At 36.1% G+C, this 1153433-nt stretch overlaps 1 protein-coding gene, 1 long non-coding RNA gene and 3 pseudogenes across 2 annotated transcripts; 1 reads left to right on the forward strand and 4 right to left on the reverse strand.

The window, feature by feature from the left end:
- The first annotated feature begins 67830 nt into the window (after positions 1–67830).
- Positions 67831–842580, forward strand: Sntg1 (syntrophin gamma 1). The gene is made up of 19 exons (XM_090338807.1): positions 67831–68581; positions 313759–313834; positions 522197–522248; positions 533456–533590; positions 571783–571839; positions 583725–583782; positions 585157–585200; positions 585297–585338; positions 617418–617520; positions 622891–622973; positions 635683–635813; positions 651031–651160; positions 686758–686796; positions 757851–757967; positions 766234–766305; positions 783581–783733; positions 786315–786407; positions 820021–820131; positions 839973–842580. The coding sequence occupies exons 3-19, from the start codon at positions 522222–522224 to the stop codon at positions 840129–840131; spliced, it is 1554 nt and encodes a 517-aa protein (XP_090194933.1). The 5' UTR covers positions 67831–68581; positions 313759–313834; positions 522197–522221; the 3' UTR covers positions 840132–842580.
- LOC150058695 (zinc finger protein 512 pseudogene) lies at positions 208664–210250 on the reverse strand (annotated as a pseudogene).
- LOC150058696 (transcription initiation factor IIA subunit 2 pseudogene) lies at positions 505350–505867 on the reverse strand (annotated as a pseudogene).
- LOC150058697 (uncharacterized) lies at positions 773759–840246 on the reverse strand. The gene is made up of 5 exons (XR_016536647.1): positions 840159–840246; positions 829007–829052; positions 818338–818453; positions 813011–813087; positions 773759–773833 (listed from the first exon to the last, which is right to left on the reverse strand). It is a non-coding gene; the product is annotated as an uncharacterized LOC150058697 (long non-coding RNA).
- A 166957-nt stretch (positions 842581–1009537) lies between the features above and the next one.
- LOC150058698 (proteasome subunit beta type-5 pseudogene) lies at positions 1009538–1078087 on the reverse strand (annotated as a pseudogene).
- Positions 1078088–1153433: the final 75346 nt, after the last annotated feature.

Below are 1153433 nucleotides of genomic sequence, written 5' to 3' on the forward strand. Positions count from 1 at the left end.
CCAGTCTGGGCTTGAATTCAGGGCCTGGGCTCTGTGCCTGAGCTTTTCTTCTTCAATGCTAGCACTCTACCACTTGAATCACAGCTCCACGTTTCTCTGTTTATGTCATACAGAGGAATCGAACCCAGGGCTTCATGCATGCTAAGCAAGCACTCTATCACTAGTCTGAATTCCTGGCCAGATAGGATACATTTTTAAGATGTTATTTTCTGAATAATTGATTTCAACATAAATGTAACTATTTTAAGCTCTGGACTTCTGTTTTAAAAGTTATTATTATTTACGTTAGCCATGGGGCTTGAACTATGAGGCTGGGCACTGTTCCTAAGCTTTTCATTTAAGGTTAGTGTTCTACCACTTTGAGCCACAGTGACATTTCTGTTTTTTTTTCTTTTTGGTGGTTAATTAGAGATAAATCTCCTGAATTTTCCTGTAGGGAATGGTTTTGAACCATAATTCTCAGATTTCAGCCTCCTGAATAATTAAGATTAAAGGCATGAGCCAGCACCTGCCTAAGGTATGTGCTTCTGAGTGAACACATGAGCTTGTATATGTCTGTGTGCATTTATGTGTGTGATCATATGCATACCCTTGTCTGTGCATGTATTTGCATGTGCATGCATGCACATATGTGTTACTGTGTGTGCATGTGTATCTTCATGTACGTATATGTGCAACTGCATGTGCATGTACTCGTGTGTGTTTTTTCTGGTGTACATGTTGGTAACTGTATGTTCATGTGCTCATGTGTGTGTTTGTGTATGTGCATGTCCATACAGAGTCTCTGAAGAACTTCTGACTTTCAGACTTTGGTAGCAATAAAAATTCATTGTAAACATGGAAGATCACAACTGGGGTCAATTACTTCTTCTAACTTGCTCATGACCACATTCCTGCAATGATAATTGCAGCAGAAAAAAATATGAATCAGAGTAAAATATGTATATTCAATGTGTTTCAAACAGTGAAAAAGACAATCACTAAAAGCTCTTATAAATAATTGCTTGGCTGAAAAGTGTTTGAAAGCTAATAGATTTGATCCACATTTATTATCACACATTATTTCCAAACTCCTAAATGATTTCCCAAGTCCTTTAATCATTCAAATTGAAGAAATTAATTTCTTTTTCATGAAGTTCTGGCTGAAGTGTCTTCATGAATATACCTTGAAGACTTCTGCTGTAATTGCAGCATGACAAATTTCAGATGGTAAAACTGGTGTTGTTGAACCCTAAATATTTCTATTGACAGAGGCATAGACATCATAACCATCCAAGCTATAAGAGTTCTCGCCACACACTCAGCTTCTTTCTTCCTCTAGTGGGGTCACCATTGCTATACTTTTTAGTTCTGCTTTTCCTGTTATCATCCCTTTTTTGATATGATGTGCATCCCTTATGTACTGAAAGTCTTACTGGAAAAATTGCTGGTAGTCTCTCACTAGCAATTTACTTTCCCTGTTATCAGAATCCTCTCTTCTTAGTCAAACAGAAACTGATCAATCTCATGGATCCTAAGCTGCCTTGAAAACTAGTGTCTTTTCTGAGGCCTTGAATATCTGCGTCTCAAGGACTTTAATCTTTCCTTATATCAGTGGATACATAACAGCTATAACATATGAATATAATATAAAGTTTGAATATACCATATATCAGAGAAATAGTTGTATCAAATAAGTGATCAAACTGGGGATTTAGCTACCCACTACTTCAAAGCACTTATCATTTTTTTTTGTGGTGAGAAAATTCAACAGCTTTATTCCTGATTATTTGAAACACATAATATCTTCTTGTGCAATAGAACAATACAATCCATTCTTCCTCATTCACCCAAGTTTTGCAACTGTTAACCATCTTTATTTGTTGGTACCCTTTGGAATTTCATAAATCTTCCACTTCTTATCAAACATTTCTTAATACTTTGGAAATTTACCTTCTTATGCAAACTCTTCTGTGCTCACTGCTGCCTGTGTTGTTCAGGATGGCATGAACCCTGTGCAAGCATGTCTCCCCAGGCTAAGGAAGCATTGATGTCAATAAACCTGTATTGCTTAGCAACAAGATGTGACTTGCAAGAGAAATTACAAGCACTGTGCAAATGGCTTCCTTTATTTCTATGATCACCTGCTTATTTTTCCTTGTGTTTATCAATTGCATTTGTATAGCACTTAGAAGGCTCTCCTCTAGATTTGCCACTGACTGCTCCATTGCCTGTTTATGTTGGGTGGGAGATGCTATTCCTTGACATATTTCTTGAGTTTCTTGTTTTGCCCATTTGAGGATGGGAGCAAGATTAATACTAAACAAGATTATAATTTTTCAGATGTAAACAACCTAGACCTTTTTAGTTGGCTGACAATAGATATTAGCTCTTTTAGATTGGTAATAACACCCTCTTTCTTTTTGTACACTTACATACAAATCTAATACAACCAATTTATGACCAAAACAATAAGCCCCTCAATCCAATCTCTATTGTATTTAAGTCCCTCTGGACCTAGAGTATAATTGAACACCTAGATATACAGCATTGCTCAACAACCATCAAATGTAGATCCATGCATTATAAGAATTGAAGGATGAACAGAGGACCAGAGATAGAAAAGAATAATACAGGAGTGTAAGAATATTATAGTAATGAAGAAAGGGTATCGTGTAAGGATAACTGACCTAAGGTGATAGACAGGTAGAGTATTTGTGTAGAAAGTTTAGATGAACTTAGATAAAACTTACCAAAATAAGAAGAGTAATAAGAAGAATATATAGAGAAAAGAGAGAGGTTGATATAGGAGATTTCAATGATACCAATTTAAGAGAGAAAAGAAAAAAAGAAACAAAACAGCAACAAAATAAAACAGAACACACACACACACACACACACACACACACACACACAAAATGAAAACAAAAACAAAAACAAAAAAAAGAAAAAAAAGGAAAAAGGTAGGGGGGAGATTCCTCACTGTTTTGAGTTCTTACCTAAGAGGTATTAGGGTTGAGAACCCGGAGTTTAAAAAGCAGGTGACTGTATCAATATGGATATCGTTTTTGTTCAAACTGTACCCAGAGCTCTCACTGTGTTTCTAGGAATGACCACAGTGACAGCAGGATTGTGGGAAAAGAGAGGAGAAAAAAAGAAAAAAAAGAAAAAAAAGGAATGAATCATAACATTAGAAAAAAAGGAGTAGGTTAAATGGCAAAGAGAAAAATAAGAACATTTAAAAATGCAAATGAAATGGGATAAAAAAGATTTTAAAAAAAGGGTATTCTTCAGGTTTTTTTTTTGTTTTTTTTTTTGGTGGGGGGAGAGGTTAGGAAACTTGTGTCTCCACTAAATTCGGGATCTAAACATTTCACAAAGTCTTTTTCTCTTGTGATTTGGCTTTGCGGTTTTTTTGGATAAGATTGCTTGTTTGGTAAAACAAAGCTGAAAGATCCGCCGGCGGCTTTGTTTACCAGGTCTGCGGGCCCGCGCAGGGGGATGGACTTCAGCAGCTCTGGGACTGGATTTCTGGCTAAGGGATCTCTGGGAAATCCTTTGCCAGTTAGGTGGCGCTGTCAGCAACACCTCTCAGGCTCCAATTGCTTTGGCCTGGGTCGTTGCCAGCAGTCAAGATGGCGCTGCTCTCAGCTGGTGGGGGAGGGGCACAGTTTTAGAAAATCCCTGAATAATGCCTGCCTGCCAAGCCTGCTGTGTCCAATGCCAGCTTCTGGGCACATAAGAGTAAGAAATTCGGTAACAAAATTTAGCTCACCCATAGTCCAATGGAAGGAGGGATTTTTTTTTCTGAATACAGAAAGGTGGGCACTTCTTTGACAAGAGGACTGACTGATTACAATGTTTTGTGGTTTGCCCTCAAGTGATGAGATTATGGGCTGCTCTTGTCCTTGTACTACTTCATGGAAGACATTTGAAATGTGAAGTAAGAGTCCCTGTTCTGGCTTTCCATCTGGAGCCTTGTGAAGAGCCCATGATTTCCTTCACAAAAGAGAGCACTGGACCTTTGCTTACCCCTAGGGATTTATACACTCTATTCTTAAGTTGTTTACAAATTGAATTAAAAACTACATACCAAATAAAGTAATAAATAAGTAAGCACCATTTGTTGTGAATCAATTATTTTTAATTTCATGAGCAAATAAAATATTTATGTTTATTCTCAAAGCATGTAAAATGCATATCTCATAAACTCTTCATGAAGTTGAATAAATAATGGCTAAGTCAATTATCAGATGGGACTTATATATTCAGTTCTAGAACTCTGCAATTTTAGCTGTACCTGCTCTTTCTCCTGACTTTTCTGATGTTTTCTGATGTTTAACTGGAGATTGGAGTCTCTTGGATTTTTTTCCTTGGGCTAGCTTCAAAGCCACATTTTCACATTTCAACCTCCTGAGTAGCAAGGATAATATCCATGGGCCTCCAGTGTCTGACTTCTGGCATGTTTTATTGACAGAGTATACATTGACTTTCAATCAGTACAACCAAGCACACTCAGAGTATTTAGAAAACTTATTTGTACTGTTAGTGACAAGATGGGTTCCCCATGCTAAGCTAGAACATGTTAATTTTGCATAAATAAAAGAAGCTTACATTTTCATAATTTGCTTGCTTATACCTTTTTGGAATTAAAAGAATAGATAGATAGATAGATAGATAGATAGATAGATAGATAGAGATGTGTGTAGGCACATATAGCAACATGACAAAGTAGCACTGGTACCATGGAATACATATGAACTAAACGTTTAATTTAAAAAAACACACCAAGGAGTCCTATTATTATAAAATTTAATATACAAATCAATGTACTTTGAAAATGGCACTTCTAGTTGAGAATTTTTCTACATACTCCAATATGTAATAGGTAGTTGTCAAAGTGAAAAGAAATTTTTAAAATTTTTACCCACTGTTCAATTTAGAATGTGTTTACATAGCAATTTTTTTCATGCTGATTCATTCAGTTTCACCACCCACAGAGTATTTTATGCAAAAATTCACTCCCTTTGGTTCTTAAAACTCCAAAATTAGACCAGATTCAAACTATAAAATAATGCATACCAGTAATACAATATGTTAGTACAACCAAGAAACAGGAAAATATAGTTAGAAAAATGAAAGATAAAATATTGAATCTACTTTGTACTGGAAATTTTAACTCAAACAAATGTACTATGTATAATTAAATTCAGGACATATTCTACTTTGGTTGCTTTCTTCTGACCATGTGTTCTGTAGCATTTCTAATGACTTTAAATAAGTAGGCCAGCAGATGCAAAGCCCAGAAGTGACTGATGGAGAACCTGCTGCAGTGACCTCCTCTGGTTCTCAGGCACATGATAACTCAGGTAATGCTTATCTTACCAGTTGGTATCCAAGCAGACAATGTAACCACCAGAACTCATTTAGCTCCCTGGGATCTAGTCAAGATCAAAGTGCATTTGAGCCTCTTTTGTTAGCCTTTGTATGTCCCTATGCTCAATTCTATACAGTGGGCCATAATAGAGATATGGATTCCACTTTTGACACTCCTGCATATATGCTTTTTTTTCTTTTCTTTCTTTCTTTTAGTATTTGGGGGGTATGAGAAGGAGACTCGAACTTGCATCCTACACTTTTGCTTGTTTGGTAGTACTCTCTACTAATTGAACCGTTCCTCCAACTTACACTTTTGTATATTTGTATTGAAGTGTATTCTCATCGTCAAATTAGAAGACATGATGGTCTTGTTGGACAGGTGGTAGATATAGAGCATTTTTGTTTATTAAAAAAGAAACAAGAGGGGGCTGGGAGTTTGGCCTAGTGGTAGAGTGCTTGCCTAGCATGCACAAACACCTGGGTTCGATTCCTCAGTACCACATACATAGAAAAAAGTTGGAAGTGGTGGTGTTGCTCAAGGTAGAGCTCTAGCCTTGAGAAAGTTCAAGGACAGTGCTCAGGCCCTGAGCTCAAGCCTAGGACTGGCAAAAAAAAAAACAACAACAACAAAAAAAAGAAAAACAAAAACAAACAACAACAACAAAAAAACAAGAGGTTGTGCTATGATGTTCATGGAGCTATTTCCAAAGATTGAAGTTCTGCTCTACTACACCAAACATTGTATCTTCAAGAATTCTTTAGCTTTCTTCTCCTCCTGTTCTTGTAGCTCTTCCTCTTCCTCCTCCAGTCTAAGGAGGAAGTTCCTGAGTTTCTCTATGAGTTACCCTATTTATTGCAATATTAATATGATTAGCATTTAGTACATTTAGTAGTTCTTTTTTCTTAATGAAGAGTTTTAATATTTGATTTGTGTTTCTTACTTTGCTGGAAAGATGTTCCTTTACTATATAAAAAGAAAATGCAGGATATTGTAATATAGACAGCTTTCTTCATCTGATGTTATACAACAACATTTTTCTATACTCCCAGTGGTTTCCAGTGGCAAGGTCATTAAACTGACCCAAATTCAGGGATAGATATAAGAAATTACAATGTGATATATAACTTATGATAGCAGGGTTATCCTTAACTAGTTATTACCCTGAATAATACATTTTGAATATCAGAGTCTACAGACTAGTCTAAAATTCATTAATGTACTGTTTTCTTTTTAAGGTTGCATATTTTGTTTGTCTGCAATCATTGGGAAATAAAAAATATTTCTCCCCTAGTGTGTTGTCTTTATTTTGCCATGAGTGTTGCTAAGTGTAAGGTCTGCCGAAAGGAAACTCCACGCAGTTCAGGAGAAGACAGTTTATTGCCTGAGGAAAGAGCAGACTCCTGCCACCCAAGATGGAGTTGGGGGAGCAAGAGAGCCTAGGGCGGAAGGGGAGGGGTATAGACACAGCGGAAACGGATGTGATCTCAGAGGATGGGGAAATGCCTCAGTGGGGACCTCCCACTACCCCCAGGCATGCCAGTTGCCAGGGTTACAGGTGCTGGGTGGAGATTTCCAGGGTGCAGTGGGAGAAAGCCAAGGGAAGAAGTCATTTCTTCCAGTAGGACCTAATGTTCCCGCCTTCTAATAGTTGTAAAGGGGCGCAGACTCTTTCTGGCTACTTCCTGCTGACAAGGGACGTCGACATTGAGGGTAGAAGGCAGGGATGCTGTCCATCCAGAAGGAGCAGTAAGAGTTCCATGGTAGTAAAGCATGCATATGTGTCCTTTGGATGAAATTCAAAAGAAGGCTTAAGAGGCAGGGGTGCCATATTCTTCAGGGATGAGAGATACCTTGGCATCATAGAAGGGGCAAGAGCAGGAGCCTTTTTCACTCTTGACAGAAGAAACCACTGTGGCTGTCCGTTGAGCTAAACTGTGTGGGAGCGGTCAGCAGGACCTGATGAGGGCCTGTCCACTTAGGATGTAAACCAGACAGATTAAGGGTCTCGATCCTCAGGCAAAATTGGGGGAGAGGAAAAGGGCTTTAAGGTGTTGAGGGAGCCTTGGATATGGGACAGCGGGGTAAAATTAGAAAGGAATGTTAAAAAAAAGGAAAGTTATCTATTCTACAGAGCAAGTAAGAAGGCCATCTATACCCACCATGGAGATCTGGGAGGGAAAAGACAGGCTGGAACACTCAGGTAACAAAGAGTAACTGGCTCCCATATCCAAAAGAAAGGATACAAGTACCGTGCCTGCATCCTGGAGAGGTACCCTGGGCTCCTCCATTGTGAGGCTTGTGGGATCCAGCGGCCCTGGGCCCCATCACACTTCCGTTGCCAAGCTAAGTATCTTGGATAAGTTGGGCTCCTCCCCATGTGTGAGGAGTATGGGAGGGACTGGCCCACCTTGTAGAGACGAGGAGGGATAGTCGACTCCCCAGCATCCCGGCTGTCCACACTTTGGCGGGATCCAGCTGGTGATTGTAGAGTAGGGCAAGCCCTTGCCCAGTGGCCTTCCTTGCCACACTTAAAGCATGATCTGGGTGGTGTGTGTTGGGCGCTTCTTCTTTGAGGAGCCCGAAGGGCAGCAGCCAGGAGCTGGCAATTTTTCCTATTACAGGCAGCCTTATCAGCTTTTCTCTGTTCTTCCCGGTTGTTAAAAACCTTAAAGGCCATGCTCACCAGCTCTCCTTGAGGGGTTTGAGAGCCATCCTCAGCCTTTTTCAACTTTTCTTTAATATCGGGAGCTGATTGGGAAATGAAATGGCTATTAAGGACCACTACACCTTCTTTTGACTCTGGGTTCAGCTTAGTATAACGCTGGAGTGCCACTGTAAGGCGATCAAGAAATTCGGCTGGGTTTTCAGTGGGTCTCTGGGTAACCTCCTTTAGTTTATCATAGCTGACTGCATGGTGGGCTGCCTTCTGGAGGCCAGCTACCAGGCAAGTTACCATCCTGTTTCTGCTAACCCTTCCAGGAGCATTATTTTCATAATTCCATTTGGGCTCTTCCCTGGGCACGGCTGTTGCCCCTACGGCACCAAATGTAAGGTCTGCCGAAAGGAAACTCCACGCAGTTCAGGAGAAGACGGTTTATTGCCTGAGAAAAGAGCAGACTCCTGCCACCCAAGATGGAGTCGGGGGAGCAAGAGAGCCTAGGGCGGGAAGGGGAGGGGTATAGACACAGCAGAAACGGACGTGATCTCAGAGGATGGGGAAATGCCTCAGTGGGGACCTCCCACTACCCCCAGGCATGCCAGTTGCCAGGGTTACAGGTGCTGGGCGATTTCCAGGGTGCAGTGGGAGAAAGCCAAGGGAAGAAGTCATTTCTTCCAGTCGGACCTAACACTAAGTGTTAGTTTAAGTTTTTCCTCCAGTACTAATATGACAACTACATTGTCGTAAGTTATTTCACTCTAGTTTATTCAAAGTGCCATTTCTTCTCTTCAATAGATTTTGTTGGTTTTTTTAACTGTATTTTTTTATCTTTTCTTTTTTGGTACTAGGGATCGAACTCAGGATGTTGTACTTGCTAGGCAGCCGCTTTGTCTCTGAGCTACTATCGCTGCCCGCTGCAACGACACATCACTTAGGAGGCAGACTGGGAATCATCACAGACTCAAATCGCTGCAAGCAGAGGTCTTTTATTTCTCTCTCCTCTCTTCTCTGCCTCTCTCCTTTCTCCTTCTCTCTTCCCCCTTCTCCATCTTTTCTCCTTTCTCCTCCCTTCCCTGGAAACCCCACACTATTTATATCCTTAAGCAGCCAATCACAGTAAAGGTCATCTGCAAAGCAGAAAACAAATCTGGAAGAAATCTAGTGATCCACTCTATCCACAAGCATGGAAGAAACAAATCAACCAATGCAAAAAAACTTCCTGGTCAGCAAGTACTGACTCATTAGCGAGCTGCCAGGTGCCATCTTATAATCTTACTTCCTCAGGAGGCTGAAAGCAATGGTCTCCAACAAGCTACATCCCAGCCCAATCTTCAATAGATTTTACAGAGTTCTTTTCTTTTCTTTTCTTTTCTTTTCTTTTCTTTTCTTTTCTTTTCTTTTCTTTTGGGAGAGGGTAGAGTCATGAGGCTTGAACTCTGGGCCTGGACACTGTCCCTGATCTCCGCAGCTTGAGACTACCACTCTATTCCTGGGTCTGGGTGTTGTCCCTGAACTCTTCAGTGCAAGGCTACTGCTTTACCCCTTGTGCAGCAGTATCACTTCAGTTTTCTAGAGGTTAATTGGAGATATGAGTCTCACTGACTTTACTGCCAGGGCTGGCTTTGAACCATGATCCTCAGATCTCAGCCTCCTGAATAGCTAAGATTACAAGCGTGAGCTACCATGCCCTCCTCAGATTCTTTTTTTGTTTTTTTTTTTGCCAGTCCTGGGCTTGAGCTCAGGGCCTGAGCACTGTCCTGGGACTTTCTCAAGGATAGAGCTCTACCACTTGAGCCTCAGCACCACTTCTGGCTTTTTTTTCTATATGTGGTACCGAGGAATCGAACCCGGGTCTTCATGCATGCTAGGCAAGCACTTTAACCACTAGGCCACTCTCCCGGCCCCCCTCCTCAGATTCCTATACTCTTCTTTACTCATTAATTCATCCAGTTGTGAAGAGTTGCTAAGTGTCATCTTTATCTGCCAGCCATCTTCATAGCAAGATTTGCTGGTAAGTTCTAGATTTTCTGCAACTACTTCTTCATTAATTATAGCTACTCCTCCTGATAGTAGAGAATAGAGTTCATTGGCAGATCTCACAATTTCCAAAACACCAATATCATCTTGCCTTTTCACTTTTGTTACAATTTCAGTCAGATGACAGCAAACAACATCTCCCAAAGCTTCTGTGAAAAATTGTGATTTCCGATGATTCCAATACTATTTTCTATCATTAATCAATTCTTTTTTTTCTATGAATTTATACACTGAGAACAGTATGGGATGTGCCATGTGCAGTGTCTGATGGCATCTCTCCTTAGCCTCCAGGGCTTCAACAAACAGCATGTAGCAGGCACCAAACCCCTGAAGCAGGACATGGACCCATATCACTTGACTACTAATAGCACCATGATATATCTGAAGGGCTGCAAGGGTCACACAACTATTCTTAACTACAGTAAAAGATGTTACTTTTTACAAGTTGGAATGCAATAAAATAATAGTTTCTGAAATACCCGACATAGCAAGTAGAAATATTAATTTGTATAGTATTTACATATGCAATTATTAATATCCCAACACATTATTTTATTTTTTTTGCCACAATGACAGTGCTTATTATGTTAAGTGGGCCTTCTTAGACCTTGATTTCTATAAATCTTCCTTATAAAAACTGTTGAATGAAGTTTGTAGAGAAATACATCTTAAACTATGAGCCAAATATGTTTAGTTCCATGTGCGAAAGAATTTAAATGTCCAACCTCAGAAACCTACATTTATACGTCTTTAGGCTTCATGCATATAAAATTACTGGCATGTAATCACAGAAGTTGAAGTTAAAATCTGCCTTAGGACTATTAGTCTTGCTCCTCTACTATAATTTGTTGGTTAATTTTCTAAAGTGGTTAAATAGCACTTACACTTATATATTCTAGTTAAGTGAGAAAAGTTACTAAATATGTTTATTTCATAATAGAGTTGAAGAAACTGAAATTCTCATTAAATATGTCAAAATATACTTTTCTGTATGACTCTGTCCTGTATAGTTTTGTTCATATAGACATGTCTCATCATTGTAAATTAGAATAATGAAGTATAATGAAATATTATGACTCTTAAAATTGATACTTTTTCTGAGATGCTATAACACTTGTAAATTCTGTTGAAAGTAGCACTTGTATTTTGAACACAATTAGGAACACTTACTCTTTAAGAGATTGGCAGAGAATTAAGAAAAAATGGGTTCAATTAAAGAGACCTTGTTCTACAGTTAATGCACTGTATTATAAGTTGAGGACACAAATTCCAGCTGCAGAGCCAGATGTTGTTAAATAGTAATTGTTTCTAAACTGAAAATATAGACTCGAAAGTTATATTAAATGATTATATGTCGTAGAATGTATGTGCATGTGAATTATAATATTTTAAAATTATATTCCCATTGATATTTTATTGTTTACATAAGGTCCTTGTGGTACAAGGACACACACAGACTCTCTCTCTCTCTCTCTCTCTCTCTCTCTCTCTCTCTCTCTCTCTCACACACACACACACACACACACACATATACTTGGAGTAGTTATTGGTGAAGTATGCTTGAATTTGAACCGGACAGTCTCACAATATTTGCATGGCTCTAGGTATACAAACTATTTCTGCTTTAACTAAAGAGAGCCACAAATCTGATTGATCAATAAATTGTCACAGGGCTTTATTAATAATTTTAGCTTTGCAAATCTCAATCCCCTCATGAAATCCCCTTTTAAAATCAGAAAATTTAGAATTTATTATTTATTTAATTAAATTCTGACTTCATTCAGTGATGTTAATACGAATTTAAAATACCTAATTTAGATCTTGACATTCGTTTAATTCATGCTATGTGACTGTGTAAAATTGTTCATTTCATTACTTGCTTGAAAATGTGCATGCATTTAACACTAACTTGCAATTAATATCACCAACAATAGAATAAAACTCACAAGAGGAAAAATGAAAAAATCATGGGCACACTGTGGTACCTCTTGTTTCTTTTTCAACAGTTATGAGAGCTAGGAGACAGAGATAAATTTAGCAAATTTATTGGAAGTTAAGTTTCTCAGAAAGAATTTTTCAATAAAGAAATCTAGAAAATTTTGCTTCATGGATTTTAGAATAATGTTGGTGAAATGTCAAGAACTAGATATTTACATACCATCTGGGATTTGCCTTAAATTAAAAGACACCAGGAAATGATTAGAAATGTGATATATGCAAACCCATCTTGTCTTATAGCATCAAAAAACAATACATCAAGTAGAAGAGTAAAGCACTAGGGCCATATATCTTAATAGAGTCAGACTTCACAAAATACAATCATTTCTTCCAAAATATATTTGCAAAATATGGTTGCAACTAGATTTCTATAATGTAATTTATGGAATCCTAATGAAGTACATAGTTTATAACATGGTTATAAAACTAGCTGGGGGATTACTCTATTTTATGAATATTAAAGTAATTTAGATGAACTTCATTTTTCATTTCAAATATCACAAATCTTCCTCTGATTTTTTTAAAATGTCATCTTCCTGTCTCTAGTAAATCTCCATAGCTATATTTCATTGTGAAGTGTCATCATTAAAAATAAAAACTCTAAGCCCAGGTGTTGTTGGCTTCTATCTATAATCCTAGCTACTCAGGATGCTAAGATCTGAGGATCATGGTTTGAAGCCAGCTAGATAGAAAAGTTTATTTGACTTCATTTACACTGCATCAGAAAAAAAGCCAGAAGTGGAGCTGTTGTTAAGGGGCAGAGCATCAGCCTTAAGTGTAAAAGCTAAGAGATAGTATCCAGGTTCTGGTTCAAGCCTAGTACCCTCCCTCCCTCTCCCTCTCACTCTCCCTCTCCCTCTCCCTCTTTCCCTCCCTCTCTCTCCCTCTCTCTCCCTCTCTCTCCCTCTCCCTCTCCCTCTCTCTCTCTCTCTCTCTCTCTCTCTCTCTCTCTCTCTCTCTCTCTCTCTCTCTCTCATATGCACACACACACATACACAAATCTCTTAGGATGAGTTTGCACTACAAAATATTGTGATAGTGATTGTATGATATTTCTATACTATACCTGAACTTAATTTAAAAATCAATGTATTTCACATGAAATTTACAAACAACAAATTCAAGTATAGCTTTTCAAATGCTTTTAAAACCTTAAACACTGTGGACCATCATCAATACCAACCACTAACACTATCATCATCATCATCATCATCATCATCATCATCATCATCATCATCACTGTTACCATCCCTGTTCAATAATTATAATAACGTACTTAGAAAATACCATGGTTGTTCCCATTTATAAATTTTACATATTTATACGCTGGTGAGCATGCCCCCTTTACCTTGACTTCTAAAGTTATTCAGATCACTGTCAACTGGGATATATTCTTAGAACACCAGAAAAGAGAACATCAGATGCACTATGTTACTATTATATAGAAATAAATGAATCTGAAAAATGAGTCATAATACATGACTCCTTGTTAGTGTAAAGTTAGCTTGGGAATTGTTTTTGATGTTTTGATCAGGTAAGAAACTTCATACACTGCCAGGTGTCAGTGAATCATTCCTGTAATCCTAGCTCCTCATGAGGGTGAAAACTGAGGACTGAGGACTATAATTAACTGCAAGCCGGAACAGAAAATTTGCTACACTTGGATTTACAAATAAGCAGCAAAATCCCATACATGGAGGTGTGGCCTCAAGTGGCAGAGTGCCAATTTTGAGTTAATAAAGACAAGGAAAAGGTTGAAGTCTTGATTTCAAGACTTGGTATTGACACAGAAGAAAAATAAGAAGAAGAGAAAGAGGGAGGAAATAGAGAAAGAGAGAGAGAGAAAAGAGAGAGAAGAAAGGGAGAAATCAAGCAAGCAAGAAAGAAAGAAATAGAGAAAGGATAAGGAGCTTGATACAGAGAACAGGAACAGCTGATAAGCACACTATGCAGAGCTGGAGCAGTTAGCAATCACCCCAACATTTCTTAGGGCTTCTGAACTAGTAGCCAAACACTGCTCAGTCTTACACTACAAGCCAGCTCTCCAAATTCTTCCCAACAAATTTAATTAGTTCTTGTGAAAGAGCACATTGATATGAGAAGAAATATAACCAAAGGCTATTTCTTAGAGTGAAACTCTGAGCTTTGGTTTTCTACAAAATATTTGTCAATTGCTTGTTGGTTGATGGAAACGACTGGACAACTTCTACAGTGCAGTCCTCAGGCCCCTCACTTCTAAATTAGATTCTCTGGTCCTTGTGAAGATTGTCTAATGTGACTTACAATGCCTCATATTTCAGCTTTTTTGTTTAAATGTTATTTTATTACTGCTAGTAAAGTACATGTGACTGGTTAAGATACCTGTGACTATGATCAGGATGAAAGTTTTCAAGAAAATTGGAACCAGGTCGCCAAATATTTTTGCTGGAGATAAACAGGAAGAGCTAATGGAGCCCTTAAAATTCTCTTGCACTGTCCCACTTCTCAAATAAGACTTGCATAAATGTGTTCATGTGCCAGTACCAAGCTGTTTTGAGAATTATAGCTCTGTAATAGAGTCTAAAGTTTGGAATTGAAATTCCTCCAGCGCTCTTCTTTCTGCTAAGAAGTGTTTTTGCTATATGGGGTCTTTTATTATTCCATATGAAATTTTGAATTGCCTCTTCTTCTATGCTGCTGTCAGAAAGAATGACATCACCCCATTTGTTAGGAAATGGAAAGACTTAGAAAAAATCATATTAAGTGAAGTAAGCCAGACTCAAAGGAACTTAGGCTCAATGGTTTCCCTCATTTGTCATAATCAGTAGAAACCTTGGGCTCTACTAGCAGAGATCTGCAAAAGAGCAAAATCTTGATACATAAGGCCATATAGTATGAAGCTAATTGAAAGGTCCTCCAGGATATTAAAACAAAGCCCATATAATGAATGATTGTTGTCCTTAATGTACTATGTTGTCTCTCATCTCCTTTGCTGTCCCTTGGGTATCTCATATTGTTATAGTATCTCACTTTGTTATTTGATATATTGAATTTATTTGTATTTGGTTATTTGAAATCTGATAGCGAAGGGGGAAAACCAAGATGGGTGTGGGGTGTGGGGGGGAGGATAATGGGTACCAAGACATGTGAAAGGGTATCAATGTATGTGAATTAATGCACCTTCTATCTGGCAAATATCACGTAACCCTTTTACTAATTACAATAAAAAAAAAGAAAAAAATGTGTTCATGTGTCTTTTGTGGCTAACACAGAGAGTAACATTGAGGAACAGGGATATTGGCAAGAAAGAGCACAATTCTTTATCCAGGAAGTTACTCTGGCCTCTTCTCTGTTACAACTCAACCCTCAACTATCTCGGAGGAATTTGACAAGGAAAGGCACAATACTGGCTTGGAACTTAGAGTTCCAAATCTCATGTGTTGGAGGATTGCCGGAACTGGTGAAATGTTTGGAAAGTAGATCCTATTGGAATGATGTTAGATCACTGAGTACATCATCTTCAAGAGGATACTGAGACTACCTTATGCTCCTTTCTCTTTGCTTCCCATGGGTTAACAAATTCTTTAACATGCAATCCTGCCATAATGTTCTGCTTTACCTTAGATCTAGAGCAATGAAGTTGAATAACAATTGAACTCGTACATCATGGGCCAAAACTCATAAGTATATCAAGTGCTTCCCTGGGATTTATAACAGGTGCTTTGATACAGTGACAGAAAGTTATATAACATGTGTTCCGTTTATGCTGTGTGTTCTACGAGCTGTGGCTAGATGGTGACAAGAGTGCTAATACTGTCCTGACCACCACAAGCACTGGCTGCACCAACATACCACAGTAGAGACTTCAGTGATTCTCTAAGGTTATGGGAAATAGTAGGAAGCTTAACAGGTAAACTAGCCTGCATTTGGCAAGCACATTCTCCCTCCTAGAATGAAGTGATGGTTTAAACTGAAATGAGATAAATATCACAGAGTTCTACATTACCCACAGTTTATAAGGGGTCACCAATCCTTGAAATAAGGGTTGAAAGTGTGTGCTTGGGATAATTGGTTAGAGTCTTCACACAGTGTAGTCAGGGTCCCCTGTATTCATATACTTATGAGTGAAAATTTGGGACATATATTTATTTTGGGGACTACATTTAGACTCAGGCTTGCCTTTCATCATGACTGAAATTCAGAGTACCATGGATTTGATTTTGGGGAGGGGGGTCTTACTGGGGCTTGAACTTAGGGCCTCTAGCTGTCCCTTATATTTTTTGCTTAAGACTAGTCTTTTATCGTGCGGGTCACAATGCCACCACTGGCGTTTTCTTGGTTAATTGGATATTTTACCATGGCAAGTATTTTTTTTAGCTAATATATTTTTTTTATTGTAATTAGTAAAAGGGTTACATGATATTTGCCATGGCAAGTATTAATCACAATTTTAAGCTCCCAGTCTCTTAAGAAGTTAGGATTGTAGACGTGAATTAATCACAATTTTAAGCTCCCAATCTCTTAAGTTAGGACTGTAGACGTGAACCATGAGCACACAGTTTTGTGGGTTTGATTTGAATGATAAATTTATATGGATAAGTTTACCAGATTGGAATGAAAAGGGGAAAAAGGAAATTCTCTCTGACTTTGAGAATGTCTGAGGATATCTGTTTAGGGCTTAACCCTTTCAGTAAACAGTAATGAAAATTGTGGAAAAATCTTTCTGAGATTTTGTATGTGCTGAAACTATTCAAGATATTCCTCATGCAGTAGTTATTTAATGTTCAAAGAAATCTTGTAATTCAGGGTCTATATCTGTATGTCAGTCTTGGTGTTTCTATGACACGCATCAGACAAAAATTACATTTTTTTGGTTTGGGGGGGAGATGGAAGAAGGAGAACAGAGAGCAACCTAAGCTTTCTCCAATGAAGCAGTTTTAGAGGGCGATCCACATCTGAAGAATCACACAAAGTAAGCTATAGAGAGCTATGTATGAAAAATATTATAAACTGATTGCATTGGAAGACAGAAACCAGTGCACCAATCAGTGGTAGTGGTGGTGGCAGTGGAAGTAACAGCCGCATCCAGGGATTTACACATAAGTTCACTGCAGAATTTGAAGTTTCCACATGTGAAATAGCAGTAATGGGAGCCCACAGCCAAGTCAGCCACAGTCAAACATAAACACAATTCACCACATCGAGAACGCCCTAGAGCATTATCAGAAAGTATGAAAGACATTCTCCTCCTGCCCCTCAGGACACCATTGGAACTAAGACTCCTTCCCCTATCCAAGGAGGAAAGTTATCTTTGAAAATGGCTAAAAGGATGCCATATAACCTGGCTGGAAATACTTAACAGAGAAGTTATTTCATTTTTGAAAAGAGCAAAGGAATTTGATACCCTACACCACACTTCTCTGATGGCAAATGAAAAACCAACTCAGCATGAGGAATCTCTGCCACATAGCAGTGAGCAAGGACAAAATTGTTGGTATTTCAGCCAGGCCTACAGCCAGCTGACCAACTTGGGATTACAAAAACGAAAGGCTCTAAAATCACATGAAAAATAAAGGCAGGTCTTAAAGTTTGAGCACATTTCCAGGATGTACTGAAAGAACAAACCAAAGTGTTAGCTACCTCATATTGAGGAATGCTACAGATTCCATGCTGCAGTTAAAAGCCATATCCTACCAGTGAATTAAAGAGGCACACCCACCAATGCTGTTTGAAATTAGAGCTCAACACAAAAAGCCATAACAGAAAATTCTCTAATTCATGGAGACTGAAGAACATATTGTTGCTTGACCAGTGGGTCATTGAATAGATCAGAATGGAAATTCAACAAAATGAACACACAAAATATCAGATCCTCTGGGACAGAGCAAAAGCAGTATGCAGAGGAAAATTTATATCTCTGAGCCTCTTAAGCTCCTTAAAAAGTGAAACAAGCCAATCTCTTAACCAGTATATGAAAACAAATGAGCAAAATTAAATCAGAAATAGAGGAATTGGCAACTAAAATATCATAGATAGTGGTAAGGTGCAGTGGCTCATGCCTGTAATTCTATCCACTCAGAAGGCTGAGATCTGAGGATCACGGTTCAAAGTCAGCCAGGGCTTTGATTTTGATTTATGGGTTTTTATTTTGGGGGGGGGGTAGTTGTTGAATTTTCTTGACCAGAATTTTACTGAGAAGTTTTGTACCGATGCTCATTAAAGAGAAAGGTCTATGGATATCTTTCTTTGATGAATTGCTATCTACTTTTGGGATGAAGGTTTTGCTTCCTTTCTAGAATGAGTCTAAGATACTCTTATCTACAATTAATCACTAGAAAAACTGAAGTGACACTGTGGCTCAAGGGTAGGATGGTAACCTTGACTGAAGAGCTCAGGAACAACACATAGGCCCAGAGATCAGGACCCACATCCAACACAGAGACACACAGACATATATATGTCCTGGAAATATTCAACAAAACAAAAAGTTGGAAAATAACAAAATTGACAGACCCTTAGCAATCCCAAACACCCCCCCCCAAAAAAAAGTAGATAACACTCAATGGGATTAGAGAAGAGAATTGGAGCATCATGACAAAAAGAAGAAATATTCAGAACATTATAAAAATTATAAAAAATAGTCCTTTATAAACTTATATGGTAAAAAAATGGGAGAATTTGGCATAAATGGATGGATGAGCAGCAAATATTAACATACCCAAACTAAATCAGGAAAGTTTAAGCCAACTAAATATATTTAACCAGTAATAGGGATAGACATGGCAATACAAAACCTCCCATCAAAAAAACCCCTAGAAACAGAAACAGATGGATCATAGCTGGATTCTATAATGCCTTTAAAGGAGAAGGTCAATATTCCAATACTCTTCAAACTCTTCAGTGAATTTCAAAGGCAAAGTTCACTACCAAATTTATTCTAGAAAGCAAGCATACCCTTCATCCCAAAACTAGTTAGTGACTCATCAAAGAAAGATAACCATAGACCTATCTCTTTAATGAGCATAGATGCAAAACTCAGTAAAATTCTGGCCAAGAAAATTGTACAACTATCAAAAAACCCCAATAATGCAAAATTAAATCATATTCATTTTAGGGTTGCAAAACTGTTTTGTTATATGCAAGTCAACTAAATTAACAGAAGCAAGAACAAGAACCACAGGATCATTTTAATATATACAGAAAATATATTTCAACACCTTTTATGATTAAAGCTCTGGAGAAGCTAGGAATTCATGGAACATTCCTCACTGTAACAAAGTCTGTATATGAAAAACCTACAGCCAGGATTATACTTAATGGTTTAAAGTTAAAAACTATTCCCTTCAAAATCAGAAATGAAACAATGATGTGCACTCTCTCCTTGTTAATATAGTACTGGAATTCCTAGCAAGAGCAATACATAAGAGAAAAATGCAATGTTGTTCGAAAAAGAAAGGAAGACGTAACATTCTCCCTCTTTGCAGATTGCATAATCTTATATAAAAAGAACCCAGATTTCCTCTCCCAAGTAATTTGAGCTAATTTGAAACTTGACTAAATAGCAGAGTATAAAATTATCCCACAAAAATCAGTATTTTTCTTATGCCAACAGCAAGAAGAGCAAAATTAAAATCAGGAAAGCAACTCCATTTGTAATAGCCTCAAAAGAAGGAAGGAAGGAAAGAAAGAAGAAAGGAAGAAAAGAAAGAAGGAAGGAAGGCTAGATTCATACTATACTAACTTAACCAAAGATGTGAAGAACTTTTTTTTCCTTTTTAGTCTTTTTTATTAAAGAATTTTTTAAACTTTTTTTTCATATATTTTTTTATTGTAATTAATAGAAGGGTTACATGTTATTTGCCAGATAGATGGTGCATTAATTCCCATACATTGATACCCTTTCATATGTCTTGGTCCCCTTTTTCTTCCTCCCCACCCCCACCCCTCATCTTGTTTTCCCCCGTTCCCTATCCAATTTCAAATAACCAAATACAAATATATCCGATATATCAGATTACAAAGTGAGATACTGTAACAATATGAGATAACCAAGGGACAGCAAAAGAGATGAGAGATAACATAGTACCTTAAGAACAACAATCATTCATTATATGGCTTATGTTTCTATATCCTAGAGATCCTTTCATTTAGCATCCTACTATATGGCCTTTTGTATCAAGGTTTTGCTTTATTGCAAATCTCTGCTAGGAGAGCCCAAGGTTTCTACTGATTATGACAAATGAGGGAAACCATTGAGCCTAAGTTCCTTTGAGTCTGGCTTACTTCACTTAATATGATCTTTTCTAAGTCTTTCCATTTCCTAACAAGAATTTTTTAACATTGATTTTTACATCATATTTTAAATGACATGTTTAACAAACAAGTATTCAAGAAGAGAATCTCTGTATACAATCACTAGCACTTAGTGTTTAGAACATAATCAAAATTAGGCTAAGGGTTTGTATATCATAGATACAAATTAATCTATATAATGAAACATTATGTCTATAGAGTCATAAGTTTTTATGTCTATGTATTTGTGTTTATATTTCCTGTACCATGTCCATAGCACTTGGTATGCAAATATTGAGTCCTTGCTCTTATACTGTTTGGATCTAAAACTTTTTTGATGAAAAATTTAAAAATCTGAGAAAAGAAATTAAAGTGGATTTAAAGAAATGGAAGTATTTTCCATGCTTCTGGATTAGAAGGTTAACATTGCAAAAAATGGAAATAGTACCAAAGCTATCTACAAAATAAATAGAATACCCAGAAAAATCCCAACAAGTTTTTTAAGTGATATAGAGGAAATAATCCCAAAATTCATGTGAAATAATAGACCTCAAATATCAAAAATCAATCCTTAGAGGAAAAACAGTATTGGAAGAATTTCAATACAAAACTTCTATTACAAACTCTGTTTCTAGAGTATAAAAGCACCCACTCAGAAATGTCTTCCTACTTCCCCATCTGTTTATTTAAGCCTCCACCCTATCCAATGGTATCTCAAACACCAGAAACAATCCTTAGAGGCAAAACAGATTTGGAGGAATTTCAATACAAAACTTCTATTACAAACTCTACTACAAACCTAGTTTTGCAAAACAAATTATATTACTAAGTAACAAAAAGAATAAAAAGAGCTTTGTGGGGCCAGGAGTTTGGCCTAATGGTAGAGTGCTTGCCTACCATGCACAAAGACTCAGATTTGATTCCCTGGAACCACATACATAGAAAAAAGCCAGGAACGGTGCTGTGGCTCAAGCGGTAGAGCTCTAGGCTTGAGAAAGTCCAAGGGCAGTGCTCAGGCCTTGATTCCAAGCCCAGGACTGGCAAAAAAATAAAAGAGCTTCATAGTGTCACATGAATAGGCCTGATGACTAATGGAATCTAAAACCCTAAAATGATATTTGATAAGGGAGCCAAACACCAGGAATGAAAGAAAAACAGCCTCTTCAACAAATGGTGCTGGCAGGATTGGCTATACTCATATAGAAAAATGGAAGTTAGCTCCTTCTATATAACCCTGCATTAGATTCAATTCCAAATGGATCTAAGACATCAATGGATAAATAGGATTGCATTCAACTGCAGAGCTTTTACACTGCAAAGGCTATAGTGAGCAAGGTAAATAGAAAGCCCACAGAATGGGACAAGAGCCTTACTAACTATGCATCTAAAATATACTTAGTGATAAAAAAATTAACCTCCCAACAAGCCGGGCACGGTGGCTCACATCTGTAATCTTAGCTACTCAGGAGGCTGAGATCTGAGTATCAAAGCCAGCCTGGGCACAAAAGGAACTGAGGCTCTTATCTCCAATTAACCTGTAGAAAATGGGAAGTGGGACTTGGTTCAAGGGTAGGGCAGTAGCCTTGAGCTGAAGAGCTCAGGGCCAGCACCCAGGCCAAGTTCAAGCCCCATGACCCACCAAAAAAAATTAGCCCCCCCCCAAAAAAAAACAAATCCCCTAAGAAACAGCAACTCAATTAGTAAATGGGCTAAATATTTCAAGAGGGACTTCTCTAAGAAGAAATAAGAATATCTAATAGATACATGAAGAGATATTCAACATATCTGGCCATTAAAAAAAAACAAAAACAAAACACTGAAATGCCACCTCATCCCAGTTAGCATGGTCATTATCAAGAAAACTAAGAATAACAGATACTGGTGGGAATGTGGCCCCAAAGGCACTTTACTACACATTTGGAAGGAATGTAAACTTGTTCAACCACTCTGGAAAGCAGTATAAAGATCCTCATAAGACTCAAACACAGAGCTCCCCTATGACCCAGCAATTCTACCCCTGGGCATTTACCCAAATGACCATGAAGTAGGCTATACCAAAGACAGCAGCACAACTATATCATTATAGCATTGTTTATCACTGTCAAGAAATGGAATTAGCCTAGATGCCCCTCAGTGGATGAATGGATCAAAAAAATATGATATATATTTATATATTAATTGTGTGTACACACACACACACACACATGCATACATGCTCAATGGAATTCTTCCTACAGAAAGAATGATATTGCCCCATTTGTAAGGAAATGAAAAGGCTTGGAAAAATTATATTAAATGAAACAAGCCAGACTACAAGGAACATAGGCTGCATGATTGCCCTCATTTGTAGTAATTAAAATTTGCATAAAATGTATATGTAAATCCAATGGATAGTAAAAAAAAAAACCTTACACTTGTACATAAGTTAAACATAATTCTAAATATTCACACAATAAGACCCAAGAAGGATATCCTTAAAGAGAGTGTCACGAAGGCTCAGTAGCTATGCACACATGATAATATAAAAATAATGCTTATTCAAATGAAGAAGTGGAAACAAAAGTGTTTGTTTTTCCACTTTACTTTTTGTGTGTATTTTTCCTTTTTTTTCTGTTTTCCTCCTTTTGTTACTGTATTTTTAAAATGTATGTGCCTTTTGGGTGGTATTGAAGCTTATTTGTTTTGAGGAGGATAAAGGAAAACACAGAAATGTTGAGACAAGGGGTGAACTAATTCAGCAGTGATGCTCACTAGAACCAAAGTTGAAAATTAACACACAACCTGTACTGGAGGAGGTTGGGAGGGAAAATAAAACTGGGAGAAAATTAGAGAAGAGGTGACCCTGTTAAAAAGGAAATGTCCTCATGTAACTGCACCCCCGCTGTACACATCTTAACAAGGAACATTAAAGTTAAAAAATAAAAGAAAAACAAAGATATCGGCCTCTTATTTCAAAGTTTTCAGTCCACCATGGAGGAAAGCATGTATTAGAGCAGCATTGTTCTTATTACGGCAACTCGGAAACAAAGAGTAAAATAATATCTTTGGTGAATAATTTTAAGATTATCAACATACAAAGTCTCATATTGTAAGAAATAGTAAGGCCTGAGGTTAAACAGACCATAGCATGGCAGAAGGAAGAGAGAGGAGGAAAGAAAATAGGAGGTGGGGGGATTACAGGCTTGTAACTACCAGGCTATATTATCCCTAAACTTGAGATTCCGTCTCATTAGAGCACTATCAGATATTAAAGGTTACAAATTATTTCAAATTATTGTTTTCACTATATAATATAATTATATAAAAAGACTTGTTTAACAATCCAAGGAGGAGCTTAAGTTTTAGGTAACTTGAGAAAGATGTATTAAAACCCTTTCCTAAATAAATGCTTAATTTGAAGGACATGTAATTTTGAACTAGGAGGATATTCTCAAACTGAGAAAATAGTTCTGCCTTTCATCATAGTAGCTCTTTTTAATCTTTTAAAATATTAAAAGATGATTAAGATATTAATATAATTTTTGGATTCATTACTTTCTTATTTTTGCCAGTCCTGAGGCTTGAACTCAGAGAATGAACACTGTCCTTGAGCTCTCTCATGGCCTTGTGCTCTACTGCTTAAGTTATAACACTACTTCCAGCTTTTTCTGTCTGGTACCAAGGACTCAAACCCAGGATTTCGTGCATGCTAAGCAAGAACTCTACCATAAGGCCTTGTCCATGGTCCAAGATATTCATATTTTTAAAAACATTAAGAGTAGAGGACACCAAGGAAGGCCAGTCATTCTCCATTAGAAAAACAATCATGGCCGGGAGTTTGGCCTAGTGGTTAAAGTGCTTGCCTAGCATGCATGAAGACCCGGGTTCGATTCCTCGGTACCACATACATAGAAAAAAGTTGGAAGTGGTGCTGAGGCTCAAGTGGTAGAGCTCTAGCCTTGAGAAAGTCCAAGGACAGTGCTCAGGCCCTGAGCTCAAGCCCAGGACTGGCAAAAAAAAAAAAAGAAAAACAATCATGACATGACATTCACCTCATCCCTGTCCTGTGTCTGCATATATACACAAGGCAGGATCCTTAGAACACTGGCTGTGATATTCAAGCAAGGTGAGATAAGGTGCGGCCAAGAAGATACTCCTTGTCAAAGTAGGGGATTGGCTAGGCAGGACACTTCCACAGAGAATACGCTGAGCACAACTGTTCTTTCACTGTAAAGTCTAGCACCAGTTTAGAGTGGTAGCATTACTTAATCAAGACAAGGACAGGATGTGGAAACCCTTGGCATTCACAGTGAGTAGTTTTTATTGCTTTCATAAAATAGGAGGCACTAGTGCAGAAGTGAGCTAGCAAGAATAGAATTAAGTAGATGTTTTGAGTACATTTCAGTTTAGAACTGAACCCTATTTCTAACTAACTCAGGAGCTGAGACAGCAGCTATATTTATGTCACACAGTACCCCACACAAGTATCAGGTAGACCACAGAGAAATAGATAGTTGCTTGAGGGGGCATCACCTCAGACAACTGGCAGGAAATCAACTGGCATGGCTGTGTGGGACAGAAGCAAGGATAACTTCTAAGAGGGAAGGAATCTGTAACTGACTGGAAGTCTAAACTTAATAGTACAACTTTCATTTTGTCTTTTTTTGGCCAGTCCTGGGGCTTTAACTCAGGGCCTGAGTACTGTCCTTGGGCTTTCTCAAAGCTAGCACTCTACCACTTGAGCCACAGCACCACTTCTAGCTTTTTCTATGTATGTGGTACTGAGTGATCAAATCTGAGTCTTCGTGCATGCTAGGCAAGCACTCTACCACTAGGGCACCCTCCAGGCCCCTAATAGTATATCTTTCTATATTATATTTACTTTTAATACTTTTAATTTTTTATTGTATCTTTACAATATTCCTGCATACCTATACAACATGTACATATAATTCGTTATCAAGATGGTAAATGAGAAAACAAAATATGTGAGCAAAATAAAATCCTGGCCATTCCACTTTAATGCTGATGAGAAATAAAACTTGAGTGATCTCTACAATGGACAAGCTGTGTGGAACAATTTCTTTGTATGAATGAAATTTTCCTTGCATAGCCATGCTGGCAGTGAGTCTTTGCCACTCTGTTGGGAATATCATAGGAATGAGCATTTGGGGCCTACATTTCAAGATATTCCAATGATTTTCAGACAATTTAAGGCACAGCATTAGAATCTTTACAAAATCACAAACTTGGGCTGCTAGCATGGCCTAGAGGTAGAGTGCTTGCCTAGCATGCACAAAGCCCTAGGTTTGATTCCTTGGTACCATAAACACAGAAAGGCTAGAAGTTGTGCTGTAGCTAAAATTGTAGAGCTCTAGTGTATAAGTATACACACACATATACATATCTGTGTATGTGTATATATATATATATACCTATATATGCATATATGTAAATATATACACATATACAGACATGTATATGTGTGTAATTCAGAACATAACCACTGTTGTCTACATAAGACTTTCACAGTAAAATAAGAAGAAAGATCTGGTATGTGGGAAATTCCATGTTAAATAAAAATAAAACATGACAAAGTTGATGACACCACAAAGAGACAGAGCTGCCGAAGAGGCAGGAATCCTAGATCTGTACAATTGACCACAACTTCAGGGGAATTTCAGTTATGTTTCTTTATGCCCAAGGGGACAAATGAAAAGAAGGCTTTAAGAAAAGTATTTGAGCAAAAGATAGATGAAAATGGTCACAACAGCTCAAACCCAGGAAATCATCTCGAACCTTTGAACCTCTGGATTTGTTCCTTCTATGACAAAAGGCTAAAGTGAAATGCCCATCTCCTAAACTGTCAGGAGCATCAAAAGAATTTTTGCTGTTTTCTCCATTGTAAAATATTGATCAGAAAATATGTAATAAAAGATAGTAGTGATTTCCTAGTTTTGAAGAAAAGAACTAAAAGAGAGAAAAAGAATCATCAAGATTTTTCAGTCCAAATAGCTCAATATACTTCTGCTTAAAAAATGAAACCAAACAAAAAGCATGGTTTGCAAACAAACTACATTCAGCAAAATTTAAATTTAACAGATACTCAGTGTGGATGAAGCGGCAAGATATGGGGCAAGAGGGGCTAGATGATGTGGGTGGGAAGGAAACCTAGGCAAGCAAAGGAATTCAGCACACACACACACACACACACACACACACACACACACACACACGTTAGATGGAACCCATCTGTGTATATGCAAGCCAGTTATTGGTGAAACTGAATAGTTTCTGAGCTGAGGACACAACATTGGCACTGTGGGTTGTATAGCTTTATGGTTAAGACTCCGACATGGGGCTAAGCCAGGAGAAGTGATTGGGTTACTCTTTCCCTAAACCTTGAAATCAAACTAAAGTTCTGAAGAAGGTAAGTTCATAGCATAGACTGTGTTCAAATATTGACTATAATATTGATCTCCTGGAGACCTAAGCATAATATAAATTTTACATTTCAAATATATAAAATAGGAACTACCCAGGTCCCAGTGGCTCATGCCTGTAATTCTAGCTAGTTAGGAGGCTGAGATCTGAGGATCACGGTGGTTCAAACCCAGTCCAGGTACAAAAGTCCAAGAGGCTCTTATTTTCAATTAGCCAACAGAAAGCCGGAAGTGGTGCTGTGGCTCAAGTGGTAGAAGGATGCCCTTGAGCTGAAGAGCTCAGGGACAGAGTTCAAGCCACAAGATTGACCAAAATAATAATAAAAAAGGAACTAAATGAGCCCCTCCTTTATATCAGACTTTCACATAAATCATTTAAAAATGGCTTGGACTTTCATTAATCTGTGGAAAATATTAGTGATTGTCAAGGTGAGACAAGAGGCCCAAGAACTGAGTCTTAGACTAGCACTCTACCACTTCAGTCGTACTTCCAGCCTTTGGATAGTTAGTTGAAGATGAGAGTCTCAGAAAGTATTCCATCACATCTGGCTTCAAAACGTGATCCTCAGATCTCAGTCTCATGAGTAGTTAAGGTTATAATAATGAGCCACCAGTACCCCACTAAGAATTGATTCTAAGAATTAATTCTAGAGGAGGAAGAACTAAGTAACCACTAGATCTATACATAATCTCAAATATGCAAAAGAAAAAAGTCACTCTCCATATAAATCTAAAAATACAAATTTCAAAACAGAAACATAAAAACTACAACTATAAAAGTCATTTGAGAAATTCAGTCTGGTGAATGAAAGCATTCCAGCAAAGCTGTGATACAGTTTATGAAGGACGTGAAATAACTATATCTAGGATGTCACTGAACCTATTTTCTGTTAGCACGTGCTAAAAAATGAGAAATTTTGACCCTAAGAATGAGTATGAATGAAACAACAAAAATAACTTGTATAAAAATATGAACTTTTTCTGTGCCTTGATTATCTCATATTGTTACAGTATTTTACCTTGTTATCTGATATATTGGATATATGCTTATTTGGTTATTTGAAATAGGATAGGGAAGGGGGGAAAACAAGATGAGAGTCAGGGATGGGGGGAGAGAAATCGGGACCAAGACATGAGAAAGGGTTTCAAAGTTTGTGAAGTAATGCACCTTCTATCTGGTGAATATAATGTAACCCTTCTATTAATTACAATAAAAATATATGAAAAAGGAACCTGTCAGGCCATTCCATGAACTCTTTTTTTCTATAGTTCTTTTTTAAAAAATATTTGATTGTCAGGGTGATTTAAAGAGGGGTTACGATTACATATTTAAGGTAGTGAGTACATCTCTTCTTGAACATTGTTACCCCTTCCCTGTTTATCTCCCACTTTCCCTGTAGATACATGTTAAATACAGTTTTTCAAGGCAATTGTTTAGTTCACAAGTTTCTCTGATGAGCATTTGCTGGATTCATCTATCAGAGGTCAGCTTGTCACCAACAATCAATGTTTCGATCTATGTATTTTTAAACAGTGGTTTTTGATGATGTTGGGTGCTCTGGCATTTAGTGTACATATTTATACATTTGTTATATTCTCATGTAGAAGAGATCTTTTTATTAGTGTATGATGTCCTTCTTTGTCTATGCTCACTAATTTTAATTTGAAGTATAACCTATTGGAAATTATGATTGCAACTCTGGCTTGATTACTTGTTTATTCCAGCCTTTTACTTTCAGAATATGTTTGTTTTGGTGGACAACATGTTTCTTGAAGATAGCAAATATGTGGATCTTACTCTTTGATCCAAATAGACAATCTCTGTAATTTAACTGCAGTGTTAAGTCTATTAGCATTTAGAGTTAGGAGTCATAGGTGTTTGGCAGTTCCTATCATGTTATCCTCTTTCTTAGAGGCTATGCCTCATCAATTCTTACTCTAATTTTCTGGTTCTCTGTTTCTCTGCCAATAGCATGTCCTTGTTGGGTTTCAATCTGTAGAACATCTTTTGTAATGCTGGTTTGTCGGAGATGTTGTTGCAATTTTTCTTTGCTGTGGAAGGTTTTTTATTTGTCCCTCATTAATGAATGAGAGCTTGTCTGGGTACACTATTCTACAGCTTTGTTGAACCCTTGTTGACCCTTCACCATTCTCTTGCAGTCTCTTATAAAAGATTTCTGATTTTCACTAGAGATAAACATAGAATTGTAAGGCTTGGACATGGTAGAGAAAAGGTAGCAGATTTTACTGTCTATTCTATACATTTAGGGTACAGAGCCTTGACTTTAGCTACTGGCCAGCTATATATGTGTCAGCCCAAAGAGGAATATTATCTTGCAAGAGTGCTGAGAAAACCCAATAAACATGTAATTTATGCCAAACAATCATCATGCAAGGAGAGCGAAAGAAAATACTTTTTACACAGATAATGGCAAAATACAACACCTAAGGGCTGGTAGTTTGGCCTAGTGGTAGAGTGCTTGCCTAGCATGCACGAAGACCCGGGTTTGATTCCTTGGTACCACACACTTAGAAAAAGCTGGAAGTGGTGCTGAGGCTCAAGTGGTAGAGCTCTAGCCTTGAGAAAAATCCAAGGACAGTGCTCAGGCTCTGAGCTTAAGCCCAGGACTGGCAAAAAAAAAAAAAAATACAACACCTAAGTCCCTAAACATGTAGTTAAATAACTAAATAAAAAGATAAGAGAGAAAATAAGCCATGACAAACACTGATAACTATAAAACAACACACAGTTATTGAATACTCCCCAAAACAGTACCATACTTAATGTTAAAAGAGCAAATCTAAAAGAACAAAAATATAGCGTTTAAAACAGAGGGTCTTAGGACTCGTTGAATCTATTTAAGAAGTGATTAAGTTCACTTTCCACTGTATTTTCTGAATACTACATTCTTGCAAGTTGTTCAGGAAGAAAATATAAACTTTAAGTAAAATTCAAGTTTCAACAATAAATAATGCGATAATCATATATCCTGTAACTTAGGCAGCATTTGTATCTAAGATTTTAGCCCCAAACCAAAATAAAACTAAATAATAGCTCGTATCTATTTGGTGAGGGAGAGTAAGCTGATTTCTGGAAATGTCTTTGCCTTTGTTGCTTTGTATATAAAATAAGGATTATAAGTAATATTCACCTCCGAGGGGTCCTGGAACAATAAAGAGATGTAGTGTTAAGGAAGCTTTCTTCAACCTATTACATTTTAGAGGTGAATTTCCTTACATGTGTCTTCTAGTTTTGTATTCACTTTGCATATATTTCTACCCTTCCAAAGCCTACCTGTTGGTGTTTATATGTTAGGGATTACGGTTTTCATTGAAGGGACTTAGTTTGGCCTTTTCAAAATATCTGCTTTTACACTGAGTCTTTTTCTTTAGTAATTGCTTGGAATTAATATCAACCATTTCAAATTTCTGTTTTACACTTACACTCTTATTGTTGCTTAAATATTTTTAAACCCTGAATATTGATTCCATACTTGTTCTGATTGCTGATATAGATCATTTCTATTTTTATTTATAATATTCAAATGGAAACTTAAGAATGAGTAGACACTTTTTCTTTGAGTGTTGTTGGTTTTTTAATACCCCAATAAGGCTTTTATTCTATGAGGATGCCAACAATTATAAGTGACCCATGGCTAGGTTTCACTATTTCCTACTTTTTATTTCATTATATTAAGTAGTTATACAAAGAGATTTAACTTGCACATATCAGATTTATAATACAATCAATATTGATTAATGTCACTTTTTAAATTTTTTTTGCTGAAGTAATATATAGAGGGGTTAGTTATATTTGCCAGATAGTAGGTGCATTACTTCTCACACATTGATACTTCTTCTCATGTTTTTGTCCCCATTACCCTTCCACCACCCCCTCCAATCATCTTATTTCCCTTCACTTAATATGATTTTTTTCTAAGTCTTTCTATTTCCTAACAAATGGGGTGATGTCATTCTTTCTGACAGCAGCATAGAATTCCATTGTGTACAAATCCTACATCTTGTTGATCCACTCATCAACTGAGGGACATCTGAGTTGGTTTCATATCTTTGCTATGGTAAACAGTGCTGCAATGAACATCATTGTGCTAGTGGATTTAGTATGTTCTTGTTTCTGGACAATTGGGTAAATGCCTAGTAGTGGAATTGCTGGGTCATAGGGGAGCTCTATGTTTAGTATTTTGAGGAACTGCCATACTGCTTTCCATAGTGGTTGAATGAGTTTGCACTCCCACCAACAGTGTAGTAGTGATCCATAGGGTAGATCTATATGTAGATTGTTAAGGAATCTCCAAACAATTTTCCACAGTGATTACACCAGTTTATATTCCCATTAGCAGTGTTACAGGGTTTCTTTTCACTCATATTTATGCTAGCATTTATTGTTTGTATTTCTGTGGGTGTTCATTCTATCTCACCCCAGACAGAATCCCAGTGTTGTTTTGATTTGCATTTCTTTATGGCTCGATATATTGAGTATTTTTTCATGGATTTATGGTCATTTTTACTTCTTGTTCTGAGAAGTCTCTATTTGTTTGCTTCTTAAACAGACATTTCTTACACATTATAGTCATTGGAAAGAGGCATTCCCAAGATCATCAAGCGAGAAATCAAGATGTTGATCTGAGAATTTCCCCCCATATATTCAACAATGAAAACAATCTATCTTGTTGATCTACTGAAGTTATTTAATTATTTTTGAGATTGCAGCTTAATGCAAAAATGTTAAGTTCTCATTTTCCTATTGCTTCTAAATTGATATAAGTCAACACTATTGTGTAAATACATGCACACATACACACACATATGCCTAATTTTTATTTTGGCAATCAGATTTAAGTACTGTAACAACAGTGAAATAGTTAACTTTTGTGAGAACATTTTATAATTCAATTAATGTGGGACATGAGACTGAAGCTAATAAGGCTCTGAAATTAGGCAGACTAGATCACATCTAATTCCAAAGCCACCATAAATCTTAAAATAATTGACTAGGAATTTATTCTAGTTATGGTAAATTAAATAATTCAGTCTCCCTTTTTTTAATAAAGACAATGAAAAATGATGCACAAAACTCGCAGACAAAAACCCATTAAGTGCTTCATAAGGCTTCCCATAAACTAATTAGGCATGGAGGGAAAAAAATCTAGAAATTGAGACAGAAAGAGAAGTGGATGAATGAACAGCAGGGAGCTAGGACTTTCACAACCTACTACTATGTGAAGCAGAGCTATGTGTTCTTTCACATGTGCCACCTGCTGGCATTCACAGAGAATAACCATGATATAAGGGACCGTGATCATGAGAGATTGAACAATGATCAAAATAAACAATCTAAAGCCTTGTAATAAAACAAACTTTAGAAGTTCAAAATTATAGATAGGTATTACCTTATCTAACTCTCATTTTCTTCTTTTGGGCAGAGATGTTCTTGTTCAGGAAAGGAGATTATATAGTTGCAGCCGGTGAGCAAATCTGCTGTGAGTGATAAACCTGAACTGAAAAGATAATAGGATGAGCCACTTAGAATCAGTCAAAATAGAACCAAATACAGGCTAACTCACAAACAAACAAGCAGGACTAAAGACAACAGACTAAAGAAAACAAAGAAGGAGCAAAAGACCAGAAATAAAGCAAAACAGGTTGAGGTAAAATTAAAAGAAATATTAAGAGAGATAATGAAAAATAGAGGGAAGAGCAAATAAGAATAGAGGAATAAAGAAAGGGAAAGGAACAGAAGGCCTAAAACTTACAAAGAAATTAAAAACTTATATGTACCATATAAAATGATGCTTAATAAAATGAACTCCAAGAAATGGAAACAAGAATATTTTTATTTTATTGTTTGCAGTTATTGCTTTTTTTCTTTCATTTTGTCCTTTGATTTATTTCCTGTTTTCACTGTTTTTGATTTCTTTACCCTTTGTCTTGTATATAACTTTATCTGATGTGGGGAGGGGAAGGGGAGACAGAAAATGGGACAAAGAATGAACCAATTCAGCAGTGATAATCACTAAGTGTGATGTTGGAAGTAAACTTTACAAGGGGGATGGTGAATTGAGGGGAAAAGTGGGAGAAAATGAGAGAGTGCAACATTGTTTCAGAACTGATGTACTCATTACCTAACATGTGTAACTGTAACCCATCTATACATCACCTTTTTAATAGAATTTAAATTTAAATTTAAAAAAAATGAAAACCAAACAAAAATAATGAAAAGGAGATTGAGTAATGTACCTTACTTAGCACAAATATAAATATATCCTCAAATAAAAGAAAAAAGCACAAATGCTTATAAGTAATAGACAAGATATTCTACAGCATTTTTGTAACTTGGAGTATTATACAGCCACAAAGCTAAATTATCTCTAGCCATACCATATGGATAATTCTTGAAAATATCATGCAAAGTGGAAGGAAGAGGATATAAAAGAACAATTAAAATCCAATTAAAACATATAGGCTGCTAAGCAGGCAAATTTAACTGAATTTTAAAGGCATGTGTATCAGAAGAAAATTTTTGATTAAGTCGGAAAAGTTAAGTAAACATTTCCTTACTGTCTGTTGCCTACCCAAACAAATTAGTGGGACCTAAGGAGATGCTTATCGGAAGTCTGGTTTATAACTGTTCATCCAGAATGCAGGTAATAGAAGCTGATGCTTCTAACAAGTTTCTGCAGTGAGCAAAGGATTCCTGGGGATGAATCTCCAAACTGTGGGATCTGATGCTGTCTCTAGGTGAAGCGGATCCATATTGAATTGATTGGAATACAATGGTACTCATAGACAGGAGAAAACTCTCATATCTGGTGTTGTAAGCCTTCTTTATTGGTGTAGATTGCTGTGCAAGAAAGATAGAAGATGGCATGTTTTGCTTTACTAACTGACACAGTTATATCGCATATGTTTTGTATGATCACTCATTATATTTGATATCTTTTCATGTTGAATCATTTAAAATTTATATAGTACAGACTACTTCATAAGTGAATTCTTTTCCACATGTGCTCTCTTATACTTAGATTGGATTTAGTGATTATGCAAAAACAAGTTTCTGAAATGTTAGAACACAAAGGCCAAGATTCCTAAATAAACAAATTTATTTGAGTGGCAGAGCTGATGAGAACTGTCCCTAATTATTTTCTGTTGCTCCTCTCGTTACTGCTTAAGTGTTACCCAAAGGTCTCAAAGTTGCCATACTTGATGCTGAAGTCCAGACACTACTAAGATAGTCAGGAGGAGAGAATGAAGACTGAAAACAGAAGGAACTGACAAAATGTCACTAAAAAAGGAATTAAGCTGGTTGCCAATGGTTTGTGTCTGTAATCCTAGTTATTCAGTGAGTTGAAATCCAGAGGATCACGGTCAAAAGCCAGTATAAGCAGGAAAAGATCATGAGACTCAATCTCAAAACAAAACAATCAAATACAAAGTAGAGCTCCACTGGCTAGGGAATACAATCCTAGGCCCTCAGCAGGCAGAGATCTGAGGATTATGGTTCAAGGCCAGCCAAGACAGGAAAGACCATGAGGCCTTACCTCAATTAAACGCAAAAGCCAGAAGTGGCTCAGGTTAGAATGATACCCTTGAGCAGAACACCTCAAGGCCACTCCCCAGCTCCTAAGTTCAGGCCCCAGCAGGCACAATAAAGAATAAAAATAGGCTGGAGTGCTAATTCTGTGGAACAAACATCATGACGGCAGAAAAAGAATTATTCTAGATATATATTTGTTGCCAGAGAGATTAGGAGAGTTTAAAGACACACTTAAAACAAAAACACCATGGGGCTGGGAGTTTGGCCTAGTGGTAGAGTGCTTGCCTAGCATGCACGAAGACCTGGGTTCGATTCCTCGGTACCATACACATAGCAAAAAGCCAGAAGTGGTGCTGTGGCTCAAGTGGTAGAGCTGTAGCCTTGAGAAAATCCAGGGACAGTACTCAGGCCCTGAGCCCAAGCCTAGGACTGGCAAAAAACAAAAAACAAAACAACAACAACAACAAAAAAGACAAAACTCCAGAGTTTTCTCCATCATCTGCTGTTACTGGGTAAGTCAGTACATGTTTAGTTTAGGTGATTTCCATTTAAAGAGCACAGGGACCATTCCAGGAGGCAGATAGCAGAATACCAGTTTTTAGTAAAGATTGAACACAGTGAAGAATGAGGACTCATCCTTTGGACAATCACTGTGTGCTTGTCTAGAATTCAGAATCAGCAAATACACAAGCCAACAATTTTCCTTTGGCCTCATACTTCCTTCACATATGCCATCCAGTCATACTTCCTGCACTGAATCACAGCTCCCATAGGGCTTGAGGGTCCCCACACTGGAGGTAGATCTCGAGTACTAGAGCATCAGCTTTAAAACCAAGCAAAAAAGACTGGAGGCTCTGAGTTCAAATCCTGTTTGGAGAAATTTTTTTAAAGGACAACATTAGAACAGCAGTCTTTAGGTGGAAATGGAGTCATCTTGTATGTTCAGATATGTACCTCAGTTTCTCTCAAAATATATGCCTTCGCTTTATTGTACAGGTTGTACTAACTGGAAAAAAATGAATTATTAGCTAAAACATAAGCTGTCAAGGTCTCTTCTATCTATTCAGGAAAGATACTAGAATACATTGGAAAGAGTTTAGCAATTATAAATTTCCTTCTGAACTTCAGTTATTATTCTGGTCTAGTCTTTAGATATGCATTTCCAATGCACAAATTTCTGGTCATTTGTAAACATATTTAGGTTTCTCCAAAACCTAAAATTATCATCTAAATATTTGCATACTAATGGCACTATAGGTAAGGTTACTCTAGGGACCCAGTCAAGAGTGGAAATCAAAAATAGTATCAGCTAAAGCTATCCTCCAGGAGTGCAGGTTAGGGGTTCACCAGAGCTACCCTGCTGAACCGGGCTACTTATAGTCCTTAGCCCTGAGCATCATTGATCAACTCAGAACCTGAACATTAACCCCAGGCAGCTAGCATATCCTTCTAGAAGCACTCAGAATCTCAGCAATCTTGGGGTAACTCTGTTTAAATAGCATTTGAATGCGGCTCATGCCTGTTCTCCTGGGTGCTTAAAAAGCTGCTGAAGTCCAAGGATCAAGATTTGAAGTGAGATCAGGCAAGACAGTGTGTGAGACTCTTATCTCCAACTAACCACCAAAAATCTGAAAGGAGAGCTCTAGTTCAATTGATAGAGTACCAGGCTGGATCTAAGGAACAGCACCCAGACCCTGAGTTCAAGTCTCATACAAGCATAGACAAATGCACACACACGCACACACACACACACACACACACACACACACACACACGCACGCACAAATACATTGCTATACACATTGCATTAATATGTAAGTCACAATTCTAAGAACAAGGGTTGCTGTCTTGGCCCTTTGTGTGGCTGGCTGTTCTGTATGCTTGCCTTGGTGTTGTCAGTTTATATGCTGGCATTCTTTCTCTCTGTAGCTTTTGACTTCAGGATTTGCATCATTATTTTTTGGCCTTCAATTATAAATTTAGCATAAATGAGAAACATGCCTAGTGTAAATACTGTAGAAAACATACTGCTCGTTACAAACTTCAGATTTCAGAAAGATACTATTTTTTTCTGACAAAAACCAATGTAGGTTTATTTCCTCATCCTCTGTTTCTGAGCTTATGCAAGCATACCTCTACAGCCCAAGTATGCCGCATCAACATGTGGAATGAGAAAATATAAAGTTACATATGTGTGTATGTGTGTGTGTTTTATACCATGATAAATTTGCTAGCATTTAGCAGTCTTTTCTTGTGGTACTCCCTTTTTAAAAAGATTTCATCTAAGGCAGAGCATGTTGGCTATTATCCAGACTCACATAGATTGATGGGAGAATATCAGGAGAATTCTGGGCATTACGTTCTTCCTCAGAATAAGAATGAGTGTTAGAGGGGTGACGCCCACAGTGTAACAAAAACTCACTTAAAAAAAAAACCCTACACCTGGCAACAGAATCATACTCCCTATGAAAATTTTAATTCTTATGAAAATGATCCAAGTATTAAAATACAGAAGTGGGGCCTGGAGTTTAGCCTAATGGTAGAGTGCTTGCTTAGCATGCACGAGGACCTGGGTTCAATTCCATGGTACCACATACATAGAAAAAAGCCAGAAGTGGTGCTGAGGCTTAAGTGGTAGAGCTCTAGCCTTGAGAAAGTCCAAGGACAGTGCTCACGCCCTGAGTTCATGGCCCAGGACTGGCAAAAAAAACAAAAAAAACAAAAACAAACAAACAAAAAAAAAAACAAAAAAAAATACAGAAGTGGTACCATTGTTCTTCTTAGTAGATTTCACTATAGCAACAAGGGACCTCTACCTATTCTAGAAATTATGACCCTCAGGAGCACTTCACATAATTATTACACTGGTTTTGTCAACTCAAAGTTAACTTTGACATATTTTAGAAATTAAAATGAGATATTGATTTAGCTAGTGAAGTCCTGAGATACTGTTAGGATCTGATTTCTATTGGCTATGCATATTTGCCTTCCAGAAAACAGCAGGCTACTCCAAGACTGAGTTTTCTTCTCTGTCCTCTCTTCTGTTCCCTGAGAATTTTGAAGGGATAATGGCACCTAAATGGGGTCATATGTATTTACATATGAATATGTATGTAATATATCTAACATAGGTGATGATGTAGATATGATATGTATATAATAGCACACAGTCACACATGAATCATATAAAATGTTGGCAGGCAGTAGAGCTCAACAGAGCAGGAACCACACTCATAGGTTTCTTTGAGGATGATTCTCGCACAGGGTGTATATATCACAGCATATCACATTATACTTCATCATACGTATAATTATGATTTCATAGTTAAAACAGAAGATTTGAAGTAAACATATCCTGATTTTCTGCTCCTCCCCAAATAACATAATAATTGACTTCATAATATTTACATTGTACCAGGCATTGTAAGTAATGTAGACATGATCTAAAATATAAAGGAGGATTTATGTAGGTTCCATGAAAATGGTATTTTATTTTGGAGAAACGATTTCAGCATCTTGAACTTTGGTATTGAAGGAGTGGAGTGGGGCATCCTAGAATCACTCTCCTGAATATCCTGAGGGAGATGGGGTGTCACTAGAAAAGAGTGAAGTGTGATAAAAGCAAAGATCACAACTCAGGTTTTGCCAGCCCTGAAAACCAGTCTTGCACTCAGAGCTAACAAACATCCCAGGAAGAGATGGGGTGATTAGTTTCCTAACCTGCACAGGAAACAGACTTTTTCTTTTGCAGGGGGTGGGGGGAAAGGAAAGATGTCATGGGGCTTGAACTCTGCTTGTGCACTGTCCCTGAGCTCTTCAACTCAAGACTACCACCCTACCCTTGAGCCAACCCCCACTTCCCGTTTTCTAGAAGTTAATTGGAGTTAAGAGTCTCAGGTCCTTTTGTGCCTGGGCTGGCTCTGAACCTTGATCCTCAGATCTAAGCTTCCCCAGTAGCTAGGATTGCAGGTGTGATCCACTGCTCATGCACGGCTTACAGGCTGTGGTATGGAAGCTATTGAAGTGGAACCAATGCCTTGGAGAGGACTGATTCCTTGCAAATGTGCAGTGGCTGAGACCTATAGGATCAAAGCAGCTCTTCTACCAAGAGATGCTAGCCAGGACACCTGCTGCTGACTGAGCATGGTGGAGTAAGAGAGAGAGGGAGAGGGAGGGGGAAGGAAAGGGGAGGGGAGGGGAGGAGGGGGGAGGGGAGGGGAGGAGCAGCTGAAGGTCTCTGAGCAGGAGCAAATTGTGTTCCCTGAACCTGTAGAGGTTATTTTTTTAGAGCATTTGGGATATTGTTGCATTAACATTTCCAAAATTTATAAAGCCAGAATGAAACAAAAGGAAATAAATTCAGCTCTATTTTCTATCTTGCCATATTCCGTGTGTTATTATTGCTACTATCATTGTTATTGTTTTGGTTGTATTAAGACAATATGAAATGCAACCATTGTAATACCATATTTATAAGCCCTTTCAGATTGTAGAACCATCCTCATTCGAATCCAGAACTTTTTTTAACTTTCAAAATGAAACTCTGACTTTATGAACACTTATTGCCATTTGCTATCCCCAGTCCATGGCACAAATTGAGTGACTTTGTCTATTCACAGCATGATTTTCTAAGTACTTTGCTTTAATGAAACTATTCTGATCTGTATTCCTGTTACTGCTTTATTTCAATCAGCTCTCCTATGCCTTTGAGATCATGTATGTTTTAGCTTCAGGTAAGATATCCCAGCTTTTGAGCCTGAGCAATATTGCATTCATCAACAAGTGCTAAAAATGCATTGCAAATTCTTTGCATGTATATATTATATTAAACAAAACAATTTATCCATCTGTTGATATTTGTATTTCTGTGAGATGCCTGATCATGCATACTGGATTAATTCTGTTCAACTACCAGAGGGTGCATCCCCTTGCAGCCATACGGGAGTCCATGATGATAGTTTTAGTCTATCCAACCACAGTAACTAGCTAGGAAAAGCTGACTTTCTACCTCCTGAAGCTGACTTAAAATCCAGTGATCCTTATAAATTCAAAATCAAAATAGCAATGCAAAACTACAATGTCCAGTCAGAATAACCAATGACAAAATCACTTGAAGAAAGGGAAAGCATGAAATCTACAACAGTGCTTAATGTAAATGATCAGATATGGCAGTTAAAGAATTCTTTCTAAACAAAAAAAAATTGTCTAGGCCATTATGAACTATGCAGTGAGACTGTGCAGACAAAACAAAACAAAAATAATCTAGTAAAAACACTAAAGACTGGCGATGTAACTCAGTGGCAGACCATTTGTTTAGCATTTGCAAGGCCTATGCATTTCCTCCCCCAGCAGTTCAAGAAAAACAGAAAGGCAAACAAGCAAGGAAGGTTTAAGAACTTACTTTGAAAAGTCCTTTTCCATTCCATTGATCTAGTAACTACTTTATTCAAAGCTCATTCCGGCTTGATGTGCTTTCAAACTTGTTTTCCTTTACTTGTTATACTGATTTCAAGAGAAAAAACAGCTCAATGAAAGCATAAATATTCAATAAATGTTTTATATTGAAAAAAAAACGGTTTCCTTCTCCAATTTTTTTCCAAAAATTGTTTTGGCTGTTCATTATTTTTAAATGTCATTTTCTTTTTACTTGTTTTATTATTTTTATTATAATGTATAAAGGGTTCATAGTTATATTCCCCAGAGAGTAAAAAATGTCATTTTCATTTATATGTACATTGTAGAATTAGTCCAGTGATTTCTTTTTTCATATATTTTTATTGTAATTAATAGAAGGGTTACATTATATTTGCCAGATAGAAGGTGCATTAATTCACACACATTGGTATCCTTTCTCATGTCTTGGTCCCCATTTCCTTCCCCCCACCACCTCTCCTCATCTTGTTTTCCCCCTTCCCTATCCAATTTCAAATAACCATATACAAATATATCCAATATATCAGATAACAAAGTGAGATACTGTAACAATATGAGATAACCAAGGGACAGCAAAAGAGATGAGAGATAACATAGTACATTAAGGACAACAATCATTCGTTATATGGCTTTTGTTTCTATATCTTAGAGGTCCTTTCATTTAGCATCATACTATATGGCTTTATGTATCTAGGTTTTGTTCTATTGCAAATCTCTGCTAGGAGAGCCCAAGGTTTCTACTGATTATGACAAATGTGGGAAACCATTGAGCCTATGTTCCTTTGAGTCTGGCTTACTTCACTTAATATGATTTTTTCTAAGTCTTTCCATTTCCTAACAAATGGGGTGATGTCATTCTTTCTGACAGCAGCATAGAATTCCACTGTGTACAAATACCACAACTTGTTGATCCACTCATCAACTGAGGGACATCTAGGTTGGTTCCATATCTTTGCTATGGTAAATAGTGCTGCAATAGTCCAGTGATTTCTATAAAAATTCTGAAGAATATTTATACAGACTGTTGAATCTGTAAGTCAGATTAGTTCTATCTATCTATCTATCTATCTATCTATCTATCTATCTATCTATCTATCTATCTTTCTATCTATCTACCTGGCAGAGTTAGTTTACTAGTGAATTTCTAGGAAAATTTGCACCCATGGTCATAAAAAATGTTTGTAGTTTTCTTAAGATGGGTACAAGTAACTATAGAATTAGGATAATATTGACTTTGGGGAATGAAGCACAATATGTGCTTTCTTTTCTTCCAAAGATTTGATAATAGTATATTACTTTATTTATAGAGTTCACATTGAAGACATTCTGACCTGTACTTCCTTTCTCTAGAAATAGATTGAATTTGGAATTACCAATGCAATTTCTTTACTTCTGGATTCTCTATTTTGGAGTGAATTTGAGTAATTTATGACTTTCTAGAAATAGCTCCATTTCTTAAATTGAATTTGGCTGATTATTTTCGAGGAGGCTGTCCATCTTTCTCCTTGCCTCTCTCTGGTCTGTAGCTGTGTTCCTTCTTTTAATTTCCATGTTTGGCTTGCTTTTATCTTCTCTGCTACTTTCATACTCACTGTTTTACCAGTTATACTTTTGTAGAGTAAAATATTACCTTTTAATCTCTTTTTTCGTTCTTACTTTTTTCTTCTTTTTATCCTATAGACTGATGTGTTTCATATACTTGCCTATGTTTGCTTTCAGTTCAATTTGATTTCCTTATTATTTAGTTTCATAACAAAATTTATGTGTTTGACTTTAGGAGTTGTACTTTCATAATTTAAGTGGTTAAAAACATAAAATATCTTTAATTCTCAGCTTTCACTTAATTCACTAAGTTTATATACTGCATATAGTGTGTGGGCTTAAATATATGTTTCAATTTGGCAACATTTAAATGTTTTCTTAATGCATGTATTTGGTTGTTATTTTTGAATTCTACTGACAATAGGTTAAGGTAAATTTTATATATATTTTGCTGTCTTAGGATGGAAGATTCATAAATGTCTGTTATCCAAGCCTTCCACAGGCCCAATGATTTTAATAGCTGTTCAATAGTTATTGAAAGTGCCATATTGAAAAGCTTCAACTACAATTTATGAATTGGTTTTAAATTATGTCTCTGTATTTTAATAGTCCATGTGCATAGTGAAACAATATTATTAGGCTATTACATATGTGTAATTGTTATGTTTTACTGTTTCTGTCCTAATGAGTCATTCTACCATCATCATCTTCATCATTATCAACATTATAAAATATTCTTTGTTTCAGTAATATTTCTTAGCTTAGAGACTATTTGATTTGATAATAAGCCTTTCAGCATCTCTTATATAATGTTTGTGCTAGATATTTTGCAATAATATTAAATTTAATTTACTGATATCTCTGAATTTATAGATAAGGTGAAATCTTGGTTTACATTTATGTATTTTGTTTTTTTCATATTTTTTATTATAATTAATAGGGGTTATAGTTATATTTGCCAGATCGAGGGAGCATTACACACTGATACCCCTTCTCATGTTTTTGTCCCCATTTCCTTTCTCCCACACACTCCCCACATCTTGTTTTCCCTCCCCTTTCTTATTTCAAATACACAGATAAACCTGCATACAATATACCAGATTACAAGGTAAGATACTGTAACAATATGAGAATAACCAAGGGACAACAAAAGAGATGAGAAAAAAAAAAACAGAACATTAGGAACAACAATCACACATTATATAGCTCTTGTTCCCTACATTTGTATATTTCTATTTTAGTTCATTCTGACAACACCTTCACTTTTTTTATTTTCTGTTTTTTGGGTTTTTTTTTTTGTCCAATCCCAGGCTTGGGCTCAGGGCCTGAAAACTATCCTTGTAGTTTCTCAAGGGTAGAGCTCTACCACTTGAGCCAAAGCACCACTTCCAGCTTTTTCTATCCATGTGATATGGAGGAATTGAACCTTGTCTTCATGCTCGCTAGACAAGCCATCTACCACTAGGCCAAACTTCTGGCCCCTATTCACATTTGATGTACTCATTGTTATAGTTATTCTGAGATTTGTTTTCCTTTTTTATTGTTTTGTATTTTTTAATAAAGTTTGTAATCCAATGGACACACAAAACCTGAGATTTGTTTTCTAAAACATTTTAATTTTTTTCCCTTCACTAGCTCGTTGTGTTTAAAAATTATTTGTTTTGCTGGATAAGCTAAATTCAGCTGCTGATTTTTAAATGTATTTGTGGTATTTAATATGCAAGTGGTATTTACATCATTTAAGCCACATGTCCAGTCCAGCTTTTTGCTGGTAATTCTGAAGGTGGAGTGTGAAGAATGTTCTGTCCCAGTTGGGTTTAAACCATAATCCTACACCCATCAGTCTTCTAAGCAGCTAGAATTATAAGCGTGAGCCAGCAGTGCCTTGCCAGTATAATTTACATTGTTTTGTTATTTGTTAGTTTAAGAATTTCCATGTGCCACTTCATTTATATGAATATTTCTGGCAAAATTGATATAATTTTAATATAGAAAATGTGATTTTAGTAAATCTTCTCTGTTATGGTAGTACACGCATAAAAGTTATAAACCTAACCACTGTTGAGTATTTATATAATTTTTACACTAAAATATTAAGCAAGAAAAAATGTATGTGGTCAGAGTTTTATATTTAGTCATATCTTATCCTTTCTACTGCTCATTATTTTTTCTGTGAATTTGAGTCATTAGGAATATTTCTTTTCTTCTCACTTGTTCTTATAAGGGAAACATGCTTGTAATATATTATTTGCTCATTATATTGGGCTTTAATATTGCAACACATTATTTGTGATTTCAATTGGTCAGTCATGGGGCTTGAACTCTAGGCCTGGGCATTGTCCCTGGGCTCTTCAGCTCAAGGCTAGTGATTGACCACTTGAGCCACAGCAATACCACTTTCAATTTTCTAGTTGTTAATTGGAGATAAGGTGTCTGGTCTTTTGGGCCCCAGCTGGCTTTGAATTGTGATCTTCAGATCTCAGCCTCCTGAGTAGTAGGACTGCAGGTGTGAGTCACTGGATTCCCGCTTCTTTGGGTTAAATTTTAAAGTTTTTTTTTGTTTGTTTTTTCCAGTCTTGGGGCTTGAACTCTGGGCCTGGGTATTTTCCCTGAGCTTTTTTAAGTCTAGTGCTCTACCACTTGAGCCACAGCACCACTTCTGAGTTTTTCTATTTATGTGGTATAGAGAAATCGAACCCAGGACTTCTTGCATGCTAGGCAAGCACTCTACCACTAGACCACTAGTCCAATTTTTAAGTATTTCCTACTAGATAATCATTCTTAATTGTTTAAACATTTTCTTTTCATGTACTGAAAGTCATTCCATGGTGTTCTCTTATTTGCTTTAATCTTTTAACATTTAATTTAGTTTTATTGTAAAGGTGATGTACAGAGGGGTAATATTTACATAAGATAATGTATAGCCAATTCTGCCGCCAATTCTGGCTTTCTTCCATCTGCTAATTTGGCTCCCTTATCAAAGATTAAGTGGCCATCAGTCTGTGGAATCATTTTCTGGGTCTTCAATTCTACTCCACTGGTCTTTAGGCCTGTTCAAGGGCCCTTATCAAGCTACTTTTTATAACTATGGCTTTATGTTTGAGTTTGAAGTTTAGTATTGATATTCTTTCAGTATTTTTCTTTTTTTCTTTTCTTTTTTTTGCCAGTCCTTGGCCTTGAACTCAGGGCCTGAGCACTGTCTTTGGGCTTTCCCAAGGCTAGAGCTCTACCACTTAAGCCAAGCACCATTTCCAGCTTTTTTCTATATACATGATACCAAATCGAACCCAAGTCTTCTGCATGCTAGGCAAGCACTCTACTACTAGGCTAAACTCCCGGTCCCTCAGCATTTTTTCTTGGTAAGGATTTTTTTTGTTATTTGGAGTCTTCTATTATTCCATATGAATTTTTGGATTGCTTTTTATATTTCATTAAAGAATGTTGTTGGGATGTTGATGGGTATTGCTTTGAATTTGTAGATTGCTTTTGGTAGTTTGCCATTTTCACAATGCTAATCTTCCCAATCCAGTAACAGAGGAGGGTTTTCTGCCTTTGTTGTCTCTTTCAGGTTTTTAAAGTTTTCATCATAGAGGTCCTTCACCGTTCACTGTAAGTTAATTCCTAGTTTTTTTAGGCTAATACAAAATAATTAGCTTTTCTGATTTTATCCTCACACTTCTCATTCTTGGCATATAGAAAATCTATTTTTTTTTATTAATTTCATACCCTGCTCCTTTGCCAGAGTTTTGGATCAGTAAGGTAACTTAGGAGAGGAGTCTATGTGGTTCCTTTAAATACAGGATCATGTCAATTGCAAAGAGAGTGAGTTTTATTTCTTGTTTCCCTAGTTGGATCCATTTTGTGTTTGTCTTTTGCCTTATTGATCTGACTAGGAATTCCATATTATATTGAGGAGTGAAGAATCCAGTAATTCTTGTCTCATTCCTGATTTTAGAGGAAATGGTTTTAACTTTTCACCATTAAATATAATGCTAGTTGTAGGTTTATCATGTACAGCTTTTACTATATTGGGGGATGTTCCATGAATTCCTAGTTTCTCAGAGCTTTCATCATAAATGAGTATTCGTCATGTCTCTTTGATGAATAGTACTATAGCCATGATAAATTGATTTGTTTTAACTCATTATATTATAAAATATATATTTCTAACATTAGTTTAGCCTTGTAAATCTTTTGGTGTAGAAGTATTGATACTATGTCTCATGCCTTATTTTATTTACAATCCGCATGTGTGTTTGAATATAAAGTATAGCTGTTTTAGCCATTCTATTGTAGGATGAGACTTGGTCTTTCTTTTGCTAACTTCTGCCTTTTATCTAGATTATACAATCCAAGTATATATGACGTGATAATGATGAAATAAAATTTCACCATCATTTTGTTGCTTCCTTTCTATATGTTTTATGTCACTTTGCTTATTATTCTGTTAATCCATTACCATCTCTTTAATATGTTAGACAAATATTTTCTTGATTAATATCAATGAAATAGTATAGTAGACATCTCTCAGCTCCTCTTTCTCCATAAAAGCTGTGAAAATCATACAAATGTCTTAGAGGCAAATTTTTCATGACCTGAAACATTGCAAATATTAATATAAAACAAATAATTGGTAAGCCAAGATAAGCACATGTTTTAAATATAAATAAAACCTTTTGATATTTTTCTATGCTTGTACCATCTATCCTGCCAAGCTTATTGGAATGTTAGATAATAACTTCTGATTTTACATGGCACAGTCTCAACTTTACTCACAAGTTACTGTGCATGTCTGCTCTAATCTGTATGTGATATGGCAGAAAAGGAACCACGAAATACACATTACTATTTTGCCAAAATTAAAATTCACCCAAACTAGTAGGAATTGCTTAAAAATATTGTAAGATGCTCAAGCCTTTTCACCATGTCTGATGCAAATGGTGAGAATATGTAGAATTTTAAATACTGACAGAAACATGAAACTAGAGAGAATTTCTTCAGCAAAAAGCATACTTATATATACCCTTCTATATTAAAAGACAGGTATAATTATATTCATACCCAGTCAGGATTAGATGAGATGTACAAAGATCTTTTAGTTCAATTCTTGTTATTCCCTATATCAGAAAACCATGGGCTCAGTCAGACTGCATAGGGTTTAAGACAGGTTTTATCTTGCTGGGTTTTTTTTTGGGGGGGGGTTTATCTCTTTTAGCATGTAAGGAAACCCACAGAGGCTGATCTCTTGTATTACAATGACCACTGTAGGCAAATCTACAGAGAAAAGGTACATTGGTGGTTTAAAGGGACTGAAGGATAAGGAAAAGAAGTGAAAAGAGCTGCATGTCTTGAAATATTTCAGGGTGAAAATGTTCTAAAACTAGACAGCAGCAAGAATTAAGTAATTTTGTGAATAAACTACAAAAAGGGTTATGTGATTTAAATAATATTTTATGGCATATGACCCATGTTTCCAAAGAAAAGGAGTGTAGCAAGCTGTACACCTATTATCCTAGATTCCTAGGAATCTTGGATCTGAGGATCATGGTTCAAAGCAAGCCAGGGGAAGAAATTATTTGAGACTCTTACTATAAGTAGATGATAAAATATTAGTTGTAAAAGTAGTATTATGCCTGTGTTGAGCAATTTCTACATTTTTGAAGCCACTTTATTTCATTTTTCATTTATTATCTTCATGTTCTTTTATAAAGGAGCTTTAAAGCAACATGTCATGCTACCAGATAATTTCATTTTGATCAGCGTCACCTTTTCATCATTCTCCCCCATCTCTCCAAACATCAGTCATCTACTCAAGTTATAGTCTGGCCCCTTGATCTCCTTCTATTCCCAGCAACACAGGTTTCAATGTCCTAAAATTTACTTTATTAAACTAAGCTATCTGTTCAAAGGAATTATACAATTGGAATACTTTGTCTATACCACAGTCAATCTGTTTATGTGTGTGTGTGTGTATGGTTATATAAATAAAAAATGTTTACAATATACATAAATTTATTTGTAATATATAAATTTATATATTAGAGATTTATATATTAATGCATAATATAAGTATACCTATAAATATATCATATACATATGTTATATAATACATTATAAATAAAATTATAATATTATACATACATATGTATATGTTCTCTTCCTCTCTCTCTGCCAGTTCTGGGGCTTGAACTTAGGGCCTGAGAATTGTCCTTGAGCTTTCTCAAGGCTAGCGCTCTACCATTTGAGCCATAGCACCACTTTCAGCTTTTAACATTGATTTTTCTGTTTGTCTTTGGTTTTTTTTTTTGTTTGTTTTGTTTTGCTAGTCCTGGGCTTGAGCTCAGGGGTTGAGCACTGTCCTTGGACTTTCTCAAGGCCAGAACTCTACCACTTGAGCCTCAGCACCACTTCCAGCTTTTTTTCTATGTATGTGGTACCAAGGAGTTGAACCCAGGTCTTTGTGCATGCTAGACAAGCACTCTACCACTAGGCCAAACTCCCGGCCCACGTATATGTATATATGTATATGACCCTGAACATGTTTTCACATATGTTTCTCCAAAATGGATAAATGAATCAAATGCACAACATCTACAGACACACACACACACACACAATAGAATTTTACACTTTTGTAGGAAGAATAATATTATGTCCTTTGCAGAGAAATAGCTGGACCTGGAAAATATTACATACATTTTTTATCACTCATGTTAAAATGAATTCTAAATTTTTTTATTAATTTTATGAAATGGATAGCTTCTGGACTCTCTGCCATTTTCAACAATGTTTTGTCATCCTACCTTTCTTAAATAGATATGCTTTTAAATTCTTTGTATATTTCTTTATTTCTTTATTTTGGCAGCAGTAGAGTTTGAGCTCAGTATTAATCTTGCTTGTGTAGTACTCTTCCCTTTGAAGCACACTTTTAGCCAGTACTTTGCTACCTGAGTTTTATTTATTTATTTATTTATTTATTTATTTATTTATTTATTTTGCCAGTCCTGGGGTTAAACTCAGGTCCTGGGCACTGTCCTTGGACACTTTTTGCTAAAGGCTAAGGCTCTGCCATTTAAGCCACAGAGCCACTTCCGGCTTTTTCGGTGTATGTAGTACTAAGGAATTGAACCCAGGGCTTCCTGCATGCCAGGCAAACACTCTACCACTACTCTACATTCCTGCCCCTGCTACTGTTGTTAAGGCATGATATCACTTCTCTTCCAATTGGACCTTTCTTGGGCTGCTAATCACCACATCTTGTGGATTTTTCTTCATGCGCCAGACTGGAAACAAGGCTCTCCCATTCTCAGCCTTCTAAATAACTTTGGTTAAAAGTGTGCACCACAGTCTCTCAACTTGAATAAACTTACCGAGATCTGAAAGTCATTTGTAAATCCAATACCTCCTTTCATGCAGGGAATCTGTTACGACTGTTTGCCTGTATTATTGCTGCCAGTGGGTCTACTTTTCTCTACCTTTGTATGTTTCCTAATATTCTGCTACAAACAGATATTTTGGGCACTGAATGATAACAAGCCCTTAAGTTTGTTTTGTTTTTCTTTCCCCTTTTAGTGGTAATTTTTCTGAATATTGAGATTTGTTGCTTATTTCTTTGTTTCCAGGATGTTTTATTCGTTTGCTGCTTAAATCTTGTTCCACAGCTGAGCTAAGTCAGTAATTGAGTTCCAATGATTCCATTTGTTCCTGCTACAAGGTTAGGGAGCATTTGTATTGTTCTGGAAGGTTCTGACACTGCCTCGGATGAGTTTCTGCTAGTCCTTTATCTCTAAAATTTCATCTTTAAAATGCTACCCTGACATTATCCAGCCCAGGATAGATGCCTTCCAGACTGTTTGCATACTTCCCTGTGTGTCTTCTTGTTTATACACTTAAGAGTTCTTGGTGATATATTTGTCTCTGTCACCGGTTCTAAACCCCTAGCAGTCAGTGATTCAGTCTTCTTTCTTGTTTTGACTTCAGGAGGGAACGTAAAGCACTGCCATTCAGTAAGGAGACTAAAAAGGTTTTCAAAATTACAATTAGCAAGCCGGACCCGTGGTTTATGCCTTTACTCCTAGCTACTCAGAAGGCGGAGATCTGAGGATCAAGGTTCAAAACCAGCCTGGGTACTACAAAGCCGAGAAACTCCTATCTCCAATTATTCTCTAGAAAACCAGAAGTGGGGCTGTGGTTCAAGGGTAGGATTGTAGCCTTGAGCTGAAGAGCTCAGGGACAATGCCCATGCCAAGAGTCCAAGCCCCACTACGCCCTCCAAAAAAAAATTGCAATTAGCAGTAGCATGACGAAAATTCAGTTTTTAAGTGTGCATCCTTTCTGCAGGTACACTAAAAAGTGCTATTAGTAAAAGCCGACTTTCACCCAGTTTCCTTCTTTTCACAGAAATTTGTGAGGTGCTACTCACTGTTAAAATACCAGTATTTAAAATAGTACTTGAAGCTTTATGTTTGTTTAACTATTTCCTCCTAAAAAAAAAAAAAGGCCCTCAGGTCCCTGAATTTGCATATTAATTAATCAATCACAAATCTGTATCTTGATTAAATTATGCCTACTGTCTTTGAGGGGTCAATTTCTCTTCCTTGAAGACTCAAAGAATAAGTGATACAGGAATTATTCTCTAATACATTCCCATTCAGTTATTCAGCTGGCTAACGATTATGGTTGCTATGTGTCTACCTATGGAAGTACTTCTCACATTCTCTCACAATTTCTATTTACTTTATGCTACAGAAATAACTTTTGGTTTTTAATCTTTAGCACTACTGTAGGTAAAGTAAGCACTTATGGAGAGCTCTGGAATGAACTAAAATATATTCAACTAAAAGAATTTAGTATATTCAACTAAAATCCACTTTTGAATGGATTAAAAAATATTTAGCAAAAAGCTCATAATCTAACTACTAATAAATACATCTCAGAGACCCCTCTCTCTTTCTTCTCTCTTTCTCAGAAAAAGTTTTCTTTTTTACCAGTACAAGTGTGTTGCTTCACATTCTCATTTGGTGATTTTTCCTTAAACTGGTATTCTCCCACTTGAACTATACATTTCTATTTTCTGTCTTTGTTGGTTAATTAGAAATACGAATCTCATGGACTTTTCTGCATGGGCTGGCTTCACAGCACAATTCTCAGATTGTGTCTCCGAGTAGCTGGAATTACAGGTGTGAGCCATTACTGCAGGGATAGAACAGCATATGTTATGCAAACAAACCCACAGGCCTGGACTCTTCAGTCCTTCTTCTTCTACCTACAGCTATGTGCCTCAATGCCAATGTCTTAAACTTTAATCCATTAAGACAGAGACTTATTCCTTAAGTTTATATCTCTTTCAGGAATTTGGAACCTTTCTTTTGCCAATGGCAATTGTAAGGAATTATTCTCAGTACATAGACGAGAAGCTTGCATATGTCTTCCATCATGTACCAAGTAATTCCACTGGCCTGATAACAGCACATGTTCTTGACAACTCAATCTGTTAGATTTCTCTGTCTCTGCTAGATACTGGATAGCTTGGATTAGTACAACTCAATATTTGTTAATAAACCCCTGTAACTATTTACTGATTGTCCACTGTTAGTTGTTTAGGTCTCGGAATGTTATCAACAAGTTTCTCTTCCCTAACACTCTCATTCAATTGTGATAATCTTTTTATATGCAGAAAGAACAAGACTTATTTGAAATAGCACAAGATTTTAGCCTGTTGCCGTTACATATTTATCATCTTCCTTTAAATCATCAATTTTATTTTCTTGTGATGGAGAAAATTTACAGAATTCCAGTATGTGATGTGGTATTTTGTAGCCTCAAAACATAATAGTAACCTTCTGAGAAAAGTAATTCACATTCTTTAGCTTGAGATTGCTCCTAATACAGTGTAGGTACTTAAGAAAATTATTTTATGGGGTATTCAATGGTTAGAAAGATAACAAGATAAGCAAGAAGTCTTCCCTTTTTCCCTGATGGAAGTCTGCACTCTGAAGTTCAACTGCTAGGTTTGGGTACTGAGTACTTAACATTCCAAGGCAAGGCATGTAGTTTAACTTTATCCCTGAATGTGAATTTTGGTATTAGTCAAAAGGGCTAATAAAACTTAGAGAAGAATGTTGTTTACTTAGAATACTCTAACATGTTAGCTATTAGCACTATTACAATTATTAATATCATTATTATTCTTTTGTCCATGCAGCAAGAAAATGGAAATTGTTTATATCAGGAAAATACAGAGCAATTTTGCTTCTTTTAGGTAACTGCCACAGAAACAATTCTCACACATCAGGAAATCAGCCTATGTCTCTCAAAACTAAGTAAATTCTGGGATTCCAAGCCAAGAGGTGCTAAGCATAATGCTAACAAAATAAACACATATCTAAAAAGCAATAAGCATTTTCAATTCACTGAATTTCAATGACAATTAAATTACTATTCAGTGTACCTTTTACAAAGACGTGCTGTCTAAAAGATAATTAAAAGTGTTTAAATATGAATGGAGTACTTTCTTTTTCCTTAAGTAATTTATGTTATACTAATGCGCATTATTAGCTCACAGCAGAAACATGGCATGGAACGTTCCTAAGACACTTGAAAGTCTGAGAATCCTGCAGCAACTTGCCTTAAGCCTCTACCTTCTTTTTTCTCTCTCACTTTGTCCCCTTTTTCTTTCTCTTCTTGCTTTAAATGGTATGTGTTTTACAACCTGTAGGGATCTCCCAGTAAACAGACAGATAACATTTGCTTTTTCTTTAGGAAAGCTCTCCCTCACAGCATCAAGAAGTGTGTGTGTCCTCTTCTGTAGCCTCATAGGCCTTGGTTCTGATCAGCCTCGACCTGATCTCTTGGAAGAAGTATGTTTAAACAACCACAGAGCCATTTCAGTGATTTCCCACTTCTCTGGAAAGTCTTCCTTAAGGTAGGTGCTTCACAGAAATGGAAGCATTATAAAAGCTAACTGCCCATCAAAAGTTGTTTGGAAAAGAGGCAGTGTGTGTGTGTGTGTGTGTGTGTGTGTGTGTGTGTGTGTGTGTGTGTATGTTTGAAAGGAATGGTAGGAAGAGGGATAGCAAGAGGCAGAGAGAGAGAGGGAGGGAGGGAGAGAGAGGAGGTGGGAGGGAGAAAGAGTGTGAGAATCAAAATGGCTCTTGAATTTATTTTTTTCCAAGAATTCATGGATCTATAAATGACAGTAACGAAGAAGAAATGATTGTCCTTCCTTTTATACTTGGGAAAATTACCTACTTTGTGTATGATAAATAAATTACTGAATGTTTTCAATGGGTAATCTTGGAATACAGGCTCTCTGAATAGCCTATTTCATGCTGAATAATATCTCATTCTCTACTTCCATGAGTACTTCAGAGACTCATAAAAATTGTGGGCATTTTTACCTGGAAAAGAAAATTTGCACATTTAATTTAGCAATGTAGGCTTTCAATCTGAAGGATTCACAGGACCTCCAAAATTCAAACAATTCCCAAACCCACCTGGTATAATTGTTGCATGAATCACAAATTGTAGCCATGCTTAATTGTAACAAAAACCAGGCAAAACTAGGATAAGGTTTTCATTTGAAAGGCAATTACTCAGTAGATCAGAAGAGTTAACACTTGGTTTTAAGGCCTTGTGCAGGCATTTTTCTTGACTTTTCTGATCAAAAGTCCTAGAGGATTTTGACTGTTCTGGCCAAAAGTCCGCAAGCCTACCATTCAGGAGGCTGAAGCAGAAGGATCATGAATTTAAGGCCAACATGGGCTAAATAAATAGCATGACATTATATATAATACAACAAAATGTGAAGAGAAAAACAAGACAGAAGATTCAGTTTCAGAGTTCATTTTGGTAGCTACATTGCTTGCTTAAAAATCTCAGGAGAGATGGGAGTTTGTCCTACTGGTAGAGTGCTTGCCTAGAATGTACCAAGACCGGGGTTTTATTCCTCAGTACTACATACATAGAAATGCTGGAAGTGGTGCTGTGGCTCAAGTGACAGAGTGCTAGCCTTAAGGAAAAGCCCAAGGACAGTGCTTTGGTCCTGAGTTCAAGCCCCAGGACTAGCAAGAAAGAAAAAAATCAGAAATTGCAATATTTACCTTTCCATATTATCTGCATTTCCTATTTCCTAATTCTCTTTCCTTGTTTCTTTTCCTCAAAAGTTGATGCTGTGCCAAAGTTGTTGCTGTGAGTGATTAATGAAGCAAAGATGGTACGTACATATTTGCTTAAATTTGCTGGGTATATGTTTGAATTTCATATTGTATATATGAAAAGTAAAATAGTGTCGATGTACATACTGTAGAGGGGATAACTTCAATCAGAAATTATATTAAAACCATTTTACTTTCTCTTGTAATGACACACATGTCCTTTAGCCCTGGAAAAGGCCTTGGTGAGACCTCTGAAGCCAGCCAGAGTACACAGAACTGGATCCCTAAATGCCAACATGCGCATTCCCACATATGATGCTGCCAGTGTTTTTTGTTTTAATAGGATCTCCAAGTTTTGTTTGGTCTGACATGAACTTTAATGCTTTACTATGTTTTTACACAGTTGTAAGAACAGTTCTGGGCCATCCCATCCACCTTATGTCTTTACTAGGGTTAGCTTAAACTACAGTCTTTATGATCACCATCTCCTGAATGAATAGCTGTTCATGCAGTCATACTCCATTTTCCCCATTTCTTAAAAGGAAATTTTCTGTTTCCTTTCCAACAAACTGTGAGGGAGGGCATTTCTCAATGCCCTCAATACAGAGCAGGGAGTGTCTTGGAGAAAAAAAATAAAGGGAATATATGGCATTTGCAGGAAATATTAATGAGTTATGAGTTACAAGGCTATGAGAATGTTGTGAATCTACTGTTTTGCACAGAGATGAAAACAACTGGGACATCTGTAGAGACAATACAAATGATGGATATTGACAACAAGCTGATTTCCCTTTTCTTCCTCATAGCCTTCCTCTACTTCTCATATAATGATGGATTATCTTCATAAATTACTCTTTCCTTAAGTTTTGGAAAATAAGATGTTGGCTTAAGCACACACTTAGAATTTTTGTTAGACTACAATGTGGATGAATCTAAAAAGAAGATAGATGAAATTACCACTCACTTTACCAATTCTCATGTTATCTAAAAACTTAGTGAGTTGTATAGAGCATTTTTCAAAGAAAAAATATGTTGGCAGGTCCATATGACTCAATATTTTGACAGATAAAATTCAGGCTTATAATGTAAAATTTCCAACTATTTTTTCAAATAATCAGGGGATAAAGTTAAGAGGCTAATGAATGAATTATCAAAATTGTTTTCACTCTGAGATCTAAAAAGTGAACAGCTCTATCAGTAGATAGAATGCTGAACTGGCTATGTATTTTTTTCCTTTACACAATACAGAATAAATGTGTCTTAGCTAGAAATACCAATCCTATAGTCCTATATCTACCAATCTAGTCAACTCATAGACCCCAATTTTTTTTTATTTAAGAATCAGACAAATTCTTTTTTAAAAATTTTATTGTTGGGGTAACATATAGAGGGATTACAGTTACATTTGTCAGGTAGTGCATGCATTACTTCTCAAACACTGATACTCCTTCTTGTATTTTAGTCCCCTTTTCCTCCCCCAACCCTCCCACTAAATTGTTTTAATCCTCATTCATGACCTTATTTGTCATAACAAAGGGTTATTTGGTACTAAACAAATCCACTAAACCTTCTGTAATTGCATGGGTTAAAAGCTTACTAAGATCAAGTATTAAATTGTCATTAGTTAATATTAATAACAGCAATTAACTTGCATCTGAATTTGTCTTAAAAATGAATAAGACAAAGTTTTAATCTCAGATTCATTCTGTGTTATTGTTTTTAACCACTATCTCCTGTTGTCATTGTTTCTGATTTTGCTACCTGGTGGCTTAACTTCCTCACCTCATTTGGGTTGAATTTAATTGACAGGAAGACTGGAATAATATCTGCCTGTTTCATTAAGCACATTATTGGGCACAATCACCCTGTCCAATTATAGTCTCTCTCACATCAGACACTATGAAAGGGATGACTATTTTGCCCCCCTTAGTGTTCTAGAAGTGATCCTCCTGTATGTAAATACTTTCTGGAAAAAGATACAAGATTGATGGCTCAAAGATAAAGGGATTTATGACTCACAACACAACAGTATGAAAAACCTCATGTCTACACCATTTTCTAATTTCTGTATCTTCCCTAGGTATATTGATATCCTTAGTATACACATAGTGAGTCTGTGTCACTTGGTGGGGATGATAAGTTTTGGAAATCCACCTTTATATGAGGATGCTTCAAGAAAATGGAATCAATGTTTTCCCATATGGAAAGATCGCCTTTATTATCTTAGTCAATCATTTCCCCTCTGCTCTGTTAGCTTCCAAGTGATTTGCTATACAAACGTTGAAATGTGCTACCTTTCCATGAGTTCTGTTCATGCTTAATCCTTACTTTCTGGTAACATATCAAATATGTATAATAGAAATTTAGGACAGTAAAGATGGTTTTAGTTTTTGTATCAGGCAAAAGAATTGAGGCAAGAGGAGAACATAATAATGGTGATTTAAAGAAATTTATTGGAAAAAAATATGGCAGAGAAAGAGCACCTGTGGTAAACATATGCTACAGGAAGACAGCAGGTTGGTCCAGGTGTCATCTTCTACCACCTTCCTCATTACAAAGCTAGGTAGGCCTTAGGTTTAATAGGGAAATTTGGAGTCCTTGAAGATACCATTCTGATTGCTGAGTCTCCTTTCTGTTTCAAGGAAAGATATGATGCCAAAAATTTACTGTCACATCCTATTTTCTTATTCTTTTGTCCTTCTTACTTCATTATTCTTTTGTTGTCCTGTGTCCTCATTTTGGGGAAGTGGGAGGGGGACAGTCAGATTTTTGCTTATCAGAACATCCTGCTACCATACTAGCTGCTTTTTGACTTGTACATAACACTTGTAAAACAATACAAGGCAAAAACTGTTAGGAGACAAGCAGAATTCAGGAAGAATTCTCTGCTTCAGCATCAGGTTCCCTCATTCTTAACAAGAATGTATGACATTTTCTCTTCCTTATCATCTTAAAACCAAAGAAGGGGGGTAAAGAATGATCAAAATAATAATTACAAAAATATAAATAAATTTCTACCTTACAGTTTTCACACACACACAAAAATCATATATATAAATATTTCACTATCACTTCTTAGCCAGAATGATTAACATTCTGAAGAGATGTTGGATTTAATAAGAAGCCCTTCAGGAAATTAAATGTTCATGCTATATCTTTTGGCTTTCATACTACTACTTACTCACCACATAAAAATTCAGAGGCGAGGCATATATATATATATCTATCTATATATATATTTGTCTCCAAAATTGAGGTAATGCTGAAAACACTTTAAATGTAAAATGACATTAATAGGTGTAGATGTCAAATGTGCTAGTATATAACTCTGTGAATAAATTGTAAGAATTTCCAGTGAATTCTTCAAATATATTTGCTGAAATGTTTAAGATAATTTAAGAGATTTCATTATGAAAATGTTTCTCAACATTGAATTTATTCAAGCAGTAAAGTAGATATTTAACATTCTAAAATACTTAAGTAAAGCACTAAATATCTTTAAATATAAAATCCATATATTACAATTTTTGGTACTTCTACAACATGCTTTTAGAAGACATTTGATATTAAGAGTTCATTCTTAGCTATTAAGATAACATGAGAGAATTTATATTATAACTCATGGAAGGGGGACTTTTTAATCGGAAGTGATATCCCATTTAACTGAAACTCGAATTTTAGACCTTAGGACTAAACTCCAGGATTTCTACGTATCAGATTTTGCAACTTGTTCTTACACTCCAAATTAAGAGATAGAAAGAGTCACTCTGTGACAATCATAGGAAGACAGAACCTAGTACATCTTCAGCTGTCTTCTAAGATACATAGATTTGCCTTAGGGAAAACTGGAAATGAGGGGTAAGAAGGTATATATCATTACAACAGCCTTATTTTAAAGGGTTGATCAGATGTGGTAAGAATCCCCTTACCAACATGATGCTGCATTGTCTCAGGAATGTTTAGATGAGGCCTTGTTCTATAAAGCTCACTGATGGCGGCATTCCAATATGAATACAAAATGGTTTCAGAATAGAATGGCTCAGACAAACTACATATATGCAAAATGGAGTAATCTTGGATTCCAAGCCTTTATCCTTATCCTAATTTATGGACCCAAGAAGGAATCAATGCTTCTCAGCCAAAACCAGATTTTAAATAACTCTTACAATGTTACTTCTAAGTAATCCCAAAATATTCCCTCTAAACTTGGTATTTATGTAAATAGATATAAAAATCTATGTGAGACATAATAATTTCATAAATTTCAAAAGATAAGCTTTATATTTTACATTTTTTCATACATTAAGATTATCGCTTCTTAAATTCTTATTTTGTGCAAAAATGCTTGCAAATTATTCATGGAGAAAGTTACTTGGAAACTCTAAGATCTTCACTATCTAGTCTGTTTTCTTTTTTCAATAGAATCTGAAGCCAAACATATCACAGCCTGTCTTCTTACCTCAAGCCCAAGCTCAGTCAGTTATGCTGGGTCCTAGTGTCCATGTGTTATTTTTAGGAGCCAGGATGTAGATATTGCTTTTAGAAGACATTTGAAGAGCCAGAAGCTATCTAAATCTTACCTTTCTGGGTTACACATGGATTATGGTCTGTGGCACTATCATACCAATGGCATGAACTTTTTCAGGGCTCATTACCTCAGCTTATTGCATCCTGCCCAGCCTGTCCTCCATAACTTGTGAATTATAGGCTAGGACTAAGGTGGGTAAGGCGCTCTGAGGTTTAGTTGGAAATTTTGTCCCTAGATAGTAGCATTGGCTTTACAAACTTTCCGTTGGAAATTTTGTCCCTAGATAGTAGCATTGGCTTTTCAAACTTTCAGTTGAAATAAGTTCTTTAGTAGCTCTTGAGCTAGAAAAGAAAGCAATCAAGAGGCTATACAGTGTTCTAGTCTGTGGAACTGGTAATTTGTTAGTTTACAATTCCAATCTGTAGTCAGATGCAATGAAGACTTTCTGTGTCCTCTTTCTGCCTACTGGAGTATATATAGATGCCTGTAGTATATATGCTTGTATATAGTATAGATACCTATTTCTCTCTATATACTACATATACTATATAATAATACCTAAAGTATATATAACTATATATGTATATAGTTTATTTATTATATGTAGTATATATAGCTATATATAAATAAATCTCTGTCCCTATATATAATAGAACTCTCTATATGGAGATATATATATAGGCATATATAACAAGGATTAGAGTAGTTGCTTAAAGGGTTAGAATAGTTGCCTAAAAACAATGACCTTGATTTCAGACCCTAGTTCTGTTGTGTGTGTGTGTATGTGTGTGTAATTATATCACTTGCTCATCAAGGGTGCTGACTGGTGCTCTCAGAATTTGAGCTTGATGTAGGAAAGGGATTCATTTGTCCATAAAGACTTGGGAAGAAGGAATCCCTCCTGTAGATAGTCAGCAAAAGTGAACTCTTCAGTGTGTTGGGGAAGGAGAAATGTTTGTAGCCCAGTTTTAAAGGTCATCTGCTGAGTAACAATGGCCTTCCCACAGCAGTGTAAGGTTTTGAAGCAATGTTACTCCAATTTCCTATAGTTTTGATGAGTATACTAGAACATTAACTAAACACATATATTGGATGCAGGTATGAAAGAATAAATCAGTGACCTTCACAAGAAGCTGCTCCCGTGAGAACTCAGAGAAGTATTGAGCCTACTTCTACATGGCTAAGTTTTATTATTAAGATCTTTGATGTGTTGATATCTGAAATTTCTAGTTGCTACCACACTATCAGAGAATATGAAAAGTCATGGGGCAATTTTGCTCATACACACTTCCACAGCAATGAGGACCTTCGGGTACATACAAAAGCAAGAATTATAATTCTTTTTATTTTTCAGTCCTCCTAGGTTCTCAGTCTAGGCAAATTCCCATTAACAAAAGGCAGATTAACAGAAAAAAAACAAGCACTTCTAATAACACATGCATATCTGTCACCAGAGAAAGAAGTAATTCTCTCTGGAAAGCAACTGTCTCTCAAAGCAGCAGATTGGAACACTGTCTCAGAGATATTTTAACAAAGAGTAATAAATCTTAGCATGACAAGACAAAGCAGCAAGAAACTTCAGGCTTCCTAAGGAACAGAAGCTACTGAAGCCAATGCTGTGAGTCTTCTGCTCCTATTGGGGCTGAGATAAGTCATAGTTTTAACTGAGAAAAATTTGTTTCTTTAGGTAGAAAGGGTGTGTGTGTGTGTGTGTGTGTGTGTGTGTGTGTGTGTGTGTATGTGTGTGTGTGGACAATGGATTCTGAGGCCTAATGAATGCCAGACAAGTCCATTACCTCTACCACTTACCTATATTTGCAGTTGAACATTACTTCATATTAGGATTCATATTAATCATTTATATTAAGGAGAAATATTTGGGCTTCATCCACATGGTTCTACACTTTTCCTATAGAAGATGAACTGAAAAGAAAGTAAGGAGGGACAAAGAGGAGAAAGAAGGGAAGAAAACAGAGATGGAAAAAGCATTAGCGAAAACAAAATGGGAGAGAGAGGAGAAGCAGAAGGAACTGTCAACAGAGGGTCAGAGCAGCTACCTTCACACTTGGTTCTTGCATCTGGCAAGAGAAGAATTCAAATGCTAAATGTTATGTAAGCTCAGTTTTCTGGGATAGAAAAGGCACTTTCAGAGGTAAAAGTGGGTCATCTCAGAAAGAGAGAAGATTGACAATCACTTTTACCACAGAACAGAATTTTATTGAAGTTTAAGGGACTTCAAGCATGTTGTTCAGGCTCAAGGCCAGTCCATAAGGAGTAATTGGCATGGATTTTAGAAAAGAATTGTTTCAAGAATTATCTAACTTACAGTTTAACAAAATGTATATCAGGAAGCTAAAAAGTGTTACTGGGACAGGGCAAGGGAAGTCAAGTGAGGAGAGATAGACCAATAAAGGAAGGAAGGGTGGGGAAATTCAGTCATAATATTCAATGATGTATGTAAAAATGGAATGGGGATGGGTGGGGTTGGGAGAGATGGGGAGAATAGTGAAACAATAGGCATTGAACTCATAATCTGACTTAATGAATTAAAATGCCTTTGTACAACCACTTAATGGTAATAAAAAATTAAAAGTAATAATAAAGGAAGTCATTTTGCGTACTTAATTACACATAGCCATGAAGAATTGTCAGTGGGGATGTGAGGGAGCATTTAGAAGAATAATGAACCCTGGGGCCAGTGGCTCACACTGTAATACTAGCTACTCAGGAGGATGAGATCTGAGAATCACAGTTCAAAGCCAGACTGGAAAGGAAAATCTATAAGATTCTTATCTCCAGTTCATCACCAGAAACCTGGAAGTGGTTCTGTGGCTCGAAGTTGTAGAGTGAAACAGTTCAGGCACAGCACCTTGGCCCTTTGTGCACAACCCTAAGACTAGCACGAAAAAGAAAGAAAAAGAATTCAGCATGTGAGGGAATGAGTGATTGAAAGATAAGGAAAGAATGAGGGAGAGAAACTAGAATGAGAATTTCCACCAGCACTGTTATAGAATGGCAATATGGTCAGTGTTTTCTCTCCTTCCTTCCTTCCTTCCTTCCTTCCTTCCTTCCTTCCTTCCTTCCTTCCTTCCTTCCTTCCATGCCACATCTGGAGCTTGAACTCAGGCCCTGTGCACTCTTCTATTGCTTTCTCAAGGCCTACTGCCCTACCACTTGAGCTACAGCATCACTTACAGCTTTTTATGTATATGTGGTAGCAAGGAATCGAATCCAGGGCTTCGTATATTCTAGGTAATCACTCTACCACTAGGTCACACTTCCAGCCTTCAAAGTGGATTTCAATCACATATTTTAATTTTAATTAAATTGTATTGTCAGACGAGAAGATAATGGACATAGGTTGAATAAAAGTATTAAAAAGTATTAAGTTGGAGATCATGATAGTGTTAGACTGAATTATTTTAGTAATATTATTCTTGAGTATCTGTCTAACTATATTGAGGGATAATTTTGGAACAGATGAAGTGAATCTGTTTAAAAATAGACTGTTGCAAAATTAAAATACACTTTGATCTATGTAAAATGGATGAATAGCTTTATTTTAAAGTCATGATTATAGGATGCAACCACAGTATTAAGGGTCTTATGCTTGGAAATGACAAATATTTTCCAGATTTGGAGACCGTGGCTATGTTTGGCTATCAGCAGTATCTAGAGCATTCCTCTTCATTCCTCACATATCAACCTCTTTGCAAGCATATGCTTGGTCATTAATCTAGAGATGCCCACACTCGTAACACAAAGGTTGATGTTGAAGAGTAAGACAAGCAATGAATATACTTAATAAAAATTAATGATAAGGGAACACACACCAATGCCTTGAGTAAAGAATTGCTTTACATTCTTTACCAACTGGTGGACCAAGAGATAATGAGGGCCAATTAGAGAAAGTCTCTGAACATTTGACAATTGAGCAAAGATCACAGAAAAGAGGAGCCAGTTATGTATAGGGGTGTGTGTGTGTGTGTGTGTGTGTGTGTGTGTGTGTGATAATTTAGGTTTGAGGGAATAGAAATGGCAAATCCAATGTGAGAATCTGGAATTTGCACAATCAAGGAGAGGGAAAAATATCAGTCTAAAACAGAAGTTTTCCCATGCAAATTGGGAAACATTGGAATGAATCAATCATGTGTGAAATGCTCTTGTTCAGGTTGTTCTTGTAAAACATGTTTCTGTAGTGCTCTGCAAAAGAAGGATTCTAAGATAGAAATGAACCATAATAAACTGAATTAGTTGATTTCTACAGTAGTATAGATAAGAAACTTCAGCACCTTACACTTTAGTAAAAATTATATACTGTAGATTGTGGATGGATCTGAATTTTTTTAATAATAGAGCAGTTATGATTGCACCCATGGAGATAGTGGATGAAGAAAAATAAACACTGGGAAGACTCCTTGGTTGTGAGCTTACACCAGGTGAATAATGTTGTATTCATGTGATAGAGATAAAGATCCAAAGAACAAGTTCGGGTTTCAGATGTGTTCGGTATGTAAGTTAGGTAACATTCATACCAATGTAGTCAAATATGTAGCCTGTGTTTCTATATACTCACAGTTCAATAGATACATTGGGGCTGCTCTATAGATTTCACTGTCAATGTCATATACAAGTAGAACATCAAAAGAATATGAGCAGATGAGATCACTTCAGCAGATAATACAGATAAAGAAGTAGAGAAGGTCAGGGCTCAGCAAGGAAGACAAGAAAAGTGGTTGTTTGTATGAATGGGGCAAAATAGACAAGGAAGTCTTTCAGGACAGAGAGAGCTTTGAGATCATTGAAGGTGGTTAAAATGTCAGGTAAGATATAGACTGTAATAAGAAGAGAATAACTACTAATGATTTTGAAATGGTTTCCTTGTCATTGACAGAGACTTTTCATTAAATGGTAGAGAGAAAAAACTATAAAGGTTTAGAAAAATAGAATAATACCTGATATATTTTCAGAAAAAATATTTCCTACAAATCATTGGGCACAAGCTAGATGTGTCTGTGTACTATTTATCCTGTTTATACTTATATCAATACACATATTTATACACACACACACAATGTGTTCACACATATATGTAGACAAAGGTATACATTTTAGGGAAGGACGATACCAAAGTACATATGATTGCTTATTAGAACAGGGTAGTTTCTGCCAAAGAGATTCTTGGATTATCTAGGATAATCTATGAACAAAGCCTGGATCTTTGTTCTCTATATTATCTCTACTAATGAGGTGGCATTACTTACAATAAAGAACTCGACTCAGAAAAATTAAGTAATTAATTTACCTGACAGCATTCTTCATTGAGTCAGTACTTAATTTCAGTGCTTAATAGAAAAAAAAGGGCACAGAAGGCACTGAAATAACATTTCATAGTAGGTAGCCAATTTCTTGTTTTTGACTGGGACTTTTATCCTCCCACACACAGGTACGAGAAAGAGAAAATGGGAGAAGGAGAAAGAGAGGGAGAGAAGGAGGAAGGAGGGAAATGGAAGGAAAAAGGAAGGAAGAATGGAAAGAAATAAGAAGTGAAAGGAAAAATGGAAGAAATGGGAAGAAGGGAAAGGAACCTAACTCCTATATATAGGCATGTATTCCAGTAAATCTTTTGGCCATAAACTTCCAAATGCCCATTCATCTTTGCCTGTAACTGAGGTTACCTGTGCTCTATTTACACACACACACACTTAGTCCTCAAGGCTTATATGATAATGTTGATGATGGCCAGTGAGCGTAGTGCTTGTGTTAACAAGGGTTCTCATGGACTGAAGATGGATGGTCAAAGGTTCTTACCGCCAAAGAAGAGATAACTCAATAGCAATTCACTAGAAAATTTACAGAAGAATATTTTAAAATGAAATCTGTTTCATTTCAGAAAGAGTTAGCATTAGGTTAAATGATGTTTACTTGTACTCGGTCACAAGACAAAAATCTCAGCCTACACATATACTGAAAACATTCTATACATTGAATGGGACTTGGAGGCAGCTATTATTTTCTGAAATCCCTTGTAATAGAAACAAAATGAAACACAGAAGTAATTAGAAGACAGATTAATCAAAATGAAAATGCAAAATTACAGTCCAGTTCTGTAATACAGATGTAGAAATAGTGAACAAAGGCTATTCCACAGGTAGCAATATGCTAATATCTATGGGTGCTAGTGGCTTATCCTTGTAATCCAATATACTAAGAAAACTGAGATCTGGAGGATCAAGTTTCAAGGCCAGCTCAGGCAGAAATGTCTTTGAAATTGTATTTCCAAAATAATCACTACAAAACTAGACTGGAGGTGTGGCTCAAGTTTTAGAGCACCAGTTATGAGCAAACAAGGAAGCCCAGCAACTGTAAGTCCTCTGTATTGACAAAATACAGCTCCTCTATACTGACAAAAGAATAAGACACACACACACACACACACACACACACACACACACACAGACACACACATGCACAGAGTACCCAAAATTCTTATATACACTTTTTCTGTATATGACAATTCAACGAGATTAGTAGAATTATATTACCATGATTTAATATGTGGTTAAAAATGACTAAAACATAAGCAGATTTATGGTTATGCAGAGAGTGTGTCTCAGGGCTTCATATAAAAATTATTCAAGCTGCTTATCATATTTTATGAATATTTTACTTTATACTGGAAACATGCATCCCCACAGGACTTCAAAGGGTCACACTTGTAGTGTGGTGTTGTTTTGGTCAATTTGTTTGTTTTGTTCCAGTACTGGCGCTTGAATTGTGTGCCTCTCATCCTCACTTGGCTTTGTCCACACAAAACCTGGAACTCAATGACTTAAGCCACACCTCCATTTTCAGCTTATTGTTGGTTAATTGGAAGTTAGAGTTGGATTTGTCTGCTTGAGCTGGTTTCTAACTTTGCCCTCAGATCTCAGTCTCCTAAGTAGCTAGGATCCAAAGTTTGAGTCTCAGAAGCCCAGCTTGTATCTTACTTTTATAATCTGAGAGGTACCAAAGGAGCTGATTAAGGATTCACAGGCTAATACACTTTCTTGTGAACCTAGTGCTTTATATACTGCCCTGATAAATCACATTCATATTTTACAAGAATAAAAAACACATTTGAAATGAATTTTGGCAATCTTCTACAAGGGAAAAGTGTCTTACAAGAATTCCCCAATTCATTTAGCTTATCTGGCCCCATTTTGTTATTCTTCATTTATATTCATCTGTGCTATCAGATGTTAGGCTGCATTTGATTAGCATCATCTTAACTTGTACAGAGGTTGTGCGTTTTATTAAGAAGAAGCATGAAGAGGGGTTTTGCTTTTCCTAGAAAAGACATCAAACTAACAGAATCTGTTAGTGCTGACAGCTCAAATTAATCAACTGTTTCTTTTTATACTGGCAAGAGAGAGGGCGGGGGAGAAAAGGACAGAAAGAGAGAGACTGCATTAGTGTCGATCAGTGCTCAGAAAGAAGGGGAAATTCGTTGCTCTAGTTCTCGATCATCAAGTGCACATTCTTTTAATTAGCAACATCTTCGTACCCGGCTTCATTTAATGTTCTGCTTTTATCTGGTGTGTTAATTTTCTATGACTACTCAAGTGCAGACATGTCCAAAGAATACAGTTTAAACAATCAATTAAATCAACTGAACCAACGTCGAGTTAAATACAGCAGAGTAGGGGGGAAAATTGGCTTATTGGCAGGGAAAGTCTATCCCCAGGAAAATGTAGCCCTTCAGAGTTTGTTTTTGGTACCTTCTGGAACTTATTTTTACAGCTAATATATACTTGCTAGCTCAAGAAGCACGAAACTTCACTTATCATCAATCTGGATAAATAGACCCCCCCCCCAAAAAAAAATCTCAGAAAACTGAAGAGCCCCTTCAAAATATTCCTTGTCAGGTGAAGGTTGTCTTTGGGATGTGTGGCCCAGGGAGGTCAGATGGGACTTCTGAGTTGCCCTTGCATGCTGTAGTGCTCCTTTCAATCGGTTTCGGGGCCTCTTTGGAGACCACCGCCAAGGCTGCAGCTCCACACAGCGTCCACCGCCTGAACTGAGTCCAGCGCGGGCCCGGGCCTCTCCCCAGCCCAGCAGGGACGCAGGCACCATACACACACCTAAGCCTTGCTCACTGCGAGGAAAACGACTCCACGTCCCACGTCAAGTGTGGACGTTTCCTACCCACTTGGATTTTCCTTCTTGAGTTTTGCGGGCTCCCCAAGGGCGCGGTGGGGAACTCCCATGGAGGGCGGCTCTCCCATGGAGGGGTTTTGCTCCCCAAGATCACCCTCATGTGCGTGTGTGTGTGTGTGTGTGTGTGTGTGTGTGTGTGTGTGTGTGTGTGTGCGCGCGCGCGCGCGCGCACGACCACAAGGCCTCGGGGAGCAGAGGCCCAGTCATGCCCACCATGGCATGCCACCGCGCCCGGATCCTCCCGTGGGAGGAAGGCTCACCCCCTCCCCTGGCGTCAGGCTCGGAGGAGGAAGAACCCCAGCGGTTGTTTGAAAGCTGACGCCGGCCCCAGCCGAGCGCCCTGGGGAAGGGAGCTGGTAGAGTCGCCCCGCCTCCTCCTCCGGCCCCGGGCCAGGGGACCCCAGGCGGTCTTGCCAGGCGGGGTCGAGCCTCTGCCATCCGCGCCGCGCGGATTCCGTGTGTGGGGAAGTGGGGCTGCACCCCTGCCTGCTTCACCTCCTCCACGCCCTGTGGCTCCGAGATCCCCGCGGACACGCGTGGGAATAGTTTCCCAAGGTTTCCCCGCTCCAGACCTCCGCTTCCGTTGCGCTCCTCCCGGGCCAGCACGGCCGCCCAGTGTAGGTGGTGGGCGGGAATCGGGGGCCCCCTTGCTCGGCCGTCAGGACCACCCACCCACCCCAGCCAGTCCAGGGGCTTGGGGTGCCGCTGGAAGGAAGAGCCTGTGCGCAGGGGAAGAGCTCCAACCCGGAGAATGGCTGGGGCGAGGGGGCGGCCCGGGGGAGAGGGGACCCGAGGGAGGGGGGACACAGGTTCAAAACCCCGGGGCAGGAGGTTGGGTGGCTTGGGGCGATTTCAAAGGCAGAGGTGGACTAGCCCCCCACCCCCCGCCACTTTCTGGCTCCTCTAGGTCCCCCCTCTGGGTGCCAGTGGCCGCTTCCTCCCACCCCCCACCCTGCAGGACCCAGGCTGGGGGCGGGCTCAAGCCTGGCTTCGCGGGCGAGCGAGCTCCCTGGGGACGCTCCCTGGGGCCCCATCCAGAGCAGGACGCTCCACAAAGCCTCGGCCAGCCGCCCCGGCCTGTTCCGCAGCGCTTTCCAAGGTAGCAGAACCCCGGAAGCCTGTCCTGTCCTCTCCACCTTCCATCCACGACTTGTCCTTTCCGTGTGTCAGGATGTAAGAGTCTGGGGACTTTCCAGTCTAGGCTTTTGAAAAGGGGCTTCTCCAAATGTAAATGCGGACCCCCCCTAAACACACACACACACACACACACACACACACACACACACACACACACACACGGAGTCTTCTGAAATTATCGTCTTATGTAATTAAATACCCAAGAGCTTTCCAAAGAAGCTCTGGATTTCCCCCAGAGCAGCCACATTCTCCTCTCTCTCTCTCTCTCTCTCTCTCTCTCCTCCCTCCCTCCCTCCCTCCCTCCTCTCTCTCTCTCTCTCTCTTCCTCTCTCTCTCTCTCTCTCTCTCTCTCTCTCTCTCTCTCTCTCTCTCTCTCTCTCTCCCTCTCTCCCTCCTCCCTCCCTCCCTCCCTCTCCAGCTCTCTCGCTTGCTCGCTCTCTCCCTCTCCCTTGCTCCCTGGCTCGCGCGCGTGTGTGCGCGCTCGTGTTCCTGCGTTCTCTTTCATTTTTTACCATTAGCAAACTCGTTCAGGGCCACGGAAAAGTCAGCAGAGGCTCAGGTCGTATTTGTCACCGATTCCAGTCTTGCCAACGTCGCTGCCATCCAGTCGATGTGAGGGGTCTTCCGTGGGGGACGGGCATTACCCCCTTACCAAAGAAAGAAAGCGTCCAGGGAAGAGCAGGGAGGCTGGAGAACGAGGGGGAATCGGTTAGCATCCTCTGAGTGGGAGCCATTAGGGGTCGGGCTGGGGATTCCAGACCCCTGACTTCAGCACCTGAGGGAATGGGCAGCGTCGGACTGGACTGCAGCCTTGAGGACAAAACTGCGCTGGAGCCACTGCTGTCATCGCCACCTCTGCCGTCACCACGGGCAGTTGAGCATCCAGCCCCACGCAGCTGAAAGCCTGTGCCTGCCATTCCCCCCTGCCTTCCGACCCTCTCCACTGATGGACGAAATATCACCCTTCAGCACCCAGCTCTAAAGGAGTACTGGAGTCCTTTTGCTCCTGGTTGAACTCGGAAGCAACTTCAAGAATAATTTTTCTATGGGGAGGCTGCGAGGAATGCAGTCAGAAGAGTGAAGTGGAAGTTTCTTAGAAGCACGGAGAAACCATGGGCTCTGCAGCAGGGACTGAACTCTTCCAAGGCCCCCAGTTCTTGAAATAAAGTGGCATGTACCTTGGTGGGTGACAACTGTTGTGGAAATAGCTTTAGGGGAGCCTGGAGATCTATTCAACCCCTTCCTTTGGAGGAGCTGAGAAGAATTTTATTTTCTCTACTTAGTAGGTAAGTGATGATGCCATTATTTCTCTTCTAAGAAGACTCTGGGACTTTCCCTAAGGGTTGGCAGAATGAACATTAAAAAAAAAATCGGTATGTGCTTTGAGTGTTAAGGAGACGCTAAGTAATTTTGTTTCATTCTTAAATGATTATTCTTAGATCCAACAGAGGCAATATCTTGCTTGAGAAAATAGTCGGATATTTCTCTTCTCTCAAGTCTCCCAGGTGACCACAGAACAAATAAAATACAGTTGGCATACAATATCATTGCAGGCCTTTAGGCAAACACTTTCTTATTGCTTACCCAATAGCCTTGTGGGTCTGTTCATTGTTTCCTTGAAAAGTAACATGAACTTGTATTTTGCATGGAAGTGCTTCTTCATCTTTGGCATGCAGCTCAAAGTGGTTATGCTTATATTACACACTTCGTGAGACTCAAAAAGTTGAAGAAGAGATGGTTTCATCACTCCTCAAATATTGTAAACATTTCTAACTTGTCAAATGATTTAAGGCACACACACACACACACAATGTAGATATGACTGTTTGATCCATTTCTTCATCCAACCCCCCCCCAAGTATAGCTACACCTGTAGAATTTTACCTAAAGAAACATACGCATTTTACTTAGTTTCCTCGCTCCAGTCTGTAAATATCAAGTCTGTTTGGTCAGAGCAGACCCTTCCGAAGGCAGAAGCTGAGGAGTTTATTGTGCTTCTTTAGGAGAGCTGAGTTGCATTTTGATGGCATTCTGATGTATTAGTGCTATTAAATACATTTGTCACTGAATTCCAGGAAGTGGTAGAAGTCAATAGGTTTGTACCAAACCAGCAACTTTAAAATTCTAATTAAACCTGTTTTCTCTTGAGTCTTCTTTCTGGAGTCTTCTTTTGATGCTTTCACAATTACAACCTTTCCAAGTGACCTTGATAAGCATCCTGCTCTAATAATAATTTAAAAAAAGCTTCAGTGAGTAAAAGGGTTCTACAAATTTATAGTCAATGGCTGACATTTTAGAAAGAACTCAGCTTAATTCCAGTGAGCACTGGTGAGAGGGTGGAAGTACAAGGATGGACCTTTTCACTCATGTAAATCCATGTGAAAATATATGCATAACCAACTGCAGGAGTTTAAAGGTTTGTCTATGAATTTATGGGCTACATATAACTGCTAATAAAATGCATTTTAATTGTGTATCCATATTTTCTTTCAAAATTTGAAAGTAAAATCCTATCGCAATTAGGGTGATTATTTGTTGGTGGACTAATGTCTTGTTTTGCTCTGCCTTTAGTGAAGCAATTACAGATTAAGAAAAAAATCATTCTTAAGTGTCACTTAACACACAAACCTGCTTGCTTGGCAGAAAGGGAGCAGAGAAATTTATGTCACTGAGATCCTTAGGGGCTCTTTTGCCCTGGATAGGTCAGAAATGATCATCTGAGGAGCAGAAAGAACTCTCATTGATTTGGAGTCTTACAATATGTTCCTGACACAGTTCCCCAAACAATGATGCAGGAGTGGAATTACTACATGGAAGAATTAATTATGTTTTAGGGGAGTTATAGCATGTTTGCTAGACTATTAGTTTGGTTGTCAGTTAATTAATGTAGATGGACCCCCGTCAATGAAGCATAAAATGAAACCAAGGAATGCATTTTAGAATAATGCCACTGGCTATCCAACCGCAGTTCCTTCTTTGGTGGCTGAGGGGGCAGCCTTTCTCTATGTGTTGATGAAATAACACAAAGTAAAAGTTACCATTGCCTAATCCCTTGAGAGATTGACTCACTGAAATAACTGACTCTAATTCATCATAGCAAACTCAAGGATGTGCATGAAAGCACCTGTCAGTCTCCTGTATCTGGGGAAATGTTAAAGAGAAGTAGTATGCCAAACCACTCAAATACCCACCTCAACATTAGTCTGTAATTGCTTAAGTAAATAAATTATAAACAGAGAAAGGAAGGAAAGGGGCTTAGTAGAATCAGCTTCCATTTGGATTTCAGTTAAATGTGAAAGAAAAATATCAGCTCTTTAGTTGGATGCGTCTGCACCACATTTATTTAAAAAGTCTGCTATTTTGTTAATGAAAAGGGATGTATGTGATCACAGGAGTAGTAGATGCAATAATTAATAATTTACTTTCTCATTACCTTAAAAAAGTTTTGTTGGCTAGCCTAAGTACTGTTACTGGCTATGAATATATTTGGGACTCAATGGGTAAAGGAACATAGAAGTTCATGATCAAGCAAGTATATATAGGACCAGCGAATAATTAAGAGACATCTCTAGAATAGGAACAAATGATATATGGAAGAATAGATTGGGGGGAAGATAGTTGTGACTTGTAATTTTTCATTATTAAAACAATATTGGCTAGCCTTCTTGAAAAACCAACTAAATGGCAATTGAATATCACAGTGTAATTATTGAAAACCATAGATCTATCTGTACTTAGTTACTTAATGTTCTACCAAATTCTATAATTTATCACATGTAAATATAAGCGATTGTTACTGAAATTTACAAAGGCCCATTGGTCATTGTTGCCACTACCTAAAAACTGTAAAATCCATGCAGCTAATCTGTTCACTCATTCTACTTTATCACATAAGGGAAAAGGCCATCAATAAAGAAATAATATCATACATAAAGCAAAGTTGTTTCTTTACTCGTCTCACCTTTTCCCTCAGACTTTTACAGAGTTAGAGAATAGTATTCAAATAGAGAAAGGTCATGTATTTGGTATTTCCTTTTTGGTTTGTCTTAACATAATGAATGATACATGATGTTGAGAGAGAGAAAGAGGGAGAAAAAAAGGGAGAGAAAGAGAGAGAGAACTTGCTGCAATGTAAGACATGTTATACATCGTGACACAGAAAAGGAGACATTTTTTGACTGTGAATACATAAGGATTCTTGAATTTCTAGGTCATTAGATAACATGCCAGATCACTCAATCCATCAAAGCTTAATTTTCTTCCATGAAATGAGGAAACTTTACTGGTGGATACATGTTTACCAGTGGGTCAGATGTTTACATAGATACAACTAAATATGTATGAAATAAATTGTATCTGCTTTGTGAATCCTTGAGAAGTCTAAACATTACTCTTCTGAGAATGCTTTAGAAATTTAAGTGCTGTATTTGTGAGTTAATATAAGTAATTTCCAAAACTTTTTATTCATTCACAGAAAAATTCCATGCTAACTACTACATGGTGTATACACTGTTATACTTAAGGTCTCTTAGTTTAAGGGAATATAATATGTTCTTAATAACTTTGTAATAAGTTTTTATATTTGTTAATGGAATAGATATTTCAGCAGAGGCAGAAACTCATTTAAAAAGACTTACTACTCAAATTGATGACATGTTCTCTCCCTGTTGGTCAAATCTGGGTCAACAGGACCCAAGGTCATATTAATAACTTTTATTTTCACCTTTGAAGATCCATCACTGTACTTGTGTCATAATTCTCTAGTCTGGAAGGAGATTAATATTTAACAATGATTTCACCAAGGAAATTTGGGATTAGGCAGATTTTACAGATCTGAAAACATCCAAAAATTGGTTTTTTCCTGGCTGATAAAGATGGAGTGAAATGTGGACACCATGCTTCTGATCAATGCAATTATCATAGAAATGACACAAAAGCATCAAAAGCATAGTTTTAACTTACTCTAAAACTTAGATTCAGATCAGAGAGCTCCTCTGGAAGTTTTCAGTTAAATGATAATTGTTTGTTTTTATTTGTTTATTTTAAAAGTAGATGCTTTTTTCAATGTACTAACATTTGTTCTACATAGATTTCTGAACTCTCACTGAAATTACTAACTCTCTCTAAAATATATTTTTCTTCCTTGCTATACTTATTTCCAGAATTGTTTTTTGGTTAAATATAGAAGGGATGGCAAAAAATTTAGTTGACTAGTCCGACTCAGTTTTGAGTAATGGTGGATTTGGTTTATTATTTCTTATGGATAAAGGAACAAAAAATAAAGGATGATTCAGGGCGAGGTGGCTCATGCCTGTAATCCTAGCTACTCAGGAGTCTGGATCTGAGAATCAAAGTTCAAAGCCAGCTTGGGCACAAAATGACCTGAATCTCTATCTCCAGTTAGCATCTAGAAATGGAGAAATAAGGCTTGGCTCAAGGGTAGGGTGGTAGCCTTGAGCTGAAGAGCTCAGGGACAGTGCCCAGGCCTAGTTCAGGCCCCATGACCCACAAAAATAAATAAATAAATACTAAATTAATTAATTAATTAAAATAAAGGATATTAGAAAGGAGTAGAAAGTGAGAAAACGTGAACATGGTTTCTTGAATATGAAAAATGTGTCTTTAAATTATCATTGTGACTCACGTTCTTTATATTGTGCATAGAAGATCATCTATGTTTTTACTAATTTGAATTTCAATGTTAGCAAAGCTAAAGTATTGGTGTTCAATTTAAATAACAATGGACATCAGTGGCTTTTGCCTGTATTCTTAGTTCCTCAGGAATCAGATCTGAGGATTTTGATTTGAAGCCAGGTCAAAGTCTGTGAGACTCTTATCTCTAAATAACCACGAGAAGATTAGAATATGAGAAGGTTGGAATTGAGCAAAACAAACAAATAAAGCTCAGGAAGAGGGCCCAAACCCTGATTTCAAGCTTCAGAATTGGCACAAAAATAAGTAAAGCAATATTTTGGTTGACTGATTTTAATGCTTGCTAATAATTACCCCCATCATATCTAACATACATGCTCACACACACATAAGAGTTGTGAAGTAATTACAACTGCTCTTATATTTAGCAACTATATTACTATTTACTCAATGTAGCTGGAGCATTTATTTATTTACTTATTTATTTATACTGGGGATTGAACTGGGGGACATTTGTTTGCTAGACAGATGCTCTGTCACTTGCCATACCCACTGCTTCCTTTTTCTGTGCCACACACCATTCTCCCCAGCTATTGTGCTTCCTTTGTTACTGGGATGATAGGTAGGGAGCACCTCACCCAGCCTTGATGCCCAGGCTGTCATCAAATGTCAATCCTCTTAATTCTCAAATAGACTTGTTTATAGGCTTGAGCCATTGCATGCACCATAGTTTAAACTTTATTTATTTTTTTGCCAGTTGTGGAGCTTGAACTCAAGGCCTGTGCACTGTCCTTGGACTTTTCTCAAGATTAGTGCTCTACCACTGGAGCAACAGCATCACTTCCAGCTTTTTTCTATATATGTAGTATGGGGGAATTGAACCTGAGTCTTTGTGTATGCTAGGCAAGCACTCTACCACTAGGCCAAACTCCCAGCCCAAAGTTTAATTTTTTATAGAAACCAATACTTGGTTCTTTCTTCTTCATCTCTCTCCTCATCGTCATTTCCATCTCTAAATCTTCCCTTTTCTTCCTTCTTCTTCACCCTCATTGTTCCATTTTCTTATCTCCTCTCCGTCTGCATTCCTCCCCCTCTCTCTTTTCAATAGTTGTTTTTCTCTCTTTCAAGTTTCCTTATTCCTTGTAGGCCAGCATCATAGTTTTGTTTTCATTTATTTCTTGTTTGCAATAATTTTAGCAAACAAACGAGGATTTGCCAAGGGAATAGTTCATTATACAGTTGGAGCCTTAAGCAAGGTGATCTCAATTGGGCATAGTGGCAAAACGAAGCAAGAGATATAGACAAGTAGATCACATTCTAGAACAGCAGGGGCATACATGTAACATTCTATTTGAAAACTAAAACTGTTACAAGAGTTACAGACATGATTCAAGTGAAAGAGCTGCTTCTTTGTAAATGCAAGGTTCTGAATTCAATCCCCAATACTGAGTCGGGGGGAAAAGTAAGGGAAGAGTGAGGAAATCCACATTGCTTGAGGGGGTTAGGAGTAACTTGAAGACTCTCATAAAGCAGTTTTTAGTAGAGATAGATAACATTATAGAATGGGAGAAGATTAGCTACTACAATTTATTAACTATTGATCTAATACTCAAAAAAGCAGTATCATTGCTTCTTGAAAATTTTCTTTTCTAAGGAAAAGTATCTTAAAATGAAACATTTATAGTGTGGCCTTTGATGTACCTAATATATCGAAATAACAGAATACCGACATGTAGTAAAAGACCAGACAAGGACAAAAGTACCTCCTCTTGAATGGGTTTTTATTCTATATTGAGTGTGTATTTTCAACTTTTTCAAATAATACTTACAAATGCTGCAATTTAGTCACACTATTTACCCTTTGATTTTCTGGTCTGATTTTAATCTTCAAAGAAATGAATGGAAGCAAATTATTTTAATTGCCAATATGTTACACCACTGCTTATAGATTTCTGTATCACCATGGACCAACATAGGAATTCATATTTAGAATTAAATCAGATGATATTTTAATTATGCTCCAAAGACTTAGCCAGGTGTCCTGGTGCATACTTTCAGCCCCAATACCAGGGATATGGAGGCATTAAGACCTGGAAGCTGAGGCAAGAGGACTGTGGGTTTGAAGCCAGCTTGGTTTATACAATGAGAAATTTTTCAAAAGCCTCTAAAAGCAAAGAAAACAAACTAGACACCAATTTAGCTGCTATTCATTCCTCTAGAAGAGCAAAATTTTCAGGGTTTTTTTTTGTCTATTTCAAATTCCTTTTCACTGATGAAAGAATAAAAATTAACTATTTCCATGTGATCAGTTTAATTTTATCTCCCAAATAAATTTTATTTGTGTTTTCTTTCCCAGATGCTAAGTTTCTGGGAATGCCCTTGAAGCTGCAGTGGAATTTCTCATAGAATGATAATAAATATATCTTGGAAAGTGTATCCCTCTCTCTGGGTTTCCATCCATAGAATGAACCATTCTCTGAGCAATATCATGCCAAAGCATGTGGCACAATGTTTATTTTTTTGTGGTATCTGCGTCAGGGATTCGGGCAGCAGACTAGGATGCCAAGAGTTTCCTTTGGATTTTGAAATAGTGATTTTCTGAAAATTAAGTCAAAATTTTGAGTTAGGGTTATCATATTATTTTGCCCAGTATTTATAAATTATTTGTGGAGGGGAAAAAAAGATGTCTCTGTTCTTAGCTTACCTTATGCATGCTTTATTCTTGGAGTTTGGTACAAAGGGTAGCAAATAAATACAAAAAATGAAAAATCACATACATAAGTCTATATATTAGTGACTTTTACCTTTGGTAACTAAGTAACTAGTAGCTCAGAATTCTCAAGCAACTGAAAGGGCTATTATCTTGACTTTAATCATATACAAAGGGGAGGTTTTTACACCACATGGTCTAGGCTTAAAAGTTATTTTTTAGAAGAAACAATGAATCATGATGGGCCAGGATTAATTCATTTCCAGAATCCAGATGTGAGATGATGAGTACTTGACACAGTGAGGTGAAGGTTAGAAATCAGTCAATTGAAAATGGGATGACTAAGTGCTAGTGATGCCATTAAAGCACAGGATGTGACCGAATATGACAGTATATGTCATGCCTATGCCAGACAAACACAAAAGTGTACTTCAGGAAAGAAAGCTGTGTCCTCAGATGTAGGATATGCCAAAAGGGTAAGGAGAAGGTGTGGCAACTCGCCAATGGAATGTGATAGAAAGGTATACAACCATAGGATCAAATGTCATTTCCAACACAGGGATTCTGTGGCAGCTGTGAAAATGTATTGACTGTGTTAGATAATGAAGGAAAAAGAATTACTTGTGAACATCCATATCCATATTTTATGAGGAAGAAGGGATGGGGAAAAGTCAGAAATAAGTAGTTCAGAAAATGAAAGGAAAAAAGTAACAGGGATACTAGTATCTAACATTTTAACAACAAAATAGGAGTTTGACATTCTTGATCAAAGTGGAAGGAACATGACTTAAGGTAACAATATAATTGCTCCAAAGTAAACCATTGGGTGCCACAGAAAAATGAACTTAATTTCTGAAGACATTAAGATGATCTTTAAATGGCCAGACCATGAAAAAATCAGTTGTTCTCAGAAAGTGCAGAAGGAACAGGAAGTTTTGGTGAAAATGCCACAGGCCTTGTATCTCTTCATTTCCACTTTAGAATGTCTTTTAGAATGTGGTTGTATTTCCTTTCTGAGAACTCGACTCCTTGGTTATATTACATCTGTTCTGTCTGTGTTTCTGGGTACATGGTGTCTGAAATTAGTTCGTTTTATATCATCAACTAACTTAAATAATACTTGGGAGGAGATTAGATTTGTTAAAATTTTGTTTTGGTCTAGTTATTTATATATCCAGGTTATATTATATTATGTTATTTATGTGTTCCAGTTATTTAAATGACTATATATGATGCATATCATATTTATGTGTGTGTGCATCAACATTCAATAATATTCACTTTGATTACTGGAAAATTGACTTTACTAGTAATATGTAATGTAGCATTGGCTCAAAAAGATGCAAGTAATCTCACATAATGGTTTTTCTTACTGTTTCTTCTTCTTATATTCTTGACATTATTAGTCTGCTCTGCCTTTGATGTGTAAAAGTCCCATAATTTTCTGAAAGAAATGTGTGAACCTGAGAAAGGAGCACAAGGGATCTGCACGGCCACCTAAATCTTCTTCGGGCCTTTTATGCTGTATTGAGACTGAGTGACCTAGAAGATCAATAGAGATACTGCCAGTTCCACGGGGACAGCTGGCACTCCCCAGAGAGTTCAATGAAACATAAATTTGCTTTTGTTGGATACTTGAATTCCTTTCTCAAACCACTCAGATTCTCCAAATAATTGCATGGCTTTCTCTTGAAACTGCAGATGTAAATTATCTACTTTCTGGAGGCCAATTAAGTTTTCCAAACCATCAGTATGCCATTTAGCAAATTACCTTTTCAGTGCACTAAAAGGCTCCCCAGTAACCCAAAAAGGAGTTAATGGACCACCGAACAGTGGGGGATTTGTTCCCTCATTGTTGATGGAATCAGACAGTTTAAAACATTAATAAGAGCTTTTGCAAAGAGTGGGTGTGAGACAATAGTTTACAGGTCTAATGGTGAAGGTCAGATTATTTTTCAATCAATATGGAGGAATGCTATAGAGGAGTTAGTAATGAGGTTGCCACCATTCAAAACTGCAGATAAAGCTTCCAGCTATTATCTAAATGGAATTGCTGTGTCTTCTGCCCTCATCATCTGCCTGCTTGTCAACAGGCTACAAGTTAGCAGTCTTGGTCAAAGAATTATCTGGCCTTAGGTTTGCATACAAGAGTTTTTGTGAGCTGGGCACTGTGGCTCACGCTTGTAATCCTAGCTATTCAGGAGGCTGAGATCTTAGGGTCACAGAGCAAAGCCAGTCTCTGTGAGACTCTTATTAACCACTAGAAAGCCAGAAGTGGCACTGTGGCTCAAGGGGTATGGTGGTAGCCTTGAGCTGAAGAGCTCAGGGACAGCACCAAAGCCCAGAGTTCAAGTCCTACCACTGACCAAAAAAAAGGACAGAGTTCTTGTGAGTCAACAACTCTTTTCTGTGTAGTGACCACTAGCAAATTTTGCCCTATCCCTGTCTGTGAAATGGAAGAATTTATTAATCAGCTGAAAAAAATCAATTATTTAAATGTGAATGAATATACCAAGTAACTGATTTTATCCTCTTTCAGTTTTTTTTTAAAGTTTTCTACCATTGTAGACCTTTGATCTGGGATATGTGTAATTTCAACTGGGAATGAGTTTTAAGGTTTTTTAAACTCTGGGTTAATATTTCAATAACCATGAGCACAATATAATTTCTTGGGAAATACTATTCAACTGTGGTAATCACATATATCTTACTTTTTAGAAGGTACAGTGGCATTGCTACATGTAACAGTGACAAAGATGAATGAATGAATTAATGAATGAAACAGAAGAATTATAGATTTTTTAACTTCACATAATTCAAAAGATTTTTTTAAAAAATTAACTGTTTTTTAATATTTTCCTTCTTATATTTATTTGAATCTCTTTTCTTGAGAGGAGAATATAGATCATGTAGGGGTAATCAGAATAATCAATTAAAGGCTCAAAACTATTTACATTAATTTTTACAAGCATAATAAAGCCTTCAATAGGCTATTTTCTCCTACACAGAATGAGCAGAACTGCAAGGGAAATACAGTCTCTTTCCTTCAATGTGAGGTTCCAGAATATTTGCATAAGAGCTACACTGAGGGACTTCAACAGTCAGATTACACATTCTCTGTGAGTTTATCAAGGTTATATTTTAAGAGATTGACTCTTAGGAGCATCATGGTATTTCAGAGAAAATATTTTGACTATTCATTTGAGGCTATAAGCTTTCCTCATCAAAATGGACTTTAGGAATTTCAACATGGGATTTGGAACAAGGACAATATGTGGCAAAAAAAAAAAAGCTTTGGCATCTAATGAATTACTTAGCATTTCTTTTTGTAAAGAATAAAAGCTTGCTGGCTTCCACCAAAGAGTTTGTGAGCTGTATGGCAGTATTTTGAACAAGGAGATCATTTATAAATGCTGTCTTTATCTTTAGGAAATGATAACGAGATGCAGCTGTAGGTTTTAATGGCTTTTAATAAAGTATGTTATAAAGTGAATTAGCAATAAATGTCTAACAGATGATAATCAAGACATTTTAGGACATCATTAAGTCTATATACTCAATTGGTAAAGCACTCTACGCCTTCCTATAAGTAGCTTTGAAATTTTCTACAGTATTTTCAAAAATATTTAAGGCAAATGATTTTTAGTGAATAAGATTATTTCAGGATCCAGATCTGCTTTAAAAACAGTAAGGTTTTAGATAAATATTTTATAAAGAGACTTGAATTTTTTATTATTTTTATTTTTTATTTTTTAAAGTATTTTTTATTGTAATTAATAAAACGGTTACATGATATTTGCCAGATAGAAGGTGCATTAATTCACATACATTGATACCCTTTCACATGTCTTGGTCCCCATTACCCTCCTCCCCACCCCCATCTTGGTTTTCCCCCCTTCCCTATCTAATTTCAAGTAACCAAATACAAATACATCCACTATATCAGATAACAAAGTGAGATACTGTAACAATATGAGACAGCAAAAGAGATGAGAGATAACATAGTACATTAAGGACAACAATTGAATTTTTTAAATTTAAGTATTAGACTTAAAATAAGATTTGTATGCAACAACCAAACATGATATTTCAGCCATTTAAAGTTATTTAGTAGTTATTTATAAAGAAATATGAAGGGACTTTAGAGGAAAATAAACTTTGTTATAAAAATCTTGATTCTTTCTCGTACAATGAGTCATGTTCATAATGCCAGCACTAGAAAAGGAGCAGCAGGAGCATCCAGAGTTCTAAGTTAGCCTGGGCTGTAAAAAGATATCCTGTGAGGGCTGAGAGTTTAGCCTAGTGGTAGAGTGCTTGCCTAGCAGGCATGAAGACCTGGGTTAGATTCCCCAGTATCATATACATAGGAAAAGCTAGAAGTGATGATGTGGTTGAAGTGGAAGACCACTAGCCTGGAGAAAGTTCAAGGACAGTATTCAGGCCCTGAGTTCCAGCCTGAAACTGGCAAGAAAAAAAAATGACCCTAGGTAAGAAAAAATATACACAGGAGAGAGGCAAGACTAGCTATAATATATTTCTCCTCCTCCTCCTCCTCCTCCTCCTCCTCCTCCTCCTCCTCCTCCTCCTCCTCCTCCTCCTCCTCCTCCTCTTCCTCCTTCTTCTTCTTTTCTTAACTTTTTTATATCAGTCCCAGGGCTTGAACTCCTTGGGCTTTCTCAAGGCTAGATAGAGGTCTATCACTTTAGCCATAGCACCAGATCCATTTTTTTTTCCTACGTGAATGCTACCAAGGAATCGAACCCAAGACTTCGTGATGATAGGCTGGCATCCTTACCACTAGGTCAAACTCCTGACCTTCTTTTTTGTTTAAGCACAATTATGTTGTATAGACTCTACAGCTAAGATTGGTCACCACTAATTTTATTCTTCAAGAAATGTATTCACTACCTACACATGTAATTGTAACCACTCTGTACTTGACTCTGACCATTGAATTAAATTAAAAAAATAAAAAGAAATGTAAGAGAAGGTCTGGGTCAAATAAGACAAGATGTTGAAGGAGGTGACCTAGATCAAGATGCATTGTATTAATATATTGCTTTGTTAATGATACCACCTTTGAACAGCTACTTTTAAGTATTATAATATTATAAATTTTAAATTATAATAAAAAATAAAAAGATCAGAATTTCTATTTTTAATGTGATTAATAGAAGGGTTACATTATATTTGACAGATAGAAGGTACATTACTTAACAATCATTCTACCCCTTCTCATGTTTTTGTCCCCATTTCCCTCCTCTTCCCCCTCCCCTCATCTCATTTCCCCCTTCTCTATCCTATGTCAAATAAACAAATAAACATATATACAAATCATCAGATAACATGGTAAGATACAGCAACAATATGAGTTAACCAAAGGACAACAAAAGAGATGAGAAATAATATAGTACAAAGAATTTCTATTTTTAATAATCTTCTATTTCCCTAGATTGTTTAGATTTTATTCTAGATCAACTAGACAATATATGATTTTTGTACATGAGAAGAAACCCAAGTGTCTTTTATAATAGATTATTAACTACTTATACCAGCACCTTCTAAGTAGCAAAACCATTTTTAATGACATATTAAAAAAGTCATATATCATATCATTTCCATATATAACTTGCAATTTACATGTATTCTTATGTGATACTATATTACGGGATTATGTCATATTATAAATTGTGATACTTTCTAAAACAGAAAAAAAGTAGTTTAAACCTAATAAAACAATCTATCATAGTTGAGGTGTCATCATAGGCACGGCTTGACAACTAGTGGTTTTTATCGTGGTTAGTAGATGGCCCTCCAAAAATATGTGCTATTCAGTTTAAGTTTATCATTTCAGTTCATGCCTAAATTTAAATTTTATTAATCATAATATTCTAAAAATAGTAAAAATGAAACAAACAGTAGTTGATATCTCCTGTGTCAGCAAAGCACAGCTTGTGTTCAGTGTGCAATTGAAGCAGCTTAACTAGATTGCTGGCAAACTAGAGCAGACGTAAGGTGAAAGTTTTCCAGTCTAGAGTAGCACATTGCTTATTTCCATCATATTATATATATATATATAATATTTGGACCATCACTGTAAATTTATTTATTAGTTATTTTTGATATTGGGATTTCAGCTCAGGGCCTTCCCCTCTCACTTAAATTTTTTTTTTGTCAGCCATGGATCTTGATCTCTGGGTCTAGGTGCTCTCCCCTCAAGGCTACCGCCTTACCCCTGGGCCTGGGCATTGTCCCTGAGCTCTTCAGTTCATGGCTACCGCCCTACGTCCCTGAGCCACAGCCCCACTTCCCATTTTTTAATCTCTTGACTTTTTCACTCAGTCCACACTTCCACTGGTGGCTTTTACTGCTTAACTGAATGTAAGAATCTTAAGGATTTCACTTCCTAGGTTGACTTTGAATACTAAACCTCATATCTCAGCCTCCTTAGTATCAGGGTTACCAGCACAGGCCCCCAGGGTTTGGTTTCAATATTTTATCTTGAAACAATTTTAGATGTGAAGGAAGTGGAGGAACTTCTTGAAGTTTCTTTCGTTCCCTATACCATGTTATATAATATAATTGCTAGCCTTGGAAACAATCAAGATGTCCTTCAGCAAAGTGAACACAGTAACACCTAAACAAAGTGACCTATTCAATACTAAAATGAAATGGAAACACAAAGCAAACTTATCTATGTTTTACTGAGTGTAAGAAGTCAATCCAACACCTTCAATTAAATTTGAAACTATGGGGATGGTAGAAGGTTAAGTTGTCTAAGGATTCGAGGAGGGATGAAGGAATGTACAAAGCAGATATAACTCTTGAGGCACAAGAACGAAATAATCGGGGCCGAAGTGTGGCCTAGTGCTAGAATGTCTGCCTAGAATGGCCAAAGCTGGGGGTTTGATTCTTTGGTACTACATATACAGAAAAAGCTAGAAGTGGTGCTGTTGCTCAAGTGGTAGAGCACTAGCTAGGTAACAGATAAATAAAAAGTAAACAAAAGGGGCCGGGAGTTTGGCCTAGTGGTAGAGTGCTTGCTAGCATGCACGAAGACCAGGGTTCAATTCCTTGGTACCACATACATAGAAAAAAGCCGGAAGTGGTGCTGAGGCTCAAGTGGTAGAGCTCCAGCCTTGAGAAAGTCCAAGGACAGGGTTCATGCCCTGAGTTGATGCCCAGGACTGGCAAAAAAAATATAAAAAGGTAAACAAAAGACATTAATATTTAAAATTTCTCAACAAATCATGATGTAAAGGATATGGGAAGATGAGACAGAGTGGGGGAGGATACTATTTTGTATGTTGTGCTGTAATGCTGTATTTATGTGTATACAGATTTGTCCAATCCCATAGGCTAGGAGACACTATCATAAGCTGGTTCCACTCTGCAGAAGTCATTAACAGTGATAGGCTGTGATGTCTGGGGAGGTAGGGGGGCACAGCGGGAGAGGGGTATTTGTGAATTCTGTAACTTCTGTTCTATTTTTATATGAATGCAAAACCACACTAATAAATAAAGTTCACTTAACTTTAAAAACATAGCAAATCTTTATATGTGTAAATACTTCTCCACAATTCAACAGCCAAACCATAAATTTTAATGGTTATAATTTTAATGGAAGCAATAATAAAAACTACACATAAGAACTCGTATGCTACAGTATAGCATAATTTTCTAGTCTTAAATATATTTGATTTTATTTTTCAATGCTACCTTTTTTCAGTTTTCAAGGTGTTAATTTAGATGTTATTTCTAATCCATAAATATGGGACAGTGAATATCAGACACAATAAAATTTCACTGCAACACTTAATGCTAGTCTTATTTTAAAAAATTCATACAAACAAACAAGCAAATTCTCATGAGAGGGACTACAAAAGGAATTATAAACATCAGAATGACAGGCTTGATTTAATTAGATTTAAAATATTAATGATTTTAATGTTATGAAAACTATAACTAAGTAGAAATATGTACACATGAAATACATAACTAGCTCACAGATAAATAAAATAATATTCTTAGCTAATCAGTAAAATGACAAAGCTCAAGAAATGATACGTCACAGAGAAAGCTAACAGTCCTTACCCCAGTTAGAATGGCCATTATCAAGAAATCGAATAACAACAGATGCTGGCAGGGATGTGGCCAGGAGGGATCACTACTACACTGTTGATGTGAGTGTAAACTTGATCAACCACTCTGGAAAGCAGTATGGCAGTTCCTCAAAAGACTAAACATAGAGCTCCCCTATGACCCAGCAACTCCACTCTTGAGCATTTACCCAAATGCCCAGGAACAAGCTCATTCTAAACCTACCAGCATAACCATGTTCATTGTAATATTATTTACCATAGCTAAGATATGGAACCAACCTGATGCCCCTCGATAAATGAATGGATCAAGAAGATATGGTATATATACACAATGGAATTCTATGCTGCCATCAGAAAGAAAATGACATGGCCACATTTGTAAAAAATGAGAAGACTTGGAAACAAATCATATGAAATGAAGTAAGCCAATCCCAAAGGAACATATGCTTTATGATTTCCCTGATTTGTAATAACTGGTATGCGTCTAAGATTTCCTAGCTGAGAATCACAATAACTCAAAAGCTCAAACATATTTTAGAGAGGAAAAACATCATAAGAGATATGAAATGTTAATATCAAATATTTAAAATATGTATGTATAAGTAATCACAACGGTAATGTAGAAGAAAAAATACAACTATAATGTAAGAATACAGTTAATAAAAACAAAAGCACATAGTTTAGAAAAATAAAGGAAAGTAGGTTGCGAGGAGGTGGGAGGAGGGAAATGGGGACAAAAACATGAGAAAGGGTATCAATGGGTGAGAAGTAATGTACCTATTACCAGGAGAATGTAACTGTAACCTCTCTATACATTACCCTGACAATAAAAAAGATTGTTACAAAAATTCTGAATTAAAAATATATGCCACCAGCACAATTCCCTTTAAAATTGTACAATTTGTGGGCTGGGAATGTGGCTTAGTGGTTGCCTAGCATGCATAAAATTTTGGGTTCAATTCTTCAGTACCACATAAACAGAAAAAGCCAGAAATGGTGCTGTGACTCAATTGGTAAACTACTAACCTTGAGCAAAAGAAGCTCAGAGACAGTCCCCAGGTTCTGAGTACAAGCCTCAGGACTAGCAAAAAAATTGCATAGTTTTTCCATGACCTCTAATAGAAACTAAATGCCTAATAGCAGTTATTTCTCATCCACTTCTCTCCCCAGCCTTTGGTATAAAAGATAACTTAATATTTTCATTTGTAAATGACGAACTGTGACATCTTGCATGTAGAGTCATAAATCCTTTACTCCCTCATTAATATAAGCTGCCACATTCATTCAAACTGTAGCATAAATGAATATTTCATTCATTTTCACACCTGTGTCTCTATCTACATTGTATGTGTATAGCTAATGTTTTTTACTTTTCTTGTGGTGCTGAGGATGAAATCCAGTGCCTTGAATATTGGTATGTAGCAAGAACATTAGCACTATGCAACATCTCTAGTCAGAAGTATATATGGGCCATGTGAACAAAGAGATTCATATTTTGAGGAACTGGAAATTTATTTTCAAAAGTAATAGCATTATTTTATATTCCAAACCATACATTTTTCACATCCTTATTGATTGTGCAATTGTCTACATATTTTTGCACAGATAACCTGGCAGGAACCAACTGTCATCTGAATGTGATTTTGATTTGTATCTACCTATTGACTAATAATATTAAGAACTTTTCTGTGTTTATTGGTAAAAGATTTTCCATGGAAAGTTGCTTATTCAGACCTTTGCTCATTTTTAAGTGGGTGGTTAGTCTTTTTGGTATGATTTCTTCTTAGACTCTATGTATGACACCTCTACTAGCTACATAATTTGCAAGCATTTTCTCCAATCATATACAATTTTATTTCAATTTTAATTTTCTGGAGCACAAAAGAGTTTAATTTTGAAATGAGACTATTTTATATCTTTTTACTGTCATGTGCAATTTTGATGTCACACCTAGCACTACTGCCTAGCACCAGATCTCATGTTCTACCTGAAATTTCTTTTCTTTAAAAAAATTATTTTCTTCTTAGGGTGATAATACAAAGCAATTATCATTATATACATAAGACAGTGAGTACATTTCTTATCAAACATTGTTACCCCTTTGTACATTTTTCTCCCACTTTCTTTCCCCCAGAACCCCATGATGTAAATTTTATTTCCAAGCTATTGCATATATATTTTGAGTAAGTCTTTGTGTAGGCTATGTTAAAGGGGCTAAGCTCATATATCTGAATTTCTAGATTTCCTTCTTCCTTCCTTCTTTTCTTCCCCCTGCTTTCTTTGGAACGTGCATTTGCTTCAGCCCAGCATCATTCTATATACTTCATGTGACTCAGTAAGTTCATAATAGAAATCAATTATGCTGGCACATACAGAAATGGAAGCTGCTATGTCTGCGATCACTGTGCTGAAGTATCTTACCTAGTGAAGGGTTCAAGTTGCTGTCAAGCATATTAACCTGTATTTGACTTTTTCTTCTGTCTTCCAGGTACACTTTATTCAAACCCAAATGGTTTTCCTGGTTGTGTATACTTTTCTTTAAACAAACATCCTTCCTGGTCATATATTACATACTATAGCATACCATGCCATACCTTTCTCTCTGCACCTCTCTCTCCTTCTCTCTCTCTCTCTCTCTCTCTCTCTCTCTCTCTCTCTCTCTCTCTCTCTCTCTCTCTCTCTCTCTCTCTCTCTCTCTCCCCTCTTTGCCTCTATCATCCCCCTTCCTTCCTTCTTTCCTTCCATTCTTTTTTTATATTTTCCTTCTTTATCTCTTTCTTTTTCATCTATCATGTCTCTTATACTTGTTCTTTCTACCATCTATCTCTCTATTTTACATTCCTTGTTGTGCTGTCATATAAACCTTTGAGGAAAAAAATCAGTGAGTGATATTTGTACATTGATATATTCTTTAAGGTTTCAGCCATGTAGTGTTTGAATATTAATCATATAGACAAAATTGCTGAAGTGGAGAGGTAAAGATTAAGCAAAGACTGGAGAGACTATAGGGAAAATTTATTCAGTGGAAAACATACACCTAAGGATAATGCTTGCTCTGTAAAATGAAATCAGTAAAAATTAAATACCATATCTGTCACTACTGTAATCATATCAAAAGCACTTCATATCATAGCATATCATACCATAATCATATCAAAAACACTTCATCAAAGGCACAGGTGCAGGTAGAAGAGCAACAGCGTCATGTGCGTATGAGAAGAGAGCATGCATCTTGAACAGTAAATGAAAGTTATTTGATGTCTAATGTTCATAACTACCGCTTTACATGTTGAATAGCAATCCCTTTTTACAACTAAAGATAACAGAAATGTATTTAAAAATATAACTTTACTATGAAGCCTTTCAGTCAAATTTCTTAAGCAGGCTTTATACATACATCCAGGAAGGATGCATGTATACGTACATACATGGATCTGAATGTCCTATAAGGCAAGGGTACAAATAAGTAAATATTTTTCTCTTTAAATTTTGAGAGAGAAAACTCTTGAATAAATTGAAAAAGAAATTTTTCTCTGTAAGAAAGTATAAGAGATGATGCCAGTACTTATTTAGTGATCATGATTTTAAGCTGCCTGGGATCATAAAGACTGAAGAAGATATGAATATATGTTTAGATCATTGACTAAAAAAAAGCGACCAGTTGTTTGATCGAAGCTTTTAAGAGGATAGATTCCAGATTCATCAGACTTTCTAATTCTTAGTCATATTGAAAGAACGGGTAAACAGCTAAGCATTTCATGTGTCAGTGTGTTAGAGCCTCAGTCAATGTTCTGGTGCAATGACTTGAGAAAGAAATGCTTGGAGGGCATCTTATTCTGGCAGGTACTTGGAAGCATGGTGGGATCCTCTGAAGCCATATTCCCTTTTGGTATTAAGCACAGACCCACAACAATGACGAAGATGGGTTAAGAGCGATTTTACATATGGGAAACACTGGTTTACGGAAAAACAGAGGTTTTATGAGGAGGAACATTGAAACAAAAGACGGTGCAGTAGAGTAGCTCCAACCAAATGCATGTTGGCTTTCCTCTTTCAGCTTTGCTAACACAGCAAATGGAACTAAACCCAGGTTTTCAGGACATTGATTGATGCATTGCTTAGCCTTGGCTTCCCTTCTGGGCTCTTGGCACAATTCTTGGTCCTTTGCCTGCAGCTTTGGCCCAGGATTGTTAGGCAGAGTTCCCTAAACCTTGGAAACTATGGCCCCAACACTGCAGTGCACCAGAAAGCCTGGCTACTGTGCGAATCTAGCCTTTCAAATTCTTACTGTCATTTCATCTCTTTCCACTTATCCCATCAAACCATGAGGTGTCTATTCTACTTTTATATGCCTTGCTACAATATGCATGATCTTTCAACTGAATGCAGATATTAGTGGAGTTGACATTTGCAATATGGAACTGGATGACTAAGGAAAAGGGGTCCAATGAAAACAATTGATGTTTAAACTACACAATATGTATTAATGAGAAAAAAATAATACTAATTAGAATGTATTACATAGACTTATTAACCATGGTTGAGTCTCTAAAATGCAAGGGGTTTGTAATCATTGCAAATTAATATAGATAATCTAAAAGTCTGAACAAGAATAAGGCTCATTGTGTCAGTTAAAAGAATGTCTTTTTAAATTATTTATCTTTTTATTGTAATTAATAGGAGGGTTACATTTATATTTACCAGATAGAAGGTGCATTATTTCACTTATGCCCCTTCTCATGTTTTGTCCCCATGTCCCTCCCCCAGAAAGAATATTGTTAAAAATAAAACTAAAAGTTGATTTTGATCAAGTTGTATTTCCTTTATTTTGTACATGTGGCTTTTCCATTAATCTACCTTGATAACTCAGAGAGGTGAAATATCAAAGCTCCTTTTGTTACAGTTTTCTTATTTATTTCTATGACTTGATTTTACAGTAAATTTAATAGTTTTATAGAATTATGGCTAAGTGTAATGGCCCATGACTGCAATACTAGCACCTAGGAGCCTGAAGCAAGAGGATCATGAGTTTAAAGCCAGCCTATGCTAGAGAGAGGTGCTTTCTCAGTGATAACAAGGTGATCTTCACCAAAAGCAATCAATAGGAGTTTGCAAAAGTGTCTCAATGAACAGAAAATGTCAATAAGAAGGTCCTTGATACATGTCAATACTCTTGACTTTGAACTTCTAGCTTGTAAAAATGTGAGGAAGTCACATTCTTTTTCTTATAAAATATTTAATCTGAGAAATTCTGTAAATGCACCACAAAAATGCAAGAAGACAATTCCATGGTCGCCAATCTTCTCCAACACTTGGCTTCCTATCAAGTCTGCTCAAAGTTAGACAATGTGTTTCATAGAAGATGTCGATATGCATGCTAAATATTTTTGTAATCATAAATATTGATTGAGGACTTAGCATGCTAATTATGGACTAACAATAGAGATGTAAGACAATCATAAACAGCCTCATGATACTTAGTCTAATGGTAGAGAGATATTAAATATGTAACTGTACAAATGAAACTTTAACATCTGTTGCACCGATATGAAAAAAAAAGTGGGGGATGCTTCCCTGTGTATATCTTAATTGAGGGATCAACTGACTGCCCCGAGGAAATGATATGTGAGTATAGTACATTAGTGTGGATAAAATGAAAAGTTATTAAGCATTCTTTTTTTTCCTTTCTTTTCTTTTTGCTTCCTGCACTGGGCTTGATCTGATGGCCTGGGAGCTGACCCTGAAATGAGCTGATAGGCTGTGACTCTACCAGTGAGTGGTAGGCTAACTCTTAACACTTGAACAACCATTCCACTTCTAGAGTATTAGTGGATAAGTGTCACACAAACTTTCCTTCCTGGTCTGGCTTTGAACCACAACTCTCATCTCTCAGCCTCCTGAGTGGTAGGATTATAGGTGTGAGCCACAGGCATCTGGTGTGATCAGTTCATTAATGCCTTGTAGGAACTTCCCTGGCCACATAGTCAAGAACATGGAATAGATTAGACCGATATGTAGAATGACTTCCATTAGGTGTGCAGGTTTTACAACCATGATTTCAAGACAAACTCTTCAACTTCAAATTGCTTTGCATTCACTCTCTGACAAACCCAAATGAAAATGCAACTTTCTTTTTTCCTAAAGTTCTTCCTCTGACCTTCTATCATTTTCCACCCAAGAGAATGAACACGCTCATTTCAGAATACGCATCCATGTTTCTCATTGTGATATGCCTTTATCACCCCTGGAGGCCCAGTGATTTTCTCCTCTGATAATCACCCCTCTTCCTAGAGCAACCTCCTTTATTGCTTGTTATTGGAACTATAAAGTTGTGAAGTGGTTACTTCATTTGTATTTGACATCTTTAAGAGGCTGAGGCCAGTTCTTGCCGTAATTCTTTTTATACTGAAATGTATTCCATGTATTTAAATAAAATACGAATGAACAAGTGAATGATCAGGCAGACATATATATAGCTATGGAAGCTTTTGCCCCTTTTAAAAAATCTGTAAGTACTCCACTGAGATTCTGAACTAGCTCTTTGGACTCTAGATTCTGCCTCACCTCCTGGTATGGCAAGTGTGGTGAGCTTTCTTAGATGGAAGCCTGTGTCCAACTTCACGAGCAGTGTCCAAAGACTTGGAAAGTCTCTGAGGGGAAGGTGGAAAACTTTGTGAAAAAGTTTAATTGGTCATTCCAATCGCTCTTGATGTGCCTAATATTATGTAATCTTTTTTCCATAGATAAATCATCATTTGTTTCACCTTTTTGTATGTATTTGTTTGGATTTGGGGAAAGAATTTTACTCATCTACTTACAAGTACAATGCTAAGATAAAAGAGAAATATTTAAACATGCAAGTCATATGCTTATGATTAATCATCGAGGGAACTTAAATCTAGTGATGTATCTGAGAATGTGTACAAATAATTATAGATATATACAGACAAAAAAGGCACAAAGGGGATATACATTCTAAATAGGCTATGCCATATACATTTTGTAAACTGGAACACTTTTCGCACAGAAGAAAGCAGGCCCAGCCAGAGGAAACAGGCCAACAAAATCGTTTGGTTCGTGCTCATGATAGAATATAGAATATAATGCTTCTTATTGGCCCATCTGCCTTTACTGATAATTTTGTATGGCTTTCAAATGATATGTTATATATATCCAAATGGCATTTGGCATGCATGCCACACACACACACACACACACACACACATACACACACACACACACACACACACACCTATTCTGCTTCCCTAACATGCATATCACCTAGTGAGCAGGTCTCTAAAGAGATGCCTGTTTGCTGTGTATCCTGAGTCTGTCCTGTTTGGAGGAAAGAAAAACAAGGGAAATAACTACAGCTTTCACTACCTTGTCATTTTCCAGTTTCCAAAGCTGTTTTTTTTCCTTTTCACTCACAATCTATTTCTTTTCTTTACAGAATAACTTTACTTTTTTTTAAAAAAGAGACTTATATGGAAATAAGAATTTCAAAAAGTAGCACCAAGAATTTCCATACCTGGATGCCAAGTTTTCACCGTAACGCCTCATACTATTAAGATAGATTTGTTACAGGGAGTATTTGGACACCAAATGCATTGTTTTTCCTTTAAGTTGTAATTTACTCTGGTTTCCTTAGTTTTTAGCTGCTATTTTTCTGTTCCTGGATCTCATCTAGGCTATCACATTGCATTATTTGCTATGTCTTTTTAAAGTCCTCTTAACTGTGTCACTTTTTTGAGCTTACTTGTTTGTGTTGAGTTTTGACAGTTTTGAGGCTCACTGGTCAGATAATCTGTAAGCTCTAGCTCAGCTGGCTGATGAGTGTCTCTTGATTAGACTGGAATCTGAGGTTTGTGAAGGAAAGTCAGAGAAGCAAAGTACCATTTCTTTTTTTTGTCATGTTTTTTTTCATATATTTTTTATTGTAATTAATAGAAGGGTTACATGATATTTGCCAGATAGATGGTGCATTAGTTCCCATACATTGATACCCTTTCACATGTCTTGGTCCCCATTTCCCTCCCCCCACCCCCACCCCTCATCTTGTTTTCCCCTCTTCCCTATCCAATTTCAAATAACCAAATATGCATATATCCAATATATCAGGTAACAAAGTGAGATACTGTAACAATATGAGATTGCTCTATTGCAAATCTCTGCTAGGAGAGCCCAAGGTTTCTACTGATTATGACAAATGAGGGAAACCAATGAGCCTAAGTTCCTTTGAGTCTGGCTTACTTCACTTAATATGATCTTTTCTAAGTCTTTCCATTTCCTAACAAATAGGCACTGTCATTCTTTCTGACAGCAGCATAGAATTCCATTGTGTACAAATACCACATCTTGTTGATCCACTCATCAACTGAGGGACATCTAGGTTGGTTCCATATCTTTGCTATGGTAAATAGTGATGCAATGTACATTGTTGTGCTGGTGGCTTTAGTATGTCCTTGTTTCTGGATGACTGGGTAAATGCCAAGTAGTGGAATTGCTGGGTCATAGGGGAGCTGTATGTTTAGTCTTTTGAGGAACTGCCATACTGCTTTCCATAGTGGTTGAACGAGTTTACTATCAGTGTGACTTTGTGTAGCTATTAGCCTTGGCCATTTGGGGTGCTAGTGTGTGGCTCAAGTGAGATCATCCACACTAAGTAAAAAAGGTAAGGACCATTGCTCAAGCTCTCAGTTCAAGCCCTAGTACAAAAAGAAACTTTAGATTTTTGGCTTAGGGACTTGGCCAATAAAAATTTCTTGTGGAATATATTTTATTTTTATATATTATAATGTTATATTAAATAACATTGAGAGTAGAACATCTTTTCTGCAATATTTAAGATATAGAAAATATTTATGGAGGCTAGGAGTTACAGAAAAATAACTTAGGATGAAAACAATGAGAATGTTAATCTGTCTGTTCCCCTCCCTTCCTCTCCTTTCTCACTTGAGCCATACCCCTACTTGTAGATAAGAGTACCTTAGACCTTTCTTCCCCTGGGCTGGTTTCAACCTCTATACTCTAATTAGTATCTACAGAATCGAGATAATTACTCCTTTGCCACTAGCTTAAACACTTCTTATCAAAAAGTTTGAGAAACTTTCCTTTATTTCCCATTGGCTACTCTTGTCTGATTTGCAGAACTGTAACCCTTGCCCCTCGGACCCAATAATCCATGTTTTCAAAATTTCATTCTGAGACCTGCATAAATATAATACTCATTTGGATGGAAATAATCCATGTCCTTCCAAATTAATTTTCAGTTCCTATTCAATCAAAATAGATCGTTGGTTTGATAAAACCAGCTCTTACGTCTCTTAATTTATTTCATTTGAATACTATTTTCATTATCATTTTAGGTTAATAAATATATTTGAGTGACCACTTAAATTTTAAGTGCTTCTCTTATATTATCAGATTAATTTGGCTCATGCACTTATTACTTCTAGAAATATTTACAAATTATAGTAGGAAAAGTGAATTTTATGATGATTCTAAATCAAATAAAGTGGTTATAATATCACTGTAGAATTATGGAATTTTATATGCTTATGTTACCATTTGTGAATGCCCATAGTAATTTAGGAATGATCTTTCTGAACGCTCTCTTCCACCTGATTTCACAGTTACCCAGTTCATGCTTTTTTTTTTTTCCAGTCCTGGGGACTGAACTCAGGGCCTGAGCATTGTCTTTGGGCTTTCTCAAGTCTGGAACTTCACCACTTGAGCCACAGCACCACTTCTGGCTGTATGTGTTACAAAGGAACTGAACCTAGGTCTTTGTGCATGCCAGGCAAGCACTCTACTACTAGCCAGACTTCTGGACCAAGATTTACCCAGTTCTTATTTTGTGTACTTCCTGATTTAGTCTGATGTTATCCAGGTACCAATTCTTTGAAGGGCCTTAACTTTGACTTAGTTCACAACTATTTCATTAAAATCAAGAATATCTTTGAGGATGGCTTGACAGTATAGCAGATTCATTTTTCATAAAGTTCTCTGTAGGTAGTAAAACAAAAATCTATATGAAGTATGAATGGAATGTATTATAACTTTAGAGATCAACAGATGCTGATTGAATTACGAAGAAATATTTAAAGGAAAGATATTTGTGTTAAAATTATAATATGTATACTTAATTTATAAATCTGAATATTGGGTTCTGTTTGCTAATATCTTTGTTATAAAATTTATCCATTACAGTCTTAATCTCTGTTATTTGTTTATGTAATATGCCAAGCATTTTAAATAAATATTTAATAATGTAATAATTTTAGATTAAGTATCCTAGTGATAATTTATCCTTTTCTTCAATCATTAGATAGGATATTAAAGTGTTAAAAGTTTGCTAAATTAAGGTTGGTAGTCAAAGACACACATGTACACATACACACACACACTCAGATGAATACATAATTTGCCATTACAAGCTTTTCCTTACTGTGTGGAAGACTTTGGGGTGATATCTCTGGGAGATTGAAATAGTGTATCTGACCTTGTCTGGTACATCTGTACAAAGAGATATATTTTAAATGTAAAGGTAATCTTTTCTAATAGTAAGTTTCTGCAAATGGTAAGGAATCCCATGCATGCTTTAATTTAATGCTTAGTTTTTGTGATGGTCAATTCTTGTTCCTCTAGTAATGGATTATGAAGGCAGCAGCTTGTCACAAGCTTACACAAATCATATCTGAATAATCCATACCACACAGGGTTATGACACAGAAAGTTTCAGAAATTTCACACATGTGCCTTCCAGGGAAGGAAGACTGAATGGACAGAGTAGTTATGGGCTTTTGTTTGCATAGTAGATGACCACAGTATGACAGGCAAACCAAAGTACACAGGTGACTCCAAGGTCTTGGTTTATTCATTAGCTAATGACCCACTTGTCAAAGCATGTCACATAGCCATCTCAGCTGGAAGGGCAGAAGGATGGGCATCCTGCCTACAGAAAGTCTCTTATTTTTCTCTAAAATTTCATCTCTGCATAAAAACTATTGCAAGCACTCTCTTCTTTCCTGCACATAAACTGGCACTCAGAAGAATTAAACAACTTGCTCTCGGTCACACTAATTACAAAAACCAAGAGGCAGACTTAGATCCAATTGAGTACAAAGATCTTACTCATTAGTCTCTGCCTAGCCACTTCTCATCTTTCAAATTTATTTGCTCATGCTATTTATCATACAGTCTATTTCTTTATTGTTAATCTTTATTATCAATTACCTGTCTTTTAATTTATTTATCTTTTGGCTTGCAATATTGTTTGAACTCAGGCGCCACATATTGACTCAGTAAAATAGCTCACCACTCTACCCCTTGAGCCACTTTTCCAGCTTGACTATTTGATGGTTAATTTGGAGGTGAAATCTTGCAGACTTTTCTGCTCAAGCTGGCTTCAAACACTGGTTCTCTAAATCTTAACCACCTGAGTATTTAGTTTTTCATGTTGCGCCTCCCCACTTGGCCTATCTACACGTTTGGCTATCTCTCTATCTCCAGCTAATGATGGTTTATCTACAAATGTTGGAAACACCTTCAACATTTGTTTATTTCATCTAGATATCACAGTTAATATGTCCAGAATTTGTATCCACATTCCAAATATTTTAAGCAGATGATCTCTATTACTTTAATTGAGCAAAATATTTAAAATAAAGTAGACATTATAATTTTTTAATGTTCTGTCCAACTTAAGATGAAATGAAATCCTGGGGACAAAATTTTGAAACCTTTGGGAAGTAGTAAAATACACACACTTACCCAGGACTTATATCTTACCTAAATTGCACATAGGTGTTTGAAATTTAATATATTCTACAGGCACTCACTTTGAAGTAGGTAGAGGAATATTTTATTTTAAAATTCAAAAAAGAGGGGCCGTGAGTTTGGCCTTGTGGTAGAGTGCTTGCCTAGCATGCACGAAGATCCAGGTTCGATTGCTTGATACCACATACATAGAAAAAGCTAGAAGTGGTGCTGTTGCTCTAGCCTTGAGAAAACCCAAGGACAGTGCTTTGGCCCTGAGCCCAAGCCCAGGACTAGCGAAAACTAAAAATAAAATAAGAAAGTCAAATTTTTTTTATGCTGGCAGAGAATTTCTCTGAGAGAATAGAAAATTTTTATTTAACTCAGGCAAAGAATCAATGTCATCAGATAGATGTTAATAGCAATTCTCCATTTCCATACAACGAGAAGATAATTTGAATCTTAAGTTATAAAAATACTCACGCTGTGTAAATTGGGCAAAATATATTCAAAAACTTGTGGTTAACCTATAATTAACTGATCTTGTGAGAGAAAATTTTCTCCTTTTTTCTTTCTCATGGTCCTGAAGCTCATTTCTTGTATTTTAATTGTTAGTTTCATTTAGTTTTGCTTTTGTACTGATCCTGGAGCTTGAAGTTAATGCCTGAGCACTGTTTCTGGGCTTTTTTCTATGTTGAAGGCTAGGGCTCTACCACTTGAGCTAAAGCTCCTCTTCCAGGTTTTTTTTGGTTTGTTGGAGATAACTGTCTCACAGACTTTCCTACCTGATCTGGCTTTGAACCTCAGTCTTCAAGTCTTAGCCTCCTGAGTAGCTAGGGTTGCAGATGTGAGCCACTGCGTTTAGCCTATTTAAATTTTTTAACTACAGAAATTAATATAAAAAGACCAAGAGTAAAATTTATTAACAGAACTGATAGTTTTGCCTAGTGGTGGAGTGTTTGCCTAGCATGCATGAAGACCGGGGTTTGATTCCTCAGTATCACCTATATAGAAAAGGCCAAAAGTGATTCTGTGGCTGAACTGGTAGAGCACTAGCCTTGAGAAATTCCAAGGACAGTGCTCAACCCTGAATTCAATGTAGCTCTTCGTTAAAGAGAAAAAGGATGTTACATGGGTTGCTAGATGACTAATTTGCTTACTTCTTTTATTTTTTTTTCTTTTGGCAGTCGTGGGGATTGAACTCTGGGCCTGGGGACTGTCCCTGAGCTCTTCATCTCAAGGCTATTGCTCTATCTCTTGAGCCACAGTGCCACTTCTGGTTTTATGGTGGTTAATTGGAGAGAAGAATCTCATGGACTTTTGTGCCTAGGCTGACTTTGAACCTCAATCTCAGCCTCCTGAGTAAAGTTAGGATTACAGGCGTGAGCCATTAGTGCTTGGTTTACATCTTTGATTTGTAAAGTTTTCGGTGCTAATTGGTAGTTTTTAATTTCTGAGACCATCATATGCTCAAAATCATAAAGGAAAACTTGCCAACCTAGGAGCTTGGAATTACTGAGATATGTAATTTTATTTATTTTTTAGCAATATGATTATTAATGGTTGGAATTCCCAGGCATATATCTGTTTTCTGTTCATGTGGTACTGAAGAATTGAAGTCTTTCATGCTAGGCAAGTACTCCATCACCTAGCCACATTCCCAGCCCACTGTTAGAACAAGTTTTATTTTATTTTATTTTTTGCAAACAGAAACAGAAATTCACACTAAGTACTTTTTACATTCTTAATTCTCCCCCCCCCAAGCACAACAAATAAATATAAAACGGTCTTGGCACTTTTTCATGAAGAAAGTTTATTGCTTTCTCAAAATGATAGTTTTACTACATTTTAAATCTGGCTAGTTGATCTTGAGTTAACATGAAGAAAAATTGTCAGTTCTCACATTTGCCCTCTGCAGATGCAGTTCATACTACATGCTCCAGGGCTCCATTCTATTTCTCAAAGTTCTAAGTTGTATAAAATCTTCCCAGAATTTCAGAAATCACTATCACTGTTTTGATATTGTGCATTTCTTTGAGCTCACATCATTTTATGCTGCATTTTTGAATGTTAGAACCCAGACTACTACAAAGCTATTCTTTTCACTGCTAATAATCTTCAAATTAGAAGGGAATATTAGCTTCATCTTTTCTTACACTTGCAGTTTGCGGACAGTAATTTGAAACCAAGAAATACAGAATCTTTACTTCAAACTCATAGGGATAATTAGTGGCCAAAAGAAGCTTACAATTTAGGTTTACTAAACTCTGATTCATCATAATGTTACTTCAACTGTGAAGGTGTGATATTTTACCATGAAAGAGAAAACAGTTAATAAGCCAAGTAAGAAATAAAAGCAATAATAACCAGAGAATGTCTGGTATATCCAGGCTCGGAATGTTATGTCTAAATGTGATTTTACAAACTTCCCTGGTGGAACCACTGAGGCACAAAGCCAATCCTCCAGCTAACTAAATATCCTCCTAACTCTGCTTCCTCAAATCTCCAACAGCTCAGTGGCCATTTCATTGAATCTTCATAGTTACTAGAAAGCATTCCTCTTCACCAGAATTCATTAGATTCTTGGAGAGAATTTGTGAACAGAGAGTGAAGAATACTTGTTAGTTCTAAGTAAATACATCTCCTAGAAGTTCTTTGTGTTTTAAGAATAATTGTAACTGGATTAATCTCAAGAATCCTTTAAAGTTTAGACAAGATTTACTGCAAGAAATATTATTTTAGACTCAAGTATCTTATAAGACATGATTTTTCTTACATTAAATTACTTTTTTTGTTTGTCTTTACTCAACTGCCACGTCCAATACAACTATATTGCACCCCATGAAGAGCCAAACACCAGCTGGCAGACATTGCCCCTGACCTCAAAGGACTGCTGAGGAAAAGGCAGTGACCAGAGAGTGACAGGTACTATGCAGAACATTTTTGGGTATTTTCTTATAAAATATAAGAAAGGCCTGAAGGTCTGGCAGAGAGAAAAGGCATCCCCCTGAGTCCTCCTGAGAGTGAGACTGGAAGAGAAGGAGCCGTGTGCATGAGCAGTGTACATAGGAGCGCAGAAGTGTGAACATGACCTACGATTGACATAGTTGTAGTGCAAGCATAATGATACTGACTAATATTTGGGTTTGTTTTTTCATTATAGAATATGTGGGGAAGTTTTTAATGCCACAAGAGCAGATTTATTTTAAAAGAAAAAGTAATAGCAAAGAAAAGAGGAAAAACTGGACTACTTGTGAGATGAGGGGTCCCAGAGCAGGGTCACTCTACCTAGATCTCTACCTTATCTCTACCCTCTCTATATATCTTTCTCTACCTCTATGAATAGAGCTAGATCTAAAGCTCAGAGTGTGGTCTAGTGGTAGATTGCTTGCCTAGAATTTACAAATCTTGGGTTCCATTCTTCATTAGCACATACACAGAAAAAGAATCCAGAAGTGGTGGCGAGAGAGAGAGAGAGAGAGAGAGAGAGAGAGAGAGAGAGAGAGAGAGAGAGAGAGAGAGAGAGAGAGAGAGAGAGAGAGAGAGAGAGAGAGAGAGAGAGAGAGTGTAAAGATCTAGACCTAGGGTTTCTTGCCTGCTTTAGGGTGCTTTATTATGTTTGTTTTTTTATCTGTCAGTGATTGCCAAGAAATGCCTGTCCTGGATGTGACTGATTCACAGATTGGTCTGATAGACCCAGACCTATGGTGTCTTAAGTTGGGATATAGCACATAGGCAAACTTGGACTATGTTATTGGATTTCTGTGGATTTGCTTAAAGTGTTAAAGGAGAGCCTAGGGAAACTTTGAGGCTTTCAATTTGGCTAATCAACTGGGTGAGTCCAAGTTACAAGTTACAAAAAGGAAGTGAAATAGAATGAGAACAATATTTTGTTGGGTGAGCTGACTAGAAGTCAAGGTGCAGACCTGATGTTCATGTTGATGCCTGGGGAGGAAATTGTGTCTGTCAATAGGTACATAACATTTCAGGATTCAAATGACCGTGCATTGCATATCCTCACCAAGAAATTATGAATGTAAGAGGGCTGATGAGACTGTTAAAGGTACTGAGATTACAATGTTTGAAAGAGTTTGGAGAGGGAAGATGAGCAAAGAAAATAGCAAAAGATGCTATCAGTTGGAGAGCCCATAGGGGTTTACACTCAAAAGGACAAGCAAAAGGGTAAACACTTGTAGAGTTATTTAAGCAGTTGGCTGCTGGAATTGTAGTCTTCTCTTAAGACCAGCCAGTCTCAGAGGACCCTCTTGAATCAACACCTTGCTGAGAACTAGAGGATAACTGCCCTACCCTTTCTTCCTCACTCCTTGGTTGATGCCAAGGAGTGTCCCACTATTAGGAGGTAGAATATGAGCACCTGTGACTGTCATCGTTGTTCTAGGTTAGGGTATAGGGAATGTGAGAATTATCTTAGAGGCCCAAAGACATATTTGATACAGAGAGAGGAGAGTGTTAAAACTAGACAGTGAAAACTAAACTCTCTCTTACTTCTAGTGCTATATAAATGCTAAGTAAACATAGAAGATATCTATTTTGTTATCTCACCAGGGCATAATGAGAATTAAATTACTTTCGACTCTGGAAATTGCCTTGAAAAGTTTACAGCCCTACATAGAATTAGGACTGTTATTGCTGGAGTTAGTCACCCACAGCATGAAGGAAAATCTTGTCTATCTATAAAACAAGGCAAGTTTTGTGGGGATTCAATTCATTCACTGGAAATCATATCTCTAAAAGTTAGAAGATGTCAACATTGAACACAATTTACAAAATTATCTCATGTTGTCGCTACAACTCACTGCTTTTATCTCTGTTCTCATGTTTATAGGTACTTGCATTATATTAATAACAAAATTGCTTTACTATTCAAAAAATACAAAACTTTGGAATATTTTTTTGATGTAGCTTTAGTAAAAATAGCTGAAGACTAGTGTTTTCTGTTTCAATCAAAATAAAGGGACTTTACAAGAGTAACCTTTATGGGGAGAATGGTGATAATTTAGCATGTTTCAATCTGATTTTTATTTCTCTAATAATTGGTAACAAGATAATTTTTAAAGAAAATTCAACCTGAGGGCTAATACCACATGTTTAAGTGAACAAAATTTAAATAAATGCCATTGTCTTAAATTAGTAAGCCACATTCAGTGACATGTCCAATAGTTAAGTGGCTCATGCTCTTGGTTTATTACTGCGAATCAAACATAAAATCTTCTAATAAATGATATTTTAGGCTGTAACTTTTAATAAGTACCATAAGTTAGAGCCAGTTTGTTTGTGCTGCTGCTGAAAAAGGAAAAAAAGAGTGATCAGTTTATATTTCCTAAATTCAGTTACTTATCACAGAAAAATAAAGAACCAGAGCAAAATAAGACAATTAGAATGCATCTTTTTCCTTACCTCTCTTTCTGCCTTTTAGTAATGATTCAAACAGCTATTTTCTTAATTGCATAGAACAGACATCATAAATGATTCAGAAAATCTCCTCCCTTTCTATCAGTAGTAATGTGGTGTCAAAATTCACTTATTAGGCTGGGAGTGTGGCCTAGTGGTAGAGTGATTACCTAGCATGAATGAAGCCCCAGATTCAATTCCTTGGTACCATATACACAGAAAAAGCCAGAAGGGATGTCATGGCTCAAGTGGTAAAGCATTAGCCCTGAGAAAGCTTAAGGAAAGTACAAGTCCTAGGATGGCAAGAATCACACACACACACACACACACACACACACACACACACACACACACACACACACACGCATGCACACTTACATTATTCTAAGTCCAAAGAGATTATTAGAAAGAAGTTTAGTACATTTCCACTGGTTTCTACTTTTTTAAAATAAGGCGTTCCCCCCCACCCCCTTCAATGGTTCTAGGGTTTGAGCTGTGTCCTATACTCTCTCTCTGCTTGTTTGTTTATGGCTGCTGCTATACCACTTAAACAGGCTTCCAGATGATCTTTAGGCTGTTTATAAGAAGATGGAGTCTCATGGACTTTTATGACCAGGCAGGCTTTGAGTTCTGATTTTCCAGGCAGGTCTAGAATTCAGGCTATAAATACTGGCTAACAAAACCTTTTTGACTCATTCATAGACAATATGACTTGAAGTTTTATATGTCTTATCTCTTACTATATCACTATAATGAACCAGCAACCTAGAACAGTAATTTTTATATGTGCCTCTGTGCTGTGTGTGTGTGTGTGTGTGTGTGTGTGTGTGTGTGTGTGTGACAGTCCTGGGAATTGATGCAAGGGCCTGGGCACTGTCCTGTTTTTGAGTATATTTTACTGGAGGCTAGCATTCTGCCGCTTAAATCATAGACCCACTTGTGATGATTAATTGGGGATAAGAGTCTTATAGACTTTCCTACTGGGGCTGGCTTTGAACTGTGATCTTAGCCTCATGCGAAGCAGAATTACAGTTGTGAGCCACTGGCATTTGACTGAACTATCAGTCTACAATCTTAGAAGGCATGCAGATAAGTTAGTTTCTTTAGCATTCTGTTACGTGCAAATGCTTAGCTACAACTTTTAGGTGGTAACACTACAAAAATGTCAACATATTTGAAGTGATTCCACCAAGAATTAAACAATGATGATTCAGGGCACTATTTTAATCTCAGATGTTTTTTGAATACATATTTATACAGGATTCCTAAGGACCTTACATCAAGAGTGAGGAAACTGTTAAAAAAAAACTTGGCAGGACTTTTTGTCCTTCAAGACCAAATACTTGGTGGAAAGAATTTCATGATATATTTAATTATCTCCTAAGTAATGGGAGAGCTACCCTTCCTTCTTCTTCTGCTAGCAAGAAGAATTTTAAACATCATTAAGTGTTATCTTATAGTAAAGTGATATTCTTCAGAAGCAGAGGGCCCTCCCACATGTACAAGAATTTGTGTACAAGAATTCAGATGCACGGTCACGATACCCCTGTTTGGTGAGACTTCATGTGTATAGCAAATCCAAGTGTTTTGTGACTTTTCTGCATAGCCAGCTACATGGGAGAGAATAAATGCTCTCACAATTAACAGTCCACTGGCAAGGACACACCCAATAGCTTTTTATCACCTACTTATCTTTAATGGAGAAAGAATTAATGTGAATAACTCTTACCAGGCACTTAGTGATAGTCCTTCAATTTCAATGGACTTATAAGAAAGAGGTAAGTTCTCAATATGATATGATAGTTCCAGTGGCCAGGGTAGAATTATCATGCAGCATTTTCAGCAGTACTGCAAAACCACTAAACTCAGCTTCCCCTCACATTTTGAAAGCTTCTTAACATATCACTGCTTTATTATGGAGAACAGCCTTTCTCTGAGCTTCTTATGACTACTTACCAGTCATAAGGCTAAGTGAGCTCCAAGAAGTCCTTTGCCGTGTTTCTCAAACCTTGGGCAAATAGTTCTAGAATTCAAATATGTCTTCAAATTTTCAATGCTATTTTTTTTCTTCTGATTGATTGTGTAGTTTTCTTGGATTGATTTTCCTCAGAAAGAAGTCTCCTGCTGAATGTATATACCAATTGTTATTTTTTTTAAAGCAGGAGTCATTAGAAAGAACAGACCAATATAAAACACTTGGCTGATTTATTTTACATTATGCTAGAAGAAATTTTACTTATTCTTACATGTACATCTGAGTTTCTGTAAAGGCATAATTTAGGAGTTTGAGCAAAATGCATTGTACAACTAGTGCATTCAAGAACCCGACTGAGCCAATTTTATGCAATTCAGAAAAAAAAAAAACAACTTAACAGCTTCTTTGGAATGACCTACTCAGAGAAAAGCTGATCTTTCCAAATAACTGTACATCTTCAGTCTTTTTTTGCCACTGTGCTTAGGGTGCACAGATGGGTGTGATAGGAAATGAGAAGGTCCTTATTTAGCTAGATAGGTCAGGGACAAAGGTGACCCTAAGTACAAGATGTGTGTCTCTAGAAATCCATTTGCAATTGGGACCTCAAGAACTAATATAAAGAATATAATGAAGATTGTCATTTTCACAAGGTATGGTGAATTTAATCATGTTCTCATTGTTTTAGAATCCTTCCTGGTTAATTTAAACCACCCCCCCCCACACACAGAGGAATGGGGGAAGAAAGAGAGAGAGAGAGAGAGAGAGAGAGAGAGAGAGAGAGAGAGAGAGAGAGAGAGAGAGAGAGAGAGAGAGAGAGAGGAGCTATATCTTCATGTTCTTGCTTACATGTCGAATCTAGAGAAATGTAACAGATCAAAAGAGAGCCAGGGACTGGGAGGTAGGATACTGTAGAAATGTGTGCCTAAAATTCCAATATATTCATTCAGTCCCTTAAAGACAACCCTCTCTGAGCTGTGACAAATCTAGAGCAACCCATAAATTAGGCCAGTTAGAGAAACACAGAGTGTGCCCCGGGCTTCTAGGGTGTTCCTGATAGGAGTCAAGTGAGCTGAATGATTGTCCCATTCTAGCACTTTGCACAAGACAAAGTTGTTTTGGAAATATGAAAGCAAAATCAGCAAAACACTACTATCTTGAGCTAATTTAAGCTAAGGTTGTCTCAACTTATAAGTATATTTTTCTTATTGTAATGAAATAAGTTCACTTTAAAATGCATATTTTACTATTCTATGGTATATTTTTCTTTTTATTCTATTACAGCTGCCTTTTCAGAGTGGTTTCTGTGAGTTGTCCCAGCCACAGGCAGGAGAGAGAGTAAGTTGTGCTATGAGAGTGTGAATGGGTTAGAAGGAATGACAGACAGGTCAGTGGCAAAGAACTTACTTTCCAGAATCCCAAATCACAATCCCCTGCCTGACAGTTATGTTTTCTCACAGATATGTTAATCCATGAAGAAAGTAAGCACATAAATAGGTAAGTAAAATGAAACCTGAAGTATCCAGGTGACATGCTTAACAGATTACCTATACCTTGCACTTTGGCTACTTTCTGGAGCGTTGGATGGAAAGGGAGGTGGCTGAGGTTATGCAGGTGTTTCTGGGACTCAAGTGCTTGATACTAGGGATCTTAATGGTAAAACAACAACAATAAACAGAACAAAACAAAAACTGTACTATCCAGTGTTTCATGGCTGAACTTCTACAAATAAAAGTTTATCTAAACAGCTCCAATTAAAATTTGAGCCTTTGGTGTTCAGTAAGAAGTGAGGGATTCAGTCATATAGGTAGATCATGAATGGTCTAATGTGACATGGCAGCAGAAGGACACAGAGAAGTCAGTCACAGGTTCCAGGCAGGCCTTGTGACCCAGAAGAGGACTGAAGCATATTCTGACAGCGTATTCTAATTTATGGAAATTGCTCCCAAGACACAGGACACAGTTACCTCTAATACACAGATATCAGGACCTCTCTCTCTCTCCCTCCCTCCCTCCCTCCCTCCCTCCCTCCCTCCCTCCCCCTCTCCCTCTCTTTCTCCCTCCCTCCCTCCCTCCCTCCATCCCTCCCTCCCTCTCTCTCTCTTCTAAGTCATAAGATGCCATGTCTTATAAGGCACCAGAAGTTATCTTAAGGAATTCAAAATTCTTCTATATTGACACATGTAGAGAACATATGTTCTTGCATCACCTGTTGGGTCACAATTTGGAAAGAGCTCTAAGAAAAACTGGATCTTGTTCAGGTTAGCTCTGCCACTTAGGCTTCTTAGATGTTTCTTCTCTTTCCTTTAGTTGAAGAATAGATGCTTCCTCCCCCAGCCCTCTCACCTACTTGGAAGGCTTGAGGTAATAGTTTTCTACTTTAGGACACAGTGGCAAAAGTCTTTACGAGGTTAGGAAAATGTGGACAAATTCATGTTGTACACAAGGCTAAGACCCTCACCAAAAAAAGTCATTATCAGGAAAGGAAATAGTTACATGCATCCAATTCAAAATTGTTTAGCAGGAACGACATTTTCTAGTAATGTCCGTAAGCAGCTGGCTTGGGCAGGAAAAGAACAACTGGAGAAGTAGAAGCTGTATTAGCTGTACCTTAGTTATGGAGGGCTGCACAGGCTCTGTTTTCTGCGGAGTGTTTCCCAAACATAGCAGTCTTGTCTTCAACCCATTCAGAGCTCTTTCTCCATTAAAGGAAATGACTATTCCTAGTTGTTGACCAGGCAAAATAGTTTGCCTAACACTACCAACATTAAAATCACAATTAAGCTTTGTAAATATTATTGATGACAAAGAGAAGACTATTTTTTTCTGCTAAGATGTTTGTGTACTTCCTACTGTTCTCTATAGGATCTGAGTCCATTGTAGATGGGAAAGTTCTGCTTCAGGGAGCCACAGTAGTTGGTGCCTTTGAACCTATAGAATCGTGGACCCCTGTTGGCGTTACTTGTCACTCTTTAAATCCAATCATCTATACATCTTGATTCACTTTTCCTGAAACAAAACATCCTACCAGTAGCCTATTTTTTTGTTGTGTTGAAGGTCTGTGTGTGTGTGTGTGTGTTTGTGTGTGTGTGTGTGTGTGTGTGTTGTGGGTCATGGGGCTTGAACTAGGCCTGGGCTCTGTCCCTGAGCTCTTCAGCTCAAGGCTATGGCCCTAGAAAGTATGTTGCTAATCAACATACCTAAAAAAGCAATCAATGATTCCTCCAGACTTCGTTATAAATTATTGATAAATAATATACCTGATCTACCAGAAAGAAAAATGGCAGCTAACAATTTTGGTCAAACACATCTTTCTAGAAATCTACTCATCAAGATGCTTTCTCTGTTTCTGCTCATGTAACTCACATTCACTTCACAAACCTGGATCTCAAGTCATGTTCTTGTAGAAGATGACATTGAGATGCAGGAGGATTTAGTTATTTCTTGGAATTATCAATTAAATAATATTTTGTTTTTATGTGAAATTCAGGAGAAATGATAACTTTTTGATTGATTTCACAGTGAGAAGTTACAATTAAGTGTTAGGGCATCTGAGAGGTACATGAAAAAGCATGATGATGGGAGTAAGAACATCAGCCTGCCTTCCCAGTGCTGGCCCTTCACCTGGACTCTGGTCAGCAGATAGCAGTCCAGGTGACTTTCAGAAGCCAAAGTGAATGGCTACAGATAGCAATGGTGACTGAGCCTAACCAATAGATGGGCTTAATGGTCTGATGAAAGTGGAGTGATTTGGGTCTCTTGAAAGTTGAGAAAGTGGTACAAACAGGAGACTTCCTGGGATGTGTGTGGTAGCAAAGAGGAAGGAATATCTGAGGATCCTGGAACCCTGGTTAATACTGCTCAAGGCAAAGCTGCTGATTGCCTGCACTTTCATGACATCCCTGGCTACCCTTTTGTAGGTGAAACCTAAACAGATTAGTTTAAAAAAATTAAAAAGAATGAGTAGCTGATTGATTGAAGCACGTATGGATGAATACATGCCTCAACTTTAAGAACTTATTCTCTACCCTCAATTATTAACACCTCTTGATGATTACTTCTCCTGAAGTAAAATGGCTGAAGACATCTACCCCAAGTAGATATTGCATGAGGGTTTCATGGCAAAGACTGCTCAGGAATTACATATGTAGGAGATTTATATGGGGCAAGAGAGTCCTTGCCATTTCCTTAGGAATGGCTTCAGGTCATTCTTTCTGATGGCAGCATAGTACTTATCCATTGTGCCTAAGTACCATATCTTATTAGGCAGAGCTGATTTTGCTGAGATTTATTCATTTCACAGCCTTTTTAGTGTTTACTTTTAAATTTTAATAAAAAATTAAAGTGTAAAATTGTTCATCATGTAACAACCTTTTGTTTTGCTTTATTATTTAATTTTCCTTTTTGAGTTAGTTTGCAATGGTTCAACTTACAATTGCTTCACTGGATTTCTGTGTTCTTATTCCATCCTGAAGATTTTAGAATTGTAGCTTCTACAATCACTAAGCCAAGCCCTTAAAAAATTAATCTCAACTCTCTCTTTCTGTCTTCATCCATCTTCCAGAGGTATTCACAGGATAGGAAATTGATAAATGGATGGATAGAGGTTGACAGACAGCAGATATGCATACACATACACACTTTTGTTTATTTCTGAAATTATTCATTTTTATTTAGTTTTTGTTATTATTTTGTTTCTTTGGAGCATCTGGCTAGTTCTTAATTATAGCTATGTTGCTTCTTCATTTTTTACCATATGGAAAAAGTATGTATTATTTTTGACACTTTTAGGCAGTGTTTATTGAGACAAACAGTACTCTCCTTTATTTCTACATTTCATTATTTTCCTATTTTCCACTTTGAACCAACATTTTCACATATATGTAGTAAGTGACAATTAATTTTCATTAGTAATGCCCTTGATGCTCTGAAATTTTAAAATTAATATTAGTGATCTCCAAGATAGCTTAATTATGCTCAGCATAATTTTGAAACTTATTTTGTCCTGTCTACAAATGATAGCATAAATGGTACATAAAATATTACATTGTCACTTTAGCACCAGTATTTAATGTAAGCTAGACTTTATTTATAGTTATTATTGAAATTATTAAGGATGACTTTCACTTTCAGGTAAAACAGGGAATCCTGAATCAATGTTGATTTTGAGGAATTAATTATATTGTGACTCAATAGAATTGAAGACTCTTTTAATGCACGAATGCAGCACAGTTTGCCTATCATTAGTAATATTTTTGTAATATGCTTTTTAAACCATAAAAGTAACAATTGCCAATAAGTAAATGGCAAGGATATAGATTTGAGAATAAGGATTAATTTTATTGTAGAATATAATAAATCTACTTACAGAACACAGCACCTAAGAGATAATGATTATGGTGATCATAGTTATAATAATGATGTGATAATGAAGGTGGAATGCATCTTTTTGTGTGTATGTGTATATGGGTACTGGCAGGTGTTTTTTTATTGTCAGGATGATGTATATGGGAGGTTACAGTTATATATGTAAGATAGTTATCTTTTCCCACATTTTTCTCCCACTTCCCCTCCCACATCCCCTCCCAAGTTGTAAAGCTAATTTCCAACATATTGTCTTATGAATATCACAGTTACATTGGTTTATCCTTTGTCTTTGGTTTCATCATCTTGTTTTTCCCCTCCCCTTCCCTAATTCAAATAAACAAATAAATGTATATACAATACATCAGATACCAAAGTCAGGTACAGCAAGAACTGGGGATAAACCATAAGAGGGAAAAGTGTAAAGAAATAACTTCAAATAATACATAAAATGTAAACAACCACAAAGATAAACCTCTTATTTCCATATCCTGGAATTCATTTCACTTGGCTCCATCCTATATGGTCATATGCATATAGATTTTGAGCTATTGCAATCATCTGCTAGGAAAGTCCTATATACATACTAATTATTACAAATGAAGGAAACCATGGAAACTTTGGGCCTAACTTACTTCACTTAATTTGATTTTTTCCAAGTCTTGCTTTTTCCTTATGAATGGGGCAATGTCATTCTTTCTGATGGCAGCATAGAATTCCATTGTGTATAAATACCACATCTGCTTGATCCATTCATCTTCTGAGGGGCATCTGGGTTGGTTCCATATCTTAGCCATGGTAAATAAAGCTGCAATGCTCATGATTATCCTGATGGGTTTAGTATGTCCTTGTTTGTGGACATTTGGATAAATGCCCAGGAGTGGGATTTCTGGGTCACAGGGGAGCTCTATGTTTAGACTTTTGTGGAGCCACCAGACTGCTTTCCAGAGTGACTGAACAATTTTACAATCTCATCAACAGGGTAGTAGCATTCCCTTCTGGTCACATCCCCAAGTGCCAGGTTTTATGAACTCAGGGACTTTAACTTGCTAGACATTTTCCCCCCATTTGAGTACATCTCAACCCATTTTTCTCTATGTTACTACCACTATTGCTAGCAGCAGCGGCGGCGGAGGCATTAGTAGTGGCAGCAGCATTGGTTGGTAGCAGCATTGTGGAACTATCCTGAGCCATGAGCCTCTTTGTTGTGACTTCTCATGGAGCTAGAACCACAGGTATATACCACCATATTCAGCCTCATTTGTGACATAGATCTCATTAATCTTTTTTTAAATTTTAATCTGGGCTGGCCTTAAACTGTTATCCTCCTTATCCTTCATAGCCCACCTAGTATTATAGATGTGAGTAGCTGCTCCTCCACTTTTGTCTCTTTTTATGTTGTTTACATTCTCCTTGAGAAGGTGAATATGTCTGCAGTGATAGAGTCCTAGATATGCTTACTAATACAACAAATTCATGGTTAATCAGTTTATTCTTGTGGTAGGGACATCTAGCTCTGTTTCCCTGTTTACTCGCTTAAACAGAGCCTAAATTCAGATAATGAATAATTGGGTCTATCAGTGGGAGCCCAGAGAGGCCTTTGATAGATGAGGTAATGGTCTCTGAGGAATGTGACTACTGGATGAAGAGTCCCTCGACTCGCGTTTCATTATGGATGTATTTTGTCATGGATTTTGACTAGTATAAGATCCCATTCTCTGTATGAGAGAGATTCCAATTTCCCATAACATGGAATTTTTTATTGGAGGGGATGATTAATATTTTGCAAGTAGCTGGACCCAATATGTCTTTTGTAATTTTAAAGATATTTAAAACATAATATGATATTACAAATTTTTGCTCATGAGATTTTCTTTTATACTTTTTGTCCCAATATTATTATTATTTTTTTTTGCCAGTCCTGGGAATGAGCTCAGGGCCTGAGCACTGTCCTTGGAATTTCTCAAGGATAGAGCTCTACCACTGAGCCTCAGCATCACTTCTGGCTTTTTTCTGTTATGTGGTACCGAGGAATTGAACCTGGGTCTTTGTGCATGCTAGGCAAGCACTCTTACCACGAGGCCAAACTCCCGGCCCCCAATATTATTTTTACTAATGTATTTAAGTATCTTTCTTACTTTGTCTTGACATTTTTCATTATGTCCCATTTTACCTTTCATATTTTTTAATATGAAAATGGAAGCAAGGAAATTTATGGAGCTTTCATTGTTATTGTTTTAATTTCCTAAGTTGTGTTTTCTTATTCCTCCTCTCAGTTGAGTCCTCAGGCAATTTCTAGAATGTTTTTACTTCTCAGAAAGAAGAATGTTCATCTCAAAAGTATGCCTGGCTTATATTTCTCATTGAATTTCTATTTATTCTGTTTATTTCAGTCTGTTAGCCTCTCTGCTTTACTTTCCTCTAGTAGAGAAATAGTGGGAAAGAAAATAGAGTTTGGAATTTGACAATCGAGTTTGAACCATTGGCAAAACTATTTCTTTAGTGCCTCATTTTCTGTCTCTGTAATAATTACATACTAATAACATTTGGCTCATAACATTGTTATAAATATGTAGACTTAAGTATATTTAATATAAATATAGTAAATGCTTTACATGTGTAGTTAACATTATTATTTTTCTTGTTAGAAAGTCCAGTCCTTTTAAACAAAGCATATAGCCTCTGAAAAGGATACACATTTTTCTTGTTCTAGTGATATTTAATTTGTTATAAACAGGAATGATCTATTATATTTTTACCATTTATGTAAGTTTTGTCTAAATGTATGTATGCATGCATATATGTATATGTACATGCCTAATATGTACTGGTCAATAAATAATTATAATCTGGTTATAATATAATGCAAATAGATGTATTAAGGATTATAGTATTTAATATAAACTTGCCAACTTTTAAAAATCTTTCTATGAACACTGCTTTTTCTTTCTCGTTTTCCCCTTCTTTCTTTTTTGGCTTCTTTTTTACTGAGAATCTAAGCTCAGAATCCTAAGCTTACTAACTCTGTTTTTTAATGGTTATTGTATTTTTTTAATTGCCAGGGTGATCTATAAAAGGGTTACAGATACATTCATCAGGTAGTGGGTACATTATTTCTATTCTTTTTTTTGCCAGTCCTGGGCTTAAGCTCAGGGCCTGAGCACTGTCCTTGGACTTTCTCAAGGCTAGAGCTCTACCACTTGAGCCTCAGCACCATTTTCGGCTTTTTTTCTATGTATGTGGTATCGAGGAATTGAACCCGGGTCTTCGTGCATGCTAGGCAAGCATGCTACCACTAGGCCAAACTCCTGGCCCGGTACATTACTTCTTGAACATTGATACACCTTCTCATGTTTTTCTCCCACTTACCCTCCCCCCTCCCTCCCAGTCATCTTGTTTTTCATATTTTCCGAACTTCAAAAGATTGTACAAGGGGTTTCCAACTTAATATGTCTATCTAAACTGATCACTGCTTCTGAGTTGCCCAGTTTACTGTTTTGTATATATTTTTACCCTTTTAATTTAATTTAATCTTTGTGGTACTTGACTTGAAATGACTTGCTTGAAATGACTGGAGCTCTACCACTTGAGTCACAAATTCAGCCTTCTTTTTGCTAGTTATTTTGGAAGTGTATTTCTTGCTGACTTTTCTGGACCATTGTCCTGGAACTGCAACCCTCCTGTTGCAGGAGGGTTAGCCTGTTGATAGGTAGAATTTTACGCGTGAGACAATGTGTCCTGGTACTACTAGTTATTATTGTGATAGCATCTTGATTTTGGCTTCCTGTCATAGCTGTGATTACAGATACATGGAAATGTGTTCAGTTTTCTCACTGTGGAGATGAAATCTAATCAGACTTTTTTTTCTTTTCTTTCTTTTATTTTGCTAGTCCTGGAACTTGAACTCCAGGCGTGGGCACTGTCTTTGTGCTTTCTTAAGGCTAGCACTCTACCACATGAGCCACAGCATCACTTCTGGATTTTCTGTGCATGTAGTACTGAGGAATTGAACTTAGGGCTTCATTCATGCTAGGTAAGCACTCTATCACCAGGCCACACTCCCTGCCTAACCAAACTTTTTGTCCAAGATGACATGGGATCCTGATCCTCCTTTTCTTAGTTTCTCAAGTAGCTAGGATTACAATCATAAGCTACTGGTGCTCAGCTAACAAATAATTTTGTGTTCCATGTACAATTTTGCAAGATGCAATCCTAGAAAATGGCAGGAACAATACCAATAATTGCTAATAGTTGTTCACTCACTATGAGCTAAGCATTACTGCAAGTGCTTTCAACACAGAATAGTTCTCATAAAAGCCCTCATAGCTGGACTTTTTTCTGCTTTTCATTTCACAGAGGAATAGGCAGATGTCTAGAGAGTTAAACATTTAGTCCAAAGTTACAGGGCTAATAAAATGGCATAGAATAGGATTGAAGATTGCCGATCTACCTTTAGATTGTGTACTTTTAATAATTATTGTGCATTCCACTACAGAGAGCTTACGAATCTATGCACAGTTTGGTTTTTGTTATCAAGCCATATCACTATGGACGAGTTTCAATTGTATTGTGTTTTTTTTGTTGTTGTTATTGTCTTTTTTTGTTTTTTGGTGCAGCTTGTACTCTGGGCCTGTGCACTGTCCTTGAGCAAGTCAACTCAAGTCTAGCAATCTACCTGTTAAGCCACAGTACCATTTCCAGTTTTCTGGTGGTTAATTAGAGATAAAAGTCTCATGGACTTTCTTGCCAAGACTGGCTTTCAACCACAATCCTGAGTTCTCAGCTTCCTGAATAGCTGGGATTACAGAAATGTTCTTTTATGCTTTTATAAAGCATAAAAGTGTCTTATATATGTAGAATTTCTCTTTGGTTTATGACTTGCTGATTGTATATATGAAGTTGTAAAACTTTTCCACCTGATGAAATTGTTATTGGTCATCAATTATTTGTTCTTACTTTTTGCTAATTTGTTGTAATGGGTAGAATTTTGCTAATGAATTAACTTAGGGCAAAGATTTTGGAGAATGTAATCTTCAGCACTTTGTCAAGTTACTGTGACTGTACCAATGTCAGATGTTCTGAAGGCAACCCATTCTCTGAAATACCTTTCACTTGTCCAGAAAATTGACATGTTAATTATCACTGAGAGCAATATTAAAGCACAGAAAAATCCTGTGCAACATAATGCAGCACTGGATTGCCATTGAATGGATAGTTTATAAGTAAATAAGATGAGCATCTGATTACACTTTATTAGTGACGTTTGCAATTTAACATAGTAATTATCAAAATAACATGTTTTCAGAGCTTTTATTTTTCTCTCATGAACAAGAACTGAGCACATCTTCCTCTTCTTTGTCTATATTCTGGACACATCAAAGCATTGCCTTGCTCATCTTCATATCCAAGGATGCCTACTCTCCCTACTTCCAACATATCTCCTGGAAAATATTCTTTGTTTCTCTGCAGAGAGATACAGTGATAACTATGCCATGGATAGTTTGGGTAGCAAAGAATGGATAATGTCCTCTACTTTTCCATTTTCATTGTGCAACAGCCATGGAGCTTATACTACATTGAACCTGATGATCCAAAATGTCCTGCAAATGTCTTTGATACTTAATAAAACCTTGTATTTATGTTTCTAGGATGTCAACACTGTATACTTACATCTAGTCATGCAATGTTGTGTCTCAAGGATACAATTTTGAACTATTATTATTTATTGCCAGTCCTGGGGATTGAACTCAGAGCCTGGGCACTGTCCTTGGACTATGTCAAGGATGGTGCTCTACCACAGCACCACTTCTGGCTTTTTCTGTGATGTGGCACTGAGGAATAGAACTCACAGCTTCATGCATGCTAGGCAAGCACTCTACCACTAGGCCACTCTCTAGGCACTTGAACTTTTTTAAACTATTTTTTGAAGTATGAATAAGTTAGAGAAACAAACATTTTTTTGTCCCAATATGTTGGCATGGTAGTTGACACTATCTTAATTTTTCAGTTTTCAGGTTCAGATTACTAGATGAGGAACAGAAATGATAGAAAGTGAATTGAATGTGATACTCACTGAACGAACTTATAATGTGTCCAGTTTACTCCACATAGATGACATCTTCAGAGGAAAGCATATCAGTTTTGGAGGACTTCCTATATCTCCACATTGCAAGAAAGACTATATTTGGAAGAACAATGAAAGCTATCTCTGGTAGAAATGTTTCCCAGAAAATGAGAGCAAATTGATATTTTAAGTGACAATTATTCATGCATGCTACATTACAGTGTACCACAAAACTAAAAGTCAAGATCTTCCAGACTACAACTGGGGACACAATTGTTTTATTGAACTGGTTTTATAGCTGGGGAGAAAAGGACAATACGAAGGTAGATGATTGAAAACTAGGTTGCATGTGAAACTTGAGGTGTTGAATGCCAATGTGGGGGGGGTCTTAATTGACTCTGGATAAATGAGGAAAAGCCAGAATATTTCCAAACTTGGGGATATTAATAGAAAAGTAGAGTGCAGATGAATCAGAGGCAGAATGAAAACATATGTACTCTTGAAATTAATGAATTGGTAGCTTTTTGTGCTTCTTAATTCAATTAAAATCTTCTGTTCAATAATTTTTTCTTTTTAATAGGAGGACGAACTATTTTTTCAATTAGCTCTGTCCACTTTTAAATTTCTTCCTTTTAATTAATGACGAATCAATGAGTACTGGAAGAGATATTCTTGCAGAAAAATCTTAAATTTGTTTCACACAAGGATACCATTAAATTGAAAATGGAGACTTGTAGACAAGTTAGGAAAATTCTCAAAAGCAAATTAATCTTAAATGACTTAGTTTTTCAAATTAGAGATGATAATATGTGGTACTTAACTTGGGACATGTTAGAGAAATGGCTGTATTTTCAAGACAATGATAATACAATGATATGAATTCCAGGTTTTTGAAAATGGAAAAGTAGTTGTAAATTCCCCACAGTCATAGTCCAAGGGCTGCTGCAAAAAATCTGTTAGTATGTGCTATTTCTTTTTGATCTTAAGATTAAAAACAATTTGTAGTTTTTCTAGGTTACTGAGTCTTTATAAGACCAGATGATCTCATGCTTTCATTATTCATATAGTCAAATTTCTACTCTAGCCACGGATTCATGAGAACATTCAACCAATCAGAGGAAGATTTCAAAGCAGAAAATTACAATGTAAACGCCATCTTACTATTAAAGGTTTTCGATGAATTAACAACACCAGTATATTTTCTATATCTCATGTATAGGGAGGAAAAGCTTCTATAGGACCCCACTAGACAATCATCAGCACCCAGAAACAGCTTCAGCAGCTCTTCATACATAATCAAGCTTACTACAAGTGAGGCTTGTGCTGTGGAATGTCACATTGGTTCAGAAGTGCATACATACCCTATCACGTTGTTTTTATTTCATTAACTATCTGACACTGATTGTGTCTAAGCTGAGTGCCGCATTTCCTTTCTGGACACATACTGTTGCATGAATTCCTGTTTTTACCCTAAAACATTTAAAAATCTTCATATTAGCAAGTTACTCATTGCATTGTAAAAATAGGCAATGACCCCCTCAGAATTCGATTTACTCAGAACATTGGTGTTTTTTGTTTTTGTTTGGGTTTTTAATTCTGTGAGAGTCTTGCCCTAGTAGAGAGTCATAGAAAGTTACTTTCTGTAGTTATAACTCCTGTGTCTCTTGAGAACATTCTGCTGCCCCAGATTCTTCAGTGAGTGAGAAGGGCAAGCTGCTTACTTTTAAATGCAGAGACTCCTTTCTCCCACCTTGAACAGTTGGCAGTGGTGGTTAGGGATTAATGCCAGGTCTAAGCAAAACTGACTTAAAGGTACAGAGCATCTGGGAAAACTACTGGCACTATGAATGCATAAAGGACTCAACTCCCAGCTGGCTTCAGATGAAAGTCTGGCTGTGTTTCAGATCCAGTGAAATTCCCTGCTTTAGTTTGGTTGGTCTTGTGTGCCAGAGACTATGCACTGATATAATTCAAGTAAGATATTAAGGTACACAAAATAATCTATTAGAGACAAAAATATTCTTTCAAATTATTTAACAAAGGTTCATTGAATTGCACTTAGAACTTAATAAGACTAGAGGTACATAGGTCATAGAAGTAAAATGTGAACAAAGTAATGATTCACTCAACAATTATAATTCTGACTCATCTGGTAACCTGGATAACATTTCATTTTAATAAAACAGTATGACAGTTGTGCTAGTCTCAGCCCCTGATTTCTGTGTTTTTATTCAAAATAAGTAGGAGAAAAATCTTGGTGTTATTGACTGCCATTTTAGAGAAAATTACACCACTATTTTACTAAACTCCAAATTTTCCTGATCCACTATTAGGCTGATTCCTGGCTGAATCCATTACACTTATCTTCTGCGTCAATGTGCTCTGAACCTATGGGCATAAACTTGACTTCTAAGATTTCCAATTGTCCTGGTACCTTTTCTCTTATCTATAAGCAAAGACCACAGTTTCAATAAACTTATTCATGCGAATAAATTTACTCCTTCTATTGGTTTGTTTGGTTTAGATGATAATAAAATTAAGAATAGTGTAGACTAATAATATCAATGACCACAAACCTAAGATGGAGGTTAGAGAAGTACTCTAAGATCTCCACTTTTACAGTGTTTTCCCTGACCTAATCAACTTTTCTAGAGTTCAGAGCAATTCTGCAAGGCAGGTGGCTCCATATGAATGCAGTGCTTATTTGCCAACTGGAGACTCTGCATGCTTAGATACATATAGTTATTGAGTCCTTTAAATGATTCTTGCCCTTTCCATCATTTCTCAGGATTAAACACATGAGAAATTGTGTGTGTGTGTGTGTGTGTGTGTGTGTGTGTGTGTGTTTCCCTGTTGTCATCAGAAGAAAGCAGCCTGGTCCACTGTTAGAAATTTCTGGATGTATCAAAATGTTATGTATGAATAAGACACAAACTTCAAAGGAATGCAGCAAGGCAAAGTTTACTTCTATGGGAGGGTATGCTTTCACAATTCCAGTATGCCTGGCTATGTTTACAATTGGTCAAAATTTAGGTTCACAGTCTGGACTAACTGGCTAGTTTGATGAGGGTCAAAAATAGTTATCAGGAGGTGATTTAATCAACAGGATTCAGATGTCTTAATTACAGGAAAAAGAATGTTATTTAAATTCAATGAAATTGTAACAGAATACCTTAACTATAATGTAATAGGAATATAATCTAACTAAAATACAGTCAGACTAGAAGCCACCTGGCTAACGAGGCACCTTCAGAAAAAGAGTAGATACAAGGTAGACTGAAGGGAGACAGCCAGTTGGACAAAAAAAATATTTAAATTCTCACTATAAGCATTCAGAAGGCTTAAGGCTTCTCTGTCAGATCAGCACTTTATGAAATATATGACCTTGTCACTCCTTTCACGACGTGTAAAATGAAAGCTTTGAACCAGATCTTTTAAAATACCATCAGCTATAATAGTCAATGATTTTACTTAAAATATTCTAATATGGTTCAGAAAAGAATTACATGTATGGTATATTTGACTGCATGAAGTTCCCCAGAATAGTTTTTTGCAAATGACAACTCATGTACATGTGTGTATGTAGTGTGTGTGTGTGTGTGTGTGTGTGTGTGTGTGTGTGTAAGAGATTTTGTGGATGATGTAATTTTGAACCAACTAGATAAGACAAAATTAGACATATATATCTTTAGGGTTGGACTTCCCAGGTTCTTTTCAGGTAGTCTCCACCTGATTACAGTTGCAGAGTGAACCTGAAAAGGAGGAAAAAAAAACATACGGATTCAGAGGACAGTGGCTCACAAATGTGATTCCAGTTATTTAGAAGACTGAAAAAGTGAGGACCATGGTTTAAGATCAGCCTAGGCGGGAAAGTTTTCAAGACTACTTCTCAATGGAAGTGGATGAGGCGGTACATGCCTGATATCCTAGCTACAATTGGACATCTATCACAGGTAAATTGTATGCAGTGTGTTCCTTCCTAAAAATTAAAGCATCAATAAACAGGGATGGAGAGATCATTGCCTAACTTCATATTCTAGTATTGTCAGAAGGAAGGAGGGAAGGAAGGAAGGAAGAAGGGAGGGAAAAAAGGAAGGAAGGAGGGAGGGAGGGCAGGAGGGAAGAAAAGAAAGAGGGAAGGGAAGGAGGGAAGGAGGAAGGGTATGCAGATTGAGTTTTGTCAAGAATATTTCACTGATGCTTTTCTGAACAAGGGCCAGTGAAGACACCTTGAGAAAACCTGTGAGAGGTAGAATAATAAGTGGTGGCTTTCATGCAGCAAATTCTACACTCTATCATCAAAAACACTTGATTGTGAAGTGACTAAGGTTTGTCTATTTAAGGACATATATTGTGTAATAAGTTTCAAAACTGATTCTTTAAATGGAATTGTAGACTGAACCTTTCAATTATCTTAATTCATGGTGGGATAGTTTCAAGTAGCTATTCAAAGACACATCAATTCTTCTTTAAATATGATAACATTGAATCAAAGAATTTCTGAAAGATCTTGGAATTTCTTCTGAAAGATTCCAACTTTATATTCTTATAGATACCAGTGAATAAACTTCCCAGGATTTAAATCTCAATTAACTGTTGCAAAATATGCAGCAGATTTGAGGTAGAGCACTTGGCACGGAGCTCAATATACAGCCGTGTTTTGTTTTCAAGATCATTGTTATTGTACTGGATTGTGGAGCTGCACAGGTTGTTACAATCTCCAGTGATTTCTTTTTCTTACTATTGTTTTGATGATAAGAATACCATGAAGCTGATCTGAATGTTTCTGGCATCTAGAGGCCTTACAAAATAGCCAAGATTGCTCTCCAATAACCACAGCTGACAGGTTTTCTATGTACATAAATCAGAGAATCCACAGAAAGATGGCATTACTTTCACTGAAGAAAGCTTTGTCTGCTTGCAAACAGCATCACTGGATGCCTGCAATACTTAGGAAAGCATATTTATGCGATTGCAAGACTTGCAAATACCTCATTTGCTTGACACTTAATTTGAATAATTTTCTCTGTGCAAATTCACAATGCTGAAAATCGGTTATATTGGTTTTGTTTCAGCTTTCCTTCCTTTGCATTACAGTTTACTTGTTGGTGATCAGATAGAAAGAATTGTATTTCATTTGTTTTACAATCAACAGTTTCATTTATAATCTGTAGTTTCTCTCTGAGTGATTTATTCTCATTTGTATTTCAAAAGTTGGGATGAAGAGATTATTGGAAAGAAAATCTATTAACATACTTGACATGTTATTAATTTTCAAGATCCACATCCTAATTTACTGTACAACAGTGATCCACCCAGAAATATCTTCAATCAGTGGTAAACTTAATTAGATTTCCTGTCTTGTTGAGACAGGTAAGGTGTTCTTTGAAGACTCAGAATGTGAATGTTTAAATGGAAAATAGAACTAGGAAGAGAAGTGGTTTACTAATGTTTTTATTTGTTAGGTGACACTTATAGAAAATTAGTTAAGTAGCTTTCCTACACAGGTCAGGATGGGTGATAAATCACCCAATTACGACTATATATTTGCATTTAAAATTTTTAGTCACAAATATATACATATTGCCTAGTTTCTTCCAGGTCAGGGGTATATTAAAGCACTTTTCTAATTTCCCCCAACTTTCAGTCACATGTGTACATTTGGGTAGTTTTGAGTAACTATTGGTAAACAGAGAAATGACTTAGTAAACTGTGGATAGATTGCAGAAAATTTTCAAATGTCAGACCAAAAGAAAAGTGACATAGCTTTTTCTCCAGGGAAGCCTTTTCTGAGGAGGGAAATGGCACACTGGGATAGAGCTGGCGGAACAACGCTTACCAGGGGAGGACTGGGGAAAAATCCAGCAGAGCAGAGCCAGTGCCGTGGGTGAGAGAGAAGGCACAGCGCCCAAATCTGATGATAACAATAGTGTTAGAGCCAACAAAAGATGTATAACTCCAGTTCCACCTACAATAAGAAGCCAACAATATGTTTACTTGTTTGCTTTGTGTGGTGGTCCTGGGGCTTGAATTCAGGGACTGGGAATGCCCTGAGCTGTTTCACTCAAGGCTAATCCTGTACCACTTGAGCCACACCTCCATTTCTGACTTTTATTGGTGATTAAAGATAAGAGCCTCATAGCCTTTCCTACCCTAGCTGGCTTCAAATTTCAATCCTTAGATCTGGGTAGCTAAAATCACACACATAAGCAACCTATCCTGGATCACCAGAAAAGTGTAAACATGAGGAAATGATATTTGTTTCTTATTAAGAGCTACTTAATTCTAGTTATTCTATGCAAAGAGGAACTCTGGAGCTGGGAAGGCAAGATGAGTAGAAGGGATCTGGTATGTGGGGACTCTTTTCAGAGATCATGAGACAGAGGCAATAACCACTGCAGCAGGAAGTAGAGGCAAAGAACACTGGATATATGTGGGGGTTTGCTTACATGATTCAGTGATGTGGTGTGGGAAGTGAGGCACAGTTCTCCCAACTCAGCTAATCCAAAGGGAAGACAGATGGGTCAGGGGTAGATGGGTGGTGGGAGGAAGTAGAAGGCTGAGAGAGGATGAGCCTCAATTCGTTTTAGCAACTTAGACTCAAAAGTTACATAAAAAGAGCATATGTGTGAAACCAGGTTCAAGTATTTTAATGTATAAATAATGTAGATGATCTTTTAAAAAAGTAATTAAGGGGCCGGGAGTTTGGCCTAGTGGTAGAGTGCTTGCCTAGCATGCATGAAGATCCGGGTTCGATTCCTAGGTACCACATACATAGAAAAAAGCCAGAAGTGGTGCTGAGGCTCAAGTGGTAGAGTTCTGGCCTTGAGAAAGTCCAAGGACAGTGCCCAGACCCTGAACTCAAGCTCAGGACTGGCAAAAAAAAAGTAATTAAGAATACGTGCCACCTGCCTGTTGATGGCTCTTACTTGTAATCAGATATCAGGATTGAAGTTCAAAGCCAGTGCAGACAGAAAAGACCATGAGATACTTCTTTCTAATTAGCCAGCAAAAAGTAAGAAATGGAAGTGTGGCTTCAATGATTGCATGCTGTGGCCTTCAGCAAAAACCCTAAGAGATAGCAAACAGGCCATGAATTCAAGCTCCAAAACAAGCACAAAAATAAAAGAGGAAAAAAGAATGAAAAATGGGGAACTAATAGCAAGAGCAATTAAAGAATGACGTTAGAACACACAGAAACATGCCAGCCTTTGTGGAAAAGATGTAGAAGTGAAAGTGCTGTTTGGGCACCAGACGATCCTAAACTCCCTTTCTCTGCAAACTGGCTATCAGAGGTAAACTCTTTGAGGCTTCATTTCTGGATCTCCACATTGGGAAATAATCACAGACCACGTCATAAAGATGCTTCATACAACTGCTGCTGCCAAACCTGCTCCATAGCTCCCATCTCGTGGTTATTATGTATACTGCTAAGACTTGCTCTAATTTCTTCCTCCTTCTTGTATGGCAAAAAGATGTTGGTATAAGAAGATAGGGAAGATTTCATTCTCCAGGTTAGCAGCTGTATGTACACGTCTTGGTCTCCTCCTCAGCTCCATAGAAAGCTTGACTATCTCCTATTCCTATATTCAATGGTTCATCGAGATTCTGTCTTCAAAGGCAACATTTTTCATTGCTATCCTCTATATTTAATCTTAGCCCTTTTTGCCCTATCTCTCCTTCCATTTCTCTACACCCATACCTCCCTAAGACTCATGCATTCTCTTGCTCTTGGTTCAGTCATCAGAGGGCTAGGGCAGAAACCAATATTAACATGACAATTAATGAGGACAGTAGAGTGAAATTCAGAGGACAGATAACGTATTAATGCAGCATACTACCAGATGAGAGAGGAAACACTGGAGTCCAGTTCTGGGGTACTGACAGTGTTATAAAGGAATTGATCCTGAGATATAGAGAAGCCACCTTTTGAGAGGTTGAATTGGGAGTCTCAATTAGAAACCTGGTGACTGTGAATGGACACATGTCCCCCCAAACTTGCAGCCTTCAATGCATTATTTTTTTTACAGACCTGGCTTGAACTCAGGGCCTGAGTACAGTCCTTGGGCTTTCTTAAGGCTAGAGCTCTACCACTTGAGCCACAGCACCATTTCCAGCTTTTATTTTTATGTATATGGTACTGAGGAATTGAACCCGGGTCTTCAAGAATGCTAGGCAAGCACTCTACCACTAGACCAAACTCCTGACACTTGCAATGCATTTTATACTGTTAGGAAATTGAGCCATGAGGTTTTGTAGAGAAAGAGCAGAAAATACTCTCAACAAACCACATCACCTGTAAAGGATATTTGAAGAGGTACAGTGTGATCACCTGAGGAAGATAGGAATCGGGAAGCATGGCATCATGATGGCAAAGGTCAAGAGGCCTAAATAGGGTCCTGGTTAGGGGCCAGGGTCACTGGATGCTGCAGAGTAGGAGTTTGGCCGATCTGGGTCTGGCAGGTCCAGGAACCTATTGTCCTCACCCCATCTATTTCTAGGAGTACTTCTAGGAATGGAGGCAGCTCCTATCTCCTGAGGGTGGGGGTGGGGAAGTGGAATTGCACCTCTTTTCAGAAAGTTTCCATCATCCATCAGGATAATGCGACTTAGACCCAATATCTGTATTTGAACAATAACTGCAGATGTAAGTAGAGCTAGAATTAAGGCAGGATGTTTGCGTGATTAAGCAGGCCCAGGAAATGTTGGTGTGGTTGATTGTGCTCTAAGATATAGATTTACAAGTGGTTCTGGAGGAGTTAACACTTTTTGGAATGGATTCAGTCTCTTGCCAAATAGATGACACCTTGAACATCCAAGGCAATTGCAAGAGGAGAAGTCTCAGGAGGACCAAAACAAACACAGACAGGACAAAGTGGAGTCATTAAGTAAGCGTTATGTGTTTTCCTTCAGTGTGATTTCATTGTGACACCCTTCCCTGGCTCTTACCAGTGGCTTATACCCTCTCCCGACAGTATGCGCTCTGCTGGCAGGCACCATTCTTGTTTGCTACATGGAGGCCAGCTTATCATACTTGAGTGTTCCAGAAGGGACCTGAGCAGATTCCCAGCAGTACATGAGGCAGTTTTGTATAGCTCTGTGTGTGCGGAGAGAGAAGCCAGGCAGATGCATGTGGTTATTTATATCTTCAGATTATTTCTGTGGAGAGAGTTCTCTCCCGGTGGATGAACCTGCTGTTGGAAAAAATAATCACTGTTTCCATCTAGAAGTCATAAAATTCTCTGAATATTGCGGGGCAGGCATACTTCTTTTTGTCAGGGCAAAAGGGAGCCTCTTTGAAAAGCAGAGGTAAGAGATAGAGCCAGTGAAGGTAGAAAACACCAGTGAGGATGCCTTTGTCTTTTTCTTCTTTATTTTTAGCACAGATTAATTATGCAAGACAATGGGTTTCATTATGACATTTTCCTAAATGTATATAATGCATTTTGATCATATTCTGTCCTTTTGTCCTTTTTTCTTACATGTTTTAGACCACCATATTTTACATTTACTGATCCCCTTCATTTAGCATTTTCTTTGCTTTGGAAGTGGGGCATCCTGTCAGATGCTAAAGCACATTCCTTACTTTTGGTTTTTTAACCAGATTTAAGAGTCCAGCGTTGCCTTGTTAAGTATTGTATAACAAAGCTCCAGAACTCTCTCACCTTGAAAAATGAAAACTTGCACCAACCAAATAACAGTTCCCATCATTCCTAAACAGTTTCCTAGGCAGCACTCTTTTTCTTTCTCAGTGAATCTTACTCCTTTAAGTACGCTTTTGGGTATTTATTAGAGCTGTTTAACAGCACTTTAAGCAGAAACCATTCTCTGCACATATTCTTCTTGCTCCAGAGAACCTAGCATCGCTGACAGTGTAACAGCTCTGTGTTTCATATATAATGCTTGAGCTCACACAAAAGAACCCTTCCCCACCTCTGCCCTTTGGATCTATACCAGGACACTTTTGCTCTGCCCTATCTTGCTCTCTGTGGAAAATGAGTTTGCCTCTTGAGCTCCTGTACCTCTGTTAAGCAGCCTGGCCTTGAGACCCAGTATGTGCCCCTGAATGGTTAATAATTTAGAAACTATATTAGGTGGCTTAATCTATTCTGAGATGTTATTAATTATACCTCAGTGTGGCTGACTTTCATTCCAGGGACTTCTGAGTAATTTGACTCTTTTTGGTAAAATGAGTTAGCCATTTTTTTTAGCTATATTGCAAACAATTTGTGTTAAGGTTTCACATATAACTTTCCTACAGGAAGGGTTCCTGATAAACATGGATGGAGTCTCCTAGCAGGCCAGATATTACTGTGAGGAGAAGCCATGCAATGATTTAAGAGAGGAAAAAAAGTATCACAGACGGGAAGCAGATTTTTTTTGACCACTTTCTTAATTAAAATTTTTTTCATATATTTTTATTGTAATTATTAGAAGAGTTATATTATATTCACCAGATAGAAGGTGCATTACTTCACAAGCACTGATATGCTTTCTTATGTCTTGGTCTCCATTTCCCTCCCCCCAACCCCACCCCTCATCTTGTTTTTCCCCCTTCTCTATCCTATTTCAAATAACCAAATAAGCATATATAAAACATATCAGATAACAAGGTAAAATACTGTAACAATATGAGATAACCAAAGAACAGCAAAAGAGATGAGATAACATAGTACATTAAGGACAACAATCACTCATTATATGGCTTTTGTTTCCTTATCCTAGAGGTCCTTTCATTTAGTGTCATACTATATGGGCTTATATATCTAGGTTTTGCTCTTTTGTAGATATTTGTGACAACCTTACCAGCAACAATGTAAAGCAAAAAGAAGAAAAAGAAAGAAACAAAGTAGTATCACAGACACAATTACAGGAGCCAGATAATCTCAATCAATCCCATAACCTTCAGCCATTAGAAGTTGGTCCATTTCTTTGCCAGGTTATAGGAGTTGTTTTCCTTATCTTGGGAGTGAGCTATTGGGGTGATGAAGAATCCAATGCTTTGTTGTTTCCCATTACAGTATCACAGGATTGTTTCTAAGGGTTTTATTGACTAGGGGTAAAGAAATGAACCAATGGAATTTGTTTCAGCTGTCCGGCAGATTGTTTATTTGAACTCTGACATCAACTTTGTGAAAAGAAGCCTTTGGAAAAATGATATGGCTACCTTATCTACATGTGCTTTTATAGCGAGTGAATTAAATCCAATGTTTTTACCAAATGAGATGAAGATAAAAAATATAATCAGCAAACTTTTTATGCATGTGTATAAATCTATATGAACTATTTGCTGTTTTGATTTCAAGTAAGAATTTAAATAATGCTATAAACAAAACCTAATGCTCTGCCTCTTTGTGATTTTAGGGTATAAAGACTTTCTAAAACATGCGTGAAGTAAAATAAATGTATTGAAAATATAAAGTGGTTCCTTTAGAATATTTTCACCTTGCTTTGCCCTAAAGTTGTATGGGATATGACTATTTTCAAAGTTTTTACCATCTATCTTGATAAGCAATATAACTCGTAGATAATACAGTCAATGAATAAAATAGTAGCATTATAAAGAGAAGTCTGAGAAAAAAAAAAACCTGGTTATCAAAACAATGTGGTTCATACTCTCCTGTTCCCCCAGTTAAAGACATTGTCCTTCCATATGAAGTATCTCACAAGAAGATGCATGTGGAAAGTCTGAAATAGTTATGCAAGACCTATATCTAGCATTAGCTACTCACTGTTGTAATGCTAGCTACCCTGGAGGCTGAGATCTGATGATCATGTTTCAAAGCCAGCCAAAGCAATAAGCCTGTGAGTTCCTTATCTTCAAACAACCAGCAAAAAAAACCCCAAGTGGAGCTGTTGTTTACATGGTAAAGCACCAGTCTTGCATAATAACGCTAAGAGATAGCACACACATTCTGAGTTCAAGCACTATATGGGCACCAAAACAAAAAAATAAAATTATTTTATGGGTTCAAATGATAGTTTCCTTCAGTAAATTCCCTTGCTGCTGTTCCTCCTCTTCCTCCTCCACCTCCTCCTCCTTCTTCTTCGTTCTTCATCTCTATTTTATAGGGTCTGGGAATAGGCAAATAGACAAGAAATTCTGATTACTAAATACCTCCACTTTATAAATAAATGTATGTACATACAATACATGAGCATTCAGAAATATTGTGTGAATGTATGTGTATACTCAAAATACATTCTACATACATTCATAAACATAAATACACATGCACTTGACCTAGGACCAAGCATATTCTTTTAACATCAGGGTATTTTATGGAATTAGATGTCTATTTTTTTTTGTGAAAAACAGTCAAAGTGTTTTTTGTCTGGTAATATTTGTGTTTATATGTTTTGTATAATCAGATTATGTTGGAATACGTTAGAGGGATTACTAAATACTCTATTTTCCCTAGAAAAACACAGCGTAACTGATATAATTCTATGCAAGAGAGTTAGAAAACATTTTAAAAATTAGAATAATGAGTATGTCCCATATGTACTTTCAGTGCAGTTTTCAAAGGCTGAAATGTTTGTGTAAATTAAGAAAAATAAAGCTTCATAAATGCAGATTCCTTGCCTCCTCCCAGGGATTCTGACAGAGAGGAGGGTTTATGCCATGCTGGCTTCATGGACCATAAAATTCCCTGCATCTCCATAACTCTACAGCCACTCTGAGGCTTGGCTGCTGTCTTTGATGGATAATTTTATCTTATGGGAACTCAACTATAACTGACAAGGGAAAAATTTAACATAGGAATTTCTGATTAATCTTTGTTAAGCAGTAGTTATCTGTACATCAAGGAAATGTCAAATAATTTAGAATCAAAAAGCACTTTTATATTTCTGGAATTTTAAGCAATGTCTTCATAAGCTCGTATATCTAATATGACTCTATGTAGATTATTTTGAGTTCAATAAAAGATCACATTGAGTCATGAATAGATATTATATACATTACAGACAACAAACACATATATACCTATCACATATATGTATGCATATATGTTTATATATTTATAAATATACATGTAGTAAATATATGTACATATGAATATTTATGCTGATACTGAGGTTTTTATTGTGATCTTCACATTCTTCCTTGGCTTTTTCACACAAGGCTAGCAATCTACCACTTGAGCTTCACCTCCATTTCCATTTTCTTTTCAGGTTACCGGAGATAACTGACTTTTTGGCCTGGTCCTGGTCTGGCTTCAAATGATAATCCTCACATCTCAGTCCTTTGAGTAGCTATTCTGTGATCCAGTTTGAATTTTCATGTTATTGACTTAATTTCCTGCTTTCTTTTGAATATCTCTGTGCCTTATAAATGATTCCATTTTCCTATTATTGAGCTATATGTGAGGCAGTTGGGTATAAATAAGAAAATGAGTTAACATATACAGGAGTTCTTATGTCCATTTATTGCTTTTTTTCTGACCCTAACTTATACGTTGACCCCCTGCCATGGGGAAGAAAGGACCTCAGTCAGCAGAAATAAAAGGAGCCCGAGTGAGAGGTTATTGAGACAATGGTTACCTTGATGTTTTCTAACAATTTGCCAAAGAACAGTGCAGCAAAGAACCAAATGGCTTACTTCTCTTGCTTTGCCTTTCTTCAACATATGAAGAGAGCTTTGTCACACCTAACCTTGGGCTATTTCTATTACTTTTCTTCATATGACAAGTGACCACAGTGACATGAGGGACCAGATCATCACCTTGTGACCCTGGTATAAACTCTGACACCTGTGCCAACTTAATCTCTCTGTGGTACTATTTTGTACTGGGTTGCTTCTATACCACAGTACTTCTTACGGTATTTCTTTTCTTTCATATATTTTTTATTGTAATTAATAGAAGGATTACATGATATTTGCCAGATAGAAGGTGCATTAATTCACATACATTGATACCCTTTCACATGTTTGGTCCCCATTTCCCTCCCCACCACGCCCATCCCTCATCTTGTTTTCCCCCCTTCCCTATCCAATTTCAAATAACCAAATACAAATATATCCGATATATCAGGTAACAAAGTGAGATACTGTAACAATATGAGATAACCAAGGGACAGCAAAAGAGATGAGAGATAACATAGTACCTTAAGAACAACAATCATTCATTATATGGCTTATGTTACTATATCGTAGAGATCCTTTCATTTAGCATCATAATATATGGCCTTATGTATCAAGGTTTTGCTCTATTACAAATCTCTGCTAAGAGAGCCCAAGGTTTCCACTAATTATGACAAATGAGGGAAACCACTGAGCCTAAGTTCCTTTGAGTCTGGCTTACTTCACTTAATATGATTTTTTCTAAGTCTTTCCATTTCCTTACAAATGGGGAGATGTCATTCTTTCTGACAGCAGCATAGAATTCCATTGTGTACAAATACCACATCTTGTTGATCCACTCATCAACTGAGGGACATTTGGGTTAGTTCCATATCTTTGCTATGGTAAATAGTGCTGCAATGAACATTGTTGTGCTGGTGGATTTAGTATGCCCTTGTTTCTGGACAATTGGGTAAATGCCAAGTAGTGGAACTGCTGGGTCATAGGGGAGCTCTATGTTCAGTCTTTTGAGGAACTGCCATACTGCTTTCCATAGTGGTTGAATGAGTTTGCACTCCCACCAACAGTGTAGTAGTGATCCTTCCTGGCCACATCCCCTCCAGCATCTGTTATTATTAGTTTTCTTGATCCTGGCCATTCTAGCTGGAGTGAGGTGGAATCTTAGAGTTGTTTTGATTTGCATTTCTTTTATGACCAGAGATGTTGAGCATTTCTTCATGTGTCTATAGGCCATTTTTGTTTCTTCTTCAGAGAAGATTCTCTTTAAATCTTTGGCCCATTTTTTAATGGGATGGTTGTTACTTTGGAGATTAGTTTTGGAGTGATTCAATTTTTTGAGTTGTTGATATATTTTAGATATGAGGCCTTTGTCCGTTGTTTGGTTGGTGAAGATCTTCTCCCACTCTGTAGGCTTCCTGATTAGTTTACTAGCTATGTCCTTTGCCATACAGAAGCTCTGCAGTTTAATGTAGTCCCACTTATCCAGCTTTTCTATGATTTGTTGTGATTCTTGGTCCTTATTAAGAAAGTTTTTACCTGTGCCAAGTAGGTCTAGTGTATCTCCTATTCCTTCTTGTAAAGTTTTCAGAGTGTCGGCTTTTACCTCCAGGTCTTTGATCCATTTGGAGTTAATTCTAGTACAGGGTGACAAAGAAGGATCCAACTTTAGTTTTCTGCAGATGCCTAACCAGTTCTGCCAGCACCACTTGTTGAAGAGGCTGTCTTTCTTCCATTCTATTTTTTTGGCTCCCTTGTCAAAGATTAGGTGGCCATAGGTCTGTGTTTTAATATCTGGGTGCTCAGTTCTATTTCATTGGTCTTCAGGCCTGTTCTTGTGCCAGTACCAAGCTGTTTTGATAGTTATAGCTCTGTAATAGTGTCTAAAGTTTGGTATTGAAATTCCTCCAGAGCTGTTCTTTCTGCTAAAAAGTGTTTTTGCTATACGAGGTCTTTTATTATTCCATATGAAATTTTGGATTGCCTCTTCTATTTCTTTAAAGAATGACATTGGAAAATTGATGGGTATTGCATTGAATTTCTAGATAGCCCTTGGCAAGATTATCATTTTCATGATATTGATTCTTCCAATCCAGGAACATGGGAGGTTTTTTCCATTTCCTCAGTTCTGCTTTAATTTCCTTTTCAGGGTTTTAAAGTTTTCATCAAAAAAGGTCCTTTACATTCTTAGTTAAAGTAATTCCTAGGTACTTTATTTTCTTTGAGGCTATTGCAAAAGGCTTTGCTTTCCTGATTGTTGCCTCATTCCTCTCATTGTTGGCGTAGAGGAAGGCAGCTGATTTTTGAGGGTAAATTTTATACCCTGCTACCCTTCCGAAGTTTTGAATCAGCTCAAGGAGCTTGGGATTAGAGTCTATAGGATTCTTTAAATACAAGATCATGTCATCTGCAAAGAGGGAAAGTTTTACTTCCTCTTTCCCTATTTGGATCCCCTTTATGCTTGCTTCTTGCCTTATTGCACTGGCTAGGAATTCTAATACTATGTTAAAGAGGAGTGGAGAGAGTGGGCATCCTTTTTTCATTCCTGATTTTAGAGGGAATGGCTTTTGCTTTTCGCCATTAAGTATAATACTAGCTGTGGGTTTGTCATACACAGGCTTCTTATGGTATTTCTTATTCTCTATTCTATTAGTTTCCTTTTAAGTCATTTTATTTTCCAAATAGTAGATTAAGAATCTGAGCTGAAGTAAAATACAATTATATAAAGATACACCTCCTGCTGTGATCATTGCTTTGTTATTATTATTATTATTTCTAAGCAGTATGCATCTCTTGAATTCGAAGGAAATCAAATACAAATCATTTCCCATAACATCAAATGAAATGACTTAAGATATAAAATTTTCTTTAATATCTGAAATTTGAAACCTAGATTTATAATCTATGTGACTCAAATATTGGATTGTCTTGCTGTCTTTTATTTTTCTTTCAAAAGCTTGACTACCGGGCCCGGGAGTTTGGCCTAGTGGTTAAAGTGCTTGCCTAGCATGCATGAAGACCCGGGTTCGATTCCTTGGTACCACATACATAGAAAAAAGTTGGAAGTGGTGCTGAGGCTCAAGTGGTAGAGCTCTAGCCTTGAGAAAGTCCAAGGACAGTGCTCAGGCCCTGAGCTCAAGCCCAGGACTGGCAAAAAAAAAAAAAAAAAAAAACCTTGACTACCTTCTGTGGAAAGTAAAAATTGATACTTTTTAAAAGGGACATATTTTATTCTAAGTATAGTGCAGCTTTAAGCAATTGCTGCCTAGCTGATTTCATTAATGAAATGGCACCATTCCTACATAATGTCATTAAAAATTTTGGCTAGAGGTGTGTCATGAAAGCTTAGCTGCATCTGTAATAACCTTAAGCTTCGAAGCATCTGCAGCGGAGAGAAAGCTAGTCTTCAGTTGTACGCTGTCAAACTTGTGTTTCACCAACTTTCAGAAGGAAAATCCCTCAGAGTTATGTTTGATTGAATTCAAATGAATCTATTTTCCCCCTGGTGTCCAGGATTAGATTTTTAAGGAAGTAAAACTTCTTTGTAATGAACTGGAAACAAAAATTGCAGAGTAACACATTAATGGCTAAAATATACCGAACAGGACATAAAAGCGTAAGCCACCAACAATACGGTCATTCTATTGTTTATGTGTGATTGTTATTATCTTTGAGTAGTTGTGCAAAGGAGTTGCCATTTAAAACAGCAGTTTACTAATACAATCCATCCTGACCAATGCCATTTCTTTCCACAGTCTCCCCATTCTTCCTTTCCTCATTCTTAATTTTTATAGGCTATCCATTGCATTCTGAACTCCATTCTCTCCATCTTCTCATTCATCACATGGCCACACTTTCCTCTTTCAAGTACATTATTTCTGGTGCTTGTTGAACTTGATTTGGCCTTTTTCAGGAATTACACTATTTGTGTTCTACATTAAATCTACTGCATTCCAGTTAAAAAACTTTGATATTCTTGTATACCACCAAACATACTTACTTGTAACTTTATAAACCCATATAAGTTTGCTTATATAAGGGAAATATAAGCATATAAGAGGCAGCATGTATCCTTTAACTCTCTGGGCCTGACTTATTTCAGGTAACATAACTTTTTACAGGTATTTGCATTTCTTTACAAATGGTACAGTAGCACTATTTCTAAAGGATAAGTAAAATTCTATTGTGCATATGCACTATATTTTCTTTCTTTCTTTCATTCTTTCTTCCTTTCTTTTTCCTTTTTTTTTTGTGGGTCATGGGGCTTGAACTCTGGCTGCTCGCTGTCTCTGCGCACTTCAGCTCACGGATACCAACCTACCCTGGAGCCAAGCCCCACTTTCCATTTTCTAGAGGTTCATTGGAGATAAGAAGAGTCTCAAGTACTTTTGTGCTTAGGCTGGCTTTGAACCTTGATCCTCAGATCTCAGACTCCTGAGTAGCTAGGATTACAGGCGTGAGCCACCATGCCTGACTTGCATTACATTTTCTTGATGGGTGTCTAAGCTGGTTTCCAGGCCTTGTCTATGGTGAATGGTGCTAAAATGAATATGGTTGTGCTGGGGGTGCAGTACTGTATCCTGATTTTTAGAGACTTGATAAATGGGACTTCATCACACAAAAGTTTCTGAACAGAGGACATAGGCAACAAAATAAAATGAAAGCCTACAGAACAGAAGATTTTTTTTTTGCTAGCTCTACATCTGATAATGGCATAATATGAAGAATATACAAAGAACTTTTATAAAATATACCTTTAAAAATAATCATGATAATAAGCTAAAAGTCTTCTCATAAGAAGAAATTCTGCCCTCCCGTTTTCATTCCTGCCCTCAGAACAGCATTGGGAGGGCAGAATTTTCTTTCTTATACTTAGAACTTGAGGAGCTAAGGACTCAAAATATTTCCTACAAGTTACATAACAGTAATCCTATGCAATGAAAACTTTCAGATAAGAGTGATAGTTCACATAATCAGGGATGAGGGATACATTTCTTCTTTCCCTGTGATATCTGTGTCACCACACCATATTTAGTTACTTCACTGGGTTATTTACCCAAACTGATTTTACAGCCAACTCATTTTTGTGTGGCTTTTTTTCTGTGATGATAATTATATTTGATAAGCCTATTTTATAAATAGATATTCCTGTGGATTAAAAGATTTCATGAAATTCTACTTATTCAAATTAGATTATTGTAACCACAATGGCCAAGTAGATGATCTTTATTTTAAAAGAAAATGTACTTCTACAAAAGTATCTCAGCTAGGATAACTTTTCACCTCTTGAAGCAAAGTATATTTTGGTATTGATTATTTTACACTACTTTTTAAACATGTTTTTAAACATCCAGAGAAGCATATAATCAAAAGTGCTATTGATCGAATCTATTTTGGGAATAGTTTTCTGATATTAGTGAATAACATGCCAAAGATGGCCAGATAGATGCTTGTACAAAACTATAATATATATATATATATATACATATATATGTTGCATTTGTCTTCCTGAACAAGAATTTGATTGGCTCACTGATTTTTAGATAAGAAAAAGTAATTGTAGAATGAATATAGAGTCATCCTTAAGAGGAGAGAGAAAGATAAGAAAGTTGATCAGTAAGAAGAATCTACTGCTAGTAGGAGCAAGAAATTCTGGTTTGCTAGTGTATAATAGAATGACCATTGAGGATGATATTATAAGGAGCATTTTAAAAATATAGAAGAGAAGATTTTGTATGTTTTTGTTACAAGGGTTTCATTTTTAAGGAGAGATGTTTTAGCTAACATTTACACATCTATACATCTTTCAAAAGATCACAACATATGTAATATTTTTATTTTAAAAATCAACAAATATTTTTTAAAAATCCACCCAAATGTCCAGAATCAAGACCATATTAAACCTACTGGCATAATTATGTTCATTGCAGCATTATTTACCATAGCTAAGATATGAAACCGACCCAGATGCCCCTCAGTAGATGAATGGATGAAGAAGATGTATTTATACACAATGGAATTGTATTCTGCCCATTACAAAGAATTATATTGCCCCATTTGTATGGAAATAGAGACTTGGAGAAACATCATATTAAATGAAGTAAGCCAGACCCAAAGGAACATGGACTCCATGGTTTCCCTCATTTGTAATAATTAGTATGCATTTAGCATTTTTGTAGCAGAGGAGCACAATAGCTCAAAAGCTATGTGTATATGGCCAAATAGGATGAGTCTGAGGGAAACAAGAGATTTATCCTTGTTGTTTTTTTTAATGTGCTATGTAAAATTATTTCTTTGTTCTTTTTTTTCTTTTTCTTCTTCTCCCCTTATGATTTATTCTCTTTTATTGCTGTATCTGGCTTTGGTACCTGGTGTATTGTATATACATTTATTTGTTTATTTGAATCAGGGAAAGAAATGGGAAAAAAACAAAATGGTGAGACAAAGAGTAAAGGATGAACCAGTGTAACAGTGATATTCATAAGACAATATGTTGGAAATGAACTTTATATCTTGGGAGGGGCTGGGAGAAGGGGAATTGGGAGAAAAACATGGGAAAGGGTAACAATGTTCAAGAAGTAATGTACATTCTATCTTATGAACATAACTATAACCACTCTATACAATACTCTGATAATGAAATAAGAATAAATAAAAATAAAATAAAAGAAGAAAAGATAATGCAGGGGGTTAGAGTTACATAAGTAATGTAATGAGTGCATTTGTTTTTAAGCATCATTACCTCATGCTCATTTTCTGAAGAGTAAAATTGTGATCACTAATTAAATCAGGTTTGGTTAAGTCAGTGGTACAAATTATTGAGTTTGTTAAATTAATCAGTTGTCACAGAATTTCCTTTATTGAGATTATCACTAGAATAAGTATGAGAGCATGGTTGCCATTCACTGTAGCCCATTATAGCTCAAAGGTGCACATCTACCTGAGTACCATAAACAACAAAGACATGGTTTTACGAGAAATGTTGGCACTAAAATTCAAGAGCAGCCTAGAACTTCAAGTTGAAATAAGCAATCTTACTACTTACCTTTAGCTTATATTGAGAAATGATTGATAGGTTCTCCTTTGAAAATGACAAATTGCATTGAGGGAGTTTTGCGTTGGGATACCAGAGCACTGTCCCTGAGGAGACACAATCAAATTGAAATGCAATATTCCACCCCAAGAGAGAACATAAAGCTATCCTTTTCTAGGAAGCAAAAACAAAAGAAATAGATGAAAGGTTGAAATGGGGACAAAAACATGAGAAGGGGTAGCAATTTTGTGAAGTAATGCACCTTCTATCTGGCGAATATAATGTAACCATTCTATTAATTACAATAAAAATATATTTTAAAAAATCAAGAATGTGTGAACTTTCACGAATAAGAATGAATTAGGATAAAGAATTCAATACTGGCAGGCAATTATCTGGGTAAAATTATAACCTAAAAGGCAAAAAATTAATTTAACAATTTTTTTTAAATTTCTGGAAATTATATCAGAAGCAAGCGTCAATTAAAGAGATATTTACTCAAGATGTTTACACAGAGTTAATAAGAAAATCACCAAAAAAGCAAAAATCAAGCAATATTTTAAGGATTCTCAAAATTATATCAGTAGCAAACTTGAAAGCTATCTACAGAGCATCACAAATGTCTCCAAGCTCCATGAAGTCACAAGGTACTCCACCAACTCAGTCAAGTATAACAAAAGTTCTTCCTTCAACAGGTACAACATGAAACACAGGTCTACTTTTCCACCAAGCTCCCTGTATAGACTGTTTAGTGATTCTTTTTTAATTTTGAATTTTTAACTTTTTTTTCCAGTCCTTGGTCTTGAACTCAAGAACTGAGCACTGTCCTCAGGCTTTCTCAAGGATAGCACTCTACCACTGGAGCCACTGCACCACTTCTGGCTTTTTCAATGTATATGGTACAAAGCAAAGGAACCCAGGTCTTCTTGCATGCTAGGAAAACACTCTTCCACTAGGCCAAACTTCCAGCCCACAGTGTTTTTTGAATGAAAGGAAACTATTCACATTTCTCATTTTTACCAGCTGTGTATTATGGGAGCAGAATTTCAGGATAACAAAGCTGCACATCTGAAATTCACATCTTCTATTCTCCCACTACGTTTAGGTTAGAAATCCTAGCTCTGATGCTGTTGACATCAAATACTTGTGCTCTAATTGTGCCATCTTACCTATAGAGAGAAAATTTCATGCTGCAAAAGGCAAGCTAGGCCCAGCCCTGCTTCCACATATAAATAATTATCCAGATTGGAATGCTAACCCACCTAAATTTTGGAACAGCAACAGACTCAAAAAAGTCAATCAATGATACTGAGTATTCATCAGTTGTCTCCTAGGGAATTATTTGATTTGGTATAAAGCATGAAGTTTGTCAAAAAATGACAGTGAAAACGATGGAAAGTGGAGACTGGGAGATTAATGAGAAGGTCATGCAACTCAGGTTCATTTAACCATTTAACCAGAGAAGCAAGAAAGATAGTTAGAAAGCCTTGAAATCTATCTTTAAAATATAGTCCCACCCCTGCTACATGGGATCTTAGTACATTATATGCATGTACAAAAATACCACAACAAAACTCTGACTTTGTGCAATTAGCATACACTAACAAAAAGCTATGTCAGCAATGAGGCCCAAGTATAATTGGATCAAACTGCAGCATAACTGATACCAAGGGCTTTTTTAAAAACATAATAATCATTATGAGATTAGTGGAAATTAATAGCTAGATATAAAGTGAGCAAACTACAGGCAGTTTGACAGGCATATTAAATGAGTCAAAAGAGCACTAGAGATCAGGACAGGCTGGGTGCAAGCCCAAGGCTATGACATGTGGAGAATTACATCAGTGGCTGTACAGGACATGGCAGTAACCCTGATGACACAGAGAAGCCTAGAAACCAGACAAACAACCAAAGGCCTTAGGGTAATGCAGAAAGAAATCAGCATGTAAATTTGTTGTAATATGTTATCTAAAATACTCTTTAAGAGAAAGTTGAAATGTTAAAACACAAAGGAAAATAAGGAAAAAGATAGAAAATAAGACTGTTAAATAGGAAAGAAAGAAACAAACAGGAGAATAGGGTTTTGAAGGAGGAAGTTATTAGAAGCCAGAGCTGGGGCTGCTGCAATGTTCAAGAAGTTGCAAATGATACACAAGTTCCAGGAGTCTGTCTCTACCTGGGATTAAAGAGAGTTAAGTACATATGGTGTCTACCCAAGCATTTAAACTCAGGGCCTGGGCACTGTCCTTAGCTTTTCCTAGATCTACCTTTCAGCTAGGCATAGTTTGAGGCATAGTTCCGTTTTTGGCTTTTTTGTAGTTCACTGGAGAGAAAACTCTAACAGTCTTTCTTGCTAGGGGCTGGCTTCAAAGCTTGATCCTCAGATCTCAGCCCTCCTAAGTAGGTAGGATTGCAGATATGAACTACCCACTAGCATCTGGCTGAAATAAAATTATTTTAAAAAGAACTAAGTGGATTTTAAAAGAACTAAGTAGATTTGAAAAATGCAAACAATAATTGGAAAGAAAAATGTACCATATGAGTGTATCAGATTTTACCTGGCAGAACAAAGTAACGAATTTCCAGATGGATTATAAGCATGGTTCCATTTGGTGAGGAAATGGGTGATATGTCTTGAAACTCTTCCGAGAAACAGAAGCAGAAGGAGCAATACCAAACTCATTTTAAGAAGCTACTATTACTCTCATCCCCAAACCAGGGAAAGACCCAACAAAAAAAGAAAACTACAGACCTATTTCTCTAATGAACACAGACACAAAACTCCTCAATAAAATACTAGCCAACAGAATCCAGAAACAAATTTAAAAAAATTATACACTATGATCAAGTAGGCTTTATCCCACAGATGCAAGGCTGGTTTAACATTCGCAAATCAGTTAATGTAATACATCACATCAATAGAGGTAAGGATAAGAATCATATGATAGTTTCTCTGGACATGGATATGGCATTTGACAAAATACAACATTTTTACATGTTGAAAGCACTGTAACTCTTTTACTAATTACAATAAAAAAATTTAAAAAATAAAATAAAATAATAAAAAAATAAAAATAAAAAAGAAAGCACTAGAAAAAATAGGAATAAGAGGTACATTACTTAAAATAATTAAATCCATATATGACAAACCTACAGCCAGTATTATACTAAATGGTGAAAGACTGGAACTATTTACCTTAAAATCAGGAACTAGACAGGGATGCCCACTCTCTTCAGTCCTCTTCAATATAGTGCTGGAACCCTTAGCCAGAGCAATAAGACAAGAAAAAGACATCAAAGGGATCCACATAGGGAAAGAAAAAATGAACTACCCTATTCGCCGATGACATGATCCTCTACTTGAGTGATGCAACAAATTCCACCCCCAAACTCCTAGAATTAATAAACTATTTTAACAAAGTGGCAGGAAACAAAATTAACCTTCAGAAGTCAGTAGCCTTCTTGTACACCAACAATACACAAACGGAAGACCAAATCAAGAAAATGATCCCATTCGGAATAGTCCCCAAAAGAATAAAATACATCGGGGCCAGGAGTTTGGCCTAGTGGTTAAAATGCTTGCCTAGCATGCACAAAGACCTGGGTTCGATTCCTTGGTACCACATACATAGAAAAAAAAAAGCCAGAAGTGGTGCTGAGGCCCAAGTGGTAGAGCTCTAGCCTTGAGAAAATCCAAGGACAATGCTCAGGCCCTGAGTTCAAGCCCAGGACTGGCAAAAAAAAAAAAAAAGAATAAAATACATAGGAATCAACTTAACCAAAGATGTAAAGGAATTATTTAATGAAAACTATAAAAGCCTAACAAAGAAATTAAAGAGGACACTAGGAAGTGGAAAGACATCCCATACTCATGGTTCTGGAGAACCAACATATTGAAAATGGCTCTACTGACCAAACTGATATACAAATTAAATGCAATCCCCATCAAAATCCCAAAGACATTCTTTACTGAAATAGAAGTTGCAATCCAAAGGTTCACATGGAACAAGAAAAGACCTAGAATAGCCAAAACAATTTTAGGCAAAAAGAGCAATGCCGGTGATATTACAATGCCAGACTTCAAACTCTACTATAGAGCCAGAATATCAAAAACCACATGGTATTGGCACAAAAACAGACCAGAAAATCAATGGAACACAATAGAAGATCCAGAAATAGAACCACATACCTGTAGTCAATTTGTATCTGACAAAGGAGCCAAAGATATACAGTGGAACAAACACAGTCTATTCAATTATTGGGGCTAGCAAAACTGGGCAGCCACATGCAGAAAACTAAAACTTGACCCTAACCTTTTCCCATGCACAAGCATTAACTCAAAGTGGATCAAAGACCTCAATGTCAGACTGGAAACCGTGAAACTGCTACATGATAGAGTAGGAGAGACACTGGAACTCATAGGCACAGGCAAAAGATTCCTGAACAAAATCCCAGTGTCACAACAGATTGGAGAGAGGATCAATAAATGGGACTACCTAAAAATAAAAATTTTCTGCACAGGTAAAAGCATAGCCACAAAAGTACAGAGACAGCCAACCAACTGGGAAAAGATATTTACCAATAATACATCTGACAAATACCTAATATCCAGTATCTACAGGGAACACAAGAAACAAATCCCCCCCAAACCCAACAAACCATTCCCTAAATGGGCAAGGGAAGTAAAGAGAGACTTATCAAAAGAAGAGATTAAAATGGCAGAAAAGCATATGAGAAAATGTTCATCATCCATGGTCATAAAGGAAATGCAAATAAAATCAACCCTAAGATACCACCTTACCCCAACAAGAATGGCCAAGATTTTAAACTCAGACAATGACAGATGCTGGCGGGGTTGTGGAGAAAAAGGAACCCTACTACACTGCTGGTGGGAATGCAGACTTCAGCTGCTCTGGAAAGCAGTGTGAAGTTTTCCAAAAGAACTGAAAATTGATCTTCCTTACAATCCCACCATACCACTTCTGGGCATCTACTCTGAGCATCATAACCCAAGATATGATAAGGACACCTGCTCAGCTATGTTCATCTCTGCACTATTCACAATAGCCAGGTGATGGAAACAATCCAGATGCCTACTGACAATGAATGGATACAGAAAACGTGATACACACACACACACACACACACACACACACACACACACACACAACGGAATTCTACATAGATCCAAACATTACAAGAGTGAAGACTCAATATTTGCATACCCAATGCTATGGACATGGTATTGGAAATAAACACAACTACATTGATATAAAAACCTATGACTTTATAGACATGATGTTTTATTACATAGTTTAGTACGTGTCTATGATATACAAACCCTTATCCTAATTTTGATTATGTTCTAAAAACTAAGTGCCAGTGATTTTATATAGAGATTTCCTTCTTGAATACTTATGTGTTAAACAAGTTATTTGAAATCTGATGTAAAAATCAATGTTAATCAATTTTTTAAAAATAAAATTAAATTAAGGAAAAAAAGAACTAAGTGGATTTTAAAAGAACTAAGTAGATTTGAAAAATACAAACAATAATTGGTAAGAGAAATGTACCATATGAGTATATCAGATTTTACCTGGCAGAACAAAGTAATGAATTTCAAGATAGACTATAAGCATGATTCAATTTGGTGAGGAACTGGGTGATATTTTCCAGAAATAACTGTAAACATTATCCAACTTCTGTTGGCTTATAATTATAAGCCCTCTGTACCTCACCTTTATAATAACAATTAAAAAATATGACAGCCTTGAAACTAAAAATTTGAACATATTTATGTCCAGGTCTACCTTTAGTCCAAATTAATTTATACTAAAAATTATCTGATGTACTAATAATGTCTATGCAGAAAATAATTTCGTATTAACATAGCCCATTACCTATAGTTTTTAGGCACTTAGTCATACCAGTTACCTGCTCAGTTTTGATGTAATATTTGTTTATAGATAAAATGGATAAAACTTCTTTTTTTTTGTGTGGGTCATGGGGCTTGAACTCTGCCTGGATGCTGTCCCTGAGCTCTTCTGCTCAAGGTTACCACCCTACCCTTGAGCCAAGCTTCACTTCCCATTTTCTAGAAGTTAATTGGAGATAAGAATCTCAGGTTCTTTGAACTTTAATCCTCAGATCTCAGCCTCTTGAGTAGCTAGGATTGCAGGCGTGAGCTACCGAGCTCTGCAAAACCTCCTTTTAATATAAATGTACTTGTTAAAATTTGATGCAGAAATAACTAACAAACATTAAAACCTCTTTTGATCATATAAAGTGAAAAAAACAAAAAATTGAAAATCCTTATCAAAATAAAATCACTAATTTACTGTTAACACACACTAACCATCGGATATATTTGTATTTGGTTATTTGAAATTGGACAGGGAATGGAGAAAACAAGAGGAGGGGTGGGGGTGGGGGGGAGGGAAATGGGGACCAAGACATGAGAAAGGGTATCAATGTATGGGAATTAATGCACCATCTATCTGGCAAATATCATGTAACCCTTCTATTAATTACAATAAATAATATATGAAAAAAAACTAACCAAACTTGAATGTAGTTCAGTAAACCTATTTCAAAGAAAAAATAAATTTTTAACTAAAAAGACTAGAACAGAGAAAATTAAAATAACTAGAACCCAAATTAAAATCATTTCACCATTGATCTTACAAAATTATAAGAATATTAAAGGAATGGTGTCAACTACTGTTTATAAAATTGGAAACTTACTGGTGATAGACCAGCTCCTAAAGATGGTACAATTTGATTTAAGCAATTTAGAAAATCTAAGAATCAACCTATTTAGTAAATAAATTGAATTACTAATTGAATACTTTCTGACAAATTAAGGAATTTACACTTTAATTCAACTTGTTAGTTTACCAAACATGTATAAAAGTATTGAATTAATATTTAAATATGTAGAACATTTCCCAACTCACTTATCAAGCTATTTTGCTGTGAAAAAAATTAACAAGCATCTTTAATAAAATTATATACTACTCTTTAAAATATAGATCCAAAATTCCTCAATCACTAATGGACAAGATTCACAGTATATAAAATATCAGGGATAATTAACTTGTGGAAATTATCTCATGAATATATGACTTGCTTAATATCTGAAAATCATTTCAAGTAACATTCCCTATTGACAGAATAATAAATAAGAATTGTGTGAACATAACAATATACAAAAAACAACACAAACCAAGACACTTCCATAATAAAAAATAAATTAATAAATTAGAAGTACAAGTAAATTTCCTCAAATTGATAAAGGACATCCATGAAATATTAATAGCTATCATAAGTTAATTGTAGTCCCCTTTAGATCAAGAACAAAACAAGGGCATACTCTATTGACATTTCCAGTTAGTTAACACACACTGTAAGATCTAACAACAATAATTAGGGAAAATGAGGTGAATGAAAATATGACTATTACCAATTGTATAAAATATGATCTTCTGTAAATAAAATAATAGCCTACTAAACAATGAATACACCAAACGAGTTCAGCACAATTCATAATTAGCAGTTTAATATGAAAAAGCTAATTGGGACTTCATATAGTACAATGGGCAATCTTAAAATCAAATAAGAAAGCCCTTAAATTTACAGTTGCACTTCTGATACATCTTGGAAACTATTAGGAAATGTTTAAAACAAGCCAAACATCTAAATAATGTAATTATAACACCTGTTCATTGTCTCAATGTTAAGACGGCTTTATTTTTCAAAAGGAGAAGAGTTGTTTGCAGATCAATGAAATTTCTTGGCTATTATTCAAATTCTTTTCTAGAAACTGATCATGTTATCTTTGCTTGTCTTGGCCTTATTATTTAGCCTACACTGGACAGAAACGTACCACATAACCCAATCTACTCAAAACCTTGTTGTTTCTGCATTGGCCTTCCGAGTGTTGGGAATTATAGGCATGATCCACTATATTCTCTCTTGATAAAGCTTTAAAGGAATAAAGTGTCTGAAAGTGGAATTCTTCCACCTTTTTCCCATATGCTCTTGTACTATTGTATGACACTTCTGTGCTTACCTTTCAAACTGAATTATTGTACAGGAAAAGAACTTGAACATAAATCTGGCCTGAATTCTTGGAGCTACTTCTATATGGTAAAAAATAGTTTTGGATTATATTAATGTAACAGTTCCATGCTAAGAATGCAAAAATGTGAGAAAAGCTACAGGTGTATGGGTGACAAAACATTCAGACTACATTGATTTTGCATTCTATATCAACAAGTCTGCCACATAACACTGATTTTTAGCATTTTTACCTATTAGAGTCTAATGGTACACACTAGGATTTGAGGTTTATTTTTTGTTAATTTGGAAGGTCTACTGAAAATACAGTTTGAAATCTTTTTAGATCAGTTTTTTTTCTACATGTGTTTGAATACTATTGATATAAAGCATGCTAAATAGAGGATTTGAGGCATGTCATTTAAGTAAATTTTGCTGGATAAAAAAATTAGGTTCAGTTCAGAGACAGAGAGAGAGAGGAAAAAGAGAAAGACAGATCTATGGAGAAAGAGAGAGAGAGAGAGAGAGAGAGAGAGAGAGAGAGAGAGAGAGAGAGAGAGAGAGAGAGAGAGAGTCTTTAGAAACCTTGTTAACTGGGAAAAAATATACCTACCATGGCACTGACAAATGGGAGGTTCTGAAAGAGACTGAAATTGGTTTTTATAGTAACATCTACAATCAGCAGAAAGGTGGAATTTGAGGTAGTTCATTTCTCTTGATTAAAACATTTCACCATTGCTGGAGGGATAAAAGTAGGTTTCATATAATGAACCTCTTGAGAACAATTATGTTTTATGTATGATGTTAACCATTAATTTGCAGGCTTACTGCAATATACAATGATAAAAAATAGTATAAATAAAATACCCACAACAATTACAATCACTTTTCATGAATGAAAGCCAGTGGTATTTTGCTAATAGTTTTCCATTCACTTCCTTTGCTGGCCAGAGTTGCACACATGTAGATTTTGAAGGGATGAAAATGAAGTGTTATCTTTGTAGGAATGTACTTTCCATCTGTAATATTAAAGTGCTACAAATATCATCCTGTGTGAAGGAAATTCTAATCATTGAATAATTGTATGAAAGCCTATTGATTTCATTTGAACACCTCCTGTGTTGGAGAGCATGAAGAACAATGATGTGAGAATGTTTTCACTCTAAAGGGAGAAGCGAGACTTTTCTCTGAGAGTAGTGTTGATTATGGACTGGGTAGAATATTTAATAAGATAGTATATTCTTATTAAAAATACTTTTCAGTTTTTGCATAGGTAAACCTGTGGAGAAACATCTCCCCCCCAGGGATTTTCTATTATCTTACTACTAACACACTAATCTAGTTTTCTCTGATATGCCTTTTGTACTTTGTAGTGTTCTATTCTTATTACTGCACACATCCTGTGTACTGTTTATAGATTATGGCTCACTGTATGCCTTTTCCTGGGAGCTTGTTCACTAGCTGATCTGTAGAGTCTCGATGTCTGGTTACTGGATTTCTACTTGCCAAGTTTTTATGGGTTGATAAGCAAGATATTTCTGATACCAGAAAATGATAGCCTCTGGATCAGTTCCTTTGTCTCTATGGTAAGAAAAATATAAGCAGAGCTCTTGCTAGATGGGATGGGTCCCAAGGGAAGGAAGCACCTGGAGTGCATTGTGCAGGGGGTTCTAAAGGAGTCCTGGAGAGAGCTATGATCACATGATATGATAATCATATCAAGACCATTGGACAGCTTGTGGGCCACAGAAGTCCTCAGTTCCAATCAGATGACTTGATTGCCTAGCCAGATTCTTTATCTGCTGTCACTTCTATGCCCCCAAACTTGGAGGCATATATGTCTATATCTTCAAGCATAAAAAATTGCAATTCAAATGTTCTACATATTCATTCTGACAGACAGAGAAGACCTTGAGAGGAAACGTGTCACCTCTGAATCTGAAATACCAAAGACCTTAGAAATTCAGGAGTTATTGGAAGAAAGGAAAGAAATACAGATCCTTTCACCATCAGTAAATGGTACCTTCAGTACCATTTTTGAAGGGATTAAAAGTTTATACAATTTTAAGAAACCAAACTCCTAGCATATTTTTTATTTTCTTCACCGTTCAGTGTCCCCAGTTTTACTCATAATGTGAAATAAAATAGATGGAAACTTAATATTTGTTGACAAATATTTTAGTTTTGTAGGATTATACTGTATAAGTGAATTGGTAAATATAAGTAGTATGAAACATGTTGGGGTGCAGATTGTACAGCTCACTATTCTTGAATAAATTCATTAAGATGAAAAAAAGTTAAGTGAAAGAAATGTGATTGCCTCTTTCCTTCACAACATTCTTATGAGAAAGAACACATTGTGCTTCCTGTGTTTGCTCTTGTACTTTTCCTTTCTCTGATTTTATCAAAGAGGCTCATAGTACATGTTGGAGAGGATTATGTTGTCATCCTAAAGCTTCAAAATAGGAACAAGCTTAAAATACAGATTCAACCTTCTAGCAATACTCACTAAAAGACTAACCATTTTGAAAGGGACTTTTATCTGAAGGAATAATGGGATGATAATCAAATGGTTTATGCTTTCCATGACCATTTAAAAATAAATGGTGTGTCCTTCTCAGAATCATCAGCAAGATTCCATAGTTCTTGCAGTTTTAGTGTCTGGAATGTTGCAAGGACTTGAGAGGCTTGCTTATTTCCTGACCTAAATCTGAGGATGGGTTATGTATTTAAAGCAAATAGGATTTTTTGTAAAAATCAACTTATTTTTAAATCAATGATATGACAAATATTGCTAGAATTTTGGAGGCAAAGGTTCCAGATTCTTGGTGCCCTGGGCAAAGAATTAAGTGAAGACACCCATAAAATAAAATGGCATGGCAAGGGGTGCCACAGGGAAAGTGCACATGTACCTATAACAGTTCATAGTAATGCTAGAAGGGCTGGCTGTAGGTAAATGAAAGAGGACTACTACATAGGTTTCAGGAAAGGGTCTGCATGCGTGCAAGGCTGCCATCCTATAATATTAAGTACATGTAGGAATTGCAGCCTGCATGCATGAAGCCTTGAGTAAGATTTTTTTCCTAACAGTAAGGTCAGAATGGGACTCATATTTCTTTATTATGCATGAATTGATTAGACCCTGCCTTAAGTCTTTATACCTACCAGGAAGAAATTCTAATGATTCACCTGAGGAGTGATCTTGGGTGATTAGGAAGGAAAAACAACTCATGTGTGATTCCTTAGTGGTGAATGGAAAAAGGATTGGTTCTGGCTCACTTTCTTAGTAGCTCACCTGCTCCAGTGACATCTAGATTTTAATCAGCTTTTCAGTTGATGACTCATGAGCTTTTTACTTACCTTATTTTTGGAGAATATATAATCTAAGTTGGATCTTACCAAACTGGGTAGCTATGTGAGTATATAACATTGCCTTCTATCTATACAAACACCATGGAAGGAAATTTCTGCATGCTTTCTTACGGGGTAATTAGATACAAAGAGTTGGTTCATCAAAGTCACAGTGCTACTTTTATGTCTTTTCCATTCCCACTGACCTCAGTAAGTCTTAGGAAGTCTTACTTCACTTTATTGCTTCATCTTCAGACCCTAGTAGATTATACCTATGTACATCTAAATATATCCTTCACTCTGTCCAAAATTTGATTTTTGTAGCAACCATCCATTCTATTCCCAATGAAACCATAAATCATTTCCTTCCTGTCTTCAATTCTTTCATCTATTGTATTGTGAATCTCAAATCATGTTTGATACTCACCTCATCCCAGAAAGCTGTTGTGATTATCCAAGATTTACCAATTCTTAAGTTCTCATGCTAGTGTTAGTGAATTAATCTTTGTCCATATTACAGTTCCTTATATACTTTTCTTTACTTTATTACCTGACTTTATACAAAATCCATTGGCCTGATTCTTATCCAATTTCACTAATTTCTATCCCTTGTATTTTCTTTATGTTGTTACTGTTTCCATTTTCACATATTACCATGGAGATAGTGTGATATCTCAGTGCTTAAACCTAGGAGATCAGACAATTTTGTATAGTTTATTTCAGCTTCTGAAATAGGTACAGCTTCTCCCTCCCTCCCTCCCTCCCTCCCTCTCTCCCTCCCTCCCTCCCTCCCTCCCTGCCTCTCTCTCTCTCTCTCTCTCTCTCTCTCTCTCTCTCTCTCTCTCTCTCTCTCTCTCTCTCTCTCTCTCTCTCTCTCTCTCTCTCTCTCTCTCTCGGTATTTCATTTGTGTTAGGACGCAAACAAGTCACTACCACTGCTGTTACTACCTCCTCCAAGCCAAAACTATTTTTAGCTGGGGTTATTATTAGATCCTCCTGCCTGGAGGCTCAGTGAGTTCCTGCCTTCTCTTTACCCACCCCTTCAGTTCATTCTTGACACAAGCATCAAAGTGACCTAGTTCCACCAAGTCCATCTCAACACTATCAGTAACTTTCCACCTCTGTGTCCTAGAAGCTAAAGCTCCTCCCTTGGTGTTCCATGGAGTCAGGAAAACCCTTTCCTCTGGTTTCTGCTGATTCTTACAGAGTGGCTCAGCCAACTTTCCTGACAGCCCTGCATTCATGTTTGATGAGAACAACCCTTTTCTCCAATATTGCCAGGGCATCTTGACAATGCTTTATGAGTTTTAAACATTTTATTTCATCATGTTTATGTAGTTTTAGAAAGAAGTTAGACTACGCTTTGCTTTTCTCCATGGAACTTGTTGTCACCTAGAATGCCAACAGAACAAAATATTTGGCTAAACTTATTGCCCTTTGCCCCACTAAATGCAAGTCTCAAAAGAGTTAAAATGATTTTTGATCTCCCAGACATCAGTATCCATGTGGACGCTGCAATATTTAGTGCCATCCCTTGTGTTGACTGACATAGTCTATGCACATAAATATGCTTCATACTTTACATCATCTCTGCATTATACTGAGTGCCTAGTACAATAGAAATGCTACATTATGCCATTTAGGGAATGAGGACACAAAAGTAAAGTCTGAAGGTGTATAACGTGGATGATTTTTTTCCAAGAAAGAATACTCTGCTGGACCTGGTCAAGTCTGTGGATATGAAAACTGTGGGTGGGAAAACAATCCTATTTTGTTCCTGGCTGCATCCCCAGGTCTAGATAGGTTTCTGGATTACTAAATGTTGCAGAATTGAATATCCATAGCCGGTAATGACTTTTCATCCTCCCTGAAGCAATAAAAGCTTAGTGTGAGATGGCCCTTGAGTGTGCCCATTCATCTAGTTTCTCTTTTGTGGAGTCCTGACCATCATATAGAGAGCCTGCCAAAGACCTCCAGTTGTCATCTTTTCATATTTTAAGTCTTGTGATCTGGTTCAGTCCTTGCTATTTATATTAAGATGATTGAATGCTTGTTTTGGTTTTAATATTCGCAGGATGAGTTTTCAAGTTTTCCCCCCATACTGGAATTATTCCTCACAAATGTCATCCCATATATTTCTAAATATTTATCTGTTTTGGTTGCACTGAGTTTGTCAATCTCAGAAATGCAGGAAGCCCTGGTGTGTACTGCAAATTTCTGGTCTTCCCTGCCACTCTGCAATGCTTTTCCTGCTTGTCATATGGTACATGCATGACTTTATTTCCCAGGTTTGCCTTAGTTCCTTGCAGTTATTCTGATAGTGAAAGACCCCAAGTCAGAATCATAGGACTGCCATCCTAAGTTTTAGCTCATGCTTATAACCAGGTGTTTTGCTAACTAAGGAATTGGAGCCTGCGGGCCATAAAACTACTCCTTGACAATTGAATGAGAACTTCCCGACAGTTCCCCCAGCTTGGGAAGCTCCCTAATCCTTATCTTATCTCATTCAACCACCTGATGGGTGTAAACCTGAGATTTAGCCTATTGCCGTATTTTGATTGTTACTTAGCTTACTTTTGTATTCTTTGGCTATTACCAAGTTCCAGGTAAGATCATGCTTGGAAACTATTTCTATGTTGACCAGGAGGTCATAGAATAGTTTGTAAGCATGTCTTGCTAATGCCCGTGCCTTTCATAACTGGGCAAAAACTTGTGTAAAGCCTAAACCTACCCTTTTCCCTTAGTAGTAAAAATGGATTGCAGCAAGAGCCACTCACCCTCCAAAGCAAGAGCTCACATCTTGCTGAATACCAAGGATTGTTTCCTCATACCAAGGATTGTTTCCTCATACCAGGGGCCAGAGATGTGCAACTTAGCACGAACACTATCTAAATGGTGATTGGTCAAATTGTATGGTTTGTTCTAAAATTATTGGCTGCCTGCGTGCAGACCTTGTTGTAATGCTTTAAACTTATTGGCTAAAGAAGCGCGGGCTCTGCTGTAACGGAGTGTGTGGACCTATAAAAAACCAGCCCCAGGACAGTTCGGGGCTCTCAGCCACTGACCCGAACCTTGCGGATCTCGAGGTCACGTGTACCTGGGAGCCCGAGCATGCCCGAATAAAACCCTCTTGCTCATTGCATCCAGTGGTCCGTGTGTGCGTCCTTGGGTGCGGGTCTCCGCGGCTCTTTCAATAGCATGAGGGATACACATGTGCATACACATGCAGGCACACACACATACACACACACACACTCACTCTTTTTTTTTTTGGTAAAAGAAACAAACTTCTATGTCGAGCTGGGCCTGAGAAACATAGCCCATAATGCCAATATCATAGTCTGTGCTACTGCTCAGAAGCAATATCAAATATAGTCCATGACTCCAATAAACTGAGCTCTGATTCCTTATGCCCCTAAATGTCACGCAAACTTATGAGAGACCAGAGGTGTTGCTTTACCAACAGTGAGAAATAACTTCTTCCTGCTGGTTATTTAATGTACTCTATTCCATTCATCTTAATGCCCAATAGATTTGAACAAAGGGTTATCCTTCATGTCAGTGGCAGACAAATTAGTTTGTTTCAGGTGATTGAGCAAAACTATTTCAACTCTATCTGAAATTTGGGCCCTTCGGAAGAATCAGAGCACTTTACCAAAGGCAGAGTTGTGGAAGCTTTTGTATATACTCTTCATTTTCTTTCTAAAAGACTGTAGACAAAAAGAAGTCAAGCAGGAAAACGTGGTGCGGTGGCTCAAGTGGTAGGGTGGTAGCCTTGAGGTGAAGAGCTCAGGGACAATGCCCAGATCTAGAGTTCAAGTACCATTACCACCAAAAAAAAAAAAAAAGGAAGTCAAGCAGGAGAGGTATTAAGGTAAAAGGTTCAGTAAAGTCAGGTGTCATCTTTAGCTTCTATTGCTAAAAAGCTAAAATTTTTATATGGGATAACTTGTCGGGGTTTTTAGTCCTTGGTCCCTCCTGACCCACAGGAAGGATAAAGAGAACACAGCCCCGACCAGGACGAGCCAAGAAGGGAGAGGGCCAACTGGCCGCCCTTACACAGCCATCCCACGTCAGAGGACAATCAGACACATCAGGGAGACCCATCAAGGCAGGAACTTGTTTATTGAGGAAGTACATTCAGTTAGTCTAAGGTACAAGAGCCTATCAGCACAAACGTGGGCAGGGCAGGGGAGGTCCATGTGTTACTCTCACTATAGGTCTCAGCAGAGAGTGATAAAGCAATAACGCATTCGTACTGAATGGTTATCAAGTCTCAGGAGAAAGTGATTCACAATACCGACCATAGAGCTCAAAGTTAGGCATGGCGTTCGTACATGACAGCTCATTTCTTTGTGTGGTTATCTTACTCAGTGATGGAGATTCATGGGCCAGACTGACTCTGCACTCGGCTTCCAGCAATAACTCAGCTTAGAAGAAGAAAATTTGTCTTTGTCCATGGCTAAAACATTTCTGTGAGATATGTCCATTCTCTGGACTCCGGATGTCAGGACAAAATCATTTGGACTTAGGCTTTTTCAGGCTTTGCCCAGGAAGCAGAAGGGGTGGAAGAGGAGAGGAAGGGAGGGGAAAAGAGAGAAGTAGGAGGCAAGGGGACAAAGATGGAGAAGGGAGCATCAAGGGATGCCCCAGGGAACCAAAATCTCTCCCCCTTACATCCATCACCAGTGTCCCCCCAAATCAAGTGATACTGCCTTAGCATATGAGCGAAATCCTCCATTCAAATTATGCCATTATGGAAATAAAGTAGAAAAGAGCAGGAATAAAGGTTGGACCACAGTAGGGGCAGAGAGATTTTTGAATGTATTCTAGAACCAACTAAATTATTTAGACAGACTTAAGTTTTCTAATGGCAATACGTTAAAACTACCTCAGTTCAGAGGTGTTAGAAAATATTGCCAAAGTTCACTCTCTCCACTCCTCTTTAACATAGTATTAGAATTCCTAGCCAGAGCAATAAGGCAAGAAGCAAGCATAAAGGGGCTCCAAATATTGAACGAGGAAGTGAAGCTCTCCCTGTTTGCAAATGACATGATTCGTTATTTAAAGAACCCTATAAACTCCACTCCCAAGTTCCTTGAGGTGATTCAAAACTTTGGAAAGGTAGCAGGGTATAAAATTAACCCTCAAAAATCAACTGCCTTCCTCTATGCCAACCGTGAGAGGAATGAGGAAACATTCAGGAAAGCAACTCCTTTTGCAATAGCCCCAAAGAAAATAAAGTACCTAGGAGTTAACTAAGAATTTAAAGGACCTTTTTTGCCGGGGCCAACCGGCAGCAAACCAGGGTTCGCAGATTGGGATTCCTGAAATAGGGGGCAAGGACTAGGAAAAAATAGAAGAGAGACAAACAGATGGGGTTCAGGAGGGCTACAGCCCAAATCAGGAGCCACAGCTTAAGAAGCCTGTAGCCCAAGACCGTAGCCCAGTTTATTTCCAGTTCTGAATCTTAAATACACTTCTTTAAACTAGGGAACTGCCAGGGGCTACATTCGTACAAACAGTATCAAGTCTGAAATAGGTTGAATGAGAAGCTATCAAGTCCCAAACAGGTTAAATGAGAAGCTATTGACACAGCCCAAAATCATGATAAGAGCTTACTTCCTTGTGTACTCAATTGTGCGGGTCCAAGGTCACTGACCCCACAGTCACGGTCACTGACCCCACAGTCAGTCCCCAACACTTTTTGATGAAAACTTTAAAACCCTGAAAAAGGAAATTAAAGTAAAACTGAGGAAATGGAAAAACCTCCCATGCTCCTGGATTGGAAGAAAAAACATCGTGAAAATGACAGTCTTGCCAAGGGCTATCTACAAATTCAACACAATACCCATCAATACCCCCAATGTCATTCTTTTTTTTTCCAATGTTATTCTTTAAAGAAATAGAAGAGGCAATTCAAACTTTCATATGGAATAATAAAAGACCCCATATAGCAAAAACACTTCTTAGCAGAAAGAACAGCACAGGAGGAATTTCAATACCAAACTTCAGACTCTATTTCAGAGCTACAATAATCAAAACAGGTTGGTACTGGCACAAGAACAGACCTGAAGACCAATGGAATAGAACTGAGGACCCAGATATTAAACCACAGACCTATGGCCACCTAATCTTTGACAAGGGAGCCGAAAAAATAGAATGGAAGAAAGACAGCCTCTTCAACATGTGGTGCTGGCAGAACTGGTTAAGCACCTGCAGAAAACTAAAGTTGGATCCTTCTTTGTCCCCCTGTACTAGAATTAACTCCAAATGGATCAAAGACCTGGTGGTAAAAGCCGACACACTGAAAACTTTACAAGAAGGAATAGGAGACACACTAGGCCTCCTTGGCACAGGTTGAAACTTTCTCAATAAGGACCAAGGAACACAACAAATCAGAGAAAGGCTGGATAAATGGGACTGCATTAAACTGCAGAGCTTCTGTATGGCAAAGGACATACCTAGTAAACTAATTAGGAAGCCTACAGAATGGGAGATCTTCCCTAACCATACAATGGATATCTAAAATATATCAACAGCTCAAAAAATTGAATCACTCCAAAACTAATCTCCAAAGTAACAACCATCCCATTAAAAGATGGGCCAAAGACTTAAAGAGAGTCTTCTCTGAAGAAGAAATAAGAATGGCCTATAGACACATGAAGAAATGCTCAACATCTCTGGTCATAAAAGAAATGCAAATCAAAACAACTCTAAGATTCCACCTCACTCCAGTTAGAATGGCCAAGATCAAGAAAACTAATAATAACAGATGCTGGAGGGGATGTGGCCAGGAAGGATCACTACTACACTGATGGTGGGAGTACAAACTCGTTCAACCACTATGGAAAGCAGTATGGCAGTTCCTCAAAAGACTAAACATAGAGCTCCCCTATGACCCAGCAGTTCCACTACTTGGCATTTACCCAATTGTCCAGAAACAAGGACATACTAAATCCACTAGCACAACAATGTTCATTGCAGCACTATTTACCATAGCAAAGATATGGAACTAACCCAGATGTCCCTCAGTTGATGAGTGGATCAACAAGATGTGGTATTTGTACACCATGGAATTCTATGCTGCTGTCAGAAAGAATGACATCTCCCCATTTGTAAGGAAATGGAAAGACTTAGAAAAAATCATATTAAGTGAAGTAAGCCAGACTCAAAGGAACTTAGGATCAATGGTTTCCCTCATTTGCCATAATCAGTAAAAACCCTGGACTCTTCTAGGAGAGATTTGCAATAGAGCAAAACCTAGATACATAAGGCCATACACTATGATGCTAAATGAAAGGACCTCTAGAATATAAAAACAAAGCCATATAATGAATGATTGTTGTCCTTAATGTAGTATGTTATCTCTCATCTCTTTTGCTATCCCTTGCTTTTCTCATACTGTTACAGTATTTCACTTTATTTGATATACTGGATATATGCATATTTGGTTATTTGAAATTGGATAGGAAAGGGGAGAAAACAAGATGAAGGCGGGGGTGGGGGAGAGGGAAATGGGGACCAAGATATGAGAAAGGGTATCAATGTATGTGAAGTAATGCACCTTCCATCAGGCGAATGTAATGTAACCCTTCTATTAATTACAATAAAAAATATATGAAAAAAAACAAAAAAAAGAAAAGAAAATATTGCCAAAGTTTGTCAGAGTTTCCTAGGACATGAAGAGGACTGAGCAGGGTGGAGCTAAAATTTTGTAAGCAAGCACATCTTTATCCTTTACCATGAATCCAAATAGTAGCTCTGGGTCATCATCATTATTGTAACTGTCAAAACTTTGAGGTCTGTGTAATTTTCAACATCTGCTGTACCTATACAAGCCAGGCCTGTGATCACATGCTCCAGATTGAATATCAAAGATCAGGGAGCTCTAGGGTCAATTTCTCTCATCACTCTAAACCGCACGTCCTTTACTATTTGTGGAAGTACTGTCACCCCATGGTACTCCATGCCAGGAAGAAGTATTCCACAAAGCCCAAGAAATGCCTTGTGACTTGCAAGGCTTGCTCAAGGTGAAAGAGCTGCTAGCTGGCAGCAGAATTCACAGTTTATAAATACCTATATAGCTAGTTTATTTGATTTACACAAGTTTCCTCCAGACAGAAGCAAGGAGTTAAACAGTGTTATGTAGATGAAAAGAATAGCTCAGGGAAAGTAATTGCTTGCTCAAGGTGACATTGATAATAAGGAGTGAAAACTTATGTGGAGATGGAATTGGGGGCTCCAAGACTGATTCTCTTACTAACTTATAAAGGAACCGTGCAAAGGCTCTGGGTTCAAATACCAGTACCAACACTTACATATATACCCATATACACACATACAAAGTTCCTAAATATTATTCTGGAAATTTCAGAGAAACTTAATGGCAAGTTGAAATGAGATAAAATAGTTCTACGGAAATGATGTTATCACAAAACATTCTTTTGAGCTTTTATGCATTTTATGCACTATTATTATTATTATTATTATTATTATTATTATTATTATTGTAAAGGGGATGTACAGAGTGGTTACAGTTATATAAGTGAGATAAGGAGCACATTTCTTTTGGAACTATGTAACCCCTTCCCTTGCTCTTTCCAAGTTTCCCCTCCTATCCCCATCCACAAGTTGTAGGGTTCATTTTCAATATAGTGCCTAGTGATTACCACTGCTGAATTTGTTTATTCTTTATTACACCTTTTCTGTGACCCCTCACCCTTCCAAAGACAGATAAACAAACAAGACAGAAAGAAAAGATAAAAAATAGCAACAAAAGAGAAAAAAACCCCACTCATTTCTATTTTCTGGAGTTCATTTGAATAAATACTACTTTATACTATCAGATACACATAGATATTGTGCCCTTGTGATCCTCTCCAAAAGATGTCCTTCTTTGGTCTCACTGTGTGAGTGCCTGAAGTCTTGTATAATTTATCATGTCCCAGGTTTTTATTATTATTACTATTATTATTATTTTTAGCAGTAGTATTACCACCTAGTGTGTTTACTTACACAAGTGAGGGAAATCATGCAACCTATTTGAGTCGGGCTTACTTCACTTAATATCATTTCTCCAAGTCTTTTCATTTCCTTATGAATGGTAAGCTATCATTCTTTCTGATGGAAGAGTAGAATTACATTGCATATGCATATTAAGATCTCACTTCAGACATTTATTCCCTTCTCTAAATCAAGAGCAAAATATTAGTGCTGTTTAGCCATCTGAATTAGCTGCTTGAAACTTGTTCTTTCCTTTCTTTGCTTATTTGTGCTCATATCCAGCTGTATATGGTTTGGAAGATCACAGTGAAATCTCTGTATGTGAAGGACTGCTAGTTTCTACTTGATGTATTGGAAATTAAATATACCAATAAATTATTGTTTTGAGATAGTGTGCTCACAGACACACAGTCTGTAAATATTTGTTAATATGATTACATGTGAATATTTATCTGATAGTAGACAGAGTAAAATAGTGAGAAACTTTAATTAATATAAAAAGACAACCTCTAATTAACAAGTATTTGAGTTATTATAGGAAGAAGAAAACTACCTGAAATATAGTATTGGTCATTTTATTCCTGGGGTTTTTGAAGTGTTCTTGATAATGAACATTATATATTTTATAATATTGACAGCCATTTAAGTTCAATAGCACAAAATAATACTATACACTATATACATTTTCAGCATTTAAGCACATCCTTCCCATTTTAAGAAGATTGTACAATGCTTATGAATGCATCATCCAGGTATATTCCTGAAGCCAAGTGAGAGTATGAATTAGAATACTGCCCCCAAATTAGATGGAATTACACACTATTTATGTAATAATTCTAGAAAAGTGACCCAAATTTTATTCCTGAATAAATATTCAAGAGAAAATTGAATGTCTACTCTCTTATATAGTTGCTTACCTTAAAATAACCCAACAATGGTACCAATCCATAGTCCAACCATCAACAAAAATACAATAGGATGTTATATGGCCACAAAAGAGATGAAAGTAATCCAAATAAATAAAGCTTAATAAACTTCAACAATCTCATATTAAGGGAAAGAAGTTAGTTACAAAGAGCTGTGTATGTATTGTGTGATTCCACTTCTCTAAAAAGCTAAGAGTAAACAAGTCTATTCAAACACAATTGGTTAGAAGAGTTATTTTTTGAATAATGAATATTCTGGAACCAGATTTTAGTTATTGTACAGCTTTATGAGAACTTCTAAAAAACTTGGAATTATATACTTGTATATATAAAATATAAAGGTATTTAAATTATATTTCAACTGAGCTATTAGATTAAAAGGTAGAGGCACATTGTACACGTACTTAAATGGCAAAGGAGCTATAATGTTTCCTATTATGTAAAACAGAAGTGAAAAATAGACAACATTGCTTTGTTTTACACATTTGCAGAAGCCTTTAGGGAAAAACAGATTATTTAGGAAAATATTCTTGCAGCCTTTCAGCCATTTATTTTTAATTAACTACAAACTGAACAGATCTATTTTAAGTCTACATTCAATGTTTAATTTAATTTATAGGTTTACATTGAAGGATAAGATAATGCATCTTAATCATTGATGTAATTAAACAGAATTTTTTATTGTCTTGTTTTATTTGAAAAATTTTGGTCACTTTAATTAAAAAGCAAGAATTGTAATGTGAAATTTATACGTCCCCAAAGAATCTCTTAGGACAAAACTTGACTGCTGTAATTACTTGGAATTTTGCTTTATTATCTGAAGGAGGAGTTGTCCTTGTGCCTCTGTGAGCACAGTGCTTGTGTGACCAAGTGTGGTTTCCCTTCTGGAAATCACCAAAGTGGAAAATGCTTTCTCAAGGGGAATTGTCAGTGAGCATTGCCTCATACTTTCACAGCTCTCTTGTCCCCAGGAGTCTGGTCCTGATCCCGAAAAATCTGAGGAAAATTAATTACCCTGAGGGTTATCGGTCCTGTTAAGGATTTGTCAAAAATCCAAAATTGAATTTTTATTCAATTATGATCATGATATTTAAAAAAGGGATATGCAGAACATTCATGTTAACCAGCATATATATTCAGCAGAAAGTGTAATGCCTGTATTATCATAGGGACATTACTTACATCCTTGAGTCAAAATTTTCAAGCTTTTTAAAAATAAAATAAATTTATCATCAATAATTTCATAACTGTCAAAATTGGTAATGTACAGAAGCAACAAAATTTAGGTATTTGTGAATCAGCTGTATTCTCTCCATTTTTATGCCCAGTGAATATTTATCTAAAGTAGACAGACTTCCTTCAGTTAAATTGGTATGGCTAAGATTCAGAAGATTATTTAGGAAGTACTAGTAAATTCTGGACACAGAGTCATGGGAAACTTGTATGAAAGACTTTCCAAATCTGAACAAAGGAAAATTATAGATAGATAGATAGATAGATAGATAGATAGATAGATAGATAGATTTTATTAGTAGAATTCACAATTCACAAACTCTAAGGTACTACATGAGACTTCTCTCATTTTTGGTTAACATATCCATATTTCCTCTATTAATTTAGATATTTTTGAATACTGCTGACTCCAACTTCAGTACAGAATTGGACAAATTTCTCAGGTTTAACCTGTTATCCACAGACAATATTTTCTGTTGTAGAGAATGGGGCATGTGAACCAATAACTCGTGTAAAGAGACTTCTGGGGAGAAACAAATTCCTGTATCTACTGAAAAAGCTTCCAGAAGAAATGTCATCTTATTCGGAGTGTTACTAGTACATAAAGAATAAGTGTCCCATAGCTAATGAGGACCAAAAAAAATCAGTATTCCAATATACAAAGCAGAACCTAGAATATTGCAGTACTGATGATGTCATTGCACAGCTAAATGGAATCATGCATGAATATAACACCTCCTTTCTCAGTTACTATAAATAAATTTCTTTTTGGAGCAAGCCAGATTCAATTATACTTCATTTATTTTGTGTTTTATTTGAAACAGAAAATATATTGAAAGAGCACATCATATTTATTCTTTTACTGCTTTTGACACTACAACTTTGAAAATTCTCATGAAATACAGATCTAAAATCTATTTTTGACACACTAATGCTGATAAAATATACATGCAAAAAATTAAAAATTTATATCCTAAATTGGAGAAAAACAGAAATATAATACAATATCTGCCTATTATCAGTTTCAGAAATGAAAATCAATGATTACCATTTTATTTTTCAAAATGAAATGATTTATTACAAGATTTGTAAAAATAAACAAATGATAATTAACTTTTATATTGCCACATATGTTTATGTAAATGTACACAACCTAAGTAATCTAACTTGTTTGTCATATTTTTCATCTTGTAATAAAGCAACAGTAGAAAGTATTTTAATACATAATATATTTTAACAAATATTATTGTAAAAACAAAATATTCTTGATCACCTGATTTTATACTGATGTCGAACAAGTATCTGTGAAAGAGAATTCAAGCTGATTTTTGTTTAAGATTAACTGTGAGCCATGTAATATTCTAGACATAGAAAAACATAATTATGTTTATGGATAAGATAGAAATTAGGTTTATTTCCATGGGTAGATCCTTAGATCAGACATTATATGATGAGTACTTGAAATGTAAATATGAACTCCCAGCTGATAGCATTAAATTTGCTCCAGTGAGAATTGGATGGATGATTATTCCATGACTCCCTTGACAATGTCTCATTTTTGTTCTAGGATTAGCTTTGCTGTGAGGACTGAGCATGTTCTGTGGATTTGGCCCCAGGCTGCTCCCCCACTTCCTGTCATTTTGTGCTATATCATCTCTTGTCTAAAACTAAGACCAACTAGTATATTGTATTCATTCCTGTTAATTTAATTTGGATTTCCATAACTTAAATTTTATAACTTCTCCATTGAAAATTTTCATATTTTCTTTGTTTCAAGAGAATTTAAAGTCAGTTGTTGAAATGTTTTATGATGACTGCTTTTAAATTCCAGTCAGATAATTACAATATGTGATTCATCTAATTGCCAGAATAGATGATTGCCTTTATCTCTTAAAGTATGATCTTCCTGGTTCATAATGCAGCATAATTTTCATTGTAGCATTTTTGCTTATTATATTAGAAGACTGACCCTTATTTAATGTGTATATGTATTTACTTTGGCATGTGTGGGTATGCATTTGCATCCAGATACTTCCCCACAGTGTGCTGTCATTGACAGAATAGTCTTGGGGACTAAGTTATTTCAGGGTTGGATATTTTTGTAACAATTACCTCTGCTAGTGCCCCTACTCAGTGGATGGAACCAGTGCTGGTCAGGAACAGATCCTTATGCTAGGCAAGAACCTCCCTTACACACCCTTATTTGTCACAGTTTCCCATCAGTCTCTTTATGGCTGTTCCTAACTGTCTGGTATGTCAGGATACTATCTATCGATAGGTAGCAAGAGCCTGAATGCTGTCTTACTAGTACGCCTTGGAGTCTTTCTTCTATGGAGTGGGAATAGGAAACCCTATTTCCAAAGGTTTGCTTTTCTGGCTTATTGTCCAACCCATCCCCTCCTACTGTCATTGCTTGCTTTTCCATTCTCTCCTCAGATTTTTCTCTAGGGTTTAAATTTGATTTTGTAGAGAGGAGCAGAAAGTGACAGCTGTCACTACATTTTCAGTATTCAAAATTTCTACTGAATTTTCAACCTAATTCTTCTCCTTATCTTCAGTGATACTGCATTCTGTATAGGCAAAAGTAAGTTAGAGTATCCAACACCCTGGGATTTGATTAGGCAAAAATTTAAAGGCAAGAAAAGCAAAAGCTATATAATGTGTCATCCTTTGGTTCAGAAACAGTGAGTTCTGGACACCAGGAAGGTTTTATTAAGGGGAATCTTGATTTTTCCTTGGAAGGAATTTAGAGGAGCATGTACAAACACAAAAGACATATTTGTCTGAAATTTTATTTGCATAATTGCTTTCACTAAAAATTTTATTGTTTTATTATATATATTCAGTTCCATTCGACAGGTTCTGTATTTAATAAAACAAAATTTTAGCACACTAAAGAAGAGATTAATAAATTTAACAGAGTTGAGTAAGAGATCTTAATAAAATTTTTAAGAAGATGCCTTAAGAAATACTAAATTTGATTTGAGAATGCAATTTACAAATAAAAATTTATGACAATCACCCTTTTTATTTTCCCTATCTCATCTATTAAAAATTTAGTGTGTTTCCACCAGGTTAAACATTTGTTATCTGTTAAAAAGTAGTGAACTTCCACCAAGATTAATTTTTTAAGATTACAATATGGAAAATCACACATTATTCATTCATTCAATATGTATTTATTGAGCAATGGTATGGGTTTATATTGAACATATATTCTTTTGTTGCATTACTATTTGGGATTTTCTTACATTGCAAGGATTCCTTCTTTTCTCTAGATTCACCAGCTACCAGAAATAAGATACAATTCACCAACAAAAGAACTACTTTTCACTACAAATCAAAAGTCCAGGACCAATGGAAAACAGGAAACAAGGTGCAACCAACATCTACAGGAAAAACAAACAATATCCTCATGAGGTCTGAGCAGCAAAAGAAAAAAAACAGTAAAATTAATATGTATAGTACTGAGACAAATGGCTTATATCAGAAATTCCAGCTTTTCAGTATGTATAGTTCAAGAAGATTACTACATGAGAAGGGGCATCAGTGTCTGAGAAGTAATGCATCTACTATCTGATGAATGTAACTGTAGCCCCTCTATACATTATCCCCACAATAAAAAATAAAAGTAAAAAAATAAGCCAGACCCTAAACCAAAGAAAATACTGTTTGAGGCAAGGTTGAGCCAAAAATAAGTATTTGTCCAGACCCCATCTCAAGAAATAAAGGTGGATGTGGTGGTTTATCTATCATTTCATTCATGGCCCAGGATCATTGTATAGGCTAGCCTATACAAAACTCTATCTGAAAGTTAACTAATAGAAAAAAAAATCTTAGGCTATGGCTCCAGTAGTAGAGCAGCTGCCAATAATCATGTGGAGCTATGATGAATTCTGTTCTCTGTTGGTTACTGCCTCTAAAGTGAACATACATGGAAATAACAACTAATTGTTTGAGTCAAACTCATTTTACATCTTGTCACAAATGCATCATAATTCTGAAATGAATAATGATCTGAGTGATATTTTCTATGCTGCTGAATATGTTCAAAATGAAGAAGTGAATGTGATAACACTCATAACTTCTAACATTTCCATAAAAGTAAGGCCTCAATTTCACTGATATAACAAGATAGAAGAAGGGAGAAATGGGGAAAGGAGGAGAGAAATTTTCCCCAGGAAGGAAATCGAAGTAAAACTCTAGAAGAAACTAGATACCAGTGGCTCAGGCCTATAATCCTAGCTACTCAGGAAGCTAAGATCTGAGGATCCTGGTTCAGAGTTATTTGAGGCATAAAACTCTCTGAGACTCTTATCCCCAAAAAACTTCTCAGAAAAAGATAGAGGTGTTGCTATGGCTCCAGGCCATAGCCTTGAGTTCAAACCCCATGCCTGGCAAAGAAAAAAATAATCTCTAGAAAAAGAATTCTTTACAATATATGATTACTTATCTGCATGTGTTAATAACTGAAATCCTTTTATCCTACAGATCTAAATATTTTATGTACTTATCACTCCAAACATTAGTGAAACATACAAAATTAATTCTATCTGAAAAAATTACTTAATTGATCAATATGCCTCACTGATGTTGGAACCAGGATAAACTCCATTGACTCTTCCCACTTATAGTTTGGAAACTGTAGAAACGGTTGCATGGGAGTTTGAAAGATTAAATGTGCTACTCTAAGTCACATAATTTGAAAGGCGTTAGGCATAATAAAACACAATTCTTATGAAATATTATTTCAGGGTAATAATCATTTCAAACTAAAAGAAAAGGGACAAGTTGGTAGGAAATCATCAATATTATAAATGGTAATTATTTTCTTTTAAAATACATCATAAGAGTTCTATAAAAATGACAAATTTAGTTGAATGCTGTAGGCTCATGTCTATAATTCTAGTTATTCGTAAGATTTAGATCTGAGGAACATGGTTCAAAGCCAACCTAGGCAGGAAAGTGTATGACTCTTATCCCCAATTAACCAATGAAAAAACAGAAGTGGAGTTGTGGCTCAAGTGTTAGAAGACTCGCCTTCAGCACAATAAAGTTCAGGGACTGTGCCCAAGACCTGAGTTCAATCCTCAGGATCAGCACACACACAAAATTAAAAGTTTAAGTGAGAGAATTTAATTTTAAAAGAAGAATAAGTTAATGGTTCTAGTGGCTCATGAAGAAAGCTGAGATCTGAGATTTGGAGTTTGAAGCCAGACAGTAGAAAAGTCAATGAGTCTCATATCTCCAATTAACCAAAAGATCTAGAAGAGGAGCTGTGACTCAGGTGGCAGGGCACTAAATTTGAGCAAAAATTCTCAGGGACAGCACCCAGATTGTGATACCAAACCTCGGGATTGACACAAAAATTAATTAATAGAATATCTTACAAGTACTATACATATACTTAAAGTTTACACAACTTCTCTAAACAAATACAGAAACAGTAGCTGTGACAAGAACTAAGCAAAGCAAAATGGAAACACAATAATCTATATTAAAATACTGTCTTTTTTGTGTTTTTTATTTTTTTATTGTAATTAATAAAAGGGTTACATGATATTTGCCAGATAGAAAGTGCATTAATTCACATACATTGATACCCTTTCACATGTCTTGGTACCCATTACCCTTCCCCCACCCCCCCACCCGTCTTGGTTTTCCCCCCTGTCTTAAGAGTATATTTATGAGTCGCCTGTAACCCTGGCTACTCAGGAGGCAGAGCTCTGAGAACCGGACTTAAGCCGTAGGGCGATAGCCTTCAGCTGAAGTGCTCAGGGACAGCACCAAGGATGGCAGTCCAAGCCCTACAACCAACAAAGAAAAAAAAAGTTTATTTATGAGAGCGTTCATACTTATAGGCTCCATGTTCTATTTCCGTACCATTTTGACCTAGAGAAAAAGTAGTCCAAATCTACCAGAAGAAATCCAAGAAGGGTAAAGCAATTTTTATATTGGAATTCCCAAGCCATGAATAATTGCAACCTAAAACTGTATTTTCCAAGGATTCAAGTGAAAATTACAAAACATAGCACTGAATTAAAAACAGAACCTTGTGAGTGCTACAAGCCTTACTGGATCAGTGGCCTGTCAAATATATGTGATTTTTTTTTTTGTAGTTGAATGGATCAAGATGTGGTATATATTTTTTCTTTTTTATTGTAATTAATAGAAAGTTTACATTATAGTCGCCAGACAGAAGGTGCATTACTTAACAATCATTGCTACCCCAAGATATGTGATTCTTATAGATCCAGGTTGCAGACAAGTCCAGAAACACTCATGACAAATGGGGAAGTTCTCAAAAGCTAGCAAGTAATACTCTGATAAACAAGCACGTGAATAAGATCTGATAAAAATGCAATTTAATATTTATACTAAACAATTGAAACACAAGCTGGATATTGATTCTCTATAAGAGACAATCTATGTGATTAAAGAAAAACAATTCAAATTATTTGAAAATTATTCAAATGCTGTGAGAAATGTCATGGTGTCTCTTTAATATACTGATTTAATTTTCCCACTCTGGATAGCACCTAATTAACAGCAGGAGTGATATATAGTACACATTTAGGCAATGAATCTATGTAAATTTTAAGGTAATTATCTTAAAATCTTATGAGAAATGTAATTCATATGTTCTCACAAGTTAGCAATATGGCAAAACAGGTGGTTGACACATAATCTGATTTACTGAGGCAAGCTGTAGGCAGAATTAAATAACATTTTTCTAGTGTTATCCAGAGTAGGATTGATAGAAGGTTTCATTATTTCTCCATCCATCATAAACCAATATGCTCACCTATCACCTCAGTGCTAATTAAAAACAGAAACTCCTATCATGAACTTCATATGAAAATGAAGATTGGACTCAATTGCTAAGGCAACAATGTCTCCCACTGGATATATCTAATAAAAAATTATGACAATCATCAGATGCAGGGAGAAGAGTACATGTTAGCTCATTCAAACCTCTGAGCAGGCCCTGAGGCAAGTAAAAACCCTTGCTCATTTCCATAGGAGGAAGTACACAGTAAAAAGTGTTCTGAAGCTTGGTTACTAAAAGGCTGAGTATTCCGATTGAGAAATGTTAAATCTAGTCCTCGCATTTAAATGCTTTTCATCAAGGCTTTGAAATTCCATTTACAGGAACTATACTTCACCTTTAATGACACAATTGTATTTTATATAGAAAGATAGAAATTATATCTAATTCAGGATCTAATCAATATGGATATGTAATAGCATTTCTCATGTAGGGCAAGTAGAATTTAGGAGAAAATGTTACTAGAGATTCAGAAGCACAATTTGTAATGATAAACAGTCAATAATCAGGAGGATATATAATTTTAAATGTATAGTCTCCTAAAATCTAAGACCTCAAATTTAATGAAGCAAAAATCTGTTAAAAATGAAAGATATAAATCAACCAACAGTATATTTAGAAAATAAATATATACTTTCAACCATGCATAGAGCCACTAGGCAGAGGATCAGCGAGAAAAACAAGATGAAAAAAACAAAACAAAACAACAAAACACTGCAAAGTAATTAAGTCCAGAAGTCATCTATGGAACCCAGCACTAAGAAAATAAGTTTTTTTTTTTCTCAAGTGCACATGGAACTTTGAAAAAAGTAAAACTTTTTCAAAAAGATGTGGTGTGCTCTTGGCTCATGCCTGTCATCTTTAACTTCTCAGTAGAATGAAATCAGGATCATGGCTCAAAACAAGCCCCAGGAAGAAAAGTCCTGAGACTCTAAACTCCAGATTAATCTCAGAAAAAAACCAGAAGTGGAGGAGTGGCTCAAGTAGTGGAATATCTGCAGCCAAATGAGAAGCTGAGCAGTCCTGACACAAGAGAGAGTGCCAAAAGACTTGCGAAAGGGTTTCTAAATAAATGGAGAGAATGATCCATATTAAGCCATCATAAAATTTAACATTATTGTATTAGTCAAGGAATTTTCTTATGTTCCCTCAACAATGCCTAACATTTTACCCCAGAAATGTTTATCATACACATTAAATTCATAGAATAGCAATGGTCAGAGTAGTAAAAATAATCTCAAGAATGAACAGCCATGTAAATATTCATGGATATCTTAAGAGCTATAAGAGGGGAGGGAAATTGATAAAGGACTCTGGGGTAATAAAAGTCATATTTAAGACAGATGTGAGTAGCACCTAACTGCTAGCTACTCAGAAGGCTGAGATTTGAAGATTATGGTTCAAAGACAACCTGAACTCTGAGATTTCTATCTTCAATAAACTACTAAAAAGCTGCAAGTGAAGTTATGGCTCAAATGGTAGAACTCCACCATTGGGGTGCAAGGGGGAATGGGGGGGGGGGGATGAAGCTCAGGAACAGATCCTACGCCATGAGTTAAATCCCCAGGCCTGTACACATAAAAGAAGTCATATTTAGATAGATTTTATTCCACGTATTGTAGGCTTACCATGTACACAGCAAAAGTAACAAAGCCTTGGTGTCTATTCTAAATCTGTGATTTTGCCCCAATTGTTACTCTGAAATGTTCTAATGTTGCTTCTCTAAATGCAGTGAAAATACTACAAACACTGACATTCTGACAGCAGAACCCATGGTCTCTTGTACTGTTGAATAAATATTAGCAGCCAGTCAGGCTTTGTGTTCCCTATAGCCTATCATTCAACACAGGCTCCTCCTCTTCCTTAGAATGAAGCAGCATGTAGAGTAGTTAATGCTTACAGTTCTCTTGGAAAACTTGGAAACTAAAAGAAAATGATTGCTTTTGACCAAAAGCTATTCTCTTTGTCTTCTATTTCTCTTTTCTCTTTTTCTTTAATTAAATAAGGTGATGTTTCTTACTATATAAAATGCCTCCACTTTCTTGTGATTAAGACATAGTTACACCATCTCTTACTGGGAAGAAAGCAATAACAAAGCTTCCTTTGCAGCTGTCAGCCTGATATTCATTCCAAATCAAGGAACTGAACACAAACATAGCCAAACTGAACTTATTAATTACCTTTGTAGCTAATCAACATTTACTTTGTGCAATGTAACCATTCTGAAAACAAGACACATTCAGTTGCATTCTCTTTGAAATATATTTCTTCTGAAAATTATTTGTTATAATAATTATTGTTTCTTTGTGAACATCACTGATCTGTTTTAGTCTTATTTTGTTTCATTCATTTGTTTTATTGGAGGACCTGCATATATATCCTTGTACAAATTACAAGTTGGATGGTTCATAATATAAAGATGATACTTGATGGTTTGTGTTCTGAAAAGCTATGAGAGAGACTGAAAATGCTTTTCTTTCTCAGGTTATTAAATGGGCTATCTAATATACTTAATAATTAGATTTCATTTTATACTTCCTATAAAGGAATATATAGTTATTTGTTTGGTAGACATTTCTTTAGTTTCTAAGAATTCAATATGAAAGCTTGTGAACTCTGTTATATATGGTAGAAACTTCATCCTGGTAGAAAACTTCATCTACATACAAAAATATGATTTCTCCAACTGTGATCTGTTCACTGGCAGGGGGGATCACAGGGATTTCTTTCACCTATTGATGTCACGAGACACCACTGTGAAGCCAGTGTAAAGAATCCCTTTGGTTTGGATAGAAAAGGTTGCATTTGAAACACAGATCTAGGTATTCCTTATGTCCATAAAATTAGGAGTCATTCTGAAGTTTTTCTATCAGGTTCTTTGGAGTTGACCTCCTGATAAACTAGCTTTGGCAAATATCCATTTCCACAGTTGATTCTGGAAGGAAAAAATTGCTAATCTATGACCATCTAACACAATAATATGTTCTAATTATTATCTTTTTACCTCTGTCTGCATGGACGTCTTTTTCCTTGACTTAATTTGTGTGCTGGAATTTTACTCTGGCTTTGCTTTTGTTATTCCCTATGTCTAAATTAACATAGATGCTAGTTTAGGATTCTGTAATTTTAGATTTTAAAGTTCCAAAGCCTGAGATCTCCATTCAAAGGCAATATATTTCCAATTGGGCAAATAGGAATTAAGTATCTATTTAAAGCTATTTCACTGCTAAAACCAAAAAATACAGGGTCTAACTATTCAGCTCAAACCCAAAGGAGTCCTCTCCTAAGAATATCCTTTGTTCTCACTGTGTGAATGCTTAGAGTGCTGTTTAATCATGTTCACCTGTTAGTATTGTTCTTTTACTATCCATTGGATTAGTTTCAGACATATTCTCATTATTACAAATGAGGGAAACCATGGAGCTTATGTTTCTTTGGGTCTGGCTTGCTTCACCTAATATATTTTTGTCTATGTCTTTCCATTTCCTTACAAATGGGGCAAGGTCATTCTTTCTGAGGAAGCATAGAATTCCATTGTGAATATATGCCACATTTTCTTGATCCATTCTTAATCCATTGAGGGCATGTGGGTTGATTCCAGACCTTAGCATCAATGAACATGAATGTGCTGGTGACTTTATTGGGGTTTGGTGTGTGGTCATTTGGAAAAATGACCAGGAAGTGGATTGCGGGATCATGGGGAAGCTCTATGGCTCAATAACTATGAGAATATGACCTTATAAAAAAGAGCTTATCAAAATTAACTCCAAGAAATGGAAACAAGAGATTTTTACTGTATTGTTTGGAGTTATCTCTTTTTATTTATTTTTTTGTTTTAGTTTATTCCCTTTTGTTATTACGTTTTATTTTTGTACCCTCTCTTTATTGGGAGCTTAGAAAGAATTAGACGCCTAGTATCCACTGGAAAGCAGTCTGTTAAAATAATGGGAGAAGAGATTAGGAGAAATCAATGGATATTTATAGTTGTAATAGTACTGGTAAGATTCAGAATAGGAGTAAACCAGTGTTCTAAGACTTAATTCATTTTCTCTCGGACTCTTTCAGTTTGATGGTCTGAATTTGAGGAAAACTCAGTTATTGTTTGGAACGGGAAAAGAGAAAAGGAATAGATAATCTATAATTTTAAATCCCCCAGGGTGTCCTAAACTGGTAATCTTCTGTAGATGTTGATAATTTTCCACAAAGAACAGAAGTTCTGGTAGAGATTCAGGAGAAATTTGTTCTGAAATATTTGTTTAAATTTTATTATGAAACATTTATGCATGCATACAAATGGGGTTTCAGAAAAGTTACTTTTGTTCAGGAAGTTCTGACAGGGTTGGTAGGAAGAATCCCCCAAATCTGTGGTTATAAATCTTAAGAGTCTCCTTGTATTTCTTAATATCTTCTTTGTCTCCAAAACATTTGCCTCATCCAGTGCAGTTCCTTATGCTGAGTATATAGAATAAACCAGTCTTTCCTTCTTAAATTGAAATGTTGGGTAGTAATCATAATAAAAATAATGAATTTTTAGCTAGTTGTACAATACAATTTCTGTCGTCTTTGGTTATAGTATAAGCAATCATGGCAAATAGAAAGAGCAAGAGTGAAGGCAGGAGGGAGAGCCAAGGGGAGAGAGAGGAAAGATTATACTACATTTTCTTTGCCAGTCGTGGGGCTTGAACTCAGGGCCTGAGCATTGCCCTTGGACTTCTCTCAAGGCCAGAGTTCTATCACTTGAGCCAGAGCACCACTTCCAGCTTTTTTCTATGTGTGTGGTATTGGGCCTTTATGCATGCTAGTCAAGCACTCTAGCACTGGCCAAACTCCGGCCCTATACTACAATTTTTTACTTCATTGTTCTGCCCATAGGAGCATACATATGGAATCATATGGAACTTGCTAAGAATTCAATTCAGTTTAGTCCCACCCTAAAGACACTCAATTAGAAACTGGCTATATAGCTTTAGCAACCTTTATTTTAATGAACTCTTCAGGCCAATGTAATGCACGGTAAAGTTTCAGCAAGTCCAGATCTAGGAAAGGAATGGTTATATAATATAGAAATAAGAATGCATTAGTCACTTTCTAAAGTTAGTTTGCAAAATCATGAGTACTAGATTTCTATTGGGAAAGCTTATTTTTAGCCAAATGAAGACTGTCAGTAAGACCCATTTACTCTTCTCCATGTTTATAGGAAGGAGCCAATATTGTACCTTGTTACTTAGTCATATCAGTTATCTGTACGGGCTTGCTATGGTTGATTTTATTTTTTGGTAATAGTTTTTCCACAATAATCAGTAAAAATATGAAGACCACAAAGATACTTTTTTCTGATGAGCATTTTAAAACACATTCATTTTGGAAGCTTCTCTGGCATGAAGCAGAATTCCATTTCACATTAATTTCAAACATCCAAAATAAGACAGTTGATCATCAATCTTATTCCTAATTCAGCCAATTTTCTAATTACTAGATATGCTTTCTCTGAGGACTCTACCACGGATACAGCTGGGCCCATCAATTATTGATTAGCATAGAATGTTTAATTTCCCCCTGAACAAGTTAATGGAAGTCTGTAAATTCATGTGCTGTATACAGTGGAAGAAATATATTTTCTTTTCTAATTATACTCAGAGACATAAATCAAGTAGTAGGTCTTTTTCATTTATTTATTTATTGCTTTACTAGATTTTGAACTCATTGTTGCTTGGCTTATTCACTAAAGGCTGATGATACTCTATCACTTGAGCCAAGCCTTGCTCACTACTTATTTTCCTTCCTTCCTTCCTTCCTTCCTTCCTTCCTTCCTTCCTTCCTTCCTTCCTTCCTTCCTTCCTTCTTTCCTTCCTTCTTTCCTTCCTTCCCCTCCCTCCCTCCGTCCCTCCCTCCCTCTCTCCCCACCTCTCTCTTTCCCTCCCTCCCTCTCTTCCTTTCTTTCTACTTTTATGTCCTGGAGCTTCTTCTACCAATTGGGCCAAACCTATATTTCTTGCTTTTTTGGATCATTCATTGGAAATAATCTCAGGGACTTCCCTGCTTGGGTTAGCTTCAAAGTAGGATCTTCACGTTTGAGTTTCCTAAATAGCTAAACTTAAAATGGTAATCATAGGAGCCATTGGAACTGGGCTTCTTTCTTAACTTTTTAAACATAATAGTCGTTCCTCAGAGGGCCAAATACTAAGATTACAGGTTTGTGTCATCATTTCCAGCCACAAAAGAGCTATTAAATGAGAATATTTGGAAGAAAGTAGCTGTTGTAACTATGACTGGAAAAAAATATACTTTTAAAACAATTGAAAGCAAATCAAGTTTTTACATTTGATAAGTGCCATGTTTGTGAGTCACTTGATTTTAAGAGATTTCATGTTCATTTCAGCATGATAAAATTCTTAGAACCACTCTTAAGTTCTCTAATATTACAACTCCTTTAGGAGATAAGTTCTGAATTGACACACTGTGACTTTCCTGTCTTGGTCAAGTACATCTCATTGGCCTTAGTGAGGCAAGTTTCTCTTCCTCTCATACTGACTGAGTGATCCCAACACTTACATAAACTAATCTACAGACAGCCAGCAATCCTCCCTGGAGCTCTGTATTTAGGTCTCCGGCCCAGATTTTCTCAAACTTTAGGCTGCTGTATATATAGAGTAGAATACCAATGAGTTTCAGAAGAACATTACTTATCTAAAATTGTATCATACTGAAAAAAAAGTTCAGATGTTTATTTGTAAAGATTTTCTTTGATCCCTTGTGTGCCATTTTCTGTCAACATATATCTTGTCTGTGGAATAATACAGAAAGTATTTTGTTATCAATTCTACTTTTTATATTATTTTTTTTGGTGGGTCATGGAGCTTGAATTCAGCCTGGGCACTGTCCCTGAGCTCTTCAGCTCAAGGCTACCACCCTACCCTGGAGTCAGTCCTCACTTCCTGTTTCCTAGAGGTTAATTGGAGATAAGAGTCTCAGGTCCTTTTGTGCCCAGATTGGCTTTGAACCTTGATCCTCAGATCTCAGCCTCCTGAGTAGCTAGGATTACAGGCTTGAGTCACCTTGCCGGGCTATTTTATTTTAGTTTTGCCTCATATATATTTTTATCAAAATATACATTTTATGAACCTGTCTTAAGACACGTGGAGAGGACAATGATGCTGTTATTCTCTTTAAAATTTTCTACTTCTTGTGTCATTTTGTGTGTGTGTGTGTGTGTGTGTGTGAGTGCAAAAAACCTCAAGCATTTTCCCCTCTGTAATTAATATATGCACTGTGCAAGTTGAGGCTAGAGGTTTCAACTACATGATGATCAGCAAATTGCATCACTTTCCAGACTATAATGCCTTAGACTGTCACATCGTGAATACAAAATGTTGCTCATTAGTGATATTTGTGAAAGAAATAGTGATATTTGTGAAGAAAGATTCAGCAGACATACAAAATGAACCAGAAGCAGTAAAGTAGCACAAATTCAGAACCTCCAAATGAGAGATGATGCACATCTACATTGGAAAATTAGACCTGTAGCATACAAGTCCAAAATAAATTGTTCTGCATCTCTTTAACAGGTAAATTTTGCATGAAATATCCCATAAGGTTGAATTCATTGTTTTTGGCCAGTCCTGGGCTTGAGCTCAGGGCCTGAGTACTCACTCTCCTTGGACTTTCTCAAGGCTAGAGCTCTACCACTTGAGCCACAGCACCACTTCTGGATTTTTTTTCTATGTATATGGTAGTGAGGAATCAAACTTGGTCTAAATGCATGCTAGGCAAGCACTCTACCACTAGGCCAAACTGCCAGCCTCAATTCTGAGGAATGTGGTTGAAATTTGGTCTGGGCAGGAAAGCCTATGAAACTCTTATTTTCACTTAATCACCAAAAAAAAACCAAAAAAGCAAATGGAAAACAGTTAAATTTGTTGGTTTGCCAATGGAATCTTCCTTCCCTTTCATAGTCTAACTCCATTGTTAAAAGCCCCAGTGTTACTCATCTTCAGCTGGTCTCCAGACTGGCCTCCCCACTTTGCTGACCTTGTCCTTCTCAGTATGCTCAGAACTTCTATGACTGTATTGTGAGACTCATCATCTAGCATGTGAATGATACCATTCCTCTGCTTTGGAAATCACCATCAAAATGAGGTAAAGAGGTTGCTTTCATGGCAAAATGGAACAAGGAAAGTTCATATTGGTAGCAAAATGTACCATTACACTCAGATTTTCTCTGCTCCCCACTCTGTCCCCAGAGCTCTGCTGTGATTTTTTCCGGGAACACAGGTTCTCCATTCTGTCTTCAGTTGAATCAGTTATCAGGGAGTAGTGCTTTCCAAATTCTCTGTCTTCCCAGAACCACAGAATTTGACCTTATTTGGACAGAACACTTGCTGTTGAAATTCGTTAAGATAGTTAAAACAAAATCATGCAGTCTGATTGATATGGGACCCTAAAAAGAACGTATGAACAGACACACACATACATATATACACAGACACACCCCACACACTCTCAAACATATACACAAGCATATACATATACTTACATGCACATATACTCACATTTACACACAAACATACATACATACACACATGTACACACACACAGACAAGACCATAGTCAGAGAAAGGAGTCAGAGCCCAGTAAAAGAAGACTATATGGGCACAACACAATGAAATCTACGAAGTATGGGCAAAACCTTCAGGGATGCCACAGTTTTTTTTGTTTTTGTTTTTTTATTTTTGCCATTAAGAAAATAGTCTTCGTCAGGCACCACTGGCTTGTACGCATAATATCTGACAATTGATGTTTGAAGCCAGCTCAGGTAGGAATTCAATGAACTCATGTTCAATGAACCACAAAAAATAATAATTAATAAAATCCAAAAGAAAAATGGAGCTGAAGCTCAAGAGGTACAATTCTAGTCTAGGGCAAAAATGTCCAGGGATATCTCCCAAGCCTTGAGTTCAATTCTTGAACTGGTAACAACAACAGCAACAAAATACTCCTCATATATCAAGAGCGTATGTACCAGAAAATCCATTTGGAGAAATATGATGTATGTAATTCACATGACCATCCGATATGCGGAAAGAACAAAGGATGTTGTTCCTTTGAGAGACAATGGCCATACTGTCACTTTTACCCTCCAGCAATTGAAGAGATATGCTTTAATTCTGAATTGAAGGGGTGTTACATGTTTATCTGCTTAGATTTAATCCCAATTGTGAAAGATATAGATGGTAAACACTTTAGATGTAGACCTGTAGGACTTTTGAAATAGGCTAAAATTGCATAGGGTCTTCTGGGTAAAGATTCAGGATTGAATCCCGTTGCTTCATAATGGAAGAAAGATGAGAAACTCACTGTACATGGCCTCACCATGCTTTGTGCTACCTAGGACCCTGAGGGTAATGTCATTCAGTACCAGATCCAGTCTCTTGACTGAATCCCCAGAGCTAAAGCTAAACAAACCCTCTTGCCATTAAATTATATATTTTTTGTATTATGATGTTATGGGCAATTAATAAAACAGACTAGATCAAGAAGGTTAACTTATTCTTATTTTATATGCCCCATTTAACAGCAGCCAAACACACTTTCATTTTAGCATCTGTTTATCAATTCCCATATTTTATATTCTTAATAATCTTTTCTTTCTTTTTGCTTGAAGTAGATCTTACTGTCCTTTTATTTTTCTGATTACTGGAGATGTGAGTTACGATTATTGTTTTTAGATACTTCTATCCTTTAAAAATATAACATCACATTTGTAAAGAAATGAAAAGGTTTGGAAAAAAATTATTAAGTGCAATAAACCAGAACCAAAGAAACATAGACTCCATATTTTCCATCATTTGTAATAAGTAGTATATCTGTAACATTTTCTAGCAGAAGATCACAATATCTCAACAGCCATATGTACATATGACCATATAAGATGATGCTAAGAGAAATGAACTCCATGACATAGAAACAGGAGTTCTTTCTTTGTGGTTGTTGTTTTGACTGTACTATGTGAAGTTATTTCTTTTTTTTCTTTTTGTATTGTGATTAATAGAAGGAGTACATTATATTCACCAGATGAGGTGCATTACTTCACAAACATTGATACTTTTTCTCATGGTCCCCATTTCCCTTCCACCCTCCCCCCGCTCATCTTGATTTCCCCCTTCCCTATCCAATTTCAAATAATCAATTAAGCACATATAAAATATATCAGATAACAAGGTGAAATATTGTAAAAATATGGGATAAGTTATTTCTTTTGTTTTGATTTTCTCTCTCTGACTTACTCCTTGTTGTCATTGTATCTGATTTTTGTAGTTGGTGTGTTGTATATAGGCTTATTTGAATTAGGGAAGGGAAGAGGAACAATAAGATGATGAGACAAAGTATAAAGGGTGAGCCAATGTACCAGTGACAGTCACAAGACAATAGGTTGGAAATGAACTTTACAATTTTGGAGGGGGTTGGTTAGGGAAAGTGGGATAAAAACAGAGGAGGGGGTAACAATGCTTAACAAGAAAGGTATTCATCACCTTTTGTATGTAACTGTAACTACTCTGTATATCACCCTGATGATAGAATTTTAAAAACTAAACAGTGCTATGAATATTCCTATTGGCACTTTCTTAGTTGTGCCTCCCAAGTGTTGTGTTTTGTATTTATTTTTATTCTATGTGACCACTGAATTACTTGAATTATGTGCATAGTTCCCTCATATTAGAGATGTTTCTTTTATCTTTCTATTTTGGATTTCCAATTTGACTTCCATTGAGTTCAAAGCCTCATGCTTGCTGGAAAAATTCCCTTCCACTTACTGCCAGACTTTATTCCTTTTATTTGATTTTTTTTCATTTAGGATATCATAGTTTTGGCTTCAGATGTTTATCTTTGTCAATGAGCCTCCAATGAGACATTTACTACTCTTTCTATTTAGTTTTTCAGATGGAGTTTCATTAAGATTGTTTTTTTTTTGTTGTTTTTTGTTTTTTGTTTTTTTTTTTTTGCCAATCTTGGTGCTTGAACTCAGGGCCGGTTCCTGAGCTCCTTTTTGCTCAATGCTAGTATTCTACCACTTAGCCATAGCGCCTACTTCTGGCTTTTTGTTGTTGTTGTTGTTGTTGATGTGGTACTTGGGGATCGAAACCATGGCTTCATGTATGCTAGGCAAACACTCTATCACTAAGCCACATTCCCATCCCCTCACTAAATATTATGCCTAGGCAAGTTTCAAAACATGATTCTCCCATCTCTTCCTCGCACATAGCTGGGATTAAAGGCAGGTATGGGCCCTTCTACCCAGATTGTGTGTGTAATATTTTTTTTTTTTGAAAAAAAGTGATAAGCTGGGCAAGTGGATAATGTCTGCAATCCTTTTTATTTTTCCAGTCCTGGAGCTTGAACTCAGAGCTTGCGTACTGACCCTGAGGGTTTTCTTTTGGTTTGTTTTTTCCTTTTTTTTTTTGCATAGGCTAACACTCTATCACCTGAGACCCACAGCATCATTTCAAGAACCCAGAGCTTCATGCAAGCGAGGAAAGCATTCTACCACTAAGCCACATTCCCAGTCCTTGTGAGTTTTATTTGCAATTAAGCACTAAAAATCTGGAAGTGAAGTTTTGTTTTAGGTGACAGAGTGCTAGCCTTGAGCAAAATGCTCCAAGAAAGTGTCTAGGCCCCAAGACCCAGAATTAATACACACGCACAAAAATATAGAAAGAGAGAGAGAGAAGTGGGAAAGACGAGGGGAGGGAAGTTTCCAATATAATACCATTTATTTATTTGTTTTTCCCCTGATAGTTAGTGGTGTTTCTCTGTGTCTTTTTTATTTTTTTTATTTAAAATTCTTATTCTATATGTATAGAGAGAGGGTGAACATTACATAAGTCAGGTAAAGAGCACATTTCTTTTTGGACAATGTCATTTCTTCGTTTACAATCTGCCTCTCTGAATGATTGGAATGATTTTAAGGTTATTTCCTCCAGGTATCATTTTCAGAAGCTTGAGTATGTAATATTGTGGGTGGTAGTTATCCTATTTGGGGTTAAATGTGTCTTTATGTTTTGCTGAACAAATTTGGACCTCAATGCTCAATATTTCCTTGAATAGTCTTTTAGTTCAATTTTGTTCCCCTTTTGTGATTATGATTACAGAAGCATCAGATCTATTGCTATGGTCCTAAAGGACCATAGGCTCCATATTCAGTCCTTTTATTCTGTTAGGTATAGTGAATTCTACTACCACCTTTAAACATTTATCATTTTTCTGTCTTGTTATTGAACTCATTCTTTCATAATTTTATTCTTTTCATTGCATTTTTTCAGTCCTAAAATACCATTTGCTATTTTCCATTTCAGTTATTTTGCTAGACTTTCTACTTGTTCCTGATACTCTTTCTATTTTTGAAATTTGCTTCAAGCATGTTCTAAATTGTTTGTTGCAAATCTTTTTTTAAATGACTCGCTTAAATTTCTTTTCTGATAAATCTGGCATCTGTGTACTGGAATTTTGGTGTGTGTTGTCTTTCCTCTATAGATGTTTCAAATTTTTATGTAAAGAAGAGATTTTCATACAAAATCAATTTATTTTGAGTATTGTTATGGATTGAATTACTATATTAGAACTTAATTTCTATTGATTTAATTTTAAGATATAGTTAAGAGGGCCTTAAGCTATGGTTTTGTCTAGTCAGTGGAGAAGATTTTTAAAGAGAGTGTTCTTTTCTGTTACATGAGGATATAGTGACAGCACTAGTGCAGCCCTAGGCAGACATCAACTCAGAGGGCAGATTTCTGTCCCCCTTAAAACTGGGAAAGGACCCAGAGTTTGGCCTAGTGATAGAGAGCATGCCAAGCATGTATGAAGACCCGAGTTCAAATTCCTCGGTACCACAAACATATAAACAAGCTAGAAAGTGGTGCTGTGGCTCAAGTGGCAGAGCTCTAGCCTTGAGAAAACCCAAGGACAGTGCTCAGGCCCTGAGCCCAAGCCAAACACTGGCAAAAAAAAACAAACAAAAAACCTAGGAAATACAAATCACTACTCTTTGTAAATGACCCACTCTAGAATATGTTATTATACTCTCCTGAATGGGCTCAGATAGGTAACATAGTCTTTGGATCTTTTAAAAACATGTGTTGAAGTACTCTAGCTCAGATACCACTGTGCTAAAATAAGAAAACTTTATTTTCTTGCTGCCAGGTTGAGAGAAAGGCCAGTCTCTATGTTCAATTTTTGGTTCCACTAAGGCTATCCTGATGTCCTAGTATATTCATTTCTACCCAGTCTTGTTCGAGTGGGGAATGTTGGCTACCTCACTGTATCTGGGACTCCTACTTACATTTTTTTCTAGATGTGGTTGAGATGGGCTCTGTGTTTTTTCTTTGGTGTTCTTTTTTTTTCCTTTGGTATTTTCAGGGAGTACATCTGTCATCATCTAAGCATATTCTGTCTCCCCATATTACCTTTGTGGCCCTTTGATTAACATCCATGGAATGCTTTTTCTCTACTTCTACAGGCACTTTCAAGAGGCTAGTTCTTTAGTTAACAATCATTCTTGGGTCTTTAAGCAACTCTGTCTTCTCCCCAACAGTCAGTCTTCTTATATGCACTTTCTGTAGTGTCTAGAGGTTATATTTGTACAGTGGAAAGGAATAAAAGTTCAGGCAGCAGATACCAACAGCACTAGATACTTTTCCATAGCTTGTATAAAGTATTTGAGAAATTACTTGAATGAGGAAAGATTTATATTTTCTCTCCATTTTGAAGTTATCAGTTTATAGTCTATTAGCTCTATTGCTTTGGGCCTGAGGAGATGAAGAGAGTCACCGCATCATATACGTGGCAGATGAATTTGCTTATTGCATGAAAGCCAACAATCAAAAAAGAGGGAGAGAGACAAAGACGGAGATGGTGGGAATGGAAAAGAGGTCAGGGAAGAAGGGAGGGAGAAAGAATGAGACAGAGAGAAAGAGAATATGGAAGGCTCCAGAGATGATGTGAAAATCTTTTCAAAGCAGCACCCTGCAGAAATGACTTGCATATATCTAGGCCCATTCTGCTATGATCTTATTGATGGTTTAATGAAGTTACTTTTCTTATTACCTAACCAAATCTCCATAAAGTTACCAGCTGAGGAATCAAGCCTACAACACATGAGTCTTTTAGGGGACAACTTGTATTTAAACCATAACATTGCTATTTGAATAGTCTTTTAATATGAAAGTTTTCACTCTGCTCACTTTCTGGAAGTGGTACACACTTATAAAAGGCTGTAGTCAAGGGTTGGATAAGTGGGACTGCATTAAACTGCGGAGCTTTTGTATGGCAAAGGACATAGCTAGTAAACTAATTAGGAAGCCTACAGAGTGGGAGAAGATCTTCACCAACCATATAACAGACAAAGGCTTCATATCTAAAATATATCAACAACTCAAAAAATTGAATCACTCCAAAACTAATCTCCAAAGTAACAACCATCCCATTAAAAGATGGGCCAAAGACTTAAAGGGAGTCTTCTCTGAAGAAGAAACAAAAATGGCCTATAGACACATGAAGAAATGCTCAACATCTCTGGTCATAAAAGAAATGCAAATCAAAACAACTCTAAGATTCCACCTCACTCCAGCTAGAATGGCCAGGATCAGGAAAACGAATAATAACAGATGCTGGAGAGGATGTGGCCAGGAGGCATCACTACTACACTGTTGGTGGGAATGCAAACTCGTTCAACTACTATGGAAAGCAGTATGGCAGTTCCTCAAAAAACTAAACATAGAGCTCCCCTATGACCCAGCAGTTCCACTACTTGGCATTTACCCAATCATCCAGAAACAAGGACATACTAAATCCACTAGCACAACAAGCTTCATTGCAGCTCTATTTACCATAGCAAAGATATGGAACCAACCTAGATGTCCCTCAGTTGATGAGTGGATCAACAAGATGTGGTATTTGTACACAATGGAATTCTATGCTGCTGTCAGAAAGAATGACATCGCCCCATTTGTTAGGAAATGGAAAGACTTAGAAAAAATCATATTAAGTGAAGTAAGCCAGACTCAGAGGTACTTAGGCTCAATGGTTTCCCTCATTTGTCATAATCAATAGAAACCTTGGGCTCTCCTAGCAGAGATTTGTAATAGAGCAAAACCTTAATATATAAGGCCATATAGTAGGAAGCTAATTGAAAGGACCTCTAGGATATAGAAATATAAGCCATATAATGAATGATGTTCTTAAGGTACTATGTTATCTCTCATCTCTTTTGCTTGGTTATCTCATATTGTTACAGTATCTCACTTTGTTACCTGATATATCGGATATATTTGTATTTGGTTATTTGAAATTGGATAGGAAAGGGGGTAAAACAAGATGAGGGCTGGAGGTGTGGGGGAGGGAAATGGGGACCAAGACATGTGAAAGGGTTTCAATGTATGTGAATTAATGCACCATCTATCTGGCAAATATCATGTAACCCTTCTATTAATTACAATAAAATATATATGAAGAAAAAAAAGACTGTAGTCAACCATTACTATCTTGCTGTTTAAAGTCAGCCGTTATCTAGCCCCATCCTAAATAATCATTCATCAGGATGTATCTTAGTTTTCTGTCCCATTGGCTTAATTCATGTTTTAATGTTTTAGAAAATGAAATAAAATGCAGATCAGACCACCTTAAAGACTGATTTGCAAAGTATGAAAGAAATTATTGCTCTTTAATGATAATAAGAGTATTGAAAATACTCTTGGATACTCATGGATAGGGTAACATGAAAGAACCCTATTTTATCAAAGATCTACAGACTGCAAATGCATACCAAGGTGGGAACAAGGTTGATTTCCCATTTGCCTAGCAATAGGTATTGTTTGTTTTATGTTTCTATTATCTCTTTTCTATACATTCAACTTTTGTGTTGCTCTTTTGTCCTGAGGTCCTCTACTAGTTATACTAGTCAGACTGGATTAATATCAAACTTACGTGTCCTTAATGCCACATGTTCAGATATAGCCATGTCTTGAGTTAATGGAGGTAGGTCTTTGACACATGAATTTGGGTCATTACTGTAAGTTCTCTAATATTAGTCAGAAGATCAAAAGGGATTCTCAGTCTCTTTATATGATTTGTTTAACAGTCAAAATGGACAAAAGCTAAGCAGTTAGAAAGGGAACTGTATTTTCAATAACCAGTTTTTCAGTGGTTATGGAAATATTATTCATTAATTTCATGCTTTGAAGTCACAACCCAATGAAAAAGGGAGTGTCCATAATAGAAGATTTTCTTCTATATACTACATAATTAACCTAATAATCTGGGACAGTTAGTAACATATTCCAAATGACTCAGTTTCTAGAAGAAATTAAGTATATTTCCTTCTCAATCTAAATAAGTTCAGTAGGAGTCATCACGTGGATTGCCAGAATAGATATAAAGAATTAAAATTTAAAACATTCTGAGAAGAAATAAGGCATAAATGAAACACATATATTCTTCTTAAGTATGTTGTGCATTTTTTTAAAAAGGTGTATGAACTCATAGAAAGTCTGTTTTCAGGGGCCAGGAGTTTGGCCTAGTGGTAGAGTGCTTGACCAGTATGCACGAAAGTCCAGGTTCAAAAACCTTGGTATCATATATATAAAAAAATTGGAAATAGTGCTGTGGTTCAAGTGATAGAATGTTAGCCTTGAGGAAAGTCCAAGGACAGTTTTCAGGCCCTGAGTTCAAAGTTCCAGTACTGGAAAAAAAATAAGAAGAAAATGAAAGCCGGTTCTCCTAGCTAAGTTATCTAAGGAGAAGCCTAATGGCAACCTTTGAAAGTTAAACTGAATTCTTTTGTTTGAAATTCCTAATTTAGTAGAAGTAAAGGCTGCAAGATAGAGGTGGAAGCCTCCCAGCTCCCATCTGTCGGGAACTTGTGTCTTAAACCTGAGATTTTATGCCTTCTCTGACAGTTAAACATTTTAGAAATAACATCGGTTTTTAAAAACAATTTTGTAAGTCTCAGGTTTTGATGATGTAGATTTAGGTAGATCAGCCACCAGAATGCCAACATCCCTTCAAACCAGTTTCTCGTTATAGGATTTACATGTGGAAAACAACATTCCAATTTACTATGTAAATAGGAGATGCTGCCACATAGTTTGTTCTTGGTCTCTTTTTGCTCTTCTCTACTTGACTGGGTTGGAATTTTCTCTTGGCTGGCTTCTTTCTTAGCACTTAGCACAGTGACGGCCCTTCTGAGCCTCATGAATTTCCTCTCTCCTGATGGACAGTCCTCCCTTAGAGGAGTTTATCTGCCCCACCACTTTTCTCTCTCATGCTGGCAACGATCTTTTGCTAATATCTTTGACTGTACAAGTTTTATTCATTCTTCCCAAACTTTGACTGCCATCTCCTATCCAAACTAAGCTTCCTAATTCCCTACCAGACTCAGGGGTATTCTTTTGTGACATTTTAGAAAGTAATAGTTTTGGTCTCTATCTCTCCCACCCCCCAACCCAAGATGGCATAAAAATGTGGCATTTTAGAGGGCTCCAAGTCAAATGTTTGGAAAATATTCAATATCTTACTATTTTAGTGTAGAAATGAGCATTGTATTTCTACAAAAATTCACACTCTGTCCTCTTACAGTCAGCTCATATCAATAACCAATCTTGTTTGTTACTAGAGGTTACATATTCTGGAAAAGACTGATCTCCCAGTATCACGGTTTCTCAGAAAAATACTGTCCAATATAGTTAGTATTACCAGGAACCAAGTAACCTTTGATAAAGAGTAGAAATACGTACATACACAAATGGCATAGGTACAATCCTGTCAGCAAGACAAACTAGTCTGTGTTCCTTTGAAAACTGTCTGATTTAATTGTGATGGAAAATAACCATGTGCAGTTTGATATGCCATGATTAAGATTAGGGTGACTTAGAAAAAGTCAGTTTTTTATTTACTTCAGAGATCTTGAGAGAACAAAGGTGGAGTAAAAGGTAACTCATACACCAGGCAGCAGTGGTGTATGCCTATAATCCTAGCTACACAGGAGGTTGAGATAGGAGGACTGTAGTTTGAAGCTAGCCTGGGCTGGAAAGTCCATGGGACTCTTATCGACAATTGCCCACTAAAAAGCCAGATGTAGAGCTATGGTAGAGCACTAGCCTTGAATAAAAAATCTCAGGGTCAGTGCCCAGGCCCAGAGTTCAACCTCCCAGGCCTGGCATGCACAAGTGCCTACATGTGCACCTCCGACATACACATATGCAAATCAACACTGCAGAGTTTAGTATAACTTATCTCTAGATGATAGCTAGATGATAGGTACCTACAGGTATGAAAATACATCAGATTTATAATATTTGAGTATGTAGGGTTATGAAATAAATGTACCAAATTTTAGACAGTAGTTTTTATACACATGGCCTCTCTTGAATACTCAAACAACAAGATAGATAAAGTCCATTTTCTTATGAAAAAGAGACATTTTGGTATCTCTACATAGCTTTTGCACAAACTTTTCAATTTTATTTTGCTCTTCACAGTATGTATTTTTTTTTATTGCTATGGTGTCCAAGAATGAATGCAGAGAAACACAAGGTGGCAAATGACAATGATTGGTTGAAAAGGAAAAGGAAAAGAGAAGCAGACAGGAGGGATGTGAAGGAAAGGCACCACATGGGGTGTGTTGTGCAAAGGTTAACAAGGTGTTGTTAGCAAAAAGCCCTGTGATGCTCAAGATCACTAGGCAGCCTGTGTTTCATGACAACCCTCAGCCCTAGTCAGAGACTCACTGCAGTCTACATGAGATTTCCATGAGTTGTTTGGCCCCTGTCACTAGATGCTCATTTGATGAGAGCCTTCGGATTTGTTGTTCATGTGCCAGTCTTTCAGGATGAGATGTCTGTGGCTAATATGTATGATTGCTCAAAGCCATGACGTTGTGATATCCAGGATCTGCACTTGTCCTGATCACATAGCCAGGCTCTTCTCTTGCTGTCCCTCACTCCATCTCTCTCCTCACTTACTCTCTTTTAACTGTTGAGAAACTGAGTTCCTGCTCAATGATTTGTTATGCTTTCTTATGCATTTCCATTCTTCCCTGATGCCTACATTGTCTGGAATAAGTTATTTTCAGAGCTACCTCCTCATCACATGCTCGTTATCCTCTTTCTTGCTATCCATGAGGGCTCCCAGTGTGGGGAGCAAACTCTCTTTTAGCTAAGTACTTCTAGTTCCTACTACCTGGCCTGGTTTAGCATAGCTAGCTAATTTTGGAGGAATATATGAATGATTTAGTATGTATAAGCATGCTGATTTATTTTTATGTGAAAATAGTCTAAAGCCAAGCATTTCACATTTACTATATACTTAGAGGAACTAGAGTTTCACCTCCTTGGAAGTAGGAAAACATCTTTTATTTTGCCTAAAATTGTACTCTAACAATAGATATTGTTTGCTAGATGGCAGATTGTTTGGGAACTCTACGGTTATAATCTACATAAGAATGTATATAAGAAATAAACGAGTGACGCCTACATAACCTGAAATCTTGAGACTAAAATAGCTATGTAAATTTCAGTCATAATAGTTCATCCATACAGACTCCACATTTATTTACTCTGCCCATACACATTTGTCTTTCACTATGAGATGGTCCAGACTCTTATAAGCAAGTTCATGTGACAACTGAGTTGCACAGTCAGCACATTTATCTTCTAATGCAGGAAATTATGTAATTAATCAGTTGGCAGCTTTGTCAAATTACTTTTTCAAAAGTATTATTTTAGGCTAGGAGCCAGTGGCTGATGTCTGTAATCCTAGCTACTCAGGAGGCTGAGATCTGAGGATTGCGGTTCGAAGCCAGCCTGGGCACAGAAGTCCGAGAGATTCTTATCTTTAGTTAAGCACCAGATACCGGAACAGATGTTGTGGCTCAAGTGGTAGAGCAGTAGTCTTGAGCTGAAGAACTCAGGGACAATGCCCAGGCCCAGTGTTCAAGCCCCATGACCATAAAGAAAAGTATTTTATTCTTGAGGCTCATAGCAAGTACTTTTTACAGCACTTATAACACCTAAACCATTAGGAGATTTTTATTAAACAGATGTAGATTAAGCAGATAAAGAGGGCTCTTCTCAGATTTATTCTATCTGCATTCTACCTAGCTCTTCACATAGCTACTGATATGAGCCTGAATTCTAGGTACTCAAAACAAGGATTCTTATGTGCTCTACCATGATTTAAAATTCTCAAAATGAAATCAATAGCAAATATGAAAACACAAAATATCAATGAATAATTAGAATATCATTGCTTCTGGTTATTTCTGTAATATGAATTAAATTTATTCTGCTTCTACTTGTACTCATTTTATGTTTTAAGAGAAGAGGCTACATAGCTATTTGAAAGTCAGACTTCCTGAATTGGGCTTCTAAATTGCCTTCTTAGTGACTGATTTTCCTCAGATTAGATACCCCTGGGTATGTGAATACAAATTTTATAGTCCTTATGATTTCCTAGTTGTCATTCTGTTAATTTGTGAACTATTTTGTGAGGACTTTTCTGAGAAGAGTGATATGATCTTAATACATGGGTAATTTATTAAGTATTGGAAGACAACTTAAATTATAAGGTATTCTATAGGATAAATATTTTTATTTCTTCAACTAATAAATTGTATGAGAAAGATTTATTTTTCTGCTGTTCACAGTAGACAGAGTTTGTTCATGCCGCTGGCTGATGTCACGAGGCTTGTAGCCCTCTAGCAAATAATGCTAATTAATATTGTAGCTTGGCAGCAGGCAAGGCCTAATAGTCTTACAGCATCCTTGATGGCTTCTAAGGTCACCAAGTTCTCAGGCTCATGTCTCACAAGCTAGAAGGGATTAAGTTCAAGGACAATGAAGAGTTAGTTGTGAACATTTTTATTCAGGAAAGAAGTTTCTCTTCTGGCTTAAATCCACAGTTGTCCTAAAGCAGTTGAGACTGACTGCTCTGATAGGTGGCCTCTGTGTCAATGAGGAATAGGACAACTGACCAATCAGAGTGGATCTATAATGGTGTACTTGAAGTGTGGATTTCTCTGCTCATAACTAGGCATTTGGCAGGCAACGTTTCCTTTATTGGACCCTGAGTCCTTCTGATTGTCAATGTCCAAATAAGTTGGTTGTCGATCTGCAAATATGCCTCAACCTTTGAGGGAAAATTATAAACTCAATTTGTTATGAAATGATTATGTAGCTGTTACTCTATCATGTGTTTTCATAGCAGTTTTGTTAATAAAATTGACTTTATTGAAAAAATCCAATGCATATCCTACAACATTTTAAAAAATTGAGGAAAGAGGTAGGGTTTATCAGAATGGGGGATAATTATCAATATACATTTTATTCATAAACAAATTTGTGAAATGGCAACTCCTTTGTTCAACCTATGAAAGATAATAAAAATATATTTAAAATACCTTATCTGCAAGACATAGATAAAGGGAGTTTTCCAGTTTAAATAAAAGGGCATTGGTGATCTTTTAATGAAAATTCAATTAATGATTTAAAAAAGGAAGATTGTGTAATGATGGGATATCATTACACCATTCTAATTGCACCAGACTTTGAAGTTTTTTTAATACTAATAATATATAATTCATGAACGTTACAAATGGCTTAAAAAACACAATATGATAAGATCAATGACAGTTGTGGATCTTTAATATGTTTTCAAGTCAAAGTTATGAATTAGCAAGTTGGAAAGACAAAGGGCATTCAGTGTTCAAAGTAGAATTGTGGTTCAAAGGTGTCGATACTCAGTAGAAATTTTAATTGTCTGGCTCTACTTTTTCCTTTGAAATAATTGAATTACACGTATGCATCCTTTATAATGTATGCTTTCTTTTCTTCAGGCACGGTAGCCTGAGGAAAACTACCAAGGGGATATGAATACCTTTGTTTCTCACTGGAAGGAAAAAGGTCTACTTTGGGTTCTTTTTTATCGGCTACCATATATCTTTCTGGATTTATAATTACATTACCATTCCTATCTAGTCATACATATTGATTGATCTTTCTTTCTACTGAGCTGCCTAAGTACCAGGTCAAATGACCATACACTGTTCTTTACTGAACTGAGGGCTTTCGCTCCTAATGAAAGTGGCTGTCAAATTCGTAGTTGCACCGGGATCCCATCCAGGATAGTTCTATTGTCTATTCTTCTCATCTTTTCTTTTTTTTATTGTAATTAGTAAAAGGGTTACATGATATTTGCCAGATAGAAGGTGCATTAATTCACATACATTGATACCCTTTCACATGTCTTGGTACCCGTTTCCCTCCCCCCCCCCACACCCCCCACCCGTCTTGGTTTTCCCCCCTTCCCTATCAAATTTCAAATATCCAAATACAAATAAATTCAATATATCAGATAACAAAGTGAGATACTATACCAATATGAGATAACCAAGGGACAGCAAAGGAGATGAGAGACAACATAGTACATTAAGGACAACAATCATTCATTATATGGCTTTTGTTTCAATATCCTGGAGGTCCTTTCAATTAGCTTCACATTATATGGCCTTATGTATCAAGATTTTGCTCTATTGCAAATCTCTACTAGTAGAGCCCAAGGTTTCTACTGATTATGATGAATGAGGGAAACCATTGAGCCTAAGTTCCTTTGAGTTTGGCTTACTTCACTTAATATGATTTTTTCTAAGTCTTTCCGTTTCCTAACAAATGGGGCGATGTCATTCTTTCTGACAGCAGCATAGAATTCCATTGTGTACAAATACCACAACTTGTTGATCCACTCATCAACTGAGGGACATCTAGCTTGGTTCCATATCTTTGCTATGGTGAATAGTGCTGCAATGAACATGGTTGTGCTAGTGGGTTTAGTATGTCCTTGTTTCTGGGTGGTTGGGTAAATGCTAAGTAGTGGAATTACTGGGTCATAGGGGAGTTCTATGTTTAGCCTTTTGAGGCACTGCCACACTGCTTTCCATAGTGGTAGAATGAGTTTCCACTCCCACCAACAGTGTAGTAGTGATCCCTCCTGGCCACATCCCCTCCAGCATCTGTTGTCATTCGTTTTCCTGATCCTGGCCATTCTAACTGGAGTGAGGTGGAATCTTAGAGTTGTTTTGATTTGCATTTCTTTTATGACCAGAGATGTTGAGCATTTCTTCATGTGTCTATAGGCCATTTTTGTTTCTTCTTCAGAGAAGACTCTCTTTAAGTCTTTGGCCCATTTTTTAATGGGATGGTTGTTACTTTGGAGGTTAGTTTTGGAGTGATTCAATTTTTTGAGTTGTTGATATATTTTAGATATGAGGCCTTTGTCCGTTGTTTGGTTGGTGAAGATCTTCTCCCACTCTGTAGGCTTCCTGATTAGTTTAGTAGCTATGTCCTTTGCCATGCAAAAGCTCTGCAGTTTAATGCAGTCCCACTTATCCAGCCTTTCTCTGATTTGTTGTGATTCTTGGTCCTCATCTTTTCTTGCTTAGTTTTAGACTCTTGTTTTTTCCTTGTTTTATTATCAGTCTTATTATATGAAATAGCTTTCTCAATGTTCAGTTTTCTTTTTTAAACATTGACTTTTTATTTTCTTTAATTTGTTGTGCAAAAGAATTAACACTAAATATGTCAGTTTTCAATCTTTATGTTTCTTTGGCTCCATATGTTACTACTTACTGCTCCCTGGAATATGTTCATTCCTAGTTTCCCTAGAACTCCCTTATAAACTATTCTCCAAAGAGAAGTGAAAAGAACTTACAAACTTGTTACTCTGACAATGACTTTTCTGAAGTTAAAACCTCCAGCTGAACCTGTGTTCATTTTGTTAAAATATGAAGGCCCATGCTTGGTCTTCCATATTTTAAACAATGATATGTTTTTCCAGCATACCTTGTTACTGTCTTTATTAACTACTAGCTTTCATTTTCAATTCTGGAGGTATTTTTAAGGTGCCATTGTTCTCAGCCTTAATATATTCACACATGCCTTTCTTTTTTCTTTTTTTCTTTTGTGGGTCATGGGACTTGAATTCGGCCTGGGCACTGTCCTTGGGCTCTGCAGCTTGAGGTTACCACCCTCTACTTGAGCTAATCCCCACTTCCCGTTTTCTAGGGGTTAATTTTACTTTATTTGCCAGTCCTGGGCTTAAGCTCAGGGTCTGAGCACTGTCCTTGGACTTTTTCAAGGCTAGAGCTCTACCACTTGTGCCTCACCACCACTTCCGGCTTTTTTTCCTATATATTTGGTACTGAGGAGTCGAACTCAGTCTTCATGCATGGTAGGCAAGCACTCTACCAGTAGGCCAAACTTCCGGCCTCTCTAGAGGTTAATTGGAGACAAGAGTCTCAGGTCCTTTTGTGCCCAGGTTGGCTTTGAACCTTGATCCTCAGATCTGAGCTTCCTGAGTAGCTAGGATTACAAGTGTGAGCCACTACGCCGGCTTTCACACATGCCTTTCTAGCATAATCTTCCTAACATTGCTTTATGCATTAGTCATGCCTTTGCTTAGGCGAAGTACAGTACAGTACAGAATGTGGAGTATTAATTCCCACAGATTCTGAATCTCCTCCAATCATATCGGCCACAAGTTTGTGACCTTAGTGGATGTCTTCAAATCAGACTGAAACCTTGGTAAAATCACCCCTAGTGTGCCTTGAAAATGTTGTGGGGAATGGGATTTCGACTTGCTTTGATTTCTTGAATAAAAGCCTGCAGGTCCAAAAAAGAAAGAAAGAAAGAACGAACGAACGAACGAACGAACGAACGAACGAAAGAAAGAAAGAAAGAAAGAAAGAAAGAAAGAAAGAAAGAGAAAGAAAAAAATGCAGAGGTTGGTGTAATGTTGGAGCATTTTTTATGCAAGGTTTACATTTTCTACTAAAAACTATTTAAAATTTGTTGTATAAAAAAGTTAATTCCCTTAATGACTAAATGCCTGGATTTAAAAAGATGTTCTTAGTGCCAGCGGCTCAAGACTGTAATCCTAATTAGTGTAAAGGGGAAATTGACAAGACTGTGGTTTGAGGCCAGGTAGGGCAGAAAACTTTCTTAAAGCTATCTCGGTACAGTGACCTGTCTGGAATCCCCAATTGTATGTGGAACTTAGAACTGGAGGATCAGGTTTGTCACTAGCCTAGGCAGAAATGCCCAAAAGACTCCCTTCCAGGCTGTGAACCACTGAAGACGGGAAGCTTATGCGTAAGCAGATTGTAGTTCAGGCATGTGATGCTGCACAAAACAAGACCTTATCTAAAAAAAAATCACCTGCAAAAAAGAGGGCTGGAGAGTGGTTCTAGTGGTCTAGTACCATCCTATCCAGTAACATGGATTTCTCATTTTTCCAAACAATTACACTCTAGAATGTGATTATGCTCTTATCTGAAAGACATTATTTCTTTTTTTATTTCTTTTTTTAACTTTCTTATTTTTGTGGGTCATGGGGCTTGAACTTGGCCTGGGTGGTATCCCTAAACTCTTCAGCTCAAGGCTACCACCCTTGAGTCAACCCCCACTTCCCACTTTCCAGAGGTTAATTGGAGATAAGAGTCTCAGGTCCTTTTGTGCCCCAGCTGGCTTTGAACCTTGATCCTCAGATCTCAGCCTCTTGAGTAGCTAGGATTACAGGCATGAACCACTGTGCCCGAGAGATGTTATTTCTTAAATCGATCCCTGGTTCCATGTGATAAAATGGGATTATCTTTATATTTCACATAGCATCATTTAATATTAGATCCATATGATTTCAACTAATGCTTTGGTTTTACAGGGTAAAAACAAAAATCATTTTATTACGTATGGAACCAGTAGTTATGATCTAATTGCTCAGTATTTTGTTTTGTAAATAAGCAAAGATAACCACCTAGACTAGGATATGTCAAAATGCATCATCTCTGCTATTATGCATGGCTGTTTTCACCTCATATTTCCACAAGAAATTATCCACACAACTGCCTCAGAAAAATGTAAGAGTGTATGGTCTGGGAGTTAGGCTTAATGGTAGAGTGCTTGCCTAGCATACATTAAGATCCAGGTTTGATTCCTCAGTACCACATACATAGAAAAAATGCTGAAAGTGGTACTGTGGCTCAAGTGGTAGAGCTCTTGCCTTGAGAAAGCCCAAAGACAGTGCTCATGCCCTGAGTTCAAGGTCCAGGACTGACAAAAAACATAAAACAAAAAAAAACCCCACAAGTATATATGCCATTAAGGCTAGTTTTATTGAAAAAAATTTAAAACCTTCTTTATAATTTCTAAATTTTAAATTTACTAGACTTGATAACTTGGAAAAAATCTACATGAAATATCTCTTCTGCATTTCTGACACATTAAGATGTTTTCTTTTGTGTTGCTAATTATTTGCTTTTCAAATTTTATTGCCTAATCAATGACAAATACAAAATAGTTATCTTTGTTTTTCATTTCATTTTTACAGTACTGGAGATTGAACCCAGATTCTCACTCATGCTAGGTTAATACTCCACCATGGACTTATCATCTCCAGCTCTTTAACTTCATTTTGAGACAACTTCTTGACAACTTGTCTCAGGTATCGATGAAACTTATGTCTTCATGAATCTTTTTTTGTGGTATGGCAAAGAAGCTTGAGAGAGAAGTTGGGAATCCTGTTTAACAGAAGGCTAGAGAAGTTCTAATGCTTATTCATGCATGCCTCACTCTTGAAATTATTGCCATTAAATATAACAAGTAATTTTTTTCTAAATACATTACTTATCTGTATAAATATAAACTTTCAGAGATTTGATAGATACAGTTTAATTTATTATGCCAATAATTTTTCTATTTTAGCCATTAAATCAGTGTAAGGCTGCTGTGTTTGTTCATATGTCATGGTCATTGATTCATAAAACAGCTTAGTATTTTGATTTTTTTTAACTCATGGTATACTAAAAATTATTAGCTTTGTCTAAGTTTGTTCTTATCTCTCTCTACTTCCTATTAAAAATAGAGATATCATAACTTTATACAGAAGAATAAAGGCATAGTTTTATACATTTTTATCAAGCTTTTATAATAGAACAATTTTATATTGTATGAAATTGTTAATAGATAAAATTTGCCTTATGGGCAGAAGCTATATTAGCTACTCTGGAATGGAGCCAGGCATCTGATATTTTGTAAGCACAATAAATGATCTTGCTGGATTGTGAAAACTAACAGAGACCCAAAGGCTTCTGAAAGTATGTCTTATGTAGTAGGAAATTAAGTGTGAATTTTGGACTAAGGCACAAATGTTTACTGTTTAACACATACCAGCATGATCCACATGAAAACAATATTAAAAAGTAATGATTAAAATCTACTTAAATGATTCTTGGCATCTTATTCAAATGAAGTTTATAAAAATCAATCTAATGGATGAAGTAATTTTCAAAGAAGATGTCATTTGATAGGTATGCTGGAGAGAACATTGAATTTCTTTGCCTTAAGCTAGTGTGGTGACATGTACACAGCATTTCTGGAACTTACCATATGTCCTTGCAATAAAGGTAAAAGTAGACTGATGTTTTTCTCTCACCAGACAATCCAAAAATTAAGATATTGGATAGCTCCTGCATCAACAACAGAAATACATATGCTTTGAGGTTAACCTTTTTCGAATTTCTCAAACAATATTTCTTATGGATGGAGAATACCACACACACACACACACACACACACACACACACACACACACACACACACACAGAGCAACATAAACTGAAGGGAGAAAATAGATTTTCTAGAGCATAATAAATCCAGGAAAGGTTCCCATTGATAATCCTTAAAGCACTGCCAGAAAATCTAAAATCTTTACTTTATGGAGGAATTCCATAAGGTTTTCCATGGTGGCTGAACTCATTTCATTCTCATCAACAGTTTATACAGATTCTTTTTTTCCTCACATGCTTGCCAAGATTGTAATTGCTGTTATGTTCTTGATAATTGTCATCTGACTGGGGTGAGATGAAATGTCAACGTCATTCTGATGTGCATGTTTTATGGTCAAGGATATTGTATACCATTTGTATATTTATTAACTGATTTGATGATTCTGTAGGAGTTTTGATTTTGAGTTTCTTGTTTATTCTACCAATGAATCTTTTCTTTGATGTACAGCTAGTAAAATTTCTCCCCATGGTCTCTTCATTCTAGTCATTATTCCTTTTGTTGTACAGAAGCTTTGCATTCAAAGAACTTCCACTGATCAGTCCTTGCTCTTATATGCTGAATCATTGGAATCCCATTCGTGAAGTTACTGTCTATCTCAATGTTTTAATGTTTTTCCTATTCTTAGTTACAGTTGTTCCAGTTTCAGGATAGGTATGATCCAGCTAAACCACTCTTGGGCATATAACCAAAGGGGTGAAAAATCAAGATATGATAGAATCACTTGAATAACTGTGTTCATTGCAGCACTACTCAAAATAGCTAAGCTATGAGAACAGACAAGATGCCCTACAAGATTATGGATTAAAGAAATATGGAATATATACATATATGCACACATAATGAACTACTGAGCCATAAACAAAGAATGAAATTGTTTCATTTACAGGCAAATGCACAGAACTAAAAATACCAAGCTCAGTGATTGGAATACAAAAATATCAGATATGCTGTGTTACTAAAGTTATAAATGCCTTCTTAACTTAAAGTAACCATAGATTTCCTTTTTACCAAGAATTACTAGATAAGTCATGAGACTATCAACATTTTTATCTACAAAAAGAAATGATTTCTTCAAACACTTTTTATAGATAATTAATTTATTTCTGGTTGTATATTCCAGTAAAGAATCTTGAACTTGTAAGTGTTGTTCCTTATATACCAAGATTAAAACTTTTTGATAACATAAAAAAGGAAATTGTGCCATTAAATCCTGGAATGATGTGCTGAATTAACAAACAGGATTTAGACTGATCATTTTCTGCAGAAGGGATTGAGTATTACTGTTGCTGGTATTTGCTGACCCCACTCTGATTTACCTTTATGTTTATAGCTACTTGATCAGTGCAATGTCACCTGTTGTAAAATTGTCACCCCCCCACCTCTTCCTTTCTCTCACTTTTCTTAGTTTTTATAACATTCATTGAAATGTTTACCATTTAACACAGAAACCTATGCTTATAATGAGTCTTCCTTTGCATTATTTTCCATTATCTCTCTGACACATTCTGTCATTCTCAACTCTCCATTCCAGTCTTGTGTACCTAACTGGCATACTTTTTTGTGTGTGAATATTACTGAGAGATTCAATCTTACAACATTCGAGGGGAGCTTACAACAAAGATACATTCTCTTTTTAACTCCCTGTCCTTCAAGGAGTAAGTTAACAGTTTTCCCTCCAAAATATTCTTCAGAGATCCATAATCCTAGTAAAAGTCATCCTCAAAGGAATATAAATATTGCTAAGGCTTGGACAAAAAGTAATCATTAAATTGAATTCAATTAAATAAATTTAAGGCAACCTGCACAAGGACACATATTTGCAGTATTTCATCAGGTTTTTGTTTGTGGGTTTTTTTATATAAACAAAAGAAAAGAAATGCCTTTTCATTGCTACAAATATTGGTTATTCAGTTTTTATTTCAAGTTCTCCAATGTGTCTGATTGTATTGGTATTGTTTTTGTTTTTGCTTTTACCAGCATAAATCAATGCTTTTTTTTTTTTTGCCATTCCTGAGCGTTAGCTCAGGGCATGAGCACTGTCCTTGGACTTTCTCAAGGCAAGAGTTCTACCACTTGAGCCACAGCACCACTTCTGGCTTTTTCTATGTATGTGGCACTGAGGAATTGAACTCAGATCTTTGTGCATGCTAAGCAGGCACTCTACCACTAGGCCAAACTCCCGGCCCAGAAATCAATGTTTCATGTAGCCACATTATTAGCTTTTCATTATCACTTGGGAAATATTTATTCTTGTTAGTTTTATCTTAATGAGAGTTCACTGCTACAAAGAAATGTTGGCCTTGCTATTATGAAGAGTGCTTGTCCGAGTTTCCATAATTTTAGGTTTCTTATTGTCATAGTAGCTTGTAGGAACATTAGATTTTCTTAGAATATTTGATAAAATGACAAACATATTTTAGTTAAAATAAATTAGATCTAACAATTTACCTCAATTACTAGAGCATTACATTAACATTATGAGGCAGGTTCTCTACCACTTGAGCCACCACTCCAGACCCTTTTTTCATTTGTTATGGTTGAGAAAAGGTCTCCCATATTTTTCCAGGCTGCCTGAACTATGATTCTCCTATTTGTATCCCTCTGCTCACTGAGGATGACAGATGTACTCATGCACTAGGACCAATGGTTTTCCTACAGCTGGGATGACAGACACACCAGCATACCTAGTCACTGGTTAAGATGGATTCTTCACATCTGTTTGGACAGGGGGTTTTGAACTTTGATCCTCTGATATCCCCTTCCAAGTAGCCGGGATTATATAGTAAAACAACAAGCCAAGTGGTCTTTAATTCTTTTATTTATGTATGTATCTGTAGACATACACATACACACACACACACACACACACACACACACTCACACAAACACACAATGATTTTTATGCCAGTCCTGGGTTTGAACTGAGGGCCTAGGCACTTTCCCTAACCAGCTCTTTGCTATTTGAGCCACAGCTCCACTTTCGCCTTTCTAGTGGTTAACTGGAAATAAGTTTCAGGAACTTTCCTGCACATACTGGTTTTGAACCAGGATCCTGAGATATCAGCCTCCCAAGTAGCTAGATTATAGGCACAAATTACCAATGGCAGGCTTCCATTTTAAAAGTACTTTTATTATCTTTAAGTAGTTGTACAAAGTGGTCACCATTCAACATTCCTGTTTCTGTACAATGCATCTTGATCAATATTACTCCTTTTAACATTCTCCCCCATCCCGCCCAATCTCAAACATTCCCTCAATTTGTCTAATTTCATAGGATATGCATTGAAAATTATGACTCTCTCTCACCTTCTCTTTGTTTATGTCTCCTGTCCTCTTGATTTTTACACTTTGCAAATGCCACTGACACTTATGGACTATGAAGTTTGTTTTTCTACAGTTACACCATTTGTATTCTTCTTTGTATATACAATTCTTCTGTTTACACATTTATGTACTTTTTCACAGGATGTAGTATGTGTTTACTAGTATGTTTATAAATTAGGTATAACGTCCACATATGAGAGAAAATATGAGTCTTTCGTCTCTCTAATTCTGATTTACTTCAATTAATATTTTTTTCAGGACTGTGTGTTTCTTTAAAAAATTACCTGATACCAATCTTCCTAATGGATGAGAGTAAAATATCATTGATTATATATACCACCTTTTCTTGATCTGTTCATACATTGAAAGGCATCTGGGCTGATTATGTACCATGGTTCTGGTGAACCCCATAGAAATAAACATGGCTGCACAAGTGGATATATTGTATCCAGATTTATAATTTTTTGATACGTGTCCAAGGTTGGTATTGCTGGTTTATAGGATATTTCTATGTTATTTTTTTGATGATTTCCAATTGATTTTAAAATTGGTTGCCTGAGTTTATCTTTTCACCAACAGTGTATTAAGGCTCTGTTTCTCCTATTTCCTCACTACATCTGTTATTATTTTTTTGTATTCTTGATGATGGCGCTTCCAACTCGGGTGAAATAGAATCTCAGTGTTGTATGAATTTCCAATTCCTTAATTGCTAGATATGTCAAGCATTTATTTATTGGCTATTTTTACTTTGTCCTCAGAGAAATCTCTACTTAGCTAATTTGTCCATTTATCAGGTGTATTGTTAATTCTCTAGGAGTTTATCTTTCTGATCTCTTTGTAGATTCTGGATATTAGACCACTGTCTGACATAAAGCTGGCAAATACCTTCTCTCATTTTGTAGAATGTCTATTTAGCTTGTTAACTATGTCTTTGGCCATGCAGTAACTTCTTACTTTGATTCAATTTGATTTGTCGATTCTCTTTGATTTGCTGAGCACAGAAATTTACTCAGAAAATTCCTGCCTGTGCCAAGAAGTTCTAATGTTTCTCCTAATTCTTTTGGTAGTAGTTTCAAGGTTGCATGTCTTATATTAAGGCCTTTGTCTAACTTGGAATGATATCAGTAGAAGTCTTATATTAAGTTCTTTGTTTGACTTTGAATTGGTATTAGTAGAAGGTGACAGGAATTCAGTTTCAGTTTTCTAAAAGAAGATACTGAGTTTTGCCAACAATATTTGTTGCAGAAGCTTTCTTCCATCCTATGTTTTGACTTGCTTATCATATATTAGATTGCTACACATCTGTGGGTTTATTTCTGGGACTTCTATTCTTTTCTATTGGTCCTTGAGCCTGTTTGTGTACCAGTATCAAGGTGTTTTTGCTATTATGGCACTGTTGTAGAGGTTGAAGTCTAGAATTGTGTTATTTCCAGAATTATGTGGTCCAAGCTGTAGATGAACTTGAAGTCGTTTTCCTTTTTCTTTGGAGTAATGGGATTATAGAATAATAGGATTATATAGTAGTGAGATTATAAAAATATTTGTTTTCTTAAATCTTTGGTCAAGAATCACTTTATATATCTGTGAGAGATAAATGCTAGGCATAAGGGAGGAATCCAGATTAAGTAGCACCAGGTTATAATATTTTTGGTGCCAAAATGTAGGCAGAAATAATTTTCATTTGTTTGTGTTTGTATTTCAATGCTATTAACTTGCCCAGCGGGTATGAGGTCGTAAGTTTGATCATCATTGTTTGAATTACTACTTGGTTTATTTACACATGAAGCTGGTGCTCTACCACTTCAGAAACTCCTCCAGCATGAAATTTTGCTGATTATTTTGTGCTAGTACTGGGGCTTGAGTTCACAGTCTTGGATTATCACTTAGCATTTTCTGCTTAAGGCTGGGGTCCTACTACTTGAGCCATACCTTCAATTCCATTTCTGGTTATTTTAAGATCATTTCTTCTGACTTTTGACTTGAATGGTCTCAAAGTTTGTATCACAGCTTTATGATTAAATGGGACTATAGATGGGAATCACCAGCATTCAGCCAGAAGGGTTGATTTTAATCAAACAAGTATGGTATACCTTGTTTTAAAATAGCAAGGATTTATAGGTCAGAATCAGCTTATTCTGCTTTAAAATGAGATAAATTCAGCTTTAAAACTGAATACTAATGTCCACTTCATGAATAGTTTAGAGAGTTGGAGATTTTACTTAATGAGTTTATTTTAGAATCTAATACAAAGTAGTTAAAAATGGTCCTAAAAAGAATAATAGAATATACATAAAATTGCTTTTAATTTTGGCATTTATTGGAAAGGGCATTAAACATATATAACATATAATTTATAATTTGTTTTATACTTATCTGTATTTTCTGGTATATGTTTATCTGTATGAATCTATATGTATATTCATTCATCTATATAATTCTCTATGTGTCTGCATCTCTCCATATATGTATACAGTGTATTATTTGTTGGACAGACTAATATCCCCCTATCAAATAGGTAATAATATTTAGACAAATTTGTTAGGTTATCTAAATTATTGTTTATGAATTATAATTCATAAAATGAACAGATTACATGGATTAAATATATGGAAAGATGAATAAACAAAGAGAGTAAAATTTTATGCATAGGATTCATAGCTCAGTAGTTACCTATGTGAAATAATAATCTAGCTATCCCACCTCTCCATCTATTGTTATCAATTTTGCAAGGACTGCATAAACACAGGGCAATTTGGCATCCTTATTGTGTAATTTGGCCTGGACCTTTACTGATGCCTTACCGATGTGACATCTATGGGCCAATTATGCATTGTCTTTTAAATAAGCTACTCACTGACATACTTGATTTTGCAAGTTGGTATATGTTTTTCAACATTACATGAATTGTAAGAGAGACAGGGTACTGATTGCTAACAAACAAAGAAAATATTATGAAATGATAATGATGAAGTTTTATTTATTACATGTATTCATTGATATTCTTTCTATAGCCCTTGATTCATATCTTCCAACATTAATTAAGGAAACACTGGCAATATAGTGTTCAAATTTTGGGCTGCTTGGTTTTAATATATTATCTTTGAGTTGAAATTAATTCAGCATGGCTGTAAATGATAATAATAAATTGTGTTTCTGTAATAAGTGAATTGCATCATTTATATTTTTGAAGGCAAAACTCCCGGGCAGTTTGAACATATTCCCCCCAAATTCATGCATCAACATTAAATCCTTACATTCACATGGGAGTGAAATTTGAAATTAAGGTCTTGTGGAAGTAAGTAGGATTAGATTGGCCAAAAAAGTGCGACCTTATGATGAGACTACTGGCTTTATAAGAAGAAGAAGAGAAGCCCAAGTCCTCGTCGTCTCTGAGTCTTATCATGTGATGCCTTCTGTCATGTTACAGTGCAGGGAAGAAGCATACAGCAGATGCTTCCACTGTGTTAGTGAGATTTTTCCAGACTCCAGGCCTTGTTTTCTTTATTAATGATCCAGTCTATGGTATTATATCTTAGCTATATTAATTTAAAAGGAACCTGAACAAACAGGGCTCCATATTCTTCTTTGAAATTAAATTAAATTATTTTTCCTTTTGTGCAAGGAGTTGACAATTTAATATTGTCATCTAAATTTCCAGTCCTTTTGGTTCATTTTCACTATTTTCCTCCATCTCATCTGGTCCTCCTTCAGACTCATTTATCATTCCCCACACATGGTCCTGATTATTCTTGCTGTAAATATCCCATTCCTTTTTCCATTCATTTACCCCTTCTCACTACTCTTCCTCTTACAACTTGTTTCAGCTTCCGTATACTTCATCTTGTTAAAGTGTCTGTCAATCATTTGAAAGCTTTACCCCATAAATATTTTCTCCTGATTTGCACTGAATTAAACTCTAGTTAACTAAATTGTATATATATAAACTTTTACCTCATATGTGTAGTCACATGGAAAGTTGAAATTTGGGTCCAAAGTCTTCATATGGAAACAAACTACTTCTTTTTTTCTAGGAAAAGTAGATAAAAATTGTATAGTTGATTCTAAGAGAGAATAAAACAAATATTTACAAAATTCCCTATTTAAACCAAGAAGGCAGTGTACAGAAAAATAACATGGCAGGGCAAGAAAAATGAGATCCTTAGATCTCAGCTTCCTGAGTAGCTGGAATAAAAAAATAAGATATGGCATACATTATGCCAACTGCATTAACAATCACTTTGTTAGAAATCTGAATATATCAACTAGAAGAGAGGTGGAGAGAAATTATCAGGCCTTAAACTCAGGCTTTGTGTGTAGGTATACAAATAATAAAAAATGAAGCTTTAGGCCTACTACAGTAAAATATAAGGAAAACTCTAAAAGTTATATGCACAAGTAGTTATTTTGTGAAAAGAAGAGCAATTGCTCCAGAAATAAAAATGAGTTGATAAATGGAAAACATGCATCCCCATATTTCAATAATATTGAAATATAAGTCAATAAATGATAGAAATTTGGAAAGCTGGGGATTGAACAACTTTTATATAATAGAATAGGCCTATTAGAAAAGAATAAATATCTGAAAGCAATATTAGCATCTACATTAAGACATTTTAACAAGTATAAATTAAGTTCAAAGTAATGAAATAAGGAACTATAGCAGAAATCAATAAATCAAGCATAGGAGAATAATAGGGGAGAAATAATAAAATCACAAACTGGTTCTTTGGAAAGATCAATAATATCAATGTACATCAAGGAAAGTAACTAAGAATCAAAAGGGAAGTCACAACTTGTCTTGACATAACTTGTTCAGAGCCTTCTGTACTGTACTGACAGATATTAATTGAGAAGGAAGTATAGTACAGTCTATGCACAGAAATTTGATTACCAAGAGAGAAATTTGATTACCTAGACATTTCTTTGGAAAGGATGATCTGTCAAAATTCACAGGATAAAACATGTAAAAGTATGAATTTGTACATATCTATTAAATATTTTCTTAATAAGTAATTATTTTTCCAAATAGATAGCACTAGCCAGTTGTATTCATTTGTAATTTCCTCCCACCACCACAATGAAAACACAGATGTAAACAGTTTGACTTGTAAATAAAGAAAAGCCTGGAGCCAGGTGGTTAATTGATACATCAAAATAAGAATTATTGAAGAGATATCACAAATCTTTCATAAAATCTGCAAACAGAGAAGAGAAGGGCAATGATAAAGGACAAGGTTGTTTTTGAGAGAAAAATGCAATGTGCAAGCATTTGAACTTATAAATATGCTTGGCAAGATAACAATGGGTAAGGCTAGTATTGAAGTTTCCTGGATATTTTGGTAGAATCGAACTATACAATCCAAAAATATGTAGCAATTCCAGTGAAATGACATATAAGAATAAAATGCTTATGAATAACTTGTCAAAACAAGTTGAAAAATTGATTTTTGCTGCCCAATGGCTGCCATATCCAAGTGCTTCTAACTAAGTGGTTGAAAATAATTGAAACTTAATGCCCTTTAGTTTTCCATATCAGAGTCTGTAATGGTTTCGACAGTACTATGCTCCCTGTAAATCATAAAAAGGGATCTCTCTATTTTCCTTGTTTCTGGCTTTTGTCAATTATTTTGCTTTTACAAATCTATATGCTTTCACATTATTATCTTCTCATGAATACAGTAAATATATTGCATTAATGGCCCAACATCCTCCATGAACTATTGACAACCTCAGTGACCCTATTTCAAATATGGTCACATTCAAAAGAATTAAGAATTTAGGATTTTAATTTTATTTTCTGGTATGAGTGTGTGTGTGTGTGTGTGTGTGTGTGTGTGTGTGTGTGCTTGTGTGTGTGAATCTAAGCATAATAATTTATGCTCTTGGGACTCAAAATATTTTTAAAAAGACTGAAATTATTCTAACATGTTAACTTTGTGCAGTGTATACTTAAGATGACCATTTTTAATATGTTCTAAATAAAAATAAAATTGTCTCATTAGCATTGATTTCAGACTTAATATTGTTAGACTGTTCATGCCAAACAGACATAAAGAAACAAGTCTATCAGCTCAATTAAAATTTTTTTCCCAGAAAGTGACAGAATATATGAATTATAAAGCACAATCCTAAAAATATTAAAGCAAAGATAGACTATTCATACTTCCTGATTCCAAAACTCATTAAATATCTATGGTTAATAGACAGTGTAGTATTAATATTTGCATTATTGGAGTAGAGCTCAGAACAAAAATAATTTCAGAAAATAAGTTCATTTTCATTAATGTTGCCAACGAAGTTCAGAAACTAATACAATATTTGTCAAAAACTGGTAGAACAGGCTGACAGTTTGGCCTAGTGGCAGAGTGCTTGCCCCTAGCATGCACGAAGACCCCGGTTCAATTCCTCAGCACACATACATAGAAAAAAGCTGGAAGTTGTGCTGAGGTTCAAGTGGTAGAGCTCTACCCTAGAGAAAGTCCAAAGACAGTGCTCAGGCCCTGGGCTCAAGCCCAGAACTGGCAAAAAAAAAATCTCATATTGTTACAGTATCTCACTTTGTTACCTGATATAGCGGATATATTTGTATTTGGTTATTTGAAATTGGATAGGGAAGGGGGGAAACAAGATGAGGGATGGGGTGGGGGGGAGGGAAATGGTGACCAAGACATGTGAAAGGGTATCAATGTATGTGAATTAATGCACCTTCTATCTGGAAAATATCATGTAACCCTTCTATTAATTACAATAAAAATATATGAAAAAAAACTGTTAGAACAACTAAATATTTTAAAAAGAACTAAGGTGAGTTACTATATTATATGATATAAGATTAAATTGGATTATAGAGCTACAATTATAGAGCAAATATATGATTACATACACAGTAAAACATACTAATAAATTATGTTTCTGAGTTAAGAAGTGGCTCCTTAGCTATGATAGTCAACTCATAAACAAGAGAATTTCACAAACATAAGAGTGTATAGGTTTTACAGAACAGTGTAAAAAATGAAGATGTAACCTATAAAACTAGAAAAAATATCTCAATTACATTTCTTATATTTTCCTACTAGCTGAAATGTATAAATAACTATTAAGTAAAACTACGAAGACAGAGATTCCCTTCTTGAACACTTGTTTGTTAAACTTGTCATTTAAAATATAATGTAAAAATAAACGTTAATAAATTCTTTAATAAAAAAATTCAAAAAATATGAAGATAATCCAACTTTAAAAAATATGACTGAGTAGATACTTTTCTCAAAACTTATGCCACAAATAAACCATCAGCAAATGAAAAAACGGCTAACGTCATTAATCACCACTAAAATGAAAATCAAAACCGCAATTAAAATGCTACTAATTAGTAGCATTTTGATAAACTGTCAGTAGCCCATTTGTAAATGCTTTCCTGCTTCTCAGAACAGATACATTTAATTTAGGACTTAATAGGTTTTGTGTTTTGTTTAATTGGGACAGGTGAGTAGTGAGGATACCAAAAATGTTACCATTGGCTTGTACTGGAAAAATTTGGATTATTTACTATCATGGTTCAAGGTTAAACAATTCAAAAATGCATCTTAATAATTTGTTTAGAGAATATAGTTAATTTTTGCCCCAGTCAGTGATTATACATTATTTTAAGAGCTTCTGTTTTCTGAGCTGCATGTGAAATGATAATGATGCCTTGAAAAACTTTTGTCAGTACATTAAAATGTCCATCCCCAAGTTCCACTGTTATAATGAAAGAAAGCATTCCCTGTGTTTTCTTATGATGAATAAAAACATATTGTTGTGCCAAGATTGTTCCAAGTTCTGGGAATGACCCCCTCCCCCCTTGTTTAGGGCCCATGTACTTGAACCCCAGGTGGTAACAGCTTGGTACTCAGCGGTTAGACACCTGAGTTCTAATTCGACCAGTGGTTAATTGTGATTCTCCTTTAAAAGCGATGTGAAGTTCTTGCTTAGGGCCTTTCAGTGCTGCCGGCTGTTGGGGGCCCGAGTCCCGACTCGAAAATAAACGATCCCCTGCTTTTTAGCTTTGGCTGTGGTCTCTGGTGGTCTTTTTGGGGTTCTAGAAATTCGGGTACAACATCTACCCAGAATATCTTACAGAGTGGTTTATAGGAGCATTATGTATTGTAGCAGGTACAAAATGTACTCATTCCAAATGACAATTAGCTGATGGATAGATTTTTAAATGTGTTATATGCAGCATCAAGTGACATAAAACACAAAATGTTATTTTTACATTTTGTGCAGAATATGTTAACCTGTGAAAACATACATAACTATGGATCTCAGAATTAAGGAGAATAGTGGATGTATAATATTTGCTAATGACTTCAGATTTCTATTCTTTGTGATAAACTTGTATCAAGTTAGAGAGAAGAGATGGTTTCTCAGACCTAGGAATTTCCTGTATATTACTGGTTTATCACCATCACATCATGAACTTTATAGTTTATACAATTATATCCAAATGAAAATATTTAAAAATTACACACATGTATGAACTGTAATTAGAACTTTCTAGTAACTTGTTTATAATTCATTGACACTGCTCTCAAATGTTTCCAGAGCCACAAGTACCTAATTCAACTGAAGCTGGAAGTTCTCTGAGCTTTTGTTTCTCTAGCTAACTTTTCCTGACTCTTCATCTCATACCTACTATCTGATGGGAGTTTTCTTTTATTGTTATTGTTGTTACAGAATCTTTAGGAATTTATACTTTGTGTTTGATTTTCTCTGTCCTTCGGCAAAGCCTCATCTCCAGGAGAACAGGAATCCATCTGTTTCTGGGTAGCTATCTTAGAGTGCAACCTGATAATGAATAATCATTCTGAATAAATGATTGGATTCTTAAGTGAAAAAATGCCTTCTAGGATTTCAATGAGCTTTAAAAAAGATCATGCTCTACTTCTGTTCTTCTGTTCTTTCCTGGCAGAACCCCAGGACCAGAGGCTCAACTGTTTAGGAAAGTGTGCTAAAGGAGAAAAATAGATAATTTCCTCTGACTTGTCACTTGCTAGTCTGTAGAAGGTGTACCATCCCAGGAGGACTATATGAAGTTGAATAAGAGATTCTGCATTAGGCTCATTAACTCTTCCCTCCCCTTCCTCCACTCAGATAGTCTTGAAGAAGGGTATTTCTGGGGACCATAGCAACTTATGACTCATCCTTTTGATCTTCTCATGAGAAAACAACTCATTTGCATTAATTCTAAGCAGAAAACTCAAAAGTTAGAAAAATATGCTCATCAGTGTAGTACAGTCTTAATTTTTTTACAATTTCATGAGTCTTTTAGATTATTATTCACTCTCTTATTGAGAACAAAGGATAATGTTCCATGGTAGACAATTCTATTTGATCCGATTTTTTCTATCCTTTCTATTTTCAAGGGCTTGGAAAGCAGTTCCAAAGGGAGGGAAAGATGAATCATCATCTTCTTGTATATGTAGTTGGATTGTCAAAGTTGATTTGAAAGTAGACTTACATTGTTTCCTTTTACAATAGCTTTATACCACAGACTTCTGCCAGCCTATGACCTTTTTGGTTCATTCAGCACATGTGCTTTGAGATAAGACCTCATTGACCTTGAATCCAACAGCAGCAGAAGTAAATTCATGTGTCCTACTGTGCTTTACAGGAAAGATAACGAGCTCAGAGCTGAGCAGACCCAAAGGTCTTGAACCCAAGTCCGACCTTAGGAACTTCAAAGAAAAGCTAATACTTGAGGCTACAGTGGCTCCCTCTTTTCATTGGCAGGAGAACATCTCTCATTTATTTTCAAACATCCATGCCAGCTATATGACAGAGCAGAAAAATTTAGAACAATAATGTCAGGAATTGGGAATCTTGAAAAATAATAGCTGGCTACATAATTAATTGCCAGGCCATTAATTGCCAACACCTTGGAGCCAGGTCCTTGGGAAATTATTTATGGCAAGTTTCTTAACCATACCATGTAGGACTTGTGTCATCAGCCAGCAAGGTTGAAAATAACAGTACATTTTTGGAGGTTATTGTATAGGTGACCATATAGAAAGCTGTTTTAGAACATAGAGACAAAGTCACAACATTAAGTATTATCATCAGCTTTCCAACAATGTCAAGTAAGACAAATGAGAGAATGATCTTTATTGAGAATATTGGGGAATGTAAGGGGAAAGTGTTTGACTGCCTGTGGTAGGATCAAGGGCACAAGTATCTTATTGCAAAATGAATGAGCAAGATAGAAAATCCTCCCAGAACCTCCAAGCTTAGGTTTACAAATAGTAACCTCATCTAGAGTATGCCTTTTCAGACTTGGCCTCTAATGTATTATATTTAGCCTAAGTGTACTGTCACAGGGAAAAGAGAGTAACTCATATTTCTTCATGCCTTTCTCTACTGTTTCAGCAGGAAATAATTTAAGGAAACTTTTATAAATTCCAGTCATGATTATTACTGAGGAATAGATTAGTTGGAATTCTTTAAGAGTTTCCCTCTGTTATTTTCCTTTTCATTTGGGAAGAGAATTGATGTCTTGCTTAGAATGTGAAATCTTTTGTGCTGGGGTGTGTGGGGGGGTCCATGTGCAGTTTACTTGCATCTCCTAATATATGTGTTAGAGGACTGCACAGAATGGCAAAACACACCATCACAGATTGTGTCCAGCTAATGAAAGACAGGAAAACACACAGGCTATAGTACGTCTGTCATGTGGAAATGGATGCCATTGCTAATTGTATACACATTTTTTCTTTCTTATTTTTAATTCTTGGATGAAAATTTTATTTTCTCCTTTGGATTTTGATTCTTACTAATTTTTTCAGCTTTTTATGAAATGCCACCATGTATGAGAACACGTGTGACTTTATTTTGAAAGAGAAATCAAGTTAAATCCCTGAGTTGGTAGAACTTGCCTGAACATCAGGATGAGCATCTGTAGAATAAGACTGATGTGCCAGACACCAGTGGCTCATGCCTGTAATCCTAGCTTCTCAGAAACCTGAGAACTAGGGATCAGGGTTCAAAACCAGCCTGGGCATGAAAGTCCTTGAGAATCTCATCTCCAATTAAAGCAACTGAAAACTGCAAGTGGCATTGTGACTCAAAGTGTTAGAGTGCTAGCTTTGAGCTGAAAAGCTCAGAGACCGTGTCCAGGCCCAGAGTTCAAGCCCCATGACCCCCCCTCTGAAAAAAATAGGAGTGATTTTAAGAGTTGCTAATGGAATAATGTATATGCAAACATTTACCACACACCATCTCTCTCTACAAAACTTGTAAGTTGACACAGAGTTCCTTCTCCGTTGTGTTGTTTAATAACACTTTGTTTACCTCCCTTCCCCCTCAGGTACTACTACAGGACAAGATCATATCTTAGAACCTTATTCGAGGATCCCCTGTGATCTTACTTCGGGACCTGAGGGCACTTGATTATTTCAATTTAAGAAATAACTTACGTAAACCCTTTCAGGCTGATGCCATGTCATTAGCATAGAGATAATAGCCTCTATGTGCCTTATAACTTTTGAATAGCTTCATATGTTGTTTTGTGTATTGGACAATGATTCACATGCAAACTCTGTTGCTAGTGGCAAGCCAAAAACTATTTAAAACTTGTATTGCTATTATAAAGGTGACATGCAAAGGGATTACTGTTATATAAGTCAGGAAAACAGTGCATTTCTTTTAGGTCAGTGTCACCACTTTCATCACTCTCTTCCAGTTTTTATTTCCCATTGCCATCCACAACTAGCATTGACAGACATACTCAAATCAGTTTTACCAATTCAGTTAAGTTTAAGAAAATAAATTTTCCAGGTAATGCCACCAGAAATTAACATAGCTTCTTCATTTTGTTTTCTTCCCCAACATTTTGCCCTTATCTCTTGCAAGGGCTTTAAGGGTGCAACAGGGAATGAAAACAGCTCAGTTTGGCAATATCCAACTCATGTTTCAATGAACCCTGTTTGAAAGTGGGCTTCACAAAAGCATATTGATAAAGCTATTTAGAAGAGCCCAGAGAACAGTGTTCAAGAGTTGCAACAGACTTGCAGGAATTTTAAAAGGTACTATTTGTCCATATCAAGGTGAAGTTTAATTTTTTAACATTGTACCATATACCACACAAGAGGCAAGAATATAGAAGAACAATATTTACACAAAAGAGAGGCGAGAACTCCCAAACATGCCAACAATACTGTTCTAAGAAATGCTCCGGAAAATACTCTCAAAGGGAAAGAGGCCATTAAACATTGCCAGGTAGGCGTAAGTTACAGAAAGCGTTTTTTTGTCCCAGCTTCAGAGAAAGAACTGCAATTGGTATCAAAAATCTCACAATATAAAAATTAATAAGTCCAATTATAAAGCTGGACACTATTCTCAGTACACTAAAAGAGACAGAGGTGAGCTCATGGCATGGAGGAAAACTCAGAAGATTACGGTCTAACTACTGAGATAAGGTCCACAAGATGAGGATTGTGTCTTGGCTGCCAATCTTAGTGGCATTTTTGAGACACTAGAGTACTGTGTCAACACATAGGGCTGATGTGACATCTGTCTATTTTTAAAACCAATGGAGGAAAGTAATCTTCAGGAGGTTATTGGCCCTACCAACTGGTGAGGCTTCAAGGCCCAGGAAAGAAAGGGCAGTGTTTATTGCTCATTTAGCCTTTTTGCTCCTACCGATTAATGTCCAGGATACATTATTCCTAAAGCTGTTTTTCATGCCTGTGGGTCTAGTTCTTCATTGTCACCGTGTCCAAATTAAATATCTCCTAGTATAGTCAATGTAGTTTTTTCATCCTAAGTCCTTTTATTTCTTCCCATACTAAAACAATATTGTGGACAAAGAGCCTCCATAACTTTTACTTTCCATGCAATTATGGGCCATGCAATTTTGAAAATGTCAGCAGTTCTAGGCTTTGTGTTCATGATGCAAATATAAGATGGCAAACTTGTTATTAAAAATAGGAATTATTTTATTAGCTAGATGATAGAGTGACTACTAGATCAAAGGAGATTCCAAGACATTCCCAACCTGAATGGAATTCAGGTCTTGAGCAGGAGAACAATAACTTAGAGCCAGCTCAAAATGGAGCTCTTTGGGCAAAGAAGAGAAAATCCAGAGGACTCAAAGGAAGAATACAAGGAAAACCTATTAAGAGGAAGAGAAGGGATGCAAGTTAATGTGTAGAGAGTACATTGAAATTTACACATGAAGGAATCAAGGAAATCACAGCCTTACACCAACTGCACGTTCACTCAGCTGGTGGACTGAGTGAACATGGATTCAAGCCTCCACATAAGACCATGCTACAAGCACAGAACACCTCTCCTCAGTCAAGTGCTTCTTCACTAACCACCTGTTTTCTTTTTTGATTTTCAGTGGTCTTCCAGGCCTTTGCTTTCTGGGACTGGGCTGGCATTGGTTCTGGCTCTTGATTCCTTACAGGAAATTGACAGGACTGGTTCCTCATCACTCCTCTTCTGATCCTTCCCTCCTCTGAGACACAGCTGGGTCTTTGGAGGTCTCCATGCCTGGCTGTTGCCTTCTTAAAGATGGTCTGTTCCCATGCTGCTGCCTCCACTTTCTGTCTTCTTGCTGCTGCTTTATCTTCACCAGCGTTTCAAAGCGTCTGGTTATTGTTGGATTTACAACAAACCAATCTTCAGCATAGACAGAAGTGATTTAATATTGGATGCCATGCTCTGACATGTATTCTTTCTGACATAGACAACACTTGTAATTTACAGAAACAAAATTTCCCAATGTACAAGAGCCCAGGTAAGTTTTAAAGCTAGATGTATAACAGTAGACAGCCTCATAACCCTGGTTAGAACACTGCATCTGGTGATATTTCTTGATACCTGTCTTCCATTTGTGTAATACTTCTTGGCTGAAAGTAGGAGCCCAGTGTGAATATATTTTTAACTTCCAGTCTTTAGATACTAGATCCTAAAGCATCTTTCCCTTGGACCATTCCTTGATCAGTTCAGAGGCCAGTGCCTGCAAGTGGCATGCAGCTATCTTGCCAGAATGCCTCTGAACTCAGTCTCCACTTATTCATTCCAGGCTTACCTCCTCTAAGCACTCTGCAGTCAGAGTGCTAGCTGTGGAAAGGTGATATGTCCATGTTCAGACCTCAGGTGATATACAAGTCCAGCCTTTGATCTATATGGTTTTCCACAATGGTGACACTCCAGAGTCAACTTGTCCAGTCTGCAGACCCTTTTGTATATTTCCTAATATGGCACAGATATCCAAAAATATTGGTAAAGATACTGGAGCAAATCCACTTATGAATCTGAGCTTTCACAATCTTCTTAAAACTGTTTAGAGCCAGTCGTTTCTCATTGGGTTCACCTAGATCATCTCCAGTGTTTAAAATATGCAAATTATTAAGATGCACCAGGGCATGATACTTCATCCCAGCCAGTGAACAGGGTTGTTTCCCACAATGATGACAAGGAAGCATTTCCTATATGTTTCTTTAAACTCTCTATAGTCTTCCTCTCCACTGCCTGGAATGTAAGACAGGAACCACTGCCTTTATCCACAATTTCTAAGTACCATGATTCCTCCAAACTGTCTGCTGGCTCCTTTCCAATGGGACAAGTTTTTCCTTTGGTTGAAATTCCACTTGATCCTTCAATAGGAGAAGTGGCAGCTTGCTTGATCCTTCTCATCCTCATCCAGTAGATTGATTTTTGAAAGGATGCTGGAGAATCACTCACTGGTTCACAGGAGGAGGAAGACAATGAGCCATTTAAGGAATTATGATGAGGAATCATAGACTAGAAGCTATTATCCTTTATGGCACACTGTGTCCTTCTCTTCTTAGCTCCCATGATCCTGATGCTCCTCTGCAGCTTAGAGAAAATCAGTGTCCAGTACTGGGAATGGCCTCAAGCCTGGAAGACATCACTCGCTTTATACCTAACAATTTCACCTGAGTGCTCTGGACCCACCCACAACATTTTTGCTTTCTCTGCCTTTCCCAGAGGTTGTCCTTCCATTTACTTGTTCCCCTCTCACTCTCCCAAAGACAAATCAACAAATAAAATAAACAGAAAAGAAAATAGTGAAGCACCAAACCACTTGTTTCTGTTTCCTGAAGTTCGTTTTGATAGATATGGTTTTATATGTTCAGGTGTACATAGGCCTTGTACCTTTGTGTTCCTTTTCTAAGACTATCTTCCTTTGGTCTCACTGTGTGAGAATGCTTAGAGTACTGAATAATTTATCATGTCCCCATGCATTTTAGGTCTAACTTCCACATATGAGAGAAAACACGAACTGTTTGTCTATTTTAATTTTTACTTGCAGCAATATTTGCCTTGTCATTTCCTCCTTGGTTTTGTCATCCACAGAGTGCCACAGCCACCATTTGTCTTACCCACCAAAAGACATTCACAGTGTCTATTTTGTAGCTTTTACAAATAAAACTCTTATAGGTGTTTCCGTCAACATTTATATGAATGTAATTTTTGTTTTGCAAGGGTAATTGTTTGAGATTGTGATTGGTAGATTGTACAGTAATTGCATGTTTGCATGGGGTTTTGTTTTAGTTTGAAGAGGCTATTATGATAAAACTCAGTTCATGCATATGAAGCAGACAATTCAGTGGCCTTTAACATATCCTCAGATCTCCCATTCTAGAACATTATTTTTGTTCAAAATAAAAGTAAAATACCCTTAAATATCACCCTCCAGTTCTCAAAATTCCTCATCAACTTCTCTGTTACAGGAGTCTGATCTCTCCTCCCTAGAGATCTGCCTGTTCTGTGTGTTTCATAGTTGTATGGTCTTCTTTGACTTGCTTCCTGCACCTAGCAGAATACTTCCAAGTTCATCTGTGTTGTAATACAAGTCCTGATGTTTTTGCTAACTGATGTCATCGTGTTACTTGGCTATATCATATTTTATCAATGCATTCATTAGTGTATAAAAACTAATTGTTTAACCCAACTTAGCCTATAAACATTGGTATTGTTTGTTATCATGAATAATAATATTCTTATTCTTTGAAGACAATGTTTTTCCCACTTATTCTCTTTATTTTTAAATTATTTAATTGTGCTAAAGTATATATAGTGTGATATTCAACATATTATGTTTACATGTTGATAGTATTAAGTGTATTCAGATTGTGGTATAACAATTATCATCCAGGAACTCTTTTATCTCTAATGAATACAAATGAGGGAAACCATTGAGCCTATCTATTTGGGTCTTGCTTATTTCACTTAATATGACTTTCTCCAAGTCTTTCCATTTCCTTACCAATGGGGCAATGCCATTCTTTCTGATGGCAGCATAGTACTCTCCTATCAGAGGAAAACAATAGCACAAAACCTAGATACATAAGGTCATATAGGATGAGGCTAAATGAAACGATCTCCAGGATATGGAAATAAGAGCTTTATCTTGTGTGATTTTGTTCTTAATGTACTATATGGTTTCTCTTCTCTTTTGTTGCCCTTTGTTACGGTATCTGACTTTGTTACCTGGTATATTATACATATGTTTATTTGTTTATTTGAAATAGGAAAGGGAAGGGGGAAACAAGACGATTGGGAGGGTTTGGGGAAGGGAAATGGGGACAAAAACATGAGAAGGGTATCAATGTGTGAGAAGTAATTCATCTGGCAAATATAACTGTAACCCCTTTATACATTACAATAAAAAAGAACTCTTTTATCTCACAAAATAAACTTCAGCCTTGTTAAATTATATTTTTTATTCCTCTCTTTCCCTCTGGAAATCACCATGATACATTCTCTATAAGTATAATGCCGTATCATTATTTTTATTAGTATTTTTCCTTTTGAAACTGGCTTGTCTGACTTAGCCCTTTTGGGCTAAGTGTTCTAGCTGAATACCATTCCAATGAACAACATATTTTGTCACATTTAGTCTTAATAGCTAGCAGTTGAGTACTTGAGTACTTGGTAGCTCCCTACGTATGGATATCATGTGGCTCATGCTGTTGTAAATGTAGGTGTGTAAACCTTTTAGGAATATCACTGTTGACTTTAGACCCCAAATTAAGACCTGGATTTTGTGGATATAATATTTTCTGCTTTTTCTTTTCATTTCTTTTTATGTTGCCAGTCCTGGGTCTTGAATTAAGGGCCTGAGCACTGCCATTAGGCTTTCTCAAGGCTAGAGCTCTACCATTTGAGCCACAGCACCGCGCTTCCACTTTTTTCTATGTATGTGATAAGAAAGAATCAAACCCCGGTCTTCATGCATGTTAGGCAAGCACTCTACCACTAGGCCAAACTCCTGGACCTATTAGTTCTTGAATATATATATATATATATATATGTATATACATATATATATATGTAGTAATAGAATTGTTTGATTCAATGGTACATCTGTTTCCCTATTTGAAGAAGTATCACATGGTATTCTAAGATTGTAGTTTTTTATGTCCCTTCCAGAAATACATGCCTGTTTCAGTCTCAGTCTGCATATACATGTTTATTGTCAAATTAATATTTTATTTTTGTCCTTTTCTTTCCTTCTCACTTTCACTGCTATCATTTTCTTTCTTTTTTTTAATTTTTTTTATTGTAATTAGTAAAAGTGTTACATGATATTTGCCAGATAGAAGGTGCATTAATTCAAATACATTGATACCCTTTCACATGTCTTGGTACCCATTTCCCTCCCCCCCCACACCCCCCACTCATCTTGGTTTTCCCCCCTTCCCTATCAAATTTCAAATATCCAAATACAAATAAATTCAATATATCAGATAACAAAGTGAGATACTATACCAATATGAGATAACCAAGGGACAGCAAAGGAGATGAGAGACAACATAGTACATTAAGGACAACAATCATTCATTATATGGCTTTTGTTTCAATATCCTGGAGGTCCTTTCAATTAGCTTCACATTATATAGCCTATGTATCAAGATTTTGCTCTATTGCAAATCTCTGCTAGTAGAGCCCAAGGTTTCTACTGATTATGACGAATGAGGGAAACCATTGAGCCTAACTTCCTTTGAGTCTGGCTTACTTCACTTAATATGATTTTTTCTAAGTCTTTCCATTTCCTAACAAATGGGGCGATGTCATTCTTTCTGACAGCAGCATAGAATTCCATTGTGTACAAATACCACAACTTGTTGATCCACTCATCAACTGAGGGACATCTAGCTTGGTTCCATATCTTTGCTATGGTGAATAGTGCTGCAATGAACATTGTTGTACTAGTGGGTTTAGTATGTCCTTGTTTCTGGGTGGTTGGGTAAATGCCAAGTAGTGGAATTGCTGGGTCATAGGGGAGTTCTATGTTTAGCCTTTTGAGGCACTGACACACTGCTTTCCATAGTGGTTGAACGAGTTTGCACTCCCACCAACAGTGTAGTAGTGATCCCTCCTGGCCACATCCCCTCCAGCATCTGTTGTCATTCGTTTTCCTGATGCTGGCCATTCTAACTGGAGTGAGGTGGAATCTTAGAGTTGTTTTGATTTGCATTTCTTTTATGACCAGAGATGTTGAACATTTCTTCATGTGTCTATAAGCCATTTTTGTTTCTTCTTCAGAGAAGACTCTCTTTAAGTCTTTGGCCCATTTTTTAATGGGATGGTTGTTACTTTGGAGGTTAGTTTTGGAGTGATTCAATTTTTTGAGTTGTTGATATATTTTAGATATGAGGCCTTTGTCCATTGTTTGGTTGGTGAAGATCTTCTCCCACTCTGTAGGCTTCCTGATTAGTTTACTAGCTATGTCCTTTGCCATGCAAAAGCTCTGCAGTTTAATGCAGTCCCACTTATCCAGCCTTTCTCTGATTTGTTGTGATTCTTGGTCCTTAATAAGAAAGTTTCGACCTGTGCCAAGGAGGCTTAGTGTATCTTCTATTCCTTCCTGTAAAGTTTTCAGTGTGTCAGCTTTTACCTCCAGGTCTTTGATCCATTTGGAGTTAATTCTAGTGCAAGGTGACAAAGAAGGATCCAGCTTTAGTTTTCTGCAGGTGCTTAACCAGTTCTGCCAGCACAACTTGTTGAAGAGGCTGTCTTTCTTCCATTCTATTTTTTTGGCTCCCTTGTCAAAGATTAGGTGGCCATGGGTCTGTGGTTTAATATCTGGGTCCTCAGTTCTATTCCATTGGTCTTCAGGCCTGTTCCTGTGCCAGTACCAAGCTGTTTTGAGGATTATAGCTCTGTCATAGAGTCTAAAGTTTGAAATTGAAATTCCTCCAGCGCTGTTCTTTCTGCTAAGAAGTGTTTTTGCTATATGGGGTCTTTTATTATTCCATATGAAATTTTGGGTTGCCTCTTCTATTTCTTTAAAGAATGACATTGGTATGTTGATGGGTATTGCATTGAATTTGTAGATAGCTCTTGGCAAGATTGTCATTTTCACAATGTTGATTCTTCCAATCCAGGAGCATGGGAGGTTTTTCCATTTCCTTAGTTCTGCTTTAATTTCCTTTTTTAGGGTTTTAAAGTTTTCGTCAAAAAGGTCCTTTACATTCTTAGTTAAGCTAATTCCTAGGTACTTTATTTTCTTTGAGGCTATTGTGAAAGGAGTTTCTTTCCTGAGTATTGCCTCATTCCTCTCACTTTCTGTCCTTCCTCCAGTCTTTCCTCCCTCTCTTCTTACCCTCTCTCTCCTTTCTCCTTCCTTCCTCACCTTTCCCTCCCTTCCTCTGCCTCCCTTCCCCTCCCTCCCTCCCTCCCTCCCTTCCTTCCTTCCTTCCTTCCTTCCTTCCTTCCTTCCTTCCTTCCTTCCTCCTTCCTTCCATTCTTCCCCTTCAACTCTCTCCTTCCCCTCTCTCTCTCTCTCTCTCTCTCTCTCTCTCTCTCTCTCTCTCTCTCTCTCTCTCTTTCTCATCTCCTTTTTTTCCTTTTTTCTTTTTTTGTCAAACATGGGACTTGAACTCTGGGCATGTATGCTGTCAACACCACTGCCACTTTTCTGGTGGTTAATTGGAGATAAGAGTCTCACGGATTTTCATGCCCACCTGGGTTGGTTTTTAAAGGCAATCACCAAATCTCAGCCTCCTGAGTAGCTAGGACTGCAGGTGTGAATCACCAGTTCCTGGCTTTCATTTCCATTTTCTTTTTTTCATATATTTTTTATTGTAATTAATAGAAGGGTTACATGATATTTGCCAGATAGATTGTGCATTAATTCCCATACATTGATACCCTTTCACATATCTTGGTCCCCATTTCCCTCCCCAGCACCCCTATCCCTCATTTTGTTTTCCCCCATTCCCTAACCAATTTCAAATAACCAAATACAAATATATCCAATATATCAGGTAACAAAGTGAGATACTGTAACAATATGAGATAACCAAGGGACAGCAAAAGAGATTAGAGATAACATAGTACCTTAAGAACAACAATCATTCATTATATGGCTTTTGTTTCTATATTCTAGAGATCCTTTCAATTAGCTTCCTAGTATATGACCTTATGTATTAAGGTTTTGCTCTATTGCAAATCCCTGCTAGGAGAGCCCAAGGTTTCTACTGATTATGACAAATGAGGGAAACCATTGAGCCTAAGTTCCTTTGAGTCTGGCATACTTCACTTAATATGATCTTTTCTAAGTCTTTCCATTTCCTAAAAAAAGGGGCAATATCATTCTTTCTGACAGCAGCATAGAATTCCATTGTGTACGAATACAACATCTTGTTGATCCGCTCATCAACTGAAGGACATCTAGGTTGGTTCCATATCTTTGCTATGGTGAATAGTGCTGCAATGAACATTGTTGTGCTGGTGGATTTAGTTTGCCCGGCCGGGTGTGGGCTCTGGGCTTGCGCAGGCTCTGTGTGGCTCTGTCTGCAGCCAGCGGGTCTGCACTGCTGTGGAGCACTGTCTCTGCTCTGAGTCAAAAGAGCCTTTGTCTCCCTGGCCACTCCGCAGCAGAGCTCTATGCTCTCTTTTTGCGCTAGCATCCTTCTTTTTTTCCTTTTTTTCCTCTCTGCCTGAGTTATCTGTGGTCCTAAAGCTTGCTTAGGATCAATTTTTGTTAGAGGACTGTCTCCTGCACTGCCAGTACATGAATCTTGGCAGGAGCTCAGTATGTCTCACCCTGAACCACCACCATCTTCCCACTACCTTTCTTTTCCATTTTCAAGTGCTGGTACTCAGGGCTTTTTTTCCTCAAAACTGATACTCTGCCATTTCAGCCACACTTCCATTTCTAATTTCTTGCTGGTTAGAGATAAGTCTGATAAGAGCCAGCCTAGGCTGGCTTAGAACTGAGAAATTCAGATCTCAGCCTTCAAGTAGCATTACAGGCATAAGTTACCAACTGTGTCTAGCTAGATTTCTTTTTGTTATGGTCATACAATGACATTATGTGGCTTTTATCTTTTGGATCTTTCCCCTAAGACACCAGTGGGCCACCTTACATTGACGTAGCTAGTGTTACTTCTTTCTCCCTTCCATTACTTTTCTGGTTACATTTGAATGCAACCAATTTTAATGAAGTCTAACAAAGTAGAAAGATTCTTCTTTCCCATATGTGTTTTTCACCACCTTATTACAAAATTCAAACTAATACCATTACTTTAAAAAGTCTACTATTAATTAACACACCATTACACTTCCAATTGCATCCTGAACCTAATTTAACTTTAAATTTACCTTTAGGCCATTTAGAAAATAAGATGAGTGGAAATACAGGCCATATGGTGGTTTCTGGTTTCTTCATTTTTGATGCACAATTTTCTTCCAAATGGGCTTGTTTACTTAGTGCAGTGTGAAATTAATCTGTTTCTTGAGCTACGCTTCCAGATCTTACATCTTATTAAAAAAATACAAAATGTGTCATCTATTATTATTTGTATCATTGTAGTCTTGAAAGTTATCTATGAGAAAATTGAATAGGAATTTATCATTGTATGCTATGATCAAGAAGTTCATCTTTCAATCCAGAAAGATATGGATGTGGATTTACATCCTACGGTTGTTGTTTAGTCTTGGTATTCTACTGTGATATCTGGGTAAAATAACATTAATTTCCATAGTAGCTGTTGTTTCTTCAATGCAAATATGTATGAATCACCTAGTGTAATACCGAGATTTATTTGCAATAAACAACATCATTTTACAATAATACTAAGGAAATTTTTAACTTATATGGGAAATTTCACTTTGTTTCACAAATTACAGAATTTAAAAAAGAAACATATAGGCCGGAAGTTTGGCCTGGTAAAGGTGCTTGCCTAGCATACACAAAGACCCATGTTTGATTCCTCGGTACCACATACACAGAATAAAGGCCAGAAGTGGTGCTGTGGCTCAAGTAGTGGAGCTCTAGCCTTGAGAAAACCCAAGGATAGTGTTCAGGCCCTAAGCCCAAGCCTAGGACTGGCAAAAAAGTGAAACATATAAAACACAATTTTATAGTATTTAATATTTATCTCATGTTAAATCTTTCTAGAAGTTAGACCAAAAGTAATAATTCAGGCATAATCCCTTCTCATGAGTTAACCATCTTAATTATTTTAATAGAATTGTCTTAACAAAGTTGAATGAATTGAATGAATTTGGGTGACTAGCAATAGTGAGAAATATATATATATATATATATATATATATATATGTATGGGTTTTTTGACTGTCATGGGGCTTGAACTCTGGGCCTGGGCATTTTCCCTGAGCTCTTCAGCGAAAGGCCTTACCCTTGAGTCAAGCCCCACTTCGCGTTGTCTAGAGGTTATTTGGAGATAAAAGTCTCAGGTCCTTTTGTGCCCTGACTGGCTTTGAACCTTGATCCTCAGGATCTGAGCCTCCCAAGTAATTAGGATGACAGGCATGAGGCCCTGTGAATAATGAAAAATATTATCTCATAGTTAGAAGAAATTGCAAACCCCACATGAAGGTATCTACATTTCCATGAACCTTCTGAGATTGCCTTTTCCGGCTTATGGTGCTGGTCGCCAGTCTTGCTGTTCCTTTAGCTTTGTCATACTAGCTTCTGTCTCTGTTGTGAGGTGGTGATCCAATTTGGATCCTTGTCTTTGCAGGACATATTATTTTCATTGTAAGAATATATATTGAATTTGAAGATCTCATTTTAACTTAAATATGTCTTATAGACATATGTTCAAATAAGGTTCTATTCAGAATTCTGAGAGGTTAGGGTTTCAATATGTGTTTTAAGCAGGGAGAACATAAGCGTAGTGATCTACCCTCTATTTTCTCTCAATGCCCATTTCCTTCCATCTTAAAATATATTCACACTAAACACATACACCATGAAGTCATAAGTATTTACAGAATGAACTCCAAGTTTAAGGTATATTACCAACTTAAAAATGTAAATCTCTCGATGATCGAAAGAAGATGGTGATATGCTCACAGTCAGCTGTTCAACCTCCCTCAGATGAAACAGTAATTTAAGGTCTAAGGACACACTTTATAAGAATCCTACTCCATCAGAACTCTAAGCAGATAAAGACTTATTCCAACACAAACCTAACTCTTTGGACAGCCAAAAGAAAAGAAGAACATGAGAAACACGATATTGACAGAGAAATGGTACCTAAACAGAATACTCGGTAATTTTAGCAAGAATTGACAAGACACACTTCCTATTGAAATAGATAAAATGGCATGAACAAGCAAACACAATTCAATCCTAACCCTCTTCATAAATGAATTTAACTCACCCATTAAAGGTCATAAACTGATTAGATGGATTGAAAAACAAGATCCTTTTTTTCTGCTGACTTCAAGAGGCATATCTGCCCCCCCCCCCAAAGAAACATATCCTGAAAGTGAAAGGCTGGAATAAAATCCATCATCCAAATGGCCCCCACAAACAGGACATTGTTGCCATCTTTATATCAGATGAAATAGCCTTCAAATTAAAATGAATAAGAATAGTCAAAGAAGGGTATTACATATGAATAAAGGGAACTCTTCTTTAGGAGGATATAAACATTCTAAACATTTATACAGCAAATCTTAGAGCACTTCCTCAAACAAAGTTTACTTACACTAAAAACATTCAAAGATCCAAACACAGTGATTGTTGGTGACTTTAACATAGTACTATCAGCTCTGCATAGATCAATAAGGAAAAACTCAACAGAGAAACCTCAGAACCAAAAATTTCATAGACCAAATAGATCTAACAGACATCTGCATATTATTCCATCCAATACAGCATAATATAAATTCTTTTCAGCAGCATATAAAACATTTTCCAAATTGATCATATTTTAGGGCACAAAGCAAATCTGTGCAAATTAAAAATTGCTGAAATTATTCTCTGCATCTTCTCTGAGCACACTGGTATAAAATTGGAACACAAAAACAAATGACAACTTAGAAAAATCCTGTTATTTATAGAGATTGAATTCATGCAATAGTGCAATTGCATTCAGTGCAATTCATGTATTATTGAATCACGAGTGGGTCATTGAAGAGATCAAAACAGAAATTCAACAGTTGATGGTATTTAACAAAAAGGAGCATACAAAATATCAGCCTCTTTGGGACACAGCAAAGGCAGTACTCAAAGGAAAATTTATAGCTCTGAGTGCTAATATTAACAAATTCAAAAAATCTAAAACCAACAATTCAATGACACACCTTAAACTACTGGAATAAGAGTACCAAATCAAACCCCAGTTCAGTAGAATAAAGCAAGTTATTAAAATTAAATTAAAATTGAATTCATTAGAGTAGAAAATAACCATAGAATCAGCAAAACAAGGAATTATTTCTTCAAGAAATTAGTAAAATTGACAAATCCTTAGCAAATCTTATCAAAAAAAAGAAGAGAGCCCAATTAACTAAACAAAAGAAGGCACTAGAATAGAAATATCAAGACAGAAATGACTAAAATCCAGAACATAATAAGGGAACACTTCAATCTAAGCTCTGAATACTTTCAATTGTACCAAATTCTCAAAACCATTTTGATTTTTTTTCACCTCACAGTCATCCTCAGACAAAACAGCAATTTTTTTTCAGTCCTGGTGCTTGAACTCAGAGTTCTTGAGCACTGTCTTGGGCTTTCTCAAGGCTGGCACTCTACCACTTGAGCCACAGCACCACTTCCGACATTTTCTGTGTATGTGATACCCAGGAGTAGAATCTGTGGCTTTGTGAATGCTAGGCAAGTACTCTACCACTAGGCCATACTTCCAACCGCAAAGAACAATTCTTATAAAGTTAATCATATCTGTATTTCCAGCTTCTTACAAGAATTTTTCCATATATTTTTATTGTAATTAATAGAAGGGTTACATTATACTCACCAGACAGAAGGTGCATTACTTCAGATACATTGATACCCTTTCTCATATCATGGTCCCCATTTCCCTCCTCCCACCCCCACCCCTCTTCTTGTTTTCCCCCTTCCCTATCCAACTTCAAATAACTAAATATGCATATGTACAATATATCAGATAACCAGGTGAAATAGTGTAACAATATGAGGTAACCAAGGGACAGCAAAAGAGATGAGAGATAACATAGTACATTAAGGACAACAATCATGCATTATATGGCTTTTGTTTCTATATCCTGGAGGTCATTTCATTTAGTATCATACTATATGGCTTTATGTATCTAGATTTTATTCTATTGTAAATCTCTGCTAGGAGAGCCCAAGGTTTCTACTGATTATGACAGATGAGGGAAAACATTGAGCCTATGTTCCTTTGAGTCTGGCTTACTTTACTTAATATGATTTTTTTCTAAGTCTTTCTATTTCCTTACAAAGGGGGTGATGTTGTTCTTTCTGACAGCAGCATAGAATTCCATGTTTTATAAATAACACAAGATTTTTTTTCCTGGACCCAAAGTTTATAAATCTAATCCCTTAAACAAAGTGATCTTGGTAGACATGAAAAATATTGGTACATTCTGTGAATTTATATTTTTCAAAATCATCAATGGTGATATGTTCTTCCATCTTCAATTTCTCATTTTCCTTATGTGTGTTTTATAAGGACCAAGGATATAAAAGTCTTTTGCTCAATGGAATTCTATGCTGCTGTCAGAAAGAATGACATCGCCCTATTTGTTAGGAAATGGAAAGACTTAGAAAAAATCATATTAAGTGAAGTAAGCCAGACTCAAAGGAACTTAGGCTCAATGGTTTCCCTCATTCGTCATAATCAGTAGAAACCTTGGGCTCTACTAGCAGAGATTTGCAATAGAGCAAAATCTTGATACATAAGGACATATAATGTGAAGCTAATTGAAAGGACCTCCAGGATATTGAAACAAAAGCCATATAATGAATGATTGTTGTCCTTAATGTACTATGTTGTCTCTCATCTCCTTTGCTGTCCCTTGGTTATCTCATATTGGTATAGTATCTCACTTTGTTATCTGATATATTGAATTTATTTGTATTTGGATATTTGAAATTTGATAGGGAAGGGGGGGAAACCAAGACGGGTGAGGGGTGTGGGGGGGAGGGAAACGGGTACCAAGACATGTGAAAGGGTATCAATGTATGTGAATTAATGCACCTTCTATCTGGCAAATATCATGTAACCCTTTTACTAATTACAATAAAAAAAAGAATGCAAAAAAAAGTCTTTTGCTATTTGCTTGGTAATTTTAGCTAAATATCCAAGTTCATCAGATATAATCCTGGAGAAATTTAAGTAGATGTTCTTAATGTACTATGTTGTTTCTTTTCTGTTTTTTTTTGTGGTTAATCTCATGTTTTTATTGAATTGAAATTTTCTACCTGGTGTATGCTATATACATTTATTTGTTTATTTGAAATAGAGAAGGGAAAGGGGAAACAAGATGGTTGAGAGGGGGTTGAGGAAGGAAAATGGGTACAAAACCATGAGAAGGGGTATCAATGTGTGAGAAATAATACATCCACTAATGTAACTGTTACCCTTCTATATATTACCCTAACAATAAAATTTGAAAAAAGAAATTTAAGTAGAATTTATCATTTTTCCTTCAGTTTCCAGTAAATAGAATCTTGTTTTTATTAGAATAGTAACAAAAAGGATATTTAGTGCTCATATTTCTATTAAAATTCTATCCATAAATATTCCTGCTGGTGGATTCAAAAGGCTCATAATTCTAAAGACTTAGTCTTTAGCCTATGGGGCTTCTGAAAGGTGGCAGTCCTTTTAAGAGACTCTGGAGTTGTAGGAAGTCAGTCATTGTGGGCATATCCTTGAAAGGAATGTTGTTGGGATCTCAACACCTGGACACATTTCTCTCTCACTTCATGTATCCTGGGTGCAACATCTCCACCATGAAATTTTGATTCTGTCCAGGCCTAAAACCATTGAAGCAATCAACAATGGATGGAACATCTGAAGCCATGAGCCAAAACAAACCTTTTCTCATTTTAAATTATTTCTCTAAGGGATATTGACACAATGATAAAAAAATGTGACTGTAGAATTATGATCCAGTGCATTTTCTAAGTCAACATGAAGCTGTCCCTTCAGCTTTCCTCTTGTTTTCTATCCACTGTCTCTTCAAGTCAATCTTCCTTTTGGTTTTATTGTTGTTGATGTTTGTTTTATTTTTGTTGTTATTGTCTGTGTGCTTGTTTTGTTTGTTGTTTTATTTTTCCCTATTAAGTGCAGAAACACTTCTACTCTCTACTCACTGTATAGTCAATGTTAAAATGATTTCTACATTTGTAGATACTTACTATATTAAAACCCACTTTTTGTATTTGTAAATATGTATGTTTATTTTTTAAAGTTGCTATTGCAAACTACACAGAATTGGGTAGAGAAAAACAGCAGCATTTAGATTTCAAAATTCTGAATCCTGAAGTTTGAAATTATAGTGTTGACAGTGCCATAGTCTTTCTCTCAAAATCCTCTAAAAGGGGAGGGGTGGGTTCTTCTTTGCTTCTACCACTTTCTGGAAGCCCCCAGGTGTTTGCAACTATAGTTGTCTTATTCCACTTATTCTCTGTTCACCTATGTGCCTGTCTTCACATGGATTTTTTCTCCTGTTAAGGAAACATACATCATATTGGGTTAGAATATATGCCAATGAGCTAATCTTAACTTGACCTCATTCTTTACTTTCAAACAAGGCTAAGTTCATTAACATTGGTAGTTGGTATTTTGACATATTTTAATGGACAGTTCCCTATATAGATAATATCAAGAGGGGAAAAAGTACATGATATCAATTTCCTAAGCTGTACTCTTGGATTGGCTTTGCACTTGGAGAGAAATTTCAGAGAATAAATCTCTCTTGACCTAAAGCAAATTTCAAAATGATATTCTTTAAACACCTCGAAGAGTCTCAGCTAGCTGCCTGTATGTTCTGATAGTCAAGGGCTCCTTGGATTCCTGTAACTTGATGGATAGCAGATATACTTTCTAGGAGGTCAGGTAGCTGTCAGTAATGTGTGTTTGTGCCAGCAAGCATCACAGGTTGAGGGCAAGCCATTTTATGCAATTATATCCTGTAATAATGATATTTCCTTAAGTTATTACAAAAAGATGAATGAAAGAGAAAACTATAAATCCATAATATCTTTTGACAGTTGATTTATGTTTATTAATACATATCTTATATCATGGAATATAATTAATCTATATTATTAATGTTTACTATTATAAATGGTGAGTTCAATAAAATATTTGACTGGTGACACAATGATAAGGTCAAGAATAAATTAAGTTTCTTTCCCAGAGGAACATCTTTATGTAGATTTTTAAAAGTCAATCTAAATTAAATGGTATTGATTACCACTTAGATAAAACAAAAAATTACTATAGGCAAATACAAAGTCAGAATAAAGGTTATGGTAAGATTATCTGGTGTTTCATCAATAGCGTTAAGGCTTACTGAATTATTAATCTTTATAGTTTATTTTGTGATGCATATTATAGTTTTTCAACTTTCATTTACTTCTGTAATATGGTATTTTGGATTTCTTGAGGAAATAAAGCTGTGGTGCTTAGCACTGCTCTTACTGTATATTGTATTTTAAAGTTTTAATTTGTAAAACTTGGAAGCTCTTCTGCACTGCCACTCTGCTTTTATTAGCTCAGAATTAAATTTATATTAAAACCATTCAAAATCTATCCTAAAAAGAGAAGTATGGCTTAGTCAATTTAGTTTCTAGTGGTTAATTTTGATATTTAATACACCGAATATCCTTTTTGAGTTATTGAACACTTATAAAAATGAAATGGCTATTTTTCAGGCACCTTGTTTAATATCTATAACTTTCCACCTTGTTTGCAGATTGCTTTTGCTGATCGGCAGATTGTAAGTACACAGTACACAAAATATAGCTATATATTTTGGCTACAATGAAGTGAAGCCCAGAAAGAGTTAATCTAATACTTTACATAGAAGCTCTGTATAGAATTGTTCCTATGTTTTTTTATTCCTTACAATCAGTGATGATTGGCGCATATTTTAACCACAGGCTAAGTATAAAAACTAAAATATCCTGGCACCGAGACTAATAGATCATATTAATTCTTCAAAATTTTCTAGTGTTATACATAATGTTGATAAGAGTCCAGTCCCCTGTGTTGTTGAGAATAATAATGAATTGTCTGCTCTCCCAATTCTCTTTCCGAGGATGACAATCACTTTTAATCAGCTTAGCTTTCTCGAACATGATTACTCAGGTTATAGTTATTATGTATTATTTCATAGAACATTTTCAGAAGCACATATCTAGCAATCATTCTGCAAATTGTACAGTAGTTTTAAATTATAACTTGTATAGAACCATCCATTGTAATGATCAATTCACAAACTTTAGTAAATTTTAACAAATTAATATTGCTACAAGTTCATTATTATAGTGAAATTTTAGATTAACTCTATTATCTTAAAAAAAGGTTTCCAATACTCATTGGGAGATATTTGTTACTCCCAGCATTTCTGTTAAATGTGAAGTATTTATTTTTTTTGCTTAATCAATAATGTTCCCCTATGTATATACCTGTTTGTATGAGTTTTTAACATTGTATAGTTCAGCTATTGCCTTAAGGAGTTAATTCACTTTATTGATTTATAGACATGAAATCAAGATATAAACACATTTAAATATCTACATTAATTATAAATATTTTAACATATCACTACATAGGTATATTGTATATAAATATGTATGTATAATTTATGAAAGGTCTTTGATTTCCTCAGTGAGTTGTCATGCCTCCACTGTCAAAAATTATTTGAAGGTATTATTGATTTATATCACAAATTTGAATGAAGACATATGGCTTTGATTACTGTAGCAGCAGAACTGACTAAAAATTAGATGGGTTATATATTCCTTGCTTCCTTACCAAATTATTTTAGGTACTCTAATCTTTGCATTTTAAGTTCATTTTATCAATGTCTATAATAATAATCTGCTAGACTCGCAACAGAGACTGAACTAAATCTTTAGGCATAATAGCAGAAAAGATTTCTCCAGTCAGTATTCTGTGACTATGGAATAGTACTGTAGTTAATTTGGCCCTTCTGTAATAGGTTTTAGCAATATTTTCTTGGTTTCAATATACAGGGTTGGAGTCACTTCATTAATTTTATTGCTTGGTATTTTATAATTTTAGTTGCTACTGCAAATATAATTATTTTCTAACTTTATTTTTAATGTTCATTGTTATTATGATGAAGTAATACATACCTTTATGGAAAATTATTTTTTATTTTTATTTTTTGCCGTCCTGAGCCTTGAACTCAGAGCTTGAGCACTGTCCTTAAGCTTCTTTTGCACAAGGCTAACACTCTACTCCATTTGAGCCATAGCACCACCTCTGGCTTTTTCTCTGTGTATAGTACTAAGGAATGGAACCCAGGGCTTCATGCATGCTAGGCAAGCACCCTACCACTAAGTTACATTCCACCTATGGAGAACATTTAAACAATGAACTTATAGCCTTGCTTATTAATGTGTTTTAGTTTTTGTCATGTATTAGAAAATCTATCATCATAACACATCTTAAATTGTTCTTGTTTCACAGACTTCTGTTTTTATTGATGAATTCAGTCCTGATCTCTGATCGTTGTATCATTTGTTTTTATTTTCAACCTACTTTTGTTCTTGGATCTAAGGCACACTTTTCACCGATGACAAAATTGCATCTTTCTTTGTGATCCAGACTAACTGTATCTGCCTTCTGACCAGCCTGGTTTGGCCATTCGCATTTTAAGTCATTAGCATGTTTTACTGGTCTATTATTTAGTCATTCATTAAGAATTTTTTGGTAGCAATGGTATTTGTTGTCGTAAGTACTCTATTCTTATAATACAAACTTTTACGTATGATCACATTTATTGATTTATGTTATTAGTAGCAGACATCTTAGTAATAATGACTGTTTGAACTACTCACGTCTTATATTTGTGATGAATGTAGGAGCATGTTCACAATTGCAATGATTCCATCAAACAGTACTGATAAGGGAAATGGTGAAAGAATATCACATTATTCAGTAAATCCCCATCTCTGTCAGTGTTAGAACGTAATTATAGAGAAACTTAGGTAAAACCTCTTTTATATATTGCTACAAAATATATTTGTCATAAAATCAAAGCTATCCACAGGCATATGGAATTCTAGACTATTCCATACTTAAAGAAAACGTATGCACCAAGAAAATAATCGAGTACTCCATTATTGTTGTTGTTGTTCTGTTATTTTTATTATTTTTTATGTTTGATAAATTAGGGATTGAACCCAGAGCCTTGTGCATGTTATGCATGTGTTTCTCTATTGAGCTCAAGTGCCATCTAATCTTCCTTTATTTTTCCTTCATTTCTTTTTTCTTTTTGGAATGGGGTCTCACCCTTTTGCCTACATGGACCTCAAAATTGGGCCTCACTAATTTTCCTGTACCTCATTGAGTCTTTGTTCATAGAAAATGTACCAATTCCTGTACAACTCAGTAGATTCATTTTAACTTACTCATTGAATTCTAATTTAATTAAGAATAAAACTAATCAATATCTTTCTTCTTTCTTCTTCAATTCTTTTCTTGCTTTCCAAATATCTATAATTTCTTCAGACTTTCTGAGGCTTGGGATAAACATAGAATAAGAAAAAGTCCAATTGGCATTCACACTATCCTTCAGAATTAACAGGAACTTTCCAGGTAATAATTGGACATGATCAAAATTTTAAAGTCTATTCTGACTGAAAATGGTCATGAGGGTGAGAAAGACTTTGAGGTGTGAAGCCTTTAAAGTGCTGTTAGTCTAAACTTCATTAAAAAGGACTGTGTTCTTCACCGAATAGATGTAATGGGAAACCACCTGAATGCAAGGCCATTGGTAGAAAGGGTAAGAAGGAAAATGACCATTTTTTGCTTGAGTAGACAGATGTGTGCTTTGCAGAGATAGGAAATGTCAGTGGAAAGCAGGCTTGGCATATGATGTCATGGGTTGGGTTTGAACTATTGGGGTCACAGGCTGAAAGAGTAAGTGGACAGCAAACATGGGATTGACCTGCAGGTGCTCATGACAAGAGACAAAGTTTATGTTGTTCTTAAAAGTAGATAAAAATGAGGACCTAATGGCTACCAGTGGAAGGAGACAAACAAAAAACTCCATTGTATTAAAAGAAAGATCTAGATACGGGGGCACATGTTTATAATCCCAGCTTCTCAGGAGGCTAAGACAAGGGGATCAAGATCAGTTTGAGGCCAGTCTGAAAATTAGCTAGACTTTGAATTAAAAATACAATAAAATGGTGATATTCTTGCTATAGCTCTATTAGAATACTTTCCTAGCTTGCCCAGAGTTCAACCCCCCAGAACTCCAATTTTTTTAGATTAAATTTAATTAAAAAAAACATAGGAGTCAGGTACTGATGACTTAGGTAGAAATACAAGTATCATGATTGATGCCAGCTCAGGGAGAAAAGTCAGTGAGACCTTATATCTTAAAAAAATAACTACTCAGAAAAAAAAAAAACAGAAGTGGCAGTGTGCCTCAAGTTGTAGAGTACGAGCCTCGACTACAGATAGGCTCATGGGCAGTGCCCAGGCCCTGAGTTCAAGCCCCAGGACAGGAAAAAAAATAAGCTACATATCTATCAAACCGTATATAGTTGTATAAAGTAATGAGATGCTCAAATACAGGTTTAACAAGCTCAGAAAGTGGTGATGGCAGATACATAAGTAATTATTACAGTGGACAACAGCCTCTGAATCAAAACCGGCCTTATGATCACAGATGCGAACCTTGCTTGCCTGGGTTCTAAGGTGGGCCACAGTTCTATTTGTTCCACAGATGTCCTTTCTGATCATGCCAGGAAAAGAGCATGCTTTGATACTCTGCCCTTATGTGCTATATTGTGTGTGTGTGTGTGTGTGTGTGTATGTGTGTGTGTGTGTGTGTGTGTGTAAAAGAATGGAAATACTGTATTTTTTATTTAACTTCCCTTTATGATTGAATTTTTGTGAATAAAACATTTCAAAAAGAGTCAAAGTGCCTGAAAAATCCATGGTCTCCATTTGTAAATTCAATATTTCTCTCAGCTCTGATCTCCTGGGCCTTAGGGTTTTCCCTGAATGGGAAATTTGTCTTTTAAAGTAACAGAGTTTTATGGCAACAAGACAGAAGTTTGGGAGTTCAATCTGTAGTATCTCAAATATGGTATGCTTACAATTTTCAAATTCTCAAAGGCTAAAAAAAATATATATATATATATAGTGTGTGTGTGTTTTACTATAATGTACAAGGATGTACATTACTGATCTCCAGTATTTCTTACAGGCTATCAACAGAGTATCAAATGTTACAACTTTTCTTACAAATCTTTTCCCTCATTTCTCTTTTGCTTCTAAAATATTTTAAATGCTTTCACTGGAAAGAATAATCTGTAGATATGTTCTGTTTAGACTGGTAATTATGTCTTTATCTTTTTTTCTTAACTTCCAGCATATTAGTTGTATGAGAAAGAGTTTCACAGTGGCATTTCCATTCATGCATATAATGTACCCCAGTCAAATTAAATCTCTCCTTCCCAAATTGCTTATTCTTAAAACAATTTCAACTGGATTTTTGTATTATTTTTACACATGTATATAAATTACTTTGACCATATTATTTTTTATTCATGCTCTCTATTGGTGCTCTCTCCTTCTTGTACTTTGTCACCCAAAAGACCTTCTATTTTTCTGATATTTAATGTATACTTTATTATAAAGGTGATGTACAGAAGGATTACATTCTGATATTCATTTTTGAGTGTATGTTAATTATACAAAGGGGTTTTACCATGACAAATCAAGGAACATATATTATAACTTAGTCAGATTAAACTCTTGTTTCTTCCTGACTCTTCCTACAACCTACTGTTAGAGTGTTGATATTCCTTATGTCACTAAATTTACACACACAATTAGCTTCAGTATTTTATTCATACCTCCATCTATTACTTTACATTTTTACCTTCTCTTCAGAGCTCCAAAGCACACAGTTACAACCATTAGAAACAAGCTGGGCATGGAGGCTCACTCCTGTAATTCTAGCTATTTAGGAGAACTGAGGTTCAAAGCCAGCCTGGGCACAAAAGGACCTGAGACTCTTACTTTCAATTAACCTCTAGAAAACTGGAAGTGGCGCTTGGCTCAAGGGTAGGTGGTAGCCTTGAGCTGAAGAGCTCAGGGACAGTGTCCAGGCTGAGTAAAAGCCCCATAACCCACAAAAAAAAAGCCTGTTACACACACACACACACACACACACAAGTGTGTGTATGTGTATGAGTTGTAGTTCTACTAATATTGAATTTCTCAAGTAGTATTTGGTTTTGAAATCTTGCTCAATGTGATGTTTGATCAAAGTATAATCTTTTTAAAGAGATTTTAATTATCTTTACATCGTTGTAAAAAGGAGCTTCAGTTAAATATGTTAACTTAGAGGAAAAAGCATCTTGATCAATTACTTTTCAAAGTAGAGTTGTAGCTCAAGTGGTAAAATGCAAGCCTTGAGGGAAAAAAGATAAGAGACAATTCCCAGACCCTGAGTTCAAGCTGTATTACTGGTAGAAAAAAAAATCAGATTAAAAAAAAAAGCAACTTCAGGGGCCGGGAATTTGGCCTAGTGGTAGCGTGCTTGCCTAGCATTCACGAAGACCCGGGTTCAATTCCTCTGTACCACATACATAGAAAAAAGCCGAAAATGGTGCTGAGGCTCAAGTGGTAGAGCTCTAGCCTTGAGAAAGTGCAAGGACAGTGCTCAGGCCCTGAGCTTAAGCCCAGGACTGGCAAAAAGCAACTTCAAAAAGTTTAATTTTTTATGTGTTGGTGCTGTGGCTTAAACTCAGGGCCCTGTCCTTTAGCTTTTTCTCACAAGTGTAGCATGCTATCACTTCAACCAGATCTTCACTTCTAGCTTTCAATTGGATCATGGGAGGTACTAGTCTTAAGGTCTTTCCTATCCAGTCTGGCTTTGAACTTTAATTCTCAGATAACTCCCTTGTGAATTGCTAGGATAATATTCATGAGTTATCCCTACCTACCTCCAAAGTATAGTCTTGATAATCTTCCACTCTAAGATTCAGAAGCTTCTTATAAAACTACTTTTAAATGACTTCCCAGCACTTCAGTTTCTCAGTTTCTACCACCATATGAAAAGGAATACAGGCAAAGGATCCTTTTTTTTGCTCTAAATTTAGTATCTTGACACACTACCTGCAATATCTTTTTGTTTCCCATCCAGTCAAATTCTTACTCACACTTTAAAATCCAACACAAATGCTACTTCCCTCTGGAAGTATTAGTTTGCAAGAATGCTTTTAAGCTTGCACTCAGCTGTTGTTTTGCATATATTATCAGAGTGATTCTGAGAGTACTTTAAGACGCTAGAGTATAAAATATTTGAGCCAGGTTTTAAATTTTCATTAATGGTGTATGTTACACAGGCTGTATTGTTGCAGTGATTAAAATCTATTCCTAACTTTTTCATGCACATATAAAGAAACTATGGTTCTCACAGAAGTAGAGGGTAATACAGTGGTTACAGAGCCTATGTAACGTCCTGAGGAATGAGGATAAAAAATGCCTAGTTATTCTCCTAACAGAGGGTCATGATATCTATGTACAAAATCTATGTACATATGTCCATACTGCATGAGGCTAAGCGAAATGAACTCCAGGATATGGAAACAAGAGGCTTATCTTTGTGATTGTTTTTCTTAATCTACTATGTGAAGCTATTTCTTTTCTCTTCTTTCCTATTAAGATTTATCTCATGTTGTTACTGTATCTGACTTTGGTACCTGGTATATTATATATACATTTATTTGTTTGAGAAAGGGAAGTTAAGGGAAAAGCAAGATGAGTGGAAGGGGGTAGGAGAGGAAAAGTGGGAGAAAAATATAGGAAGGGGTAACAATTTTCAAGAAGTAATTTACCCACTACCTGATGAACGTAACTGTAACCTTTCTGTATATAACCCCCAAAATAAAATAAAATTAAAAAAAGAAAGAAAATACCTAGTTAATGAGAATGCTGGGATAAGATAAATTCTAATGTTCTATAGCACAGAGAGGACATTACAACAGCAATTAACTGGATATGTCACACCATTACTATATAGGATTCTGAATGTTTTCAAATCAAATAAATTATACATGCCTATGATGATAGAAATGCCAATAGTTTGACTGTTTTTACACAGTTTATGTGTGTGTATGAAATGCTACCTTCTACCCAATAAATATGAGCAACTGCTGTGTGTCAACTAGAAATGGTATAGAATCAAAAGAAGTAAACATAAGTTTATCAATACAAAACATATTACAATGACATGATAAACTGTCTGAAACCAAGAAGGAATGGACTGGCTTGTAACTTGTAACTGATGATGAAATGCTGGAGTGGGCTCGTTTTGTTTGGACACCTCCAAAGATATCACTGGATCCAATCCCTATCTGCCATTGTTATTCTTTTCTGGATATGCTGAAATGTGCAACAGACATGTCCTAGTAATCAGATAGCTTTGTAAGACATCTTTTTTTTAAAAAATTCAATAAGCTAAACACCTCTAACTTTGCTGCTCCTGGATTTTAGAGTTTGTTTTTTTTGAGCATGTGACCTAGAGTAGCTCTCTACCACTGAGCTCCATCTTCAGTCTCTTTAAGAAGTAGATTTATACCTCAAATGGTACTTTTAGAATAAAAATAAAGTCCTAATATTACATCAAGACTAGAGTAGAGGTGGTTAATAGAGGTTGATCTTTAAGTTACCCATATGGTCAAGTGAAGATAATGGCTTAATTTTACCTGTACACCAATTGTGGAACCTAGTAAAAACTGATAATTAGTGTGTGTTCAAAGAACACCTAGCGTTTTTTTGTCAGGTATCATAAAGTTAGGTACTGCAGTGCTATACCCCAAATACTAGGAAATGCCTTACATTGCTGTAGAAAGAACGACACTGTATAGTATGATATAATGGGTACTCATAGAATGCAATGAAGAGAATTAGTGCATAGTGTAGGAGCTTCCATAAAATGATTATCATTTTAAATGTATGTAAAGGGATTTTTTTGTATAATGTATTATTACAAAAAGAAAACAAGAGCAAACTCTACATGCTACCCTATAATACAACTTGGGATTATGGAAGTCAGGAGAGCATGGGAAGAACCCCAGGCTTGGGCAAAACCTTCCAATGGAATTGAAAAAAAATATTATTAAAAAATCTTCTGATAGCCTGGCACAGTGGCTCATGCCTGTAATGCCAGCTTCTCAGGAGGCTGAGATCTGAGGATACACAGTTCAAAACCAGCCCAGGCACCACAGTCCAGGAGACTCTGCAATTAAAAAGGAAAAAAAGAAGTGGGGCTTTGCTCAAGGGTAGGTGGTATCCTTGAGCTCTAGAGGTCAGGGACATTGCCCAGGCACAGGGGCAGGGTGGTAGCCTTGAGCTGAAGAGCCTAGGGACAGAGCCCATGAGAAAGGGTAGCAATGTTTGTGAAGTAATGTACCTTCTATTTGGCAAATATAATGTAACCCTTCTATTAATTACAATAAAAAATTATTTAAGAAAGGGTTTATTTTTTAAGTGTTGAAAGCTAGCACAGAGAGGAGAAATAGATGCAGTTGAGACACGTATTTCCAAAAGAAGTTATGGTTTTGCTATCAATATCAGTTTGAACAGTGGTACAAATAACGAACAAAGGTAAAAATAAAATGCATTGTTTCTTAATTTAGAGCCAGAGAAAAAAACAGTTTATTTTGCACTTTACTGTGTACATTTGAGGTGAATAACGTTGTAGTTTTGCTTTTACTGTGAAAGTGATATACAGAGGGATTACAGTTACATAATCAGATGTTGATTTGAATAGTTGCAGCCCCATACCATTATGCTTTGCAATATAACTATAACAGGAGAATAGTAAGTATAGTGGGAGAATATCACATCTGTACATTTGGCCTACTGGCAGAGTGCTTGCCTAGCATGCAGTAAGACCTGGGTTCAATTCATTGCTACCACATACATAGAAAAAATGCCGGAAGTGGTGGTGTGGCTCACGTGGTAGAGTTCTACCATTGAGAAAACCCAAGGACAGTGCTCAGGCCCTGAGCTCAAGACCCATTCCTGGCAAAAAAAAAATTACCCTAGCTGTCTCCAGATATGTATTTTTTCTTTATTTTTGAATATCTATTATTTTGGTGTAGGAAAAAATTGCCTGAAATCTTTTTTATTAGTATAATACATTAAGACTGCATTTACCATGATTTTCATGAACCCCTCAGTAGTCTTTTCACATTAAATCTTGGATTCTTTCAGCAACAGCTCCTTATTTTTCTTACCTCTCCACCATTGGTTAGTGCCATGATTATTCCTGTATATCGTGGATAGGAATTGAACACTTTAGATTTCATGAGACTCTGGGTTTGTAATAAAAATATAAAAACAATTAAAATACTAACTGGTTGTGGTGTTTTCCCACTTTAACAATGATATCCCAAACATTAATCTTTTGTGTTTGTATTCCAAATGTAGCTAATTAAGTTGTGAGGGATTTCTGTTTTTTGTCCTTTTTCTGTGGTCATACAAAGTCTGCCCACTGGCTTAGTCCTCTGGTCCAGGCCTGGTGATAAAGACTTCAATAACAAGAAAAGAGAAATACAAGCACTGAACCAATATTTACTGCAACAAGTGAGCATGTGATACACAATCTATTTCTTAAGACTTGTTACATTTATTAAAACCTCTGTGGCAGCCATGAAAGTACTTCTCAGATTTTCCACCTGAAGAGTATCATAAATAGTGTAGTATCCCATCTGCTGTGCTTCAAACTCCATTGCAATGTTTGTCCTCAAACCATGTTCCTATGGGTCACTCCAAAACCCTGACAGACTGATTGTTGTAATAGAAAGTCTGGTTTCTGGACAATGTGATTGACAACTTTGACTTGAAGACCCCTAGTTTTTCTGATACACTTCCTCCAGCGCTGGTGGCTTTACAGGGTCCTCTTGCCTATTTTCTTTTTTTTTTTTTGAATTTTCTGAATTTTTTCTCTTCTTTTATTTTTGTAAAATGTAATTTTTGCTGTAAAGGTGATGTACAGAGGGGTTATAGTTACATAGGTCAAGTAATGAGTACATCTCTTTTTGGACAGTGTCATCTCTTCTCTTATTTTCTCCCTCTTGAACCTCTACCTCCCAAGTTGTATAGTTTATTGTAATTAATAGAAAGGTTACATTCGCCAGATGCCTATTCTCTTCTTCACTTGGGCACAGCCTTGCTTCATTGAAGTTTGTACATACTCTGGCTTCTTCTCCATTTTCCCTCACAGATTTGTTCCTAATAAAATTCTTGCATGCTGAATCCCAAGTTGGCACTTGCCTCTTAGAGAATCAAGAACAATGCAGTTATATTACACAGACAAATGAGTTTAATAGTGTTTGACAATCTGTGTACAGTGTTACTGTAATAGGCTGTAGAAAATCAAAGATGAGAAAGACAATTATTACTCCAATTGAAATCTTGCTGAATTTGGACAAGCAGTAATAGTGTGACATTGTTTTGACTTATCATCAAAAGAATGTTCTGGTGTTGAAGGAAAATTGTGAATAGCAAAAAGTATTATTTCTTACCTAGTAAAAGATACTTGTGGAAAACATAGAAACTGGTGGAGGTGCAAATACTTGTAATCATTAAAACCAGAAATGCATGGACAATTATAAATAAGAGATTTCTAATCCTTCCATCATCTTTTATGATAATTTCCAAATTTTAATACATATATAAAGGACATAGAAGTCTTGTTAAAACCAGCAAGATTTTGATAAATCCTGAAACATGGAGACCACATATGCAAAACAGTTGCTCTAAGGTATAGTTGATATCCAATATAGATTCTGTCTTAAAGAGCACAATTACAGGGTTTCAATTTATATATTCTTATATTGCCACCATCACTTCTAAGCATAGTCATCAGAAGACCCATAGTTATTAGCAAGGCTCTGAATTTCTGGGAGACTTACTTAAAATAACTGTCCAGATGCTTGAGAGCGTCTCTGTGATCCACATGCAACAACAATCAAAGTTTTCAACAGGACTAGATCTTTGAACCCTTGGTAACAATTTCCCAATTCATCACTTAGTGCTGGGACAAGGTTCAAGAATACATTAATGACTACCATGGCCTTGGGTTTAAGATTCAGAAGAGAAAGAAGAACAGATCTCATTGGTGAGAACTGAGTAAACTCATAAAAGGTTCTATGAAAAACGTCCAATGTTTTTTGTTGATAGGAGAAAATAATGAGTTGGATTGTGAAATAGGAGATATTTTTCAGATTTGATTATAAAGCTCTGGAGATGCTGTCATGTTAAAAGATTAAGATACTTGGCCGGGAGTTTTGACCTAGTTGTGGAGTGCTTCCCTAGCATCCATGAAGACCCATGTTCGATTCCTTGGTACCACATACATTGAAAAAGCTAGAAGTTGTGCTGTGGGTCAAGGGGTAGGGTTCTAGCCTTGAGAAAAAAAAACAAGATAGTGCCCAGGCCCTGAGTTCAAGTCCTAGGACTGGCAAAAATATTAAGACGCTAATCATAATTGAGAAGAATAGAAAGGTTCAGTTTTGATGAAGCAGTAGGCTATTATTACACTCTGGGATCCATGTTTTCATGGATAAGTTTATGTTTATATCTGAGTGCAGAGGAAAGCATAAAAGCATACCACAGCTGCGCAAAACTTGACTGTGAGCCACTATAGAGAAGTATCAAGTCTAAAATATAAATTTTTAAAATTCCAGGACAATTCAGCTAAATCTGACAGATTTCCTAGCAATCAGCCCATAACTATTGACTCCAAATATTTGATTTACACATAAGTAAAAGGTGAGAAATGAGATGTAAAAATAAAGATGCAGATGTATGTTTGAATAGGAGTATATATAGAAAAAGTCTATAAAGAGATTATTTTTGGGCAGTGTCATTCAGGATGAAATTTGTTTTATTTTGGTATTTCTAAATTTTTACTGATGGATATTGCATCTGTGTCAATAAGCACAAGTATTTAAAACTGAATATAAGATTGTGAGGGGTCAAATGAATGATGTAGAGTACAGGGGACCGTCAAATTTATTTTACGATTCTTGCTTGGATGACTTGAGTGAATAAATAGTACATCACCAGAAATATGATGTAGGAAGAGGTGTTTCCTAAGTATGCATTTGATTTGAATGTATTGATGTAGGATATTGTATGTTAGTTGTAGTTGAAATGAGGTGTGGCTCCATCTAGGTGTTTGCTTCAAGCAGAGATAGTTTTGACATTAATTATAAAAGATGATAAAACAGAAGGATGCAAACACATGGAGAAAACGTTAGTATTTCGAATGGAATTTGAAAGGAAATGCTTTCAGGAAATGAAACATGAATGCTTAGATAACTAAGAAAAAAAGCCATGAAACTGAATGGTCAGAATGTTTCAGGGGAAGACAATTAAAAGGAGGGGCTGTATGATACTGAATACTGCATAGAAATTTGGCAATAGCATTGATTGAGACACATTTTATTCAAAAACCACTTTGTGCATCTCCTTTGCACAAAGACTTAAAGGTTTTCTCTTATCTCTATCATCTATCTATCTATCCATCCACCCATCTATCTATAAATTGATACCTTCCTGAGGGAACTCCTTGAGGTAATCATGAAGCTATTAGCATACTAGGGAAGAGGAAGAGGAAAATACTGCTTTCTTCTCTGTGTCAGTACCTGAATTTTATATACCCGGAATAGCCTGAAATTTCTGTGCAAGGCCAGAAATTTAGATAACCATTGTTTTATAAAACTACAATAGAAGAGTGTATTGCTAAATTTACTCATATTTGTGTGCACATGTACTCATACGTATGTATATGATAAATATTGTTTAATTCTCCTGAGTGTCTTTAATTAAGGGTAGAGAAAATGGGAAATTTTGAATAGTATTTGATGTATTGAGGTATTATTTTGAATAGTAACATTATAATCTATATGCTATATATCATAAAAATTTTGAATTGTATAAATTAGGAATACATGAGGCTCTAATAAAATGAATGTTAAAAATAGAGGTTTAACTGTGATGTATTTAATTTTTTTTCTCTACCATTAGCCACTACATCCATATGAACTTACTTTATATCAAGTTCTACCAGAGGCCAAAAATATTCATTTCTAGAAAGTAATAATGACATGGAATGGCAATATATTTTTATTAAAGAATTTATGAACATTGAGTTTTACATCATATTTCAAATGACATGTTTAACTAACAAGTATTCAAGAAGGGAATCTCTATACACAATCACTGACACTTACTTTTTAGAACATAATCAAAATTAGGCTAAGGGTTGATATATCATAGATATATTAATCTACGTAATAAAACATTATGTCTATAGAGTCATAGGTTTTTATGTCTATGTAGTTCAGTTTATATTTCCAATACCATGTCCATAGCACTGGGTATGCAAATATTGAGTCCTCGCTCTTGTACTGTTTGGATCTAATAGCCACATATTAAGGATATCATGTGCATTTTGTTCCTTTGGTCTTGACTTGTGTCACTCAACATGATTCGCTCTAAATTCATCCACTTCCCTGTGAATGCCATTATTTTATCTTGTCTGTTGGCTATGTAGAATTCCACTATATATATTATATATATATATATATATATATATATATATATATATATATATATATAGCACATTTTCTGTATCCATTCATCTGCAGTAGGGCATCTGGATTGTTTCTATCCCCTGGCTATTGTGAATAGTGCAGAGATGAACATAGTTGAGCAGGTGTCCTTATCGCTTCTTAGGTTATGATGCTCAGTGTAGATGCCCAGAAGTGGTATGGCGGGATCATAGGGAAGGTCTATTTTCAGTTCTTTAAGAAACCTCCACACTGCTTTGCAGAGTGGCTGAACTAGTTTACATTCCCCCCAGCAGTGTAGTAGGGTTCCTTTTTCTTCACAACCCTGCCAGCAACTGTCATTGTCTGAGTTCAAAATCTTGGCTATTCTTGTTGGGGTAAGGTGGTACCTACAACTTTTGGTTAAAAATAATTATAAAGGTATAAACAGTTTATTTTGCAAAAATGTATGGAATTTCTATTATTTCCTACCTCTTTAAAAGCTTATTGATTTTCATGTGGGAATGATATTTTTATTAATTACAACATAGCTTTAGTGCTAGGCAAATCTGAAATGAATGTAATCTTTTCTTTATCATCTTCTCACATTGCTTTTACTTTTTTACTTGATTTCAACCTCACATGAAGTTCAAGTGTTACTAGAGTGTTACTACAGGTTTGTTCTTGATGGGCAAGGTGAGGCCATTTGCCAAAGCAGTTTTCTATGAATCATTTAATAAACAAAATATTCTCATATTCTCTTAGGGAAAAGTGTTTATGTGTGTGTGTGTGTGTGTGTGTGTGTGTGTGTGTGTGTGTGTGAGAGAGAGAGAGAGAGAGAGAGAGAGAGAGAGAGAGAAAGAGAGAGAATAATACAATGCTTGTGATACAGTGAAAAAGTATATGAAGTATATGGGACAGAGTAGATAGGCTTGTTTTACCATATGAGTGCAAACAAATAACTTCTTTAAGTATCAGTTCTCATGTACCATTTGTAAGGAAATGGAAAGACTTGGAAAATATTATATTAAGTGAAGTAAGCCACAACCACCAAAGAAATACAAGCTGCATGGATTCCCTCATTTTGGTAACTATAATGTGCCTACAGACACAATGAATGACCAAAACAAATAAATAAAACAGGGATATGATAAATTATATAGGAACCTAGACTTTAACATACAGAGGATAAACAATGGGCAAAGGCTCACTAGCTATGTACAGATGATTATATAAAATAATATCCTACAAAAAAGAAACAGGAGACACTCTTAAGTTGCCATTGTTGCTGTTCTTCTGTTTTGCTTTCATATTGTGTGTTGCTTTGTTTGTATGTGAGAGGATATCCTTCCTTAGAAAGGCATATAAAAGCTGGAACAAGGATTAATAAATACAATAGTGATCGTGCCATCCCTATGTAGAAAATGAACTGGGTATCTTTTTATTATTGTATTTTATTTTGGGGGTAGCATACTTAGAATTAGTGCTCAAAAACTATGATGATAAGGAATGCTCGTGTATGCATTAAACAAGATGGATCTCAGACTTAAGTAACCATACCACAATTGCTTACTGAGAAGAATGTGGTGTGGTGATGTGTGGTATAGTCATTAATACCCACTATCTATTTCTCAGAGCAGCTATCTACCTTCAGTATACATGTTTTTGGTGTGTCTCACTGGTGATTCCATCCACATCCATGTGGACAGTTTGGGAGGTCTCATATTACCTGTCTTTCATTTTTATGACTTCTCAAACTTGAACTTTAATCAGCCTTCCTGCAGGCACACAGAAACTAGAAAGAAAGGGAATTAAAGCTCCTAAAACTAACCCTCATTAATACCAGAGGTAGAACCACTTATTCCTTAATTGTGTTAGTCCTGTTAGCTATACAGTCTTTGTTGATTATTTCATGTCATACAAGAACCACAGAAAATTGGTGTGCCTGGGTCCCAATAAAAATTTACTTATGCTAGTTGCTTAGGAATAACACTAATTTTCCTAGTTATCAGGCTGAGATATGAGGATCACAGGCTGAAGCCAGCCTGGGCATAAAAGTGTATGAGACTATTATCTTTGATTAACAATAATTAATAATAATAATAATAATAATAATAAACAGTAGAGATGTTTTTCAGATGGTAGAACAATAGCCTTGAGTAAGAAAGCCAAATGAAAGCAAAACTCCCTGAGTTCAACCCCATTAACAACAAAAACAAACTAAACCAAAACAAAAAAACAAAATTTCATTTACAAAAATTGTCAAGAGGCTAAGTGTTATTAGGTAATATTGCTATGAACCCATGTAAATGTGAGAAAAATATTGAAAAACAATGGAATTTTTATGTAAAAATACTCACTGAGCAATAATTTGTTCTTCATATAAAATTCAAATATAATAGCCACTTTATACTATTTCAGTTATCAAATCTATCTGCAGATTGTTGGTTGACATTCTCTGTCTCTAGATAGATTCTGAAAGATTCTGTGGCCTCTAGGAAGAACTAGCACTTTCATTACAACATCACGGCCTACAAATGCATGAGAATTTTAATATTTTCATTTTTGTCCCTTTCTCTCCTCCGTATTGCTTGCTGAGATCCCCAACTAAGGAAACTACCCTGTTAGCTTAGCTATAAACTTGGTCATCTTCCTCATCCAAACTGTGACTTAATTTGGACGCCCTAAGGAGGTAGGATTATATGAAAAAGTGTTAAAGGGCTTATTCCAATCCATATAGTGCCCTTATAAGGGACACGATTGAGCATTCTATTTGTCTCTCTGTTTCTTGTTCTCATCTATTAATATACATAAACAACAACAGCAGAAATAATTCATGCAAGGTGAGTGGCCTTCGAAATCAGAGTCCCTAAACCAAGCAGAACACTTCCACAAGAACTGGCTCCTGACAAAAAAAAAAAAAAAAAAAAAAAAAAAAGAATTGGCTCCTGCTGTAACTTGATTTAGATTTCCAGCTCCCAGAACTATAAGAAAATTAATTCATGTTCTTTAAGACACCGATCTATTATTATCAGCCTATGCAGGCTAATACATCCACCGCAATAAAACTTTTAATAAAGAAAAGATAACCCCAGGCAAAACTATGTTAGTATTTGGCAAGGCCATGAGTAGGATTTATACCACAGCTTCTAGGAAAAAAAAGTCAGGGGGATAATGTTGAAAGGGATGATAATGATCAAGGTGCATCGTGCTCATGATGTGTCATGTTTTATAGTAACCTTTTCATTTATATTTAAAATAATAGTAATATAAAATAATTTTAAAAAACCTCCCTGGAAATGAAAATTCCTCACATGCAGGATGAGCCATCATCAAGAAACAAGAGCGGAAATTTTAACAAAAAAGAGTTTTAAGAAAACAGCTTTATAAAATATGGAAACGAGTCATATTAGAATAAAAGAACGCATACAAGAAAATATAATAAAAGCAATCTTTTAGGCCAAAATATAGTCATATCATAAGTCAAACTGTGGTCATAAATTCAGAATGAAAATAGATTATTTCAAGAAAATTGTGATTTATGAAATTTTATTGCTAAGGAGTCAGAAAACTTCAGTAATGAAATAATTCTGGGGAAAGGTCAAATATAAAAGACAAGCATTATCTTTCAAAGAACACATGATTAGGTCATCAGCCTAATCATAGAAACAATAGATGAAGCATAATCAAATGCAAAAATGTTATTAAAATGAAAGTAAAACTAAGTTTGACATAAAACTGTAAATATAATTATCCTAATTATGATCAAATAAGTTAAAATTGTACCAAAAGTGTAATGTGGTAAACAATGCTGGTTTCTGGCATGAGTGGATAACTCAAATACAAAAATATTGAAATACAGAGAAAAAGAAAGTTAATATAACTCTCCATAATAGCCAGAGAAGTAGTACATTAATTGAATCTAAGAATGCTGATTTAAAACCTTAAATAAAAACTAGTTTAAAAAATCAAAAGGCTTAGAAGGCTGAGATTTGAGGATTGGGATTTCAAGTCCATGAGATCAACTTTCTCACTAGCGCCAAAAATCCAGAAGTGGAATTATGGCTCAAGCAGTAGGGTGCTAGTCTAGAGAAAAACAAAGCTAAAGGAAAATTCCAGAACTTGAGTTCACATCCCAAGACTGACACACTGGTGTATACACACACACACACACACACACACACACACACACACACACACACATTATACCAAAGTAATTGTGTATTTTGGCCATTCTCAGTAACCAGAGATGATTCTATTTTACACATATGAAGTGGGGTCATTTCTTAGGAATAGATTGAGAGTATTTAGACATTACGATTCCTGTTTTGCTAAAACCAATACTAAATACACTAAATGTTAAGTCACTTCAGAATTACTCTTATCAACCATTTAGAGCAAAGCAGCATATCGATATGGGCTGTAAGGGCTATCTCAATGAGGGTAAAAATAAAAGTAAGAGAGGGCAAATGAGAGACATCAGTGGAGGATGGTGGCAGTTCAGTGTGAGTCTTTCTGAGCTTTCACCATGATACCAGTTCTGGCATGGTAGGGGAAAGTTCATACCCAAAGATCGAGCCTAAGTAAGCTTTAGCACCACAGAGATCTCAGTCAGAGAGGAGAAAGGCAGAAAACCAGCGCAAGAAGACAGCGTGGAGCAGCGCCAGCCACTCGGTGCGGCCAGGGACCTGAGCAAACAGTGCTTCTTGGCAGTTCGGACCCACTGGCTCCAGACAGAACCAGACAGAGCCTGTGCGAGCCCAGAGCCATCACTCGGCTGTGGCGCAGACCTGCCAGCTTCACAGAACCAAAGAATCCAGCAATTTGTGAGTACCTTTGAGGAGAAGTTTCCACTTCTGCTCACAGAAGGGCATTGGGAAGGAATCCCCTCCCCCACCAGCTGAAAGCAGTGCCATATTGACTGCTGGCAAAGACCCTGCCAAACCAACTGGAACCTGAGAGGTGGTGCTGGCAGTGCCATCATTCAAAAGGGCAAAGGATTTCCCAGATGCAGCTTAGCCAGAAGTCTGCCCTGGCACTAGCTGAAGACCGTCCCCTGCGCCGGACCACAGTCCTGGTAAACAAAGCTGCTCATGACTCTTCCAGTTTCTTTTTTTCTGCCCAATCAAGCAAACTGATCAGAAAAACCGCAAAGCCAAATCACAACAGAAAAAGACTTTCTGAAGTGTTTGGATCACGAAGTTAGTGGAGACACAACTTTCCTATCCTGCCCCCCCAAAAAAATAAACTGAAGAATACCCCTTTTTTCTCCTTTTTTCCTACCTTTTTTTCATTTGCATTTTTATGTGTTCTTATTTTTCTTTTCTGTTTTATCTAAAAAGCAGTCACCTGCTTTTTAATCTGTTGGTTCTTAACCTAGTATCACAATAGTGTGGGATCTCCCCTCACCTTTTCTCTTTTCCTTTTTTTTTGTTGTTGTAGTTTTTCCTTTGTTTTGTTTATTGTTTCTTTTTAAAATTTTTATCATTGAATTCTCCTATATATACCTTCCTCTTTTCTCTATATATTCTTCTTATTACTCTTCTTTTTTTTTTTTTTTGCCAGTCCTGGGCTTGAGCTCAGGGCCTAAGCACTGTCCTTGGACTTTCTCAAGGCTAGAGCTCTACCACTTGAGCCTCAGCACCACTTCCAGCTTTTTTTTTTGTATGTATGTGGTACCAAGGAATCAAACCCAGGTCTTTGTGCATGCTAGGCAAGCACTTTAACCACTAGGCCAAACTCCCGGCCCCCTTATTACTCTTCTTATTTTCATAATTTTTATCTTATTTTTTCTAAACATTGTACCCAATTATTTTACCTATCTATCACCTTAGGTCAGTTATCCTTACGCTATCCCTTTTCATCATTACTATATTAATTTTACACTCCTACATTACTCTTTTCTTACCTTCGCTCTTATCTTTCATTCTATTTTTCTATCTCTAGACCTCTATTCATATTTCTACTCATAATGCATGGATGTACAGTTGATGGTTTTTGAGCAATACTGTATATCTAGGTGTTCAATTATACTCTAGATCCAAAGGGACTTAAATACAATAGAGATTGGATTGAGAATTTTATTGTTTTGGTCATAAAATGATGATCAGTGATGGTATTAGATTTGTCTGTAAGTGCACAAAGAGAAAGAGAGTGTGATAATACCAATATAAAATTTTGAACATCTATTGTCTGATCAGCTAAAGAAGTCCAGGTTGGTTATATCTTAAAAATTACAATCTTGTTTATTATTAGTCTTGCTCCTGTTTTCAAATGGGCGGAACAAGAAACTCAACAAAAATGTCAAATCAAGGAATAGCATTTCCCACCCAATGTAAACAGGCAATGGAGCAGTCAATGGCAAAACTAAGTGCTATACAAATGCAATTGGTAAACATAATTAATGAAAACTTTGAAAACATGCAGAAAGAGATATGGGAGGAAGCCATATCTAAATGAGAAGAAATCATAAACAAGGTGATATGTGAAAAAGAGAAAGCCATAAAGGAGGCCATAATAAAGGTTTTTCAAAGAAAAATGGACGAATTCATAGAATCCATGAACAAAAAGCTGACCGAACTCCAACAAATGTACAATGAGAATAAAGCTGCTGAGCTAACCACTCAAATGGAAATCAAGGAGTTAAAGAAATCCATACATGACCTAAAACATGCAAGGCATCAAAAATGAGCAATTAGAAGGGAGGGAGATGAAGATTAAGTAAAAAGTTTTGATAGCAGGTTAGACAATGCAGAAGAGAGAATTTCTGGGGTTAAAATAATTTAGTTGTTATAGAGAAAGAACAGAAAATGAACCAAACCAAATCTAGGTAATAAGAGAGAACACTTCAGGAGGTGCAAGATAGAATTAGGTAGCCTAATTTAAGGCTAATTGACATTGAGGAGTGTCTGGAGAAAGAGGTCAATGGTATTGGAAATATACTTCAGGGAATCATCTCAGAGAACTTCCCAAATATCCAGAAGGGCAGGCCCATCCAAATATAAGAAGCTTTTAGAACCCCAAGCAGACCTGACCACAAAAGGAAATCCCACTGCCACATTATAATCCATATAGGACCAATAGAGACCAAAGAAAGGATCCTAAAAGTAGTCAGGTAGAAGAGAACAATCACCTACAATGGCAAAACAATCAGAACAATCCCAGATTTCTCAGTAGAGACCATGCAAGCAAGAAGAGATTGGAAGGATATATGTCATGCCCTTAAGACAAATAACTACCAACCAAGATTATTGTACCCAGCTAAGCTCTCATTCATAACTGAGGGCTCAATAAAAATCTTCCATTCCAAGGAAAAGTTCCAACAGTACATAGCAACCAAACCAACATTACAAAAAATTCTCAAAGATGTCCTACACATTGAAAACCAACACAAATGTAATACTGACAAACAAATGGCACCTAAAATTCATACCATCTAAGTACCACAAGAACTGTCAAGAAAACCCTGTAACTCATGGAGATTGAACAACACATGGTTGAATCACCAATGGGTGATCGAAAAGATCAGAACAGAGATTCAAGAGTTTATGAAATTTAACAAAAAGGAGCACACAAAATACCAGCTCCTTTGAGACACAGCCAAGGAAATACTCAGAGGAAAATTTATAGCTTTGAATGCCTACAATAACAAATTGGAAAAATCGCAAACCAACAATTTAATGTGTTACCTTAAGCTCCTCAAAAATGAGCAACAAACTAACCCTAATCTCAGTAGAAGGAAATTATTAAAATCAAAGCAGAATTAAATGAATTGGAATCCAAAAAAATCTATAGAAAGAATCAACAAAACATGGAGTTGATTATTTGAAAAAATTAACAAAATTGACAGAACCTTAGCAAATCTTACCCAAAAATAAGGGAGCACACCCAAATAAACAAAATCACAGAGGAGAATGGCAATATCACGACAGAAAATACCAAGATCCAGAGCATCATGAGGGAATACTTTTCAAACCTTTCTGCCAACAAATTTGAGAATCTAGAAGAAATGGATGAACATACCCACACTGAACCAAGGAGATCTAACCCAACTAAACAGACCTATTTCAAGCACTGAAATAGAAATGGCAATAAGAGACCCTCCACCTAAGAAAAGCCCAGGGCCAGATGGATTCACAGCTAAATTCTGTAAGGTCTTCAAAGCAGAGCTCATGTCAATACTCCTTAAGCTTTCAATGAAATTGAAAACGAAGGCTGTTTGCCAAACTCATTCTACAAAGCCAGTATAACCCTCATCCCCAAACCAGAGAGAGATTCATCAAGGAAAGAGAATTATAGAACCATTTCTTTGATGAATATTGATGCAAAACTTCTCAACACAACACAGGCCAACCATCTTTAAAAACTCATCAAAAAATTGTAGTTCCAAACCATTTGGGGCAGAAAGTAAGCAAGACAAAATCTTATTTCATAAAAAGCCCAGCACAATGGTGCAAATATGTCATCAGGTTCAAACACAAGATCCTATATCCAAAAGAACCAACACATAAATATTATAAGCAGGCTGAAATGATAATGCCTTCAAGCAATCAAGTTCTGCACAGCCAAATAAATTATATACATAATATATAAAAGAATATTAGTTACTTAAGAATATGAGTATTTTATACAAGAATACATGTATGTATACATATATATGTGCATGTATAAGATATACTGAATCTATAAATGTATATATTAAAATATTTATCTATATATATAAAATTGTTACATGAATTATGATTTTTGGAATCAAGTAAAAGAATTCTGCCTAGTCTCATGTGTCAAATATTTCTTCTTTTTCACCTAAAATGTGTGGAGTTTTGTAGTTTGGATGTAATTCCATGAACCATTTAGAGATTATATTGTACAAGTTATGACAATTAGGTTAAAGCTCATTTTCTTTTATTGGTAGTGGGTGTAGTTGCTCAGTTCCTTTTACTGAAAGCCACTGTCCTCCAGTAGAGTCCTGAGGTCATATAAGACAGTCACAAAGGCAACCTGCAGAAACAGAGGCAGTATGGAAGACCTTTAATCATGCACACAAAAGTCATGTATGTGTGCTCATATGTCTTTTTATTTAAAGCCTTAATGAAACATGTGCTATTTTATCCTATTTCATACTGACAAAATAAAATATTTGCCACTTAGCGACTTTCAGTGGTAAAAATGGTCAGTAACTTCCTTACACATTCTAGATGATATTCTCTATTTAATGTCACATTTCCTGTGACTCTTTAGGAATTTTTTTTTGAATAACAATACTTACACAAAGTCACTCTTTTTTCTCACTCTTCACATAATCTGGCTTTCCCCACTTTGACTTTTTTTTTTTTTGTCAGTCATGGGTCGTGAATTCTGGACCTGGACACTGTTCCTGAGCTCTTCAGCTCTATGCTACCACCCTATCCCTTGAGCCACAGCGCCACTTCTGTTTTTCTGGAGAGAAGAGTCTCACAGACTTTAGTGCCTGGGTAGCTTTGAACTGCAATTCTTGGAACTCAGGTTTCCTGAGTAGCTAGGATTACAGGTGTGAGCCACTGCTTTTTAGTTTTGTGTTTCAGTTCTTCTTACTTGTCCTTTAGTTTTGTTTGTTTTGGGGGATTTGTATGTACGGCTCTGTGCCTCTTAGACTGGTAAATACTGCTGACCCATGCTTATAGCTGCATTTTTTGGAGATTTTTAACATAGGGTCCCACTTCCCTCTAGGGAGTAGGCCTAAACTATAATTCTCCTACTTCAGGCTTCTTGTAGATGTTGTGATCACAGGAACCTAAATATCCAGCTTCCTTCTTTAGAGACGAGTTTTGGTACTTTTCTGCATAGCCAGCCTCATAGATAGGAATGATGGACAGGCACAACTTTTCCCAGTCATGAGTTGAAAAGGGGTTTTGTGAACTTATCTGCCCAGGTTGTCCTTAAAAGCAATTCTCAGATTTCAGCTTCTCAAGTATCTAGAATACAGGAGTGACCCACCAACACCTGAGTACCTGAATTGTACGTTTGTTTTTGTTTTTTGTCGGTTGTGGGGCCTGAAGTCTGGACCTGGGCTCTGTCCCTGAGCTCTTCAGCTCAAGACTACGACCCTAATTGAGCCATGGCAGCTCTTCCCATTTTCTCATGATTAATTGGAGATAAGAGTCTCTCAGACTTTAGTGCCCAGCTGGATTTGAACTGTGATCCTCAGACCTCAGCCTCCTGAGTAAGTAGGATTACAGTCATGAGCCACAACTACTGGCTACTTCTAAACTCTTGAACGTTCATCATTTCTTCTGAATATTGAAAAAATTACATTTTATAGGCTTATCATCAAGCTTGATATTGTAAAATAATTTTTATAGTATAAGAACCAACAATACCTATCCTTTTTACTTGAATAATTCTAGACATTCAATAATTGTTTCTTCCCAGATGTATACCAAATTTTTAATACTTTTTGACATCATTTGCACATAATTTATCATAGTATACATAATACAGAATACAGAAGAAGGTGCAAGTTTTATTGCAACTTTATATTCTGGCACATTACAAAGTAAATAGACTAAACTTGTGTGTAAGATCAAAATCTATGAGTCTTTAAAATCTTTAGGACATTATGTGAGTACAAAGGACAAGAATTAATCCTCCTTCAATTCTGATTCATTACATGAGTGTTACTTAACATTTATTTTCTCATTTATCTCACAGAAGACAGGCAAGTGTTTAATTCACAAAAAGGAATGTCTTACAACAATTTATTATATTATTATGAAAGATAATGTAAGACATGACAGAATTTCATATCTCTGAGCAACAGTCTTCTTGCATAAAATTCTGTCTGATCCCTAGAATTTATTTAAAATAGATTTTCTAAACACGTGAATAGAATCCTATTTCTTTTTCTTTCTTTTTTTTTGGTCAGTCTTGGGGCTTGAACTCTGGGCCTGAGCGCTGTCCCTGAACTCTTCAGCTCAAGGCTACCACCTTACCCTTTGAGCCACAGAGTCACTTCTGGTTTTCTAGTGGTTAATTGGAGATAACAGTTTCACAGTCTTTAGTGCCTGGGCTGCTTTGAACCATAATCCTCAGATCTTAGCATCCTGGGTAGCTAGGATTTTAGGCGTGAGCCAGAGTGCCAGGCTAGAATCCTAAATTTTAATGTGTAGTAAATGTGCTGTCCTAGGACACTAAGTTCACTTCTATAGCTACTTTTTAATAAAGTTTCTGCCAGCTCATAATAGCACTGACCCATGAATATTTCTGCAAGTAGGAAGAGGGTAACATTTCCCCGCAGTATCAGACCTTAAATAAGGTTAAGTTTGGTTTTTCTTCACAATCAGATGACTACTGTTTAACTGTGTAATTTGCAAAGCTAATGTGTGCCAAATGCACTTTGAGTGTTAGTGCTTGTCTACAATAAAAAACTAAAAGAAGCCCCAAGACTAATGGCTCAAGCCTACAATACTACCTTCTCGTGAATCTGAGACCTGAGGATCTCATTTCAAGTCATCCCAAGCAGAAAGAGCTTTGAGACTGTTATCTCCAATTAACAACCAAAAGCCAGAGGTGTGACTCTTGCTCAGGTGGTAGAGCACTAGCTTTGGGCATAAAAGCTGGGGCCCTAATTTCATGCACTAATACCTACCTCTATTTTGTACAAAATACATAATAAAACAAAACAGGAGACAGAAAGAAAAAAATTTATATCTAACCAATTGAAAACAGTTCACACATAAGCCATCTTCTTGGGTCACATTCTACAGAAAAAACATATTCGCTTTCTATTAGACAATTTATGATTTTATATCTATTTGAAGGATAAAGGATGGCTCAATTTGGTACTTCAAAACAAAACAAACAAAAGACAAATTTTAATATCATTCCTGGTAATATTACAATTTGCTTGTAAACTTGAGGTTTCTTACTAGGCGGGCCTTTGAGGTACTAATCTACTACAATAAGAGTCCCTGACCAGCATGCTCAGAACTCAAGCTTGGAAATCTGGTCAGTGCATAGAGAGACAATCAAGCTAAGATAGCAAGTTTCTTTGGTTTCCTCAGATTACATCAAGTCCAATAAATCCTTGGAAAGTGATAGATGTGTGAATGAGCCGATATATATTTACTGTCCGATGTAGCTCAGAATTTGAATGAGCTCAGATATGTAAATTCCTTTGGTTTTTAAAGTGTTGCTAATAGGTAGATTCTACTGTTATCTCTGTGACTTGCATAAAGAAGTAGAAACAGAAAGTTAGGTATTGACTTAAAGCCATGTAGCTAAGGACATGCTCTGTTCTTCCTGTGTTTTGTCATTCTATATCCTAGCCACATTTGAATGAAAAAAAATGGAGCATTTGTGTTTTGAAAAAGAAATAGTTTCTTTTTCTTCTTTCATTTGTCATGTGTATAGTTTGCAAAGTCAACACTTGTCTTACATTCCATAGTTGTAAAAATGACAAAATATATCAGCGTTGTATCATTCTACAGAGTCATATACAGATTAGTAATGAATGTATACAAAAGTAATAAGTCTTGGAGACAGAGAAATGTAACCTAGAACTTTCATGTTTAGATTAGGTAGAGACTCCTATGTTCTGTTTTAGTGACAGAATTATACCTCTAGCCGGGCACAGTGGCTCATGCCTGTAATCCTAGCTACTCAGGAGGCTGAGATCTGAGGATCAAGGTTCAAAGCCAATCTGGGCACAAAAGGACCTGAGACTCTTATCTCCAATTAATCTCTAGGAAACAGGAAGTGAGGATTGACTCAAGGGTAGGGTGGTAGCCTTGAGCTAAAGATCTCAGGGTTCTGCCCAAGAAGAATTCAAGCCCCATGACCCACACACAAAAAAAATTCTTCCTCCAGCCCAGGAAAATACTGGGGGATTTAATGGCTCATGAAAATGAATGGAAGGTTAAAGTTTCAAGCTGCTGCAAGTGGAGGTACAAAGCTGGTCGTCAAAAATAACTGAGTGGCAAAAAAGTAAAAGAATAAGAAAAAAAAACACTTCTAGAAGTCATTTTTTAATTCAGTATCCTGATTTTCTCCGAGTTGGCCTATTATTTTTTCTGTCTCTCCAACCTTCTCCATATGGTGAGAAAATATAGCCAGGAATAGTATCCGATATTTTTGCCAGTCCTGGGCTTAAGTTCAGGGCCTGAGTACTGTCCTCGGATTTTGTCAAGGCTAAAATTCTACCACTTGAGTCACAGTACCACTTCTGGCTTTTTTCTATGTATGTGGTACCAAGGAATTGAACCTGGGACTTTATGCATGCTAGGCAAGCTCTCTACCATTAGGCCAAACTACCGGCCCTGGTATCCAATTTTATATGTCTTTCTCTGCTTCCAGAGAGAGAAGACTGACTGTTTTTTTTACGTATGAAATTTGAAATAAAAAATAATAAAAAAGGTTAATTTTGCTGGGAAATGGCTTCCTTAATTTTCTAAACAATTCAAAAAGGACCTGCAATGCTAGAGTTGCCGTAGCCACGCCACTGGCTTGCTCCAACCAGGAGAGGAGAGTTAAATGCAGTGGACAAAAATAAACAACATCTAGGAAAGCTACTACAGTCCAATACGTTGTGGTGAAAGAACATCTGGAACATGGAATAGAATAGAGGCATAGAAATAGTGTTCAAATCTTCACTGAACCAATTGTGGTTTGAATAACATTGTCATCTGTGGTTGATATTGTATGTCTCCTTCCATCACCATGGCTTAAGTACCACCACTGCCCCAATGACACCTCTGGAACTTTCCACTCTCTCTATTAGTCACCTCTTCATTTCCACATTCTTTTCCTCTATTTCACAAAGTTCAGAAATGGATGTCAACTTTTAGGCTATCCTAAACTGGTAAATAAATGCAGTAAAAGTGACCTAATGGTAGAATGCTTGACTAGCATTTATGAAGCCCTGGATTTGATTCCTTGGTACCACATACACAGAAAAAGCCAGAAGTGGTGCTGTGGCTCAAGTGGTAGAGCTCTAGCCTTGAGAAAGCCCAAGGACAGTGCTCAGGCCCTGAGTTCAAGCTCCAGGGCTTGCAAAAAAATGCATTGAAAGACAGATGTATTACAAGACTGTGGAAGAAGAGCATTTGGCAGCTGGTCTTCTTTGTTCAAGACAGCTGTTTTATGGCCTCGAAGAAATATTAAAATGTTCTTTTGTTTCTTTTTGTGTAATTTCTGCTCGTGTCTGATGAACATATGAGGCTAGACCAGCTATAAAGAGGAAAATACTTAATTTAAAATTTTATTGTTAGCTAAGCATATTGACTGTCTTCTGGTTTTATTGCTAGTGAATACACAATTGCAATATACATAAAAGCATCCCAGTATCATAGTATTTCATCTATATATAGTAGTGGCCTCTTAAATTAGAGGGCTCTTAAAAATTTATCATGCTAGATCTTGAACACTCATTATGTATTCTGACTTGATTTTGTCATTTATTACTTTTAATGTCTTTGGCAGATTAGAAACTTAGTTTTATTTTCTGTATTATTAGAATAAAATAGTTCCTCTATATAAAAATTAAAACTGTAACTAGGTGATTGTTAAGGTCCTCTGAATTATATTTTTTATTCTATATGCAATGCATAGAAAGTAATTTCATCTGTTTGTTTGCACATGCAGCATTTCATTTTTCTCTTTCTTCTTGTCAGTTGTAGGGCTTGAAATCAGGGCCTGGACACTGTACCTAAGCTTTTTCACTCAAGTCTAGTGCTCTACATCTTTGAGCTGCAGTTCAAAGCTGGTTCATTGGAGGTAGTCTCATGGATTTTTTTTCTGCCTGAAAAATAATTAGGCTGAGATCAAAATGTGGTTCTCAGATCTCTACCTCCTGCGTCACTGGTACGGCCGTTGTGAGCTACCAGCTTCCAGATCAGAATTTCATATGCAGGGAGGAAATGTCAAGGGCACTGCTTACTTAATTCAGGTACTGAGTGACAGGTATAATACATAGCATGACTCCATCAAATAAAGTATGATATAATGTCATTCAGCTGTACTGTGTACAGAGGTCCTATTCTGGAGATGTATTACTCTAGTGTTAAAATAGTAAGTAGTAGTAATAAATTCAATTTTAAAAAATCACTGGAAACAGATACAGAATTGGTTCAGGATTTGATCACAGTAGTGAATGCATATCAAAATAGAATTGATTTCAAATAATAAATTAATACAATATTTGAGCTAGACACTAATGAGTAAACAGAATATATATAGGAAGATAAGAATACCTACATTTCAAGTGTGTATGTTGATTTTGGCTTGAACTCTGGGCCCAGGCAATATCTGTGAATTTTATTTATTTATTTTTCTTTCTTTCTTTCTTTTTCATCAAGACTAGTGCTCTACCACTTGAGCGACAACTTCACTTTTGGCGTTTTGGTGGCAAATTGGAGTTAAAAATCCTTATATTCTTTCCTGCCTGGGCTGGCTTTAAACCATGATCCTCAAATCTCACACATCTGAGTAGCTAGGATTTCAGGCAACAGCCTTGAGTACCAGGCTTACTCTGATTTTTAAGTTTACAGTTTCTTCATGAAAATCTGATAGTAGCAGAATTATTGGCATATGACTAATGTTTCCATGATTTTGCTTAGCGTGGTATGATCCTGTGTCTTGTCTCTCACATTCATGCTTGACATGTCCAATTTTCAGTGCTTCTTGCTTTTATCTAGGTCACCTCTGTTCCACAGATATTTATAATGCTTAGAGTTAATACACGAGTGTCTCTAAAACAAAAACTCAGGGCATTTTTTAAGATGCAGATGATCTTTCTTCTTTCTTTTTCTTTCTTGCCTTTGTTCTCCTTCCTTCCTCCCTCCCTCCCTCTCTCTCCCCTCCCTCCCTCCCTCCCTCCCCTTCTTCCTTCCTTCCTTCCTTCCTTCCTTCCTTCCTTCCTTCCTTCCTTCCTTCTTTCCATTCTTTTTTCCTTCCTCTTTTCCTTCCTCCCTCTCTCTTTCTTTTTTATTACCTTTCTTCCTTTTTTATTCATTTTGTGGAGCTTTCTCCAAAACAAGGATATGTTTAATAGTCATAGAGAAGGATGAGAGAAAAGAAGAAAGACGAAATTGAGTGAAGGTGAATTGCTGATGGTGGACAAAATGATGCTGGGCTCTGTGCAGAACATGCATATAAACAGTAAACAATGCTAAGCTCTTTAAACTTCATCCCCAATCCAACATGCAGAATTAGAAAACTGTTGAACAAAGAATGATACTTTGGATTTATAGTTCAGAAAGGTCTTCTGGATATGAGGTCAAGACTTAATGGAGCCAGAGGAGTCAGCAGTATTTTGATGAAGGACATACTAAAAGGACAAAAAGATGTCCTTGAAAGAATTCTTGATTAGTTAAAGAAGACTAATTTTAGCAAGGTGAAGAAATTTCAGAAATATGCATAATAAAATGTACTATTAATTTTTAATTATAACTTATGACCTCCTATAGGGGAGAAGAGATTCTAATTACTTTGTTTATAACATGGAGAGTAAAATACACTTATTTAATCAATATTGACTGCTCATTATGTGCTAAACAAAAATGGTTGATGGAAAGAAGGGACTAGTAAATTCCAGCACTGAGCTATTGATTAATGAATGAAATAGAAGCTGTGGCAAGATAGATTAAAAATCCTGAATGTGAAAATTAGATCACTAAAGTATGAGATCTTATATAAATTTGGATTGTAACAACATACCTCTAAAAAGTATTGCGTTTTCTTGAAAACTTTTCCAATCTTTAAATATTGCAGAGATTCACACATAACTATATAGGAATCACTATATGGCTTGGTGGCCAATACACAATTTCACTACTATGGAAAGGTAGATATATTAAAGTTACTCCAATGACTAGCTCAAACTCTGGGTACTTAGAGATACAGTGTCTCAGGAAAGTAAATTAAGATAAAGTAATTAACATGAGCATGAATATAGTATGGCTATGTTTTATGAAGAGAAAGCATATTAAGTAACCAGATCCAAAGAAACATAGGTTTCATGTTTTTCCTCATTTACAATAATTAGCATATGTCTACTTTAGTCCCAGCAGAGGGTCACAATAGCTCACTAACTATGCAGATATGACCATATAAAATGATGCTAATCAAAATGAAATCCAGGATAAAAGGTACAAGAAGATTTTTTAATGTATTGCATGAAGTTATTTCTTTTTTTCTTTCACTTTTTTCTTTTGGTTTATCTCTTTATCTCCTGTTGTCACTTTTTAAATTTAAATATCCTGTGTCGTGTGTGTGTGTGTGTGTGTGTGTGTGTGTGTGTGTGTGTGCATCTGATTTGGGGATGAGAAGAGGAATCACAAAATTGTGAGACAAAGCACAAAGGATGAACCAATGCAACAATGATACTCACAAGACCCTGTGTTGGAAATGAACTTTACAACTTGGGGTAGGAGAATTTGAAGGGAAAGAGAGAGAAAATGAGGGAGGGGATAACACAGTTTGACAAGAAAAAAATGTACTCTTACTTATGTAATTGTAATCCCTCTCTACATCACCTTTTCAATAAAATTTTAAAAAGTACAAAATAATTAAATAATAGTTAAAATTGAGTACACTTCCTTTTAGACATATAAAGAAGACCATGGGAGGACAAGGAAACTGGCTATCTATAAAATAAAGGAAGAAGAAAATTAGCTTAAAAAGATACTAACACAGATATTGATACCTTGCTGAGAGTTTTAGACTACAGAACTGTGAAAGAAGAAATTTCTCTCCAGTGCCCTAATTTTGTGTTTCTTTATTATAGAAGCCTTGCTAACCTAAAATACCATCTTGCTTTTTCAATGGCATTTCTGCTTAAGCATGGATGGACTAAACAGTGGCTTGTTTAGTATGAATGGTTTTAAATGGTTCTGGTTTGGTGCTTTTAAAACAAAATAAAATTAACACTGTATTCTAACATAACTGATATTTAAATAAATATAAGATAGTTAAAACTATATAACCGTAGCTACAGCATGGGATGGACCCTGATGCCATATTTTTAATCATTTGCTTATAAATTATTGATATTGCTCCAAAATATTGGTAAATAAGACAGAAAATTGTCCTATTCATATGCCAAATTACCTCCAAAAGCCGTTCCTTTCTTCCATTTGTACTAGGCAGTAATGAAGAAAATTGTTGCCAAATGTCTAAAGAAATTGGCTCCAGTTATTGAATCTGATTGGTACAAATGGAGGGTTAGAAAAGGAAAGAAAGAGAACAGGAATAAATACTTTATAAAACTCCTAGGGTTAACTGGGTGATGGAGTTTGCAAGTAGATTACAAATTCTGTCTGCCGAGACATTGTTGCTTATATTAGATATATTAAATTTATTTCTCTGGCATCATTGATAATATAGGTCAAGTATTAATCTAGTGACAATATCATACCTGAAAGCATTGAGAATGCTCTTGGCATGGTTCAAGAATACACTTCCTTATTCTTGAAAGTGTAGTTAGCATTTGGCTGATTATTCTGAACAGGGATCATGTGGATAAGAAACAAATTACATAGATGTCATTTCAACGTGATAGTAGGTGGCATTTTTAATATCAGAAACTCAGCAATCCATTTCTTCCTTGGAATAGGAAATTAAATCCTAGTTAGGATATAAACCATCATTTAAAGCAGTTACATTTGAAATGCTAAATATAGGTAGGACCACCTCTTGTTTTTCCATCTGCTAAACAGCTTTAAGATGACTTAATGATTATTATTTAGAAAATGCATTAACTAAGTGGAACAAGAAGCTATTTGGTCAAGTGTAATTCTTTTATAGTATTAGGCATTAAGTTTACTTTATGTAAGAGGGTGTCATATAGTAATCACATATATTTAATTCATGCATAGTAAGTTTAAGTATGTAGTATTAAAGCACTCATTGTTTAGTGAAAGACACTTAAGAGCTATTTTTAGGTATCAAGACAATTATTGTAATAAGTACTCTACTATTTAATTCACTCTTTGTATTGAAATACATACAAGCTTTGTAGATAGAAAGGTAAAATGCGAGTTGCTGTCAGAGGCTAAAATATGGTCTCACTGAATTAAAAAAGATCCTAAATACCCGTCATATAATGCCTCTAAAAAAGAGGTGCTAAGTAGCTATAATATGTGCACAAAATGCTGATCAAAATTCTTAGTATGGTATTCTTGCTCTCCATCATCTGCTATGCTATGTGTCCATTGTATGGTATGCTAAATGTCCACTATGTAGTATATAGAAGCTCACTCTATAGGAGGGCAATTCCCTCCCCCAAATAGAATGTGCTAAATGCTCATAATATGTACTGAGTTTCAATCACATGATCTGGTATATGTCCTTGCATATGATGATATGTGTAGGTATCTATGCAAAGTGCTAGAGGTGGAAAATATTATAGAAGAATTGCATTTGTAGTTGTCTCTGAACCAATAAAAGACTTAAGTCAGACTCTAGTGTCTGACAGAGTTCAGCTGTCTCAATCTCAGTGTTTCTTGGTAAAGAAACAGCTGTGAAGTACTTTAAATTATTTATTCTCTTTGAGTCATCATTTCCTCATGTCTAAAACGAGTCCCGTGCTATGAACCTGTATTGCTTTGCGAATGAAATAAGGCACTAAGCACAAACATCTAAAAGTGTGACACTAATGTTGGGCCAGTGTTGAATTTTAGGTCTTTACTAACTAATAGCAGATGCAGTAAGAAGCCAGCCTGGGAAAAAAGTCGTTGAAACTCTTGTCTTCAAGACTATGAAAAGGTCAGGTTTGGGGGTATGATTCAAGTAAGTGGTGGAACACCAGCCTTGAGCAAACTAGTCAAGTGAGAGCCCCTGGCCTTGAGTTCATGACCCAATAGCAGTACAAGAAAAGGGAGGAAGGAAGGAGGGAAGGAAGGAAGGAAGGAAGGAGAGAAAGAAAGAAAAAAGAAAAAGAAAGAAAGAGAGAGCTAGAGAAAGGAGGGAGGGACAGGGAGGGAGAGAGTTAGGAAGGGAGGGAGGAAAAGAGAGACACAGGACAATATGTTGGAAATGAAGTTTACAGCTTGGTAGGGTTGGGGGAATGAAAAGTAGGAGAAAAACACGGGGAGGGGAAACAATGTTCAAGAAATAATGTACTCAATACCTAATGAATATACCTGTAACTCCTCTATACATCACCCTGACAATAAAATAAAATTTTAAAAAAGAGGAAAGAAAGAAAAGAGAAAAGAAAACAGTCTAGGAAATTCGAAGTCCTACTCCGGTGAGAATATTTAAGGGTTAAAAAGTTTTAGTAATTAATAATATAAAGAAAGTTTCAGGGCTCCATATACACAATCAAGCCAGCCTCAATATTTTGTTAGTCAAGGCCTGAACTCAGGGTGTTCAATTCTTTTTCTTTTTTGGTCAGTCATAGGGCTTGAACTCTGGGCCTGGGCACTATCCCTGAGCTCTTCAGCTCAAGGCTACTGCCCTACCCCTTGAGCTACATCCCCACTTGCCATTTTCTAGAGTCTAATTAGAGATGAGTCTCATGAACTTTAGTGCCTGGGCTGGCTTTGAACCTTGACCCTCAGATCTCAGCCTCCTGAGTAGCCAGGATTACATGTGTGAGCCACCATGCCTAGCTGAACTCACTTTTTGTTGTTGTTGTTGTTGTTGTTGTTGTTATGGGGCTCGAACTCTGGGCCTGGGCACTGTCCCTGAGTTCTTCAGCTCAAGGCTATTGCCCTACCCTTGAGCCAAGCCCCACTTCCCATTTTCTAGTGGTTAATTGGACTCTCAAGCCCTTTTGTGTCCAAGCTGCCAGGCTGGCTTTGAACCTTGATCCTCAGATCTCAGCTTCCTGAGTAGCTATGATTACAGGCGTGAGTCACCGTGCCCAGCTCTGGCTGAAGTCTTAAGTTCTATAAAGGCTAAGAAAATGAGAATAATTAAGAAAAAATTTCAAAGCCAGCAGGGGCTGGCTCCGGAGCTTTAGGGGAAAAAGTGAGAATATAACTTACAGGTGAGGGGGGAAGCAACAGGAGTTGTTTAAGAAGCTGCAGCAAGTTACCTTGAAGGTGTAGCCAAGGTAGTAGATGAAGGCAGTTACACTCAATACCAAATTTTTCAGTGTGTCTGAAACAATACTGAAAAAGATGTAATCCAGGAGTTTCAGAGCTACAGAAAAATATTAATGGTTGGCTGCAAAGTTCAACCTTACTCTCTTAGTATGAACTAGTGATTTCAAGCTGAAGCCAAGGCTCATTTTTTTATTCTTAAAATTTGACTGTCTCTAAAATCAATAATACTTGGCTACCATTACTGGACTCAAACACATTCTTTAATTTTTAAAGAGTATCAAAGATCACCATGAATTTTCAGACCTTAATAGCAATATTAAAATACCACATGAATGACTTAGACTTAGTGCTCAGTGTGGGAATATCACATCAAAATACTCTGCTCCCCAGAATAAGAGGGACAGTTTCAAGGTCTCAGAGCCTTCCTCACATATGAATCTATTTGAAGCCAATGTTGTGAGAGTTTAACAATTGTCCTAGGCTATCTATTTGGAGAGAGTCTCTGGATCTAGACTTGGGTTTGCCCAGAGAGAAATATTCAAGACATGTTGAGAGCTTTTTATCACTAGTTAATGTTATCTTGATTTAGTTTTAATAGTGCTTCATTCTAGAAAGCAAAAATCCAATATCCATTAGGACATATTATCTTCAATAAAGAAAATGTTGTCTTTATTTATTTTCTTTGAATTACTACTAAATATGTTTCTAAATCCAATTGCTTTGTTGTTCTAATCCCTCCTGCCCTGAATGGTCACATACTGCTACATCTAAACATACTCTGCAAAGTCACTTCTGTATTCAGTAGGCGCCATTTAAATTTATATACATCATTACCATTGTAAGCTGGTCATTAGACTGGGGAGAGAGCCTAAAGGAATGTTTTATACTTCAAACAAATGGGAGGAATCAAATTTAAATCATTTAAACTGGATAGCTCTGCATACTCAATTTCTAATGTGGAGCCCTAATTACTCTCTAATGAGGAATCAACGCACAAATATTTTTGTAATACATTCTTCACAGAGAAACTATGTGGTTAGCTAAGATTAGAGATAAGGTTTAAATTTTATGTCCTTCCCTCACTGCCAATGAAAGGAAATAGAGATGTAGACAGGGCACTAGCTGCCCTAGGGCGCTGGTGATTAGGGATAGACAAGCTATACCTTTTAAAATGTCTCATTGTAATAGCATTCTCACTTCAGATAGGAGCCACTATAGGAAGTTGTAAAGATTTAAACTAAATATTACTTTATACAATTAAAACACTTTTGAAAGACTTCCTGTCCAGAACAAAGTAGATAGGGTTGTAAAAGCCATAGTCTTTATATTTTTCCAAATAACAAACATCCATATACATATTTTAATATTTGTTGCTCTCAAAACTTCATCCTAGGGGCTTGGGAATAGGGATAAGACTTTGTATAACTTGATATGTTTTACTTTATTGCTGTTGTTGTTTCTCTCATCTATTAAGTGGTGGAAATAATTTTATCTGTCTCCCAGGTTGTTAAAAATTAAATGAGATCTTGTACTACAATTCTCAATTTGTAGTTAAATATGCATCATGTAAATATAACTACAGAAATATTTTGTTTAAGTCCAGGCTTGGTAGTATACTCCTGTAATACCAGTATTCAGGACACCTAGACATGAATATGGAGAGTTAACAGCCATTCTGAGATACACAGCAAAATTCATCTCAAAAACAAGACTAACATTAATAAAATTTAACAAGACTATTTTCCCCAATGACTTCTGCACTCCTCTCACGTTTAAAGACTAATTTAATCTTCATATAAAATTTATAATTAATTATAGGTTTATAAATTATATTATGCTATAAATTATATTCATATAATTTGCAAATACTTGTTGCAATCATACCTGTTCATTCATTTAACACTCAGACATTCTATCCAGTTAGACAGACAAAGCAATAACTTGTAAATTCACAAGGACTAAGGATGGATCTGAGCGACCATATACAGAAGGAGCCCTCCCTCAGCTTTGGTCTGAAAGATAAAAGAATAACAGATTCTTTTCCAAAGCTTTATGTCCTAGCAGAAGAGAGCCGGGCTTTATAGCATACAAGTAGAAAGCAAAGGTCAGAATTTGTTAGTTTTTGTTCTTGGGATAGTTTTTCTGGTTAGAGTGAGCTTGAATCTTAGTGTAGTTTGATATATACTACATTTATGCCTAAGGATGTTGAACATTTCTGGGAAAAAAATGGTTATCTTTGCAGAGACTGAAATTCAGCTCCATCTTCTCCATCCATACAAACTCAACTCCAAATGATAAAAGATCTTAATCTAAAATCTAAACTTTGACAAGTACAGGCAAAGATAGGGATATCTCTGGAATATACAAGGATAGGTAAATGTTTTCTAATAAGACATCAATTGCCCAAGACAAAAGAGAAAAAAAAAGATAAATGGGCCTGCATCAAATGAAAAATCTGCACAGCAAAAGAAATAATAACCAGCATCAAGGCACAAACCACAGAATGAGATAAAATCTTTGTCAGCTAAGCAATGAATAAACAATTGGTAAAGGACTGGTATTCAGAATATGGAAAGAGTTCAAAAATTTAAACAGCCGAAGTTCAAACACTACAATTACAAATAGGCAATCAAATTTAATAGACAGCTTTCAAAAGCTCTACAAATTACCATTAAATTTTGGATTCTTAAGAATGAATATAGCTGACTATGATTTTAGAGCTCCTAGTCAACAATTACTAATGCACTACCTAACAAACTTCTGTGATTGGAGGCCAGAATAACCCCAAACGAAAGGTGATGTCATATACAAATAATATTAGGTGTGTGAATAACCACATGCAAATACTGTATACACATAGTTAATATATTTAAACAAGTAAAAGTTGGAGGTGTATCTCCGTGGCAGAGCTCTTACTAACAGGTACAAGTCTCCAATTTGAATCCCCACCAATATAAAATAAAAATAAAATTGCAAGTCAAAATTTTGTATAAAAATACTAAACATTAGTTGGTGCTGGCGGCTTGCACCTGTAATTCTAGCTTTATGGGAGACTAAAATCTGAGGATTAGCTTGAAGCCAGCCTGAGCAGGAAAATCCAGGAAAATCTTATCTTTCATTAACCACTATGAATCTGAAAGTGGAGCTATGGCTCAAGTGACAACATTCTAGCCTTAAGTGCAAAAGTTTAGTGACAGTGTACAGTCTCTGAAGAATGGAACACACATAAACACAAACATAGACACCTAGCGACACTCATACAACACATACATACTCAGAATGAAACAAAGTATATATGTATGTACTGTAAAAGTGATACTGCTTGGGCTGGGAGTTTAGCCTAGTAGTAGTGTTTGTCTAGCATGCATGAAGACCTGGTTCAATTCCGTGGCACATCCCTAGAAAAAAAAATCTGGAAGTGGTGTTATGGCTCAAGGGTAGAGCTCTTACCTTGAGAAAAGTTCAAGGACAGTGCTCAGGCCTTGAGTTCAAGCCCCACAACTGGCAAAAAATCAAATGATGCTGCTAGTGGTGGGCCATGAAGTGTGGCAGAGCTATTAAATGAAGTAAATTTATTGGGCTTGGTAAGTGAAATTTTCTAACATGGAACTGTTTCATCGAATTTGAGGATAAGATTAAAAAAACAAGCTAATGAGAGGAAGGAGAGGTTGTATTGAGAACAAATGGCTGATGGAATACATTCATTTTTTTCTTATTTTTTGATTTTTAATTGTGATTAATAGAAGGGTTACATTATAGTCACCAGATAGAAGGTGCATAACTTCACAAACATTGATACCCTTTCTCATGACATGGTCCCCATTTCCCTCCCACCCTCCCCCTGCTTATCTTGATTTCCCCCCTTCCCTATCTAATTTCAAATAACCTATTAAACACATATAAAATATATCAGATAACAAGGTGAAATATTGTAACAATATGAGATAACTAATGGATAGCAAAAGAGATGAGAGATAACATAGTACATTAAGGACAACAATCACTCATTACATGGCTTTAAATGAAAGATACTTTATTGCCTGTATTATCTAAGAAGAACTAGTTGAGGACTTAGAGACAAAGGAGGGGCATACATGAAGGTTTGATGGAAGTGTATCCTGGAAGAACTGAGCTAGGATTAATTACAGGCGTGAACAATCATGCCTGTTTTATGAGCAACATTCAGTCTCCTTTCAGGTTATTTACTACTACAATAAAAGAGCATAGATCTGATTAAGAATTGGTGTTTCCTGTGAACTCTGTGAGTGATAGCATCTCAGGCTCAATTATGTCTTTCCAGTTGTCATCCTGTAAATGAATATTTCTGTAGGACTTGGCTTTCTTCTGAGAGCTTCCTGCTGCAGGGCAAAACTGCTAAGCTCTTTCCCAGCTCTTCTCCAGTCAACAAGAAAAAGATCAAAAGTGAGTTCTATTTATTTCTACTCATTCTTTACCTGGGAGGTTCTCAAAGCTATCTGGAGGAAGTTGAGTTTTATTTTATCCTATCTTCATTAATATTTGAATCTGATTCTAAATAAAAAAAACCTTATATTCTTATATAGCATTCTTTCATGTGTTAATAAATATCTAGATGAGTACAAAATAAGAGCTTTGATGAAGGGCTATAGTCTTATGTTTATTGTCATTTGTGTAGGAATTCATTATTATATAAGCCACTTTAGTTCTATAGTTTTCAAGTGTATTTACCAGTAGAACAATCTGTTGATAGATACTTTTAAGATGGTAAAACGATCAATAGGAAGAAAGTATTGTTTTGTTAGTGTCCATATATGCATTTAGGCTAAGAAGTTTTTGTCATTAGTTAAACTTTACATAATATTTTTCAAGCTTTTGTTTCTTGGCTTTCTATAGAATGTTGTCACTTAGCAAAACAAATATATATATATGTATATATATACTTAAATGAGCTAAGTACTAGTGGCTCGTGCCTGTAATCCAAACTATTTAGGGGGTAAACATATTGAAGATCACATTTTGAGATCACACTAGACTGATGGAGTCCATAAGACTCCATTTCCAAACAATAAGCCCAGCAAAATACTAGGCTTGAAATGTAACTTAAATGGCAGAGTGCCAGGGGTGAGAAAAATTGCTGAAGAAGAAAGAGACTTGATATAGATATCATAACAAGCAAACAAGGACTAAGAAACAAGTAAAGTAAGCCAGACCCAAAGGAACATAGCCTCAATGGTTTCCCTCATTTGTAATAATAAGCACAGACCTTGGACTCTCCTAGCAGAGGTTTACAATAGCTCAAAACCTAGATACAAAAAGCAGTATAAGATGACTCTAAATGAAAGGACTTCCAGGATATAGAAACAAGAGCTATATAATGAGTGAATATTATTCTTAATGTATTATGTTAATTCTCATCTATTTTGTTGTCCCTTGATTATTCTCATATTGTTACAGTATCTTACCTTGTAATCTGATTTATTGTATATGCATTTATGTGTTTATTTTGAAATAGGAAAGGGAACGAGGAAAACAAGATGAAGGGAGGAGGAAAGAGGAGGGAAATAGAGACAAAAACATGAGAAGGGGTATCAATGTGTATGAAGTAATTCTCATTCTATATGGTGAATAAACTGTAACTCCTCTATTAATTACAATAAAAGATATATGATCAAATATACCCTTTAAAATCCCTCAATCTTTTCATTGAGGTAGGGTTAGAATTTTTTAATTAAATCACTCCCAAACTAATCTCCAGTGAAACAACCATCCCATTACAAGATGGACCAAAGTCTTAAAGAGATTCTTCTCTGAAGAAGTAATAAGAATGGCATATAGACACATGAAGAAATGCTCAACAACTCTGGCCATAAAAGAAATGCAAATCAAAACAACTCTAAGATTCCACCTCACTCCAGCTAGAATGGCCAGGATCAAGAAAACTATTAACAACAGATGCTGGAGGGGATGTGGCCAGGAGGGACCACTACTACACTGTTGGTGGGAGTGCAAACTCGTTCAACCACTATGGAAAGCAGTATGGCAATTCCTCAAAAGACTAAACATAGAGCTCCCCTATAACCCAGCAATTCCACTACTTGGCATTTACCCAACCCTCCAGAAACAAGGGCATACTAAATCCATTAGCACAATGATGTTCATTGCAGCACTATTTACCATTGCAAAGATATGGAACCAACCCAGATGTCCCTCAGTTGATGAGTGGATCAACAAGTTGTGGTATTTGTACACAGTGGAATTCTATGCTTCTGTCAGAAAGAACAACATTGACCTATTTGTAAGAAAAATGGAAAGACTTAGAAAAAATCATATTAAGTGAAGTAAGCCAGACTCAAAGGATCATAGGCCCAATATTCTTCCTCATTTGTCATAATCACAGCAAACCTTGGGTTCTCCTAGCAGAGATTTACAATAGAACAAAATCTAGAGACATAAGGCCAAATAGTATGACACTAAATGTAAGGACTTCCGGGATAAGGAAATAAAAGCCATATAATGAGTGACTTTTGTCCTTAATGTACTATGTTATCTCATCTCTTTTGCCATCTCTTGGTTATCTCATATTCTTACAATATTTCACCTTGTTATCTGATATATTTTATATGTGCTTAATTGGTTATTTGAAATTGGATAGGGAAGGGGGGAAATCAAGATGAGCGGGGGGAGGGTGGGAAGGAAATGAGGACCATGTCATGATAAAGAGTGTCAATATTTGTGAAGTTATGCACGTCTATCTGGTGAATATAATGTAACCGTTCTATTAATCACAATAAAAATATTTTTTAAAAAAGATGAATGCTGTTAAGCCTCTTTAAAGCTTATTTGTTCTAACATAACACACAAAAACACATTGGTGAATTATCAAGCTGACAGTGCACTTAGTAATAATTAAGGATTAATGTCTTTGTAAAAATGTGGTTCATGAAAAAAACGGGTACAAAATTAAACTCTAAACAAAGTCATTTGTAATTTTTAATAAGAAGACAAAAATATATGAAAACAAGTAAACAAAATAATGTAGAAATAATATAATATATATTATACCATGTAGGCATTTGAAAAGGGATGTTTTATATTTCTCTTACAATTATCACAAAATTATTATCTTTAATTGAAAAATTCAGCAATTAATTTCCAGATAATTCTATCATCAAAAAACATTTGAATTTCAAAGTTAAAACTGTTTATGTGACCATAAATTTTGCCACTGTGGTCATACTTCATTTTCTTACTTGATCATCTGTCTTTGTATCATTGTAGACACACGTGGATATGTTGAAATGAAACCCCCTTGTATGACAAAATAATGCTAAGAAAAAATGTACAATTGTTTTGTGAAGAGTAGAAGTAATAAAAACAGAAAAAGATTGGATAGAAAAAATATCTTTTTTGTTCTGCTTTTTTATTGTGTAGGAGGGCAGTCACTGATTAAGCAAACGTGTAAATAGTATGTTAGCAGCAATAAATGTTACTGAGAACAAACAAAGCAGTGTAAGGCCCACAAAGAGAGGCAGGGTGCTATTTTACATGAGCTAACACTAAGACGCCTGTGAGTGAAGCAGAGAAAATAGCCAGGAAAGCTTGAGGAAGCATGAGGAAGAGCTTCCAGGAAACATTCATGTGCAGATCTGCTTCTTGGACAGAAGTATTTTCATTCAGAGGTTGCACTCAACACTAAACTGAAGTTGCCACAAGTAAAGAAAGAGAAAAGCCAAGCAAGAGCAATGTTCTGGCAGTAGGGGGCAAAACATGCTTCCAAAGGAGATGTAGAAAGACTGCTTTTTGAGGGAATAATCTTCCACTGATGCCAATGGAACTAACACAATTTAGTGGCTATATACAAATTGCTGATTTATCACTTTAGTGTCTAGTAAATCTCAATGTCTGTGTCTCAGAAGTCTTGCAAAGGTTAGCTGTCCTAAGGATTTGTGAAGCCAGAATCAAAAATCAGCTTAGTCAGTGTAATATAGTTACTGGTCTGAGACCCTTTTCCTCTATGTTCTGTTCTAATGGTTAGAAGAAATTTATTCTCAGGAAGGAGATAGCACAAAGGCTGTCAGGTATGAAGGAAGATGATCAAGACCTGTGGATGGGCTAGATAAGATGAAGATTCTCTAACAATGGATCAGTGAGTTTAACAATGAAGGTTGCAACCTTGACATTAATAAAGGCTATTTTGGGAATCATTTTGTGTGAAAGAATAATTTTTTGGGGGTGGGTCATGGGGTTTGAACTCAGCCTGGGTACTGTCCCTGAGCTCTTCAGCTCAAGGCTACCACCCCACCCCTGGGCCTACACATTGTCCCCTAGCTCTTCAACTCAAGGCTACTGTCTCACCCTTGAGACAAGGTCCAATTTTCATTTTCTAGAGGTTAACTGGAGATAAGAGTCTCAGGTCCTTTTGTGTCCAGGTTGGCTTTGAACCTTGATCCTCAGATCTCAGCCTCCTGAGTAGCTAGGATTACAGTTGTGAGACACCAAGCCTAGTACTCTACCACTTTTGCATCACAGAATCCCTTCCAGTTTTCTGATGGTTAACTGGAGAAAAGACTCTCACAGATTTTCCTGCCTGGGCTGGATTTAAACCGTGATCTTCCTGAGTAGCCAGGATTACAGGCATGAGCCACTGGTGACTGGCTTTGAGCTTGCTTCCTTTCTTCCTTCCTTCCTTCCTTCCTTCCTTCCTTCCTTCCTTCCTTCCTTCCTTCCTTCCTTCCTTGCTTTCTTTCTTCCTTTTTTTTTTTTCATTTGGCCAGTCCTGGGCTTGAGCTCAGGGCTTGATCACTGTCCTTGGACTTTCTCAAGGCTAGAGCTCTACCACTTGAGCCTCAGCACCACTTCCGGCTTTTTTCTATGTATGTGGTGCCGAGGAATCAAACCATGGTCGTCGTGCATGCTAGGAAAGCACTAGGCCAAACTCACGGCCAAGAATAAACTATTTTAAATTGCACAAAATCCAGACCTACTTTAGGCTCTTTAGAATATATGTGTGTGTTGGGGGAGGGCAGGGATGGGGGCTTGGCAGTAGTTTATTATAGATAAGAATCTCAGGTAATTTTCTGTCTTCAGCCTCCTGAAGAGAGCCCTCCTGGTACAGGGCTCTAATTATTTAAAAAATATATAAAGTACATTTTCTGAAGTAGAGTTTACATACAAGAAAATAATTTCAAATGCATAGTTCCATCATTTTTAGTAAATGAGAGTGTTGTATAGCATCAGCATATTCCAAATGTAGAATATTTATCTGACTTCTAGCTTCATTCTCACTGCTTTTTCAGGATTCCACTCATCTGCCCATCTTTAATCTGCTTTCTCTGCAAACTTCATATAGTTAGAATCATCTATTAGCTGATCTTTCGTGTCTATGTTCTTTCACTTAGGATAATATAGTTGAGTTTCATGTTTCAGTGGCACTAGTAGATATTTTTCCCTCTTTAAACTTTTTGTTTGTTTATAATTTTTTTTGTCTGTCACGGGCCTTGAACTAAGGGCCTGGACGCTGTCCCTGAATTTTTGTGATCAAGGCTAATGCTCTATGACTGTGAGCTGCAGAGCCACTTCTGGTTTTTGAGTGATTAATTGGAGAGAAGAGTTTTACTGGTACTTTTCTCCTAGGCTGTCTTTGAACAATTGATCCTCAATTTCAGCATCTTGATTAGCTAGGATTACAGTCATAAGCCGCCAGTACCTGGCACAGATTTCTCCTTTTTAGTATACAGAAATATTCTCCTGGATGATTCTATTAAAATTTGCCTTCCCATTTATTTACATATTGGAAGAGATATGTCAGCACTCAGTTCAGCTCTCTTATGACTAGCTACCTTATATTTCCAAGAAGCTTTTTATCATGTCCACCTTCTAAAGACCCAGTAGTCTGGCTCCTTGCAGTCTTTTCCCCCTCATTTCCTTCCCATCCTATCTTCTTGCCTTTGTATCAGACAAGAATGGAATCTTATCATACCAGTAATATATCTACCCACTTTACATCTGCCAGACTTTGCTTAGTGTGTCATTTTTCCCAATTCTATATCTTCTCTTTCTTCTTCAGAAAAATACTAATTTCTTATTGTCCAGTTCAAACATCATTTCCTCATTGAGTCCTAACAAATTTCCTCCGAGGAAAGTTGCTCTATTATTTTTCCTTACATTTGGTAACTTTTTCATTCATTCACAAATATTTGGGTGGTAAAGACAATAATTTCCATTCAGAATACAGCAAAAAGGACATATGGTATTTTATGTATAAAGTTTGTTCATTTATATCATAAAAACATGTGAACAATGGATTCTTTCATTGGTTTGTGATCTTTTAAATATATGTAGATTGAAAGCTTCATGTAATGAAAACTATTTCTAACTAATAATTATTTTTCAAAAACTAATCACAAAATGGGAAGACAATGGGTGATCGATGTAGTCATAGTACTCATCAAACACTATGTTGGAAATGAGTGATACAATTTGTGGATGTGGAAAGAAGGAAAAAAGTGGGAGAGAGTGAAAAAAAGTGATATTCTGGAGGTCAGGATATAGAAACAAAAGCCATATAATGAGTGACTGTTGTCCTTAATGTACTATGTTATCTCTCATGTCTTTTGGTGTCCCTTGATTATCTCATATTGTTACAATATTTCACCTTGTTATCTGATATATTTTATATATGCTTAATTGGTTATTTGAAATAGGATAAGGAAGGGGGGAAATCAAGATGAGTGGGAGGAGAGGGGGAGGGAATAGGGACCGTGACATGAGAAAGGGTATCAATATTTGTGAAGCAATGTACTTTCTATCTGGTGAATATAATGTAACCCTTCTATTAATTACAATAAAAATATATGAAAAAGAGTGATATTTTTCCCAAAAGAAATGTCCTCATACCTGACTTATAAAACTGTAGCCACTCTGAACACTATCTTTAAAATAACAACAAAAATATTTCTAGAAGGTCACAAATATTGCTAACAAGTCCTCAATAAATATGTAATAATTGGTATACGGGTATAGTTATATTTTTCTCATATAGCATGGAAATGACAGATTAAAGCAAAAACTCAAGAATATTCCTTGAAGTTACATTCTTTTCTTTATAACTAACATTAAAATAATACACATGCCACAATAAAATGTGGTCAAAGTTTATAGTTGAGATGTTTAGAACTGATCAAATCTTAAAACTTTCAAGATATATTTCAAAAGAATAACAAAACAAGTTTAAATGGATGCATAATATGTAAATCTGCTGTTCCCCTTAAGTTTATTTTAGAAAACCTAACCTTTATTTCTCACATAAGAGTAATTGACAAAAAGAGATATCTGAGAAGATTGTTTTGTAATGAAGTTTATCTGCTTCTGAGAAGTGTTCAGCTCTGTTATTTAGTCTCTTAAACTTTAAACACTCCTTTGTGAGGAGGGAGAGGTACAGTAGGAAAGCCTGTGGTCCTGTCTATAGCCATTCATTCTTTGGGTTCCATAAACAATAGGGATAGACTGTTGAAACAATAGACTACATTTCATAGAACAGGTATCATAATGGCTTTAAAAATTTAAAGGTCTAAGTCAGGCGCTGCTGGCTTACACCTGTAATCCTAGCTACTCGGGAGGCTGAGATTTGAGCATAGTGGTTCAAAGCCAGCGTGGGCAGGCACAAAAGTCTAAGAAAACTGGAAGTGATCTCTGGGGCTACAGTGGTAGAGCACAAGCCTTGAGCTCAAAGGCTTAGGGACTGCATCTGGATCCCAGAGTTCAAGCCTTAAGAAGGGCAAAAAAAAAAGAGAATTAACAGGAAATAATAATAAAAATATTGGCTCTAATCTTGCTATATTTAAATATGTCATTTTCAAGTATCTATAATGTAATTTTCCAGCATAACTGCATATATGAGCATCTTTTTGTGCACATTTACATTCCCATTTTGCGGTAACAGATCTACTTTTGGATAAATTATAAAACTGAAAGTTTGTAGTGGTAGCAAAATAACTTCGTATAATTCTCTTGTTAATTGACTGTCGATTTATACAAGTGTAGTCACCTTATGTGCTTAACTGTCCCATTTTACTTTAAACATCATTTAATTATCTGATGAATGACTAAGACTCTTGCTGCCAGCTATCTTATAATAGTCAATTGTCATCAAACGTATCTCCATAGGTTATTTCTCCTATCTAACTGCACCCCTCTATTCTGTAATAATGCCCACTCCAGTCCCATATCCGAAATTTCTTTCCAGGCTCTAATCACCACTCTTTCATTCTATCCTTTTTTGAGGTCAACATTTTAACTTCTACACTTGAGATGAATTTGTCTTAAAGCATCTGCCACAGTTCACATGGCATAATGTCCTCTAGTCCCATCCAGGTTAGTCCAAATGGTATAACGTTTAAGGCTAAACAGTATTCCATTATACATATGGACCACATATTCTTTATCTACTCAATTACCAATAAACAACGGAACAGATTAAGGTATGGGAAGTTCAGTGACCATAATGTCTCTTCAATAGACTGCTGATTTCTTTTCCATAGATACACAAAACTAGATGTGATATATTACACTGAAATCACATAAAACTTATTTAATACACTATTTTGCTTTTATTTTTCTATAACACTGGTTAATCTGGTCATTTATATGTATTTGGTTTATGGAACCATTACAGTATATAGCAACATTAAAGCAAACATCACAAAGTACACTGAAGAGAATTAGTTTAATGGAGAATAAACCTATGAATAAATGAAAAATTTTTGCCAGTCCTGGGACTTTAACTCAGGTCCTGGGCATTGTCCTTGAACTTTTCTCAAGGCTAGTGGTCTATCACTTGAGCCAGAGCACCACTTCTGACTTTTTCCATGTACAGGGTACTGAGGAATCGAACCCAGCACTTCATGCATGCTAAGCAAGCACTCTACCACTAGACCACTCTCCTAGCTCTATATAAACAAAATTTTCAAAATCCTATCTAGTTTTTTTAACCATGTACCATCTTTTACATTGCTGTTAATGTCATAGACGGATGTGATTGCATATGTTCATAGTTATTATTGTAACAGTCATCTTTAACTTACTGTGTTTTTAAAACATGTTATGGTGTCTTTTCTGGGTCACTCTATACATATTTGACTGTTTATCTCATTTTATATGATTTCAAATCACTATATATCTGTTTTATTATAGGAAACTCTATTCTTTATCTTGTGAGAGTAATAAGCATATGGCTTTACGTCGATTGATACGTTTTATCTTACTATAAATTTACAGTCAGTGACCCAAGCACTTGTGACTTACACTTCTAAATCCCCACCGTGTGACAGGCCAACAGGCGGAGGATCTTAGTTCAAGGCCAGCCTTGGCAGAACAATCTGCAAGATACATCTCTGTGGAGGGAAGCTGGACTACGTGGCTCTTTCCTGAGGTCACACCTAACTACTATAAACTTAAAGTAAGCAGATTGCAGCTCTTACTACTTATGTACATAAGTAGTAAGAGGGATCTTATTTTAAAAAGAAGCAGTCAAGTGTACTTCTGTAGTGTGGTTCCAGTGGTGAAGCACCAGTTGAGCAAGTGCACTGTCATGAGTTCAATCTCTAGTACTACTATCATTTTTTTCAATAAATCTCACAAAGAGAAGTAAGATTAAAAAAAACTAAATGTATAACACCTCCTATTACCAACAGTCACATTCATTGCCATTCTGCTTCCCCACATGGGAATATTTCACCTGTAGGAGGTGTGTCCTGATATTCAGTGTTCTAAGTTCATGCATTTCTGATTTCAAATACTCTTACTGTAAAATCATTTTGGGTCAGAGGCAAAATCCTGCCCTATGGTTCAGGTTTTGCCTTACTTATTTTGTGATAGAAACTTATATAAACAAAACTTGACTGTGTATTGTTCACTTTTGTCATTGAAATGCTAAATAGGAAAATGTGATGCAACTATTATTTTATTCCAAAGGAGAGGAAGTGCCATTAGAAAAGAGTTCTCAAATATGGTGATAGTCCATAGTGTAGCAGAATGTGATTCTATGCTAAAGACTTCACTTTCACTCCTACAAACTGTACCATATAGTCTGTGATTTTTACACATGTAAATGCTTGTTTACTAAAGTAAAAGTGATAATATAAATAATTTAGCACACAGTACACCAAAAATAATTTAGAGAAAACCAGTAGTACAGTATTTAGGTGCTTCTTTCCATTGGTCTAGTTTCATTTCAGGACATATTCTAGTGTGAGTAACAGAAATATATCATACCTGAGGAAAATCACCATTAAAGACAATTTTTGCTTTGTTCATAATAAGCAATATGGTTTAAGAAGGTTGTCTTGTATCAGGACTTAGTTATTCTATGGTACAGTTTTAGCAATGATATCAAATACCTTAGTCAATTCTTTAACATGAAGTTTTAGGGAGAGCAAGCCAGCCTCCCACAGAAAACCATAACTCACCTCTGATTGGATTTGAAATATTAATTCCCAAGGCATGGGGCTCAAGCTGCATCATAATTGTTCAGAAACATACCTGCTAATTTCTTCTTGCCTAGAAAAGTTTGCCAGATTGAATGAATAACTACTTGAAATATATCTGAACAACACTACTTCCAGGGATGCTATATAAGGTATATTTAAATTTTTTAAATATATATAATTATAACTGATGAAATTTATCATTTTAAGCAAATTGTTTAGGTCACATTTTCTTTTGAGCCTTATAAGGAAGAGCAAGAGAGGGGGAGAAAGAGCAGTTAGGTAGGAAATATAAAAATTAAGACAATACTTTTGGCTAATCTATCTTTTCTAGAAGTAGCATAAATCAAAAGAAGCAAGAAGGAAGGAATTAAGGTCTTCCCAATGTAGATTATCAATGTTAGCAACCTGAGCAATGGGTACTTGGAATAAGGGAAAGAACAATAAATACACTGTAGGAGATGAAGGCCTTAGACAATAGGAATCAATGTGTGAAATGATCTGAAGTGGCAATAGACTAATCAGAGAAAAACATGGCCTCTTGGTAACTGGAAAGTGGAAAAAGAATATGACTAGTGATGTAGGCAGAGCTCAGGCCCTTCAGGAAATTTAGGAAGATGAGAGTTTTACCACAAATGCAGGGAGATTTTATCAAAGATAAAAGAATGCTAAATTGAACACCGTAATACGATGCCTCCTTGAGATAAATTGGAGGTGTCAGAATGGATTCTAGAAGCCATTAAAGAAGCTTCTTCAGAAATGCAAGGAAATGACTGAGTTATTTGACCATGACAATGGAGAGAACCATATGCTTTCAGGTTACACTTCAGAGACCACAGAAACAAGAGTAGATAGATTACAGTCCAGGGCAGTGGAAGGGAAAGAATATGTGGGAACTTGAACAACAGGGTGGGTGTGGATCTGTTCCTATCTATCTATCTATCTATCTATCTATCTATCTATCTATCTATCTAAATACCTATCTATCTATCTAACTAGCTATCCATTTATCTCTATCTCTCTCATCCATCTCTCTATTCGACTATCTCATCTATCTCTTCTATCTATCTATCATCTATTTTTATATCTGTCATCTATTTATCCACCTACTTACCTAAGTAATTACTTTTGACCTTCTAGGAGCAGAAGCACGTTTATTTTGCAACTTTATAAAGTGAAATTTTCGATCATTCCAATTTTATGAGATGTAAGTTAGCTATGAAATACTGAGTACAAGTAGGCAGACTGAGTAATGTTGAGTGTAGCACAGGAGTGGGAAATTGACTTAAAAGGCACTGGAATAAATGATATGTAAAATCATGGGACTGGAGGACAATCTGGGGAGGAACTAAAGAGTTATTAAGGAGGCCTACAATGGAATCTTGTTGTGATCCAGTATTTAGAGATTCTGCTCATGTGATTCAATACTTGACATTCTTCTGAGGCAGTACTCTAAGACAAGGAACTGTGAAGAACCTAGTGAGGCATGAGCAAATTCTGTAATTTGTGATATTCCCCAATGGATTTCGGCATGCAAGCACTGAGAGCAGAGTTATGTACGCTCAGCATTCCATTAAGTTCAGATTACAGAGAGGAAGCAGTCTTAGGAGATCAGGCATTAAAAGGAATTCTGTTTGTGTTAGTTGAGGGAGAATCTTCAAGAAGAATGAACAGACATGAAACTAGAGGAAAACTTCAATGAAATGTTTGAAGTAGATAAACCCATATTCCACTAAGGTTCATTTTCAGAATAATTCATACATAGTCATTAATCAGGCAAATAAACATCAATTTATTAGATGGCTTTCAGCCCTGATTATAGGATCAGAGTCAAATAAGGAGTCTATTCGTGAACTTTTTGAGGCCATTTTATATATTCATTAGAGTTGAATATATATATATATTCAGTATACATATGTATAAGTATACAATACATGCATTATATATCATCATATATGATAAAATATATATTTGTCATTTCTATATAAATGTGCTTTTAAATATATATTGAATATATTTATATATGTAATATATATGGTATGTTTACAAATATATTTGACAAATATAAAATATTTCAATTATTTGACATAAAAAATCAGTGTCTATAGTACCTTAAAAATAGAAGAAAATGACAGGAGTTTAGCCTAGTGGTAGAATGCTTGCGTAGCATTCACAAAGACCCAGGTTTGATTCCTTGGTACTACATACATAGGAAAAGCCAGAAATTGTGCTGTGGCTCAAGTGGTAGAACTCTAGCCTTGAGAGAGCCCAAGGACAGTGCCCAGGCCCTGCGTTCAAGGCCTAGGACTGGCAAAAAAATAGAAGAAAAGTTGGGTGTGTGTAATCCTAGCTATTCAGAAGGTTGAGACCTGGAGAATCATAATTTGAATAAAGCCCAGACAGAAAAGAAGTCTAGGACCAGGAGCATGGCCTAGTGGTAGAGTGCTTGCCTAACATGCATGAAGACCCAGGCTTCGTTCCTTGGTACCACATACATGGAAAAAGCCAAAGGTGGTGCTGTGGTTCAATTGGTAGGGTACTAGCCCTGAGGAATGCCCAAGGACAGTGCTCAGGCCCTGAGTCCAAGCCCCAGGACTGGCAAAAAATAAATCTGAGATGTTTTTGACTATAATTAGTAAAGAAGAAAAAAAGTGGCTCAAATATACAATACCAGCCTTAACCAATGAAAGGCAATGAGTCAATGAGTTAAAAGATGAAGCAATGAGTTAAAGCCTTAGAACTGGTATACATATACAGACCCATACATACATATAGACATACATACATGCATACATACATACATACATACATACATACATACATATATACATACATACACTGAATTTTTCCATACCTTGTTCAGACGAAGTTATTAGAGTTTAGCTGTGATCTTCTTATCTCAGTATTGCATTTTATTAAAATGAAGCCATCATTAAAACTTTTATTCTGGTGTTCATGTAAAATTGTATTATATAAAATTCCACACTAAATATGTTATCCACACACCATTCTATTAAGAACTTACGCGTTGATATTCTTATCAAAACAGAATGAGCTTAAATATTGGAATACGTAAAGCTTCTAGGGGAAACTGAATTATGAAATTTCTCGAAGCACGTAGATATGGTATTACCATAAACTCAAAGATATTTTTGCACATTTAGAAGTTTTTATTATAAAATTACAAAGGCACAATTGAAGAATTGAATGAGGGAAAAAGATATTCTACACTCCTTTGTTTACTATAGACACTCTCTTTTCTTTTCAACTTTATTTTAATTAAGAAAATATCATTAAGTAGTTATACAAAGTGATTTCATGAAGCTGCTTTCTTTATAGCATTGGTATATTTATTTCCCTGAACATTGAAATATATGAAAGCAAGTAAATCCAAATTTACACTGCAATGAGTAGTTACCAAAGTTAGACAACAATCAACATTTGCAAAAAACTACCTCAAGAAATACTGAATTACAGACAAAAAGAAAAACAAAGTGAGTGTTCATTTTTTCTAAGGTATACATATCTTTAGGATATTCTTGGCTTATTAAAGCTATTCTCCACATAGATGAATCATTCTCCCTCACATGCAACCTGGTTTCACAGATATTCTAGGTTTGGGAGATGTGATCTATTTTGTGCAGGATAAACATATTATGGAGTATGTATTGAACATTCTCAAACTCCAGGTTAGAGTGGAATGATGAGAGAGAAATAGACAGTGAGTATACAAAGTTATCTGATTTTGTATTTTATTTCTTCTGGCTATTGAAATCTTGCATTTACATGACATGTAGTCATCTCTCAAATAAAGTCTCATGTTTTGTGACATTAAAAGGAAAAGGACACATAAAAAGAGGTCATGCAAGTATACTAACTTTTCTGCTAACTTTTCTGTTCATAACCATTTTTTTTTGCCAGTCCTGGGCTTGAGCTTAGGTCCTGAGCACTGTCCTTGGACTTTCTCAAGGCTAGAACTCTACCACTTGAGCCTCAGCTCCACTTCCGGCATTTTCTATATATGTGGTACCAAGGAATCAAACCCGGGTCTTTGTGCATGCTAGGCAAACACTTTAACCACTAGGCTGAACTCCCGGCTCCCATAACCACTTTTGAATGGACTATGTGGATCTGGAAATGGCAGCTGAAGGCTGAGCAAAATATTAACGATAATCTGTCCCAATAGGGGTGATTCTGTGATGATGGAATATTAATGCTACTATATAGTAAATTATATAATTACATATGTATGTCTGTTTGTACATTTACTTTGACAAGTAATTGTTTTGCAATATAGCCTTATTACAAAGAATATATGGCTAAATTTAACTCTGTATGAATCTCAATCTTAGAAAAACCTTCTAAATAATCCTTTAAATTATACTTAAACACATACAAAACATACCAAGGTTTTATAAGTCTTATCTTATAAAACCCAAAACATAATCAAACAATTTGATATAATTTTCTAATTGTAAAATAAAACAAAAGTTTAAGTCTCGAACTTGCAGCTTGGAGCTACAGTGCTAGCTACACTGGAAGCTGAGATACAGAGGAACACACAGCCAAACTTGGTAGAAAAATCTGAGACTGCATCTTCAAAACAACTAAGAAGATGCTAGTCTGAAGATGTATGTCAAGTAGTAATGTACCATCAAAAATTGTTTGATAATTCTTACGTAACTGAACCATCAGGGTATTTTCTAAGTTTCCAGTTTAATTCATAATCTCCTGATGTGTCTCTTGGGACAAATTCCATTGCTTAAGATTTCACAATGCATTTTTCTATTTCTTCATTCCACATGTATAAGTTGCTTATATACTCCTTTACTATTAGACAAATGGTTGTAATTTGTTAATTTATATTACTAATGGAGGTAAAAATATAATTGTACCTGTTAGTTGTGAGTTACTTGACATTTTCCAGCTTGAAACTTCTGAATGACATTAGGTAGTGAGAGGAAGTTTTCTTTGCCTTATTAAAAAGTGACTTATTTACTATTTTTTTACTGATTTTCAGAGTTTTCAGTCTATTTATTATTACTACTATTATGACTATTCTTATTATATTTATTGCCAATGCTTCTCAAACTTACCTAGAATTTATGATCCTCCAGCCTTTCCTCTCCAGTGCTTCCCTAATTACTTCTTTTCTTCAGCTATCATCCTCATGAGATTTGGTGTTGAATTTTAGCTACCCCATGAATCAGACTTTTTTTATTCACTCCAGTTTGTGGCAATAATTCTTGACACACTCGTGTCTGTATTTCCTAGCTTTGTTGGAATTCTGCAACACAAGTCAACTTATTTCTGCTCCTTGTATTGACCTAGGACAGGTTTAGGCATTCTTTGGCATTCTTTCTTCATTTGCGTTATCAAGTTCTTTTGGGTTATTTCCTGTTCTTTTTCATTTCTAATTTATTTATTGGATCCCTTTGGGTTTAAGTTGATGGATAAAAGAAGATGTATGCCATATAGCTCACTGTTAGAGAATGTTTATAAAGCCTTTTCATTTTTGACATGTGTGTCTAAGAAGAGAATATAATTGTCATTTTTAAGTTCAGGGGAAATAAAAACATCTGTGCATGCAGGAAGGTTGGACTCAGACATTTTTAACTCATTGACTGAGTTTTTGTACCTCAGACATGTTCAAAGATATTCCCTCATTACAATGTGAAACACCTATCTGATTGGGCTGCCTAGTTTCCTGACACATGAAAGAAAATCACAATTGTGTTAACCTTGGGTATTATTATTTGAGTGGACCAAGAAACAGGATTGTTTTCCTTGGAATTCACCGGCAGCACTAAAAAACAAATTCTGTCTAAGGACCTAAATAAACACTTACTTGATAGAACTTAAGTGAGAAATCACCTGGGAGAGTTTTTAATTCAGAACAAGAAAACATAAAAATTATATGTGTGACATTTATGCAGCACAACTATTGGACAATGTATTTGTCAGGTTTTGTTTTTAATAAAAGGAAGATAAGCTCTTGGGCATTACACTTAATTTTCTATTCAGTTTGCACCAAGTCTTTTGAGAAAAATTTTCAATCTTTAGGTTCAGAATTATTGTTTCTAGATAATGCTCACCTGGAGCCTTAAGGGATTGAATTCAATTTTTCATATAAACTCATTTTCAGCAAATTGACTTTCAATAATATCTGATATTTTATGTGAAAAGATTATATACATAAGACTTTTTTCTTTTTTATTTCAACATATACAGGGGTTACAGTTACATTCATCAGATAGAGGGTGCATTACTTCTCACACATTGATATCCCTCCTTAAGTTTTCATCCCAATTTCCCTCCCCAACCCCTCCCCTCATTTGGCACCCCCTATTTCAAATAAACAAGTGAACAAAATATACCAGGTAACAAAGTGGGATACTGTAACAATATGAGATTAACCAAAGGGTAACACAAGAGATGAGAGAAAAACATAATACATAAAGAATAACAGTCACTTATATTAAGTTCTTGTTTCCATGTCCTGGAGGTCCATTATTTTAGCCTCATCCTATAAGGCCTTATGTATCTAGCGTCTGAGCTATTGTAATCCTCTGCTAGGAGAGTTCTAGATGAGTACTAATTATTACAGATGAGGGAGCCACTGAGCCTATGTTTCTTTGGGTCTGGCTTACTTCACTTAATATGATTTTTTCCAAGTCTTTCCATTTCCTTACAAATGGTGCGATGACGTTCTTTCTGACAGCAGCATAGAATTCCATTGTGTATAAATACCACATCTTGTTGATCCAGTCATCAACTAAGGGGCATCCGGGTTGGTTCCATATCTTCACTATGGTAAATAGTGCTGTAGTGAACAGCGTTGTGCTAGTGAATTTAATGTGTCCTTGTTTCTGGACCAATGGGTATATACCCAGTAGTGGAAATGCTGGGCCAATGGGAGCTCTATGTTTAGTCTTTTGAGGAACCACCATACTGCTTTCCATAGTGGTTGAACAAGTTTGCACTCCCACCAACAGTGTAGTAGCAATCCCTTCTGGCTGCATCCCCTCCAGCATTTGTTGTTATTAGATTTCTTGATCATTGGCCATTCTAACTGGAGTGAGGAGGAATCTTAGAGTTGTTTTGATTTGCATTTCTTTTATGGCTAGAGATGTCAAGCATTTCTTCATGTGTCTATAGGGCATTCTTATTTCTTCTTCAGAGAAGACTCTCTTTAAGTCTTTGGCCCATCTTTCAATGAGATAGTTGTTTCTTTGAAGATTAGCTTTGGAGTAATTCAATTATTTTTAGCTGTAGATATGTTTTAGATATGAGGCCGTTGTCTGTTGTATGGTTAGTGAAGATTTTCTCCCACTCTGTGGGCTTTCTTTTTAGCTTGCTAGCTATGTGCCCTTTGCTATACAGAAGCTCTGCAGTTTAATGCAGTCCCATTTGTCCAAGCTAAATAAGGCTTTTGTTCTAATTCAAACTGGTAATCTTTTGTTGACTTCTGATATGAATTCTAAAGAGAAAATGTTATTGCTCGAAAACAATTATCTCTTTCCAAAGAGAAAATATTTTAGTTTTTCTTAAAGGGTCATTAGACAACTTAATATTATCCCTTGTTAGTCCCTTAAAGGCTCTGTTTTGATTTCCTTTCTGACACTTGATTTATACATTTCAAACTGTGGTGCTATTGACTTCTATATTCTCTACTAAATTAAATATAAATGAAATATTGTGTATTCAATTTTCCTGAAGGACAAAATGCATGGTTGATGTCTTTGTGAATAAAAATAAAAATGTGAATCTCCTGAAGTAATAGTATGCAACAAGTAGAATTGATTTATAAGATATGTTATGGATGCTGACACTATCATATATATACTCAGATATTTAATATTCATCAAACTCTTACAGAAGTATATTTAGTAGTACAGAAGTTGGAATACAGACAAATTTCTGGGTGAGTATTGGTGGACACTCTGGTACAAGTCTATCAAAGGATCAGGGGCTAAGGGGTTTGAGAATAATCTTCAAGCAGATGAAACCAAAAATGGAAAGAGCCCTTACTACCAAAAGCAGACATCTCAACACATGGCATCAAAAAATAGAGTTGTGCCTACATATAGATCGTAATAATATTGGCTGTTTCTTAAAATAATGGTATTTATAGTTCCACTTGAACCTGAACAGACACATTCATTAGTGTTTCAAAAATTTATTTGTATTAAAATATAACTGAATCTATTTCCTATAATCCTAGCCACTCAAAAGGCTGAGAATTGAAGAATGCTTTTGAAGCCATCCCAAGCAGAAAAGTCAGTGAGACTTTTATCTCCACCTTACCAGCAAAAACCTAGAGCCAGGCTTGAGTAGAATACTCAAGTCAGAACATTATGCTCTGAGTTTAAGTACTCAGTACTGGCACACGCACACACACACACACACACACACACACACACACACAACTGTAGTAGCAGACTAACTGAAATTATTAGGTTTTGATGAGTAAGAATTAGTCATTTTATGAGTTTTAATGTAATTAGCATTATCATGTTTTTAGCAAGTAATAATATCAGAATAAGACCTAGTGGTGGCAAAAGAAGATAAAGAGGTATAAAATAAAAATAAATTTGAGAAGTTATTAAGATAAATTTTAATGGCATTTGATGGTTCTTCAGTGTAGAAGGATGATGGAGAGGAAGAGTTCAAATACGATAGTTAGTATTTTGATTGGAGGATGGACAGTGCATAGTACTTGGTAGAGACCGGCTCAGAGAAAGGATGTACATTTGGACTGGGGAACATTAAAACTTCCAATGTCCACACACTGATCCTAAGGATTTTCCAAGAGGATGTTTTGAAAACTTGTGTAACTAATTTTGGAGTTGAAAGAAAACTCTGACCCAGAGATACAAACAAGTGACTCACCCTTAAATGAATGAGCAATGACAGGCTATTCAGAAAACTTCCCAAGGAAATGTATGGAAACATCAGAAAATAGAAATAGCCTTAAAAAGTTCCAGGGTAGCAATGGTATTTCTTACAGGAACACACAGAGAGTGCCACAAATCAGTGTGATAGGGAATTATCATTTCCAAAACTCAGTTCACTTCCCATTATACATTTATAAAGTGAAACATCTTATTCAGCCACACAAAAACCTATTGCATCTGTTCTGAACTGCCTTTGGATGAATGAAAAGAAAATGAATGAGATACAGGGTAGCTGGGAGAAGTAGGGCTGGAGGAGAGAATAAGAAGAATTGTGGGCCAATTGAGACATAGCAGTGACAGGGGAAGGTAGAGAGCTTGGCTTTACCACTACTTATGTGGGAAGACAAAGTAAGTTATTGAGGGGAATTTTTTGTTGTGGTGGTTGTTGTCATTAATGGGGATTGAACCCTGGGCCTGGGTGCTGTCCCTGAGTTCTTCAGCTCAAGGCTAGCACTCTACCACTCCTGCCACAGCACCACTTCTGATTTTCTAGTGGTTAATTGGAATAACAGTGTCACATAGACTTTAGTGTCTGGGACAGCTTTGAACCATGATCCTCAGATCTTAGCCTCCTGAGTAGCTAGGGTTGCAGTTATGAGCCACCAGTGCCTAGTTTGACCTGGATTTTATCAGATCAAGACATCAGTCCCTTTGCTTCTTGTCAAGGCTGCTCAGTGAATTCCCTGAAGTTGGAGGGGTCACTGTGCAATCCTACACTCATTAGGAACTTCCTTGTCCTTAGCAGAACACCATCCCTAGCCCCTCCCCCTCCCTTAGTCAGGTAAACTTCGCTGTCAAGCTTCATCTTACCTAGGAAGCTGGAACATGATGGGACATTTGCAGCAGAGATGTTAGTCATACTCTTCCGATCTAATAAAAACAAGTTAAAGACTTGGAGACTTCTGTGAAGAGGAAGTAAGAATTGCCAATAAACACATAGAGAAATAATCAACATCTCTGGCTGTAGAAGAATTGCAAGTCAAAACAACATTGAGATTACCTCTTACCCCAGTGTGGATGGCCACTATCAAGAAATCTAATAACAACAGATGCTGGTGAAGAAGTGGACAAAAGGAAACATGACTACACTGTTCGTGGCAGTGTTCAGTCACTCTGGAAAGCAGCAGGGAGGTCCCTCAAATGATTAAACATAGAACTCCCCTTTGACCCAGCAATCCCAGTTTTGCACATTTATCCAAATGACCACAAACAAGGCCATTCCAAAGCTATAAGCAGAACCATATTCTCTGCAGTATTATTTACCATAACTAAGATATCTACCAATCCAGATGCCCCTCAGTAGATGAATGGATAAAGAGAGTGCGATATATATATATATATATATATATATGTATACATTTATACACCATAGAATCCTATGCTTCCCATCAGAAAGAATGACATTTCCCCATTTTTTGTGGGTCATGGGGCTTCAACTCTGGGCTAGGCACTGTCCCTGAGCTCTTCAGCTCAAGCTACCACTATACCTCTTGAGACATTGCACCACTTCCCATTTTTTAGTGATTAATTGGAGAGAAGAGTCTCATGTTGTTTAGTGCCCGGGACGGCTTTGAACTTCCATACTCAGATCTCAGCCTTCTGAGTAGCTAGGATTACAGGCCTGAGTCATCATGCCCAGTAACATTTCCCCATTGATAAGGAAATGGAGACATGGAAAATCTCATATTAAGTGAAGGCAGGCCAAAAGAAACACAGACTGTATGGTTTCCCTCATTTCTAATAACTAGTATATGCCTGAGACAGTCCTAGCAAAGGATCACAATAGTTCAATTGTTATATACATATGACCATATAAAATGATGTTAATTGAAATGAACTCCATGATATGGAAGCAAGAGGATTTTCTTTGTGGTTGCTATTTTTAGTGTACAAGGTGAAGTATGTGCATTTTTTTCTTTCCTTGTTTACCCATGTTTTATCCCCTGTTGTCACTGTATTTGATTTTGACACACTGTGTATTATGTATATGCTTTTTCTGAATTTGTGAAGGAAAGCAGAAAAACAAAATGGTGAGACAAAAGGTGGATGATACAACATTGATACTCTCAGGAACAATATGTTGGGAACAAACTTTACAACTTGGGGAAAGGGTTGAGGAGGATAGGAAATGGGAGAAAAGTGAAGAAAGTGGCAACAACGTTCAACAAGAAATGTACTCACTGCCTTATGTATGTACCCTTCTGTATATCACCTTGAAAATAAAAGTAGTATTTAAAAAAAAGAAAGTGGTGATTATGATCTGAAAACGAGTGGCTTGTTCCTATAATTCTTGCTATTCGGGAGGCTAATATCCGAGTATCTTGGTTCAAAGTCAGCCAGGACAAGAAAGTCCGTGTGAGATTCTTTTATTTTTTTCCCCTGTTTTGTTGGTCATGGGGCTTGACCTCTGGGCTGGATGCTGTACTTGAACTCTTCAGCTCAAGGCTAGCACCCTACCACTTGAGCCACAGGACCACTTCTGTTTTTTCTGGTGGTTAATTGGAGATTAAAGAGTCTCATGGACTTCAGTGCCAAGGTTGGCTATGAATTGCGATCTTCAGATCTCTGTCTCCTGAGTTAGTATGATTACAGGTGTGAACCACTGATGCCTGGCTTTGAGAGTCTTATCTCCAATTAACCACTAGAAAACCAAGTGGAGCTCAACATACTAGTATCCTTTTAGCAAAAATCTCAGTGAGAGGGTCCAGAACCTGAATTCAAACCCCACTGCCAACAAAAAAGAAAAGAAAGAAAGAAAGAAAGAAAGAATGAAAGAAAGAAAGAAAGAAAGAGAAAAGTGAAGATTATGGTAGAATGACAGCTACTATCAGGGTGCATTTTGTCACTTCAAGTAGTTACTAACCACCTGTTTGCAATTCAGTTGGCTAGACTGTTAATTGCCTGTGCCCCAGTTCCTCTGCAATGGACCCTTCTCTTTGTGTCTAAGCCCTTGTTTTATAACTCATTGTACATTGTACCAAGGGGGAAGAAAACATCTCTCCTCACACTGAATGTGTTTATTACATTTCCTGTTGTGATTATGGATGCTAGGATACATATTTCCAAGTGCTAAATATTGAAACTATTTAATCATAAAATGTAGCATACTGATTACACAAGAATTTTTCTGTTACTTCCGAATATACCCAAATATAATTCTTTTCCAAAATCTAAATCTTCCCATTAAAATGCTTATTTCTTTTTTTCATATATTTTTATTGTAATTAATAGAAGGGTTACATGATATTTGCCAGATAGATGGTGCATTAATTCCCATACATTGATACCCTTTCACATGTCTTGGTCCCCATTACCATCCCCTCCATCCCCCCATCTTGGTTTTCCCCCCTTCCCTATCCAATTTCAAATAACCAAATACAAATATATCCAATATATCAGGTAAGGAAGTGAGATACTGTAACAATATAAGATAACCAAGGGACAGCAAAAGAGATGAGAGATAACATAGTACATTAAGGACAAAAATCATTCATTATATAGCTTATGTTTCTATATCCTAGAGATCCTTCTTTCTTTTTTTTTGCCAGTCCTGGGCTTGAGCTCAGGGCCTGAGCACTGTCCTTGGCCTTTCTCAAGGCTAGAGCTCTACCACTTGAGCCTCAGCACCACTTCCAGCTTTTTTCTATGTATGTGGTATGGAGGAATTGAACCCAGGTCTTCATGCATGCTAGGCAAGCACTTTAACCATTAGTCCAAACTCCTGGCCCAGGAGATCCTTATTTCTTATAGACAAATTAAGTACCACAATTTTTCTTAAGGTATTTTTGAAAATTGAAGATATTTGCCAGGCATGCTGGTTCATGACTGTAACCTAGTTTACACAGGAGGCTGAAATCTGAGGATTGCAGTTCAAAGTCAGTTAGGGCAAGAAAGTCTGTGAGGTTCTAATCTCCAATTAACTATGAAAGAGTGGGAATGGAAGGGTGGAACACATTTAGTAAAGCACAAGCCTTGAGTAAAAAAGGCCCCAAACTGTGCTCAGCCCCTAAATACATGCCTTCCGACACACACACACACACACACTATTTGTAATTGTAGAGTTTCAAATTCAAAGTGCAAAATGAAAAATGAGAGGTGTCAAATGTATCATTCTTGTTGAATCCTACCTTACAAGAACACATCTTCACAACTGTAGCCTTTCATTCTACAAGTTATTGAACTGTCAGATTTAACTCTGTGGGCTGGATCAGCTTGCCATCTTTGCTCTTTCCCCTTTCTTCTATTTTTATGTTTCTATTGATCGCAGGGACCTTGATAGAAAGATACAGATTATTTGGGGTGCTATCTATCACCAAGTGCTTGCTGACTTGGTTGAAAATATAATCATAAATAAAATGAACAGGAAGCTGCTTTTCTCACATAGAGCCCAATTGCCTGAGGAAGATGAAATATCACTACTCAGGTGTTCTACATAGCTGATATGAAAGAACATTTCACAGTAACATCACTGGTTTCTGCTAGCTGCTTTTCCTTCACCAGAGAGCATGTGATTACTGGCATTTGTAAATAAAGAATCATGGAAATGATAGGTCAGTTTGGTAAATCAATGGGAAAAAAAGTTTAATTTTATTCTGTTGTCGGGATAATATATAGAGGGGTTACTTTTACATTAGTCAGATAATGGCTGAATTACTTCTTGAACCTTGATACCCCTTCTCATATATTTGTTCCACTTCCCCTCCTACACTCTCTTACCAAAGGGGATATATATATATATATATATATATATATATATATATATATATATATATATTGCCAGTCGGGCCTGAGCTCAGGACCTGAGCACTGTCCTTGGACTTTCTCAAGGCTAGAGCTCTACTACTTGAGCCTCAGTACCACTTCCAGCTTTTTTCTATGTCTGTGATACCAAAGAATTGAACCTGGGTCTTCGTGCATGCTAGGCAAGCACTCTACCACTAGGCCAAATTCCCAGCCCCTTAAAATGTTTTTAAAGTAAAATACAGACACTTTTGAATTACTGGGAACTATTGGTTGCAATTTTTTGCCTGCTAAGTGCCATTACATGTTAAATGACATAAACTATCATTGGTTTATTTATTTTCTATTTTATTTCTCTGATACATTTATAGATTCTAGAGCAGTATCATTTGAACTTGGCACTTAACTGTGGTCAGTGTAGGCTCAGAAATAAGTCTTCAGAGTGTACAATATTTAGGCCTACAGCTTGGAACCTGTGAAATATATAGTTGTTAACTATCAATGAAATTGCTAACTACTTCTTATTTTGGAAAACTGTAATCAAATATGTTTAGCTTTTCTGTCTCAGGTGGTACTAGAGTTTGAACTCAGTGCCTCTCTACCACAAAGCCATAATCCCAGACATCATTTGTGCTTGCTATATTTTTGATAGGGTCTAACTTTTGGTCCTGGCGTAAGCCTGGACCCTAATCTGCTCAGTTTAGGTTTCCTCACAGCTGGAATGACAGGAGAGTGCTATCAACTTCCTGACAGGAGGTTGCTCTGTTGGAATGTAGTTTCACAGAATTTGCTTGGACTGGAGAAGGATTTTTCCAATGTAATCTTCTTACTTAGAAAAGAGGTATTTACCACTGTGTCCAGTTATGGGTTCAGCAGGGTTCTCCAATACATTCGTGGGCTGGCCTCGAACACAGTCCTTCCATCTCAGCCTTCCTAATAGCTAAGATTATAGTCCCAGTGCCTGCCTGGAACAAAGCTCTCGCTTTCCCATAAACAAAACAATATTTATCACATTTAAAAAAATGAGTCCTGAACTTTGTGTTCAGTGTTTATTATATTTAACAAAGAGCCATTTTACATCATGTTGCAATGACCTTTACAGGTATGGCTTTTCTTACTGATATGAAGGCAGTTTAACACTGTTCAGTATAATTAATAGAACTCAATTTAACTTAAAGTGGAGTCTCCACTCCAAGCCAAGAACTCACAGTTCCTTTGTATGAGCAAAGCATGTGTGTGGGAAGAGTACCTTCTGCATCACAGGGTGATAAGTGACAGGCATGAGGCATTAGGGAAGTGATGAATGGATATACTGAGAAAATGTTTGCAGGTAGTGATTTATTCCAACAGGTACCAGGGAAAGGTCACTCCTCAAAATGCACCCATCTTTTTGTGATGACCACTGCAGAGTTTCAGCTTTATATTCAACTGCAGGTATTGCTTCTCCACCTACAAAGACCACATTTGAGTTACTATTGTTTAATTTACAACGTGAAACACTGTGTGTACAGTTATTTTCATCTCCAAGCAGAAACAATATCCAATTTGATTTGCATATAATCTGTTTGGAAATCACTTCCACTGTCCATGTGCTACTTTTCTTCTTATGCATTCACTTAAAGTAGCAAATTTTCCTATTGTAGAAGGAGCTCAGAATCAGAAAATCTTACCAATATGTATGTATGACTACATGTATATTTGTTATATAACTATTAGACATTGTTAGTTGAAGCTAACACCAAATTATAATTCATATGTTTAGGAATAAAATATCTTCGAAAGTCAGAAGGAAAATAATTTTCCTAACTAATTTTAATATGACAGATACAAAACCTTTTGTATCACATTTCCTCAAATCCCATTGGAATTGCTGGATAGTAGTCACATGTAACATTCCTGATGTCTCAGTTAAGTATTATTTTAATCTGAAAGACTGAAGGAAGCTGTTAAATATTTTTGCATATCAAGTATGATTTTCCCCAGTGCTTTTAAAAATTATATGAGATAACTCTCATAAATACAAGAGTATTTTTTGTTTGTTGGTTTTATTTTTTGTTCTTTTGTTGGTCATTTGGCTTGAACTTGGCCTGGGCACTGTCCCTGAGCTCTTCAGCTCAATGCTACCACCCTGCCCCTGACCCTGGGCATTATTCCTGAGCTCTTCAGCTCCAAGCTCTGCTTCCTGTTTTCTAAAGGTTAACTGGAGATAAGAGTCTCAGGTCCTTTTGTTCCCAGGCTGGTTTTGAACTTTGATCCTCAGAACTCAGGCTCCTGAGTAGCTAGGATTACAGCTGCTCAGCTAAGGGTGTTTAATAAGTAAATTTTAAGGTATAATAATTTCCAGTAATTTAAATTCAGAACTTTTAAAAATAAAAATGTTATAAACAGGCAAGTTATTTATTTGTTTTTACTTTCTTGAATATTTAGTATTTCAAAATTCAACCTGTATTTGGAAAGGGCTAGATTTGTAGAAGAAAATACAATCCAAAATTTTAAAAATATCAGGGAGAGGGGGGACAGATAAGAAACACCCAGCAATTTCCTGCATGACTATGGAGAAATTTAAATGAAAAAAATTGGGAAGTATTGAAGTTTCATTTTATGAAAGAAACAATGGACGTTGGAGATAAAGCATCCCCCAGAAGAGTTGCAACAGAAGAAAATAGGAAGCTTAGAATTCTATCACACTTAATCTAACACCTGAGAAATATGAACATCTGGTATGTTTTGAATTATTGTTCTTATTACTGATGTCTGCTTTTTCTTTGCTGAGTACTAATGGGGATCATGAACTAAACAGAAGGTGCTAGTGAGAAAATCCCCATAAAGGTTTTCTTCAAAAGCCAAAAGAGATACTAAATTCCAACAGATAAACATGTATATTAAAATATAGAGTTATTTATATACATACATGTATATAGGTGTGTGTGTGTGTGTGTGTGTGTGTGTGTGAGTGTGTGTGTATGACTGCATGGCTATTTTACCACTCTTGTGCCCTGGTTACTAGTTTTCAATAATAGTAACAATTACCAGAGACAACCAGTTTTAGCTAAGAACAGCTTATGTTGGCTCATTGCTTTGGAGATTTCCATTTAGGCTTATTTGACCTCATTGCTTTTATGTCTATTAGAAGGCAGTGCTTTATCACCAGGGAGTGTTACAGAGAAGGCTGTTTACCATATGGCAACATGCCAGAAAAGAAAAGATAACAGGATTGGTTCTTATTGTCTACTTCAAGGGTATTCTCTGAGACAAGAAGCCTCCTTCTGAGGCTCTATGCAACAACAAGCCTTTAATATATTGGTCGTTGGGGAACTATTTTCTTTTTATTTTTTATTGTAATTAATAAAAGTGTTACATGATATTTGCCAGATAGAAGGTGCATTAATTCACATACATTGATACCCTTTCACATGTCTTGGTACCCATTACCCTCTCCCCCTGCCCACCCCCACCCCATCTTGGTTTTCCCCCCTTTGGTTATATCAAATAACCAAATACAAATAAATTCAATATATCAGATAACAAAGTGAGATACTGTAACAATATGAAATACCCAAGGGACAGCAAAGGAGATGAGAGATAACATAGTACATTAAGGACAATAATCATTCATTATATGGCTTTTGTTTCAATATCCTGGAGGTCCTTTCAATTAGCTTCATACTATATGGCCTTATATACAAGGTTTTGCTCTATTGCAGATCTCTGCTAGTAGAGCCCAAGGTTTCTACTGATTATGACAAATGAGGGAAACCATTGAGCCTAAGTTCCTTTGAGTCTGGCTTTACTTCACTTAATATGATCTTTTCTAAGTCTTTCCATTTCCTAACAAATGGGGCGATGTCTTTTTTTCTGACAGCAGCATAGAATTCCATTATGTACAAATACCACAACTTGTTGATCCACCCATCAACTGAAGGACATCTAGGTTGGTTCCATATCTTTGCTATGGTGAATAATGCTGCAATGAACATTGTTGTGCTAGTGGATTTAGTATGCCCTAGTTTCTGAATGGTTGGGTAAATGCCAAGTAGTGGAATTGCTGGGTCATAGGGAAGCTCTATGTTTAGCCTTTTGAGGCACTGCCATACTGCTTTCCATAGTGGTTTTGGTGGGTCGTAGGACATGAATTCTGGAACTGGGTGCTGTCCCTAAACTCTTCAGCTCAAGGTTGCAATACAGAGGACATGTACAGAGCCACATGTACAGAGGAATCAGGCTAGAAAAGCTTCAGGTTTTCTCCTGATTAATTGGAGATAAGAATCTAATGGGCTTTTTAGTGCCAGGGCTGGCTTTGTACTGTGATCCTCAGATCTCAGCCTCCTGCGTAGCTGGGATTACCGGTGTGAGCCACCTCACTTGGCTTGGGGAATTTTTAAGTTACTAAATATAGCATATTCCATTCTGATTTGCTGTAAAGTAAATCAGAAGTAATTGGTTTTAACTTTTGAAGAAGTTCCAGAGTTTAGACATAAGGCAATGTACAGGGAGATGCTTTATAAACTTTTCCTGGGTCCTTTCAAATTCAATATCTTAATAGCTTATTTAATCTGTGTTCAATAAAATCAGGAAATGGCATTGTTACAATCATCACAGTTTATTTTATTGGTGTATTTCATATTTTATCACACAAGTCTCTGACTACATTTTACACCACAACATATTTAACTGCAATTTCCATAAGATGTCATTTTTCTACCCATTTATAGTGACATACTCCTCTACATCATAGTTAAGTGCTCTCTTCTCCTGTAGTTGTATTACTTCCTGAATACTTAGAATTTTTATACTGAGTTCTTGTACATAAAAACATTGCATATCCCATGATACTGACATTCTTCCAAAATTTTATATAAACACCTTTCTTCCTTTTATTGTTACTCTACAAGAGTAGAGTTTAATCAATTACCAATTGAAATGCATTTTCATTGTATTCTGTTGTATTATCAAAATGAATCTATCAATGTTCATACACATTGTTCTGAAAAAAGTAGTCTTTATTCCATTGTGGGCATAATTAATATATCATATTGGCAGTAGATTTTTGCTTTAAGAAAACCTTCCAAGCTATTTGCCAGAGTGGTGGTACTACTTTACATTTTAGAAGCACAGAAGCATTCTCTTTCTTAAAATATGCAGCAAAAATTATTTTATTTTCCCTCTAGACATTTTATGAGTACACAGTAACCTTTCATTAAAATTTAACTCACATTACTGTAAAGGTAAATAATATTGAAATCATTTTATGTCCTTATTACAGAATATCTCTACAATAAAATCTGTTCATGCCTTGTTATTTTCAAAATGACTCATTGGATTTTTTGCTGAATTGAGTTTTGAGAATTCATTGTTTATATTTTATACATAAATTTATTTTAAGACATTTGACTTTCAAAAATTGTCTCATACTGGATATTTTATTTTTTATCTCTGTAATAGGCACTGTTAGAATAAACATCCTTTATTTTGACAAAATCTGTTTTATCAGATTCTAACTTTACGGTCATGTTTTTGTGCCAAGTCTAGTAACTGGGTATCTAATTGATAGCCGAATTTAGGAAAGGCAATTATTTCTCTTGAATTTTACATCAGCTTCTTTGCCAAACATTTATTTTATATATATCTACAGGATTATTTTAGGACCTTCCTTCTCCTTTTGTTATATATGTTTTTATCTTTCTATTAGTAATACGCTATCTGCATAACTGCAAATAGTAAGCCACAGAATAGAAGCAGATTCTTCACTTCCCAATCTTCTTTATTAGATAATGATTTACTGAGCTAGGTAGGTGTCAGTAGTTCATGCCAATAATCCTAGCTACTTAGGAGAATAGGCAAATTCACACTAAAAACCTAGAAATGGAGTTTTAGCTCAAATGTAGCTGTGATAGAGTGCCATCATTCAGTAAAAAAGCTAAAAGACAGCACTCAGACCTGAGTTCAAGTCCCAGTACAGACATTCACACACACACGCACACACACACACACACACACACACACACACACACAAGTCATTATAGGATCTTTTTTTCCAAAATAAACTTGAGGATAGTATAGCTAGTGTACAAGATTTTGCTAAAATTTTGATAGAAATTTCATGAGACCTGTAGATTAATTTGGAGATAATTAAGATTTTTGTATATTGTGTTAAACAGGTCCATGAAGACATTATATTCTCTACTGATTTCAATCTATGTTTTTAATTAGCATTTATATTTCCCATTTTTCAGTCCCAAACATATAAATATTTTTCCTTATAATGAAGATAAATTGAACTACCACTCTTGCATCCTAATTTTCCTCAGTTTCCCACCATTAGTTTTTCTTACAGCAATACTGTTTTTACTTGTACAACTTTCTAAAGTTTAGTTTATTCTAGAATGTATAATATATAACTATTTCTTTCTGTCAGCCATTGAAAACTCTTCATTTCTGGTTCTGTTATTTGATAAAGAATTCTTCTAGGAGCAATAAATTCATTCTCCTGCTTCTTATGAATTTGTATTAAACATTTTTACTGGTTTATCTTTTTTAGTATTGATTAGTTGCTCAATCTTGAACTTTAAATCTTTTGCTAAATATGCAACATTTTAAATCATTTCTTTAAATTATTTTTCCCAACTCATATTTTTTTATATTTTTTATTAAATAATTTATTAACATTGATTTTTACAACATATTTCAAATGATGTGTTTAACAAACAAGTATTCAAGAAGAGAATCTCTATATACAATCACTGACACTTAGTTTTTAGAACATAATCAAAATTAGGCTAAGGGCTTGTATATCATAGATACATATTAATCTACGTAATAAAACATTATGTCTATAGAGTCCTAGGTTTTTATGGTTATGTAGTTGTTTATATTTCCAGTACCATGTCCATAGCATTGGATACTTGAATAATGAGCCTGCGTTTTTGTACTGTTTGGATCTAATAGCCACATATTAAGGATACCATGAACCTTTTGTTCCTTTGGTCTTGACTTGTCTCACTCAGCATGATTTGCTCCAGATTCATCCACTTCCCTGCAAATGCCACTATTTTATCATGTCTGTTGGCTATGTAGAATTCCATTGTGTATATATATATATACATCTATATGTATATATACACACATATACATATTATATTTTCTGTATCCATTCATCTGCAGTAGGGCATCTGAATTGTTTCCATGGCCTGGATATTATGAACACTGCAGAGATAAACATAGCTGATCAGGTGCCCTTATCATATCTTGGATTATGATGTTCAGGGTAGATGCCCAGAAGTGGTATGGCAGGAATATAGGGAAGGTCAATTGTCAGGTCTTTAAGAAACCTCCACACTGCTTTCCAGAGTGACTGAAATAGTTTACAATCCCACCAGCAGTGCAGTAGGGTTCCTTTTTCTCCACAACCCTGCCAGCAACTGTTGTTGTCTGAGTTAAAAATCTTGGTCATTCTTGTTGGGGTAAGGTGGTACCTTAGGGTTTGCATTTCCTTTATGGATGATGAACATTGTCTCATATGCTTTTCTGCCATTTTAATCTCTTCTTTTGATAAGTCTGTCTTTACTTCCCTTGCCCATTTAGTGAATGGTTTGTTGGGTTTGTGGGGGATTATTTTGTTGGGTTCACTTTATGTACTGGATATTAAGCATTTGTCAGATCTATTATTGGTAAATATCTTTTCCCAGTTGGTTGGCTGTCTCTCTGCTTTTGTGGCTTTGCTTTTACCTGTGCACAAAATTTTTATTTTTATTGAGTCTGTCTCCGATCTATTGTGACCCCGAGATTCTGTTCAGGAAACTTTTGCCTGTGACTTTGAGTTCCAGTGTCTCTCCTAGTCTATCATTTAGCAGTTTCACGGTTTCTGGTCTGACATTGAGGCCTTTGATCCACTTCGAGTTAATGCTTGTGCATGCAAAAGATAGGATCAATGTTTAGTTTTCTGCATGTGGCTGCCCAGTTTTGCCAGCACCAATAATTGAATAGACTGTGTTTGTTCCACTGTATATCTCTGGCTCCTTTGTCAAATACAAGTTGCCTATAGGTATGTGGTTCTATTTCTGGGTTTTCTATTCTGTTCCATCAATCTTCTGGTCTGTCTTTGTGCCAGTACCATGCTGTTTTTGTTATTATGGCTCTGTAATAGAGTTTGAAGTCTGGTATTGTAATATCACCAGCATTGCTCTTTTTGCCTAGAATTGTTTTGGCTATTCTAGGTCTTTTCTTGTTCCATATGAAGCTTTGGATTGTATCTTTATCTTCTATTCCAGTAAAGAATGTCTTTGGGACTTTAATGGGGATTGAATTGAATAGCCATTTCCAATATGTTGATTCTCCCTATCCATTAGCATGGGATGTATTTCCACTTCCTAATGTCCTCTTTAATTACTTTTGTTAGGCTTTTATAGATTTCATTAAATAATTCCTTTACATCTTTGGTTAATTTAATTCCTAAGTATTTTATTCTTTTGGGGGCTATTGCGAATGGGATCATTTACTTGATTTGGCCTTCTGTTTGTGTATTGTTGGTGTACAAGAAGGCTACTGACTTCTGAAGGTTAATTTTGTATCCTGCCATTTTATTAAAGTAGTTTATTAATTCTAGGAGTTTGGGAGTGTAGCTTATTGGGTCATTCAAGTACAGGATCATGTCATCTGCAAATAGGGATAGTTTAATTTCTTCTTTTCCTATGTGGATCCCTTTGATGTCCTTTTCTTGTTTTATTGTTGTGGCTGTGTTCCAGCACTATATTGAAGAGAAGTAGAAAGAGTGGGTATCCCTGTTTAGTTCCTGATTTTAAGGTAAATGGTTCCAGTCTTTCTCCATTTAGTATAATACTGGCTGTAGTTTTGTCATATATGTCTTTAATTATTTTAAGGAATGAACCTCTTATTTCTATTTCTTCTAGCGCTTTCAAAATGAATGGATGTTGTATTTTGTCAAATGCCTTCTCCGCATCCAGAGAATTTATCATAGGATTCTTATCCTTAGCTCTATTGATGTGATGTATTACATTGGTTTATTTGCCAATGTTAAACCAGCCTTGCATCTGTGGGATGAAACCTACTTGATCACAGTGTATAATATTTTAAACTTGTTTCTGGATTCTGTTGGCTAGTATTTTACTGAGGAGTTTTAGGTCTGTGTTCATTAGAGAGATATGTCTGTAGTTTTCTTTTTTTGTTGGATCTTTCCCTGGTTTGGGGATGAGAGTAATATTAACTTCATAAAATGAGTTTGGTATTGCTCCTTCTGCTTCTATTTCTTGGAAGATTTTCAAGAGTATAGGTGTTACTTCATCTTTAAACGTCTTGTAGAATTCCGCAGTGAAACCATCTGGACCTGGGCTCTTCTTGGTTGGCATTTCCCTCCTTGCCTCTGCAATTTCATTGTATGAAATTGGTTTGTTCAGTTTGTTTACCTCTTCATTGTTCAATGTGGGTAGCCTATATTTACTTAAGAAACCATCCATTTCTACTAGACTTTCTTGTTACTTTGAATATAAGCCCTTGTAATACTTATTCATAATGGACTGAATTTCTTGGATATCAGTTGTGATTGTTCCCATGGGATCTCTAATCTTGTTTATTTGAGTCTCCCTTTCCCTTTTTTGATTAATCTTGCCAGGGCTCTGTCAATTTTGTTGACTTTTTCAAAGAACCAACTTTTATTTAATAAATTTGTGTATAGTAGACCTTATTTAAATCTCTGATATTTCTGATTTTATTTTTGTTATTTCTTTCCTTCTAGTTGTTTTAGAATTAACCTTTTCTTGCTCCTCTAGTTGTTTCAATTTTTTTAGGTTATTTACATACTCTTCTGTCTTTTTAATATGTGTTGTAGTGCAGTAAATTTGCCCCTTAGAACTGTCTTTGCTGTGTCCCATATGTTCCTTTGTGATATCTCTTAATTGTCATTACATTTTTGAGTTTCTTTTCTTATCTGATCTGTAACCCAGGAGTTATTCAGAAGTGTGTTGTTCAGCTTCCAAGTGTTTGAATGTTTTTTGACTTTACTGCATTGTTCAGAACTAGTCTGACTCCACTGTGATCAGATAGAATGCATGGGATTATATCAGTCCTCTTGTATCTGCTTAAGTTTTCTGTATGAACTATTATGTTATCTATTTTGGAGTGTGTTCCATTTGCTGCTGAGAAAAATGTATAAAGTTTTGCCGTTGGATGGAGGACTCTGTGTACATCTGTTAACCACAGCTGGGCTATGGTGTCGTTTAAGTCGATGGTATCTTTGCTTAACTTTTGTTGAGTTGACCTGTCATTTGGTTAGAGTGGCGTATTGAAGTCTGCCACTATGATTGTGTTTGAGTCTATCTTGTTCTGTAATTCTAAGAGAGCTTGCTTGACATATTTGGGTGCTCCCGTGTTGGGGGAGTAAATGTTTATAACTGTAATATTGTGGGTATGAATTGTACCCTTTAGTAATATGCAGTGGCCGTGTTTATCTTTATGTACTGATTTTACTGAGAAGTTAATTTTGTTGGAGATTAAGATTGCTAGTCCTTTTTTCCCCAATGGGTTGGATTGGAAAATTTTTTTCATCCTTTCACTAGAAGTTTGTTTCTGTCTTTGGCAGTGGGGTGGGTCTCTTGGAGGCAACATATGGATGGGTCTTGTTTCTTAATCCAATCTACTGCTCTGTGTCTTTTGATTGGATTGTTCAGCCCATTCACGGTTAGGGAAATTATGGAAAGTGGCCAGTGTCCTTTATCATTGTTTAATTTTGCTTCTGAGTTTCTTTCTCTCTCTTTTTTCCTCTTTTGTGTACAGTGATTAATAGGTAACTGCTTCTTGATGAGGGTTTTGGCTGATCTGCAATTTGTTCTTGGTTCTTTAACATTTTTTGTAATGCTGCCTTAGTGTGCATGAATTCATATACCTTCTCTTTGGAATGAAATATTCTTTTTTTTTTTTGCCAGTCCTGGGCTTGAGCTCAGGGTCTGAGCACTGTCCTTGGACTTTCTCAAGGCTAGCACACTACCACTTGAGCCTCAGCACCACTTCCGGCTTTTTTCTATGTATGTGGTACCAAGGAATCGAACCCGGGTCTTCATGCATGCTAGGCAAGCACTTTAACCAGTAGGCCAAACTCCCGGGCCTGGAATGAAATATTCTTGCCTCAAAAATAAATGGTAGTTTTGCTGGATAAATAAGTCTAGGTTTGCAGTTGTTGATCTTCAAGGTATGAATGATATTTTTCAAGCTTTTCTTGCATTAAGGGTTTGCGTGGAGAGGTCTGCAAATATTCTATTTTTTTGCCATTGTAGTATACTTCTTTCTTTGTTTTTTCAGCATTTAAGATCAATTCCTTGGTATTGAGGTCTAGTGTTTTTACTATGATGTGTCTAGATGAGTTCCTTGTAGGATATTGTCTGTTTGGAGTTCTGAAACCTTTAATAAGGTTGGGGAAGTTCTCTGCTATGATTTTGATGAATAAGGGTTGCATTCCTTTATCAAGGTACTCCGCCCCTTATCGATCCCTATTTACGAAGATTAGATTTCTTGGCTGCATCTGCCAGGTCCTGGAGTTCTCTCTGGTGAATTCTGACTGATTTCTCCACACTGAAGTTTCTCTGTTCCACCTTTTGTATTTTATCTTCTGTTCCTGATGTCCTATTCTCCATCTCAGTCAATCTGTTGCTTAATGCATCCATTATTGGTTGAATTGTGAGCTGATAATGTCTTCAGAGAGTATATTAATCTTTTCTTCCACTTCTCTTTTGAACTCGAGTAGCTCCTTGGTAATTTCCTGCTTTTGTTTTCTGAATTCTGCTTTAAACTCTTTTGTCATGTCCACAATAATCTCCTTGAATAGAGTCATGTTTCATGTCTATTCCGGTGTCATTTCTTGGGATGGTGTCATCTCTCTAGTCCCTTCACTCTTGTTTCCTTCTGGGTTTTGTGTGGGACTTTGATTATTTATATGTTGTAATTCGTCGTTGTGCTTTCCTAGGCATCAAGAACTTGTAGGTTCTCTCTGTGGTCGGTAGGTTATGGTCTTTACTTGGTTTGGGACTGGTCTTTCTGGAATCTGTGTTTAAGTGTGGTTCTCACCCAAATTAATTCCACTGCTGTGTAGGTCAGAGTTTGCAGCTTTTACAGGTTTTTGGCTTGTTTCCAGAGGCTGTGTGCCACTGCACAGCTAGCTCTCAGCCCCACCAGTGGCCCCACAGTGGGCCATAGGATGGAGTTGCATGCTTTGGTTTCAGCTAGCCCGGCAGATGGCTAGTTTTCCTGCTCTGTTCCCAAGGGTGGGGCCCAGCGAGGACCTGTTGCTTGGGAGTTTCCTGACACTCTCAGCAAAACCATTCCAACAGGACTCTGCCCTGTTCCCAGGGGCAGGGCCCAGCCCAAGACATGGTCTCCAAGGGCGGGACAAAGCCTTTCTGGCTCTGTCCTTCTGTTCCCTGCTGTGTTTCAGACACTTTGGCTGAGAGTCTTTCTGTCACTTGGTGGGGGCGCCCTTGATGTTTTCTTGCAGGAGGCTCCCAGAAGGAGGGCTCCTCACTTAGGGTTGGGTTAGTCAGATGCTGGCTAGCAGATTCCTGCACACCCCCACCTGCTGTTGGAAGTCAGGGTCTCAGCGCCCCTCAGTTTCCAATTTCAGTGGCCTGGAAGAAGAGGCTGTTGGGCAGGTGGGAGCAGGGACACCTTTGCCCCCTTTGGTGGGTTTGCTGGGTCTTAGCACATGCCTGTCTGTTAGTATCCAGGCAATGGCCTGGGGGAGGGGCTGTTGGGGAAAGGGACACGATTCTGAATTCCTTGCCCCCCTGCACTTGCCAGTCTTTCTTGGGCAGAGTGGAGGGGTCTGGGTTAAGTTCTGTAGCTCGCCACCAACTCTGCATTCCCAATGGGTTTGGAAAACCCGCTGGACAACTTACTCCTCAGGGTTTTGCCTGTGTGTTCCTCTGCAGTGTTGGAGGATCATTCGCTTCCTCTCTGGTCAATGCCAGTGTCTGTGCTGTCCATGCCTGGTCTGTGTCGGTTCCTGCGTCTGGATTCAGCTGCTTACATTGCTGGAGGTCGGGCTTCCCAGGCCAGGCGCACTCTGAAGAGGCTTTCCTGGCTCACCAGTGGTTAGGGGTGGAGGAGGGTTCCTGATGTTTTGGATTCTGTGAGAACAATGGATATAAGCTTTATCTGGAATTCTTTTCCTGTTTGTGTTATTCTCCGTTGCTTCTTGAATTTGTAGTTGTGGATTTCTTAAGACAGTTGGCTCGTGCGATTCCCTGATTCTACTATTGTTGTGGGAGAGAGCTAGGCTGGATCCCTATTGTCTCAGGAGCATCTTCCTTCTCCCATCTCCTAATTTTTATCCTTTCTGTGTAGAAGTTCAGTGATACTCAGCTTAGAGGTTTTCTTATTGCTCTGTAGTTCCTTTGAGTGTATAGTCACTTTTTCATCAGTCTGTTTTCTTTTGTTGAAAGATTGAGTAAATTATTCTGTCTTAAAGTTTACTGAATAGGTCTTCTTTAATTTTAAGCCCATCCAGGATTTAGTAATTGTATTTTTTAATTATATAACTTTCACTTAGATCTATTTTTAACTTATTTTTCTTTTCTAGCATTATTGATTTATGGCTGCTTAAATTTCTAAGTTCCTCTCAGTAATTCTTCACGTGATCATTTGTGATGATGTCGTATTCCTTTTTTATAACTCAAATTGTATTTCTAATGGCACTTAACATGATGCATTATTTTATAATGCAATGAAAATTTCACCTCTTATGAAAAGTGTGTTGATTATGTGAAACTCCATTTGGTACAAGTCAGCATTCTATTTCAGCTTGAATATGTGAGTCCTTGCCTACTTTTTTACAGTATTTTTTATTGTGATTAATAGGAGGGTTACATTATATTCACCAGATAGAAGGTGCATAACTTCACAAACATTGATACCCTTTCTCATGACATGGTCCCCATTTCCCTTCCACCCTCCCCACGCTTATCTTGATTTCTCTTCTTCCCTATCCAATTTCAAATAACCAATTAAGCACATATAAAAATATATCAGATAACAAGGTGAAATATTGTAACAATATGAGATAACCAAGGTATGGCAAAAGAGATGAGAGATACCATAGTACATTAAGGACAACAGTCACTCATTATATGGCTTTTGTTTCTTCTCCTGGAGGTCCTAACATTTAGTGTCATACTAGTTGGCCTAATGTCTCTAGATTTTGTTCTCTTGTAAATCTGCTAGGAGAGCCCAAGGTTTCTACTCATTATGACAAATGAGGGAGACTATTGGGCCTATGTTCCTTTGAGTCTGGCTTACTTCACTTAATATGATTTTTTTCTAAGTCTTTCCATTTCCTCACAAATGGGGCAATGTCATTTTTTCTGGCAGCAGCATAGAATTCCATTGTGTACAAATACCACATCTTGTTGATCCACTCATCAACTGAGGGACATCTGGGTTGGTTCCATATCTTTGCTATAGTAAGTAGTGCTGCAATTAACATTGTTGTGTAGTGGATTTAGTACGTCCTTGTTTCTGGACAATTGGGTAAATGCCAAGTAGTGGAATTGCTGAGTCATAGGGGAGCTCTATGTTTAGTCATTTGAGGCACTGCCATACTGCTTTCCATAGTGGTTGAACGAGGTTGCTCTCCCACCAACAGTGTAGTAGTGATCCCTCCTGGCCACATCCCCTCCAGCATCTGTTCTTATTAGTTTTCTTGATCCTGGCTATTCTAACTGGAGTGAGGTGGAAACTTAGAGTTGTTTTGATTTGCATTTCTTTTATGGCCAGAGTTGTTGAGCATTTCTTCATGTGTCTATAGGGCATTTTTATTTCTTCTTCAGAGAAGACTCTAAGTCTTTGGCCCATCTTTTAATGGGATGGTTGTTTCTTTGAAGATTACTTTTGGAGTGATTCAATTTTTTGAATTGTTGGTATATTTTATATATGAGACCTTTGTCTGTTGTATGGTTAATGAACATCTTCTCCCTCTCTGAAGGCTTCCTAATTAATTTACTAGATATGTCTTTTGCCATACAGTAGCTCTGCAGTTGAATGCAGTCTCACTTATCCAGGCTTTCTCTGACTTGTTGTGTTTCTTGGTCCTTATTGAGAAAGTTTCGACCTGTGCCAAGGAGGCCTAGTGTTTCTCCTATTCCTTCTTGTAAAGTTTTCAGTTTGTTGGCTTTTACCTCGAGGTCTTTAATCCATTTGGAGTTAATTCTAGCTCAGGGAGACAAAGAAGGATCTAACTTATTTTTCTGTATGTGTTTAACCAGTTCTGCCAGCACCACTTGTTGAAGAGGCTGTCTTTCTTCCATTCTGTTTTTTTTTGCTCCCTTATCAAAGATTAGGTGGCTATAGGTCTGAGGTTTAATATCTGGGACCTCAATTCTATTCCTTTGGTCTTCTGGCCTGTTCCAAGCTGTTTTGCTTATTATAGTTCTGTAATAGAGTCTAAAGTTTGGTATTGAAATTCCTCCTGCCCTGTTCTTTCTTCTAAGTATTGTTTTTTCCTATACGGGGTCTTCTATGATTCCATATGAAATTTTGGATTGCCTCTTATATTTCTTTAAAGAATGACATTGGGATATTGATGGGTATTGCACTGAATTTTTAGATAGCTCTTGGCAAGCTTTTCATTTGGATTCTTCCAATCCAGGAGCATGGGAGGTTTTTTCATTTCCTTAGTTCTGCTTTAATTTCCTTTTTCAGGGTTTTAAAGTTTTCATCAAAAAGGTCCTTTACATTCTTAGTTATGATAATTCCTAGGTACTTTATTTTCTTTGAGGTTATTGCAAAAGGAGTTGCTTTCCTGATTGTTGCCTTGTTCCTCTCACTGTTGGCCTAGAGGAAGGTAGTTGATTTTTGAGGGTTAATTTTATACCCTACTGCCCTTCCAAAGTTTTGAATCAATTCAAGGAGCTTGGGAGTGGAGTCTATAGGGTTCATTTAAATACAGAATCATGTCATCTCCTTGCCTACTTTTATTTTTTTTCTGATAATACATTTTTTAAATTTTTTAAATATATTTTTATTATAATTAATAGAAGGGTTACATGATATTTGCCAGATAAATGGTGCATTAATTCCCATACATTGATACCCTTTCACATGTCTTGGTCCCCAATTCCCTTCTTCCCTCCCCCGCCCCTCATCTTGTTTTCCCCCATTCCCTATCCAATTTCAGATAACCAAATACAAATATATCCAATATCTCAGGTAACAAAGTGAGATAGTGTAACAATATGAGATAACCAAGGGACAGTAGAAGTGATGAGAGATAACATAGTACCTTAAGAACAACAATCATTAATTATATGGCTTATGTTTACATCATATTTTAAATGAAAATTTTAACAAACAATTGTTCAAGGAGGGAATCTCTAATTACATTCTCAGAGACTTAGTATTTAGAACTTAATCAAAATTAGGCTAACGGTTGGTATGTCATAGAAACATATCAATTTATGAAATAAAACATTGATTATAGAGTCATAGGTTTTTTTGTCTGTATAGTTATGTTTGTATTTCCATTACCATGTCCATAGCTTTTGGTATGCAGTTATTGAGTCCTCGCTCTTGTACACTTTGGGTTTAATAACCGCATATTAAGGATACCATGCGCCTTTTGTTCCTTAGGTCTTGACTTGTCTCACTCAGCATGATTCGCTCTAGATTCATCCACTTCCCTGTGAATGCCATTATTTTATCTTGTCTGTTGGCTATGTAGAATTCCATTGTGTATGTATACCAGATTTTCTGTATCCATTCATCTGCAGTAGGGCATCTGGATTGTTTCCATCGCCTGGCTATTGTGAATAGTGCAGAAATGAACATAGCTGAGCAGGTGTCTTTATAATATCCTGGGTCATGCTGTTCAGGATAGATGCCCAGAAGTGGTATTGCGGGATCATAGGAAAGGTCTATTTTCAGTTCTTTAAGGAACCTCCACACTGCTTTCCAGAGTGGCTGAACTAGTTTACAATCCCACCAGCAGTGCAGTAGGGTTCCTTTTTCTCCACAACTCTGCAAGCAACTGTCATTGTCTGAGTTCAAAATCTTGGCCATTCTTGTTGGGGTAAGGTGGTATCTTAGGGTTGTTTTTATTTGCATTTCCTTCATGACCATAGATGATGAACATTTTCTCATATGTTTTTCTGCCGTTTTAATCTCTTCTTCTGATAGGTCTCTCTTTAGTTCCCTTGCCCATTTAGTGAATGGTTTATTGGGTTTTTGGGGGATTAGTTTCTTGAGTTCCCTGTAGATACTGGATATCAAGCTTTTGTCAGATATATTGTTGGTGAATATCTTTTCCCAGTTGGTTGGCTGTCTCTCTACTTTTGCAACTATGTTTTTATCTGTACAGAAATTTTTATTTTTAGGTAGTCCCATTTATCGAGTCTCTCCAATCTGTTGTGACCCTGGGATTCTGTACAGGAATCTGTTGCCTGTGCCTATGAGTTCCAGTGTATCTCCTACATTATCATGTAGCAATTTCATGGTTTCTGGTCTGACGTTGAGGTCTTTGATCCACTTTGAGTTAATGCTTGTCCATGGTGAAAGGCTAGGGTCAATTTTTAGTTTTCTGCATGTGGCTGCCCAGTTTTGCCAACACTAATAATTGAATAGACTGTTTGTTCCATTGTATATCTTTGGCTCCTTTGTCAAATACAAGTTGCCTATAGGTATATGGTTCTATTTCTGGGTCTTCTATTCTGTTCCACTGATCTTCTGGTCTGTTTTTGTGCCAGTACCAAGCAGTTTTTGTTATTATGGCTCTGTAGTAGAGTTTGAAGTCTGGTATTGTAATACCACCAGCATTGCTCTTTTTGCCTAGCATTGTTTTGGCTATTCTAGGTCTTTTCTTGTTCCATATGAAGCTTTGGATTATATCTTCAATTTCCATAAAGAATGTCTTTAGGATTTTGATGAGGATTGCATTGAATTTTATATCAGTTTTGGCAGTATAGCCATTTTCACTATGTTGATTCTCCCTAGCCATGAGCATGGGATGTCTTTCCATTTCCTAGTGTCCTCTTTAATTTCTTTCATTAGCCTTTATAATTTTCATTGAATAATTTCTTTACTTCTTTGGTTAATTTAATTCCTAAGTATTTTATTCTTTTGGGGGCCATTGTGAATGGGATTATTTTCTTGATTTGGCCTTCTGTTTGTGTATTGTTGGTGTACAAGAAGGCTACTGATTTCTAAAGGTTGATTTTGTATCCTGCCACTTTGCTAAAGTGGTTTATTAATTCTAGTAGTTTGGGTGTGGAGTTTGTTGGGTCACTTAAGTAGAGGATCATGTCATCTGAGAATAGGGATAGTTTAATTTCTTCTTTCCCTATGTGGATCCCTTTGATGTCCTTTTTTTGTCTTATTGCTCTGGCTACAGGTTCCAGCACTATATTGAAGAGAAGTGGAGAGAGTGGGCATCCCTGTCTAGTTCCTGATTTTAAGGTGAATGGTTCCAGCCTTTCACCATTTAGTATAATACTGGCTGTAGGTTTTTCATATATGGCTTTCACTATTTTGAGGAATGTACCTCTTATTCCTATTTTTTCTAGTGCTTTCAACATGAATGGATGTTGTATTTTGTCAAATGCCTTCTCCGCATCCAGAGAAATTATCATATGATTCTTATCTTTAGCTCTATTGATATGATGTATTACATTGATTGATTTGTGAATGTTAAACTAGCCTTGCATTTGTGGGATGAAGCCCACTTGATCATAGTGTATGATTTTTTAAATTTGTTTCTGAATTCTGTTGGCTAATATTTTATTGAGGAGTTTGCATCTGTGTTCATTAGAGGTAGGTCTGTAGTTTTCTTTTTTTTTGAGTCTTTTCCTGGTTTGGGGATGAGAGTAATATTAACTTCATAAAACGAGTTTGGTATTGCTCCTTCTGTTTCTATTTCTCGGAAGAGTTTCAAGAGTATAGGTGTTATTTCATCTTTAAATGTCTTGTAGAATTCTGCAGTGAAACCATATGGACCTGGCCTTTTTTGGGTTGGCATTTCCCTGATTGCTTCCACAATTTCATTGTAAGACATTGGTCTGTTCAATTTGTTTACCTCATCGTTGTTCAGTGTGGGTAGCCTATATTTATTTAAGAAATCATCCATTTTCTTGTTTCTTTGAATATATGCCCTGGTAGTACCTATTCATTATGGACTGGATTTCTTGGGAATCAGTTGTGATTGTTCCCTTGGGGTCTCTAATCTTGTTTATTTGAGTCTTCCCTTTCCTTTTTTTGATTAATCTTGCCAAGGGTCTCTCCATTTTGTTGACTCTTTCAAAGAACCAACTATTTGATTTATCAATTTTTTGTATAATAGATATTATTTCAATCTCTGAAATTTCTGATTTTATTTTTGTTATTTCTGTCCTTCCAGCTGTTTTAGAATTAACTTTTTCTTGCTTCTCTAGGTGTTTCAGGTTTTTTTTTAGGTTATTTACATGCTCTTCTTTTGTCTTTTTAATATGCGCTCCTAGTGCGATAAATTTGCCTCTTAGAACTGCCATTGCTGTGTCCCATAAGTTTCTTTGTGATGTTTCTTGACTGTCATTACATTCAAGGAAGTTTTTAATTTCATTTCTGATCTGATCTGTTACCCAGGGGTTATTCAAAAGTGTGTTGTTCAGTTTCCATGTGATTGAATGCTTTTTGACTTTGACTGCATTGTTCAGAATTAGTCTGACTCCACTGTGGTCTGATAGGATGCATGGGATTATATTAGACCTCTTGTATCTGCTTAAGTTTTCTGTATGAACTATTATATGATCTATTTTGGAGTGTGTTCCATGTGCTGCTGAGAAGAATGTAAAAAGTTTCGCCGCTGGGTGGAAGACTCTGTGTATATCTGTTAAGCCCAGCTGGGCTATGGTGTCATTTAAGTCGATGGTGTCTTTGCTTAACTTTTGTTGAGTTGACCTGTCATTTGTTGAGAGTGGAGTGTTGAGGTCGCCGACAATGATTGTGTTTGAGTCTATCTTGTTCTGTAGTTCTAAAAGAGTTTGTTTGACGTATTTGGGTGCTCCCATGTTGGAGGAGTAGATGTTTATAACTGTAATATTATGGGCATGGATTTTACCCTTTACTAGTATATAATGGCTGTCTCTATCTTTATGTACTGATTTTACTGAGAATTTAATTTTTTCGGAGATTAAGATTGCCACTCCTGCTTTTTTGCATGGTGCATCGAGTGCAAAATGTGTTTCCATCGTTTCACTTGGAATTTGTTCCTGTCTTTGCCAGTGAGGTGTGTCTCTTGGAGGCAACATATGGATGGGTGGTGTTTCTTAATCCAGTCTGCTGCTCTGTGTCTTTTGATTGGATTGTTCAGCCCGTTCACGTTTAGGGAGATTATGGAGAAGTGGTCAGTGTCCATTGTTGTTATTTATTTTTACTTCTAAGTTTCTTTCTCTTTTTTCCCCCTTTTGTGTTTAGTGAATTATAGATGTTTGCCTCTTGATGGGGGTTCTTGGTGTTCTACAATTTGTTCTCGATTAATTAGTATTCTTCGTAACGTTGGTTTAGTGTGCACGTACTCATAAAGCTTCTCTTTGGAGTGAAATATTCTTGTTTCTCCCTCAAATGTAAATGCTAGTTTTGCTGGATATGTCAATCTGGGTTGGCAGTTGTTGGTCTTCAGAACATCAGTGATGTTTTTCCAAGCTTTTCTTGCATTTAGGGTTTGCGTGGAGAGATCTGCTGTAATTCGAATGTTCTTCCCATTATAATATAGCTCCTTCTTTGTTTTTGCAGCATTTAAGATCAATTCCTTGGTATTCGGGTCTAATGTCTTTACTATGATATGTCTAGGTGAGTTCCTTCTAGGATCTTGCCTGCTTGGGGTCCTGAAACCTTCAATAATGTGAGTATTTTCCCTTTTGAAGTTGGGGAAGTTCTCTGCTATGATTTTTGTGAGTAAAGGTTGCATACCTTTGTCCTGGAATTTGGCCCCCTCCTCAATCCCTATGCCTACTTTTCTTAAAGTGTGGGTTGAATGACATTTCCAGGTAATTTTTAATTCTTGTGCGATGCTGTTTGCTTCCTTCTTGCTCACCTGGAACTTCCTTTACAACGCTGTACATGCCTCCTTGGCACTCATTGTTCTTGGATAAGATAAACTCAATTTTATTCATAGCATTGTGGTGAACTGAGTGGGCCACTGTCTCACATTCAAGCATGGGACTAGATCCCTACGTACTCCCACAGATGGGATCTGATTAGCCTCAGTTCACCCCTTCTCCACTTGTTTCTGCAGGAAATGGGATCTGATGCTGACTTCAGAATAGCAGAGTGGGTTGTTTCTATTTTGTGTATTTAACAAGGCAGGATTGGTAAGACTTTTTAGTGCTGATTCTTCACATCAGACAACTGCATCCCCAAGGGTCAAGCAGAGGAATCTCTGATGTAATTGTTCTGGTAGATCAATGTATCATTACTTCAGGTATGGAGTAATGGATCATTGTCCAGCTTCAATAATTCAATCATGATTTGGATAGAGAATTCTAGGGACAGGGTTAGTGTCCCGCTGATACCAATGCCATGAATCAAGACATCAGTGATCATATTGGCCATCAGGAAACTATGCATATTGATTGAACATATGACAGCCACAGGTGAACAGAAATTTGTATCTTTGTTGTATGATAATTTCAGAGTCCTCAGCTATATAAAGTATGTTTTTATTCATCTGTTTATTTTTGCTGTCAAATTTTTATGACCTGTTGATCCATAGAAATGAGTGGCATGACTTTCCGCCATCCATCTTGGAATAGAGGATAATTTGGTGCAGTGTAGCTCCAAAAGCTGTAGGTTCTTACAAATTTCACTTTTACTTTCCATCTCCTAAAGCCATGCTCTTACTATATTTTCAATTATTTACAAGATGTTTTGTTGTACTTAGACAAAAAGACCATGTATATATAAATCTGACCTGTTTAGTTCAGAAGTGTAAGCCTATTTCCTTGCTTTTGAAAAACATGTAGTTTTTTTTAAAAAAAATGTGATAATTTTAATATAGTATGTTAATTTTATAAACTTGATTTTACTTCCTCTGTAAAAGTATGTTCACATATGAAACATTTCATACCTCTAATGTCCCTTCCTCACACACTGAGAAACTATTAAGCTGATTGAAAAGAGCTGCACTAATTACTAGACATAAGATATGAGATGATATGGCTATAGTGAAGGATATTGATCATGATTTTGATTTTTGTTGTTGTTGGTGGTTGTTGTAGGGTTAACTCTGGGCGTGGGTGCTTTCTCTGAGCTCTTCAGCTCAAGGCTATGGCTCTACTTCTTGAGCTAGAGTGCCACTGGTTGTTAATTGGAGATAAGAGTCTCTGGGCTTTGAACTGTGAATCTCAAATCTGAGCTTCCTGGTATCTGAGATTACAAATGTGAGCCACAGCTATGACTTTGATTTTTTAATCTTTTTGTTTATTTGTTTATTTGTTTCTGGTTCTTAGATAAATCTCAGGGCAATGTCCCTGAGTCTGTTTGTGATCAAGGTTAATGCTCTACCTCTTGAACCACAGTGTCACTTTCAGATTTTTTTCTGACGAGTTTATTGGAGATAAGAATCTCACAGACTTTCCTGCCTGAGCTGAATTCCACCTGTGATCCTCAGACTTTAGCCTCCTGCTCAGCTAGGTTTATGGTTATGAGCCACCAGAATCCATATGATTTTAATTTTCACAGTGACTCTATACAAGTTTATTTTGTCAGGACATTAAATTATAAGACAGACAATCACATAAGCCTTTCTAGCCTGATTACTCTGTACCAGTCCTTTGAATGTCTTAGGAAATGCATATATAACCAGTGCTTACAAACCTCAGGATAAACGATTTAGATAAATGTGAGATTAAGGATTTGGCTCTTAAAATGTAATTACAATCATAATTATTCCAAAGTTGTAGTTATATCATTTACTTTTCCCTGTATAATAACTATACCAAATCTCAGTGGATTTAAGCATTAAGTAGTTCTTCTTATCATTACTCTATGCATAAGTTGGGAATAGTTCTCTTTACTCTTAATTCAGTGGGGGACTGTGGATCAGGTCCATTTCCTTGCTGATCATATTGGAACTTGCATGCTCAGGAGCCAAATAAAACAACTGGACTCTCCCCTTGCATGTTGCTTTCCTCATTCATTTCCACCCAATGTCTTATTTTGACCATAGGATCACTGGAAAGTTCCTGAGAGATGTTGAAAATACCCAAAGCTTCTTGAGTACCAGCTCCAATACAAACAAGTTATACTGTAGCTACATCTGATTGACCAATGCTAGCAGAAATTTAAGTGATGTGTATATCACTTAAACACAAGTCATAAATACAAGACGGTCTTCTTGGAAAGTGCTATGAAATCCAGTTGTGATCAGGTTTGGCTATAAGGAAGATATGTTTGATCTTTCTTTCTTTCTTTCTTTCTTTCTTTCTTTCTTTCTTTCTTTCTTTCTTTCTTTCTCTCTCTCTCTCTTTTTTGTCAGTTGTGGGGCTTGAACTGGGCCTGAGCACGGTCCCTGAACTTTTCAGCTCAAAGCTACCACTCTACCCTTGAGCCAAGCCCCACTTCCCCCTTTCTAGAGGTTTATTGGAAATAAAAGTATCAGGTCCTCTTTTGCCCCAGCTGGCTTTGAACCTCGATCCTCAGCTCTCAGCCTCTTGAGTAACTAGGATTACAGGCATGAGTCACCACACCCAGCTTATTCAATTATTCTTAGAACTTTAGGAATTTTAGAAGTCGTGATCTCCTGCTACGCTGTATACCATCCAGAGCAAACCCTGACAGAACAGCTCATTTCTGTCCACCATATTCTTATAGAACACATTCTGAATTGCAAGTCAATAAAATATCATCACGTTATTTAGAGTATGTCTTACTAACTTCAATTTTTATATTTTTGATGAAACATTGTTAAAGAAACATGAATATTTTTCCTACACTTATCCTGCAACGAGAATCCTCTTCATCTTTGTCATCGATCCTGACCTCTATGTGTGTAGGGCATTGAAGTAGTCATACTTATCACTGTAGAGGAAAGTACTATTTGAGAGTGGCAGTAAGTTCTAAGACACTTTATTATATAAAAAACATGTTCTTAAATTTTGAGGATACAATTTTTTATTACTTTTAATAGATACCAGAGTGTTTGGATAAGAAGTATACTTACTGTAGTTCCCTGAACATTTTATAAGAGCTGCTTTCTTCTTCCTTTTGTAATGTTTAAGTTGATAACATTTTTCAAATAATGAATTTCTATTAAAAAAAATCTTTGGGGTCAGGGAGCATGGCCTAGTGGTAGGGTGCCTGCCTAGCATACATGAAGCCCTGGGTTTGATTCTCCTGTACCAAGTACATAGAAAAAAATAGCCAAAAGTGGTGCTATGGCTTAAGCAGTAGCACTCTAGCCTTGAGAAAGCCCAAGAACAGTGCACAGGCCCTAAGTTCAAGCCCCAGGACTGGCAAAAAAAAAAAACCAACAACAAACACCCAAACAAACAAAAAAACCTTTGGTTTTTGAAATGCTTGTTGTGCATAAAATTTGAAATATTTTTGAAACCACACAATGTCTTATTCTTTTATTGTATTATTTATGTATGATAAAAGCCTAATTTGAAACCCAAGTTTTAGTATGATAAAAATTTGCTAAATTAATATACTAGGAAGCACAACCCTTTTTATCTATTAATTATCTACTGCTATATAGGACAAGGTTATAACGTCAGTCATTTGCACTTTTGTTAGCTTATAGTTCTCTTGAGTCAGAGATAGTTTCCTTCCTTGGGATCTTGTAAGGTTGCAGTGGTGGCATCACTGAGACTGTGCACTCATTTGAAGCTCAGAATCTTTCTCTCAGGTGGTTTAAGATCCCACCAACACACAATTCTTCCAGACTGTATGATGCTGGGTTCTATGTTCTGCTCTAGGACAGCCAGGGCTGCTCAGAGCACCTAGCAGCCACTTTTATAAGATAGGCACATGGCTTGCCCAATCAAGCTGCTTCATAACCCAAGTCTTCTTAGTCTGATTCACCTGGACATTTGTGCAAGCACTAACCAGAGAAGTAGAGCCACCTGAATGATCTCTGTTAATGTGACAAACTGACTCTGGTAAAGGGGTCTGAAAATCCATTTACCCATGTCACTCAATGGCACCCCCTCCTATCACTGAATCCCACCATACTCACAAGCTCAGGCCACAATCAAAGACTGAATCAGGAAGTAGGAATCTTGAGGACTAATTTCTATTCCGGTTTAGAGGTCTCAATATGGCTACCATTTATATTTTTCTACATTTTTTCATACAAACCTATGTATGACTCCAAATAAAACTGAGTCAGTCATATATATATATATATATATTAACTGATGCCTATTTTCTTAAAGATTCACAAATGATTCTAATGTAGCTAGTCCTAGACTTCTGAAACTTTTACTGACCATCTCTTTATTAAATATAAGTATAATTAAATATAAGTATGGCACTTAGCCATCATTTTATAATGAATTGGAGTTTTCCCACATTATAATACATTCATTAGAAGACATGTAACATAAATGGGATCATGAAAAATTAAGGAACAAAAGGCAAAACCATCATTCTAACATTGAGAGTGGGCATTTTTTCTTAGGCTTTGAATTGCACCAACTCTCAAGGAGTTAGTCCCCTTTCCCACCATAAAACTGAGGTAACAGCTAAGTCTCATGAAAGAGTCATCATTTATTGGCATCAAATCTATAGGCATTCCTCAATAATGAAAGTTTTTAAACATATTTTCACTAATTTCAACTGGGATTTTCATTCTCAAGCCCTCTGTGTTGGCAGGTTAGAACCAAATGACAACTCCTGGCAAAGGAAACTGGCAGGTTACCAAATATTGTCTAATATTTCTTTTAAAATGAATTTCCACAGAATGTGTTCAACAGAACTTAATCTTGTGACATTATCCTTTTGTTATATACTCCATTATTTCTTCTCTTGATGATTCATAAATGTCTTGTGGTAATCCTAGAAATTGAAAAGGAGCGTGGTTGTCAGTAGGTATAATTCGAATGTGGGTGGCTGCCTGCCACTTAGGTAAGGCCAATGCAATACAAACCTCACTGATTCTATTTGAATGCTCATCAGACTCTTTTACTCTTTTCCTTCTGCTTCTAGGTTGTTCTCCAGAATGTTGAGATTGCCAGAGAAGTGACCATACAACGCGAGAAAATATCCCTCTATCTAAATTCAAGTAAGACAATTACTTAGCACTAAAGAATCATGGGTTGCCCATTTGAGTAATAAAAAATAACCATTTCCCCACATTTTTTATGACAGCTATTTACTTTGATATTAATCTTTGTGACTCATCTTAGCTTTTGAAAGTATCTTTAGAGAAAATACATTTTTCCCCTCTTAATCTTTTGGCAACCCTCTGACCACATCCCAGCATTTTTGTTTTATTTGTATGATTTGGGTGATTTTTCAATAATATGAACATAGCTATAATTACATATATGCTATTCACATAACATGCATTATTTAGAGTAATGAGAAATAGCAATTAGTTTCTTAAACCTAATTCATTATGAGGTCAGATGCTTCCTAAAGACAAAGAACTCTAATCATACCCAGCTATAAACTATGGCGTCCAGGAGAGCTTTTGGCAAAGCATTCCTTAACACGCGTCAGAGCACTGGAGAAAAAAACAGGACCTTTCACATTCTCTTTTGCTTGATGAACAATGAGAGAATTGGTTAGAAAATAGTACAATGAACCAAATATGCTTTTAGTAGCTTTTAAAAGCACACGGGATGAAGCAGAAGATGGATTTTGTCTATGACCTTTGTTGCCTGTGGCCTTAGCTAGAACAATATCAGTATGGAAAGGAACCATAATCTCCTTGCTAAAAGAAATAAAGTAGAACCAAACTTGCAAATATAGATTGGAAAGCTTGGAATTCTTCTACTCCCATATTTGTGAATTGCTGTGTATTTACAGTATGGTTATAGTGATTCATGGTGTCGATTATATTTCAGATAATCTCAGTATTGGAAATTGTGTTGTGTCTGTAATGTTGTGATTTATATTCCAATGTAACATGAATATAGCAAATTACCTGGAGTATGTACCTATGCTATAAAAAAATAAACAAGTTGAGGACTGGTTGTTTTGCATACATGAAAACTGTTTATTAATGAAGACCCCAAGATTAGCTCCTAAGGGACATCACCAAGATCAGAGACAATTGAATTAATGGCAATCAGGATTCAGGACCATTATCCTTTCTAAGAACTCTGTTGGGCATGACAAAAATACTGAGTTCTAGTTCTCATAGTAGAATCTATACAGGTAAGAGTGGTTTACAATTAAAGTCTTTTCTCACCCAAATTTAGGCTTTGGTGCTTGAATTCAGTCATTTTTCTTATCCTTAAATTGAATACTATATAAGAAAAAAAAAGTCTTTCTAGTGCATGTAGTTGTCTGAAGTTTCTAGTGACTTTTTATAGCTAGACTTTTTTCTTTCACAGTAACAACCTTTTATCCAACCAAATCTCTTAGATAAGATCCCCAGATAAAATAGCAAGTAAGAACATGAGTGTTGAAGCAGCAATCTCAACAAACATGATCTTTAACTTGGCCTCTCTGCCTTTCCTTATCTCTGAACCTCAAAAGAGAACAATATTTTCCTTGATCCCTATTATTCTTTGTTTCTCAGTTCTTCACTTAAAAGCCCATATGGAAAAATTAGCTAAAAGAAAATAAGAGAAGTTGAGTTTCCAAAAGTACTCTATGCTAGCCTTGAGAGTCTGAATTTTTCAGTACCAGACAGTGCTTCATTGGCTTCCACCTCACTTTTACATAAAGTCCAATAACTATGATCTCAGAGTGTCACACATTTATGAATTCCCATTAAAGCCCAAACAGAATGAGTATGGTGGTTGAATCTTAACTGTGATTTTATGCTCTGTGTTTTCAATTTTCATGACATGAGAAACTGGAGCTAAAAATATTTAACAGACCAGTAGTGGTGGCTCACAACTGTAATCCTAGCTACTCAGGAGGCTGACATCTGAGGATCAAAGTTCAAAGCCACCCTTGAGATTCTTATCTCCAGTTAACCTTTAGAAAATGGGAAGTGGGGCTTGGCTCAAGGGTAGGGCAGTTGCCTTGAACTGAAGAGCTCAGGGACAGCACCCAGGCTGAGTTCAAGACTCATGACCCACAAATATATATATATATATATATATATATATATATATATATATATATAATGTTAATATATGTTAATTCATTGGCTTAAAGTGGCATTGTGATCTGAGTGTTATGACAGCATCTTATGCAATCCAAGAGGTTTGACCTGGAACATGGAACAATTTTCTCTCCAGAGTATCCACAATAGATACTTTCTATTGTTCAAGTAGCTTGTAAACAACAGATTCTGGAGGGGATGTGGCCAGGAAGGATCACTACTACACTGTTGGTGGGAGTGCAAACTCGTTCAACCACTATGGAAAACAGTGTGGCAGTGCCTCAAAAGGCTAAACATAGAACTCCCCTATGATCCAGCAATTCCATTACTTGGCATTTACCCAACCATCGGGAAACTAGGGCATATTAAATCCACTACCACAACAATGTTCATTGCAGCATTATTCACCATAGCAAAGATATGAAACCAACCCAGATGTCCCTCAGTTGATGAGTGGATCAACAAGATGTGGTATTTGTACACAATGGAATTCTATGCTGCTGTCAGAAAGAATGACATCGCCCCATTTGTTAGGAAATGGAAAGACTTAGAAAAAAATCATATTCAGGGAAGTAAGCCAGAATGAAAGGAACTTAGGCTCAATGGTTTCCCTCATTCGTCATAATCAGTAGAAACCTTGGGCTCTCCTAGCAGAGATTTACAGTAGAGCAAAACTTTGATACATAAGGCCATATAGTATGAAGCTAATAGAATGGACCTCCAGGATATTGAAACAAAAGCCATATAATGAATGATTGTTGTCGTTAATGTACTATGTTATCTCTCATCTCTTTTGCTGTCCCTTGGTTATATCATATTGTTACGGTATTTCACTTTGTTATCTGATATATTGGTTATATTTGTATTTGGTTATTTGAAATTGGATAGGGAAGGGGGAAAACCAAGATGGGGGGGTTGGGGGAGGGTGATGGGGACCAAGACATATGAAAGGGTATCAATGTATGTGAATTAATGCACCTTCTATCTGGCAAATATCATGTAACCCTTTTTTATTATTTATTTTATTGTAATTAATATTTGTAATTAATATTTGCCAGATAGAAGGTGCATTAATTCACATACATTGATACCCTTTCACATGTCTTGGTCCCCATCACCCTCCCTCCCACCCACCACCCACCCCCCGTCTTGGTTTTCCCCCCTTCCCTATCAAATTTCAAATAACCCTTTTATTAATTACAATAAAAAATATTTAAAAAAAGACTAGAGCACAAGAATAATGACGGGGATGCTGATGGTTTTAAAACACTTTGGGGCCTAATTGTCTAATTGTTCAGTTTTATTATTAGCTCTTGATCCTGTACCTAATTTATAAAATCATACCTTCAGGCAAGATGTTATATATTAAATTTGGCACTGTCCTGCACTTTCAGGCATCTACTAAGTGCCTTGCTCATCTTCATGGATGAGCAAGGACAGCAAGTTAATGAAGAAGGCAAGGAGCCAGTTGTAGGAGGAAGAGAAATTCTCTTGGTAGTGTCTTCTCTGTCCTCAAAGAATTTTCTTCTGCCAATTACAAAAATAAAAAAGTATTTGGTGATTCCTCCTGGCCACATCCCCTCCAGCATCTGCTGTTATTAGTTTTCTTGATCCTGGCCATTCTAACTGGAGTGAGGTGGAATCTTAGAGTTGTTTTGATTTGCATTTCTTTTATGACATTGAGCATTTCTTCATGTGTGTATATGCCGTATTTGTTTCTTCTTCAGAGAAGACTCTCTTTAAGTCTTTGGCCCATCTTTTAATGGGATAGTTGTTACTTTGGAGATTACTTTTGGAGTGATTCAATTTTTTGAGTTGTTGATATATTTTAGATATGAGGCCTTGTCCGTTATATGGTTGGTGAAGATCTTCTCCCATTTTGTAGGCTTCCTAATTAATTTACTAGCTATGTCCTTTGCCATACAAAAGCTCTGCAGTTTAATGCAGTCCCACTTATCCAGCCTTTCTTTGATTTGTTGTGATTCTTGATCCTTATTAAGAAAGTGTTTACCTGTGCCAAGCAGGCCTAGTGTATATCCTATTCCTTCTTGCAAAGTTTTCAGTTTGTTGGCTTTTACCTCAAGATCTTTGATCCATTTGGAGTTAATTCTAGTGCAGGGAGACAAAGAAGGATCCAACTTTAGTTTTCTGCAGGAGCTTAACCAATTCTGCCAGCACAACTTGTTGAAGAGGCTGTTTTTCTTCCATTCTATTTTTTTGGCCCCCTTGTCAAAGATTAGGTGGCCATAGGTCTATGGTTTAATATACGGGTCCTCAGTTCTATTCCATTGGTCTTCAGGCCTGTTCTTGTGCCAGTACCAAGCTGTTTTGATAATTATAGTTCTGGTACTATGTTATCTCTCATGTCTTTTGCTGTCCCTTGGTTATCTCATATTGTTACAGTATCTCACTTTGTTATCTGATATGTTTGATATATTTGTATTTGGTTATTTGAAATTGGATAGGGAAGGGGGGAAAACAAGATGAGGGGTGGGAGTGGGGGGAGGGAAATGGGGACCAAGACATGAGAAAGGTATCAATGTATATGAATTAATGCACCATCTATGTGGTGAATATAATATAATCTTCTATTAATTGCAATAAATATATATGAAAAAAGAGTATTTGGTTATTTTGGCAATACCTCTTTTCACTTCAAATATTTTTTTCTATCATTTTAACCACATATTTTATTACTGCTGGTATGTGTTCGCATTTTGAGCTTCATTTGTTCCACATTGGAATGCAAAGTGGTTCCTTCATAACTGGGGAGTCAGCAGCTGTGATAGCTGGGCCATTCACTCCCACCTTGTGCTCACTGCTCTCTATTTGGCTAGAAGAGACCTCAGTCTTCCATCATTTCCTTCATGCCAAGATAAGATAAATATGTGATGTATTCAGTAATGCAGAATTTTATTCCCTGTGCTTTGGAGCCATTTGAATTTATCCATGCTCTGCTTTACTTTGTATTCCCTTGCTCTGTTTCCTTTCTGTGTCATTGCATTGCCCACAGGATGTAACTCCTGTTTGCCTTGTAGCAGAAACATTGCTGGAATTCCCATCTCACTTAGACGTATGTGTGATAGAATCATTGATTTCTGTAGTAAAACATTTCTAATTTTACTAGTCAGTTAAGAAATTTCACAATAATCAAATGTAACCAGGCTTAGTTTTGACCTCAGGACTATCTTTCTATCATCTATCAGCTTACTTTGTTCTAAGTGGTATCCACAGCCTGTATATCTTCAATGCTACAAACTCTGACTCAGTAAGTCTCCTGTAGGGGAAGCGAAATAAGACTGCTTGCCGGGGTCCTCATAACTACAATCTTCCTTGGGACTCAAATAAAAAGTGCTGATTTATTTTTGATGGTTTGCTTTAGTTTTTGTTTTCACTGAATTTTATTTTTATTTTATTTTATTTTTGCCAGTTCTGGGGCTTGAACTCAGGGTCTGAGCACTGCACTTGGGCTTTCTCAAAGCTAAAGCTCTGCCACTTGAGCCAAAGCACTATTTCTGGCTTTTTCTATATAAGTGGTACTAAGGAATCAAACTTGGGTCTTGGTGCATGCTGGGCAAGCACTCTACTACTAGGCCAAAATCCTGGTCGTGTGTTCATTGAATTTTAAATGTCACAGTTTCTCTTTGTGACCCCAGGGTTTATAATTCTGGTACATAGGATCCCAATAAATATTTCAGAAAAAAATTGATCAGCTGAAACTGTAGCTACATTCTCAGTATCTTAAAGAATTCCTTTCACAGTTGAAAAAAAATTGGCTACATTGAAAATCATTTCAAGAAATATCATTCAGATATCTAAAAGAATTTAAGAGCTGGGAATGTAGCATGTTTGCAATATTTGAGTGTTTGCATGGAATCTACCAAGTACACAGCCCCGAGGTTGATCCGGAGTATGTGTCCACACACACATACACGCGCGCGCGCGCGCACACACACACACACACACACACACACACACACACACACACCACAGGATTAATACAATTTCTTCAGCTCAGCATGTTGACGCATGCTTGTAACATAAACACTGAGATCAAAAGAATAAAGAATTTAAAAGCATTACAGACTTCATAGTGAGATGTCATCTCAAAATACACCAGAAAATAATAGCAATCTTCCATAAAGCTATGTAAGAAACTGTCAGAGCAAGAGAAAAAATATCATTTTATTTTATCTCTAAACAGTCCCCCTGATTATTTTCTTTTGCTTCTCCTTGTCAGTAGAAATAAACTTTCTGGAAGTTTTTGGCATTACTTTTCTCTTTGAGAAGATTAATCTGTGCTCCTTTTGGGATTGGAAGTTCCTTCAATTCCTACAATGACAGCCTTTCTAGACTGAACTGTGTGTCCCTTTTCTGTTTGTCTGTGTCCCTCTGTGGAAAAGACTCACAAAAAAAATCTTTAAGACTCCATCAGATAACCTTTGGTAGCTAGAAAAACCAACAGTAACTTGCCAAATATATCATATATATTATGACATTCAATGTTGTGTACCCATTCTGGAGTATAGTAACTAAACTGGTAGAAAATGTAGTATATTCTTGAGAGTGTAGACTAGATTCAGGTGATTTTCTTTGTCAGTCAGACCAGCCTGATTTCCCACATTTCAGATCATTTCTTGGCTTTTGTGTTGGAATAGTAGCAAGGAAACCCATCCTTCCCCCTTGATTACAAATCCTTGACTGCAAGCAGGGCCTTATGTTCTAGCATCTCTGATTCAGATATGAAGAACAGTACCAAGGGAGCCTCCTTCACTCCAAAGAAAAGAAGTCAAAACAGTAATAGCAGTGGGGTTTGCTCATCTTGGTAATTGTCATCTGCCAGCAGAGGCCCAGGGCTCAGGAGCTGGTGGAAAATGTGGATCACTGAAGCATAGGAGAGCTGCTTTCATGGGAGTAACTGGTACAATGTAACCCCTAAAGACTGAAAAATCAAACCTTCTAAAGTCAAACTTAAGAAAAAAAGAAAAATCCCTTAAATTCTGAAAATACACTGGGGAGATGAATAATTATAAGTATTATTTAGAAGTTATTTATTTATATTCTATAAGTAGATTTAATGGGAAATCATAAAATATAAGTGAACGATTCACAGGAAAGTAGGCAGTGAGCATGTATATTGAAGCCTAAACATTCTGAATAACAATAGCCCCATGGATACAACTGTTCTGAAAAGAGACAAACCCTTTGTATGAAAAAACATATCATAAACAACATAAACCATATGAAGATCATAAACCATATAAAGGCTTGCTGTTACGAATGGTGACTGTGCATTCAGCTTTGCAACTTGATTCACTTGAAATACTCTGGCAACCAGCCAACTCTTCTGACAAAATAAAATCCTGGGGCACTACCACATACACACTCTCACAGAGGGGACCTTGAGAAACAAACATCTATAAATGCCACAGAAGTTTCAGCATGCTCAATAAGCAAATGGTAATATTTAAAAACTCAACATCGTACCTATGTACTTTCACAGAATCAAATTTGCAAGAATCAAAAACTCTAGTTGGAAGATCAAATGGGAAACTCAAGTCATTGCACAATTCATACCTTCTGTGTCTAAATGCAATGTAGATGTAATACACAGAATAGCATATCATAGGGAAATAATCATGACAAAAATGGGGGGAACTCTTCATACACTATACATATGTATATATATATTTCTTTTTAAAGAAAATTTATATATAGTTGCAGAGGGGTAATATGTAGGAATTGACTATTTCTTGATCTCTAAACTGTGCTTTGAAACTTAATGAGTAGCTGCTTAGGTTTAATTTCTCAGTGATAGAACTCTACTGAGTTCTCTCTCATGCTTTACTTCAGAAATATGCTCAGACTTATTCCCACACTTATGCTTCCCCATTTTTCTGCATATTCATTCTGACCATTGTGCCTGAAACAGCTGCACAAACCTGAAAACACACATCCTTTTAACAGGACAGCTTTCTATCCACTTTGTGAGTGGATAGAAATTCTCAATTTGAGGATTTCAGTTCTCAAAATTTTAGTGTAATTTTAGCCTCTCTGCTCTGAATTGAGTGTTCAGTTTTGTTTTGTCATTGTTGATTTTGTGTGTGTGTGTGTGTGTGTGTGTGTGTGTGTGTGTGTGTGTGTGTGTATAGACAGCAGCGACCGTGGTCTTTCAGAATTTCAATATTCAGAATTGTGGCATTTGACTGTCTTTGGGGATTGAACCAACACTCTAGGCTCTGTATATGTCATCAGCAAAATATTCTGATATTTTTAATATGTGTACATTTCTGCTTTGAGGCTCCATAGATTTTCACAAATACATAACAGTATGTAAATACTGCTAATATATCACTCTTAACACAAAATTACTGTTTTTATCTCACCTATTCAATTTTTCCTTTCTTCACATCTGAAACTGTCAAAACCACTGCTCCTTACCTTTTCTGAAATGTAAAATGGATTGAGCATTATATATTATTTTCAGACTGGCTGCCTTTCCTTCATGATGGAATATTAGATTTATCCATGACATACTGTGGTCTTGAAGGTATTTTCTTTCTAGATAATTTGAAATTTTGTAATAGAACACAGTACCTTATTCATCTTCTAAAAGTAGTTAAAAATGAATCAGTTACAAATGTTAATTACAATCATTGCAGAGCTTTTATAACTTAGCTGCTACATCAAAGGGCCTGTGAAGATTTGTCAAACTGTCTTCCAATGTGAAAGTGATATTGCACATTTCTGTGTCATGTTCTTCTCTTTCTTATTTTCATTCTTTCTCTCTTTCCCACTGTAAATACACACCCACACAGAAAATAAGGAAATTATAGGCTAGACCTAACAATTAGCTTAACTAATATGTACATTTTGTATTTAATTAAAAATGTCATTATAAATAAATGAGTGTTTAAATGAAGGTATATAGCATAACAGTCTATTCTTTGTTAATGTCTTTAATGTCATTCTCCATTTCTATACAAATTTTATCCTTTCTCAAAATTCCAGTTGCTCATAAATTCAACTTCTAATTGTGAATTTTTTTTTCTGATCATGGGGTTTGAACTCAAGGCCTGAGCACAGTCCTTGTGCTTTCTCAAGGCTACCAATCTACCACTTTGAGCCGCAACACCATTTCCAGCTTTTTCTGTGTATATGGTACCGAGGAATTGAACCCAGGACTTCGTGCATGTTAAGCAAGCACTCTACCACTAGGCCAAACTCCCATCCTCTATGTAGATAGACAGAGATACAGAAAGATAGATATACACATATGCACATATAATAATTATGATTCTCTAGGAGATGTAGGGAAGGAGTAATAAGAGAATATAGCAATGGAGAAAGAATAATAATGGAATTAATTGTGCTTATGTTTTAAAAATGATAGAGGAAATCTCACTAAATGATACTGAAAAAGTTGAAATTCAAGGAAATGGAAATACTCATCTTTTCCATCCTATAATTCATTGTTTCCTATGCATTTAGTATGTTCTTAATATTCTTAGATATCAGAAAGAAGTGATTCTTAAAATAGATCTGACAATAAATCACCTCTATTTGTTGAGCTCTGGCCCAAGGCCAGACTTTGTGATTAGTTAGGTGTCCAAATAGTTTCTTCAGAGCTGCTATTGAAGTGATAACACTGTGAAAAACACTAAAGACTGAAATTGATGTTCTATTTTGGAAAAAAGGTATAAGTTCACTGAACTGTGATTTGCCACTGTAAACTATTTTGTTTCTGAATACATTCTTTGGGCAAGGCATTGCCACTCCAGACAGAAGAGAAGTAACAACATTCAAGCTCCAGGAAACTGGAGACAGTAGATGACTGTTGAATTCATGTATGTTTTCTTTGCATGCAGGCACCACAGAACAGGATGTTTATTATATGGCAAAGGCATAAAATATATTGAGTTCAAATAATGAATATTTTAATCACAACAGAAGTGTTTTTATTCTTTATCACAAAAGCATAAATATAAAAAAGAAGTGGGATTTTTCAATTGATTCCTGTTATAGATCTAAAGGTTTTTTGAAGTTCTAAATTCTAAGCTAAGTTCAATTCTGATCTAAATTGATTCTCCCTTACAGTACTTTGTAGTATAAAGATTTTTGAATAATACAACATTTGTATTTATAGGCATTCCTTCTTGTCTGCTCTAAAATCAAATTCTTCCAGTATTTTATGTGCGTGTGTGTGCATGTGTGTGCGTGTGTGTATGTGTGTGTGTATGTGTAAGTGTGAAGATGGAACAAAGTATTGGATGGCTAAGGTTTGGAGACATTGGGACAATGTTGAAAAGGGTGACATTCATTGTACACGTTAACTTGTGGCATTGAACCCCTCCTTGTACAATTATTTTTTTAAAAAAGGTACATCATATTTTTTATTGTAATTAGTAAAAGGGTTACATGATATTTGCCAGATAGAAGGTGCATTAATTCACATACATTAATACCCTTTCACATGTCTTGGTACCCATTTCCCTCCACCCCCACACCCCCCACCCGTTTGGTTTTCCCCCCTTCCCTATCAAATTTCAAATATCCAAATACAAATAAATTCAATTTATCAGATAACAAAGTGAGATACTATACCAATATGAGATAACCAAGGGACAGCAAAGGAGATGAGAGACAACATACTACATTAAGGACAACAATCATTCATTATATGGCTTTTGTTTCACTATCCTGGAGGTCCTTTCAATTAGCTTCACATTATATGTCCTTATGTATCAAGATTTTGCTCTATTGCAAATCTCTGCTAGTAGAGCCCAAGGTTTCTTCTGATTATGACGAATGAGGGAAACCATTGAGCCTAAGTTCCTTTGAGTCTGGCTTACTTCACTTTATATGATTTTTCTAAGTCTTTCCATTTCCTAACAAATGGGGCGATGTCGTTCTTTCTGACAGCAGCATAGAATTCCATTGTGTACAAATACCACAACTTGTTTATCCACTCATCAACTGAGGGACATCTAGGTTGGTTCCATATCTTTGCTATGGTGAATAGTGCTGCAATGAACATTGTTGTGCTAGTGGGTTTAGTATGTCCTTGTTTCTGGGTGGTTGGGTAAATGCCAAGTAGTGGAATTGCTGGGTCATAGGGGAGCTCTATGTTTAGCCTTTTGAGGCACTGCCACACTGCTTTCCTTAGTGGTTGAATGAGTTTGCACTCCCACCAACAGTGTAGTAGTGATCCCTCCTGGCCACATCCCCTCCAGCATCTGTTGTCATTCGTTTTCCTGATCCTGGCCATTCTAGCTGGAGTGAGGTGGAATCTTAGAGTTGTTTTGATTTGCATTTCTTTTATGACCAGAGATGTTGAGCATTTCTTCATGTGTCTATAGGCCATTGTTGTTTCTTCTTCAGAGAAGACTCTCTTTAAGTCTTTGGCCCATTTTTTAATGGGATGGTTGTTACTTTGGAGGTTAGTTTTGGAGTGATTCAATTTTTTGAGTTGTTGATATATTTTAGATATGAGGCCTTTGTCTGTTGTTTGGTTGGTGAAGATCTTCTCCCACTCTGTAGGCTTCCTGATTAGTTTACTAGCTATGTCCTTTGCCATACAAAAGCTCTGCAGTTTAATGCAGTCCCACTTATCCAGCCTTTCTCTGATTTGTTGTGATTCTTGGTCCTTATTAAGAAAGTTTCGACCTGTGCCAAGGAGGCCTAGTGTATCTCCTATTCCTTCCTGTAGAGTTTTCAGTGTGTCAGCTTTTACCTCCAGGTCTTTGATCTATTTGGAGTTAATTCTAGTGCAAGGTGACAAAGAAGGATCCAGCTTTAGTTTTCTGCAGGTGCTTAACCAATTCTGCCAGCACAACTTGTTGAAGAGGCTGTCTTTCTTCCATTCTATTTTTTTGGCTCCCTTGTCAAAGATTAGGTGGCCATAGGTCTGTGGTTTAATATCTGGGTCCTCAGTTCTATTCCATTGGTCTTCAGGCCTGTTCTTGTGCCAGTACCAATCTGTTTTGAGAATTCTAGCTCTGTAATAGAGTCTAAAGTTTGGAATTGAAATTCCTCCAGCGCTGTTCTTTCTGCCAAGAAGTGTTTTTGCTATACGGGGTCTTTTATTATTTCATATGAAATTTTGGATTGCCTCTTCTATTTCTTTAAAGAATGATATTGGGATGTTGATGGGTATTGCATTGAATTTGTAGATAGCTCTTGGCAAGATTGTCATTTTCACAATGTTGATTCTTCCAATCCAGGAGCATGGGAGGTTTTTCCATTTCCTTAGTTCTGCTTTAATTTCCTTTTTTAGGGTTTTAAAGTTTTCGTCAAAAAGGTCCTTTACATTCTTAGTTAATTCCTAGGCACTTTATTTTCTTTGAGGCTATTGTGAAAGGAGTTTCTTTCCTGATTATTGCCTCGTTCCTCTCACTGCTGGCGTAAAAGAAGGCAGTTGATTTTTGAGGGTTGATTTTATAGCCTGCTACTCTTCCAAAGTTTTGAATCAGCTCAAGGAGCTTGGGAGTAAAGTCTATAGGATTCTTTAAATACAGAATCATGTCATCTGCAAAGAGGGATAGTTTTATTTCCTCTTTCCCTACTTGGATCCCCTTTATGCTTGCTTCTTGCCTTATTGCACTGGCTAGGAAATCTAGTACTATATTAAAGAGGGGTGGAGAGAGTGGGCATCCTTGTCTCGTTCCTGATTTTAGATGGAATGGCTTTAGATTTTCACCATTAACTGTAATGCTAGCAGTAGGTTTCTCATACACAGCCTTTATTACGTTGAGGAATGTTCCATGGATTCCTAGTTTCTCCAGAGCTTTTAACATAAAGGGGTTTTGGATCTTGTCAAATGCCTTTTCCGCGTCTATTGAGACAATCATGTGATTTTTGTCCTTGCTCCTGTTGTTGTGTTGAATTATATTAATTGATTTGCGTATGTTGAACCAGCTTTGCTTCCCCATGATGAATCCAGTTTGATCATAGTGTATAATTTTTTTGATGAGTTGTTGTAGACGGTTGGCCAGTATTTTGTTGAGAAGTTTTGCATCGATGTTCATCAAAGATATAGGTCTATAGTTCTCTTTCTTTGATGAATCTCTGTCTGGTTTGGGGATGAGGGTGATACTGGCTTCATAGAATGAGTTTGGTAAGGAACCTTCATTTTCAATTTCGTTGAAGAGCTTGAGGAGTATTGGTGTGGGCTCTGCTTTGAAGAAAGTGTACATCATATTAATAATCTGATTTGATGAATAGAAACTGCTTTGTAAAGTGGCTTAAAATCAAATTTTAAAAATTGGTTAAAATATGTTTATATTCATGAACTAACTTAAAACCTTCTTGTAAAACTACTTAAAATAGCTTGAAAATTAAATTAAATGCTTCCTAAAAGTTATTAGGTAACTTTAATTATGTATGAGTGTATGTATTAATACACTCAGCAAGTAATATTTTGTGTGGGGGGCTTGAACTGTGGGCCTGGGTGCTATCTCTGAGTTCTTCAGCTCTAGGCTATTGCTCTACTCCTGGAGCCACAGCCCTACTTCTGGTTTTCTAGTGATTAATTGGAGATAAATATCTCACAGTCTTTAGTACCTGAGCTGGCTATGAACTGAAGTCCTCAAATCTCAGCCTCCTGAGTAGCTAGGATTACAGGTGTGAGTCACCGAGCCTGGCATACCAAGTACTACTGAGTAACTGTTGTATACCCTCTTAATAACTGGGACTTAAGTAGAAGATGACATAATTTGAAGATTTTTGTTTATTTGCTTGTCCTCGTCCCCAGGTTTGAACTCAGGACTTAAGAACTGTCGATTAACTTTTTTGCTCAAGGCTAGTATTCCACCATTTGTGCCACACCTTCATTTCCAGCTTTTTGATGATTTATTGGCAGTAAGAATTTCATCAAAGTTTTCTACCTAGTCTGTGTTCAAACCATGAGCCTCAGATCTTAGCAATCGGACTAGCAAGAAATCTAGGCATGATCCACCACCATCCACCTCATAAATCACTTTTTAATAGTATCATAACTGAGTCTTCACCAAGGAAGGCCAACTTTCTATTTCCAATACTCTATGGTCTAGTTTTATTTTTCATTGCATATATCCAGTGTTAAAATGAGCTGTTAACTCTCTTAATTAATTTTCTTGATTGAGCAATTTTGTTATATGTTGATACATATATATACATATGTATGTTGATACATGCATAGGTGTTGATATGTATATTCCTTATTTTCTGCTATCAGGGCTACAATTCAGATTTATATTTTAGTTCATAGTCTGAAGTCTGCACCTGTTAATATGGGCCACATGCTTAAGATTCATTGCAAATCAATTTAAGGTAGAGCATGCTGGTTGATTTAAATGATTTTTTTTGATAATGAAAATGAATTAGCTGTAACTAAGTCTGCATGTTGTCATCAATTGAATGTTCTTTTACACTTAAAATGGAAGAAAGTTCCAGATACAGGAAGTACTACTTTTTCTTAAAAAAAAAATCACCAGTGACTTGCAGAGATAAATTGTTTCAATAAAGCTTCTCTCACACTCCTGTGGAACCCTTGCAAGCCATTCTACCATTTCTTGTGGGAAAAAGCAGCAGGAGCCTTTGCACTGCACACAAATGACCTGCTTGGGTCATTTGGGGCTAGTGGTGTAAGGGTCTCCCAGTGAGAATGCAGCCATCTGTTCATTTTTCCTGTAGATGAAATAAAGTGACTAGACTACATGGAGGATAGGGTTGGAATGCTAAGAAAATAAGAGAAAATTTGGCTGAGATAGAATGGGGCAATTACACCACAAACAGCCTCTTTTGTTGTCAAGAAGCAATGCTGGGTTAGAGTTTCTTTGATATTAGCACTTTGTCTTCCCTCTATATTTTACTATGTCAAAATTTTTCTGTTTCATCTGTCTTTCCATATTTCACACACATACCTTACTAAAAATTAAAATTCATGGGTTTGTGGCCTTTTTGCTATACTTATTAGGCTAAAGGGTTTGAGGTTGATGTTTTTGTTGCTCATATTTGGCTTTGTTTCATTAAGCTGTGAATTTTAAGCACCAGAAGCAACTCTGACTTTTAAATTGTATCTATTATACACAAGATTTTACTTTAAAGGTAATTATTTTTCTTATATAATTTTATATCAGGTATAATTTTATGGGATGAAAGGAGAACAGTTTAGCAAATGATTGAGTTAGTAACATGGGTTGATAGACCACAACAGGTAAATGGATGTTAGATGCATTCGTGAGAGTGAAGTTTATAATAGGCAAACCATCTATCTTGCTCTTTGTAAATTATATTAGAAGTTTATCCTTTGATACAGAAATTCTCAAGGGAAACTTATTATATGAAACCAGTAACATTGACTGCCATTCAGTGTTTATACTTTCACTATATTAACACATTATGACTGGACAATGAAAAGAAAGATTTATAAGTTTTTCCCAAATCATTTTTACCTTTCATCACTTACTGAATTGCCTAAGTCAGAGAATCCACAGAGAAGGCCAATTATGGCCTGAGCCAGCCATAGCCAGCCAAGCAGCCCAGAGCAGGAACAAGAAATTCCCAGTTGTCTGACACCATCCTGCATGGTATGGAAATTAGCCCTACCTCCGAAGGTGGTTCCTGTTTATCTGATTGACATTGTTTTGTTAAAAAGGGCAAAGCAAGAACAGTGCCAGGCTGTAAGTTCAAGCCCCAGGACTGGCAAAAAAAAAGAAGTAATTTCCAGGCACTAGTGGCTCACACCTATAATCCTAGATACTCAGAAGGCTTAGAGGTGGGGAATGTCTGGCCACTGAAGTCCAGGAGACTCTTATCTCCAGTCAACCACCAGGAAAACCAGAAGCGGCACTGTGGTTCAAGTGGTAGAGTGCTAACCTTGAGATGAAGAGGTCAGGGACCGTGCCCACTCCCAGAGTTCAAGTCAAGTCCCATGAACAAGAACAAGAATAACAACAACAATAAAAAGCAAAGTAATTGATGCTACCAGATCCCACAGGACCAAATATTTATCTGTTTTATGGATTAAGAAATTTATTTGTTTCTTTAGTTTTAAGTTGTTTCATCTGTAAAATAAGGAGATTATTCCCAACTCATCATTACCATTTGATTCTTAGTAGCAGCCAAGCATCATCCTGAAAGCATAGGCATAGATTTACTTCTAACAGACAGAGTCAGTCTAATCATGTACTTCCTATGGATCTGTTTTTATTTATTTATATTACTTTTCACATTAACAAATTATCCATATATTTACCATGTCTCATATATAGAGAAAGGTATTAGTGAGCCACAAATGCATTATTTATACAGGTATTCAAAATATATCTTTATTTACAATATTCTTGAAGAACACCTAGGAAACTTTCCTTATGATTCAGGTTCTTCTCTTGTTATTTGGAAATGATATAACCAGGGTGTTCTTTTTGAAGTAGCTAAATTTTCTACATTTAAATTCTATTAAATTAACTGATCAAAACAAAATTTTGTTTGTTTGTTTACAATAACATTTATTTCATTCCCACTGAAATTAAGAGGGACTAGATATTCTGTTTCTAAGTACTTCATAAAAGTCTAAGTTAATGTATTGTGATTCTGGAAGATAGGAATTTAATGTTGTAACAGAAGTCTGTAAGTATTTCAACACAGTGACTACATTTTATGAGTACACTGTTAATTGTGTTAAATACCATATGCAACCTAAGATTTGAAGAAGAATGAGAGGACGTTAATGGGAAAGTACTCTAGGAGTTTATATGCATATTTGTGTTTATACATACAAACACTCATAAATATATGTATACACACACACACACAAACACACACATGCACACACACACACACACACACACACACACACACTATCTGCCCATCAGGTCATTTGTGAATTTGTGGTATAGAAACCCAGCACTGAATTGAAGTCAACAGTTAGGGTTCTTTTCTGCCTCTCTCCTCTTTTGTAACTGATATCCATCATTTTGAAGTTCTGGGTCTAAGTTTCTATAATAACAAAATCCACAAAAATACTAAAACATGAAATTCAAACAATTTTTTCTTTGAGCTATGATTTACACCAAAGGCCAACACATGTACTTTAGCAAATGTAAATAGCTACATTTCTCTAAACGACGAGAACATACTGAATCTAAATCTCCATTTGAAATCATGTATTAATCACTTGCATTTGATCATGATATGTTAAGAGACAGAAAAGTGATTTAGTAAAATGATTCTCAGTCTTCAAGAGAAAAATTAGGTGTCAAATTGGTGTGTGAAAAAAAATCTCCTAGCTTGCCATTAACTTTCCTAGTTTCACTGAGTAAACAGTTGTTATTTGCAAGCCTCCTACTGATCTTAAATTAGCACATTATTAAATTTTAGAAAGTCATAATAGGTAAAGTATAATGAAAAGATGTAAATCAAGATAAAAACTTATAATTTTAGTCAATAGAATATGTAGAGAAGGTGTGAGTAAATTTTTCATGAGTGCTCAGGATTTACTACCAGTAACCTGTTACTAAAAGAATAATATTAAGGAAGAATGAAATCCACTTATGCCTTGAGATAGGCTTTAATATTGCTAATTTGCATATGGATATTTATCTGAATATATAAAATCTAAAGAGTTAATTTCAAGAGTTCCTTTAGCTCAATGCAAAAGTGTATATTTTCAGTAACTTCCTTGACATTCATTACTGATGGGGCTCTGTGGTATTCTCAGGAAATCACTATGTGTAAATTCTGTCCTGTACTTAAGATCACGGAGAACAATAGAAGTTTTAGGCCTGGTGCCAAGGAAAATCCCTGGGATAGGAGATCTAGATAGAATACTTTTCATAGGCAGCAGCAGGTTATCTAATTATCTGCATAACTGACTTACTGAGGACAAGAGATTTGTGAGGCCTAATGATATCATTTGTAAAAATGGAAAGCTGATGAATAAATCGTCATGACTACCCACAGTTAATTCAGAATATTTCTAGAAACTGTCTTTAAACTCTCTTTCCTTAGAGGGAAAAGATCTTTGATCTACAACTCATAATCCTTTACTGTACAATTACTGAAGAAGAATCTATCGCTTATCTGTCATTTTTTTGGATCAAAATACCTACTATTTTATTTTTAAATTTCACTGCATATTGAAAAAGCAAAGAGAAAATGTTGAGAGCACAGACTTGCAAAGTGAGACAATTCTTGGTGACTAAGTAAGTAGATGAGTATGAATAGTGGAGGAATTTCTCCTAGTCAAAAGATATTATCTAGTATCATTTTAGTATTTGGTCCATTTCCTAGAGCATTAAAAATCAATAATTTTGCCACATGCCAGTAGCTCCTGAGTAATCCCAGTTACTCAGGAGGCTGAGATCTGAGGATAGCAGTTCAAAGTCAGCCAGGGCTTGAAAGTCTCTGAGACTCTTATCTCCAATTAACCATCAGAAAACCAGAAGTAGCTCTGTAGATCAATGGTAGAGAGCTAGCTTTCAATAGAAGAGTTCAGGGACAGCACACAGGTCCTGAGTTCAAGCCTCACAACAGCAACAAGAATTGGGACTCCATTTTAGAAAAAATATTAGTTATTAATATTTGTATTTCTCCATATACCTCAGTTATAAAATGTTATATTAATCATATGTGTACATATTATGCACAGATTTTTTAATATTCCAAACTATTAGTCTGTTCAAAGTCCATTTGATTATGTGTATGTGTGTGTATACATGTGTGTGTGAATATGTAATATATATGCAAAAACATGGACAATCATATATTGTTCTGCTTCAAGGTCAGGGTTCTCCAAAGAATCATTGGAATATAGCTTGATTCCTCACCTTGTGCCTTTGGAGTGTAGCTTGATTCCTAGCCTTATGCTATTCGAGTAGAGGTCGATTCCTAGCCTTGAAAAGAAGAGGAACCTTATAGAAATAGAGCCTTGTAAGATTTCCAGGTCACTGGAAGCGTTCCACTGAAGGAATAGTGCTCTTTTGGCCTCCTCATTCTCCATCCCTGGCCTTGAGGTGAGTGGCTTTAACATATACTTGAACTAGATCACAGGTCCAAAGCATGGGAGCTAGCAATGCAATTAGAAACCTCTGAAATAATCCTTTGTCTTTGTAAGTTGATTGTAAGTTACTTTTTATGTGACAGCTGATTTTCACACCTGTATTCTCACACAAGGTGTTCTGACCGTGCTTTGTTTATATTTTTAGACTTCTATAAGTGTTTCTGCTTAAGTTATCTGATGTAGTTTACTTAGCATTAAATTCTTTAAGCTTGTATTGATGCATATATGGTGTCTTAGTTCATTTCTGTTTCAGTACTGAATACCTGAGACTAAAGAATTTATAAAACAGGAAATCCATTTCTTACAGTTCTAGAAGCTTGGAAGGTTAAAGCTCAGTGATATGAAACTGCACAATTCTTCTGCTCTACAAAGATCAGCATTTATTTTATTTGATTTTTTACTTATTTTTGTCAGTCCTGGGGCTTGAACTCAGGGACTGGGGCATTGTATCTGAGCTTCTTTTTGCTCAAGGCTAGTGCTCTACCACTTGAGCTACAGCGCCACATCTGCCTTTTTCTGTTTATGTGCAGGGCCTCCTGTGTGTGAGGCAAGCACTCTATTATTAAACTACATATCCAGCACAGTCAATTTTCTCCTTCTATGCTTTGCAGATTTTTGCATTTTTGTTGATGGAACAAGCTGCTCGCTTTGGTCTCTTCATTTGCTTATGAAATAATTTATGACATCATGGGGCTTCTTACTCTTGATCTCATTTGATTCTAATAACCTCCCACATGCTCAAGTCCAGATACCATCAATGTAAATGTACGTGTTACATTCCCAGAACATGCCACTGTGTAGGGAAAATTTTGACCACAGGATATAATTTATCTGAACTTTCAAATCTCATCACAGTAGGTTCTTGAGATTAAACCACAGAGATTAATTTCCATTGTGCATGAATGTCTTTACATTATCTATGTTCCTTCTAAGATTTACACATACTTAGATTCTCTATTGCAAGTTTACTTTCCAGAAAGGTTGATCAAACTTTCACTGTAACTTTAAAGATATTCTACACTATTGTCCTTTGTCCTGAATGTTTTACCTTATATATTTATATCTTTTATATATCTGATTTCAGATTTGGAACTTGGAGTTATGTAGATGTTTAGGCTTTTATTTTTTTCATAATAATAAAACATTTTCTCTTAGCACCTGCTAATCTATTTATTTTTGCCAACTATTTTAGTGACATATTTGTTGTATTTTTGGTTCTCATTTGAAAATTGGCATATATTAAATCGCTTATGTTCCATTAATATTTATTGCCATACTAATGTACTTAGACTCATATCTGTCTTTCTCAGTTTCTCTGCACATTTGCTTTCTTTCTGGAATGTATGTCATGCCAGAGAATAAGACATAGTACATATGATTAATTCTGTTCTGCCAGTAGGTGAGTTCTGAGCCAAGGAGGCAGTACTGGAAAGAAGCCAGGGACCGGACGTATTCTCCCAGTTTTATTGCTTCAGCTATGCTGTTGGTGGTAGGGTACAAATAAATGTATTTTGGCAGCTGATTTTGCTAGCTGTTGAACTTTTTGTCTTTGGGTTTATGCCATACCCTTGGTCTGAGCTGCTACAGAATGTTTTTCTAAAAAATTGGACAAGCAATTACTTTAGGAGACAACACAGATATAAAACTGTCTATTTCCTCTGAACTGGTCACAATCTTCACACAGTTTACAGAGGAATGACCTCTGTATCTCAAATTTATGCAGGTCTGCATATCCTAATACTATGCTGTGGTAGAAACCACACACACAAGTGAAATGTTTGCAACTGAAGTGAAAACAGAGTGACATCCTGAGTCATTAGCAAAGCACAGGGAAGCATCTCTTCCTCTATGTGCTGAATTATCTTTTAAGTAACAGCCTGAAGCATTGTAGAACATTCTAGAATGTTATTTTTTGGCTTGTGTGAGTTAGTAAATCAATGTTGCATTTCAAGGAATCAAGGTGGGCTTTTTTCATGAACATTTATTCTCTCTAGAGTATTAGTCACTATGACTTCAGATTTTTGTTTGTTGTTTGGGTTTTGCTTAGTTGGTTGATTGGTTTCATACCTTGAGGATGTTCAAACCTTTTATCAGGATATCGACAGTATCGTGATTAATAAAAAGAGACTTCAAAGATATGAAGCTTTAAGTCTTGTTTACAACACTCATTAAGTGTGACCCCAAATTAATTATTCTCATTTTTGATGAAGATAGTATATGAAAGCTTGTAGAGTTGTTGTTATTAAAGACTGTGAGGATTATCCTTCATGAGACAACTGAGTCAAAAGGAATGCCACCCTCATTAGGTCTGAAAGATGGAAGAGTAAACTTTGTTACAGTAGAGTTTTCTCTTCTTTTTTTAATATTATTAAAATATTTTTTATTTCATGAGAAAAACTGTTGGAATGAAGTGAATCAAGATAGAATAGCCAGTATGCTCAGAGATTAAACCTAAAATTGTTTGAGCAATATTGGGAGATACAAAGCCAGGAGGAGCAGACCTATTAGAATTAGTGGGTTGATTCATTAGTTTGCCAAGAGCCCAATTGCAGTGCAGGGTCTTCATCTCAGTATGATGCTTTGGCATGTGGTGGGATGTGAAAGCCATCTCATCAATATTCAGCCCAAACTGCTTCCAGTGTGCCTTGCTTCATGACCATAAGCACTTCCCACACTCCTTTCCTGTGATTTAACTTTCAGCAGTAGTTTTCATTATGGAAACCATACATTGTGAAGCAAATTTTGTGGCAAAGGAAAGAAGTCTCAGGAGAGTTTTGATGAGGAATGGAGTGAGCAATTAGTAAAGCTACTACTTTTTGATCAGCCACTATTCTACTAAATTGTTTCTTCTTTTAGTTTGGAATTTTGAATACTATAAGGACCCTCCTTCATTTAGTTAGGGGATTGCATTAAACAAAGTTACTGCACAAAGTAACAGCAACTCTTTCTATCGCCCCTGCTATGTGTCAGTCACTGCATTCATCCCATCAGTTACCCTGACTCACCAAATCTTTCACCAATATTTTGAATTAAGCTTCTCTAAGAACAATGAGAAAATTAAGCCACCAAAGTAAAAACAATCATGGTTAATCAAGTTTGAATGATTTGTATAAATGTAACTTTTTCTCTGGCAACTGGATGTGACAACCACACAGTAAACTATTTGTTGAAGCATTTGAAACTCCTAAAGATCGTCTCAGAAAAGGAATGCTAGAAAGACTTGTTCACTAGAGAAAAGGCATAATCATAACATTTCACTTTGCATCTGTTAATTAGAGCATTGAAGCATGCCAGCCTGCCTTCTAGTTTGGCTTGAAGTTGTGAATGGTCAAAAACAAACTAAAAACCTATCTCCATAATGAAGTACAGTTATGAATCACTTCTTCAAAATGTATCTGTGACCACTTGTTGAGTAATATACTGTCTAAATGAGAGAGCTCTTAAGTCTTCAAATGTAGCTTGAGAAAAATATCACTGTACTAAGAATTACTTGTCAAGATAATAAATACAACTTTAATGTGCATACCTAACAGTTGCATGTCCAGTATAAAATAGCATTCACATTTCCTCATTTCTGTATCAGCTTAGAGATTTATGTATTTCCTTTTAAAATGACAGAAAATTCCATTTTCCCATAAAAAAACAAAATCTCATGTATTGAAGTTGCCAGTTAAATTGAAAATAATTGCTAGCAATTCATGTTTATGCATTAGAGAAAATATAACTATTGGCTCAGGCTGTAATATTTCCTTTAAATGTCTTGTACTTTTTCTAGCATTAGGATGCTGTAATCTTATCATATGTGTTACTTCCTCTCCAAAAAAGTTAAGGAATAGATATTAGTTAAATTACCTGAGTGAAGTTTTATTCATGAACACAAGAAATGGATCATGATTTAGAGTGAAACTGAAAAATGTTTCTTTCATGTACTGGTGGAAACACATGATCTCCAATTACCCTATTTAATATGATTTTTAAATTTTAATATCATTCTTAAATTTTCAGAATAATTTAGAAGATAGCACAAAGAGTTCCTATGCTCTCATCCTCATACTGTTTCTGATATTATGGAGGAATCTCTGTATTCTAATCCATGGTTGTAAGGAAACTGCCACTAAGGAAAATCCATATATGCTCAGGAGGCTTAGAGTTCTTTATTGTACAGAGAATGTTGGATTCACCTTTTTCCAGTAATGCCTCCCAACTTTCTCTAAAGACATATTGTCTTTCAACATAGCCAATTCTCACTTTATCATTTGTGTTACACACATTTACTTTCCCTCTGCCTTATAAGTATGTACCATTTACAGGCAAATTTTCACAAAAATAAGGGTAAACAAATATTCAGATCACATGACTCAAAGCAGAAGAGATAGATAGCATATCAAATGATCTGTGCAATATGTATAGGAATTCAAGTGTTCAGATTTTACAAATTTCTTCCCATGTTATTAAATTTATTTAGTTTTTTATTCCATTTGGTCAAAATTGTATGTATTAAATGAGGATTAATAAAGTGGATGTATTTGAATAACAGTGAACTATTAGTCTAGTGAATATTTTAGTTCATGTTCTAAAAATTTGTACCCTGTTACTGACATTTATAATTTCTGTTTTTTTTTCTGAAGCTTATAGTTAATTCTCTTTCTGTCCCTTTATAGCCTTGAATAATCAGGTTATTCTCAGTCATTGAGGCTCTTCTGGGCTGAAGTACATTCTCAGGCTGTTCATACTTTGTGGGAATTTTTTTGTTTTTGTTTTATTTATTAATTTTTATTTTTGTTTTGTTTTGTTTTGCCAGTCCTGGCCTTAAACTCATGGCTTGAGCACTGTCTTTGAGCTAGCATGCTAGCACCTGTGCCACAGCACCAGTTCTGGATTTTTTCTGTGTATGTGGTACCGAGGAATCAAACCCAGGACTTTGTGCATGCTAGGCAAACATTCTACCACTAGGCCATGATCCTGACACCTGTTCATATTTTAAGTATGTTGACTGTCTCAAACATTTTCTGCCTCTGGTGTTCTTTCACTTCTCTTACTAATTCATTATGCTTTTTATGTCACTACATTCGTCTGTAGTGTAGATCTTTTTTTTTTTTTTTGCCAGTCCTGGGGTTTGAACTCAGGGCCTGAACATTGTCCCTGGGCTTTCTTCAAGGCTAGTGCTCTACCACTTGAGCACAGCTTTTTACTATGTATGTGGTACCAAGGAATTGAACCTGGGTCTTCGTGCATGCTAGGCAAGCACTCTACCACTTAGACCAAACTCCTGGCCCCTATACTGAAGATCTTAAACCAAGATACTGTCATTAGTACCCCCCGCTTTTTAGTGCCAGGCCCGAGTACTTTCCCTGAGTTTATTTGCTCAGTGTTAGTGCTCTACTTTAGTCACAGCTCTATGTCCATTCCTTTGGTGGTTAATAGAAGATAATAATACCATGGATTTTCCTACCTGGCTGAGTTCAAACTACCATCCTTAGATCCCAGCCTCCTACATGGTCAGGATTACAGGTGTGAGCTCTTGATGCCCAGGGCTTATTGGGGTTTGAACTCAAGGCCTGCTCTTGCAGTTCAGTCCCTCCATTACTTGAGCCATGTCTTCTTGAGTTGTCAATGCAGGATGGGTATTTACTCATTCAAATAGCTTCATTTTGTCTTTGAAGCTCTTTCTAGATGGCTCCTCTACATTGTTAATATATTCCCAAAATGCCTCGTCATTTTTTTTTGATTAACACAATTCTTTAGCATCTTCTGACATTCTAATATTATAGCATACTCCATGGTCATGCATATTTTTGGACTGAATTGTAGATTCTACCATTTCTGCTAGGTTTTTTTTATTAATAAAGAACTTTATTGGACTTGTTGGGACCATATAGCTCACAGTAAGGCCAGCCCCTCATGATGAGTTTATTCTTCTTGCATAATCTCCCATTCAACTTAGAAATACTAAGTACCAAATTCAGCTGGCTATTAGTGGACTACATGAGTAGCACTTTGGAGAATGAACATGTATAAAGATTGATGCAGTGCTGAAACACTTAAAGAAAGTTCAGAGACAGTTCCACACAATACAAGGAAGCTTGGGTCAGGTTTTTTGAAAGAGTCATCAGCCCAAATATTTATGAAAAAGAGCTAGGGTTTTATCAAATGGAAGAAAGTTGATCAACGGATCCCGGGATTGAATGTGAGGTTTCCAGGTTGTGCTCTTTTCTCTTTTAGGTTGTTTCAGGTGAAGGAGCAAAGTACATGTACCTGTACCGACCGGTCCTAAAAGGGTGTTTTTAAATGTATGTGTATTTATTTGTATCCTTGTTAAGCCATGGACTTGATACCAAGGATTTCAATTCTACTTTGTTACAACAGAAATCATTTTAGACTCTTTCCTCAATTCTGTAAATTCTCATTCTAGTAGTGAGAATGGAGGACTTCCACTCCCACGTATCCGTTTGTTTAAATTCTCCAATTCCAGAATAAGAACAGTGTGGTTGGGTTTATTAACTTTCATCCACAGGGCTCACCTGTGTAAGTGCTTCCAGCACACCTCAGAGCGCTAGTCTTTTAGTTACACGTGATCTTAACACACACACACACACACACACACACACACACACACACACACACACACGCGCGCACTTTACCTAACTGGAAAAGACAGTACTTTTCTCCACAATCCCAGAAATGATCCATATCATACATTGCCCATACAATTAGATTAAGGGTGTGATCTATTGAACTTGGTTGCATGCTTGTTTGACACTTCCTTGTGTTTTGTTTGTTTTACTCTCCTAGTTGGTCATTTGCAATATCATGCAATGAAGGTATTTGGGGTTTGTTTATTTTTGTTGGTGCTGGGGCTTGAACTGAGGGCCTGGGTCCTTCTGTCCATCAGATTTATCACTGGAATCTGGACCTCTACCACTATGAGGCACAGCTCCATTTTTAATTTGAGTTAAGAATCTCTCAGGTTTGTCTGGCTTGGCTGTCTTCAAAACGTGATCCTCAAATCTCAGCCTACTAAGTAGCTAGATTACAGGTATGCAACATCAATGTCCAGCTCAAAGCAGTTTTAAGGATATAGATAATTTGAAGTGCTCCATTCTTTCTCTTCCTCCCCCTCTCTTCCTTCTACCTTCTCTCTCCTTCTGTAATTACTGATATTTTGAGTTTCTCTGTGTCCTTGCTTTTACAGAGTATGTCATAATGAAAAGTACATGGATTTAAATGTTTTTATACTTCATTCAGCAACACATTGTGTCTTCTGGATGTCTGTACATGGTTTGCCAGTCCATTTCTTTTCATTGCTGACTACTACTTTAATATACCAATGAACAAAAGATTTTTATCCTCGGTTATTGAAGGAAATCTTGATTGCTTCCAACTTTGACAACATTGCATAAATTGATAGAAACATTTGCGTTCAGCATTATCTGGGGAAATAAGTTTTCAAATTAAATTGGAAATATGTAGGAGTACAATAAATGGATTTTAAAGAAAGACTATCTGCTATCTTTGGAAAGAAACTGACAAACTATCTTCCAAAGCAGACAGACTACATTCATATCACCAATAAAATAGATTTCCTGTTGCTTTTCAGCCTTGCCAACAATTGGCAGTCCTAGTCTTTTGGAAGTAATCCATTATAATAGGTATGTAATGATACCTCATTGTTGTTTTAATTTGCAAGTCTTTGCTGATGAATTACATTGAGCAACTTTTAATATGCTTATTAGCCATCTGTATCATTTCTTTTGTGAAATGTCTCTAATTCTTTGGCCCATTTTTCATTCAGGGTGTTTGCTTAGTCATTATATTTTAAAGATTTCAGTTTTGGAAACAGGTCCCTTCTCAAGGGTTTTCAAATATTTTCTTCCCAAGGCTATGAGTGAAAATTCTACTGTCTTAGCAATGTCTAAGCAATGTCTAACTGTAAAGCCACATAGATATTTTCCTTCATCTTCCTTTTGGAGTGGTGGAATTGGGCAGGACAGGATGTGTGGCATCAACCTTGTCTCTCAGCAGCTCCAATGGAATGTCACACCTCCTGCTGGGTGGCCTGCTTTCTGTGCTTTTCCTTTGGCAAAATGGATCTGATTTCTATCTCTATCACTTTCTTTACTCATATATAATTTCTATAATATTTTGCAGAAATATTATAGAATATTTTTGTATATTACTTTTCAATTCACTTGTTTTTGCTTCACTTTCTAGGAATGGCTGCTTTCTACTTGGAATAGGCAATTTTATTTGATATAAAATTAAATACTAAAACCCATGCTCTTCTGCTTGCATAGTTATGCATGAGAAAGCCAAAGAAATATGACCCTACTCTTCTATAGGTCAGATCTTCTATTTCTATCCATACTTCCTTCATTAATTTTCAAATTTGGACCAGGAGTTTGGCCTAGTGGTAGTTGGCCTAGTGGTAGAGTGCTTGCCTAACATGCACGAAGACTGGGGTTTGATTCCTTGGAAACACATGCATAAGAAAAAGGCTGGAAGTGGTGCTGTGGCTCAAGTGGAGCTCTAGCCTTGAGAAAGCCCAAGGACAGTGCTCGGGCCCTGATTTCAAGGTCCAGGACAAAAAAAATAGAACTTTCAAATTTCTTTGAGAAATTTGGAAGCCAGATGCTTAGATATAGTTTTTGCTTTTGTTGTTGTTATTAACCCTACTCTGTTATCTGTATATCTGAATCTGTAGTTTGTACAACATTAAATACTTCTCAATTCTCTTCCTCTTTCCTTGTGGTGTTCTTCTACACATACCTTAAATCTTTGAAACTGTCTCATAGTTCATGGATGGTTTCTTTTTCGTTCTCTTCTTGGACATCTTGTTTAACAGTCGATATTTTAGTTTGAGAAGCGTCTATTGCCATGTTTCCAAACTCATTTGTTATATGCTTTGTCATATCTAGCTTATGATGAGCCAATGTTGACATGGTTCTGGTATAGGGATTTTGATTGTTTGTTTTTTCCCATAGAATTTCCTTTGATGACTTCCTGGAGTTTCTGTTTCTAAGTTTTATCTTACAAGTAGTCCACTTTTTCTAGAAGAGTCCAGTTTCTGTTCCCATAGTCTCTTCTCCAAGAAAGCTGTCAGCTTTTGCTCTATAACTGGGCAGTTGATTTTTTTTTGTGTTAAATAGTTTTAAGCTTTTAACAGACGTAAAAGCCTAGTATGTGCTTTTCACAGCAGCATTTAAACTTTATTTTCTTCTTTAAGGACTTTACTCTGCCCTTAAAGTAAATGTGAAATGCATATGTTTATATCAGTATATTTAATGTATCTTACAACCAGAATTGGTAGCCTTGGGCTAATAAAAAAATTAAGCAATGCATTTTTCTGAAACACTTTTAGATGGATTGAAAAAAAAAACATTATTAAGAGCTGGGCTGATAATAGAGTACCAGCCATAAACATAACAAATAAAAGTGAATATGAAGCTTTGAGTTCAAGGCCCAGAACCTGATTTCCTATTAATAATGTGAGGGTTTGGGATGTAACTTAATGGCAAAGTGCTTGCCCAACAAGTGCAGTATCCTGGGTTCGATCCCTAGTATCAAAGAAAAAAAATATGAATGTGTGCTTATTGTAAACAGTAAATATTATAAATATATCATATACTTGTATAAAAATCATTGCTAGAGTTACAGTGGAAATTAATGCAACTTTTAGGTTAAAAGTGCTATACAAGATTGTAGAAAGGCTAGAAAATTCTAGACAATGTCAATGCAATTTTTTGTAGCAAAATTGCACTTTTTTCAACTTAATAATTTAGTTGTTATTGATGAGCACTGTAAAGGGCATCCCTGACTTCATGACCTTTTCAGTTTTAAAAGGTTATGAAAAATACATAATGATATTCCCTTACAGCATAGTAGATAAATTTTTATACAGAAAATTTAACATCAGTTAAACAATTGCATTAATTTAAGAAAACCTGTTGGAAGGTTTTATTTCCAAAAATCAGGGCAACTAATCTTTCATATATAGATGTGTGTGTGTGTGTGTGTGTGTGTGTGTGTGTGTGTGATTTTCTTCTGTGAGTGGAAATAGCTCTTTACTATTTCTTATTATCTCCAATCTACCAAAATCTGCACTAAATATTTAGTAGGTATGTTCTTACCCTTCTGGAAATATTGAGATTTCAAGTCAGGCTGAGTGCTCTCTGTGCCTCTTTTTGATTAAATGGACAGTGAACTCTTCTGGTTAGATTGGCTTCAAACTGCAGTACTCTAGATATCAGTTTATTAATAGCTAGACTTGCAAATGAGAGCCAGTGGCTCCCAGCAACAGTGTATATCTTTTTATTGAAGTACAGAAATACATAAGTCAACTCTGGATTTTCTTGATGTGAAGTTTGCTCAAATTAGATTATCTTGAATATATTTTCCATTTTTTCATACCATTCCATTTGTACTTTTCCAAACAAATTTGTCTGGTCTACACATGTTCTAAAAGAACTGCAAGTGTAGTTTTATAAAATATTAGAAATTTCATTAGTGTGGGAATAACCACTGAAAATTGATTTGTTTAATCATAAAATTCAAATGTAAGTATTGTAATTGGTGTCGTACTTCCTTTTTTGAATGTACCATGATTGAATGACACAAGAATGCCAATATTGAGTTTGTAACACTCTTAAGATTCCTTTAGATATCTCTAAGAAATTTTAATAAGGCCAGCATACTCCAAAATAGAGTTGGTTTTACGTTAGTTTAATTATTAGAGATGGTAGAATTAAAAGAAACTAATTAGAATCAAAGCTGAATTATATGAGCATATTAACATTGCCCACAGCTAAAATGTAACTTTTTTAGACATTATCTGTACTGTAACACACTTTTTCAGTGATTATCCTTTATGATTTTGCAGAAGTCCTAAACAGTAAAATTAATGCTTCTTAAAACATTAAGCAGAAAAGAAGAGTATTCTAAAATTAAGCCAAAATGTGCAGCATAATGAAGTCATGCTAGAATACAGAGAAGCTGTTTCCAATGGATATTTTTCATCTTATAATATGGTAAAGTTCTGATCAAACTCATAATTTTGTGGAAAGAAATATCATTACTATTTAGCACCAGCAGCAGATTATATTTTCTCATTTCATAAGGAGACATTATTTTTTTGCCAGTCCTGGGCTTGAGTTCAGGGCCTGAGCACTGTTCTTGGACTTTCTCAAGACTGGAGCTCTACCACTTGAGCCTCAGCACCACTTCCGGCTTTTTTGTATGTATGTGGTACCAAGGAATTGAACCCGGGTCTTCGTGCATGCTAGGCAAGCGCTTTAACCACTAGGCCAAACTCCCAGGCATAAAGAGACATTTTTAACTTTGTACTATATACTTATAAGTTATAAGAAACAAAACTTCGAAGATGGAATTTGAATTATTTTGATAAGATCATTGTTATCAGATAAATACTATGTTTTGTTTTCCCTTTGTTCTTATGTTCATTTAGTAATAAGTAATAAACCTATTCTGCCATACATGTATGTACTAATTCTTCAGTTTTCTGTCCCTGGTAACTCTTTTCTGAACACTTTGTCATCAAGATCCATTGGTTCATCTCTCCAAGGAAGTAGCAGAATTATTAGTGTTAAAGTTGTGATTTCAGATCAAGAAGTGTCATTTTGAACTGCTAAGTCTAGTTCTTTCTCAGTTAGGACTATTCTAAGAGAAAAGAAACAATTATTGAGAAATGAGCTGTGAAATTCCAGTCCTCATTATTTTTTTAAAAAAAGAAAGTGTCACTTATTTGTAAGGTTACATTTTCAGGAGAATTTCAAAAATTATGAACAAGTCTATTTCTCTTTTGAGTGAGTCACAATAACCTTTACATGAGACAGAGTCTGACAAGTAGTTTCAAACTTGATTTTCCCATTAGTCTTTCTGTTTTCTGAATTTCTGGCATATGCATACACATTGGTAAACATGATCAATAATCACTCTTTTCAACATTCTTGTTTCCTAAAAATGGTAAGAGAAAACAAGGAACTTTAAAAATGACAAGATGAGTACAGTGTTAGTGGTTAATTCCAGCAAACCTAGCTACCCAGAAGGCTGAGTTCTAAGAGTCAAGAGTCAAAGCCAGAAAGGGTAGAAAAGTTATGGGGACTCTTTTCTATAATAACGTACTTAGAAAATGCTGGAAGTGGAACTTTGGCTCAAGTGGTAAAGCACTAGTCTTTAAGTAAAAGAAGCTTAGGGACAGCGATCAGGCATTGAGTTCAAGACCCAGGAAACACATGCACACACACACACACACACACACACACACACAACCAACCAGCAAGCTCTTATATTGTTCCTATTGTTGTCTGTAGTAAAATCTTTAATATCTTCAGAAATTTAATAATTTTAATATATATGTAATCCATGTATCATTTGACAGCATTGAAAAGGCAAGAAATTATATCTCATTTTCTCAAAAATATTAGTTCTTTCCTTTATTCTCTTTATCCACAGTCTTAAGTTGAACTCAACACTTTCTTGAACATTTCTCTTTTATCTTCCACTGTGGTAATGAGGAAAACATTCAAAACCAAGCAGCTTTGTTGCCTGGACAACGTGCTTCTTTTCTGTATTCATCTGATCAGATAGGGGTCCATTTCAGTGTAAATGTAGACCCATGGATTCTGTTTGCTAATGAATGATAGGGAGTCTATTAAACTTGGGTAATGAAATTGCTTGTAGGAAAAATTTCTCTGTAGAATGACAGAGACGTAGCAAGCAGGGGTGGTATAGAACAGATGCAAGTGGATAGCTACTCGGTACTCAATGAGCTTTCCACAGGCAAGGTTACTCCAGAGCTTAGACAGTTTGGCCTATCTAAGGAAATACAGAAAAAAACTATACAGAGTCCTTAATTTTTAAGAACTCACTAGGAAAGTAGGAACAACAGATGTACAGAGAATCTGTGCCTCCTGGTATAAAAAATATGTTTTATAAAATCAGTGAATGTGTTAAAAATGAAGTGAGGAAGGGATGAGTTGGGGGAGATAGGGGAGAATGTTTAAAGGGGTGATATAGATAAACGTGAATTGCATTAGTCAACTGTGTTGATGAATTTCAACTCCTTTGCACAATTTTTAAAGTAATAAAATATATTAAAGTATAAAGTGATAAAGCTCTAAATTGACCCTTAATGATAAGACACTATGATTCATGAAGATGTGTCTCACTAGATATTGTCAGCCAGTGAATTTATGGACTTCCTATCTTGCAGAAAAAGGCCTCATATCTAAAATATATCAACAACTCAAAAAATTGAATCACTCAAAACTAATCTCCAAAGTAACAACCATCCCATTAAAAAATGGGCCAAAGACTTAAAGAGAGTCTTCTCTGAAGAAGAAACAAAAATGGCCTATAGACACATGAAGAAATGCTCAACATCTCTGGTCATAAAAGAAATGCAAATCAAAACAACTCTAAGATTCCACCTCACTCCAGTTAGAATGGCCAGGATCAGGAAAACGAACAATAACAGATGCTGGAGGGGATGTGGCCAGGAGGGATCACTACTACACTGTTGGTGGGAGTGCAAACTCGTTCAACCACTATGGAAAGCAGTGTGGCAGTGCCTCAAAAGGCTAAACATAGAGCTCCCCTATGACCCAGCAATTCTACTACTTGGCATTTACCCAACCACCCAGAAACAAGGACATACTAAACCCACTAGCACAACAATGTTCATTGCAGCACTATTTACCATAGCAAAGATATGGAACCAACCCAGATGTCCCTCAGTTGATGAGTGGATAAACAAGTTGTGGTATTTGTACACAATGGAATTCTATGCTGCTGTCAGAAAGAACGACATCGCCCCATTTGTTAGGAAATGGAAAGACTTAGAAAAAATCATATTAAGTGAAGTAAGCCAGACTCAAAGGAACTTAGGCTCAATGGTTTCCCTCATTCGTCATAATCAGTAGAAACCTTGGGCTCTACTAGCAGAGATTTGCAATAGAGCAAAATCTTGATACATAAGGACATATAATGTGAAGCTAATTGAAAGGACCTCCAGGATAGTGAAACAAAAGCCATATAATGAATGATTGTTGTCCTTAATATAGTATGTTGTCTCTCATCTCCTTTGCTGTCCCTTGGTTATCTCATATTGTTATAGTATCTCACTTTGTTATCTGATATATTGAATTTATTTGTATTTGGTTATTTGAAATTTGATAGGGAAGGGGGGAAAACCAAGACAGTGGGGGTGTGGAGGGGAGGGAAATGGGTACTAAGACATGTGAAAGGGTATCAATGTATGTGAATTAATGCACCTTCTATATGGCAAATATCATGTAACCCTTTTACTAATTACAATAAAAAAAGAAAAATGTAAAATAAATTTCTGCTGTTTCTAAAGCAAAAAGAAAGAAAGAATAAAAGAAAATGAAGTATTCTGTTTTTGATTGCAACAGGCCAAAGTGTTAATTATATAGTTAGTTTATATATTTGTACCATAAGCCAAGGCTTTCAGTATGTGTAGGCACCATTTTCCCACACTAGCCGTTATATGTTTGAATTATTTTCTGTTATACAGAGCATCTTGTAGAAAACTGAAAATTCCACAAGTGTGTCTTATGGAACAGGCAGGACCATAACTGGTACAAGGCAGTTCAACTGGAAGGAATTCAAAAACATCATTCATTCTCTTCAAATTGTTGTAAGATGAGTCTGACCAAACTGAAAGGAGGTTTTGGCTGGAAGATGTCAGAACTGTCTATCAGAGTGGATGTGGACACAGCCACAGAGCAATCGAACCTGCCTCTATAATGAACTCCACGTGGAAATAACTTTTCTTCTTCCTGTAAACTGCTTAGTGTTTATGTCCTGCAAAGATGATGTGCGCCACTCATACATTCCTTTCTTCAGGTGGTAGGTTGATGTATCTGCATCCTTTCAATGGGTGCACATCAACACATCACTGGTAATACCAAAAGAGCTTGCTCAAACAGGTATCATTCAACATATTCACAGCATAGAATTCACCATAATGTATTTGCATAAGTTGAGAAGTCTAAGTAGGAATTTCTTAGAGGTGGGTGTACTGTCAAGGTAATTCTTTCAGATGAGCCTATCTTACTGAGCTGTATCCTCATGAGTAATATTGAAGATTATAAGCAAATTAAATTGAACCGAGGCATGGGTGTCTCATGCCCAAAATCCTAATTCTTCAGAGGTTGAGATTTTAGGATTGCTGGTCAAAGCCAACTTGGGCAGAAAGATCCATGAGACTCATCTTCAATTGGCCACCAAAAGAGCCAGAAGTAGAGTTCTGCCTCAAGTTGTAGTGCTCCAGTCTAGAACACAAAAGCTCTTGTCAAGCCATGAACCCAAACCTCAGGACCAAAAAATTGAAAGAAAGAAAGAAAGAAAGGAAGGAAGGACGGAAGGAAGAAAGAAAGAAAGACAGAGAGAACACAGAGAGACAGAGAGGAGGGAAGGAGGAATGAAGGAACTTGATTCTGGTGTACTCCCAATATTCAGACTTTTCTCTGAAACTAAGAAGTATCAGGTCTAGTTAATATTTGTATACTTTTTCTGCCTGGAAACAACAATCGGTATAGGCTTTCACTAGCCCTTGGTGGCTTACAACTATAATTATAGCTATCCAAGATCTAAGATATAAGGATTATAACAGCCCTGGAGAAAATCTATGATTATCTTTTCTCCAATCAATCAACATAGGCCAGAAGTAGAAATGTAGCTCCTGCAGTAAACTACCAGTCTAAGTGTAAAAAGCCAAATCAGAGAGAGAAGCCTAAGTTCAAGCTCTAATACCAGCATAAACAAACCAACTAACAAACTAACCAACAAAAAATAATTAGTAAATACATGGTGGATGTGAGTAGTATATCTACTTAAGATATTATTTTGAGGGAAATTGTTTTGAACATATATACATATATGTAATGTATAAAATTTCTATGACTTTTTTGAAAGTAGTCTCAAGTATTTTCTTACCAAATTTTAGGAAGAATGAACCGTGTACTTTATTTTTAATTAGACCATTAGAAAAACCCAAATTCTATTTTCTCTTCTTCTCAGAAGTACATTAGTAAAAAGCACTTTGGGTAGGATAGTTATCTTTGTGAATAGAGGGACACATGTGTGATATATTTGGTAGGAAACCTGGGATACACATAGTGGATTCTGCATACCTTTCTACTATTGCTATTTTCTGACCATTTCCTGAAATATTACTTATGCAATAAAATTGTCCTCACTTGATTCAATGTTGATCATTATCTCTAATATTTCATTGGTGTTTGGCAGGGCCTTTTATTTTCAATGATAGACTTTGACAAAGGGAGAAGAATCTAGTAAGTAGATCATAACAAAATAAATAAATTGGAAGAGAGCTGGGCTCAGCATCAGTCTCTTGACAAAGTTGATAAAGTGCTATAACTGTTCAAAGCTTGTGAAGTTATCTGGATGGGCCATGCTTTAAGGGCTTATTTTCAAATAGAGTTATTGCAGGGGTAGTGGAACTTAAGGTGCTTAGGTCTCACTGGGTAAAATTAGGTCATTTGTGGAGTTTCCTTAAAGAGGATACTGGAACTCTTCTTGTTTATTTCTGTTTTTGCTTCCTGCCTGCCATGAGGCAAGCAATTCCATTAGCATACTCTAGTGCTCCAAGGTCCAGCTCAAAGCAAACATACTTCATTCTCACCAAGACCCTCCACAATGGAGACCATCAACCAAATGTTGAAACCCTGAAACCTCTAAAACTTGGAGCTAAATCCTTTCATCTGTCTTTGTTGCATGTTGCTTGCATATTGTTACAATACAGGAAGGGTGATTAACATTGAAAGTGGTAGAAAAGTACTAAGACAAATACATGGGAGCACACAGGTATGTGAATACTCAGCCAGCCACACTCTTGCATTGAGGAAAGTTGATTAACTTTACTCATGGCTCTTCCATTGGCTTTGATGCACAAAAGATAAAGCTCTAGGTCCTTCTCTCAGTTACAGAAACTGTAATGTAATTGTGTGGGTTGGCTCTCACACAGTCTGTAGGTAAAATGGCTTTTCTTTCCCTGGCAAAGAATTCACCATCAGATATCACCAGATATCCTGTGGTGCCTTGTCCAGGGGAATAAAGCTTCTCTTCATCGCAGCATTAAGTGATAAGAGTATATGAATGCAGGAAAAGTTGTACAACACCAAAATATGAGAGTGCTGATGGTGCTTCAAGTGGTACTTGAAACTCAGATATAGCCCTGATTTTGCTCTTAGTTTTTCTAGATATTGTCTCAGATTTTTCCACCCAGGGAGCCATGTACCCCGGCCCTCTGCTCTTTACCTCAGGAGTGGCTAGCAGTATTCCTCTGTATCAGTGTCTGTTTCTTTGGTTGAACGGTGGCTTGGAGACATGTTAATCCTCCTACATGTCTTAAACTGAAAGGCACATTCTCTACTATCGTTTCTCCCCATGTTCAACAGATTTCCTGCCTGCAAAGAAGGAACATTTATAAATTACCCATTTAGGTAGCATTGATTTCTCTTGTAATTTTTTAACCTCCAGTTGTTTTGGTGGTGTAGTGTGTGCTTTGTTTTACATATCACTTTTCCCTAATTTATTTTTAGATATGAACCTATTATCTTTCCAGTAGGCCTAAACATCAATGAAAGATAAAAAGTAAACTCAGTAAATTCAGCCTTTTTGAAGTAGTGATAGACAAGAGATTCAGGTGATTGCCACTAGTTTAATTCATTACCTTGTTTAAAGTTACTTAAATTTATATTTTATTTGAAGTAGGGGATATAAAAACTAGTGATTAAAGAGACATTTTCTTAGGCCTATGATGTGATAATTGTTCTTTTTCCTTTAATACTTAAGAAAAAGTCTGTGTATGCATGAAATATAATATTGATAGATTAGAAAATTAAAAATATTAGTTTCTGAAGATTTCTCTTTTGAATAGTGCTGGGGTTGGCTTCAGAGTTTTGTGCTTTTTAGGCTATTACTCTACTTATTGAGTCAGGTCCTCAGCCTTATGTTTTGGTGGTAATTATTTTTTTGTGTGTGGGTTATGGGGCTTCAACTCAGCCTGGGTGCTGTCCTTGAGCTCTTCAGCTCAAGGCTACTGTCCTACCCTTGAGCCAAGACCCCATTTCATGTTTTCTAGAGGTAAATTGGAGATTAAAGTCTCAGAATCTTTTGTGCCTGGGCTGGCTTTTAACATTGATCCTCAGATCTAAGCCTCCTAAGTAGCTAGGATTATAGATGTGAGTCACTGCGCTTGGCCTTTGGTGGTATTTTATTTTTCCAGTCCTGGGCCTTGAGCTCAATATCTAAGCACTGTCCTTCAGCTTTTCTAAAGGCTAGAGCTCTACTATTGAGCCACAGCACCATTTCAGGCTTTTTCTATGTATAAGTGTTACGGAGGAATCAATCCAGGGTCTTCGTACATGTTAGGCAAGCACTCCACCACTTCGTCAAACTCCCGGCCAGGTAGCTGTAATCTTATTTTAGCCTCCCCATTGTGGTTGAGGTCATGGGTGCATCATAGCACTCAGCATGTCCCTATAGAGATTGGGTTTCACAAACTTTTGTTCTTGAACTGGATTGGAACTCCTGATCTCAGCCTGCTATGTAGCTTGGGATCACAGGTCCCTATCCCTAGGTCTCACTATAGGTTAAGAAGAAATGTCACTATTTTTCCTGCCAAGAATGAAACATTTTGAAACATTTTTAATGAATTAAGGATTGTTTCTAAAATTTCATGTTAAATAGTGATTCAAAGTGAAAGTTAACAGAAGATTTTAGAGAATATTGGATGTATTTATCTCAAAATTCAAGCCAGAATAGCTTTTGGAGGAATTGCTTTAAAGCTTGGAGGATTGCACAAAGTCCCCTCAGGATTATATTTAACAAGTAGAAAACTTATTTATTGAATTTTGAGGAAGAAAAACCAAGTGAAGGAAGAACTGAGAAATTATTGAACACGAATAGAATAAATACACTGAAGTGAAAGGGTTGTTTTAGGGATGTTGTATTCTAATCCTATGCTTCAATTGAAATATTAATTTAATTAAAATTGTGTCATAATATGAATGGTCACACATTCAAATATATGCTAACTTTAGTATAGTATGTAGATTGGTATATGCTATTGCTTATTTCATATTGCTGGTATAAAATCACATGTAAGGAAACACTAATAAATCAAATTATCTTGTAATTGGATAATTAAGTGAAGAAATACTCTAGTTTTCAATTGCTTAGATTGTAGCCCAAAGAGATAAAGTATTTTATATGTATTGTATGTCAGAATCAATGTTAAAAATGTTATTTCCTGACCTGTGCAATAAGAATCAGTTGCTCATTTGTACTGCAATTCTGCACCTTCATAATAGGAAGTGGCTTGGCAGTGATGGCCTTATCTCAAAAACCTCTAGTGAATACATTCCACTAATCGATTTAATAGAAGGAATCTGAGTGGATGCACATGAAGCTAACTCCATTTCTGGCTTAATTCCAGAATCTAGGATTGATGCATGATATTCACTATCTGTAATTTTACATGTTGTTTTGAATTCAAACAGTACAATTTTCATCTAAAAATTAACTATTCATGATAGACAGACCCAGAAAAATTTGAGCTTCAGAAAATATCTTGATTTTACAATGACTTAAGGGAGTGATGTGGAATTCTGTAAGTCCTGTTGCTCCCATCAGCTCTGAGTTCTCAGCTGCATCTTTAGGCAAATGAAAGTGTCAGTGTATATAAAGAATATTTAGTATTTCTTGAGTAGTTCATAAGAGAGGGTGACCACATAGTGTTTGGATTCAGATTCTTGTATTAATGTTACTAATTACTGTTCTATAAATAACGTTACAAACAACAGGCAGACTAAATTACTCCACATCCTGAAATTGGTGTTTGATTCATGTTGAAAAATTATTGAAGTAAGAATCCTCCATAAATTTGGGTTGTAATACAATTTTCATTTTTTATAAGTTAAGTTGAAAGATACAATTATTCAATGTTATATTCTTATAGTATAGATTATATTATATTTAATTATAATTCATTGTTTTAAATTATAGTAATAAACATTAGCAACATATATACTGATTTCCTATATTATACATTACTCTATTAAATATGATTTAATATATTGTTTATACAGATCACCTATTATATTATGCCATATAATGTATACTATTATATGATTAATAATTTTATTCTAAGGAACCATATTAATAGAATATATTCAGTTATATTATCAATGTATAATTATACAGAGCTTAAAGACAGTTTAGAATAATGTATTATTAAAAATGTGAAAGAATGCATTGTGCTTTACTATTAACCATCCTTCCATACTTTTTGGTATTTAAGGGAAAATAACAGATCTTTACAAACAAAAGTTTTGATTTTCAGTCAATTTCATTGGAGTCGAGTTTATAAGAATAATCACTGTATGGTTGATGAATATCCAAATTCATTCAATGCTCAGAAATATCTGGAGGAGTATAAGAGGATGCAAAGAACGACAAATCTTTTTTATGTATATGTATGTAAGATGTCAGATGGCTATAATTACTTAGGCAAGGTAATGAGTACATTTCTTGTCTATCATTGTTACCCCCTCACTTGTCTTCTCCCACCTTCCCTCCCCACCAACTCCCCTTCCCCACTCTAGGTTGTAAAATTCATTCCCAACATAGTGATATAGTGTCTTGAGGATATAAGAATGTATGAAGTCTTTTACACTGATGATTATATTATGACTTTGTTTTCATTTCATTATAGAGGATTACAGTGAAACTAATGTCTTGGTTATAGTTATCCTTTCTCTTGATTGATTGTGGTGTTGCATATAGTCTGAGACAAAGCATAAAATTTTACACCCCCTTCTTGAACATTTGTTTGTTAAACATGTCATTTGAAATATGATGTAAAAATCAATGTCCATAAATTCTTCAAATAAAAAAACTAGGAAGCAAAAGACTGAGGTGTATTTCCAGTGGTAGAACACATGCCTAATAAGTATGAAGCCAAGAATTCTATCTCTAGAAGTCTCAAAATAAATAAAACAAATATAAGATAAAGCAAAATGACACCTTCTCATGATAACAATGTACCTATTTTGTAATTGTTTTTAACAAAAGGTCATAATACAAAGAGTATTCATAATCATACCTGACATTCTAGCAAGACTGATTGATTTTTGTACACAGCACAATCAAATATGGACACAAGCCTCCAGTTGTGTATTGAGAAGGATTGGCAAGAATGTGATAAAGTCCACAGAAGCAACAAATCAGAAGGGTAGTAAATATCGAAGCTCAGACTGCCAAAAGAGCTTTGTTGGGTTCCTGCACACTGTATCCCTCTATTTTCATGTTTTTTTTTTTTTGAGAAAAACAGGAAAGCCCTACCTCCTGTGAAATGGAAATTATTAGGAGATTTTCCCCAAAGAGACTCCACAGGTGGCCTTTTCAAAAATATCAAAATAAGAAGACAGCAAAATGTTCATATTTTAGTTCTATGTAGAAAAGAGGGAAGAAATCAACTTTTTTTTTTTTTGCCAGTCCTGGGCTTGAGCTCAGAGCCTGAGCACTCCCCTTGGACTTTCTCAAGGCTAGAACTCTACCACTTGAGCCTCAGCACCACTCCCGGCTTTTTCTATATATGTGGTACCAAGGAATCGAACCCGGGTCTTCGTGCATGCTAGGCAAGCACTTTAACCAGTAGGCCAAACTCCCAGCCCAGAAATCAACTTTTATAAAGAATTTCCTGTGACATGCTTGTTGGAATGTTATGTGGAAGCTGAAATTAGTTTATAAACATAAAAGTAGATACATTGCGTAGGGTGTAAGTGTGTATAAATGTATTAGCAGAAGTACAGTAGAATTCAAATGGTGTAATTCCTAAGGCTAAAGTTCAAAATCAACACCAGAAAATAGGTACTTCAAAGAGTGGGGGTGAAATCAAGGGGGAAGGGTGGAAGAAGAGGAAAAGGGGAAGAATACAATCAAGAATTTAATGTATACCCTGAAAAACTTAGAAAAGTGAGGAAAGGGGTAGAATTGGGAGGGGAAGGTGATAATTTTTCATGGATGGCCTTGAACAAAATGCATTGTATTCATAAGCTGCTTTGTTAAATGGCAAGCCCTTTGTACAACTTCTTAAAGGAAATAAAATAAAAAATAGAATACATCTTTACCATCAAACACATTTTACTTCCATAGTCACCCAAAGATCTGAGCCTAGGCTGGGAGAATGATATAGTGGTAGAGTGCTTGCCTACCCTGCAAGAAGCCCTGGGGTCGATTTCTCTGTACCACATACACAGAAAAAGCTGCAAATGATGCTGTGGCTCAAGAGTAGAGTGCTAGCCTTGAGAAAGCCTATGGACAGAGCCCAGGCCCTGAGTTCAAGCCCCAGATCTGGCAAAAAAAAAAATGATCTGAGCCTACAATTTACTTAAACATCCCAGCCAGTTTTCAAGTATGTGAAAGGAAGAATAAAAGAATAAAAGGCTATTGCCCTAATTCACAGCTGTAAATATATTATAGTTAAAAATTTTACAGCTGTTCATATCACAGTTATCAAAATCACACAAACTCTGAAGGATCAAGCATCCTGAGCACTTATGTGCAGAAACACTAAAGTAACGAAAATTTCAGGTAGAACCATAGAATAAGGCACAAGACAGAAGTGTTTGGTTTTGATTTATATAGGACATGATCACTTTGACACAGAACGAGATCAAACATTGAAGTTCAACTCACCAGGAGGAAAGAGAGGTTCTATTATTTATCAACGTATCGTACTGTGCTGCTAGAAATGAAACTCAGGGCTTCACACATGCTGGCAAGAGCTTTACCACTGGGCTACATCAACAGCTCCCACCACTTCTGTCTTAACTAAGCCCAGTAGCTGTAATTCACAGTCAAAACTGAAGGAGATACAAGGAAAAACTTCCATATGTAATGATCATGAGGAAGACTTTAACGTTTTCTAAATGACATTATGACTTTCCATCCTGATTCCAAGTATCTGTACATAGAAGATGTGACTCACAAAAACTATTAAGAAGAAAACAAAAACAAAACTTCAGGCAGACACTTCTGTTCTGAAGCATATACATTTTGTGTTGAAAATTATATGTCAAACTAGCAGCGAGTTGCGATGACAGTACAAAACTATGCCACTTTTTAACAAGAGTGCCAAGCAGAGAAGAGTAATTGTGGCCTGAGGATAATTTGTTGCTAGGCAGATGTGTCAGTAGGAACAGATGCAACCTCAGTGGTGTCTAAAAATGTCCTGAAACAATAGACGGGAAATGATGGCCAACTCATTTGGAAGTGTTTTTCTGGTGCGTGCTGAGCAGGCAGAGGGACGAGCGATAGTCCGATAAGCTCTTGTGCAATGGCCACAGGATGCTGGGAAAGGTAGCAAGCACCATCTGCAGAAGAGAAATGGTGAGTGCTTCTTATGAGATGCAGTTTTGGGTATGCCGTGTGCTTCTGCCAGGAGATCAGCAACACTAACCTTCACTAACCAAGACTGTAATTCCACTCTCATTCTGACTCCTCTGGCCTCAGATGTGTTGTTGACCTACCAATCCAATTTTTATTCTGTTGTAAATGAATTTCCCCTAACATCAATGAGCACAGTGTTGTCTTAAGTCTCTAGCTTAATAATATTTAGATTGAGGCCTTTTTGAGTTTTATGATGTCTCAAAGGATAAGTAATCAGGATGTTGGAAAGCCAAGTCCAGTACATATGTTTGTTGTATAAAACTACTGAGTTCTGGGGCCGGGAGTTTGGCCTAGTGGTAGCGTGCTTGCCTAGCATGCACGAAGACCCGGGTTCGATTCTGTGGTACCACATACTTAGAAAAGCCAGAAGTGGTGCTGAGGCTCAAGTGGTAGAGCTCTAGTCTTGAGAAAAATCCAAGGACAGTGCTCAGGCCCTGAGCTTAAGCCCAGGACTGGCAAAAAACAAAAAAACAACAACAAAAAAAACCTACTGAGTGCTTAACAACATAAAGGAAGGCAATTGGAGGTGACGTCATCAACAGTCTAGGCCTGGTGGTTCTTCATGGGATGCAAGATTAGTGTGCTACAGGGATGGGATTTTCCAGCATCCAGCCATTAAAAGTAACGCACTTGACATTTGTGTGAGTCCAAAGAAGAACTGATGGATTCTAACAATACCATCTGCAAGTCCTTAAGAAACCACTATCATTATGACCCAAAGACTGCATAATTACCTACACAAAGCCAGTGGGAAACTGATCATAAACATCTGAGCTGGGTCAACTTCATGATTAGTGACGTGTGGTGTGTGTGTGTGTGTGTGTGTGTGTGTGTGTGTGTGTGTGTGTGTGTGCGCACGCGCCTATCCTGCAATGTGAATTCCGAGCCTGGGCACTGTCTCTGAGCTTCTTTTGCTCAAGCCTAGTGGCCTACCACTTGAGCCACAGTGTCATTTCCAGACTTTTCTGGGTAGTTTATTGGAGATAAGAGTCTCACAGACTTTCTTACATGGGCTGGCTTCAAATCCCAATCCTCATGTCTCAGCCGGTTGAGTAGTTAGAATTTACAGTTGCAGGAATTGGCAATATTTTCACCTTGCGATGGGTTTATTATCATAGGGTAAGTGGAAATGAAAGACTGAAAAATTATAATAGGAAAAAGTAAGGAAAAATGAGAATTAAAATGGACTATAAAAGTTGAGTAATTCTAAACACTTAAAAATGGGAAGTTCATAAAGGAAAACACTAATTAAAAAGTATGCTGGGCACCAGGGGCTCATGCCTGTAATCCTAGTTATTAAGGAACTAAGACCTGAGTATGGTTCTAAGTCTCGGTAAGACAATCTATGGGACACTAATCTCCATTAACTTCAAATAAAGACAGAAACAAAACTAATGAAAAAGCCCAGACCCTTAGTTCAAGTCCCAGGACTGGCACACATGTACCTGTCCCCACACTGCCCCAGTTACACAAAAGCATGGCTTACATTTGAAACAAAAAGTTGAACTTCTGTGAAACCCCCTATAATACGCATAACTCCTGTATATACACACTCATGCACACACGTACACATACACACACACAAATACACACACACACTCATGCACATGCATGCATATGTACTCAGTACAGCAACGACTGTCAATTATATAGAGAAATCCTGTTGGCAGGGAAGAGCTAACTACACAGGAAAGGTATAGAATCTCTCTATAGCAGGCTAGGCTGTGTGCTTGGCCCATATTCCTCTGCACTTTCTAATTTAGGATAAATCTGACAGCTTTGTGGCACTTAGGGAGGGCAGTAATTTGCAGCTAGGGCTTGCCAGAAACTAGGACCCTGAAAAACCACATGCTATGAATGAGAATAAACCTGCTCTGGGTACATCTCCAGGGAGCACACACACTATTTAGCCTCAGAGGTCTCCAACATTCAGATTAGTCTAAATGGTTATAGAGTGGTAGCCCAAATGCAGAGAGGAACAAGTGAGATATTTCTGCAAGCAGTTAACAGGTCCCTCCAAATTAGGCCTGTACGAGCCTCTTTTTCAATTGCAGTGTTCCACCTATAATAAAAAATAAATCACCTGTAGACCAAGAAGTATTCAGGATAATTAGGTAAAGTAATAAATGTTCTATAAAGATAGAGCAGATACAGAAGTTGGAGTTATCAGAAAAGCTATAAAAATCTTATCACTCCTAAAATTTAAGACTACATAAAATTGAAAAAAAATTCCTAGATTTCATTGCAAGAACCTACTTAGAACAAATCACAAAATATCATAAAGATATAAAAATTAAAAAAATGGAGTGAAGGATGAGAAGTAACTGCAAAAATGATCTAGAAATAGATGTTGAGGAAAAATATACAGCATTGCAAATACATTAAAAACACATCAATGTATACTATAAAAGTATAGAAATACTAAATATCTCCACACAGGAAGTATAATTTAACATATATGTTCTATCAATTACTGTAGAAATTAATCATGTCAAGCAAATCACAAGGCAAATACCTGTATTCTTAACTATCTACTATATCAGTGAAGGTCAGGGGATCACAATCCAAGGTCAGTGTTGGAAAAGGAAAGATGAAACCTTGTGTAAAATAAATCACTAAAAGCAAGACTTGCTGGAGGCATGGCTTCAGTGGAAGAGAGCTTGCCCAATTAGCATACACATGCATAAACAGACACACACAGAGATTTTCAGTCATCAACTAACATTTATGAAAACCAGAAACTATATACATAAGGAAGGTCATAAAATGTAAATTTTACTCAAATTGATTAAATAAATTTAGTAAATAGAATCTAAAGATCTATAAAGATAATAAACATAGCATTAGACTATTCTAGGAAAAAAATCCTACAGAATGTTAGAAAACATAAATAAAATTTCCCTCCTTAAGAAACATAAAATGAAAACTGTTTCTCATTAAATTCAGGAAAAACAATTTTATGAAAATTGTTAAAACTGAATTGTGAATATCTATTATTTTTAAGAAGTTAGTAAAATAAATTCATAAAACATTTGAAAAATTATTTATGAAATAAACAATAAGGAATATTTGGAAATAAGTTACAAAATGTAATTAAGGAGCCTAGAGTTTGGCCTACTGGTAGAGTGCTTGCCCAGCGTGCACGAAGACCTTATATGATGCCCCAGTACCACATACATAGAAAAAGCTGAAAGTAGTGTTGTGGCTCAAGTGGGAGAGGCCTAACATTGAGAAAGCCCAAGGACAGTGCTCAGGTGCTGAGTTCAAGCCTCTTGACTGGCAGAAAAAAAATAATATGTAATTAAGTTATAGCCAGGAACCAGTGGCTCGTAATCAGGAGGCTGAGATCTGAGGATCTTGGCTGAAAGCCAGCCAGGGCATGAAAAGTCCTTGAGACTCTTTTCTCCAATTAACCACCAGCAAAAAGGAAATGACCTGTGACTTAAGTGGTAGAGCACCAGCCTTGAGCTGAGTCTTTGGGGACAGTGCCAGGTCCAGAGTTCAAGCACCAGAAAATAAAGAAAAATAATTTTAAAGTTCTGAAAACTCATGAACATATCAAAATGTTTAATTTCACTGTAGCTCTAATAGTCTAGCCATACAAAAATCACAATTTTTACAGTGGGATAAGAGAGAAGAAGAAATATTATCTTTTTGTGAGGTATTTGTTTGTATAGGGATTCCTAGAGAGTCAATCCTTCATTGGCAGAATTATTGAACAGACTTAAGAAATAAATGAATTCTTCCAGATAGTGCTATTTCAATATAAGCATCAGCTTATAAAATACATTAAGAAACCCCCTATTGTCATTTTTTTATACTTTGGTACGTTTTATATTGTACATAAGTTTATCTGGTTTGGGGAAAGGAAGGAGAATCACAAAAATGATGAGACAATGGACAAAGGGTGAGCCAATACAACAGTGATACTATGTTGGTAACGCACTTTATCACTTAGGGGGAGGGACTCCTGGTAGCGATGGAGGGAAGAACAAGTGAGGGGTAACACTATTTGACAAAAATTGTGCACATTTCCTTACTCATGAAACTGTAACCCTTCTGTACATCACCTCTACAATAAAAATGCAACAGGTATACTAATTTTTTTAAATTGATCATAAATAAAATGAGGTCTATAACATTTTCATGCAAAAATAATACAATGAATGACATATATGATAAAAAATCATTAAATAAGTTGAAAGATTTAAAACATAAGTGGAAATTTGACCGTGCTGAAGATATCCATTCTCTCCACTTCAGTTAATTTAAATATTTTAATAAGAATAAAGTGAGTCAGTACTGGCAGTCATCACTTTAAACAAAATAGTCTGAGATATTAAGCATTAGAACCAGATTCAGATGCAACACAGATTTTAGAATTACCAAATAAGGTGTTAAAATGGCTAAGTTCTCTCACAGAAATAGTAGAAAAAAGGAAAAGGCTGAATGAGTAATTATAACAGAGAAGCAGAGAGAATTTAATGAAAAATACTAGAACATTGTAAGAGTAATGAGGGATGTTTCTGTTGCTTTAATTAATAGAATTCACAATACCAAGAAAGAAATGCAGCAGAAGGAAAAGTAAGGAGGTATGAAAGCAAACACCTAAGAAATATATTATGATTTCCAGAGCTGTCACATATGTATGCTTGGAACAACTGAACAAAAAGAGAGAGAAGGAAGGAAGGAAGGATGAGGGAGAAAGGACAAAAGGTGCAGAAGAAAGATGCGTTGAAATGATGACAGCTGGAAAGTTCCTCAAATTAACACAAAACACCAATCACAAATTGAGGTTGAGCAGAAAATACCAACTAGAATAAATCCTAAAATCATCTAATACAAGTAGTATGAGTTAAAAATCTAGAAGAACAAAGGCAAAGAGAAGTCTGGAAATCAGCCACTGGACAAAGACATTGAGCAGAAATGTTTGAATAAGGACAATTATAGATTGGTTCTCACTGAAATTATGCAACAACTGCTGAATGGAAATATTTCAAATATCTAAAGGCTCACAACATTTAAACTTGATTTCCAATAAAATACTGTTCATAACCAAGCAAGAAATACTTTCTTTTCTTATTTCTGTGATTGTGCCTATTGGGGCTTGAACTCAGGGGCTTAGGTTCTCACTTAGGTTTTTCACTCAAGGCTAGTAGTTTACCACTTGAGCCACAACTCTATTTCCAGTTTTAGCGGCTTAATTGGAGCAAATGTCAAATTGTCTGTATAGACTGGTGTTAAACTGTAGTCCTCAAATCTCAGCTTCCTGAGTATTTGGGATTAGAGGCATGTGCCACCAGTACCTGATGAGGGAAACAGTATTTCTGTCACACAAAAACTGAAGCCATTCATCATAGCAAGAAGAGTGCTACACGAACAGTAGGTCACTCTGCTTTTACTCTGAAAAGTCACTTGAGTCAACTTGGCAACTTAAAACGGCATAAAGAAAAGACAAACACAGGAGAAGAAATAAATGAATATACAATATTTTTATGTTCTCAATTGAAAATATTTCTGTCATAATAATTCATAAAAAAAGATTCTATCATATGGATAACTTAAGTGAATGACATCAATTCAGAGCACCCAGTGAGTGAAAATGGCACTGACTGAAATATTTAAAATGCCACTTCAGGGATTTCTTTCTGGCAGACTCTCTGTACTGCTCTGATAGGATAAAAATAAAGGAGGGAAATAACTATTAGATATGCATTGTTATCAGTAAATGTGGAAACATTGATAAGATTATCAGAAATAATAGAGGGCATTAGAAAGTCAGAAGCAGTGTCAGCAGCAAAGGCGTTTAGAAATTTTAGTGATAGTTGAAAAGAATTGAGGTTTCCTTCACTGGTTATTAGTGGATAATATTATTTTGAATTCCAGGAGGATGTGTCCAGTTCAGTGGCGGGAATAAATAAAACATTTTTATTTAAAAGAAATAATGAATAGTACAGACTTATATTTTTTTCCTTGCCTTAGGCCTGATGTGCTAATAGTACACTTAACAGATTCCTTCTTTAGGATTAGAGAAATAGTTCATAAGACAACAATATGTGGGTGATTTGAAAAAGACCAAAGGCCAGTTTTTCCTCTTTATTCCCACTGCTATATTATGTAATTTTTTTCTTTCCTTAAACGTGTAGAAGACAACACAACAGTCTTTAACATATTTTTTCAGTTTTATTATTTATCTCCAAGACAAATGCATAAATAGTTTCACATAAAGACTCTGGGCCAAAATAATAATAATAATAATAAAATAGTTTCTAGTAAGATTCTAACTTATGCTGAGGATGTGTTTTTGATGATAGTATACCTGTATCAAAAATACAAGGCTCGGGGCCAGGAGTTTGGCCTAGTGGTAGAGTGCTTGCCTAGCATGCATGAAGACCTGGGTTCGATTCCTCAGTACCCCACATACATAGCAAAAAGCCGGATGTGGTGCTGAGGCTCAAGTGGTAGAGTGCTAGCCTTGAGAAAGTCCAAGGACAGTGCTCAAGTCCTGAGTTTAAGCACAGGACTGGCAAAAAAAAAATACAAGGCTCTAGGTTTAAACACCAGTACTTCCACAAGGACATCTAATTTACAGTGTCCTACCTAGAAGGAAATACTGATACTGCTAGTGGGTTACTCATCTATTTCATTTTCTTTTTCTGTTTCAATTTATTTTTCCTTACATCCAGAAAAAAAGAAACCCAGTTATCTGAAAGAAACACACACACACACACACACACACACACACACACACACACACACACCAGAGTAATGCCTCTTATCCCTTCCTCTGAGTATTTTAAACACTTTTTTTTATAATATTATCCTTAATTGTACAAATGAGTTTCAATTCACCATGATAGTTTATGAGTACTATGAACATTGATCAGTATCACACCTTTCATCATTCTTCTCCATCTCCCTCAATCCCATTTGTCCTTCAATTATCCTACTTCCATTTCCACACAAATACTTTGATTTTTTAAATTATAAATTTAAAGGTGATATACACAGGGGTTACAGTTATATATCAGATAAACAGTACCTTACTTTTTGAACACTATTACCTTTGTCCTTCCATTTCTGTGCCTTCTTATCATTCCAAAGACAGATGATGAAACAAACAAGACAAAAGGAAAAGAAACAGAAATCGCAGCAACAACTAAAAAATCCCCTCTTGTTCCCATTTCCTGGAGTTCATTTTGGTAAATATTATTTTATATTAACTATCTGGTGTATTATTTTAAATGATTTGGGGTTTTTTTGTTACCGACAATAGGCTTACTAGGAATGATAAAATTAGAAACAGTGTATGGAAACAAAGTCAGATTCCAGATACAAAAGACAAGATAAAGTCTTGATTATTTTCTCTACATATAAGATTTCAAAATAATGATTTTTTTTTCTCAAAGAATTCATAATGGAAGTATAGGGAAGCTTTCTTTTGGTATTTGTTCTAAATTCATCTTTTGAAATCTAATCAGTACAGTACTGGAAATAGTCTAGGATTGTCTCCTGAGTCCATATAATATATCCTAATGGCATGTTACAGTGCTTTGTCATTTAATATAACAATATTTTAGACCATTCTCCTATCTGCCTTAAAATGATCTCTTCCTTTATTTAAATGATAGTTTTGTGATGAAGCTTTGGGCACTGTGATTACTCATTGCTATGATTTTCTGAGCCTTTTAGCAAATAAGAACATTTATTTTTTCAAGATGAGATATATAATGAGGTCATTTTGTAGTTCAGATTAGAACTATACTGCTATTACTTAAATTCTTAGTCATCATTCACTATACAGCAAATAATATTAGAATCAAAATATACATCTCCCTACACCAATAAGTTTGATAAAATATTCATTCCATTCAATTTTGTGCCAATCTCAGGGCTTGAACTCAGGGCCTGAACACTGTCCTTGGGCTTTCTCAAGGCCAGAGCTCTACCACTTTGAACTACAGCACCACTTTCAGCTTTTTTCTATGTATGTGGTGCTGAGGAATCAAACCCAGGTCTTCATGCATGCTAGGCAACCACTTTACAAATAGGTTAAACTCCCGGTGCCCCATTCTTTGTTTTTATAAATTGCTTTAGTTTATTTGAGTTCTTTTAACAAAATTCCTGAAATCAGAGAAAAGTATGAAAAACAGAAATGTATTTCATGCACATTTAGGAGAAGTTCATGATCAAGGTGCATTCAGTTTTATGGGATGAGCTACATCTTCCAGATGGAGGAGTGTATACATCATTATGTGACAGAAAGTGGAAGGGATAACATGAGCATTCTGCAAAACCTTGTCTGTAAACATGTGTATACCATCTACAAGGGTAGAGTTATTACAGAAAGTCAGCTCTCAGAGGTTCCACCATCACAATGGCAACACTGCTTTACAGAAGCATAATTTTTAAGGGACGTATTCAAGCTCTGAGAAGTGGAGAGGTAAAAAGAGAGGGATGAAGGGAGAGAGGGAAGAAGGAAAGGAGAAGGGAAGGAGGAAGGGAGGGAGGGAGGGAAGAAAGGAAGAAACTGAGAAACTAGAAGGGATATGGAAAAGGAAGAAAGAAAATATTTTCCAGAGGATATATAAGGACTTAGAAAAGGAACAGAACATCCTCTGGATGACAAAAAAATCTAGTTTAATAGAAAGGATAAAATTGATTTCCTTCACATTGTACTAACAGATTCATGCATCTGGAGCAGTAAATAGCATCAAATACCATAAGCTTTCATAGGTTGCTTAATGGCCCCAGAGAATTCAAGCCCAGAGGAAGCAAAGCATGCATTCATTACACAGACTCACAAAGCAATTTTAAGCTAAATTCTTCTGTCCTAAAAGAATTGTTCTAGTTAAATGAAGGATCACAAAAGGACTAGTTTTTATCCTTAAGTTTAATCAAACATAGAGTGACAAAGAAATGGAGTTTTAAAATTAGAGAAAAGCTAAAGTTGCTAAGAATAGACAGAAATGAGTTCCAGGGCAGGTTTTTCTGTTTTTCCAGAGATGTAACATGGAATTCAAATAAAAGTGAGGAAAATAATTTCGCCTTTGGTGAAAATGTATTTTTAAAAATTCATATTTTTATTGTGATATTTTCTCATAGTTTCATATGAGAAAATGTATTTGCATTACCATAAAGAAAACATCTTTTCCCTAAACCTTTAGCACATATGACACTCTAAGCAGAGGTGCCTTATTCATTACGTAGTTTACTTTTGATTTTAAGTTTTATTATACAAGCGATGTACAGAGGAGTTACAGTACATTTCTTTTTAATAAATGTTATCCCCTCCTCATTTTCTCCCACTTTTCCCCTTTAAAACCCCTTACCCCTCCCAAATAACAAAGATAATTTCCAACATAGTGTCTACTAAGTATCAATTCTGAATTAGTTCACTCTTTGCCCTACCCTTTCTGTGGTTCCCGTCCCCTCTCCAAATCAGATAACTTATATACACAAGACAATGAGTTACAGAAATTTAAAAAAGTGACAATGGGGAATAAACCAAAGGGTAAAAGGAGAAAGAAAAAAGAAAGAACTGAAAACAGTAAAAGCCTACTGTTTTCATTTCTTGGAGTTCATTTTGATATGTATAATTTTATGTATAGTTTCTTCTATATGCTGTATATTGGTGTGAACCCCAACAGCATACAACCCAATTTGAGGGGCATTGCCTAGTGAAAATGTCAAAGCAGGCCTTCAAAATCTTTTGCTTTCCATCCTCCTTATTCTCATTACTGATTCATGGCATTCCTTGTTAGAGTTTGTTAGTCATAGACTTCAAAATAAGAGAGCCTGTTCTTAGATATTTGAATACACCTGCTACAAGCTCATATCATTTTTAAATCTATGAATGAGCTTGTTGACTGTGTCATTTCCTTTAGAATTATGACAAGAATTTCCAATCTCATTGTGAAGTTCGGATTGTCTGTACCTAGGGAGCTTTATTTACCCAGCAGGCTGTGTATACACAGTTCACTACATTACCCCTTGTATCCCAGCACACAGGACCAGGCAATGATTGAATCTGATACATACATGGGAAGAAATCATGCAACCTCCGACATATTGGGTGACCATGTAATAGATATTGGGCCTTTATTTTCAATTAATTTGCCTTTGAGTTTAACTCATAGAAGAAGCGATTGACAGACATTCTGGAATACAAGATTTCTTTTCCTTAGGAAAAAAGTTCTTCAGTGTAATTTCTTTCACTGTAATGATTTTCTTCAGATAGGAATCATGGATTTAGGTGCACGGCTAGCAACAGACAATCTTCCTGTATGTTTCCCTATAGCTGGGACTTCAGGTATATAAAAAGATATCTACTTTATTACTTGAGATGTAACCTTATTAAAGTTTTGTATAGGCTAGTCTTAAGGTATAATCCCATCAAATCCTCTTCCTGAGAATCTGAGCTTACAGGCATGAGCCACCTATGTGGCCCAGCTCTTGTACTTGTCATCATGCACAAGAGAACAGATACACATGGCCTTTAGAAATTAGGGCATGCAAACTATCAAATACTATATCAACATATATGCCATATATATTTAAACTGTAGGAAATATTACAAACTATATTCTCAAAAGTAAAGACCAATATAACTGAATCCTCTGGAAGGCATTATGTAATTATGTAATTAATATAAGATAAAAATCATTACCTTGCTTTATGAATATGTATTAAATTCACTCATGCATATAGATACAATATAGACTTGGCACTGGCTGCCATAAGCATGACAGAAGTAATACTAGATAAACAATTGACTAGAATCTCCCAAAAGTGAAAGGGAACTTTAACATCAGTGTTCTTCATACACTATAACTCATTGCAGACTAAATGGACAATATATCCAAAGGTAGCTTACAGAACATTTATTACTACTTCACTGTTGGGGAGCAGAGAATCATCAGATCTGCTTCCATCTGAATGTGGGAAAGACAGCTCTGCTAAGTCCTCCTTTCTGACATGCATGTGTGTATATGTGTTTTATTTTTTAATCTGTCTCACTTTCCATCTGTCTTCTGTGTGTATCTGTCTCTTTATCCAAAATTCCCTTGGTTTACAGTATTCTTAACATAAGAGCTGCTCTGTAAGGGGTAACAGAATAAAATTAAAAAAAGAAAATGAGTATAAAATGAAAATAACTAGTCATGATCTTAGTAAATCCTATATCCATTAAGAACTTTACGCTAGAAAATTTTTCGTTTTTTTATTCAGTTCCATTTTTCTGATATTCTTTTTTCCATATATTTTTATTGTAATTAATAGAAGGGTTACATTATATTCACCAGATAGAGGGTGCATTACTTCACATACTTTGATAACCTTTCTCAGGTCTTGGTCCCCATTTCCCTCCCTGCATCCCCACCCTGCATGTTGTTTTTATAAACTCTCTTCTCACTAAAAAATAAAATATCTCACAATTTGATTGATTAGATAATCTGTATCATCTTGTCCAGTTATTAATAAAAGGGGAATTTGTGGATTGAAACCATAACAATACATTCTAATCACTATGTTGACAGTGGACAGGTAAATTTTCCTAACAATACTATACATCTTTGTCTTATACGGTATTAGCCTTGCATGTAGAACTCACCTTCAACCCTTAGACTTGTTCTTGGAGCTAAAGATGTCTGAAATCTCAACCTCGAGATTTTTCTTTAGAGATTGAAACTCCTAGTTGAGTGCCTTCCTTCCTTTCTTCATACTTCCTTCTTTCTTTCCTTCCTTTCTTTTTCTCCCTTTCTTCCCCTTCCATTTTTCCTCCTTCCTTCTTCCCTCCCTCCTTCCCTCTCTCCCTTCCTTCCTTCCTTCCTTCCTTCCTTCCTTCCTTCCTTCCTTCCTTCCTTCCTTCCTTCCTTCCTTCCTTCCTTCTTTCCTTCTTTCCTCCCTCCCTCCTTTCCCCTCTCTCTCGCTTGCTTTCTTGCTTTCTTTCCTTTTCACTGCCATATTCTTCCTCCTGCCTCAACAACTCACTATGCAGGCCTGACTGGACCAGAACTTACTATCCAGGAGGCATAAGGGTTCCAGTGCTGAGAACAGGCAGGGCCCCCATCCATGCCTAGTGGTAGGTAATTTCTTACAATTATTTCTGAGTCTTGAATTTTTCCATGGTGATCACAAGAAGAAAGTTTGTGCAACAGCAGCAGCAAAGGATATGTTGATTATTTCTATTCTTGGAGACTGCCAGTGTGAAGTTCAATGATCTTGTTCATCCCCCACTTTTTTCCTTGAAATATTTTTGTCACCCTCTAGTAATTTTCATTAAACTCTCTTCAATATAATTTGTAGCCTTTCTGATATTATCATCGGAATTATTTTATTTGCTGTAGCTTTTTCAAATACTTTCTGTCCTTTTTAATTGACCTTTTCAGATCTGAGCTCATCATGAAGGAGAGAGCTGTCTCTGCATCCAAAATGAGTTTAGAAACTCCAACTTTTTCTTTCTCTTTGGGGTCATTTTAATTATAATGTCAGACTTTCATTTAGCCAGTTTCTTTACCTCTGGTTCATTTCTCTTCAATTTATTGTAGGATATGTCAAGTTTTTAATTTAAATTTGATTTAAATTCTGAAAGATACCGTTACATTTTCTGGCTTTCACAGTCACCATGTGTAGAAGTATGTGCAGCAACATGTCAGAGATAGTGGCTTAACAGAAATCTATCCAGTTGCAGAAAAGAAGGGACAGTTGTAGTCTCAGCACAGTTGTGAGGAGAATCTGTCCCAGGCTCTCTTGCAAAATCTAGTAGTTTGCCAGTCATCTTTGTTTTCCCTGGATGATAAAGAAAAGCTTCATTCTAATCTCAGCCTCCTGTTCATATGAAGCTTTTAACTGCACATCTGTGCCTCCCTCCCTACCAGAGGCAGGTAGATGATATCACTGGCCCACCTTATTCCTTATGCCCTCAACTTAAACAATGACTGCAGTGACTATCCACAGCATCGTCGTTGGAGGTCATTCTGCAGTAATCAAGCCAGGCCTGACACATGGGAAGTTTTATATTGTTAAGGCCATTAACATCTTCCCATTGCCCCACAGAATATGGTCAGCTCTACTTCTCTAAGCCTTGTGGTTAGTACTTCCCCAAACAACATGATAACCTACTGTTGCCACGTTAACTGTGTTAATTGAACTGTGGAGGTTACTGAACACTGAGCACTTTCTCTGTACTCCACCACATCTCAGTTGCTCCATTCAGCTGTCTGACTATTAAATCAAGGATTTTCTGTTTCTTAGTTATTCGATAGAGTGCTGTTGATTCACACTACTGTTTTTCTAGTTCGCTATGTACTGTGGATCTTTTGTTTGCTTGTTCTCATCTATTTTTATTACTTTTGAGTATGAAATGCAAACCTTCCAGCATTTCATGACATTTATGAAGTATCTAAAAGTGTATGCCACATATTCAAAAAATCATAGCTCTTTCCTTTTAAAGATGGAAAATAAAACAGATGTAAAAGTGAGAAGCTAATCATATTTTATTAACTTATATAGTATATAAACTATAATTAAAATTTTGAGTTTTTAAACTTAAAAGTAAAAACCAAAATTATTTTAATGTTTTATTTGAAAATAGTTAAAATATTTTAAGCCTAAGGCCTTTTTAATGCTAGCACTCACATATTCAAATTTCAATATATACTTATATAAATATTCATAAAATACAAGTAAGGGTGAGGGTCAGAATACAAGATAACATAAGACATGAAAAAGCCACCTGTGCTCATGTCCCAGAGGTCTTATATAGGGCCTTTGTGGTGTCTGGGGAGCAAATTAACACAAAGTAGATTAACAAGAAAATGCTAACCAGGTGCTCTCACATCACAACGGTAATCCTACTCAGGCAGTTGAGATCTGATCATCATTCATATTTAGCCCAGGAAGGAAAGTTGTTCTGATCGCCAATTAACTACCAACAAACTGGAAATAGAGGTGTAGGTCTAGTGGTAAAGGTCTAGTTATGAGTGAAGGTGTTACATAAGAATATGAGCCTCTGATTCCGACTTTCACCCATTACAGTGAAAAATAATGATCAAAGAAAAACGTTTCCACATTTCATGGGAAAAGTATGATACATTCATGAAGAAGTTAGAAGATAAAGAACTTTTGGAAAGGGTAGACAAGAAGCAGTAAATTCTGAAGAAGAAATGGAGAATGGACAATACTTTAGTGAGTTTATTTCCTCATGGACATTATGGAATGAACTCTCAGATGCTGCTGGCAAGGATTATGTTTTCACCCTGGCATGGGGATGGAACTTCTCCCAAAGGTACCTGTGGCCTACTTTGCGCATAAAAACTCAGTTTAAAGTGATTTCTTGTTAACAATCACTTAATGATTTGATATATTTTAATTTCTGCACATATGTTTGTTAACATTAATATTTTCAGTAAATGATTGGGAAAAATAAAATAATCAATACCTGTAAATTTAAAAGCACTGATATAGTTAATTCCAGAATACTATTTGAAGAGCTCAATGGATATATTCTATGTATACTTAACCATTTCAATGAAGAGAATGTGTGTGTCTGTGTGTGTGTGTGTGTGTGTTCTCTGTAAATTGTCTTATGTGTATACAACAAGTTGCAGTACCATTAAGAGAAATGACTTAATTATAGGCAGATTATCAAGAATCCTTGGCACTGGAACATCACTTGCTCCCATTTCTATTCTTATTCCTATATGGTGGGAGACTTTTCTAAGAGAGTTTAGAGAATAACTTACAGCTCTTTTTCAACCCAGTTAGAATTCCAGGCTCAATTGTCTTCAATCCAACTGGTTTAAAAGACACAAGTGTTTATGCAAAAGTGCACGCCAACAAGACCAGAGGCTGCCTGATAATAAACTAGCTGAATCCCTCTGGAAAAAGGATCTTATCCTTGTTCATTTTCCTGGTATTTAGTGCAGAATTTTTGCCAAGTGTTAGAGGCAGATCAAAGAACTCCCACATGTTTCTCAAAGGATTGGCATATTTTTGGAACTCAGTTTTAATCCTTCTGTGGAAAACAATGTCCACATTCCTCATGAAAAATTATCAAGGAGTGGAACAGCAGTTGGCTGCATTTTTGAAAGAGCACTCCGAATGAACGTAGCTAATCAAGGTCTTCTTGGTTTGAGAATAATTTCACATATGACAGTGAGATTATCAGAACGAAAGAAAGAATATTATTTAAAGAAATAATGGTTGAAGCGGGTACCTCCAGGTGGTAATTCTAACTACTTAAAAGGCTGAGTTCTTTTTTTTTTTTTGCCAGTCCCGGGGCTTAAGTTCAGGGGCTGGGCATTGTCCTTGAGCTATCTCAAAGCTAGCACTCTGCCACCTGAGCCACAACACCATTTCTGGCTTTTTCTGTATGTGGTACCAAGGAATCAAACTTAGGGCTTTGTGGATGCTAGGCAAAGACTACCATGAGGCAATACTCTCTGCCTCTGAAGGCTGAATTCTTTCAATATATTTTTATTGTAATTAATAGAAGGCTTACATTATGTTCACCAGATAGAAGGTGCATTACTTCACAAACTTTGCTACCCCTTCTCATGTTTTTTTGCCCATTTCCCTCCACCCACCTTGGTTTCCCCCCTTCCCTATCCTATTTCAAATAAACATGTATACAGTATATCAAATAACAAGGTAAGATGCTGTAACGATATGAGATAACCAAGGGACAACAAAAGATACGAGAAATAACATAATACATTAAGAACAACAATCACACATTATATGGCTCTTGTTTCTATATCCTAGATTTTCATTTGAAGGCTGAACTCTTAGGATCACTGTTGGAAGCTAGCACAGGCAGAAAAGTCTATGAGGCTCTTACCTTATTGTGTATCACTGCAGAAACTGAGAAAAGGCAAGCTAGGCACAGCCAGAAAGTTAACACAGAGCTCTGAATTGTGAAATCTAAGTATTGTCATTGTTACAGCAGTTTCTGTTCACCTCACTGAGAGTGTCTGGAATTGAGTTCTAAAGAAGTTTGCTTACTACTTCGTTCTCAGAATAAAACTGGAAAATATTTGCCCTAACCTTATCTAACTCATAACTTCAAGCCACAATAAATATGAAAATACATGACAATATGACCCTTTCCACAGCTAGAATCTCCCAAATAATTATTGCCTATGATGAAGACTGAAATACTAAAGAATTAAAAGGTAGATGTAAAAATGATCAATTACTTTAAATAAATTCAAACTGATGGATGAAGTAAGGAAGTCAATTCAACATGGGTGAAAAATCATTAAGGATATTGAAGTTATGAAAACATAAAAATTAAAAGGGAAACTACAGTTAAAAGGTTAAGACAAAAAAAATCAGAAAAACACCACCATTCACAGTAGCCTCAAATAAAATACCTATGAATAAACATAAAGAAAGACCTTACATATTTATAGATCAGCAGAACAAATATTTTAAAATGGCTCTACTACCAAAAGCTGTGGACAAGTTCAATACATATTCTATGAAGGTTTCAATGAAGATTTTACAAAATAGAAGAATAAATCATTAAATTCATATAGGAGGAGAAAAATAACATTGAATAGAAAAAGCAATCCTAATCAAAGAGAGTGATTTGGGATTTATAACAATATCGAACATAAAAATTATACTTCAGCGCAACAGTAACCAAGATGGTATGGTGCTGGCAGCAAAGTGAACATGTACATAAACAGAATATGAGACGCAGAAAGGAGCCCACACAACTACAAAAAATAGATACTTGGAAAAAGACGTCTATTCCAAATATGGATAAAGGCATTAAAATAAGATACTGAACTTGGAATGGTTGCAGGAAAACTTAAGAAAAACTTTGCAAGAGGAAGATGGCCGACACCGCGGCTGGAGCCACTGGCTCCGAAAGTAGATCAGGAAGTGAACAGTCCACCAACCCTGCAGATAACTACCATCTAGCACGGAGAAAAACCTTGCAAGTGGTTGTGAGCTCCTTACTGTGATAGAAATAGGGGACCGGGAGTTTGGCCTAGTGGTTAAAGTGCTTGCCCAGCATGCATGAAGACCCCGGTTCGATTCTTGGGTACCACATACATAGAAAAAAGCCGGAAGTGGTGCTGAGGCTCAAGTGGTAGAGCTCTGGCCTTGAGAAAGTCCAAGGACAGTGCTCAAGTCCTGAGTTTAAGCACAGGACTGGCAAAAAAAAAATAGAAATAGGTAAGATAGCATCAATGGGTCACTGCCATCCTAGCTAGAGATCTGAGGATCAAGGTATAGAGCCAGCTAGGGCAGACAAATACAAGATACTCCCATGAACCTCCAATAACTAACCTAGAAATAGATAAAACTGGAGGCATGTCTCAAGTGGTAGAATTCCAGCAGTGAACATAATGCTAAGTAAAAGCAAAAGGCCACTGTATAAAATCATAATCAAAATAATGGAAATAGAGAAGAAAGCAAATAGTGTATAACAACCAGAGAATTAAATACGATATCAAATAAATTTGAAGTGATTATTCATATATTTATTTGCATGAAGATTCAAAATCTTCTAAGATAATTTGTAGCCAAGTTTCAGGATCCTAGTTTAAAATAAAACATCAATGCTATTCAATGAGAATGAGAAAAATTACAAAATTCTCTTGACAAAGAAATAACTGGCTAACATGTGTAGAAATAAGTCTGTATTTTCATGATGTTATTATTTCTCACCATGATTTATAGATTCAATGCACCTTATCAAAATTCCACATTTACCCTACAAATACTGACCAAATGTTTCTAAAGTTTATATAGAAAGGAAGAGTCCCAATAAACTATATGAATTAACTCATGCATGCTTTCTGCAGATATTGTAATATTTTTTAAAAGACTATAGCATCCATGTATTTTAGTGTCTGTAGGGCTTTTGGATCAAAGCTTCAATGGAGACCAAGGGTCAATTCTGCTGACTTTTTTTTCCTGTACAAATATAGCTATGTTTAGTCTCATTTATTAATTAGGCATTATTAGAGACTAATCACTATAACTAATAAGTTAATGATAACAATAAATGCCAATTTTCTTTCCTATTTACCTCTTTTCTTGTGTTGTTCTGAGATGATATTCCAGGGAAATCTTAATTTGCTTCTCTTTGGTGTGTATAAATTACCAGTATCACTACTGCTTCTGCTTTAAGTCTATTACTGGAACACAAACACTGTGGTATCTAATAGTCAATCTAATATGCTAGACAGTCAGCTGGTGACTCTGAGAGTCAACATGTAGTATGGATTTAAGGGCCAATACATGCTTCAACATCTAGGCTTCTGAGAGTAGTGTATTATACAAAGTACAAAATAGTTTATTTCTGATACATTTCTATTCAGACTACAGTTCAGTGTGGGTAATTAAAATGGAAGAAAGAGAAACAGAGTAAGGAGTGATTACATTATTGTGTAAAGATAGAAATGTTTTACAAGAAATATAGAAATGAATCTTCCTGAAATTTAGTTAAGCAAAGAAATAGTCTTATTTCTCTTTCTTATTTGTTGCTGATACTGAACTCGAAATCAGTCCTTGCTTTCTCACTTGGATTTCTTTCTCATAGCTGACACCTTAACTCTTCAATACACCTCTACTTTTGCTAATGACTTCTTAATTATATGCAAATAAGAGTAAACATAGTTAATTAAATACATATATACACAAAATTTAATCATTTGATTCATATAGATGATGGCATAAACAAAGTTAAATAAAATATGAGAAATGAAAGAAACACTTCTAAATATTTTTCTTATAGGAACTAGCATGTAAAATACATAAAAATTATGTCTCCATATGAAAAAGACAAATTTGCAAATTTGTACATAATCTGACTACATATGTGCTAACTATTATATATATAAGCCCAATACAAGATTGCAGCAACACCAAAATTAGGGAAACTGAGATCAAAGCAGAGTGAAATGTCTTTTTTTAGTGAAATTGCAGTAAAATTTGTATGATATGAAACTTACCAATGTTAACAAAGGGTAAGTTACACTTTAGTGGTATTAAGTGTATTCATATTGTTGTGTAACCTGAAATTCCTACCAGTACTGGTAGGAATTGCTATCATTTTCTACTTGCATGGAAAATAATTGTGAGTTTTTCTAAAGCTAACCACCAAGTTCCAACATAAAGCCAGCACTGCTTAGTCTATATTTGAAAATCAATAGCTTTCCAGGATAGTATACAATGGTTATACACACACACACACACACACACACACACACACACACACAGAGTCTTATCAATAAGTGAAGAAATCATAATGATTTCCCATTCATAATGTCATCAGCAATTTAAGGAGGATTGAAACAAATTTCACCGATAAAGCACTTTTACAAAATTCATAAGAATAAATATTCAGCAGTAGACTGAATTTCTTTCTCCCCAAAGGCCATGAACAAAGCTTGGTTACTGACTCTCACCTGTTTTATCCAACATACTAACACCACATAAGTCATGTGCTCTGGAAAGGCAGAAATAAAATCACTGTCATGATTGACTGAATAGAAAATCCCAGAAAATCTACAGAAAATTACTAGAATATAGCATGCATATTGAACAAGAATTTACAACATCAGGCCAACTAAAAATTGATTTATTTTGTACATAGCAATTGTAAACACAAGGGCACAAATACTAGATACAATAATATTTACATTCCAAAAAAAGAATTTAAGTATTTTGCTAAATTTTAACAAAATGCCCTAGAATTCTATATGCTAGAAATCATAAAATATTATCTAATTAAAATTGAAGATTTCTTAAGAATAGTGGGATATGTCCATAGATTCATAGACCATGAATCATGGAAGATTTGCCATTGTAAAGTTTGAATTGTTCTCCAAATACATCCACAGTGTTAATTTAATAGCTGTAAGCAATGCTTTTAGATAAATGTTTCATATTACATAATATATAAATGCTGTGACCTCAGCATATCCAAAATAATTATGAAAATTTAGAAAACTGGTCTGCATCAATCTACTCATGATTGAAGCTTAAACTGAATATAGTAATTAATAAATTTGGTTTTATGTTGGAGGATGATGTAAATAATAATAGGAGATATATGTAATGTCATAATAGAGATTCTAGGAATATATATATATATATACACACATACATAAATATGCTCCATAAGCTTTTAAATGGAAGCTCAATAGCAACTTGTTGAAGGTGAATTTCGCTAACCAAATAATACATAAATCTGCTCCATAAACTTTTAAATAGAAGCTCAATAGCAACTTGTTGAAGATGAGTTTCTCTAACCAAATAATACTTATTGAATTATAAATCTATAGCCAGAAACTAATATTGAGATAACCCTCATATCTCATGCAAAACCAACTCAAAATGAATCAATGATTTTAACATAGAATATAAACAGTGTAAACATGAAGCAAGGAAAAATATTTTTGAGAACCTAGAATTTGACTCAGAATTCCAAGTCCACTAAAAAGAATGATCTTGCAAAGGAAAACTTGATGAATTGTACAACGACAAAATAAAAAATCTTCAGTATGCTAAATATATCTATTAAGGACAAGGTAAATAACAGAGTAGATTCAGATATTTTCAAGAAATGATATACTATCCAGCACAAATGAAGAATTCTTAAACTAAGCAGCTAAACATATCAAGTATAAAATGGAGAACAGATAAGAAGAGACACTACATCAAAGTAGATACGAAGGTGACAAATCAGCGCACGTAAAGACATTCAATGTCATTGGCCTCTGGGGAAATATAAGTCACAACTAAAATGACACTATGTACCTTTCCGAATGAACATAATAAAAATGTGATAATAACTTCAAATGCTGATGGAAATGGACTAAAGCCATATTACTTGAGTTGTTGATAGCAGTCTAAAATGAGAAAAATCATTCTACCAAACAAGAAAAGCTAAACATACAGGTAATGAAACAGAAAAATATTACTCTCTTTGAAAATTATCTTAGAGAATTACAAAGCTATGGTCACACAAGCACCTGCACACAAATTTCTCAGTGAGTATTTTATTTGTAATGTCCACAAACTGGAACTACCTTACACGTCCTTCAATGGCTGATGATTTAGAGAAAACTAAATTTCTCTACACTGTATCCTACTAGTCAGTAATAAAGAATGAATGTCTGAAACTCACAGTGAGGTGAACAAATCTCATGAAGATAAGCAAAATAATTTATCAGGCTCCACACTGTGTGTCTATAACATTGTTATATGGCATTCTTGAAATGACAAAACTATAGAAGTTGAGAACATTAATGCTTAACTAGTGAAGAGCCAGGTGACGTGGGCTGGGAATGGGTAGTGGAGGATTGGGTCAAGAGAATTACAAGACAAACTTGCTTGATGCCTCTTTGGTGTCTTATATAAACAACACATTGCTAACTGCATCACACAGATACACGTAATAGCTCAAGTACATCAAAGAGTTTTCAACAAAATTTGCAAATTGTGAAATTTCTGGTCATGATGTTGTACTACATTTCAAAGTCTTACTATTTGAAAGTTGTAAAAGTTGAATAATAAGATAACATTTGTATATGTGGTGATGGTAAATATGGTTCTTTTAGTTGTGCATATAATCAATATTATCAAGTTGTATAATCTTATTTTTTGTGGGTCATGGGGATTGAATTCAGCCTGGGTGCTGTCCCTGACCTTTTCAGCTCAAGACTACCCCCAACCCCCCCTTCTATTTTTCTAGAGGGTAATTGGACCTAAGAGTCTCAGGTCCTTTTGTGCCAGGGTTGGCTTTGAACACTGATCTTCAGATCTCAGCCTCCTGAGTAGCTAGGTTTACAGGCGTGAGCCACCATGGCCAGCTAAATTTGTATAATCTTCATGTGAAAACCTGACCATTTCTAATCATTTGCATGTGACTAAATATCATTTTAAGCTGGATAAGGAAAAATAGAAGGAAATTCTTAGTTTTGCCTCACAGAGAAAATAGAGCAAATGCAAATGACTATAGATGAAAGGAGTGTGGAGTTATATAAAAGAAATATACATAGTCACTGTGTGAACTTCAGAGACAGATCTCAATGTTCTTTTGAAAAGTTTTTGGAACACAAGATTTTTGTGGTAGTGTTTAAGGACAAAGTATAATTGTATTAAGGACAAAATTCAGGGTAACAAAGAGTATGAAAATGGACCTCAAAGCATTAAAAAAGATCAAAATACATGCAACTCATTTCTTTAAAAGGAATGTTGTATGTGATAGAGGTGTGAGAAAGAGTTCAAGCCATGTTTTACAAGATTTTGAAGGTCTGAGATTTTTTTTTTACTACATGAAGCATCTTGAGTTTAATTCTAAGAGAAAGATAGAGGGGAGGAGGAGAAATAGACAAAAAGAAGTGTGATTATGGGCTCCTATACAGATCAAACAGAATTAAAGACTGGGAGTATTGCCTAGTGGTAGAGTGCTTGCCTACCATGAACAAAGTCCTGGATTCTTCAGTACTACATACAAAGAAAAGACCAGAGTGATGCCGTGGCTCAAGTGGTAGAGCTCTAGCCTTGAGAAAGCCCAAGGACAGTGCCCAGGCCCTGAGTTCAAGTCCCTGGATGTTGGGATTTTTAGTCCTCTGTCCCTCCCAACCCACAGGAGGGACAGAGAGAACACACCCCGACCAGGATGAGTCGAGAAAGGAGAGGGCCGACTAACCACCCACACCCAGCCCTCCCTAGCCAGAAGACAATCAGATTTGTCACGGAGACCTGTTAAGGCAGGAGCTCATTTACTGAGGAAGTACATTCAGCTAATATAGGATGCAGGAGCCTATCAGCACAAAGATGGGCAGGGCGGAGGTGGTAGGTAAAGAAAGGGAATCATGGGCTGTCTGAGAGGGCGGAAGGGTTGGGGCCTATCCCAGAGGCAGCCTTACTTTACATCACAAACCACAGCCACACCTTCCATCCTGGAGACAGATGCCAGGTGTGGTCCCAAAATCAGGAAATGAGCACTGGGCCATGAATTAGGCCTCCTTTTACAGGTTTCCATTTCCCTGATGTGATGTGCCCCACACCTGGACTGGCAAAAAAAAAATTAGAATTCAATGAAAATGTGCTGTCATTAAATTTAAATCCTAGGTTCAAAGAAAGATAGACATGTAAGAAATATGAAAATAGTAGAAATAAAAAAATGAAAAACCTACCCCAAAATGGAGGAATTTCAAATAACTCCATTTTTGGTGGCTCTCCAGAAAACATTGAATTTCCTGAAGATTGTTATGATTGGGTTGCAGAAGTATCCTTTAATAAGGATGTCAGTATTTCAGACCAGAGTTACAGGAAGCTGTGTGGCCTTTGAAAGAGATGAATTAAAGTGATGGCTTTATGAGCTCTTGAATCCCATCATCTCAGGAACGATAACAGCTTCTGTGCCGCTTTCCCCTCAGTACTTGAAGGATGTTTGGATCATAACAGATGGATGACTATCTGAAAGAACGATAAATGCTTACATACATGAAACAGTCAGCTTAGCAAGTGTCAATTCTGGGTGTTGAAGAGAAAAAGAAGACCTAAACAAGGAACTGTTAAGCCCTGTTGTCTGGTAAGAATAGAGTTCCATAAAAGACTATAAGTCACAGCTATGTTGTGTGACTTATGAGCCAATCACTGCTCAGCTGTTTGCAGTGCCGTTGGGTGTCATTGCAACATGATGGAAGTTCCTCCAAATATGCTTTTACTGCCTCTGTTACTAACACTTAGAAACATTCAGACAGCATCACAGATAAAGATTTGCCTCAGATTTTCCCCCCCTGAGGAAACACATCAGATACTATGTACCAAATTCAAATCAGCAATCAATGCTTTGGGGTTCTATGACTGAATGGAATAACAACTTCTCTGGCAAACATGATTATAGCAGATTATGAAGCATGTGTGAAATGAAAAGTATCATTAAATATATGTCAGTTTTTGATATTTCATCTCTAAACCTTTCTGAAGATCCATTGCTATGCTAAAAAACCCCATAAGAATAATGATAGTGACATTTACTGAAGAATTAAAATCAGTATCCCTTTCCATCATAATATTTAATATTTCTCATGTTTATCGAAAATACAGGAAGATCTTAGTTTATATTGAAATACTCAGTGGCTTTCTTTTCATTGCATTTAAAAAATATTGTAATGGTGATAAACAGAGTAATGAGTATATTTCTTTTTGAACAATGTCACCCCTCCCTCATTTTTCTCTTTCTCCTTCCTGAGCCTTCTCCTCTATAGTCGTATAGTTCATTTCCATGTCTAGTATCACTGCTGAATTAGTTCACCCTTTGTCCTTCCATTTCTAATATCAAACAATACTTTTGTTGGTATCTGCATAAATTCTAAAGGTTTCCGAGACTTTATAAAAATGAATAGGCAGTAGCTAGAGAGTGTTTAGCTGTCTTTCTTGCTAATTTTACTTATGAGTGCTTATTTTGTACCTAAGTAGCTACATAGATTATTTTTTTTTAAAGCAAAGCACAAACTAAATTAGCTGCCTAAGGATCTAAGATTCTTTTATCATGCTGGCTTTACTGAGTGTCTTGGGCTTGTTGGCCTGTTTGGTTTCGGTCTTGCCTTTATCACATACTTCTTGCTAATTTTCTGGACATTCTCCATTGTATATTAGGAGTATGCCGCTTTACTATTGAGTGTTACAGAGGTTTGTAGCTAGGAATTTGCCTTGAGTCCCAGAGGGAATTTGGGTTTTCCTTGTAAAGCACGGTTGAGACGCTTGAGTTGACAAGGGATTGTAAGTCTCATGACAAAGTTAGCGACAGATGGTGAAGTCTTATCTTGAGTACATTTTTGTTTTTTCCAGAGAGAATTTGCTAGGTGGGCAGATCCATCCTGAATGTGGACACACAATCCCATATCCTTAGTCATGGAAGAAAGCATGAAAATGCAGGATGCTAGTTTAAGCTTTCTTTCTGCTTTTTGACCAACATCTGAGGTGCTGCCCTACTCTCCCCTCATTCCCCAACAGCAAGAATTGAAATTATGATCAAATTAAATGTTTCTTCTTTTAGGGCTTGGCCCACTCAGATATTTTATCTCAGTAATCACTGACTCAACACAAAGCTACTTTGCAATTCAATGTGTCCCATGAAACTATTTCACAAGTGCTGATAATGGATAGATATGGTAATATAAGCGATACTAGGAAATTGTAACTTATAAATTTTAAAAATTAATAGAGAACCATTATAAATTTAAAAGTATGAATTAAGGAACTCACATGGTGTAGTGTATCACAGGCATCCTTGCAATTAAAGTCAATTTTCCAATAACATATTTATTGCATATAATATATAATATATCATTCTTGATTGCTTTTGTAATGACACTTGCCACTGAGATCAATTTCTATGGCAGCTTATTAGCATTTTCCACTAAACCAACATGGATTAGCCATAGTCTGTGGATCAGAAAATGAGGAAATCAATTGGATTTAGAGCTAATGCTTCCCTAAAAAGAGAATCAGATAGCCTAAGTTAGAAGTAAATAGACTGCTATGTTTTCTATAAAGTAGAATAAGTGGGTAATAACTACAAAACATGAGTCAAATAAGATATACCGTAATATGTAGTGAAAAACAAGCACTCTTATTCTCTAAAGATAAGAAAGAATTGCTGTGATAATACAGCAGTAGGCCCTCACAGGCTACATAGATATTATCCATATGAGATTAAAGGCTTTAACTCTTTTGAAAGCCCCACAAGTGAATTTTTTCATATTTAAAAGTCTTCTAAAATAGTGCTAAAATACTTTAAAAAAATAATGCTAGAGAAAAATATAGGGCAGAAGGTTTCTTCCTGCAACTGCTCAATGTTTCCCTCTATATTATCAACTTGTATTCACAGATACATTCCTGAAAACAAGTCATAAAATCTAATTTAATGAACTAAAGCCTGGTTCTGTCCAAGATCAGATGAATTCATGACTAAAAGTCTGCCAGATACTGAAAGAATTAATACCAATTGTATTCAAAATCTTTCATGAAACACAAAATGAAAGACTACTGAACTCATTATAGAAAGAGGTTCAACAGCCATGCACAACAACAAAAACACAATTATCAACTAAAATACTGTCAATGCAATCTAACAGCATATTTAAAAGATCATACAACATGATGAAGTAGGTGGCACCTGAATGATATAAGGATTTTTTTTAACATGAGTCCAGTAATAAAAATAATACCAATAATAAAAATTTCATGATCCTCTAACTCAATGAGGACAAGACCCTTGAAAAATTCAACATCCTTTTGGTAACAATAATAAAAAAATCTAAAAGGGAAAGAGATTCAACAGAAGTAAATAAAAGCTATATACAAAAACCCTACAAATTAGGGCTAGGAGTTTGGCCTAGTGGTAAAGTGGCAAGCATGTACAAAAACATGGGTTCAACTCCTCTGTATCACAATCATAGAAAAACCAGAAGTGTGCTGTGGCACAAGTGGTAGAGCTCTAGCCTTGAGAAAGCCCAAGGATAGTTGTCAGGCTCAGGAATGGAAAAAATAATAAAAGAAAAAAATCCTACAGGCACTATCACATTAAATGGAAAATCAAAACTAAAGTCATTTCATGATTGGGAGGCGGTGGAAAGAGGAAATGGGGACAAAAACATGAGAATGGGTATCAATGTGTGAAAAGTAATGCACTTACTACCTGATAAATGTAACTGTAACCCTCTAAACATTATCCAAACAATTAAAAAAAATCATTTCATCTATGGGGCTGGGAGTTTGGCCTAGTGGCAGAGTGCTTGCCTAGAGTGCATGAAGACCCATGTTCGAGTCCTCAATACCACATACATAAAAATATAGCCAGAAAGCTCAAGGACAGCGCTCAGACCCTGAGTTCAGGCCCTAGGACTGGCAAAATAAATAAATAAATAAATAAATAAACAAACAAATAAATAAATAAATAAATAAATGAGTTCCATTTTCTCTTCTATTATTAACATTGCACTAGAATTCCTAGCAAGGGCATTAAGGCAGGAGGAAAAAAAAAGAAGTGAGATTCAATTAAGTGATATGTATGTTCTATGGGATATTATATGGACATAAAAAATTAAATCAAGTTATACACAGGAAAGTGATTGCAACTGGAGGATATCATGAGTGTATCAAGCCAAGTTCAGAAAACAAAGTATTCTATGTTTTGTCTTATGTGTGGAATCTAGACCTAAATTTTTCTTAAATAGTTATATTCAGAATATCTGATTAAATTTGTGCAGTTGGTATGGCATTGTTTTGCGTTTCTTTTGGTTTGTTTTCTTACCTGCTTGTTTGTTTATTTTTTTGTTTATTGAACTCAGGTCCTAAGCACTGTTCCTGAGCTTTTTAGCTCAAGGCTATTGCTCTGCTCCAGCTCCACTGTTTTCTGTTAAAGATAAAAATATATGAAATACTTTCCTGCTCAGGTTGCTTTGAACCAAGATCCTTACATCTCAGCCTTCTAAGTAGGTAGTTTTATGGACATGAGAAACCTACACCCTGCTTTCATTTAGATTTTTGTCTTTAGTAATCAATCCTTTACACCTAAGTAATCAAACTAGTGTTCATAAAATGGCTCATTTTTTGTCTACTATTCTAACAGCATTGGATCAGACGGATCAATAGTGATGACCCCTTTTACTTCTGATGTTAACACTTGTGTCTTCTCTATGATTTAATTCTAGTAATCTATTTTAGTTCTTTCTTATAGCCATACGTTTTGAAGTATGGTTATCTTCTAAAGTCTCAATTCTTTGCTCCATTAATTTTCTCCATAGATTACTTCCATGGATTCAGTTTGATTTTTTTGTTCCTTCATCTCTCTGTATACATTACATATTCTTTCATGTTATATGATTTTCTCTTAGATTATACAATATTATGTAATTAAATTGTTGTTCTTTATATTAGTTTATTTTAAATTTAAAAATATTTATCATACCTATCTATCTATCATCTACCTATCTCCTGTCCTTCCAAAATCTATTTGTTCATTTTTATATGACACTCAGTCTGTCTGTCTCTCTTTCTCTTTATCACACTTTTATCTTGTTTTCTTCTTATGCTAAAGTATAACTGTATAGCACAAGCAGGTCTATAATTAATGGTTCTCATATTCAATATCTGAAGGTTTGATTTTACCACCTTCCTGGACATTCATGTTTGGTATTTGTGATTGCTTTATCTCATCTAACTTTGTTTTCTCTCTGATAACTTTGGTTCTACATACTTTTAATATAACATAATATTTTTGTATAGTCAAATATTATGTATATAAAAATAGCAACTGAGATATTAGCTTGTACTCTCTGAGTTTCTGTTGTTCTAGCTATGGCTGAAATGCTGACTCTTTACTGAAACTATAGGTCTTTTCTAATTTGTATATGCACACGTGTATATGTGTATGTGTGTATACCTGGGTGTGTGCATGTGTGTGTGTACCTCACTGTGGTTCATTTATTTCTGGTTTTACATAAGGCATGCTTATATAGAACTCACATTTTTACTTCTTTTGTTTGTAATGTTCTAACATTGTATAGAAACCCTTTATGAGGTAATAAGTTGTTGGAGTGTGGAGATTTCTATAACTTTATGATTAATTCCATTCTAATTGTCAGAGACTGTGACCTTCCCAGCCACGGTTTCTTGGTCTTCTTTTCCAAGATATGAAGGCAGAAGGCACTAGGATAATTGGCATTCCTGGTAAGCTAAGGTTCTGCTAGTTAGGCTAAGGAGCATACCCTTTTCAGGGAGGACTATTTGCCTACTGCAAAAATACAGAAAGACAGTACTTGTCTACTTCCTTTTCCAAAACAGAGTTGTTTGTTTTTTCATTTGTTCCAATTATTTTTTGTATTTTTGCCAGTTCTGGGGCTTGGACTCAGGACCAGGCTGCTGCCCCTGAGCTTTATTGCTTGAGGCTAACATTCTACTGCTTGAGCTATATCTCCACATCTGGATTTTTGATGGTTAAATTGGATATTTTAGTCTCATGGACTTTCCTGCTCCAGCTGGTTTTAAACCACGGATCTCAGCATCCTGAGTAGCCAGGATTACTGGAGAGAGCCACATGTGCTAAGAGGGAGTTCTGTCTCTTCACAATTGGAACTGGATAGGGTCCTTTGGAGGTACAGTCTATAAAGGGGGGATGCACCACTGGAATCTAGAATATTTGGAGCAGTTCATCAAAGAAGTATTTCTGTAAGTCACTGACTATAGTGATAACTATTTCAGATGATCTGTACTTGGATAAATTCCTTATGTTTGGCTATCTCACTAGGCTTCTGCTTGGCAATTGGCCATGTGGCCAAAGTCCTCTTTCGGATCTAAGAAAATTATATTCGTTGCATTTCTTTTTATAATTGTCCTCTGGGTAGGGCTGACTGATTATATCAAAACTCTTTGAATTTCAGTCAGAAATTAAGGAGCACTTAACTTGTTTATTTTCTAACTAATATCTATTTTTCTTTCTCATAAATTTTCTCTCCCTCCCTCTCTCTCTATCTTTCTCTCTTCATCTCTTGCTCTCTCCCCTCTTTCTTCAAATTTTTTGGCTTCCTTTTCTTAGTGTCCTGTTTCATTACAAACCTCTAAACTGATAGTACTAACAAATTTGATCTGAAAAAAAAATACTTAAAGGATATTGTGCCTTCGCAATTTACCTGAAAGAGTCAACATATGTTCTACTGTGTGTGTGAAATTTTAATTAATTTAACAAATTAATTTAATTTCACCTAATTTACTATCAGTGAACATTTTCTTATGTAGTCTGAAACAAAAGAAAGTGTTTGAACATTCTCAAAACAGCTCCATTTCCTTTTATACTTATTTTTCATAAGAAAAAGGCAATAAAAATCATTAAATAAGACAATGACTTAATCCACAGTTCCTAATTCAGCAGTAATGTGTGTGTATGTGTGTGTGTGTGTGTGTGTGTCTGTGTATGTGTGTGTAATATTAATAGCAGTAGTAGCAGAATTTTCTGGATATTGTGCATTTCTACGTTTATCTACCTCCCCATTAAGTAGATACTAAGCATCCATACAAATATTTTACATGTAAGTTTTATGATGTACACAGTATTACACATTACAAATACTTAATATTGACAAGGGTCTTTCAGAAAATATCTAAACTAGAAATATGTAATATTCGTTGAATGAATTAATCTAATAAAACTAGAATCTACTGGCTATAGATATATTAATAATGGCTATAATGGCAATATATGGCTATGGGTATATTAAGCTATAGCAATATAGTCATATGCAGATGAATTGCATATATTTTTGAGATCTTAAGTAATTCATTAAATGAAGTAAGTCTTATCTAAACTGAAAGGGTCCATTTAATATCAAGGTTTCTCATATAAATGAAAATGAAATAATCTAGCAGGTAGATTAATAAAATCAGATTCAAAAACACCATTTAACAATGATTTGTCATCTCTTATAAATATAGACCATGCTATACATGTACAAATCAGTATTTATATTATACCCAGTGGCATGTGTAGTCTACAGATCTTTCCTAAGATGTTTCCAAATTATACCCTTCATCTACCAAGAAAATTCAAACTATTTTTGATATAATCCTGTTGTAAATCTTACTGATAGCTATGGGAGTAACCTATGCATAATTTTTTAAACTAACTTTCTATCAATTTTATTTTCTGTTAATTTGTTAATTAGCTTATTTAAAAGATCTTGATTATGAAAAGTATAGCCTCAATTATTTTTCCATTTTTTATTATTAATAGATAGGTTACAGTTATATTCACCAGACAGAAGGTGCATTACTTCTCACACATTGATACCCCTTCTATATCTTCCATTATTAACATTAGTTAAGAAAAACTAATGCTATGAAATATTGTTTTTCCAGTATTTAAAAGAAGAATGTGATATTTTTCTCATTATTGAGATAGCAGATCCTAAAGACAGTGATTTACATTGTTATACAGTGAGAAAGCAGAGAAGCTACATTTTGAGAGGTCAAATTGGGAATCTTTATTAGAAGGCCAGCTAATGCAGATAGAATCTTGATACAAAGACCTGCAGCCCAGTAAATACACTTAACACTGTCAAAAATCTGAGCCATGACAATGGTTTCCCTCATTTGTCATAATCAGTAGAAACTTTGGGCTCTCATAGCAGAGATTTGCAATAGAGCAAAACCTAGATACATAAGGCCATATAGTATGATGCTAAATGAAAGGACCTCTAGGATATAGAAACAAAAACCAAATAATGAATGATTGTGGTTTTTAAGGAACTATGTTATCTCTCATCTCTTTTGCTGTCCATTGGTTATCTCATATTGTTACAGTATCTCACTTCGTTATCTGATATAATGGATATATTTGTATTTGAAAACAAGATGAGGGGTGGGAGTGGGGGGGAGGGAAATGGGGACCAAGACATGAGAAAGGGTATCAATGTATGTGAATTAATGCACCTTCTATGTGGCGAATATAACGTAACTCTTCTATTAATTACAATAAAAAATATGAAAAAAATCTGAGCCATGAGAGCCAGGGAGGAAAAAATAAAATATAAAAATAATACCAAACCCGGACATGGTACCTCACAACTGTTATCCTAGCTACTCAGGAGGCTGAGATCTGAGGATCACAGTTCAAAGCCAGCCCAGGCACTAAAGACTAGGAAATTAATATCTACAATTCACTACCAGAAAACCGGAAGTGGTGCTGTGGCTCAAGGGGTAGGGTGGTAGCTTTGAACTGAAGAGCTCAGGGACAATATCCAGGCCCAGATTTCATGCCCCATGATCAACAAAAACAAAAAAATAAAAACAATGCCGACAAACCAGATCAGCTCCAATAGAGAGCTTCGGAGGGATGCCATGATGACAGAGAAGAGTCATGATACTTGAGACAAGACACAAATACAGAGACTTGTGGCATATCATAATGGTGTCTAAGCTGGTCTGAACCTAAAGTTAGGTCAGGGGATAGGGTCATAGGGAACTTAAAAATTCATGACCCAAGACTGATAGATAGGTCTGATAACCTATTTCCAAGTCTTCATACTGCCTCTAGGAATTCAGGCATGCCTACCACCTGAGAGGTGGGACTTTATTGCCTGTACCATGAAGACAAAACAGCAGCAGTTAAATACTAGGCCTGGGAGCTTGGCCTAGAGGTAGAGTGGTTGCCTAGCATGCACGAAGACAAGGTTTGATTCCTTGGTACTACATACATAGACAAGGTCAGCAGTGGTGCTGTGGTTCAAGTGGCAGAGCTCCAGCCTTGAATAAGTCGAAGGACAGTGTTTAGGTCCTGAGTTCAAACCCCAAGACTGGCAAAAAAAAAATCCAATAATCTATCATCTACCACGTGGCAAGATGGTACCTGTTAGATACAGCTTTCCTACTTCAACTACTATTTCTAGCTCTTGACTCCTTGGAATTACAGAGAACTTTTTTTTTTCTACTGGTTTTTCACATCACCACTTTTGGTGGACTCTGACCTTGTAGTGTACTTTATGCCTTTCTAAAAGTATGATAATGCGATCTGCCTAATTGAAATGGAAATCTCTTCAGAACACCCTGTGATTAAATTTATTGTGAATCATAAACAAGGACTTTTAGATATACAAAACTTTGCATATTGATTCATACTTAAATGCTGAAGCTGTTATGGATTGCTTATTTGTCAAATAAATTGTTCCCTTTTAGTGTTGCTTCAATTATATAAATGTTCTAGAGAAATAGCAATGGCTCCTAAATCAAAAATCTGTCCAAGGTGTAAGAAAAGACTGTGAGAAGAAATAATGAGAAAAAAATTAGCCAAGAAAATTGTAGTTTCTTTTAAATCAAAAAAGGTTACAGGAAACAAAAAGTAAGCGCCTCTCCATTAGCCACAGTATTTCTGATGAGGTAAATATGTATGTTCTTAAAATTGTTTTATGAAATTATTTAATACTGAGTGTAGTTTAAAGTTATTAACTGCCACTTTATGCTATGCAGATTTCCTGAATTTTTATAACATTATTGAAATCCTTTTAAGGATCATTCTTGCCATTGTGACAGAATTAAGAATACAGGAACCAGCAAACGTCTCATTATAATTTAATGAGAATAAGAGTTCAGGATATGAGAAAATGCTTTTAATGTTTTCTCAGATCTGATCTTTACAGAGTCAATCAACATATATCAACTTTAATGGTTGCATAGAAATGAAGGAAATTGTGGTCCAACATTTGAATAACTTAGAATTGGAAAGAGGATTTGTTTTTACTATAGATGAAAAGGGGATAAGGGTGTGACTAAAGATAAAGCTATCAGTAAAATTAATAAGATAGGTGGGAGATTAGATTAAAAAAACTGAAAATCACTTATGCTTTTGCTATTCCTACACCAATATTAAATTTAAAATAAATTAAATGAGAAAAGCAAAGTTTTATCAACAAGGTTAATTTGCCATTGTAATTCTCTCACAAAGTATGTTGATTCAATACATGTTTATATTTCTTTTAAAAATGTTAAAATAAGGGGCCAGGAGTTTGGCCTAGTGGTAGAGTGCTTGCCTAGCATGCATGAAGATCTGGGTTCGATTCCTCGGTACCCCACACAGATAGCAAAAAGCTGGAAGTGGTGCTGAGGTTCAAGTGGTAGAGTGCTAGCCTCTAGAAAGTCTAAGGACAGTGCTCAAGCCCTAAGCCCAAGCCCAGGACTGGCAAAACAAATGTTAAAATAAGATTCTTCTATTTTGTGAATGTCTGAAAAAGAAGGGTTCATTTGGCCATTGAGGATGCTCACACAAGCAAAGGACCAGGCCCTAGGATAAGTTCCTCTGACAGCCACAGACCTACAGATAAATCAGTATTTTTATTCCACCAGACCATAGTGAAGACTAATCATTTTGTGCTGAAAATTTTGACAGTGAAAATATCATTGTTTATACTGAGACCACACTGGTAGCAGTTGTGTAGGACAGACTACAAGGAACAAGGAACCCTTTGGGAAGGAAAGGTCACATATAATGAGAAATAATTGCTGTTTCTGATTGGTTGGAAGTGAAAACAGATGACACGCAGGGAGTTGTAATGATTTTCACATTAAGGTTTTCACATCCATTCAAGAATATGAGGGCCTGATTCTCAGCATATAGCTTATTATGTGATTAACTTCCACAATCTAGCTCCCATTTTATTCTCCAAATTTTTTTTAAATTACCACACTGCAGAATATTTTTTTGCCAAAAACATACTATATAGATAAATAAAAAAGTATCTTGATCTCTGGGCCTGGGCGCTGTCTTCAGCTCAAGGCTACCGCCCTACCCCTTGAGCCACAGTGCCACTCCCCGTTTTCTGGGATTAATTAGAGGGAAGAATCTCATAGACTTTTTAGTACCCAGGCTGGCTTTGAACCATCATCCTCAGATCTTGGCCTCTTGAGTAGCTAAGATTACAGGCATAAGCCACTGCACCCAGCTTCTTCCTTTTTTTCAGTTCTTATTTGTTTCATTGCATGTAGCTACAACCAGATAAATGAAAAATTAATTGTTAAAATATTAATATCCAAAATTTATTTAAATAATAAGCCCCTTTGTACTTTTAGAGTACAGAGAGGAAAAAAAAAGACATGGAGTCAGTGTTGGGGTTAGTAAAATCAAGAGGTCTGCGTCATAGTCAGCTATGGGAGATAAAGAAGGAAATGTGCTCCACTAAATGTTTCATTTCTTCCTTCATCCATACTATTAGGGACTCACTGTTGGTAGACTTCTAGCTTGACCACAGGTTCTGCTTCACTCAATAGCATAAACAGATATATTCAAATGCATTCAGAGCCTGAGGTACAGAAAATCATGTGTTTCCACTTTAACTTTTCGGCCTCAGTCTCCATTAAAGAAACATTTCCAGTCCGGCTTTGTAAACTATAAGGAATGAGAGAGATATGTGGAACAGAGTATACACCTGCTCAGAGACAACAACAGACTAGGCCAGCAACAGTCACCTAGATTGCTGAAACCTAAAACAGACTTACTTATTGGAGCCTAGTCTAAATCAGCCAAAAGTCAGCTACCTTCAAGATGCTTGAGCAATAATAAATATAAAAGAGAAAAATCCATACCTCATGTAACCATGGGAGTAAAAAGTAAGTATATTTCAGGAATAGACCGTTAAAAAGTGATAGTGATTTCACTTTTCTCTTTGTAAAAACAAGAGGGAAAAAAGGAATGAAAAAAGATGTGTGATGGGGATTTGGCCAAGAACAGCATCAAAAAGATTGTTAGGAAAATAAAATCTAGACTTTCTCCAATGATGTGTTCCTATTGATGTAGGATCACCATTCTCCATCTAGAGAGGCAGACACTGTTACAAATAGGGATTTCTTTTGTAGATGAAAATTATTCTTACAAAACCTCTGCCTAGTTTCTTCTGATTCTGCTATTTCTCCAAATTATCACTTCAAATAAACCATACACCAAAAGGATGAATTTGGAAACATATCCTGGTTTCTTTTTTTCATATATTTTTATTGTAATTAATAGAAGGGTTACATTATATTCACCAGATAGAAGGTACATTACTTCACATACATCGATATCCTTTCTCATGTCTTGGTCCCCATTTCCCTCCCCCGACCCCTGTCCCTCATCTTGTTTTCTCCGCTTCCCTATACAATTTCAAATAACCAAATGCGCATATATACAATATATCAGATAACAAGGTGAAATACTGTAATAATATGAGATAGCCAAGGGACAGCAAAAGAGATGAGGGATAACTACATTAAGGACAACTATCATTCATTATATGGCTTTTGTTTCTATATTCTGGAGGTCCTTTCATTTAGCATCATTTTATATGGCCTTATGTATAGTTATGTTTTGGGATGGCATACTGAATCTCATCTTTTTTACTAATCAGTTGTTTCATACCAATACACATTTTACAATATTTCTCTCAGTTCCAAAATATTTTAGCATTAGCTCCCTTCATATATGCAATTGTTGCTACTTTGTCTATACTTTCAATATGATTCCTCATTCTGATGCAATTCATTTCAACTCATTAATGAGCACATTAAATTGACCAGAAGTCTATTTAAGAGAGAGTATGGTATTACTGTATTTTCTGAACTTACTCTAGTTAAGGAAGTTTATGCTTTCCTTTATGCAATTACAATAATCTAGGACCACACATTTTGTTGTTTTTAAGTCTTTATATTAAAGAAAAATTTTAGACTTATTTTAAAAAATCACTTAAGAGTACATAGTTTCCTACATGCCCATATGTATTATATCTTATTATTAATAAAACATAAGCATAGTGCATTTGCTTTTTGGTTTTGTAAAAATATTTTATTTAGGTAGTTGTACAAAGTTATTTTCATTCAAAAAAGCAAAATGTGAACACATTGCATATTGATCAACATTAGCCCTTCCAACATTCTCACTCACAGCTTTCGACATACCCCTTACTTCTCTTAATTTTGTGGGCCATATATTAAATTTTTATTGCATTGCCCCTCCCCTTCTGTTCCTCATTTATCTACACTTATGTTCTTGATCCCACCCCAACCCATCTGTGTATTTACACAACTCATTGTTGTCACATATGCTTACGAAGTTAAGTAGGAGGTTTTATATTTCGTGCCTTGTTCTTATACCTACTTACAGTTTGCTTCTTTAGTTTATGTACATTCCTGCTCCAAAAGGGAGATCTGCCTTACACCATTCTCAATTCCATGTGCTGAATTATGTATTTCTAGCATACAAGTTCATATTATAAGAATCATTATGTATGCCCCATGGTAAAATTAACTTCTAGGCTGCAGTGGTCCAATGCAAGTACTTCTATAACTTGAATTTTAGTTACATGCAGTCCTCGCTTCAAAACTTAAGTCAGTACCTTCCTCTGTCCCCTTCAATGAGACTATTGTCATATTTTGTGTTCTTTCTAGATTTCATGTCTCTTAAATGATATTTAAATTTTATCATACATTTAAGGTTTTCTCTTTGTACTCATAATGAATTTATTTTCATCCCCAAAAAGGTCAAACCTTTGCTCTGGTGAGCTCTACACCCTTCGTATTTCCTAAGTGGTAATAATATCATATCTGAGAGTTTACACTAACAGATTTGTATGGCCAACTTAGAGTGTGATTAGGCCATGATAGATCATCTGTATGTTCTGGTGTGAGCTTCTGTGTAATATGACCTCAGACAGCATAAACAATAAGTTCAACAATGTGGATAAAGAACCAATCATGTGCATGGAGTGAAGCTTTTTCCCACTGGTATACAGATGATAAAGGGTTTGCGCAATGTCATGCTATTTTCCTGTCATAAAGACTGGGAGAATATCACGACCCAAAGACAAGGGAGGACTTGAGCTGGAACCTTCCCACTCGCTGTGTGTCTCTTGTTTCAGATAATTTAAACTATTTTTTCTGAATAAGATAGTGGTTTGTACAATAGACGTTTAGCATTCCATTATTACTCTATACCAAAGAATATCAACTTAAACATAGAAAAAAGTCTACTTTGGCTCACAGATTTGGAGATTTCAGGGCATTTCAGACTGGCCATGCTGTAATTGGGCCTATGTTGAAGCTGCTCATTATGGCATCAGGGTAAGCAAAAAAAGATCACTTAATGGGTGGAACATGAAAATGTTTGCAAAGGAAGAGTCTAGGGTTGCCAGCCTCTTCCCATGAAAATACAAACATCTAACACTAGCCACTAGGTCCTGTCTCTTAAAATTTCCATCACCTGATATTAATGAGTACCATGCTGGGGGCCAAGTCTTTAAAATCTTAAAACTTTAGAAATACTTACTATTCAAATTCTAGCAATAGGTCTCAACGAGTTCTGTGGTTCTTCCTAGTTTATACCAAATCTATACATAGGTGTTTTTGTTTTTTGCAGGTCCTGAGTCTTGAATTAGGCCGTGTTTTCCCTGAACTTCTTTTGTTCAAGGCTAGCACTCTAACACTTGAGCCACTTCCAGCTTTTTTGAATAGTTTAATGGAAATTGAAGTATCATGGGCTTTCCTTCCTTGGCTGGCTTAGAATAGTGATCCTCAGATTTGTCTCTTAACTAGCTAGGATTACAGGTGTGAGCCCCTGGTACCCAGATTTACCTGTAGTTTTGAGACTCCAAAACTTTTTGCAGTTGTCAGAAATTAGAATGATGATGTGTTGAAAATGTAGGCTATTTTCCAGTATGAGCCTGGCAGAATGGCTCCCATAAAAGAAGAAAGAGAGAGAGAAAGAAAATTAGATGGAGAGAATAAGAGAGAAAGAAGGAAGGAAGGAATGGAGGAAGGAAGGAAGGAAGGAAGGAAGGAAGGAAGGAAGGAAGGAAGGAAGGAAGGAAGGAAGGAAGGACAGAAATTAAGACAGACCACCAGCCACTTCAAGTCCCCAGAGTAACATGCAATTTGCCATAAAGGTTTACAGAACACAAGAAGGTGAATCAACACCAGAATCAACAAATCTACCCAAGTAAGGATTGTCCCATTCTGTATCCATGTTCAGGTGCCTGAAAATATATGAGGATAATTATTCATCAAGAAGGTTCTCTGCTCTGTTTACCATTTCCAATGATCTACAACGTAGATAAAATCTCACCATTAATTACTGAATAGAGTTATGAAACCAAAGTCCAGTGCCCAGATGCTATTTTTCTGTCATAAAGTGTTGGATGTTTGGATGCTAAGTACTTGGAATTGGAATCTAAAGTCTTAGACAAACTTGTAATCTTGAACATCTCCTCAACTAATCTACATCTTCTCTATTAATCGACATTGTATCCAGCCTTGGGTAGTGATCTAGGCATACTGTCATGTCTACATCCTGTTTTTCAGAATATATTTTGTGGCTTTAGTTGCTGGTTATTGTCCTTTTAAGCCAGTGCCAGAAATCTTCTATTAAACTTTGTTTTCAGAAGTTTTGCTTTGTGAGAAAGCTGTATAATTGGACCATATGATATTTAGCCTCTTCAAAATTGACTCAGTTAGAAATATGTAACTGTGTGTCCTTCATTTTTTTAACAGCTTGGCAGAAAATTTCATATTGCCTTATGATACTCCATTGTGCAGACCTCTCTCATTTTTTTCACCTAATCACTTAGCAAAGCATTTGTTTTGCAATTGTAAGTAAAGATACTATATATATATATACATATATATATTTCTTTGAAGTTTTCTGCCTAGACATAAGCTTGCAACATGATGAATTGTTGCACCATATGTCAAAATTACCTTAGGTTTAATAAAAATTATTTTAAATTGTTAGCTTTGTTAAAATATGTTTTGGATGATTTCAGTAGGTGTGTAGTGCTATCTAAATTGTTCCTTTAGCAACCTAAACAAATATTGTTTGGCATATTGCATATACATATTTGCCATTCATAAATCTTGGTTTACGATGATTCAGATCCTTTGCTGAACTCCTATTAGATTTCTAATTTTCTCATTGTTAAAGAAAGATCTTTGCATATGTTGGTCTATATTTATATAAGTATGGTTACATACAGAGCAACATTTTTATAATGTATACGTTTTATAAATATTTTTGATTATTTGGCTTGTGAGTTTAGTATTTTAGGAGAATATTTTACAGATCAGAATCTTCTTACTTATTGAAATTAAAATAATGTTTAAATTATTAGATTTTTTTAAGTTTGTTTTTGGTGTTTCTAAAAGCTTATTGGCAAATCCAAGAGCAACCAGATATTTTGTATTCTTTCTTTTATTCCAGTTATAAAAGTCAGGTACTGAGAACATTTCTTTTTCAATATTTTTCCTAGTTTTTCTCTTCTGACCCATCTCCTCCAAAGTTATATAGCTCAATTTTTTTTTTCCTTGTGGGGCTTGAACTCTAGGCACGGGCACTGTCCCTGAGCAATTCAGCATAAAGCTAGGGATCTACCACTTCCAGCCAGAGCACCATTTCCAGTTTTCTGGTGGTTAATGGAGAGAAGACTCTCATGGAGTTTCACTGGTGTTGGCTTTGATCCTTAGATCTTGGCCTCCTAAGTAGGCAGAATTACAGGCATGAGCCACCTGGGCCCTGGCACATTGTTCATTTTTAACATAGTATCTAGTGAGTATCACTTCTGCACTCTTCACCCTTTTTCCTACCATTTCTGCACTCTCCCATACCCTCCTGAAAACTTCCATACAAGACAAATTATACGGAAAATACAAGTATAGACAAAGGAGAGGGAAAAAGCAATATAACAAAAAATGTAATTTCCATTTCTTGGAGTTCATTTCAATAAGTATCATTTTATATGATCATATGCACATACTTAGCTATTGGTATATATTATTTGTCTTTCCAGGTTACCTTTTCTATAGTCTTTAGTGCTAATAGAAATAATAATGTGTTATTAATGTCAAAATTAAACTGGCCCTTATTCATGTGTTATAATGTCATGGTAGTTTTTACTTTAATCTTATGTTCCATAATTTGTCCATTCTCACTAACTTATTTCAAGTATTTAGGAGGGGGTGTTTTTGAACTTCAACAACATTCATTCCATTTATGAACATGCATTTTTATTTGTCCTTTTCCAATATATATTAGCATCTGTTTTCTTCCCCTGAATTTTTGTGTTATGAGGCCATATTTGACAGTGTTGAAAGGGGCATCTTTAGATTTGGTTAGGAAAAAAATAAGAGTAATTTAACTATCAAGTAATAGAAAATCACCTTAATTTTTCTAAGTAGCATGCCATTGCTTTCATAGATTTTTTTTGTTTTAAAAAATGAATTATGTTGAGGCCATGAATTTGGCCTAGTGGTAGAGTGCTTGCCTAGCATGCACAAAGGCCCGGGTTCGATTCCTCGGTAACACATACGTAGAAAAAGGCTGGAAGTGGTGCTGAAGCTCAAGTGGTAGAGCTCTAGCCTTGAGAAAAGTCCAAGAACAGCACTTAGGCCCTGAGCTCAAGCCCCACAACTGGCAAGAAAAATGAATTTTGCACATTATTTTCCTGTAACTCAAGAAAGTCACATTATTGAGAAAAGACTTATTTTATAATAAATTTCTTAGTACAGATAGTCTTTGCTTGACATTTGTATTTGCAGGCAAGGCTGGTGCTCTACTTTTTCCACACTGATCAATGGATCAAACTGTTCTATGACAATGCAGCTCTCTGTGGACTCAGAGATTCAGAAACACTGGATATTTAAAGGTAATGGTTCTGTGTACAAACTTGTGAAATATATTGTTTAGGGTCATCCGCAAAATAAAGAACAGTATAGACAGAATAATTTTTCCATAAACAGTAAATTGATATTATTAATTAATTACAATTAGTCGGTATTGAATTTTTGATAATGCAATATTGACTATAATTACAATATTAGTTGATTATAATTCCAATTGATTAGTTAATATTAATTAGTTGATATTAAATTAGTATGAAAATAACATTTTTATTTCACAGGCAGCCTACATATTTTATTCCAAAATTTTATTTTATAATCATTTCTTGAGATGGGACTTACTATGATCTCCAGGCTTTACTAAAATTTACGGACTAGTTCAATCTCCCAAGTAGCTGAAACTACAAGTATATTTATCTTTCTTGTGATTGAAATATCAGGAGTCCTAGTACTAAATCTACTTAGTGGGAAAATTATATAGTTCCAGAATGTGGCCAATTTGACCAAATGAAACTGATGTCTGGAGGGGCTTTAACTGTGTTCTGAAAAGTTCTTGATTTTAGAGGAACAAAATCATTAAGTTCAATTTTTTATTCATCACAATTAGAATACTGTATGCCTAGCTAAAAGATGTAATAAAAATGCACAATTCTTTGTTCTTTGTGACATAGAAAATAAAACAACATAATGTGATCTGTTGTGTACCTGGAAGGCTAACATAAGTTTCCACTAAAAGATACATCTTGTTTACTGAATCTTACTGCATCAACTTTTAAATTATTATGGAGTGGGATATGCTGATGATGAAATAAATCTCTTATAGAGCTGTCAGCAGGTGAATCTTATGTGTTTCCTCTTGTTTAGACCTTACTTACAGTGAGACAGTGCTATGTACCTTTAAATACATTTCCTACATCATTAGATCTTATGTGATCTTCATTCACTAGTACCACTGAAATTATCATATGTTTAATTCTTTGGGCCTAACTGTTTCTACCAAATAGGACCTAGACTGTCAACCACACAAGACAGGAACTTATATCTGTTTATTTGTTGTTTTCTCAGTACCTAGAATTCTAAAAGACTATAGTTAAATTAATACACAATTTTTTGGTATAAGCAAAATGAAAAAGAACTAGGTATGTTCACAGATGGTTGATAACCAAAGGACACCAGGGAAATTCAATGAATTTGTTTAGGCTTCTCTTCATCCTGTTGAGATCTTCATGTTTGTTCCCTTCTGTTGTAAGATAGCACCTGGCACATACAGCTTTGGGTTTCAGAGTTAGCAGGGTCCCTGACCTCCAGTTACATACTGTAACTTCCAAGAAATAACACGTATCTTCCCCACAGACTGGGCTAAGGATTCTTTTTGGCACATTCCATCAGCCCTTAGCTCTTCAACCTCTTCAATACTCAGGTTTCTCCAAAATCTACTTCACTTTGGCATTGGGGATTACTCTGATTTGGTTTACAAATAGAGGACAAAGGGTTAAAAAAACAAAAACCAAAACAAAAAAAACATTTTATTTGTGGGTCATGGGACTTGAACTCTGGGCCTGGATGCTGTCCCTGAGCTCTTCAGCTCAAGGTTATGGCCATAGCCCCACTTCCCATTTTCTAGAGGTTAATTCGAGATAAGAGTCTCATGGCTTTGTAGTGCTGGGGCTGGATTTAAACCTCAATCCTCATATCTCAGCCTCCTGAGTAACTAGGACTACAGATGTGAGCCACCACGCCTACCTTAAAAACAAATTTGTAAGGCTAAAATTAATTTTGTATTGATTTCTCCCCATTATCTCTTCTTTTGTCTTTCTCTTTACCTGTGATACCACCCTAGCTCTTTTAAGTATCTGCTCCTTGGTATTTATTTTGTTAAATATGATTTTGCCTTTATAGATAATTACACTATTTGAGGTTTCCCTTGAATCTATTGTATTTGTTTATACATTTGTATACATACATTTGCATATTAGCAAGCATATTTACTTATTAATATATAAGCGAATTCTAGCTTCCACTTATAAGGGAAAATATTCAGTCTTTGTCTCTTTGGGTTTAGTATATTGGTTCCAAGTCTTTCTATTTCTTTATAAGTGGTACAATATCAATATCAGATTATATCATTCTTGCTAATGTTTAAATTTTTAATGGATAAATGAAACTATATACTCTGTGTAACACATTTAATATATATGCCTAACACATATATGTATATATTTATATGTATATTTCTTTAGCCATTTGTCCATTCAGAGGCACCTGCTCTGATTATACACCTTGGTTATAATGAATAATGCTGAAATGAACATGGTTGAACTGATGATTTTACTCTATCCTTGTTTATAATCTCTCAGATAAATCCCCAAGAGTGATATTACTAGCTCATTAGTATCCAACATCCTTTTATTATCAAAGCTCTGGAGAATCTAGGAATACTTCAATATTTCTCAGTATAATAAAGGCTGTTTATTACAGCATACTTAATTGTGAAAATAAAACTATTTTTTTTCTAACATCAAGAATGAGACAAGGATGTTTACTCTCTCCACTTCTCTGTAACACAGTTCTGGAATATCTACCAAGAACAGTAAGGCAAGAGAAAGACATTACTACATTTCAAATAGGGAAAGAAGAAGTAAAACTATCTTGATTTGAAGGTGATATAATTCTATATGTAAAGAGATATTTCTAAAAGTGTAGTTAGGGAGGACATCTCTCAAGGTTTGTATTTGTAGAGGGCTTAAATAAAAAAGGGGAAGAAACATTTTTTTTTCTGTAGGGGGAACTTTTCCAGGCAGAGGGGAAGCTATGTTCATGTCATATCAAAGAAATTTGTGTGCCAGAAAAGTAATAGAATGCAATTGACTTTCTAGAATGTGCATATGATTTTAGATTTTTTTTTGTGGGCTTGAACTCAGGCTGGGTGCCTTGAGCTCTTCAGCTCAAGGCTATCACCATACCACTGGGCATTGTCCCTGAGTAATACAGCTTAAGGCTACTAACCTCCCTACCCTTGAGCTAAGCCCCACTTCTCATTTTCTAGAGGTTAATTGGAGATAAGAGTCTCAGGTCCTTTTAGGCCCAGGCTGGCTTTGAACCTTGATCTTCCGATCTCAGTCTACTGAGTAGTTAGGATTACAGGCAATAGCCATAATACGGAAACAGTCTGGATATCCAAAATAGAGGAGTGGAGCCAGTACTTATACACAAGGAATTTTTACACAGGTATTAGAAAGAATAAAATAATGTCCTTTGCAGGGAAATGGATGGAGCTAGAAAAATCATGTTAAGCAAGGTAAGCCAAGCCCAGAGAGACAAACCGTGCATGTTCTCTCTAATACGAGAAAATTAGATCTAAAATACACTGGTATATGATAAATTATATTAGATTTTAGATACATGCAGTGAGACTGAAAGATGATGCTCATAAGAGAAGCACAGACACTGAATGTCTACCTACATCTTCATATTAACTTAAAATATATCAAAACAAACTCTGAGATATGGAAATGGGAGACCTTTCTTCTTTTTTAATTTTAAAACTTTTTATAATTTTGTTTTTGATGATTTTGTCTTGTTTCCCCTTTGTATGGTGTATCAAAGTGTATATCCTTAAGAGAATTGGGGGAGGGTACAGAACTCGAGGGAAAAAGTTGAAAAATTGCAGAACTGGAGCTCACTGGACACTGATGAAAATGAGCTATACAAGCCAACTCATGAGTGGAGATGACGGAGTTATTGGGAGAGAGTGAGAAAACAGAAGACACTATGAAAGGATGTACTCATTACCTACTTATGTAATTGTAATGTTTCTGTACATCATCTCTATAATAACAATAAAGTTTAAAAACTACTCAAAAACCAAACCAAGCAACAACAATACAAAAACTCAAGCATCTGGATAACAACTCAAGAATCTTATTTAAAGAGGTTCAGAAGATCTGGAGTGGGATAAGAGAGTACTTATTAAGGAAGTATTGGAGTGTATATTATCTACCTCAGCAGCATAGTGTGGTTGTGATAATGATGTAGTTGCATGCGCTGTTTGAACCCAGGACAGAGTAGTTGGGGTAAAATATGTAAGGGAGGAAGTGTGACAGAGACATGAGCTCAAAAGGGAGAAAACATGTGGTAAGTTTCAGGACTTGAGAGTACAAGGGGATGATAATTTTGAATTTAAGACTTCAATAGTTTTCACCTATTTTGAATGCTTATTCCAGTGTGAGGATCAGTTCAAGAAAAGAGAGAGGACAGTAGAGGGAAGCCGGCAGAGCAGTAGAAAACTCTTAAGGAAGTTTAGTTAGATACTTGGACTCTCGTTGTGTTTCTAGAAAGAGACAAATGAAGACATTAAAAATAAAATTAGAAGATGAATTCAGGTTTCTAGCTTGCATAATTGAAGGATATCTAAACTTCTAATACAGGGGCACTCTTTCCCTAGAAGATAAAGTCTTCATGAGTTTGATGTGATAAATATGGATACTCCAGTATTCAGGAGCATAATCAAGATTTATGTTTTGCCTTCAGTAGAGAAGCAAGACGAACAGGACATGTGTCCATCCATTAGAAGAGTTAAATTATTTGGCTATGTTGTTACAGGCTGCTCAGATTCTTCACTTTAAGTTCGAAATTCTTCTAATTAGAGATCTGTGAAGAGAAATGTGGTTCACATTGACAGGCTAGATATTGGCAACATTTCTTGTTGCTTGGTGAAAAGGGAAGAGAGTCCCTGATGGAATGAGGCCAATTCACAGTATTTTACTAAAGTCTACTGGCATAAGGCTAATATGATCAAGATTATCTTTACAGAACACTTGCAATATCATACTTCGTTGAAAATCTGAGCTTCATGGTCCAGCCAAGTTAACATGTAAAATTACATATCTTCTGCTTTCTCCACCATTTTGCTATCTCTGTACTTGAGTATGAAATTCTCAAGTCAGGGAGCAGATATGCTGGTTAGTAGGGCAAAAAGACCAAGGATTTTTTGTTGTTGTTGTTATGAATTGCCCAGTAGTAGATAAGGAGGGCTAAGTCTCTCCATCTGATGACCAACCACTGCTCTTCCCTTTGGTCGGTTTCAGAAACATGTAATTATAGCAATCAAATATTAAAATTGCTAATGCAAAACAAATGCTTATTAAACAAAAAACAAAGTCTGGGAGATAAATTAAGGCATCCCTTACTGGTAAGATATTTTGTACATTGAGATAAAAAGTGTGAATAACTGGAATCAAATTTAGGTATTAAATGCACATTTTAAAGTCTGCAAGTTAAATATAAAGTAATTGGGATGAGCTATAGCTCAGTATAGAGTTCTTGATTCTTATTCAGCAGGTTCTTGGCCCATTCTCAGTGCTGCAAATAAGTGAATGAGTGAATAAGTAAATACGAAACAGTATACATACCTTCTAGCATGGGCTACATTGATATGTACTAAAGAGAGTGAATGATGTAGGTGGGAAATCTTTATTCAGATCATTCATAATGTCCTTCTATCTCTACTTACTTTAAGAAAAACCTTCATACATGTAATTGATAATTTCCGTGGTTTCTTTTTATTTGGTAACAAAATGAGTGAATATATTTTTTAAATTAAAATTTTCTTCCAGATGTGTCCCCAAATGAATTCGTGGCTGTTTTCACTGACAAGCTGTTTCCTTATTACTATCGTGGATTCATGAACCTGAGTCACCTGCATTACCAAATCACAGTTTCTTTTCTTCGGTGGTAGGTTAAAGGGAGAAAAACATTACTTTCCAAGCAGTACTGATGCTGACAAAAATGTTTCAGAAGGTTAATTACTGTCCGTGTTGTATTTTTTTAAAACAGCATTTGCTTAACTGTTCAAATGGCAACTTAAGGGAAATTTAGAAACTGCAAAAGTCCCCATGTACCCTTTGTAGAAAACAAACTCTAAAGTCAAGAATATGTGAAGACAAAAAAGTGTTCCTGTTGTTTCTAATTTCCTTCTAGGAGGCTTTGACTCATAATTTCTAATGGAGAAACTCCAGGTAGAAAACTCAGGAGTGCATTTAGTTCTTATGCTGGCAGCTGTACATGCACGTAGCTCATCAGTATGACCTAGCCTGGAAGAGAATGTAAAAGAGTTTAAGAACTATAGATTTGAAGTACTGAATATATAATTTGTTTTACATAGCTACATATTGCAAAACACTTGAGTTCTATGTCTTCATTAAAGGAGAAAACAGTAGAAATATGGTAAAAATTTAAAAAAAGAACTTCATTTCCTCTCAAATGTGATTTTATGGATTTAGTATTATGTTTCAGGAATCAAGCAATCCTACTCATTAAATAGCACAAAAATAATCTTTAAAATAGATGCCCTACAGATTTCCTAAATCCATTTAGTAGATTTACTACTCATGAACTAGAAACAGACTCCACCTCTTACCCACACCCACCTTATATAGCAGTTCTGGCCATTTTGTATCCTTTAGTTTTATAGATACAAATATTCTGTTAAATAGAGTACACAGACCTTTAGAAGGAAGAGTTATTGTCCAATGAGTTGTATTGTGTGAGTATTGCTAAATAGCAAAAGGGCTAAGGAACAAAGGGGAGATTTAGTTGATATAGATGGCCTTTAGCATACCAATTAAATAAATGACTGTTGTCTGTTATATGGAGATACTCTTCTAAGCAATAAGAAAATGAACTGGCCATACCCCCATTCCAACGACATAAGCAAGAAGTGTGAAGTCCTTTTTGCCACTGTCCTATTTTCACAGTTAAAATATGAAAGTGTCCAGGCACCAGAGGCTCACACCTATAATCCTAATTGCTTGGTAGCCTGAGATCAGAGGATAGAGTTTCAATGCCAGCCCAGGCAGTAATGTCTGTAAAACTTTTATCTCCAATTAACCACAGAATAAACAGGAAGTGGAACTGTGGCTCAAGTGACAAGTAGCTCCTAGCTACTCAGGAGGCTGAGATCTGAGATTCAAAGGCAGCCTGGGCAGAAAAGTCCTCTAGATTCTTTTTCCAATTAACCACCAAAAGTGTGGAAATAGAGTCTGGGGACAATGGCAGAGCACTATTGGTGAGTACAAAAGTCCAAGGATAATGCCTAAGCCTTGAGTTCAAGTCCTAGGACTGGCATTCAAAACCAAAACAGAACAAATCCAGAATGAAGTTCAAATCGCATCAGATATCAGCCTTTTGGGCGCCCTGTCCCCTTTTCCCTCAGTAAATGCACATAGGTCATCTCCATTTTTTTCTTTCTCAGATTTTCCTAACAAAATCACTTTATATCATTTAGTAAGACCCATCTTCTCTCTCTTTTGCAATGGAAACTTTCTTCTTTTTTTCATTTTTTATTTCATATGGATTGAGGGGGCGTTCATTCTAAGTGCTTCCTGTGTTACTCCATTAAAGGTAAGAATGGAAGGCCAGGAGTTTGGCCTGGTAGTATAGTGCTTGCCTAGCATGCACTAAGGCCTGGGTTCGATTCCTCTGTAGGTCATACATAGAAAAAAAAAAAGCTGGAAGTGGTGCTGAGGCTCAAGTGGTAGAGCTGTAACCTTGAGAAAGTCCAAGGACAGTGCTCAGGCCCAGAGCTCAAGACCAGGACTGGCAAAAAAAAAAGTAAGAATGGAATGTCATAGTATGCAGTGCCATTGCATTAGGCAGTAAGAAAAGTCTCTTGAGGGTAAGATACTCATCTTCAGCAGCCCATTTCTAGCCATTTAATTTACTTCTCGATGTTTGTAAGTATTTTAAGTTTTTCTATTAAATGGAGAGAATATAGTCTTTGTGAGCAGTGGTGGAGGATAGCTGGGCACTGGAAACACATCTTTCTATACAATGGAATTGATCACATAGTGATAAAGGGTTGACATTCAAATTCAAGGTTAGGCATGGTTTCTCCTTTCTCAGGCCTCTCTTCCAGGGTTGCAGATGGTCACATTCTCCTTGTGTAATTAAGAATTATTTTCTTGATATGGGCCGTTAAAAAATGCCTTTGCAAAGTTTATAGAACCGAAAGAAAAATTACCAAGGTGTATTATATTTATTTGAAATTATTCTAAATACGTATCAAGTAAATAAAGGGAATAAATGGTTAATAATTAATACTATATATGGTTATTACTATATATATTTTTATTTTTTGTCAGGGTTATGTATAGAGGGGTTACAGTTAGTAGAAGTAGGTGCATCACTTCTCACACATTAAAAGCCCTTCTCATGTTTTTGTTCCCATTTCCCTTCTCCCATGCTCTCCCCTCAACTTGTTTTCCGCCTTCTCTTTCCTATTTCAAATAAACAAACATGTATACAATATTCCAGGTAACAAAGTCAGATCTAGTAACAATATAATATTAACCAAAGGACAACAAAAGAGAAGAGAAATAGCATAGTACATTAAGAACAACAATCACACAAGATAAGCCTCTTCTTTCCATATCCTATAGATCCTTTCATTTAATCTCATCCTATATGATCTTACTTACCAATGTTTTGAGCTATTGTGATCCTCTGCTAGGAGAGTCCTAGATGTGTACTAATTATAACAAATGAGGGAAACCATTGAGCCTATGTTTCCTTTCGGTCTGGCTTACTTCACTTAATATAATTTGCCAGTCCTGGGGCTTGAAATTGGAAGCTGAACACTGTCCTTGGGCTTTCTCAACTTGAGCAGCAGCACCACTTATGGCTTTTTCTATATATGTGGTACTGGGGAATTGAACCCAGGGCTTTATGCATGTTACGCAGGCACTCTACCACTAGTCTATGTGCCTTGCCCTATAGCATGTTTTTTAAATCATAAAAAATTTAAGGCCAGTCTTAAAATTTATTTCTCTATTTAGATTCATAGAAAAACTTTTTGCAATACTTAAATTTATAGAGAATACCCAGTTCTCCTAGAAATGAGAAATACGTGGTCATAGTTTTGTGAAATAGTGAGATTTAATGTGTTTTGTCTTCTAAAATTCACGTTTGTGTATTTTTATCAGATATGCCCAAATTCTTTTAAATTATGATTTCAGTGTATGTGACATGTCAACTGACTCTTTCCTGCAACATATTCCTTTCTGTAGGGAACATAGTGAGTAGAATCATTTCAGAGTCAAGAGCTACAGTATCAAAACTGAATACTGCATTTTTTCTTTTTTCTTTTTTCTTTACTTTCAAAGGACAGAGCTTTTCAAATGTCCAGGCTGCCTTCTGCTACAGGAAATAGGGAATTGTGAGTCACATCGTAATTACACCAAAATTGGCTCTTTGATTTCAAAGACTCACTTGGTCCCATCTTTATCAAGACATTATAGCTTCTTTTCAAAAAGATAGTTCTTTGGGGTATTTATATTGCTGTATAATATATATATATATGCAATGAATTCAGCTTGCTAGGCAACATTAAAAGAATAAAAAAACACTCAAATAAAAATTTAGGAAAAAATTTATTCCAGCCAAATGCAAGCAAAGAGAAAGCTGGGGTCAACAACTTGATTATTGATATGATTCATCTCAGGGAAAACATATTTAATAATATTACAAGGTTAATTTACCATGCTCCTGCCTGTTTCTTTTATTGTTCATCTTTGTCTTTGTTGTCTGAGGCTTCAAATACTTAAGAGCATGCTCTGTCCCTTTTAGCTATTGTTTCCTTGTGGTTAATGTCAGGCACAATTTGTACTGACTCTCCTTCCTTCTTGCCAGTCCTGACTGCTTCTCAAGTTGGTTTACTGGAACCCATTTGCTAGCAAATTGTTCAAGAAGTCCCCACTAGAGCAATTTTTAGAGGTTCTACATGTTCATAGCCATTGGTGATGACTTTTGTTTCTTAAAGGCAATTTTTTTGCTCATATTTTCTTGGTATGAGTATCATAAATACATTAGTTCATTTTCTTTCAGTACAAAGAAGAGCAGTTAGAACAAATCTAAGATTATTATTTTTATTTTCTTATTATTGACTTGTTCAATAATGGGTTTTTATTTTTTATTTTTGTGGGTTTATATTTTGTGAAAGTACTGGAGTTTACAATCATGGCCTTTCATTTGCTAGGTAAAGGTTCTACCACTTCAGTCCTGCCTCCAAGTCATTTTTATTTTTCTTGTTTCCCTTTAGGTTTTTAAAAGTTTATTTGGGGTGTGTGTGTGTGTGTGTGTGTGTGTGTGTGTGTGTGCTAATCCTGGGGCTTGAACTTAGAAACTAGGCACTATCCCTAAGGATTTTACTAAAGACTAGCTCTACATCACTTGAACCAGGGTTCAACTTTCAGTTTCAAGATTATTTATTTTTTGGTATGTGTGATTAATTGGGGATAAGTCTCACAGACTTTACTGCTGGGTAGACTTTGACCCATAATCCTTAGATCTCAGCCTCCTGAATACCTAGGATTATAGGTATGAACCTATAATAGGTTGTTTATGATCATATTTTTACTACTCCTAAGTAGTTATACAAAAGAGATGACATATAATAAAGCATTTCAGGAATATAATGTATCATTGTTGTTCCTCACCAAAATTCTCACCCTCCTTTGACTCATATTTTCCATTTTCTTAATTTTATAGTAATTTACCATGGAATTCTTGACTACATTCTCCCCCTTGTCTTCCCTCTTTCTATATCTGCACCTCTTCCTTTGGCCTCAACACTTTTGGATGTGCCCATTTCCTGGTATTGATTTTGTTGGGCTTTGCCTAGTCTTTCTAAATTATTATACCATTTGAGCTCTCCATAAAATCTGTTATAAATCAAATCAGTTATTTGATTTGTACCCACTTGCAAACATCCTATCTCAACATGTTTACTCCTAAATTTATACATGTATTCTATCAACCACAAATGAAAAGAACCATGCAACCTTTGTTTTTCTGCTGGAGAGAATGTGTGAAAAGGCACCTCTGTTATTGTTGGTGGAAATATAAGCTTGATCAATTTGGAAAGCATTAGGGAAGTTCCTCAAAATCTAAACATAGAACTACTGAGCAATCCCACTATTGGACATTTATCCTATAGAATACAAACTAGGTTACACTAAAGCCATTAGTTCAATTATGTTCATTGCAGCACAGTAGTCAAGGTATGAAATCACCTGCATATGTGGGATTCTGTAGAATCAAGATACAATGGCTAATGATTTACTGTGCTCTACATTGAGATTTATGCTCTTTGAATTTGTCAGCTACATAAATAGCTCTACCATGGCTATGCATATTCCCACTGCTTGATTTACATAGGTACACATAGATTTCATTTTTCATCTACCTAGGATTGGAATGAAAGGATTTTAGAGTATTAATGTGTTCTTTATATGCACTGAAAATTTTCCAAGTGCATCGTATCCACTAATAAAAATAAGATAATTACCTTCTACACAAAAAATAATGATTATGTATCTCTTATTGTAATTCAATGCAAAACCCATCAATAAACCAATGTTATTCTCTAAGGAAATAGAAGAAGCAATCCAAAATTTCATATGGAATATTAAAAGACCTGGTATAGAAAAAAACAATTCTTAGCAGAAAGAACAGCACAAGAGGAATTTCAATACTAAACTTTAAACTCTATTACAGAGCTATAGTAACCAAAGCAGCTTGGTACTGGAACAAGAACAGGCCTGGGGACCAATGGGATTGAAAAGACTCAGCATTCAACCTAATTTTTGATAAGGGAGCCAAAAAATAGAATGGAAGAAAGACAGCCTCTTCAACAAGTGGTAATGGCAGAAATGGTTAAGCACTTGCAGAAAACTAAAGTTGGATCCTTCTATGTCCCCTATACTAGGAGTTATTCCAAATGGATAAAAGACCTTGAGATAAAAGCAGATACACTAAAACCTTTACAAGGAGGGATAAGAGATACACTAAGTCTCCTTGGCACAGGTCAAAACTGTCCTAATAAAGACCCACAAACAAAACAAATTAAAGAAAGTTTGGACAAATGGTACTGCATTGAACTGCAGAGGTTCTGTATGGCAAAGGACATAGCTATCAAGTAAAATAGAAATCCCACAGAGTGGGAGAAGATCTTCACTAACCATACAACCGACAAGAACCTCATATCTAAAATATATCAACAGCTAAAAAAATTGATTCATTCCAAAACTAATCTTCAAAGAAACACCATCACATTAAAAGATGGGCCAAAGACCTAAAAAGAGACTTCTCTGAAGAAAAAATAAGAATGGCCTATGAACACATGAAGAAATGCTCCACATCTCTGCCCATAAAATAAATGCAAATCAGAACAATTTGGAGATTCCACCTCACTCCACTTAGAATGGCCATGATCAAGAAATCTAATAACAACAGATGCTAGTGAGGATGTGGCCAGGAGGGATCACTATGACACTGTTGGTGGGAGTGCAAACTCATTCAACCACTATGGAAAGCAGTATGGCAGTTCCTAAAAAGACTAAACATAGAGCTCCCCTATGACCCAGCAATTCTACTACCTGGCATTTACCCAAATGTCCAGAAACAAGGACATACTAAAGCCACTAGCACAATGATGTTCATTGCAGCACTATTTACCATACCGAAGATGATGTGGAACCAACCCAGATATGCCCCAGTAGTTGAATGGATCAAAAAGATGTGGTACTTATACACAATGACATTCTATGCTGCCATTAGAAATAATGACATTGCCCCATTTGTAAGGAAATGGAAAGACTTGGAATAAATCATATTAAGTAAGCCAGACCCAAAGGAACCTAGACTCAATGGTTTCCCTCATTTGTCATAATTAGTACACATCTAGGACTCTCCTAGCAGAGTATTATAATAGCACAAAACCTGTAGGTACGTAAGGCTATATAGAATGAGGCTAAATGAAATGATCTCTAGGATATGGAAACAAGAGCTTTATCTTGTGTGATTATTGTTAATGTAATATGTTATTTATCTTCTTTTTTGTTGCCTTTTGGTTAATCTCATGTTGTTACAGTATCTGTCTTTGTTACCTGGCATAGTGTGTAAATATTTATTTGTTTATTTGAAATAGGAAAGGGAAGGGAGGAAAACAAAAGGAAACTGGGAGAGATATGGGGACAAATATATGATAAGTGGTATCAGTGTGTGAAAAATAATGCACTTACTAACTGGCAAATATACATTACAATAAAAAAAGTTTAAACTTTTTAATTATGTTTTTTATCTCAAGGAATTGTCTGTTGGGTTTATTTTCTTTTCTGATTTTTCCGCCCTGATTTGTTTCTGAAAAAATGTTATGTGAATAATCTTCACTTCTGTTTTATCATTTAATTTCGGCTTTCTGTCATTTGTGTCATTATTTTATCTCCCATCACATTCTTAATTTACTTCAGCTTTCTGAAGATTTTGATCATGGTCTTGATATATGGCATGTCATTTGCTACTACTGTAAGAAAGTGTTGTTTCCTATAATAGTGTTTTATATTATTCTATCATAAATTCTTCCTCGGATGACTGTCGGGGTTTTTAGCACTCTTTGCCTACTGACCAGCAGGAAGGGCAGGGATTTTTAGCACTCTTTGCCTCCTGACCAGCAGGAAGGGCAAAGAGAACAAGCCCCAACTAAGAGGAGACCAAGAAAGGATGGGGCCGGCTGGCTGCCTTCACCCAGCCCTCCCTTCTCTAGAGGGAAGACACAGACGTGCCAGGGAGAATGTGACAGCAGACTCGTTTAATGGGAAGATACCAGGGGCTAAAGTAGGAAGAAGGATTGTCTATTAACATAAAAGTAGGTAAGACAGGGGGAGGTAGGTGCAGTCAGAGAGGGCCAGGGCCAATCCATGGGTTCCAGGTAGCCTTATTTTACATCACAAACCATAGCCAAACCTCCCAACCAGGAGACAGGCAGGTTGGATCTCCAAAACCAGGAAGTGAGCACTGGGCCACGAGGTACGCCTTTTACAATTGATGTGACATGCCCCACAGATGACGCTTAGGGTTTTTTTTTTTTTTTGACCTTCAAAAATGGGTCCACCTCAGTTTGGATTTTCTTACTTTATGGCCCTAGATACATACCTGCTGTGTGAATTACTCACAAAGACTGTGCCCTGGTGTTTGGATACTTTCCATTCCACTTCCCAGACTCCTCACCTCTCCACTTCCCACCCCTTCTTGTTCTCAGTCTCTCCCTAAGGGTTATCTCCACAGGGATGCCCTCAGTTCAAGGCTGGATCACAGGAAGACATTGTGAAAAGTCTTCCGTAAAAAATAGTTGCAGGCTTCAGAAAGGTCCAGTATCTTCAGATTGTATCCAAGAAACCTTCAACTTCTCTATTGGACAACATTAACACCACAATATCCACTGTTACCTCAAATTAGTCACTATACTTTCTTTTATGTTTTAGGCTTTTTTATGTTTTGCTGTTTTTAAAATAATTCATCCTTCCATCATCATCAGTGATTTTCTGTTTATTTCCATTTCTTCCACATATTTGTTATGTTTTCTTCATTACAAAATATATTTTGGGGCGCCGGGAGTTTGGCCTAGTAGTAGAGCGCTTGCCTAGCATGCATGAAGACCCAGGTTCGATTCCTCGGTACCACATACATAGAAAAAAGCCAGAAGTGTTGCTGAGGTTCAAGTGGTAGAGCTCTAGCCTTGAGAAAATCCAAGGATAGTGTTCAGGCCCTGAGCTCAAGCCCAGGACTGGCAAAAAAAAAAAAAAAAAAAAAAAAAAAAAATATATATATATATATATATATATATATATATATAGCTACCTTACTAACTTTGAAGTTGTCACAGATGCAGGATGAGATCCACTTATTAAATATTTGGTATACAGTAATATTTAAGGTAATGATTAATCACATCTTATTTGAATACCTAATCATGCAATTATTAATTTAACATTATTGAAATTTAATAACTGTTTGATTAATAAAATTAAGTATATGATATATTCAAATCACTGTGTGGGAACATTTATTAAGGTCAAAATATGTACTTCTTTCTATATTATTTTATGAATTACAATATTCCAAACTGTGGGGCTTAACTTAAAGTGTACTATGGCAAATCCAAGTTATATTTTCTTTACTATGTCATTATAATTATTCATTTTATGGATTAATCAATGCTTACCCAAATAAAAGTTGATATCCTAACTATCCATACATATGGATATATTCATACACTGGCTTTTAATTTTATAAACTATATTAGGTTATTCTTGCTAATTTTCTGCCCTCTTTTTCCTGGCAAAGATTTTTCAGAGCTAGATAATTAGACAAAGAGTGGTTTACTTTCTAAAAGATGTTTGAATTCATGAACCAGACTTTTTTCCATTATAACACCTATAGTTTTGATCTACACATCAAAGCCTTAGAGCGGCTTTCACAAGAGAAGGAAAATACATCTTTATCAGTTCTTGGCATCCATAGTAATCTGGAAAGAGCTAGTACCTCTTGGTAAAATAAAAATATTTTTCTAAAAATGCCTTCTGACATTAATGGTCCTTCACTGAACTTAGTCAAACTTCAGGAGATGAAGAAAAGGACCCTTACTCTTGTTATATACTTGAAAGTTTTGTAGGCGTGAATTTCTCTGGAAACCTGTTTCATTTTCTAATTCAAAACTGTCAGCATTTAGTGATAGAGGATGCACTATCTTTGGTTTTTATCTTGGTTTACAAAACATTCTAAATATTTAACAAATTGTCACTGTATACAAGTAAAGGCTTGTGAGTTTTCTCTCGAAAAATAGTGATCACAGAATCAGAGTTTCTGGACAAGTAACTATGGAATGAAAACTTGGAAGAGCTTTATCGAGAAAGCAAGGGAAAGACAAGCAGATATAAAAAAACACACAAAAATACAAGTAGTAAGGAAGGGCCATACTCTCACTGGGTGTTATCAAAGAGAGAGAGACACACACACAGCTGTTTGGCATTAATAATATTTACATGGTAAAGGCACGAGACTTGACTTTAAAATTATACCAAGATAAATGTTTTGTCTTTCCTATAATTACTCTTGATGTTGCACTTTCTGAGTTTCTGGATGTTTGGGGAATTTCTTCCAGGTAAGAATGCATCCTTTCATGTGGAGCTTAAACTCAGGGTCTGGGCACTGTCCTCTAGTCGTTTGAGCTCATGGCTAGCTCTCCACCACTTGAGCCGGAACACCACCTCTGGCTTATGAGCAATTAATTGGTGATCTCACAGGGTCTTTTCTGCTCAGGCTGATTTCAAACTGTAATACTCAGCTCTCAGCCTCCTGACTAGCTAGGATTACAGGCATAAACAAGCTCACCCAGTTTCCTTGAGATAAGGAAAACATCTTGTTGTCTACATTGTGAATAGGAAGTTGCTTACATTTTGGAGGACCTTTTTTCTCAGGAAGGCATAATCCTGCCAAACAATTGTTATTTCTTGGGCTGATAAATGCATCTCTCAGGAAGGAATGCATCCTGTTGCTTTTCTATGAAACACAGATGAAACTTTATGTTACTAAATACTGTATCTCTGAGTTGCCTTCACCAGCCCTCTTTTTTCTCAATTTATCCTTCCTCATTTTCCCTCAATGACTTGATCCCTTAATCTTAAGGGAAGTGATAAATTAATATCTCCCATATTTGCTGTAAGTTTATCATAACTAATTTTCTGCAATCTGTCCTGCTTCAAAATCATATCACATATCTGTGTTCTTTTTTTTTGAAGAAAGAAATAAACTACAAAATGTATGAATTATTTAAAAAAGAGAAGCCAGGTGCCTGGCTCATTCCTGTAATCCTAGCTACTCAGAAGGGTGAGATTTGAGGATCATGGTTCAAAGCCAACCCAGGCACATAAGGACCTGAGACTCTTATCTCCAATTAACTTCTAGAAAAGGGGAAGCGGGGCTTGGCTCAAGGGTAGGGAGGTAACCTTGAGCTGAAGAGCTCATGGACAGCACCCAGACCAATTTCAAGCCCCATGACCCACACAAAAAGGGAAAAAAAAGTAGAAGAGGAGAAACTCGAGTTGTTTTCATTTCATTTGTACACTTACGTATATGGCATATTATTATTATTCTGTGCTCAAACTTCAAAAGGGTAGTAGGTAGCTTTGATATGAAAGGCATCATTTATTCACAACAAACTATATCATTTTAGGTAATAAGGTTTCACCTACATAGAGTCAGATGACATTTAGGTGTTTAGACTGGATTGAATATACTTCCTATTTGCTGCCCAAATGTGCACCTATTCTGAAGATTGTCATTGGCTCTTGAAAGTGTAGGCACACATATCAAGGAAATATATACCTTACTAGCTTTGAGCAATTCTTTGTTTTTTAATTGGCTGTGCCTGCTTGCTGTCCCTGAGCTTTTCAGCTCAAGGCTACAGCCTTACCCCTTGAGCCACAGTGCCATTCTGGTTTTCTGGTGATTAATTAGAGATAGAGGTCTCATGAACTTTTTAGTGCCCGGGCTGGCTCTGAACCTCAGTGTTCAAATCTCAGCCTCCTGTGTAGCTACAATTACAGGCTTGAGCTAACTCACCCAGCTTTTTGAGCAAGTCTTAACAAATAAAATGAAGTAAGACAAGAACAGTATTAAAATTAGGCCAGTGAATTGTAGTACTTTAGCCTGCACCATGCCTGTAATCCTACCAACTCAAGAGGCTAAGATATGAGAATTGTAGTTCAAAACCAGTCCAGGTAAACAAAGTCCAACAAACTCTTTTCTGCAATTAACCAACAAACCAGTCAAAGGTGGAGATATAAATCAAGTGTTAGTGTAGCAGTCTTGTGTCAAGCACATATATACTGTAATCATGTAAATATATTTTCTGTAATACACAACTAATAACAATTAAGTGAATTGAGGAAGTATTGTCTATAATACAAGAGTGCTAACAATTAAGTGAGTTGAGAAAATGGCTTACACCTGTAATCCTAGCAACTCAGGAGGCTGAGGCCTTAGGATCATGATTCAAAGCCAGCCGGTACACTAAAGTCCTTGAGATTCTTATCTTCAATTAACCACCAGAAAACCAGAAGCAGTGCTGTAGCCCAAGTGGAAGAGCCCTAGACTTGAGCTGAGAGAGCTCAGGGACAGTGCCTAGGACCAGAGCTCAAACTCTAAGACCAACAAAAAATAAAATATATAATTTTAATTCCTGTCATATTGACATAAAAATAGAAACTGAGCTCAAAATGGGTACAAATGATGAATTGCCTATTTTATCCAATGAATAGTAATATGATGAATTCTCATCATGTACACGTACATGGCCAAACGCATAAATCTACAGGATGCACTCAACTTATAGTTCACAAAATTTCTACATTTGTCACCTTGGAGAACAGTTTATTCCATCCAGTCAGGCGGCAATTGCTCAAAATGTCTGTTTTGTGTTCTGTATCTCAAAATTGCTACCCAGCATATTCGCTGGTTTATTAAATAAAGCAGTTTATGAATTCCTTGGAGTATTATGCCATTTCAATTTGAAAGAATAAAGATTTCTATGTTGTTAAGGAGCATCGCAGAAATGTATTCTGGAAACAGTTCCTAATAAAAAAAAATATCAAGAGTCTTAAATAATGTAGAAATTTTATTTAATTACTCTTCAGAAATTAGTCTGTAATGTTAAGGTATATTTGAATTTAGAAGGTCTATTATACCAAGTAGATATTAGGATTTTGAAAGAATAATAAGTTCTACATACAAATATAAAATATATTCTTTATTAAAAAGAATATCTGTAACTGTTCATTTCCATAATTAAATTGTGAGATGTCACAGATATTTATGATCTCATAGGTAATCTATTACACTTTTCAATTGTCACCTCTGCCTTTACAAAAATGAGACTAATGTCTAGAAACTGGTATTTCCAGAAGATTATATGAACTTCTTACTAAACAAAACTTCCTACAGAATAAAAAATACTGCATCTAAGTTTTGTTTTGGAAAGTACATTTCTTCAGTTTTGCAAGTGGAAAATAATGTTGGTGTTCTAAGTGTTCTCTCATACCTCATTCCTTGATGCTCAGTTTGGGGGTGGTGCTGCAGTCTGCCTCTGCAGTTTGCAGTAATTGGATACTGCTGTCTGTTCATTATGAGAACTCAAGACCCCCAAGGTGAGCCACTTTAGCAAAGGCCAAGCTCCTTAGTCCACAGCAATATGTATGCTGATTAACCTACAACTTTACTTTTTAAACAGAGTCAGAGAGCTTTCATAATCAACATTCTATGGGATGTAAGTTCACATGTGGTATTTGACTGAAGGCAAAATTAACATTTGATTAACAGGGGGCCTCAAAGTGGTAATATTGAATAGATTGTGTGCCTAGAGTTACAAATAACCTTTTGTTCTTAAATGTCATAGTTTAAAATAGTATTTTCCTGTATGTGCAATGTCTTTGGAAATACAAATGATTTGGACCCAGTTACATTGGAATTCTAAAGCACATTTCCCAGTCATGTTTCCTACATCTAGCTTGGTCAATTCTGTTTATATAGTTCTTTTTTAATGAATTCTCTGAACAAAACATTTAAACGATACACAAAAACTAGAAAATGGTTCATCATGCAATTGTTCTTTATAATATTTTATAGAAAATACAAGGAGACTTACTTTCTGTACTTTTTCACGTACCTCAAAGTAATGGGCTCATATAAGTAAATTGCTAGGGCAACCAAGTTCTAAGAGCAGAATTTAGATTTATCTTAAGCTATTCACATTGTGTATCATCTACATTTCTGGGATCACCAGAAGTCCTCAGTAATGTAAAGAATGGAAGAAAAGATTCTGCATAATAATAGTATAGAATGTAGTTTGTGAAGTCTTTCTATAATTTTCAAGTCGACAGTCATCCTAACTGTGTGGCAATAGACAATCCATTATTTTTCTCAATCTGGTTCTAGTGTTCTTAAATTTGAAAATTGGAAATTTAAAGTCAGTTTAAATTCTAAAGTTAAGGTATATTCTGCAATTAAAGAAATATTGGAGAGAAAAACAAATCTTAATTTCATTTCCAGAAAAATGGATATTTAGTGATTTCTTTAAAATAATATACGTGCATTTCCTAATATATTATTTTTCTAATAAACTTTATTAAACTCTAAATATTCTGAAAAATTCCTAATCTAAAATATGAGTTTTATACGCAATATTTGAAAATTCTAGGTAAAACACAGTGTAACTTTATGTGAGCAACAGATTTTGAAAGTACATGAGTACTAAATCAAAGTTAAAAACTGAGCTGTAGTAGAAATAGTTGTCATCATGTGAGAGAGAAGAGGTGAGAAGAGAAAGGACCTTACACTTGATGACTAAGAGTTAGGGAAACATTGACCAAGCTTCAATGAACTCTGACTCATTGAATTAAAACCCCTTTGTACCACATGTTTTGTTAGTTCTGGAACTTTAACTCAAGGCCTGAACACTGTCCTTGAGCATTCTCAAGGCTAGCACTCTAGCACTTAAGCCACAGCACCACTTCTGGCATTTTCTGTGTATCTGGTACTGAGGATTTGAACCCAGGACTTAGTGAGGGCTAGGCCACGCTCTGGGTCTCCCTGTACTGCTTTTAAAAAATTGATATGTTAATAAAATAGGTTTGGGTTAAGAAGTGCTATGGTGATTCAAACATCAAATATTACAAAATATGAAGAAAAGAAAAAGAAAATGGGGTAATGTGCCATCACATATGATCACTGAACTCCTATGTGACAATATATTGTTAATATACAGCTCTTGGATTACTTTGAAAAAAACCATCTATCGTATGACTTCATCAATAATGTTTTTATTAGGTACATGCAAAGTATCAGGTGAACCTAAAGTAGAAAACAAAACTAACATGTAATTGATCAATAGTAAATTAGTATTAGCTAAGAGATGTCAATTTTGTGCGGTTTAACATTACTCAATTTCACACACTCAGCAGCTACCCAATGTTTACCAATAGGAATAATGAATATGATAAAAATGTTTCTACTGCAAATTTAAACTAGGTACATATAACCATATAAGATGATGCTAACTAAAATGAACTCCAAGATATGGATAAAAGGTTTTTCTTTGTGGTTGTTATTTTTGTTTGCTTGTTTGTTTTTGCCAGTCCTGGGGTTTGAACTCAAGGCCTGAGCACTGACCTTGGATGTTTTTCTCAAAGCTAGCACCCTACCATTTGAGCCATAGCACCACTTCTGGCTTTTTCTATGTATATGCTACTGAGGAATTGAACCCAGGTCTTTGTACTTGCTAGGCAAGCACTCTACCACTAGGCCAAACTCTCAGCCTTGTGGTTGTTGTTTTTATTGTACTATATATGAAGTTATTTCTTTTTTTTCCTCATTTGTTGTCATTGCATGTGATTTTGGAACCTGGTGTGTTGTATCTATGTTCATATGAATTAGTGAAGGGAAGGGGAGCAACAAAATCGTGAGACAAAGGACAAAGGGGGAACCAGTGTAATAGCGATACTGACAAGACAATGAACTTTACAACTTGCTGGTAGGGGGAAGTGGTAGGAAAATGTGGAAGAGGGTAACAATGCTCTAGAAGAAATGTATTCACTTCCTTACCTATGTAACTGTAACCCCTTTTACATCACCCACCTGGACAATAAAATTAAATTAAAAAATTATAATGTCACTTTTCAAAAAACACAATAAGAGATGAGGAACAGTGAGAAAGTCTTTTCAATAACTGGTATTGGGAGAATGACTCTCTACATAGAAAAGAATAATGTTTTATTTTTTCTCATTCAATACACAGTAGTCAATTCAAGCTATGTTTTAAAAAATAGAGATTAATACTGGAGGAAAACACAAGGAGAGCCAATGACATCACCAATATAATGATTTCTTGGTCAGAGCTTCAAAAGTGTAATATAAATATCCAATATAAATAGGATTAAACCAAACTAGAACACTACTACTCAGCAAGGCAAACAATAGTGAACAACAGATATCCTACATAATAAAAGAAAAGTATTTGTGAATCGTACATATGATAAAAGCATGAAAGGTAAAATATATAAAAATCTCAAATATACAATAAGAAAACAACTTGATTAAATAACAAATTATCAGGAAAAATATAATTTCTTCCAAACAGTTTTATACTAAGCAGGTGTAATGTATCAAAGCTTTTTAAAATACATACAATAAAATATTATTATGGAAGTAAATGTTAACAATATTTAGCAGATGTCAAATTTGTATAGCTTAATTTTTGACATTCCTAAGTGCCCATTTAATTCCATATTGCTAGAAAACATTAAACTAGCTACCCTTCATATCAATAAATACTCAGTATTTGTCATTAGTCAAATACAATAAAACAACAAAATTCAAATGTGTTCCTGCTGGAATAACTATTATTTTTTTTACCATTTAAAAAAATAATTTTATTGTCAGGGTGATGTACAGAGGGATTACAGTTACATACATAAGGTAGTAAGTGTATTTCTTGTCAAACATTGTTATCCTCTTCCATGTTTTTCTTCCACTTTCTCGCCCTCCAACTCCCTTTCCAACTTGTAAAGTTCATTTCCAACATATTAGTAATGTCTTTGTCCTTGGTCTCACCATCTTGTTGTTTCCCTTCCCTAATTCAAATAAACAGGGCACCAAAATCAAATACAGTGATAACAGGGGACAAACCATAGGGGGGAATGAAAGAAAAAGAAATAACTTCACATAGTATATTAAAAACAAAAAAGAAAAATCCCCTATTTCCATGTCTTGGAGGTAATTTCACTTAGCATCATCTTAAATGAAAGCCACCATTTTTAAGAGCTTGCCTCCTTATAGGCCTTGAATTACTCTCCAGTGAAATGACATTCTTGTAAGAATGCTTTCATTTTTCTAAGTCAGATGCTTTCTTATCCACCCGTACCCCCTTAGGATATTTCAGTCCATATGAATGAGAATATGCTTTTACTTTCTGCAGATGTGTCTTCAATGGACAGTTTTTTTCCAATCTCTCTTATTTCTGTCTTCTTCTTCCTGCCTTCTCGTTACTTCCCAGCCGCACGTTCCTCTATTCAGTACCAACTGCTCAGGAAGTAGAGTAGAGATTCAATGGAATGTAGTCATGCTAGACCTAGATCACGTTGTCAAAGGGAATGTGTCCTCTCTTCGAATAACTATTATAAATATTAAAGATATGATCTATTTTGGAATATGTTCCATGTGCTGCTGAGAAAATGTATAAAGCTTTGCCATTGGGTGGAAAACTCTGTGTATATCTGTTAAGCCCAGCTGGGCTATGGTGTCATTTGAGTCGGTGGTGTCTTTGTTTATCTTTTGTTGAACTGACCTGTCCTTTGGTGAGAGTGGTGTATTGAAGTCTGTCATTATGACTGTGTTTGGGTCTATCATGTTCTGTAACTCTAAGAGAGTTTGCTTTGATGAATTAAGGTGCTCCTGTGTTGGAGGAGTAAATGTTTATAACTATAATATTCTGGTTACGAATTGTCCCCTTTATTAATATGTAGTGGCCACCTTTATCTTTATGTATTGATTTTACTGAGAAGTTAATTTTGTCAGAGATTAAGATTGCTACTCCTGCTTTTTTGCCCGATGCGTAGGAGTGGAAAATTCTTTTCTATCCTTTCACTTGGAGTTTGTTTCTGTCTTTGGCAGTGAGGTGGGTCTCTTGGAGACAACATATTGATAGAACTTGTTTCTTAATCCAATCTGCTGTTCTGTCATTTGATTGGGTTGTTCAGCCCATTCACTTTTAGGGAAATTAGGGAGAAGTGGCTAGTGTCCTTCATACAGAAAAGTTAAGCAGATACAAGAGGACTGATATAATCCCACGCACTCTATCTGATCACAGTGGAATCAGATTATTTCTAAACAAAGTAGTAAAAGGCAAAAAACATTCAAACACTTGGAAACTGAACAACACACTTCTCAATAACTACTGGGTTAAGGAACATATCAAAGAAGAAATTAAAAACTTTCTTGAATATTATGAGAACCAAGATACATCACAAAGGAACGTATGAGACACAGAAAAGGCAGTTCTAAGGGGAAAATTTATCACATTAGCAGCATATATTAGAGACAGAAAAAGAGCATGTAAATAACCTAAATAAGAAATTGAAGCACATATAGGAGCAAGAAAGAATTAATTCTAAAACAACTAGAAGAAGAGAAATATCGAAAATAAAATAGGAAATATCAGAGGTTGAAATAAGATCTACCGTATATAAAACTAATACAGCAAAAAGTTGGTTCTTTGGAAGAGTCAACGAAATTGACAGACCCTTGGCAAGATTAATCAAAAAAAGAAGAGGGGAGACTCAAATAAACAAGATCAGAGACCCCACGGGAAAAATCACGGCTGATATCCAAGAAATTCAGACAATTATGCATAAGTATAACCAGGGCATATATTCAAAGAAACATGAAAATCTAGTAGAAATGGATGACTTCTTAAATATATATAGGCTACCCACATTGAACCAAGAAGTGGTAAGCAAACTGAACAAACCAATTTCCTACAACGAAATTGCGGAAGCAATCAGGGAAATACCAACCAGAAAGAGCCCAGGTCCAGATGGTTTCACTGCGGAATTCTACATGAATTTTAAAGATGAAGTAACACCTACACTCTTGAAACTCTTCCGAGAAATAGAAGCAGAAGGAACAATACCAAACTCATTTTATGAAGCTAATATTACACTCATCACCAAACCAGGGAAAGACCCAACAAAAAAAGAAAACTACAGACCTATCTCTCTGATGAACACAGATGCAAAACTCCTCAATAAAATATTAGCCAACAGAATCCAGAAACAAATTTAAAAAAATCATACACAAATGCAAGGCTGGTTTAACATTCGCAAATCAATCAATGCAGTACAGCATATCAATAGAGTTAAGGATAAGAATCTTATGATAATTTCTCTGGACGCAGAGAAGGCATTTGACAAAATACAACATCCATTTATATTGAAAGCACTAGAAAAATAGGAATAAGAGGTACATTCCTCAAAATAGTGAAAGCCATATATGAAAAACCTACAACCAGTATTATACTACATGATGAAAGATTGGAACCATTCACCTTAAAATCAGGAACTAGACAGGGATGCCCACTCTTTCTACTTCTCTTCAATATAGTACTGGAACACTTAGCCAGGGCAATAAGACAAGAAAAGGACATCAAAGGGATCCACATAGGAAAAGAAGAAATTAAACTATCCCTATTCCCAGATGACATGATCCTCTACCTGAGTGACCCAATAAGCTCCATTCTCAAAATACTAGAATTAATAAACTACTTTAGCAAAGTGGCAGGATACAAAATAACCCGCAAAAGTCAGTAGCGTTCTTGTACACCAACAATACACAAACAGAAGGCCAAATCAAGAAAATGATCCTATTTTCAATAGCTCCCAAATGTATAAAATACTTAGGAATTAACTTAACCAAAGATGTAAAGGAAATATTTAATGAAAATTATAAAAACCGAATGGAAGAAATTAAAGAAAGACATAACATGCTCATGAGTAGGGAGAACCAACATCGTGAAAATGGCCATACTGCCAAAATTGATAAATAAATTCAGTGCAATCCCCATCAAAATCCCAAAAACATTCTTTACTGAAGTAGAAGATACAATCCAAAGATTCATATGGAACAAGAAACAACCTAGAATAGCCAAAACAATTCTAGGCAAAAAGAGCAATGCTGGTGGTATAACAATACCAGCCTTCAAACTCTACTATAGAGCCATAATAAACAAAAACTGCATGGTAATGGCACAAAAATAGACCAGAAGATCAATGGAACAGAACAGAAGATCCAGAAATAAAACCACATACTTAGAGTCAACTTGTATTTGACAAAGGAGCCAAAGATATACAGTGGAACAAATACAGCCTATTCAGTTATTGGTGCTGGCAAAACTGGGTAGCCACATTCATGATACAGTTGGAGAGACACTGGAACTCATAGGCACAGGCAACACTTCCTGAACAGAATCCCAAGGTCACAACAGTTTGGGGAGAGACTCAATAAATGGGACTACCTAAAAACAAAAAGTTTCTGCACAGATAACAGCATAGCTACTAAATAGAATGTCTGTCAACCAAATGTGAAAAGATATTTTCCAATAATACATCAGATAAATGCTTAATATCCAGTATCTACAGGGAACTCAAGAAACTAATCCCCCCCCAAACCCAACAAAGCAATCACTTAATGGGCAAGGGAACCAAAAGAAGAGATTGAAATGGCAGAAAAGCATATGAGAAAATGCTTATCATTCATGGTCATAAAGGAAATGCAAATTAAAAAAAAAACCCTTAAGATACCACCTTACCCCAATTAGAATTGCCAAGATTTTTTAACTCACACAATGACAGATGTTGGCCGGGATGTGGAGAAAGAGGAACCCTACTGCACTGCTAGTAAGATTTTAAGAAAGTTCAGCCACTGTGGAAAGCAGTGTGGAGGTTTCTTAACGACCTGAAAATAGACCTTCCCCACAATTCCACCATACCACTCCTGGGCATCTATCCTGTACATCATAACCCAGGATATGTTAAGGATACCTTCCCAGCTATGGCCATCTCTGCACTATTCACAATAGCCAGGCGATGAAAACAATCCAGATGCCCTACTGCAGAGGAGTGGATGCAGAAAATGTGGTGTGTGTATATATATACAATGGAATTCTACATAGCCAACAGACAAGATTAAAATATGGCATTCACAGGGAATTGGATGAATCTAGAGCAAATCATGTTGTGTGAGACAAGTCAAGAACAAAGGAACAAAAGAAGCATGGTATCCTTAATATGTGGCTATTAAATTCAAACTTAACAAGAGCTTGGACTCAATATTCACATACCCAATTCAATGACTTGGTATTGAAAATATAAACATAAGTACATGGACATAAAAATGTGTGACTCTATTGACATAATGTTTTAATACATAGATTAATATGTATCTATGATATACAAACCCTCAGCCTAATTTCAATTATATTCTAAAATCCAAGTGCCAGTGATTGTACATAGATATTCCCTTCTTGAATACTTGTTTGTTAAATATGTCATTTGAAATATGATGTAAAAGCCAATGTCAATAAATTCTTTCATAAAAAATTAAAGGTAAATATTACCAAGAACATTAGAAAACAGATTACATGCTCAGAGTTGGTGGAAATTCAAATTAACATACCCATTATTGACACCACTAACCATGTTCTTCAAAATCTTAAAATACAGGGTCGGGAGTTTGGCCTAGTGGTAGAGGCTTGCCTAGCATGCACGAAGACCCGAGTTCGATTCCTCGGTATCACATATATAGAAAAGAGCCAGAAATGGTGCTGAGGCTCAAGTGGAAGAGCTCTAACCTTGAGAAAATTCAAGGACAGTGCTCAGGCCCTTAGCTCAAGCCCACGACTGGCAAAAAAAAAATCTTAAAATACACTAAACAAAGGTGGCTCACAATTATAATCCTAGCTACTCATGAGTAGCAGACTCTTCTAAAAAACTATTCTTTCTTACTAATCACCAAAAAGCCAGAAGTGGGGATGTGGCTTAAACTGTGGTACAACAGGTGTGAAAATCCTGAGTGAGATCACAGCTTGAGAATTTCAAGCTCTAAGACTGACACAAAAAAGAATAAAATAATTATAAACACTCTTCTGAGTGTGTAAGCTGGACAACTGGAAAAATTCAAATATCATTAGCTGTCCTGTGTTATTTTTAGTTATTTCTTTTTTAATATATGCCATTTCTGCCTGTCATTCAGAATCTTAATTTCTAATTTATATTTACTCTGTATATTTCTGAAACATTTAGTTACATTTATCGATTTGATTACATGAAAACTAAAGGAACAAACAGATCTGTTATTCTTCCCCATAACCAACTTCTGGTGATAATATCATTTACTCACTCTTGTTATTTTTTTCCTGATATCTCATGGGGCCATCATCACATTCTTCTTTGTTTCTTCACCTCAGCTATATCACCCATCTGAAACATAATCTTCATGTATTTCAAATTTTAACTATTTTAGATGATTTTATTATACTTAGTTGTACAAATGAGTTGCTCTTTAACAAAGCAAATTATGTATGCATTTTGATCTGTATCACCCCTTTTAATACTTTCATTTATACCTCTCCTACCTACATTTTTTAATTTTGTGAGATATACCTTGAATTGTTGCCTGCATTCTCCCTATCTTTTTTCTAAAATAGCTGGAGATATAAAAATACCAAACTTAAAACTATTCTTTCTATACCTTTGTGTACATGTGACATCTCTGGGTGTATAGTAGGCTACTATCTCTTGATTTTCTGGGTAAAATGATAAGAAATATTTTCAAAAATGTGTTGACCATAGCCAATATACCTAGATAGTCATAGACTAATTGAAACAGGAATGATAATTTTTTGCCACCCAATGATGCTGTAAAATGTCCAAATTCAGCTCTGCATAGATCTGCTTCCACAATGCAGTTTATTACTTCCAAGTTTTGAACTATTAATAATAGGGAGTTACAAGTTTATTTCAGAGCACTCTAATGACTGAATTTGAAAAGTTGGTAGAAACAATTCTGTTAACTTTCAAAATGTTTTTCTGATATCACATAAAGTTTACTTGATGTTTATCAACATATTTCACATCTACAGTAGTGGGAATGCTGGAAGGAAAATGAGTCTATTCAGTTAAAAATTCTGTAAGAACCTTTTTAGAAAGTGCTATCATGTTCACCAATATATGCACATTCATCCAAAAAATCAATATTTAACCTGAACTCTAGTTTTAGATAGTTCTGATGAAATGTTTCTTAATTGATACATTCTCTACAGTATATAGTTTCAGTGTGGTTTGATTATGATCAAATGCATTTCTTTTTCAGTTCTGTGCTGTACAAACTGAATCATTTAGAACAAACACTGAAGACTAATGAAAATTCAAAGTATGACATAAAAATTAAGATGTGAAAGGGTATTAATGTATGTGAATTAATGCACCTTCTATCTGGCAAATATCATGTAACCCTTTTATTAATTACAATAAAAAATATCAAAAAAAAGAAAGGAAAAAAATTAAACTTCAGCTGCAGTTTACTAGCTTTGATCATCGCATGAACTGTTATGTTAGCTTATTAGAAAAATGGCGGAAACCATTGGGGTAATTTTAAAATGAACATATAATAAAATTGCACAAAGAATTGTGCTTATAAATCACTAGCTATTTCTTGATGTGGATGAACTATAATATATAAGACAATAAACAGAAATTGTTAAATTATATTTTTTCTTTTACAATTACAAAATTAGTGTGTATATTTAGGAAAAACTGGTAATCTTAAAAATATATTTCTAGGGTCGGGAGTTTGGCCTAGTGGTAGAGTGCTTGCCTAGCAGGCACAAAGGCCCAGGTTTGATTCTTCAGTACCACATACATAGAAAAAAAGCTAGAAGTGGTGCTGTGACTCAAGTGGTAGAGCTCTGGCCTTGAGAAAATTTTCAAAGACAGTGCTTAGGCCCTGAGTTCAAGGTCTATAACTGGCCCAAAAATATATATATTTCTAGTTATAGCTGGTTTAACATATTTTTCAGTACATATGCATATAAAATGTTTTCAAAAATATTTAAAAGTACATGGGCCATTTTAAATATTTCAATATCCACTGTTAAGATAGAAAACAAAGCTATAGTTTTGGGTATATTTTCATAACAGAACATTAAAAATTACTGATACAATTTTTTACATATTCAATTTTTTCATATGTTGTCTTTTCAATACTTTCTTTAATTTTGGAGTTTTTGAGACAGGTTCTAGCAAATTCTAGCCTTGACTATCCATTTTCTTGCTTCTTCCTCCTGACTGGTACAATTTCAAACGTGTGCCACACTGAACTGCTTCGGTGCTTTTATTTAATTATTGAGATGACAGTTTCATCATTATTCCTGATACTAAAATCCTTGGCCTTTGTGTCTTTGCATCTAATCATTTTACATTATCACTTGTCTTGACTGAACATAGTATTATATGCTTTATTTTGGTATCTATAAAGCACATAATAATATATTCAGTGAATAAGCTTTGAGATTTCTGGATGTATCTATTTTTAGATTGTACCACATTGAAGCATTTGTCAGCTAGTGTGTGTGTGCGTGTGTGCGTGTGTGTGTGTGTGTGTGTGTGTGTGTGTGTGTGTTGATGTGCTGATCCTGAAGCTTGAACTCAAGAACTGGGCACTGTCCCTCAAGCCTAGCACTAAATTTTGATTGAATATGTTAGTATGTTGATTCTAAATATTTCTTAGGGGGCTGGGAGTTTGGCCTAGTGGTTAAAGTGCTTGCCTAGCATGCATGAAGACCCAGGTTCGATTCCTTGGTACCACATACATAGAAAAAAGCCAGAAGTGGTGCTGAGGCTCAAGTGGTAGAGCTCTAGCCTTGAGAAAGTCCAAGGACAGTGCTCAGGCCCTGAGCTCAAGCCCAGGACTGGCAAAAAAAAAGGGCCCCCCCCCAAAATAAATAAATACATATTTCTTAGTTAAGAGTCAATTTTAATTGATTTCTAAAATCCCTATTGTAGGTTGTGATGTCCGGCAGGTTTTTATGCCTCTCTATTCCCTTTTATTGAAAGTTAAAAAGCATAAATTTTACCATGAAGGCTTCCTGAATAATTTTTGTATTTGGTTTTGCCAGTCCTAGGCCGGAGCTCAGGTCCTGAGCACTGTCCTTGGACTTTCTCAAGGCTAGAGCTCTACTACTTGAGCCTCAGCAACACTTCGAGCTTTTTTTTCTGTGTATGTGGTACTGAGGAATTGAACACAGGTCTTCATGCATGCTAGGCAAGCACTCTACCACTAGGCCCAACTCCCGGACCCTAATTTTTGTATTTCTGTAGACATGATTGGGCTTTGCCCTGGGATATAGCTAGTTAGCTCAGATTTAACCCTTTTAGACCAGTGTCAGCAGGAATGTGTCACTAGCTGTTCTAACCATTGAAGAATGAGCATTCTGCACAGCACATCTGTGCTTCTTGCAGTCCAAGATTTTGCTCTGGCTGAGGACAAAATGTTGTACTGGACCTCTGAGAAGTTGGGTACTCCATTCGTGGCTCTAGGTGTTTTCTTTTCAGGGAATTGGTAAAGTTCTTTCATAGCCGAACCACTTAATAATGAGCTGCAGAGCCCCTGCATTCTCTTCCTGGGTCAAGTTTACTTCTGTCTTCCACTGTCCCCCAAAATCCAGCCTCTCTAGATCCTCCAAACAAGGCTCTGATTCCCATGTCAAGGAGTCTAAGCTCCTTCTGGGGTCTCCTCCTTATCTGTTAGTCATTTTCATTCCGCACTCACTCAAGTTAAGGTGGTCTAATTGTTATGGAAAGGAGGCATAGTAAAAGAAGAGTAGGGCATTGAAGTTCATGGAAATTGACTGTCTTTGCTGTTAGACGGTTATATAAAGAGAAGAGTCAAAGCAACCTCTGTGATTGAAAGACTTGTTTCAGAAAGAAATGGAGTTGACAGTCTATACATATAAGCTCATATCAAGTGAAATCCTGCTAACTAGTTGAAGAAGATTCACTTGGAGGTAAAAGGTGAATATCTAACTCCGATGGGAGTTTCAAACAGCTAGCTAGTTTCTAAATGTGCTTCAGAATTTCTAAAGTCATGCTTTTGTTTACTCTATTTTATCAATCTGGACTGATTTATATTACCTCTTGCCTTATCTCAATTCAAAATAGAAGTGATAATTGTTGGGCAATTTCAAATGTCACATTTTATGTAAAGATTGTTGTAATCTCTGCAATTCAATATGATGTTCTGCAACTCTGTATTTGACTTCAAACTCTCTGCAGCACTTTTAATTTACCTCACATTGTAACTACTGATGAACTTTTGTGTTTTGGCATGGTCATTAGCTGGAAAGCAAGTTGGCACATTATACATATTTTTCCCTGTGAGCAGTGGTTCTAACTATAGTGTTATGATAAGTTACAGCTTTAAACTTTTTCATTGTAGAGTAAATGCTAAAATTTGGTGTTTTTATGGCAGCAGCATGTGTGTGTGTGTGTGTGTGTGTGTGTGTGTGTGTGTGTACTCGCACATGCGCGTATGTGTGTGTTGGTACTGGAGCTTGAATTTAGAGTCTTCTACTCTTAACTTTTTCTGTCAAGGCTGGTACTCTCATACTTGAACCAAAATTCTGCTTCTGACTTTGTGGTGGTTAATAAAAGAAATGGAAATCAAAACAACTTAGAGATTACACCTCACCCAAATAAGAATATACTAAAGTGACCACCATGAGGGGTGGGGGGCCGGGAGTGTGGCATAGTGGTAGAGTGCTTGCCTAGCATGCACAAAGCCCTAGGTTTGATTCCTCCATACCACATGCACAGAAAAAGCCAGAAGTGGTGCTGTGACTCAAGCAGCTGAGCACTAGCCTTGAGCAAAATTGTCCAAGGACAATGCCCAGGCCCTGAGTTCAAGCCCCAGGACTGAAATAAAAAAAAAAAAAAGAGTTCTTTAAAGATACCACCACAACCATGTTCATGGCAGAATTATTCACCGTAGCTAAGGTATGGAACCAACTCAGTTCCCTTTCAGTAGATCAAGAAAATGTCGCATATATACACAATAAATTCTACGCTTCCATCAGAAAGGATGGCATCATCACATTCGTAAGGAAATGGAAAGGCTTGGAAGAAATTAAGTGAAACAAGCCAGAACCAAAGAAACATAAATTCCCTTATTTATAATAATTAGTGTAGATCTAGGATTTTCCTAGCAGAGGATCACAATAGTTCAATAGCTAAGTACCTGTGACAATATAAAATGATGTTAAGTGAAATGAACTCCAAGGTTGGGAAACTACAGGTGTCTCTTATGATTGCTGTTTTTAATGTAAAGTTACTTCTTCTAGATTTCTTTTTCTCCCTAAGTTTTATCCCCTGTTACCACTGTATCTGATTTGAGTCCATGGTGTACTGTATAGACATTTGTTTGAATTAGGGAAAGGAAGGGGAACACAAAATGGGAAGACAAAGGACAAAATGTGAACCAATGCAAGAGTGATACTCAAAAGACAATATGTTGGACATGAACTTTAAAACTTGGGGAGAGTTTGGGGGGAGGGAAAGCAGGAGTAAAATGTGCAAGAGGGTAACAACATTCAGCAAAAAATGTACTCACTGCCTTACATATGTATATGTACACTGACAATAAAATTAAATAATAATAAAGATAAATGCAAATATCTGGGTGTGTATGTCAGTGACATCAGAATATGTATCTAGCATGTTAGAGGGCTTGGATTAGAATCCCAATAGCAGCACAATCACCACCACCAACAACAAAAGAAAAATACATAAACTAACACCCATAAAACAAAAGCAAAAACTATAAGAGAAATAAAGGTCAACCAAACAAGGAAATGCAGTTAGCAAATAGAAACTACTGTGTTCCCAGCCTGAGGCTGAAATTTACTTATGCCAAATTTCCAGGAAAAATATGGCATGTTTTTGAGAATAATGCATAGAGATGGTGTTGAAGGAACAGTTTGAAAGAGCAATATGATTGCTGCAATATAAAAAGATGAAGCTATCTAATCTCAGCAGGAATAAATGCTTATGTCTATTAATACATACTTTTCTATTTGTACAAAATGACATATCAGCTCTATTTCCTAAAAATAGCCAGATATAAGTCTAATGTTAGTCAATAGTTAAATTATTAAATAAATTGTACAGCTATAGCTGTACAGTGGAGTATCATACAGTAATCCAAATGAACTTCTAGAAATAAGCATAATAATAAATATATTTACATACAGCATTAAGCAATATTAAAATATATTTCCATGGAATTTTTATCAGGTTGAAAATAAATAAAACTAATTTCTGCTAAAACTGAGACTAGCACCTTCCTTTCTGACAGAGCATGCTACCTGTGTTCTGGAGAATCTTCATATTGCAGAAAGTTGACTTTTTCCACATCAAAGGATTTTTAGATAGATATCTGCATATGATATAATGCATAAAACTGTATAATGAAGAGTTATGTTTTAAAAGGAAAGCAAATCATGCTGGGCATGGTGTCTCATGCTACTTGAGAGACAGAGATAGAATTCTTGTTTGTGGCCAGCCAAGGGCATAAATGTTAGGAAAGTCATTTCAGAAAAAAAGCCTTATTTGTGGACACCAAGAACCCTATCTACACAAAGTGATTATTAGCCCTAAAATGGTCTCAAAGTCATAAGATGGCTAAAAGCATGAAACTCTGTCTGTAAAATAAGCAATAAAATGGTTGGTGGTTCAACTCGACTAATAGACCCTGATCTAGCAAGCAGTCCATGTGAATAAATATACCAAGGAAAAAGAGTGTTAATCTTGCTAGTTTTTTTGCCAGTCCTGACCCTTGAACTCAGGGCCTGAGCACGCTCCTCAGGCCTTCTCAAGGCTAGAGTTCTACCACTTGAGCAACAGCATCACTTTTGGCTTCTTTCTCTGTATATGATACCAAAGAATCGAACCTGGATCTTTGTGCATACTAGGAAGCACTCTATCACCAGGCCAAATTCCTGGCCCCAATATTGCTACTTTTGATAATTGTCATATATTTCCATTAGCAGAGTATGCAATCATCATGAAAAAATGGCTTGTATAATCAATGTTTACCATTAGTTCTTTTTCTACTGTATCTCTATCCATGTTGATTATCAAAAATCATTTCCAAGTAAAGAGCTCAAGGTCTGTTACTTATAGTGGGTCAGGAAATCTTGGAGTGACATAATCATCGCCGTTCAAATCAGCCCACACACTAAAATCCATGAGACCCTCATCTCCAATTAATCACCAGACAACCAGAAATGGCACTATGACTCAAGTGGCAGAGTGCTAAACTTGAACTAAAGAACTCAGGGACAGTGCCTAGGCCCAGAGTTTAAGTTCCATGACTGACAACATATCTACCTTTCTATCTATCTATCTATCTATCTATCTATCTATCTATCTATCTATCTATCTATCTATCTGTATATATATATATATCAAATCACATATTACCTATTGACTTTTAAATACAATTCAGAGAATTCTGAAAACATCCATTTAGCTTTTCAATCAAATTGAATGTTACCTGACTCATATATTTTTCCATCTGTTTTGATAATTCCCCTACTTACCTTTCCAGTATGTTGTTCTAACAAAGACAGATGTACTCACAGTCTATCACTCAGCCTACTTTTATTGTCATTTTTCTCTTTGAAGCTTTCATAAATTTTATTATTGTCAGTTCATTTTTCCAAATCCCTTCACTTTTAATATTTTTATCTACACAAGTAATATATAGGAGCAAATAAAGATTGAATTTTCTGAACTCATTAGACTTATCATTTAAGATTTCTACACTGAACTTCTGAGTTCCTTTGGCTATTTAAAGTACATCTACTTTTCCCCGTAGCTCACATTCAAAAGTTATATAATTTCTTGATTTTTTTCCTAGACATGTTTGTCCTATGCTATTTGTTGTTGTACATTAGTTATAGCTTGTCAGTTCTTTGTGATTCACCTGCTTTGGTTTCTGTTGCAGTTCATATATTTGTAGTCCTTGTTGCTTGTTACCACACAAGCCATTTCACATGAAAAATTGCACAGGGAGTAGCATCAGTATCCACTTCATACCATGCCAAAGATTGGCTCCTGGTGAGTTTCTATTTACCTTCCTGAATATTGACTCTGGTGTGTACAATTCATGGGGGCTTTTTCATACATAATTTAAAATTAGGGTGCTATTTTCAATTACAAGGACACAAATCCTGAATGAAAAGTGATTTCCTGTAGCTGCAAACAGACTGTTCCTCTAGACCTTTGTGAGTAGGGAATCTTCTTTATATCATCCAGGAGATTTAGGCAGTCATTGGGAAATGTAGACTATCAAAAATAATAAGTTTAAAACATGGTTTCTCATATGGATAAATCAGTTTCACTACAGTAGCTTAAACAATTTTATTTTACCCAATTTTATTTTTCACTCTACCTCCAAAGAACAAATTTTAGAAATACTTTTGAATAGGTAGATTTTACATCATCTGTGATACATTCAAATTTATAGTTGCCTTCATTGGAGAAATATTGATTTTCAAAAAGCACTACCTTTTTTTAGAGCTGATTTGGGCTTGGAGAACAACAGAGAGCAATGTACAATGAGTTTCAAATACTGCCTGTTACCACTTCCTCTAATCTCACAAACTCTTTCCATGTGATTCTTATGCTCATATCTATACTTGTGCCTCATATCTATACTTGTGCAAATCATTTATTAAAATTTTATATAACTATCAGCTAAACTATAATTCACACTAGAGTTGATTGACTGGTGTACAATTGTGTGGTGTGATAGTGTAATGCCACACATCTATTCTATTGCAGTAGTACTCAAAGTAGCTACAGTGACTTTGAACAAAATTCATTGTATCCACATACTGCTTTTCTTGAATGCCAAGTCCTTTGTACATCTACTTGAAGATAAAAATAAAAGTTACGTCTATTGTCTTCAATCTTTTTTTCTGAAACATTGGGTACATTTAGGTCTACGATTCATTTTTAGTCAATTTTTGTGAAGAATGAAATATCTATATTCAGATTGCTAATATTTAAGTATGCACATGGATATAAAACTTTTCAACACCAATTTTTGTTAACTAAACATTAAAGAATTAACCTCTTTATGATTCTGTTGTACCTTTCTTAATCCTTGATAATTTTATGTGCTCAAAACTCCGCTGTGAAGTTAATCTATCTACTGCAGCTTTCTTTTCATGGATTTTAGCATTGTATATTCTCCTCCATTTCCTTGGTTTTTAAAAATGTATCTCATTTAAAGTTCACCAATTACAAGCTAGTTGTCAGTGGCTCTTGCCTGTAATCCTAGCTACTCTGGAGACTGAGATCTGAGGATTGTGATTCAAAACTAACTCCAGAGGAGAAGTCCATGAAACTCTTATGTTCAATTAACCACCAGAAAAGCAGAAGTGGAGCTGTGGCCTGAAGTGGTAGAGTACTAACCCTGAACACAAGAGCTCAGGGACAGAACCCAGGCCCTGAGTTCAAGCCCCGTGACAGGCAACAAGGGAAGTTGCCTTGAATTCACCAATTGAAAAGATCTCAGTTGGCCGGTACTTTGGCCTGTTGGTGGAGTGCTTGCCTAGCATTCACAAAGAACCGGGTTTGATTCCTCTGTACCACATACATAGAAAAAACGGAAGTGGAGCTGTGGCTCAAGTGGTAGAGCTCTAGCCTTGAGGAAGCCCAAGGACAGTGCCTAAGCCCTGAGTCCAAGCCCCAGGACTGGCAAAAAACAAACAAACAGCAACAACAAAAATCTAAAAAACAAAAAAGATCTCAGTGTATCAAAATACAACAATTAATTATATACTTTTTATTGGAAATTTCTACAAATATAAGGAGATACATTTTTAAAACAAAAGGAATATTGACATTTTATTTACATTAGTATATACCATATGTATTACTTTTTTCATTTTTTTTTGCCAGCCCTGGGACTTGAACTCAGGCCTGAGCACTATTCTTGAGCACTTTTGCTCAAAGCTAGTGCTTTGCCACTTGAGCCACAGCACCACTTCTGGCTATTTCTTTATATGTGGTACTGAGGAATCGAACCCAGGGATTCATGCATGCTAGAAAAGCACTCTACTGCTAGGCTACACTCCTTGCACTGTATTATTATTATTGTTGTTGTTGTTGTTGTTATTGTTATTATTGCCAGTCCAAGGTTTAAGTTCAGAGTGTGAGCAATGTCCTTGGGCTTTCTCAAGGCTACAGCTCTACCAATTTAGTCACAGCACCTTTTCTATGTGCATGTGTTTTTTCTACACATGTGGTACCAAGGAATCAAACCAGGCCTTTCTTGAATGCTAGGCAAGCAATCTACCACTAGGCCAAAGTACTTGCATTATTTTATATATTAATTAATATACTGAGCTTCATATTTTCCTTTTAAAGATTCTTCCTTGATCACCAGTAATGATGTTATTGAGATGAAACTGACAAGAACTTTATTAAATTTTACTTATAACCTCAAGTTTTCTGAAGGAGTTTCTAAAAGAAATGGAGGGGGTGAAAATCTCCCCTTTTAGTGTACTGGGGAAATTTAAATATATTTTATATTCATAATTTTCCCTTTCTGTTAACTATAGTAAATCTAGATTTCTACTCCTCTGTAATGTCTTCTTCAGTTAATTTCTTCAATATTCCCTCTTTTTCACTGTAGAAAATTTTCACCTCAGTTACAATTTTATTACAAATCAACCAATCAGTTACAAAATACAATGCATTTTATCACTGTTACCCCTTTCATCATTCTTCCCCCTTTTTCCCCCTCAGTTTTCTTAATTTTTATAGAATATATCTAAATTTTATGGATATATTTTCTTCTTTCTCTGTTCATTCATCCACTCCCTTCTATTAACCCACATTTACCTTTTGAATACCCATTTCCTGGTATCCCACAACCAGTTTTATTGCAGCACTATTTATCTTAGCCCGCATGCTCCTCAAAAGACTCATGGATTAACATGTGGTATAAATACTCAACAGAATTTTACTCATCCATTAGGAAGAATGATACTACATAATTTGTAAAGAAATTAATGGACTTGGAAGAAATCACGCTAAGTAAAGTAAGTCAGGCCCGAACAGACAGAGGATGTTTTCTTTCATCTGTGGAAATTAGAATTGTTTTATAAATGTACTAGTAAATACTATGTATTTTATTAAAACAAAATATTGAATTGGTCCTCATTCTTTGTAGCAGTATTGTTTCCATATACTGATACATGATCTGTAATCATCAAATTCATAGTTGCTATTATTATTATTATTAATTACTAGCTTGTATTGGTTATATGAGGGCATTTCATTGTTATATTTCTACACAGAGTTATAACAAAATTCAATTAGCTTTATCTCTTCTGTCATTCTCTGGTCCTCCTGTCCTCTTCTCAACACAATTCCAATAGATTTTATTTTTTTATTTTCATAGATGCAAATAATAGCTTTCAACCACATTCATTTTCTCTCATCCTCTTTCTGTCATTCTTGTTTTCTCTTAGTACCATACACAACATAGACACTGTTATATTGAACAAATTCTTATCCATTGGATTAATTTTTAGTTAAAAGTAAAAGTTGTATTGTTTCTTCAATATTCCTTCTCTAACATTCTTTTCATGTAGATTGGAGTTGTGGCTAGTGTCAGGTCCTTCTTTCCAGAGTTACTATTAACATTTTTTTTCCAGTCCTAGGCTTGAGCTCAGTGCCTGAACACTGTTCTTGGATTTACTCAAGGCTAGAGATCTACCACTCGAGCCTCAGCATCATTTCCTGCTTTTTTCTATATATGTGGTGTCGAGGAATCAAACTCGGTTTTTCGTGCATGGTAGGCAAACCACTCTACCACTAAGCCAAACTCACGCCCCTATTAACATTTTTTTAAAGAAGGTGATTGACAGTAAATATTCTCAGGTTATGCTAGACTGAAAATAGTCCTTGTTGAACTTTTATTTTTATATGATAATTTCACCAGGTATAGAATTACAGGTGTGCGTCCTTTCCTGCCAACTTGTTTAGAATTTTGGTTCCTTTCTTCTTGCTGCATTGTTTCTGAGGAGATATAGATGTCAGCCTTATTTTTTGTTTTTCAAAATGTTAAGTGCTTCCTCCTCTAGTTCTTGTCCATTTGGTTCTTTATTTCTTATTGTCTGCAATTTGATATTGTTTCTTAAATTTAGCTTTATTGTCAAGATCATGTACACAGGTGATACGGTTAAATTCATAAGGTAATGAATCAATTTATCTAACAATGTTATTCATTTTCTCCCACTTTCCTTCCTCTCCATCCCCCTCCTCCAAGTTGCAAAGTTCATTTCCAACATATTGTCTTATAGCTATGGCATTGATTTATCCTTTGTTCTTTTTCTCACAATTTGTTCTTCCTTTTCCCTGCCCCAGTTCAGACAAACATATCTAAAAGACACAGAGTGCCAAAATCAAGTACAGTGTCAGGACGGGACAAACCAAATGAAAAAAAATGAAAGAGAAAAGGAATAAATTAATACAATAAGAACATTGAATAACCTCTTGTTTCCATATACCGAAGTTCATTTGACTTAGCATCACCATATATGTTCATATGTACATAGATAGTGAGCAATGGTGGTCCTCTTCTAGAACTATCCTAGACATATACTAATTATTACAAATACATTTGTTGTACCTAAATGGGAGGTTCACAGACTTTCACAAATATCCAGCTTTTGTTCTCTGAGTTTTCTGAATTTCAATTATGTATTCAAATATATAATGTTTCTCTCTCTTTTTTCACTTTTTTCTTTCTTTTTTTTCCAATCCTGGGGCTTGAACTCAGAACATGGGCACTGTCCTTGTGCTTTCTCAAAGCTAGTGCTCTACCATTTGAGCCACAATACCACTTTCAGTTTTTTCTGTGTATGTGGTACTAAGGAATCAAACCCAGGGCTTTGTGCATGCTAGGCAAGCACTCTACCACTAGAGCACACTCCCACCCCACTCTCTCTTTTCTTTTGGTATTTCTCTATATATCACCTCTTTTTTATTTAAAGAATTTATTAACATTGATTTTTACATCATATTTCAAGTGTTTAACAAATAATTATTCAGTAAGGGAATCTCTATATACAATCACTGGCACTTAGATTTTAGAACATAATTAAAATTTAGGCTGAGGGTTCGTATGTCATAGATACATATTAATCTATGTAATAAAGCATTATGTCTATAGAGTCATATTTTCTTTTACTAGTTGTCCACAGTTTTTGGATGTTTTGTCCACTTCAATGGTATTTCTCTCTCAGTTTCTCTCTCTGTTTCTAAGTTGTGTATGTTTTGATTTTATTTGATTTGTCTATTTATTTTATTTTTTATTACTGAGGTAATATTTAGAGGGCTTACAGTTACATTTGTCAGATAGTAGGTGCATTACTTCTCACACATTGATACCCTTTCTCCTGGTTTTTTTCCCATTTCCCTCACCCCACCCTCTCCCAATCATCTTATTCCCCCCCCCTTGGCTTTCCTATTTCAAATAAACAAATAAATGAATATACACTATACCAGGTAACAAAGTCAGATATAGTAACAATATGAGATTAAACAAAGGGCAACAAGGGAGAAGAGAAATAACATAATACATTAAGAACAACAATCACTCAAGATAAAACTCTTGTTTCCATATACTAGAGTTCCTTTCATTTAGTTTCATCCTATATGACCTTATGTATCTAGGTTTTGCGCTATTGTAATCCGCTGCTAGGAGACCCCTAGATGTGTTTCGTTCTTCTATCAGCAGTGTCCAGTCATCAACATCATTCTTCACTTCTTACTGCCTTTTTCAAATGGTGGCAAATTTTCTCCTCTGACTACAGTGTCCACATGTGTTTCTACAAGATCAAGTTCCTGAGAATATTTATGGATGTTTTCCATTCCTGATCTGATAGTTCTGCCCTTATTGAATCTCATTCTGCATCTAATTCAGTCATTTCAAATATTTACTAACTTTTCTATGGAAGGTTGGGAATGACAGGCTTGTAAACAAAAGAGCAGTAAACTGGTCCATGGTAACAGGAGGGAAAAGTGTGGGCAGCAGAAAGCTTTATGTTGTCCTGTGACTCCATCTTGGCCTTTCAGTGATACTGTGTCTCTGGACTGAGAACATTACTAGTACATCTAATATTTTCTCCTTAAGTGGCTCAGAATAGGGAGCTAAGACTGGATATTTTTCTTTGAATACCTTATTTGGGCTTTCAAGAAATCCCAGGAGGTTAGACACTGGTAAACACTTTCTCTTGAGGTCAAGGCTGGTTAAGAAAAGCAGAATACTGTGATATGTTCTTACTTAATCTTTTTTTTTTGTTTCAATTCAACCTGTCATTTTATGAGTACAGTCCAATCCTACCTATCCTCTCAAGTTGTCTGATTCGATTTATACAAATAAACATCTGATTTACTCCAGTACTTGCCAGAAATGTGAGATACTGTTTTCTATCCTGATTTCAATCTGAGAGCCTCCCAGAGATCTTTGATAAATTTGGGATACTTTCTACACCTGCCATCAATTACATTCTCTTGCTTAGACTTGACAAAACTGAGCCACCAGCAGCTCCTCCATTTGTAAGGCAACATTTCTTTCCTTGGAAATGGCTTTTGTTGGGGTTTCTGCTTGAAAGTTAGTTATGTTTTGACACATCTGGATTCCTCATATCAGCCTATCTGTCTCTAGCATAAGACCCAGTGATTGGCCCTGTATCCTTAATTCTGACTGATCAAAGAAAGAGTGCTGATTTTTTTTCACAGGTTAGCTTCTTCTCTGTTAGGACAGAATGATGTCTTCCAAGAACTTTCCATGCAGCCTTAGAAATGGCAAGCTAATTATTTTTGTTGTTGTTTTGATTTGTTTCTGTCACAAGGAAAATGATATGTTATTACCATGACATTTTAATTTTACTCATTTTATGTTCATATATTTAAAAAATATTTTATTACCTAGGATTTTTATTAAAGAATCTATTAACATTGATTTTTAAATCATATTTCAAATGACGTGTTTAACATATAAATATTCAAGAAGAGAATCCCTATATACAATCACTGGCACTTAGATTTTAGAACATAATCAAAATTAGGCCGAGGGTTTGTATGACATAGATACATATTACTCTATGTATAAAAACATTATGTCTATAAAATCATAAGTTTTTATGACTATGTAGTTGTGATTATATTTCCAGTACCATGTCCATAGCATTGGTTGTGCAAATATTGCTCTAGTACTGTTTGGATCTAATAGCCACATATTAAGGAAGGATACCATGAGCCTTTGTTCCATTGGTCTGGATTTGTCTCAACATGATTCTCTTTAGATTCATCCACTTCCCTACAAATGCCATTATTTTATTTTGTCTGTTGGCTATATAGAATTCCATTGTATATAAATATACCACATTTTTTGTATCCATTTATCTGCAGTAGGGCATCTGGATTGTTTCCATCGCCAGGCTATTGTGAATAGTGCAAAGTTAAACATAGCTGAGCAGGTGTCCTTATCATATCTTGGGTTATGGTGTTCAAGATAGATGCCCAGGAGTGGTATACCAGGACCATAGAGAAGGTCAATTTCCAGTTCTTTAAGAAACCTCCACACTGCTTTTCATAGTGGCTGGACTAGTTTACAATGTCACCGGCAGTGCAGTAGGATTCCTTTTTCTCCACAAACCCATGAGCAACTATCATTGTCTGACTTCAAAATCTTAGCCATTCTTATTGGGGTAAGGTGGTATCTTAGGGTTGTTTTTATTCGCATTGCCTTTATGACCATGGATGATGAGCATTTTCTCATATGCTTTTCTACAATGTTAATCTCTTCTTTTGATAAGTCTCTCTTTAGTTCCCTTGCCCATTAACTGATTGGTTTATTGGTTTGGGGGGATATTAGTTTCTTAAGTTCCCTGTAGATACAGGATAGTAAACATTTGTCTGATGTATTACTGGTAAATATCTTTTCCCTGTTGGTTGGCTGTCTTTCTACGTTAGTGGCTATGCTTTTATCTGTGTAGAAACTTTTTATTTTTAGGTAGTCCCATTCATCAAGTCTTTCTCAAATATGTTGTGACCCAGGGATTCTGTTCATGAATATTTTGCCTGTGGTTATGAGTTCCAGTGTCTCTCCGACTCTATCAGGTAGCAGTTTCATGGTTTCCAGTCTGACATTGAGGTCTTTGATCCACTTTGAGTTAATGCTTCTACATGTGGCTGCCCAGTTTTGCCAGCACCAATAATTGAATAGACTGTGTTTGTTCCACTGTATATCTTTGGCTCCCTTGTCAAATACAAGTTGACTATAAGTATGTGGTTTTATTTCTGGATCTTCTATTCTGTTCCATTTATCTTCTGGTCTATTTTGTGCCAATACCATGCAGTTTTTGTTATTATGGCTGTATAGTAGAGTTTGAAGGCTGGTATTGTAATACCACCCACATTGCTCTTTTTGCCTAGAATTGTTTTTTGGGTCTTCTAGGTCTTTTCTTGTTCCATATGAATCTTTGGATTGTATCTTCATTTCAGTAAAGAATGCTTTTGGGATTTTGATGGGGATTGCACTGAATTTATTTATCAATTTTGGCAGTATGGCCATTTTCACTATGTTGGTTCTCCCTACTAATGAGCATGCAATGTCTTTCCATTTCCTGGTGTCCTCTTTAATTTCTTCCATTAGGCGTTTATAGTTTTCATTGAATATTTCCTTTACATCTTTGGTTAAGTTAATTCCTAAGTATTTTATACTTTTGAGAGCTATTGCAAATGGGATCATTTTCTTGATTTGGCCTTCTGTTTGTGCATTGTTGGTGTACAAGAAGGCTACTGACTTTTGCGGGTTATTTTGAATCCTGCCACTTTGCTAAAGTAGTTTATTAATTCTAGGAGTTTGAGAATGGAGCTTATTGGGTCACTCAGGTAGAGGATCATGTCATCTGAGAATAGGGATAGTTTAATTTCTTCTTTCCCTTTGTGGATCCCTTTGATGCCCTTTTCTTGTCTTATTGTTCTGGCTAAGAGTTCCAGCATTATATTGAAGAGAAGTGGAGAGAGTGGGCATCCCTGTCTAGTTCATGATTTTAAAGTAAATGGATCCAGTCTTTCTGCATTTAGTATAATACTGGCTGTAGGTTTGTCATATATGCCTTTAATTATGTTAAGGAATATATCCCTTATTCCTATTTTTTCTAGTGTTTTCAAAATGAATGGATGTTGTAGTTTGTCAAATGCCTTCTCCACATCCAGAGAGATTATCATATGATTCTTATCCTTAGCTCTGTTGATATGATGTATTACGTTGATTGATTTGTGAATGTTAAACCAGCCTTGCATCTGTGGGATGAAGCCTACTTGATCATAGTGTATTGTTTTTTAAATTTGTTTCTGAATTCTGTTGGCAAGTATTTTATTGAGGAATTTTTCATCTGTGTTCATTAGAGAGATAGGTCTGTAGTTTTCTTTTTTTGTTGGGTCTTTCCCTGGTTTGGTGATGCGTGTAATATTAGCTTCATAAAATGAGTTTGGTATTGCTCCTCTGTTTCTATTTCTCGGAAGAGTTTCAAGAGTATAGGTGTTATTTCATCTTTAAGTGTCTCGTAGAATTCCGCAGTGAAACCATCTGGACCTGGGCTCTTCTTAGTTGGTATTTCCCTGATTGCTTCTGCAATTTCATTGTATGAAATTGGTTTGTTCAGTTTGTTTACTTCTTCATTGTTCAATGCTGGTAGCCTATATTTATTTAAGAAGTCATCCATTTCTACTAGATTTTCCTTTCTCTTTGAATATATGCCCTGGTAGTACTTATTCATAATGGACTGAATTTCTTGGATATTGGTCATGATTGTTCCCGTGGGGTCTCTAATCTTGTTTATTTGAGTCCCCCCTCTCCTTTTTTTGATTAATCTTGCCAGGGGTCTCTCAATTTTGTTTACTCTTTCAAAGAACCTTCTTTTTGATATGTTAATTTTGTGTATAGTGGATCTTTTTTCTTTTTCTTTTTTTTTTTTTTGCTAGTCCTGGGCTTGAGCTTAGGCCCTGAGCACTGTCCTTGGACTTTCCTAAGGCTAGAGCTCTACCACTTGAGCCTCAGCACCACTTCCGGCTTTTTTTTCTATATGTGGTACCGAGGAATCGAACCCAGGTCTTCATGCATGCTAGGCAAGCACTTTAACCACTAGGCCAAACTCCCAGCCCAGTGGATCTTTTTTCAATCTCTGATATTTCTGATTTTATTTTTGTTATTTCTTTCCTTCTAGTTGTTTTGGAATTAATTTTTCTTGCTCCTCTATGTGCTTTAATTTCTTTTCTAGGTTATTTACATGTTCTTCTTCTGTCTTTTTAATATGTGCTGCTAGTGCAATAAATTTGCCCCTTAGAACTGCCTTTGCTGTGTCCTGAAAATTCCTTTGTGATGTCTCTTGATTGTCATTACATTCAAGAAAATTTGAATTTCTTCGTTGATCTGATCTGTAACTCAGGATTTATTCAGAAGTGTGTTGTTCAGCATCCAAGTGTTTGAATGTTTTTTTTGACTTTTATTGCATTGTTCAGAACTAGTCTGAGTCCACTCTGATCAGACAGAATGCATGGGATTATATCAGTTCTCTTGTATCTGCATAAGTTTTCTGTATGAACTATTATATGATCGATTTTGGAGTGTGTTCCAGGTGCTGCTGAGAAAAATATATAAAGTTTCACCATTGGATGGAAGACTCTGTGTATATCTGTTAAGCCTAGCTGGGCTATGGTGTCAGTTAAGTCGATGATGTCTTTGCTTGTCTTTGGTTGAGTTGACCTGACATTTGGTGAGAGTGGCGTATTGAAGTCTCCCACTATGTTTGTGTTTGAGTCTACCTTGTTCTTTAATTCTAAGAGTGTTTGCTTCATGAATTTATATGCTCCCATGTTGGGGGAGCAAATGTTTATAACTGTAATATTATGGGTATGGATTTTTACCCTTTACTAATATGTAGTGGCCACCTTTATCTTTATGTACTGATTTACTGAGAAGTTAATTTTGTCAGGGATTAAGATTGCTACTTCTGCTTTTTTTTTTACACAGTGCATTGGAGTGGAAAATTCTTTTCCATCCTTTCACTTGGAGTTTGTTTCTTTCTTTGGCAGTGAGGTGGGTCTCTTGGAGGCAACATACGAATGGGTCTTGTTTCTTAATCCTGTCTGCTGCTCTGTCTTTTTATTAGATTGTTAAACCCATTCACATTTAGAGGAATTATGGAGAAGTGTTCAGTGTTCTTTGTCATTATTTATTTTTACTTCTGAGATTCTCTCTTTGTCTTTTTTTTCCTTTTTGTGTTTCATGGTTTATAGATGATTGCTTCTTAATGGGGGTTCTTGCTGTTTTGCAATTTGTTCTTGATTCTTTAATATTTTTTGTAATGCTGGTTTAGTGTATGTATTCATATAGCTTCTCTTTGGAATGAAATATTCTTGTTTCTCCCTCAAATGTAAATGCTAGTTTCACTGGATATATCAGTCTGGGTTGGCAGTTGTTGGTCTTCAGAGTATGAATGATATTTTTCCAACTTTTCTTCCATTTAAGTTTAGCGTGGAGAGGTCTGCAGTTATTCTAATTTTTTCCCCATTGTAGTGTAGCTCTTCCTTTGTTTTTGCAGCATTTAAGATCAGCTCCTTCATATTCCGGTCTGGTGTTTTTACTAAGATGTGTCTAGATGAGTTCCTTCTAGGATCTTGCCTGCTTGAAGTTCTGAGGCCTACAATAACGTGATTATTTTTTCTTTTGAAGTTGAGGAAGTTCTCTGCTATAATTTTGGTAAATAAAGGTTGCATTCCTTTATTGATAAACCCCGCCTCTTTATTGACCCCTGTTATACTAAGATTAGATTTCTTAGCTGCGTCTGTCAGGTCCTGCAGTTCTCTTTGGTGAATTCTGACAGATTTCTCCAGACGTTTGATTCTCTGTTCCAGCTCTTGCATTTTACCTTGCATGTTGTCTTCTGTTCATGATGTCCTAGTCTCCATCTCAGTCAATCTTTTTCCTAATGCTTCCATTTTTGCTTGAATTGTGGACACTGAGCTGATCATGTCTGCTGAGAGGGTATTAATCTTTTCTTCCATTTCTCTTTGGAATTTGAGAACTCCTTGGTTAGTTCCTGCTTATGCTCCTGGAATTGCTTTTGGGATTCTGCTTTAATCTCTTAAGTGATGTCCACAATCATCTTGTATATAGTCATGTTTCGTGTCTCTTCAGGTGTCACTTTCTGCGATTGTGACATCTTTCTCGTCCCTTCACTCTTGTTTCCTTTTGGGGTTTGTGTGGGACTTTGATTATTTATATATGTCGTAATTCATCCTGGTGCTTTCCAAGGCATCAAGAATTGTTGTTGTAGGTTCTCCCTTGGTCGGTAGGTGATGGTGTTTACTTGGTTTGGGACTGGTGGTTCTGGGAATCTGTGTATAAGTGTGGTCTCAGCCAAATTAGTTTTGCTGCTGACTAGGTCAGAGTTTGCAGCTTTTACAGGTGTTTGACCTGTTCCAGAGGCTGTGTGCCTCTGCACAGCTAGCTCTCAGCCCAACCAGTGGCCCCACAGTGGGTGGTAGGATGGAGTTGCGCTCTTCAGTCTCAGCTAGCCAGGCAGATGGCTAGTTTTCCTACCCTGTTCTCAGAGACGGGGCCCAGACAAGGGCTTGGGTTTGGAGTTTCTAGGAGACCTCAGGTAAACCAGCCTTGCTGGATTCCCCCCCATTACCAGGGGCAGAGCCCAGCTGAGGATGTAGGCTCTGAGGGTGGAGCCATACCTGTTTGGCTCTCAGAGGGCAAGCTTGGCCCTTACTGGTCTGCCCTTCAGTTCCCTGCTGTGTTTCAGCCCCTTTGGTTTAGAGTCTTTCTGTGAGTCGTTGGGGGGGCCCCTTGGTGTTGTCTTGCTGGAGGTTCCAAGCAGGGGGGTGCCTTACGTAAGATTGGGTCAGATAGATCCACTCCCACCCTCTGTTGGCAGGCAGGGTCTTAGTGCCCTTCAGTGTCTAGTTTCAGTGGCCTGGGAGAGGAGGCTGTTGGGCAGTTGGGACCAGGGACACCTTTGCCCCCTTAGATGGGGTGCTGGGTCTTAGCGCTGGCCCATCTCTCAGTCTCCAGTCAATGGCCTGGGGGATTTGGCTGTTGGGGGAAGGGACAGGATTCTGATTCCTTGCCTCCTGCACTTGCCAGTCTTTCTTGCATGGGGTGGAGGGGTCTCAGTAAGTTCTATAGTTTGCCACCAGCTCTGGTTTCCTGATGGGTTCGGGGGAACCCACTGGGATACTTACTCATGGGGGTTTGTCAGTGAGTTGCTCTGCGGTGTTGGTGGGTCATTCACTTCCCCTCTGGTCTCTGCCACCATCTGTGCTGCCCTTGCCCAGTCTATGTGCTGGAGTTCTGGGCTTCCTGCGGTTTGGAGCCCTTGGCAAAGTGTGTGGGATGGATCTGCACGTTTTGCATTCTTTGAAAACATTGGATATAAGCTTTATATGGATTTATTTTCCGGTCTGTGTACTTCTCCGGTGCTTCTTGAAATTTTAGTTGTGGGTTTCTTAAGATAGTTGGTACATGGGATTCCCTGATTCTCTCTTTTTGTGGTAGAGGACTAGGTGGTGTCCCTATTGTCTCAGCATGATCTTCCAACCTCTATGTTCATATTTTTAAACTGAGTTTCTGACAGAAAGTACATTTTCAGGGCTTGTAGCATCTTTTAAAGACTTTTATAGTTCTCTTCTAGGTCTTAATTGACATATATCATATTGATGTCTAAAGTAATTATTTATGCCATTTTAAAAATACCTACCAAATTTTAACAATTTTTCATTCATTTTTATCCATCATTATTTCCTAAGAAATTGTTTCCAATTATTTTAAATTTCGATTCAAAAGGCAAACATCTTGCATTGCATTTTGGATTGTAAGTGAGCCATGGGAGTGAACCAGATCGTCCATGCTGATGTAAATGGGTGTGGAAATCCTCCTTATTTTTAGCCCAAATAATTTATGCCATAGCTCAGAAGGCTAGAGGGCAGAAAAGACTTTTTTTCATATATTTATTTATTGTAATTAATAGAAGGGTTACGTTGTATTCACCAGATAGAAGCTAAATTACTTCACAAACTTTTATACCCTTTCTCATGTCATAGTCCCCAATTCCCTCCCCCTGCACAGGTTGATTTCTCCCCTTCCCTCTCCTATTTCAAATAACCAATTAAGAATATATAAAATATATCAGATAACAAGGTGAAATATTGTAGCAGTATGAGATAATCAAGGGAGAGTAAAAGAGATGAGAGATAACATAGTACATTAAGGAAAACAATCACTCATTATATGGCTTTTGTTTCTTTATCCTGGAGGTCATAATATTTAGCGTCATAATGTATGGCCTTATGTATCTAGATTTTGCTTGACACTGAATCTCTGTTAGGAGAGCCCAAGGTTTCTATTGATTATGACAAACGAGGAAACCATTGAGCCTGTGTTCCTTGAGTCTGGCTTACTTCACTTAATATGATTTTTTTCTAAGTCTTTCCATTTCCTTACAAATGGGGAGATGTCATTCTTTCTGACAGCAGCATAGAATTCCATTGTGTATAAATACCACATCTTGTTGATCCACTCATCAACTGAGGGACATCTAGGTTGGTTCCATATCTTTGGTATGGTAAATAGTGCTGCAATGAACATCATTGTGCTAGTGGATTTAGTATGCCCTTGTTTCTGGAGGGTTGGGTAAATGCCAAGTAGGGGCATTGCTGGGTCATAGGGGAGCTCTATGTTTAGTCTATTGAGGAACTGGCATCCTGCTTCCATCGTGGTTGAATCAGTTTGCACTCCCACCAACAATGTAGTGCTGTTCCCTCCTGTCAACATCCCCTCCAGGATCTGGTGTTATTAGATTTCTTGATCCTGGCCATTCTAACTAATGTGAGGTGGAATCTTAAAGTTGTTTTGATTCGCATTTATTTTTTGACCAGAGATGTTGAGCATTTCTTCATGTGTCTATAGGCCATTCTTGTTTCTTCTTCAGAGAAGAGTCTCTTTAAGTCTTTGGCCCATCTTTTAATGGGATGGTTGTTACTTTGGAGATTAGTTTTGGATTGATTCAATTTTTTGAGCTGTTGATATATTTTAGATATGAGGCCTTTACCTGTTGTATGGTTAGTGAAGATCTTCTCCCACTCTGTAGGCTTTCTAGTTAATTTGCTAGCTATGTCCTTTGGCATACAGAAGCTCTGCAGTTTAATGCAGTCCCACTTATCCAGCCTTTCTCTGATTTTTTGTGTTTCTTGGTCTTATTAAGAAAGTTTTGACCTGTGCCAAGGAGACCTAGAGTATCTCAAATTCCTTCTTGTAAAGTTTTCAGTGTATCGGTTTTTACTTCGAGGTCTGATCCGTTTGGAGTGAATCCTAGTGCAGGGTGACAAAGAAGGATCCAACTTCAGTTTTCTGCAGGTGCTTAGCCAGTTCTGATAGCAACATTTGTTGAAGAGGCTGTCTTTCTTCCATTTATTTTTTTTTGGCTCCCTTATCAAAGATTAGGTGGCCGTGGGTCTGTGGGTTAATATCTGTGTCCTCAGTTCTATTCCTTTGGTCTTCAGGCCTGTTGGCTTGTGCCAGTACCAAGGTGTTTTGGTCACTATAGATCTATAATAGATTCTAAAGTTTGGTATTGATATTCCATTTGCACTGTTCTTTCTGATAAGAAGTGTTTTTGCTATAAGGGGTCTTTTATTGTTCCATAAGCAATTTTCAATTTCTTCTTCTATTTCTTTAAGAATGACATTGGGATACTGATGGGATTGCGTTGAATTGTAGATAGACCTTCGCAAGATTGCCATTTTCATGATGTTGATTCTTCCAACCCAGGACCATGGGAGTTCTTTCCATTTCCTCAGTTCTGCTTTAATTTCCTTTTTCAGGGTTTTAAAGTTTTCATCAAAAAGGTCCTTTACATTCTTAGTTAAGCTAATTCCTAGGTACTTTATTTTCTTTGAGGCTATTGTGAAAGGAGTTACTTTCCTGATTATTGCCTCGTTCCTCTCACTGTTGGCATAAAGGAAGGCAGTTGATTTTTGAGGGTTGATTTTATAGCCTGCTACTCTTCCAAAGTTTTGAATCAGCTCAAGGAGCTTGGGAGTAGAGTCTATAGGATTCTTTAAATACAGAATCATGTCATCTGCAAAGAGGGATAGTTTTACTTCCTCTTTCCCTACTTGGATCCCCTTTATGCTTGCTTCTTGTCTTATTGCATTGGCTAAGAATTGTAATGCTATGTTAAAGAGGAGTGGAAAGAGTGGGCATCCTTGTCTCGTTCCTGATTTTAGAGGGAATGGCTTTAGATTTTCACCATTAAGTGTAATGCTAGCAGTGGGTTTTATTGTTCTATTACTTACAAATGTTCAATATCATGAAGTGGCTTCATAGTATGAACATAAATTAGAAGTTATTATTTCTTATAAGTACCGCATGCTAGCTGATTGCTCCACTGGAGCTCCAGAAGATATTATTTCTTATATTTGAAGTCAACTTATCATATACTACAATATCATTATGTGGTTCTGAACACTTTCCTCTGTTTGATTTAGTGTATGCATACTGAACTTACTAGAACCATATGTGAACTTGATCTAGTATATTGACTCAGGGGAAAAAAGTCAGCAAAATATTTTTATAACACCTAATATAGTACCTGAATAATTCAGTAAGACGTCTGACATAAAATTCCTTATATAAAAAACCTATAGTTTTATATATTGCAATGAAAATCTATGAATATTCATGCATATGAACATGGATAAAACAAATACTATTGACAGTATAAGGAACAAGCATAATACTGCAGTTTTACTTTTATTCCAATATCAAATTTGAAATGAATGATTTGGAATCATTTTGCCCATTGACTTTTCTTTGGCTCTATGTTAGAACTGATACAATTTTCCATCACTTGTATCAAGGTCTCATATTTCTCTTGATGAAACAGGAAATTGATTTTTATGGAGAATACATCAAATTTCATTGATTAAATAAGTGTAAGCCAGGACCTCTGTTACACTCCCATCAATTGAGAAGAAAATACAGTTTGTCTCCTTTGTCAATCAATTACATGAATATTTTATTTGTTGAATATTTATTTGTGTATCTCAAGTTAATACCAGATATTTTGAAGACATTAAAATACTCAGTTTCTGCCTCTTCATTTCACAGCAAGAGACTATGAGGGAATTACATTCTGACAGGAGGGAACTGTCTTTAGAAAATTATATATATATATATATATATATATATATATATATGTGTGTGTGTGTGTGCATGTGTGTTTATATATATATACATATATATATATAAAGGAAGTAAAATATACTCATTAACAGGTACCAGGAAGTTAGCATAGACCATATTTGTGAATATGAGTAGGAAGCTGTGCAAAAGGTCAATATTGAGCAGTGATATCTGGTTAGTTTCTTCAACTGCCACCAAAATTTGCACAAGCCATGCATGGAGAAGTAAAACTATATGAATTTTCTTCTACAGCAATAAAAATTCACCGGTACAATTATTCTACTAAATTTTTAGATAGTGGGACTCTAATACAACTTTTTGTTACTTTTGGTCGGTGGTGCAGCTTAAATTCTGGGTGTAGGCACTGTCCCTGAGCTCTTCAGCTCAAGGCTACCAACCTACCCTTTGAGCCACAGAGCCAATTCTGGTTATCTGATGGTTAATTGGACATCAGGTCTCATGTACTTTCATGTCCAGGCTGGCTTTGAACTGCAATCCTCAGATCTCAGCCTTCTGTGTAGGGTTACAGGCATGAGCCTGTATGTAGAGGAATAATGCATGATCTGAGGCTAACCAAAAACAAATGTGGAAATTATGGAAAAGCTAAATAGGGCTGGATATAGAACACCTGCTTGGCAAATAAAAGATACAAACTTAAAAGAAGAGAAGAGGCAATATAAAGAAGGAAATCTAATAGGACAGTATCAGAAATAAAGAAATGAGAAATGTTGTGGTTTTAATGGAATTCCAAATTGATCTGCCATTTAGGATGAGGCTAAATGAAAGACCTCTAGGATATTGAAACAAGACCTATAAAGTGAGTGAATGTTGCTCATAATTTACTGTATTATTTCTCATCTCTTTTGTTGTCCCTTGGTTTTTCTTGTATTGTTATAGTATTTTACCTTATAATCTGGTATATTGTAAATATGTTATTTGTTTATTTGAAATAGGAAAGGGAAGGGAGGAAAGCAAGATGAGAGGAGGGGACGGGGGTAGGGAAATGGGAACAAAAACATGAGAAGGGGCATCAATGTGTGGGAAGTAATGCTCCTTCTATCTGATGAATATAACTGTAAACCTGCTATTAATTTCAATAAAAATGTATTTGGAATATCTATACTGCAAACTACAGAAAATTAAATTGAAAATGAATAATTATTCAAAACTTTTCAACTACTAAAGAAAGAAAAACACATGTATAAGCTCTTGGCTTATTTTGTTATAGATTCTTGCTCATTTTTTTAACCTCCCTGGCCTAGAATTGTGGCTCTCTCCATCTAATTCCTAACTGAGATTAGAGGCAGTAGATAACAAACATAGCCTTGTAAAACCTTAAGAAACAAATTTGACACATACAGAATAATAAAACTATTATATTATGTAGATCCATTCATCTAAAGAATATTTTCAGCAATTATTTAAGAAATTGTACATATTTAGATGCATTTATTTTAATTATTTATATGGGCATGATTATATGATATATACCCATATATAGTTATATGGATATAAATATATATGCTTTTTGGATTATATCCAAAAAATTAATGAAAAATTAATGAAATTAATGAATGACAATTTTTCAGATTTGCCTAATAATTTTTCCAGATTCATGTAATACTTTATAATTTTTAACAACTCTTTCTTGAACTCAATATTGTTGAAAAACACTACATCACAATTATAAATGTAGTGATTTCTGCATGCTAGATTCTTTGTTGAGAGACTTACATGCATTATTGAAAACGATTTTAAGACTATTATCTGACTTTGGCACCTAGTATATTGTACATACATTTATTTCTTTATTTGAAATAGGGAAGTGGGGAAGCAAGATGATTGGAAGGGGTTGGGGGAGGGAAAGTGGGAGAAAAACTTGGGAAGGGCTCTCTATGTGCAAAAAGTAATGTACCTGCTTCCTGATGAATGCAACTCTGAATCCTCTATACTTTATCCAGAAAGTAAAAGACAATTTTAAAAAGTAGTCTCATAGATGCCGGGAATTTGGCCTAGTGGTAGAGTGCTAGCAGATTCTATTCCTTGGTACCTACATAGGAAGAAAAATAAAACAAAAACAGAAATGGTGCTGTGCCTCAAAGGGTAGAGCTCTAGCCTTGGGACAGCCCAAGGACAGTGCCCAGGACCTGACCCAAGACTGGCCAAAACTACAACAACAGCAATGTAGTCTCATTTCATTGCAGCAGTATTTACTATAGTGAAGATATGGAACCAACCTGATGACCCTCAGTTGAAGAATGGATCGACAAGATGTGGTATTTACACACAATGGAATTCTATACTGCCATCAGAAAGAATGACATAGACCCATTTGTAAGGAAATGGAAAGATTTAGAAAAGTAAGTGAAGTAAGCCAGACTCAAAGGAACATAGACTCAATGGTTTCCCTCATTTGTCATAACTAGTATAAACCTTGGACTCTCCTAGCAGAGGTTTACAATAGGGCAAAATCTAAATACATAAGGCCATAAGGATGAGGCTAAATGAAAGGACCTCCAGGATATAGAACCAAGAGCCATATAATATCTGATTGTGTTCTTAATGTACAATGTTATTTCTCATCTCTTTTGTTGTCCCTTGGTTATCTCATATTGTTACAGTATCTTACCTTGTTGTCCGTTATTTTATATATATTTTTATTTGTTTATTTGAAATAGGATAGGAAAAGGGGAAAACAATAAGAGGGGAGGTGGAAGTGGAAGGGAAATGGGGAGAAAAACATGAAGAGTATCAATGTTTGTTAAGTAATGCACCTTATCTGGTGAATATAATGTAACCCTTCTATTAATTATAAAAATATATTTTAAAAAAGTAGTCTCATAAAATAATAGGTTTAAAAAAAGAGACTATTCCATCAGACAGATGCCATCTGCCCCTTTGTATAGAAGATTAAAGACCTTGGAATTTAGTACAAATCTTATGTCTATTATTTCACTCAGTATTTTCTGAAGTAACTATTGAGTAAATGAGTGATCACATATGTAAAATATCTGGTAGGGATGTTTCTTTACACCAAATTGAACTGGGTTTGCTAGATCCCCTTTAATTAATGGAGTCAGTAGGAGAATCTCTGATAAACGAGTCTTATATTAAGGCCAGAAGACATATGATTCTTGTCTTAAACTGTAGTGAAAGATCCCAATGAGCATAGAAAATAGAAGCCTGGCATGAGTCTGGCATGAGAGAAGGAGCACAAGGTTAAAGTTGGGAATCAAGGCACTTGACATTATGGAAAGAATTTTTTTCTGTATATTCTAGAACTATGGAGAACCTGTCACAGTGATTGAGAAATACTTGGTTTATGTGTGAACAGATGATGTAGGTGCTGAGGATAGGAAAGATCCTTGCCTAGCACTTCAAGGCCTTAGATTCCCACTGCAGCAATGCATCAACAAGAAAGAGAAATAAAAACTAGAAATGATAGGCAGTACATAATATGGTTTTTCCCCTACTCTTTCCATTTTCTACTAATGTGGCAATATCATTCTTTCTAATAACAGCATAAAATTCCATTGTTTGTATATACACATCTGCTGAGGGATATCCGGGTTGGCTCTATATCTTAACTATAGTTAATAATGCTGCAGTGAACATGCTTGTGCTTGTGGCTTTAGTGTGGCCTTGCTTGTGGTCATTTGGGTAAATGCTCAAAAGTGGTGGGTCAAAGGGGAACTCTATTTTTAATCATTTGAGGAGCCTCCATATTACTTTCCAGAGTGTTTGAACAAGTTTGAACTCCAACCAACAGCATAGTGGCAATCCATTTTGTCCACTTCTCCACCAGCATTTGTTATCATTAGATTTCAGGATAATGGCCATTCTAACTGGGGTGAGGTAGAATCTCAGTTTCTTTGATTTGCATTTCTTTTATGGCCAGATATATTAAACATTTCTTTATGTGTCTCTTGGTCATTATTTCTTCTTTAGAGAAGTCTCTCGTTAAGTTTTTTTTTTTTCGTTGTGAGACTTAAACTCTGGGCCTGGGCACTGTTCCTGTGTTTGTCAGCTCAAGGCCACTACTCTACCCGTTGAGCCACAGTGCCACTTATCTGGTAGTTAATTGGAGAGAAGAGTCTCACTGACTTTTTAATGCCCAGGCAGGCTTTGAAGCTTAATCCTCAGATCTCAGCCTCCTGAGTAGCTAGGATTACAGACATGAGCCATCATGCCCACTCTCTTTAAGTCCTTAGACCACTTTTTAGTGCGGTGATTCTTTTATTGAGGTTTTTTTTTTTGATCATCTGTGGAGCATGAACTCTGGGGCTGGGCGTTGTGTTGTCCCAGAGCTGTTCAGCTCAAGGCTAGCACTTTACCACTTGAACCACAGCACCACTTCGGAGGATTTGTTTTTGAGAGACTTAATTGTTCAATTCATAATTATGTTTTAGATATGAGGCCCTTGTCTGTTGTATGGCTATTGAAGATCTCCCACTCTGTGGGCTTTCTGTGTAATTGGCTAGCTATGTCCTTTGCCATGCAGAAACTTTGCATTTAAGTCCCACTTACCCAATCTTTCTTTGATTTGTTATGTTTCTGGGGAAAAAGCCATCTTTTGCTCAGAAAAGCATGTTTAGAAATGAGGCCTTAGAAAAAATCATATTACGTAAACCACAACCAAAGAAACATAGACTTCATAGTTTCCCTCATTTGTAACAATTAGTATATGTCTAGGATTGTCCTGGCAGAGTATCACAATAGCTCAGTAGCTATGTACATATGACAATAGAATTTGATTCTAAGTGAAATAAACTCCAAGATATATAAACAAATAAACAAGAGGTGTTTCTTTGTGATTGTCATTTTAATGTAATATGTAAAGTTATTTCTTATTTCTTTTGTCCCCCAACCCTGCCCCCTGGTGTGGTTTATCCCCTGTTATCACAGTGATACGCACAAAAAAATATGTTGGAAATGAACTTTACAACTTGGGGTCATTGGAGGGAGGGAAGGAAAGTGGGAGAAAAATGTAGGAGGGTAACAATGTTTGACAAGAAATGTACTCATTACCTTCTGTATGTAACTGTAACCACTCTGTACATCACATTGACAACAAAATTAAATAAAAACAAAACCAAAAACAAATGAGAGGCAGCAGAAGTCTGAACCCGATAGTACCTACTGATAGAGGGAAGTTAACAGATTGAAGAATCATTTTGAAGGTACAATTGGTGCAAAGTTTGTAGTTCAAAACTGTGTGATAAATTGGAAGAGAAGAGATCACTCAATGTATTCAACTCAAGTCTATGATGAGATCCAAAGATGGAGAAGGCTGCAGAAGGAATAGACAATAAAAATATCCCTGTCACAATTGCATCAGCCCAAGGTAAAGAGGGAGATGAAAATGACAATAAACAAAAAATATATCATCAGAAATAGAATTTTAGAGATGGAGCCGGAATCCTAGATCCACCAGTAGCTGTAAATTCACTACTTATTCTTCTGTTTCTGACATACAATTAAGTATAGATTCTTATTCTTCAGCTGGGGTTCCTGGAAGCACCAAACTTTATGCCATCTGAGAAATTATCTTCATTGAATTCATTCTAATGACTTACCAGGTTGTAAAAATGTCAGGGAATCTATTACACACCTATTATTTCCAATATCTAATTAACGAAATTGCTACATTTTCAGAAGAGATTTGGATTTCAAAGAGTTGAGGACTCTGTGAAATACAGCCCTAGGCTTGTGGCTCATGTCTGTGATACTAGTTATTCAGGATCTCGAGATCTGGAAGATCATAGTTTAATTCACAATTAACTCAGACAGAATAACCTATAACATACTGGCTCCAAATAATCAATACAAAGCTGAACTGGAGTTGTGGCTCATATGGTAGAGCACCAGCTGTAAAACGAAAGCCAAGTGGTGCAAATGCCTACATCTCTAATATTAAGGTGAGTACATAATATACAGAAATCATTGTTTCTGTAGACTTTCCTTTACCAATTCCCCTTAAGTGTTTACTTACCTTTAATAAGTTAGAAACAATTGAGTGTTTAGAACAAAATACTGTAAGCCTGGATGAAGTTAAGTTTATGTAACTGCTCTTCTTAACTAATAATGAAAAAGATCAGCTAAGACAGGAATCAAGCTTATTTAAGTAAGCTTCAACATTTAAAAGTTTGAAATATGTGAGTGTGTATGTGGTATTGGACTGCGACCACTGTTCCCCCATGGAATCTGCTATTATGTCAATATCTACCAACATCTGTTATTAACATCTGGCCAATGGGGCTATTATCTGCCTCTAAAATTAGAATACAATCTTTGCCTGCAGTTTACTCTCACTGTTACCAGAATAGGTTCCATGCAGGCATTCAAGTGCAAGGACAGAGCTCTTTTCATGTCAGGGTATTGGAAGCACTCAGTGTGAAATGATTACAATTTCATCAGAAAGTGTTGCACTACAGAACAACACAGTGTGAATAGTCACTTTCTTCTCCAGTACAATTGCTGTGTTCTCAGGACTAGTCTTTTCATTTGACAAAGGCTGTGTAGGATCATCTAGCCCAGTACAAACACATTCAAACCTTTTCTATTTGAAGCTAACCAGCAGTGGTTTAATATAGCTTAACTTCTAATGATATTGTCTGTAGCATCAATTGAAATAAGAGTAAGAGGATAAGAGCTCACAAACCAAATGAAAACAAATAAATATTGAAGGCTAAAGCACTGGCATTTTGGTTGTAGGGATCAAACCAGGGTTTGTGCATTACTATGCAGACTCCATCATTGAACGACAAAGAAGAAAAACAACATTTTAAATAATTATCATAAATTTTGTGAAAACTTAATAATTCTTAATGCTTAAAAATCTTATTTCCTCATACATAACATTCAGAACAACTAGACTAATTTTCCCTGGGACTCAGTTCTGATTTTTTTTTTTGTAAAGATGGTACATAGAGGGGCTGCAGTTGCATAGCTAATTTAGTGAGTACATTTCTTTTTGAACAATGATGCCTATTCCCTAATTTTCTCCCAGTCTTTCCTCCAGAACCCACTTTCCCATAAGTTATATAGTTCATTTTCGACATAGTATGTAGTGAGTATCACAGCTGCATTTGTTCACTCTCTTTCCCACTATTTCTATGCTTCCCCTTATCCTCCCCAAATCAGATAAACATCCATATAAGACAAAAGGTTCAGAAATAAACAACAGCAACAAAATGGGAAAAACAGAAAATACATAAATTAAAATAAAAAGTCTCTAGTTTATATTTCTTGGAGTTCATTTTGATAAGCATCATGTTATATGATCACATGAACATAGCTATTGAACTTTTGTTATCCTCTCCTAAGAGTATCCTTCTTTGTTCTCATGGTGTCAATGTTTAGAGTTATTCAACTTTGTTTGTTATATTGTATTTAAGTGATGATTAGGCAGTGTACTCTAGAGTGTGCTTGGAAAGGGCAATCTTTGGCTTCACAGTCAATCTCTGGACTCTGAATCCAGTCCTACCACCTCAGTCTTAACCTCAGCCAATGCTTCATAAATTATAAAACAAGGTTTGTAAAAGAATCCTCCTCATAGTGTTTCTATAGAGATAAATGAATTAAGTTTTCAAGTCTACTTAGTAGTATCTTATACATACTAAATGTTTAGTATTTTCCTAATAAATTTTATATGTGGTTTACATGTTCTCCAAGCATTTGTCTATTGCTTAACTTATAAATTATTCATTATCTAATAGTCTGAAATTTTAACTGAATAACTTTTCTTCCATACAACATTCTTCTATATCTTTGCTTATTACAATCAGCTTTTGCCATTTTTATTGTGATAACCATAACATGCTGTTTCCTGGTATTTTTGAAAACCCTGATGCCTGACAATAGGCAAACTTTCTTATAAAGGGAAACAAACCTATTTTTTGTTAGTGCAGTGGCAAAATCTCTTTCTCTTGAATTCTTATCATGAGAATGACAATGTCAGATATAAACAGAAAAAATGATCTTCATAAAACTAGCATGGTTTCCAATCATTTCTTTCCCTTGATGGAAAATGATGGCTTAATCAGTGAATTATATTTTCAGAAACAAACGTAATTCACATTTAAGAATGAATGAAGAAACAAAGTAAGGATGATTCATAGAACAACTAGATATCAATTATGCTTTCAGTACTTCCATTAAATTATCACATGAACACATATAACTATGTGTAGTGCACTTAATTTACATCATTTGTCAAAAGAAATGATGTGTTTAATGAATATGGTGCTAAAAACCAGGATTTATATATTAGCAAATGTCATCAATAGTTGAAAAACTTTGTGCAATACTATGGTAATGATTCTGAACTCTCTCTTTCTGTGTCCTCAGCCTTTCCCCAAAGCCTGTTTCATGTCTCTTCCATTATTAAAATGAAAGCAATAATAAATAATAACAATAATAATGCCAATAATGGAGCTCTTGGAATTATAGCAATAAATCTAGTGACCCCCTCATCTTGCAGTCTTCCTCTTTGAGAGTTGAAGCAATTTGGTAATAGGATACTCTGACCCTTACAATAAGTTTTATAACATGGAGAAAGGAAGATTGTTCATGTGGAATTTATTGAATTACAAAAAAGGAAGTTTTCTAGATGGTGATAGAAAATTGAGAAAGAAAAAAACATGAGTGAATTAATGGGAAGGGTTTTAGTTCTTCAGTGACACCACATCGTAAGGAAATGGGAGAATGGTGAGATCCAGTCTTCTGTAACTAAATGGTTTTCCCTGTGGCCTGGCTGAGAAACCGAAACTCTTATTGACAACCTGACAAAAAAATTGAGAAGATAATTCTAGAAAAGGAGCCAATAAATATTTTTAAATCACAAAGAAAGGATTCTAGATATATTTTTGATTAGAGAATTTACATTGTTAGTTATGCTATGAGGCCTAGATCCATAATCGCATTCATGCTATTGTAGAATTATATGAAATTGATAATGAATCAAGCAGAGTTGTAAAGCCATTATATTTGGGTTGATTGCTATGGAAGCAATGGAATACTAGTACAAACCATAGCATAGTAATATTGAACTTCTTTCACCTTCCCCTCTGAGGGGAAGCATAATTAGGAAAGTCCAACTGCTCATCTTCTAAGTAGGGTTTTTTTTTTGCTTTGGTCGCTGTGTTTGCAATGTTACATTATTCACATTGTTAAGTGTTTTCCATTTTCCTATTACCTGAGGTCTATAGCAACTACAGATTAACTGGCAACCAAATGATAGAAGACTGACAAAACAGTCAAATCAGGAATTACCAGTTGCTAGATTACCTGGGCAAACTACTTAATTTTTTTTAATACAGAATCCTTAGGAAAGAATCAAGAAAAATGAGCTTTTATTGTATACTTAAGATTCAGTGGCCTAAAGGAACTGGAAAATACCTTTAGAATATGTTGAATGACACTTATTCACATGTGTTTTCTACAATCACTACATCTTCCAGAATGTGCTCCTTTGTTGCATTCATTTTCTCCACTTACAGCTATCTAGCTTGTAAACTATAGTTATTTGTGAGAACGTGTTACTGCCTGAGTTTTTGACTCCATTGTAATTTGCATAAAGGAAGCCATTTTGGTCTCTGCAATATCCTAGTGCTTAGTAGAGCATCTATAAAATAATTGAGTCACAGACATTTGTTAAAAGATGATTGTTAGGTTATGAGTGTTTGAATCATGTGAATGCCCTCTGTCTTCCATGCCATGTCATCTCATACCAATTGTAGGGGATTCCATTATTCTTACCTCTTCTCCTCCTTCTAATTATATGTGCTTACAAATTGCAAACATTTCCTAACACAATCATACATTGCCATATATATAAATTATATATATATATATTTTAAACAGCCATATGTTATCTGTCTTCTTTTTTTGACAGTCCTTGGGACTGAACTCAGTGCCTGAGCACTGTCCGTGGGCTTTCTGAAGGCTAGAGCTCTACAACTTGGGCCACAGCATCACTTCTGGTTTTTTGTATGCATGTGGTACAGAGGAATCTAACCGAGATCTTCATGCTCTACCAGTAGGCCACCCTCCCAGTCCTAATAAAACACCCATATATAATCAAATATGGTATTATAATTATGGTGGTCAGAAAATTGGGTCTGCACAATGGTTCGACATGGTTCTATTTGGTTATCAGAAAATTCAGTCACATGTCAATGATACTGCATTCAATTGGAGAATCTGAAGAAATATTTGCCTCAAAGTTGAATCTACTTATTGAAAATTTTTGTTTTCTGTGACTTACAGAACAAAGGTCCTTTATTCCTTCCTATCTGTGAGCCAGATACCTGACTTGGCTCTGTGACAATTCCTCCTGTTTGTGTGCTCATAATCCCCACTCTCAGAATCATTCATCTTACATCCAATTCTTACTCGGGGAAAAGTCTCCAACCACTGCTGCCTCACTTCTATGTACTCCAGATGGAGAAGTTACCTGGCTTTAAATGTCCCTGAAGTTGGACTGGTTCCATGAGGATGCTCTGGAGTTATCTCCATCCAGTCGTACCCTCTACATCACAAATCACTGTATTTGTAGCCTGGAATATCACCTAAATTGTAGCTACTGCCAAACCAATATGCCAGCTCTATGGTCTTATATTTTATTTTATTTTCTTCATATGCAATTACATCATTTCTTAGAAAAGATGGCTATATTAGTCTAAGTGGTGCTAAAATGACTAATCGGTTTATTCTCTTCTTTCTTTCTGACTACTGTATGTTGTGAGGACTTTTGGCATTAAGCATAGAACTAGGAACATAGCCTTTTGCTGAAACTTGGCTAACTGCGGAAGACAAGGAATTATAATCTTTTCTTCCACTCATTTTTGGCAGCAAATAATAAATGTCAAAAGAACCATAGTGAAAATTTTTGTCCTTAGAATGTGTGGAATTTTCATTACATAGAGTATATGTCTGCGAACAAGCAGCCTAATCAAAGTTTCATTACGCTGTTCTAAACCCACAGTATGTGGTGGAAAGAAAACTGTTGGTAATACTAGATAGCCTTTTGTCACTTTTTAAAATTTTTATTATTTTCAAGCAGTTCTACAAGAAGTTGCCATTCAACAAAGCAGTTTCTGAATACATCACATCTTGATCAATATCAACCCTTTCCACATTCATATTTGTGTCACTTAATAATGAGTATGTGCTATGAATGATCATTGTCCAAGAGGAAACCAAGGTATTGATCAGGACAGGATTCCATGAGGATATGACTCAAGAACCAGTAGAGCAGATGGCCTGCAGGCTTTATGATTCTCAGTGTTTGATTTTTGTTTGTTTGTTTGCTTTTTAGGGTTTTTTGTCACATACATAGCATCATTATTAAAGGAAATAACTGCTTCTGTTGGTATATACTACATGTTAGATACTACAATCACTTCTTTAGAAATAGAAGCATTTTTATCTTCTCAAGGTCTGTGTAGAAAAGGTATTGCCGGGGCCGGGAGTTTGGCCTAGTGGTAGAGTGCCAACACCTCATTTCCCTGAGATTCAACAGGCTGTAAAATTGAAGTTTTAGGATGTTGTCCTGGTTCTAATGTGGAAAGGGTTTGGCCGCTATCACTCTTGTTACAGAAAGAAGAAGTGAAAACTGTAAATTAATCACTTTTCTCAGATCTATTAGAAAATTGTGTTCACGGAGCGAATTGCCAAAGTGGAGAAAACCATATGAACACAGAGATTAGCAGTTTATCATGAGTAGAAAACACCACTGGAGCCAATAGACCACAGAGGGATTTAAGCAATAGCTGACTAGCTGCTGGAGCTTGGAATGCACTCGCTTGGGAATTATACCACCTACAGCTAAGTCCGGAAGGGCCACTGTTTTTGCATGAGTATTTTATGGGATTTTTTGGATTTTGTTTTGTTTTGTTTTTAAATTTTATTGTCAGGTTGGTGTACAGAAGAGATACACTTACGTATGTAGTATGTACTCAGAGGTAGTGAGTTCATTTCTTCTAAGATATTGTTACCTCTTCCTATGTTTCAGTTTTATCTGCACAAATTCTGCACGTTATCAAAATAAAAGCAAGGGAAATTTTTTACCTAATTTCTGTAGCGAAAGTGTAAAGAAAAATGTTTCAAAATACATTTGAAACATCCCATTTTATTGTTTAAATGTCTCCCCTCAAGAAAAATTGTTTATTAGAGACTAATTAGCATAAAAGAAGAAAGTATAGCTAATCACTGGTGGTTCACACCTGTAACCTAGCTACTCAGGAAGCTGAGATCTAAGGACCAAAGTTTAAAGAAAGCCCAGGCACAAAAGTCTGTGAAACTGTTATCTCCAATTAACCATCAGAAAACTGGAAGTGGTACTGTGGCTTAAATGGTAGAGCACTAGCCTTGAGCTGAAGAGCTCAGGGACAGTGCCCACACCGAGTCCAAGCCCCGTTACTGACCAAAAAAAGAAAAAAGAAAGTATGGGGCTGGGAGTTTGTCCTAGTGTTAGAGTGCTGGCCTAGCGTACACAAAGACCCAGGTTGGATTCCTTGCTACCAGATACATAGAAAAAGCCAGAAGTGATGCTGTGGCTCAAGTGGCAGTGAGTTATCCTTGAGAAATCCCAAGGACAGTGCTCAGGCCCTGAGTTCAAGTCCCAGTTCTGATATATATATATATATATATAGACATACAAACATATATGTCTATATATATATTTATATATCTCAACAGATCCCTCATCTGTTCCTGTTTTTCAGAAAGGGAGAGAAAAAAGCTGAGCTGATCAACTGATGGTCACAGCTCAGTGATACAAGCTGACTTACAGTCTTTGAGGGCACCAGAGAACCATGGAGTACTGTTTCTCCCAAGTCTTACCACTCTGCCACCAGTCACCATCTCCCTCTCATGATAATAGTGAAAGATCTCTGGAATCAAAATACTGCAAAGAACAGATTTTAGTTAAAAAGGCATTTGTGAGGAAACTCAAACATGATAATGGAGATACCAATATTATAGGAGAGGTAACTGAAACCTCATCGATAGCAGCTGCACCTACAACTCTGGAAAGCAGTAAACACAGCTTAGTTTTCACCCAGCGAACCTCAGAATTTATGCTAATGGCTTATGTGACTGGCTTTTGCCCAACATGTCATGCATAGTTTTCAATGAATTGCAGAAATGGTTAGTTTCTGCACAATGTGAAGACAAAGAAAATGATATAACCAGAACTGGAGTATGGCAGAGCTCTTGAGATGGTCAGCTTAGTGCTCTATACTAGGTACAGTATGGTAAGGAATGTGGAGGAAAAATGTAATAGCATGCTAGAACAAAAGGAGTAAAGAAACAAACAAAAAACAACAAAAAAATAACTTACTGTGTTGTCAGCAGACATGCCGAGCAGAGAGAATGAAAGTTTTAGAGGGAGGACCTCTAATAGCTATGTACAATAGCTATGTACAAATGATCATATAAGATGATGCTAAGCATGGGCCTGGAGTTTGGCCTAGTGGTTAAAGTGCTTGCCTAGCATGCACGAAGACCCAGGTTCGATTCCATGGTACCACATACATACAAAAAAGCCGGAAGTGGTGCTGAGGCTCAAGTGGTAGAGCTCTAGCCTTGAGAAAGTCCAAGGACAGTGCTCAAGCCCTGAGCTCAAGCAAGATGATGCTAAGCAAAATGAAATACAAGATATGGAATCATGAAATTTTTCTCTGTAGTTGGTGTTTTCAATGAACTATGTTAAGTAACTTATTTTTTATTGACATCAGTTTTTTGATAATTTTTATTGTGATGAATAGAAGTGTTACATTATTTTCACCAGATAGAAGGTGCATAACTTCACAAATATTGATACCCATTCTCATGACATGGTCCCCATTCCCTCCCACCCTTTCCCCACTTTTCTTGATTTCCCCCTTCCCTATCCAATTTCAAATAACCAATTAAGCATATATACAATATATCAGCTCACAAGGTGAAATATTATAACAACATAAGATAACCAAGGGACAGAAAAACAGATGAGAGATAACAAAGTATATTAAGGACAACAATCATTCATTATATGGCTTTTGTTTTTATATCCTGGAGGTCCTTACATTTAGCATCATACTATATGGCCTTATGTATCTAGATTTTGTTCTATTGTAAATTTCTGCTAGGAGAGCCCAAGGTTTCTACTGATTATGACAAATGAGGGAAACCATTGAGCCTATCTTCCTTTGAGTCTGGCTTACTTCACTTACTATGATTTTTTCTAAGTCTTTCCATTTCATTACAAATGGGGTGATGTCGTTCTTTCTGACAGCAGCATAGAATTCCATTGTGTATAAATACTACATCTTGTTGACCCACTCATCAACTGAGGGGCATCTGGGTTGGTTCCATATCTTTGCTATGGTAAATAGTGCTGCAATGTACATCATTGTGGTAGTGCATTTAGTATGCCCTTGTTTCTAGAGGGTTGGGTAAATGCCAAGCAGTGGCATTGCTGGGTCATAGGGGAGCTCTATGTTTAGTCTTTTGAGGAACTGCCATACTGCTTTCCATAGTGGTTGAATCAGTTTGCACTCCCACCAACAGTGTAGCAGTGTACCCTCCTGGCTGCATACCCTCCAGCATCTGTTGTTACTAGTTTTCTTGATCCTGGCCATTCTAATTGGAGTGAGGTGGAATCTTAGAGTTGTTTTGATTTGCATTTCTTTTATGACCATAGATGTTGAGCATTTCTTCATGTGTCTATAGGCCATTCTTGTTTCTTCTTCAGAGAAGACTCTCTTTAAGTCTTTGACACATCTTTCAATGGGATGGTTGTTACTTTGGAGATTAGTTTTGGAGTGATTTAATTTCTTGAGCTGTTGATATATTTTAGATATGAGGCCTTTGTCCATTGTATGGTTAGTGAAGATCTTCTCCCACTCTGTAGGCTTTCTAGTTAATTTGCTAGCTATTTCCTTTGCCAGGCAGAACCTCTGCAGTTTAATGCAGTCCCACTTATCCAGCCTTTCTCTGATTTGTTGTGTTTCTTAGTCCTTATTGAGAAAGTTTCGACCTGTGCCAAGGAGGCCTAGTGTATCTCCTATTCCTCCTTGTAAAGTTTTCAGTGTGTCAGCTTTTAAGTCGAGGTCTTTGATCCATTTGGAGTTAATTCCAGTGCAGGTTGACAACGAATTATCCAACTTTAGTTTTCTGCAGGTGCTTAACCAGTTCTGTCAGCACCACTTGTTGAATAGGCTATCTTTCTTCCATTCTATTTTTTTTGCTCCCTTATCAAGGATTAGGTGGCCATAAGTCTGTGGTTTAATATCTGGGTCCTCAGTTCTATTCCATGGGTCTTCAGGCCTGTTTTTGTGCCAGTACGAAGCTGTTTTGATTATTATAGCTCTGTAATAGAGTCTAAAGTTTGGTATTGAAATTCTTCCTGCGCTGTTCTTTCTGCTAAGAAGTGTTTTTGATCTACGGGGTCTTTTATTATTCCACATCAAATTTTGGATTGCCTCTTCTATTTCTTTAAAGAATGACATTGGGATAGTGATGTGTATTATGTTGAATTTGTAGATAGCCCTTGGAAGATTGTCATTTTCACGATGTTGATTCTTTCAATCCAGGAGCATGTACAGTGATACACATAAGATAATACATTGGAAATGAACTCTACAACTTGTGGGGCTGTAGAGGGCGGGAAAGACCAGAAAAAAGTGGGAAGGGTAATAATATCCAACAAAAACATATTCACTGCCTATGTATATAACTGTAACTCCTTTGTACATCACCCTGACAATAAAATTGAATTTTTAAAAAAGTGACATAGATGAGCAAATTGTGTCTATCTGAGGAGAGAATAGTTGTTAAATAAGGGATAAATGCTGTTGTGATACAATATCATTTATTTTGCTTATATTTACTTAAACATTCTGTGTGAAAAGTAATTACATTTATATGTCAGTCATGGATTGTGGCTAGTCAGATTATTGGCAGTACTGTTTTAGAGAACAGGAAGGCAGAATTATGTGTCAAAAGACACCTGTTCTATCAGTGAGCTGATGTGTTGTTATTGAAGGCACTCTTATGTTAGGCATACATATGTCATTTGAACAATAGGGAAACCACTATAATACTTTTAAAAATAAAATTGGTATGATTAAAGGAAGAATCATGAAAAAAAATCAGTTGCAATTTAAGAAAACAAAACATAAACAAATTGAAAATGCACAAATGGTAAATACAACAATGAAGCTATAAAGGCAGCTATCTCAACAATGTATGTAATGGAGAAAAATCTAAATATGCCAATTACACCATGGGCTCTCAGAAAAGGTAAAAGTTAGCCAGGCTCAAGCTGGTGCCTATAATCCTATCCATTAAATAGACTCAAATCTAAGAATCCCAGTTTCAAGCCCAGGCAGAAAAGTCTGTGAGATTTTTTTTCCAATAAACTACTCCCTATCCCCAAAGCCAGAAGTTAAACTGTGGCTCAAGTGGTAATACATTATCATTGAGAAAAATGTCTTAAGCCACAGGACCAGCACAAAAATATATTCATCTACATGCCGTGAACAAAGTGTATACTTTATACAGAGAGACACAGATCGATTAAAGGTAAAATACATTAGGAAAAATACATCAAAATCTTTAGATATAAGTACTGAAAACTTGGTGTAGGATGTATACTAGTAAAAGAATAAAGCTTTGAAAAAAGAAATTAAGGAAAGTACAATTAGATGGAGAGATATGTCAAGTTCATGATGAGAATACTTAGTCTAGTTAAGATGATTGTGCTTTTATTTTTTGCCAGTGCTGGGTCTTGAACTCAGGGCTTGAGCTGTATCCTTGGGTTTTCTCAAGGCTAGTACTCTACCACTTGAGCCACAGCACCACTTCTGACTTTTCCAGGTCTTCATACATGTTAGACAAGTACTTTACCACTTGGCCATACTTCTAGCCCAACTTGATGTCTCTTTTTAAACTGACCTATAGCTTCAACACAATGTCAATAAAAGTTCCACCAAAGCATTTGTGTGATTCTAAAGCAGATACAGAAAAGTAAAAGACTGAATAGTCAACAAAATAATATGAAACACAAAGCAGTACAAACCTGTATTAATCAAGGCCTTGTGGCATTGGAAAAAGAATAGGTATGGTGATGAATGTACCAGAAACTAGAAGTAAGAAACAGACTTACACAGTAGATGAGCTTTACAATAACTATGTTACAACAACTGGACATAAAAATGTAAATTCATCCTTACAAGTGTCACAAAAAGTAATTCAAATTAAATTATAAAGCCCAAATGATAACACAGAACTATCACATCCCTAAGAGAGCAAGATAATTTATACCTTGATGTTAGTTGCAATTCTATAAGTATGACCCATGAAATTAAAGCCTTGATCACCTGGACTTCATTAAAATTAAGCTCTTGAGCTCTGTGAACATCACTACCAATAAAATAGGAAAATATACCACAGATCGAGGAGCAAGTATTTACAAAAGATAAAGGTGGTTGACTTATCCAAAATGTACAATGTATGCTTACATTTTTAAAGAAAAAATGCTCCTTTTAATTTAAAAAATGGGAAAACATCTGAGCAAAATGAAGGAAAATAAGAATATTGGAGAATAGCAAAATAAAATACTGAGCTGTCACTTTATATCTATTGGAATGTCAGAATTCCAAGCTCAATTGTTTATGGCTGTATTCAACATAAACAATATTTTTAACATTGCTACTAAAAAAAATAAAAAAGACAACGAGGATAGATGACAGTAGAGCTGTTTTTGCAAAACTAAGGATCATTTCCCCTAGGATTCAACTACATGGTCCTTGATACTTAGCCCAAACAGGTTGAAAGTTTCTGTCTACACAACTACTTGTGCATGAATTATTTTAATAGCTTTAATCCCCCCAAACCATCAGCAACTAAGATGCTCATCAATAGAGTAGATTATATTCAGCAATAAAAGTCTATCAAGCCACACAGAATCAAGAAGTGACCTTGGAGGCTTATTTCTAAATTAAGACAAAAATCCATTCTTTAAGGCTCTATGGTATGATTGGAACTATACAACATTTATGGAAAGGCAAAACTATAGAGACAATATTAAGGTGCTTCCCTGGGAGGTAAGGAGAAATAAATCTTGCTTGTGTGGTTTTTAGGGCAATGAAACTCTATGTATGTATTTGAGTGGTAGAAAATGGCAAAGCACATTTGCTAAAATCTGTTAATGAACCAGGTGCTAGGAGATCATGTTTGTAATCATACTACTCAGGCTGAGATCTGAGAATAAAGATTGGAAGCCAGCTTGTTCAGAAATGTTTTTGAGATTCCTATCTTTCATTAACCAGTAAAATACCATAAGTAGAAATCCATACAATACTATATGAAAATGGTGAAAGATAGAGGAGAGGAATGGGAGCAACGAAGAGTTTGCTTAACATGAGATTTGTTTAACATGCATTGCATATACAAAAACTTCACAACAAAAACCTTAATATTACAAATATATGTTAATTTAAAATAAAAAGCAACCTCATGACTCATTCATCATTATTTAAATTTATATCCATGTATGTATCACAACATGTTACTGGATTAAGGGTATTAAGTATTATAATTTTTCCAATGCATGATATTTTATAATAAAATGTGTAAAAATTATTTAAAATATATCATATATTTAATATTAAAATCATATTTGTTACATTATACTCTATATTTAATATTTAAGACATCTCTATTCATAGATTTTACTTAAAATTTTTTCTGTCATAAAAGATTTGAGGCATGTGGTATAATCGCACTGTCCTTTCTATTAGGCTTCTACAAAGTTTTATTTTTATTTACTTTGATCTGTCATAGAAAACAGTCAAGTAGCCACATTTAAAAAAAAATACTTTAGTGTGATTGTCTATCATGTTCGATTAAATTTACTGTTGCAGTATTTGTTTTCGCTTTATCCAGACTGCTCTTGTATTCTGGACAGCAGTAAGAATGGCATAATGGTTATTGGCACAGTAGCAATTTTGTCATTACTTGCAGAACAACAATAAACATATGACTAGTTTCTTCTCCAAAGAATAAATTGGCAGCTGTAAAGAACATTTTTTTTCTGTTTTTATAATCATTTTAGGTCTGAATATAGTAGTTTAAATGCTTGTGGAATAAAGATTCCATGTACTCTTTCAACATAACAGGATGCCCCTTTCAGGAAAGTCCAATCGATGTCTAAGGGCAATTAAAACATTTTTGAGCTTATTGAATATATACAAATACATGAAAGTGCAATATAAGTTAATATGTAATATGCTCTATGTGAGCATATTATTGCTTTACTTATTTCTGTGCTCTATTTCAAAGGAAAGAAATATTCCTGGTTAAACCTGAAACTAGTTGTGTCTGTGTATTCCAGAAATATTTCTTTACATATAAATCAATGGGAAAAATTATTTTTCTACATAATGAATTAATTTTATTTTATTTTATTATCAGAATGATGTATAGCGGGGTTAGAGTTACATTTATATGATAGTGAGTACATTACTTCTAGAACAATGTTACCCCTTCACATGTTTTTCTCCTATTTTCCCTCCTCCACTCCTCCCAACTTTACAGTATATATTGTCCAAAATATTGTCTTATGAATATCACTGTTACACTGGTTCATCCCTTGTCCTTTATCTCATAATCTTGTTTTTCTCCTTCCCTTCCCTGATTCAACTAAAAAAATAAATGTATATACAATACACTGGGTACCAAAGTCAGATATAGCTTCAATGGAGAATAAACCATAAGGGAATGAAAAAAATGTAAAAAGTAAAGACATAACTTCACATAGTACATTAAAAAAAAACAACCATGAGGATAAATCTCTGGTTTCTCTGTCCTGTAGTTCATTTTGCTTTGGTTTTTTCTATATGGCCATATGCACATAGATTTTGAGCTGTTTGTACTCCTCTGCCAGAAAATCCTAGAAGTATATTAATTATTACAAGTGAGGGAAACCATGAAGCTGTGTTCCTTTGTGTCTGGTTTATTTTGCTTAATATTATTTTTTCCAAGTCTTTCCCTTTCCTTACTAATGTGGCAATGTCATTCTTTCTGATGGCAGGATAGAATTCCATTGTGTATAAGTATCACATCTTCTTGATCCACTCATCTACTGAGGGGCATCTGGGTTGGTTCCATATTCTAGCTATGGTGAATAGTGGTGCAATGAACATGGTTGTGCTGGCTGGTTTAGTATAGTCTTGTTTCTGGACGATTGGGTAAATGCCCAGGAGTGGGATTGCTGGGTCATATGGGAGCTCTATGTTTAGTCTTTTGAGGAACTCCCATACTGCTTTTCAGAGTGGTTGAACATGCTTACATTCCCACCAACAGTATATTAGTGATCCCTTCTGGCCACCAGCATCTGTTGTTATTAGATTTCTTGAAAATGGCCATTCTACCTGGAGTGAGGTGGAAACTCAGAATTGTTTTGATTTATATTTCTTGTATGGCCAGATATGTTGAGCATTTCTTCATGTGTTTCTTGGTCATTCTTATTTCCTCTTTAGAGAAGTCTCTCTTTAAGTCTTTAGCCAATCTCTTAATGGGATGGTTGTTTCTTTGAGAATTTGTTTTTGAGAGATTTAATTTTTTCAGCTGTAGGTTTATTTCAGATCTGAGGCCTTTGTCTGTTGTATGGGAAGTGAAGATCTTCTCCTACTCTGTGGACTTTCTATTTAGTTTGCTATGTCCTTTGCCATACAGAAGTTCTGCAGTTTAATGCAGCACCATTTGTCCAAATTTTCTTTAATTTATTGTGCACCTGTATCTTTTTAAAGAAATTTTTGACCGATGTGGAGGAGCCCAAATGTGTCTCCTATTTCTTCCTGAAAAATTTTCAGGGTGTCTACTTTTACCTCAAGGTCTATGATCCATTTGGAGATCTATTTGATCTGGCACAGGGTAACAAATAAGAATCCAACTTTAATTTTGTACAGGTGTTTAACCATTTCTGCCAGCATTTGTTGAAGAGGCCATCTTTCTTCCAGCTAGTACTTTTGGTTTACTTATCAAAGAATAGCTGGCCATAGATTTGTGGGTTCTTCTTGGTCTTCAGTTCTATTCTCTTGCTCCTCAGGCCTGTTCTTGTGCCAGTACTATAGCTTTGTAGTAGTGTTTGAAGTTTGGTATTGATATTCCTCCGGTGCTGTTTTATCTGCTAAGGATTATTTTTGCTAACAAGTTCTTTCATTATTCTATATGAATCCTAAGTTTGCTTTCTCTATATCGTTGCAGAATGACATTGGGATATTGGTGGGTATTGCATTGAATTTGCAGATAGCCTTTGGCAGTATTGTCATTTTCAGGATGTTAATCCTTCCCATCCAGGAGCATGGGAGGTTTTTCCAATTCCTTAGTTCCACTTTAACTTCCTTTTCCATGTTTTTAAAGTTTTCATGGTAGATGCCCTTACTTCCTTCATTAAGTTAATTCCTTTAATTCCTAAGTATTTTTTGAGGCTATTGTAAAAGGAGTTGCTTTCCTGTTTTCAGCCTAGCTCTTTTCTTTTTTGGCATACAAGAAACTCATTGATTTTTGAGGGTTAATTATATACCCTGGTATTTTGTGAAAGTTCAGTTACTTGGGAGTGGAGTCTATAGGGTTCTTTATGTACAGAATCATGTCATCTGCAAAGAGGGAAAGGCTTACTTCCTCTTTCTCTATTTGAATCCCCCTTACGTTTGCTTCTTTTCTTATTGCTCTAGCTAGGAATTCTAATACTATATTGAAGCAGAGTGGAGAGAATGGAAATCCTTGTCTCATTCCTAATTTTAGTGGAAATGGTTTAAATTTATTGCCATTAAGTATAATACTAATTGTAGGTTTGGCATACACAGCCTTTCTTATACTGAGGAAGGTTCCATGGATTCTTAGTTTCTCCAGAAGTTATACCATAAAGGGGTGTTTGATGTTATCAAAAGCCTTTTCTGCATCAATTGAGATTGTCATGAGATTCTTGTCCTGGTTTAAACCAGTTTGCATCCTTATGATGCATCCTGTTTGATCACAGTAGAACTATTTTTTTTTGTTTTTTTGTTTTTTTTGCCAGTCCTGGGCTTGAGCTCAGGGCCTGAACACTGGCCTTGGACTTTCTCAAGGCTAGAGCTCTACCACTTGAGCCTCAGCACCACTTCCAGCTTTTTTCTATGTATGTGGTACCGAGGAATCGAACCCGGGTCTTCATGTATGCTAGGCAAGCACTTTAACCACTAGGTCAAACTCCCGGCCCCCACAGTAGAACTTTTTTGATGATTTTTTGAAGATGATTGGCCAGGATTTTGTTGAGAAGTTTTGCATCAATGTTCATCAAATAAATGGGTATATAGTTCTCTTTCTTTGATGAGTCCCTGTCTGGTTTTGGATGAGAGTTACACTGGTTTCATTGAATTAGATTGGTAGAGAACTATCATCTTCAATTTCATTGAAAATATGAGGAATATTAGTGTTAGATCCAGTTTGAAGGCCTTATAGAATGCAGCTGTGAATCTGTCAGGTCTTGGAGATTCTCTTGGATCAAAGTTCTTTTATAGCCATCACTATTTCAATCCTTGACAGGGGTCTGTTGAGTTGGTCTAGTTATTCTTGATTTAATTAGGGGATATCAATATTTGCTGGAAATTCTTCCATTTCTCCCAGATTCTCAAGTTTGTTGGCATAAATTTTGAGACCTATTCCCTTATGATGTTCTATATTTCAGTAATTCCTATGTACTCTTTTAACCTGCTAAGGACTCTAGGTCAGACTTTAGGTTACATTATATGTGTCACCACATTATTTTAAAAAGTAAATGAAGCCACATTTATAAAGTGTAGCGTAGAAACTTCAGAAGTATATGTTGATAATTACAGATGAACTACACTCCATGTAATCGAAAACAACCTTGAGTGAAGAAAGAGCAATGGTAATATTTTTACAAATAAATTTCATAATTTTGTTTTTCCTCCATAAATACAAGCCCATACAAAAATACAAGCATAGATTGAGTATGCTGTAGATTTAAGAGCCTTGATATTTTTTTAAAAGAATTTATTAACATTGAATTTTACATCATATTTTAAATGACAAGTTTAGCATACAAGTGTTCAAGGAGGGAATCTCTATTTATAATCACTGGGACTTAGTATTTAGAACTTAATTAAAATTAGGCTAAGGGTTTGTATGTCATACAAACATATCAATTTATGAAATAAAACATTATGTCTATAGACTCATAGGTTTTTATGTCTATATAGTTATGTTTATATTTCCATTACCATGTCCATAGCTTTGGGTATGAAGTTATTGAGTCCTCGCGCTTGTACTCTTTGGATTTAATAGCCACATATTAAGGATACCATGTGCCTTTTGTTCCTTAGGTCTTGACTTGTCTCACTCAACATGATTTGCTCTAGATTCATCCATTTCCCTGCGAATGCCATTATTTTATCTTGTCTGTTGGCTATGTAGAATTCCATTGTGTATATATACCACATTTTCTGTATCCATTCATCTGCAGTAGGGCATCTGGATTGTTTCCATTGCCTGGCTATTGTGAATAGTGCAGAGATGAACATAGCTGAGCAGGTGTCCTTATAATATCTTGGGTCATGATGTTCAGGATAGATGCCCAGAAGTGATATGGCGGGATCATAGGCAAGGTCTATTTTCAGTTCTTTGAGAAACCTCCACACTGCTTTCCAGAGTGTCTGAACTAGTCTGCATTCCCACCAGCAGTGTAGTTCATTTTTCTCCACAACCCCGCCAGTAACGGTCATTGTCTGAGTTAAAAATCTTGACCATTCGTTTGGGATGAGGGTAAAAAGAGTGAATTCTCTAGTGGTCTAAGTTTTTTTTTGTTTTCATGGTTCAGACAAGTGAATTCAGAGAAGTGGCTCAACCTATCAGGAACTCTCTGAAAAATCTAGAAGTACTATCCATTAGGATGCCTTCTAGTCAAAAGTGTTAGAATCCTAATTTTAGAATGTGATTTTAAGCTGAATATGGTGGCTCAAGACTGTAATTCTACCTATTTCAGAGGCTGAGATCTGAGAATCAAGGTTCAAAGCCAGTCCAGGCAATGAAGTTGATAATTAACCACCAGAAAATCAGAAGAGGCATTGTGGCTCAAGGGATGAGGTGTTAGCCTTGAGCTGAAGAGCTCAGGGACAATGCCCAGGCCAGAGTTCAATATCCACAACTGACAAAAAACAAGTGGTTTTTAAAAGAAAACCCGAATGCAAACAAACAAAAACAAAAAAAATACCAAAGACAATAGAAAATATTTTATCTGACACATTTCCAGTTCCATTATGTAACTACTAGTAATTTCCAATATGCAGCCACTAGAAATGACAGAGTCAGACTTGGAAAATTCTGATGACTCAGGAAATGAGGAGCTTTTGAATCTAAAATGGGTTTATAAACCAAGGGGGATCATCAACATTGATTTAAGAAACTATAAGGCATAAATTTTTAAAAAAGTTATTAATAAGCCAAATGTATATGTGATTAAAGGTTGTTTGTATCATTGCTATTCTTATTTCTATGTCATAGACTTGTGCACCTGAATTTGTGTATCTACTTTTCTGGACTGAAAAAGTATAGCAAAATGATTTCCACAAAGCAGTCCATTAGAATGTCACAGATACTGAGTGGTAGAGAGCAATGAAAATTGGTTATATTTTAGGAACAATTTTGTAAGGGATCACAAAATTATGATCAAACAAAACAATTTAAAAAGGTAATTTCTGTTTGATATAATGTTTCAATGATGTATATGACATTTATAATGTAGAAAATATAAATCATAAGTTAATAGTAAGCTACACAGTTTTCCTAAATCATTTCTTTCTCTTTTTTTGGGGGGGTGGTCCTGGGGCTTGAACTTGTCCTGGGTGATCCCTGAGCTCTTCAGCTCAAGGCTACTGCCCTACTCTCGAGCCAAGCCCCACTTCCCATTTTCTAGGGGTTTTTTTGGAGATAAGAGTCTCAGGTCTTTGACGTAAGCCAGACTCAAAGGAACATAGGCTCAATGGTTTCCCTCGTTTGTCATAATCAGTAGAAACCCTGGGCTCTCCTAGCAGAGATTTACAATAGAACAAAACCTAGATACATAAGGCCATATAGAATGATGCTAAATGAAAGGACCTCCAGGATATAGAAACAAAATTCATCTAATGAGTGATTGTTGTCCTTAATGTACTGTGTTATCTCTCATCTCTTTTGCTGTCCCTTGGTTATCTAATCTTATTACAGTATTTCTCCTGGTTTTCTGATATATTGTATATATGCGTATTTGGTTATTTGAAGTCTGATAGGGAAGGGAGGAAAACAAGATGAGGGGCAGGGGTGAGGGGAGTGAAATGGGGACCAAGACATAAGAAAGGGTATCAATGTATGTGAAATAATGTATCTTCAATCTGGTGAATATAATGTAACCCTTCTACTAATTACAATAAAACATATATGCAAAAAAGAATCTCAGGTCTTTTTGTACCCAGGCTGGCTTTGAACCATGATCCTCAGATCTCAGCCTCCTGAGTAGCTAGGATTACAGGGATGCATAAGCCACCGAGCCTGGCTCCTTAATGATTTCTTTCATTTCCTCTGTAGTTAGAATTTTTTAAAAAGTTAATCATTAGCTAATGTGCTGTTTTGATTCTTATGTTATCGCTGTACCTGTTTAACACAGTGTGGTTATCACATGATACAAATGAAGTAATGACCCTATTTTTTAAATTAATTATGACAACCCCATATGTACAAGGCACATTTTTAACAGCTTCTTTTCTTGGCTTACTAGAATAAAAATTCTATGCCATAAAATGATCACAAAATTAATTAATATGCAATAAGTCATCAGTTAAAGCAAAAGCAAGAGTAGATGGAGTCGATAGAATGGAACGATGGTAACACAGGAATGCTGATAGTGATGCCTATAGTCGGCCTCTGATGACAATCCTCCAACAGCAGTGAGTAATGTGACATTACGGACATTTCACTTCCTGTTAGAGAAATTAGGTCTAGAGATCTTGTTTGATTACTAGTCTAATATTTGATTTCTATGTCTAATTCATTCGGATTTTCTTCTTTGACATATATTAACTTTGAAACAAGGTAAAACATAATAAATGTCCCACTAACCATGGATCTGTTTACAAATTCATCAAAAGAACCAGATTGAAAGAATTCCAAGATTTCTTTTCCTCCAAGATTTCAGTTGGGAAATGCTTATTGAGGGTGGGTCAAGTCTGGTCCACGTGTCTGTTTGCCAGCTTTACTTGCTATTGAATAGACTGACACTACTGTTCCTACTGACCAGAGCATGTTCATAGAATGGTGCCAGCATTCCAAGAGCAAATGTCCCAAAAGGTAAACTACAAAAGGAGATTTAGAGTATAGGGGGAATTGTCTATGGCCTTTTATGAGATTACTTTGAATGATATGCAGCGTATTGTTTTTATTTTAGTTTTTACTTTATTTTCACAAGGGTGTTTCGAACTCCAACCCAATTCAAGGGGTAGAAATTAATTTGTCCTTTTGGTAAGGAGTGAAAAGATGCTAGAAAAGTGTGTGGGGCTGGGGCCGGGAGTTTGGCCTAGTGGTTAAAGTGCTTGCCTAGCATGCATGAAGACCCGGGTTCGATTCCTCGGTACCACATACATAGAAAAAAGCTGGAAGTGGTGCTGAGGCTCAAGTGGTAGAGCTCTAGCCTTGAGAAAGTCCAAGGACAGTGCTCAGGCCCTGAGCTCAAGCCCAGGACTGGCAAAAAAAAAAAAAAGTATGTATTCCCATCCTGAGTAATTCAAATGCAACGTTTGCAAAGCCAAAAAAAAAATAAAAGGAAAATAAAAATACTAATTTAAAAAATAAATAAATAAAAATTAAAAAGAAAAATGTGTGGGAAAGATAAAAGTTACTTTGGTAATTTGGGGAATAAAATAATCTACCCATATGCCCTTCAGTCAGCACAGTTCACAATGTTTTCTTCACATGCAAAATATACTCATTTTCCCACAAGACTCCCGCAGTTTCTTCAACAGTTGCTTAAGAACAATAGTGAATCAGATCCCAGTATGCATGTGAATTCTTACATCCCATTCATTCCACACAGTTTGATCTGAAAGATATTATGAGTTGAAACATGTTTATTCCAAATAAACACTACTGTCCTAATCCTTGTATGCAGTATTTAGTGGTAATACCATTAAAGAGGAGATTAAGTTTAAATAAAGTCTTTAGAGAGTGCCAATATCCAAGTCTCACTAGTGTCCTGAGAAAGAGATTTGAAGCTACAGAGACATCAGAGACAAATTCAGAAGAAAGGCCAGGTGAACTCAGAGGACAGACAAAGGACCTCAAGACAGGTCTCTTTTTGACAGCTTCAAGTATCATACTACTCCCTACAGAACTGACATAAGAAATTTCAGCTCCTCAAGCCACTCCATATGTGGTGCTTTGTTATTACAGTCCTAGAAAAATAATCCAGATTAAACTGGAAGATCATCTATTCCACTTCCTTTTCTCCCATTATGTCCTCATAAGTCAGGAATTATGTAGCCATAATAGACTCTTCAGTTCAGGAGGAAGTACCTGACATTGCCAGCAATAATTTGTCATAAGAAATTCTGAGAGCCAGTAAGGCACAAGTCTACCTTGAGACTAGGGGGACGTTCCAGCAATAAGGAATGGTCCAATTATTCTCTCTTCTCTCTCAGTACTCTGGCTTTATCATCAAGGGTCTTCATTCATTTACATTCATAACCTTATCCTCCAAAACATTTTGAGTTTTACTTTTTAAGTTGTTACTGGGGCTTAAATTCAAGGTCTAGATACTGTTTCTTAGCCTTTTAACTCAAGGCTGGTTCTCTACCATGTGAGAGACAACCTTACTTTCAATTGTTTGCTGGTTAATCGGAAATTAAAGACTCCTTGGGCTTTCTAACCTGAACTGCCTCCAAAACGTAATCCTAAAATCTCAACCTCCTGTCCTGCTAGGATTTTAGCTGTGAACTACTGTCACCTGGCTCCTTCTAAGGTCTTGACTCTACACTCAGAATCATATTTTCAGTATTTCTTATGTGAATTGCATGTATTGTGCATATGTTAAATAAACTATTTTATAATTATATTCATTTTCCATCTACACTTATTTCTTATTGATTTCTCAGAATGAGACAAAAGTCAAAGTCTGCAATAAATATTAACTGATTCATTTCAGTTTATATTTTATTTAAGTTAGATAGGAAATAGTTTTGTTTATCTTTTACCAATCAATTTTCTTAGTTTAAAATAACGCTTTTGCTTCAAGTATATTTGTAGCTATTCTTCTCTTTAAATATACTTTGTGTATATTTAAATAGAGTTACATCATAACATAATAGTATACATTTTCAAAAGAAATATTTTCTTTGATAGATTTTTTTCCCTTTTCTTTTTTTCTATTTTTCCTTGAAATTAATTTGCTGAAATAAATGAGAATTCTTGGCTGGATGTAGTGGTTCCTGTCTGAAATTGTAGCTACTTAGGAGGTAGAAATAAAATGATACTAATTCACAGTGAGCCTGAGCCAAAAATTTAGTGAGATCTTATCTCAAAGAACAAGATAAGCATAGTGACCCATAAGAGAATAGTGCTTCAAATCTAATCTGAGTAAAAATCACAAACTCCTATGTAAAATATCTAAATGATGTTGAAGTGATAGAGCAATGGCTTTGCAAGCATGAGACCCTAAATTCAAATCTCACTTCGGACCAACAATGAATAAAGAAATGCAAACATATTTTGTTCAGAATTTCTGTGTAAATTTTGTATTCTGAATGTCTGTGTTATTCATTGACTGGATTGAGTGGATTGCCTACCACTGTGCATTGGTAAATTGGTGTTTATTTCTGTAAGCTCAGTAAAAATGCAGCCCAAAGGGCATTTATTCTTTTTGTCAAGATCCTTTCCTGTGGTTACATGGATTTCCTCAGATAGAACATTGTAATTGCATCTGCCTTTTTGTAGTTTTAACAAGTATTGGTGACCCACCTTGATATATTAATTATTATAGATGCAAATGTTGCTGTTTTAAAATATTCTAACATGTATTCTGCTATTTGGTCAATTATTTTTATTTGTCAATTGGGTTCAGAGTGTCTAATCTTCTTAGGATTCACACTATCAATATAAAATTGGTCATCTCCAAAACCTGCTACTAGTTGCTAAGTTAGAAGGAAGACTTCTAAATTTGAAATACCCCTTTCCTCACCGGCTACGCAGATGTGCAGTTTAAAGAGAAGTTCACCAAAAGACCTCTATGTATGTTATAATAAAATGATAGATTCTCATGAACATTTTTAGGATATTGACCTAGCTGTGTTTATCTCATTTGAGTAATTTGCTTTTTCCATTTTTTTTTGTAATTTTGTTTTGCTTTTTCTGGTAGTCTTCACTTATCTATGATGACCAGTTACTCTGTTGGAATGCACTTCAAAAATGTTAAAGTGAAGGCAATTCAAATGGAAATTCATAAACTTTAGACTTAGTACCATCACCAGTAGTGTAAAAAACAGCACCCCTGTTCTCAATTGATACTCTCAGAATTTGAAGTATCCTTTTGCCATAGTGTCCATATTGGCATTTACTACTTAGGATCCATCTTAGTTATTGGATCACTTATGATATATTGGTAAAGTGTTCAGTTAGCCCTTATTTTACTGAATAATAATCTCAAAGCACAAAGAGAGAGAGAGATTGGTGATTCAGATATGCCCACAAAGGCATATACTTTACATACAAAGGTGAAATTAAATTAGACATTTAACTCACACTTTTTAATAGTCTATTGTCATAATAGCCTTATTCTATTAGCAATAATGTTTTTAAATTTCTTACCATGGATAATTTATAAATAAACATCTTATAAATATGTAGAACAAAACATAATATATGTAGTTTGCTACTATCTATGAATTCTAGAATCTCCTGGGGATATTAGATTACATCTCCCATGAAAAATGGAAAGCTTTCATTGTCAAGTCATTCTTGAGCAGACTTAATAAAGACTTACCCTATAGAAGCCCAGTAAAACTTGTTCTCTGGCATCACTGACAGAAGGAGAAAATTATGAAAACAAATGAGAGAAATAATGTTAAAACAAAATTGAAGTGATTTAAAGAAATAGGAAGGGTTGATAACAAGGGGAACATCCCTTATTCTGTATCAGAATATCTCTGTCCTGATAAAACTGAAAAATAAGCTGTGAAAGCTGAAATTATGTCTTTTGTGAAGTTGGCAGGCAGTGTCTTATTGATCTTTGGTCATGGTGAAATGCCAGTGAATCCCTGCTGATCTGAGAAAAAGAATTTATTTATATGAGTCAAAAATATATACCGGCTCCAAGGTAAAATTCTAAGGTGCCTGCCAGAAAGGAAGTGAAGAAAGCACATGACAGAATATCTTTGGACAGAATTTAACATTTATGATTTGGATGGTTAGTATAAGAGTCTACCTTAAGCAATCAAGAATAAAAAAGTTTGTAGTTGAATGGTTGTTGACTGTAAAGTCTGGAGTACTTTATGATATTCAACTTTCTCATGACAAGGGATCCATGTATCCACCTGTGAGACACATTTTCCATGAAGAGCCAATATGGAGGCCAATACGAAACAATACATAGATAATATGGCTCTTACAGTTACAATCTTGTAATCTTTCATTCCCAAAGGTTAATGTTACACTTCACAAAATATAGGGCCTACAACCTTTTGCACATCTCAATAGATAAATTTGTGGTAACATTTTTAAATGACATGTTCAAATCCTACTGCATTCTTTGTTTTTTTTTTACTTAACAAAATGCATAATAAAGTATAAATTTGACAGAAATAGTAGCGATTTTATATTTTCTATGTAATACTAATAAGAAGGGTTTCTTTATTAGTCATTGGTCCCCTGAGCTCTTCAGCTCAAGGATAACACTCTACCTCTTGAGCCATAGCACCACTTCTAATTTTCTGATGTTTACTTGGAGATAAAAGTCTCACAGACTTTCATGACAGGCTAGCTTTCAATTATGATCCTTAGATCTCAGCCCCCTGAGTAGCTAAGATTATAGGTGTGAGCCATCTACACCCAGTCACACAGTAGTTTTGCCAAGGAAATCTACAGTGATATTTCCATGTGTGCATAACATGCACTGTAGTCAATTTTACTCCTTCTGTCACTTCCGTTCTATTACTTCCATCACTTTTTAAAAAAATTTCAAGAGATTTCATATTCCCATTCTCTTTCATGAGTATAAAGTACTTTGAAGGATCATGTTCACCACAAATTATAGCTATTCATTTTCAGGAAAAGATTTCACACATTAGAGAAAATACGCAAATGGCTTTCTTAGCCTGGCTTACATTGCTTAACATAAATGAAGGTCGTTGTTGTTGCTGTTGTTTCAACATTTTGTTTCTGTCTTTTGCTATGTTTCAGTTTTAACATTCTCATTTTTAACATATGGGTGAAATCTCAACATGCAGAACTCATGGACCTGGAAAGTGGTCTATACTGCTGAGTTCCTAACATTCCTATTTTTCACTTTATATTAAAAGCAATTAAAAGTTTTTATTCCTAAGATATGACTTATATAATTTATTGACAATTACCCCTGTTATGAATTTCATGAACCAGTATCATGTTGGTTGTTCCCTGTGTTTTTCTGTTATCAAGTTGGAGAGACAGAGAAGTTGGCAGGTTTTATAAAATTTTCCATGGGGCCTCTTCCTGTTTGATTTGTTTTCAGTAAGAAGGACAAAGAAATCCTTAGCAACTTTCACTTATTGTTAATTTTCCCCATTTGCCAATGCTGAAAGTACTTCGTTTTCTCCTTTTCTTTTCAAGTAAAATGAACTCATACTCAGACAAGTTTGAGCAGACTTTTAGGGTCTCCTTTCTGATCACATTATATAACACATTACAAAATTGAAAACAAAGAAGGTAGGCTTACTCAAATTAACTGTTTAAAGTCAGTAACATTAGATAATTAATTTAACAATAGAAAGTCACTTTAAAATAGTGTTGGACCCATGTGCCCCTATTTTAATTGTATTCATAAGAACGAAACTTCTATGCTTTCTTTGTAGTCTGAGGGCCGTCACAGAGAAGAGAGTCTCCTGTAAGAGATCAAAACATCTTCAATCTTCCTTATTGCTTTTCCTTCATTCTTTTTCAGATAAACAGATACTGCACAAATTAAAGTATCTATTACACAGATTTTGCAAACAGACTTGAAGTTTTCTTGTCTAGTCTTAAAAGTGTTTAGAATTTTCAAATATGTGCAGTACATACATTAGCCCTGTGAACATTATTCTCTTCACTGGTGGTAGCCCTGAACAAGGACAAGAAGATTTTTGTCTCTTTAGTATTCCAAGAATGCAAAATGGGCTCAGATCATGCAAACTGAGAGGATTACTTTTATTATAAAAACTCCAGTGCAAAGAGAAATGGTAAGCTAGCTTGTGCTTGTGTGTCAGGGAATATAAGTTACACATAGAATGAGTGAATAAATAAAGAGCCAGGTGTGTGTGGTGGGGGGGGGGTGTCTGCGTGTGTGTGTGTGTGTGTGTGTGTGTGTGTGTGTGTGTTTGTTTCTGTGTTTGTGTTACATTGTTACTTAATAATTCAATGAGGCTGGGAGTTTGGCCTACTGGTAGAGTGCTTACCTAGCATGCATGAATCTCCGGGTTCCATTCCTCGATACCACATACAGAGAAAAAGCCGGTTCAAGCTCTAGATTTGAGAAAGCTCTAGGATAGTACCCTGGCCCTGAATTCAAGCCCCAAGACTGGACAAAAGAGAAAGAAAAAATAATTCATTGAGTATAAAACTTACTGTAGTTCATTCATAGATGGTAAAGTTCAGCCAAAAAAGTTGTAATTAATATGTTGACACAAATGAGGAATGGCCACTTTCTGGGAAAACAGGGGGAAGACTCACAATTTATCCCAAAATCACATGACCTTGATGTTCTTGATAATTCTCAAAGGAAATCTATGGCATATCAGAATTGATTTCAGGGGCGAGGAAACATTGGTGAGCAAACACCAGCAGAGGAAACACTGGATGGCTTTGTAGGAGAATGAATCTATCTTGAAAGGGTTTCACTGAGTTTTCTTCAAAATAGGTTTTCATTTTGGAGTGCTGTGCACTTTCTTGTCAGCAAGCTCAGTCTGTATCTTTTCTTGGTATTTCTAAATGTGTTGACTTTTTTCCCTATTACTAAAGAAACCCTTGCTTCTTCTACAAGGTTAGGTTTGCAACAAACAGACATAGATACAAATACCCTTTTCTAAAAGTGCTATAGGCTCTCTGAAATCGAACATATAATCAAATGACCTTTAAATTAATTCTATCAAATATGTCTACAGTCAAGACACTGCAGAGAACAGTAGTAACTACCTTTCTAATTTTTGTACTAAATTTTAGTACTATTATGATATATAATCATAATTTATCTATGTTCTGTCAGTTCTGAACCTGGCCTTTTGTGGTTCAGAAAAGAATTAGCTATAAATGTGGCTCGACATTGTTCTGGCTTCCTGTAGAGAAATTTTATAACCTAAGACTACATTGACATTCCAGTCTGTTCTGTTCTATTACTTTTCTATTCTTGCACTAGTAGCAAAATAGCTCACAACAACTGAATTTGGCACCCATATGCAGTTGGTTGGTTTTGCACATTCTGATCTTTGAAGTTGTGGCATAATTCTCCTTGTAGAATTAAGTTCTCATTTCTTTGTTGACAAAAATTTATAAAATTTAAGGTGAAAGAGATACCGTAATTGTTGTCTGTAATTAATAACCATTTGATGCTATTAAGCTTCTTGAAAGCAAAATGACAAAAGAAAATATACCTGGCTACAAGAATCAAGTATCTTAAGAGTAACTACATTAAAATTTCAGGAAGCAATGTGAATATTATATTCATCTAAACCATGGTGCTCCTTGGGAGTACTAGGTCAAATGTATAGCAAAAGAAGAAAGAGAAAAATTTATGTCAAGCAAGTATATGTAGAAGAATAATTGTAAATTGAAGAAATTATATCTTCTCAGAGTTCTTTTTCATAGTAATTAGATTACTCTATCCAGTGTAGTGACATGCTTTTATTTCAGTCTAGTGGGATTGGAAGCCATCTATGGTAGGAAAATAATTGAATTCATTTATGTTATCTCCTCATGCTATGCTGCTATTCCTGCCAAAATATCTAATTTTTTTACCAGTTCTGGGCTTAAGCTCAGGGCCAGAAGACTGTCCTTGGATTTTTCTCAAGGCTAGAGCTCTACCACTTGAGCCTCAGCACCACTTCTGGCTTTTCCTAAGTATGTGGTACCAAGGAATCGAACCCAGGTCTTCGTGCATGCTAGGCAAGCACTCTACCACTAGGCCAAACTCCAGGCCCCAAAATATCTAAAATTTGAGGGGAGGGAGTGGGGAGAGGGAAATGGGGACAAAAAGATGAGAAGGGGTAGCAATGTTGGTTAAGTAATGCACCTTCTAGCTGGTGAATATATGAATATAACGTAACCTTTCTATTAATTACAGTAAAATATATTAATATATAGTAGTTTGGAATTAAATGGTACCTTCTAAATTACAGTTATTTATTTATTCCCTTGTTTTACTCTAGAAAAGGCACATGAGAGGTTATATTTTCCTTCTACATTCACATTGGAAGGATCAGTTAAAACACATTTGTTATAAGAACTCTGAAAAATGTATGTTCCATCATCTTTTCACATTAATTCCTGTTGATGAGAAATTTGATGCCATAAGACTTCATAAGAAAGAATTGTGGAGTACCAGGAGATTGGCCTAGTGGTACAGTGCTTGTCTAGGGTGCACAAAGTCGTGGGTTTGATTTCTCGGTCGGAACCATGTACATAGAAAAGACAGAAGTGGTAGAGCACTAGACTTGAGGAATAGCCCAAGGACAGTGCTCAGTGCCAGAGCCCCAGGACTAGCAAAACAAAAAAAAAGTTGTGGAGTTTCAATCAAATCTATGTAATGCCTACATTATAAAATGTAGGATGTCTATTGCTTCATTTTTCACATCAATTTTCACAAGAGTAAATTTAATCTGTTCATTTAAAATAGCTTCTCATGAGTGGCTTATGGTTTATCATAACTTTTAGTCTGACTTGTTCAAAGCCGTAAGTGTAGGTATAATGAATGCTTTTGAGCTGAGAGACCCTTTCAGCTAAGAAGGGATTGTATTTACACCTCTGTATGAAGTCTTAGCATAGCTTATGTTGGGCTCTTGCCAAATGTCGTTTGCTTCCTTTTGTTCTGTCTTATAGCATCTGGAAAGGACTCTTGTACTGCTACATTATCCTCAATATATTCCTTGGTTTGAGGGTTATTTCTCCAATTATTTATGTGTGTATTCCATAAAGGAACAGAAGTTAATGCTCTCCCAGTTTCAAATCTTGCTGGGAGGTGCCTTATTCATTTTAATCCAAACTGTTCGATCTAGTTATGCAGGTACTGTTTGATGGAGCAGCACACAGCAATACAGAAGTGGGCTTTGCATTTCCCTTTTGGATCTCTAAAAGTGAAGGAGAAATCTAAGTGACATCATTATGCTGTTATGGAAAGAATCAGTGATTTAAGGTCCAAAGGAAATGCTTCATTTTATAATGAAAATTGTTGGTAGTATTTTATTTAGAAAATATGCTATATTCTATATTCTGTGTCTTAGTGTCTTTACATTGGTACAGCTTGTTATACTTGTAAAGATCAGGAAGTTATTTCTCACCATTCTGGTGCCTGAAAAGTCCATGATCAAAGCACCAGCATCTGGAATTTGGTTGTGAGGGCCTTTTTCCTGCAAGGAAAGTGAAAAGCGAAATGAATGGACTTTCTTGGCTAGGTCCTTCTATTAAGGTAACTACTCTGATTCAGGAAATAGATTTTTATCACTTAATCAGTCCCATCAGCTCCAGATCTAAATAGAGCTGCATTGGCCATTAAGTAATCACTGCCATGTTTTGAAGGGCAGGTGTGAAAACAACAGCACTCATCAGTTTGCATCTAGATCTTCTCATTGTAGACATAGTTCATGTATTTTCAGTAAGACACTGCTTGTTCTAGGCTGACTCTATTCTGGTGAACTCAGCATAAAGTCCTTGTGATTTCCCTCAGTGTGGCTTTTTCTATCATAGTGAAGTGACTTCATGCTGTATCTTCCAGTTCAGTGAGCCTAGATACTTTTTCCTCTGTCTAGATAGATATCCTGTGAGGTTGGGGTGTGTGGCTTATCTCTCCTCTCGATTAGTTCTCACCAGTGAGAAACTCCCTATCACCATTCTCCTGGCAGCCAAACTGTACATTATTACAGCAACTTCTAGAGTTTAAGAAACAGAAGTCCACTCTTCTTAAGCCTCCTTTCATGAACTCTGGAAATAGCCTGGTCCCATGCACCTTTGGTATTCTGGGTAGGCATTGTGATGACTTGAAGAAGTTAATCAGTAAAGGTCAAGTTATACACAACTGGAATAATTCAATAAGTGCACATATTGCTTTTGAACCATGCTTTAGGGAATGGCCTTATTATTACAGCTAAGTAATATGAATTCTCAGAGCATCAGGCACTGTCATGTCCAAAATAAGTTGACAATTACATTCTAAAAATCAATAAGGGTCCTTGGTATTTGGCAATTAACATCACTCCTCTCATGAATAGATTTTATAATATAGTAACATCATTTTCTGGGCAATGATACTGGACTTGGAAGAGAATTGACTAAACTTGAATCAAAACAGGATTATTATTGTCACCGTCCACTCATCCACACATTCACCTTCATCAGAATTCTTGGGATGAACTACTTTCTGTCTCCTCAAATACTTGAACTGCACTAGTAACTGCTTCGTGGTCTGCTTTCAAGGAATGCAATTTTATTTTAGGTTACTTTAAGAACAACAAAATGGTCTCAGTCATTAAGGAATTCATATTTAAAAAAGGAAACCACATGATCAACGTTAAAATCAAGTGCAAATAATTGCTTAAATACCACTGCTGCTACTTCTGCTTCATAACTCCATGAATGATATTTGATTGTGTTTGTTAATTATATATTTATGACAAATTGCTTTGTATTTGTTTTGTATTTCTATGATACATGTGCAATTGTTTTCCTTTCGTCTTTCAAAGTCCTACTCACAGTTTCTCCATTAAATCCTTTCCACATCCTGATGTGACATGAGATCCCCTTCAGACATTTATTTTAAATATTCGTTATGCTATCTGACAGGTTCAAAGCTGTATATTGGCCAATCTGTCGTGGCCAGTTGGGGAAAACCCAGTGAGCCTTGAGTTATGTTCAAGCACCTTGACCTTTATTAAAAGTAGATAAAGCCAAAGAAACATCGTGTTTTGCAACACAACTTCATTATAGCTAGTTTAGGAAAATGTTCATATTTTTGTATTGGCTCTGTTTAAAACGGTAGCTTTTAAAAATAAAGGATAAAAGAAATAATCCACACCATTTAGGTGCACCTGTCAGGCCACCCTGAAAGTCTGTATGAGAACATTTCCACATTTATTTACATGAAAGAAGAGACTAAATTAATGTGTACAAATGACTTTGGTGAGTATCAGTCTGGGAACCCAGTTTATAGTTCAAGATTTCTGGTAAAATTTACAATGATTTAGAGCATTAGAAACATTAATGAAATGAAATTACATGCTTAACTTTCATCATAACTTCATTCCTTTAAGAAGATTTTGTGTAATGAGGATTTGAGTCATTTAACTAACTACAAGTGATCAAATGACTTTGATGAGAGTACAAATATATTTAACAGCACTAGGAATAATGCTGTTTATTATTATCATTATTATTATTAATTTGAAAGTACTTAATTGAACTCAAACCCTTCTACTTTGTAAAAAGTGCTTCTATAACTTTAGCTATACTTCTGAGACCCCCCTTTGCTTTGGTTATGTTCAAGAAAATCTCTCATTTTGACACAGACATGGTAGACCTTAATTTGACTAGTTATGCTTTTCGTGTAAGATGACAAGTACACACATTGTATTAAAAGTTTTATATATGAAATTATTCCTTATCACTTCACTGAGTTCACATTTTCTTTAAGCTATTCCTGATGAACGATAACAGTAATGTTTTTATATTGCACTGTGATTTTTTTTTAGGTAAGCCTAGATTATGGCACTGTCTTGCCAGTGAAAATAACTAAATGCTAAATTGTCTGAATGAAACTGAAGTGATTTATCATTCATTTCACATACATATTTTAATAAATCTTTCACATGAAATGTTAAAATTTAAAATGGAATGTTTGAAGATTAAAAGTTAGCAATGTGATTTAAATTATTTTTCAAATTCTTACTTTCCTGTGGTCTGAAGCTAACTAGGTCAGGAAAATCTGTGAGACGGTTACCTACAATTAGCTACCAAGAAATGATGGAACTGTAACTTTAGCGCAAGTGCTAGAGTGCTATTCTTGAGCAAAACAACTCAGGCAGGGACTGTGTTCAGGTCCCAAGTGTAAGTCCCCAGGACCAACACACACACACACACACACACACACACACACACACACACACACACACACACAGTTTGCAGGAAAAACTTTAAGTTTGACTTAATTGCTATTCACCATAGCTCATTTTAAACTTCAGGTATGTTCGTGTTTTTCCAATAGTAAGTAATTCTCTGAGTTATAAATACCTAATGAAATTTGATGCTATCTACTTCTAGCTAGTGTCAGAACCAAAAATTAAGGCCTCACTTCACCAAGATTATTCTCTTCCATTTCAGATACTGCTTGTAAGTCCCCAGCTGACATATGTGCTTCTATCCACCTGACTATGAATAAATCAGAAGTTCCCGCAGTACTTCTCTTGTATTTGATGATCTGCTGAAATTACTTACAGAATTCAAAAAATAATTTGCTTACTATATCATTGACTCATGAAAATACATAACTCAGAAACATCCAAGTGGATGAGCTAAAGGTATTCACAGTAAGCACAAATACGGAATGTGGGACTTCTACTCCATTACCTGGATCTCCACAACATTGCTAATCAGAGAACTCTAAGATTTCCCTTGGAAAGAGAACTTTTTGAATAAAATGAGATTAGTTAAATCATTTGTCATTGGTGATTGATTCATGCTCCCATCCTTCTCTCCTATTGTGAGGTTCGAAGGGTAAAGCTAAGAGTCACTACGCTCTAATCTGGAGGTTAGTCAGACTGACCACCAGTCCCCAAGCTCAGGGACTTCCTACAAGTCACTGCACTGTCATGTATTGTCTAAAGAGCTTGTGAGAAGTACAAAAGATCACTAGCTAATTTCTAATTCTCATCATTTAGCAAACTGCATGTGCTTTAGGTATTCAACCAGGAATCTAGAACTGAGACCAAAAGTAAACATATGAACAATTATAAATATTTATATTAATATAAATAATAATGACATTTATACAAATATTTGTATTTATTATAAAATAATATTTATATAAATATTTGTTATAAACATTTATATAATGTAATATATATAATGTATATTATAAAAGTGTGCTCTGGTTGTAGGCTTTCCACCATTTTCATGATAATGGATCTTATGTGTTTTGAGATTAACTACAAACGTAGTGGCTCATACCTGTAACCCTAGCTACTCAAGAGGGCTGAGACCTGAAGATTGTGGGCTCAAAGCCAGCATGGGTAGGAAAGTCTGTGAGACTATTATATCCACTAAACTAAAAAGAAAAATAGTGGAAAAGATGTAGTGGGGAGAGGGAAATGGGGACAAAAACATGAGAAGGGGTATCAATGTGTGATACCCGGCGAATGTAAATATAACCCCTCTATATATTACCCAGCCATTAAAAAAAACTAAATAAATAAAAGAAAAAATAAATTAAAAAAATCTAAAATAGAGAAGACTGGATGAAGGGTGGGATCAAATTGTGGAGAACCTGCTTTGCAAATGTGAGGCCTTAAGCTTAAAACCCAATCCTGCCATTTTTTAAAAATTATGCATTAGAAGCGTGAAAGCACCTGGATAGTATTATTGTAAGTTAATTCTACTCATACCTCAAATCTTTTGTATAAATAATGTGCTGTATTTTCAAATGTTTAAAATCCATTACTACTTAAAACAATAAAGATAATAATTATAAATTTCTGTAGAAGTAATTGATGATCATTAGAGTGGTGATAAAACCAACATCGATCTAAATAACCTATATCATTTGCAAAACACATCTTTGAGGCAGATATTGTTATTTTGTCTTTTATACATGTGAAAGGATTAGTACAAAGGTTATAGTCAGTTGTATATATTCCTATGACTAACAGTAGAGTCAGGATTGCTGTCCATCCATTCTATTTTTTTTTTTGCCAGTCCTGGGCTTGAGCTGAGGGCCTGAGCACTGTCCTTGGACTTTCTCAAGGCTAGAGCTCTACCACTTGAGCCTTAACCCCACTCTAGCTTTTTTCTAGATGTGGTACTGAGGAATGGAACCCGGGTCTTCATGCATGCTAGGCAAGCACTTTAACCACTAGGCCAAACTCCCAGCCCCCCATCCATTCTTATTTACACCTCTTGGAAATGAAGAAAAATGTAACAACTGTTTATCTTCCATGATTAGCTATGCATTTATTATTCCCTGTTGTCATTGTATTTGATTTCGGTATCCTGTGCATTGTATATATGGTTATGTGAATTTGGGAAGGGAAGGGGAAGGATGAATTTGTGAGACAAAGGAAAAACTGTGAACAGATGTAACAGAGATACTCACAAGACACTATGTTTGAAACTGGGGGGAGGGGATTGGTGGGAGGGAAAGTGAGTGAAAAAGGAAGGAGGGGATAACAATGTTTGACAAGAAATGTACTCACTACCTTACCTATGTAACGGTAACCCATCTGTACATCATCTTGACAACAAAGTTAACTTAAAAAAGAATAAATGAGGCAGTATTAAAAAAAACTTTTCCCATAATTGATAACATGCTGATGAATAGTTATCCTCAAAGATCCAACACCACTGTGCTCTATGTGGTGCCTTTTGTGATCTTGGATATTTGAAAGAAGCTGTGTCTGCCTTTGTTTCCTCTATTCTTTGAACTTTAAAAAAACACGTAAAAGTATAGTGCAGGTAATTATATCACTTATCATTTATTTTATCATTTGACATACCAGAATTTTAGGTCAACAAGACATTTTAAAAAATTGTGCTTTTTTGAAATAAACATTTACATTCATTTATTAAATGTTTACTAATTACAGAAAGTTATTAATGACAATTATGTTTTGGAAAAGTTAATATCAAAGAATAGATAGTGTTTTAAATAGTAAAAACATATTAAGCAGGTATTTTTCAAAGTGTGGTACTTGACTACAAGAGTCAGATACTGAGGGCTTGCAGAAAATACATAATCCAGAATTTTCTTTCATTGGAAAGGCTGGGCATGGCAGGTGGTATCCACAATATTAGCAAGTATAGCTGATATTCCCGCTACCAATATTTAAAATAAACATACAGACTTGGCATACAAAATGAAATACAGACTTAAAGAGTTGGTTATTTTGGAGTGGGAATGTAGCTTAGTGGTTGAGTGCTTGCGTAGCATGCTTGAAGCCTGGGCTTCAATTTTTCTGTATCACATTTACAGAAAAAGACAAAAATGGTTCTGTGCCTCTAGTGGCAGAGCGCTAGCCTTGGGAAAAAAGTATCCAAGAGACAGGGCCCAGGTCTTGAGTTCAAGCCCTAGGATTGGCCAAAAAAAAAAAAGTCAGTTATTTTGTCTACACCTTCCGTCGAGAGAACATAGAAAGTTTTTCAATAACATAATATAGAAAGTTTGAATCTGCACCAGAGATGGCAGTTGTTCTAGGGGTGAGCAGAGGTGGTTTGGGGAGATTAGTATCTCTCTGGACAGAATCTTTTGACTCTTGGGCTTCATTTCTTAAAGATAATCCTTCAAAGGACAAAGTTGAAACTTTGGCTTTAGTCATTTAATCATCATGAAATCTACCAAGTGAATGGTGATTTGTAGTTACCAGTGCCATAATGGACATGGGAAGGGAATTCATTATATTTTCACAATAAAATCAATCCTCAAAAGATTAATTTTATTTACTCTCTTTGTTTTGGGTCACGGGGCTTGATCTTGGCCTGGGTGCTGTCCCTGAGCTCTTCAGCTCAAGGCTATCATACTATCCTTGAGACAAGCCCCACTCCCTGTTTTCTAGAGTTTTAATTGGAGATAAGAGTCTCAAATTCTTTTGTGCTCGGTGGCTTTGAACCTTGATCCGTAGATCTCAGCCTCCTGAGAGGCTAGGATTATAGGCATAAGCCCTGCACCCAGTTTAATTTTATTTACTCCTATCTTTCTCTTTTTTGGTTGGCCTGGGGACTTAAACTCTATGCATGGGTGCTGTCCTTGAGCTTTTCCACTACATTGCCACTTTCAGTTTTCTCATGGTTAATTGGAGATAACAGTCTTACAGACATTCATGCTCAGGCTGGCTTTGAACTGTGATCTGCAGATCTCAGTTTCTTGAGTAGCTCATAGGCATGAGCCACTGGTGTTGCTCTTATATTAAAGTGCTAAATTGTAGCCAGGAGTAGGATATACAAATTGTATTTTAAACCTTTATTTTAAAATTCACTGTAATCACTTTTGCTTAAGCAAATGGGAGAAATTATGTGTACTTTATGGCTCTTTAAGCATCTTAAAATGTGAAAACTCAGTTGGAATTATAGACAAGTTTAAAATATGTTTACTTATATGTATTAAAGTACATTTATTCTACAATGGTTATTCATTACACAATTTCTAAACATATTAAAATATTTAGTGTAGAGACTATCTAATGATAATACTTATTATAACTTTTATTCTTCAATTGGGTGGGGCATGGAGTATACAAGTTCTTGATCTCACATTATGTGTGTGTGTGTGTATCTATGTGTATACAGTATCAAGCACATGTAGGCGAATCTATATCCTATTTGGTATACTTGATGAAATCTTTTGTATAAGTACATGCACACATACACAAAGACAATTATATGTAGGAGACATTTATGCCCTTCTGAACCTTAACTAACATAGTTTTGTTACTGAGAAGGAGGGTACTTCTGTAACAAATACCTAAAAATACAGAAGTGGTTTGGAACCTGGGAAATAGGTAGAGATGTTGGAGTTTTAAGAGGAACACTAGAAAAAACTTGAATTGATGAAAATGGAGATATCAAAGAAAATTCTGAGAAAAGAGAGGGAAAGAGCTAGAGAGATCCTCTTTTCTAAGCAAATGTATTGATAATCATAAAAAATTTAAAATGGGGTTCTTAAAGAGTATTAAGATTCAGTGTTGGATTGAAATGAGGAGTATATTGTAAACCTGAGAAAAATGAAATTTGCTATGAAGAAGCAAAGCACTTGGCTGAACTATGTCCTTGTATTCTGTAGAAGGAATAGCTTGAAATGGTGAAATTTCAGCTGAGACAATTTCTAAGCAAAGTGCTTCAAGTTTGGCTTGTCTTATTGCCTGCATACAGAAAAGTCAAGGGAAAGAAGGTGAACTGTAAAAGGATTTGTTAAGATTTTATAGAAAAGGGACTTGGAGGATTGGTGATTTTCAATTGACTCATGATATAAAAATGGAAAAAGTTGTTTTATGTAAATTCTTGTGGCTGCAAAGGATTACTATTTTGATAAATGAAAGATGTGATCCTTTGTCTTAAGGACTCATTTCAAAAGAATTCAGGTGTAGCAAATAATGTGTATGAGAGGAAACAAAGATACCTGGTTCTGGTGGCTTATGCCTGTAATTGTAGCAACTCAGAAGACTAAGATCTAAGAATCACTGTTTGAAGCCAGCCTGGACAAGAAAGTCTGTGAGATTCTTTGTCTATTTATGTTTTATTATCATTGTAAAGGTAGTGTACAGAGGAGTTACAGTTACAAAGGTCGGATAATGAGAGCACTTTTTTTTTTTAACGGTGTCATGTTTACTTCCAGATTTCCCTCCCCTACAAGTTCTATGGTTCATTATCGATGTAATGTCAAGTGAATCTAACATCTGTATGTGTCTACCCTTTGTCCCATCATTTTTTTGTGCCAGTCCTGGGCCTTCAGCTCAGGGTCTGAGCACTGTCCTTGGGCTTTGTCAAGGCTAGAACTCGACCACCTGAGCCACAGCACCACTTCTGGCTTTTTTCTATGTATGTGGTACCAAGGAATTGAAGCTGGGTCTTTGTGCGTGCTAGGCAAGCACTCTACCACTAGGCCAAACTCCCGGCCCCTTGTCCCATTATTTTTGTGATCCCTTAACCCTCCCTTGAAAGAGATAAATTCAAATACAAGGCAAAAGATATAAAAAACAAAAACAGTGACAAAGGAGAAAAACAAAACAAGAAGTAACAAACCCCTCTTTTCCTCTATTAGAGTTCATTTCAATAAGAATCATTGCATATGATCACAGGCACATAGCTATGTACCTCTTGTGGTCCTCTCCTAAGAATATCCTCCTTTGGTCTCACAGTGTGAATGTTTATCAATATCCAAGTATATTCTTTTGGCCTGTCCTGGGCCTTGAACAGAGGGCTTAAGTACTGTCCTTGGGTTTTCTCAATGCTAGAGCTCTGCCACTTGAACTACAGCACCAATTTTGGCTTTTTCATTACATGTGGTACAAGGAATCAAATCCAGGTCTTTGTGCATGTTAGGTAAGTACTCAACAAAACTCCTGGACTATTTATTTCTTTTAAAATAAATTATTCTATCCTACATCTATCTCATCATTGTAGTTTGTCAAGATTTGGGTTTAGAAGCATAGTCTTTTTTTTCATTTTTATTTTTTTCATATATTTTCTATTGTAATTAACAGAAGGGTTACATGATAGTTGCCAGATAGATGGTGCATTAATTCCCATACATTGATACCCTTTCCGCTTACTACGCTAGTGATCTACAGGTTTAGCCATATCACAAGTCTATCATTGTATTTTGAAAACACATAACTCGTCTGGCTTTTTGGCTCACAGTTATAGAAGGACATTTTCCTCAGGAAGACTTAAATCTTGCTGGGTGCCAAAGGATCATACCTGTAATCATATCTGTCCAGGAGGCTGAGATCTGAAGATCCTAGTTTAAAGCCAGCCCTGGCAGGAAAAAAATCTCTGTGACTCTTACCTGCAATTGACCAAACTAAACAAAAAGTGGAGGTGATCCTCAAGTGTAGAGCTCAAGGACATTGAGTTCAAAGACTCTGAGTTCAAACCCCAAGACCATCACTACATGTATATTAAATTGAGGTGTATTTCTATCAAACTTTAGACTTCAGTATTGATTCTCAAAAAGTTAAATTCCCTTGAGACTATTGGCTGGGATGAATGTGTTTTGTATATGATATCAACATGAATGTAGATAGGCAAGGTAGAATGCTGTGAAATTCATTTGTCTTACAAAACTATATGTAGAAGTTAATATCCTCAATATTAGTTCTAAGCAATAGACTCTTTAGATGATATATAGTTGAAATAAGTTCACAAGAGACATCTCCAATTGGACAATAAAAGGTGTCTTAAAAGAGGGAAGAAACTAGGGTCCTCTCCTTTCCCCACTCATGATGATGCTTTAAACTAGGAAGAGAATCACATGAGAAGCCAGAACCTGCACCCTAATATTAGGGTTCGAGGCTCCAGAAGTCTAAGCAACAAATATACATTATTTATCCCAGCCTACAGTATTTATTAACTCATCTAAAGATCATTAACACAATTGTATTATAGTGCTATGAGTCATTATTTTTGTCAGTACACAGACTTGAACTCAGGGCCTGGGCACTGCCCTTGAGCTTTCTCAAGGCTAGTGCTCTACCACTTGAGCCACAGTGCCATTTCCAGCTTGTCTGTGTACATGGAGTTGAGGAATAGAACCCAGGGTTTTGTGCATGCTAGGCAAGCAGTCTATTACTAACTAGGTCATACTCCCAGCCATGAGTCATTCTTAATGAAAGAATTCCAAGAATGAATTTTCCAAACTGCTTCTGGAGTGGGATTTCTAATCTCATTTAATTTAAATGTACTGATGAGTTTATTTCCATTGTGAATAGACTATGATATAACTAGAAATACTGACAAGTAAACTATCATCATCTGATACTGCAAATCAAGCACTCCTCAAATGTGGATTTGAGTGATGTGCATAGGTAATTTCTGTATGACTTATGAAAATATGAATATAAATTTATTGGCTGGCTGCTCGTGGTGGGCAAGTAAAAACAGAGTTCAGGGACTCAATTTCCCTACTCAAATGCTGCTTAAATTACCTGAATTTCTGGGTGTACTGTGATGGAAATATTAGATTTCTAGAAATGAAACACATAATATCATACTGCAACCACCTGAATTGCAATACACATAGAACTCCCAGCTTTCTAAGTTATCTAGAAGGGTATTTGTGAAAATAAAAATACTTACTGGTAAAGAAGAAGATTCTGAAAGTTGCATTAGTGCACATCTAAGCAGAGATATGTGTGATAAAATTTCTTTCTTCCCTATGTCTCCTTGCGAAGAAGCAAGAGAACCTTTACTTGTAACTATATTAGCAATACATACATCTTTGGTTAATTTTAGCCTTAGCCTTAGCCTTGTTTAAGCCACCTATTCTGCTACAGCAACCCAAACTAAGACATCAATGCTGCCACTCTGGTGTTTATGAGATACAACCACTTCTACAATTCTCCAAAACCTGGTTCCCCAGTTGGTTGGTTGGTGGGTTGGTTGTTATTGGTGGTGGTGGTAGTGCTAATAGTGGTGTGTGTATGTGTGTATGTGTGTGTGTGTGTGTGTGTGTGTGTGTGTGTGTGTGTGTGTGCATGTGTGTATACCATACCTGGGGTTTGAACTGTATGTGAGCTTTTTTGCTAAAGGCTAACACTCTACCACTTGAGTGATGGCTCCACTTCTGATGTGTGTATGTGTTTCTTTGCATTTTGTATTTGCATGTGTATGTATGTTTAGTTAGAAATAAAAGTCTTCTCCCGACTTGTCTCACTTTGAACCATAGCCCTTGTATCTCAGCTTCCTGAGATGCTAATGTTACAGACATGAGCCACCGACACCCTACTTATGGTTCCTGTTTCTGTACACTGTCTTCACTATCATTTCTCTCTCTGAGAAATTGACTCCATTCTGTCCACAGATCAGCTCACATTACTCAGAAAGTGTTCTCTTGCCCGATTTTACTAAATACATAAACACAGCTCAGGCAAATGGAGTCTCAACAAACTGAGGCTTATCTCCTGAATCCATGTTCTCTACCTATGTGAGCCTGGATATACTACTAAATTTCTGTGGGTTTCAGTGTTCTCAACAATGAAATGATGATAACAATGGTGACCTATTCATATGGCTAGCATTAGCACCAAAAAATGACTACATATAACTGACACGGAGTTAGCCAAGGATATGTCTAGATAGGAGTATTGATATTAGGGATGGTAAATGGGAAAGGAATAATACCCAGGCTCAAAATATTTATACCATACCTCCCTCCATGACTAAATAATCTTTTGGCTTATTGTGTCCCTTTCCAAAAGGAAAAGGCCTTTCCTTACGTGTGCTATGTAAACCATGCCATCTGCCCAGAGCTGAGGGTTCTGACATAGTGTTCTTGGGATTCTGGACTCATAGGTCAGATCCATGGGAAGAAGCCCTCTTCTATATCTCATAGGCTTTTTCCATGCATTGAGTACTACTTCTTTCTCTGGTTCCTTGTCACAAAGCAGCTGGCCTCAGTCGCAATCAAGTATTTTCTCATGAAGATGGCCTCCTGGCAATCCTATTTTTCATTCTTTCATTTCCCTCATCCCTCTTTCTCCTGTTTGTTCTCTAACACCATAATCTGATACCCACTGCCATTGTGGGACCTCATGAACTAAGCTGACCTTTCTGAGGTCAGTGCTAAGGGATGAAAGCTAAGACATCTTTATGTTCCAAGTCTGAATAGTTGGCTTTATTCCATGAATTATCTCAGATCAGTGTAATCATGAAGACATTTTTCTCCTTTATGCCATTTTGGAGTTAATCATCTCCAGAAAAATTTCGTGCTTTATTATATCCTTCCTACAACAGCTGTTAAATGTTGTCATGTGTAGAGTCTCCGTTTAGCAACTTAAGTGTGTTATCTAATAAACTATCCAATTTACCCTCAGAAGCTGGAATGAGAGGAATCCCAAGGAAACTAATGCTCAGAGAGCTTAAATAATTTTCTAGGTAAATAAGTGATCTAAAACTATGTCCTTGCTTATATACAGCTTTACTTTTTCTTTCCACCTGGTTCTGTGATGTATTTTACTATTTAATTTCACATATCACACACAGATTTATCACAACAACCCTAAAACAAACATTTCAGTGACAGGGAAAGAAAGAATTCAATAAGAGTTTAAGAATATTAAGTTGTACTGTCAATGTGGGCTTGTTACTTAGAAAAATAATTTTACTTTTAAGGATTTGTTTCTTCAGTAAGATAAAAAGCTGAATGATTTGGAGGTTCTATTTTATTATTTTATCATCTGTAATTTGATTAGTTACTTGATGAGTTTATAATTTGAGATAATGTTTAAGATATTTAAAACTAATAAACCTATTTATAATAAGTGATCTATATGAATTATCATCACTGTGAAATTATTCATCCATACCTTAAATATCATATCTTGCTGTCTTTTAATAGTGCTAGGTTTTAGAATGTATGTCTTCCACTGGTTCATGAATAGAGATTTAATAGAGATTTACTTTTGATTGCGAGGCACTTAGAAGATGGCAACTTGGTATTAGCATGTTGTTTAAATGATGGGGGGTAGGGTTAGATAATGTCATCAAGATGGATTCCCCATAATTGAATCCTGGTAGCTGTGTGTGTGTGTGTGTGTGTATGTGTGTGTGTGTGTATGTGAGAGAGAGAGAGAGAGAGAGAGAGAGAGAGAGAGAGAGAGAGAGAGAGAGAGAGAGAGAGAGAGAGAGAGAGAAGAGAGAGAGAGAGAGAGAGAGAAAGAGAGAGAGAGAGAGAGAGAGAGAGAGAGAGAGAGAGAGAGAGAGAGAGAGAGAGAGAGAGAGAAGAGAGAGAGAGAGAGAGAGAGAGAGAGAGAGAGAGAGAGAGAGAGGAGAGAGGAGAGAACACATACATACTCCCCGTTCTATGTTAGGCTCTTAACCACCTCAGGACTTGGGCCCCAATACACTAACAGTGTCTCCACACAGCATTCTTCCAAAGTGTATCCCACTGTGAACTGTGGAAAAGGGGATTTAAACCTATTCTGATCATGAAACACTCCAAGAAAAAGATGTTTACAATGCTGCCATACTACATTTTTTTAAAATTCTTGTTTATATGTTCAAGATTTTTTACTGTTTAAATGTTAAATTTGCTCTGAAAAAGTGGTAACCTATAACCTTTCTTTAAAAATGTGGTATAGAAGACACAATAGACTAACAGCTGGTGGTTGGCAGGCTGGTCTCCCTTGAGGACTACTATGTGTAAGTCAAATGCAAACAAGATCCTACCTGGATTTTCTGTATGGTAACAAACTCTAAAGTGTATTTTTCTGAAATACGATTCAGTTTCTCTAAAGTGTATTTTTCTGAAATACGATTCAGTTTCTCACCATGAAACTTTAAGAATGAAGACATTATGAAAGAGATTCCATTTTATTTAAAGTTTGTCTTTCTTTAAAAGAATAGAATACTTTTCCAATTAATACCAGCCCTTGGGTTTTCTAGAAGAGAAAATTACTTACTATGTTTCCCTAATGCATTTCCCCTTTAGAGCTCTTAATAATATTTATTTCAATAAAAGGAAAATTCAGTCAAATATTTTACAAAGCAAGTCATCACTGTAGTTAAATCTAAGCATAAATGTTGAAACTATAGTGATAAAAGGATAGAAAGGTTGGAAATAATTTTAGAATATTTTTATCCATACTTGTTTTTATAAATGTAAACACTGAATTAGTAAACACAGAAATCACTATGAGTAATCATTTTCTGTCTAACATATAGAATTAACATTTTCTTTTTAAATTATCTATCTATCATCTATCTATCTATCTATCTATCTATCTATCAATCTATCTATCTATCTGCCTATTGTTTGTATTTGAGTTTAGGGCCTCTTGCTTATTTACTTGGGAGCTATCATTTGAGCCATATTTCCTACCTTGATTTTTGGTGGTTAATTGAAATGGAGTCTCATGAACTTTTCTGTATAGACTCTGGCTTCAACCCATAATCTTCCAAAATTAAGGCTCCTGAATAGGTAAGATTATAGGTATGAGGTAGTAACATCAGGCTCATATTAGCATTTTAAATATAGTCATTATTATCAAGTAACTAGTGTTTGTTACCATTTTATTCAGATAAGTGAAGTGTCATTTATGTGGGTTCTTTTTATAGTTTTTTTTTCTCTTCTTTTATTTCATTCTTTCATTTTTGTCTTCTCTGCTTTCTTTTTCCTTCTTCCTTACTTTCTTTTTCGATCATTTTGTTTTCATATTTCATAGGATTGATCCCAGGCTTTACACCATTAGGCCTCTACCACCTGATTCATGTCTTCATCTATTTTGCTTATATTTTGTTCCTCAGGTGTGGTTTCAGTAACTTTGTCTAGGCTAGCTTGGCACTTTGGAATATTCCACTCCACCTCCTGAGTAGCTGGAATTATTATTAGGCATCCCCTACTACCCTACCATGCCAGCCCCATTTTTCAGTTTTACATAATTGTATTACTGTCAGTTTCTCAAAAATTCTTGATTTTCTGGTTCATCGGTACCATGCACCTGGGTTCCTAAGACTTAGAGAACAGGGATCATAAAGTGACTGTTTCATGGTCTTTGTTTTGCAGAGCTTCAGTCTTTAAGAAGAATAGCCTGTTTTGGAGTAGTCTGGGGGATTAAACAAAGCCTCCTATGCATATCAAAGTGAATTGCTCAGCATTTATGAAGTTTTGTTTTTTTGTTTTTTGTTTTGTGTTTTTGACAGTCCTGGGCTTGAGTACAGGGCCTGAGCACTGTCCTTGGACTTTCTATGAGTTTTTTTTTTTTAAATATGAACTTATAGCACTTGGATAACACAAAGTATTCTATAGTTAAATATAAACAAATACAATCTTCTAGTGATTTGATCTTTCACTTAGGAGATAGAAAAGTGTTTTAGATTACAAATGGTTTGCACACAAATGAAAATGTTTTCATGGATAACAACCTAGGTCACAAATTCTGAGATCTCAGGCCTGGAACTTAATATAATCAAGGGAGCTATATAATGTATCTTGCATAGGATGGAGGAACCACGGTTCAATTAATTTAAAAATGCCTACCCACAATGAAAATGTAACACAAAAACACTGTTGTTGGATGGACTTTGCCTGGGTTTTGTTACTGAGAAACCATTAGTAGAGAAGCTTAGAAATAGTTGTGGCAGCTGGGCACACTGGCTCATGCCTTTAGTGCTAGCTACTCAGGAGGCTGAGATCTGAGGACCAAGCTTCAAAGCCAGGCTGGGCACCAAAGTCTGTGAGATTCTCATCTCTAGTTACCAACCTGAAAACCGAAAGTGGCACTGTGGTTCAAGTAGTACAACACTAGCCTTGAGCTGAAGAGTTCAGTGATAGCATCCAGGCCGAGAGTTCAAGTCCTACAACAGACAAAAATAAACAAACAAACAAATAAAATAAGAAAGAAATGGTTGTGGAAAAGCAATGTGTACTGAAACATTGATTTCTGTAATCACATTGTGTGTGTGTGTGTGTGTGTGTGTGTGTTTATGTACGCATGCACGCGTATGCCCACACACGTATATACTGCTACTAAGGGCCTAAAGTTCTTGTTTGGCTTATTTGTTCAGAGCTGGCCCTCTACCATTTGAGCCACAACCACACTTTCAATTTATTTTTTGCTAGTCCTGGTACTTGAACTCAGGGCCTGAGCACTGTCCTTGGGCTTTCTCAAGGCTAGAGCTCTACCACTTGAGCCACAGCACCACTTCTGTCTTTTTCCTTGTATGTGGTACTGAAAAATTGAATGCAGGTTTTCATGCATGCTAGGCAAGCAAGCTACCACTAGGCCAAACCCTTGCCTCACACTTCCAATTATTTGATAGTTAATTGAAGATAAGTCATTTGGATTTATGTACTTGGATTTATCTACTCAGCTTCTTGAGGAGCTTTGATTCCAGGCATGAATCATAGGTGTTCAGATTTGAAATGCCTGTCCCCAATACAGTGTGACATTTCATCACCAACTTCTACAGCTTCAGAACCCTAACCTTCCACAGTCCTGTGAACAAATCCTTGCATTGGATATCTGCATCTGTTCATTCAAATTTCTCACCTGGGAATATTAGTACTTACTTGATACTCATTCTGTCTTGTTCCTTAAAATTTTTCCCCTCCTTATGGGAGGATTTTCACCACAATCCCTTCAAGCACAGTGCTTAAAAGTGGATGCAAAGGCAGTATCTTCTGTGTTCTGATAGTGGAACTGTGAAGCAGATTTGATGATGAGACTCCCTGTCACGAGTCAAGAGATAGTCCATTACAAAAACAACTTGTACAGGACTCAAGTGGAGAGACAATGAATAGAGAATTAAGGCGGACACACAGATGCAAATCAGCTTGTGTAAGAAGAGACACTGAAAATAGAAACTGAGAGCCCGGTGTAGATGGAAAGGACAATGCTTTGGCTTAATCATTTACTTACAAGTGATGATATAAACCTTACAATAGTACTTTCAGAGTGTGGTGAACAATTGGAATTTTATATGAATATACAAAAAAATAACTACCATAGGTTCTTAGTTGGAATGGAGCACTGCCAAAAAAGCCATACTCAATCAGAGAAAATTAAAGAATGTTGATATGAATGTTTTAATACATATGAAAGCTATGGAAGGAATTCATAGTTCTTGAAAAGATGGCTCCAATAAAAAATAATATATTTTTAGAGAATGTCAAGAGAAGGAAGTGATATTGATTCTCTATGGGCAAAGACTTAGGGAAATTGCAAAGAGGAGGCAGATGGAGGCTAGCTAGCAAAGCTCTTTGATGTAGATGACTTAAACATATCCATCGGGTCTACAGGAATCCAAATTTGCCTTCAGCTTCTTTCTGCCATAGTAAATCCATCCTGCTCTCAGGCAAGTAGAGAACAAATCTTCCTGCATATGCTTCTATATTGCTGTCTCTAACTCAGCCATCCTTCATCATTCAAGGAGGCCTATTCTGGTATTGTTCATCTGTTAACTATGTAGGTCATGTACATTCCCCATGTCATATTTATAGCAAAATTGGCAGCTGCTAAAAATTGTGCCTGATTCTTATTGTTGAGAATGGAGGGTTTATGTAGCTTAGAATTGGGGAAATTTTATTTGTAAATCCTCCAACTGTGCTTTCTTTGCTGTGGTAACATCTATATTTATGACAATCTATATATCCTTCCTATTGTAACTTATTAGAACTTCTCCTTCAGGAGAAAATCAGTGTTGATGCCCTTCATTGGATAGAAATATTGAGATTTAAATAATTAGAATAAAGGACTCAGCATGTAAGTCACCAGAAAAATCCATACAGTTTACCTGTACTTCTGAGAGTTCATCATACTGTATCTTTGTAGATGACCACATACAGTCTTAGATATTTAAATTAACTTTTCTAAAAATATTTACTACCTAGTATTCTTTTAGGCTTGCAAACATTATTACCTGTAACCATCTTTGCCCTTCTCTTTTCATTTAAGTTACAATAGAGATCCATTGTAACTGACCATTTTAGCTATACTGTATGTAACATTTCATTCAACTTCTTGCCTAAGAACTGCAATTTCTCTTCAGGACTTCTGTAGAATTGGTAGCTGTGGCTTACACCAATAATTCTGTCCACTGAAGAGGAAAGAATTTTAATAACGTATTTCCAGAACTGCATGATTAAGAAGAAACATTCATTAAAAATGTAAAAAAATGTTGATTGCCTGAATAAAGATATATATGTATATATATATGCACAAAAGGAAAATAATAAATTGTGATCTAAGAAAAGAAAATGAGAGTTCAAACTAATAAGAATATTTTTGAAAAAGGACAGTCTGGTTTAGCTCTATCTCCTTTTTGCTGCTGTGTGCTTTTTAGCTGGTCTGGAGGTTGCCCTTTCAAGCAATATATATTTTGGAGAATAAGATAAGAATGCTTGTAGTTAATTCTTTTTACCTTTTTCTTTTTTTTCCTTTAGTTTTTCCCCCTGTTATCACCATTTTTATTTCTGTATCCACTGTCTTGTATGTAAGTTTATCTGATTTGGGGAAGGGAAGAGGAATCACAGAAATGGTGAGTTCATTCACCAATGATACTCACTAACAGAAAATTGGAAATGCACTTTACAACTTGGGTGAGAGTAGGTCTGGAGGGGGCAAAAGGGGGAGAAAATGAGGGAAGATGTAACACTCTTCAAGAAGAAATGTACTCAAAACCTGACGTATGTAATTGTAACCTCTATGTATCTATTACCTCAAATTAAAATTTAAATATATAAAAATCAATGGACTTGGGTCACTGGACATCAATATCTCATGCCTGTAATTCTAGCTATCAAGAGGCGGAAATTTTAGGATGGAGTTTTGAAGCCAGCATGGGAAGACAGGTCTGAGAGACTCTTATCTCCCAGTAACCAGCAAAAAGGTAGAAATGAAAGTATTACTCAATAGTCAAAACACCACCCTTCAGCAAAGAAAGGTTAAGTGAGAGTGTAAGGCCTTCACTTAAAGCCTCAATATTTTCTCTTTTTTTGAGTTTTTAAAATGAGTTTATTAAAGAATTCTCAGGAAGACAACCAGTTTTCATTTGTCATAAAAAAGGTCAAGTTTCTTCATGCTGTATAGTAAAGGTAATGTATGAGAACACAGAGTTATAAGCTTCTTTTTGCTGAAATTCTCTGATAGGATAGCACAGTGTAGTCATTTTTGCAATGCTAGAATAAATAAAAAAAGTCACTTCTATGCTTCTCTTCAAAAAGCGGTAATAACAGGAGATGGCATAAAAAAAGTCTTTTTCTTCCTACTTATTCTGTAGTATTAGAACCAGTATTTTTACCATCACAGGCTACAATTTTCACTTTATCCATTTTAATAAGCTCTGTCACCTCTCTGAATTCAATATCATTCAATACAAAAGTCCACACATTATCACAGAATCTGTATGTATTTAGAGAGCCCCTGAAATTGACTCTGTTCCTGACCCTCTGAGCCAATGCTGAATTTATAGCCTTATCAAACTGAAGTAGAACTTGAAGGGCAAGTTGGGGGGTGTGTGATCTGTTGAGACTGTATGAGCTCATCTAGGTTCTCTTGAAGACTATTTCCCAGCATAGTATTTCTGTATAACTGATATGCCATGGCTTAGGAGGAAAAACTATTTTCTTTAGGCTTGCATTGCTGTTCATTCCCTGCAGGGAAAGCCTCAATATTTTCTTAAAAAATAGACGTATGTTAAGCATGGGTGTCTCACACCTGTAATACTAGCTACTCAGGAGGCTGAGGTCTGAGGATCACAATTTGAAGACAGCAGGGCAGGAATATCCTTAATACTCTTTTTTTGGGGGGGGAGGTAATCAAGTTTTATTGTAAAATAAGAAACCAATATATAAAAAGGGAATATAAAAAGGGAGAAGGGGTGTGTGGGTGTGGGGGGGCGTGACGAATGCAGATGTGCCTTTCAGAATGCAAAAAAAAAGTGGATTCTGAACATGTAGGTGGGTGAGAGGAGTAAAAAAGAAAAGGGTCTCGGTAGATCCACCAGACCCTACGTAAAGCCCAAGATGGAGCTCTCTTATCTCCAAGTAATCACACACAAAAAGCTAGAAGTGGTGTTGTGACTTGAGTAGAAGCTCAGGGACAGAGCCTAGGCCTAAAATTCAAGCCTCAAATCTGGCCAAATAAATAAATAAATAGATTTTTTAAAAATGTAGATTGCGATTTTTGGAAAAATTAAATTAAGTTGAAATATTGTGTCTAAAAAATAAAAAGAAATGGGCCAAGCTAATGGTTATATATGAATTTGTGATTTGCAGCCAGTGGTTTCGCTAGAAGTTCAGACATTGGAAGGAACATGATTGGAGAATAAATGAACAAGGATATATGAGGAAGATTTATGAGAATAAAGTTTTCTCTTTTTTTGAAAAACTCTAATATCCCTTTATTTTTTTCTTTTTTTCATGTATTTTTATTGTAATTAATAGAAGGGTTACATGATATTTGCCAGACAGATGGTGCATTAACTCCCATACATGGATACCCTTTCACATGTCTTGGTTCCCATTTCCCTCTCCCCCACCCCCACCCCTATCCAATTTCAAATAACCAAATACAAATATATCCAATATATCAGGTAACAAAGTGAGATACTGTGACAATATGAAATAACCAAGGGACAGCAAAAGAGATGAGAGATAACATAGTACCTTAAGAACAACAATCATTCATTATATGGCTTATGTTTCTATATCCTAGAGATCCTTTCATTTAGTGTCACACTATATGGCCTTTTGTATCAAGGTTTTGCTCTATTGCAAATCTCTACTAGGAGAGCCCAAGGTTTCTACTGATTATGACAAATGAGAGAAACCATTGAGCCTAAGTTCCTTTGAGTCTGGCTTACTTCACTTACTATGATCTTTTCTAAGTCTTTCCATTTCCTAACAAATGGGGCAATGTCATTCTTTCTGATAGCAGCATAGAATTCCATTGTGTAAAAATACCACATCTTGTTGAGGACCCAGATATTAAACCACAGACCTATGGCCACCTAATCTTTGACAAGGGAGCCAAAAAAATAGAATGGAAGAAAGATAACCTCTTCAACAAGTAGTGCTGGCAGAACTGGTTAAGCACATGCAGAAAACTAAAGTTGGATAATTCTTTGTGACCCTGCACTAGAATTAACTCCAAATGGATCAAAGACCTCGACTTAAAAGCTGACACACTGAAAACTTTACAAGAAGGAATAGGAGATAGACTAGGCCTCCTTGGCACAGGTCGAAACTTTCTCAATAAGGACCAAGAAACACAACAAATCAGAGAAAGGCTGGATAAGTGGGACTGCATTAAACTGCAGAGCTTTTGTATGGCAAAGGACATAGCTAGTAAATTAGGAAGCCTACAGACTGGGAGAAGATCTTCACCAACCATACAACAGACAAAGGCCTCATATCTAAAATATATCAACAGCTCAAAAAATTGAATCAATCCAAAACTAATCTCCAAATTAACAACCATCCCATTAAAAGATGGGCCAAAGACTTAAAGAGAGTCTTCTCTGAAGAAGAAACAAAAGTGGCCTATAGACAAATGAAGAAATGCTCAACATCTCTGGTCATAAAAGAAATGCAAATCAAAACAACTCTAGGATTCCACCTCACTCCAGTTAGAATGGCTGGGATCAAGAAAACTAATAACAACAGATGCTGAAAGGGATGTGGCCAGGAGGGTACACTGCTACACTGTTGGTGGGAGTGCAAACTTGTTCAACCACTATGGAAAGCAGTATGGCAGTTCCTCAAAAGACTCAACATAGAGCTCCCCTATGACCCAGCAATTCCACTACTTGCATTTACCCAATCATCCAGAAACAAAGACATACTAAATCCACCAGCACAACAATGTTCATTGCAGCACTATTTACCATAGCAAAGATATGGAAACGACCTATATGGCCCTCAGTTGATGAGAGAATAAAGTTTTCTGTGTACTATGTGGATGTTTTCCAGAGCATGATTTCTAAAGAGGAGGACTTAGTATACATACAACTAAGAATGTCTTGGTCGCCACTCAGTTTCCTTCTCTATTCCCCTTCTCATATATTTTTCTTTGGGCTCATGAACAAAATGGCCCTGATGATTGGTTTGGAGCTCAGTGTTGGGTGTCTCATCAACATGGTCTTTTGGTTAAAATGCTAGCAAGGATACATTCACTGCTAAGCACTACACTTGACATCAGAGGAACTAAACACACTAGGCCACTGTTACCTAGTATGGTTATACAACTGCCTGGTGGTAAGTTGATTACACTAAATTGCTTTCATTAAAGAAGCAACATATACTCAGAACCAGAACCTTATGTGAAGGCTTCATGAACTGTTCGTGCCCTAGTTATCTAATAGTAAGACTTCCACATTCTGTCTCTCTGATCTTATACTGTCAGGTCTAATGGTACATCTTCCAAGAGAATAAAAATATGAAAAAGTACAATTTAAGTCAAAGTTAAAATGCTACTCGGCCACTTTGAGCTCTCCAGGCGTCTAGAATGTACAAAAGTAAAAGGAGTGAATAGCAGTATGAGTCAATTCATCTTGTCTCTGTGTGGTTTATATATGAGTTTTGTGTGTGATTTTTTCCTTCTCTTATTCTTTTTTCATTCTTGTTTTTTTGTCTGAGACCAAGACTTGAACTAGCTACTTGACACTTTCACTCATTGGCTAGCCTCCAGCCCTATCTTTTTTCCCATCTAATATATGAACTTCACAGTTTGGAAGGGGGTGAGGGAAGGGGAAGTGGGAAAAACATAGGAAGGGGTAACAATGTTTAAGAAGCAATGTACTCACTACTTTACAAATGTAACTGTACCCCCTTTATACATCACTCTGACAATAAAATAAAAAGATTGAAAACAGAGATTTGTTACTAATAACCTTTGTGTCACAGAATTTGAACCATAGGTTAGCAAGAAGATCAAGCAGTATCCAAAAGGATTGCTTTGCCCTCTTTGGACAGGATCACTATGTTGTACCTTGTTGAAGCACAGTATTTATCTATAATAGTGTTTACCGGGAGATTAAGTAAGTTTAACTAATTGCATATTGTGCATATGATATCTATTGGCAAAAAAACTGATTGTGATGCTTAATTTTGTATGCTGACAAGGTTAGGTCACAGTGAGCAGTTACTTGGGCAAACATTAATCAAGATGTTGCTGTGGAATTTGTAGATCTGGCCAAGTAAAAAATTCTGTAAGAACACAGCACTCACTTCTGATAAAGAGTTTAAGACAACCTACCTGGTAGATTTCACTTTTGCCAGTCTCAGCAACTGCATTCAACAATTCCTTGAAATAATCCCTCAAAATATGTACATAATTATATGGCTACCTTACTTATTCTATTTATGTGGAGAATAATAACTATATTGCTAAAGATGCTGCAGAGATTTTTAGGGGGATTATTATAGGCATTATTGTATCCAAAATTAAAACAGAGTATTTCTATATTATATATTGTCAGATAGTATTAAGGCCTCACATTATTGATAAGCTTTTTCCACTTTTGACTAGCATTCTAACACTGAAGCCACAGCTCCACTTCTGGCTTTTTTTGCTGGTTAATTGGAAATAAGAATCTCATGAAGTTTCCTGCCAGGACTGGCTTTGAATTGCAATCCTCAGATCTCAGCCTACTAAATAGCTAAGATTACAGTCATGAGTCACTGACATGTGGCTTTTGCATAGCTTTCTAATTCTTTCTGCAGAACTAACAGGCATCCGAATTTCAATAACATGTTAAATTCCAGAAAGAACTAAGTACTTGAAATAGTCACAAACCACATAATGATATCTTGGTCAACAGTAATCTATGCAACAGTGGTCCATATGATTATATTAACCTAATGTTATTGTAGCTCTCTTGGTTTTTTTGTAAGTAATTGGACATTTCTAATGTGATGAATTACCTAATGATTCATTTCTCAATGTTTCCTTGCCTTTGTCTAGGCAAAACTGCTTTTACATTATACCAGAGAAATTACAATTGGTTCATAAATAAAATACTTCAATAACCTCATTGAAAAATTAGAATTTAAACTTAATCCCACAAAATAAACCTTATCTGAAACTATTATGACTTTATCTATGAGATTATTTTTAAGTAATGGGTATTATATCAAAACATGCAGCAATATTGCATAATTCTCAAATATTTTCTTATCAGTATCTTGGAATGGAGGAAAATATTTATTAACCTTTCATTATCTAATCTTCTCTAAAAATAAATTTTCCTAGAAAGAAAAATATAAAGCTTCTATAGAATCCTTTAAATAAGAAAACTCATTTGAAAAACTAGCTTTAGTGAAAAAACACAATAAATATTTTAATTGTTTATAGACATATAATCTTGTAGATAAATGTTATCACTTCCATCCATTTTCCATCAGAATCCTATGAGCACCACAGCGAAGAGCCATACAACATGGAAAAGCCCTCATGTTTTCAACTTGTTTCTGCATCTGTTATATAAGTGACCCAGTAAGCGGTGGACACAGCTGGTTCCCACCAGAGAAGGAAACTCAGATCTGAATAGTCCATGAATACTCAGAGGATTACATTGATAGGATATGGATCATCACATTTGACCTCTAAAAATTAAATCTAATATTCAAAAATTAACAAGAGCTACTGTCATCAATTATGCTGAGAAAAGAACCAATTGCTGTTGATTAAACTTCATGTTTGTAACTCAAATATGGAAAGCAAATTTAGACAAACTCATCGAAAATTATGCATGCTGAATATAAAACATACAACCATTCCCCCTCAAATGCTTCATTTACCAAGCAGCTGATAAAATAAAGATAACCCAGCTCCATAATTACACACATGCAAAAACATTGGGAGAACTGAATAACTAATCATGAAAAATAGAGTAGAAATTATTGGTGCAATACTAAATAGAAATGCAAATGAATATGGAAGAGAAAGAAAGTATTGGTGCAAAATATATTGGATTAAATTGATTTAGATAACTTCCAGAATACTTCTTTTGATTGTTTTCAAAGAATCCCTAAAATTCTTTACTTGACAGTTCAGTTTATTGCAAGGAAAAATACTATCTATTTATAGAGTATGCTCTAGGCAAAATTATGAAACATGCAAATTTTATTTTCTGTATCATTATGTATTCCAAAGTTAAACTCAGTGTGTACCCTGTCTGCATGCAATTACTTAAGGTTTGGTCTTGACTGCTGCAAAATTAAATGTTCTTCCTCCTAAACTAGATAATCTACTCAGATTAAATAAAAAATACAAGTTATGATTGCTTGAGTTTCATTTTTGCAGAGTTTTTCCTTTACTTAGTAATGTGTATTTTCAAGGAATTATTTTTTAAATATTTTTTATTGTAATTAATAAAAGGGTTACATCAAGGAATTATTTTATATAGCCTTAGTCTTTCTTCATTGGTTAGGTTAGAGGCAGATGTCTTTTTCTGAAAAACAAACAAAAAAAGTTAACACAAAAGTTGCTTAAATTAGATAGCATTATGTTTCCCTGTCCTGTAAGCATTAATGCTTAAAAACCAAAAGGTGATTGAAAAAGTGGAGCCCACTCTTCTGGCACCTCATATCTCTGCCCTACAAAGCACAGATGTTCTATCCAAATACCTGCCTAGACCTAAACTGAGAAGTGACCAAAAGTCTGTTGGCAGTTGCCCTTTAAGAATGTGCCAAGGTAGGTGTTATAATCCTGGCTGCTCAGGGAACTGAGATCTGAGAACCATGGTTCAATGCCAGCCTGAGAAGGATAACTTTGTGAGTCTCTTATAATCTTCAAAAATTGCGAGGAAATAAGATGGCGCCAAAACAATGGGAACCCAGCCTACCTCTCTCCCACAAAAAGATAGAATCAGGGAATCACGCGGTCAAGTAGGCTTCATCCCACAGATGCAGGGCTGGTTTTACATATGCAAATTAATCAATGTAAAACATCATATCAATAGAGACAAGGATAGGAATCATATGATAATCTCTCTGGATGCAGAGAAGACATTTGACAAAATACAACATCCATTCATGTTAAAAGCACTAGAAAAATAGGAATGAAGTAAATTCCTTAAAATAATTAAAACCATAAATGAAAAACCTGCAGCCCCTATTAAACTAAATGGAGAAAGACTGGAACCATTTACCTTAAAATCATGAACAAGACTGGGGTACCCACTCTCTCCACTTCTCTGCAATATAGTGCTGGAACCCTTAGCCAGAGCAATAAGGCAAGAGAAGGACATCAAAGGGATCCACATAAGGAAAGTAGAAATCAAACTATCTCTATTCGTAGATGACATGATCCTATACCTAAGTGACGCAATAAGCTCCACTCCTAAGCTCCTAGAATTAATAAAACACTTTAGCAAAGTGTCAGGATACAAAATTAACCTGCAAAAGTCAGTAGCTTTCTTGAATGCCAACAATACAGATGGACAAATCAAGAAAATGATCCCATTTGCAATAGCCCCCAAAAGAATAAAATACTTAGAAATTAACTTAACCAAAGATGTAAAGGAATTATTAAATGAAAACTATAAAAGCCTAACAAAAGAAATTAAAAAGGACACCAGGAAATGGAAAAATGTCCCATTCTAATGGGTAGGGAGAAACAATAAAGTGAAAATGGCCATACTGCCAAAATTGATATACAAATTCAATGCAATCCTCATCAAAATCCCAAAAACATTCTTTTCTGAAATAGAAGTTTAATGCAAAGGTTCATATGGAACAAGAAAAGACCTAGAATAGCCAAGACAATAATAAGCAAAAAGAGCAATGCCGGTGGCATAACAATACCAGACTTCAAACTCTTCTATAGAGCTATAATAACAAAAACAGCATGGCTTTGGCACAAAAAGAGACTAGAAGATCAATGGAACTGAATAGAAGATGTAGAAATAGAACCACATAACTATAGCCAACTTGTATTTGACAAAGGAGCCAAAGATATACAGTGGAACAAACATAGTCTATTCAATTATTGGTCCTGCAAAACTGGGCAGCCTGTGCAGAAATCTAAAAATTGACCCTAGCCTTTCTCCAAGCACAAGCATTCACTCAAAATGGATAAAAGATCTCAATGTCAGACAGGAAACCTTGAAAATGCTACACGATAGAGTTGGAGAGACACTGGAATTCATAAGCACAGAGTTCCAGGGTTACAAGAGATTGGAGAGAAACTCAGTAAATGGGAATTACTTAAAAATAAAAAGTTTCTCCACAGATAAAAGCATAGCCACTAAAGTAGAAAGACAGCCAACCAACTAGGAAAAGATATTTACCAATAATACATCAGACAAATGCTTAATATCCAGTATCTACAGGGAACTCAAGAAACTAATCCCCCCCCAACCCAACAAACCATTCACTAAATGGGCAAGAAAACTAAAGAGAAACTTATCAAAAGAAGAGCTTAAAATGGTAGAAAAGCATGTGAGAAAATGTTCATCATCCATTGTCCTAAATGAAATGCAAATAAAAACAACCCTAAGATACCACCTTACCCCAACAAGAATGGCCAACATTTTTAACTCAGACAATGATCGTTGCTCATGGGTTTGTGGAGAAAAAGGAACCCTACTGCATTGCTGGTGGGATTGTAAACTAGTTCAGCCACTCTGGAAAGCAGTGTGGAGGTGCCTTAATGACCTGAAAATAGACCTTCCCTACAATCCAACCATACCATTTGTGGGCATCTATCCAGAACATCATGACCCAAGATATGATAAGGACACCTGCTCAGCTATGTTCATCTCTGCACTATTCACAATAGCCAGGCGATGGAAACAATCCAGATGCCCCACTGCAGATGAATGAATACAGAAAGTGTGATATATATATATATATACACACACACACACACACACACACACACACACACACACACACACACAAAATAGAATTCTACATAGCCAACAGACATGGTAAAATAGTGGCATTTGCAGGGAAGTGGATGAATCTAGAGTGAATCATGTTGAGTGAAACAAGTCAAGACCAAAGGAACAAATGTTACATGGTATCCTTAATATGTGGCTATTAGATTCAAACAGTGCAAGAGCAAGGACTCAATACTTGCATATCCAATGCTATGGACATGGTATTGGAAATATAAACATAACTACATAGACATAAAAATCTATGAATATAGACATAATGTTTATTACATAGATTATTATGTAGCTATGACATATAAACCCTCAACCTAATTTTAATTATGTTCTAAAATCTAAGTGCTAGTGATTGTATATAGAGATTCCCTTCTTGAATACTTGTTTGTTAAATACATCATTTGAAATATGATGTAAAAATCAATGTTAATAAATTGTTTAATAAAAATATCACCAGCAAATGAGAAGCGAAACTGTACTTCAAAGTGGTAGAACACTAGGCTCGAGCAAAAAGAGCCCAAAGACAGTGCCCAACAACTGGAAACAAAAAGATAGGGAAGTGGCAAGAGCATGGCCTAGTGATAGAGTGCTTGCCTAGCATTCACGAAGCCTCAGGTTCGAACCCTCATTACCACATACACAGAAAAAAGCCAGAGGTGATGCTGTGGCTCAAGTGATATAGCACTAGCCTTGAGGAAAAAAGTTAAAAATAAAACAAAAGAAACAAAACCAAGGGCAATGTCTAGGCCCTGAGTTCAAGCCCCAGGACTGCCAAGAAAGAAAGAAAGAAAGAAAGAAAGAAAGAAGGAATGAAAGAAAGAAAGAAAGAAAGAAAGAAAGAAAGAAAGAAAGAAAGAAAGGAAGGAAGGAAGAAAGATAGAAAAAAGAAAGAAAGAAAGAAAGACAGAGAATGAAAAAAAAGAAAATGAAAGAAAGCTAGGAAGGAAGGAAGAGAAATAAAAGAAAGAACCCCCCTTCAATACACACAATCCCATAAAGGGGTTGTATATTATAGATGTACTCATCTATATGTGTTGCCTACATATTGTGCATATGTAAGTAGGGGTCAATTTTTCTCATTCAGTTGATCATAGGGAACGCTTCTTGATATCCTATGTGTGAGTTGAATTAAAGAAGCCAATGAGTTGTTGGACAGTACTGGAAGCCATAGGCACTTGCACCTCTTTCTTTGTTACATATAATAGTTTTTAAAAGATATTTTATGTTCTGGTGGGTTAGATAACACCCATTTGTTGATGGGTAGCCTTCTATATACAGTGATGTTGTAACTCATGACCAAGCACTATCTCTATTAAGTCATATCTATAGTCCTTTATCAGAAAGGGAGCAATTACTCCCTTTGTGTAAAGATCCAATAGCCCAAGATCCAAGTATGCTTTACCCTTATGTATCTCTCAATGCCTCCTCCCAGACTTCTGTCTGAACTGACTCCACAAACAGAGGTGGATCAGCTAAAATACATGGTTTGACCAGGAAAGCAGCTACAGCAGTCTGGACTCATTGCACTGGGCTTTTTTTTTCCCTGGGCCCACTCATTTACAAATAACATGGTCAGATGAGAAACATGTCACTCACAAAATCCAATGAGACACCAGAAACACAATTTTCATTACATTATAGGAAGAATCAGTTGTAAAATCTCGTCTTCATCTTAGAAATAAATAAATTTGCCTCTCCTACACCAGTAGACTCCTAGACTTTTCTTTCTTTTTTGGTCACTTGTGGGACTTGAATGCTGGACCTGGGCACTGTCCCTGAGTTCTTCAGCTCAGGGCTACTGCCCTACTCTTTGAGTCACAGCACCACTTCCTGTTTTCTGATGGTTAATTGGAGATGAGAATCTCACAGACTTTAGTACCAGGGCTAACTTTGAACTGTGATCCTCAGATCTCAGCTTCCTGAGTAGCTAGGATTATAGAGGTGAGCCAGCGCACCCAGCTAACCCCCTAGAAATTTTACTGAATTGAACACCTATTTTTTTTTGTCAATTAAGCTTCTACCTTGTGCCTTGCCAACATATCTTGAGTGTTTGGTTGTCTCAATTACTAGATAAGTCAGTAGGAGTAGAGTAAGAAAGAGCACCTCATGATAGCAACATGCCTTAGTTGTAGAGCACTTGTCTAGCATGAACAAAGACCCAGATTCTATTCCTATGTACAATGTACACAGAAAAAGCCAAATGTGGTGCTGTGGCTCAAGTGGTATAGCACTAGCCTTGATAAAGCTCAAGGACAGTGCTCAGGACCTGAGTTCAAGCCCCAGGATGGGCAAAAAGACTTATAGGTCCCTCTGAAAAAAGCAGGGAAGAAAAGAATCGAGTAAACATTGATTATCAGAGTTATTGGGGCTCTTACTTTTTTCTGTTTGTAATTCATGTAAGGCCTGTGTACACCTGACCTAAATAAAGTAGTTTACTTCTTGGACCAAGTGATCATATAGCAATATCTTTACTCAATCTGTTCTTATTTCTTTTTTTTTACTCTGTTGTCCAATATTGTAATGATGCCTCTCTTGTATAGGGAGGTTAAGTTCCACCATTGATTCCTACCATTCTATGATCCAGCACTACCTTTATAGTTCAGAATCCAGTTTAATGGTAGCTGTTCTTCCCTGCAGCTTACATTGTCAGTAAGGTGATACCCCTCTCCCAAACCCAAAATAATGTTGAAAAAATGAATTCTGTGAACCTTTTTATGAATGGACAATATGGGTATGATGAATTCCCTCTAATTCCCCATTCTTCCTATGTTTTGCACATTTTCCTCTGTAGTATTTCTGGCTTTTCTGTGTTATTTAGTGTAGGCCATTACTTTTTGATTCATTTGTAATCCAAGTAAACTGTTAGAGACCTTTCTACATCTCCAACATTAATTCCCATACTAATAAATTTGGTCTAACGAAAATTTATGTTCCTTCCACCACCATCCTTTATCATTAATATTTATTTGCACACATATTCCCTAGAATTATCTGCAAATAAATTGTAAAATTCTTCCAATCCTTTTGAAGTTCAGTCCCTCACAAGTCATATTTTGAACCTCTCTGAGAAGGAAGTGTCCAGACTTGAATCTCCTGTCAGGCATAGGAGCAAATAGGAGCTGTTGGCTGGATCCTTGGTACACTTGGCATTGCATTTCCTGGCAACTATGTCAATGAATCGTATAACTCCACTGATAGAGGAAACCAAGAAGGATTTACATCTTTACTTCTCCCATCTTTACTACAATCTTTACATATACTTTTACTCTTTTATTTAGTTCCTTGATGTTTCCCAATCAATGTCATTCACTAACAGAGGGTATTTTGTGATGGTAACAAGGCAATTTGTGGTGCAATTCAGCCACTGGTAGGGCCATATTCTGGTTGCTACAAGAGATAAAGATTCACTTAAGGAAAGCATAGAAATTCAGATCAGTTATATAGTTTGAGATGGGAATTTAAAGCCCTTAGCTCATTCTACTTTCTCCAGTTTATGTTAGAGAAAGCAAATAGCCGATCTTATATTACTTGACTAACAAAGCTGTTTTGTTATTAGAAACAGAAACCTTACCTTATCTAAGTGTCTTCACTAGGAGTAGCAACAATGAAATTTCATATATCATGAATTCAAATCATGAATTGCTAAAGGTCTCACTAATCTAGAAATACTTAAATTAACTATAAATTGAATCAGATTAAAGAGTGAATTTTTGAAATTTCAAAGACAATTCAGAAGAGGCCACTTTAGGATTCTGCTCATTAGAGGTATGGCTGGAATTAAAATACGCATCCATTTGTATTTGTCCACTGTTCCTCAGAGAAGCTGTACTTGCACACACGTGTGTGTGTGTGTGTGTGTGTGTGTGTGTGTGTGTGTGACTAAAATGATGGTTAGAGGTAGCAAGTTTAAAATATGTCATTAGCCCAGTAGGCTAGAGGGTCTCACATAGAAATCTATGTGGAAGTCTTGAAGTAAAATTTTTCTTGAGAAAAACCTCAAGGCTTTCTTTTAGAACTTGGAAACTAAATTTTAATCTTTTTTTTTTTCCAGTCCTGGGCTTGAGCTCAGAGCCTGAGTCTTTGGACTTTCTCAAGGCTAGAGCTTTACCACTTGAGCCTCTTCTGACTTCTTTTTTTTTCTATGTGTGTGGTACCAAAGAATAGAACCCGGGTTTTCGTGAATGCTAGGCAAGCACTCTACCACTAGGCCAAACTCCCGGCTAGAACTTGGAAATTAATTTTTGATGCCTACCTACATGACAGAGAATAACCTTATTTAGTTGAATTAGCAGAAGGATGATGCTGACTACCTCTAAAATGGACCTCTGTAGTATGATGGATACTGTAGGCTAGCCAAGCTGGCATCTAGAGTAAAAGTCTATCAATACGAAGCATTGATACTGACCAGGTTTACAGTTTCGTTATGGGAGCCACAGCTCCCATACCACAGTAGGGATGGATGTAAATGAACCTCTGCTTTACTCTTTTCTTGAATATTCTAGGGAAGATTCTTCCTGTGCACTAGAAGATATACCAGATAGCAAGGGGCAACGTGGGAGGAATTTAAAGTCACCTCACTCATTTATCACTGGGGTTCTCATAAATAATATTAACATGCTTTTGATGATCAAAGCCATAGACTTGACACACTGTGCGACATCCCAGCCTGACACAAATAACTTTGATGATTTGGGGCTGTTAGATTAAAGAGAAATAAATGGCACAATAATTGATAAAGTTGTTTCTCACATGGCTTTGAGTTGTCAAGGATGACATAGAAATAGACATTTCACAGATAAGAGCATAACTAGCAAGTTATTTGGAAGCTAACTTGCATTTCTACCAGAATAAGAAATTACCTTATTTATGTAAGTTTAACCCCTCTGTTAATTATCTTCAAAATAATTTTTAAAACAAGAAACCCAAAAATAAGTCAGGGGGAATAGAATGGAAAATGTGTTGGAGGTAGGATATCATTAAGAAAGCCTATTAGTTTAATATAGACACACATGGTTTCATATACAGAGAAATCCAGTTGTAATCTGAGCAGAATAATTCATGAAGTTTCAGGTAGACATACCACCTTCTTCAGTAGGACACAATCATTTCCATTGGTGTGTGCCTGATTTTTTGCCATTCCTTTTCAAAGAGGGTGGAGCAGGGTAAAAAGATAATTTTACAATGGAGAAATCTGACAAATAATACCTCTGGCAGGTGATTAGGTGAGAAAGTGTCATTAATAGTATATTGATAGTTTATATTCTCTTGGTGTGGGTTTACATTGTTACCAAGGCTTTAACTTAGGACCTTGCACTCTTGCTTGGCATTATAGTATATTGATTAATTGAATGGGATGCGAAGTGCATCTTAACACCCTCTTCTCCTCCATTTCTCATACTTACATAATACAAAATATTATATAATATCATATCATATGGATATAATATGAAAACAAAGCGGGTATAATTACAATGGAAAAAACACTTCTGACCAGTTCTCAATACTACCATCTTCAAGTTCACTAAAAACAATGGATTCTGAAACATAGTTATAGCCAAGAATGTCTGAGGAGAAAAGGCATGATGTGATCTCTGTGGATCAGGAAAGGAAACAGTGCAGAAAAGGGGCATTCGAAGAAAAGGAAGAGAATATAAGAAATTTAGATAGTAATAATATGTTGATAGTGTTTCCTTAACTAGATCAAATATGTTACACTAAAATGAAATATTGGATAGCTAGGAAATAATTCAGTCAAGTTTGCATATATATTCATAAATTTCAAACTATTCTGCCATAAAATGTTTATACAAAAAATAAGACTCGACTATTTAAAAATAAAATGATGCAACATATATTAACAGTTTTCAATTTATTTCTTGTGGATCATGGGGCTTGAACTTGGCCTGGGCGTTGTCCCTGAGTTCTTCAGCTACTACCTTACCCTTGAGCCAAGCCCCACTTCCTGTTTTCTTGAGGTTACTTGGAGATCAGAGCCTCAGGTCCCTCTGTGCCCTGGCTGGCTTTGAACCTTGACCCTCAGATCTCAGCCTCCTGAGTAGCTAGGATTACGGGTGTGAGCCACTGCACCAGGTTCTTGTTTTCAAAATTTTAATGACTAAAGAATAGTTTCATCGGAGCTATAAAATTTGTTACATAGTAGGTGAAATACTCTGAGTCTTATAAAAATCCCTTTAAAATAAACCACTATTAAGTTTTGTCTAATGATTTGATAAAAGAAGACGCAAGGCTAGAAGTATTGAAAAGATATATGTGTTAGAAAGTGAAAACAGAACTCAGATACAGTGCCCAGGCCCAGAGTTCAAGTCTGACAATCAACCAAAAAAATGTGAAAACATAAATATTGTACCTATTTGAATATGTCACATAATTAAGAAATAGTGTCTTAAATATATATACCAAATTAAACATATAAAATCAAATATGAAAAATATGTTTAGATAATGGTTTAATATCTGTATCTATTTCCGTGGTTAGTTACTAGCAGCAAGAATTTGTTGACATCTACTATTTTTATGTAAGCTATCAATACTAAAGTTTTCTTGGTTCCATAGTAAAAGAATAGCTCCTTGTTAAAGATAGAAATCAGCAGATGTTTACAATTTTTTCAAAAGTATTATTCAACAGAAATTTGTAAAAAGATGGTTAACGTAGAAATGTGTATTAAATATCAAATATTAAATATTAAATTGAGAAATTTCTTCATATTGCTCTTTACGGAACATCTCTTGTTATCTAGCTGTACTGTAATTGGCCATCATGTTGACTATTAATACAATAAAATCAGACTCTGAATCCATATGACTTTTCCAGGAAAACTACCACATATCATATGACACACTCAGTTACTACAGAGAAAAGTTGATCTCTGACTTCAAAGCTGAGAGTCACTGTGTACTCGTGCCTCATGCCTGTAATCCTAGCTACTCAGGAAGTTTACCTCTGAGTATTGTGATTTGAAGTGTGCCCAAGTAGACAAATCTGTGAGACTCTTAACTCCAGTTAAACAGAAGAAAGCTGGAAATGGCAGTCTGACTAAAGTGATAGAAAACCAGCCTTGAGCCTAAAAAGCCCATGGGAATGCAAGGTCCTGAGTTCAATCTCCAGTACTGGCACAAACAAAACACAAATTGTTGACATTAATAATCCATCACACTTACCTGATGATGTAGACATCAACATCCTACAATAAACTCCTGACACAGGATAAGATGGCTTATTATTCCGAACCCAAATTGTTTTCTGAGTAACAGTGTTCTGTTTTGACATTAACCATACCCTTTACTTTGAAGTCTCTTTTTCCTATCCATTTTGGGAGGCTCTAATTTGCTTTGTTTAATAATATAAAAATATGATTAAAGTGATAGCTTTGGTTTGTGAAGTTAAAAACAAAATTAGGAACAATTTTAATACACATGCATTTCTGTCTATACCCATCATTTAGATGTGATAGTGTCCTCTGTATGAAAATCTTCATTGGATATTTCATAAATTAATTCATCTCAATTTTATCACCTCTGATAAATAGCTTGCTTCCTTGCATCATACTGTTTGTAGATAAAGTTCCAGGGGGAATTATTCATGCATGTAGCTTTTTAATTAAAAAGAGAAAGATTAGTCAACCTTTTTCCAAGAGATAACCAGATGAAAAACAACTTTTAATTACTGCTTTTGAAGTTTTTTATGCCCTCTTCACAAGCTTGAGTTTCTAAATGGTTGATATTGAGTTAAGAATGAGAATGGGAGGATAATAATGTTTTCATTCACTTCTGAAGGCCAACAGTTAGAGAGGCTCATGAGAATACAAGTCTCCCACCAAAGAACTCTATAGCGTGGGCAGCAACACAAAAACTGAGGGTGAGGAAATCTGTCTTCCTTTCTCTCTCTGCCTGTCAGCATACTCTGGAGTTCTTTATTGATGTATAAACCTAGCAAGTACTTCCCAATTTATATTATGTTGATGTTACTATTACACTGTATGTTATGATTAATGGCTTACCATTTCTGTCTTTCAGACTACCTTTTGTGGTGCCACAGCACATGGATTTCAGAACTACCTGTGAGGAGGTAGGTAGAACGGCTTTGTGCCTTTTTTTTTTCACAAGAACAGAGTATCACCTGGAAATATTTGGCCCCACTTTTCTGCTTTTGTCTGAGAATGAATGACCGGTTCATTTCCCTTCCAGAATATATTTTTATGTTGCAGATCTAGAAAATCTGGGGAAGTCCCAGATTTAAAGTCTTTCCTTTAGAAGACTCGCTCTGTGTAACATAATTGAACTGTTCTTCTCCATCAACCATGCATTATGTGATTTCAAGGAGTGTCACTGTTGGAAGATTTTTTTTCTCATAAATGACTATGAATTAGAAGACATAGATGATTCCTTTAGGCACTCAAATCCTATGACTTCTTTTAAGTATTTCAGTGCTATTTGATATTCTCGCTGCACTGGCACCAGACTTTGGTAAAAGTTACAGTTAGACGTTGCTTTTTCAAGGTTATTGAAGACTGTTCATCTGTACAGCACAGAAGTAGTGTCTCTACTTGAAATTCCTTGGCATATAATCATTCTGCCTTTGGAAGAAAGGCATTCATTATAGTAAATATAAGTCTTTTATCCGTTTCTCATTTGTCAGGCAAAATGAAAATACACATAGGTTAAACTGTTAAATCTGGTTAAATATTATAAAATATTTTGTATACTAGAAGCACAATAAATACAACTCGAGATTACATACAGTAAAAATCAAAACAAAATGATAAATCCTTACTTCTCTACATTTGTGAAATGTTATGTTTTTATATTATTGAATGAATTTTCAATTGAATATGAAATTTCTTATTTTCACCTGTAGGAAAATATTTACTTAGAATGTGTCACAGTGAGGTAGTCACAGTTAGGCCATGCCTGTAATCTTAGCTACTCAGGAGGCTGAGATTTAGTGATTGTAGATCAAAGCCAGCCCAAACAGGAAAATCCCTGAGACTCTTATATTCAATTAATCACAAGAAAACAGGAAGAAGTACAATGGATCAAGTAGTAAAGCACTACGAAGCTTGAACAAAAGACTTCAGAGACAGTGCCCAGACCCTGAGTTCAAACCCCACAACTGACTAAAATAGTCACATTGTAAAGTTTAGAATGCAAGTACATAATATTTTTAATCTTAAGTCGCTTAATATTTTCAAATCATTGAGTAGGATACTTTGCAAATATTAATGATAGTACTTTTTAAATTAGATGATAGTTATTTTATTACAAAGTCCTTTCATGTGCAACACTGAACATTTTAAGATGTGTCACTTTTTCAAATTTTTAAACTACCATATATCAAACATTTTAATATTGAATTTAATATTGAATTATCATATCAGAAGTTTTGTATGCTACTTTAAGCTTATATTTTAATTGCGGTAAATCTATTTTAATTGTTTTATCATAATTTTGTAGGAAGTCTTTGATTTCCATCAAAATATTATCTTCTTTTTCATAATGGTGCATTCATAGAACTGAGTAGAAATTTATGTGAATAAGACACCTGGGACCCATGTGAGTTTACTAGGTAATGATAGATATTAGCCAAATAATATCATAACAACTGAGCTGGGTAAGATGCCATCATATTTGTAGGCCTTTATTTATTTATCTATCTATCTATCTATCTATCTATCTATCTATCTATCTATCTATCTATTTTGCCAGTCCTGGGCTTGGGCTCAGGGCCTGAGCACTGTCTTTGGGTTTTCTCAAGGCTAGAGCTCTACCACTTGAATCACAACACCACTTCCGGCTTTTTCTATATATGTGATACCAAGGAATCGAACGTGGGTTTTCGAGCATGCTAGGCAAGCACTCTACCACTAGGCCAAACTCTGGGCCCCTCTAGGCTTATTTTTAAACAAAACTGTTTTAAGGTTTGAGCTTTTCCACTTACAGTTTTACTTATTTTACAATGGTAATGCCACTGTGACCATATAACTCCTGCTTCTGTCATACTCAGTCTTCATTTCTTCAATGAACCCATTGAAAATCAGTCCCACTTTAGATTCTGTGCCTCATAAGAAATAGAGCTATACTAGACAAGACAATATTCTTATATCTTCCACACATGGTTGGACTGACAGAATCCTAAAGTATTTTAAATATTTCCAAACACCTCTGAAGATAGACCTGACTCAGAGTTTGCTGAAAATTTATAATCTTATGATTTTAAGGGAATGGAAATAATAAAAGGAATTTACTATAGCCATCACTTTGCTTTAGAGGGAATGGAGAAATTTTATTAATGCCAAGAGCAATTTAATTAATCAAAAATATATAGCTATAATTTGTGACTTAGGACTCCTGGCAACAACTTGAAATATCCTTCAAAGTTACTGCATTGCATATAGAATTATGTAGAGTCAAAGATGTGTTAAATAAAGCTCATTTTCCCTTAACTCTTAATAGAGAATAAAGATGAAATTTGTTATCAAGACTGGTAAGGTGCAAGGTGTTCAACTCTGTATTTAAAAAAATCAGAGGAAGAAAAACCAGATAATTTCCATTCAAAATTATATTAATTTTCTAATATAAAGTCTATAAATGTTACTTTTGTTTTTACTTAATTATTGCTCTTGCAGTCAGAAACAGAAATGTTGAACTAAAAGTCAAGAGAGAAAATGGAACAAATATAAAATTTATAACTTGGAGGAACCCCCAGATGTATTTATGATTATTTCTGTTTAAAAATTGCCATCTATCTCTCTGCTCTGGTAGCTCATCCCTACAATCCTAACTACTCAGAAGACAGATATGAGGATTGAGGTTTCTATTCAGCCTGGACAGAAAAGTTCATGAAACCCTTCTCTCCAATTAATCAACAAAACTCTGGATGTGAAGGTATACTCAAATGGTTGAGGGCTAACCTCAAATGAAAAAGCTAAGCAATAGCACCCAAGCATTCAGTTCAAGGTACATAGTACCATCACAAGAAACAGTACCATCCAAATAAATCATAAATCAGTATGTTTTCTTTAGTTAAGCTTTTCCTATTTAATTTTCAAATATATATTCCTTAACATATGATCCATATTTCTATATTGACTATAAGCATTTATATTCTGAAATATGCATTTGTTTTTTTCTTTTTTTCTTTCCTTTTTTTTGTCCAGTTCTGGGCCTTGAACTCAGGGCTTGGACACTTTTTGCTTGAGGTTAGCCCTCTGCCATTTGAACCACAGCACCACTTCTGGCCTTTTCTGTGTATGTGATATCAAAGAATCAAACCCAGGACTCGGTGCATGCTAAGCAAGCATTCTAAAACCAATTCACAGTCCAGACCCTGCATTTCTTTTCATATAAGGCTGGGCTAGGATGAGTGAGTCATACCTGTAATCCCAGCTTCATGGAGGCAGAAACTAGGTGGATCATGCTTTGATACTAGCTCAGGTGATATCCATATCAGTCAATAAGCTGAGTGTGGGGGTATACATCTATAGTTCTAGGCATACGGGAGTTACAGTCTAGTCCAGTCTAGGAGAATATCAGTCTACTCCAGACCCAACACAAAATCAAAATATACAATATGAAAAATAACTAAGGTATAAACAGGGACATGGCTTAGGTTGTGGTGTACCCTCAATTTAAACCTCAATATTGCTAAAAAATAAAAATAAAACAGTTTTGCAGGATATAAGGGCATTTCCATGAAATTATATCATTGAAGGCTAGGTAACTATGTTGCTTTGCATAAATATAATATGAAGTTCACGTAACATCAAAATCACTTAACATATTTTCAAAATTTATACACATGGTACCACAATATACAACTGTATTCCACAATTTGATAATTTAAATGTATATGTGATTTAGTTTATTCTAAATATACTGAAACATAATCTATAACAATGATCCAACTTAAAGTTCAACTTTTGCCATTGATTTCTTAAGTATTAGTCTATTAAAAATGTCAGCATACAGATTGTTAGAGGAAACATACAAAAATTGGTGATATGCAGAAGCATGAGATCCAGACACTGAATATGATCCTTAAATAAAAGGGCATAGTTGGAGTTTAAAACTCTAGCCCATGAAGATGAAAAAAATGAGATATGGGTGATTTCAAAATCCAGAACATTATTTTTAGTGTGATAGATGGTCCTCATGATGACAAATACCTGGGATAAGTCTCCTAAAAGATTTGGATACAATGTTGGAATTTTAGTCTTTTTTGGGTTAAAGAATTTTCAAAACGATGATTGAAGACGACTCTTTTTTCTCTTTTGTGGTATCTGCTCAAGTAGATGTAAGTACTTTGTTCATGTCTCTCATTGGCTGGGCAGAAGCCTAAAACAAAAACATCAGAGGGACCCTGGTCCTAGGTGTCTTCTTAGACTGTCACACCACAATAGCTGGGGCTCAAAAACCTCCGCAAGTATTGAAAGAAACCTGCAATAAATGAACTAACTAGTTGTGACTTTATAGATCAATAATCTTCAATAATTATGACAGTCCTAACCTAGTTATTGAAATCTTCTGCCAGTTAACAGTGTAGAAATGGAAGCTAAAAATGTGATGTAGAACCGATTGTTACTGAAGGGAATACAGATGATGCCGCCAATACACAAGACAGATGTATGTCAGGGATGAATATTTATTTAATGAAAGCTCTGAGTCAGAAAAGGCAGAACTTGTGTTTGGATAAAGTAGTATCAGCAGACTCTAGACACACATAAATACAAACAACGACATCTACTGAGACTTGAAAAAATTTATTCATCTAAGAAAATGACTGATTGGAAATAAAGCATGAAAGAGAGGAAAATGATAAAAATACAGTTTGAAGGGCCAGGAGGGTGGCCTAGTGGTAGTGTTTCCCTAGCATGCAGGAAGCCCTGGATTGGATTTCTCAGTGCCACATACACAGAAAAAGCTGAAAGTGGTGCTGTGGCTCAAGTGGTAGAACCTTAGCTTTGAAAAAGCCCAGAGACTATGCCCAGCCCCTGAGTTTAAGTCCCAGGACTAGCAAAAAAATACAGCTTGAAGCACGTGTCTGAAATAACATTTGGTGCACTACTACTATAGTTACAATGTTCTGTAGAATAAAATACTCAAGACCTCTATAGAATAAAATACTCAAGACCTCAGAGTCATAAAACATATATATAGGGAAATATCAAAAAATATCTGTTGTGTATGTGTTGTAGTCTCTTTGGTTTCTCATACCTGGTATGATTCACTTGAAAATATAGACTTTTAAGGTGTCATAAAATCAAATTATATATATATATATATATATCTATATTTAAAGAATAGGATACAATTTTAAAAGACTAAGTTGTTTTCTTTTTTTAACCAGAGTGTGAACTCAGGGCCTCTCACTTATTCAGATTGCTTTCTTACTGGTGCTCTATTATTTGAGGCACTTCTCCCGCTGAGCCCTTTGTTGATGAATTGGAAATTGAGTAGACTTTTCTGTCCATGCTATATTTCATCAGGTTCCTCTAGATCTCAGATTCCTGGGTAGGATCACAAGCATAAAAGCATTATCTATCAGTACCTGGAAATACTTTAACATACAAATAGTAGGTGATAGTTATACATAAGTCTTTAAAATTAGGGTTATGTATAGAGGGGGTACAGTAATAATCATAAAGTAGTGAGTACATTATCTCTTCAATATTGTTATCCTTCCCATGTTTTTCTCCCAATTTCCCTCCCCTTACCCCCTCTCAAGTTGTAAAGTTTATTTCCAACATATTGTCTTGTGAACATCACTGTTACACTCATTCATCTAAATTTTTGAAGTCTAAATCAGCTTCAAAGTTGAAGCTAGTTCTTTAAATAGCTTAAATGTGAGGTGTGTTTCTATAACAAGTAATAAAAGCTTTGCAATTTCGTAGGCATGTTTTGTTCATTTACAGAAAACAAAGTCAATGCTTACTTTAGAAAGTATTACCTTTTAATACTTAAATTCCTTTCACCAAATTGTTTCCAGTGTGGAATTTAATAAATTCAAATGTTATGTTTGGTTTATCTAGGATAGAAAGCCAACATTAGACTTAGTGCCATTATTATGAGTCAATTCTTAAAATATTTTCTTTTCTTTCTTTCTTTTTTATTTATTTTTGTCAGTATTGGGGCAAAAACTCAGTGCTTGAGCACTGTCCTTGGGCTTTCTCAAGGCTAAAGCTCTACCACTTGAGCACATTTCCAGCTTTTTCTTTGCATGTGGTATACCAAGGAATCAAACCCCAATCTTCGTGCATGTTAGGCAAGCACTCTACAACTAGGCCAAATTCTTTTCCCCTAAAATATTGTTCTATGCTTATTTTTCACAATGACAATATTGCTACTTATGTACACTATGTACGCTTATGAATACATACCTATTCATGTATATGTGTATATGCAATATATGGATGGCAACAAAATTCAGAAACAAGTAGTTGTTGGTTTATAGTATCACACAAAGGAAGGTGAAGCTGAACGATGGTGGTTCATATCTGTAGTCATAGTTTCTGTGGAGACTGAGAATTGAAGATTACATTCAAAGCCAGATCTGACAGAAAAATTCATGAGACCACATCCAGTGGAAATGTGAGTAACATGATAGAGTGCTAACCTTGAGCAAAAACACCAAACGTGGGGACAAGGTCCTGAGTTCAAGCCCCATTACACGAACACACAGACTATGTAAGATGAATATGTCTTTAATTTTATATGAAAACCAGAGGACAAAAATTAAGATGATTTTTTCATTTTGAAATAATTTTAGCCAAGTTCTGTAAAGACAACACCCTTGCTGTTTTAGGTTGCCAGAACCAAAAGCTGCTGTCACAGACTTGCCTGCCATCAGTACCCCAAAAACAATCTTGAAGGAGGGTCATCAGACTTCTCCCTGTACCTGGCGAGGCCCCTATCAATGCAGCTGCAGGGAAAAGGAAGATTGGTCCTTTGCTCATATCTGCCCTCTGGTGGTAGTAGATTTGATACAAGCTGCGTAATAATTAAAGGTGTCTTCTGCCTCAGAATTATTCCTACTGGTGAAGAAACTCATAATGGCTACAAAGACACCCGTGTGGGTGTCATTCATTGTATACCAGGCAGTTAGCGTAGGCCTCCCTAAATATCTCTTCATGAGGGAAGAACCCAGGCAAGCAGTAAAGAGACCAAAACTCAATGTTCAGAGCCTGGCTTTAGTTTTACCTGTCACTTCTCAATCTATCTCTTTGCATCCCACCTGTAAATACATTTCAGTGTACTGTTAGGAAATAACGTGAAGTAGCATTTCTTGGCACCCACTGCATTCTGTGTAGGTGGTTATTAAGGCACAAATTAGGATGTTCTTCCTCCTGATCTGTTGTTGGCTTCCTCTATTGTCCTATCTCTGAGGGGGATTTTTATGCAGATGTTTCCCTGACTTCGGCACTCCTGCTCAAAGCCCACATTTCTTTTAATAATTAGATATGGCTTTTCCCATTTCCTCCTGACCTCTAGTCTTCTAGAAGAAACACATTTATAAGACATATATATATATATATATATATATATATGCATTGCTCCATCCCGGGCACTTTGCTAGGCCATTATATGACCTGTAATCTCCTGCCAGCTCACACCAGTGCCTGAAATCCTTTTTCATAGCCTCTCCTGAACCACACAGAAGCACACTCAACAGGATGCCTTTTCCTGCTTTTTTACTTCTAATATCACAACATGAGTTACCTATTTATTTTTTCCTCTTGAATAAAATGCCATCTATCACCAGCTGCCTGTAGTTCATGTCTGTAATCCTACTCAGGAGGCTGTGATCTGAGGACCCTTGTTTGAAGCCACTCTACCAAGAAAGTCCAGGAAGATCTTATCACCAACTAACCCGCAAATGAGCCAGATGTGATGTTTAACTGTAGTTGAAGTGGTAGAATGCCAGCCTTGAGCTTAAGCCTCAGTACCTAGCACATGTACACACACACACACACACACACACACACACACACACACACACACACTCACACAGTATTAGTTGTTTTATCTGATCATTGCTTTCTCCATTTTCAAGACAAACAGCATATATTTTCTATCTGTAGAGTCTCCTGAAACACACCAAGGGATGTTAATTGCCCTCTACATGATGCTCTCTTATCGATATTATACTTCATCCTATTTATATGTCTTGCTTTAATAAGTAGAAATGCTATGAAAGTAGGGACATTTGTCAATATAGTATCTGAGATACAATAGCATAACATGATATTTGCAAAATTAATATAGGGAGATTATTAAATCTATTTTTATGCCCCCTGGCTACATTTTCATAGTAGAATATCTCTTTGTGTCAACCTGTTTCCATCTCTCTTTGACCTATTTTCTGCTCGTCTGTCTATTACTATCATCTATCTGATTAATCTCTATATATCTCTCATCTGAGAAGGAAGAACCACTGAACTCAGGTTCACAATTTACTTAGGAAAGTAATTAAAAATTTTACCGTGGCCATACCCTAGCCTTCTTGTTTTAATTTTGCTTTTGAAATAGACTCAGAATATTTTTACTTCCATCTCCCTAGTAGATTCAGGTACAGATATAATCCACCATATTTGGCAGTGAATATTTATTGCTGTATTTATGTGACTTGTGTGTGTGTGTGTGTGTGTGTGTGTGTGTGTGTGTGTGTGTGTTTGGGTGATTCTAACAAAAACTTGCCTCATTTTGAGCTTTTCTACCACACAGAAGTGAGATCAAAGTCTGTGTTTTGTTTTCTAGACACTATCAAGCAATTTAGGGTATTTGCCACACTTCTAAGTCAGAGCTCACTTTGGCCAAATTAGAAATGAGAAATGCTGCTAGCTAGTTTTGAGTTTCCCCCAAATTCCCAAGACAATATTTTATCTCTTTGATGTGTAATAGTAATGCATTTCTGAGCTCTGGGGGAAAGGCTCTGTCTCATCCTAAAATTAAAAGAACATTATTTGTGATTAGTGGCTTTCCTCACACATCTGGGGAAAAAGTTGTCCCAGTGTGTACAATAATACACTGAAAATCATTGAATGTGCTCAATTACAATCACTTGGCTTTGATGTGTTATTTTATATCATCACTCTTCCTTGTGTCCCTCAGGAATGGATGCTATCTCTTGCCCTGGGCCAAGATCATCTGGCAAGCATGAGAGACTACTCCATGTGAAAATTCAGAAAAATCATACTTTATATCAAGGAACCTATCATACGCTCATGTTTAAAAAACAGGCTGTCCTCTCAATGTAACCATTTGAATTCACCATAGCATAGATTAATCTTTGGGCTTGACTGAACACCTGCTGTGTGTCTCAGGCTGCCTGAGGCAGGAAAAGACAAACTTAGAGCAGTTTTCATTTGTTCACAAAATGACTCGGTCTTAAAAATGAACTACAACTCATACCCAGTTGTGAATAGTGGAGGACAAAATGGTATGTATCAGTCAGAAAAAGTGATCTTTGGACATAATCTCTATAATCCTATCAACATTATGGAAAAGTTTTCTAAAGAGAAAAATTCCTGCCTGCCACAGTGGCTCAGGGCTATAATCCTAGCTATTCAGAGGCAATAGATGCACCGTTATGATTTGAGATGAGTCTCAGGAAAAAGGAAATTGGGAGACTACATCCCAAAGTGTGGCTGGGCACATTGTGGATTGCCTCTTATCCCAGCTATAAAAGGAAGCTGAGTGGCTATCCCCAATGATGCACCCCTGTCACCTGTCATCCCCGGTGACAAGGCAAAACACAAGGAAGAGGATCACTGCCCAGTACAATCCAAATTTAATATAAGATCTGACTTTAAAATAACCAATGAAAAAGGTGGTTAGGGATATGGCTCAAGTGGTTGACGAAGTACTGATTCCAAATTCTGTTACCACCACCAAAATTCTAAAAGTAAAGGAAGGAAAGAAAGCAAAAGAGGGGAGAGAGTGGGGAGAGTGAGAGAAACTCTACAGTCCTCCAATAAAGTTTTATTCCAAACATAATTTGAATACTATTCATATTTTATATTTTTCTTAATATTGTGCCCCTTAAATACTAGATACATATGTATCCCCATGTATTTCTTCAGTCATTAAAGTACAGCTCTATTAAAAAAAAACAAATCATCATTTGTTGACTCCACTAGATTGGAGTAAGAGCAAGACATTATATTGGATGTCAAATTTTGTCTTGTATCTGTGATCAGTGGACATATTAAAAGTATTCTTGACTTGTTTATATGGGGCAAATGTACAATGCCAGCTATATGGAAAGCAGAGTTAGGAGGATTATATAGCTTGAGTCTAACCCCAGTAAAAATGTGAGCCTCCATGCAAAAAATAATTTAAAATGTATAATAGGCTGGAGCTAAAATTCAATTGGTAGAAAACTTGCCTTGCAATTGACAGATTCTGAGTTCAAAGCCAGTATTGCAAACCAAACAAATCACACTCCTTAGGGAGAAGATACTTAACCCATGTGAATATGTTAATACCACAGTGTTTTGCAATCTGTTTACATAGTCTCCAAAAATGTGTGAAGCCAAAGCTTTGACTTAGTAATCAAATATTTTAGATCTTTAATTAGACTCTTGAACAACTTGGCTAACAGATAATTCATTTCTGTTCTGGCCTCCTTTCCTCATAATTACATTGTGTGTGTGTGTGTGTGTGTGTGTGTGTGTGTGTGTGTGTGTGTGTGTGTGTGTGTTTTGCTGACAACCACGAATGGCACAGTTGTGGACCCAAGAATAAATTTAACCAAGGAAGGTCTTCAGTCTTAAACTTATTGTAGAAACACCAAGTGGATTGGTACTGGGTACTCAGGTGACAAGTTCTGGGGTAATGAAGCTGGTGTGGGAGGAGGTTTGCTTTTTCGTCTATTTGTAGTGATGAACATGTCCTAAAATTGAATATAGTAATATGCAATTTTAAATGCACTTTAAATTCTTAGGTTTTAAAGGGTTGAATTATATGATATAAATTATGTCCATATACTTTAAAGCTACTATTTCCTACAATGCCACACATTATTTTTGATGTATGTCAGACAGAGCAAGACAGTGTAATTTTCTTACATTGTCTCTATTATCTGAATGTGCGCTTTGCTCCAACTATATCTCTTTTATCTCCACTCCTATATAAAATGTTATTTCCAACTCTCCCTCTTTTTTGATCTCCAGCTCTAAATTTGTATTTATCATGCTTGACTGTAAGTAGGTTCTAAAATTCTAACATATGGACTAAGCATATTTTTTCTTTCTCTCTCTTGGCTTTGTGTTATTAAAGACAAAGACGGGGGTTTGTTTGCTGCAGGATGGTAATCAGGAACCGTTCAAAGTCCGGCTGCACCTAGCCAGAGACCTTCTGATTCTGCAGGAGCAGGATGTGATATGCGTGTCTGGTGAGCCTTTCTATTCTGGTGTAAGTAGCTCTTCCTTCTGTTGACACTTTACTTTGTTTCTTTTTTCTTTCCTGATGTTAATAACAATACTTATTCTAAGCCAGGCTCTGGTGGTTTTTATCTATAGTACTAGCTACTCAGGAGGCTGAGATCTGAGAATCATAGTTCAAACAATCCTAATCTGGGAAGTCCATGAGACCCTTATCTCCAATTAATCAGGAAGCAGCAGAAAGCTGAGTTGTGGCTCCAGTGGTAGAACATTATCAGCTTTGAGTAGAAAAAGCCTCCGGACAGAGCCCAGACTTAAAGCCTCAGTATCAGTGTACACATGCTTTCTCTCTCTCTCTCCCCCCCCCTCTCTCTCTCTCTCTCTCTCTCTCTCTCTCTCTCTCTCTCTCTCTCTCTCTCTCTCTCTCTCTCTCTCACACACACACACACACACACACACACACACAAATGCTTATTTCCAGAAAACTCAAAAGATATTTTCACTATTATTACATTGATAAATTAGCTGGGTCTCTTTTTGAGGATGTTACTAGTATATAGAACAAACTTTAGAGCCTATGGTACATTCATGTCTTTTGAGTTGTCTCTGTCTAGGGAAAGGAGTGTTTTATGATCATGATGCATCCTGACTTTTTACATGACACCAATAGGAACAGTCCATGGTAGGATACCTAACTCTGGTCCTATCTTGCATCTATTAGAATTTGAATTATTAAAAGAAATGATAAGACAGAATCCATGCTCCATTGTGATAAAGGTAGTTGGCTTTTGGTCCTAGATGCTAAACTCAGATGATGCTTTTGCCTGAGATTTCCTTTATGGGATGACAGATTGGTCTTTATGTGTTTAGCAATGCTTTAGCTCTGTAAGTGACATGTCTTGCTGCTGTTAATCCAGTTTAGCAGCACGAATCATCTTCCAAAAGTGACTGGTGTGTCTACCAGCACCAAAGCACAACAATGGATGAAAGTCCATAAAGAATAGACATGATTTGGTAAGAAAATGTGGCACAACTCAAGGAAAGTTCTAGAGTACCATTCATATTGTTGTACCATTAAAAAGACCACTGTAACTGAATAGACATATGTGATCTCAGGAGAGAATGGCAAGAAGTATCCAACTTTCAGCTCCCTGGCTTCCCCAGACAACTACAACTATTTAGCATGAAGATTTAATTTACACCTTCCTAACACACTTCCCTGGGAGAGTTTTGCTGGTGTTGAATAATGCTGAACTAGTGTTTTCACGTCACTTCTTACTAACACCCTATGGGAGTCACACAAGATTCTAAATAAATAGGCCTTTGCTGACAAAAGGTAATGGACATTTTGCAGACTGTTAACTATTCTGTTGTCACAGACCATTTAAATCATCTGAATCATGGCCTTAAATGTCAGGGCTGATTAAACTGTTCCCATGGGGTTTCCTTTCTTCCCCTTGCTTAATAACACATAGATGTTCCATTTCTTCTTTTTCTGTTTCTTTTTATTTTTTTCTTTTCAGGAAAGAGGTATGAGTCAGAAAATCCACTGGAATTAATACATTATTTTTAAAATTGCATTTAATTTTACTGTAAAGGGAATGTATCGAGTACATAAGTAAGATGAGTATATTTCTTGTTGAACAGTGTTACTCTCTCCCTCATTTTCTCCCATTCCTCCTCCCGACTCCCTTCTCCAAGTTCATTTCCCACACAGTATCTTGTTAGATGTTGCATTAGTTCACCCTTTGTCCTTATCTCACCATTTTTTATTCACCTTCCCTTTCTCCAACTGGATAAATGCATATAGAAGACAGCGTAACAAAATCAAAAACAGTAACAACAGGGATTAAATAAAGGAAAAATAACATAAGAAAAAAGGAATAACATCACACGATACATTACAGAAATTAAAACCTCATATGTTATTCCATTTGTTGGAGTTCATTTCAGTTAGCATTATTTTATATGGTCATATGTATTGGGCTATTGTGATCCTATGCTAGGGCTATCTTAGACAGATACTAAATTACATTGAGATGCCCTCTCACTCCAGTTAGAAGGGCCATTATCAAGAAAACAAATAATAACAGATGCTAGTGGTGCTGTGGCCCAAAGAGTACCCTACTACACTGTTGGTGGAATATAAACTGTTCAACCACCCTGGAATGCAGTACGGCAGTTCTTCAGACAACTAAACATAGAGATTCCCTATGACCCAGGAATCCCACTCCGTGGCATTTATCTAAGCAATCACAAACAAGGCCACATTGAAGCCACCAGAAAAACTATGTTCAATGCAGCATTATTTACCATAGCTACCAACCAGATATCTATCAAAAGATGAATAGATCAATAATATATGATACACACACACACACAATGGAATTCTATATTTTCATCAGAAAGAATGACAATGCCCCATTCTCAAAGAAATGGAAAGAAATTGGAAAGAAATCTTATTAAGTGGTTAGACACACTCAAGGAAATGTAGGCTCCATTCAGGATTTAATAATAACGTTTTTTTCAGTTTTTTGGTTAACATAGATAGTATAGAGAGATCCTCTCTCTCTCTCTCTCTCTCTCTCTCTCTCTCTCTCAAAAAATATTGTGATTGTGTGTGTAAATAAAGCGCTTAGAATATTCAAAGGAGTTCAATGTTATGGGTAAACTTGGCAAGGCAATGTCAAAAGAGGCAAAAGTATTTGGCAAAGAGCACCAGGTGCTTGTAATAGCACTGTCAGTAAACTAGAAATCATCTTTGAAAGATGATGTGTATGCAAGGAATTATTACCACTAACTGTAGGACTCACTGAACATTCTCTCTCTACTTGGCAACATGCTTCTGGGCATCATGTCCCTTCTTGGACACCACAGCTTACACAACATGTCAGGAATGGACACAGATGACATAATAACTGTAAAGGAAGAGGTTGTCATCCATTCCTTCAGACAGGGAAAAATGCTAAGAATCCCACAAAAAGAGGAACAAACACACTTAGAAAGGTTGCTGGAAATAAAGACAATGCTCCAAGTTAAATATATTCCCCAGAAAAACTACATACCATGAAAAAATGTCACCAAATAAGCAATTTTACCAGGTGCTGGTGGCTTATGTCTGTAATCTTAGTGCAAATTTGAGAATCTTGGTTCAGAGCCAGATGGGTTCAACAAATAACTGATATTCTTATTTCTAAGGAACCACTAAAAAGCCAGAACTGGAGGCATGGTAATGAACACTCACCCCTGTAGTCCAGTCTATTTAGTATGCATCAAGTTCCAAGCCATACAGAACCCCCCCCCCCCACACACACACACAATGCTGCCACAAACATGAGGCAATATTTTATTCTCACTGGTCAATTCATTTATATTCAAAAGTGAAATTGCTACATGATTCAATATTTTTATTAGTTAACTGAAGGACTGTTTTGTACTTCCTGGTACTTGTAGCAATGTATATTTCAACAAACAGTATGCAGTATTTTGATTTCTTCCCATTCCATGGAAAGCTTCTCTTGTTTTTTTATGGTTTGGAAACTAGCTATTCAAATGAGATTAAAGATAAATCTACCTACAATTTCCTGTGTGTGAAATTCTTGTGCAGTTCCATGTCCAGTTGATTTTTTTCTGCCAGCCCCAAGCTTGAATTAAGGGCCCTGCACTTTTATGGGCTTTCCTCAAGGCTAGCACTCTGCCACTTGAGCCACAGCACTACTTCTGGCTTTTCTAGTATGTGGTACCCAGGAATCAAACCCCGGTCTTCATACATACTAGGCAAGCACTCTTATACTAAGCCAAATTCCCGGCCCCTCCAGATCCAGTATTTTTATGACACCATTTTAATCATGGCACCTATGTCAAATATTATTTATTATTTATACTAAAGCTAGTACATTAGTCTATATATTTGATCTGAGATCAGTAATACATTATTTTTAATGTAAATTTATAGAAAACTTTGAAATCAAGAAGTATGTGGCATCTACTTTTGCTCCTTTCTCAAAAATGTCTCGGATCATTGGATCTCCTGAGATTCCATGTGAATAATACATTATATTTTTAGGTTGAGTGAATGCAGTGTATTTTTGTGAAAATATAACCATGTAGCTTGAGGGTATGGGGGTTGTGAAAAGATGGGGAAAATGATGGAAATGGTGAAAAAATCAAATTTTGATGAATTAAAAGCCCTGTGTGCAACTACTTAAAGATAACTTTAAAAAATAAGCAAAATATACACAGTAGCTCTTTTTAAAAATAGATTTTCCTACTAGTACAAAGAATGTCATTGTAGTTTTGACAAGGACTTATTCTTTCACTCTTCTGATTCATGATCACAGACTGTAATCTCATTCATTTATGGATGTTTTAATCTCAGCAGTGTTTCAATGTTTTGATGTGCATATCTTTGGTTGAATTAATTGCTTAGTACATTCTTCTTTTTGTGATATTGCTAAGAAAATGTGTTCTTAATATCCTCTGTGATTGTTCATTAATAGAAATCTAAATGAATTTTCCATGTAGACTTTGTATATGGCTATTTTGATAGCAATGATTACATTGTTATAATAGATTTGTGAAATATTTAATGTTTACAAATAATAGGGTCATCAGTAAACAGAGTGAATTCTATATTTTTATTCTCATTTTTGACTTTTCATTTTTTTATCCAATTATTCTTACTAGGAGTTCAAATAGTACATTTAAAAAATGTGATTAAAAAAAAAAACAGGCATCCTTTTCTTGTTCCTGACTTTCCTGACTTTAAAAGGGAAACCCTCTGGGGGCAGGTCGGAAGATGGTGCTGAGACAATAGGGACCCAGCCTAGCTCTCTCCCACAAAAGAGAGATTCAGGGAATCCCACGAGCCAACTACCTTAAGAAATTCACAACAGCAAATTCAAGAAGCAATGGAGAAGTACACAAACCAGAAAAGAAACCCAGATAAAGCTTATATCCAAAGTTCTTAAATGTGAGGACCCCTCCCCCACCACTCTCCGCCTGCTCCAAGCCTCAAAGTGGTGGCAGAGGGCGCTGGGCCCGGGAAGACCAGAACTCTAGCAACACCAGCAAGTGGCAGAATCCAGACACAGACCGGGCAAGGGCAGCACAGATGCGGCAGAGACCAGAGGGGAAGCAAATGACAGTCCAACACCACAAAGCAGCTCACATCTAACCCCATCAGTAAGTAATCCAGTGAGTTCCCCCAAACCCATTGGGAAAGCAGAGCTAGTAGCGAGCTACAGAGCATAACCCAGATCCCCCCACCTGGCCCAAAAATGACTGGCAAGTGCAGAGGGGCAAGATTCAGAATCCTATCCCTTCCTCCAATAGCCCCCTCCCCCAGGCCATTGACTGGAGACTGACAGGAGGGCAGATGCTAAGACTCAGCACCCCACCAGAGGGGCCAGAGGTGTCCCTGCTCCCACCAGCCCAATAGCACCCTCTCCCAGGCCACTGAAACTGGAGACTGAGGGGGGCTGAGACCCTGCCTTCCAACAGCAGGTAGGGGTGTGCGGGAGTCTGGGAGCCAGCATATGACTAACCCAAACATCTTGCTGGGAGTCCCCAAGGGAGGCCCATGGAGTCACAGACAAGCTCTCTGTCAAAGTGGCTGAAACACAGCAGGGATCTGAAGGGCAGACCAGCAGGGGCTAAGCTCCACCCCTGAGAGCCAGAAAGGCATGGCTTCTCCCTCGAAGCCCCCATCCTTGTCTGGGCCCTGCCCCTATGAACAGGGCAGGAAAACTAGCTATCCGCGGGGCTAGCTGAGGCTGAAGTGCACATCTCCATCCTACAGCCCACTGTGGAGCCACAGGTTGGGCTGAGAGCTAGCCGTGCAAGGGTACATAGCCTCTAGGAACAGGCCTAACACCTGGAAAAGCTACAAACTCTGACCTAGTCAGGGGCGGGACCAATTTGGCTGACAACCACAAGTATTCACAGATTCCCAGAACCACCAGCACCAAACCCAGTAAAGACCACCACCTACTGACCACAGAGAGAACCTACATCAACAGTCCTCAATGCCTCGAAAAGCACAACGACGTATTATGACATATATAAACAATCAAAGTCTCACACAAAGCCCAAAAGGAAACAAGAGTGAGGGGATGAAAGAGATGTCACCATCCCAAGAAATGATACCTGAAGAGACACAAAATATGACTCTATTCAAGGAGATGATTGTGGACATGACCAAAGAAATTAAAGAAGAATTCCAAAAACAATTCCAGGAACATAAGCAAGAAATTACCAAAGAGCTCCTCAAATTCAAAAGAGAAATGGAAGCAAAGATTAATACTCTCTCAGAAGTCATGAGCAGTTCAGTGTCCACAATTCAAGCAAAAATGGAGGCATTAACCAACAGATTGACTGAGACGGCAAATAGGACATGAGGAATGGAAGACAGAACGCAAGAGCTGGAACAAAGAATCATTAATCTGGAGATATGAGTCAGAATTCACCAAAGAGAATTCCAGGACCTGGCAGAGGCAGCTAAGAAATCTAATCTTCATATAATAGGGATCGATGAGGGGGCCGAGTTCCAGGACAAAGGAATGCAACCTTTATTTACCAAAATCATAGCAGAGAACTTCCCCAAACTCAAAAGGGAAAATACTCACATTATTGAAGGTTTCAGGACTCCAAACAGGCAAGATCCTAGAAGGAAATTGACAAGACACATCATAGTAAAGAAATTAGACCCGATACCAAGGAATTGATCTTAAATGCTGCAAAAAAAAAAAAAATGAAAGAGCTATACTACAATGGAAAAAAATTAGAATAAAAGCAGACCTCTCCAGGTAAACCCTAAACACAAGAAAAGCTTGGAAAAAAATCATTCATGTCCTGAAGACCGACAACTGCCATCACAGACTGATATATCCAGCAAAACTAGCATTTACATTTGAGGGAGAAACAAGAATATTTCATGCCAAAGAGAAGCTATATGAATCTGTGAATGCTAAAACAGCATAACAAAAATATTAATTAATCGAGAACAAATTGAAGAACATCAAGAACCCTATCAAGAAGCATAACTATTATTCACTAAACAAAAAAGGGAAAAAAGATAGAGAAATAAACTTAGAAGTAAAAATAAATAATGACAATGGATACTGACCACTTCTCCATAATTTCCCTAAATGTGAACTGGCTGAACAATCCAATCAAAAGACACAGAACAGCAGACTGGAGTAAAAAATATGACCCATCCATGTGTTGCCTCCAAGAGACCCACCTCACTGTCAAAGACAGAAAAAAATTCCAAGTGAAAGAATGGAAATGAATTTTCCACTCCAATGCACCATGCAAAAAAGCAGGAGTAGCAATCTTAATCTCTGACAAAATTAACTTCTCAGTAAAATCAGTAAATAAAGATATAGACAGCCACTACATATTAGTAAAGGGTACAATCCATATCTACAATATCACAGTTATAAACATTTACTCCCCCAACATGGGAGCACCCAAATACGTCAAACAAACTCTCTTAGAATTACCAAACAAGATAGACTCAAACACAATCATAGTGGGAGACCTCAATACTCCACTCTCAACAAATGCCAGGTCAACTCAACAAAAATTAAGCAAAGACACCATCGACTTAAATGACACCATAGCCCAGCTGTGTATAACAGATATACACAGAGTCTTCCACCAATGGCAATTTTTTTACATTTTTCTCAGCAGCACATAGAACACACTCCAAAATAGATCATATAATAGTTCATACAGAAAACTTAAGCAGATACAAGAGGACTGATATAATCCAATGCATTCTATCTGACCACAGTGGAGTCAGACTAATTCTGAACAGTGCGGTAAAAGTCAAAAAAACATTCAAACACTTGGAAGCTGAACAACACACTTCTGAAAAACTCCTGAGTTACAGATCAGATAAGAAAAGAAATTCAAAACTTCCTTGAATGTAATGACAATCAAGAGAAATCACAAAGGGACACAGCAAAGGCAATTCTAAGGGGCAAATTTATCGCACTAGAAGCACGTATTAAAAAGACAAAAGGAGAGCATGTTAATAACCTAAAAAAGAAACTGGAACAACTAGAGGGGCAAGGAAAACTTAATTCTAAAACAACTAGAAGGACAGAAATAACAAAAATAAAATCAGAAATATGAGAGATTGAAACAAGATATACTATACACAAAATTAATAAATCAAAAAGTTGATTCTTTGAAAAAGACAACAAAATAGACAGACAGTTGGCAAGATTAATCAAAAAAAGGAGAGGGAAGAATCAAATAAACAAGATTAGAGCCCCCACGGGAACAATCAAAACTGATATCCAAGAAATTCAGTCCATAATGATTAAGTACTACCAGGACCTATATTCAAAAAAACAAGAAAATCTAGTAAAAATGGATGATTTCTTAAATAAATATAGGCTACCCACACTGAACAATAAAGAGGTAAACAAATTGAACAAATCAATCTCTTACAATGAAATTGCGGAAGCAATCAGGGAAATGTCAACCAAAAAGAGCCCAGGTCAAGATGGTTTCACTACAAAATTCTACAAGATATTTAAAGATGAATTAACACCTATAATCTTGAGACTCTTCCGAGAAACAGAAGCAGAAGGAGCAATATCAAACTCATTTTATGAAGCCAATATTACTCTCATCCCCAAACCAGGAAGAGACCCAACAAAAAATGAGAACTTCAGACCTGTCTCTATAATGAACACAGACGCAAAACTCCTCAATAAAATATTAGCCAACAGAATAAAGAAACAAATTTAAAAAATTATACACTATGATCAAGTAGACTTCATCCCACAGATGCAAGGCTGGTTTAACATTTGCAAATCAATCAATGTAATTCATCACATCAATAGAACTAAAGATAAGAATCATATGATAATTTCTCTGGATGCAGAGAAAGCATTTGACAAAATACAACATCCATTCATGTTGAAAACACTAGAAAAACTAGGAATAAGAGGTACACTCCTTAAAAATAATTAAAGCCATATATGAAGAACCTACAGCTAGTATTAAACTAAATGGAGAAAGACTGGAACCATTTACCTTAAAATCAGGAACTTGACAGGGATACCCACTCTCTCCACTTATCTTCAATATAGTGCTGGAACCAGAGCAATAAGTCAAGAAAAGGACATAAAGGGATCCACATAGGGAAAGAAGAAATTAAACTATCCCTATTAACAGACAACATGATCCTCTATTTGAGTGACCCAACAAGCTCCAAGAATTAATAAATCACTTTAGCAAAGTGGCAGGATACAAAATCAACCTTCAGAAGTCAGTAGCCTTCTTGTACACCAACAATACACAAACAGAAGGCCAAATCAAGAAAATGATTCCATTTGCAATAGCCCCCAAAATAATAAAATACTTAGGAATATACTTAACCAAAGATGTAAAGGAATTATTTAATGAAAACTATAAAAGCCTAACATAAGAAATTAAAGAGGACATTAGGAAATGGAAAGACATCCCATGCTCATGGCTAGAGAGTACCAACGTAGTAAAAATGGCTCTACTGCCAAAATTGATATACAAATTCAATGCAATCCCCATCAAAATCCCAAAGACATTCTTTACTAAACTAGAAGGTACAATCCAAAGGTACATATGGAACAAGAAAGACCTAGAATAGCCAAACAATTCTAGGCAAAAAGAACAATGCTGGTGTTATTACTATACCAGACTTCAAGCTATACTATAGAGACATAATAACAAAAACCACATGGTATTGCCAAAAAATAGACCAGATCATCAGTAGTACAGAATAGAAGACCCAGAAATAGAACCACATACCCATAGTCAAGTTGTATTTGACAAATGAGTCAAAGATACACAATGGAACAAACACAGTCTATTCAATTATTGGTGCTGGCAAAACTGGGCAGCCACATGCAGAAAACTAAAAATTGACCCCAGCCTTTCACCATGCACAAGCATTAACTCAAAGTGGATCAAAGACTGCAATGTCAGACCAGAAACCGTGAAACTATTACATGATAGAGTAGGCACAGGCAAAAGATTACTGAACAGAATCCCAGGGTCACAACAGATTGGAGAGAGACTTGATAAATGGAACTACCTAAAAATAAAAAGTTTCTGCACAAATAAAAGCATAGTCACACCAGTAGAGAGACAACCAACCAACTGAGAAAAGATATTTACCAATAATACATCAGACAAATGCTTAATATCCAGTATCTACAGGGAACTCAAGAAACTAATCCCCCACAAACCCAACAAACCATTCACTAAATGGGCAAGGGAACTAAAGAGAGACTTATCAGAAGAAGAGATTAAAATGGCAGAAAGGCACAAGAGAGAATGTTCATCATCTATGGTCATAAAGGAAATGTAAATAAAAACAACCCTAAGATACCACCTTACCCCAACAAGAATGGCCAAGATTTTTAACTCAGACAATGATAGTTGCTCATGGGTTTGTGGAGAAAAAGGAACCCTACTGCACTGCTGGTGGGATTGTAAACTAGTTCAGGCACTCTGGAAAGCAATGTGGGGATTTCTTAAAGAACGGAAAATTGACCTTTGCTACGATCCCACCATACTATTTCTGGGTATCTACCTTGAACCTCATTACCCAAGATATGTTAAGGACACCTGCTCAGCTATGTTTATCTCTGCACTATTCAGAATAGCCAGGCAATGGAAACATCCAGATATCCTACTACAGATGAATGAATACAGAAAATGTGATATATATATATATATATATATATATATACACACACACACACACACACACACACACACACACACACACAATGGAATTCTAATAGCCAACAGACAAGATAAAATTATGGCATTCCCAGGGAAGTGGATGAATCTAGAGCGAATCATGTTGAGTGAGACAAGTCAAGACCATAGGAACAAAAGTTGCATGGTATCCTTATTATGTGAGTATTAGCTCCAAACAGTACAAGAGAAAGAACTCAATATTAGCATACTCAAATGCTATGGACGTGGTATTGGAAATATAAACATAACTACATAGACATAAAAACCTATAACTCTATAGATATAGTTTTATTTCATGAATTAATATGTATCTGTCGGGGGGTTTTCAGTCCTTGGTTCCTCCTGACCCGCGGAGGGATAGAGAGAACACGCCCTGACCAGGATGAGCCAAGAAAGGAGAGGCCGACTGACCATCCGCACCCAGCCCAAACTCGCCGGAGGACAATCAGATGTGTCAGGGAGACCCATCAGGGCAGGAACTCGTTTATTGAGGAACTCCATTCAGCTAATTTAGGATACAGGAGCCTATCAGCACAAAGGTGGGAAGGGTAGCAAAGGAAGTAGGAAGCATGTGCTTTCTGAGAGGGAGGAAGGGTTTGATCCCAGAGGTGGCCTTACAAAACACAGCCATTCCTTCCAACTGAGCAGCAGGCACCATCTCAGCCAGGTGTGGTCCCAAGCCATTTCCCTGATGTGACGTGCCCCATATCTCCCCGTGTTTTGTTTTATTAAGCAGGTGCTTGCCTTACTCGAGAGTGTGCCTGTCTTAGGTTGTCCCCCTCTGGGGACCTTACCCATTACTGACTACCACTCTAGCTGTTCAGGCAATTTATCTGTGGGGTTGGAAGCCCCAAATGGAGATTTTAAATAGCAGAGAGGGCCAACATCCCCAAAGGAAACCCTTCTGTACACCTGTACATCCTGGTAAGGGCCAGGGCCAACCTCATAGGGTTCCCAGTCCACCATCTCATAGCACAGCATATTGTTTTTGGACCACTATTAGCTGAACAGCTTTAACCTGATCTCTAAGAAATTGAAGGAGCTTATCACACAAGGTCAGAAATACAAGGATCAGTGTAACCAAGGGGCTCACAAAGGGGAGCTAACCATTTAGTCCAGTCCAGAGATGGTTTGCATTGAGTTCATATAGGCTGCTTTTGAGAACCTCCTGCAGCCTTTTTAAACAGATCAAGGCCTCGATGATTTTGGAGGACTATTGCAGCCAGGGAATTAAGTTGATATTGTAGGTCCAAACTAGTGTCTTGATGATGCCCAGGATGAGGAGAAGCTAGGCGACTATGAGTAATCTAACCACAAGTAGGCAGAATATATGGTCTCCTCATTCCTGTGAATGACAGGGAGAAAGAAAATCATACCTCAAGAGGGGGTACTCTTGGGTAATTATTTTTTAGTTTGCTGACAATATTTATCTCTAGCCGGTACCTAAATTGGGTTTGGTTCTCCCACCGGGAAGACACATCCAAATCCTCTCCCCACACTAATAAGGGGATCAGGCCCTCTCCATGATCCAGTAAGAGGATCTCTCCAACGGGACTTCAACCTTTAAATAAGGTGTCTGATTAGACTAATGTCTTTAAAAGACTGTCAGAGGTTGATCCTTGAAAAAAATTTAGTGTTTAGTGTAAGCATGGCTGTCATGGAGGTTGCCTCCCCATTTTTTTTATTAGTTGATTTTTTAAGGTCTTATTGTGTCTCTCAATTATAGCTTGTCCTCTGGGTTTATATGCTATCCCAGTGGTATATTTAATATTCCAAATCTGAAAAAAATTCACTGCAGATCCTGCCTTTCCCCTATCTGTGAATACATTTGCTGCTCCAGGGAGGGGCCTAGTGGAAAATAGTATGGGGTGTGTCCATTGTAACCTCAAAGTAATGGCAATCCACCTTTCCCATGAAACCTTCCAAGGCAGTGGCAACCCGACCATGATTTCTTCTGACCCACTTGAAGTCTGACAACCGGCAGGGGATTACCAGCACATCTGGATTTTGACCATCTCTACCCTTAATCACTAGGTCATCCAACTGGTCAAGCTGTGAATAAATTTTAGGAGCACCTCCTACTGACACATGTATCCATTGAATCCATTGAATTACTTAGCCTGGCTGAGTAATTACTCCACTTCCAGCTCCATTGAAAGAGGTAAAGATGGTAGTAAGCGCCTCTGCAAGTGAAGCCATTTGGGTTTTAGGGCCACAACCAGCATCTGTGACTGGTGGGCTTGAGTGCCTACACCCTTAGTGGCAACTATCCACCTCACCATAGATTATTTTTCATTCATTCCTTCACAGGACAGTTTGTGGTCTGCGGTCATCCCCTCCCAGACCAGCATCTTGATAAACTGATCTCGGAAGGACCCCAGGGGGAACTTTCTTTGGAGCCTCCTCTGTACTCTTTCTATAAAGGTGGCAAGATCCTTGGTAGCCCTCTGAGTAATTCCTACTATTGGAGGCTCTGAGGGGCCTTCTTCCAATTTTTTTCCATGCAGCCAATCTCAAAGCCCGCACCTGCTCTTGGTAGGGGGCAGGGATAGCAGCCTGCTGGAGGCCTGTGGAAAGTGATCACTGGATCCTGATAGCATCCCATAAGTCACAGGGACCTGGGGATTAACAGCCTGGTTCCTCTTGGCCTGGGTATGGCACTCCTCATTAAAAAAGGCACACCATTTGAGGTACAGGAGGCCAGGGAGCACAGCCTTGGTTAAATTTTTCCAGTCTTGTGTGGTACACTGCTGGTGAGACAGGCCTTGGAGAATGATTTCCACCCACGGAGAATTAGGCCCATTGGGTCCATCCTCAGAGACTGCTTTCTTAAGCTCTTTTAAATCTTAGGCCTCCAAGGGATACCATAGGGCCTATTGCCCCCAGGTTAGCATTTACTAGGAAAGTCAAGCATAGTGGAGAGGAGTCACCACTGATTTTATAGAATGGCGGCTTAACCTCCTCTTCAGGTTAAACACAAAGTGGTGAAGAGTTTTCATGGGAAGAGGGATAGTAATATGGCAGAGGTCGCTCCATACCCCAATTGTCTGCCCCAAATTCCGGGGCAGGAGCACTTGGTGTAGGGCTCAGGGTCCTGGCCCCAGGATCAAAAGGGATCAAAAATCCCTCCTCACTGCGAGGCTTTAAACCCTTCTCCTCATGATCAGCAGGAAGGCTAATTCACTCTGACCCTGAGCATCCCTCAATAAAGGTTTCCCCAGCTGGGTCGCCCTTTGAGGCTGCCTTGGGGGCATCTCCGCTGTCCCTAGATGTCTCCTTGACTGAGTCAGGATAGAATCAGGTCTTGAGGGCAGACAAAGTTGGGTAGACCCCTAGGGAGGGTCCTCTCCCAAGTTAATCTCCCTCCTTCTCACCAGGTGCTCTACGCGAGCCCGGGTGGCCCATTTGAAAAGATTAGCCACCATTAACCAGGGAGCGGCGCGTGTTAAGGCCTCCCAGACCTTCTCAGCCTGAGGATCTAAAATCTCCAAACCTCTGCTTTTAAGCATAAATATCGATGCTCTGAGCGCCGGGTCCTTATTCCTGGTGTGAGATTGCCCCATCTTTTCAAGGAGACCCTTACCTCATAACTTGCTTGGCTCGACTCACTGAAGGTTTCGCTTCTGATGAGCGCTCTTTTTCTGCCCCATGTTGGGAACCAGATGTTGGGATTTTTAGTCCTTAATCCCTCCCGACCTGCAGGAGGGATAGAGAGAACACTGCCCTACCAAGACGAGATGAGAAAGGAGAGGGCCGACTGACCACCTGCACCCAGACAATGAGACGGGTCAGGGAGACCCGTCAAGACAGGAATTCGTTTATTGAGGAAGTCCATTCAGGACTAGGGGAGGTATTCTCATTGAGGACCATTCAGCCAACATCAGCACAAAGGTGGGCGGGTCTGGGAAGGTACTCTCATGGAGGAAGAAGGATGCATGTGTTGTCTGAGAGGGCAGAAGGGTTCGATCCCAGAGGTGGCCTTACAAACCATAGCCACGCCTTCCAACCAGGCGGGAGGCACCATCTCGGCCAGCTGCAATCCCAAGCCATTTCCCTGATGTGACATGCCTCACATGTATCTATGATATACAAACCCTTAGCCTAATTTTGATTATGTTCTAAAAACTAAGTGCCAGTGCTTGTATATAGAGATTCCCTTCTTGAACACTCGTTTGTTAAACAGGTCATTTGAAATATGATATAAAAATCAATGTTAATAAATTCTTTAACAATAAAAAGGGAAACCTTCGGTCTTGTACCTTTGAGTATGATTTTTATAAATTTTCCATATAGGCTTTTAACATCAGGTAGTTCCCTCCTATCAACTCCTACTTTGCTGAGTGTTGAAATATTGTAGATTTTTTTTTTTACCAGCAGTTCTTGGGTATGAGTGTGTGTGTGTTTGCCTGGGCACTGTCATTACATTCAAGGCTATTGCTCTACTACTTGAGCTGCAATCACATTCTTGACTTTTTGGTGGTTAGTTGGCGATAAGTGTCTGATGGACTTTTCTGTCAAAATCTCAACCCTTGAGTAGCTAGGTTTACAGACAGAAGCCACACAGCCTAGGAACCAAGTGAATAACCAAGCACACTTTTCCTTTTTCTACTCTGCAACCAACTACTCACCTGAAAGTGCTTCTTGAAATTTCATCCTATGTATGAACCCTTTGGTTTTCAAAAAGTCAGCTTGTAAAAGACATTTAGCATACTGTACTGTCAAGCTTCCAAGTGTTTTATGGTCAAGACCATCTGATTTTAAACATACCAGTAAGAAAGGCCCTTGGAAATGTTTTTATTGAAATGTAGAACCTTTCTGAACCTGATTCTTCACATTGTCTTTCCTCAGTGAATTTTCAGCATGTTCTTTCCTTGCTACAAGTTTGCTTGACACCATATTTTAAGTGTTTGAGAATGTAGGGAATAAAGGCAGTGGTAATTATCCTCATTTTAAAAACACAGAGTTGTATTTGAGAATTAGAATCCTGCCATTGGTTTTTGTTTGAGGAACATAGAACAAGGTTATAAGGATGTTCTAAAAATAAGGAGGTTGTTAGGTGGTAACTCCAGGAACTATGGTAGCAAGCCATCTAAGAGTGATGGTATAAAGTTCCATCAAGAGGATGGGAAATAGAACAGAAAGGGCTAGTGGCAAGAATGTCATCAGAAGACAAATGGTTCCATCCTGTGAAATGAGTACAAGACATCACCATTTTTCTAGATACCTTACAACCCTTTCAAAGTTGCTTTCTGTTCTTAGGACCCTTCCTATTAGCTGAGGCTGCTTATAGAATTTCTGGCTTATCTAGCATAGGCTGAGGAATAGCTTTTGGCATGAAGACTCATGGATGACAGGCCTGGGAAATTTGTGAGGTCTGACCATGCTACCTTATCAGAAGCAGAATTTGGAGAAGTAAGGGTCTACAAGATGATGATAACTTATTGACCATGGGAGAACAACACTGGGACAGAAGCTTAGGTAGAAAGCTTCCTCATAGAGATGATGTACAGCAGGAAGCAGCCTGAAGAACCCAAGCCAGATTAAATTGTAGTATTTGTTGTTCAAGGAATAGCTGATCAGACACATTCTCTGAGTGGTATTTTCAAGTCATTGTACTAAAGTTCCTAGTACTGACTAAAACTGACCTCAGTTTCCAAAACAGAAAACTGAAGAACGTGATGGGTTATTTATGAAAACAAAAGACACAAACAGGGATGGTTCAGGGATGCTGGTAAGTTAGAGAACAACACAATGGGTGAAGCTAGTGCAAGAGTCAACACAGAATCACTGCAGGCTGATCACCTTTGAGGAGCAGAGGGTGTGTAGCTGAAGGAGCTTATCTTTGGCATGCCTTCCCAGAGCTCATAGAAAAACAGCACCATTAACCTCCATTAGACAAGAGCTTAACCTTGTTGAATACTCCCAATCTGGGAACACAGGGGTGTCAGTGAGTTCAGAACATATCTCAAGCACATTGAGTAGCAATAAGGAGGAGGAACTTTGCCTACTTAACACATCTGACACTTTAATCTAGTGATATACATGACATTCTTCAAACATAGGTCCTTTGGAAAATTGCATGAATATTTTTGTTTATCTAGAGTCTAAGCTGAGCTATCTTGAGTATTTACTTGGACTTAACCACCATTATTTTTAAACTTGAAATATTTTTATGCCAGTTCTTTCTATTAGCTACTTTACAGGATTATTCTGTGATTTATTCACTGAAGTTTTAAAATGAGTTAGCATCACATAGAATTTTCTCTCTGTAGTAATTTGAAGATAATAGGACTTAACACCATCATGCATGATATTTAGATGCTGATAGTAAGTGACTGCGTACCCAAACCACTCTTATTGTCTTAGAGTGTCAGTTAACAAGAAGGATATAACCTCCTTTTGTTGCTCAGAAATCAAATATCCAGTTTCTGTCCTTGTCAACAACTTGATACTGTAAGTCAGCGATGTCAGTGACTGGCCTAATGGTGTTATCTTCTTCTATGTGCCCTGAAAAAGGATTCAATTTACCCAATGCTACTTTTAAATACCAACAAGAGTATTTTTAGAAGGCCAATAAGGATAATAATATCAGTACAAAATGACTATGTATTTCACCAGGGAGACATCATTTTAAAAGAACTTCTAGTCAAAGATAAGCAAATCTTGGAGATTAAATTCCAATCATGACAGAACTACCAGATAGACAGTACACAATAATGAACCTCTCAGCAGAGTTCTCTTGAGCATTAGACTGAACAAATATACAACTCCCTCCAGTCTCTTACAGGAGAAAATGTTCAATTAGTGTTCCCACCAGTAAAGTTGTGATTTCCTGAAGGCAATGTTAACAGAAGGTGCTATCTAAATTTAAACTGGGGGTCTACATTTATGCTCTCAAGAGTGTGACAGGATAAAGTATTTTCTTTTTCCACATCACGGAGCCATTATTGAAATCCACCAGTATAGAGGTTAGAGTTTATGCACATGCATGCAAACACACACACACACACACACACACTTCAAACTATAAAAATCTCACATGCCCATGACTAATATCAAACTTGAGGAGGTTATTTAACCTTCTTATTTTAAAAAGTTTTATTCTCAAGAGGCTAAGATCTGGAGATCACAGTTTGGTATAGACCTGGGTAGACCAATCTGTGAGAGACAATTACTTCCAAAGTAAGTAGTAAGAAATCCAAATTGGAGACTGACTCAATTGGTAGAGAATTATCCCTGAGTGGAGAAAACTGAGAGTGAGAAGCCCTAAATTTAAACATACAAAAATAAAGTCTTTAATTGACCAATTATAACTGACGTATATATGCTATTTAAAGTAGAAACTTGTTCTGAGAAATATGTTTTTAGCATAATCTGTCATTGTGTATAGGTCATGGAAGTACTTAGGCAAACTAATATCCTTATACCATAGAGCCTGCTACACTTATACCAGAGATCCTTCCACATATATACGGTCTGTCATGGCAGAATATTGACACCATGTTTAGCTATTCATCCATTTATGGACCTTTATTTGAAGTGTATAAAACCTGATATCAAGTGTGAAATCTAGTTAAGGCCCAGTGGTCACTGAGTTGAATCAAGTTGGTAGGAAGGCTCCCAGTATCCCCATTTATTTATTTATGTATTTATTTATTTATTTATTTTTGCCAGTCCAAGGGCCTGAGCACTGTCCTTGGACTTTTCTCAAGGCTAGAGCTCTACCACTTGAGCCTCAGCACCACTTCTGGCTTTTTCTAAGTACGTGGTACCAAGGAATCGAACCCAGGTCTTCGTGCATGCTAGGCAAGCACTCTACCACTAGGCCAAACTCCCGGCCCCAGTATCCCCTTTTAAAAATTGATGTTTGTCCTTGGTTTTATCAACACATGCAGAAATGCATTATGTTTTTGCTTCTTATTTTTTGACATCTTTGGGTTGCACTCTTAACATATACTACAAATGCGATAATAAACAAGAGTTTATACAAATCAGACTTAAAATATATTAGGTATAAGCAGGCAACAACTATGTAGAGAACTGTGATTTAATAGTAGAAAGAAATAAAACAATTTGATATTGGAACCTGGAATGTCCTTTTCTATTGCTAAGATTCTAAGATAGTGAAAGAATCTTCCACTTCCATTCCTCACCCAAAGATTCATTTGACAATAAGCATCATCTCTGGGACAATTACTAGTTTCCTAGAATCTGAGTTCTGGCCGCTATAGAATTTTGTTTTTATTGGCTTCACTGATAGCATTGTCTGTGGACTCTGAGTCGGCTCTAGTAGACCGAGGTGGCAATGATCTGATTCCTTAATGTAGCTACTATGGCAGTGGCCAGCAGGGAAACAAAATAACAGCTACAAGGGAGAGATTCTGGGCCCACAGACAGGAAGGATGCTGTAGGAGATTTAGGGCTGGATCCTGAAACATCTTTCCAATGAAAAGAAAGCGAGTGACAATTACAAAAACAAAAAAATCATCAATGGAAGTGTATTTTAAAACAGAACCAAGGAAGTGGCGCTGTGGCTCAGGAAGTAGGGAAATATCCTTGAACTGAGGAGCTAAGGGACAGCAGCTAGGCCCAGAGGTCAAGCCCCACAACTACAATAAAAAAACAAGCAGAGCCAATAGTTAGTGAAAATCATTAAAATACATGCAGATGGCATAATCTACCTATTGTACACTACATTTTGCTTTATCTTTAAAATAAATGGAATAAAAGAATTTTTTATTTTCACTTTATTTTGAGCATTTAGCCTCACAAATCATTTCTCTTAGAGAAGTATCCAAACAATTTCAAAATATGTAATTTCACCACAAGCACAATTACTGAAATATAATTTTATATAAAAATAATACAAATGTATAGTTTTTCGGCTCCAAATGTCTGAATACACAGAATAATGAGCTAGCATAATATTACTTTAATTGATATTGTCATAATCCTGTCATGATAGTCATAATTTGGATGTACCCATTATAGATCACTATGTTTTATTGATTCAGATCATTAATTTTCTTTGTTTGAAATGTACTTGGTCTTCTGATTTAAATCAACAAAAGAGTTTGACTGTAACCCTTATGACAGTACATTTATATTTTTCAGTAATTGTTGGGGTGACAGAGGGTTTACAGTTAGCCCTTATGCCTAATGTACTGGTGGTGCATGTCATATTTCTAGCGTTCAGAAACTAAAGCAGGAAGAACTGGGGTTCAAAGCTAAACTAGTCTACATTCTCTTATTGAAAAAGATAATCAATGTGAAATTTAAAATATGATGGGTGGTTTACAGACACAGAATTCAGTTTCAAATCAAAGGCTGCCTCTCCAAGGGTGTAATTCAGATACCATGTATTTATCATTAGATAAAATTAGTAAGGTATGTATAGGTAACTCATATGCTAAACAGATGAGAATGTGAAAAAAATCACCAACCTGTGAAAACACAGGTAGTCATAAAGAATTGAGTCATGAGAGAGTTGCTTGTGAGAATCAGTAAGGGGGAATGTAAAAAGAGATGCAACTTGGTTATGAGGATGTGTTATCATTAGTGAAGGCAGGAATTAAAAAAGGAGAATCAAGCTGTCAGAAAGAAACAAACGTAAAGCCATACTGTGCCATATTCAGCTAGGCTTTCCCAAAACAACTGTATCAAGACAAATTTCAGAGATTGAAATATAAATCTGGACTTCAAAACAAAGGAGCAAACCTACTTTGGCTTCTCAGACTAAGGCCTACTCAGAGTCTCTGGTGAGCGTGTGCTTATTTTCTTTCCATGCTTATGATGATGGTATTACTTTCCCCATTGGCATGTTTCTTTCCTGAAAAATACCATAGAACCTGGAGAGCAGGGCTTTATCCCAGAAATTTTTCTTTCATACACACAAACCTCGGAATAGCATTTAGATTTAGAGATATTGAGGTTTTTCATACATGGAAATATGGTTGAGAAGAAAGAAGGTTAATTGTTTCAAAGGGTGAACTGAAGAGAAGCCAGTTTGCTCATGCTGTGGCAATCTGGTCACAGTTCTTTCCATTTAGGCCTGGTTCAGAGTAGAGAAAACCACAGCACTGGATCAGAACCATCTGAGCAGGGCCTGAAACATATAATGTGGATATGAGAGCATCCAGAGGACAATGACATAAGCGTTCATGTAGAGAAAAAGCCTTTAAAGGCTTTATTTCTCCCTTCTGTGCTTGGTTTGTTTTGTGAACATGTGAGTTGTCTAAGGCTTCACCAGTGGAGAAGTGAGTGGAGATAAAAGGGAGAAGGAAAGCAAAAACAACTTTTCTAAAAGGAATTAAGTAGATATACAAAAATGGAATGAATCTCCACAACTAACAAAAAATATAGAAACGGAATGAGAATTAGAACTCTTTCCTATTCTAATAGTAGGACATCTTTTCTGAGCTTTGAATGCCCATGATAGTTCACAGAAGTCATTTTAGGCCTAGAGATGAATTAAGAACAAAGCAAAGAGTAGGAAATTGGAAAACATCCAGTAAGTAGTAGAGCCATACCTCTGAATCCGCAGGTGAATTAGTTCAGGACCCCTGTAAATATCCAAATATTCAAGCCCTGTACATAAAGTGGCCAAGGACAAACAGGACTTATTCAGTAAGCATTTTCTTAAAATTCACACTTTAGTTTTGAGTTAGGAGAAGGCATGCTTAGAATTTCTTTTTAATTTGGGTCTTCCTCCCCACATGTTTTAGCAAGTGCTCCCTTGAATCTCAGCAGCTGGAGTGAGGCATAGCCCCAGTGAGCCAAGTCGTCACCAGAGAGAATCCCCAATTCTGAACAGTGTGTGTCAAAGTTAAGCTGTGATTTTCAAAGCTTGTGTGATAACTGGATTATTGACTTAAGGTATTTTTAGCTTAAGGATAAAGACATTAAAAAAAGATGATGTCCTTATCAGGACATAACCCCCTTGAAAGTTGAAGGGCTTTAATATTATTACCTATGTACATCCTTGAAACTATATGTTTACTTGTAATAACAAGTACATTGTAAATAATGGGTTAATGCTCATTGTAGTGTATTGTTTAAATAACTATAACAAGAGAAAGAATCTATGTGCAATTACTTATTTCTTAAAGATTTTTATTAACATTGATTTTTACAACATATTTCAAATGTTATATTCAACAAACAAGTATTAAAGAAGAGAATCTCTATCTACAATCACTGGCATATAGATTTTAGAACATAATTAAAGTTAAGCTTAGGATTTGTATGTCATAACTACACATCGATCTACATAACATAACATTGTGTCTACAGAGTATATCCTATCATAGATTTTTTGTCTATATAGTTATGTATTTTATAACTCCAAGACAATGTCCATAACCTTGGATACCCAAATATTGAGTTATCACTCTTGTACTGTTTGAATCTAATGTCCACATATCAAGGAGACCATGCACCTTTTGTCTTGGCTTAGCTCACTCAATATGATTTTTTTGTATCCATTCATCTGCAGTAGGGCAGATGGGATGCTTCCATCACTTGGCTATTGTGAATAGTGCAGAGATGAACATGGTTGAACAGATGTCCTTATCAGATCCTGGGTTGTGATGCTCACGGTAGATGCCCAGGTGTGGTATGGTGGTATGGTAGGGATGGTCTATTTTCTAAAAAAACAAACAAACAAAAAGCCCTCCAAACTGCCTTCCAGAGTGGCTGAACTAGTTTACATCCCCACCAGCAGTGCAGTAGGGTTCCTCTTTCTCCACAACCACTCCAGCATTGTCATTGTCTGAGTTAAGAATATTGGCCATTCTAATTGGGGTAAGGTGCTATCTTAGAGTTGTTTTCAATTGTATCACTTTTATGACCATGGATGATGAGCATTTTGTTATATATTTTTCTTCCATTTTAACCTCTTAACTATTTTGTATCTATAGTTGTTTGGGTCTGTGAAAGTAGAAATTATTAAGATAGTGATGTCATTAATTTATTGAGAGTAGCAGTGGTATTTGTAATAGCAATACTGGTAAAGGAGCATGTATTTGTTCATAGCATAAGTACACTGAAGTGTTTAGGGATGATGTTTAAGGATGCCTCCATCTCAGAATTGGTCCAACAGAAATAGCACCTCTATTCAGATCCAAAAGAAGAAAAAAATGTGACAGAAATTCATGCTTTATTAATCATATATTAAGATTATAAAGTGGGAACACTAGCCATTCTTGCAGAGTTATCTGGTTTTTTTTTATTTGTTTTTTTTTTCTTTCAAAATCTAGCCTGAAAAAATTGTTAGCAGTTGGCAGTAGCCCATGAGTGTAGTAACATTAAAATCAGCTTTTTTGGTTATAGTATTGCAAATTGGAACACCATCCCTCTAGAAAGAAATGGAGAAAAAGCAGACAAAAGAAAGCACAGGGAAGAGAAAAATGTATTGTGGGGAAAAAAAGCCCTTTTAAAATAACTTTGAAGAGGTGGGATTTTTCAGGAGAGAAATCCCTATTGTTCAGTCACTAACCTCTGGGTTCTTTATTAGGTCTATCTCAACTCTACTTACTAGCTTAGAACAAGAATGCATGGGCCCCTGAGAGAGAAAATTTATCATAAACCCAGCAGGCTGACTGCATGTGAAAAGTCTTAGATGTGCATGGCAAGAAAGAGGTCCAGTTTGTTCATATCTGGCTATCTACCTACTCTAATAATACTCTACCATTACTTTAAACTTCAAAGAAAATATTGGGAATTTGAAAAGTTAGAATAATAATGATAAATCTTGCAAATACCTAAAGGAAGATTAGACCACTGTCTTTGCTTTTCCTCCATCTCATACCTATAAAAATTTGTATGGGACTGGAAATTGAAGTTTATGTATTAAATCAATTGAAATTTATTAAACAAAAACTCTCAGCACATTTACATATCAGTTCTAGTACCAATATTAATAATTTTATATCTGTAACATACTTACAAATTCATATTTGTAAACCTATGAAATATTTCCCAAATTTCCATAGCATTGTTTGAACAGAAGAAAAGGGTTCCAGTCACCTGTGTCCTTCAACTTTGAAAGATCTTTACCTGAATGTCTAAGATATTCTGGGTATCAGGACTGCAGAGATATCTCTCCCATGGAAAGAAACAAGATTTGATTTAAATTTCAAATTTTTTTATCTCTATATGTAAAACATATATATCATATATATACATTCATGTCATATGTGATATATACATCTATCTCTACCCTATACACTGACACTAATATAGACATATGCATACATGAGTGCTATAGATAAATCAATATAAATGAAGCTAAATAGAATTTAAGACTTTCTTTTTCATACTGTTACATTTTAGAAAGTTTCAAGAAGAGTTTTATTTTATTATTTTTTGATACCTAGACATCCGTGTTCAATTCTAACGTTTAGGAAAGTGTGCAATGTATATTATTTTATTATTATTTCTATTATTCAGAAAATCTGTCTTGACTGGAGATTTAAGAATTCATGTTAACTCCTTGCCTCCTCTCCCTTTCCTGCCTGGTATTCTGATTTTCTGTTCTGATACATCTATCTTGATCTCTCCTTTCTGTTTTCATTGTCTAGGAGTCATAGGACTTTAATAAGAGGATTTAGATCTTCCTTCGAATTTAGCAGATTCTCAGCTATTTGTTTAAATTTTAAAATGATGCTTTCCCTTTTTAACATCTTCAAGTATTTGTGCAAAGGTGTTTCAATTCCATTTTAAAATTATAGCTGCTGGAGCCAGGAGTTTGTCCTAGTGGTAGAGTGCTTGTCTAGAATGCAGGAAGACCGGGGTTCAATTCCTTGGTACATACAAAGAACAAGAAGGAAGTGGTGATGTGATTCAAGTGGTAGAGCGTTAGACTTCACAAAGCCCAAGGACAGTGCTCAAGCCCTGAGTTCAAACCAGGAAAAAATTATAGCTGCTTATATTGCATCTATGCTGTTTTACCCTTCAGTAACATAGAAAGAGGTTCGTTGGTCTCTCTAGATTCTTCATTCTCTTGATTTTTCTTACAGTTTGCCACGGCTTGTCTCTACAAAATATTGAAGCCACATCTTTCAGATTTTCATCAGCTTATTGATTCTCTCTGTCCTTAGGAAAAGTCTGAGATATGAACCAGGCATTCATTTTCTGATTTTGATTATTTTGCTTTTCACCTTTAAACATTGTACCCATCTAATTTTATTTTTATGTCATAATATTTTATACCTCTGTGGTGCATTTATTTTTTCTATGGAGTATATCAACAAGTCCTGTTTAATGGGCTAACTGGGACCTATCAGTTTTTCTATATTTGAATTTGTTATTTGTCCCCCTGAATTTTTTTGTCCGTCATGGGACTTGAACTCTGGGACTGGGTTCTGTCCCTGAGTTCTTCAATTCAAGGCTACCCCTTGAGCCATAGTCCACTTCCGGTTTTCTGGTGGATGTTGGAGGTAAGAGTCTCACGGACTTCAGTGCCCAGGCTACTTTGAACCACAATCCTCAGATCTCAGCCTGGAGATCCTCTAACTAGGATTACAGGTGTGAGGCACCGTGCCCGGTTCCCCCTAATTTTTATTCTTTATTTCCCCCTGCGATGTCCCGTGACTCTCTCTGGGGCAAATATTTGATATTTGCCTCTCAATTGTGTTACCAAGAAAAGAAAAAAAATCTATTATTCCAGGATCCGTTTTGCCGGTGCAAGCCAGATATACTTTAAATCAAATTCTCCACCAAGGATTTGAGAACATAAAAGTAGAAGTAATCTCATTTCAAACCTACATGAGAGCAGATTTATGATTAAAAACATTTGGGGAAATTGGTTTCCAAGGTTTTCATCCGGAAGCTAAATTCAAGAGTAGAAAGTTTTCTGCTACTACTCTTTGGGAAACAGGACTGGCTTTTTATATTTACACACTAGAAAGGCATGTCTGGTTATCACTTGGTCTCAATGGTTTGCATGATGGCTTTGGTGAAGCCCCAAATAAGCCACTGATTATGTTAAGACTTCTTCCTTCATGGGAGTGTTTGTGTTTTGTAATCCTTCCTCCAAACAGGAACTTCTATTTTTTTCATTATCCTGGATACATATTTCATATCCATCTTCTTTCCTTAGTTTACCTTATTTGTGTTTGTGTGTGTATGTCTGTGTGAGCACACATGTGTTGGTATCAGGACTTTCACTTTTGAAGTGTTTATAGAATTTGGCTGTGAGGCTATCAGATCTGGGCTTTTCCTGGTACTGGAGTTCTTTTACTGCCATTTCCATTTAATGGCGTGTTGTAGGTGTATTTAATTGGTTTATATCTTCTTGGATCAAATTAGTTACTCTGCTGGTCTCTCAGATTACATCCATTTCTGCCATTCTCCAATTTATTGATGTAAATGTTCACCAAGGAGTTTGTTATAATATTCTGAATTTTCCTCATTTTAATGTCATATTCTCCATTTTCATTTGTAAGTTTATTTATTTGGGTGGTCTCTCTTCTTGTCCTAGTTAGGCTTGCTAAGAGATTGTCAATTTGTAAATTTTTTTCAAAGAAGTAACCTTTTGCTTTGTTGTTTACTTTCTCATTTATTTCTGTTCTTTTTTTAAAAAAAAATTTCTTTCCAGCTGCTGGTTTTAGGTTTGGCTTATTCCTGTTTTTGCAGAAGTCGGAGGTACGTCATTGGAGTATTGATTTGAGATTTCTCTAATTTATTGATCTATGTAGTATAGCTATAAACTTTCTTCTGAGTACTGCATGTGCTGTGTTCCAGAGGTACTAGTATTTTGTGTGTACATTTATATTGATTTCAAGAGATGTTTTAATTTTCCTTCTTGTGTTTTTAATGATCCACTGACCATTCAGTAATGTAATGTTCGTTTTTCCTGAGGTTATTTTCTGTCATGGCTGTTAATAATTGTATTCCATTGTGGTCTAACAGGATATAGAAAGTAATTCTGTTTTTCTTGGATTGGTAGAAAATTGCTTTGTGGTCTGTTTTGGAGAATGTTCCACTGGGCTGTTAAGTGGAATGTATATTGTCATGCTGCTGTTTGAATGATTCTGTAGATGTCTGTTAAGTATAACTAGTCAATGCAGTTATTTAGCACTTTGAGTTTTGCCTAGATTATCTATTGAATGGTGATAATGATGTGTTGAATTCACCAAAAATCAATGTGTTTGGATATATGTGTGCTTTTACTTCTTTAACATTATTTAAGGTCCTAAGCTTTTGCTGAAATAATGAATAAGCTGCTGATTTGGAATATTCTACTTTCTCATTAACTTTGCTTAAAGTGTTAACTGAATACTGTAGGTGAGGAGTTCCAGCTAGCCATGTATTCTTTCTGTATAAAATTCGAAAATAAAATTTGTCACATCCAAAGTATATTCCTTGAGTGAATAAATTCTTTAAAATACAAAACAATTTCATTATTGTTGCTTAGATATGGAATAGATCTGCATATCACAGTAGCATACTTTAGCCCAGGAAATTCCTAGACTCAGGCTCAGAATGGTTTATTATTCCATATGAAATTTTGGATTGCCTCTTCTATTTCTTTAAAGAATGACATTGGGATATTGATGGGTATTGCATTGAATTTGTAGACAACCCTTGGAAAGATTGTCATTTTCACAATGTTAATTCTTCCAATCCAGGAGCATGGGAGGTTTTTCCATTTCCTCAGTTCTAGTCACCAGGCCTCATAGAAAGTCATTATGCTTTTGGTGTGCTCTTTGGAGTGCCATGTTTTGGGGGTGGAGAGAATCTGAGACTCTGGAAATGTGACATCAGTGAGGGTGTGGTGAGGAAATAATCCCTGCAGGAAAACCAAATAGTTGATACCTGGAAGTTCCTCAACCTATTCAGTCATATCTATAGGGTAAGCCTATTAAAGTGTTGTCATGTGTACATAGCTTCCACTGGCATTTTAATACTGTACATAAATGAACAAAGAAATTCACTTGTAAATGAGAGAGAGGAGCCAACTAAGAAAAAAGCAGACAAAACACTCAGGAAACAGAACTTGACAAAGGTGTGGCATTTATGGAATTCAAGTAGCTAGGATTTAGAGAGAGTGATACATAGATTTAAAAAGAAAGACTATGTAATCTTATGAATGACACTACTTTAAATTGCTAATTTTTTTAAAAAAGGTTTTACAGATCTGTCAATTTAGGGAAAAGATTTTATAGTAAATATAGAGAAAGCAGGAAAATATAAATGCATTGGTCAACTGTAGGAAATGCTGTGAATTACATAATTGTGAAGTGCAATTGTGTTATCTTCAGTAACTCAGGTGAAGAAAATTTCAAAATTATAGTCATATGATTATTGAATACTGATTCACAAAATAATTATAATAAAATACCTTTTAGCTGTCATTATTTCTAAGACTTCTCTTATTTTGATGACCTCAGAAATTCATTGTTGCCGTTATTGGCAGTGGTGGTGGTGTTGTGTGTGTTTATATGTGCGTGTGTGTTTGTGTATGAGTATGTGTGTATGTGTTTCTGTATGCTGATCCTGATCTTGAAATCAGGGACTGGCCTGGGTGTTTTACATGAGCTACTGGGCAGGCTAACATATTATTACTTGAGACACAGACACAGCTCTTTTTTTTGTTGTTTTGTTTTCGTTTTTTGTTTTTTTTTTTTTGGATTGCTGTTTAAGAACAACCCTCTGATATCAATGTGTAAGAAGTAACACACACTCTATCTGGCAAATATAACTGTAACCCCACTACATATTGAAATAAAAAAGAACACCCCTCTGTTTATTTTTTCTGAAGTTTTGTGCTATCTGGAATCTGATCCCAGACATAGATGCTCAGTTTGTTCATCTAGTATCATGGATATTTATAGCTGGGATTATATATTAACAGAAATACACAAATATAAGTGTTATTTATTATGTATTTTATGTGTAGTAGCACTGATTGATAGTGCTTTTTCCAGTTTTCTTCTGTGGCTCTCTAGTGTACTCATTTTCTGTTTTTGTTGTTTTGTTTTTGCTTTTGGGTTTTTTTTAGTACTTGCCTTATTTCCTAGCAAGATGCTTCCACTTTTTAAACATCTTGTAAATTTCTTTTTACAGTCCTATTATCAACTATTTTCTCAAACGTGCTCTGGTTTACTTTATTGGACAGCAAAGAGTGAGGCGCTAGCTATGTTGATTGCTGTCTCTGGTGTGTTTTCATCATATTCTGTTGGGCAAGGTATGGTGCACCAGACACAAATCAAGAGCATAAAAGAGCTTTGAAGATTAGTTTCTCAGCATTCACTTAGGAGAAAAGTGTACACCACATTAAGGCTACTCAGAAGAAGCATCACTATGAAAGGGTACCACGTACTAGTAAAGAGGGAAATATGGCTAACATCCTTTTATTGTGGTTTCTGTGGAAAGAATAGAAAAGCAGAGACAAGCCACCTGCTTAGGTTTGGCCTGTTCAAGGTTCATTCTGGAGAATAAGAACTTTCCCAAGTTGTGTGTAGAGTCAGACACTGAATGAGTACAGCAGAAAGATAATGCTCTGCAGTGTGAGATAGTTGGGGAAATTAAATACATTAGCTGATAAGGAAAGGAAATTGATAAATCTCTGGCCAGAATTTCACAATTGAACAATATAGTATGTAAACAAACTGTTTTCTGTGTTTGAACTATGTATGTATATATGTATGTATGTATGTATGTATGTATGTATGTATGTATATATTTTGGTGCCAGGCCTGAAATTTGAAATCAGGGTCTGCGAACTATTCCTAAGCTTCTTTGCACAAGCTTCTTTGCCATTTGAAACATAGCTTCATTTGAGGCTTTTTTACAGTAGTTTGTTGGAGACAAAAGTCTCATTGACTTTCCTGTCAGAAATGGCTTTGAACTGTGATCCTCAGATCTCAGCCTCCTGAATAGCTAAGAGGTGTGAGTCACCGGTACCTATCTAGCCTGTTCCTATTCACTTACCTATATATATATTTGCAGATATAAACAACTGAACTAACATTAAGCAAAACACAGTGGTTCGTTCTTTCTATAGCTTTATTTCATTATTTGTGTACCCCTTTAGCATTTAGAAATTCCTACTCCATCAATAGAAACCTAGCTTCCCCTAGTCACTGTCCATTCCTGTCTAATTTTAGTGTGTGCACATTAATACTAGAATTGTTAACACAGGCTCTCAGTTGATCCACTTTGTGACTAGTTTAAAGTGAATTTCATTCAGGCTGAAGTATGTATTTGTAATATGGATACATCTTTTTTAAAAATATATTGTGATTAATGGAAGGGTTACATTATATTCACCAGATAGAAGGTGCATACCTTCACAAACATTGATACCCTTTCTCATGACATGGTCCCCATTTCCCTCCCACCCTGCCCCCGCTTATCTTGATTTCCCCCTTTCCTATCCAATTTTAAATAACCAATTAAGCACATATAAAATATATCAGATAACAAGGTGAAATATTGTAACAATATGAGATAACCAAGGGATGTCAAAAGAGATGAGAGATAACATAGTACATTAAGGACAACAGTCACTCATTATATGGCTTTTGTTTCCTTATCCTGGAGGTCCTTTCATTTAATGTCATACCATTTGGCCTAATGTCTCTAGATTTTGTTCTAGACAGCTTTTGTCAGACTGCATATCTTCCTTAGTGCTTCTCCTCTATTTCCTAAACCTTTTTTTGAAATTAGTATACTTTAAGTTTTACTCTTTATACTTTAAAACTTTATGGCTTTTAGCTGGTGGCTCACAAATGTAATTCTACCTATTCAGCAGACTGAGATATAAGGATCATGGTTTGAAGCCAGTCCTAGCAGGAAGGTCTGTGAGACCCTTATCTCCAGTTAACCACCAAAATGCTGCAAGTAGAGCTCTGGCTCAGGAAATAGAGTACTAGTTTGGGGTGAAAAAGAAAGGGATAGTGCCTAGGAACTGAGTTAAAGCCTCAGGAATTAATTCTCTCTCCCCCCCCCCTCTCTCTCTCTCTCTCTCTCTCTCTCTCTCTCTCTCTCTCTCTCTCTCTCTCTCTCTCTCCCTCTCTCCACACACACACACACACACACACACACTCCCAAAAGCTTTATTGGTTTTGACATCTTTGTTCTATACGGCTACTTTGATATTACAAAGAATACTTTTCTTATCCTAAAAATACCCCATGTTCAGTGTTGGCAAATTGTTCTCTACCACTGCTATAATATCACAAAGAATAATTTTCTTGCCCTAAAAATTCCTCATGTTTCACCTATTCAACTTTCCCTAAGCCCCTGATGCCCTGCAGGGGTTTGATCAGATTCTGGTCTCCCCAGATTTGTTTCCCAGTAGCACATTTGTCTTTATAGGAACACATGCCTTTTCAAACTGGCTTCTTTTCCTTGGCAATATATATTTGAGCTTTTGCTATGAGTTGTTAAAAGACTAAATTCTAGAACAGTTTTAGATTCACAGCATAACTGAAAGGAAAATACAGACATTCCTTTTTATATTTATACACAGGTACCAGGACATTAGATTTCCTGCTCTTATTAAAGCCTCTCCTGAGAGTCATCCATTTACTGCTATTTGTAGATCTACCTTGGTATACTTGGCTTCTGGATGCTTTTGCAAAGCATCCAAAGCTAATTTCTTTTCCTTGCTGAATATTTCAATGCGTAGTTGCACCACAGTACTTCACATCCTTTTGCAATTGAAGAATCTTAGTCAATCAGCTATGAATTTTAGCAATAATGAATGCCCAATTCCAATCATGTAAGTAAATAACGATTTGTGAAAGTTTTGGATCTTAGAGTAAGACTTGGTAAAAACAATAACAACAACAATAACAATTGTCCATTTCCTTTGAATGAAATATGTGCATCTCTCTTTTCATTTAACGTATGAATGCTTAACTTTGACTTAGGCCCTGTGCTGAATTCTTAGATATTTTTCCCCCTGACACTAATATCCCTTACTTTTAAAAACCTGGAGTAAAAAATATGTAAATAATCTATAGAAATATTTTTATATAAAAATATAAATGATCTGTGTAAACCATCACAAGTGCTATGAATGGTTTTTGAGCACATATGACAGGTTTCTAATAATTAGGAACCATCACCTTATTATGATTACTTTTCCAAGGTTACTCATTCTTCCTTAATTATCAATATATATATATATATATATATTACTTTTACACAAAATCAATGTACTTTTCTTTTCTTTTGTCTGCCATGGGGCTTGAACTCTGGGCCTGAGCATTGTCCCTGAGCTCTTCAGCTCAAAGCTACTGTCCTTCCTTGAGTCACAAAACCACTCCTGGTTTTCTGATGGTTACTTGGAGACAAGAGTCTCCAGGAATTTGGCCTTGTGGTAGAGTGCTTGCCTAGCATGCACAAAGACCCGGGTTCCATTCCTCGGTATTACCTACCTAGAAAACATGCCAGAAGTGGTGCTGTGGCACAAATAGTAGAGCTCTAGCCTTGAGAAAACCCAAGGACAAAGCTCAAGCCCTGAGCCCAAGCCCAAGACTGGCAAAAAAAAAAAAAAAGAGTCTCCAGGACTTTAGTTCCTGGGCTGGTTTTGAACCACGATCCTCAGATCTCTGTCTCCTGAGTAGTTAGAATTACAGGTCTGAGCCACTGCACCCTCTATTTTTTTAATGTCAATACTGGACTGGGGCTTGAGCTCAGGGCCACTTGCTTTTACTTGGCTTTTTTCTTGACTGGAATTCTACCAGTGGAACCACACATCCATTGAGGCATTTCATTGACTAAGTGGATCTGAGTCTCACAGTCTTTTCGCTTCAAACACAATCTTCAAGTATCAGCGTTATGAGTTGCTAGGATTACAGGCTTGAGTCACTAGCACTCAGCTATCAATTTTCTAAATGATAAACTTCTAGCTTCTGTATTGTCTTCCATTATTCCAAAACTTTTAAATCAATATTTTGCAGATTTATATTTTTAAAATGTGTGATGTTATTTTGGGGGCAAAATATACTAAATTAATCCCTCTATAGTTTATTTTATTTTTTTTGCCAGGTGTGGGGCTTGAATTCAGGGCCTGAACACTATCCTTGGACTTTCCTCAAGGCTGGAGCTCTACCCTTGAGCCATAGCACCACTTTCAGCTTTTTTCTTTGTATTTGGTGCCGAGGAATCAAACTCAGGTCTTTGTGCATGCTTGGCAAGCACTCTACCACTAGGCAAAACTCCTGGTCCTCCTTCTATAGTTTATGTTGCATATCAACACATACATGTGTACAGATAAGTAGGGTTCAGGAAGAATCACAAAGAGAATGCATGATAATATTTGAGGATGAATATATCAGTATACAAGTTTTTAGTGTCTTATATGATTAATCATCATGTATATATTTGACATATTTTAAGGATGCAGAAGACTTCCATAGTTATTTTATATGTGACTGGATAGAAGCATCAATATGAATTTTGTGTTTTAAAAAGTAGAATAGGGGTCTGGAGTTTGGCCTAGTAGTGGAGTGCTTGTCTGGAATGCACAAAGACTAGGCTTTGATTCCTTGTTGCCACATACTTAGAACAAAAAAGCCAGATATGGTGCTGTGGCTCAAATAGTAGAGTTCTGTTCTTGAGAAAGATCAAGGACAATACTCAGGCCCTGAGTTCAAGCCCCAGAACTGGCAAAATAAAAAAGAATAACAAGTCATGCATCAATAAGTCAGGCCTGCAATCATAGATACTCAGGGGGCTGAGATTTGAGAACTGCTGTTTGAAAACAGTCTAGGCAGGAAAGTTCATAAAACTATTCTCTCCAGTTAACTACAAAAAAATAAATAAAATGAAAACAGAAGTGGAGCTGTGACTTAAGTGGTAGAGATCTAGCCCTTGAACAGAAAAGCACAGGAACAGAACCCAGATCCAGAATTCAAGCCCTAGGAACGGAAGAAATAAAAACAAAAACATAAAACGACAGACAGTATCTTGTTTTCCCCAATGATAATGCTTGGTTGCCAGGCAACCAGATATTCAGGGAATAACATGTGAACTTTCCAGTCTAGTTCTGATACATTGCTTTATGAGCAAGCAGTTTTTACTTCTTTATTGCAGATTGTTTCTTGCTCTGAATTTTTTGGGTTGGGAATCAAGTCTTAGATGTGGAGAGGTGGAAGGAGATGATATATTAATACTAACTTGAACTGGAAGTCCAGTCAGACACCCAGCTGTGAGTTTCCCATTTATATTTCCTAGTGACCAATGAATGTTAGCGTTATAAAGCACAAGTAATTAATTTATATGGCTTCTTCTAGATCAAAAGGAGTTGATGAGTACTGATTGTGGTGTGCAGATATGTGTACATGCACCGATAGGCTTGTGTACATGTGTGTGGTCTGTGTACTGGGTGTGTGAGGGCATGGGCATATTTAAGGGATGGGTGTGAATTGTATGCTATGGATATATGTAGGGGAGCTGTGCTGTCATTGGGATGGGAGGAGAGGTATTGTCAGTAAACGGTGTGAGCAGAAGTATTCACATATGTTTTTTGGTATGTATATTTGTGTGTTGTTGGGAGGGTCTGGGGTTGTTGGCAGATATATGTGTGTTGGTGTGTATATAAGAGTGGGTTTGGATGTGGGTGTATCTGAGTGTAGGTTTTGGAATGCATGTGAGGGTGAGCATGTATGAAGAGGTTTGGGGTATGGGATTGTGCCATTGTGTGGATGTGTGCGTTCGAGTGAAGGACTTACGTGTATACGTGTGTGCATGTCATTGTGGGAGATTAGCTTTGTAATCATGGATAAGGTGTGTATGTACAGAGGGGTATGGAAGTGTAGAAATGTGTGGGCATATGTGTATCTGCATGGTAGTAGAGGTGTGTGCACACGTGTGTGTGTGTGTGTGTGCGCACGCGCGTGTGTGTTTGCTGGGTGTTAGATGAACATTCACTTCAAAGCTACTTCTGAAACTTTCTCAGTTTTCTACTGACTTCCAGAGTTCCTGTCTGTATCAGCAGTTTTCCATCTGATTGGGGATTTGTTCTAAAAATTCCACCCTGAAGCTGGGAAGGCCGCCTGCTAGGAAGAGGAAGGAATTACCCAGAGCCTTGCAGCTTGATTCTCCCTGTTGTTATCACTAGACAGTCCTGGGCTTTTGGACAGAGGTTACTGACGACATTGCTCTCCCTGCTTACCAGGGTGATGCAAGGTTTCTTGGAAATCTATGTATAGACCTTTGCCAGTTACAACACATTTTATTTGATGCATGTGTTTAGGTTAGGACAGCTGAAATGAGTTTCTGCCCCCATTAGTTTTCTAACAATTTAGGAATGAAATATTTTTTGCCAGTCCTGGGGCTTGAACTCAGGGCCTGAACACTGTCCTTGGGCCTTTTCAAGGCTAGAACTCTACCACTTGAGCCTTAGCATCACTTCCAGCTTTTTCCTATGTATGTGGTACCGAGGAATCTAACCCAGGTCTTCATGCATGCTAGGCAAGAACTCTACCACTAGGCCAAACTCCTGGCCCTAGGCATAAAATATTTTATCTTTACAGAAAATAATTAGGAAAGTAGTTCCTGACATTCAAGAACTTTGGTTAAATTAGCAGATTTGCAAAATAGTTGGTGTCAGTATTTAATTACCTGTCCCTACCGGAACTTTTCAAGCTTTATACTACTTAGTGCCATACATATATAAAGAGTGAGGTGGTAACATATCAGATATGTAAGTCATTCTTACATAGAGACCCTTGTCTAGAAGGACAGGATTTTTTTTGTCTTAATAGTCAGTGAATTTCTACTATCTTGTTGTGTTCTTTGTAAATATAAAGGCTTGAAGTAGCCTCTGAGAATGATTTTGTCATGCTCTGCAACTTTGGAAATGGGCTCACAGGGCCTATGAATTTTTAAAACATGTTAAATCGTGAAGATTTACATCACTGGTAGTTTCTCTGACTTCAATCTCTCTCTCTCTCTCTCTCTCTCTCTCTCTCTCTCTATATATATATATATATATATATACATACATACATACATACATACATACATACATATGCATTCATATACATATATATTCAGTTTTCATATTCCCTCTTGTGAATCTTTTAATGAGAGATAATCAGAGTTAGGTGTTTTTTTATTTTATGTATTTATTTATTTATTCTAGTACTTAGGTTTCCGCTCATCCTTACTTGGTTTGTGTTTTCTTGCTCAGCTGGTTCTACCACAAGAGCCAAACTTACAGCCCAACTTGTTTCCAGTAATTTTAAAGAGAAGATCTCAAAATCTTTTCTACCTAATCTGACTTCAAACTTGGGATCTTAGCCCCGAGTAGCAGAAATTGAAGAAGCAAGATACTGGTGCTAAGTTAACTAACTTTAGCAATATTTTCTTATCCTGCCCAATAAAATGACATTTAAGATAATTGTAGTTTATTTCAATCTAGAATTTGTGCTTGTATTAGATATATTCACTTTCTTTTTTTGTACTGGTTATATTTGCACTACATATATTACAATAATATATATTACAATTATACATTTGTTATAAGTGCAGTAACAATTGTGTGTGCATGCGTGTGTGTGTGTGTGTGCACGCGTGTGTGTTTCTGATTCAATACTGAACTTCATGAAAATGTTTTACAACTTGACCAATACCTTTAGCTCTTTTGTTCAACAATTTTTGGTCGCTAATGTTCTATAATAAACAATTCATTTAACTATTTATAGTTTTATTTTATTTTTATAATCTTTAACTAGTTGAACAAGGGGATTTCACCTCAACGTGTCTGAGTTTGTTTTTGCTTTTGAGCAAGGACATCTCTAACTTTACCTGTGTGGGTCTTGAGACTCTGATCTTGATACCCCTGCCTCAAGTATCCATTGTAATTCATGTATTACCTAAGTTATAACGTATGTAGAAACATATTGTAGAAATGAAATTTTAGTGTCTTAACAGGTTACAGGAATACATTAATTAAAAACTGTCATAATTATTCAGTATATTGTAAAGAGATTTTACATTACAGAATGTTATTTACATTCACAACTTTCATTGAATATACCTTAATCTACACCAAAAGATTTACTTTGTACTTCATCATAAATAATAGCTAATATTTCCTAATTCATGGCATGACAATGCCGTCTGCAAACTTTATTTTCCTTTTTGTAAGTAAGAAATTGTATTTGGCTTTCAAGAAAGAAAGATCATTGAAACATTGTCAAACTAATCATCTGTCTTAAAATATTTCACAAGAATCATGAGAAGCATATATAGATTAAATTGTCTCTTCCTTGTTTGTAAATAATGTTAAGTAGTCGGCATAGTCCTTACAGAAATGGAAATGAAAAACAGAACTTATCCATAGGAAAGAGAATGGTATTTATATTTAGAAAACGATAACCCTACTAAACAACTTATGCACATGAGGAGTAAAGGAGCAATGTGACATCCTGTAATGAAGCCAGGAAAGACAGGGGCTGCAACAATGGTTGCATTCAAGAAAACTAGCTACTCAGAAGGCTGAGATTTGAGGATCTCAGTTGAAAGGGTGCCTGGGCATTAAAGAACCTAAGACTCTTATCTCCAATTAACCACGAGAAAACAGGAAGTACGGCTGTGGCTCAAGGGGTAGGGCAGTAGCCTTGAGCTTAAAAGCTCAGGGATAGCACCCAGGCCTAGAGTTCAATTCCCAATAGCCACACACACACAAAATGACCTGTGTAAACAGAGCAGGTAATAGGATAGGCACAGTGTTCATCCCTTCTGAAACCCTCTGGAAAATGAGTTATGGCAGGATGGCTGTTTTAAAGCACATTCAAATTGAATGTTTTAAAGCACATTCAAATTGAATGTTACAGGATATGTCACACATGTTCATTTGTGACTCATTGTGTTATCTATAAGGTTTTGTTTTTAAGAATCATAAAATAATGACAGATTTATTGTTTCTATTGTGGAAGGAAAAGGACTCTGATTTTGAAACTTGATAATGTATTAATATCTATTTCTTCAGTATATAACCATTCATTTCCTGAGAAGGCTAATTAATTATTCTTGAACTGGCTCAGTCTTAGTATCATTGGAGACCTGGTATGAACCTCTCATGTGCTAGGACTTGGCAGTGTGTAGCTCAGCTTTCAAGTCGCACACATGAGATTGTTTTAATACATATTTCCCATTGATCTTGGCTTACTGCCATGTCACCAAAAGTTTGCCATTTGCCATTTCTTAGATTAGTATATATAACATGATAATGAGAGAAAATAGAAAACCTATGATTCTATAGTATGTCTCAAATACTCATGATGAGTTTATTTTTCAGAGTTTATTTAATAACTAAGTAATTTCTTTTATTTTGACACAAAAGTTACTGAAGTTTAATTTTAAAAGTATAAAATACTTCGTTAATTACAAGATTTGAATCCTCCACGCTGTCAATTTTTTTCTTTTTTCAAGAAAAAAAGCCTAGCACAGAGGAAACATTAACGACTGTAAAAAAATCCTGTTTTTCAGGAAAGAACGGTGACGATAAGAAGACAGACAGTAGGAGGCTTTGGACTGAGCATCAAGGTAGTTGCCTTTTCAGTCTCTACGAAGGTTGTGCCTTGGTAGAGTTCTGTCTATTCTATTGTTTTCTGATTCATAACTAGACAAGGATAACTATGTGGCAAGCTTCTTACTACTTAGTGTGGACTGTAAAGTAGGTACGGTTTCATGGAACAGTCTCATGGATACCTTTAGATTTTCATTTAAATATTTTAAGAAAGGTTTTGGGAACTTCACCAATATATAGTATAGTATATAGTAATATAGTATATTAGCGTTCTTTATCTGGTTTGTTTAAAGATATTAGCTATGATATTATGTTTTCCTTCAACTCAGAAGTACATAAAATACTACCCTACAGTGAATAGAATGAGAGTTAAGTTTCACATTACTAATAGCTGGTTGCAAGCATGATCATATTATACTGTTGAATTTATTTTATTATGTCTGTCTTTTTATTTGTTTAACTTTTGTTAAAGAAATCCCTATATGTCTTATTTCAACATCAAGTGTATTTATCATAACACTGTAATGGTTTTGTTTCTGGATCTAATTGACCACTGTTGATGGACTACAACAGCAGTATATCCTCACTGAAATAGAAGATAATTTTTTTTTCTCCCAGTCATGGGGTGAACTCTGGGCCTGAGCCCTGTCCCTGAGTTCTTCAGCTCAAAGTTAGTGCTTTCCCATTTGAGTCAAAGAGCCATTTCCTGTTTTCTGGTAGTTAGTTAGAGATAAGGGTCTCAGAGACTTTCTTGCCTGGACTGTCTTTGAACAGTGATCCTCAGGTCTTAGCCTACTGTGTAGTTGTGATTATAGAGGTGAGGCATTGGTGCCCAGCTAAAAAAGGATTTTTAAAAGAAGAAGACATTATGTAATTTTGATTTGAACCAAAAATCTTGGTTGAAAACAGTTATACATCTCCAGGTCACATTAAAAATTAAAAAAAAAAACTTCATTGGATTCAGTTCTGTACACTCAGAAGATGGTACTCTAAATTTTGTGAATACCATTCAACTCTTTGGAAATGAGCTAAAATAGAGGTCAATGTGCAATTATTATGTCATGATTAATATGTTGCCTATGAATTGTTTTGTCAGTGATGAGAAGGTTACTTGTAAAGCATTAGATTTGAAATCAATTTTATAATTACTTTACTTGTTACTAAGACCAAGAGGTGGCAGGACAAATGACAGGTATGGTGACGAGACCTGCTGGAGAAATCACATTATTATGTGCATAATATTTTGGGGTTGATTTGACAGTTTAATTTTTTTCCTTTAGTCTTAACCATAATGTTTATTGGGAGTACTATGAAGGTGATACTAAAGTTATTAGAAACTCTAAGACTCAAACCTATTAGTCAAGGTTTAGTTCATTTATTTGAGACTATTGTGTTTTTTTATATATTTTTATTGTAATTAATAGAAGGGTTAAATTATATTTGCCAGATAGAAGGTACATTAATTCACATACATTGATACCCTTTCTCATGTCTTGGTCCCCATTTCTCTCCCCCCACCCCCACCCCTCATCTTGTTTTCCCCCCTTCCCTATCCAATTTCAATGTATTTTTTTTAGTCTATCTCTGACTCCATTTCAAAAGAGAGTTTATTGTTATTTAGTCCTTCTGCTACTATTTAGAGTATAACACAATTTTATTGAAAGGCTACAGTTTAAATGGTATATAAAGCTTAAGTGTTTTTTAAAAGCATCACAAATTCGCTAACTCAGTCATTTCAATCTAATGAATTCACTATTTTGATTCATACACAACACTATAAGTTTGTACTTACCATTCAGAATGTTGGTCACAGATGTTGATATTCGAACTATGACAAGCGCCATATAGTATTATATAACCAGAAAATAAATAATGGCATGATTATTTAGACTTAATTTTCTTTATTAATTTGCCATTCCTAACTTGGAATTTCTCAGTACTCATTTTTCATTTTCAGTATATTGCTTTCCTTTCCCCTTTCCTGCTGTGTGTGTGTGTGTGTGTGTGTGTGTGTGTGTGTGTGTGTGTGTGTGTGCGTTAGTACTAGTGTTGGCACCAGAATCTTACATTCAGGCTCATGTTCCCACTTGACAGTTTTTGTTCATTCTACCCACTCTACCCACTCTACCCAAAATTGAACCATGGCTCTACTGCTGTTATGTGGTGGTTAGTTGTAGATATGAATCTCCAGAAGTTTCCATGCCTCAGATCTCAAACTTCTGAGTAGCTAGAATTACAGGCAGCCAGCTTAAAGTTTTCTTTTTGATATTTAAAAGTATTTTACATTATGGTTATGTAAATTTTTTAAAAAATTAAATAGAAATACTGCTTTTTAATTTCCTTTTTGGTTAAATGTGATTATACAAAATATTGTTTATTAGTACTATTTTCTTTAGATCTGAGAATTTAGACATATATGTCTAGTAAACATTTAGAAATCACTCAGGCTCAGTGCAAAAATTAACATTTTAATGTTGAATAATTTATTTATTTTAGGAGCAGTTTTGAACTAATAATGCAATTATGTACATAAATATATAGACAAAATTTAGCTTTAATTGTTCCAGTTAAGTAATTACTTCTACACATGTGGGAGTTTTTGTAGTTAGAATTATTAATTAAACTCTCAAGGTCTCATTAGAGATGAAAGGAAGATGGTGTGTTGAATAACTGAACATAAATATATTGATAGTCAAGAGCCAACAGGTCTTGGAGTAAATTTATTTAACTTGACTCAGAAAACAGAAACACCCAGTTTAACTTTCTACAATTCCTTCTCTTTTTGTTCTGTGCTTTTAGTTGGGCTTGAACGCAGGACCTGAGTTCTGTCTCTTAGCTTTTTCACTAGTGCTCTACAACTTGAACTACAGCTCTATTTATAACTTATTAGTCATTAATTGCAGATAAGAGTCTCTAAGAATTCTCCTGCTTTTAGTAGATATCATCAAATCTTAGCCTCCTTAGCAGCAAGGATTATAGGCATAAGCAACCTTGGCCTGGCTAATGTCCTCTTTTCTATAAACTTGACTGAAGGGTAATAGAATGTCTTTTCAGTTTACTAAACACTAAACTACTTAAACATGCACTGTGAGTACTAAAGGCAGCCAATTTGTTCTGTGGTCTGCAGACCAATTGCTGTAGGTCTTCCTTGGCTTGGTTGCTTCAGCACCCATATATGGGATAAACCTGCACCATCCATGTTGAAATCCAGGGTCTGGAGGCTAATAGGCAACCCTGTAAGGAAGATGCCTAGCTGAATTTATCTGAATGCTTTATTGAGGTGCTTTGATGGCTGTCGGTACAAGAATCATCAGGATAAATGGCTACCAGTGTCCATACATTCCTCATGTTCTTCCGTTTTCTGTAGCCCCAGGCCACTGGCTTGTAGTTTTAAATCTTCTCACATGAAACAATATTGAAACTTCTGGAACCCCCAAGTGCAGATGGCCAAGAGCTTGAGGCAGTTTTATGTCTCCATAGTTTAATTCTGGACTTTAGCACCTTCTGTTGAAAGGCCAATATCAGAACTCGATGTAGGACACGCTGAGGAGTATGAAGAGAACAATTAAGAGAAATAAAAGGAATATGTGATATATATATGAATTTTTTTTGGTATTGGTCCTGAGGCTGGAACTCAAGGCTTAGGAGATGCCCCTGAGAAGTTTTTTGCTGAAGGTTAGTGTTCTACCATTTGAACTACAGCTCTATTTCAGCCTTTTGGTGGTTAGAGATATGAGTATCAGGGACTTCCATGCCTAGTCTGGCAAATCATGATCCTCAGAGTTCAGCCTCCTTGACTAGCTAGAACTTTAAGTGTGATCCATTAGTTCCTGGTTGGATTTAATTTCTGATATGATTTTTTCAAATTCCCTTCCCTTTCTCGTCACATGCTACCTAGTGCTTTCTAATTTTAAAGCTTGATACACTTTGTGACTTGCATTATTGAGATTCCTTACAAAATTTGATGCTGTTATGAGTGGTGCACTATTTTAAATGTTATGCAGGTACATGACACTCAATGTGGAGCCATCAGCTAAAACTTTTAGCATAGGTTATATTGAGATTTATGTAGGAATCTCTGATTTATTTTCTTAGAGGCACTAATTTTTTTTTTGCCAGTCCTGGGCTTGAGCTCAGGGCTTGAGCACTGTCCTTGGACTTTCTCAAGGCTAGAGCCCTACCACTTGATCCTCAGCATCACTTCTGGCTTTTTTCTATGTATGTGGTACCGTGGAATCGAACCCGGGTCTTCGTGCATGCTAGGCAAGCACTTTAACCACTAGGCCAAACTCTAGGCCCGAGGCACTAATTTTTTAAATGCCTGAAATCTTATCATTTTATACAGAAATTGATTTAACAAGGAAAGGAAGAAAACCTGTGCATTCATGTGTATTCTGAACAAACTCAAAAGAGACATAAAGGTAATGATCTTTGAGCTCAGAGGATGGCTGTGATGCTGATGTCTATGGCTACAAGATGGCTGCCCCACAGCAGCTCTAACCAACCTGAAATACCTGCACAGAACCCCTTGAGTTCTCTGCTCAACAAATTTCTAAGTCTTCATGCATATGCCTTACCTCTCATACATATACTTCAGTGAGATGGTAACTGTGTACTTCACGTTCTGGCAAGGAGAGGTCAGACACAAGGATGCCATTCTTGCTTGTGTATCATCCAGCTTAGATGAACTATTTTTCTTCAGAGTCTATGGTTAAAAGACTAGAATTCTCTTCACTTCTAGGAGGAGCCTTCTTACCATGTTCCTTTCTTTGTTTAAGAAAGATGAAAAAAACTCAAAAAATTGAATCACTCCAAAACTAATCTCCAAAGTAACAACCATCCCATTAAAAGATGGGCCAAAGACTTAAAGAGAGTCTTCTCTGAAGAAGAAACAAAAATGGCCTATAGACACATGAAGAAATGCTCAACATCTCTGGTCATAAAAGAAATGCAAATCAAAACAAATCTAAGATCCCACCTCACTCCAGTTAGAATGGCCAGGATCAAGAAAACTATTAACAACAGATGCTGGAGAGGATGTGGCCAGGAGGGATCACTACTACACTGCTGGTGGGAGTGCAAACTTGTTCAACCACTATGGAAAGCAGTGTGGCAGTTCCTCAAAAGACTAAACATAGAGCTCCCCTATGAGCCAGCAATTCCACTACTAGGCATTTACCCAATTGTCCAGAAACAAGGGCATACTAAATCCACTAGCACAACGTTGTTCATTGCAGTACTATTTGCCATAGCAAAGATATGGAACCAACCCAGATGTCCCTTAGTTGATGAGTGGATCAACAAGATGTGGTATTTGTACACAATGGAATTCTATGTGGCTGTCAGAAAGAATGACATCGCCCCGTTTGTTAGGAAATGGAAAGACTTAGAAAAAATTATATTAAGTGAAGTAAGCCATACTCAAAGGAACATAGGCTCAATGGTTTCCCTCATTTGTCATAATCAGTAGAAACCTTGGGTTCTCCTAGCAGAGATTTGCAATAGAGAAAAACCTAGATACATAAGCCCATGTAGTATGACACTAAATGAAAGGACCTCTAGGATATAGAAATAAAAGCCATATAATGAATGATTGTTGTCCTTAATGTACTATGTTATCTCTCATCTCTTTTGCTGTCCCTTGGTTATCTCATATTGTTACAGTATCTCATTTTGTTATTTGATATATTAGATATATTTGTATTTGGTTATTTGAAATTGGATAGGGAAGGGGGGAAAACAAGATGAGGGGTGGGGGTGGGGTGAGGGAAATGTGGACCAAGACATGAGAAAGGGTAGCAATGTATGCAAATTAATGCACCTCCTATCTGGCAAATACAATGTAACCCTTCTATTAATTACAATAAAAATATATGAAAAAAAGAAAGATGGAGTATTAAGGGATTAGGAGGGGATTCTGAAGCTTGAACTCAGGGCTACATGCCTGTTTTTTTCACACATAGCCGATTCTCTGTTGCTCAAGCCACACCTCTACTCCTGCGTATTGCTGGCTGCTTGGAGATAAGTCTTAGGTTTGTCTGCTTGGGCTAATTTTGAACTTCCCTGCACCCTCAGATCTCAGCTTTTTGAGTAGTTAGGAGTAAAGGCATGAGCCAATTTTGTCCCCATACTACCGTTATACTTTCATCACTATGTAGAAAACCTACTGTAGACAAATGGGTAACTGAAATGGAATTAGAGATGAAGTTTGGAGATGTGACATACACATATATATGTGGCCTACTATTATCTTCAAGTGATCTTTTATTGCGAGTCCCTATTCCAGAACCTCAAGGAGAGAAGTTGTTTTCCTTTTGCTTAGAGGCCCTCTAAGTTATGTTTGCAAACTATTTTTCATAAAGCCTATGTACTAAAGCTATTTGTACTTTTGACTAATTTTTGAAGACATTTCTTATATGACTTTTGAAGACATTTCACTATAATTGTAGACCATTTTTGTGATCTCCTTATCATTATTCAGTTTTCTTTGTTATCATTATTCAGTCTTCCTCATTCAAAACAGCTCTTAGAAGTAAGAAACTCATGTTTCATTCCCACTTGCATTAGTTTTGTATTTTGTTTGCCTTTAGTAGGAAATCAAGCACTTCTATTTGCAAAAGCCATAAGTAGAAAAAAGGACCATAAATTACTAATTTAGAATTATATATTCTCTCACTGGCATGGCTTTCATTGAAGCATCAGGTCCGTGCATGCTGATTCTGCAAAATAGGTCCCCATAGCATCTGAGTTGTCACCAGCATTAGCTAGCTTTTCTCTCAGCTCTGATCACCTATTTCTACTTTCCCTGTGGCACTTCTGGGAGATGGCATCCACATGTCTATCTCCTTAGTCTGGAGCATCCTGTGTCACCATCTCACCATGGAGATCATCTAGGATTAACGTTGCAGTATGTGAGTCTTGTGTTTTGTTAGAATCACATGTGGGAGTGACTCTAAGGCAGTGGAAGTACAAATCCTGTTTGTTCAGATGAGAAAGACCAGAATCAAGGAAGTAAGTTCTTAATATTAAGAGTAAGGTATGAATAGTACCAAATTTACCAAATCAAAAATGTGCCTTAAAGAGAATATATTAATTCTAGTGTTAAAATTGATTAGGCATTTTAATGCAAACCTATAAGTATCGCCTATTGATAGAAGTAGACGTATGCATCTACATACTTAATCAGGAATAGCAGCCTTGTATATGATCCCACTCCGTAATAGAACTCCCACCATGGATGGCAGGGTCACAGATCCTCTGAGCTAGGAGGTCATGGCCTCTGTTGCACTTTTGATCTTGTTCAGAGTAGACATGCCTATGTAGTTTTTTTTTTCCTTTGCATGATAAACTGATTTTTATAGAAATGGTAAGATTTAGGCATTTAAGAGATCAGTGCCTCTAAGAAGATAATTCAGAGATTCCTATACGTGTCTCAATGTAACCTGTGCTAAAAGGTTTAGGTGACTGCTTCACACTGTCTAATGTATCTGCACCTTATTTAAAATCAATGTCTCAAATTTTGTAAGAAATCTCAATAATGCAGGCCAGAAAGTTTCTTAAGCTTAAAAACCAACACAAGCAGAGCACTAGGTAGTATTTGAGGAGAAAGGGAATGGGATCTTTAAAAAATTCATATCAAACAATTGAATCCAGTGAAGCACCAATAATTCTGAGGATCATAATATAATTCCAGAGTGGGAATGAAAGTCCCTGAGACTCATATCTCTTCTTTCCATATGTGGATTCTTTTTACTTCAGTCTGGGTCCACTTTCTAATATAAAAACAGGAAGTTCATAGACAAATATATAAGCTTAATTTCAAGATTATGGATTATTCCCAAGAATCAGTTAAAATCCCTAGAAAATTTTCACTTGAAAGAACTATTCATATTTTTTTCCAGTCCTGGGCTTTGAGCTCAGGGCCTAAGCACTGTTCTACTCATTTAATGTGTATATTTCAACACTATTTTGTATCTTCAAAGATATAAGTAATCATAGTTCATTCAGTTTAAGTTGTTTACTTCTTATTGGTACTTCAGTTTTATGCTTGCTAGAGGCATCTGCCACTGAGCAATAACTCCCATTCCTCAATGCAGTTTTAGGGTATTTTCTCACCACAAGAAGATATTCCATATCATTTATAGTCAGTTTTGATACCATCTTCTAATGCTCTATTGAGGGATTTTTTTCTAAAGATAGTGATATTATATATAAGAAAGATCAAAGTAGGTGATTCTGGTAGTTCATGGTGATTCTTAGGCAAATGATTGTTCTCTCCATTATCTTTCAAGGGATGTTTTCTAGATGACACCTGTACCTGTCAATTTAAGTTTTGACTGGAACTACTTTGCTCATATCAGCTTATTGGAATCTTCCCTACTATTCTTGATGGAAATTTAGAGGTCCATACATCGTCTTGTTTTCTGTAATGAAAATATTGAGCCAAAAAGATTTATTTGGCAACATTCTTAGGGCTCTGACAGGATACTGGAGTTGATTTGGTTGTATGTTATAGTCACATTGACAATATTATTTTCTAGATCATTCTCCAATGGTTGTAGATGAGGCTTATAGCTTTGTACCTACAAAGTTATCTACCATGTCAGTTATGCTTCAGAAAAAGGTCATTACATATTCGAATGAGACATGTTTGGACATCTTTGCTTCCTTGTGCAGAACTGAATGATTTGCCCTAATACTGAACCTAACATAGGCTGGAAAAGAAAAGTAAGGTTAATCCAGACATTTCCCAAATCTATGATCACAAACATATTCTCTGGGCCAGGTTGGTGTTGAGAAAATAGTGAATGCTCTGGCTGACCTCAGCCCAGACTGTTCACACTCTAGAGGAGAGAACATGTTGATCAAATTCTAATGTAAATCACAGCCTTAATTCAGTACTACAAAGTGGATTACTTCAAGTCAGAGACTCAGCTGTCTGCCTGACTGCTTTAGGAATATTTTAGCTAAGTCTCAAATATGGGCAGGCAAAACTCATTCCAGACAGAAACAGTAAATATTAATGTCTTTTAGTGCTCTTAGAGCTGAGAGTCCAGACTGAAACTAAGCAAGGCTGTGAAACCATGCAACAAGGGACAGATAAGGATCTTAATTTTGGCTTCAGGTAAAAAGGGAGTCTTATTGCCTGTTTTAAAACAAGCAAGATACATTATATTGACCTTACCTAGAAAACTTTAAATTTCCCTATTTGGCCCTAAATTAAATCTAATTACTTTAAATAGGCCTAGGCTACGCTCACATTTCATCCAACAAATGAAGGTAGAATCATTTAAAGTTCCAATTTTATCTTCTAATTTTTGTTCCAGACTCTGTTATCTAATCAATAAAGCTGTTTTCTGACACTAGTTTTACACTTCAGAATGTGAAATACCTACATTTAAATGAGGGAAATAAAGCCAGGTGCAGTGGCTCATGCCTGTAATCCTAGCCACTCAGGAGGCTGAGATCTGAGGATCAAGGTTCAAAGCCAGTCCAGGAACTAAAGAATGTGAGACTCTTATCTCCACTTAATCACTAGAAAGCTGGAAGTGGGGCTTTAGCCTTGAGCTGAAGAGCTCATGGACAATGCTCAGGCCCAGAATTTAAGTCCCATAACCCACAAAAAAAGGAAAAATAAAACATGCCTTATATCAAGATATTCAAATTTTCAGAGTCAGGTAACGGAATAAACTCACATGATGCCAATCTGGAGCTGGCATGATGTACACATTTGTAATCCAAGCACTCATGAAATCAAACAGTCGGGTTTCTAGTGCCTTCCAGGTAAGCCCATCCTACCTACCACTCACCACCAGTTTCCCTAATCTAAACATGTGCAGAGTCGTAGATATAACCGTAAAATAGAAAAGCAGCTGAAGGGAATTGCCATAATCCAGTCTGTCATAAACAATGTTGAGACTGCTCAGCTATGAGAATTATAGTCCTGCCACTGGAGGATAGATGAGGGCTTTCTCTGCTTCCATGCAAAATCAAGGGTCTTTGAGATGACATGTGGAAAGAATGTCAGAGGTTTTCAAATGAAGGAAAGTCCTACAAGGTATAAGTTTTGCAAGGACTTATTTTAGCATCATAGGGAGACAGTAGAGAGAAATAGAAAAAGAGAGAGAAGGAAGTGATGTCATGGCTCAAGGGGTAGAGTGAGAGTCTTGGGTTAAAGACCTCAGGGAAAATGTGGAGGCCCAGAGTTCAAGTATTGTAACCAAGTCTCTCTCTCTCTCTCTCTCTCTCTCTCTCTCTCTCTCTCTCTCTCTCTCTCTCTCTCTCTCTCTCTCTCTCTCACACACACACACACACACACACACACACACACACAGAGAGAGAGAGAGAGAGAGAGAGAGAGAGAGAGTGAGAGAGAGAGAGAGAGAGAGAGAGAGAATATTTCCTGTTCCCCATAGGATATGGAAATTAAAGCCTCAAAATGGCTGTTTCTATCTCTAGCTTTTCTACTTGAGCTGGACAAAAACACTTCAGTCCAGAATTTATAATCCTTAGATAATGGATCTAGATGAGTAAGATTGAGACAGGCAAACTACCAGGGGAAAAATGTCTCTTCTTCTAGTCACATTCTAGGAAATGGCTAGGGGCTCTATCCACTATCCACACCCTAGCATGTCCCAAAGACCCACTTCCCCTTGGGGAGGGGAATATGGTCAGTTTTAGGATTTCTCTCAAAAGATAGTAGAACTTCTAATCATATCTATCAAGTTTCTTTTCACTAGTTTAACATTAGAAGCCACTATACCAAGAAAATGCTCACTTTTCATGAAAATTACTGTTTATATTATAGTTAGCTAAACTCGTGTTGAAAAAAATCTATTCTAAAATATTTTGGGGCTTACATAGGAGTAACATAGTCGCAACATACAAACCCATTGTATAATTAATTAATTAATTGCCAGTCCTGTGGCTTGAACCCAGGGCCTGAGCACTGTCTTTGGACTTTCTCAAGGCTAGAGCTCTACCACTTGAGCCACAGCACCACTTCTGGCTTTTTTCTATATATGTGGTACCAAGGAACCAAACCCTGGTCTTCGTGCATGCTAGGCAAGCACTCTACCACTAGGCAAAACTCCCAGCCCCACTCAATGTCTTTTAGACTACCTTTTTTAACTGTCCTGTGTTTAAAAGTACTGAGTTTCTTTTCTTTATAACTCATTTCAGATTTCATATACTGCTTTCAGGCTTCTCAACTTTTTAATGCTGCGACAGGATTTTTATGCCATTCTAAGGATTTACTTGATTTTTTTCCTTTATATAAGTTTACATTGACATTTTCCCCATCATATTTGGTCCAATAGAAAAATCACTATTACATCATGAGTAGCTGAATTTTGCTGTGTAAGTTGTTCAGCATGTGATTTCACACAATGAGGAGTCTAATATTCATTGGGAAAAACAGATCATCTATTCTCATCATGCATATATGTATCTTGATTTTCTTTATCCATTCCTACAGATAAAGTTTTCTCTGGTCACTTAGCATTCAGAAAGCTTCCTGTATTAGGAGAATATTCTATTGACCATGTATAGCCATTTAACCAGAGAATCAATGTGTATAAACCATATGGTATTTAGAATCCTAATAAGAATTACTATATCTGATAATATTCCTCAATAGATAGAGAGAAAAAAACTGTATTTGAAGACCTTATCACTCTTTTCTGTTTTGAGAGCAATATCTTCATAATTGGTTTGTAACTAAGTTTTGGAGGCTCAGCAATATTCTAAATAAGTAGTTTTATGGCAGTATTACCTGTATACCTACATACTTAGCGAAGAGCTTGCACAAATCTATCTAACCTGCCTAGAAGTAGTTTCTTGACTAATAGTTGTACTTATGGGGATTAAAATGTGATATGTGAATTTTGTTTTTCCTTTCTAGGGAGGAGCAGAACATAACATTCCAGTTGTCATTTCAAAAATCTCCAAGGAACAGAGAAGTGAGTGTTTAGATAATACCCATTCCTTTGTGCAACATTTCTACTTCTGTTGCTTCACCACTCAGGTTATGATTATCTCCAGTTCATATAGTAAATATGACTACCTCTGATTATTGAGTTCATCAATTACTCCTCCATAAGAAAATGTCTATTGGCTGGGCAATGTAGCTACTCAGGAGACTGAGATCAGAGGATGGCAGTTCAAAGACAGCTTAGGCACCTAAGTCTGTGAGACTCTTATCTTCACTAGAAAACTGGAAGTTGCCCAATGGGTAGGGCAGAAGTCTTGAGCTGAAGAGCTCAGAGTCAGTGCCTAGGCCTAGAGTTCGAGCCCAACTGACAGAAAAAAAAAAAGACCTCTTAGAGACAGAAATGAGGTTGAAAGTGAGAAGACAATATGATCTTGTATGATTTAAAGACGTTAGCTGTTCAGTTGTTTTGGCAAACAGAGAAACAAAACTAAAGTTAACTAATAATATGTAGTAAACGTATTTCCAAAAATGTTTTAATTCAGTTTTTATGCACAAATTTTATCCAATTAATTCTTCTTATGAAGGTTCTTCTAGAAAATAGAATAAAAATATAAAGAAGTTGTTTAATTCATAAACTGTAAGTAAAAGCAGTAAAACCCGAAATATAGGGACAGGAGTGTGGCCTAGTGGTAGAGTGCTTGCCTAACATGCACAGTGCCCTGGGTTCAATTCCTCGGTATCACATATATAGCAAAAGCGAGGTTGCTCTGTATCAGAGCCTTGAGAAAATTCAAGGACAGTGATGAGACCCTAAGTTCAAGCCCGAGCACCGGAAAACAAACAGACAGAAACAAAACAACAAAAACAACAAATCAAGGTAATCTTTACCAGAGCTCTTACCAGAGCTGATAGGTTAGATAGTGCAGACTCATGGTAGTTACAAATACATGAGGAAATTTATTCAATCTGTTCAGAAAAGGGACCAAGTTTTTGCAATTCTAAGATAAAACTAGAACTAAAGAAATAAGAAAAAGAGGGGGGAAAACAAGATGAGGGGTGGGGGTGGGGGGAGGGAAATGGGGACCAAGACATGTGAAAGGGTAGCAATGTATGGGAATTAATGCACCATCTATCTGGCAAATATCATGTAATCCTTCTATTAATTACAATAAAAATATATGAAAAAAAGAAATAAGAAAAAGAACTAAATAAAAAATCTCTGTTTCAGTAATGTAAATGAACTGAATCATATTATTGTTTACAATTTCAGTTTCCATTGGATCTTTAAAATATTAGCCAAGTAAAACTTTTCTCATCAGTGTTACATTTAATTAAAAGAAATTCTTCAGTGTGTCTGAGGAAACAAGTCGATATGTAATCTTTTTATTATTTTTATTTATAGCGGAACTATCAGGACTACTCTTTATTGGGGATGCAATTTTACAGGTACACATCTTGTCATTATTATTCACATGCAACCAAAAAACAAAGTCAGTGTGAAATATACTATTGCATGACACTATGCTTTTCTTTTCATTGCAGATAAATGGAATTAATGTGAGAAAATGCAGACATGAAGAAGTGGTGAGCCCCCATTTTCCTAGTATTTTAATTTCTCCCATCTGCTAATAAAGATGAAATTCACTGACAAAATATTACCAAGTATGAAGATACAACGTGAGTTCAATCTGCAATCAAACTTTGAGAGGATCTGCTGATTTTTTCCTCCTAGAAATAGATGGCTCAATATTACCAGGATAAAATAATAATTTGAAGAAATATTTAAACATGATTTTGTCTGTTGTTGGTTTTTCTCAATTAATCTGTACCAGTTGATATGGATGACATTTGAGGATTTAGAGGCATTTTTTTCCCTGTGTGCTGAAGAACCGAAAGGCAGGAAAGTGAAAGGCAGACAGAGCAAGTTTACTTGAAAGTGAAAGGAAAGCTGCAAAAAGCAAGGAGACACTGACAATCTGAAGAGGAGTCCTAAAGAGGAGTCCAGTGGAGTGTTGGGAGTGCAGTTTTTACAGAATGGAGCTTCTCCCATTTGCTCTCCCTGGGGCTTTCTGCTGATTTCCTTGTACATGTGCTTTTCATCTGCACTGTGGTGTGAAGAGGAGAGAAGGCAGGAAGATAAGAGACTTAGGCAGAAAGAGACTGTTAGTTTCAGTGCTAGTCAGAGTGGCCATTGATGTTTTTATTTTTTTTAATTGTTTTTATTTTTATTTATTTATTTATTTGTTTATTTATTTATTTATTTATTTATTTATTTTTTGGTCAGTCATGGGACTTGAACTCTTGGCCTGGGCACTGTCCTTGAGCTCCTCAGCTCAAGACTGCCCCTAGAGCCATAGCACCACTTCCAGTTTTCTGGTAGTTAATTGGAGATAAGAGTCTCATGGACTTTAGTGCCTGGGCTGGCTTTGAACTGTGATCCTCAGATCTCAGTCTCCTGAGTAGTTAGGATCATAGACGTTAGCCACCATGCCTGGCTTACTCTTACATTTTCTAATGTAATGTTTCTAACTGTCTATTTGACAGATTGAAATTTAGCAAATTTGAGTGGACATAAGAATTTGCATCATAATCCACATTCTACAGGATTCCCTTTCAAATGGATAGGGAAAGATTTTGGGTGTGTGAGAAACATATTCACCCATCCAAGGTGAAAGGACAAACTTAAAGATAAGAAGTGAAGTGAAAGAACAGTCTTTTAACATGGTGTCTGTCTATGATAGGCAATGACAGCAAGCAGTTTTACATCTACCATGTGGTAATTTTTCCACCAATTGGTTAAAATAGTATGAAATTTATCTTCTCTTCTATATGTCACCCACGTCAATAAAATATGCTCTTGAGATTGGTTGAATTTTAGAAGTGGCTTTTGTGTCATCTCTACCCCACTTTTGTTTTTGGGGCAGGGCAGGAATACTCTTCTAAGCATATGTTTTTGGCATGTAAGGTTTCCATACATTTTCTCATTTAATTTCAGTCTGGTTTTCTCATCAGTTCTGTTTATCTATGGGTTTTCCAATGCATGAAATTTGTCTCATCCTCAAGTCTCTACGCAAGCAGGCTACTGGTGATTTGCCACTCAGGGTCAAATAAATGACTTGTGTTGAAAATGGACCACTACCAAGTTTATTTCTAGCACGTTGAGAGTGAAGATATGGCATCAAAAATCCAAGAGGATAGTGTTGGAACTGTGGGAATCCACATGGTAGATTAAGAAGAATCATTCTTAGAGCCTTTACTGAATTCTGGGATAGCTTTTAAGGGAAGGAGTAGAAGGGAAATCCTATTTCCATATTCATACTCAAGGATCAAACAAAATGAAATACTATATTCCTTGGTAATCATAGCTCTATTTTATTTGGTTTGGGGACATATTGCTCTTCTGTGAAAATATTCTGACATGTTTATATACTTTAGATTGCACAAATAGAGCTGTACTTCTCTGAAAACCTAATTTTACTGGTAGAGACATGGCAGAGAAGTTGAGGAGGGTCCTTGTGGAAACTGCTGAAGGTTCGTTGGGACCCATCACTTGACTTTGCTCAAAAAGCCCTTCTAGCTGCACTCTTACCCCTCTTGTTGAAAATGTATGTAAAAATTATGGGCTCCCAGTCTCAAATCTTGTTGAAAGATAGAGAGAAAGGTAATATTTTAGACGAGATTTCTGAACAAATGAACAGCACAGCACAGAGCTTCAATTTTGTAGACCCCATGTAACTTTTAAATATAGCCATGTAAGCAAAGACACTTTTAAGTTTAGTCTTTCATTTTTTTCCAAGTACAAAGTGATTTTAAAGTCATTATCCAGGGAATAAAACCGAAGTGCATTCTCTTTTAAAACCTCACGCTGTTAGATGGAATCGTACTTGTAATTCGCTCTTCAGAAGCAAAGGGCGTCCTCAGAAATCTTCGACAGAGCTTTGATTAAATAGATTAGTGTGGCATAAAAGCTTAGAGCACACTAATAGTACCACTTCAGATGGTGCTCAATCTCATCTACAGGAACAAACTTTGAGGTTGTACTACAAATTACATTTAGCCCTTCATAACAAACTATATTTTGAGAAGGTTCACTCTACCAGCTTTGAAGTACAGGTATTAATATTATTACATTTATTTATTTTTGGAGGGTCCTGGCCCTTCCTGAGGCTTGAACTCAGGGTCTGGATACTTTCTTGAGCTTTGTGCTCAAAGCTAATATTCTGTCATTTAAACCACAGCTCCACTTCCAGTTGTTTTTGTGCTTACTTAGAAATAAAAATCTTAGAGCTGTTGATGCCCAGGCTGGCTCTGAACCACGATTCAAAGATGTCAGACTCCTGAGTAGCTAAGCTTATAAAAATAAGCCACCTGTACAGCCTGCCTGATATCCTTATTTAATTAGAATTGTTTCTGACTTTCCCAAAGCAATAATATTTTAGTTATTGTTATTACTATTTAAGTGAATAGACAACATCTCTGGAGGATTGAGGAATCAATTAAATGTTAAGTATAAATTTTTACCTAGCCTATAATCCTAGCTACTTAGGAGTCTGAAATCTGAGCATTGTGGTTTAAAGCTAGCCTGGGCAGAAAAATCCATGAAACTCTTACTTCCATAGTATATTGCAAAAAGGCAAGTGGAGCTATGGGTTAAATAATATAGCACAAGCCTTGAGGAAAAGAGCTTAAGAACAATGTTCCAGCCCCAGGACCTGCACCAAAAATATGAATAAATAAAAAAAGAATTAACTTTTGTGGGCTGAATAAAGCCCAATAGTAAAAACCGATCTTATTTTGTTTCTTTATTTGTTGCAGTCCTAGGCCTGAGCACTGCCCTTGGACTTTCTCAAGGCTAGAGCTGTACCGATTGAGCCACAGCACCACTTTCGGTTTTCTGGTAGTTAATGAAATGTTCATTCCCAGGCAGGCTTTGAATTGCCATTGACTTTGTTAGGAATTGTACATTAAGTATTTGTTTAGATTCCTTATTGGGAAGACTTAGGTCATATAGCTGTTCCTCTCATGTAGATGTCCCAAGCTCTGATCTATATAGAAGAGGCTGCTATATTGTCCACTGAGAAAATGCCATACACTTGATGGAATTCTTTAGCAGTCTCTAATATTAAATCTCTGAAATGCATTTATCTATAGGTTCCTTGTGACATCTCTTTGCACTAAAATAAGTCCATTCCAGACTGTACACAAACAACCTACATTAAGAAAGATTGTTAAAGAAGAACATCATACAGTCGCCATATTAAAAAAATAAGCTAGACAGTGCTAAGGGCACATGCCTGTAATTCTAGCTATTCTTCAGTATTGAATTCCAAAGCAACAGGATTCAAACCGCTTCTGGCAGAAAAGTCTGTGAGACTACATCCTCAAAATAACCACCAAAATCTAATGCTAGAAGCCAGGCACCAGAGGCTTATACCTACAATCTTAGCTATTCAGGAGGTTGAGATCTGAGGATCAAGGATCAAAGCCAGCCCAGGCAGGTAAGTCCATGAGATTTTTCTCCAATAAATTACTCAAAAAAGCCAGAAATGGAGCTCAGGGAAAACAGTCAGGTCCTGAATTTAAGCCCCAGGATTTTAACACAGGAGGTATGGCTCAAGTAGTAAAGCACCAGCCATAACAGAAAGCCAAGCTAGTAAAAAATCCTAAGTTCAGACTCTAGAATGACCAAACTAAAAGAAGCAAATAATAGAAAAGATGAAAAATCTAGACAGTGCTACATGGTACATTATGGTGTAGCTTGCATACAGAGTTTCAGCTCACAGAAAATTGTTGTTTAAAAACACTACCTCCATTGGTTTTTGGCATTAAACTTTCAGCCAAACTAACTTAACTTTGTCTTCTCTCTGTTCTCAGTTGAAACAGCTACTAATATATGTTTATGGGAATTGAATGAGTATAATGCATTCAAACATTCTATCACACACCAGCCCATTAAGAATGGGTTTCTGTCCAGGAACTTAGCCTAGTGGTAGAGTGCTTGCCTAGCATTCACAAAGACCGGGGTTTGATTCCATGGTACCACATACGTAGAAAAAAAGCTGGAACTGGAGCTGTGGTTCAAGTGGTGGAGCCCTAGCTTTGAGAAAAGTCCAAGGACAGTGCTCAGGCCCTGAGTTCAAGCCCCACGACTAGCAAAAAAAAAAAAAAAGAAAGAAAAAGAATGGGTTTCTTCTAGCTATTGTATGGCACCAGGGGCTTTGGCTTCACATGCTGGAATAAACATTCTGTTGCCCACTAGACACTGGTGAGTGTTGAACCATGTCTCCTTGGAGCTAAGCTGGCCCTGGAAGATCACTGCAAGACTACAAGGAAGCAGAGTTGATATTCCTGCTGCCTTACATCCCAAGAGACTTCCACAAGTTCCAGGCAGGGGCTTAGGCAGGTAGCCATGGCAAGAAAAACATAGCCCTTAGAATAATAAGGGTTCCTTGTTCTTCCCATCAGGGTATCTTTTTGTTTCTACTATGAAACTATTATGATTACCCTCAAGGTACCCCAGTTACTTTTGTACCAATTATATAATTATATCTATTACCACTGTTGAAAATTGTTATTATTTTAACCTATCATGACCCCTGGACCCAAATAGGTCATTATCATTTTTGCCAGTCTCAGGGCTTGAACTCAGGGTCCAGACACTATTCTTGGGCTTTGTCAAGTCTAGTGCTCTCCTACTTGAGACACAGCACCACTTTCAGGTTTCTTTTTAAACGTGGTATCAAGGAATCAAACCCAGGGTTTGATGCATGCTAGGCAAGCACTCTACCTCCCCTGGCCCTGGTCATCACCTTTACATTCAGTCTACCGTTTTCTCTTGCTTGGAAGCAAATTTTACCACTTAAGGCACTGTATGAAAACCACTGGTAAAGAGTCCTTTGCCAGAATCTCATTTGGCATGAGATTCTAAAAATGACTTGATAGAGCTCTAAGTTTATTGGTGTGTGTGTATAAGAGAGAGAGAGAGAGAGAGAGAGAGAGAGAGAGAGAGAGAGAGAGAGAGACTCAGAGACAGACACAGACACAGACACAGAGACACAGAGAGAGACAGAGAGAGTGTAATGGGAGCTTGAACTCAGTGTGTGGGAAATGTCCTGGAGCATTTATGTTCAAAACTAATTAAGAGAGATACATACATACAATGAAATAAAGAAAATAATGACAAAACAAAAAGCAAATGCTGATTAATATCATTTTAGTTGTATTACATACTTATATACATAAGGTATTCATTTACATAGCTTAGGAGCTTTTATGCTTTAGGAAGGTCATATATAGGATGTAATCTGAACATATAAGTCATGTTAGAGGAAGTAATACAAAAAATAAAAGCTGAGTCTCAACACCCAAGTTCAAACTCCAAGAGTCCTATGTCAGGTCTAGCCACATACACCTATATGACAAAAAGACACAGTAAAGACCAGGGAGAGAAATTATTACACGGCAGTCAGGAAAATAAAGTATTACCTGTCAATAAATCCAAGGCAGAAAAAGGTATACTTAATCCCTAACTTCCTGTCTAGTGTGTCAAATAAATTAGCAGAAATATAGGGCATTTTAACTGTTTTAGTCCTTGCATCTGGCAAGGGAAAATTTCTGGCAACATCTATGCACAGTAAAGGTGATAGTGAAGGCTTATCAGAGGTTAAAATTGACAGAGAAAGTGAACAGTGGCCTAGATACACACACAATGATAGCACTTCAGTCTATCTCAGCCTTAAAGACATTACCCCTGTGTGTAACTGGGAGAATTGCATGGCTTTCTGATTGGTGAGTCTCCTCTCTGTTTCTTATAAGTTGTGGCACCACACATTAGTGGCCTGTCCTTACTACTTCATCCTTTTTTCTTCTTACTTCCTCATTTTTTCTGTGCCCGCCCCCCCACCCTGCTGCCCTACACACACACACACACACACACACACACACACACACACACACACACACACACACTGCTGTTCTTCCAATTAATTGTCAAACATGATTTGGTTTCTCAGCTTATCCTGCCTTCTGTGTGTTCTATTGTCCATGATTCCATGCCTACTTGCCAGTCTTGTCATTGTTGTCACTAACACCTATCAACAACAATTCAATACATGTTCAGTCACCTTCATCTGTCTTCATAGGGTACCTCCATTTGCCTTACATGAAATAGGCAGTATTGGGAGTAGACAAAGCTGACTACAAAAGGTCTCAGAATAAATGACAGAGGTAAAAAGTGCAGGATTGGGTTGAGCTGTCTAGCCTTATCCTCCTCCTAGTTAACTTAGTGACCAAGTAAGAAGTCAGTGTTTCTTGGGTGGCAGGAAGTAGTTTTTAAGCACTTTTACTAAAACGTTAAAATGTCTTTGAATTTCATATTATGTATTACCCAGCCCTAGCAATTGAATTGTTCACAATTTAGAAAATGATTTTGAGCTCCAGCTGATTAATACTGTCTTAAGCATTCAAATCACAGTGAATACTTTAATTCAAATTAACATCCACAAAAGAAAGCCATCTATTAAACATTTAACTTTTATTATTTCCCAGTAGGTTGAGAAATGTTAAGTGGGAAAAAAGATCAATAATTCTGTCCATGTTATATCTGATTTGGAGTAGAAATGTCTAGAACTTGCCTTACATTCTTAAAAATTCTTATCAGCATTTTTAGGAATGTCTTCTCTTTGGAACTATATATGGATATTATCTACTTAGATTACAAATCAAAAAGGCACAGATTACAATATAATGTTCCTATCCATTGTGTGTGTGCATGTGTGTGTGTTTGTGTGTGTATGTATGTGTGTGTGCTGGGGTTTGAACTCAGAGCCTGGGACTATCCTATAGCTTTTTTGCTCAAGATTAGTGCCCCCCATTCAAGCCAAAGCGCCACTTTTGGTCTTTTGATAGTTAATTGAAGGTTAAAAATCTCAAGGACTTTCCTGATTGAGCTGCCTTCAAACAGTGAACTTCAGCTCTAAGCCAGGATTACAGAGATGATCCATGAATGCCTGGCTAACAATGCATGGTTTTAAAAATAAAAGCTGTTGTTGGTATTTTTCTCTTCAGATGGAAAGTAGATAGGCTGGTGTGGACTGTTCAAACCTGGAAAAGCTGTAGGTAAAACCAGCTAGCAGTTATTCACAATCTAGGAGTTAGTAAGAATTTGAGAGAGCAGGCTTATGAGAAGGAATTGTGACAGCTAATTATTGCTTAAAAATCAACAGAGGCCTCGGAGATTCAACGAAGGGTAAAGCTCTGTCCTAAGATAAAGTGAGATATACATTCTGGAGAATAGGTTGCCCTGTTTTGCTCTTCTCTGAACTCTTAGAATGCTGTAACTGAGTTTATCCCACTAAGAGGGGAAATGAGAAAATTCTTCTTGAGTTAAATTAATCTAAGAGAAATAACCCCCAAATGATCCATTGGGCCTGTCCTAAAACCAGGTTGGGTTTTCACTAATCATACCACAGTGGACCCCAGCTGTGGAAAAACTTAGCATCCTGTATCCAAAGCTGTCAATCCACTTTCATTGTCTTGCTTTGAAGCACTGACTGATGCCAAAGGATTATCCACATTTGAAGAAAATCACCCACATCAAAGGAGGAGGCTGAAACACATACAGACATAAATTGGAGGAAACAGACAAAGCACAGTTTAGATAAAAGAACTTAATGCTATAGTTACAGATAGATGGCAAAAATACTTTCTAAATGAAATAATACCAGAATTATGTATAAAATAGCATGTGGAAAAGAAGGGCTCTAGGACATTAAAGCTTTGATGGCAGTATTAGAAACATGGTTCTTGTAGAGATGTTACCAAATATGCTGAGAATTCCCTGAAAATGGAATAAAACAGCAAATAAGCAAGTGACATGTGAAAATAATAGTAAAGAATGAGGAAAGTAAGTAAATTTATTTTCTTTTTTAATATATATTTTATTATAATTAATAGAAGGGTTATATTATATTCACCAGATACAATGTACATTATTTCACAAACATTGATACCTTTCACAGGTCTTGGTCCCCTTTCCCCTCCTCCCACCCTAGCCCCTCATCTTGATTTCCCCCCTTCCCTGTCCGATTTCAAATGACTGAATACCTTATCCAATCTCAAACAACCAAATACGCATATATACAATATATCAGATAACGAGGTGAAGTACTGTAACAATATGAGATAGCTAAGGCACAGCAAAAGAAATGAGAGATAACATAGTAACATTAAGGACAACAATCACGCATTATATGGCTTTTGTTTCTATGTTCTGGAGGTCATTTTATTTAACATCATACTATATGGCATTATGTATCTAAGTTTTGTTCTATTGCAAATCTCTGCTGGGAGATCCCAAAGTTTCTACTTATTATGACAAATGAGGGAAACCACTGAGCCTATGTTCCTTTGAGTCTGGCTTACTTCACTTAATATGATTTTTTCTAAGTCTTAACATTTCCTTACAAATAGGGAGATGTAGTTCTTTCTGACAGCAGCATAGAATTCCATTGTGTATAAATACCACAACTTGTTGATCCACTCATCAACTGAGGGGCATCTGGGTTGGTTCCATATCTTGGCTATAGTAAATAGTGCTGCAATGAACATCGTTGTGCTAGTGGATTTAGTATGTCCTTGTTTCTGGATGGGTGGAATTGCTGGGTCACAGGGGAGATCTATGTTTAGTCTTTTGAGGAACCAACAAACTGCTTTCCATAGTGGGTGGACGAGTTTGCACTCCCACCAACAGTGTAGCAGTGTACCCTCCTGGCTGTATACCCTCCAGCAGCTGTTGTTACTAGATTTCTTGATCCTGGCCATTCTAACTGGAGTGAGGTGGAATCTTAGAGTTGTTTTGATTTGCATTTCTTTTATGGCCAGAGATGTTGAGCATTTCTTCATATGCCTATATGCCATTCTTATTTTTTCTTCAGATAAGACTCTCTTTAAATCTTTGGCCCATCTTTTAATAGGATGGTTGTTTCTTTGCAGATTAGTTTTGGAGTGATTGATTTTTTTGAGCTGTTGATATATTTTAGATATGAGGTTGTTTGTTGTATGGTTAGTGAAGATATTCTCCCACTCTGTAGGCTTTCTACATAACTTGCTAGCTATGTCCTTTGCCATACAGAAGCTCTAGAGTTTAATGCAGTCCCACTTAACCAGACTTTCTCTCATTTTTTTTGTGTTTCTGGATCCTTATTAAGAAAGTTTCAACCTGTGCCAAGGACACCTAGTGTATCTCTCATTCCTTCTTATAAAATTTTCAGTGTATCTGCTTTTACCTTGAGGTCTTTGATCCATTTGGATTTAATCCTGGTTCAGGGTGACAAAGAAGGATCCAACTTTAGTTGTCTGCAGGTGCTTAACCAGTTCTGCCAGCACCACTTGTTGAAGAGGCTATCTTTCTTCCATTCTATTTTTTTTTGTCTCCCTTATCAAAGATTAGGTGGCCATAGGTCTGTGGATTAATATCTGTGTCCTCAGATCTGTGGGTTAATACCTGTGTTCTATTCCACTGGTCTTCAGGCCTGCCAGTACCAAGCTGTAGTAAATTTATTTTCTATCCACTTAAGAGCATCTCCTCAGTAATCTTTAGATCATTTCAATATAAAATAATTATTAGTATGGTTAAATTAATATCTAGTATATCTGTAATCATTTTACATTTTTCTTAAATTGTCTTCATTATCTTTAAAACTCTCCTTGTTTTAAGTTAAGCATTTTATGTAACCCTTTATATTTCTCTTCATCACATCAATTATTGTACATGAAAAGTAATGAGTGCTTATTTTGAAATACTCATTAAATATTTAAAAATTGTATTATCTTAAATAGTTGTACAAAGGAATTGTGGTTCACCAAATCATTTGACCAGTATAGTGTGTCTTCATCACTCATCCCTTTCACCATTCTCAATCATCCCACCTAACACACCCCTTCTCTTTTCTTAATTTTTGTTATGTATTTAATTTTTTCCATTTAGAAAAATAGGTTGTCTGCAATGCATCTTCATCGACTTCATCATCTCAACATCTTCCCCCACACCCCACTTCCCCCACTTTGTTCTATCCCTTCCCTTATATCTCTCAATTTTGTGGTATATACAATGGATTTTTGTTCGGCATTCTCTCCCCTTCCCCTTTCATCTTCTAGCACTCTTCCCCTAGATCTTACCCTACCCTCTTTAAAAATGAAATGTGTCTTCAGCAATCTATTGGTCCTCAAATAGTAGTATAGTGCTTCATCAGTAGCATAATAACACAAAGAAATATTCTTTTCTCTCTTCTCTATGAGATTGACAAAATTAATTTCACATATCTGTTCCCTTTAAACATGCCAAGCATAGTTATTACTACTTAAAAGAAATAATTATGTCCACAGTCAATGAATCCTGAGAAAAATAAGTCATTTTTCCTGCTTTCATTCCCATCTCTATTGGTATTCTTTCATTTTTGTGGGTCTGGTTTCCAACATATTTTCTAATTCTTACAGAAATGTGTAGAACACTTCCTGTAAGGCAGCACTTCTGGTAAAATCTTCCAATTTCTTCATGTCCGCATGTATTCACTCTTTTACTTCATTGGAATTTTTTCTTGGAATATATACCAAATTTAATATGTGACTCTCTTTTTAAAAATATGTATTATTATTATTGTCCAAAGAAGTTACAATTCCATAAATTATGTGTACAATGCTTCTTGAGCAGTTTCACGTTTTCTATCATTTTTCAGCCCTTTAAATGATTCAATGTCTTTAGTTTTCATTGCTCCTCATGAGAAGTCTGTGATTCTGATTCTTCCTCTACTAACTATGAGTTGTTTCTGTCATTTTTCCCTCAGAACTTTCTTGTTCAACTGTTAGAATTTCCACAATGCACAACATAATTGGATTATATCTACCCCAAAGTTCTTCATAACAAAGTCATTTAAAACAGCTCAATGTGGCCAGGAATTTGGCCTAATTGTAGCATGGTAGAGTACTTGCCTAGCATGCATGAAGATCCGGGTTCAATGCCTTGGTACCATATACAGTGGTGCTGTGGCTCAAGAGGTAGAACTCTAGCCTTGAGAAAGCCCAAGGGCAGTGCTCAGGTCCTGAGTTCAAAGCCCAGGACTGGTCAAAAAAATAATCCAGCTCAATGTAGAAACATCTTATCCACTGATGAGTAGAAAATCAAAATGTAATATACCTATATGGTAAAATATTCTTTTCAATAACAGGAATGAAGCATTGATATGCATTATAATATTAGAAGACCTGAAAACATTTATAAATGCTATCACTATCACAATAAAAACAATGAAAGAGGAAAGTTTTATTTTGAGCATGGTTTCAGTGCATTCTGCCCTTGGTAGTTTGCTTGTATTACTTTGAGCATGTATTTGCTCAGAGTACCATGGCAGGAGCTCCGGTAGAAGAAGGATAAGGAAAGATAGAGGGTTGATGCCCAATGCCTCTTCTCAGTACATTCTTTATTGTTCATATACTCCATGTAGGCATCACTCTCTTTACAGTCCCACCACCTGTCAATGGAACCATAGACTAATAATCAACACTTTAACATGTGAGACTTTAGGGGAGCCTTTTAAGTCGAGACCATGAAACTAAGTAGAAGTCAGTGATCACACATACAATATGATCAGATTATTCATAATTATTAAGAAGACAAATTTTATAGAGATGGAAAACTGTGATTGCCAGAAGCTAGTAATAGATTGTGACTATTAATGGAAATAGTCTTTTTGAAAGGATTGAGTAAAATGGTCTAAATTAGGTAAAAATGATGATTATATAATCCTGTGAATATATCAGAAATCCTCATCAAATTTTTGCACATTAAGTGAATTTCAGAGTTTATGAATAATTACCAATAAAGTGCTATTATATAAGTGTATCTATACCTGCATACATTTTGCATATATTTTGAAGATTATTTATACCTTAATTTTACTTCATTCAAATTTTTGTGCAAAAATAAAAAGTATGTTGGCAAAAACTTTTAAACTGAAAGTTGGGTTTAATAAAGTATTTACAGACAAATCACATTTTAAACATTTACATGCCAGGAAACTGAATTTGGTCTATTAACCTTTCCCCAATATACTCATTCTGATCCTAGCTTTCCAAAGGTAGTCATTTTTTTGGTTTGGCTATGTTGCTTTGGGTTTTTATTTACTCAGAGTGTCATAGCGGGAGCTCAGGTAAAAGAAGCTTGTTTATCTTATAGTAGACAAGAAGGACAGAGAGGGAAAGACAGTTGGTTATAGTGACCACATGAACTCAAAATAGGCACCCCTTAATTGGGGGATTTTTATTCTGTTACTACACAATAGTGTCAGTTTTGTTTAGGCTATAAGAATTTGGTACTTATTCTCTCTCTCCCCCTCCTTTTTCTCCTCTCCCTCGTCCCCTTGCTCTCTCTCTCACACACACCCACATATCCACACACAGGCACACACATACGCACAACATTGGAAGTTGATCCAAGACTCATATGTGCTAAGCACATGTTCTATTGCTGGACTTCCTACCTACAAAAATTAGTGAATGTACTGAAATTTCCCTGGAGGTATCCTCTGAAATCTAATTGATAAATCTACACTGCCCCCAAAAGTAGAATTACCCTATTAACCAATAAAACCCTTTTAGGTATACACTTAAAAGAATGGTAATATCAGAGATATGTGCTTATCAACTTCAATTAGTGTAATTATTTTTCTAATATGATAGGGAATATCTATTGGGTAAATAATCTGATTTGGGTTTTTTTTTGAAGAAGAAGTATTTTTAACTGTATCATGTCTACCATGCAGCTGCAAATAGAAAAATGTTTCTCTGGAGTGGGTTTTCCCAGTGTTGGTCTTCTTTCTCCTTGCCTCTTGAGAAAGAGGTGTTGTCTTCTTCCTTTTCCCATTCACCTTTCCTTCACATTTATGACCCTTCCCCGGTCCTCTCATCTACCCAGAATCTGGTTACAGGCTACATGAAGCTCTTAGGTATGGCTTTGTCCTTAGGGGACCTTGTGTTTCATGGGAGCTCTGTTTTGGATCTAGCACCGGAGGCGCAGATCTGGGTCCTTTCTCATCAGCTCTATCAGGTGCCTGTGTGTTTCTGATGATTCCTTGTATCCTCCTGCTGAAATTGGTTGTGACATTTAGAAAAAAAAAAAGCAGCTCCATCAGAAATGTCTGAATTGTTTCCTCTAACTATCCCCTGCCAACTCCAAATGGTTCTCTGTATTTGAAGTTTTCCTGGCATGTGTGTGTGTGTGTGTGTGTGTGTGTGTGTGTGTGTGTGTGTGTGTGTGTGTGTGTGTGTGCGCGCGCGCTCTAGTGGTGGGGCTTGAAGTCAGACCCTGGGCATTGACCCTTGCCTCTTTTAATCAAGGCTAATAATTTCTACCACTTGGGTCACAGCTTTACTTTCAGCATTTTGACTCTTGGTTCGAGGTAAGTGTATCATGGACTTTCATGCCTGGGATGGCATTGAGTCAGAATCCTTAAATCTCAGTCTCTTAAGTAGCTAGGATTACAGGTGTGAGCCACCAATGCCTGGCATTTCCTGGGCTGCCAACAAGGCAGCTGTGTTTTGTGTAGAGTTCAGTACATTTTTATTAGGATAATAACCTGTATGAGAATGACTGTACTATCAATGGAGGAAATTCCACAGTAGTAAAACCCGACACTGCTAATGACAAACGTCTAGTGGCAGCTGCATATAATATTTCTAGAAGATGGTAGTCCCTATTATTTCCTTTTTGAAACATATCTGACTCAATATTACAAACTCTTTGAATCACTTTTTTTAGTAAATCACTCTATCTCCATTTTAAGCCACCCTCCACCCTCACCCTTAACATTGGGGCTTACATTCAGAGTCTCACAGTTGCTGTTTGCTTTCTGTTCTGGCGCTCTATGACTTGAATCACAACCTCACCTTGATTTTTTTGCTGATAATTGGGGATGAAGTTTCACAAACTCTTCTACCCTCTCTGACTTCACAGTTTGATCCTCTAAATCTCAGGCATCTTAGTAACTATAGTTACAGGAGTGTGCCACTAATATTGACTTAGTCCACGTGTGCTTATAAATATAATGCAGTCATCTTTTGTTCTTTGTTATATTTTCCAAAATGAATCAATTTAATTTGGGACTTGCCCGGGATTAGATGTATACCACCCCTTTGAGATGGAAGGGACTATTTTGGCTCATTGATTAACAATATCTTAAAAATATACATGTTCAAACATTAACACGTTTGAGAAAACCCTTGACAATGGTAGTTTCTGTGTATCATTTGGCTCACTGAAGTGTGAACTTAGGCTAAATTAAAAGGTCCATTCAGATAATATCACACACAAATCAAGAAAATAATAAGAGGCTAATTATTATTTGCCTTGAAGTAATTAGAGCAGATGGGATCTCCTGACATGAAAAGATGAACACCGTAAAGCATTAACAAGCCATTAATAATTTTCAAGGTTGTTCTCTCACCTGAATCTGATGTGGGAGGTCTGTTCAAAGAAGTTTTTCATTCTAATAAATTGTATTTTGATGGTCAGATGTGACATATTTTGTGATGTAATGATTAATAAGTAAAATATTTTACCTCCATGCAGAAATCTGCCTAAGTTTAAAAATAAAAATTAAGCAAGACACCAGCAGTTTATGCCTATCATCCTAGCTATTCAGAATGCTAAGAAATCTGGAATGGAAATTGAAACCAGCCCAGGCAGGAAAATCCATGAGATTCTTATCTCCACTTAACAAGCAAAAAAATTAAATTAAATTAAATTAAAATAAAATAAAAATTTTTAAAAAAAGGAAAAAGGGAGGAAAACATGAAGTAGAGCTATAACTCATGTGGTAGAATGTCAGCCTTGAGTAAAATACTAAGGGATAGCATGTAGGCCTTTAGTTCAAGCCTCAGCAAACAAACAAAAAGTAGTTTGCTGCTGAAACTGTTTTACAGGTTGTAAAAATTGGAGATACATAGCTTTCAATAAGTTTAGTTCAAGCATTAAGAAACACAAGACTCCCCCTTCTATTAACAGATAAGTAAGTAAGTATTGCATATCCAAGGAACTCACAGCTTTCTCTTTTACATAGAATATGTTTGTCTTTATGCACAGTTAAGCTGTCTTCAGACAGGCAATAATTTAGAGGTAGAATCAGATTCTAATGACAGACAACATTTAATATTCATTTATTTTGAGATTTTCTTCAGTATTGGGAATTAGAGTCAGGACTCCACCACTTAGTCCTGTTTCCACTCTGTTTTGGATATGATAATGACACCTGTTCAACCATGTTCATCTCTGCACTATTCACAATAGTCAAGCAATGGAAACAATCTAGATGCCCTATGCAGATGAATGGATACAAAAAATGTGATATTTAGATATAGATATAGATATACAATGGAATTCTACATAGCCAGCAGATAAGATAAAATAATGGCATTCGAAGGGAAGTGGATGAATCTAAACTGAATCATGTTGAATGAGACAAGACCAAAGGAACAAAAGGCACATGGTATCCTTAATATGTGGCTATTCGATCCAAACAGTACAAGAGCGAGGACTCAATATTTGTGTATCCAATGCTATAGACATGGTATTGGAAATATAAACACAATTACATAGACATAAAAATTTATGACTATTGACATAATGATTCATTACACAAATTAATATGTATATATTACATACAAACCCTCAGCCTAATTTTAATTATGTTCTAAAATCTAAGTGCCAGTGATTGAATATAGAGATTCCCTTCTTGAATACTTGTTTGTTAAATATTTCATTTGAAATATGATATAAAAAATCAATGTCAATAAATTATTTAATAAAAGTATTTTGAAAATTTTAATGCTACATCTATGAAATGTTTTACTCTAAATTCAATAAATGTGAAATTCTATACAAAGTAGGCACTAATGATGATAACAAATAAAATTAAAATGAACTTAATTTATATATTTTTAAAAGAGATATTGAAGTTGGGTGTAGGTGGCTCACAATGTAATCCTAGCTACTCAGGAGGCTTAGATCTGAGGATTGTGGTTTGAAGCCAGTCAAGGCAGAAAAGTTCCTGAGATTCATTTTTTACCTTTTGCCAGTCCTGGCTTGAACTCAGGGCCTGAACACTGTCTGTGGGCTCTCTTATGGCTAGAGCTCTACCATTTGAGCCCCACCACCACTTCCAGCTTTTTTTGATGTATGTGATACCGAGGAATTGAACCCGGGTCTTTGTGAATGCTAGGCAACCAATCTACCACTAGGCCAAACTCCCAGCTGTGAGATTCTTATCTACAGTAAACCACTCAAAACCCAGAAGTGGACCTATGACTCAGAGTGATAGAGCAATAGCTTTGGATAAGAGTGCACAGATAGGACCTAGGCCCTGAGTTTAAACTCTGTAAACAACAACAACCAAGAACTATTGAGATTTATACCAATTATAGAGGTCTGCCCTTAGATTACTCTGACTTTCTCAAAGCAGCATCAAAGGCCATGCTTTCCATCTTCCTTTTATAAGGCTCCCTTTGTTTCTCTGAATCAGTGTTTTAATTTCTTTCCAATAATGGAAGCATGACATTCAATTCCATCAATGAACAGAGCCATGCTGTTCCTTGATTTTCAACCGGGCTATCAGTGTGCTCTGGACATACTTATTCAGTAGCCAGTTTATGAAGCCAAGAGAGCAACAGAGTAAACGGAGTTGTAGTGATTTCCCAGTCCAGTGATCTGACAAATTGCGGCTCCAATCAAGCTGTCAGGATGTCATTCTCACCCTTCCTCCCTTCTCACACTAAGTTATCTCTGTTAGAGTTGCTATCTGGGGGCTCTACTGCCCCATGTTGCCATGGAGACTGAGCAGTCATAGGGAAGTTAAAGCAGCTCCCTCTCCCCATCTATTACCTACAACCAGAACTCTTAGCTTGTTCAAGGTTTTTAGGATAAGCAAGGCAGTAGAGTGTGAGTAAATGGATTTGCAAAACGTGGGCTTTTGCATCTTTAATTCTCCATACAGGCAGGAAGCCCAGCTTTTCCCATTTCTACTTGCCTTACAAATGTGTGATTTATGAAAATCTCCATCAATAGATTTTATTTCAAAGTTTTATTTGTGAGCTGAGCTCATACATTATCAATGAACACTCATTCTTTTATGCCTAACTGAAGATAAAACATTACTTCCAGACTAGTGAAACTGGCAACCATTGATTTCAATTTACTTTTAAAAAAGTGAATTTAATTCTTCAATATTGGCACAATACAGATGCATAAATTTGTGATAGCCTTGGGTGAAATGCCATTAGGAAGTATGAAGAGACTTACATGGTGGCCATAGGTGTGTTTTGCACATTGATATGTGGGATCTTTTTGCAAATTTGTTTGGAATAAGAGGATGACATTTGGTTTGGAGAAGAATAGAGATGAGGCTGCAATGTGAGCCTAACATAAATGCAAGATTTTTCTTCTTTTTCTCTTCCTTTCTTTCTTTCTTTCTTTCTTTCTTTCTTTCTTTCTTTTTTTCTTTCTTTCTTTCTTTTTCCTTCCTTCCTTCCTTCCATGCCAATACTAAACTCAAGACATAGGTGCTGTGCCTTAGCTGTTTGCACAGGGCTGGCACGGTGCCACCTGAGCCATAGCTCCACTTTCATATGTTTAAGACTTAAAACAGAAAAAATAGACCAGAAATACTGCCTTAGAACAAATTAGAAAGTCCATCACATTGCACTGTTAATAAAGGTCATCCTTACATATTCACACTAATGTCTATCGTATGACAAACATGAATGACTTTGAAATATCCATGCATCCTGTATAAATTGATAAATATCTTAATGACTTCCTGAACTCCCAAGGTAGCTTGGTTTCACCCATGCAGATGAACTTAGTACAGGCTGTGCTGACCTAGTTATCCATAGTCCCATCTATGTGGCTGCTAGCATCGGTATTATCCCTTGTTCAGTGCCCATGATGGGGGATGGCACTTGAAATTCAAATTAGCATATTTAAATGAGTCGTGCAATAGATGGAAATGACAGTATGTGGCAAGAGCAATGTAAGCAATTCTTCAATATTTACTTCTTAGTTCTGTGTTGTGCAAACATTTCATGATAAATGTGCATAAACAAATATTTAGCGACCATATTTTGCAGCTGCAGATCTAACGTGGGTGTGACAATATTTGGCTTTGTTTTTTTTCAGATCTTGACAGTTTATTATGCTTGAGATAATCTTATTCAGAATTTCATTTAAAAAATAGAAGAAAGCATGCTTCTTTCTCTCTTTTCCTTCAAGAATTCTACTGAAATCCAGCCTACAGGATGAAGCATTTATTTAAAAATGGTTCTATTATAATGGATTTGAAGTCAATATGTGTGGAAGTGATTTCAAGTTTTATCACCTATGTAAAAATTTAAATATTTCAGGCAGACCTTCCTCAGTGTGTTGTTTCAAATATATCATAGCTATGTCTAAGAACTGTACTAAACAGAAAGATGTTATGGTGCACATAACATCCCAAAGGTTGGGAGGTTAAGGCAAGTGCATTACAAGTTCCAGACCAGCCTGGGTTACAGAGCAAAACCCTGTCTCAAAAGAAACAAGGAAACAAAAAGAACTGCAATCCATTCAGTCTGTAAGAGGTGTTTTTTCCTCCACTATTTACTTGTACTCACATATTGTGCTGCAGTTGCTTTTCCTGAATAAAGAAGAGGCACTAAACTGAAGCATCTGACTTGAATATTGCAAAAGTCGCTAAACACTTGATGACATTTGATAGAAAGCAATGTTTGAGGGCTGCAGGCATTTTCTAACATGGGAACAGTGAAAGCCTTAAAATGACTAAAACCTGCTGGGATTCTCCCATCCACAGGGCAGCTTACACAGCTTTTGCTGTGTTTGCATTCATCTTGTGATCCCTTAAACAGAATTTTACCATATATATCATTATAGTATATCATATAAATGATATTAACATAATAAAATCATATATGTTGTTTGTTATATATATGAATGACAAATCTGAATCATGCATACTAGCAAGAATCATATATACTAATGCACATGTATATAGATACATTCAATGTAGATACATACATACAATGCTAGAATTGGGTTAAACTTCTTTCATTTTGTCATGGTAAAAGTGACAGCTGCTACACTTTCTTTTACTTTTTAGATACACAGTGCACATTGTATAACCACCTACACGGGTGTAGCACCACAGCTTTTTTTTTTTCCTATCCAACTATGTTAAGTGAAGGAAGTCAGATGTAAAGAGACAAGTACAGCATCATTCCAACTCATATGAAAGTTAATCATGATTGGGCAACTGCAGGCTCATTGCATTAAATCTAGCTACTCAGGAAGCAGAAGTCTGGAAGATGCTAAGTCAAGGGCAGCAAAGCAGAAAGCTTCAACTCTATCTCCAAAAGAACCAATATAAACCCATACTAGAAGTATGACTTAAGTGGCAGAACACCAGACATGATGAGTATGAAATCTAAGCAAGAAGCTCTGAGTTTATCTCCTGTTGTTACAATATTTTACCTTCTTATCTGATATATTGTATATGTCTATTTAGTTTTTGGAAATAGGATAGGGAAGGGGAGGAAACAAGGTGATGGGGGGGGAGAGAAATGGGGACCAAAGCATGAGAAAGGGTATCAATATTTGTGAAGTAATGCACCTTCTGTCTGGTGAATATAACTGTAAGCCTCCTATTAATTACAATGAAAAAGAAAAAAGAGAAAAATTATAAAAAGAAAGTTATAAGAAAGAAAGAACTTATTTACAGTTGTACTTTGTCAGTATGCCACATATTATCTTTTCTATTTAGCAAGTCACTCTGCTACTCCAAATTTTAAAATTGTCATTTGTGAAACAGAAGATAATGACTTTTGTTTTGTAGGGTGATTTTACAAGTTTAAGGTTCTATTGTATTTGAGCACTTGCAGAGACTATTTAAGTCCTGATTATTCATGCTAATTAGCACTTTGAAGTCTTATTCATTTAAACAAATGGGAATGATCAAACATCTAGTTGAATATAAAATTTTATATAGTACAAATTAACTAATCAAAAGAACTTTCTGGTCATAGAATGTTGTCTAATTATCAGTTGTTATACTAAATTACTAAATATAAAAGCATGAAACCTTGGATATTTTAATCATGTCTCTGTGTCACTGTGTTGGAGAGAATGTTTAACACTCATCAATGTATACTTCAGTAAATTAAAAATTATAGCCATTCAAGAGAGGGCTTTATAGAATTCAGGAGTTGGAGTTTTGCTGGTACAGTAGGGTTTCCATTGTTTGAAACTGACTGTGATGCCAAGATCAAACTGAGTTTTCCCTGTTGCTTCTTTGCAACTGAGGAGAAGCAGGGGAAACAGGAACTTGTCTTTCTTATGTACAGGCTGCAGAAAAATCTGTGTTTTCATTTTTTCTTTTCCTTTTTTTTAAATGCCAGGACTGGGGATGGAACTCAGGACCTTGCCCTCTTGCTTTACTTTTATTCATGGTTTGAAGATGACCAATTAACCTGTAGCTTCAGTTATATCTTTTTGGTGATTAATTCAATATAAGAATCTAAGGGACTTTTTCTGCCTGGACTTGATTAAAGCCACAATGTTCGTGTTATAGCCACCTAAGTAGCTAGTGTTACAGGTATGAGCCACTGGAGCCTGGCTCATTGAACATTTCTTCTGAAAGTATTCACAAGCACATGCTAAGGGACAATTTAAAAGTAGCATAAGTAGAACTGCTTAGAGAAATTGAGACAAAATCCAGCCAATAATAGTAACAGATCTCTTCATACCTCTCAGAGAAGGTGATGAAGAAGCCTCACTAAGAACATTTAATCCCAGCTTTATGGATGCATCTTCACATGGGAGATTTTTTTTTACTCAAATTATTCTCGGTAGTTCCACAACAATTTCTGTTCTGTTGCTCACATGTAATGCAAAAAAGCCATTGAAATCTATTTCCAACACATGATATAAAACATTGTGCCACATTCTTCTATAAGAATAAAAAAATCATATTAAGTGAAGTAAGCCAGACTCAAAGGAACATAGGCTCAATGGTTTCCTTGATGTGTCATAATCAGTAGAAACCTTGGGCTCTCCTAGCAGAGATTTGCAATAGAGCAAAGCCAAGATACATAAGGCCATATAGTATGATGCTAAATGAAAGGACCTCCAGGATATAGAAACAAAAGCCATATAATGAGTGATTGTTGTCCTTAATGTACTATGTTATCTCTCATCTCTTTTGCTGTCCCTTGGTTATCTCATATTGTTACAGTATCTCACTTTTTATCTGATATATTGGATATATTTGTATTTGGTTATTTGAAATAGGATAGGGAAGGGGGGAAACAAAATGAGGGGTGGGGGTGGGGGAGGGAAATGGGGACCAAGACTTGAGAAAGGGTATCAATGTATATGAATTAATGTACCTTCTATCTGGCAAATATAATGTAACCCTTCTATTAATTACAATAAAAATATATAAAAAAAGAATAAACAAAGATATCTGTATTCATAAGAGTTCTGTTTTGCTCTTTGCTTTGGAGTTCAGAGGTTTGAATTCAGCCTCACCTTCACCATTTGCTTTTTGGGCTGGCGCTATAGTACTTGAGTCATATTTCCACTCTTGTTTTGTGTGGAGTTTCATAGGTTTTTCTACCCAGGCTGGCTTCAAAATGAGATCCTACCAGTCTCAATCTACCAATGCAGCTAATATTACTGTAACGGATGACCAGCCCCTGGCTCATATGCAGCTTTGTCAGTGGCAAACTGAAGAAAGTAACATGTCTTCCATGTGATTCCACTTTGATTTCATTAACTTGCATTGGAATTTTCTTTCCTTTACAGTAATTTCTGTATTCTAATATTAGTAGCATATTTGTTTGACTATATTATTTGATAATATGCTCAAATATTGGCAGTCCAAATTCACTTAGTTTCTACTACTAATTTTTGTTTCAAGTAATTTTGAAGTGCTTTAAAACTTCTTTACTGACCTTATAGAAAAATAATACCAAGCCTAAGGTACATGTTGTGCAAGTGTTGTTCTCTGTCATTTAATGAGAATTTAAAATAAACAGCATGACACTCCATGCCTATTGATTAAATCTTTAAGAATTTTCTAGTTTTACTTTTTGGCTTCTTAATGTTTCTCACGTTTATTGCTAGCATCAAAAAGATTATTTTGAATTATAATCTTTTTCTCTCTATTTTCAATAGTTGTACAACAGAGTCCCCATTAATTAAAACTATTTCAAAATATGAACTTTTAAACTCTGACTTTTGGTTGTTTTCTCTTCACCTTATTTGTAGTTTATTGGTTTTGGAGTTTAAACTCAAAGAATCCCACTTGCTAAACAGTCACTCTTAACCCTGTTTGCAGTCATGGACTTGCTGCTTAGTTTTGAGACAGCTTCTTTTCCCCTGCTCAGGCAGTGTTAAACCTGTGTTAAGCTTCTTGCTAGCTAGGTTTATAGGCCTGCCCAACTGTGTCCAGCTCTTTCTTGAGGAGTTTCCAAAACTTCTTTTTGAAGGAGCTGGCCTTGATCAGCAATGTCATAGTCTCCCAAGAAGTGAGGATTAATATGAACCATTGGCAACCAGTTCAATTTGGATTTCAATAGAAAAAAATATTTTTTCCTACTTCATAAAAAAAAACATTTTGCTTACATATTTTACTGTATTTACCAGAACTCATAAGATATCTCCTCCACACACACACATACCAGAAAATGGATATGAAAGCAATTTTATCTTTAAGACAACTTTTAAATTGACTTTATTAAGCTTATTCCATATTATTTAATGAAGAGTTTCTAGGGGCCAGATGTCATGATAAGCTCACTGAATACAAGAATTTCCTGCCTCTGCAAAGCACGTTTGACAGCCAGAAGATAGCTTACGTAGGTATGTTAGTGGATACTCTAAGCCCAGGACAGTGTTGGGTGAAAAGTGTTTGTGAGATGGAGAATAACAAGTAGAGCATGTAACTAAGGGCACGGGAATGTAGAGAAAGCTGCTTTGGGCTGCTGAACGTACAGCACTGTGATGTGATTTCTGGGAAGATAGCAAAAGGAGAGAATGCTATCCTTGTAAATAGCAGCCATAATTAAGTAGGAGCCACGATTCTTTTAGTGCTACTCCTGATAGAGGCCTCATCAGAAATTGTTGCTCCTTTTCACTTTTGAATCCTGTACAATTATTAATGGAAAATATACATATATATGTTGCTATTGTTTGTTATTGTAGATGAGGATAATGATGACATTCGTTCTTGCCAATAATTTCTCTTGAAATCAAATATTTTGGGTATTTTTAATCACTTGCTGAATTCTAAATCTTGTATTTATAGTATATTATTGGCATATATTCATATTAATAATGGTATAGCTATCACTTCTTTTGTGATAATTTTATATTGATTTCTTGATTTCTTCCTTCCTTCTTCCCTTTCTTTCTTCCTTTCTTTTTTCTTTTCTTCTTCCTTCCTTCCTTCCTTCCTTCCTTTCTTTCTTTCTTTCTTTCTTTCTTTCTTTTTTTCTTTCTTTCCTTCCTTCCTTCCTTCCTTCCTTCCTTCTTTCTTTCTTTCTTTCTTTCTTTCTTTCTTTCTTTCTTTCTTTCTTTCTTGGTGGTGGGACTTCAACTCTGGGCCTGGGTGCTGTCCCTGAGTTCTTCAGCTCTTGTTAGTGCTCTAGCACTTGAGCCACAGTGTCACTTCTGCTTTTCTGGTGGATAATTGGAAATAAGAATCGCCCAGACTTTCATGCCTGGGATGGCTTAGAACTTTGATCCTCAGAACTCAGCCTTCTGAGTAGCTAGGATTACAGGTGTGAGCCACTGGCACCTCGCTTGATTTATTTTTAGTAATTAATTTTGTGCCAGCACTGACACTTGAACTCAGAACCTAAGCATTGTCCCTTATATGTATGTCTTATAGGTATTTTTTTTGTTGCCTAACATGACTTCAAACTGGCATCCTCAACTTCCTGTGTAGCTAGGATTATAGTCCTGAGCCCTCAATATCTAGCTTATTTTTTTATACTTTTAATTGTGGCAATTTCAATAATATTCTATTACAATCATATAATTATATGCATTAGTTAAAATTAATCCTAACTCCCATTTTTTTGCTCCTGTTCATGATATTATTTTAAATGGTTCTTTAATTAATTGTAAAATTTAAGTTAATCTGCATGAAAGGCAGGTTACCTTAATGGCAAATTAATCACACAAACTGAAAAGGCAAAGTACCATACTGATTGAACCCATGAGGAAATTTCGTTGGTATTTAAACAAATTCTGTCATGGTACTTAATACAATCTTGTGAACTACCTACTATATATCCCACCATAGTTAATTTTAACTCAGTTATGCTGATATACACACATTTCACAGATATATACACTTTTACTGTGTAGAGACTTGTTTGTTGGAGGTCATTGAGATTACAATTGTTTTCTGTTGTAGTTTTAAATATTATATTAAAAGTGAACTGGGTGTTTTAAGATTTATCTCCTCCTTTTTAGAGCCTGGATTTATTATTACTGGAACCCAAAATTTGTTAGAGCTAAGAACTGATCTTCCTCTTAGCTTCTATACTTACAAAATATATATTGCAGAAGTCTTAGTTACTATTTTAATCTAAGATTTTAGGAATTTGGAAATATTAAAATTTTAGTAGCTTTTCAAAGAGAGAAAATATTTTCCTTTGACCTTTAATTTTAAAGTCACATATAATTTAGAGTAGAAATGCCTATAGAAAAGATTCTTGCACTTAAAATTATAAAATAATTTAGGTCACTTATTAATGGGATAGTTGTTTCTTTGAAGACTTGTTTTGGGGAGTTTAATTTTTTGCCCCCTAAGTGTATTTTTGATATGAGGCCCTTGTATGTTGTATAGCTAGTGAAGATTTTCTCCCAGTTTATGAGCTTTCTATTTATCTTGCTAGCTATGTCATTTGCCAAGTAAAAGCTCTGTGGTTTAATGCAATCCTATTTATTCAGACTTTCTTTGATTTTTTTTTGTGTTCCTAGATTTGTTTTTTTAATTTAGGAAGTTTCAAACTGTACCAGAGTCTGGTGTTCCCCCTATCCCTTCCTGTAATATTTTCAGGGTATCTGATTTCACATTGAGGCCTTTAATCCAGTTGGAGTTGATTCTATATCTTTTCAATTTTATATTTATAAAAGCAAATATATATTATATTCTATATTTATATTTTTATATATAATGTATGATTATATATGTATCATTGTATCATTTTATATATTATACAAAATATATTATAATATATGCTATATAATATATAATATATTCATATAGTATGTGATTATATTTACTAGATTTGTAATAAATTATAAATATGTATACTACATAATATATAAATATTACATATATATATCACATGTATAGCCAATTCTGGTAGCAGCCTTGAAGAGACTTTCTTTCTTCCATTTGATATTGTTGGCTACCGTGTCAATGTGTCAATGTTTAGGTGGCCGTGGGTGTATTGAGTCATTTGGGGTCTTCAATTCTATTCCATTGTTCCTCAGACTTACTCATGTGCCACTACCAATTTATTTTTATAACTGTGGCTTTATAATAGAGTTTGGTGCTGATATTCCTTCAGTACTATTTTTTCTGCTAGGGATTTTTTTTTTTGCAGTCCTGGGCTTGAGTTCAGGGCCTGAGCACTGTCCTTGGACTGTCCCAAGGCTAGAGCTCTACCATTTGAGCCTCAGCACCACTTCCAGCTTTTTTTCTATGTATGTGGTACCAAGAAATCAAACCCTGGTCTTCATGCATGCTAGGCGAGCACTCTACCACCAGGCCAAACTCCCAGCCCCTAATGTTTGTTTTTTGTTATTAGGTGTCTTCTATCATTCCATATGAATTTTTGGATTGCTTGTTCTATTTCATTAAAGAATGTTATTGGATATTGATGAGTATTACATTGATTTTGTAGATATCTTTTGGCAATATTGCCATTTTCACAATATTAATCTTTCCAGTCAAGGAGTGTTGGAGGTTTTCTTGCTTCCTTAAATCTGCTTTAATTTGTTTTTTCAGGTTTTTAAAGTTTTCCTTGTAGAGGTCCTTCCCATTGTAGGCTATTACAAAAGGAGTTTGTTTCCTAATTTCAGACTCACTCTTCTCATTTTTATCATACAGAAAAGCTACTGATTTTGGGGGTGAGTTAACTTTAGGAGGGCAAATATGAATTGCCAATAGACACATAAAAAAAAGTTACACACCTCTGGCCATCAAAGAAATGCAAATCAAATCATTGAGATTCTGCCTCACTGCAGTTAAAATGGCTATTATCAAGAAGTCTAACATAACAGCAGATACTGGCGGGAGGTGGCCAAAAGGAAAAGCTATTACACTGTTGGTGGGAGTGTAAACTGGTTTAACGACTCTGGAAAGAAATATGGAGGTTTCTCAGAAAGCCTAGAACTCTCCTATTATCCAGCAATGCTACTCTTGGACATTTATTCATATGATCATAAACAAGACTACACTAAAGTACCAGAATAACTATTTTCATTGCAATATGATTTACCATAGCTAAGATATGGGATCAGTTGATGTGTTGCTCTTGATCCAGATGACTGGATCAAGAAAATGTGGTATATATACACAGTGAAAATCCTATTAAGTGAAGTAACCCAGACCCAAAGAAACATAGGCACCATGGGTTTTCTCATTTATAATAATTATTATATGCCTAGCATAGTCGTAGCATAGGTTCACAATAGTTGGTTAGCTAAGTACATTTGACCACATAAAATGATGGTAATTGAAATGATCTCCACGATCTGGAAACAAGAAGGCTTTTTTTTGTGTGTTGGTGATTGTTTTCTTTTGTTTCTGTCTTTTTTAAATTTTTTTTGTTATATTATTTGCACTTATTTCTTTTGTCTGTTTAAAAGGTTATTCTCCTCTGGTTTATTCCCCATGGCCAATATTTCTATATTTTTGTACCCTTTGTCTTGTAGATAAGTTTATGTGATTTGGGGAAGGTAAGGGAAATCACAGATATGGTGAGAAAAAGTGATGAGCCAATATAAGATTAATACTCACTAGACAGTATGTTGGAAATAAAATTTATAACTTTGAGGATAGGGGAGTTCTGGGAATGTGAGAGAAAAGGCGGGAGGGGTAACGATGTTCAAAATAGAAATATGCTTATTAGCTTATTTATGTAATAGTAACTTTTCTGTAAATTACTTTTACAATAAAATAAAAATGTAAAAATATAAGATGAAGTAGAAGGTAGTTGGTAAGCTAGATACACAATGTGCATCTTCCATACTGCCATATCACTTCTCCTTCCACTTCTGCACATAATAATTTTGATTTGTGTAATCCTAATTTTGCTGACATTGTTCTGCGTGCTGACATTGAAAGTGAGAACTTTATCTTCTCAGACATCCCACATTATTTTTTCCCTTATTCCCTTCTATGTTGCAAATCATACTTGACATCACACTTTGGTCTCTCACTACTTCCAGTTATGATATAGAATCCCTAAACATATTTCTATGCTCTGCTTCCAGCTGTATGATTTCTACAGTTATGCTTTATTTACTATCCTTCCAACTGTTTCAGCTTTTGGGAATATGACAGCATCTTTCCCTGTTAAATAATTTTGTCTTAAGAATTCTCACCAGGGATGGTGACACAGGCCTATAAGCCTAGATACCCCAGACAGAAAGACAGAAGGATTATAAATTTGCCTAATAAGCTAAAGTCATGAGGTTAGTCCCCAGTAATTAAGAGAAAACAAAAACTATCACTATTCAGTCTTCCCTGAAAACTGTCAGCCATTCTGGCCCAGTGTTTAAGATGTAAATATAAATACATACTTTCACTAAGCCATAGATAGGTAGTATCTTCACATATCCTGTCACATCACGGACACTTCGCTAAATCAAATGTGTGAGTAGATAAATGATGGAATATATAAGGGAGTTCCCTAATCAAAGTAGAAAATTTACATTTTTTCCAGGAAGTAATTACTCACAACTTTAATCCTTGCATCTGCCTTTGGTTCAAAGCCATCCAGAAAAGGAGGGAAGACCTAACAAGTGTGTGAGGTTTTGAATTCAAGTACCAGTATTGGCCCCCAAAAGAGAAAAAGAAATGAAAAATATTGAGTGTTACCTTTACTCAACAACACATGATAAGTTGAGTTCTTATTTTCTCCTCTATTAAAAAGCCAGTGTGGGACCTGAGGACTACCATGCAGATGTTTTTGTTTTTGCTTTTGTTTTCTGAAAACCAGCACTCTCTCCCTTAAGTCAGACCTCCACTTCTAAATATTTTGTTGTTATTTGGATATAAAACTCTAAGACTAGTCAGCCTCAGATCTCAGCCTCCTGACTAGCTAGAATTGCAGAAATGGTCCATGGGCACCTAGTTTAGAGATGCTTTTGAAATATGTCTAGGGGATTTTAGCATTGTCCTTCTCAATTAAAAGCAATCTCAATTCTAGGCAAAGTTGGCTTCATTTATCCAGATAGCAGGCATCCACATTCATCTTTCAAATCTCTTATTAAATGAAATGGCTTACAAGGAAAGTGAAATAAAGAGTGCACACAAAAAGAAAAGAGAAGGTCTTTAGTGAAGTTTTATCCAAACAGATGAGTGAAAACTGATGGTAATAAGCAGAGTTATTAGATTTGTACTAGACTCAATATTAAAGTAATAAATATTTGTAATCCCACTTCACTTTTCTATTATGATTGTTATCATTTACCAACTTTTGAATCTTTACTGAGTACAAAACCTAAGGCAGTTTAAAAAAAATAACTATTAGGATTAAAATTTACATTTAGGCCATAAAGTGTGAACAGTAAAAAAGGTGACTATATTTGTTGGCTTGGTTTTCCAGTTTAACATGGAATGATGACTTTTCCTTATGATATCCATACTGTAGACCCTGCATTTTTCACCTTGACTATATCAGGAAGCTGAAATGTGCCCTCAAACAAAGGAGAAAACAGGAAATTGTTTAAAACACACACTGAAAATCTTAATGGCCATACATTAATTATGAAATGTGTGTGGGCCAAAATGTGAAACTCTGATGCCATACAGTAATAACTACATTTGCAAATGGTATTAAATTTATAATTAAGATATCTTTATGGAAAGCCATTAAAAATGTTTAAAGTTATTTTTTAAATTATATGTAAACAGAACAGAATGATGCATAGATATACAACTTTAAAAGAAACAGAGTTTTCCACTCCATTGTCTTTTCTTTAGACAATGATGTAAGTTCACACCTGTCCCTTGTTCCCATAACTGCACCTAATGTTCTCCTTTGAGTATTTAGCTTACTTATTCCACTGCTTCATGTTTGACTCCATCACCAATTCTCAATTCATATGATATATTGGTGCTGTTACTAAGTGTCTATAATATAATATCAATGCAAATACAAAAAATTGAATTAGTAAATTCAGACTGAGATACAAAGTGAAAAGACGCAGATATTGCATGGAATTGTCTTAAATTGACATAAAAACAGAGCAAAATAGACAGCTTGTACTTTTATATCTAGAAACTCATGACATTAAATAGCATCATGCTTATTTTAAAATATGTAATTTAATATTTATCTCTTGGCATTACTCCAAAATCTTTTGTTATTTTTATACTCCCTCAGTGGTTTGGATTTACCAGGCTTGACTTCCTTTGATGGCTTGCCCTGCCTGTTGATGTCTCATGTATTAATGCCATAAAGTCATAAGTCATAATTAATGTTCTTTGTTGGTTCAATTCTTGAAAAAAATAGCTTTTTCTTATCCTTACTATACTCAGACATGAGGAAATATTAAGAGAAATCCAAGGATACTGATTATCTTTCATCTTGGATCTCAGAGAGAAATAATGTTAATAATTCACCTTCATTGTGATGATTGGATTTTTGTTAAATTCTCTCTAGTTTGCATATTTAATTTTCAGGTGGATTAGTACACCTTTTTGCATCTATGGAAATTACCATGTTATTTTCTGCACTCATTTTCTACATGACCAATTTTTACCTTTTTTAGACATAATCTTGTTTCTTATAACTTATCATGTGGAAGTTTTTATTGCTATTCTCAAGCTACACATATTCAAAGCACACAATGCAACGGACTTGACAATGTACACATACATAGAGAGTCAACAACACAATCTTTACAGTCAGATTCTTCAATCTCTGCAATCCCCACTGAGCCTCTTTTTTCATCCCACTTATTAGACAAACACTTGATCTGTTTTTCGTTTTGTTTTGTTTTATTAGTGACACTTATCTGAATTTTCTGCAAATTTATTAAATTTGCCTAACAAGTACTATTTTTCTGGCTTCTTTCATTCAATACAACTGTTTTACATTCTTTTAATGTGCAGGGTGTCTCAGTACTTCATTCCTTATTCCTTAGCAATATTGAGCTTCACCCCATCTTAAGAGTATATATTTAAATGTTCATTATTTGATAGACATTTCTGTTATTTCCAGTATCTGAGGAATAGCTTCTATGAGTTTTCATGCAATATATCTATAAAGACAGAAGTATTCATTCCAATGAATATATTTTTAAAACTAGACATATGGGATCATAAGGTGGATGAATGTTGCAACCTTTGGAAAATGCCAAACTGGTTTCATTTTGTTGTTGTTGTTTGTTTGTTTTTTGTTTTTTTTTGTTGTTGTTGGTTTAGCCATTTTTTTATTCTGTTAGTATCAGAGAGTTTCACTTCCTTTGCAACTGTCCTGGTATTTTAGATATTTCTTATGTAGACATTCTGGAAGAAGTATAATGATATCACAGTACGATTTAAATTTCCTTTTCCCTGGTTATGGAACATAGTGCATGTATTTTGTGTATTAATTTACACATGTTTGAGGTCAAAATTCATGTTTCATTAAAACAATATTAATTTTTTGTTATTGACATAAGTACATGTCATTTATCAGATAAAGATATATCAATATTTTCCTTCAACTTTTGGCTCTCTTCATAGAGAAAATGAATTTTTAAGTTCGTGATTCTCAGTTAAACATTTTTTTCTTATGAATTGTGCATTTGGTATTATCACCAATAAATCTTTTCCTCCTCAGTGTTACAAAGGTTTTTTCTACTGTCTATACCAATGAGATTTTTTTCCAGAAAAAAATTTTCCATTCTCTCTCTAAAAAATTTATTTTGTCATATATTATTGTTATGTCATGGGAGGTTCTTCCATTAAATATATGACTATTGAAACATACTTGCACTGCTTGTTGGAAAGATTTTGCTTTCTTTACTCCATTTTTTCCTTCATCAAAATTAATCATCCGTTTTTATTTGTGTTCACTTCTGGATATTGCTTCCACTTAACAATAACACAGCACACATATATGTAAACAAGACACCACAGAACAGAAACAGGAGGACATGTATGGTCTTGTTATTATAGCATTAAATACAATTTTCCTTATATTAGATAATAATTTTCAGACCCATGGGGGAAAACAGAGCATGGGAATGGCAACTAATAATTTTCAGACTTTGTAATTATACAAAGGCAAAAATAATGATAATTACATTTTAATTCTTTTTATTTTTAGGTTCAGGTTCTCCGGAATGCTGGAGAAGAAGTGACTCTAACGGTATCATTTTTAAAAAGAGCCCCTGCTTTCCTCAAACTCCCATTGAATGAAGACTGTGCTTGTAAGCATTTGCAAAACATGGCTAAGCATTTACATTTTATTTACTCACTAAATGGCAATTTTCTGGTTAGTAGCTGACTAGTTCTTTTCAGAGTTAGCATGCCCACCTAAAAAAAAACACATTCTTAATTATAAGATGTTCTACTGATTTTGATTAGAAGGCAATGGGTTTGTTTCACAACTATTTGCTACATTACACCTCTTAACTCAATAGAGAAGTGCTTTTGTCTTTTCTTTTTCTTTTGGTAGTGGGGATTTCACACTTGTTAGACAAGTGCTTTGCCACTGAGCTGTAACTCAACCCCACAGAGAAGTATTATTTGTTTCAAAAATATGCATCAGAGGTGGGTGTGGGGTCTCACTCTTGTTACCCTGGCTATTGAGCTATCTGGAAGAGCATACATGCTGATACTGGAGGATCAAGATTTTCTGGAAATCTGGGCAGAAAAAAATGTGTGAAATTCTATCTACAGTAAACAAAAAGCTGGGCTAGAGACATGGCTCAAGTGACAGATCAGCATTCAATTTTCCAAACCAAGCAAGTGTGAAACTCCAAATTCAATCCTTGCATAATAGCATTAAATCGAAAGAGCTAGGTTCCAGTGGTTCATGCCTGTAATCCTAGGTATTCAGGAGACAGAGATCTGATGACTGAGGTTCAAAGCTAGCCAGAGCAAGAAAGATCATAAGACTCTTATCTCCAATTAATCACAAGTAAACTGAAGTGGAGTGAGGTTTGAAGTGGCAGAGCAATAGTCTATCACAGAAGAACTCAGAATTTAAGCCATACTCCCACAATAAAATAAAATAAAATGAGAATGTGCATCATGAAATGCATCATATCCATAATCTATATCTTCATTAAATTGTATTTGATGAATATAAAGGTTATCTAGCCAGAAAATGATACAGATAAACATGAAATTATACTTCACTAGTTCTGAGAGGAAAGACAGAAGAAAGCATTTCTCTCAGGATAATATAAAAGTTTATAGAAAAATTAGTAACAAGTTTTTTTACCAGATTTTTATGCTTTTTTCTTTTTCTTTCATGAATTGAAAGGCATAACTATTAAATTGTCTGCTAAAATAATTTGTACTTTAAAATGAATAAGTTGGGGCAGGGAGTTTGGCCTAGTGGTTAAAGTGCTTGCCTAGCATACATGAAGACCCGGGTTCGATTCCTTGGTACCACATATATAGAAAAAAGCCAGAAATGGTGCTGAGACTCAAGTGGTAGAAAGTCCAAGAACAGTGCTCAGGCCCTGAGCTCAAGCCCATGACTTGCAAAAAAAATAATGAATAAGTTATGTGCAAAGATATGCAATAATTTTAAATGCACAATGGCTTTAGCTATTAAAATACATACACTTGCTTCACACCCACTACTCACACTCATGGAGCGTTTTCATTTAATCTGCTTCCCAGTCAACAGCAGAAATGGACCTGAATGTCCTTTCTGTGCTGTAGTACCTCTTCAGGAATTTTATGCAGTGGGCTCATTCTTTGTGCCACTTTTCACAATCACTTCTATTATCAAGGATCTGTTTACTATTCATCCATATTATAATAAGCAATTCACTTATAGCACTGTTTAATATACCATTAGGGGAATATACTAGAGATTCGTAATGTGTTTCCTCACATTTTCCTACTCTAAATGAAGCTGAAATAAAGGTTCATGTACAAGGCTTTTACCAGTACTTTTCCCATTCTATTTTGATAAAATAAATATCAAGAAATTGGATTGCTGAATGACAGGATGGATCGCATTTTGATAAATTCAAAAAGTAAATTGTAAAAGTGGATGCATTTTTATTGCATTCAGTACACATATCATCAATTGTGCCATCTTGGGCAAACATGCGCAGTAGGAATATCTTTAAGCACATTGCTTTATGATAGTTGTATTTTTTTAATTTAGCCAAATTGAAACCCTGTATCTTGAAAACTAAAAGTGTGTTTTTCCACTCCTGATTTCTAGTTAAACTAATAGATTTTTGTTTCTAACAGTATGACTATATTTGTTTCCTCATAAAAGCCCAATAATGTAGAATTTGTGATTTTGCTTTCTTTCATTTAGCATTGTGTGATCAAGGTTCATTATTATCATAGCCTAAACTAAGTATATTTAGTTTTTTAATTTTATGTCACTCACTAAGTCTTTTCTATATCCCCTCCCTTGCCTGTGCTAACACTATTCTTTCTCTACTTCTATGAGACCAAACTTTCAGTATTTCCTATATGAGGTAGAGCATGGAGCATTTGTCTTGTTATGCCTGAATTAACTAATATAACATCCTGCAGGCCATTGCTATAAATGACAGACATGGGTAAAATAAAATGGCATATATATAATGGCATATATGAAATATATTTATATAAGGATATATACAATGGCACATATATATCAATGTGGTTTTTCCTGGCTTTATGCTTTCTATAGTACCTTATTATGGTAACTTATTAACTTGTTTCTGGATTACTCTTCTAAAAGTTTTTGGGCTTTATCCTGTTGTTAATTTGTTGCAGTAAAGCACTGAGTAAAGAGTGGATTTCTACTGTACAATCTTGCTAATATGCACAGAAACATGAATAGTTATAAGTATCATCCATTGTAGCTATGCATGTAAATTCTGAAAGTCCTACATTCTTTCCAATATTGGGTAGTCAAAGACTGTCACCATGTCACTATTGAGTGTGGAGTGAAATTTTATTGTAGGGTTTTTATTTTCCTGGCAACTAAGGAAAATAGTTCTTTATCTTGTGCTTAATTACCATTTTTATCTTATTTTCTAAGGCATCTGCTCACGTCTTTTTCCCTCATTTTCATACTGATATGACATTGTGCTATTACATTGCAAATGTTTTCTATTTTTTAGTTATATGGCATGTACATTACACATATTTTCAGTCACTCTTTAGATAATAGTTTTTATTGCATTTTGTTGTCTGGATAATGTATAGAGGCATTTACAGTTAGATTCATCAGGTAATGTGTGCATTACTTCTTGAACCTTGATACCCCTTCTTATCTTTTGGTCCCCTTGTTGGGCTGGGAGTGTGGCCTACTTACTGGTAAAGTGCTTGCCTAGTATGCAGGAAGACCAGGATTTGATTCCTCAGTACCACATACAGAGAAAAGCTGGAAGTGGTACTGTGGCTCAAGGGGTATAGCTCTAGCCTTGAGAAAGCCCTAAGAATAGTGTTTAGGCCCTGAATTCAAGGTCCAGGACTGGCCAAAGGGGAAAAAATGAATATATATATATGCATATATATCTTTTAATAAGTAGAAGTTTCTAAAATTTTGACAATATTCAGTTATTACTGTTTTGCTGCTGTCACATGGTCACTATTTATTGTAATCTCTCTAAAATTATTTGCTAACACCAAAATTGAAAAAATATTCTCTCAATTTTCTTCTCAGATTATGACTATGGGCCTTCTTCTTTAGGTTTCTACTGCAACCTACATGCAAAGGTTTTACCCATATCAAGTAGGAAGTAATTTGTGTACACACACATGCATATGTGCACACATGGTCTTAGGACTCTTTCTTATGTGTATAAAACACTTCTTGTAATGTTTAGTGAGGTTATGGAATCAGATTTACCACGTCTTCATATAATTGTGAATGATAGTTTCTTTATTTGCAGGAACAATCTGTTTAATTAGTGTATTGCTTCCTACTTAATGACTGAATAAAATGACTCTAAGGAGAGTAATAGTCTGAGTATACAGTTATATTTCGCTTGTGTTATTTAATCTTCCAGATGAATCTAGGCATCTTTTGTTAGTTCTTTTAATAATCTTGACTGTAGTGCTTTTTTAATTCTTAAACCATGCTGTCAAATAATTTGTGTGAGGTTCACCCTGTATTTTTATTATTGCTGTTTAAAATCTGCTAACTGTAATAATGACCCTCCCTTCATTTCTCCATTGGTATCTGTGCTTTGTTACTTTTCTAAGTCTTTCATTTAGTTATTTTATTCTATTACTTTTTCTTTTTATTTAATTTCTTCCCTTTTTTATTCCAATTTTTTATTTTCACTGCTTTTTATTTGTTTGGTTTAACTTACTCTACCAAATGCTGTTTTATTTAGACAAAAGTAGAAATGTATACCTACACTCCTTTTGTCTATAAATTTACATTTTCACTTGATGATGTCTTACAGTGACTTCATAGGATTGCTTATGTTGTATTAAAGTAATAACTTGAAATAACAATAATGAAATAGTGTATCTTAAGAGAGACATGAAAATAAACTTTCCAAGATGTAGTTAAAATAAAATGGAAAGTCTTTTAGTTTAAAACCAATGGCTGTCTTTTAGAAGTAGAAAAAATTAGAGAATTTCATAATAATAAAAGAGGAAAAAAATCTTTCCTTCTACTGATCAACAGGCTATGTTAGAGATGATATGTAAAAAAATACTTCGGAGCTGGGTGGTAGTGACTTAAACCTGTAATCCTAGGTAATCAAGAGGCTTGAGATCTCAGTATTGCAGCTCAAATCCAGTTGGAAAGGAAAGTCTATGAGATTGTTATCTCCAATTACCCCCAGGAAATGGCTCAATGTGGAAGAGCACTAGCCTTCCTATGAGCAAAAAAGCTCATAGAAGGAGCCCAGGCCCTAAGTTCAAGCTCCACAACTGACAAAAAAGAGTAGAATTTAGACATAATAACAGATTACAATTTCAACATTACCAACTCTAAAATAACATCCTTTGTAAAGCAAGGAATCAGAAGTCAGTAAATAGACATCATAATCCAAATTCTACTACTTACTAAATGTGACATTTTGGAAGATTACAGGTGTCTAAGACACAAATTACTCATCTTTAAAAAATAGATATTATTCAGTTTCTCATGTGAATTTAATACAACGTTTTGTTACTGCAATTTCACAAAATGAGGCAGTTTTGGAGGGGCCATTTGAATATATACCAAGAGAGTTTATAAAGCCAGAACCCTTAAAAGGATTTCTATCATGGATAGCTATGATTTCTAGAATTTTCAGAGAACCTGAAACCTCCATGCAAAGAGGAAATTTGAATAGCAACTTGCACAATTACATGTCTGAGGTAGATCATTTTGGATAATGAAACAAAATAATGTGTCTTATTTCTAAAGCTATAATATCCAAAAGTAAAACATAAATATTCACGAGTCAGAAATATTCACGAATCAGATTCAGTGTCCACATACCAATGATCATCTAGCTTACTTGCAGAACTCAACTTTTTGTGTAAGTGAAATGTGAGTTTATTGTGAATTGTGAATATTGAGAAAACTTGCAATTTTAATGTAGATGGTCGATGGAGAAGGGTGTGGAGTTATAATTGGTGGAATGTTGTGATTTTGTTTCCTGCAGGTGTTCCAAGTGACCAGAGCAGTGGCACCTCTTCTCCTCTATGTGACAGTGGCTTGCACCTCAATTATCATCCCAACAACACAGTAAGAAGCCAATGTAGTTCAGACGAATACGGATATTGCATAGGGAAAATCTAGGAAGCAATAGTCACCTCTGTAGTCTGCTAACCTTTCTGTTGAATCTGATTCCTATAAATACAAAATCCTTGCTGCTTCATCCACTAAGTCACATAGTAAACCAGGAAAGAATACTAAGAAGCCTGTTATTATTTTTTATGCTATTTTTCTGTCTCGGGTCTGTCAGAATTAAGTCGTTGGTAAGCTATGGAGATCTTTTTAATGCAGGAAGATCACAAATAATATTATGCAATCATTTCAGGACATTGCATCTTATATGTAATTTCATGCTCTACATGATTTGATGTCATTTTCATCATTTTTCTTTTGAAATTATTTGGCTAACAATCCTTATCATTTGCTATAATTTGTTACCAGTCTCTATGCTAATACCAGACAATTACTGCAGAATAAGAAAGCTACTATACACCTTACACTGAAATGTAATGAATGTCAACCTATGCATACATTTGATAAAGTGTGAAATTATGTTTGTTTTATAGATATTATTTCAATAGTTCTTTTTCATTTATGTTTTGTAGTAAGTATATTTTCTACTTTATTACTCTTGAAATTCTTCATATTTCAGCTTTCCAAATATATATTTAGAGAATAAGAGTATTCTCAGTGGTTATATGTAAATCTGATAATTATCCCCTTTGCACACAAATATAGACTATAAAACAGCTAGTCTTCCGTAGGATTTTATTTACCTGTCAGACAAACATGAAGTCTTCAGCTTCTCTTTTTGATCTACATGCTTCATCCTCTATTTGAAATTCATGACCTCATTGATGCATTTTCTTTGGAAGAATCCTCTTTATTATCTTGAGGCTCAGGGATCTTCACTGTACCCAACACACAGCATTCTGCTTAGCTAAGTACTTCAGGCACACAAGTCTCCTGCTTTTTCTTTCTTTCATGATAATGGTCAAAGGTCACTGATACAAATGGAAAGATATTACATAAATTCAATCATATTTAGATAGACTCACTGAAATCTCCTTTTCCATTTTACATGTCAGTGATATGATTGTCTCATAATAGATAATCCTTTCTGCAGGGATCTTCTGGGGAGTGGTTTAAAACACTTTTTTATGAGAATATAATGTGAACTTTGTTGTTGTTATTATTGTTTTTCTATCACTACATTTCTCAGGTATGTAGTTACCTTCTATTTCTCTCAGCAGTTTTATCTGCAGGGCTAAGTTGGAACTCAGGGCCTCAACATATTAGTCAAAGCCGAGTGACTCTCCCATTCCTGTTCGTCAACCTCTTTATTGATTAAATTGCTTTGTGGTTTTCTTCTCTTGCAATCTACATAATGCCCTTGATTCTTCTGACACCCTTCCACTCCCTTTACCATGATGGTTTATTGGCCCAGGTTAATGACAGAGTTGGCACCACCTGGTTACACTTGACCTCTTCTGTAAAGACCCCCTTCACTTTGAAGCCAGTGGTCCACCCAATTTCACTAAATTCATGATATATTGCTCCATGGTTTGATGAAAAAAGCAGGGACCTTCCAGGGCATCATCAGAGTAGACAAAGGACTGATTTCATCCAGAATGTGAACCAGATCATCCTCTTCTTCCCTAAGTCTACACTGGCTTCCTCTGAGAATTTTCTCTCTAAGTGCTGTTCAGAAGTGTGAGTCTCTCCATCTCAGCTTCATTTACACACGAAAAAGGAAAATATTAGAAAGGTACCTTGCTTCACAAAGGGAGAATACATGATGGTAAAAGTTAAGATTCTTGCCAAATGTATTTGACCTTCTCTGTGTTAATGAGACACAGACAAGGTTTAAACATATCTAAAGGAAGAAGCCATTCTTGTTTGTTTTAAATTCATTCTAATGAAGATAAATAATTAGTTAAATTAGAGCAAGAAAATCACTCAATAATTCTACAGCATGATAAATCCAGTTGTATTAAGTTCAAAATAGATATAACTCTGTTTTGTTTTCCCACACCGTCTCTCCATATTCTCCTTTTGTGTTAGCATCAAACTTTCATTGGACATTGTTGGAATATTATTATTGTATAGCAGTTAAAGATCCTTGTATTTTAAAGTCAAGACACAGATAAATTCAAATAAGGCATATTTAAATTTAAGAAAACATTATCATTTTATAACAATCCAATTAGTTTTGTTGTTAATCTAAAACTCTGAAATGTCATACTATGTTGGGGTTAGTCAATTGTGATTCCTCACCCATAATATTTAAACCCCAAATCTGTAGACAAATCCACAATATTGATTTTCACATAATCTGACAAGGCCAGTGTTGATGAACATTGATATAGTGCACAAGACTGGCAATTATGGATATTACACTTAGTGGAATTGTAGGTTTAGAAACCACCAAGTGCACTCTTGCTCATGTTGGGTGTCTTTTTCTTCTATATTAGTATATATGGAATGTAGGAAGGGATTTTAGGGAGATTTTCCACACATGCACATAATGTGCTTTTGATCACATTTACTCCTGAGGGCAGATGAAGTATTGTGAGTCTTGACCACAGTCAGATTTTGTAGGTGCAAATGGCTGTGTTACACTTGCTTCTCCCGTGTCATGGCAAGTCTTACTACAGCAAAGTGCAGGCAGAGCATTTCCTTCAGTGGGTATGGGCAGGAGGGTTCTGGGAAGCATAGTTGACCCAGGGCCTCTGAGCATGTTGAACATAAAGGAACACTGGAATCTACAAAGACTTTACACATTCACTTCTGTTCAGTCCTATACCTATGAACTTCCTTTTTTCACCCTTCAGTTGTTTTAATGAACACTTTTTGTTCAAGGCTAGCGCTCTGTCACTTGAGACACAGCCCTACTTCTGGGGTTCCAGGTAATCAAACCCAGGGCTTCATGCATGCTAGGTAGGCACTCTCCCACTAGGCTACAGTCATAGCCACTGTTTGATTTTTTTTTTGGCCAGTCCTGGGCTTGAGCTCAGGGCCTGAGCACTGTCTTTGGACTTTCTCAAGGCTAGAGCTGTACCACTTGAGCCTCAGCACCACTTCAGGCTTTTTTTGAGGTATGTGGTACTGAGGAATTGAACCTGGGTCTTTGCTCATGCTAGGCAAGCACTCTACCACTAGGCCAAACTCCTGGCTCCTTGTTTGATCTTTTTAAAAATTGTCTTTAAGTAATTGCACAAAGCAGTTATCATTTAACAAAGCAGTTTATGAATAGGAACATATCTTGATCAATGTCATCCCTCAACAATCTCATCCATCCTCCCTTTATACATTCCATCTCTCACTATTTGGTAGGATATATGTTGACTTCTTTATGGCATTTTCATCCTCTCTCTTCTCTTCATCTACCATATTTTCCTTGATCCAATCCCAGCTTTTCATGAGTTTATTTTGTTGAACCTTGATTTTGTCTTTCAAAGGAATTATACTATTTGAGCACTCCCTTGAATTCATCATATTTACATTAACACAGTAAAATACATTCATTTTTAAACTACCACATAAAATCAGAGTTGTATGAAACTCCAGTTTAATTTTACTTTTATTTTTAGTAATAGCAGGGTTTCGAACTCAAGACATTTCTTTAGTTTCTCTAGGCTTTTTTTTGTGGGGGGGGGCTTTCTTATTTTTTAGACATGATCTCTCATTTGTTCCTGGAGACTCAGTCTGCAATTCTCTTATGTTCTTGCCCACATACTTGGAAAATGCTACTGTATTCAGATTGCTAGTTTGAGATGGGATCTTGCTAATTTTTGTCCAGGTTGGACTCAAGCTTAGATTTTTCTAATATCCAACTCTTGAGTACATAAGATTATAACCATATGCACTTTTCATACCAATTCCTTAAACTTCAAGAACATTTAGGGTGACTATATACTTGCTTCTCATAAGGATGCCACATTTTATAGAAGCAGAAATTTTAATCAGGGAAAAAAATCCTATACTAGAACAGCTTCAACATTGTATGATAAAATATAAATCTACCACTTCTAGGTTTTTCACTTTGAAGACTCTTTAATTATGACACAGACTTCTGAGCCCAGCTCAGACCTGAAGAATTCCTTCTCACTAGAGATGAAGGCAGCAATTTTTCCTGTGCTCATGAAGAGACTCTGATTCAGATCATCATTCCAGGGAACTCAGAAACATTTTTTTGACTATAAGCTCTAATGACTGCTTCCTATGTCAAATCATTTATATGCCAAGTCCTTAAAAATCCTACATCAGCATTTGTCACTGTATTCACATCTGTTTTGGTCAGAGGATGATTTTAGTAGTTATTGTGAGGCATATGCTCAGTTTGAGGCAGAATCTGCTTTAAAGATAAGAGCAAGTACCTGCTCTTCTTTTCTTGTTGCTGTTCTTCCATCACAGTTCTGATATTAAAAATAATGCTTTTGGCATTGTAGTACAAACTTGCTTAAAAATTACTTGTGGTTCTCATGATTACAAAAGTACTTCTAGGTCATTTTACAAACAGTTCTATTTCTGATCATTGTAACAAGGAAAAGTTTGCAAAGTAAATTTGTAATCCCTTTAAGTAATTATAATAAATAATTTAAAATGATACTAGGAACATTCCATTGAAAACACTGCATTTGCAATTTAATATGTCAGGCCTGATTATTCTAACATTAAGTTGAACTTAATTCAAATTTGTTTTCTTTTTTTTGTAGCCATATTGGGGTTTGAACTCAGTGTAGCACTTGCTAGTAAAGTGCTATACCAGGGAAGAATTATAACATTTTATGGAAATTTGGATACGTCTTCACATCACATAACAGAAATGTGAAGCATTTTCAACTTTCTCTTATTTCATTTCCCATTAATCCTGAAGTGTGGTGATAGGTGTGTTGGCTCCAAATTTGAAGAGGCTCTGGCCTGAGAGGATTCTGCACTATGGAGTCTGCATATGCACAAATCTCTCAGCGTGGGCACCAGTGCTAGGTTTCCTTGGACTGAGCTGTAGGCCATGCAGTGAGCTGACAACCTAATACAAATCCCACAAAAACTATGCTTCTCATGAGCCTGGAAATGGACTGACATGATCCAGAGAAACCAATCTCTTTTAGCATGTTCTCCCATACGTATATTGATTCCCTTTTCCCCATGTGACCTCAAACACACAGAAATAAATCCAACTACCCTTTTCAAGCTCTCTCTCTCTCTCTCTCTCTCTCTCTCTCTCTGTCTCTCTCTCTCTCTCTCTGTCTCTCTCTCTCTCTCTTTCTCTCTCTCTCTCTCTTCATATATATATATGTATATGTATATATACATCAACTCTCTTAACATTTTATTGTAAGTGATAATGAACAAGGGATTACAGTTACAAAAGTAAGAAAATAAGTACATTTCTCTTTATAAGCTATTACCTCCTCCCTCATTTCCCCTGTTTAACATTCCCCACTTCCCTCTCTCCTAGATGAACATGGTTGTGCAAGTAGCTTTATGAAGGCCTTATTTGTGGTCATTTGGTAAATGGCAAGTAGTGAGATTACTGGGTCTTAGAGGAGCTTTATATTTAGTCTTTAAATAACCTCAGTACTGCTTTCCAGAATGGTTGAACCAGTCTACACTCTCAGCAAGTGTAGTAGCATTCCTTTTTGGTCATCTCCCTGTAAACATCTGTTGTTACTAGATTTCCTGATAATGACAATTCTACCTGGGGTGAGTGGAATCTCAATGTTGTTTTGATTTGCTTTTCTTTTATCACCAGAGATGTTGAACATTTCTTCATGTGTCTAGTGGCCACTGTTATTTCCTGTTCAGAGAATTCTCTCTTTTAAATCTTTACCCCAATTGTTAATGCACTGGTTATTTCATAGGGGATTGATTTTGGGGGGATTTAATTTTTTATTTAAAAATTCCCTCAGGGGTATCAATGTGTGAGAAATAATGCACCTACAAACTGGTGAATATAAAGTAATGCACCTTCTATCTGGTGAATATCATGTAAACCTTCTATTAATTACAATAAAAAATATATGGAAAAATATAAAAAAGTTCCCTCAAAGATTTTTAACCTATATTTAGGAACAATTTCTACATTGCTTCACCACAACTTGTCAAAAATTTTTACCCTTTTCATTTACTGAGAAGATATATTCCACCATAATCTTAAATTAAATCAGGTTTGCATGTTTCCGAAATTTTCAGCCACATTAAGAATATGATTATCATGTGGGAGGAAGTAATGTTATTTTCAACTTATGTTTCTCTTCTTGCCTACATTGTTATAGTATGAGTTCTTATTAAATAATTTACTGTAGGTACACATCCCCTCTCTAGAGAACACAAAACTAAACCATTTACAAATAAGATATAATGAATTATACTATCCAATCTGTATAAAAAGAGTAGTCTTTGGTTTTGTTTCCAGTTTTTTCTATAACATGACTATAGTGGTATCTTTGCTTTATAAATCTATTGGGTGAGGCTTAAGTAAAGCACAGAAAGAAATTTAGGTAGAGATTATTAAACAGCATTTTTGTGGCTACAGCTAGCGCTGGTGAGAATATTTCCTAGAAGCCTGGTGTTTCCAAACAGTTGTGTCAATTATTCAACTTGCTTAGTTTTCAGAAAACCCTGACATTATTCATTTACCGTTATGGAATGATGCTTCTACTCAGCTAGATATTATCTGCAAATGTCAAATTTCCATTAACCTTATCAAAAAACAAATATTATCATGAATCTCAAAGCTAGGTTATTTCCTAAACACTTGAGAATTTCTTCCTGACTGTATTTTCATCAGGTATGACTATTATTACAGTCACTTTGAGAATAGACACAGCAAGAGAGATATTGTCAGTAACATGATCCTCAGATAATGGAAAACTCAGTTGGAAAGTTGGGCTTCAAACCTGGGTAGTCTGGTTCTCACTTAGAACATAAGCCTCTACCAATTTGTAGGGATTGTTACCCAGCTGATCCAACATCACTTAATGAGCACTCATGAACTCTGACATGAGCCAGGAGATTGACATGAAAACCTGGACAGCTATGGTCTAGAAACAGAAAAAAAAAGTCTTTGTAGTCACCCAAACATTGAAAGTAATTGTCTCCCATCAAAGAGCTCAAGGCTGAGAGGACCAAGTGATCCCCTCCAACTCCCCACACGCTTTAAACTTACTCTTTTGGCATATTCTGAGTGAAGTGGTGTTCCATTTCCTAATCCATTTAAAGAACATATTACTTGAGGATAATGCCTAATAATATTTAACCAGAGTTTTAAATTTCGAATAAAACAGAGTCTTCTAACATCAATACAGAAAAATTAATGAATAAATTCATTAGTGAATAAGCCAGACACCAGTGGCTCACACAACTGTAATCCTTGCTACTGAAGAGATTTGAGTAAAGCCTGAAATGGAGGTGTGGTTCAAATGGAGAGTGCTAGCCTTGAACACGTAAGCTGTAGAATAGTGCTCGGGCCCATAGTTCAAGCCCTACAAATTCCCCTTCCACACATACACAGTTAGTGAATCCAAAAAGACCTGAACTTTCAGATAATCTGTAAAAGGCTCATTGTTGATGTCAAACAAGTTTCTCAACAGCAAATTTGGAATAAACTATCAAATGTAAAAGCTCAGTTTCTTTTTTCCCCTGAAGATGTTGACTCATCAAAGGACCATTCATAGTACATAACTATAAGATGATATTCATAGCAATAGATAAAAAGGCTTAATAGTGTCAGAGGTTCAGGTTTGTAATCCTAGCTACTCAGGAGCCTGAGATCTAAGGATCATGAGTCAAAGCCAGCATGAGCAGGAAAGTCCATGAGACACATTTCCAATTAACCACCATAAAACTGGAAGTGGTGCTCTGGCTCATCATGGAAGAGCACTAGCCTTGAGTAGAAGAACTCAGGGACATCCCCCAGGACCAGAGTCCAAGGCCCACAACAGACAAAATATATCTAAATAAATAAAATAAATGGTTTAATAGCTATGTCCAAATGATGATATAATATTATTCAAAATAAACTCCAAAAAATTGGAAATAAGATTTTCTTTGTCATTAAAAAATAAAAGTGACATCTTCTTACCAAATTTACCGTACATATAACTTTTTATTGAAAGAGTTTATTAACAGTGATTTTCACATCATGTTGCAAATGTCATATTTAACAAATAAGTATTCAAGAAAGGAACCTCTATATGCAATCACTGGCAAATAAATATTAAAACATACTTAAAATTAAGCTGAAACTTTGTATATCATAGATAAATATCAATCTATAGTACATTATATCTATAGAGTATATATCCCATCATAGACTTTTATGTCTATATAGTTATATTTATATCTCCAAGACCATGTCCATAACATTGGGTACCCAAATACTGAGTCATAGCTCTTGTACTGTTTGGAAATAATATCCACATATCAAGGAAACCATGCGTCTTTTGTTCCTTTGGTCTTGACATCTCACTCAACATGATTTGCTCTAGCTTCATCCACTTCCCATTATTTTATCTTGTCTGTTGGCTATATAGAATTCTGTTGTATATATGTAGTACATTTTTGTATGCATTCATCCATAGTAGGGCATCTGAGCTGTTTCCATCACTTGGTTATTGTGAATAGTGCAGAGATGAACATAGCTGAGCAGGTGTCCTTATCATATCCTGGATTATGATGTTCAGGATAGATGCCCAGGAGTGGAATGGCGGGATCCTAGGGAAGGTCTATTTTTAGGTTTTCTTTCTTTCTTTCTTTCTTTTTTTTTTTTAGAAACCTCCAAACTGCCTCCAAGAGTTGCTGTACCAGTTTACATTCCCACCAGTAGTGCAATAGGGTTCCTCTTTCTCCACAACCCCACGAGCATTTGTTGTTGTCTGAGTTTTTGCCTGTTCTTATGAGTTCCAGTGTCTCTCCTACTGTATTGTGTAGCAGTTTCACAGGTTCATGTCTGATATTAAGGTCTTTCATCCATTTTGAGTTAATGTTTGTGCATGGTGATAGGCTGGGATCAATTTTTAGTTTTCTGAATGTGGCTGCCCAGTTTTTACAGCACCAATAAATGAAAAAAACTGTGCTTATTCCACTGTATATCCCTGGCTCTTTTGTCAAATATAAGTTGACAATAGATATGTGGTTTTATTTCTGGATCATCTACTCTGTTACATTAATCTTCTGGTCTATTTATGTGCCAATATCACCCTGTTTTGTTATTATGGTTCTATAGTAGATTTTGAAGTCTGGTATTGTGATACCACCTGCATTGCTCTTTTTGCCTAGAATTGTTTTGGCTATTCTAGGTCTTTTCTTGTTCCATATGAACCTTTGGATTATATCTTCTATTTCAGTAAAGAATGTCTTTGGGATTTTGATGGGGATTACATTGTGGCAGTATGACAATTTTCACTATGTTGGTTCTCTCTATCCATGAGAATGGGACAATTTTCCATTTCCTGGTATCCTCTTTGATTTCTTTCTTTAGGTTTATATAGTTTTCATTAAATAATTCCTTTACATATTTGGTTAAATTAATTCCTAAATATTATTCTTTTGGGGGTTATTGCAAATGGGATCATTTTTTAAAATCTCTACTTCTGTTTGTGTATTTTTGGTGTATAGAAAAGCTACTGAATTTTGAAGTTTGATTTTGTATCTGCCATTTTGCTAAAGTGATTTATTAGTTCTAGAGTTTGGGAGTGGAATTTATTGGATTGTTCAGGTATAGGATCAAGTTATCTGTAAATAGGGATAGTTGATTTCTTCTTTCTCTATGTGGGTCCCTTTGATGTCCTTCTCTTGCCTTATTGCTCTGGTAAGGGTTCTAACACTATATCGAAGAGAAGTGGAGAGAGTGGGCATCTCTGTCTTTTTCATGATTTTAAAGTAAATAGTTCTAGTCTCCATTTAGTATGATATTGGATGTAGGTTTGTAATATGGCTTTAATTATTTTATTTATTTTTTTGCCAGTCCTGGGCCTTGAACTCAGGGCCTGAACACTGTCCTTGGACTTTCTCTATGTATGTAGGACCGAGGAATCGAACCCAGGTCTTCATGCATGCTAGGCAAGCACTCTACCACTAGGCCAAACTCTTGGCTGGCTTTAATTATTTTTAAAGAATGTACCTCCTATTACTATTTTCTCTAGTTCTTTCAACATGATTGGATGCTGTATTTTGTCAAATACTTTCTCAGCCTCCAGAGAAATTGTTGTATGATTCTTAATTTTAGCTCTATCCATATGATGTATTGTATTAATTGATTTGTGAATGTTAAGCCAGCCTTACATCCATGGAATGAAGTCTACTTGATCATGGTGTATAATTTTTAAAATTTGTTTCTGGATTCTGTTGGCTAGAATTTTATCAAGGAGCTTCGTGTTTGTGTTCATTAGAGAAATTTGTCTGTAATTCTCTTTTTTTGTTGGGTCTTTCTGTAGTTTGTGGATGAGTGTGATATTAGCTTCATAAAATGAGTTTGGTATGGCTCCTTTTGCTTCTATTTCTCAAAAGAGTTCAAGAGTATAGGTCTTACTTCATCTTTAAAAGTTTTGTAGAATTCTGTAGTGAAACTATCTTGACCTGGGCTCTTTTTGGTTGGCATGTCTCTGATTGCTTCTGCTATCTCATTGTATGAAATTGATTTGTTCAGTTGACTTGTCTCTTCTTGGTTTAATTTGAGTAGCCTATGTTTATTTAAAAAAAGAATCCATTTCTACTAAATTTTCCTGTTTCCTTGAATATAGGCCCTGGAAGTACTTATTCATAATGTATTGAATTTCTTGAATGTCAGTCGTGATTATTCCCATGGGACCTCTAATCTTGTTTATTTGAATCTCCTTTCTCCTTTTTTTTTTGATTAATCATGCCAGGGGTCTGTCAATTTTGTTGACTCCTTCAAAGAACCAACTTCTTGATTTATTATTTTTATGTGTAGTAGATCTTTTTCAATCTCTGGTATTTCCAATTTTACTTTTTTCCTGTCCTTCTAGTTGCCTTAAAATTAACTTTTCTTGCTCCTCTAGGTGCTTCAATTGCTACCTTACATTGTTTACATGAGTTTATTCTGTTTTTTTTTTAATATGAGCACCTAGTGCAATAAATTTACCCTTAGGACTGCTTTGCTATGTTTTATAAGTTCCTTTCTAATGCATCTTGATGTCATAACAGTCTAAAAAGTTTTGAATTTGCTGTCATGCCCACTGCTTCCCAGTGGAGACACATAGTTTCTGACTATGCTTATACTATGGACTTAGATTGCACTGCTGTAGTGGGGTGGAGTGTTCTCCTGATTCTGGGTCTGAGCATGCAGCCTTTGCCGATGTGTCCACAAGTTCCCAAAGGCTGTGTGCAGCTGCACAACTAGGTCTCAGCTAGTTCCACTGGTGCTAGTTGACCAGCCCTCCCTGTTCCCAGGGGTGGGGCCCGGCTGTGTGTGATTCCTGAGTCTGGATCCTGCAGCTTGTTGGAGTTTAGGGCTTTCTGGCTTTTGTGGTTCAAAGCTCCCTGATGACGGGTCGTGGAGGGGTCCTGTTGTTTCTAATTCTTTGAGAGCATGGGTTAGAAGCTTTATTTGGTTTTTTTCCCCATTTGTATATTTTTCTGTTGATTCTTAAATTTATAGTTGTTGATTTCTTGGGATAGTTGGCTCCTGGGCTTCCCTGATTCTCCCTTTTTGTGGAAGAGAGCTAGGCTGAGTCTCTATTATTTCAGTGCCAACTTCTTTCCCCAGTACATATAATTTTAAGCCAACAATAGTTACCTTGATATAACAAGAAAAACTCTAGGAAATTAAACAGTTTATAAAATGAGGCTAAAACAAAGCTTACATCTTCCTTGGAAGTGATTTTGTAGTAATGTTATTGCAAAAAATATTTGCAAATAGCTGATTAATGAGAATACTTGTAAAAGTGCTTAGCAATGAACAGGCCCCAAAAGGGCTTGGGCTAACTAAAAAATGACTGCTTCTATTTTTCATGCATCATTCTTTTCAGTCCCAGTTTTGCCTCATCTCTCCCATTCTTTAAAGAACTTAGTTTTACAACTCATATTTTCTTTTCTACCAATCTTCACCCAATGGCTTCCATGTATTTTCATGACACTTAACATCTGAATGAACTCTTCCTAACTTCTCAGAATTCTAGTAGTAATGATCTTAGAAAATGATTTCTGGTGTTTACAGTATTGACATCTTCCTAAGAAGAAGAGATAATGAAGGCTTTGAAAGGCTATAAATGAGCTGGGGCTCATGCTGATAATTCTAGCTCATCAGGTGTCTGATCTTTGAGGATTGCTATTCAAACCCAAACAGAGAATAAAGGTCTATGAGACTCTTATTTCCAATGAAGCATCCCAAACCCAGGAAATGGAAGTTTGGCTCAAGTGATAGCACACTGATCTTAAGCACAAACACTTAGAGAGAACATGGGATCCTTAATTCAAACCCAAGAACCACTATACATGTGTGCATGCATTGGTGTATGCATACGTACACACACACACACACACAGACACACACACACACACACACACACACACACACACACACAGAGGCACAAGTCTACAAACATTTTGAGTCCATATATATGATGATAATATTCCCAGAAGTAAAGGGGCTTTTTTTATCAGATATAGATATAGATATACATATGGATATAGACATAGACATAGATATAGATAGACTTAACACACCAGAAGAGAGGAAAAGACTCCTGAATGTTCTGTGTGCTCTTTGCAGGACTCATTGTCATGCTCTTCCTGGCCCACATCTCCAGGCCTGCGGTGGGAGAAGCGGTGGTGTGATCTGAGACTCATCCCCCTGCTGCACTCCAGGTTCTCTCAGTACGTGCCCGGGACTGACCTCAGTCGGTGAGTCCAGGCTTTGGAATCTGAGTCCTGTTGATTGAAAGACACACCATAGAGCTCTAGTCTAGTTTTTAGCATATTTCCAAGCAGAGATTGAATTATATGACAAAATCTAATTCCATAAAATGTTTATAAATCTGATTGAAGTCTAGATTTCTCTGTTCACTGTAGTCATAACTCAGTATGTCTCAAAATATAGCCTTATTGGACTCTTGCATTTCTCCTTGTGTTACTTAGAGTAAAGAAGTTGCATAGTTTATTAACTACTGTGTTAATTATTTTGTGATGCTGGGGAATGGAAATCTATGCCTTGTCCACAGCAGTTATACAATTACTTTGTTCCTGAGTTACATGTCTACTCTTATGTAGCTTATCTTCAAATTATTCTGATATTAATATCTTTTAAAATAAATGAATTGTCGATTGCTGTCTGCTTGTGGTTGAAATGCCTCAGTCAGTTTTTCTAAAGATTTATAAATTTTGTTATTTTTCCAAAGGATATCAGGTATTTAAAATCAGATTTATGCTTTTCTTTCTTATTTCTGTTTCCATGAATTCTTAGCTTGGGTATTTGTGCTGTATACTTTCTTGAGATAGAAGTGTCAGGGACTAGAAAGTTTGCTGCAAAGACATGAATACTGTCAGTTTCCAGCTTTGCGGGATTAGCTGGGGTGAGAGCTTAGATACAAGTGGAAAGTTAGCTCTATTCACTTTGCTGAAGCCTGGGATAGGGGTCCAGATAGGAGGACACTGACCATGTCTGGCAAGTTAGGAGACAAGTATGATGACCAAAAGGGATTCTGGCTTAACTTCTATATTTCCAAGTCCTTTAGCTAACAGAGGGCAGGCTTTCCTTGGAGTTTTTCATGTTTTGCCATTGGCATTTTAGGGTTGAAGATTCTGGAAGATCCTACCAAGGATATCTGAGAGGAAATAATGAAAGCTACAGGTCTCAGTATCCTGTTAGTTAATGCCCAGATCCCACAGCAACCCTTTTTTCCCTTGCTGATTCAGAAGTATTTTATTTGCTTTGGGGAGTACCTTGAAAGTATTGCGTTACTCTTTCCTGGCCAGGGGTGGAAATCCAAAAGGGTTGATATTTGTGTCTTTTGACTCAGTGGCATTTCCTAAATTTTAGCTCATTGACAATTTAAAGCTGTACTGCAAGATTTCATAAGATTTGTAGATTTTCTAATCATTGCTTATATTATTGTTTTCTATATAATTTCATTTTGGATGTTCTCAGTGCTTTGGTAATTGCTGAAGCTTGATTTGACCCAGCATGTGAATGATTCAAGGAATTGTTCTATTTTGCACTAAACAAGGATTACTTTTTGTCAGTTTTAATGTGATGGTCTGCAATAGTTCACCAAGATCATTTGTGATTATTAGGGGTTCTGACCCAATAGATTTTTTTCTTAATGATGTTTCTGCCAGTGTGGTATATCAGATACTGAGAAGGCTTTTAAATCTTTCATTCTGAAAATAGATTTTTATAGTTCTTTGACTGTTGATGTTTTCTCTGTGTATTTAATTATGTCTTTGAACACAAAAAAGATTTAGAAGTTTTGTAAATTTCTTATCCTGATGAAATAGCCTGTTTATTGTCTCTAATAATGTTTTATCTATATTATTTTAAATAAATATCTCCATTTCATTAAGAATTGCTTATATGTTTTGCTACTCATTTCTTTCAACTTGCTATAGTCTTCTAGGAAAATATCTTTTCTGAATTTCATGTGTTGCACACTATCCTTATTGTGGTATTTTTAATCCAAAGTAACAATGTTTTTCTTTCAATTAGTTTAGTCAGACTCCTTATAGAGTAATTATTGTTTTTCTTGGGATTGTATCTATCCTAATATTTGGCTATAAAACACACTAATTTTCAATGATTTATTTTTTGTTTAGAGATAATTGTGGATTTACTTATAGTTGTAAAATACATGGGGCACTGTGTGATTTTATTTATTTTTAAATGTTAATACCTTGCAAAATTAAAGTATATTATTTCAGCCCCAAATTTGATATTTATAAAATCTGCTATCCCAAAACATCATACATATTGGTAGGCATAAATTCCTTGTGTAGGCATGTATGTTCAGTTCTATAGAACATATTACATGTATATATTTCTGTGTTTACCAACATAGCCTAATGTTTCCAATACATCAAGAATGCCCCTGTGTCCTTGCTACAATGCTTTTTCCCTCTTGCCTTCCTATCCCTCCACGTCCTCAGCACTTAACAACTACTAATCTGTGTTTTAATATGTTGAGAACCATAAGTTAATGTAATTCTATACCTTGTAACCATATGTATTTGGTATTTTTGCTTAGCACAATTCTCTGGAGATGCTTCCAAACAGTTGCATTGATCTATTGTTTCTTCATTTTTAAGAATAGTATTTTGTAGTGTAGGTACTACATTTCCACATTGGTCATTTGAAGAAAATCAAGTCAGAAGCTTTTCTAGGTCAAAAGTCCATGAATATAGCTATAGAGGTTTTATGCTGATTTCTTTGGATTATAAATCCTGGATTATATTATAGCATATTTAACCTTTTAAAAATAGACTTACTGAGGGTGACAGAACAAACCTGACTCATGTAATAGCAATTGCTCTGTAAATCACTTCTGTAACAATAAATCATTGTTAAAAAAAGAATGTACACATGATCAAATTTCCTCAGCACTCTGCTAACACTTGGTTTTGTTGCTCTCTTCAGTTTTCAATTCTAATAAGTAAATAGTGATATGTCGTTGGGATCCTTATTTTTGTATTCTAATTGAACATCTGTCTACCTACATTTTTGTCAGTCACTAATATTTCTTTTTTGGTAAAATGTTGGCTTATGCCTTGTGCCAATTTTGTTCTTAATTTCCTTCCTTCCCTTCCTTTCTTCCCTCCTTCCCTCCTTCCTTCTTTGTTCCTTCCTTCCTTTGTTCTTTCTGCTTCTTTCTTTACTGCTGATATTTAAGAATCCTATTATAGTCACAAAAAACACATTTGTCTCAATGCAGTTTATAATATTCAACTTTCTATTGCTTTATTTTTATAATTTAGTATTTCAACATTTATCATTTCATCTATAGACGAAATGTTGTAGAAAAAAGCACATGCACAATTTACTGCTGTTTACTTTTGCATAAATATCAGTCCAAAAATACATGCTTTATTATTATAATTAGCCTTTTCACAGAAATGCTAGAAATATAGTAACAATGAATTCTTTGTGTCTTTCCTATCTTTGAGGATAATCCTGTTATATTTTTATCAGTACATATGCTTCAATGTGTCAAGATATTTAGTGTTTTCAAATAACTATTGGTTCTAACATATCCTGCCATTGATCTTTCTATTAAAACTTTTCTTAATTTTATAAGTGCTCTTCTTTGAGATGCAATTTTTTCATTTTTTATGTGAAGATATTTAGGTAAATTAATTACTACTCAAAATGAATTGTTTGGATGAATCCAGATTGACTCCTCACCTCTTTACTGTTCTGGCACTTCAACACATCAACAGCTTTTAGCAAGTGAGTTAATTACACTCAACAGCAGTATAGTCAGAAGCAATTATAGACATGGCACTATTCAGAATGGATTTCATGGCAATTCAGATTCAAGAGCTATTTTATTGTCCCCTTATTCCCTAAATAAAGATTGATTCAGTGTCTGTAAGTAGAAGGCATTTTCCATGAAGAAGCTGACTGACTAATAGGCAGTAGATTTAATAAGGGAAAAAAGCTTATCCATAGCTGAGTACTGATAGCAAATACAGAAAAGTTTAAAATTTTTTCTTGGCCCTAAGTCTATGACATGCTGTCCTCTATAGGCTCATACCTGTAATCCTAACTACTTTAGAAACTGAGATCTGGCAGATTGATGGTTGAAACCAGCATGTGCAGAAAATTCTGAAAATACTCCATTTTCAATTAATCCACAAAAAGAGGGGCATGGTTCAAGTGGTTAAGTGTCAACCCTGAATGAGAAAGCAAAACAGCCCATAAGTATGAGATTCTGAGTTCAAACCCCAGTACTGCAAGAAAGGAAGAGAGAGAGAGAGAGAGAGAGAGAGAGAGAGAGAGAGAGAGAGAGAGAGAGAGAGAGAGAGAGAGAGAGAGAGAGAGAGACAGAGAGAGAGACAGAGAGAGAGACAGAGACAGAGAGAGACAGAGACAGAGAGACAGAGAGACAGACAGAGAGACAGAGACAGAGAGACAGACAGACAGAGACAGAGACAGAGAAACAGAGAGGCAGAGAGAGAGGGGAGGGAGGGAGAGAAGGAAGGAAGGAAGGAAGGCAGGAAGGAAGGAAGGAAGGAAGGAGGGAAGAAAGGAAAGAAAGAAAACAGGCAGGCGGGCAGGCAGAAAGAAAGAAAGAAAGAAAGAAAGAAAGAAAGAAAGAAAGAAAGAAAGAAAGACAAGAAAAGACAGACAGAAAGAAAAAGAAAGAAAGAAAGAAAGAAAGAAAGAAAGAAAGAAAGAAAGAAAAGGAAGGAATAATGTATTCTATATTAGTGCTGTTCTCATGAAAACTAATAGCTTCTTGTATTTGCAAACAAGTACTCTTGTATATATATAAATTGACATGTTACAATATGTTTACCACTGGGAAAAGTTTATGATTACCATGTTATAAAAATCCTAACACAGAAATAAATACCTGTTTTGGCTTTATCATTTTGCTTTTCATTTTTAATTAGTTATGCAAAGAAATAGCTGCTTCTTAAGCCTAAACGTAGGGCATGATACTATTGCTTAGCTAGATTTTTTTGTTTACTCAAATCAGATGCTTTACCTCTTGACCCACAACTCCACTCTGTATCTTGCTCTTTTCTTGGAGATAAGAGTTTCATGGGCTTTCCCGCCCAGGTTGGTTTCAAACTATGATCCTCTGATTTCCAGCTAGTTAGGAATATAGGCATAAGCCACAGGCATCAGATAATAACTTTTAATTATGAACAAAATATGTTATAATATTAAATGATAATGCCATGTTCAGGATATCAAAATAGGAGATAGAGCCTTTCTAAAACTTTATCTTCCGCATGTGCAAGACAAGGCCATTAATATATCTGTTTCAGATGTATTTCCTATTATTATTATTATATTAATTATGTATACTCATGAATTTGGGAAAATAATGCTTCTTCCATGGAAGGCTTGTTCTGAGTCCCACGTATGTTAGGAATGTGCTCTATCACAGAGTTACAGTCTCAGCCCACATATTTACTTCTGCATCTGGGCCTTTTACATAATATTTTTCTCTTCTGACCTCACTGAATACTTATTAAATGAGCAATAAGGAGGAAGAAATAAAGTGTTGTTTATTAATTGGTTGTTCACAATATCATCTACTTTATGTTTGGTAAATACTATAGAATCAGAAGTGTTCAAGTGAAGTCTGTTAAGTAATATTCCCACTTTATTAAATTTCAAACAACATAATTTATGCTTCTTTCCAAGGGTTCACTCCCCTTTTGATCTGGGGGGATGCATTCAAAAGGATTTTGTGGGAGAGATTCATGTCTGGACATTGGTAGGGGTGGGTGTCCATGAGAGCTTTCCATAGTACAATCTTGTGAAATAACAGAATCATATATGAAGCTGGCTTATTATCAGTACTCTGCTTAAGGTTGTTTTAAGAGAAAAGTTTTAGGGATTTACATTTTTGTGGCTATGAGAAGAATGGAGAATTAGTAAACATATCACACACGAAAGAAGTGCTTAGGCAAAAATAGAAAGAACTAGGTATGATACTGTAAGATTACTGAAGATGTTGAAAATGAGGCTTTAAAATAGACAAGAGTGGTTGATCATAACTCTTAAGGTAATTACTGAACTGAAAAATAGTTTATCATAAGAAAGATATGGTAGAGATAGTGACATAAAGTATAAGTAAAATCTACTCATAAAGTATAGTGAAAAGCAAATAAAGGAATTACAAATGGATGGCATGTTGTAATAATAGTTACAGAGTAAGAAAACACAGTCAGAAAGGAAGATGTAATCATGATGAAAAAATCCATGATCCCAACATCCAAATATCCATTTTTGTAGCATAATCCTCAGGCACGCAGATGACATATACTGTGTGGTTGAGGAAGACAAAAGTGTAAGTATCTCCTTTGTCGTCACAGTTGTTTCTATCTTTGGGCCACTGGCTCCAGGAACTTCCAAGGGCATCAGAATCAATGGCTGCTCCAGTCACTTACATAATATGTCATACAGTTCATGTGGAACTTATTACTTCAGTGATGTTTCTGGATTCTCTAAATAATTCCAGATAATTTATAATGTAGAACATAATGTAAGTGCTGTGAAATCAATGTTGTTCTATATTCTTCAGGAATAATGCATGAAGAAAAATGTCTGCCTGTTCCACACAGACACCAGTATTTTCCACCCACCGAAAGGAACAGACCTTGGCATGGCAGTCATTGGAAATATTCACACCTCCTTCAATCAATTTTACATCAATTTAGCAATGATCTCCTAAGTTGGGAAACTCACTCTGCCAGTGTTCCTGTTGTTTTATTTGTCAAATTTTGATATATTTATTTAAAAATTGAATTCCATTTTCATGTGATATTTCTTGTAGCCAGAACTTGGGTATCCGGGTGCTGGTGGCTCATGCCTGCAATCCTAGCTACTCAGGAGCCTGAAATCTGACGATCTTGGTTCAAAGCCAGCCTAGATACAAAAATCCGTGGAACTCTCATCTGCAATTAACTACCAGAAAACCAGAAATGGTGCTGTGTGTGGCTCAACATAGTAGAGCCTTAGCCTTGAGCCCAGGCTGCGGATGTGGAGGGGAAGGGATGGAGAAGAACTTGAGTATTTGTGAAAGACTGGAAAAAAATGTAGGAGTAATATTGGCAAAAGTATATTTCTTTTAACTTCATGATTAGATAAAGAAATTCTGTGTTATACAGTGTTAAACAACGTACTGTTTTTCCTTTACTTAGATACTAAGACTTTCAAATTTGGGAAGCAAGGTATCTCTTCAGAGTGAGAGATAGGCAGAATTCAGAAATAGAATGACAGATGCTAGGGCAGAGTAGCTGTGGGGAACAGATTATTAAGCATAAGAAGTGTAAAATTACTTACATGTGTGCATGTAAATTCAACATATGTCATGTTGACATCTGTAAGGAAAGAAAGATGAGCAAGTATATAGGAAGATCTGTGAATCCTGGATCCCCAGACACCTGATAGTATTGGGACTTTTATTTTATAAACTTAGCATTGATAAGTTGTTCGAAGGAAGTTTAATTTTAACATGTCTATTTATGAGTATAATGCATCTTGATCAGAGTTACTTCTGAAATCATTTTGCTTCCACTTTCTCTTTCCCTTCCTATACAGTGTCAAGAATTTCTGTTTTACTTTTACGTTGTTCATTACATTTGTCAAGGTGGACTGTTACATTAGGAAGAAAATGTTATACATTTAATGTAATTGGAATTATTCAGAATTGAAAGTGACTGATTAAATGTAGGTGATGGTAGATCACATCTGTAATTCTATCTACACTAGAAGATTTTAATTGGAAACCATTCTGGCATAAGCTTCCTCTCCTATTAACTACCAAAACCCAGAAATGGGTGTGTGAATCAGGTGGCATAGTGCCAGCCTTGAGCCAAAATGCTAAGGGACAGCATTCTTCTACTACTAGAAGAAGAAAAAAATTAAAGACAAGTAGAAATCCAGGTCCTCGAAAATACTATGTGAAAAACATAGAATTGGTATGAACGAACATGAAGTCTTATATGTATTGATGTAATATGAGTAGATTTGTTTAATGAATGAGGAAAATTGGAAAATATAACATAGAATAGGTATGCTTATTTAGTTACAAGGGAAAGGAAGATGTTACAGTAAAATACAGAATTATAAGAATATACCTCAGGTAGGGGTCTGTTTTGAGTGACAGCAGATGTCATTTATCAAACGCAGAGCCTCGGTGGAGGACAATGAAGATTAAATTTTATTTCATTTTTTTCTTTTTTTGTACTGATCCTGTGGCTGAACTCAGGTGCTAGGTCCTTGAGCATTTTTGCTCAAGAATAACACTCTACCCCTTGAGCCCTATCTCATCTCCAGTTTTTTGGATACTTAATTGGAGCTAAGATTCTCATGGACTTTCCCACCCCAGCTAGCTATGAATCAGGAGGCTCAGATCTTAGCCTCCTGAGTTGCTAGGATTATAGGTAAGGGTTAAAGGATCCTTGGTTGATGATGATTATTTTTCATTAAGTACAAAGTAAAGACTGACCACTGTTTACACAATGTACAGTAGGAAGTCTTTCTTCAGGAGCTTGAACTTACGCTATTGGTCAGAATGCACTGTAGTTATAAGCTGATTTATTGTGCTAAAATCCCTTCATACAAATGTTTTAAAGATAATAAATTTCTCAAAGAAGGATACTACATAGCAAATGCACACACAGGCTTAGTTCCACAGAGGAAAATATAAAAAGTATTTCAAGAAAGCACTGGGAAGTTTGGGGAGCATTTGAGTGGGGAAAACTCAGAGTAAACATGGGAGTTACAAAAGGCATTGTGGTTTGGGACTACAAGGCATCTTGATGATATATTGAATTGAAACTCCTTTGTATAACTTCTTAAGAATAATAAAAATGAATGAAGGAATACATAAATGTTATCATAGATGGAGTTACATGTGAGTTAAATTCTTAAATGCTGAATTGAGTCATGACCATTAGAAACATCATAACATACATTTTTAAGAGAATGCTATGCATTCAGAAGCCTGGTCCATAAGATTCAAAACAGAACATTAATACAAACAAGACAGGTGCTGTATTCTTCATTCTACAGATAGAGAAATTATAAGTGAGAATTGCATGTCAGTAATTCCCAGAAAATCAGGGTAGGGATAGAAGTCATTCAAAAGGGAGTGAAGGAAGGACTGTTACAGTTGAAGAGTACGTGTTTTCTGTAAGGAATGATGACTCCTTTTAAATCACAAGGAAGACTGATGGATAAGGCTTAGAAGATAGGTAACAAATACAGTTCGAAAGGAACCCTTATGAACTTCAATAAGCACTTTTATATTTAAAGTTGGAAACAATACTATAAGGTGGGGTGCTGTCCTGGGGCTTGAACTCAGGGCCTTCACACTGTCCTTGAGCCTCTTTATATTCAAAGCTAGTGCTCTAATCACTTGAGCCACAGCACCACTTGTCTTTTGAGTAGCTAGGATTATAAATGTAAGCCCCAGAACCAAGCTCCCTTGAGACATTTTGAAGAAATAGGAAAAGATTATATTATGAAGAGGGTGTTTATCATCACCATTATTGTATTATATAATTCAGATTTGTATAAGTAATCATTCTGAAAATACTCATCACAAAGAAATAAATATTTGAGATGAAAAAAATACTATAAGGAGCAATAAAAAGAGGGGCTTAAGGGAACACAACCATAGCAGAAAGGACTCTGATTCCACTTCTTGTGAGTTGAACTCAGTAGGAATTAGAGTTCATAATGAAATCATCAGCCTGAGAATGCACGTTGTCTTTCTTTCTTACCTCTAATATCACCACCACCAATTAATTGTCAGATCCAATAAATGCTCTGAATCTAGGAAATTCAAGTCACTTCCATTTCCTCTGTGCATAAAGCCTTTATCCAGTGATCGATTATTATGAGTTTTCACTTCCATACTGCAATCATAGCCTTCTCTTGTCTCTCCTAACCTTTGTTCCCTTTCCAGCCTTGTTAAGCAGCACAAAGAGATACTTCTAAAATACAAATGTGATCTTTTCATTCCGAAGCTGAAATGTTAACATTGGTTCTCTCTAACCTCAAGGTGAGGTAAAAATGTCACAGCCAGATTTGCAAAGCTTATGCCGATCAGGTCTTGCCTGTTTCCTACAACATATGTTCCTTCAAACATGAATAGCGACCTGATTTTCTCTCAATATGCCATGCATTTCAGGTTTCTGATATTTATTTGGGGATTAATTATCCTCTGTCTAAAGTTTACGCTTTCCTTTGTCTCCACCAACTCTAGTCATTTCATTGTTTGGCTCTAAAACTCCCTAGTAATTTTTACTGTACTCTGTCTATCATTATCTGGTTAAAAAGCAATTACTGAATCAAATGCTTCCTAATGCCTTTAAAAATACGTTAAACTAATTGTTTTATTCTACTTTGACTGATACTCTCTAACCTCAATTCCGTGTCATCTCATATTTATGAATTACAGTATCCCTCTAACTTTTCTGACACCATCCTCCATGACTCACATATTTAACCACGATGCTCTTTCTGCAAAGTTCATTCATGACACTTTGTAGGCTTCATACTCCCTCTAAGACTGAAAGAGCCCTTTGTGTATTAAGGTAGATTCTTCATGCTGATCTTTCAGCATGTATTCATGGGAGTGGCAAACCAGTAATTACAAAGTTACGTATCTTAGATTCTGAAATTCTTGTTCCATGTGCACAGTATTTTAGAGTTTCTCTTTTTTCTAGTTCACCTCTCATGAACTCATCCTACTACATCTGCCTTCATATGGTATAAAATCAACAGTGAGTCAAAACATGAAATATTAATGGCATTAATTAGAAATGTAAATGTATTCATGTATATGCATATGTTCAATTAAAAACTGTTTATGAATTCTTACTGGAAGCAGTGTAATATTCATACAAGGAAGACTAATTTGTATTTTAAATGAGTACAACTACTCTGAAATTCAGTAATAGTTCAGAATAGTTCTTATTGCCAGAGCAATGATCAAGAATCCTTAGCAAACTGTCAAACCATTACACAGAGTGGAAAATCAATTTGAACTTAAAACTTAAGATAACTTACTCTGTAGCTATATCACTAGTATTTCATGCAATTTCTGTGTCAAATTAACCATCATTTTGTATATTCAAGACTATTCTTTTATTATCATGAACATTGATGTCTCATAATACAGAATTTATAAGTTATCAGGCCTTTTCATTTTAGATTATATAGCACTAAATAAGTTGAAACCACATGATGAATGACTACTGTTGTTGAGTTAAACACGTATCTATCTAAAATTATGAATTAGGAAAGTAATATAGTTGTGCTGAAGTGTTTAATGAAATGCCAAGTCTTTTTGTTGTCATCCTCAGCAAAATGCATGCTATGGTATCCATTGTCATTCAGTCATTTAGAGGATCTTTATTCATGGAGCTGCTATACAATGGGGAAGTATCTGGATGCTACCAACTACTGAGGAAAATAAATAGATGAATCTATATATCAGATCATTCTAGTCTTTCTGTGGGGGAATCGAAAGCACAGAAGTGAATTAATTTACCAAAACTCTTCTTTAGTTTATACTAGAGAGAGACATTTGATGCCAATATATGTAATCTTAATGAACCGACCGTTTTTCTTATTTTTTTGCACTGGTCTTGCACACAAAACACATAACTTACGGTGTGGTCATTGACCCTAAGTATTTTTTTCAAGACTACAGCTTGTATCATAGTTTTGCTTCTGATTTTTTGTTTCTTAATTGAAGCTAAGCACCTCACAGATCTCCTGCCCAGATTGGCTCAAAACTGCCATCCTTAGATCTCATCCTTAGTGGCTCAGGTGTGAGCCACTGGCTCCTGTCAACCAGTCCATTTTTGTAATATGTCATGTGTTCTGAAAGAAACAATTCACAAACTTCATAGAAAGGTTTCTATCAATTTCAAAAGCAATATGGAGTGTAAATTGTTTTGTGTCCAGTTAGAGATTCATATTTATAAAAGTTGAGGATTACTCTATGTGGGAACTTTGCAACCCTTACAGTTGCATAGCCTACAGGTTTGATTTGAATGCAATCAATTAATTGGCTAAAAATACCTAGCTTTCATGATTTATTTAAAATAGGAACAACAAATATGTTCAAAGCATGCTTTAATTGGTTTTTCAAGTCAGAGATTGGAAAGAAATGAATATTACTAACTTCAAATTTGTTCTTGTTTTCTATGAATGGATGGACTTCTGTTTGATTATTTGAAATGTTTTAGTTACTGTTGAACCTCAGAATTAAACCTAAAGAATTTACATGTGCAGTTATAATATTCTTTTCATGCTCAGTTGTTTATACTGTAATCAATTTCAAAGGAATACATACTACATATATTTCCTATTTCCATGTAATATGTTTGTAACTAAACATACATGTTATATATACAGACATATGTATCTCTATCTATCTATCTATCTATCTATCTATCTATCTATCTATGTATCTATCTATCTATCTATCTATCTATCTATCTATGGATAGAGAGTGATAGAGAGAGAGAAAGAAGAAGAAGTACGTATATAGAGACATTTATATCTGACTTCAGCAGAAAGAGATGTGTTATAGCCTGAGAATCAGGTCCTTGAAAAATACTAAAAATTCTCCAGGTTCAAGTGGCTCAGTGGCTCATTCCTATAATTGCAGCTACCCAGGGAGAGGTCACAATTCAGAGCCAACCCAGGCAGTAAAAACTGTGAAACTCTCAATTAACCATTGAAAGCTAGATGTGGAGCTGAGACTTAAGTGGTAAAGTGATAGCCTTGAGAAAATAAAAGTTCAAGGACTGTGCACAAACCCTGAGTTCAAGACCCAGGACTGGAAAAAAATAAAACAAAACAAAATAAACAAAATAAAACAAAACAAAATATTAACAATTTGATTGTAGGGAGCCTTTCATGCAGAAAGACCATCAGCTCAGTTCTGAGGCTGCAATAGTTTAAAGGAGAGAGAAAGGCTATAGCTTAAGTGTGAACCTAAGATAGGTATATATTTGGCTTTTCTTTTATTTCAGGAAGTAAATAATTCCTAATCTCTACAAATACCCAATTGCAAAATTCAGAAATGCCTGGAAAGATTTTCACTCAGAGGGAGTATTTGAATTTTTATGTAGCATTTTGAATTCTGAGCTGGAGTTTTTTTTTCCATAATTACTTAAGATTTAAAAATACCTTGTGCCTTTTTAAAATGAATTGTGTTGTACACCAGGGAAGTTATCCAGGCTAAGTCATTTGGTCAGCTTTTATTCATTTCTGGATGTTATCTATGTCTATTCATTATATTTATAGCCAAACCTTGCAAGTACTTGATATAGACAAAAATGTAATAAACTGCTGAAGATATTGACGGCAAAAACGGAAACTTCCATAGTTCTTTCGTGAACAATGAATGAGGATATTGTTTAATATTCTGTGGTTAACACAAATGCCAGTCATAATCATAGAGGTCCTTGGTCTGGTACTTGCAATTTCCAAAGAAAGAATTTTTTGAAAATTTCAACACTAACACAAGTAGAAAACATGACCATTTAAGACTTTAACCCTCTTACTAATGGGGTTGTTTATTTCTTTGAGGATTTGTTTTTACGGGGCTTAATTTTTTGAGTGCTAAGTCTATTCTAGATTCAAGGTTGTCTGTTGTATGGCTAATGAATGTCTTCTCCCAATCTTTGGGCTTTCTATTTAACTTGTTAGCTACATCTTTTGCTATTCAGAAGCTCTGCAGTTTAATGCAATCCCATTTATCCAACTTCAATTTTCTAAACTAAATGCCTACAAACTTCTCCAAAAAGGATATATGAATGGCCAATAGAAACATGACAAAATGTTCAACATTGTGGCCATAAAAAATGCAAATCAAAACTATATTGGGATTCCACCTCATCCCAGTTAGAATAGCAATTATCAAGACAACAGATTATTATTATTAATAATAATAATAATAATAATAATAATAACAGATGCTGTTGGGGATGTGGCCAATAAGGAATGCTACTACACTGTTGGTGGGAATGTAAACTGGTTCATCCACTCTGGAATGCACTAAGGAGGTTCCTAAAAAGGCTAAATATAGAGCTCCCTTATGACACAGCAATCAAAAAAATGAACAGATACAAAACCATACTAAATCTACAAGCACAATTATGTGCATTTTAGCATTATTTACCATAGCCAAAACATGGAGTCAACCCAGATGCTGATCGGTAGATGACTTGACCAAGAAAATGTAGTGTGTAGTCATCATAGAGTTCTCAGTTTCCATCAGAAATAATGTCATTATCCCATTCATAAGGCAATGGTATATCTGGAAAAAATATTAAGTGAAGTAAGCCAGACCAAAAGGAACAAATGATGCCTGGTGGATCACAATCACTCAACAGCTGTGTACATATGATCTTTTAAAATGATGATAATCTAAATAAATTCTAAGATATGGAAACAGAGGTTTTTTTTGTTATGTTTTGTTTTTTCCGTTTTTTTTCTTAGTGGACTATATAAAGTTATGTATTTTTTCTTTCATTTTCCTCTGTGATTTAACCCCTGTTTCACTTTTTTGTTTTGTTTTCTTTTTATATCCTTTGTATTATATTACTTTATCTGATTTGGGGACAAAAAAGGGAATCACAGAAATGGGGTGACATAGGACAAAGGGTAAATCAATGCAACAATGATAATCACAAGACATTATGTTCTAAATATATTTTAAAACTTGGGGGCAGGATGGGAATTGTGAGGGAGAAAAAGCAGGAGAAAAGGAGGGAAGGAGTGGCACTATTCAAAAAGAAATTTACTCATTATCTTATGTAACTGTAACCCTTCTGTACAATAAAAAGAAATTCTACAAAACATTTTTGAAAAGAAAACATGATCTTGAAACTTAAGAAGGAGACTGGAGGTCCCAGCTTTCAGCCATTTTTGAGAAGATGTACAACTTGAGTACAACATGGATCAGAACTGACAACATACTACAGCATGGGAAAGTCAAGTGAATTTTTAAACAAACATCATATGATCTTTCCAATGTGAGTCAGAAAATGCATCAGCAAATGCCAAGATGACAGTAACCAAAATTACAGAATATGTTTAATCTCATATTTCATTGGAAAAAAGAATACTTCTAGAATTTCTTACATGAGCTGCTATTTACATTTCACATTTTGTTCATATTTACTTGAATCTGAGGATGCCTCCTACTTGCTTGAAATTATATCTAAGTCAATGCATGTTGTTCACTCCAAAAGCAGAGGCATTTATAAAGAGAAATGATCACATGTGAGCTGGGGATCTGATGTTTATATAGAATGAAAGAAGAGCTTTTTCCTCAGATACTGTCATGTGTTGATATACAGGAATAGTATGAGATTTTGATGTTTCTTTTTTTCTTTTCTTCTCTTGTTTCTGCAGGCAGAACGCCTTTCAAGTGGTTGCTGTGGATGGTGTCTGCAGTGGAATTATTCAGTGCCTCTCCACTGAAGACTCCATTGACTGGCTACAAGCAATAGCAACTAATATTTCAAACCTCACAAAGCACAATGTAAGTATGGTCTCAAGGAGAAACTATGTATCTGGCTAGTAGGATTTCTGGACTTTGTGACATTTCTTAATATGTACTTAATTTCCCATCAACTGCTTGGTGTTCACTCAAGAAGGAATCCTTTCATGTCTCTTGTGAAAACTCTTCTAAAACACTTATTAGAAAAAAATTAACTTTATCCTGGTGTCTCGGTATGTTATCAGTTCAAGAATTGTGCTACACACAAGATTTCTTTCCCAAATATTTGAGCTATCTGCTTCAATTATGTACTATGTAAGAATTTCATGTAATAACCTTAATATACTGAAATCAGACACTCAGGCTAATTCATAACTAAATTTCAAAAAAGTGATTCCTTGATTTTAGAGTTGAGTTGTTTAAGACTGTGGATGCCATTGTGGACAGAGTTAACATAGAGACTGGCATCTTTTATGAGTTTGTAGGCATAAGAGAGATATCATTGTAAATCTAATAACTTGCATAGTAGAGGTGGGTCTCTATGTTAAGGAATTAATCTTATAATTTATTCATCTCCACAACTTCATCATTTACTTTGTAATTATAACACATTTTTCTCCCCATATTACCTAAAAAGTGTAGTCTAAAATTATATACTATAAATCTCACTTCATAAAAATGTGATTTTCTGTGTGCTAGGACTGAGGTTTGAACTGAGGGCCTGGATACTATCTCTTATCTTCATTTTCTGAGGCTGGTGTTCTACCACTTGTTCCATACTCCACTTCCAGCTTTTTGACTATTGACTGGAAATGAGTTTTTTGGATTATCTCCCGAGCTGTATTAAAATACTTATCATCAGATCTCAGTCTCATAAGTACTTAGGATTATAGGCATGAGGTACTGGCACCCAGTCATCTAATTAATTATTGATGCATTTTAATTATATATTATATCGAAATATAATATATCATATAACATATGCTATTAATATGTATTTTAAAAACTCTGCATAACCCACATCTTTGTCTTTGTTCACTCCTCTTCCTGCAACTCTTCATGGACATGAATTTCTGTGAGGAAGAAAGCCTCACAGAAATTCAAAAGTCTAATATATATGTGTGTACATATGTACATATGTACATACATACATGCATATGTGTATGTATATATTAGACAGTTATATAGAAATAGGTTAAACTTCACCAAGTTGTAAGTGTACAAAGTTATATTTATGTCACTGACCTCCACTGAACCTAGGTAACTGCTGAGATGTTGATCTGAAACCTAAGGAGGGAAGCAAATATAGGGTTTCTTGTTGTTGCTGTTGTTTTATTTGTTTGTTTTGTTTTTGCCAATCCCGAGCTTGAGCTCAGGGCCTGAGCACTGTCCTTTGACTTTTTCAAGGCTAGAGATCTACCACTTGAGCCTCAGCACCACTTCCAGCTTTTTTCTATGTATGTGGAACCAAGGAATGGAACCCGGGTCTTCTTGCATGCTAGCCAAGCACTCTAGGCCAAACCACCACTAGGCCAAACTCCCAGCCCCCAAATATAGGATTTTTAAAAGTAAGATAGTCACAGCTGTGAGGTCCATATTTCTTGTTTTCAAATCACAACTGTTTTGAACAATGCCATTATCCTATGCATGTGTGTTGATGGAGTGCTCTAGTAGTGGATAGTCAAGAAATATACATTCAGTTTTTCCAGAAAATCTAGAAGGTTCTTTCTACCCTCTCATTCACTTTTGATGTCTAGAGTTTGAGTTTTCGCAATTGAGGTTTCCCATCTCACCTTGTCCTCTGACGAAAGTCTCTTAGTGTCTGAATTACAACCATGTGATACCAGTGCTTTCAAAGGGGTGTGCAGTTGAACTGACTCATTGTTGACATATCCTTCTATAACACCCATTCTCAAGACTTGGTGTCATATTACCTTTTGAATTGTAGTGCTTTTAGTGTATGTGGAATTTTATCTCACTTTGATATCAGTAAATGTAGATGAATATTTTTGTGATTCCTGAATAGATACAAATACTCTCATGTCCTTATTAAGCTTCACCCAATGAACACAGATCTGGCCATGCCTGGCTTTGGCAAGAAGAATGATTCTTCAGGTTTTGCTAGTGTGGTATTGTTTTGCTAGAGCTAAAGTTTGGACCCAAAGGAAAACATGAAGGGACAAAGGAATTCATTATTTCTCTGTGGATTGTGCTTTCCCCCTTATATTGCAAGAATCTTTCTAGGTATAACCCATTCTATTAATATTGACTATTTTATTGAAGCAATGATTTGAAAATATCCTCTTGTTCTACATGTATGACAAAAGGTATTTTTTAAAGAACAATATGTTAAGCTTTAAATCGTTAAGATTTTCCCTGTACTTAAAATACATTTTCAGTGATATAAAATCATATAAACTCCCTCATAAAATCTATTTCTATGAAATGCCTCATCAGCCATATTGACAGAGTTTGAAAATTCATTACATGGATTAAATAAAAGGGAAGCCTAGCACCTGTGGCTCATGACTCTATGCCTAGCTACTCAGGAGCTGAGATCTGGTAGATTGTAGTTTGAAGCAGGCTAGTCTGGTCAAAAAAGCGTGGGAGACTCCATCTCTAGAATAACTGGGAAATTGCTAGACTGAAGGTATGAATCATGTAGTACAACATCAACCAAGTAAACCAACCTCTTATGCATGTAACCCTGAGTTCAAAACCTAGCATTTTCAATAGTAAATAAGTACACAGAAGCAAATGCCATTCACCTCTGTAAGCCTAAGGAAAGAGATGAGCCTTCCATACAGTTATACATTATGTCATCTATTTGTTCTTTCTGTTTTTTGTTTATTTATTTGTTTCCCAGTGGTAGGTCTTGAACTCAGAGCCTGCGCACTGTCCTTGAGCTTTTCTCAGGGCTAGATCTCTACCTCTTGAGCCATATCACCACTTCCAGCTTTTTCTATGTATGTGGTACCAAAGAATCCAACTGTGATTTTCACACATGCTAGGCAAACACTCTACCACTATGCCATACTACTGACCCCTCATTTTGCTTTCATTCTATTTAATTTCATATCTTTTTATTCTTGTAATCACCTCTTACTGAAAAATACATGTAAACACAAATTGCTCTGATCTATGAAGTATTATACAAATACTGAAAACTTAGTGGTAAACTATGTGAAATATGTAAAAATGTGAAAGTAGCATTTACTTTGGAAAAGGCATGAATATAGTCAGATACCGGTTTGAGCTCTCCATTTTTCTTTCTCTAAAGTAGATATATATTGTAAAAATATGTGTATGTAACCTTTTCTTCACTTGCCATATTCTGAGACAATGAATAACTTTTTACCTGCTAGTAAGTTCAAGAACATAATGGGACAAATACATTGGAATTATACAGACTAGTACTAAATAAACCGGCGCTGGTGACTCATGTTGGTTATCCCAGAGAGTCAGGAGGTTGAGATACAGAGGTTTGGAGTGCAAGTCCTAAGCAGAGAAAAATGTATATGTGTTGTAGCTCATAAAAAACATATTTGAAAGCTGACAACACACATAAAACAAAAGGTATATATGTTTTTAGAAAATGATGTGTCAGGAAAGATATAAAGCATACTTACAGGAATACAATGAGTGACTAGAATGAAGATATTTGAAATCAGAACATTTTAGAAACTGTTTAATAACGATTAATTTTTCAGTGTAGAGACAGAAGACACATAGCAAGAGAATAGCAAGAAAGACACAAAACAAATATATGCCATGTTAAAATTACTGGAGTAATATTTAACTATGCTCTTTCTTCACTAACTTAACAGGATTGTTTGATGCATTTGTGATATTCATATCCTCTGTATATAATTTTACACTGAAGAAGAGAGTGGATTTTCACTTAAAGGTTTTAGCAACCCACATTTCCCTCACCCCATGGCAGAAGGTCTGGGGTCTCCTCCATAACCCCCACCATACAGGATTACTGCAAAGGCCCCTGATGTGGTAGGCTAGCTTTTCAGAGCTTCAGATGCCCATGATATTATCTGATTACCATAGGCCTGCTGGAACATAAAAATGAGAAGAAAGAAGAAAAGGGTAAATAAAAAAGGAGGGTGAGAGAGAAAAGAGGGAGTAGGCAGAGAGGGAGAGAGGGAAAGAGAGAGAAAAAGAGAAAGAGTGGTGAATAGGAAAAGCAGGGCACCATATTACTCATTTTACTTTGACTCCTTTCCCTGGTCTTTACCATAAATACTCTATGTGCAGTGGGAGAACACAACAACAATGGATTTAATTCTTCTTTGATACAACTGAAAAACAATACCTAATTTTAAGAGAAAATAATAAAAAGTAATTGTATTTGAAAGTAGCTACAATGCTTTGGAAATGTCCCATACAAATCTAGGGGAAATTAAGTCATTTTCAGACAAACATGACAATAAAAGAAAACATGAAAAAGTAAGAACAGATGTTTGGAAACATCTTTTGGGTAGAGAAAAAGTCAAATAATGGAACAAAACCAATTTATGGTGTTTGTGTGAAGTGGTAATTTTTTGCAACATTCAGATAAGTAGAATAAAAACAGACAACAAAAATTCAAAGCAAGTAAACACTAAATGATGTCACAATGTATGATTCATTTAACAAAGAAATTTACAATTTTTCAGATTATATACCTTCCAGATTGCAAGAACAAATGTAATACAAAACGGGTGCTCATACTACAAACAAACCGAAGATCACGAAACTAGGAGAAAGATATCAAAGCAAAATAGGATGTTAGAGAAGCAGGAAACATATTGATAATAATTTAGATCAAATATACTAATTATAATAAACTGAACTAGATCATGTCTGAACAATGTAGTTTTACATACAAGCTAATCATTTCTATATAAAAATGCTCAGAATGAAAAACAGTATATACTTTTTTTCTTTTTGAAGAGAAATTCTAAAATAAAATGTTGAATATCGGAAACTTCCAAAAACTATAATGCTAATAATTAAGTTTAGAAACATTACTCACTTCAAGAAGCAAGCATATTACTAAAGATAGATTATATTACTTCAGAATAATAAAACAATTCATTAGTAAAAGAAGTAAATGAAAATGTTGAGACATGTAAATTAAAACTATTGATCATGTGCATTATAAAAGTAGACTGAAGGGAAACAAAATGAAATCTACAATCCCAAAACTAGAATCACAATGTATCTAAGGGCTGTCCATAAGGAAATGGAATGTGAAATATGAATTATGGAATCAGAAGAAGAAAATAAGATTCATGCTCAGCCTTCACTGTAAGTGGTAGATAGTCATTACCATTTTATTTTACCATGGGTGAGCAGGTAATTCTCAGTGCTCTGAGAATTCACTCAGTTAAGCATTGAGTGAATGTTGGCTTTCTCCCAGATCCTTTCTGCCAAAATTGTCCTGCTGAGAATTTTTACCATCTACTATATATCCCATGAATGTTCCTTAAATGTTATGTGTCCAAGGAGGAAGATAAGTGCATGTATTTTAATTTTTCTTTTCTAGCTTTTTTCTCTCATTTTATTTTTTTGTTATCAAGGTAATGTATAGAGGTGTTACAGTTACATTTTTCAGATAGTAGGTGCATTACTTCTCATACACTGATACCCCTTCTTTTGTTTTTGTCCCCATTTCCCTCCCCACCCTCTCCTAATCATCTTGTTTTCCACTTTCCATTTCCTATTTCAAATAAACAAATAAATGCATATACAATATACTAGGTAACAGTATGATACAATAACAATATGAGATTAACCAAAGGGCAACAAAAGAGAAGAGAAATAACATAGTACATTAAGAATAGCAATCACCCAAGATAAAGCTCTTGTTTCCTATTCTAAAGATATTTTCATCTTTTCTACTTTTTATAACAAGTTACAATCTGGAAAAAATTGAAAAGGTTATTATTTTTGTTGTTATTTCAAATATATGGCATGAAATTGGATTTGTTTGGTCAGATTTTGATTGTAGCACACTGTAGAAGGCAAAATTAAACTCCCCTCAAGCCAACTGTATTTTAATCTCTCTAATCCTAATGTGGCACCCACCCCATGACAAAGAAGCATTAAGGTTGAAGATATAATTAACATTGTTAATCAACTGATTTTAAAATAGGGAGATTAGCCTAAATTTCCCAAGTGGGTTCCAGAGTTTTCAGTGTCTTCAAAAATAGAAGAAGGTACAGTATTAGCACAAAACATGACAGTGCAAAAGAAACCTGGTATTACGGCAAAGGTTGTGAGAATGGGAAAAGGAAAAGGTGCATTAAAATGCAAGAGGTCGAGTTGGTTGCTTTGGCTTAAGCCTGTAATCCTAGCTACTCAAGAGGCTGAGATCTGAGGATCAAGGTTCAAAGCCAGCCTGGGCAGAAAAGGACCTGAGATTCTTATCTACAATTGACCTCTAGAAAATGAGAAGTGAAGCTTGGCTTAAGTGTAGCCTTAAGTTGAAGAGCTCAGGAACAATGTCCAGGCCAAGTTCAAGCCCCATCACCCCCCCCCCCCACACACACACACACACAAAGCAAGAGGTCAACAGAAACAGAAGAGTACGTTTTCTGGAGAAGCTCAAAGTAATATACTTCTGACAACACCTGGATTTCAACCCTGTGTAACTCCCTTTAGAAGTCAGACCTACAGAACTCCTAGATAGTAAGTTTGCATGCTATTTATGCATATATTCATTGATACATTAAGTTGGTAGAAACAGTCAGAGAAAAAATTGACAACTTCTTTATATGAACTATAGAAATATTTCAGGATCTTGGTATATCATATCAAAAGAAGAACACCAGTTCCAAAAGAAGGGGCATGCTGCTTTCAGAAAGCCAAGTAAACAAGCACTCTATAGGTTGGCAGTTCATCCAGGTTTTATAATTAATTAACTGTTCTGATTAATCTTGAACAATTGGCTATCTTGAAAGGGGTTAAAATTTTATCTGAAAAAATCAACCAAAACACCTGACCAAAGCAGAAACACGTCAGAAAAATAATTCTTACTCAGCTGGTGCTCTATCATGTGAACCAAGCTTCCAGTCCTTAGAATAGTAATTTTCATAACAGGAGGTGACTTAACTAAAATAGCTTCTTCTAATATGAATTCCTTACAATCATAATGCTTCTGTCAAGCAATCACATTGACAGAAAAAGATTCTAACTCCTACTGTTCTCACTCTTTTATTCTTTTCTTCAAATCTAGTCAGCCTGTTCAGCTGTATCCCTTAGGATATTATATTGATAATAGTTATTTGTTTGGTGAAGGCAGTTTCAGTACCTGAACAAAGAGTATTATGAAAGAAACATAGCAAACAACCAGTCATTACTCTGAAAATAATCACTAAATAGATAATTATAGATAAAATTATAATTTTCCATTTTATAGCCATTTTAATGTAAAGCACATAAATCAGTCATCTCTGAGGTTTAAGCTAGGTCATTTGCCAAAGTGGTCACTCCTTTGCACAGCTTTTGCACAGCATTGGCCTCATTCCCACTACAGATTCCTCTTTTCAGCTAATATACCCAGATTCTCTGATGTTATCCTAATGAACAAAACATTTACTGTTTATGACAAATGTAAATTAATCCAGTCTACAGTGCACTATCAGAATAGAATGCATGCAGAGCCTGCATGTGGATTCTAGATTTCAGCTCATTGAGAACGCTTCTTGGGACCACCCCCAATAGCATTTACATAATATTAGGGTTGAATTATCTGTGAGAAATTATTTCTCTCCTTACCAAATACAAGGTATTCACTTGACACTAATCAGACCTATGAAATGCTAGGGTGAAAAGTGTGGCCAATGAAATCAAAAGCACAGCTTCCACTCTAGTTGGAACCCAGTAGTGTTCTGCATTATTAGAGGACTTCACTACATCTGAACAAATCCTCAGAGATGCTAATTGTTTTGGTGCTTCCCTTTCAGGATTTAGGTGCCTGTAAGTCAAATTTAACTAGGTACTGTTACTATCACCTGGTAAGAACTCTTCGTAGTTTGCATATAAATTACAGGAACCAAGACTACCCTTCTAGAAGTTTTTACATCTACAGTATGTTTGGTAGGGTCAGATTATGGTAGTATTTTTCATTTTTCCTTCTTATAGGGATCTTGATTCAGGTGTAATGGGCCCAACCTAATTCTATGACTGAAACAAATGTCTAGGTCTTGAGCAGGTCTTGATATGGTCCTTCCCTGGTAAAATCAAGTCTCTTCTAGATTTTTCAATGGAGATGAGCGGGAAATGCAGGAAGGAGGGGTTTGGTCCAAAGACCTTACAAAAAAGTGAAGTAAAGGAGAGACCCAGCACAAAGTTCTTCAGGCAATGTTAAGTTTTCCAGGATTTGACTCGCAGGTGCCTGTGGGAAAAACGTTTCCCTTTGTTGTTGCTCAGACCTCATGTGTTCCAAATCAAGACCTGATTAAGCACAAAGAACTAGCCAGTTCTTAAGTCGTTGGCCTGAATCATAGTTAGGTGACACCCATCTTCAATTACTTAAAAATAATCAGCCAGAAAAAGTTCATTTACTGTCTTAAAGGGGATTTACAGTAGATCTGGTCTGGCCTAAGTCTTATATTTTACTGAGTTCAGGAAGTTATGGTTGATAGTATTTAACAATTGCCCTCTCATTAAGAATTTGTGGGAATTACACAGTCATTCCAGGTATTAAATCACGCTTTCTTTTTTTTTTATTGTAATTAGTAAAAGGGTTACATGATATTTGCCAGATAGAAGGTGCATTAATTCACATACATTGATATCCTTTCACATGCCTTGGTACCCATTTCCCTCCCCCCCTCACACCCCCCCCACCCGTCTTGGTAAATCACGCTTTCTTTTCTTTTTTTCTTCTTTTTCTCCCCTTCTCCTTTAGCTATCAGGTATGATCTTGACTGTTACTTATTTCCTTTCCTCATATCTTTTTCATATCTTTCTTTCTTACTGATTTTCCAACTCTATTTTAAAATTTATATTGTAAAATTCCTTTTATAAACCCTTTAAAATACACTTTATGTGGAAAAAATTAATATTTTTGATTAAAGAATTTATTAACATTGATTGTTACATCATATTTCAAATGACAAGTTTAACAAACAAATATTCCAGAAGGGAATTTCTATGTACAATCACTGGGACTTAGTTTTTAGAACGTAATCCAAATTAGGCTAAGAGTTTGTATGTCATAGAAACATTTATTTATGAAATAAAACGTTAAGTCTATAGAATCATAGGTTTTTATATCTATATAGTATGTTTATATTTCCATTACCATGTCCGTAGCATTGGGTATGCAGATATTGAGTCCTGGTTCTTGTACTCTTTGGATTTAATAGAAACATATTAAGGATACCATGCGCCTTTTGTTTCTTAGGTCTTGACTTGCCTCCCTCAACACGATTCGCTCTATATTCATCCACTTCCCTGCGAAAGCCATTATTTTATCTTGTCTGTTGGCTATGTAGAATTCCATTGTGTGTGTGTGTGTGAGTGTATATATATATATATATATATATATATATATATATATATATATATATATAAATCACATTTGGTGTATCCATTCATCAGCTGTAGGGCATCTGGATTGTTTCCATTGCCTGGCTATTGTGAATAGTGCAGTGATGAACATAGCTGAGCAGGCGTCCTTATCATATCTTGGATTATGATGATCAGGGTAGATGCCCAGGAGTGCTATGGCAGAATCATATTTTCAGTTCAAGAAACCTCCACACTGCTTCCAGAGTGGCAGAAATAGTTTACATTCCCACCAGCAGTGCAGTAGGGTTCCTATTTCTCCACAACCCTGCCAGCAACTGTCATTGTCTGAGTTCAAAATCTTGGCCATTCTTGTTGGGGGTAGGATTGTTTTGATTTGCATTTCCTTTATGACCATAGATGATGAACATTTTCTCATATGCTTTTCTGCCATTTTAATCTCTTCTTCTGATAAGTCTCTCTTTAGTTCCCTTGCCCATTTAGTGAATGGTTTGTTGGGTTTGGGGGGGGGTTAGTTTCTTGAGTTCCCTGCAGATACTGGATATTAAGCATTTGTCAGATGCATTATTGGTGAATATATTTTCCCAGTTGGTTGGCTGTCTCCCTACTTTTGTGACTATGTTTTTATCTGTACAGAAACTTTTTATTTTTAGGTAGTCCTATTTATTGAGTCTCTCTACAATCTGTTGTGACTCAATTATTCTGTTCAGGAATCTTTTGCCTATGCCTATGAGTTCCAGTGTCTCTCCTACTTTATCATGTAGCAGTTTCATGGTTTCCAGTCTGACATTGAGGTATTTGATCCACTTTGAGTTAATGCTTGTGCATGGTGAAAGCCTAGGGTCAATTTTTAGTTTTCTGAATGTGGCTGCCCAGTTTTGCCAGCACCAATAATTGAATAGACTGTGTTTGTTACACTGTATATCTTTGGCTCCTTTGTCAAATACAAGTTGCCTGTAGGTATGTGGTTCTATTTCTAGGTCTTCTATTCTGTTCCACTAATCATCTGGTCTGTTTATGTGCCAATACCAAGTGGTTTTTGTTATTATGACTCTATAGTAGAGTTTGAAGTCTGGTATTGTAATACCACCAGCATTGCTCTTTTTGCCTAGAATTGTTTTTTGGCTATTCTAGGTCTTTTCTTGTTCTATATGAATCTTTAGATTATATCTTCTATTTCAGTAAAGAATGTCTTTGTTATTTTGATGGGGATTGCATTGAATTTGTATATCAGTTTTGGCAGTATAGGCATTTTCACTATGTTGGTTCTCCCTAACCATGAGCATAGGATTTCTTTCCATTTCCTAGTGTCCTCTTTAGTTTCTTTTGTTAGACTTTATACATTTCATTGAATAATTCCTTTACATCTTTGGTTAAGTTAATTCCTAAGTATTTTATTCTTTTGGGGGCTATTGCGAATGGGATCATTTTCTTGATTTGGTCTTCTGTTTGTGTATTGTTGGTGTACAAGAAGGCTACTGACTTCTGAAGGATAATTTTGTATCCTGCCACTTTGCTAAAGTAGTTTATTAATTCTAGTAGTTTTGGAGTGGAGTTTGTTGGGTCACTCAAGTAGAGGATCATGTCATCTGCGAATAGGGATAGTTTAATTTCCTCTTTCCCTATGTGGATCCCTTTGATTTCCTTTTCTTGCCTTATTGCTCTGGCTAAGAGTTCCAGCACTATATTGAAGAGAAGTGGAGAGAGTGGGCAACCCTGTCTAGTTCCTGATTTTAAGGTAAATGGTTCCAGTCTTTCACCATTTAGTATAATACTGGCTGTAGATTTGTCATATATGGCTTTAACTATTTTGAGGAATGTACCACTTATTCCTATTTTTCCAGTACTTTCAACATGAATGGATGTGATATTTTGTCAAATGCCTTCTCTGCGTCCAGAGAAATTATCATATGATTCTTATCCATAGCTCTATTGATGTGATGTATTACATTGATTGATTTGCAAATGTTAAACCAGCCTTGCATCTCTGGAATGAAGCCTACTTGATCATACTGTATGATTTTTTTAAATTTGTTTCTGGATTCTGTTGGCTAATATTTTATTGAGGAGTTTTGTGTCTGTGTTCATTAGAGAGATAGGTCTGTAGTTTTCTTTTTTTGTTGGGTCTTTCCCTGGTTTGGGGATGAGAGTAATATTAGCTTCATAAAATGAGTTTGGTATTGATCCTTCTGTTTCAATTTCTCGGAAGAGTTTCAAGAGTATAGGTGTTATTTCATCTTTAAATGTCTTGTAGAATTCCGCAATGAAACCATCTGGACCTGGGCTCTTTTTGGTTGACATTTCCCTGATTGCTTCCACAATTTCGCTGTAAGAGATTGGTTTGTTCAATTTGTTTACCTCTTCATTGTTCAGTGGGTAGCCTATATTTATTTAAGAAATCATCCATTTCTACTAGATTTTCTTCTTCTTTGAATATAGGCCCTGGTAGTACTTATTCATTATGGACTGAATTTCTTGGATCCCCATGGTGTCTCTAATCTTGTTTATTTGAGTCTCTCCTCTCCTTTTTTTTATTAATCTTGCCAGGTTTCTGTCTATTTTGTTGACTCAGAGAACCAACTTTTTGATTTTTCAGTTTTGTGTATGATATATCTTGTTTCAATCACTGATATTTCTGATTTTATTTTTGTTATTTATGTCCTTCTAATTGTTTTAGAATTAACTTTTTCTTGTTCCTCTAGGTGTTTCAGTTTTTTTTAAGTTATTTACATGCTCTTCTTCTGTCTTTTTTAAAAATTTTTTATTGTAATTAGTAAAAGGGTTACATGATATTTGCCAGATAGAAGGTGCATTAATTCACATACATTGATACCCTTTCACATGTCTTGGTACCCATTTCCCTCCCCCCCCCACAACCCCCACCCGTCTTGGTTTTCCCCCCTTCCCTATCAAATTTCAAATATCCAAATACAAATAAATTCAATATATCAGATAACAAAGTGAGATACTATACCAATATGAGATAACCAAGGGACAGCAAAGGAGATGAGAGACTACATAGTACATTAAGGACAACAATCATTCATTATATGGCTTTTGTTTCAATATCCTGGAGGTCCTTTCAATTAGCTTCACATTATATGGCCTTATGTATCAAGATTTTGCTCTATTGCAAATCTCTGCTAGTAGAGCCCAAGGTTTCTACTGATTATGACGAATGAGGGAAACCATTGAGCCTAAGTTCCTTTGAGTCTGGCTTACTTCACTTAATATGATTTTTTCTAAGACTTTCCATTTCCTAACAAATGGGGCGATGTCATTCTTTCTGACAGCAGCATAGAATTCCATTGTGTACAAATACCACATCTTGTTGATCCACTCATCAACTGAGGGACATCTAGGTTGGTTCCATATCTTTGCTATGGTGAATAGTGCTGCAATGAACATTGTTGTGCTAGTGGGTTTAGTATGTCCTTGTTTCTGGATGTCTTTTTAATATGCGCTCCTAGGGTGATAAATTTGCCTCTTAGAACTTCCTTTGTTGTGTCCCATAAGTTCCTTTGTGATGTTTCTGGATTGTCATTACTTTCAAGGAAGTTTTTAATTTCATTTCTGATCTGATCTGTAACCCAGGAGTTATTCAGAAATGTGTTGTTTTGTTCCAAGTGATTGAATGTTTTTTGACTTTGATTGCATTGTTCAGGATTAGTCTGACTCCACTGTGGTCTGATAGGATGCATGGGATTATATCAGTCCTCTTGTATCTGCTTAAGTTTTCTGTATGAACTATTATATGATCTATTTTGTAGTGTGTTCCATGTGCCGCTGAGAAATATGTAAAAAGTTTCACCGTTGGGTGGAAGACTCTGTGTGTATCTGTTAAGCCCAGCCGGGCTAGTGTATCATTCAATCAATGGTGTCTTTATTTAACTTTTGTTGAATTGACCTGTTATTTGTTGAGAGTAGTATTGAGGTCTCCCACAATGATTGTGTTTGAGTCTATCTTGTTCTGTAATTCTAGGAGAGTTTTTTTGATGAATTTGTGTGCTCCCGTGTTGGGGTAGTAAATGTTTATAACTGTAATATTATGGGCATGGATTGTACCCTTTATTAATATGTAATGGCTGTCTCTATCTTTATGTACTGATTTTACTGAGAAGTTAATTTTATCGGAGATTAAGATTGCTACTCCTGCTTTTTTGCATGGTACATTGGAGTTGAAAATTCATTTCCATCCTTTCACTTGGAATTTGTTTCTGTCTTTGGCAGTGAGGTCGGTCTCTTGGACGCAATTTATGGATGGGTGGTGTTTCTTAATCCAGTCTGCTGCTCTGTGTCTTTTGATTGGATTGTTCAGCCCATTCACATTTAGGGAAATTATGGAGAAGTGGTCAGTGTCCATTGTCATTATTTCTTTTTACTTCTTAGTTTCTTTCTTTCTCTTTATTTTTCCCTTTTGTGTTTAATAAGTTATAGATATTTGCTTCTTGATGGGGGTTCTTGATGTTCTACAATTTGTTCTCGATTAATTAATATTTTTGTAATGCTTGTTTAGTGTGCACATATTCATAAAGCTTCTGTTTGGAGTTAAATATTCTTGTTTCTCCCTCAAATGTAAATGCTAGTTTTGCTGGATATATCAGTCTGGTTTGGCAGTTGTTGGTCTTCAGGACATCAGTGATGTTTTTCCAAGCTTTTCTTGCATTTAGGGTTTGCGTGGAAAGGTCTGCTGTAATTCGATTTTTTTTCCCACTGTAGTTTAGCTCTTCTTTTTTTTGTGGCATTTAAGATCAATTCCTTGGTATTCGGGTCTAGTGTCTTTACTATGATATGTCTAGATGAGTTCCTTCTAGGATCTTGCCTGTTTGGAGTCCTGAAACCTTCAATAATGTGAATATTTTCCCTTTTGAAGTTGGGGAAGTTCTCTGGTATGATTTTTGGTGAATAAGGGTTGCATTCCTTTGTCCTGGAATTCGCTGCCCTCATCAATCCCTATTATACGAAGATTAAATTTCCTGGCTGCATCTGCCAGGTCCTGGAGTTCTCTCTGGTGGATTCTGACTAATATTTCCAGGGTGGCAATTCTCTGTTTCAGCTCTTGTGTTTTATCTTCCGTTCCTGATGTTCTATTCTCCATCTCAGTCAATCTGCTGCTTAGTGCCTCCATTTTTGCTTGAATTGTGGACACTGAGCTGATCATGCTTGCTGAGAGTGTATTGAACTTTTCTTCCACTTCTCTTTTGAATTCGAAGAGTTCCTCGGAAATTTCTTGCTTTTGATTTTGGAATTCTGCCTTAATTTTATTAGTCATGTCCAAAATCATCTCCTTGATTAGAGTCATATTTCGTGTCTCTTCCAGTATCATTTTTTGGGATGGTGACATACATCTCTCTCGTCCCTTCACTCTTGTTTCCTTTTGGGCTTTGTGTGGGACTGTGATTATTTATGTATGTCGTAATTCGTCTTTGCCCTCTCCTAGTCATCAGGAATTGTTGTTGTAGTCGCTCTGTGTTTGGTAGGTGGCGGTCTTTACTTGGATTGGGACCGGTGGTTGGTGGTTCTCAGCCAAATTGATTCCGCTGCTGACTAGGTCAGTTTGCAGTTTTTGCAGGTGTTCGGCCTGTTCTCAGAGGCTGTATGCGAATATAAGACTAGCTCTCAGCCCAACCAGTGGCCTCACAGTGGGCCGTGGGATGGATCTGCGTGCTTCAGTCTCAGCGAGCTGGGTGGATGGTTGATTTTCCTACCCTGCTTCCAGAGGCAGGCCCCAGTCCAAGGGTCTGGGGTTTTGGAGTTTCCAGAAGCTCTCAGCTAGACCATCTGGTTTCCAATCTATCCCCAATGGCGGGGCCTAGCTGAGGACTTGGGCTCCAAGGTGGAGCCACGCCTTTCTGATTCTCAGAAGGGGAGCTGCCCTTCAGTTCCCTACTGCGTTTCCACCTCTTTGGCCAAGATTGTGACTGTGGAGGGCCCCTTGGTGCTGTCTTGCTGGAGATTCCCAACAGGAGGGTGACCGGCTCAAGATTTGGTTGGGACAGATGCTGGCTCCTCGACTCCCACATACCCCACCCGCTGTTGGAAGGCAGGGTCTCAGCGCCCCCCAGTCTCCAGTCAATGGCCTGGGGGGGGCTGTTGGGGGAAGGGACAGGATTCTAAATTCCTTGCCCCCCTGCCCTTTCCAGTCTTTCTCGGGCGGATGGGGTGGAAGGATCTGAATTAAGTTCTATAGCACGCCACCAGCTCTGCTTTCCTGATGGGTTTGGGGACACACTGGGCTACCTGCTGGGCTATTCACTCCTCTGCATTTGGCTGTGAGCTCTGTGGTGTTGGTGAATCATTCACTCCCCTCTGATCTCAGCCGCAGCCTGTGCTCCGCATCTGGGTTCGGTTGCTGGTTGGTCATGTCTGTGCTGGTTCCTGAGTCTGGCTTCTGTTGCTTGCTGGCCCGGTCTATGCTGGTTTCTGTGGCGGTCTGGGCTTCCTGGCCCAGCACCCTCCTCCAAGGCTTTCCCAGCTTGGCGTCGAATTCTTTGAGAAAGTTGGATTTAAGCTTTTTCTGGATTTATTTTCTGGTTTGAGTCCTTCTCCGTTGCTTCTTGAGTTTGTTGTTGTGGATTTCTTAAGGTAGTTGGCTCGTGGGATTCTCTGGTTCTCTCTTTTTGTGGGAGAGAGCTAGCCTGCGTCCCTATTGTCTCGCCACCATCTTCCAACCCCTGCCAAAATTAATCTTCTTAAAAAAATTTTTGGCGTCCGGGGAGTGGGGGATGGGGGAGGTGTGCCCAAATTTGTACTCTGAGGTTTGAATTCTGGGCCTGGGTACTGTCCCTGAGCTTTTCAGTTAAAGGCTAGTGCTCTCCCACTTGAGCTACAGCACCACTTCTATTTTTCTCGTGGTTAATTGGAGATAGAGTCTCACGGACTTTCGTAATCAGGCTGGCTTTGAACCATGATCCTCATATCTCAGACTCCTGAGTATACTAGTATTACAGGCTTGAGTCACTAGGGCACTACTGAAGAAAATCAGTCTTAAACTGTCTTTCTATGCAACTATAATAAAGTGAATGTATTCATTAAGACTTGTATTCTTTACATTAAAAAATTCAAAATGTAATTGTAAATTAAGTTTAAAACTACCACTTTTTTTTTTCATTTTGCTTAAGCCACACTTAAATACTGCATATGTTTTGGTGAGACTTGCTTGAGATAAAATATTATCATATAATTTTTTTTCTTTTTTTTGTTGTTGCCAGTCATGGGGCTTGAACTCAGGACCTGAACATTGCCCTTGGGATTTCTCAAGGCTAGAGCTCTACCACTTGCGCCACAGCACTACTTCCTGCTTTTTTCTATGTATGTAGTACTGAGGAATCAAACCTGGGTCTTCATGCATGCTAGGCAAGCACTCTACCACTAGGCTAGACTCCTGGCCCCTGATCATATAATTTTTAATTGATAACTTTCAGATAGTAACAATTGTAAAGATATTTACATACTCAAGCACACATATATAGTATAATTTAAAACATGAATACAAATTAATTTCTAAAATAAAAATTGGCATTTAGCTTATTCTCAGTTTCATTTTCACTGAACCATTGTAGTAATGTCTAAAGGAGCCTTCTCAGCTCTTTTTTTCTTGTTTCTTTTTTTTCTCCCTATTTAGCAGATCTCTGCGACTAAGTTTTCGTAGTCACTCAACCTTCTCTCTCCATTGGCGGTTCCTTGTGCTCCTCTTCTGTACTTAACATCTCTCCCCCTACTTGAGATTGTTCCTACATCTCCAAAGTGTTCTTCTTCCATGGTAGGAAGATAAAACCATGGATCAGGATTCTGGTTTTACTCTGTGTCTAGGACATGTCTCAAGTTACATACTTTAATCCTCCAAAATACCCAGCCATTATCACAATAGTTACAGCCTGATTTTTTACTTGTCCCACGCATGAGGCTATCTGGTTATGGGGGTGGGGTCCTCATGTTGCTGATAAATCTTGGAGTTCAGGGCTATTATCAGCCACAAAGGGGTCTAGGTTTAACTTGATCTGGAGACACTACCCCCCTCCTAAGCACTGGTTCCCAGGAACCCCAGAAGTGACACGAAAGGTCTGCATGTACAAAATTTTCTCAGGATATTGAGGTATTGATTAGGGTAAGGACACCAACTCAAAAGGAACTTGAAGAGGCAAAGTTATGGAGAGAAATCCAAGTAAACAAGCACACGTTATAGGTATTATGCTCAGGTTTTATCCCTAATGCATCACTGCCATTTATGCTGACTGATCAGATTTTAGGTTTACAGTCTTAAGCAACTGGCTAGTTTGGAAGGGGCTAAAAGTTTATTCAAGCAATAAACAAAAGGACATCTGGCCAAAGTAGGACCTTATCAGAAAAATTTGATGTAGCTAGTGTTCAACCACTTGGGCCACACCTCCAACCCCTAGAATAATAAGTCTCACAAGATGGAGCTTAACTAAAATAACTACTTGTAAGATGACAGCTATCTTAAAATCAGAGTGTTTATGTCAAGTGACCACTTTAACACAGGAGACTATAACTCCTTCAAACACATTTGTCTTTTCTCTTTAAATATACATTTCATTGTTTAATTGAAAATGACACATTCAGCATTTTCAGAATAACCATTAAATTCGCTTTCATAGACAATAACCCAACCTTTACATTATTCATTAGTTCAATTAGCCAGAATTTAAAGATCTTTTACAAATAACTCAAGATATTAGGAGATCAACCTATTGGAACTGCTGTATTTGCCCATACTGAAGGAAGAACTAACTGTATTTGGAGTTGGGATAATAGCATCTGTTAATCTCAGTGGGGGAAAAAAGCATGGTTGGAAGCTTTCAAATGCCACAGAGAAGAGAAAGGAGAAGAGATGGAAAGGATGGACGCAGAGAAGATTGCTGGTATCTGGAAATCCACCATGACTGAGGTCACATCTATTAAAGGATAGTAAATAAAACTATGGAATATTCTTAGGGTATTAGGATGCCTGAGTGTGATCACAGTTAAGTTACATGTGTCTTACTGGATCCTATGCCCTTTCATTTTCAGTACTTAATGCAATATGTATGGAGAAAAGGAATAATTCAATCCATTGCTCAAGAAGTTCAAGAAGGAAAGGTACCTGAGAAATGGAAAGAGCAAAATGAGAGAATCCCATTGAGCTATTGTAACCAATCAATTAGATTTACAGATACTCCTATGAAGTTCTATGTCAAATCTCAACAGCCAGCTGGCCTTATCTTGAGTCCCCAAACTAGTGCCTGGATTTATGCTCTCTCATCTTATCCTTTCTCCTTCATCATCTATAATCCCTGTGGCCCCAGATAAGATCTTAGAGCCACTTTGACCAAACCAGGGATTTCAATATACACTCTCATGTTAGTCCCTTGTTTTCTCCAGCTGCAAGTCTGAACCCTACTAGACAACTCCAGCATTCCTGTAGACCCACTAGCAAATATTCTAGGCTGGCATCAGGATTGAGTCCCTAACTAGAGCATCTACTCCACATGTGTTCCTCCCAAATTAATAGGAGCTGCTGTTGAGTTGTCTCTTTGTCTATTCTATGTGCATTTGGGGTCTAGGGTTCTTCACTTGTGAGCTGACATTTTTAGAGAAAAGTAGCTGCACACTGGTAAAAGGAGAAGTCTTCAACGGGTGTATTTTTTTTCATGTTAAGGCATCCGGAAAATACATCAATGATTGAAATAAACATTCAGATAAGTTAGAGTTAAGAGAATAGAGTAGGAAAATACCATCTACAGATATCCTTGCTCCTCAGTCTTGGAGGTATTGGGACTCAGTGGACTGGAATACATATTGGAAATAAATCATTTTCAATGTACTGACTGTAAATAATGGTGAATACTTTCTAGGATGTTTATAGATTCAACAGTTCATTAAAATATGTTGATTTATATACTTGATTTATGTATGTTGATTTATGAAAGTTTATCGTTCGCAAGAGTCAAGTATGGAGTCAAAGCTCCCATCCAAGTAAGAAATACTTCCAAAAATATTTCTAGATGTCCCCATTGGATAATGTGCTGGAAATCTTTCAGACAGGAAACATCTGCATCTCATTGCAGCAACTGAATCCTTGACAGCTCAATATTAGGTAGTCCTTGCTTATACTGAATAAAAATCTGACTTGTGACTTACATTCATTTGTACTAGTTCTGCCTTGGGAAATACACAGTAATTTAATTTCCTCATTCACTTGCATTTATTCAGATACATAGAGGCAAGAATCACATGCTCTAGTTCACTCTTCTGCCGTCCTTTTTTTCATTGCAATATATTTATCACAGACTACTTCTTGCTCTTTTCTGGCAAATTATTTGCAACTGGTCCCTATGGATGTTGAGGTTCCTAATTCCAGTAATTCCACACTTTTCCTTTTTTCTAGATATATGTTACAAGTATTGAATAGCTTGCCTTTGCCCCCTCCATCACCTATTTGTAGTTATGAGTTAGTCAGATTTTTTTTTGAGTTGGTCAGATTTTTAAAAAGCAACTCTAGTAGAAATTCCACAATTTCTCCTATGACTGACTTCTTATATTTGTATAATGAATTTTACACTAGTTCAGTAACACACTCGAAATATAGTAGGAATCATGCATTTAAAACATGTAAGGTAGTGAAAGGACTGAAACATAAAAAAAAAGCTTTGGGATATACAATATGAAAGTAACACAGAAGATATCTAAATAAACTAGGTTTGCAAACAGAAAAAAAGTACAAAGAGAACTGAGTGTGAAGATTCTCCAGAGTGATTTTTTTTGTTTTGTTTTTATTTTGTGGGTCATGGGGCTTGATCTCATCCTGAGCTCTTCAGCTCTACCCCTGGGCCTGGGCTTTGTCCCTGAGGTATTTAGCTCAAGGCTACTGCCCTACCCTTGAACCCAGCCCCACTTCCCATTTTCTAGAGGTTAACTGGAGATAAGAGTCTCAGGCCCTTTAGGGCCCAGGCTGGCTTTGAACCTCGATCCTCATATCTTAACCTCCTAAGTAGCTGGGATTACAGGTATGAACCACCACCCGGCTCCAAAATGATTTTCGTGTCATGGAAAAAGCATGAGGTTTTTTTTTTTTTTTTTTTTTTTTTTTTTTTGCCAGTCCTGGGCTTGAGCTCAGGACCTGAGCACTGTCCTTGGACTTTCTCAAGGCTAGAGCTCCACCACTTGAGCCTCAGCACTACTTCCGGTTTTTTTCTATGTATGTGGTACCGAGGAATCGAACCTGGGTCTTCATGCATGCTAGGCAAGCACTTTAACCATTAGGCAAAACTCCCGGCCCCCTGAGTTTTTTTTTTAATATGCTGAATTTTGGGTACTGGGTTTCATCCCCAGGACATTGCACTTGCAAGGTAAATGCTTTGCCACTGAGTTCCAACCCAGTCCAAAGATTGAGCTTTGACACCATGAAGCTTGGTATAAAATCCCTACTTCTTGACTTACAAGTTATGTGTACTTGAACTTCTATTTCCTTCTTATAAATCAGTGCTAAGTAGCCTTTAGACAATGTGAGGATAAAATTGAACCAAGTGTTTTCAAGTTCTTCCTCTTCAGCACCTCCTGAAGATTTATCATTTTCTTCCTACTCAGTTGTATTCTAAATTAAATGACTCAGCCACAATAATGGTTAGATGCCATTTATTGTATATTAAATTGATCTATCCCTGTGGAATATTTATTTAGGACACTGAGAGTTGTTTGGGTAACAGAATGATAATAAATTTGTATGTGGGTTTAAATTCATGCAGTATCCAAGCCATTAAGCAGTTCAGAGTTCTCCATTAAGTTTCTCATTTGTGAAAAACACAGAAGAATCAGGTAGAATGAAATTCTCTGTTAGCTAGACTTGCCTAAATCACTTCCAATCATTCTTTCTTACTATATAACACTAAAATGGTGCTGGTTCGTGAACACAGAATTCCTCCTGACATTTTCAACGTACCAACTAGAGATGAGAGAAAAAAATACCTCTTCAACTTGCAACACTTCTATATATTTCATACGGATGTTATTTATTGGAAAATATATATAACATTAAATATACAGAGTATACATGTATAAATGTATGTGCATGTACAAATATGTAAATATACAATATGGTGAATGACCTAATAGCTTAAAATAAGAAGAACATTATATATTGACTGAGAAGACCATGTGGCTTTATTTTTCCGCTGACAAAAATTGAGGATGGCAGTGCTTCTTGCTAAGTTTCTTGCCACAAAGACCTTAGATCTGAAAACCTTTCCCACCATCTGTCAAATGATGTTTTTTAAATCCTGTTTGCCACTTCATGCTTATATCAGATCTATAGAAGTGTGAAAATATTTCAATGTTAAGGATAAAAAAATAAAAGGAAGAGAAATAAGGGATGCCAGGCACAGCTGTTACCTTTCACTAAGGAAAGAGAAAATTCCCCAGAAATCTTTTTATTGGGTTAGTGCTCATTTCTCATCTTAAACTCAGTCCCCTTGACAGGCCTTACAGTTCTTGTGAGTTGAAGGGGAAAATTGACAGATGTGGCCAGAAATTTATCTTTCTTCTAAGCTGATAGTGGGATATAACAGGAAAAAATGATTGTGAACACATTTTTGAAAGAATCAAACAATATCTACTAAATTGCTTAATGTTGAAAGATACTAATCTTAAAGGAGAGAGGAAAGGACCAGAGTGAGAGTGGGGGAAGAGAAAGAGGAAGAGTAAGATGAGAGGGAGAGGGGAAAATTGAGGGAGATAATTTAATCAGCTATTTGCATTTATTCAATAGACTTTTCACCTATTTTTCTATATTTTACAGATTTAGCAATCAGATGCAGGTCATATGTTTGACTTAGAGAGATCTACAGAATTAGATAACAGACATAAGTTGAAAACAAAACAAACATTTCCTGCTATAAAGATATTGTCTGTGAAAAGCTCAGAGTAAAGACTTCTGTTATGTCAACCACACTGAAAAGACTCAACAAAGCTTGTAGGTGAACTGAAAGTCAGGCTAGAATAAAGCCTTGCAGAAAGGAGATTTTTCTGGAAATGAGCTAACAGCTGTGATCAGAGGTTGTGACTTGCGATTGTGACAAGATTGATGTCACTTCAGGAGACCTTTCCTTGGTCTTTGTAGTGGCTGACAGGTCGCAGTTCTTATATGTACTTTTAGTGTTCTTGTGTTGTTCTCTATGAGGACTTTTTTCTTTTACATCACAATGTGTCAGACATGTACATGTCAAATAAAAGTGGGTTACAGCAAGTGAACTTCAACAACTACGAGGATGGTTGCCTAACTAAAAATGAAATCAAGGTTGAGTCGGCTTACTATAACGCAGTCATCCTATTTTTCACTTTTTTATATAATGAGAGAAAAGATGCCAGTGAAAGAGCCTAGCTTGTCTCCAAAAAATTATACAACAGAATTTAGTTTTCTTTCTTAAAAAAGTGAGTTTCGATGATGCAAAAGAATCAACCAACTTTTATTTATCACAACCCAACATATCATGAATATTAAATTCATGATGCAATAATGATACATTATCTCAGAGTTATTGCATAATTATATGCCCCTGAACCAGCCATCCCTGGGTGCCTACCTCTGGCTTCTTTCTTCCTGACCTGATCATGCTAGCTTTGGTACAGTCTAGTGGTCTTCTAGCTATGCAAACTGCCTGGAGACCTCACCCTAACATCCTTACCCCATTACATTTCTAGTACTTGGGGATGCACTTCTGGCTAGTCTTCATCGTTCCACAGAGGTAGGAGCAAACCTTACCATATCTATCAGATTCTCTGGTCTCAAGATAACCTAATGGGATGTGTTTAATACCCGCCTTGTCCATCCATCCCAAGACCAGGAACAAAATGAAGCCAGCTAACAAACTGCTCAGCACCAGTTTTGATTACTAGCTGATCTTTTGATGAGGGGGTGGCTCATGAGGCTTGTACTCTGGGCCTGGGCTCTGTTCCTAAACTCTTCAGCTCAAGGCTAGGATTACAGGGCATGAGCCACTGTGGCCAGTCCTTCAATACATTTTATCATATCTGACTTTGTGTCATACTCCCTTTCTAAGGAAGTAGGAGCTTTTACATATACAAGCTCATCATTGGATGTAAAATCAAACAGAGATATAAATGAAGTGTGCTTAGTGGATGGATGAAGGTCTTCAGCTAAAATTCATTTTTTTTGCAGCTGCTCAGCTCATTATATTGTAGACATCTCTAATTCAAAAATGGAGTTTCAAAGTTAATATTGTCTGAGTAAGCTGTAAAGGTGGCTACATAAGCCACACCTGAAGGTTTACCTTGGGTTTTTGTGTCAAATCATTACATTTCCTTTCTTTTTCTTGCCAGGCCTGGGTGGGGCTTGAACTCAGGGCCTGAGCAATGTCCTTGGACTTTCTCAAGACTAGAGCTCTACCACTGGCCTCAGCACCACTTCCTGCTTTTTTCTATGTATATGGTATCGTGGATTCAAACCTGGGTCTTAGTGCATGCTAGGCAAACACTCTACCCCTAGGCCAAACTCCTGGCTGAAGTTTCCTTTTTTTTTTTTAAATAATACTGAAAAACAAATCTGAAGAGATTTTATTCTGTATTTGATACTGGGACTTCAACTTGGTCCCTGGGTACTGTTGCTTAGTTTTATGCTCAAGGCCAATACTACATTAGTTGAGTCAGAGCTGCACTATTGGCTCTTTGCTAGTCAATCCAAGATGGTCTCATATTCTACTTCATAGGACGGATTCAAACTGAGATGCTTTGATGCAGCCCCCTGAATAACTAGGATTACAGCATGAGCTATCTACGAGGGTATAAAGCTAAACCTATGTAAAAATACTAACAGATAAATACAATTTTTGTTATTGTCTGAAACCCCTGTAGCCATTTTTCTCTTCTATTTTTTCTATAGCTTTTTGTATCACATTTATCTCAAAGACCTAGAATTATTTGTTGAATAACACCAACAAATAATTTTGATCATATGTTATAATAGTATTTCACATTTCTATGAACCTTCTATGAAGAAATTGATTCCATTTAGATAGGTTTTGTTTTTTTTGTACCCATGCCTTAGGCATTGAGTTGAGTTTGACTCTACACTGATGTCAGATTAAATCATGCGATCTTGTAACTTACTCATCCCCAAGCTGAGAACCGTTCACTACATAATAAAGATCTTGACACACTAAAGTTATTTTTCTAGTTGAAATGTTGTAAGGACTTTGTTACTATTGACTCTTACATATTGTATTCACTACATTTTTTTTGAAACAGAGACCATATATACCTAGTTCTGAAACATGCCTGGAAACAAAACATGGAATGCATTGTGGCACTGACACAACAAGAAAATTCCCTATGACTGTGTGTAATCTCAATGGCAATATTGCATGCCCAAAATCTACTCCAGCCCTTCTTCATACACAGGATCCTGTCATTGAAAGAACACAAGCCCAAAGCTCATCATTCTCTGATAGGAATGTTCGGTGCCCAGTCCTCACTGGAGACTTGGGTTTCAAGCATGGAGCTTGTGGGTGGAGGAATACTTTTGCTCCTGCACTCCTGATACGCATACATCCCATGCTCCAGTACACAGTGCTGATGGTGGAATATTATGAATCATAAAGAAGCAATCCCAACAGACTTCTACAAATACAAACAAGTCCTTCCAGTCTGAACTAAATAGGTTGCTCATTTCTAGAAGATATTTCTTTTTTTTTTTTTTTGCCAGTCCTGGGCTTGAGCTCAGGGCCTGGGCACTGTCCTTGGACTTTCTCAAGGCTAGAGCTCTACCACTTGAGCCTCAGCACTGCTTCCGGCTTTTTTCTATATGTGGTACCGAGGGATTGAACCCGGGTCTTCATGCATGCTAGGCAAGCACTTTAACCACTAGGCCAAACTCCCGGCCCCTCTAGAAGATATTTCTAAGTCACCATATCCTACACATATTCATCCACATTTTCTTCTAGAAATCCTCTTTAGCCTTAGTTTATTTCTTTGAATTTAGCAGTTATTTACTTCCTTTGCTTTACTGAGGAGAATATACAATGTAGAGATCTTTGTTTGATTTTTAAAAAAATTGGAAGAGAGGAGACAGTGGCTCAGCCCTGTAATCCTAACTACTTACGAAGCTGAGACCTAAGGATCGAGGTTCAAAGCCAGCCCAGGCATGAAAGTCCATGAGACTCATATCTCCAATTAACTACCACTAAACCAGAAGTGGTGCTGTGACTAAAAGCAGTAGAGCCCTAACCTTAAACTGAAGAGCTCAAAGACAGAACCCAGGCCTAGAGTTCAAGTCCAGTGACTGGTAAAAAAAAAATGGTACTGGGGATTAAACTTGGAGCATCATGCTTGATAGGCTACTGCTCTATCAAATTGACTGAAGTCACATACACTGTCATTTGGCTTTGAGTTTATTTACTTTTTAAATTGTTTTGGTAATGTATAGAAGGGTTATAGTTACATTAGTCCTGTGGTGGGTGAGTTTTGTTTTACAGAGGGAGTCTTGGGTAAACTTTTCACAGGTCATTCTAAGATTGATTTTCCTACCTTATGCATGCTTCATGCATGGCATGTGTCTCCATATTTAGCACTAGAATTTTCCCTTTGGAGTTTTGTTTAAGAAAAGAAAACCAATATGCTTTTCAGAATGCTTGTTGCTCAAGCAAAGAATTGCAGTTTATTCTAGCTACTAGTTGAAATTTATTAGTTTTAACACTTGTTTCTGATGTTAGTTATTTCAGAAGTATCTACAAGCACATATTATACTATATGTTGGCTGTGCTAAATTCACTTTTTCCTTTCCAATTTGGTAGATTTTTTAAAGCCTTTTTCCTGCCTATTTACTGTTGCTAAGACTATATTGAATGATAGTGGAGAAATAAAGCATTCCTGTCTTATTTCTGAAGATGTGGAAAAGCTATCATTCTTTCACCATTGTGAACAATCATTGTGAATTGCTTGTATATAACTTTTATTATGTTTGGAAAATGCCATTCTATTCCTAGTTTCTTGAGTAGTTCTCTGAAAGGGTTTGAATCTTGTCAAAAGCACTATTATACTTCAATTGAGATGTGTTTTTTTCCCCATTTGTTCTGCTAATATGGTGTTCTATGTTGATTGATTTCAAAATTGCATTTATAAAATACTAGCCTATAAGAAGCATGTGCACAATATAAGAACAAACCTGAAACATCATCTGTAATTACCCACATTTTATCAAGAGTATATGAAATTATAGGAATATACACATTTATTTATGATGTCCAGTTGCAATTATTGAGGAGATTATAAAATCTATCATTTGTCACATGATGCAACGGGACATCATAAATAAATGTGCATATTCCTGTAGGTCACTATCAGGGAAAGTAGATGTTAAGAAATAAAAATAAAAAGACATATATCATAGATTACTGATTAATCCCTATTTCTGTGTTTAATTAATGCTTTATTTGATCTTATTTCATTTTTTATTTTATTTTCTTGTCAGAGTGATGTATAGAGGTAGTTGGTACATTTTCTTGTCAAACATTGTGAACTGCTCCAACATTTTTCTCACTTGCCTTCCCTCTCATTTCCCCCCTCCATGTTATAAAGTTCATTTTCAACATATTGTCTTGTGAGTATCACTGTTACACTGCTTAACCCTTTTCCCTTTGTTTCACCATTTTGTTGTTCCACTTCATTTCCTAATGCAAATAAGCAAATAAACATTTATACAATAAATCAGGTACTAAATTCAGATATATTCACAACAGGGGATAAATGATAAGGGGAAAAACTGAAAGAAAACAAAAGAGAGAAAAAAGGCCACATTGTACATTAAAAACAACAACCACAAAGAAAAATCTTCTGTTTATATATCCTGGAATTCATTTTGCTTAGCCACATGCTCATAGCTATTGAGCTATTGTGATCCTCTGTTAGGAAAATCCTAGACATACATTAATTATTACAAAAGAGGGAAACCACGGAGTCTGTGCTTCTTTATGTCTAGCTTACTTCACTTAATATGATTTTTTTTCCAAGCCTTTCCACTTTCTTACTAATATGGTATCAAAGCAGAAATCATATAAATACTATTGCATTGAATTTGCCATTTCTACCAATGCTGGAATTTGGGCAATTGTTAATTTTAAAATCATCATTTGGTTTTAAAACAAAAATTTTACTTCTTTTCCTAACCAACTCCTTGCAGAGAGTATGTCATTTTTCATTGTCCTTGTGCACTCTTCTCTTAAGCTCTCTTTGCCTGGTATGAATGTATACCTTTTACTTGATGCACTTTTCCTATGGCTCTATCCATACTTCCAGTTCATGTCTCATGGAGCTTAGTGTCTTACAGTGTTTGGGGGAAGACCACCAGACACATAGTGCAGTCAATAACAAGTCTTTATTATTAGCTGGGAATACACTGGGCAGTCAGGTACCCAAAAGTGCAGTCCCAAACCTTTTTTCATGATCCCCTTTTTATTTGTTTGCCTGTCCTGGGTTTGAAATCAGGGCCTGACCACTGTTCTGGGACTTTCTCAAGGCTAGAACTAGAGCCTCAGCACCATTTCTGGCTTTTTTTCTTCTGTTTACCAGGTACCATGCATATATGTGGTACCGTGAATGCTAGGCAAGCACTTTACCACTAGGCCAAACTCCCGGCCCATTTGAAATCATTTTTGATGTGGGGATCCTGTAGCCATTGGGAGAAGCTCTAACATCTCACCATGTATGATTTCCTATCTGTTGTTTTCTCAAACACCCTACTCTCTATGAGCTACCAGGAATGGTGTTTCTACCCAGTCCTTCAAGCTTGGTCTAAAATTTCACATTGATAGAGCTCAAATCTCTATGGCTCTCTCTCCATATTTTGTCTCAGGTCAGAAATAATGCTTCCTCTAAAATGAGAACTTGCTTTTTATTTCTAAACATTGTTTCAGTTTTGTTTGTATGCTATATGCTCTAAATTTGGAATATATCAGAATTATAAAGAAGTTAAAAATAATTCAGCTTATTTTTTTGTTTCTTAATGAACTGTGTTTCAAGTCAAACTTAGAGCCCAAATCTATGCATTTGCTTTGGTTCTGAGTGAGCTGTTTTCTATCTTTTAATTTGTCTAGCCTGTATTTATCATGTACCTTTTAAGACCTGAACATTGCCCTAGATGCTAGTGGTGATGTGTCTGATGAAATAGACAGAAATCTGTGAATACATTAATTGATTATGAAGTAGGACCAGACAAATTATAAAAAATAATGAAAATACATCACAATTAGATGATGACAAGCAATTTGGAGAAAAAGAATTAAGGAAAGGCAAGCTAGAATGGAGTTCCAGTGTTTAGTTCCATTCTGCTACCTTCAGGCGCATATAAAGACACATCATTTTCTTTCCTTTGCACACTGTGAGGACAGTGTGAATTAAAATTTCATTGGTTTACCTTTGTTCATTTCACTTGTTTTGTTTAATTGTTTTGTTCAGATAACTACTTTTTAATTTCAAAGTAAAATTACTCAGTTCATTCTCTAACAAGTTATTATGCATCCAAATCGACCATGGAATTGTAGATATTCACAGATTGTTGGCAACAGGGAAAAAAACCCACAATGTGCTCTAAGTATGTGTGTAAGAATATGTGGCTGTGTTTATAATGTATATTTATCTAAAGGTATCCTTTTCTACTTTATCAAAGGTTCTGCAATTTCTGATTCAGAAAAAATGTTCTAATCCAATTTAGAAAAAAATGAATTAATGCAGGATGTATAAAAATAGCTAACCCCCACCTCAATAAATATGCCATGTGTGATAGTTCAGCTATGTAGGAGGGTATAACTAGGAGTATTACAGTCTCAGGCCAGCTCCAGGTTAAAAATAATGTAATAAAATCCTGTCTGAAATATATCTAAAGCAAAAACCGAATGGCTAGGTATGAGGCTTAAGTGGTAGATTGCTTTCCTAGCCAAGTGTAAGTTAAAAATGCAGTAACAGAAATGAAAAAAAAATGTAATCTAATTAGGCCATCTTATAAGGCAGTATTTTAAAGAAAAGATATTGAGCCTGACACCAGTGGATCATCCTGTAATCCCATCTAGCTCAAGAGGCTGCACTCTGAGAATCTCAGTTCTATGCCAACCCGGCAGGAAAGTCTGAGAGACTCTTATCTCCAATTAACCATCCAAAGAAGCAAGAAGCTGGAAGTAGAGATGTGGCTCAAGTGGTAGAGCATTAGTCTTGAGAAAAAAGGCATTGATACTTTTGTCTATAATATTTGCTTTAAAATAATAATTTAAAATGAGTTATTTTTAAAAATTCATACCTTATATATAAGCTTATTTCATTGAAAAATAAGAATGTACCATCATTTAGACTTTTTTTCCCTGTAAGTTGTACCATCCTGAGTTTAGGTACTTTTCCAAACATAGGAAAGTCACTAAACCAATTCATAGGTCTGTGAAGAACTTTAAGTTGTTTATTTGAGTCAAGGAAGGGAAGGGGAAAAACAAGATGATGAGACAAAGGCCAAAGGATGAACCCATATAACAGTGATATTTACAAGATGATATGTTGGAAATGAGCTTTGCAACTTGGGAAAGGGTGGGGAGAGGGAAAGTCAGAGAGAAATATGGGAGGGATAACAATGTTCAAGAAGCAATGTACTCACTACATTAACAATATAACTGTAACCCCTCTATACTTCACCCTGATAATAAAAATTGAAAAAGGGAAAGAGGAGAAGGAGGAGGAAGAGGAAGAGGAGGAGGAGGAGGAGGAGGAGGAGGAGGAGGAGGAGGAGGAGGAGGAGGAGGAGGAGGAGGAGGAGGAGACACTGAAGGTTCTCAGTCTCAGGCCCTCTCTGCTGCAGTTATCTTCTCTAAGGGTATTTCCAGATTACATTGTATGACCACACACAAGCAGAACAGATGGAATTTGTTTCAGTAACATCGTATTCAGTCCTTTTTAACTTGAAGTCTCCATCAAGTTTCAAAGTCTCTATATTCCCTAGAACTGCAGCGAGATGTCAAGCATGTTTCTCTGCTCAGAAGTTGTGGGAATGTCCTTGTCTTTGTAAAATGGTCTATAATTTAAACAGGTCAGATGGCTGATTGTGTTTGAAAGAAACATTTTCAACTAGGGTCACAAATGAACTCCTAAATCTACACACTTGCTTGAGAATATAATATCCAGATACCTAGGATATCTACCCCCCAACTTATTTCAGTATTTTAAATTTAAATGGAAAATATAGACTTTGAGATACTTTATATCCCCCCACATACACATGTGTACACACACTTGCAGACAAACACACACACACACACACACACACACACACACACACACACACACGTTGGGTGAACTTCCTGAGATAGCAAACAAATGTGTCCTCTTGCACTTCATGTAGACATTCATTTTGTTCCTCATTCTTGGTTTTGTTGTTGTTGTCATTGGTTGTGGGGCATGAACTCTGGGCCTGGGTGCTGTCCCTGAGTTCTTCAGCTCAAGGCTACCACTCTACCCCTTGAGCCATAGTGCCACTTCCAATTTTCTGGTGGTTAATTGGAGATAAGAATCTCAGGGTCTTCAGTGGCAGGTCTGGCTTTGAATCTCAGTCCTCAGATCTCAGCCTCCTGTGTAGCTAGGATTGAAGGTGTGAGCCACCACGCCAGCTGTGTTCCTCATTCTTAGCTTGAATCATTTTGTACTCAGTCTTGTCAACATATAATTACTGTATGTATATTTTGTAGGTAGAGAATGAATGTTCCTTCAAACGAAGGATTCATAGTTGAGCAGTATCTTCAAAAAGCGCAAAACTTTCGCATGTCCTTTGATATGTACACATTTGCTTCATGTGAATAGGATTAAAGAGGTGTGTGCAAACACCAACTAAGCACAATTTAAAGAGAATCTCAAGGTTTAGCCTCAAATAATTTACTTAAACAGACCCTGAGAATATAAAGCTAATTACAATGACTTGTAAGGATAGAAGACAGAGGTATAATCAAAAGCCAAAGTAGGATTGCACTGTGAGAATTATTATCCCCAGAAATCAGCCAGAGATCAAACCATAACTTAGAAACACAGCTTCTCTGTTTCCAACAGTAGCAATTTTTAGACTATTTTAAAAATAATTTTGTTGCTAAAACTATATTATTCATGATTTCATAGTTTATGTAACTAATTCAACATTAACACAACATTAAGAACAATGACTTATTTTAAAAGTAAATTAATAGATTTTTTTGTTTGATCTAAAATGGAATCTGCTTTATTGATACTAGTTGTTCTGATTACAAATAAGTACTTTTCATAAAAATTGCTGTTAGCCTTTTCTACATCAGAGACTTAGAGCCAGACACTGGTGGCTCATGCCTGTAATCCTAGCTACTCAAGAGGCTGAAATCTAAGAACCATGATTGAGAGCCAGATCAAGCAAAAACCTCCATAAGACTCAGATCTCTGCATAAGGACCACAAAAGCTGGAAGTGGAACTATGGATCAAGCTTAGGGATAACACTCAGGCTCTGAGTTCAAACCCCAAGACTGTCACAAAAACTAAATAAGATCCCAGTCTGATCAAGATACATGATATGTTTATGTGGATGTCAAAATGAAACCTCTTGTAAAAGTTAACTGATGCTAATAAAAAAAAAGTGGAGAAAAAGCCTATAATCCTAGCTCCTCAGGAGGCTGAGGTCTGAGGACCTCTGTTCAAAGATAGTCAATGCACAAAAATCTACCAGGCTCCTATCTCAATTAACCATTGGTGCTATGTTTCAAAGTGGTAGAGAGGTAGCCCTGAGCTAAGAGCTTAGGGTCTGTGTCCAGGCACAGAGTTCAAGCCCCATAATTTACAAAGAAAACAAAATTTTAAAAAAAGAGTTCATGTGTAATTTGAGATTTCCAAGATATAAGTGCAAATAAAAGAAAATAACAGTGTGGGATGTTTACCATTTAATGGAAAATAAATTGTAAACAACTTACCATGGTTGGTTTTAAGAATTTTCAACCTAAGTAACATGCATTTGGTGAAATCGTTTTTCAGCTTTTGACTTTTGAGCTTTTCCTGCACTCGAGATAGGAGTTGTAATAACTAATCTACACTGTTCTGGGTGGCTGAAATGTGCTATGCATCAGAGTAGATAGATTAAAAGAATTTTCAGTTTGTGATAGGCATAGCAAGATATAGTCCCACCATAAGTTATCAAGAAGTATTCATGCATATATACAAATAAATGCTACAAATGTATTTTATATGTCTGTAAGTCTATAAAATATAAATAATTCTTAGAAATTGAGATTAAAAGGGAATGAACATAAGGGTTACCCTTTCAAAAAATATTAAATTTCAGATTGTTAGAGTATTTTGTTGTTATTGTTGTTGCTTTATCTTTCTCCTAGTCCTGGAACTTCAACTCAGGGTCTGTTTGCTGTCTCCATGTCTCTTCGTGCTCTATAGGAACTAAAGCTCTACTACTCTACTAGCTCTACTCCTATAGCCACAGTACCACTTCCAGGTTTTTCTGTAGTCTCATGGACTTTTCTGGTCAGGCTGGATTCAACCCATGATCTTAGCCTCCTGAATAACTAGAATTAACAGGTCTGAGCCACAGATGGCTGGCTGGAGCTTGGATTTTATTTTTTCTCTTCTTTTCTTATCATTATCAGTAGTAGTAATAGAAATAGTAATAGTCGTCATCGTTGTAGTAGTAAAGCAGTTCAAGGATCAACATCAGTTCTTTCTGCTTGAAGTATTGCTTGGTTATTTTGCTTGTAGCAAGTGTTCTACAACTTGGGTCATGTTACCAATTAGTACTGTATTTTTCTGATTAATTGGAGATAAAAACTCATAAACTTTTCTGCCTGGGCTGAGTTTGAAGCATAATCTTCTCATCTTGGGCTCCAGACTAGCTAGGATCAGGCCTGAGTCACCAGAACCCATTCCTGATTTTTACTTCATGTGGAAAAGAATGCATCAAAAGAGGCAGCTCCTGTGGCAGGTGACACAGCTTCTATGGCACACCTCTTCCTGTTTCTTTGGTCATTTGCTTCTTTAGGCTTGTATTTAAATTAATATGTGACTAAAATGGCATAGATAATCTTGTCCACATCACACAATTATAATGTAGAAAGACACAAAGTTTTTCTTTGCCAGTTAGATTAACAATGTGGTAGAACTTTAATAAGTATTAACTCATTCTGACTGATTACTGGAGAAAGTTACAATAATTGTACAAATAGATGTCATAACAGATGAGGAAAATCATGAAGCCTATGTTTGTTTGGGTCTGGCTCACTCATAATTTTTTCAAGTTTTTCCATTTCCTTACGAATGGTACAATATTATTCTTTCTAATGGAAGCATAGAATTCAATGATGAAAATACGCCACATCTTCTTGATTCATTTATCTATTGAGGGGTATTTGGATTGATTCTATATCTTAGCTATAGTAAATAATATTGTAATGAACATGATTATGTTGGTATCTTTAGTGTGGCCTTCTTTGTGGCCATTTAGGTAAATGCCTAGGAGTGGGATTGCTGGGTCAGAAGTGTGCGTGTGTGTGCGTGTGTGTGTGTGTGTGTGTGTGTGTGTGTGTGTGTCTGAGTGTGCCACGCCTGAGTTTGAGCTCAGGGCCTGGGCTCTATCCCTGAGCATTTTTAGTCAGTGCTACTGGTCTGCCACTTGAGCTACAGCTTCTATCTCAGTTTTTTGGCTGTTAATTGGAGACAAGAATTTCATGGACATTCTTAATGTAACTAGCTTCAAGCCAGAATCTTCAAATTTCTGACTCCTGCATATTTGAGGTTATAGGCATGAGCCCAGGATATGGCTCTTAATATACTGCTTTGGGCTTATTAATACATGATGTTTGCCAACTGCTCTTTTTACATACATTTCCAAGCCACTCCAGTCTGGCTTTAGAGACTAGGAACCTTAAGGATCTCCAGCATACACCCCCTCAGAGCAACAAGAAAAAGAAAAGTTGAAATTATTGTATCAGTGGAAGAATGATAGCCTTCCTCAAATACAATGGGTTTATTTTCAAATTATCTTGTATGTTTATACTTTAAATTATATTCCCATTCATCAGGCAGACAAAAGGGAATTTGACCAAGAGGGGAAAAAAACAAACAGAGCTAGATTCTGGTGACTTATACCTATAATCTAGATATTCAGGAGGCTGAGATCTGATCACATCAGCCAGGGGAGAAAAGTATACTGGATTTAATCTCCAAAATAACCAGCAAAATACTAGACTGAGGCATGTCTCAAGTGTAGTTTCAGTTATTATCAAAAAAGCCAAGTAAGGACAAGGTCCTAAGCTCATGCCCTCATTGCATGCACATGCACTCGTGCATACACACACACACACACACACACACACACACACACACACACACACGAAAAACAAAACAGGTTATGAGTGAAATAGTCTGTGCATAATCTGATTTAATTATATCATACAGGGTTAACATTTAAGTTTCTTTACAAACTCAAAGAAAACTAATAATAAGTTTTAATCTGCAAAAGCACTGCTCAACAGACATTGTCATATAAGGTCATTTATCTGAACATGGTGTGTATTTTCATTTGATTTGTAAAGTTTGTTTCCATGGTGAACAGCAGAGTAAATGGTTCCTCCTAAGCTTTATTATAAAATCTGGTGAAATGTCATTCATTAAGTTGCTTTAAAGTAAATGTTATACTGTATTTGGTATTCTAGTTGAAAGTATTTCAAACTATAACTTCTTTTCTTTTAGAGTTTCATTATTTTATTTCCTCTTTTAAATCTGGTAAAATCATGAGCTTCTGAAATCATAAGATTTAACAATAAAAACATCGTGAAGTTATCAACCTACATGTCTACATATAGGTAGATAATCATTTAAATTTTATGGAAATAGTGGGTTTTGATCACTTATAATTTGAGAAAAAGAATATGTAAATCTTTTTAAAATGTTCACATATAACATTTGGTATAATTATGAAGGACAATTGACACAATGAATAATTTCACTATTGACAGTAGTACTTTGTTATGTATTAAGTCTTTAAATTGATCCCATAAGAATTTGGGACTTTATGTGAGCCTCATTATTCTCACTTTTTTATTTGTCATTGCAGATTAAAAAAATCAACAGAAACTTTCCTGTAAACCAGCAGGTAAGATCAAGTATACGTGCTATCTGAATTAGTAGTATATTCAATAGTATCTTTAAATGTATGTAATTTCAATGCCATTCAATTTTCATAAGGAAATAATTGTTGATATTTGCTATCTTCAAGAGAAAAAGATTAATTTACAAATTCATTTGATGACATGTAATAATGACATTCAAGTAATTATATTTATAAACCCATCTTATTATGTGTCTTTGGGGCCATATACTGTTACAAAACAAGTAAAACATTTAAAAATCAAGAGATTTCTGCATGTCCATTTCACAGCTTAATCAAAAAGAAACTCTCAGCTTCCTATCATTGTTAGTTACGTTTCAGATCTCGTGTGATATTCTGAGTGTTTTCCTGCCATTTTTTGAAAATCTGTCTTCTCAAAAGCAATTGATGCTCTTGCAACAAGGTGATAGTGGTTTTCTATTGAAGAGATAAAGTGAATATCTGAGATTTATTGAAAGGTGATTTGCTTTTACAAGTTCAGTGTCATTATAGGAACATCTAATAAAACATTCATAGTATAACACTGATTCTATGTATGTTAAACATGTGTGGGTTTGTCTCAATATTATCTCCTTGGAACCATAGACCAGTACACATCAAGAATCTCCTGCTTTTAGTGTTGAAGATTTTGGAGTACTGTTTATTGAACTCAAAAGTAAGGATTTTTTTTGAAATTTGCTGGTAATATTTCAAATGAGTCTACATTAGTGTAACACATGAAAACAAATTATGATGGGTCCGATTTATAAACTTAACATCAACTTCGTTTTGCCACCATTGAGCAAAACCTAAATCTGTGAAGGCACCTAGAAAGCTCTCTGTGCAAGATCTCATCACATGTCAGTAGATAAATGTGAAACTGAGAAAAGATCACATGACATGATGTATTTATTAATGATATATAACTTACAAAGTTCAATAGTTAGAAATTTCAAACAGCCTCAAATATACCAGATTACCTTTCAATTTAAGTGTGAAATTACTTATCTTCAACAATTTTGCTTAATGGTGATTATATTTAAAAGTCTATTAAATTATACTTTGTAAGTTCTCAACACATGCCATGACACTGTTAGTATTTCTAATCTTTGCTATGGGTTTTTTGGAATATCTAACATATGCTAGCCCAAAAAGTCATGTGGAACTTCAGTGCTAATGAGAAACCTTAACTTTGGGGAATTAAATATATGTTTTCATCTGTGGTCTTTCCTAACTTGAATCCTTCACCCTTGGGACTAAAGATTTGTATAGATGCAGAAGATGATAAATCATGTCCCAATCTACTCCTTCTGAAATTGTTTTAGGCACCCTTGTTTTCTGTGGCACAGGCTCTCAGGTCACTTGCTCTATGAAGAAGCCTCTCATTGTATTCCAGGTGATTCTAGTTTAAGTGGGTTACTAATAACACCCTGAAAAGTCCACTTTAATGGTTTCATAGAGCTACTATATAGGGGGAAATTCCATTAGAGACATTATCCAAATAGAAGATTCATCAGCTTGGGGGCAGGGGAGGAGGCAGAGAGTTGTAATAGGTATCTGTAGGGACAGCTCATTTATAGTTAAATATATAAACACAGATATTGTGGAATCTAGATGGGCGCCAGAGGCTAACTAGTCTTATCCTTGTTACTTAGGAAGCTGAGATCTCACTTGGTTCAAGGCCAGGTAGGAAAGGTTCATGCAAATCTTATCTCCAGTTAATCACTTAAAAGATGGAAGTTGAGCTGTGTCTCAAGGGGTGGCTTGGTAGCTCTGTGCACAAATTTGAGGGAAAGTACCCAGGCCCTGAAATCAAACCCAGGATCAGTATATTAATAAGAAAAAACAAAAACCTTGTAGACACAAGATTGGAAGATACCCAAGTAAAATGTGACTTGTCTCTAGATATGTTGGAGAAAACAAGAGCATTTTAAAGGAAAATATAAAATTCTACTTCTGGCATAGCATCAGAGGAAAGGGGAGTAAGGAGATCCAACTTTAATGTAAAGAAATCAATGAATATCTAGCAAAATGGTCAGAATCAGCTCATCATACATGAAGAAATTATTTGTTTATTTTTAGGGTGATGTATAGAGGGGTCACAGTTACACTCATCAGGTAATGGCTGAATTACTTCTTGAACATTGATACCCTTGCTCATGTCGTGTCCTCCTTTCCCTCCTTCTACCTCCTCCCATTCATTTTGTTTCCCCCTTCCCTTCCCTATTTTAGATAAACAAACCTTTATTGTTATATCACATATTGTATTTGCATTCTTGTGTTTCTTGTATATTCTTATTTTTTTACACTAACCACATATGAAGAAACATGACATGGTGTGGTTAAATTTAAGGGCATCAATATAGATAGATGAAATATTATGGGGGAGTAATATGTTTCCGGTTAACCTAAGACTTAAAAGCTAAATTCCAAGCCAGGCAGTGATACCCCATACTTGTAAACCAAGCTACTCAATACGCTGAGATCTGATGATTATTTTTCAAAGCCAGCCTGATGTGAAATTCTGTGAAAGTCAAATCTCCAACTAATTACTAAAAGGCCAGAAGTGAAGCTGTGTCTCAAGTGGACAATTGCCAGACTTAAGCAAAAATGATAAGGCACAAGAAATATTCATGTACTAACAACATCTTTAATAGTATTTCTAACCTATGCTAGCCCATAAAGGTAGCCCAGGCTCTGAATTCAAACCCCATTACAAACACACACAAAATACTGAAATTTAGATCTGCAAGAAGTGCCTTCCTTCCAGCAATAACAGACACATTGGTTCACACTTTGTCCTTTGTCTCACCATTTTGTGATTTTTCTTCCCTTCTCCAAATCAGATACAAGACACAGAATACCAAAATAAAAAACAGTGATGACAGGGGATAAGCCAAAGGAAAACGAAAAGAGAAAAGGAAAAATCTTCACATAGTACATTTAAAAAGTAAACAGAAACCAAAACCAAAAAAAAAGCAATAGGAATATTCACAAGACAGTATGTTGGAAATGAACTTTACAACTTGCAGGGGAGGATAGTCAGGGGAGAAGGAAGTGGGAGAAAACAAGAGAAGGAGTAGCAATACTTGACAAAAATCCACTCATTACTAAATTTTTAAAAGTAGCAGACATGCCTCTAGCATGTTAGATGATTAATTATATAGAAATAAGAAATATAAATGGGAAATATAAATCTGGGACACTATGTAATTGTTAGTTTTCAGTCAACTTTAACTGTTCATTGCATTTTTAAGAACACAAAGGTATTTGTTCATATAGGAAAGTGTTATTTGAAATTGTTACACTTGTAATAGATATTTCTAAATTATAAGACAGCCATTCCCCAAACCATGGCATCCCGCAGGTTTCACAAATCAAGAGATAATTTTCTTTGATCAAATACCGATTTTCTTGCTTTGTTAATTTTTATTTCATCTCCCCAATGAAATCAGATATAGTGCAGAAGAATCAATTTGTCAAGTCTCACAGTATATTCTAACAAAAGGACATGTAGGAACATTTGATGCTATTTTTAACTATTCAAGGAGCAATGCTCTATGTTGAAATTTGTATTTTAATTACCTAACCTTGCTCAACAAGGCAGAAGTGGATGTTAATCACAGCTTGAACAACAGGAAGCTTAGGAAAATGACTAAAATGGTTGTGTTTAATATACATTTGTTTTATGGGCTGAACATCTTAAAAAGGAGAATATTGTTTCTGTGACCAGACTATTAATGCGTTGTGCACACAGAGGTATGCTTATATAAAATGCAATCTATGTAAACTATAATAGCACTTAATTACTACCTTAAAAACAGTATTTCTGAAAGTGTGTTTTTTAAAAAAGATGTTTCTCTAGGGACTGTAGACTTGGTACTTAATGCATAATAAATTTCTACTCATAATTTATCGGAAGGGAAAATAGCAACAGAATAGAACTGTGATTAAAGGAGAAAACAAAATCACAAGTGAAAACTTGGAGCAAAGTCAAATGCCAAAACCTCATTTAATCAGGGAGCTGAGGAGGTATGCTGAGTAGCTAAGGATAACACTTTTAAACCAGCTCAGAAAAAAAAAAAAACTACAATTAACCAAAAGGAAGCTAAAAGTGGAGCTGACTCAAGTGGTATAGCACTAACCTTGAGCAAAACCTCCTGAGACCTTGATTTTAATCTTCAGTTTCAGTACCAAAAAGGAGAACAAAACATTATTAAAGAGTACTTATAGCATATTTTGATGCTTACTTTAATGAAAATGTCTGGGATTCCGTGGGGAGGAACCTTCTACTAGATGAAGAAGGAAGGCATCATGTTTTTAGCTTTAGGTACTTGCAAGAGAGAGAGAAAGATGGGTATGTAATTCATAATATCACCCCAATGACTCTCATTCATTCCAAGTAACCATCACAGAAAGCATCATCCAGAGTCCCATCTTGAAGTTTAATGTCATATTTTAATGTATTGATTTTTCTTTATTCATTTTTATTGAATATTAGTTATAATTTGGGTGTGTTTTATTGTTACAATTATATACATATTATTGATGTATTCCAGCTTAGACCTCTCCATTATATTTATAAGGAAGATTACATTTCAGTTAATGTATACACGTACATGGGCTCAGTAATTAGCATGTCCCCCAGGTAAACACTTTTCATCATTTCTTTACAGTGTACAATTTTAAAACCCACTCTTCAAATTATGTCTTAGTGTTTCTGTTAACACATACTATTTGAACATGCTTATGAGGCATAATGTGCTTTTATGACAGTATGTACCATGGATTGTGAGGCTAGATTTCTGGCAGTAGGTGAGCGTGAACAACGTGCACATAGGACACTCGCTGGGAGGACGAGCATGAGCAGGTCTCGTTTATTGTTGAGCAGATCAGGAATTATATAGCCCCAGCACCCCAACATTCTGAGTCTCCCCCAGCCAATCATCTATCCGGGAGTTGATGCAAGGCACTTGCGGCTGGTACCAATTGGTCTTTGGAGGGAGCGCAGGGAGCATGGACAGCTCATGGCCAGCAAGCTAGGCAGATGTACTTGTGGGTCATGTCTCTATGAGCAGGAAGTGTGCTTCTACTGCTGCTCTAGCTGACTCAGCCAGATCTGACTGGCTCTACCCACAAATTCCCCCTTTTCTTTTTAAAAGGACCGTGATTATGGTGACCCATTACCGGAGGTGTTGCTGCCGGGAGTGCAGGCAATTAACAATTTCCAAAAGAAAAAGCCCTAGTATCACAAGGCTCCCCCAGATAACTATAAAGGATGGCGAAATCCATTGTTGCAGTTTTTTAAGTTGTATGATAGTTTGCTTTAGGCGGGTAATATCGTGGAGTAAGTGCTGAGTAAAGTTTAAGTAATTAAGGGATCAAGGGCCTTTGATGTAGTCACTAAGTTCAGAGATATTGGGCACAGAAGTGGAAAGCTGACAGAAGCAGTCATAGCATTGCATAGTCCTCCTTGTTGCAGCTGAAGAAACGTATTATGTTCTTGTAGCAAACCTATCTGTTGTTGCAGCACAAGGAGGCCTCCTTTAAGAAGATTGGCACCTGCAGGTGCTGACAGCTGAGGGATGAACTGATTTATCTGTTGTATGGTAGACACACTCTGAGACAACAATATGGCAGTGGTGGTAGCAGAAACTACTGAGGAGATGATTGCTGACAGGATTGCAATGATCACTCCTATTGCTCTCCTAGGGCTCGGACGAATTAGTTGAACCTGGGAAAATTGAGAGCCAAAACAATAAACGGGGGAACACGTACCAGACCTGAAAAGGAATAAGTATTATTTGGCTTCCAGTGATTACTGAGTGTGCAGGCATCTGAGGAGTTGTTTCCTAGGCAGAAAAAGAATGGGGCTTTTAACACTGCCATCCCTGACACTTGGTCACATGCCATGCGGTTGCAGCAATGTGTGTTGGCCAATATGAGGGGAGACAAATCAAGAGAGGAATGTGACAAACAGACAATTGGCATGGGGGGTCTTAGGTCACCCAGTCATCCCCCTAAAGGGTTGTAAAAATCCTTTAGATTTTGAGGTTTGGGGTTCTCTTTAGACCCATTGTATATGGCTGGGCGTAGGGACAAGGCAAGACTTCCAAATTTTTTGCCTTGCCAGGAGTTGGTGCAAAGGCTGATCATCAACTCTTCGAGAGAAACTGAAACATTACCCAAACTATCAAATTCCCTATGGGGGCATAGCTGCATATGAAAGGGTGTATCAGTAGCATGAGTGCAGTTTTTCCCAGTGGAGCAAACAGGGTAGGGGCCCGCGTAGTTCCACCACCCTGTCCCATGGCAAGGGGAATAGTACAGCCATCCAATTGCCTAATTGACTCATTTTAAAAGCAAAAGGAAATGGCCTTTTCCCATTCAAAGGTGAGGTGTTTTTTTTGGTGCCATAAATCATTTGCCAAAAAAGGGAGCCCAACCGTACTGTAGGAAGAGAGCATTTGGGGGAAAATGATGGTATCATTCCCCACCATCATCAAGATCTTTGGGCTGGGTACTAGTGTTATCTTACCCTGCCCTGCAGCAGATTGGGAATTGGCTGTAATAATGGCACACATCAGGAGGAATAGAGTACCATGCCCTGGATCTGTGTCCGGGTCCATGGCTTGAGCCTGTTCTATCAATCCCTTCAGATCTCCCAGGTGATGGCATGTGCTCTAGCTCAGGGTCTACATCTTCTACTTCACGGGCTGTCTCAGGCTGTCCAACCATAGTTGACACATCTCTCTTGTGGGTAGTGACGGCTGGTCCGACATCTCGAGTTGGAATCCAAATAGGTTTGTCGTTGGTGTCTGGAAAGATACATGCAAATCCCCTCCCTTGTGTCATTAGGGGAGCAGGATCCTCCCAACTTTTTGTGATGGGGGTCCCTCCATCTAACCAAGGGGACTGGAGTAGGTGTTTTCATGAGGCCCCAATGTAGGGCTGCCAGGGACCCACGTGTGGCAGGTGCAAATATCAGGAAATTTTTCACTGTAAGGCAGTAATTTAGTTGTGTTTGGGGGTCTTTGAGCCCTAGCCCCTCCATTTCCCCCTTTTCTTTTAAAAGAAGGGTTTTGATTTCTTTACCAGTGCGTTCGACAATGGCTTGGTCTTGTGGGTTATATGGGATACCTGTGTGGTATGTAATGTTCCAAAGGGTGCAAAATTCGCGAAATGATTTGGATGTGTAAGCAGGGCTATTGTCTGTCTTAAGGGTCCAAGGGACTCCCATAATTGCAATGGCGTGTAACAATGCTTTGATGGCGTGTCTAGTCTTTTCCCCAGTTAAGGCCAAGGCCATTGTGAAATCTGAAAATGTATCTATGCATACATGGACATATTTTTGTCTGCCAAATTGGGGAACATGTGTTATGTCTATTTGCCATTTGCCATTGGGTCTAAGTCCTCATGGATTTATCCCCATAGATTGTAATGGCCCCAAGGGTAAAAGAGGGGCACAGGAGGAGCAAGAGCGAACCATGTGTTTGCATTATGGTGTGTTAAATCAGGAAATAGCTATTTGATTGTGGTTGCTGGTAAATGGAAGCAACCATGCAGTGTGTGAGCTTGGTCTATGGATGTATTAGTAAGTAAAATTATTGGAATAACAGCCTGGTCGATATTTTTGGTTCCGACAGCTAGAGGTCTAGGGAGATTAGTATGAGATCAATTGTGTTGAATGTACCAGGGCTGGGCACGATTGTCTAGTACAGTTTGAATTTTGTACATTATGCGTGTTATATCCTGACCATTGTCTCTCAAAAAGGCCCCCAGTAAAATAATGACAATTTGTACGGCATATAAGCTATCAGAAAAAATATTAAGAGGTTTAGTGGAAAGGGATGTAAGGGAAAATAATATGGCTAACAATTCAGCAGTTTGGACAGACAGGGAGTGCTATTGAAGCATATATTTTTTGTAGCAGCATTATAAAATTGATAAGCAGTTTTTCTAGCATCTGTAAAAAGCACAATGGCTTGAGGAATGGGTTCCCTCTGGGATGGGCAGGGCACTCCCATGAAAGTGGGAGTTTTTGAGTAACTTTTAAAATGGGGTTTTGGGGCATATGATTATCAATGTTAAAATAGCAGTGGATGACTCTTAAGGCTAATTCTTCTTCAGATGTTAGGAAATCAAAGATTGTCTTTCCAATGGGCCAGATTAGATTATTAGGGAATCGGTCATAGGTTTGACAGTATCGTTCCGCTCCTTTAATGGCTAAGTTGCATAGCATGGTAATGGACATACTAAGTTTTGGTAAATGGCAAGTGGCTAAGTGTATCCATTGCAATGTACCATGGGTTTGCGTCAATGCAGCCATTAGGCCTTTATTATTTATTATAATTAGGATAATTTCTTGAGTGGCATCTAAAAACACTAAGGGGGTAGGCCATAACCGGTTAGCAATTTGTTGTAGGACTTGCTTAGCATTAGAGGAAAGTAGGTGAAGAGAGGTTGGATCAGAGGGTCCTTGGAGTAATTGAAACAAAGGTTGGAACTGTTGGGTAGGGAAATGCATAAAGTCGTGCACCCAATTTATATGTCCACATAACTGCTGCAATTCAGTTAAGGTATATTGGGCTTAATAGCGATTTTTGGCCAAGTTGGGGTAATTTTTTGATCAAGATGATATCTGAGATAAGCAAAAGGGGATTTGATTTGAACTTTTTCGGTGCAATATGGAGGCCCAATATTGTGAGGTTCTCTTTAAGTAGTGTTAAGCAGGCTTGCACAGTAATAACATCTTTATGCGCTAGCAAAATGTCATCCATACAGTGGATGCAAAAGCAATTAGAAAGTAAAGGCATAACTGCATGAACAACATACATCTGACACAGTCTAGGGCTATTTTTCATACCCTGAGGGAGAACTTTCCATTGATACCAGAGAGTGGGTAATTGACAGGCTCCCATACTGAGAAGGCGAAGTATTCCCTATCATTGGGGTGTAAAGGGATGGAAAAGAAGCAGTCCTTAATATCAACATTGGCAACATGTCAGCCTTTGGCTTTTGCAGAAGGGTGTGGGACTCCAGGTTGGAGCGTTCTCATCTTATTCATGTGAATATTAATGGAGCGTAGGTCTTGGAGAAGTCTCCATTTTCCTTGAGCCCTTTTTTGAATGACAAAAATAGGAGAATTATGAGGACTAGTGCTAGGTTCTATGTGTCCTCTTTGTAGTTGTTCCTCCACTAGAGCCTGGAAATGCGGGAGCTTTTCAGGAGAAATAGCCAGTTTGACCAAAATGGGTTTGGTGGTATCCCATTGGAGTGGGATAGGCTCTGGTCACACAACAGTGGCCGTTAGAATTGGGGGTACTGAGGGTGATTAACGGCTTGATCTGTTATGATGCCCTCATAAAAAGCCCTATCATCTGTTGTTAGCACAGTACCTTTAATAGTTAAAACATCTTGTCCCCAAAGATTGATGGGAGGCCAGTGGCAACAAGAGGTTTAAAAGCCCCACTGGCTCCGTCCCAGTCCTCCCATTTTACAGACCATTGAACCTGAAGGGAGGCAGCTTTTCCACTGACACCCTGTAGACAGGGGCCGGGAACTAGGTTCCATCTTAATCCCTCAACTTCCTCTTTTCTAAGGACCATACAGTCGGCTTTAGAATCAATGATGCCTTTACATTTTGTTCCATTTACTGTAAGTTCCATTCTAGCTTTTCCATTTTGGATGAGGATAGTCCATAGCACTTGGGGAGACAGTTGCTGCTGTTGTCCTCTTGGGGTAGGGGCTGAGGACTGCCCCTTATCTAGTTTAAAGGCTGAGGCTTTGAGCGGCATTCGGGGCCCAGTGAAAACCTTTTTTTTTTTTTTTTGGACATACAGATGGGAATTGTTTTCTTTTTGGAGGCCCCCGGAGTGAGGGGCAATCTTTTTTTTAAATGACCAGCTCCGCCACATCCCCAACAAGATCAGGCTCAGGCACCACTAGGGGGCGCATGGGTGTTAGTGGTCATAGAGGCAAAAGCCTGTGCAAGCATAGTCATTGCATGAGTTGAAGTCCCCAAATCTTTGGTGGCCTTAATCCAATCAATGATCTCCCCATTTAGTCATTGCATGAGTTGAAGTCCCCAAATCTTTGGTGGCCTTAATCCAATCAATGATCTCCCCATTTCTCTCTGGTGCAATGGCTTTTCTACATTCCTGGGTGGCTCCCTCCCATATTAGGGTCTTAGCCAGAGCGTCTCAGGCTCTGGCATGTGATACTTTTCGGGCCACTGCCTCCTGAACATGGGCAACAAAGTCAGTGAAAAGCTCATTGGGGGCGTTGTATGAGGGTCTTTAATTGTTTATCCCCTTTTTTAGAAGGGACAGAGGAGACAGCTCATAATGTAAAGAGGCGAACCTGGTCAAAGTACTGTGGAGGTGCCACAGCCTGATAGGCAAGGGATGCATAGGCTTCCTCTCACTTTAAGCAATCATGGTCCCCCTTATTAGCATCATGTCTCCCAGCAGTGATATTTCTTGTGCTTTGTTGCTCACATTGATCATAAAAGCCAGCCAGAGAAAATGTCCCAAAGATAGGGCTGCTTGCATTTTTTCCAATCCGGGGGGGGCAATTAAGGTCAATGCTAATGTTTTCAAGCATTTGTTGAGCATATGGGAAGTGCAACCCATCTTCCCTGGCAGCGGTCAGGTATTTGTCAAGCACCTTTGGGTCATGGGGGTACCACTGATTGGGTTGGGCGGCGGTTTGGTTAACATTTACTGGGAACGCGAACCAAGGCTTGTCCATGAGCTTAGATGTCATTGCCATCATGGTTGGTGGGCCTGCAAACAATTGTTGTAGTACGCGGGAACAGCAGATTTTTCTTCTAGGACAAAACTGGATACGTGTGTCCAAGGATATAAAGTTCCCTGTGGGGGATTTCCAGGCTGACCTAAACGGCCAAAAGAAGCAGTTGGACAAATCTCTTGGGACTGATAGTGCGGCAGAAGTGACTTGGTGAGCACAGTCGGCTGGCACTCTGAATCTCATGATGGTGGAAGTTGTTGATCTTCTGCCATCTTGGTGGAATTGTTTGCTGCGCCTCAAGAAGGTGGAAGTGCTTGAGCAGCTCTGCCATTTTCTGCATTTTCGGTTTCTTCCCGTAGTGAAGCGTTAAACGCCTGCAGAGTTTCTCCCTCCTCTCTTCCCAAAAGTCAGGCTTGGATGGCCACCACAATAGGGTAGAAAGTTAAGGGCAGCTCAGTTCCTTCATGAACTTCCTTTTTGCCAGCTGCCTGGAGAACACGGTCCAGCTATTTGGATCCCAAATAACCTCACAGTCAATCCATGGGCACAAATCATTTACTATTTTCCATATTAGACTCGTTTCCTTTCCTGATACCTTTATCTGCCTACTCCAAAGCAGGGCAACAAGCGCTCGTGATTGAGACTCCCACGCAGCAGGTGGAAGATTGCCCACAGAGGCGCTTTCCTTGCACTAGACCATCCCTCTGCTGAAGACACTCAAGACCCGCGTTGGGTGCCACTTGTGGGGCTAGATCTCTGGCAGGAGGTAATCGTGAACGAGGCGCACACAAAACACATGCTGGGAGGACGAGCATGAGCAGGTCTCGTTTATTGTTGAGCAGATCAGGAATTATATAACCCCAACACCCCAACCTCCTGAGTCTTCCCCAGCCAATCACCTAGCCGTGAGTTGATGTAAGGCACTGTGGCAGGTACCCATTGGTCTTTGGAGGGAGCGCAGGGAGCGTGGACAGCTCATGGCCAGCAAGCTAAGCTGATGTACCTGTGGGTCAGGTCTCTATGAGCAGGAAGTGTGCTTCTACTGCTGCTCTAGCTGACTCAGCCAGATCTGAACTGCTCTACCCACAAATGGATAATGATCAAACAGGACAACCAACACTTCCATCGCTTTAAATTTCTCTCATTTCTCTCTTCTATTTTGAAATGCTCCATGCATATGAATTCTCTATGTTAAATGCACCATGTGTTTATGTTATTTATGTCACTCTGAGAACCACAGGATAACATAATTTATTTTTTTATATCCAATAACATTTTACCAATGGTTTGATCCTGTTCTTTTTCAGTATTCTCAATTCTCTAATTACCATTTTCTTCTCTCAACTGCTATGCAATAAACATTTTTACAATCATTCAATATTTGTCTCTCCATGGTAGATATATTTTACTGAATATAATCATCTTTAGATTCACTCATATCATGAATAATAAGTTTTCATGCTATTTTTGACTAAATACTATTCTATTGTACACATAGTATGCATTTATCCATTGTTGGGTTTTGAGGTTAATCCATATCTGGGCTATTAAGAATGTTACAGTGAACAAGAACTAGCTTTTTCAACATGAGGCGTTTGTGTTCTTTGGGTATATACCAACAGTGCATTACTGGGTCATGTGTCAGCTCCTTTTATGATTTTTGAGAAATTTCCCTTTTGTTCTCCCTAACAGCTGTACCTACTTACATTAACATGATCAGCAAAGAAGAGCTCTTTCTTCACATTCTATATGGTTTTCTACCTAAAAATATTACCTTTTTGGCAGCATCCACTTTCCCTGAAGCAAAATTGCTTCTCATGGAGGCTTTCATTTACATTTTCCAAATGGTTCATCATGTTGTATGTTTTCTCACCTACTTGGAGCCATTTGTATGTCTTCTTTAAAGAAATATCTAGTCCAATATTCAGCCTATTTGATTTGGAGCCATGACCTCCCTTTATAGCCAAGGCAAACTTCAAACTCAGTCCTCTTAGCCCTACCTTTGAAATGCTGGCATTACAGGTGTGTGTCTTCTTAACCAATAGACCTTCTTTAAATTATAATTATTTTTGTAACTTTTTGTTTTTATTCTTAAGTTCTTTATATATTCTGGTTATTATTCCCTTGTCAGATATATAGTTTGCAAATATTTCATCTCATGGTGCATGATATCTTTATTCTGTTAATTTTTCCTTTGCTGTATAAAAGCATTATAATTTGATGTCTAATTTTCCAGTTTTTGTTGCAAGTACACTTAGGATCAAGTCCAAAATAAATCTTGCCCAGAAAATAGTTGGAAGTATTCTCATGTATCTTTTTTAGTAGTTTCATAGCCCTCAATCTGGCTATTACATTTAATCCTTTAGTTTATTTTCAGAAAATACTACAGGGAAACAATTTCATCTAAATGTTGCAATATGTTAACATACAATTTTTCATTATATATTCTAGTGGTATTTTGCATTTTTATATCAGTGGTTAAAATATCATAATGTTCTGGTAATATAACAAATCTTAAGGGAAGTTTCAAAAAGCAAAATTGAAGGATTTCAAGACGGCTGGTCTTGCAGAAAGGAAAAACAAAGTAACAAGCATACTGATCGATTTTGAGTTGGCTGGCCAAGAGACAACACTGAGACCTTCACACTTTCAAAGACTTTGGAGAATGGAATATTAAGAAAACAAAGTATTTTAGTACCTGCTACCCCATCCAAAGAAAAAACTTGCTAATCCTTAAAATTAATGTGTCAAAAAGTAAATTATTAAAGTTAAATTCAATAAAAATCAAATGTACCACACAACAAACACAATTCTCTAATATTAAAGAGATGTAAGATGCTTTCCATTTTTAAAAGAGAACAAATCATGTACAGAGTTTAGAAGCATAAATATAAACTTGAGCATTCTTGCAAAAGAAACTATTGTTTGTATGTCTACAATCTGAGAAAGTAAATTATATGTTGATGATGATTCATTGGTGGTGGATAGTTGAATATCCTTTTATTTCATTTATTAATTTAAAAAGTGTCTTGGCTAGAAAAATCAAATATTATGAAAATCTGCAAAGGTTGAATCTTATTTGATATTTTCAAGCATTAGAAGGTAAAATGAGGGAGAATGATAGGCATGACATTGGTTATGAGTATGTTGTGTTCATAACATGGAACTGTAGCGTATTTGTATAGCTACTTAATGGTAAAAATAAATAAATAAACCCTCAAGGATAATACAGGATAGAAAAGGACATGTCTGTCTTGCTCCCTCAGGCTAGTCTTGCAGATCACAAGTCCTGTCAGTCATCAGAATGGGCAGAGCTCTCTGCATTCTAGTGTGATCTGTACTGAGCAGGCAGTGACCTCCATTTTGTGACTACACTCTCATTCTTCCAGCTGCCATGGTTCATCCTCATTTATCTCCCTGTACACATGCCCGTTCTGATTTCTCTACTTAGCAAATTCAAAATCCCTTCATCTTGTAACTCATATAGGGACTGTGGACTTTATTCTGCCATGTCATTCATAGATTTATAACCTAATTCCCAAGCCATATACCAGTACAGAGGGCACTGTGCAACCAATGAGCAAAAAGCAAAATGTTCAGTCTTTGGGCCAAATGTTCCCCAAATGTACTTGAACCTCAAAAGGTTTCACAAAGGATTACAATGTAATTTGTCAATCTGTGCTTCTTCATCAGGCACCATTCATCATTCTCTTCCATCCTGTGTATTCTCTCCCCGGAAGCATTTCGCATTTCCCACTTCCTTTATCACACATGTACAATGAGTATGGATTCTATAATTTTATTTTCCAGTCATTCATCTCCTCCCATTAACCCACATTTTCAAAGTCCTGATATTTATTTTTGCTAAATTGTTAATGGCTTGAAATGGTTACTCTCTAGAGTTTCAATGCCATATACTATACTTTACTTAACTGTCCTTGGACTTTCTCAAGGCTAGAGCTCTACCACTTGAGCCTCAGCACCACTTCCGGCTTTTTTCTATGTATGTGGTACCGAGGAATCGAACCCGGGTCTTCATGCATGCTAGGCAAGCACTTTAACCACTAGGCCAAACTCCCGGCCCCCTCTCTTAAGTGTCTTTACAGGGACATTGTTTCTGGATTTAAAGTCCTCTCATGAGAGAAAACACATTTCCTTTGCTTTCTGGGCCTGGCTTCCTTCATTCAATATACTTTCCAGATTCCAAAAGGATGAATATTTCATTTGTTTAGCATGTATCTGGTATAGCTAAAATAGGAATTGGAAAACAATTAGTGTTAATAAATATTTGAGGAACTAAAGGATTTATATAATATTCCATCAATGTAAATATAACATTACTTTCCTTCTGAACACCTCAGTGTTAATTTAAAGGTGTATTGTGAGGAACCCTTTCCTTTTCAGAGTCTCACAATCTAGTTGATGTTATCACTGAGGTATTTACTGACATGGAACCAATCTGTGGCACAAGTAGTGGAGTGATAGTCTTAAGCACAAAAACTTAGGGATAGTGCCTGAGTTCAGGTACCAGCATCAGGACATGGAAAAAAAATTGAACTTTAGAAATGATGTTCTGTATTCTTGTCAATGCTGCAATTCTAACTATAACAAAAAAGTATCAGTAAATGTAAATATTAAATTACCTATAATTAAAAATATTCTACTGATTATCATGAATAAGATCAAAACAACCAAAATATAAGGGGTAAGATTCCAAGAACTTAAGTTTTTTGAGTGTGTAAATACATATCTAGAAATCTAATTATATAGTTAAGAATTGTTCAGAACTAATGACACAATTTTTTTATGAATACATGATTTTGGTGGGGCACAGTACTGGAATTTGAACTCGGGTCTGTGTTGCTTTAGATATATTTTTAGGTAATATCTGATAATCATTTATTTCTTTTATTAAATTAGTATTGTGTATTCTATGGGCTTCAACAAATGGATAATGATGTGTATTCACAATTATAGTATCAGACACAAATCTCATTGCCCCATCATTTGCTATCCTCTCTTTTTACACACACCACCAGTTCTGGCATCCACTGAACTCTCTGCTCTCTACAAAATGTCATTCAGTTTGAATCACAGAGTCTGTAACTATATCAGATTGGTTTCTTTCCTGTGGCTGTTTGAATTTAAACTTCTTCCATGTGTGTGTTTGTCTAGATAGTTCTTTTGTACAGACTAATGCTTCATTTTCTCAGTGGAGCACAGTTTCTCCATTTGTCTAATAAAATGTACCTTGATTGCTCCCAAGATTTAGAATTTATGAATAAAGCTGCTCTAAGCAGTTCATAAGGATAAGATTTTTAAATCCCTTCAATCGTTTTTGGAAGGTGGCAAAATGAATTTGATTAGTCTAATGTATGCCAATAGCCTAAGTAATTATCAAACTTCCTTCAAAAATGGGCATATCATTTTCCAGTCCCATAAAATTGACAGTTCCCACTTCTCCACAAAACTTGACATTATTAGTGTTCTTGATTTTGGATGAACTGGTAGCTATGACAGAGGTAGCTCCTTATATATTTGCCTAATGACCCACATTAGGGGCTGTGCATGGGTTTTCTGGTACTGAGGCTGGAAGTTGGGGTCTGGGAGTTGTCAATGATTATAGATTTTTCAAAGCAAGCACTCTATCAATTGATCCAGATCTCTACTTCTGGCATTTTGGTAGTTAATTGGAGAAAAGACTCTGGTGGACTCTCCTGCACGGGAATGCTCTTAACTATGATCTTCAGTAGGCAAGAGCCACAAATATCTGTTTATAATATAGATTTGTTTTCCCTTATTTTTAGGTAAGCATTTGCAGCTCACATTTTTCTCTGTGATTGATTCACCTAATAGGTTTGTGTATATGGTGTTTCAATTTTAATATATCTCCATGTATCTTCTAAATTCTTTTGAAATGATCTTTAAGAGAATGTTGTTTGTGGGGCCGGGAGTTTGGCCTAGTGGTAGAGTGCTTGCCTAGCATGCACGAAGACCTGGGTTCGATTCCTTGGTACCACATACTTAGAAAAAGCCAGAAGTGGTGCTGAGGCTCAAGTGGTAGAGTTCTAGCCTTGAGAAAAATCCAAGGACAGTGCTTAGGCCCTGAGCTTAAGCCCACGACTGGCAAAAAAAAAAAAAAAAAAAAAAAAAAGAGAGAGAATGTTGTTTGCGCATTTTCACTTTTGTTTTTCTGGTTTCTTATCGTATTCCATTGGAATCAAAAATATACTTATATAGAATCCATCTTTTAAAATTTTTTAATATATATTTTATAGCAATGCATAGTCTATATTGAAGAATTGTCCATGTATACATAAGTAAATATGTAGTTTACATTTGTGGGCAAAATATTATACATATACCTTTCAGTTCTCATTGATTTATTGAGTTTCCTTTTTCTTTAGCCATCATTTCTGTGATTATTTTCTGTGATTATTTTATTGATTATTGAAAGTGTAGTAGTTAGATTTCCTATTAGTATTAGAGAATGAATTTTTCTTCAGCTTTCAATTTTACAAATATTTGAATCATATGGTTAAGGGATTAAGTGAATTGAGTTATATGAATGGGCATATATGTAGATATACATATATAAGTATTTGTTAATTAGCCCTTGGGTCATAGTATCTTCTTTCTGTCTGTAAAAATTTTATTTTCTTTTTTTGATGTTTGATACTGAGCTGTGCTCATTTGATTGTAAGTTATATTTTAAACTATGTTCTTAATTTTCTTCAATATAATGTGACTCACAGACAAAGTATAGTTAAATATTTTTTCTTCTTTTTTTCTTTAATCTCTCAGGATGACCTATATGTTTCTTGGGGAACTCAAAGTAATTGTGCTTACTTACTGTTAGGTGGATCTTATTACTATCATTTTGTTTCCTGTATATTCTGTAGCATTTGTTTCTTTTCTTCTCACTTATAATTTTTATCATGGGCAATTTTTGACTTTGTGAGTAAGACAAATTATATTTTCATATATTAAATATCAATTGACCTAGATTTATAATTTTTGGTTTTGTTTTTAGATTAGAATTAATATATGTTTAGGATGCAAAGATTGAAGGGTACTTAGAATTCATTTGTTCATATATTTGCCTTTTCTAGGTAATTTACATTCTCACTTAGTTTCAAACTCCAATTTGGCATGCTCCCATTCTAATAGAAAAAATTGCCTTGCGCAGTTTTACAAAATTTATCTAGGTCTAATGGATTAACTCAGTTTTTGTTTATGCTCTAATGTCTTTAATCTTTACTTGTCTTTTTTTAAATTGTAATGTATAGAGGGGTTATATTCGCCAGATAGTAGGTGCATTACTTCTCACTCACTGATACCTCTTCTCATGTTTTTGTCCCCATTTTCCTCCCCACACTCCTCCCAGTGATCTTGTTTCCCCCCTTTCCTTTCGTATTTCAAGTAACAAATAAAGGTATATACAATATGCCAGGTAACAAAGTCAGATACTGTAACAATACAAGATTAACCAAAGGGCAACAAAAGAGAAGAGAAATAATATACTACATTAAGAACTACAATCACACAAAATAAAGCTCTTGTTTTCATATCCTGGAGATCCTTTCATTTAGTCTCATCCTATATGCCCTTATGTACCTACGTTTTTTTTTGCTATTGTGTGAGTGACGGAGCTTGGACTCTGCTGGGTGCTGTTTCTGTGCTCTTCAACTCAAGGCTATGCTGTACTCTGGGGTGTTGTCCCTAAGCTCTTTAGCTCTAGGCTACCGCCATACCCTTACGCCAATCCCCTCCTGTTTTCTAGAGGTTAGTTGGAGATAAGAGTCTCAGGTCCTTTTGTGCCTGGGCTGGCTTTGAACCTTGATCCTCAACTCTCAGCCTCCTGAGTAGCTAGCATTACAGGCATAAGCCACCACGCCAGGCCTTTATTTGTTTTTAAATTATAATATTTTCCAGATAGAAATTCTTTGGCTGAACATTCCTATTTTTTTCAGCAGGTGTTACTCACTGCCTTCTGGTCTGTAATTTTCTGCCCAAATTTCTGCTGATGAGCTTGTTCAGAATGAAATAATTCTATGTGCTAATTTCAAGATAACTTCTGACTTTGGTACTTGATTATGATACAGTTCATTGTGGATTTATAAAGGTTTATCTATTGGAGTTCATTTTTATATCCAGATATTATATATCTATTTTCTCTTTGGGAATATTTTATTTTTAATTTTTAAACTCTGCCTCACATCCAACTTCATGCAAAATCATTCTTCAATGTATTCATTTGTGAGATATTCATCAGGCTAATCTCACTTATCAGTATGATTTTTCTCATTCAAGAGCAAGTATTCAAATATGCTAACTATAAAAATAACTTATTTTTTGTTTTGTTGTTGAAAAGTTTGTAAATTTTTAATTGTGCTATTGAATGCTTTAGCCTCAGAATTTCTTTGGCTCTTTTTGAAATTTTTTTTCTTATTCAACATTCCTAGTTTTGTTCTTATATCATTTACCTATTAATTTTGTTCTAGTTCTTTGTGTATCTCTTAAGGGTTGTACAGTAGCTTTTGAGTTGTTGTCTGAAGCATGGATACATAAAGTTCTTAAAGTAGGTTTCATTTTCTTTTAATAGAATATATTTCACTGCCCTTTGTATATATCTGATGGACTTAAACAAATTGGACATTAGAATAATTCAACCACTCATCAGTTCATTTGTGGAGTGGTTTTCTGCAGGAAATATTTCCTTATTAGCCACAGATTTATGTGAAGGCAAAGATTTATGGATATGTATCTTCTATAGACATAACATGAGTTTTCCCCTAATCCTTTCAGATGTCTTAATTTCTACAGGAATTTTACTTTTACATCCTGATTTTGCCCAAGTATTAAATGTTCTCTTACATTCCTTTGATTAGGATTTTTTGCCCTTAATGAACACAGTTTCACAGTGGCTCCCTGAATTTCTTGTGTTCTGTCGTTGACCACTTCCATCCTTTGAAGCAAACTAGTTTGCTTCATGATTCCCATGGAAACTAGAGGTCTGGCAGGATGGAAATCAGTTCTTGGGGGAGGTTTCAGTCAGGCTAGTATATCCCAATCACATCCCATCTTTTCTATCTACCCTGATAAGGCACTGGAATGTAGATTCCTACTGCTGAGCCTAGTGGTAGTAGGGATAGTAAGTACAAATGCTGTAGTTGGCCTACAATTTGTTATTGTAGCTTTTAGTTCATGTGGCTTTTGCTTGAAAACTAGATAGAGCTTTTATAGCAATACTGAGATATTTTAGTCAGTCTGTTCCTATTTTCCTAATGAAATCATTAGAAGAGCCCAAGGCTTCGAGTCATCAATCTTTCTGACCTTACCTCCATGCTTTCCTGTTTTTCAAAGTTAAGTATTTTAGTTAACTTGTCCATGAATTAGGGATTAGTATGAGTTGCATATTTACTATAGAATATAGTTTTGTGTAATTCCTTTAGTGTTGCTTCTCATTTTTAGAATATTGGTATGATTTATACTTCTTGGTTTTATAACATATGACCTTGAAGTTTTAGTGTGTAGTTTGAAGGCATTTGATAAATGGCAATTCATCTATGCAACATATTACAATATAATTTTAGTCTTGTGTTAGAAGACAAATTATATTAGTCTAAATGAATTGATGATTTTTTTTTAGTGTACCATTTCTGGAGCTCAACTTCAAGGCCTGGACACTGTCCCTGAGCTTCTTAGCTCAAGGTTAGAACTACCCTTTGAACTACAGCTCTACTTCAGGATATTTGGTGGTTAGTTGATGAAAAGAGTCTCACAGCTTTTCCTGCATGGATTTGATCATCAATCCTTGGATTTCAGATTTCTAAATAGCTAGAATTATAAGCATAAATCACTGATGCCTGGCTGATTAATATAGTTTCATTCATTAAATATAAACATGCTTGCAAATAGTGTCTTTTAAAAATTATTTTAAACATTCATATAAAAGGAGTCATATTTCTCTTTTATTTATATAATTTAAAAATTATCTTTAGTTCTACAAAGAATCTTTTCAATCAACATGTCTGTCCATGAGTATAATGTATCTTGTACAATGTCATCCACACTATTCATATTTCAGCTCTCCTTGCTGTCCATTATTCAATCAAGTACCTTCAGCAATTCATTGTTTTATTTAACAGAATTTAGAACAAGTTATATTTAATTTTATTTTTTTGTAGGTTATAGGACTTGAACTCTGGGCCCAGGTGTTGTCCCTGAGCTCTTCAGCTCAAGGCCACTTGCCCTACCCCTTGAGCAATAGCTCTACTTCTGGTTTTCTGGTGATTTATGGGAGATGAGTCTCATTGACATTTTAGTGCCTGGACTGGCTTTGAATCTCGATCCTCAGGTCTCAGCCTCCTAGTAGCTAGGATTAGAGGCGTGAACCACTGTGCCCACCATTATATTTAATTTAAATGTCGTAACATATGTAAATGATAACTAATTTCCATCTCATTTCCTTCAATGAGGCCATTTATTAATCTGGTGTTTACCTATACAAAGATGTGCTAGTAACACTTTATTGATAGCATCTTGTTTTTTTCTAACTTTAAATTTAGTTACAGATATTTTAAAGTAAAAATAATTTGTTTCCTTGCGGAATAAAATTGAGTTGTAGAAGGCGAAGAAAAATGTTTGACTTTTGAGGAATGCAATCTCTGTATTAACAATCCTCACTTTATCAGTGTTTTTCTACATTAATATTTTACAAATTTTAGAAAATCATTCCTCACACTGAAGTCAACATGAAAAATTACCACACCTTTACCAAGCTTTTATTTTATTTTATTTTATTTTATTTTTTCTCAGATCTTTGTCATCTGGATTTTTCCTCAGATTCCAGCCTTCTGAGTAGCTAGAATTACAGGCGTGTATATAAAACAAAATATTGTTACATTATTGTTATGTTTATGTACCAATTTTAAAACAAAGAACTATAAGCAATTGAAAACTCTATTGAAGGGACATAAGAAGCCCAAATCTCAATTTCAGTATACAGAGTTGATTGTATTTTAAGTCATTAGTATGTATTTATCTTATGTCACTGTTTATTTGGGATGTTACTTTTTTTTTTCTTTCATGGGGGTACTGCCCTACCCCTTGAGCCACAGCGCCATATTCGGGATGCTATTTCTTAGGTTATCAGTTTAGAATTCATATCCAATTATTTCATTGTTAATTTTTTTCTTTTTTTTTTTTAGCCAGTTGAGGCTTGGACTCAGGGCCTGAGCACTGTCCTTGGACTTTCTCAAGGCTAGAGCTCTACCACTTGAGCCTCAGCACCAGTTCTGGCTTTTTTTTCTATGTATGTGGTACCGAGGAATTGAACCTGGGTCTTTGTGCATGCTAGGAAAGCACTCTACCACTAGGCCAAACTCCCAGCCCCATTGTTAATTTTTTTTTCAGCTTTCTTTTTTTTGTGTTTATTTTTTTTATTGTAATTAGTAAAAGGGTTACATAATATTTGCCAGATAGAAGGTGCATTAATTCACATACATTGATACCCTTTCACATGTCTTGGTACCCGTTTCCCTCCCCCCCACACCCCCCACCCGTCTTGGTTTTCCCCCCTTCCCTATCAAATTTCAAATATCCAAATACAAATAAATTCAATATATCAGATAACAAAGTGAGATACTATACCAATATGAGATAACCAAGGGACAGCAAAGGAGATGAGAGACAACATAATTATTTACTTTTGTTGGTCATGGGACTTGAACTCTGGGACTGGGCACTGTCCCTGAGCTCTTCAGCTCAAGCATATCTCCCTGCGCCTTGAGGCACAGCACCACTTCCTGTTTTCTAGTGGCTAGAGATAAGAGTCAGAATCTTCAGTGTCTGGTCTGGCTTTGAACTGATATCCTCAGACCTCAACCTTCTGAAGATTACAGGAGTGAGCCACCTTGCCCAGCTTGTCTGAATTCTTTTGAGGTCTCATTTGCAATGAAATAAAGAACTATGTGGAAAACAACCTTACCTTAACATAAATGTGCTTTTTCAATAGTCTTCCCACTTACAAACACTAATTCATTAAATAGCTTTGTGTACATTTTTGAGAATTGCTAATTATTTCTCAAAAATTATCCTAAGAACTAATGAGTCAGAGATGATTTTCATGGCTGCAGACATGTATCACAAAGCTGCCCTAAAATCATATTATAAAAGAACCTTCATACACCCCTGCTTAGAGTAGAATTAGAAGTAGAATTAAACCCATCTGAATTTCAGAGCCTCAAAATCAAACTCAAATCTTTACTCTCCTTTGGAAGATGATTTAGTTCTTGACTTCTGGCAGCAAAAAGCTAAAACCACTTTTGTTGACCAATAATAACAAGCAGTGTATCTGACAGGTTTAAAGCAGTGTTTTATTTTCCTGTACAACAACAGATTCTGATTATAGTCTGAACCATTCTGGCCATACATCAACTATGTGTAACTTTGCAAAATGGTCTTGGAGGTCCCAGGATGCAAAGCTGGAAAGTGTTCTCTGAGATCTTTAGGAAGAAGTCAAGAAAATCTGGTAGTTCGTGTAACTCAATAATGAACTGTAAGATACCAGTCTTGAGAAAGGCTACCTGGTTTATAAACTGGTAGTTAGTATAACTCAATAATGAATTGTAAAATACCAGTCTTGAGAAAGGTTACGTGTTTAGTAATCTGTCAAGTATTTGTTAATACTTCCCTAACTGGAAAATATTTATTTGTACCATATATACATATATAATCTTATATACGTAGTACACATCCTATATATCATTATATGTCCTATACATTATTATATCTCTATATAGGGCATATAAGGTATATTGTATATATTATTATGTATCCTATATATTTTTCATTCTAGATATGTACTATATGTATATATATCTAGGATAAAATAATACTTAGGTTATATATAGAAAGAGAGAGAGAGAGAGAGAGGGAGAGAGAGAGAGAGAGGGAGAGATATAGGGAGATGGAGAGAGAGAATGAGAGAGAGAGCTTCTTTTTCTGTGATGATACAGGGGCTAGAATTTAAGATCAAGATGCTCCTCAACTTTTAGGGGTTACTTGGATATAAGACTCTCAGAAACTTTTTGTCCCACAGTACAGTATCTCAATAAAGTATGTGAATTTTTTTCTCAGCTACATAAAAGTTATGTAATGTTCCTACTAATGTCTGTTAAGTGTACAATAGTGTTCTGTCTAAAGAATGTTTACTTACTGTAGTGGGTTAAGGATTATATGACCCTTCAGTGAGTTACAATCTTACTGCTTCTGTGTTGATTGTTGCTGACTATTTAGGCTGGTTGATGAAGGCAGAGATATCAAGGCAATTTCTTAAAATAAGAAACAAATGAAATGCATCACATCCATTCACTCTTCCTTTCATGGAAGATTTTATGTGATACTATTCGATAGTATTATACCTAAAAAAGAACCTCATTCCAATTGCGGTTAACTTCTTCAGTGTTGATGCTGCTTCATCAATTAAATCTTCAGAGTATTCTGCATCCTTTGCTCTCATTTTAAAGACACCTAATGGATCATCAGGAGGTGATTCTCACCATAATAAATCCCTGTGTTTACTTATCAACAAGGAGTGACTCTTCATTCACTAATATTTTCTCATAACACTGTAGTAGTTCACTGTTTTTTACAGGTCCCACTGATATTTACACTTTGCTTATTATTTCCTTTATTTTCTTTGTATCTCTGTTATTTTCTCCACTGCCAGAAAAATCTCCAAACCCTTCAACTAATCCAATAGGTTTGCATCAACCTCTTCTATACTATTTTTTTGTAGGCCATCAGGCTTTAACTCAGAGCCGGAGCATTGTCTCTGAGCTTTTCAGCTCAAGACTACCACTTGAGCCACAGCACCATTTCCAGTTTTCTGGTGATTAATTGGAGACAAGAGTCTCATGGACTTTCATGTCCAGGCTGGCTTTGAACTCTGATCCTCATATTTCAGCCTCTTGAGTAGCTAAGATTATAGGCATGAGCCACTGGCACTAGGCTTCTATACTCTATTTAAATATATATACATATTTATATATATACATGTATATATGCAACTTTTGACCAGAACCTCCATCTTCCAGTAATTTGCCAAAATGATGAATACAAAGTGAAAAAGGAGAGTACCCGGGACATGTTTTCTAGGCCTTTCAGGAAACATGGAGTTGTTCCTTTGGCCACATACATGAGAATCTACAAGAAAGATGATATTGTAGACATCAAGGGAATGGATACTGTTCAAAAAGGAATGCCCCATGTATGTTACCATGGCAAAATTGGAAGGATTTACAGTATTACCCAGTATGCTGTTGGCATTGTTGTGACCAAGCAAGTTTGATGTGCATACTGAGCATATTAAGCACTCAAAAAGCTGAAATAGCTTCCTGAAATGAGTGAAGGAAAATGACCAGAAAAAGAAGGAAGCCAAAGAGAAAGGAACCAGGGTACCTCTGAAGCGCCAGCCAGCTCCACCCAGAGAAGAACACTTTGTGAGAACCAATGGATCCTGAGCTATTGGAGCCTATCCCCTATGAATTCATGGCCTAAGAGATGTAAAAAAAAACATAGAGAGGTCTGTACTGTAATACACACACACACACACACACACACACACACACACATATATATATATGAGAGTATATATATGGAAATTCAAAGCCAACCCAGGCACAAAAGTCCCAGAGACTTATTTCCAGTTAGCCACCAGAAAACTGGAAGTAATGCTGTGGTTCAAGTGGTAGGGTGGTAGCCTGAAGCCGAAGGACTCAGAGACCGCACCCAGAACCAAAGTTCAAGCTCCATGATTGAAAAAAAATTACACCTTGATGCATGGGCTACAGGATGGATTTTGTACTAGTAGACATGAAAACAACATGAGTCTCACTAACAACTCCATCATAGTTTTAGGTACCCAATTGTTTTTACCACTGCATAGTAATCTTGTTTTCTAAGCAAAACATCTCAGCAGAGAGCTTAAAGTATTGAATAACCCATGTTGTAATAGATGTGTCATCATTCTGTCTGTATTATAGAGCACAGGCAAGAATAGATTTCATATCATCCTTAAGGGCTCTAAGTTCAGAGATAGTTGCTTTAGTCTCTCACAAAGATTGACTCATCCTTTGGAAGGCAGACACTGATTTATGCACTCTACCTTTGAAATTTTTAGATGGCATATTTCATCTATAAGAAGTATTCTCTATATTGGAAATATGTTATTTACTATAGTTGCCTCATTGATGGTATTTGGCCAGAATGTACACATATTTGAAGTTGGCATTCCCAGAGGAGCATATCTCATGTTACACTAAAATTGAAAAAAAAATATCCATGGGCATAATTCCAGAACTCAGGAGACTAACCATAGATCACCATAAACAGATTCAATAAAAAATGAGAAATGATAAAAGATTCTTGGAATTACCAGACTCAACATAAAGAAATGAAATGGGTGCATACTATTATTAAGTAGTATGCTAGACTTGTTTAAGGCAGGGTTGCCACATTCCCTTATTTTAAAAAGTTGCTGTATTTGAAAAACACAATGAACTAAGATACACTTATACTTTTGATTTAAATGAGGGTAACCATCACCCCTCCTTGTGCTTATTTTATTAGAGAGTTCAGAGATCTCTCAGGAAACTAAGGATTGATTGGACAGATAGAATGGCATGGGTAAAGTTGAGAATGTTGATGTACCCTTTGAACATGGCATTCTCCATCTTTTTAAGTGTAGAGGATCTTTGTCCTTTTGTGTTTCTTGTGGAAGTTTGGTTGCATCATAAGTCATTGATGGTCAGACTTTAATCTGTCTTTTATCCCTAGAAAATAAAAGTGTAGCTCAAAGTGTCAACCAGGTAATCCTGCTTTGGTCTTTGAGTCACACGTTATTTCTTAAGCATGTGATATAAATATTTTTCGCTGCAGAGACTCCATGTATTTTCTGTAACTTTTCATGTGAAAATGAATGGAAGCATATAAATCTAGGCACCACCATTCACAGCAGTAATCCCATCTACTTAGAAGGCAACAACCATGGTTTGAAGCAAGTCTTGGCAGGAAAGTCTTTGAAACACTTAACTCTGTTATGCCACGTAAAAGACAGAAGTGGAGTTATGACTTAAGTGGTAGAAAAACAGTCTTGAGAAGAAAACCTAAAGGACAAGCACCTGGGCCCTGAGGTCATGCCCAAGTACACACACACACACACACACACACACACACACACACACACACACACACATAATTCACATACAAGTAAATAATTGACAGAACTTTGTTTCACTTCATTCAGAATATTGTCTTCTGTTCTAGGTGGTTGAGCTCTACTGATAATTTTTCAATTGTTTGCTTTATGAGATTTCTCTGTGTATCCAACTGATTTAATTTTCCCTGTTTTTTAAGTTTAATATTTTTAAAGAATTTATTAACATTGATTTTTACATCATATTTCAAATGACGTGTTTAACAAACAAGTATTCAAGAAGGGAATCTCTATATACAATCACTGGCATTTAGTTTTTAGAACATAATAAAAATTAGGCTAAGGGTTTATATATCATAGATACATATTAATCTGTATAATAAAACAATATGTCTATAGAGTTATCATAAGTTTTTATGTCTATGTAGTTGTGTTTCTATTTCTAGTACCATGTTGAGGCCTCACTCTTGTACTATTTGTATCTAATAGCCACATATTAAGGATACCATTCGCCTTTTGTTCCTTTTGTCTTGACTTGTCTCACTCAACATGATTTGCTCTAGATATATATACAATGGAAGTTTAATATTTTTATTGTTTTAGGTCTCAGGACTCTTTATTCTGGTTTTAATTTCCCCTAAAAAGAATGTGGGTTCATTTAATTCACAGATTCAAATCATTTACATATTACAGTTTTAATTCTGATTTCTTTCAAACTTTATATTTCTTTGAACTCTTCTTACCTTATTTAGAGTCAGAATGCTGGATATTAGATATTCTTTGCTCTTCTGTAATGATTTGTTTGCTAGTCAATCTTTTTACATTCTTCATTGCCTCATTAATTTATCTCATTTTCTCAGTCTTCCCTGTTATTGAGTATTCTGATCATACTTTCCAATTTCAACATCATTATCTAAAATTCAAATATTTCCTGTTTATTTAAAACTGAAAAACTTTATTTTTTTCTTTTCAAATGCTACTTAGTTATGGTTTTCATTTATGTTTTTAAAGAAATTAATGTAAAGTTTGATGTGAGGCTATATGTATTTCTTTGGTTCACTTCATTGAAAATGAAAAGAAATACATGGAGATGTACAAATCTTAAGGTCTAGTTAATTAATTCTGCCAAGGTCATCATTGTGTAGGAGACACAAATCTTTCTGGAGGTACAGAATTTTACTGATAGCCTTGGAAGTTACCGTATTCCTTGTGTAGCTCCTCCCCATGAAAGCAGTGGTACAGAAAAAAAACAACAACACTTTAATTGGATGAGTTAGTTGATCAGAAAATGGTCAGACTGGAAGCATAAGGAGCATGCTATATAAGGCTCTATAAAGGAAATTAAAACAAAATGAAACAAAAATATAATGGAAACATGTTCTGCACAGAGGTAGGTGGGCATTAGAGTAGTCGTTAATTCACCAGTCGTTAATTCATCTATTTTTTTTAACACTGATGCTGGTTTTCTGTTGAAGGTCACCAGCTATTCTGGATTATTTAACTTAGAGCCAAAGATTCAATTGTCTTTGTTGTTGTTGTCTTATAATAAGAGTTGCTTTGGTTCCTTTTACATGAAATACCTAACTCTAACATTTAATTGCTTAATTATTTTCTTTACAACTCAAAGCATTGAGCAAAGACGAAGAAAGCAAATGAAACATTTTTACAAGATAATTTATAAAAGATAAAATAGTTAACTTATTGGTCAACTTCAAACAGCCAGGGATTTTTTACTTGCCTCACTGTGTCTCACTGATTCCTCACTTACATAAGGAATCTAAGAAGTTAGAAGATGCAGAGAATAGAAAAGTAATTAAGGAGTGAGGGATGGAGAAAACAACTAGATTATAAAGAACTCAGATGTTTGGTTAGATAATGGACAGAGGGACAGGAGTTTGGCCTAGTGTTAGAGTGTTTGCATAGCATGCACAGAGCTCTGAGTTCTACTCTCCTGTACCACATACACAGAAAAAGCCAGAAATGGTGCTATAGCTCAAGTAGTAGAGCATTAACCTTGAGAAAGCCCAACAGTGCCCACACCTTGAGTTCAAGCCCCAGGACTGGAAAAAAAAAAAGGAAAAGAAAATGGACAGACTTTAGGGCTTAATGCACAGGCAGGAAACTTATTATATATCTGAATAGTGTTCGCTGTGTTTCTACAAACTCACCTGACAGTATATCTGGAAACAGAACAACATAAAAGATAATGCATGAAAGCTATTCGTCAAAGTGAAAATACATTATTGTTACAAAATTTGAACCATGATAAAATTTTTATGATTTTTAGAAATTTCCTAACTACCCTAGAGATAAAGAATATATAAAAGAAATAAATATACTGTGAGCATTTTTTTCCAGTTTTTTCTATGTATATGGTACCTAGGAATTGAATTCAGGATTTCGTACAAGCTAAGTAAGCACTACCAATAGGCCACGCTCCAGGCTCCAGAGCCTAACTTTTGAAACATGTTTTTGTAAAATAGAAAAATCCTTTTAATTGTGGTCTGACTATCTTGGAGCAGGAAATTAAAAATCTCAAATCTGCTTCCTGAATAGCTGGTATCACAGAACATTCTACATATTAATTAGAAGATGAGAAGTGAACCATTGGAGTTTTTCTGCAGGCCTAGGCCATCCCCTGGTCTCTTCTCAGGCCATACATTTTATTTTGGGAGCAGTGATCTTGTTATATGAAATGGATTTAAAGTTAGTGATGTCTAAATGTCAGTGACTGAATTAGCAGACTTCCGTGTGAATCTATTCTTGAAAGACAGTTTCTAATGTTTTTAGCTAGACCCTGGAGCACTGGACATCTAAGCGTTTGATCTAAATACAGTAATCTTTGTAAGGACTTTATGTCTAACTGTGTCTTTAGCTGATTTAACTGGTGGTTGTTTAAACCTGTCTTCCTTGATAATAGCTATTTTTACAAACAGTGAGAATGGTCAAATAATCAAAACTGTAGATATAGTCTCTGATTAGAGAGTCCTGCTCTACTTATACTTCTGTAAGATCTGCACAGTGCACTGCATTTTAGGAGTGTCAGAATTCTGTTGATTGTGACATTTTCCTCTGTTCATGTGTACTACACATTTCTTACATGTCTCTTTCTTGAAATGTTAAACTAGCCAGAAAACTTGGCTCCCGTCTTTGAATTGCATCTATATGGAATGTGGAAGATTATTGTCTAAGGCAATTAAAAGAATTTGTTTCCTTTGCTGCCTTTTTTGTTTTCTTTACCTTTCTCTTGTTTGTAAATTTACTTGTTTGGAAAACTGTAACGGGAGGGCAAACAAAGGGTCATACAAAAGCCATCAGTGATGACCATTTGACAATATGTTGAAAATTATAATTATCTATACAATCTTTGGGTGAAGACTAGAGGGAAAAACAGAGAGGGGAACAGAGACACTGTTCAAAAAGAAATATATTCATTACCTGACATATGGAACTGTAAACTCCTCTTTCTGTGTACATTACTTTTACAATAGCATATATGTGCTCATATACACACATATCTCTCTATTATAGATAGATAGATAGATAGATAGATAGATAGATAGATAGATAGATAGACCCCCCAGTTCAACAAAAAATTCTGTGCCTGGTGACATGTGACAATCATTTCAGCTGCCTGGAAGGCATAAGGTGGAGGAAAGCAGTCTAATTCTATAAGGAAAAATATGAGAAATCCACAACTGAAAAGTAACTGAATCAAAAGAATAAGGGAATGGCTCCAGTGGTAGAGAACCTATGTAGCAAAAGTGCTTCCCCAAATTCCATCTCTAAATTATGCTGCAAATGATACATTTCATGTCCCCCAAATGTGGGGGATGTATATTACCTGGAGTTAGCTACTACATGACAGAAAAGGCATAGCCATCTTCTTCAGACATCATGAAGATGTGTGACCTTAGCACGACAGGGTAGGTATTTAATACTGCTTTCAATAGCTCAATCTGTTCATTTTACTCAATGACTGGATAATTTTATAGTTCCAACATTCAACTTCCACTAGACCTGTTGGGCTACAATAACATGATAAAGGCTAAGTAGAGGGGAGTGCCAATGGCTCTCACCTATAACCCTACCTACTAAGGAATTGAGATATGAGGTTAGAGGTTTCAAGTAGATCATGCAGACAAATCCCCAAATCTCTTATTTCCTATTAACCAGCAAAAAGTAGAGATGTGGCTGAAGTAGTACAAGACCAGCTTTGTATGGCAAAAGGTAAGCAAGTGCATGAGGCCTTGAGTTCAAGCCACAGTCCTGCTGCTCCCCCCCCCCACATACTCTCATACACAGACAAGTTAAGCAGGGATTTGTAAAAGGATTAATTTATATCTTTTTATACTACATAATATATTTAGTATATTATATTTTCATAAGCAATTACCATTAGTGTCAGTCATTCACCCCTGGACCAGCAAGTAATATCTAAATATGAGAGATGAGAATAAAAGTTATCTTCCATGTGTAGGAAGTAAATATCACTGCCCACTTTTTTTTTTTTTTACCAATCCTAGGGCTTGATCTCAGGGACCTGGAACTGTCATTGGACACTTTTTGCTCAAGGCTAGCACTCTCCCACTTGAGTCACACCACCAGTTCTACCTTTTTCTGTGTATGTGGTACCTCGGAATCGAAACCAGGGCTTCATGTATGCCAGGCAAACATGCTACCACTAAGCCACATTCTAGGCCTCCACGTTGTTTCGAAAGGAGAGATGGATAAATTTTAGAGTTGGATACAACAGGTTCTACATCTCTGTCTAACTTTAATATTGTAATTTCTTCCCCAAAGATGCTGAACTCCTAGATTTGGGAACCCCCCACACAATGTCTCTAAGCTCTGCTTTCTCTTTATGTGTATATATCTAGGGAGAGTGCATCCCAGTTCTGAGCAGCTTTGTGACCACCTGAGGATCTAGACTGGGCTGTTACCATGATCCCTTTTAGTGTTATTAAATCTTTTTTCTTCAGATCAGAGTTTTCCCATCTATTTCTCAAGTTATGGGAAAATATCTGTAGTGGAATCAAAGACAAAAATCTTGTTCTGCTTACTGCTCGTGTCTGAGGGCTGGGCATTATAGGAGCACAGGAGGAATCCAGAGAAGTTTTATTTCCTCATAGCACAAGTCTTCTGAAAGTAAGTGTTTTAATGAATGTTGTTTCTCCTATTAAGCATGGATGGTAATCTTTATTATGTTACTTCCTAGGGATAGAAATCTGGTTAACCAGAACTCATTTTGTATGCTTGCCTGTGCAACATTCTTTCCATATAGTGGAATTGTTTATCACAGTTTATTGACCTTATCAAATTAGCACTGAACAACTCTGAATCCCATAACTAAAAGGTTAGTGCGAGGGGGAAATTACATTTACGTAAGCAAATTAGAAAGAGGAGCACAAGCCCCACAGGTGAAAACATTTATGTTTCAAATAATGTGCGCACAAGACAAGTGCTAAATTCTGCTTCGTTTATTACTTCTTTAACTGAGATTTAATTGGCCAGACTGCTCAAATCCATCTCACCTGATACATGAAGGGAACTGTAAGTGATTAGTGGGAGAGACAAGCAGGGTAGCAGTGTTTCATTTCACTGGGGCTTGATGAATTGAGTCTCTGCTCCACAGGGCCAAATTGGAAGACAGTCTTCACTGCTAAATCCCTTCCTCTCAGTTTTTGATGATGCAGGCACTAAAACAGTGTTCATGTTCTCCAAATTTTACATATTTCTAGATTTTAGTGCTATCTCAAGTATTAAAATCTAATTCAGACTATTTGGTTAATATATTAAATAACTGGTCCTTGAGAAGTACTTTATGATTAACACAATGCAACAGACCCCCTGTAGTATTTAGCAAGTATATTTTCAATAGTTTTTAATTCTTGTAAGTATATGATGTGCTATTAAAGGATAAAGCAAGTCAAGAAATACATGTGTCTATTAAATTTATGAATATAGTTATACTTAAGCAGTAAACGGGACTGTCCATAGGATTGGATGAATGTGTGATAAAATAATTACGACATAATACACTATTTTATTGTCTTTTAGTATGTTAAGAAAAATGTATTTTATGCTATTCTTAACAAGAAAAAGTAGTAAAGAGTAGAAGTGTTAAATCCTGTAGAGGTGTGAGCCAAATATTATAATCCCCAAAACAAACAAATTGAGGGATCTGGATACAACTTTCACATCAAAAGAATAAGTGATTTGTATGAGAAGGAAAGGGGGGAAGGGTGGTCTCTACACTTATTAATGAGATTGGTGACAACTGTGCTTACCAAATATGTTCTCAAGGGTCACAAAAGTGTCCAAATATTTGCATGTGAGCCTGCATGCATTTAAACTCTGTTGACATTTACCTGAGATATGAGAACCATGAAAAAGCAAAATGAATATAAATACTGCTGAAAAGTAAATAACCAAGTGAAATAAAGTTGAAAACTTTGCTCTGAGGATTACTATAATTTTCCTATGTCTTTGCCACTGGCTGCGACAGCCCATGTCATGGGTAGAATGGAAACCATACAGAGTCTAGGGATGAAGCTAAGGCAGAGTGCACATTTGTTACAGTAAACAAGGAACTGCTTCCTAATTTAATGAAGAGGGTTTAGAATATTTGTGGGCTTTTGAAAACGAAGTAAAGACTTCTAGCCATAAAGACAAAGCTTTTGGCCGAGGCTCAAGTTCTATCAACATATTATAACTCTTCCCTCATTCTTTACTATGCTAATAAATTAAAATTAGGCTCTGGGTCAGCTCTGGTTCAGAATCCCTGATATCTTTGCTCAGCAATGGTTTCTTTCATTTAGCTCTCACTCTCACCATTCAGCTCAATTTGTGAATAGTCAGCTATTGAATTAGTTATTCAGAATTGGTTATGGTGTTACTTATATATTTTTATGGCAGAATGGGTTGTCCTAGTGTCTCACATTCTCTACAAGTATTGTTTGTCTTTCTTCTTTCTATCATTAATAGAAATAGAACAAGGTCTTGATTGGAAGTCCAGAGAGGCCTGTTACCCATCTTGGACCATGAGCCCAAATCCACCTTTTTCCTTTACAAATTGCCTCTTCTTGGGTATCTCTCTTACAGAAAAGTAAAACCCACTAAAACAGGAAGCATGGGCTTAGTAGAGTAAATCAGGAAGGGGTCTCAAAGAGGAGAGTTGTAAGGTCAGGTTGTGCCTGCTGTGCAATGCTGGTGTCTTCTATTTGCCAAGGTCAGGAAAGGCTGGATTCTCAGGTAAGAGAAGCTGTGAACTGTTATCTCAATCAGTAAAGAAATGAAACATTTCATACTAATGAGGCAAGAGCCACCAATTTTTCAAAGAAACTGACAACTGTGCTAGGCATTAGTGGGGCACGCTGATACTTGAGGGAATATTACAGAAATAGATCTTTTTAGAAATCTATTCTATTTGAAGATCCATACATTTGTGGAAAAGAGAAAAGCTATAGTGGCACCAAAAGAGTCCTCAAGTATTATGAAATATTCTGATCATTCTCCTTCTCCCTGTCTGTCTGTCTGTCTCTGTCTATCTCTGTCCTCTCTCTGTGTCCTCTCTCTCTCCCTCTCTCTCTTCTTTTCTCTCTCTCTCTACATATATATATATATATTCTATATTACTTATGAGCAGAAATACTCTGCTCCTGCCTGCCTTCAAGGATATTCATACAGGAAATATTATGGAAAGGGGCAGAGAGGAGTAACCTTTGGAGCAAAGTCAGGTTTAATTATTGTCCTGAAAAGAGAGAGAATTGCTAACAATAGATAATATGTTTGGATCTCCTAAGCTCAGAGACCCTCTCCTGTAATACCTTCTACTGCATGTACAAATGTGCAACACTCAATGTTTTGCTATATCAAGTGTTTGCTGTGTGATGTAATGATGAATGAAATCATCATGTCTTTGATTCAAGAATATTGTATCTTCTAATTAAAGTAAAGTGATGTCTGAGCCATTAGCCATCCAGTTGGACAGGGAAGCTAAAAAGATGACAGAGATATGGCTTTTGAGTACATGAAGAATTACATTCTCAGGAATGAGGGTGATGATTGGAGAAAAGTCCCTAGGTATCAGCAGTAAATATTCTTATTCAGTTTGAACTACCAGGACATAATGTTCTCCTTTACTTTCTTGCCTACTCTTGAGAACAATTTGAGGTTCCAAGTGGAAAACTGAAAATTAAGTTTAATGACAGATAATTCATTGGTACACTGAATATTTCATGTTGCTCCTCAGACAAGCTTCTAACCAGTCTGGCATCATCCTGAATTGGCTAGATATTTGCTTTTATTTTTCTTGAAGTGGCAGAAAGTTCTCTTTCAAACAATGGTTATCCATAAGTTTCTACAATGAACACTGAGGGAGGTAATTCACAGCCAGTAGGAGTGGAAACCATGGGAACAGTGAGATTTTTTTTTTTAACGTAGTTCATAGGAGAGCTGAGAGGAGTTTACATAATGTCCCTAAGGGCTTCATTATAGGCCAGTGGCTATGCTTTAAAGGAAAGCAAATGCCCCTGGCTCATACACCAAGCAAAAGTATCAACTTAATCTGTGCTTGCTCTAATCATTCTCACCTTTCTTGGGGAGGTATGATAAGCGATGAAGTGTCTCCAAACTCCTTTTATTCTCCACAGACCAAATACTCAATAATACATATGTGCAGGGAAAATTGAGCCAGGAATATACTGACAATTTTGTTGCTTCTTTTCATTGGAAATTAGTTTGTTTCCTTCTGTGTCTGAGGGGAAACGAGAGCTTGCATTCAGCAGACAACACTTAGGAATCATTTGTAATAGGATCTTGATGGTTAAGCCCTTTGGACCAACTCAATGAGTGCATTGTAGTTGTTACTTATACATCTGTATATGTAGAGAAAATTGATGAATTGTATGTCTTATGTGTCTATCTCATAAGACTCGAAATATTCTCTATTGAGAAGAACAAACATATGCAAAAAAGGTCATAGTCTGGTAAATTCATCAGCTGTAGGAACCTTTTGAGCAATGCTCTAAGTTGCTGGTCACCTTGGTTAACTGGAATATTTGACCAGGAGAAGCTGGCTTTTAGCAAAGGCATCGTTGAGATTTTAGACTCCTTGTATCCAACCAAACCCAACCACTAACTCTTTGATAGCACCCTCTTGTAAATCAGAATATTCATAGAAGTTTTTGGTGACTCAATTATAAATGAATACAAAGCTCTGAGAAATAATAAAGAACTGTAGCATCTACAAAATTTCTCCAGTAAAATCATTCTTAAAGACATACTGTGATATTGTAACAAAGGTATTAACCAAGACAGAATCTTTTCATATTGTACAGATTCCATTATTTTTTTTCTTTTTGCTTTGTTGTTGTGTAGAGTTTCCTATAGTTTTAGAATAGGAACATAAGGATGTCATATCCATTATACTCTCTTGTTCTTTCATAACTTTCCACACACTCTGCATTGATTTTTGGAAATAGAATTTTCAAAACAGTTTGAATCACCTTAAAATGATATAATGAATGATATTATTTAAGTTTTCATGAACTCAGCTGTTGGTGGCTCATATTTATAATCCTAGCTACACCAGTTGCTAAACTCGGAACCATGGTTTGAAGCCACTACAGAGTGCAGCTCAGACAGGAAAATCTATGACACTCTTTTCTTTTTGCCAGTCCTAGAGCTGGAACTCAGGACCTGATCACTGTCCCTGAGCTTCTTTTGCTCAAGGCTAGCATACCAACCATTTAAGCCACAGTACCACTTCCACATTTTCTGTGTATTTGGTACTGAGGAACCGAACCTAGGGGACTTCATGCTTGCTAGCCAAGTACTCTGCCATATTTGCAGTCCTCAAGTGGGAGAGCTAAGGGACAGCAGGCAGGCCTTGAGCTCAAACTCCAGAACCCACACATGCACACAAATGTTATGCCAATAAAATATTACATTATAGACTTTTGTAGTATCAGTCTAATAAATTCTGTTGTGGTAGCTAATGCCTAATGTTGTTTCTATATGTAATTACACTCACTTTTTGAATACAGCTGTAGGGGTATCCCTTGTGATGACATCTGAAGTTGTTCAGGGTTTTAATGGTGGGAAGTGTAAGTTCATAAGTTCAACCATGGCCACAGATATATTGTAAACTGGATTTGTTGGACTTGGATTTAAGATTTGGTCATAATATTCTCAGATTGAGCCTGTCTACTGATTCTTGTTACTCTTCCTATTTTTACAACTACGGCAAGTATTTACAGCTAAGTAATTTTATCTGCTTTCTATGAATAAACTTAGAAATTGACTCTTTTTACCTTCTATCCTCTGTGTCTCTTGCAAAATCCAAGTTGACAGTATTTCTGCTGAAACAATTTTCTTAATTAGTTATAAATTGCTGGTGTTTTTCAAAGTATTTAATCCATTAGCCGAAGCCATTGCCTGAAGATTACTGAGCTAAACCTCTATTTTGGTATCTGATGAGATGTTGACAGCAGATTATTCCTTTAACATTCCTAGACATTCTCCAATTTGGTTGTGAAGATCTCTGAGTCATATTTTTTGGTAGTTATACAAATATTTTTCTACTTAACATGCCAGTTTATGAGTAAAAGACATTCTCTGCCTATGATCCATCTAGCTGTACTACATCCATCCTCCCAAGAGATCTGATTCCATTTTTACATAGGTACATTGAATTTTATGATTATATTTGCTTATGATTCAATTGCTTATCTGTACCCCCTCCTTTTCATTTTATTCCCCTTGAGAGGATATGTTTCATCTTCCTTCCTGCTATTCATTTTGTTAACCTATTGGTTGATTGTTCTAATCTTTTGAAAGGATCCAATATATGAATTTAAAATTTTTTATCTGAAACTTTCAGCAAGAGATTGCACAGACCTTTCACTAAGCCAAATTTCAGAAAAGATCTAACTTTCAGCATTTTGTACTCTAGAAAAGCTAAGAACATTTTTAAGAATCATGCCATTCTGTTTCATATTAACATCTTTGAAGTTCAGAATTCTATTAGCAGTGAAAATTGATTAAGATCTTTTTCTGGAAAGCATAGGACATTCATTTTCAATATGCTCATCACAGTACTTTCAAATCTCCTCATCGGTTCCAAAATGTTCTGGTATTTTAGATACCTATGGAAATAACACTGCTTCCTGTACCAATACCTGTGTTAATGTTTTAATGCAAAGTATAACAAATCAAGTTACCACATATATAGTGATATTACACAAAACCGCTTTGTTATATCATAATTATGTAAGTCAAGAATTCAGGTTTCGGTAAGCTGGGGACTCAGTTCAGTGTTTCACAAGGCTGTAGGCAAAACTTTTCCTTCTCCAAAATGTGTCAATTTTCTTCTTTAAGGCCAGTATACCCATGCACATGCATGTATGTACACATGTATGTATGTTCATATGCATGGATGTATATATGTATGCATGTATATTGTTTCCAAGTTTTCTAAAAGGCTTTCCTGATTACGCTCCTTAATGATAACGTTTCTTTGAATTTCTTGAAGTCAACTGTTTGGGGAACTATATTTATATATTCTTTGATTCCTATTATGCTCAGGATCAATGAGTTATGTAAATTTATAAACCATTGAATACCATGCTAATTTTGAATTGGACTTTCAATATTTCATTTTCTTCAACAAAGGTTAATACTTGATAATTTCTTTTTTTCACATATTTTTATTGTAATTAATAGGTTACATTATATTCACCAGACAGAAGGTGCATTGCTTCACAAACATTGATACCCCTTCTCATATTTTGGTGTCCATTTCCCTTCCCCTACCCCCTACCCTCTTCACAATTTCTAAACAGTTCTAAATACTATTACATTTCACAGTTTTATCAAACATCCATATGCTAGGTATCCTGTAAGTAGCCAATATTTATTTCTTGCATTCTAGAAGCTGATTTGTTTTTGCCAGTTCTGGTATTCAAATTCAAGGCCTGAGCACTGTCTTTTGGTTTTTCTCAAGACAAGTGCTCTACCACTTGAGTCACAGCACCACATCAGGCTTTTTCTGTGTATGTAGTACCAGGGAACTGAACCCTGGCCTTTGTGCATCCTAGGCAAGCACTCTATACTAGGCCACGCTCCTGGCCCTAAAAATCTTAAAGAACCAACAGATTTACACTCAAGGGAAGACCTGCTTCTTGGGGCATAAATGGCCAATATACTGCTTTCATGGGGAAATGATAAAGAGGGCAGACACAGTACTTTCATAAAGTAAGTATCTGAATAGCATATTATAATAATTTACAAATCAATGAGTGTTTCCTATATACTGCACAGTGCTTGTCAAGTTTAGGCAGCCAAAAAGGAATTAATGAAGTAAAGAAAGAGGAAATTAATGTGAACAGATATACTGAAAGAGGAATAATACTGTAGGGATTGTACATCTCATATTCTGAAATATATCTGTATAGTTATATAATAGACATACTTTTAAAGAACTATAGTAATGTTCTCACTATCTGAGAAAAATGACTAATTAAGGCAATACCAAAGTATTGAATCATTTTATTAATTAGGGTATAAAAAAGTTCAGTTTCCCAAGTGTATATAGTTTCCCGAGCGTATAAACTCTCAAGCATCTTGCAAGTTAAAATTTTTTCTTACCAAATAGTCCAACATACATGTTCTCAATTGAGAGACAAATTCCTTCCACACAGTAGCTTAGAAATGTATCTTATAGCACTATCATCTGACACAGAATTGGTACAAAGTGAATCTAAGTAGAAGAATAAGACAGAGGAACTTAGAATGAACAATCAAAAATCTTTATGCTAACATCCCATTAATAAGTTATAGTCATATGGTTACAATTCACAAAGGAATATTAGAAATAAAGCCCTTTGGAAATTTAGTATTTGTCAGTTTCATTTACTAAAATTCTCTTTAAATATATGTATTATTTTCTCTTGCTTTCTTGGGGCCAATTTTTTTTATGATTGAAGTATCATATTATATGATCATGTTTATTAATATTATGAAATTTTAATCCAGAGATAGCTTTGAGAATTCATGTTTATTCTTTGATTTTGTAGAGAGAAAAATTGAAAAGGTTAATCTTTTTTTGTTTTCTGTATGTAATACCTTTCTTAGATTCTAACAAGGCCAATAGCAAATATTCCTTACTCTTTAGAAGTTTAAATATACTCTTCATTAAAGTGCTTACCAAATCTCATGAAGAAGGAAAATTATAGAGCAAATATGCAATGCCTAAATATAATTTCACTGATTTTTGTGCAGTCTTTAGGAAATTACTGAATTATATTTTAATTTAATCCACACAAGGTATGGAATTAAATTCCATATCTTACTAATGCAAGGAAGAGAAGTAATTAAAAAGTCCTAGGCCTATGTTGCCTCCAAATTTATGTACACTATATAAATTGCCAATATATATTAGCAGGGGATTTACTTTCTCAATAATGTAGTAAGTAATTAAATACCAGAATTTATTTAAAATGAAATTGTCTATTTATAAATACATAATTCTCTTCAATCACAAACATATATTAAACTTTAATGTCTTAAGCACATTTTCTTAACATTTATTCCTGTGAATTTGCTTTCAGCGAATTAATTGCCAGTAATGTGTGGGGAAAATTAGTAATCTGTGAAGAGGTATAAATATCTTAATCCTGGTACCCAAGTATGTGACACTTTACATGGGGAAAGCAGAATTTTTTACAATAAGAATGTTATGTGTTGAAATAAGGACTTTGTTTCTTGTTCAAATCTATCCATTGTGATCACGACATTGATAGATATACATTGTAAATTGATATGATGAATTCAAATATGTTTGCACAACTACTTAGATACAATATTTTAAAAATAAAATAAAGATGGAGAATATTTTAGACTAGGGGAAGGAAGGAAGTAGAGTGTCAAGGAAAGACAGAAAAAGTGGGGAAGACAGGAGAGAGAGACACACAGAGAGAGAGAGAGAGAGAGAGAGAGAGAGAGAGAGAGAGAGAGAGAGAGAGAGAGAGAGAGAGAGAGAGAGAGAGAGAAACAGATCATCTGGTGTGATCAAGGAAATTTATAACCAGTGGAACTAAAATATAAACAATGTTTGCTGTTTTAAGCCATCTAGGGCTGAAATAATGTTTTCATAGTCACTAGAAGAAACTAATATAGATTTTGATATCTGAATGTGAAGTGCCATTATAAAGTATCAAAATTTGCACTTGTTTACAAGTTTGATTCTAAGGTATTACATAATAATAATAATTTTCCCCATCTGCATTCTGCCATGAGTTTTGAGTGGAAAATCAAGGAATAGAGATCTAACTCAGAATACCAGGGAAATAGGAAATGGTGAATAAAAAAAATTGCTTTTTGATGTCTTAATAGAGCATGCTTCTCAAAGCACTGCTAAGAATATTATCTGAATAGAAAAGGAAAATATTTCTACTTTGAGAATCTTGAATTTCTTTGAGAATCTTCTTAAGATTCCACAAATACACACTTCTACCCCAGAAGAGGTAAGAATCCTGAGTCTCAGAAATATTATTTTCTACATGAAAATCCTCAAATTTTCCACTTTCAGTACTAATTTACTTCACTGAGGATTTTTCTGAAAGTTAAAATTGGGGTTTACAACATGGTATGTATAGATCATGACAGATTTATCTGCAACAATATCAAATGTCTATAAAAATGTAAGTACCAGGGACCGGGAGTTTGGCCTAGTGGTAGAGTGCTTGCCTACCATGCAGGAAGACCCAGGTTCGATTCCTCAGTACCACGTACATAGAAAAAAAGCTGGAAGTGGTGCTGAGGCTCAAGTGGTAGAGTGCTAAGCCTTGAGAAAGTCCAATGACAGTGCTCAGGCCCTGAACCCAAGCCCAGGACTGGCAAAAAAAAAAAAATGTAAGTACCAGAACAAAGCCTCCCTCCAGAACCTGAGCAGATGGTACTTTTCGGCAACAAAGACCTGACAGCTCCAGACAGAGCCAGACAGAGCCTGCGCAAGCCCAGAGCCATCACCCGGCCATGTGCGGACCTGCCAGCTTCACGGAAACAGAAAATCCAAGAATTTGTGAGTACCTCCATGGAGACGGATCCACCTCTGCTCACAGAACAGCATTAGGAAGGAATGCCCTCCACGACCAGCTGACAGCAGCGCCATCTTGACTGCTGGTAAAGACCCTGCCAAACCAACTGGAGCCTGAGAAATGGTGCTGGCAGAGCCATCATTCAAAAGGGCAAAGGCTTTCCCAGAGGGAGCTTAACCGGACATCCATCCCCAGCGCTAGTGGAAGTTCCTCCCCCTGGGCGGGGCCGTGTTCCTGGTAAACAAAGCCACTTGCTGCTCCACCGGATTTTTTTTTTCTGCCCCATCAAACAAACTGACCAGAAAAACTGCAAAGCCAAATTGCAAGAGAAAAAGACTTTTTGAAGTGTTTGGATCCCAAATTTAGTGGAGAAACAAGTTTTTAATCCCGACCCCCCCCCCAAAATAAACTGAAGAATACCCCCCTTTTTCCTACCTTTTTTCACTTGCATTTTTCTATGGGGTTTTTTTAGTCATTTTACTTCCACCTTTTTTTTTCATGTTATGATTCTTTCCTTCTTCCTCTGGCCCACTCCCGTGCTTTCCTTCTGGCATTGTCATCATTCCTAGAAACATAGTACATAGTGACAGCACTGGGTACAGACTGGATACAAATGTTATTTATATTAATACAGTCACCTGATTTTTAATCTATTGGTTCTTAATCCTAGTATTTCTTGTCTAAGAACTCACAATTGTGTGGGATCTCCCTCCACCTTTTTTCTTGTTTTCCTTTTTTGTGTGTTTTTGATTATTTTTACCTTTTTAAAATTTTTATCATTGAACTCTCCTATATCTGCCTTTTTCTTTTCTTTATATATTCTGCTTATTACACTTCTCATTTTCATAAGTTTTATCTTGTTTTTTCTAAATTTTGTACTCAACTATTTTACCTTTCTATCACCTTAGGTCAGTTATCCTTACAATATCCCTTTTATTAATTACTATATTAATCTTACACTCCTACATTACTCTTTTCTTACATCCGCTCTTGTCTTTCATACTATTTTTCTATCTCTGGTCCTCTGTTCATCCTTCAACTTTTATAATGCATGGATCTACAGTTGATGATTGGTGAGCAATTCTGTATATCTAGGTGTTCAATTATACTGTAGGTCCATAGAGACTTAAATACAATAGAGATTGCATTGAGGAGTTTCTTTCATCATAAAACTGTGACTGGTGGTGGTACTAGATTTGTCTGTAAGTGCACAAAGAGAGAGAGAGAGTGATAATACCAATCAAAAATTGTGGACAACTATTGTCTGGGTTGGTTGCATATCTTTGCTATGGTAAATAGTGTTGCAATGAACATCATTGTGCTAGTGGATTTGGTATGACCTTGTTTCTGGACAATTGGGTAAATGCCAAGTAGTGGAATTGCTGGGTCATAGGGGAGTTCTATGTTTAGTCTTTTGAGGAACTGCCATAGTACATTCAATAGTTGTTGAATGAGTTTGTACTCCTACCAACAGTGTAGTAGTGATCCCCCTTGTCCACATCCCTTCCAGCATCTGTTGTTATTAGATTTCTTGATCATGGCCATTCTAACTGGAGTGAAATGGCATCTCAGTGTTGTTTTTATTTGCATTTCTTTTATGACCAGAGATAAGGTGGGACATTAATTTGTTGGTTTGCAATTTTTCAAATTTGTTAATGTAAGCACTCAGAGCTATAAATTTTTTGAGAGTACTGCCTTTGCTGCATCCCAAAGTAGCTGGTATTTTGGGTGCTCCTTTTTGTTAACTGTTGAATTTCTGCTCTGATCTCCTTGATGACCCATTGGTGATTCAACAATGTGTTGTTCAATCTCCATGATTTTTAGGGTTTTCGTTGGTGGACACTGGTGTTCAGTTCCATTTGATATCCTTGTGTTCTGAGAGAATGCATGGAATAATTTCAGTGTTTCTGAATCTGCACAGGTTTGTTTTATGCCCTAAAATGTTGTCTATTTTGGAAAATGTTCCATATGCTGCTGAAAAAAATGTATATTGTGTTGTTGCTGGATTTCATATGGAATAATTAAAGACACCATATAGCAAATATATATATATATATATATATTAGAGAAAAAAAGAGCACAGGAGGAATTTCAACACCAAACTTTAGACACTATTACAGAGCTAAAGTGACCAAAACAGCTTGGTACTGGCACAAGAACAGGCCTGAAGAACAATGGAATGGAACTGAGGGCCCAGTTATTGCCCCACAGACCTATGGGCACCTAATATTTGATAAGGGATCCAAAAAAGTAGAATGAAGATTTTAAAAAATTGAACAAATGAATTTTATATAATGAAATTGTGGAAGCAATCAGGGAAATGCCAACCAAAAAGAGCCCAGGTCCAGATGGTTTCAATGCAGAATTCTACAAGATGTTTAAAAATGAAATAACACCTGTACTCTTGAAACTCTTCTGAGAAATAGAAGCAGAAGGAACAATACCAAACTCATTTTATGAAGCTAATATTACTCTTATCCCCATACCAGGGAAAGACTAAACACAAAAGAGAAAACTACAGACCTATCTCTCTAATGAACACAGACACAAAACTCCTCAATAAAATACTAGCCAACAGAATCCAAAAACAAAATAAAAAAAATTATAAACTACTATCAGCAAGGCTTCATCCCACAGATGCAAGGCTGGTTTAACATCCATACGTCCACAAATAAGTTAATGTAACACATCGTTATCAATAGAGCTAAGGATAAGAATCATGTGATAATTTCTCTGGATGCAGAGAAGGCATTTGACAAAATATAACATCATTTCATGTTGAAATCACTAGAAAGAATAGGAATAAGAAGTACATTCCTTGAAATAATTAAAGCCATATATAACAAACCTACAGCCAGTATTATACTAAATGGTGAAAGAATGGAACCATTTACCTTAAAAATCAGGAACTAGACAGGGATGCCCACTCTCTCCACTTCTCTTCAATTTGTTCTGGAACCCTTAGCCAGAGCAATAAGGCAAGAAAAGGACATCAAAGGGATCCACAGAGAGAAAGAAGAAATTAAACTATCCTTATTGGCAGATGACATGATCCTATACGTGAGTGACCCAACAAGCTCCACTTCCAAACTCCTAGAATTAATAAACCACTTTAGCAAAGTGGCAGGATACAAAATTAACTTTCAGAAGTCAGTAGCCTTGTTGTATAGCAACAATACAAAAACAGAAGTCCAAATCAAGAAAATGATTCCATTCGCAATAGACCCCCAAAGACTAAAATATTTAGGAATTAACTTAACCAAAGATGTAAAGGAATTATTTAATGAAAACTATAAATCCTAACAAAAGAAATTAAAGAGGACACTAACAAATGGAAAGACATCTCATTCACATAGATAGGGAGAACCAATATAGTGAAAATGGCTATATTGCCAAAATTGATATACAAATTCAATGCAATCCCCATCAAAATCCCAAAGACATTCTTTACTGAAATAGAAGATACAATCCAAATGTTCATAAGGAACAAGAAAAGACATAGCATAGCCAAAACAATTCTAGGCAAAAAGAGCTATGCCGGTGGTATTACAATACCAGATTTCAAACTCTACTATAGAGCCATAATAACAAAAATCGCATGGTATTGGCACAAAAATAGAGCAGAAGATCAATGGAACAGAATAGGAGATCTAGAAATAGAACCACATACATATAGTCAACTTGTATTTGACAGAAGAGCCAAAGATATATAGTGGAACAAACACAGTCTATTCAATTGTTGGTACTGGCAAAACTGGGCAGCCACATGCAGAAAACTAAAAATTGACCCCAGCCTTTCGCCATGCACAAGCATTAACTCAAAGACGATCAAAGACCTCATTGTCAGACCAGAAACCATGAAACTGCTACATGATAGAATAGGAGAGATACTGGAACTCATAGGCACTGGTCAAAGATTCCTGATCAGGATCTCAGTGTCACAACAAATTGGAGATAGACTTGATAAATGGAACTACCTAAAAATAAAAAGTTTCTGCAGTGTTAAAAGTATAGCCACAAAAGTAGAGAGACAGCCAACCAACTGAGAAAAGATATTTACCAATAATACACCTGACAAATGCTTAATATCCAATATCTACAGTGAACTTAAGAACCTAAGCACTGCCCCAAACACAACAAACCATTCACTAAATGGGCAAGGGAACTAAAAGAGACATCAAAAGAATGATTAAAATAGCAGAAAAGCAAAGCAGAAAATGTTCACCATCCATGGTCATATAGGAAATGCAAATAAAAACAACCCTATGATGCCACCTTACCTCAACAAGAATGGCCAAGGTTTTGAATTCAGACAATGACAGATGCTGGTGGGGTTGTGGAGAAAACGGTACCCTACTGCACTGCTGGTGGGATTGTAAACTAGTTCATCCACTCTGGAAAGCAGTGTGAAGGTTTCTTAAAGAAATTTGACTTTCCCTATGATCCCACATACCACTTTTGGCATCTACCCAGAACATCATAAGCCAAGATATGATAAGGACACCTGCTCATCTATGTTTATCTCTGCACTATTCACAATAGCCAGGCGATGGAAACAATCCAGATGCCCTACTGCATATATATACATATATATATATATATGTATATATACACACACACACACACAATGGAATTCAACGTAGCCAACAAACAAGATAAAATAATAGCATTTGCAGGGAAGTGGATGCATGAATCTTGAGTGAGTCATTTTAGTGAGACAAGTCAAGACCAAGACCAAAGGAACAAAATGTGCATGATATCCTTAATATGTGGCTATTAAATCCAAAAAGTACAAGAGTGAGGATTCAAAAGTTGCATACCCAATGCTATGGATATGGTATTAGAAATATAAACACATCTACATAGTCATAAAAACTTGTAACTATATAGACATGTTTTATTACAAATTTTATTATGTATCTATGACATAGAAACCCGCAGCCTAATTTTAAAATGTGCATGATATCCTTAATATGTGGCTATTAAATCCAAAAAGTACAAGAGTGAGGATTCAAAAGTTGCATACCCAATGCTATGGATATGGTATTAGAAATATAAACACATCTACATAGTCATAAAAACTTGTAACTATATAGACATGTTTTATTACAAATTTTATGTATCTATGACATAGAAACCCGCAGCCTAATTTTGATTATGTTCTAAAATCTAAGTGCCAGTGATTTTATGTAGAAATTCCCTTCTTGAATACCTGTTTGTTAAACACGCCATTTGAAATATGATTTAAAGTCAATGTCAATAAATTCAGTAATAATAAAAATAGAATGGAACAGAGACAGTTTCTTCAACAAGTGGTGCTGGATCCTTCCTTGTCACCCTGCACAAGGATTAACTCTAAATGGATTAAACACCTTGAGGTAAAAGCAAATACACTGAAAACTTTACAGGGAAGAATAGGAGATAAAATAGGTCTCCTTGGCACAGGTTGAAAGTTTATAAGAACCAAGAAACACAACAAATCAGAGAAAGTCTGGATAAGTGGGACTGCATTAAACTGCAGAGCTTCTGTATCGCAAAAGACATAGTTTGCAAATTAACTAGAAAGCCTACAGAGTGGGAGAAGTTCTTGACTAACCATAAAACAGACAAAGGCCTCATATCTAACATATATCAACAGCTCAAAAAATTGAATCACTCCAAAACTAATCTCCAAGGAAACAACCATCCCATTAAAAGATGGGCCAAAGACTTAAAGAGAGTGTTTTCAGAAAAAGAAATAAGAAGGGCCTATAGACACCTGAACAAATGCTTGATATCTCTGGCCATAAAAGAAATGTAAATCCAAACAACTCTAAGTTCCACCTCACTTCAGTTAGAATGGCCAGGATCAAGAAATCTAATTACAACAGATGCTGGAGGGGATGTGGCCAGGAGGGATCACTACTACACTGTTGGTAGGAGTGCAAACTCGTTCAACTACTATGGAAAGCAGTATGGCAGTTCCTCATAAGACTAAACATAGAGCTCCCCTACTATCCAGCAATTCCACTACTTGGCATTTACCCAATAGTCCAGAAACAAGGACATATTAACACAACGATGTTCATTGCAGCACTATTTACCATAGCAAAGATATGGAACCAACCTAGGTGTCCCTCAGTTGATGAGTGGATCAACAAGATGTGGTATTTATACACAATGGAATTCTATGCTGCTGTCAGAAAGAATGACATTGCCGTATTTGTAAGGAAATGGAAAGACTTAGAAAAAAATCATAGTAAGTGAAGTAAGCCAGTCTCAAAGGAACATAGGCCCAATAGTCTCCCTCATTTGTCATAATCAGTAGAAACCTTGGGCTCTCCTAGCAGAGATTTACAATATAACAAAATCTAGAGACATTAGGCCAAATAGTACTACACTAAATGTAAGGAACTCCAGGAGAAGGAAACAAAAGCCATATAATGAGTGACTGTTGTCCTTAATGTACTTTGTTATCCCTCATCTCTTTTGCTGTCCCTTGGTTATCTCATATTGTTACAGTATTTCACTTTGTTATCTGATATATTCAATATATGTGTATTTGGTTATTTGAAATTGGATAGGGAAGAGGGAAAACAAGATGAGGGGTGGGGATGGGGGAGGGAAATGGGGATCAAGACATGAGAAAGGGTATCAATGTATGTGAAGTAATGCACCTTCTATCTGGTGAATATAATGTAACCCTTCTATTAATTACAATAAAAACACATGAAAAAAAGAAAAAATCATTTTAGGTGAAGTAAGCCAGACTCAAAGGAACATAGGCTCAATGGTTTCCCTCATTTGTCATAATCAGTAGAAACCTTGGGGTCTCCTAGCAAAGATTTACAATAGAACAAACTGTAGATTCATAAGGTCATATAATATGATGCTAAATGAAAGTACCTCAGGATATAGAAACAAAAGCCATATGATGAGTAATTGTTGCCCTTAAGGTACTATGTTATCTCTCATCCCTTTTGCTGTCCTTTGGTTATTTAATATTGTTACAGTACTTCATCTTGTTATCTGATATACTGGATATGCGAATTTGGTTATTTGAAATAGGATAGGGAAGGCGGGAAAACAAGATGAGGGGTGGGGTTAGGGGGAGGGAAATGAGGACCAAGCCATGAGTAAGGTTATCAATGTCTGTGAAGTAAGGTACCTTCTACCTGGTGAATATAATGTAACCCTTCTTTTAATTACAATAAAAATACAGGGAAAAATTGTAAGTACCACCGTACGTATATTATATGTCTTTTTGACCATTGATTCAATGAATGTTAATTAAAAATTATTTAAACACCCAAAACTGAGAAATAATGGTACTATTGTAGAGAGTTGAAAAGTATTCATTTACTGTAAGTGATGTAATATTTGTAATATTTTTAATTGTGTAAGTAAATAACACAAATTACCATTGATATTGAAGAGAATGTATTATTTATGTACAGATAGAATCTAATGAGCATAGTCTCAGTTTCACAGCAAGATCCTTCTTGGTAAAAGAAAAACACTAAATAATATAGAGCCTAAATAAATGCTAAATAGAAATTCACGTTTAAAGTCTTTTAGAAGGAAGAGCTGATGTTTTTTTAAAGCAATCTATGAGTAGACAAATTATTTTCAGAAAATACCACATATCTATTTTAATAACTTGTTCGCTTTCATTGTGGTTATTTCGTTGTTTGCCTTTATCAAACCATGGTTTTAAGAGTTCCTCTCCTTCATATTCTTTTTACTTGTTAATAATTTTTTGAAAAGCTTTATGTGTGTGAAGTGTTTGTTCTCTGAAATTATGTGGGAAAGTTGCTGTCATATTATTGCATTCCTATAACATGGAAATGAATTTTATGAAAAATGACATGATTTTATTTATTTATGTATTGCTTTTAAATACATATATATTTCTTAAGGTATTAAAACACACATTATTTTCCCCAACATAACTCTCCACAATTATAGTTACAGAGTTGTAATGGAAAATTGATGCAGATTATTGATGGACAATATCAATTACATCTCTGCTATAGTAATAAATATATTATGACGTACTTGAATTAAAATAGCAAATCAAGTAAATGCTTGCTTTGAATACTTATAAAATGAATTATTTTACAATAACAATAACTAAATCTTATCCTTTAGTGTATTATAAGCTTGTAAGATTTTTGGCCGGGAGTTTGGCCTAGTGGTAGAGTGCTTGCCTAGCATGCACGAAGACCCGGGTTTGATTCTTCGGTACCACATACATAGAAAAAATCTGGAAGTGGTGCTGAGGCTCAAGTGGTAGAGCTCTAACCTTGAGAAAGTCCAAGGACAGTGCTCAGGCCCTGAGCTCAAGCCCAGGACTGGCAAAAAAAAAATAAGCTTGTAAGATTTGATTTCAACAAGTCATTGATATAATTTTTTTCTTTGTGAGTGTTTAAATGATGTGTTATAATAGCGTTTTTTTTTTGTTTTTTACCATGAACCTGGTCAAACCAAGTTCAAAATTGGATTTAAACACATTATAATATAATCAATTAATTTCACAAATTGCTTCATAAATCAATTTAGCAAGCCAAAGGAAAATTAAAGAATAGCAATCAATTAAATTGTTTAGTGAAAACTTTAATTATGTGAGGACTTGGGTTAAATATAGAAGGAAAAGGAAACTCTTTGATCATATATCCAGGTTTTTGTACTCAATTTGTTTTGTTCATTTTTACATGTTTTCTTATTTTCTCACACTTCTGTACTTTTTTTCTATTTTTAATTTAGTTTTATTGTCAAGGTAAAGTACACATAGGTTACAGTTACATACATAAAGTAATGAGTCCATTTCTTGTCAAACATTGTTACCCCTTCTCTTGGTTTTCTCTCACTGTCGTATTCTGAACAGAAAGGTAGATATAATTGTACAACTGAGGCCACTTGGCTTCAAATCTTTCCAGTATTTTGTAAAGTTGTCATCTTTCTACCTTCCTGAATTGGTTGAAACTATTCTCCTGTGGATAAGTGTTTGGTACGGCAGAGTCCTCAAATGCTGTATAATTTTATTTCTAAGTCTTCTTTATGTTAATTAGAAATGAATATATATATATCCACATTACCTGCTTTCTTTGTGCATCTCTCTTTTTCAAACACACACATACACACACACACAAACAAGCCTACTATAATATTTACTGCCATATCTCTGCATCAATATAACTATTACTGGCATATTTTAGATAGGGAAAATATTTTTAAAATATACTCATTACTTGAGTTATGAAATTGTAACTCCTATGTGCAACATTTTAATAATGATAAACTTAATATTTTAAGGAAAGGAAAAATATGTTTCCTGGCCATTATGTACCTTGGCCTGCTCTTTATCGATCACCTTAATTTTCATTCATCCTCCTCCAGACTCACAGTCATACTCTTCACAAAGTCTACAGATGACAAATACATATAATGTGACTAAGTTCCTAGTTTGAAACTTTGCTGTAGAATGACACCTCCAAACTGTTTGCTATTGTTAGGATGTGGACAGTCACCTTCAAAGCCAATGTATGACAAGTTTAACAAAAGCTTCAGTAGGTAGGATCTAGTAGAAGAAAGCTTGATTTGGGGGACATACCCTCAGAGTTGATACTGGATCAGTAATTTCTCCTTTCACCATCTAGTTCCTAATGGCTATTTGCTGAAAAGCTTACCTCTACCCTGGACTCTCGCCATGATCTTTTTGCTTCACCACCAGTCCAAAAGAAATGGAGCCAAAGGACTATGGAGTGAAATATCTAAAACCATGAGCCAAAATAAATCTTTCATGCGTTAAGCATATTAAAATACTCCAACTCTAATGTAATCTTCAACTTTTTTAATCCATCTCTTTCATTGCACCTCATTCATTTTACAGTACTTAGCAAGATTAAATTCTACGATCTATTGCTACTCTTTAGCAGGTATCTTTACTCATTTGCTTCTTGTTTCTTTTTTTCCCCCAATGATGAAGATCTTTTCTAATTTATTTTTTAAATTTAATTTTATTGTCAAGATGATGTACAGAGGGGTAAGTTACCTGTGAAAGGTAATGAATACATTTCTTGGCTAACACCATTTCCTCCTCCCATGTTTCTCTCCCATTTTCCTCCCCACAGCTTTCCGCATCAAATGGTAAAAGTTCATTTCTTTTGTTTAAAAGAATTCAAACTAGGGCTGGGAGTTGGGCCTAGTGGTAGAGTGCTTGCCTAGCATGCATGAAGACCCAGGTTCTATTCCTCCGTACTACATACATAGAAAAAAGCCAGAAGTGGTGCTAAGGCTCAAGTGGTAGAGCTCTGGCCTTGAGAAAATTCAAGGCCCTGAGCCCAAGCCCAGGACTAGTAGAAAAAAAAAGAATTCAAACTAAATCAGTTTCACTTCTTTATACTTTTCCTAATTATTTGAATATAGCTGAAGCAAAAGCAGTCATGTTTTGGGGCCTGGTCTCCATCTCTGGGGCCTGTTCAACATTCTGTCTCAGAGGCTATTAAAGGGCTGTGGCCAGGCATTCCTCATATACCTCTCCTGAGGTATTTGCATTCCTTGCATACCTCTCTTGAGGTATTTTTGTGTACGTGACTCAACTGAACCCCATTCCCTCACACTTTCCTGCACCAATCCCACCTGGTACCTGAAAGATTGCCCTGACCCTTAGTGATAGCACCTTGGCCATTTTTCTATTGGCTGCTCTCCCCTTCCCCAACTCCTCTTTCCCCCACAGTATATAACTAAGTGCCCAACACAATAAAGAGAGAGCTGCTGCGCTTTTTTGGCTGACACAGATCCTGACTCAGTGTTGTTTTCTCCCCAGTAATTGGGGGAGGGTTGAGTTATCGATACTTGCCATCTCACTCGGCTCCTTGGGACTTCACGCTGGCCCTGGGTATCCCCCTCATACCCGTGTTGCTGAAGAGCAACAGACATGGTGGGTTAGCTCACTTTTATTTCAAAATCACTGACTTCAAATGGTCAAGAAACTCAGTCTAATATGTCCCCCATTTTTTTCAATCCATTTTTTCACTGTTCAACAAAATCACACTGACTTCTTAAAGCTCCAAAGACTACCCCCCACCATCAGTCTCAAAGGACAGTCAGCCCTTGGTCACAAAGAAAAGAGAAACCATATGATGAAAGCAAATGCCCCTCTGCCCACCTTTCTATGATTCAGGACTGTGCAGGTTCTGGACCATTGTTTTTGCTCACTCAAGTACATAGCTCTTCATTTTGTTATGTCAGTTTGCATCAACACCATGTTCTCTCTGCAGGACCATGTTGGAACCACTCCTCTTTCCTTTCTCTCAGAAGAGACTTTGATTACCATTAGTTGTTTATTTCTCTCTTGAACCAAATAAAATAATGGTTTACTCTAGTCCTCTATAAAACTCTAGTCCTCTACCAAAACCTTATTTTGGTAAATCTCAATTTCTCAGTTTTCCTTGACACTGAGTCTTCCAGGATAGTTGATGTAATTGATTACCATTATTTTACTTATTTTTCTTGAAATTGATTTGTGTTAGTTTGTTCACCTGTTTTCTTCTCTACTCCACCGTCACAATCACAGGCTGTTTCAGTATCTTTCCATTAGGCCTCCCTTTGTGTACCCATTTATTTAATTCAAGGTCTTAAACCCATAAATAAAGATTATACATGACAAAGTGTGAGTGCTTTGTTGACAGACAAGATTTATAAGATCTCTGTATTTTTCACTGCATTCTACATTTATTGGAGTGTAATAATGCTTAAATATATTTCTTAATTTTTACTCACACATAAGTTCCCAATCTCATGATGACATCCTCTATTCTTCTGTTGCAAAAGTAAAAAATTTCGATATTATTTTCACTAGTTTTTGTTGTTTCCACACTATGCATTGAAATGAGACTTTCAAAACACATACATAATCCTGCTACTTGCACCTGCCCCAAGCTTCTAACATTTATCTGAGCATTCTGTTTTAAAGATTAGTGCACATTAGCTAATAGAGGTTTGTTTTATAATTGTATTTCTACAAGTTTACAAAATATTTCAATCAATCCCATCCCTTCACTCTCCCTTTTCTGTCCTAAAATAATTTAAGTAAAATTAAATTGGAAACAATCACTTTTGATCATATTCATTCTGTCTCAAAATTATTCCCCTTCCCTGATTCTTTATATCTGATCACTTTCAAATAGTGTGTGTGTGTGTGTGTGTGTGTGTGTGTGTGTGTGCATACAGCACATGGGTGCCAATACTGAAACTGATGAAACTTAAACTAGGGGATTGAGTGCTGTCCCTGACCTTTTTGCTCATGTCTAGCAAAAAGTCAAGTTACTTCAGCCACATTTCAATTTCTGGCTTTTTGTTAATGAATTGGATGTAAGTCTCAGACTTTCCTGCCTAGTCTGGCTTCAAACCAGGGTCTCAAATCTTAGCTTCATGAATAGCTAGGATTATAGGTGTGTGCCACCTAAACATTCTGTATAGATCCTGGGTTTTGAATCAGAGCCTGTGTGCTATTGCTGAGCTGTTTTGGTTTGAGCCTACTGCTTTATCCCTTGATTCACAGCTCCACATCCAACTTTGAGTAGTTTATTAGAGATAAGAGTCTCACAGATCTCCCTCAGTTGATGAGTGGATCAACATGATGTGGTATTTATACACAATGGAATGCTGTCAGAAAGAATGACATTGCCCCATTTGTAAGGAAATGGAAAGATTTAGAAAAAAATCATGGTAAGTGAAGTAAGCCAGACCCAAAGGAACATAGGCTCAATGGTTTCCCTCATTTGTCATAATCAGTAGAAACCTTGGGCTCTCCTAGCAGAGATTTACAATAGAGCAAAACCTAGATACATAGGGCCATACAGTGTGATGCTAAATGAAAGGACCTCTAGGATATAAAAACAAAAGCTATATAATGAGTGATTATTGTCCTTAATGTACTATGTTATCCCTCATCTCTTTTGCTGTCCCTTGGTTATCTAATATTGTTACAGTATTTCACTTTGTTATCTGATATATTGGATAAATGCGTATTTGGTTATTTGAAATTGGATAGGGAAGGGGGAAAACAAGATGAGGGAGGGAGGGAGGGAAATGGAGACCAATACATGATGTGAAGTAATGCACCTTCAATCTGGTGAATATAATGTAACCTTTCTATTAATTACAATAAAAAGTATATGAAAAAAAGAGTCTCAAAGACTTTCTTGCCTGGGTTGGCTTTGAACCAAGATCCTCAGATCTCATTCTCTGGAGTAGCTAGGATTACACATCTGAGCCAATGGCACCCAGCCTTAAAATTCTTAGTAAGAATCTTTCTGGGCCTATTTATTCTTCAGTAGAGGGATTCTGTAAAATAAAAATCAAATTTCCTTTAATTTTTGTTGTTATTGTTAGTCATAAGGCTTGAGCTCTGGGCATGTGTGATGTCCCTGAACTGTTTATCTCAAGGCTAGCACTCTACCACACTGAGCCATAGTGCCACTTCCAATTTTCTGGTGCTCAATTAGAGATGAGTTCTATGGATTTTTCTGTCTAGGCTGGTTTTGAACCTTGATCCTCAGATCTCAGATTCCTAAGTAGCTAGGATTACAGGTGTGAAACAGTGGCACCTGGTTTTCAAGTTCTTTTTTTGAACCCCTCAAGTGGTTTTGAACTGACTCAGAAAAATAAAGAAGTCCAAATTCTCAATGTCCTACAAGGTTATGCAAATCCGAAGTCAAGTAATATTCTACAATTTGAATTCATATTGTTTTTGCTCATTAAGTGGTGTCACAGCTCTTCAGTTCTAGCCCTCATGGTTGCTGCTCTATTCCTACATCTTGACATTCTTCCCCATAATCTATGGACATTTATCTTAGCTTTCATAAACTTGTATTTAAATCCCCTGTGATGACATCTTATAGCAATTTCTATCATCCCTTCTTTGGGTTATTTACTTTTATTTCCCTTTTGCACTGCTTCCTATTTAAAATAACATACTTCAGATGCTTTTGTTTCCATTATCTCTCATCCAAAATAGAATGTAGGCTATATGTCTTCATATTTAGTTCACTACTCTATAACTTAGTGTTTATGATGAAGACTTCATTGGATCACTTTATTTTTCCACCCAGCTTCCAGTCATCAGGAAATGCTACTTTCATATGCACAATTCATAGATGTCGTTATAGCTGATACTTCTCTTGGCAGGAAATCAAACAAATAACCTTGAGTTTTACTCCTTAATCATTCATCAAAATGACTGGGAATATTTTAATGGCCAAGCAAAAGTCACCATAAGACAAATAATGTATTCTGAATAGCATTGACATACACTGCCAGAGAAGAGACATTCTCTTTCCTATTAGCACACTGGACCCTGCTGTTGAATCTTCATGCTTTCTGTGGTGACCTTTTCTTCTTTCTGGATGCTAATCTCCAAGTGTTCTGGCACCATCCCAGATGGTTTAATTGCAATGTCTTGATAGAAGCCTATAAAACTCTTTATGGTGGCGAGCCTTGTACAATTGTTGGTGTACCCATCTGAGGGGATTTGTGCTATTATAGTAGTGTCTGCTTCCACAGTGGATTTCAGAAGCAGCTGGCAGGAGGAAAGGAGCTTGTTTTGTGCAGCTGATTTAAAAATGGCAATAGCTTCATTTACAGAATCACAATTGGCCATGTGCTTTCCACCACAAGTGAAGATTATTTCTTTCCAGTTTACCAGAACACTTGTGATGTACTTAGCTTATTTTGCAACTTTTTTCCTATTGAAGGCTATCTTTAAATTTCACTTCCATAAGACTCCTATTAGAGAAATGTTAAACCAGCAAAGTTCTGAAGATTATTCACAAAATAATACTCACATTGATTGGTTAATGGCTGACTGAGTATAGATGAGTTTGAGGAGAGACAGAATGTTCTTTGAAGAGATTTTATTTCCATGCTAGAAAAAGCAGAGTATCTTGACCACTTGTCCAAAGTCAGGTTGACTGTAGATCCAAATACTACCAAAGGATGAAATTACGCATGATCTCTGTCAATTGAACTGGATGGAATGAAGAGAGCGTGGAGGTAGATGAAGGATGTTCCCACATTGTAAAGCAGGTAGACAAGCATTAGCTCAACTATTGGGAAGTTCAGAACATTCCCGACAGATCAGAATTTGCAAGCTCCAAGTGAAGCAAACAGTGGTTGTAATGGCAACAGTGTCAACAGGCAGACTGTATTTTGTCAAAATCTGTAGGCAATGTAAAATGTAATGTGGTACCAAGGAATCGAACCCGGGTCTTCATGCATGCTAGGCAAGCACTTTAACCACTAGGCCAAACTCCCGGTCCTGCTCTATGTTTCGTCCTCATCATTTTAGATATTTGCTTTATTGTATATACAATATACCATGTACCAATGTCAGATACAGTAAGAACATGAGATGAACCATGAGGGTGGAAAAAGAGAAAAGAAATGACTTCACATAGTATATTAAGAACAACCACCCCAAAGATAATCTCGTGCTTCCATGTCCTGGAGTTTATTCATTTTAGCCTCATCCTATATGGACATATGTACATAGCCTTCGAGCTATGGTGATCCTCTGCTAGGAGACATGTACTGATGACTACCACTGAGGAAAACCATGGAGCTTATGTTTCTTTGCGTCTAGCTTACTTCACTTAATATGTTGTTTTTTTTTTTTCCAAAAGTCTTTTTATTTCCTTGCAAATGGGGCAATGTTATTCTTCCTGATGGCAGCATAGAATCCATTGTGTATAATTATTTTTTAAATACATAAATAGCTTCTAAAGCCCCATAAGACATTAACTTCCTCCATAGATTTTACTGTGATTTGTGGCGAAATAAAATGTTAGTACAAGAGTAGTTTTATCCCATTAATGATCAACAGCTTGTGCAGGAGAACTTCATTTGTTTCTTCCTTCTACATTATATATGTTGATGAGGTTTTTTTCTTGGTAGCCTCTGAAATCCCACAGGTGTTATTTAGCCTCTTGAAATCTTTTCAGCCTCATAACAAGTGTGACACCATGGAGAAAGCCTCAGGGACATATTAGTGTAAGGGCTCCTCACCCCTGAACTTCGGTTTGCACAGGGAGTTTAGCTACTTAAGTCTTTGTTATTTGGTAATCTTGTAACACTCCTCTACATGTTTTCTATCCTGTTGAAGATGTTGACCTAGTTCATTCTTTATCCTTAGGTTTAGAATTGGTCTGCTAAGAGCTATTCTCCCACTTTTCTCTTTGGATATGTTCTCATTCTGAAAACAAAACAAAACAAAAACAGAAAAAAAATACCAAAAACAAAGCCCTGGACATTCTCCATATGATGCTATCTAAAGGATCACGATGACCAGCTCTGGGGATTATAACATAATTATGTGATCTTTGCCATGACTTAGGGATCGATATCACTCTAAGCTATAGACAGTATCAAAACCATCTGGAGAATTTATTAAAAATTTAAAAGCTGGATTCCTGAAGGATATTTCTGATTCACTCAAGCTAGATTAAGACATAAGATTTTTTATTTTGAATTTCCCAGATGACCAGGGCACCACTATCAAAGAAAGATTAGGAAAAACATGCTTTCTCACTTCATCTTAACTGAGAAGAAATTACAAATTTATTTAAAACCATGCAATCATGTCAATAATAGCAATTTTACTGATAAAATTGATATTTACTTTATTTATATTTAATTTTTCTGAATATTTTGTTACATGCTCTATTTTCTCTGCTTTATTAATCACATAAATGACATATCTCTAATCTTTCCTTTTTCAAAAATTAGACATAAGTATACAAATATGATCATCATAAAATCATGCCAAACCCAATTCAAATCTTAACAAGTCATTCTGTTCATGTTGGCAACCAATTTTCAATTTTATGTGGAGAGAGAAAGTTTTGACATGCCCAGTAAATAATGGAAGAAAAAGATAGCTGGAAGACCGACAGAATCAACTTCAACCTTTATCATGCACTGCTGTATTTGAGACACTAAAGGGTTAAACAAATTGAGTAGTAATGGAAAAAATAGGAAAAAATAGAAAGCCATCACAAAGATGCACACACGCACACACACACACACAAACAACATACTTAAAAGAAACAAAAGAAAATATGTAATGTAAAATATTTTTGAACAAATACTATTGGTAGTCTCATCATGCACATATTCACATGAGAAAAATACTCACACCTGGTACCCTTTGTAACATTAAAAATGGGTCATTAACCTAAACGTAAAACATGAAAGTATATAAAAACCACCTGTAGATAACAAAAGAAAAAGTATAGACAACTACTCCTCTGGCAATGACGTTTTAGGTATCGCACCAATAGTCTGACAGAGGAAGGCAATAAATGGTAGACTACAGACCACAGAGTGTGATCCATGAACATCATTGTCAAGAGGATGAGAATGAAAGCTATAGAGAAAAGATAATTTCAAACAGCATGATAAAGTACTGTTATCTATAAATACAATGAACTTTAAAAGCTCAATAATAAATAATAGAAGAAGCATCCTGGTTAAAAATAGGCAAACTACCTGAAGAGATGTCTTACCATAGCAAGACTTCATCAGAAATGCCTACATGTCTTCAATCATGTAATTTTTCACATTAGTTTAGTAATCACGAATAGTAAAAAAAAAATGGCTTTGGCACCTCTGAATATTTGCAAAGGTCCTCTTTCTTAGTAAGCATGGAATTGAAAACAAAAATGACAAATGCAAAGGTGAGTCTTTGGACCAGACACAAGAGCCTGGAAACTACCCTTACACAAATGATAATCCCATTTTTATTACTTCTTTCCTCAGCTAATTTCCTACATTGACACTTGGTTCAAAATGGCAAAATTATATCCCATGCCAATACTTCTGAAATAGCAGTGCACTGCATTTGTATTTTAGTTTGCTGATAATTATTGAGGTTAAAAGGATAACAAACTGAAACTCTAGTCTTATCATGAATCTTCCATGCTTATTCTTCTGTATACAATAAATCTTTATTTTTCCCCAAATGAAGAACACAGAAATACTGTGAATTTCATAGACTGAATTAAATTAGCAACTTTAATTTAGTTGACAAATGATGAATGAGATACAATTTATAGTAACTGATGTTTAATCTCCTTAAAATGGCCTAGTATTGGTGGGGAACTTAACTATATTTATCACAAAGCTCTTGGCTTGTAAAACTCACAGCACAGAACTCTATATGTTGTTTTAAGAAAATGTTACTATAAAATAGTGACTAGTCTATCATAAGCTATTCTTTTTTCCGGCTTTTTCTTTTTTTTAATTTTATCGTAATTAATAAAAGGGTTACATGATATTTGCCAGATAGAAGGTTCATTAATTCACATACATTGATACCCTTTCACATGTCTTGGTACCCATTACCCTCCCCCCCACCCCCCTACCCATCTTGGTTTTCCCGCCTTCTCTATCAAATTTCAAATAACCAAATACAAACAAATTCAGTATATCAGATAATAAAGTGAGATACTGTAACAATATGAGATACCCAAGGGACTGCAAAGCAGATGAGAGATAACATAGTACATTAAGGACAACAATCATTCGTTATATGGCTTTTGTTTCAATATCCTGGAGGTCCTTTCAATTAGCTTCATACTATATGGCATTATGTATCAAGGTTTTGCTCTATTGCAGATCTCTGCTAGTAGAGCCCAAGGTTTCTACTGATTATGACAAATGAGGGAAACCATTGAGCCTAAGTTCCTTTGAGTCTGTCTTACTTCACTTAATATGATTTTTTCTAGGTCTTTCCATTTCCTAACAAATGGGGCGATGTCATTCTTTCTGACAGCAGCCTAGAATTCCATTGTGTACAAATACCACAACTTGTTGATCCACTCATCAACTGAGGGACATCTAGGTTGGTTCCATATCTTTGCTATGTGAATAGTGCTGCAATGAACATTGTTGTGCTGGTGGATTTAGTATGCCCTAGATTCTGGATGGTTGGGTAAATGCCAAGTAGTGGAATTGCTGGGTCATAGAGGAGTTCTATGTTTAGCCTTTTGAGGCACTGCCACACTGCTTTCCATAGTGGTTGAACGAGTTTGCACTCCCACCAACAGTGTAGTAGTGATCCCTCCTGGCCACATCCCCTCCAGCATCTTTTATTATTCATTTTCCTGCTCCTGGCCATTCTAACTGGAGTGAGGTGGAATCTTAGAGTTGTTTTGATTTGCATTTCTTTTATGACCAGAGATGTTGAGCATTTCCTCATGTATCTATAGGCCATTTTTGTTTCTTCTTCAGAGAAGACTCTCTTTAAGTCTTTGGCCCATCTTTTAATGGGATGGTTGTTACTTTGGAGATTAGTTTTGGAGTGATTCAATTTTTTGAGTTGTTGATATATTTTAGATATGAGGCCTTTGTCCAGTGTTTAGTTGGTGAAGATCTTCTCCCACTCTGTAGGCTTCCTAATTAATTTACTAGATATGTCCTTTGCCATACAAAAGCTCTGCAGTTTAATGCAGTCCCACTTATCCAGCCTTTCTCTGATTTGTTGTGATTCTTGGTCCTTATTAAGGAAGTTTCGACCTGTGCCAAGGGGACCTAGTGTATCTCCTATTCCTTCTTGTAAAGTTTTCAGTGTGTCAGCTTTTACCTCCAGGTCTTTGATCCATTTGGAGTTAATTCTAGTGCAGGATGACAAAGAAGGATCCAACTTTAGTTTTCTGCAGGTGCTTAACCAGTTCTGCCAGCACAACTTGTTGAAGAGGCTGTCTTTCTTCCATTCTATTTTTTTGGCTCCCTTGTCAATTTTTTATTGTGATTAATAGAAGGGTTACATTATATTCACCAGATAGAAGGTGAATAACTTCACAAGCATTGATACTTTTTCTCATGACATATCATAAGCTATTTTTTAAAAAGCCTTATGAATTATAACACATATTCTATAAGTGCCTTCTTTCTGTGAAAACATTTTGGCTAGATAAAGTATAAAGAAAAGAAATTTATTCAGCTTATACTTCTAGTAGGAAGGAAGTTTACAATCTGGAGAGGAAGTGGACTGCATTGTAGCTATGTGCCATGTCTCAACAGAGCAACTGGAATCACATCATGAGAGCAAACAAGAGAATAAGCAGGGAGGCCAAATCTAATTTATAATGATCTGTCTTTGAGCTAATGAATCCATCCGGTTCCAAGAAACTTAATGCACTTTGACAGTCCCCCCCTGAGACCACCCCCTTGATCTTGCTACCTCAAACTCAGGCCACCTATTGAAGGTCCTAGAAACTTTCTATGCCACTGCTATAGAGACAAGCTGCAAGCACATGAATCCTTGGGAACTCATATCCACACACAAATATATATGCAATTGTACTGTTTAATTACTAATATTCAGCCTCCTGTGTTCTCACCTTAGATCATACAGAGAACATTGTACCTGTTTTGTGTTGTCCTCTTTGACAGCTCAAATGCTTTGCTCTTTTAGAAAGAAAGAATTAACCTGAATACGTACCATGTGAAGATCTTGTTTTTCTATGCCACTCTTATTTTTCCTAATGCAGAATGCAATTAATAATCCATATACTTTAGTCATAATAGACAGAATGACATATATTAAGAATGTCAAGGTACATTGTACTCGTAAATTGCTATGTTAAGTTGAATTCCTTGTACAACTTTTTCATTCTTTTCAAATTTATGATCACGGTGATATATAGAGAAGTTACAGTTACATTCATAAGGTACTGATTACGTTACTTCTTGAACATTGTTATCACTTCCCATGTTTTTTCCATTTTCTCTCCCATCACCCCCTCTCAAGCTGTAAAGTTCAATTCCAACATACTACCTTATGAATATCACTGTTGCACCTTCATACAACAACTTTTTTTGCCAGTCTTGGGACTTGAACTCAGGGCCTGAACACTGTCCTTGGGCTTTAACAAGGCTAGAGCTCTACCCCTTGAGCCAGAGCACCACTTCCAGCCTTTCCTATATATGTGGTACCGAGGAATCAAACCTGGGTCTTTGTGCATACTACGCAAGCACTCTACCACTAGACCAAATTCCTGGCCCCTATAACATTTTAAAGGTTAAAAAATGAGTAAATTTATAGAAAACAAAAATTATCAATTCATAAATAGTATACATACATAATAACCAAGTCATGGTATATACAGGGGAAAAATAAAAATGTGTAACTTCATAGACTTAACTCACAGTCCATAAAATTCAGTATTAGGAAGATCATACCTGAAATGTGAAGGAGAATTTCAGGAGAGATGGATGGAGGAATGAAGAGAGTAGAAGGGGAAAGAATATTTTAAAAATCTATAAAATTAGGAAAATTGATGGAGGGATTAGGTTGGGAGGATGGGGAAGAATGATGAAATGGTTGCTATTGATCAAAATTCATTGCACTCATAAATTGAGATGTTGAATGGTAAGCCCTTTGTACATTTACTTAAATAAAATAAAAATAAACAAATGGGTAAATTTATTGTAATTCATTAGAAGTAACACATATGAATGAGTATATACATATACATATATATGATTGTGTGCACATATAGATATGCATATTTCTTTTAGTAAAATTTATGTTCCACGAGAATCATTCTTGCTGTTTCATGGAAGTCTATTTTTTTTTTTTTGCCAGTCCTGGCCTATGAGCTCAGGGCCTGAGCACTGTCATTGGACTTTCTCAAGGCTAGAGCTCTACCACTTGAGCCTCAGCACCACTTCTGGCTTTTTTCTATGTATGTGGTACCGAGGAATCGAACCCGGGTCTTCGTGCATGTGTGGCAAGCACTTTAACCACTAGGCCAAACTCCCGCCCCTGGAAGTCTATTTTAATAATTTACTTGACATTCAGTCTGAAACCACAGTTTACTATTGTATGCAACAATCAAATAGACTGAAAAATATGTAATTTTTATGCATAATTTCAAATGCTGTTATACAGATGTAACAATTCCAAGTAAAGTACTGATGAGCACTGTACATTTGCCCTCATGCATTTGTATACACAGTAGTGTGCAGTAGAGGTTAACTGTTAAATAATCTCCTCTACTTAAGGGCTGTTGCAGTACTACAGCTCATCAAAACCCAACAATTCTTATCATTTTAATTGTAAATACACTTCAAAGTATCCACAGGATTTGCTTGGACTCTCTTAGTATTCTTATTTATGGGCAATTTGCTTTGTATTTTCCGGCAGTAGAGCAAATCATTTCCTCTACAAGCCACTTTAATACTATTGCTTATAATGTCACTTATCTATTGATTTTTATTTTCCCCTTTTTGTGTTCATGATATTATTGTCACCTATTAAGTTTGTCTTTCCTATTATTTTCAAGGATATAATTTATAATTTTATTTATCATATAATTTATTTTGAATAACAATTTTTGTGGTGCAACATTGTTAAACGTATGCATGTTATAAAAATTTGAGAGAATTTTATGTACCCAAATTCCTATTATCAACAAAAAGGATGACTATTTTTCTTCTAAAACTAATATGCTAGTTGTTTTTGTTTTTGTTATGGCATTGGGTATCTCCACTTTCCAATTGGTTATCTTTGGTGAGATGGATGGTAACTCTGTATTGTTAGTGACTTCAAGGAGAAGCTTTCAAGAGTTCTTCATTATGTACATTGCTTTAAGAATTACCAATATCTTTATGTACAGTAAAAAACTTGTTCTATTCCAAAATTTTCTGTTTGCTGTGAATTAGTGTTAAATTTTATGAAATGCTTGCCTACATGTTTTGACAATTTCATATACCTTCAGTGCTTCAAGCCTGTTATACTTTGAAGTATGCCTGTGCTTTTCAATATTATTCCATGGCTGTACTTATTTAACTAATAAATTTAGACCCCTTGCTATTTAAAGAGCAATTAAAATGCAAATATTCTCCTCACAGAGCACACCCATCTCAGCTCTGCTGCTGAGGTTAGACTGACCTCCTACTGAGCTGGTGACATTCTTTTGTTCTATTCCCTGAAACACTTTACAACCATTTTGGTCAATTTTTAAAGAAATTAGCTTAAATTCAAAATGTATTCACCAAATCCTCACATTTTCTTTGGGTTTATTTTTGCAAGTTTGGAATATTTGTAATATAATTATCTGTACACATTTTTGCTCTTGCTGACTACTTACCTTATATTTTGTTCCTATTTTTTGCTAATGCCTATATTACTAGCATCTTTTCTTTTAGTTAATTGTTGGTCTATTTCTAAACTACTTCAATTTCTTAAAGTAGGTCCCTAACTTATTTACTTTTCAGACTTCAATAAAGATGTAATATTTAGTTTTAACATTTGGTGGATGTATACCCAAGCTATCTATGACTATTCCTTTCTAATTTGATTTAAAACACAGTATACCAGTTGAAAGATAAAACTATTTGAAGCTGAGTGTGGCTCAAGTTTGTAAACCTAGCTACTCAGGAGACTGAGATCTGAGGATTTGGTTCCCAGGCAGTCTGGGCATTAAAGACCTTGAGACTCTTATCTCCAATTACCACTAGGAAACCACTAGAATAACAATTATTACATAATTTGAAACCATTTCCTGTAATTAATTACTAGTGTGCTCCCCCAGAATTTTTGTTTAATTTTTCTTATAATGCTCATATTTGGGGCAAAAGAAATTAAGCTGATTAAGTGGATTTTTAAAATGTTCTATTCCATGGCACTGGTAGTTCATGCCTGTAATCCTAGCCACTCAGGAGGCTGAGATCTGAGGATCATGGTCCATCCCGGCCATCCTGGGTACGAAAGTCTATGAGACTTTATGTTCAACTAACCATCAGAAACCCGTAGGTGGTGCTATGGCTCAAAGTGGTAAAGTGCTTTAGCTGAATTGCTCAGGGCAAGTGCCCAGGCCCAGAATTCAAGCACATGACCACAATAAATAAATATATATATACATATATATATATATTTCCCAGTGGCTTTTGGCTCTTTATTATTCATTCAGGAAATGTTAAAGCCTTATATGGCTGTTTGTCCACTCTGTATTTGCTCTGCTGATTTTTTATTTATGGTTTGAGAGAAAAATATCAGACATATTGCTATGTCTTTTCTGGAGATATGATATATCTGCATAATATAATGTTCCTCTTCATTTCTAGAAATGACTCTTGCCTTATGTCTGCATTCTAATGTTAGTGTTGCCACATAGTTTATTTTTTGACTTGCACTTGTTCAGTATGTTTTCCAGCTACTCTCATATCTAGCTTTCTGTACTCTGATGCTTTTAATATGCAGTTAAGTCAAGATAAAAACCTGACATTTTGTTTCTGCTTTATTTTATGCACTGATTTACAGGTTATAAGTAGCTTGAAATCTTTCACCAGAACAAATCTTATTTGCCAATATAGCACAATTAATTCCTTCTGCTGGTTATATTCCATTCCCTCCATATATATTGCCAAACTTTCCACAATTCTGCCACCTGATTTCTTTTGAACTGACTAGTACTAAAATATTTTTTCTTCTGTTTATTTTCAGATTTATAATTTTTGGCTAAAGTACTTTTCTCTTTGTAATTTAAATAAGGGATCACCAGAGTGATTATAATATTTAATGTAAATTTTAATGTTTTTCAGTGGTTCTTAGAGCATGTTTTGAGGCTTGTTGGAGATTTATGTGTATTTTTAGAGGTCTTACAGAGTCAAAACTATTTTTATGAAATATAGACATCTGATATTATTTCTGTCATAAATGTAAAGCAGGTTTGTTGTAGAAGCTAAATGATGGCTTATATCACAAATAAATATTCCTCTGTGTTAATTTTACTAAGCTATATTGATTGTATTATTTGTTTTGAACAAATATATTTTATTTTTTTGTTTTTTTCATATATTTTTATTGTAATTAATAGAAGGGTTACATGATATTTGCCAGATAGATGGTGCATTTATTCCCATACATTGATATTTTAAATAGATAATTTTATTTTCACATATGATAAAATCTAACTTAATTAAAATAGTTGAAGTCTTCTCAAATCTTAAAATGGTAAGCAAACCTATGACTGGACAACAGTGACTGAAGCCTACATAGAGGACGTTGAGATCTGGAAATGGAGGATTGATGTCAGCTTGAGCAAAAATGCCTACAAGACTCTGTCTTCAGTTAACCAGCAAAATGCGGAACTAGTGGCATTTCTCAGGTGGTGCAAAGTGGAAGCCAGACAAAAGTATAAGGTCTTGAGTTCAAGCCTCATTATTTTGGCACCAAAATAAAGACAAGGGGGACATATTGAAAGAAAAGCTGCATTCATTTATTAACTGAAGTTTATTTTCTTATAGTTATCACAGAGAATATTTTTGAGATGAGCATTTCTCTATAGGTGGTAACTTTCAAAATGTATCTGTAATTACTAAACTATAATGTTATATATAGCTTTTACCATCTTCAAATAGTGATGGAAACTGAAATTAATCCAAATCTATGTTTTTTATCTTCTTTCTCTTTCATATATCTAATGTCTGTGCCTTTTCATCATCCATTATGTTGAGTTCTTCAGTGCTGACTTTATCTGTTATTAAATCGCAGTCTCATCTGCAAATTCTGTTGTATATAGACTCTAGTATATAGAATCTAGTCACTAGTTTCTATATTTTTGTAGAATTTATTTTATTTTATTGTCAAGTTAATGTGCAGAGGGGTTACAGTAACATAATAAGTAATGAGTACATTTCTTGAAGAACACTGTTACATCCTCCTCCTTCCTTTTTCTCCCATGTTTCATCCCCCTAAAGCTCCCCCTAGTTGTAAAGTTCATTGCAAGCATAATAAATTGTGAATATCAATATTGCTTTGGTTAACCCTTTTCTCCTTTGTCTCACCACTTTGTCGCTCCTCTTCCCTTCCCCAATTCAGATAAATGTATGCACAAGGCACAAGGTACCCACATCAAATACAGTAACAGGGATAAACCAAAGGGGGGGAAGAACAAAATAAATAACAAATAACTTCACACTGTACATTAAAACAACAACAAAGGTAAACCTCCTCTTTCCATATCTTGGAGTTCATTTCATTTAAGATCATCTTATTTGGTCATATGCATATAGCTGTTGATCTATTGTGATCCTCTTGGAGGACTAGCCTAGATATTTACTAATTATCACAAATAAGGGAAACCATGGAGTCTATATTTCTTTGGGACTGGCTTATTTCTCTTGAGAATCAACTCAAATGAATCAAATACCATGAGGTAGCCAGGCATCAGCTATTCAGGAGACTGAGATCTGAAGGTTATGGTTCAAAGCCAGTCCAGGCAGAAAAATCTGTGATTCCTTTATCTCCAATTAACCATCAGAAAACTGGCAGTGGCTCAAAGTGGTAGAGCACTAGCCTTGAGATGAACTTAAGGACAGTGTCTTGATTAGGAGAAATACTAACGTTCCTTTCACAAGCCAAAACTTCCTAAATGAAGCCTAGAAACACAACATATTAAAGAAAGGCTGGACAAATGCAGAGGTTCTATATGGTAAAGGACATTGCAAGATAGAAAGCCTTTGCTAGACATATAACAAAGGCCTCACATCTAAAATGTCCGTAGATTTCAAAAAGTTAAATCCCTTGAAACAAATCCTCAAAAAATTTAAATAATGTTTCATAGTTTCTTCAGGGTTTTAAAACATTGTTCTTAGCCCCAAGTATGAATTTTAAATATGTATTTGTCTAATTTATAAATAATGAGCTTTATAATTTTTCTTGGTAAATCTTTCAAGCTCTTGTCTTACTTTCTTGCATATGGCAAGCATAGTTTCTATATTCAAATATTCCAATGTCTGTAATTTTTCAATTCACTTTTCTATTGTTTCTGTTCTGTGTTTTATTTTCCTGATATACTTCAGGAAAAATACAAAATTTTAATTTTTACATTCTTGTGTATTTTTGTTATGCTGCAAGACAGTTAGTATGACAGTGTATTAAAAATAGAATATGATTATCATCCAAAGAGGTTTTTATTTACTTAAATACTAAGAATCTGCAATTGTGAATAATTATATGCCAAAGCAAAATGTCAATTTTAGGATTATTTTAGACTTGTGTTGGAGCCCTAGTCCTCGTCATGGCTTCATGGCCTCTATCTCAGCACTTTTGTTAGGATGCTGGTTTGTGACTTTAGATTAAAGCTAATTGTTTTGATGGGCCCTGAACCCATATTTTGAGAAATGTGGACATTAACATTTTATGTACTCTCAGTTGGAGAGACTGAAAAACACTTTGGTCTCTCATGGAACCTTTCTACACAGAATATATCTTGATGGCAAAATTTGTCCATGGTTAAATTCATAAATAGAATTTTATACTTTCTGCATTACTGTATTTTCCTGGTTACTTTTACATATTTTGTAACTACATAGAACTTTAAGAATATTTTTATTTTTCTAGCTTTTCAAGGCAACTTTTAATTGTTAAGTTGTCTGATAATGCTTAATACAATACAACTACTAGAGACAAAATCGAATTAATTCATTCTTATATTATGGACCCTTATAAATAAATATATATGTGTATATATACATATATATATATAAATATACACACATGTCTATATGTGTACTTATAATGTTATTTCCTTTATGAAATGGTTAACTAGTAAGATTTCTTTTTGAAATCATGAGGTTATCTAATTTTTACATATATAACCATATGAGTATGCCAAATAATTAAGTATTGGAGCTGGATTTTATGACCAGCTTCATTATGATAAAAGATTTAAAACATACCAGCAATCTAAAAATACATAAATTAAAAAATCAAAGAACTTTGGTTCAAATTCTTGTTCTAATTTATACTTTCATTGACTCGTTAAGTTAATTTGCTTAAATGACAATTAGTTGCTTTGTTAAATCAGGGCTTATTGAAATGCATGCTGAAATAGAAAGATGATGGGTAAGTTTTAATATACTAGAAAAAAACATAATATCCTGAAAAGAAGATAGAATCTATGTATAAACAGACATCTTATTGAAAATTTTTCACTGTTATCTAACTTTCCATTCTTAAATTAAGTGATTTGCTAGCAAAACAGTTCTCTCTTCCATTCAGTTAATGTCTGGTGTTGACCTTTAAGCAGGAGTTGGCTGAGTTTGGATGCTGACTGTCGTTTGAGCTCTGTTAATACACATTTTATACCTCAGGTGTGTCTTTTCTTACAGAAATAAAAGTAGTACAAGGTAGTAGCCAAATTACACTCATGTCATACGCATTAATATTCTTTTGGCCATACAGGTAATAGCAAAAAAATGAAAGGAAAAATTATTATTCATCACAAAATAAAAATAAATTATATGAGGGTAGAAGTCTATCTTCTCATGTTGGGTTTTGCTAAGAGAGAATTGCAATTTAAATACTTTTACAAATTTTCATGATCATTTAGTTAATATTTATTTATATGTTTGGACCTTCACAAGAATTAAATAATGGAAAAGAGAGAAATGGTTTTCTTTTGATAATTGATCCCATCATTTCGCAGAGCCAGAGGCAGAGTAGCTAGCATTGACACTTGATATACAAAACATGATAGCACATTCTATATTCATATGACATGAAGGATTAGAGCATCTCTGTCAGGCTCAAGGCTAATATGCTGTGAGGTTCTGGTGTTTAAGCCTGCCAGATGTGTCTCTTTCACTTATCCTTGTTTGCTAACTGAGATATCTTGTATCAGGATTGCATTCTTACATCATAAAATAACCCTAATTAAAAACTAATGGGATGAGTCAATAGAATCTTTTATACATAAATATTTTCATAGTAGAAACTGGAAATATAAATTGTACTATTGGGCTTGCATAAGTGAAAAACATAAGCAATTGTGATAGGTTCACTTTTACTTATTAAAATAAGTTTGTTTCAGTATAATTGTATCTTAACTTGATAATTAATATAACCAGATATGAAAAAATAATAATGCTGAGTCTTGATCAGTGGAGTTTTTACAATAGATATGTGACAATTATCTTGACTTCTCTTTCAGATAGTCTACATGGGTTGGTGTGAAGTGCGGGAGCCAGATCCCCTGCAAGACAGAGTGTACTCTCCAACATTTCTAGCTTTGCGGGGCTCATGTCTTTATAAATTTCCAGCACCTCCAGTAAGTGTTTCCATCCAAATACACAGAACTTTTAACATTGTCATAACTGATGGATATCAACTGACTATTGCTAAGTAGCATATTATCAATATAATGTAAAAATGTAGATGAGTTCACAATTCTTCTTATATTTCATCTGAGAAAAAAAAACTTGCATTAAATATTTATTTTACTACCATTGAAAATTTTAGAAGGAAGCTTTGGTTTTGAACCTAGAAACACATCACAATCCGTTTATACTCACAGAGACACGAGAAAGGGCTTTAAAAATATTTAGAGGGTTTTTTAAAATGTATAAACTAATTGAATAAAAATTTTAAAACTTGTGTTAGCATTTGAATATTCATAGAATGAGATATTTTAAAGATTAATTATATATTAAATAACATGCTTGTTATAATGGTTTCTCAAAATAAGTTTAAAGGGCAGTTTTAGAGTATTTGAAACTTATAGTTGTTAGCAGTAACTTTTCAATTTAGACTTGAACCATTATCAATAAATCTCAAAATAAATTTGTTTTCACAATGAGTGTATCTAAATTTAGTTAATATTCTAATCCTATGATAATAAAATGTCTTAGAATAAGATAGTCTTTTTTTGTTTGTGTTTTTGTTTCCAATTTTTTAATCTTTTTGTTTGTTTGCTAGTCGTGGGTTTGAAATTAGGGCCTGAGCACTGTCCTTGGGCTTTCTCATGGCTACTTTTCTACCACTTGAGTCACAGGACTACTTCCAGCTTTTTCTCTGTATGTGGTACTGAGGAATTGAACCCAGGGTTTCATGGACACTAGGCAAACACTCTACCACTAGGCCACGCTTCTGGCTGGCATAATGCCTTATGCTTGGAAACAAATCACAAGTCTATTCTTGTAAATTTTGGTTCAATTACCATTACATTAAAAATATTAAGATGAATTCAAGAGGAAAGTTTCGTTTTGGCTTACAGCTTAATTTAAAAGTACTAGTCCTTGGGTTCTTGCCCTGTTTTCGCCTCTGGTGGTACAATATGTCATTGTTGGAACATATAAAGGAAAATGTTTTCCTACTCTAATAACAGCCAGAAAGAAGAAAGAGACTCAATATTTCCTTCAATCGAATCCCTCATAACCAAATTTTCTTCTACGAGGCTTCATTTTTTAAAGGGTCACAATTTCCAATGGTGCATAGTCTTAGGACCTAGTCCTGAATATATGAGTTGGTTTTTTAAGGTCAAAACTCTATCTGTGAGCTATTCTTTGCAACTATCAGGATATGTTTACCTATGTTATCTCAGTATCTTCAAGCCAAACCAATCATTTTGTTAATCTAGTACATTCTAAATTCTAGTCACTGGAAGTCCTACAAAATATTTGCGTATGTACTGTATTAAAAGTATTACTTCCAGAAATATGTACCCAACAAAACAGCAAACACTCAATAAATATTTATTGAATATAAATACTAAATGCCAGAACATGCACAAACACAGAGCCTAGGAATTTCATAGTCTGACTTGCTGTTCTCTTGGAGTTGAAGAGTATCAACTTATTTGTACTATTGATGCCTTCACAATATCATAAAGCATCTTAGACTGTTTTCCTAACAGAAACTGAAGACTTTTTAAAAATCAAAGCCAGTGTTGATATTTCCCATCCTTCTCTGTGTTTAAATAGGCCCAGCTACTAAGTATTTATGAGACCATTTCTCAATAATGATATCACACATTATTTAAAACATACAGAATTAAATCATTTTTTGTTTTTTGTTTTTTGTTTTTTTTGCCAGTCCTGGGCTTGAGCTCAGGGTCTGAGCACTGTCCTTGGACTTTCTCAAGGCTAGAGCTCTACCACTTGAGCCTCAGCACCACTTCCGGCTTTTTTTCTATGTATGTGGTACCAAGGAATCGAACCCGGGTCTTCATGCATGCTAGGCAAGCACTTTAACCACTAGAATTAAATAGTTTTATCAGACAGAACATGTTTCCTGTGAAATGTAAGTGTTGAATAAAATAGGAAAATAAATGCTAATAAAGACTAGCATAGATTTCTGGATTAAGACACAGCAGAGTAAGAAGCTTCTCCCACTTGATTCTGGACATTACTGGAGGGTCAGCAAAGGACAGGCTCTTTTCTGAAGGCAGACAGAGAAAAAGCAATTGAAATGATCACAGAGATGACAAAACAGCCAAGAAGCACCGAGAAACAGGAAAGCTGATCAGAAATAAGATTTCTAATGCCAGCTCTAATTCCAGATCTCTAATGCCAGCTCATCAGTAGTAATAAAAGGCATCTGAGAAGAGAACCACAAAGAAAGCCGAGCAGTTTAACAACTTATGGATAGTGTTAGCCACAGCATAAGCTGGTATTTCTTATAAACCTTGAACCCATTGTGTAGCTCTGGTGTGGCAGTGATTTCTCCTATGAGACTTATCAGCCTTGGAGAAGAAAGCTATTTTGTCATTCTCCATATTTCAAGAGATATATACCTGCATACTTGTAAGAAAGGACCCATTTGGAAAATTCAGTTACTATGGGAAAATATCATGTCAAGGAATATGGGGGTGATCATGTATAATGCTCAGATAGGACATAGTCAAAGGAGATGACCTTGGGAAATAAGAGGGTCAGATATTGATCATTCAGATGTTTGGACAATAAATAATTCCTGCTATGACAGGTAAGGGAATCAATGGTCCCACTTTCTGTGTTGGAATAACCACCATTTGCAGTGAATCATCACAGAGATTGAGAGCACAGCCTGCTGAAATAGTTTGGTCCAGCATTGACTAAGAACTCTGTTCCTCCTCAATCACACACACAGACACATGCACAGACACACACACAAACACAGACACACACACACACAGACACACACACACAGACACACACACACACACACAGAGAGAGAGAGAGAGAAATCTATTTTTCCCATCCATCCTCATCAATCTTGCAGGATTTGGAAAGCTCTGAGACCTACAAGGAGTGGTGGATTCCCTCAATTCTTCTAATCTAATATGTATGTAAGGACTGTGTTTGCTATTTTCAAACCTCCACGAGTAATTGTTTGCAACTTTAAAGGTACACAAACTGGAGAGTCTGGCACAAGTGGGAATCGGTGATGCCCATAGTCTGCAAAGCACATTGACCCTGGGTATGCAGAAAGGGGAAGCAGCTAAATCAAATGCAGCCCCAAATCTGATAACTCTTCTTTGAATAGGCTGTCTTTTAGCGTATAAGAACAAAGTAAGTATAACCACAATTTTCAAAAACACAAAGATGTGGCCAAGGAATCAAATCTAGAAAAAGAAAAACAAAACTGAAAAGTAAAGAAAATGTATTCAGTGAAATTATATCAGAAACTCCCCCAAATCTAAAGAATTGCATGGGCCTCAAAGTACAGGGGTTATTTGGAACCCAAATTGAAATGATTAAGAAAAAGCTTTGTGACACTTTGCAGTCAATGAACAATAGAACAGGAAGGGCTATTGATTCCTGCTAGAAAAATAAATTGCTGTCTTCGTTAAAATGGCAAGAGATTGAGAATTACATCTACCTCTAACCAATGTCACAAAAAGCCAGAAGCGTTTATAGTAAAACATTATTGACACTTAATATTTGTATTTCCAGGAAAGTTACCATAAAATTGATGGGAAAATAAAGATTTTCCAAAATACATATAGAGTAAAAGAATTTGTCTGTGCAGAATACACACATGTAGATAAGAAAGATAATCAATTTTACACGTAGATAGGAAAGACAATAACATGAGAGCTTGAGGAAGAAAATATTTCATGTGAAGAATAGAAAAGTGGATAAAAATAAATGAATGAAACATGTTCAACTTATAGACCAGCAAATCTGTAACATTAATAAGGTGGAATAGAAGAAAAATGCTCAAATCAATCAGGGGAAAATGCAACGCAATTATTATAACTAGAAAGTGCTTTTGAAATTCCAATTTAAATCATTGTAACTGTTCAATTATAAGACATGAACTTGCAGGTTGTATTTTTAAAACGTCTTGTCTTCATTGGCTACAAGTGAAAAGTGGAAACTTGGAAAATGAAAGGATTGATAGTATTGTACTAACCAAATGGGAAAAATGCAACTAGGAATGGCTATACCTAACTCTGACAAATTTGACCGCAAGGAAAATATTATTCAGAGAAAGTAAAGGACCTATACATCAAGAAGAAATATTAGGCCGGGATTTGGCCTAGTGGTTAAAGTGCTTGCCTAGCATGCACGAAGACCCGGGTTCGATTCCTTGGTACCACATACATAGAAAAAAGCTGGAAGTGGTGCTGAGGCTCAAGTGGTAGAGCTCTAGCCTTGAGAAAGTCCAAGGACAGTGCTTAGGCCCTGAGCTCAAGCCCAGGACTGGCAAAAAAAGAAAAAAAAAGAAGAAATACTAGTGACAAATTCATGTACCTATCAATGGTAGATCTAATTTTATGAAATAAACATTATTGTTTATAAAGATAGGTTTCAAAGACAATAATTGCAGGTCACTTCAATACCCAACTCCTATCAACAGATGAAAGTTCTGGAAAAAAAAAGAAACATTAGAATTAAACTACACCACTAACCAAATGGACTTAAAAGTAATGACAGCACATTCCTTTCAACAACTCTGTAATATACATTCTTCCTAGCAGGTGATTGAGCTTTCTCTAAAATATATCACATTTCAGGACATAAAACAGGCTTAACAAATTAATGAAAATTAAAATAATGTTTTAATTTACCAGATAAAAAGATAAATCAATTATATATTAATATCAAGAGAGCATATAGGAGCTATACAAACAAAATAGCATTAAACTTTTGAATTTTCAGTAGTTCCTTGAAGAAATGAGGAAGGAAATTTAAAACTTTGTAGAATCAAATGAAAATAGAAATAAAAGAAATCTGTACCTACAAGACACAATAAAGAGAATTCTAAAAATAGCAATGAATGCTTGGCAATGAATGCTTGTATTTAAAAATATCCCAAAGATCTCAACTAACTTAATAATATGCTTTCAGATCTTAGAAAAATAAGACCAATCTAACTACAAATTTAGTAGATGGAAATATCTAATAAAATCAGAGTGGTAATTATTAATGAAATGAACATTAAGAGATTATTACAACATAAATTTAAAAAAGAACTGGTTCTTGAAATGACAGTTACATAAGACAAATTCAGTTGTCAATAAAAATCTAAAAGAGAGATAGAAAACCCAAATTGATACAATTAGAAACAAACTTGACTATTATAAAAGACCAATAAAATACAAAGAATAAATGGCAATTTTTAAATTCACATTCAAAATAAGTGACAAAATCTAGGGGAAATACATAAATATCTAGATATATATTATCTACCAAAATTGGGCCTAGGAAATACAAACAAATTAAAATGTTTGTAACAAGTAATGACAATGAAGCAGTAATAGAATCCTACAATAAGTAAAATCCCAGGAGTTACTTGATAGATTCACAGCCAAACACATTTAATGAAGAATTAATAACAATGTTTCTCAAGTCATTCTATGGAATAGGAAAGGACAGAAAGTTGCCAGACTATTTTGTGAGGTACCTATTACTGACAAACAAAAATTATAAATCAATTTAATTCATGATCACAGGCATATAGTTCTAAGTCTAATATGTTTATATCCAATTCCAAATAGTTCTAAATAAAATATGTTTACATCCAATTCAGTAGCATGTGAAAATGATCAACTTGAGTCATTCCTAGAATGCAATATGGGATAGGCCTAAGTAGATTACTGTATCTCATACATTAGAAGAAGGAAGGAGAAAAAAGTCATGTTATTATTCTAACATGCAAAATGTTACAGCATTTTACCTTGTTATCTGATATATCATATATATGTTTATCTGGTTATTTGAAATAGGATAGGGAAGAGGGAAAAACAAGATGAGTGGCAGGAGTGCAGAGAGGGAAATGGGGACCAAAACACGAGAAATGGTATCATTGTTTGTGAAGTAATGCACCTTCTATCAGGTGAATATAATGTAACCCTTCTATTAATTCAGTGATAAAACTCACTATCCTTTCAGAATAAAAACTGAAAATGAACTAGAAATATAAGGATCTGGGCTCAACATTAAAATGGGTACATATGACAAGTCTATAGACAACCTTATACTAAATAGTGAAAAAGGCAATAACATTTAGAAAGGACTCCCTTCTCTTAATCAGTATACTTGAATTCCCAGCTGGAGCTATAAAATGAAGGAATGAAGAGGGTTCAAGGAGGAAAAGAAAAGAAACAAAGCATATCTCTTTGCAACTGTTATGGTCAAATACTTAAATGACTAAATGTTCCGCCAGATAAGACAACTGTATTGAAGACAAAAATGCAATACCTGAAATGCTAAAATTCCCATGAAAGCATAGGAGAACTTTTAAAGACAATATCATAGGCAATAAGCATCAGAATAAATCTCTAATTACTCAGGAAATAAAAACAAGAACTGACAAATGGATTACATCAAACTTGAAAGCTTGTGAATAACAAAGAAAAGAGTTACAAAAATCCAGATACAGGCTGCAGTATGGGAGACAATCTTTCCCAGTTTGCATTACACATGGAATTACTAGGGATTGCTAACAAGAATAGAGAAGGGGCTGAAAATAATTATCAAAAATAATAGAATTAATAGGGGGCAAATTAACTTTGCAGATAATTCAAAAAAATGCGATTGACCCCCAAAATTCATAAAGAAATATTCAACCACTTTACCACAAATAAAATGCAAATTAAACTTTTAAACTTATGCCAGGCAAAATGGCTACCATCAAGAAAAGAAAGGACAAGAAATATTGGATAGAACACTAGAAAACAAGAATCCTCATATATATGGTTAAGGTGAATGTAAATTAGTACAATCACTGTGTAAATCAGTAGGAATATAGAGGGGGAAAAGGGAGGGAAAGGGGGAAAAACCATGAGAAGGGGTGCCAATAAATAATGTGCCCACCACCAGTCAAAGTAATTTTAACCCCTCTATACATTATCCTGACAATAAAATAAAAATGAAAAACTATCATACAATCCTGCTAGGCCACTCCCCGATATATACATACAGAAATATCTGTAAGCCTGGGCCAGGAGTGTGGCCTAGTGGTAAAGTGATTTCCCCGCATGCACAAAAACCTGGGTTTGATTTCTTGGTACCACATACACAGAAAAAGCTGGAAGTGGCACTATTGCTCCAGAATGCTAGCTTTGAGAACCTTCTAGGACAGTGCCCAGGCTCTGAGTTCAAGCCCAGGACTGGAAAAAAAATATTAGAAAGAAAAAGACAATCAAAGAAAGACGAAAAGAAAGAAAGAAAAGAAGCAAGGAAGAGGAGAGAGAGAGAGTGAGAGAGAAAGAAAAGAAAAGAAAAGAAAAGAAAAGAAAAGAAAAGAAAAGAAAGAGACACTCACAATAGGGTCACTTGCATAGCCATACTGATCTATTCATAATAGCTAACTTTAGGAATCAGTTTGGGTGGTTCATCAAAAATGATAGATAAAAATGAAAACTATCTACACAATGAAGTGTTACTCATCCATATTACAGTAGGGAATTACATAATACCAGGAAAGTGGGTGGAACTGGAGGTCTTGTTAAACGAAAAAAAAAAAACTAGACTCCAGAAGACAAATCTGCATAAGCACATTCAGAGATAAAAGACAAGCAAATACATGAATGCAAAATAGAGACTATTTGGAGAAGGAACAAGCGGGAGAAGGTTGGTAGGTGGAGAGAGAGACTCATGGGAGGATGAATCCAATCCAAATACATGGCATGAATCTATGAATGTGTGAAACTGAAACATACTTTGAAGAGTGTATTTTAGAAGTGTAATGTACCTCAGTTGCAAAGTGCTGAATGGCCAGGGGCAGTTCTGGCTTCCGTGGTCAATAGCAAAAGACAAAAGTCAAGACGAAAATTGTTTATTAAATGGGATAATGAAGGGAGGAATAAGAAAGTAATAAACACTGCATATATTTAAAATACATTCTCTGTGTGTGTAGAAACCCCTGACATTGTACAATTAATATACAAAAATTAGAAAAAATTAAAGAGTAAAATATCCCACCCCCAGGAAAAATCAGAAAACAGAGTAAACCAAAAATTATCATGGGAGTGTCTTCATGAGCATAAAGACTTCCATGCATTTGTGAAATCATCACTTATATCGCCATATTTTAACAATGAAATAGGAAAGTAAAACCTATTTTTTTCTAAAAAACCAATGGCATTATTTTCTCATCTTTTAAAGGTGACCACCTGGGACTGGACTCGAGCAGAGAAAACATTCTCAGTTTATGAGATAATGTGCAAAATTCTCAAGGTATGATCAATAAGTGGTAGATATATTAATGGTGTTTCCTCGACAAGTAGTGATTTTGAACTCTCATGTTACTAAAGGAAATAATATGAAAAGAATTAAGGAGGCATAGAAGCTGAGAGAATATTCAGAGTATAGACAAATGCCTAGAAATCCAACTGGAAAATTATGTAACTCACTAGCTTGAGCTGCCAGTCCTCAGTCAAGGAAAGCTTGCTGAGGAGCAGAACGTCAGGAAAATATATCCAGGCTAACTGTAAATCCTCAATGACTTAATGGATTTTTTTCCTACCAGGATTTTAATTGAGGGTTGTAAACTTGTTAGTCAGACGTTCTACAACTTCAACCACATACCACAGCCTCTAGATTTTTCTTTTCTAACTGAAATTTGGAAAACTTTTGTGTAAGGCTTGAAATTAGAAAATGTAGGCAAAAATAGGAAATTAATTTTCTGTTTTTTTCTCATAGAGTCTGGCTCATTTTGATAAGCATGTAAAAGAATATGTGTACAAATATTGCAGATATTTTTTGTGTGGTATACAAAATTTTTCAAGTGCAAGTCATTAAAAATTCTGAAAATTCTCATATGCTGAATTACCTTGTTAAAGAGTTAAAGTAGGAATAGTTTCAAAAGTCATCTATCTAGTTGGTTTTGAAAATAAATATGTTTTTTTAAAGTACTACAGTGAAACAAATTGAAACACCTATCATTTCATAAACTTACCAAATTATTTTTGGTCTAATCTTCTCATTCAGCATAGATAAAATATATAGTATAATTTTGTTACTGATAGGCTTCACAGTCCACCTGAGCCACCTATATCACTTTACATGGCCTGTACTTCCACTCACCTATATCTTTCCCTTGCTACTGTTTGGTGTTCTCTTTGTTTAAACTGTTGTTTTTTGGGGGGTTCACATGTGAGGACATGTAATATTTTAATTTTTGTGTCTTGTGTTATTCCCCTTAGCATAATGGCTTATCCATAGTGTATCAGATGGCTGAATTTCATTTACTTTTAGGGACCATGGGTGTTTGAGTCATAATTTTTTCAGCCATTCTCTATCAGCAGATATTCATGTATCAGGTACTTCACATCTGGTCTTCTGTCAATAATGTACAGAGACCATGGAGTATAATATCTGTACTAGGCAGTGATTATACTTCCTTTGATATCTGCTGTCTATCTCCAGATGAGATACGAGGTTATAGAGTGGCTCTATTTTTAAACTTCATTGACCAAGTTTCCCTAATGAGATGCTGAATTTCATTTATTCATATTGAGACATTTTTATGTCTCCTTAAAAGAATAAGGTCTTTTGCCACTTCTTATTGGATAAAAAGTATGCCCCTATGTTTTTCTCTTCTTCTTTGCTGCCCTTTGGTTAATCTCAGAGTTACTGTATCTGACTTTGTTTCCTGGTACATTGTATATACATTTATTTGTTTATTTGAAATAGGAAAGGGAAGGGGGGAAAACAAGATGATTGGGAGGAGGTGGGGGGGAGACAAATGGGGACAGAAACATGAGAAGCAGTATCAATGTGTAAGTAATGTATCTACTATCTACACCAACAATAAAAAATTTAAAAAAAGAAATTGGAAATTAAAAAATGTATGCCCAACTTTATGAAATATATTTTGCTAATTCAAATGAATATGTACATAGAATAGTAAGAATTTCCATCTTTTCAACAAGTAAATATTTTTATGAGATGGGAAATTTGCATTTTCTTCTGTCATTCTGAAATCTATTCAGTGGCTTTAAACAATGCAGTGGAAAAATCAGAACAAATTCCTGAAATTTGAATATGCTGTGTTGCTCCTTATTTAACTTCTTTCTATCCATTGTCTCCCTCCATTCTCTAGTCTGTGTCACTATTTCATCCATTCTCTTAGGAGACTAATTTAGTTTCCACAAATGAGTGGAAACATGAATGGACTTTTCTTTCTGCTTATTTTGCCATGTGCAATGACCTCCAGTTCCTTTCCATATTGCTTTCTTTGGCCATTTCATTCTTACTTTTTCTACTATTGAATGTTTCTGTATATTTTTATAATAACCCCTTATAAAAAATAATATACTATGCAAATATCTATTCCAGTGAATAAGATTCTAGTTAATGAATTGTTTCTTTCCTTATTTTAGTTTCATGAAGTTCTACTTACTTATTTTTACTTTTGTGGTTTGGGATTTTTACTGTGATACTCGAAATATCATCAAGAACAATGATTTTAAGTTTTCCCTGGGGTTCTTTGATAGGGATTTTAAAGTTTCAGGTCTTACATTAGGTCTTTATTAGTTTTATGATGACTTTTGTGCAGGATGCACATGAGCTTCTGGTAGCATTCAATTGCACTTCGAAATTCCATGTCCTTAGCACAGTTAGTAGAAGACTGCATGCTTCCCAGAGTCTCATTTTTATCTTTTTTATTAAAGAATTTATTAACATTGATTTTTACATCATATTTCAAATTACATGTTTAACAAACAGGTATTCAGAAAGGGAATTTCTATATACAGTCACTGGCACTTAGATATTAGAACATAATTAAAATTAGGCTAAGAGTTTGCATGTCATAGATACATAATAATCTGTGTAATAAAACATTGTGTCTATAGAGTCATAAGTTTTTATGTCTATGTAGTTGTGTTTATATTTCCAATACCATGTCCATAGCATTGGGTATGCAAATATTGAGTCCTCGCTCTTGTACTATTTGGATCTAATAGCCTCATATTAAGGAGAAAACCCTTTGTCTCTCTGAGCCTATCTTAGATTATGTAACATATTTTTTCCAGGTACATAAATAAAATTCCCTTGTATGTTAAGTATAATAAATATGACACTAATCTTTGATTTCTCAAGACTTAATTTTTTAAACTCTAATTTGGTTTAGCCAAAGAAATATTTCATGTGTACTAGAGAAAAATGTATATTGTATTTCTATTGGATGTACTGTTCTAGATCTACCATTTGCTCAAAGCACAATTAAGTCCTCATTAACTTTCTGTCTATTTGTTCTACACATTGTTGAAATTTGGCTTTGAAAATCCCTACTGAGATTTGTCATGTGCTACAATGCAAGATTCTGGGCCTCGTTTGCTGGAGATATCCTTCTCAAATCAAACACTTTCAATTTATATATGTTGTAAAAGCTAATTGAGTTCCTTGGTTTTTATAATTTGTATTCATCTTCCTCTCTATGATGTATGCTCAGAGAAACTAATCTGCTTATATATAAGATTATCATTGCTTTAAGTAAGAATATACTGTTTCCCTTTGATTGCATGCTTTCTGGTTGTTTTGTAGCTGCTTTCAAGTTTCTGTACCACTAGCCATCCATTTATTCCACTTCTAGCATGTGTAGTTTTATTATGGCTGTAGTTTATATTGTGGCATGAAAATTCTTAGTTAAAAATCCACCTCTTGGGCCGGGAGTTTGGCCTAGTGGTAGAGCGTTTGCCTAGCATGCATGAAGACCCGGGTGCGATTCCTTGGTACCACATGCATAGAAAAAAAAGCTAGAAGTGGTGCTGAGGCTCAAGTGGTAGAGCTCTAGCCTTGAGAAAGCCCAAGGACAGGGCTCAGGCCCTGAGCTCAAGCCCAGGACTGGCAAAAAAAAAAATCTACCTCTTTTAAGCTGGTAATAAGTAAATACTGCCGCATGCAAAAACCCTGAAACTTTATCATCCCTAAAAAGTTTTTATTTGCAATGTCATAATTTATATCCTTTTCTCTTTTTTTAAACAATGTCATAGCTATTTTTATCAGGGTGAGAAGGGATCTCACTGTAACTTTTATTTGCATTTCCTTTGTTATCCTTTTCTGTTTTGCTTTTGCATTATACCTTTATTTTTAACCGCTTTGATTTTAACCATTATATTACAGATAATATGTGGCTTATATTCCACTATTACAGTTTTTAGGTATTGTATATTTAGATATATTTACCTACCGAAAGGATTTTTGCCTTCATATAAATGTATCTTTTCATTTCTTTCTGAAAAATTCCTGTAAATGATTCTTGAAGCAATATGGAATTCACTCAGCTTTTTTTAAACTTTATTTATCCTTTATTTTCAAAGGACTGCTTTTCTTCGACAATTTTTGGCTGGCAGAGTGTTTGTTTTCCTTATTGTTCTTTTCATTTAATATTTCAAATCCATCTTCATCTCTCTTGGCCTGTAAAGTTTCTGCTAAGGGTATATGCACATTCTTGTGATATTTCACTTTCTGTCTTTAAAAATCCAAGCTTGCATTTTGACTGCGTTCATAAAAACTATTTTTGGCTGAATCTATTTGGGAATATTTTCATTTCATGAATCAGAATGTCTGTTTCTCTTCTAATGCATAAGTAATTTTTAGCAATTATTTTAAGTATAGTTTACAAATTATTACATAAGCTTTATTATTTTTACTCAGTCTCCTTTAGAAATAGTACAGTGTAGACATACATTCTTATTTACTTTTTCTCTCTGAATTTTAAAGGCCTTACTAATAAGTTTACAGATTCTTCTGTTTTCATTAAATTTTTCATTTATCTTTTGAATTGCCTTTATTTTCATTAGCTTAATTTTTCAATTATAAGATACTTTCTGAATTTTTGTACATATTTACCTTTTTCTTTGAGTTTCTCATTCATACCACAAATTGGTTCTTGATTTTGTTGATTTATATATATACATATATTTTTTTTTCCTCAGTGAGAATCCTTAAGTTCATCATTTATACCCTTTCATTACTTTGTTTGGGTTTTTTTTTTCTGTCTTGGAATTCATGTCAATATATATACTTGCAAATTTAACAGTCTATGTTTGTAGGAGTAGATTTTCTTCTGCTCCTGGGTTGAAAGCATGATTGCACAGGTGCAGTGTTTCTGGCTCTAGCTGAGCATGGTGAGGTGATTTTTATGTCTCCAGTTAATCAGCCTTAGTGAGAACTTCAGGTTGATGGTGCAGTTCGCTGTAGATCTGCTGACAGTGACGATGGCTGTGTGAAGTATTCAGACAAGGGCTTTACTAGATGTTTTTGTACTTGGATTCCTCATAGTGGGGACTGATAGCTGCTATGAAGTATGACATCCCTCCATTCAGGATTCAAGCGTGTGACACAGCCATGGAACCTTCCTAGTCTCCTAGTCCTGAGAATCTCCTGCAAGTTTGAGGATTACATCCTTCTCTGTGCTGCCAGTAGGGAAACATTTCTGTCACTGAGACTCAGTGACATCCCAGAAGCTCTAGAGCAATGAGCCTTCATGAAATTGTTGTTCTGACCCTGAAACTTAGCACATAGAGCTGGAACAGGCATGAGCAAGAAGTCTCCAACACTGTAGTTCAGGACCCAATGCTGACAGAGTATGTGGTCCCAGGTAGTGGGACTTTAGACCCTGAGCGTCAGTTAGGACATCACCCAGGCTTTGTGAGGCCAGGAACAATGTAATCCTAAGGACCTAAGGATGACAAAACACTGTTGTGCCTGAAGTAGCCATGACTTTCGTTTCCGGGGTTAAAGAATGTGTCTTACCACTTGGACTGCTGGATCTCCTCCAGCTTCATGTCGGTTGGTATGTATCGATGTGGTCAGGATAGCAGTCAGGATAGCAGCTCACCCAACCAAGGCTCTGTCTGCATCTCTACAACACAGGCGATACATCCTCTCCACCACAGAAGCTGGAGTTGTGGGGGTCAGTGAAGGCTTTGGAGCCTTATTGGTGCTAGAATTGGTGCTCTGGTATGTCAGTGGCGTGAGCTGCAGGAAGTTAAGGTGTATATTCTCTCCCTGTTCCCATCCAGTGAATAGCATTGACAAGGAGAGGGTACAAGAAACCTGAAGTCGCTGTGACTGGATTCTAGGTCTACTCTAAAACTGGACACACAAGTTATTTTCTGTGGCAGAAGCTGGAGATACCCAACAGTGTGGTGATGCTAGTAAGGCAAGACTACAAATAGATCAAGGTCCATGTTTCTAAGTGGGAGATATCACTAAGCTTAGCCCTAAAGAGAAGCAGGACCATACACTGGATCTGCTCTGCAGCATATCCTAGAGGGTAGGACCGGGCAGCAGTTTGGGTGGCCTCCTGCCTGGTGGGCATTGGTGCAGAGGTCTGGAGGCCTCAGGGGTTGTATGTGTCTGGTGTCCATCTCAGGCATAGCGCCTTCCTGCGGAAGACTGAGGGTCAGGGTTCTATGAGCCATGATAACAGAGGCCATGGAAGCAGGGATGATTAAAGATTACATAGTTAAAATTGTGTTCCAGTGATGTAACAGTAAGTAAACAGATAAGAAAAATAGTAGGTAGCTAAACACCAGTCTTGGTTCACAAGTTCACAGTTTACTTTGCAAATTCTGTCATCCACTTACATCTAAGTTCTGAGTTTTGTGTATCTTAGGTGGCATATATTGTAATAGAGTAAAGATGTTAGATTCTCCTATCAAAAACCACCCACAAAAGTCACCCATCAGTGCTCTCACACATGTCAGAGCTTAGGGAGAGTTCGCAAGGCCTGAGGTTAAACTCAGGATCACCAAAAAATAAAAACACTGTGTGCTTTACTAGAGTAGAGTTCCCTGCTTTTCCCTTACTCATTGGCAAGTTGGAAGGAAATGAGAGGCAGAGAAGCTGTCTGGCTATATGTGGAGCAAATGTTTCAGAATAGAAGAGCCTTCACTGCAAGCCCCAAATGTGTGATTAAATACATTGCCTTGCCAATATAGTGTACACTGAAAACTTAAAGGCTATTGTGATGATCAGCCATTAAGTGATTTGTGAGAATGTCTTACTTTCTAATTCACGTTACATGTATGTATTGAGTACAATTGAATTACCAGGTACACCATTTAAACCTTTAGGATCAATATGGGCAGTTAGCTAAAAACAAATAATAATAATAATAATAATAATAATAATAATAATAATAATTCCTATTTGATCAAGGAGCTCAGTATAGGTATTTTGGAGGAAGACTTAACTAAATTGAAATTTAAAAGACTGCTTAAAGGTTCAGCAGTTGAGGCTGTGTCTGGATGGGGGTGGAATTTGGTGAAGGGAGAGGAAAGAACTTCCTAGAAATACGAAGTAGGATGCAAAGTTTCTCAAGGTTAGTACAAAGAGATATGTGTGGTATGTACCAAGGCTCTATATTGAATTTGTGACATGTCTCATCTCATGTGGACACACCTCTGAATAGACAATGGCAGATTCTAATGCTCTTATACCCCAATGTGATGCCCTAGGGTCGTAGCTAACCACCCTGAGGGGTGTGTATGAAATCTGAGCACTATTTCCTTCTTGTATGAAACCCTATGAACACTGAGAGAACTGTTTGTTTGGTTTTTTTTAAATATTTATTGCCAAGTGTTTCAGGCTCCTCTCCAACAATGCAATCTTACATATGAGACCTGTAGCAGTTTTATTATTCACATCAATTTAGTGTTTAGAGTTCAGGAAGGAGAGCTGATCAGCATGCATATTTTAGGAAGAAAAGACAGAAGTGCTGGTGTCTCTGTGTATGGCCAAACAAGTCATTCTGGAAATATAGAAAAGAATTGGTTTAGGTTGTTCAAACCCCACATATCTCTTTGTACTAAATATTTAAATGTTTTTCTCCCACTTTCCCTCCCCCCAGTCCCTCTGGAGATAGAAGATTCATTACCAACATACTGTCTTGTGAATATTGTTGTTACATTGGTATCTGAGCTACTCAGCTGGCTGGTACATTTTATTTTGAACAATATCACTCCTTTCCTCTTTCTCTCCCGGTTTCTCACCTGACCTTGTCCTCTGCCAAACAAGTTGCAGGGTTCATTTTAAATGTAGTGTCTATATTTTTTCACACTTTGTCCCCCCATTTCTGTGTTCTTATCTCCAATTAACCACCAGAAAACCAGAAGCAAGCAGACCTGTGGCCCCAAACCCCAAATGGCCACAGTTTGAGCAAATAAAAAAAAAGAAGCTCACAGATAATGCCTGAGACCTGAGTTCCAGCCACATGACCTACCAAAAAAAATTTTTAAGCAAAGAAAGAAAAAGAAAGGAAGCAAAGCCCATTAGCAAAACACTCAGTATATTGAAGGCCCTAGTGGCTCTATGGTGACATTTCTGCCTGGGCTGCCTTTGAAGTGTTATCCGCTGGACTTCAGTCTTCTGGATAGTTAGGTTTATAGGTTTGAGTCACCAGCACCTAGCACTGACAACTATTTATAGGGAAGAGCACATCTTGATTCTGAAATAAGTACTATTGGAAATGGATTCTTTTTATCTTAATAAAACCATACTTACTTCATGTCACATTCCATTTTATATGTTATGGGTGTATTCATTGTTTTAAATCTTATTAAATCATTTAAATAATTATAGCTTTTTTAATCTTGTCAATTTTCTTAAAATATTTTCTTGGATTTAGTAATATTTTATTAGATACCCCTTATGTCAGTAGATGCAAATATTCATCAGAGTTATAAGAAATATTTTTTATTTCAAGGTAAGCTTTAAGTTTTTGTGTATTAATTAATTGAATCGCATTTTTAACAATTTTCTCCTTCAGCTTATATGTGTTCTGACAAGCCCAAATGAAGCAGAGATGCATTTTCTTTCTCAGCTTTACTCTCTTCCAGGCTGATAATTCTTCTAATACCTTATCTAGTAGCATGCATCTCATTGTCTTCTTCATATTCCTGCATTTCATTCTTATTCATCTCATATCAGGTGTGAATAATGCTTGAGTTTTTCATGGAATATGGTTGCTATAGCTCTGATATTTCCATAAGGTGCTCTGTCTTGTTTTTATAAGTTATATATCTTTATCATGTTTTCATGGAATCCTTTACTAAAACTAAAATATCTCATTAAGAGAATGTGGTAATAAGAGGATGCTTTCACTGAATACATTAGGAAGTTAACATGAAGAAAGTGTATAGACTTGTTTCTAATATATGGGTGAAAATTGCAGATTACAAAATATTCCCAAATTCTCTGCTTTTCCAGAATAGAGTAACTGGCCTTCTTTCCCTTCTAAAGATCACACGGGACAATATGTCCATGCTGATGAAAACATTCAATCTAAAGCTCCACCCAATATCATTCACATGAAAAGCATAGAGAAAAATTTTACTTATAAACCCAACATTTTAAATGGATCCAATAGTTTTAGGAAAATTGTGAAGAGATAGCTATAGTAAGAAGACCTGCCTAAAACGTAGTCATAAAACATAAAATTATGCATAAAATAAATAATGATTTATCTTTCATAATGATATTCTGATAGTAAATTTTGTTCTGAACATTTTTTGAGAGAAATGTCCTTAACGGGAAGAGAAAGCCAAGGTTGAGGATTCTTCCTTCAGGAGAGAACTATTTGCATCCTTTATTCAAGTTATATTGTTTCCTTCAGATTTTCCTATGATTTTTTTTCTTTTTCCCTTTTTTCCCCCCTGGGTAGCTAGAATTACAGGTAGGAGCCACTGCACCCAGCTTTTCCTACGATATTCATAGTTTTTGAATTTCTGCTTACAGAAATTTCATGTCTTACAAATTCACTATATGACTGTAAAACAATTTGACTAACCAAAACACTGTATTAACGTTGTCAAAATAAAAATAGAACTTGACATCAAAGAGACAAATCACCTTCCCCTTCTGAGACAGATTTTATTTAAAAAAAAATATATATATATTAAGCCACTAGAAAATCCTTAGGACTTATTTGCAACATATTTTCAAAATGCCAGTGGGCTATTTTGCCATTGTCATTTTCAAGACATCATTTTTGTTATTTCAAAAATTCACAATATCTGTTTTTGCACATTTTTGTCATACATTTTATTGTAATTAATAAAAGGGTTATGTTACATTCATCAGACGGAAGGTGCATTACTTTATATACATTGATATCCTTTCTCACGTCTTGGAAAATTAGAGGCAGAACAAAATACACTATAATGAGTTTTATAGTCCTTTGTGGCCATTTGCTAGGTATTGGCTACATATTCCTACACAATTTCTAAATACCATGTATTTTCAATGATTCTGAGTTTATTACTCTCCTTGCATTCCAAGTAAATACATGCACTGACTCTGGATGCTTCCAGGTAAATTGTAGTAAACATGTAATCATCTACACCTCAAATAACTACTATAGTAGCAGACTAACTTACTAATTTTTCATGTCATGGCCATTGGAATCAACACTGCAATGTGTTTCTATTTGTTTGTTTATTTTTGTACTGATCCTGGGCCTTGAACCCAGGGCCTGGGTCTTGATCAAGACTAGTCCTCTACCACTTGAGCCACAGACTTCTGGTTTTTGGTGGCTAATTGGATTTAAGAATCCCATGGACTTTCTCGTCTAATGTGATTTTGAACTATGATCCTCAAATCTTAGCCTCCTGAATAGCTAGAATTACAAGTGTGAGCCACCATCTTCTGACTTGAAACCTCTCTTTAATATGTCCAATACTGTGTCCTCAGAAAAACACAGCCCCATCATTGCAGTGATACACTCATTCTCCGTTTTAGTCTCATCAGTTCTCAACTGATTTCCAGCTTCAACTCCTGTCTCCTGCAGGCTTTCCAGTTGACTCATAGTCAAGGCTACAGTTGTCAAATGTCTGAATCTGGGATGCATATTCTACTCTCTATTCCTGAGCAGTTCTTTAGAAGAGACCCTGAAGCAGGGCCAAAGATTACATCATCTATATTAATGAGTACTAATTGAAGTTTGGCTCCCAAACTTCCCCTTCATCTGACAAGATGTGTAGCTTTAATTGAATCCACTTTATGAGGGCTTTTGCAGCCAGATACTATTTTCCACAATGATTATCACACTTTATATCTCCCCAGGCAGCAGAAAGTCCACACAGGAGGGTTTTTAAAAAGTGATAAGATTTTAGAAGACACTTGTTCCCTTTGCACATGCTGTTCATCAGACCCTCAGAAGCCTTGCCTGTCATTTACGGCTTTGACTAGGTGGTAATGGTGAGATTATTATGCTTAAATAGCTAAAACATGGCATCTGAGAGGGAAGTGCACTTATTTGCTTCATTTGGTTTTGTACAGAGAAACTCAAGTGGAGACTTGATCCCTGCCCTCAGGTATAAAAACATGTTTTAATGTATTTATGGCAGATAGGTTTTATTACATCTGCAGAAAGAGAAAAATAGCTGGAATTGAGTGTGACTGAACAACCTTGAAGAACAAACTGCCCCTACCAAGTGTTAAAGCCTAATAATCAGAATTTCATTTTTGCAGACATGTTTTTTTTTCTTTTGTCACTTGGAATTTTCCTCCATGGTATTGGGGCTTAAATCAGTACCTGAGCCCTGTCCCTTACCTTCCTCCTCTGTCTATTTTGCCTCCGGAGCCTCGGCTTTACGTCTAAGGTTCTCTTGGTGGTTAATTGGAAATGAGTCTCATGAACTTTCCTGACCAGGCTGGCTTTGAACAGCTATCCTCAGATTTAAGCCTCTTGAGTAGCTAAGATTACAGGTGTGGGTCACTGGTGTCCAGGAATCCTGGCATGTGAATGAACTCAACCACTTGATCCTTCATGCTCTGAGCCCTCTTTTCTTTACTTTTCATATAAGATCTCAGAGGTGTTTTTTTGTTTGTTTGTTTTGTTTTTTGTTGGTTTGCTTGATTTTTGTCCAGTCCAGTCTGGAGCACAGTCCATAAAGTATTGCTTTCCAGGTAGCTGGTAACAAACGTGTACTAGCTTGCTAACTTTTATTTTAGATGGAGAGCTTAATAATTTGAAGATATTTAAATGATTTGGATTATTTTTTCAAGGCATGATCAGATAATCAGTCACATATCTGATTGCCTTTTACCCTCTGATATGCATATTTACAGTAATGGCTAATATTCACGAAGCTATTTCTTGAGCAAACCATGCACTGTCTTCCTTTTGGGGTTGTTAAAGCCCAACTATGAAGAATTTTTAGTGCAATGAATCACTCTCAAGTTGTAGAATATTATAACTGAAATCTAAAAGATGAATCTTGCAGCCGTTAATTAAAACCATTAATTTCATTAGGCAATTATGAAAGTCAGTGCATTTAAAATATTATAGGAGGATTAATCTTATTGTTTTGTGTGTTTGCTTTTTTGGTTCTAGTAATGCTAATTTATGGTTGACAAGTTATTTTCCCCTATAACAATGTCATAGGAAAATTCTTTTGGGTTATCAATCAAAAAAGTATTGAAAATTACTGTTATTTGAAACATAGAATGCATAATTTTCATTTGTAGCCATCCCGCTGTGAATAAAACACCTAAACTTGATTCTGCGAGTCTGTAACTTAACATACACTGACCCATCACTGCATCTCCCCTTTTTTTCCTAGCTCCCGTGTGTGTGTGTGTGTGTGTGTGTGTGTGTGTGTGTGTGTGTGTGTGGAGGGGGTGTATATGCTAGTATGGGGTTAAACTAAGGGCATGGATGCCGTCCCTTAGGTTTTTCAAAACTCAGTCCTTGCACTCTATTACTTGAGTCTTAGCTCCACTTCTGGCTTTCTGGTGATTAATTGTACATAACAGCCTTATAGACTTTCTCCTAATTGGATTGAACTGTGTTCCTAAGATTTCAGCGACCTGAGTACCTAGGATTATTAGCATGAGTTACCAGATCCTGCTAACTTCCAACTTTTATGAGACAAGTATTTTTTGGTTTTTTGTGTTGAATTTTCCAGTGCCAGTTTTAACTCAGGATTTTTCACTATCCCTGCTTGCTTTCTCAGCTGATGCTCTACTACTGGAGCCATGTCTATAGCCCAGGTTTTGCTGGTTAATTTCTCCAAATTCTAGCAAACTTTTCTGTCCCATCTATGTAAATATTTGCAGAAAGTGGATTGCAGTAATTTTTTTGTAACTTGATAAGAATGTTTTAAGTAGCATATATTAGTTTTATAATGCTTCTGATCACACATTCACTATTGCCCACACTTATGCGATAAGAGCACATGCTTTATAACATCATGGATAAGTAGTAAAAAGGCTGGACTTATAGCCAGGTCTACAACTTACAGCTGTCTGACAGATCTAGGACAATTTGCTAAGGTTTTAAATCCTCAAATTCCAGTTTTATCTCCTTAAGGACTTTCTTTACTTCTGGTTATCATAAGCTGTTTTATGTCAGAAAACTGGATAACTGAATGGTGTAACTGTCTCTCAGTAATTCTTTAGTTGATGTAATACTTGAAGGATCAACTTGCTCATTATAAAAATTCTTTTTCACTTTTCATTAATGTTATTATGAAGGTGATACTCAGAGGTGTTACAGTTACATAAGTCAGGTAATGAGTACCTTTCTTTTGGGGCAATGTTATTTCTCCCTTGGCTCTCTCCCAGTTTATCCTCCAATCTAAGCAATCACTTCTTACTAGCCATCTGAAAAAGGGTCCCAAACATGGTGCCTCTTCTGCTGTGTCTGTCTCCTCCCATCTACCTACTCCTCTCTTTAGGTCCTATGTGAATGGCTCTCTGGTTTTCTCAGTAATGCATTCACTTGAGTTTCATGTGGGAATAGAAGCTCCTTCAGGCTTGTGTCTGATTTGTTCTTGTATTCATCTTGAAATCTATAATGGAACTATTGTCTCTTCTTGAGATAAAACTTTTCCCTCCCTTCTTCTCTGAAATCTGATGTGCTTTTTCCTACTTCTGTTTCCTTAGCACTCTATTTTCCCTCTTGTGATTGCTTGTTATCATTTTTCCTGTCTTCCCACTAAATGGAGATGGGGCCCAGGTACATGAAGCAGTTCACATTGTGAGTGCATGAGAAATTACATTTGTAGAGTTGATAACAAATGTTTTGTCTGAGAGGTCCAACTTCCATGATTAGTATCACTAGAGATACTACATGGAGTTTGAAAAGGGTAATGAAGTTAACTTTTTTTTTCCAGTCCTGGGCTTAAGCTCAGGGCCTGAGCACTGTCCTTGGATTTTTCTCAAGGCTAGAGCTCTACCACTTGAGCCTCAGCACCACTTCTGGCTTTTTCTAAGTATGTGGTACCAAGGAATCGAACCTGGTTCTTTGTGCATGTTAGGCAAGCACTATACCACTAGGCCAAATTCCCCAGCCCCTATGTTAACTTGGGTTTTTTTTGCCAGTTTTGGGGCTTGGACTCAGGGCTTGAGCACTGTCCTTGGGTTTTCTCAAGGCTAGAGCTCTACCCTGGGGCCACAGCAGCACTTCCAGCTTTTTCTATGTATGTGGTACTGAGGACTCGAACCTGGGTCTCTGTGCATGCTAGGTACGCAGTCTACCACTAGTCCAAACTCCCATCCCTGAAGTTAACTTTTGTTATGAGAATAGAAACATCATATATGAAGGTCATTTTAAGATTCTACTGAAGATGTGATTCATGAGAAAAAGAACTCAACCAAATTATCTGACTAGTAATGATACCAATTGGCATCTTATATTTTAAGGGATTTTACGGTCCATGTAGCTAATCAGGAGGCTGAGATATGAAGATCTTGATTTGAAGCCAACCCAGGAAGGAAAGTCTGTGAGATGCTAATCTCCAACGAAGAAGCAAACGACTAAAAGTAGGGGGTGTGAGATGTGGCAGGAACACAGATCTAGCCATGAGCAAAAAAAGAAAAAAAAAAGGCTCAAGGACAACATCAGGCCTTAGGAAGTCGAAGTATCAGCACAAAATACAAAATTAAAAATTTTTAAAGTCTCTTCAATATACCATAAAATTGACATTTTCTGAAAATGTCACAATAAATGTTTATAGTTTTGTGCCAATATAATTAATCTTTTGGGTATGTGTGTAATAGTCCTGGGGCTTGAAGTATGGGATTGACCCCTGACCTTTTTGCTCAAGGCTATCAAGTCAAGCACTCTACTCACTTGAGGCACAGTTCTGCTTGTGGTCTTTTGGGTTGTTAATTGAGAATAAGAATCCCATGGACTTTCCTGGAAGGATTGCCTTTGAACTGTTATCCTTCAATTTTAGACCCTTGAGTAGCAAGTATTACAGACTAGAGCTATAGACAGCTGGCCAATATATGACAATGTACAAGTTAACATAGATGTTAACTTTTCTGCCATACAGAGAGATTAAAAGAAGCACACCATGGGGGCCAGGTGTTTGGCCTAGTGGTGGAGTGCTTATTAGCAGGCACGAAGACACGAGTTCTATTCTTTGGTACCACAAACCTAGAAAAAATCCGGAAGTGGTGCTAAAGTGGTAGAGCTCTAGCCCTGAGAAAACCCAAGGACAGTGCTCAGGCCCTGAATAAAAAACCCAGGACTGGCAAAAAGAAAAAGAGAAAAAACACATACTCTAGTCAGTGATCTTTGCATGACGAAATAATCAGAGAACTGTTTCCTGCTCTAGTCTAGACTCTTAATTTCTTTCCTCCCATGAGCTTCTGAAATATTCTCATTCACACTTGCTTCAAGGTCTTTCGTTTATATCATTTTACTGAAGAATTCATTCTCGCTTTCTATTTTAACACCAATCTCATTTTTCAGCAACTGATTAACACTTTAGCATTTACTTCCTAAAGGGCACTTTTTCTGATCTATAGCAATGTAATAAAAGCATGATTATTTTTATAATGCAATGTATAATAGTGGGAACTAGCGTTTTTATTGGTGGGGATATTTATATTATCTGTCAATAACATCTCCCTAGAAAGTAAAAACTCCAAATTACTGCTAAGTAGTTTTATGTTCTATTTATATTTGGACTGTATTCACAAGATATGATGGCTGTATTTTTTCTCCTTTCATAAAAGAAGAAAAAGTGTAATAAAATGTATACCTTCTGAACATCTATTGGCATCAAGTATATAAGCAAATTCAATACTATGAAAAGCAAGTGACTTTGTTTAGCTTCCTTCCAGAACTTACAAGAATCCAAGAGAAAAAAAATGAAGCAAATGGTATCCATTTGTAAGGAAATGGAAAGACTTAGAAAGAATCATATTAAGTGAAGTATGCCAGACTCAAAGGAACATAGGCTCAATGGTTTCCCTCATTTGTCATACTCAGTAGAAACCTTGGGCTCTCCTAGCAGAGCTTTACAATAGAATAAAACCTAGATACGTAAGGCCATATAGTATGATGCTAAATGAAAGGACCTCCAGAATATAGAAACAAAAGCCATATAATGAGTGATTGCTGTCCTTAATGTACTATGTTATCTCTCATCTCTTTTGCTGTCCCTTCATTATCTCATATTGTTACAGTATTTCACCTTGTTGTCTGATATAATGTATATATTCATATGTGGTTATTTGTAATCGTATAGGGAAGGGAGAAAAACAAGATGAGGGGCGGGGGCAGGGGGAGGGAAATGGGGACCAAGACATGAGAACGGGTATGTGAAGTAATGCACCCTCTATCTGGTGAATATATTGTAACCCTTCTATTAATTACAATAAAAACTATAAGGAAAAATGAAGCGAATGTTTTAAATCACTGCCAAAGCAAACTTTTCTTTAACATTTCCAATATTTAGTGATTATATATTTGTATGCATGAATACTGATGTCAAAAAATATAATTAAAACATTAATAACTAACTTCTTGACTATTTTAGCACACTCATTCTCTCTACATATGCATACATATATATATTTATATACATATATCAAGTGTAATAGGTGACCGTAATGAATTTTTTCCTTGAATGTTTTCCATATTTTAGCATTTCTGCAATTGAGAAACACATTGCAATTAAAATACTTTAGAATGGGCCAATATTGTAGTGGAAAACTTGGTAGAATACCAAGAAATTGACAGTGTCAAGGTCTTTTTCATTTAAAGAAATATAATTATATATGCAAGGGAATTGTGATCTTTAAAGAAAAATACCATATAATTGCTGCAGACAAATTACATGCATTTCATGGTTTCATGATTCTTAAAGTTATTAAAAATTCAACTCAGCATATCCCTTGCAGTATATAAAACTCTTTAAAAGTCGCCTACTTATCATAAGCGTTATTTAATTGCCACAGCCTGATTGCTCTGTAAAGAAAAGAGGAGGTTGTGTGTCTTCTCTTTCAAAAATCATAAACTAGGTTTCATGTATTTTGTGCTTTGGAAGTTACATTACTTTTAAGAATTGATGGCAAGATCCTTTTCTCTTTGTTTCAGACCAGACTTTTGCGTGTAGTCTCTGTATATTTCATTAGTCAACACTACACTAATGTAAGGTCTGATCTTGTAAGCATTAGTTGATGTTTGCCAGTATATGTAACTCCAGGTTTTTTGTTTGTTTGTTTGTTTGTTTGTTTGTTTTTATTTATTTTTTATCAGGATAGTGATCTGCTGGACCGGAGGAAACACTGCTTCACTGTGCAGTCTGAGTCTGGAGAGGACCTCTATTTCTCCGTGGAATTAGAATGCGACCTTGCTCAGTGGGAAAGAGCCTTCCAAACAGCCACATTTCTAGAAGTGGAGCGGATACAGGTGAGGATATGGATCGTAGCCCTTGAGGCTCAGAGTTGCATAACTCTTCCTCTAGAGTTGTAACAGAAACTCAACAGTCCTGAGCGGTTTCGTCTCTGCCTCAACTACATTCCTTTGTTGTTAAATAAATAAGAAGATATCTCTGAAAACCAGTTCAGATTTTCCACCCTTGTATCTTTTTGTAATATCTCCTGCAAAATAGCATTTGGTGACATGCTGCTCTAATATGAAGATTATATAGAAATGCTCCAATTTTTGTTGTTCACGGATTGTGTCATGTTCTCCAAATATGATCATTTATTTTCTACCTGCTGCTTTCATATAGTCACCTTGATCTCCCTCTTTTTTTTTTAGAAAGTACTGACTTCATCTATGCCCCTCACAACCTTACACAGAGGGTGAAACTTGTTTCAATGGTTATATCTGTCCCAAAGGCCACTTGTTTCTATAACCACCCCTACCCACTCTTTCCTTGTTCTATCTCAGCAAATGTATAGTCTATCACTTTTCCCTCAGGCATGCCTCCACTCCTGTCTTGTGCTTCAGTGACACATTTACACTCTTTGCACTAAGAGAAATGAAAAAAATGGATTTACTGTTATTTTCTTTTAATTTTTCTGCTGTTTTTTAAATGCCTCTTAGTTGCTATATCAGAAATTTGTTCTCACTTCCTGAATATTTTGGTAGTGCTGTTTTCAGGGTTCCAATATATGGGTAATTATATGAAGAATCATGATTATCCTTTACATTTTCAATATTCCTGTCACTGAAGTTGGTACAAAGTAAAAGAGAGGAAAGATGCTAAAATTTAACAGTTTAGGAATAGTCATATATGATTATGAAGATAGAATAATCAAACACTGAAGAAAAAAAGGAAAAGGGGAATATTGAAACACATCTGATGAGGTGAGCTTGGTCAAAGTGCATTCATTGAACACATCAGTGGAATTCCACAGTGAAACGCCTGTGCATTAATGTTTGCATTTTAAAATAAACTAAAAATTCCAAACAGAAAATTAAAGCAGAAACTTTTGTCCTTGTTTAAAATAAGCATGAAGATGAATGATGAAATGACTCAGAATTGATGAATTCATAAGTAAATTTACATTTACTTTGAAATTGGGTTTAATTAATAGGACTAGAATTGAATTTCATGAATGAGACTTAAGAGGATAGACAGCTTTTAGCGAATTCCTTTATAAATTTTCATATTGATTTGAATCTCTAATTCATTTCATATTGATACAAATACTGGCATATTTATTTATAATGGATGATCCAGGGAAAACACATTTCTAAAACATTTCATATTGACATTTAAATAAACATTTCAAACCCTGAAAAACATAAGGAATATTGGAAGAGGGTAGCAATTTATATAAATAAAATGTTACATTCCCCCTAGTAAAATGCCAAACTTAATGAGAAAAATTGAATGCATTATAGCACATAATTTTCACCTGAAATATTCTTTTTAAATGACAGTCCTTGAAAATAGCAAACAATTAAGCCTAATTAACAGTAAATTATATTGCCTTGAACATTCCTTGATGTCGAGAGTAGCTTTAATAAAGTACTAATGGGTAGATTTGAGCATGGAAGATGCCTGTGTATTAAGCAAATAAAATTGTGCCCCAAATGCAGTTTGGAAACACATTAAATGTCTTTTAATCTACTGTTTTGAAAGGTTTAATGCCAAATGAATAATTTGGCATGGTTATAATTTTCCATTCCAATTAGACTTTAAATGCATAAATAATTGCTTTTTAGTGAAGGCAACTTGATGTATTTATCCATGATTATATTCACAATATGAATGATTTAAAATATTTATGTACTCTCATAAGAATGGTATTAAAATTGTGCTTGACATATATCACTCCATTTTATATGTGAATTATCAGTTTATTTTAACATTTGGACATCCCATCATAGTTTGAATTTTAAATTCAAATAAAATTTATGCATACAAGATTGAACTATAGTGCATATAATCCCCAAATCATTTTACATCTTTCAAAAGATTTTAGTTTTATTCTCCATTTTATTTATATTCTCAAAATATTCATATAAGTAATCTTAAAATCATCTCACACCAATGAGAAAACTCATTGTTAGGTGGTTCTGGTGGTAGAACTTGAGGACCCTCACATCCTACACTAGTGCTCCCTCTCTGGAGATAACTGGAGAAAAGAATACCATGCACATTCCTATCTGGGCTGGCTTCTAACTGCAATCCTCAGATCTCAGCCTCCTGGGTAGAAGGATTGCAGGCCTAAGCTACTAATGCCTGGCTCCAGACAGGTTTTATATATGTCAAAGTGGGACAATTTTTGCTCTCCATGAGCACATATCCAAGTGCAGAGCATGATTAGAAACCTTTCCCTGCATATCCCTCGAGTAATCAAATGAATATCTTCAGGGCTTCTAAATTGTTTAGATGGAGATATTGATAAAATAGTTGCAAATGCTTGTGAAAATATTGGTGACATTAAATGGTATGTGGAAATAGGAGATGTCACCTTGACACTGATATTGTAGCAATCCTATGGAAACTAACAGTGTTCTTTCTTCTGTCCAGTGCAAGACTTATGCATGTGTACTGGAGAGTCACCTTATGGGCCTCACCATTGACTTCAGCACAGGGTTTATCTGCTTTGATGCAGCGACAAAGGTAATGGTTCAGTCAGCATGGAGAAATACATCTCTGACTTTTGAACTCCTTCTAGAATTTTAATGGTTCATCCGTCGTGTGCCGAGTTTTAATTTTTCATTTTTGTTCTTAGAAGATAAATTTTATTTTAATGTTTATAGAAAAAAATGATGTTTTAATGCATGTGGTAAGAAGCAAATATTTTACTGAAGTAAATTTATGTCAGTTTCCATTAGTAGAAATAGAGAGATAGGCTGACAGAGCTACAGATAGATATATTTTCTTTTTTATTTCTATTTTGAAAGACATGGATTCATGCTGAAAAGTTTCCTTCAAAGCTAGGAGTGGTGGCTCATGCATATAATTCTAGCTACTGAGGAGGCTGAGATCTGAGGATTGAGATTCAACGTCAGACTGGACACTAAAGTCCTTGAAACTCTTATCTCCAATTAACCACCAGAAAACTGGAAGTGGAGCTGTGACTCAAGGATAGGATGGTAGCCTTGAGCTAACGCACTCAGAGACAATAACCTGGCCCAGAGTTCAAATCCCATGACCAACAAAAAGAAAAAAGTTTCCTCCCCCCAAAAATTTCATGGAGAATCCCTTTATGAATTTTCTGTATCATAGTTTAAAGAAAAATCAAGCTAAGAAAATCATGTCATTACTTTTTCCATAACTAGTACCTAGGAGTGACAAAGAGAATGGTGAAATATTCAGACAAGGATACTTTTATCAGGAAGTGTATTTATTATGAATGTATGACTAATAAAGTTTTACGCATTTTCCATTCCATACAGTATGCACCTCTGAGAAATATGCACAATGAATGATAAAAGACATTTCTTCAGCTTGTTATTTTATTTTATTTTATTTTATTGTGAGTCATGTGGTTTGAATGCAGCCTGAACGCTGTCCCTGAGCTCTTCAGCTCAAAACTATGGCCCTACCTTTGAGCCAAGCCCCACTTGGAAGTTAAAATTAGCGCTAAGAGTCTCAGGTCCTTTTGTACCTGGGCTAGCTTTGAACCTTGATCCTCAGATCTCAGCCTCCTCAGTAGCTAGGACTTTGGGTATGCTAGGCAAACACTCTATCACTGGGCCACACTTCTGGCTCTCTGTGCAAAATTTTGTATTGTCACCAATGTTTGTTTATCACTATGAAATTTAGTGGTACAATGATTCAGGATAGGTTAGCCAAGCAGTTTGTGGCCTTTGCAGGATACTCCATTACTATACACTGGGAATTTTAGATAACACTGCTGTCAAATCAGGATAAAACTCTTGGGTATTAAATTAGTCTCATAAATTAATTTAGTGATTAATCAATTTGAGTATTAAATTAATTTATTAACTTTAGAAATAAATTAAACTGATTAGAAAGATGGTAAAGTATAATTTAAAATGGAAGCATTGTCCCCAGAATTATCATCAAAGTCCTTCCCATCAGTGTGAAAAAAATTTTACTTTAGTTAATGAGATAGAAACAGTCATCTGATCACAATTTTAAGTTTCTAAATCTCTTCTGTGTTTATTTTTAAGGCAAGTATTACCCACTTTAACATCTTTATTTCTCTTTAGCAGGAAGAACAGGCCTGAGGACCAATGGAATAGAATTTAAGACCCATAAATGAATCCACGTATCTATAGCCTCCTAATCTTAGCTAAGATAGCCTAAAAACAGGATAGAAGAAAGATAGCCTCTTGAACAAATGATGTCTTCAGAATTGACTATAGACATGCTAAAAGCTGGAGGTAGATCCCTGTATATCACCCTTCATCATAATTAATTCCAAATGGATTAATGTACAGCCAGATATGCTAAAAATATTACAGGAAAGGGTAAGGGAAACATTAGGTCTCCTTGGCACAGTACAATATTTACTAAGTAAAGATCCAGAAGCACAACAAATGAAAGAATGAATACATTGGACTGAATTGAACTGAAGAGTTTCTGCATGGCAAAGGACATAACTAGCAAAATCAAACAAAAGCCTGCAGAATGGGAGATCTTCACTAGCAATACATTAGACAAGGGCATAACATCAAAAATACCTAGAGCTCAAAAAATTAAACTCCCCAAAACAAAACCCCAATGACACAACAACCCTATCTGTGAGTAGACTAACAAGTAAAAAGAAACTTCTCCAAAAAAATTTCCAAAGAATGGCCAATAGAAACATTAAGAAATGTTCAACATCTTTGGGCATAAAAGAAATGCAAATCAAGACTGTGAGTCTCAAATTTACAACAGGTGGAAGTGGTAGAGCATTAGTCATTAGCACAAAAAACTCAGAAACAGTGTTGAGGCCCCGAGTTCAAGCTCTAGTTCTGGTACACACACACACACACACACACTTCCAACCATTTTGTTGAAGAATCTATCCCTAGCAGGTTTGGGGGAGGGGTAGGTTATTTTTGTTTTTGCCAGACCAAGGGCTTGAACTCAATGCCTGGGCACAGTACCTGAACTTTTGTTCGAGGGTAGCACTAACACTAACATTCGAGCCATAGCATCATTTCTGGCTTTTTTTTTTATGTGGTACTGAAGAACAGAAACCAGGGCTTCATGCATGCTTGGCAAGCACTATACCACTAAACATTCCAAGCCCCAGATTTTTTTTTTTTCTAATGACTGGAATGGAGGGGTGATTTATGACCTTTAGCTGAATGTGTCTTTTTCTGGATCTTTCAACCAAATTCCAAGTCTTGCAATACAGGATCCAGGGAAAGGGATCATGTCTTAAGTCACTGAGTTCTGCTGAAATTGATAGCACTCTAATAGTACAGTAGTAGGAGAAAGTGGATTGCTTCACTAGGCTTTTTACAAAAGCAATCATATTTTTAATTTCTTAACTGAATTTTAAAAATTAATCATAAATATAAATGATAATGAAAGAGTAAACTATAAGGTTAGATTAGGCATTCTGTGGCTGGAGGAATGCCAGGTTGCTTTCTCTTCTCATTCCCTGGGGAAATTACTTCCTTTAGTTTTCAAAAGTGAGTAAGGCATTTGATCTATCATATGTTAAAATTAACATAATAATTTCATGTTTTCACTTCTATCTTAATTAATAATTTTTATTGAATGTAAATTATAATTACCATCTCTGGAAGTTTGTAAGATCTGTGCCAAACCATGATAGCCTTCATTTTAGTAATGTATGTTCTGTGCAGTAAGAAGCAACATAACCTCAACTAAAATTCTTCCTTCTAGTCTTCCAGATTTTCTCTATAAAATTAGAAGACATAATCCAGCTTCAGAATAATTGTATTTTTGGAATTAAGTTCATTTTTAACATGTAGCATATATAATTCATAAATATCTTAATCTATATTACCTTTCTATTCTTTAAGTCAACATTGATTTTTAGAGTATTTCAAGGGTAAAATTTGAAAAGAAATTAATAGAGCCTATATTTGTAATGGCTTGAGTATTTTAGAGTTACAAGATGCTGTTTCTCTCAAAAGCATATGATCTTTATATGCTTTCTTTCTTTCTCTCTCCTCCTCTCATGATTTTGATTTTCTATATACTACAGAAATACAATTAGGGTGCATGCTTCAAATTAGAATTAAACTTTATTGCTTGTGTTACCCATTCTGTAATCTTTCAATTATTTCATATTGAAGGTGACTATTAAAAATTGAAATTATAAATTTTATCAGTCCTCTTTCTACAGTTACCTAGCTAAAAAAAAATCTCTTAGGGCTCTGGCCTCTGAATGCAATTTAATGTTCTCTCCTATATTGTGTCCAATATTTAGTGGTTTGGTCATTCCTCTGTGCTGTTGCCAGAGTTCTATTTAATGTTCATCCTGGAATCTTCATTCAGAAGCACTTTTTTCAATAATATGATTTTGAAGACTTCTGTGTGAGTGCTGAGAAAAGAGAGACATAAACCTGTATGGAGGGCCGGGAGTTTGACCTAGTGGTTAAAGTGCTTGCCTAGCATGCACGAAGACCCGGGTTCGATTCCTTGGTACCACATACATAGCAAAAAGCCGGAAGTGGTGCTGAGGCTCAAGTGGTAGAGCTCTAGCCTTGAGAAAGTCCGAGGACAGTGCTCAGGCCCTGAGCTCAACCCCAGGACTGGCAAAAAAAACAAAAAAAAACAAAAAAAAAACCTGTATGAAACAAGGGATTGCAATGAAGTACAATAGGGATATTAACTGTAATCCTTTCATCCAGACACAATGTTCAAGCATTTGGAATAAAACTAGTCAGAAATGAATATGTGAATGAACATAATATCACCTAAGGATATGAGCAAATGAGAAACTAAACTTTCATCAATTTTTTTTATTTTTGGTAATTTCTGTTTTATCCCTTTATTTCCATTCACTTTCATACAAATTGAATGCAGTGTTAGTGTATGTGTGTGTGTGTGTGTGTGTGTATGAATTTATGCATTGAGATCATCAAGAGTTAAAGCTCTAGTTTAATGAAAATAAAGTAGATCTGACAATCATAATGCCCTTTGATATCTATGAGAGATGGTCTCCCTACTGGTGCCCAAATATGCAGATGCCACAGTCCTTTAAACAGTCTGGGGTAATATTTACCTGTGCTTCCCGTATCATTTTGTGTACTGTAAGTCATCTCTACATGGCTCATAATAATTGATACAGTACAAATACAGTATAAATACTCATGCTTGGTTTTCTGAGGAAAAATGACAGGAAGAAATGTCAGTATAAAAAAGTGCTGGGAGTTTGGCCTTGTGGTATAGTGCTTGCCTAGCCTATACGAAGACCAGGGTTAGATTCTTCGGTACCACACACATAGAAAAAAGCTGGAAGTGGTGCTGAGGCTCAAGGTGGTAAAGCTCTAGCCTTGAGAAAGTCCAAGGACAGTGCTCAGGCCCTGAGCTCAAGTCCAGGTCTGGAAAAAAAAAATGTTCTCTCTAAGCCAGGTACAGTGGCTCATGCCTATAATCCTAGTTACTCGGGAGGCTGAGATCTGAGGATCAAGATTGAAAGCCAGCCCAGGCACAAAAGGATCCAAGACTCTTATCTCCAATTAACCTCTACAAAATGGGACTTGGCTTGGCTCAAGTGTACGGTGGTAGCCTTGAGCTGAAGAGCTAAGGGACAATGCCCAGGCCCAGAGATAGGGTGGTAGCCTTGAGCTAAAGAGCTCAGGGACAATATCCAGGCCTAGGAATAGGGTGTAGCCTTGAGCTGAAGAGCTCAAGGACAATGCCAAGGCTAAGTCCAAGCTCCATGACAAACTATATATACATATATATATATATATATATGTCTATATTTGGCCAAATATGCAGTTGTGTAATCTATGAATACAAAGAACTGACTGTACTTAATTTTTTTTTTTTTGCTTAAAAGTTTTACAAGAAGCCAGGTTCTGGTGGATCACACCTTAAATCCTAGCTATTCCAGAGGTTGACATCCAAGGATCATGGTTCAAAGTCATCCTGGCCAGAAAAACCATGAGACTCTTATCTCCAATAAACTATTCAGAAAAAGCTGGAATTGGGCCTGTGACTTAAGTAGTAAAGCGCTAGCCTTGAGCACAAAGAGGCTCATGGAAAGTGCCTGAGTCCTGAGTTCAAGCCTAGGGATTGGAAAAAAAAACAAAAACAAAATGGAGACAAAAATGAGAAATACAAAATTTTGATTTTTATAAAAATATCTTTTAATAGTTATCTGCCAAATGTGGTCCTCTAGCTCTACACCTCTACATGCATGCACACACACACACACACACACACACACACACACACACACACACACACGAGAAAAAGAGAGAGTAAAACATTCATGTTTTAAAAGCTTAGTATTTAAGCAGATTAAATTTGCAGGGGGCAAAACAAAAGGCAAGAGGTGATGCATGTGATAGTGCTTCTTGTTAAAGTAGCACAATGGTGAAGGATATTGGAAATGTTATTGATTGTTTAATTTGGAAACTCATGAAAACAAGGAAACATGACTCACTCTATAATTCCAGCTGAATGGTAAGCAAAGATTGGAATATAGTGGTTTGATGTCAGCCTGTATAAAATGTAAATTTTCTTCTCAGTCCATAAGTTCATGTGCTGGCTCAGTATCCCCAGCTAAGCTGGAGGCCTAATACAGAATGCCAACGTTCTGAGATCAGTTCCAGAAGGAAAGTATGGGTTCTGTATGAAAAATAACAGAAGCACAAAGGACTAGATTCCTGGCTTAAATGCTAAAGTGCCTACATAGCAAATATGAGCCCTGAGTTCGAATTCAAGTAGCACCAAAATATTTGAAAAGAAAAAAGACAGATAAGGTACTGTTACCATGACTTTAATTTGTTTATAAATCATCAGTGGGCTGTTTCTAAGTCACCTGCTACTGAGGAATACTTAATGCTGTATAAAAGTGAACTTAATAACAAATTTGAAACAAATATGTTTCAACTATCTTTGCGTCTCTGTTTCCTGCCAGTACTAGCAATAAGCTTTGCAAATCTGTCTTGAAGTTCAAAAGTTATGTTCTTTTCCTTTTGATTGAAGAATTCAAAATCACTTGGATTTAGAAAACACTGTGTTAATTCTAACAGTGGATCTTATTCAAATGATTCATTTATGGGGAGATTTTTTTTTGCTTTAACTTAAGGAGGAAAGAAGCTTAAATTTGCAATAGTATGATTATGAAAAAATGATGTCTTGGGATGCTCTGTGTTTGAGTGACTCAGTAAATTAGTTTCTGGGTTTAAATGGGATTTTGATTCTCTCTTGTAGTTTAAGAAAGAACTCATGAATTTGCAATAAAAAGTTCATTTATAGCCATGCTCCATAAATGGCTCTCTGATAATTTGGTTACGGAAATGATTACAGAATAAAGAAGAGTCAGATTTAGAAAAAGAAACTGTGAGCCATGGGGGAGGACAGACCTATGTTTTATTCTTACTTATTAGTTATAAAATATGTACATATGATTTTTACTTAATTATATCAATAGTTTTATTACATTCCTCTTGCAATGCTTAGAGCTAATAATTGTGAAAGTCTAGAAGAATGTTTCATTTCCTTTCTAATAAATAACAAAGACGATGCTCCATTGAAAGAGAAAAGTGGACTAGGAGTGCTTCACAAGCATCCACTGAAATATTTTTTTGGCCGATCCTGAAATATTTTTTGAACTCAGGACCTGGGAACTGTCCTTGAGCTATCTCAAGGGTTAGGGCTCTACCACTTGAGCCACAGCACCATTTCTGGTTTTTTTTCTACATATGTGGTACAAAGGATTCAAACCTGGATCTTCATGCATGCTAGGCAAGCATTCTACCACTAGGCCAAACTCCCATTCTCTAGTGAAATGTTTTTAAATTACTGATGATCAGTGCCTATGTTTATTCACTAAACATTTCAATGTCAAGAATCAATTATGAGCATTTATTATCTGCCTCTTGTCTTGACTTGACATATTCTACTGGGCAACATTATCTATCTATCTATCTATCTATCTATCTATCTATCTACTATCTATCTAATATCTGTCTATTGATACATAGATAGATAAATTTTGTCAGTTGCGGGGCTTGAATTCTGGGACTGGACACTTTCTTAGCTCTTCAGCTCAAGGCTACCACTCTACCATTTGAGCCACAGCATCCGTTCTGGTGTTCTGGTAGTTAAATGGAGATAAAAGTCTCACAGACTTTCTTACAGCAGCATAGAATTCCATTGTGTACAAATACCACATCTTGTTGATCCATTCATCAACTGGGGGACATCTAGGTTGGTTCCATATCTTTGCTATGGTAAATAGTGCTGCAATGAACATTGTTGTGCTGGTGGATTTAGTATGTATTTGTTTCTGGATAATTGGGTAAATGCCAAGTAGTGGAATTGCTGGGTCATAGGGGAGCTCTATATTTAGTCTTTTGAGGAACTGCCATACTGCTTTCCGTAGTGGTTGAAGGAATTTGCACTCCCACCAACAGTGTAGTAGTGATTCCTCCTGGCCACATCCCCTCCAGCATCTGTTGTAATTAAGTTTTCTTGATCCTGGCCATTCTAACTGGAGTGAGGTGGAATCTTAGAGTTTTTTTGATTTGCATTTCTTTTTTTTTTGGCCCCTTTCTCTTTCTGGCCCCGCTCGCTCCGGCCCAGCTCGCTCCAGCCCCGCTCACTCCGGCCCGGCTAGGCCCTCTTTCTAGCTCCGGCCCAGCTCGCTCCGGCCCGCTAGCTCTGGCCCCGCTTGCTTCCGCCAGGCTCGCTCCAGCTTGCTCTTGGCCCCGCTCGCTCCGGCCCGGGTCGCTCCCGCACGCTCCTGGCTCTGCTTGCTCTGGCCCCTTCTCGCTCTGGCCCCGCTCGCTCCGGCCACGCTGGCTCTGGCTCAGCTCGCTCCCGCATGCTCCGGTCCTGCTCGCTCCGGCCACCACTCGGTTGGGCTTTTTTTTGTTCACTTCAGCTCAGCTCGCTTCTTTCGCTCTCTGTCGCCATTGCAGTCTTGTCTCTGCCACTTTTCCGGTTTGGTTGTGTCTCATCTCTGCCACTTCCGGCTTGGTTGTGTATGTGGGATACCGAGGAATCGAACCCGGGTCTTTGTGCATGCTAGTCAAGCACTTTAACCGCTAGGCCAAACTCCCGGGCCCTGATTTGCATTTCTTTTATGACCAGAGATGTTGAGAATTTCCTCATGTGTCTATAGGCCATTTTTGTTTCTTCTTCAGAGAAGACTCTCTTTAAGTCTTTGGCCCATCTTTTAATGGGATGGTTGTTACTTTGGAGATTAGTCTTGGATTGATTCAATTTTTTGATATATTTTTTGTTGATAAATTTTAGATATGAGGCCTTGTCTGTTGTTTGGTTGGTGAAGATCTTCTCCCACTCTGTAGGCTTCCTACTTAGTTTACTAGCTATGTCCTTTGCCATACAAAAGCTCTGCAGTTTAATGCAGTCCTACTTATCCTGCCTTTCTCTGATTTGTTGATTCTTGATCCTTATTAAGAAAGTTTCAACCTGTGCCTAGGAGGCCTAGTGTATCTCCTATTCCTTCTTGTAAAGTTTTTAGAGTGTCGGCTTTTACCTCCAGGTCTTTGATCCATTTGGAGTTAATTCTAGTACAGGGTGGCAAAGAAGGATCCAACTTTAGTTTTCTGCAGGTGCTTTACCAGTTCTGCAAGCACAACTTGTTGAAGAGGCTGTCTTTCTTCCATTCTATTTTTTTTTTTTTGGAACCCTTGTCAAAGATTAGGTGGCCATAGGTCTGTGGTTTAATATCTGGGTCTTCAGTTATATTCCATTGGTCTTCAGGCCTGTTCTTGTGCCAGTACCAAGCTGTTATGATAATTATAGCTCTGTAATAGAGTCTAAAGTTTGGTATTGAAATTCCTCCTGTGCTGTTCTTTCTGCTAAGAAGTGTTTTTGCTATACGGGGTCTTTTATTATTCCATATAAAATTTTGGATTGCCTCTTCTATTTCTTTAAAGAATGAGATTAGGATATTGATGGGTATTGCATTGAATTTGTAGTTAGCCCTTGGCAACAATTTCATTTTCACCATATTGATTCTTCCAATCCAGGAACATAGGAGTTTTTTGGTGGAGATGTAAAAAATATGTCATTTGTGAATTTGCAATTTATATATGCTCTCATGTTATCATTAATAAGTAAAGTACCTAAATATATCCTATGAAAAATATTTTTACATCTGCTATGACTTAGTGTTTAGGTTATAATTCTTTTAATTATATGGAATTAAATTCTTTCTAGCACAGAAAACAATATGATGACATAAAGGCAATCTCCTTGCTTAAATCCTCATATATGGAATTGTGCATCCTTCTCTGCTTTTCAAAAAAGCATTACATTGCATTTTGTGAAAATTTTGAATTATTCTTTCCTTTCCATTTAGAATACTGTATTTCTTACAGATAGATCATTTTAATTATTCTGTATAGGAATAGCAGAGAAATCTGATCCTTCTTTGTCACCCTGTACTAGAATTAACTCCAAATGGATCAAAGACCTGGAGGTAAAAGCTGACACTCTGAAAACTTTACAAGAAGGAATAGGAGATACACTAGGCCTCCTTGGCACAGGTCAAAACTTTCTTAATAAGGATCAAGAATCACAACAAATCAGAGAAAGGCTGGATAAGTGGGACTGCATTAAACTGCAGAGCTTTTGTATGGCAAAGGACATAGCTAGTAAACTAAGTAGGAAGCCTACAGAGTGGGAGAAGATCTTCACCAACCATACAACAGACAAAGGCCTCATATCTAAAATATATCAACAGCTCAAAAAATTGAATCAATCCAAGACTAATCTCCAAAGTAACAACCATTCCATTAAAAGATGGGCCAAAGACTTAAAGAGAGTCTTCTCTGAAGAAGAAACAAAAATGGCCTATATACACATGAAGAAATGCTCAACATCTCTGGCCATAAAAGAAATGCAAATCAAAACAACTCTAAGATTCCACCTCACTCCAGTTAGAATGTCCAGGACCAAGAAAACTAATAACAACAGATGCTGGAGGGGATGTGGCCAGGAGGAATCACTACTACACTGTTGGTGGGAGTGCAAATTCCTTCAACCACTATGGAAAGCAATATGGCAGTTCCTCAAAAGACTAAACATAGAGCTGCCCTTTAACCCAGCAATTCCACTACTTGGCATTTACCCAACCATCCAGAAACAAAGACATACTAAATCCACCAGCACAACAATGTTCATTGCAGCACTATTTACCATAGCAAAGATATGGAACCAACCTAGATGTCCCTCAGTTGATGAATGGATCAACAAGATGTGGTATTTGTACACAATGGAATTCTATGCTGCTGTCAGAAAGAATGACATTGCCCCATTTGTTAGAAAATGGAAAGACTTAGAAAAAATCATATTAAGTGAAGTAAGCCAGACTCAAAGGAACCTAGGCTCAATGGTTTCCCTGATATTTCATAATCAGTAGAAACCTTGGCTCTCCTAGCAGATTTGCAATAGAGCAAAACCTTGATAGAAAAGGCCATATAGTAGGACACTGAATGAAAGGATCTCTAGGATATAGAAACATAAGCCATATAATGAATGATTGTTGTTCTTAAGGTACTATGCTATCTCTCACCTCTTTTGCTGTCCTTTGGTTATCTCATATTGTTACAGTATCTCACTTTGTTACCTGATATATTGGATATATTTGTATTTGGTTATTTGAAATTGGATAGGGAACAGGGGAAAACAAATGAGGGGTGGGGGGGGAGGGAAAAGGTGACCAAGACATGTGAAAGGGTATCAATGTATGGGAATTAATGCACCATATATCTGGCAAATATCATGTAACCCTTCTATTAATTACAATAAAAAATATATGAAAAAAAAGTCTCACAGACTTTAGTGCCTGGGCTGGCTTTGGAATGCAATATTTATATCTCAGTCTCCTAAGTAGCTAGGCTTACAGGTGTGAGCCACTGGTACCCAGAAACTTAATCCAACATAATTTTTGATGTTATAAAAAAACAAATTTAGCCAGGTACAGTGGTTCACTCCTGTAATCTTAGCTACTCAGCAGGCTGAGATCTGAGGACTGCAGTTCAAAGCCAGCCTGGGCAATGAAGTCTGACAGACTCTTATCTCCAATTAACCACCACAAAACCACAAGTGGCACTAGCCTAGAACTGAGGAGCTAAGGGACAACACCCAGGCCCAGAGTTCAAGTCCCATGACAGACAAAAATACAGTAAAATGAACAAATTTGTTGGATTAGAACCCCTCTCTGTACAACTACGTAAAGATAATTAAATGTTTTAATAAGCATCATAAAGTTCTTTGAGGCCTTATCACTATAAATGTCCATTAAATAATTTATTTTACAGGATATATTTTTCCAAGTTAAGCAACATTGAGTGCTTTACTTCTGTGTATATATTATTTGGCTTTCTTGTTCTAAGGAAAACCAGAAAATATGTTTGACCATATTTGAATACTCTTGGATATTTGCATAGTAGTAGATTTAATCCTCATCAAACTCAAGAGATTAAGATGGCATGTCTCTTGATCCAGGTTTCTGGAGAAGAGAGAGGCCAATGAGCTTGCCCAATCCTATTGACATTATTTTATACCATGCTTTCTTTAAACATAAAAACATTCTTTAAAGGATTAGATTATGCTCTAGCATGTGTCCTTATTTCCCCTAATTTCAAATTTCCAAAGCATGACACCCATACACACAAAAAAATAAAGAGGGCTGGAATGTAGCTCAGTGATAAAGCGCTTGCCTAGCAAGTACAAAGACCTGGGTTGGATCCCCAGTACCACAATAGAAAAGACAGACAAAATATACACTTAAAAAGCACCTCCTCTCCTCTAAAAAATAAGTCCTAAAGAGTAAAGGGAAACATTTTTTATCATTTTAAAATTTGGTCTATTTTAATGTTTTTTGTTTTTTCATAAAAGTTCCATTCATTGTGTCTATGCCACACACAAGCTGATCTGTAAGGACATGGAAAGGCAGCAAGAAGTAAGGGAGCAAACGTAAGGGTCTCCTGCATAGTGTACTCAGCATGAAAATATAATGTTTAATTGCTTAGTTTTCTAAGAAGATGAGTAAGATATAGACAGGGACTATTATAAACATTTATACTAAAGACTCAGTAGGTCAGGGAAGTGTTGACATGAAGATTAGAACAGTTTTACAATGAGCTGCAAGAGAAATATTCGAAGTAAAAGGAATAGCAAGTCATCAAAGGGCTCTTCTAGTATGAGAGCGAGGCAGAATGAGAACTCACCTTCAAGGCTATCACAGATACTATGGGGATAAGTATAAGCAGAGATATCTCAGGAATGATGTCATGTGTTTATGGTCATTCACCATGAACTAATGAATGTAAAAGTAAGCTCTCAACTTAGAATTCAAAGCAAGGAAGACACAATACTCTGTGGGGTAGTGAAATTTCATGTCCCCTTTTAGTTAAAAAATAGGATGACATGAAATTTACTGACCCAAGTGGGAGACTAGGTAACCACCAATTAGCTAATAAATTGGTTTTCTGATATTGATTGACCTGTATAATACTTGTCCACAGTTATTTTAGCAGCTAAGTTTGGTTTTTACATACTTGTAATCCTGGGTTACAAATTGCACATCAGACTAGGACACATAGTGAGAAACCATCTTAATAATGATTATTATTGTATTTAATAACTATTATATAATATAAATGAATATTATATGCAATATATTATTCTATATTAATTATTATATATAGCAGCAATAATATTATTTTTTAAATGTTGATATATACTAGACATTAAAGTGTGAGACATTCTGGCTCATCAGTTATATATTAATAAACAGATTAATCATTTTTGGTTCATTTTTTTGGTGGGGAGAAGGCAGTCTGTTACTTGAACTTAGAGCCTGGACATTTATTTTAATTGTGCTTTATTTTCTTTTCAATGCTTGCATTCTGCCACTTAAGGCACAGCTCAACTTTCACACTTACAGATTTTGATGACTAATTGGGTATGAAAATCTCATGTACTGTCCTGTCCTGTACTACAATCCTTAGCTCTCTGCTCCCTGTGTAGCTAGGAGTATAGTCTGAGCCATCAGCTCTCAATATTGCTTTTAGGAAACAAGGAGCCACAGCTTGTTGAGAGACTTTTTGGATGATACCAACATCAATTCAAGTCTAGATTAACTGCATATGGTGCTAAATTGAAGAAAGTTTTGATTCTACTATAGTACCACATTATTAGCTCACAATACTTAGTTATAATAGTATTATCATAATAAATACCATAACCAGTGCTTAAATTTGTAGCTGAATTTACAGTAACAGTCACAGTAATAAACTTTCAATTATGACAGAAAGAAATCTCTAGAGCTTACTTGATTATATGAATTAAATGAAAAACTCAGTTATTAGAGTTAAATGATTACTTGCATGAAACATTGATAAATATCATTTTTTATTCTCTCTCTCTCTCTCTCTCTCTCTCTCTCTCTCTCTCTCTTTCTCTCTCTCTCTCTTTCTCTCTCTCTCTTGACTGGAACTCTGGGCCTGGTCACTACCTTTAGCTCTTCAGCTAAAGGCCTGTGCCTACTACTTTGAGCCACAGCACCACTTCCAGTTTTCTGGTGGTTATTTGGAGATGAGTCTCATGGACTTTTCTTCCTGGGCTTGATTTGAATGATGATCCTCAGATCTCAGCCTCCTGAGTAGCTAGGATTATAGGTGTGAGCCACCAATGCCCTGCTGATGCTCTGTTTTTCATGGAGATAAACAAGTAATTGTGTCCTTACTTTGAAAATATGAACAAACAGATTGAAAGTAAAATGGGAAATTTTAATTTAGACTACAATTTTTCTATAGTTAATTTTTTTCTATGTGTATGGTACTGAGGAATCGAACCCAGGGCTTTGTGCATGCTACGCAAGCACTCTACCATTAGGTCATCCTCTCAGCCCTTTATAGTTAATTTTTATAACTTTTATTTGTCACTATTTTTAGGTAGTTGTACAAAAAATTTCAATTCAGCAAATGAGATTATAAATACAAGATGTGTTGACCAATGTCAACCCTTCTACAGGTCTATGAATCTAATATAAAAGAATGACATAAATATATTCTCTTATCTAAATATATAGAAAATAAATTTGTTTGGCAGCATTTTACTTTCTAAAATTCTTTTGGCAGCATTTTACTTTTGAGTATCTTCAAATTATTCTTGTACTTTTTATACAATCAGTAATATTGTAGTTCCTATAGTGGATGGCTGAATACAAACAAACATTGCACAAATAAATACACATCTACTTTTTGCGATATGAAAATCCAGAAGCTAATTGTTCATTATTCATTTTTAGCTTAATCAAAGATTTTATTGCAAAAATAATTACTATTGCCTGGAGCTGTAGTTCAGGCCTATAATCCTAGCTACTCAGGAGGCTGAGATCTGAGGATCCAGGTGCAAATCCAGCCCAGGCACCAAAGGACCTGTGACTCCTATCTCTAATTAACTTCTAGAAAATAGGGAAGTGGGGCTTGGCTAAAGGGTAGGGTGATAGCCTTGAGCTGAAGGGCAAAGGGACAACACCCAGGCTGAATTCAAGCCCCATGACCCATACACAAAAAAAAACCAACAACAATAATGTAATTGCTATTAAAGCACAACATCATCACTTTTATGCAAATCATACAAAATACAAAAAAAACTTTCCCTTGGTTATTCATCCTACTGTGTATGAACTTTACAGTGTGGACATTTATTCCTGGATTTCTGTGGTTATTTAGGATTCATGTCACCTTTACCTGCTTTACTCTACACTTACCAAAAATTCGGTGCCAGAAACAAGTTACAAGTACGTATGGCATACTGAGTGGCTGTTTGGACAGCATTGAGAACATCCCTCAAGTTGCAAAGACAGCGGAAATAAACATTTTCTTGACAAGTTCACTGGGTTTTATTAGCAAGTACCTGTGTTTTACACTTGTGCCAGCCAGGAGAATGTGCTCATGTGATATAGGTATCTCTCACAAAAAAGCAGAGCCCAGAGCATGCTGGCACTTACTTACAAAAGTTTCTTGTTTCTTCATCATCACTGGAGGAGTGCTGGGCCCACTCATGCTATAGACTAGAACTGGAAATAAACTGATACCAGTGGCTCATGCTTGAAATCCAACATACTAAGAATAGGCTGAGACCTGAGGATCAAGATCCTAAGGCAACTCTGGCAGGAAAGTTCATGACATCCTTATCTAAAATTAATCACCAAAAAGCCAGTAATGGATTCAGTAATATGATTCAAATGGTAGCCTTGAACCAAAAAAGCTGAGACAACACTAAGGCCCTAAGTTTCACACTTGTAAAAGCACAAAAACTAATAAAATAAAAACAATAAACCTTTATTCATTCCCTTTGCTCCACATATAAGATAATTGTACATTGTCACATTCTGTCCTTCAATGTGTATGCTACGACTTTAAATGTAAGACTAAATTATTAATTGTCACAAACACATTTTTAACCAACTCATTATTGCACTGAAGCAATGTCTGTAAAACACTCTGTCTAAAGTCATTAATTGTCTGAGGGTGACAAAGTTTTTTTTTGTTTTTTCTTTTTATGCCAGTCCTGGGGCTTGAGTTCAGAGCCTGGGCACTGTCCTTGGGCTTCTTCAAGGCTAGCACTCTACCACTTGAGCCACAGTACCACTTCCGGCTTTTTCTGTGTATATGGTACTAAGGAATTGAACTCAGGGCTTCATGCATGCTAGGTAAGCCCTCCTCCTCTAGGCCAAACTCCCAGCTCACAAACTTTGAAAATTAAAAAATAAAATATTTTATTTCATACTACTAAACAAATTAGCAATAAACATTAATACGGACACTTTAATAGGGTAGATTATTTCTGGGAAGGTTTCCTTGAAGAAGCATGAATTTTCTGGACCTAAAATTAAAAATGAGATTATAACTAGACAAATAGTTAGACATTCTTAAGCAAGGCTCTTAAGAGCATGGTCCACAGACGTGAAGAGCAAAACATGGTGATTTGTGTTCAACACATAGTGCTATGGTTGGAGCACAGGACATCTGAAGTCAGGGGCAAAGATGAGAATGGGGAGTTAGCCAAACTTTTTCTTCATACATCTTTTGACTCTTTTTTTTTTGATTATCGTCAGGGTGATGGATAGAGGGCTTACAGTTATCTTCATAAGGAAGTGAGGACATTATTTTGTGAATATTGTTACCCCTTCCCATGTTTTTCTCCCATTTTAACTACCTCCACCCTCACCCAGGTTGTATAGTTCATTTCCAACATATTGTCTTGTGGATATGGCTGTTATATTGGTTTGCCCTTTGTCCTTTGTCCCATCATCTTGGTTTTCTGCTTTCTTCCCTAATTCAAATAAACAAATAAATGTATGCATGATACACCAGGTAGCAAAGGAAGATATAGCAACAGCAGAAAAAAGCAAAAACAAAAATTTAAAAAGAGAGAGAAAAAGAAATAACTTCATACAGTACATTAAGAACAATAATCACAAAGATAAACTACTTGTTTCCACATCCTGGAGTTCATTTCACTTAGCCTCATACTATATGGGCATATTCACATAGCTTTTGAGCTACCTCTGGTAGGTCAATCCTAGACATATATTAATTATTACAAATGAGGAAAATAATACAGCCTATGTTTTTTGCATCTGGATTACTTTACTTAATATGATTTTTTCCAGATGTTTCTATTTTCTTATGAAAGAGGCAATGTCATTCTTTTTGATGGAAGCATAGAATTCCTTTTGTGTAACTACTACATTTTCTTGATGCATTCATCTAACTGAGGGGCCTCTGGGTTGGTTCTATACATTACTCTGGTAAAAAATACTGCAATGAACATGGTATGCCAGTAGCTTTAGTATGTTTTTGTTAATGAACATTTGGATAAATAACTAGGAGTGGGATTGCTGGATAATAGTCTTAAATCCTCAAAGAAACAATCATGGCCTATAGACACATGAAGAAATGCTCAACATCTCTGGTCATAAAAGAAATGCAAATCAAAACAGCTTTAAGATTCCACCTCACTCCAGTTAGAATGGCCAGGATCAGGAAAACTAATAACAACAGATGCTGGAAGGGATGTGGCCACGAGGGATCACTACTACACTGTTGGTGGGAGTGCAAATTCCTTCAACCACTATGGAAAGCAGTATGGCAGAGCCTCAAAAAGCTAAACATAGAACTCCCCTATGACCCAGCAATTCCACCATCCAGAAACAACGGCATACTAAATCCACTAGCACAACAATGTTCATTGCAGCACTATTCACCATAGCAAGGATATGGAACCAACCTAGATGTCCCTCAGTTGATGAGTGGATCAACAAGATGTGGTATTTGTACACAATGGAATTCTATGCTGCTGTCAGAAAAAATGACATCGACCCATTTTTTAGGAAATGGAAAGACTTAGAAAAGATCATATTAAGTGAAGTAAGCCAGACTCAAAGGAACATAGGCTCAATGGTTTCCCTCATTTGTCATAATCAATAGAAACCTTGGGCTCTACTAGCAGAGATCTGCAATAGAGCAAAATCTTGATACATAAGGCCATATAGTATGAAGCTAATTGAAAGGACCTCCAGAATATTGAAACAAAAGCCATATAATGAATGATTGTTGTCCTTAATGTACTATGTTATCTCTCATCTCCTTTGCTGTCCCTTGGGTATCTCACATTGTTACAGTATCTCACTTTGTTATCTGATATATTGAATTTATTTGTATTTGGTTATTTGAAATTTGATAGGGAAGGGGGGAAAACCAAGGGGGGGTGGATGGGGGAGAGGGTAACGGGTACCAAGACATGTGAAAGGGTATCAATGTATATATATTAATGCACCTTCTATCTGGCAAATATCATTTAACCCTTTTATTAATTACAATAAAAAATAAAATTAAAAATAAATAAATAAATAAAAGGTAAACTAAAGACTTAAATAAAGACATCTCAAGAGGAAATAAGAAAGGCCAATAGTAATGCTTGACATTTCTGAGTATAAAAGAAATGCAAATTGAAACAACACAGTTAGAATGGCCTTTATCCATAAATCTAATAGCAATAGATGCTGGCAGTGATGTGGCCAGAAAGGAATGCTACTACACTGTTGGTGGGAGTATAAACTTGCATAACCACTCCGGAAAGTAGCTTGGAGACTGAACATCTTTTAAGGAGTTCAGTCTAATCAGATATTACCACAGAAAGTCATTACATAAGCAAAATGTGATCTGAGATTTAAAATAATATTATTACTTTAGCAAGAGAAAGAAGAAGGGTGTGGGGGGGGTGTGAAAGAGAGAGATAAAGAGACAGAGACAGAGACAGAGAGAGAGGGAGAGGTATAAACATCTAAAGTAGAGGTGAAGAAATTCAATTGTACATTACTTGAAATAATCAAGAGGAAATTTGGATGTAACCTGAATCGGTTATCTATTATGAAATGATGACTGAGAGTCACAAGATATTTGGGAACTAGAATGGATAGAATTTGAGACAAAAGCTTGAATGTTGTTTCCAGAGTGAATGCTGAGATGGAGAAATGATGGAGTGAAAGAGATGCTGAAAACGACAATGTTTCATTAGTAAGATGAAAATTTACCTCCAATTTATCTATTTTAAATAACTATAAAACATTCAACCAATCTTACACTGAATTCCCTTAGGAAGTGTTCTTGGAGAAAACCATTACCAAATGATACTTCTATCATCTAGGAAGCAAATCTTGAGAAGATTTAAGTGGAGAGCCAAAATTTCCTATGCAACCCACTCCAGCCTCATTCAGCCCCCTGTTTCTTACCTGTGAGGACCTCAGGATTGTAGCTGGTTTTGCATTATAGGAAACGAGAGAAGGCTTTGTGGGATGGTGGTCATTTCTACTGCTCTGATGGATACGAGGCAATAACGGACAGCATCACCTCTTCTCTGTTCACCGTTATATATCACTCCCACTGTGAGTCTTACCTCTGAGTATCAGAACATCTGGAAAACCGAGCTAAACTGACTCCATCCCCAAAACCGAATCTTTTTTTTTCCAGTTCTGGGGCTTGAACTCAGGGCCTGAACACTGTCCTTTGGCTTTCTCAAGGCTAGAGCTCTACCACTTGATCCACAGCACCACTTCCAGCTTTTTTCTATGTATGTGACACCGAGGAATACAACTCAATTCGTCATGGTTGCTAGGCAAGCATTTTACCACTATGCAACACTGCCAGCCCAAAGCTCAACCTTTACTCATTATTTTTATTTTTCCTTTTACTATTCAGTCTGGCAATGGCCATATAAAGGGACACATAGTAGTTACTCAAGGCCAAATAAAAGTGATTCTTGGGCTGGGAGTTTGGCCTAGTGGTAGAGTGCTTGCCTAACATGCACGAAGACCCGGGTTCGATTCCTCGGTACCACATACATAGCAAAAAGCCGGAAGTGGTGCTGTGGCTCAAGTGGTAGAACGCTAGCCTTGAGAAAGTCCAAGGAGAGTGTTCAGGCCCTGAGCCCAAGCCCAGGACTGGCAAAAAAAAAAAAAAGTGATTCTTTATCTCCGCCTCTTGGTGGCGTTCATAGCCCTTGACAGATGGCATGACTAATTTCCTGCATGTTGATTTGTGGTACAAATGGCCTAGAATGGCCACAAATCATACAGAGATATTCAATGTAGTTCTGAGTGGAGGGTACAGGATGCCCTACCCATTTATGTGTAACTGGTAGTGATGGTGGCAGTAACCAATTCTAAAGCCATATCTTCAGTCTCTGATACAATTTTCTACCCACTAAGGGAACATAACTTTGCCAGAAATTTAGGGCAGAAATTTAGGGCATATGCTAAATACAGGGAGTAGTGTCTTTTTCTTACAGTAGACTCAGATGACATATTAGCTACAATGTAAGAGGAAAATAAGCTACTCCCTCTTGAGCAATATTTCTGACTTGTGTAAACTGGGAGAACAACTATGGTAGTATGCCGCCTCTTAATGAATCCATTGATATGATCAGAATTATGATGAGATTTTTAAAAAGTAAGTTATTTAAGTCGAATGGACAGAGAACATAAACACATATATAGAATTGGTCTATTCCTATCTAAATCAATTGATACTACTCCAAGGTGAATAAAGACTATGCAAGACATCATACCACCACTAAATGTCTGATTCGTTTGTTTAGAGACTATTGGGTCCATCCTGAACTACCATAGATGGTGTTGATGATGCTGAGACGTTCTCTTGTGGTTGGGTTCATGTTTGTGTTAAATACACAGCATGCTGATAAATAACTACTAAAATATAAATGGGTATGTTCATTGTCTTTTCCTTGAACTCCCTCATCCTTAGCTGCTAGTATTGCTCTTTGGCAGATCCCTAGCAGCTAAACACTTCTGTTTATGGGCCCATTTTTATTCTTCTCTCAGGTCATTTCTTTTTGCACAAAGTATACTTAAGCACACCTGGAACACTGAGGTGAATTTTCTTCACCATGCTGTCTGTTAGAAACACCATCTAATACAGTGATTTTTTTTTATACAGCTTCAGTCCGTGTTTAGCTTTCAGTAACATGCTGAGGCTGCCCATCTACTAACAAGGCCTTTTCCTTTTTGTCCTACTTGAGGTAGCCATAAAAGATTTCCTCCCATATAGTAGATCTGTGGAGTGTTGACGAGATGGGGGTGTTGCCAAGCAGTTTGAGCAGCTTGGTTATGGCTTCAATATGGTCATATATGACCACATCCTGGAATTCTTATTATAATGGACCTGTCATCCTTAAAACATACAGTGGCCACCTATAACTGGGGACTCACACTTGTAAGTCTAGCTACTCTGTAGGCTGAGACCTGAGTATCACAGTGTGAAGCCAGCCCAGGTAGGAAACTCTTAGGCTTGCAGTAGAAATGAAAGTCAAGTGATAGAGTGATAGCCTGAGCACAAAAAGCTCAGGGACAGTACCTACACTGAAGTCAAGCCCTAAGATCAACACATATAACAACAACTAAAACTAAAGACAGTGAGAGCCCTTCACCACTCCAGTGAGTGTCTGAGACCTGGTGTAAGATTTTCTGTTGATACCATTGCTTAACTCCTGAACCGGGGAGGATTATATCATGACTCTCTTTTAAGGGCTCAATATAAATGGCACGTGTCATTTTCTTTTTGTTTTAAGAGAATGGGTGCCTCCAATGCCATGGTCTGGCATACTGTAATTAATATGACTAAAGAATTGTCCACTTCACCAGTGATAACAATTTGTAGTCTCAGTCGGATAGTAAATACCATGTGGCTAAGAGTGCTTGTTCACTTTCGTGTTGCAGTACAGTGGAATTGGTTTTAATTCAATTTTGTGGAGTGGTGTGGAAAAGGAAGTGAAATGAGTTTGCTGGATGATACTCTAGGAAATACACCTGTACGGAGAGGAATGAGTCAGACTAAAGAAGCGGGACAAACTGACATCTCAGGTGATATGCTTTAAAGTTGAGGATATCCAAGGATATAAGGTCCCACACAGTTATTTTAGCAGCAGCAAGAGAAACAATACAGAATGGCTGAGATTCAATTGTTATATCATCCAGGATTTAAGCTTTCCAAGAATGTTTCCTATGTTTCCTGTCACACACACACACACACACACACACACACACACACACACACACACACTCACACACACACTGTATAAGGCACAGAGGTGGGAAACATCAGCAACAAATGTTTGCAGCAGCTGGGAACTGGTTGCTCTGGCACTACCTGGTAGAAGTATCCTAAGCTCAGGGCACAGTCTATGATACTACCAAGTACTCAATTTTGTAACAGTGGGAACCGTAAAGAAAACTTTATTAATCAGATACCACAGGATACTGGAAGGGAAAAATGTGATGCAGTATATGGCACACTTATATCTTATTTTACTGTAAAACTTTGGAAGCATGAAGGAAAAACACATTTTCATAGCCTGTGGAGGTGGCCACGTTACACACCAAGAATAGCTATGGTAAACATTAGGAGCACAAAAAGAACCTTGCTATTTAAAGGGTTTTTGAGCCTTTTATTCTCATATCCTTTATGAGGAACAGGAAGTGTTTATCTCTTCTTTTTGGTTCTCTCTTATTTGTCTAGTTATACTAAAAATATTCTTTTCTAAAACTTTAAAAATTAAACAGAAGATTTTTAGATATATTAAAGGAGGTAAAACTCTCTCTCTTTCTCTCTTTCATAGCACCTGAGCACAGCACGTTGTACTACTCTTTAGCTCTTTTTCCTTTACTTCTTTTTTGAATGAAGGATCTCATTTTATGCCCTAGCATGCATGCACAAACCACAAGAAAATTCATCTATTTGTAAAGACTTCCACACATCTGTGATGACAAGCATATATCAAAACACTTAGTTTTTATTGGTTGGTGAGGGTAACATGATGTGTTTTTTTATCTCAATTGTCTTTCAAATACTAACCTCATGAATAGATAGAATTACAGTCATGAGGCCTTTGGCATGCCCTATGCATATTGCTTACGAAGGACTAGTACTCACAGATCAATTACTACCTGTTTATATTCCATGCGCTCTACTCTCTTTTCTGTGACATAAGAAATATGAAATATTGAAATCTTTATATATTAAAGAAAAATAAAAGACAAAAGAAAGGGAAAGGTAGAAGAGAAAAATATGTTTTGCACACATGATGTAACTGAGAATTAGGAACCCAAGAATATACCATCAATAATACTGAAAAATCATTGTACACATCAATTAGTGGAAGTTGTAAACATTTACATCTGAGCTATAATAAACATTCTAGCTTGACAACCAAATATGAAGATTTTGCCTAGAGAAATATGAAAAATTCATCATGGCCTTATGAAGTAAGTAATATTTACCTTTTAAAAGTTCCCAGCTTTGCTCCTTTGTCCTCAGAAGCATCAGGTTTTTTTACACAACTTGGTCCTGTCATTATCTCTCACTAAAAATGACTATCCTCTTCTTGTTCTATTGGAAACCTTCTACTAAATTAGTTTGAAGTAATAGAGAGAAAAATCTTTGCAATTTACAAACCAATTTCATGAACATTATTATCTCATCCATTTTCCCAGTAACCTTTAAAATAGAACAGTGGAATATTATTACTTCTAATTTACAATAGCAAACAATAGAGTTTCAGTAAATTAAGAATCTTGCACAAAGTCAGGTGGCTGTTAAAAAGAATGTAAAATCTGGATTACACTTCAGGACTAATGGCTCTACAATCAGTATTTATTTTATTTCAATACACTACTCCCAAATACATTATATTTCCTGGAAAGCATGAATTATAATTGGGAACATATCTTAGATTTCTTTTAGTAGAATTAGGGTCACCTATGGAATGAGGACAGCACAAAAATAGATGAGGAGGGAAATACATATATGACTGATATATGATAGATGATAGAAAGATAGATAAATCAGTATGTAGATAGGTAGATAAGAGGATAGATGGATGGATAGATAGATAAATAGATAGATAACCAGAGTCAGAGTTTGAATTGTATGATCATGTGGTCATTCTTAACCAGTCTGCTTGCTTGATTGGTGTTCTATTACTTGAGACATGGCTCCTGCCCTGCTTTTTAACAGTTGAATAGAGATGGAGTTCATGGGTTTTCATACCCATACTTGCTCTGTCCCAAGATTTTGAGTCACTTGGATTAAAGCCTTGACCCACTGGCACCTGGAAGAAAGATTCTGAGCTCTATAATCTTCCCAATTTTATTCCATATGGGAAACTTTACAATACTAGTATCCAGGGTACATAAACTCTGCTTCCACAGAACAATTGAGATACAATTTCTGAGTTTCAATATGGTAATATATAAACTCATTTTTCCAGCAATGTTTGGTATGTGTTTTGTAGTTGAATTACTACTGTAGTCTCAACAGCTTTTGATTATTTGCAATTAACAAGTACAATTACGTTTATCATATACAACATGATGTTTTAGAATGTTAAGGAATGTCTACAGCCACATACTTGATATATTTATTGTTTTTATAGAGCTGTTAGTACTATTGTGGCTCCTTTCCTCTTTTACTGGAACTAGTTTTAGGTAAGATGTAATGATATTCATCTTTTATATCACTTGCACTTGATTCTAATAACATTACAATCTATTAAATAAACACAGAGTCATCCCCTCCAAGATCATCATAGTGCTTGTTCAACACTATCAGAGTGGGGCCCCCTTCACAGACAGCTACTAGAAATTAGAAATTGTATCCACCTAGAACTTTACAGAGTTCATGCTATATAAAATAGTGATATATACTCATTTTTGCATCACACATATTCTTTTGGCACATGTTTGGATATTGGTATGTTAAGAATAAAATGTTGGCATAAGACATACTCTTCTTAATGAAAGATAGAAACAATCTTGTTTTAGAAATTCTATAGTCACTACCATTTTGAAATGTCATAGCCTAAGATGTGAGAAAATGTAACCTCTATGAAAGATTTCAAATTAAATAATCTTCTCATGGATTCTAAGGACTTAAACTCTTTTCATTGTTAGGTACAACTTTTTTTTGTTATGGTTTTCTAGAATCCTTTGTCCATGACATGAATTAAGAAAGTATCATTTATAAATGTGTTATATGGTCATCCTGAAATAAATCCATTTGCTTCTCAAAAAAAATGTTGGCATAAGAAGCAGTGTTCATAGACAGAGTGATGGCTTAAGACTGTAATCCTAGATACTTTGGAGGCAGAGATTGGAATGTTACTATTTGAGGGCAATCTGAGTAAAAAGAAATTCGGGTGGGGGGTGTGGGGGGGGAGGGAAACGGGTACCAAGACATGTGAAAGGGTATCAATGTATGTGAATTAATGCACCTTCTATCTGGCAAATATCATGTAACCCTTTTACTAATTACAATAAAAAAAAAGAAATTTTCAAGATTGTACCTAAACAATAGCTGAATAGAATGGCAAGTGCCTGGAAGGAAAGGACAATACCTGGGTACTACAGCAAGTCGAAAAGAATGATTACATTCTAGTCATAAAGTGAGAATCTATCCCAAAATATAACCATTGCAAACAGGGATTATAGGCATGACTCAAGTAGTAGTGTACCATCATAACAAGCATGAAACCCGTTGTTTAACCCTCAGCACCATAATAAAGGTAAGAGAAACATTGCCAAAGAATTCTTTTGAATTAAAAATTTTATAGCTTTCATTGATAATCATTTTGGCTCAGGTTACTTTGCATGGGCTTTAATGAATTTCTTTCAGAGATAATATTTATTGTTTGTTTTGTCTGACTCTCACCTTTTCCTAGATCTCTGCACTCCTTCATAGCTGAAGAATATTTCTGGAAATTTTTATATGCATTTATTATTTTAGCCATCTTTTGATATCCCACTTACAGCCAGTGGTTCATGTTCCACAGTAACTATCTCCAGCTTCTTATATTAGCTTCCAGTTTGTCTATTAAAAGTGATCTTAGTTTCTTTCAAGCCTCAGAATTTTGCATAAAATTGCTTTAAAAATAATCTTTATTCAGCCTCCTTGGGTAAATACCAAGGAACACAATGGCTAGCTCACAAAATAAGTATTTGAGCAATAAGGTATTTTGAAATGATTTTGGATAATATTGCTAGGAGAAGCATAAAATTTAAAGTTTACAATTAAAATATGCTTTTAGTCTTAAAATTTTAATATAAACTGATCCTTAAATTCCATTTCTAATAATTAGTCATGTAATATATGAAAAATAAAAGAAAATGTCAATATTTTATTATTAATAGTTACCAAAATGTAGGATATCTAAGAATTGTGCAATGCTCATATAAACCTCAAGAACAATAACTTTCTACCTAGGGGCTGAATTTCAAGACTCCAACAGAATCCCTTATTCATATGAGTAACATTGATGCCTTGAATATCTGTTGTCCCAGTAACATGGACATGGATGTTTAGAGCAATTTTATAATAATTTCTAATTCTTAGAAACAACACAGATCTCTTTGAGTAGGAAAATGAATGGAAAAGTTGAGGTATATTCAAAAAATGGAACATAATCACTACAGAGCAAAAGCTATGTTGACACAGAATGATGTAAAGGAACTTAGATTCATCTTATGAGTAAAAGATACTGACCAGAAAGAAACATACTGATTCCAACTTCAAAATATTCTGAAAAATGCAGTAGTAGAAACTGATAAGATTGGCAGGGTCTGTGGAAGAATGAGAAATGAATCAGTGGAGTATAGAGGAATTTCCGTGAATCTTACTCTGTTTGGTACTACTATAGTAGGTCAATGTTATTATAAATTGCATGAAACATATAGTGTGTATTACAGGAAGACTGAATTCCAATGTAAAAATATAGGTTTATCAACTCTGAGTACACCACTCTAGTGAGGAAACGATAAGGCTATGCAACTGTAGGAATAGACAGAATAAAGGGAATCTAAGTAGCTTTCTATATCAGATTGCTGTAAACCTAAATCTTTTCTGAAAAAGTGTTTTATTTATTAGGGGTGATTTTAAACAAAGTTTCTCTACCTATTTCTATCCTAGATTATTCTAAGTATTCCTAAAAGTAATAAAACAACCTCTCCCCCACAAAAAGCCAAAAACACCTAGGCTTTGTATATGCACATTTTATACTAGTGCACAATGGAATAAGTTAATTAAAAGTTTGAGATGGATAAATTTAACCAACAATGTGAAAGATATCTATAGTACATCTATAAAATCTTAACTAAGGAAACTGAAAACACCAAAAGATAGAAAGAACTCCCATTTCTGAAGATTGGCAGAATTAATATCATAGAAGTGACTATATTGGGGCTGGGAGTTTGGCCTAGTGGTAGAGTGCTTGCCTAGCATGCATGAAGACCCGGATTCGATTCCTCAGTACCACATACAAAGAAAAAAAAGCCAGAAATGGTGCTGAGGCTCAAGTGGTAGAGCTCTATCCTTGAGAAAAGTCCAAGGACAGTGCTCAGGCCCTGAGCTCAAGCCCAGGACTGGAAAAAAAAAGTGACAATACTATTAAAATAATTACATATTCAACCTTCATCAAGGTTGTCTTTTGTCACAGATCTAGAAACAAATGTAATGCAATCTCTATCAAAGATATTATTCCTCACAGATATTGAAAAATTAATATGAAAATTTATTTGGAAACAGAAAACTTATTTTGGAAACAACATTTATTTGGCCCCAAATATCCAAAACTATTGTGACTAAAAAAACTAAAATAGATCAATGATAGAGGTACTGTGATACTAGCTTTCAAACTGCAGACATAGTAACAGAAATAGCATGATACAATAAAAACAGACAACATGACTAATGAAACAGAAGACCTAAGAGTAATTCCATATAGCTACAGACATTTAATATTTGATGAAATCAAAAATTTTTTTTGGAAAAAGGTTAGTCCCTTCAACAAAAGATGCTAGGTAAACTGGACTGAAATGAAGAAGATGGAAAGGTAATCCCTATCTTCCACTCTATACTAATGTCAACTCATAATGGATCACAGATCTTAAGAAAAGACATGGAATGTTGAAACTATTATAAGGAGAGAATAGATGGAACAATGAAACATCATGACATGATCAGTAACTTCTCAGCAGATCTCCAGTAACTCAGGAATTCTTAGCAATGAGAGGCACGTGAAATTATATCAAATGGAAAAATTAAAGAGAATAGTCACTAGCATTAAGAGATTCAACAATATATCTGACAAAGATTAATAGAAGTTAAAGAAACCCTCAAAGAATCAATATATCAATTAATAAATGGGGAGTGAATGGAACAGGCAATTCTGGAAGAAGACAACAATAAGACCATGGAAAAATGACAATATACCTGGTAATAAAGGAAATGCACATTGAAATTACATTGAGATTTTGTGCCATTTCTTGCAGAATTTCCACCATCACGAATAGAAACAGCCATAATATGGGCAAGGATGCCAGAAGAACTACTGTTCTTGTTCCTTGTACATATTAGTGCAATAACTGTGAAAATAATTATGACGTTTCCTTATAAAACTAAAAATGGGGCAGGTGGAGGTAGCCCATATCTATAATCCTAGCTATTTAGGATACTAAGATCTGACGATCGCCCAGGCCAGAAAATATGTGAGACTCTAATCTTCAATAAACTAGTCGAAGCTAGGCAAGGTGCAGTAGCTCAAGTGATGGAGCGCTAGCTTTGAATACAAAGAGAATTAGGAACAGAATCTAGACCTTGACCACAAACCATAAGGACTGGCAAAAAAAAGGGAAGGAAGGAAGGAAGGAAGGAAGGAAGGAGGGAGGGAAAAGGAAAGAAAGAAAGAGGAGGAGGAAGGAAGATAAGAAGAAAGGAAGGGAGGAGAAAGGAGGGAGGGAAGGAAGGAAAGAAGGAAGGAAGGAAAGGAGAAAAAGAAGGAATCTAAAAATATAATTAGCCTATAATCCAGAGATTCCATTTGAGACATATATCCAAAGGAATATTACTCAGAATACAAAAATGGCCCCTGAACACCTATATTGATTACAATAATATTTACAATAGCCAAGCTAGAGTATTAGTGTAACATATGTAATCTAAATACTATATATGTTATGTATGCAATACATATATTTTACTTACTAATATATAATACTTTTATTCACCTATTCTTATGACAAAATGGTGTGAAATTCAAATCATGTTAAGATTACCTAGCCAGGCTTAATATACACCATATCCAACACAACATGTCTTAAATAAGATTGACAAAATTTGTGGTGTCCTATTTAGTTCAACAAAATCTTTAGCTCAAGTAGTCATGAAAAAAACATTGAATTAAATTCTAATAGAAGCGATTCTGCAACATTACCTGAACATATTTGTGAAAATTGTCAGGACAGTCTGACAAGGAACTGAATGCCTGCATAGTAAATGGAAAGTAATCCTATACTATCAAAAGCATTAGATTAAAACTGGAGAGAACTGAATTAATGGTAAGTGTAGCTAATGATAATCAATGATAGTTCACTCACTATGACACTGGGCCATGGTGACTTGAAGACAAACTAGAATGTGATGCATTTATTTCTCTACCAATGTAATGAATATGAATTTCTCTACTCTTCAGATTTTTTATTTAATTTTATTGTCAGGGTGATGTACAGAGGGGTTACAGTTACATACTTAAAGTAGTGAATACAGTTCCTTTCAAACATTTTTATCCCTCCCTCATTTTTCTCCAACTTTCTTTCCCTCCCCCCAACTTGTAAAGTTGCATTGGTTCACCCTTTGTCCTTTGTCTCATCATTTTGTTTCTTCCCTTCCATAATTCAATACACCAGGTACCTAAATCAGATGTGGTGACAAGGGGAAAAATGAAAAAATAAAGAAAGAAATAATATAGTACGTTAAAACCAGCAACCATGAAGAAAAACCTCGTTTCCATATCCTGAAGTTCCTATCACTTAGCATCAACCTATATGTGTATAGCTGTTGAGCTATTGTGATCCTCTGCTAGGAAAATCCTAACCATATATTAATCAATACAAATGAGGGAAACCATGGAACCTATATTTCTTTGTGCTTGGCATCTGAATTTCTCCAAGTTTTTCCATGTCCTTACGAATGTAGTGATGCCATTCTTTTGTGGTGGTTATCTCTCAGCACATGAATGAATAAGAAAATGTGCTATATATACACAATGGCATTCTATGCTTCCTCAGAAAGAATGACATTGCCATGGTCAGAAGGAATTGGAAAGACTTGGAAAAAAATTGGATTTAGTGAAGCAAGCCAGACCCAAAGAAACATAAACTGTATGGCTTCCCTCATTTGTAATGACTAGAATATGTCTAGGATATTTTTAATAATCACAATACCTTAATAACTATGCTAATGATGCTTATCAAAATGAACTCTGAAAAAAAGTAGCAAGCATTTTTTTGTCTGGTGTATTGCTTGTAATTCTTTCTTTCTTTCTTTTTTCTCCTTTGGTTTATTATGTGTTGCCACTGATTTGATTTCTGTACCCTTTGTCTTCTATATAAATTTATCTGATTTGGAGATGGGAAGAAAAAATCACAGAAAGTGATACTTGACACTGTTGGAAATAAACTTTACAACCTGGGGGACAGTGGAGTCACAGGAGGGGAAGCAGGAGAAAAGAAATGTATTCATTACATTTACTTATGTGACTGTAATCCCCATATATCACCTTTACAGTAAAGTGTAAAAAGGAACAAATGGTCTGTTTACCATCTTAGAGGTTTGATTCTAAAGAGTCTTTTAAACAAGATAGCAGAACACTTTAGCTAGAAATATTACAATACATTAATACTGTTGGACTCTTAAGTAAGGAGTTACTGGAAAGATTTTGTTCTGTCAATAGATCTTTTTGCACTCTTTCTTCAGCATGCCTTAAACTTGCTTTTCCTTTTGTCTAGCTCAGCATGTCTTGAAGTTCAATTTCAACACCTGAAAGTGATATTCTCTCTCTCTCTCCTCTCTCTTTCTTTCTCTCTCCCCTTCAGTGCGTGCGTGCGTGCGTGCGTGCGTGCGTGTGTGTGTGTGTGTGTGTGTGTGTGTGTGTGTTTGTGTTTGTGATTTAGTTTTTTTTTTTTTTTAAAGAATTGGCCTAGTGGCATGAATTCTGTGCTAATAGAGTTGGCAGACTGGGAATTTATAAAGGAGACGATTTTCAGGCCTCACCAAAAACTCTAGTACAGGTACTAATAGTTCATGTCTCTAATCTTAGCTACTCAGACGATTGAGATCTCAAGAACAGGGTGGTCTGTTTGGCAGGAAAGTCAACCAGACTCTCTCTAAAATAACCAGCCCCAAGCAGGGTGGAAGTATGGCTCAAGTGGTACAGAACTAGCCATGAGTAAAAAAAAAAAAAAAAGCTAACTAATGATGAGGCTCCTAGTTTATACTAGTGCTGACAAAAATATAAAATCAATCATCACAAAAACCCTGCCACCCCAAAAATAAGTAAATAAATTACAGAAATTGGAGTTGGCCCCTGTTATTTGTAATTTTTTAGGTTTTACAGGTGACTCTGATATTGCTATACTTTGACAACATGGTCTGGATCATGCTCTAAACTTGTCTTAAAGTCAGCTGTAGTTTGGCAGGTTGTATGCCTTCAAGCATCAATTTCATGATTGGGAGTAGCAGAGCTGAGGGAATTGTTAAGAGTATTTGTGAAGAGGGCCAGCTGGTGCACAAGAAGACAGGCTAGAGGTAATGCTTCCTGACAAGCCTAGTAGTAATCTGATTCCAACAAAAATAATGCATGGGAATTAATATCTAAGTGAAAGAATGAAGTCAGCTGGGAACTCGAATTCTGTCTTGAACATGCTCCCCTATTTGCTTACAAGGACTAAATAATGACATTGATTAAATATGCTACATTACAAAAATGCCATCATTTTATATCATGCCTTTATACAACTACAAAATTCCCCTTTTACCTCAGTTGTCATGACGAGTCTCATACTTTGATGTTGTTTATGAACAATGGCAAAATGCATAGTAATTTAAAACCATAAATATTCACAGTTTTCTAAACTTCAAGTTTCTTTCTCTTCTGTAACAACAAGGGAGGAGAGTAAACATTCATTTTAATAGGAGTTGAAAAGTTGAATGACTGCTAGTCATTGTTTCTTACTAGCATTAAAATAACAATATCCAGATAGAGGCTATTAGTAATGTCTAATACTAATCAACCCAGAAACTCTGACAATAAAAACACAATTAACAAAAAAGAATCTGTTGAGTAAAGTTAAGGCTAGAAGAAATGTAATTTCAAAGGTTCATTGATAGACTTAAATTGATTTTCTTTTTTGTTTTCTTTTTTGATTTTTAATTGTATTTTATTATCGGGGTAACATATGGAAGTGTTAGAATTATATTCATCAGGTAGTGAACATTGATACACCATCTCATGGTTTTTATCTTACTTTCCCTCCCTCCACAACTCTCCCAATCATCTTGTTTTTCTCCTTCCCTTCCCAATTTCAAATGAACAAGTAAATGTATATACAATAAATATACCAGGTAACAAAGTCAAAAGCTGTAACAACATGAGATAAACCATAAGAGGAAAAAGAGAAAAGAAATAAATTCACATATACATTAAGAACAAAAATTACAAAGATAAGCCTATTGTTTCCATATCCTAGAGTTCATTTTGCTTGATTTTCATAAGATTGACTGAAGCTTAATTTTAGAAGGCAACAAGAACATGCTCAAGTGCGTATAAAATTATACATTTTCATTCTTAAAAAAACATTCTATTTTATAGAAATATGTTCTATATAATAGAATCCCATCTTATATAACAGGTTACAAGTCAAAGCATTTTTTTTTTTTGCCAGTCCTGGGCTTGAGCTCAGGGCCTGAGCACTGTCCCTGGACTTTCTCAAAGCTAGAGCTCTACCACTTGAGCCTCAGCACCACTTCCGGCTTTCTTGTATGTATGTGGTACCAAGGAATTGAACCCTGGTCTTCGTGCATGCTAGGCAAGCACTTTATCCACTAGGCCAAACTCCCGGCCGAAGTCAAAGCATTATATACCCTGACTTTACTCAACAGTATCAGAGCCAGTGCCTTCGAAAGTGTTGCTATAAACAAATTCAACAACATTATCTCTAAAAATTATTCATCATAATGCATAATAGGTTTAATATCTTTCTTTACATAATATAGAAATGATCCAAATGAATGAATATGGTAATGATAGAGTATCTCAGAAAAAAGGGCCTGGTCACTAGCTTGAGATTTAAATGAAAACTCTAAAATATTAAATGCAAATTGCTTCACCTATTGGTTAAAAAGATAAAAATATTATGATTCCATATTCAAATAGTCCAAGATATTGAAACTATTTATTGAAAAAAATCTGATGTGTGTTCAACTGTATGACAATTGCATGTACATATACATACATATATGTGTGTAATATTTAGATGCATATTTGTAATTTTAATATGTAATTAAGTTATTTTGTATGTTTAAGAATATGTTAATCATTATACTTTAATTCACCCTTTAATACTGGAATATTGCACGAACATTTGAAAGAGAACTATGTCTTGGGTTGAATGTTGATATTAATTAAATTGACTTGCATATCTTTCTGTTTTTCCTTTTAGGCTGTACTTTGGAGGTATAAATTTTCTCAGCTTAAAGGCTCTTCAGATGATGGCAAGAGCAAAATCAAATTTTTGTTTCAGAATCCAGATACTAAACAGATTGAAGCAAAGGTAAACACAAAAAAATCCATTATCTAACTCACCTCTCATTACATTGATACCATTAAGAAGCAGAGGAAGAAAATCTGAGAACCAAAGGAGCACATGCACATTTTCCATTTGCCTGAAATACCTTAAAGACCAAGACAATAAATTCCCTTTCAAATTTAATGATGCATTTTTACTTAAAGACATCAGTTAAAATAAACTACTTCAACCCACTGCATATCTTAGTTTAGTTCCTTATGAGAAAAATTTGTACCACATTAAAATGCCATCCTGAAAAATAAATAGATCATTTGCGCTCTTCAATTTGCATTCCAAATAGTAACTTAAAATATTTTAAATATTGACTCTATTTTATTATTTATTCAATTTATTTTAAATAATTTATGATAATTATATATTACTTTATGTTATCTAATGGTATACTGATTACAAAAGATAAGTGAATTAATTTTACCTTATGCAATTTTTCAGTATACTGGATAATAGTAACTATGCTGTCTTCAACTTATCAGAAAGACTACTTTTGCTTTTATGAGTATATATATATATATATGTATATGTGTGTATGTATATATGTTTAGTAATATTCAAAATCTAAATTATTTCCATTATTCATTATAAAATATATTGTAACAATGGTGAAAATAACTCATAAATATCCCAATGTGGAGAAAAAGAATAAATGATAATTATCAGCAGTTGGCTCAGCACAATAATTCATGACTATAATCCCAGCTCTTATGAGAGTATGAGACTAGGCCAGGCAAAAATTTAGCAAGATCGTATCTCAGAAAAAATGCCAAATTGGTAATAGAGAATTAGGTTGGAAGACCGAGGCAAGACAGGGCAAAAGACCTATCTGATAAAAGGCATGTGGCTCAAGTGGTACATTACTTGCCTAGTAAGCATGAAGTCCTGAGGTCAAATACCCATATTACTCAAATAAACCAATAAATAGGTATCAAAATGAAAGCTAATTTCTGTGTACATGCAAACAAAAATGAAGCTTTTTAACTATTAATTCGATTTAAATTTGTGTAACTATTATACTTTTTTCCCTTGTATTCAATTACAGGTTTAAAAAAAAAGTCTTTGCCTGTCATTGAAAGCTTGGTCATGTGTAATATCCTAGATAGAGTCTTTTGTAACCCTGCACTGTATTACGATCTTGCCCTTCTTTTTTATGTTTTTAATGAGGTGATCCTGCTTATGTCTTATGCCTTAATATTTTCCCCTTAGCTTTCCTCCTTGCTTTTTTGGTCTGCATCCTTCTAGGATATCTATGTTGTTTCTTTATTTGTCTTTGAACTTGTCTTTCCTCCCACTTCCTAGACTGGGCATAGTTTGTTTAAACCAGGCCTGTGGACATACTTTGATTACATTAGCTCTTTTTCTACCATTTTTCTTTAAAACCTTGGTTTTGCCATGGTCATGATTGCATGTATATCTACATGCTTTGAATATATCTTGGTGCCTTTGTCTCTCTTTTAGTTTAACCAGATCCTGCTTTTCAATTTCCCATTACCAATATGGCTTGGTCTCTAAATGAAGATATCTACAGATATCTTCTGTCTCTTGTTCTTTCTCCTTTGTTCCTTTACCCAGTTCCAAGTATGGACTCTTCATTTTGTGTCAGTCACTTAAACTGGTCTTCAAATTGACTTTCATTTTTCAATGTGTAGTACACATGCTAATCCTGGTGAATTCATTTTTTATAGCAGCAATTTTGTTAATAGGATACCTCAGGTAGTCCTGCTGATATAAGTATTGATTTTTAGTTAGTATCTTCCTAACACTTCCCACCCACAGAACTAAGGTTTGAACTGTTAATCTCTCTCTGGGATTTCTTGATGACACCATTTGAGCTGAGCCTAGAGCCCAGCTCTTTGTACTTTTCTGTGAAAGCTGGCTTTGAACTGTGATCCAACAGATCTCAACCTGCAGAGTAGCTAGGTTTAAAGGCACAAGCCACTGGGATCTGGCCTATCTAGTGCTTTTTATGAGCTATTGAATTCTTACGGCAAAAAGAATAATTTTAATTTAATCCTATGACTACTAACTGCAGTATTTAGACTTTAACTTATTGTAGTTTCACATAAGCAGTTATGCACTTGACAATACTTGCCGTTTTACTTATTAGTTTCCCGTCAGTTACTAAATATCATTTATTTTCATTATTCTCACATCCTAAGTATTATTTAACTTCAAGTATATGTTTTTAAAAAGATAATTGGTGATAATCCTAGCTAATCAGGAAGCTGAGATTTGAGGATCACAGTTCAAAGCCACTAAAGTCTAAGAGACTCTTATCTCCAATTAACCACCAGAAAACCAGAAGTGGAACTGTGGCTAAAGGGGTAGGGAGGTAGCCTTGAGCTGAAGAGCTCAGGGACAGCGGCCAGGCCTGCAGTTCAAGTTCCACGACTGAAAAAAAAAGATAATTGATGAATATAATTTTCAAACACAGAAAGCAACTAATGAACAGCAGAATGAACAGATTTAGTAGACCATGTCTGGGCACCAGTGACTCAAGACACTGCAAGATTCCATCTCCAAAATAGTGAGCAAAAAGCTAACCTGGAGATGTAGTTCCAAGAAAGCTTGGAGAGAGTTTAACAAGAAAAGCACAGATCAATCTAAATAGTCAGTTCCTTAGCCGTGCTTATATGATTATAACTTCTGTTGGCCCCATAGAGATGAGAATTAAAATTAGAATATTTCAAACATTAAAAATAAGTTTTATCACTAGAACATGTGAAACTACCCTACAATCTGAGATGCGAAAGAAGGGCAATAACATGAAGACTCTTAAGTGAATATAAGTATATATTTTTGGGGTCAGACAATTTCCCAGAGATGCAAACTGATGAGTGAAGGTGGTTTTTTTTTTAGTTTTAGTGAAAATAGGAAAGGCATATTATAGATATTGCAGAATGACTATGATATTTTATATTGTTCTTTCCGCCACCTCGTAGCAGTGTATAAGAGATCCAGTTTCTCTACCATTCTGTCAGTATTGTGTGTGGGAGGTTTCATTCTGGTTTTCTTATTAAAATCTGGTCTTTTTTGCCCAATTCCTAGTGATGACTTTTGTGTACTGGTATCTAGTCTTAGATTGCCTTTGGAGAAATTATTATTTCTTATTTATTTGCATATTTTCAGTCTTTTGTCCAATTGTAGTTTTGTCTGGATTTTTAGTTTTGTGAGAGAGTCTCACTTTGTAGCCCAGGTTAGCCTATATCTCAAGACCCAGAACTCTCTTAAACGAAGCACCTAAGTGCTAGAATTCATTTGACTCACCACCCATGAGTGGTTACTAAGTAGTTTATAGTACTAATTATTTGTCCCTGCTTACTACTAGCTTAGAAATAATAATAGAATACTAGAAACTTCACACAGCTTCAGTTTGACAATACCAATTGCTACTTACTTGTGCAGCTTTAACCACATAAATGAAATATTTGTATAATTATTGCTCAGTTGTTGAAATCTAGATTACTTTAAGGGGATGGAGGATTATATTATTTATAGATATAGGAAAATAAAATATTCTTTTTGAATGTAAATAATATTTTATCACTTTGTCATTATGTATACCTATTCCATTGGGGAGAACATAGACAGCTCCTAACAATTACTGCATATGTTTTAAAAATTGGCAGTGGAAACCTCTTGAGAGAGTTTTTCATCTATCAGATACATCTGACAGATATATTACTAGCTGTTTGTGTTATGCCTAAGACAGCAATTTATGGCAAGCAAACTCTTATGCCTCACAGTTCTGGAGACCAAGAACTCCAAGAACATGACATGGACTCAGGTGACAGCTTTTGTTGCAGCCCATATTATGGAAGCTCTTAAGAACACACAGGTTACAGAAGGCCAAGAAAGCAGACAGAGACAGCAAGCAAATGTTTTGAGGCAGAGAGGGGGCTTGCACTAAGAGCAAAGCCACTTCAGATGTCAAGTTTATCTCATTCTTGAAAGCTGCATCAGATTGCAACAGAGGTATATTGACAACATAAAAGCGTGTTGTAGGCCGGGAGTTTGGCCTAGGGGTAGAGTGCTTGCCTAGCATGCACAAAGACCCGGGTTCGATTCCTTGGTACCACATACATAGAAAAAAGCCAGAAGTGGTGCTGAGGCTCAAGTGGTAGAGCTCTAGCCTTGAGAAAGTCCAAGGACAGTGCTCAGGCCCTGAGCTCAAGCCCAGGGCTGGCAAAAAAAAGTGTGTTGTATTTTTTAATTTTTATTTATTTTTTATTTTGTGCCAGTCCTGGGGCTTGAACTAAGAGCCTGGGCACTGTCCTAGGACACTATTTTTTGCTCAAGGATACCACTTCTGGCTTTTTCTATGTATTTATGATACCAAATAATAGAACCCTGGTCTTTGTGCATGCCAAGTGAGAACTCTATCACTAGGCTACACTCCTGGCTGTGTATGGTATTTTTGAAATCATGATTGCTGATAATAAATTAAAACCCTGGGGAAGTAAATTAATAAGATTTTTAAATTAATAATTTTATTAATTGTTTATAAATTATTAATTAATTATTTTTTCTTTTTGTTTTATTTTTTATTGCAAAGTGATGTACAGTAGGGTTACAATGCATAAGTAACAATGTTACCCCTTCCCTGCTTTCTCTTATTTCCTTCCCCCAATTCCCCTCTCCTCCCCAGTTGTAAAGTTCATTCCAACACAAAGTCTAGTGAATGTCAGTGTTGCATTGGTTCACCCTTTGTCTGTGTTTTCACCTTCCCTTTTGCAAATCAGATAATTTTATATACAAGACAAAGGATAGAGAAATAAAAAACAGTGACAAATGGCATAAACCAAAAGGGGGAAAAGAAAGAAAACAAATAATTCCAAACAGTACATTATATAAATCTCTTATTCCCTTTTCTTGGCATTAATTTTGTTAAGGCTTATTTTATATGGTCATATACACCTAGGAGAAATATTTTTTTCAACAAAGTTAAGAAAAAAGGTAAGATGATGTGCAATAGAGATTATAAAATGTAATTAAATTCAGAGGCCAGACTAGCTTTCTTTTTTTTGAAAATGAGCAAATTCAGCCCTCATATTACAGAATAAAGAGGGTAGAACTGTCAACAAAGCACAAGTAGATAGGTAGATACATGGTGGATGGATAGTCTCAAGACAAACATTTCATAATCAGAGTAGTTGTAAAAGTATGGTTTCTTTGGAGGACATAATTACTCATAATGGTGTAATTACTTGTAGTACAGAATTAGAAGTGTGCAGTAGTGTTTAACTCTAATTGTGAGAAAATTTCAGAAATGTCTAAGAAAGCTACATAGGTCTCCTTAGGAGTCACAAAAACACTTCATTTTCATTTTTGCTGGTGTTTTGGACCCTATAAGACTAAAGTTGTACCGTAGAAACAGGTTACAGATATTTTCCCTGAAAGTAGGAACTCATAAATTCTCACTTCATTACACAGAAGCTTATAGCATTTCCCATCTGTTTTCCAAAGCCTCATTAAACATCTCATAACTTAGTGGTAGAACAGAGGAACTGTTCCCAGTAGAAGCCATAGGCAATTTTGTAGTGTTGTGTGTGTGTGTGTGTGTGTGTGTGTGTGTGTGTGTGTGTTTTGACAACTTACAAAAAGCTTATTTTATTGCCATCAGGAACTGAGGGAGTGCTATGGAGCACATGATGCTAATATACACATAACATATCTAGGATAGTGAGTATTTTCTCAGTGATTAAAAACTAAATTTTTAGGTAAGCATATTTTTCTTTGCTTGTTCCAGTAGTATGTATTCATCTGAATATATAAGCATCTTTCTATAAATAATATTTTGATTAACATGACCAAAAATTATCTGATTTCAAAACAGGCTATATTCTAAAAGACTGGAAAAGATGTTTTTTTTTTAATTGAATTCATGGTTATCACTATAGGAATTTTCTATGCTAGTGTACAAATTATATTCATCCCAATTTATTATATTTGATCTCTGAAAACAGAAGGGAATAAGATTTGAAAGAGAAAAAAAGACAATAATAAAGTCAAGTATTTAAAAATAAATTTGGCTTTGGGACCTTTCTTCCAAATTTCACCCAACTCCCAGACTGGGACTTTGTGCTTTATAAGAGGCTTTGTCAAGTACATTAAACGTTAGTAAGACTCAGTTTAGAAATTGAAAATAGACTTCCCAAAATTTTCATTTTTCTCACTGTAAATTTGGCTAAAAGTACCTGCCTTAAAGAGCTTATCTAGAAAACAAATGTTCCATGGGTGGGCCATAGAAATGAATACTGAACAAAATGGATCCTTAATAAATGTATGTCTAAAACCCTCACTGAAGAATTCATAATGTGTTCATATTTGTGTCTTGGAAGAGACTGATAGGAATGTAAATGATGCTTTGTTTGGCCCTGGAGGCCTCAAAATGAGGGAGTTTAATATTCACAAAGCCAGGCGGGTATTTGGGATCCAGGATCTCTCTCTGCATCATAAATGAAGGATTGGCTCCCAATCCAGCCTGCTGTTCACAATCTCAGGCTCTTGCTAGAGCAAAAGATTTCTAAACCTTTGAAAAATGCTTCATCTTACCACAAACTGTCCTAAGCCCAGCTGTTCTAAATACAGAGGTCAGAAATAAGGACTGTCACCTAATTAAATATGAATACATAAATCAAGGTCAGGTGGTGCTTCAGGTTGTACAGCATAAACAGGAGAAGATAAGAAATTGGGAGCAAATTTTTAAAAATATATCAAAATAACATGTGTGGGGATACGTGAGGAAGGGTGTGTGGGTGGGGAGGGGTATGAGTCTCACACACCAGCTTCTACATAAATCTACTAACACTCATCTGGGGAGAAAGCCAGAGAAGGGATGACATTGTCCAACAAGAAATGTACTCATTACCTGACATAGTAACCCACTTGTATATCACAAATATATATATATAAATACATATCTACATATAAAATAAATATCAAAACCTTTTTTAGAAATAAACAATCAACTGGGTTGGGGTCAGGGATATGCAGACAGTAAAGCTGATATCTGGACAGGGCAGCAATTCAGTCTTAGAAGAGCTTGGAAACTAGGAAGTTCTAGATTCTGAGATTTATTGATAAATGAATTTTATCTACACATTTATAATAATCTATAACAATTTTTTAAATAGTAGACTATACACCTAATATGTATATTATAGGCAGATATTGAGAGGACTGCTGCCATGACTCCATGTAATCTGGTCCTTTTCATTAATAACTACTATTTACACATTCAAACATTTTGCAAAACCTGTAATTTAAAGCTTTCAATAAAAGCATATGTATGTTGGGCTCCTAGACTGGCTCACTGATGGCTTCTGAAATTTTAATTTTTGTCAAAAAACAATGAGAAAACAATTATCAGTATTTTTCCTCAGAAATCTGGAAATTAAGTATCTGTCTCACATTTATTAAAAAGCAAATACACATTTTAATTTCTTTGAGCTCTTTTCCCCTCTGTACTGTTCCATTGTTGCCTTCAAAACATATTTACTAACACGGTTGCTCTGAAATTCCATCCCCCAGAGTCCACTGAAGGAGGTAATGTAGGCTCGGAGCACTTCAGAAAGCTTCTCCTCAAATAGACATTAATGATGTAACTTATCTGAAAGCTTCCTGGTAAAGTCTGTCTTCACAACTAGCCATCACTTGACCTGGCTCAGGCCTTGCTCAGTGGGAAAAGACATAATGCTAGGTATTTGCTGAGAGCAGCTATCAGCAGTGGTTTAAAATCATAGCTACCCAAGGTGACAATGCTAGGTATGCCAGATAAAAAGTTTGGGGGGAAAGCCCTCAACGTTCTCAGGAGTGAGATTTCCTAAGAAACTTTGGGAAGCTTCCATATATTTCTGAGATCTGAGAAGGATATACGGATAGACAAGATAGATCCAGAATCTGCAAATCTTCACTAGACATACAATCTGGATCTTCTGAGCCTACAAAAAGAAGCAAGAAAAGACTTCTACACATTTGTTTTAAATTTCCAGAGATCTGAAGGAGCACCATAAAATATCCAAGCTGAATGTTATTTAGAAAAATTTTAAATGTTCATGTAAACAGTAAGAAAAACTCAAGGATTGCTGTGGTTGTCCTGAAAGCAACTTTAGAGAATTGCTCTAGGAGTTCACAGGAAAAAAAATACTTAGAAGGGATTATTATCTGAGAGAAACCAGAACCAGAAATCATATTTCTATGCTGATACAATGCTGGTTCAGTAAAAGAGCCTTGTTTCATTAGGGACCACAGTATTCTAGTAACATGGCTTGAACTCAGGGGACTTGAGCTTGGGGAGCTTGCTCATAATTGGTGCTCTATAACTTGAGCCAGGATTCTGGCCCTGTTTTTTGCTGAGCTGTTTTGGCAACTGAGTTTTGAGGACTTTTCTGCTGGCCTGGCTTTCAGCCTCAGTATTGCAGGCTTTAACTTCCTGAATAGCTAAGATGAAACATGTGGGCCACTCATGCCCAGCTTAGATTCTCCTTTTAAACACTTATAAAAATTGGGCCCTGGTGGCTCACACTAAGATTACAGAATCCTAGTTACTCAGGAAGCTGAGATACAAGGATCACAGTTCAAAGCCAGCCCTAGCAGGAAAGTCTTCATGATTCTTATCTCCAATCAACCATCCAAGAGCCAGAAGTGGAGCCATGGCTCAAATGGTAGAGCATTAGCTTTGAGGAAAATAGTTAAAGGACAGTTTCCCACGTCCTGAGGTCAAGCATGAGGACTGACACACACACACACACACACACACACACACACACACACACACACACACACACACATACACACACTAGTAAAAAGGGCAGGGAGTTTGGCCTACTGGTAGAGTGCTTACCTATCACCCAAGGACAGTGCTCAGGTCCTGAGTTCAAGGCCTAGAACTGGCAAAAGAAAAACTAGTGAAAAATTAATTCATTATTTCATTAGAAAAATAATTAGAGAACTATTATTAATAAGCTTACACTAGAAGAAAGATTCTTTCCAAATAAAATGAAAGGATACTAAGTAATAAATACATACATGGTAAAAAGATCACTGTTAAGAATAACTACATAAATATATATATAATATAAATGTATTATGCTTGTATTTAATTTTACTAATTAATTGAAAGGACAAATGCAAGAAATACTGATCATAAAACTTCCATTAGCTTGGTGAGATAGTAAGATGTAATATATATGGCAATAATATCACAGAGAGTGAGAAAATGATGGAAAGACACAGGAAAAATACGTGGATATTACAGAAATGTAGTTGGTTGAAGATTATTTTATAATTTTAAGAATATTTTCAAAAATAACTTATAATAATCTATATAAAAGAACTAAAGAGCCATAAGCCACAAGTTGAGAGCAAGTGATTGATACTCTGTAATCCTTGCTACTAGAGACTAAGATATGAGGATTGTGATTTGAAGCCAGCCTGGTAAAGAAAGTCTATGAAACTCTGATGTTCAATTTAACACCAAAAAGCTAAAAGTGGAACTATAGCTCACATGCTAGAAATGCTCACCTTGAGCAAAAATCTCAGAGACATTACCCAGGCCCTGGGTTCAAACCCCTGACTACCACAAGGTAAATATGCAAAAAAAGAGACTATACATCCCCCAAAATATGTACATACAAATTGAAAATAGTAATTGAGAAATTAAGGAATATAAAAATATATAAGATACAGAAGTTACACATGAAATCCACCAAGATGGCAAATGCTCCTAAACCATCACTGGGAGGCTAGTAGGAAGCAATTTAAAGTCAAATAGAGCAATGTATTATGCCCTAGACTCAAAATAAAAAAACAGACAATGTGAATATGTATTTGTGTGTGTTTGTGTGTGTATGTATTATGCACATATATATAGAGAGAGATAGATATGCATAAGGAAAGAATAAAAAGAACAAATACTGACATATTTGCTTTTTAGATTTATATTTTAAAATTTTATATTAATTTATATTATATATTATATTATATACAATTTATACTAAAATATATTATATTTTCCAACTAAAAAACAGAGATTAACAAAACAAATCCGAAAAATTAAAAGAAAACAAATGATATAATCAAGAAGAAAACTAAGTTCTAAGTTTCACATTAAATTTTATACTTTCAGAAAGTTGTAGATTTCTTTTACTTTCATTGACTTTTAGATATGCTCCTGTGTTTGTGTCTAGGAGACCCTAAGACTAAAATCCTGCAACAGTTTTCTATACTTTAAATTATAGATGTGTATCAACACATATATCTTAGTATTTCAGATAAGGACTTGCTAATTATTGTCTGGATTGGTCTTAAACCTGTATCCTCTGTCTCTGTCTCCCAAAGAATGAGCCAGACTTCCTGACTTTGGATAATTATGTCTACCTTTAGGTATTTGTTATGAACTAACACAGTAAGAGCCTTACCCAGTAAGAACCTTACCAAGTTTTCATTAATGAACTTCTTAAAGCTACACTATTACAAAGAGCTTTCTTACAATCAGCCACAAGATGGATAAGAAAAAGAGAGAACATACATTCCTACATTCCCAGTATACTAAAAAAGTCATACTGAGAGAAAACTTAACTAAGGAGGTGAAAGACCTTACAACAAAAATATCCACCACTGAAAAATAATATTGAAGATAAAAATAAATTGGAAGACCTCCCAGTACATGAATCTTTAGAAATATTACTGTGAAAACAAACCATAATACTGAAATTATTCTACAAATTCAAGTAAGTTCCTACCAAATTCCATGTCATTCTTCAAAGAAATACAAAAATCAATATAAAATATAAATATTACATAAATGAAAACTATTCACACACTGATGCCTCCATCTGTAATCATAGGTACTCAGGATGCTAAAATCTGAGGATAGGGTTCAAAGCCAGCCTGGGTCAAAAATCCCCAGGAGGCTTGTTATCTACAATTAACAACTCAAAAACTAAAAATGGTGTTGTGGTGTGGCCAGGAGTTTGGTCCAGTGGTAGAGGCCTTGCCTAGCATGCAGGTTCGATTCCTCAGGTTCGATTCCTCAGTACCACATACATAGAAAAAAGTTGGAAGTGGTGCTGTGGCTCAAGTGATAGAGCTGTATCCTTGAGAAAGCCCAAGGACAGTGCTCAGGCCCTGAGTTTAAGCCCAAGGACTGGCAAAAAAAAATGGTGCTGTGGCTCAAAGTGGCCGAGTAAAGAGTAAAGAGCTCAGGGACAGCACCCAGAGGTCAATCCTCATGACTAACTATATATATATATATATATATATATATATATATATATATATATATATTACATAAAAACACACCTATATATGTGGACTCTAAAGCTATCTTAAACAAACACAGCAAGGCTGGCATTATTATAATACCAAACTTCAAATTATATTAGAGAGCCAAGATTTTAAAAAATTAGCATGGTCCTAACAAAAAAAAGTTTCATAAACCAACAAAATAGAGCAAATGATATAGGAAATAAACTATCTGAGTTTTGCCAAAAGAGTCAAAACCAATCTCTTCAACAGTGGAGAAAGGCAAGCCTCTTTAACAAATTATACTTTAAGCACTGGATAGTTTCATGTAGAAGACCACAGCAACAAAAAGACACTAACATACTGCTATTCATTAAAATAAGGTCAGCCACTATGAAAGTCAATATGGTCACTTCTCAAAAAACTAAAAAAATTAACTAAGAATTGTAATCTTTTATCTTAATTGTGGAACATAGTGTGATCACAAATATATTGACTTATGTATGCCACTCTAACCTTGAAATATAGAAGGACCTTCAAAAAGTAGCAGAAAATAAACGCTCCCCCAAACTTGTTTAATCAATAATTTTCCATAGACTTCAGCATATAATCTTTAAGTGATTTCTCCAGAAATTGTACTTTACATAAATAAAATAAACATATTTATAATTTAAAATGTATTAGGTATGTATACACACAGATAAACAAAAATAACGTATTGTTACATTCTGGTGACAAGAATAGTTTATAAGATAGATTTTAGGTAAGATTATTTATTTGAGATCCCTTTGTCAATTTTAACATTTTATAATATATATAATTCATAATGTCGTTTATAATATGAATATAAAATGTATATTTTGTAAATACATTTGCATGTTTATCAATCAATGTACTTATTAAATGTTATGTGTAACATTTCATACTACCGTACAGAGAACATATAAAAATATTTTCTCTACATACTTTGAAATCTGCACCAGACAACTGTTTTTAATACTGAAATATAATTTAGAAAACTCAAACAAAACAATAGATATGCTTATCTTTCTATTTATATTACTTTTTTCTTCCTGACGTTCCAAAGTGTTATTTCTCTCTCTGTCTCTGTCTTTGTCTCTGTTTGTCTCTCTTTCTCACTCTCTCTCACTGTCCCTATGCTACTTTTTGTTATTATAAAGGTGATGTAGAGAGAGGTGAAGGTTTTATAAATCAAGTAAGCGTATATTTCTTTTTGGATGATTTCATCCCTTCGTTCTCTCAATTTCGTTTTCTTCAATTTGTTATAATTTTCCCTATAAAGGCCTTTTGCTTTTTTTGTTAGATTTATTCCCAGCTATTTTATTTTTGTTGATGCTATTTCAAGTGAAGTTTTTTTTGATATCCTACTCTGCTTTTTTGATCAAAGCTGCTTTACACCTTGTACCACATTTTTACTTCCAAATATTGCCAATTAAATGGAAAAAAGAATCTCACTAACTTTCCTACCCAGGTTATCTTCAACCCTCAATTGAGGTCTACTCAGTAGCTAGGATTACAAGTATGAGATACCTGAAACTGGATCCATTTTTGAGTTATTGTCTTTAATTTCTTTTCTTTTCTGAAAGCAATATTTTGCTGTATATAGGATTCAGTATTAACAGTTCTTTTCTTTGAGCAGTTGAAAATTATTTTGTTACTTCCTTCTGGCTTTATGGTTTCTAATAAGAATTTTCTGCCCTTGAAGTATATTCTGTAGGTTAAATTTTCTTTCTCTTTCTTACTGCTGTCAATACTTCTTGCTATATTTGGTTTTAAGAAATTTAAATCTGCTGTGTCTTTTCAAAATTTTCTTTGAATTTATCTTATATTTTACTCAAAAGTCTTGCTTCTCCCAATTTTGTCAGATTTTCAGTTATTATATCTTTTAGTATTTTTCAGTTCTTTATATTTTTCTCCTTGAACTCTGATGACATAAATTTTATATAATTCTTGTCATATCACAGAAGGCTGATGGTCATTTCTTTTATTTAAAAAATTATTCCTAGCATATGTTCTTTTTCATTGATCTTTTATGTAGTTCAGATTTTTTTCTTGTGATCCTTGCCCTTTTTCCATCAATTCCAAGACATTTTTCATTCCACTTATTGTGTCTCTAATGTTCTAAAGCCTCCATTTGCTTCCTTTTTATGTCTTCTATTTGTTTTCTAAGGATTCTATGTCATTGCTCACATTTTCTATACTTTCATTTTACACATGCTAAGTGGTGCTTACTAAACCAGCTTTATTCATATTACTTAACATTATTCACTAGATAAAATTAAACTCACTATCACATTAATTTTAATATTTTAATATTTTAATTTCAGTGGCATTTTCATGCACTATACTAGTATAGTATAGTACAATACTACTGTACTATACTACTATACTATACTACTATACTATACTAGTATAGTGAAGTATTTTTCTTTTATTTCTTAATTGCATTTTATTGTCAGGGTGATATATAGATGGGTTACAGTTCAGGTAGTGGGTACATTAATTCTTCAACATTGTTACCCCTTCCCATATTTTTCTCCCAATTTGCATTTTTTCCACCCCTCCTAATCATCTTGTTTTTCCCCTTTCCTTTCCTATTTCAAACAGACAAATAAATGTATATACAATATACCAGGTACCAAATTCAAATAAAGCAACAACATGAGATAAACCATGAGGGGAGAAAAAAAAGAGAAAAGAAATAACTTCACATAGTATATTAAGACCAACAATCACAAAGATAAGACTCTTGTTTCCATATCTTGGAGTTCATTTCTCTTAGCCTCAACCTATATGGCCATATGCACATAAACTTTTGCAATATTGTGGTCTTCTGCTAGGAGAATTCTACATGTATACTAATTACTACAAATGAGGGAAATAATGGAGCCTATGAGTCTTTCTATTTCCTTAAAAATGGGATGATGCAATTCTTTCTGACGGCAGCATAGAATTCCACTGAGTATAAATACCACAACTTCTTGATCCATTTATTTACTTACAGGCTTCTGGGGTGGTTCCATGTCTTAGTTATGGTAAATAATGTTGCAGTGGGCATGGTTGCACTAGTAGCTTTAGTATGTCCTTATTTAGGGACAATTATGAAAATGCTGAGGAGTCAGCTGGATCATAAGGGAGTTCTGTGCTTTAGTCTTTAGAAAAATCACCATACTCTTTTCCAGAGTAGATGAATAAGTTTAGAATCCCACCAACAGCACAATATCAATCATGTCTAGCCACATACCTGCCAGCATCTGTTTTTAGATTTCTAGATAATGGTCATTCTAACTGGAATATGGTAGAATCTTAAAGTTCTTTTGTTTCACACTTATTTTATGGCCGGAGATGTTGAGCCCCCGGAATACCTAGCTAGAACAATAAAAGGAAAGAATCAAACATAACAGGGATCCAAACAGGGAAAGATAAAGTAAAACTTTCTCTCTTTGTGGATGACATGACTCTGTATTTAAAGAACCTTACAGACTCCAACCCCAAGTTACTCAATGTGAGTCAAAACTTGGGCAAAGTAGCAAGGTATAAAATTAACCCTCAAAAATCAGTGGCTGGAGCTGGGGGTTTGGACTAGTGATAGAATGCTTGCCTAACACGCAAGAAGACCTGGGTTAAATTCCTCAGTACTACATACATATAAAAGGCTAGAAGTGGTACTGTGGCTTAAGTGGTAGAGTGTTACAATTGAGGAAGCCGAAGGACAGTGCTCATGCACTGAGTTGAAGCCCAAGGATTGGCAAAAAAAATTAATGGTTTTCTTGATTTCCCGCCTTCCCTGTCCAATTTCAAATAACCAATTAAGCACATATAAAATAGATCAGATAACAAGGTGAAATATTGTAACAATATGAGATAACCAAGGGATGGCAAAAGAGATGAGAGATAACATAGTACATTAAGGACAACAAGCAGGGAAAGGGTGGGAGGGAAATGGGGATCATGTAATAAGAAAAGGAATCAATGTTTGTGAAGTTATGCACCTTCTATCTGGTGAATATAATGCAACCCTTCTATTAATCACAATAAAAAATTTAAAAAAATCCAAAAATCATCAGGCACATAATTTGTGGGGATAGATTGCTATCATCAAATTCTTATTCAAGAGGAACTAAAGCTTATTTGCATATTACTAGGCACATAATTGGAAATTTGGATAGGCAAGTAAATCACTCCATATTTTGAAAAAAATATCAATGGCTTTCTTGTATGCCACCTAAGAGAAGAACAAGGCTGAAATCAGGAAATTTCTTTTGTAATAGTCCCAGAAAAATACTTAGGAATTAACCAAGGAAGTAAAGGACCTCCATGATGAACACTTTAAAAACCTGAAAAAGGAAGTTAAGGAAGAATAAGGAAGTGGAAAAACCTCCCAGACTCCTGGATTGGAAGAATTAACATCATGAAAATGGCAATCCTGCCAAGGGCTATCTACAAATTCAATGCAATACCCATCAATATCCCAATGTCATTCTTTAAGGAAATGGAATTAGCAATCCAAAATTTCATATGGAATAATAAAAGAGCTTGCATAGCAAAAACAATCCTTATCAGAGAGAATAGCACTGGAGTAATATCAATATCAAGCTTCAGTCTTTATTATGGACTAAAGTTATCAAAACAACTTGGTACTAGCATAAGAACAGCCTGAGGATTAATGAAATAGAACTGAAGAGCCAGAAATTAACCCACAGACCTATGGCCACCTAATCTTCGAAAAGATAACCAAAAAAATAAGATGGAAGAAATACAGCCTCTTTAATAAATGGTGTTGGCAGAATTGGTTAAGTACCTGTAGAAAACTTAAGTTGGCTTCGTATATGTCACCCTTCACCAGAATTAATTCCAAATGGATCAAAGACCATGAGGTAAAAATCAGATACCCTGAAAACTTTACAGAAAGGAAATACACTTTGCAGGAGATACACTAGGGCTCTTTGACACAGATTGAACTTTATATAGTCTCAGACATACAACACATTAAAGAAAGTTTGGACAAATGGGACTGAACTAAATTGCAGGGCTTCTGTATGGCAAAGAATGTAGCTAGCAAGTTAAATAGAAAGCCCACAGGGTGGGAGAAGATCTTCATTAACCATACAATAGATGAGGGCCTCATATCTAAAATATACCTACAGCTCAAATAGTTGAATCTCTCAAAAACAAATCCTCAAAGAAACAACCATCCCATTAAAAAATGGGCTAAAGACTTAAAGACTTCTTTGAAGAGGAATTAAGAATGGCCTATAGACATATGAAGAAATGCTCCACATCTCTGACCATATAAATGAATTATTTTTCTACTGACGTTAGAAGCTAGTTATAGTGTTTAAAGATTGAGTTCTGTCTTGTTAAGACAAGACATTGTAGATGAGCTCACATTGAAATTCAGTGCTAATCTGAGTTCACCACTGTCTCCTGATATCCTTTCTCATTATTTAGAGTTGTTACCTGCCCACCACCACTTTTCCAAGTAAATATGCAAAAGTGTTCAAGTCCCGATCAACAACAAATTGTGGACAGATAATTAACAAGATAGGAAAAATTGGAAAACCTTAATCTGTCTAAAAGGGCTTGCATTTTGAGATATTTGAGGATTTCTGTAATCAAAATACAATGTTAAATTAAAAATGTATATTATGTATATTTTTAAGAAAATAAATCCCTGTTAGTGTATTTCCATCAATTATAACATTCAACAATGCTTTTCTCACTAAAGAAGGAATTTAATGTTTTCATTATTATTTTGTTTTTAATAATGCACAGAAAATTCTTGAATTTTCCAAAAATTTCTAAGCTTTGATTAACAGATAAGTTTGTTAAAATGAAATTATTCTATGTAAAAGACAAGGCTGGTTGCAAAAAAGTAATACGGTAAATGGATAGTTTTCAGGGTTAGTTTAGATAAGAGTAAACCTTTTAATGTATAAGCAACTTATATCTCATTAGTAATACTGAAGTGTGACAATGGCTCATGCATCTAATCCTTGTTATTTGAGAAGTAGGGATAGAGAGGATGGGAATTCAAGGCCAGTGCAAACAAAATACTTTATATTTATTTATTTATTTTGCCAGTCCTAGAACCCAGAGCCTGAGTACTGTCCTTGAGCTTTCTCCAGGCTAGCATTCTCTCATTTGAACCACAGCACCATTTGAGTTTTTTTCTATGTATGTGTTACCAACAAAACCCATGTCTTCATGCATAGTAGGCAAGCACTCTACTGCTAGAGCACACTCCTGGACCCCAGACCCAAAGCTTTTCTTATTTTTTCGCTTATTGTATTTTATTATTGGGATAATGTATAGAGGGGTTACAGGCAGGGAATGGGTACTTTAATTTTTAATATAATTTATTAACATTGATTTTACATCATATTTCAAATGTCATGTTTAACAAACAAGTATTCAAGAAGGGAATCTTTATATACAATCACTGGCACTTAGGTTGTAGAACATAAAGTTAAGTTCAGGGTTTGTATGTCATAGATCATATTAATGTATGTAATTGGGTTCAAGCATTACTACTGACATTAATTAATTAAGAAGTTTAGGAATTTATTTTTGCTAGTTTCCATGCTTGAACTCAGGGCCTGAGCACTGTCCTTGAGCTTTCTCAAGGATAGTGCTCTACCACTTGAGACACATCACCACTTCTGGCTTTCTCTATGTATGTGGTACTGAGGAAGCACCCTACCACTAGGCCAAACTCCTGGCCAGGAATTTTTAGATGAATGGTTTTCATTTTTTTTCTGGAATGAATAAGCATTTGCCACTGGAAACTGACTTAAAAGGATAGAAGATTCTGAAATAACCATTGAGACACCAGAGCTCTCTTCTCAGGCCTGTGAATCTATTTATGCTTTATTGTACCTATAGGTCCCAATCAAAGAAAATACCCTGAAAGTGATTTTTTTTGTTTAAATGACTCTATGATGCATACCAATGTTTTGACTAGTCTTAATTGAGTGGATTTTTTGTATTATCTTCTGCTGCAAATATTATGAATTATGAATACAATGATTAGTGTGCAAATTAACTGTAATTCTGTGTCTTGTACTGTATATAATGAAGTAGAAAGAACTTGATCGGCAATTTCAATAATTTATTACCTATTTGTTACTCTCAGTGGGACATGTTCTGCATATTAACTTCATTAAAATAAAAATGTATTCATTTTCTTTTAATCCTCGTGGCATTAAAACATGTTTATGAGACTACTGTTAGTCTTTTATAAAAACATTCATGATATTACCTCTTCAAATCTATTCTAAACATCACCATGAGGTTATGCAGCTACTCTAATAGCATTTGTAATTTAAAAAAACATATTTTCTGCTTTTTTTAGAATATAAATAATTTTGTCACTATCAATAATTGTGATCTACAAATTTCCTTAAATATCTAACTGATCTAACAGGGAAACCTATTTCTAAAACTCCAAATCAGTAGGCCCTAGCTGATTGTTATTTTCATTTCTTTTTTTGTTTTTGTTTTTTTTGTTGTTGTTTTTCTGGTTGTGGGGCTTGAACTCCGGGTCTGGGTGTTGTCCCTGAGCTCTTCAGCTGGAGGCTATTGCCCTACCCCTTGGAGCCACAGCACCATTTCCTGTTTTCTATTGGTTAACTGGAGATAAAAATCTCAGGGTCTTTAGTGCCTGGATAGGCTTTGAACCGTGATCCTCATATCTCAACCCCCTGAGTAGCTAGGGTTACAGGCATGAGCCACCTCGCTCAGCTACGATTATTATTTTTGAAACATTATTAAGTACCAATAAATAATTGCATCATTAAAAGTGCACAATTTTCATTAATAAAAGAATTATTTTGTTTTGAATTGTAGCATCACATTCTTACTACTTCCTTTTCTAATTTTGATTGTCATTTAAATGATACTCATTCTGGAAAAGGGTCAATATGTTCTTAGTGATTCTAATTCATACTTATCTAAAGTGTGTATAAAGACCTACACATATTCTTTAAAGTGTTCTCAAGATTGTCTGATTAGCTGGGCACCAGTGGCCCATCCCAGTAACTGTGGCTACTCAGGAGGTTGAGATGTGAGGATCACGCATCAGACCCAGCCTGTGCCTGAAAGTCCAGGAGAATATTATATCCAATTAGCCAAGAGAAAACCAGAAGCAGTCCTGTGGCTTCAATGGTAGAACAATAGCCCAGGCTCAAGTGTAGGACAGTAGCCTTGAGCTGAAGAGCTCAGGGACAGCCCCCAGGCCCAGAGTTCAAGTCCCACAACCTATGTGTATTTATATTGGTCTGGACTTTGTGAAGGATTACTAATCCTGAAATTAATTTCATATATTATAAGAATGCTTAATCCTTTTATCTTTTCCATGCAAACCTACCATGCATATATTGATGAAAATATAACTAACTCTACATTAGACATTACTTTTAAACTATGATATATTGTTCCTTGGAGATAAATTTCCAGTACTTAAAATATTTACTAACCCTCTTTCCAAAAAAATAAAACTAAAAGGTCTATTTTTATGCTATCTATTTCTCTTTTCCTTTCAGGAGTTGGAATTTTCAAATCTATTTGCCGTTCTCCATTGCATTCATTCATTCTTTGCTGCCAAAGTAGCTTGTTTGGACCCTCTGTTTTTAGGCAACCAGGCGACTGCTTCTGCTGCTACCAGTTCTGCTACTACAAGCAAAGCAAAGTATATGACTTGACATACTGATGTCGACCTTGACACTTACCATGACTAGATAAACAAAGAAATGTATTCATCATTTTACAGCCTGAAGAAATAGCGAGTTCATCCAGTCAACAATGGAGTCAGAAGGAAATTTTAGCAGACAAAGTGGTCATAAGGCATTTCCAGCATGTTTCTATTCTAGAAGGCTTCTGTAAATAAACCAAAAGGGACAAAAGAGCCGATTCTCATTTGGTTAATTTCTACCAGTTCCCTGCTTTCACCAAATTGGAGACAAAAAGAATATATGGTATAAAGAGTATGTAAATAATATAAAAATTGTAAGCTACCTATAAATAAAATACCAATTAAATGGTTATTTCTGTATTTTAGATTATTTTGTATTACCAATGCATATTGGGCCAGATCATGAACTAATGCCCTACCATTGTATTATCACCATAAAGAGGTTTAAAAAAATTGACAAGAGCATGCAAAAAAGCCCACAAAGTTTTAAAAAAAAACTCATGATAGAAGGATGCACTTTAATTTGCTGATGTTAATTTTTTTTTTGTATTCTCATGCTATAATTTTGCACTGGGTCATCAGTTTATCTGATTCGCAACTGCTTTTAAGAATAATACAATGAATATCTTAATTGTGATAAACAAAATATATAATGAACCCTGCCATTGCTGAGATTCAGATGTTTTATAAACTGCCAGTGTTAAAATTCAAAATTATGTCCAAAATGTATTAATTTAATATGAATGACTAAAATATGCACACTTTTCTGTTTTTTCCTCTTCTATCTTTTACGTTAAATAAATTCATATTTACCTAACAAAATTTATTATGGAAATAATTTCATAAATTTTCAGTGGCCCTAAAACTGTTATGCAGAGAAAATATCAACCAATAAGGTATAAGTGTTGTTAACCCCAAACCTCAAGCATTCGAGAACTATTATTGGGATTGTGCACAAAGTTACAAACCCATATGTCTGGTTATGAGTAAAATGCACCTTATTTTATGATTCCTCATGATGATATTTGAAAAATCAAAGTTAAAATATGTATCTTAGCATATTGTGAAGGCAGAGTAAGAAATGCCACGATCTATGAGTATTTTACTTTAAGAATATTAAGAAAATCGAAAAGTTGGAAAGCCTTGGTAACTATTTATGCAATGTGGAAACTTTCCCTGTCATTCATTACAGATTTATTGATGTCTGCTATTAAACAACCAGCTTCTTATTAAGAAGTCAAACAAAAACAAAACATAAAACACACACTTTTTACAACTTAACTCTTTCCAACTAAATCTACCACAATGTTTTCTAACCAAATTGACTGTCTAATAGATATTCAATTATTTTTCCTTGCATTAGAAAAAAAAAGATTCACTGTAAGATTCCCAAAGGAAATAAAATTATTTGTTTGGATGGACACATGTTCACGGTATTGTAAGATGTCAATATCAAACTTTTAATATGTATTGGAAATAATCATTAGTACATTACATTACTAAAACGCATTAAATTAAAATGTGTTACACAACCTGCACGGTGGGTCACGCCTGTTATCCTACCTATTCAGGAGGCTAAAATCTGAGGATCATGGTTCAAAGCCAGCCCCAGCACTAAAGAGTGAGAGACTCTTACCTCCAATTAATCACTAGAAAATGAGAAGTGGGGCTGTAGCCTTGAGCGGAAGAGCTCAGAGACAGTGCCCAGGCCTAGAGTTCAAGACCCATGATCCACCAAAAAAAAAAAAAACAACAGAAAAAAAGTGCGGGGCTGGGAGTTTGGCCTAGTGGTAGAGTGCTTGCCACGCATGCACGAAGGCCTAGGTTTGATTCCTCGGGAATCACATACATAGAAAAAAAAAAGCTGGAAGTGGTGCCGAGGCTCAAGTGGTAGAGCTCTAGCCTTGAGAAAGTCCAAGGACAGAGTTCAGGGCCTGAGCTCAAGCCCAGGACTGGCAAAAAACAAAACAAACCAAAAAAATGTGTTACATAATTGGACTTGCAAAGGGGTTAATTTGGATCTAACATACGTTATCGAAAGGACTTGGGCAATTTGGTTGTTAAAGATTGTTTAATATATTTAATTTTCCTCATAAAATTTTGAACATATAATCAGAATTGAGATAGCAAATTGCTACACTAACCAAGCATAATACTTACAGGAAAGTTTAAGGATTCTGAACCCTAGCAAGTAGTATGGATCTCAAAAGTGAGATCTCAGCATGGCCCAGGCATGTAGGAAGATCACTGAACTCAGGTTCACTGAACTCATATTCAGTGATCTCCTGGCAGGTGCCAAAAAGAAAATCAATAAATAAAACTAAAATTTAAAAATGTTATAAATCATAATTATTATAGTTAATGTCAAATTTTATTTTTAAATATTATAAAGAATACCAAACATTTAATCAAGTAGACATTTTTAGCATAATTTGACAATCTAGCCTGTGCTCAAGTATTTAACAACAGCAATTTGTACAATCGTATATCTATGAATATATGAGATTTTGCCCAAAATGTACTAAAACATGTATACATATATGTATATATGTATAAATATAATAAAATGGTCTTAATTATATTGAGAAAACATTTTTCATATATATAAATTTAATTTACTTTAAATTACATTGCAAATTGTTACTTGAATTAAAAACTATGATAATATCCTTATTGTTATTTTTTATATTATGGATTGAAAAATAAATCAAGCCTCAATTGACATTTAATATGATTACTGGGTAGCCACCAGTCAGGAAAATACACTTCTGATTTTCATACACCTAACAAGTATGACTAAATACATTCTTTAGAGTGTGATGATAAGCCATTGTCATTAATTGTGACTTGGACTACCTGAGAAAGTTTAGAAATGAATAAACATACTCATAGATTTATGTTTCTCATGTAATTTAGTCAGATATAACCTTTTTCCATAAAACTCCTATTTATGTATTGAGTGTAGTTTAACAACAGAATGTTAAATTATAGGTTAACTCCTCCAGTGCCTTGGCATTCGTATGTATGTGTGTATTTTGTGTGTGAATAAGTGTGTGTGTCTGCAATCAATAAATGGTTCATTACAGTGTACACAACGCAAGCTTAAAGGGGCATATTATAAGTAGTTCAGTCAGAAAAGAATTATTTGAACTCAGAATTATTTGAACACTGAAGAACAATAATAATTTATTTTGCCAGATAAAGAATAACAAATCATTTAAACTGCAGTACATTGAAGTGGGGGCATTTTCAATTTGTTTCACTGCAAAATGTATTTATTTCAAAAATGCTTTAAGAGATGATATAAATATAATGCATTCCCCTAGTACTTATCATCTAATCTTATTTTTAAAGGAAGAAGAATTAGCTAGCCATTTTTTACCCATATTTCAGGCATGAATCAGTTTATTGTTTTAAAGATTCACTCATAAAACTGTCATTCTGCAAGAAGAAGAGCAATTGCTTGAAAATAAATGCCAAGCCTGCATTAATGAACAGAGAAATCAGGTCTCCTTTGGGTACATAGGTTTATGGGTGAATATTTCCCTTATCTCCAGTGACGAACCTTATTCATAAACTTTGTCTATGCTGATTGGTCCAATTGAAAAGATGTTTGATTTATGACTGAGGGAAAGTAATAATCCTAACAGTAGTATCAAATTACTTCTTGAAACCAGTGGTGTGGATAAGCTTTAAAATTCCAAGGGCAATCTTGTGCTTAGCTTTTTAAGGTAAGTGTAGATGTTACAATATTAAAATTTAAAAACAAAACTTTTGCTACTATTACTGCTGTATTCATGAGCTTTCCTTCAGGAATCACTTATCTTTACTTATAAAATTGTCATTCCTGATTTATTCTTATTACCTAACACTTAAAAAAGCATCACTTCTTTGCACATTATAATTTAGTTTTGAAGAAAAAATATTATAAATGTTCTATATTTTATACATATTAAATGCAACGAGAATATCAGAAATATGAAATGTAAATATATTTATTTCATTTTAATTGTTTTAGTGAGTGTTTGTAAACTGTAAATTAATATCCTTGAAAAAAACTAGTCATTTGGTTCTTTCATTTCATTAATGTACTACTAATCAAATTGTATCTTTTTTAATGAAGCATATGGGAAAATAAAAACAATTTTTGCTACATGTTTTTAGTGTGTTTTTTTTTCATTCCTGCAGCTTTGATTTATAATCAGCATATGTGTTTAAAACATGATAGTTCATGAAAAGAGAAGGTCTAAACTATTTACCACAGAATATACATGGTTGAGAACATCAATACTCATGAGAATTTTATTTCTGTCCTGTAATAGACCCCAAAGGAAAGACCCTTGAGTAAAAATGCTACCATAAAATTCCTTAAAGAACCAAAAAGTTATAATAGGCCTAGGAGCTGCCCTTGAGCTTCTTTTGCTCAAGGTCAGTGCAAAACTACTTGAGAAACAGTATCACTTTCAGCTTTATTGGATATAAGAGTATCATAGAGATTCCTGCCTTGGCTAACTACAAACCACAATCCTCCAATCTCAGCCTCCTATGTATCTAAGATTACAGGCATGAGCTGACGGAACCAGGCTGAGTTACAACTTCTGAAACAGTAAGCTTGATAGCTTTATAACTGTCCAGTAGAAAGTGAATCTATCCTGAGAAACATGGGCTGAAAGTATGTCATTACCTTGCCATTAGCCACTGAAGAGCAGTTCGCCATATAGTCTTATAGGACAATACCTTTCAGGAGATTGTAGAGCCATGGACAGGGGAGAAAGGACTTTAGTGACTCTCAAAATTCTAGAAATAATTTTTTAAAAATTCTGATACCGAATTTACCCTTATTACTCTATGATGATATTTATTACCTTCTCTTGTCCTTGATTTCACTTTTTTATTTTGAAAGAATCAAATTAACTTTTTTTTGTACATAAAAATTCTTTAATACAGTTCTATAAAACTGCCTGGGGGAAGGGAAGGTGATATCTTTTTTTTATTGATCATTAAGTTATCCAGGGGGCCGGGAGTTTGGCCTAGTGGTAGAGTGTTTGCCTAGCATGCACGAAGACCTGAGTTCGATTTCTCAGTACCACATATATAGAAAAGCTGGAACTGGTGCTGTGGCTCAAGTGGTAGAGCACTAACCTTGAGGAAAGCCCAAGGACAGTGCCCAGGCCCTGAGTTAAGTCCCCAGGACTGGCAAAAAAAAAAAAGAAAGTTATCCAGATAAACAAAACACAGTAAAATGTTTTAAAAAATTAAAGGACATTTTCCAAATTTATAAATGTAAAACAAATTCACAAATTACTCTGAATGCTAAAGTTTATAAACTCTGGCTTAATATCTTTAGCCAGCACTGGTACAGCACTTCAAGGACATAAAATTGGGCTCAAAGAATTCCATTATTGATCCACTCTCCAGGATATAGAAACAAAAGCTATATAATGAATGAGTGTTGTCATTAATATACTATCTTATCTCTCATCTCTTTTGCTATCCCTTGGTTATCTCATATTGTTACAGTATTTCACCTTGTTATCCCATATATTGTATACATACTTATTTGGTTATTTGAAATAGGATAGGGAAGGGGGAAAACAAGTTGAAATCTTTTTTTTTTTTTTGCCAGTTCTGGGCTTGAGCTCAGGGCCTGAGCACAGTCCTTGGACTTTCTCAAGGGTAGAGCTCTACCACTAGAGCCTCAGCACCACTTCCGCTTTTTTCTATGTATGTGGTATCAAGGAATCGAACCCGGGTCTTCGTGTATGCTAGGCAAGCACTTTAACCACTAGGCCAAACTCCCGGCCGGTGGTGGAAATCTTATAATCAAGTTTTAATCCAGCCGTGGGAAAAAGTTTTGTGAAACACTTATCTCCAAATAACTACCAAAAAAGAAAAATAACAAAATAGAAAACCTGAACCAGAAATAAATCTGTGGCCGAAGCAGTAAAAAGTTCAATATCTATTCATAAGTTCTGTATCTATTCATGAAGATGAGTTCCCACAACCCAGGAATATTTAAGAACTTGCTTAAAGAAAGATGTGGTGGCTTACGCCTGTAATCCTAGCTACTCAGGAGGCTTTGGATCCAAGTTCAAAGCCAGCTAGGTCACAAAAGGACCTGAGACTCTTATCTCTAATTAACCTCTAGAAAATGGGAAGTGGGGGTGGTTCAAAGGTAGGGCAGTAGCCTTGAGCTGAAGAGCTAGGGGACAATGCCCAGGCCCAGGGATAGGGTCTTAACTTTGAGCTGAAAAGCTCAAGGACAGTGCCCAGGCCGTGTTCAAGCCACAAGACCCACACACAAAAAAAAAAAAAAAAAAGAAAAAAAGAAAAGAAAAGAAAAAGAAAAAAAAAAAGAAAAATCATGAACTTTCTTAATTTGATTAAGGGCATTGGATAAAATGTCACAGTTGATGAAACACTTGAGGATTAGTAAATTAAGGCAAGATTATTTACTCTCATCAAAATTATTTCTACGTGTGTGTGTGTGTGTGTGTGTGTGTGTGTGTGTGTGTGTGTTTCTTTTGGTCTTGGGGCTTGAACTCAGGGCTTGGGCATTGTTCCTCAGCTCTTCACCTCAAGACTAGCACTCTACCACTTTGAGCTACAGTACCACTTGCAGTTTTCCGGTGGTTAATTGGAGATGAGTATCATGAACTTTCATGCCTGGCCTGGCTTTGAACCATGATCCTCAGATCTCAACCTCCTGAATATCTAGGATTACAGGTAGAAGCCACAAGTGCCCCACATCAAAATTTTTTAGTATTTCCGCACTCTCTACTACTGACCTGTAATCTGTTCCCATCGTTTTCCTATCTCAACTTTTAAATGTGCACTGTCTTATTGTATGGCCATGCTTCTGCCAGAGCAGAATGCATTTGAGGACCTCCATGTTTGTGTATCCATGGTTTGCTCTATTTTATTCTGGGTAATATTCCATTACAGTGTAGTTCAGACTGTCTATTCCTCAGTGGAGGTGTACTTGGCTTGTTTCCAGTTTTAGATAATCACACCCAGTTCTTATAACCCTCAGCATAGAGGCTCTTCTGTGAAGACAGAATCTAATTTGTCATTAAATTCTGAATAGACCTTCATCCTGTGGCAAAGGGCATGTCATATGAGAATCTGCTATGCAGTCTGCCAAAGGAGCTTCGCCATTGTGCTCTTGAGCATGATTGCAAACATTTATGAAGAAGCTACAGGAGACCCTTAGCATCAACTCAGTTTTGCATTATTTTTTTAACGATAGTCTAACAAGAGAACAGACAGAGGTAGGTATCCCATAATGGCCTAAGCTTGCTTTGTTCAAATGACTGAACATTGAGGCTTTTTGCTATGTTTTTTGTCATACAAATATTTTTCCCGGTGAAATATCTCAATATCATATCACTTCAATTGAATCACATTGTTTTCTTATTGTTGAGAAATTTCACAATCTGGATATACGTATTTCATAAGAAGTGTGCATGCATCTCTGCCTAACATTTTCTGCTAAAACTAAGTTTTCATTGCTGCATAAGTGATGTGTGTGTGTGTGTGTGTGTGTGTGTGTGTGTGTGTGTGTGTGTCCACGTGCACGCACTGATCCTATGGCATGAATTCCAGGTCAGGGCACTATCCATAAGCTTTTTGTATGAAGCCATAGCTCCACTTCCCTGGATATTCTGGTGGATAATTGGAGAAAAGATTTCACAGATTGTCATGCCCAGGCTGGCTTTGAACCATAACTCTTAGATCTCATCTTCCTGATTAGCTAGGAATTCCAGACATTAGCCACCAGCATCCAGCTTGCAAGTATCCCTACAGAACAAATGTTCCTAAATTGCTAAAGTATATTTCATAACTTCTCTTGGATTCAATTCTTTCTGCCATAAAACTAAACTTCTACTGTAACCATTAATCCAAAATATTTTTCTCCAATATTTATTTTTATGAGACTCATAATTTAAGGCTTTACCTTTAGAAGCAGTTGTATCAACTATTTTAGATTATTTTTTTACTTGACTTTGTATTTTGGTCAGAAAATTAATGAAATATATGTGTAAAGGTATTTCTCAACTATAATATTTTTTGATCTATCTAAACTTTTTTGAATGCTTTAACTTATTTTTTCCATATATTTTTAGTGTAATTAATAGAAGAGTTACATTATATTCATCAGAGAGATGGTGCATTACTTCACATACATTGAAACCCTTTCTCATGTCTTGGTCCCCATTTCCCTCCCCCCACCCTGCCCCTCATCTTGTTTTCCCATCCCTATCTGATTTCAAATAACCAAATAAGCATATATACAATATATCAGATAACAAGGTAAAATACTGTAACAATATGAGATAACCAAAGGACAGCAAAAGAGATGAGAAATAACATGGTACATTAAGGACAACAGTCACTCATTATATAGCTTTTGTTTCCATGGGGGTCCATTCATTTAGCATCATTCTATATGGCCCTATGTATCTAAGTTTTGCTCTATTGTAAATCTCTGCTAGGAGAGCCCAAGGTTTCTACTGATTATGACAAATGAGGGAAACCATTGTGCCTATGTTCCTTTCAGTCTGGCTTACTTCACTTAATATGATTTTTTCTAAGCCTTTCCATTTCTTTACAAATGGGGCAATGTCGTTTTTTCTGACAGCAGCATAGAATTCCATTGTGTATAAATATCACATCTTGTTCATCCACTCATTAACTAAGGGGCATCTGGGTTGGTTCCATATCTTTGCTTAGGTAAATAGTGCTGCAATGAACAGTGTTGTGCTAGTAGATTTAGTATGTCCTTGTTTCTGGATGATTGGTTAAATTTGAATACTGTAATTTCTTAAATAATGAGTTATGCTCCTAACATTACCTGTTTTCTGTTACTTTATTCTTCCAAATTGTTATAAATTCCAGTTTCTTTTAATTTTAATGGATCTGCTGGTCATATTCTACAAAGACTTCTGATATTGATGATGCTGATTTCAATTACAGGTATTAACCATGTTGATACACAAATATGTATGAAAAAACTGGTATATTAATAATATTGAGCCAGGCACGATGATTCCTGCCTGTAATTCTAGCTACTCAGGAGGCTGAAATCTGAGGATTAAGATTTAAAGCCACCCCAGGCACAAAAGGACCTGAGACTCTTAACTTCAATTAATCTCTAGAAAAGGGGAAGTGGAACTGTGGCCTAAAGGTAGGGCAGTAACCTTGAGCTGAAGAGCTAATGGACAGTGCCCTGGCTCTGAGTTCAAGCCCCAAGACCAGGCACACACATGCCCAAGCACACACACAGAAGTAATTTTGATAACAGCAACTAGTCTTGCTCCAATTTACTCATCTGTCAAGTATTTCATCAGCTGTGAGTTCTTACACAACATCCTTATCAAATTAAGCAACTTCTTATACATTCCTGGGTTATGGAAACTTCATCACGAATAGATATTGAATGTTAGCTAGGTTTTCCTGAATCATTAAAAGGATGATAAGATTTTTATGTGTTGATTCATATTTTCATTGCTTGGTTAATCCATTTGTTCATGGTATATTATTTGCTTTATATATTTTCATTCAGTATGGTTACTAAGTTCATTTTGATGAGACTACACCTTCTAAGAAAGTCTTTTGATTGTTTCCTTCTCCAAGAGGCAACTAGCATTGTCCCCTTTCACTGTCTCTACAAATATTCTCTAGCCACTTCTGACTATATCTCCTGGAAAACTCCTGAGTTCAGTCAAAAACAAAGTAGCCTCAGACTGCCCCACACAAGAGTTAGATATTAATCCTTAAGGTCTCACATACTCTAAGTACTACATGTCAATTAAACATTTGTCAGTTTTCTGAAGGTTTGCTACCTCTTTGATTTGTAGATAGGAAAACACCCAATTCTTATGTTGGGAAGAGAAGGAAATTGACAGAGAAGTCATATAACCCAAAAAGTATTCGAATATATTGCAAAGTGAATATGGAGAAGTATTGGGAGAAAGCAGGAAACATACTTTGGAAAGTGAACTATGTATTTTCCATTTAAGAACAGTATTGTTGGCAGAGGAAATTGGTAGTTGATAACTTCCCTGGTATGTACCCTGCATTGAGTTTCCTCTGTAAGACATTCAAGCAACCATTCAAACAGATATATATTTGTAATGAAAGCAAAAATGGCTCATATTATGATAAAGATGAAAATATCAACTAAAATGGGATGTTTGTTTTTCATTATTTGAATTATAATTCTTCTAACTATTCATAGATCTGTCATTTTAACATAATCAAATTAATCTAATTAATTAGTTTTTGAAAATATTTACCCAGATCTAATAGTGCTTTTTTTCAGTCATGGGGCTTGAACTCTGGTATAATAGATTTTAATAAGCAAAAATAAAGTTAGAAAAGACAACTTCTACATCTGAATAAGGCATGAATAAAATTGCATCCTTGAAGAATCATGTCCTTATTTGTATAATTTTATACTTGGCCTATTAAGGAGTTCAGTTGGTGAATCTGCCAGGCTAAACTAAATTTTGAGATTTTCCTTTATATACTTTCTCCATTAATAGTGGCCCAAACGATTTAGTAACCCATCATCAGACACTGACTTATGTCGATTCTATGTTTAGCAAGCAGATGCAGCTCATTCAACCAGTGGACTGGTATAGCTCAACGATAGAGGGCTGGCCTAGCCTGCACAAGGCCCATATTTCCATTCCTAGCACCATCAAAGAGGAGGGAGGGAGGAGGAGAGGAAGGAAGGACACACACACACACACACACACACACACACACACACACACATATATATATATATATATATATATATATATATATAACTTATCTACTAAATGGAAGCAGCCATTTTCAAGCTTCATTTGGATTACATAGGTTTTTTGTTGTTTGTTTTTTGTTTTTGTTTTTGTCTTTTTGAACTCAGCCTGGGCACTGTCCCTAAGCTCTTCGGTTCAAGGTTACCACCCTACCCTTGAGCCAGACCTCATTTCCCATTTTCAAGAGGTCCTTTTGTGCCTGGGTTGGCTTTGAACCTTGATCTTCAGATCACAGCCTTCTGAGTAGCTAGGATTACAGGCTTGAGCCATTTCATCCAGCTATATACAGTGTTTTTAAGGAAAATTTCAAACATACATCTTTTTTTTAGTGCTATAAGAAATTTATATTATGTGCCATTTCTGTTGTTACTGACCACCTCCATTAAAATATGGAATTTTTTTCATACTTTCTTCCACCTGTGTCCCTTTGTCATATAGTTCTGATAACATCATACAACAGGGCTGTAATTTTTGGTCCAAAAATCATCACACATAATTTGGGAAACTTAAAACAGCAAGTTGAGACTACTATATTGAATTTTATTTCCTCTTTCTACTGTCCTTTCTCACTTTATAATGGTCCAAGATGACTAATAAATTGGTTTCTTTCATCTGAGAAGATTCTTTCCTACTTTCCCCAAATGACAAAGCATTACACTCAATACAGTTTCATGAGTTGACAGTTCTTTTCATTCTTTACTTGAAAAATTTGGGCTGCTTCTTTCCTTCTGGATAGTGAGGTTTTTCAAGTGAAATTTATTTCATTTCTTCGATAAGTACAGCCTCCTCTCTCACTGTAGTTGAATATTCTGTGCCTTCAACTTGCAGTGTTTTGACTTTAGCATATTCTTACTATAATTTTTGGTAGAGGGATTCCTCAACTTTTTCCTGTTTGGAGTTTATTTGGATACTTCAACATATGTTTTCAAATTTGAGCAATTTTCAGCAATCACTTTTACTAATACATTTTTCAGGACATGGAGCTTAAGACTGCTCATATATGGTAGATGTATAGATGCTTATCCAATTAACCACTAGAAAAGGGAAAGCAGGGCTGAGGCTCAAGGGGTAGAGCGGTAGCCTTGAGCTAAAGACCTCAGGACAGCATTCAGTCCCAGAGTTCAAGCCCCACAACTGACAAAAAAAGGAAATAATTTCACATGATATATTAAAACAACAACCAAAAACAAAAACTTCTTATTTCCATATACTGGAGTGGATTTCACTTAGCATAATCTTATATAGTTATATGTACATAACTATGGAGCCATTGTGTTCCTCTGCTAGAAAAATCATAGACATCTACTAATTATTACAAATGAGGGAAACCAGGGAGTCTGTATGGTTTTGGTTTTGGCTTACTTCACTTACTATGATTTCTCTTCATATCATATAAACCTTTTACCACACCTCAATTTCTAGTTTTTGGTGGTTAATTAGAGATTAGCATTTTTCAAATTTGTTTGTTTGGGCTGGCTTTGAACTGGGGTCCTGAAATCTCAGTCTTTTTAGTAGCCTCTGCCCTATGGCCTATAAATTATTCTTTTAAAATTTTTCTTTTTCTATTATTTATGCTAGTCCTCTGGCTTGAACTCGGGTCTGGGGACTGTCCATGAGATTTTTGCTCAAAGCTAATACTCTACAGTTTGAGCGACAGTCACATTTCTGGCCTTTTGGTAGTTTAATGTAGATAAGAGCCTTAGAAACATTCCTACCCTGACTGGCTTCAGACCACAATCCTCAGATCTTAGCCTCCCGAGTTGCTTGGATTATTATAGCTGTGAGCCACTGGCTTTATAAATTATTTTTTTAAACAGAATAGTTGGTTATCATTTGCAACACTTTCTGTAGAAAACTTTACAGTGAGTTATTAGCATATAATAGACTTTTAGACTATCCCATGCACGGAGCTGAAAATACCTGTTTAGGGGACTCCCAGTGCCATGTAAGAATAGATCTGGTGGAATGACACTGGCAGAAGAGACCATGACAACACAATCATATTCAGAAATGATACGATTTTGTTCCACTAACCATTCTGTGGAAACTGTTGCAAATCAAATCTGAGAATCTCATTACTGAACTTTCAGAGTCTATTAGAAATGTCAGCCTAGCGTGTCCACAGTGACTTGCCACTGAATCTTTGCTTTCATTTATCTTACTTACTGGATAAAATTACTAACTTGAGAAAAGAAGAGTTAGGGCAATATCCTGAATATTATCAAGAAAGCTGGTAACTGATAGGTGGGAGAATTTCTTTCCCTCTGGCTTTCATTCTGATTATTTTTACCTTTCAGAATGCATTTCACCAAATTCCTAGAGAATCCCTTGTTCATCTCTACATCTATCAGTGCTAAATTTACAATACTTTAACTTTGATGTTATTTCCTGATTCTTTGGGTAAACCTCAAGCTAAATGGATAGATTAGTTACTAGAAGAAATGAGAGATGAGAATATCAGACTTTCAAAAGTAAATACAATGTTAAGAGAAGTACCATTTTTTTTCTTATCTCATCAGCTAATTTTGTATATAATTAGTTTCACAAAAGAGAAAAAAGCTCTGAGAAGTACCTGGAAAACTTAAACAATCACATCAGCATAATCACTAACGTAACATTGTCTTATTTCTGAACAGATGCCCAATTTTGTTACTAGTTGTGTTAAAACTAGAGTTCCTTAAACTTCTGCTCTCTTTTAAGCTTAATGCTTAGAGATGAGCAGGCTAAACTGCCCAATATCTACAAAGCCTTTGTCTGCACAGTGGGAAAGACAAGTGTGGGAAAGACAATCAATTAAAGAAAGAATAGCAACTAAACTGGCCAAGTTCTTAGTGTATGTCAAAAAGTGTAGTGCTTCTAAAGAAGGGAGGAAGCATACACACTTCCTACCAAAATTTTTAATTTTTTGGCAGTACAGATTATTCTCAAGGCCTCTCACTTTCTTATTTGAGACTTTAGCATTTGAGCCTTGCCCACAGCCCTCCTCCTGAAAAGATGTTGAGTTGTTGCTCTTCATATAAAATTATCCAGTTTTTAGCTAAATGTATGTTAATGGAGGCTGACTAAGAATAAGATTTAATCAGCAAGGGTCCAAGACTGCCAATGTATATACAGATAGGGCAAGATGTAAACATAATTGGGACTCTCAGTTATAAGTCACCAATGACCAGTGAGCCAGCTCAGCTGAGCATGCATAGAAATGCACATAGTGGAGTCCAGTGGTTTTCCACAAGAAAATGAATGACATGAAGAATTGGATGTTAAGAAGTCATAATTACCAGAGCTAAGAGATTAAACATAGAACTTTAGAACAAGGTTATAAAACAGTCTATAAAAGCATAGACTTGTGGGCTGGGAATTTGGCCTAGTGGTAGAGTGCTTGCCTAGCATGCACAAAGACCCGGGTTTGATTCCTCGATACCACATACATAGAAAAATCCAGAAGTGGTGCTGTGGCTCAAGTGGTAGAGCTCTAGCCTTGAGAAAGCCCAAGGACATTGCTCAGGCCCTGAGCTCAAGCCCAGGACTGGCAAAGTATAGGATTGTTAAATCTGAAGGTGTGAACATGTAGGAACCCCTACGGAAGATGTCCTTACCCAAATGAAGGAAAAGATAGCCTTTTGAACAGTAGAAAACACAGAAAAAATTCATCCTGTGCATTCATATTCTATGCAGACCTTCAGTGGGTTGCAAGTTATTTATTCCATGTGAGAAAGCCAATGGCCTCATTAGATTACCAATAAAATGTTCATTTCCAAATGAACATTTCCAACATGTTATATTTCCAAAAAATATAATTTGTAACAAAATGCACATACCATGACCCCATGTTTATGAACACTAACACATGATATTTTATGTGCAAAACGCATATTTTCCTTACATGTTAAATGAGACCTAACCTAGGCAAGTAAATGAGGTTTTGTGAAACTAAGGTAATGAGTTGCAGAAAAGGTCAGGTTTGAGAATTTATATATATATTTTTTTTCTTGTGCACTCATTCCTGAGTTTATAAACTATTAAGATTAGAAAGGACTGAGTGCTGGTGGCTCACAGCTTTAATCTAGCTACTCAAGAGCCTGAGACCTGGTGATCTTGGTTCAAAGCTAGCCCAGATAAGAAAGTTCATAAGGCTCTTATCTTCAATTAATCATCAAGAAGGCTGGAGGTGGAACTGTAGCTCAAGTGGTAAGGTTCTATCTTTGAGCAAAAAAGCTCAAGAACAACACCCCAGGATGAACACACACACACACACACACACACACACACACACACACACACGAAAATAAGATTAGAAAAAGCAAAACTACTGGAAGTCTTATTGTTCTGAATTCTACATATTAAAATTCTGAATTTGTGTAATTAATCACACTGCTCCAAACCTTCATCTCATTGCTTTTGATCCAAGAATAATACTGTTTTTTTCACAGTCTTATTTTTGGAGATTAAGTAATTAATTTGATCAAACTAATGTAAGCTATTCATTTTTTAATTGTTGGGATAATATATAGAAGGGTTACAGTTACATTGTCAGGTAGTTGGTACATTACTTCTCACATATTGATACCTCTTCTCATGGTTTTGTCCCCATTTCCTTCCCCAGGCTATTCATTTTTATCAGCTCCTTTTCTATTTTATGGGCCCAATGATAAAGAGATCTCTTTTAAAATGGTAAAAGGGAATACAAAGGCACATATTATAAAAGATTTAGGGTAACTGTAGTCATTGACACAATTATTTTTTATTTGAATAAGAATAAATCTAGTGGGCCGGGAGTTTGGCCTAGTGGTTAAAGTTTTTGCCTAGCATGCCCGAAGACCCGGGTTCGATTCCTTAGTACCATATACACAGAAAAAAAAGCTGGAAGTGGTGCTGAGGCTCAAGTGGTAGAGCTCTAGCCTTGAGAAAGTCCAGGGACACTACTCAGACCCTGAGCTCAAGCCCAGGATTGGAAAAAAAAAGAATAAATCTAGTGTCTACACATGATTTCTATTAAATAAAAAACTGAACAATTGCATCTTTAAGTCAGGAAAGTAAACACTTTAGGAGGAAGGTAAGCTGCATACACTCCCTGTACTGAGATTCATGATTAAACACCCCTACATGCTGGGACACAGTCAGTGCACTGGTTATCCATCCCAAGAGAAAAATGCCATCTACTTGTGCTTTTGCAAACAGAGTGCTTGAATACTCACATTCTGAATCAACAAGTGTCCACAAATAACATATTTGAAAAACAGAATAAGATCTATTCAGGAACTAATGATCAGTTTCTGATCTATGTATGTTTCCTTCTACTTTATCATTTTGTGCTGTGACAAAAATAATAACAACAACAAAAATCAACATGCATTGAAGTTGCATACTAAAATATGCAGCAATAAAAATCATATGGCAATGTTATGTTTATTAAATTATGTATTGCATATATTACAATATAAGAAAAGAGACTTCAGGGAAAACGAATCCTGCTAATACTCTGAATCTGGCTTATCTACTCTCCTGATATGTGAGAAAATAACTTTCTATTTTGCAACTACTAAGCCTGTGGTACTTTTAATAATCCTAATAATCTAGCATGCCATCAATTTTGTTTGTTTATGTATACGAATTAGGAAAGATCTACCATTTTTAGAGTTTAAATAACTTTATTATTGATTCTATTTTTGTTTTTCTAGTATTTCTATTTGTATTTTTAGATATATTTTATTGTAATTAATAGAAGGGTTACATGATATTTGCCAGATAAAAGATGCATTAATTCACATACATTCATACCCTTTCACATGTCTTGGTCCCCATTTCCCTCCCCCTACTCCCACCCCTCATCTTGTTTTCCCCCCTTCCCTATCCAATTTCAAATAACCAAATGCAAACATATCCGATATATCAGGTAACAAAGTGAGATACTGAACAATATTAGATAACCAAGGGACAGCAAAAGAGATGAGAGATAACATAGTACATTAAGGACAACAATCATTCATTATATGGCTTTTGTTTCTATATCCTAGAGGTCCTTTCATTTAGCATCATACTATATGGCCTTATGTATCAAGGTTTTGCTCTATGCAGATCTCTGCTAGGAGAGCCCAAGGTTTCTACTGATTATGACAAATGAGGGAAACCATTGAGCCTAAGTTCCTTTGAGTCTGGCTTACTTCACTTAATATGATTTTTTCTGTCTTTCTATTTCCTAACAAATGGGGCAATGTCGTTCTTTCTGACAGCAGCATAGAATCCCATTGTGTACAAATACCACATCTTGTTGATCCACTCATCAACTGAGGGACATCAAAGATCTACCTTTCTAAACAAGTTACACCTGAACTGAACTGGCTCATGCCTATAATCCCGGTAAATCAGGGAGGTGAAGACTAAGCGATGATAGAGCTTTAAAGCCAGCCCCAGAAGACAGATTTGAAATACTCTTTATCTCCAATTAATCTGCCAAAAAAGTCTGAGTTGGGGTACAAATGGTAGAGTGCCAGGCAAGAGCAAAACTTCAATGAGAACCTGAGGGTCTAAATTCCAGTACTGATATTTTAAAAAGGGACTAGACTATATTGGAAGTGGGTCTGTGGCCCAAGTGGTAAAGTGGTAGCCTTGAGCTGAAGAGCTCAGGGATGGCACACAGGCCCAGAATTCAAGCTCCACTACTGACCAAAATAATAATAATAATAATAATAATAATAATAATAATAATAATAATAATGATAATAATATATAAAAAGGGACTAGACTATAAATTAAAAATGGAAAATATGTACTACAAAATCATGAATCATAAAATAGCTAAAACAACATTAAAATTATGGTAAAGTAGCTGTAAGTCTACCATCCCTATAAACTGGCATCCCTGACATCTTTCCCTCAGATTTCCTCATAGTCACCTAATATCTGAACAGATGGTTCCATCATCTGATTAGGATTGCAGGGTGCTACAGGGGCTTATTCTCAAGGTCACATGGATGGGTGACAAGTCTATCTGCTTGCTACCAAGGTGAAGTTCCTTCTGCAGAGAGAATTTAACCTCTTCTAGGAATACCAGAGCTATGTACACAGGTATGCCAGAACTTTGGAAACCCTTTTATGTTAATTTCCGTGATCAGCCTACTAAGTATCTCAATCAAGGTTTTATTTGCTCTAATTATTATTTCTGTTACAATGTAGCTGCACTTTTGACCAATTGTAGGATTTTTAAGTTTTATTTTTATTTTGAAATATTCTAGGAGAGTGTCTGAACCAGCAAAAAGGCACATTAATAAACCTAAGCTGGGTAGTAGTCATTCAGAACATAGCACACTTCCTATATGCCACACAATGAAAACTCTCTAGACATGAAGCTGTTTGTAAGTTCCTAAGACATTTCCTCCTCTAGAAACTGTTAGGATTTTATTTTTACCTGGACATGAGGCTTGATGCCATGAAACTGAAAAAGGGACCTGAAAGGAGGGTAAGTAAAAAAAAAAATCTACCACACCCACTGTCTTGTCCTACACCCAGCTATTTCCTTGAATAAATGTGCTGCATTATTGCAGACTCTGAGGTGATATCAAATGCTGATAAATCTAATTGTGAAAGATTTTTGCTAGTGTTTGGATTGTTTTTACAGAAGAGCAAAGCAGAATCCCATTTGAAATGGTTCTATATTTCAGGTAGAAAGTAACTAACTGCTAGACAATAAAATTACTGTAATGTAGATATAATTATTAGCTCATGCTTATATTTTTAATTGGTTGAATATAGGCACTATCACAAAGAAGATGACTGCATTTAATGGATATATAGAGTAGTGCCAAAACAGTTATGTTTGATATCTATAAGGATTTTTATCAGGAATAGACTTTGAAATTTTAAGCAATATATTTATGATCTACTTTGTTCTTTGTCATCAAAGAACAAATTAAAATACTACTTTGTAGGAGTCTTGTCGTAGTGCCTAAATCATACCTTTTATAAATTAAAAACAAATGAAAATATTTTGTATAAAATATTTATGTTCAAATAACATAGTTCAACAAAACTCTATTTTCTGTACTGAAGATTGAACTCAGGGCTTGTGTGTTGTCTTTTATCCTTTTTGGCTAATGGCTGGTGCTCTATATCTTGAGCCATCTGGCATTTTGCTAGCAAATTAGACCTAAGAATTTGATATTTGAACTATGATCCTTGTATCTCAGTCTCTTGAGTATCTAGGATTATAGGTATGAACCACTAATTCTTAATTATATAACAAATAATTGTTCAGGGCAATATTAACAGCTTTTCTGGGATGATTATAGAATATACTAGGAAATCAGTGATAATTTTATTAGAAAAAGTCAAGGATAGTTAAGAATATTGTAAATGTGATACAGTCAATGTGTCAATGTTTGTTCATTTTAATCAGGCTTATATAGTAAAAGCCCAGGGGGTAACATGCCCTTAATTTTATTGTTGAATTTTACCAAATAATTAGGAAGGAAATACCAACTGCTGAAATGTGTTCAGTGCAATAAAAACTGAGTTAATAGTTTCTTATTCATTCTATTGAATATCACACTTGTATAACAAAAGCAGATAAAAGATTACAAGACAGAGAGATTATATACCAATATATTTTTAAATGTATTAAAATATAATAATGGATAATATGTTATAATATAAAATGAAATTACATATCATAACCAAAAAGAATTTGTTTTAGATGTGCACACCCGGTTTGACATTCCTAAATAATGTCTATCAACTCATCACCATGATTATCCCATTAATTAATTCAGACAAAGCATTTGTCAGAACACAACATAATCCATGACAAAAAACCTCAATAAGTTTTACTATAGAGAATTTTCACAACTTGAAGAAAAATCCACAAAAATACTATGGTTAATTGCATAGTTTATTGTGAATAATTGGATGTCATTTACCTAAGACCAAGAGCCAGACAAGTTTTCTCCTCTCACTCTAACTGCTCACAACTCTGAAATTCTAGTAGAAGGAGGGGATATGGAAAGACAACTATTAGTAAATGAACTGACAAAAATTATATGATATGCATTTGTTCACAGAGAATATGAGCCCACGAATTTTACATAGAGAAACAATTCTCTAGAATTAAGAATTATTGAACCAAGTTTGCAGAATACAATGTTAATATTGAAAGTAGCAATTTTTTGCCATCAGTGAACAATTAGAACTTGAAATTAAAAACAATATCATATATAATATCACCAAGATTAATAAAAGGCTTAGCTATAAATCCAACAAACTATGCTCAAGTCTGTGTGTGCAAAACTTTAAAACTCCAATGATAAAAATCTAAATAAATGGACAGATTATCAGCTTAGCTAAACTTTATATATACATCCAAAATAGTCTCAAGTAAAACTGCATTTGCTATTTTGTGAATATCCATAAATGAATTCTACAGTTTATTTCAAAAGATAAAATCTCAGAATAGTGGCCAACATGCAAAAGGAGAATAACAATGGTGCATGAGTCCCACTTATCCAAATTTATAGTCATCAAAATGACATGTTATAAGTAGAAACAGACCATAACTATTAATTCCAGGGAAATCAGAGCCTACAAATAGATTTGTACTTAATTATATTAGTCAACTGTTCTCATAAAATATTACGTTGTTGGCTATACCTATAATCCTAGCTACTCAGGAAGCTGGGGTCTGAGGATCATGGTTCAAAGTCAACCTGGGCATAGAAATCCATGAGACACTTATTTCTAATTAACCACCAGAAAACCAGAAGTGACATTGTGGCTCAAGTTGTAGAGCACTAGCCTTGAACTGAAGAGCTCAGGGTTAGCTCCCAGGCTCAGAGTTCAAGCCTCATGACAAAGGAGAAAGGAAGAAAGAAAGAAAGAAAGAAAGAAAGAAAGAAAGAAAGAAAGAAAGGAAGAAAGAAAGAAAGAAAGAAAGAAAGGAAAAGAAAAGAAAGAAAAGAAAGGAACAAAGAAAAAGAAGGAAGGAGGAAGGAAGGAAGGAAGGAAGGAAGGAAGGAGGGAGGGAGGGAGGGAGGGAGGGAGGGAGGGAGGGAGGAAGGAAGGGAAAGGAAAAAATACTCTGTGCTGAAAAGGTAAATGTAATAAGGGGATAAAAGATACTTTCCAACAAATCAAATAAGAACAATTGGAAATGCACACATGTGTACACATATACATATATATATATATGTATATATGTGTATATATATGTATATATATATATATATATATATACTAGAACAGTTCTTATGGGTTTCCAAACTCAAAATGGATTGTACATACAAATGTAAAGTGCAATACAATAAAAATTCAAAAAGGGAAGCATAAGAGAAAATAAAATGTATGTAATTTTGTGTTTGTCAAATTTTTTTGTTAACAGTCAATGAAATGAAACCTTCACAAGTAAAACCTTATTCAAATAAAACATATCTGATTTGCAGAAAAAGCTTAAGTGGATTAAATAGCAAAGCTCCATTTAGAAGAAAACATTTTCAAGAATTTTAAATGTAACAAATAAGATAACCCAATTTTAAATGCACAAGTAATCTGAATATCTACCTTACCCCCAAATACCTCAAGATATGTTTATGCTCATTTAACAGATAAGGAGTTACTCAGTTCATGTCTCTGAGAGTTCCAAATTGAAACAGCTAGATACTACTATTAAATTGGCTACTGTTTGAAACTCTGAGAGCCACAGAGATAGTAAAGATGTATTTAGAGGTTCAGAAACTCTCCTATTTCCTGTGAATGGAAATCTACCATACCATGGTCCTAGAAATCTTTTCAAAGTATGTATCTGATTTTGTCACCTCTAATTTTAAGCATTTCATAAATTTCCCACTGTATTTATTGTACATTTCAGTCACTTACCATGACCCAGGGAAAATTGTCTGATTTGATTCCTAATTGCATCCTGTCACCACATTTCCTTTCGCATTCATATGTGAATCACATTAAGCTATGGGTGATGACTTAGATGTGTCACATCCTGTTTCACACCCAGCTTTCACCTTCATGTTGGACACCTTAACTGAAATGCCCTTTGCTCAATCTCTATCACATTTTTAGTATTTAACCCTGAGAGTGAATCAATTAAAAAGGTTGAATCTACCTTTTCAACACCTGTCAAAAGTTCCATCATATGCTCTGTATCTCCATTTCCATAATGATTTATGTAACAGCTCTCAGGAGTTTGCAAAGTGGAGATTTAATTGATCATTGAACACTATATCACTATCTATCACGAGAGACCGTAAGCTGCTGGAACCTTGGATTTATTTATTTTATCTGTATGTTTTCTCGGTAAGAACAACTAAGTACTCTATGACAGCTAGATATTGAGAATAAAATATTTGGGGAATGATATAGGGACTTTATGTCACTTTGGCAGACACAGCTCTTTTCAAATATTTGTTTTCCCACTTTTCCTAGTTTAACATTAAATTAGTTACTATGAGCTCCTTGCATTCAACTCCTTTGTGTTATCATGAATGTAAAAGGTGGCTAGATGGTGGTGACACACCTGTAATCTTAGCTATTCAACAGACTGAAATCTTAGAACTACAGTTTGAAAACAGCCCAGGCAGAAGAGTCCACAAAACTCTTATTTCCAACTGATCAGCAAAAAGTCAGAACTGAGGGCAAACTCATTTGGCAGGTTAGCACACAGACCTGAGTGGAAAGTGCCCAGTACCTGAATTCAAGCTTCAGTACCAACACCAAGAAAAGGAAAAAAAATGTAGAAAGTGAGACATAATTCCATAATTTCTTTAACACTAGGTATGTTACTAAAACTTAGAAAATGTACAATTCAGTTTTACATCTAAAACTACTACAGAGAAGGGATTCTTAGCAACACTTAAGCATGTTAAATTTAATAAATGCCTACTATAGGCAATTCATCAAATTTTATCAAGGAAAACAAAAACTTAATAAAACAGTAGCACCCCAAGCAAGTGTGAACATCCTTTGAGATTGCTTTGATTGAACAAAGTATTTAAATTAGATTTCACACAGATACTCAGATTCATCAACTGTGGGTAGAAGGAAAACTTAACGTAACTGACAGCAATGTATACCAAAGGTTTCATATCATAGAGTGCTTATCAGATCTTAAAAACTTTATATAATGAGTATAAACAAAGAGTTAAGCAGAGTTTAAATATTTCAAAATACATTCTAGGCATGTATATATGTATAATGAATCTCATTATCTTATATGATTAATGTATACTTAATATATATGATGCTTATCATGCATATTAATAAGTTTACTTCTCTGATGGAAGGAGTAACACTGATAAAATGCACGGTAGTCATAAGTTGAATCTGATGTGAAATTTCTTCATAAAACTGTTTTTTAAAAATTAAATTACAAAATGCTTACTTAACTTTTCTCTAACTTAAACAACTCCTAGAGACCATATCTTTCACATTTATTTACTTTTCTATAATTTTATTATTTACTTGGAATTACACACCAAAGCAATTAGTACATTGTTAAAAGTTATTAAAGAAAAGAACTTCTATGATTTTGAGACTCCATGGACTCAGGTGTGTGCGATTAAATATCTAACACATTCTCATTAGTGGTTGACAATGCCCTCAAGATAAATTTTAATTACTCAGAAAATTCTCTACTATATTCAGAAATTAGAAAGGACAAAAAAACTACCCCATTCTGTTTCTTGTAGAATAAACATTGCTGGAAAAGGAAACAAAACACTACCAGCAAAATCTCTTGTGAAATAGACTTCAGTGATGAGTTTACATTCTCCATGGAGAATGTTGCACTCTTCTATAGAGATGCTTTCATCCTGTGGTCCCACTGTTGTCTTTCACCCTAAATCATTTAGGTGCACAAAAGTGTTTGTAAGTAAGAAATGGCAGTGACATAACTATTTCATTTGCCCATCTAACTGAAGGGCAGATTTAGTACATTGCTCAATGGGGCAGAGTACAATAACATTCATCCAAGTTAGGCATAATAATGATTGCTTTTGAAACAGGCCTAGACATCAAGTCTTCATTTGATCTGTCTTTCAATAGAGGAGTGAAGAGGAAAGAAAAGCCTGGGGTCCAACACAAGCTCTCCTAAGGGGAATCTTTGAGTAAACTTTAAAATTCAAAAAGATGACTGGTATCTAAGAGCTATAAATCTAAGCCTGATTTATTCATCTAAACAAGAAATCACTAGAGAGTAAAAAGTATAATGAAAAGTTATTACGAATAAATATAAAACATGGTTCTGCTGACATAATATTTGTCAACAGAGCAGTTATAGTTTTATACACACAGGAACAAAACATACTCCCCTTATCAGAGACTACAACTAACCTGAACATAGTATATATTATTATCCCTTTACTGTATTTTTCTTATATCTAAGTGCATATGCACTTAAATCTAGGTTTTAAATCTTTGAGTATAGTAGGATGATGTGGCACATATTGTTTTATAAGTTACATTTATACTTAAATAAAATATTTAATTTTACATATTTTACAGATGTCATTTCTAATATTCAGAAATGAATAAGGAGGCCAGGCACGGTGACTCATGCTTATAATCTCAGCATGTAGGTGGTGATTTGGAAGATCACAAATTTATACTTGTTCCCCCAAACAATTAACAAGAGTCAGGCAAAAACATTAGCCATTACCTGAATAATAACTGAAGCAAAAATGTCCAGAAGGACTGGCTCACATGGTAGTGTGATTGCCTAATAAGAACAATGTTCTCAGTTCAAATTCCAGAATAGTAGAAAAATAAAGCTAAATACAGACATGTACATATATAGTTAAATCAATCATTAACCTAATACCTTCGAACAGGGAAAATTCCATGTGTTAACTCATTTTTTCCATACAAATCTTTTAGGAGAACAAAGAAACACAGCTTCCACTTTCAATCTAGCCTTAATGAAACACAATAAGGCACAGTAAATTTATATTATCATTTTATCATTAAGTTTTAATTATACTTATATTATTGAGTATTTGTGATCTTTCTAAACACTTGCCGTTTGAAAGTTATTGTTAGGATACTCCTGTTATGCTATAAAGTGTGTCTACTTGGTAGTTGTGAACTATTTGGTTGTAACTGGGTTAACCATAATTCCACTTCTTTAAATGTGGCTAACTGCTGAATTTTCTGCTTCTTAAGAATAGCTTTTGTGCTGGGTACCACAGGCTCAAGCCTGTACAGAGACTAAGATTTGAGGAAACAAAGCCAGACAGGGCAAGAAAGTCCATAATCAAAATAAGCTTAGGGACTGAGTGAGCCCAGTCCTAGAGTTCGAGCCCCACAACCAGAATAAAAAAATCAGCAAAAAAGCTGTGGTACTTTGGTCTTTTCCAAGATGTTTTATTTGGGCATTGTTTCATTTCCACTAGAGAGCTTTCTCTGTTATGAGCTCTCATTTCTTTTTGGTCATGCAAGGGAGGCACTCTTCCAGCCTGCAGCTCATGCCTCATTCTATTTCCATGTTTGTTTCATGAAAAATGGTTTTGCCTTTTATGTAGTAATATGTACCAATTTTATGCTTTGGGGGATTTAAAAAGTTCTACTGATAGCAGTATTATACAGACATTACTAAATATTTCTCTCTGAAATGTTATTTAGTTCTGTTTTTGTTATTAGTTCTGTTATTTAGTTTAGTTTTACTTTAAGACATCAGGAGTCATTTTGCTGTGGAAAGCAGGGCAGTGAGATGATTTATGTATGGACATACAGCCAGCTGGCTCCACATGTTTAAACAGGCTCCCTTGCCACTAGGGATCACATCCTCATCTTGGTCACGTGCTGTCACATCTATTTGAATGTGGAGTTTATGTGTATGTAGCTGTTTTTTTATTTGGGGGGGGAGGACATGGGGTTTGAACTTGGCCTGGGTGTTGACCCTGAGGGCTTCAACCCAAGGCTACATACAGCCCTACCCTTGAACCAAGCCCCACTGCCCATTTCTAGAAGTTAATTGGTGTTGAGTCTCAGGTCCTTTTGAGCCCAGGCTGGCTTTGAACCTTGATCCTCAGATCTCAGCCTCCTGAGCAGCTAGAATTACAGGCATGAGCCACCTTGCCCAGCTGCAGTTCTGTTCTTTTACTGCTGTTTTGATTAAACTTCATCAATTATCAGTCACCGGAAAGATATATAAAATAAGATACAGATAGGACTTAAGTTTAAATAGAGACTCTTATTTAAAAATTATATATTATATATTTAAAAATTAAATACTAAGTCAGTGACTCATAACTATAATATACTGATGCCAGAAAGGAATTTAGTTTAAACCAGACTGAACAGAAAAAAAAAAAAAAACGGGAGATTCAATCTCCAAAATGATGCTGATAATATTAACAAAATAATATTAACAATAATAATAAGAGGAAGAAGAAGAAGAAGTAGAGATGGAAGCATTGCTAAGGTAAAACATTCATGATCAAAAAAGCTTCCTAAGACTAAGGCCCTGAATGGTCCAAGCTCTGATACTGGAATATAAATAAATAAGCAAGTAATAATACAATGCCTCAGCAAATTCTTTTAAATTCTAAAGGATTACATGTTTTTCTCTTTAAACAAAAAGATCTTATTTGGCATGAACATTGATAATTCTGATATAAGAACTGGAGATTTGGGGCTGGGAGTTTGGCCTAGTGGTTAAAGTGCTTGCCTAGCATGCACGAAGACCTGGGTTTGATTCCTTGGTACCACATACATAGAAAAAAAAAAGCCGGAAGTGGTGTTGAGGCTCAAGAGGTAGAGCTCTAGCCTTGAGAAAGTCCAAGGACAGTGCTCAAGCTCTGAGCTCAAGACCAAGACTGACAAAAAAAAAAAAAAAGAACTGGAGATTTGGATTCATCTTCAGCATTTTATCTTCAATCCAAAAAATAAATCAATTTTAGAAATTACTATCTGTTTCCCAAGATTTCAAGGTAAGGCATCCATTTGTTTCCAGTATGGAAGTAACTGAGGTGCATTAATTCACATATATTGATACCCTTTCACATGTCTTGGTCCCCGTTACCCTCCCCTCCACCCCGCCCCCTCTTGGATTTCCCCCCTTCCCTATCCAATTTCAAATAACCAAATACAAATAAATCCAATATATCAGATAACAAAGTGAGATACTATACCAATATGAGATAACCAAGGGACAGCAAAAGAGATGAGAGATAACATAGCACATTAAGGACAACAATCATTCATTATATGGCTTTTGTTTCAATATCCTGGTGGTACTTTCAATTAGCTTCATATTATATGGCCTTATGCATCAAGGTTTTGCTCTATTGCAGATCTCTGCTAGTAGAGCCCAAGGTTTCTACTGATTATGACAAATGAGGGAAACCATTGAGACTAAGTTCCTTCGAGTCTGGCTTACTTCATTTAATATGATTTTTTCTAAGACTTTCCATTTCCTAACAAATGGGGCAATGTCATTTTTTCTGAGAGCAGCATAGAATTCCATTGTGTACAAATACCACATCTTGTTGATCCATTCATCAACTGAGGGACATCTAGGTTGGTTCCATAGTTTTGCTATGGTGAATAATGCTGCAATGAACATTGTTGTGCTAGTGGATTTAGTATGCCCTAGTTTCTGGATTGTTGGGTAAATGCCAAGTAGTGGAATTGCTGGGTCATAGGGGAGCTCTATGTTTAGCCTTTTAATGCACTGCCATACTGCTTTCCATAGTGGTTGAAGGAATTTGCACTCCCACCAACAGTGTAGTAGTGATCCCTCCTGGCCACATCCCCTCCAGCATCTGTTGTTATTTATTTTCCTGATGCTGGCCATTCTAACTGGAGTGAGGTGGAATCTTAGAGTTGTTTTGATTTGCATTTCTTTTATGACCAGAGATGTGGAGCATTTCTTCATGTGTCTATAGGCCATTTTTGTTTCTTCTTCAGAGAAGACTCTCTAAGTTTTTGGCCCATTTTTTTAATGGGATGGTTCTTACTTTGGAGATTAGTTTTGGAGTGATTCAATTTTTTGAGCTGTTGATATATTTTACATATGAGGCCTTTGTGTGTTGTTTGGTTGGTGAAGATCTTCTCCCACTCTGTAGGCTTCCTAATTAATTTACTAGCTATGTCCTTGGCCATACAAAAGCTCTGCACTTTAATGCAGTCCTACTTATCCAGCCTTTCTCTGATTTGCGGTGATTCTTGGTCCTTATTAAGAAAGTTTCGACCTGTGCCAAGGAGGCCTAGTGTATCTCCTATTTGTTTTTCTAAAGTTTTCAGTGTGTCACCTTTTTTCTCCAGGTCTTTGGTCCATTTGGAGTTAATTCTAGTGCAGGGTGACAAAGAAGGATCCAGCTTTAGTTTTCTGCAGGTGCTTAACCAGTTCTGCAAGCACAACTTGTTCAAGAGGCTGTCTTTCTTCCATTCTATTTTTTTGGCTCCCTTGTCAAAGATTAGGTGGCTATAGGTCTGTGGTTTAATATCTGGGTCCTCAGTTCTATTCCATTGGTCTTCAGGCCTGTTCTTGTGCCAGTACCAAGCTGTTTTGATAATTATAGGTCTGTAATAGAGTCTAAAGTTTGGAATTGAAATTCCTCCGGCGCTGTTCTTTCTGCTAAGAAATGTTTTTGCTATACGGGGTCTTTTATTATTCCAAATGAAACTTTGGATTACCTCTTCTATTTCTTTAAAGAATGCCATTGGGATATTGATGGGTATTTTGTTGAATTTGTAGATAGCCCTTGGCAAGATTGTCATTTTCACAATGTTGATTATTCCAATCCAGGAGCATGGGAGGTTTTTCCATTTCCTTAGTTCTGCTTTAATTTCCTTTTTTAGGGTTTTAAAGTTTTCATCAAAAAGGTCCTTTACATTCTTAGTTAGGCTAACTCCAAGGTACTTTATTTTCTTTGAGGCTATTGCAAAAGAAGTTGCTTTCCTGATTATTGCCTCGTTCCTCGCACAGTCGGCATAGAGGAAGGCAGTTGATTTTTGAGGGTTATTTTTATAGCCTGCTACTCTTCCAAAGTTTTGAATCAGCTCAAGGAGCTTGGGAGTAGAGTCTATAGGATTCTTTAAATACAGAATCATGTCATCTACAAAGAGGGATAGTTTTATTTCCTCTTTCCCTACTTGGATCCACTTTATGCTTGCTTCTTGCCTTATTGCTCTGGCTAGGAATTCTAATACTATGTTAAAGAGGAGTGGAGAGAGTGGGCATCCTTGTCTTGTTCCTGATTTTAGAGGGAATGGCTTTAGCTTTTCGCCATTAAGTGTAATAGTAGCAGTGGGTTTGTCATACACAGCCTTTATTATCTTGAGGAATGTTGCATGGATTCCTAGTTTCTCCAGAGATTTTAACATAAAGGGGTGTTGGATCTTGTCAAATGCCTTTTACTCATGTACTGAGACAATCATGTGATTTTTGTCCTTGCTCCTGTTGATGTGTTGAATTATGTTAATTGATTTGCATATGTTGTACCAGCTTTGCCTCCCTGTGATGATTCCTGTTTGACCATAGTGTATATTTTTTTTGATGAGTTGTTGTAGACAGTTGGCCAGTATTTTGTTGAGAAGTTTTGCATCGATGTTCATCAAAGAAATAGGTCTGTAGTTCTCTTTCTTTGACGAATCTCTGTCTGGTTTGGGGATGAGGGACATACTGGATTCATAGAATGAGTTCGGTAGAGAACCTTCATTTTCAATTTTGTTGAAGAGCTTGAGGAGTATTAGTGTGAACTCTGCTTTGAAGACCTTATAGAATTCAGCTGTGAATCCATCTGGCCCTGGGCTTTTCTTAGGTGGAAGTTCTCTGCCATTTCTATTTCAGAGCTTGAAATAGGCCTGTTGAGTTGGCTTAGTTCTTCTTGGTTCAGTGTGGGTATGTTAATATTGGCTAGGAATTCATCCATTTCTTCTAGATTCTCAAATTTGTTGGTGTAAAGGTTTGAGAAGTATTCCCTCATGATATTTTGGATCTTGGTAATTTCTGTCGTGGTTTTACCATTTTCGTCTGTGATTTTGTTTATTTCGGTATGCTGTCTTCTTTTTTTAGTAAGATTTGCTAAGGGTTTGTCAATTTTGTTAATTCTTTCAAAGAACCAACTCCTTGGTTTGTTGATTCTTTCTATAGTTTTTTTGGATTCCAAATCATTTAATTCTGCTTTGATTTTAATAATTTGCTTCCTTCTACTGGGATTAGGGTTGGCTTGTTGCTCTTTTTCCAGGAGCTTAAGGTGAGATGTTAACTTGTTGGTTTGCTATTTTTCCAACTTGTTGTTGTAGGCACTCAGCCCTACAAATTTTGCTCTGAGTACTGCCTTTGCCGTGTCCCAAAGGAGTTGGTATTTTGTGTGCTCCTTATTGTTAAATTTCATGAACTGTTGGATTTCTGTTCTGATCTCTTCAATGACCCATTGGTGATTCAACAATGTGTTGTTCAGTCTCCATGAGTTACAGGGTTTTCGTTGGTGGAGATGTGTGTTCAGTTCCAATTTGATGCCATTGTGGTCTGAGAGCATGCATGGAATAATTTCAGTGTTTCTGAATCTGTCCAGGTTTCTTTTATGGCCTAAGGTGTGGTCTATTTTGAAAAATGTTCCATGTGCTGCTGAGAAAATGTATATTGTGTTGTTGCTGGGTGGAATATTCTGCAGATGTCTGTTAGATCTAGTTGGTGTATATATTTGTTCAGTTCTAAGGTTTCTCTGTTGAGTTTTTGCCTTGTTGATCTGTCCATAGGTGAGAGTGGTGTGTTAAAGTCACCAACAATTACTGTGTTTTGATCTTTGTATGGTTTCAGTGAAAGTAAAGTTTGCTTGATGAAGTTCGGAGCTCCGGGATTGGGTGTGTAGATATTTAGGATCGTTATGTGTTCCTGGAGGAAAGATCCCTTTAGTAGTATGTAGTAACCTTCTTTGTCTTACTAAATTTAATTTGAAGTCTATTTTATCTGATATGAGGATGGTAACTCCATCCTGTTTATGGGGGTCGTTAGTTTGGTAGAATTTGTTCCAGCCTGTCACCTTCAAAAGACGTTTGTATTTGGGGGTAAGATGTGTCTCTTGAAGACAGCAGAACGATGGCTCTTGCTTTTTGATCCAACTAGACAGACTATGCCGTTTAATTCAAGAGTTAAGTCCATTGATATTGAGAGTTAGGATTGAGAGATATTTATTAGTTCCTACCATTTTTAAAAGCTTTTATTAGGGCCTGTGTATTGACAGTTCTTGTGGTCCTTAGATGGTATGATGTTTAGGTGCCATTTCTTTCCCTATATTGCATTTATTTTGTTTTTTCTATGTGTAGAACATCTTTGAGAATTCTCTGTAGTGTTGGTTTTGTTGCTACATATTGTTGCAGCTTTTCCCTGGAATGGAATGTTTTTATTGTTCCCTCAGTTATGAATGAGAGCTTAGCTGTGTACAGTATTCTAGGTTGGTAGTTATTTGACTTAAGGGCATGACATATATGCTTCCAGTCACTTCTTGCTTGCATGGTCTCTGCTGAGAAATCTGGGGTTATTCTGATTGGTTTGCCTTTATAGCTTATTGATTTCTTTTCCCTGGCTGCCTTTAGGATCCTTTCTTTGGTCTCTATTGATCCAGTTTGGATTACAATGTGGTGGTGGTATGTTCTTTTCTAGTCAGGTCTGTTTGGGGTTCTAAAAGCTTCTTGTATCTGGATGGGCCTGCCCTTCTGGATATTTGGGAAATTCTCTGAGATGATTCCCTGAAGTATATTTCCAATACCATTGACCTCTTTCTCCAGACCTTCCTCAATACCTATTAGCCTTAAATTAGGCTTCCTAATTGTATCTTGGACCTCCTGAAGCACTCTCTCATATTTCCTAGATTTGGATTGACTCATTTTCTGTTCTTTCTCTATACCATCTAAATTATCTTCAGCCCTGGAATTTCTCTCTTCTGCATTGTCTAACCTACTATCAAAGCTGTCTACTTTATTTTTCATCTCCCTTGCTTCTAGTTGCTCATTTTTGATGCCTTGCATCTCTTCTTTTAGATCATGTATGGATTTCTTTAGCTCCTTGATTTCCATTTGAGTTGTTAGCTCAGTAGCTTTATTTTCTTTGGACGTTTGCTGGAGTTCGGTGACCTTTTTATTTGTGGATTCTATGAATTCATCCATCTTTCTTTGAAAAACCTTTATTATGGCCTCCTTTATGGCTTCTTCTTTTTCACTTATCACCTTGTTTATGGTTTCCTCTTGTTCAGCTATGGCTTCCTCCCTTATCTCTTTCTTTATATTGTCACATTTTTCATTAATGATGTTTATCAATTGCATTTGTGAAGCACTAGGAAGACTCTCCTCTAGGTTTGCCAGTGAGTGTTTCATTGTCTATTTATATTGGGTGGGGGATGTTATTCCTTGATTTGACCTTTTTCCTGAGTTTCTTGTTCTGCCCATTTGAAAATGGGAGCAAGATTAATACTAAACATGGTTATAGTTTTTCAGATATTACCAATCTAGACCTCTGTAGCTGGCAGACACTAGATGTTCACAATTTTTTATTGGTGTTATCACTCTTTCTTTTTGTGCACTTACTGACCAGTCTAATACAACCACTGATAAGCGATTTATGACCAAAACAATAAGCCTCTCAATCCAATCTCTATTGTATTTAAGTCCCTCTGAACCTAGAGTATAATTGAACACCTAGATATACAGTATTGCTCAACAGCCATCAAGTGTAGATCCATGCATTATAAGGGTTGAAAGACGAACAGAGGACCAGAGATAGAAAAATAGAATGAGGGAGATCAGGGGCGGTACAAGAGGATTAACTTAGGAGTGTAAGATTATTACAGTAATGAAGAAAATTTATAGTGTAAGGATAACTGACCTAAGTTGGTACATACGTAGCATATTTGAGTACAAAATTTGGAAATTATTAGATTAAACTTATGTGTTGCTGCACGACTAGCTCTCAGCCCAACCAGTGGCCTCACAGTGGGCCGTGGGATGGATCTACGAGCTTCAGTCTGAGCGCGCTGGGCAGATGTTTTCCTGTGCTGCTTCCATGGGCGGCCCCTGGCCAAGGGTCTGGGGTTTGAGAGTTTCCAGGGGCTCTCAGGAGGACCAGCAAGAGACCGCTCTGTTCCCCGGGGTGTGGCCCAGGTGAGGAGGTGAGCTCCAAGGCTGCAACCTCGCCTTTCTAATTCTCAGAAGGCGAGCTTGGCTTCTGGTCGGCCCTTCAGATCCCTGCTGTGTTTCCACTGCTTTGTCAGAGAGTCTGTGACTGTGGGGAGCCTCTTGGTGTTGTCTTGCTCAGGATTCCCAGATGGAGGATGCCCCGCTCAAGATTTAAGGGGGACAGATGCTGGCTCATATTTTCCTGCACAGCCCACCCGCTGTTGTAAGGCAGGGACTCAGTGCCCTCCACTCTCCAGATCCAGTGGCCTGGGAAAGGAACCTGTTAGGTGGATGGGAGCTGGGACAGCTCTGCCTCCCCTAGTGGGGTGCTGAGTCTTAGTGTAGCCTGCCTGTCAGTCTCCAGTCAGAGGGCAGGGAGTTGAGCCTGATGGGAGTTGGGACAGCTCTGCCTCCCTTGGTGGGGTGCTGGGTCTTAGCCATGCCCGCCTGTCAGTCTCCAGTCAATGGCCTGAGGGTGGGAGCTGTTGAGGGAAGGGACAGGATTCTAAATTCCTTGCCCCTTTGGTCCTGTCAGTCTTTCTCAAGTGGGGTGGAGTCGTCTGAGTTAAGTTCTATTGCTTGGCACAGGCTCTGCTTTCCCGATGGGTTTGGGGACCCGCTGTGTTACTCATGCCTCTGTGTTCCATCTGTGGGTGTTCCACAGTGGTGGGGAGTCTTTCACTCCCCTAGGGTTTCCTCTGCCGCCTTTGTTCGCGTCTGGGTTCCGCTGCTTGCTGTTCTGGTTCCACGCCTGGGTTCTGCTGCTTCTGCGGCTCACTGGCCCAGTTCTATGCTGGTTTCTGCAGTGGTCAGGGCTGGCCGGCCTGGCGCCCTCCGCTGCCTGCTTTTTGCTGCTCAGAGCTGGCTGCGAGGGGTGGGTGAGGGGTCCTCGCATGCTGAATTCTTTGAGAAAGTTGGATGTGAACTTTATCTGGATTTCTTTTCCAGTTTGAGTCCTTCTCCGTTGCTTTTTGAGTTTGTTGTTGTGGATTTCTTAAGGTAATTGACTCGTGGGACTCCCTGGTTCTCTTTTTGTGAGAGAGAGCTAGGCAGCGTCCTTATTGTCTCCGGGCCATCTTCCCTCCCTCCATCTCTGCTTATTATATACTGAAGTTCTAACTCTTAACTAGCTAATATGTGAATAATTGTTGGCATTTCAACTATCCTAGCAAGCAAAAACATATTACTGATCAAAGAATATAACACTTTGAAACTTGTTAACATTTATATTAGTTATACAACTTGCATCTTTATTTTGCACACTTTTAAACGTGCTTCTCAACATCATTAAATTTTTTATTACAGCCGACTTATCGAGGTGTCAGATTAAGCAGTCATATTCTTAAGGCTATTATGGTGCAAGTGGTAGGCCTTCTGCCTAGCAAGCTGAAGGACTTGGATTCAGACCCATCACTTCCAAAACACATGAATCACAGAAAGACAAGCCACAGATTCATTACCAGTCCATCTTAATTTAGGTGTCATTCAGTTTATGACAATTACTAATTTAAATCCTGTCTCAAGATGTGATTACAGTACCTATTTTAATTAAATGGAATAATATGGGATATGCTTTGCACCTTCCAATTACAGCAACATTTCTAGGTTCATCCACATTGTGCCTATTCTTTTGCATTGTCCAACAAAATACAGCTACATGGAAACATTTTCCTCACCTGGTGATATTTGGGTTGGTTCTACTTTTGGCTGTATGGAATAATGATACTATGAATATTTATGGAAAATTGTTTGTGTGGATATGTGCCTCCAGTTCTCTTATGTTGAAACCCAGGAATGGAGCTAAAGAGTAACTCCAAATTTAAAATTTCTGAGTAATTACTTGATCATTTTCTGCAGTGCTTCAGCCATGGCACAACCCTCATCAGTAGTACAGGAGGACTTTGGTTGTTACACATAATCCCCCAGGCAGGATGGTATTTGCATTTGGGGATGTCCATTATGTGTCTTTCATCCTCTGTGATTCTATGTTAGATTTGGGTATAACCCTGAAAGACAATGTCATAACTCTGAATGCTGAAATCCTGAACCATCAGAATCAGTAATGTCTAGAGTTATTAAAAATCAGATTCCTGAAAATATGTCTCTGGAAAAAAGTAATATTATCTAAAAGTCACTTCTTTATGTTTTAAATGGTGATTTATTTGAGAAACATAAAAACATGACAGAAGCTTATAAATTACTGTGCAGAATAAAAGAGATAATAAAACTTGCATAGTTTCATAATAATAAACATCCATATATACAGCATGATATGCACAGGTGCAATAAAAGCAGGAAAATTATATTCACTTAAGAAAGAAGTAGCTCACATGTGTAAATCTAAGTACTCCTGAGGCTGAAATTTGAGAATCATGTTTTAAAGAGAGCCCAGACTGAAGAAGTATGGATTGATTTATTTCACACAAAATTGCTTTCAGAAATCAAAACAATTGAGCTGTGAGTAACCTAGGATTAGGCCTATGATATAAGTACTTAGAAAACATATCTGTGGTTATACGTTCAAAGTCATCTTAGGCAAAAAACGTCCATGAAAGTCTCATCTCCAAATATTAATTACAATAAAATAGAGGTTGAGCTGTGACTGCTTTGGCTCAAGTGGTAGAGCCCTAACCCTTGAGCAAAAAATATTCAGGATAATGCTCAGGCCCTGAATTCAAGATATAGGACTGGCAAAACAATAAGAACAATCACAACAGAGCCAGATGCTGGTGGCTCTGAGGACTAGAGAAGCCAGCAAAAGCTATAAAGATATTGAACTCTTACTTCCAAGTAAACATTAAAAGCCAGAGGTGGTAGAGTGCCATTTATGAGTGAAAAAGCTAAAGGACAGTATCCAGGCCCTAAGTTCATGCTACTAGTACACACACACACACACACACACACACACACACACACACACACACAAGCAAAGGCATAAAATTCACATACATCTATTCCTCACTTTATGACTTTATACAATTGGATTAGGACTGACACTTCTGAAACACACAACCTACCTATTGTTAAGATCACTGTAAACTGTACAGCTTACTGAAACACACAAAAAACATTGCTTCAAGCAAAGCAGACTTTGAGAACTTCCCCAAGGGTACCTGTACAAAAAGAGTATCTATTTACTAAGGAGATTTTTCTATTTTCGTAGGCACATGATGCTTCCACATGGTGTGCATACTTCCAGAATGCTTCAAGAAAGTCAGATTTGCAAAAAGGGTATAAAATGAAATTGCCATTAATTGCAAAGTGCAGTTGCATGAACTGGCCTTTTCCTAATGTTGCTTTAAAGCTCTGAATTGTTACAAATAGCTGTTTCCTCCTCTTTTATTTTCTTTTAGGGCATGGCTTTTCTCTGGAAACTAACTCTCACATTCATTTTCTGTGTGATGATCTTTTTGAGAATCTTTTATGATTGGCTTTATTCCAGTGTGACAATTGCCTATAAAATTTTTCCAACCTATGAAGAGTACATCTTTCATATTTGGGGACTAGAGAATCTCTTCTGTGTCCCTTCATAAGGAATCCACAGCTTTGGCAGAAACAGTTTAAGTGATCAAAATGCAAGCTAATTGTATGGTCTTTATATTATCTGTGTAGGTAGTTTTCTAACTATTGGAAACTTTGCTGACTTCTTCAGGAAAATGTGGTTTTACTTCATTGAAAGTTCCTCAAAGAAAAGGCAAAGCAATCTTACTTTTCTTGCAATTTTTGTTAGTGTAAATAAGACAAAAGCGGTTTCATGGTGATGTCTTCACACACATGTTTAAGATGCTTTGACAGTGTTTAACTCCCTATTACCTACACTTTTCCCTTTTCTCCCCCCTCTTACTGATCTGCCTCTTCTCAAAGAGTCCTACTTGCATGTTTGGGTTTTTGTTTTGTTTTGTTTTGTTTTGTTTCTGTTTTCTGTGTGTATGTGTGTGAGGGGGGTATTAGCATACATGAGCCAGTGCACACGTACGCGAGTGTGTGTGTGTGTGTGTGTGTGTATGTGTGTGCGTGTGTGTGTGTGTGTGTTCAGGTGTGTACCTAACTTAGGGACTCTTAAATCTATCACTGCCCATAGCCCTGCTTCTGACTTTTGGTGGTTAATTGGAGATAAGATTTGCATGGACTTTTCTGACCATGATGACTTTGGATTTCTATCTTGAAACTCAATCTCTGGAATAGGCTACTATGTCTGTTTGTTTAATAAGAGATATGATTAGCTTGTCTTTATTCATGTAGATAATTCATTTAACACTATGACCTCTATTTCAAGTCAGATTTCTTCATAGGCCAAGGTTGACATTGTTCTTTAAACTAAAAAAAAAAAAACAGACAGCCTAGCTAGCTAGCTAGCTAGATGTATATGTTTACACACATTTGTCATGTGTATATAGTGTCACAAGATGCATGCACACACACACACATACACACTCACACATCGCTACTGTAAGATGTCTTTTGGTATGAAATGGTGTTTTGGGGATTAAGGGAAGTGGGGTGAGATGAGGGAGAAGTAGCAATGTTTGACAAGAAATGTACTCATTACTTTATGCATGTAACACCACCTTGATAATAAAATTAAAAAATTTTTAAAGATGACTTTGATGGTTTTCAGTATATGCCTACCCAACTCCTGAGCCAAATGTTTCCCCAGAATTCAGCCTTTCACTCATCTAAACAGACTACTCCTCCTCCAAACACCCCCACACAAACTGCAGGCACTGTGATTTCAGCTTTGGGATTGGCAGCACTTGAGAATTTGATATTTTGAGAGTGTGAATTTTGGGGTTTTAGATGCTTGAATTTCAGACAAGGGATTTTGGGCTTTGGGAATTTGGGCTTTCAGGATTTGGTATTCTAGAATTATGTCCTTCTGGAAAATGATCAGCACCAATTGCATCTACCAAAGAATTTCCAAGTCAAACATCACAAAAGTGTATTTGTATGTTTTTTTCTAAGGGCTTCTTATTTTGTCTCTTACAATAAGATGCTTACACATTCAGACTTAGCTTTGCATGTGGTAAGAGATGTGGGTTCCTGATTCGGTATTTTACATGCGAACATCCCTTTGTGTTTGAACTTTATCTTGAAAATATTCTGTTCCACTAAATTTTTTTTTGGCTTGCTACTGAGAGCCAGCGTCCTGCAACATGAAGGTGCATCTCTGGACTCTTGATGTTTCTGTGTTGATCTATATATCAGGCCTCGTGCTAAGACCACACTGCTGGGAATGTTATTATGTACAGAAAGTTTCATTCCAAGGCAGTGTGTCAGATTTATTTTACTTTTTTTTTGGCATTACTGGGGCTTGAAAGTGTCCTTGGACACTTTTTGCTCAAGGCTAGCACTCTGCCACTTGATCCACAGCACCACTTCCAGCTTTTTCTGTGTATGTAGTTCTGGAGAATCAAACCCAGCATACGAGGCGAACAAGCTACCACTAGGCTACACTCCCTGCCCTCAATTTTACTTTTAAAGAAAGTCCTCATTATTTGCATTCCTTTACGTACAAGATGAATTTAAGATTCAATTTTCAATGGAGATGAGGAAAAGCTAACATATGCTTATAGAACCATGTTGATAGATCAGAGGGTGAACTGTTGGAATTTAAAAACTATACCTATACAAATATCCACTACTACTAACTATCCAAAATTATGTTTTTCCTGTATTTATGCTTTATTTAATGTCTTGTAATTTTTTATGATTTTCTCTATGTAAATATCGCAATACTTTTCTTCAATTGATTCTCAGATATCTTGTTATTCTATCTAGTGTGCAGTCCCCTGGCTTTGTAGTGATGTTTCTATCAAGATAGAATATGGAAAATGAGTTGACCCAAATAAATTATAATGCTGTGAAAATTTCCTGTTGCATAATGATGCGACAAATTCTCTAAAGTTATAACCTACCTCATTTCTCCTGTGTTTGTGGTGATGCTCTTGTTAGCAAGCCTTCAGTAGTCACATATTTTGCATTGTATAATACAAAAGACTTGGTAAAGATAACACAGAGCTTAACAAAGACAATTGTTTATGTATTTACTATACTAAACTTCTTATTATTAGTATAAACAAACATTTACTCTAATTGTGTACCAAGAGATATCAGAAGCTGCCTTACAGGTCTTTCTTGTACCAGGTCCTTTAATGTCATCAAGTGGTCGCAGATAGCCAGCGTGGATAGTTCATTAGCAACTACTCAGATTGCTAAGATCTGGAGGAATGTAATTCAAGTCCACCCCAAGCAAAAAAAATATTTTCTAGATTCCATCTCCAAAATAACTAGCAAAAAGCTAGGCAGTCATGTAGCTCAAGTGATAGAACATCAGACTAGGAAAAAAAAATGAATGGGCCTCAATCAACAAATGCCAAGCACTGATTGTCTATGTATCCTTTATAATGTTTACACAATTTCAGAATAGGCCAAAAAATACTAACTACTTAACCACTTCAGTAACCATATTATGTTGTCCTGCAAATCATATTATTGTCTTGATTTTAATTTTAGGGTATTACTTGATAGTGCATAAAACACAGCTATTTAATATTAGTGTTGTGTTGTATCCTATAATTCATTTTAATTTTTTTATTAATTGAAAGTTTTTACATAAAGTAAGGATAGCTTTCTTTTTTCTCTCAAATGTAGAAACTTTTTTTTATTCTTTGCCTCTCAGACACTTCTAATAAATGTTGAATAAAATGAGGAGGAACACACAGCCCTGTCTTGTTTCTAAACCTGAAAGCAATCAAATCATTCAGCCTCAAATGGAACTTTGTATTTTTTTTTTGGTGTCTTTATTGGAGTCTAAAAGGGTCTCTACTCCTAACTTATCAAATATTTTCCTTTTATTTTATTTTTTCTGTAGTCCATGGAGCTTAAAATCAGGGTCTGGGTGCTGTCCCTAAGCTCTTTTTGCTCAAGGCTATAACTCTACCACTTTAAAACATAACCATTTTTCTGGTGGTTAGTTGGAGTTAAGTGTCTCAAGGGGACTTTTCAGCCTGGGCTAGCTTCACAACATGATCCTCAGATCTGAGCCTCCTGAGTAGCTAAGATTACAGGCATAAGCCTCCAGAGCCCAAGTAAATATTATCCTTTCAAAGCGAGTTATGAACGTTTTTGCAACTGTTTACATGTTGTGAATTTTAAATTTTTACTGATGTATTAGATTAATTGGTTTTCTTTCTTTTTTTTTGTTTTTTGTTTTTTGTTTTTTTGCCAGTCCTGGACTTGAGCTCAGGGCCTGAGCGCTGTCCTTGGACTTTCTCAAGGCTAGAGCTCTACCACTTGAGCCTCAGCACCACTTCTGGCTTTTTTGTAAGTATGTGGTACCAAGGAATCGAACCCGGGTCTTCGTGCATGCTAGGCAAGCACTTTAATCACTAGGCCAAACTCCCGGCCCTAATTGGTTTTCTTATATTAATACAATTTTGTTTTCCAATTGGAAGTATAATACTTTCTGACACACTACTAAAATATACTTGCTCATAGGCTTTATGTGGGTTATCCTTAATTAGTAAAAATCAATTGTTTTTCTCTTGTTATGACATCTTTATCTAGATTATTAATTGAATTCAATCACTGTACTTGTTTATATCTATTTAGATTCGGTGTGGGTGGGTTGTATTTTTGTTCATTTGTAAGTCCTTGTGAATAAACTGATTTTATACTAGTTGAACTATACCTTCCTTGTATTTTTAATATAATTTTGTATTTTTTCCAAAAATAAAAGCTTTGAGCTTTATAGACTTTCTGTGTTAGTTTCTATTACCAGTTTTACTTGTGTCTAATCTTATCTTTATTATTTCTTCCTATCATAAATGTATGATTTGGGTCACTCTCATTTCTTCACTATTTCTTTCCTTCCTTCCTTCCTTCCTTCCTTTCTTCCTTCCTTCCTTCCTTCCTTCCTTCCTTCCTCCCCTCCTTCCTCTCTCTTTTTTTTGTTATTGCAATTTCTTTAGTTTGAAGCCTAAGTTATAAATCTGATTAGCTATTTTCTTCATGGATATAGAAAAACACGGCTTTGGAATGGGAGTGTGGCCTAGTGGTAGAGTGTTTGCCTAGCATGCACTAAGCCCCAGGTTCGATGGCTTGGCACCACAAACACAGAAAGCCACAGAAATGATCTGTGACTTAAGGGGTAGAGTACTAATCTTTTAGGACAGCACCCAAGCCCTAAGTTCACGCCCCAACACTAGAAGAAAAAAATAAAACATGGTTTGTTGTGAACTCTAATTACTTACTATCTCATAAATTTTGATGTTATCTGATTTACCATAATACTTTATTTCTTTTGTGTGTATTTTCTGGCTCATTTTATTATAAATATGCTATTTTCTGAATAATGCTGAATATTCCAAGTTGCTTTCAATTACTTATTTGTTATTCCAATCTATTTGGTTCGAAACTATGTAAAGTTTCATTGCTTTTAAAACTTTAAATTCCCTTTTGTGTCTTTACTTATTTCTTCCACTTTTGTGCCTTTAAGGGATTAATTATGTTAGTCCCTTTTAAAATTATTTTGGGTAAATATTATTCTCCATAGTGTGTGACAGTTTAATTCAATGTAGTCCCTTTGCCTCTTTCTAGTTTGTACTTCTATTGTCCTTAATTTTTGTTCCCTACCCACATGGTCAGATAGATGTGAGACATTAGTGACCTCTCCACTCCTTCATACTATAGGCTACTTGGTATGTTGAGTTTAAGCACTAGCTTGTAGTCTGATAACACCTGTGAATCTTTCATCTCTCAGATTTTTCTTTTAAATTTTGGAGGCAATGTTTTCCGTTAAGAATAACAGCACCATAAGTTGCTGGAGTTAAAACATAGTTATGGGTTGTATTTGACAAATAACTATTATGAAAGCACTAATATAGTATAGTTAGTTCTGGTATGATTAAGAAGACTCTCTGAGGATGGACTCTATCTATGAGGTGCTCAACAGATCAAATAGTTACAGTCCCCTGGAAATGAGAGCTCTCTTCTTGTAATTCTCAGTCTATTTTTCACATGTAAGCATCAAGGAGGCTATTGGTTTTTATAGCTGCTCTAATTTAACAACACTTCCAATGATACTGCATATAAGACACCTAATTCATAACATTTTCTCAGTAGTGATTCACACATATTTATGGATGAATCCATTTGGGCTATTATATAAGTTGATTAACATTTTATCTTAAGAAATTTATTTTGATAGCTTTCATCAGTGTATGCATTTATGGAGAATGGGAGTATTCGAAGCCATTACTTTGACAGTGTGGAAAGTCATCCTTCAGTAATTGTTTTATCTTTCTTTTCTTATATATATTTTTATTGTAATTAATAGAAGGGTTATATTATATTCACCAAATACATACATTGATACCCTTTCTCATGTCTTGGTCTCCATTTCCCTCCCCCGTCATCTTGTTTTCCCCCTTCCCTACCAATTTCAAATAACCAAATAGAAATATATCCAATATATCAGATAACAAAGTGAGATACTGTGACAATATAAGATAACCAAGGGACAGCAAAAGAGATGAGAGATAACATAGTACATTAAGGACAATAATCACTCATTATATGCCTTTGTTTCTATATCCTAGAGGTCCTTTCATTTAGCATCATACTGTATGGCTTTGTGTATCAAGGTTTTGGTCTATTGCAAATCTCTGCTAGGAGAGCCCAAGGTTTCTACTGATTATGACAAATGAGGGAAACCATTGAGCCTAACTTCCTTTGAGTTTGGCTTACTTCACTTAATATGATCTTTTCTAAGTCTTTCCATTTCCTAACAAACGGGGCAATGTCATTCCTTCTGACAGCAGCATAAAATTCCATCGTGTACAAATACCACATCTTGTTGATCCATTCATCAACTGAGGGACATCTGGGTTGGTTCCATATCTTTGCTATGGTAAATAGTGCTGCAATGAACATTGTTGTGCTAGTGGATTTAGTATGTCCTTGTTTCTGGACAATTGGGTAAATACCAAATAGTGGAATTACTGGGTCATAGGGGAGTTCTATGTTTAGTCTTTTGAGGAACCTCCATACTGCTTTCCATAGTGGCTGAAGGAGTTTGCACTCCCACCAACAGTGTAGTAGTGATCCCTCATGGGCACATCCCCTCCAGCATCTGTTGTTATTAGTTTTCTTGATCCTGGCCATTCTAACTGAAGTGAGGTAGAATCTTAGAGTTGTTTTGATTTACATTTATTTGATGACCAGAAATGTCCAGCATTTCTTCATGTATCTATAGGCCATTTTTGTTTCCTCTTCAGAGAAGACTTAAGGAAAGTGAAGAGGTATGAATGGAACAAAGTATTGGAAGCAAAGCATTACTGAGAGAAAATAAAGATGTACTTATTTCATTATAATTTCACTGCTGCATATAAAATCAGCTTCTCTCTTATAGATTTTTTTATTGTTATTGTGGAGTTGATATTCAGAGGGGTTAGAATTACATGACTTAAATAATGAGTAACTAGTACAAATCTTTTTACATGTCTCTCTTTTCATTGCTTTCTCCTGAATTTTCCCTCTCAACCTTTCCACATATTGCCAAGTGAGAACCACTGTCATATTTGTTCACCATTGTTCCACTAATTCTGTTCCCTCTTTTACCCTCCCAAACACAAACAAACAAACAAACAAGGCAAAAGGAAAAGAAAACAATAATAAGAGCAACTAAACAATGTCTCTTGTTTCCTTTCATTGGACTTCATTCCATAGTATATTATTTTGTATGATCATATGCACACAGCTATTGTCACACTGAAATTTGAAAAGATATTTTACTATACAAAGCTAGAAATAAGATTCATATATAGTTATTTTGATGTATTGTCTTAATATAAGAAGTCTCTTTTATCAGAAAAGGAAGAAATATGTTTTTCTGTGAAAATTTTAAGATACTTTATATTCTTTGTTCATTTCATGTTATGACCCTACTTTCTATCTTCACCTTTACTATTTTATTTTTTTCAGTATTATCATTATTTCATGTTTACAGCTCATCATTCTTATGTCTCCTTTCTTTCATGGGTGATTTCTCTTTCATGTAAGCTCCAGCTGTTAATTTTCTGTCAGAAGCCTTGGTTTTTTCTTCTTTTAGCTTTAGTTTAATATAATTTGCATATTTTAATTCATTAATCAGCAAAGTTAATCCCAATATTAATTTACCTTTCCTCCCCTTAACTTAGTATGTCAGGTATGCACCACACATGTAGCCACACATGTAGGTTGAGACTGTATCTAGCTAATATTTTTCCCCAGGTCAGTCTTGAAACAGAATCCTTTTATCTCTTCCTCCAGATTAGCTAATATTACAAACTTGAGCCGCCACACTGCTTGCTAGCTGTCTTAAAGGTCCTTAGTCCTCATGATGATATATTGTGCATATAAGATTCAGTGAGAAGGCATATATTATGTGCTAAAATGATTCAGCTATAGAGGATGACAGCCTAAAATATGTATAAGTCATATAGAAGGGTAACCATTTTAATTTTAATGAGCTCTAATGTATCCCTTTTTGTTGTACTTACAGAGATTACTCTTTGGTGACATACCTAAAAGCATCTTACCAACCTCTACCTGCTCCAGCTCTCTTATCTTACATTTAAATCTACATTATTTTCAGTTACCCTTATCAAGTATAAAGCACGAGGTTTAGGGTACATTTTGGGGGGGTTATATTCATGTCTTTATGTATATATGCAATATATGCAAAAAATTGATTGGAACTATATAAATGTTATGTATAGGTGATATATCCAGCATTTTGAGAATTTATATATCAATGGTAACATATATGTATGTATTTATAGGAATATATGTAAAAATATAAATGTGTATTATAAATATCCAATTTGTACATTATGATTCATTTAAAAGGCTCTCGCACTGCAGCTTTGTGAAAAAATGATATCCCATATGGAGCTACTTCCAAATTCTTTGCCCCTTTCATCCATGTGTCTGTCACAATGACAAAAAACACATTCTTGATAGTAACACCTAAATATTAAATTTAGAATACTGCATTACACATGGGCCTGCCAGAGGTGAGAACCACTGTATGGACTCACTGTGTTCCCACTAGGTAAACTCATAGAGATCCATGAAAAAGCACCACAGAAAATGGTACTGAAGCAGTGGGAACAAGCTGTTTGTCCAGGAAGCTTTGGAAATGTTTTTGACTAGAGTGCCTGAAGTTGAGACAAAAATTAAACAAGGAAAGATGAGTTTCTCGCTTTGTGAAATGTGAAAACATCCAGGGTACAATCATCTCTGTTACAAAGAAAAATAGCTAAAATTAATGAAAAATTTCCAGAGAACCCAGAATTTGTCAACAAATTAGGTTATGAAGATGATTGACTGACCAAGCTATATGGAGTCGCCCTTTGGTACTAAACCTAATGAGTGGAGAAGGACGTGACAAATGTAGAAAATCTACTGAGCAGAGAAAATAGCCCCCTACATAACCTAGTGTAAACTTGATTTATCCAGTACAGTTGTATTGTTAGTGGTAAACATGATTTAAAATAGCAATATTTAGTAGTAGTCCTAGAGAATGTTACTGCTTCTAACATGACTATTGGAAGAAGAAAATGACTGCAGTTAAATACTTTATCCATCTTTTCCTCAATCTTCTATTATATATGGACTAAACTCCAACATCTACAGTTCACAAAAGTATCTATACTGCAAATTAGTTCTTAGTAGCTAGGGTGTTCATGGCACAAGACTGAAATCCTAGCTATGTAAGGGACTTCTGAGAACTAAGGATTACAATTCAATTCTAAGTATTGCCTCTGTAGAATAGTCCAAGACTTTAAATCTCAAAATTCCAGACTGGTAGCATGACTTAAATGAATAGTCAGACATGAACAAAGTGCTGAAAAACTGAGTGTAAAATTAAGACCCTGAGTTTAAGCCCTGGTATAGGCAAATGGACACATATAGTAAAACTGTTTACTAAGTTACAAAATTGAAAAACAGCATGTTTTCTTAAGGTATGTACATCATAACATGTAGGCCTGGGGATACAGTTTAGAGGTAGTGCTCTTACCTAGCATTCTGTTTTTTTTATGTATTTTAATTGTAATTAAGAGAAGGATTACATTATATTCACCAGAAAAATGGTGCATTACTTCACATACATTGATACTCTTTCCCATGTCATGGTCCCCATTTCCCTGCCCCTATCTTTGCCCAGGATGGTTGCTTCTTTGAAGATTAGTTTTGGAGTGATGCAATTTTTTGAGCTGTTGATATATATTAGATATGAGGCCTTTGTTCATTGTATGGAGAGTGAAGATTTTCTCCCACTCTGAAGGCTTTCTAGTTAATTTGCTAACTATGTCCTTTGCCAAACAGAAGCTTTGCAGTTTAATTCAGTCCCATTTATCCATACTTTCTCTGATTTGTTGTGTTTCTTGGTACTTATGAAGTTTCGACTTGTGCCACGGAGACCTAGTGTATCTCCTATTCTTTCTTATAAAATTTTCAGTTTTAAAACTTTATGCCAACAAATTTGAGAATCTAGAAGAAAAGCATGAGTTTCTAGCCAATATTAACATACCCACACGAAAACAAGAAGACCTAATCCAACTAAATAGACCTATTTCAAGCACTGAAATAGAAATGGCAATAAGAGACCTTCCATCCAAGAAAATCCCAGGGCCAGATGGACTCACAGCTGAATTCTATAAGGTCTTCAAAACACAGCTCACACCAATACTCCTCAAGCTCTTCAACAAAATTGAAAATGAACACTCTTTACCAAACTCATTCTATGAAGCCCAGTATAACCCTCATCCCCAAACCAGATAGAGACTCATCAAAGAAAGAGAACTATAGACCTATTTCTTTGATGAACATTGATGCAAAACTTCTCAACAAAATACTGGCCAACCGTCTACAACAACTCATCAAAAAAATTATACACTATGATCAAACAGGATTCATCACAGGGAGGAAAACCTAGTTCAACATATGCAAATCAATTAAGATAATTCAACACATCAACAGGAGCAAGGACAAAAATCACATGATTGTCTCAATAGATGCAGAAAAGGCATTTGACAAGATCCAACACCCCTTTGTGTTAAAAGCTCTGGAGAAACTAGGAATCCATGGAACATTCCTCAAGATAATAAAGACTGTGTATGACAAACCCACAGCTGGTATTATACTTAATGGCGAAAAGCTAAAGCCATTCCCTCTAAAATCAGGAATGAGACAAGGATGCCCACTGTCTCCACTCCTCTTTGACATAGTATTAGAATTCCTAGCCAGAGCAACAAGGCAAGAAGCAAGCATAAAGGGGATCCAAATAGGGAAAGAGGAAGTAAAACTTTCTCTCTTTGCAGATGACATGATTCTGTATTTAAAGAATCCTATAGACTCCACTCCCAAGCTCCTTGAGCTGATTCAAAACTTTGGAAGGGTAGCAGGCTATAAAATTAACCCTCAAAAATCAACTGCCTTCTTCTATGCCAACAGTGAGAGGAATGAGGCAATAATCAGGAAAGCAACTCCTTTTGCAATAGCTTCAAAGAAAGTAAAGTACCTAGGAATTAGCTTAACTAAGAATATAAAGGACCTTTTTGATGAAAACTTTAAAACCCTGACAAAGGACATTAAAGCAGAACTGAGGAAATGGAAAATCCTCCCATGCTCCTGGATTGGAAGAATCAACATCATGAAAATGGCAATCTTGCCAAGGGCTATCTACAAATTCAACGCAATACCCATCAATATCCCAATGGCATTCTTTAAAGAAATAGAAGAGGCAATCCAAAATTTCATATGGAATAATAAAAGACCCTGTATAGTAAAAACACTTCTTAGCAGAAAGAGGAATTTCAATACCAAACTTTGGACTCTATTACAGAGCTATAGTGACCAAAACAGCTTGGTACTGGCACAAGAAAAGGCCTGAAGACCAATGGAATAGAACTGAGGACCCAGATATTAAACCACAGACCTATGGCCATCTAATCTTTGATAAGGAAGCCAAAAAAAATAGAATGGAAGAAAGACAGCCTCTTCAACCAGTTGTGCTGGCAGAACTGGTTAAGCACCTGCAGAAAACTAAAGTTGGATCCTTCTTTGTCACCCTGCACCAGTATTAACTTTAATTTCATTTCTCTTGAATTTATTGCCAATGTGTATAAATTTTGATTTTTCTAAATTGAATTCTGTCTTCTCATTTGTTTCAGTTAATAGGTCTAATATTCTTCTGAGATTTTTGTAAGTTTGTACCATCATAAAATGTTTTTAAAGAAGACACATCTATGAAAAACACTATATATCCATAAAATGATTCATATCATATCTTTAAAAAAATCCTAATGCTTTACCTATTCAAATAAAACACAATGCTGGAGTGACCTTTCAATTCAATTATGTTTACTTCTGAATTGAAAAGCAAAAACATCAAAATATTCAGGGTTATTTTCACATATTCATAATCCTTTGTATCATATATACTGGAGAGAATTCCAGTGGGGTAACTCCTCTGAACAAGTAAACTACAGTTGAACAAAATGAATATTAGGAAGCTGGAACTGTACTGGGCTTGGTGGGGAGTGCTGAGGTGGAGATGAGGGAGGTAGATAAATAAACAGAAGAGGGTACATAAGTGAATATGCATCCAGATAACTTGAGAAGATTAGTGGGTTTGGTAGATGGGGAAAAATGATGAAAGGAATGACACTGAACTTACAAATGTGCACAGAATTTACAAAGCACATGTTAAGTGGGACCACTTGGTATAAATAAGTAAATGAGTAAAAATTAATTTTCCTTCAAAATTTAATAAAGTGATTATACTTTAGAAGGAATGAAAAGCATTTCATTCAAAAAAAAACAGAAAATAGATTTTTATAATTTTAATTTCAAGTTTTCCTTTGTACCATACTTACTCATATCAGTACTATTTTATTTCTAGGAAAAAGTCATTTTTAAAGTAATTTATTACCAATAATTATATAATAAGTAATGATGAGATAACTTAATTTTAGATCATTCAGCCACTGAGAAAACAGTCTAGCTAATGCAAAGCTATCATTCTGCTAAGAAACTCAAACATAGTATAAAAGTGTACAGAGAACCCTGAGATTGTATGAAAGAAAATGGCCATATCTGATACTCTAGATACTCCAGTCTTTCATTGGTTCAAAGAAAATCCTTAATGGTGGCCTCATGTAGACCTGTGAGGCTAGAGGAATCTTTCTTGAATTCCTGACTGTAGCAACTGTGAGAAAAATGTGGCTTAGGTTTTTAAATTTTAATTCTACACAAGTTCACTATAAAATAATATCTTCTAGTACACTATTTGCTAACTAATTTAAAAGTATTAATTGCATGATAGATTTACAAATGTAAACACTTGTAATTTGTGTGTATATGTGAAAATGAGCTAAGTGCTAATATTTGCATACTATTTATTCATTGAATGTGTCAGGCATTCTAGACATTAGTGACATGAATGGAAATTTATCATCAGTTATTTGTATTTAACCCTACAAATTTTATACACAGAGGCAGACATAGATTATAGACAGACAGACAGACAGACAGATGATAGAGGTTTTACATTTTACAGCTATCACTAGAAGGAATGCCCACTCCTATTACTGGAATTCATGGAAGAAAAATATCCTTGAATGTTTGCATAGAATGTTTGAGGAATGTGGAACTAACAAAGAAATGCAGTGCATTTGTAAGTGGAGAGCATATAATTGGACACCAGAGAGAACCAGTAACATAAGCCATGAGTTTATGTGTATGGCATGTATTACCACAATCAGTTGATTGAAGCAGAGCATTACTAACTAGTAGCTACCAGAGGAACACTCTAATATCTGCAAAAGGTAATGCTAAAGATCTGATTAGACACACGAATGCTCAGAAATCATAATGGTGTTTTGAATGATGTTCAAGGAGATGGATGGTTGATGGAGACCAGCAAGGCTTAGCAAACCTTAGAGGAATGCCTGTGAGGGAAGGAAAATCTCAACTACAGATGATGGATACTGATACAATAATCAATTCCTTGATTTAGATAGGAAAACAAGAAAGAGAAAAACTGTAAAAAAATACATTTAAAAATGCTTTACAGAGGCCAGGAGCATAGTCTAGTTGGTCGAGTGCTTGCCTAGTATGCATGAAGTTCTGGATTTGATTTCTTGGTACCACATACACAGAAGAAGCCAGAAGTGGTGCAGTGGCTCAAGTGGTAGAGCACTAGATATAAGTGAATGTGTCCAAGGACAGTGCCCAGGCCCTGATTTCAAACCCCTGGCTGACAAAAAAAATGCTTTACAAAGGCCAATTGTATCTGTTAAAAAGGGAAGACTGTACTATGCATGTAACAGTTATTTCAACTGATGAGAATGTAACTCATTACAGAGTCACAAAAATCTAAGAACAAAATAACACTTCCTCAATTTTCTAAAGAGTGTCTACACGACAAATGTCCTTAAATTTTTTTTGTCAGTCCTGGGGTTTGAACTCAGGGCATAGGTACTATTCTGGAACTTTTATGCTCAAGGGTAGTGCTCCCACTTTGAGCCACACCTTCACTTCACGGTGTTTTTAGGTGGCTAATTGGAGGTAAGAGTCTCATGGACTTTACTGCCAGGGCTGACTTTGAATTGTGATTCTTTCATCTGAACTTCCTGAATGGCTAGGTTTATAGGCATGAGCCACTAGAATCAGGTAAATATTCTATTAATTAGTGAAAGATTAGAAAAAGGAAAAGATATTTAAAACCATTCTGGAAAGTTTAGCCAACACAATAAGAGAAGAAAAATAAATGAAGGGCAATATTTGAAAAGAAAATATTGCTCTATCTTATAGATTGCATAATTCTCTACCTAAAAATTACAAATAATCTGCCATAAACATCTTTATATAACTAATAAGTTTATTCAGGAATATATAATGCATCATTGTACAACAAAATGACAGTTTAGGCAACAAATGCAGTAGAAATAATTAAATATATCTAGACAAAAACAAAAGAAAACTCCTCCTAATTTTTTCATATATTTTATTGTAAGGAATAGAAGGATTAAATTATATTTGCCAGATAGGAGGTGCATTAATTCACATACATTGATACCCTTTCTCATGTCTTGGTCCCCGTCTCCCTTCCCCCCACCCCGACCCCTCATCTTTTTTAAAACAGGTTAACAGTAGCTAAAATCATTAACTATGTAGCTCAGTGGTGATAAAATGTCCAACTAAGAACTTAATGCAACAATTTCCATTTTGAAAATGAGAAAAAGGCATTTCAAAAAAGACTCTACATGTGATAAATAAATAAATGGAAGTATAGTCAAGCTCAGTTGCCAAGAATCAATGTGTACTAAGACCATCAGGAGATATCATGACACACAGAATGCCAATGGCCCACTTCTGTAATTGTGGCTTGAGACCAGGTTGGGCAGAAAAGGGCATGAGGTTCTATCTCCAGTTAAACAACAAAGTGGTAGGGCTGGAGCCATGGGCCAATTGGTACAGCACCAGTCAAACAAGTGAGGCCCTTATTTCAAATTTTAGTACCTTCCTCCCAAATGATGACAATACCATGAGATAGAAGGTATATGGAAAAACAGTCTTCTCCCTTAATATTACTGTTAACACTACAGAACTTTAAAGTCATATAGAAATGTATTTCTCAGTTGTAGAAGTTTTGAAATCCAGATTTAAGGCACTGGAGGATTCAGAGTCTCGTGATGCTCTACCTGGCTCATATAGTACCTTGTAGCTGCGTTCTCCCAAGGTAGAAGGGACAAGAGTGTTTTCTCAGGCCTCTGGTAAGAGTGGTGATTCTTCTAACAATGCTTCTGTTCTTATGACCTCATCACTTTCAAGGCAAGAATTCTAACAGATGAGCTTTAGAAAGGTACAACATAGAACATGGCATCTAGAAAGAATGTTACATTTGCTATGGCTTCTCTATGACATAGAACTAATATTTTTCTTCATCAGCATGGAGAAATGCTTGATAAAAATATTGAAATAGAGATATTACCTCCCCTTGGGTTCAAGGCTTGGAATTTACTCTTCCAGATGAGAATAGTAGTCTCTTCCTGGAAAGCCCAGTAAGTATATATTCACTGAGAGTCTCTATTTGTTTTGTTTCTAATTTTTTAATTACAACTCAACAAGTTTCTCAACTGATACCTATTCATAGTCCTATAAGAATTGAGGGTACAGGAACCAACAGGAAGAGTCCCAAAGCTCTGGAAATTGGCATGGCTATATCTAGTGATTACCATCATTCAACTGGGTAGCACATGTATTCTGCCAACACTTAGGTTCATTTTCAAGAAGGGAATTTCAGAGATTTCACAGTATAACTTATAGTATTGGATTTCATTCATATGTTTAATGAATTTTAATTTATCATTTTAATTGATACAAATATTTCTGTGGACCATATCTTAGGCAACATAATAAAGAACAAACATGATGGAACTAAAGTACTTTGCTTAAAGTTCTTCTGGCAATTAATAGATGCAATCATTGCAACTAAAAGGGACTGTAGTGTCTCACATCTATACTCTTAACTACTTAAGGGGGCTGAGATCTCAAATGGTTCAAAGCCAGCTAAAGCACAAAACAATGACATTCTTATCTCTAATTATCCAGTAAAAAGCCAGAATTAGAAAGGTGGTTCAACTGGTAGAATGCCAACTGTGAGCCAAAGCCAAGCTGTAAATGATTATATATATATATATATGGTCTACTTAGGGCCACATTTCAGTTGCGGATTTTTTTTTGGAGGTTTGTGTTTTTTTGTTTTTTTTCTTTGTTTGTTTTTGGTACTAGTTCTGGGGCTTCTACACAAAGCCTGGGGTTTATCCCTAAGCTTTTGTGCTCGAGGCTTCTGCTCAATTTACCACTTCAGCCATAGCTCCACTTGTAGTTTTCTGTGGATAATTGGAGCTAAGAATTCCATGTACTTTCCAGTCCATGCTGATTCAAACCCCAGTCCCCTAGATCTTAACTTCCCGAGCAGCTAGGTTATAGCCCAAGCCATGAGCACTTGCCTGAGGATTTGGTTTCTGAGATGTTCCTTGAGTGTAAATTGAAGAGCAAAAATGTGTGATAAGCCTATGTTAAAAACCAATATTATTGACTGTGAATTCTCTGTTAATAAATCAATACACTCCATATCAAAATAAGTAATTAAAATCAGAAAGCAGGTTGTGTTTTCATTAGTTTTGAAGAATAGTTGTTATTTATTATGACAAGAGGTCAGGATGAACTAAACTCTCTATTTCCCTTAAAGCTATAACTTTTGTTCAGTACCCACTAACTCAATGTTTTCAATGACTTTATAACATAATTATCACAACTAATGAGATTTAACTGAGTGTATGTAAGTACTTGAATTCTGCAGATCACTCCTAGACCCATTATTTTTTCATATATTTATTATTGTAATTAAAGAAGGGTTACATTATATTTGCCAAATAGAAGGTGCATTAATTCACGTACATTGATACCCTTTCTCATGTCTTGGGCCCATTTCCCTCCCCCCCACGCCACCCCTCATCTTGTTTCCCTCCCTTCCCTATCCAATTTCAAATAACCAAATACAAATATATCCAATATATCAGATAACAAAGTAAGATACTGTAACAATATGAGATAATCAAGGGATAGCAAAAGAGATGAGAGATAACATAGTACGTTAAGGACAACAATCACTCATTATATGATAGAGATCCATCAAAGAAAGAGAACTATAGACCTATTTCTTTGATGAACATCGATGCAAAACTTCCCAACAAATTACTGGCCAACAGTCTACAAAAACTCATCAAAAAAATTATACACTATGATCAAACAGGATTCATCACAGGGAGGAAAACCTAGTTCAACATATGCAAATCAATTAAGATAATTCAACACATCAACAGGAGCAAGGACAAAAATCACATGATTGTCTCAATAGATGCAGAAAAGGCATTTGACAAGATCCAACACCCCTTTATCTTAAAAGCTCTGGAGAAACTAGGAATCCATGGAACATTCCTCAAGATAATAAAAGCTGTGTATGACAAACCCACAGCTGGTATTATACTTAATGGCGAAAAGCTAAAGCCATTCCCTCTAAAATCAGGAACGAGACAAGGATGCCCACTGTCTCCACTCCTCTTTGACATAGTATTAGAATTCCTAGCCAGAGCAATAAGGCAAGAAGCAAGCATAAAGGGGATCCAAATAGGGAAAGAGGAAGTAAAACTTTCTCTCTTTGCAGATACATGATTCTGTATTTAAAGAATCCTATAGACTCCACTCCCAAGCTCCTTGAGCTGATTCAAAGTCTCCGCCGGGGTCTCCGCCAGGGAAACACGATTGTCCTCTGTCATGATGCATCCCACAGCATGTTTTAGAGCCATCTGCATCGTTAGTCTAGACAGTGCAACCAACCTGCCTGGAAATTACAGAGTGAGAGAGTGGGCCTGTAGAAAACAGATGTTTCCTAACTTCAGGTATCTTGAAAAAGATAACCTCTAACCAAACTTAACTCTGGATTTTGGTTTGATCCCTCTGTACTGTAAAGATAAAAGAGAACTGAGGATAATGAACTAAGTCAAAAATAAACTCAAGAGCCTGGTAAGATGGCTCACACCTCAGTGACTCAGGAGGTTGAGATCTGAAGATCACGGTTCAAAGCCAGCCTGGATACTAAAGCCCTAGAAACTGTTATCACCAATTGACCACTAGAAAACCAGAAGTGGCACTGAGTTTCAAGTCCCACTACTGCCCTCCCAAAAAAGAAAAGTTCATTAAGTTAAAAAAAAAAAACTTTGGAAGGGTAGCAGGCTATAAAATTAACCCTCAAAAATCAACTGCCTTCCTCTACACCAACAGTGAAAGGAATGAGGCAATAATCAGGAAAGCAACTCCTTTTGCAATAGCTTCAAAGAAAATAAAGTACCTAGGACTTACCTTAACTAAGAATGTGAAGGAATAATAAAAGACCCTGTATAGCAAAAACACTTCTTAGTAGAAAGAACATCGCAGGAGGAATTTCAATACCAAACTTTAGACTCTATTACAGAGCTATAGTGACCAAAACAGCTTGGTACTAGCACAAGAACAGGCCTGAAGACCAATGGAATAGAACTGAAGACCCAGATATTAACCCACAGACCTATGGCCATCTAATCTTTGACAAGGGAGCCAAAAAAATAGAATGGAAGAAAGACAGCCTTGTAGACCCTTTTATACTTCAAGTTTTAATTTGGTAATGACCAAGATGAATTCAGGCACTTCCTGACTGTCTATATACAAAGAGTTAGATTGTAGATATTTACTTACGAAGCTAAAAATAAGAATGTCTCCTAAGTTGTGGAACCACTTGTCCAAATCAGTATTGTCCATCTGAAGATTCTAATGGGCAGATTCAAGCTTCTTTCCTCAAAGTAGAAAGACTGCTACAACGAACCCAAGGACCACTGCCATTATCCCAAACATATATTAAATGAAAAGCCCTTGTCAGGAGTTGAGCATCACTTCAATAGATGACACTTGAAGAATCCCATTCTTCATTTATTATATCAAGAATTAGTTGGATGATCCGAAATACTGAATGACTGTTTTAGGAAAAAAATCATTACATCTGAAGATTACCACATCTGAGAAGTGTTTGTAGAGGTTTAACTTCCTCCCCCACCCTCTCCCACTCTGTCCCCTCCCCTCCTCCCTCCCCTTCCACCTCCCATTCTCTCTCTCTCTCTCTCTCTCTCTCTCTCTCTCTCTCTCTCTCTCTCTCTCTCTCTCTCTCTCTCTCTCTCTCTCTTTCTCTCTCTCTCTCTCCTCCCTCCTGACCTCTACTCACAGATAGGATGGGATATATTCGCTGATCCTCACACTCATTAATGTGTCTTTCTCTGGTCTGGCTGAATGAAAGGTGAAAGGCTGAGGATGCTCAGTGTCTCTCCTCATCTCTAGAGTTATTAGTGCCTTTTCTTCCTGCATGAGTTACATGAATACAGAGTATGGGCTTTTTCTTCACTGGAAAATACTTTCTGCTAAGAAGTCTGCAGGTGCTACCTTCATCCCCATTTCCTAACTAGAGGGAAACAATTTATTTCTTGTTTTCTCACTTTAAATCATCCATCTCTTATCTGTGTTTCCTTTTATGCTAGAGAGGTTTCTTTTTTCCTTTGTTTTGTTTCCCCCTCCCATAGATTGTCAAAACAACTTTCAGTGTCAATGTACAATATACAGCTTGGAGTGACTTTTATCATCAACTCAAAACATTTGGCATCATTTCACTTTTGACTATTTAGTTTTGCTGTTATTCAAACATAATACCTGCACATCATTGGGAGCTCACGCCTGTAATCCTAGCTGCTCAGGATGATGAGATCTGAGGATGGCAGTTCAAAGCTATCCCAGGCATGAAAGTTGGTGAGACTCTTATCTCCAATTAACCACCAGAAAACTGGAAGTGGTGCTGTGGTTCAGGAGGAAGAGCAGTAGCCTTGAGCTTAAAAGCTCAGGGACAGCACCCAGACCCAGAGTTCAAACCCCAGAACTGACCAAGGAAAAAACAAAAAGAACATCTGTGTATGATTGTAGGGCTCAATATGGTAATTAAATGTGTGTGTACCATGTTTGGCTAGCTAATCAGGGCAATGAGCCTTTCACCTCCCTGGAATCAAAAACATTCCTGTAAGCTGGCAATCTTTTTGACACATCATAGACTGTATTAGCATACAATTACTATACCAGGTGAAGGAAGGGCAGAACACAATTCTTCCTCTCTCACCTCTTGAGTTAGTGTCCCTTGTTGATCTTATCACCAACACTTTAGTCACTCTAGTGTCCACCATTGTAGGCGGTTTTTCAGCTAATGAGAATCCATCTAATTAAGGAAAAAGATAGTACAAAGTGATGAACTCATTGTTTTCAGTCTTATTGCTTGAGATCTTTATTCTTGGATATGTTGAGAATACAAAGCCAATGCCATTTCAAACTTACCATTTGCAAAATTTACTTTTCTTGTTTATTTTCTCTTCATATCTTAGGAATTTTTCCTCATAAGTCATGTGTTTGGCTTGCTGTTTATTTGTCCATCTGTGATTAGCATGTGTGCTCTCTCTATTTGAGCAGGTGTGTGTGTGTGTGTGTGTGTGTGTGTGTGTGTGTGTGTGTGTGTGTGTGTTCATCTCTAGAGGAATCAGAATCTGATCTTAGATTTCAAGCTAAAGGTGCAATGATTTCCTCCCTATGAATGAGTCTTTGAGAGGTCATTGTTGAAAGAGAGCTGACTGCGAGTCTTAGCTCTTGCTTTTCCAGTTTGCCTCAGGTAGGACTGGGTTTGCTTTCCTCTGTCTTGTAAACCTCCCCTCCCTTTATCCACCTCTTCTTTCACCCCCAGCACACACCTTCTCTGACCTCTATCTACCATGTACTGCTCCACTCAGGTCAACACATAGGAGAGAAGAGAAAATTGTTGTGTTCTTAAGTTCCATTTTTTTTCAGTTAGCATAATGTTCTTCAGTTCCATCAGTTTTGGCACAAATGCCATGTTTTATTTATTTATTCATTCATTTATTTTTTTATCCATCTATTTATTGTCAGTTCTGGGGCTTGAACGCAGGGCCTGGGCACTGTCCTTGAGCTTTCTGAAGGTTAGCACCCTACCACTTGAGTCATACAACTACTTCCAGCTTTTTCTGTGTGCTACCAAGGCATCAAACCCAGGATTTCACAAATGCTAGGCAAGCACTATATCACCAGGCCACACTCCCAGGCCTTTATTTATGGCATAATAATTCTCCATTTTGTGAACTCCTTCTGACCCAGAGTAAACAAAGCTCTGATTGCATGGTGATTGCTGACTCTCCTGATTTCTGATGTTGATGATGATTTTATTGTCAAAGTTTTCCTTTGATATTACCTTGGAATGGTTAGAAGTTTTCTAAGTATGTAAAAAAATTTCCTTCTTTCTAACAAAAATGTAATGGTCACAGTACTTAGGTACTTTGATCATCCAGTGCTTCATATGTTAAAATCTCAAGTGACCCATTTGTCTCAAGTACTTTGCTGAAATCTTAATGGATAAACTCCTTTTCTGCTTTCCTTCTTGTTTCTTGATATCCCATTTTCTGATTTACCGCTTAATAGGTATAAGAAAGAATAAAATAAGCAGATAAAAATAAGGATAAAATATACTGTAAATTATTTTTTTTAATATTGGAAAATTATATTAGAAGCCTGCACCTACTACCTGTTGAATGTAACTATAACCCCTTTATACATTACCCCGACAATAAAAGTAAGATAAAAAGAAACAAAAAAATAAATATATGTTCCACAGTATCTTGCAGAATTTATATTTCTTTGTTTGTTCAGTGATGTCTGTATAATAAGCCCACTAGAAAAAATGTCTAGGCAGCAACATTTTGCATTATTTTTGCCTGCATTTAACTAAAATCGTATCTGACCCAAAACTGATGAGAACTCTCATAGATATTGATTTCTATTTTTAGATATGATATACAAAATAAATTCATGCTAATGTAATGATATTTCAACTAGTGTCACTCCAGTAAGTCATTTAAGTAAAAGATAATCTGATGAATCAATGCATACATACTTCAAATTTATGTTAGTTTGATGAATGATTTCTCAAATTTACAATTTTGCAAAAGTCATACACATTCAGTCAATGCTATGCTTTCAGTTTCAAAGTTTGTCCTTTCATAGATTTATGGGGCATGATTTCTTCCTCTCTCCAGTCAGTATCAGCAGAAATCTGCATCACCACAGTGCATAGCATTATGAAACAATACCACCACACTCAGCAAAGACACTTGCTGTAGGATGCAGAGTGTTCATTAGATCAGGAACAGTAGTATTATTTTTTAGCTTGTTTTTATTTATGACAGATTTCTAAGACATCAGCTTATTATAACTAAGAAGCATCTGTACTTGAAAAGATGTGTTTAGTATGTTTGTCTTCTTTGTATCGGAACTTTCTAAGGTCCCCAAATATATTTAGCATTGCAAGGTCAATAACTCTTTCAATAGCTACATTAATGAAAAACCTGCACTCTCTTATAAGGTAAACATCTGTGTTAAAAAGCAGTAAGAAATCCCTCTCCTCATACATGCAAATGCTTTGCCTTTTTAAGATGTTTGTTTCACTAAATGAAATAAATTATTCAATGCCTATTTGTTGCTTGACTTTGTTAATCACATTCATTATATGTGTGGTTTTATAGAGATTCCCTAGAGTTACGCCAAGGTATATATTCTAATCATTAAAGAGAACTGAGAAATGATTTTTCTCCACTCATCCTAACAACATGAAAAAAGATACCCTGAAGACCTGTCTCTAAAAAGTAACCAAAATTGAGTTTCATGCACTACAGATTTGTTATGATGACTGGCTTTTTTAAAATAGTAAATAAATAAGTGAAAGAGAAATCAGAGTTTGAAAGCAGAATCTCAAAGTCCAAATTCAGCATTCCTCAAATATGTTCCTTCAGTAAGGAACTAAAATGATACCAAATACTATTTATTTCATACCTCGGAAAGTATTTTTTCAGTGGAAAATTCCAAAACCCATCCCCTCAAAAAGCATTTGAATTACATTACTCAGCAGTTAAAAATCAAACTCAAAGTCAGGTGCAGGTGGCTCATGCCTATAATGCTAGCTACTGAGGAGGCTGAGATCTGAGAATCATAAGTCAGCCTACATGGGAAAGCCTGTGATATCCTTATCTTTAATAAACAACACAGAAGTGACATCAGAACTGGCCCTGAGGCTCAAGTGATAGAACACTAACCTTGAGCACAAAGAGTAACAGGAATAGTGCCCAGGCCCTGAGTTCAAGTACCAGGATTCTACAGAATTAAAACCCACTAAAAGTAATAAGCTTGACAATTCCACTACTTGGCATTTACCCAATGGTCCAGAAACAGGACATACTAAATCCGCTAGCACAATGATGTTCATTGCAGCACTATTTACCATAACAAAGATATGGAACCAACCCAGATGTCCCTCAGTTGATGAGTGATCAACAAGATGTGGTATTTGTACACAATGGAATTCTATGCTGCTGTCAGAAAGAACTACATCTCCCTATTTGTAAGGAAATGTTAAGACTTAGAAAAAATCATATTAAGTGAAGTAAGCCAGACTCAAAGGAACTTAGGCTTAATGTTTTCCCTCATTTGTCATAATCAGTAGAAACCTTGGGCTCTCCTAGCAGAGATTTGCAATAGAGCAAAACACAAAGTCATACAGTATGACGCTAAATGAAAGGATCTCTAGGATATAGAAACATAAGCCATATAATGAATGATTGTTGTTCTTAAGATACTATGTTATCTCTCATCTCTTTTGCTGTCCTTTGGTTATCTCATATTGTTACAGTATCTCACTTTGTTATCTGATATATCGGATATATTTCTATTTGGTTATTTGAAATTGGATAGGGAAGGGGGAAAACAAGATGAGGGGTGAGAGTGGGGGGGAGGGAAGTGAGGACCAAGACATGAGAAAGGGTATCAATGTATGTGAAGTAATGCACCTTCTATCTGGCGAATACAATGTAACCCTTCTATTAATTACAATAAAAATATACGAAAAAATAATATGCTTGAGAATCAAAAACTACACAATAACTGTGCAAGAAGTATTTTCAGCCATCTTCATTTGTGCCAAATATGATCCCATTTTACCTGTTCTCCTAACCCATAAACTAACTTTATGTCCTGTTTCATAGACACAAAGTTCACAGCCAATTCTTCTCTCTAAAACTTCCCTTTGACATTCTAAAATGTCCTTATTGAGTTTGTCCTATTAAATGTTTAACTGATATTTGATTGCTCTTAAAATTGGTATTCGATGTTATTATTATTCTGTAAGTATACTAGTTAACAATTGTAGAGAAGCCCTTTCATAAAACCCCATGAGACACAGGCTGATAAGATGATTCCCATTTTTTACAAATGTGAAGACTTATTCTCTTTGTTCATATGTGGTGATCCTGCCAGTGAGTGATAGGGCTGGAACCTGATGGTGAAGTGTGAAAGCTTTAGAAATAGCTGCTTCTTAGACATTCCCAACATTCACTCTGCTGTGAACATAAATCTTGTTGTCCTAGGTAATTCCTAATTCATTCAGTGAATGATGCCTCCTCAGAGAACACTGGGGACAAAACAGCTGTAGGTTCTGGAGTCTGCATTGCACCAGCCCATTCTCTGCTCCATTCAGGTTCTTGCTAGTCAGAGAACTCCAGAGAGCTCCACCTACTGACCCACTCTGCTCAGCCTTAGGGGTGAGCTTTGACTCTTTCTTTGCTGAAATCCTTGGAATATGCTGCTAGAATCCCATTAGATGGTGGACACAATCCTAGGTCCTTAGTGATTTCTTTGCTTTCCTCAGTGAGTAGCTCTGCTTACTCTCAGAATAATGGTACCAATCCAAGGCCGAGTCATTCTTTTGTCACTCAACAATTTTATACCACATTGGCCTCCCCCTCAATTTCTATTGTGACATGAGTTTCAGTGAACAACTGACATGATCCTCAGATTAACCATTCTCTGATACTTTCTATTCCACTGTGGCAACAATTTGAATACATTTTTAAATAATTGTATTTAACTTAAGCAGCTAACTTCAAAATTATATATTGTATTCCACCTACATAACATTCTTGAAATAGGAAAAATTAAAATAGAGAGCAGATAATGAACTGGGGTTGGGGTGAGAGCAGGAGAGTAATAAATATAATAACAGTCTTTTATGACAGTGGTAGGGTTTAAACTCTGGGCTTCTTGCTTGCCCAATTGGCATTCTACCACTTGTGCCACATCCCTAGCCCTCTAGCATCATTTTAGAATGATAGAATTGCTCTTTTTTAAAAAGTAGTATTATATGAAACTACACATGTGATAACTCACATTTGTAAGGGATACATAGAAACTACCTCACATTCTGCTGAGCTACAAGGAAGAAAGACTAGAAAAAGAATATTACCAATAACCAACAACCATTTCATATCAGAACCACTTAATTTTAAGCCTGACAATCTCAATTATTAAGATGCAGAAATAAAGTGTATTAAGATTTGTGAAACAAAGGAAATGTACCAATATCTACTTGCCTCCCTACCAATATATACTTGCTTTCTCAAAAATCATTTAAAGCAAATGTATCTTGGGATACACTGAACAAGCCAAGCAAAAGCATAAAGCTCTGAGTTCAACCCAATCCAAGCGTGTATGCACACACACACAGGCACACTCAAGTGAGCATATACATATACACATATGCACCCACACACAAAAGTAGTTACTGCAAATTAAATAACAGAGATGGGGGAATACCTCAAGTTTTAGCATGATTGCCTTTCACACACACTGGGTTAAATCCCCACTGTGGCATAAATTCATACATATATATGGGATGCAACTTCTAGAACTATTATCTGGCTGGACTTAGTTGCTATTAATAGGGAAGCACTTTCAAATGAGGAAGTCACATACTTTTGAAAAATTCACTACTTTCTGATCAAGATATACCATATAGTGGGCTATAAAATGAATATTCATCAATCCAGATTGATACAGATTTTGAATTTATATATTGGTGTGGATTAATATTGATATGGACTAAAATATCTAATGAAGTAGAAGTAGTTCAAAATTTCATATGGAATAATAATAGACCCCAAATAGGAGAAACAATTCTTAGCAGGAAGAATAGTGCTGGAGGAATATCAATAATAAACTTCATAGTAATAGAAACAGCTTGGTACTGGCATAAGAACAGGCCTGAAGACCAATGGAGTAGAACTCAAGACCCAGAAAGGAGCCCACAGACCAACGAACACCTAATTTTTTCATAAGGCAGCCAAAAATATAGGATGGAAGAAAGACTGCCTCTTCTACACATGGTGCTGGCAAAATTGGTTAAACACCCGTTAAAAACTAAACTTAGATCTTTATATATCAGACTGCAACATAATCATTACCAAATGGATCAAAGACCTCAAAGTAAAAGCAGATACCCTAAAAATATTATAGGAAGGAATAGGAAAAACACAAGGGCTCCTTAGTATGGCTCAAATTTTCTTAATAAAGACCAACAAACACAAGAAATCAAAGAAAGATTGGTCAAAAGGCACTGCATTAAACTGCAGAGCTCCTGCCTGGCAAAGGATATACCTCACAAGATAAATAGAAAGCTCACAGTTTAGGAGACAATTGTCAGTAGCCATATAACAGACAAGGACCTTATATCTATAATATACTCAGAACTCAAAAAAATTAAATGCTCCTCAAACAAATACTCAAAGAAACAACCACTTTAGCCCAGTTTTTAAGGGGAGACTTCTCTGAAGATGAACTATGAATAGCCAAGAGAAACATGAAGGAATGCTCCACATTTCTAGCCATAAAAGAAATCCAAATCACAGATGCACCAATAACAGAAGACTAGGAGGTGGGGGCCACATTTTTCTTTGTTCCTATGGAAACTATTTGTATATTTGTTTTCTGTGGATTTTTATTCACTTTTCCAACATGTTATAAAGAGTGCCCCCTCAATACTGAGCAAGCATTTGTAGCTTGTACAATGTCAGCAAGGACCAGAAGCTTAGTGTTGGGATGTGTTTTGGAAATAAAGTATCCCAAAATAATAAAAAAAATGAAATGCTAATAAAAACAACTCTGAGATTTCACCTCACCCCAGCCATTAACAAAAAATCTAATAACAGAGGCTGGTAGGGATTCAGCCAAAGGGGAATGCTACTACAATGTTGGTGGGAGTGTAAACTTGCCCAGTACTTCCCCAGAAAGCAGTACAGAGGTTCTTCAAAAAATAAACATAGAGCTCCACTATTATCTAGCAATCCTACATCTGTGCATTTACCCAAATGAACACAAACAAAGCCAAAGTAAAGCCACCATAGCAACCATTTTCCTTTTTTTAATATTTTTTTCATATATTTTTATTGTAATTAATAGAAGGGTTACATGATATTTGCCAGATAGATGGTGCATTAATTCCCATACATTGATACCCTTTCACATGTCTTGGTCCCCATTTCCCTCCCCCCCACCCCCACCCTTCATCTTGTTTTCCCCCCTTCCCTATCCAATTTCAAATAACCAAATACAAATATATCCGATATATCAGGTAACAAAGTGAGATACTGTAACAATATGAGATAACCAAGGGACAGCAAAAGAGATGAGAGATAGCATAGTACCTTAAGAACGACAATCATTCATTATATGTTTCTATATCCTAGAGATCCTTTCATATAGCGTCCTACTATATGGCCTTTTGTATCAAGGTTCTGCTCTATTGCAGATCTCTGCTAGGAGAGCCCAAGGTTTCTACTGATTATGTCAAATGAGGGAAACCATTGAGCCTAAGTTCCTTTGAGTCTGGCTTACTTCACTTAATATGATTTTTTCTAAGTCTTTCCATTTCCTAACAAATGGGCGATGTCATTCTTTCTGACAGCAGCATAGAATTCCATTGTGTACAAATACCACATCTTGTTGATCCACTCATCAACTGAAGGACATCTAGGTTGGTTCCATATCTTTGCCATGGTAAATAGTGCTGCAATGAACATTGTTGTGCTGGTGGATTTAGTATGTCTTTGTTTCTGGATGATTGGGTAAATGCCAAGTAGTGGAATTGCTGGGTCATAGAGGAGTTCTATGTTTAGTCTTTTGAGGAACCCCCATACTGCTTTCCATAGTGGTTGAATGAGTTTGCACTGCCACCAACAGTGTAGTAGTGATCCCTCCTGGCCATATCCCCTCCAGCATCTGTTGTTATTACTTTTCTTGATCCTGGCCATTCTAACTGGAAGTGAGGTGGAATCTTAGAGTTGTTTTGATTTGCATTTCTTTATGACCAGAGATGTTGAGCATGTCTTCATGTGTCTATATGTCATTTTTGTTTCTTCTTCAGAGAAGACTCCAAGTCTTTGGCCCATCTTTTAATGGGATGGTTGTTACTTTGGAGATTAGTTTTGGATTGATTCAATTTTTGAGCTCATAACAACCATTTTCATTGCAGCACTGTTTACTACAGCTATGGTATGGAACCAACCCAGATGCTACCTAGTAGATGAATGGATCAAGAAGATGAGGTACAGATATACAATGGCATTCTATACCTCCATCAGAAAGAATGGCATTACCCCATTCATAGGAAATGAAAACATCTGGAAAAAATATATTAAGTGAAGTAAGAAACCCAAAGAAAGGTAGGAAAGTAGGTTGCATGGTTTCCCTCAATTGTAAGAACTAGAATATGTTCATGATATTCTTTTTTTTGTCATGGGGTTAGAACTCTGGGTCTGGTTGCTGTCCCTGAGCTCTTCAGCTCAAGGATATGGACCTACCCCTGGGTGAATTCATGATATTCTGCTTAATACATAGGATCATACAATCAAGTACAACAACTAAACTCCAACATATGGAAACACGAGTTTCTTATGTCCTGTACATAGCTTTTTATGTGTTGTATTTTGTTTTGACTTTTTTCTTTCATTCCTCCTAAATTTCTGTACTTTGTGTCTTACATATAAAATTATTGACCAGGGCTTGGTGGCTCATACCTATAATTTTAGCTACTCAGGAGGCTGAGATCTGAGGATCAAGTTTCAAAGCCAGCCCGGGCACAAAAGGATCTGAAAGTCTTATCTCCAAATAACCTCTAGAAAAACTGGAGCTTGGCTCAAAGGTAGGATGGTAGCCTTGAGCTGAAGAGCTCAGGGACAGTGCCCAGGCCGAGTTCAAGCCCCATGACCCACAAAAAAAACTATTGACTAGGGAAAGGGAACCAAGAAAATATCAGATCAAAGGACAAACTATATAACAAGGACATTCACTTCACTCTTGATTGGATATCAACATTGCAACATGGGGATAGGGGAATAGGAGTTGGTAAGGGGAAAGACTGAAGGATGTGCTAACATTGTTTAAAAACTAATGTAATTCTACATAGCCAACAGACAAGATAAAACGATGCCATTCACAGGAAAGTGGGTGAATCTAGAGGGAATCATGTTGAGTGAGACAAGTCAAGACCAAAAGAACAAAAGGCACATGGTATCCTTAATATGTGGCTATTAGATATAAACAGTACAAGAGTGAGGACTCAATATTTGCATACCTAATGCTATGGAAATGGTATTGGAAATATAAGCACATATTTATAGCACATTTATAGCACATTTTATAGACATAAAAATCTTTGACTATAGACATAGTTTTATTACATAGATTAATATGTATCTGTGACATATAAACCCTCAACCTAATTTTAATTATGTTCTAAAATCTAAGTGCTAGTGATTGTATATAGAGATTACGTTCTTGAATACTTGTTTGTTTAATACGTCATTTGAAATATAATGCAAAAATCAATGTTAATAAATTCTTTAATTAAAAAACTTATGTAATCATTACTTTACTTGAATAACTGTAAGCTCTCTGCTCATCATCTTTTCAATAAAGATAATAAAAATAAAAATGAAAAATGCACTACTTATTAATCAAGGTAGACCATATAATGGACAATAAAACAAATCTAGGTAATGGGGACCAAGACATGTGAAAGGGTATCAATGTATGTGAATTAATGCACCTTCTATTTGGCAAATATCATGTAACCCTTTTATTAATTACAATAAAAATATAAAAAACAAATCTACATTAATCTAGATTATTAATCTATTATTGATATAGTTTTATATTGATATTGACTAAAATACCAATAATTTTAAATTGTAAATAAAGAATATATCCCCAGACCACAATGGTGTGAAATTATATAGTGCATGGAAAGTATCTAGAAAGATACAAAATATATAAAAGTCCAGCAACAAACTTGTATTCAACTCATAAGAAAAGATTTATAATAAATGTTAATTTTAGTTGAATGATAATAAGTAAAACTTAAATAGCTGAATTAAAAAAACATTGAAATAGAAAAGGAGCTACTGAGAAGATGGAAGAAGAAAAGAGGTAAGGGCAGTGAGAGATAAATATGGTAACTATATATTAAATATCATAATGAAACAAAGTATTTTGGTCAACAAATGTGATATATGAAAAGATTTAACATGTATTTAAAAGTATGGACTGGACCTGGAAGCTGGGGCCAATACCTGTCGAGCAAAAAGTCCAGAAGACATCATATAGGCCCGGAGTTCAAACCACAGTGCTAGTTCCCTCAAAAGAAGTCCATTCACACCCAACAAAGGAACAAGTTAGTTCAGGAAAGAGAATACTATCAATATGTTGGTTCGATACAATTGGACATTCATAGGCAAAAAGAAAACTAGATATAGACCATACTCTGCCACATAAATTTACTGGAAAAGGCTTGTATGTATAACCAAGAAACACAAATTTTAGAAGTCCTTAGAAGAAAATAAGAGAAAAATATATTTATAAGAATTCATAGAAAACAAAAACATGAAAACCAAAAACGCCAAAATAAAATGGGAAAATACATGGATGAACACTTTGTCAAAGACAATATAAACTGTAACAAATGAGACCAGGCATGTGGTTCATGTTTGTTGCTCTGGCTACTTAGGAAGTTGAGGTAGATGGGATGGTTTAAGGCCAGACTGAACAAAAGAAAAAAAAAAGTTGAAGGAAGGGAGGGAGGGAGGGAGGGAGGGAGGGAGGGAGAGAGGTAAGGAAAGAAGGAAGCAGAAAAAAGAAAAAAGAAAGAGAACCAAAGGAAAGAATAGAAAAGAAGAAAAGTATTAGCAAGACTCTATCTCAAAGAATAAATAAAACTTAGAGGCTACTTGGGAGCAAAGGCAGAAGCTGCTGGTTTTATGCTGGAAGTAGGCAAAATGTACAAGTTTCCAATTGAAATGTAATTAAAGACAAAATGGCTTGAGATGTAAGGTCATAGAGTAATTACCTAGAATATGCAAGAACCAGAGATCAACACTTCAGTATTGCCAAAAATCAGGAGGTAAGGGGTAATGGCAAATAAGTATATACAAATATTTCCTACACCAAATCATTAGAGAATTGCAAGTTAATATCACAAAAGAATGTCATTACATTATTTCACATTGTTATCTCATATATATATATATATATGCATATTTGGTTATTTGAAGTCGAATAGGGAAGGGAGGAAAATAAGATGAGGGACTGGGGTGGGGAAGGGTAATGAGGACCAAGACCTAAGAAAGGGTATCAGTGTATGTGAAGTAATGACCTTCTATCTGGTGAATATAATGTAACCCTTCTATTATCTACAATAAAAAAATATATGAAAAAAAAGAATGTCATGTCTGTAATCTTAGCTACTCAAGAAGCTGAGATCAGAGGATCACGGTTCAAAGCCAGCCTTGGCACAAAATTCCTGAGACACTTATCTCCAATTAATCACCAGAAAACCGGAAGTGGCGCTGCGGCTCAAGTGGTAAAGAGCTAGCCCTGAGCTGAAGAGTACAGGGATAACTCCCAGGCCCAAAGTTCAAGCCCCATGATGGACAAAAAAAAAAAAATCAACAAAAAAAAACATACTAACAAGTGATTGATGGCAAGGATATGAAACAACAGGAATTTCTGAGACTACAGTACTTTGGAAGATTTGGCAGTTTCTAAATACAAAGGAAATAAACAAAAATAAGCATATAGCCTACAATAAATGTGCTTTCAAGTGTTAACCAAGTGATTTATCAAACCTATTGCTTCTTTAGACCTTAAACCATCTGGTCAAGCAAAGTGTGTTCTGAGATGTATTTCTCAGTAGTAGTGTTGGAATTCTTTCTCTATAAATGATAATGTGATTGCATTATCAGCCCCTATTGGAAAATGTATTGCAGTGGGTTTGCACTTTTATTCCATATTAAATACATATTATATATATGTTTTACACACACATTAAATGTATTACATATTGAAGGATTGACTCACATCCGATTTTCCCCAGATACATACAGATACCCAGGCAAGCAAAGCCACCAAAAACAGACTGCCTGACTCCAGCAGGGAAATCTACCTAAGCCTAGCTGTAAATATCCCATTGTAGGCCCAACCCGGAAGCCACCCCACCTCCCTTGACCCAGTAGCTTTTGCATTATCTTCTGCCCCCCTTGCTTAGACCCCATAAAACCAAGCTCTTGTTCCAGCTCAGACACACACAACATCCAATCCCATGGGAAGGTTTGTGCCCCTCACTGTTCCTTAGTAAAACGTCCTTGCCTGTTGAGGATCGAATCCAGCCTATTCCTTGTCCATATCCTCCATTTTCCCTACATATATTTTTGTTATATTATTTAATATTGTATAAATGTTATGTCTATATGTGTTTACTTTGATATGCAACTATTTAATACTATATAGCTAGTTAAATAGATATAGTAGATATAATAGAGATAGATACAAATAGCTATAGTAAATACTTAATAACTGTCTATTTACAGCACAAGAGATATGTATTATGTGATCAAGAATCTGATTTGGTTGATATTCAAAGAAGTACAGAGAGAAGCATTTAGTGCAAAATGCAGGTCAGCAGGCATTTTATTTTAAATGATTACAAGCATAGAAACTACAATCATTTAACTCACTATTTCTGTTTGCTAATGTATTTCAAATTTACCTTGTGAGTTAATGTCTTATTCAGGTAACATAGAAGGATGTCTTACTCATTAAGTCACATGTGATACAGCTCACAGCACCCTGGGTTCTCACATCACTATGCTCATATAGCATAACTTCTGTTTTCCATTACAGCTTCCACTCAAATCTTATCATTATTTCTCACTTGTTCAGTTTCCCTAATAGACTCCTTGGTGACTAGAGTATAATTCTATTTGGTTCTTTCTCTTGGAGACAAAAATTAAGCAATGAAAGATTCTGTAAAGAAACTGAGATTTGCATTGCTTTTCTTAATGTTCTCAATGGGATATATTGTCATCTTTCATCTATGCTATAGAGAACAACTGCATGAAAATTGCTGCTGCTTATCAATTGATACTATAATTACCTGACATAGAATGAGCTAAGTGGACACTTCATTGTTTGTCAATGGTTGTAAACATCTTCATATTTATGAAGCACTCCAGTTTTTATTGAATTGTTCCCCCCACTGGAAATGTACCCATGCAAAAATCATGACAAGTGATATGCAAATAAAAGCATTAGCAAATACCAATGAAATGACAGAGGTGATACTGATACCGTTATCTGTTTGCATAGTCCAAGTCTTAAATCTTTGTAGGATTCAAAGAGAAATAATGATTCCAAGATGAGGACTTTAATTTCAAAAAGTAAATACTTCTGCCAAATTAACTGTTTAATTTAAATTCAGAAAACATTCACTGAACCTATATCACCACATACCCATTTATTAAATTATTTGTTCTACAGCACTAAAAGAGAAATAGACTAATACTATTTGTCTGGTATGTCATTTTTTGGTATGTCATTTTATGACATATATTAGCCGTAAGAAAATGTTGATTAATTTTGAGACATTTTATTGAAAGATTTACAAGTTTTTCATTCTTTTAAGTTCGCCCGTCCTTGCAAAGTTTACACTTACTGAGTTACAGAAAAATATGGAGTTTAAAATTGGCTAAGTACCTTCCTAAACATACTTTTAAGTTTTGATTTTCCATCTGAAATTTAAATTTCAAGAAGCTCACTAAATAAGTTTCACTGTGCATTTAGAACAAAATCTTATCCACTTACTCAGTTTAGCCCAGCGATTACATCGGTATTTATAATTGTTTTCTAAACATTGCTTCACTGTGCTTAAGCAAAGCCTGGATAGTTCTAGAAGTTCTGAAGACTATGTGATGAGAGACATGCTGGACAATCAAATACAGTTGTTTCAGTGGCCTTTGTATGAAATCAATGCATCCTGGCTTATCTAAGTGAGTGCTGAATCATATTTTAGATACGGAATTGTGACTGAGGTATCAAAGTGGCAGAGCAGACTGTGGAGACCAGCCTAACTTTAATTACTGTGCAGAAGTAGCTGTTTTTGCCATCAGCTTTGTCCTCACTTCATAGACCTGGGCAGAGTGCCCCCAGGTAAGGATGTACAGCTGTTTCCCAGACACAGAATCCTCATGACCTGGCAGCCGCCTGCTGCTGGAGAAGCTTGGTTATCTTCACACAGGCCTCCAGCACTTGCATAGGGGAACAACTGGGCTTATTTCATGCACACCTCTCTCAAGGGTCCAATGCTGACTGAGCTGTGTCTGTCAGAAGTCACCGCCCCTCCTCTCAAGTTTACCCTAATCTAGATGAAGAGAACATGAGTAGCAGCTTCTAAATGATCCTATGATTTATAGAAAACATCTTGCTTTCTATGTGTGATAATAAATGATATGCATCCATTAGAGTAGACTTTTCAAAAGCAATAAAATTATTAGAAAAGGATACAAACTACTTTTGTGATGCTATTGGGACATGAGTGTTCATGTCTAGAAAACAATGCTAATATAAAGGAAGCTAAAACAAATAAGGCTTCTAATAGATATAAACACTCATAACGTGAGAGTTACTACAATTATAATTGAATGAGATGTTAGAAAAATAGAAAATATTCACATGGCATAAGATTTTTTAAAAAATGTAGTTTTACTTCTGTGCAAAAACAGACTGCAAATAATCGTTACCTATCATTGCAATTGTGATATCAAGACAGAAATTTCTAGCATTCCTCACAATGGAGAGAGACTATTTCACCAGCTTTTGCATCTTACAAAGCTTTGTGATTTGCTTTTTACCAACATTTGTTTCCCTTGTGCTTGGGTGGCAGAAGGCATGTTCTAAGCAGAGGGACCAACATTTCTTGGACTGACTCATCACTCAGGTTAGCTCCTCTGTACTTGGTCATAGGCATCTTATTAAGATTCCCAGGCTACTCTACTGGACAGATGAACACAGGTATTCATCTGATTCATTCCTGTCACTCCAGTTGACATCTCACCAGTCCTTCCATATGTCCTAGAGAGTACAGGACAACATCACCAGCAGAGGATAGCATGCACATGGAAAGAATGTCCTTTTTTTTGTTGTTCAAGTGCTGAATTAAAAAAAAATACAATGGCATTTTCTCCCATAACCCCAGAAACTACTAATCTTTCTTAATATATTTGCTTCTTCAGAGTACTTCACATATAAAAAAAATTATGAAGTAAATAGCTTTTGCATCTGCCTAGATTATGTGAAGTTTATATATGATGGTTGTATAATGATTTCATCCTTTATCCGTATGGTAATCTGCATTTAAAATAATATATTGTGAAGGCTGAATAATATTTCACTGCATTAATATATTATAATTTTTCCATTTGTCAGTGAATAAATGACAGACAGTTCTGTTCTATCACCTTTAGCTATTATGAGTAAAATTCATATGAACAATTGTATATAATATTCGCTGAAGCTTTCTTTGAGTTTTCTATAGCATGTAAGTATGTGTGGATTTGCTCAATGACATATGTGTGTGTGTGTGTGTGTGTGTGTGTGTGTGTATTCCGACTTATTCAGTAACACCTAAACTGTTCCTGCTACAGTAGTTGTAATAATACATCTGGCAGAGTGTGACAGGTCCAAATCTTTTACAGCTTCAAAACTTAACCAATAAATAAGTACAGCCAATCCAGCAATGTTAAATAGTATTTATTTTCCTGTGGTTTGCAGGAAAATAGGTTTCCCTAACACATGGTCATCATTCAAGTGTTCAGTAGCATTTTCTTTGAAGAAATTTCTATCCAATTTTTTGCCCATATTTTCATTTGTAGTAGGAGTGGGTTGAAGGGAAGTTAAAAATTTGACATAGATCAAGATGCATTGTATACATGAATTGCTTTGTTAAATGGAAAAATAATTCAATATGTAATATGATCACCCAAGGGATGGTTAAACACTGATGTTGCTGGACTTAAAAGTTTGCTAAAAGCAAGAGAAAGGCTTGGCAACTTTGTTTCCTTTCTTTGCTTCCCTGTGCTCTAATCCATCCTCTGTAAAGTCAGTTTTCAATCACTTGGAATTAAAGAAGCACAAGACTGACCTTTGAGCAGGAATATCTTGGTGCACATCCTTAAGCAAACACTGCCTGGTGGGTTTCCCAGACAATGATGTGTTGTTGCTCTTGACCAGTGATGACCCTGATAACTTCTTTGAAACTCCTTTTCCATTCCAGGACTGACATAATAATTAACCATGTCATACTTTGACCAGGACCATTTAGTAATTATGTGTATCTCTCTTTGCTGATTTTCACATCCTATTTCACATCTAGCTCAGGTTGATACACTAAGGAAAACTGAAGATGGACTGGCATGTGCTATTTTTTGTGCACTCTAAAACATCTCCTTTCTCTGCTCTTTTCTATGTCTAGTTAGCATACAGTGGAGAAGGGTTAATCTTGACATGTAGAATTTTAAGAGTGTGGGCTTGAGGTCTACACACTCTGGTTTTTACTGTTAATTTGTTCAAAGGCCATTTATTGGTAAGACTGTCTTTTCCTCTTAATTGTCTTAGCACTTTGTCCTTAGGTACACAGGCTTATTTTTGCACTTTCAGTTGTATTGATCTACATGTCCACTTTTGATAAGGATTGTATTAATTCTGTAATGGCTTCAGGGAAATGTTCCATCTAAACAATGTTAAATCTTCCAATCCAATCTACAAAATAGCTTTCTAACTAATTAGCTTTTCATTAAGTCCTTCTGGTAGTGCTTCATACTTTTTGACTTGCAAGTTTTATATTGCTTTGGTTAAATTTATATTTTATTATCTCTTTTTCTCTCTTTCTGTCCCCCATCTGTATGCTCAGCCCCTCATAAGAACTTTATGCTTCTGGTATTAGTATACATTGAGTTGTTTCTAATTTCATTTCGCATTGTTCACAAGGAACAAACTATAAAAGATAATACCCAGTAGGATGGAAAAGGAGGCTCAAGGGTAACAGAAGCTTTTAGTTTTTAGCTTATATATGAAATAATGGGATTTTAATTTTTTGTTTTCTGTTCTTTTCTGTGTTTTTGTATAAAAATTTCAAAAGCAAGAAATTACACACATATAAAATTCCACTGACATAAAAATATCTCTAGATGACAATCAAGGATTCTTACTTCTTTGGGCCATAAGGAAACCTGGGACTAATTTTCCAAACCACATCTGCTTTGCTATTGCTTTTTTGTTTTCAACAAACCCCAGAGATCCAGTCAACTTCCCTTTTACTAAAGTAGTTATAACCTCAGGCTCAGTACAATGGGGCCTGTCTCCCAAACGTTGCAAAATTAGCCTTTGATTCTAAAGCTTCAGAGGCTGTTAAAATTCCCTAAAACTTTTCATTTTCCCAGATCATTCTAACTCATAGATTCGGGGATTAGAGACAGTAGCTGCTCACTTGGAGGAGAAATAGCTCACAGGACTCATTGTAAGTGAATGAAATGGCCTCATCCAAATGTAAGAGAATTCAGATATCACTGGAAACCCTTATTTTATGGGCTGCTTTCCCTTCTCTCCTTTTAGGCACAGTAAGATTCTCATTATTGCTCTGGGGGTAATTTGAGACACTGAGGGTGAATGAGTGCCTGATTTTTTTCCTCATTAACAAACGCTTTTTTTGAGGGCCAGGAGTCTGGCCTAGTGGTAGAGTGCTTGCCTAGTATGCAGGAAGACCTGTTTGATTCCTTGGTACCATAGACATAGAAGAAATGTTTTTCTTATTCATTAAGAAATGCTTCATTTCTATCTGATTGTATTTTCATTTTCATTACTAACTTTATAGTTTCCTAAAGTCACACTTTCTTTTTTCCCATATATTTTATTGTAATTAATAGAAGGGTTACATTATATTCACCAGATAGAGGGTGCATTGCTTGACATACATTGATACCCTTTCTCATATCTTGGTCCCCATTTCCTTCCCCCCACCCCCACTCCTCATCTTGTTTTCCCCGCCTTCCCTATCTCATTTCAAATAACCAAATACACATATATACAATATATCAGATAACAAGGTGAAATACTGTAACAATATGAGATAACCAACGAACAGCAAAAGAGATGAGAGATAACATAGTACATTAAGGACAATAATCACTCATTATATGGCTTTTGCTTCTATATCCTGCAGAGTAGATCAACAAGATGTGGTATTTGTACACAATGGAATTCTGTGCTGCTGTCAGAAAGAACTACATCGCCCCATTTGTAAGGAAATGGAAAGACTTAGAAAAAAATCATAGTAAGAGAAGTAAGCCAGACTCAAGGGAACATAGGCTCAATGGTTTCCCTCATTTGTCATAATCAGTAGAAACCTTGGACTCTCCTGAGATTTATAATAGAATAAAACCTAGATACATAATGCCATATACGATGATGCTAAATGAAAGGACCTTCAGGATATAGAAAAAAAAGCCATATAACTAGTGACTGCTGCCCTTAATGTACTATGTTATTTCTCATTTCTTTTGCTGTCCCTTAGTAATCTCATACTGTTACAGTAGTTCACCTTGTTATCTGATATATTGGATAAATTCACACTTTCTTTTTGGAATCCTTCATCTACCTCCAAGATTAAGATTACAGCCAGGAACCAATGGTAAATTGGGGAGAAAAAGTCTGTGAGACTCTTACCTCCACTAACTACCAAATAATAAAGAAAAAATCCAGAAGTGGAGCTGTGGCTTATGTGGTAGAGAACTAGCTTTGAGCACAAAGTTCAGAGAGAGCTTGCTCCTAAGCAGGGAGGGGAGGGGAGAGGCTAGGAGAGAAGGGGGGAGGGAAGAAGTGAGGGAGAGGGAGAAGAAGAGAGATAGTTACAAACTAAAAATTCAAACTAAAAATTTTACATAAAGGATTCAGTTTTTCTTGTTCCTACAAAAAAGAAAGAGTACCTTGAATTTAACCTCCATATCTTCTCTATAGAATAGAATAGTTGGCAGTAATCCCATTAAAACGATTTTTTTTCAGCTGTGTGTGTCTGGAGGTAAAAATAAGAGGAAATTCCCTTATCCATGATGGTCAATTCTGTTGTAGCACAAGAATATTTTATTTCATTACTTTTAAATTGATCTGGTTCAGTGCTGAATGTATGTGTAAATGTATACAAAGAGAATAGAAGGTACATAACTATAATTAGGTATACTCAGTATAAAATACTGTATTCCCAGTGAATATTGGATTGGTCACACTCTGGCTTCTCTGCCCATGTCTCAGGAAAGGACCTTTCTGGGAAGTCATTTCCATCTTGTTTAATTCATATCATTTCTATCCTATGTCTTTCCTATCTACTTTTATTTTGACTCATAGCCTTGTAAATTATTCTTTTTTGTGAGTATGAAACTGAAGTTGATTTAAAAGTGAAATTCTGGAGTATAGGTAAAGCCTGTGATGGAAAGTTCAAAGGAGATTTTTGTTCTATTATGAATTCCCAATTCAAAACAAAGAATTTTTTCAAAGAATTTCATAGCTTAAAAGAAACAAGTAAAAGGAAGCCTGCAGTTTCAGTGAAGATATACGTAAGAACGACTTTACCAAAAATGTCCATCATGTGTTTTCAGCCACAAGCATCCATACACATAACCCTCAGAAACCACAAGGAAAAATAAATCTTTCCTCATTTAAAAAGTTCTGAATGAGGGGCTGGGAGTTTGGCCTAGTGGTAAGAGTGCTTGCCTAGCGTGCATGAAGACCAGGGTTCGATTCCTCAGCACTCCACATACATAGAAAAAGCCAGAAGTGGTGCTGTGGCTCAAGTGGTAGAGTGCTAGCCTTGAGAAAGCCCAAGGACAGTGCTCAAGCCCTGAGCTCAAGCCACAGGACTGGCAAAAAAAAAAAGTTCTGAATGAGCTATGAGAAAACAACTAACATAAAAAAAATTGTATTGGAGAAAAAGAGTCATTGCTGTGACTTTTACATAATAGCGATCAGCCTGGGGAACTGATTTGTGGGAGAATGTGGAAAAGCGTGGAGACATATGCAAAGGAAGGCTTACAGTGACATCAGTAGAGCTTAAATGTGATTCTAATTGATGCTCAAAAGGCAAGGCTGCTAAAAGAAAATGAAAACTAAGCATTGCCTTGACAAGTTTTCTGATGTAAATAAGGAAGATAAATCTGTCAGAGACTGACCTAGTAGGTTAATGTTACATTGCACATTCTTGGGTTGGGGGACAGGGGGCGTTTATATTGTTTGCTTGAACTCTTAGCACTTTCTCTTAGCTTTTTGAATCTTACTGGCTAATTGAAAATTACAAAATTCTTACAGACTTTCCTGCCCAGCTTGACTTTTAACCACAATCCTCACATCTCAGCCTTCTTGAAGCAGAATTAAAGATGTGAAGCATTCATACCCAGCTATATAGATAGCATGCTCTGTGACCTGAGGGTGGGATTTAAAATGACATAATTCTGGCATATATCATCTGGCATGGTAACTACTGTTTGCTTTTAGCCAGATTTATACTGAGAATTGGGATTAAAGAAAATATCTGACCTTAGGGTCGGGAGTTTGGCCTAATGGTGCAGTGCATGCTAACATACATGAAGACCTGGTTTCGAATCCTCAATACCACATATACATAGAAGAAGCTGTAAATGGTGCTGTTGCTCAAGTAGTTGAGTGCTAGCCATGAAGGGAAGCCCGGAGACAGTGCTCAGGCCCTAAGTTCATGCCTCAAGAATGGCAAAAAAAAAAAAAAAAGCTGACCATAGCCAGACATCAGTGTGGCTCACACAGCCCCTAGCAGGAAAGTCTTTGAGACTCTTACCTTCAGGTAATCACAGAAAAATAAGAAGTGGTGCTGGCCTAAAGTGATAGAGTGATAGCTTTAAGCAACAGGAGTTCAGGGTCAGTGCCAGGCACAGAGTTCAAGCCACAGGACCAGCAATAATACATAAAAAGTAATGGAAATTTGCAGTTTAGGCAAAAAACAAGTACATGAAAAATTGGGATTAAGAATACTTGATTTCATGCAATTTCATAAATAGGCAAGTACCTTATGGGAATAATAGGAAAGATTCTTTGAGAACAACTCAGGAATCAGTAAGACCTTACCCTTCTAGACCCTTTATTTAAGAATAAGCTCATGTGTTTATTGGCCATTCTTACTTTTTATTCAAAGAAGTCCTCTTAAAGTCTCTACCACACTTATTAATATGATTATTGTTTCTTCTTTGAGGATTTGTTTCTGGGGGGTTAATTTTTTGAGCTCTAAGTATATTTTAGTTATGAGGCCCTTGTCTGATGTATATTTAGTAAAAATCTTCTCCCACTTGGTGGACTTCCTATTTATCTTGCTATCTCTAATTAAACAGGACTCTAAACTTATTCTTAAAAGAGGATCATATGCATGTGATCATATAAAATGATGCTTATTGGGCCAGGAGTTTGGCCTAGTGGTAGAGTACTTGTCTAGCAAGCATGAAGACCTGGGTTCAATTCCTTAGTACCATATACATAAAAAAAAAGTTGGAAGTGGTGCTGAGGCTCAAGTGGTAGAGCTCTAGCCTTGACAATGTCCAAGAACAGTGCTGAGGCTCTGAGCTCAAGCTCAGGACTGGCAAAAAAAAATGATGCTTATTGAAAGGAACTCCAAGAAATGGAAACAAGAGGTTTAATTGTACTGTTTGCACATTTTTTTCATTTAGCTTATTTTCTTTTTCCACTGTTTTCAATTTCTGTACCCTCTGTCTTATATAAAAGTTATTCTGGACTGAGAGTTTGGCGTAGTGGTAGAATGCTTTCCTAGCATGCACAAAGACCTGGGTTTGATTCCTTGGTACCACATACATAGAAAAAAGCTGGAAGTGGTGCTGTGGCTCAAGTGGCAGAGCTCTAGCCTTGAGAAAGCCCAAGGACAGTGCTCAGGCCCAGGCTCACATCTCAAAATATTGCTTCTGTATATCTCATGATCAAATTCCTGTAAAACACTCAGGAGGCTGAGATTTGAGGATGGCAGTTCAAAGTCAGGCTAGGCAGGAAGTCTGTGAGATGCTAATATCCAATTAACCCCTAAAACACAGGAATTGTTGCTGTGGCTCAAAGTGGTAGAGCCCTAGAATGAAGCAGAAAGATCTCAGGGAAGTGCCCAGGCCTTGAGTTCAAGTTCCACAATCGACAAAAAAAAAAAAAGACTTGCACTTTAAATAAAAATGCCACCTGGGCGGCAGCTTCTTCAATGTGTCTAGGAGAACAGCCCCTCACCTCCTCTTCAAGCAGGACAGCAAGTAGCCTTTACAGAAATCACCTTCCTGACTGCTAATCACTTGACTGAGAGTTAGCAAAAGGACCCCAGGCTATGTGGTCTCTTCACCATCCCCTGTGACTACACTTTCCCCTCACCTTTATCTACAGCATGTCCCTCCACTGTCAGCAGAGCTGCTGAGCACTACATACTACTATAGGTGTGTTCTGCACACCTATATCTGGTGCAGGATGGTGCTTTGTTTTTTCCTAATAAACATTCCTGTGGCTGAACTTCATGATGATCTATTTCGACAACCCTTAGGCTCATAAAGAAAAGCATAGAAGTTGTTTCTCCCACATTTACCTCACCACACTCAACTTACCTAGTCACCTAGAAGTCACTACACTCACAATACAAGGGAGCCCAGAGCCTGACTGAGGTGACAGTAGAACTTAGCATTCATTTTTGGACAATGTTATTGCAGGAAGATTGGATTTAACTTGAGTCACCCAGGGCTTCCACTCAGATTTCAAAAGTAAATCTGGAAAGTCAGGCAATTAGAGTGACAGTGACATGTCCTTACAGGCAGTCCCCCACATAACAATCCATGAAGCTGTGAAAGTGAAGCCACAGTCCAACTGTTGAAGAACATTGTGAACCAATACAGCCAGCCCAACGCAGGCTATTGAGCTACAAATATCAATCAAGCGATAGGCAGAAGGCTTGCCTGTAGGAGCCTAGATCAGACTACTAGGTACCTCAGATGTTACACCAGGAGCTATAAGACTTAGTAATTGTCTGATGGTTTTTGTTCTTGCTGTTTCATCCCTACTTTCTGTATCTCCATTCCTGTACTTGGAGGGGGAATGTTTATTTTGTCATTATGTGTTGAGTGTACATGACTTATGTTACATATTTTAGGAGCTCACAACTAAGAGGATTGCCTTGAATTTCAGTAGAGACTGAACTTAATACTTTCGAACAATATTGAAAAGGTTAAGAATTTCATCTGTCTGAAAGACATTAACATATGTTAAAATAAATACATTCATTTAAAAATTTGGAGTTTGGATTTGAGAGTTGAGTAGTATAATATCTAATAGATTTGGGGAAATTTTTCAGGCATATACATAATCCTGAACACTTAAGAACTTAAAGCAAATAATCTGACTTTAAACTAATTACTAACCCTGATTCCAAAAAAATCAAATAGAATTTGCTAATTACATTTCACTGCTCTGAACATTATTATTCATTTCTGATCCATATTCTATTCACTCTAGACTTTGTATTGTAATGCGTGGTAAGAGAGAAACTGATAATTAAATCTGAAAGCTGATGACTCGAATAATACTGCTGTTTGAATTTTGAATGTCAGGTGCTCAGTAAATTGACATTCGTGATGAAGAAAAATGACAATAAATATACAAAAGCCACAGGTGATTCTTTTTGCTTTTAACTCATTTTACTCTATTTACAAGGTTAACAACTAATCAGAGTGATTCTTCATCCTCTTTTGTTCTGTACGTACATTATTCACTCACTAATAGTTTATCAGTGGCATACTGCTGAGCTAAAACTTCTGCCTAATTATATTGTGCTATTTTAGAAAACCGAGTTTAAAATGATAATATATACCTTTATAATATGGTAATAAAAATAAGACATCTATACATCTATAGTATACTGTATGGCACAAATATAAATCTCTAACACAGAGGAATCCATATGTATAGAAAATTGAATTCTGCACCAAACCCATGTTATGTTGTTTTTGGTGAGGTATTTGAACAAAAGCTGGCATCCTATACACATAGTTTAAGGAAAGGACATATTTCATAGCATTTTCTGGTAACTGTACATATCATTCATTAATAGAAAGTACCTCTCTAAAACTATAGGAAAATTGTGACAATATTCGACATTCTAATAACTCTATTATATATTATAACTTTATATATTGCTATATTTGTCTTAGCGAGGCTAATGTTAGCCTAGTGCTGGTGACTCATGCTTCTACAGCTATTCAAGGACAGACATCTGATGACCATGATTTGAAGCCATTTCTGTTTGTCTTAAAAAGTCTGTGGGACCACTTATAAAAAACTAAAGTTGGATCCTTATATGTTACCCTGCACCAGAATTAATTCCAAATGGCTCAAAGACCTTGAGGTAAAACTTTACAAGAAGTAATAGGAGGTACACGAGGATTCGGTACAGATCAAAACTTTCTTTTCCATTTTTTTTTTAGGGTTTAGGATTGGGGTTAGGGTTTAGGTTAGGGCTAGAGTTAGATTTAGGTTTCGGACTCAAGTTAGGGTTAGGCTTCAAGTCCAGGTTCTTGTTCCAGTTAGGTTAGATTTGGGTTCCATTTCGGTTACGGTTAGGATTAGGATTAGAGTTACGTTTAAGGTTAGGTTTCCAGTTCGATATGGGCTTGGGTAGGGAATCAGGTTAGGGTTAGGATTAGGCTTCGGGTTCTGGTTAGGGTTAGGGTTAGGGTTCGAGTTAGGTTTAGGTTTAGGTTTAGGGTTAGGGTTATGATTTGGTTAATATTATGATTAGGTTTATGGTTAGAGTTAGGATTGGGGATATGATCAGGGTTCATGGTCATGTTAGGGTTAGGTTTAGGCTTTGGTTTGAGTTAGGATTAGGCTTCGGATTCGGGTTTGTGTTCATGTTCCCTTTAGGTTAGACTTAGGGTTTGGGTTCCATTTCGGGTTACAGTAAACGTTAGGGTTAGGTTTAGGGTTAAGAGATTTTTTTTTGTATTTTTCATATATTTTTTTAATTAATAGAAGGGTTACATTATATTCACCAGATGGAAGGTGCATTACTTCACAGACATTGATACCCTTTTTCATGTCTTGGTCTCCATTTCCCTCCCCCCACTCCCTCCCCTCATCTTGTTTTCCTCCCTTCCCTATCCCATTTCAAATAACCAAATACGCATCTATACAATATATCAGATAACAAGGTGAAATACTGTAACAATGTGAGATAACCAAGGGACAGCAAAAGAGATGAGAGATAACATAGTACATTAAGGACAACAATCATTCATTCTATGGCTTTTGTTTCTATATCCTGGAGGACCTTTCATTTAGCGTCATTCTATGTGGCCTTATGTATCTAGGTTTTGTTCTATTGTAAATCTCTGCTATGAGAGCCCAAGATTTCTACTGATTATGACAAATGAGAGAAACCATTGAGCCTTTGTTCTCTGAGTCTGGCTTAATTCACTTACTATATTTTTTTTCTAAGCCTTCACATTTCTTTGCAAATGGGGCAATGTTCTTTCTGACAGCAGCATAGAATTCCATTGTGTATCAATACCACATATTGTTGATCCACTCATCAACTGAGGGACATCTGGGTGGTTCCATATCTTTGCTATGGTAAATAGTGCTGCAATGAACATCGTTGTGCTAGTGGATTTAGTATGTCCTTGTTTCTAGATGATTAGGTAAATATCAAGTAGTGGACTTTCTAGGTCATAGGGGAGTTCTATGTTTAGTCTTTTGAGGAACAGATCAAAACTTTCTTAATGATGGTCCAGAAACACAACAACTTAAAGTTTTGACAAATGGGACTGCATTAAACTGCAGAACTTCTGTATAGCAAGGTAAATGGAAAACCCACAGAGTGGGAGAAGATCTTCAGTAGCCATACAACAAAGTCCTCATATTTAAAATATGCCTACAGCTCAAAAAATTGAATCTCTCAAAAAAAACCTCAATTAATCAACCCTCTGATTATAAGGTGGGCTAAAGACTTAGATTTCTCTGAAGAGGAAATAAAAATGGCCTATAGACGCATGAAAAAATGCTCGACATCTCTGTCCATAAAAGAAATGCAAATCAAAACATCTCTAAGATTCCACTTCACTCCAGTTAGAATAGCCATGATCAAGAAATCTAATAACAGATACTGGCAAGGATGTGGCCAGGAGGGATCACTACTACACTGTTGGTGGGGTATAAACTCATTCAAACACTCTGGAAAGGAGTATGATGATTACTTTCAAGACTAAACATAGAGCTTCCCACTTCTTGGCATTTACCCAAATATCCAGAAGCAAGGCCATATTAAAGCTACTAGCATGACTTTGTTCATTGCATCACTATTTACCACAGTGAAGATATGGAATCAAAACAGATGCCCCTCAGTAGACAAATGGATAAAGTAGATATGCTATTTATACACAATGGAATTCTATGATGCCATCATCCCATTTGTAAGGATATGGGAAGACTTGGAAAAAATCAGATTAAGTGAAATAAGCCAGTCCCAGAAGAGCATAAGCTCTATGTTTTCCCTCATTTGAAATAACTTTTCACACATTTAGGATTCTCCTAACAGAGGACCACAATAGCTCAAAAGCTGTGTACATAAGGTCATACAGTATGAGATTAAACAAAATGAACTATAGGTTAATGAAACAAGTGGTTAATTTTTGTGATTGCTGTTCTTAATATGCTATGTAAGCTATTCCTTTCTCTCTTTTTTTCCCACTATGGTTGATTTCTTGAGGCTATTGCATCTGAATTTCTATACTGGTGTAATATATACACACTTATTGCTTTATTTGAAATAGGGAAGGGAAGGAGGAAAACAAGAGGACTTGGAAGGAGTGGGGAAAAGGGGACCAATATATGAGAATGGGTATCAATTTTTGATAAATAATGTACCCACCACCTGATGAATGTAACTGTAACCCCTCTATACATCATCCTGACAATAAAATACAATTTAGAAAATGAAATTCTGTGAAATTATCATCTTTAATTAACCAGCAAAATACCAGAACTAGATATGTTCCTTAAGTGGCAAAGCACCAGTCTTGAATGACTAAGCCAAGTGAGAGTAAAAGGTTCTGAGTTCAAGCCCCAGAAATGACAGATACACTCCCACCCACCTACCCCATACACACACACACACACACACACACACACACACACACACACACACACTGAAAGTTTCTTTTAAAGGGTGAAATTCTGGCTTGAGTGTGGTCAAATCACTTAAATTTCCCATTTTTGTTAATGTTTATTTTTTCTAATAGATTTGAATGTTTAGATTTGGGGTAAGCCCTGATAATATGAAAGCCCCATTATATCAGTTTTTTAGAGAAACCTATCATTACATGGTTGTCCTGAGTAGCAGACAAAAGTGAGACTTTTGAGGAATCAGATGGAAGAGGGGAAAAGAGCAGCCGTTCTGCGTTCTTTGCATTCTCTACTCATTACATTCCTTGATGGGTCCCAGTTTAAAGAATAAAGAAATTCAGCTGTGCATCATGGCTCATGCCTGTAATGCTAGATAGACAGGAGGCTGAGATCTGAGGGTTATGGTTCAAAGCCACTCCAATTGAAACAAATCCAAAAGCCTTCTATCTCCAATTAACCAGCAAAATCTACAAGTAGAGTCATGGTAGAAGTACTAGCCCTGAGCAAAAACCTCAAATATATTGTACATGTTTTGAGCTCAAGCCCTAGGACCACTGCATAAATGCATACACACACACACACACACACACACACACACACACACACACACAGAAAGAGAGAGGGGGAAGAGAGGGAGGGAGGCAAGGAGGGAGGGAGAGAAATAAAGAACTTATGTTCCAAGTTGAATGGTTTATTTATTAATTTATTTTCACTGCTGTAGTTTAAAGGTAACAAAGTTGGTTCTGTCCATGTCATTTTAAGGTTGGCTTTGGTTAATGGTGTCATGGAGATGATTACGCTTTTGGCTCTTTTTCTCTGCTTGGGTGACCTGATTCTTATCCCTCTGTTCCTAAAGCCATAATTCTCATTGATTTCATATATCACTATTTTATTTTTTAAACCTTCACTATTTAAAATCTTTTAGAAAATGAATTTATCTCTTTTCTGACATTAGTCATTTTATGACTAATAACAAAATCTCAGTTTTCATTGAACTTTGTGTCTTTTGATCTTATCACATAAAATCACTTCATTTCTCTTGATCACTTTACCTATCTATCTCTAACTTGACAGAAATATGTATGAAGGTCATTCTCATTTCAAACATATTGGTAGCTATGCATAAAACAGCATGTGCCTTCTTGGTTGCATTAATGTCCTCACTGATATCCTTGAATGTTTTGTTTTGACCAGGTAAATGAGAACCATGTGATAATATAGTAAGGCAATAGGGAAAAGCATAGTACTTAGTTCAAACTCAGCAGTCTTTTCACTTTAATAACTGCAATTCCAATTCTAAAGTAGGATCATTTTTCAAATGATTTAATTACCCTGTGTATAATGGGTTATTTTTCAGATACATAGTTTAAATGTTTAAACTAACACACACACACACACACACACACACACACAAGCACACAAGCACACACACACAACTTTTCTTAACAACATTCCTTAGCATTCAGTGACAAAACACAATGAGAAAAACAACTCTTCTATGTCATTTTATTTTTATTAATAAATAGTACAAATGGGTTTCAATTCAACATGTCAGTTTAAAAGTGACCTCTTGATTGCCTTTTCTTTCATCATGAATACATTTGTAGAAATTAAAATTACTTTTTTCATCCTGCAGAATGAGTCTTTCAAAGACTAATTCTCAATTCTTCCATTCCCAGTATCATGACGTCAGTGTACAAACCCATCTCTTGGTTAGAAAGGCAGCAACATTTCATTTAATTAAACAGTTCAAGCCATATGTCATACATCATTATAGAAACAGACATTCTAGATTGTACAGACAGCTATTTTCAGAGTTCATATTAACATCTAAGATTGTTCCCTGGAGTAATTATCTGTACAGTGTCAAATTAGTAAATGTCTGAGAAGGATTGGATAGGTGAGTCCTTCTGCATCTACTGGGCACAGAGGTCCTCCAGTGCTTGTTTTTGTGACTGCTATTTATTTAGAAAGCTGACTCAAAGGACCATTTTAACAATATGGAAGTGGCTTTCCCTTCTGTTGCACCTATGATTTCACCCAGGATTTAGAAATCATTAATTCAAACCTCTAAATCTTTAATAAAATGAATGCCGCAGACTCTATAAGTAAGCAGATTTGTTCTTCTTCTGTCTCATTATAGGAGGAAAGGAGAACTGCCAAGAGCTGTCATCTGTCTAACCCTTTATCTCTAAAGTAGTTAAATAGGGCAATGTTCCATTTTTCTTAGGCAATTTGAAGTAGTCCTAATTATATTATATTCTTGAGTTTAACAAAAGTCATACACTTCTTTCGCATTTCCTTAATTCATAAATCACACTCACTCATCTGTTCGAGATCAGTTCTCCAATTTTATTTTAAAGGTGGAACAGAGCAGCCAATAAAACTATATTAGAATGAAAGTTGGAATTGGAAATGACAGGAGAATATAGGACTCCTGACCCTGAGCTGCACTGAGCAGACTTTCTGTCATTCAGTTTAATTTAGCCTGGTATACAATCATTCATTTTCAAATACTTTATTTTATTTTTAAAATTATCCTTAATTACTTGTACAAGGGGGTTTCAATTCAGCAAATCATTTAGGAGTACAATGTATATTGACCAATGTCACATTTCCATCATTCTCCTCCATCTCTCCCAGCCCTCAAATTATCTGATTCCATTTTCACATATTGAGTATTATGACCGTAGTAAGTGTTTAGAGACATGAATATAAAAAATCCTTAACAGGGGTACAATATTTGTAGGGTAGCAATTATTAAACTGTGTAACAGCATTAGATTGCTTTAGTTAAAACAAATGCAGTAAAATAAATGTGTATACACTTTCTACTTACATTTTAAGCAAGCAAAAGTATAATTACATAATCTTACAGCGAAGAGCAGTTACTTTGTGCCATCTTCACAGGCAAAATGTATTTCAGCATTTCTCCCATCATTCTCTTTCTTGTTTCCCCTTGTTTTCACAGAAGTCCCTGGATTAACAGTCATATATATATATATATATATATATATATATATACACAAATACACAGTATGTATATATGCATTTACAGAAATACATAATTTTATTTTATTATAAATGTGATATATAGGGTTACAGTTACATAAGTAAGATGATGAGTACATTTCTTTTCAAACAATTACCCCTTCCCTCATTTTCTACTGCTTTCCCTCTCCCCAACCCTCCTCTTTCCTCTCCCCCCACAAATTGTAAAGTTCATTACAAACATAGTATCTATTGAGTATCACTGTTACACTGGTTCACCTTTTGTCCCTAAGTTTCTGTGACTTCCCCTTTCCTTCTTCAGATCAGATAAAATTATATACAAGGCAGAGGGCAGAGAAATCTAAAACAGTGACAACAGAGAATAAATTAAAGGAGAAAAAAAGAAATAACTGCACATGGTACAATAAAAAAAAGTCTTGTTTCAATATAGTGTTGGAATTCCTAGCAGCAATAATGCAAGAGACAAACATAAAAGAGACTGAAAAAGGGAAATAAGAAGTAAAACTCTCCCTTTTTTGCAGATATCATGTTCTTCTCTTTAAAGAACACTATGGACTCCTGGACTGCTTTTCTTTTCAACAACCATCTGTGCAGTGGATGCGGCAACACACAGGTTAGGTGAATTTTCTCACATCTTGTCTATACATTAAAATCACATACATATAGCCAGGTACCAGTTTGGCTCATGTTGTTAACTACTCAAGAAGGTTTAGATTCAAAAGAATGCAGAAAATTCTGGCATAATAACCCACTCAGATTTCATCTACAAAAATAACCAGAAAAAAAATTCAGACTAGAGATTGAGTTCAGGTTGTGGAATCCCAACAGTGCAAGCAAAGCTGAGCAAACACAAGGCCCTGAATTCAAACCTAGAATTAGCAAAAACATGGATGCAAGGGTTATGACTTATTGAAATCAATCATTGTTACTGACTCCCTTAGGATATATTAAAACAGCTGGCTTTAACAGTTCATGGATTGCTATCATTAAGAGTTGATGCCTTTGTCCCTGGTAAGGAGGAAGCAGTTTCAGTGGTCACTTTTTCTATATCGTTAGTACATGCATTAGCACCATGGAACAAAAGTCCATTCTATCATTATCACCAAAAGTATATTTTAATTATTTCATTTAAAGCCCCTCTAAGGGCCCTTCGAGGTGTCTTTTGAGAGCTATTTTCCTGAAATGAGTGAAATGAAGGTAATTTTGGAATGCAGAGAGAAATACACTAAAGGAAAGAGGAGAAAAGCTCTGTGAGAATATAAACAAGGTTCTCAAAGCCACCACAAGGTATATGAAATAGTATTCATTCGCCCACTTTTGTTATTTACTAACTGAATCATTGGACTAGCTGTGCCCCACTGTAACAGTGCAGATGATATTGCTCAATTGTCATGACACAAATATTTTTTCAAAGATGTTGAAAGTTGCTTTAAAAAAACCCTTAATTTACCTATTATAAAATCTTTTAATTACAATATTAGGAAGTACTAACGTTTTCAGGCAAAGTGATATTTTCATGCATAGTAAGTTAATTTCAATGAAAGTCTCACTTGAGCATTTTGTTGCTTGTTAAAGGTAGAGCCAATTAGTTTATTAATCTAACCCAGATTTCACACATTTTTCTATTTGCTGGGGCGAAAATTGCTGCTTTCCCACCATTTCATTTACTTAAACTTTGATTTAATTGTACTATAAGACCCAATCACACTGACATAAGCAGACTTTTATTTTTTCTAGTATAATTAGAAGTCTAAAATTAGGCAGCTTGTGAGATTGTTTCTAGGGTTCAGTAAGATCTCTTTGATTCTTTGTTACAGAATCATTGCTGTGTGTGGAGCATCACAGGAAATTTACAGAAAGAATCAATGGGAAAAGTTGGAGGGAAGCACTGAAGATTCCTCTTTCATAGTCAGGCAGTTTCCTTAGGAAGAAAATAATTTCTCACAATGACAGTCAGGCAAAGAAGGTCTGGAGCTGGTGAAATGTGAAGTATCTTCACTATAAGTTTTCCATTTTATGTTTTCCTTCAATGGGGCCACTATGTCAAGGGAGTTGACCACTTACCTTAATCTACAGTATGTCTGAATGTCTATTGGTACTCTGCATGTCTGTAATTGGCTTAGTAACTCCGGCCTAAATAAATTACTACATGCAATCCATTCTTATTGTGATTAAAATTAAGAGTCATGTCACCTATCTTCAACCATCTGGATCTGTTGTTTGAAATCACCAGCACAGTTTAGGTTAGAGGTGTAATTGTATCAAAGCATTGCCTATGGAGGACCTACAGATGAAAGCTATCAAACCAAAATGGGGGTGGATATGCTAAAACTCAAAATTAAAGTGTTCTTCTATGAATATACCATAAAATCCTCTTTGTATTTGGATTTTAATAAGACATCCAAGGACTGTTAGTGTTTTGATATTAATAAGTTATTGAGATTGTTTCAGTGGCTCAGAAAATTACATCAACATCCCTCTATCAGGATTATTGCTACAAATAAGCCCTGATGATTGTTTGTAGATAGAAAATTTTTACCGACTCCACACACAAAGAATCATAGGTTAAAGATATAGGCCCCAAGTGATGGCGCATTGGAGAAATGGTAGAGCATTTTGGAGTTTGGTGAGTGGTATAAGAAAGAGTTTCAGTAAATTGCACTTGAAATTAGACTTGGGTTTGCCTGAGCCCCGCCCTCTGGTTTTGCTTCTTAGAGGTTGTAAATGTTCAATTTTGTTCACCTATCCACCATAATGTGTGCTTCTCCAAAAGATCAGGAGTGAATTAAGTCAACCAACAATAGACTACAAAGTGAAATTATAAACCAAAATAAATATCTCCCCCATATAAGTTGATTATTTTAAGTAGATTTTCACAGTATAGAAAGCTGAGCCTTAAAGTAACCTTGGGTTGTGTGTGTGTGTGTGTGTGTGTGTGTGTGTGTGTGTGTGTGTGTGTGTGTGAAAGAGAGGGGGGGAAGGAGAGAAAGAAGACAGCAGAAAGAGAGAGACAGAGACAGAGACAGAGACAGACAGAGAGACAGAGAATTTCTCTGTGTATAACCAGACAGTTGTATGAATCTCAGATTTGCATACCTTAGTAAAATATTTAGAATAAGGTAAGACCAGGACAATAAGACAATTTGAGCTAGATGCGGTGGCTCATGCCTGTAATCCTAGCTATTCAAGAGGCTGAGATCTGAGGATCAAGGTTCAAAGCCAGACCAGGCACAAAAAGACCTGAGACTCTTATCTCCAAATAACCTCTAGAAAATGGGAAGTGAGTCCTGGCTCAAGGGTAGAGTGGTAGCCTTGAGCTGAAGAGCTCTGGGACAGCACCTTGGCTGAGTTCAAGCCCATTTATCTCCTCCCCTCCAAAAAAAAACAATTTGAGTTCCTATTTCTTGTAGCCTAGCATCACCTATTTGACATACTATTGGAAAATATAGAGGTGAATAATTCAAGTTTCCATGCAAACTAAAACTGTTCACTGAGGGATTGTCACAAGATAATGTAATCTCATTTAGAACTTTATTTTATTTTTATAGCTAAACAATTACATTAATTCTTAATAAGACAAAAATATATACATGCAAGAGTAACAAATCTGATCCTAATATCAATAAATTATAGAGATTTAGGGGTAAGGTTGCCTAAAAGAAGGAAAGGTTATATTTGAGTTAATCGATAGACATGTGTCAAAAACAGAAAAGAATGCATAGTGTAAGTGGAGAAAATGAGAAAAGCCATGTCGAGACAAAATATAAGAACATATTTCTGAATTATCTTCTATTCAAGTTTTCAGAAATGTATTATATATGACAAATAATATAAAAATTTATCACTAAAACATATAGCTCACTGCATTGTGTAAGGCTCTAAAATGCAGTATTTATGATAGGTGATTGGGTGGGCCTGGGGATTTTAACATAAGAAAATAGTATTTTTGATCTTTGTTTTGAAATGTCATTCTTACAATAATCTGCTTGGTAAAATGGAGAAAATAAATTCAGGAGAATATTGAAGTAGTTCAGGCAAAGTTCAAATGATTACAAAGGAATCAGATAATTCATATTCCAATATGATTCCCACAGTTCCATGAAACTAAAACAAAATGGCACACATGAAGAGATAAGGCATGATATGATGCACTGCTAGTTATCACATAACTTGTACAGGATTTTTTGGTTGTAAGCTAGAAATACAAAAATGGATTTGGTAAATGAGAAAGGGTTCATTGGATGGACATTTGGTTGATTTGATGCATTGAAATGCTTCACTGGAAAATGAAGTATCACCAATGACAAGAACTTTGATAAATCTAGCCTCATATTAAGCTATCTGAGAATGCAGCACATATTTCATTCATTCTAATATTTTGTCATTATTCAAATTCTTTTGTTGTACAAAACAATTTTAGTTCAGTATAGTCTGTTATATATATGTTGGTTATGGGTTTGTTTGAAGTCTCATATGTAGCATTGTTGGAAAACTGTAGAATTCTTATGAAGCAATATAGGGATGGGGAGATGAAAACACAGTTTCAGAACATCCCTTTCTGGAGGAAGTTAGCTATTTGAGGAAGGAATATGTTTACTTTTTACTGCAGATATTCCCAAATTTTATTGTGGCCTCAGTACAAAGCACTATACCAGAGAGTGGGTAATATTAAATATCAGATTATATTCCCATGATGGTAAGAAAGGTATAAAAAAGAAAAATCAGAGAAATGATTTCATATTACATTTTTATAGACAACACATAGCTGTTCCAAAAAAAATTCCTGACTCTCAGGATGTCCACTCTCTCCACTGTTCTTTAACATAGTATTAGAATTCCTAGCCATAGCAATAAGGCAAAAAGCAAGCATAAAGGGTATCCAAGTAGGGAAAGAGGAAATGAAACTTTCCCTTTATGCAGATGACATGATTCTGTATTTAAAGAACCCTACAGACTCCACTCTCAGGCTTCTTGAGCTGATTCAAAACTTTGGCAAGGTAGCAGGGTATAAAATTAACCCTCAAAAGTCAATATGCCAACTCCTTTTGCAATTGCCTCCAAGAAAATAAAGTACGTAGGAATTAACTTAACAAGAATGTAAAGGACATTTTTTCTTAAATACTTATTTTATTATGAAACTTCTTCTTTGTAAGAAGCCTTGCAATAAAATAATGAACAGTCTTTCTTTTCCTGTTTTTCTCATTCTTCCTGATGCATTTTTTCTCTTAACACAGACCTTTATATTGTAAATTTGTAAAGGACATTTTTGATGAAAACTTTAAAACCATGAAAAAGGAAATTAAATCAGAACTAAGGAAATGGAAAAATCTGCCATGCTCCTGGATTGGAAGAATATACATCGTGAAAATGGCAATCTTGCCAAGGGCTATCTACAAATTCAACGCAATACCAATCAATATTACGATGTCATTCTTTAAAGAAATAGAAGAGGCAATCCAAAGTTTCATATGGAATAATAAAAGAACCCACATAGCAAAAACAATTCTTAGCAGAAAGAACAGCGCAGGGGGAATTTCAATACCAAACTTTAGACTCTTATTACAGAGCTATAGTGACCAAAACAGCCTGACACAAGAACAGGCCTGAGGACCAATGGAATAGAACTGAGGACTCAGATATTAAACCATAGACCTATGGCCACCTAATCTTTGATAAGGGAGCCAAAAACATAGAATGGAAGAAAGACAGCCTCTTCAACAAGTGGTGCAGGCAGAACTGGTTAAGCACCTGCAGAAAACTAAATTTGGATCCTTCTTTGTCACCGTGCACTAGGATTAACTCCAAAAGGATCAAAGACCTCGAGGTAAAAGCCAACACACTGAAAACTTTACAAGAAGGAATAGGAGATACACTAGGTCTCCTTGGCACAGGTTGAAACTTTCTTAATAGGGACCCAGAAACACAACGAATCAGAGAAAGTCTGGATAAGTGAGACTGCATTAAACTGCAGAACTTTGGTATGGCAACGAAAATAGCTAGCAAATGAACTAGAAAGCCGACAGAGTAGGAGAAGTTCTTCAATAACCATACAATGGACAAAAGCTTCATATCTAAAATACATCAACAGCTCAAAAAATTGAATCAATCCAAAACTAAACTCCAAAGAAACAACCATCCCATTAAAAGATGGGCCAAAGACTTAAAGTGAGTCTTCTCTAAAGAAGAAATAAGAATGACCTATAGACACATGAAGAAATGCTCGACATCTCTGACCATAAAAGAAATGCAAATCAAAACAGCTCTAAGATTCCACCTCACTCCAGTAAGAATAGACATGTTCAAGAAATTTAATAACAACAGATGCTGGCAAGGATATAGCCAAGAAGGGATCACTACTATATTGTTGCTGGGAGTGCAAACTTGTTCAATCACTATGGAAAGCCATATGACAGTTCCTCAAAAGACTAAACATAGAAATCCCCTATGACCTGGCAATTCCACTACTTGGCATTTACCCAATCGTCCAGAAACAAGGACATACTAAAGCCACTAGCACAATGATGTTCATTGCATCACTATTTACCATAGCAAAGATATGGAACCATAACTAAAGGAGTAAATGCTCCCTAGGATATGTGTAAACTACACAAAAAAGATGGGTGTAGAAATAAGATTGTTATTGCCTCTTATAGACTTTGTAACTAGAAGCTTTCTCATTATGTTATGTAGAAAAATCTTAGAGTATAGGAATGTAGATGTAGACCCTGATTGCTTAAAACTTTTGTGAAGGCTTTGAATAAAATTCTATTATATACAGTGATATAAACTAATGAAAACATTATTAAAATGTATCATGTTGGTTTGAAATGCATATTTCACTCTGATTCACAACATGTAATCAACCATCTCTCAAAAATAACCCAAGGCACTCAGAATCTTACAAGTTTTAAAACTATGGTTATAATTTCTGGGTTCATAAATACAAATGAGAACATGTTCATTTAGGAGATGGGATTGTCTATATTTAAAAATTCAATTATTGTTTCAATAAATTAATCTTCTGAAATCATTCTGAATGCATTTTTCAAATTTTATGTTTTGAAAATAAGAAACATTTAGCTGATACTAGTGAGCAGATAGGAGACAGGAATAGCAATTATTCAAGACCAAATATCCTGTTTCTGCAAGTTCTGTAACAGCTAATTGCTTGGTGCCAGAAATAAAACCAGGATGTTTGACCATATTTACACTTACAAGGTCACATCCAGGCTCAGTTTAGGCCCAAAGGGAAGAAAGTGAGAGGACTGGTGAGATTGAGCATCTCACATTGTATTGACATAGAAGAGGTTATAGTTTCCTCGTTTCCATCTACTAGTAAGAAGAAAGTCTAACTTGATCTGTAGAAATCTGCTTCAGCTATTTGTGCCACAATAAGTCTTAATATGGTAAGAATAAATAGTTCCTTGACAACACCACCTTCACACATTGGACACTTGGAAGAATATGGAAAAGTGACATTTGTTCTCATCATAATATACTGTGTTATATACAGCATATGTTGTTTATATACACATGAACATTGAAGTGGTAATGTCTTCAAAAATCAGTTTTCTATCATTAGGTCATTATTATATTCATTGTACAAATCTGTCACTCAGGTGTATGTGAAGTTCTATATCTTGTGTCTAAAGTTTAATTTAGGGGATTAATTTAGGAAATTCATATATGCAGTGTTTACTGAGCAGCTGTAAAACACATGTTATTATTTTACACTAAGGAAAACTGATAAAGGATCCTGTCATAAATTTTAGAGTAATTGATTTAGGAACTAAAATTACCTGGAAAAAATGATAAAGATAAGCACTTGCTTTGAACCATTAACGAATATCACTATCTCACAAGTAAGTGTTCTTATGTAAATCCCAGCATGGGTCTACACCCAATTGTTCTGTTAGCAGTGAGAAACTGAAGCACTCAAAAACTAATCTCCAAAGTAACCACCATCCCATTAAAAGATGGGCCAAAGACTTAAAGAGAGTCTTCTCTGAAGAAGAAACAAAAATGGCCTATAGACACATGAATAAATGCTCAACATCTCTGGTCATAAAAGAAATGCAAATCAAAACAACTCTAAGATTTCACCTCACTCCAGTTAGAATGGCCAGGATCTAAAAAATCTAATAACAACAGATGCTGGAGGGGATGTGGCCAGGAGGGATCACTACTACACTGTTGGTGGCAGTGCAAACTCGTTCAACCACTATGGAAAGCAGTATGGCAGTTCTTCAAAAGACTGAACATAAAGCTCCCCTAGGACCCAGCAATTCCACTACTTGGCATTTATCCTATCATCCAGAAACAAGGACATTCTAAATCCACTAGACAACGATGTTCATTGCAACAGTATTTACCATAGCAAAGACATGGAACCAAATCAGATGCCCCTCAGTTGATGAGTGGATCAACAAGATGTGGTATTTATACACAGTGGAATTCTATGCTGCTGTCAGAAAGAATGACATGGCCTCATTTATAAGGAAGTGGCAAGACAGAAAAAAAAATCATATTAAGTGAAGTAAGCCACACTCAAAGGTACATAGGCTCAATGGTTTCCCTCATTTGTTATAATCAGTAGAAACCTTAGGCTGTCCTAGCAGAAATTTTCAATAGAGCAAAACCTAGATACATAAGGCCATATAGTATGTTGCTAAATGAAAGGACCTCTAGGATATAGAAACAAAAGCCATATAATGAGTGATTGTTGTCCTTAATGTACTATGTTATCTCTCATCTCTTTTGCTGTCCCTTGGTAATCTCATATTGTCACAGTATCTCACTTTGTTATCTGATATATTGGATATATTTCTATTTGGTTATTTGAAATTGAATAGGGAAGGGGGGAAAACAAGATGAGGGGTGAGGGTCGGGGGGAGGGAAATGGGGACCAAGACATGAGAAAGGGTATCAATGTATGTGAATTAATGCACCTCCTATCTGGCAAATATATTGTAACCCTTCTATTAATTACAATAAAAATATATGAAAAAAATACCCTAACAAAAAAATCCAAAGGAAATAAATTTTAGAATGAAAGTCTTCATTGATGATAATTAATTACTCACATATATGAAAAGTGTGTTAATTTTATACAGATTTACATCAAAATATATAAATGAATGTGAATATTCAACTAAGGAAATAAATTAACATAGAAAAATGTAAGTTTAATAAACATATTCAGGAAGTAAATGTTTGAGTCAACAGATAAATATGCTCAATTTATGTATTTTTCGTTTGGTAAAAATTATCAAACACAAATGCTTTTGAATTTTATGAAGACATAAACCTAATTGAGTTTTTGGAAAGGTTATTTATGGATAAACTCTCAAGTTTTCTCTCTTCTAGGAGCAGAATTATGTTAATCTGCATACCAAAATAAAAATGTCTGCTGTAACCAACCTAAAGCTGCCCAGCTTTTTTGGTCCAGCCGTAGGTTATCGTAGGTTATACCCAGGAAAGCATCCACATTCCCAGGATCTTGGGCTGAGAGGGATGCAAAGTTGGCTGCAACCACCATTGTCGGGTGAAGAACAGCCTATAAAACCAACAGTTACTTCGTAACAATATGATATCATTCACAATAGAGCACATGTGCATCAAGCTCCTGGGGTTCTGGCTTTTAAAATCATCTCTATGATCACTTGTCCACAGGAATCCAAATGTCACAGTACCCTTTTCCTTCTATAACCCAACTTCAGGCACGTTAATCCTTCCGTTCCAGTGGCCTTTGCCCTGCTGTGTTCTACCAAACTCAAGATCAAGTGCAAAGAAAGAAATATATTTTGATAAGTAGCTGCTTTCTCTAGAGAGTAAGACATTTTTGCCTGTCTCCCTTTTTTGACCTCTTGAATTTTCCCGGTCTATTTGGGCACTGATGTTTCAAGTCAGGGTATAGGCTTTTTTGCTCAAGGCAAGTACTCCACCATTTTAATCATATCTCTAATTCTGGTTTGGGGAGTGGTTAATTGGACATAAGAGTTTCTTGGATTTGTTTGCCCAGGCTCACTTTGAACCACCATCCTCAGATCTCAGCCTCCAGAGTAGCTAGGATTACAGGTGTGAACCACCAGTGCCAGGTTCTCTTGACTTAATGTATTTAGTTTAGTATAACTTTTCAAGATCCTAATTGGGCTTGTTTTTAGTTTTAGACTCAAGCACCACTTCATTCTGTGCAATAAAATAATGAATTCCTTATATTTTCTTTTTTTTAATTCAAAACTCATAATGCAACATAAAATCCTTCTGCTAATTTGGAATGGTTTCCAGATATCAATATCTTCACTTTCTATGAGGATAAGATGATGAGGGTCAGGGTGAGGGGAGAGAAATGGGGACCAAAACATGTTTGTGAAGTAATGCACCTTCTATCTGGTGAATATAATGTAATAGATTATGATTACACACTGAACAGGCACTATAATTGAAAGTATTTATTCTTACCTGTTTTCAACCCCCCAGCTATGAAAAATACACATAGAGGCTGGAGGTGTGGCCAAGTGATAGTACACCAGCCAGCAAAGAAGTTTAGGATCAAACAAGTGAAAGGACCAAAGTCTCAACACAAACAAAACAAGCTGCTCATGTCTGTTTTGCCTATAATACTAGCTATTCAGGAGGTTGAGATCTAGCAAACATGGAAGACAGCCTGGAAAGTAAATTTCCTTGAGACTTTTATCTCCAATTGACTTCTAAAACATCAAAAGTAGAGCTATGGCTCTACTAGAGTGCTAGTATTAACCTTAAGCAAAAAGCTCAGGGACAGCACCCAGGCCTTGAATTCAAGGCCCACAACCAGCACCCAAGAAAAACAAAACTAAAATTGACACAGATTAGATTTTAATCCAGTCATATAGTTAAATAATTGTCAACTGAACTCCGCAAAAATTACTCCGCCTTATTACCTTGTCTCAAACACAGGTAACTATAGTCAGAGGTGATGTAAACTTATTGCAAGACAAAGTATAAATTTGAAGATTATGTGTTTAATAATTAAATATGGTTTGTGGTCCATGATACATAAGAATGGAGAACAGAATAGGAGCAGAAAGTTCACTTAGGAGAATTTTGTGGTTCCTGCAATAGAATGTAAGCCAGATAGATGGAAAAGTAGTTCTTCAAGTAGTAAGGTCAACCATTCTGCATTGAATAAAAGGATTCTTTGAGGTCAAATGTCTAATAACAGTATACTTTCTTTGGTTTGTTTTTACCTTTATAGAATAACATGAAGGTAAAAATAGTATGTTAGAGGAACAATTGAGTTAAAATCACAGGCTTCTACAGCATTGAAATGCAACACCTCCCACACCCCCTAAAAAAAAGAATAAAAAGGAAACCATGGCTCAGGAACAGATGTACCAAATCACTTTAACATAAGGTTGTCACTATTTAATATAATAACTCACTCCATCTTGAGGGTGTTCAAATAAACTTAAATTATCATATACTCTAGAAAGTAGAAAAGAAATTGCAAATTTATAACAAAGTTAATTCATCTTCCATTTTTATCCATGAGAGTAAATCATTGGCTCCAAATTTGCCTCATTTCCATAGTTAGCTATAATATCAGTAGGAAAATCGAGAAAACATTGAGGTATTAGGTAAATAACTATTAGAGGCTCATCATCACTCAGTAATGTCTCAAATCCCTGATTATACATGAAAGTCAAAATATCACTAGTGTCACTAAAATGAGGAGAGAGACATCAAGCTGTAGACACCAGATATTTCTGTTACTTGCTTGAATACACTTCAGAAGAGCTTTATGCTTGGTTTAGTCCCTTGCTCACCCATCTTCAAGTTTTAATCCATGAAGTTGTATGTTATATTTGACACCAGTGGGACCAATGTGCATACATATAATCAATGGAAACACTTGAGCTATATATCCCTGTTATGCTGCTGGCTCTTCCATTTGTCTGACTTATGAAGAACCGAGTCCAACATCCAGTTGGTTCCATTGATCTAGTTCCTTGTGGCTCATGGAATATAGAGCTCAGTGAGAATTCAAGTGAGAGCCACGTGAGCTAGGCACAGGTCCGACTGAGGAGGTGGGGAAGATGACATCTACTTGAGGTTTACATTTGTTTCCCCAACTATTCTAATTCAAACGCAGACACACACACACACACACACAAACACACAACATTGCTCTATTTAGGATCCATATTATATGCTTTCTTACTCAAATTCCATCTATATTTAACTATGTTTACAGGTAGAAATTTGGTCTACCCAGATTTCTTTTCTCTGTAGATCTTCCTAATAGGAAGATCTTACCCAAAGGAAGCTAAAATGTACCCAATGAGTGAATATATTATTTTTTGTAAGTTAGACTTGTGCCTTATGTCCAGGATTCTGATAATAATGGTTTGAATATCTGGATCCAATCTCTGCATAGCAAATAATAAGTTTTCGCTGACTCCACTTTGTGATTTTTGTGTTTGATTTAAAGCCAGCGGCTTGTAATATAAATGTTAACAACAATAGAATACTTGCCAATCAATTGTGATGTCTTGAGTTGAAATCTCACAGCCACCAAAAAAAAAAGGTTAACAGCAAAGTATCATCTTCCTAGTACCTGTTAAGTAAATCATTATCAAATTAAAAATATGACAAACCAAGGAAAATATTAAAAAGTAAATATTTTAGTGTCGTTAATAGCATTTTCCCCTGATTCTAAGCAGTGATTCTGTGTGCCATTTTCTACAGGACAGCACAGGTGAAGTTAAGAGAAAGTCAGCAAAGAAGACACTAGAAAGATGTAAATATGGAAGATTCCTAGAGGGTTTTGGCTGTGAACTAGGGTGCAGAAAGCTTGATGGATGCTTCAGGGTTTAGTAGAGAACAATTTTCTGCTACTTCATGCTAGATGATATAAATGACTAAGAAACATCAGGTTTTGGAAGCAAGAATGAAGACATGTAAGTCTTTCCCCAGTAATAAGGACCACTTAATAGAGATGACATGCTATTATTTAAATTATAAAAGTATAGAAAATCAAAATTCATTTGATAAGATCATCATAACAGAGATACTGATAAAAAGTTGCACACTAATAGACAAATAGAGAAATATAAAATAAACATACTAAAAAAGATTTTTAGATTTTATTTATCATGAAAAAAGAATAAAGAAAAAATTTATAATCATCTTCATAATAGTTATGAAACAAAAGCAATTCTTCTATTTTAAAAATGCCTGTAAAGAACAGAAGATGGCGCCGAGACAATAGGGACGCTGCCTAGCTCTCTCTCACCAAAAGGGAGAACCAGGGAGTCCCACGAGCCAATTATCTTAAGAAATCCACAACAACAAACTCAAGAAGCAACGGAGAAGGACTGGAACCGGAAAACAAAATCCAGATAAAGCTCACATCCAACTTTCTCAAAGAATTCGGAACGCGAAGACCCCTCCCCCACCTTTCTTCTCCGGCTCCAAGCCTCGAAAGCACCAGAAAACCTTGACGGCTGGCAGAGGGCTCCCGGCCAGGCAGCCTGGCTTCTGCAGAAACCAGCGCCAGCGAGCGGCAGAAGCAACAGAACCCAGACACGGAACCAGAACAGCAAGCAGCTGAACCCAGATGTGCAACACAGGCGGCGGCAGAGACCCGAGGGGAGTGAAAGACTCCCCACCACCATGGATCACCCGCAGACGGAACGCAGAGGCGTGAGTAATACAGAGCATCCCCAAACACATAGGGAAAGCAGAGCAGTGCCAAGCAATAGAACTCAGATCCCAACACCCACCCGAGAAAGACTGGCAGGAGCAGGGGGGCAAGGAATTTAGAATCCTGTCCCTTCCCTCAACAGCCCTCCCCCCCTCAGGCCATTGACTGGAGATTGACAGGCTGGCTACCTAAGACCCAACACCTCACCAAGGGAGGCGGAGCTGTCCAACTCCCACCTGCCCAATAAACTCTATCAAGCTAACGGCCCCCATAAACAGGCTGTAGTTGCCATCCTCATATCAGATAAAATAGAATTCAAACTAAAATTAGTAAGAAAAGACAAAGAAGGTTACTACATACTACTAAAGGGATCTTTCTTCCAGGAAGACATAACGATCCTAAATATTTACACCCACAATCCCGGAGCTCCAAACTTCATCAAGCAAACTTTACTTACACTGAAGCCATACATAGATTGAAACACAATGATTGTTGGTGACTTAAACACACCACTCTCACCTATGGACAGATCAACAAGGCAAAAACTCAACAGAGAAAACTTAGAACTGAACAACTATATAGACCAACTAGATCTAACAGACATCTGCAGAATATTCCACCCAGCAACAACACAATATACGTTTTTCACAGCAACACATGGAACATTTTCCAAAATAGATCACATCTTAGGCCATAAAACAAACCTGGACAGATTCAGAAACACAGAAATTATTCCATGCACACTCTCAGACCACAAAGGCATCAAATTGGAACTCAACACACATCTCTACCAACGAAAACCCTGTAACTCATGGAGACTGAACAACACATTGTTGAATCACCAATGGGTCATCGAAGAGATCAGAACAGAAATCCAACAGTTTATGAAATTTAACAATAAGGAGCACACAAAATACCTTGGGACACAGCAAAGGCAGTACTCAGAGGAAAATTTATACCGCTGAGTGCCTACAACAACAAGTTGGAAAATGTGCAAACCAACAAGTTAATGTCTCACCTTAAGCTCCTGGAAAAAGAGCAACAAACCAACCCTAATCCCAGTAGAAGAAAGCAAATTATTAAAATCAAAGCAGAATTAAAGGATTTGAAATCCAAAAAAAACTATAGAAAGAATCAACGAAAGAAGGAGTTGGTTCTTTGAAAGAATTAAAAAAATTGACAAGCCCTTAGCAAATCTTACCAAAAAAAGAAGAGAGCATATCAGAATAAACAAAATCGCAGATGAAAATGGTAATATCACGACAGAAATTACCAAGATCCAGAATATCATGAGGGAATACTTCTCAAACCTTTATGCCAACAAATTTGAGACTCTAGATGAAATGGATGAATTCCTAGCCAATATTAACATACCCACACTGAACCAAGAAGAACTAAGCCAACTCAACAGGCCTATTTCAAGCTCTGAAATAGAAATGGCAGTTAGAGAACTTCCACCTAAGAAAAGCCCAGGGCCAGATGGATTCACAGCTGAATTCTATAAGGTCTTCAAAGCAGAACTCACACCAATACTCCTCAAGCTCTTCAACGAAATTGAAAATGAAGGTTCCTTACCAAACTCATTCTATGAAGCCAGTATAACCCTCATCCCCAAACCAGACAGAGATTCATCAAAGAAAGAGAACTATAGACCTATTTCTTTGATGAACATCGATGTAAAACTTCTCAACAAAATACTGGCCAACCGTCTACAACAAAATTATACACTATGATCAAACAGGATTCATCACAGGGCGGCAAAGCTGGTTCAACATATGCAAAACAATTAATATAATTCAACACATCAACAGGAGCAAGGACAAAAATCACATGATTGTCTCAATAGACGCGGAAAAGGCATTCGACAAGATCCAACACCCCTTTATGTTAAAAGCTCTGGAGAAACTAGGAATCCATGGAACATTCCTCAAAGTAATAAAGGCTGTGTATGAGAAACCCACTGCTAGTATTACACTTAATGGTGAAAATCTAAAGCCATTCCCTCTAAAATCAGGAATGAGACAAGGATGCCCACTCTCTCCACTACTCTTTAACATAGTACTAGAATTCCTAGCCAGTGCAATAAGGCAAGAAGCAAGCATAAACTGGATCCAAGTAGGGAAAGAGGAAGTAAAACTATCCCTCTTTGCAGATGACATGATTCTGTATTTAAAGAATCCTACAGACTCTACTCCCAAGCTCCTTGAGCTGATTCAGAACTTTGGAAGAGTAGCAGGCTTTAAAATTAACCCTCAAAAATCAACTGCCTTCCTTTAGGCCAACAGTGAGAGGAACTAGGCAATAATCAGGAAAGCAACTCCTTTCACAATAGCCTCAAAGACAATAAAGTACCTAGGAATTAGCTTAACTAAGAATGTAAAGGACCTTTTTGACGAAAACTTTAAAACCCTAAAAAAGGAAATTAAAGCAGAACTAAGGAAATGGAAAAATCTCCCATGCTCCTGGATTGGAAGAATCAACATTGTGAAAATGACAATCTTGCCAAGGGCTATCTACAAATTCAACACAATACCCATCAATATCCCAATGGCATTCTTTAAAGAAATAGAAGAGGCAATTCAAAATTTCATATGGAATAATAAAAGACCCCGTATAGCAAAAATACTTCTTACCAGAAAGAACAATGCCGGAGGAATTTCAATTCCAAACTTTAGACTCTATTACAGGGCTATAATTCTCAAAACAGCTTGGTACTGGCACAAGAACAGGCCTGAAGACCAATGGAAGAGAACTGAGGACCCAGATATTAAACCACAGACCTATGGCCACCTAATCTTTGACAAGGGAGCCAAAAAAATAGAATGGAAGAAGACACCCTCTTCAACAAGTGGTGCTGGCAGAACTGGCTAAGCACCTGCAGAAAACTAAAGTTGGATCCTTCTTTGTCACCTTGCACTAGAATTAACTCCAAAAGGATCAAAGACCTGGAGGTAAAAGCTGACACACTGGAAACTTTAGAAGAACGAATAGGAGATACATTAGGCCTCCTTGGCACAGGTTGAAACTTCCTTAATAAGGACCAAGAATCACAACAAATCAGAGAAAGGCTGGATAAGTGGGACTGCATTAAACTGCAGAGCTTTTGTATGGCAAAGGACATAGCTAGTAAATTAATTAGGAAGCCTACAGAGGGGGAGAAGATCTTCACCAACAAAACAATGGACAAAGGCCTCATATCTAAAATATATCAACAGCTCAAAAAATTGAGTCACTCCAAAACTAATCTCCAAAGTAACAACCATCCCATTAAAAGATGGGCCAAAGAGTTAAAGAGAGTCTTCTCTGAAGAAGAAACAAAAATGGCCTATAGACACATGAAGAAGTGCTCCACATCTCTGGTCATAAAAGAAATGCAAATCAAAACAACTCTAAGATTCCACCTCACTCCAGTTAGAATGGCCAGAATCAGGAAAATGAATAATAGCAGGTGCTGGAGGGGATATGGCCAGGAGGGATCACTACTACACTGTTGGTGGGAGTGCAAACTCATTCAACCACTATGGAAAGCAGTATGGCAGTGCAGCAAAAGGCTTTTACCCAACCATCCAGAATCTAGGGCATACTAAATCCACTAGCACAACAATGTTCATTGCAGCACTATTCACCATAGCAAAGATATGGAACCAACCTAGATGTCACTCAGTTGATGAGTGGATCAACAAGTTGTGGTATTTGTACACAATGGAATTCTATGCTGCTGTCAAAAAAATGACATTGCCCCATTTGTTAGGAAATGGAAAGACTTAGAAAAAATCATATTAAGTGAAGTAAGCCAGACTCAAAGGAACTTAGGCTCAATGGTTTCCCTCATTTGTCATAATCAGTAGAAACCTTGGGCTCTACTCTCAGAGATCTGCAATAGAGCAAAACCTTGATACATAAGGCCATACAGTATGAAGCTAATTGAAAGGACCTCCAGGGTATTGAAACAAAAGCCATATAACGAATGATTGTTATCCTTAATGTACTATGTTATCCCTCATCTCCTTTGCTGTCCCTTGGGTATCTCATATTGTTACAGTATCTCACTTTGTTACCTGATATATTGAATTTATTTGTATTTGGTTATCTGAAACTTGATAGGGAAGGGGGGAAAACCAATATGGGGAGTGGGTGGTGGGTGTGGGGAGGGTAATGGGTACCAAGACATGTGAAAGGGTATCAATGTATGTGAATTAATGCACCTTCTATCTGGCAAATATCATGTAACCCTTTATTAATTACAATAAAAAAATATATATAAAATGCCTGTAAAAATAAACTACATTTCATAAATATTGTTCTATCAATTTTTTTCTTCCATCTACAAAAAGGAAGTAATGATATCTTAACATTTTAGTCAATATTTTCTGATAGTAAGAACATAACAAAATGCATAAGATATGGAAAGTAAGGATTAACTTTTTTATTCCTATCAGACATAATTGTCTGTTAAGAAAACTCTAAGGAATTATAGCAAAAGATATCTTTGTTGAAATCAATAGATTTAGTAAGCTTCCAAGGTATAAATTAATCTAAAAATTAAATACAACCATATTAATATAGAAAATAAAATTGATAATGTGATTATCTAATGAGATCAAAGTAAGATTGTCTTAAAATTTAGGTTAAAAAATAAAATAACTGGAAATGTTTAAAATTCCTCCATGTTTAATTTCATAAATTAGTATGTTTCTATGACATACAAACCCTTAGCCTAATTTGGATTAAGTTCTAAAAACTAAGTCCCAGTGATTTTATATAGATATTCCCTTCTTGAACTCTTGTTTGTTAAACTTGTCATTTGAAATATAATGTAAAAATCAATGTTAATAAATTCTTTAATTAAAAAAATGACTGGAAAAGCTTAAAATTCCTCCAAAAAGAAAGTGTAAAAGTATTCATTTTAATTTTATTGTACATTTAGGCATAATATCAATACTATATAGAAAAATTAACGAGATACATTCATCAAATGCATATGGAAATAGCTGGCTTTTAATATACTCTGAACTTTAACAAAGATGTAAAAGCAATTCAGTCAGTAATTGATTATCCACAGACAAAAACTAGAACCTTCACTTAAACTATACAACTTTCTCAGGTAGTTGTGAACTTGAGGAGATGAATTATGAACTTAAACATAAAGGAAAACTACAAATGTTCTTTTCCTTGACTGAGTATTGCAAAAATATTATTTTCTGCCTGGTACTAATGGCTCATTCCTGTCATCCTAGCTCCTCGGGAGGCTGAGTTCTGAGAATTGTAAATCAAAGCCAGCTGTGTTAGAAATGTCTGTGAGACTCAGATCTCCGAATAACTACCAAAACAGCCCAAAGTAGAGCTGTGGCTCAACTCGTAGAGCATTAGCTTTGAGTAAAAAAAAAGCCCCGGAACAGGGCCAAGACTGAGTTCAAGCCTCAGGACCAGAAACCCCCCAGATTAATTTAATATTAAAAAATCCATCTGTATATAGAGATAGATATCTGTTATCTATATATAGATACATTTATATCTATACATAAATACATAAACACATATACACATATATGTACATGTGAATATACAAATTTATACATACTTACATAAATAGATATCTAGAATTCTTTTAATGTTATCAATTGTTGCTACTGTGGAGCAACACAGGTATGGGGATGGACATCCAGGGCCAGCCTGAAGTCCCCAGGAGCAGAGTGAGATGGTAAGTATCGATGACCCAGCCTCCCCCAATTACTGGGGAAGAAACCACACACCAAGCCAGGAACTGTGTCAGCCATGAAAGTGCAGCAGATCTCTGGTTTATTGCATGAGGCACTTAGTTATATACTGTTGGGGAAAGAGAAGGTGGGAACTGGGAAGCTAGCCAATAGGAAGAGAGCCATTGTGCTATCACTAAGGTTCCAGGACAAACTTTTAGGTACTGGGCGGGACCAGAGCAGGAAAGCACAGAGACCTGCACTACTGGGGGGGGGGGGGTTGCTCAGTGTAATCATGTGCACAGAGATAAGAGAGGTATGCAAGGAATGTGAGGAATGCCTGGTCAAAGCCCTTTCTGTTGAGCCAGAGTGATGAACAGGCCTCAGAGATGGAGATAAGGCCCCAACAATCAATATATTTAGAAATACCAAGACAATTATCAATCTATGAAAGCAGTATAAGATGTTCATTCAAGTACACCAACTTATCATTTTTAATTTCCTTCCTTGGCAGACAGGAGCTATCTCATGAAAGAAGTTTAATATTATATCAGTAGCTAATAGACAATTAGACATTGAATTTCCTTTAAGGGCATTCTTGAATGAAACTTAGGTTATAAGGGGTAAATGGGGAGCTGCAGACAGAGACTATAACTATAACCCACCAACTTCTTGGGAAGTTGAATGGATAAGTGGCATTTTATTTTTTTCTGTTTTATGTTATTTAAATTATTTTTATGTAGTTGCACAAGGTGGTTTCAATTTATCATGTTTATTCATGAGTACAATGAAGCTTGAACAGTTATCTCTCCCCAACTCACTCATACTTTAAGGGTATCTGGTTTTGTTTTTACATATGTACACCATGTCATTTTAAAACTGAAATGAGGTTGGGTGTGGTGACTCAAGACTGTAATCCTAGCTACTCAGGAGATTGAGATCTAAGGATCAAGGTTCAAAGCCAGCCTGGGAACCAAAGAACCAGAGACTCTTTTCTCCAATTAACCTCTAGAAAATGGGAAGTGGGGCTTGCTCAAGGGTAGGGTGGTAGCCTTGAACTGAAGAGCTCAGGGATAGCACCCACGTCCAGAATTCAAGTCCCATGACCCACAAAAAAAAAGAAAAGGAAAAAAACTAAAATTGACAAAAGTAAAAGCATAGGCTTGATTTTTATAGCAATCCTACTTACTGCTGATCAAAATCATAAAGAAATCCCTTCTAAAATTATTATTAGATGGTCTCTGATGTATGTAATAATAAAAATGTATCCTGCCATAAATGCTGACATGACCTATCACTGCATGGCGTAAACTCATTATCTACTCTGTATTTTCAGGAGTTAAAAGAATCCATAGTAACTCCTATCAGGGATGACTACCAGGCCTTTTTGGATCTAGAAATTAGAAACTGGGTGTTGTGAAAATAACACCAGAAAGACTGTGCTTGAACTCTGATACAAGAAACCACATCAAAATACCACTGTTAACCACCCCTGCACAAATATTCAGTGCCTCAAAGATAAGCCCCCAGAACTCTCAGCTCAGGGGATTTCTCTAACCTACCAGACTATGCACCTATCCCTGGATTCCAGGGAGAATGGATTCACCAGTCAAGCTTCCCCCAGAAGCAATTGACTTCTCACACTTGAACTCCTGTTCAAGATCTCAGATAAGACTCTATTACAGAGCTATAATTATCAAAACAGCTTGGTACTGGCACTAGAACAGGCCTGAAGACCAATGGAATAGAACTGAGGACCCAGATATTAAACCACAGACCTATGGCCACCTAATCTTTGACAGGGAGCCAAAAAAATAGAATGGAAGAAAGACAGCCTCTTCAACAAGTTGTGCTGGAAGAACTGGTTAAGCACCTGCAGAAAACTAAAGTTGGATCCTTCTTTGTCACCTTGCACTAGAATTAACTCCAAATGGATCAAAGACCTTGAGGTAAAAGCTGACACACTGAAAACTTTACAGGAAGGAATAGGAGATGCACGAGGCCTCCTTGGCACAGGTCGAAACTTTCTTAATAAGGACAAAGAATCACAACAAATCAGAGAAAGGCTGGATAAGTGGAACTGCATTAAACTGCGGAGCTTTTGTATGGCAAAGGACATAGCTAGTAAATTAATTAGGAAGCCTACAGAGTGGGAGAAGACCTTCACCAACCAAACAATGGACAAAGGCCTCATATCTAAAATAGATCAACAACTCAAAAAATTGAATCACTCCAAAACTAATCTCCAAAGTAACAACCATCCCATTAAAAGATGGGCCAAAGACTTAAAGAGAGTCTTCTCTGAACAAGAAACAAAAATGGCCTATAGACACATGCAGAAATGCTCAACATCTCTGGTCATAAAAGAAATGCAAATCAAAACAACTCTAAGATTCCACCTCACTCCAGTTAGAATGGCCAGTATCAAGAGAACTAATAACAACAGATGCTGGAGGGGATGTGGCCAGGAGGGATCACTATTACATTGTTTATGGGAGAGCAAACTCATTCAACCACTATGGAAAGCAGTATGGCAGTTCCTCAAAAGACTAAACATAGAGCTCCCCTATGACCTAGCAATTCCACTACTTGGCATTTACCCAACCATCCAGAAACAAGGACATACTAAATCGGCTAGCACAACAATGTTCATTGCAGCACTATTTACCATAGCAAAGGTATGGAACCAACCTAGATGTCACTCAGTTGATGAGTGGATCAACAAGATGTGGTATTTGTACACAATGGAATTCTATGCTGCTGTCAGAAAAAATGACATTGCCCCATTTGTTAGGAAATGGAAAGACTTAGAAAAACTCACATTAAGTGATGTAAGCCAGACTCAAAGGAAGATAGGCTCAATGGTTTCCCTCATTTGTCAAAATCAGTAGAAACCTTGGGCTCTCCTAGCAGAGATTTGCAATAGAGCAAAACCTAGATACAAAAGCCCATATAGTATGAGGCTAACTGAAAGGATCTCTAGGATATAGAAACATAAGCCATATAATGAATGACTGTTGTCCTTAAGGTACTATGTTATCTCTCATCTCTTTTGTTGTCCCTTGGTTATCTCATATTGTTACAGTATCTCACTTTGTTACCTGATATATCGGATATATTTGTATTTGGTTATTTGAAATTGGATAGGGAAGGGGGGAAAACAAGATGAGGGGTGGTGGGGGGGGAGGGAAATCGGGTCCAAGACAGGTGGAAGGGTATCAATGTATGTGAATTAATGCACCTTCTGTCTGGCAAATATCATGTAACCCTCCTATTAATTACAATAAAAATACATGAAAAAAAAGAATTTTGTCATCACACTGTCCCTTTCCCCTTTTCCCAGTCCCTTTCCTAATTACACCTAAGAAGGAAGGTAATACTAATGATATCATTCTTCAGTGCCTCACCAACTGGGCATGTCATTCTCCCCTAAATCTCTAAATGATCTTGTCATTCCTCTAGTTGACCTGGTGTTCCAACTGTTCAAATGACAAACCTGTCCTTATAAGAATAGACATGAGATCCCCATGTTTGCATGTCTTCCTGAATATAGGAGTCAGCCAAAACCCATGGGAAGGGTTTTGTAGTTAAATTGTGCCAAAACTTAGTAAATCAAAAGATAAGTAGTAAGGAAAAGGTGCAACTTTGGAGAGCCTCTTATTTTGACGACTAAAAGACTTCTTTTGGAAATGGTATTGTAATCCACTTACTGCAAAGGCAGATGCCTTACCCCTGTGCCTGCATCCAAAGGAGAGGGGCTCTGCAGGGCTCTGCTGTTTCCTGTTACTTTGCTCACTAGTGTCTGAATTACCTACACATAATGAGGAATACTTTCTGGAACCTTTTATAGGCTTAGACTTGAATCACAGTGCCAGCCTTTATGGCTGAAAGACATCAGTGTTGTTAACACTGTAGTCATACTTTCCTCTAGGGCCCCCAAAAACAAACATGAAAAATAATAGGTACACAATGTAAATTTGCCAACACACAGCATGTAATAGAGTAAAAGTGAGTTGTGTACTTATAACTGAATTCAGTAAATAGTTCAAGTATACATGTAATTAAGATTTATTTTTAAATCAAAGAAAATACAGATTTCACTTTGTTTTAATCTGCACTTAGAGTTTTTGATAGATATTCTATTTTTTAAATTTCCAAAACCTCAGGGAGTGTGCCAGCACAGTTTTCTTGGTGCATCCTACCTTTAGTGCAATATTTCTTGTCAGTAGGCATCAGTGTTCAGGTAAGCCTGAACTTGTATGTTATTCACCATCTTCCTCCCTCAGCCCAGAGTGCTAGGATTGAAAGAGAAAATTGAGTTAGGATCCAAAGTCTTAGAAACAATAGTCTTGGCCTAGCAGGGGAAATGAGATGTAAATGAGACCTTGTTTTGGAAATTCTTGTCCCTGTTCTTCTCTAGGACATTTAATTTCAATAACTTTCCTGTGACCCTGGGGATAGGGTTTGCATAAGGAACCTGAGGAGGAATTAACCCTATCAAAATGTTTCAGGGCCTGCCCAATAAAGTACACTTCTTAAAGCATCTAGTTATAATAGGGGCAAGCCATCAGAGCACAACCCAGGAGACAGAGGCACAGAGACATTCGCCTAAGGAAGAGAGGAAGGATAATGGGGTGGTGTAAGCAGTGACTTTTCCTTTGAGCTAGACAGTTCTCTTTAAAATAAAATTATTCACACTCTCCTCCATTGTCCCGAACATCATTCTTTTAACTCAATGGAACTGCAACACAGGCAGATATTATCTGCCTTGAGCTGTAACACTCAGCAGCTGTTACCTGCTACAGGGCTACAACCCTAGTGAAATTTGCCAGCTGCTGAGATAAAAGAGCTATGTGAGCTCTGCCTACTGAGAGTAACCACAGAAAAATCTGAGGCTCCATTTCTTTTTAATATTCAAATCGTTCTTAGCATATTTGCTACTGTAGCAAAGGCAGCACTAACAATTAGAATTAAACCTGTTTACCTTATTGTTGCTACTTAACCTGCTGTTAAAGGCCTCTTTAACTTGCATGATCGTTTTGTACTTCATTATTACAGTCAGGTATCAAATATTTTGATCATATTTAAAAGACACTGAGATTTTATTGTGTTCTATACATTTTATGTACTTAAGCTACATGTGACTTGCCCATGTTTCCATTTGTAAACTGATTGGAGGTCTTTTGAGAAGCAGAAATAATGATATCTGATAGTAAGGGTCACTGAAAGCAAGAGAGGGAGCCTCACAGGTTGTTAGAATTAAGACAAAGAAAATCACTGCAGTTGAACTCAAAATACAGAGCTATACCTTACCTTTGAAAATTTAATCTCAAAGAATTTTATAAAGTTTCTAATAAGATTTTGCCATAGATGAAAAGTGTAGCTTCTTAATGTTGGGCTCATCAACATTAAGTATAATATCCCACAGAATATCTGAAAGTATAAATCTTAATCAGAACTGGTGCTAGAAAAGGAAGGAGAAATACATGAAAGAATCTTTGAAATAGTTTCTTATGATTTTCTGGTGAGTTTCTAGTAATTTCTAATAATTTTCTCAAAATTTGGAACTCTAGTAATATCCTTTCATGGTGTTATATTGCAGGTTTTTCTGATAAGTTATCTGCCATTATGATAGAAAAAAAACTATACAGTCCCTCCTCAGGCTAACAGTTATCAGAGCCTGAGTGCTGTAATCATTTATTGTATACATGTTCATATATATATGTATATAGTGCCATTCCTATTTTAATTTCTAATGATGGAAATAGGAACTATTTCTCATAGAGCTTTTCATTAACTTGAGGGTAAATAGAAAAAAAAAAAGACATGGCTGGGAGTTTGGCCTAGTGGGAGAGTGCTTGCCTCGCATGCACTAAGACCCTGGTTCGATTCTTCAGTAACACATATAGAAAAAGGTGGAAGTGGCACTGTGGCTCAAGTGGTAGAGCTCTAGTCTTGAGAAAGTATAAGGACAGTGTTCAGGCCCTGAGTTCAAACCCGAGGACTGTCAATATATATATATATATATATATATATATATATATACATATATATATATTTAAAAAATAAAAGAAAAACAGACTTTTTATACCACTTAGAATTGTGTTGGTAGACTCTAGCCTTGAAAAAGCTCAGGGATAGTGCTCAAGCCCTGAATTCAAGCCCCAGGATTGGCAAAAAAAAAATACTAAAAAAGAAAAGAAAAGAAAAGAAAAACAGACTTTTTATATCACTTAGAATTGCAATATTTAAAAATGTTATACATAGGGTTTTCATGTATCATTGGCCAGTCCTGGGCTTGAGCTCAGGGCCTGAGCACTGTCCTTGGACTTTCTCAAGGCTGGAGCTCTACTACTTGAGCCTCAGCCCAATTCCAGCGTTTTTTGTTTCTATGTATGTGGTATTGAGGAATCGAACCCGGGCCTTGGTGCACGCTAGGCAAGGACTCTACCACTTGGCTAAACTCCCAGCCCCCATAGTTGTTTTTTAAAATAACTGATGTTAGGGGCTGGGGGTTTGGCCTACTGGTAGAGTGCTTGTCTAGCATGCACAAAGACTCGGGTTCGATTCCTCGGTACCACATACATTGAAAAAAGCTGGAAGTGGTGCTGAGGCTCAAGTGGTAGAGTGCTAAGTCTTGAGAAAGTCCAAGAATAGTGCTCAGGCCCTGAGCCTAAGCCCAAGACTGGCAAAAAAGAAAAAAATTAACTGATTTTACATATTGAATATACATGATCTTAATTATATCAAATAGCCTGCATTAATTAAATGGACACCTAGATTATAGGACTACAATAAATATTACAGAAATAATATTTATATATTATGTATAAATGATAAATAAAAAATAGATTAAGAGATACAGGTATACATAATCATAGATATATAATATTAATTTTGTTCACATTATGAGTCAGGTTTTTTTGTTTTTTGTTTTGCCAGTCCTGGGCTTGAGCTCAGGGCCTCAGTGCTGTCCTTGGACTTTCTCAAGGCTAGAGCTCTACCACTTGAGCCTCTGCACCACTTCCCGCTTTTTTGTATGTATGTGGTACCAAGGAATCGAACCCTGGTCTTCGTGCATGCTAGACAAGCACTTTAACCATGAGGCCAAACTCCCGACCCATAAGTCAGATTTTTTATGTATATCCCTGACACATGCAAACTATAAGTTCTTTCATTTGTAATATTTGCATCAATTGTTAATAGCAAGAATAGACTATTCACTGAAAAAATGATTAGTTGAGCATCAGGTGACTCATACATATAATCCTAGCTATTCAGAAGGCTGAGATCTGAGAATTATGGTTCAAAGCCAGCATGAGCAGGAAAGTATATGGGACTGTTTTCTAACCACAAAAATGCTGTAAGTAGAGCTATGGTTCAATAAGTATGCTAGGCTTCAGTAGAAAAGCTCAGGAACATTACCTAGGTTCTGCCATAGGACTTGCAAAAATAAACAATAGTATAATATAGTTAATGTGGTATAATATATAATATATAATTATATATAATCATATAATATATTTAAATTTTTAATATTATATTGTAAAATAAGCAGTTATCCTTGTTAATTATCTGACTTTTTCAATTGTATTATTTTCTTCCTAACTTACCTTATTTGAACAGGTTGCCTGTGTAATCATATAGCCATGATGTTTTTCTTGCTTTTATACTGATTAATGATTAATATAACTAACTTCATAAATTTTGGACTTTTGTTGACTGTTCTATAGATTACCATTAGTTATATTTGTTAGGATTTTTTCATATTATGTAAATTTTGAAATGTATTGAAATAATATTATTCATAATATAATTATATAGACATATATAATTGGAATGATTATTTTATTATTGATACTATTTTATGAGCTGCTTTATTTTTACTACTCTGGTCAAGAAAGAAAACAAAACAATGAAAAGAGTTTCCTTCGCTGTGCTGTGCTCATCTGGCTTTGCAGGAATCACCAGAGTTTAGATGGGGAAACATCACTAACAGTTACTCAAACTGATGGAGAATACATCAAATCCATAAAAATTATATATTTCCGTTTAGTATTAGCAAACTTGTAACAAAATAAGTGAAATAAAACCATAGAAAGGATCATCATTAGACTGCTCAAAATGACTGCACAGAGAAAAGTCTTAAAAGTAACCGGAGGTTTGAAAATTATATCTCAAAAATCTATAATTGAAAATGTGTTAAAAATTAAATTTTCATACTTCCAAATTAAAAAAACAAATTATACTTGGGGAATTTGCTATTCCTTTCATTATGTTATAGTGAACATTTATAGAACAGGAGCACAAAGAATTTTTCATATACTGATGTAGCCAGATGATCTTACCTAGTTTTTATAGACACTCCACAAAGCAACAATGTCTCATTTTTCTGCACTTGTTGTAGGTAAATCACACATTGAAAATTGCAAGTTGTACAATATGATAAATTAAAATTATACTGGGTATCTACCATTAAAAGAATTAAACCATTTAGTAAAGTATTAGCTAAAAGGTATCTGGAAAGCTACCGAAACAAGAATTTTGTTTTTGTTTTTCCATTCTCATTTATTTTTTAAATTACAATTAATAGAAGTTACATTAAATTCTCCAGATAGAATGTACATTACTTCACAAACATTGATACCCCTTCTCATGTTTTTGTCCCCATTTCCCTCCTCCACCTTCCCCCCTCATCTTGTTTTCCCCCTTTAAAACTATAAATTTTAACAATATTTTTAAAAGAAATTTCAAAAAGGACAAATGTATAAAAGAATAACATAGAGCGTAGAATTATGAAATAGACATTGAATATGATGAATTCAGTTGAAACATATTGTAAGTATAAAAATGAAAAATGAAGCCAGTTGAAAGTGTTTTGGTAAGTGGAACAAAGAAGGGAGTGATAGAAGTCAGATTTATTGGACCATACTGTATCCAATTAGAATATATTGTAAATAGAGGAAAATATATTAGAATATATGTATCAGTTAAATCTCCTCTGTATGACTAGTAAACTAACATAAACAAAATAATATTAAAAATACTGAAAAAGAAATCCTAAGCAAAATCTGAAAATATTTTCAATTTAATTGACATAAAACTGTCTACTTGGTACTATGGTCTAACAGTAATGATACAATATCAATGGAGAAATTTGAATTAAGTACTTATAAATGAAAATCCAAATCCAGTGATATAACTGTTTATGTTAAAGGCTAAGAAAGAGCATTTTTATTATATAAACAAGAATGAAAATTATCAAAATATAATTATACAAGAGATGTTTGTTTGGCTTTTATAATTTTATTTTATGAAACAGGGTTTCGCCATAAAACCTAGGCTTATCTAAAACTCAGAATTTTCCTGAATCCTGAGTACTGGGATTATAGGCATGTATAATGGCATCTAACTTATGATGATATGATTGCTAATACAATAGGATATAAATGAATAATGCTACAAAATGAAGTTGTAAAGTTTATCTAAATTGACACCAGAACAGTACATGCACAGAAACTAATTGTCAAAACTTTAATATCTATGTTTAAAATTCCTCAGCAGGGGCCAGGAGCATGGCCTACTGGTAGAGTGCTTGCCTAACATGCACAAAGTCCTGGATTCAATTCCTCAGTACTCACATACACAGAAAAATCCAGAAGTGGTGCTGAGACTCAAGTATTGGAGCGCTAGCCTTGAGAAAGCCCAAGGACAGTGCCCAGATCCTGAATTCAAGACCCAAGACTTGCAAAACCAAAACCAAAACCAAATATGAGGTCTGAGGATCATGGTTCAAAGCCAGTCCGGGCTCAAAACTCCTTGAGACTCATCTTTAATTGACCACCAGAAAACTGGAAGTGGTGCTGTGGCTCAAGTGGTAAAGCACTAGGCTGGAGCTGAAAAGCTCAAGAAAAAAAAGCCCTCAGCAAATTTAAAAGAAATCATATTCTTATCACAGCAATCCCAAAACTTACTGTTGAAAGAGCAAATGTCCCCTTCAAATGAGATTGAGACAAGGATCACTGCCATTCACAACTCAATTTTACAGCTTTTCGGGAGGAAACAGCCACTGTAATGCAACATTAAAGAGAATGTAGGCTAGTCAGATCAGAAGAACAAAACTAAGGCCTCTTTGTTTGCAGATGTTATTATCTATCTAATGGAAACAATGCAAATTCTCCAAAATTCATCAAGTACAATAGAGTTAGAAAAGTCTAAGTAAATATTGTTGCTCTGTAGAAATCAATAGTATTAACAGCAACAAAAGTTGAAAACTGAAATTTAAAACATATCTCTTATATTGGAATCTTAAAAACTTAATGAATTAAGTACTGATATCTCCTCTCCTTCTTTTTGGTTCTGGGAATTGAATTCAGAGTAATATGCTTGCTTGGCACATTCTCTAATACTGAACCAAATCCCCAGCCCCCCTTTTTTTTTGGTATTTTTCAAATATGGTCTCACGTAAGTACCAAGCCAGTGTGAGTAGTAAAGCACTGGGTTAGGCTCCTGTGTAACTAGAATCAGAGTCATACTTCACTATGTCCAACTTTCTGTTGCTTGAGGTGGTGTCCTGTAAACTTTTTGCCCAGGCTGACATTAAATGGTATACCTCTGAATCTTACTCTCCCAAGTACGTAGGATTACAGATAAGAGTCAGGACCCCCAGATCACAACTGTGAATTACTGAAGGGTATTTTAAATTACATATATAAATAGAGAGGCATGATACATACACGGATTAGAAATTCATTATTGAAAATATGCAAATCCCTAATTGATCTGTGTAATTCCAATAATAATCACCAAAGCACTTTTGTAGAAATTTACTGAGTAAAAAAAATGGCTAACTAACATGTAGAAATTCAAAAGTACTTGAAAAGAACATGAATTTTTTTGTAGCATACAAACTATTTAATTTCACTATCAGGCAGTAGCTGTCATAACAACTTGTCATGGGACTTTACAGTGGGGCGAAATAGAGAGTCCTGAATCGATGTGTCATATGTATGCTCTGATAGCTCTTCATTAAGGGAATCTGTGTCTGTATTCAGCAAATTCAGTTAGAACAACCAGACAGCTTTGTGGAAAGATGTCACTATGGACAAATAATGGCTTTAAAATGCTATTACAGTTGAGCGCTTGTGGCACTCCTCCGCTGACTAACATCTATGGATCAAGGTGCGAAGCCAGCCTAGGCAGAAAAGTCCATGAAACACTTAACTCCAGTTAACCACTAACAATCCAGAAGTGGAACTCAAGGTGAAGAATGCTAGCCTTGAACAAAAACGTTCAGAAGACTACCCAGGCCCTCAAAGTGCCAAGACTGGTACATACAAGACACACACACACACACACACACACACACACACACACACACAGAAATTTCATAAACAACTTCAGATTAATGTTATTGATGTATTATAAAAGGTAACGAGAAAAAAAAGTATGGCTAATTGTCAAAAGCAAAGATTTCTTGAATAGCATATATAATATGTATTAAAGAAAAATCTACAAATACACACACTCGCACACATCAACATGTCATGTCATTTAGCTTCGAAGAAATATTAAATTAATATGTCTATATAATGCCTGCACATAAATTTAATTTCTGTCAGTTTCATAATAGCCAAAAATTAGGAACATCTGAAACACCTATTAAAAAATTAATGAGTAAACAAAAGTGTAATAAACTCACACCTACTCAGAAGGAAAAGAAAATAAACTATGATAATAACCATAGATTGGATGAATCATTAAATCATTATATAAGCAAACATAATCTAAAAAAATAATGCACTGTATAATTCCATTCACAATTAATGTGGAAGTTAAATAATGACAGATTAATTTATAGTCACAATAAAGTGATTAATAATTGCCATGGGCTTATAGATTGTGAGGCAGATTAGAAACAGATTTGGAGGACCTAATGAGTGATAAATATGAACCAAAGTTTTACGAAGAGATATTCAGCAAGTAAGCATATTTTATCTTATTTAAAGACTACTTCAATAAATTTGAATACCTAATCAGAAAAATTGAATAAACCTTTCAATCTAAATGTAATTTTCCAAATTAACTTTTAAGTTACACACACACATACACACACACACATAACACACACACACACACACACACACACACACATATATATTACCCTTAGAAAATGTACCAACAATTAATGAGAAAATGCTTCAAAATAAGATTGTAAAATGTTGGTCCGAATTAAATCCAAACTACAAGAAAATAAAATGCATAAAGACATAGGGCAAACTATTTTGGAAATGAGCTATACAACTTAGGGAAGGAGGCGAGGGAAATAACTGGGAGGAAATGAGAGAGGGGTGACACTGTCCAAAAATAAATGTACTCATTACCTGATTTATGTAACTGGAACCGTTCTGTATATCACCTTTAAAAAAAAGGAAAAGAAGAAATGGGTACCCAGACAATAAGATACAAGGGGAAAAAAAGAAGAAATGGGGTTAGTCAGGGACTCTGAAAAAGAAAAATACATGAAGATATATCATTTAGTAGCGGTAAATTTTCCATGTTTTTAAAAAAATATATAAACCAGAGATTAAGCCAGTGACATAGTCTTTAAAGCTATTTGGTTATTACTAAGCAAGTATATTTCTGGGTTTTTGTTGTTGTTGTTGTTGTTGTTGTTGTTACTTAGTTAGGAGGCTTGAACTCTGGGCCTGGGAGCTGTCCCTGAGTTCTTCAGCTCAAGGCTAACGCCCTACCCCTGCAGCCTCAGCCTCACTTTCTGGTGTTCTAGTGGTTAATTGGAGATTAGAATTATCATGGTCTTTAGTGCCCAGGCTGGCTTTGAACCTCAAACCTCAGATCTCAGCGTCTTGAGTAGCTAGGATTACAGGCGTGAGCCACCTCACCCGGGCTTTTCTCTAATATTTTTGCATTATTTTTTTAACTTTCCTTGACATATCCTAATCAGCAAGAGGCTTTGTTATGTAGTGAACAAGAGAGCAATCACTTCCTGATTCCCTGATCTCCTGGATTTATTTCATTGTCTATTATTTGGATAAATTGAGTTCATTTCCACTAAAACCCCTCACTTTTGTTTTTCTTTTTACTGAACACTGTGTCCCTCGCTAAACATCTTCACATGGCTGGTCTGTTCTCATCATGCAAACACCTGTTCTGGTGCTTATGCCTTTGAAACACCTTTGCAGACACCAGATGCTATTCATTCCTACCCAATGAACTGTCTGGTTTAGCTTCCTTCATAAGCATCAGGCATTCAGAATAGCCTAGCTTCCCAGGACAGAATCCCAGGGGAGAAGCCTCTGTAGAACCAGTCCCTGAAGTAGACAAATTGCTCAAGGTTCAGTTTGACCATGTGGTAAAGACTACTAGAGAAATTCAGTGAATGTCCCCTAAGTGGGACCTAGCAGTTGATCACAGCAAAGCTGAGAGAAATATTCCCTCATAGAAGAGTGAGGTGAGTTTATTCATTTTAACATGAACCCAAGATTTGATTTTCATTAACAAGGCCCTTTCATAAAGAAACTTCTTCTACCTGGGACTCATCATTCTGGAGAAAGGACATATTTCACTCTATCCCATTCCAGCCTTCCAACTGGGAGAAGGAAAATACCTAATTCCAGTCCCATCTCATATTCCATTGCAACCAAAAAAACACCTGAGAAAACTGCACAGGTGCAGTAACAGATGGCTACCTAAGCACTTCCCTATCATAAGCCCTGAATCAATAGTGGCCCAGCATAGTGGCACAGAAGTACAAGTGAAAGCATGAGACATCATAGATATTTAATGAGAAGAAATCCAAAGACAATAGAGGAGAGACAGAATCACTAAAAAGAAATTTTGGCCTCTGCAACTTATAGCTATAAACAATTTTGAACACAACTTAAAAATCTCAGACCAAACAACTTCTTATCTGGATTACCTTACTACTCAGAATACACCACACACACACACACACACACACACACACACACACACACACACACACACACACAATATAAAGAATATGCAAAGATAGAGGAAGCCCTACAAGTGGAAGAATTAGAGCCTGACAAAGGTGGCAGAGAAGCTGAGATCTCTGGAGCAAGTGTAGGTGAACCTTGTTGGACAAAACTTTAAAGGTGAGTGAGTGTAGGTGGGTGGGCAGAGAGAAATTCTAATAATTTCAAATATCAGATCAAAAATGAAATTCAAACTAAGGACAGCTTTTAAATCTCTATAATAGGAATGATTGGCAACATGAACAAAGTGTTTATAAATATTTTCAAGCCTGAAAAACAAAGGAAAATGAATGCAAAGAATCTAGTATGTTCAGAACTATGGAGCGTTTAGTGAATGTGTGGCATATGCAAAATGGGAATGCTAGCGGAAAAAAAGAAAACGACAGATGAAATATTTTACATAATAAAAACTGAGATGTTCATGAAACTAATGAGACATAAAACAAGAGGTCCAGAATCTCAACTGAGTAATGAATAAACAATGTCTTCTTTCTGAGCTCTGATCTCCTACTCATTTATATCTAGCACTCTAGGATAATAATTGAAAGAACTAACATAACCCACTGGTACAAATACAAATACATTACTCTGATATACTATTTAGCTTCAACTATATTTATAGTGTTCTCTTTTATAAAAATCCCTTCTCATAGGTTTTTCAGTCAAAATTATATAGACCTTACCTCTAACCAAATAAAAGACTGGATCTTCAAAAATCTTTCTCGGGCTCTTGTCTCCTTCCTTGATGGAGTCCATGGAGTGGAATTTCTTTTTTTATCCTCACATTGTGGATGGCTCAAGGCACTCCAGCTTCCAGATGTTGCAAAAAAAAAAAAAGGAATTGTAGATGTATTATAACAAGATTCTTAAAGCCCCACCCCCTGTCCCATTGTAGGAAGCATGAGATGCTATCACGGCAAGAACTTGGAGTTCGTCAAGATAAGGCTCGTCAAAGGGTGATCCTTTCTCAAAACTGCACCCTATGCTACTTTCACCGTGACAGGGAGTTTTTCACTGGCAGATGTGCCCATGCTTAGACTACAACACATCCTCGAGTGTGATTAGGTTTTCCCACTCCAACCCTGCCTCTCTTATAGATTTCAGCTCCAGTAAATTGGAATTCTGTTACCACTCTTTAGTCACCTCAGTTTGGCATTGTTTTGCTCTTGATCTCTAGTGTGGCTGAGATGAATTGTGGATATATAATTAGCTCTGGACTTAGATCTGGTTACAATTTCAAGCAATTTTACACTACCACTGACAATCGGGCATACCTGCCCCTATTTCTGATCCTCTTCTCATTTCTTTGGATAAATCCCCTTTTCATTATCTATCTTCTTATGATTCAGTTAAACCCCAACCCCCATTCCAAAAGTGTGGCTTAGGTAATGCTTTCTACTCAGCATTCTCTTTTCACAAAATTATTGATTACAAATATGACTTTTATTGCAATTATGTTTTTATGCTTTATGTAAAATAAGTTCAAATGTCCCTATTCTGTTTTCTTTTTTCAATTTTTAAGGGGAATGGGCAAGGGAAAGAGAAACAGGCTTTGTGAGTGGGGTAATACTAGCTGAGGAATTTGATTTGGGTTAACAGGAATGGAAGGATAAACAAAGTCAAACTGGAGAATAAATGAAAATAGAACAATGAAACTTGTTGAAACTGTTTTAGGAGGGGGAAGGGTAAAGAAGAGAAATATAGGTGAAATTGACTAGACTATATTGTAAAGACTTAAAGAAATTTAGCATAAATCCCCTATATAATAAATTCAAACTAGTAAAGAAACATTTAGCTTTTTCTCTAACTACATCCTTGAAAAAAGCTGCACACATTTCTCTTTCTCTATATTTCAAAATATTTCATTTTTCAAAGTATTTATTTCATATTTTATTTTCAAGAGTACTTAATTTGTAATTACTTCCTTTTCAAACAAACATGATTTAATTTTTAATATATGAAAAATTATGTAGTAAGGATTCCAACATTTTCTCCTTCTTTACATTGTTATCTGTATTATTCTTTTTTTTCTGTATTATTCTTTCTCAGCTTATCAAATTGCTTTAGATTCCTAGTGATCTTTGGTTTTCCACTTCTGCAGAAGGACACATAAAGATTCTCTGTGTCAGGGGAAGAGAAACCAGCAGAATTACTTAACAGAGCAAATGGGTGAAGTGGCTGCTGCTTCAGACTGAAGGCTTTAGTATGAACCTTTCCTAGTATGATTATTTCCTCAAACCTTTCCTTTTATTTCAGAAATGCCCCTACAAAACCCTAATAAAATGAAACGTACTAAGCCATTAGGTCTTCTGTGGCAATTGCAAATATAGACAACTGAAATTATAAGCCATTTAGATAGTACATATGAAACTGGAATTCATAATTAAATTCATGTAAACAAATGCTTAGGTATGTAAATAGTACCCAAATAGCTGTAAACTACTACAATTGAATGTAGGTCAGATGGACTAAAGTCCTTATGAAATATGTTTTACTTCCGAATACATAAAATATGAACAGAATACAAGAAAGAATTCCATTACTTCTCAGAAGAACAAGCCAAACTGACATAAAGCCAGGCAAATGCACATAAGGCACACAGTCATAAATGAAGAAAGAATGCAGGAGCCGAGTGTTCCCAGCCACTCTGTTGTCCACCCAGAGATCCTATACCAGTGATAATTCTCCCCAGTTCTGGATGACATCTGACCTAGTTACCAAGTTTGTTAGAATCACAGGTACCGCTTCCCTCACTGCACCCTTCAGTCTTTACTTGCATGTTCTCCACCACACTGGAGAAGAAATTGCCATAAAAATGAACAAAGATGAATCTGTGAACTTTCTATCACTTCCACATCCCATCCCTCTTCTGTCCCATCCCCTTAATCTCTTCCTCTTTGGACAACATATGTTTAAGCTTCCTAGTATTCATTTTATATACTACAAGATAGATATCTGAATGAGTTATTCCACTGCAACCTCCTCTGTAAATACCATACTTGAGACCATATGTTTATGTATATATGCATATAACCTTGAATATATTTTCATATGTTTATAATTTAGATTCTAAAACCACATATTAGAGAAAACTTGTATCCTTAGAGAGTATTTATAAAGATATTTAAAAATTCCTTAAAGACTGAAAACATGTGTCTACAACTGAATAAATATCACTACTGTATGATATTCCAAAGATTCCTCATGAACAACTCTCATGAATATGTTTTGACCTGCGTCTATTTACCAGCATGTACATGAACACACATGTACAGAAAAGAACATTGCAATGTCTTAATACTCTGTTCAGAGAATTGTGAACAGAGCAAAGGCAAGAATATAATTCACAGAACCATATTAAAAAGCAAGTTAAATTTATGTGACCAAATATCTCTTTATTTCTTAATCATACCAAATTAAACACAAATTTTGAATTGGAAAATAAAGAGCAGTAAACAGAAAACAGCTGTAGAGTTTACTCTTCAAATTACTTAAATTATAATACTGCTCTAGACTTACACTAAAGATCAAAATTACATCAGATTACATTCTTTTGCCAGTCCTGGAGGTCAAACTCAGCCTGGTAGGGCCTTAAGGACTTTTGCACTCTACTACTTGAGCCAAGCACCATTTATGGCTTTTTCTGTGTATATGTTACCAAAGAATCAAATCCAGGGGTCTCTACCAGTAGGCTATACTCCTGGCCCCATCAGATTACTTTTTAAGACTTTTTTTTAATAGCAAGGTATTAAGAAGAAAAGAAATTCCATTTTGTAATAATAGAAATGCTCAGTAGTAAGAACTGTAGCTAACACCACTGCTACCACTCTTATGTATGTTCTTAGTGCTACACTTTTTATAGTGTGCGTAAGACTTACCTAGTAAATCTGGCTAACCTCAATTACATTCACATAGCCAATGAAGGAATGTAAACACAGAGCAAAATTAGCCATTCCAAACCAAGGAAAATTTCAGAAAAAGTGTATTTGCCAGGGAATGTTCAAAGCTAGCTCAAAGCTATATTTTCTCTCCTTTCTTTTTCTTTCTTTCTTTGTTTCTTTCTTTCTTTCTTTCTTCCTTTCTTTCTTTGTTTCTTTCTTTCTTTCTTTCTTGTGCTCTCTCTCTCTCTCTCTCTCTCTCTCTCTCTCTCACACACACACACACACACACACACACACACACACACACAAACACACACACACACACAGCATTAGTAGGTATTGAACTCAGAGACCTGTGCTTGCTGGGCAGGAGTTCTGCCTCTTGGGCTATGCTTTCATTCTCTTTTGCCTTGTTTATTTTCAGGTAGAGTGTTTCTATTTATGCCTGAGCTGGCTGGGGCTGTGATCTTCCTATTAACATCCCCAATATCAGTGGGGATGACAGGCATGCAGGCACTTGCCACTGTGCTTGACCCAGTGCTGGGATAACCAGTACATGTCATCATGCTGCATCATTGGTTGACATGGAGTCTTGCAAACTTTTATGTTCAGACTGGTCAGGAATCAGGTGGTCTCTTGATAATCACATCCAAGTAACTAGGACTATGGATGTGAGCCACTGAATCTAGCTTGTTCTCATTCTGATCTACTTCATCAAACTGATAATGGTTATATTCTTATTACTGAAAGGCAATTTTAGTTCTTATTTTCTATTAAAACATACAATGAAGCTGGGTACCAACAATTCACACCTGTAATTGTATTCAATTGGCTGAGATCTGAAAATCAGTTTTAAACAAGCCTAGGAAAAGCTGAAAAGGTATCTCTAATTAACCATCAAAAATCAGATGATTGGGAGGGAGAAAGAGAAGGAAATGGGGACAAAATATAAGGAGGGGTACCAATGTGTGAGAAGTAATGCACCTACTGTTGAATATATCTCTAACCCCGCTATACATTACTCTTAAAATTAAAAAAGCAAATGTGGAGTAGTGGTGCAAGTGGTAGATTACCACTCTTGAGCAAAAAGCTGATGGAATATTGCCAAGGCCCTGAGATCAAGCAGCATAGGACACACACACACACACACACACACACACACACACACACACACAAACACACACACACACACACACACTACATAATGTCCATTTTTAGAAGAAAAAAGTAGATGTGATAAATATGTCAGGTATTTAGAAAGGCTGTCACATTAAAACTTTTTGAAATAAATATATTTTTCTCCAAATGCATATGAATCCTAGCAATGGAATTCCTGTAGTAAAAAAAATCAGTATTTCCATCCAAGCCAATACTGACTGAAAAAAAATTGTAGATAATTTGAAATCCTCTGTTTTAAATTGTCAGAATTATAATGTATAATATTGCTTTCAAATTTGTGATAATCCTGTAATACTATTTGCATAGCATGTACTAAAATAAAACAAAAACATAAGCATCTTTTTATATATTGTAGAAACAAGGAAGGTGGGAATAAGCTTAATTTAATCACTAGCAAATGTTACTATTTCTCCTCTTTATTAGATCAACTGATCAGAAGATGTTAGCAGAGCTGAAGCGGGTTGTCCTGGCAAGAAGTACTTGTTCACAACATGAACTTGAAAGTACATGACTTGAAAGTACACTCACCAAAACCTGTTTCTTATCCCAAAATTATCTTCGCATTGGATACTGCTACACTGAAAAATCAATGCTGACTAGATTTGAAGAAAAGAATATAAAATAAAAGAGAAAATTGCAAAAATGAGAATCTCTGCTCTGATATAGGGATTATCATTCTAAGGTTAGCTACCCTTACAATAAGTTATTTTAGTTAAGCCATATCCTGTTCTAAAAATTGTTTTTCTACAAGAAGCATGGCTCAAGTGGTAAAGCTCTAGATGAGGAAGAATTGTTTTTCTGACAATTTGGCTTTGTTTGGAGGTTTTGTTCAGATAAAGGTTTAACCCTTTTCAAAATATCCAGATGTGCAAGATTATGAAGCTATGTTCTGATCAATCAAAACAAAGTGCAATAGTAATCTATTAGGGATAAAAACCTGGCTAAACTGCCCTCTAAGCATGTTCTCATATCTGTCTTCTTGTTAAAAGCATACCTTTTTTTCTGCAAAGATAAACTTTGCCTTGATGAATTCCTTCTGAGTGTTGCCCTATTCTTATGTGACACCCTAACATCCTGAGGTTTTTCCAACACCACAGCATTTTCTGGGAACCAAGGATCCAGCAGCCATGTTCTGCATGACCTTTCCTCTTACAGGAGGAACAATATGCAAGTCTCTGTGGGAGTACTGAGAGTATGTGACAACATGGCCTGTTGTATTTTATAACTCCACTGAAGTCTCATGTTCATCCCCTAAAAACCCTTGCTTCTCCCTCTCCTTCAGAGAGTGAAGGGATAGGGAATGAGGTACAGATCATGGTAGGGGATGGTGAGCATAATATATTCAAAGATCCCTTACTTAGGTGGGTTTCTCTGCTTTGACTTTAGTCTCTAGTAGATCTGTTACAAGGCTGTTGCAATATGCTAGACCACACATTTTTTTTTTAAAAATCAGCTATAGATTGGAGAGGTACAATGACCTGAACATGTTCTCTGTCTATAATATCTGAAATTTCCTCATGTACATGGACCGGCCAACACTTTTCTGGATGTTGAAACTGCTTTCAACAGATTTCTAGGGTTCTCATGGTGCCTCTTCCTTTCCTTTGAAAACTAAACCAGTAAACTAATGCTCCCTTGATTCTATTAGAATTCCAGTTGCCTTTTCTCACCTCAGAAAGTTTTCTCCACTTTACATTACAGCCCTTCTTTGCATTGTGGTAGAAAACTTGAACAAGGTCTCACACTCTTTTACAGTAGTACCACCACAAAACATCATCTCTTATTGCCTGATAGCAGTGTCTTCAAATTGTTCTTTCTTTTACTTATCCTCTCAGTTAAAGTTGTTTTAAATTGTGAGAATACTTCTGGCTCTCTTTACCCTCCTTATCTTCTGACTCATGTTTCTCTATAACTAGCCACTATTCATTCTATTTTTCTGCTAAATATAGTATGTCCCTTAATCTCTGCCTGTTTTACAGTGTTTACTTCAGTTTCAGATTGATTTCTACTGACTAGTTCTTTTTAGGTGTTGGAATGATCATTGCACATTATAAAAAGGAGAAAGGATGATCAGTTTGTGCAAATTGACCTGGCTAGATCTGGGATTGTCATCTGTTCCAGGCTTTTGTCTTGTGCTAGAAAGGAGTTATGTACTGAAACAAGTTACTTTCTTTCTCAAAATTTTCATTCAAGAATCCCAATTCTTGTGTTGCTCATTAATTACTGACTTTATTAGAATCATTTGGCAGTGACACTCAACAGTATGTTTGGAAGTAACAGAAATTTCCAACATTCATCTAGACTACTTGTATCCAAAGAGAAAATTACTTTGTGGATCCCAGGCCTAATATTTTTCTCAATATTCTTATACTCAACATTTGTCTCAGAAAGCAAAATAGTTACTGATTTCTACACAGTCAAAATAGTTCTTCAGCTTGTGAAATTTATTCACTTTAGACTTTTCATAGCCCCTAGTTTTATGAAATTTTCAAGTAAATATGTGAATCTACAAATGTTTAACATATTTTAAGTTCAGAGTATATTTGAGTCTGAAATTTCCATTCAAATCATAAGCACAATTTTTCTAATTTTCATATTGGTAATGATTACATATGTGATTCTCGAATCTTTATATTTTGTACTTTGTCTTTATTTCTTTTAGTATCTAAGTAGTTTGCATTTTTTTCTGATGACTTTTCTAATAGTCAGCAATTATTGTTTGGCAACTCATCTTCCTGTTTTAAAATTTCTTTTTTTCCTGTGGGAGCGATCAATGAGAAGGCCCAATAGTTCTGAAGAGCACAGGCTGCTTTCTTCTAGGAATGGGGGCTAATTTCTCTTCCTGGTGCTTACAAAACATCTAGGGTTCTTCTCTGAATTCATGACTGAGATTTCTAAATATGTTGGTAATCACCACCTCTCTTGTATAGTAGTATAAATTAGAGGAAAAATGTGGTAAAAAATAAAAACTCTCATTTAATGACTCCTACATTGCACAGGTCACTCTAGCAAGCTTGCACTCTTCCATTTGTGCTGAGGTATCAGCTCTTGTACCTCATTTTAGAACTATAAGGAACTCTACAAGAATTTTCTACATGAGGGGAATAATGGATGAGTTTTTCTGATCCTATACATTTTAAGTAAATAAATATTTTTCGTAATGGTACTTTCCCTTTCTCCCATTATTGTAATCATTATATTATTCAAATTATATGCATAATATACTCATACATAATTTTTAATATTTGGAGGGAAAAGGGAAATTATCTATGTTTTGTCTGTTATGTTACCTTAATCTCTGAGAATACACTGATTACACCAAAGACTCTTATCATCTAATATCATGTGTATGTTTGAACTGGGATTCAAATGCAACCTAGATTCAAATGTATTTGTATATAATAATAAAACCTGTAGGCATGCATATCATCTAGAGGCTTCACTATCCTTTCACAATGGCATGCTACCATAAAGGTAAATGTTGCAAACAAGAAATGTATATAAGGAGAACAATCTGTTTAGGTCACGATTTCACTCTGGCCATTCAATCTTTAAATGACAAGTAAATGAGTTAAATGTTTGCTTTTGAAAGAAAAGAAAGGCAATATATTTTCATTTTGAATTTTATAAGCGTTTTTTCATTTGTTTGACTTTTATTTTTTAATGCTGTTCCTGGAGTTTGAATTCAAGGCGCAGGTGCTCTCTCAAAGATTTTGCCCTCAAGGCTAGCTCTCTATCACTTGAACAACAGCTTCACTTCCAGTTTGTTCTTTTTTTGATGGATAATTGAACATAAGAATATTAAATATGTTTCCAGGTTTCCAATCACAATCCTCATATTTCAGCCTTGTGAGTAACAGGGATTACAAATGTGAGCTACCAACCCAGTGCATAACATATATTTTTGCCAGTCCTGGGGCTTGAACTCAGGGCCTGAGCACTGTCCTTCAGCTTTTCCTCAAGGCTAGCACTCTGCCAACTGAAGCCACAGCCCCATTTCTGGCTTTTTCTATGTATGTGGGATCCAGGAATCAAATCTAGGTCTTCGTGCATGCTAGGCAAGCACTCTACCACTAGGGCAAACTCCCCATCCATGCATAATATTTTTATACTAATATATTCTTGCACATGCCATTACTTTTTATTATTGTTTGAGGCTTACTGTAATTTCCATCTTTATTATAAGTGTGTATACACATATCACCATTTAAGCATTGTATATTCATCTTCACATTATATAGTTATACAAACATGAAGCAACTATAGGTACTCAAGTCATTTGCGGTTTACATATTTTCTAAGATTTTACTATTTGCCTAGCTTTAATAACATAGTGGAGAAATAGGTCCCCGTTCTCTAATGTACAGTTCATAGAGAAATACAGATGGTAGAGAAAATAGCGTATATATGCATACACACATATACATATTAAACAAGCTAAAAACATTGAGCAAGATGAACAAGAAGATGGAGGGGGTGATAAACAGCTAAATTTTAAGCTCTGGTGACAGAGAATGAAGATAGACCGAGTGTATGTGATCTGAAACTCAATGCAGTACAGTTATGTATCATAAGAGCTGGGATCTGTGGGACAATCTAGGTGGGCAGATAGAAATGTTCAAAGTCACCTTTAAAAAAGTTGAGATATGAGAGTTAGAGGTACTCATTTTTCAAATGCAAATAAGCTGTCGAAATATAGGTTTATTTAATACTCATTTAATTCTCAGTGACAAGTGGTGCTCTTTGTGTAATAGATAATAAAAATTAATGAGTTTGGAACCCATTTCCTCTGTTCCATTTTGTTTACTTTTATGTCCATGCATGCCTTGCTGATTCTCTTCATTTAACAAACTAAATATTCACATGACAGTAACTAGAGTAGCATTCTCTTAGGCAAATTATGTTCTACTCACATAAGCACTAATTATTCAATCATTTTCCTTGGTAAATAAATTTTTATTACTTACAATATGACATGCATTTTGTTAAGTGTTGTCAGGAAAACAAAGGTGCTGTGTGAACTTGCCTTCTAAATAACAGTGGTAGAAGATAAATATCAACAGTTAGTACCCTTAAAAAGCACTAGAAGTTAGAAGTATAAATTCATTTTGCAATATATAGTATTTTGTCTTGAGTACCTTGTGCTATGAACATTGATTTAGTAATATATACCAAGTATTCAGTATGTACTATTATATTTATAACGTACATTTTATGATAGTCAACCAAAACCAGGAAGATGTAGGGTTGTGCTATGATAATAACTATCAGGGTGACTAAGAAAAAAAGGATAGATACAAATAAATTAACAATTATAAGGTGAGATGAGAGGAAAGGACAAATTATAACAGGAAAAGGAGCATAGTGATAGGAGAGCCTCGTAGAACAGCTTCCACTGCTTGGATTTTATCCTCAGCTTGTTAAACATAAAGGAAAAATGTGAGAAGATAGTAAGGTGAATGATTGCATGCAACATGCAAAAAAGCATTCTAGGCTAAATGAGATAAGACATGATAGACATGAGAAGCAAAACACGGTATTAACTCTTCTAGTCTTTTAATGGTGTACATTTGATGACTATTGTGATGTCTTCATGGCTCATGAGAATTATTTTTCCTGATTATTATGACATCAAGTACTTGAGGATCTAAAGTGATTTCAGTGTGCTTAAAGGATGAGCCTTAAATTACTTGTAAAATTTTAATTGAGCAAACAGTGATCAGGAATTAGGCAGCCCTTAGAATAGGAGAAGATGCAATGTAATCTGTAATGTAGTCAGGGAGCATTATTAACTGAGTGGGACAGAGAAGTTTAACATTTCAGGTTGGCACTCTGATTTACTTGAATTCGTTCTCTAGGAATAATGGAAGGACATACCCTATGGTGCTGAGAGAAGGGTATCTCTTGCAAGTGACAACTGTGTTAAGCTTTTGTGAGTTGTACCACTAACTTAATATAGCTGGGTATGTATGTTCTTAAGTACAGAGGTAGCCTAGACCTACCTTAGTTTATATTAGTAGGTATTACGTTTACATCAACATATGTATGCATCTGCATGTTTCTGCCAGCTCTAATCTATGCCAGCTTCTTCTTTCATGGGCTTCATGTTTATTCATATTCATATTTTGTCAATCATAATTGGCATATATCCTGAAGACTTAACTAGGCTTTCTTTGAGAGCAAAGTTATATTTTTTCCTATATGAAGCAGAGATAGTACAACTAGAAAATTGTTTTATTTTTCAGCCTTTCTAAACCAATAGTCCATGATTCACTTGTTCATCATACAATGTACATTCATGTGTGAACAAGTATTTTCCTAAATTGACCACGACTGCAGAGCTCAGGGCCTAGGTCACAGTCCTTCTTTGGTTCTCACCAACAGTGAATCATTTTGATTCTTAGTGGGAACATGGAGGAACAACTTTTACAGATGATGAAAAGATGTTGGAAAGGATCATTTTAGCAATAATTCAAGTCACCCTTCCATTCTATATAAAAATATCCTTAAGACAGGATCAACCTTCACCAGCCAGAATTTTAGTTTAGAAATTTTAAAGTATTTGTAGGTTTGATATTTTATGATTTTATGATCATGGAGATAATTCAAAAACCAAATAAAATTTCTGTTGTTGAACAAAATATGTTCATAAATCTTTCATAAATCTCACATGTATCATGGAATCTTAGTAATGTTAATTTTTTAATATCATATAATCTATGTTTCTACAATCATCACTTTGCTTTCTAATTAGGTCAAGTGCTCATTATTGCATAAAAATATTACTCACTAGGAAAATGCATGATATTATAAAAGCCAAAGATATATTTGTTAATTAGAATTTGAAAAACTATGGCTGAGAACCAAATACAACTTTCCTCCTTTGTGTGTTTGCATGTTTTTTTATTTCTTTTTTTAATAATTTTTATTGTGATTAATAGAAGGGATACATTATATTCACCAGATAGAAGGGGCTTTGTTTGCATGTTTGATTGCACTGATGCTGGTGTTTAAATTCAGTGTGTATTCTACTACATTCCAGCCACATTGCAGAACTTTCACTTTAGTTTTCAGGTAAAGACTCATGTTTTTGTCTGGGTTATTTTGAATTATGATTATCCTTATTATTTTTCCTATGAAGCTGGGATTATAGGTTTGGGCCACTATGCCTGGCAAATATTTGTGGGATTACATTTAAATACAGTAATGATACTTACTCTCTGTAACTGTGGCATACTTGCATCAAAGGGGTGGAGACTATATACCTTATAATGTTGAACTGTTTGACATCTGCCCATTTATATAAACATTTGACTACCTGACCTTTAAAAGAACCCTACATACAAATTCAACAAACGCATGGTTTAATTGAATTTAAACATCTGTGTACAAATGCATAATTTCATAATTTCATTTACTTATTTTTATTGTATTTCACAAAATTCTGTATTAAAAGTTTTAAAGGAGATTTGAGAAATTGTAAAATTAGTCTTTGCTTTTATTGAACACAGTCAAAAATGAGTTTTCTATTCTCATCCAGTAAGGGAAAACAAGAAAAAATATTGGCAGATGAGGACACATTACAATTATTATAAAAGCCGAAGATAACAGTGGTTGAGATGATAATGATGCCCAAGAATATAAGTATATATATATAACAATGTCAGAAGGGAGCAACCTAAGTAAATTACTTCCGGCTCAAGAATTTCTAAGGGGAAAATATATACTTAAGGAAAAAATGCCAAGGTAATTATTATCAGTGTATTTGTGCTTCAGGAAGAATTTCTTTATGGAGTATATTATGAGCAAATTTTGCCCCATTCCAAGTCTAAAGGTGTTTGTGTTTTGTTTTTACCATCCACTAAGTTCATGTGGCTGAATTTATTTGAAACTCTTTGAAACAGAAATGTGATAAAAGCAGGTGTGAAAACAAAGATGACTGAAAGGAAATCAATGGTGTCATTACTTGGGAAATCATTGAATGGATCACTCTAAAGGATGCATATGAAAGAAAATATCTGTGCAATGAGATAGTAACCAAGGTTGTCATTTCTTCTAGATAACTGTGGGCATCAAAGATTTCCAAAATTATAAGGGGGTTGTTGTTAGATGATATAAGAAGAATCACCAGTAATGAGCTGAAACTTGTTAGAGGTCTGTTTGCCAAATACATTGCACATCAATACTGAAAAGTTGGTAAGCAGATACTTTCATTTGGAGGACATCACTCATCTCAAATACATAGATACTGAAAACCAGGAAAATAGTGAATTAATTTTTATGTTTCTCATTTTGTCACAATAGGTAATAATGGTTTTATTTAATTTGATATTTCATATTTTAACTTAATGTGTTTTAATTTAATAGACAAATCTTTTATGTCTATGATAACTTTCATAACATCTGGTTTGGAAGTACAAGAAATTTTAAGATCTATTCTTTATTATGAGTTCATTCACAATGACAACACACTTTCTCTGAGTTCCTTAGACTTCTAGTCTACTCTTTTAAGTTATTTGTTGTTGTTGTTGTTTTCGGTTGGCAGTGGGGCTTGAACTCTGGGCCTGAGCACTGTCCCTGAGCTCTTCAGCTCAAAGCTACTGCCCTACCACTTGAGCCACGGCGCCACTTCCAGTGGTTAGTTGGAGATAAGAGTTTTATGGATTTTAGTGCCTAGGCTGGCTTTGAACTGTAATCCTTAGATCTCAGCCTCCTGAGTAGCTAGGATTACAGGCAGGAGCCATCAGCACCTGGCTTGCTCTTTTAATTTTGGTCAGATATTGCACCACAATTTGGCCTTGAGATTTTAACTTTTGGTTTCTGTGATTTCTTTTTACTCCTGGGAATAATTTATTCTGTTTTAAGCTAAAAGTAATTCATTTATAAGACTGCTTTTTATATAAAAATATTCAATTTCACTAGGTTATATGCAAAGTTATATATTATACACATTTATGCAACATGATGTTTATAAATTTAAATATTTAATAGAAATTCCTTATTAGGATAGAAAAAAAATTTTTGCCAGTCTGTGGTTTGAACTCAGGACCTGGGTACTGTCCTTGGACTTTATTTTGCTCAAGGCTAGCACTCTGCCACTTGAGCCACAGCACCACCTCCAGCTGTTTCTATGCATGTGATACCAGGAATTGAACCCAGGGCTTCATCCATGCTATTCGAGTACTCTACCACTAGGCCAAACTCCTGGCCCGATAGAATTTTTTTTTTTTGCCAGTCCTGGGCTTAAGCTCAGGGCCTGCGCACTGTCCTTGGACTTTCACAAGGCTAGAGCTCTACCACTTGAGCCTCAGCACCACTTCTGGCTTTTTTTCTATGAATGTGGTACCAAGGAATTGAACCCGGGTCTTCGTGCATACTAGGCAAGCACTCTACCATTAGGCCAAACTCCCCACCCCAAAAGAAAATATTTTGGTAGTATAAAATCATAAATTTCTATTTCTTGGTCTCCAGACATTAAAAAAAAAAGACAGAAAAGAAAGAAAATGAAAGTTTTCCCTATCTTTAGTTGTACAAAATCGCCGGATATGATGAATTAAAAATAAAAGTTATAAACTCTAGAACAAAAACCTAATAGCAATGAAGCTACATTTGTCTAAAGCACCTTAAGTATACTTTAAAATTTAATTTTAAAGCACAAAATGATTGTCAAGATTTGGCTATCTCCTCCACCAAAGGCTGATGTTTCAGGGCTTGGGCTTTCATCTGTGATGGATTAGTTAAGTGGTGAGGCCTAGGGTAAGGCCTTAGGTCTAAGTGTGCCCTAGAAGTGGACGTGGACTCCTGTTACTTATTTTTCTCAACTCCAGCCACAATGGAGATGAGACTTTTCTGCCAAGCCCCACTTCACATTTTCTAGAGGTTAATTGGAGATAAAAGTGTCAAGCCCTTTTGTGCCTGGGCTGGCTTTGGGCCTTGATCTTCATATCTCAGCCTCCTGAGTAGCTAGGAGTAATTTTCAGTTGATTTATTTTGGGTATTTCTTATAGTAGCAGAAATCTGACTGCCACAATTGTAAAGTTTTGAAAAATATGAATAAGGTAAAAAGTAGAACAAGGATGTATAACATATATCTTACTTGATTTTTTTTAAATAGTCAAACCAAGGCAATGCAATGAAAGACATGAGATATTATTTTGGCTCATACCTATAAAAGTTAATCACTTCACTGACAAAGTGCTGTCAAGTTTCATTCAAATGCCATGTATATACAGAATGTTAAGAGCATCTAGGGAAAGAGAAGATAGATTATCTTAAAAACAGCAAGATTGCCGGACACAGTGGCTCACATCTGTAATCCTAGCTACTCAGGGGGCTGAAATCTGAGATTCAGGTTCAGAGTCATCCTGGGCACTAAAAAGTCTGTGATACTCTTATCTATAATTAATCACAAGAAAACCAAAAGCGCTGCTGTGGCTCAAGGAGTATAGCAATTGCCTTGTGCTGAAGAGCTCAGGGACAGCGCCCAGGCCCAGAGTTCAAGCCCCACACTGACAAACATTAATTAATTAATTAAGGGGGATTTTCAGGCTTAAAATTGAAGCTATATTAATGTTAGTTTTAAAATTCTCCTAGAGAAGTACCGATGCTGTTTATACTCTGTAAGCAACTGCTTTTTGTTCAGAAGAAAAAGAAAGGGAGGAGTGTGAGGTACCTAGTTATGAAAGACGAGGTCTACAACAAGGATGATTGCTGAACTCTGCTGAAACAATGACCACTGTCTTCTCTTTAGTCCCACACCGTGACATCGTTCCAGGGAAACAAGTGCATGTGCCCTTTCTTCACAAGTATGAGCAGCATCATTCTTTTGCCCAGGACCATTTCCCTGCCTGTACATTGGCCATCTGTGCTTGGATCTCTCTTGCCTGGAGAGTCACAGCAGCCAGAAACCCTTACTGGGAGGCTTTGATATGATGTCTAGATATAATGTAGATTTCATTGAATCTACTTCAGATTTTAATTACCAGAATGAAAATACTTTAGGATATTATGATCTCAAGGATATGGATATTGATAAAATTGAGACCTTTCTAAGCATTTTGGGGTGTCTATGAATACAAAAAGAAAACACTGATCTTCCATATAAATGGAGGAAAGAAGACAGAGAAAACCATATAGTCAAAATCAGAAAAGAAAAAAAATATGTAAAAGGGCAGAGTGCCATACAGAAGCATAAAAGATCAATAAAAATATTCAATAGAATATATATAATATCTAATATAATATGTAGCAGGTGCTTCTATATATTCTCCCAATCTTCTTATTATATATGCATTATATGCATATATATGTGTATATATTTGACCTTTAAGAAGGGTTGATGACAATTATGTCTTTAATAAAAGTAATTTTTATATCTATCATGATAATATTCATATATATACTATACATATATATTTATATATGTTTGTACATGTTCATATCTATGTGGACTATGGTGGTGGCTCACACTGTAATCCTAGATATTCAGGATGCTGAGATCTGAGGATTATATTTTGAATCAGCTAACGCAGCAAAGTCTGTGAAACTCTTCTCTCCATTTAATCACCAAAATAGCTGGAAATGGAACTGAGGTTTAAGTGGGGGACTACTAATTTTGAGTAAAACTTGTTTGACAGGAAATATACTCATTACTTTCTGTACGCAAATGTAACCCCTCTGCCCATCACCCTGACAAAAAATTAAAATGTAAAATTTAAAAAAATGGCTAAGTCAGTGTTTAGGTTCTCAGTTCAAGATCCAGGACTGTCAAGTACTTGAATTTGTAATTATTTCCTCAGGAGAAACATGTCCAATATGAAATGCTCATTGCCAGACATTCCTTTTTTTTTTTTACTAGTTTCGTGCTGAATAAAGCATGAAAAAATGTTAGTGAAGCTGGTATATTAAAAAGAAGGATGTAGCTCTCCTTGTATGGAACTCTAGCTCCAATGATCTTTTCTTCATGAACCATGAATACATAAGAGCCAATGAAGAAGTGAAAGGCATTCCTTTATGACTCATCAGTAAATCAGGGATGAATGGGGACCCAAAGGTCCTTCCTTCATGACTTACTCAAAGAGGTATATCAGGAGTGTCAGTTATTGATATTCCTGCCACCATTCCCCATCTGATGAACACTCTCTAGAGACTCGTCTGCTGAATTCAAATACAAGCCAAGCTGCCATAATCAGCCATCTGTGCTGATGTAAATATATTAAGTATAATTTTGCAACTCAGAGGTAAAAGAATTAGATTAAAATCAAACCAACCAACACAATATAAAAAATAATCAACATGCTGATTCAGAGAAGCATATCTAAACTTCAGGAACAAAGAAAGAGTTCCTCAGTATACTTTCTACTTGCTCTCTCATATCCACTTTTTCCATCTGTAATTTTGTTCTGTGTCCTCAAAGGCTGCCTGTGTGACATTTAGGGCTTTCTGCTAGGTCAGTTCAGTAGGATATATTGGATGACAGATTGGTATACTCTGAATGTTAAAATTAGATATCTGTATCCCAGGGGAAATGACTGCTAAATTACTGCATCTTGCCTTTCCCTTTAGTGGAAAGCTACAATTCTTAGATATTAGGAAGTTCTGTCATGAAAATCTGATTTTAGGAACTGAACACTACTTGTGTCTTCAGGTCTAGCATACAAAGTTGGTCCTGCATGCATCTACAATGTACAAACAGATTTTGATTTATAATAAATTAATTATGCAAACTCCTTCTAACTCTTACTTCCCAAACATGGAAGTTTTAGCTAACATGGGAGGAAACCTATTGGGCTGGAGAGATGTGGATTCACATCTTCACTGTCTCTGGCTACAAGTGAGCACACATTAAATTCTGTTCCTACTCACGGGAGATTACAATATACACATAAGGAATATATAGGAAAAGAAAATCACATCAGTGAACATGGTTTGTCTATTTTATTGTGAAAAAGAGCTGACTCTGGGCTTAGATGACTATCAACTTTTGGATGTGTATGTCTAGATCTGGGGATTGAAATTTCTTTCTTTCTTTCTTTCTTTCTTTCTTTCTTTCCTTCTTTCTTTCTTCCTTCTTTCTTTCTTTCCTTCTTTCTTCTTATGAATAATTCGTTGGAGAATAAGAGTCTCAGGGACATTTTTCCTGGTTGGCTTTGAACTGCAATCCCCAAATCTCATCCTCCTGAGTAGATAAGATTACAGGAATAAACCACTGGTGTCAGCTGCATATTGGTTTTTCATTAATGAATCACAAGTAGACTAAATGGTAGGAAAGGAAATATTTTAAGATTGGTCAGAAGAAGGACTAAAATAGACATGTATGAATAGGCTTCCTGGATTAGTCTAGAGTGCTGAAATAATCCTCTTCAAACCAGCCACACCAGGGGAAACATCAGAGAAGCAATACAACCCACATACTCGGGTGCTTGTGCAAAACAACATTTAGAAGATGACCCTTAGCACTCAGTGTTTTATAGCAAGAAAGGCCTATCTCTTCATGTACTGCCAGTTTGTTCAAAGCTACTCATGTGATAACTTGAGATGTTTTCCCATAGCAAGGGAATCAGAGGCTTATTTTAGTTCTTTGATTTATGATCTTTGATTTATGTTTGTAGCCCATATCACAATGTGCAAGTTTATTTTCATCAAAGAGAACAAGCATGAGAGCTAAAAGGAAATAAACAATACTGACTACATGTCTATTTACAAAAATAATCTTGAAAGAGCTATCTCATGGTTTTGCTGTATTTTGGTTCATTAAAAATTTAGTTTTACTTGTAATCCTAGCACATGGGAAGCAGAGGCAACAGAAGTTAAAGTTTGAAGCAGTACATAGTGAGACTGTAGCGTGCATGCCTCCCCATATACATGCACACTAAGTAAGTAATAAAGCAAGAACTCCCTTCCTCATTCCAGGCAAAGGCAGTACATAAGTACACAAGATGTGAATATCTTTGGGGAAGCCTCACTGGAATCTGCCATTCATGCTGCTTTGCTTTTACTTCATTTTGGAAATTAGGTTAAGTAAAGTAAATCAGGCCAAGAGACAAAATACATATGTGTTCTCTCATATATGGAAGCTAGAACTAATTTTTGAATGTATAAGTAAAAACATCAAGGTTATATGCAAGTGACACAAATGAATTTCCCAAAATATTGTATTTAGGGCGAGAACTCAAACAATGTAATTCCTTAGAAAGATTACCTCAGGGTTCAACAAATGAATACTGGGAAATGAGTGTCTGAAATTCTTTCAAATACTGACTCACTGGGATTCATATCAAAGTTATAAAATTCAATCCATATCCTACAAAATTAAGAAAAATGAGGGGAGGCTTTGAGAAAGATAGGGAAGAGTCATGAAAGGGATGACATGAATCAAGACGCATTGTATTTATAAAACTGTTTTGTTGGCTGAGCACTTGGTGACTCACACCTATAATTCTCCCTATTCAGGAGGGTGAGATCTCAGGATCACGGTTTAAAGCCAGCCCAGGTATGAAAGTTCATGAGACCCTTATCACCAATTAACCATCAGAAAACTGGAAGTGGCACTGTGATTCAGGGTTAGGGCAGTAGCTTTGAGATGAAATGCTCAGAGACAGCATCCAGGCCCAGAGTTTACGTCCTACCACTGACAAAAAAAAAAAGCTGCTTTCTTGTATGGTAACTCCTATTCAAAGATAGTAATAACAATATGATTAAAATAATACTGACTTTGATTAACTTTGTTTTTTTAGTCACTGACTATTAATTCTGGAAATTCACTTTATACAGCCTTCCAAAAATAACCCAAAAGTTTTATAAAGGCTGGTTGACTTTTAAAGACATACTCATTTACCTAAGAACTATTCTTTATATTCTTTATAATTTAGCAAGGAAAAATAACCAGGAACTCTTGGCTCATTTCTATAATCCCAGCTATCAGGAGGTGATATGAGTATTGAAGTTCAAAGCCAGTCCATGCAGGAAAGCCTTATTTGTTAATATCCAAATAAAAAGAAATAAAAAGCCAAAAGAGGAAGTGTTGTTTAAGTTGTAGAGCATCAGCCTTGAACAACAAAAAAAGGCAAAGAAGAACATGAAACAAGAAGAAGAAGAAGAAGAAGAAGAAGAAGAAGAAGAAGAAGAAGAAGAAGAAGAAGAAGGAGAAGAAGAAGAAGGAGAAGAAGAAGAAGAGGAGGAGGAGGAGGAGAAGTGGGAAGGGGGAAGAAAGGGGGAGGAGGAAAAAGGAGTACATAAATTATTTCATATGTGAGAGAAAAGTGTCGTAAAACAGTAAAAATTCTTAATTTCCTCTGAATATTTTACCTAAGGCATATAGAGTATAGTAGTAAGGTAAAATATTTAGACGTTTAGGGAGTGGAGTTTGTGTGGATTGAATTTTAAAAAACTAATAACCAGTACTGCCTAAGTATGAACCAAGTACAAGTCAGCACTTTAAATCGTCCAGTTAGCCAGGTACTGGTGACTCACACCTGTAACCCTAGCTACTCAGAAGGCTGAGATCTGAGGATTAAGGTTCAAAGCCAGCCAGGTGTGAAAGTCTGTATGACTCTCATCTCCAATAATCTAACCAGAAAAATTCAGAAATGGCGCTTTGGCACATGTGGTACAGCAGTAGTCTTGAGCCGAAGCAGCTCTCGAACAGCACCCAGGCACTGAGTTCAAGCCCCAGGACCAGTAAAACTCACTAAATAAAGAAAACTAAATAAATAAAAAAGAAGCAAATCCTTTAGTTATATAAATTCCTTGTCTGTGGGGGTGCATGTGTGTGTTTGTGTGTGTGTGTGCGTGTGTGTGTGTGTGTGTGTGTGTGTGTGTGTGCATGTGTATGTGTCAGAGGGTGGGTTCTGGATGCACAGAGAAAAATTACTGAACTTTTTTGCTCAAGGCTAGCATTCCACCACTTGAGCCACATATCCATCTTTAGAATATGAAAATGAAAGCTAAAAATTATTGAGCCTGCAGTTCAGGAAAAAACAGAAACCTGGGACCTGAATGCCAGCATAGAAGAAGGGAAGCTTGAAATCAAGCTTGGAAGCCTCGACTACATTGCAGATTCCCATTGTCTTTTCTACATCACTCAACAGAAGCTTTTATTTTGCTTCATTAATTATCAGTGCTCCAATTACAAACCTGAGTTTTAGCTCTTTCATACTCGACTTGCTTTATTAACTCCACTAGTTCATGCTTTCAGGTGTTAATGTCCTCAGGAATTCTTCACACAACATGATCATATAGTTGTGGGCTACGTGCTACCCTCAGGTAAACTTGAGTGTAACTTTAGGACATTCTGTATTTTATCTAATTCATCTCCTCTTCCTTTCCACCTCTAACTGTACCCTATTAGTTTCCTATTGCTGCTGTGACAAACTGCAGCAGAGTTGACTTAATTATATATATATATATATATATATATATATATATATATATATATTTCCTACAGTTCTGAAGGCCAAAGGCCAATCGAGGTGTTTTCAAAGGTTTCTTCTGACACCTTTTTTCCTGACTTGAAAATGACTATTTTCTCTCTATCTTGTTGTTCTCTTTCCTGTATGAATTCTTGTGTTTTCATTGCATCCTTTTTATCCTCATTGTTTCAAGACAGTAGTAATATCCGAGACTGTCTTAATACTCTCATTTTAAGTTTACTGAAAGACACTTGTTTTCAAATACAGTCACATGTGTATGTATTGGAAGGCAAGGGATTTTTTAAGGAGACATAATTCAGCCCATTATGTAGATTGAACAGGAGAAAAGTAAATAGGAAGGGATATAATCTTAACGTTATTTTGAAGATGTTTTTCAAGAGGTAGATTGATAGCTACCTCAGGAGGCTGAGATTGTGATTAGAAGTCAGTTTGGACAGACAAACTTGAGAGAACCTTCTCTCCAACTAACAAATAAAATACCAGAAGTGGAGGCATAGCTTAAGTGGTAGAACACCAGACTTGAGTGGAAAAGCCAAAAGACACTGTGAGGCCCTGATTTCAATCCTCAGTACCAGCAACAAAAACAATGACAAAATAGGGTAGATTGCACATTGATAAAAAACTGATCACAGCCAGGGTTTCCTCAAATAATGGAATGATGTATCTTCAATGTAATAGTCTTTTAAATTTCAAGTCATTGTATACTTTGCTATTCGATAAAAAGAAATGTAGAACCCCACAAAAATACTGTATAATGATGTTTGTTTAATTTTACTTCTTGAGATGGATATATGAATGACATTTTGGTATAATGCTTCAAATTAGAAACAGAACAAATGAAGTGGGAAAATAGTTCTATTACTGTATCTTTGACAATATCTGAAGTAATAATTGATAGGAATTATTTCCAGTGACAGATAATAATAAGTGTTCATAGGAAAGTGTTTTCCAAACTTATTCTAAGATTCTCACAATAGTTGGCAGAAGATATCAAAACATTATCAAGATTATATTATCTAGAGAAACAGTAGGGAATTGCTACGATTTCAAAAATCAGCTAGATTTTCAGCTTTCTTGATTTATGAATATTTACTACCTGTTTTTTTGCCCTAAAATGGTATTCTATTGCTATTGACTTGTCTTACCTAAATTTCACATATTTCTTTACTTTGTGGTAACTGAATAAGAGGCCTGATTGATATTGAAAACTGCAGTAGCAGAAAAGGTAACTGTAGAATCACAGATTCAATAATAATCTCTGAAAATCTAGCGGATGCTTGAAATTGTAGCAATTCCATACTATTTCTCTCTTACAGAAATCCTTTACTACTACAAAATAATTATTTATATGCTTGATGCTTCAAATGATACGTAATATTCACTCAAAGTCAACGATGATCCTTTATACGTGAGTATTCTGATAGCTCTAAATTGTTGTATCATATTGTATATTTTTTCTTATTTTTAAATAGTTGTGCAAAATTGTTACAATATTTCACCCTGTTATCTGATATATTTTATATATTCTTAATTGGTTATTTGAAATAGGATAGGGAAGGGGGGAAATCAAGATGAGTGGGAGGGAAATGGGGACCATGACATGAAAAAGGGTATCAATGTTTGTGAAGTAATGCACCTCTATCTGGTGAATATAATGTAACCCTTCTATTAATTATAATAAATACATATGGAGAAAACTAGTTGTGCAAAGGAGTTCCATTTCAATATTGGAACTCGTAATTACAAGGACAATGTGTCTTGATCAATGTAACCCCTCGCACCATTCTCTCCATCGACCCCAATCTCATTCACACCATCAAGACTCAAGAACACACACAGCACTGACCTTCCCACCTTCATTTGTGTTATGTTTTACATTTTGAGCTAATTTGCAGTTTCACAGATAGCAATAAGGAGTGATGGATGAGCTTTCATGCATTGTTCCTCAAATTTCACAAATGGTAATGTCTTGTGTAACTGATGGCACGATACTACAATTCAGAAATTAGCAAAGAGCCCAACCATTTGCTGATGCAATAAAACTATTCATCAAAGAGCCATCATTCTACAAGCTTTATTTAGATTGTACATATAGCTTTATCATGTGTATTTCAGTCTAGAATATTTTATTTTGTTTATTGATGTGATCCCCACTATGGCAAACACTGAGCAGCTTGCACATAAGTTGCTCTTGCTTCTCACTGAGAGAGCTACTGGCTTCCTCTCCCTTTGACTCCCTTTGCAATCACCATCATATCTTACACAACTATCAGAGACAGGCTCTTTCTCTTCCTGGTAGCTCCTTGAGATTTATGCAGCTTGCCTCATGCATCAACTGTTTTCATTGCTTCACATATCCAATTACTGATGTAATTTATGTAATTGCCTGGTAAAACACATTTGAGTTGCTCTGTGATTTTGACTATTACAAATAAAGCTACTACAAGCCCTCACCTACACATTTTCATTTTTTTGACAAATTCTCCAAAGTTCAATGTTCCTATATCACATTGAATTATTTTTCCTTCTGTTAATAGATACTTTTACTGCTCACATGTTTTTGCTACTCAATTTTTCCTACAATTTTTTTGTAAATAACATACAAATTTTATTAGTGATGTATCATCAATACATGGGAAATGTCATAAATCTATTATTTTGAATTTGTCAATATCCTTTTGTAGCTATTAAGATAAAACATATTTTGGGATAATGGTATGTGTTGGATGCAAGTTATATATTATTTTATCCTCTTGATTCAGTGTTTTTCATTCATTTTGTAGTGGCTACCTTATCTTTGGTAATAGTTTCTTTGTAATGGTTTATTTTTTCTGATATTAGGGCAACTGAGCAATCTTATGTAGTTACATATTGTATTTATTGTATTTTGTATTCTATTTTTCAAATTCTTTTATATTGTAAATAGAGTATATTTTTAAAACCCATATTCAAGCAGGCTTTCAAGGGCTCACACTTACAATCCTATACAGGAGGCTGAGTTCTAAGGATCATAGTCTGAAGCCACGCTGAACAGGAAAGACTGTGAGACTCTCGCCCTCAATTAACCATCAAAAAGCCAGAAGTTGAATTGTGGCTCAAGTGCTAGAGTGCTAGCCTTGAGAAAAAAGGCTCAGGAACAGTGCTCAGAGCCCCAGTTCTGGCAAACACACACACATACATACATACTTCCATACACCCACACTGATATATGCGTGCACACACACACACACACACACACACAAACTATTCTTCACATTTCTTATGATTACTAACATTTTTATTTCTCTTATTTATGTAATTTACCCTAGACTTTTAAATATACATTTATTCTCTTTTGCTCTTTCCTTTCAGCTCTTCACTCTCCCCCCATCCCAGACCACTTTTTCTCTTTGTTCAGATGTATTTAAGTCTGAAATTTTCATTATCCAAAGGTTTTGCAGCAGCTTTTCTGAAGTATCTTGTCACCACAGATTTCCGTATATCTGAATTGATTGATTTGATTTTGTTTATTATTGTTATTGCTATTGTTGTTGTTCATGGGGCTTGAACTCAAAGATCTGGGCACTGTCCCTGAGCTCTTTCCCTCAAAGCTACCATTCTACCACTTTGAGCCACAGCATCACTTCTCCCTTTGTAGTAGTTAATTGTACATAAGATCTCATGGACTTTCCTTTGAACTGTAATCCTTAGATCTCAGCCTTCTGAGTAACTAGGATTACAGACATGAACCACTAGTGCCCTACCCAGTTTTGTTTGTTTTGACTTCTATTGTGTGTAGTATTTAAAATTTTTTTCCTGGGGAGCAGTCTATTCTTGGGGTAAAAATGGTACTAATTTCTGCCAGGTACTCAGTGGAACTACAAACCCAGGTCTATTTTCAAGTGAGTTCCTATGAGGTTGATAAAATTTCAAACACTGACTTGAGGCTCCCAAATCCTGTGAAGCCTAGATTTGATAAACGTTCTAAGGGAGATATTTTTCAAACCAAGAGTGTATCAAGGATTCCCTGAAATCCTCTGACAGCAGAGAAAACCATTATATATTTATGAATTTATTCAACAACAGTTTATTGAGGATCTGTTTTGAATCACATATGACTGATAAAACACTATTTCTTAGTTTGCAATGGATCTCTGTCCAAAACTGAGAACATTCCCTGCCTCTGTGGAGGTTTTCTATTACCCAAAGAGTATTCACTGTATAGAAGATATGAAATCTTTATGTGATTTTCCAAGCCCATAGTGACCCCTGAGGTCTTGGAGAAGCAAGATAAATTTTGAAAAACCACAATAGACACATACAGGTATATACTGTTAAGACTTATTTATCTTAGAAAGACAAAACAGAGAAAAGTAAAATAGAACAGGTGACAGAACCTTCTATCAACCTGTCAGAAAGTAGGTGCTGATGCTCAAAAGACAGTCTTTTTAAAAAAAAATATTTTATTTTTAATTGTTGGGGTAGTGTATAGAGGGTTAGAGTTACATTCGCCAGATACCCCTTCTCATGTTTTTGTCCCCAGTTCCCCCACCACCCCCTCCCAATCATCTTGTTTTCCTCCATTCCCTCTCCTATTTCAAATAAACAAAAGAATGTATATACAATATACAAGATAACAAAGTCAGATACAGTAACAATATGAGATTGAACAAAGGGCAATAAAAGAGAAGAGAAATAACATAGTACATTAAGAACAACAATCACACAACATAAAGCTCTTGTTTCCGTATCCTAGAGATTCTTCCATTTAGGGTCATCCTCTATGAACTTATGTACCTAGGTTTTGAGCCATGGTAATAATCCTCTGCCAGGAGAGTCCTAGATTTGTTAGTCATGGCCATTCTAACTGGAGTGAGGTGGAATCTCAGTTATTTTTATTTACATTTCTCTTATGTCCAGAGAAATGTTGAGCATTTCTTCATGTGTCTGTACGCCATTCTTATTTACTCATCAGAGATGCCTCTCTTTAAGTAGTTAGCCCATCTTTTAATGGGATGGTTGTTTCTTTGAAGATTTGTTTTAGAGAGATTCAAGTTTTTTTAGCTGTAAATATATTTCAGATATCAGGCCTTTGTCTGATGTGTGGCTAGTGAAGATCTTCTCCCAAGCTGTCGGCTTTCTATTTAACTTTCTAGCTACGTCCTTTGACATACGGAAGTTCTGCAGTTTAATGCAGGCCCCCTTGTCCAAACTTTCTTTGATTTGTTGTGTTTCTGGATCTTAAGAAATTTTCGAACCATGCCAAGGAGACCTAGTGTATCTCCTATTCCTTTTTGTAAAAGTTTTGGGGTATCTGCTTTTACCTCGAGGTCTTTGATCCATTTGGAATTAATTCTGGTTCACAGTAACATGGAAGGATTCGACTTCAGTTTTTTGCAGGTGCTTAACCAGTTCTGTCAGCACCATTTGTTGAAGAGGCTGTCTTCCTTCCATTCTATTTTTTGGGTCCCTTATCAAAGATTAGGTGGCCATAGGTCTGCATGTTGATTTCTGGGTCTTCAGTTCTATTCCATTGGTTCTCAGGCCTATTCTTGTGCTAGTACCAAGGTGCTTTGGTTACTATAGCTCTGTAATAGAGTCTAAAGTTTGGTATTGATATTCCTCCAGCCTTGTTCTTTCTGCTAAGAATTGTTTTTATATGAGGTCTCTTATTATTCCATATCAAATTTTAGGTCAAAGGAAGTCTTTACCCTGTATACTTACATCTCCTTCCTGAACTGGAAGTTTCCATTCTCATACCCGATCTTCTGGATGTACAATTATCTAGTAATTGAGTCCTACTGTTACTTAGGCCTGGAAACGAAGGATTTAGCATAGTATGCATTTTCTGGCTTCCTATCTATCAAGGCAGTCACTAATTACTCCTCATCTGAGGCAGTGCATTGTATTTACCATCTATGAAAGAAGAAGGATAAGAAAAAGGATGTCTGTAGTCCCATGCTGAGGGAGGAGGGGAAGAAAATGGCTATAGATATCACTCAGTCTATATCATTATTGTTTATTAATCTCAGACCAGAAATGGTTTTTTTCCCCTTAGTGGTTTTCTATGAAAGTCACTAGTGATTAAAGTTAATAGAAAAGCAGCCAGTCAAGTGATCATGTTAAGATCAAAGAATAAGAAAACAGGATGTGACCCTCAAATCTTTGGTTTTATTTCCTCATAGCCAACTAAAAGTAAATCTACTGATCAATATGCCATCTTCAAACACTCCATTTGTCCTTATAAGCCCAACGCCAATCTAACCTTGGAAGGAAATGCAAGAATACTGAGAAAAGTTTAACTGCTGTCTTCCTATGACATGTCTAAGTCATATGATCATTTTCTCTGTCCTGTTTCTCTTTCAGTAAACTTTCATATCACATTTACTATGTTCACATCTTGCTAGACTTTTGTTCTTACTACTTATAAGCACCCAAAGTCAACGGAGTTGCTCTAAATTTCTAGAAATAGGAGAACACCATGGATTAGTAATGATGATGAGCCAAGGAATGTGATTGTTGGAAGTTTTATAATGACCAGATAAGCTGAAAAGGAGCACCTTCCTTCAGGAAATGTTGAAAATGTTGCATATAGTTATTCAGCATCCAAATCATTTAATTATTCTGAAAATGCAGTCAAACATACAATGGTTGAAAGGGGTGAGACGGTAAAAATCTAAACAAGCCAGATGCTTGAGGCCAACCCCTGTAACTCTAGCTACTTGAGAGACTGAGAATGAAGCATCATGTTTTCAGACTGGTCTGGGTAGAAAAGTCCATGGGATTCCATCTCTGTGAAGGTAGGGAAGCTGAGCACAGGGCCTGTCATCCTAGAGAAAAAACATACAGTAGTAAGTAGCAGATGATAAAAAGCTAGTAAATGGACCATGGCTCAGAAGGTCACCCAAGGAAGAACCTGTTTCAGTAAGGAAGGACTTGTATCACCAAGTATGTGCTCCTAAGTTAAAAACCTAGTGCCATCAAAAAGAAAAAAAGAGACAAATTCCAATAAAGTGTATATTATACTTACATGAAGAATAATAGCAAATATTGTAGTTTTAAGCAGCTAATGTAGTTTTGCTTGGCTTAGCACCATGTGAAGGGCTGCAAGACATCCCAAGATAACTCCAGCAGTCTTAAAAATATAATAATTGCTATTTTCAGGCAGAGTAAATCTAGAGTTAAATTTGGTGCTCACAGTACAGTTCTTGAATAAATGGTATCAGAATCACCTGGGAGCTTATTAGAAAGGGAGACAGGCTGAGGACATAGCTTAATAGTAGAAAACTTGTTTAGTGTGTACTGGGTCCTATATTTAGCACTATCAAACACAGAAAGAAAGAAAAAATCAAGAATGAAAGAGAGGGGAGAGCAGAAGATGGAGGGAGGAAAAAAGGAAGGGAGAAAGAAAGAAAGGGAAAGAGACAGAGAGGGGAAGGAGAGAGGGAAGGAGGGAAGGAAGGAAAGAAGGAAGGAAGGAAAAAAGAAAGAAGGGAAGAAAGGAAGAGGAAGGAAAGAAAGAAAAAAGTGACAAAGAAGGAAAAAGATTCATTTTACTCATGAATAAATACAAATGTTTAATTCTTAGAAAACCATGCAGAAACCAGGTACTGTGGCTCACATCTGTAATCCTAGCTACTCAAGAGGCTGTGATCTGAGGACTGCAGTTCAAAGCCAGCCCAGGCACTAAAAAGTCTGTGAGACTCTTATCTCCAATTAACTACCAGAAAACCAAAAGTGGCACTGAGGCTCAAGGGATAGGGCAGAAACCTTGAGGTGAAGAGCTCAAGGACAGAGCCCAGGCCCAGAGTTCAAGTCCCACCCCCAACAAAAAAAAGAGAGGAAGAAAGAAAGAAGGAAAGGAAGAAAGAAAGAAAGAGAGAGAGAGAGAAAGAAGGAAAGAAAGAAGAAAAGAAGGAAAGAAAGAAGGAAAGCGAGAGGGGCTGGGAGTTTGGCCTAGTGGTTAAAGTGCTTGCCTAGCATGCATGAAGACCTGGGTTCGATTCCTCGGTACCACATACATAGAAAAGAGCTGGAAGTGGTGCTGAGGCTCAAGTGGTAGAGCTCTAGCCTTGAGAAAAGTCCAAGGACAGTGCTCAGGCCCTGAGCTCATGCCCAGGACTGGCCAAAAAAAAAAAAAAAAAGAAAGGAAGGAAGGAAGAGAAAATACCAGGCCTACTAAAATATTAGTTTTGTGTTGAAGTAAGTCTGGAAAAAGATTGATGGAATTCTACGCAAACATAAACACCTAACACAATAAGATAAGATGCAAACATGAAAGGGATCAAAATAGGTAAAAATGAAGTAAAACGTTCCCTCTTTGCAGATGATAAGATTCTGTATAGTTTTTAAAGATTCTGTATTTAAAGAAACCTATAGACTCCCAAATTACTTGATGTGAAACTGTGGCAAAGTAGGAGTCTATAAAATTAATCCCCCCAAAATCAAAAAACAAAAAACAGTGGTTTTCCTATATGACAGCAATGAGAAGAGTGAGGCTGAAATCAGGAAAGCAACTTGTTTTGCAATAGCCTCAAAATATTTGGGAATTAACTTAACTAAGGAAGTGAAGCACCTCTATATTGAAAACTTTAAAACTTGGAAAAGGAAATTAAAATATAACTAAGGATGTGGAAAAACTTCCCGTGCCCCTTGATAGGAAGTAAATCACAAACCTGCCAAAGGCTATCTGTAAATTAAATATGATAACCATCAATATCACAACATCATTTTTTTAATTGTTGTGATGGTGCTTAGAGGGGTTACAGTTACATTCATCTAGTAGTTGGTATATTAATTCTTGAACACTTATACCCCTTCCCATGTTTTTTTCTCCCATATTCCTTTCCCCCGACCCCCTCTAAATCAACTTGTTTTCCCCCTTTCCTTCCCTTCCAAATTAAATACATGTATAATATGTCAGATACCAAAGTCAGATAACGTAACAACATGAGATAAACCATAAGGGAAAAAAGGAGGAAAGAAATAACTTCACATACTACCTTAAGAACAACAATCACAAAGATAAATTTCTTGTTTCCATATCCTGGAGCCAATGTCATTTTAATGAGCTAGAAGAGGCTATGCAAAAAGCCATATGGAATAATAAAAGACCCTGTATAGAAAAACAATACTTAGCAGAAAGAACAGCACTGGAAGAACATCACTACCAAACTTGAAACCATATTACAGAAATATAGAAATAAAAACAGCACATTACTTGCAAAAGAATGGGTCTGATGACCAATAGAATAGAACTGATCATCCAGAAATCAATCCACAAACCTATGGCCACCTAATCTTTGATAAGGGGGCAAAAAATATAGGATGGAAGAAAGACAGCCTCTTCAACAAAAGGTGCTGGCTGAATTGTTTAAACACCTGTAGGAAATTAAAGTTGAATCCTTTTTGTCACCCTGCACCAGAATCAACTCCAAATGGATCAAAGATCTTGAGGTAAAAGCAGACACCCTGAAAAAAATGTACAGGAAGGAATATAGAGTTCCCCTTTGACTCAGCAATCTCACTCCTGGGCATTTACCCAAACTTTCACTAACATGGTCATATTAAAACTACAAGCATAACCATGTTTATTGCAGCATTATTTACCATAGCTAAAATATAGAATCAACCCAAATGTCCATCAGTAGATGAATGGATCATGAACATGTGGTAGACATACACAATGAAATCCTCAGAAAGGATGACATTGTCTTATTTGAAAGAAAAAAAATCATATTAAATGGGGCCGGGAGTTTGGCCTAGTGGTAGTGTGCTTGCCTAGCATGCACGAAGACCCGGGTTCGATTCCTCGGTACCACATACATAGAAAAAAGCCGAAAATGGCGCTGAGGCTCAAGTGGTAGAGCTCTAGCCTTGAGAAAGTCCAAGGACAGTGCTCAGGCCCTGAGCTTAAGCCCAGGACTGGCAAAAAAAATCATATTAAGTGAAGTAAGCCCAATGGCACCCAAAGGCATATAGGCTCTACAGTTTCCCTCACTTGCAACAATTTGTATGTATATATGTAGAATTTACCTGTCAGAGAAGCACAATGGCTCAGAAACAAGGAGCTTATGGCCACATAGAATGAGCCAAAGTGAAATGAACTCAGGGATATGGTAACATGAGGTTTATCCTGGTTTTGTGATTTTCAACATACTATGTGTAGTTATTTATTTACTCATGTTGTTTTGTTTTATTTGACTTTGTTGTATTTGACTTTGGGTGTACATCTATTTATTTATCTGAATCAAGGAATGGAAAGAGAAAAATAAGTTGATGTGACAAAAGACATAGGGTGAACCAGTGTAACAGAGATATTCATGGGACAAAATGTTGGAAATGAACTTTAGAACATGGGAGGATATGGGAAGAGGGAAAGGAGGAGAAAAACATGGAAAGGGGTAGCAACATTCATAAAGTAATGTACTCACTACCTCACCAATGGAACAGTAACCCCTCTGCACATCACTCTGAGAATAAAATTTTAGAAAGGAAGTCAGTTTATATAGTATCCTATTATAAAATTTGTTGTTGAGTAATGAGGCATTACTTTACCCATACTAAACACAAATAAACAAATAAACGTTTGTTATTAATATACATTTATTTTAATTAATAGAGAGGTTAAATTACATTCGCCAGATAGAAGGTGCATTACTTCACAAGCATTGATACTCTTCCTCATGTTTTTGTCCACATTTCCCTCCCCAACACCCTCCCCTCATCATGTTTTCTCCCCTTCCCTATCCTACTTCAAATAAACAAATAAACATATATACAATATATCAGATAACAAGGTAAGATACTGAAACAATATGAGATAACTAAGGGACAACAAAAGAGATGAGAAATAACAGTACATTAGGAACAACAATCACACATTATATGGCTCTTGTTTCCATATCTTGGAGATCCTTTCATGTAGCCTCATCCTATATGGCCTTATGTATCTAGGTTTGGCCCTGTTGTAAACCACTGCTAGGAAAACCCAAGGTTTCTACTGATTATGACAAATGAGGGAATCCATTGAGCCTATGTTCTTTGAGTCTGGCTTACTTCACTTACTATGATTTTTTCTAAGACTTTCCATTTCCTTACAAGTGGGGAGATGTCATTCTTTCTGACAGCAGCATAGAATTCCATTGTGTATAAATATCACATCTTGTTGATCCAATCATCAACTGAGCACACACACACAAAAAAAGAACCACCTAGGGCCAGGAGTTTGGCCTAGTGGTAGAGTGCTTGCCTAGCATGCACAATGACCTGGGTTCGATTCCTTGGTACCACATACATTGAAAAAAGTTGAAAGTGGTGCTGAGGCTCAAGTGGTAGAGTGCTAAGCCTTGACAAAGTCCAAGGACAGTGCTCATGCTCTAAGCCCAAGCCCAGGACTGGCAAAAAAAAAAAGAACCACCTAAGCAATTGACTAATGCCAAGCAAATTTCTTCAATGCTTGAATTTTATTATTTTTGATTGGGCTAGACATGTATAGAAAACACTTCAGTAATTAAACATAAAATATCTACAATATATTTATCTCTATGCACAGAACATATGAGTAGTTGATACAAAAAGATTCTTTAATTTTCAGTTAAAGCCAGTTTATTCATAACCCCTCCAAGTGGGAACAATTTATGGAAAAAATCAGAATATCCTATTTTGGCCATGGTCTTAGCTTTCCAAGTGTAGCGATTCTACTGTTGTCTTTAGGTTTTTATTACTTGATCAATTAGTGCAAGTGCTAATTGTTTATAAAGAAGAAAATTCAATAGACAAAGAAAACTATACAGCTTTATATTTATGAAATGTTTTCTATAAATATGTTAAACTGATAAGGTTATTTATAAGTTAAAATACAGTGTTACATTTTCCTAAGTGTTATACACACTATGAAGAGCTGTGAAACATCAAACATATTTCTGTTTTTAATGTTCATTAAATGCTAAGATATGGCCTTAATTTACTAACATTGACAGAATTTTTAAAAAATAATCTACTGTTTGTTTAAACTGTGACCAAAAAAAGCTATCCTCAACATCATTTAACTGTGATGAGAGGTTTCTTCCAGTATCTTATGGAATGACAGCCATGAGGATATAACAATCATAGAAAAATCACTGTCATTAAGGTTTTGTTTTGTTCTCCCCTCCCCCCGAGTCATGGGGCTTGAACACAGGCCCTGGGGACTGTCCTTTGTCAATTTTTGCTCAAGGCAGCTAGTGCTCTGCCACTTGAATCACAGCACTGTTTCTGGCTTTTTCTGGTACTGAGGAATTGAAATCAGGGCTTCATGAGTGCTTGGCCAGCACTCTACCACGATACCATGTTCCAAGGAGCAATTAAGTTTTTAATCATATCATTGACCAGCCTCGATCGTGGTTGTGAAAGGCTTAGAAGAATCTCCTGTAAAACTTCTACTTCTGCTACTTTTGTCTATTACTAAGACATAAATCTTGATTGATGTCAACTATAAATCTAGATACATTGTGGTAAATCTACAGACTTTGAATACTAAAACTTCTAAATTTACAAATACCCCAAGTCCTTCTATGCCAGTAAAATTAGAATTTTTTTATTTTTTAATTGAGTATGACTTCATTCTCATGATTTTCCTTAATTCAAAATAGCAAATTTTACATATAATTTTGTAGTTATAAATTACCAAATATTTTCTCTGAGACTAAATACAAAATGTTTATCACAAAATTTCTTATGATAAATTCACATTAGACATAACATGGTGATTAGCCTCAGCTAATCAAGAGGCAGAGAGACAAGGCTCATACTTTAAGGCCATCCAGACAAAATAGATAATTTGATTCCATCTCAAAAACAAGCTGATAAATGCCTATAATTTCATCTATATGAAAGATAATTATTAGTAGTATGAAGACCTATGAACAAAAAAATAAGACCTTATAAGAAAAGTAAATATATATATGCATATTTATTTGTATATTCTTATCTAGTGTGATTGTTGTTCTTAATGTACTATGTTATTTCTCTTCTCTTTTTTCCCCTTATAGTTAATCTCATGTTGTTATTGTATCTGACTTTATTACCTGGTATATCATATATATGCTTATTTACTTACTTATTCATTTGAAATAGGGAAGGAAAGGGGGAAAACAAGATGATTGAGGGTGGGTGGGTGGAAGGCTATAAGAATGGCTTATAGCTAATTGGATGACAGTGAAAACACTAAGTAAGGATGCTAGAGTGGCCAAGAGTTGGCCTAGTGGCAGAGTGCTTGGCTAACATGCGCGAAGACCCAGGTTCAGTTCCTCAGTACCACATACATAGAAAAAGCTAGAAGTGGTACTGTGGCTCAAGTGGCAGAAAGTCCAAGGACAGTGCTCAGGCCCCCAGCTCAAGATCCAGGATGGGCAGAAAAAAAAAGAATAAAACCAGATACAAAACCACACCACAGACATACGAGTATAAGGAAGAGCATGAGGTAGGCTGGGATCTGAAGCATGAAGACAATTCCCAGATACACTATGAGAAGTATGGTGGCTATCTGATTGGTCAGGAGAAACAATTTGTGCTGATTTGTTCCAGACCTGAGTATCCAGGCTCACTTTCATTGGCTGACCTTGCATACAGACATTTTTTTCTATCCATTTTCACTCCCCAGTCTTACCTGCTCCATACACTAAAACAGCAACTGTAGCACTTCCCAAGTTCACCTTGTTCAGTAGTGCAAAACTGTAGCTCCAAACAAAACTGAAGCAGGTCTTCCCACAGTTGTTATCTGCTTTGGTTTTTTTTCCTGGTACAGACCTTGTGTTGATTATATCTGTTGCCCTGGTACAAGGTACTAAACTTTAAAAGTCCTTAACTTGACTGAAAATTCTAAAACATTTTCTAGCCAGAACAAACCCCCCTTGAAAGCTTTTAATTGTAGCAAGCTCTTCAGAATACCAAATAATTCAGTAGTTCAATGATAGCTACTGATAAGAAAAATGAACTGCTTGTGTGATGGATGCTAAATGACAGAGCCACAGAAATGAAATTGCCATGAAGGGTCATCCATATGGTTTTCGGACTCTATTTTTCACTATCAAGAGAGTTCACCATGTATTTCATTGCATCCTTTGCATTTATCTATACCTAGATGTAGCCCTAAAGGGGTCACTTCCAATGAACTCAACTTAATGATCAGTGCTACAATAAATTCTACCTGGTGGGCTCATATGGGTGCTAAAGACTTGGTCCCTAGCCTGTGGCACTATTTGGAAGTGGCACTATTGGGTCTCCTAACCCATATAGGTAGTTTTTAAAAATGTAGTTGTTATTATTATACAGTTGTTATACAGAGGGGTTTTAATTGGTCTATAATTTGTGACATTTGTCCTCATCATTAGCTAAGTCCTCCAGGAATTGAACCTAACTGCCATTCCCAGTCCTCCATCTTAGACTCACTATCATCTAATCTTATGTAATTTGTAAATTCCTTCAAAAGTTTGGAGGTCACATTTGCCTATCTGTGTTTTAGGAATACAATACTGGTCTCAGGTTTTCAGTCAGTTCTTACATTTGGATGTTGTGGCTTGACCAAGGCTAGTTTCTTACATGATCTGACCAGTCTTATTCAATAAGCTTCTCCTGCTAGAATTTAACATTTTTCACAAGTGATCCAATAACATTAATGCCATACACAAGTTGGATGATGATGGTTCAGGCCTGTACTTCCAACTACTCAGTAGGCTGAAATCTGGGAATTGTGGTTCAAAGTCAGACCAAGCAGGAAAGTCCAGGACTCTTACTTCTAATTAATCACAAGGAGGAGGAGGACGAGGAAGAGGAGGAGGAAGAAAGAAGGAAGGAAGGGAGGGACAAAAGGAGGGAGGAAAGGTAGACGGATGTGGCACTGTGGCTCAAGTGATAACACTAACTAGCCTTGAGCAAAAGAAAATTTACGAGCAATGATCAGGACTTCAGTTCAAGCACAAAAAAAATCATTAAAAATTACACACAGAGTGCAAACTCATTCAACCAGTATGGAAAGCAGTATGGCAGTTCCTCAAAAGACTAAACATAGAGCTCCCAGCAATTCCACTTCTTGGCATTTACCCAACCGTCCAGAAACAAGGGCATACTAAATCCACTAGCACAACGATGTTCATTGCTGCACATTTACCATAGGAAAGATATGGAACCAACCCAGATGTCCCTCAGTTGATGAGTGAATCAACAAGATGTGGTATTTATACACAATGGAATTCTATGCTGCTGTCAGAAAGAACAACATCGCACCATTTGTTAGGAAATGGAAAGACTTAGAAAAAATCCTATTAAGTGACGTAAGCCAGACTCAAAGGAACATAGGCTCAATGGTTTCCCTCATTTGTCATAATCAGTAGAAACCTTGGACTCTTCTAGCAGAGATTTGCAATAGAGCAAAACCTAGGTACGTAAGGCCATACAGTATGACGTTAAATGAAAGGACCTGTAGGCTAAAGAAACAAAAGCCATATAATGAGTGATTGTTGTCCTTAATGTAATATGTTATCTCTCATCTCTTTTGCTATCCCTTGGTTATCTCATATTGTTACAGTATTTCACTTTGTTATCTGATATATTGGATATATGCATATTTGGTTATTTGAAATTGGATAGAAAAGGGGGGAAAACAAGATGAGGGTGGGAGTGGGGGGGAGGGAAATGGGACCAAGACATGAGAAAGGGTATCAATGTATGTGAAGTAGTAACCCTTCTATTAATTACAATAAAAATTATATGGAAAAAAAAGAACAAGTCAATTTCAAAAAAAAATACCCACACATAACAAGAAAAATGGTGATATCTAAAGACTCTCAAAAGTATCTAAATAATGCTGGAAAGCAGTGAATGCTTATCTAAGCAAATAAAAATTTTAAAGTTTATATTTAAGTAGTTGTAAAAAGGTATTGCTAATTTAGCCAAGTACTGTATAGATACAATGCAAATACTCAAAAAGAATAAAGTTAAAGGATTAGCTTCAATTGAGAAAATATCAAATCCATTTTAAACAATGGATTAAACACATTGACAAAGCAAAGAAAAGGAACACTAGGGCATTTGTGGGATTTTATAGATAGGAAAGGAACTGGAAAAAAATAATGAACAATAGATGTGAGAAGAGAAACATCATCAAGCCCAGAAAATGAGTATTTAGATTTGGAACAGTTTCAGTACCAGGAAATTTTATTTAGATATTTATCCTCTTTATGTGGTGTATTCCTTCCTCTGTGACTTGCTACTTGCATAGTCTTCACTTTGTACATGTACTGGGGCTCAAACTCAGCCTGGGCTCTATCCCTTAGCTTTTGTGTGTAAGGCTGGCATTCTACCACTTGAGTCATAATTGGACTCATAGATTACCTTGCTTGGACTGATTGTAAATCACAACCCTCATATCTCAGCCTCCTGAAGAGCTGGTGCTTCACCATATTCTTCATACTGGAGATTCCGATGACAATAGCCACTCAAGTAATCATGAAGTGGATATAATTTCTTTTTTCATTCTGTTCACACTTTCTACAATATCAACACTTACATTCTTAAAATGTAAGAATACAAATCACCTCATGTTCTGGCCAAGTAATCTACTACATTTTTTCCTTCTCTGCTACAATGTTGCCAAACAAGAGAGAAAGTGTAGGAAGGGGGTGATACCGTTAAAATATGTACTCATTACTTGACTTATGTAACTGCAACCCCACTTCACATCACCTGCACAATAACAAGTTTAAAAAGTGAAAAAGAATTAAGAAGATAGTACTTAAATTTGTAAAATAGCACTGGGAGTTTATTTTTATTTTAGTAAAATCTTTTTGCAAGGAAAATAAACACAACATTTACACAAATTAAGCTCTTATTTATGTATATCTACTTTAAGACAGCTTCAAGTATTAAACCTCATTAGATGATTAAGTTCTTGTTTATCTAATTTTATCTACCTTAAGACAGCTTCAAATATTAAACCTCATTAGATGATTTAAATTGCAGTTTTAAAAGTACATAAATTAAGCAGGGTGCAGGTGGCTCACGTCTGTAATCCCGGAGGCTGAGATCTGAGGATTGCAGTTCAAAGCTAGCCAGGTCAGGAAAGTTGGTTAGCCACCAGAAAACTGGAAGTTGCCCTGGTAGAGCGGTAGAGTGATTGCAGAGCAGTAGCATTGAGCTGAAGAGCTCAGGGACAGTGCATAGGCCCAGAATTCAAGTCCCACAACAACAAAGTGTATGAATTATGCATTCTTTCATTCATTCTGACAGAGATAACATTTAAAATTTTCATTCGGTGAAATAGGCATACTGTTATATTGCTATTAATATCTTATTTAATTTTAAGGACATTTTTCTTAGTGACCTCCCCCATCTCATATGAGTTTAAAACACATAACAAAACATTATTACGGAAACTCCAAGTTCAAAAGAAGCACCAACATTGATATTTTAATGATCATCTCTGGCTCAAATCAAGCTGGCACTCACAAATGTCAGCAGATTTTAGTATCCCTGGACAAGATGACCAGATCAACATGTTTTAATTTCTCAAAAATTTTCAATGATTTCAATGATTTTCAAATTATTCACCATGTTTTTTATTACTCTGTTTAATATCACCCTTGCTAGCTTGAGTAAAGTGTTTAGAATCTTCTACACTTATTTCTATTACTCCTTTTTAGCTTTTTTTAATTTAGAAATAAAATTCAATTTGGTGTTGGTGGCCCATGCTTATAATCTTAGCTACTCAGAATTCTAAGTTCTGAGCATCACCATTCAAAGTCAAACCGGTTAGTAAAAACTCTTACCTCTTATCAACCAGCAACAAGCTGGAAATAGAAGTGTAGCCTAGAAATAGAGTGCCAGACTTGAGCGGATAAAAGCCCAGTAAAGGATATGAAGCCCTGATTCCATCTCTAGCACTATACTAGCACAACAAAACAAAATCCGCCAATAATCAGCACATTCATAGTGTTGTCCCAATCACCGTGTCTGTGTCTGTCTGATTCTAAAGTATTTGTATTGTTCCAAAGTAAAGACTCTATACATCAGAGTAATTTTTCCCTATCCTCACAATATTCCAACCTGACATTCCTTTCTTGAGGTTCTTTGTAGAACTCACTATATATGTACATGTTCTCTTGGGTCTTCTTGTGTTCCTTTTTGGTGGATAAATGCTGTTATATGGGCTTCTGCTGTTTTTTTTCTCCAATTCGGTCTTTGTGGTTTTATAGTTAATGTGAAATTATAGCACTCCTATTATCTATTGAGTACTAGCAAACCATTTTCCATATAAGCTGAGACATATTAAATGTTATATTAACTCTGTAAAATTTGTGCATTTTGCCTTAATGTACAACATCGGTAGCATCCTGTATATTGTTTCATTCTAATTTTTTCAGAGCTCAGGACCAAACTCAGGGCCTTGTACTTGCCAGTCAAATGCTCTTCCGCTGAGCTAAGTCCACAACCTCTCTGATGTTTTTTTGTGTTGTTTTGTTTTGTGGGGGGGAGTGCTTGAACACTGGGCCTGGATGCTGTCTCTCAGCTCCTCAGCTCAAGGTTAGCATACTTAGCACTCTACCACTTGAGCCACAGCGTCACTTCTGGCTTTCTGGTTAATGGAAGATGAGTCTTAACAGACTTAACAGACTGGGCTGGTTTTGAACTGTGATCTCAGCCTTCTGAGGAGCTAGGATTACAGGCATGAGCCACCGGCACTGGGCATTTTTTTAAATGTTTTTGAAGAGAATAATCCACTTCTGTGGGACAAGATGTCTCAGGATATGGGGCGTCAAATAGGAAAATGGACATGAATTCAAGAGGAGCATGGCAAGGCCAAGTACACTTCTGAAGAAGAGCAGTATGGAAACTAATTTTACCACTTTTTATAACTTTCAGGTAAATAAAAGCTATTAGCAAATAAGGAAAACTAGGTGCAATAGCAAGAGAGATATTGTGTACACAGGCATTGCACTGACCTCCAGCATGAACGTAAAAACTAGGAAGGAGAATCCACATCCCAGCCAGCCACAGACAGTTGCAGAGACAACTTGTCACATTCGACATAGTCCAAAATGCCAAGGGAAATTAAAAATACCACACAAACCCTTCCTTCCTCCTAGAGAATAGCATCTGGAAGGAATCTGACCCCTCCCTCCACCCACATACACAAAGACACCTGAGAAGAATGTCATTTTTGAACTGGCATAGAGCCTGCTAGAGTTCCTGGCTGGTAACACTTACTGGAGAAATGGTGGAATTTAATTTAAGAGGGCAATGGAATCTGATATCCTTGCATCTTCCCTCTCTGGCAGAAAAAAAAACCCACTGATGGGTAGGCAGTTCTGCCCAAGAGAAGGCAACCATGCCTGTGGGAGGCAGGCTTAAGAAGAGACAGCCCTGAACAAAGACAAGCTCAGCACTCCAAATATATTTCAGTTGACCCACAGATAATCCAACACCTTGGAATTATGTGGCCAAAAGTCTGTGAAATCTCACTGGAAAAAAAATAACTAGACAGGATATAAAAGCTGAGGACAGTCTCAAGCTGGATTTAAAGGAGAGTCTCAGGAACTAGTCCTCTGGGACTAAACCAAATGCTGAATTTCATCAAACAGACAGTACTTATCATAAAAAAATGCATGTTATTTGTTGGTGACTTTAGCACACTCCTGTCACCTCTGAATAGATCAACCTGGCAGAAAGATTTCAGAACTAAAGACTTGCATAGACCAATGAGAGTGAACAGATTATAGAAAGTTTCACCCAGCTGGCTCACAACTAATCCTAGCTACTCAGGAGGCTGAGATCTGAGGATGAAGGTTCAAAGCCAATCTGGGCACAAAAGGACCTGAGACTTTTATCTCCAATTAACCTCTAGAAAATGGGAAGTGGGGCTTGGCTCAAGGGTAGGGCAGTAGCCTTGAGCTGAAAAGCTCAGAGACAGTGCCCAGGTGGAGTTCAAGCCCCATGACCCACAAAAAAAAAATCAGAATATGCATTCTACTCAGTAGCACATGCAATGTTCTCCAAAACAGACTACATTTCAGTTAACAAAGCAAATCTGTACAAATTCAGAAATATTGGAGGTATTGCCTGCATTGTATAAGATCAAAACAGAATAAAAATTAGAGGTCAACACCAAAAACCACCATAGAAAATTATCTAAGTCAGAGACTGACCAACACATTTTTGAATCTCCAGGGGGTCACTGAAAGGTCAGAATGGAAATACAAACATTTATGGAATTTAACAAAAATTACTACAGAAAATATCAGCTCTGTTGGAACACAGAAAAAAATAATACTCAGGGGAAAATTTGTAGTTCTAATTGACTATATCAGCAAACTGAAATCTCAGACCAAAAATTTGATGATCCTCCTTGAAAAAAAGGAACAAGCCAAACCCCAAACCAGTAGACTGAAACAAATAATTAAAACTAAATTGTAAATAAATGGATCAGAGACCAAAACATAAGGAAAGAATTAACAAAACAAAGATTTGGTTCTTTAAAAAAATGAACAAAACAAAAGAAAATATAACTATAAACATATGTTATTTTCTTTTCTATCAGACCTTTTAACGTGTTTATAATAGTTCTTTGTATTTTCTTTCTGGCCATTGAAGCATTAGAAACCTATAGCATTGTCTACTTCTAGTGATTGGTTTGTCCTTAGATTGAACCCTGTCTTGGCTTTTAGTTACTGCTATTTTTTGAATGTGTGTCACAACTAAAATTCATACTGAAGTTTAATATTCCAAAATAGAGCATTTTGGTCAGTGCCCAGGTAAATGGATTACTTTTTTATAAAAGTGGCTTCAGAAAGAACTGGGCTTTTCGGCCTTCTTCTGTCCTGTGAGGACAGCAGCAAGGCATCATCTTGAAAGCAAAGAGGTTACATTTCTATACCAGACAGAACATCTGTCAACCCTTTGATATTGGACATCCAGTCTCTAGAACTATGAGACATGGAGTTCAGTACTTTTTATAAATTACTTAGTCTGTGGAATTTTGTAACAGCAGCACAGGAGAACAGGTTCCTTAGATTTTTTTTTGGCAAGTAAGAAAGTTATCATGTGATAGGACTTGAACTAAATAGAACTTAGAATCTGCATGTATATGCTTTAGTTCTGATTTGGAATGTGTTTAATGTTTGGTTTAGGTAAAGATGAGCACAGTAAAAGAGCTTGATAAGATACTTTTTATAAAGTACTTTTTTGCCAGTCCTGGGCTTGAACTCATGGCCTGAGATCTGTCCTTGGGCTTTCTCAAGACTAGAGAGCTCTGCCACTTGAGCCACACACACTTCCAGCTTTTTTTTATGTACATGGTACCAAGGAATCGAATCCAGATCTTCGTGCATGCTAAGGAAGCACTCTACCACTAGGCCAAACTTCTGGACCTGTAAAGTACTTTCTATAAATTACTTAGTCTGTGGCATTTTGTGACAAAAGAACAGGTTCCTTAGAATTTTTTCCCCAAGTATAAAAGTTATCATGTGCTGAGATTTGTACTAAATAGAACATAGTATCTACATGTATATCCTTTAATTCCGATTTGGATTGTGTTTACTGTTTGGTTTAGGTAAAGATGAGCACAGTGAAAGAGCTTGATAAGATCATCAGGTGAATATCTCCCACCCACAGAGACAAAGTCACTGTTATATATGTAAAGTCATGTGTGCATTTCTTCTCCAACAGTGTTGCAGCTGCCACAGTCTTCTCCAACTTCCCCTCTCCCCACTAAGTTGTCAAGTTCATTTCCAACATATTGTGGTTATTGTTGTTACACTGATTCACCTTTTGTCCTTTTTCTTACCATTTTGTTGTTCCTTTTATTTTCCTAATTCAGATAAGCATATACACAATACACCATATAAAGTACCAAAATCATATACAATGACAAGAGATAAGAAACAAAGGAAGAGGAAAAAGAAAAAAAAATAGCTTTATCTGGTACATAAAGAACAACAACTGCACAAAAAAGAAATATCTTTTTTCCACACCCTACAGATCATTTCAACTTGTATGATCATATGTATATAACCATTGAGCTATTGTGATCCTCTACTAAAAAATTCTAGACATATACTAGATATTACAAATGAAGGAAATCATGGAGCTTAACATTATTTTTTCCAAGTCTTCCCATTTCCTCATGAATGAGGTGATGTCATTCTTTCTGATGGCAGCATAGAAGAAAAAAAATATATATATTTTTTTTCACAATTTCTTCATCCGTTCATCTTCTGATGGACATCTGGGTTAGACCTGTATCTTAGCTAAGGGCAATAATGCTGCATTGAACATGGTTGTGGTGGTAGCCTTAGTATGGCCTTATTTGTGGACATTTGGGTAAATGCCTAGGAGTGGGATTGCTGGGTTAGAGGGGAGCTCTATGTTTAGTTTTTTGAGGGACAAGAGCATTATCTGGTGGCCTTAATTTTGCATTTTCTCTCCTAACGATTCCTTCCTATATGTGCCTAAAATACCAAACAATATACTAGATTCCTTGGCCAGAAATCATATTTACTTTAAGGGAAACTGAGGTAATATGTAGAACAACAAATCTACCAAATGTTTTGGGGGAGCAGTGGAGATATAAGATCTGCCTCTACCTGGATGGATCCCAGTAGTGTCACAACTGAGAGAATGTATGTAGCCAATGTTAGGAAATATGAATATGGAGATAGTTTATCTTCTGGCTCATGTCTTCTGCATATGGATCATCTTCATTCCCTGCATTGAATTTCTGAGAGGAATGTTTTCCAGAACTCTAGGTACAAGAGTTTGGCAAGGAAAGAGAGGGGAGAGATTTGATGCCAAAGACTTACTCTCACATTTTCATTCTTTTGTCATTATTTTCTCATTATTGTGTACCCTTTAAATCTAATTTGATTTTTAGACAGGCTTGGCTTTTCAGCTTACCCTACTATCTGCAAGCTGCCTAGGCTGCTTTCCTTCTAAGCCCCTTCAGTAGAGAACCTGCCTGGCATATGTGAGTTCTGAGTTCAAATTCCCTGTAGTGCAATCAATGTGAATTATATCCTCACCCTTACTAAAAGATCCAGAGTGATGTTTCAGCAAACATGTGGATGTGTGCATCTGGACTGGTCAAATGTACCCAGAACATAATTCTCATGCTTACATGCTGCTCTTCCTAGAGGGTAAGTCCAGGAAGATATGGAAAAAAGATTTCCCCAACTTTCCAAGCTCATTTAGATGAGGGAACTTGGACTAACAATCAAAGGAATTTTGAAGTCATCTATAAAAAGCCACACTGGTACTGAAATTTTACTTAGTCTGGGAAGACAAACCAGGGAGAAAGGAAAAGGGAACAAACTGATAACACCTTCTGACAAATTTCCAGATGGTGGGACAGAGGGCTGCCTGTGAGGTCCTCATCCCAGAATATCTATATTCAATAACAGCTGGGGCTTAGCAGGTCAGAACCATTCACCTGGCTGTAAGGTTACCTAGCAACTTTCCAGTTACCTGTCTTGATTCAGGCACTCCAGCTGGTAGACAAAGACAAGATCTTGTGACATGAAAGTCTGTTTTATATGGTCAATTTTTAGGCATTATTCTTAGACCACATAATAAAACAAAATAAAACAACAAAAAATGAACAAGAACAAAAAAGTGTACCCTACACTTTTTTTGCCAGCCCGTGCCTTGAACTCAGGGCCTGGGCACTATCCTTGGGCTTTCTCAAGGCTAGAGCTCTATCACTTGAGCCAAAGTACCATTTCTGGCTTTTTTCTATGTATGTGGTGCCAAGGAATTGAACCTGGGTCCTCAGACATGCTCACAAGCACTCTACCACTTGGCTAAACTCTCGACCCTACTCTACACTTTTTGTCACAAAAACTAATTATTCTTCTTTGGAATGTTGTCTTATGTGACATCTGAGAGAAAAGGAAAAGCATACAAGCCTGTATTGAAAAGGTTATTTAGTCCCTTGCTTTCCTAGTGACTTTTTTCCACCTTAATTCTTGGTTTTATCTTATCTTCTGAGCCCAGTTTAGTGTTTAACGTATTAGCTAATGTCTTTGTCACTTCTCTAGCTATGCTGTTTCAAGAAATAGGCTCCCTGTAATGGTATAACTAAATCTCAATGTTTACTCTGGCCTCATTGAGGCTCTTCTTAAAGTTTTCTCTTCCTAGGATTGCCAGAACATTTCTTGGAATTATGAATTCCTGTGGAATTGGTCTCCTCTCATCCATTGTGATAAAATAAGCCTGGAAAGGGCATCAGTCTAGAGTCTTCCTTTCTTCAACCAAAGATAAAATTTCAGCATTTGGACTCTTTCTGTTTTCTTCTAGTGTAGAACTCAGTTATGGAGAAATATCTTATTTTCATTGATTGTTTTCCCAAGAGAAGTTCTTCATAGAATGAACTTGGTGGGATTCTGGGACTAAAAGCTTGCACCCTACTCAAACCTTTCATACCTGTAGTTTGTCCCTGACATAGCACTTAAAATTCAGAGTGAAGCTGTTTTGCAAAATTACCTCTAAAATATCACTGTCAATTTTTGCTTCCTATGACTTCTGCATCTTAACCAACCTTTATGGCTCAGCATTTACCTCTCTACCCACAAATTGGCGTGATGCATTGCATTAGATCACTTAGAATGTGGGAGAAATAATTTTAACTTGCTTTTTGAAAGCTTTGACAACCTTCTCTGTAATTAGAGATCACTTTGCAGGAATGGTCATCCAGGGGCAGAGCCAGCTCCACTGGGACACACAATATTTGCCCTTCCTTGTGTGGAAGGAAACTTTATCAAAATGATTAAGTGATTTAAAATTTTACTATTGTTGAAATAATTGAGTTCCAGTCTATGTGATATCATTTCTTTTGAAGAACTATGAACCATTTTTCCCTTCAAATTATTTGCTGTCATTTTATATATAATTTAGAAATAATTTCATTTCCTTTGAATATTATTAGCAGTTCAGGAGTTAATATAAAGTTCCTCGATTTCAAAATTCGTATTTTCTGCCAGAGGTCTCCCCAAATTTGAGATGCAAACACATTATAGTTTCCAGGCATTTGCTTGTTTGCTGGCAGACTGCCTCAGGTTGTCTATCCTATGAGGTTTGATAAAATCAGTAGAAGAGGTGTGAAGGATTTAATTAACAGCTTTATTGAAGATAAACAGAAGATTAACATTTTGTTCACACATTTTAAATGGAAGGGTGTTCTGATTAAAATGATTAGATTATGCACCTAATGCATTATGCCCAGAATTTATGGGTTAGGAGGGTGGGGTGGGTGTTAATCTGTGTTATCCACTTTTTCATTTCAAAAGGTCACCTAGCATTGTAGGCCACAATCAAAATAGGTACAGATAGAAACAGTGTTATAAACATTCTTTTTTTTTAGTTTTTTTTCATATATTTTTTAACATTCTAACATTTATTACTTTTCAGGTGTTGGGCTCAGTTCAAGTTTAGAAATCATTTTAAATTTTATTTTGATAGTTAGATTAATCCTTCTGTAATGGTAAGATATTGAAGAACATGTTTGCATTATTCTGTTTCCATTTATTTCAATTGCTTGAAAAGAATTAAATCTCAAGAAACAGCATTTTTACTTGCTCAAACTAAATTTATGACTTATTCTATAGTATTAAGCTTAACTGTGCTTGAAGACAATAGCTTGTATCACATAGTTTTAGGGCTGCTTAATGGTTTCAGAGATTAGAAACAAAAGTTCTAAGATACAGGGAACAACTTATCACTATGGCTCATGAAGATTACAGAAAATAAAGTACTCTAGACCAAACTCACCTCAAATAGTAATACAAAGATCTAAAATAAAGTGTAAAAAAACAGAATCAATGTGTACATTCCAACAATAATGTACTCACCAAGTGGGATTGAGTTCAGCAGTAAAAATATATTCATTGCCAAGAAATGCCTAGTGTTACCACAAATGCAGCACAGCTAATTAACCTCAATCTTGCAAATTCAAGCAAGACTTGAACATAGGGAAAGTGTTAGGGATGTTTATTAGAAAAAAATATGGTGGGGAACATGATTTCTTGACATAAATATACAATGGAAACACATGAATTCACCTTCAGCTATCTTCTGTTGTCTTTGGTGGTACAGATTTTGGCCTTTGATTAAGTAGGGAAATTTGGGGCCAGGATGTGAGAAGTTATACAAGGCTTAAGCATCCCCAAGTCCCCAGAAGTTTCAGAAAATTAGGTAGTTTGCTTTATGACTTGGAAGTGAGGGCCTTATTAGAATAAGTCATTAATACCTGGCAGTTGATCTGTTCTTTTCTGAATTCCAATATGGCTGAAAAGTATTTATAGGAAAAAATATCTCAGGAGAATTAAGTCCCTACTTAGTCCTGGGGTGCAATCATTGTCTTATTTAATTTTTGCAGAGAATTACTTTTTTAAAAAAGTGGCCTCTAGTGCTTAGGTTTATTGACTGGTAGGGCAGTTAATCATCTTTTGTTTTACAACTATTTGTTGACAAACCATAGGATGGGGTAATGTCTGCCATTAATTCTTATACTGATGAAGCACTTGAAAAATAAACAAAATATATTGAGAGATTTGATGAGAATAGTGGCCTACTACACAGATTAGCTATAAGTTGGACAACTTAATTACACTGCTTCTTCTCAGAGTCTCTATGTTCAAAGCTTCAATTTAGATTTTTTTTTGCATTTCTCATCACTCATAGCTAACTGCTACCTATCACTATGTGTGTATTATATCTATATTATTAATATATATGTTAATCAATATATTCACACAAACGTTTTACAAAATATAATGGCAAATAATGAAAATATTAAATCAAATAGAAATTCATGCATTTTCCTTACATGCTGACACTTAAGTTATATCCTCAGCCTAATAGTCATAAGTTGGTTTTATTTATTTATTTTAAAGTTTGCAGTTAAGTCAGGAATTAAGCAGGAAAAGTCATTAAGAATGGGAGAGGAGGGAGATTCAAGGGTTATTCTTGAGAAACACTAAAAATAAAAAGAAGAAATTGAGCAAAACTGTTCTGAATAAACTCTGCATAATTAGGCAAAATGAAGAGGTTTACAAAAAGTAAGTGAATGTATAATCAAGTAAAAGTTAACTTGAACATGATAGAAAGCTTTTGTGACACTTCAACTTGGTATTATTTTTCTTCTTTGCACGGGAAAAAGTTTTGAATACAGTGGTTCTTGATCCCAGTGTGAGTACCTGACCATGAGAGCAGTGGCATTTATTTTCCAGGAAGTTTATGTCTTTTTTTAAAACCTGTCTGGGGGTTCCCTGGTTGACTAATGAACCACTTGCCTTGATCTAAACTCTTCTAGGATACAGATACAACTGTGGACTCCTCCACTCTAGAAGAGGTGTTGTAATATTACCTGTGACAGTCACCCCAAGAAATCCATGGTTCAGAGGATTAACTTACTTTTATTTTGCTTGTAAATCAGCTACACTGTCACTAAAGATGCTGCTCCAGTCATCCTCTTGCCCGTGGTGGAGATTTCCTGAGCTTCCAGAGCTGGCTTTCTGCAGGTGGCATGGAAGATGGTGGGGAGGGTGGGGGGAGACAGATAGAGGCCACTGCCATTTCCAAGTCATAGGAGTAGCCTTGATCCGTGTTGCCCTGGATATAAACAGAGCCAGAACCTACATATAAGGTGGCTCTAGAGATGGGTTCCCTTCCCTGTCGTAGTAGAGGCCCTGGCCTCTCTCATGCCATTAGCAGGCCCATGCTTTTGCACTGACATACCACGTTGGCAAGAAGCTTCGAGGCCGCTGCTACTGAGATGCGTTCCTTATCTGGTAATCAAGAGATTCGACACTGCTCAGCCAATAGCCATTCCCAGAAGCTGCAACCAGCTATACCCCTGCCCTCATGCCCAGAGGGTCGGGATTGAGCTCTACAACTTTCTCCACCTTCTGGGAAGCAATGCAAGCCCCTTCTGCGTCCCGGGAGACAGCTGCAACCATGGCTCCATGGTGAAACTTGAAGGTTAGGGTGGTGATTCCATGAAGCATTTCAATTCGTGGCTCCTCTGGGACTCCTTCACCACCCCATTCCCCCCACCCCCACAAGATGGATGCAACCAGGCTCAGCCCCGACCAAAGTCAACCACATCTTCAAGTCCAAAAGAAAACCTGGTGGTTTACCGGCTGCAGCCTCTCCAACTTGCTGGCCTGCACCATATCTAATGAAGGCAAACCAGACCTACCTTCTAAGCAATGATGCATTCAGATCATTTCTATGAATCCCCAAAGGTTTAACAATTCCAACATGTTTCAGGAATCCAAGTTCAAAATTACCACTGAGGCTGAAAATAGCACTCTACCACTAGGCTACATTCCCGCCCACCAAGAGAAGACATTTCTTAGGAAGATAGAAACAAAGCCATGGCCAGTAGTGAGGAAATTATGCCCATGAGATTATGAGATCATTTCTATTCCCACACTTATTATAGAGCTTTCAGGGTTTTGTTGAAATACCCATTTTATAGTGACCTATTCATAACAATATGTAAGACAACTTTCAGGTAAGACAGAATTACAGACTTTGTCCTTTCTGGTGACAGAAGTGTAAGTGAAATGTACACAACTCACAATGGGAGATGAGAGATAAAAGAGGCAGAGAAGGGTAAGTACTGCTAGAGTAGAGATGATAAAGTTCCCATGTCAGAAGAGACTGAAGCTTATTGATTTTTCCTGAGGCCACTTACACAGACTGTACTGGGGTTAGAGTGTAAGGACACAGGGACAGAAAAAAACTGAGGGCCTGCTAATCTAATCCAGAATACTTTAATGCTTTCTGCTAGGACAAAATGGCTTCATTTTAGAGCAAATATGATTAAGAGTTGATTTGTTCTGGTTTTGCCCCAACAAAAGAGACTTGTGGTCTTGCAAACACAAAGAGGTTAGAGCAAAGGAAAGTGAATTGTACTCGTTCCTGAGAAGAGAGTATAAGCTAATCCTCTTCAACCCACTGCCTCCAGAACATGCACTGTAGGACAATGCCTGGGGAATTGGACAAGGAAGACCTTTGACATGTGCAGAACCAATGGCAACACTTCTTAATATTCAACAGAATTGTAGAAGTTGCACTCAAAGTAAGAAAAAAAATCAAGAAAATGAATGGAGCCAGTTGCTGGTGGCTCACACCTGTAATATTAGTTACTCAGGAGACTGATATCTGAGGAACGTGGTTCAAAGCCAGTTGGGGCAGGAAAGTCTATGAGACCCTCATCTCCAATCAACCACCAAAAACTGGAAGTGGTGCTGTAGCTCAAAGTGATTGATACAGCACTATCACTTGAGCTGAAGAGCTCAGGGACAGTGCCCAGACCCAGAGTTCAAGCCACACAACCCAAAAACAGAAAAAAAAAGAAAAAGAAGAAAGAAAGAAAATGAATAATCAGTGAATCGATGCATAGACTTTATCAGTCATATATTTCTTGAGTTAGCTATTCTGACCGGGGAATATAAATATTTACCAATATTTAGTGGTGATATGAAGGTAATTTATTACATGTTCTGAGCTCTACATAGCAAAAGTTACTAATTAAAAAGTCTAACTTTGTCTTTTAAATTCTCTTTTCCTTGAAATAGTTAAATGTATAGATAATTTTTAAGATTCAAATGGCATCTGTATCTTGGCAAACAAGAAAGATAGGAAAAAATTACTTTTCCCATTGGAAGAGGAAAAGTAAAACTTATTGGAGGATGAAGGAATACAAAATTCTTCTAGAGGTCATTGGGACATAGCATTCTCTAGAAAACAGTTTTTAGTGTGGTAGATGACAGCTTGCAGAGGTGTCTATTATAACAAGGCTACAGAAATCATTTAGCTTCCTGCCAATAATGATTTCTCATTCATACAGGACTGGATAAATTGTCTTGAGAGCAGGTTGTTATGAAGGGTCCAGCCCTTTAGTCCTATCCTTTCTCTTCGCACATGATATATTGCAATTACATTTTTCTGCCATGCATGACAGTGCATGAAGGCTACCCACCAAAAGTTTGTAAATGCTGGCACCAGGCTAGGGCATCCAATAATAAGGGAAAAAGAAAACCTTTTCTTTTATACATTATTCCTTTTCAGATACTCTGTGACACAAAGAGAAATCAAAGACAACCATCCTGATTTTATTTACCATAAAAGGGGAAATATGGGGCCAGGAGTTGAGACTAGTGGTTGAGTGCTTGCCTAGCATGCACGAAGACCAGGGTTTGATTTCTCAGTACCATATACACACACACACAAAAAAAGGCGAAAGTGGTGCTGAGGCTCAAGTGGTAGAACTCTAGCCTTAAGAAAGTCCAAGGACAGTACTTAGGCCCTGAGCTCAAGCCCAGGACTGGCAAAAAGGGAAGAAAAGAGGTGGTGGGAAATATCTTGTGAAAGAAGACTAAAGATATTAAGTGTTCATGTTATGCTCATTGCATTTTTGAATAAAAGGTAGAAACTGACACATAGGATAAATATATAGCTCTCATGAGGGTTGAAAATGACCTATGTTTTTTCAATGTAATGATTATGATAAAACTAGTTGTGAATGAAAGAAATTAGGAGAAAGTTATAATAATTTGAAAATCCTAGGCAGAGTTTTCTTTTGATAATGAATGTATGTGTATTTTTCTTATTCTCCAACATGTATACCTACTCTAAAAGAACATAAAGAAATATGTTTCTAGCTTGATCTAGAATTCTTAATTTGGCCTTGCATTTCTCTCTCTCTCTCTCTCTCTCTCTCTCTCTCTATATATATATATATATATATATATATATGTATAATTTTTGTGCTATCACTCTGAAGACTCTGAAGATTAGGACTGGTCATTGTCCTTTAGCATTTTCACTCTACTACTCTACTACTTAAGCCAGAGCTCCACTTCTAGGTTTTTCCTTATAATCAGAGATAAGAATTTCAGACTTTCCTGACCAAGCTGGTATTGAAACACAATCCGCAACTCTCAGCCTCCTATGGAGTTAGGATTACAAATAGGAGCTGCCAGCTCCCAGTCAACCCAGCTATATGACCTATCACATGCAGAACATGGAAACTGCCATGTGCCTCCTCTCAAGCAAGAAAAGAGCCCCATGTGGTGGCATATGCTCCTTACTTTATAGCTCATCTGCTATTCCTTTCACTTGAATTGCCTTCTCTCATATTTGACCAGAAAATAAAGGGAATGAAAGAACCATGACAGTTTCCCTATTATTCCCTACACTATAGGGAAAAGTTATCTACCTGCTCTACTATCAAATTATCTATTTACCCATTCCTCTAAAACACACATATCTGAGAAAATGAAATGCCAAACACTCCCGTGGCAACACTTCCTTCTGCTACCCTCATCCTGAAAAAATTTCTTTGTCACATCCAGGCTAAATTGCTTCCATAGCAGTGGAAGCTAATTTTCTTCAGTTCCATCTTTAGTGAAACAAAGTGTAATTTCCTCACCAACTCAATGCCACACAATACAACTTAATTTCCTCCAGTTTTCTCTATTTCATATATATTGGCTATTAACCTTTTAGTATAAAGGCTAGTTATGTCTCATCACCCTTATAAACCTGAAATTGAAAGGTTCCAAATTACATCAGTCACAAAGTAGAAATAGAAAGAAAACATGGATAGTAAAAGACAAAATATTACACTCAGGTATGAAAAGCAGGATTCTAAACAGTCACACAGTGAGTCTAAAGGAGCTCATTCTTAGGAGAGGATCACAAAAGCTCTAGAGCGATGCGTATATGATAATATAAAATGATGCTTATCAAAAGATAAAAATAATACAATCCTTATCACTATAAAATGAGTATCTAAATTAAAACAAAACAGCATCAAATTGTTTTTTTTCTGAATCGCTGCTCTAACATATATGTGAGTATATGTGTGTGTGAGTGCATGTGACATTGTGTATGCTGAACCTGATGTACTCATTTACATATTTAAAAAAATTAAACTATCCTTATTTCATTGTCAGTTTGAGGCCGACAGTCTCCTTTTATACAGTATCATATTTTATATAACCAGGATGTAAATTTCATTTTAGATTATGAAAGAAAAACAGGAGGGAGGGACTGGGAGAGAATGAGGGAACAGAAATGTACTCATTACTTGACTCATAATTGTAATCTCTCTGTACTTCACCTCTATAACCACAAATTAACAATAATATTTTTTGAAAATGCAAAGAAAAGGATATTACTCTAAAATAAAGTAATTGATAAAAAGTAGCGGATGCAAACATCAATATGAAAATTCATATCAGATCTACAATGTTGCCCCAATAAACCAGCTGAACATGAAACCTACTCATTTTTAAAATTTTTGCTGCAATGAGATTATCCCAAGAAACTATGATCTGACTATAAGAGCATTAGTCTACCTGGACCTTCTCTTGTTTATTCATCTGTTCAAAGTTGTATCAAATTGAGATACTGGAACTGCATTGTTCAACACCACAGCTATTAGCTTATCTGGCTCCTGAGGACTGGAATTGTGGCTTATCTGACTGAGATGTGCTGTTATGCATGATAAACAATGGAATTTGAAACTTTAAAGTAAAACCAAGAATATAAGTCATCTTTACTAAAGCATTAACCTCATTAGATGTAAAATAGCAGATAAAATACACTAAGCTTAATATTATTATTTTTTTCAATAGCAAATAGGATATCTAAATTTACACAAAGAACTCAAGCACTAGTGGCTCATGCCTGTAATTCTGGCTACCCAGAAAGTTGAGATCTGAAGAAAATAGACTGCATAGCTAAACGAGGCCATAGTTCCTCAACAGCAACATTTGATTATGTAAGTATTTCATTTTTATTGAAATCTCATTTATCTTCTTGTTTTTTTTCTATAAAAATTTTGGTTTTCATGTAAAAAAAACCGTTGTCTCATTCATTATTCTAAAAATTCCTCTCATGTTTTCTCCTAAAGATTTTTACAGTTTTATTTTATATTTGTAAGTTGGCAATGAATTTCACGTAACTTTGAACATAGTATGATATGTTTTCAGGCTTTTTAGTTTTAAACCTCTGATTATTTTCCATTATTTGTTGAAGTATTTGCCTCAGATTAAAAATTGTGGCATCTTTGACAAAAAAATGAAAGCAGACACTTGATAATAAAAGTGGTTAGTATGTAGCCAGGTGTTTCTTAATGTTCAAGGCTGTTTCAGTAATAATTACCACCATGCCAAACAGAGAAACAAATATCAACGATCAGCAAGAAGCATACTCTCTTTTGACCAACAGAAGTTGCAGGAAGTCCTTAATATGATTGATTAGAACAGTTATCATTTTATGGAGACAAAGGATTTTTCAGGAGAGAGGGATTCTTGAATGATGGCATAGAGACAAGGAAAAGTCAGAGCTTCATCCACCAATTAGAGATACAGGGCTGTACCAGTGAAACACAGCTCAAGAGAGGACAGGAGGAAATTAATAAGCAGTTAGAGCTAAGTGGCAATGAAGAAGTGTCAAATCTTGAGCACCTAAAAGAGGTGGAAAAGAAAACAAAAGTCTCACGTATATTGTGTATCTATCGCTTGGTATGGTTTGCCACAAATATGCACAAATATGCAATCTGGCAGAAATATTTAGCCATTGTTGCAGATTTGCCTCATGATTTTTTTTCCCTTTTTTCTCCTTTTTTTTCCCCGTGCTTTTGGTCCGAGACTCATGTACCCACCACAGAAATGGAGGGAAACAAAACAGGAGCTCCTGGTCTGAAGGCTTGGAGGCTAGTAAAATAACCTAAGTAGTGGTACAGAGAGTGGCCTCATTCACTGAGGTTCCACAGAAGAAATAACAAAGGACCTTCACTACTGACTACACAAGGTGCTCTTTAACAAACAAACAAACAAAAGCTTCCATACAAGAGGATTCCAGGAAGGAGGCTGTGCAGCCATCTACCATGAATGACTCACCTCAACCACACACAAGGAGTGACTAGGCCTGCAGACCCTTGCTCCCAGGCCAGAAGCCCACATGCAGCCTGAACCAGCAGGTGAGAGAATGGCATTTGCTGGGGCCCTACTTGACCAGTGGAATCTTGATTAAGCTAGTAGATGATGGACACATCCTGAGCCCCACCCAAGCAGGAGGAAGTGCTGTGGAACACTGCTAATGTCCACCAAAACAGAGGTTTTTGCATCCTATCCCAGTCAATCCATGGACATGACATTCAGCCCGACGCAGAATATTATGTTCAGAAAAAACATCTCAAAATCTCTTCAAATACAAAATACTGACCACCTCTGGCACTTTTTCCCCCTCTCTCTGCTAGAGAGTGTATGAGTGTTTAAATGTGTGGGTTCACACTTTTGATTTAGATTATTTAGTTTCATCATGTTTAAGGGTCAAGACTAATTTCAATTTTGGGAGTGTTTATTAGATGCTCTCCCCTATCATATTTCTTTTCCTTTATCCATTTTTTCTCTCCTCTTTTATTAGCATTTCTTTTCTCCCCATTGATACCTTTGATAAAATATCTCCTCCTTACCTTAGAACTTCATTATTCATTTAGAACTTTATTATTATTATTATTATTATTATTATTATTATTTGCCAGTTCTAGGCCTTCAATCAGGGTCTGAGCATTGTCTTTGGGCTTTTTCAAGGCTAGCGCTTCACCACTTGAGTCACAGCACCACTTTCAGATTTTTTCTGTGTATGTGTTACTGAGGAATCAAACCTGGGTCTTTGTGTATGCTAGGCAAGCACTGCACCCCTAGGCCAAACTCCCGGTCCTAATTTATGACTTTTTCTTTACAGCTAACCCTTCACATCACCACTCCCACTCACAACTGAGCTCTATAACAATACTAAGTAAATTCCATTTCCCATTTCAGTATTTACCTTACTCCATACCTCTTTTCTCATAAAGCCTCCAATAACCCTCCTATAAAATAAAACCAATAAAAACCTCCCATAAAACCTCTAATCCTGTGAACATATAGCAACACTGGAGGCATAAACAATGATATCCTATTATATGTAAGAGTTCAATCTATAAAGATCAGGATTAGGTCCTAGAACATATATACACCCAGAAGCGGTGGAAGAGCATCCTTTCCCAACCACCACCCATCTAGAGATCACAGGGGATAGCCTGTGATTTTAGGCAAGTGACAATGATCTTCATAACAGAAATACAAGATGCCAGGGAAATACAATGCCCCTAAGAAACAACCACTACAAAATTAAAGACAAGAATTGGAGGAAATAGAGGATATTACACACACTGGGCTCAAAAAATTGCTGATAGAAATTTTCAATGAAAACATAGAGAAACTCTACAAGGAATGTTTTGAATATGATGAGGATAATCAAAGATTAATGGAAGGATACAAGGAAAATATAAATAAAAAGTGAATTCCAAGAGAACACAAATGAGTCCAATAAAAACATAGATGCAAGTTAAAGGAAATCAAAGAATAACCAAGAAAGTAATCAAATAAACCACCACCTCAGTGCTAGCTTTTATCCCTGTAATCCTAACCACTGAGGAGGATAAGATCTGAGGATCATGATTCATACCCAAGAAAGTTCTGCACAGAAAAGTCCAGGGGACTCCTCTCCAATTAGCCAACCAAATGCCAGAAGTGGCACTGTGACTCAAAATAGTAGAGCACTAACATTATAGAAGAACTCAGGAACAGCACGTAGGCCCCAAGTTTAAGTCTACAACTGATTAAAAAGAAAGTCGATGTGAGACTTGAAAAATGATTTTAATAAACAGATAGAAGGAAGACAAAAGAATTCTTAACATTTATGCAGAAAATGCTGGAGCACCAACATTTTCAAACAAACAATAGAAAACAGCAAAACACATAGATCCAAACAACATGTTTGTTGAATACTTCAACACACCACTGTCACTAATGGGCAGGTCATCCAATCAGAAATGCAGCAAAGAACCTTCAGTTAATTGACTGTATAAACCACCAGAGCTAACGCATGTCTATAGAATATTTTACCCAGCAGTGGCACAATACACATCCTTCTTATCAACCATGGAAACTTTTTCAAAAATAGTCCATCTTCTAGATCCTAAAGCAAATCTCAGCAAGTTTAAGAGAATTAAAAGTATTCCTGTATCTATCAGATAATAATGGAATGAAGTTGGAGCACAATAGCAAAAGAAACCACAGAAAATATTTGAACTCATCAAAACTGAACAATATATTTTTGAGTGGTCAGTAAATCATTGAGGAGAAGAAGTCATTTCACCATAACCATGGTATGGAAACATCCCAGAGGCCCTCACTGGATGAGTGGTTCAAGAAAATTTGGGGTGTGTGTGTGTGTGTGTGTGTGTGTGTGTGTGTGTGTGTATGTGTGTGTGTGTATGCACATATGTATAGTATATTGTATACATCGTATATATATATATATATATACACACACACGTAATAGAATTTTACATATCCATGAGGAAGAATATTACATCATTTGTGAAGAAATAGATGGACTTAGAAACAAAATATTCAGTGAAGGAAGTCAGCCTCAGAGAGGCAAAGGATACTTTTCCTTTTTATCATATGTAGAAGATGGAAGTAATTGATTAAAGTACAATTAAACATATTTGAAGTTGTATGCAAAGTGCATTGCTTGTCAGGGAGGAAATCAAATGGTGTAATTCCTTAGTAAAACTCACAGCCCAACAAAATAAATATGAGAAATCTTGTCCTTGAAAGGTGTCCAAAGGAGGTCAAATGGTGGGGGCAGAAAAATGTTGAGAGAAAACTGGGAGAATGTAAGTTTCCCTGAGAGGTCAACTGAGAAACAACAAGAGATAATTTTGCAGATGAACAAATGCACAAGCTATACAGAGAAAATTCCATTGGTAAGAAGAGATAAGCAAGAAGAAGATAAAGCAAAGAATACAGATGCCTATTGGGGGGGGAACCTTAAATTGATGACATGCATTTCTTCAAAGGAACTTCTTAATTGACATCTGAGTATTTCTGAGATACTTGTCAGTGTCTCTTGCATGATTTTCATTTGTCCTCCCTGGTGTTCTAAGCTATTTGGAGTATATGTTGCTTTATATTAGGTATGAACTAAGAATTTTGATCATTTCTTAATGTAAGAAATTGGAGAATTTAACATACTAGATAAATATGCTAGAAGTTTAATTGCAAATATTGAAGTTAAATCAATTATGGGAAACAAAGGAGAAGAAGAAGAAGAAGAAGAAGAAGAAGAAGAAGAAGAAGAAGAAGAAGAAGAAGAAGAAGAAGAAGAAGAAGAAGAAGAAGTAGAAGAAGAAGAAGAAGAAGAAGAAGAAGAAGAAGAGGAGGAGGAGGAGGAGGAGGAGGAGGAGGAGGAGGAGGAGGAGGAGGAGAGGAGGAGGAGGAGGAGGAGGAGGAGGAGGGGGAGGAGGAGGAGGAGGAGGAGGAGGAGGAAGTAGTCTTCCAGCACTGGTCACTTCTATAATCCTAGCAGTTCAGGAGGATAAGATTTGAGGATCAAGATTTGAAGTTATTTTCAATTAACTAACAAAATGCCAGAAATGGAAACCTACCTCATTTGGTAAAGAGCCAGAAGTGAACACGAAAATAAGAGTCCCTCAGTTCAAGTCCCCCACACCCATAGGAAAATAATGCAGTTCATGAATATGGAATATCTCTTAATGTTTCCATTATCATCGTGTTGCTTTCATCATGTGATTTTTTTTTACAAGTCCTTGGCTTGAGCTTAGGGTCTGGGCACTGTCCTTGGCCTTTCTCAAGGCTAGAGTTTTACCACTAGAGCCTCAGCATCACTTCCGGCTTTTATTAACATGTATATGGTACCAAGGAATCGAACCTAGGTCTTTGTGCATGCTAGGCAAGCACTCTACCACTAGGACAAACTCCCGGCCCACATCATGTGATATTTTTTACATATTTGGTTAATTCTTGTATATTTTGATGTTATTTAAATAATTCAGTTTAACCTAGCTATATAAGTATAAACATATTACATTTATTGCTATATAAAAATTAAATGAATCATTGTGTATGACTGCATGTCCTGATATCCTGCTAGTATCACCGAGTGAGTAGTTTATTGAAGACTGAGTGTGACTTGTGACTTTTAAATTAAGAATCAAGAAAATTAATTAATAGAATCTATACCACTTAGACTTCAATTATCTTTGAAAAAATCTATCTCTTGTTTGCTTTCTCTTTTTGCCTCTCTCTTCGTTGTGGCATTGTAGTTACAACTCAGGAAATTGTGATTGAGCCATGCCTCCCACTCTGTTTTTGCTATTTATTTAGGAGATGGAATCCTGAAGGCTTCTCTGCCTAGGCTTCCATTGTCATTAAACAATAGTTTTCTAGATCTCGGCCTCCTGAATATCTAAGATTACAGCCATGAGCCCCAAGCACCTGACTTCACTGCTCTATTTTTAAAGCAGAAATAACTTGAATCATGGCTAGCATTCATCCCAATCCTTTTCCCAAGTTTTGTCTCAGCACTCATGTTGTCCCAGGTCTCTATAATTGGAAACCCGCTCTAGATTAGGGGTTAAGTTACTATTACTCAAATGTGTTTATGTCCAATATTCTTCCTTTTTCAAGACAACTGATAAATCTGGCCAAGGTAGGATGACCAAGGTAGGATGGCTCAAATGTGAGAATATTGTGACTAAAGCATATATAACATGAGTGGAAGCATTCAGTGAAATCTACATAATGTAGCATGAAACAAGTTGGTTTAAACTTACAGTCAGGGACTGACATCCCACTGCCCCAACATACAGGTATGTATTGAAGGCTTCTCCCCAGAAGATGGTGCGCTTGATAGAGGGCTACTGGATGACTGGAGTTAGTAGAAGGAAAAAGGGCACTGTGAGCTTGTCCTTAAAGAGACAGGCCACTCAGACACCTTCAAAGCTCTCTGTCTTTCTCTCTGTCTCTCTCTGAGGGCAGGGGTGAGAGACATAGCTTCACTCTATAGCCTAAGTTTGCCTCAAAGTTAAAGCTTCTTCCTTGTCCCTCTGGAATTCTGAGGTTACAGCAATTTTACCACTGGGCTTGTCCTTATTTTGAAATTGATCACTCTTTTGTACATTCTCTCACAGTATATAAGGGTTAATACTTCAGAAAATTCTACTAATGTTTACCATTTAAGTGTAAAGTATTTAAAAATACTCAACCATTATTTAAATTTGTATCTGTTTACAAATTTCAAATAGTGAAGTATATACATATATACACACACATGCATACACACATATACACACACATACATAAACACATATATTATATTAAGAACCTAGTTGTTTGGAAATTTGTGGGGTCTACTACTTAGTTTTATAATAGACTTGGTTATCTACTATTATAACTGTCTAATGACATCCACTACTAGACAAGGATCAGACACTTTTCACTGTTTCTAGTATTCAGAGAAAAGTACTTAGGGAAATATACATTCAAACTAACAAACAAGTTCATTCTCTAGATTTAATTAATCTGTTTGACAGTATAAAAAATAAAAAGAACTATCTAAACCAGAGATCCATAATGCAGTCAAGGCCATAGTACCAGGTTCTATTTAAGGCTTACTTTGCTTGAGGTGAGTTTTCATTGATTTTTTTAAACTAAGAAGTGATATGAAGGTCTTAGATTCATTAATGTGAAAAACAATTCTCTGTTGCTGGGGAAATGAAAACTGTAATAATTGGTATATGGGAAATATATGTTCTGACTGTGGTTTCTCCCACACAGGTGAAGGATTTGAACCTAACCTACTGCTTGTAAAGCAAATTCCCTAGCTGTTAAGTTTCCTGATTGTACAATTCTGTAGAAAGTATTTTTAAACATCTTCTCTGTGTGTATCCCTCCAAACTACCAGTAAAGAATAACTCCAGGCATAGCACAGACTTACCCATTAGTTAGCTCAGCACTAGCTATACAGAAAATAACTAAATATATTGGACTGTCCTGAAAATTTTGTTTTTTTTCCCTTAACTTGTCATTTAAGATTAATCATCAAAACTCTTTTTCCATGACATAAGCACATTATATGCTCTTACTCTAAAATAGGTATCAATTTTTCGATAATTATATATACCTAATTCATTTATTGAAAATATACTGCTTCTCTACTGACTTTATCTAATATACATGTAGATGGAATATAAAAGTATGTATAGCTAGGATCTGGTGGCTCATGCCTATAATTCTAAATACTCAAGAGACTGAGATCTGAGTATCACTGCTCAAAGCCAACCCAGGCAGGAAAGTCTGTGAAACTCTTATCTCCACTAAACTACTCAGAAAAAGGCAGAAATGGTGCAGTTATTCAAGTGGTAGAGTGTTAGCCTTAAGCACAGTGAGGCTTAGGGACAAAGCCCAGGCCCTGAGTTCAAGTCCCAGAACCAACAAAAACATCATATACAGTAACACAGAGAACCATTACCTTCCAGTTTCTCTACTCTGTGCAAGATTCCTTTGGTCATTGGGTGTGGTGGCTCACACCTATAATAATCCTAGCTACTCAGGAACCTGAAATCTGAGGATTGTTAGTGCCTGGGCACTAAAGACCTGAGACTCTTATCTCCAATTAACTACTGGAAAACTAGAAGTGGCTCCAGGATAGAGCGGTAGCCTTGAGTTGAAGAGCTCAGGGACAGCACCCAGGCCCAGAGTTCAAGCCCCATGACCGACAAAAAAAAAGATCCCTTTGGTCTTAGCTTATTTTAACTAACACACGTGAAAAAGGTACATGATCATAGAAAAGAATCAAAGCTCATTTCTGTAATCCTAGCTACTCAGGAGGCTGATCTAAGGATAGATATTGGAGGCAAACAAATCCAAGAGACTCTAATCTCAAATTAACTAGAAAAATGATGAAAGTGAAGGTATGGCTTACATGGTAGAGCATCATCAGTGAGTGTTAAAAGCAAAGTAAGACTGTGAGGTTTTGAGCTCCAGACCCAGTAACATCTTCAACACACACACACACTCTTACACACATATGTACAAATTTTGAAGATGTCAATGTCAGGTTATACACTGAACAATAAATGAATTTTGTTATTATTATTTTACTTGGAAGTAAAATTTGAGTATCCAGTATCTTCCCAAGCCCCATAGTTATGTGGATACGGATAGATCCAGGCCAGGAGTAAGACAAATGTCACACAGTGCCCTACATTCATATTTGTGTGATTGTCAGCTTGTTTCCTTACAAATGATTTTATTTTCTATAATCCCAGTACATGGTTGACAGGAAAAGAGTTTGCATGACATGTCTACCCATTATGCTTAGAAAGTTCTCCTTGTAATGTCTGCTCTTCGATTAGGAAAATTTAGACCTTACCAGGGCTGCTACAATTTCATTCCCAGGCCTAATAAGAATGGTTGACATAAACTTGGTTTATGCCAAGTTCTTACTCTCCTCCTGAGAGTCTTAAATTTGATGTTAAGCAAAAGATACCAATATGACCAGCCTCCACTAAAAACTCACAACACTGGTTAAGCTTCTGAGGCAACATATTTCACCTATATGACCACAAACCACTACTGGAGGAATCTATATACACCTTGAGAGACTCACTGGAAAGGCATCTTGGGATCATGCACCTGGCTTTCTCTTAATTTACCCACATGCCTCTGCCCTTACGATTTGGCTTTGTTTCCTTAATCTTAGTCATAAGATTCTGCACTGTGTCCTAGCAAATATTGCAATGTGGTAAATTGGGAATTCTGACAAAATGGCTAATATATATATCTGACAGACTGATAGAAAATATCTACAAAGTTTGCTTTCATCGTATATTTTTCTGATCTACTATATCTGCTTTATAACCTTAACCTTTTTTACAAGACAACAAAGGGTAAATTTATTAACTTTATATCATGAAAAAGAAAAGAGCACTTTTGAAAAAAATGATGTTACAACATCAAAAAGTAGAGCATGTATATTACTTGTATACTCATTGTGTAACTTCAGATTTTTTTCAGAATTTCATATCAAAGTGTCTGTTTTGCAATAAATAGCACATCAAATGCTCTCTTTCCTTTTCGCTTTTTCTTTTTCTTTTCCTTTTTGCCAGTTCTGGGCTTGGATTCAGGGCCTGAGCATTGTCCTTAGGCTTTCCTCAAGGCTAGTGCTCTACCACTTGAGCCACAGAACCAGTTCCAGCTTTTCTTTATGTATATGGTACCAAGGTCTTCATGCATGCAAGGCAAGCACTCTATCACTAGGCCAAATTCCAGACCCCATATGCTTTCTTTTCTGGTGCTCTTTCTAATATTCTGTTTTCAGTCTTCTAAAACTGGTTGTACATAAAGTGGTTATATATAAATTTCACAGGTTTGAAAATGGGGATCTGACCCAGTTGATTTTTATTTTACATGCACCATATATAATAAACCAAAGTTGATAACACAGACTAAATAAGTTGGAAATTCAAACAATCTCCGTTTACATAGCATTACCTATATAAAAATTACTGCTCCTCCATACAAATTTTCTTTTTAAAAATTTTTTAAAATTGTAATTGATAGAAGGGTTACAGTTATATTTGCCAGATAGAACGTATATTACTTCGCACACATTGATGGCCCTTCTCATGTTTTTATCCCCATTTCCCTCCTCCACCCCTCCCCTCATCTTGTTTCCCCCCTTTCCTATTTCAAATAAACAAATAATCATGTATACAATATAGTAGATAAGAAGGTAAGACAGTGTAACAATATGAGAATAACCAAGGAACAACAAAAGAGATGAGAACTAACATATGATATTAAGAACAACAATCACACATTATATAGCTCTTGTTTCCATATCCTTGAGGTCCTTTCATTTAGACTCATCCGATGTGGCCTTGTGTATCTAGGTTTTGAGCTATTGTTATCCTCTATTAGGAGAGTCCAAGGTTTGTACTAATTATTACAAATGAGGTAAACCATTAAACCTATGTTCCTTTGGGTCTGGCTTACTTCACTTAATATGATTTTTTCCAAGTCTTTCCATTTCCTTACAAATGGGGCGATATCATTCTTTCTGATGGCAGTATAGAATTCCATTTTGTATAAATACCACATACTTTTGATCCAATCATCTACTGAGGGGCATCTGGATTGGTTCTATATCTTTGCTATGGTAAATAGTGCTGTACTGAACATCATTGTGCCACTACGGAAAGCAGCATGTCGGTTCCTCAAAAGACTAAACATAGAGCTCCCCTATGACCCAGTAATTCCATTACATGGCATTTACCTAATTGTCCAGAAAGAAGGACATACCCCATACATATTTTCATATTTCAAGTTTCTCCACACATGGAAAACTGTAATAGACAGACTGCAACTTACTTTGGCAATGAAGAACTGAGTTAAAATCCAATCACAAATCAAATATGACTGTTATATATTGTAATAATTTGGGCTAAGCCCCAATCTGATTTATCTTCTCTTTTCTGTATGTCACATCTTTTTTTTCTCATAGTAAATACAACCTGCCTATATGAATATTTGGGACACTGACAAATAATTTTGGTTTAAACTACTATCTGTTTTTAGGAACACAAAGAAATCCAGTTAAACTCTGTGAAACTACATTTGTGGCCACTTTATTTTAACAATAAAATAGAATGAAAATTATAAATCTCAAACCAATCCTGGTTTTCTTCTTCTAATTTTCCCATTTCTGCAATGACCAACAAGCTTGACTTATTTTAGGCATAATTGTGTTCGGGTGGTATAAAATTAATGGGTATTAAATGACAAGTAGATTTTAAATTTTCAATTGACTCAAGAATAAAATGAGTACTTACAGAATTTTTTAAACTTAGTATTCTCAATTCTCATCATTATATGTATGAATTATAAATTTTGGCTAGTTTTGCTGATGAATATAGTTTCCTTTCTCAACCTGGTCACATAGTATATCCTCTTTGGTTTTCTCACTAACACTGCATTTTTCTCCTAGAGAATTCCTCTGTCCTGCATGTCTATGTACTAAGACATTTGTGGTGAGTTTTCACAATCATATTTTCTGCCAATCAGTTAGCTATTATTTTCCTTCTATACTTTCTCTTTCCTCCATTGAAAGTAATTAATCCTATTTCAAAATTTTATTTGTGTACTTGTCCTGAGGCACTCAACAGTTTTTTAACTGTATTTTTTTGTCTTTTCTTTTTTAGCACTGGGGATTGAACCCAGGACGTTGCATTTCTTAGGCAAGTGCTTTCCCACTGAGCTACATCCCAGCCCACAACATTTTATTTGGATTTTTTCTAAGTAGCCTTTTATTCCATTTTATTCCATCTATTGGAATTAATTGCTTATGCTATAAGTGTACTACCCAAAGAAAACTATCTCAATCATTGAAATGTGAAAAGAATCTATATTATCTACTTAACAATACCAGATCTTCCCATACTCTGTAGCTTTGGTACAATGACTATACACATTCTAAGTATAAAATGTAAGTATAGTAGACGCTTGTGGTGCACACCTGTAATCCTAGCTAGTCAGAGATCTGGAAATCACAGTTCAAAGCCAAAAAAATCCATGAAGCTCTTATCTGAAGCCAGTAGTGGAGCTGGCTCTTAGACAGATCCAGAGAGCCACATTGTTACCATCTTTCAATTATGTTGAAAGAAATGGAAGTACCTAAAAGTTGGGTAGTGAGCCTAAAGCTACATCATATTGAGATCATTGTATTTTTCTCCCTCCCAAGGTGAGACCATTCTTCCCAGACCAAATGATAAGACTGTCTGGCTGAGCTAACTGGCCTCACTGTCTTCCTGCTTACAGCACTCAGCATACCCTCTGAGCCTCTGGATGGAGTGGTTAAAACTAAAGCATCTTCCCCCTCCAGCTTCTGGTTGACGGGGTACATCAGAAGTAGGACAAAACTTCTAGAAAACAATTCCATTGATGTTAGAAGAATATAGCTACAGAAGAGCACTTTACCCTTGGAGACTCACATAAAAGGTTTTAAAACACACTTCACCATTCTGGGCTAGCACTTAGGGGTAAGTAAAAGGCACTTTTAGATTTGTTATGTGTTTTAACAGTTTTCCTCTGGCAGGCTTTCTACTGCCTTTTTGTGCATCGTGTCTTGACTCTTCTAATATTGTGATTGCCTCTGAACTCTTGTTTAATAAATATAACCAAGTGCATGGATCAAAATGCTGCCTACTTTCTCCCGTGATTCTGTGGTTCCCACTCCTAACCTCCCCCTGGATGGTCTTTGAAAAATCTGCCTGGCTTCTCTCATAATCTCCATAAGATTTTCCACTAAATACAAATGGAAGCAATCGACCACTTTCTTTTTAATTTATTTTTTTAATTGAAAGTCTAGCTCTCTGCCTGTGCCAGGTGAACAGCTGTGTGCTTATCATGATCTGAGATAAAATGGAGTTATTTAATTTCCAACGACATGATCACAGGTGGGACAAAGCCAATGCCAAGAAGACAGTCTACCACTCTCATGGCAAAGGGACTAATGTCTCTCCTTTGCAAGGAGTGTGAAGATCATTTGTAGGTAGTGAGAGCAGATATTTTGTACCATTTATGAGAACTAGAACATTCACAACAGAGAGCTTGACCAGATTTGTAGAAAACCAGGGCCCAATTATTGGTCTGAACCCAAAAGAAATTCTAGGAGAGAAAGAAAGACAAACAAGGAGCTATTTATGATCAAGCTTTTATTGATAACGTTTCCTTGTCAAATCAGAGATTAGTTTGAAGGGAAAAGTAGGATCATAGGAACCTCAGGCTGAAGCTGAGCTGCAGGATCAATTAAGAGGGTAAGATACCACCTCACCAGTACTCAGAAGACTGAGAACTGGACCCCATAAAGGTTGAGACAATGGAAGTAAGATAAATGTCTAAGTCATAGTTTTGAATTTTGAAAGTATTTATCACTTCTCTTTTCCACCTAACAATAAGGAACCAATTATCACTGTGTACACAAATTCTGTCTCATGTTACTGGCTGTAATAACAAATATATTTATGCCTTGCTTTCTGCACATTTCTATGGAAACCTGTAGTATGCTAAATAAGTAAGCTTACTTTTAGAAACTTGAGGCTAGTGTGCCATTTGTGAGGCTTGAACCCCATGGTATCTGCTTGCTACTGTCCTATCTCCAATTAGCCACCTAAAGCTTGAATGATGAGCTGTGGCTAAACTGGTAGGATGCTTAGTCTTGAGCACAAATACTCAGATATAGTGCTCAGGCACTAGTTCAAGACTCAGAACTCCTTTCCCAACCAAATGAAGAAAGAAACAGGTGCCATTGGTTTCTTACACAATGGTTCCTTACACAATGGTTCCATGTAACCTCAACATGTGTATATTAGCCAGAACAGACAGAAAAACTGCTCAAGACTCTGGCTATTCATCTTGCACATATGTTATGTAATAGGCATTTGAGGGACCATCGTTTATTTCTTCAGAGTTACAGTTAGGAAACATACTGTGTCACTGCAGTGAAAGTTAACACTTGAGCCAGAATAAATATATTACCTTAGATTCCATTTAGAGAAAAGCCAGCCTGAAAGATTGCCCCTTAATCAAGCTGTTAATCTCAGAATCACCTTCAAAAGAAATCCAAAAGCAAAGCAAAACAAAACAAAAGAACAAAAACCCAATATAATGAGGTAAGAGAACATAAAATTTATTTTAACCCAACTTGCCAAATTCTAGTTTACTTGTTCCTCTAGTTAAACATGCGTTTGTGTGTGTGTGTGTGTGTGTGTGTGTGTGTGTGAGAGAGAGAGAGAGAGAGAGAGAGAGAGAGAGAGAGAGAGAGAGAGACAGAGACAGAGAGACAGAGAGACAGAGAGAGAGACAGAGAGAGAGAAGGAGGGAGAGAGAGAGAGAGAGACTGGGGGCAGGGGTGGAGAGGAGGTCAAGGTCAATGGTCAACAAGATCAACTAACTCTCTTTAAATCTCCCTGCAATGCCACACAGGAGATCCATGAATGCAATGGAAACCATACTGCTGTTTTGTAAGAAGGGCTTAAAGTCAAGTGAGCTCACAGGACAGCCAGAAAATAATAAAGCAATTCTTCACTGGAAACCTTGCTCTCAAGTTGAAAGTAAAAAAAAAAAAGCCACACTTCCATTACAACCGATAAAGAAGAGACAAAATAAATCTCCAGCACTGCAGGACACATTGTGAGGAGCTTCTTAGAGATGTGTCTCTGGGAGAGCTGCCACCTCACAGTCACAGAAATATGTATTTATGATGACACTAACCTGGTAATGTGCAGAATGGCAGGGGGTAAGAAAAAGCTGGCAATTGTTGTGGTCTGTTTCATTGCTCCAAAATGATAACGTTTATCTTACTCCTCTATTATTAAGAAAAAGTCTGAGGTACTGTTCATAGAAACCAAACTAAAAATGGTAACAGAATTCAGCTTGGGATGGAGAAAAGCAAAGCCCAAGGAAGATTCAGAGGATGTTGACACAGGAATAGAGCAGAAGTGTATAATTTGGGCTAGCCCTGTGACTTAGTGATTGCATAGTCACCTAGCATGGATGAAATCCTGGGTTGATTTCTCAGTACCACATAGATAGAAAAAGCTGGAAGTAGCGCTGTGGCTCAGGTGAGTTCAAGCCCCAGGACTAGCAAAAAAAAAAAAAAAGAAGAAGAAGAACGAAAGAAACAAAGAAAGAAAGAAAGGAAAAAAAAAGAAAAACATGATTTACCAGATGTGTACTTCTTTTGGCAATTTACCAGCCATAAGCAGAAATATTTTTTGGCCAGTCCTGGGCTTGAGCTCGGGGCCTGAGCACTGTCCTTGGACTTTTCTCAAGGCTAGAGCTCTACCACTTGAGCCTCAGTGCCACTTCCAGCTTTTTTCTATGTATGTGGTACTGAGGAATAGAACCTAGGGCTTCATGCATGCTAGGCAAGCACTCTACCACTAGGCCAAACTCCCAGCCAGCAGAAATATTTTTAAAATCCCACAGTATTTAGACAGTATATTTAGCATGTAGATATTTTCAGTTAAAATACCCCATATGTATTCATTTTTTTCAACTATATTTAATTGTTGGGGTGATGTATAGAGGGGTTACAATTACGTTTGTTAAGTAATGGGTACATTATTTCTTGAACATTGATACCCCTTTTCATGTTTTTCCTCCCAGTTTCTCTCCCCCCACCTCTTCCCATTCATCTTGATTTTCCCTTTCCTTTTCCTGTTTCAAATAAACAAATCTACAATTGGCAGACTTTTCTTGTTTAGTCCCTAATATTATAAAATAGTAAGTAAATAAAAGCGTCCTATAATTTGGGGATACTTTTATATTTGCAAAAAGTTACAAAAGTAGTAAGTAATTTCTATGCTGAGTGAAATTTCTGTATTCATGTCCCTAATTTCCTATTAATTTAAAAAATAACTCACTAGACTTTTTATCATTAATAAACCAGCATTTGTTATTGACTAAAGACCATACTTATTACTTATTCAGATTTCCTTAGATTTTACATTTTGATCCAAACTAGGGCTGTCGTTATTGTATTACAGTTAGGAGTCATACCTGTTAAGGCTACTTTTGGTTATGACAGATTTTTCCTAGTGTCCCTTATTTTATATACTTCTGCCCTCTTTGATCAGTACTGATTAGGTATTTATAGAATGTTTTTCCCTTACAATTTTTTTCTGATAGTTTGTCATAAGGAGACTGCATTTATGAGCTTGTTGAAGAAAAAATTAAGCTAACACAATACTGTGAAAGTAAATACTATCAACATGACATAACTCTTAACATTTTGTTTAATCAGCTGGCAAGGTTGCTGTTCTTAGGTTACTCCACTAGAAATTAGTGTTTTTTTCTCTTTCAGGCTATCTTTCCGCAAGGAAGTTACTCTGATACTTTACCTCCTTATGAAGGCAGAGTATCTCTATATGATATTGGAATTTTTCTAGAAAGAAAATTAGTCTTTTTTCTATATTATTTCTATTTAACCATGAATTCATGTTTGTATGTACTTATAGGAACATATAAGTTACATTTTTGGTTCACAGATTATTCCAATTTTGGGCTAAATATAATGCTATCAGTTAAGTTCTGTGACCCATATAACCACTGCTCTTACTATGAGTATTTGATTAACTACTGATGGCCCAGGGTCCTTCAAGCTCATCTTGCATCTTTCTCTTTCCAGTCTAAGTGTTAGCTTTTCCTCCAAAGGACTCCAGTCCCTTTTTTGGAGAATAATGTTAGGAATTGAGATTTGTGTGACCCATGTGCTCATTGTTAAGTGAATGTCCTTACTTTATAGGTTCTTACAACTAAGAGGGCAAAATAATACACATGTTCATACTAATCTGTATATTTACACACATGTGTACATTAAACCATCTATCAATAAATATCTGTATCTGTTTTAAGCTAAAAACAGTTCAAACTCTAATTCATTGCCACATGAATCATGCTAAGCCTCTTAAACTTGCTTTTGGGCAAATTTTTATTCCAACACTGAAAAAAAAAGAAAAGAAGGAAACTGATTCCCACCATCATGATACTTTTACCTGATTGCATAATTCTGTGTAAGTTTCAATGCCATCAGATTTATTAATTCATATACCTGTAGGTTATATGGACTGACTTCCAGACCTCTTCGCTTCTCCACTTCATCTCCTCTCTTCCTTTCTCCCTTCCCCTCCCTTCTCCTCTTTCTCTTCTTCTTTTTTCCTCTCTTTTATTCCTTCATTTCTTCCTTCCCTCCCTCCCTCCCTTTCTCCCTCCTTTCCTCCTTTCTTCCTTCTCATTCCTTTCTTTCCTTCCTTGCTCTTTTCTCTTCCTTCCTTTCTTTCTTTCTTTCTTTCTTTCTTTCTTTCTTTCTTTCTTTCTTTCTTTCTTTCTTTCTTTCCTTCCTTCCTTCCTTCTTTCTTCTTTAATATATACGGAGCAACATGCTAGTGCTTACAACTCAGGGCCTGGGTGTGCTTCCCTAGCTATTTTGCTCACGGCTAGCACCCTGTCATATGATCCACAAGTCCACTTCTGGCTTGGTTGATTGGAGATAAGATTCATACAGACTTTCCTGCCTGGACTGACTTCAACTTAAATTAATCAGGTCTCATCCTCCTAAATATTTGTGATTATAGGTATGATTCATGAGCATTTGATCTGAACTCTTTCATTCTGGTTACTTAAAATGAAGAAGGATTGAGACCCATTGCTAGAATTCTTCTATAACTTTCCTTGACATATATGTGGATTTCTTTTTATTAATTCAATTCTCAACCATCTCTTTAGGTCTGTCTTTCCTTTACATATGAAAGGAATTCCAAACGTTTTATCAAGGAATAAAAAAGTTTCCCAAATCTCACTCCAAATTCTATTCACCATCAATATTTAGTACAAACAGCATTCCCTCTGAAAAAATTTCACTTAACAGACAAATTAAATTAAGTCAATTACCTCTGTCCATTATCTTAACATTTTGGCTATTCTTCTAATATGGCATAATTTTTAATGTTCAAGAGACATTAAACTAATCACTCATTAACCTATGAATAATTTAATTTTTTACCATTTTGAGGAAATGAGATGTTTTTATTAGCTGACATCAGTTAGAATAGGGAAGTTTTTTAATATTTTTATTGTAAATGTGATGAACAGGGAGTTACAGTTACCTATGTAAGGTAATACATACATTTCTTTTTAAACACTGTTACCCACTTCCTCATTTTCTCTTGCTTACTGCTCCCTTTGCTCCTCCTGCCTCGAGTTGTACAGTTCATTTCTAACACAGTGTCAAGTGAGTATCACTGTTGCATTAGATCATGCTTTGTCCTGCTGTTTCTATGATTCCTTTTCCCATCCAATGATTAGATAAACTTAGAACAAGACAAAGAGCACAAAAACCTAAAACAGAAAAAAGAAAGATCTGCACACAGGAAATAATAAGAACCTCTTCTTTTTGTAAGTCGTGGGGCTGGGACTTAAACTCAGGGCCTGAGCACTGTCCTTGGACTTTCTCAAGGCTAGAGCTTTACCACTTGAGCCACAGCACTTCCAGCTTTTCCATGTATGTGGTACTGAGGAATTGAACCTGGGTCTTCATGCATGCTAGGCAAACACTCTACCATTAAGACAAACTCCTGGCCCAATAATAACCTCTTTCTTCCAATTCTGTGAATTCCTTTTTGATACACTTCATTATACGGTCCTATGCACTTAACCACTGGGCTACTGTGATCCATACAAGGGGAATTTTATTTTATATTTCTATACATGCTTTTATATTTTCTAATCAATTTGATCCCTGTATGTACTTCTGTATTCCTGACCCTCAACATAATTATCTTTAATAAATTCCTTTGTTTCATTTTTACAATCACAAGTAATTTATTTAGAGATTATTCAACTTCCTTTATCTTCCCCATAGATCAATTTTTATTTATTTACATATATTCTTCCAAAATAGACCAATAAGAGAAGAAAATATTTATATTGATACATAATTAAGTAATATACAATGATCGTGGGAACTTTACTTACTATAAATATTAAGCATATTTAGAAAAGAAATGATTTAAATTCAACTTTTATTATAATTTAAAAACTTGTTATGACAAGCTAGACATCCCAAAAGGCTAAGATTATGAGTATCTGAATTCAAGGGCAGTCCAGGTGAAAAATTCACCAATTCTCTAAAGCAACAACTATGTGCATGCAATCATATAAAATGATGCAATCAAAATGAACTCTAAGAAATGGAAACAAGAGGATTTTTATTGTATTATTTGTGGTTCTTTTTTTCTACTTTCCATTAGTTTATCTTCTTCTGTCCTTGTTTTTTATTTCTATATCCTTTATCTTGTGTATAAGCTTATCTGATTTGGGGAAGTGAAAGGGAATCACAGAAACAGTGAGACAAATGGTGACCATTTCAATAATGAATCCCACTAGACACTGTGTTGGAAATGAACTCATTATCTAACTTATATAACTGTAGTCCCTCTGTATATCACCTCTACAATAAATTTTAAAAAGAAAAGAAACAGCTGGATGTGGTGACACATATCTGTAGCCATGTCTATGGTGAATAATATAAATTGAAAAGAGCTCCAGGTCAGCTCAGCCAAAAGGTGAGTACTTAGGACGCCAAAATAAACAGAGGTCTGTAGTAGAGTGCTTTCCTTGGAAGATGAAACCCTGAATTGAAGCCCCGACATATCAAAAGGAAAAACAAACACCAACAATAGAAAAAGAGGAAATATTGCAGTAGTAATTAAATGCGAGCATAGAATTTTCTCTAAAGCCAAAATTGTGTTTAATTACTGTATCCTATTTATCTTTTGACCATATAAACTGTATATTTTCTTGCATAGATTTCTCATTAAAAATTTAGGACTACAAGCTATTCAGAAAGCTGAAAGTTGAGGATCAAGGTTCAAAGCCAATCCATTTGGGAAAGTCCATAAGACTCTTTATCTCCAATTAACCAGCAAAGAGCCAGAAATGGAACTGTGGCTAAGTGATAGAATGCCAGCCTTGATTATTGTGTAAGGTAATATTTAGGTTTTGACAATCAGATACATGTATGAATATGTGTATATATATACACATATGTATTTATATATTTAAATAATAGCCTCTTGGAATATATACCCCAAATCATAGTTTAGGTAAATCAAATTGAAACAAACATAAAGTGAATTATATAAAAAAAGAATGCCTATGACTCTATAGACATAATGTTTTATTTCATAAATTAATATGTGTCTATGATATACAAACCCTTAGCCTAATTTTGATTAAGTTGTAAAAACTAAGTGCCAGTGATTGTATATAGAGATTCCCTTCTTGAATACTTGTTTGTTAAACATGTCATTTGAAATATGATGTAAAAATCAATGTTAATAAATTCTTTAATAAAAAATTTAGGACTAATTAGGTTAAATAAAATATAATAATCTGTTTTGGTGCCGGGAGTTTGGCCTAGTGGTAGAGTGCTCGCCTAGCATGCACGAAGACCCGGGTTCGATTCCTCGGTACCACATACCTAGAAAAAAGCCAGAAGTGGTGCTGAGGCTCAAGTGGTAGAGCTCTAAACTTGAGAAAGTCCAAGGACAGTGCTCAGGCCCTGAGCTCAAGCGCAGGACTGGCAAAAAAAATTAATAAATAATCTGTTCCAAACAGAAAAGATTTATTGTTATAACTGAAAGCAAGTAAAAATGGTCAATAATTCTTTTTAATATATCAAATGATCTGGGAACTGGAGGCTCATGCCTGTAATGCTAGCTACTCAGGAGGCTGAGATATGAGGATCAAGGTTCAAAGACAGCCTGGGCAGAAAAGTCTATGGAACTCTAATCTCCAATTAACTACCAGAAAACCAAAAATGGAGCTTTGGCTAAAAGTGGTAGAGTGTCATTATTGATCAGGGACAAACACTCAGATCCTGAGTTCAAGCTCCATGACTAAACAAATAAAAAGAAATCAAATAAATTTAAATTACAATTTCTGATCTAAGGACAAAATTTTATTTAAAAAAATAGGAGCTTGTGGCTTAGTTCAAGTGATTGAGTCTCAGAATTCAAACACCATTCAAACATTAGTAATGCCAAAAACATAAAGTATGATTTTTCATAGCAAAATTTCTACCTTATGTTTTAATATAAAGTTGGCTCCATACTAACTTATAAAGAAACTTCTAAATTACAAAGTGTCTCAAAGATGAACCATGGCATAAAGTAAGTAAAGACTTGATAAATTTCAAATATCCAAATACAAATAAATTCAATATATCAGATAACAAAGTGAGATACTATACCAATATGAGATAACCAAGGGACAGCAAAGGAGATGAGAGACAACATAGTACATTAAGGACAACAATCATTCATTATATGGCTTTTGTTTCCATATCCTGGAGGTCCTTTCGATTAGCTTCACATTATATGGCCTTATGTATCAAGATTTTGCTCTATTGCAAATCTCTGCTAGTAGAGCCCAAGGTTTCTACTGATTATGACAAATGAGGGAAACCATTGAGCCTAAGTTCCTTTGAGTCTGGCTTGCTTCACTTAATATGATTTTTTCTAAGTCTTTCCATTTCCTAACAAATGGGGCGATGTCATTCTTTCTGACAGCAGCATAGAATTCTATTTTGTACAAATACCACAACTTGTTGATCCACTCATCAACTGAGGGACATCTAGGTTGGTTCCATATCTTTGCTATGGTAAATAGTGCTGCAATGAACATGGTTGTGCTAGTGGGTTTAGTATGTCCTTGTTTCTGGGTGGTTGGGTAAATGCCAAGTAGAGGAATTGCTGGGTCATAGGGGAGTTCTATGTTTAGCCTTTTGAGGCACTGCCACACTGCTTTCCATAGTGGTTGAACGAGTTTGCACTCCCACCAACAGTGTAGTAGTGATCCCTCCTGGCCACATCCCCTCCAGCATCTGTTGTCATTCGTTTTCCTGATCCTGGCCATTCTAACTGGAGTGAGGTGGAATCTTAGAGTTGTTTTGATTTGCATTTCTTTTATGACCAGAGATGTTGAGCATTTCTTCATGTGTCTATAGGCCATTTTTGTTTCTTCTTCAGAGAAGACTCTCTTTAAGTCTTTGGCCCATTTTTTAATGGGATGGTTGTTACTTTGGAGGTTAGTTTTGGAGTGATTCCATTTTTTGAGTTGTTGATATATTTTAGATATGAGGCCTTTGTCCGTTGTTTGGTTGGTGAAGATCTTCTCCCACTCTGTAGGCTTCCTGATTAGTTTACTAGCTATGTCCTTTGCCATACAAAAGCTCTGCAGTTTGGGGGGTGTGGGGGGGGGAGGGAAATGGGTACCAAGACATGTGAAAGAGTATCAATGTATGTGAATTAATGCACCTTCTATCTGGCAAATATCATGTAACCCTTTTACTAATTACAATAAAAAAATTAAAAAAATAGACGATAAAAAATCACCAAGTTCTATATTAATGCCCACATTAGTTGGTCTCCCCTATGAAATGAATTTTTATTGTGATAGGAAAAGAGGTTATTATTCAATGAGCCTAAAAGAGTAAGGGTAAAGTCTCTGGCATATTGTAGACCTTATAACCAAAACAGATTTCTTTGATTCAAGAAAGATTTGCGAACAATAGTTGATGGTTCAACACATTCTCATGTTATTACTTAAAGGTTTACTGACTAAGGTTTAATGGGGATTCTGTTCTCTGGGATGCAGACTCTAGAATCTATTTCTATACAGTTAGTATGTTATTGATGAACTTTCTTTCTTTCTTTTCTTTCCTTCCTTTCTTCCTTCCTTCCTGCCTTCCTGCCTTCCTCCCTTCTTTCCTTCCTTCCTCACCTCCCTCCTTCCCTTCTCCTTTCTCTCTCTCTCCCTCTCCTTTTCTCTTTTTTTGCTTGGGGCTTGAACTCAGGCCCTGGGCATTATCCTTGTACACTTTTTGCTCAAGGCTATCACTCTGTCACTTGAGTGACACAGCACCATTTCTGGCTTTTTCTGTGTATATTGTATCAAGGATTGGAACCCAGGGATTCATGCATACTAGGCAAGCACTCTGCCACTAGGCCACACTCCTGGCTCTACTGATGAACTTTATCAGCACCTGTAAGGGAAGGAAGAAATGAACAATTGAAGAACGTGAATTGGGATGTCCCAGAACTGGAACTCTGCAACTGGCTCTGCACATAGGAAGTAAGGACATTTGCAGCAGTGTGTGTGTGGGGGGGGGGGATGTGTGTGTGCACATAGGTGTGCATATGCAGGCAGCTTTGTCTGTGTTCCAGTGAATTTCTGAAAACCTGTTTTTATTGTTATTCTATCTAAAACAAGTGCATTGTCTTATTCTCATCTCATTTTGAGTAGAATCTTACTGTACAATAACTGATTTAAAGTCACCAAATACCTAATCTCTATAATTAGCCCTTGGAACACTCAGCTGCTTTCCAAGAAACACAGGCAATAAAATTACTGCCTTGATTCTTGATTGATAAGGACAGTATAATAATTTTAATTAATTTTTATTGAATTATCCCTTAAAGAGGTGATGATAGAATCCTCTGTAAGAATTCAGTAATAAATATGGGAAGATGAAAATTAACTCAGTATTTAGTCTATCTTGCACAAGTGAAAGGTCAAAGTAGTTATTTTAATATTTACTGTCTAATAAAATGGTTTATCTACTGTTTTGGTTTATTAGCCAGGTCATAGGGTACACACATTAAAGTCAGCTAAGTTATTTCTCTTTCAAATAAACCTACAATGCCAGCATCATCAGCCAGCATGTAATAAAATTGTCTAGCATATAACTGACTGGGACAATCTTTTAGTGTCATATTTACAACAGCTCATAATCAAAGCTAATAAAATGTCATTTAGGGCAGCTAAACAAGAAGGGAGGAATAGTATGAACAATTTATCACATTAATTTAACTATTAGCAATGGAAAAATGTTTAACAGCTAACATATGCCTTTCAGTGTTTGCATTAGGAAGAATTTTCATTTCCTCATAAATTCATATATCAATTCAGAGTGTATTGGGTTGGATTCAAAGCTGTGATGTGTAATTCTCATTTTTATTTTTATAGATTTTTTCCCATTATTGTCAAGTGGTATTATGAGACTACATTTTTTCATATATTTTTTATTGTAATTAATAAATGGGTTACATTATATTCTCCAGATAGAAGGTACATTACTTCACATACATTGATACCCTTTCTCATGTCTTGGTCCCCATTTCCCTCCCCACCACCCCCACCCTTCATCTTGTTTTCCCCCTTCCCTATCCAATTTCAAATAACCAAATACACATTTATCCAATATATCAGATAACAAAGTGAGATACTGTAACAATATGAGATAACCAACAGAGACTATATTTTTAAAATAATACGCTTCCTTTTTTACTGCTAAAATATACAAGTGATACTTCAGTTTTCTATAATTAATATGCTCATCAAACCTATGACATTGCCTATAATTCTTAGGATAAATCCTGATTTTTTTTCTTCTTTAGTGGGCAAGAAAATGAAATCATTTTTTGACTCCCAGCCACTCTGATGGCTGGCATATACACTCCACAGTGCACACTGCAGAGTAAAGTGAACCCCCACCCACATAAAAAACTTGTATACAAGGTGAGTGGAAGTTTTTTTTTTCCAGGATATCAAAAGTCAGTTTGTTCTTTGATTACAAATATACTCAGGGAAAAAAAATAACACTAAATCAGAACTTTGACCTTCCTAGGCTCTGACGTATTTACTATTTAAGTGAATAGGTATCAGGCTAATGTTTTCAAGCTTCTTAGGAAGTGTGTGTGTGTGTGTGTGTGTGTGTGTGTGTGTGTGTGTGTGTGTGTGTGTGTGTGTTGATACTGGCACTTGAACTCTGGGTCAGAGAACACTCCTCTATCTTTTTTGTTTCAGTGGCACTCTTTAACACTTGAGTCCTATCTCCACTTTCAGCTTTATTTCTTTTTTATTAGAGATAAGTTATATAGATTATTCTTACTGGGCAGTGGTCCTCAGTTCTTATGCTCCTGCCTAGCAATGATTATAGGCATGAGCCAGTGGTACCTCACATTGTCATTTTTATTATATTAATAATACTGTATTTATATAATGTCTCCTTCAGAAGGTGGCATACGGTGCCAGTACTTTGGCCTAGTGGTAGAGTGCTGCCTACCATTCAGGAAGACCCAAGTTTGATTCCTCAGTACTACATACATAGAAAAAAAGCCAGAAATGGTACTGTGGCTCACGTGGCAGAACTCTATTCTTGAGAAAGCCCAAGGACAGTGCTCAGGCCCTACGTTAAAGCCCCGGGAATGGCAAAAAAGACAAAAGACTAACAAGGAAGGGAAAATGGGAGAAAAATACTCACTACCTCCTGATGAATGTAACTGTAACCCCTCTATACATCACCCCAATAATAAAATACAAGAAAAAAAAAGATGACACCCATGAGAGTTGAAATGAAGTATACTCACCTGAAATCTCTATAGACAAAATTTGTGTTTCACTAAATTCCCTGATTTGCTGAAATCTTCTCTAGAATATGGAATCTATAATATAGACACTAGATTTCCTTTTCTGAAGAACATCCCACAATTTGTTAAGGTATAAGTTTCTTTAAAAGTATAATTTTATATCTACAATCTATTAAAATTTTATTCACACATACACATTCATACACATACTCTCACATTTCTTTTTAAAGTCAAAATTTAGCCCTTGTGTTAATTGCAATCTACTGAAGACTAGCAACTTATTAGGGACTCCTTTTCTATTATAAAGGAGACCTATAATTTCATACCAGCCAAAACTTATAGAACATATATCAAATTAAAACTTCCAGTCCCATCATAGCTATAGCAATACATAATGCTTTTGAAAAGTAAACAGGTGAAAAACACTTAATTTTCATGAAAAATTTGAATGACAGTTTTGCACTTTGCTAATAAATGAACACCTTTTTAATCCAGGGCTCTTTATTTAAAAATAGAATTAATCCATCTATATCATAGAAGTTAGAAAAATTAAATAAATTGATGTATGTAAAATGTTAGAGAAGCCTAGCTACATAAAATTCATTTCACATATATTATGTAGATAATATATATTCCAAATCCATGCATAATAGCAGATACTTATCTTGATTACTAGGGGAATAATACCTGTCTGTCTATATCACTTACTAATTTCTCATTTGTTATCTTTCTGTAAATTCTTATTAGAGTTGCTTTGCTTTCCAAACTTCAGATGAGAGCATCAGTACTAAATACAAATACATTAAAATTATTATGAAATTACATAGTTTATTATAAATTATAACATATCAGTATGAAATCATATGGTATATATTATATATTATATAGTATGAAATATTATATTATATATTATTATATAGTATGAGATGCTGTATTATTTATATATTACATAAATTATAAATTAAAAATCAAATATAAATACAAATACTAATAGGATTCTGTTTGTATGATGACCTGCAAACTTTAGACTATGCTTTGAAACTTGTAGGAATGTACAGGAATCATCATAATGGTGTGCCATGTGATTCTGACTTTTAGTCAACCAACAAACATACACACACACGCACACACACACACACACACACACACACATCAACAAGAACAACTTTGTGGATCTGAAGACCTGTATCTCTGTTTAGCTCAGGATAATTACATTACTAATGTGACCATTTCTTCTTCTCTATCTACCACTTTATTATTTCTGCATATCATAATATTTACAGCCCAGGTGTTCTTTCTATCCTTCTCATTATGAGTTTTTCCTCTCTCTCCCTCTCTCCCTCTCTCCCTCTCTCCCTCTCCCTCTCCCTCGCTCTCTCTCTTTTCAAAGCTAGAGCTCTACCACTTTAGCCTTAGTACCACTTCCGGCTTTTTCTAAGTATGTGGTACCGAGGAATTGATCCTGGGTCTTTGTGAATGCTAGGCAAGCAATCTACCACTAGGCCAAACTCCGGCCATGAGTGTTCTCTTATAACTTTGTCTAAGCATAAAGATGGGTCTTCAACTCCATCTTCTATTAATTTACATGTGCATGCTTACCATATAGTACCTACTGATTTCTTTTTATAACTGCCAAGATTCATTTATAATGTTTTAAAATAGAGCATGTAAAATATTTTTATTTCACTAAAACCTAGGATTCTTGTCATTACAGACATCTTTTTTTTCTTTGTCAGTGTTGGAACTCTGGGCTTGGGCATTGTGCCTGAGCTCTTCAGCTCAAGGCTATCACCCTACCACTTGAGCCACAGTACCAATTCTGATTTGATTTTCTGGTGGTTAATTGGAGATAAGAGTCTCACAGACTTTAGAGCCTGGTCTGGCTTTGAACCTTGATCCTCAGATCTCAGCCTTCTGAAGTAGCTAGGATTTCAGGTGTGAGCCACCAGCACCGGGCTCAGACAGAACTTCCATTTGTTCTTTTTTCTGGGCTCTATTATATCTATCTTAGATTTCTTTTTGTTTATAGGCCCACTGATGACTGAAATCACTGCATCGACCGTCTTGCTCAGAGGGAAGATAAAGAAACATTCCCTAAACCAGTCCTTTCTGTGAGAAGTAGAGGCCAGATAAACCATGCCATTTACAAGAGTTAAACCAGAGAAAATGGCTGTGGGAGACAATGATAAAGCATCCACAGGAGGCTGCCACCACGCGATGGGCAGGCTTCAGATATGGCCCCTGTGAAGGGACTCTGAAGAAAGGGAAGTTGGATGGGCCATTCTTAGACTGTAGGGAAGGTCTGAAGTGAGATAAAGTTACACACAAGATCTTCCGTCTGTTGATCATATGCATCCCAGAATCTAGCCTGCTTTGTACCCTACTATAGTTAGTCATTATCTGGAGAAAAGCCCAGAGGAGGTGCCATTGTGATGAATTTCATAGTACAAAATCTAGAGCCATTGGTCAGTTGTACTTTCTGTGAAGTTCCTGAGATGGACAGTTTCATTGCTTCCATGAGGGCTTTATATTCTCAGGCTTGTGGAGTCAGTTCTGCCTGTTCTCCTTCAACACTCAGCCTTTTCATGAGAGCAGCCCCTGAGCTGTGCTAAAACCACCAAAGCCTCGCCTCACCTGAGTCTCTTTCACTGCAGCTGATGCCTAAGTGGGAAGGCCTAGGAAGTAAAGATGTCTTCATGCTGTTTTCCACCACCTACAATCCAGCTTTGTGTCTGTCATACTAAATTATGACATTTTTGAAAGGGAAGTACTATGCCTTACTGTCTATTAAATAGCCACCACCTATAACAGTGCCTCTAAATCAGTGTTATTCCAGGAAGAATTTATTTATAGGCTGTAATTATAGTTTAAGCTTATGCAAATAAGCATATATTCTAGGGCTTTTGTTTTGATGGTTCAAAATTCTAGTCAGTAAATGATCACAGTGTAATTCTACTTGATTAATAATAGTACAGAAAATACTTGTTCATATGATGCAGGCTAGTGTTGTATTTAAGAGAGTTCAAAAGACTTTAATTTTTTCAGTTGTAACACATTCTTGTGCATTCAACATAAAAAATTATGCAATAAAAGTTATTGCATTCACAAATGTCTGCATTTATAATCAACCAATTCCACTTACAAATGTCTCCATGCTATTAGATTATGATCATTATTTTACCCAGCTGACAAAGGTTCATTTAAGTAAAACTCAAGTACTCTTAACTAGAATTCAGGCATATCTGAGATGTAAGCCTAATGCAACGCTTACTCTATCACATGAAATGAGAAAACTTCCGCTGTAGGAGAATTTTCATATTTAGATAAACAGATGCAAAAAATATCTTAAAATAGCTTACAGTTCAATAGTTACTCTGAAAGTATCTTGATTGTGTTTTCTCTTTATTTTTCTGTTATGGAAATAAGAATGACTTCAAAGCTTCTATGGGGTTTTAAATGATTTAAAGGAATGAAAGAATTTTGTGACCAACACATGGCTTCAGCTACTTCCCTATGTCTCTATAAAAATCATGTCCTTCAACAACCACTTCTAACATAAGTTTTCTTTGAAGAAAATCACACTTGGTCTCAAACTCACAAACCTGTGACTTGCATTCCTGAGTGCTGGCCTTATAAGTATGTACCACTGCAAACTAGTACATAGATCTTATGTTACATAAAGTTTACTTCATATTCATTTAGCTTTCAAATGAAAGGAAAGGCAAGATTATTACAAAGAGTAATAAAAGTAATAATTGGCCCTTTTAGGAAATATGTAGGTACAATAAAACGAGCCTTTCAGGGGCCGGGAGTTTGGCCTAGTGGTAGAGTGCTTACCTAGCATGCAGGAAGACCCGGGTTCAATTCCTCGGTACCATATACATAGCAAAAAGCCGTAAGTGGTGCTGAGGCTGAAGTGGTAGAGTGCTAGCCTTGAGAAAGTCCAAGGACAGTGCTCAGGCCCTGAGCCCAAGCCCAGGACTAGCAAAACAAAACAAAACAAAACCCAAAAGCAAGCCTTTCAATAGCTTCCACTTTTGGTCATTGTTGGGATACATTCATTCAAGATAGTGTTGGGTTGAAATTGATTTAAGGTCCATATTCTCCTTCACTTCATAAATATGAATTATCATTGCTATTGAAGTTGCTGATGAGAAGTTTGTATTTATACACAATGGAATTCTATGTTGTCAAAAGAAAGAATGACGTTGCACCATTTGTAAGGAAATGGAAAACTTGAAAAAATCATATTAAGTGAAATAAGCCAGACCCAGGGAAACATAGGCTTCACGGTTTCTCTCATTTGTAATAATAAGTACTCATCTAGGATTCTCCTAGCAGAGGATCATAATAGCTCAATAGCTATGGACATATAGCCATATAGGATGAGACTAAATGAAAGGATCTCCAGCATATGAAAACAAGAGTTTTATTTTTGTAATTGTTGTTCTTAATGTACTATGTAAACATATTTCTTTTCTCTTTTTTCCCCTGTAGTTTGTCTGATGTCATTACTGTATCTGACTTCAGTACCTGGTATATTGTATATTTGTTCATTTGGAAATAGGGAAGGGAAGAGGAAAAACAAGATGATTGGGAGGCAGTGAAGGGAGGGAAACTGGAAGAAAAACATGGGAAAAGATATTAATGTTCAAGAAGTAATGTACATACTATCTGATGATTATATATCGCCCTGATAATATACAATAATATATATATATTAGAAAATCAACCTACTCACTGGCTGAAACTATACAAAGAGGCAAATTTGATCTATATGTAGGGTAGCTGACCTATTCTGTGTATTACTTAATATATCTATTATCTACTTTTCATAAAAATAAGTAAAAATTTTATTTATTTATTTAATGCCAGGACTGGAGCTTGAACTTAGGGACCTGAACAAACACTTAGCTTTCTTACACACAGCTACCTCTCTACCACTTGAGTCATGCGTCCAGTTTGATATTTTGATGGCTAAATATATACCTGTAGTCTTCCATGCCTCGGCCTCCTGAATAGATAGGATTATAGGCATGGGCCACAAAGGTCCCAGCTCATAAATGTTGTTTTTGTTTTGTGGGTTTTTTGTTTTGCTACTCCTGGTCCTTGAACCAAGGGCCTGAGCACTGTCCTTGGGCTTTTTCCTCAAGGCTAGAATTCTACCACTTGTGCCACAGCACCACTTCCAGCGTTCTTTTTTCTATGTATGTGGTACTGGGGAATCGATCCCAGGTTGTCATTGTACATGCTAGGCAAGAACTCAACCATATGCCAAACTCCCAGCCCCATAATGTTTATTTTAATCTCCTTAGGTAAATCAACAATATTTCTAAAATTCAGAACATTGCTTCTCACATATATTTTGATAATAACTAGAAAGGAAAAAGAATGTTGTTATTTACTCACAGCAATAGCATACAGACAGTCTCTAAGTTGATTTTGTTTCCACTGTGTGATTTAAGTGCATTATAATGCCCCTGACTTCCCTAAAAAGAGAAATATCAGGAACTAAAAACCTGCTTGACTCTCTGCAGACAATTATTGAAGAAAATGCAGATGACTATTGAATCTCATACATAATGTTGACAGTGGATTATTAACCTATATAAACTGACTGCCCATCTATATACTCTGACAAAAAATAAACACACCTAAGTTCTTGGCCCTGACTAACTTGGCAGAGGCGGTCTTATTTCATGTATTTTCAACTATGGTAAAAAGCATATATCATAACATTGATCATCCTTTTCAAGTTCAAGTGTGCAGTTTGTTAGTCTTCAGTCCAATAGATAAAATATCCAGAATGGAACTCTTTTGCACAATGTAACTTGTGCATCCCACTGAGCTAACAACCCCTGGTGCACTTCCTTTATCTCATACAAGTGAAATAATACAGTACCAGTATTCTTGGTAACAGACCTATTTCATAAAGTAACATTTCCTCAAGGTTCACTGAAGTCCATCCATCTCATCTGATATATTGCACAGATGCTTTTCATAGACTGGAGATATCCTTGTAACCAGGCAGAATTGATCACCAGGTATAATGCTTTACTGTGCATTTGGTTTTATTTACCATCATTTTTCTGAGGGGTTTATTATCATTATTATTATTATTATTATTATTATTGTTATTATTAATGTAGCAATAGAAGGGAGTTGCCATTTAAAAAAACAGTTTATGAATACAATGTATCTTGAACAATGCCACCCTATTCAACATTCTTGCCCAACCCTTTCAACCTACTTCTTCCCTCTGGCTGAAAAGTTTTGCAACAGTATTCCTCAGGAATATTGGTCTACCATTTTCTTGCATTGTCTTGGTCATGTATGTGCAGGAATGCTGGCCTCATGGAAAAGATGGGTATTTATTCCTCTTCATTGTTTTTGGAAGAGCATGGGAAGAAGTGGTGTTAACTTCTTGTTCAATATTTGGTGAAAGAAATAATAGTAATAACACACTAAAAAATAGAAAGAAAAAAAAGAAACACAAACCCTCCCCCCAAAAAAAACCTTTTATTTCCATATCATTGAAATCATTTTTATTAGCATCATTTTATATGGTCATATGTACATAGCTATTGGGCTATTGTGAACCTTTGCTAGGGCTTAGATGTATACTAATTATTATAAATGAGTGAAACCATAAATCCTATGTTTCTTTGTGCCTGGTTTACTTCACTTTTATGGAAGAATTCCATTGTATATGTTTATCATAGTTTCTTGATCTATTTATCCTTTGAGGAGCATCTTGGGTTGATTCTATATCTTAGCTATGGTAAATAATGCTGTAATGAACATCATTGTGCTGGTAGCTTTAGTGTGGCCTTATTTGTGATTGTTTTGGTAAACGCCCAGAAGTGGGATTTCTGGGTCCTATGTTTAGTATTTTGAGTAACCTCCATAATGCTTTTCATAGTGGTGAACCAGTTTCCATTCTTTTTTTTTTTGCCAGTTCTGGGCTTGAGCTCAGGGCCTGAGCACTGTCCTTGGCTTTTTCTCAAGGCTAGAGCTCTACCACTTGAGCCTTAGCACCACTTCCGGCATTTTTCTATGTATGTGGTACCAAGGAATGGAACCCGGGTCTTCATGCATGCTAGGCAAGCACTTTAACCACGAGGCCAAACTCCCAGCCCCGAGAAACTCTTTTATTTATTTATTTATTTATTTATTTTTAATTTTGCCAGTCCTGGGCTTGAGCTCAGGGCCTGAGCACTGTCCTTGGACTTTCTCAAGGCTAGAGCTCTACCACTTGAGCCTCAGCACCACTTCCGGCTTTTTTCTATGTATGTGGTACCGACGAATCGAATCCAGGTCTTCATGCATGGGAGGCAAGTACTTTAACCACTAGGCCAAACTCCGGGCCCCCAGTTTGCATTCTTATCAACATGGTAGTAGCACTTCTTTTTGGCGGTGTCCCAGCCAGCATCCATTTTCTTGATAATGGCTATTCTATCTGGGGCAAAGTGTGGAATCTTGATATTGTTTTTACTTGCATTTCTTTTATGTTCAGAGATGTTGAACATTTCTTTATGTGTCTATTGATCATTCTTACTGCTTTTCCAGATGTCTCTTTTCAATTCTTTAGCACATTTATTAATGGGGTGGTTGCTTCTTTGGGGGGAGGGATTTGTGGTTTTTTGGTGGGGGTTAATTTTTTGAGTGCAAAGTATATTTTTGATATGAGGCCCTTGTCTGTTGTGTTTTCTTTATCTCTAATCTGTATCTGTCATCTCCTAACATATACTAGTTTGATTTTGTTCTTTTTTTAGTTCATTTAAGTATAAACTTAGGTGTTATAAATTTGCGACCTTTCTTCTTTTCTTAAATCTTCAATGTAGTCAGATTCGTTTTTAGAACTGCTTTTGTTGCATGGTTTGAGTTTGGTACAGTGAATTTTCATTTTCATTTCCATTAATGTGTCTTCCAACTTACCTTATTATCCTCCTTGAACTCAGAACTATTTAAGAGTAAAGCTTTCTCTATATTTTTGGATTTTCCAGTTCACCTTCTCCTATTGATACCAGGCACACAGGCTTAGCATTTTACTCTCAGCTGGTATTCTCCCATTTGAACCATGTTTCCAGTCTGCTGTGTTGGTTTTTTCTCTGGTCAACTGACAATAATCTTGTAGACTTTTCTGCCTATGCTATCTACCGCCCATGATTCTCAGCCTCCAGAGTATCTAGATTATAAGGCATGAGCCACTGTATCTGTCTTCCCTTCATGTCTGCAGAAAGGTATTGCTGTATATGTAATTCTAGATTGCATACTTTTGGTACTTTAAACACATTATTCACAAGATTTTGCCCTGCAAGAAGTCTGCAGAGAAATCCAACTGTTGCATGTGACTTTTGACATTTAATGATAGTGCTTTTGGTCTCTTTGGAGATTTATACTAGTTGGAATTCTTTTTCTTTCTTTCTCTTTCTTTCTTTCTTTCTTTCTTTCTTTCTTTCTTTCTTTCTTTCTTTCTTTCTTTCTTTCTTTCTTTCGTTGTTGTTGTTGTTGGTGGTGGTGGTGGTGGTGGTGGTCATGGGGCTTGAACTGGGCCTGGGAACTGTCTCTGAGCTCTTCAGCTCAAGGTTACTGCCCTACCCTTGATTCAAGCCCCACTTCTCATTTTCCTAAGGTTAATTGGAGATAAGATTTTCAGGTCCTTTTGTGTCTGGGCTGGCTTTGAACCTTGATCCTCAGATCTCAGCCTCCTGAGTAGCTAGGATTACTGACGTGAGCCTCAGGGCCTGGCTCATCTTTGAATTTTCTGAAAACAGTTTTCTGTATATTTCTTTCCTCACATTTCCTCAAATACATTCCCAGCCACTTCATGCCTGTCTTTGCTTTGCAATCTTATAATGCACTGATTCTCCTGTGAGTATTCCACATGTTCCTTATGCTCTCTTTACCTTTCCTGATACTTTTTCTTTTGTTCTTTAACTAGATTTCAAATGACTTTTTTCAATGGCACTGATTCTTTCTTCTTGATCATTAAGTCTATTGTTGAAATCCTCTGGTAATTTTCAGTTGCGATAATTTATAAAACAAAAATCAACTCCAGATCTCCTTTAGGTATTTTTTAAATGATTTCTCTTTCTGGATATTGTCATTCTGTTCCAATATTTTTCTTCTCATCTTGGTTAATTAGTTACATCATCTAATGCAAAGAATAGCATTATGCTCTTTGCCAAATAATTCAGGAATCTGCATTTGAGGGATGGTTTCTAAAGATATATTTTTATCCTTTGAGTCATATTCTAACCCCCTCCTTGTTTTTTTTATTTTAGTATATGTTTTTGGGACATTAGAGTATAAGGCTATTTGAACCATTATTTTATGTTAATCATAAAGAAGATATTCACCCGTCAATCTAGCTGTATATTATGGGCCTCCTAAACTCTCCTGGCAGTAGACTTCCTTGAGATTTGTGTGTGTGCTTTCAAAATGAAAGCACAAATCCACTAGTCCCCATGCATTGACATGAAAGCACAGATAGAAACTTTTAACTATCTTTCTTATTTTCCACAAGTGGATCACTGCTGTTTCTTCTCAGGAGTTTTCAGTTTTGATTTAACTGCATTTCTTTGGCTATAATTATTTCCTACTCCCTACTACCTATCTATAGAACTTCATGTTTTCTGCTGCTCTAACATTTTATGGCAATCACAGACATAGCTAAACTATAACATTATATCTAAAGCATTGTATGTAAACTTTGCCTCATGCCAGTGTTCTGAGACAGGCAAAAAACAAACAATTCTTTCATGATGCCCCACCCAGCATGCCAGCCTTGCAGGCACCAGTTCTATTTCCCTTCTATGCAATAACATGAATGTAGAAAAGGGGAAAAATTTTTATATGCTTTAAAAAATAAATTAAAATTACAATCTATGTGCCATTGATTGCATATAGAGATTCCTTTCTTGAATATTTGTTTGTTAAACATGACATTTAAAATATGATGTAAAAATCAGTGTTAATAAAATCTTTCAATACAAAATTAATTGGCTTATATTAGTTAATGGGGGTTCATTATTATATCTGCACATTATTTCTACACATGAAGAGCAGTATATTTTAGGGAACATTTTTATTTTCTCAACCAGGGCTCATCTTTGTCATTTGTTCATAGAGAATGCATAACAGTATTAATGCAAATGTTTTCACAAAGATGTTTTAGTGAACTTTCTTAGTATTAACTATGTGACTCCAAGAAAGTCATAAGGCCTGATAATTCCTACTGTAACATTTTGCTGAGCTGTCATCATTTATTTTAGATACCCACTGAGCCAGATTAAGCTCCCAATTCCTCTTTCAGTGTACATGAAATTATTACAATGTAAAGACTCACAACAACATCACAGATATGAGAATCCTCTCCTTGGTTACAATGCCTCATTGTCCTTCTTGATGAGAATTTACTGCTGGTACTGAGGCTTGAACTCAGGTCCTCACTCTTTCTTAGGTTTTTGTTTTGGTTTGTTTTTTTTTTCTTTTTCTTTTTTTTCCTCTAAATGCTGGCTTACTATCACTTGAGTCAGTGCCTCCCCTTCCACCTTCTTGCTAGTTAATTAGAGATAAGAATCTCTCCTATTTGTCTGCCTGGGCTGGCTTTAAATTTTGATCCTCAGATCTCAGCCTCTTGAAGAGTAGAGTGACAGAAGTAAGCCACTCACACAGTTTGATCTATTTTTATTTACACGCAATCACAGAACTCCAAAGTTAAGTAAGTCTCCTGGTATCTACCTCTGAGAAGGTGGTTGTTAGAATACCATTTAGCATAAGTGCTACCATGTCATTTAGCCTTTACTCTCTAATAATAAACCCCTAGAAAATTTCTGCTTCTGATGTGAAAATGTATTAAGTTCTCTTCTTAACCCTACATAGTTTCTCAGTTGGCACAGTACTCTAAACTTCAACTTTGTTCTTCCTCACTTAAGTGGAAATTCAATGCTGTAAATAACTTAGAATTTTTTTAATCTTACAGTGATGTCAATTATGCTTTTGAAAATTCAAATTGAAACTTCACCAGTATTAGTTCATTTGGAAACTAAGCAAGGAGGTTATTAGCTTTAATGTATAGTCTCAACCTGTAAGGATGTATTCTTGTTTAAATTCTTTCCCACTGGAAAAATATAGGCGTTTCCTAATGAGGATTTTCAATTCAGTTAATTCAAAATAAAAGAATGAGGTAATCACACAGAGATGATATGCTTTTGTAGTGATTCTTTCGTTAGGATTTTGGTACCTTTGAAAACAATTAACTGCATTCCTCATTGTCAGTAGTAAAAAAAAAAAATACAAGCCAGTCATTTTAAATGCTCTGCTTCTTCTTCACAAAAAACAGGGTAATCATTAATATGGAGGCACACACTGAGAAACAGCAATAAGCATAAAAAGGAAATATGGGAGCAGATATTAGGGATAATGGTGATGATTTCTAGTCTATGACAAAAAATTTGCATGTTATGATCTACATGAGGAAGAAAATCTTAAAGGCATCCTAAATATACATTGGTATGGAAATTTTACTATAGCATCTGTGTATATCTCAATTGCTAATCAACATCACTTATGGGGGTGAAAATGGGTAGACATAATCTAAGACACTTGATGTATATTATATTAATTGTGTAATTATAAACACATCCATATTCTTTGTGATCTCTTTGTGCACTGAATGGTAAGAAAGATTACTTTGACATAAAGAAACTTTTCTGATAATAATAAAGAAAGTAGACCTTTATTTCTCATTTAGAGAATTTCTGCGAATATGTCTAGTAATAGCAAGTGAATTTCACTGTAACAGTAATTATAGTGGAGTGTAAGGCTCTGCCTGCCATTCAGAAGCTACACTATTCAAAATAGCCCCAGGGAAAGTAGAAGTAATGGATTTCAGAGTAAAAGTGAAATTTGCAAAATTATCTGAGGCATTTCAGACAGTGGCAAAAGTTCTTCCCTTAGACCTTCTGTCCTTTATATCTGCTTCAACAGGAAGTCACAATTATCTTAATGTGAGTTTAAAACAATATACTCTCTTCTGGGGGAAATTCAGCCTCTATTCTTTAGTTTACTCCTGTAAAGGTCAAAATGATCAGACAGTACGGAAGCTTAAAACACTAGGTCCAATTTATAGGCAATATATATAGACAGTTTTCAGAAAAAATATAGGACTCCATGTATGATTTTTTTTCAGAGATTTGGAATGTCAGCAAGAAAAGCCTATGTTTCACCTTTGTTGAAAATAACATTACTACGTAGTGCCAATTATAATTATTGCTATAAAACTCTAAGTAAACATATATCATATTCATATAAAATGATATCAAACAAAAATTTCCCAGATTTCTGTTCTAAAGATATTCAAATTTAACATCTTTTAAGGGGCTCCTGTAATGGGTGAAATCATGGGTACTGGCCTGGAAGATATAAGCAGCTTCCATCCATACCTTTTGAACCAAGACATGTAGTCAATTTTTAAAATATGTATTGTATATAACATATTTATATGTAAATACATGTTATTATATATACACACACAAGGAGATAAAAGATGAAATTGATATATCAGGCTAAAATTATGACAAAATTACTTTCATTATCGACGAGTTTGGGATAACAATCAGTTCTAGCTTCAGATAGACAGGATCCTGGCCTAAATGAAACACCACGTTCTTCTGGTAGTTCCACACTAGCACTTCGAACTAATATCACTATGGGGTTATTTATAGTTTATGAAAACTAGTTTAATGCAGTTACATCAGTTAGAATTGTTTTATGGAACCAAAAGGCAGAAGTATCAAGAAGCTCTTTTGAGAAACATCACCAGTAATCAGACTACAGTCTCCATGAGTTGCACAGATCTGGAAGTTTACCTGGATCTAGGCTTTGATGGCACCTAACCATAAGGCACAGCCTTTAGAATGACTCAATTGACTGACTCTGAGAAACATGAAAGAAGTGAAACCTTCCACTATCATGATCACTAACAGTCCCCAGTTGTTAGAACAGCAGCTGGGGATGCATGAGCAAAAAAGAGGAAATGCCCTGGGAAGTAAGATTCCGTTTTTGGTTGAGAGACAAGACTCACTTCAGATGGGCACACTTTGGCACAATGATTAAAATGATGGCCCTATGTCCTAATAATCATCTCATTCTCCTGATTGATTTGAAAACTATTATATGACCTTCTTCTAGTAATATTGAAGTAAAGAAGGCAATAAATGCAGGTGTAAGATTTCTAATGCCCATGTAGGTACTGTGCAGCTAGTGAGAGTTATATCTTTTTCTAAACCCAAATTACTAAGTAGCTGAAAAACCAAAATACAATCTCTAAGTCTTCAAAGAACCATTTGAAATAAAATATCCCTCAAAGTATTATTCCTGTTCAGGCTCTCTCTATTTCATTTCATTCTCAAGGTAGAACATGTAAGGAATTTTTGTGCTTCAGAATTGTAACTAACCTGATGCTTGGATTTCATGGTTCTCTGATCCTTTCCATATAATCCAGTAAATAATTCCTTAGATGTTAAGATTCCCAGTAGCCTGAAAGAGTGTGTTTAACATTTAAGCGTCAAAGAGATATTTTGAGTTTCATAGTCGTACAAAAATTGTATAGCACACATATAAATGTTGTACCAACTATAATACATTATGTGTAATAAGAAAGAGTGAGATTTCATATTGTTATAATATTTCACCTTGTTATCTGATATATTTTTATGTACTTAATTGGTTATTTGAAATTGGATAGGGAAGAGGGAAATCAAGATAAGCAGGGGGAGGAGGTGAGGGAAATGGGGACCACGTCATGAGAAAGGGTATCAATATTTGTGAAATAATGCACCTTCTATCTGGTGAATATAATGTAACCCTTCTATTAATTACAATTTTAAAAAAAGAAAAAAAAGAAAGAATGAGATTTTATCCACAGGCAACTTTCCTAGAATAACTAGCAAAATTATTTTTATTAAAGAATTTATTAACACTGATTTTTACACCATATTTCAAATGACATATTTAACAAGTGAGTGTTCAAGAAGGGAATCTCTATATACAATCACTGGCACTTAGTTTATAGAACATAATCAAAACTAGGCTATTGGTTTGCATATCATAGATACATATTAATTTATGTAATAAAACAATATGTCTATAGAGTCATAGGTATTCACGTCTATGTAGTTGTGTTTATATTTCCAATACCATGCCCATAGCATTGGGTATGCAAAAATTGAGTCCTCATTCTTGTACTGTTTGGATCTAATAGCCACATATTAAGGATACCATGTGCCATTTGTTCCTTTGGTCTTGACTTGTCTCACTCAACATGATTCACTCTAGATTCATCCACTTCCTTGCCAATGCCATTATTTTATCTTGACTATTGGCTATGTAGAATTATATATATATATATATATATCACATTTTCTGTATCCATTCAACTGCAGTAGGGCATTAGGATTGTTTCCATCATCTGGCTATTGTAAATAGTGCAGAGATGAACATGGCTGAGCAGGTTATGATGTTCAGGGTAGATGCCCAGAAGTGGTATGCAGGGATCGTAGGGAAGGTCAATTTTCACTTCTTCAAGACACTTCCACACTGCTTTCCAGAGTGGCTGAACTAGTTTACAATCCCACCATGAGTGCAGTTGGGTTCCTTTTTTCCCACAACCGCACCAGCAACTGTCATTGTCTGAGTTCAAAATCTTGGCAATTCTTGTTGGTGTAAGGTGGTATCTTAGGGTTGTTTTTATTTGCATTTCCTTTAGGACCATGGATGATGAACATTTTCTCATATGTTTTTCTGCCATTTTAATCTCTTCTTCTGATAGGTCTCTCTTTAGTTCCCTTGCCCATTTAGTGAATGGTTTATTAGGTTTTCGGGGGATTAGTTTCTTGAGTTCCCTGTAGATACTGGATATTAAGCATTTATCATATGTATTGTTGGTGAATATCTTTTCCCAGTTGGTTGGCTGTCTCTCTACTTTTGCAACTATGCTTTTATCTGTACAGAAACTTTTTTATTTTTAGGTAGTCCCATTTATCGAGTCTCTCTCCGATCTGTTGTGACCCTGGGATTCTGTTCAGGAATCTGTTTCCTGTGCCTATGAGTTCCAGTGTCTCTCCTACATTATCATGTAGCAATTTCACGGTTTCCGGTCTGACGTTGAGGTCTTTGATCCACTTTGAGTTAATGTTTGTGCATGGTAAAAGGCTAGGGTCAATTTTTAGTTTTCTGCATGTGGCTGCCCAGTTTTGCCAGCACCAATAATTGAATAGACTGTGTTTGTTCCATTGTATATCTTTGGCTCCTTTGTTAAATACAAGTTGCCTATAGGTATATGGTTCTATTTCTGGGTCTTCTATTCTGTTCCACTGATCTTCTGGTCATTTTTGTGCCAGTACCAAGCAGTTTTTGTTACTATGGCTCTATAGTAGAGTTTGAAGTCTGGTAGTGTAATACCACCAGCATTGCTCTTTTTGCCTAGAATTGTTTTGGCTATTCTAGGTCTTTTCTTGATCCATATGAATCTTTGGATTATATCTTCAATTTCCGTAAAGAATGTCTTTGGGATTTTGATGGGGATTGCATTGAATTTGTATATCAGTTTTGGCAGTATAGCCATTTTCACTATGTTGATTCTCCCTACCCATGAGCATGGGATGTCTTTCCATTTCCTAGTGTCCTCTTTAATTTCTTTCATTAGGCTTTTATAATTTTCATTGAATAATTCCTTTACTTCTTTGGTTAAGTATATTCCTAAGTATTTTATTTTTTGGGGGGCTATTGCGAATGGGATCATTTTCTTGATTTGGCCTTGTGTTTGTGTATTGTTGGTGTACAAGAAGGCTACTGACTTCTGAAGGTTGATTTTGTATCCTGCCCCTTTGCTAAAGTAGTTTATTAAGTCTAGTAGTTTGGGAGTGGAGTTTGTTGAGTCACTCAAGTAGAGGATCATGTCGTCTGTAAATAAGGATAGTTTAATTTCTTCTTTCCCTATGTGGATCCCTTTGATGTCCTTTTCTTGTCTTATTGCTCTGGCTAAGGGTTCCAGCACTATATTGAAGAGAAGTGGAGAGAGTGGGCATCCCTGTCTAGTTCCTGATTTTAAGTTGAATGGTTCCAGTCTTTCACCATTTAATATAATACTGGCTGTAGGTTTTTCATATATGGCTTTCACTATTTTGAGGAATGTACCTCTTATTCCTATTTTTTCTAGTGCTTTCAACATGAATGGATGTTGTATTTTGTCAAATGTCTTCTCTGCTTTTCTTGGCTGGGAGCCGGCGCGGTGGGAGAGGGGTCCTCGCGTTCCGAATTCTTTGAGAAAGTTGGATGTGAGCTTTATCTGGGTTTCTTTTCCAGTTTGGGTCCTTTTCCGTTGCTTCCTGAGTTTGTTGTTGTGGATTTCTTAAGGTAATTGATTCGTGGGACTCCCTGGTTCTGTCTTTTTATGAGAGAGCTAGGCAGCGTCCCTATTGTATCAGCGCCATCTTCCTCCCCTTAAGAACTAAATTTTTGATTTATCAATTTTGTGTATAGTAAATCTTGCTTCAATCTCTGATATTTCTGATTTTATTTTTGTTGTTTATTTATAGTTGTTTTAGAATTAACTTTTTCTTGCTCCTCTAGGTGTTTCAATTTCTTTTTTAGGTTATTTACATGCTGTTCTTCTGTCTTTTAAATATGTGCTCCTAGTGCAATAAATTTGCCCATTAGATCTGCCTTTGCTGTGTCCCATTCATGCTTTGTGATGTCTCTTGATTGTCATTACATTCAAGGAAGTTTTGAATTTCTTCTCTGATCTGATCTGTAACCCAGGAGTTATTCAGGAGTGTGTTGTTCAGTTTCCAAGTGCTTGAATGATTTTTGACTTTTACTGCATTGTTCAGAACTAGTCTGACTCCTCTATGGTCAAATAGAATGCATGGGATTATATCAGTCCTCTGCTTAACTTTTCTGTATGAACTATTATATGATCTATTTTGGAGTGTGATTGGGATCCCCTGATTCTTTTTTTGGGAGAGAGCTAGGATGAGTCCCTATTGTCTCAGTGCAATCTTCCGACCCCCTTCCACAATTATTTTTTAAGTCAACATTGAAACTAATAAACATTGCTTTGCTAATTAGAAAAAGAATATAAAAATCCTTTTGGCATATTAATACATTATATTTTTATAACACACCCCCTATCGTAGTAGAAGAATGTTTGTTTAAATCCCTACATATGTACCTTTAGCACTCATGTATATTAGCAAAAAAGGAAGGACACGAGGATATTTAGCTGGTACTCACATACTATATAATAAGAAAAGGAAGAATGAGGAAAGATAGAAAAGGAAACAGAAAGAAAGAGCTGAAAGAAGGAAGAAAGGAAAGAGGAATGAAGGAAGGGGAATAATAGCCACCACTTCTTGAGGACTTGCTATACGCTCAGAATTATGTCAAGCATATGATTTGTATCAGAGGCTTTAGAAGCTGCCTGCAGCTAAAGGTTTCTAAAGGTTTCTACAATCTTATTTTGTACAGGAAGAGTTTCAGCAATTCCCTTATCTTACTGAAGAAATTTTCGTTCAAAAGGAAGGCATGCCTTAAAATTCCTCTAGAGAAATTTTGTCGAAGTACCAGGAAAGATGAACTGTGGCAATGTTGCCATGGGAATAGACTTACTTCCGAGAAAAGCTGAAATGATTACCTAAGAAATTTCTTTCTGCCCTTCATTCTCTTACCTTTCTCATAACTCATATCCTTACCAACTTCCAAGATCCCTCAAACACTTCATATCTAGCTTCTGCTCTTTTCTTTGGCTCCATCCAGTCCTTCAGGGATACTCATCATTTCTGTAAGACCTACTCTTTCCCATCCAAACAATAACTTTCCTGTGTACATGTAAACAAATTTAGATACTTGTCTTGTATTAATGTGAAAGTTCATTTCAGTGTACCTTCAGAGGGGAAAAAAACCTTTTGTTCCACTTTAAAAAATACATTCAAAGCCAGTGCTGTTATCTTATGCCTGTAATCCTTACTACTCTGGAGGCCAAGATCTGAGGATCAAGGTTCAAAGCTAATCCAGGCAGGAAATTCCATGTGATTCTTTTCTCTAACGAGGCAAGAAAAATGCTGAAAGTGGAGTTGTGGCTCAATTGATAAGGCACTAGCCTTGAGCAAACAAAATTATCATATCTGAGATATGGAACCAACCCAGATACCCCTCAGTAGATGAATGAATCAAGAAAATGTGGTGTATATACACAATTAAATTTTATGCTGCCATCAAAAAGACTGACATAGCTACAATTATAAGAAAATGGAGAGTCTAAAAAAATCATATTAAGTGAGGTAAGCCCAGAACCAAAGAAGCAAAGGCTCCATGGTTTCCCTACTTTGTAATAATTAGTATATGTCTAGGATTTTCCTAGCAGAGGGTCATAAGAGCTCAATAATTATGTGTATATAACCGTAAGATTAACTGATGAGCATCTTATAACAAAGGACACATGTGTCTCAAACATGCAATGCCATGTTTTCATCTTAAGCAACCCAAAACATAGAAGACCACCTTCTAGGCAACTTGACTTATCCTTTTCCAGTGATAAAATGATATTTTTTTCCAGAACTTCTGCAGAGACAAAGCTGTGATAAAAGTAAGCCAGGCCATATCTGTGACTTGAGACTGTTTTAATTATGCATATCTTTCTCATTTTATGCCCTCAGTTCTTCCTATTTAAACCAAGGCCAGCATCAGTATCCTGAAGATATGGTTTCTTTATGGCTGCTATATAAAAAATTTCCTTTCATGCCCTTTGCCATGTCTATTGATTTGATAAAAAAAAAAAAAGATGAGTGGTGGGATCTGATATGAAACTCCTCAACTTTAGGTCTGGTGTCCAAAGCTCAGATTTCTGTCATTATCTCAAGATTGGTCAGATGGGCCTTTGGTTTCACTGGAATGTTAGTGTTGCTTGGAGGTGGTCTGGCCTGTAAGATTCTGCTGTTTCTTTCCAAGTAGATAGTTTTGATTATAAAGATGCTATCAATTAATCCTGTCATTCATAAAACCTAATGTTATTACAAGGAAGAGAGACTCAGAGTTAGGTAGACAGATATAAAATAGTAGCAGGAATGTCAAGATTTTATTCTGCTTTTAGCTAACATTTAGACCAAGTATGAGTCAGTGGCTTTTCAGGAAAAGCAGTTTCTAAGTACTTGTTATAAAAATAATGGACCTGCCAGCTTGTTCTGAGATTTAGTGAGATAAGAAAGTTCCTAAAACAAATCCTTCATGAGAGAGTAGTTGAGAAGTAGCAAGAATGAAACAGCAGAACTACACTGTTGGTGGGAGTGTAAACTTGTTCAACCACTATGGAGATCAGTATGGCGATTCCTCAAAAGACTAAACATAGAGCTCCCATATGACCTAGAAATTCCACTACTTGGCATTTACCCAATTGTCCAGAAACAAGGACATACTAAAGCTACTATCACAACGATGTTCATTGCAGCACAATTTACCATAGCAAAGATTTTGAACCAACCCATATGCGACTCTGTAGATGACAGGTCAAGAAGATGTGTTATTTATATACAGTGGAATTCTATGCTGCCATCAGAAAGAAGTCCCCATGACATTGCCCTATTTGTAGGAAATGGAAAGACTTGGAAAAAAATCATATTAAGTGAAGTACGCCAGACCCAAAGGAACATTGGCACAATGGTTTTCCCTCATTTGTAATAATTAGTATACATCTAGGACTCTTCTAGCAGAGGATTACAATAGCTCAAAACCTAGCTACATAAGGTCATATAGGATAAGATTAAATGAAATGAACTCTAGGTTATGGAAGCAAGAGCTTTATCTTGTGTGATTGTTGTTCTTAATGTACTATATTATTTTTCTTCTTTTGTTGCCCTTATTGTTAATCTCATATTGTTACTGTATCTGACTTTGTTACCTGGTATATTGTATATATGTTTATTTGTTTATTTGAAATAGGAAAGAGAAGGAGGGAAAACAAAATGATTGGGGATTGGGGAGAGGAAAATGGGGAAAAAACATAAGAAGAGGTATCAATGTGTGAGAAGTAATTCACCTACTATCTGCCGAATGTCTCTATAAATTATCCTGACAATAAAAAGAAGAATGAAACAGCAGGCCATCAGAAGAAATTTTAAAAAATGATTTCGTATATTTACTTGAATCCCTGGCATATAAAATCTTGGAAACACGAGCCTTTTGTATACAATAAGAGAAAGCTATACATTCTGAAATCAAGTTTATTTTTTAAACCATCAGATAACTTTGGTTGCCCCAAGTCTAATCCTCCTGAAGCTTAAGAATTCAACAAATACAGAGAGTCTGTGTTAGGACAGTGAGGACATGTCAATATAAGTTTGACACATTTATTTCAGTATGTAGGCATGTATGGATGGTTTGGGAATGAGAAATGATTGTTACTTGTGTCTTTGTGGAGACCTCACATATTCACATGAGTTTTCCTTTCACGTGCTTTCCAATAAGAGAAATTCAAATTTGGGTCCTTTCTCTGTAATCTAAGTCCCCATGACATGGCATGCTTATCCACTGTAATGTAGTCGCTTAAGCTGTGCGTACAAGATGCATATGTAAGACCTGTTTCAGTAAACTTTAGTAAATACTTAAATTTTATACTCAGTTAATATGATCTTGTGTTGAATACAGCTATAAAAAACATTGAATAAACTCAAAGCTAGCCCAGGTAGGGAAGCCTGTGAGACTCCTACCTCCAGTTAGCCACCAAAATCTGGAAGTCAACTGGAAGTAGAGCTGTGGCTCGAATGGTAGAGCACTAGCCCTGAGGAAAAAAAATAAAAGATAAGAGAGAGCACCCAGGCCCAGAGCCTTGCAAGCACATGCAAACACACACACACACACACACACACACACACACACACACACACACACAAATACATAGTGTAGTCTTCAAAACATTAAGTATTATAATGTTGAATGCACTTTCTGCAAATCCTTACCCCATTTACTTTTCCCATGATTGCTCTAGTGGACATTTTGATGTTTATTCATATAATATGAGCATACATTTCTTAATTGAGCAAGGGTATTATGTAAATCTTGCTGTGCATTTTTTATGTTTTGCTTTTGGTTATTTGTTTATTTTCCTGATACTATGAAGGTAGAGTTTCATAGTCCTAGCCGGGCTACTTTCTAGGTAGCCCAGATTGGACTCCAACTCCCTATCTTCCCACCTCCACCTTCTGACCTATGATTATAGGCATGCACTACCAAACCTGGCTTTGTTCCTTTATTTCTCAGTTTATTTGAAAAGTTGTCACATTTTATTATGTTTTGAGAATATTCCACCTTACAGAATATTCATATATCATGTTACAGAACTAGTTTTCTAATGTTAGTCATTAGTTTTGTATTTTCCCTATTCCAAATAATATTATGAAAAATATCCTTGATATTATTGTGTTAGATATGATTATTGTGATTCCTTTTCACGTAAGAACCCTCAAAAAGTAACACAAAAAAAATAAATAGAAGAATTTTTTTCAGTGAGTTCCTATCAGGTATAATAAAGCCAGTCTTGAGAATGGGGTCTTCCAGGAAAACATAATAACATAATGACAGTTATCTAAGAATGAGGCTTGGAAGAAGTGTCATTCAGATTTGGTCCATGCAGATCACTTCTAGGCTGGTAACTTTGCCCTGGATTGGTTAGAATAGCCTGGCTTTGCCCACTAGAAGGTAAGCTTATGAAAAAGGTGTAGAAATCAACCAAGTGATGAAGCAGCAAAATACACCTTATTCTATTCGAGATTTGCCTGTTTTTCTTGTATAACAAAATTGGCTGCATTCCTAGAGTGTAAAATGTTGATGTTACTCATTTCTTGCTAATCCTTATTTTGCTTTTGTGGAGAGGTGTTTTCAAATCCCTTATCCTAACACTTTTGCTGACTCCTGAGAAAAAAATTGATTTTTTTATATTGACTTGGTATCCTGTGTTCTCACAAATTCATTTTTTCCTCTTCATAGCCATTTCATAGTTTTCTTAGTAGTTTTTATACTCGTGATCATTTTCCTGAGTGTAAAGGCAGCTGGACTTCTGTTGTTCCAACTTTTAATTTATTGATTTTCTTGCTCTTTCTTACACTGGCTAGGGCCTCTGTTATTCATGCTGAAGGGGAAGTAGACTTCTCACAGATTTTAAGAGGAAACCTTTGATTTTCATCGCTAAGTAAGCTGGCAACTGTGGTTTTTCATCAATACTGTTTTTCAGCTCAGCACAATTCTTTTTGATACCTATTTTTCTGAAATTTATGAAGAGTCATTAAACTTGGAAAAAAAGCTTTTTTAAAACCACATTTATTTACATCACGAGCCGGTAAATCTTTACAGTTAAAATAGAGATAGAAAGTCTTCTAATATTTTTAGGCTAAAAAGTCTCTATTGTAGCAATCCAATACTGCTCTATTATTAGCAACAAATGGTGAATAGATGTGGAAAATTTTATTTACAAAAGCAAGAAGTAATCTAAATTTTGTTCATGCCATTGCTTGTCCAAATACACATACACATTTTCTCTTTTTAATTTGTTCTGATAATAGATGAATCTTATCAAATTATTTTAAATGTTAACCTCTTACATGATAACATTTCCAAAACTGAGTAAAATTTGTGCCTGAAGATAACTGTCAGCCAGACAACCCTCACATTTTTCAATGTGCAAATTGGGAAACATATCCATATTGTCATTCATTTTGAGAGACATGAATGATTAGTTGTATATATATTTGGCTTAATTAGAATTTCACATGTTAAAATTACATGTAAAAGTGCATATAAAAATTACAAAAGCTGGGCATGGTGGTTCATGCCTGTAGTTCTAGCTACTCATGAAGCTGAGATCTGCTCAGCCCAGGCACTAAAGACCATAAGATTCTTATCTCCAATTAACCACTGAAAAACCATAAATGGTGCTATGGCTCAACGGGTAGGGTGATAGCCTTGAGCTGAAGAGCTCAGGGACCATGTCCAGGCTCAGAGTTCAAGCCCCATGACAAACCAAAGAAAATAAAAATAAAAATTACATAAAAGCTAGGTGAATGAAGGTGCCTTGTGCCTATAATTCTAGATATTCAGGAAGCCAAGATTTGATCGTTGAGCTGATTCAAAGTCATTCTGGGCTGGAAAGTCTATGCGACTTTTATTTCAAATTAAGCACTCCCTAATATGGAATTGGAGCTGAGCCTGTAGTATTAGCGTGCTAGACTTAAGCAAAAAAGCTCAAGGACAATTCCAAGGCCCTGAGTAAAAGTCTCAAACCCACATCCCAAATATTATATATAAACTATATAAAATTCTTATGTCAAGATTCCATATTCCATATGTCAAAATTATGCTTCCAGACAAAATTATTATATACTGCTGAGGAAATATTACAAAATGATACTGTATCACACAAAATTGGATATAAACAAATATTCTTATGAGAGCAGAGCCCAGATGACCTAAATTCCCCCAACTGAGCCTCATTTCTTAATGGATCAACCATCCCTCAATAAAAGTTAGCTGGAGTACTTGAAGTACATGTCAGATGAAAACAACAGTAAAACATCTAAAAAAAACCTGCATGAGTTAGAAGGAAAAAAATACATGTCAACATTTTTACTCTTAAGAAATTATTTCTTCTATTGCATACAGTTTTGAAATTGAGTTGTTGATTATTTTTGTCAATTATTATTATACAATTCAAAAGAGGTAAAGGATATATCTACAAATATAAATTATTAATGAAAATTAATCAAATGGATGTTTTGAACACACAGTAGATATAATTTTATATAATAGAATAAATGACTAAAATTAGCTTCTCTCAAGAATTTTTTTGTGTTCTAGTGCAAATTGAAAGTATATTAGCAAAAAGTGACAAAGTACTAGGCACATTATTTGAAACAGGAGACTCAAGAATGAATATTATATAGTTACTATAGCCAAATAGATTATGATTGCTAATATTATAAATATTATTAATATGCAATTTTTGTACTACCGATTATACTATAATTATTAAAGCTAATGTATCATGGAATATGCTGAAGGTGTAACAGAAATATTAATTACATGAATTAAGGAATATTAATTGTCTTCCATATGTCAAATGACTTGTATTACAGAATCTGTTGCTATAGGTGTCTTAACTCAAGGAGATGTGGTATTTATACACAATGGAATTCTATGCTGCTATCAGAAAGAATGACACTGCCCCATTTGTAGGGAAATGGAAACACTTGGAAAAAATCATATTAAGTCAACATAGACCCAAAGGAACATAGGCTCTATGGTTTCCCTCATTTGTAATAATTAGTATAAACCTTGGACTCTCCTAGCAGATGATTACAATAGCTCAAAACCTAAATACATAAGGCCATATAGGATGAGGCTAAGTGAAAAGATCTCCAGGATATGGAAACAGCTTTATCTTGAGTGATTGTTGTTCTTAATGGACTTTGTTATTTTTCTTCTCTTTTGTTGCCCTTCGGTTAATCTCATATTGTTACTGTATCTGGCTTTGTTACCTGGCATATTGTATATAAATTCATTTGTTTGTTTGAAATAGGAAAGGGAAGGAGGGAAAAATATTATTGGGAGGGGGTGAGGAGAGGAAATTGGGGACGAAAACATGAGAAGGGATATCAATGTGTGAGAAATAATGCACCTTTTTTCTTTCTATCTGATGAATATAAATGTAACCCCTCTATATATTACAATAAAAAGAAATATTAATTATATGCATTGAAGGAATATCAATTGCCTTCCATACCTTGCATTACAGAATCTGCTGCTATAGGTGTCTTAACTTACCACTCTCTGATGAGGAAATTGAAATGGTCTGAGTACTCACATTGCAGTTCTACAGCTTGAATCCATGAAGTCTAGTTATCAATGATCATTGAGTGATTGTTATCGTAGGATGACAAAATAAGTTACAAAGATGGCATATTTTACCATTTCAGGAAATTGGAAATGGATAATAAGGAAACCCAAATTAAACTAATTTAAAGATTTAAAAAAAAAGTCTTCCCTTGCTCATTGCCCAACAAGGAGTCTCTTCATGTATGATAGGGTTCTTTCCATTTTACACGGAATTAGTGCTGATTTAAAATCTCAGCTAGCCTTTCTTTCCATATGTTCTTCTAAAATGGTTAAGCTTTTCTGAGATTCAGCAATTCTCTTATATAAAATCATAATAATAATATATGTGATAAAAACTCAAACTGTGAATTATCTACTAGCTATTAGCACTTACATTTAGAAAATGGTGACTAAGCAACAGTATGCATTTGTTTCACAGAAATGATTCTAATTATGTAACTTTATAACTTTATTATGTCTAGATTTTATGAAGCATTACTAAGTTCAAATATTCATTTCAGAACTCCTTTAATATTTTACACTATAAGTCATAATCAATATTATCAATTCTGTGTTATTTCACATGATCATTATACTTAAGTATATTAAAGAGTTAAACATCAAATCCTCTTTTATCTACCAGCTGGCCATAATAAAACCTTAAATACTATGACTTTCCATTATTCTTTGATATTCCAGGACCTTTGGATCAGGCTTCATTTGTTGTAAACATCTGCTAAAATATAGTTGCTTCTTTATAATTAAATTATTTCATTTGTGTCTACTATGAATCTATATCTCTTCATGTAGAAATCTCATATTATATATCTTTATTGATCTCAACTGATTAGATCTCCCTTCTAATTCTTTTCCAAAAGTTCTGGAAACTCAAATAGCATCTATAAACTAATTATGGTTAACATTTATTTTGTAAAATAATAAATTATTAAAAATATATCAGACATGACTCAATACATCTTCTTAGGAATGTGGTGAGATACAAAAGGTGTTGTGAAATGACCAGCCTGCAGGCTATAAAAAACACAGAAAACTGTTAGCTATAAGGAATAGTCACATATGATTATTTACATTAACTTCTTGAGGCCTATCTGCATGGGTTGAAAATTTGGTATGGCTTTCAAATATCCAAGAGGCCCATAGCAAAAAATAAAAAATAAATAAAAGTTTCCTCTCACCTAATAAAAATTCCCTTAGTGCTTGTACTTGAGCCTGGGTATTAGTCTATAATTACATGCACTCACAATGATATGGAATCATGAGATCGAGATTGTTGTAGTGTCTCAGATATTCTTATTGACCAGTAAAGCATATACTTTAGAGAGAAAAATGCATGGGATTTTTTACATTTCAGCCTCAACTCTGAGCAATATGTTGTCAATTCTGCTCCTGTTATGTGCTAATGGCAACAGTAAAGGAAATTGTGTACCCACTTTTTAAACTTTAAATTAAACTCACAGTTATTGAAGCAGCCTGATTGTTTTGACTACAGAATTTCAAGCTTCTAGATAACAAACCAAATGAACAGGCAAGCCTCCTACTTGTACTGAGGTGTTGTGACTACCATATTACAGATCAGACGTTTCAGAAACACATCATTCTGCTAATTTAATGATGAATTCCTACAGACTGACAATAGGCATGCCTCCACATGCTCAGGTCAACTGATAAGGATTTGAGCTGATCCTGAGGTTTCTGTTACTAGAACTGAGAGACAGAAGATAATGTTATGGGATGGAATGAGAGAGGGGTAGGATGATGTGAGAAGCCAACTGAGACAGGAAGAGGATAATGTTTGATGGACATTTGCTATGAGAGCTGCTAAAACAACTGGGCTCAGTTTGTGGCTGAGCATTGGGTTGTGGTAGAGCTTCTGCTTAGAAAATATCATGCCCTGTATGCAAACTCAGAGAAAAATAAATAAATACACAAACAACATAAAATAGTATTGTGAGGTGAGCTTATTTTTTAAAGAAAGAAATCTTAATTTAATTTGTATAATTGAAAGAGAAACTGAATGTTTGCATGTACATAAGATAATTTGATTCTGCTGTTCACATCACAGGAAATCAGCAAAGGCACTGACTATGGATTTAGGCTCTGTTTTCCTTTCTCAAGCATGTGACAAAATGTAAATGATTGCTAGTATTTTCCCAAGAAATGTCAACTTATTCTGAAGTGTTTTTTTTCTGAAATTAAGTTTAATATTAGAAAATTAATATTAATATATCTATGGCATTATTTACAATGATCTAAAAATTTGAATGATGTGAATAATCAAATGTTAAAAAATAAGGAAATGGGATATTTTTCCCTTAGAATATCATGCTAAAAATAGTTTTCAATTTTTTTTAAAGGAAGCAAAGCTTTGGCTCAAGCAGTAGTGTTACACTTGAACACAAAAGCACAGGGACATTATTCAAGGCCTTCAGTTCAAGCAAAAAAAATCTAAAACAGCAGTGAAGTCATGGGTATCATACTAAGTGGTGGTGCTATACGTGACATATTGTCATCTCACTGTTCTTTTGTGCTGACATTGGTAGTAACTGTGATAGCAACTACATACAGTAGACAGGGACAAAGTTTTCTTAGTGTGACTGAAATACTTCATCATTGAGGTTTCAGTAAGTCACTTTCGATATATATATACATATATACATATATAATATTACACATATATAATATATATATTATTTTTAAATATCCTTGTTTTTTTTGCCAGTCCTAGGCTTGAGCTCAGGGCCTGAGCACTGTCCTTGGACTTTCTCAAGGCTAGAGCTCTACCACTTGAGCCTCAGCACCACTTTCGGCTTTTTTTCTATGTATGTGGTACCGAGGAATCAAACCCGGGTCTTCATGCATGCTAGGCAAGCACTTTAACCACTAGGCCAAACTCCGGCCCCTGTTTTACACAACAGTGTAAACCAAGTATGTATAATTAATTACTGAATTATTGGGGGAAATGTGCTATAAAAATGTTCTACAAATGCCTGGATGCTGGTGGCTTATGCCTGGAATCTAGCTATCAGGAGGCTGATATATGAGGATTATAGTTTACTCACTAAATTATTTCAAATTAATCACCAGAAAGACAGAAACAGAAATGTTACTAAAGAGATAGAGAACCAATCTTGAGTGAAAAATCTAAGGGACAGTACTGAGGCTCTGGATTCAAGGCCAAGTATCAAAACACACACACACACACACACACACACACACATGCATGCACACTCACGCATGCACAACTAATTAAATACTACACCAAGAGGAGATAAAATATAGAATAATTTTTTAATTAACACACAAAAATAATAGTGATAAGAATATCCCCCAATACCTTTTTCTGCGTGGCAAACACAATTGAAACTACTTTAGTCAAATATCTCTGAAACATCTGCAGAATTTATACAAATTCAGCAGACCATACTGAGCATGTTTCCAAACAGGAGGTGTCCTATCTTTTAAGGCTTTATATGATGTAAATATATTAATTAAAACTTATGCTTTAAATTATACAAATTTTAGATGTTTAAATATGTACCTTTTAGAGATGTATGTACTTATGGATTGTACTTTGATTCCTTTTAGCTTTGGTTTTTCATTTATTTATTTAGTATTAATTACATAACTGAGCAAATTTTATTTTTCCAGTCATGTAGTCAGCCTGCGGTGTTGATTACAATAAAATATTGAACTGATATCTTTGGGGGATGAAGACCTGGCATGTAAAGAATTATATCATCACTTTGCTTTTGCTTGAAATGAAGAATATCCAAAGCAATAACTCTGCATACAAAACTGCTCTCACATTGGTGTGTTTAATCTCCAGAGCCACTTCCCTGTCTGCTCTTACCTTTTTGAGATGTTAGCTTCACACTAAGCTGTAAATCAGATGAGTCTGGGAGTTCCCTGCATCAAATCTATCGGTAATGCAGAAAACAAGTAAATTAGTGAGTTCTGGCATCGGGCCTCCAAGAGAATTCTGATCATAATCCTGAGCCATTATTTAGCAAAAACTTGATGAGATAAATGGAGGTGTAATTTGAAAACCACACAGATGTTAAGATGCTAACTTTCCTAACTTCTATAACTTGGACAAACTAATTTGAAGAATACCAGAAGAAAAAGTAGGGGCTATGAATGTATCATAATTTAATAATAAGTGGATCATACTTTCAGAAAAGAAATGGTTTTACTTGCAACTTGCAAATACTAAAACAAAACAGTATCAGCCTAATTTTAATTACGATCTAAAGTCTAAGTGCCAGTGATTGTATATAGAGATTCCCTTCTTGAATACTTGTTTGTTAAATATATTATTTGAAATATGATGTTAAATCAATGTTAATAAATTCTTTAATACAAAATACCAAAAATAAAAATTCCTAGTTATAAGTATGATCACCAATAAGCAGCAACATTTGAAAAAGAACCAAGACACAGCCCTTATCAAAAACTTGTTTAGGACTCATTTAATAAAATCGATATTGTAGGGTGCTGGTTATACCATGTAGCTTTCTTTGTAGTTTTCATTCTCACATTCATGAATGGAGCACAGTCATCAGATTAGTTCCTCATTGTATACACTGCCAGTTGTACAAACCTGCACTCTTAGGTTTTGAAAGATAAAAGTTTTAGAAAATGAGTAATATATATTAAAGAACTTCAATTACTTGGAATAAAAGTATGTTATAATAATATTCAGAGTACATAGTTTTTAATCATCTAGCTTATGAGATTCCTCTTGCATCAATAGATCACACAGAGATTAAACTTTATCTAATTTATCAGAAAAAAAGAACAATGATTACTCAAGGTTTCTGAAGTACTTCTTGCTGAAAGGTGGGTGAAATTTGCAGAAATTCTGCAGAGAACTGTTATCAAGTGTATTGCAATCAACAGGCATCTTCTGTAGTTCATGGTTTTCTCTTAGGCAAATATATTTCTCAGAAGATATGTTTTAAGTTAGGTGAAAGATTTTTTAAATACACAACCACAATGTACATATTAGACTTGAAGGAAAATGCATGAAAAATTGCTCATAATTTTACAGAAACCTTGTGTAGAGGGCCACATTCCTTCTTTTCACGGGAAATAATGAGCTTTGATTATCACTGGAGTTTGATTTACTTCCTTCCTGACTACTAGTCTTGAAGTGGTATTTCTAATATGTCCCTTGAAGAGCAAGTCAAAAAAATATGGAAGAACAGAAATAAGGTACATTACTTGTTAGAGGAACAGCAATTTGTATGGCATAATGTATGGCTGTCGTAAACCAATGTCCCATATATATTATACCATACCTAGCACTGTTAGGTGGTGATCACAGTGAGAGTAGAATAAAAGAAATAGAAGCAAAATAATCTCCTAAATTTAGTTTTGAAATCCTAAAAGTATCAACAGATTGTTTCATGGAATCAAGTTAAAAATAGCAATGTAGTTCCTAGTAGGCTTTTGTTTCCAATCTGATTTTTGAGTAATAATGAGTCCTTATTTTCTTGAAACTCACAATTGGCATCTTAAATTTGATTGCCTGTAAGGATGAGATGTTAAGTCATGTTTCATCATTCTGAAGATTTTTTCTCTAGCACAATAAATGATATTAGCAAGATCCCAATACCTTACAATATCTTCTATGCTAAAGGGACACAAGTCAACATGTCTTCAGGAAGCACTATCTATAGTCTTAAATCTAAATCCCAAAGTCTCCACTGAAAATGGTAGACAATATTATATTTATTGTTCATGTGTGCTTGTGGATTTATTAGTTTACCAACTTATTTCTTTAAATACAAAGTAAATTTTATTTCTAACAAAAATAATTAAAACCATTCTGGATTTTGACTCAGTCTGGGTCTTTTTCCCTGAATTTTGTTGTAGAGGATGCCAGTAGTGGGGATTGAAATCAGAGCCTCTCCCTCTTCTTTGCAAGTATTGAGAGTTGAGTATAAATAAAATACATTATTTTTATTTATATACATATTACAGAATATTGCTTCATTGCTGGTGGGAGTAATAAACTTGTTCAACCATGCTGTAAAGAAGCAAGGCAATTCCTCAGAGGACTAAACAGAATTCCTCTAGGACCCAGCAATTCCACTTCTGGGCATTTAACCAAATGTCCAGAAACAAGGCCATACAAAACCTACCAGCACAATCATATTCATTGTAGCATTATTTACCATAGCGAAGATATGGAACCAACTCAGATGCCCCTCCAGGGATAAATGCATCAAGAAGATGTAGTATACATACATAATGGAATACTATGTTACCATCAGAAAGAATACTATTACCTCATTCATAACAATGTTCAAGAAGTAATGCACTCACCACCTCATGATTGTAACTGCAACCCCTCTATACATCACCCTGATGATAAAATAAAATTAAACCTTTATACCTACCAAAGGATTGTTACAAGGACAGTGACCAGGCAAAGTTCAAGCCCCAGAGCTGACCAAAAATAGCCAATAACCTTCTGATAATTAATGAGAAAATCAAAGTTAAAATCAAAATCCAGTAGTGTGAATTGGGAAATTAAGTAAAATGACAAATTTTGGCAAGCTCTTGAAGAAATAGAAGTGAAGTATTACTAACAGGAATGCTTTTGTAACTTATGTATTATATATTTTTTTCTTTTTTACTTATATTTATTTTTTATTATTTTAATATATTTTTATTGTAATTAATAAAAGGGTTACATGATATTTGCCAGATAGAAGGTGCATTAATTCACATACACTGATACCCTTTCACATGTCTTGGTACCCATTACCCTCCTCCCCAACCCCCCCGTCTTGGTTTTCCCCCCTTCCCTATCAAATTTCAAATAACCAAATACAAATAAATTCAATATATCAGATAACAAAGTGAGATACTATAACAATATGAGATTGTATTATATAATTTAAAGTGAAGCATTTCTTCAATAGTCTGGTCTTGAACTCAGGCTTCTCCTTCTTCCATTTTCTGAGTACTGGGATTACTGTATAGTTGCATCTTCTTATGAAGTTAAGTATTCACACATACTTTTACTGACAAATGATAAACGTGCTTTCCAGCATGGAAATTCCAGTTAAGAGCACTACAGGCACCATACAGAGGTCACCAGAGAAATGGCTCTAAGTTATCCAGAACTGTGTTCAGAATCATTGTCCTAAACTTGGTTTACTTCTATTTTGGGTCTAGAACATTTCTTTCTAAATCATATCAATCAATAATCAGAATACTCTACAAAAGTAAGGATAGAGTCTATATTTCCTGTCCTAGGGCTTGAACACAGGGCCTGGGTGCTGTCCCTGAGCCTTTGTGCTCAAGGATAGAGCTCTGCTACTTGAGCCACAGCATCACTTTCAGCTTTTTCTGAGTAGTTTATTGGAGTTAAAAATCTCAGTGGAGGTAGATCGGCAGAAGATGGCGGCAGCTCAGGGTGAGACTTACTGAGCTCCTGCCAAGATTTATGTACTGGCAGTGCAGGAGACAGTCCTCTACCAGAAATTGATCCTAAGTAAGCATTAGGACCACAGAGAACTCAAGCAGAGAGGGAAAAAAGGCAGAATACCGGCGCAAGAAGTGAGCTTGGAGCTCTGCCGGGGGGGGGGGGGGGGGGGGGGGGAGTGGGGGGGGGCTGTGAGACAAAGGCTCTTCTGAATTAGAGCAGAGAAAGCACTGTCTCCACAGCACAGACCCACCAGCTGCAGACAGAGCCACACAGAGCCTGCGCGAGCCCAGAGCCAACACCCGGCCATGCGCGAACTTGCTGGCTTCACGGAACTGGAGAATACAGCAATTTGTAAGTACCTCCGAGGAGAAGTTTCCACTTCTGCTTGTGGAACGGCATTGGGAGGGACTTCTTCCCCCTCCAGCTGAGAGCAGCACGATCTTGACTGCTGGCAAGGACATGGTCAAAGCAATTGGAGCCTGAGAGGTATTGCTGACAGAGCCATCTTTAACTGGCAAAGGATTTCCCAGAGCTCCCTTAGCTGGAAATCCAGCCCAGCACTGCTGAAGTCCATCCCCTGCACCCACCACAGACTGGATAAACAAAGCCGCCCAAGGATCTTGTGAACCAACAATTTAATATGTCACTTAAGCTCCTGGGAAAAGAGCAACACACCAACCCTAATTCCACTAGAGGGATGCAAATTATTAAAATCAAAGCAGAATTAAATGAATTGGGATCCAAAAAAAAACTACAGAAAGAATCAACAAAACAAGGAGTTGGTTCTTTGAAAGAATTAAAGAACTTGACAAACCCTTAGCAAATCTTACCAAAAAAAGAAGAGACCATCCCGAAATAAACAAAATTGCAGACGAAAATGGTAATATCACAAGAGAAATTACCAAGATCCAGAGTAACATGAGGGAATACTTCTCAAACCTTATGCCAACAAATTTGAGGATCTAGAAGAAATGGATGAATTCCTAGCCAATTTTAACATACCCACACTGAACCAAGAAGAACTAACCCAACTAAACAGGCCTATTTCAAGCACTGAAATAGAAATGGCAATAAGAGAACTTCAACCTAAGAAAAGACCAGGGCCAGATGGATTCACAGCTGAATTCTGTAAAGTCTTCAAAGCAGCGTTCACACGAATACTCCTCAAGTTCTTTAACAAAATTAAAAATGAAGGTTCCTTACCAAATTCATTCTATGAAGCCATTATAACCCTCATCCCCAAACCAGACAGAGATTCATCAAAGAAAGAGAACTATAGACCTATTTCTTTGATGAACATCGATGCAAAACTTCTCAACAAAATACTGGCCAACCGTCTACAACAACTCATCAAAAAATTTATACATTATGATCAAACAGGATTCATCACAGTGAGGCAAAGCTGGTTTAACATACGCAAATCAATTAATATAATTCAACACATCAACAGGAGCAGGGACAAAAATCACATGATTGTCTCAATAGATGCAGAAAAGGCATTTGAAAAGATCTAACACCCCTTTATGTTAAAAGCTCTGGGGAAACTAGGAATCCATGGAACATTCCTCAATATAATAAAGGCTGTGTATGACAAACCCGGTGAAAAGCTAAAGCCATTCCCTCTAAAATCAGGAACAAGGATGCTCACTCTCTCCATTCCTCTTTAACATAGTGTTAGAATTCCTAGCCAGTTCAATAAGGCAAGAAGTAAGCATAAAGGGGATCCAAATAGGGAAAGAGGAAGTAAAACTTTCCCTCTTTGCAGATGACATGATCCTGTATTTAAAGAATCCTGTAGACTCTACTCCCAAGCTCCTTGAGCTGATTCAAAACTTTGGAAGGGTAGCAGGGTATAAAATTAACCCTCAAAAATGAACTGCCTTTCTCTACACCAACAGTGAGAGGAATGAGGCAACAATCAGGAAAGCAACTCCTTTTGCAATAGCCTCAAAGAAAATAAAGTACCTAGGAATTACCTTAATTAAGAATGTAAAGGAACTTTTTGATGAAAACTTTAAAACCCGGGAAAAAGGAAATTAAAGCAGAACTGAGGAAATGGAAAAACCGCCCATGCTCCTGGATGGGAAGAATCAATATTGTGAAATGACAATCTGGCCAAGGGCTATCTACAAATTCAACACAATACCCATCGATATCCCAATGTCATTCTTTAAAGAAATAGAAGAGGCAATCCAAAATTTCATACAGAATAATAAAAGACCCTGTATAGCAAAAACACTTCTTAGCAGAAAGAACAGCTCAGGAGGAATTTCAATTCCAAACTTTAGACTCTATTACAGGGCTATAATTATCAAAACAGCTTGGTACTGGCACAAGAACAGGCCTGAAGACCAATGGAATAGAACTGAAGACCCAGATATTAACCCACAGACCTATGGCCACTTAATCTTTGACAAGAGAACCAAAAAAAAATAGAATGGAAGAAAAATAGCCTCTTCAACAAGTGATGCTGGCAGAACTGGTTAAGCACCTGTAGAAAACTAAAGTTGGATCCTTCTTTGTCACCCTGCACTAGAATTAGCTCCAAATGGATCAAAGACCTCGAGGTAAAAGCAAATACACTGAAAATTTACAAGAAGGAATAGGAGATACACTGGTCTCCTTAGCACAGGTCGAAAGTTCTCAATAAGGACCAAGAGTCACAACAAATCAGAGAAAGGCTGGAGAAGTGGGACTGCATTAAACTGCAGAGCTTTTGTATGGTAAAGGACATAGCTAGTAAATTATTTAGGAAGCCTACAGAGTGGGAGAAATCTTCACCAACCATACAACGGACAAAGACTCATATCTAAAATATATCAACAGCTCAAAAAATTGAATCACTCCAAAACTAATCTCCAAAGTAACAACCATCCCATTAAAAGATGGGCCAAAGACTTAAAGAGAGTCTTCTCTGAAGAAGAAACAAAAATGGCATATAGACACATGAAGAAATGCTCCACATTTCTGGCCATAAAAGAAATGCAAATCAAAACAACTCTAAGATTCCACCTCACTTCCAGTTAGAATGGCCAGGATCAAGAAAACTAATAACCAGTGCTGGAGGGGATGTGGCCAGGAGGGATCACTACTACACTGTTGGTGGGAGTGCAAACTCGTTCAACCACTATGGAAAGCAGTATGGCAGTTCCTCAAAAGACTAAACATAGAGCTCCCCTATGACCCAGCAATTCCACTACTTGGCATTTATCCAATCATCCAGAAACAAAGACATACTAAATCCACCAGCACAACAATGTTCATTGCAGCACTATTTACCATAGCTGGTGTCAGAAATGACATCGCTCCATTTGTTAGGAAATGGAAAGACTTAGAAAAAAATCATATTAAGTGAAGTAAGCCAGACTCAAAGGAACTTAGGCTCAATGGTTTCCCTCATTTGTCATAATCTGTAGAAACCTTGGGCTCTCCTAGCAGAGATTTGCAATAGAGCAAAACCTTGATACAAAAGGCCATATAGTATGACGCTAAATGAAAGGACCTCTAGGATATCGAAACATAAGCCATATAGTGAATGATTGTTGTCCTTAAGGTACTATGTTATCTCTCATCTCTTTTGCTGTCCCTTGGTTATCTCATATTGGTACAATATCTCACTTTGTTGCCTGATTTATCAGATATATTTGTATTTGGTTATTTGAAATTGGATAGGGAAGGGGGAAAAACAAGATGAGGGGTGGGGGTAGGGGGGAGTGAAATGGGGACCAAGACAGGTGGAAGGGTATCAATGTATCAATGTATCAATGTATTTGTCAGACCTTCTGTCTGGCAAATATCATGTAACCCTTCTATTAATTACAATAAAAATATATGAAAAAAAACCTCAGTGGACTTAGCCTACTGAGTAGTTAGGATTGCAGGCATTAGCTACCATTCTGGCTAGGGAATTTTTTTGAGAACTATAAAAATGAACTATTTTATTAATGTCATTCCCTGCCAAACAGAGAAAAATGAAGGATGCAGCCCTAAAACCAAATTCATATTCTAGAAGATTAAGAAAATGGAGGGAAGGATTGAGGTTGGGCAGGATGAGGAAGAATAATGAAAGGGGGTGCTATTGATCAAGATTTATTGTATTCATATGGTATTTTATTGAATGACAAAAGTATTAAAAGTTCAAAGGAAGTCATATGTCATTGGGTCATGCCTTTAATCCTAGCTACTGTGGAGGCTTATGTGAGGATCATAATTTGAAGTCACACTTGATAAGAAAGTTTTTTGAGACACTTATTTCAAATTACCTAACAAAAAGCCCGAAGCAGAGGTATGGCTACATTAGTAGAGCATCAAACCTGAGTTAAAAGGTTATGAAACAGAGGCAGAAGATGGCGCTGAGACAATAGGGACGCTGCCTAGATCTCTCCCACAAAAAAAGAGAACCAGGGAGTCCCATGAGCCAACTACCTTAAGAAATCCACAACAACAAACTCAAGAAGCAACAGAGAAGGACTCAAACTGGAAAAGAAATCCAGATAAATTTTACATCCAACTTTCTCAAAGAATTCGGAACACGAGGACACCCCCCACATCCCTAGCCGCTGGCTCCAAGCCTTGAAAAGTGGCAGCAGGGGTACCGGGCTGGGCAGCCCCGACTGCTGCAGAAACCAGGATAGGACCCGGCAAGCGAGCCGCAGAAGCAGCGGAACCCAGATGCGGAACACAGGCGGCGGAGGAGACCCGAGGGGAGTGAAAGACTCCCCAACACCGTGGAGCACCCACAGACGAATGCAGAGGCGTGAGTAGTCCAGCGGGTCCCCAAACCCATTGGGAAAGCAGAGCTGGTGCCAAGCAATAGAACTTAACTCAGACCCCTCCATTCCGCCCGAGAAAGACTGGCAGGAGCAGGGGGGGAAGGAATTTAGAATCCTGTCCCTTCCCTCAACAGCCCCCTCCCTCAGGCCATTGACTGGAGATTGACAGGCGGGCGGTGCTAAGACCCAGCATCCCACCAAGGGAGGCAGAGGTGTCCCAGCCCCCACCCGCCCAAAAGCCTCCTCCCCCAGGCCTCTGACTGGAGGACTGGAGACTGAAAGGAGGGCAGGCACTAAAACCCAGCACACCACCAAAGGGGGTGAAGCTGTCCCTGCTAGCACCCGCCCAACAGGATCCTCTCCCATGCCTTTTACTGGAGACTGACAGGCGGGCGGGCACAAAAACCCAGCAACCCACCAAAGGAAGCGTGGGTTTCCTAGCTCACATGGCCAACAGGTTCCTCTCCCAGGCCACTGGGTCTGGAGAGTGGGGGGTGCTGAAATCTTGTCTTACAACAGCGGGTGGGCTCTGTGGGAGTCTAGGAACCAGTATCTCTCCCACTCAAATCTTGAGCCTGGCAACCTCCAGCTGGGAATCCTGAGCAAGACAGCACTGAGGGGCCCCCCACAGTCACAGAATCCTGGCCAAAGCAGTGGAAACACAGCAGGGAACTGAAGGGCCGACCAGTAGCAGAGCTCGCCTTCTGAGAACCAGAAAGGCGCAGCTCTGCCATTGGAGCCACATCCTAGGCTGGGCCCCGCCCCTGGGAACAGAGAGAACACCAGCTGACCTACCTGAGAGTCCTTGGAAACTCCCAAACTCCAGAGCCTTGGCTGGGGGCGCCCCTGGAAGCAGCGCTGGAAAAACAACCATTCGCCTAGCCCACTGAGACTGAAGCATGCAGGCCCACCACAAAAGCCAACTGTGAGGCGACTGGTTGGGTTGAGACCTAGTCGTACAGTGGCACACAGCCTTTGAGAACAGGCCAAACACCTGCAAAAACTGCGAACTCTCACCTAGTCAGCAGAGGAATCAATTTGACTGAGAACCACCAGTCCCAATCCAAGTAAAGACCGCCACCTACCAACCACAGAGTGAACTACAACAAGAGTTCTCCATGCCTAGAAGAGCACAAAGACTAATTATGACATACATAAATAATCAAAGTCCCACACAAAGCCCAAAGGGAAACAAGAACGAAAGGACGAGAGAGATGTCACCATCCCAAGAAATGACACCTGAAGAGACACGAAATATGACCAAAATCAAGGAACTGATTTCCAAAACAAAAGCAAGAAATTTCCAAGGAACTCTTCGAATTCAAAAGATAAGTGGAAGAAAAGTTCAATACCCTCTCAGCAGACATAATCAGTTCAGTGTCCACACTTCAAGCAAAAATGGAGACATTAAGCAGCAGATTGACTGAGATGGAGAATACAACATCAGGAATGGAAGATAAAACACAAGAGCTGGAACAGAGTATTGCCACCTTGGAAAAATCAGTCAGAATCCACCAGAGAGAACTCCAGAAACTGGCAGATGCAGCAAAGAAGTCTAACCTTCATATACTAGGAATTGATGAGGGAGCCAAATTTCAGGACAAAGGAATGCAAACCTTATTCACCAAAATCATAGCAGAGAACTTCCCCAACCTCAAAAGGGAAAATACTCACATTATTGAAGGTTTCAGGACTCGAAACAGGAAAGATCCTAGAAGGAACTCATCTAGACATATCATAGTAAACACACTAGACCCGAATACCAAGGAATTGATCTTAAATGCTGCAAAAACAAAGAAAGAGCTATGCTACAATGGGAAAAAATTTGAATCACAACAGATCTCTCCACGCAAACTCTAAATGCAAGAAAAGCTTGGAAAAACATCATTGATGTCCTGAAGACCAACAACTGCCAACCCAGACTGATATATCCAGCAAAACTAGCATTTACATTTGAAGGAGAAACGAGAATATTTCACTCCAAAGAGAAGCTTTATGAATACGTGCACACTAAACCAGCGTTACAAAAAATATTATTTAATCGAGAACTAATTGTAGAACATCAAGAACCCCATCAAGAAGCGAATATCTATAATTCACTAAACACAAAAGGGGAAAAAAGAGAGAGAAAGAAACTTAGAAGTAAAAATAAATAATGACAATGGACACTTCTCTATAATTTCCCTAAATGTGAATGGACTGAACAATCCAATCAAAAGACACAGAGCAGCAGACTGGATTAAGAAACACCACCCATCCATATGTTGCCTCTAAGAGACCCACCTCACTGCCAAAGACAGAAACAAATTCCAAGTGAAAAGATGGAAATGAATTTTCCACTCCAATGCACCAAGCAAAAAAAGCAGGAGTGGCAATCTTAATCTCTGACAAAATTAACTTGTCAGTAATATCAGTACATAAAGATAGAGACAGCCATTACATATTAATAAAGGGTACAATCCATGCCCATAATATTACAGTTATAAACATTTACTCCCCCAACACAGGAGCACCCAAATTCGTCAAACAAACTCTCTTAGAATTAAAGCACAAGATAGACTCAAACACAATCATAGTGGGAGACCTCAATACACCACTCTCAACAAATGACAGATTAACACAACAAAAGTTAAGCAAAGATACCATCGACTTAAATGACACCATACCCCAGCTGGGATTAACAGATATACACAGAGTCTTCCACCCAAGGGTGAAACTTTTTACATTTTTCTCAGCAGCACATGGAACACACTCCAAAATAGATCATACAATAGTTCATACAGAAAACTTAAGCAGATACAAGAGGACTGATATAATCCCATGCATTCTATCAGACCACAGTGAAGTCAGACTAATTCTAAACAATGCAGTCAAAGTCAAAAAACATTCAATCACATGGAAACTGAACAACACACTCCTGAATAACTCCTGGGCAACAGATCAGATCAGAAATGAAATTAAAAATGTCCTTGACTGTAATGACAATCAAGAGACATCACAAAGGAACTTATGGAACACAGCAAAGGCAGGTCTAAGAGGCAAATTTATTGCACTAGGAGCGCATATTAAAAAGACAGAAGAAGAGCATGTAAATAACCTAAAAAAAAACCCTTAAACACCTATAGAAGGAGGAAGAAAAAGTTAATTCTAAAACAATTAGAAGGACAGACATAACAAAAATGAAATCAGAAATATCAGAGATTGAAATAAGATCTACTATACAAAAAAATTGATAAATTGGTTCTTTGAGTCAACAAAATAGACAGACCCCTGGCAAGATTAATCAAAAAAAGGAAAGGGGAGACTCAAATAAACAAGATTAGAGACACCACGGGAACAATTACAACTGATTCCCAATAAATTCAGTCCATAATGAATAGGTACTACCAGGACCTATATTCAAAGAAACAAGAAAACCTAGTAGAAATGGATGATTTCTTAAATAAATATAGGCTACCCACACTGAACAATGATGAGGTAAACAAATTGAACAAACCAATCTCTTACAGCGAAATTGTGGAAGCAATCAGGGAAATGTCAACCAAAAAGAGCCCAGGTCCAGATGGATTCACTGCGGAATTCTACAAGACATTTAAAGATGAAAGAACACCTATAGTCTTGAAACTCTTCCGAGAAATAGAAACAGAAGGAGCAATACCAAACTCATTTTATGAAGCTAATATTACTCTCATCCCCAAACCAGGGAAACACCCAACAAAAAAAGAAAACTACAGACACATCTCCCTAATAAACACAGATGCAAAACTCCTCAATAAAGTATTAGCCAACAGAATCAAGAAACAAATTTAAAAAATCATACACTATGATCAAGTAGGCTTCATCCCATGGATGCAAGGCTGGTTTAACATTAGCATATCAATCAATGTAATACATCACATCAATAGAGCTAAGGATAAGAATCATATGATAATTTCTCTGGATGCGGAGAAGGCATTTGACAAAATACAACATCCATTCATGTTGAAAGCAATAGAAAAAATGAGAATAAGAGGTACATTCCTCAAAATAGTGAAAGCCATGTATGAAAAACCTACATCCAGTATTATATTAAATGGTGAAAGACTGGAACCATTCACCTTAAAATCAGGAACGAGACAGGGATGCCCATTCTCTCCACTTCTCTTCAATATAGTGCTGGAACCCTTAGCCAGAGCAATAAGGCAAGAGAAGGACATCAAAGGGATCCACATAGGGAAAGAAGAAATTAAACTATCCCTATTCTCAGATGACATGATCCTCTACTTGAGTGACCCAACAAACTCCACTCCCAAACTTCTAGAATTAATAAACTATTTTAGCAAAGTGGCAGGACACAATTAACCTGCAGAAGTCAGTAGCCTTCTTGTACACCAACAATACACAAACAGAAGGCCAAATCAAGAAAATGATCCCATTCACAATAGCCCCCAAGGGAATAAAATACTTAGGAATATACTTAACCAAAGATGTAAAGGAATTATTCAATGAAAACTATAAAAGCTTAACGAAAGAAAGTAAAGAGCACACCAATAAATGGAAAGACATCTCATGCTCATGGCTAGGGAGAACCAACATAGTGAAAATGGCTATACTGCCAAAATTGATATACAAATTCAATGCAATTCCCATCAAAATCCCAAAGACATTCTTTACAGAAATAGAAGATATAATCCAAAGATTCATATGGATCAAGAAAAGACCTAGAATAGCCAAAACAATTCTAGGCAAAAAGAGCAGTGCTGGTGGTATGACAATTCCAGACTTCAAACTCTACTATAGTGCCATAGTAACAAAAACTGCTTGGTACTGGCACAAAAATGACCAGAAGATCAGTGGAACAGAATAGAAGACCCAGAAATAGTACCACATACCTATAGTCAACTTGTATTTGACAAGGGAGCCAAAGATACACAGTGGAATAAACACAGCCTATTTAATTATTGGTGCTGGCAAAACTGGGCAGCCACATGCAGAAAACTAAAAATTGACCCTAGCCTTTCACCATGCACAAGCATTAATTCAAAGTGGATCAAAGACCTCAATGTCAGACTGGAAACCGTGAAACTGCTACATGCTAATGTAGGAGAGACACCGGAACTCGTAGGCATAGGCAAAAGATTCCTGAACAGAATCCCAGGGTCACAACAGATTGGAGAGGGACTCGATAAATGGGACTACCTAAAAATAAAAAGTTTCTGTACAGATAAAAACATAGTTGCAAAAGTAGAGAGACAGCCAACCAACTGGGAAAAGATATTTACCAACAATACATCTGATGAATGCTTAATATCCAGTATTTACAGGGAACTCAAGAAACTAATCCTCCCGAAACCCAATAAACCATTCACTAAATGGGCAAGGGAGCTAAAGAGAGACTTATCAGAAGAAGAGATTAAAATGGCAGAAAAGCATGTCAGAAAATGTTCATCATCCATGGTCATAAAGGAAATGCAAATGAAAACAATCCTAAGATACCACCCTACCCCAACAAGAATGGTCAAGATTTTGAACTCAGACAATGACAGTTGCTGGTGGGGTTGTGGAGAAAAAGGAACCCTATTACACTGCTGGTGGGAATGCAGACTAGTTCAGCCACTCTGGAAAGCATTATGGAGGTTTCTTAAAGAACTGAAAATAGACCTTCCCTATGATCCGGCCATACCACTTCTGGGCATCTATCCTAAACATCATGACCCAAGATATTACAAGCACACCTGCTCAACTATGTTCATCTCTGCACTATTCACAATAACCAGGTGATGGAAACAACCCAGATGCCCTACTGCAGATGAATGGATACAGAAAATGTGGTATATATACACAATGGAATTCTACATAGCCAACAGACAAGATAAAATAATGGTATTCACAGGGAAATGGATGAACCTAGAGCGAATCATGTTGAGTGAGACAAGTCAAGACCTAAGGAACAAAAGGCGCATGGTATCACTAATATGTGGCTATTGAATCCAAAGTGTACAAGATCGAGGACTCAATAAAGCTGCATACCCAAAGATATGGACATGGTAATGGAAATAAAAGCATAACTATAAAGACATAAAAACCTATGACTCTATAGACATAATGTTTTATTTCTGAAATTAATATGCTTCTATGACATACAAACCCCTAGCCTAATTTTGATTAAGTCCAAGTGATTGTAAATGGAGATTCCCTCCTTGAACACTTGTTTGTTAAACTTGTCATTTAAAATATGATGTAAACATCAACATTAATAAATTCTTAAAAAAAGTTATGAAACAGCACCTAAGCCTGAGTTTGAGACCTAGTACCAACACACACACACACACACGCACACACACACACTCACACACACACACTCGCACATATAGAACTCAAAGTAAACCTGGGCTAACTAACAAGGCCCTATTCCAACAATAAGCAAGAAAAAAAGATTTGTAATTACATAGATTTTATATTAAAGAGGTCAGAAAGCAGATGTAGGATATGTTTAAGTTGTAGCTTAGTAGTAGCATAATTCTCTTGAACTTTCAGGTGTCCTGATTATTGGTGACAGTGGCATGCCCTACTGGCATGGCCCCTATATTTTGGTCTTAGCATTATCTGCATTGGACTAGAATGACGTGGGGGGTTAGGCTGTCATTAACTGATCATATATATATTATGAAAAAAATTAGCAAACTTTGAACCATGTTTCTAAAAGTTTCTGAGCTATGAGTTGGAGGAAGAGGAATAGGCTTTGGTTATGGCACTCAGCACAAGCATTCACAACGCAATTCAAGAAACCACAACCTCTGTTCATTCCAAGTTGTACAGCTAGTCTATTTTTTAAGTAAAAGACAATTAACTTTGAAAATAAGTGAATATTTAAGAAACAAGAAGAGTAACCAATAAAGTAAAAAAAATATACAAGAGACTTGAAATTGCCAATGCAAAGTTAACAGATTATTGTCTCTCAAAAAACTAGGAAGGCAGAAACCCAAAGTTTGAATATTATAGAGGCTTAGAATTGGAGACTTTCAAGAAAAATTAAGATAATGCAAAACAAATTGAAAAACTAAGGCATATATCTAATGAAATTTATGGGAAAAAACCTGCAGAGAACAGGTGTAGGGGCATTGTGTAAGGGCAATGACCAACAGTTTTCAGAAATTGGGACCTCATATTGTGGATGAGGTCTGGACAGATGCGAAGGTGGGAAGAATGATGGAAGATGTGACAATAATCACAAACTAATGTATTCATAAACTGATATGTAGAGTTGAAACCTCTTTACACAACTTCTTAAAGATAATAAAAATACATATATACATATATACATATATACATAATGATAATTGCAATGAAATTTCCACTTTGGCAAAAAGAAGGTAAGCTTATTGGAAAGAAATATGAAGAGTTAGCTTGGATTCACTGGAGGATGCAATGTACTCAGTAGGTGATAAGTTAAATTAGATTTATTTCCAGGAATCAGAAGGAAGTCAGCATATTCAAAGATTTATGTCAGCAACTCCAGAAAGATATTGTAGAAAGACAGATGAATAAACTTATGCTTCCTGACTCTAAAAAGTTTGCAAGCTCTTAAGATTTAAGTGAAAATGGTTACTTAATAAGTGATTTTCAAATCATCACAGACCATCAAGCAGTTCAATAATGCCTCTCAAGGGATAGCCATCTAATACACACATATGTACACAGATATGTACATTTACAAAAGCACACACATGCAACTCACACCAGATGGCTTGAGTACATCTGTCTGTTGACAAAAGTCATGTGATTTTACTAACTTTGAAGGCTTCAACTATAGAGTCCAAGTTTAACTATCATTCTAAATATAAACAAACCAATACCTACTTCAATACTTTAAAATGGGGAATCGAATTTTGATGCTCAGCCTATAAGACCTACAAATAACAGAGGACATGAAATTTTGAACAATAATATCTTTGAAAACCTTGCTGGGACGATAATAAGAATAAGAACACTTGTTTCAGAATTGATAAAATGGTATGAGATATATTAACATCTTTAAAATGTGAGATGTTATTGCTGCTTATTCAGATTCTATGTCAATATGGTAGCAAACTACTACCCAAAAGTAAAAATAAATTAAGGTCATTTTTAGAAATGAAACAATATTCATAGACCCCCTTCATTAAAAGAATTACTAGCTATGAGGGTCAACATAGCAAATGAAAAATTAGGCCAAAATACAATTATGTGAACAATGCATAACTAAAGCATCCCTTAAATGTTACGAAACTACCTACAATAATTGCAGTTATACCAGCAATTATATATGTGCCATTATTGTTAGAATAAAATAAGAATAACTATATCAGAGGACCTGAAAGAAGAGCTAATTACTCAAAGACTCATTCTTATTCTAAAAGAAAATAAAGTTCCAAGTTAAAATAAGACATAGCTAGTAAACTAATCAGGAAGCCTACAGAGTGGGAGAAGATCTTCACCAACCAAACAACGGACAAAGGCCTCATATCTAAAATATATCAACAACTCAAAAAATTGAATCACTCCAAAACTAACCTCCAAAGTAACAACCATCCCAGTAAAAAATGGGCCAAAGACTTAGAGAGTCTTCTCTGAAGAAGAAACAAAAATGGCCTATAGACACATGAAGAAATGCTCAACATCTCTGGTCATAAAAGAAATGCAAATCAAAACAACTCTAAGATTCCACCTCACTCCAGTTAGAATGGCCAGGATCAGGAAAACGAATGACAACAGATGCTGGAGGGGATGTGGCCACGAGGGATCACTACTACACTGTTGGTGGGAGTGCAAACTCGTTCAACCACTATGGAAAGCAGTGTGGCAGTGCCTCAAAAGGCTAAACATAGAACTCCCCTATGACCCAGCAATTCCATTACTTGGCATTTACCCAATCGTCCAGAAACAAGGGCATACTAAATCCACTTGCACAACAATGTTCATTGCAGCACTATTCACCATAGCAAAGATATGGAACCAACCTAGATGTCCCTCAGTTGATGAGTGGATCAACAAGTTGTGGTATTTGTACACAATGGAATTCTATGCTGCTGTCAGAAAGAACGACATCGCCCCATTTGTTAGGAAATGGAAAGACTTAGAAAAAATCATATTAAGTGAAGTAAGCCAGACTCAAAGGAACTTAGGCTCAATGGTTTCCCTCATTCGTCATAATAAGTAGAAACCTTGGGCTCTACTAGCAGAGATTTGCAATAGAGCAAAATCTTGATACATAAGGCCATATAATGTGAAGCTAATTGAAAGGACCTCCAGGATATTGAAACAAAAGCCATATAATGAATGATTGTTGTCCTTAATGTACTATGTTGTCTCTCATCTCCTTTGCTGTCCCTTGGTTATCTCATATTGGTATAGTATCTCACTTTGTTATCTGATATATTGAATTTATTCGTATTTGGATATTTGAAATTTGATAGGGAAGGGGGGAAAACCAAGATGGGTGGGGGGTGTGGGGTGGGGAGGGAAATGGGTACCAAGACATGTGAAAGGGTATTAATGTATGTGAATTAATGCACCTTCTATCTGGCAAATATCATGTAACCCTTTTACTAATTACAATAAAAAATTTAAAAAAAAGACTGAAAGAAAATGAGTCTAAATACATAATAAAATTCACAGATAATTATCCACAAAATGCAAAATATATAGTTAGGTATTGATGGGCTGGTGCTTGTAATTCTCCCTACTCTGAGATCATTGGTGGGGATGAATATTCAAAGCCATCTCAGCCAGGAAAGTTCATGAAACTATTTTGGTGCTTATTTCTAGTTAGCCAGCACAAAGAACAAAGTGAATCCTTGGTGAAAATGGTAAAGTCCAGTCTCAAGGAGAAATAAAAAATCTAAGCAGATCTGTGAGTTCCTTGAGTACAAGCCCCAATGTCATCACACACACACAAACACACACACACACACACACACACACACACACACACACACAGACACCCCACACACACCGCACAATGTAAAATATAATAGGTAAAAAGTTGAAGGAGGGTAAAAGTTAGGTACTTACTTACTTGCCACATATTTGAAGTTACAGTTTTAATTTTGCACCCCCATGATATATTGCAAGGAGCTAATTTGTGTTATTAAATGGAATATGTTCTAAACAACTCTCAACTATTTTTTATTATTTTATAAATATTTAGTGTACTCATCATTAATCCCTTAATCTTTATAATGTTCTCATTAATTATAAGGGCCCAAGATAATGACAGACTTTTAGTAACTATTTTGAAAAAGAAAAACGTTTTTCATTTCATTTAACTTTGAATATATTTTTAATTAATATGCAAAAAGGATCCATAAAGATATGTATATTCATGGAAAATGCTATGACATATTCATTTATTTTTGCAATGTTCAAATCAGTTTAACCATAATCTCCTTATACAGCCTTATGGAAAATGCACTCAAAATCCTCCTTCTTGCTTTGTAAAATTCTGGGCACACAGTTGGGATTCATAATACTAGTCCTTAGACACCAGAATATCACCCTCCCACTTGACCCCACAAGCCTTTTTTTCATTAGGCTCCTTCGCCCACACCTAATTACTTACCACTTACTTCCAAATTCCAAGAGATCTTATGAGTGATATCAGGCAGCAATATCAGGGCAAGTCTGAGAAGTTTGCTATTTTAATGAACTTGGTCTTGCTCCATTCACAGGTCTCATTGTGACCTCTGTGTGTCTTGGGAAGGGAGCAGGAAGTGCAATATTTGTTAAGACCTTTCCAGAATATTCCTCACAAGAAAGTCCCACAATGCAGGAACAATGTTTCACTGTACCAGGCCATTTTCTTCAATGGAGAAAAGGTGTTTTTCACACTCTTATCTTCTCACATAGAGAGAAAAAAAACAAATTTATATCTAGGAGAAAAAGAAGCCAACGTTACATCCGAATGACCTAGGCTCTCAGAAGTACAGAGAAACAGTCACCAATTAATCTTTCTCTTTCCCACACCTTAAAATTATTTGAAAGAAGCACAAAGATGACAAAAGTTGTAAGTTCTGAAGAAAAAAAGCACATTTCAGAAAGGGAGTCAGATGTGGAATAAATGTTGAACTTTTCACCTAATGAATACTCTATATAACTAATTAATAAGAGATTTGATGGAATAAAATAGTATCCAAAGAAAATTGCATTCTGAAGTTAGCATGGGAATAAAAGCTCCAGAGGCTCTATCTTAAATTAATAGGAAAAAATAAAAGCCAGACTGTAGGTGTAGCATAAGTGGTAGAGCACCAGCTTTGAACAAGTAAGGTGAGCAAGTCCAAGATGCCTGATTTCAAGCTCCAACAAGCAAAAAAGAAATGAAAAAGGAAGAAGGAAAGAACTTTAGAAGGAAAGGAGGTAGGGAGGAAGAGATGGAGGGAGGAAAAAAGAGAGAGAATGAAAGAAAGAAAGAAAGAAAGAAAGAAAGAAAGAAAGAAAGAAAGAAAGAAAGAAAGAAAGAGGAGGAGAAAAGGAAGGAAGGAAGGAAGGAAGGAAGGAAGGAGGGATGGAGGGAAAGAGAGGGAGAGAAAGAAAGAAAGAAAGAAAGAAAGAAAGAAAGAAAAGAAGGAGGAGGAGTAAAGGAAGAAAGGAAACAAGGAAAGAAGGAAGAAGAAATGAAGGAAGGAAGGAAGGACAGAAGGAAGGACGAAAGGAAGGAAGGAAGGAAGGAAGGAAGGAAGGAAGGAAGGAAGGAAGGAAGGAAGGAAAAGAGAGAGAAAGAAAGATAGAAAGAAAGAAAGGAGGAGGAAGGAAAGGAAGGAAGGAAGGAAGGAGGGAGGGAGGGAAAGAGAGGGAGAGAAAGAAAGAAAGAAAGAACAGAAGGAAGGATGAAAGGAAGGAAGGAAGGAAAAGAGAGAGAAAGAAAGATAGAAAGAAAAAAAGGAGGAGGAAGGAAAGGAAGGAAGGAAGGAAGGAGGGAGGGAGGGAAAGAGAGGGAGAGAAAGAAAGAAAGAAAGAAAGAAAGAAAGAAAGAACAGAAGGAAGGATGAAAGGAAGGAAGGAAGGAAAAGAGAAAGCAAGCAAGCAAGAAAGAAAGAAAGAAAGTAAGAAAGAACAGAAGGAAGGAAGAAAGGAAGGAAGGAAAAGAGAGAAAGAAAGAAAGAAAGAAAGAAAGAAAGAAAGAAAGAAAGAAAGAAAGAACAGAAGGAAGGACAAAAGGAAGGAAGGAAGGAAGGAAAAGAGAGAAAGAAAGAAAGAAAGAAAGAAAGAAAGAGAGGAGGATGAAAGAAAGGAAGGAAGTGAGGGAGAGAGGAAGAAGCAAAGAAAGAAAGAAAGAAGGAAAGAAAAAAGAAAGAGAGAGAGGGAGGGAGGGAGGGAGGAAGGAAGGGAGGAAGCGAGAGAGGGAAGGAAAGAAGGAAACAAAGAGAAAAAGGAAGTGATAGATCACTGGAAATGACTAAGAGTTTTAAAGAACAGTATTTAAATATAATTTTGAATTAGCATGTTTCAGTGACAAGTGAATTTCATTGAGATAATTTCATTCATGTGTCTTATATACAGTGGGTTTGAATAAGTTCACTCCAATCTCCTCCTCCATCCTTATTTTCTAATAGTTTTGTGTGTTTCACTAATTATATATATATATGAATACACACAATATGTATATACAAATATATATGTGTACATATATATACAAATAAACATATACATGGAGAGAAAAAGAGAGAGATCATCTTCTATCTTCTTTCCCTTTGTTCTTCCCACTTATGTAATAGGGAACTGTTCAGGAGAATATTACTGGGATAGAGGAGGGCAAAGATGGCAGATATCTCTCTCTCTCTTTCTCTCTCTCTCTCTCTCTCTCTCTCTCTCTCTCTCTCTCCCTCTCCCTCTTTGTGTGTGTGTTTATATACATATATGTGTGTATACATATGGCAGTTTCCTATTACATTCATGTCTTATTACTATTTTCATCCTCCGTCTCCTTTTCATCATCACTGGTATCAGAATTTGAGGTCCATATTTTATAAATGAGCAAGAACTAAACTATAAATCTGTCCTTAGTGGTCTTATGTTTGTTGGAGGTAGATGAAAGAAAAATGACATCTTATAGTAATTGTACAAGTTCATGTCTTATATAAACAATTAAAGAGATCAATGTGTGAACCAATGTGGAAAATTCCACAAACACTAGGAGGAATTTTATTACTAAAGTCATTTTACTGGATAAATTTGGTAAACAGAATCAGGCATAGTTCATAATAAGAACAAGGTACGCATATTTACAACTATAGAATTCTCAATCTTGATGGTGATAGTATTATGACAATAGAGAAGACTTGGGGTGAAAAGTTAAGCCATCAAAGCATCAAGTATGTTGACCATCTGAAACCACAGGAAATTATGACAGAGCCACACAGAGCCTGTGCGAGCCCAGAGCCATCATCCAGCCATGGCGCGGACCTGCCAGCAGACCTATTTCAAGCACTGAAATAGAAATGGCATTAAGAGACCTTCCATCCAAGAAAAGCCCAGGGCCAGAAGGATTCAGAGCTGAATTCTATAAGGTCTTCAAAGCAGAGTTCACACCAATACTCCTAATTCAGTGAAATTGAACACAAAGGCTCTTTGTCAAACATATTCTGTGAAGCCAGTATAACCCTCATCCCAAAACCAGACAGAGATTCATCAAAGAAAGAGAACTATAGACCCATTTTTTTATTTGCCTGTTTATTATTTTAGTTTTTCTTGGGATTTTTTTCATTATGAAAGCATCTGAAGCTGGGCAATGTTTGTAAGGAAAAATGTTTATTTAACTCACACTTTTGCAGGCTAAATGTCCAAACAGCATGACTTCTTGTCATGGTGGTAGGATCATGTTGAGAGGACCATGTCCATAGCTTTGGGTATGCAGTTATTGAGTCCTCGCTCTTGTACTCTTTGGATTCAATAGCCACATATTAAGGATACCATGTGCCTTTTGTTCCTTAGGTCTTGACTTGTCTCAATCAACATGATTCACTCTAGATTCATCCATTTCCCTGTGAATACCATTATTTTATCTTGTCTGTTGGCTATGTAGAATTCCATTGTGTATATATACCACATTTTCTGTATCCATTCATCTGCAGTAGGGCATCTGGGTTGTTTCCATCGCCTGGCTATTGTGAATAGTGCAGAGATGAACATAGCTGAGCAGGTGTCCTTATAATATCTTGGGTCATGATGTTTAGGATAGATGCCCAGAAGTGGTATGGCAGGATCGTAGGGAAAAGACCCATTTTTTTGATGAATATTGATGCAAAACTTCTCAACAAAATACTGGCCAACCATCTTCAGCAACTCATCAAAAAAAATATACACTATGATCAAACAGGATTCATGACAGGGATGCAAAGCTGGTTCAATCATATGCAAATCAATTAATATAACCCAACAATCAACAGTAGCAAGGGCAAGAATCACATGATTGTTTCAATAGATGCAGAAAAGGCATTTTCAAGATCCAACACCCCTTTATGCTAAAAGCTATGGAGAAACTAGAAAACCATGGAACATTCCTCAGTATACTAAAGGCTATGTATGACAAACCCACACCTAGCAAAATCCTTAATGGTGAAAAGCTAAATACATTTCACCTAAAATCAGGAATGAGACAAGGATGCCCATGCTCTCCACTCCTCTTTAACATAGTATTAGAAACCCTAGCCAGAGCAATAAGGCAAAAAGCATAAGGGAGATCCAAATAGGGAAAGAGGAAGTGAAACTTTCCCTCTTTGCAGATGACAGGATTCTGTATTTAAACAAACCTATAGACTCCACTCCCAAGTTGCTTGAGCTGATTCAAAATTTTGGCAAGGTATCAGGGTATAAAATCAAACCTCAAAGATCAACTGCCTTCCTGTATGCCAACAATGAGGAAAGCAATTCCTTTTGAAATAGCCTCAAAGAAAATAAAGTACCTAGGAATTAACTTAACTAAGAATGTAAAAGAACTTTTTGATGAAAACTTTAAAACCCTGAAAAAGGAAATTAAAGCAGAACTGAGGAAATGGACAAACCTCCCATGCTCTTGGATTGGAAGAATTAACATCATGAAAATGGCAAGCTTGCCAAGGGCTATCTATGAATTCAATGCAATACTGATCAATATCCCAATGTCATTCTATAAAGAAAAGGAAGAGGCAATCCAAAATTTTATATGGAATAATAAAAGATCCCATATAGCAAAAAACAATTCTTAGCTATAGTAACCAAAACAGCTTGGTACTGGCACAAGAAAAGGCCTGAAGACCAATAGAATAGAACTGAGGACACAGATATTAACCCACAGACTTATAGCCACCTAATCTTTGATAAGGGAGCCAAAAAAAAATAGAATGGAAGAAAGACAGTCTCTTCAACAAGTGGTGCTGGAAGAACTGGTTAAGCACCTGCAGAAAACTAAAGTTGGATCCTTCTTTGTTACTGTTCGCCAGGATTAACTCCAAATGGATCAAAGACCTGGAGGTAAAAGCTGACACACTGAAAATTTTACAAGAAGGAATAGGAGATACACTAGGTCTCCAAGGCACAGGTAAAAACTTTCTTAATAAGGACCAAGAAACACAACAAAGCAGAGAAAGTCTGGATAAGTAGGACTGTATTAACCTGCAGAGCTTTTGTATGGCAAAGGACATAGCTAGTAAACTAATTAGGAAGCCTACAGAGTGGGAGAAGATCTTCACCAACCAAACAACGGACAAAGGCCTCATATCTAAAATGTATCAACAGCTCAAAAATGGAATCATTCCAAAATTAATCTACAAAGAAACAACCATCCCTTTAAAAGATGGGCCAAAGACTTAAAGAGAATCTTCTCTGAAGAAGAAATAGGAATGGCCTATAGACATATGAAGAAATGCACAACATCTCTGGCCATAAAAGAAATGCAAATCAAAACAACTCTTAGAGTCTACCTCACTCCAGTGAGTACGGCCATGATCAAGAAATCTACGACATTGCCCCATTTGTAAGGAAATGGAAAAAGTTAAAAAAATCATATTAAGTGAAATAAGCCAGACTCTAAGGAACAAAAACTCAATGATTTCCCTCATTTGTCATAATGAGTAGAAACCTTGGGCTCTAGTAGCAGAGATTTACAATAGAACAAATCCTAGAAACATAATGCCATATAGTATGACCCTAAATGAAAGGAACTCCAGGATATAGAAACAAAAGCCGTATAATGAGTGATTGTTGTCCTTATTGTACTATGTTATCTCTCATCTCTTTTGCTGTCCCTTGGTTATCTCATATTGTTACAGTATTTCACCTTGTTATCTGATATATTTTATATAAGCTTATTTGGTTATTTGAAATAGGATAGGGATGGGAGGAAAACAAGATGAGGGGCAGGGGTGAGGGGAGGGAAATGGGGACCAAGACATGGCAATGGGTATCAATGTTTATGAAGTAATGCACCTTCTATCTGATGAATATAATGTAACCATTCTATTAATTACAATAAAATATATATAGAAAAAAGACTGAAAGAAAAAATGGAAGAAAAAAGGTAACACTGAATATATATTTGTATATATACATATGTGTAGATATATGCATGTATATATATGTGTTTGTGTGTACATACATGCATACATATATATATATATATAGAGAGAGAGAGAGAAAGACAAGGAGAGAGAGACAGAGAGAGAGACAGAGAGAGAGGGAGAGAGAGGGAGAGAGAGGGAGAGAGAGAGAGAAAGAGAGAGAGAGAGAGAGAGAGAGAGAAAGAGAGAGAGAGAAAGAGCGAGCGAGAGAGAGAGAGAGAGAGAGAGAGAGGGAGAGAGAGGGAGGTAACCTAGATTTAGCTAGGGTTAAAGGTGGAGCTAGCTTGAAGCAGGGGTGGGGGAGCCCATTGTATGAAGAGTAATGCTCTCTAGTTTCTGAAAGAGAGGTGAGATGTTTATAAATGTAACTATGAAAAAAAACACACCTTTAAGTTAAATGAGAGCATCCATAAAATTTAAAGTTGTTTTTATCAGTAGACTTGGAAGAAAAATTCCAGAGGTAGAAATTTCATAAACAATTGTATAAAATAAATTGAGATGAAGGTATAAAGTCTTTCATTTATATAAAATTCACTTCAAAATAAAAGAAACATTTTTTAGAATGAGACAAGGTCAAATTATGTTTCTCTCCATTGGGCTAGTAGAAAAGTAGTATTATAGTTCAAGGAAAACAATCGAAGTCAAAAGAAAGGTTAAAAACTAAAGAGAGAGAAAAGTTGTATCACCATTAGAGGAAATAGCTTGGAGGCATAACAATGTAAAAAACTTTAAAAAACTAAATCCTGTACTTTTAAAAAAATTATTGTTAACTGTTGACTGACAAGATTGACATACATGAACATCTCACTGAGAATCATTAGAAAAACAGAAGTAAACTACCAAAAGTCAATGAGCCCATTATTGTGCATTTAATTTCATCAGTGGTCTTGGCAATAGCTATCAGATTCTAAATGTTACAGTTTGAAAAGGAAATGGCTTTCACTGGTTTATATGTTGAAGAATTCATCCCCAACTGGTGGTGATATTTTGCAATGCCCTAGGAACTTCATGTGGTAGAGTCTCAAGAAGACAGAGGACATTGAAGGTAAGTCCTTGGAGATCCTTCTCCCGGCCACTTCCTGTCTCCTCTTCTCTACTTCATGTTTTCAGTGGTGTGAACAAGCTCTCCTACCACACATTCTCATAGATATGCTATTCTGTTCCATGTGCTGGGATTAAACACCCTGAGCCAAACTCTTTAAACAATGAGCTAAATAAATCTCTCTCTTTACATTTTTCTCTCTGGCATTTTTGTCTTATTACGCAAGAGGAACTAATATGCTCAGTGGTGTTCTGTAAAACTCCAACCCAAACATTAAAAATTAAACTGCAAGAGTTGACAAAGAAATAGGAGGAATCCTCATGGGAAAATGGTACTGAGGAATGTACAACTACTTTGAAAACCGCCGGAAAGGATCTACTAAGTTCATGTATACATGTTGATATGAATTTCATAAACTGACAAAACTAATAAAATAGAAAACAATGGTAATCTTTGGAAAGGCTAATGAGTATCTGCGATCCAGAAAAGTCTTAAAGAAAGTGGATATTTAAGGGTCATCTCTCTGCACAAAATAACATTTTGCTAACTACCTTTTTTTTTTCTACAGCTTCAACCACAGCAAGTATTAACTTGAAGAAAGTTTTTTGTTTGGTTGGTTAGTTTTTTGTTTTCTGTATTCTGTATCATTTCCATGTATCTTTGTCTTCTACTAAGAAATAATTTACAATTTCTGCATGGTATAACAATAGGAACACATCTGGATAGTTCAAAAATCATGTAAAGATGTAAATATGTTTATTGAAAAGTTCCATTCCTTAGTTTTCACAAGGAAGAATTAAGGTGCATTTTAAATTGTAATTATTATAAGGGTTACTTTATATTCACCAGATAGAAGGTGAATATCACAAACAATGATACCCCTTCTCATGTTTTTGTCCTCATTTTCCTCCTATACCCCCTCCCCTCATCTTGTTTTCTCCCTTCCCTATCCTATTTCAAATAAACAAATGAGCATATATACAATATACCAGGTTTTGCCCTATTGTAAACCTCTGCTATGAGAGTCCATGGTTTATACTAATTATGACAAATGAGGGAAACCATTGAGCCTATGTTCCTTTGAGTCCGGCTTACTTCAGATAATATGACTATTTCCAAGTCTTTACATTGGGTTTTGTAAATCAGTAATAAAAAAAAATGCACCTCCAGTCTTCTCTGAAAGTGCACTTTTTTCTACTGATTTACAAAACACAACTTCCTGAAGCTTTAATAACACACAAAATTTACTAGCTCGATATGTATTTTTGCATTGGAATCTTTATGAATTTCTTTTTTATATTCTTAACTATGTTTTATTAAACTAGTTCCTATATATAATCACTTACTAACTCTTAGTTGAAATTAGATTGCTAAAAAGGTCTTAGTGTGTAATAATATAGTTGCTAAAACTTGCCCCGTGGTTTATTCCAATGAGATACTAGTTTAATATGAAGTATTGCCTTGAGCACCAGTGTGGCAAATGAGTGCATCATGTCTTGGTGTCTCTCTCACTTTGTTCAAGGTTTTATACTCCTTTGAAGATGATAACAGTACTCTCAAATTAACCTACTTTCAGCCAAACATACTCCGAGAAAGACAAAAATCTCCCATAACAGTAGTTAAAGAGACTTATACCCTGAAACTAGAGGATAGAATGGGCTTAATTTAGGTCTTGAATTTCATTGTAAGATGAGTCACAAACAGAGATTTGCTTTAATATGTACTATGCCAATATTAAAAGAAAGATTCCATACAGCACACCTTAGGGAATAGTACATAGATGGCAAGCAAGACAGAAAGACAATTCAAAGTGATACAGGTTCCATAGACTGAATTCCCCAATTTTGTACATTGAACTCCTAAACCCAACTGATGGGAAGGTGACTGAAAGAAGATAAAAACTGGAGACTAATGTGACTTGAGTTACAGAGGAAAATAATAATATTTTAAAAGAATCATCTAAAACTTAACAAGGGAAAAATGCTATTTTCCCCCAAATCGCACATATTTATATATACACACAGATACACAGATACAACATATGTACCTGTGAAAAAGAAAAAAATTGTCAGGGCAATTACATTTAAGAAAATATTTTCTAATCATATAATATAATATGAAATATCCCAGTCTTACCAAGGAAGTTAAGTCCATTTACTAGAATTCATGTAAAAAAGTACCTTGGCTCCCTTCATCCATGTCCAGATTTTTTGTTGTTGTTGAGAAGAATGATACTATTTGTGTCAAAACTTTATACAAAGGATTCATTTGCAATTTAAACAGGGTGATATGTCCTATTGTTGGCTAAAATGGCTTTTCTAGTTAGTCATGTCATGCTTGTACAATGGCCTTTGCAAGAGAGTGACCTTCAATTGGTTCAAAACTATGGACTCTAATCAAGATTGCTGTGGCTAGGGCATGATCTATGAGGAGAGACATTTACTTTGTGAAAAAAAAATATCATTCCTCCAAAAGGTAAAGGAGCCTCTTAGCAGACCACTAATTATGTTGGATCTGAGAATAGAAACTGATGCTTAAAAAAAAAACCTGTTATCTATTCTGGAAATAGACTTGCCTTCATTGCTCAAATAACTCTGTCAATACTACCATCTGGGGGCTTACAGAAAACCTGATTTACTTACATGGGTGCCATAATAAGATCTTCTCAAATCAAGGTATCTTAACAAAGAAGCATGATAACAGACATTCAAGTTATTCAAGTAAGGTTGCTATGGAATTGTTTGGAAAAAGCAAGTAGAAAGATGGGATGGGATTACTTGTTGAGGGCTCAGCTAAAATGTGAGCTTGTGTTTTGATGTCATTGTATAGGATATAATATGTTTTCTTAGTCAACAGAATACTGTATGATATGTGTAACACAGTACATGGATTTTTGACACAAAGGCTTAGAAATAGGATCAGCACTTCTTACCACACATCCTAGTAACACAAGGATAAAAATTTCCCCCTAAATTCAGTAGGTTGTACACGAGATTTACAATCTAACATGTCCACCTCATTATCTACTGCCTTCTTGATCAGAATTACCTCTTTCATTTTTCTTCATCCTGTCTGCTTTTTCCCCAGGATCATTTCACAACACCTGACTAGATTGTCTTTCTGGCTTTCTAATAGCATACAATTAAGTGCTGACACCATACAGTTTGGACCCCAGAGGATAGCTAGTTCCATCTTCAAACACTTAGCCTATTTGTTTTTCCATGGCTGCCGTATGAAGTTCAAATTCCAAAGGTCCACATCTGAGTTAAAGGCTTTTGAAAATCATTCTCCTGAGATTGTTTTAGTAAAATGCTACAACAGCTATATAGAAATCAGAAATCTCTGAGTCTAAAAAGTATTCGCTACCCACTCCCTGAAACTCAACCAAAATGTTCACTTTGAAAGCACGTCTGATCAGATGGCTACATTTTCTCTTTATTCTTACAGATTTTACTCCTTTGATATAAAATAGAAATACCTGCCTTTTGTTGTTTATCATTTTTTATTGTCAGGGTGGTGTATAGAGGGGTTAGAGTTACATTCGTAATGTAGTTAGTACATGAACTCTTGAACACTGATACCCCTTTCCATGTATTTCTACCACTCAAGTTGTAAAGTTCATTTCCAAAATATGGTCTGTGAATATCACTGTTACACTGGTTCACCCTTTGTTCTTTGTCCCATCATCTTGTTTTTCCCCTTCCCTTCCCTGATTCAAATAAATAAATAAATTTGTATACAATATACCAGGTACCAATGTGAGATAAGGCAACAGCAGAGTATAAACCATAAGGGAGGAAAAGAGTAAGGAAATAACTTCATATAAGACATTAAAAACAGCAACCACAAAGATAAACATCTTGTTTCCCTATCCTGGAGTTCATTTCACTTAGCCTCATCTTACATGGCCATATGCACATAGCTTTTGAGTTATTACCATCCTTTGCTAGGAAAATCCTACATGCATACTAATTATTACAAATGAGGGAAACCATGGAGCCTATGTTTTTTATAAAATCGACTTACTTTCTGTAGCAGCCTTTTATACTCAGACTATGTTTCTCAAAAGTGCTTTTATTCCTGTGTTTTTGGAGATTGTGTCATCAGAGTTCTTTGCACTATGAGTACTTGAGCTGATTAACATACAAAAAAGAAGGACTAATTTTGCACCAAAGTAGCAGATATTTCAGTTCTTAGTTCTGTGGCTCTGTTTCTTTGGACCAGTGACAAAGCAGTACATAATGATAGAAATATGTAGTAGAGAAATCCTCCTCACCTACAGTGGGTGGTGAAGCCAAGAGAAAGAAGAGGAGCGAGGATCTCAATATCTCCTTCAAGGACACCTGTCTACTGACCAGTGCCCTCCCTTTCCAATAGTCCTATAGTTCATTTACAACATAGTGTCAAATAATACCTATCTTTTTCTTTCTGGATTCTGTTTCATTTTTTTTATTGTAATTAGTAAAAGGGTTACATGATATTTGCCAGATAGAAGGTGCATTAATTCACATACATTGATACCCTTTCAAATGTCTTGGTAACCGTTTCCCTCCCCTCCACACCCCCCACCCGTCTTGGTTTTCCCCCCTTCCCTATCAAATTTCAAATATCCAAATACAAATAAATTCAATATATCAGATGACAAAGTGAGATACTATACCAATATGAGATAACCAAGGCACAGCAAAGGAGATGAGAGACAACATACTACATTAAGGACAACAATCATTCATTATATGGCTTTTGTTTCACTATCCTGGAGGTCCTTTCAATTAGCTTCACATTATATGTCCTTATGTATCAAGATTTTGCTCTATTGCAAATCTCTGCTAGTAGAGCCCAAGGTTTCTACTGATTATGACAAATGAGGGAAACCATTGAGCCTAAGTTCCTTTGACTCTGGCTTACTTCACTTAATATGATTTTTTCTAAGTCTTTCCATTTCCTAACAAATGGGGCAATGTCACTCTTTCTGACAGCAGCATAGAATTCCATTGTGTACAAATACCACAACTTGTTGATCCACTCATCCACTGAGGGACATCTAGGTTGGTTCCATATCTTTGCTATGGTGAATAGTGCAGCAATGAACATTGTTGTGCTAGTGGGTTTAGTATGTCCTTGTTTCTGGGTGGTTGGGTAAATGCCGAGTAGTGGAATTGCTGGGTCATAGGGGAGTTCTATGTTTAGCCTTTTGAGGCACTGCCACACTGCTTTCCATAGTGGTTGAATGAGTTTGAACTCCCACCAAGAGTGTAGTAGTGATCCCTCCTGGCCACATCCCCTCCAGCATCTGTTGTCATTCATTTTCCTGATGCTTGCCATTCTAGCTGGAGTGAGGTGGAATCTTAGAGTTGTTTTGATTTGCATTTCTTTTATGACCAGAGATGTTGAGCATTTCTTCATGTGTCTATAGGCCATTTTTGTTTCTTGTTCAGAGAAGACTCTCTTTAAGTCTTTGGCCCATTTTTAAAAGGGATGGTTGTTACTTTGGAGGTTAGTTTTGGAGTGATTCAATTTTTTGAGTTGTTGATATATTTTAGATATGAGGCCTTTGTCCATTGTTTGGTTGGTGAAGATCTTCTCCCACTCTGTAGGCTTCCTAATTAGTTTACTAGCTATGTCCTTTGCCATACAAAAGCTCTGCAGTTTAATGCAGTCCCACTTATCCAGCCTTTCTCTGATTTGTTGTGATTCTTGGTCCTTACTGAGAAAGTTTCGACCTGTGCCAAGGAGGCCTAGTGTATCTCCTATTCCTTCCTGTAGAGTTTTCAGTGTGTCAGCTTTTACCTCCAGGTCTTTGATCCATTTGGAGTTAATTCTAGTGCAAGGTGACAAAGAAGGATCCAGCTTTAGTTTTCTGCAGGTGCTTAACCAGTTCTGCCAGCACAACTTGTTGAAGAGGCTGTCTTTCTTCCATTCTATTTTTTTGGCTCCCTTGTCAAAGATTAGGTGGCCATAGATCTGTGGTTTAATATCTGGGTCCTCGGTTCTATTCCATTGGTCTTCAGGCCTGTTCCTGTGCCAGTACCAAACTGTTTTGAGAATTATAGATCTGTAATAGAGTCTAAAGTTTTGAATTGAAATTCCTCCAGCGCTGTTCTTTCTGCTAAGAAGTGTTTTTGCTATACGGGGTCTTTTATTATTCCATACGAAATTTTGGATTGCCTCTTCTATTTCTTTAAAGAATGACATTGGGATGTTGATTGGTATTGCATTGAATTTGTAGATAGCTCTTGGCAAGATTGTCATTTTCACAATGTTGATTCTTCCAATCCAGGAGCATGGGAGGTTTTTCCATTTCCTTAGTTCTGCTTTAATTTCCTTTTTTAGGGTTTTAAAGTTTTCGTCAAAAAGGTCCTTTACATTCTTAGTTAGGCTAATTCCTAGGTACTTTATTGTGAAAGGAGTTTCTTTCCTGATTATTGCCTCGTTCGTCTCACTGTTGGCATAAAGGAAGGCAGTTGATTTTTGAGAGTTGATTTTATAGCCTGCTACTCTTCCAAAGTTTTGAATCAGCTCAAGGAGCTTGGGAGTAGAGTCTATAGGATTCTTTAAATACAGAATCATGTCATCTGCAAAGAGGGATAGTTTTATTTCCTCTTTCCATACTTGGATCCCCTTTATGCTTGCTTCTTGCCTTATTGCACTGGCTAGGAATTCTAGTACTATGTTAAAGATGAGTGGAGAGAGTGGGCATCCTTGTCTCATTCCTAATTTTAGAGGGAATGGCTTTAGATTTTCACCATTAAGTGTAATGCTAGCAGTAGGTTTCTCATACACAGCCTTTATTACATTGAGGAATGTTCCATGGATTCCTAGTTTCTCCAGAGCTTTTAACATAAAGGGGTGTTAGATCTTTTCAAATGCCTTTTCCACGTCTATTGAGACAATCATGTGATTTTTGTCCTTGCTCCTGTTGATGTGTTGAATTATATTAATTGATTTGCGTATGTTGAACCAGCTTTGCCTCCCTGTGATGAATACAGTTTGATCATAGTGTATAATTTTTTTGATGAGTTGTTGTAGACAGTTGGCCAGTATTTTGTTGAGAAGTTTTGCATCGATGTTCATCAAAGATATAGGTCTATAGTTCTCTTTCTTTGATGAATCTCTGTCTGGTTTGGGGATGAGGGTTATACTGGCTTCATAGAATGAGTTTGGTAAGGAACCTTCATTTTCAATTTCGTTGAAGAGCTTGAGGAGTATTGGTGTGAGCTCTCCTTTGAAGACCTTATAGAATTCAGCTGTGAATCCACCTGGCCCTGGGCTTTTCTTAGGTGGAAGTTCTCTAATTGCCATTTCTATTTCAGAGCTTGAAATAGGCCTGTTGAGTTGGCTTAGTTCTTCTTGGTTCAGTGTGGGTATGTTAATATTGGCTAGGAATTCATCCATTTCATCTAGATTCTCAAATTTGTTGGCATAAAGGTTTGAGAAGTATTCCCTCATGATATTCTGGATCTTGGTAATTTCTGTCGTGATATTACCATTTTCATCTGCGATTTTGTTTATTTCGATATGCTCTCTTCTTTTTCTGGTAAGATTTGCTAAGGGCTTGTCAATTTTGTTAATTCTTTCAAAGAACCAACTCCTTATTTTGTTGATTCTTTCTATAGTTTTTTTTGGATTCCAAATCATTTAATTCTGCTTGGATTTTTAATTATTTGCTTTCTTCTACTGGGATTAGAGTTGGTTTGTTGCTCTTTTTCCAGGAGCTGAAGGTGAGACATTAACTTGTTGGTTTGCAATTTTTCCAACTTGTTGTTGTAGGCACTCAGCGCTATAAATTTTCCTCTGAGTACTGCCTTTGCTGTGTCCCAAAGGAGTTGGTATTTTGTGTGCTCCTTACTGTTAAATTTCATAAACTGTTGGATTTCTGTTCTGATCTCTTCGATGACCCATTGGTGATTCAACAATGTGTTGTTCAGTCTCCATGAGTTACAGGGTTTTCGTTGGTGGAGATGTGTGTTCAGTTCCAGTTTGATGCCTTTGTGGTCTGAGAGTGTGCATGGAATAATTTCTGGGTTTCTGAATCTGTCCAGGTTTGTTTTATGGCCTAATATGTGATCTATTTTGGAAAATGTTCCATGTGCTGCTGAGAAAAACGTATATTGTGTTGTTGCTGCGTGGAATATTCTGCAGATGTCTGTTAGATCTAGTTGGTCTATATAGTTGTTCAATTCTAAGGTTTCTCTGTTGAGTTTTTGCCTTGTTGATCTGTCCATAGGTGAAAGTGGTGTGTTAAAGTCACCGACAATCACTCTATTTCGATTTATGTATGATTTCAGTGTAAGTAAAGTTTGCTTGATGAAGTTTGGAGCTCTGGGATTGGGTGTGTAAATATTTAGGATCGTTATGTCTTCCTGGAGGAAAGATCCCTTTAGTAGTATGTACTAACCTTCTTTGTCTTTTCTTACTAATTTTGGTTTGAAGTCTATTTTATCTGATATGAGGATGGCAACTCCAGCCTGTTTATGGGGGCCGTTAGCTTGATAGAGTTTATTCCAACCTCTCACTTTCAATAGATGCTTGTTTTTTGGGGTAAGATGTGTCTCTTGAAGACAGCAGAACGATGGCTCTTGCTTTTTGATCCAACTAGACAGCCTATGCCGTTTAATTGGAGAGTTGAGTCCATTGATATTGAGAGTTAGTATTGAGAGATATTTATTAGGGCCTACCATTTTTAATAGCTTTTATTTGGGCCTGTGTCTTGAGAGTTCTTGTGGTCCTTAGGTGGTATGCTGTTTAGGTGCCATTTCTTTCCCTATATTGCATTTATTTTGGTTTTCTATGTATAGAACATCTTTCAGAATTCTCTGTAGTGTTGGTTTTGTTGCGACATATTGTTGCAGCTTTTCCCTGGAATGGAATGTTTTTATTGTTCCCTCAGTTATGAATGAGAGCTTAGCTGGGTACAGTATTCTTGGTTGATAGTTATTTGACTTAAGGGCATGACATATATGCTTCCAGTCACTTCTTGCTTGCATGGTCTCTGCTGAGTAAGCTGGGGTTATCCTTATTGGTTTTCCTTTATAGGTTACTGAACCCTTTTCCCTGGCTGCCTTTAGGATCCTTTTTTTTGGTTTCTACTGATCCAGTTCGGATTACGATGTGGCGGTGAGATGTTCTTTTCTGGTCAGGTCTGTTTGGGGTTCTAAAAGCTTCTTGTATCTGGATGGGTCTGCCCTTCTGGATATTTGGGAAATTCTCTGAGATGATTCCCTGAAGTATATTTCCAATACCATTGACCTCTTTCTCCAGGCCCTCCTCAATACCAATTAGCCTTAAATTAGGCTTCCTAATTGTATCTTGGACCTCCTGAAGCGCTCTCTCATTTTTCCTAGATTTGGATTGACTCATTTTCTGTTCTTTCTCTATAATAACTAAATTATCTTCAGCCCCGGAAATTCTCTCCTCTGCATTGTCTAACCTGCTATCAAAGCTATCTACTTTATTTTTCATCTAGCTTGCTACTAATTGCTCATTTTTGATGCCTTGCATCTCTTCTTTTAGATCATGTATGGATTTCTTTAGCTCCTTGATTTCCATTTGAGTGGTTAGCTCAGTAGCTTTATTTTCTTTGAACATTTGCTGGAGTTCGGTCACCTTTTTATTTGTGGATTCTATTCTATGAATTCATCCATCTTTCTTTGAACAGCCTTTATTATGGCCTCTTTTATGGCTTCTTCTTTTTTACTTATCACCTTGTTTATGGTTTCCTCTTGTTCAGCTATGGCTTCCGCCCTTATCTCTTTCTTTATATTTTCACATTTTTCATTAATGATGTTTATCAATTGCATTTGTACAGCACTTGGAAGACTCTCCTCTAGGTTTGTCAGTGACTGTTCCATTGGCTGTTTACATTGGGTGGGGGAGGTGGGAGATGTTGTTTCTTGATTTGACATTTTTCTTGAGTTTCTTGTTCTGCCCATTTGAAAATGGGAGCAAGATTAATACTAAACACGATTATAGTTTTTCAGATATAACCAACCTAGACCTCTGTAGCTGGCAGACTCTAGATGTTCACAAGTTTTGATTGGTGTTATCACTCTTTCCTTTTGTGCAGTTACCGACTAGTCTAATTATTCACTGATAAGCGATTTATATCCAAAACAATAAGCCTCTCAATCCAATCTCTATTGTCTTTAAGTCCCTCTGAGCCTAGAGAATAATTAAACACCTAGATATACAATGTTGCTCACAAGCCATCAAGTGTAGATCCATGCAGTATAAGGGTTGAAAGAGGAGCAGAGGTCCAGAGATAGAAAAATAGAAGGAGAGGGGTCAGGGGGTAAGTAGGTAGAGTATTTGAGTACAAAGTTTGGAAAGTATTAGAGTAAAACTTATGAGTTGCTGCGCGACTAGCTCTTAGCCCAACCAGTGGCCTCACAGTGGACCATGGGTTGGATCTGCGAGCTTCTGTCTGAGCGCGGTTGGCGGACGTTTTCCTGTGCTGCTTCCAGGGGTGGCCCCAAGCCAAGGGTCTGGGGATTGAGAGTTTCAGGAGCTCTCAGCAGGACCGGCAGGAGGCCCCTCTGTTCCCAGGGGTGGGGCCCAGCTGGGGATGTGGGCTCCAAGGGCAGAGCCGTGCCTTTTTGGTTCTCAGAAGGGGAGCTTGGCTGCTGGTTGGCCCTTCAGATCCCTGCTGTGTTTCCACTGCTTTGTCAGAGTCTGTGACTGTGGGGGGGGGGGCCTCGGTGGTTTCTTGCTCAGGATTCCTAGCTGGAGGATGCCCCGCTCGAGAATTGAGGGGGGGCAGATGCTGGCTCCTATTTACCCGCACCCTCTACCCACTGTTGTAAGGCAGGGTGCCACAGCCCTCCACTCTCCAGATCCAGTGGCCTGGGTGAGGAGCCTGGTGGGCAGGTGGGAGCTGGGACAGCTCCGCCTCCCCTGGTGGGGTGCTGAGTCTTAGGGTCCGCCCGCTTGTCAGTCTCCAGTCAGAGGGCTGGGGGTTGAGCCCGTTGGGCGGGTGGGAGTTGGGACAGCCCCACCTCCCTTGGTGGGGTGCTGGGTCTTATGGGTAGCCCGCCTGTCAATCTGCAGTCAATGGCCTGAGGGAGGGGGCTGTTGAGGGAAGGGACAGGATTCTAAATTCCTTGCCCCCCTGCTCCCACCAGTCTTTCTCGGGCGGGGTGTTGGGGTCTGAGTTAAGTTCTATTGCTTGGCACCCGCTCCGCTTTCCCGATGTGTTTGGGGATGCGCTGTATTACTCACGCCTCTGCGTCCGTCTGCGGGTGCTCCACGGTGGTGGGGAGTCTTTCATTCCCCTCGGGTCTCTGCCGCCACCTGTGTTCTGCTTCTGGGTTCCACTGCTTGCTGTCTGGTTCTGCGTCTGGGTTCCGCTGCTTCCGCCGTTCACTGGCCCGGTTCTGTGCTGGTTTCTGCAGCCGTTGGGCTCCCAGCCTGGTGCCCTCCACTGCCGCCGCTTTTCATGGATTAGAGCCCGTGCCCACCCCCGCTTTCCCCGCGTGGAGCCGGTGCCAGCTCAAGCCACTTTTCACGGCTTGGTCTGGCGTGGCTTTCCGCGGCTTTGGGCCAGAGGTGGGGGAGGGGTCCTCGAATTCTTTGAGAAAGTTGGATGTGAGCTTTATCTGGATTTCTTTTCCGGTTTGAGTCCTTCTCCGTTGCTTTTTGAGTTTGTTGTCGTGGATTTCTTTAGATAGTTGGCTCGTGGGACTCCCTGGTTCTCTCTTTTTGTCAGAGAAAGCTAGGCAGCGTCCCTATTGTCTCGGCGCCATCTTCCTTCTGAATACCTATCTTTTTATTCCTTCATCCTTTGTCCTACTCTTTCTCTGATTCCTCTTTCCTTCCACAGATCAGATCTTATAAATCATTCACCTTTTACATGAGCTTTAATAGACATTCAAGATCAGGACTATCACCAATTGAGCAGAAACCTTGTGCATGAAAACTTAGCTACTCAGGAAGTTGAGACTTGAGGATCTCCATTCAAATACAGTCTGGAAAAAGAAAGTCCATGAGACTCTTATTAAAACTAACCTCCAAAAATTCAGAAATGGAGCTGTAGTTCAATGGTACAGTGTTGGCCTTGAATGAAGAAAGCTAGGGGACAGTGCCAAGGCCCTGGAGTTTAAGCTAGTGATGGCACAAAAATATAATTGTCGTTTGTGGGGCTTAAACCCAGGGTCTGGACACTGTCCCTGAGCTCTCTTGCACAAGGCTGATGCTCTACCACTTTGAGCCACAGTGTCACTTACAGTTTTTGAGTAGTAAATTGGAGATAAGAATCTCATGTGACTTTTCTTCCCAGGCTTGCTTTGACCTATGATCCTATGATCTCTTGCCTCCTAAGTAGCTAGGATTATGGGCATGAGCCCATAGAAAGTAATTTAAAAATTTATAGACAATATGCTCTGATTTTGTGCAATAATGCTGTTGTTCTACTCACTAACTCACATTTCATACTTTAGATAAAATGTCACTCTCCTAAAGAAGCCTTCAATGAACTTGCAGAGTTCTACTGCTGCAGAGTTCTGTTCTGTGGAATTCTGTAATTGTTATACTGATTCAATATTGTTCTAATCAATTGAAAAATAGATCGTTTGAGGGCAAAACTATGTGTTTTATGCATTATCATCTAACTCAATATTTGTTGAATGTATTCAAGACTAATACTATTATTCACTGAGCCCTATTGCTGCTCTCTGGTCTTAGTTTCCTTTTCTAATCTGGATTGGGAACCCAGAAGGAAATCTCAATGACTGCAAGATCTATATCAAATCATATATATGGATTTTTAAAAAATCCATCAGTAAGTGTTACAAATAAGTCATTGTAGGCATACATGAAAGTGTTCTGCGATTATGCTGTGTGAGGCCTCAGGGAGGATTTAAGTGTGGAGATAAGTTTAACAGAAAGAGGGAAGCTTGAATTGACAGGAAGAATTAAGATCAGAAAATTCCCCAAAGAAAAATTGTTGCAGACTCATACACTCAGCAAACATAGTTACAGGCACACGAAGATAAATATCCATAAGCCTTTCTATCAGGTGCTAAAAACACACAGGAGGAAATGAACAACACATCACACTAATGAAATCTGAGCAGCTCTCTGCAGGAAGTTATGCAGTGTATTAGATTGCTTTTAGCCAAACACCTGCATAAAAAGCCAACACAATATGGGTTCATTTCTACCATACACTGAGAAGTAAAGGTTGGAGAGTGTGCACTGATTTAGAGACTGGATATTAGAGCTTTGGATGGCTTCCAATTGATGTTACATGCTTCAGAGTCTTGCTTGTACAGGTCCTAGGATATTAGTGTTCACATTGGTCTTTGCCTCTCATAGTTCATCCGCTTTATCTCTGCCAACATCACCTCAAGTCAGAATGGGGTAACATAGCAATGCATTTCTTTTCTTACAAATAGTTATCTTCACTATGTGTTTTTTGTGAACGTAATTATTTCATGAAGATAACTATTTGTAAGAAAAGAAATGCAAGATCTATGAGTGTTATGGCCTATCAATTATGTGTACACCTGGAGTAATCACATAAGGAGAAATTATTTGTTTTGGGTGAACCAGAAAAATCTACAAAGCAGAGATAATTCCTCAATAGTTCATCAAATCTGTCATTGTAAGTGGGGAGCACTGAGAACAGAATGATGGAGAAATAAACACAGCCTCTGCTATTCAAGTCCAAGTGGTTGATGAAGCATCTCTATCAAGATTTGCATGTGACTGGCTTTCGTTTGTCATTTAGACATTTGATTCCATATCAGAATAGTGGAGATGTTGCCCAGATGTCATCTCACATGGCTTTTCTCTGATGAAATAGCATCTATGTTATTTAAACATAAGCTTCTTCTAGCTTCATATATAGAATATTAGTGATGGGATTTGGGGTAGAAAATTATAACACACGTACAAAGAAGACACATCACAGAAACACTTCTTTGTCTTCATTTCCAGAAACATTTTCTTCCTTCTTCCTCCTCCTCCTCTTCCTCCTCCTCCTCCTCTTTTTTCTTTCTTCTTCTTCTTGTCTCTTTTTTCTTCCTTTCTTTCTCTTTCTTGTTTTGCTTTCTTTTTTGCCAGTCCTGGGGCCTGAGCACTGACAAATGACATATTTAACAAATGAGTGTTCAAGAAGGGAATCTCTGTATATAATCACTGGCACTTAGACTTTAGAACATAATCAAAATTAGGTTTGTGGGGTCTAAGCACCTACAGGGCAAATGTGTACAGCAAAAGATGATGCTGAGAGGAAGTAAGAAGGGCGAGACCTGAGTTATTTGTGTCCAAACCCAATTGGGAAAAGGTATGGCGAGATACATCAACATGGACATCACATGAATACCATAAACACCTATTAAAAAGTTAAAGCATGTCAGGGTGGCCTTTAAGATAATTGGTTAGTTTCTTTTTCCCTTTTGTGATTTGTGGCTTTAAAAGATTATGCTGTGTGCTAAATAAATGAGTTCCTGCTTGACTTGACTCCCCATTGTGTCTGAGTGTCTCCAGGAACCACGGAGGCTGGGGAATGGGCAGGCTGCATATTTACCTTTCCTCAGACCCAACCTGCTATTTTCCGGGATGGGTTAAGGACCCAACAAGGCTAAGGGTTTGCATGTCATAGATACATAAAAATCTATGTAATAAAACATTATGTCTATAGAGTCATACGTTTTTATGTCTATGTAGTTGTGTTTATATTTCCAGTCCCATGTCCATAGCACTGGGTAAGCAACTATTGAGTCCTCGCTCTGGTACTGTTTGGACTTAATCACCACATATAAAAGATACCATGCGCCTTTTGTTCCTTTGGTCTTGACTTGTCTCACTCAACATGATTAGCTCTAGATTCATCCACTTCCCTGCAAATGCCATTATTTTATTTTGACTATTGACTATGTAGAATTATATTGTGTGTGTGTGTGTGTATATATATATATATATATATCACATTTTCTGTATCTATTTAACTGTAGTAGGGCATGTGGATTGTTTCCATCACCTGGATATTGTAAATAGTGCAGAGATAAACATAGCTGAGCAGGTATCCTTCTCATATCTTGGGTTATGTTGTTCAGAGTAGATGCCCAGAAATGGTATATCAGGATGGTGGGGAAGGTCAATTTTCAGTTCTTTAAGAAACCTCCACACTGCTTTCCAGAGTGGCTGAATAGTTTACAATCCCACCAGCAGTGCAGTAGGGTTCCTTTTTCTCCACAACCCACCAACAACTGTCATTGTCTTAATTCAAAATATTGGCCATTCTTGTTGGGGTAAGGTGGTATCTTAGGGTTGTTTTTATTTGAATTTCCTTTATGATGATGAACATTTTCTCATATGCTTTTCTGCTATTTTAATCTTTCTTTTGATGTCTCTCTTTAGTTCCCTTGCCCTTTTAGTAAATGGTTTGTTGGGTTTGGGGGGTGTTAGCTTCTTGAGTTCCCTGTAGATACTGGATATCAAGCATTTTTCATATTATTGGTAAATATCTTTTCCCCGTTGATTGGCTGTCTCTCTACTTTTGTGGCTATACCTTTATCTGTGCAGAAACTTTTTATTTTTAGGTAGTCCCATTTATTGAATCTCTCTCCAATCTGTTGTGACCATGGGATTCTTTTCAGGAATCTTTTTGCCTGTGCCTATGAGTTCCAGTGTCTCTCCTACTCTATTGTGTAGCAGTTTCACAGTTTCCTTCTGACATTGAGGTCTTTGATCCACTTTGAGTTAATGCTTGCTCATGGGGAAAGGCTAGGGTCAATTTTTATTTTTCTGCATGTGGCTGCCCAGTTTTGCCAGCATCAATAATTGAATAGACTGTGTTTGTTCTACTGTATATCTTTGGCTCCTTTGTCAAATACAAGTTGACTATAGGTATGTAGTTCTATTTCTGGATCTTCTATTTTGTTCCATTGATCTTCTTGTCTATGTTTGTGCCAATACCAAGCAGTTTTTGTTATTATGGCTCTATAGTAGAGTTTGAAGTCTGGTATTGTAATACCACCCACATTGTTCTTTTTGCCTAGAATTGTTTGGCTCATGGGATTGCCCGATTCTCTCTTTTTGTGGGAGAGAGCTAGGCTAGGTCCCTATTGTCTAGGTGCCATCTTCCAACCTTCAATGTCATTCTTAAAGGAAATAGAAGAACAATCAAAAATTTGATATGGAATAATAAGAGACCCTGTACAGCAAAAACAATTTTTAGCAGAAGAATAGTGAGGAGGAATTCAATACCAAACTCTAGACTCTATTGCAGAGCTATAGTAACTAAAAAGCTTGGTACCTGAAAAAGAACTGGCCTGAGAAACAATGGAATAGAACTGAAGACCCAGAAATCAACCCATAGACCTATGGCCACCTAATCTTTGATATGAGAGCCAAATAAACAGAATGGATGAAAGCAGCCTCTTCAACAAGTGGTGCTGGCCAAATTGGTTATACGCCTGCAGAAAGCTAAAGTTGAATCCTTCTTTTCACCTGGCACCAGTATTAACTACAAATGGATCAAAGACCTTGATGTAAAAGCAAATACACTGACAACTTTACAAGAAGAAATAGGAGATACACTAGATCTCCTTGGCACAGGTTGAAAGTTTCTTAATAAAGACCAAGTAACAGAACAAATTTAAAAAAGTTTGGAGAAATGGGACTGCATTAAACTGAAGAGCTTCTGTATGGCAAAGTACATAGCTAGAAACTAAATAGAAAGCCCACAGAGTGGGAGAAGATCTTCATGAGCCATACAACAGACAAACGCCTCATATCTAAAATATATCAACAGATCAAAAAATTGAATCACTCCAAAACTAATCTCCAAAGAAACAACCATCCCCTTAAAAGATGGGCGAAAGACTTAAAGAGAGACTTCTCTGAGGAGGAAATAAGAATGGCCTTTAGACACATGAAGAAATGTTCAACATTTCTCTGGACATAAAAGAAATGCAAATCAAAAAAACTCTGATATCCCACCTCATTCCAGTTAGAATGACCATCATCAACAAATCTAGGACTCTCCTAGCAGAGGATTACAATAGCTCAAAACCTACGTACATAAGGTCATAGAGGATGAGACTAAATGAAAGGATCTCTATGATATGAAAACAAGAGCTTTATCTTGTATAATTGTTGTTCTTAATGTATGATGTTATTGCTCTTCTCTTTTGTTGTCCTTTGGTCAATCTCATATTGTTACTGTACTGGAGTGAGGTGGAATCTCAGAGTTGTTTTGATTTGCATTTCCACTACATGGCATTTACCCAATAGTAAAGAAACAAGTAAATCCACTAGCACAGTGATGTTCATTGCAGCACTATTTATCATAGAAAAGATATGAAACCAACCCAGATGCCCCTAAGTAGATGATTGGATCAAGAAGATGTGGTAGTTATACACAATGGAATTCTATGCTGCCATCAGAAAGAATGACATCTCCCCATTTGTAAGGAACTGGAAAGACTTGAAAAAATCATATTAAGTGAAGTAAGCCAGACCCAAAGTAACATAGACTCAATAGTTGCTCTCATTTCTAACCATTAGTACAAACATTGGACTCCTAGCAGAGAATTAAAATAACTCAAAACTTAGATACATAAGGCCATCTAGGATGAGGCTAAATGTAAGGACCTCCAGGATATGGATTCAATAGCCATATAATGTGTGATTGTTGTTCTTAATGTCCTATTTATTTCTCATCTCTTGTTTTCCCTTCGTTATTCTCATATTGTTAGAGTATCTTACCTTATTTTCTGCTATATTATATATACAATTATTTGTTTATTTGAAATAGGAAAGGGAAGGAGGAAAACAAGATAAGGAGTGGGGGTGGGGAAGGGTAATGGGGACAAAATCATGAGAAGGGATATCAATGTGTGTGAAGTAATGCACCTTCTATCTGGTGAATATAACTGTAACCCTTCTATTAATTACAATTTAAAAAGAAAACAAATGGAGGTTATTAGGATGTTCTTATTTCCAACTTTTCAGAACCAAGAAAAGGTGAGTATTTATTTAATGCTTCTGGTTTTGTAAGCTGTTCTAGTTACTACCTGTGTTGCACAGATTTTCTACACCATATGTCCTCCAGCCTTGAGACTCCTTAAAACTTGAACTCTCTTATTTTATTTACTATTAATTTTCAACTGTCAATACTGTGATGTTACTGACTTGTGTAAATGTAATCATACTTTATATTTTATCTATTTGAAATCTAAGCTTCTTAGTGCCTCATTAGCTTATGCTATCTACAAAATGTAAAAAAGACATTTATTTGGTGATGTTTTTAGATAATATAATCCAGCATTACTGCTAACAAGCAAGGAAGAAAAGGGCAACAATAAACTTCTAACATTTATTAGAGTCAATTTATAGAGGCATCACTTATAGTAACATTTTTAGAGGCAAAATGGTAAATAAAATGCTAGCAAAATTACTCTTTTAAGTGTAATTACACATACTCTCAGTACTATGAGTTCAAAAGCTGGAAATGTTGCTGTGGTTCAAGTGGCAGGGAGCTAGTCTTGAGCAAAAAAGTGTCCAAAAACAGTGCTCAGGCCCTGAGTTCAAGCCCCCAGACTGGCAAAAAAATACTATGAATTCATTTTGAGAAAAGTATTATTGGAAATGGCAAGATTCTTACCGGAGTGCTTTCAAAAATTCCCAACACCAGTGGCTCAATTTCAGTGGTCTTAAGTGTCTCAGGAGACAGAAATCTGAGCATCACAGTTCAAAGCTAGTCTGGGCAGGAATGTCTGTGTTTCTTTTCAATAACTAACTACCAAAAGACTGGAAATGGTGCTGTGGCTCTAGTAATAGACTCCTAGCTTTGAGCCAAAAAAGAAAGGACAATTCTGAGGTCCTGAACTCAAGCCCCACTGCTGGAACACACACACACACACACACCAAAGGAGTAAGATATTATTTACTTGATTATGCAAAAGATGTCATTTTAAATAACTCAACTTAAAAAATTATAGTAAACAAAAATAAAAGAAAGTTTATCTGGGTGCTGGTGGCTCACACCTGTAATCCTAGCAACTCAGACGGCTGAAATCTGAGGATCACACTTCAAAGCCAGCCTGGGCATGAAAATCAATGAGACTTCCCACTTCCAATTAACCACCAGAAAAACGAGAATTGGTGCTGCGGCTCCTGTGGTAGAGCAACAGTCTTGATCTGAAGAGCTCAGGAACAGTGTCCAGGCCCAGAGTTCAAGCTTTACAACCCACAAAATATGAAGAAAGTTAATTCATAGCAAGATTATATATATATATAAACAAATGAAGGTGGACTTGAAAAAAATCACTGCCCTCTAATAGCAAACGTGTGGTTTTGAGCTATTTCAGAATACATCAGACGAAAAGTATATTTCCAAAAAACACCAGTGTACGTAAGTGTGTTTAATCTCTGCATTGCTTTTACCATTTTGCTGAAGAGTTCAAGGAGACAGATAACTGGGAAAATAGGGAGACAGTCTCTACTAGATAGCCAAGAAAGAAAACGTTTTGCCTTCCTGATGCATAAGATTACAGGAAGGATTAGGATCTAGACAGAGTGAATGTAAGCGGAACCCTCTTCACCCACATGTGGGACTGTTAGCGATGGCGATGGAACAATGGTAAGGTAGGGGAAAGGCAAAGAAGGAAGTAACAATTATGGCCTACTCTCCATGCAGATAACTCAGATTGCTTCCCTTTATTGATTTGAAAGAATGTTACTTAATTCTTAACAGAACTGTGGCTCTTTAAAAGTAAAAAGAAATCTGAGCATCAGACAACAGATAGCACTCTTTGTCAGCAGCTTGGCACAATCACTCTGTTGGAACAATCATTACTCACACTTTCAAGAACTAGCAACCACTCTCTATAAGGGTAGTTCACAACTTAGCACTTTGTAGATCAAAGTGAAATTATCATGGATGAAGTGTATTTACTTTACCGCAGGTAAATTTCCTTGCCTTAGTTACTTGGTATCTTCTTAGAAGTACTTTCAATGGGATATAAACATTATCACATCTTACCTCATTTCCCCAGGTATTATTAGTAAAAATAATTTGGTAGGGATAGGCAGAAGAATTACACCCCCTGTCATCTGTGAGCATGCGTATATATGGTACTTTTTGACGCCCTCCTCTTCCCTTTTCCTACCAATGAGGAAGCATGATGGAGAGTCTGTGTTAATTGGCTCTCTTTCATAGGTCTTCTCTCAAATCTTATCTGGAAAAGAAAAAAAAACAAGTAGAAGTTCAAGGATTAGAAAGAGAGAAATAATTAAAGAGAGTGATAGTAATAGGGAAAGAATTAACTGGGAGCCAAAGGTTGGAGGGCAGATCTCTTCATCTGTAGGAAATTCAACAAGACATCAAGATTCCATATATTGGTGAAAAATAAGAACAGATCACAAACAGAATTTGCCACATGAGACCAAAACTGACACTGAGTTCTGATGCAAGTTGAATACAAAAATTCAGGGTTAGACTCAAAAACATAGTGAAAAGCATACAGCATCCACAGAAGACCCTTAGGGTCCATCACTCTACCACTAAGGAGGCCTGTCTCCGACATGCTCATGCCATCCTGAAGGAAAACAGACAAAAACTAGAAAATAGTCCTAGGGTTGTCCTAAAAACCAATAAAATATCCAAAAGAGAAGACTGAAGTTAACAGAAGATATGAGCATAACTAAATTATTTAACTAGACACTATTTTCATTCATAATATAGGTATAAAATTTGGTGGGGAGGTATTAGGATTAGATTTTAGGTCTTTGAAGTCATTCTAATAAATCATGCCTCCAGCCATGCTTTTTGTTGGCTTTGAGATAGGGACTCATGCCCAACAGCCCAAAGTCTGTAGCTAGCATAGCAGGTACATGCCACCATACACCCCCCACACACACACACTTCATTAAGAAAAGGTCTTGCAAAATGATGTGCCCAGGCTAACCGTGAATGAAAATACCCCAGATTACTAGGATTACAGGTGTGAGACCTTAGAACCTGGTTCAAATTTCTAAGAAAGAAAATAAATAATCAAAATCTTAACACGTTCTAAAAACCTTTATCATGTTTATGGGTATAAGACCTTCTTGAAAATATATTCTCTGTGCAGCTGATTATACACTAATCAGTAATATAAGTAGAAGAAAACTGATGATTTCTTACATTAAAATAAGGATTAGAAGATTTTGATATACCAGATAACTGAGAGATAGAGGTACAAAGATGGTGAATTTAAGCCACTTTGGACAAAAATAATATGAACCTATCTCAAAACCAAAAATCAAAACAAGGACTAGATTTAGCTTAAGATTTAGCTTTAACTTCGAGACCAGAATAAGGCAGTATAATACCTTATCACAGAAATATTCACCTAAGCGCTGGTGGCTGAGGCCTGGAATCCTAGATACTAAGGAGACTGAAATCTTAGGATCACGGTTCAAAGCTAGATTGGGCATGAAAGTCCATGAGACACTCATCTCCAATTAACCACCAGAGAACCAGAAGTGGTGCTGTGGTTCAAGTGGTAGAGCAGTAGCTTTGAGCTGAAGAGCTCAGGGACAGCACCCATGCCAAGAAAAGAAAGAAAGAAAGAAAGAAAAAGAAAGAAAGAAAGAAAGAAAAGAAAGAAAGAAAGAAAGAAAGAAAGAAAGAAACTTACAATCTCCAATTCATACAATTAACCTCAATACATACCAATAGTTAATGGAAGAGAGGAAGAAAAAATACTGTTCATACACAGAGTATTATTTAGGCATAAAGAAGAACAAAATTATGTCATTTGCAAGAAAATACACAGAACTGGCAATATTATGGTAAACAAAATAAGCCAGACACAGAGAAGTTCTTCCTGTTCCCTTTCATATATGGTATCTATATTTCAAAATAACAATCAAACCAAAGAATACAAAGAAGTAGAGAATGGACTACTTGAAAAGAAAAGATAGAAAAGGATGAAAAACATAGACAAACAAAAAATGGGAGGTAAGTGTATGATGTATACCTATGAAAATGTCAGTACAATTTATTATCTTTTACAATTAATACATACAGATTTTAAAATTGTTTTACTTGAAATTGAAACAAAAACCTCAATAATCTCTCAGGTTCACCTAACCACACAAAAATGAAAATCAATGGCACAATAACAAGCCTAAAGACCAAAGAATAGAACTGAACATCCAGAAATCAACCCACAAACCTATGGCAACCTAATCTTTGATATGAGAGCCAAAAAAAAAAGAATGGAAGAAAGACAGCCTCTTCAACAAGTGGTGCTAGCAGAAATGATTAAGCACCTGCAGAAAACCAAAGTTGGATCCTTCTTTGTCACCCTGAACCAGGATTAATTCCAAATGGATCAAAGACCTTGATGTAAAAGCAGATACACTTCAAACTTTACAAGAAGGAATAGGAGATACACTAAGTCTCCTTGGCACAGGTCAAAGCTTTCTTAATAAGGACCAAGAAACACAATAAATCAGAGAAAGTCTGGATGAGTGGGACTGCATTAAACTGCAGAGCTTCTGTGTAGCAAAGGACATAGCTAGCAAATGAACTAGAAAGCCTACATAGTGGGAGAAGACCTTCACTAACCAGACAAAGGCCTCATATCTAAAATATGTCAACAGCTCAAAAAATTGAATCACTCCAAAATTAATCTCCAAAGAAACAACCATCCCATTAAAAGATGGGCCAAAGACTTAAAGAGAGTATTCTCTGAAGAAGAAATAGGAATGGCCTATAGACACATGAAGAAATGCTCAACATATCTGGCCATAAAATAAATGCAAATCAAAACAAATATAAGATTCCACCTCACTCCAGTTAGAATGGCCAGGATCAAGAAATCTACTAACAACAGATGCTGGAAGGGATGTGGCCAGGAGGGATCACTACTACACTGTTGGTGGGAGTGCAAACTCATTCAACCACTATGGAAAGCAGTATGGTAGTTCCTCAAAAGAACTCCCCTATGACCCAGCAATTCCACTACTTGGCATTTACCCAATTGTCCAGAAACAAGGACATACTAAATCCATTAGCACAATGATGTTCATTGCAGCACTATTTACCATAACAAAGATATGGAACCAACCCAGATGCCCCTCAGTTGATGAGTGAATCAACAAGATGTGGTATTTATATACAATGGAATTCTATGCTGCTGTCAGAAAGAACGACATTGCCCCATTTTAAGGAAATGGAAAGACTTAGAAAAACTCTCATTAATGACGTAAGCCAGGCTCAAAGGAACATAGGCTCAATTGTTTCCCTCATTTGTCATAATCAGTAGAAATCTTGGGCTCTCCTAGCAGCGATTTACAATAGAACAAAACCTATATACATAAGGCCATATAGTGTGACACTAAAGGGAAGGACTTCCAGAATATAGAAACAAAAGCTATATAATGAATGACTGTTGTCCTTAATGTACTATCATCTCTTTTGCTGTCCCTTGGTTATCTCATATGGTTACAGTATTTCACCTTGTTAGCTGATATATTGAATATATGTGTATTTTGGTTATTTGAAATCGGATAGGGAAGAGGGAAACAAGATGAGGGTTGGGGATGGGGGGAAGGAAATGGGGACCAGGATGTGGGAAAGGGTATCAATACATGTGAGGTAATGCACCCTCTATCTGATGAATATAATGTAACCTTTTTATTAATTGTATATGGAGAAAGCCGTTAAAATAAAAAGATAGTAATATATTTATAGGTCAACAAAGAACATCTACAAAAATATATATGTACTTTATTTCAAAACAAATGAAAATCATTTGAGGGGCATATATTTTAAAAACAATATAGAATTCAGTGAATTCAAAAGAGAAGTTTATTGACCTTGCCACATTACTTAATAAAGTTAGTGACTGATGCTTTCTTTGTTCTTATTCTGGGAGAAATAACTTTTCAAGACTAAAAACAATCAGCCTTTTGAGAACATCAAAAGAAAATCTTAACTAAAAATAGATTTTGTTTATGCTTTGCTGGTATGTACTCTGCATACACAGAAATTGCAGCTGTGTGCCCACTTTTAATACTATTTGTGAGCACAGGACAGAAACAGTTACCTATATATTATTTCCCATTCCTTCAATGATTCAATAACATGCTTCTGTTGCAGAGTTTTACTTCTATTTTATATTTGGATATATTGCCTTGAATTTCATTAATGAGCAGGGGAAATTTGAAGATATGCTGCTTTTAGGAAGGAGGTTTTATATTTCCTATGGACTTAGTTGGTGAAATTTCTGTTTCTTCTCATGAATAGCCTTGTGTGAACAAGGGTGTAAACATGTTTGGAGTTCACAAATGGCAAATCTACAATACTGTAGATCTGATGGCAGCCTTCCCTTATCTCAGTGGCCAAACTTAGAAGACTCTCAGTCTTGTGTTCATCCTTCTATTCCAGCTCATGAAAATATGTTGACTTTCTGCAATTAACGATTTAGAATTTTAGGATTAATCAGAGGTGAGGAAGAGCAGATGCCCTAAAGCAAAGCTGACATCAGTGGATGAGAAGTGGGAAAACATGACCTCCGCACAGTTGAGGAGGTAGATGGGGAGTGTTTATGTCCAGGCTCAAGGTAAATACTACCATTTTTACGTAGTTGGTCACTTGAAGCCCTCCTTTTAAATTTATAAACACCAGAAGTATGTTTTCAAAAAGTTCTTTGAAAAGAAGGCACATATTTTGTAAGTACCTCCATTCCCAAGATTATTTTCCTGTTTACTTCAATCACCACACAGAGATTGCCTGACTTACCCACCTTTTTGCTCTGTACTGGCTGAAGCTTTTTGAAGAAGCTCAGGTGGAAGAAAGTCCTGTGTGATCTGACTCACTGGCAATTTCACATGTGCCTTTGTACCTAATCCACAGGTTTACTTTCAGAGCAGAAATAATTTGTTTAATAATATGTTGGCATTGCTTTGGGTTCATTTTTCAAAATACATCCTCAGATCCACTCTTTCTTTTTATCTTGCTTCTTCAGGAGGACCTGTCTAGGCCTCTGATTTCTATCAGAATATCATCAGGCACACTGATCTTTCTGTGGGAAATGCTTCTGTTCCCATGCTTCACCAAGGGCTCTCACACACAATCCACTGATGTTGTATCTGAAACTTACAGGATGCTCCAATTCTGGATGTTCTGTGTCATAAGCAGCCTCTTTCTTTACTGCCACTTCTCTATGGGGAGATCTTATGGAAGGTGCTATTCTCCCATTTCAGTCTGTGGAGGTGAAAAGATAATTATCCAGTAATCTACCTCCAAATCCACATAAACAGTAAAAATGTGAATGCACATGAATTTTTGTCAGAGTTTTCAAGCAATTTTTCTGATTCATGGTCAAAAGAAATGGATATACAACATAAATCCAGGTGAATAGTTTTCTTGGCTCTCTCAAAGCACATTAGCCAGAGTTCAGACATCCAAGGAGGGTTTCAAGAAGTACTGTGCATTTGCTGCTGCCTCCAGAGCTGGGGTATACTTTCTCTGATACTTCTATTCTTCCACAATTACTGAGCCAACTCTCCTCTCCTCCTAGGAGCAGCTAAATCACCACTTAGTCAGGTACCAGTACATCTCTGCAGGCCTGAAATAAGGATCTCATCATAGCACACAACAATTAATTTATTCCTTCTTAGCATTCTTTCTTGCCTTGTACCTCTTCTCAAGGTATTTCTTCTTTTTCCATTTTTCTTTCTCTTTAGATAGGAGGCTGTTTTCAACTTCCCTTTCCTTTTATTCTTTCTTTCTTTCTTTTCTTTCTTTCTTTTAAAGGAGGGCAGCTAGTCCCGGGGCTTGTACTCAGAGTCTGAGGGCTCTTATTTCACATTTTTAGCTTCCAGATGATACTCTGGCTTTTGGATGATTAATTGGGAATAAAAGACTCCTAGGCTTTCCTATGTGTGCTGGCTTTAGACCTCAATCCTCAGATCTCAGCTAGGATTATAGACATGAGTTACCATCACTCTTCATTTCTTTTATTGAGATACTGTAAAATATACTTAGTCCCAACCACAGACTTACAGATGAGAGAGACTGTTCCTTTATACTGCGATTATTGCTAAAACATTTCCAACAATACATCTAGCAGATATAACCAGTCTTTAGATTTTTCTCTTTTTTTTTTGCAAGTCCTGGGCTTACACTCAGGGTCTGAGCACTGTCCTTGGACTTTTTCAAGGCTAGAGCTCTAGCACTTGAGCCTCAGCACCACTTCCAGCATTTTTCTATGTATGTGGTACCGAGGAATCAAACCCGGGTCTTTGTGCATGCTAGGCAAGCACTCCACCACTAGGCCAAACACCTGGCCCCTCTTTTAAATTTTTCTGAAGGTACCTTGTCAGGAATGTGACAGAACCCAGTCATATATTGAAACTCTGAACACCTTTGATTTCATTTAATTTTAAATACTGCCTAGTAATACAATAACATTCATTTCAGAATATATATTTTTAATGTGCCAGATTATTCAGCTGGCTTTTATTTTCCATTGTCTAAATGTAATATTTTATGGGAATTTTGTATTAATTGTCTCAGTAGTCAATGATTCATTCTTTTCATTAATATATCTTCATATTATATTAACTACTCCTTTACAATGTTTCAGATTTTGTTGAGATGGTATCTTTTGTTCTGGGCTTGGAACAGTGTTATAAAGTATGAGTTTAATAATTCATAAATAAATTAATGCTCTGACAGTAGTCAGGAAATGTCAGGGTCATTTTTCAGGTAGTTTGAATTTATTCTTGACACTTAATGAATTAAGTCTTGTCCTTGAAATGTCTATTTTATTTTCATATTCTGAAATGAAATATTTATCAGTGAATTCACCTGGGATATCACTTTAGATTAGAGACAGAAGACAGTAACAGTGATAGGCAACAATTGCTTTATTATCATGTTGACAGTGGGGGAGATGGTATATTAATTATGGAATGCTTATCTGAAAAGTTTAAGCAATTAAAATGAACAACTAGAATTCCCTAAGAGATTAATGACTTCCCAATGCTGATGGTATTTCCTAGAGAGATAAAATACTATTATAGTAATTTGGTTGAGTCATCTGCAGAAGTAGCCAGATTATGCCAGAGACAAGGACAATAGTGTAATGGTGTCTTCTTTGTCTAATGTCGACAGCCAACTCTTTTCAGTAGCTTGTACTTTTCTTTAGATGGATGAATCAGTAACGGCTATTTAATTAATGGTACCTAACCAATTCATTGGGTTGTGTCAGATTGTTCTGAAGTAGATTTTGGATATTTGAAAGATACATGAACTGACCAAATCAATAAGATACCATCTAAATAGGTGGCCTATTACGAAAACGTTACAAGCTTGAGTTTTCACAGGGAAGGTTTGCTGTGCAGCCATAAGTTGATTCCACAACCATATTTTGAATTTTAGTGGTGAGCCTCCCTTCCCAAATATGATGTTTTATTCCATACATGCCAATCCTCTGGGAGTTACTGAGCTCAGACAGGCAATTTTATCTGAGGCTTTGGGGGGCACAGCTGCTCTGAATGTAGAATGCAGGTTTTACCTTGTAGCCAAAGTTTCATTAGACCATGGGTTCACCTTTGTATGAAGGACCTTCATTCTCAATGATGTCAAGCAGCCTGGTCAGTACAGCTGTCCAGTTCCTTCACAAAGTACCTCCCTACAGGCTTCTGTCCTAACTTTGCACCTGACTTCAGACACTGGAGAAGGAACTCTCACAGAGTACTGTAGCTATCTGCAGAATATATTCCTTGTGAATAGATTTTCCAGTTCTTTACAATAGAATATGTGATTTTCATGAATCACAGCAAGTAGAATGGCCAAAATATAAAAGTTCAAAATTAAATGGTACAAGTTTAATGGGAAGTTGTAAGCACTCAGAAGTGGGTATGTCCAAGGCACTGTGGGCCAGCGACAAAGTTGAACTGCTGGGAGAAAGAGACATATAAATTAATAAATGCCCTGCAGGCAGGGTCCTAGGAAATGGTAGCTTTTTCTTTAAAGAGAGATTCTTGATTTCCAGTGGATCTTTCCAGGAGTCTCAATGAGGCTGGGTCTTTTTTCCTAGGGTAGTGGCAGAGTTTAGAAAGAATAGCTATAGGTTTCTAGAAATATAAGGACAGCCACTGTGACTTGGCTGTAAGTACCCATCAAAGACCTGCCATGGCTTTCACTGCTGCTCTACATTCTTATTGTTACAAGACTCAACATCTATCTTGCAAAAGAGAAGTAGTCTTTGAAAATAGGTTGATTTGCCAGTCAGAATCCCACACCCTTCTCAGAAATCATCAGCCAGATTCAATCAATGGGTATAAAAGGTGTCTTTACCGGCTCACATACACATGTTTCTAATTAAAATAAGAAGCAGATAAGGAAGAAAAAGCTGGGCATGGACGCCTGTAATCATACGTACTCAGGAGGCTGAAATCTGAGGATCAAAGTTCAAAGCCAGCCCAGCACAAAAGGACCTGAGAATCTTATTTCCAATTAACCTTTAGAAAATGGAAGTGGGGTTTGGCTCAAGTGTAGCGCAGTAGCCTTGAGCTGAAGAGCTCAGGCACAGTGCTCAGGCCCAGGGATAAGGTGGTAGCCTTGATTCAAAGACCTCAGAGACAGCACCAGACACACTTTGAAGCCCATGACCCACAAAAAAATAGGCAAGGGTGAAACATGACTCTGTTCAAAGAGATGATTGTGGACATTACCAAAGAGATCAAAGCAGAACTCCAAAAACAATTCCAGGAATATAAGCAGGAAATCAACAAGGAACTCCTCGATCTCAAAAGAAAAATAGAAAAAAATTATACTTCCCTAGAAGAAAAGATTAATACCCTCAGAGCAGACATGATCAGCTCAGTATCCACAATGCAAATAAAAATGGAAGTATTAAGCAACAGATGGACTGAGATTGAGAACAGGACATAAGGAACAGAAGATAAAATGCAAGAGCTGGAACAAAGAATCATCAGTCTGCAGAAATCAGTCAGAATTAACCAGAGAACTCCAGGACCTGGTAGTCACAGTCAAGAAATCTAATCTTCGTATAATAGGAATCCAAGAAGGGGAGGAGTTTCAAAATAAAGGAATGCAACCCTTATTCACCAAGATCATAGCAGAAAACTTACCCAACCTCAAAAGGAAAAATGCTCTCATTATTAAAGGCTTCAGAATTCTAAGCAGGCCAAATCCTAGAAGGAACTCCTCTAGACACATCATAGTAAAATCATTAGGCCTGAATACTAAGGAGCTGATCTTAAATTCCACAAAAACAAAGAAAGAGCTATACTACAATGGAAAAAAATTAGAATAACTGCATACATCTCCATGCAAACCATAAATGCAAGAAAAACTTGGAAAAATATCATTCATGCCCTGAAGACCAACAACTGTCCAACCCAATATATCCAGCAAAACTAGCATTTACATTTGAGGCAGAAACAAGACTATTTCATTCCAAAGAAAAGTTATATGAATACATGCACACTAAAGCAGCATTACAAAAAATATTATATAATCAAGAACAAATTGCAGAACAGCAAGATCTCTCATCAAGAAGCTATCATCTATAAATCACTAAACACAAAGGGGTAAAAAGAGAGAGAAAGAAACTCAGAAGCAAAAATAAATAATGACAAGAACACTAACCACTTCTCCATGTTTTCCCTAAATGTGAACATGCTGAACAATCCAATCAAAAGACAAAGAACAGCACACTGGATTAAGAAACAAGCCCCATCAATATGTTGCCTCCAAGAGACCCACCTCACTGCCAAAGACAGAAACAAACTCCAAGAGAAAGGAAGGAAAAGAATTTTCCAGGTCAATGCACTGTGTAAAAAAACAGGAGTAGCAATCTTAATCTCTGACAAAATTAACTTCTCAGTAAAATCAGTACATAAAGATAAAGTTGACCACTGCATATTAGTAAAGTGTAAAATTCATAACCAAAATATTACAGTTATAAACATTTACTCCCCCAACATGGGAGCACCTAAATTCATCAAGCAAACTCTCTTAGAATTACAGAACAACATAGACTCAATCACAGTCACAGTGGGAGACTTCAATATGCCACTCTCACCAAATGAGAGGTCAACTCAACACAAGATAAGCAAAGACACCACCGATTTAAATGACAACAAAGCCCAGCTAGGCTTAACAGTTACACACAGAATCTTCCATCCAATGGCAAAACTTTATACACTTTTCTCAGCAGCACATGGAACATACTCCAAACTAGATCATATAATACTTAACACAGAAAACTTAAAATGATACAAAAAGACATATAATCCCATGCATTCTATCTGATCACAGTGGAATCAGATTAGTTCTGAACAACACAATAAAAGGTGAAAAACATTCAAACACATGGAAGCTGAAGAATGCATTTCTGAATAACTCCTAGGTTACAGATCAAATCAAAGAAGAAATACAAAACTTTCTTGAATGTAATGACAATCAAGATATATCACAAAGGAACTTATGGGACACAACAAAGGCAGTTCAAAGGGGCAAATTTATCGCTCTAGGAGCCCATATTAAAAAGACAGAAGAAGAGCATGTAAATAACCTAAAGAATAAATTGAAGCACCTGGAGAACAAGAAAAGTTAACTCTAAAACAACTACAAGGAAAGAAATAACAAAAATAAAATCAGAAATATCAGAAATTGAAATATGATCTACTATAAAAAAATTAATAAATCAAAAAGTTAGTTCTTTGAAAGAGTTAACAAAATTGACAGAGCCCTAGCAAGATTAATCATAAAAAGGAGAGGGGAAACTCAATCAAGATTAGAGACCTTACAGGAAAATCATGACCAATATCCAAGAAATTCAGTCCATTATGAATAAGTACTACCAGGACCTATATTCAAAGAAACAGGAAAATCTAGTAAAAATGGATGATTTCTTAAATAAATATTGGCTACCCACACTGAACTGAAGAGGTAAACAAATTGAACAAACCAATCTCTTACAATGAAATTGTGGAAGCAATCAGGCAAATGCCAACCAAAAGGAGCCCAGGTCCAGATGGTTTCACTGTGGAATTCTACAAGTCTTTTAAAGATGAAGTAATATCTATACTCTTGAAACTCTTCTGAGAAATAGAAGCTGAAGAAGCAAAACCAAACTCATTTTATGAAGCTAATATTACTCTCATCCCCAAACCTGGGAAAGACTCAACAAAAAAAGAAACTACAGACTTATCACTTTAATCAACACAGACGCAAAGCTCCTCAATAAAATACTAGCCAACAGAATCCAGAGACAAATTAAAAAAATATATAAACTATGATCAAGTAGGCTTCATCCCACAGATGCAACGCTGGTTTAACATTCACAAATCAATTAATGTAATACATCATATCAATAGAGCTAAGGATAAGAATCATATGATAATTTCTCTGGATGCGGAGAAGGCATTTGACAAAATACAACATCCATTCATGTTGAAAGCACTAGAAAAAACAGGAATAAGAGATACATTCCTTAAAATAATTAAAGCCATATATGACAAACTTACAAGCAGTATTATGCTAAATGTCGCAAGACTGGAACCATTTACTTTAAAATCAGGAACTAGACAAGAATGCCTACTCTCTATACTTATCCTCAAAATAGTTCTGGAACCCTTAGCCAGAGCAATAAGCAAGAGAAGGACATCAAAGGGATCCACATACGGAAAGAAGAAATTAAACTATCTTTATTCGCAGATGGCATGATCCTCTACCTGAGTGACCCAATAAGCTTCACTCCCAAACTCATAGAATTAATAAACCACTTTAGCAAAGTGGCAGGATACAAAATTAACCTGCAAAAGTCAGTAGCCTTCTTGTATGCCGACAATACACAAACAGAAGGCAAAATCAAGAAAATGATCCCATTTACAATAGCCCCAAGAAGGATAAAATACTTAGGAATTAACTTAACCAAAGATGTAAATGAATTATTTAATGAAAACTATGAAAACCTAACAAAAGAAAGTAAAGAGCATACCAAGAAATGGAAAGACATCCCATGCTCATGGGTAAAGAGAACCAATATAGTGAAAATGACCACACTGCCAAAATTGATATACAGATTCAATGCAATCTCCATCAAAATCTCAAAGACATTCTTTACTGAAATAGAAGATATAATCCAAAGGTTCTTATGGAACAAGAAAAGACCTAGAATAGCTAAAACAATTCTAAGCAAAAAGAGCAATGCAGGTGGTATTACAATACCAGACTTCAAACTCTGAGTCAAGAAACTAATCACCCACAAATCCAACAAACCAATCACTAAATGGGCAAGGGAACTAAAGAGAGACTTATCAAAAAAAGAGGTTAAAATGGCAGAAGAGCATATGAGAAAATGCTCATCATCCCTGGTCATAAAGGAAAAGCAAATAAAAACAACCCTAATATACCACCTTACACCAATAAGAATGGCCAAGCTTTTGAACCCAAACAATGACAGATGCTGGAGGGGTTGTGGAGAAAAAGGAACCCTACTGCACTGCTGGTGGGATTATAAGAAAGTTCAGCCACTCTGGTAAGCAGTGTGGAGGTTTCTTAAAGAACTGAAAATAGATCTTCCCTATAATCCCGCCATACCACTCCTGGGCATCTATCCTGAACATAATAACCCAGGATATGATAAGGACACCTGCTCAGCTATGTTCATCTCTGCATTATTGACAATAGCCACGTGATGGCCTACTCCAGAGGAATGGATAAAGAAAATGGAATTCTACATAGCCAACAGACAAGATAATGACATTTGCAGGGAAGTGGATGAATCTAGAGCAAATCATGTTGAGTGAGACAAGTCAAGACCAAAGGTACAAAAGGCATACTGTATCCTTAATATGTGGTTATTAGATCCAAACAGTACAAGAGCGAGGACTCAATATTTGCATATCCACTGCTATGGACATGGTACTGGAAATATAAACACAACTACATACACATAAAAATCTATGACTCCATAGACATAATGTTATATTACATAGATTAATATGCATCTATGACATACAAGCCCTCAGCCTAATTTTAATTAAAATCTAAGTTCTAGTAATTGTATACAGAGATTCTCTTCTTGACTACGTTTTTGTTAAATACATCATTTGAAATATGATGTAAAAGTCAATGTTAATAAATTCTTTAATAAAAAATAAAAAATAAGAAAACATGGTAAAGGAACTATGTGTGCACTTAGGTTTTAGAAGCATCCAGAAAGCTGAGGTCTGAATCTCCTTGATGTCCAAAAACCTTTTTATTTCTGTGGTGAAGTTACCTAGAGTCTCTGTCTATTTTAATCTACATAATGGATTTATAAGTAATATCAATTTTCTAGTTACTAAAGGGATTAAATCAGCTAATCCAAATAAAGCCCAAATTGTTTCATCCTGAATCTACTTGATAATCTACCTGTGCTTGAATGACTTTCCACAGGTCTCATTATATGTGACAGAAATCAGACACTTTTCACTTGTGTATGTTGGAGCCAGGTTTTTCCCCAGTAGGAGGAGAAAGAAGCTGGCATGTGACCCTAACCTTCAATCCCTCTGTGACTGTCCTGAAACTGAGACCTTGCTTCTAAGTACTTGGAATTACTAAATTATTACATGCCATCCTTGGCATTTAACCATTTTAATAATGTACACACTTCATAAACATGGTCAGTTGTGGGTCCTGGGCCTGGGCACTGTCCCCGAGCTCTTCACCTCAAGCTCAAGCTACCACTTGAGCCACATTGCCACATCTGGTCTTCTTGTGGTTAATTGGAGGTAAAAGTGTCACGGAATTTTTGTGCCTGAACTGGCTTTGAACTGCAATTCCTAAATCTCAGCCTCCAGAGTAGCTAAGATTACAGGCGTGGGCCACCAACAGCCAGCTAATATGTATATAACCTTGTAAAAGGCTGAGGCAGATGAGTTCTAAATAAAGAATACTAAAATCTACTCCCTCTCCTAGCCAAGCCTTATGAGGTTCCCACGAGTTCTTTCTGCTCTTTGAAACTCCCATGGCTACTCCTTGAGTGAAAATTTTGGTTAGTATGTGGTTAAGACATCTCCCTAGGTTCCAAGAAACTCCAGGACAATTCTAAGCAAACTTTAACAATGGAAATAAGTGAGTTCTTAGCCTGACTTTTATTCAACAAATTCCTGCTTAAGGCTTCTTGCATATGACTTGCACCTTGTATGTATATTTAAAAATATGGGATACAATCTTGGTGGCAGATCACGTCTGAAAACCTTCCAACTTGTCATTCCTCATGTTTCTAACATCTTCACTATACTCTTCCTACACTCCAAATCCTAGAAAAATGAAATGTTCTTAATCATCTGTTTGCTATTGAGACACCTAGCTCCAGTTTGCCACTTCCCTTAACAATGTATTTTCTATTAAACTTCCTGCTTTCTCACACTGTGTGTGTGTGTGTGTGTGTGTGTGTGTGTGTGTGTGTGTGTGTGTGGTGTGTATGGGGATGTCTCTTCATTCAGTTCTTTGTTTGAAACACCGAGAATGTGAGATTTTCATCTCCTTTACTACCCACTAGTAAACCAACTTGAAACATACTTTTCCTCTGCCTGTGAATTTAATAAGGCTAAGGAAGACTTTCACTCCTGCCATTGTACATCTGTGCCCTTTGATCTGAACTAGTCCCTGATTGAGGCAATTTACTATGGTCTCTGGGAAAGCTCTAAATTAACCAATAAACATCTTGTGTCAAACAGCAAACTGTCCTTCAAACAGGCCATGCATGCCATCTTCTCAATATCTTCTCAACAAGGAATAGACAAAAGCTACAGATGAAGTTCCAGATCTCCAGATACACATGGACTTAGCAAAAGGCAAAGCAGACCTCAGCCACCACTTGGGACTTTTAACCACTCATCTCTTTCTCACTCTTTGCTGCTATCTCTCTGTATTTAACCTGAAGCAATATCTGTACATCTGAAGACAGCTTGCAACGTCCTCAAATGCTACTTTCCTATGGATGCCATATAATAAATCTCCTTTTCTTCCTCTTCAATGTGTCTCTTTATTTTGAATATAGGGGAAAGTAGCCAGTCACACTTTGAGACTCCTAAACTTTTGGCTTGGGGTTTAAAATGCCAATTTTAATCTCATTAACTATTTTCAAAGTCAGAGCTTTTTTTGCAAGTGGAAAATTCAGATTCAAAGAAAATTATTCTTCACTGTCCCTTTGCTTGTGGGTGTGCCAGGTTCAAGTACTAATTTCAAATCTAGACCACTGATCCTTAACTTCTGAAATAGTTACAGACTTACAAGTAATTGCAAGGAATAATGCAATCATTCTGCGCTCCCTAGACCAGTGGCCCCAATGATGGAATCCTATAAAATCACAGCACAGAAACCAATTAGGATAATAACACTGACAGCCAAAACTCTCCTGCTAGTCCCCTGCCATCCTCCTTACCACACTGGTTTCTTGGCAACAGCTAATCTTAAACTTCATGAATGTTATACAGACAGACAAAAGATCATTGAACCAGCTTAGTAGCTCAATCAGTAATTCTTATTGCTCAGGATACTGAGATCTGAGAATCAGAGTCCAAAACCAGCCTGGGCAGAATAGTACATGATACTTCTATCTCTAAGTAAACAGCAAAAATTGTAAAATATTAGAAGTGGAGTTTTGCCTCAAATGACAGAGCAAAAAAAGGAAAGGGACAGAAACTAGTTCATGCCAAGGAGCCCCCCCCAACACACACACAAACTCATAGAAGTTAAATTTTTACACGCTAGGTATTCTCCCAAGTATAATCTAGAAATTTGTCTGTGGTTTTATATGTATTGATGGCTTGTTTCTTTTCACTGTTAATATTCCATGATATGGAGGGAAGACAGTATGATTAAATTTTACTTGCTGATGGCCATCTGACTTGTTTTCATGGATGTACTACTGCTAATAAAGATTTAAGAAAGTGCTAGCCACTGGTAGCCATAACCCCTGTAATCCTAGCTACTCAGGAGGCTGAGATCTGAGGAATGAAGTTCAAAGCCAGCCTGGGCACAAAAAGTCTGAGATTTTTATCTACAATTAACAACAAAAAACCAGAAGTGGCATTGTGGCTCTGGTGGTAAAGCACTAGCCTTGAGTTGAAAATCTCAGCAATAGTACCCAGGCCCAGAGTTCAAGCCCTATAACTAACAAAAAAGTTAAAACCAAATAAAAAAAAGGATTTGAGAAAGGATACATGTTTCCACTATTTAATTTTCAGTGTTGAAAATGGGTTTTAACTTCAGACTCTATTAAAGAGCTACTATAGTAACCAATATACCTTGGTACTGGCACAAGAACAGGCCTGAGGACGAATGGAATAGAACTGAAGATCCAGAAATCAACCCACAGATCTATGGCAACCTAATCTTTGATAAGAGAGCCAAAATATAGAATGGCAGAAAGACAGCCTTTTCAATAATTGGTACTGGTAGAACTGGTTAAGCACCTGCAGAAAACTAAAGTTGAATCCTTCTATGCCACCCTGTACCAGGATCAATTCCAAATGAATCAAAGACCTTGAGGTAAAAGCAAATACACTGAAAACTTTACAAGGAAGAATAAGAGATACACTAGGTTTCCTTGGCACAGGTCAAAACTTTCTTAATAAGGACCAAGAAACACAACAAATCAGAGAAAGTCTGGATAAGTGGGACTGCATTAAACTGCAGAGCTTCTGTATGGCAAAGGGCATAGCAAGTTAAATAGAAAGCCCACAGAGTGGGAGAAGATCTTCATAAGCCAAACAATAGACAAAGGCCTCATATCTAAAATATATCAACAATTGAAAAAACTGAATCACTCCAAATCTAATCTTCAAAGAAACAACCATCCCATTAAAAGATGGGCCAAAGACTTAAAGAGAGACTTCCCTTAAGAGGAAATAAGAATGGCCTATAGACACATGAAGAAATGCTCGACATCTCTGGTCATAAAAGAAATGCAAATCAAAACAACTTTCAAATTCCACCTCACTCCAGTTAGAATGGCCATAATCCAGAAATCAAATAACCACAGATGTTGGTGGGGATGAGGATGCGGCCAGGAGGGATCACTATTACACTGTTGGTGGGAGTGCAAACTCATTCAACCACTATGGAAAGCAGTATGGCAGTTCCTCAGAAGACTAAACATAGAGCTCCCCTATGACCAAGCAATTCCACTACTTGGCATTTACCCAAACATCCAAAAACAACAATATACTAAAACCACTAGCACAATGATGTTCATTGCAGCACTATTTACCATAGCAAAGATATGTAACCAGCCCACATGCCCCTCAGTAGATGATTGGATCCATTACCCAGACAATAAAACATTAAATTAAAAAAAGAAAATGTGTTTTAAAAAGTGATATTTTTTAGTCTGGCACTGCTGGCTCATGCCTGTAATCTTAGCTACTCAGGAAGCTGAGAAATCATCTTTCAAAGCCAGGTCTACTAGGAATAACTAGTAGACTCTTAGCTCCATTAAACTAAAAGAAGCTGGAAATGGAGCTCAAGTGTTAGTGTTCTTGCTTTGCACAAAGGAGCTCAAAGTATTAACTTCCTGAGTCCAAGCCCTAGGACCAGCACACATGAAAATAGTTTTTCAGTTAACCAAATATCTACTAATCTTATATTTTTACATTTGTTGTATTTTGAGGACCTATAAATGATAGTTTTATCAATATTTAAAGAGTTCATCCTAAATCTCAAATATTTTCTATTTCCATTTTACACTATTAGAAATACTATAATAGATAATAATTTGCTATTTAATGTTTTTCTCTAGTTGTGTCACAAGTATATTTTGTCTGTTATTTTTGTCTTTGTCTTTCCTTTATTGTAGTTTACTGCTGAAAAACCGTTAGCTGTTTTCTTTTAAAAGACTGCAATGGAAGGACTGAAGATCAACAGAAGCAGTTGTATTTGCAGCTTACAGAAAGGATGTGTTTGCAAATAACAGAACACTACAAATAACGAAAAGAACAATTATTCCTATTAAAGCCCCTTGAAGTGAATTTTTATTCCATTTTCCCCAAATTCCTGATTATCTTCAGTAATCACAGGATCCAAGTAAAGCAGAGTTATCAGCAAAATGGAATAAATACAATAATACTGTCAATCTCCACAAGACATGAGACCAGGGGAAGAATTAATATTAGTGACCAATAACTAACTGTCATAGAGCCTTGGTATCTTCAGGCACTCAGTTCCAAATGCACTGCCCTAAAGAGTAGACTGTACCTGTTCAGGATGTGTGTTGCTCAGTACTGTAGTACACATGGGTGATATGAAATTCTCGTACCACCCTCCAACTCCCTCTAAGGGATATGCAGTTTTCAGCACATCTTACAGGTTCACATTATCCTTTCAATTAATCCTGCTCACTTTCATCTTGCTTTTTCCATTTACTTGTTAGGAGGCAGATTTTTATACACTAAAGGCAGATGAACATTCATATCACTCAGCTGTTTTCACATGCTGACGATGACTGAGGCTAATCAAAACTTTATGTAATAAATCCACAGGTAAGGTTGACTTATTGCACTAATTGAGCAGTGACGTGGAATAGTGACGTATAGAAGAGTCCAAATTCCACTGCTGCTGTTATATAATCACTTAGCATTCCTACAGTTATCTCCTCTTCAATTTTTAAAAATTTCATATGGGAATTTAAATACTGTGAACAATAGCTGAGCATCTATTTATGCCTGGCCAAGTACTGTGAGGGTAAACAAAACATGTTCTCTAGCATTTACAGTCTGGTACAGCAGAGTCTTAAATGCATAAAAGACTTCTAAAGAGTGCAAATTGCAGTATGAATTATAAGAATAGACAATGTATATTTTAAGTAAGAGAGGTTTATTCATACCTTGAGTCTAAATAGCTTTTTGGGAAGCAGATAACTCAACACCTACTCAGTAAGTATTCGAGTACTTAGATTTTCTAGATAAAAAAGTCAGGTCAGTGAAGTCTGTGAAAGTCTTGGTATCATATAGTTTACATGTCAAAAGAGCAAGACAAGCTAAACTAATATAGGAAAAGCCAAATTATTATTTACAAGACAAACAAGAGGCCTAACTTGAGAGAAAGCTTAATGAAAGTTCACTTTAATTGAAGTTAGTTTAAACCTTTGAAAAATAATCAGTAACAATACAATACAACAATGTAGAATCAAATATAAGAGAATAATTTCATATCAAAGAAGAACCTTGGAATTGAATATTGGGGCTTTTGGAATCCAATTCGATATTGAGATCAACCAGATTAAATAATGAATATTTATGATAAGAAATTACCATGAGACTTTGTTGCTCTATTTGTTGCCTTCCACTTACATTCTCTAGCCACTGGCAAAGCTCTTAGCTGAGATTTGACGATTCATACACCTAGTGTGGTTTGGTCAACCAAGGGCAACTTGTACTCACAGAGTCTCTGTGGGTCTAAAAATGCATATTACTGAGATGTTTATTTTTGTTTTGTTTTGCTTTGCTTTGCCACTCCTGAGGCTTGTACTCAGGGCCCTGGCACTATCCCTAGGTTTTTACTGGACTAGCATGCTACCACTTGAGCCCCAGCTCCACTTCTGGCTTTTTGCTGACTCCTTGGAAGTAAGAGACTCATGAACTTTCCTATCCAGGCAGGTTTTGAACCATGATGCTCAGATCTCAGACTCCTGAGTAACTGGGATTATAGATCTAAACCACTAATATCCAGTGGAAGTATTGAGTTTTGACCTTTCTGATTCTCCTGAGGGTCAAATCAGGTGGACTCTGTTGAATGCCGTCTTCCGTCCTTGGCTGGAGTGACTTTCATGTAGCGTTCTTTGTGTATATAGATCTAAAGGCCTAGAGGCACATATCTCCTGCCACCTGGGGCATATCAAAACCCATGGCATACCACTTTGTTCTTACTAGAGTGTGTGAATTTTTAATCAAATAAGGAAGAGAGTGAGGGAAAGAAGGAAGAAGGAAAGGAGGGAGAGAGGGAGGGAGGGAAGGATAAGAAGAAACTAGTCAATGTTGGTTAGTTGGATATTGAAGTTAAACCATTTACATATTCAGTGAGGTTGTAAAATAGAGCAGCAGCCACTGAGAAAAATAGTGCATAATTTGTCAAAATGCTAAATGTAGATGTACATGTGATTCAGCCACTGTATCCTTGAGTACATATCCATGAGAAGGGGAAAGTAGTGTTAAAATAAAAACACCACATTCATGCTCACACAAACAATGCTCACAGCTGCAGACATGCATGGGTGACAAATTTTGGACTATGAACACAAGGATGTATTCATCCACCAGAGGAATGAAGTAGTCATATGTGCTAAAAGGTTAAAACTTCTGAAAACCTTATGCTGAGTGAAACAAGACAGATACATAACATCACATAAGTCATCTATGTAATATATTCAGAACGGATAAATTCGTACAGTGAGATTTGTATTGCTAGTTGAGGGCAGATGGAAAGCCAAATAGAAAGCAGTGTTTAGGGAGCCTTAATATCTCTGGGGATGATTCAAATCTAGGTAGATACAGAAATGGTTCAACATTGGCTAGCACTCTACCTTTTAAGCCATATCTCAGCAGAAATGTGAGATACTATTTTTCTAATTGTTTCTTTTCCAATTATCAATTTAATATTACATAAGTTACACACTATTTTAAGATCTTTGATGTAAAAAAATCAGTATAACTGAATGGATTTATAGTATCTCACTTTGTTATCTGATGTATCAGATATATGCGTATTTGGTTATTTGAAATTGGATAGGGAAGGGGGGAAAACAAGATGAGGGGTGGGGGTGGGGGGAAGGGAAATGGGGACCAAGACATGAGAAAGGGTATCAATGTATGTGAATTAATGCATCTCCTATCTGGCAAATATAATGTAATCCTTCTGTTAATTACAATAAAAATATATGAAAAAAGAAGTAAATGAAAAGAAAAGTAGGAAATCATACAAGCTAAAATATAGAGGTTAAAATGTTCCATTACTATTCATGACCTGTGATACAGCCTCAGTCCTTGAATACAAAACAAAGCCTGACTCTAATATAATTATGTAAATAGCTTTTGTCATAATATCATACTGACAAAATTACAATATTAACCATCAGGTTTAAAATGTTAAAATATGAAAGATTTATTATATTATACAGTACAGAAAATACTTTACATGCCTTCTAGAAGCCAATGTATGATCTTCCCAATTTCATTTGAACGAATATTTCACCATATATATTTATATGGCCATTTTTTTGGAATTTTCATCAAGGATTTATTTATCTATTTGTTTATCATGGACAACATAGTTAAAGTTGATAGAAATGGGAAAAAAAGAGAAACTTTTCCTGCTCCCAACAAAAGAGAAGGAAATTAAAAACTCCTCAACTTACTTTTTATTAAGTTCAGAAAATGAAAGACTTTTCTGAGATGGAAGCTAAGTAATCCCCAGATTCTTATAAAGATGCAATTTCTAATTAATAGAATTAATAGTGATTACCTTTTTTAATGAATGCTTAATTTACTCTTTGGAAAAGTACTTATGATTACAACTCATTACCAAGTAATTGCACGCTGTGTAGTGATTCGTGTCATGCTGTTAATTCATACTGTTCAAAGGGATCAACATTTTAAAATGTGAGTTCTACTCTGCTATATAAATACATACTTTCTTTCTTGAAAATTAAAGTCTATGTCAGTCAGTGTGCTCTTTTCCAATTGTCTGATGTTCCGTAATGTAACTCAGAAGGGATAGGACTACCCCACAAATTGCAATAGTGGTCAGGCTGAATTTTCTTCATATAGAATACAGACACAATGTTAGTAGAAGGATATGAGGTTGAGACTGGAAACCTGGGCCATATCATTGCAGACATGACTCCTCTGAGATGGCTTTCCAAAAAAAAAAAACCAAACAAAACCAAAACAACAACAACAACAACACACACACACACACACACACACACACACACACACACACACATTATATATATATATAGGTGTCACAGAATGTCTTTCCTTTAATTTCTGGGAGCCAGTCCACTCCAAAGCCACTACTTGTTTGAAGTTTAGGCAAGCGAGTGCTAACCCCTCCTAATATGGAAGTGTACAAAGAACATCAGGCTGATTGCACTTTTCCTTCTCATAGTTCTGTGTCTGTGCTCACATACTGAGATGCTCAAAAACAAGCCATGCATCCCTTGACCAAGTTCTTTCCTGGACTAGCTTTGGTTTTCTCATTTGCAAAATTCAGACAACCACAATACTTGGTCTGCTGCATTAAATACAAGTTTCAAAAGATAAGAAACAAATCCTTGGCAGAATAGAAGCATGCATAAAAAAAAAACAAGAAACATTGCATACATGGTAGCCATTAGAATAACAGTGCGTGTTCCTCCCTGGTACATTGTATACATGATGCTTGCTACATAAACCATGATCACCACCCTAGGATTATAAATTGCATGTTTTTGCATTCCTGGGATGAAAATCTAAGTAAGGAAGAAAATTACAGTTAAAAATATTCTGAAAATTATACATTTGTATTATGAAGCAAACCTATATACGGGAAACTTTTCCCTCTAAATGTTTTTATTGTATTTTATTGTCAGGATAATGTGTAGAAGGGTTACAGTTATAATCATCAGGTAGTAGATACATTGCTTCTTGAACCTCGATACCCCTTCTCATGTTTTTGTTCCCCTTTCCCTCCCCTTATTCCCTCCCAGTCATTTTGTTTTCCCCCTTCCCTTCCTTATTTCAAATAAAGAAATAAGTGTATATACAGTATAACTGTATACAAATTCAGATACGGTAACCTCATGAGACTGACCAAGTGGAAGAAAAAAAAGAGAAAAAAATAATGTTACATAGTACATTAAGAACAGCAATCACAAAGATAAGCCTCTTGTTTCATGAACCTAGAGTTCATTTTGTATAAACTTATCCTGCACACCCTTATGTACACAGCTTTTGACTTTCAAGACTAATAATAGTTACCACAAAACAAGGGGAACTCAAAAATTGCTCCCTTTTCATTTTCCCCAAAGTACTTAGAGGCAGAATAAAACAATTCAACAAATAATAAATTAAAACATTCAAATAGTGCTTTCCTGGATCAATGGCATTTAAGCTTAGATTACTAGAAGCTTTGAACATTTTTCATGTTTCCCTTTGGCATGTAGTACCAGGATTCTGAAAAAACTACAGCCTAAACAATACAAAGAAGACATGCACATAACTCACATTTGAGTTTGTTAGCCAGGAAGGTATCTGTCTTATTATATGCCTGCAATTTCCTCTGAAAATATCTCAGTGGGCTACAACTCAGTGGTAGTACTGAACATATGAAAGGCCCTGAGTTTCATCCTGGGACCACAATATGCATTATACTATTAAAATATTACACATAATTATTCATAAGTTACAGAAGAAAACTACATGTACTCCTTTAAACTTCTCTTCTTATAGTAAAGTAACATGATACATCTATAAGTTGATAATAACAATCATATCATGGGGAACCTTTCAAAATTTCACTTTCAGATTTTCCTTCTCAAAAACTGCTCCAGACAGGTTCAAAATGACATGAGCAGCTTGCCTATATAGCTGTTGTTATTTAGATGTCTCCAAACAACACTGATCTATCTCCTGTCAATGAGACTACAGAAATAATAGCTTTGTAAGGAGTAACTAGAGGTGTGTGGTAATAGCTGATGCTTTTAATAAAAATAAAGATAACACCAAGAAGTATGGGTCCCACAGAGCTGCTCTAGCATGGTTAAGCAACAGGTTTATATTCTCTCTCTCACACCCTTGCAATCTGTTAAATGCCTGTCTTACTTTCAAGAAGACATTTCATTGACTCCATATGGTGATGTACCACTCTGAAGCATGTAACATTCCCATTTTAAATATACCTATGATTCCCCCATACTCAGAGTGATCCAACGTAAAATTTAAGCAAGGTAAGAAATTGAAGCCTCTCTGGGGAGTTTCTACTCCATGAATTATTTTTCAGAAAATAGAGATAACAGGGAAAAATGACTCCCCAATAAAATCTGAGAAAAAATAAAGATAAGAATGGTGCTCCTGCACTCCAAACAGTGATACTGAGATGGTTCTTTCTGTCAAGCTTCTCCTAATGACTGGTGTAAGTCACCCAGTCATCAGAAGCCATGTTTCCTCTCCAACATCAGTCATCGTGTATGCATTTCTCCGTGGTACTGTGTGGGGAGAGGTGGGAGAAGAGCAAGGCAGTACCTGTTCTCAGCACTTCCTTGACTTTCCTTATGCTTCAATTAAAAGACTTTCTTTTCCAAGCTGTTCTTACATTGGAGACAATTCGAAGGAGAGTGAATTTCAATTTGCTGAGTATTGATTGAAGCCCTGCATTGAGAGCTGGGACAAATTAATTGGGAGCAGGTTATTAGTGGCAATTACCTTGAATAGTGACACTTGCCAATGAATCTGGAAACACCAGGTTCTCCGTGCAGCAGTGTGGTCACACTTCAACAAGGCTAATGAGTGCTTTGGTACATAGACATTGATGCATTTTTAAGAAAGCCTTAACCCATATGGATACTATTAATTCAATTAATCTGTAGCAAATTGTGCCTAGGAAAGAAAGAATTCAATCCAAAATGGTTTCAGTTATGCTGCAATATTAATTTAATGGACAATGGTTGGGATAAAGGGAAAACAGCAATTTATTATGAGATATAAGAAGTAGTAAGTCTAGTAGGCATTGCAGCATAGAGGTGGTATTAAACATGTTTTGATCTCTACTTACTGCCACCTCTAGTGGCATCCTCTTAGTCTTTCTCAACTGTAAGCTGATCAGCAAAAATCTTGGATGTTAGGCAGAATCGTATACTCACAAGCAACTAGGTTATCTCCTGACAAGTAAATCCAATTCTTCGTGCTAAGTCACTTCTTTTCTGACCCACAACACATGGTAGCCTAAGTAGCCCAAAGGATAAACATCCAGCACCATAAGGTCCTTCTTAGTTCCTTGAAGAATCAAGACCTCCAACATCATCGAAGGCAGATGACAAGAAAATTTTTGTTTTGGCTGTAGGTGAAATAGAACTTAGTGTTTAACCTCTTCCAGCAGTCCTTCATCTGGATATGTCTTGTGGAGTGGAGAGAAAAATCATAACATATATTGGTAATGTGGTTAAAGCAATGGTGCATCTTACAGTGCCATACTTCACGACCTCTATCACTGCTTCAAAAATGTCTAACTCAATAATATGAGTACAAAAACAATAAGAACAAAATTAAAAAAACCAGTAACAGAGATATGTACAGGCCTGGTGATCTGATGATCATCTTGGTATTTTCTGCTGGTTGTTGTGCATCAGCCTTACAGTAGATGAACTCTAGAGGACGAATGGTACAATGAATTACATATACCCTTTCATTCTGCGTCTGTGTAAGCACAGCTTTCATCTAGTTTTTTTTTTCCAGTCATCACTGTCCTCAGTCTTCTTTTTCCTTCTAAAGGGTCTTTGGTCAGTGGAACAAACCATGCACAGGAATGGTTATCTCACATTACTTTTATCTACTTATATAGTGGACACTGCAGTCTCCTGGTAGATTTCCACTGATCATTTCCTTTCAAGCATCCATGGCTGGGATTCAAGTGCAGTGTTTTCTATTTGAATTTAAGCTTTCTATTATGACCTATGATACTGTTCTGTAAACCAAGAACAGCTTTCTCATTTATCCACCCACCTCTGCCATAAGTTGTAACCTTGGTAAAAAGTAAGAAACACTGTCTAAGACACAGATGTGTGCATCTTGTCCTCAATCTTCAATCACCAGGAGCTCTATCCAACTTCATGTACATTACTGTTGGCCCAGTGTTTTTTTATGATTTAGTGGTTCTAATAAATTTAAAGCCAGGAGGAATTCAGACGTAAGATGGTTTACTACGCCACAGTCAGGTGTTTCCTCTGCCAGATCGAGATGCATTCCCCAAACTGCTTTACTTCCATGCATGGTTCTCTACTGCAGATGGCTAAACATTACCTCAATATCTCAGAGGTAACATAATTTTACTATTGGGGCTTGCTCCAGACCCCGTGAGAGGAAAGAGCCTAATATGGATGAGTTAAAGTCACAAGGACTAGTAATGCAAACTGGATTTTTTGCAGGTATCTTTCCTCCCTTAGGTCACATTCAAAGCAAGGGTAGCACTGCATTTCCCAGCCAATGGATCTGGGCCCCAGAAAATCAATTCTGAGATGGAGTGCTGCATGGATCAAACTTTCTCAATGAAGCTCTTTGTGTCTGTATTACTAAAGGATGTTCTGAACATGAGGGTGGATATGGAGAGAAGTTAGTTTTCACTTTTTCTGTAGCAAGGCCTTGACAGAATTATCAGAAACAATCAGAGAGCTCTGAATCTGGAATGGACCTTGGGATTTAATTTTAAATTTAAATATTTGTGCATTTTTTTGTCAAAACTGTCTATAGAATGCATGCAGACTCTCTAAAGGACATAAATTTGTCCAAGGGCTGTCTATTCAGGTAAGGCAATCCTGTAAACAGATTGACCTATCTGCAGCTGTGGATTAGAAACTTTTGCCTTGAGGGTAGTAAGGAAGTATTACACTGAATTTATTTAATAAACAAAAGTATGAAATTCCTAGTTCAATATGAATTTCAAGTAAATAAAATAGATTCATAATGATTTTTATCATAAATAAGATTCAATGTTTGAAACATATTTATATTAAAAACTTATTTGATGTTTATCAGAATTTGAATTGAACTCTATTTTATTTGATTTATTTTGTAATTTGGAAAGTGATAATAAGATAGGATTCACTCTAACAGCAAAATTTAGTACTGTACTATTATAAAAAATTTGTAATAAGCATGTGATGACTAAATTGTCTCTCCAACATCCATATGCTGAAATTCTAATACGACATTTTCTCCAAACATGATTATTTGGAGACTGGAACATGAAGGAAGCAACTCAGAATAACTAAGATCACAAATATGGGGTGGGGGGAGACCTAATTTGGGATCTGTACAGGAAGAATAAAAAGGAGCAAATCAGATGTCTCTTTCATCTCTCTATATGTATGCACAGAGGAGAGGCCACGAGGCAACATAAGACTATGATTATTTGAAAGGCAGGAAGAGAGATTTTGGCAGATATTATCCTATGGTGTTGTTGGATTATGAGAAAGAAGAAACTGTAATCCTGGCCACACAAGTCTACATATTTTGGTTTGGCAGTCCTAAAAGACTGTATTAATAAGCTTTCTGTTATTCTGATTAAATACTTGATGAAATCAGCATCCCAGAAAAAGGATTTATTTTGGATCATGTTTTTAGAGGTTGTAGCCCAAGGTCACTTGACTCCAATGTTTCTGTTCCTTTCGTGAGGCAGAAAATCATGGCAAGGACTTGTAATGAAGCAGTGCTGTTCACCTCTTTTGCATGCCAAGAAACAGGAGAAGCAAGAGGAGAGAGCAGGACAAGAAGTACCTTCCATATTGGTGTTCTCAGGGACCTACTTTTTCCAACCAAGCTCTACCTCCTAATAATCTATTCATCCATAAATCCATCAACACACTGATGTTAAAGCCCTTATGTTCCTGTCATCTCTAAAATGCCTTTGCAACTGAACACTGCTGTATTGGGATCAACACATGAGCCTTGATGGGTCATTTCAATTCCAGCAAAGTTCTATAACATTTAATCCCTGGCCCCTAACAGTTCATGTCTCTCTTCTCAACATTCAAAATACATTTAGTCTATGTCTAAAAGTCCTAGCATTGTATGAAGATCCAAGTTTTTATTTTGCCTTTTGGGGAAAGGACAGGGCAAAACAGAGACAAGGGAATGTGAGCAAACACAGTCATGATATTCAGTCATTACTATGTGTAAAATGAACTATGCAACTTGTGGGCAGGGATGGGAGGGGAAAATTGGGGGAAAGCAAAAGAATGAGTGACTATTCAAAAACAAATGAATTCTTTACCTAATGTATAAAATGATAAGCCCTCTTTACAACTTAATAATAACAATAAACTTATATTTTAAAAAAGAATTAGACAAACAAAAGCCAAGCCTAAATCCCCTGAGACTCAAGGCCAAGAAATGAGCTGTAACCCTGAAGAAAGCAGGAAATAAGTTACATGCCCTCTGGATATGATAGAATGGGGTAAATATTTACATTTCATAAGGGAGTAAAGAATAAGTGATGAACAAAGACCTAGACCAAAGGAAGACACAAACCCAGAAGAATAAATATTATATGCTGTACTTTTTTGATGTGTAGAATACATGTTAGTGTAAAATAACTTTCAAAGGACTTAGGCAGCCCCCATAGCCACTCTCTTGAGCAAGCTCCATTCACCTATTACAGTCTCCTTTGACAAAACATCCAAATTCCTAGTGTCTCTAAATCCATTGCTATCTAGGCTTTATGCATTATGCATCACCCTTTCACTGACTGCCTTCAGGGATTCTGAGCCTATCACCTGTTGCCTAGACTCTCAAGTCTTCATTGAAATTTTGGTGGAAGCCTTCATGATCCAGAATTCTTGCATTTTTCAGGTCAGCAAAACAAACATCACATGGAGCAATATTGTGTCTGCTACAGATTTCACCCATAACTAGGTCTATGTGAACCATGGCTACACCCACACCTGAGTGGCTAAATCACAAGGTAAAAGATGACAACTTCTTATGTGTATCTGTAGGAGCATGTCCAGAGTCTATCAACTCAGATGAAATCAGCGTTATTAGCTGATTTTTCAATTAGTATCACATTTTCATTATCTTTAAATAGTTGTACAAAGCAGTTAGCAGTCAACATGTCAATTTATAAGTACAATGCATTTCGATTAATGTCCTTCCTTATATTATTCTCCCACATCCACTCTCATTTCATAGGCTATGCATTGAATATTATGACTGCAATCTTCTAAAATTTCTTTTTAATGACACTGATCTCCATAGCAACTGTACATTTCTTGACTGCAACTTAACATGAACTGCTTTTTTGCCAATCATCTTTTTTAAATCGTTCTATTCTGTTTACTTACTTCCAGTTCTCATTTTAAATCTGGCTACAAGCAGTCAGTAATATTCATGCCACAATCTGACTGTTTATCTGCAGTAAAATTTCCTTTCTCTGAGTATAATAACCTATAACATTCAAAATCCGACTTACACAGAGTCTCAGGACAAAGACAAAATATAGCCATGTTCCTTACTAAGCTATAACTCATATAATACATATAACCTCTAGTTTAATTGCCTATAGGGTCCTCCTCCCTACTAGAAACCTCATGAGGAGAGCCCTAACTATTCTCATTCTTAGTCTTCTGGGAATCAGCATGCTAGTTTTCTGAGCTGTCACCTGAATCTCTCATTAAGCTACACTTACTGCAGTCTAAACTTTCTCTAGTCTTCTTTAAATATTTTCAAACTCTTCCCATAAACCACTTCAAAAGATTTCTGAATCACATCACTAGGTATAATTATACAGGTGCTCAGTCCTGACTACCAAATTTCTGCAAACAGATAAATACAGTATCTGTATACAACCAAGAGGTAATGTAAACATTAAATAAATAGCTGTTAACTACTTAATTAGCCTGATAAAATATAAGGTCATCTAGAGCTCCTTCCATTAGGAAAGAGTTCTAGTCACTGCCACTAGAATGAGAAATTCATTTATACATAATAGAAAAGACCAATGCACTGAATTTTGTCATGAATTATATTTTGCTTCCACTAATTGGAGATTTTTTTGTAGGTCATGGGGCTTGAACTCAGCCTGGGTTCTGTCCCTGAGCTCCTCAGCTCAAAGCTACCACTATACCCTGGGCTTGGGTGTTGTCCCTGAGCTCTTCAACTCAAAGCTACCACCTTATCCTTGAGCCAAGCTCCACTTCTCATTTTCTAGAGGATAATTGGAAATGAGTATCAGGTCCTTTTGTTCCCCAGCTGGCTTTGAACCTTGATCCTCAGATCTCAGCTTCCTGTGTAGCTAGGATTACAGGAGTGAACTTCCATGCCCGGCTTGGAAATTTTTTTAATAGCGCCTCTGAGTGCAGTTTTGTTATATAAGTTTACTTTATTTTTTTTAGAAACCCCAAATCTTTAATTCCCTCATATATTACATTTCTTAGTTGAAGTCTTGTCAGTACAACACATTATCACAATCAGTTCTGTTTAAGTCATATGATGTGCTGAGTGTTTTATTACCCATAATTTTGGGAAAATATGCTTACTCCAAAGCAAATGATACAAAGACACGTAAAGGTTATAGTACTTCTAAGCCAAAAACGTTATGCACCCATCTTAATTAAATGGATGAAATCAAAGTTTTTGATTTATTTAAAGGCAATACGTCTTTTATTTTTTTGTACCAGTCCTGGCACTTGAACTCAGGGCCTAAGTAATATTCTTTGGCTTTCTCAAGTATAGTGCTCTACCACTTGAGTCACAGTACCACTTCCAGCTTTTTGTATGTATACAGTACCAAGGAGTCAAACCCAGATCCTTGTACATGTTAACCAAGCACTCCACCACTAAGCCAAACTTCTGGTACCAAGACAGTATGTCTTTAGCAAATGTTCAATGGTATTATGGGGAAAAATGAATCAAGAAGACTGTCATTGAGAAAAACAATATTTCTCAGGAAGCAGAGAGCTCAGGTTTCTACTACAGATACTTGATTCATTTTTCTCCATAAGTTTACTTTTTTATTGTCAGGGTAATGTATAGAAGAGTTACAATTACATTCATCAGGTAGTAGGTGCATTACTTCTCACACATTGATATCCCTTCTCATGTTTTGTCCCCATTTCCTTCCCTCCTTCTTTTCCTATTTTAAATAACCAAATAAAGATATACACACATATAATATACCAGGTAAAAAAAAGTCAGATAAAGTATCAATATGAAATTAACCAAAGGGCAAAAAAGAGAAGAGAAATGACAGTACATTAAGAACAACAATCACAGAAGATAAAGCTCTTGTTTCCATATCCTAGAGATCCTTTCATTTAGTCTCATCCTATACAACCTTATCTACCTAGGTTTTGAGCCATATTTTTTAATGGTGATACTGAAACTTAAATGCAGGACCTCACACTCTTAACTTTTTCACGCAATTCTGGTGCTCTACCACTTCAGCCACACTACCACTTCTGATTCATTGGTGGTTAGTTAGAGATAAGAGTCTGATTAACTGGAGATAAGAGTCACTGGGATTCGGCTACCTGGAACAGAGCTCAAATTTGGAAAAGGAATACTCAGATTTCAGCCTCTCTTGAGTACCTAGCATTAGAGACATACACAGTGGAACCTCACATGATATAAGATTTCAAGAAAAATAATTTCACTGTATTTTGTTATTATTCATATGTACTCATGTGTTTGGTGTGTGTGAGTGTATGTCCATATGTATGTGAGAGATGTGTGCATGTATGTAGTTAGGGTGTGCATCTGTGTATATATTATATGCATGTTCATGTGTATAAAGGTTGTGTACATGTATAAGTGTAAAGACATTGTGTTGTATGTGTGTGTGAGAGTATATGGGATATGTATATGTATACATTTGAATCACTTCATCCTCACCATTTGTTTCTTGAGCACTGCTAGACATGTAGAGTGATTATGCAAACTAATCACAATAATACTGTTGCCAAATGAGTGCAGACTACCAACGGTTATATCGAATGTTAAGTTCCTTATTTGGAAGCAAAGAACACTATGTTCTGAAAGAGCTGATGCAATTGTTCTCAGGCTACACTGGAGGCATCCACTTAAGGTAAGACAATCTCCCTGTCTCTGCGAGCATCCTCAGTTGTAGGCACAAATTCACAGAGATTGTTGATCAAATGGATATTGGGATTTCTGTCTCTGGAGACTCTACTCAACATATGGAGATAATAACTCAGCCCTCACTCCCAGTTCTCATAGCAATGAATAATTGGCTCTTTAAACTCATTGTGCACCTTAATAAAACATCACAGATTAATACTTAATGCATTTTGAAAATCAAAAGTATTCCCAAAAAGTACACAGGAGGAATATGACATTGTGGCTGAAATAAAAGTAAAGCAAATCAAGATAAAACAAAAATCTTGGGGATCACTGAGGAAGGCTTACTATTTTTTCAGTAGTCTTGGAATTTGACATGTTCACTGATGTTAAAGATGGTAATAAATGTAATCAGACTTGGATCTATGTAATAGGCTAGCAGTCATTGTTAATTCATTATTGTTAAGTTTTGTGAATTTCATGCACATACATAACTGGGAGTTTTACAATGTGAATGACATGTAGATGTAACAGAAAGATATATTAATAATATTTATAAATAAATCATGTTGATTCTGTAAGGTGAGACAGTAGTATATAGCTAATGTGAAGCTATAACCTAGGCTACATAGTGATATACTATCTAAAAAAATAGCAAACAACAAAAGAATCAAAAAAGAAACAGATGAATAATCATTTGAACTCAAATATTATTGCTTAGGAATGGTTCAAATGAGTTGTGAGTGGAATAAAAAGGAAATAACATGAGTTAAATGTGTCCCATATGGATCCAATCAGTGACAGCAATTCAAGTTGAGAAAAGCCATTGATAATCACAGACTAAAAGTTTACACTATATTAATTAATTAATTATAATTGTTTCATTCTGAAAATTATATATGTGGTGACTTGTAAATGGAAAGTAGGTCAAAGAACATTGACATGGCAAGAAAAAGAACTATCAGTAACTGACTCAGGAGAAATCCATAGTGGAGAACATAAAGGTGGGTTAAAAGGCTTGTATTTGCTTCTAAAAGGTATAGTCAACAAGGATATTTATATATAAGGTGAATGGACAGAGACCATGGCTTAGCCAAGGACCTGACCCTTTTGTCTGTGTGTAAAGTCCTCAGATAAACTATATAGGAGAGGTAGGAATCATTTCAGGTCAGTTGCTCTCACTGGTTTTCCTCACCAACACAGTTGATTTCACAAAATGATAACACAAACTACAGAAGTGACTTACTAACTTAACAACTTCTCTTTATTCACTCCCTTTCTGAAGAGTGCCAATACATGGTTATATTTTGCATCTAAAAGCTTCTGCAAAGAGTTTGTGTAGAAAATAAAAAACCATTCCTCAAAGCAATATTTTATAATCAATTAATCTGGAAATGTCACCATCAGGCACAAAAGTATCAGGATTAAAAGTAAATTAATAATCAGCTATTGAAATACTTTTTTCTCCAGAGGTGGAAAACTGTCATGTATATGAACATTTCCTTCCTTTGTAGAGTTTGAATTTTAGGCCTCATTACACTTGCATCATGTCCTAGCCCTTTTTTTTGCTTTTAGATATTTTTTTCAGATAAAACATCATCCTGATAATAAATAAAATGCAATAATAATAAAAATAAATTTAAAAACCCCACACATTTGTTTTAGGCCTGAGGTAGGCCTTGGAATAAAACCTTCTGATATGTGCTTCCTCACTGATTGTTTGAATGACAAGTACACACTTTTACCCCTGACTTTTGATTAAGATAAGGGTCTCATTTGCATTTTTCTCTAGCTGGTCACAAATTGAGATCTTGGTCCCCTATGTCCTAAGTAGCTAAAATTACAGGCTTTTTAGGAGGTACTTGATAAGCTGCTTTATGTTGAGAAACACTCCTTACTTGGGCCCACAAATTAAAAGCAGAATAAAACCCATTTACTCCTGCACTCACTTTGAAATTGCATTGGACTCCAGGAAGGAAGGGGCTAACCAATACATGTCTTGGGAGTCAAAGCAAACTGCCTTGATAGTCAATTCTTTCTTATCACTTTATAACAGAAGGTGAAACTTACTGAAGGGTCAAAAAGCTCAAGAAGGACCACCTGCCAGGTCATGGTGACCAGATGGCAAGTACTGACTTGTTTCTCTTCTGCTCAAGTGATAAGTGATACAAGTTCTCACGCATGCTTACTGACACAAAATCTGAGATACTGCTGAACCAGTCCACACCTATAACTGGGAATGTTTAATGATTATGTGGAACTCTCATATGTTCCCAGAGTTCTTCTATAACACCTAAGGCTCATGGGTTGTACCCCAAAGGTAAATGAAAGTGAATTGTGATCTTCTTGTACCATGCAATAAATTTCCTTTCTCTGTTCTTCACCAACTTTTCAGATTTGTCATATAGGGATGGCTTGCTTTAGCCATCTTTTTTTTTTTTTTTAGAAAACAATCAAGATAGGATGAAATTCTACTGGGCACCAATAAGAAATTAATAATGATAACAGTAATAATAATAGTCAATAAATAATAGAATGATGCATGATATATACTTTCTAAATAAAAAAACACTAACATAAAGGTAAAAATCCAAAAGTTTAAATTGGGTTTGTCCTTTGAGCAAGGCTGGCAGCCATGTCAGTCTCTATTAAAGGACAAACTAAGATAGATGAGCTACCAAATACTTTGCATAAATAACCACAGAATTACCAGCAAGGAAAAAAACCTCAAATCTGAACAAGATTGGTTGCTTCTCATTGAAGTCTTCATCATGATGACTAGGTCTCAGCTTCACAGTTATTTAGAAAACAATAATTACAGCTCTCATTGCTGTACCAGATTCTGGAAGGACGTCCGTGGGGAAAAGAACAGAGTGGCATCTAGTTCTAGGAAAGCTCCACACCATCCTGCCATTATGCCATGCAAAGCTTCCCAAGGATGAGATTCCACATATCAATTCTAATCATACATAATTTTATGGAAGGACATTGCCCTATCCTGGCAGCTGGCAGCCATGGCATGCTAGGTGCTAAGGACCTTGAAGGCTGCCTGCAACATTAGTGGTCAAATTCAGATTTGCCTTCCAAGACTGTTACTTCTAGAGAATAATCACTGATAGTTATACCCTGACAAGGGTAGGCCCAGATTTATTGGTGCTTGAAGTTTCTGTAAGTTGGACTATTCATTTTCAGGGTAAAAAAATTGTATAACATTACATAGAGAAAATTAGACACACGCACAAACATATATTGAAAATGACCATATAAATCACAACCAGTTACTGGAGATTTGGAGTTTCCCGATTTCTTCTGATATCTCTCAGACAATTTACTGGAAACCTCAGCTAGCAACACTCCATACCCAAATGGCCCCAGCTGCCTGCCAACATCATACAGGCTCACAGAAGCACCATAGAGAGAACCCTCAGCTCCAGCAGCAACCAGAGAAACGTGCCTGCCTCTTCTTCCTGAATTCTGTTTAGTCTCTGCCATTTGCAAAATAGAGATAAATCACGGTTATCTCCTTAGAAAGTTCACAAGATAGATACAAACTTCCAAGATGAGGATCACAAGACTTGGGGAAGATAAAGAAACCCCAACCATAGTCTCTTTATGCGTTGTATTTTCCAGAGTAGCTACTGAACTTCTAACCCTATTCTCATACAACTGAAGTCTTACTTAAAAGGAGAAACTTGGACACAGAGACACACACTCAGATTCAAAAATGTCCAGGGAAAACTCATGTAACTATCTGGGAGATGTAAACACAAGCCAAAGACTTGGGTCAACAGAAGCCAGAAGATGTAAGGGAGGCAGATTCACTCTCTTACTGATCGACAGAAGCACTAACTTACTCATTTCTAGAATTCAGACTCCTGCCCTTTGGAGCTGTGAGAAAGTGAATTTTTGTTTCTCAACTTGCCGACTCAAGTTTTTTAGTATCTTACACACTTTCCTAACATCTTAGGAAGCTAATAATCCTTTTACTACATTTTATTACAATCCTGAGCTTCTAAAAGCTTCGCCCAGCTACCACAGCAAACCACTCCAGGTTGCTCCTGTAATATGTCTTTATTTTGACTTTCCTTACCTTCATGAGCAGATCCAAGGAATCTGTTCCTAACAGGGAGCCAAGAGTTCTCTTTAACACAGATTGGGTGGGGTAGAGGGTGGGGTCTAGAGCTGCATAACATGAATACCAATCCCAACAAAGCTAAACTTCCTGCTGGAGCAAAATTGAGGGCATCCTTTTCCTTGGGAATTAAACATTTCTTACAAGGCCTCTCTCCTGATTCTGGAATTGACTCAAATTCCCAAACTTGCATTTGGTTCTCCATCCCTACATTGGCAACATGGTAATTTTGCTAATGAACTTTGAAATGTACTTTAAGACATCTAGGTCAAGTCCATTTCATATATTCCTCCTTAGCATCTGGATTTCAGTCATTATGGTAAATAGAGTGAAGAACACTTTTACCTTGGCAACAGCGAGAGTTCCACTAGAGGAGATCCATGAAGAAGCAGTGGAACTTTCCCTGAATTAACATACTCCTCTCCTCCTCCAGGCTGTACAAGGAACATTGCTTTGGAAAGGAGGAGTAGGTGTATCTTTGCCTCCACATTTGCTCTCTAAGACAACTCCATGCCTAAAACTAATAATAATACATATGGTTTTGCCAATTAACTCAGTGTGGGTAGGAGAATTATCCAATAGAGATCACTGGATGAAGTTTGAAAGTGGAAAGAGAAAGGCAATGCTGTGTCATCTGCTCTCATAGCTGCTGATGTCAAAAAGGACGCTGGAGACTCAAAAGCTCTTCTCCATGAAGCAAGGGCGGTGTAGTTTTAAAATCACAATCAGTATGAATGGGGCTAGGAGCTGTGCTGATATTCCTGCTAATTCTCACAGTGAGATAGTAAGATGAACACATGGACTTAAGGAATCAACTTTAGAATTCAGGTGGAGCCTGAGCTTTCTGAAAATGAAGCATGGCTCCATTAATTGTAAGTGGCAGAGCAAGGACCGTAACAGGTTTTATTGCAACAATAAACACATAAACAATTTTTAAAAAACCTGGGCTTCTGTTTGTGTTCAATCAACTTGTCATTGTGAATAAAACACCTAATTTAAATGTGACACCTGGATTCTCTTCTTCATTTCTCCATTCTTTTCCTCTTTACCTCCCTGTTCCACTTTCTTTTCTTCTCCTGCTCTTCTTTCTCCACAGTGGCACTGGCATTTGATTTAGGCATTCCATGCTTAGCTACATTGACAGCTATGCTTTTAGCTGGTTAAACAAAAGCAGAGTCCTAAGTACTTACTCCCCCACTCCTTCTACCTCCAGGCTTCCTTTCAACTGCAATCCTCTGGGTCTCAGCCCTCTAGGTAGCTAAGATTCTAGCCATGAGTCCCTAATTCATGACACCTAGCTTCAAGTTTCTCACTGAGATTAAATAGGGTGTAAGTTTGAAAAACATAACACCTATATGTGAATTAACCAGAAACTTGATGTCTATATTAAAATTGAATCATTTTTTTGACCAGGTTTGGGGTTTGAACTCAGGGCCTGAGCACTGTCCTTGAGCTTTCTCAAGGCTAGAGCTCTACCACTTGAGTTACAGCACCACTTATGGTTTTTTTCTATGCATGTAGTACCAGGAAATTGAACCCTAGTCTTCATGCATGCTTGGCAAGCACTCTATCACTAGGCCAAATTCCTGGTCCCTTGAATAACGTTTTTATGGTGAAATTACTTAGACAAGAGTATCTACTTCATTATATGTCACCTATTCTGTCAAAGTAAGTGAGCCCGAAAAACTAGTTCCATATACATAATTATTGAGCTGTATGTGGAGATTACAGAACCAAACTAATAATGTATCATGCATACTTTCTCATCAAAAAGGAACATCAACAGAAATAGAATCTTCTGTATTGAAATGGAACTTTTCCCTCCTTTCAATAAATGATAAAATATGAGTATTCCAGCAGATAACTTAAAAAATAGCAATATGAAATTTAGTTGAATTTTGAGATTAGTTTTTTTAAGAAAACACATTAGTTGACTGGAAGTTGCAGATGACATGGGGTTTGGAAAGTTGCTTAAACAAGTTACTCCAATATAGTATGAAGCTAATTGAAAAGATCTTCAGGATATTGAAACAAAAGCCATACAATGAATGATTGTTGTCCTTAACGTACTATGTTATCTCTCATCTTTTTTGCTGTCCCTTGGTTATCTCATATTGTTATAGTATCTCACTTTGTTATCTGATATATTGGATTTATTTGTATTTGGTTATTTGAAATTGGATAAGGAAGGGGGGAAAACCAAGACGGGGGGGGGGTGGAGGGGAGGGTAATGGGGACCAAGACATGTGAAAGGGTATCAATATATGTGAATTAATGCACCTTCTATCTGGCAAATATCATGTAACCCTTTTATTAATTACAATAAAAAAACTGAATCACTCAAAAAAAACAAAAGAAATTCCATGTAATTCAATATAGGGAGGGGCATGTATGTTCATACCTCTGTATGTGTGTGAGTGTTTGCACACACGTATGCATGTGTGTGCAAGCCTAGGGGTGTGTGCATGCATGTGGGTGTATGCATTTATTTATGTGTATGTATACTTTTCAATATGCTTGTAAGTTTTTTGTGACATAAATGAAAAAAAAGTTACAGATTTTATTGTTTTTGTAAGTAACTAACACCTAAGTAAAAAAAAACTTTCTAAGAAAATCATTCCATATCCATATGGAAAAGGAATTAAAAACTCATTTGAAAATCAGTCAGGAAGGAGAGAAGATGGCAGATTACACACCT

Source organism: Megascapheus bottae, chromosome 9, assembly GCF_031878675.1.
Source record: "Megascapheus bottae isolate mThoBot1 chromosome 9, mThoBot2.hap1, whole genome shotgun sequence".
Classification (NCBI taxonomy): domain Eukaryota; kingdom Metazoa; phylum Chordata; class Mammalia; order Rodentia; family Geomyidae; genus Megascapheus; species Megascapheus bottae.

Excerpts from the sequence above, each read along its gene's own strand:
- Sntg1 (XM_090338807.1), top strand. The coding sequence starts at position 522,222 with ATGGATTTCAGAACTACCTGTGAGGAG. Across the intron at positions 583,783-585,156 it reads AATCTCCAAGGAACAGAGAA|CGGAACTATCAGGACTACTC; the intron begins GTGAGTGTTTAG and ends TTTTATTTATAG. Across the intron at positions 585,339-617,417 it reads AATGCAGACATGAAGAAGTG|GTTCAGGTTCTCCGGAATGC; the intron begins GTGAGCCCCCAT and ends TTTTATTTTTAG.